The 1136351-nt window shown below is 49.1% G+C and overlaps 21 protein-coding genes, 1 long non-coding RNA gene and 1 other non-coding gene across 68 annotated transcripts; 13 read left to right on the top strand and 10 right to left on the bottom strand.

Moving 5' to 3' along the window:
• The first annotated feature begins 30054 nt into the window (after positions 1–30054).
• Positions 30055–47062, top strand: DRC1 (dynein regulatory complex subunit 1). Its single transcript, XM_067294630.1, has 17 exons — positions 30055–30203; positions 31317–31410; positions 31995–32107; positions 34890–35073; positions 35639–35776; positions 36531–36617; positions 36867–36989; positions 39890–40029; positions 40390–40524; positions 40671–40900; positions 41660–41832; positions 42618–42707; positions 43815–43901; positions 44647–44855; positions 45298–45441; positions 45929–46031; positions 46888–47062. The coding sequence occupies exons 1-17, from the start codon at positions 30055–30057 to the stop codon at positions 46960–46962; spliced, it is 2274 nt and encodes a 757-aa protein (XP_067150731.1). The 3' UTR covers positions 46963–47062.
• A 6643-nt stretch (positions 47063–53705) lies between these two features.
• On the top strand, positions 53706–59018 carry TRIM35 (tripartite motif containing 35). 2 transcript variants are annotated; one of them, XM_067294471.1, is made up of 7 exons: positions 53706–53838; positions 54890–55337; positions 56509–56640; positions 56770–57000; positions 57149–57171; positions 57670–57791; positions 58302–59018. In XM_067294471.1, exons 1-7 carry the CDS (start codon positions 53747–53749, stop codon positions 58865–58867), a joined length of 1614 nt encoding a protein of 537 aa, XP_067150572.1. In that variant the 5' UTR covers positions 53706–53746; the 3' UTR covers positions 58868–59018. The 2 variants fall into 2 exon arrangements, with proteins under 2 accessions (XP_067150572.1, XP_067150571.1); XM_067294470.1 differs by having other exon boundaries at positions 53711–53838; positions 56545–56640.
• Positions 59019–64953: 5935 nt separating this feature from the next.
• Positions 64954–71354, top strand: STMN4 (stathmin 4). Of its 7 annotated transcripts, none has more exons than XM_067294882.1 (6): positions 64954–65038; positions 68220–68278; positions 68795–68890; positions 69459–69664; positions 69935–70126; positions 71126–71354. In XM_067294882.1, exons 1-6 carry the CDS (start codon positions 64983–64985, stop codon positions 71183–71185), a joined length of 669 nt encoding a protein of 222 aa, XP_067150983.1. In that variant the 5' UTR covers positions 64954–64982; the 3' UTR covers positions 71186–71354. The 7 variants fall into 7 exon arrangements, with proteins under 7 accessions (XP_067150983.1, XP_067150981.1, XP_067150980.1 ...); XM_067294880.1 differs by having other exon boundaries at positions 70667–71354; XM_067294879.1 differs by having other exon boundaries at positions 70664–71354.
• Positions 71355–78416: 7062 nt separating this feature from the next.
• On the bottom strand, positions 78417–93010 carry LOC106488014 (angiopoietin-related protein 7-like). Its single transcript, XM_067294628.1, has 6 exons — positions 92573–93010; positions 85390–85612; positions 82264–82401; positions 80371–80587; positions 79013–79208; positions 78417–78563 (listed from the first exon to the last, which is right to left on the bottom strand). The coding sequence occupies exons 1-6, from the start codon at positions 93008–93010 to the stop codon at positions 78417–78419; spliced, it is 1359 nt and encodes a 452-aa protein (XP_067150729.1).
• Positions 93011–108327: 15317 nt separating this feature from the next.
• On the top strand, positions 108328–111784 carry POMC (proopiomelanocortin). The gene is made up of 3 exons (XM_067294876.1): positions 108328–108475; positions 109871–110016; positions 110895–111784. The coding sequence occupies exons 2-3, from the start codon at positions 109891–109893 to the stop codon at positions 111498–111500; spliced, it is 732 nt and encodes a 243-aa protein (XP_067150977.1). The 5' UTR covers positions 108328–108475; positions 109871–109890; the 3' UTR covers positions 111501–111784.
• Positions 111785–112849: 1065 nt separating this feature from the next.
• EFR3B (EFR3 homolog B) lies at positions 112850–129314 on the bottom strand. Of its 6 annotated transcripts, none has more exons than XR_010883919.1 (23): positions 127107–127142; positions 123181–123257; positions 122940–123067; positions 121706–121856; positions 120384–120505; positions 119868–120017; positions 119483–119617; positions 119254–119332; positions 118810–118945; positions 118565–118726; positions 118113–118224; positions 117077–117128; positions 116766–116938; positions 116236–116311; positions 115965–116126; positions 115519–115650; positions 115337–115404; positions 114665–114977; positions 114206–114254; positions 113982–114085; positions 113802–113851; positions 113382–113671; positions 112850–113148 (listed from the first exon to the last, which is right to left on the bottom strand). XR_010883919.1 is itself a non-coding variant. In XM_067294873.1 (23 exons), exons 1-23 carry the CDS (start codon positions 127111–127113, stop codon positions 113566–113568), a joined length of 2454 nt encoding a protein of 817 aa, XP_067150974.1. In that variant the 5' UTR covers positions 127114–127142; the 3' UTR covers positions 112850–113565. The 6 variants fall into 6 exon arrangements, 5 of the variants coding, with proteins under 5 accessions (XP_067150974.1, XP_067150975.1, XP_067150972.1 ...); XM_067294873.1 differs by having other exon boundaries at positions 112850–113671; positions 113982–114088; positions 114665–114756; positions 114850–114977; XM_067294874.1 differs by having other exon boundaries at positions 112850–113671; positions 114665–114756; positions 114850–114977.
• A 2545-nt stretch (positions 129315–131859) lies between these two features.
• On the top strand, positions 131860–141167 carry DNAJC27 (DnaJ heat shock protein family (Hsp40) member C27). Of its 2 annotated transcripts, none has more exons than XM_067294469.1 (7): positions 131860–132000; positions 133683–133765; positions 134296–134365; positions 135294–135458; positions 135911–136033; positions 136620–136780; positions 138084–141167. In XM_067294469.1, exons 1-7 carry the CDS (start codon positions 131914–131916, stop codon positions 138214–138216), a joined length of 822 nt encoding a protein of 273 aa, XP_067150570.1. In that variant the 5' UTR covers positions 131860–131913; the 3' UTR covers positions 138217–141167. The 2 variants fall into 2 exon arrangements, with proteins under 2 accessions (XP_067150570.1, XP_067150569.1); XM_067294468.1 differs by lacking the exon at positions 131860–132000 and adding an exon at positions 132559–133225.
• A 2850-nt stretch (positions 141168–144017) lies between these two features.
• On the top strand, positions 144018–156683 carry ADCY3 (adenylate cyclase 3). 3 transcript variants are annotated; one of them, XM_067294466.1, is made up of 20 exons: positions 144018–144775; positions 145928–146077; positions 148972–149102; positions 149201–149312; positions 149718–149845; positions 150211–150369; positions 150493–150655; positions 151351–151497; positions 151593–151735; positions 151827–151988; positions 152089–152176; positions 152359–152475; positions 152715–152968; positions 153075–153156; positions 153633–153791; positions 154154–154300; positions 154753–154866; positions 154968–155094; positions 155441–155565; positions 155644–156683. In XM_067294466.1, the coding sequence occupies exons 1-20, from the start codon at positions 144065–144067 to the stop codon at positions 155824–155826; spliced, it is 3402 nt and encodes a 1133-aa protein (XP_067150567.1). In that variant the 5' UTR covers positions 144018–144064; the 3' UTR covers positions 155827–156683. The 3 variants fall into 3 exon arrangements, with proteins under 3 accessions (XP_067150567.1, XP_067150566.1, XP_067150568.1); XM_067294465.1 differs by having other exon boundaries at positions 155441–156683; XM_067294467.1 differs by lacking the exons at positions 154968–155094; positions 155644–156683 and having other exon boundaries at positions 155441–155509.
• Positions 156684–157625: 942 nt separating this feature from the next.
• On the bottom strand, positions 157626–163857 carry CENPO (centromere protein O). Its single transcript, XM_013946852.2, has 7 exons — positions 163818–163857; positions 163101–163354; positions 162433–162602; positions 161942–162065; positions 161105–161364; positions 160074–160245; positions 157626–158591 (listed from the first exon to the last, which is right to left on the bottom strand). Exons 2-7 carry the CDS (start codon positions 163168–163170, stop codon positions 158467–158469), a joined length of 921 nt encoding a protein of 306 aa, XP_013802306.2. The 5' UTR covers positions 163171–163354; positions 163818–163857; the 3' UTR covers positions 157626–158466.
• Positions 163858–164036: 179 nt separating this feature from the next.
• PTRHD1 (peptidyl-tRNA hydrolase domain containing 1) lies at positions 164037–165127 on the top strand. The gene is made up of 2 exons (XM_067294464.1): positions 164037–164259; positions 164927–165127. The coding sequence occupies exons 1-2, from the start codon at positions 164056–164058 to the stop codon at positions 165095–165097; spliced, it is 375 nt and encodes a 124-aa protein (XP_067150565.1). The 5' UTR covers positions 164037–164055; the 3' UTR covers positions 165098–165127.
• A 603-nt stretch (positions 165128–165730) lies between these two features.
• On the bottom strand, positions 165731–318971 carry NCOA1 (nuclear receptor coactivator 1). Of its 3 annotated transcripts, XM_067294463.1 has the most exons (22): positions 318706–318971; positions 269890–270059; positions 216448–216553; positions 212141–212307; positions 193150–193244; positions 189797–189974; positions 187727–187906; positions 186492–186587; positions 186000–186140; positions 184916–185063; positions 182837–184208; positions 179397–179595; positions 175803–175929; positions 173276–173444; positions 172476–172790; positions 171709–171810; positions 170750–171149; positions 170064–170238; positions 168762–168945; positions 168034–168123; positions 166987–167043; positions 166808–166893 (listed from the first exon to the last, which is right to left on the bottom strand). In XM_067294463.1, the coding sequence occupies exons 3-21, from the start codon at positions 216534–216536 to the stop codon at positions 166999–167001; spliced, it is 4272 nt and encodes a 1423-aa protein (XP_067150564.1). In that variant the 5' UTR covers positions 216537–216553; positions 269890–270059; positions 318706–318971; the 3' UTR covers positions 166808–166893; positions 166987–166998. The 3 variants fall into 3 exon arrangements, with proteins under 3 accessions (XP_067150562.1, XP_067150563.1, XP_067150564.1); XM_067294461.1 differs by lacking the exon at positions 166987–167043 and having other exon boundaries at positions 165731–166893; positions 318706–318970; XM_067294462.1 differs by lacking the exons at positions 166987–167043; positions 318706–318971 and adding an exon at positions 317466–317655 and having other exon boundaries at positions 165731–166893.
• A 33680-nt stretch (positions 318972–352651) lies between these two features.
• Positions 352652–370090, top strand: ZNF395 (zinc finger protein 395). Of its 3 annotated transcripts, XR_010883850.1 has the most exons (11): positions 352652–352767; positions 357139–357397; positions 359748–359965; positions 360094–360206; positions 360567–360796; positions 360933–361033; positions 361377–361635; positions 362677–362769; positions 363016–363119; positions 363882–364122; positions 369876–370090. XR_010883850.1 is itself a non-coding variant. In XM_067294455.1 (10 exons), the coding sequence occupies exons 1-10, from the start codon at positions 352652–352654 to the stop codon at positions 363991–363993; spliced, it is 1605 nt and encodes a 534-aa protein (XP_067150556.1). In that variant the 3' UTR covers positions 363994–365646. The 3 variants fall into 3 exon arrangements, 2 of the variants coding, with proteins under 2 accessions (XP_067150556.1, XP_067150557.1); XM_067294455.1 differs by lacking the exon at positions 369876–370090 and having other exon boundaries at positions 363882–365646; XM_067294456.1 differs by lacking the exons at positions 352652–352767; positions 369876–370090 and adding an exon at positions 353536–353551 and having other exon boundaries at positions 363882–365646.
• An 81-nt stretch (positions 370091–370171) lies between these two features.
• On the bottom strand, positions 370172–384169 carry PNOC (prepronociceptin). 4 transcript variants are annotated; one of them, XM_067294460.1, is made up of 4 exons: positions 384115–384162; positions 378435–378577; positions 372010–372249; positions 370172–370807 (listed from the first exon to the last, which is right to left on the bottom strand). In XM_067294460.1, exons 2-4 carry the CDS (start codon positions 378558–378560, stop codon positions 370643–370645), a joined length of 531 nt encoding a protein of 176 aa, XP_067150561.1. In that variant the 5' UTR covers positions 378561–378577; positions 384115–384162; the 3' UTR covers positions 370172–370642. The 4 variants fall into 4 exon arrangements, with proteins under 4 accessions (XP_067150561.1, XP_067150559.1, XP_067150558.1 ...); XM_067294458.1 differs by having other exon boundaries at positions 370720–372249; positions 378435–378654; positions 384115–384169; XM_067294457.1 differs by having other exon boundaries at positions 370720–372249.
• Positions 384170–399018: 14849 nt separating this feature from the next.
• On the top strand, positions 399019–406982 carry LOC106488023 (serine/threonine-protein kinase PDIK1L-like). 2 transcript variants are annotated; one of them, XM_067294870.1, is made up of 5 exons: positions 399019–399073; positions 400267–400894; positions 401945–402161; positions 404122–404374; positions 406247–406982. In XM_067294870.1, the coding sequence occupies exons 2-4, from the start codon at positions 400349–400351 to the stop codon at positions 404355–404357; spliced, it is 999 nt and encodes a 332-aa protein (XP_067150971.1). In that variant the 5' UTR covers positions 399019–399073; positions 400267–400348; the 3' UTR covers positions 404358–404374; positions 406247–406982. The 2 variants fall into 2 exon arrangements, with proteins under 2 accessions (XP_067150971.1, XP_013802301.1); XM_013946847.2 differs by lacking the exon at positions 399019–399073 and adding an exon at positions 399847–400159.
• Positions 406983–416106: 9124 nt separating this feature from the next.
• On the bottom strand, positions 416107–507446 carry ELP3 (elongator acetyltransferase complex subunit 3). 2 transcript variants are annotated; one of them, XM_067294454.1, is made up of 16 exons: positions 507368–507431; positions 504881–504946; positions 504297–504396; positions 503258–503396; positions 501953–502023; positions 500224–500287; positions 498854–498922; positions 495867–496021; positions 472939–473100; positions 469443–469569; positions 453392–453585; positions 447646–447736; positions 442789–442854; positions 437120–437347; positions 435136–435217; positions 416107–416511 (listed from the first exon to the last, which is right to left on the bottom strand). In XM_067294454.1, exons 3-16 carry the CDS (start codon positions 504371–504373, stop codon positions 416435–416437), a joined length of 1602 nt encoding a protein of 533 aa, XP_067150555.1. In that variant the 5' UTR covers positions 504374–504396; positions 504881–504946; positions 507368–507431; the 3' UTR covers positions 416107–416434. The 2 variants fall into 2 exon arrangements, with proteins under 2 accessions (XP_067150555.1, XP_067150554.1); XM_067294453.1 differs by lacking the exon at positions 504881–504946 and having other exon boundaries at positions 507368–507446.
• A 5574-nt stretch (positions 507447–513020) lies between these two features.
• On the bottom strand, positions 513021–550491 carry FBXO16 (F-box protein 16). The gene is made up of 9 exons (XM_067294869.1): positions 550419–550491; positions 545210–545352; positions 535778–535813; positions 528071–528277; positions 526525–526689; positions 525375–525607; positions 519648–519753; positions 515304–515529; positions 513021–513403 (listed from the first exon to the last, which is right to left on the bottom strand). Exons 2-9 carry the CDS (start codon positions 545303–545305, stop codon positions 513336–513338), a joined length of 1137 nt encoding a protein of 378 aa, XP_067150970.1. The 5' UTR covers positions 545306–545352; positions 550419–550491; the 3' UTR covers positions 513021–513335.
• Positions 550492–550714: 223 nt separating this feature from the next.
• Positions 550715–611275, top strand: FZD3 (frizzled class receptor 3). Of its 3 annotated transcripts, none has more exons than XM_067294449.1 (7): positions 550715–550779; positions 555996–556510; positions 581212–581408; positions 582923–583940; positions 605418–605566; positions 607447–607680; positions 608393–611275. In XM_067294449.1, exons 2-7 carry the CDS (start codon positions 556262–556264, stop codon positions 608604–608606), a joined length of 2061 nt encoding a protein of 686 aa, XP_067150550.1. In that variant the 5' UTR covers positions 550715–550779; positions 555996–556261; the 3' UTR covers positions 608607–611275. The 3 variants fall into 3 exon arrangements, with proteins under 3 accessions (XP_067150550.1, XP_067150551.1, XP_067150552.1); XM_067294450.1 differs by having other exon boundaries at positions 607447–607636; positions 608393–608524; XM_067294451.1 differs by lacking the exons at positions 550715–550779; positions 555996–556510 and adding an exon at positions 580895–580962.
• An 8372-nt stretch (positions 611276–619647) lies between these two features.
• EXTL3 (exostosin like glycosyltransferase 3) lies at positions 619648–762638 on the top strand. 2 transcript variants are annotated; one of them, XM_067294448.1, is made up of 8 exons: positions 619648–619722; positions 661705–661769; positions 729568–729696; positions 733263–735885; positions 756857–756984; positions 759625–759769; positions 760012–760140; positions 762095–762638. In XM_067294448.1, the coding sequence occupies exons 4-8, from the start codon at positions 733738–733740 to the stop codon at positions 762302–762304; spliced, it is 2760 nt and encodes a 919-aa protein (XP_067150549.1). In that variant the 5' UTR covers positions 619648–619722; positions 661705–661769; positions 729568–729696; positions 733263–733737; the 3' UTR covers positions 762305–762638. The 2 variants fall into 2 exon arrangements, with proteins under 2 accessions (XP_067150549.1, XP_013802317.1); XM_013946863.2 differs by lacking the exon at positions 619648–619722 and adding an exon at positions 640600–640691.
• Positions 762639–765412: 2774 nt separating this feature from the next.
• On the bottom strand, positions 765413–836967 carry INTS9 (integrator complex subunit 9). 3 transcript variants are annotated; one of them, XM_067294445.1, is made up of 17 exons: positions 836936–836967; positions 832799–832926; positions 827841–827901; positions 825155–825217; positions 821783–821922; positions 820039–820125; positions 815297–815417; positions 813050–813184; positions 807797–807908; positions 799469–799649; positions 797664–797724; positions 788783–788954; positions 783312–783436; positions 781674–781841; positions 769507–769605; positions 767879–768016; positions 765413–766893 (listed from the first exon to the last, which is right to left on the bottom strand). In XM_067294445.1, the coding sequence occupies exons 1-17, from the start codon at positions 836942–836944 to the stop codon at positions 766717–766719; spliced, it is 1977 nt and encodes a 658-aa protein (XP_067150546.1). In that variant the 5' UTR covers positions 836945–836967; the 3' UTR covers positions 765413–766716. The 3 variants fall into 3 exon arrangements, with proteins under 3 accessions (XP_067150546.1, XP_067150548.1, XP_067150547.1); XM_067294447.1 differs by lacking the exon at positions 836936–836967 and adding an exon at positions 833543–833553; XM_067294446.1 differs by lacking the exon at positions 769507–769605.
• A 535-nt stretch (positions 836968–837502) lies between these two features.
• On the top strand, positions 837503–955933 carry HMBOX1 (homeobox containing 1). Of its 17 annotated transcripts, none has more exons than XM_067294429.1 (13): positions 837503–837617; positions 881113–881196; positions 893585–894064; positions 896012–896097; positions 904844–904954; positions 911780–911933; positions 932047–932129; positions 934373–934468; positions 936116–936210; positions 936422–936553; positions 939748–939915; positions 941320–941450; positions 954296–955933. In XM_067294429.1, exons 2-11 carry the CDS (start codon positions 881174–881176, stop codon positions 939883–939885), a joined length of 1398 nt encoding a protein of 465 aa, XP_067150530.1. In that variant the 5' UTR covers positions 837503–837617; positions 881113–881173; the 3' UTR covers positions 939886–939915; positions 941320–941450; positions 954296–955933. The 17 variants fall into 17 exon arrangements, with proteins under 17 accessions (XP_067150530.1, XP_067150531.1, XP_067150534.1 ...); XM_067294430.1 differs by adding an exon at positions 942037–942171 and having other exon boundaries at positions 939748–941450; positions 954980–955933; XM_067294433.1 differs by having other exon boundaries at positions 936122–936210; positions 939748–941450.
• On the top strand, positions 909159–909345 carry LOC136991717 (U2 spliceosomal RNA). Its single transcript, XR_010883929.1, has one exon. It is a non-coding gene; the product is annotated as a U2 spliceosomal RNA (small nuclear RNA).
• A 4127-nt stretch (positions 955934–960060) lies between the features above and the next one.
• Positions 960061–1023791, bottom strand: KIF13B (kinesin family member 13B). The gene is made up of 35 exons (XM_067294627.1): positions 1023631–1023791; positions 1023186–1023273; positions 1021604–1021738; positions 1020331–1020443; positions 1020082–1020193; positions 1016346–1016558; positions 1014009–1014119; positions 1010944–1011078; positions 1009089–1009219; positions 1008086–1008172; positions 1006906–1007096; positions 1005874–1006084; positions 1004562–1004724; positions 1004033–1004179; positions 1003395–1003544; positions 1002658–1002786; positions 1000977–1001147; positions 999480–999637; positions 998321–998453; positions 997240–997386; positions 994692–994721; positions 992715–992814; positions 992255–992381; positions 990625–990680; positions 989100–989224; positions 987744–987920; positions 985988–986080; positions 984882–985034; positions 983848–983925; positions 983111–983164; positions 977124–977241; positions 976059–976195; positions 966662–966724; positions 964044–965076; positions 960061–961087 (listed from the first exon to the last, which is right to left on the bottom strand). The coding sequence occupies exons 1-35, from the start codon at positions 1023789–1023791 to the stop codon at positions 960795–960797; spliced, it is 5523 nt and encodes a 1840-aa protein (XP_067150728.1). The 3' UTR covers positions 960061–960794.
• A 5724-nt stretch (positions 1023792–1029515) lies between these two features.
• Positions 1029516–1074095, bottom strand: LOC136991613 (uncharacterized). Its single transcript, XR_010883849.1, has 3 exons — positions 1074003–1074095; positions 1063250–1063343; positions 1029516–1029556 (listed from the first exon to the last, which is right to left on the bottom strand). It is a non-coding gene; the product is annotated as an uncharacterized lncRNA (long non-coding RNA).
• Positions 1074096–1136351: the final 62256 nt, after the last annotated feature.

Below are 1136351 nucleotides of genomic sequence, written 5' to 3'. Positions count from 1 at the left end.
GCACCTCCCTCAGCCACCTTATGCTGCTGGGGCAGGCTTGTCCCATGCCCCCGAGGACCTGCCCGATCCCCAGCAGCGCGGGGCTGGCAGGGCTCGGCCCTGGGCAGCGGCAGCTCAGCCACCCTGCCTGGAGAGGACACATGGAGCCCGCTGTGTCTTCCCAGTTCAACGTCAGCACCCCAGGGTCCAGACAGCAGATCCCACCTCAGCTGGGGGAAGATACAAAGGAAAGGACTGTGGGGACGCAGACTCCCGCAGCAAAGCACGTGAGGAGGGCAAAGCTTTGGAAGGGTCTGTGGCCAACCAGTGCAGCTGCCATGGGCGCCTGACGACTGAGGTGCTCTCAACACGGAGCGCAGGCACTTCCCCCACAAGATGCCCTGCGACACAGGCGTCACCAGTCCAGGGGGGGCCGTCAGTGCTGCCACCAGCTCCAAGCCCCTCAGGAATCTGCGCCCCCATCGCCAATGTGGAAGAGCTCGCCACATCCCTCATGGGGTCCCTTGACACCACCAGAATTGCTGTCAGTCTGCTCGGCAAGCTGAGGAGCAGACAAGTGGCACGTGAGGCAGTGTGGATGTATCCTGGTTTGGGGGGGGGCAGTTGAACAGCCTGGCCAGGGCCCACCCGGCCGGGCCACCACTATGGGCCCTCTGTGCCCTTTTGTGGGGGCTGTTGCTCCCCACAAAATGGCTGCCGGGGCCAGCCCTGCAGAGCGCGGCTGAGGCAGTCACCCAGCCTGGGCCCGGACCCGGACCCACTGCAGCGCGGCTGGGAAACTCCCCCATGATCCTACAGGCAGGGCAGCCTGTCCCAAAGCCAGCGCCAGCCTCCATGCATGGGCTGAGCCCGCCGGCAAATGCAGAGCTCCCGGCTCCGTGGCAATTCCGGGGCCAGTGTGTGCGGCCGGGATGGAGCGACAGCCAGGGGCACTGCTGCAGCAACACTCTCGCCAGGCTCCGGAGAGCTGCCTTGCAGCCCGTGCCTTTCACCGACTACAGGTGTGTGGGGCAGGGCAGAAACATGCAGCGCCTGCAGGGATGGTGGTGCAGGCTGCGCAGCAGGGTGGACAGGAGCGTCTGGAGGAAGCGGGGCCGCCTTCCGGGAGCAGAGAGCTCAGCACCTGCAGGCATTGCTGGGGCAGAGCAGCAGCACCGGCTGCACGCCCAGCAGGCTCAAATCCACGCGCTCTTCAACGCCGTGGTCATGGATGTGTAGGCAACACCAGCAATAAAAGTACCTGTGGGAGCTCATGGGTGAGGAGGCTGATCTTTCTTGACAAAACCTTGAAGTGAATTTCCCCAAGATTTCATCCCCTCACACCCTCCGCCCTGCAGCCTTAAAATCATGCCCACACCAATGTCTTGGGCACCTGACCACAATCACCATTGCAACACAGAACAAGGGATGCCCGCAACGTCTCACGACAACCCCAGGGTCATCCTTGCCTGGCAAGATCTGCTCTGCCCTTCAGAGCCATCAGCCAGAGGGGGCGTCTTTGGACCCCAAATGCTGATGCTCCTGCTTCCCTCAGCATCAGCCCCCACTGCTACCCACTAACCCCCAGTGCTTGGCGTGACTGCCGTGCGGGGCTTCCTTGACCACGCATGCGCAGTGCCAGTCTTACTGAGCAACACGGCAAGGCCAGGGCAGCGTGAGCCCAAGGAGCATATCGCCATGCACCATGAGACAAAGCACTGCTGGGAGATGGACCTGCATGCCCAGAGTCCCCCCTGCCTACCACTGCCAGCTTTGGGACCCCTGCCCAACATAAAACAGTCCTCAGACAGGGACATCCACCACCCCCACCAACCACCCCTGCATTCAGGGCTCCTGCCCCAAACCAGCACCGGGGCTGGTGCTGGACCTCAGTTCAGCCTGTGCCTTCACACCGCAGGCTGTCCTCCGTCTCCCAAGGCAGCTCCGCCTGGGCCTTGGCCTGTCAGTGTTTATGGACAGTCAGTTCACTCAGCACAGCAGAGCTGAAATCACAGAAAAGTTGGGATTGGCAGGGACCTCTGGAGACTATCTAGTCCAACCCCCCTGCTCAAGCAGGGTCACCTACAGCAGGTTGCCCAGGACCGCGTCCAGACGGCTTTGGAATATCTCCAAGGATGGAGACTCCACAACCTCTCTGGGCAACCTGCTCCAGTGCTCTGTCACCCTCACAGTGAAGAAGTGTTCCCTTATGTTCAGGTGGAACTTCCTCTGTTTCAGTTTGTGCCTGTTGCCTCTCCTTCTGTCACTGGGCACCACCGAAAAGAGCCTGGCCCCTCCTCTTGACACCCTCCCTTCCTATATTTATACACATTGATGAGAGCCCCCCTCAGTCTTCTCCCATGACACCCATGACATCCGTGCCATTTGAGCTCCAGCAGTGCTCAGTGTCCTCTCCTCAGCCAGGAGAAGATGGCCGCTGGTGGGGGCTGCTGGTCCCCACAAAATGGCTGCCGGGCCCAGGCCTGCAGAGCGCGGCTGAGGCTGTCGCCCATCCCGGGCCCAGACCTGCTGCAGCATGGCTGGGAAACTCCCCCATGATCCTACAGGCAGGGCAGCCCTGCCCCCATGGGCACAGCCATCCTCCCATGCCACTCTCGCCAGGCTCCGGAGAGCTGCCTTGCAGCCCATGCCTTTCACCGACTACAAGTGCATGGGGCAGGGCAGAAAAATGCAGCGCCTGCAGGGATGGTGGCGCAGGCTGCGCAGCAGGGTGGACAGGAGCGTCTGGAGGAAGCGGGGCCGCCTTCCGGGAGCAGAGAGCTCAGCACCCGCGGGCACCGCTGGAGCAGAGCAGCAGCACCAGCTGTGCGCTTACCAGGCTCAAACCTGGTGCCTCAGCTCTGGGATGAAGCCAGCTGAGGTAATAGGGATAGGGCTGGCATGATCACGCCTGGCTGCCTCAGGGCTCCAGGACAAGGCCTTCTCCTCCATCACCAGTGACTGGCGCTCACCAGGGCAAGGAGGGAAGGATGCCAGCTGTGAAGAGCCAAGGAAGAAAACTCCTGCCTTCAGCATGCCCAGGTATTGCCCCGGCTTTTTGGACACCACTGGAGTTGCCTGTGCTGTTGCCAAGGGGTTGCCATGGTATTTGCATCTGGAGCTGCCATGGAGAGAGGAGGAGGCTAGCAGTGGGGAGGCTGCTGCCAAGGCCATGAGCATCACACCCAGCCCCAAGGGGCTGCTGCCAGAGCCCTCAGGGCATGTGGGTGCTAAAGCACCCCTGGGGCCACCAGGAGCCAGGCAGCTGCCCAGGTGGCCTTCCCCGGTGGATGGATGGATGGATGGATGGATGCCCATGGTCAAAGAGATCTTCCCTGCCCCTTTCCTGCTGTGCACTGCCCCACACCAAACCCCAAAGTAGGAACTCTCTGGGGCCAGCTGCCCCCTGGGACCTTCACAACCACCTACTCTGTCTCTCAGGCTCTCCGCTCTGTCACCAGTGGTGACAGAAAAACAGGACAAGGTTTAGAGAAAAAAATCAGGTATTTGCGGTGCTTGGCCACAGGGAGAAGAGAAGCTTTGGTGCCACCCATGACATCTGTGCCCTTCGAGCTCCAGCAGTGCTCAGTGTCCTCTCCTCAGCCAAGAGAAGATGGCCGCTGGTGGGGGCTGTTGGTCCCCACAAAATGGCTGCCGGGGCCAGGCCTGCAGAGCGCGGCTGAGGTGGTCACCCAGCCTGGGCCTAGACCTGCTGCGGCGCGGCTGGGAAACTCCCCCCTGAATTCCCCCAGAATTGCTCTCGGCAGCCTTTTGCTCTTCTGGTTGTGGCAGATTGACACTCTCAATCTTGGGGCACGGAGGATTGTGCGAAGGGTGAGCCCAAGAGCAGAGGAGAGGGGGCAGGGCCGGGGAGGTTGGTGGAGCGGCATGGGGAGGGAGTTGTTGAGGAGCAGTTTGGGTGGTGCTGCCCTCCCTCGTGCTGGGAGGGTGCTCCCCCGACAGCGACCCTCACTGCTAAGAGCTGTGTGCCGTGTTTTGGTTGCCCTCTGGAAACAGGACTTGGGCGCAGAGCACTGTGCCGGCTGCACACTTGAGGCGCGCTTCCTTTGGCAAGATGGAGGCCCAGAGGCTGAGCGCCGTGTGCCTGCTCATGGGACTGAGCCTTTTGGTCCTGTGGCTGCTCAAGTTCCCTTCTCTCTGTAACCTGCTGCTGCTGCTGTGGCTGGTGTTCTTCACGCCTGAGGGGGAAATCCCCCAGCCCAAGGTAGGAGTCAGGCACGGCATCGCCCCAAGCACTTCCGGGCAGGGACAGGGTGGAGCCCGGGACAGGGCCCATCCCTGGGGCAGTGTGGATGTATCCTGGTTTGGGGGGGCAGTTGAACAGCCTGGCCAGGGCCCGCCAGGCCGGGCCACCACTATGGACCCTCTGTGCCACCTCCCCTGGAGCCGGACTCTGCTGAGGACGCTCCTGTCCCCATCTCATAGATCAAGATCAGTGGGGACATCCCCAGGCACTGCGGTGGCAAACAAACACCCCCTGCTTCCACCCCCTCTGCCCTCGAGCAGCTCCTGCAGCCATGGGACCCTCACAGCCCTCCCCAAAACCCTGCCTGCACCCTGAGTTACCCTGCCTAGGGTCAAGGTCCCTGGAGCGCAGGGCATCCTGGAGGAGGGCAGAGGCTCCCTGCTAACCTGGTGCTTGCTTTTGCTTAGGGGGGGACTTCTCGGAGGAAGAGCAGTCAGAGAAGCAGGAATGAGAAACAGAGAGGTAAGCGACCTCCGTGCCACAGCTGCACCAGGCTCTGCAGCAGCTGCCTGCCAAGAAATGCTCCCACCGCCCGTGTCCACCAGCCTCTGCCCTGGCTGGGCCTCCACGGAGGGGCTGCCCTCCCTCCCCCACTCACTCTCTCTCTGCCTCCTCTTGCAGCAGCCTCCTTCCTGCCCGAGGAAGACACCGAGGAGCCTGCAGCAAGCCAGAAGGCAGGGTAAGTGGAGCCCTTACCCGCAGCAGGGCTGGCCCTCTGGGAGCCCTGCGCCGGGAAGCCCAAGAGTGCATGGAGCCAGGGGGAGCCAGGCTTGTCCTGGTCAGCCAGGATGGGACACTTCAGGGCCTCCCAGCCTCTAGAGGTTGCTCCTGGGCACAGAAAGGAGACCTGGGATCTCCTCTCACTTCCTTCCTCCTTGCAGGTTGAGCAAGGGCGCATTTGCCAGTGGCCGATTCCACCAGTCTGGCTTGGACTCCAGCCCTTTCCTGCCCCGGCACAGCCGTTCCCGTGTGCAGGAAGACGCCTGGCACCTCCCTCAGCCACCTTATGCTGCTGGGGCAGGCTTGTCCCATGCCCCCGAGGACCTGCCCGATCCCCAGCAGCGCGGGGCTGGCAGGGCTCGGCCCTGGGCAGCGGCAGCTCAGCCACCCTGCCTGGAGAGGACACATGGAGCCCGCTGTGTCTTCCCAGTTCAACGTCAGCACCCCAGGGTCCAGACAGCAGATCCCACCTCAGCTGGGGGAAGATACAAAGGAAAGGACTGTGGGGACGCAGACTCCCGCAGCAAAGCACGTGAGGAGGGCAAAGCTTTGGAAGGGTCTGTGGCCAACCAGTGCAGCTGCCATGGGCGCCTGACGACTGAGGTGCTCTCAACACGGAGCGCAGGCACTTCCCCCACAAGATGCCCTGCGACACAGGCGTCACCAGTCCAGGGGGGGCCGTCAGTGCTGCCACCAGCTCCAAGCCCCTCAGGAATCTGCGCCCCCATCGACAACATGGAACAGCTCGCCAGATCCCTCATGGGGTCCCTTGACACCACCAGAATTGCTCTCAATCTGCTCGGCAAGCTGAGGAGCAGACAAGTGGCGCATGAGGCTCCCCTTCCGTGCAGAAATGTGGTGCAGGAATACCCCATCTGCCTGCAATGCTGCTGGTACCTCACTGACAGCTGCCCGCACCGCAACCGGCCCACAGACACCCAGGGCATTGCCACGCTGGCTGCCTTCCTCCTCTCCGTGAGCATGGAGATGAAGGGAGAGGGCACGCAGTTCCAACTGGGGCTAGGCTTTGAGCTAGCAGTCAACAGGAAGGCAGTCTACAAATGGGAAATAACACAGACGCTCCCAGAAACGGACGGCTCTGAGCAAGGTGGAAGGCTCAAGGCACAGGTGGAGCCTTGGGAAAGGTCTCCTCCTGCAAAGCAGCCACCAACGCGCTCTGTCTTCACCAGCACAACAGACCTGCGGAGAGCTGGGCAGAGGAGGTCTTCTCCTTCGCCAACCCCCATGGTGTCCCTGCCCCCATGGGCACAGCCATCCTCCCATGCCGCTCTCGCCAGGCTCCGGAGAGCTGCCTTGCAGCCCATGCCTTTCACTGACTACAGGTGCGTGGGGCAGGGCAGAAATATGCAGCGCCTGCAGGGATGGTGGCGCAGGCTGCGCAGAAGGGTGGACAGGAGCATCTGGGGGAAGTGGGGCCGCCTTCCGGGAGCAGAGAGCTCAGCACCCGCGGGCACCGCTGGAGCAGAGCAGCAGCACCAGCTGCACGCTTGCCAGGCTCAAATCCACGCGCTCTTCAACGCCATGGTCATGGATGTGTAGGCAACACCAGCAACAAAAGTACCTGTGGGAGCTTATGGGCGAGGAGGCTGATCTTCCCTGTATGACCTACAGCAGGTTGCCCAGGACCATGTCCAGACGCCTTTGGAATATCTCCAAGGATGGAGACTCCACAGCCTCTCTGGGCAACCTGCTCCAGTGCTCTGTCACCCTCACAGTAAAGAAGTGTTCCCTTATGTTCAGGTGGAACTTCCTGTGTTTCAGTTTGTGCCTGTTGCCTCTCCTTCTGTCACTGGGCACCACCGAAAAGAGCCTGGCCCCTCCTCTTGACACCCTCCCTTCCTATATTTATACACATTGATGAGAGCCCCCCTCAGTCTTCTCTTCTCCAGGCTGAACAGTCCCAGCTCTCTCAGCCTTTCCTCAGATGAGAGATGCTCCAGTGCCTTCATCATCTTAGTGGCCCTCCACTGGACTCGCTCCAGGAGCTAGGTTCCCCCCCACTTGGCTCCCCCCCAACGGTTGCCCCCAAACAGCATGTCACCAACCGGCCCTTCCTTGCTTGTAAGCACCAGGTTCAGCACACCTCTCCGCATGGGCTCCTCTATCACCTGTATCAGGACGTCCCTAAATCATCTTTGTGGCCGCCCCCAAGGCTTTGAACAAGCTTAACTCCTGTTCCCAGCACCCCTTTGCGAGGGTGCATTTCAGTTACACCTGGCTCCCCCCCACCTGGGTCCCACCCAGCCCCTTTAGGAGTAGAGAGGACACACAACCAGTACACCTGCTTAAAACCCAAGCTGAGCTTCTCCCAGTGGCAAGAGGGAGACACAGGAGGGACACGGGGAAGGGGGACCAGAACAACGGGGACAGAGCCCAGAACAGGACAGGACATCCTGGGAGGATGGCGGCAAAGTGCACTGTCTGGGCCCAGTCAAGGTTCAGTTCCTGGTGCAGATGGAGCCACCATGACTGCTGCACCCGTCGGAGGTGGCATGGTTGTGCTGGGCTGGGGAACATGCTACCCTGGCTCTGGGATGAAGCCAGCTGAGGTGATGGGGATGAGACCGGCATGATCACATCTGCCGCCTCGAAGCTGCAGGACAAGGGCTTCTCCTCCATCACCAGTGACTGGCGCTCACCAGGGCAAGGAGGGAAGGATGCCAGCTGTGAAGAGCCGAGGAAGAAAGCTCCTGCCTTCAGCATGCCCAGGTATTGCCCCAGCTTTTTGGACACCGGTGGAGTTGCCTGTGCTGTTGCCAAGGGGTTGCCATGGTATTCACATCTGGAGCTGCCACAGAGAGAGGAGCAAGCTGGCAGTGGGGAGGCTGCTGCCAAGGCCATGAGCATCGCACCCAGCCCCAAGGGGCTGCTGCCGGGGCCCTCGTGGGATGTGGGCACTAAAGCAGCCCTGGGGCCACCAGGAGCCAGGCAGCTGCCCAGGTGGCCTCCCCCGGTGGATGGATGGATGCCCATGGTCAAAGAGACCTTCCCTGCCCCTTTCCACCGCAGGACCCCCAGCTACGGCCTGGTACGCGCTGCCCCACACCAAACCCCAAAGTAGGAACTCTCTGGGGCCAGCTGCCCCCTGGGACCTTCACAACCACCTACTCTGTCTCTCAGGCTCTCCGCTCTGTCACCAGTGGTGACAGAAAAAGAGGACAAGGTTTAGAGAAAAAAATCAGGTATTTGCGGTGCTTGGCCACAGGGAGAAGAGAAGCTTTGGTGCCACCCATGACATCTGTGCCCTTCGAGCTCCAGCAGTGCTCAGTGTCCTCTCCTCAGCCAAGAGAAGATGGCCGCTGGTGGGGGCTGTTGGTCCCCACAAAATGGCTGCCGGGGCCAGGCCTGCAGAGCGCGGCTGAGGTGGTCACCCAGCCTGGGCCCGGATCTGGACCCACTGCAGCGCGGCTGGGAAACTCCCCCATGATCCTACAGGCAGGGCAGCCCGTCCCAAAGCCACCGGCAGCCTCCGTGCATGGGCTGAGCCCGTGGACAAATGCAGAGGCCCGGCTCCATGGCCATGGCGGGGCCAGTGTGCACAGCCGGGATGCCGCGACAGCCAGGGGCACTGCTGCAGCAAGGACTGACTTATCGAGGTATGGGCACAGGTGAGTTTTGGGCTGGAACAGGGGAAATAAGCGTTGGACGGATAAAACCCCAGAAAGCCTGAGGGCTGTGGCCGGAGGGGCTTGCAGGCAGGGGCTGCCGTGGCCAGGCTGCTCTGCAGGAAGGCCGTGGGGCTGAGCGGCCAGGCACAGCGGGAACCCCATCCGGAGTAGGGGAACCTCGTGGAGTGAAACCTGTGGCTCTGGGGACAGCGCGCTCTCCTCAGGGCAGGGACATGGAGGAAAATGTGGAGCCTCACATGAAAGCCGTGTGCGAGCTTGTGGCACTGAGCCTTCTGCTCCTGTGCCTGCTCGACGTCCCCTTGGCCTGGAACGTCCTCATGGCACTGTGCATGGTGGTGGTCTTCATGCCTGGCATGAGAATCCACTGGCCGAAGGTAGGAGTCAGGTGAGGCATTGACGCCCCAAGCAGTCTGCAGGCAGGCGCAGGGCTGAGTGCGGGGCAGGGCCCATGGCTGGGGTGGTGTGGATAGGCCCCGCTTTGGGGGCAGCTCCACAGCCTGGCCAGGGCCTGCGTGGCCGGAGCACCACTCTGGACCCCCTGTGCCACTTCCCCTGGAGCCAGACTCTACTGAGGAGAAATGGGAAATAACACAGACGCTCCCAGAAACGGACGGCTCTGAGCAAGGTGAAAGGCTCAAGGCACAGGTGGAGCCTTGGGAAAGGTCTCCTCCTGCAAAGCAGCCACCAACGTGCTCTGTCTTCACCAGCACAACAGACCTGCGGAGAGCTGGGCAGAGGAGGTCTTCTCCTTCGCCAACCCCCATGGGGGCCCTGCCCCCATGGGCACAGCCATCCTCCCATGCCACTCTCGCCAGGCTCTGGAGAGCTGCCTTGCAGCCCGTGCCTTTCACCGACTACAAGTGCATGGGGCAGGGCAGAAAAATGCAGCGCCTGCAGGGATGGTGGCGCAGGCTGCGCAGAAGGGTGGACAGGAGCATCTGGAGGAAGCGGGGCCGCCTTCCGGGAGCAGAGAGCTCAGCACCCGCGGGCACCGCTGGAGCAGAGCAGCAGCACCGGCTGTGCGCTTGCCAGGCTCAAACCTGGTGCCTCAGCTCTGGGATGAAGCCAGCTGAGGTAATAGGGATAGGGCTGGCATGATCACGCCTGGCTGCCTCAGGGCTCCAGGACAAGGCCTTCTCCTCCATCACCAGTGACTGGCGCTCACCAGGGCAAGGAGGGAAGGATGCCAGCTGTGAAGAGCCGAGGAAGAAAGCTCCTGCCTTCAGCATGCCCAGGTATTGCCCCGGCTTTTTGGACACCACTGGAGTTGCCTGTGCTGTTGCCAAGGGGTTGCCATGGTATTCACATCTGGAGCTGCCACAGAGAGAGGAGCAAGCTGGCAGTGGGGAGGCTGCTGCCAAGGCCATGAGCATCGCACCCAGCGCCAAGGGGCTGCTGCCGGGGCCCTCGTGGGATGTGGGCACTAAAGCAGCCCTGGGGCCACCAGGAGCCAGGCAGCTGCCCAGGTGGCCTCCCCCGGTGGATGGATGGATGCCCATGGTCAAAGAGACCTTCCCTGCCCCTTTCCACCGCAGGACCCCCAGCTATGGCCTGGTACGCGCTGCCCCACACCAAACCCCAAAGTAGGAACTCTCTGGGGCCAGCTGCCCCCTGGGACCTTCACAACCACCTACTCTGTCTCTCAGGCTCTCCGCTCAGTCACCAGTGGTGACAGAAAAAGAGGACAAGGTTTAGAGAAAAAAATCAGGTATTTGCGGTGCTTGGCCGCCAGGAGAAGAGAAGCTGCGGTGCCACCCATGACATCCGTGCCCTTCGAGCTCCAGCAGTGCTCAGTGGCCTCTCCTCAGCCGGGAGAAGATGGCTGCTGCTGGGGGCTGCTGCTCCCCACAAAATGGCTGCTGGGGCCAGGCCTGCAGAGCGCGGCTGAGGTGGTCACCCAGCCCGGGCCAGACCTGCTGGGCACAGCTGGGAAACTCCCCCATGAGCCTTCCATAAAAGGAAAGGTTTGGGGTTGTGGTCTCTGATTGGTTGGAAGCTTCTGGAAGGTGCAAGAAAGTCCATAAAAGGCTCCGACAGCAGCCAGTGACAGCTATCACGTTGGTGGGGTGTGTTGTGTGTGGTGCTGCCATGTGCTCTCCCCTAAATAAAGCTGCTGTTCCGACCTAGCCCAGAAGTATGAAGAATTTCTTCAACAGTGGGGACATCCCCAGGCACTGCGGTGGCAAACAAACACCCCCTGCTTCCACCCCCTCTGCCCTCGAGCAGCTCCTGCAGCCATGGGACCCCGACAGCCCTCCCCAAAATCCTGCCTGCACCCTGAGGTACCCTGCCTAGGGTCAAGGTCCCTGGAGCGCGGGGCATCCTGGAGGAGGGCAGAGGCTCCCTGCTAACCTGGTGCTTGCTTTTGCTTAGGGGGGAACTTCTCGGAGGAAGAGCAGTCAGAGAAGCAGGAATGAGAAACAGAGAGGTAAGCGACCTCCGTGCCACAGCTGCACCAGGCTCTGCAGCAGCTGCCTGCCAAGAAATGCTCCCACCGCCCGTGTCCACCAGCCTCTGCCCTGGCTGGGCCTCCACGGAGGGGCTGCCCTCCCTCCCCCACTCACTCTCTCTCTGCCTCCTCTTGCAGCAGCCTCCTTCCTGCCCGAGGAAGACACCGAGGAGCCTGCAGCAAGCCAGAAGGCAGGGTAAGCGGAGCCCTTACCCGCGGCAGGGCTGGCCCTCTGGGAGCCCGGTGCCGGGAAGCCCGAGAGTGCACGGAGCCGGGGAGAGCCAGGCTTGTCCTGGTCAGCCAGGATGGGACACTTCAGGGCCTCCCAGCCTCTAGAGGTTGCTCCTGGGCACAGAAAGGAGACCTGGGATCTCCTCCCACCTCCTTCCTCCTTGCAGGTTGAGCAAGGGCGCATTTGCCAGTGGCCGATTCCACCAGTCTGGCTTGGACTCCAGCCCTTTCCTGCCCCAGCACAGCCGTTCCCATGTGCAGGAAGACGCCTGGCACCTCCCTCAGCCACCTTATGCTGCTGGGGCAGGCTTGTCCCATGCCCCCGAGGACCTGCCCGATCCCCAGCAGCGCGGGGCTGGCAGGGCTCGGCCCTGGGCAGCGGCAGCTCAGCCACCCTGCCTGGAGAGGACACATGGAGCCCGCTGTGTCTTCCCAGTTCAACGTCAGCACCCCAGGGTCCAGACAGCAGATCCCACCTCAGCTGGGGGAAGATACAAAGGAAAGGACTGTGGGGACGCAGACTCCCGCAGCAAAGCACGTGAGGAGGGCAAAGCTTTGGAAGGGTCTGTGGCCAACCAGTGCAGCTGCCATGGGCGCCTGACGACTGAGGTGCTCTCAACACGGAGCGCAGGCACTTCCCCCACAAGATGCCCTGCGACACAGGCGTCACCAGTCCAGGGGGGGCCGTCAGTGCTGCCACCAGCTCCAAGCCCCTCAGGAATCTGCGCCCCCATTGCCAATGTGGAAGAGCTCGCCAGATCCCTCATGGGGTCCCTTGACACCGCCAGAATTGCTGTCAGTCTGCTCGGCAAGCTGAGGAGCAGACAAGTGGCGCGTGAGGCTCCCCTTCCGTGCAGAAATGTGGTGCAGGAATACCCCGTCTGCCTGCAATGCTGCTGGTACCTCACTGACAGCTGCCCGCACCGCAACCGGCCCACAGACACCCAGGGCATTGCCACGCTGGCTGCCTTCCTCCTCTCCGTGAGCATGGAGATGAAGGGAGAGGGCACGCAGTTCCAACTGGGGCTAGGCTTTGAGCTAGCAGTCAACAGGAAGGCAGTCTACAAATGGGAAATAACACAGACGCTCCCAGAAACGGACGGCTCTGAGCAAGGTGGAAGGCTCAAGGCACAGGTGGAGCCTTGGGAAAGGTCTCCTCCTGCAAAGCAGCCACCAACGCGCTCTGTCTTCACCAGCACAACAGACCTGCGGAGAGCTGGGCAGAGGAGGTCTTCTCCTTCGCCAACCCCCATGGTGTCCCTGCCCCCATGGGCACAGCCATCCTCCCATGCCACTCTCGCCAGGCTCCGGAGAGCTGCCTTGCAGCCCATGCCTTTCACTGACTACAGGTGCGTGGGGCAGGGCAGAAATATGCAGCGCCTGCAGGGATGGTGGCGCAGGCTGCGCAGAAGGGTGGACAGGAGCATCTGGGGGAAGTGGGGCTGCCTTCCGGGAGCAGAGAGCTCAGCACCCGTGGGCACCGCTGGAGCAGAGCAGCAGCACCAGCTGCGCGCTTGCCAGGCTCAAATCCACGCGCTCTTCAACGCCATGGTCATGGATGTGTAGGCAACACCAGCAACAAAAGTACCTGTGGGAGCTTATGGGCGAGGAGGCTGATCTTCCCTGTATGACCTACAGCAGGTTGCCCAGGACCATGTCCAGATGCCTTTGGAATATCTCCAAGGATGGAGACTCCACAGCCTCTCTGGGCAACCTGCTCCAGTGCTCTGTCACCCTCACAGTAAAGAAGTGTTCCCTTATGTTCAGGTGGAACTTCCTGTGTTTCAGTTTGTGCCTGTTGCCTCTCCTTCTGTCACTGGGCACCACCGAAAAGAGCCTGCCCCATCCACTTGACACCCTCCCTTCCTATATTTATACACATTGATGAGAGCCCCCCTCAGTCTTCTCTTCTCCAGGCTGAACAGTCCCAGCTCTCTCAGCCTTTCCTCAGATGAGAGATGCTCCAGTGCCTTCATCATCTTAGTGGCCCTCCACTGGACTCGCTCCAGGAGCTAGGTTCCCCCCCACTTGGCTCCCCTCCAACGGTTGCCCCCAAATGTCATGTCACCAACCGGCCCTTCCTTGCTTGTAAGTACCAGGTCCAGCACACCTCTCCGCATGGGCTCCTCTATCACCTGTATCAGGACGTCCCGAAATCATCTTTGTGGCCGCCCCCAAGGCTTTGAACAAGCTTAACTCCCGTTCCCAGCACCCCTTTGCGAGGGTGCATTTCAGTTACACCTGGCTCCCCCCCACCTGGGTCCCACCCAGCCCCTTTAGGAGTAGAGAGGACACACAACCAGTACACCTGCTTAAAACCCAAGCTGAGCTTCTCCCAGTGGCAAGAGGGAGACACAGGAGGGACACGGGGAAGGGGGACCAGAACAACGGGGACAGAGCCCAGAACAGGACAGGACATCCTGGGAGGATGGCGGCAAAGTGCACTGTCTGGGCCCAGTCAAGGTTCAGTTCCTGGTGCAGATGGAGCCACCATGACTGCTGCACCCGTCGGAGGTGGCATGGTTGTGCTGGGCTGGGGAACATGCTACCCTGGCTCTGGGATGAAGCCAGCTGAGGTGATGGGGATGAGACCGGCATGATCACATCTGCCGCCTCGAAGCTGCAGGACAACCCCTTCTCCTCCATCGCCAGCGACTGGCGCTCACCAGGGCAAGGAGGGAAGGATGCCGGCTGTGAAGAGCCGAGGAAGAAAGCTCCTGCCTTCAGCATGCCCAAGTATTGCCCTGGCTTTTTGGACACCACTGGAGTTGCCTGTGCTGTTGCCAAGGGGTTGCCATGGTATTTGCATCTGGAGCTGCCATGGAAAGAGGAGCAGGCTGGCAGTGGGGAGGCTGCTGCCAAGGCCATGAGCATCGCACCTGGCCCCAAGGGGCTGCTGCCGGGGCCCTTGGGGAATGTGGGCACTAAAGCAGCCCTGGGGCTACCAGGAGCCAGGCAGCTGCCCAGGTGGCCTTCCCTGGTGGATGGATGGATCGATGCCCATGGTCAAAGAGAACTTCCCTGCCCCTTTCCACCGCAGGCCCCCCAGCTACAGCCTGCTGTGCGCTGCCCCACACCAAACCCCAAAGTAGGAACTCTCTGGGGCCAGCTGCCCCCTAGGACCTTCACAACCACCTACTCTGTCTCTCAGGCTCTCCGCTCTGTCACCAGTGGTGACAGAAAAACAGGACAAGGTTTAGAGAAAAAAATCAGGTATTTGCGGTGCTTGGCCACAGGGAGAAGAGAAGCTTTGGTGCCACCCATGACATCTGTGCCCTTCGAGCTCCAGCAGTGCTCAGTGTCCTCTCCTCAGCCAAGAGAAGATGGCCGCTGGTGGGGGCTGTTGGTCCCCACAAAATGGCTGCCGGGGCCAGGCCTGCAGAGCGCGGCTGAGGTGGTCACCCAGCCTGGGCCTAGACCTGCTGCGGCGCGGCTGGGAAACTCCCCCCTGAATTCCCCCAGAATTGCTCTCGGCAGCCTTTTGCTCTTCTCGTTGTGGCAGATTGACACTCTCAATCTTGGGGCACGGAGGATCGTGCGAAGGGTGAGCCCAAGAGCAGAGGAGAGGGGGCAGGGCCGGGGAGGTTGGTGGAGCGGCATGGGGAGGGAGTTGTTGAGGAGCAGTTTGGGTGGTGCTGCCCTCCCTCGTGCTGGGAGGGTGCTCCCCCGACAGCGACCCTCACTGCTAAGAGCTGTGTGCCGTGTTTTGGTTGCCCTCTGGAAACAGGACTTGGGCGCAGAGCACTGTGCCGGCTGCACGCTTGAGGCGCGCTTCCTTTGGCAAGATGGAGGCCCAGAGGCTGAGCGCCGTGTGCCTGCTCATGGGACTGAGCCTTTTGGTCCTGTGGCTGCTCAAGTTCCCTTCTGTCTGTAACCTGCTGCTGCTGCTGTGGCTGGTGTTCTTCACGCCTGGGGGGGAAATCCCCCAGCCCAAGGTAGGAGTCAGGCACGGCATCGCCCCAAGCACTTCCCGGGCAGGGACAGGGTGGAGCCCGGGACAGGGCCCATCCCTGGGGCAGTGTGGATGTATCCTGGTTTGGGGGGGCAGTTGAACAGCCTGGCCAGGGCCCGCCAGGCCGGGCCACCACTATGGACCCTCTGTGCCACCTCCCCTGGAGCCGGACTCTGCTGAGGACGCTCCTGTCCCCATCTCATAGATCAAGATCAGTGGGGACATCCCCAGGCACTGCGGTGGCAAACAAACACCCCCTGCTTCCACCCCCTCTGCCCTCGAGCAGCTCCTGCAGCCATGGGACCCTCACAGCCCTCCCCAAAATCCTGCCTGCACCCTGAGGTACCCTGCCTAGGGTCAAGGTCCCTGGAGCGCAGGGCATCCTGGAGGAGGGCAGAGGCTCCCTGCTAACCTGGTGCTTGCTTTTGCTTAGGGGGGGACTTCTCAGAGGAAGAGCAGTCAGAGAAGCAGGAATGAGAAACAGAGAGGTAAGCGACCTCCGTGCCACAGCTGCACCAGGCTCTGCAGCAGCTGCCTGCCAAGAAATGCTCCCACCGCCCGTGTCCACCAGCCTCTGCCCTGGCTGGGCCTCCACGGAGGGGCTGCCCTCCCTCCCCCACTCACTCTCTCTCTGCCTCCTCTTGCAGCAGCCTCCTTCCTGCCCGAGGAAGACACCAAGGAGCCTGCAGCAAGCCAGAAGGCAGGGTAAGCGGAGCCCTTACCCGCGGCAGGGCTGGCCCTCTGGGAGCCCGGTGCCGGGAAGCCCGAGAGTGCACGGAGCCGGGGAGAGCCAGGCTTGTCCTGGTCAGCCAGGATGGGACACTTCAGGGCCTCCCAGCCTCTAGAGGTTGCTCCTGGGCACAGAAAGGAGACCTGGGATCTCCTCCCACCTCCTTCCTCCTTGCAGGTTGAGCAAGGGCGCATTTGCCAGTGGCCGATTCCACCAGTCTGGCTTGGACTCCAGCCCTTTCCTGCCCCAGCACAGCCGTTCCCATGTGCAGGAAGACGCCTGGCACCTCCCTCAGCCACCTTATGCTGCTGGGGCAGGCTTGTCCCATGCCCCCGAGGACCTGCCCGATCCCCAGCAGCGCGGGGCTGGCAGGGCTCGGCCCTGGGCAGCGGCAGCTCAGCCACCCTGCCTGGAGAGGACACATGGAGCCCGCTGTGTCTTCCCAGTTCAACGTCAGCACCCCAGGGTCCAGACAGCAGATCCCACCTCAGCTGGGGGAAGATACAAAGGAAAGGACTGTGGGGACGCAGACTCCCGCAGCAAAGCACGTGAGGAGGGCAAAGCTTTGGAAGGGTCTGTGGCCAACCAGTGCAGCTGCCATGGGCGCCTGACGACTGAGGTGCTCTCAACACGGAGCGCAGGCACTTCCCCCACAAGATGCCCTGCGACACAGGCGTCACCAGTCCAGGGGGGGCCGTCAGTGCTGCCACCAGCTCCAAGCCCCTCAGGAATCTGCGCCCCCATCGACAACATGGAACAGCTCGCCAGATCCCTCATGGGGTCCCTTGACACCACCAGAATTGCTCTCAATCTGCTTGGCAAGCTGAGGAGCAGACAAGTGGCGCATGAGGCTCCCCTTCCGTGCAGAAATGTGGTGCAGGAATACCCCATCTGCCTGCAATGCTGCTGGTACCTCACTGACAGCTGCCCGCACCGCAACCGGCCCACACCTGCCCAGGGCATTGCCACGCTGGCTGCCTTCCTCCTCTCCGTGAGCATGGAGATGAAGGGAGAGGGCACGCAGTTCCAACTGGGGCTAGGCTTTGAGCTAGCAGTCAACAGGAAGGCAGTCTACAAATGGGAAATAACACAGACGCTCCCAGAAACAGACGGCTCTGAGCAAGGTGGAAGGCTCAAGGCACAGGTGGAGCCTTGGGAAAGGTCTCCTCCTGCAAAGCAGCCACCAACGCGCTCTGTCTTCACCAGCACAACAGACCTGCGGAGAGCTGGGCAGAGGAGGTCTTCTCCTTCGCCAACCCCCATGGGGGCCCTGCCCCCATGGGCACAGCCACCCTCCCATGCCACTCTCGCCAGGCTCCGGAGAGCTGCCTTGCAGCCCATGCCTTTCACTGACTACAGGTGCGTGGGGCAGGGCAGAAAAATGCAGCGCCTGCAGGGATGGTGGCGCAGGCTGCGCAGAAGGGTGGACAGGAGCATCTGGAGGAAGCGGGGCCGCCTTCCGGGAGCAGAGAGCTCAGCACCCGCGGGCACCGCTGGAGCAGAGCAGCAGCACCGGCTGTGCGCTTGCCAGGCTCAAACCTGGTGCCTCAGCTCTGGGATGAAGCCAGCTGAGGTAATAGGGATAGGGCTGGCATGATCACGCCTGGCTGCCTCAGGGCTCCAGGACAAGGCCTTCTCCTCCATCACCAGTGACTGGCGCTCACCAGGGCAAGGAGGGAAGGATGCCGGCTGTGAAGAGCCGAGGAAGAAAGCTCCTGCCTTCAGCATGCCCAGGTATTGCCCCGGCTTTTTGGACACCACTGGAGTTGCCTGTGCTGTTGCCAAGGGGTTGCCATGGTATTTGCATCTGGAGCTGCCATGGAGAGAGGAGCAAGCTGGCAGTGGGGAGGCTGCTGCCAAGGCCATGAGCATCGCACCTGGCCCCAAGGGGCTGCTGCCGGGGCCCTTGGGGGATGTGGGCACTAAAGCAGCCCTGGCGCCACCAGGAGCCAGGCAGCTGCCCAGGTGGCCTTCCCCGGTGGATGGATGGATGCCCATGGTCAAGGAGATCTTCCCTGCCCCTTTCCTGCTGTGCGCTGCCCCACACCAAACCCCAAAGCAGGAACTCTCTGGGGCCAGCTGCCCCCTGGGACCTTCACAACCACCTACTCTGTCTCTCAGGCTCTCAGCACTGTCACCTGTTGCAAAAGCACGACAGGCTCTTGCCCAATGAGGAGAGAGACTCGGATGCAGAGGATGGGATTACAAGGAGCAGAACTTTTAATCGTGCACAAGAGGTGCCCCCGGGAGAATGTTATTGCTCGGCCACTCTCCATCATCTTTGAAAGGTCATGGAGAACAGGAGAGGTGCTGAGGACTGCAAGAAAGCTAATGTCACTCCAGTCTTCACAAAGGGCAGGACCCAAGAACTACAGGCCAGTCAGCCTCACCTCCATCCCTGGAAAGGCGACAGCGCGCTCTCCTCAGCATGGGGACACTGAGGAAAATGTTCACAGGGACGTCCCGGCCGGGGGTCCCAGTGCAGCCCAGGACACAGGGCTGCCTTCCCTCAGCCTTTCTCTCCTGCTGTCCTCTCCAACTTTTTTCTTCCAAACACACCCATCCCCACTGCCTGTTCTTTGCTTTGCCTTGGCCTGACAGCGCCGGCTCACAGCCCCTCTGAGGGCTCCCCTTGCCCTGAGCAGACTCAGGCTTGTCCCTGCTGTGCCCACAACTGTCGGTGCTCGGTGACACCATGTCCCGATGTGCGTGTGCTGGGCAACGGGCCAGGATCTTGGGGGCACGGGACGCCAGTGAAGTGTCACTGAAGCGTCGCAGCAGCAGCCCCCGCGTCTACCGCCACCCTCCCCGCTCCCGACCCGGCCCCTCAGAGCGGCCGCTCGCGGGGCACGGCGGCGCGCATGCGCGTTCGCAACGGCTGCGTTGCCGGGCGACGCCGCGCACACCGGCTGGGGCGGGGGGGGGGAGGGGGCGGAGTTCCACCAGTCTGGCTTGGACTCCAGCCCTTTCCTGCCCCGGCACAGCCGTTCCCGTGTGCAGGAAGACGCCTGGCGCCTCCCTCAGCCACCTTATGCTGCTGGGGCAGGCTTGTCCCATGCCCCCGAGGACCTGCCCGATCCCCAGCAGCGCGGGGCTGGCAGGGCTCGGCCCTGGGCAGCGGCAGCTCAGCCACCCTGCCTGGAGAGGACACATGGAGCCCGCTGTGTCTTCCCAGTTCAACGTCAGCACCCCAGGGTCCAGACAGCAGATCCCACCTCAGCTGGGGGAAGATACAAAGGAAAGGACTGTGGGGACGCAGACTCCCGCAGCAAAGCACGTGAGGAGGGCAAAGCTTTGGAAGGGTCTGTGGCCAACCAGTGCAGCTGCCATGGGCGCCTGACGACTGAGGTGCTCTCAACACGGAGCGCAGGCACTTCCCCCACAAGATGCCCTGCGACACAGGCGTCACCAGTCCAGGGGGGGCCGTCAGTGCTGCCACCAGCTCCAAGCCCCTCAGGAATCTGCGCCCCCATTGCCAATGTGGAAGAGCTCGCCAGATCCCTCATGGGGTCCCTTGACACCGCCAGAATTGCTGTCAGTCTGCTCGGCAAGCTGAGGAGCAGACAAGTGGCGCGTGAGGCTCCCCTTCCGTGCAGAAATGTGGTGCAGGAATACCCCATCTGCCTGCAATGCTGCTGGTACCTCACTGACAGCTGCCCGCACCGCAACCGGCCCACAGACACCCAGGGCATTGCCACGCTGGCTGCCTTCCTCCTCTCCGTGAGCATGGAGATGAAGGGAGAGGGCACGCAGTTCCAACTGGGGCTAGGCTTTGAGCTAGCAGTCAACAGGAAGGCAGTCTACAAATGGGAAATAACACAGACGCTCCCAGAAACGGACGGCTCTGAGCAAGGTGGAAGGCTCAAGGGACAGGTGGAGCCTTGGGAAAGGTCTCCTCCTGCAAAGCAGCCACCAACGCGCTCTGTCTTCACCAGCACAACAGACCTGCGGAGAGCTGGGCAGAGGAGGTCTTCTCCTTCGCCAACCCCCATGGGGGCCCTGCCCCCATGGGCACAGCCACCCTCCCATGCCACTCTCGCCAGGCTCCGGAGAGCTGCCTTGCAGCCTATGCCCTTCATCGGCTACAAGTGCATGGGGCAGGGCAGAAAAATGCAGCGCCTGAAGAGATGGTGGCGCAGGCTGCGCAGAAGGGTGGACAGGAGCATCTGGGGGAAGTGGGGCCGCCTTCCGGGAGCAGAGAGCTCAGCACCCGCGGGCACCGCTGGAGCAGAGCAGCAGCACCAGCTGCACGCTTGCCAGGCTCAAATCCACGCGCTCTTCAACGCCATGGTCATGGATGTGTAGGCAACACCAGCAACAAAAGTACCTGTGGGAGCTTATGGGCGAGGAGGCTGATCTTCCCTGTATGACCTACAGCAGGTTGCCCAGGACCATGTCCAGACGCCTTTGGAATATCTCCAAGGATGGAGACTCCACAGCCTCTCTGGGCAACCTGCTCCAGTGCTCTGTCACCCTCACAGTAAAGAAGTGTTCCCTTATGTTCAGGTGGAACTTCCTGTGTTTCAGTTTGTGCCTGTTGCCTCTCCTTCTGTCACTGGGCACCACCAAAAAGAGCCTGCCCCATCCTCTTGACACCCTCCCTTCCTATATTTATACACATTGATGAGAGCCCCCCTCAGTCTTCTCTTCTCCAGGCTGAACAGTCCCAGCTCTCTCAGCCTTTCCTCAGATGAGAGATGCTCCAGTGCCTTCATCATCTTAGTGGCCCTCCACTGGACTCGCTCCAGGAGCTACGTTCCCCCCCACTTGGCTCCCCCCCAACGGTTGCCCCCAAACAGCATGTCACCAACCGGCCCTTCCTTGCTTGTAAGCACCAGGTTCAGCACACCTCTCCGCATGGGCTCCTCTATCACCTGTATCAGGAAGTCCCTAAATCATCTTTGTGGCCGCCCCCAAGGCTTTGAACAAGCTTAACTCCTGTTCCCAGCACCCCTTTGCGAGGGTGCATTTCAGTTACACCTGGCTCCCCCCCACCTGGGTCCCACCCAGCCCCTTTAGGAGTAGAGAGGACACACAACCAGTACACCTGCTTAAAACCCAAGCTGAGCTTCTCCCAGTGGCAAGAGGGAGACACAGGAGGGACACAGGGAAGGGGGACCAGAACAACGGGGACAGAGCCCAGAACAGGACAGGACATCCTGGGGGGATGGCGGCAAAGTGCACTGCCCGGGCCCAGTCAAGGTTCAGTTCCTGGTGCAGATGGAGCCACCATGACTGCTGCACCCTTCGGAGGTGGCATGGTTGTGCTGGGCTGGGGAACCTGGTACCCTGGCTCTGGGATGAAGCCAGCTGAGGTGATGGGGATGAGACTGGCATGATCACATCTGCCGCCTCGAAGCTGCAGGACAAGGGCTTCTCCTCCATCACCAGTGACTGGCGCTCACCAGGGCAAGGAGGGAAGGATGCCGGCTGTGAAGAGCCGAGGAAGAAAGCTCCTGCCTTCAGCATGCCCAGGTATTGCCCCAGCTTTTTGGACACCGGTGGAGTTGCCTGTGCTGTTGCCAAGGGGTTGCCATGGTATTCACATCTGGAGCTGCCACAGAGAGAGGAGCAAGCTGGCAGTGGGGAGGCTGCTGCCAAGGCCATGAGCATCGCACCCAGCCCCAAGGGGCTGCTGCCGGGGCCCTCGTGGGATGTGGGCACTAAAGCAGCCCTGGGGCCACCAGGAGCCAGGCAGCTGCCCAGGTGGCCTCCCCCGGTGGATGGATGGATGCCCATGGTCAAAGAGACCTTCCCTGCCCCTCTCCACCGCAGGACCCCCAGCTACGGCCTGGTACGCGCTGCCCCACACCAAACCCCAAAGTAGGAACTCTCTGGGGCCAGCTGCCCCCTGGGACCTTCACAACCACCTACTCTGTCTCTCAGGCTCTCCGCTCTGTCACCAGTGGTGACAGAAAAACAGGACAAGGTTTAGAGAAAAAAATCAGGTATTTGCGGTGCTTGGCCACAGGGAGAAGAGAAGCTTTGGTGCCACCCATGACATCCGTGCCCTTCGAGCTCCAGCAGTGCTCAGTGGCCTCTCCTCAGCCAAGAGAAGATGGCCGCTGGTGGGGGCTGTTGGTCCCCACAAAATGGCTGCCGGGGCCAGGCCTGCAGAGCGCGGCTGAGGTGGTCACCCAGCCTGGGCCCGGATCTGGACCCACTGCAGCGCGGCTGGGAAACTCCCCCCTGAATTCCCCCAGAATTGCTCTCGGCAGCCTTTTGCTCTTCTCGTTGTGGCAGATTGACACTCTCAATCTTGGGGCACGGAGGATCGTGCGAAGGGTGAGCCCAAGAGCAGAGGAGAGGGGGCAGGGCCGGGGAGGTTGGTGGAGCGGCATGGGGAGGGAGTTGTTGAGGAGCAGTTTGGGTGGTGCTGCCCTCCCTCGTGCTGGGAGGGTGCTCCCCCGACAGCGACCCTCACTGCTAAGAGCTGTGTGCCGTGTTTTGGTTGCCCTCTGGAAACAGGACTTGGGCGCAGAGCACTGTGCCGGCTGCACGCTTGAGGCGCGCTTCCTTTGGCAAGATGGAGGCCCAGAGGCTGAGCGCCGTGTGCCTGCTCATGGGACTGAGCCTTTTGGTCCTGTGGCTGCTCAAGTTCCCTTCTGTCTGTAACCTGCTGCTGCTGCTGTGGCTGGTGTTCTTCACGCCTGAGGGGGAAATCCCCCAGCCCAAGGTAGGAGTCAGGCACGGCATCGCCCCAAGCACTTCCCGGGCAGGGACAGGGTGGAGCCCGGGACAGGGCCCATCCCTGGGGCAGTGTGGATGTATCCTGGTTTGGGGGGGCAGCTGAACAGCCTGGCCAGGGCCCGCCAGGCCGGGCCACCACTATGGACCCTCTGTGCCCTTTTGTGGGGGCTGTTGCTCCCCACAAAATGGCTGCCAGGGCCAGCCCTGCAGAGCGCGGCTGAGGCAGTCACCCAGCCTGGGCCCGGACCTGGACCCACTGCGGCGCGGCTGGGAAACTCCCCCATGATCCTACAGGCAGGGCAGCCCGTCCCAAAGCCACCGGCAGCCTCCGTGCATGGGCTGAGCCCGTGGACAAATGCAGAGCTCCCGGCTCCGTGGCCATGGCGGGGCCAGTGTGCACAGCCGGGATGCCGCGACAGCCAGGGGCACTGCTGCAGCAAGGACTGACTTATCGAGGTATGGGCACAGGTGAGTTTTGGGCTGGAACAGGGGAGATGAGCGTTGGACGGATAAAACCCCTGAGACAGCCTGAGGGCTGTGGCCGGAGGGGCTTGCAGGCAGGGGCTGCCATGGCCAGGCTGCTCTGCAGGAAGGCCGTGGGGCTGAGCGGCCAGGCACAGCGGGAACACCATCCGGAGGAGGGGACCCTCGTGGGGTGAATCCTGCGGCTCTGGGGACAGCGCGCTCTCCTCAGGGCAGGGACACGGAGGAAAATGTGGAGCCTCACATGAGAGCCGTGTGCGAGCTTGTGGCACTGAGCCTTCTGCTCCTGTGCCTGCTCGACGTCCCCTTGGCCTGGAACGTCCTCACGGCACTGTGCATGGTGGTGGTCTTCATGCCTGGCATGAGAATCCACTGGCCGAAGGTAGGAGTCAGGTGAGGCATTGACGCCCTAAGCAGTCTGCAGGCAGGCGCAGGGCTGAGTGCGGGGCAGGGCCCATGGCTGGGGTGGTGTGGATAGGCCCCGCTTTGGGGGCAGCTCCACAGCCTGGCCAGGGCCTGCGTGGCCGGAGCACCACTCTGGAACCCCTGTGCCACTTCCCCTGGAGCCAGACTCTACTGAGGAGAAATGGGAAATAACACAGACGGTCCCAGAAACGGACGGCTCTGAGCAAGGTGAAAGGCTCAAGGCACAGGTGGAGCCTTGGGAAAGGTCTCCTCCTGCAAAGCAGCCACCAACGTGCTCTGTCTTCACCAGCACAACAGACCTGCGGAGAGCTGGGCAGAGGAGGTCTTCTCCTTCGCCAACCCCCATGGGGGCCCTGCCCCCATGGGCACAGCCATCCTCCCATGCCACTCTCGCCAGGCTCCGGAGAGCTGCCTTGCAGTCTGAGCCTTTCATTGACTACAAGTGCATGGGGCAGGGCAGAAAAATGCAGCGCCTGCAGGGATGGTGGCGCAGGCTGCGCAGCAGGGTGGACAGGAGCATCTGGAGGAAGCGGGGCCGCCTTCCGGGAGCAGAGAGCTCAGCACCCGCGGGCACCGCTGGAGCAGAGCAGCAGCACCGGCTGTGCGCTTACCAGGCTCAAACCTGGTGCCTCAGCTCTGGGATGAAGCCAGCTGAGGTAATAGGGATAGGGCTGGCATGATCACGCCTGGCTGCCTCAGGGCTCCAGGACAAGGCCTTCTCCTCCATCACCAGTGACTGGCGCGCACCAGGGCAAGGAGGGAAGGATGCCAGCTGTGAAGAGCCGAGGAAGAAAGCTCCTGCCTTCAGCATGCCCAGGTATTGCCCCGGCTTTTTGGACACCACTGGAGTTGCCTGTGCTGTTGCCAAGGGGTTGCCATGGTATTTGCATCTGGAGCTGCCATGGAGAGAGGAGCAGGCTGGCAGTGGGGAGGCTGCAGCCAAGGCCATGAGCATCGCACCTGGCCCCAAGGGGCTGCTGCCGGGGCCCTCGTGGGATGTGGGCACTAAAGCAGCCCTGGGGCCACCAGGAGCCAGGCAGCTGCCCAAGTGGCCTCCCCCGGTGGATGGATGGATGCCCATGGTCAAGGAGACCTTCCCTGCCCCTTTCCACCGCAGGACCCCCAGCTACAGCCTGCTGTGCGCTGCCCCACACCAAACCCCAAAGTAGGAACTCTCTGGGGCCAGCTGCCCCCTGGGACCTTCACAACCACCTACTCTGTCTCTCATGCTCTCAGCTCAGTCACCAGTGGTGACAGAAAAAGAGGACAAGGTTTAGAGAAAAAAATCAGGTATTTGCGGTGCTTGGCCGCCAGGAGAAGAGAAGCTGCGGTGCCACCCATGATGTCCGTGCCCTTCGAGCTCCAGCAGTGCTCAGTGGCCTCTCCTCAGCCGGGAGAAGATGGCTGCTGCTGGGGGCTGCTGCTCCCCACAAAATGGCTGCTGGGGCCAGGCCTGCAGAGCGCGGCTGAGGTGGTCACCCAGCCCGGGCCAGACCTGCTGCAGTGCGGCTGGGAAACTCCCCCATGAGCCTTCCATAAAAGGAAGTGTTTGGGGTTGTGATCTCTGATTGGTTGGAAGCTTCTGGAAGGTGCAAGAAAGTCCATAAAAGGCTCCGACAGCAGCCGGCGACAGCTATCACGTTGGTGGGGTGTGTTGTGTGTGATGCTGCCATGTGCTCTCCCCTAAATAAAGCTGCTGTTCCGACCTAGCCCAGAAGTATGAAGAATTTCTTCAACAGTGGGGACATCCCCAGGCACTGCGGTGGCAAACAAACACCCCCTGCTTCCACCCCCTCTGCCCTCGAGCAGCTCCTGCAGCCATGGGACCCTCACAGCCCTCCCCAAAACCCTGCCTGCACCCTGAGGTACCCTGCTTAGGGTCAAGGTCCCTGGAGCGCGGGGCATCCTGGAGGAGGGCAGAGGCTCCCTGCTAACCTGGTGCTTGCTTTTGCTTAGGGGGGGACTTCTCGGAGGAAGAGCAGTCAAAGAAGCAGGAATGAGAAACAGGGAGGTAAACGACCTCCGTGCCACAGCTGCACCAGGCTCTGCAGCAGCTGCCTGCCAAGAAATGCTCCCACCGCCCGTGTCCACCAGCCTCTGCCCTGGCTGGGCCTCCACGGAGGGGCTGCCCTCCCTCCCCCGCTCACTCTCTCTCTGCCTCCTCTTGCAGCAGCCTCCTTCCTGCCCGAGGAAGACACCGAGGAGCCTGCAGCAAGCCAGAAGGCAGGGTAAGCGGAGCCCTTACCCGCAGCAGGGCTGGCCCTCTGGGAGCCCCGCGCCAGGAAGCCCGAGAGTGCACGGAGCCGGGGAGAGCCAGGCTTGTCCTGGTCAGCCGGGATGGGACACTTCAGGGCCTCCCAGCCTCTGGCGGTTGCTCCTGGGCACAGAAAGGAGACCTGGGATCTCCTCCCACCTCCTTCCTCCTTGCAGGTTGAGCAAGGGCGCATTTGCCAGTGGCCGATTCCACCAGTCTGGCTTGGACTCCAGCCCTTTCCTGCCCCGGCACAGCCGTTCCCGTGTGCAGGAAGACGCCTGGCACCTCCCTCAGCCACCTTATGCTGCTGGGGCAGGCTTGTCCCATGCCCCCGAGGACCTGCCCGATCCCCAGCAGCGCGGGGCTGGCAGGGCTCGGCCCTGGGCAGCGGCAGCTCAGCCACCCTGCCTGGAGAGGACACGTGGAGCCCGCTGTGTCTTCCCAGTTCAACGTCAGCACCCCAGGGTCCAGACAGCAGATCCCACCTCAGCTGGGGGAAGATACAAAGGAAAGGACTGTGGGGACGCAGACTCCCGCAGCAAAGCACGTGAGGAGGGCAAAGCTTTGGAAGGGTCTGTGGCCAACCAGTGCAGCTGCCATGGGCGCCTGACGACTGAGGTGCTCTCAACACGGAGCGCAGGCACTTCCCCCACAAGATGCCCTGTGACACAGGCATCACCAGTCCAGGGGGGGCCGTCAGTGCTGCCACCAGCTCCAAGCCCCTCAGGAATCTGCGCCCCCATCGCCAATGTGGAAGAGCTCGCCACATCCCTCATGGGGTCCCTTGACACCACCAGAATTGCTGTCAGTCTGCTCGGCAAGCTGAGGAGCAGACAAGTGGCGCGTGAGGCTCCCCTTCCGTGCAGAAATGTGGTGCAGGAATACCCCATCTGCCTGCAATGCTGCTGGTACCTCACTGACAGCTGCCCGCACCGCAACCGGCCCACAGACACCCAGGGCATTGCCACGCTGGCTGCCTTCCTCCTCTCCGTGAGCATGGAGATGAAGGGAGAGGGCACGCAGTTCCAACTGGGGCTAGGCTTTGAGCTAGCAGTCAACAGGAAGGCAGTCTACAAATGGGAAATAACACAGACGCTCCCAGAAACGGACGGCTCTGAGCAAGGTGGAAGGCTCAAGGCACAGGTGGAGCCTTGGGAAAGGTCTCCTCCTGCAAAGCAGCCACCAACGCGCTCTGTCTTCACCAGCACGACAGACCTGCGGAGAGCTGGGCAGAGGAGGTCTTCTCCTTCGCCAACCCCCATGGGGGCCCTGCCCCCATGGGCACAGCCACCCTCCCATGCCACTCTCGCCAGGCTCCGGAGAGCTGCCTTGCAGCCTATGCCCTTCATCGGCTACAAGTGCATGGGGCAGGGCAGAAAAATGCAGCGCCTGAAGAGATGGTGGCGCAGGCTGCGCAGCAGGGTGGACAGGAGAGTCTGGAGGAAGCGGGGCCGCCTTCTGGGAGCAGAGAGCTCAGCACCCGTGGGCACCGCTGGAGCAGAGCAGCAGCACCAGCTGCGCGCTTGCCAGGCTCAAATCCACGCGCTCTTCAACGCCATGGTCATGGATGTGTAGGCAACACCAGCAACAAAAGTACCTGTGGGAGCTTATGGGCGAGGAGGCTGATCTTCCCTGTATGACCTACAGCAGGTTGCCCAGGACCATGTCCAGACGCCTTTGGAATATCTCCAAGGATGGAGACTCCACAGCCTCTCTGGGCAACCTGCTCCAGTGCTCTGTCACCCTCACAGTAAAGAAGTGTTCCCTTATGTCCAGGTGGAGCTTCCTGTGTTTCAGTTTGTGCCTGTTGCCTCTCCTTCTGTCACTGGGCACCACCGAAAAGAGCCTGGCCCCTCCTCTTGACACCCTCCCTTCCTATATTTATACACATTGATGAGAGCCCCCCTCAGTCTTCTCTTCTCCAGGCTGAACAGTCCCAGCTCTCTCAGCCTTTCCTCAGATGAGAGATGCTCCAGTGCCTTCATCATCTTAGTGGCCCTCCACTGGACTCGCTCCAGGAGCTACGTTCCCCCCCACTTGGCTCCCCTCCAACGGTTGCCCCCAAATGTCATGTCACCAACCGGCCCTTCCTTGCTTGTAAGTACCAGGTCCAGCACACCTCTCCGCATGGGCTCCTCTATCACCTGTATCAGGACGTCCCGAAATCATCTTTGTGGCCGCCCCCAAGGCTTTGAACAAGCTTAACTCCCGTTCCCAGCACCCCTTTGCGAGGGTGCATTTCAGTTACACCTGGCTCCCCCCCACCTGGGTCCCACCCAGCCCCTTTAGGAGTAGAGAGGACACACAACCAGTACACCTGCTTAAAACCCAAGCTGAGCTTCTCCCAGTGGCAAGAGGGAGACACAGGAGGGACACGGGGAAGGGGGACCAGAACAACGGGGACAGAGCCCAGAACAGGACAGGACATCCTGGGGGGATGGCGGCAAAGTGCACTGTCTGGGCCCAGTCAAGGTTCAGTTCCTGGTGCAGATGGAGCCACCATGACTGCTGCACCCTTCAGAGGTGGCATGGTTGTGCTGGGCTGGGGAACGTGCTACCCTGGCTCTGGGATGAAGCCAGCTGAGGTGATGGGGATGAGACTGGCATGATCACGTCTGCCGCCTCGAAGCTGCAGGACAACCCCTTCTCCTCCATCGCCAGCGACTGGCGCTCACCAGGGCAAGGCGGGAAGGATGCCAGCTGTGAAGAGCCGAGGAAGAAAGCTCCTGCCTTCAGCATGCCCAGGTATTGCCCCAGCTTTTTGGACACCACTGGAGTTGCCTGTGCTGTTGCCAAGGGGTTGCCATGGTATTCGCATCTGGAGCTGCCATGGAGAGAGGAGGAGGCTGGCAGTGGGGAGGCTGCTGCCAAGGCCATGAGCATCGCACCCAGCCCCAAGGGGCTGCTGCCGGGGCCCTCGGGGGATGTGGGCGCTAAAGCAGCCCTGGGGCCACCAGGAGCCAGGCAGCTGCCCAGGTGGCCTTCCCCGGTGGATGGATGGATGGATGGATGGATGCCCATGGTCAAAGAGACCTTCCCTGCCCCCTTCCTGCTGTGCGCTGCCCCACACCAAACCCCAAAGTAGGAACTCTCTGGGGCCAGCTGCCCCCTGGGACCTTCACAACCACCTACTCTGTCTCTCAGGCTCTCAGCACTGTCACCTGTTGCAAAAGCACGACAGGCTCTTGCCCAATGAGGAGAGAGACTCGGATGCAGAGGATGGGATTACAAGGAGCAGAACTTTTAATCGTGCACAAGAGGTGCCCCCGGGAGGATGTTATTGCTCGGCCACTCTCCATCATCTTTGAAAGGTCATGGAGAACAGGAGAGGTGCTGAGGACTGCAAGAAAGCTAATGTCACTCCAGTCTTCACAAAGGGCAGGACACAAGAACTACAGGCCAGTCAGCCTCACCTCCATCCCTGGAAAGGTGACGGCGCGCTCTCCTCAGCATGGGGACACTGAGGAAAATGTTCACAGGGACGTCCCGGCCGGGGGTCCCAGTGCAGCCCAGGACACAGGGCTGCCTTCCCTCAGCCTTTCTCTCCTGCTGTCCTCTCCAACTTTTTTCTTCCAAACACACCCATCCCCACTGCCTGTTCTTTGCTTTGCCTTGGCCTGACAGCGCCGGCTCACAGCCCCTCTGAGGGCTCCCCTTGCCCTGAGCAGGCTCAGGCTTGTCCCTGCTGTGCCCACAACTGTCGGTGCTCGGTGACACCATGTCCCGATGTGCGTGTGCTGGGCAACAGGCCAGGATCTTGGGGGCACGGGACGCCAGGGAAGTGTCACTGAAGCGTCGCAGCAGCAGCCCCCGCGTCTACCGCCACCCTCCCCGCTCCCGACCCGGCCCCTCAGAGCGGCCGCTCGCGGGGCACGGCGGCGCGCATGCGCGTTGGCGGCGGCTGCGTTGCCGGGCGACGCCGCGCACACCGGCTGGGGCGGGAGGAGAAGTTCGTCAGTGCGCATGCGCGGTGGCGGCGTTGCCGTGCAACGGGAAGCCGCGTGAGCCGCGGCCCGGCCCGAGGGTCGTGATCGCGCATGCGCGGTGGCGGCGTTGCCAGGGCAACGCGGGGCCTCATTAACGGCGGCGCAGACCAGGAAGCGGTAGCGCGCATGCGCGGTGACGGCGTTGCCGGGGCAACGCGGGGCCGCACTAACGGCGGCGCGGACCGGGACTCGGTAGCGCGTGCGCGGCGGCCTTGCCTCCGTGAGCCGCGGGGCCGCATGAGGCGCGGTGCGGGCGCGGAGGCGGCGGCGGCGTTGCCGGGGCGGCGGCGGCGGGGCCCGGACCCGGCCCTCATCGACCCCGGGCCCGAGGAGCGCATCGCCGCGCGCCGCCGCCGCATCGCCGCCCGCCTCGACGCCAAGTGCCGGTGAGAAACGGGCGAAACGGGGCCGCTCCCCCCCCCCCCCCACGCACACACTCCTCCCACCCCCAGTCCGGGGCTTTCTGCCTCCTCCGGGCCCGGGCCGCTACCGGGTCAGGGCCGGCCCCTTCGCAAGCGCCGCTGTGTCCAGTCCTGCCCCCGAACCGGCAGCGGGCCGGGATCTGCCCCCGCCCCTTGCCAAAGGGGTCTGGAGCAGGGCTGGGCAGTGCCACCCCCTCCAGAGCCCACGCTGGTCTGACTGAGTCCTGGGCAGTACCACCAAACTGGGTCAGTAACCGCCATCTCCAGCCCAAACTGCGACTGAACCGGAACAAAGTGGGTGACACCGAGCCAGTCGGGTGCCTGCTGACCCTGTGCCCAGAAGGCCTGGGCCTGGATCAGTAACACCCATCCCACCCCAAACAGGCTCGTTCTCCCCTTCCTGAGCCCAGAGCCTTCCTTTAGGTTGGACTGTGGAACTAGACTGAGGTCAGTGCCACCCCCTCGCCCAGCCCTGAAGTGGATGCAGACAGAGCTGAGCCAGGATCCCCCACAGTGACCCAAGGACTCCCCCAGCTGCAGGCTTTGCCGCCCCTGCCCTCTTTCCCCTGGGAAGCAAACCCTTGGGCTCAGACCCCCGGGCTGTGCTGCAGGCCCTAACCAGAGCTAGGCTCTGCTTCCAGCTCCAGAAAGGGAGGCCCGGGATCAGTTTTCCCTCAGACGGGTTTGCCCACACTTGCCTGCCTCCTTTCCACATCTCGGAGGGCCTCCTGGCCTGGGGCTAAACCTGCTGAGGGAAGGGGAGAGCAAAGCGTGCTTGGTGGAGCTGGGACTTCTGTCTTCTGCTGTTGACAGCAGCACCTTTCCTTTTTGCTTTGTGAAAAAAAGGGGCCCAGCTCCTTTGCAATCCCTGCCTCTCCCCTTGCAAATAAGATCTGGGATCTGGCAGCCAGGATCTGACCTGAAGCCCGTGAGGTTGGATCTCTGCCCTGAACATTGCCATGGTGAACTCAACAGTCTGTGCTGGGATCCACACACAGAGCTGGGGGCCTTTCAGTGCTAGAAAGGTGGTGTCATGCGCAGTGTTGTCTCTTTCTCTTTTTGCTTCCCTCTGCCCAGAGAGGCCCTTGGAGAAGATGCTGAGGCAAAGACAGCTGAGGAGGAGGAGAAGGAGCAGAGAGGAAGCCACAAGCAGATTGAGGAGAGCAGGCAGGTGCGGAACTGAAATAGAAAAGTCCTCTCAGGTCCCTGGTCTGTAGACTTTTGGCTTTGCCCTCCTTTTAGCTTAGTGTCACACAGCAGCATTTATTTGGGAAGAAGCAGTGGTGCAGACTCCTCAGGACTGAATAGGAGGTGATTCTTGGGCAGGATCCTAGGGATGTGATTTCCCTGTAACAAACTGCCCATGAATCAGAGGGATCTAGGACTGGTGGTGGCACATCCAAACCCAAATCCTGCCATGCTCAGCCCCATGCACATACCCAGGGGAAGAAACTAGATTGTGCTCTGAGCAAGAGACCATTCCTCTTGGTGCCGATGGCCTGCAGGGCTCTCCAGACGAGGATCTGTGGGGGCACTGAGGTCCTTCCAGTGCACATCAAACCCTGCTGTAGCATGGGAAGAGCTTATGGGGGCTTAAGAGGGCTTATGTTAAGAGGGCTTATGGGTCCACACAGACATCTCAGTGTGGGGACAAGAACCAGACCCTGGGCAGGCAGGATAAAGAGAGCTGCTCCAGTTTCCCTCCTTATGGAGCTCAGGTTTCTGGATATGAGATGTGTGCTATCTCTTTCACAGAGGCTGGCCAAGCTGCTCTTTGATGGCACACAGTTGGTGACAAATATCCAGGTGGCTGTTGACTCGAGGGAAACACAGAGGAGGGCAGAGGAGGCAGAGCTGAAGCTGCAGAGGTAAGAGACTGTGCAGTGGGTCTGCACTGCTGGGAAGATGTTTGTACTGCTCCCTAAGCACCTCCTAGAATGGCCATGTTGCACCTGGGACGTCCCAGCTCTGGTTACGCAGGGACGCTTTGTTAAACCTTAGGAGTTAGGGCTATGCTGAATTTACGTTCAAGGGCAAAATTCCAGGCACACAAGGAGCCTCCCGGTCCCAGCTTGCCACACATTCTGGTCAGCTGACTCTTTACAGAGCATCACAGGCCAGGGCTGGTGGCTTCTCGAGGTTGCACTGCTGTACTACAGACCAGCTGGTTACCGATCTCCTCCAGACCCATCACATCTTCAGCTCTAGAGCATGAGAAACATGCAGGGCTCTCAACTTCCCACCGGGAGTGCCGTAACACGTGCATTTGCAGTCTCCTTGCTCCGGAAGCATAGGCACAGCTGCCCTCACTTCTTGTTTGCCAACGAGCTCTGCTGAGCTTGGGGGTCACAGAGGAGGTGGTGCCCGGGGCGGGGAGAGGGGGAACATGCCACCCTGTGCTGAAAGGTATCTCGGTAAATGACCCATGCCCCAGCTGTAGTCTAATGCCGCAGCCCCTTGGTCGGGTGATCCAGTCAATCAAGGATGTGCCCCAACACCTAGTGACGTGTGGTTTCACCTAGAATGAACAGAAGTTGACGGTCCTGGAGTGATTGTGAGGGAGATCCTGAGTGTCCCTGAAGTGACTCTCTGTGGTCTGAAGCACCCCAAAAGAATTAAATGATTAACTTGGAACCACTTCAGTAACTCCTTCAAGACAGGCTCTGAATTTATAGCAAAGAGCAAATCCACAACCGTGAGGAGGTCTATCTTGCCAAGACTGCTTGGAGAGGCTGCAAATTGCAGCGTATCGTGCACTGCCTCTCGGGACCTTCTGTTTCCAGAGGTTGCCCTCCAGTAGCAGAGGTAAGGGTAGTTATTAGCCATACCATGAGAATGTGCTGGGAGAGCCACACCAGGCTGTCCTGTGTGAGGAATGAGAATTTGAGGCTGTCCTAATTTGAGAAATTGAATATTAAGACATTCACAGTGACAGTGGTCAAATGCTGGGACAAGGGCCCATGTTGCTGTGGAAACTTCTTCCTTGGAGATACTCAGGATTTGCCTGGACAAGATCCTGCACAACCTGCTCTGATGTTGAAGTTAGTCCTACTGTGAGCGAGAGCCAAAGAATTCCTGAGGCCCTTCCAGCTTCAGTTATTCTCTGATCCTGCCTGTGTGGCTTCCTGTGCAAACCTGTCCTGCTTCACCAGAGGAGCTGAGCTGTCTCCAAGGGACTGGCTTTTTCACCCCCGTCTCCAGGACTGAGAGTGTGGCTCTGCCAGGAAACACGGAGTCCTCACTCCTAGTTGCCTTTGGAGGGCACTGTAGGAACAGGTTTTGGGAGCCCGGTTGTAGCAGGATGCCTGTCCCTTGCTCAGATGGTTTCCCGCTGGGAATCTTATTAAGGAACCAGGTGCTGTGCCCAGAAACTGGCCCCTAGAGCAGGTCTGGGGGTGATGGCGGAGGAGGGTGTGCGGGAGCAGCCTGCTGCTGTGCCTGCTTGTGACTAAACAGAGGCCGTGGGTCCTGAGCGCGGTCCCATCAGGTATCCAGCGCCGGGGCTGAGGCTTGCACGGTCAGCTTGGCTCTCCCCCGCGGCGGCACAGAGCACGGCTCTCTCCTGCTCCCCATCTCCATCCAGCAGGCTACCTTAACCGGCGGCTCCCACCTTGTGCCCTGGGACCGGGCCATGGAGTGGGAGAGGGTTTGTCGCTATGCTGCAAAGGTGAGTGCGTGCTAGGGGACGTCTTGCTCCAACAGCAGGGTGACGTGGCAGTCTCTAGCCCTCACTTGACCTGATGCTCTAAACACTTTTGCTGTCACATCACGGAAGCAATGCTGCAGGGCCATATCTGTACTGGTACCCTGAAGAGCACCAGGACAGGGCACGGCCCCTCTCCTGCCCTTGCTGGCACACCGTGAGCCTGTTCCTTGGCATGATTTTGGCCCGTGCAAATGAGCCCTGCCCCATCCCATCCACAGTCAAGGATTAGCCTGGGGCAAGGCCCATCCCCAAGGCAGTTTGGATGGGCCCCTATTTGGAAGAGAAGAACATTTCATAATATGGACATGGGCTGTTCTGTAACAGTTGGCTTTGACACTAGAGTATGGTCTTTGGACAGTTTTGATTTCCTAATCTAGACACAGCTGGGAGGCTGTTTGGCACCACTTGTCCAACAACTCCTGCCGAGAGATGGCTCACTTAGCAGAAAGACCAAAAAGACCAGAGGTCCCTGCAGAGGTGACCACTGCTTGGGCTGAGCTCTTTAGTCTTTTCTCCTCCAGGTAAGTGGTTGTAAGAGCGTTGGGCCAGGGCAGAGCTAGCATCCTGCAGGCCCTTCTCTTCAGACAGGCATTTCTCCAGCCAGTCTGCTTTGGCTTCCTTTCCTTTGTGGAAAACACTGCCTTTAATGTCCAGGGTCTCTGAGACTAATGAGCTAATGAACTAGCAGGCTTGGATCTGCTGATTCTGTCATCGTTGCTCTGACTGTGTGGAGTGTCGGGGTGGACTTTGTAGCTGGGGTTACAGGAAAGCTGCTGGCCCAAAGATATCTTTATGCCACTTTGAATCCTGCATAACTCAGTATGAAAAATGCTCCTGTGGTGCTGGATGTGGCAAGGGCCATTGAGCCATGGCTGGAGCAGCTGTACTGCCTGCTGTCCTCCTGCATCAGCTTGCATTTGTCTTGTACTCCCTCCTGCCTGCAGGGTGGAGAGGCTGGAGAATGAAGCCAAGACTAATGCCTGCAAATTTGAAACGATCACCTCAAAATGGGCCTTGGCCAAGGAGAAGACAATCCCGCAGGAGCTGTGGGAGCTGCTGAACCAGCAGCAGCAGCAGTGCACGCTGCTCCTGGAGGAGAAGAACAAGCTCATCGGTGAACTGCAGCAGGTAGCACGGGGGCCAGGCAGGGACAGCCAGGAGGGACTGGCGTTTTCAAGCTCTCGAGGATGCCGTTCTAAAGCAGCGGTCATCCCTCTGTCCAGCTCTTCAGCCCCTCTGTACCAAGCCCTAGGCAGGCAATGGCTCTTCTCTGCTGGTAACTGAAAAGTGCTGGTATTACCCTGAAGTTGACTGGCTCAGAGCCACCCCCATCCACCCTGCTCCCCTGCCAACAGACAGGGTGGCCACCTCCAGCAGCCTTTTGGGATGGTTCATGAGCTGGGATCCATGTGTTGCTGTCAGTCCAGGGATAGGTGTGTGTCCTGGTAGTAGTAAGGCCAACCAGCAGGTCTCAGACTGCACAGTAGGAAAACAGTGAATGAGCAGAGAGGAGGAGCATCTCTGTTGAGGGAAAGAGTCTTCCCCGCAACATGTTCTTGATTCTCTGGCCCTTTGCCCTCATCATCTGCTGTACTTTGGGAAAGACGGTGCCTGGGTGTTAACCTCTCAGTTAGCCTCTGAGGTTTCCTGGCAAAATACTTCTCCAATTTCAGCATCTGCTCTTCTCTTCCAGGAGCTGAGAAGCAAAGACGAGCAATATGTGCATGCCCTTAAGAAGCAGTCAGATGATATCCACCTCCTTTTGGAGAGAATGGAGGAGCAGATCAGGAACATGCTGAAAAACTATCGTCACGAACTTCTACAGATTGAGGTAGCTAATTAATTTGTTGGAGAAAGAGTCCAGCGAGAAAACCTGCAGCCACTTCTCCATATCTGCCACAAAAAAGCCTCAGGCTCATTGCGCTGGCTGGGCTGACTTCTGTCCGGAGCAGTAGGTCTGATGTCTTGGTGAATGAGGCTGAAATCAGGCAAAGCAAGAGCACTGAGTGGTGCCAAGTGCTAGGGGCCAGCCTGTACGATGCTGGAGTCTTTCATGTGAATGACTGTGTAAGTGTAAGAGTAGCATGTGAAAGCTCTTGCTGCTTGATGGCTGGTTATTCATCTCTCTAAAAGCTATAAGGGAACACTGTGGCTGTTTGGCCTGACTTTCTGCAGAGCATGGACCAGAAGGTCCTGCTACACGGGTCAGGCCTGCATTTGTTGTTGAGCAAGAGTATCTCTCCCTCTTAATGTAACATCTTCCTAGGTGAAATCAAGTGGCTGTCTGATCAAGTTCCTCTGCTAAACATTGAAAATGGTTTCCAGTGAACTTGAAGAATTACCGACCACCAAGAGCATCCATTTCAGCTCTGGGTGGCTGGTAGTAGCAGTCCCAATGGGCTTGCAGTGTAAGGTCTCTACCAGTGGGGTCCTGGGACAGAGGTCAGGCCAGTGTGTGCTCAGTGGATAGCAGCAGCAATTTGGAGCCAGTCCTCTCCTGAAGGCTGCTGGCCCAGACTGCTGCAGGACTGGCAACAAGGGGAAGCGGGACCTTGTGATGCTGAAGGGCTCTGTTTCCTTTACAGAAAGCTTTTGAGCTAGAACGGCAAGAGCTGCTGGACGACAATAAGAAGAAATGGGAGGAAGCCATTCAGGCGCACAATGCACAGGAGGTAAAGTGCCCCTGCGGTTCGTAAAGGCTGCCAGGACCAGTGCTGCTCTCCAGCGCTGAGCTGCCTCCAAAGACACCGCATGCTAAAAGGCAGCTGGTTCCTGAGGAACGTGCGGGGCAGAAGGACAGGTTTGCAGCCTGCTCTGCCTGGGAATTATCTGTGCATGGCTTTGTTTAGGATGGCCAAGAAGCTGCGATCATGGGGGAAAGCTGTTACCACTGATGGATGGGATTCTTCTTGTGCCCATAGCTGGAAGACCTGGCTGCCCGTATGAAAAAGGTGGAAGAGTTTGAGAAGCAGTTGAATCAGCTGCAGGTGCAGGGTGTGGAGGAGTATAACAGCATGAAGAGCCAGCTGGAGAATAACGTGCAGGTACAGAAAGGGCTGGTGTGTGCCATGTGGGAGGGCAGTGGAGCAGACCCCCTGGGCTTTTCGGTTTGTAGCTGGCTGTGGAGAGCAGCTAGCTTGTAGGAGAGTTGCGACTGGTATCTGGCCACCTCGGCTCTTCAATAGGCACGGTCCAGCCCCATGTCAACAGGAACTGTTGTTCTATCCTCCTTATGGGCCTCACACATCATCATCCGTCTGCGCTTGGCTCCCAGAGGTCTGTAACACATGTGCTGTGGCTCCAGGACACATGAAGCACCTGGGAAGGTTGGGGGTTTGCCACTTCCAGCATCACGATTGATAAGATGAACAATAAGCATGACTCTCTCGAGACCAGCCATTTCAGACCAACCTTATTTCCTTTCTTGTCAGGGTCTTTGGCCTAGGAGATCTGAGCTTTTTCCTCTGATGTCTAGCCAGGGACCCCTGACTTCTCTAATACCTGGGATCTCCACTTGGTGCTAGAGTTATCGTGAGATTGCCCTTACTCGGCTAGTCAGGCGTGCAGTGGAAGAGCACAGCCCTCGCACGCCACCAGCTGAACAAGCGCGGGGGGACTCGCTCCCCTGCAGCTGGGATCCAAACCTTGCAGCTGTGGCTGCCCTGGATGTGGATGTCTTTTAACCCACTGCATTCTCTGCAAGTAACTGTGCGAACAAAACAGTGCATCTGTGGCTTTCTGCAGTCCTGCTAGTCAGCTGGGCTGCAGCCCCCGTGTTTTTCCTAGGCTGTCAGACTCGGTTTCCCCAGTATTATTTAGACTTCCCGGCTCAGTGGAGGGCCCTGCTGCAGCTGACACCTTTCTTGCGAGTTGTCACGTGTTGTTTGCCAAGGCCTGCGTGGCAGAAATGGGACACGTTACATCAGGACTTCAGTAAGGCCCGTGATATTTCCCATGTGATGTCCTCAGAGGAAACTGTGGGAAATATGGGCTAGAGACAATCTGTAGAAGGTTTTGCAGTGAAGTGCATGTGACGTGTAACTGTCAACAGGTCCCTGTCAAACTGGAAGGGCAAGTTCAGTGGGGCAGTCCTGAGTCTGCAATTTCTTCATCTTTATATTGATAACCTGGAGGGTGATCCAGAGCGTGTAACATTCACAAATTGCTCTAAGCCTGGGGGAGGGAGGCAGCAGCGCTTTGGGGATCAAGGTTCACAAACGGAAACGTGGTGCTGTTGCAAAAATGCACCTGCCGTCTTCAGCTGTAGTTGTGGGAGTGTTGTACATACAACAGGGGAGGTAATTATTCCTCTCTGCTTCGTACCTATGTCCGGGTTGGCAGCACACTAGAGGAGATGGGAGAGAGTCTAGAACAGACCAAAGGGAGCTGAGACAAATGACCCATAAAAAAAGATTGAACGTCTGAGGCTGTTTAGACCAGGGAAGAGATTTCTGTGGGGAGGTGATAAGTCTTCAAATATGTACATATTTTTTATAATAAAGGAGGAGAATGGCCTCTTCTCTGTGTCCACTACAGATGCAAGAAAAAAATCATGGGTTTGAATTTTGGCAGAGAACATTTAAATTGGCATTCGGATTTAGGTTTGAGTTGTTGAGATTTCACGTGAGGAAAACATAGAGATGGCAAGGGCTTGCTGAAGGCTAGCTACAGTGACTGTGCCATGCTCTTTGGTGCAGGATTTTAGGGATAGCTTAAATCAACTTCTCACCCAGGTGGGACTGCTTCTGGATGTCTTTCCAGGTTGTCTCTGCACACCCCGTTGTAAGTAGGGCTACCCAGGGTAGCTCTAAATCAGCTAACTTAGGTACCAGCCTGCAGCTCGAGACTGCCCACAGAGATCCCACTGGGCAGAGAACAAGGCCTCCCCGGCCTCAGCCCCTGGCAATGAAGGGCTGAGTCTCTTTCCTGTGCAGATTGTTGTGACCTTTCTTTGCCCAACTGAGCCTGTAGGTGATGGTTTAATTTGGGACCATGCAGCAGCTTAATTCAACACACTTTCTCTTATGGAAGAAGTCTTTATAGGCCTCCCCAGTAAAGCACTGCATTATAAGGTTTCTGCACTACCTCCTCTCACATGTGGGAGACACTTATACTAGTGAATTAAACCATGCCAGGCCTGGACACTACCGCTCACTCATGCACACGGACATGCTGCCTGTCAGGCCTGTGGCTGGAATTCCCCTGATCACACGCCGGTGTGTCCCCCTGCACTTGTTTCCAAATGGCTTTTAGGGCTGTCAGAGAGCAGTGGTCACAGGTAGGATGTGATGTCTCCCAGCCAAAAGGAGCAGCCCCAGGAGACTGGGGGAATTAGCGCTGAAAGTGCCTCTTCCTTTCTATCAGCTGTCAAGAAAACAGGGTGCTGAGGAGCTGAGAGAGACCTCCCCATTGCAGCTGTTGGAGTAAAGGAGGGAACCTACTGCCCTTTTCCTGTTCTCCAGGCTATGCAGTGAGGCAGTGCTGTCACAAATGCTTCAGTGCTAAAGACATGTTACTTGTTTTGTCTTGGTTTCTATAAGGCTTGGAGTTACTGTGTGTCCCTTCCTCCAGCTTCCCTTCCAGCTCAAACTGATAGGAGGGTAGAGGTCTCAGAGCCAAACAGTTCTTAAAAGCATCATGAAAATCAGCAGATAGGTTGAGGAGAGAGGCCTAAATTAGTGCCCCACCGCGGAAGAGCTGAGTGCAACTTCAGTCCCTTCTCCATTCCCAGGACATGGCCAGACAGCATGCGTTCATGGACAACCAGCACCTCCATCCCTCACCTCAGCTCTAGAGCATGCCACATGGCCAGCCAGGCAGGTGGGGTAGCTGGGAGAAGTGTGCATGGAAAGAGGGGATTTGGGGACGTAGGATCGGTAGTCTCCAGGCTTCAGTGTGACCTTTGCTCATGGCACGGCTTGTTTTATGTTGTTTGAAATGCCAGACCCTGGAGAAGCAGCTCCAGCAGATAAAAGCCATCTATCAGCTGAACCAGGAGAAGCTGGAGTATAACCTCCAGGTGCTCAAAAAGCAGGATGAGGAGAACATCATCATCAAATCCCAGCAGAAGAGGAAGCTCAACCGGTAAAAACAGTCCCTGGAAGATGGGCTCTGCCTTACCTGCTCTCACCTTCCATATGCCACGTGTTTTGGAACCCATCATCTAGCAAAGGCCAATGAGCCCTATCCCAACCCATTCCTGGGCGGGAGCAGGGGTTAGCCTGAGGCAGGGCCATCACCAGAAGAGCTTGGATGAGGATAATCAGAGAGTTAAACAGGATGGCAATGGCCAGTCTGTGCCAATTGGGTCAGGGACCATGCTCAGGCCTTGGTGCTGGGTAGTCACTAGTAGATAGGTAGCCCCAAGTCCCAGAGCCTTCATACAAGCTGGGTATGCGCAAAGACCCCTCTTCAGAGATTCCCAGCCTTGCTCTCCCCTTCCAGGCTTCACGACGTGCTCAATAACCTGAGAAGAAAACTGACCAAACAAGAGAAGCAGCACAGGGAGGAGAACCAGAGCCTGGCAGCTGACTATGAGCGCATTGTGGGGCAGTGTAAGGAGCTGCAGAGAATGATGAGGTGGGGTGTGTGTGGAGGTCTGGCTGTTCACCCACGATGAGACTTGGCTGCAGGCCTCAGAGCAGCTGAGTGAGGCGTTGAGGGATGCTGCCTCATTGCTCTGGGGCATGGAGGCTGCTTCCATGAGCTGTCTCCCTTCTGCACAGGCATTTTGCTGTCAGCGACACTGAGAAGTTCATGGAGGTCTGGCTCATGAACGAGGAGGAAGCCAAAGGGCTGATACGGAGAGCCTTTGATGCAGATCGCATCATTCACACCCAGCAGCTGGGGCTGCCCTGGGAAGAGCCTCGTTACTGGTTCCTGAACAATGTCGGCCCCCTCAGGCATTACAAGGCAAAGAGGACTGCCACCAAGCTGGCCGCGGAGGTGCTGACAGGTGGGATGCGCAGCCTCGGTGCCCTTGTTGCCCCTGTGGCACTGGGAGACCCTCCCATCCCCTCTGACAGCCCCCTCTGTCACTCCTTTCTTTGCCGTTGCTTGGAGGAGGAGGCTGAGGCACAGACAGGTTAAGGGGCTGTTGTCAGCGCTCAGCAGGGACCTTCCCGTGCTGGTCAGAGAGCCCATACTAGACGGGGGTAAATCCCCCTTCTCTAGACCTCAGCATCCCTTCAGGAGGTAGCCAGGAAGGAAAAGGATTGGTCCTCGCTGTCTGCACTGCGGGGAAGGCCAGGGCCTTGCAAGGACCCAGGGCTGACGTTAAGACAGTGCTTGGCAGGGAGGAAAAGGGTTTAACGGGCAGGAACATGGGGACCTGCCCAGGCCTTGTGGCAGTAAACGCTCACAGTGCTCATGGAGAGTGTTTCACAATAGAAACCAGTGAAGCCAAAGTCTGGAGTCTGCACTCCATCCCAAGGGCTGCACTGTGGGATCTTACCAGCTATTCGAGCCCAGGCAGAGGCTGGCCTGTGTCCCGCTCTGTGTCAGGCTGAGTCAGCTTGGGGATCTGTGCTTGGCCCAGTGTTCCCAGTTCCAGAAGTGCTGACCCAGAGCCAGCTCACATCCTCGGGCCTCAGTGAGGCTTTTTAGGTCTCAGGGCACAACTGTGATTCCCCTCGTGACTCCTCCAGTGGTGTGACTCATGCCAGCGGTCAGAGCACAAAGACCTTTTGCTCACCCTTCTTTCTCTGTGTTTCAGAGAGCAGCTGTGGGGGACAAGAGGAAGAAGGGAAAGAAAAGGGGAAGGAAGAAATGGCCAGTGGAGAAGGAGGAAGAGAGAACCCAGAAAAGGCTGACGATAGAGTCACACCTCTGCAAAATATCTCCAAGAAGACTGTCAAGAGGATCCTGGAGCTCGTGAGCGACGAGTCGGTGCGTGACAGGTGTAGTATATGCCTTGATCAGGAAGGGCAGGCCGAGAGCAGGCGTGCTGTCCCCTGGCTGCTGAGCTCTTCTGAGCCCCAGATCTTGGGATAAAGGTTTCTGCATGGCACCACCTTGCTATGCCAAGCAGTCTGTTGGCAAAGAGCTCCCACAGGCTGCAAGTGGATCCCTAAACCTTTTCCCTGCTTGTGGGGATGTATATGATTCTAGTAACAGGCACAGCCTGAGAGCCCAAATCCACTGGTGAGTATGTGCACCTGGATTTCACTGGGAGCGAGGTGCCTAACTACCTCTGTGGGTGGTGGAGGGCTGCATGTTCCCCAGGCCAGAATAAGCACAGGCCAGCAAAACTGCCACATCTGGTGGTCCAGGCTGTGTGCCCCTTCTCCAGGGACACTCAGGGGCTTCAGATCACGAGGTCCTTATGGCCATTGCTGTGCTCATGAACTAATGAGCGCCAGGCCCTTCTCTGCCCTGCAGCCCTTGTTCAGCAAGAGGTACTGAGGTTGGTAATGTCTTCCCTGCCTGCTCCTGCTGGGTGGTTATTCCAGAGCCTCCTGGCTGGGGAGGAACGTCCTCATGCTGCCCAACCTCTGCTGCCCTTCCCTGCTCAGCCTGCGGCTGTAGGGTGGCACAGCCGCAGGATGTCACAGGCTGGCTGTTCCGGCTCCCCAGCTGTTTCCCTGCCTGTTGGCTGTTCTGGGGCTGGGCTCTGGGCACAAGTGGAGACACTCACTACTTCTCCGTTCCCTTTTCTCTGCGTATCATCCAAGGGCTTCCTCATCGAGAGCAAGCTGCTGCGGCTCCTGCAACCGCTGGGGAAGCATGAGCGCACCCTCATGAAGCTTGACTCCATCTTCACTGTGAGTCGGGGGGTGGCCCGTTAAGGGCTGCAGGGAAGCATTTCCTGTGACAAGGCTGGGGGTCACGTGGCAAAGCTGTGTACACAGGACGCAGTGTCCCAAAAATGGCCCAAGAAAATGGTTGGCTGCATTTCAGGAGGGACAGATAGAGGGGAAATCAGGAACCCAAAGGCTGGGAGCCTGCTGGGCAGGCAGCTGTTTTTCTGGGCTGCAGAGAGCTGTAAGCATTGGGCCATAGGAAGGCAGGAGTCACACACAGAGCCACAGAGCAGTCATTATGATATGAGATATATGCGGTCATCATGGGGCTTTGCTCTGCGCTGGTCAGGCCGCTGCTGGGAAATTGCCTCCAGGTTTGGTCCCTGTCCCCCTGAAAGGTGGGGAGCAACCGGGAGAGTCCAGAACAGGGGGCAAGAATGGTGAAAGGACTGCAGAGCGTGACCTGCCAGGAAAGGCTGAAGGAACAAGACTTGGTTCATCAAGGGGAGACAGAAATGGCCTTCGAAGCGGCAAAGGGCTGTTGCACAAGGAGAGGGAGTCACCTCTGCCCTGTGTCCATGTGGACAGGACCAGGAGACATAGGACTGAGCTGCCCAAGGGATGTTCATCTGGGCTGTTGGGGGAGCTTTGCGGCAGTGAGTGGAGAGAAGCACTGTGGGACAGTGCTGCAAACTGGCCAGACACCCCTCAGTCCGAGCCAAAACTGCTGATGAATTGGATGGTGTCTCCAGCCTGTTCTCAGACACTGAGATTTGTACTCTTTCATCCACAAATATCCCCAGCCATCCCACACAAACTACTTCTTACTAACTGTTCCTGCACAGGTCTTGGGTAGCCATTGCCCTGTGCTGTGGTCAGAAGAGGTGCAGAGATGGCTGTCACCTCCTCAGGGCCTCCCAGAGGAGCTTGGCAAAATTCCAAGCATCTGGGACTTAAAGCTGAATCAGACTCCTTCACTAAGTGCAGTCAAGCAGCATCCCTCCATCACTGCAGAATGACCTTCCCTTCCACAGAGGGGCACCCTCTTCTCCTGGGAAATGCTGTTCATTTAGCTCCCGCTCCCATGATGTCTCTGAGGGACTCTAACCTGGCTCTTCTGCTCCCCAGGCCCTCGAGATCGACAGTGAGGATGACCTGTACCAGCTGGTGGATTTCTTCCTGAAGTACAAAGCCCAGGAGGTGGCAGTCAGCCAGGTGGGACAGACAGGGACAGTGGTGGGGAGAGCCTGGCAGAGCAGGGGGACAAGGAAAGAGGGAGCAGAACATCTCCTGAACATCCAGGGAGGACAGCGTGGGACAGCCCACCATAGCAGACCTGAAGTATCTCCCTGTGACTAGACAAGGGAGATGAACAGAGTCAGGGCTGGGCACTGCCCCTGCCCACTGGGTTTGGTGGGGGGGGGCGGGGTCCAAACCAAGGCCCCCAGCCCCAACCCTGAGCAGGGACAGGGGTTAGCTTGGGGCAGGGCCATCCCCAGGACAGTTTGGAGGAGCCCTGGTTGCGAGGGGTGAATTGAACAGCCTGGCCAGGGCCTGCCCAGCTGGAGGATTGGGGCAGGGAAGAGCCCTGCTACGGGGTGGATGGAGCTGGACTGATGCCAGCAGGGAGTTTAAATGAGACCACGATGTTTGGGGAGTGAGTTTATACCCAAAGGGATCTGTCCAGGCTATGCCAGTTGACCTTCAAACCAGAGAACATCTGGCCCATTTTACTGCTGGCGCAGGCACAGCCTAAGACAGCAATGAGGCCGGTGAGTTGTGATCTGCTTCTGCCTTAGCCAAACGGGGCCTCCTGTACATCCTTTTTTTGCCTGAGCTCTCTAAATTTGTGAGAGAATGAGGCTGCAGGTGGCTGGGAGCTCCCGGGGGGATGCAGTGCTGTGAGGAGGAGGAAACAGGAGGAAGGGCACAGTGTCCATCTTACCGGCCTCCCTTCCAGAGCCAGGCTGCCCCTCACGGCCAGGAGGGCCCAGCCAGTGAGGATCCGGCAGATCTGGCTGCGGACACAGCAGATGATGGAGCCAGTTCCCAGAGGACCGAGCTGACATCCTCTCGGAGCTCGCTGGACTCCCTCCCGTCTGTGTACGTCCATGCTGACGACATCCTAAAGATCCTCAAAGCATTTGTGCGGGATTTTGACAAGCTGAGGTGAGACTATGAGCAGGGGCCCTTTGCCAGGGACAGAGCAGGGCTGGGAGCACGGAGCGGGCGGAGGACTGCGGGGATGCGTGCAGGGCTGGGGGAGGCTGCGTTGTCCTGACTGGAGCCCCTGCCTGCCCTGCAAGCTGACAGACGGGTGGGAAAGGTCCCACCAGAGCAGGGGTTGCTTCTGGTACAGGTCGGCTCCGAGGGGCAGTGCCGGGGCGAGGGATGGCTGGGAACGACTGGGCAAGAGGTGAACAGCAGCCCAGGGGGAAGGAGCCAGACCCCCAAGGCAGGCAGGTGCCAGCGGCACTCACAACAGCTATGGGCTTGTGCTCATTTATGTGATGATGGCAACAGTGCTCAGTGCAGCTGAGGGGTCCAGGGTTGCTCCTCACCCACATAGAGCAGAACCTGGAGCTCCAGAGCTTTTCTCTCTGTCCCTCAGGGGGCAGGACGATTCATCAAAGGATTTGCTCCAGGGACAGGACAGCTCCAAGGACGGGGAGTACTGGAACGCCCTGGCACACGCTATCCCCGAGTCAAAGCTGAAGCTTTGGGACGCGCTGATGGTGGCACTGGAGAAATATCAGTGAGTGCCTGGCAGCGCTGCTGGGGACAGGGCAGGCTGACAGCTTGGCTGGGGGAGCCGCGCCGGGGCTGGCACAGGCTGATCCTGCAGGCCTTGCTGGGAGAGCGGGCTGCCAAAGCCAGCTGCCCACGCGGGCGGGTGCTCGGCAGGACTTCTGCGATGTCCCCACGGTGGCTGACAGGCGCTGAGCCTGGAGCAGCTAGGCCCAGCGCCCAGCGCTACCTGGGGGTGCTGCCAGGACAGCGTGGCAGGAGAGCAGCGCTGGTGTGTGGGGCTGGTTCTGGGACTGTGCTGAGGACCAGCTGAGGGATGCACAGCACTGGTGACACCCGGCAGGGCCACACGAGGTGACCCACGCGCTCCACACATCCCTGGAGAGTGGCTCTGCCGGGTGTGTAAGACCCCAGAGACCCTGCCAACAGCTCCCTGTCTGCCCTGGGGCCGAGGCTTTGCTGGTCCCTGGTAACACAGGACCCTTTCCGCACAGCAACGTCCTTGCGCAGAGGGCCAGTCTGATCACCGAAGTAGCTGTCCTGCAGCAGCAGAACTCGGAGCTGTGCCTGCTCCTGGATCAGTACGTCACTTCCAGCGTGAGTGGAGCAGCCTCCTGCCCGTGTGCCCTCGGGACCTTGGTGCTCCGGCTGAGCGTGTGACTGTCCAAGCCAGTTTCGGGTGCAGGTTGGAGCTCGCAGCCTGCTGGCAGTACGCTCGGCACAGAGGGTGCTCAGAGCTAGGGACTGGGCGTGCAGGAAGGGAAGCAAGAGTCTCCTGAGCCCATGGGACCTGCAGGGCTAGGCAGGATCCGGCTGCACAGCCTGCCTAAAGAGTTGCGAGCTGGCACATCCACTGGCTGTGGAGATCCCACCGTGGGCGTGAAAGGCAGGGCTGGCCATTCACCTCTCCCCTCCCAGACCAGGGCCCATCCAAACTGCCCCGGGGTTGGCCCTTCCCCTGGATAACCACTGCCCCTGCCCAGGGATGGGTTGACCTCGGCACTGTCCCGGTGTGGGCGACCAGAGGGCAGTCTGGGCCTTGCTGTGATATTTATTAGTGTAGACGGAGCTGAGGAGCGCCCTGGCTTTTTAGCCAGGACTTTGGAGGATCCCTGCCCTCTTCCCCAGGGGACCTGGAAACACGAGAGTGAGGATTCACGGGGCCCTGGTGTTCCCTGCGAGTCCCAGCGATGCTGCCAGCGCTCCCGGGGCCGTAGCAGAGCACCCAGCTTGGGCACGCTCGGAGCCATATCTCTGCTGGGCCATTAACTGGGGCTGGAGTCAGACCCTGGATGCTGCCCCGGGGCCTGCGCTGGGGGACCCATAAAGACGGCAGATTACCCCCAGGCTCGCTCCCAACTGTCCCCGCCGTGTGCACCCCGCGGAGGTCACAGACGCTGGGGCTGCTGCCCGGAGCTCGGCGCTGTCAGGCTCAGGGTGCCTTTTCCCACAGGTGAACCAGGAGCTGCTCTCCCCTCCCGTGCAATGGATGGACCTGGAGCTGCCCGGCCCCGAGGAAGCCCAGTGAGAGCCTGGAGTCAGGGCACGGCTTTTCTCTGCCCCCTGCCAACGCTGTATCTGGAGCCGGTGCTGCCTGGCAGGGGCTAATACACCTCTTCCAAACCGGGGCTGCAGGCGTGTGTGTGATCTCCCAGGAGGGCCCCTCTGCCCTCTGAAGGTGCTGGTGGGTCACAGCTGAGCACTCCCCGATCCTGGGGACTCACAGCGCTGTGGGAAAGTGCTTCCCTGCTCACACCTCAAAGCCACGTGGGCTGTGTCCTCCCCTCCCCACCCCTTCCCTCAGTGGAGCCAAAGCCAGGCAAGAGCCTTCATCTCCAGCCTGGGGCTGTCTGGGCTTGCTGACAGCAGGTTGTAGACACTGTTGGCTCTGTAGACCTTTCCCAGCTCTCTCAGCTGACCTGAGCCCACCAAGCAGCAACCACCACCCCTGTGCAATGCCCTGCTCCACGCTACCCTGCTCACAGCCTCCCCCCATCAGCCTGATGGCATCCTCCTAGGAGCCCCGGTCCACCCTCTCTCCCTTACCGAGAAGCCTGATGTCTTCGCCTTCTGCAGCTCTTTTTATTCAAGATCACAGGTTTGCTGGTGGACGCCCCCAGGAAATTGCAGCGGTTGCATATAACCGGTGTAGGACCCGCCACCCCACCTCCTGTCGCAGCCTTCGAGTTACGCTAAAGGGCTCAGCCTGGGCCCTTTCCCTCCGGCTCCCCTGACCACTGTGCCCTGAGCGCGGGCAGGCAGTATTGCTGCCCCGAGCCCAGACACCAGCTTGCTCACCGTATGGTGAATCTTCTTCCAGGTGGGGGGATGCAGCCGGTTCAAGGCAGAGGTGCTTCTCCTCCCCTCCTCTGCTGCTTCTTGCAAGGAACCTCATTCCTTCTTTCCCTCATGCTGGCTTCTGTCCCATTCTACTCCTCACCTGGGATATGCTCAGCCCAGATTGGACCGTGTGTGTGTAACCAGGCTGGGACTGAGTCACTGAGTGTTGGCGTCCGTGGCTGTGGCACGCTGGTGGTCCCGCAGAGAGCTCCACGCATGTTTCTCCATCCCAGGCTTTCCTGGACACAGCAGGGACACGGCACCAACCCAGCCCTGGCTTGCTTGCACAGAGCAGGGATGTGGCACCATCCCGTACTGCTGATGGGGGGGAGCAGCAGCAGAGCAGCCCGTGGTAGTGGGGAAAGAGGGCCAGGGAGCACCCTGGGGCCAGTCTGAAACCAGCTCCTCCATAGCCAGGGCCCATGGCCAGCACTTCTGCAGGGTTGGGGCAGGGCCCTGTGTGAAACCAGCTCCTTCCTCCTTCCCAGTTCTCTCAAACCAGCATCTCTCCCTGCCCCTGCGATGAGAGCCAGGGCCCTGGTGGGTCAGTACGGCTGAGGGACCCTTCCAGCAAGGTCGAGACAGGATCCTGCTCTCTGGCCCCCTTCAGTCTTCTGATCCCATGGTCCTGCAGCTGGGACCGGAGATGATCCCTCAGCATCACTCTTGGCCTGAGCCCAGCGTCGTGGCATTTGGGACCAGCAGCATCCTAAAACCAACTCCAAGAGCCCCAAAGGTAGTGAGTGAGGGTCCTGTACACCTGAAGCCAAGAACAGGTGGGTCTTTGACAACTTAGCTCTGCAGCAAGCTGAGAAAGGAGCCTACCTCCTCCCCCATGCACAAAGCAAGAAGTGCCGCAGCCCCAATAAATCAGCAGGACACTGTGAGAGTGCACAGCGCCAGGGGACCCAGCTGCCTGCGAGCCCCGTGGTGGTCCCACCACCGCTGCCAGCCTGGTGGCCCGGGAGATGTCTGCGAAGCTGGAAACCTCCCTGCCAACAGCAGGGTCTGCCCCTCACAGACCTCGAGGTACCTCGAACCTGCCGGACTCGGCAGCTGCTGGGGCACGGTGGCTGGTATCTCCTGTGGTGCCATCGGCCCCTTCAGTGGGGACCATGGCAGTGCTGGCCCAGAGGGCAGGCGGTGGGACTGCTCCGTGCCTTGTCCGTGTTGCTGCCCTGGTGCAGCTCTTCCCTCTTAAACAGGAGACTTGAGACCTGATTCAGAGGACTGTGATGTTTATTGATTAAGCAACGCCTCTAAGAAACTAATGATGCCTTAATGGGCTGATCAACACATCGCATTTAAAAGTAGTATTAATTCACAATTACATCACTGTAAAGAAATCTTATAAGTCACGCACAAGCGCTGTCAAGCTGCAGTCCTGTTGCCTTCCCCTCTCCCCTTCGTACTTCCACCCTTCCACACCAGCTCCTCCAGGCATAGCCCTGGTGGCGAGCCTGGCAGGTTATCCTAGGGATCCCCCCGGCATCGCGGGAGGCCTGGGCCACAGGTCAGCATCACCGCTGTCTGTAGGTGTCCCTGCTCCTACCGTCGGAGACCCTGCCCTTCTTTGCTCTTTACCTGATTCTGTACCTTATTCCCCACTTTTTCTGTTCTGAACCCACCTTTTGCTGCCCCTGCGCGGCCTTTTCTCCCCCCAGAGTCCTCCCAAATAAACAACATTCCCTCAGTTACTTTTCCCCCATTGGTCCCAATTCTGCTACATCTCCGCCTAAATTTGGGGGTTCTGACACTATCACGTAGGCAATCTCAGCCCCAAATGGTATTCCTGATATATTATCTAGATGAGGGCAGTCCGGCATCCCACAGTTCCTTTCCGATGCTTCGGTTCGTATTGGTTACACTTCATTTGCGTTTTAGGCTTTCTAGCCGGGATTATCTTACTTTAGCCTTGACTCCCCTACCTGCCTCCGACGAAGCACAAGCCGTTTCTCATCCCGTGCGCAGGCAGGCTGCATACCAGAGCAGCAGAATAACACCTTTCTTGCTCACCAGTATCTGTGCCCTTGAGTAGTTGTCATCCCCCTCCTGGTTCCCACCGGAGGCCAGAGCCAGCTTCGAGGCCTGGTGCACCCGGGGGACCTCTTGCTCTCCAGTCACCTCCTGGGCTGGGTGACCTCCGAGGACACGCAGGCCACTGTGGATGCCCAGCTCAATCCCCTCCAGCTGGAGTCCATCACAGCTTCTGGGATGGGTACCAGGCTGCATAAGATGTTCATTTGGGCATCTGAGCACATTCCCTTTTTCTCTACCAAGGAAAGTGTATGCAAAGCAGTACAGAATAGCACTACCTGTGTCACTAATAGCACAAGTGCAGGATGTAGCATTAAATGTTGCACAGCAGTAGCTTTTGGAGACTATCCCGTGAACACGTCTTTCCAGTGATGAGCAGTTAGCGGTTCACTGTCAGTCCCCAAATCTAAAAGGTTCTTATTCTCCAGAGTGACCGTCAGGCTTGCAGCTTGTTGTCAGCTTCTGAGAAGACTATAACCAAGGACCTATAACTAGATATAAAGCATTTGAGGTTGTCTATGTTGTCTCAAGGCTCAGGGTTAAAATTCACCTGAGCTCTTTTCCTGACAAGACACAACATTCAGCCTCAGCGGCGATGTTCCCTGTAGCTGTGTCTTGGAAACAACAGAATAACCTGAACCAGGCCTAAAATGCACAAGCTCTTTCCCCCTGCTAGAATCCCTTCTTTCAGGAGCAATTGTATTGCCCCCATGCCCTTTTCCACCTCCATGCTGTACCGGTACGGGGGCTGGAAGACGGGGTTTCCCATGGGAATCACTCATTTCCCAGCCCAGCTTCTGCTTTCCTCTTGGCCCGGAGCACCCTGAGGATCCCTGTGACTTCTTCATTCTCTAGAGCAGCAACATGATATAATTTCCCCTCTGATACCGCACTGAAACCCAGGCAGAAGATCTAACCCTGAAATGTCTGCCCCTCTTGCCAAAACCACCCACACCTCCAATCTATCTTCCCCTCTACACAGCTGGGTTCCTACTTCCTTTTCCACATTCACTGCCTACTCCCCATTTCCAGATTGATTTACGTGCGAGCAGAGGAGCCCGGTAATCTAACAAAGTTGTTTCTGATCCCATATTTACTAAGAAAGTATTTGCAATTTCCCACCGACCTTGAAGCATACATCGTACTGCTGCATAGCCCCTTCTCCCCGGATCCCGTGTCAGTGCGGTGGAGACAGATCCCACTGACGCCAGGGGTTCGGACTCCTAAGCCCAAAGGTCCTTTAAGGATGGATATAGGTTTTTCTCCGTGTAAGAAGGATCTGATGGCTCCTTTTCCAGTTCTGATTTATCCTAGATTTTTCTCTCATCCCCTTTTCTAGTAAGATTTTTGTCATCCAAGCAAGTAAAACTCCCATGGGCTGACCATCTTCTGGTTCTTCCCCGATCACCCCATGAACTTAGCAAGAATTTCCAAATCACTCCTCTAGGAACAAATTTCTGGACCCTCACAGCTATCTCCCTTTTTAGCTCCTCTTTTCCCGCTGCTCCTATAAGTGTCCCCCCATCCTCCAGTATAGCCATACACTCACAAAGGGATCTCCTGATGGGAGCAGGTCCCAGGCTGATAAAGAGCCTTCTCTGCAGCTCCGGGGCACAACGGGCCAATACTCCTATATCGCCCCAATCCACAATTACTCGGTCTGTGTCAAAGCCAGGGGTCACTGGATCATCCCTTTCACACCCAGATCATACCCGCTTTCAGACCCAGATCAGCATATTCTCACAAAGACAGGCTGATGCCTCCAGGTCATCTGCTCAGGGCATCTCCTGAACGTTATCTTTTAGAGGCTCGTGATCTCCCAGATTCCTGATTATTGGTCTTAAGATTTCTCTCCCTGACATCAGATGGTTATAGGGGCTCTGATAACCACTGCTGCCTTTGACCAAGGCAGTCCTGCCGCTCGCACCGCTCATTTAGCCTCATCACATAAGAAAGGAGTTCTCTGCTCCAGAGTGCAGATCCTGCACAGCCACGCAGGCCACCCCTCTGCCTTTTTTTCCTCCTTTCTGGACATTCCCCACTCCCCCGTGGTCTAACGTCCCGGGTTATTGCAGCTCTTTCATACTCGGGAACTGCTCGGCCTGTTTGTTCACCAGAGGGTCATTGCGCCAGAGCGTGAGCGTCCCGCTGTGAGCTGCTCCAGGTTATTCTGCGAGCTCTTTACAAGCTGCTCCTTCTCCTCCACTGCAGCTTGTAAATCCCCGATTAGATCAAAGGACAGCCTCTGGAAAGCGGAGCATTCCTTTTCTCCTCTTGGGACGTACAAGGAGGTATATTTTTCCCAAGTTTCACCAGCTTTGAGAGAGGGATCCTGGCTAGTAAGTTCATAATCCCAAGGATCCTCTCCGTGCTCCAACACAGCCTGCACTAGCAGACACCTGCCTTCCCAGCCCAGAGGACCATCAGATTCCCCTTTCTCCTTTAAGTTTCCGCCCTTCTTTAAACTAGGACATCTCAGTACCAATTAGCACAAGCCCCAGCTGGGAATTCCCAGACAAGCCCCCAACTTATTACTGCCCCAGTCCGACTCTCCCCTTTTAGACTGGAAACCTGAGACCTGACTGATTTCTCCTCCCAGAGTCCTCCCAAATAAACAACATTCCCTCAGTTACTTTTCCCCCATTGGTCCCAATTCTGCTACATCTCTACCTAAATTTGGGGGTTTTGACATTGGGCACTTTTGGTCCAAAATAGTACTATTTATACAGTTATCTAGATGAAGGTAGCCTGGCATCCCATGATCTCCTTCTGACGCTTCGGTTCGTATTGGTTACACTTCATTAGTGTTTTAGGCTTTCTAGCCGGGATTATCTTACTTCAGCCTTGACTCCCCTACCGGCCTCCAACGAAGCACAAGCCGTTTCTCATCCCGTGTGCAGGCAGGCTGCATACCAGAGCAGCAGAATAACACCTTTCTTGCTCACCAGTATCTGTGCCCTTGAATAGTTGTCATCCCCCTCCTGGTTCCCACCGGAGGCCAGAGCCAGCTTCGAGGCCTGGTGCGGGATTGCTTCCTCGCTGTGCTGGAGCGGGAGGGGCTGGCGTGCCCCTGCCGGCCCCGGCTGCTCTGCCCCGCTCACTGCTATATCCCTGTTGGAAAGTGTCCCCTGAAAGCGCATTTTGAGGGATGTGAGACCCCCAGGCCAGGCATCCCGCAGTAGCCAGCTGAGCACCGCTGCCAGCCCCGGCCAGGGACGCAGCACGGCCTTGGGATCGGAGCCATCGTCACACCCTGTTTGTTCAAGATTAAAACTGGGAAAGAGTCCACAAAGCAGAAATGCAAACAAGGAGCGAGGTGGAGGAGGTGGAAGACCTGGAAAGGGGGATGGGCAGGGCAGGTGGGAGATGGGGAAGGCACCATCCAGCGCTGAAAAGCTCCCGTTTGCGGGGCTGAGCAGAGACCTGGTGCTGAGACATGTCCCACGTGCTCCTCCGGGCTCCCGGGATCACCGAGATGTCACGGGAACCCCGTTCCCGACCGAAGGGACCGGCCGGCCTCCGACTCTCGTAATTGCAGAGAAAGTGGGTTTTAGCAGCCCCGAACCCACGGGGGCCTCAGAAAAAAGCTAAACCCCCAACCGCGACCCTCTGCGTGGGCACGGGACACCCACGGGGGAGTTCAGCTGCCCGGGGAGATGCCCCTCAACAGCAGCAGCAGCAAAGAAAAGGGCCGGAGGAGGGTCGCGGGGGGGGCAAAGCCGTGTCGCAGCAGGTCCGACGGCCGAGGGCGGGCAGCGGGGTTAGGGTCCCCCCCCCAAACCGGGGGTGATGCTGCGGGCGGCGGGGGCCGTGCCCGGCGCTGCGCCCTCCCCGCCGGCTGCAGCCCGGCCCCGCTCCCGGCCCCGCTCCGCCCCGCTCCGCCTCCCCGGGCGCCGCCGCCGCCGCCGCCGGCTCCGCTCGTCCCCGGCCGCAGGATGCTGCCGGCTCCCGCCCGCGCCCCTCACCGCCCGCCGCGGCGGAGGGGTCGCTGCAAGCGCTGCCACCCGCCCGCCGAGCCCCCGGCAAGGTAGGACCCCCCCCCCTCCCCCGGGCCCGGCCACGAGGTGCTCGGCGCTGCGCACCCCCCCCCCCCGCGCCGGGCGGGCACGCGGTGAGCCGGGGCCGGGCACCGGGGCGGCGCCGGGATCCGGGGCTGTATAGGGATCCGGGACAAGGGAGTTGCACCGGCATCCGGGGCTGTGCCGGGGTCTGGGGAAAGGGGGTTGCACCGGGATCCGGGGCGGCGCCGGGGTCCGGGGAAAGGGGGTTGCACCGGGATCCGGGGCGGCGCCGGGGTCCGGGCACCGGGGCTGCACCGGGATCCGGGGCAAGGGGGTTGCACCGGCATCCGGGGCTGTGCCGGGGTCCGGGGAAAGGGGGTTGCACCGGGTTCCGGGGCGGCGCCGGGGTCCGGGGAAAGGGGGTTGCACCGAGATCCGGGGCGGCGCCGGGACCCGGGCACCGGGGCTGCACCGGGATCCGGGGCTGTGCCGGGACCCGGGGAAAGGGGGTTGCACCGGGATCCGGGCACCGGGGCTCTGTGGGGGCCCGGGAAAAGGGGGCTACCCCGGGGCTGTGCCGGAGCCGGGGAAAGGGCTCTGCACCGGGACACGAGTACTGGGGCTGCACCGGGATCCGGGCACCGGATCTGTGCCGGGATCCGGGAAAAGGGGGCTGCACCGGGGCCACACCGGGAACGCGGATCCGGACAGAGGGGCTGCAGCGGGTCCGGGCAGCGGGTCCGCCCGGGCCGGGGTGCGGGCAGGGGCAGGGGCAGGGCCAGGGGCAGGGGCAGGGCCAGGGGCAGGGGCCGGGCAGGTCCCCTTCCCCCGCGGGCTCGCCGCGTGCCGCCGCCGGCAGCTGCCTGCCCGCCCTGCGCTGCCGCCAGTGGCCCGACCCGGTGTCACTCAGGCCGGTGCGCGGCCGGGGAGGGAGCTGCCGGGCTGAGTCAGAGCCGCAGGAAGCCGATTGCATCAGGAGCGGGGCTGTTTTTCCAGTCGGGGCTCTCCGACGCCTGGCTCTGGCCTCCCTCCCTCCTTCCCTCCAAGCCTCCATCCCTCCATCCCTCCATCCCCCAGCGCCATGGAGAAGGGAGCCAGCCCCCCGGCCACCGGCTCCGTCGTCCTGGCCTCGTCCTCCACGGCCACCTTCAAGGAGGAGCTGCTGTGCCCCATCTGCTACGAGCCCTTCCGGGAGGCCGTGACGCTGTGCTGCGGGCACAACTTCTGCAAGGGCTGCGTGAGCCGCTCCTGGGAGCACCGGCACCACGTGTGCCCCGTGTGCAAGGAGGCGTCCTCGCTCGACGACCTCCGCGTCAACCACACGCTCAACAACCTGGTGGAGATGATCCTCAAGGAGGAAGGGCAGCGGCGGGGCCGGGCGGCCGCCCTCTGCGCCCTGCACCGCGAGGAGGCCAAGCTCTTCTGCCTGGACGACAAGGAGCTGGCGTGCTTCGCCTGCCAGAGCGCCAAGCAGCACCAAGGGCACAAAATGCGGCCGGTGCAGGAGACGGCTGCCGATTTCAGGGTGAGCGAGGGATGCTCCCGTCGCGGGATGGGATGGGGGACAGGGGGGACCCGATCACCAGGTGATGCTTGTGCACGGAGGGGTGCGGGGCACGCCGGCTGCTGCCAGGCTTGGCGTGGCCATGGGAAGAGGGGTGCCGCCTTCCCGCGCCCCGGCAGGTACCTGCCAACGCCCGTCCTTGGCTCGCGCGCCGAGCGCTTGCACTGACGCGGGCTGGCTCCCGGCGTGCCGGGATTAAAGAGGAAGCAGCCGTGCAGGGCGCATCCCAGCTGGGAGGGTGCGGAGGCCTTGCCCCGACGCCGTCCCCAGCTAATAATTACCCCGGGCCCTCGGCTCGCCCCGAAGGCCCACGGGAAACGGCCGCGCGGTGACGCTCCGAGGCCCGGGGAGGGGTTTGGAGAGCGGCCCAGTTCCCGCGTTTCCTCGGCTCTGTCCTGCATCCAGGCGTGCTGGTTATTGCAGCAGCGCCGCGGGGCTGGGAGCACGTTTTGGGGAGTGGAGGGAGCAGGGCGGGGGGGGGTTGCACAACTGCACGTCCCGGCGAGCGTCCGGCTTTCCTGCCACGTCCCTGCTGCTTCCTGGGCTGGCGGGAGCTGGGATGCAGGGGGAGACATCCTGCATTTCCAGGAAGGACACGGGGCCACGGGAGCGTGCCGGGGACAGGCGACCCGCGGCGATGAGCCGCCAGCCGGGTCCCCGCGCGCGGGGAGGCGGGGATGGGGCTGGGGCCGGCAGCCGGGCGCCGTGCCAGGCCCCCGCCGCCCGCCTCCGGCTGGCAAAGGCAGCCGTGACTCAGCCCCCAGCGCGGCGACGCGCCGGATTTCGAATGTTGCAGGGCGGCCGTCGCGCCGCAAAGCCGCCGGCCGCCCTGAGTCAGGGCCCGGCTCGGCTCGGCGGGCTGCCCGCGGCGCTGCGCCTCCCCCGGGGAGTGGGGCGGGCTGGGACTTGACGGTGCATTAAAGGAAAGGCTTAAAACCAGAGCGACGGGTTCGCCGCGGTGCAAAGCTCCTGCCTGGGGCTGGTGCCTTTGCACGGCCCCGCGGTGCTGGCGTGCAGCGGGGACCCTGCGCTAGGTGACCCGGGACGGGACGGGTTGAATAAGGATCCTGGTTAACCCCGTCCTGCTGGGGTTGGGGTTCTTGTCTTTCCGCATTCGAAACCCTGGGCTCAGGCGCGCGAGGGTCCTGAGGGCGTCTCCTCCCCGCAGGCCAAGCTGAAGAACATGGAGACCTCCCTGCGGGACAAGGTGAAGGATTTCGGGGCCGTGCATCGCTCCTACGAGTCCATCTCCAAGCACAACCAGGTGCGTTGGCGCCGGCGCCGGCTTCCCGCGGCCGGAGGGCTCCGGGGGGAGCGGTGCGGTGCGGGAGGACGGAGGGGAGCTGGGGATGCCGGCCGGAGCCGTGACGTCCCTCCGCGCCGCGCGGGGCAGGTGGAAGCGGCGCGGCTGGAGGAGCAGATCCGGAAGGAGTTTGAGAAGCTGCACGAGTTCCTGCGGGGCGAGGAGAAGGCGCTGCTGGCCCAGCTGCAGGAGGAGACGTGGCACAAGCAGGGCCTCGTCGAGGGCGGCATGAAGCGGCTGTCGGAGGAGAGCCGGGCGCTGCTCGGCGAGGCCCGCCAGCTCCAGGCCGACCTCAAGGAGGACGACTACACCTTCCTCATGGTAAGGCGCTGCGGCGCTGCCCGGGGCCGGCGTCTCGCCCTGGCCGCGGGGACCACGGCGGTGCCGGGCGACGTTCCCCCGCCGCCGGACCTTTGCGATCCCTTGCGAGCCGGGGGGGGTTGATGCACGGTGTCTCCTTCTCTTTCAGACACACAAGAACCGCAAGCGCAGGTAGGTCCCAGCGCTCTTCTGACCGCCGCCGCGTCCCCTGTGCAGGGGGGGGACACGTGTCCGGGGCGGCTGAGCCCTCGTGTCCCCTCCCTGGGACCCAACGTGGCTCTTCTGCAAGGGGCAGCCTGGCCGCGCCGCTGGACTAGGACACCGGGGTCCTCGGCTCCCTTCCCACTCGGGCCAAGTGGGGTCTCTGCCCCAAGCGAGGCCCAATACCCGCGTGTCCCCTCCTGGTCTGACCTCTCTGGTCCTGGTGCTCCAGCAGAACAAGGTGCTGGAGGTGCCCAAAGCTGGTGCTGCACCCACGGACGCCCTGGGACATCCCGTCCTGCGCCCCGGAGGTGCACGGGGCACATCACCCTGCTGGGATGAGTCCATCCCAGGGGGCTGGCGGGGGGGGGAAAGCTGTGAAGCCCCTGCCGGAATCTCGTCCCCCGGGGTGCCCTGAGACCCAGCCCAATTCCCGGCCCATCTCCATCCGCTGCGGTCCTGCCCTAGGATCGCCTGCACGGCCGAGGAGCCGGAGGCCGTGCCCTCGGGGATGCTCATCGACGTCGCCAAGTACCTGGGCTCGCTGCAGTACAACGTCTGGAAGAAGATGCTGGACATCATCACCGTAGGTGAGGCGCCGGGCACGGAGCGCGCGCGCGGGTCCCTCCCGCCCTCGCGGCCGCCCCGGCAGCCCTCCAGCGCCCAAAGGGCTGCCGGAGAGGAGGGGATGAGCTCTCCGTCTCCGTGCCGGGACCATCGGGGCTGCCCTGCAGCTGGGGTGACGAGTGGCAGGAAAAGCCTTCGGGTGGGCACAGCTTGGGGAGGTGGTGGGTCTCCATCCCTAGACGCCCAAGAGGAGGAGCACGGAGCAGAAATGCCCATTGCAACCCGCTGCTGCGCCCGGGAAGGGGGTTCGGAGGGCGAAGGGGTGCTCCGGGGCGCTTGCACCCCCAAAAGGGAGCCCCGAGGGGTGCACTTCTCCTCGCTGGGGTGGATCCATGCCTTTGGCTCTCCGCCAGAAAGGCAAGGATGGGTAGATGGGTATCTCCAAGGTGGTGGTGGCTGCTGCCCCCCCCCAAGCTCGTCCCCCCCCCAGGAAGACGGCGTTGGCCCTCCTAACGCGCTTGTCCCCATCGCAGTCCCCTTCAGCTTCGACCCCAACTCAGCGGCGGGCTGGCTCTCGGTGTCCGAGGACCTCACCAGCGTCACCAACGGGGGCTACAAGCTGCTGGTGGAAAACCCCGAGCGCTTCACCTCGGCGCCCTGCATCCTGGGCTCGCGCGGCTTCTCCGCCGGCTTCCACACGTGGGAGGTGGACCTGGGCGGCATCACGAACTGGCGGGTGGGGGTGGCCCGGCCGCGCGGCGGCACCCACTGGACCTTCCACCACGACGCCCGCTCCGGCTTCTGGTACATCTACCGGCTGCCCGGAGCCGACGGCGAGACGTGCCGGGCTTCCAACTCGGCCCGCTCGGAGGCGGCGCTGGGCGACCTGGCGCGGGTCCGCGTGGAGCTGGACTGCGACGAGGGCGAGCTCTCCTTCTACGACGCCGACCGCCGGACCCACATCTACACCTTCCACGAGAAGTTCAGCGGCACCGTCTTCCCCTACTTCTACGTGGGCGGCGCGCCGGTGGACGCGCTGCCCGAGGCGCTCCGCATCTGCCCGCTGCGCGTCCGCGTCCACGAGGACGTCCCCGTCTAGCGGCGCCCCGCCGCGGTGCATGTTCCGCCCGCGGCTCCCAGCGGCTCCTTTGGGATAGGCGCGCCAAAAGAAAAAAGGGAAAAAAAAAAAGAGTGTGTATGTATGTGCGTTGTCTCCTTTTTTAGCGTTAATAAAACCCTGTTGTTCTGGTTGTGCTCCGCGCGGCCGTTTCTGAACGTCTCTGGTAGCTCCTGCTCCTCTCCTGCCCCTCTCCACCCCGGAGCAGAGCCGAGGAAGGCCCCGGGAGCAGGGATTTCCCTGCAAGAGTGTTCACGGATCCCAGGAGCAGGGACTTCCCTACCAGGGTGTGCATGGATCCCAGGAGCAGGGATCTCCTTGCAAGGGTGTGCGTGGATCCTGGGAGCAGGGATTTCCCTGCAAGGGTGTGCACGGACCCCAGGAGCAGGGATTTCCCTGCCGGGGTGCATGAATCCTGGGAGCAGGGATCTCCTTGCAAGGGTGTGCATGGATCCCAGGAGCAGGGATCTTCCTGCCAGGGTGTGCATGACCCTGGGAGCAGGAATTTCCCAGCAAGGGTGTGCATGGATCCCAGGAGCAGGGACTTCTCTGAAAGGGTGTGCATGGACCCTGGGAGCAGGGATCTCCCTGCCAGGGTATGCATGGACCCTGGGAGCAGAGATCTCCTTGCAAGGGTGTGAGTGGATCCCAGGAGCAGGGATTTCTCAGTGAGCACGTGCATGGACCCCGGGAGCAGGGACTTCCCTACCAGGGTGTGCATGGATCCCAGGAGCAGGGATCTCCTCGCAAGGGTGTGTGTGGATCCTGGGAGCAGGGACTTCTCTGCAAGGATGTGCATGGACCCCGGGAGCAGGGATTTCCCTGCTGGGGTGCATGAATCCCAGGAGCAAGGATCTCCCAGCAAGGGTGTGCATGGATCCCGGGAGCAGGGATTTCCCTTCCAGGGTGTGCATGGACCCCGGGAGCAGGGATTTCCCTTCCAGGGTGCGCATGGATCCCAGGAGCAGGGATCTCCCTGCCAGGGTGCGCATGGATCCCAGGAGCAGGGATTTCCCTTCCAGGGTGCGCAGGGTGTGCACGGACCATTCGGGCACATCAGCGATGCCAGAGCTTCCCGGCGGGACGGTTTCCCCTTGCCTCCCTCCTCCGGGCCCGTTTGCACAGAGATAAGAGCAGCAGCCCGGGGGCTTCCCAGCTCGCCTCTCCCTCGGCTCCGGCGCTGGGAATAGCAAATTAAGCTGCCTGGGGCTTTCCCAGCTCGCGTGAGCGCGGCTTTCCCAGCGAGCTGGTTTTAGCCCCCGCTCTCCCCTGCCTCCTCCCGGGGGGGGGACGCTGCAGTCTGGGAGCCGGGAGGACAGAGCCGGGCTTTTTAAAATCGGCTTAATCTCCGGCCAAGGGAATAGCAAACAGTCTGAGCGACGGCTCCATCCCCTCCGCGCTTCCTCCCACGGGGAACTCTCCGCTCCGGCGCTCGGTGGGTCGGGCTGGGAAAACCTGGGAAAATCCCTGCTGGGGATGGCGCGCGACATCCCGCCTTCTCCAACCCTTCTCCCAGCAACTTCACCGCTCTAAAGGGCTTTTCCCTAAATCCCCAGCTCCAGGAGCCGGGTGACGAGGTGCAGCCGGTGTTTGCAAAACAGGCAAAAAGGAGTTTTGCAGCAAATGCAGCGCGGCAGCGATCGGCCCGGCCCGGGGCTGCGCGCGACGGGCGACCCGGAGCCGTGCGAGGCGCCGCGGGCTTCGTGCGCCGCTTCCTCCCCAAATCCCAAAGGAAACGCCGCTTTGCCTTCCCGTTCCTGAGCCGCAGCCCCCCCCCCCTCCAAAAGGCTCAGTCTCCCTCTGCCGCTGTTTATTTTTCCACGTTTTTAATTTAGGAAAAATATTTGCCCTGGGAGACCCTGCCCTCCGCGCGGCGGCGCCCGGAGCTGGCTGCTTCCCGCCGCGGCGATCGCGGGACGTCGATCCGGGGCCTTTCCAAAGCCCTCTGCAAGCCCGCGTCGATCCCAGTGGATTTTAACCCCTCCGGAGAGCCCTGGCCCTCCGCGGCGCCCCGGCAGCGCCTCGCTGCTCGCTGCGGCAGCCGGTGCGCGCCGAGCCCTGGTTCCCGGCGGACGGACGGCATTACCGGGCGGTTTCCATGGTTTCGCTCCGTTTGCATCGGATGCTCCTGTGCGGAATAGCTGCCGGCGGAGGAGCGAAGCGGCTGCGCTCGCCCCGGTTCGAGCGGGCTGAGCCGTTTCTCTTTGCCGGGCCCGAAGGGGGCATTTCGCTGCGGAGGTGCCGAGCGCCGGAGCGGGCGTTCGGAATAAAAAAATGGCAAGAAAGGGCGAAACGAAGCATCGCTCCGGATGGCGAAACTGAAACGTTTTGACTTTTTCCTGAATCATTTAGTGAAGAAAATTGTTTGCAGGGAACAATACGAATTAACAAACCGCCTGGCTCCCTGAGACCCGGCGTAGCAGTGCAACGAGTGGCACCTGCTTCTTCCCCTAAACTTAACTTCATTCCCATGGAGAAACGGCTCTGACTGGAAGCCAGGGCAGCAGACGCTGCTCCTCGCGCTAACACGGATGTCTCCGCCGGAGCTGGCCCGGGAGGTGACCCTGCACCCCCGAACCTGCCCAGTGTCTCCCCAGAACTGAGCACTTGCTCGCACCTCCGGTGCTGCAGCACGGTTTCCAAGGGGAGCAGCTTTTTTCCCGGGATAGCTGTGGCGGGGAAGGGGCAGTGGAGGCCCCAGCAGCTGGGACAGGCAAAACCAGACGGGGCTCCAAGCCGTGCCGGCAGGAGGGTCGGCTCCGGCCGGGATCCTGTGCCCACCCTGGGGTCCCGTTCACCCGCATCCGGAGTCCCCGGAGCTGGGGCCAGGCCAGCGCCGGCCCCGAAGGGGGGATTTCTCCAAGGGGGCCGGGGAGGGGGCTCGGCTGCCGAAAAGCCCCCGTTCGCCCCGGGCTGCCGCTGAAACCCCCAGCAGCCCCATCGCCCGCAGCAGCAGCCCGGATTTATCCGGCCGGGCAATATTTGGGAAAAGCAGGCGGCTCTCCCATTGGGCGCCCGCGAGGCGGTGATGTCATTTCTGCCCAATCCGGGCGGGAGAGCATCCTTTCCCAGCGGCCCCCTTCCCTCCCTCCCTCCCTCCATCCCTCCTTCCCTCCCTTTTATCCGGAGCCCGGCTAAATCTTCCGGGCATTAACCCCTGCTGGGGCTGGTCCGGGGGCTCGGTGCAGCCCACCGCGGGGGGACCGAGGCAGGGACCCCCCCGGCGGAACCGAGGCCGGGCGGCAAGGGAAACCGAGGCAGGGACCCTGGGAAAACCGAGGCAGGGTGGTTGGGGAAACCGAGGCAGGATCCTCCCTGGGGAAACCGAGGCCGGATGGGCAAGGGAAACGGAGGCAGGACCGCCGGGGCGGATGCAGCCGCTGCCTGCGAGAGGGCAGGGTGCAGGCTGGCCGGGCCCGGCGTGCCGGAGGCCTCAGCCGCCTTTCCCGGAGCGACGAGCCGGGCAAAGCCACCCACCGCCACGTCCCAGCGCCCGGAGCAGCTCCGGCAAAGGGGGCCGCCGGCTCCTCCCGGAGGGACCGGACGTTTGCTGACCCCGGCGGGCTCCGGGGCTGCGGCGATGCCGGGGGAGCCGGCACCTCCGGCGCGGCGCCTCCTGCCTCGCTTTCCCCATCCGCGGGAGAAGCCGGAGGGGAAGGGGCGGCAGCGTCGGGCCGCAGAGGCAGCTGCGGGAGGGCAGGGCGCCCGGCGGCGCTGAATCCCGGCCGCCCCCGCGGGGAGCCTCGTGCCCGGGGCTCGGAGCCGTACCAGCCGCGGCGGGGAGCGCCCGGCTCGCCCCACAATAGCCTGTTATCCCGCGCTTGGCAGCCGCAGCTTGACCGTTTCCTGCCCTCGGCGCCTCCGCCGGCTCCTCCGCTGCCCGGACACAGGTGCTAAACCCGGAGCGGGGCCTTGGCTGCCTGCGGCGAGATAAACCGTGGTGCAGAGCGCGTTGCTCGCACGGATGGGACGATAAAGCACGCGCCGCTTGGACGGGGACGTCTCGGTTGTAGACGTCCCCACTAGGAAAGGCGGATCCCACCCCAGCTGCTTGACGCCTCAGCCGTGCTCTTGCGCAGGTGGGATGGATGCTGCTCCAGGGATGCGCACGAGCAGCGGTTCCCTGCGTTGCCTTTGTGCAGGGCACGAGAGCCTGCAAGGAGGGAGCAGCCGGGCTCGCAGGGGAGAGACGCTGCTGCACGCAGGTGCTCACACCATGGGTCAGGGAGTGACACCGCTGCACGCACACGCTTGCGCCATGGGTTGGGGAGCGACGCTGCTGCACGCACATGCTCACTCCATGGGTTGGGGAGCGATGCCGCTGCACGCACGCAGTGGTGCCATGGATCAGGGAGTGATGCTGCTGCACGCACACGCTCACGCCATGGGTCGGGGAGCGATGCCGCTGCATGCACGTGCTTGCACCATGGGTTGGGGAGCGACGCTGCTGCGTGCACACTCTCATGCCATGGGTTGGGGAGTGACGCTGCTGCCTGCAGGCACTCGCACCATCACTCAGGGAGCAACGCTGCTGCACGCACGCGCTGGTGCCATGGGTTGGGGAGCGATGCTGCTGCACGCATGTGCTCGCGTCATGGGTCAGGGAGCAACGCCGCTGCACGCACCCGCACCGTCAGTGGGAGCCTCCCCTTGCGCACACGCGAGAAGCCAACCTGAGCAACGCCAGCGGCGCCCGTGCACGCCAAGCGGGAGCCGAACGGCCCGTGGCGGCGCGTCGAAGCGTGTGCAGGCGTGCAAGACGGTGCAAGGGGCCCTTCCCCACTGCGTGCCTGCGTTGGGCCGGCCACGGCGCGGGGGGTACGCGCTTTGCCGCCATCTCCGCCAGCACCAGCCCCGCGCCCCGATACCCCGCTGGCTTCCCGCTGGGTCACCCTGTCCTGGTCCACGCCATGGAAAAATCCCCCGGCCGACAACGCGCCTTTTCCAGGGGGAATCGCCGCCCCACAGCTGCTCCCGTGCCGGTTGCATAACGGAGGAGGCCGGTGCCTAAATATACCCGCGCGGTCCCCAGGCGGCCGCGGGGCTCGTGCGCGCTGCCCGTAACTGGGACGGGGGAACGGGACGGAGGGGAAGGCGGGCGGCCTCGCGCCAAAATAGGCTCAGGAATCTGGGACTCGGCCTCGCTGCGCTCCCGCCGCCCCGCTTGCAGGAGGAGGAGGAGGAGGAGGAGGAGGAGGAGGAGGAGGAGGAGGAGGAGAAGGAGGACTCTCCCCGCGCCCGCCACGGGGCTGGGAGCGGGTGGCACGGTGGGAGGCAGCGCATCCCGGTCCGGCTCCCGCCGTGCACGGGGAGTGGTGAAGCAGGGCGGCCGGGACCCACTGGAGGTGCCGTGGGGTGTGCAGTGCACCCCGTGAGCTGGAAGGGGACGGTGCAACACGGATGAGCGTGCAAAACAACGGGAAAGGAGAGGGGAGCATCCCCCCTGTCCCCCAAAACGTTAAACCCCGCAGCACGGGGGTGCAAGGGCCGTCCTGCCCCTTCCTTCCCGCGGCCGCCCCAGCCTGGGCAGGATCAAACCCCCCTCCCCGAGCAGGGAGGCGGATGCATCCGAGCCCGCATCGCTCCCACAGGCGCCGGCTTTGTTCCGCTCCGGCGGCGACACTGGTCTTCCTCACCGCCGGCCCCGGCTCAGCATCCCTCCCTGCTCTGGCACATCGTGGGGCGAATCCCCCTCGGCAGCGGGAGCGTGGAAGCAATTTTCTCACGCCCCACGTGCCGCCCTCCCTTGCAACCTGCCTAGCAAAAGATGCATTTATTATTATTATCATTATTATTATTATATCATTATTATTATTATTATCATCATTATTATTGTTGTTGTTATTTTGCTCCGTTTTTTCCCCGTTTTTTCTTATTTTTTTTCCTCCCCCCCTTTTCCCAGGCCCGGCCCGAAAATAGCTCCCGGGGCGTGACGTCACCGGGCCGGCACCCGGTTGGCGCCGCTTCGGGCCCGGGCGCGGGCCAATGAGCGCGTCGCCGGGGCTGCGCCAATCGGCGGCGGCGGCGGTGATGTCATGGCGGGCGCTGGGCGCCGGGGCGGGACGGGCGCGCGCGCGACCCCCGCGCGCCGCGTTAAATGAGCCCGGAGAGCGGCGAGCGGCAGCCCAGGCGCCGGCGGTGCGGTGCGGTGCGGTGCGGTGAGTAGCGGCGGGGGGGGGGGGGGGGGGTCGCGCCAGCGTGCGCAAGTTTGGGCAGCGCTTTTATTGTTTTTTTTTTTATATTTTTTATATTTTTTTTTAGGGGTGTGTGTATTTTTTTTGCATTGCAAAAGTTACGGGGGGCGGGAGGCACCTGGATTTTGCTGCAACACCCCTTTTGTCCACCGCCCGCCGTCCCTCTGCAGCCCCCCCCCCCACCTCCATCCGGGGTGGCGATGCCCCCCACGCTTTTTTTTTTTTTGGGGGGGGGGCTGCGTGCACCCCCAGCGGGTGCAACCCACCCCCCCCCCCGGCTTTGCACCCTCCCGGGCTGCGGGAATCGCAGCGGAACGTGGGGCCGCGCCGCCGTCTCGAGGCACCGCGACGCGGGGAGGGGGGGGGGGCATCGCCCGGACCCCCCGGATGGGCCCGCGGAGCATCCGGAGCGGCAGGACCGGGCTGGATTATCGATGGTGGCAGGAAGCTGGCGGAGGTGACCGGCGCTCAGCAGGCCCCCAAATATTTATTTCGGGGAGGGAGGCAGGGAGATGGAGGCAGGGAGGAGGCAGCTGGGATCCTCCCTCTCTCCCGGAGAGCGGAGCAAAACGCCCGTCGCTCCCAAGGCTTCCAGCTGGGACCTCGCCGGCTCCTCCATCCCTGGCACCCTGCAAGGGGAAGGGACCGGAGGCGGCTTTTCCCCGCCTCCCCGGCGACCGAGGGGCGCGGAATGGCTCGGACCCCCCCCCCCCCCAAACCGGGTCTCGCAGCCCCCTTTTGGCACCGCCGGGGCGGGATGGGACGGGGCCGTGGCAGGGTGGGAGCTGCCGGCGGGCAGGTGGCCCCGGCCGCGCGTGGGCTCCCTGCCACGTGCGCCGCTTCCCGAGCCCCTCGGCGCCGCGGCTGCCCGGGGTTCGAGCGAGGTTGCAGTTTGGGGGAGACAGCAGGGGCAAGGCCCAAGCTGTGCCCCGCCGCGCCGGGGCCGGAGGAAGGGGAGCTCGACGGAGAGGGGTTTAGCCTAGCGAACACCCCCAACAGCCGCTTCATCCAGCGAGGATGAGTGCGGAGAGGAAGCACAAGGCCCCCCCCCCCCCCCCACCACCACCATCGGCATCGCCCCCTCTTTCAGCTCTCCGGCACAGCCGCGTGTCCGCACACGAGACACCGGAGAATCCCAGCCCTGCCTCCGCGCCGGGCTTGGCACGAGCTGCTCGCAGACCGGCTCTTCGGCCGGCCGAGGAGGGTTGGACCCCGTGTCCGTGCCCATCCCAGCAATTCCCGAAAAACGGCGGAGAGGCTAAAGCCCAGCTGTAGCAGGGAGAGATCCAGCGGCTATCCTGGAAATCGGCAGAATAGCGCGTTTCCAGCAGCTTAAGTCCCCCCCCTTTTTAAGAAGGATTTTTTTTTTCCTCCTTTCCTTGGAAACGCAAGCCATTTTCCACAGGGTGGTTCCAAAAATCAAGCTCAAACCCCATTTTCTTGGCAAAACCAGAACGGGCGTTTCCAGCGGGAAACCCTCCTGGTGACCCCGGGGGCAGGACACCCTGGGAAAGGGGAATTGTGCCCTCCCCTCCCCCAGACCCAGCAAGGGGCGAGCTGAGGACTGAGGCGCTCTAGACACACGTGAGGGCTGCAGCACGGGCGGCCCAGGGTTTACGGCACAGCTGCGCCCGTGAAGGGTGTGCGGAGGGGTTGCACTCGCTGCCGGGGGGGGGGTGTGTGTGTGTGCATGCACAGCCTTCGCGGGGGTGTGCGTGCGCGGGTGCGTGGGCATGCACAGCCGTCAGGGTGATGCGCGGGGTGGGCGAAGGGGTGCGCAGCCTCCGTGGGGGCGTACGCACAGCCCGCACGGTGCGGGGGGGAGCGTGCGCGTGTGTGCGCGCGTGCACACGCTGCTGCTGGTGTAGCCCCGTGTGTGTGCGCGTGTGTGTGTGTGCGCGTGCGTGTGCACGTGTTTGGTCTCTGCTGCACGTGGGGGTTGTGCCGCGTCCGGCAGCCCCGGGGTGGGGAAGGGCGGTGGGAGCTGGCTGCGCCGTGCCGGCTTCTGCCCGTTGCGTCGCGCCGGTGTGTGCGTGTCCATCGCGCCGGTGTGTGCGTGTCCATCGCGCCGGTGTGTGTGTCCATCACGCCGGTGTGTGCGCACCCGTTACTGCAGCCTGTGCACATCTCACCACGCCGGGGTGTGTCCATCCCACCGCACCAGCGTGTGTCCATCGCGCCACTGTGCGCCCTTTACACCAGTGTGGACCCATCACGCCGGGGTTTGCCCATCACACCAGCCCAGTGGGTGCCCATCACACCGGGGCATGCCCATCATGTCTACACATGCCCATCACACCAGTGGGTGCCCATCACACCACAGCATGTCCATCACACCACACCAGTCTGTGCCCATCTCACCACACTACTGTGTGCCCATCACACCAGTGCATTCCCATCACACCCAGGTGAGTCCATCACACCCCACCACACCAGCACGTGCCCATCACATCCCCCAGGTCATGCCCATCGCACCAATGGGTGCCCGTCACATCCCCCAGGTCATGCCCATCATACCACACCAGTGGGTGCCCCAGCCACCACAGCATCCTGTGCCCATCTCACCACGCTACTGCGTGCCCATCACACCAGGGCATGCCCATCATGTCTGCACACACCTATCACACCAAGGCATGCGCATCACACCAGTGGGTGCCCATCACACCAGGGCATGCCCATTGCACCCCACCACACCAGCACGTGCCCATCACATCCCCCAGGTCATGCCCATCACACCACAGCATGCCCATGATACCACACCAGTGTGTGCCCATGCCACCACAACATCCTGTGCCCATCTCACCACACTACTGTGTGCCCATCACACCCCACCGCTGCATGCCCATCGCATCACCCTAGTGTGTGCCCATCATACCACACTGGTACATGCCCATCACACATCACTGGTGCCTGCCCGTGACACCAGTGCATGCCCATCGCTCCACAGCAGTGCACGTCCATGACACCCGTGGGTGCCCATCACCCCACACCAGTGCATGCCCATCACACCACACTGGTGCGTGTGCCTGGCAAGCGTCGCCCGCGAGAGGGTGACCACAGCAGGAGGGCTGGGCTGGGTGATGCCCGCAAGCCTCCCGTGGACACCCCTGGCGCTGACACCCAGCCTCCTTCCTCCCCAGGCCCCCAGGAGCTTTCTGGCTGCAGACGCCCAAGCAACGTGACACCATGACTCTGGCCGGTACGGACACCGTCACGCGGCTGCGGAGGGGACGTGGGGACACCTCGGGTGGCACCATGCGCCTGGCCTTGCTCAGCCCGGATCGCTCCCTCCTGCCTAGCCCCAGGGCTGCCTCCACGCCAGAGAGCAGGGCCCTTCCCTCAGCCCGTCAGGTCCCCAACCCAACCACCCCGGGGATGGCCCTGACACGTGCTAACCCCTGCCCCGAGCACCCTAGTGTGGACAGGCACGGGGTCATGCACGTGGCTAATTTACCAGGACAACCATCACCTGGGTGGCCATGAGTGAAGCACCCACTCGCTGCATGCCTCAGTTTCCCCCTTTGGATAGTGCCTTTGCAAGCCTCGCTCCGCCGGCTGGCTGGCATCGGCCCGTTTGCAATATTCGGGAAACCCCTGGTGCCCCATCCCAGCCGCTCCCCTGCCCCGGGGCGGCCGCGCGTCCCCGATGCCTGCCAAGATGCCCCCTGCGCCCCTCGACGCCGGCCGACCCGCCTCTCCTGCGCTCTCTCCCCAGCTTACAAGGAGAAGATGAAGGAGCTGCCCCTCGTCTCCCTGTTTTGCTCCTGCTTCCTCTCGGACCCCTTGAACAAGCCGGCGTACACGTACGAAGGTAGGAGCGCGGCCCCGGGGCGCACCGACGACGGGGGCTGCCCGCAAACCCGTGACCTTCATTTAAAGCAATCAGCTGGGTGCAAGAGGCCCGTCTGGGGTTGCACGGGGCACCATGCCGGCCACGGCCACCTCCTCCACCCCGAGAGCCGCTCGGCAGCGGCTTCCCTCCGCCGGGGCTCAGCTGCAGGCAGCGCCGCGCGTGGGCTCGGTATTTTTAGGCAGACAGCTGATGCAGGCTGATTCATGCCAGCAGGCCCAAGCATGACAGCGGCGATGGAAGGGGGGATGCCCAGCCTCGCTGCTGGCTGCGGGAGGTCCTCACAGCTGGAAAGGGGCCGCGGCTGCCCCTTCCCCTCTGTGCCCCAAAGCAGGGCTGAGCGCCGCCCACGAGGGGTTTTGCTTGCGCGCCTTTCCTCGGGGGGGGATCTGCCAGCCCCTCAGCATGCCCAAATATTCCCTTCCTGGATGAAGGAATGGGTGGGATGCACCTGCCCACGGGTGCGTGCAAGGTCTGGTGGTGCCCCTGCGCCCGAGCCGGCGCTCAGCCTGTCGCCTTCTCCCAGCAGACACGGTAGACCTCACCTGGTGCGTCATCTCCGACATGGAAGTCATCGAGCTCAACAAGCGCACTTCGGGGCAGTCCTTCGAGGTGATCCTGAAGCCGCCCTCCTTCGACGGCATCCCCGAGTTCAACGCCTCCCTGCCGCGGCGGCGCGACCCTTCCCTGGAGGAGATCCAGAAGAAGCTGGAGGCGGCCGAGGAGCGGAGGAAGGTAGGTCCCGCGGCCCGCGCGCGTTGGGGAGGCACGGGGGATGTGCGACCGCGTAGTCGGGGTGCCCGTTCAGCACGTCGCATCCACCTGCAAAAAAAGCCATGACGTGGAGGAAACGGGGACCCATTTCATCACGGCCGGGATCCCCCCACCCTGGTTGCTAGAGGGCATCCCTCCGTGGGGCTGGATGCAGGGTGGTGCGTGCACGTGGGTCAGTAGCCCGTGCATCGTCCGTCACCCGCGGCCGCCCTGTCCGCTTTGCCTACGCAGTACCAGGAGGCCGAGCTCCTGAAGCACCTGGCGGAGAAGCGGGAGCACGAGCGGGAGGTCATCCAGAAGGCCATCGAGGAGAACAATAACTTCATCAAAATGGCCAAAGAGAAGCTGGCGCAGAAGATGGAGTCCAACAAGGAGAACCGCGAGGCCCATTTAGCAGCCATGCTGGAGCGCTTGCAGGAGAAGGTGAGAGCCCAGTGAGGGGCGGAGGGAAGGATGAGGAATGGAGGGGGGGTACGTGCTGGGAGAGAGGTCCAGAAAGTCCTGCATGGCCTTGGGGGTGGCATTACCCCCTTGGGGACACCACCGAAGGGTGCCCCTCTTCCCCTCCAGCTACGCGGCATTACCCAAGCACAACGTCCCGCTGGGTGGGGGTGCCCGGTCCTGGGGACCCCACCAAACCCGACGTGTCTATAGGCTCACGAGCGGCCCAAAGGCTGCAAGATGGCCGGTGGGTGCGTACGCCGCTCTCCAAGGAGAGCTGGGGCAAATCCACGTGTGCAAATCCTTCGCTCCCCTCTGAACAACCCCGTCCCCCTCCACGGTGGCCCTGGCCTGCCGTTAGTGGTTTTTCCACCTCCCGGGTCACAGATCTTCCTCTGGGCCCTTTCCCAGTGGCCATGGACCTGCCAGTTCCCTGGCCGGAGCTGGAGGGGTCCACGATGCCTGTGCTAGATGTTTCCACCCTGCCAACATGTGCAGACCTCTTCTTTCTCCCTGAAGCAGGTCTGTTCCCAACCTCAGCATGGAAGGTCCCACCCTCGCCACCTCCAGCTCCCTCCAAAACATCCCTTCTGCAAGGAGCTCGCTCAGTGCCCTTCTCCAAACGCCTCAGCTAGCCTTGGCTCAGAGACAGAGAGCACAAGATAATGAAGGACAATCCGAGCCAACCCCATCTCCTTGGGGCTCCCATCTTGTCCGGTTGACGTCTACCTCCTAGCTAGAGGGCAAGGACAATCTGTCTGTCTGTCCCTGAGTGCCTCCACAGTCCTTAAAACACCCCGGGGGAGGAGAGGATGCTGTTGACCCATCGGTGTCCCTCCCGGGACGAACCCGGCCCTGGCGAACGCTCTCGTCCCTGCGAACCCCTCCGAAGCCGCTCGCCCGCCGGCGGGGCCCGAAGCCCGGCAACCTAACCCGGTCTCCCCCCTCCCCTCTCCCCTTCTCCCTTCCACCTCCCCACAGGACAAACACGCGGAAGAAGTGAGGAAAAACAAGGAGCTAAAGGAAGAGGCTTCCAGGTAAAGAGCCCCAGGCAATGGCGGATCGGACTGACAGCTCCGGGGAGGTTGTAGAGGCTGCCGCAGCGCAAGGTCGACCGGTGGAAGGGGACGGGACGGGACGGGACGGGACGTTCCTCTGCTTGCTTTGTTTGTGAATGTAAAGAGTTGACCAGTGAAGCCATCCTATTCGTTTCGGGGAGGGTGGGGAGGGAGGCGTCGCGGGAGGAGCGAGGAGGGGTGGGTGGGTGGGCGGGCGGGCGCGCGCGCGCGGGTGCCTCTTCGGCGCGCCGGCATCGGGACGTCCATCGGGAAACCTCTCCGGGGGTCTCGCGCGCCCTCCGTGTCCGACAGAGAGGTGTGAACGCGCCCCGCCGAGGGTCGGCGAAGCGGAGGAGGTGGCCGAGGAGGGGGGGGGTGGCCGGGGATGGAGCGGGTGGGGAGGGAAAGGGGGGAAATGTGCGTCGTGTGTGACTTTGATTTGGTGGTCCGTGTCGGGCAGACGGGGCGGCGCTCCCTGCGACCGTGGGGCGAGCGTGCGTGCGTGCGTGCGTGCCTGTGGCCCTCGAGCTTTGTTTCTTTCTCCTCTTCCTTCCCACCCCCGGTGGATGTCTGGCCGTCGATGTGCAGCAGCAGCATCTCTCGGTGTCCCTCTCTCCTTTTCTCCTGCCTCTTGCCCAGAGCAGGCATTAGTTGCTCGCAGACCTTGCGGCACCGTTTTGGGGAAGGGGTTGGGAATAAGGTGGTCGGAGAGCGAGAATCGCTTGCTCCAAAGGCTTTATCCAGTTGTAGGAGATGCCGAGGATCCTTTTGAAAGGGTGAAGTCAAAAAGCCCCGTGATTTCCCAAAGGGCTGCTTTTTGTAAGAAACCTCCTGAGACATCTTCCCAGGAACTCTTGGATGAAATCCCCTTTTCTGCTCTAGAGCAGCTGAAAAGCCTTATGCTTTCAGAGGCTCAGATGATTATCTGAGGAGAGAAATCACCCCCATGGGGAGCTAGAGCAGGAGAGAAAAATAGAGCAGGGCTATGGAAACTGCAGTGAAAGGAGTGGGGTAAAGCAAAAGGAAGAGAGCAGCTGAGGGAGCCCAGACTGGAGAGCCAGGAGGTGGTGTGGAGACACCTCTCTGGACAGTGCAAGAAGGCAATATCCATAGCAAAAGTAGGACTGGGAGCAAGGGAGAGGTGGGTATGGGAGTCCCTGGGGATGGCGATCACACCTCCTGATGACTCCAGGCCAAGAAGAAACCCAGCCTGGGACACCACCAAACGGTAGTCCTGAGTTGTGAATGGCCCAGGAGGTCTTTTGTGGGTCCTGCTGAGCAGACGGTGTGATCCCAGGGTGATCTTTGTGTCCAGGGAGGCTGGGTTAAGGGTGAGCAAAGCAGAGAGGTTGCTGTGGGATCCCTCCTAGCCGGGAGAGGTGGAAAGTCTGCTTTCTGCCAGGGCGGTGGAAGAACAGCCCCTCCGCTCCCGTTTGCTAGCAAGCAGTGGTCCCAGTCCTGCTAGGCTCTGGCACATCATCAGTCTCTAACTCTGATGTCAGCGGAGGTCTCAGTCTCCACTACTGCCAGATAAGGCTTTCAAAGCACTGATTTAGCATGGGCAGGTCTGGAGAAAAAGAGCATCTCTTGTTCGTTGTGCTGCAAAACGCCCTCCCAGGCCCAGGAGTCCAAGGTGGGGAGCAGCACCCAGGGCACGAGGGGCTGCCGGGAAGGGGAGCACGGAAGAAGGTGATGGGCAAAGAGCGAGGGGGCTGTTCTAGTTGTGGCACGAGCTGTCCTTTTTTTGTACACAACAGTTGTAAATAAACTGCCTTGGCATTTCTTTCGTTTTTCTCATGATCTGTGCAGTGTCTCGTGTGCTTTTTTGTGCGGGGGCATCCCGGGGTCTCTTGCACTGGGTGTGAGATAGTGGGGTGGGGGGTGATGGGGGAAATTAGGCTGGGAGATGGCATGCAGCGGTGAAACTCTTCCGCTCCGGACCTGGAGCAGCGAGTTTCTGCCGAATTCCAGCCATATGCTAGGAGGTGAGGAGAGGAGAGTTGGCTGGCAAGGTGAGGAAGCACGGAGGTGGCTGGACACATGCCACAGTCTGCACTGAAGCCAGATGACCCATCAGTCTATCCACAGAGTAGAAGAAAGCAAAATGTCATATCCTCAGTGCCAAGAGAGAAGCCGGGGGTTTCTTCTTCTTGAATCCTAAGGAAGAAATGGCACTAACTCCTCTCCTACCTTCGCTCAGCCTGAGAGAGGAGATGGCACAAAAATTTAGGACCAGCATCTCAGAGGGGCCAGTTGTCCATTCCTCCTGGGCCCCGTGGGGAAGCCTTGGGAGATAGGTGTCTAACCAAGAAGCTGGTGGTCTCATGGGTGTGGGTTTCGGTGCTAGCACCAAGACAGATCCTGGGAAGAGATCCAGATCTCCTCTGTGAACACATCAGCCGTGCTCAGGGGCTCCTACCACGCTTAGGTACAACAGCAAAGGGGCCTTATCACAGGGCACAAATAAGTCACGTGGGTCGGTGGTGAGGGAGGCACCGTGATCATATGAAGTGATGGGACATGAGTTAGCAAACCCCCAAAAACTGTGTGGGAGAGGAGCTGGGGAGACCAGAAGAGCTTGTTACACCCAAGAAGGGAAGAAAAGCTACAGGCTCAAAGTGAAAGGAAGATGCATAAACCTGGCAGTGGGAGTCTTGAGGCTGACCATCAGCAGACTCTGTAGGACCTGGGTCATCCTGAAGCAAACAAAATACTTCAGTATGTTTTATTTGTATAAACAAGTAAGAATAACAAAAAATACTGCTCTTCCCAAAGGCTCTGTGCCATGCCCTATAACAGCACATGCACCGAGGGGCCTCAAGGGATTCAGGAACGGTGACACGATGGAAGGGGACACTCGAGCCGGGTTGAGATGAAGAAGACAGGGAGAAACTAAGAGAGCTTCTTCCAAAAGCCTTAAAAAGCACCCAAAAGCTTTGAGGAGGGTAGCCGAGAAGCGGAGAGCAGAGCAAGGAGGAGCAGACAGCTCTCCCTGAGAAGAAGCCGGTGGGTGTCAGCGGGGTAGAAACTCAGGCACAAGGGTAAGAAGATGATGGTGGGGATGCAGCCAGCCACACTAATGCCATCAGGAGGATACGGGTGTGAGCTGTGTCCCTGCAGGCAGGCTGATCGACTCAGATCTTAGTGTGGGATGAGCCAGCATGAAGACAGATCCTGGGAAGGGATCCAGACCTCCGTGCGAACGCATCACCCCTGCTCAGGGGCTCCTACCATGCTGGACACATCTGTAAGAGCAACTGGGTTGGGTCCTGAGATCTCAGTGCTGGGACTGGGGGCTTCCAGGGCAGGTCTCGTTCTGCAAAGACCAAACAAAACTTCAGCTCAGCTAGATGCGACGTCAGCAAGGCACAGCGCTTTCACGATCGCTGTACCGGGACCGACACATGTGGAGCTGGCCCAAATCCTGATGAACGTGATCAATGCTTCAGCAAGGCTTTGGGGGCTGATTTTTCTCCCCTGGCTATCGAGAGAGATAACAATGGCTTAGGCTCAACTGCAATTTGAGATGTTTCTTCTTCCTGCATCCAGGTTTTGTCCGTCACAGCAGTCCACCTCAGAAAACCCCTTCCCTAAACTTGTCAGGTTTCAATCTTCTCCTCTCCAGCTTTCACTTCTTTCCAGCTTTTTCTGCCTTGTGACTTATAGTAGCTAACCTTTAACTTTCCTGTTCTTCTCCCTCCCCAGCTCTTGTTCCCCACCTCCAAGGTATTTACAGACCCAGCCCTCTGGCCTTGCACAGCTCACCAAGGATTTTTCGATGACTGTCGCCCCAGGAGCCCTTCCCTACATTTCTTCCAGTCTCAGTTCACAGCAACGTATGGGACCCGGCAAGGTATCTGCCTCGTGATGGCACTCGATGTGGCTCTGTCAATACAGTTTCCTGCCCCATACCGCTTTAGACAGCACTATAATGGGCTCAGCCCAATTAATGAGGCAAGGGTTAGTTTGAGTGTGAAGGGGAAGAGAGTGGAAGGAGGACCCAGCACGGAGTCGGGAGGCCTGTCCTGGTCCAAGGCTTGCAGGGGGGGCACCAGACTCAGTTTCCTTCCCTGTCCCCAGCACAGGACAGTCTGCATGGGGTATTTTCCAGCTTGAGCCCTCCCATGACCTGGCTGCGCTCCCAGGGAGGTGATGGTGTCGGAGAGCCGGTGGTCAGGAGCAGTGAAACTATATTTAGCCCTAACTGCTCCCTGGCAGCGTCAGGGGCCAAGCAGATGATGGTGCCGTAGCTGGCCTTGTCCCCATGGGCTTTCATGCCATACCTGTCCCAATTCACATCAGGGCCAGCTCCCGGGCAGCCCCAGGGGAGCCACGAGCTCCCATTGCTGCAGCACAGGGTCCATCTCCCGCATCACTGCTGTGGCTTACCAAAAGCCCAGTGCCCAGCAGATGCCTGGACTTCTTGCAGCACTAGCTGCAAATCACCTCCCCCTGGAGCAGGATTGTCGGTCCTGTACAGAGAGGCAGAGGCAGGGGATGTATCCCTGTTCCCCCATCCCCTATAAGCTACGGGGCATGAGGTCCCAGGAGTCCGGGCTCCCTGGGGGGAACCCAGATGTTCTGGGATGAGCTTCATCTCACCCAGCTTCAGCAGCAGGTCTCCTCTTGCTGGATTTGGGGGCTTGCAAGTGTGGACACTTGGGCTGGTGTCAGCCTCCTTGGAACAACGTTCCCCATTCATCTGCCCACATGCAGGCGTGCGGAGACACTCAAGAACCCCCCATGGTTTCCCACCAGGTTCCCAGATGTTACTTCAGGCCCCCTGTCCCATAGCTCACACATCACCTCTGCCCACCCCGTGTGCCTATTTCTGATACCCAGGGAGTCTCAAACAGCAGGAGATAACCGCATCTGCATGAGCAAACAGAGCCTCGAGCCTGGTCGTCCCAAATCGAGCCCCTGCCCACAGAGGAGGCAATGGGGACCAATCCTTGCCCATGCAGCAGATTCCCTCTCTTAAGCACCATCCCATGGGCACAGCCAGGGCACATGATGGGAAAGCACAAAGCAAAGTCCTGGTACCTTTTAAGAACAGCTCAAGGAGATGTTTCATGGCACATGCTAGACCCAGAGGGATGAGATCTGGATAGGCCTTCTCCAGCTGATCCCACCTCTCCTGTTGGTAACCCAATGACTGCGTGGGAGTTTTGGGGCACCAAGCCTCACAAGGCCACCTGTACCCAAGCAACCATAACAGTAATGCCACAGAAGGCTGAGATTGCCTCAGCACCTCTGAGGCACCAGAGACACCGAATTTCTGGTCACCATGAGAAACACCAAAATTGAGTATGGATGAAGCAGAATTGGAACCGAGAGGAAAAACTGGTTAGGGGCAGGTTGTTCATTTGGAAGGAGTTTGGGCTGAGAAAGAGAGGTGCAAAGGCAGGGAAAAGGTGGATCCAGAAATAGAAAAGATGAGGAATGATATAAAACCAGGTAAAAACAAAGGAGGCTGGGGAATTTGATGGTAGGAGGACGGATGCCTAGGGGTGGTGGTGACACTGACCTCTGGACCCAACCACCCCAGAAGCTGGAGGGACCTCCTTGGACAACCTGCTGAGCTCTCCATCAGGGCCGTGGCCGAAAGACTTGGTGCAGGAGGGTAAAGAGGAAGACACTTGCACCTTAGGACTAAGGGGTTTGGGGAGGCAAAGATGATAAAACTGTTATTCATAGTAGTTGTGTGTGATTCATGCAATTTAAGAGTGATACATTTATCGTTGTGTTTGGCAATGCGCAAAACAAAACTGTAGATTAATAATAATGATGTGATTATTAGTTAATTGGGTTATTGATTATTCAAGTGATATATTAGTTTCTTAATAGCATATTCTTTAATCAATGAACATCATAGCCTTTCGAATCAGTTACGTCTCAAGCCTGCAATGTAAAGGGGGAGGGTCGGACTCTGGAGTAACAGCGTTATTGCAGACACATGCACTGCGAAGCAAGGACGTTCTCCATCCCGCTGCCAGTATGGTACGAGTGCCTGGATACATGTTGCAAATGATGGTATAGCAGCAGTGTAGACCAGCCCATTGCAACTCCAGGACATCATCAAACACGTCTTGGACACATCCAGGAAGACTACCAAGGCAAACCTCGCAAAGGGAAAGACAAACTGTGTTGTTTTGTTAGCCTGAGATATTAGTTTTTAGGATGTATAGAAGGTAACTTTCCTGCTTGATTTGCCAGTGAAAAATGAAGATACAGGGGAAAGAACACAGTCCAGAACAGAATGAAAGCTACAGAAACCATCAGGGAGCCAATCCAACACTAAACAAAAGACAATTATTTCAGAGGAACAGTGTTTTGTCTCTAATGTATCTGCCATTCTTGTTCTTTGAACCTTCTTTGAACTCATCTGCTCACATGAAATAGGAAAGAGGTAATCTAATTAAATATTCATCACCAAACACAAAAAGGGCTGAAGATAAGTCACAGTCTCCATCTCTAGATCCTGCAAGGAGGCGAAGTCAGGAAAAAAATGGGGGGATCTTGCTGCAACTTCAAATGAAAAAAGAATAAAAGACCGCAACAACAAATCTTGCATCTTATTTAACCAGAGTAAGGCAGTAAAAGAAGACATAAAATCAGATGTAATGATCCCTGCAGGCCGAATTAAGGTAATTAGAAAATTCATCAAAAGTTCTTTGCTCAAGGAGGGAAGAAGATGTGAAAATGGAATGCAAAATGGCAACTTCCAGCATTCTGATTTTTAAATCCTTTTACTTGGAGTATAAATATTGCAGGTAGCTAAGGTCCATGGGCGAAACACAAGATCCGTCAGAGACGGCGAGGGCCAGTGCAGACCTGCCTCCTCTCTTGCCTGTGACGCTGTCCCTGCACGATGCGTCCTGGCTCTCCCTGCTTTCCCCAGGGACCATCTCAGTGCCTTAGAGCTATCCTAGCACATCCCCATGCTTGACTTTGCAAAGCTGTTCTCAGCCATGGTCTAGGAGAGCTTTTGCCACCCCAACACATGTTAAAGGCCTTGGCTCGCCTTGGCCTTGGTGCTCCTGCTGTTGGTTCAGTTCTCTTGAGGCTGCCCCAAAAGCAGATGGGCAGCAAGAGGGATGGTGGCTCCGTCCCTCAGCGGTCTCCAGCATCAGTTTCTGCTTAAAACAAACTATTTCCAGCCCTCTGTTTCCAGGGTTTGCCATTAGAAGAAATGAAGACCACCCCAGGCTCCTTCATGGGGAGATATGGGGCCGAAAAGTGCGTGGTCGAATCATCATGACGACCTTCTTCAGGGAGTAGTAGTCTGTGTCCTTCCATGAGTACCACACAACACCATCCGGCCCCAGTATCTTGCGGTTTTTAATGGAGTATCGGCCGCCCTGTGATGCAGAGAAAGGACGGTCAGATATGGGAAATGCATGAAAGTGTCATCCAGATGGGAACTCTTAAAAACTGGATGCTCCAAAGCACGGGAGCAAAGAGCTTAGAAAGTAAAAGGAGTAACACAGTAAAAGGAGCATGTAAAGCATTTTTTAAACGCTCCCAAGGGAGCTGATGTCCCTCAGTCTCAGGCCATGTGAGTCACCCAAACAGGGAGTTGCCATTGCACAGTCCCAAAGAGCAGTTTGCAGGGGTGTCTCAATACTCATACCTAGCCCATGGCACTGAAGAAGCTGGACTGACTTGGTGCCCAGCATCGCTTTGTTCCCTCCCCGAAGAACATGGACTGATCAAGCCAGGAAGGATTGCTGTGATGTGATGACTGCCAGCTCCCTCCTAGCCTTGGACCTTGCATGCTGACATCTGTGTCCTCCTCCCTCCACCTTACCTTGTAGTACACCCCGTTGAGGTTGGAGAAAAAGCACTGATGGTACCACCAGCCTCCATGGGAAATCTCAGCACAGATGTTCCCCGAGTCAGGCGTGCTGAAGCTCCTCTTGTTGTGGTACCAGGCAAAGGAATCCTCCACCGTCCCGCTGAACCCATCCACGTGCAGGCGGTAATAGTTTGCCTCATCCTCAATGCTGCAAGCAATAGGCACAGGTCAGATGATTCAATGGGAGTGTCTAAGTCTCCTTTCCAGCCTAGATATCGCATTCTTAGTGTGGACACCCTGCAATCATCGAGCTGCTCTGACCAGGCTCCTTGCAATTATTCATCACCTTTAAATGTCAAAGATGCTGTGTTTCACCCTTCTGTGGGATGTGCACGCTTTTGTCATGACTCAGGGTACTTGTTAGGAGTCTGAGCTGGGCAGACCGTGAGTCTAAAACCACAATGAAAGACTGCAGCAGCTTTAGCCAGACAGCTCCTCTAATTACACGGTACTGCCTCCTCTCCACAGAAAAAGCATCCTGCTCTTCACATAAACTGAGATAATCAGTAGTTTGCTCCTGGGCCAGCAATGGCTGAAGGTCACTGCCATTGAACATGATATCTGATGACAAAAGCCGGGGTAGCTGTTCAGCGCAAGCATTGTGAGGATTTTTTCCAGCAGCTTCAGCAGTCTTTGGGTCTACTCTAAGCCCTCAAGCTCCAAATGTTATTAAGGCGCAGTGCTTAAGGGCATCCACTCCCTTGCACATCCTCCTGTGACAGGGTGTTCCATAATCACCCTCAAGGCATTTCTAGTGGAGAGAGGGAAGTGCTTCACCTGGAACAGTCTAGACAAACCTGGTCACCCCCGTTCAAGAAATATGACTGATGTTGTTAAATGCAAACACCGGATAAGGTGAAGAGCTATAGACACTAAAGGATTTTAGCTCAGGAACAACAGGTAAAAGCCATGAGTACAGAGCATAAAATTCAAAATATGACTCTCAGCCATCCCAGCAGGGAGATGCTGAAGAACCTGCCCAGCAAGAACAGGGGATGCAAAACTCTGCTCTTCACATGGACCTCGGTAAGTTCAGCAGAAACTACACGCCCGAGCTGTAGGGGATTGTTCCTTGTGCTCCTACAGCTGCGTTCCCTGGAGCCACGGACATTGGTCACGGCTGAACAATGCTGCACATTTGCTTGCTCACACTCAGGCTCCAAGCTGGAGCAAAGTAAAACCAGGCAGGGAAGAGAGGACCCAGTCCAAAAAGCTCTCTAGAGAGAGAGTCACTTTGACTCCAGCGGGGTCTTCCAGCATTGAACCAGCTGTGTGTACCAGGAACCAGGGAAGGACGTCCCACTTTCTACCTGAAGACCTGATAGAAGGCGTGCTTGTGCTTGTTGTTCCAGTCCTCCAGGTCGATACGCAGAGAGTAGTCCCCTTGGCTCGTCACCTTGTGGATGTTCTCGTTGCCCAGCCAGAACTCGCCACTGAGATCCCCAAAGCCCTCTTTATACTCGTTCCAGGTCCGGTTGAAGTCAACTGAGCCGTCCTGACGCTTCTGGATGACTGTCCAGCCCCCACCTGCCAGGAGAGAGATAACGTAACGTGGGAGCCACCAGGGAGTGTCTGGGGGCCCCAGTGTCCGTACATGGGCCAGAGTCCTCACCAGCATCACCTCTGAGGATCCATCCGCAGCTCAGAGAGGTGTCTCCTTGCCACATCCCCTCCCACCAACCGGCAAAATACAGCGTTGGTTGCTGCGTGGGGATAATACGTGATGCACAGCCATAGCTCACGGAAAGGGGCTCTGCTTCTCCTGTGTCGGCTCCAAAATGATATTTCCCTGTTGTCTGTAAGAGGGTCATTCCAGATCTAAGGCGGTTTCCAATGAGGGAAAGCTGATTATTTTAGGGAGGGAAATGTTTTGGGACTGGAACAAACTAGAGAGCCTGGAGTTTTGAGATTATTATGTACTGTTCCTGCAGCACCACAGAGGTACATGAGCGCTCTCCCAGTATTGTCTCACTGTCTCCATCTGCTCTCCCATCTGTCCAAATCCCTCTCTCCTCTCTCATTTTATTCCAATATTGTAAGCTTTGAGGGGACTGGGATCATCTTTTTATTTGGTGTTTTTACAGTATGTCACTCTGCGGTGTCCAAGATTGTGATGATGGTCATACAAATAATAGTAATGACATAACAGAGACCACATTGTATCAACAACCTATTTCTTAATGACGACTTGTATCCCAAAGCAGCAATCACCTGTAGATCGTTCGGACTGGCCTTCTCCAACTGGGAGAAACTGGTCTGTCCAGCTCCTTTTTTTACCAAAGCACTAGACCCAGAAAGCATAAGAACTAGGAGCTGCATTCAGATATTTAATCACTGGCATCTGTTGCCATTTGAGACATCTTTGGTCTCTGAGACATCTGCACAGGCTGGTAGATAGGCACAAGGTCAATGGGAGACCTATGCCCTTCCAGAGCAGCAGCTAGCAATACCACTGGGTATCTCAAGTAGCACTAGACGTCTCTGTGTGGGCAACTGAACCAATTCCTCCAGCTTGGGACATGTTGATGCGACACATCCATCCTGGCTGGACCAGGCCCATGGGGCAGGGATCTGAAAATCCACCACTGCATTTCCCTGACAATTGCCACTATTCTCACAACACTCTGGTGTTGCAACTAACTTCGTTAGTAAGTTTGCACCTAGAGGTGACAATAACATGCACTGTCCAGATATTTAGACAGAGAGGATGCGTGAGGTTGCCTGCTCCCTTGTACACACTCCAAAATATTTCTGGGAGAGATTCGTCCCTCACACCTCAGCAGCTACAGTTAAGGGTTGCCCACACATAGCCCTCTAGTACGCAGAGATGCCCCAGGTGCCCACCTGGAGACCAGCTGCTACTCCAGAGGGGCTTCTGTTTCTCTGTCTCCTGCATCATATCCACTAGTTCTTTGAAAATATCTTGCATACATAAGGACATCTCAAAGGGCACTAAAAGCCTGTATTTAGGCAACTGAGCCCCAGCCAAAGTGTCTGGTTTGAACTATTCAGCCAGACACCTCTCTTCAGCCAGTGGTTGAGTCCTCCATCCTTGGAGGAGATCCCTTCCAGAGAAGCTGTTCTCACTGACTGTAATGTAATCTAGCAGCAGCTCAGATAAGACACAACTCTCAGGTGAGACAAATCCCACCCAAAGAGTGTCCAGCTTTGCTGGGAGATTTTGTAGATGCCTCCTGCAGTACCTTCGGTGTCCATTTCACACAACACTTCAATAGGCATCCCTCCAACCGAGGGCATGATGCTGTAGATTCCTGATCTCCGGAGCCCGTTGTAGTAAACTGAAGCACAGTCAATAGGGCAATTCCTTGCATGCTTTACCTCTAAGCGAAAAAGCAGAGAAATATAGTGTTTATTATTCAGTATGGAGAAGGGGGCGTGCAACCAAGCCCAGCATCATTTTCGTGCAATCATAATGCAGAGCCTGACAAAAAGTCCTGGAATTCTTCTTCCGGGCAGCGCCAAAAGCTGAAACCTTTGCAGCATGCTGGCTTCACACCTGATTGCAATGGACTATTAGTGATAAGATTCATTAGCACAGATCTGCACTTAGGATGCTGCGGCTGAGGAACGGTCTTGAATTCAAGTGGGTTTGTGACAGAGCGTCTTACAGAAACACAGAAATGTCGTGCATTTCGCTAGGCTCAAGGTCTGTTAGATTATATTCCACACCAAAAAGGTCTTACACGTCGATAAAGAATTGCCTGTTTCACCAGCAGTCGTCAGTGTGGCTCACAGTGGAAGGATTTCCTTCTCCTAAACTGCTGCTCTAAGGGTGTTTTCCCTGGTCAGTCTTATAAGGGAAGGAGTCAAAAGTGTTCTGGAGAATCTAAAGATGCTTTTAACTGGGATATGTCAGAGGGAATTTATTTTGTCTGGTACCAGCCATCTCAACTTTAGGCAGCTAGTCTCAGCTAGTCCTCTAGAAACTGACTTCTACAGAGGGTAACTCTTCCTAGTTTCACATAGGAGAGGAGAGCAGAATCGCTCTCCCCGGCTCCCTCCGTCGGCTCAATTGAGCTGTCTGCACAGACGTGCACAGTGATATTTGCAATGCCCTGGGGTACTCTGGCTGTCTTTCAGCTGCACGTCTCCTGTAGGTCCTGTCTTGTGTCTGCCAGGCTTATGAGAACGCCTCAGATGCAAGAGTACTGCAGGCAGCACTAGGTGTCTGCACGCGGGTGGCTGAGCTAAGACCCTAGTCACACCAGTGGAAAGCACACGCTGAATCGCTTTCCTCAGTCCTTTCACCATTTGCATGGATATCTGAAATATCCATCTCACGTGGGGACGCATATATGCAGACACACAAAATCAAGCGTCTTCATTTGTGAGCCGAGCCTCACTGTAGATGGCTATAGTCTGGTGAGATGAAAAAAAAGGCACAATAACAGCTCACACAGACAGCTCCCTTTTCTTTTATTTGCACAGCTAGACCAGTCTGAAGCACAGCATGGCCTTGATACCAGGCTGGAGGCACGGTGAGGTCCAGGTCCCGAGGAAGGGGAAGCAAAGAGCATGCGTGGGAGATGATTGCCTTTCCACGAGGCAAGCAGCATGGATGAGGCCATGGGTCTGGCAGCCAAGGAAAGCTCTCTGGGGATAGAAAAATAAGTCTGGGGAGGTCATTGCAACACCCAAGCCCACTGATGGGAGCAATCGGTGGCTGGGAGGTCCCCTGAGGACTGGTGACAGATTGAAGACATCCCATGGGGGGGCATAGGCCAGGCCAACCAGCAGCACTGCTGCAGCGGAGCACACAGCAGAAACCAGTTGCGTGCAGCAAGAAGCGGCCAGGGAGAGATAACCTAGATCCAGCAAGCATCTGGGATGTCAGGGAGAACCCATTCCACCTAAAGTTAATCAGCTGAAAGAGCCGTATTTGTTGGCTGCACCCAGGCTGAGATTCTCCTGGCCGGTTGACTTGTGCATGCAGAAGTCTGCATCCCAGTTGTTACATAAGGTTATTGAGATTAATCCCAGCTCTGACTTGGAGGTGGCTATCATGTTGTGCGGACGTTAAGTCAGACACCCATTCATGCCTTGTGTCTGCGCAGAGCACTTCTTGCTCGGGGAAGGGCTCAGCGGCAGCTGGAACCAGGTATCAGCGGAGCTATTTATATTTACCTCCACCATGTCATCGATGGGCCCAAAGAGCTTTAAACTAGCGCAATGGAAAAGACTTAGACTAGCTGGCTCAAGGGAGAAGTAACATGACTTCTCCACCTGACGTCACCAGCTCAAATCAGATCAAGGTTGGTAGGTGAGAGCCATTAGCAGCTCCTGCCTGTTGAGCTGTGCGTGCCGTATGAGTCATCGGACACAGCCTGCTTCTTGCTGGAGAAGTAAGACACTGTCTCTACAAGTCCCTGAGCCACAGTTCATGGCAGGCTGGAAGATTATACTGGAGAAATACCGATTCTTCCTTGCCCTTTTCTAATACTCTTCCTGGGATCTGCTGTGGGAGAGATGGGATTTGGGGCTAGGTAGTCTGCCCTGGTGCAGCTGGTTTTGTCTCCTCAAACACCATCGCTCCCTTCCTAAAGACCCAGAATATCAAACAGGTTGAAAAATCAGCACAGTTTCCTTTCTAGCTCCTCAGGGCTGAGTTTTCCAGATCCTGGTTATGTTAGGCTCTGGTCAAAATGTTTTCATGGCAATGGATTCTTTAGCAGAAAATGGGGTTTTGGTCAAACTGAACCTTGCATTTTTTAACTTAAACTTTGCCATTAGAAAAAGGAAGACATTCCAGGAACTAACAGAGAAAACAACCAAAAACCTGGCATAAGTTTAAATGTATTCATTTAAAAAAGGTGTGTGAGAAACAACAAAAAAGATTGGATTTCAAACTTGAAGGGTTTCACCAAAGCCCTAATATCTTGCTATGAATTTTTGAAATAAAAATAATTTCTTGTTTCTTTTATTTGCTGGAAAAATACAGTTCCTGGAGCTGGCAGGCAGGTTCATGCAGCTAACTGCAGGTGGAGTAATGGTGGGAGCAATGCCAGCCTGGTTGTCAAAGCTGAAGCTGGTCACCGCGAGCACCTCACACAGTCCATGGAGAGGAAAAGGAGCTGCCAAAGAACAGGACCGCTCTCCTGGACTGCAAGGAAAGCACCCCAGGAGGTGTCTATTTCTCCAAGAAGCCCTCCTGACTGCCTCAGAAATGCCGCCTGGGAGAGATGAGACTCCTGGCCAGCACAGAGGGGATTTGAAGCAGTTTTCCCATGCCCTTTTCCTACGACAGTCCTCGAGACAGGCCATAAGAACAAACCACCCCCACCCATCCGGCCGCAGCAGCTCCCCATCACCTGGATGGTGCATCTCCTCCTGCAGCCTCATCTCGGCGGGGCCGAGGCAGCCGGGGACGCGCCGAGTCCAGTCCGTCAGCACGGAGACGTTGTTCAGCTGCGCCTGCATGTCGTAAAGCAGCGTGGCCTGGATGCGCTGCAAGGCGCTGGCCTCGCCGTAGCGCTGCTCCAGGTCCCGCACGCGCTGCTCCACGGTGCGGTTGCGGCTCGCCGCCTCCTCGTGCTGCGGGCGGGGGTGAAACGCAGAAGCCGTGTGGGTCACCAGACACCGGTGGAGAGCCCGAGACCTCGCTGGGGACGATCACGCAGAGGAGCCCGCGGGCAGAGGAGCGCTCGCAGCGTGCACCCCGCTGGGGACCGTGGAGCCTGGAGCGGAGACGGCACCTGCACCCTCAGCTCTCCACCCAGCGCTAGCCGTCAGCCTGCTGCGGGACCCATGGGCAGTTTGATTTTCCCGGGATCAGGCACGGGCAGGACTTGCACAGGCAAGTGCACAGGGTTCCTCTTCGAATGCCCTCCCAGCCTCTGGCCCTTCGTAACTCAGGTTGCACAGCTTGGACGTGGCCCCTATGTATTTAGCAACCCCCCCAACCACTGGGTTTTCCTTCCAAAAAGTTGCCCAGTCTCCCCTTCAAACCTATAAACTTCTAACATCCAGCGGCAAGGAGTTCCACAGCTTATCTACATGCTGCGTGAAGAACCAGCTCCTGCTTTTGGGTAATGACCAGTGTCCTGCAAACAGCAATGACCACGTCCACTGTGTGTCACGGGTGGGTGTGATACAAGGCTCCAGACGCTTTCACGGTCCTTTTGCTGCTTGTTTTTAGGATGATCGGTCTCTAATTCTATATGTCACACACATGCCCCAGCTCCCTGGAGATGCCCACAGGGCATGTCAGGAGATGGGCACTTCAAACCCCACCGGCACATGCAAAATGTGCTCTAGATGCACCGTCACTTCAGACATGCTCGCCTCACTTGTTCAGTGCTCCCTGTCCATTAGATGGCAGAGCAGGCCTTAAACAGCGTCTCCAAAAATCCACAGCAGCCACAGAAAAATCCCCTCCCCTGGCCAATGCAACACCTCTACAGAAGGCAATCCCAGGAACCCCTATCTGCTCAGTTCTGTGCTCAAGGGAGGCCAGTTCTTCACCAGGAGGTTCTCATGCAGCTCTGTCCTCCTCACCCTTGCGTGTCCCTGCAGCACCGAGTGTCCAGATGCATTGCCCACGGGGGTGAAGAGTGACCCCATATCACAGTTATCCCTGCAGCTCAGGGCACGTGTACCTGCGGCCATCAGTGCTACCCGCTACGTCGCTAAAGGTGTGCAAGGTGCCACCATGCTTCGTAATAATGCGTGGCTGCCCGGATGGGGGTCTGGGACAGGACCTGCTGAGACCTCAGCCACTCTGTTTCCAGGTGTCAGTGCAAGCTTGTGGCTTATTAAATATACGTGGGGATGCAGAGAGCTTGTGCTCTGCAGCATCGCCACCTGCAGAACTGCAGCAATGCTGCCAAGGGTCTGGGATTTCTCTCAGCTAGAAGTGTTTTGTGCATCCAGCATCCATTTTCTTCCCTTTCAGCTGCTCCAAGGATCTGACTCACACCTTGGTCCCTGCCACCCATTCCTGCCGCGAGATGTCTTGGCTTGTTTTTTCCCATGAGACAGCATATTCACTGCTGGATTATTGGACAAATAACTAACAGAAAGCCTGCTTGTATCCCGAAATACAGAGCAGCTAAATGGGCAGGGGCAGCAAACAGGGGATTATGGCTTGCAGCCATATGATGCTTTCCTTATCAGGACTGAATTGTCTCTGGCTCTGCCGTAAGTCAGCCGGCCACCCCACACCTGCTTTGCGAGCCGTGACCGACACCAGCCGGCTGCTTCCAGCTTCGTTCACCCACGCATCAGCTCTCCGAGCAAACCTCATCATGCTTTCTCCCAGACAGTCCCCTCCTCCACAGCCGATACTTTCTCTCCTGGCTGCTTGCAAAAAAATATGCTGCAGCCAGACCACCGCGACTGGGCCCAGATGCTTTCTGGTTCCTTCACCTCTTCTCCCCCCTGGTGGCATCCCACTGCTCCCACTTGCCTACCCCAGTGGGGCAGGAGTTGTCTTTTTGTACAGCACCAAGCGCAGCAGGGTCCCGGTCTGCAGCAGAGGCTGACATGGTCCAGTAATGCAAACTGAAGTGAACTGCAATGCAAGAGCGCAAAGGTGCAGAGAGGGCTGCTCTCCTCGAGGGATTTCCCTTTGCTCATGGCACCGTACTGTCTAGTGCGTGCTAGAAGGAGAAAGGTGGATCGCCCTGACCTGTCGCATCGGCTGTGAAGGAGGATCTCAAGATACCTTTGAGGTATCTTTGGGCAGCCACAGCCGAGTGGTTGGCAATGCTCCCAAGAAATAGGAGACCTGAATTCTTGCCTTCCTTCACCCGGGGGGAATTCACACGCAGACCCTGGAGAGGACTCTTACCAGCAGGTAAGGATGAGACCAGGGACCAGCCAGGCCTAATGTGAAGCTGGGAGGCTTCAGGGGAAGCAAAGCAGAGAGAGCATAGGGAAAGGGTCAGCTCATCTGACCCGTTTTGGGTGTCCCCATCAGCCTGAGAGGAACTGTGACCTGGAAGGACCTGTCGCTCTCAGACAACTCTGAAATGCTCCTGGGACGCTGAGCTCAGATAGACGTCTCCGCTCGGACAGCTGAACCCACGCAGAGCTCCCAGAAAAGTGCTGATGACAAATCTGAGGGTGACAAACTAGCAGCAGCAAGAGGCTGATTTATGAGGATGGATTAAGGGAGCAACAGCTTCTTAGTGGGAGGAATGGAGATGGAGGAGATCTACAGATGCTGGAAGCTGACATAACAAGGAATTCAGTAGGGTGGCTCCCAGGGATGCCGGGAGGTGTTATGCGATGCAGGGGAAAATCAGCCTCTCAGGCTGGCACCGATATTGAGAATCAGCCAGACCAACACAGCTGAAAAACTCCTTATGGGAGAGACCCTAAGAAGATTGCAGGGAACTGAGGCAACCAGCTCACCAGTCATTTCTGTCTCTGATTTTCTTGATTTGACTGCAAAGGTCCTGCCACAGTCAGCTGCCAGCTCCCCTCTCTGCATTCGGCTTTGCTTCTTGCTTTTTGCCCACTCCAGTGCTTGGAGGGTGACAGGACACACTCCTTACTGCCCGCTAAGCTCTCTAGACTTTGTTCGTTTCCTGCTTGTTCGCAGGCCAGCTCTTCCAGCCCTCCCATTCCTTTATCTTTTAGACCCACTGAAAAAAATGAGGTTGGAAGAAATTGCTGGAGGTCCCTAGCCCAACCCCTTGCAGAAAGTAGGCCGATTTCAAAGCTAGATCAGGTTGCTCAGGGTCTTTTCCACTCAAGTTACGAAACTCTCTACGAATGGCCCCAGGGAGCCTCAAAGTATCTCAGTGGATGGATCCTTTCTGAATGTGGGAGTATCTTGGTGGCACGGATATTGCTAGCACTGTGCCCCAGGTATGAACCGAATGGAGACATCTAGGTAAAGGCCGGGACATGGCTGCTCCGGGACACCTGGGTTCATCCTGCAGGCCAAGTAGCACCTCAGCTCTCCCTGTGGTCTGATGGGTGAGGGGCCTCAGCATCGCCCCACAACAGGCAGGACTCCTTCAGAGCTGCTCCCCTGGGCTCCCTTTGGTCAGCAAAGAGAAACGAGCTCTCCCAACTCATCTCGTCTTCAGCTAGACTTCCAAGAGTTCCTAGGAGCACCTACGTGTCTGCATTTGCCATTAAGGGAGCCTGAGGACCAGTTCTGATAGAGACTTCTGCATGGAAGATACTAGAGGTGGACAACAGCACTTCTTTGTTTCTGCTTGAAGAAATAACAAATAGCGAGGAAAGTGATAATAAAAGAGACACAGAGAAGCACAAAGATTGACATGATAACAGAGATGATAACAAAGACCAGAACTCTTCGGCCGGCTGTTGTCCGATGGACCATTCAAGGAAGTACTCGGGAACAGCCCTGAAGAGGGGCAACCTGAGCTTTGCAACTGATCAGAAGGGTGAAAGAGTGTCACGGGACAGCTGAGGGGGCTTGTGTGACCATGCAAAACTTGTGATGGGATGTCAGAAGGGGCTTCTAGGGTTATATAAAACTTGCTGTGGGAAAGGCCAAAGGCAAGGAAAGGAGGGATCAGGGTGGAATGGGGAGGAACAAGCATGGGAAAATAGAGAGGAGGGGGGCGAAAGGCACCAGCTGCGTGTAAGCAGGCTGCCAGTCAGTACGCTTGTCTGACTGAGCCCTGCGCCTGATGACTGCAATATTCTTATTAACGTCTTCTCTTAACTCTTTTTTTCTTTTTCTGTGTAATCCCACTCTCTACCCTATGTGTGAGTGCTGCAAGGCCTGAGTGCCAGCAACTGGAGAGGAGGCTGCAGGTCACAGGGCCTGTAGGTCGAGGTGCCAGCACCTGGAGAGACCGGCGTGCGAGAGATGTCGGGGTGCCAGCAAGAGGAGGGACCACGGGACATAGGGCTTGCGGGTCTAGGTGCCAGCGACTGCAGGGACCGGGATGTATATGCATGTGTGAGGTCTAAATGCCAGAAACTGGAAAGACCAGTGTGTGTTTACGTTTCCCTAGTGAATTTAACCCTGTGTGTGCATGTGTGCATGCGTCGTATGCATCTGGGATACACGCTCCACCTCACTGCTGGCTGGACCTGCAAAAGGGAATAGCAGCTTCCACATCTGTCAGATGGGACGGAAGGACCTCGGAGGTCTGAGAGTGCACCCGGCTGGTCACCAGCAGCCAGGAAGAAGGAATCATTGTGTCCCCAAGTCCACAGGATTCGCTAGTTTTTGTAACATCCTTAACAAGAAGATGGCCAGCGGTCACCACGGCCCTGTTAAATGGACCAAAGAACGAAACCACCACTGATAAGAAGGGGTGGCCTGGTTTTATTCTATGCTTCTTGATTTACCACAGCTTAAATATGGGGAAGGAGGGACTGCTCCACATCTAATTTCCTCCACCTGAACATCAAGCAACCTGTCCGAAGCAGTCAGCTCAGCTCCCTCTACAGTCAACACCGAGCAACTAGCATCTCCGGAGGGAGATTTGTTTTCCTCCACCCTTCCCCTGACTCTAAAGAGACCCTACACAACTGCCACAGACTAAATGCCCTGCATTTAGATGAGTCATTTCAGAGCCTGGAAATGAAGAACGGAGGAAGAGCAACAACAGTGAGGGGAAAGCCTTCAGTGCATTAATATCCTCCTCCTTGGCTCTGAGCTGGAGAGCTATGCTCAGTGAAAGAGCTGTAGCTCCAGGTAGAACAGAAGTAGGATCTGGAGTCCAAACAGGGAGCTAGGATGGGGAAGAAAAGATTAAACAGTCCTAAGGGACTAGATGTCACCAGGGGAAGGACGTGAGACAGCAAGAGGCCAGACCGCCTATCACACCAGCTTGTCTCAGTGCAAGGAGAAAGAAAGAGAGAGGGAGAGGAGAAGTAGAGGATGGATGAGAAGACAGCATTGGTGCCAACACAGGAGGAAGGGACCCTGCACGGGCGAGCAGTGAGTGGGTTTGCTCAACAGAGCATGAGGCACCCATCCTAGTTCAAAAGCAGCTGGCTCGTACGGGGATCACAACACAGATGTCCACATCCGGGCGCCCAACAACATTGTCATCGCAGAGTTCATTGTCACTGCATGTCGGGGCCCTTGCAGAGGCGGGAGGAGATGGGTGCTTTGGTGGGCGTGGGGTATCTCTTTAACTGCATGTTTGCTTGCCACGGCTCCGCGCAATGGAAATGGCCTAGGGCACCAAAGACAGTGTCTCGGTAGGGTGCGCAGACTACCTGAGGGACCGGGGTTTGGGGCCCACACCTAGACCTGCAGGGGAGGAAAGCAAAGGCTTACGTTAGCTTGTATTGCAGGTGTCTCTGGGCTATGGCGAAACAGAAGACCGAGTGACTCATTTCACGTGCATGGAGCAGAAGAAAAGGTTTAGTGAAATAAGGTGTGGAAACAAAACCCCAATAATGTGCGCAGACCCTGGGAAGGGAAGGCCTTGTAAAGAGGAAGCCCAAAGGAAGACCACGGGTGATAAAGAAACGCAGCCAAATAGCAAATGAATCACACTGATTCCCGGGGCCAGATCGTATTAGCCCTCATCTCTCCCAAGAGCAAGGACAAGACTTGTTTACATGGTGGTCTCCAGGGCGCTATCCAAGGCTCTTCCAATCGACTTCAGTATATCGGACTTCTGTCGGGTCTTCTGTGCATCTAGTCAACAGCCCAACGAGACATTTTAGCCGGGAAATGTCTCCTGCAGTCAGCTAAAATACGCTCTGCTTCTTTCCATTACTCCTAGTTGCCACCCTGTAAAAGCTGCTCCCCGCTGCCCAAGGCCAAGCTGGTTTACATGCTGGGGGGAGAGAAAACACAGCACAGCGTAGCCCACTGCGAGCCACACTTGAGTTTCACCCTCGTTTCACCCAAAGTACTCGTCTCTGTGGCAGCCCCCACGACACCCGACCGTCCCTTCCCTCCAGACCCTGGGTCTGTAACTGCGGCCATGCTACACCGAGCACGGAGGTGGGAGCAAAACCGCAGGGCAGTGCTAAACATCTGAGAGCTTCAGAAGCACGACAAGAGGTTGTAAAGAACAGACTAGCATGAAGCTTCAGGCTGCAGGACTGGTGAACGGACCCGAGGCAGCACAAACGCCAGCGCACAGAAAGGAGACTGCAGAAAGGGTGCCACAGGCTGGAGGTTGGAGCTACTCCTGCTCGGTCATAGCCACCAGAGATGTGGTTCATCACCGGCTGTGTAAAACTTTGGGGTCTACTCTGGGATCCTGCTACGAGCAATGGGACAGATCAGCAACCCCAGCCCATCCTAAATGGGTCCAAAGCAGGAGGAGATGCTCTTTCTCCCCTAATAGAGGGTGCCTGCATGAGTAGCACAGACAACACACCAAAGCCTTGGTGGCTAATGTTAAGATGAGCCCTGGAAGGCTTCTGAGCCAACATGACATGAGCAGCAGGTGTTTTAATGGGTATCTCAGTCTGTGGCCAGAACAACACCCAGTGTTCTACCAGGCATCCTCTCCCAGCTAGCTGTCTGGGGAGCAAGGGAAGGTACCAGATGCCCCTGCTCCCACGAGTCTGCGAAGGGAAAACCTTTACCTGGAGCTCCAGGACTTTGATGCGGTGGCGGTGGTTCCTCAGCTCCTCCAGCAGCTCCGAGATCAGCTCCCGCAGCTCGAGGATCTGCTGCTTGTGCTCCTCGTTCTTGTGGAGCCAGTAGGAGACCTCATCGGTGCAGCGAAACATGTCCGGGCACCGCTGCTCATCCAGCTGCGGCAATGTCGCTGTGATCTTACACCGGCCATCGGGCAGCACCTGGTTGCTGTACTCTCCGCACTGGATCAGGCCGGTGCCCTCCTGGAGCCCCTTGTCGTAGCTGTAGCTTTCCACCGCAGCCAGGGGTTTCTGCAGCGAGGCGCCGTTCAGGGCGGCTATGAAGAAGAGGGATACCAACCCCAGCCCGGCACAGCCGGTGCAAGGACAGACATCCATGAGGCAGGTGAAGATGGTCCCCAGGGACAACCCTGTGCATCTCATCATCAAAGGCAGCCTCTTGGAAAAACCCACGTGCATAACACTGACTCTTCCCCCAGGAGCTAGTGGTTGAAGTTGCAGCCGGCACGTGGCGTGGGGGGGAGATAGCTATATGGGAGGGAGACGGCAGTGGGGATCCCAGAGCTCTTGCCAAGGGGGTTGCTGCAGGCAAGGGACCTGCCTGTCTCCATAAAGCTTCCTCCCTGTTGCTACCCTGTGGCCACCAAGCTGGGACCAGCTCCAGAAGGAGAGTCCCCGCTCACCTGGCCAGGCTTTACCCACTGCATGGGCTTCGCTGACGTCCCGCAGAGCTGCTGATGCTGTTGGAGGGCACCGAGGGCTGGCTGAGGGCTGTCAGCGCTTCAGGCAGGGCTTTCTGCCCACGCGGGACTGCTGGCTTCCCTGGATAGGGCTGGCTGGTGCTGTCAGCACCGGGAAGCATCTCCCAATCCAGGCAGGATCAGGCCCTGTCCGCAGGTGGCTTCATGGGGTGAGCCCTTCTTCCTTCAGCCTGGAAAGAGAGGGCAAAGTGAAATAGGGTCCATGTCCATGTTCATCTATCGAAGCAGCTGGGACTGCAAGCTGTGCATCGTCACTGACTGAACTAGGAACCAGTTATGAGGGTTTTGGTGGAGACGAAGGATGAGCAGTCAACCCTCCCTTTGCAGGTCTTTCACGCTCTCTTTTGCACTGTCCTCTCATCTCTCTCCCATGACAAATGAAAAAGTCCCCCCCTTCCCCTGCCCCAAACATCCCGCTGCACCCTTGGGCAAGGGGCAGCGGAGAACGGACCGCTGCAGCAAGCCACAAAACTCTCATTCCACCCTGCTCATCCGGAGCAAAGCCCACGCACCTGCCCTGCCTCAGGGTTCAGGCTTTTGTTCACCGTTGACTGTGTTCCTGCTTGGGAAACGCTTCTTTTAGTTTCATTGGCAGTCTGTGCTTGCAAGGACAGAGCACAGAGGTGATTTAAGGATTTCGGGCTCTGTTTCCCCGTGCATGATGTTTTCTTGGAAGATGTAGCTATAAATGGACTTACCAAGTGAATGGTGCCCGTCTACATGGGGACACGTCCTGTCAGGCTGGACATGGAGGACCCAGGCCATGAAACCATCCCGGCAGGGGTAGGGGATAGCCCAGGGCAGGGCATTGCTGGGGCAATTTGGATGAGCCCCAGCTGGGAGGGGAATGATCCCAGGTGGATTTAGGTCCAAGTGGGGATGGTGGTCTGGCGAAGGAGCATGCAGGAGTGAGGACTGGAGAGGACCCCAGGCAGAGCTCAAACATTTAACCTTCCCCGTGCAATCTCCCAGCTGGAGCCATCCATAATGTCCCCTTGAGCTGCACGTCGCTGGCAGCAGGGCTGAGCTCCCAAACAACCCTCAGCACCGTCCCTGAGCCCCACGCTCAACTCCAGCCTTTGCTGCGTGGGAACCCCCGGGCTCTCCTTCCCCACAGAGCAATCAGGCTCTCCTTGCAGTGAGAGCTGCCCTCCTCATGCCTGCCCAACAGCTGGGCTCACCCCCACGTCATCGCGGTGTCTCTTGCTGAGGTTTCTCCCTACGTACCTCCAAAAGGACTGGCAGCACGCTCCCGGTCAGGCTGGCTTCAGCGGTGAGAAGAGACAGCAGTGAGCATGGACCAGCCATGGGAAGCAGAGCGCGTTCCAGGGGACGCTAGATGCTTATTCCCCCTGATCCTATTACAGCACTATAAATAGGGGCAAGAGAGCTGCAAGTCTCAGGCAGGTCACCAGAAGGAGGAGCCCAGGTCCCAGCGTGACCTTCTTAGTGCATGGAAGATTAAGCCGGCATCTTGGCATGGCTTCTCCTTTCTGAGCAGATCCCCCATCCCATCCTGAAGCCGCACTTCAGGGAGAGGGTTCGTTCATCGGGGTGCCAGCGGTGAGACCCTGCCCCTTCCCAGCAGCTCGGATGGACCTCAGTTGGGAGGGGAGAGTTTCCCAGCCTGGCCACGGCCAGCCCGGCCAGGAGCTCGGGGAAGGAACAGGCATCATTTTTTTTATTCACTAGCCCAAGACTTGCTCTTTTCCTCTGCAAGGGATGCTGGAATAAAAGAGGGTTTGCTGAGCAGTGCAAGGGTAGCTCCCCTCCCGCTCCGTGGGCTTTTTCCCTGAGTTATGCATGAACTTGGCGTACAGATGGGTTGGGCCCACAGGTCTGTTTTCAAGCATTTCTCTGGAGGGTAGAGAGCAATTTTGATCTTTCTCCCTCTCACGCTGTCCATTTCTTGGGAGAATGAAGAGTAATTATCTATCTGACTATAAATGTCAACGGGCTTGCTTAATTAAATATGCTAATCATTTCGCTGCAGGAATGTGAGCTGAAACCAGAGATTTCCATATTGGACAAAAGAGTGTGTTGTTGGGTTTTTTTTTCACTTTATGAAAAGAGTTTCCAGACAATGTCCCCAGACTGATACTCACAATGAAGAAAGACATTCAGACCAGCTCAGATGGTCCCAAAAAGTGGGGGAACTGCCTGGAGAAGGGGAACTTCTGCTCCAGCAGGTTGGAGAGGCCCAAAACTGTGGAGGGCACAGATTTACCAGTCCTCCAGCAGATATCCCAAGGCAAGTGACCAGCCTTTGGAGGACCTGCCATCCTCCACAGGGTACCTCCAGCCCCTCAGCCAGCCCTGCTGAGCCACCTCCATTACCCTCTGCCTGCAAAAGTTTGCAAAAACTTTAGAAGAATGGGCTTTAACTTTCTTTGTCTCATGCAGGGAGCCAGTCAGGGCAAAGTCGAGGGCTCAAAGCACCACAGGATGCTCAGCCTTGACAGCAGCACCAGATGAATAAGAGTACAGCTGTGTGAGAAAGGCCATGAGAGCAACAGGCAAAGCTCTGCCATAAGCAAATGCAGACAGGAATGGCAGAAGAAGCACTTTGTGAGGGCCACCATAGGCAGAGGCTGGGAAAATGGGGACTGGGGAGGGGTAAAAGACCAGAAAAATATCAATGCAGGAAAGGGGGGGTCCTGAAAGGGAGGTGGAGCTGAACTTAGGCTCCTGAGCAATGTGGTCTGATCACACTGAGCCACGAAACAAGTGAAGTGGGGGACAGTGGGGAGGGAGGTGGCACCGAACAGCAGCTGATTTCTTCTGCGTGCAAGCCCTAAACCTGGGAGAGCACTGCAGGCATTCACAAAAGGCCTTTCTCCTCTGTCCCTTCTGCTCATGGGTGCTCAGAGCTTCACGTAGCTTCAGGCACAGGGCCATTACGGCTGGCCAGACTGGCTGAGTCCTTGGAGGAAGCTGTTTCTCTTCTGTGTAGGATATTTCAGCGCTTCCTTCCTTCCCAAGGCACATTGGAAAGTTCAGCTTTTGAAGTCATCCCTCCAAGAACAAAGTTTCCCGGATGCTTTGTGTCAGGAGCAGCAGGATGCCTTGCCCAGCTCATGCCATTGTACTAAGTGCATCTCCTCAGGGCTGGAAAGATGCTGTTCCTGGTGGGTGTCATGGCCATGAGTTTTTGAGCAGTTAAACAGAAGCAGGGCTCAGGCACCAGCACAAGAACCATCTTATGCACCAGGGTGTTGTTAAAATAGGTTTGGCCCAGCCAATGCACCCAGCCCCAACCCACACTGGGCAGGGGCAAGAGTTAGGCTGGGGCAGGACATCCCCAGGGCAGTTTGGATGGACCCTGGCTGGGAGAAGAGAGTTTCCCAGCCTGGCCAAGGCCAGCCCGACCAGGGCTCAGGGCAGGGAAGGGCCCTGGGATGGGGTAAGGCACTAGAAGAAATGGAGCTACTTTGTCCTCCAAAATTACAGATCTCAGAACAGAATCATCTATTCAGTGGGAAAATGTTACCTTGACAGGACAGTGCCCCTGTGCCCCTCAGGTCATGGATAATCCACAAACTCTGCACACAACGTTATCCTAGGGGAGGTAAAACTTGAGGCTCAGAGACCTGGAAATTAGGTGTCTCTGATTGCTGTCCAACTTGCTGAGAAACAAAACAGATAAACCTCTACAGCTGGGGCTGAGGAGCAGGTCTCAGGGCCAGTGACATACCTGTTCTCCATCCATGTTTCTCCTTTTAGGTTGCTCATGGCTTGGGTACCCAGCATCCAACCTGAGTTTAGAGTTTTAGCCTCACTGCCACTCATGCACCAGCGCAGGCATGAGGGACATCCCATGGCTACCTGCCGTAACGGCCATGAAGTCCTCTTAGGGCTGACACTCGGCCTCTTTGGGCTTGATCCATCCATTGCACCAGCGAACCCCACTCAGCTACCAAGGATAGCTTCCTCTGATCAAGCATAGCTGTTTATGCTCCAGGCTCATCCACCTGAGAGAGTATCCCCATAGTCAGCGGAGAGAAATAGGATATGAGCGACCAACGGTAGACACCAACACGAGGATAGGATGAATTGCACCCAACGGCTGGCCGTCTGTGGGGAGCCATGGGGGATCGGGGAAGGGGACCAAGAGGAATGTCTCGCTCTCAAATCCCAGACAAGAGCCCTTCCAGCACGATTAGCTAAAGGCCTTTATTGCATACAAGTGGATAGGCATTTAACGTGCTTGTCTATAATGAAATCCATTATCCTCATCTTTCGCTGAGGCCCTACAGTTCTGGTTTCCTTTTCAGGGCCGGAGGTGGCGGGGGAGAAGAGGTAGAGGCGGGATGGAGCCAGGTACAGCCAGGTCCTTTGTGCAGCCACTCAGGAGGCACTCTTTCGATAAATGTTTGGGCTCCTAAATGGATCCGACCTCCCTTCCCCCAGCCCCTTTCCCTTTCATTTCTCGTCCCCATTAAGCTCAGAAAAACGTCGTCCGTATCATTAGCGTCAGAGGCAGAGACAGGCGCTGAGTGCCACATGGAAGAGGCGAACGTACATTTCGTTCAATGCCCCTCGAGTGGCGTTTCGCTCAAGGCTGCTCCTTCAAAAAGCGAGATGTGAAAATGGGCCCCGGTCGGCAGCGCCGTCGGGGCAGCCGGCCGCGCGGGGCGGATTTAGCCTGCAAAGCCGCCTCTTGAGGGAAACAAAGAGCGGCCGTTTCTTCTCCCTTCAATTCATGGCTGAGCTGTTTGGGGAGCATTTAGCGAAGAGGGGACAGAGAAGGGAGGGGGAGCTAAATTCAAAGAGAGAGCCTGGGCAGGTGGCCGCAATGCTAATAGTCTCCGAAGAGATGACGGATGCGAAAGACCCAAGGTTGAGAGCTCGGCATTTGGCCCGCCCGTGTTCAGCATCCTTCCCCACCATTCGTGATGCCTGTGCCCCTTCCCCTTTGCCAAGCCTGGAGCAGCATGAGGGAGTCACTCTCGGACAAACCCCCCCCATCGAGGATGGGCTGGAGATCACATACCGTCCTCCCTGCAACACAGCGAGACCTCCCAGCTCTCTTCTCAAAATGCCCCTGGTGCCCTTCCACCTCAACCCTTTCCCAGTTGTCCTCCCGGGCTGCTATGTGCCATCCCCAGGCTCCCAGCTGGGGCAGCACTGGACACCCGTTCCCCACACGTGTCCTCTGCTCTTCCCATTGCATGGAGCATCCTCCGCTTACCTCCGCTGCGTGGAGCATCCTCCCAGGCTGGGCACTTTGCAGGCTGCATCTCCTCCAGCAGTCCAGGACTAATTGAAACCAATACCAAGAGTCCCAAGAACTCCCTGGTCAACTCCTTCCAAGGTCACAGATGCAGACTGCACCATCCTGCTGGTTTTCAAGCGCCCAATGAGTAGCTGCTATTCAGCAAGCATCTCCCCAACTTGCTGTGAAGAATAGCGCCATGAAGCATCGCTGCCACCCCCTGCTGTGAACCCACCTTCTGCTTTCCCCCTAATATGGAAACAAAACAGCCACAACACATTTCTGCAGGCATGCAATTTCTGCTCTTTCCACTCTTTCCACTCGCTCCTGCCCATACGATGGGCAGTGGATTGATGCTATGCAGATAACCACCTGGGATCAGCTGCTGTCCGCTGCATTCAGACCAAAGGTCTCTAACTCTAAATAATGTCTGCGACAGAGCACAACATGCGGGGGGTCCCATGGTCTTCAGTCGGCAGAGCTCTTAAATTTCTCATGTATCAGGCAAGAGTCATGTCTGTCCCTTTTCCCTCTGTCCACACTCATTTCTAGAGTCCTGCTGCTGCTGCCCATATACTGCAAGCTTTGCTCCCTTGTGACCAGCCTTTGGCCAGCCTTCAACAGTTTGGACATATGCTCGGTGTGCAAACAACCCACCAGCTCCCGTTTGGGTGTCTCTTTGAGGGAGAACATTTGAAAAATGCAATGCTTCACCATTCCTCATTCCTACCCATTTGGTACTTGCCCAAAGGAGTGAAGAGCCCACCCAAGTATCCCCAGATAATTTACCATCCCCTGATGATGCCTTGGCCTCCTGGAGGAAAGGACAAATTGACCCAGATCTACCCATCCCACACGCTTGCCATTTTAGGATTTTGGTGACCCTAATTAGCTACCATCATTACATGATTCACAGTAAAATAACTGGCAGTAACAGATGGTTCAGAAGCTTCTAAAGACCACAGGGAACCCTTAAATCAGAGTAAATGTTAGTGTTCCTCCACCCCAACCACTCCGGGACTAACAGGCAGACAGCAGGCTTCCCACCTGCCCACGGTGACATTCCACAAATATCAGGAAGTCAGAGCCTTCTCCATAAGGGAGGCATGGGAAGATAGACACACCATGAGTTTCCCAAGCCTCAACTTCTCCATCAGCCTCCAAGCCCTGGATGAAAATCCCCAGTGCCTGATCCCCCAGCCAGGGCCCATCCAAACCGCCCCAGGGATGCCGGACTAACCCTGACCCCTGCCCAGGGGTGGGTTGGGGCCGGGTTCATTGATTTGGAGACTTAGGATCCAGCTGGAGCCAGGGAGCTGCTTGCTCTCAGGAAGGGAAAAGAGGAGATGTCTGAAGAGCAGGTCTCAGAGATCCTGCAGGGATCCGGCTCTGCCCAGGGGCTTTGCTAAGCTCCTTCGCCTTTAATCCTCTGCCAGGCCGGAGCAGAGTGAGCATCTTACTGGGGTGAATGAGGCCGTTCATGGGGCTGCGTCTGTTCTGGCTTTCTGCAGCCTCCCAAATCTCCCCTCTCGACCTGTCATGCCTGTGAAACCTCTGCTCCCCCAGCTCTGTGGTTTAAAGAGAGCTGAAGTTGCAGAGAGCATGAAAACATCCCAGAGAGGGGTTGTCCTGGCTGTGCCGGGCTGTTCCTCATGCCCTCGGTGCAATGCGCCCCAGGGATTCTCCTAGCTTGTTGCGTCCAACCCCTTCCAGCTTCAAACCTGCTGCCAGTCGGGTATGACGCAGGGTCTGGCCCACCCGGCAGTGGGTCCCGTGCTCTCCCCTCTGCCTACTGGCCACGGCACAGCACCCTGCTCCGTGCCACAAAACCCCAGCTGGCATGGCAGCGTGTGGCAGCATGCCCGGGGGGGATGCAGGGGCACCCATCCAAGGGCCAAGGACACATCCGAATGTCACTGCCAGGATCAGGAAAAGCCTTCCAGCCTCCTGCGCCGCTGAGCAAGAGGCTTGGGGTGGTCTGACACGGCCCATCCCTGCTGAGTGAAGCTGCGTTCCCTGCAGCAATAAAATCCCCATGGCCATCAGCTTTGCCTTCAAGCCTCTGCCGCAGAGCTCCACGGCGGGAGCCTGGCACCAGCCTCCACCAGTTGCATTAGGAAACTTCCCACTGCTCCTTTCCAGGCCCCAGTTAGCACCATGCAGGAAGGGACTGAAAAAGGAGCTGGGCGCAATTCTCCTCCCTCAGCATCCCACAGGATCCCTAAATGCACGATGAGCTCTTGGTTGCAGGAAGTCCCTGCTGGGCACCTAAACCCTGCTGAAGGCAAGCTCCTCCTCTAAGAAGCTGTAATCCCTCTTAGGTTCACAGGCGGTAATCGGGGATTTGGGTCTGGGTGTGCAAGCATGTGTGCGTGCATGTGTGCAGGGCGGTGGGTGCACGCTTGTGTGCTTAAGGGCACCTCCACGTGTGCGTGCGGTCGTGCTGGCCTAAGTGTGCATCTCCGCACGTATACAACTGGATTCAAAAGAAAAGAAAGGTAGCATAAACGAGGAAAGAAAATGTTAAATAGGACCAGGGGTGGTGGCCCTGCCCTGGGCTCAGCCCTGCCCCTGCCCAGGGATGGGTTGCACGTTGGCTGGGTGCATCCAAGCCAGGGTGGAGGGGATGATCTGATCACAGACCCTGGGGGAAGCCAGGATTTATTGCCGGCAATTCTAGTCTTCAGGAAGTCAAACACCACATCCAAACCCACATGCTCCTTGTCCTCAGATGGGCATCTGGGACCTGTGGAGGGGCTGCAGGAGGGGTGTCCTTCCTGGGAACGGGAACGGAGCCAGGATGGGGCACCTACCTCGATTGAGTCAAGGAGGAGCACAGCCCCACACTGTGTCCCTCCCCCAGGGCAGAGGTTTGCTGACTCCATTCTTCCAGCCCAGGAGAAGACGGAACGATTTCCAAATCCAGGAGCTGAAGTGAGATGAGCTTGGCCTAAAAGCAAGGTGCAGCTTTTACTTGCCTTTTTTTGGGTTGTTGTTGTCACCACCCATGGGAACTGATGGAGAAGATGGTTCACCCTGTGCTGCGGTGAGTTGTCCATCCCAGCCACACTTTCAGTTACCAGCAAGGTTTCCCCTGACAAGGTCTGCACCTGGGGTCTATAGTCTGCACCTGCAGACTATAATTGAGTAAAATCTAGCAATTTGCTCTGAGAGCAAAGTGCACAACTTGCATTTCACCACCGAGTCCAGTGGCTGCCCCCTGCAGATACAACGCAGGCGCGGAGGTTTTCAGAGGGAGGGGGACCCTTTCATCAAGGCTGGCTGGAAACCACTGCTCCAGGTGGGCACAGACGTCATTGGCTCCAGTTTCGCACTGGAAGGGCCCCAATCCTACCAGCGCTTTCAGAGAATCACAGAATGGTTGAAGTTCTCAGGGACCTCTGGAGATCATCTTGTCCAAACCCCTGCTCAAGCAGGGTCACCTAGAACATGTTATCCAGGATCCATGTCCAGATGGATTTTGAATATCTCCAAGGATGGAGATGTCCCTCACTCCACGGCTCAGATTTACCATCAGCAAGTGTCTCTTATGGCTATAAAATCTGAAAGCAATGCAACAATGGAGGTATTTTTGCACTGATGGTCCCATTTTCAGTTCACCTGGGTGTCTTCTGGGTCCCTGCTCGTTATACTCTGAGCAAGCCCTTGGTGCAGCTACTTGGGGGTCTGTCCCTGTCCCACATCTCCAAATACAAGATGAAGATGATCCAGATGGTTAAAAGCCCTCAGGCTGTCTGGCTCTGAAACAGGCTCCTCGGGTGACCCAGAGCCTTGAGAGGTGGCCACGGATGTGGGCTGCCTTCATTTCCACAACGGGAGTCGTTTTGGTGCTAGAAAGCCAGGACTCGCCCCCAACCACCACTGAGCAGCAGGAGACACGACAGCTACACCGCCCCTGTAGCCCCATCTCACCTTGAGGGCTTTGCATGAACCTCTCAAGTTTACGGACAGTTCTTCTGAACTTTTTTTCTTCCTCTCTAACCTCTCTTCTTCTCCAAATATTTCCTGCCGCACAGCACGGCCACCAGCTCAACCCCTAAGCTGGAAATCACATCAGTGTGCGTGGAGAGATGGAGCACACACGGCCTTGGTGGAAAGGCTCCTTTTGTGCATCGTATAATTGGCGGCAAATGGCTCCAGCCGGAGAGGTTACACAAAAGGTGGCTTTTATCGTGCATTAGGGAGCTGCGCTACCTGAAGTCCCGGAGCGACCCTTAGCGCTACCGCCCGTCCCTCCGGCTGCACCCCTGAACGGAGCAGGGATCGGAAACACGGCCTTGCTGCTGAGTGCAGGAGATTGGGCCGAAAAAAAGGCCGGCGCTGAGCAGCTGCAAAAGGGACTGTCGTTTTTATCGCCATTTCTCCGACCACCACCGCACTTTTTTTTTAAATAAGCCAGAGAAAAATTCTAGGTGCACGTGCAGAAGACCACCAGAGACAGACATTTAGCCCTTTTGGGGTCTCCTTACCAGCAAACCTGCATTGATTTTTTTTTTTTTTTGATGTTGCAAAAAAAAAAAAAAAACTTTGAAAAATAAGGCAAGCTGGAGGCAGCTGGCATCCGAGCTACCTGAGGGCAAACGAGAGGTTTTGCTCACTCGGGGAAGGCATCGTTCTCGCCACTCAGGTGCAAAAGAGCAGCGCTGGCCTCCGTGACGCAGCTGTTGACAGCCCCGCTCCCGCGGGGACGGCTCCCCGTCACCTCCGGCTCCACGCCTGCTGGATTTGAGCGCAGCCGCCAGATTCACACCTGTCCCCGGAGCTCATTCGCACGGAGGTGCGAGCTGTTCTCCAGATTAAAATGGAAAGGCCAAAAATCACGTGGCTAATCAGCCCGCTCATCGTAGACACCTCACCCACCACCACGTGCCACCACGCCGCTGGGACAGGGCTACACGCCCTGAGCACGTTGCTCTTTCGGGGACAAAGTCATGAGATTCCTGGATTTGCTCCGCTCTGCAGTCTTTTCCTTGACATCTTGGATTTATACAGCTCCCGTTCACCTGGCACCGGCTGTATCCAAGCAGCTAATCATTTATACACTTGTGCAAGGAAGAAAGAAGAAAGAAAGAAGAGAAGAGAAGAGAAGAGAAGAGAAGAGAAGAGAAGAGAAGAGAAGAGAAGAGAAGAGAAGAGAAGAGAAGAGAAGAGAAGAGAAAAGCAACCTCTGTAGTAAAATATAATGCGTATCCTGCTGGTATACCCAGCAGCTAGGAGAACAGGTCTGTGATGGGGAGGGGAAGTTTATCACTTTGGAGCACTAAGGGGAAGTGGAAGCAGCGGGAATCACGCCTGGTGATCTGGTCGTGCCACCTATGGTCATGGGAACGGTGGCACAAGGCCATAGTGATAACCAGGCTGGCCACACAGCAGATAAGTCCCTCTCGTGCGGGTGTAGGTAGTAAAATGTGAGCTGAAATCCAAGGTAGCCCTTCCAGCTTGATGAAAATACGGAGAAATGAGGCACCCGGGTGTCTGCGTTGGCACCACGCACCAGTTGATTGCAGCTGGGGTCAACGCCACCGGCGAGCGAGCTCACCCCGAAGCAGACCTCTGCCTTCAACTGACTCGCTCCCTGTCTGTACAAGCCAGATCTCCCTTTCCATCCCTGTTTCTGCAGCTGGATCCCACCTCCAGGGCTCGAGTCAGCCTCCTGGACATGGGCTTCCCCCACGGACACAAGGCAGCCTGGAAAGCAGGTCTCCCTCCATCTATCAGGCACAAACGTTCACGGAAAGCAGATTTTAAATTCATGGTGGATCAGGCTGATGCTCCAAGGGGCAGGGAAAAGAAACAATCCCCTGCAAGGAGCACGGCTCATCCAGAGCCACCACCAAGGATCCTGGTGGGTTTTTCCTGAGCATGGGACCAGTTCAGGAACAGCAACTTCAAAATACGCCTTTGGCTCCGTTCAGATCTTGCTGAATTAGCAGAGCATCACTAGTTCATTCCAGCCAACACAGCACCCACCTTTTTCCTTAGCTGCTAGGGGGATGTCTCTGAACTGGGGGGCTCTGACCTAAGGTCCCAGCATTGCGCTGGTTTGATGGAAGAAGGGGCTGATGGAGCAGCAGTGCAAGATGCTGCTCTGCAAGGTGGGAGCCAGCCGGCTCGGCGGAGGGAGATCTGCAAGCAGAAGTTGCTGGAGAGGGCTGCTCCGAGGCCGGAGAAGACAGAGGCATCCGGCACTGCCGAGGCCAGGGGAGAGGAATCCTTCATCTCCGCCCTTCACCTGTAACCGCTCCCCTCAATGAGGTTTCCGGGTTTTCATAAATAGATTTCACATCTTCCTTATAAAAATAAACCACTCAGACTGGCCTAATGAAGATGAAAGAGCCTTTAAAGTGGGAATCATAGCTCCATTTTGGCCATAAAGCATCTCAGAATAGCTCTCCGTCATGGAAAAATATTGCAGGTCAGGGGATCTGTCAGGAAGAACGGAGGAGCTAATGCTGTTACGTGCACTGCAGTAAGACACAGATTGCTGGGGCACAGGGGGGGTCCTGCATTTGGAGATGACGAGGGTCCGGAGAAGGCGTGAACCAAGCCGAAACGCTAACACAGGTAAAACTGGAGCAGCAGACGGGTGGAAGAGCTGCCTCCTGCCCATGCACGAAGCTTGCAGATCTCCTTGGGCTATCACTGAAGGCACGTTCACGCCTTTGCCCAGTGCCCCAAAGGGAGCCAAGCGCTGCGAAGCTCAGAGCCACCACCAGCCCTGTCCATTCCTGCCCACATCCTCCTGCTTGGTGCCTACAAAGGGTCTGGGACGGGGTCTAGATCAAGGGCCAAATCCCCGCCAGCACTGAAGCAGTGCGAGCAGAGGCAGGAGCAGGTGCCCATGCTTGCAAGGGAGGAACGTGCTTCCCGTTTCCCTCCTTGCTAACTGCCCCCAAGCACTCACTTTGCCTCATTAGTACTTGTTCAACTCACTCATGCATTGAACTTTTCTGTCTGTGTCGGGGCACATTCTCAGCTATTTTCCAGAAGCACCAGGGACTTTTGAGTTGAACCTCCAGTTATGCTGGCAATGCCATGAACGTCTCCTGCCTTCTCTCGGTGGTCTCCTTCCCAATGAGATCTGGGTTGGAAATGACGTCCAGCTGATTTAAAGTGAGAACATCTGTCCTGTTCAGACCAAGGGTCTGTCTAACACAGTATTTTGTCTCCAGCAACAGCATTAAACAGATCCCTGAGGAAGAGGAGAACAGATCAAGTGCGTATGATACCTCCTCTTAACACCACCTTAACACGCAGCTATTTTTAGGTCAGGATATTTCTTGACCCCCTTGTGCTTTGCCCACCTAGTAACCCTCTATGGAGCTTTTTGTCCAGTCCCAGGGAACTCAGGTAAATTTGTTTTACCCCCAGTATCCTTTGGCAAGGAGATGCACTCGTCTGCAGTCTGCCGAAAGACAACTCACCTCCTTTTTGTTCATTTTGAGCCTCCCTAGGCTTCTTCTCTGGCCTCTCGAAAGTGGGAAGTGTCTCTAGAGGATGGTTTATCCATCCTAAGACAGATGTCTGGAAGAGGTGGATCAGTCACGCTCTGGACGTGTTGCTCTCTCTTTATGTTACCCTAGGGGAAACATTCCTTGCTTAGCCAGGCACTCGGTCCTAAGGCAAATCTCACCTCCCCAGGCTGCACTCATAGGAGCAAATCCTCTGTGATGGCTTTGGTCCAGCCCGTGTCCTGCCCTCGCCTTGTTTTCAGCCCCCAGAGGCGGAGGTTATGGGCTCCTTCTCTCCAGGAGGTTCACTTTGGGAGCCCTCCTTTCCCTGCAGGAGGCCGTGTCAAGCAAAACACGAGCAAATCTTTAGCCCACCCAGGACACAACCACATTGGTTCCCTGCTGGTAAGATCACAGGCAAACCTCCATGTGCGGCTTTTCCATATCCCGCAGCTTGTTTCCACATAAACATAAACCGTGCTTCATCCAGACACACGAGAGTGATGCTCACGGCCCATTGCTACCTCTTGACTGACCAAAGCCAAGACCAGCCTGGACCAGACAAAAACCACTCTGAGGTCCTCCCGGGGTATGGTTCTCTGCTCCGTCAAAGACCTCCCCAGCATTATGTCCTGGGAAAGCAAAATCCCAGCACAGAAGTGTTTTTCCAGCTGGGTAAGTCAACAACGGAAAAGAAGACCACAAAATTTGCCCAGTGCCGTTGTGGGAGCAGTGAGCCTGGAGCCCACGTTCCCAACATGCGTCCAAGGACTGGTCCTGTTATTCCGGGATGCTTTCGGAGAGCAGGTAGCGGGAAGTGATGTTAGGACCAGCAAGGTCCAAGGTGCATGGGGTGCAAATCTGCTTCAAACACACGATCCCGCACAAGAGGACGGGTTTAAAAGGCTTCGTGCATAGACTGTGATAAACCAACTTGGGTCTAAGCTGGACCCGAACGCTGTCCTGCCACTGTTCAACTGCCCACGCATGAGCCAGAGCGGTTTGGGGCATGGTTTTGGGGCAACGAGTCCTGCCCCAAACCATCCCCAGGCAAGGACAGGAGTGAGCACAAGCCAGGGCTGGCACTGGGGCACTTTTTGCAAGCAACTACCCCTTTTTGGGTGGAAAAGAGAGTTTAGCCCTCCAGATGCAAGCCGTGCCGGGTCAGCTGGCCCAAGGGCTGGAAAATTGGCCCTGGCCCGCTCAGCCGGCTCGTAGGGAGGTGCAGCCAAGTTTCCAAACCCCTATGATCCCCTCCACCCCCAGTCCTTTTTCGGGCTTGCCCAGCTCTCCTGCCCCAAAGTGCATTTCTTCCCTGGATGTGTTTTAGAGAAAGGACCCTCGTTTTACTCATCTGTGCAAGGCTTGGCCATGGTGCTGGAAGGAGGCACCGGGAAGCCACCATAGCTCTGGCAGCACCTCGTTTCCAACATCCAGCATCCAAGGCCAACCCTATGGCAAGCATGAGTCACGCCGGGCCATGGTCCGCTATGCGATAGGGAAAGCGTCCCCGGCCGAAAGGGCGAGGTTTGGTTTGGGCACGGAAAGCGAGCCGTGAACCTAGCTAAACCCCACCTTGCACAGCCTCGGTTTTATAGCTGTCCCCCCCCACCCGCCAGCACGCAGACACGGCCCCGATGGCAGAGGACGGCTGCAGAAAAGGCGTCAGCGAGGCTGCAAAACGCTCTCCCGTCGCGCGGCTTTTGCACCCGCGGCTGGCGGCGTGGTGGCCCCTGCAGCCCTCCGGGTGGGCTCCCGGGGCACGCAGGTCCCTGCCCGGGCTGCGACCCTCTTAGGGTTAGAGAGCAGGTCGGGGCCGCCTCCGTCATCCCAAGGGATTTGCTTTAAAAAAATAATAAAAATCCACTTTTTTTTCCTGCAGGGAGGCAAGCCAAAATCCGCAGCACCCGCTGGAGCAGGCGACCCTCCCGCGCCCCAGCCCGAGCGGTGACGACGGCTCCCGGCCGGCACGCCGGGAAGCAGCAGCCCGCTCCCACGCTGCCGCCTTTGCGGCCGGCTTAATCCCCCCCCCCCCCCCCCCAAAACCAAAGGACTTTTCCCACCCGCCCGGTGCCGAGCTGCAAACGCAATTAGCAGGAAAGCTTGGCCCGGCTCGCGGGGAGCCGATAATCCCCGGCGCGCGCCGCAGGGCCGGACACGGCGGCCGGCCGCTCGTCTTTTGTTTCCCTGCCCGGAACATCGCCGCTCGTCGCCCCCCTCCTCCTCCTCCTCCTCCTCCTCCTCCTGCCCCCCGGCCCCTTTCCAGCGCCGCTTCCAAAGGTCTGCCCGGAAAACCGCCGCGGACGTTACGCCCCGCTCCGAGCCCCGGCGCGTGGTATAAAAAGCGCCGGGGGGCTGCGGCCAAGTCGCAGACGCTCGCGGGGAGCGCGGGAGGAAGAGGAGAGGCGGAGGAAGGCAGGCTCCCGCCGCGCAGCCGCAGGTAAGCGCCCCGGCTCCGAAAACCCTGAAAAAAACGGGCAAAGGGCTCGACGGCCGGCGAAGGAAAAGCTGCCGACGGTCCCGGCGCGCTCGTCGCTGCTGCCTCCCGCGCTGTCGCCGGCTGTTCGGCGCCGAGGCGGATCGCCGGCAGGCAGCGAGCCGAGAGAGCGACAGGGAGGCAGTAAAACACGCTCTTCCCTCAGCCCGAACCGCTGCGATATCCCTGCCCTGGCTTCCCGCGCGCCTCCGTTCAGGGCTGCTGTTTGCCCTGCCGTGCGCCAAGGTTTCACGGCCCCGGGGACCGGGAACGGCACTCCTCCCTCGGGGCACACGCTCTGGGCCAAAACGAGATGTGCCTTTATTTTTGGCATGTGGGACGGGGTTTGGTTTGTTGGTTTTTTTTTCCTCCTCTTGCAGCGAGTTAAATGCAACTGGTCGGGAAAGAGTTATTATCTTCTTTTTTTTTTTGCAAAAAGAAAAACACCTGAGCAGTTACTCGCATCATCGGCGTTAGTGTATTTATTTCTGGCGGCTTCCCCAAAAGGAGAGTCCATAGCTTTCCCGTTCCCTGGGTCTCCGGAGAGCAGGTCCAGGGGGGCATCTGGGAGCTCACCCCAGACTTGCCGGTTTCTGGATCTTCAGCCGCCTTTGGAACCTTTTGCACGATTTAATATAAAATGCTAATATCTGCCCTTTCATTTAATGCTGTTTAAATCCTACCTTGATACGACCGTTTGCAGCTGCGTCTCCCAGCAGGCAGGAGTTTCGCAGCCGTCCGAGGGGCTTCGCGGGGCAGATGATATCCCGCTCCGGGGAGGGAGGCAGAGCAGGTTGGGCGCAGGAATCGGCTCGCAGGCAGCAAGCAGGCTGCGAGGCGCCGACCCCCGAAGCCAGCCCGGGAGCGCTTTCCAGCAGCGACGTAACTCATCCCGCCGCGGCTCTCGGGAGACGATCGCCATCCTCGCAGGCAGCGGTTGTCACCCGCAAAGGCGGGTTGCGGCGCCGGTGACAGACACGGCGCGAGAGCCGGGCTCCGGAGAGATGCTTTTTTAACTGGGGAAGGAGGAGAAGGAGGCAGGGTTTGCACTGCCGGCTTTTCACCGGTCGCGGAGCGGCGGGACGGAGCCCGCTGCCGCCTGCTCTGGGTGTAGATTCGCTCCTCTATGCATTGGCATCTCCTGCAAAATCACCCTCGTGCTCCTTGAGCATAGGTGGGAGACCCACGTTGCAACGAGCTTTTAGGTCCTCGGGGAAAAGGCATGGGGGAGGGAGGGGGAAACTTTGGGAAAAGCGTATCAAAGGAAGCACGGAAAAAAAATCCCATGGCCGACCGGCGGGAAAAGGAGGGTTTTTTTGCAACGGTTCGTTTGCAACGGCCGCTGCGCTGTCTCCGCAGGCCGCGCGCCGCGCGCCAGGATGCCGAGCCCGCTCTGGAGCCTGCCCGTGCTGCTGGGGCTGCTGCTGGGCCACCCCGCCGCCGCCCGCGGGCCCTGCTGGGAGACCCCCAAATGCCAGGACCTCGCCACCGAGGCCGGCGTTTTGGTAAGTGCAAGGGCCGGGGGGGGGTGGGGGGGACCAGCATCGCTCCCGCGCGGTGCAAAGCCCCGGTGCGGGTATCGCCTTCGCCCTGTGCCGGAGGGTGCTCGTGCAGGGCCGCCCGCTCTCGCCGCTGACGGGCTGCCCCTCTGCAGGGGCTGCGTTTGCAACAAGGACCCGGCTAAGCGGGGGTTGCTCCAAGGACGCGACTCCCCCAGCGTCCCCGGGTACCTGCGCCCCGGCGGGTCCCCCCCCCCCTTTGCAGCCACACAGGGCTGATTTGGCATCTCTGCAGCCCCCAGCCCCAGTTTGGCATCTCTGCAAACCCACCCATGGTTTGGCACCTCTGCAACCTCTGGTTTAGCATCTCCGCAAACCCACCCAAAGCACCCCTGAGGGTGCTGGGGCTACATCATGCCCCTGCTCAGGGAGGGTTGGGGCCAGATGCCTTCATGGTGCATGCAATTGAGTTGCAGCTCCTGGATGCACATGCAATTGAGTCGCAGCTCCCAGGCGCACGTGCAATTGAGTTGCAATTCCTGGGTGCACGTGCAATTGAATTGCAGCTCCTGGATGCACGTGCAATTGAGTTGCAGCTCCTGGATGCACGTGCAATTGAGCTGCAACTCCTGGATGCACGTGCAATTGAGTTGCAACTCCTGGATGCACGTGCAATTGAGTCGCAGCTCCCGGGCACACGTGCAATTGAGCTGCAACTCCTGGATGCACGTGCAATTGAGTTGCAACTCCTGGATGCACGTGCAATTGAGTCGCAGCACCTGGGCGCACGTGCCGCCGTTCCGTCTCGCGCAGCGATGCGGCGCCGGCCCCCCGGCGAGCCCGCGGGCGCCCGGCCGCAGCCTTCCCCCGTCTCGCCCGGGCAGGTGTGCGCCAAGGCGTGCCGCGCGGACCTGTCGGCCGAGGCGCCCATGTACCCGGGCAACGGGCACCTGCAGCCGCTCTCCGAGAGCGTCCGCAAGTACGTCATGAGCCACTTCCGCTGGAACAAGTTCGGCCGCAGGAACAGCAGCAGCGGCGGCGGCGGGCGCAAGCGGGAAGAGCTCGCACTCCCGGCATCACCTCCCGGCGGCGGCGGCGGCGAGGAAGAGGAGGGAGGCGGCCCGGAGCGGGAGGAGAGCAAGCGCTCCTACTCCATGGAGCACTTCCGCTGGGGAAAGCCGGTGGGCCGCAAGAGGAGACCTGTCAAGGTCTACCCCAACGGCGTGGAGGAGGAGTCCTCCGAGAGCTTCCCGCTGGAGTTCAGGCGGGAGCTGCCGGCCGGCGGCGGCGGGATGCTCCCGGAGGAGGAGGAGGAGGAGGAGGAGGAAGGCGAGGCGGAGAGGAAGGACCGGCCGCATCCCTCCGGCTGGCGGGCGCCCCTCAAGGACAAGCGCTATGGGGGCTTCATGACCTCGGAGCACGGCCAGACCCCGCTAGTGACTCTTTTTAAAAACGCCATCGTCAAAAACGCCTACAAAAAGGGCCAGTAAAGGGGCGGAGGCGGAGGGGCGGCTCCCGCCCGCCGCGGCCCGGCGTAGCTGTAGTATCCCGCTGGCATGCGTCCCCCCTAGACCCCGAAACCGCAGAATTCGCTCACCGCGTCGCTGCTCCGGCTTACGGCTCCGAAGCGGTTTTGCCTCCCGGCGCCGGGGTTGGGAGGAAACCTCGCTCCGGCGGCCGGGCGCTCGCGGGAACCGGCCACCGCTTCGGAGCACGCGGGGTTATTTTCGTATTTCCACCGAGCTGTACAATACTGTAAATGACGGATTAAAAAAAATTCTAAACATACTTTTTTTATTATTTATTTCTTTCTTGCAAGCTCGCTTGCTCTCCGCGCTGTCTCTGGGTCCGTCCGGCACCGTCCGCCGGCTTTTGCAAAAGGGCTCGTGCGGCCCAGGGGTGAGAAAAACCAACGGGAAAGGGAAATGCTGCAAGGTGGGGGGGCAGAGAGCCAGGACTGGGAAAGGCACCTGGAAATTTGGGGGGGCGGGAGGGAGAGAAGGGGCAGTTTTGCAAGCAGCGGAGGTGAAACGAGGCGGTCGCCCCAGGGCGTCGCACGCCGGCAGCTCGCGGAGGCCGTTTCCGACCCGCTCCGCCGCTCGGATTATATCCACACCGATAAACTCACCACCAGCAGCCCAAGGGCAAAGCCGGCTCCACGCGGAGACCGAACCTTGGGCGACTAGTTCAAGTTGCCCTAAAAAAAGTTGCCCTACGCGAAGCAGAGCGAGGAGCCGAGCGCTGCTGCAGCCCGTGCACGGCCGTGGCACGCACGCGCATTTTGGCACCCCGAATACCCAAACGGGCGTTTTCTAGCCCGTTTTTGGCCAGCCGGGTGCAGAGCCACCGGCCACCGCCGCGTATTTGCGGAAGCAAACGCAGGGATGGCATTTCCCGGGCCGTTTCCCGCGACGGGAATGACGGGAATGTCCCCCCATGCCAGTGCCGCGCGGGCGCAGACAGACCAGAGCCGCTAGCGTGGCGACATCGACATTTATTTGGAAAGGGCAGAAAGATGGTGCGTTTGGGAATAACCCCCGGCTCCGCGCCGCCGCCGCCGCCGCGCCCCGGAACGGGGCCCCGAAACACCCGGCTTCGTACAAATATACTTTATAATATATACATCCACGCGTATCTAAACTAAATGTGATGTACAAAGGGGTCACTCACACGGTGGCATTTACAGGTGGCGCTTGGGTCCCCAGAACATCCGATGCAGAGCACAAAACCGGCGCCGGCTCCGGCAGCGGGAAGAGGGGCCGGGCAGGGCGGATGGAGGGGGGCAGCGGGCACGGCGCCGAGCTGGGAACGCAGCCCCAAAACTTCCCCAGCCCCCCGACCTTGGGACACGAGGGGACCCCGAGGAAAAGGGTGAGATGGGGGGGACTGCGGAGAGCCGGAGACCCGAGCCGGTTTCCAGCCGGAGCCTCCTTTTCCTGCCCCTTCCTGCTCCTTCCAGCTCGCGGTTTGCTCCGATGGGCTGGTGCATCCCGGTTTCGCGTAAAGCCGGGGGAAGCCAAACTCCCGCGGTTTTACCGCCACCTCTCCTTCGCCGCGGGGGCGCAAAGGGCAGCTCCCCCGCGCCGCCCCGCAGCAGCGCTTCCACCACCGCGCGGGGACGCGTTTTTGGTTGGTTTTCTAAGCAGAATAAGCAAAAAACCCTTTTGAGCCACTTGCGGAAGGAAGCGAATCCCAACGCATCCCTGCGGGAAGTCCCCGCTGCCTGCGCCTAATGGGAAGTGAGCGGCGGCCGCGGCACCCCCGGGTCCCTGTGCAGCGTTATCCTATCCCAACCCCAAAACGGGGCAAAAAGGGGGATAACGCGGTGATGCCCGGTGGGACCGGCGCCGCGCCGCTGCCGGCAGGCTCACAAGGATGCGGGCTCTCCCGCGGCGGGTGTTTCAGGACGGGCGGCGCGGCGGCATCCTCCGGCATCAGCATCCTCCAGCATCCCACCGCCGCAGCAGCAGCATCCTCCGGCATCCCGCTGCCGTGGTGGCGGTATCCTCCAGCATTCCACCGCGGCGGCAGCAGCATCCTCCAGCGCGGGCATCCTCAGTACACGCAGAGATCCGGGAACTTCATCTCGTACACCGGGATGGAGTGGTTCTGGGGCTGGCCGTAGGCGGCCGTGATGGTGCCGGAGGGGCTCGGCGGCGGCCTGGATGCGGCGGGGAGGGAAGGAGGCGTTTTGCGCGGGCGCAAAACCCAACGCGGGCAAGGCGCTCGCGGGTCTCGGGGGGGGGGACGGAGCCGGGGAGCCGCGCTGGACCCCGGGCGCCCCAGCTCACCGTATGGTGATCTCGAAGATCTGGTTGAGCTTGCTTTGCAGCAGCGTCGCCTGCAAGAGAGGGAGGGCGGCCGTGGCGCGGAGGCGAAACCCGCAGCCGGAGCACGGGGCGCGCGGCGGTGGGGACGGGGACGGGGACGCGAGGGGCGACGCCGCGGCGGCGGCGGCGGCCCCGACTCACCCGGGCGCCGCAGTGGGCGGCGATCTCCTCGAAAGGGGCTTTCTGAAACTTCTCCACCACCTGCCGCCTCCGCTCCCGCTCCTGCTCCTCCACGGCCACGCTGTCTGCTGAAGCGCACCGGTGGCAGCTCCTTCCCGGTGCCCTCGGCCCGGGATGGCCCGGGAGGAAGGCGCCCGGGGCGCAACGGCCGGCACCCGCCGCCGGCACCCACCGCCGCCGCTTACCTATCGCCTTCTTCAGCGTCTCGTAGGTGATCTCCTCCGCCGGGGCTCTCTGGAGGAAGAGGAGGAAAGCAGCCGAGGCTGAAGGCATGGCGGGGACCGAGGGTCACGGGGACCTCGGCTCGTCCTGGAGCAGCGCCCGGCGCCGTGTTCCTACCCATCCTTGAGGAGCAAGGACACCTTTCCCGGCAACCTGGGCTCTGCCCAAGTGGTTTTCCAGGCTGGATTACCCTGGATTATGCTCCAAAGTACAAAACAGGCACAGGGAAAATAAAGATTCGTCACGCAAGCGGCGGCGTGAGACCCTTCCTCCTGCGCCAGGACCAGCTCGGACACGGACAGGGGTATCGGGGGCTCGTTCGTGCAGCCAGGGGGAAAATTAGAGAGGGCTTAAGCGTGCAGAAAGCCGTAGAAAGCGCGCGGTGCCGAGGGGACGCTGCCGCCCCCGGCGCGCCGCGGTACCTCCTCTCGCTCGGGACTGTTCCTCGACTCCACCTCGACCTGCAGGGAAATGGTCTCGCCGATGCTCTTCCTCTTGGACAGGCGATCCTCGTCTGCGGAGCGAGGCGCAGGGCGCTGAGCGCGGGGCCGGCCCGGAGGACGGCTCAGCGCCGGGGCTCCGCGCGACGCCCCGGGGAGGCACGTACCCGTCAGCTGGGGGACGTAGGGCGTGCTGAGCCGGTCCGAGTTGTAGCCGCTGCCTCCCAGCACCTCGCTGATCTTGCTCTGCCGGAAGAAGACCTCGGGGCCCAGGCGGTCCAGGCTCCTGCTCAGCCTACGGGGAAGGGGGAAACCCAGCGGAGATGGTGGCACCGCTCCCGAAACCGCGCCGGGGTGCCGGCCAGCTCCTTTGGGGGCAGGAACGGGGGGCTGGCACGGCTTCGCCGGGTTATTTCTGCGCCCATCGGCACAAAACCAGAGAGAACCCGAAAAGCCCTCAATCGGCCCCGACTCATCGCGATGGAGCTGGGTCGACCCTGCGCTCGACCATGCCGAGCATCGTTCCCAAACGGGAGGGGAGGCAACCGCGGGCACGCTAAGGGCTGCTAATCCCGACAGTGCCCGCGCTCTCGGGGCTGCCGATCCCTTGGGACCGGCCGGCAGGAGAAGGCGTTTTCCAGCGGAGCCTCCTACCTGGGTCTCTCCACAAACACGTCCTCGGGGAGCAGATACGGAGCCTCCTTCTGCCGCATCTGGATGACCTGCGAAAAGGAAGCGGGGAGCCGAGTTCATCCCCCGTGGCTGGCTGGAGCAGCCCGGAGTGGCCCCGGACACAGCTCCATCCCCATCCCCGTGCCCTCGCTCGGCCCGCGCACCTCGTGGATGTGCTGGCAGAAGGTGGGCACGGTGGTGAGCTGGCTGATGAGGTTCAGGTAGGCTGCGCCGAGGGCGTAGAGCGCGCAGCGGTTGTACGCCGGCAGGTTGTCCTCGTTGATCTGGGCGATCTCCTGCAGAGGAGACACAGACCCCATAGGGTGGGAATGGCCAAGGCGCCGGGAAGGTCCCACCACGTTTCAGAGGTCCAGACTCCAAAACTGGCATAAAATCCCCAATGGGATTCCAGAACTGGCTCAGCCCCTTGTTGCAGGCTGCTATCTCTGGCCAGCATCCCACCACAAGGCCACCTCCAGCCCTTGGCCACCACAAGGCAAACCTCCAAGCCTGCTTCGTTAATGCCCTCCACGAGCTCCCACGGGAGACCCTGCCCCGGCCACGGTCCACGCGCCCCATGGCGCTCAGCCGGGCTCCGCCACGAGCCTACCTGCACCGCCAGCACCAGGCGGATGAGGTCCACCACGACCTCCTCGTTAGCCAGCTCGATGCTGATGAGCACCAGCATGCTGTAGAGCGCCTCGTAGTGAGCCTGCACGTTGCTCTCCTCCTTGCAGGTCAGGTAGATGTGGCGGTAGAGCTGCTGGGCGTGCTGCGGGCACGGGGAGTAGGGGGTCACCTCGTGAGCGCCCGCTCCGAGCACCGCAGGAGACTCCCACCAGTCGGCGTGAGGACAGCTCGACCCCAGGCCCCAGCGCTACCTTCTTCATGAAGACGGTGTCTTGGCGCGAGCACTTGTCCACTTTCAGCTTCAGCACGGAGATGTCGCTGATGGTGCTGCAAGGAAAGGCCAAGGGAAGCTCGGAGACTGGCGGAGGGAGGACGCGGGCTCCCCACATGCCTCCAGATCTGCTGCCGGGGAAGAAGCTGTCTAGGAGAAACCGAGGCGGGAAGCCAGCGGTGGGTTTTAAAACCCAGCTGAGCAATTCGGACGTCCAGGAGTACCAAGCCAAGTCACCAGAGGACTTCACATCGGTGGCACTCGGAAGTACTAAGCCAAGTTGACAGCAAAAATGCACATGCAAAACGGATTAGCAGGAGCGCATCAAACCCCACGGAGATATCTTCATCTGGGGTTACAGTGGCCTTAGGATCCAACTTTGTTCCTCTCCAGAGCACGGCTAGCTAAAGCCAGCGCCGGCAGCGCCAGCACCCGACGGGACGGCCCGCGGGGACGCGATACGGCCAACGAAGCCAGCGAGGAGGCGACGCTCGAGACGCTGGGAGATACCTGATGGCGGAGAACTTGTGGCGGTTCCCGTGGCGGTCGATGAAGCTGATGAGGATCTCGAGGACGAAGAGGCGGATCTCGGCATCCTCCATGAGGGCAGCGGAGAGCAGCCTGTCCAGGAAGGAGCTGGGAAGCGCTGTGAGCATGTTGCTGCACTGGAAGCCCAAGGAGACCTGCAGCATCGAGGGGGAAGGGGGACAACACGACAGTGCCACCCGGGGGGGGGGTGGTTAAAACACACCGAGAAACGCAGGCAGAGAAGACCAAGTGGTTCAGGGTCGCTGGATGCAGGGACGGCGGCGCGTCCGTACCTGGAGGAGGGACTTCAGGAGCATTATCTGCGTCAGCCGATTCCGGTTCTCGCTGCCGGGGAGAGAAGAAACGAAGGGTAAAACCTGGGTGAAGACACATCAACCCTCCTTCCATCCCGCACACGGTCTCAGCTAGGATTTAAAAACTCTCCTGGAGCAAGCTCGCGAGCGGATAAACCGAAAAGCAGCCCGGCACGTCCAGCCTGACACGGAGAAGGTTCGCGGGAGCAAATCCAGGGAATTACCCCAGCGGGAGCGCGAGGCAGAGCGGGCGCCAGGGATGGCTGCTGGCTCGCGGCGCCTCTCCCGGCAGCCGGCAAAGTCTCTCTCCTGTCACCGACAAGTGGGAACAGCCTGACCGCGCTCCGGAGATAAATATAGCACGCCGATCTGTTTGCGGCTTTACCTCCGCGTCTCAGCGCCGTTACCCTCGCTCCAAATAGCGCTCTCATATGCTGCTCCCACACTTCTCCGGCAATTATGCCGTTTGGGTGTTTTCCTGCCCTTCCTCCAGCTCCAAATGCCGGCTCCCACTCGGCGCCGACAAAAGCTTCGAGGAGGCTCAGAGGCAGTGCCGGGAGCGGCCGGTCCTCCCTCGCAGGGCTCCCCCGGTTTTTATTCCTTCTTCCCTACTAATTTTGGGCGAAGCCCCGGGACCGAGCTCCGGGCAGCCAAATCTCTCGCCGGGCCCCCCCCCAAACCGGAGCGGCGGAGTCTCCTGCAACGTCGCTGCCCCTATCGCCCTTCTCCCGGCGATGCTCCAGCGTTTCAAGGGGCCACCGGAGAGCGAAGCGTTTTAAGTCAGGATGCGGCCTCGCTCCCCTTCCCTTAGTCTCCAGGGGAAGCTTCCGATACTCAGCCTGCCCAAAAACGCACCCGCCTCCTACCCTGACCTCGAAGCACCACCACCAGGCTCCGGCGGGATCGTCCCATCCTCGCCGGGCACAAGCCAGCCCGCTCCGCGCGTCCCAAGCCTTCGGGGGGAAGCAGGGCGGAGGGGAGGAAGAGGAAGGGAGGGAAAAGCATCCGTCCTCACCCGGCTTTGCCGGCCTCGACGGCCTGGTGCAGGGAGGGCAGCGGCACCTTGCTCATGATGAAGAGCATCACCTCGGAGCGCTGGTAGGTGGGCAGCGTGCTGGCGAAGGACCCTGCGGGCAGGAGAGCGCGCGGGCAGCGTGCGGGGCGCAGCCGGCGCCGGCTTCCCGCGCCCCTCGCCCTTTCCGTCGGGGCGGTGCAAAGCCCTGGGAAAACCCGGCCCTGCAAAACGCCTCTTCCCCACCCCCCCCCCCCCCGCACCAAAATCCTCGGGATGCCCGTGCTCCGTGCCCTGCTTTTCGGGGGACGGCACATTCCCCGTCGTCGCCGCGGGCTCTGCTCCCGCCTGCCCTCTCCTCCTCCTCCTCCTCCTCCTCCTCCCCTTTCCCCCCAGGGCTGCGGTTCTCCGGCAGAAACGCGGCGTTTCCCGCGGCGTAAGCGGGAGCGTCCCACCTATGGTCTTGATGACGGCCTCCTGGAACATCCTCTCCTCGTGCTCCTTGATGATCTTGGTGCCGACGCTGCCGGCGCCGTCGTAGCTGCCGGTGAGGGCGTAGTCGATGCTGAGCCGCAGCTGCCGCAGCAGGGTGTTGAACACCTCCAGCACCGTGGGGCCTGCGCCGGCGGGACGCAAGCGACCTTAGTGCCGAGCAGCGCCGGGAAGACCCGGGCCGTCGTCGGAAGCGTCGGCCGCTTACCCACGGATCCGGAGGCGGCGATCACGGCCGCCTCGGAGAGCACCTCCACGATGCCGGCGCGCACCGTGGCCGCGCTCTTGCTGTTGGCGTCCAGGTGGCCCAGGAGCTGCTGGATCACCAGGTGCGAGTGCTGCGGCTGGAGGGAGAGCGCGGGCGTCGGGGCGGGCGCCGGGCCGCGCATCCCACCCGCCTGCTCCTCCCGGGTGCCGACGGAGACAGCGGCATCGTTCGCGCGGGGGGAAGAAACCACCCTAAAGGGCTGCTCGGATCTACGGTTAATCCCGGAGGACGTCGGGGCGAAGGGATCTGCTTCGGGCCAGGGTTTCCCCGAGGCGTTTGGGGCAGGTTGGGGGGCTGCTGAGGGCAGGGTTTGGGGGGCAGGTTGGGGTTGGGGGGCGCTGGGGGGGGGGGGGGTCCAGCCCGCTGCGAGCGCCCGCGACCCACCTGGATCGAGTACATGATGATCTTGAAGCAGCGGATGGCGAAGGTCTTGGGCTCCCACAGCGAGTGGTTATCCAGGTGGCTGGAGAGAGACGGAAACCAAGGGGGGGGGACGGTGAGCGCAGGTGCCCCGAACCCCAAAACCCGCCGGAGATGGCCCGGAGCCGCCGGCTGCCCGTTTCCCCCGTGCCTCAGTTTCCCCCACACCCAGAACGCGGGGAGCGGGACTCACATGAGGACGGGCTTGATGGCGTTCTTGATGTTGCCGTAGGCGGCCCGGCCCAGCAGCTCGCGCAGGCAGCGCTCCGCCAGCTCCGCGGGACTCTCCTTCTCCTTCTCCGTGGCTTGCAGCGGGGAGGGCGAGCGGCTGCGGGGAAGCAGAGGGCGGCGATTTATTGAATTTAACGGCGTTTCGGCAGGCGTCGCTCGCACGGCGGGGGGGGGGGGTCGGCCGGCGGAACGGGAGCGCGCAGGCGGCTCCGAGCCTTTGCAATCGGCACGCTCGAGCCGCCGCTTCATTTTTCCCAGCCCGGTGCAAGACGCGGGCGCGCGGGAGCCCCGCAAGACCCCGGCGGAGAGCGGAGAGCGGCGGCAGCGGCGGCGCGGCGGGCGCCCACCTTTCGGCCTCCTCCGCGTGCTGCAGGTTGAAGAGCAGCGAGGGGACGATTTTGTCCATGTGCTGCGGGTCCCAGATGTTGGCTTGGAGCTCGTCGTTCACCGTCTTCCTCACCACGCCTTGCAGGCCCTTGATGCCGGACATCCGGATCCTGGGGAACAAATTCGCTCTCAAAGTCTCCGCTCTCCGGCACGGCAATGCACGGGGAGGGGGTTTTGCTGTCCCCCCCCCCCCTTAATTCCCAGCAGCTGGAGAGCCGAGGTGCACCCAGGGGGATGCAAGATGCTCGGGAAACCTAGACGCCTTTTGCATCCTTCGGATCAAATATCCTAAGGCAGGTTGAAGCCTGCGAGAGGCGTCGATAAAAACCTCCCGGCGCAGCAAAACTCCCTGAAACCTCAACGCCCGCCGCTCCCGCCGGAGGAAATAAATGCATTTAAGTAACCGGCTCCGAGGTTTCCCTATGGTCACACACGTCTTGCGCATCGAACGGGAGCCGAGACGCCGGCACGCTCACTTGGTGCGGACGTCCGGGTCGTCGTGGCTGGAGTGGCACATCTCGCTGAAGCGCGACACGAAGAAGTCGTAGCTGCGGTGGTACGACGGCGTGTCCTCCTCGATGTTGGCAAACTTCACGAACTGGCAGCGGAGAAAGAAAGACGGGAAGGGGGGGGTGGAATGTCAGCAGCGGAAAGCCAAGCCACGCGCGAAATCCCGCTCCGAACGGGCCGCCGCCGCGGGGGCAAACCTCCCCCCGAGGGCTCCCGGTGCAAAGGGCTTTTAAAAAGGAGGAAAAACGCCAAAAAAATAAAGAGCCCAACGGCACGAAACCCCACCAAAGGTCTGCCGCGTTATTCCCGCGCCGGCTCTCCCTTCTGCCAGGGGGACGCGGGGTTCCCACGCTCGGAGCCGGCGAACCGCGGCCGGGGATGCGCGGGGAGGGGGGAACCGCGAGGAGCCCGGCTGCTCCGGCGACGCGGAACGACGGCTGGGAAGGAAGGGATAACGCAGCCGCCTATAAATACAGCAGACACCAAAACATCAGAAGGCGAACGCGAAGGAGGGGGAAGAGCTGCTTAAATTAAAGCTCGGCATCGATCCGGGGAGGGAAAAAAATAAAACGGGAGCGGCGGCGGGCTGGAAATGCAACGGCGGCCGCACGGAGGAGGGAGGCTGCTCAGCCTTTGCACCTCCCTCCATCCCCAGGGATGCCGTGACCGTTGCCTTCCCCGAATTCCCACCCTCGTGCCCACGGGGTGGTTTCGGAGCGCGGGTTGCATCCCGCTCGCTCCCGCGCGGCTCGGAAGCGCCGCTCCTGCCGGCCCCGAAACGCCCCGTTCGGCTGCTGCCAGCGGCCGCCAGCTCCGAGCGAGCGATCGATGCTCCGGCTTCTCCCGGCGGCTGCGGATTAATAGGTTTGCCGATGGGCAGCGTGTCAGCGCTTTCGATCGGGAGCGACGAGGAGAAGGGGGAGCGCGAGGTCTCCGCTTCGGCGGAGCCAACTGCAACCCCGCGGGCTGGGAGCAGCCCTGGACCCCTCAAATCCGGGGGCTGAGCCGTCTCCGCGTTTCCCAGGCATCTCCACCTGCATCCCTCCCGCCCCGAGGAGGACCGGCTCCTAAATCCGCTCTTACGAAGCGCCAGGGACGGATGCTCAACAGCTCGAGCTCCGGGGTGTCGGCGACCCAGCGCCCCCAGTAAAGCCCAGTGACGAGCAGGTGTCTCCCAGCTGAAGGACACCAGCAGCTCGCATCCCGTCAGCTTCTCCCCGCATTTTTGCAGCCCCGGGGTCGGAGCGGGGCGCTGCCGGCCTCCTCCCGGCGCGGCGCGGCCGCTCACCGAGTTGGTGCCCAGGATCTGCAGGTTGGGCTTCTCCGACTCCAGCAGCTTGGCCACCATCTTCAGGAAGCTCTCCACGAAGAGGTTGATGCTCTGGCAGTGGCAGGCCATGAGCAGCTGGTCCAGCGCCTCCATGGCGATGCACACGTACCTGGGGAGCGCAGCGGGAGTCACCATCCCGACATCCATTCCCCCCGGCTCCCACCGGCAAAGCCAGGCTAATGCCAGCCTCATCCCCGGGGGCAAAGCCGGAGCGGAGAAGTTTGCACGCGAAACGGCCCCCACGTGGGGAGGGGGTTTTTTTTAGATGGAAGCGGCTGCTCTCGGCATCCCTCCTCCGGAGCGGGGCGGCCGGCAGCACCTCGCATCGCTCCCGCGCATCCCTTGCCCTGATGGATTTTGCACCCCCCGGGGGAGCGCTGGGTTTTGCAGGGAGCGGGCTCGGCGTCCCGGCATGGGGTGCACCACGCCGGCGGCGGAACTGGACCGAGATGCTCCAGAAAAGCCGCACCGAAATCCGGCGGCGGTGGCAAGGGAAAAGGTTTTGCTCCTGGAGGGTTCGGCTGCTCCATGTGCCCGGCGGGAGGCTGCTGGGGAATAACCACGGCGGTGCAAAGCCGGGACCAAGGTGCTTTAGGTGGGGAGCAAGCGAGTCGGCGCTCGGCGCGGATGCTAATCCACTTCCCATGCCGATTTCTCATCCCGCAAAGCGCGTTTTCATCGACGCGGGAAGCTCCCGCAGGAGCGGCGTTCCTCCAACGGGAGCTGCTGGCGATCCTTGTGCGCCAGGGCCAGCGTTACCCTTCTCCCAGCATCCCGGATCAAAGCGGACCGGCTCCTGCCGCGCTCGGGGCGCCGCTCCAGCCGAGCAAAGATTTGGCCAGAGGCGTTTGCTCCCCGCGCCGGGATTCCCCGTGCCTCCGTCCCTACTGCGGAGACGAGGCTCGCGGTCCCTCCTGTCTGGGCGGGGGGCATCCGGACCGAGACCGTAACTTGGGATTTCAGCGGGAAGCAAAAATAAGCAGCGTTTCTGGATCTCTGAGGCTCCTGCCCACCCGTCAAACCGGGTTAAAACCGGCCCGGAACGGGGAACGAATTTAAAAAAAAAGTATCGGGCTGCTTTTTCTCGGGAAAGGATGCTGGAAGCGGCGCCGGCGCGACTCGTCCTCCGGCGAGCACGAGGCGGCAAGCGGAAAGAGGCGCCGAGCGCCGGCCCCGGAGCGCCAGCCCTTACCCGTAGCGGTGCCGGCTCACGTCCCGGATGAGGCGCTCGGAGAGGTAGGCGCCGATGCGATCCAGCTTCTCCGGAGCGGAGAGGGCATAAAAGGTCAGCTTCTCCATGTTGGTCTTCACCAGCCCATCCTGCAAGAGAGCAGCTCGCGGTCGGGCTCCGGAGAAAGGGCCGGATGCTGCCGCCGAGGGCGAGCGGAGCATCCCGGCGGAAGCGGAGCAGAGCATCCCATCCCGGCGCTCACCTCCGGGTCCTCGGGGAAGATGTTGTCCACCAGCCTCTTGTAGCGGGGCCGCAGGGCGCCGCAGCAGCCGCACACGCCTGCGAGACAAGGCACGGGTCGGCGGTGCCGGGACGGGATTCCCGCGCGGAGACGCCGGCGGCGGGAGGCGCCTGCGGTTCAGGCGCTGCCGCCGGGATTTCGGCCCTTTCCCGGCACCCGGGACCTCGCTTTTAGGGATGCCTCGGGCATCGCGGCGGCCGGTCGCCCACCCGAGCGCGGGAATCGCCGGAGAGAAACGCTCCCAGTCCGTCGCCTCCCGCGCCCTCCCCACCTTCCCAACATCCCTTAATTCCTTTCTCTTATCATATATATATATTTTTTTCCACATCTGCTCGGTCGCTGCTCTCCCTCCTCCCAGCCCCTTCCCTTCCAATTAAATGATTGATTTTCCTCTTTTATTTTTTCCCAGAGCACCTTTAATCCGGCCTCTCAATAAATTCTCGCGGTCCGTTTGCACCGATGACCCGAATCCTCTTAACAAATCCAGCTCCGCGGCCGGGATGCCCGCGGGCCTTATCCCACCTCGGCAAGCCCCGGCCTCGCGGCGCCGCGAGCTCTCCCTGCCAAACCGCCGGGAATTTCCCCCGGGAAACCCCGCGGCCAGACCCCCCCTCCACCTCCCGCAGCCGCGCCGCGGATCGCCCCGGCTCCAGAAACGCCGTTCCGGGGTATTTTTAGGTGCGGTGCACGTTCCCTCCCGGCATGAACGAAGCCGAAGTGCGGACGCAGCGGGGATCCCGCTGATCCTAATTGCGTAATTAAGGCTAACGGCTTCGGTCTGGCAAAGCGGGAAGCCCGGGGGAGCGGCTCGCCCGGAGGAAACGCGGCGGCCGAGGCCGGCGCCCGCGCGGGAAACCGGAATCAAAAGAATCAAACTAAAGCGACGCAAAAGGTCCCGCAGCAGCCGCTTCCATAAATCCAGGGAGCTCCCGGCGCGGCTGCCGAGTCACGGAGGCGGCGGGGGCGTCGCGGAAGCTTGCGGCCCTATTAGCCGACACCGGGGATTTATTTATTTAACAGGGGCGCTCCGACTGATTGCAAATAAATCTTAATTAATTGAAGCTCGGCAAAACTCTCGTTAAAGCTGATAGCCCACCAAGGGCGCTCCGGGAGCTCCGGAGCCGATGGGGACGCCTCCGGCGGGACGGAGCAGGGCGCCCCGGGGAAAAAATAAAATAAAAAAAGGGAATAAAATGAGGGGAAGGAGCGGCGCTGGCGGAGCTTTTCCCCGCGGGAAAAAGCCAAGCGCTCTCCCGCGGGAAAGGCCTCGCTCCGGCGCATCCTCCGAGCCGCCGCTGCCGCCGATTTAAGCGGCGAGGGAAAAACGGCGCGGAAAAACCAGCAGCAAAAACGCGGGTTTTGCCCCGGTGCCACCCGATTGCCCCCCTGTTCCCGGAGGATGCTCCGAACGCCACCGCGCGAGCCGCCCCGAATCCCCAATTTGGGAATAAAGCCCCGGGCGCAGCCGCAACGCCGAGCCGCCAGCGAGCCGCCGCGGCGCGGGAAAGCCGCCGGCACCAGTCCCTTTTCCTCCGAGGGCGCCGAATTAATTTGCAGATCGTTTAGTTAAAAAGCGCAGGGAAAAAAAAAAAAAAACTAAAAGAAAGAGGGAATAAAAAAAAATACGGAAATCTTAATTGCATTTCGCATTGCCCTGCAGAGCGCCGTCGAGGCGGCGCGGAAAACGGGGCGGCCGCGGCTCCGCGGCCCAAAAAGCCTCGTTTCCCCCTGCTCCGGCTGCCGCAAAAAGGGAACCTGCTCCGCTTGCAGCGTGGGAGGACGCGTGCGGAAACCCCTTTTCGGGTGGTTTTGGCACTGAATCCCTCCCTTCCGGAGACGGCGACGGAGCGGCGAGGGTCGGCGGCGGCGCTCGGTTCCCGCGGGGGCTCCCCGGTTCCCGCGGGCAGCTTGTTGCGGCTCCCCGCTTCCCTCTTCCCGTCGGCCGCCTCATCCTTCCCGCAGGCCGGGAGATGGTTAAAAAAAGAGATTAAAAAGATCCCGATAATCCCCCGGGTGCCTAACGCGCCTATCATCCCGAGGATCTCCTGGAGCTTTACAGCTCCCAGCCGCCGGGGAACCGGCTTTCATCCCGGCACGGCCGGCTCGGCGCTTTGCCAATAGGGAACGAGCTCCAGGGGCGACCGGAGCAGGGAGACCCCCCCCTTTCCCTTCCCAAACGGGCAGCGGGGCCGGATCCCCCGCAGCTCCCGCGCGCGGAGGATCAGGAGGACGGTTACGTGCTCCGGGCTGCCGCAGACAGCTCGGATGACGGCAGGCAGCTGCCCGCAAATTCCCGCTGGCGGGCGGCAGAAATTGCCAAAAAATGACAAATATAAGGGGGGAAAAGAAAAAATAAATCAGCGGCAACCTGGAAGCAACTCGGATGGGAAAGGAGCCAGCCGGAGCTGCCGCGGAGGAGCCTCGCCGGCACCGGACGGATCCCGGGAGCAGGATGAGGATGCTCCGACCCCGGAGGTGGTCCGAAGGGAGCTGCTGCGGGCAGGCGGGCAGCGTCCCCCCCCCCCTCGTTTTGCGGGTGGAAAAATACCAGCTGGGAGCCCGGAATGACTCAACAGAGGCCACGGAGGAGCCGGCGGCGGCACCGGCGCGAGCGGAGGAAGCGGGGCGTCCCGCCGGCGCGTCCCCCCCGCCCCCCCAAACCCTCGCCCCCCCCCCCCCGCTTTCCCCCCCCTTCCCAAAGCCCGCATCCCCCCGGCACCCTGCCCGCCAGCTTCCCCAAATCCCGAACCCGCCGTGCGCCCGCCCCTCCGGGACCTTGGGAAAAGCGGGCTCGGCCCGAGCGCCCTGGCGGCTCCCTGCGCCCCCCCGGGCAGGCGGGCAGCTCCGAGGGGCTCCGTCCGTGGGAAAGGATGCTGGAGCGCGGAGGATTTAATCCCCCGCCACCCGCCCGGCCCCCCAACCCTTCCGGAAAAATAGGAAAAGCTCGGAGCGGCTTAATGGCAACGCGCTGACCCTGCCGTGTTTGGGGGGGGGGGGCCAGCTGTGCCGCCAGATGTTCCCCGTTAGGCAGGAGGGACGCGCCGGCCCCGGGGGGTCACCGTCACCCCCCAAATACCCCGGGGTGCACGGTGCCATCCAGGACCGGGGTGCCCCCACCCCGGGGATTGGGGTGACCCCCCCCCCGCCGCCCCAGCGATACGGGGGTGCACGGTCCCATATAGGGTCTGTACGAGCGGGCGATCCCCCAAAAAATGGGGAGAGGGGGGGAACGGGCAAAGCAAGGTCGCCGGGAAAGGGGCAGCGCCCCACGGACGCGGCAGGGGGCGATGGGGGTCACTGCCCCACGGAGGACACCGGTGTCCCCCCGGCCCCGGGGGGGGGGATGCATGGCCCTACTGAGGGGGGGGGGGACCCGGTGCCCGGAGCCCCAGGAGCCGGGGGGGGGGACGGGACGCACGGCCCGTGGGGGCCGGTCCTGCACCGGTACCGGACCCACATGCCCCAGCCCGACCCCCCCCCCCCCCCGATGCCCCGGTACCGGCCCCGCACACACATGCTCCGGCCCCGGCGCCGCCCCCCAGGACCGGCTCTGCACTGCACCAGCCCGGCTCCGCACGGGGCCCCGGTACCGAGCCCAGTCCTGCAGGGGGCCCCGGTACCGGCTGCGGCACCGGCTTCTGCACCGCACCGGCCCGGCGCCGGTACCGGCCACACATGCAGCGGCACCGCACGGTGCCCCGGTACCGACCCGACATGCACCAGCCCCGCACGGTGCACGGTGCTGGCTCCGGTACCAGCCCCACATGCACCGACCCCGCACGGTGCACGGTGCCGGCTCCGGTACCGGCGCCACATGCACCAGCCCCGCACGGTGCACGGTGCCGGTACCAGTACCGGCCGAGGCTCGGCGCGGCGCGGGCACTCACCGTACATGGCCGCTGCCGCTGCCCCGGCCCGGCTCCGCTCGGCTCCGCTCGGCTCTGCCCCCCGCGCCGGGCGGGGGCGGCAACGCGGCGGCGGCTCCTCCCGCCGGCCCGGCCGCAGCGCCCGCCCCGCCCCGCCCCGCCCCGGGGCCGCTCGGCTCCGCTCGGCTCCGCCCGAGGCCGCTCGGCTCCGCTCGGCTCCGCTCGGCTCCGCTCGGGCCGCCCCGAGGCCGCTCGGCTCCGCTCGGCTCCGCTCGGGTGACGCCTCGGCTCGGCTCGGCTCGGGCCGGACCCCGGCGGCGGGCGCCGCACACATGCCCCGGGCGCGGGGACAACGCTGCAGGAGGGGCCCGGCTCCCCCTGCACCCCACGCCGTGCACCCCGCTTCGTGGGCCCCTCACCACACACCGCGTGCCATGCGCCCTGCGCCCCACACCCTGCGCCCCACACTATCCACTGTGCTACGCACCCTGCGCCCCACGCCGTGCACCCCGCGCCCCACGCCACCCACTGTGCTACGCGCTCTGCACCCCAGCACCTGCACCCTGTGCTCTGCGCCCCGTGCCACGTGCTCTGCACCCCGATACACCCTGCACCCCATGCCATGCGCCCCACACCCCACACACCCCGTGCTCCGCACCCTGCCCCGTGCGCCCCGCACCGCGCGCCGAGCACCTCGCACCCTGCGACGTTCACCCGCCGGTCACGGCGGCAGCGCTCCCACACGGCACCGCACGGCGCTCGCCGCGTGCAGGGCCGCGCCAGCTCCGCAGACGCGCACCCCAAAACGCGCACCCCGGGCAAGCCCGCCACCCAGGGGACGAAGCGGGAACACGGAGAGAAACCCCCGCGGAGGCGGCCGCAGGGCTCGGCCCCTCTCCCTTGCCTCCGGTTAGCACGGCCCGGCACCGTGCGGCACAGCCCAGCACAGGACGGATCGCCGTGGCGTGGCGCAGCGCAAAGTGACACCAGCAGCGCAGCACGGCACGGTGTGGCACGGCACGGTGTGGCGTGGCATGGCACAGCCCCACACCACCCGGCCTGGCTCAACACAGCAATACGCTGCACCTTGCAGCACGGCAGGGCACAGCACCGCATGGCACAGCACTGCACTGCACAGCAATACGCTGCATTGCGCGGCACAGCACAGCATGGCACCGCATGGCGCAGCACTGCACGGCACAGCAATACGCTGCACCGTGCGGCCCGGCCCAGCACCGTGCAAGACAGCGACACGCTGCACCGTGCGGCCCGGCCCAGCACCGTGCAAGACAGCAATATGCTGCACTGTGCAGCACCGCAGGGCACCGCACAACAGAACACAGCAATACGCTGCATTGTGCAGCACGGCAGGGCACAGCACCACGCGGCACAGCACCGCACAACACAACACAGCAATGCACTGTATTGTGCAGCATGGCACCGCATGGCACCGCATAGCACGAGACAGCATAACACAGCAATACGCTGCACTGCGCGGCACGGCACAGCACAGCGCACTGCACCACGGCACAGCACCGCACCCCAGCGCCTTGGAAAGCTCCAGCTGCAGGATTTGAACCTGCGCCGCGAAGCAGGCAGCCGCTAACAGGCCTGGCCTGACCCCGTTTCCCCCCTTTCCCACCCTCTTGGATGGCTTCCGCCTCTTTTTCCCAGCCGTGACCCTGCCAGGCAGACACACATCACCCCTCCGTGAGCCCCCACTGCACCTCTTCCCGAACGGCAGAGCCCCCATCGGAGCCACCTTTCACTTCCCAATGAGGCAGTAGCTGGTGCCTCCTCGCAGGGAAATCACGGTTTAATTAAAACGTTTCCGGAGTGAGTCTCTCCTGCCGATTCCCCCGGGCGGTGGAGACTTCAGAAGGGAAGAGCCTAAAGCCAAAGCTGGACACAGCAAATCCCCCGGGGTTGGAAACCCTCGTCCCGTCGCGCAGGGGGATCGGAGGCCGTCGGCTCGCAGTGCCCTGCTCCCGGGAAGCGGGAATGCCGGATGAATGCCGGCCCGGAGCGTCGCCGCGATGCCCGGGGCCAGATCCTGCCCCCCCAGGGTGGCCTGGCACCGGAGCCAGGATGGGCGAGGCCAAGCCATGCAGCCGGCACGTGGTTCTTCCCGATTTCCGGCACGAGCCAAGGGGGGAGAAGGGTTAAACCCTCCCTGCCGCCAGCCCCTACCTGTCATGGCCACGCTCGGCCGCGCCACGCCGGGGACCCCGAGGCACGCCAGCCTGGCCGGCACGGATCCCAGCACGTCTCTCCGGCTCCAGGAGCCGGCCGGCCCCTCGCCTCTCCGCCAGCCGCCGGGCACGGGGAGGAGGGGGGGGAATGATGCCGAGTCGCTGGGGGCCCCGGATGCTCTCAGGACATGTGTCCCCTTCCCTGCCGAGGGCTTGGAAACGCTGCGCGGGGCTCGGCACTGAGACAGACCGCTGTGCCCGGAACCCCTGGTGCCTGCTCCGGGGTGGCCCGGAGGGGACTCGGCTCGCGGGCGCTCGGGGACGGCAGCGACCCGGAGGCAGCCGGAGCAGCCGCAGTCATGCCAGGAGGAGACGTCGGGCGCCGGGGGCACCAACCCTCCTTTGTCAGGCACGTCCGTGCCCGGTCTGTCTGCTCCCTCCTTCCTCGCATCCCCCCGCTCCGCCGCGGTGGTTTCCATGGCCACGGAGCTGCTGCAGCGAAGGCAGCGGAGGCTCGGGAACGGGGCCCCAGGGGCTGAGGCGCACGCGGGGAACAGCAACCTGCAGGGTGCTGGCCGGAGCAGGCCGCCTCTGTCACGCAGGGAGAAGCTAGGAAGAAGACGGACTTTGCACCAAAATTGGCGGCAAACCTCTACCGCATCCGTGGGGACAGGCCCAACCTGCACGGAGGGAACGGACCTTTCGACCATGCGTTCCTCCTTCAAAGCAGCAACGCCTCTTGGGCCCCTCCAGGAACAGGGAAGGGATTTACTGGCCTCCCAAAACCTGAAGGATGGACCTGGATTCCCAGACAGTGCTTCTCTGGAAGGACCCCTCCGCGGGCAGCACAAACAGCAGCGAACGGCTGGATTTGTAAGAAATATCAACATCCGTATGAACGGAAACGTCTGCACGTGGATGCAGAAGAGCAGAGGAAGGGTTAAAGCAACCGGCTTTAATGGCCACAGAGCATCGTGTGCCTGGTTTCAGCAGACGACTAGACAGCAGGAAGATGAAGAGCTAAAGATAAGGTGACAAGAAGATGAAGGACAGAGCTGGAGCCGTAAAACACCCAGAGATGGGAAACAGAAGTACGCAGAGACTTGGGACTTCTGGTGAAGATTTATGAGATGAGATAATGAGGCAGAAGATCCCAAACAGCACATAACAGACCTGTCAAAAGCAGCTCCTCGCCACCAGGCAGGAGGAAGCCAGGAGATGCTGCGGGGACTCAGCAGCCAGCATCCCTCATCCGCGTGGCACATTAGTGACCCTGGCAATAGCCCCAGCACCCACATGTGGGCGCACATGAGGATGCGGGTAGGAATGAGTGTGAGATCAAAATCACCTTCCCCGCCTTTCCGTGGAAGTGCTCTGCCATCCCCAACTCCAGACAGGGCCTCTTGCCAGCCAGACAGCTGCTCCCAGCAGGATGCTGACGGGGGTTGCGGGATCAATAAGCTCAGGGCATCCTGGCCAGAGAAAAACCCCTTCCACGTGCATCTCTATCCTGACGGTGAGTCCCCAGAGAGATGCCCAAACCACGTGGGCCCTGCATGGGGATCTCCTCCGCAAGACACAGCCGTGACCGGACCTGGGAAGGGGGACTCAAACGCCAGCAATGGCTCCTTATGAACCACCTCCCTGGGGGGACACGTCCCTGTCAGCATCTGTGGGCTCTCCTGGCTCACAGTCCTCATCCAGGCTAGGTGAAGGGGAGGCCACAGAGCTGCCGCATCCCCCTCCCGGGGCCTCGGGGTTTGCTTCCAGGTGTGATGCAAAGATTGCTCCTTCTTGCCAGGTCCTCAGCAGACAACGAGGAGCAATTAAAGATGTTATGTGCAACAAGGGCCCCTGGGGACGGCCGGGTGCACTGGCCTGGGCACCCCAATCCAGGCCTGGTGGGCCATGAAGCAGGGTGCCGAGACCTGTTCCCAGTTCTGGTGCCGCCTAGCGTCAGGCACTGCGCTTCCCGTCTCAGCAATCGGCATCGTTCTTCCCTGGAGAACGGAAGAAAACGTTTCCGTGAGAGGCCCCTCCAGGAGGAGAGATTATTTCCCCTGGGGAACCAATCCAACAGCGATCCCAAGAGCTCCTCACCGAGACCAAACCAGTCTCTTGCCACCAACCCCCTGCAGAAGGGTCACGAGCTGCGGCCGGCCCAACCTCCCCAGCCCATGCGCGACCCCACGGGGTTATGGCCGGGGTCATGGCCGACGCGAGAGGACGAGGGGCTCCCGGGCTGGGGGGGAACATCTCGACGGCAGAGGGGACGGGAGATGTAATCCGGGGCCTTCCCGCTCTATCTGCACCGCTCCTGGGCCATGCAAACCCTCACAGCACCTGCTCCCGCTGCCAGCCCCCCCCCCACAGGGCAGGGAGGGGCCCAGGCGTCCGGCCCTCAGCGCCCACCACCGCCCCTCCCCCCGCCGGGTAACCGTTACGGCCGTTAGACCCGCCCCGTTGGCCCCGCCCCCGCCCTCGCCCCGCCTGTCAGGGGAAGGCGGGTGCCGCCGGCTCGCGAGGTCTCGCGACAATTCGAAAGCCTCGCGCGAGCGCGGCGCGGCGCGGCGGTGCGGCGGTCCCGGCCCTCCGTGCCGCCCCGGCGGCGGCGGGCGGGCTCGTCCCGGCCCGCCATGGAGGCGAATGTGCCGAAGCGGAAGGAGACGCGCAAGTCGCTGCGGATCAAAGTCATCTCCATGGGCAACGCGGAGGTGGGCAAGGTGAGGCGGCGGCGGGCGGCAGCGGGATTGGCGGGCGGGCGCTGACTGACAGCCCGGCGGCTCAATCGGGAGCTCGGCAGCGACGGCCGCGCTGGCAGCGAGGCCGCTGATTGGTCGACGCGCGGGACTGCGGCGGCGCGGGAGCCAATCGGCTTCACGCGCGAGTCGCGGGCGCTGTGTGGTGAGCGGCGGGCGATTGGTGCGCGCCTCACACCACTCATCCAATGGGGAGGGGCGTGGCGGCGTGATTGACAGCGTCGGGGGCGGGACTTGTCCTTGGAGCGCGCTTTGATTGGTCGGGGGGCGGGCTCGGAGCGGTCCGGGGTGGGGTTTCCTGGCTGGTGTCATGGCGGGCAGCGAGGCGGCCGTTGTTAGCGGGGCTCCCTCTTCCCCCCCCCGCGCTACCGGAGCCGGCGGCCCTGGAGGGACCCCAGTGGGGCCAGGAGTGCTGTGCCGCCCCGGCGGGAGGGTGGGGGCCCGTCCCCGCTGGAGGCCTCACCCGCTCTCGAGGCCTGTCCCTGCTCCAGGCCCTAGGGCCTTCCTCAAGGGCGCCTAGGAGGTGTCTGAGTCGCTCGCTCCTAACGCCTCAGCTTTGGCCTTAGTCAGGGTCTCATCAGGAGCCCGCCTTCCTTACTCCCGCTGTGGTGGATGACCCAGCTGTTCCCCCGGGCAGCATTTCTCCTCCCAGCCAGATTCCGCTCTAAAGAGCTGCCGTTTTTGTTTGCTAAATAAATCCAGTCCTTTAAACTGCTGGTACCAGGAAGGCTCCCGTGGGGCAGACAAATGCCTCACTGGCGGTGAGGAACTCCAGAAGGATCTTGCAAAACTGAGTGAGTGGGCAAAGAGGTGGCAGGTGACGTTCATCCGTGTGACATTTATCTATCTGAACGGCAGATAGCAGCCAGCTCCCTTGCTCTCCCTAAAGAGCATCTCCTCTGCTGTGGTCAGAGGCACAACAGGCTGGAGGGACCTGGCACGACCTCACAGGCATTTCTTATACACTCCCCCCAGATTGCTGAAATGTTCTTCATAGCCCTTTGGGAACTGACTCCAATCAGGCCCCTGAATAAGCAGCATGCCCAGGCTAGGTGTTTTCCGTAGGGGAATAAACCAGAGTTTCTTGGCACACCCCTCTGATCTCCAAAGACGAGCTTTAAATTCTGGAATCTCCATTGTAACAAGCACAGTGAATGTGCCTCTGTCTGGCTCTGTGGAAGTTTGTGAGGTAAGAAAAGCCTGGACTGCGCGGTCTTCCCTTAGGTGCACCGCAGAGCTGTCCGTGCGGTGACTCACAGTGCTGCACGTAGCCCTGTGCCCTAATTCAGTTTGTCCTTGTCTCCACCTCTGATGTCCCCCCATCTCGGTCACTTGAGCACAATCCTCAGCTCTGTGGTGGGATTTGTCCTGCAGGTCAGGCCCAGGGCTCTGAGCCTCCTCGCCCAAACAGACAAGGAATAATAAACAGGCAGGGCCTGGGATCCTGTTTTTCCTCTCTGGCAGGAAGAAAACTGTTCTCAGTAAAGGTGGATGGGTTGATCTCTTGGTTTAAGGACTAAGGGCAGAGTTAATGTCTCTGCAGCTATCCAGCAGGTCAGGGGCTGTCGGCAAATTCAGTATTAATGTGAACCCCAGTCCCACAGCGCAGTTCAGACTCTCCTGTTCAGGCTCTCCCTCTCTTCCAGAGCTGCATTATAAAGCGCTACTGCGAGAAGAGGTTTGTTCCCAAATACCTGGCGACTATCGGCATCGACTATGGCGTCACGAAGTGAGTACCGCTGTAGTGAGAAGCCGCGATCGCAGGGGGAGCGGGGCGAGCCGCGTGGCCGCAGGCGGCAGGCGTGGGTCTGCTGCGGCAGGCACTGGCCCCGCAGGGGCGGAGGGAAGACGTGCAGCGAGGCCGTCCTCCGTCCTGCTGCCCCTGGGCAACCGCGCGCCCCCGAGCCAGGCGTGCCGAGGAGCGCGTGGCAGAGATGTGCAGGCAGGTTCTGCCGAGGCCGCTCAGCTTCCACAACAGTCACATCATCCGCATTTCACCACCTTCTGTGTGGTGTAGCTCCCCACTGCCACGTTGAATCCAGAGCTGGTGCTGCGCTCCCTGTCCGATTGGCTCGAGGGGCAGCTTTCTGGCCATTAAACCCCAGCACTTGCAACTTCTTTCTGATTTTCTGGCTCTGATCACCCAGCTCTTTCTCTGCAAAGGGTGAGCAGAGACGAGGGGTGTTCCTGGGGGGGGGGCACAGCCTGTGCGAGGGCCGAGGTGGAGCCTTCTTGAGCGTTTCCCACCTCTCCTTTCAGAGTGCAGGTCAGAGACCGAGAGATCAAAGTGAACATCTTTGACATGGCGGGGCACCCGTTCTTCTACGAGGTAAGGCAGAGCCGGCTCTTGGCGGCGGGCTGCAGCGCTGCCCTCAGCCTGCCCCTGTCAGAAGCGTTTGGCACCCGTCAGCTTTCCACAGCTCTGTCTGAAGTTGGGGTTGAGGGTGGCAAACTTCTGAACACATTTCTTAGGAGCTTCAGACGCACAGTACTTGGCCATGGATCTCTCCCCAGCTGCCTCACAGAGACGCACGCGCACGCGTCCCCCAGACCTTACGGTCTCTCCAGTCGCTGGCACCCCAGGCGCACAGGCCCCTGTGACCGGGGTCCAACTCAGACCCCCACACATGCACGCACACAGAACAGCGAGGCCCTCGCCCAGGAAAACAGTTAGAAGTGGAGTTTAACGAGAAGACAGGACAGACTGCGCTGCTCAGGCGCAGGGCATGGCCGGACAAGCGTGCAGCCAGCCCCTTTTATCCCCTTATCCTGCTGTTTTCTCACACTTGTTCCTCCCCAAACCACCTTGGTTCCACTCTTCCCCGCCTTTGGTTCCTCTCCTTAGTATCCCGTAATAAGTCCTGCACAGTGCCAAAGTGCTCTTCCCCCTGCATCCCGTAACGATCCCATAGCCCCAGGCAGTAACCCCCTTCAGTCTGTGAGCGGATCGGGGGGAGACCCTCTCCCGCTGACTTGTGGCGATGGGTGTCACCCCTGGCCCTCGGGAGCGCTGGCTCTCCCGGGACAGCCCTGGGGGGACCAGGGCAGGGGCTCTTTCTCTGGCCGGGTTCTTGGGGTTCCCTGCCTGCCGCTGGGCCTCTCCGCTCCTTTGCGTGTGCGGAGACGAGCTTTTTGTCACAGGTGTGAGGCAACGATGATCTCTGTGCCCGATCCCTTGAGGGCCGGTTTCTGGGGCCAGGCTGTGTGCTCTCAGCCCGGCTGTCGCCGGTGCCAGCACCCCGCGTTTGTCCTGGCAGGTGAGGAACGAGTTCTACAAGGACACGCAGGGGGTCATCCTGGTCTACGACGTCGGGCAAAAGGATTCTTTTGACGCGCTGGATGCGTGGCTGGCCGAGATGAAGCAGGAGCTGGGCCCCCACGGGAATATGGAGAACGTTGTCTTCGTCGTCTGTGCGAACAAGGTAGGCCATGCCGAGGAGCTGGGCTGTGGCACAACCCTGATCTCAGGCGCTCTGTGCTCGTTGTGTTCCCAATTTAAGCCCAAGCTATTGAGCTGCAGCAAAAGAAGTGTTGTTAGGTAATAAGCTAGGCTTTCTAAGAGCCAGACCTGTGTTTGAGGAGGACTGGAGACCACATCTCAGCAGGATTTTGAGAACGCTGTAGCCACACATGAATTAGGAAGGGATCCGATAGAGCCAACGCTGCCCCTGGACTAGACGGACTTTCAAAGGCCTTTTCACTTGTATCCTCTGTGCTTTCATTCCATGCTGCCTCCGTTCCTTTAGGAGAAACAAACAGCTGCTCCAAGCAGGCCCCTCACCTGCTGTTAGGCAGTCACCCTGGAGCTGCGTTCCTCCAGCTGTCGCTGCAGACCCGGGCTGCGCTCTGAGCTCTCCTTTTTATCCCGGTCTAGATCGACTGCGCCAAGCACCGCAGCGTGGATGAGAGCGAGGGGCGGCTCTGGGCAGAGAGCCGGGGCTTTCTTTATTTTGAGACTTCAGCACAAACGGGAGAAGGGATCAACGAGATGTTCCAGGTAACTTGGGATGAAGGTGATGAGGGTAGAGACACCATACTGAGCCGGAGTTTGATGGCAGAATATCCTCTGAACTGCCCGGATTCCACAAAACCTGTTGGCCACCTGTCTCAAAGGTGTCTCCCTAGCGAAACACCACGCTGAGAAAGTGTAACTTTTTAGCTCCAGGTTAGTGCTAGTCCTCCCGGTCCCGAGCTGGCCTAGCTTTGCGTTGCTCAGAGCTGACGATCCCCCTCGCTCCGCTGGGAACGCGGTGCCGAGATGCCCGCCTCACCTCTTCAAGTCCAGCACTGAGCTGAAGTGGATGTGAGATGAGCACAGAGCCACTCGAGGATAGCCTGGCTTCTCCCTCAGCCTGTCCCGTTGTCCCAGCCTGGACCAGATCTCCCCTTACCTTGGGGATCCCAGCCCCCCGTGACCCCAGGCAGTGGGGAAGGGACTGCGGACGTTCAGCAGTTGTGCAAACGCTCCCCCTTGCGTCCGACGATGAGCCAGCAGTCAGTGAGGGCGGTGGGGACTCGGGACACTGTCACTGCCTCTGGTTCGGTGACGGTTCCTTCTCACTAACTCCTCCCTGCGTCCGCAGACCTTCTACTCCGCCATCATCGACCTGTGTGACAACGGCGGGAAGCGTCCCCCTTCCAGCGTGGGAGTTGGCTTCACCAAAGAGCAGGCGGATGCCATTCGCAGGATCCGCAACAGCAAGGACAGCTGGGACATACTGGGGGTCAAACCCGGAGCCACAAGGTGAGGGGGTCTTCAGCGTTCACCGGACTATCCATAAACTGTCTGATCCTGCAGCTGCAGGCTGGTCGCGTCTGTGATCTTTCAGTAATCTGCTCACTGATAAACTCACCTTGGTTTTATCGGCCAGGCACAAGCTGTTTGTACCTAGCCACAAAACTGAGGCAATGCTAAAGAAACCCTCTGTCCGGAGCACTGCATTCCCCTTTTAACAGAGAAGCCAGGCTTAAGGCGAGGGAGAAGTGATGAATTTGAGATCTTCAGCCTTGCCAGCTGCCCAGCCACGTGTCCTTCCTCCAGGCTGAGCCATCTCTGGTCACTCGCTGCCAGATGTGCTAGGAGCAGCTCTGTCCTCCTTGCTCTCCAGGTCTGGAGAAGCTTTTAGGCTGCCATAAGGCTGCTGCCCACGTTACCCAAAAGGGATCGATGTTGCAGTTCTTCCACCTGGAAGCGGTACTCCCACAAGAGGAACTTTCCCTTGTTCTCCTCAGAGGACCGCTAGCTGGGTGGAATTTGGGTAAGAGGTTGGAATCTCCCAGTTCTGCCGTATGACTTGGGCAGCTGAAACAAACCCCCAAAGCTGTCCCTCTCTTTTGTCTCCCTGAAACACGAGAAATACCTATGTTGGAGGACCTGGAGAGCAGATCTTTGGATAACGTACGTTGTCCAGGATTCATACATCCTTCCTTGTAGGTGTTCCTCCCTCCAGCCTCTTCTCATCCGTGGGGAGAGATCAGCAGCTCTGCAGAGTAGTTTGCGCTGAGATCACCAGCGCAGACAGACTCGTCTCCCTCCGGAGACGCCGCTCTCTCTCCGTGGCCCGTAGCTGGAGCCGAGGTGTCTGCCTTGCACTAGACACCCAGGGCTTAGAGGGCTGAAGTGATGTGCGATGCCTTTGCCCGCAGCGCGTAGGCGGTGTGATGCGAAGCTGAGTCAGGGTGCGTGTGCCCCCACGCTGTCTCCCGGCTTTCTCCTCTCGTAGTGCCAGAGACGCTGCGCGCCGAGGCACGTGTCGCGGGCACGTGTGTGCCGTTCGTGCCTGCAGGGCCGCGGTGGAGAGGGTGAATCTGCCCTGAGAGGGCTTCTCCCCCCTCCTGTGCTCGCGCCGTGCTGAGAAGTGCCCTGTGCGCTTCGCTTTAACTCTTCACGAGCCTGGAAACCCTCCGCACCGGTGAGGGAAGGGTCCAAAAGCATCTGCGCAGGGGTGTTGAGCACCGTTCCTGGCCCTGCTCTGCTCTCGCGGCAGGACAAGGCTGAGCCGGGCTGCCTGCTCCTTGGGTCCCCTCACTGTTGTCTTGTCTCCTAGGGACGAGGTGAACAAAGCCTACCGGAAGCTGGCGGTGCTGCTCCACCCCGATAAGTGCGTGGCTCCCGGCAGCGAGGACGCCTTCAAAGCGGTGGTGAACGCCCGGACCGCGCTTCTCAAAAACATCAAGTAGGGAAAGGAGCTGCCTAAAGCTGGAAACTTTCCCCTCCTCCCCGCTAGCTCCCAGGCAGTCGCATGTCCGTGGGGCGCCTCTCTCCTCCTCAGCCCTCCTGCTGGCGTGGACGCAGACGCTCCCAGCACCGGCCCTGGGAGCAGGACAGCATCCGACCCCAGTGCGCTTGGGATGTGCCGCCAAGGGGGCAGAGCACTGGGGAGGGGAGAGGGACCTCGGGTCGTGGTTAGCGTAAGCAACGCGGCACTGCTGAAAGTTTCCAGCCTTCTCGGCCGGGTTACACCTCCTGGGTGGGATCTTCCAGCCCTGGAAGGGTTCAGTCACACGTCCCTGACCTGCCGCTTCTCACTGCGGATGGCCAGAGCGAGAGCTGCCTGCGACAACCCCGTGCACGCGCTCCCCTCACTCTGTGGCCATCGCCCGCCTGACTGCATCAGCCCTGGGGCTGGCTCTCACTCTGGGTGAGGCCTCGCAAGGCGGCCAGCCCTCGCAGGGTTTGCTCTTCACACCGTGCACGCCCCGGGGGGCTTGGGGCTGCGGCTGTATCGTGGCCTTCGCGGGGGGCTTCTCCGTTAGCCACCTCAAATCAGAAGCTTTGTCCTCAGCCAGACCTGCCTGTTGCTTTCCCTTCCAGCGGATGCAGTAACGGCAGAGCCAGTTTGGTCGCAAGGCTCTGTGGGATGGACATGGATGAAGGGATATGGGCCAAGGCTCAGCTTTGGCTCAGCCAAAGGCTGACTCCCAGGGTGGGACGAGGGGGCTGTGCCCAGGCCCTGAGCCCGGCGTGTGACCCCAAACCTATTGCCGTTGGCGCTGTGCAGTGGTGGATGCCCCAGAGGGCTCTGTGGTCTTCAGTCCTTCCGGGTTATCCTAAAGCCACCGTTGCAAGGCTGCCTGGGCTGAAAGCCGCCCGGGCACTGCACAGCGCTGGTGTGGTCCAGCTCCCTCCTCTGCTCGACACCCAACCATACTGGTTTTGGAAGTGTGAGGAAAGGGGGTTGTTTGAGGAAACCTCCAGAGAGGGAAACAGGCTTGGAGGAGTGTCCCGTTCCTCCCTGGCCTGTCCCCTTCCTCTTCGGGCTGTCGTGGTGCCACAAACAGTCCCTCTGGCCAGGCTTTGGCAGGGCTCGGGCTCTCCCCCGGGCACCCACCTCCTGATCCCAGCGTGGAGTCTCCTGCCGCTGCTTCCTTCCTCTCTCCTGGCCCTCGCCCCGTGCCGACAAGCTGCGGGTAGGTGCCGCCAGCCCCGGTGGGTGGATGTCCTTGGGTGCAGGTGGCCCTGGCTGTTTGCAGGCAGGGTGAAGGTGCTGCCCGAGAGGAGGTAGGTCAGGCCCCGGCGCAGCTGCGCACCCCTCCTGTCAGCTCTGCTCTTCCTCCTCCCGGCAGCCTCGTCTTCCCCAGCTTCGCCCACGCTGCAGATCTGCATGCGGTTGCGCGTAGCAGCCAGCTCTGCAGACCTGCTCGAAGGGAGCTGAGCCCAGGGCTGAGCTACGTCCCTGAGGGGAACGCGTTAGGAAGGGCTGGGTAAGACGGCAACCCCCAAAATGCAGCACCCCCGCCCGTGCCCGTGCGAGGCTGCGTGTCCATCTGCCTGCTTGCTTGGCCTTTTGGCGCTCTCAGGTTTAGGTAAGCGGTGGAGGGGGCATGTTTTCTCCCAACCCTGTTTTCTCCCGGCAGTGGTGCATCACCCTGCTTTGCAGGTAGGAGTCCAAGTCCATTTCTGCCTCGCTAATCAGCAGGCAGGTCCGGGTCGCTCCATCCTAAACACACGGTCACTGTTTTCTCTGGATATTCATGTCGATATCGAGGGGATCGTCACTGGTCACCCCAAGAAGTGGTGTGTGTGGAGGCTTGAGATCTGGCCATTGCGACGCCGAGAGAGGTCAGAGCCGCCGGGTTCCTACGGGAGAGCAAATAGGAGATCCCTTTAGGTTCCCCCAGTTTCAGCAGGACCCCGTTTTATTTCCTTGCTGCTGTGGGAGCTTGGCAGGGAAGGACCCGACACTAAGTTATGAAATGAAGGCTGCTTAGTGTGTGTTCGTGTGTGTGAGAGAGAGAGAGGACACTAAGTTATTGAAAGCCACTGAGTGTGTATGTGCGTGTGTGTGTGTGTGTCCTACTCCTGCCCCAAATGTATCCCATTCAGAAGTGTTTTCTGCTGTGCAATTTTCTTTCACTTCAAGGCAGCTTTTCTGAATTGCCTTTGCAAAATGTATTAGAAATCAATAATAGATTCCCCCCCTTTTTGGCAGCAAGCACTGAGGGAACTTTGAAGCCAGCATCATTTCGATCTCTCCCTGGTTTCTGGTGCCAGGTTGCTGGGAGGCTGAAATAAGCTGTCCTGCTGGGAAGCACTTTCTGCTTCTCCGGTGTAGAAATAGCCAAGGGGAGATGTTGCTACAAAAGGTTAATGTTTGAAATAGCTTTATTTATCCTCACCCAGATGTATTAAAAGCTGAGTTGGGGGAGATCAGCGGGACAGGCATTGGAGCTGCAGCAAGTTGCACTAACAGGGCATCTTGTTCTGGACATTTCATAGCACTCCAGAGCTCACTGGAAACCTCCTCGCTTGTCTGGCGGAGGAAACCACTCGATTCTGGCTTCAAACCCGCTTTTCTGCACTTTTTTTCCATTGAGGAGGGTAAATAATCCTGCTGCTGAATGGTGCACTTTGAGGGAGAGATCTCAGTGCCTGGAGTAGTTTAAATGCTCCCTCGGTTCCTGTCGGTCAGGGGCTCGCCGGCCCTGCCGTGCTGTGCCTAGGCTCTCCTTGCAGAAACGCTGTTTGCTCCTCGGGTGACTCTGTCTGCCAGGCTGGGGTTTTTCCTGTCTGTTTACAGAGCTAACCGGATGTTTAGAGGCGATTGCACACGCATGTCACGTCTAGCGATGCCAGTGACCTTCTAAGTTGTGTTATTTTTATAAATTAAACCCCCTTTGGAACAAAGGAAGCCCTGTGAGCTGTCCTCCCGCCGCGACTGCCTGCTGTTAATGTTTAATTGCCCTTTGACTCATTTCTCTCCTCCCCAGCCGGGTCTGGCTGAGGCTGGTGGTGAAGAACTGCCCTCGAGGGTGATGGTGGTTGTGAATCAGCGCTGCAGGAGGGGGAGCTGGGCTGAGGGAGCCGGGGAAGGAGCCAGCCTGGGAGGCGAGGCGGGATGCACCTTGCTGCGGCGGGGCCTGCAGCACGCCCCGACTGTTGGGGGAACCCAAGTGCGCAGAGGAAGAGGAGGAGCTGCATCCTTGCTCTGCGTGCACGCACCTCCACAGCATCAGTGCCAGTCGTGCGCTTCCTCCCGTCCTCCCCACATCAGCACCCCCAAAATCTGGCTCCCCGCGCTCCCCGGCTGGCCCTGCTGCCACCTCCTGAGGCTGGCGCCATCCAGGCCCCCTTTCCTGCCTCGTGTGAAGAGCGAGTGCTGCCGCTGAAGCGTCCATCCCATGGTGAGGGCTCCGGGATCCAGATCCTAGCGAGAGCAGGACTTTGTTCCACATCCCAAAACGCAGCTAGCAGCTACCTCTGCAGATCTCCGGGATCAGAAAGCCTCAGCAGCCACGCGGAGCGACCGGAGGCGCTGCATGCTTGCACGCTGCACGGCTCGCAGCACTCAGAGCCGGCAGGCGGGGAGGCCGGGAGGATTTCTGGCCTGGCGAGTTGCCTGTGCGATGTGTGACCGTCCCCATGCGTCCCCGACATCCCGCCGCAGGGCCGGCGGCAGCCCGCGGCCGCTGCCGGGTCTGCCGCTCGCTGCCGCTCGAGGCTCGTAGCCTGCAGCACGCCCAGGTGGTGCCCGGGGAACCAACCCGCCCCCGAGCTGAGGCTGCACCTGCCCTAGGTCACTACCCGGTGCCGGGGGACCTTTTTTTGGCCTCAAAGCCCAAATGACCCGGCGTGGTTTCACAGCTCTGCTGTTAAGCTTGCCCAAGCAGGGCCCATCCAGACTGCCCCAGGGATGGTCCTGCTCCAGGCTGACTCCTGCCCGGGACCGGGCACACTGGCTTGGGCTGCCGTGGTGGGTGGCTGAGGTGTCGCATCCCTGGCCTTGGTGGCGGTTAACCTAGGATAGACGTGTCAATCAGGCTGGTGGGCACGGACCGCTGCAGCGCATCCGCATGGCTGCCGGACGACAGGGCTGCACACGTGGCCGTGTCCCTGCGAGCGGGAGGAGAGCTTGGCCGGGGCCGGGCAGCACGAGCCCCCGCGCGGTTCCTCTTCAGCCGCAGCAGGACCAGCCCCGAGCACTCCAGAGAGCTGCGGCTTCGCCTCTCTCCTCGGGGTATTAATTACCGCGCGCAAGCAATTACTTCTCCGGAGAAGCAGCTGAGGTTGCCTCTCGGCTCCTCGGCGTCAGAGCTGCGGGCCTGAGGCTCGGGCGAAGACGCACGGGGCGCAGCGGGCGAAGCAGCGGGATCCTTCCAGGTATCGGAGCGGCCTCCTTGCAGCGCGGTCGGAGGCTGATGCGGAGCCTCTCCGGCAGCTCCGAGCTGCGGTCCGTCCCCACCGCTGGCACGGCCTCGCCTCTGAGGCAGGCTGCCTGGATGCTGCATTTTGGCCCGGGCAGGGGACGTGCGTGGCTGGGACGGAGCTGGCAGCCCCTAAGGGCCCCTAGGGAAAACCCCAATCCAGAAAACCCACGGCTGGATTTTCACGTCAATCCCCAAGCCGGGCTTGGCGCCTCATCCGGTCCAGACAGCCCTTTCGGGAGGAGCGTTGCACCCACCGCCCAAGCGGGAACGGGGACCGCAAATGTCCAGAGTGGGGGGAGGACGGTCCTCCATCCCGTGACGTGCAGAAGAGCAGTGACCTGGGGTTTTGCCACCTCCAGGGGTGCAAGAAGGGAGCGGAGAAGCTCCTTTCTGGAGAGGCTGGAGCGGGGGCATGATCTGGGCAGCTTAGACGAAGCGACACGGGAGCTGCGGCTCCCTCCTGGGAAGAGGATGGAGCTTGGCACCCCGCGCATCCTCCGGCTCGAGGATTCGGGGTCCCGGCACCCGGCGAGGCCATGGGCTCTGCGACGCCGGATTAGGGGGCCCCTGGGAGCACCCAGTCCCGGTCCCCGCGGGGGGCTGCGAGCCCAGCCGGAGGCGGCCGTGCCCGGCGGAACGTGCCGGCGCGGGGGATGTTTCCTCCCCCTCCGTGCGCAGCCTGCCCCCGTGGGCTCCGGGGGCTGAGGAAGGGCCACGAGTGGTACTAACCCTCCACCCCCAAAAAACACCCCTAGCCGCCGGCTCCATCTCCCCGTCCCTGCCCGTCGCGGCGCCCGGCACCGCAAGGGTTACGGCGGTGCGCGGGGGGCGGAGACGCACCGGGGCGCAGCGGCGGCGGCGTTGCAGGGGGGTCCCGCTCCCGCACCCCCCCTCCCCGGGGCCAGCTGTGAGTCAGGGCTTTCCTCCCCCCCCCCCCCGGCGCCTCCGGCTTTCGCCTTTTTTTTTCCCCTCCCCACTCCCCTTTTTTTGCCCTTTTTTTATTTTTTTTAATTTTTTTATCTTTTGCAACAGGCGGAGCGGACGGGCTGGGAAAAGCAGGCGCAAGCATCGGCGAGCGGGGAGAGGGGGGGGGTCGCCCCCCATCTTCCCGCTGCCCTCGAAGGAGGAGCGGCGAGGCATCGCGACGTTTCCGCCGCGCCGCGCCGGTGGCAACCTGGCAGTGCGCAAGGGCCGGGGAGGCAGAGCCCGGCGCGGAGCCGGGCAGGGAGTTATTTATAATTCCCTTCGCCCTGCTCCGCTCGCTCCGTCGCCGCGCGGAAGGCTCAGGGGCCGCGGCTCCCCACCGCCGCCGCCGCCGATGCTCCGGTGAGCATCCATCCCGTTCCTCCAGGATCGGAGAGGCGGCCAAGCGGGGCGGGAGATGGGGGAGACGGTGAGGATGGCGAGGAGCAAGGCTTTCGCCGAGCCCGAGCACTCGGCCGAGTACTCGGCCGAGTACTCGGTGAGCCTGCCGTCGGATCCCGAGCGTGCCGGCGGCGGCGGCGGCGGCGGCGGCCGGAGCCACGAGGTGACGGTGCGCAGCTCGGGGCCCTGCCTCTGCCTGCCGCGCTTCATGCGCCTCACCTTCGTGCCCGACTCCTTGGAGAACCTCTACCAGACCTACTTCCGCCGCCAGCGCCACGAGACGCTGCCGGTGCTGGTGGTCTTCGCCGCCCTCTTCGACTGCTACGTGCTGGCGCTGTGCGCGGCGGCGGCGGCGGCGGAGCAGCTGGCGCCGGCGCTGGCGGCCGCCGTGGGGCTGGTGGCCCAGGTGCTGCTCTTCGTCCTCTGCAAGTACAAGCTGCTGCCCGACCGCCTGGCCCGCCGCTTGCTGCCCTACGTGCTCTGGGCGCTCATCCTCGCGCAGCTCTTCTGCCACCTGGGCCTCGGCTTCGCCCGCCTGCCCGACGCCGGCGACACGGTGGGCTGGCAGGCCTTCTTCGTCTTCGCCTTCTTCATCACGCTGCCGCTGCGCCTGGCGCCCATCGTCCTCCTCACCGTCCTCTCCTGCGCCGGCCACACGCTGGTGCTGGCCGTCACCGTGAGCCAGCGGCGCCAGGGCGCCCCGGAGCCGGGCGTCTTGCTGCGACAGGTACGGGGGCGGCGGGGGGGGGGGTGTGTGCGGTGCAGCCCCATCTCCTCCCGGGCTCTGTCCCCGTTCTCCTAAATCCTGGCTGGAGCCGTGCCAGGCGAGGGCGGATTTGGGACGCGGGAGCTTGCGCGAGGTGGGCGCCCGAGGTGGGGAAACCGAGGCACGGTGGGCTGCGGGAGCCCCCCCCCCCCCCAGGGCACCTCCTTTGGGCCCGTTTCCCCCCAAAATTGCCCAAATGGCCACATTTAGCAGAAGCCCGGCAGCAGCCCGGCTCGGGCCTTCTTTGAGCCTGGCAAACAGGCATTTCCCAGGAGGAAAGGAGCCTCGGTGGTTCCCGGCTCAGATCCGCCTGCGCTCCCTGCAAGCGGCAGGTTTAGGAGCCGGCCGGGTGCAGCCGGGCATTCCGCATCCCGTTTCCCTGCGGGCAGCTGGCGCCGACGTCCCCGGCCGCCGGCGAGGCAGGCGCTCGCCCGTCGATCCCAGGAACCGTACCGGCCCGGTGGCAGCAGCTGCCGTGAGCCTTTCCAGGCCGGCCGCCCCGCTCGGAGCAGCCCCTCACACCCCCCCAGCGATGCCCTGCCAAGAAACCCTCGCGCAGTGGCCGCTTCCCCGGCTCTCGCTCCGGAGCCGGGATGCAAAACGTTACGCCTGGCTGGTGGGGAGCCACGGGAAAGCGCTCGCTTGCAACTGGGATTGGGGGGGGGGGCGGATGCGAGCGGGATTCGACCTCCTCTCGGCTCCGGGGGGGCGATGGTGGCACAGCTTTCCCACCCCCGCGCATCCCGGCGGAGGGGCTGATCCTGGCGGAGAGCGCGGGGCCGGGAAAACCTTGGCAACGCGGCGTCGCCTCCGCCTGCCGCGCAGGAGGAACATCGCGTCCAGGAATAAACACCGGGCGCTTTATTCCCGCGGGCGGCCGCCCGGTTCCCGCGGGGGCCGGCTATTAATAGGCCGAGCCGGCGGGTGCCACCGGAGCGGGTTCAGGCCGACCGGGGCGGGGGGGGGGTGGGATAAGGAAAAATGCCGGGACCGGAGCGGCCCATTGCCATGACAACCCGGCAGCTGTTCGGAAACAGCAAGCGGCCGGTTGTCGGCAGGTCCGTCCGTCCGTCTGTCGGAGCTCAGCGCCGTCTCTCTCTGCCCCCCCCGCAGATCCTGTCCAACGTTGCCATCTACCTGTGCACCATCACGGTGGGCACCATGTCCTACTACATGGCCGACCGCAAGCACCGCAAGGCCTTCCTCGAAGCGCGGCAGTCGCTCGAGGTCAAGATCAACCTGGAGGAGCAGAGCCAGCAGCAGGTAGGAGCCGGAGCCGGAGCCGGAACCGGCGCCGGCGCTTCACCCGAAGCCGCCCCGGGGAGCGCGTTCGCCGCTTTGCACCCTCCCGGGCGCCCGAGCCGTCCCCGGTCACGCGCGCGGCGCCCCGGGAATTCCAAGCGCGGCACTAGGTGGAGGAGGCGCGATGCCGGCGTGTCGGTGACCGGAGGCCGTCGGAAAGCCTCGCGCGCCACCGTTAGGAGCTCGGCTAATTTTAGCGCCTTATCTAGGGCCTCTCCCGTCGCCCGTCTCTTATCTGCTCCCTTCGCCGCCGGCAGTTTGCTCCCAACGGCAACGGGGACACGCACGCTGCCTGCTTGCTTTCCGCAGCCCTCCTTGTGCCAGGGGATTTTGCCGCCGGCTTTGCCATGTCCGGCCCATAAAAAGCCCGGAAGCTCACAGAGCAATTAGTCAGATTCAGGGTTAACAAGCTCTGCCGCGAACCTGCTCGGCCACCCCGGCGATCAGAGCTGCTGCTTTCCGGGGTCTCGCGCCTCCGTGCCGGGATGCGGGACAAGGCCGGGCGCCGTTTCCCTGCCACTCGGGTAAAAAGGGGCAGAGTTCAGGTTTCTGAACCAAAATCTGCCCCGCGGGCAGAGTTAAGGTTAACGGCCGCCGCGAAGGGCTGCTGCCGCCTTGCCTGCTCCGGAGCAAATCCACAGCCCTCCAAACCCTGCCGGACTGGCTCCCCGGCAGAGGGGCTGCATGGATGGGGCTCCGCATGCCGCAAGGTCCCTCCGGCAGCTCCCGGGGAGACCGAAGCCAGAGTGGCGGAGCCGTTCCTCCAGCAACAGCCCGGCCGCGTGGAGAAATCCCCAGGGACCCCGCGTGTAAATCCCCAGGCTCATTCCGGCTTGTAACCGCTGGGAAAAGCCTGTGCGTTCGAACGCTCGCGCTGCGGGCGCCAGGCTCCACATCGGGGTGCTCCGGGCGGGAGCCGCTCCGGTGCAGCGCATTTCGCCGCGCGCCGTAACCTTCCCCGCTTGCCAAAACCTCAGCAGCAGCGTCGCCTGGGAAAACAGGGGGAAGCGATGCCAAAGGCGGTGCCGGCATCCCCGGCAGATCATCGCTGGCAGGGACCCGGGTTGCCATGGCAGCCCCGGCTGACATCCCGCACCAGCGGCGGCCGGGAGACGGATGCCGGCGACTTTTCTGAGGGTTTTGTGCCAAGGCCGGGGGCGGGATGGGGCCAGGAGCGCTGGCCTGAGCCCACCCGTGTCCCGGCAGCCGGAGCGGCCCTTCGGAGCCCAAACCGCCGGGAGCCCCCCGGAGAGGTGCCCGCGATCCATCCGGCCGTGCCCAGCGGGGTCATTAGCTGTAATGAAATTATTTGGCTCCCACCGGAAAATGCAGCTCTCCGGGCAACCGCTTCTCTTTCTTGCTCCGTTTTCATCACTTTTTTTAAATCTTCCCTTTTTTAGCCCCGTTCGTTTCCCGGGAGGAAATGCCACTTTTTAGCTCCGCAGAGCATCGCCGCTGCCTTTGCCCTCTGCTCCGGGGGCTGCGCGGGCGCCAGCGGCGAGCGGGGGCTGCAGAACTGCGGAAGCGAGGCTCAAAGCCGGACTTTGCCGGCTGCCGGGAAGGCGAAGGGGACGGGCGGGTTCTGTTGCAAACTCGCATTTGGCTTCCCTGGTCATTCCCAGAGCAACGAGCCCGGCACGCCGGTTGGTCCCGGCCAGCAGCAGGGTGCAGGACATGGGAAAGCTCCCAGCTTTGGGAGCCGCGTAACCCCCCGGCTGCTTTCCCGCAGCCGTTCGGGCTGAGGCCTGGCACGTTCATGACGCGAGTGTTCGCAGAAGCAGGTCCCTCCCTGTTTTGATTACGAGCAAGGCCCAACGGTGAGCGGAGCGCCGCTGGGACCCACACGGCATCGCCTGGCACGTGCGCTCCCTGCACACGGGGGAAGAGCTCCGATCTCGTGCACGGCTTCATCCTCCCCCCCCCCCACACTCCTTCCCCACGGCCTAAACCCCTGCCTGCGCCCTGGGGTCTTTCAGGGCTGCGCCAGCCCTGACGGCAAGGCCCTGGGAGCTTGGGAATGTCCCTTTGCCTCTCTCCTTCCTTGAGAGGAGGGAAGTGCTCACACTGTGCTACATGCACCGTGCGTTTACACCATGCATTTACACCTGCATTTACACCTGTGTTTGCACTGTTCGCTTGCACCATGCATTTGCACCATGCATTTACACCGTGTTTTTGCACTGTGCATTTACACTGTGCACTTACACCATGTGTTTGCATTGTACACTTGCACCGTGCATTTACACTGTACGTTTGCAGTGTGCACTTACACTATGCATTTGCACCATGCATTTGCACCATGCATTTGCACTGTGCACTTGCACCATGCATTTACACCTGCATTTGCATCGTGCATTTGCACCATGCATTTACACCTGCATTTGCATTGTGCATTTACACTGTGCACTTGCACCATGCGTTTACACCTGCATTTGCACCATGCACTTACTTACACCATGCATTTGCATTGTACACTTACTTACACTGTGCATTTACACTGCTCATTTTGTGTGCACTTACACCATGCATTTACATCATACACTTACACCGTGCATTTGCACTGTTCATTTGCAGTGTGCACTTACACTACGCATTTGCACCATGCACTTACTTACACCGTGCATTTGCAGTGTACATTTGCAGTGTGCACACACTTCTTTGCATTTGCACTGTGCATTTACACCGTGCACTGGCACCATGCATTTACCCTGTGCATTTGCACCCTGCGTTGCACCTTGGCCTTGCACCGCAGCCCTCCAGAGAAACGGGACTCGGGGGGGGGGGGGGGGCTGAGAAGGCCACGGCGCGGGGAGCAGCGCCAACTCACCCCACCCCCCCCCCCCCCGTCTCCCCAGGAACGCCTGATGCTCTCCATCCTGCCCAAGCACGTGGCGGACGAGATGCTGAAGGACATGAAGAAGGACGCCAGCCAGAAGGAGATGCAGCAGTTCAACACCATGTACATGTACCGCCACGAGAACGTCAGGTAGGGCCGGGCCAGGCCGGGGGGGGGGACATGCCGGGGGGGGGGGTGGCTCGACGTGGCCCCGGGCGGCAGCGGGCGCTGACACCGGCTCCCCGCAGCATCCTCTTCGCCGACATCGTGGGCTTCACCCAGCTGTCGTCGGCCTGCAGCGCCCAGGAGCTGGTGAAGCTGCTCAACGAGCTCTTCGCCCGCTTCGACAAGCTGGCGGCGGTGAGTGCCTCAACCGGCCGCCTGGCGTGCAACGAGCGCGGCAGGTCTCTGCCCGCTGCCCCGTCCTCCCTGCTGAGGCCAAAGCTGCATCGGGGGGGGGGGGGGGATGAAGAGGGGGTTAAACTATCCGGGGGGGGACAGGGACGAGGATGCCCCGGTGCTCTGCATTTCTCGCAGCTGCAAAAAGCAGCTTGGAATGGGGTGACGCCGGGACAGGCTGGAAAGCTGCCGGCTGCCCTCTGGGGACACGGGGAGGGAGGGAATGGAAAAAGGAGTTTATTTGCGTTCCTCCTGGGGGCCGGAGGCGGCCGCCTGGGAAAGGGCCGGGGAGCGGAGGCGGCGCGTCCCCGCGGCCGGCGGGGGCTGACGCCTCGTCCGTCCCCCCTGTCCGTCCATCCCCTGCAGAAGCACCACCAGCTGCGCATCAAGATCCTCGGCGACTGCTACTACTGCATCTGCGGGCTGCCCGACTACCGCGAGGACCACGCCGTCTGCTCCATCATGATGGGGCTGGCCATGGTCGAGGCCATCTCGTAAGGGCCGGGTCGGATTTCCCCTCTCCGTGTGCGTTGCCCGGCATCGCCCCCGGTTATTTGGTGCCATCCGCAAGGTTAAATTCCCCCCCTCCGTGTGCATTGCCCGGCATCGCCCCCGGTTGCTTGGTGCTCCAGGGAAGAGCCGGGAATGCTATTATTTCCCACGGCCGTGGGCAGAGGTTCCCACGCCCCTGCACCACGTTGCAGCTCCTCGTTGGGCTCCTCGCAACACTAAATGGGTCATTTTTGGGGGTCAGGATGCCCCCGGTGGCTCGGGGACCCGGGCTGAAACCGGGGATGGGGGGGTTCCTGGGGGTGGGGGTGGGGGGTCGCCGGCCGGCGTCAGCCCCTCGCCCCCGCAGCTACGTGCGCGAGAAGACGCAGACGACGGTGGACATGCGCGTGGGGGTGCACAGCGGCACGGTGCTGGGCGGCGTGCTGGGCCAGAAGCGCTGGCAGTACGACGTGTGGTCCACGGACGTCACCGTGGCCAACAAGATGGAGGCGGGAGGCATCCCGGGGTGAGTTGCTGGGTTTTTTTTTGGGGGGGGGGGGACAAGTTTTGCTTTTTTTCCAAAAAAAAAAGGCGGCTGCAGGGCGCAGCTCGGTGGGGGGGCTCAGCGGGGGCTCCGGCCGCCCCGCAGGCGCGTGCACATCTCCCAGAACACCATGGACTGCCTGCGGGGCGAGTTCGAGGTGGAGCCGGGCGAGGGCGGCTCGCGCTGCGACTACCTGAAGGAGAAAGGCATCGTCACCTACCTGGTGGTGGTGCCCAAGCTGCCGCTGCGCAACGGCATCAACGGGGTGGTGAGTGGGGGCGGCGGGATGGATGGTGGGACGGTGGGACAGTGGGATGGTTGGATGGTGGGATATTGGATGGTGGGATGGTGGGACGATGGGATGGTTGGATGGTGGGATATTGGATGGTGGGATGGTGGGACGATGGGATGGTTGGATGGTGGGATGGTTGGATGGTGGGATGGTGGGACGGTGGGATGGTTGGATGGTGGGATGGTGGGATGATGGGATGGTGGGGTAGAGGGATGGTGGGACAATGGGACAATGGGATGATGGGACAGTGGGATGGTTGGATGGTGGGATGGTGGGACGATGGGACGGTGAGATGGTGGGATGATGAGATGTTGGGATGGTGGAATGGTTGGACGGAGGGGCGGTGGGACAGTGGGATGGTTGGACGGTGGGGTGGTGGGAAAGTGGGATGGTGGAATGGTGAGAAGGCGAGACGGTGGGACAGTGGGATGGTTGGACAGTGGGACGGTGAGATGGTGGGATGATGGGACAATAGAATGGTGGGATGTTGGGATGGTTGGATGGTGGGACAGTGGGACGGTGGGATGGTTGGACGGTGGGACAGTGAGATGGTGGGACGGTGGGACATTGGCACGGTTGGACGGAGGGACGGTGGGATGGTTGGACAGAGGGATGGTGGGACGGAGGGATGGTGGCACCTTGGCTGCACCGGCGCCCTCGCCTCCTCGCAGAAGCTGTCGCTGCCCACGTCCCACGGCGGCTCCCCGCTGCCGGGCGACACCGCGGAGCCCAACGGCAGCGTCACCGGCGCCGACGAGCCCGACGAGCCCGACGCCGGGGGCCGGGGCGCCCCGGAAGGCACCGAGGAGGAAGGCGAGGTGCGGCGAATGAATCACCCGGCACCGCGTTCCCCCCCCTTCCCCGCTCCCTCGGCCGCGGTGCCGACGCTCACCTCCTTCTCCTCCTCGGCCAGGCGGCGAACCCCTCCTTCCCCAACCCGCGGCGGCGGCTGCGGCTCCGCGACCTGGCCGAGCGGGTCATCGACGTCTCCCAGAACGAGCAGGAGCTCAACAAGCTGCTCAACGAAGCCCTGCTGGAGCGCGAGTCCGACCAGGCGTAAGTCACCCCAGCCCCCCCCCCCCCCCTTGCCCCGTGACACCCCCCCCCCCCGGCGTCCCCCGGCGGGTGCTGACGGTGTCACCGGCAGGATGAAGGAGAAGAGCACGTTCCGCCTCTCCATGCGCTTCATCGACCCTGAGATGGAGACGCGCTACTCGGTGGAGAAGGAGAAGCAGAGCGGGGCGGCCTTCAGCTGCTCCTGCGTCGTCCTCTTCTTCACCACCCTGGCGGAGGTCTGCATTGACCCCTGGTAAGGCGGGCGAGGGGGGGTCCGACTGGTGGGACCAGGGTCCAGACAGCCCCCTGGGGCTTCGAGCACGTCCCCGCCGTCCCCTCCGTGCTCTCTGCAGGTTGGTGGCCAACTACGTGACGTTCGTGGTGGGGGAGATCCTGCTGCTCATCCTGACCATCTGCTCGCTGGCTGCGATCTTCCCCAGGGTAAGAGCCCGGCGGGTCGCATCCTGGACGGTGCTGAGCCCTCGCCGCTCCGAAGGGGCTCGGTGCAGTGTGCTGTGCCCGTGCGCATCTCCTTCACCTTCATTGCTTCAGCCCGGTGGGGACGGTGAGCGCTGGATACAGGCCATCTCCTGCCTGGACTAACGCTCCTCCTCTCCCTGTAGGTCTTTCCCAAAAAGCTCGTGGCCTTTTCCACGTGGATCGACCGGACCCGCTGGGCGCGCAACACCTGGGCCATGGCGGCGATCATCATCGTGACCATGGCTGACATCGTGGACATGGTGAGCCGCGGAGGAGCGTCCCTCCTCGTCCCACGGCAAGGGGTGATGGCACCTCCCGGGGTCCTGGCACGTGGCCGCCGGTGAGCGAGCTGTGGCCTCGCCGGCCCTGGCTGCAACGCTGCTCACGCGCCGGCGCCTAACACCTTTGGGGAGACCCATAACTGCGCCCAGCTCCGTGCGCGGCCCATCGTTACGGGCTCCCGGGACGCCCCGTGCTCACCCACCCCTCCGGCCCCCAGCTCAGCTGCCAGCAGGACTACGCCGGGTTCGTCAACGGGACGGTGCCGCGGACGGGCGGCTGCGGCGAGCAGCCCAAGTACTACAGCTACATCGCCGTGCTGGCCCTGGTGGCCACCATCATGCTGGTGCAGGTCAGCCACATGGTCAAGCTGACCCTCATGGTGCTCATCACCGCGGCGGTCGGCGTCGTCAACATCTACGTCTGGGAGCACCTCTTCGACCAGTACGACCGGCGGCGGGGCCAGCACAGCGCGTAAGGGGCCGTGGGGCGCGCGATGGGGTGCAGAGGGCAGCCCAGCGCGGGGACGGCCGGGCACAGCTCACGGCCCGCCCACGCCTCGCCGGCGTCTCCCCGGCAGGACCACGCTGGTGCCCTCCAAGTACTCCATGACGGCGATGATCTTCGTGGTGATGCTCAGCTTCTACTACTTCTCCCGCCACGTGAGTGCCGCAGCCCCCCCACCCCCCGCTCCCCTCCCAAGGTCTGCGGAGGGATTGCCTCCATCCCGTGGGAACCTTCCTGGCCACATCCTGCCCCTCATCTGCCCTTGTGTCTTCTGCACCTGCCGAGGGTTTGCACCTGGTGGTGGGAAAGCTCTGCTCTCCAGCGTTGCCCTGGACCCCTCCGTGTAGCTCACTGGCTTGCCAAACCGCCCCGTTTTCCCATGCCAGGACAGCACTGTGGTGGCCCCAGGCCCATGCCAACCCTGGGGACATCATGGTGCAGCTCTTCCCCCCTCCTTGGAGCAGGTCTCGCAGTGCCCATCAGGGCTTGACCTTGTCCCTGAGCCGCCTTCCAGTGCATCTCTGCATCCGGGGCAGCCCCGTGCCGGCCAGGATGCTCCCAGCCCCGGGAGGAATCCCTGGGGCCGGGGAGCGCCCAGCAGCGCTGCGGCACCCCTCTCTCCCGCCTGCAGGTGGAGAAGCTGGCCAGGATCCTCTTCCTCTGGAAGATCGATGTCCACGACCAGAAGGAGCGGGTCTATGAGATGAGGCGCTGGAACGAGGCCCTTGTCACCAACATGCTGCCCGAGCACGTGGCCCGGCACTTCCTGGGCTCCAAGAAGCGGGACGAGGTGAGGGAATGAGGAGAAGGTGGACACCGGCTCCCTACAGGCACCCGGGGCAATGCAGCACCATCCTACAAGCGGGGGCTGCTCTGGGGTCCCTCGACATCATGATAAAACTTAGCAATTTGGCCCAATTTGGGGGCATGACCTCCAGATCCAGCCAGATCTGTTGGACTTGTCTAGGGCTCTAACCAGGCATCGCTGGTTGGAGGAAGGTGACATCTTTGCCAGGGCAGAAGAGGTCTGCAGGGCACCCTCATTTTTTTTCACGCATGCCAAGATGAACCGGCGGCTGGGGGTGCTTCGCGGGAGGGTTTGGGCTTGCTCCCGTGCTGGTTTCATGCTCCCGGCCGCTGTGCCGTCCCCAGGAGCTGTACAGCCAGTCCTACGACGAGATCGGTGTCATGTTCGCCTCCCTCCCCAACTTCGCCGACTTCTACACGGAGGAGAGCATCAACAACGGGGGGATCGAGTGCCTGCGGTTCCTCAACGAGATCATCTCCGACTTCGACGCGGTGAGTCAGGCTGGAGTCGGCCGCGGGGCTGCTCTTGGCCAACATCTACTGCAGGGCGCATCTGGGTGTCTCCTGCCATCCCGTCCCGCTGGTGCCATCATGTTCATCCCAACCAGGACCCATCCCAACTGCCCCAGGGATGGTCTGGCCTGGGCTAAGCCCTACCTGGGGATGGGCCCGGTGGCCTGGGTTACACCATGCCCTGGCGGGCAGTGTCCTGGGGTACTGTTTGGTCCTGCAGAAGGACATGTTGAGTTGCGAGGTGAAGAGGCAACCCATGGGAGCCCCCACCAGTGCCGGGCTGCATGGCCGGGGCTCGGCCAGACCTTCCCTTCCTCCTCCATCCTGGGGGAGGGGGACCCCGTGTTCCCACCCCGCGGTCCCCAGTACTCCATGTCCCCATCCCGTTGCCGCGACCCCGGGGTGCCTGAAGGTTGGTCTCCGTGGCCCAGCTCCTGGACGATCCCCAGTTCCGGTGCATCACCAAGATCAAAACCATCGGCAGCACCTACATGGCTGCTTCCGGCGTGACCCCTGATGTCAACACCAACGGCTTCAACACCAAGGTAAGGGGGTCCCGGAGGCTGGCAGGCGCTGCCGCGGCCCGGCGTGCGGCGGGAAGGGCGGACGAGGAGGGAGGGTACGCCTGACCCCACCGCTCTCGCAGAAGGACACCCTCTCGGAAAAGGAGCGCTGGCAGCACTTAGCCGATCTGGCCGACTTTGCCTTAGCCATGAAGGTGACGTTGATGAACATCAACTTCCAGTCCTTCAACAACTTCATGCTCCGCATAGGCAAGTCCGGCTGCGGGGAAGGGGGTGAAGGCCTCCAGGTTCCCCCTCGGGAGGGCAGGGCAGGGCCTTCCTCTGCGTCCCCCGTCCCTCCTACCCTCTTCTTCCTCCGAGCAGAGGGACGTCTAGCAGCAGCCGTAATTTAGAGACTTGATTGCAGCTGTAGGCATCGGGGCTGGGCAACTTCTCTGCTCTGGACAGGCTGCCCTAACCCGTCCTGGGGAAGGGGTAGCAGGGTCAGAGCCCACCTGCAGACCCCGCTGGGGCTTTGGGGGCGCGGGCTCACGTGGGGCGTCCCGTCCGCGCTGCCCCGAGCATGGTGGGGTGACGTCCAGCCGCCCTCGTGCAGGCATGAACAAGGGGGCCGTGCTGGCGGGAGTGATCGGCGCCCGCAAGCCGCACTACGACATCTGGGGCAACACGGTCAACGTGGCCAGCAGGATGGAGTCCACCGGCGTGATGGGGAACATACAGGTGGGTGACAACACTGCGCGACAACCCAGTTTCGGGTGCCGGGCATGGACCTCCCCTCGTGTCCGCTTGCCCCCGCAGGTGGTGGAGGAGACGCACCTCATCCTGAAGGAGTACGGCTTCCGCTTCGTGCGCCGCGGGGCCATCTTCGTCAAGGGCAAAGGGGAGCTGCTCACCTTCTTCCTCAAGGGCCGGGAGAAGCAGGGCTCCTTGATCAACGGCTCCTCCGTCACCCTGCCCCACCAGGTGGTGGACAGCTCGTGAGGGCCCGGGCGTCCTGCGCCTGCTGGGGAACACAGCCACCGCCTGCCCGGCGCGGCGGGGAGACGGCTCCGAGTGCCTGCCGCTCGCGCCGCGCGGCCGCCGACCGACGTCCACGATTGGAAACCCGACTCAAGAAAACCGACCCGTTCACGCCATGCTTTCCGACCCGCCACCCCCCGCCGAGGTTTCCGGGAGGGGAATTTGCTCCGTTTTGTCTCCGCGTCTGCGGCTGAGCGGAAGGGAGACGCACGCGGGCGCACGCAGCCTCCGGCGGGCACGGGGGCGGCGCACGGCCCTCGCAACGTCGACGGAGCGTCGCGGGCCCGACCGCCGCAGAGCGCTCGGCAACGAGGAGATCCACACTCAGGGCCGGATGGGAAGACGCCACCACGTCTCCGCTGCGTGCCGGGAGCGGTAGTTAAAAAGCGGGGAGCGTTTGGGGTTCGCTGTTAGTTCATACAAAGTTCATCCTCGCCACAAGCCACTGTAGTTAGGAGAGCAGGGAGAACGAGAGAGAGCGTCGCCTTGGACTCGGAGGAGAAGAGAAAGGAAACAATATTGTGTATTTCAGATATATAAATATATATATATTATATATATATAAAAGAACAGATTGACATTTATATTTTTAACTGTGACCATCCGCTCCCCGCGGCGGGGCTCTCTCTCGGCCTGATGCTGCCTCGCACACGCTGTGGTCGGCTGCTGTCACTTTGCTGTTGCTTAACGGAAGAGAGGAGCAGGCACCGGCCCCGAAGCGGACTGTTTCGTTAACGCCTTCACCCGAGATCGTCAGGGCCGGAGGGAGAAGGGAGACGCACACAGAGTGTAATTACGCCACTAGTTTCTCGAATAGAAGCGGTTGAATTTCAAAGCCTGGTTCTGTGTCTGCTTTGTTGCGGGTTGCGGATGGGCTGAAAGGCGCTCGGCCGCCGTTTGGAGGGGATTCGGCGGCGGAGGGGGCCCTAGAGGGGAGGTGGGTACCGGAGCCCAACGCGGGCCCTCGCGCCAGCGCCGCTCGCTCCTCTCCCTTGTCGCGGCTCAGCCAGCTCCCCACGGGCACTGCAACGCGATGCACCAATTTAACTCCTTCCCCCCTCCAAAATCATGCAGAAGGAAAGAAAAATCCGCATCCGCTGCCCCTGCGGCTCTGGCTCTGCAGTCTCAGCACCGGGCTGATGGCGCAAAGAGCATCCAAGGGGAGCAGGAGCCACGCTGGGCGACGCAGGGAGAGCGGAGCAGGGGAGAAACCTGCGCCTGCACCGCACAAGCCCTCACGCCCACGCCGGGGGCCCAGCCGCACTTTCTCCATCCGCTTTCCAAGTATTTTTCACCCAAGCGCTTACGAGTACCAGGGAGGCTGCTGCTCTCCATCTCGTGGCACCGAACTCCTTTTCGGGGGGAATTAGGCAGCTCTAGGGAGAGCGTGAAACCAGCTAGGAATAAGGGAGAGGAGTCGGAGGAGTCGCTGCGACAGGAGGGGGGGGAGCTACCCCCTGCCCTCACCCGGTGCCCAGGGAGCCAGGCCGCGTGACGGCTGTCACCCCTGTGAGCCAGGGGCTCCTCGTCCGCAGGGCAGGGGACCAGGGGCAAACTTGCCGCCTTGTCCTCCTGCACCAAGCGCGCGTCTGCGAGACGCTTGCTTGAGTCAGAACTACCCCGAACCGAGCAGGGAAACATAGCATAGGGACTGGCATAAAGAGACAAGAGAAGAAACCGTTGTCTAAACCACACGTTAGAAGGTTAAAAGAAATCAATAAAAGGAGATTTTTAAGCACCACAGTTTCTGTAACGTAGTATTTTTATTTACAAGTTTAAAAAAAGCTAAAAGGAGATTTAAGTACTACAATTTCCATAACAGCATTTTTCTTAACAAGTTAAAAAAAGTCCTGTTACAAAACAGCAAGTTTTTAAAGATTCTGATCCAAATTTGGATCAGAATTGAAGCCAAGGCATGAGGAAAGTGGCCCCATGCCCAAAGGGAAGGAAAGAGCACGTCCAAAGCCACTGCGAAATCTTCTGGAGAGTTCAACGTTAATGCTTTGGGGGTTTAACCCTGGCCGTGCAGCACACACAGGGGCACGGGGCGCTGCTGGCAACAACCAAACCTCATCTCTGTCCAAAACCAATTCAGTGGCCCATCCCAATGATCCCTGTTGTCCCCCAACCCCCGAATTTAACACGACGTCTTTCCTGGCCCCTGCAAGCAGGGGACAGATCGCTCACCTGGCTCCCTGCTTTTCAAGGTCTGCTGTCTGGGTAAGTGCATGGGGGCGAGCCACAGGGCTGTTGCCCCCAAAGCACCAAGAAATCAAAGTTTTGATATAATTTCTCATTCCGAGAGCGAGACGCTTCCTGTGGCTATGGATCATGTGGGGCCGCGGCACCAACCGCGGAGAAACACCGCAAGCCGCTCTCAAAGGACAAGCCGGAAGCACGGCGCTGAGGAAAGTTTACCTGGAACAGACACCTGAAAGCCTCAAGGAAATATCGCTCTCAGGACTCAAACTGGGTCAACTGCTCCTCAGCGGGTTCCCGGCCACCGTGCTGCAGTCCACAGAAAACATCGGCATTTTGAGGCCACTCTGCGCAGGCCGGGAAGCTCAGGGAATACTCATCACCAGGGAGAGCCGGACTCGCTTACGGTGCTCGATCCAGGCCTTCTTCAGGGCTGCTGATCGAGTCAAAGGCTTTGTGCAGAGCCACGTGGCGAAACACGTCCGAGTGAGCCGCCGTCCTCCCTGCCAGAGACGCGGGAGCGTCCGCTGGAAGAGAGAAGCCAATGCACCGGTGGGGAAGGGGATGCACAAGCAGCACAGAATAACTATTTGCTTCTAATTCTTCCCTTGTCCCTTAGGAGTTTTTCCACTCTCCTTTGCCATCAAGTTTTTCTTTTCTCATAACCCTTCTCTCTCCTTCCTAGCACTGTGTCCGGCATCACCCCCGAGGGATTTGAACGGCTGCAGAGAGCGCGAGCGCTTCAGAAACACCCACTGCTGAAGGGACAAAAAATGTGGGAACGCCTTAGCCCTCGAGCCGCTTTCCCGGCTCGGAAGACACAAGCCGGTGAGCGAAGGCAGAGCTTCCCTACGAGGGGCAGGCGACCGCTGGGAAAGGATCGGGGGAACCGTCTGGGCAGTTTGCGGTTTCCCCTGCAGCCCCACAGCGACCCGAGGAGCATCGCAGGTGGGATCAGCTCGCTGCAGAAGGCCTCCCACCAGGGACGAGCCCCAGCTGCCGCTCTCAGAGCTCCATCTAGCTGCGCCTCCGTCGGAGCGCTTCGCAGCCGAGCCGGCTCGCCGGGGCGGAGCGGGATGCCGGGCGGCTGGAGCCAGCCCGCAGCTCTCCCCTGCCACCGGCAGACAAACGGGCAAGCGATTCCTCAACCCGACCTGACGCCTGTAGCGACCAGTCATAGAAAAGCACAGATCCGGGATTAATCTAGGACGCGTTGTTGGGGCTGCAGCTGCCATCCAACACCGCAGTTGATCTTTGCCGGATCAGTGTTACGGATGCAGAAGAGGAAGGACTAGGTGGCGTTGGGGAAGCTTTTCAGGCAGCAATCGTCGTCGTTAGTATTTCAAAGCATCCCTGCCCCTTTCAGAGGGGTCGCAAACCTCGCTCCTGCCTCCCTCCGTGCTGCTGTACCGCACACGCGTGCAGCACACCTGACGGCACAACGGGGGCGATGAGGGTGTAGCTGCACAACACGGGACGTCCAACGCCAGGGCGCCGCCTGTGTCTGCCTAACGCTCGCTAACCTCTTCTCTAATTGCACTGACAAAGAGGAATTCCTGGTGCTAGAGAAATTCAATCTCATTCCCCTACAACTCGTCCGCCACCCCACCCCGAGACCAAGGGCCGAACGGCGGCTTTTCAGAGGTCAGAGACGAGCCCAAGGCCACAAGCGGACTGGAACAGATGATCACTATGTCCAAGAGTGACAATATCTGAATTTCTGACCGCACTCGTACGCTAGGCTCTCCCGGTTGTGCAGACTGTGCCAACGCAGGCAGGGCTCTACCTGTCCGACCTGCGGAAACGGCGTCCCAGTCCTGCCGGAACCATATCAACATCGGAGTTTGCACTCAAACCCTTCTATAACCCTTCCTCACAAAGAAATAAGACGGCTTACGCCTTTCTGTCCACACGCTCGACTGGACAGAAACTCCACGCGCCTGCAGAGCTCCAGAGCAAACGATCCGCCCGTCCAACGCCCCAGGCAGACGCCAGCGCTGCCCACTTACGTGTACATGAAACAACGGCTTCGGTGGGGAGGCTGCGGCAGAGATCTCCATAAAGCAGCTTCGCGCTGAACGGGAAGGTCTGGTTTTTCCCCGACGTGTTGTAATTAAAGACCAACACGTTGCACAGGGAGTTCCTCTGCAAGGCTCCTTCGAGACGCTCTGAAAAACGTTCCTGGAGGGACACAGAGAACCTCTGCAACGCCGAGCCGTGAAGGGAGTCCCGCAGCCCCGGCCAAAAGCAGCGCCCCCACCCTAGCTCCCGGGCCGGCACCCCCCCAGGCTACGGGATGGCTGCACCTTGAGCAAGCCTCGGGCGGGAAAGACCTCAAGGCGTCCATGAAATCCTTACAAATTCCCCAGCTGGCAAACGCTTATTTAAGCCACGTCCTCCGGAGGTTTTTTACAAAAGCGCGGCTATTCCGGTTGAGGGACTTTGGGAGGGGGAGGGCAGCTTTCCTCGAGTATGGCAGATTTTAAGGGAACCATAACAACGCGTCCAAGCGCGTGACAATCAACGAAACAGGCAACTGAGTTTATAATCGTGCAATAATTGGTGGTGAAGGTCTAAAGGCCAGAACTGCGAGAGCTCCATGTCAAAACCTCTGAGACAGACGCACTCACATGGCTTTTAAGATTTAAATGAAATCTCTTTCCGTTTTCCCCACCCTTCCACTCACACACATACAAACATCCAGAACAGTAAGGGTAGTAAACCAATGGTTTCCTGCCAAAATGGTAGTAAAGTTTAAGATGAAAGTTGGCACTCAGAGCATCCTGCCAGGGACCATAGCAAAAGCTAAGGGACTTACTCCACAGTATAACCTACAGTTTTGTTAAAACTGAGTTTGGGAACACATGAATTGCGCCTACGACGCTTCACTTCGCTGCTACAGGGGTTTTGAGCTATAACCTCATTTATCTGAGAAATGAGAGGGGAAGACACTCGCCCTGCACTTTTAGGTCATCTAAAAACCCTCTTGGTACCCAAAAGGGAAAAGGAGAGGAGAACGTCACTGCTGGGCCCCTGGTACCTGTAACTGGTCGGCCTGGTACCTCCTCCCAACGTAAGCGTTCAGGTGGTCAGACAGCACGGACAGGAAGCGCTTAATGTCCGTCTGCAAGTACTTCTTGGCTAGCTGCTCCAAGGGGATAAAGACGGGGACGGAGTGGCGGCGAATGCGCACCTCCGGCTTGGTGAGCAGGTCCAGGTAGTAGGAATCGAGGTAGGTGCCCTCGTAGGCCGTGCTGATGCAGAAACACACGCCGTGCTTGGTCAGCTTCCCGCTGATCCCTTGGGTGCGGAGAGGGGGTTCAGTTAGCATCGCTAGAGCGCGTCGCCACGAGGAAGCTTTGCTGGGGCAACGCAGACTGCAAAGGAGCTGCATCCCCGTACGTGAAATACGTTACACCAGCTCGGAGAGGGTCCCAAGAGGATTAAAGACTTGGAAGGGTTTAGGGACATAAAACACAGCAACTTTTTGCTAAGGGACTCCTAACAAACGCAAGCATTAGGGACTGGTACCTTAAATCCCCAATAACCGAGTTACGCTGCCACCTCCGAACACGCTCCGGCTCCAGCGTGCCATGGAGAAGAGGACTAAAGTAGTCACACGCTTTCCAGAACCTAGATCACAGTCTGAACGATACAGTTCGGTAAATAACAGTCTCTGCAACAGCCCCGAGGCCTTTTGTGCAGGACAGGGTATGACAACGGGATTGCTCTTCCGGCATCTTCCCGCTCTAAAGGCTTCAAGCGCAACGGAAGCGTATTAACAGGGAAATTATACTTCACATCAGTTCACCCTCCAAAACTCAGCACCCCAAAAACGCAGTCATCAGCCGCCCGCAGGCAGATCTTGGGACATCACCTGTGAGGTAGAAGACCTGCAGCATGGCCTGGACGCTTTTCATCTTCCACTCCAGAACGGCCCGATCGCTGGGCTGGGCGGCATCTGGGGCACTGCTTGTCACGACCCCTTCCTTCCCGAGGAGCTAGGAAAGCCGGGAGATGAGAACCACAGCTCGGAATTACTGACATAAAACGTGTCACCGGTAGGGACTGCAGTCAGGCTACAGGGAGGTAACCTGGCTCGGAGACAAAAAGAGCATTTCAAGAAGAAGAGGGGCAAAAAAAAGGTTGGAAATGGCCACACAACCTCTAAGCAAGGGGACCCAGCAGTGCTGCCCGGACTGCATTGTACTGAAAACAGGGGGCACCAGGACTGCATGTTTACTTAAAAAGGGAAAATAAAAAACAGTAGCTGGCTGTATTCTACAAATAACCTCAGTAAATGCATCTCGCAAGAACGGGAGCACACCAGAGCCCTCTGCCAGGCCTCTGCCGCAAGCCCTTCCTCACCCTCTTTTGCTGCAGGTCCACTTTAGCCTGCAGCTCATCCCTCCGCAGCCTCAGCTCCTGCACTCGTGCTTTCAGCCTGGCCAGTTTCTCCTCTTGCTGCTCGGTTTCTTCTTGCTTTAGGGCTAACTCGTGAGCCTGCGCCTCCAGCATTTCCAGATGAGATAACACCCCTGCAAGGAAGAACGCGACATGCTCCAAAATCCAGGCTGTGTCTATTGGCTGTGCGCGCTGTGATGTCCAAAACAGAGTAGGCCCAGTATAGATACATGGAGAAACTACTCGCAACAGCCCTCCAAGGGGGCAGAGGAAGGGCAAACATCTGCTAAAGAGGCTTTTGGGACTTTTAAACAACAAGACTGGGTGCTAGCAGACACTAAACACACCCGTACTAGCTAGCTAACTCCCCAAAGAGCAGAGTAAGGTGGCAAACGCACCAGTCTTGATCCCCAGAGACCCAGAACTCCCAATTTTATTTGGTAACCTGAGACGCAGAGCAGTCGAGTGACTTGTCAGAAGTCCCCTACCCTAAGCCAACCACGAGTGAACCAAGGCATGACTTGGAAAGCCAGGAGGTCACTTGGGTCGCATGTGTTTTACAGGAATGTCCTGCAGGAGAGCATAGGGTACCCTGCACCCTAGGCACCCCTCTGCGTTAAAGGGCAGCTCACCATCTTGCGAGTACGCTCTCCCTTCTTCCATTTTCCTTTGCTGCTCTCGAGCAGGCGGAAACGCAGACATTGGCCAAGGCGAGCCCTCCTCTGCCAGGCGCCGTCCCAGGACGTAGCGGCGTGGGGGCCGCGAGAGCTCTGCCCCACGGGGTCTCTCTTTCGTTTGCGCTGTTGGGACGGGACTCCAGAAAGCCCGGAGGAGAGGCCTAGCTCCCAGGCAGGTGCCGCGCAGGGACAGGCCTGCGGTACAACAGCTGAAACGGCACGTTATAAACCACCGTCTTTATAAACTGCCCTTCTGCACCATCCCTACAAGGAAACCTCCCCGCAGCGCGGAGCTGAGCAGAATTCGCCAGCGCCAGGGGAGCCGCCGGCAGGACACACGCAAAAGGGTTTGGGGGGTCGGGGGCGACCCGGACCCCCGGGTGCTGCTACAGGGAGGATCGGGGGGGGGGGGGGGCTGCAGCCGGACGCCTGGGTCCCCCTCGCTGCGAGGGAGGGGGGAGGGGGGGAAGCGGCCTGGACGCCTGGGCCCCCCCCCCACTAGGAGGGACCGGGGTTTGGGGGGGGCGGGGGCAGGGAAACGCCCTGGGTCGCCTCACAGGGAGGACTGGGGAGGGGAAAGCAGCAGCCGGGGGCCCCCCAAGCGGGGGAGGGGCAGCCCGGACGCCTGGGCCCCGGCTCCCGCCCCGGCTCCCCAACGGCTCCCGCGCTCACCATAACAACGGGCGCTCAAACCGCGCGCGGCAGCGCTGCCGGAAATGCGTTGCCTCCCGTAACGTCACTTCCCCCCGCGCCGCGCCTTTCCCCGACACGCCGCTTTCCGTACAACAAGATGGCGTCACCCTGCTTCCCAGAATGCACCGCGCAGGGCGGCACCGCTCACTGGCGGCGGCGGCCCCGCCTCCCGCGCGACCCGCCCCCTCCCGGCAGGCTCCGCGCGCCGTACGGCGGCATGGCGGCGCCCGACGAGGAGGCTCTGGTGCAGTACGTGGTGCTGCGGGGCGACCTGTGCCGCGCGCCGCTGTCGTGGCCGCTGGGCGCGCTGGTGGCGCAGGGCTGCCACGCGGCGCTGGCCGCCGCGCACGCGCACCGCGACCACCCGGACACGCGCGCCTACCTGGCGGCGGGCGGCGCCATGCGGACCGTGGTGCTGGAGGTGGGCGGAGCCGGGGGGCGGGGCCACGCGGGGCCGGTGAGCGATGTGGGGGAGGGGCGTTGTGCGAGGCAGCAGGGGGGAGAGGGGAGGCGGGGGGGAGAGGGAGGGGCCGGTGAGCGGGGCGTCGGGGGGAGGGGCGTCGGGGGAGGGGCGTTGTGTGAGGCAGGGGAGGGGCAGTGTGGGAGGGGCGTTGTGTGATGCAGTGTGGGGGAGGGGCTGGCGGGGGAGGGGCGTGTGGGCGGGGGAGGGGCAGTGTGATGCAGTGTGGGGGAGGGGCGTTGTGTGAGGCAGGGGAAGGGGTGGGTGGGCGGGGCAGTTTGGGGGAGGGGCGTTGTGTGAGGCAGGGGGAAGGGCAGTGTGCGATGCAGTGTGGGGGAGGGGCATTTGCATGAGGTAAATGGAGGAGGGGCAGTTGCGTGAGGTAAGTGGGGGAGGGGCAGCTGTGAGGTAAATGGGGGAGGGGCGGTTGCCTGAGGTAAGTGGGGGAGGGGCGGTTGTGAGGTAAATGGGGGAGGGGCGGCTGTGTGAGGTGGGTGGGGAAGGGCAGCTGGGCGGGGCAGTGTGGGGGAGGGGTGTCGCGTGAGGTAAGTGGGGGAGGGGATTTGGGGGGGGCGCTCTCCTCCCCCCTCCCCGCTCACCCCTCTCTCCCTTCCTCCCTCTCACCCAGGCCGCGGACGAGGCCGCCCTGCGGGCGCTGGCGGAGACGCTGCGGCATCACGGCCTGGACCACGCGCTATGGACGGAGCAGCCCGAGGACGTGGCCACCTGCCTGGCGCTGCGGCCCTACCCCCGCCGCCAGGTGCACCCGCACCTCCGGGCGCTGCGGCTCCTCCGCTGACCCCGCCGCCATTAAACCTTCCCCTGCCTCCCGCCGCCTCCGTCGCCTTATTCCCGCCGCGCGCCCACCCGGCCGCTCCGGTTCCCCCCCGGCGGGACGATCGGGCTCGGCGCTGGTCCCCCTTGCTGCATCCCCTTCCCGATCCGTTCCTCCCGGGAAAACCGCGGCGAAGCACGTGGGGGAACGCGGGCGATGCCGGCCCGACCCGCCACCGGCACAAAACCCCCCCCGTTTCTCTCATTTCCGCCTCCTCGAACCCGAGGTGAAGCCGGACGCTGGCGAAGGGACCCGGCAGAGCATCGCGGAGCGCCGCCGGCTCCATCCCGGCGCCGCACCGTCGGCACAGAAACAACCAAACGCCAGCTGGCGACTCCGATTCTTTTTTGTCTGTTTTTTTTTTAACTCTTGCAAAGGTCAATCAACAAAGCTACACATTTTCCACAAACCAGCGCGATTTGAAGAGAGAGAGGGGAAAAAAACCCATAACCCCACCTCCCCCCCCAATAAAAGTCAGCAGTGAATATTAAAAGCGATCCCAACTAAAAAGAGAAGAAAACAAATTTATACAGAGATCAGAGCTATTTACAGTGACAGGCTTGAGGGGAAAAAAATAAGCTGTCTCCCAACAGAGAATTCAATTATTATTATTTTATTATTATTATTTTAAATAGTTTAAGCTACCTCAGCTGTTAAACACAATCAAAGCAGAAAGAACCGACTGCTCAATTTTATTTAATATTTAATCAGAAAATTTTATCTACAGTAATTGACAGACCCCTCCCCCCATCCTTCCCCCTAAAAATTATTGCAGTTTTTTTTTTCCCCGAACTGTTCTTTTTTTGTCTTTTTTTTTTTTCCCCCGGTTGTAATATACATGTTGTTGCCTCAGTTTTTGCTAGGAGGCTTTAAACCAGCATAAAACATGGAAAAAATGGTGGGTCAAAATACTCTGTTTTTCTTTAAAACCGACAAACTCACGATTGCTAGAAAAAGCTGATTGTACGCACAAGCGGGCTGGGGCGGAGGGGGGAGAAGTATTTTTGTTGAAGCGTGAATAAAAACGGCCCTTTCGCACAGAAGTCCAGCGTTGACACCCCCCCCCCCCCGCCATGTCCCCGAGCCGGGACGTGATCAGTGACAGATCCAGCTGAAACTGAGATTGCTCTTCTCCTTCTCCTCCTCCTCCTCCTCCTCCTCCTCCTCCTCCTCCTCTTCCTCCTGGCGCAGTCCTCCGGCTTCCTTCTCCCCCTTCCCTCCCCGCCTCCCCGAGAAACCTTCGTCCAGATTAAGAAGCCAGCAACTGATTACAAAAATAAGAATCATCTGTAGTTTTGGCTCAAGAAAACCGACTGTCCTGCCCCGTCGCTTCGCCAACGTCCGACGCTTTAAAAAAAAAAAAAGGGGGGGAAAGGGGACGAAACCAAAAAAAAAAAATACCCCCCCCAAACAAAACAACCCCCCCCCCCTTTTTGCTCCAAAACACTACGAGCTGAAGAATGGCTGCGAGGTTTTTTTTTTGAGATATCAAAAATCTCAGAAAAATATATAATATATATATTTATAATAATCTCTGTACGTCTCATTATTTAAATTTCACATTCCTCTGTAAAAGCGGGTTATTCAGTCAGTAGCTGCTGCAGGAGGCTCTTCTGCTGGCCCGGCGGGGTGGGCGGCACGGCGGCGGCGGCGGCGGCGGCGGCTTTGGGGGCGCCCAGGGCGGCCGGCGGGTTCAGGTAGGGCTCTCCCACCAGGTTCACCGTACACTGCACGTCCGCGAACACCTGCACCTGCTGCACCTGCCGGGACACAAGAGAGAAGAGGGGCCGTTAGCGGCGGCGGGGCAGGGGCCGGCGGCGACGGACTGGGAACTACGTGAAGTGGAAACTCACTAGAGAATTCCTCTAGTCTGGAGCCACCACAGAGAAGAACTCTTCTGTCTTCTTGTCCTATAAAAAGAAAACCGCTGCACTCATTCGGGTCAGAGCTCGGCAAGGTTCACACGTTTTTGCATCGAGAAAAAATAGACAAAAATAAAAATAGTAACGATAAAAAAAAAGGAAAAGAGCGGCCCGGCACGGCACGGCCTCCGAGGAGGAGCACGGGCGGCCTCGGGGACGAAGGCTGGGAGCCGCCGGTGGAGGCTGCGAGGGGACGTGGCGGCAGGGGCGCCGCAAGGACCCAAAACGGCGGGTTTTGTCCGCAAAGCGGCGCCGCGCTACGGCCCGAGGAGGGGGAGGACGAGAGCGACGGCAGGCGTTTTAAGAGAAGGGAACGGATTGCGTCGTCGCTGCCAGGCTGCACCAACGCGAAGGAAAAACCCGCCGGGCATCAGCGCCGGATCCTTTCCGCTGGGAGCGCTGGCGCGGGCCGGGCTTCCCTGCGGAGCAGCGCCCGGCTCGGTTCGGCTCAGAGCCAGATGTCCAGCCGTCCCTCCGCGGACGGTGCCAGCTGGCGGGACGGACGTGGTGGCGGAGCCTTCCCGGCCCGCTGAACCTCCCCGTCCTGAGCCGCTTCGCTCCGAGCGCCGCCTTCGCGCGGGAAGCGGAGGGCCGACGGGCCCCATGGCGGCAGGGGGGCTCCCGAGCCCTCCCGAAAGCGGCGCCCCTCCGAGAAGACGCCAGCCTAGGAAAGAAACTGCGCGGGAAACGGCGCCACACGGGGCTTTCCGCACCTCGAATGTGCCGGGATGTTGCTTTTCCGGCCCCGCCGCCTTCCTGCTCCCGGATGCGCCCGCGGCGCCACCGCCAGCTTTGACGCCCCCCGGCTCGACGCCGGAGGAGGGGGCGACGTTTCAGCAGCGGGCCGGCGCCGAAGGGCAGCCGCGCGATCTCGGGAGCCGGCTGGTGCCGAGCGTGCCGGGGAGGCCGGTGGCTGCCGGACGCGGCGGCAGCCCCTTCCCTCGGTACCTGGGATGCGCTTAGCAGTTTCTTACTGACCTGCGCCCCGTCTGCTTCTGTTTTCAAAAGGTCAGTGGAGGAAAGCTGGTTGCAGTAAAGGCCCGTGGGTCTCAGCGCTGCGTCGTTGACCTGTCGAAAGCGAGAGCGACGCTCAGCACGAGGGGGCCCGGCCGCCGCGGGGGCCGCTCGTCACCCTCCCGAGCCCAGCCGGGGGGGGTTCAGGTCCCGCTCGGGGCCGCCGGACCGGTACCGAGCCCTGGTTGCGCGCCTGTGGCTTCTGCAAGTCCCCCCCGGACGCGGCCCGAGCAGCGGCAGCAGCCAGGAGGCCCCGGTGCGGCCGGGGAGCTGCTCCGCGCGGTGCCTGCGCCCCGGCGGATGCACAAGCCACCGCTTTCTCCGAGTGCAATGCGTGGAGGGGAAAAGCTGTCACTACCCTGGAGCACGGGAAGGAGGAAAGACCCTGCGTGGGCAGAGGTGCATCCGCCGGTACGTGCCGGGCCGCAGCGGAGGCGGCTGGCTGCAAGAGGAGGCCGGGGAGCAGCCGGAGCACCAGCCTCAGCGCTAAATCCACCAGCTCCTTGGCGGGGGGAACGGGGCAATTCCCAGCGCGGCCGGGTTGGCCCGGGGGACGCAGGCCGCTTGCTGCGATTCCAGAAACGGCATCGAGCCAACAAGGCCAGAGCGACCCGTGCGAAAAGCAAACCCCGCGGGGAGCTGGCCGAGCGTGATCCGCCCGGCTGGCGGCGCTCGGAGCGCGCGGCACTGACCTGCTCCGAGCACATGGAGTTCATCCCGGGCATCTGCAGCGAGTTCATCTGCATCTGCGCCGTCATGGGGTTCATGTTCTGGACGCTGGTGTTGCCCCCCGCCATGGACACGGTGATGCTCATGTTGTTGTACATGCCCTGCTGAGCCGGCGCCGGCTGGTTCTGCCCGGCTTGGCTGAAAACGCTGTTAACCGGGATGGAAAAACGGGATTACTGATCCCCATCCAGCAGGCAGAACTGCACCGCCCCGCAGAGCTGCGCCAAGCGGTCTCTGCGACCCACCAAACGCCCGGCTGCGGCTCAGCACCTTCCTCAGCCTCCCCGGCTGCTTATTGCTTCGGGTATAATGGCGAGATGGAGATTATGCGGCACGGGAGCGGTTCTGGATGCAGAGCCTGCTCCAAGCCGCGAGGTGTTTATTCTAAAATGGTGTTTATTAAGCACAGCAATCCTGGAAGGGGGAAAAGCTGCAAGGAAGAGGGGCTGCGCAGAATGAGGCAGAACGGGCGCGGAGGCTCTGGGAGCCCAAGGAAACCCTGGGAACGCAGGAGACGTCTGCGCCCTGCTCTGGCTGCGGCAAGACCGTCAGCACGACGTGCCGGGTTGGTGGCAGAGCACGAGGAGCAGCAGCGCCAAGACAGGGGACGACTGCGGGGATCCAGGCCGGCTGTGCTGCGCGGCTGCAGCCTGCCGCGAGGCAGAGCACCCCGCAAGGCGAGGATTTGGGGGTTTTCCTTCCCATTTCAGGCTCAAACGTGAGCAAACACGGGAAAGGCAAGGAGGCTGGCGATTCTGCCCATCTGCTTGCCCAGGTCAGAGCGGGGTAAATCCTTGCGCAGGAGGCACCTGCGCGGGGCCCGCGGCGACCTGGCCCTGCAGAACCAGGCTGGCTGCAGGTCAGTACTCCATTTGGGGTCACGTTTCCCACATCCCTTCGCTTCCCCAAGACCTAATCAAGCCGCCCGTCTAATTAAAAGCCAAAGCTCTGCTTCATGTCTTGCTCAACGCGCACGTTTGCTTAGTCAAACCAACGTGCCGTGGGCTTCTGGATGTCAGGGCTTGAGAACAGGCTGTGAGATCAGCACGGGACCTTGCACGCTGCCCCGCTAATGACCGACGAGGTGACCGGCGCCTTGGCGTCACCTTCACTCCCTCGGCTCTCCGCACGTGCATGCAGGAGCGTGCATGTGCATGCATGAGTGCGCATGCACCTGCATGAGCGTGCACGTGCATGCATGAGCATGCGTGCACCAGACTCTCCCACCTCCACGCGCAGCTTATTCCGACGCTGGATCATCTTACTTGTTATTCCCCATCGTTCCTTGCTGCCAGGTCTTCATGTCGGGCGACTGGTAGCCCGGCGTCGGCGGTGCCGGCTGCAGCATGGGGCTCTGAGACGGAGGAAGCTGCGGCGACATCAGGGGGCTGCTGGGGCTGAGCGACGGGGCGAAGGCGGGCTCGCTTTGCTGGCCCATGCCTGGGGGAGGACAGAGCGCGTCACTGGACAGGGGCGCTGGAAGGGGCTGACCCCAAGGAGGCTGCGGGACCCGCCACCGGCACCCTGCTGGCCCCCCTCCTCCTCCTCCTCCTCCTCTTCCTCCCCATGCAGCCGCTGGCGTCGAACCACAAGCACCAGCCTCGGCTTTCACTCGCCGAGTCTCCGCTTTTCATTCCTAGCAACTCTGTCGCTCCAGTCCTGGAGAGCAGGACCCCCGGGCCAGAAGGCGCGCGAGGCGAGTTGCGCGCCCTCCGCGAACAGCCCCGGGGTGGCCAGGACGCCACGGTGGTGGGCGTCAGAGCCGGGCTCCGGCCCCGCTTGCCCAGCAGCCCCGCGAGCCGCAGCCTGGGTCGTGCCAGCCGCCTCCAGATCGGCCCCAGGGCCGCGGCGAGAGTGAACCCGGCGGCGCCCGGCGCGGCGCACAACAAAGCCCGTTTTCCAAAGCCACCCCCCTCTACAACCCCGCCGCGAGGGCGCCGCCGGCACCTACCCGATCCCGAGTACTGGAAGATGTTCTGCTGCATCTGCGGCGTCATGCCGGCGCCGAACTGCCCGCCGACGTTCCCCATCATGGCCCGGTTGACCATGCCGCCGCGGTTGGCCAGCGCCGCCTCGGGGCCGGCGGCCAGCTGCGAGAAGGGGCTGGTGGAGGCGGGCGGGTTGCCGGGGGTCGTACCGTAGCCGGGCGGGTAGGGGAACTGCTGCGGGGGCGCCTGGGGCAGGCGGGCCCCCGCCATGGGCACGGGCAGCCCGCCCGAGGGCGGCAGGTTGCCGCCGAAGCTCTGCTGCCGCATCAGGATGGCCCGTTGCTGCATGAGCTGCCTCTGCCGGTGCTGCTGGCTGTAGAGCTCCCGCTGGCGCTGGGCCAGCATCTGGGCGTTCAGCGGCGGCTGCGGGCGAGCAGGCGGGTTGCCCCCGTGGCCGCGGCCGCCCTCGGCAAGCGGCTTTCCCCCCCCCTCCATCCCCCTTGCACCCCCTTGCTGGTTTTGCAACGGAAGCTGGGACCCCTCCCTCTCTCCCCTGCAAATCCGCCCGTTCGCGCAGGTTTCCAAGCTCGCCTTGCACCGGGCGGATGTTTGCTCCAGCTTTCTTAGAAGCGAAGCAGGACTTTAGGGCCTGGGGATTTGTAGGACCATTAAGAAGATTCACCGGAGATGCCGGCATTTAAAGGAAGGCATCTCTTTCCCAAAGATGCTTCTCAATTAAACACCTTCGCACACGCGTCTCTAAGCAGCAGTGGAATATTTATACCTTATCCAGGGGGAGATGCTGGAATAAGGCTGCAGAAGACAGGGCAGCTTTAGAGGAGCTGCCCTGAAGCCACCTGCGGCCACCTCCCCCCCGGCGCGGGGTGACATCTCTCTCCCCGCTAACGGAGAGGACGGAGCCCCAGCGCGGCGGTTCAGCCCTGATGTCCCCAGCCCGCGCGCGGCGCCGCCGGGCCCTTACCTGGGGCGTCATCTGCTGCTGCATGCCGGCCCGCATGTTGAGGCCCACCGGCGAGTTGGCCGCAAACTGGTTGAGGATGGCCTGCCGGTTCTGATGGATCAGCTGAAGAGCAGGGAGAGGGGGGGAAAAAAAAATCAGGAAGGTCTTAAAGCGTTTTTGCTCGATGCAGCTCAGGCTCGGTCGCTTCCGGGGTATTTTTCCCCCTCGCTTGCCTGAGCCTCCAGGGCTTCCAACCCGCAAGAGATCTGGAGTTCCCAAACCTCCTGCTATCGCGTGGCGCGTGTTGCGGGGCCTCGGCTGGGACAGTGGACACCTTCGTGCCCACGGCCCAGGTCTGGCCGGGACAGCGGACACCTCCGTGCCCATGGCCCAGGTCCGGCCAGGACGCCTCATTCCTCCGTGCCCATGGCCCTGGACTGGCCAGGATGCCTCATCCCTCCGTGCCCACTGCCCAGGACCGGCCGGGATGCCTCATCCCTCCGTGCCCATGGCCCAAGGTCCATCCGGGATGCCTCATCCCTCTGTGCCCACCGCCCAGGACTGGCTGGGACACCTCATCCCTCTGTGCCCATGGCCCAAGGTCCATCCGGGACGCTTCACCCCTCCGTGCCCATGGCCCAGATCCGGCTGGGACGCTTCACCCCTCCATGCCCACGGCCCAGATCCAGCCAGGACGCCTCATCCCTCCGTGCCCATGTCCCAGGACCAGCCGGGACACCTTGTCTCTCCATGCCCACCTCTCCCAAGGTCCATCCGGGACGCGTTACCTGCTGCTGGCCCTGGAGCCGCTGCTGCAGCTGAAGTCGCAGCTGGTTGGGGGCCGTGGGCGGCCGGTTGAGGGGCTGCCGGGGCTGCATGGCCATGCTGGTGGGGAAGGCGCCGCGCGGCGGCGGCACCTGCACGGGCACGGGCCCGAAGGACGGCTTCTGGCGCACCATGGCGGGGAAGGCGCCGGGCAGGCCGGCGGTGGGCGACGCCGAGGAGTACGGCTGCGGGTACATGGCGCCCTTCTGCTCCAGCAGGAGCGGCGCGGCCGCCTGCTGCGGCGGGAACCTCTCCGTCAGCGCCTCCAGCCCGCCGCCCTGCGCGGAGAGAGGGGAGAGGGGGCTCGACGCCGTGCCGTGCCGGGCCCGGACCCGCTCCCGCTCCCGAAAACGGGCCTTCTCGGCAGTTCAGGCTCGGAGGTTTCCAAGCCTCTGCTAAGCCTGGGCGCTTTTGGGGGCACCGCAATTACTAATAGGTTTTCGGTTCTCTCCATTTTGGGGGGGAAAATATATGCGCTAGTACTACAGGGAACGGGAAAAAGAAACCGCTCGAAGGAAAATCCCAAGCAGTCTGGCTCGTTTTCCGTCCGTACCCCTGTCTGTCTTTTCTCCAAGCAGGTTCCCCCCCGCCGGCCGTGCCCTGTTAGTTATGAAGGACCAGATCCCTCAAAGGCATCTGCACGCAGGGACCTCAGGGGCCTCCGCCGGAGCCGCCGGGAAAAATCCCGGCCCATTGCCGAAGCGAGGGCCGCAGGGAAGCAAAACGCCGGCGGGTCCCGTTTCGCAAGCCGAGCGCGAGCTACCTGCACCAGCTTGTCGATGCCGAGCGCCCGATCGAGTTCGGCCAGCTCCGTCTCGTCCTTGCCGCTGAGGAAGGACACGAGCTGCTCGAGCAGGGCCTTCTCGTCGTTGCGGCCCTCCGGCGTGGTCGGGGGGCACAGGAGCTCGTCCAGCTGCGACGCGATGCACGGGCTGCGGAGGGAAAGGGGGCAGGCGTGAGCGGCGGCGGGAGGCAGAGCAAAAGGGGGCCTGGGAGGCGCCGGAGCAGTCAGAAGCGGCACGGCCGGAGGGCAGCGGGAACCTCGCAGCCGCGAAAACGAGACCGCCGCAAAGCGCTCGCGCTCGTCTTTGGGACTAAGGTTAACAGGCAACGAGAGACGTTCCCGCCACGTGACGGACGGGAGCCAGCGGGATTTGCCGGGCTGGACACGGCGAGGGGAGCCGTGGCACATCCCGCCCGCGGGAAGGCACGAGGGGAAGGCGACTGTGCCAGCGGTTCCCAAGCAGCAGACGTGTTTATCCTTCTCGCTCCAGATGAGGACCAGATGTACAGCAAGGAACCGAAGCCAATCCGATCGGGAATGCCGCCGCCAACACACATGGCTTCAGCCAGTGAAAGAAACGCTCGGCGCTGGGATTTCTTACATTGAGTAGCAGCGGCGGCATTGATGGGCAGCTAGAGGACAAATTCGGGTTGACGCCATCTCTTCGGCCCACGCCGCACCTCTGCACTGAGGACGGCAAGCGGCTGGTGATCAGGGGACAACACGCGTCTTAGGGAGCAAAGAAACTTCCTCCGGGTCCTTCTCCACAGCCGCCTCCGCCTCCCGCCCGTTGCGGGCGTTCTCCTCCTCTGGGGCCGTGCCGGTGACGGGCTTCGGGTGTCCCAGCGCGGATGTCCTAGCAACCCGAAGCATCTCAGGTGGCTCCACCAGGCAACCGGATTGCGCCCGGGGCGGCGTGTTTGACCTTGGCATCTTGGAGCGAAGGAGTTACGGGAGTAACCCAATGCAGGGGCTTCACCGGAGCCGCGGTGGGGCCCATCAACGAGAAAACCAGCGCGAGGCCCGCAACCCGCTGCCAGCTTGTGGGGGACACAGGCCCTTCCAGCAGTTTCACCCTCCTCCTTTCCATCCCCAAACCTCCCAGGAGAGCCCAAGGTCCCAAGCCAACATTTCAGCCTCCTTCAAACTTCAGGTAAATCTTAGCTTAGAAATCTTCATCCCGTCCTGTTAGTTTTGGCCCATAGATGTCCTCTACGTGTAAGGGGCAGAACGTCCGCTAAATCCGCTGGGCTGAGCGGTGGTTTTGGTGAGAGGGGGCTGCTGCCCCTCCAAATCCAGGCGCAACCTCGCTACGAGGAGCCGAAACTCCGCGGAGCGCTCCGGCACTCCCTCTCCACCCCGTCGAGTGCCGCACGAACGCCGGCGGCCGTCAGAAATGCTTTGGCGTCTTCAGGGCCGTGGCACCGTAGGGCCTCATCTACAAGGGGTTTTCCAGCCTCGCAGCTCTGCCCGTCGGGGCAAAGCATGGGTGGGGGAGCAGCGAGGTGCGTCCCCCCGTTTCCGACCTTGGTGGAAAAGCCGGGCTTTGCTCCTCTGCTCTTCTCCCCGTCGCAGCCGCAGCCGAGATTTGCAGTTTGCATCCGCGCCGCTAGATGGGAGCGTTTAGATCAAAGCCGGAGGAGCCTCTTCGGTGACCACAGCGAGCCGGCATGACTCCGGTTGGGAGCGCAAGGCTGCTGCGCAAGCGAAGGTCGTTTATACCCGAGCCAGCAAGTAAAGCAGCGTTTTAAGGACCGTTTGCAGCTTTAAAACCAAGATTGGCTTTTATACCTGCTCTGCCCTTTGCCAGGTATGACCCACGGGTCTTGGGCCACCAAGGAACCAGCGACAGCACCCCGGTTTCAGAAGGACGTTACCTCCTCGCGACAAGGACCGGGCTGCGGTACGTGCTGCTCCGCAGGGAAGCGGGGATCTGTCTTAACCCCCCCAGCTCTCTCGAGCTAAGTCCTTTGAGCACAAGGCCAAGATCAAACTGCAGCAGAGGAGACCACTTAGGCAAATCTCCTCTTGGGCTGAGTGAGGAGTTTTAAAAATTAATCCACGTTTAGCCCTTAAAAAAAAAAGCTGTCTGGCTGCTGCGTTGCTCCGTTACGACTCTTATGCACGACCTCTTCATGGTCTGAAGACCATGAGACCATGAGACAGTGCTCATCTGCTGAGGACCTGAATTAGCAGTGGAAATCCTGCCTCTTCCCAAAGTCCAGCCAGGCTTTGGCAGGGAAGGTCAGCAAAGGATCCCTGCATCCCTGCTGGATCCTAAATCCCTGACTGGGCACCAACCATGGAGCTAGAGCAGCAGGACTCACCATCTTTTTGGATCCCCCACCAGAAGATAGCTGAGAAGTCGCCCCCTCCCTCCAGCCTCCTACGACCCTGCCGCAACCAAGCAGCGACGGTGCCCTCGGGGCAGGCGGTGACCTCGGGGCCGCTCGTGCCGAACGGCGCCCGGAGAACCGGACAGGGTTATTTCGCCCATGGTACTTACTCCTCGGGCTTGCTCATGGCACCGCGGCTCATGGAGGCCATGCTGTTTTCCGGCCACGGCATCTGCTCCCCCAGGCCCGGCTGTCCAAACTGGTGCTCCGGCACCCCCATCTCCAGTTCGGCCATTCCTGATGGGAAAAGCGAGGGTGGGGGAGAAAGCGTCAGCGTGGTGGGGACACCATCGGAGGCGCCTGGGCCAAGCCTTGTGCCGCCCTCCGTGCCAAGGCCGAGGGGGCTCGGGAGAACATGCTCCGGGCTGCGGCGCGCACAGATCCTCCAGGAAGCCCCCATGTGCTCCTGGGAACGCTAAGGAATGGCTCCGCCAGCCCTGAGAGCCCCACACGATCACCGCAGCTCCCAGAAAGAGCACTCAAGGGTTTAGGAGAAAAAATGACAGGAGTTTTCGGAAAGCAGGGACAGCAGCGCACGCGGCTTGCACAAGGCAGGCAATGCTCTATACCGGAGAAAAGTTAATTTGCACAGGGAGAAGAGCCAACGCAATTAAATTAAGTTCAAGAGAACTTGGAGCCCAAGCCCAGGACAGAGAGATTTATGAGGCCGGGGACTTGACATCATCCGCTTTGAAACAGCAATTAGGATTCCGGACGAAACGGCACCTTGGCCAAACTAACCCTTGGAGAGCCGCGCAGATGGAAACGTGCGGTCTGAGCGCGCCGCCCGCCCCGTCCCCTGCACCACCGTCGAGGGCAGGTTTGGGCTTTTCAATACGCTCTTCCAAAGCAGGCGGATATTGGACTTTCTCGCTTCGCCACGCGCAGAATCCGTTTTAAAATACGCTCAGGCGACAGTCCCTGCCGTAACCGCGCTGCCGCTGCTCGCTGCCCCCTGTTTTAACCCCGGTGCAGGCTTCTCCCGTCGCTGGATAAGTACTGGGCGGATGATCCCTCCCCGGGTAGCACGGCAAACGGCGGCTAATCGGTTTATAGCCGGCATTATTCCGCCAGCCGCTAGCGCTTCCCTCCCGAACCGCCTGGCCCCGGCTCTCCCTTCGGCCGGCGTGTGCTGTTCGCTAGCACGACTGCGCTTCGGCTCGGCGCCGGGGGCAGCTTGCAGCGAGGGGACCCACGGGGACACAGAGCAGCGGTGACCAAGCCCACGGGGACAAGGCGGAAAGCAAAGCGCGGGACGGGCAGGCGTCCCGGCCCCGGGCCAGAGCAGAGGTGAAGGGGGTGAGGGCGGCCGGCACCGCTGGAGCCTGCGCCCCGGGGTCTGCACTGGGGGGCTGGGGCGACCCCCGGGTATCCTGAGCCTTGACGCACTGCCCGGAGGAGGCAGCGACGCTTTGAGACCGTGAAGGACGTTTCCCACTGAGCCTCTGAGTGCTGGAACACATCCACACACCTACGGGGTCTGTATCCCCCTCCTATGGGGTCTGTGTCCCTGTCCCACCGCTTCTTTATCCCTCTCCCACGGGGTCTGGATCCCTCTCCTATGGGGACTGTATCCCCATGGGGACTGTATCCCTCTCCTATGGGTTCTCTATCCCTGTCCCACGGGGTCTATATCCCTGTCCTATGGGGACTGTATCCCTCTTCTATGGGGTCTGTATCCCTGTCCCAGGGGGGCTGTATCACACAATCACAGAATGGTTGAGGTTGGCAGGGACCTCTGGAGATCATCTAGTCCAACCCCCCTGATCAAGCAGGGTCACCTAGAGCACGTTGCACAGGATTGCGTCCAGGTGGGTTTTGAATATCTCCAAGGAAGGAGACTCCACAACCTCTCTGGGCAACCTGCTCCAGTGCTCTGTCACCCTCACAGTGAAGAAGTTTTTCCTCATGTTCAGATGGAGCTTCCTGTGTTTCAGTTTGTGCCCGTTGCCTCGCGTCCTGTTGCTGGGCACCACTGAGAAGAGTCTGGCCCCATCCTCTTGACACCTTCCCTTCAGATACTTGTACACATTGACAAGATCCCCCCTCAGCCTTCTCTTCTCCAGGCTGAACAGTCCCAGCTCTCTCAGCCTTTCCTCATATGACCAGATGCTCCAGCACCTTCATCCTCTTAGTAGCCCTCCGCTGGACTCGCTCCAGTAGCTCCATGTCTCTCTTGTATTGGGGAGTCCAGAACTGGACACAGTACTCCAGATGTGGCCTCCCCAGGGCTGAGTAGAGGGGGAGGATCACCTCCCTCCACCTGCTGGCAATGTTCTGCCTCATGCAGCCCAGGATACCATTGGCCTTCTCTGCCACAAGGCCGCATTGCTGGCTCATGGTCAACTTGGTATCCACCAGCACTCCCAGGTCCTTCCCTGCAGAGCTGCTTTCCAGCAGGTCAACACCTCCCTCAACCTGTCCCGGTGCATGGGGTTATTCCTCCCTAGGTGAAGGACCCTGCACTTGCCTTTGTTGAACTTCAGGAGGTTCCTCTCTGCCCACCTCTCCAGCCTGTCCAGGTCTCTCTGAATGGCAGCACAGTCCTCTGGGGTATCAGCCACTCTTCTCAGTTTTGTATCGTCAGCAAACTTGCTGAGGGTGCACTCTGTCCCTTCATCTAGGTCATTGATGAATAAGTTGAACAAGACTGGACCCAGTACTGACCCCTGGGGGACACCGCTAGCTACAGGCCTCCAACTAGTCTTTGCACCACTGATCGCAACTCTCTGAGCTCTGCCATTCAGCCAGTTCTCAATCCACCTCACTGTCCACTCATCTAACCCACACTTCCTGAGCTTGTCTATGAGGATGTTATGGGAGACAGTGTCGAAAGCCTTGCTGAAGTCAAGGTAGACAACATCCACTGCTCTCCCCTCATCTACCCAGCCAGTCATTCCATCACAGAAGGCTATCAGGTTGGTTAAGCATGATTTCCCCTTGGTGAAGCCATGCTGACTACTCCTGATCACTTCTTGTCCTCCACATGCTTGGAGATGGCCTCCAGGATGAGCTGCTCCATCACCTTTCCAGGGATGGAGGTGAGGCTGACTGGCCTGTAGTTCCCTGGGTCCTCCTTCTTGCCCTTTTTGAAGACTGGGGTGACAGACTGGATCTGCATCCCTGTCCTATGGGGTCTATATCCCTGTCCTATGAGGTCTATATCCCTGTCCTATGAGGTCTATATCCTTTTCCCATGGGGTCTTGATCCCTCTCCCATGGGGACTGTATCCCCCTCCCATTGCGTCTCTATCCCTGTCCCACGGGGTCTGCATCCCTGTCCCATGGGGTCTGCATCCCTGTCCCATGGGGCCTGTACCCCTGTCCCATGGGGTTTGTATCCCTCTCCAATAGGGTCTGTATCCCTGTCCTATGGGGACTGTACCCCTGTCCCACAGGGTCTGTATCCCTCTCCTATGTGGTGTGTATCCCTGTCCTACGGGGACTGTATCCCTCTCCTATGGGGTCTGTATCCGTGTCCTCTTGCTCACTCATGTCACCGCTGTTTCCAGTGCCAACATGGGGCTGACTGGGAACAGCATTGAAAGGTGGGACAATCCCGCCCCCCAAAGCATCGCCACGGGCCGGAATCGGGACGGGGACCCCCGTCAGCCTGCCCCGCGTGGACCCTTGCTCCCTGGCCCCACGCGCCCCAGGCTTGGCACAGGCGAGCGGAGGCAGGCGCTGGGCACGCGGGCACCTACGGTTGAGTCCGGCGGGGGCGCGGGCGGCGGCGGCAGCGGCGGGCTGCAGGGGGGCCGCCAGGAGCTCCGGCTTGACAGTGACGCTGGCCACACTGCTCTCGGCGCGCTCGGGCCCGCACAGGCCGCCCAGCGGGGCCGCCTTCTCCAGCGACGGCAGGAGCTGGTCCAGCTGCTCCAGCTGCTCCAGGTCGGCAGGCATCTGAGGAAGGAAACGAGACCACAGGTGGATGCCCCAGCATGACTACCGGCCGCTTCGGCACGCCGGAGCCTCCCTTCCCAGCTCCCGCTTCTAGACGAGCCCGCGTTGCAATTAGCATCGTTATTCCCAGCTCCAGTGCCCTGGTACCGAACGGGCCATATATAACCTCCAGCTACTTCAAGTGGCAGATAATTTGCTTCGTTAATATACATATGCTTATGCTGCAATTATAACAATAAAAAATGGCCTCTTCTAAAGAAATAGGAGTGACTTTACAGAACAACTGTCCCAAACTCTGCTTCTGTGCTAGCCTTGGGCAGGCAATTACAGTCAACGGCGTAGCGAAACATCATTCAGGCTTTTTCAGCCTTCATCATAGCTCAAAGTGGAAGAGTGGATGTTTCGCCCGGGGACTCGAATAAATGGGAAAGTGACTGCGGAAGGGATTTGCACCAGTGGATATAACAGCGGTGCTGCTAAGCAGCGCGCTGGGCTTAAAGGGGGTAAGATAAATGAGCTTTGGCTCAAAAGGAAAATATCTCAAGGGAAGGCAAGTATTTTAAAACCTGAGGATGCACGCGGTATCCAGAAGAGCCGCCCCTCCACGTGACGGCGAGTCCGCCCAGGAGCAAGCAGTGATTAAAGGACGACGCAAAGCTCTCAGAAATACCTTCGCGCAGCCCCTCGTTTTTAAGAGACGGAAAGGGAAGGGGGCAACCGTCAGCTCAGGACGCCGCAAGGAGCAGGGACGCCGCTGCATCCCGTCAGCCCGAGGTCAAGGTTATTGGTGTCCAAGCAGCCAACCCAAAAGGCTCTAAAGACTGCTGGCTAGCCGAGCGCGGGAACGGCACGGCCACGAACGGAAGGCAGAAAAGGAATAAAGCCAGGCGCCCCGCGGCGGGGAGACGCGCCGCAAAGCAGAGCCGCAACCGCGGCCGCGCCGGAGAGCCCTAAGCCGCGGGAGCGAGCCCAGCGGAGCAGGAGGGCGCTCGGAGCCAGAAGTGCGAGAGATCATCTGCTTGGAAGCGATTGCGAGACAAGAATACGGTCGGATTTCTGCAAGGATCCAAGGACTCCAGGCAGGATCTGATGGGGAACACTTCAAGGTCAGAATCCTCATTTCAAATCCCACAATTTTATCGCAGGCGTCACGTAATCTGAATTTGCTGTAGAGCCGCAGCTCCTGGAGGCAGCTATTTCCATAAAGATCTCAGACTCTTATCACGCTGTTTTTCCTTCCCGAGAAAAGGACTCTATCCTGCCGGGTGAAAGCAAGCTGAAATGTAAAGATACAGAAAACCCCCAAAGCAAATGATAAAGGAGGCAGAGCTTTATTTCTGGTTCTGAACCTCTATTTCTGCGTGCGCGGTGCCGGGCACCGAGCAACCCAAGCGCCAGCTGGGCCAGCTGCTCCCACGAAGCTGCAGACGGGCAGTTATAAGACAACCCGACCCGCGGGGAAGCTTCTTCCTAACCTAGCTGGAGTTCAGCTCGTGCCTGGGGGCAAAAGGACTAAGAGCCCTTCCAAAACCTTTCTTACGCGTTCGTTTTTTTTTTAACTCTCGTAATTCCTATTAGCAAAGTCTAGCTCTTTTCCAAGCCCTGTTCGAGTATTCCTTGTTCTCTTCACTCAAGGGCCAGGAGGCTCTGGCTTCCGACCAAGCTCGCGGCATCCCTACGAGATGAATCCAGAAGGGAAATAAGGACGTGGCGGCCGCAGCCAAGCGGTTACGCCTCTCCCAATTCGTATCCGCGATCTTAAAACAATCACGCACGGGAACACAAGCGACCTGCAAGCTCTAGATTTTATCTGCAACGGCAGCCGCCCTCCCTGAGCCTCGCTAACGCAGCCAGAGTAACAGGAACCACGTGGACGCCGAGCTCTGCCCCGAGACACTGAGCAGCTAAGAGCTGTCCGCTCCTTCGAACGTGCATTTTAGGACTCTGCATCCCGCCTCCAGCCTCCTTTATGAACTCCCTGGAAGCGCTCCTTACGGCCCGGCACACAGCCCTGACGCGCTCCAGCTGTCCTGGGAGAGACGCTTGGGAAAGGAAAGCCAGGAGCGAGCCTAAAACGGCTCGCTCGGCTCCCAAAGCGCCGGCAAGGGGCTTAAAAACCCATCCCGGCTCCAAGCTTAGGCTGTGCATCTTCCAGCGGGGCTCCAACGGTCCTCCCAAAATAGGCCTGGCCTCGCTTGCATCTTCCTCATCCGACGGCAATTTCCGTTAATCCGGATGACTGATCTCAAACAGGGAGACGATGGGGAAAGCACTATCTAATGCATCTAGCGAGCAGATGATACCGGGAGAGCAGGGTACGTTAGAGAAAGAGATGACGAGTTAGATTCCCGCTTGCCTATAGAAGAGCCGACCGAGACTCCCCGGCAAACCGAGCCCTTAACCTTATTAAGGGACTTATTGTGTATTTGTCATTTGAGGCTTTCCGAGTGCTCTGTTATTCATCCCGTATCTCTAAAACTCGGCAGCCTGATTTGACACAGTCCGTAAGCAGGCTATCAGGCTCGCTCTTAATGTCAGCCTCCCTGTACTATTTGCTGAAAAAGGATTAAGCAGCCTTATCCATGTTACCATCTCCCCTGGCTTTCAAAACCAAGAAATCTCTTCTATTCATAGCTGCATGTAATGAATATTTATACACCCAAATCTCTATTGCAGAGATCTGTCACTGGATTATTCAATTTAATAATACCGCTGGGATACCTAAAAGGCCCATATAATTGCTAATCTCAGCCAACAAGAGGGCAACGGATTGAAAATTCCCAGGGACGCGAGCCCTGAATACGCCCAGAGATGCAGAATTAAAGACCTTTTCGCTCAGCAGTGCCCAAACGGCCTGTAAAACGCCGCCTCTGCCTTCGGGCCCACCGCCTGCATCGCTGTGCCGCACTTCTTCCTCAGCTTTACCTACCTCGGGAGACAAAGGTTCTTCTTCCTTCTCTCCCCACTGCTTTGAAGGTCTGCCCTGTCGAAATGCGGAGTGTCCGGAGCAGGGGGAGCAGCAGGGATGCTGCAGGAGACGGCACCCGGGCAGGAGGCGACCGCTGCGCCGGCCGCCTCGCATCGCTGCCGAGGGAGCAACCACCTAAAAACCGCTTTTTCGGTGGGGAACCGCCTAAAAAGCACCACTTGCCCACAACGGTGATGCCAAGAGCCCCCGAACCGGGCGGCGGCGAGGGAAAGCGAGCATCTTACCGGCCCGGATGTGGAAGGGTCAACTCACCTGGCCCTGCGACTCCAGCTTGACTTCCTCGGCAGCGGGGGGCTTGGGCAGTGGCACCGGGGCCGTGTTACACGGATCCATCTGCTCCGTCTTCTCCACCTTCACCTTCACGTCGTCCAGGCTGAGGGCCGGCGCTGCGGCGAGCTCCTTCTCGTCCTTGTCTAGCAGGTAGCGCAGGAGCTGGTGATCCTTGACATCCTTTTTCTTCAAGGCGTCGGGCTCCAGTTTGATTTCCGGCGTTCCCGGGAGCTGGCTGGGAGCCGTGGGGGTGCTGGCGGGGTTCGGGGGGTTATCCTTTTTGTCGTGCTCCATCGCCAGGGTGGTGATGTCGGAAGGGCTGCCCTCCTGGAGGAGCCGATGCAAAATCTTGTGCCGCTCCGTCAGCGAGCTGTGCGAGGAGGGGCAGGTGCTGCTCGGCGGGTTGCCGGCAGCCAGGCCGCCAGCGGCGCCCGCGCAGGCGAGCGAGTCCTTGCAGCTCGTGTCGGCATCGGCGTGCCGCAGCTGCTGCTCTGCCGTAGTGGCCAAGAGCTGGACCAGCTTGTGGCTGGTGGCTTGCGAGCACTTGCTTTCCCCCTCCGAGAGTCTGTCGCCGGCATGCAGCATGCCCGAGTCCAGGGCTTTGCCGTCGCTCGAGCCGCCGTCCGACTGGATCATCTCGTTGAGGATGGAGGCGATCTCTTTGCTGTCCTTCGACTCGGCCTTCATGGGCTGCATGCCGAGGCGGCCGGGCGAGCTCTGTGAGCTCAGCTGCCGCAGCACGGGGGGCGGCGTGGAGTAGCCCACCGGCGTGCCGGGGCCCTCGCTGAGCCCCGGCATCGAGTTGAGCGGGGCGCTGGCGAAGGGTCTGCTGCCGCCGCTGCCCCCGCCACCGCCGCCGCTGCCCCCACCGCCGCCGCCGCAGCCGCTGTTGGCCATGCCCACGGGGGAGTGCATGGTGGGCATGGTGGGGGAGAAGGGGTTGCTGCTGGGCACGCGGGGCCTCGGTACCAGTCCCGGGCTCACCCGATGCCTAGGAGACATGAACTGCGGTGGGGTAATCCCTGGACTATTCATGGGGGAGCTAGTGAGGTTTAAAGTGTGGTTACTGTTCTGGGGACCAGCTTGTCCCTGGCTTAAGGCAACGTTGGCTCCTATCTGGTTACCAGGCGAACACCCAAAGCTTGGCTGGCTGGTGCTGGAGTTGCTGCTGTGGAGGCCGGAGCCTGGCTGCTGGTTTACGTTGGTCGCCAACATGCTGCCGTTGGATGGAGGGATGGAGGGCGGCAGGGCCATGCCTTGGCCCGGGGAGATGCTGGGATTCAGCGAGGGGCTCACCCGGGGCAGGGACAGCCCCGAGTTAGTGTTCTCCTGGGGAGAGAGCATGCCGTGATCCCTGGAGGAAACAAGGGGAAAGGAGAGGAGAAGTCACGCGGTGCCTTGCCCAAACCTTCAGTACAGTTCAGACTGCTTCTGCCTCCTCTTTCCATGCAGGCATGAAGCCTGGAGAGCAGTAGCTTGCAAGCACTGGTGGTGTTAGACATCCCCACTCCACCATTACTTTCAGATCCATTTCAGGAGCGTGGAATGATGGAGTAGCCCCACCACCTCTCCAGAAATGCAACACAACACTCGGGATCACAGCAGCTCCCTGGCTAAATCCTCAAGTCATCACCTTCTCTGCACTTAGGCTCTCACAGCGCCGGAGGAAGACTGTGCCAACAGTCCTCCCCTCCAACCCAAGCTACTCGCGTTGCTCTAACGCAGTCCAGGTCCACAGACTCAGCTCACCCGGTTCTACCTGTTCTTCAGAGCCTCTCCCTCCTGAAATATTTTGATTAAGTTCTCCAGGGCAAGGCAGGAGTCTGAGGCATGTCTATAAACCTCCACACATTAATAATAACCAATTAAGAGCAACAGAGCTGCTGCTAGGCTGGTTTTCAGACTCAGACTCTCCACGGGAACTAGATCTCCAAACCAGCACCGCAAACCACGAGTGGATCCTCCTTCCACTGCTGCTGACCAGCGCTCTGATTTCGGGATCGCCCACCCAAGCCCTGCTTTTGCCTGGCGTCAGCGGGCAGCAGCGGCCCCGGAGCTCACCTGTCGATGACGTGGATGCCCATGATGAAGGGCTGCATCTCCGGACTGGAGGGGTAGCAGAGCTTACACTTGGTGTGGGCGCTGAGAACCGTTCCGTCGCTCAGGGTGAAGCGGTACGAGGGGCTGAAGGCTGTGCCGCGCGTCATCACTGAGGGAGAGAAACAAAAAGACGGGAAGCCCCCCTTAGCAATTCGGAGAGCCCCTAGGACATCCTGCAAGCGTCGGGAGGAGCGTGGAGGAAGGAAAGGAGAAACGGGCCCTGCGGCAGGGGAGAAGAGACGGAGAGCCGTGCCTGGCCGCTGGAGCGGGAGCCGACTACACTAATGTCCCTGAGTGCTCCCCGCCGGAGCGGCAGGGAGGGCAGTCGCTCAGGCGCCGACGTACAGTACGTACATCCCGATGAAGCCAAGCCAGGGACCGGAAGCTGCAGCGGGCTGCTGCCGCCGCGACCCTGGCGAAAGGGAAGGTTTCCTCCCTCGCGCGAGCGCCTTTGCCGACCGAGCACCAAGAAACCTCCGCCGCACGCCCAAGGGGCGACGGCACCTGGAATTGCGCTCTCGGAATGGGAGGAGAACCCCAGTAAAACCCAAATTAAACACAAAACCACCCTCGTGGAGATCAGGCCGGGGGGTTTAGACTCCGGGGATGGTGTTTACATACAGCACAGGAAAGGGGGGGGAAAAAAAAAAAGCATATTTAGCTCAATGCAATGCCCAAACTTGGCCTGCGGAAGTTTGTCTCAGCTCCTTCTTTCCCGAAGGGTGCGAAGAAACCTCTCGGCTGGCCCAAGGTGGAGGCACATTGGGCCAGTCCTCCACCTTCGGCAGGGCGGCGGAGCGCCGCTGGGCCGCCGCCGGCAGCGAGCCGCACGCCGCCGCGTCCGCAGGCGGCCTCTCCAGCCGGAGGAGCTCTTCCAGCATTACTCAGCCATTTCACTTCTCCCTTTGGCACTTTGCGATTATTACTGCAGTATTTGTTTTTCCAGAAAGCACTTATCCAGCAACAAGGACAATGCATCAACTTCTCACTGCAGCTACCGCCGCTCGACGGGAGCGCGCGAGAGCAGAGCAGAGGAGCCCGTTACCTTCTTGAAATAGCTGCTTGGCGTAAGATGGCTCTCTGCCCTGAGGCTGGAAGAAAGCATAGATGCACTTCCGCACTAAATCTTCCCAGCCCGTTCTGCCGGCAGCTCGCAGGGAACTGGTGTCAATGGAGATGATTTTACCTGGGGGGAGAGAGGAGATGTCTTTGAGCGGTCAAGGCGTTAGAAGATTGCAGAAAGAGGAGGACAAAACCCTCTCCGGTTACCGGTGGGAACCGCAGTGGTCCTAGCAGACAACGCTGCTCTCTCTGTAGCATACAGATATATTTTTTGCCTATCTGTACGCGGCTCGATCTTGCTCCAACCCCAGCCAGCTCTCAATCCGGGCTGCTTCAGCTAAGCGCCCCCCCAGCACCGACGGGATAACAAGCAGAGCGAGCGCGGTGCCGGAGGGGACTCCGCTCCTGGCCGGAGACAGCTCCGCGGCAGAGCCCCGCTGCCAGCACGGTGGCGCCGGCCGCTCTCCGACGTTACCTGTGGTGTCTTGCTTGGTCACGAAGGACTCGGAAGGGGTGACGGCGGCGGGTCGAGGCAATCTTCTCGCAATGCAGATCAGACACGACTGGAAATCTGCCAGGACAGAGCAGGGAGAAGCGACGGGGAACAGGAGAGTCAGATGTTACAGCTACCACTTGCAGTTCAAAATTTTAATTAAAATAACACTGCTGTGCTCGACTGCCACGTCCCGCCCTGGAAGTGTTTACTCCGAGCAATCATCCAGGCCTTCAAAGCAAGTAGGCTGGCTCTAAACTCTATAAAGTTTGCTGGAAGAGAGAGGCTTCCAGCATTCGGAGAAATTAATTGCAAAGGCTTTTCGGATCTGGCAGCATCGTACAATAAAAGTCAGCGCTAAAAGCCAGGAACTGTCAGCTTCAGGCAAAGTATTTGGTCATAAAATACCATAATTTATTCCTTCCAGTCATGATCTCCTGTGTAAACCGCAATGGATTAATTCAGCTAATGCACTGGAAAATAATAGCTGGTATACAGAGCTGGGAGCTACGGCGTTTGCAGGAGAGCTTTCTCGCTCGCCCGTGCAGACATCCAGGAGGAGAAACCTCCAGCAGCCCTGGCGCGCCGGGGGCGACGCTGCCCATCCAAAAGGCCCCGGGGAGATTCGTCCACGGGCCGCCGATTCAGCCCGAAACGGTGCCGCAAGAGCCGCCGGCCGCCACGGCCTCCCGGGGCGCGACTGCGAAGGGGCAGGAGGGGCGGCTCGGGAGGGGGCTTTCGGGCACCTAGTTCAGCCGCTGCGAGCTCGACTGCAACAGCGGCCACCCGAAGGAGGGTGCTCCTCCAGCCAGAGCGCTTTTCCGGATGGTGAAATTTCCGGATAATAAAACGGAGAGCAGGCAGCGGCTGCGGGAAGCCTGCAAAGGGCCACACGGTTCCCGGTGGAGTTAATTTGGGACAAAACACAAGGTCAAGGGGGAGCAGGAAGCCAGCAGCAAACGGCAGCCGTCTCCCCCTTTCCCTGCCCCAGGCCGAGGCGTTTTCCATGCGGGGCCAGAAGCAACGAACCCACCGGGATCGTGGCTGGACGGACGCCCGCCTGCCCTCCCGCCAACGCAACAAGACCCGGAGAGCTTGGTCCCATGCGGGCGGCAGCGCGGGCCCGGCCGGGAGAGGTGCGCGCGGACGGCAGCGAGCCGGCGGGGCTCTCGCGCCGCGCGCTAGCAGGGTGGGACAGCAGCGCCCGCCCGCCCTACCTTCTCCTTCCTCCTTGAAGGACTTGGGCTGCGAGACGGTGAAGCACTGCATCACCTCGTACCGCTGGCGAGCCTCCTGGTTCTCCGCGCCCGGCTCATCCGGCGGCCGGATCAGCATCCTGCAGCTGAACGTATGGCTGTTGCGCCTCGTTGCTTCTTGAGGCCAAGGGACTCCGTTCACTGCGCCGGAGGGAGAAAGGAGGGTAAGAAGGAGGGTTACAGGCCATGACTGCCCGGGCTGGTCTCTCTGGCCCTCGCTACGCACCGCCAGCCCCTCGGCTTTGCGCTCCGCTCCGGGCCCCCCGGATTATTTCGTTCCCCAGGCAGGTGGGTAAACCGAGGCACAGAGCGATGCAGCTCTAGCCAAGTCAGCTCCTTGCTCTCTCCACAGCTGGAGGAGCTGATAAATCACCAGCACGAGCTGGCCCGTTCCCGGCGCCTTCAGGGTGCGCAGCTGCAGAGCAGCTCCGAGGACGGTCGCTGGAGACCGGCGCCGGCACCTGCATCCATCACCGCGCATCCCGCTGGGGCCGCCAAACCGTGTCGCTGCTTCTTATTTACGCGGCCGACGGAAAGGAAAGTCTCTGCCGTCGGCCGCAGAGCAGCGAGGCCTCCCGCTGTCCGTCAAAGCGACCGCCGATTGCGCTCCCCACAGCCGGCAACGGGTTTCGCGGGGGAAATGTCGTGGCGGAACGTCATGCAGCGGCGAAAACCTTCCTCTGTTTTTTCTCGGGAGCAGTTTAACCACGTTCCACATCTCCCCATCACATAGTTGCAGGCAGGTCGACGTTTCTATTACCAACCGCCGCTTTAGGAGGGTAACTCGGCTGTAAAAATTCACTCTGCTTTTGGACCAGGCATTTGAGCTCGCACCTCAGTAGTGATGGAAAAAAACAGCAGCAACAAAACACTCTGCAGAGTTTATTTAGCTGCTCTGGAATTGCAAAAATCTGGAATTTAAACCACGGGGTATTTTGGTGAGGCCTGCAGAATTTTTGCACATAACCCCGTCTTCTCCATAAACTCCTGCGCAGCAGTTGAAAGGCAGATTGTTCCGACCCTCTATAAAATCTCTTCAGGGACATCTGTATTCACCCCAAGTGATGTTGCCGTCAGCAGATGATGAAGCTTTCATATAAACTGACCTACCAGAAGAGCTGAGGGACTCATAACATCCAAGCGCAAGGAAAAAAACAGCCGTTCACAACCTTAAACTGGGTAACCATAGGGATAAGACCAAGCCAGAGTCTCTAAAGGCTCGACGCGATGAGTGTCTACAAATTTAGGGGCTGAGGCTCAAGACATCCTTGTATTCTGCAACTCGTTCTTCTACATGAACTCGTTTTTCTACTGCATGCAAGTGTCCTCTTTCAGGTCCACCCAAGGATCTCCACATCGAGTCAAGGAATAAAAGCTTGGACTTTGATGGCTTCCACTGCCACACTCATGCCTCCACCATGTTATAACTCCAGCCTCACTGCTGGAAGTGTCTTCTGGTCACACTGGTTAGTGTCTTCTGCTGGCAGGGCCACTGCTCATGCTCAGTGTCACCCAAGGGGCTCCCACGGTCCTGCTGTCACCCCAGGAGGAAGACGGCCGTCATTTAAGACGACCCTGACTTTGCAGTCAACCTACCTGGGGAAGAAGCTTGTCTGCTCCAGCTGTCCAGCCGACTTCTCCTTACAGGATGTATTAACTGGGCAAAGGTTTATGGATCATTATCCGCGTTGTGTACTTCCATATGCAGCAAACCATGCAAAAATGCCCGTCATTATAAGGTTAACTTCACTGAGGACGTAACAGCGTTTTCGACAGCACTCACCGGTCAATAAATCCGGCAAGCAACAGGTTCCCGACTCCCATCTGCTGCTCGCAGGACGCCATACCCATACCAACGCACGCGGGACCACAAACCCTCCTGTGATACCTGAAAACGCTCAGCACCTCCCAGAGCCAAGCCACCAGGAGTTTAACTCTCGCCACCTTAGGCCAACTCAAAGCCACAGCCGGAACAAAACCATCTTACGCGAACGAAGGGAGGAGAGAGCCAGGGCACAGGGGCTTTCTTACCTAGGGACTTGGGCAGCAGGTTCTTGACGAACTCGGCGTGATCGCCCACGTGCAGGATGCTGTAGACGCTGGTGTTCATGAGCTCCTCCTGGTTGTAGCCCAGGTAGCCGGTCACGTTCTCGGAGACGAAGACGATGCGCCCCTCGCGGTTCACCACGAAGAAGAAGCCGTCCAGCGCCTGCAAGGGGGACAGAGCGGTGAGGGCGGCGGGTCCCTGCCGGGGAGGGGACGGGCCACCCCGGGGCCACCTCGCACGCCCCCTCCGAGGCTCGGCTCCAGCTCCGCTCCGCTCGCACCTTCTGCCGCGTGTCTGGTGGTGGTGCCACGCCGGGGCCAGGAGGCCTCTCGTCACCGGCGGGGTCCGGCAGTCACTAATACAGACAGCCGATGCCATCCGGCACAATTTGCCTTTTTTTTTGGGCTTATATCACCTTGTTTTTGGCTTAGCTCCCCCCTCCCCAGTCCCTGCGACAGCGTTTTCCATCTGTTTCCAGACACGTGCAGAACCGGGGTCCGGCCGGCACCGCTGGGGCGAGCTCGCCCGAGGCCCGGGGAACGCGGGAAGCACCGGCAGCGAAACCACGCGGCTTCTAAAGATCGGCTTTTGCTGCAGAGCGGCATTAAACGTGAGAAACGGGAAGCGTTTGGAAAAAAAAAGGGGGGGGGGGAAAAGCGAACTCCTTTGTCAAAACGGTTCTGGCACCTGGGCTGCATTTCGCCGCGTTCACAGCTGCTGCCCGTTGCCAAGACGACGAGCCTCGGCCTTGGGCCCCAAACGGAGGCAGGCCCCCACGGCGCCGCTTCCCTCTGGCTGCCCCCCGCCTCCGCCGTGTCCCCTGCCGGCAAAGCCCCCCCGGGACATTCGGGTATCTCAGCGAGGAAAAGCAGCCAGTGGGCGGCACACGGGAAACCCCGCGGGCCGAGGGAAGGGGATGAGGTGGCGTCTCTCACGCCTTGCGCCCGGCTGCAAACCCCCGCGGTGCCCGGGTGCAAATTCTCGTGGTGCCTGGGTGCAAACCCTTGCATTTGGGTGCAAACCCTCGCGGTGTCTGGGTGCAAACCCTTGCATTTGGGTGCAAACCCTCGCGGTGTCTGGGTGCAAACCCTTGCATTTGGGTGCAAATCCTCGCGGTGTCTGGGTGCAAACCCTTGCATTTGGGTGCAAACCCTCGCAGTGCCCAGGTGCAAACCCTTCTCTTGGGTGCAAACCCTCGCAGTGCCTGGGTGCAAACCCTCGCAGTGCCTGGGTGCAAACCCTTCACTTGGGTGCAAACCCTCGCAGTGCCTGGGTGCAAACCCTTCACTTGGGTGCAAACCCTTGCGGTGCCCAGGTGCAAACCCTTGTGCTGGGGTGCAAACCCTTTTGGCACCCAGGTGCAACCCCTCGTGGTACCCGGGTGCAAACCCTTGCAGCGCCCAGCCAGCAGCACCCAGCCAGGCTCGACCACCTGCGTCCCAGCGGTGGCACATCACCCCTCCCTGCTCTTAGCAATCCTCACCTGCGGCTCGTTTTTGGGAGGAACGGGGGAATAGGGAAGGGGGTGCCCAAGGTGAAGCCTTGCAGGAATAGGGGGAATTTGCAAGGGCGGCTCTGCGTGCGCGACGCTCGGAGCTGCCCGGTGGTCAAATGCCCCGCTGCTAGGCCAGCAGCAACGTCGCTCCGCGCTAAGTGCTCCTCTGTGGTTTAAAATGCTTCAATTACTTTCTCAGCACTGTTTACGGAAGCTGCGACCAAGACGGAAGGTCAGGAGGGAAAAAAACGGCGGCAGGCGCCGCGGCGAGGACGGGACGGGCGTTTCTCCAACCCGCCTCGGCCGGCCCGGAGCAGGCGGCAGGTCGTCGCAGCGACGTCTCCAGCCCCGGGGCCCGACGAAAGCGCAAATCGCTTCTCGCAACCGACCCTCCTGGCAAAGACACCGCAGCCTCCGCGCCAGCGGGCTCCCACTAACACCCCGCTCAAGCGCGGAGGGCGATTTTGAGCCCTGAACTGGCTGATCGAACTCGTTTCCTTCGCTCTGTAACGACCCCAGAGTTTTCGGTGCCGTTCAGCTCGCCCGTCCGGCGCGGTGTCCCTTTCGCTGCGGCACAGTCGCGCAAAGCCAGGCTTAGCAAGGCTCGAGCGAGTCTGGGCTCAGACTGGGAGATCTCCGCAGGTCCCTTCCAACCTCAGCCACCATTTTCCCTGGATAATCCCGCAGAGCTCCTCTTCGCGCGCGCGGCTCCTGCCTGATGCCGCTCCTCCCAGCTTCCACCGGCTCCGCCGAGCTCCCCGCTCCCGCCGCTCGGCGCCCTTCGGACGGAGGAGCTCTTCAGCCGGGCTGCCGGTTTTTTGGCACATCCCTAGGAAACACAGTGCCTGGGAACGGGCTAGCAAAGCTTTCACCCCGCCAGGGCAGCCACTGAGACAACCTCGGGGATGAGTCGGGTGCATCTGCTGCGACACGCTGCCGAAGTCGCCGCAGTCACGCTTCAATCCCCAGGGAAACGCGGGAGGGTCGGAAAGACGCGACAGCTTCTCCGGATGCTCCGGAGGGAGGCACGCCAGCCGACTGCGCGGCCATCGGTGTCTCGAGCAGCGCGGCCGCTTCCTGCGGAGGTTCCCGTGCACCAAGGCAGCGCCGGGCTGCTGGAGGGGGTCTCTCGCCCCAGTTCCTCCTTCGGGATCCAGATCGGATCTGGATAACGCAGCGAACGGTCACCAAGGAATCCGAGGAGCGTCTTCACCACCAGGCATCCCGGACTGTGGCCTGTATCTCTTTCTCAAGAAACACGCTACGTTTCGCCTCCCGGTTATTTACTGGGCTTGGAGCAGAAATCACAGGGTGAATCTAGGGACCGCGTTATGTCGGCAATTAGGCTATTATAGGTAATTACATGGAACGGATTATTATCCTGTGCTCTTTTGGTCGCGGAACCTGTAATTTTATAAGCCACTTTAAATAAAGCCAGGTCCCGGCGGGAAGGCACTGCCTCCGCCCGACGCCACAGCCGGACGTTTCGGGATCTGAGGCTGCGCGAGCCCCTTTTCGGCTCAGCGCAGCCCCGCGTTTCCGCGCCCGTCCCGGGGCGCCGCGGGCCGCCCGTCCCCCAACCTTTAAGGGCAGCGAGCCCTTAAGGTTGGGGCAACCGTAGTATTTCAGCGCGGATGCTGCGCAGCTCCGCTTGGTTTCCCGTGCTCCATCCAGCTGGGTTTAGATTCACCTTCTAAATACCTTGCTCGAGCGCAGGACTGAAGCGAGTTTACCCGGGACCGGGCTAGCACGAGAACGGGCTCACGAAAGCAAACTGCAAACTGCCGCCCTGCCGCGCGTGGCCCGTCGGGCGCAGGAGGCCGGCGGCGGCCGAGCACCTACCTCCAGAAGCAGTGGTCCCAGCGACTCCTTCTCGATCACCCCCTGGCTGCTGGACGAGATGTCCGACTTCTGCACTTCGTCGTCGGCCGCTTTCTCTGGAGCAAAGGAAAAGGCACGGTTCAGCCAAAAGGAGCGGGCTCTCACCGCTGGAAACGTCACCGAGACCAAACAAAATACCGACTGCCGAACTCCACCTTTCCCGGCGCGCCGAGGTGAGGGACGGCGCGCGTCCGAGTGACTTTTGCGTTTTCCTTTAATCCCTCCACCCAGCGGAGGGGAAAAAGCTTGAAGAAAGAGATAATGTCGTTTTTAATTGCAGCAAAATATAGGTGCTTATTAAATCACAGTCGGCCGCTAGCAGGAAGGAAAAACCCGTCCCGAGCAGCAGCCTAGAGAAATCCAACATCAACATTTTGAAAAGGAAATTGCATACGCGGTTCAGCATATTTGCTCTGGAACGTGCGGGCCGCGCCGGTACGGGACGAGGGACCGGCGGGATTCCCGCGGTGGAGCCGGGAAGCAACCTCGCACCGGCCTCAGCCCTCAGCCGGCCTCAGCTGCCCCCTCTTCAAGCGGAAACGTCGGAGCCGCTCCGCGAATGGTCTCCGAAGCAGCTAACCCGGCGCTCTCGCTCTTCCGCTCCGCTGCGCCGATGCCGTCCGGATGCGGGGGACGAACACAGAGCAAAGCCGCGGTCCCCGCGGCCCCCAGGCTCATCATCACGTTTCGGGACTCGCACCGCTCCGGCAGATCCAGCCCAAAACACCCCAGCCGGGAGGGAGCTGGGGGGCTCCAGCAGCCCCCGCTCTCCCAAATCCCGACCACGCGACGACCGTCAGGCACTGCAGTGGCCCTGATCATAACGCAATTGCCCTAAACGTGATTAAAACAGGTCTTTCTCGCGGCACAAAGACAGACGAGCTATTTTAAACGCATGCCTAAAACGGTGCCCTGATTTCCCGACACCCGGCGGGATTTACAGGTGCCTCCAAAGCCTACAGGAGCCGCGGGGTCCTCGGCACGCCGAAAAATCAGGTCAGTGATTACGGCTGCCGAGGCGCCCGGCTCTTTCCCACGCACAGCCGGGGGCTGCGTACAGCTGCCGGTGATTTTCCCGGATGGGAATCACCCCCCACCTCGCTCCGGGGCACGACAGGCTCGGGGCTTGTGCGGGAAAATGCCTGCTGTGGTGGTGCTTCCGAAACAGGGTAACACGAGCTGATTCCATTCTTTGGCTAAAATTAGAGCGTGGTGAAATTTTGCAGCTTATTAATAAATAACTGTTCCCCCCCAAAAATCAGGATGATTGTTTGCATTTTCCCAGGGCAAAAGTTTTTAATGTATTTCATTGTGCATCGACCTTAGCCCAGATCCCTAGACCGCTGCCGACGGCCGTTTGAACGGACATTTCTACGGGAGACGAGCTGCTTGTGAATTCCACGGCCTCGCCGAGCTCTTCGCATTCACAATTTCCCAAACGAAAGAGCTTTGATTTTTAGTTAATTAAAATCAGATGGAAGAGGCTCGGCGCACCCACGGCTCACGAGCGCGGCAGAGAGCTGGGCCGTTAAGTAGCGCCTACGGCGGGACGCATCGGGCCGGCAAACCCAACGGGGAAAAGCCGCCGTGGAAAGAGGCCGCTCGGCAGGCGGCTCTCGGAGCGCGCTGTGCGCACCTCTCAGCGGAAAGGGAACCTCTTTTTTTATTTTAACCGGTGCCCAGCCAGGAAGGCTTATCCGGTGCTACCTTCCAAGCAAGGGGAAGAGCCCAGAAGGTCCAGGCTTCGCTCCCTGCTGATGGTGGTGGTTGCCCAGCCACCTGCAGAGACCCGAGGGCTTCAGCTCACCCTCCGAGCGCTCAGGTCCAGACTCCTCTCGAGTCCAGTGGATATCCAAGCTCTCTCCTCCCCGCGTGCTAGTCATTAATGAGCTGGGAATGATTAGTCAGCTCTGCCGGGAGAAGAAGGACGGGGCTGCGCCGTGCTTGGCACTGCCTGGGCGGTGGCCTGGGTTCTCCATGAAACCAAGGCGTTGGGACAAGAGCATCGCGTGAAGCATCATGCTAAAGAATTCGGTTCGGGAAGTCATTTGCAACGGGCTACGCTAACAGCTTTAACGAACCTGTTAATTTATGAAGCTTTACAAGCTAGTAGATGGTGTTCTTTATATCAGCTGTGTCCATATTTGTATCACTGGCAGAAGCCGGTGCGATGAAACCCTCCCACTGACCCGACCTGCGGGGATCAAACCTCCGAGGAGGACCGTCCTCGGCAGCGTATGGGGCACGCCTGCGCCGCCCACGGCAGCGACCTCCCTGGAGACGCTGTCGATGAGCGTTCGAGCTCGGCAGGCAGAGCTGCGCCCAACACCCACCTCTGTAAAGTCAGCATATTCCCAAGGAGACAGATGCAGAAAACCCAGCCCGCCGTCCTCACGTCTTCGCTTCCACGAGCACCAGATTCCCTTAAAACACTACATGGAAATCAGCAGCTCTTAGGTTGTATAACTTTTTATCCCGGCAGGAGGAAGGAAACTATCTGATCTATGAATTCAAAAAAAAAAAAAAAAAAAAAAAAACCTGTGGAAAAATGCAATCTGTGAGACACAGAGCTTGCAAATAGCAGCACGAGAAAGAGAAGACCTGATCCTGGCTTTCATAAATCAACGCGGCCGCTCCAGAGCGCGGCGCTAGCCCGGTTTACACCACCCATCGAGACAGTCTATCAGTGTCAAGCCACGGGGTGCCCACGAACAGCGGGCCGCGGTGCCAGGCTCCAGCCCCGAGACATCGCGGGGCAGATTCATCTCACTGAACATTAGACATCTGTGATGGAGACGTCTCCACCTGAGCTCGGCACCTCACCCTCCCCTCCCTGTCAAAGCAGAGAAAAAAGGCACTTTTAGAAGGTGAGTCACCTGCTCCTTTTTAAATGCCTATTCTAAGATGGACTGTAGGACTTATTTCATTTTATTTTAGGTGTTTTCATCCGCTAGCCTTCCTCCACAACGAGCAGGGACAATCAGTTTTGCTCTTTCTCTCTTTTACAGTGAGAGCCAAAATTTCACTGCATCACCTAACTCCGGTGCTGGCACTGAAAGAAAACTTCCGCGTGTCTCCAGGGCTGGCAACACAGCACTCGCTTCAGCTCCGAGCGTTTCTAGATGTTACCGGAGAATATTCTCCCCGACACAGGCCCGAGCGGCCCTTCGGCAACCCTTATTCCTCTACCAACGCGCATGTGAAGGTCTATGTCAGGAGGACGCACCTCTCCACCCACCCAACCGTAAGGCCACTGGGAGTAAAAAAGCTGACTCTAGTCCCCCAGGGCGGCCAGACGGATGGAGCAAATTGAGGACAGAAGCCGGTGGCTGGTCTACTGAGCGCAGGAGAGCCAACGGTGGAGAGCGATCCCGGGAGGGCCAGACCCCAGGGACATCCTGCTGCGCTCCCACGTCGCACCTGAGCTCCTTCCTTCGTACCCTGCCTGGGAACTACAGGATCAAGAGGTGCCGCTGAGCTGCGGACAACAGCAGAAGTCCAGTGGTCTAGCAGCTATTTCCACCGCCGACTGTGGCTTGCAAACCGAGCGCCCGTTCTTACAGACCCACGGCGACGAACACGGTACGCACTGTTGTGGAAAGTCTCACTGAAAGCCACGGACTAATCACAGCAGGAAGCACCGCGGTTGGAAACGCGAAATCCTAACGGACTAGAACATGCAAACCTGTATTCATCCATCAACATAGATTTCCAGGTGGGATACCGGGTATACATCAAGGTTAAAATAGTGATTTCAAGGTACCTTTTAAACCGTACGAGCTAAAGACACAACAGACCAGTGTCTGTATTAACAGACTCAGCTTGATTTTTTTCCCCTTCTGCTTTCCCAAAAAGCCCTTCAAAACTAATATTTCAAAACCAGGACAACATCCCACCACGCTTCAGTGCAATCCACCACGCGGAGGTGACAGCAGCTAGAGACGGTAACTCCTACCAGCACGAGGGCTAGAGCGGCCTCCAGCACGCTGACAAGCCAACCCTTGAAAACGGTCATTTCGGGCTGGTAACAACCTGGCTTTGGAGTAGGTCTTCCATCTGGTGACCCCATATGGAAACCACCTCAGGCAACACCACCCAATTTTCTATATTGACAACAGCATTTATATCTCTTAACAGCTTCTCAGTGAAACAGGGTGTGGCAGTCCAGCAAGGACTTCTTGTTTTCGAGTAGTTACTGTTTTCAGGAGTTACTCTTCTCAATCTGTAGGAGGATCCCTTCTCCCATGGGGTTATCAGATCAGCCCATGACACAACCTGCTTGTCACAGGCCCCTGGAAATCACCCTGCTCAGCACATGTCTGCCTGGGTAGAAATGGTCCTACAAACGTGAGCTTAGAATTCAAACATGGCCATATCCATAATTTTAGGCTATCAAGAACTTGCACCTTTCTGCATTTCTGCAGAAAAATTAATTTTAAAAAGGAACTAATCCATAAAAAGCAGAGCTAACAAAGTCTGGTCGCCTTCCATACTATATCCTTTGTCTCCTGTTCTCTGCCCATCACCGTAACGCAGTTTCCCTTTTCACCCCTGAAGACTTCCTCCATGGACTTCTGCATGTACTAACCGGCCACACGTCTGCTGGCAAACACAACATATGGTGACCAAATAGTCATTAATTGTTTAAGAAGCAGTCATTAGTAAACACAAAATCCCCATGACAGAATGGACTTCCTCCTCCACCCACCCATACCGCCATGTTTTCAAGAAATGCGGAAATTCAATTTGTCTCTGAGATTTTTATCTCACAGGTTTGGCTGAAATGGGCCAGCAGACCTGCAAAGCAACGGAGAGGCTGGCTGGGGAGACGGAGGCTAAACGTGGCTCTTCTCGGCACTGGGCGAGGAGCCTCCGCGCTGGACTGCAGGAGATGCAGGTTCACTCCAGCCTTTGCCAGGTACCTTCCATGGGGCCATGGACAAGTCCCTAGTTTTGGTTGCTCCTTCAGCTGGTATCTCCCCTCCCTCTCCATGGAGAGAATAAGAATCTTATGTGCAAGAATTCCATTATTCTTGTTGTGGATCTACACATTAACAGGCCCAACAAAGTTCCTTAGGACTATACCATGCAAATGAGTCAAGAGAGACTTGTTTAACACATTTGACCCTTTCTGTAAACTGCAAAGAACATATTCGAGCATTGCATTCCCCCTAAACAACTGCTATGCGCTTGAGTAAGTGGCAATCTATGACGTCCTTCCATCCAAGGAGCTCAGGGAGGATGGACAGTTGCTTACCTTTAGCAAGCCGGAGACATAAATCACCATTAACGCTGCAATTTTACAGCTGCAAACCTGATGCGTAACCAGCCATGCTTTTGCAGATCCTGCTGGAGCAGATTAAAAAGTTCATTACCAGCCTCTCAGCGGAGATGCCGTAACACCCCGCATGAACGCTCCGAGTCCTTTCCAGCACAAAGTCACCGGCGCTAACTTTGACGGGCGCTACATTCGCACATCACGGCGGGTCACCCGCCCCAGCTGCAGGCCAGCTGGTTGTCTCCCCCAGGACCCCAGATACACCCGCAAAGGCCCGTCTGTCCATGCCCCAAAGCACCACATATTCACACCATCAGTGCAGGACAGCACCAGGACTACAGCTTAGGACCCGAGGCATCAGCCTCTGCTCCGACCCACCAACGTTGCTTCCTTTGGCTAGCTTTATATGGAAAAGTCTGGTTTCCTACTTCTGGTAAAAGCCTTGTCTAAATGGCGCAGACAGCAGAGGAAAGCACGCTGCCGTTAAAACTGAAGGAGAAGGAATTTCTTTCTGTCTTCACGCCTTTTAGAGTTAAACACTAACGGTGTATAGACGTCTTAAGTAAAAAAAGGCTGGTTGTCTGAACAATGTCAGGAAAAATTATACGGTGCTGACTGAATGCAAAATTAATGAGCGCTGAACGCTGACAGCAGAACAGGAATAAGGAGCTGAGACTTTTTTATAGTCAGCTCTGAGATCAAGCAGGTAGAACATCTCCATCTTACTGTGGGAAGGAATAAAGGAAGAAAAAACTTTTATCTCAATCTGAAGAATTTAATTCATTCAAAAACTGTGTCAGCTCGGCATGGCCAAATCTGCAAAGATGAGAAAAGGATACATGTCGCTCCCACACACAACTTTAATTCAACCCTGGCATAGGCTTTATTCTCCTCCTGCAGGCATAAAATACATTACAGCATGGTTTTAATGATCCGATTTAATTAATTCTGCAAAGAATTAGACCAACTGTCTTTTCTCAGCTATTCCACCGGTACGCGGCATCTTGAAGCCCTGCGCACTGTACGCGCTGGAGTCCATGAGAACTTACTATTAAAAATTCGCTCGTGTCAACTGTTAGATCGGCTTTATGTTCAAGTCGCACAGGCACGTCAAATACGTTAACTGCGCGGGCAGAGCAACGCCTGCCAAAGCGTGCAGACAATGCAAAACCCGAGCTGCGCGCGGGGGGAGCCGACGCTTCCCAGCCGGCTCACAAAGCGGCGCCTCCCCTCCGAAAGCGACTTTCTCGCGCCTCCCATCTGTCTCTCTTCAGCTGCAAATGGAAAGCTGGCAATCCGCAGCTATTAAGGGGGATCGACTCGCTTCTCCCCCGCGCAAAAGGGGGTCTTGGCAGAGATAAGAGCAGGCTTGCTCCAGCGCGGCGCGGCTGCCCAAAAGGGCAGCCCTAACGTGCACGCGTCTACGTAGTCAACGGGTGCAACTTGCAGCTCCAGGCCACGAGATAGCCCCGAGGGGCTGGGGGTGACCTGGAGAACATGAGCTAAGTCACACAAGTGGACCCTGCTTTTTTGGTAGATCTGCACAGAGGCCCTCATCTCCAAAATGAACTTTAAATCTTTGAGTGCAACCACTAGGCAAACCATGACCTCCAAAACCCCCTGGATCTTCACAGCTCTCAGGTTTCTGATCCCGCAGCAGGCGAGTGCCCAGGGGACGAAGGACTAACAGCCCACTCGTCTCAATAGCGAACCTTCATTTTGCTGCAAATACCCAGGAAATGCCGCAGAGACTAACGAGATTGGGGTGGTGCACGTTGGGCAAGCTCCGCTCCGCTCCGCTCCTCTCCTCTCCCAGTGGCACAAAACCCAGGGCAAACCGGCCACCGTGGGAACCAAGTCCCCCATTCCAGCATTCAACACCGCTCACTGTAGCGTGGACTTAATGATTTAAAAGGTAGTTAGTTGAGACTGGCAGTTCAATTAATTAAGGAACACGTGTCCTGGGATGCAGGAGGGAAGCTGACTTCCCAAACAGCAAGGGCAGAAAGAGGAGCAACAAACATCATCTAAAACCTTCCAACGGTGTCCGTGCCTTGGCCAGGCTCCAGGCTGCCGGCTCCTTTCTCCAAGGTTCTGGCTCGTCTTTTAGTGCCGCAAAATGCACCAGGATGAAACCGGGCTGTCCGGAGGTACCTACGCTCCGGTGTGGCTCGCGGGCTCCAGCAACCCACTGCTCCAGGCTTGCTCTGCTCTGGGCAGCAGGACTCTCGCGAAGGTCACTAGAGATAGGTGCTTCCAGGGATTCATTCAGCCCCTCCAACGGCGGGTGGGAAGCGCTTCCCTACGGAAATGCCTCCCTCCCCGCCTCTCCCCCGGGAAGCCTGGATGATGAGTTTCCACGCGGACAGCCAGAAGAGGTGAGACGAAGGCACCTCTTGCTGGCCACGTGCCAAGCGGACGGGTGCTAGCAGCACCGGTTGGCCCCGGAGACAGCCCGGCCTTCCTCCTCATCCTCACCCGGGGTCCCAAACTCAGAGCACCATCCCAGGGCGAGCATGCCCTTGCCGTTGCCTAGGGTAGAAGAATCTGCAAACGGGTTTTGTCCCGCTCCAGGAAGGGTAAGGTGGGCTAGGAGAAAGGACTTTAAGGGAAGGGGATTTTTTCCTCCTCGTTTTCTGCCCTTTTAAAAAATAAGACAGAATCAAGCCAAAAAAAAAAAAGAAAAAGAGAGCGAGAGAGCTAATCCAGCACAGCAGAAGGCAAGAGGAGGAGTAATTTCTACAGGTGGTTTATGACTCTCTGCATGATCCACACGCCTGTTACGTCCTATCAGATCCTTTTCTTGCAGTTAGGTGCTAAAGGATTTATTAGTTCTTGACAGTGTGAGATGCTTAAAAGCTTGCGGATATAATAACCAAATGTTCACTTGTTAGAATAAAGGCAATGTTTGGAGAGGCCTGTGCAATTCTTAGCAGCCTCCCCTTCCCCTTGTGCTATATTTAAACTGCCAGCTAGATTAAAACTGTCAGAAGAGGAATGAGAATTTTATTGACATGCTTTGTAGGTGGCAGGGCTCTATAAAATAAACATATACAGAGGATGCTCCCCGGTGTCACTGCGCAGGCAGCGATTTTTATAGCACTGACCTGGGGGAGTGCGTATCTGAAATCAATCCCTGATATAAAGCAGATTCCCGGGGATCTAGAGAGAGAGACTTCCCGACGGGGCTGCAGCGGCGGAGGCAGACGTTCAGCCCTTGCAGCGTCTCCCACCGAAACGCACCGAGGAGAAGAGATGTGGAGGGCGTGAAATTCCTGGGCTCGGCTCCGAGGGGGTCTTCACGTGCCCCCTACGAGGCGGAATTAGGTACCACCTCTGCTCGTCGCTCCTGCCTATCCAAGCAAAGTCACAGCCCGAGCCGTGAATTCAAATCGACGTGTTCAGCGCTCAGAGGACGCAGGAAACGGGATCTCAGCAGTTTAAGATTTACCGAGTTGAAGGCCAGAAGAGCTCCTCAGATCAGCCTGTCTAACTTCCCGAATAGCGCTGGGCCGCAGAGTTTCGCCCCGTTAGACCACAATGAGCCCTTAACTTCTGCCTGGCTAAAATCCGGCTCAAGAGCTGCACAATTCACCGCTTCCCTTGGCAGCTTGCGCCAAAAGTAATCCCCTGCAGAATTACAAATCTGGGCCCGACTCCTAATTTGTTTTTGTCTGGCTTCAGCTTTGAGTCATTCTTTGTTAGGCTGGATTTAAAACCTCTTTGGTAGCCAGTATTTTCCGTTCTTGTTAGTGCTTATACAGTGTCATCAGCCTGCCCCCACCATCCTTCTTTTTTTTTTTGTTGGTTTTTTTTTTGGTATACTCAACAGAGCTCTTCAGCTTTCCAAGCTGCAGGACATTTTCTCCAGCCCTTGAACCATTTTTGCGGATTTGACTGGCCGTGATTTTGTATCTACCTTCACATCAGTGAAGGTGCTAAACAGCACCAAGGTCCAGCACAGCCTTCTGAGAAACTCCACGAAACTCACTCTTCAGAAAAAATGTGGTTCATCGAGAGGAGGAGAGCTTCCTAGTGGCGTTCCTTGGGAACCTGCGGAGCTTCCTTAGCCACGCAGGGAGAAAATACGCACACACAGCTCAAGGGTGGGCTGACCTCTCCGCATGGAGGAGGACCATATGGTAGAAAAAACCATCTGACTGCATGGCCAAAATGTGCTGTTATGTTCCACCTAGCTTCTGCTACTTCAAAGTCATCCACTCAGCAACCAAGATGATGAGCTTTTGCTAGAATCTGGGGACACCTTAACTAGAGGTGACAGAGGTGATGACAACAGTCAGCCACAATAGTCTTGGGCCACAGTAAAGAATGGCTGGGGTGGTGCTGGCAACAACCTAGAAGGACTTGTAAGATCTCATTTGAGGAATTGTGACAGTCTGGGCCAATAAACTCAAGAAAAAAGGTCTTAAACTGGAAGAAGTACAGAAAAGAGTTCCTAGGTTGGTTTAAGGAAAAGCTTAACTATCTGACATAAAGAGCGAAAGAGAGCTTGGTTTGGTTGGACTCTAGTCCAGTGAAGGTAGAGAACCAGTGCCACAACTTCTAAATACGTTCGGGAAGGGCAGCAATTAGCCAACAGAAGGAAGAACAGGCTAACATCAAGGGCAACCAAACCCACCGGAAATTCAGTCCAAGTGAAAACAAGCAGCAAATTTCTCAGCATGCAAGGAGGGAAGCTCAGGAGTGACTCCCCACGGGTGGAGAGAGCGAGGACCACAACCAATGTCCCCCAGCACCGCCGAGGACCCGAGGGAGCCTCTTCATTAACCACAAACAATTCCTGGAAGGACGAATTAAACAGTTGGAGATGAGCTGGGTCTGTTTGTTCTCCGTGCAGTTTGGATCAGCCTCCCACTTCAGGGCTCGCAGAGGGCACCGGCCGAAGCCCAGGAGGAACTCCCCCTCGCCTCTGCCGTCTAACCCGGCCTCCAGGGTTTTGTTGTCTTTCTTTCCGCGTAGCCCGCGGACGTACAGTCCAGAACTGGCCCCGGAGCCAGGAGGAAGGGGAGTGCGTTGCTCCGCTCCTCCTGGGGCAAGGCCGGGGAGGAATGGCTCAGGACCACACGCAGGGTTGATAAGGCCACCGGCTTCGGGGCCAGGACGGAGCTCTTCTCCCGAGCGTCCACGAAGGCGCCGCGAGAGCAACGCCGACCAAGGCGGGCCGTGCCGACCCCGGGGCAAAGCCACCCGGCGGCTGCCGAAGAGCTCTCGGAAGACAGAAGCAAAGCTCCCCGTTCTGACCTCCCTTAAAGCAAACAAAGTCAGGATGACTCCAATAAAATCGATGCATTTGCAGCAGAGACTGCAGAACCAGGCTGACAGCTGTAGCCTGAAGAGATTATGAACTAATTTTAGATTTGACACAAACCTTAATGTGGTTTTAATTAATTAATTAAAAATCCTTTAATTAATGTAAACCCCTTAAAGCGGTTTTAATTTACTCCATATCCAGGAGACATTTCCACTTGCATTGCTCCTCAGACGCCGTTCAGCTGCTTGCTTTTGTTCTTCGATAAAACCCAAAATGTTATACCTTTGTTAACGTTAGACCTAAACTTTTGTTCATGGTGCAGGTACATTACTGAGCTGTCTCAGCCTGGAGTAAGAACTCTGTTGCTTGAGAAAACAACAGAAATCAACACAAAACCAGCAAAGACCATCCTTGTCCTAGTTCCTGTTGCAAGTATTGCATTAAACCAGAGAGGTACGCAAAACCGAATTTCAAATGCATGCCCCTCTTCCCCCATTTTTAAGTTAAGTTATCTGGGGGGGCAAAGGGGTAACCTCATCTTCCTTTCGGATAAATACGTAATTTCTTCAAAGGTACCACCGGATGGCATGTCCGCCTGAGCTGGTGTCTCACCTCTCCTCCCCTCGCCATGCACCGCCGGGGTGCAGCGCACTTTCTGCTGGAGCGGGAAGGCGGACAGCGGCGGAGCAAGTCCCATGCTGTGAGCAAAAGCCGTTGCAGCACATCGTTCGTTCACACCGACCGGCACTGGCCTTGAAGCCCTGCTCTGGGATGCTTTGAGCTCAAGCTATTTCTTGAGCCTTTGGCTTAATGCTTTTCCGAGTAACGGGGTTTCTGTGTCCTCTCTGAGAATGCACAAATTCTACAGCTTGTTCTGCTGCTGCATGAAAGTGCGCTCTCTTGGGTCCACTGAAGGATCTCCATGTGGAGTCAGGACATAAAAGCTTTTGCTTTGATAACTTCCATCTTCTGACGTTGGCTTCTGCCACCTTATACTTCCTCCCAGCCTCACAAATCTTAGTTTCTCCTGCATACAGGATCACTTTGCATTTAATCTTCACATCCAAAGTTCTCCTTTTATCCTTTGGTACATTTCCTTTTGCACTTGGACCTGTCATCTCCAGCTGATCTGCCATTTCAGGTTCACTTCTAAGACTCCGGGAGATTCATAAAACTACCAAAGGTTGCACTCAAATTCTCTGATTTGAGTATCTTCAATTTATCTGAATCCCTTTGCAAGTGAGGGAGAAGACCAGTCGCCGTACCCTACGGACAGCAATACCCACCCGGAGCAGGTCCCCCAGGCTACAGAGGAAGGAGCTGAGGTGAGACGTAGGAGCACAGCAGGACATCCCTAGGGTTCGGCCCTCCCGGGATCACTCTCCACCGCTGACCCTCCTGATGGCAACCTGCTCCCAGTGGACCGGCCACCGGCTTCTGTCTTCAACCCGCTCCGTTCGTCTGGCCACCCTGGGCAGTAGAGCCAGTTTTTACGTTCTGCCTTCGTTACGTGTGTAGAGAGTTGGGTCCTCCTGACACAACTGTTTCACTAAAGGAAGACAAGAGTTTTTTTCCCCAGCTAAAGACTGGGAGTCGTCATCCGTTCGGGGTTAACGCAGCAGCAAGTGCGTTTCCCGATTCACAGTGCCGCGAGCGAGCAGCTCTCTCCGATGCGCTCACAGGGACTCAGGAGACCCGCAAGCACCGCGTAATTCCAGTGCTTTAAAACAGCTCAACATCGACAGCGTGTCTTAGCAGCAAAGACGGCCAACAGCGTCCTGGGCTGTGCAGCAGGAGCCCAGCCAGGAGGCGGAGGGACGCCATCTCCCACTCACCACTCGCTCGACTCCGTCTAGATACTGCGTCCGGTTTGGGGCCTCCCAATTCGAGACAACTGGAGCGAGTTCAGCAACGAGACGGCTCTGGGAGCCCCCAGCACCTGCAAGGGGCTGGCGAGAGACGGAGCTGGGCTCCGGTGGGGGGACGAGAGCCAACGGGTGCGAGCTGAAGCAAGAGAAGTTCAGACGGGATGGGAGGAAAACCTTGAGGACAGTCAAGTTGTCCCAGAGAGGCTGGGCAGTCTCCGTCCTTCAAGGTTTCCAAGCCCCGACCGGGCAAAGCTCCGAGGAGCCGGGCATGCTGCCACGGCTGAGCCCGCTGGGAGCAGGAGCTCGGACCCAAGCCCTCCTGAGCCCCCTTCCAGCCCGCACCACGCCGCCCTCCTGACTGCAGCCCAGCTCCGAGAAACGGACTGCAGATGCTTCCAAACCGACACAGGGATCGTCAGCAAGCAGGTAAAATGCCAGACTTGTCCCCGAGACACGCATCTAACCTAAGTTAACAACTTCATTAGTGATCTTCACACAAAAACTAGGAATGTTTTAAAACAAATTTACTGCTGATGCAAAGTCAGGGGATGAGGGTGGGATTACAACATGGGGGGAGGGAAGAGCTGGAATGAAACAGAGTTCAAAATAGAAAATGCGAGAATATGCAATTCGAGAGAGAGAAACGTTCTGCTGAGAACTGGGAACCCAACAGTGGGAATTAACAAGGAAGGACAAAGACCCAGGCAGCAGGAACCCGGAAAGTTAGACTCAACTTCTAACCACAGGCACCACCGGATGACCGGGAGCTACTCATGGGTTACAACCATAAGAAAGGCAAAGAAGGGGTCACACGTAGGGCCCTTCTAGCAGAGATGGGGAGGCAGCACTGCCTTTGCTCTAAGGACCTGACAAGTTTAATCAGAAACTGGAAATATTGCTTAAAAACCACGCATCATGCAGAAACATGAATTCATATGGAATCGGTGAAAGAAGGATATGCAGATGGCTGGAAAACAGGATCCTAAACAGAAAAAAAAGCATAAAGATTTTAACTTAATTATCCTGGCAGAACAGACAGGAGCTAACTGGGGAGAGGTGAGCACAAGCGAGGGAGAAGACCCCAAAGGCCCCTTCCAGTCCTTCATTTTAAAGGATGAAAAAACCCATACACTTCATGTTTAGCTCCACTCGAAGACTCAGTAACATGGACTTGGGCCAGACACTTCCTCAAAGCTACCGAAAGGGAGCCCACCTCGCGCAGTATCCTGCGGGGCTGTGTGCACGAAGCATCACAGACCGAGGCATAACGCATGACCCTGGACCCAAGGCAAGAAGCTCTCAGAAGGCCTTTGACTGCTCTGCATTGGGTCCTCACGTTTGTCGGGGCTGAAGTTAGCCAAGGGTCCTCATCTCCACGTGCTTGCTCTCAGCAAGGGCACAGGATTACTTGCCTCGTGGTTTTACGGGAGCAGTTTTATGCTCTTTAATAACGGACCCCATCAGGCAAGTGCCAGCATCACCGCGAGGACAAGAAGGGGTTCTTGACCCAGAGGACATGGTCTCCTCCTCCCCAACTCACAAAACCTCCCCTTGCTGTCGTCTGTCATGGGAAAAGCCTGTTGCCAGGCCACCAGTTCACCACTTTCTGATCACTGCTAAATACAAAGCCAGGACTTTTCTGGTCCTCTTTTTTCACGTCATTGAGTGATAGCATTCGCAAATCCAAGAAGAAACTCAGTACTTGTATAGAAGAGGCTTCTGTCTGTCCCACCGAGGACTCAGGACTTCTCAGCACTAGAAGTTGTACAAGTTTATAATAAAATAATTCCAAGGCCAAATCTAAACATATGACAAGACAGCAGGGAAACATAATTAAAGGAAAGCCACTGACAGCCCAATGATCATATGCAACAGATGAGCCAAAGTCAATAATGACTTCACTACTACATGACTACACTTAATTAACCTCCTATATTTACCCAAAAGGAAAATTACTTCCTCAAGTAGGTTAACGTACAAATCAGGGGTGGTCATAAATTAAGGGCTGTCTTCATTTGGGGTTGATGCAGTGATAGGTTCCCTGGTGACAGAGCAGCCCAAGTGTGCCCAAGGCAGCCCATGTTTGAGCAAGACCCCAGTTCACGCAGACATGCCACCGGTGATACCTTTGAAGAAATCATGCATTTATCTGAAAGGAAGACAAAGGTTCCTCCATTCCCCCCAAAATTTAACTTTAAAAATTGGGTGTCATCTTCTTTGCAGGTTAACACAGTAATGTTTAGAAAAGAAAGCTAATTCTTAATCTACTGCCCTTTGAAAATGTCCTCTAATCAGGTCAATCCTCCGTAACATTGTTACAGAACAAAACTGCATTATCTAAGGATCTGGATTTTTTTTCTATGTACCTGTAAAAATAAATCCAGCAGCACTACCAACACACACTGAAAGGGAACGGCTCATTCTTGTAACTCCCCTGTTGCCATAAAAGCCTTTTCACCGAACCGACACGCAGACGAGTCAGGGGCCTTTGTGATACATGGAAGTTGCACGTACCCCAGCAATCATGGAATAAATCCTTTCTTTTGGCAACTCCAGAGAAAATCTACTGGGGCTTTTGGACCTGACGGGGACAGAAACTAATAACCAGCACCCCGAGGGTTCTGGCCGGGATGAGAGATGCGCCATGGAAGCTCAGCTTCCAGGTAGCTTGCAGCTCTCAGCTCTGATTTCCACGGAAAAGCAACATACTGCAGCTCAGCAGGAGCAGCCGGAGGCACGCGGCAAAGAGCAAACACAGGAAGGACGGGGGGAAGGAGGTCCCGCGAAGGCTCGTGCTTGTAGAGTTACTTGTAGCGCATTAGGAGGTGTTTCAAGGGCAACCCTCTGCGGTTGTTCGAGTTTGCAGGCAGCGTAATGAGAAGCTCAATACTATTTGATTTATTCTATTAAGATGCTGCATTTCCACTCCTGCTTTGGAAGGAAATTAAGCACCCTATCAGTGTAGAGGGCTTTTGGGAAAAAACGTAGCGACTTAATCGTAAAGAGGACGCTCTCAAGGTTGGCAGGCCTACAGGAAAGACGAGGTGCCCCTCCGCCGGCAGCAGGCTCCTGTGCCCTGGGCTCGCCGGCTCCTTCAGACCTCTGCATGCCCTTCTGCACATTTGCCTCCACCCCTTGTCTAAGCCCAAGGTCATCTCCTCACAAAACGGAGGCACTGAATTAAAATTTCTCCTGGGGAAGAAGGAAGGTCCCTTCCGGAGGTGGCGAGAGCCCCCACCCAGCATTGCAGGATGGAGCAACACAACCAAGGTCAACCTGGCCTCTCCTCGGGACAGGAGTGGCACCGCTCCGGTCCCATATCTCGCACTGTATGACTTCCCTGTATGAGCCGATGCCTTATTTTTCCCAACAAATACAGATTATGAAGGGTTTTCTTGTAGCGAAGGAAACTGAGACATTTTAAACGGTGGGAGGTTGGTGTAACACACAACACAGATGTGTTGAGGATCAGTTTGGGTTTGATATCCACACAGGGGACCATGAGGAGGGAAACATGGAAAGCCACTGCCAGCGAGCATCAGAGGGTCTTGTAGGAGTGTCAGAGCTTGGAGACCACCAGACCCTCAGCCAGACCAGCTCACTGGGGCAAAGAGCAGATATATGAAGAGTTTAGGCTTCAGCCTTGTCGTCCTGCATCTCCACTGTCTCTCCAATCTCCATCTACTCTGTCTCCATTGTCCTCCAATCTCCAACGGCACCGTCTCTGCAATCTCTATCGTCCTCCATCTCCGCCTACATCTCCAAAGAGCCCCAGCCCCAGGGGTGGGACGTCCACAAGAATCAGTCCAGGCCCTACTAAAGCAGCAAGCCCATGACAAGTCTCTTATTTAGGGGGACGTTTGGAGCTATTTTCCCTTTGCTAAGTTCCTCGCTGCCCTCCTTGATTCAGCGGCCCTTTCTCCTCATTTCCCGTTGAGGGACTGTCTCCCACGCGGCCGAGGGCCCGAAAGCAGCACTCCTCAAACCACACAACTCTAAATCTCAAAACTTTTGCGGGACAGATGAACACTGAAAAATTAACTGTCTGGCCCCTTCCTCTGCTGCGTTTATTGCTGTCTTGGCAGATGAATTTCAGGTTGCTGCCACAGCCGCAAACTGCTTGTTCTGCCAACTGTACATTACTAACATTGGAAGGTGTCCAAACCTAGGAATCTTTTCTAAAAGCATTTGCTTCATACTTTAAATAGCAGCCCCGCGCGCAGGGGGAGGGGAGAGAGGGCTTCGCTGCTGCGTGCAAGGCGTTTACAAGCTTTCTGCTCTCCTTCTGGCTCCTCCACTGCTTTGCGGGTTCAAAAACGAGGAAGGCTTGCAGCGAGGGGTGCCCAAGTGGAAAGGGAGATGTGATGGGGGCAGAGCTGGGAAGACTGGACCTCTAGAGCTTCAAGAGAGGCAGGACACTCCCGGGAAGCACTTCCCGGGAAGTGGCTCCGCTGCTCCGGAGCCTCCACCCGCTCCTGGCCCAGCTGCCCCGTCTGCACGGCTCCCCGCAGCAATTTTCTCAGCGAAACCAGTAAAAGAAGGCTTGCTACCTCTTCACCGAAAGCCCCTCGGCTTCGCGGGTTCGCCCCTGCTGCCTCTCGATGCCTTACTGTCGGTCTGGCTAGCTCCTCTTTAGAGCAGAGCTCGTGTTTCGGTCCCTGCCTCTCCGGCCGTCAACGTGCTCCGGGTGGCTCCCCGGGTCCTGCCGAGGCGCCCGCAGCGGAGAGGCAGGCGTCGCATGCAGGGACACGCGGTCCCTCCCTCCGCCTTCCCCACAGCAGTCCCTCCCGAGGTCTTCGAGCTCTGCTGGAGGCTACCTCGCCGTTCGCGACCCTTCAGCAACAGAAAACACAACCTCCATAGTTAGCAAATATTAATTCGTGCTGCGGTTGAGAAACAAAGAGGAGGAGGAGAAGCAGGAAGGACACAGCGAGGGAAACGCTTCTCTGTACAATATCTGATGTAAGTACTAGCACAGAAAATTGTCTTTGCCTGCGATACAAATGTTCTGATGTTTAGACATATTTCTCCTACCTCCTCATGTAAAATTTGCTGCAGAACATTGCTAAGAACCACTATAGGTGAAGTTCCTTTTCTTCAGTAATTTGGTGCAGCACTAGATAAGCCGGTAACACAGAGCAAAGCTCAAGGAACAATATTTTTAAGTAGCGCTTGTCCTAGTTAATGTTCAGCCCTGCTGTGCAATGTCAAGAAAACTAATGAATACTGAAGTGGCGGTAAGCAAGAACCTCAGAAGTACTTACCCGCTACGAAATTCCTTTCAGAATTCAGTCATAACGTGAACGAAATCTAAAAGCAGTCTCCCTGTTTCCGCAGGAGGGCCGGGTAGCTAGGCAGCACGCGCAACAGGAGACGAATGCTTTGCAACCATTTCTTCGTCCTCCAAGGAGCCTCTGCTCCACAATTCAGTGCCTAAAGCAATACCGAACTAGGAGGACCCATGCCAACACCTCCTGCACCTACAGCCTAAAACTGTGGCCTCCTTGAAGAACCAAACGAGGCTGAACCAGCCCGAGTGCCCGTACATGGATATCCACGTCCCAGCTATAGGGCTTATGAAAACTTCAGCATCTGTCATCAGGCAACCAGGCTCCGAGCGTGCAGCAGGAGTTTTGGCAAAGGAAACACCTGACTGATCAAGCTCGCCCAGCGCTAATACTAAATGAATGGCAGTCACCTTGCGCAAAAAGGACAAAATACCCGTGCATCTGAGGTGGCCACCCCGTAGCTGACGGGCTGCAGAGCAAGCTCCCGCTGCGGCTCCGAGGGAGATGCCCGGGCTGCAAGGACTCACACAAATCCCAGGCTCGGACACGTACACTCCCTAACCCAACTCACCTATTTTCTCGTGTGCCTTGCTCAAGCGCTTTGGACTTGCCTACTTCAGCCTATGAGTTGACCCTCGGGGTGAATTTTAACCTTCATATGGCTTCTCGAGCACCTCTTCTCTGCTTAGCGCTTACAGTGCCCACGTTCACCAGCAAAAGATGGATTAATGCCCCTCTAATCTATTTTGTTGGCAGCAAAGCAGACGTGACAAGGGTAAATGGTTCTTCACGAAACCTTGCACAGCGTGGGGCAGAGCTGTCTGTCACTCATCTCACCCAACTGTAAAACGGGCTTTCTGTGCACATACCAGTTAATAGCAGTGCTGCTGATAAGCACTTAATGGGCCTGATCCTGCAGGCTTCAAAGGCACTTCTGTGTATTCCCAGCTAAGGAATCATTTCAGGACGGATCACTGAGCCCTGTAACGTGCCGTCTTACAGCGCGCTTGTGCCACTGGACGGGCAGCACCAGAAACACAGGTGCCATTTCCAACAGCCCAAGCAACAGGAGCAAAGTCACCTTTTTACATTAACGCTTTCATAAAAGTGGGAGAAGGAAAACTGTAACAAATGGAACTGCCTCTAAGCCATGATTATTCATTGCAATTTAGTGCCTGAAACTACCAGGAGAATATTCGCACTCTAAAGCTTTCAGACAATGAAAGTCAAGAGGCTGCAGCTTTACCTTGTTCCAACCTCTTCATCTGCTGGATCTGATCAACCGTCTTTTTTAGGATCTTGCATTTGTCGGGTTTGACACTCAGAGTGTCGATGTCCCCGATGTTTGCAGACAGTAGCTCCGCCAGCTCCTCTAAATATTTGTTCTCCTGTTCCCGTCGTCGCTTTTCATTGCTGTTACAGAAAAAAAAAAGGAAAATTAAAAGCCGTGTTAATGATTTTTCCCCTGCTCAGTCCAGTCCCACCTGTGCGCTGGACAAGTACCTAAAACCAAAAGTCCTGGCTAGAGCCACGACCGTGCTGTCATCTGAACACCTCCAAATTGCTGGGGAGTTGCTTCAGGCTTTTGTCTCTTTTCATACATACAAAAAAATTGAAATTAATGCCAAGGAAGATGCATACGGCTAGCCAGACGCTCCCATATTCCCTTAACAAACACAGACCTGTAACACCTCTGTCTTCCTCTCAAAAATAGTTATAAATCTGCACAGTCTCTTATTTTCCCAAAGCCAGCATTCCAGCTGTCGCGAAGCTAAATCCTGAATTCACACAAAAAGACTAACAACATCTACTGGAGTCCACCAAAGTGACTCTGAATCAACAGTGACAAGGGCAAGATGAAAAATATTCATGAGGTCAACCTTTTCCCAGCAAAAGCAGCTTTTCTTTTAGCTCCAAGTCAATGCAGAAGGCCCAACCCTCTCCCACCAACTATTTCAAAATGCTGAGAACTGAATACAAATTATTTATGTGCTATAACATGGCTATCATTAAAGCCACTCTGGACACTGTAACAAACTCCTTTGCCAAAGGTAAAGCATCAAAAGCACCAAAACCCCCCCTGCTCGTGCACGTGAGAGAGACAAACGTATACATTTTCCCTAACACGCCTTCCGCTATAACAACTTCCAGATGAAATGAGAATAGCTCAAAATGTCCACAGCTGTACAGGTCAGTGAATGTACAATGTATTTTTATGGACTTTTTTCCCCCACTAAGTCACATCATTTTTCTTGCAACCTCTGCAGGACACCCAACACAGTATTTTATAAAGCCCTGCCTAAAAATACCTAAAATTTACGAGACACCAAGAAGCTGATGAGATGCACATGGTGCGATGAGACGGCTTTGCTCTCAAATAGGCCATAATTCTGCAAGTGAATCCGATCAGAGTTTCCAAAGGTCCTCCAAAACCCTTAACACTCCCCGGGAAGAGACATGCAAGGCCTGGAAGGTGTGCATCATTTCTGGGGCACTTTATAGCATGCAAATAACTAACAAGTGTAGGGATTCCTCAGTGGACACCCTTCTTGCTGAGTGCTTCATTGCCTCCCTCACACAGGCTTCGTTAAACCAAGTTTCACCCTGCTCCAACACCTTGTTTCTCCTCTTTGCTGGTTTCTCCATGCAGGCATGACCGGCCAGAGAGGCAAGAGAACGGCCTTCTGCTTGACGGACATGGTGGATCAGCAGAATCCAAAAATAAAATAAAACAAAATAAAACTGGCCGCCAGAAAACCTAGCTGCCAGGTATGGAGAACATAAGCTGGGTTTCTGCTCGGGCCACCAATGGTTTACGGTGATCTGAGGACACTTGCGGCAGGTTTGATTTCCAGCTTGTGCAAAATTGTTGGGTCTGGGCAGTGACCTCGGCTGCTTTCGTACAGGTATGGGGGAAATCGGAACTGCACAGGAAGGCGTGCTTTCAGAAGTGACCTATCTACACCAAGGAAAGCACTAACCTCCACCCGATTATGCTGCCTCTAGGGACCTAATGCACTCGGCAGGGACTGGATTATATGGGAAAGAGAGAAAGCTATCCAAGAAGTGCCATCTTCCCCGCTCCCATCAGCGTATCAAACGATGTGCTCCCATTAACACCCTGTAACTGCTCAAAAGAACGTGCTGTAAAGAAGCCAGCGATTTATTTTTTTGATAAACTACCAAAAAGAGAAGGGAGGCGTGATGCCAAAGAAACAAGAATTCATAAGCTAAAGTGCTAGGAGTGAATTAAAAAAGAACTGCAAGCAACCCGATCGCAAAAGCAACTCAAGCCGATGCGGTGGCTCACTTGCTAGGCAAGTCACGGAGCCGCCGGACCCAGCACGGCGCCAGGCTCCAGATGCGGGACCGAAACCAGCCCGGTGGCCGGGAGTCCCTCAGCAAAGTGGTCCCACCCAGAGAGGCCCACGTGCGGCCTGGCAGCGGGCAGGCAGGTGCTCCTCCACCTCGGAGCCGAATGAACACTTTGGTGAAGGTCAAACTCATTCCTAGGTCTCTGCGAATCAGAAAGAAATGGCAGGGAGGGGGGGGGAAGAAAAACCAACCCTCTGTTGTGGGTGAGCTCATTTCATGAAAAAACTTAATGTCGCTGTTGCTGTGGCAACTTTCAAATTGTAGGAGGGAGAATTGGCCAATTTTCCTTACATAAAAGCATCATGAGAATATTACAGCAGTGGGCTGTTCTTTATGACTCTGAAGTATCATCAAAAGCGCTAGTTAAACCTTCCCGTTTTTAACAAAGGAGTTTTGAAGTTCGCTTCACTCCGGACTACACTAGGAGAGGACTTTGGCCAGGACATGAAGGAGGAAGAGGTCTCTCCCCACCGCCGCTGGAAGTCAGGAGAGCTCATTTGCCAAAGGAAGGGGAACGCAGCACCGGCAAGGGCTTCTCCTCCGGCTTTGGCTAACATCATGCTTCGGTCCCACCGTTTCGCCTTTAGTAGCTTCCCCTGCCTGCCAGTACTCGAATCGGCACTTCTAAAAACGCTTTTTGGGGCTTGGAGCATGTGTAAAACGTTGCTGTGTGTGGGCAACGAAGGATGCTTCCTTCATCCAGAAGCTTCTGAAGGTCTATGACCAGCTTGACCCTTATCCTGTGCACTTCGAAAGATTTCAGGGCTTTTTCAGGGCCCTTCGTGGCCGGGAAAGAAAACACAGGAGATTTTCTCTCCAGAGGCAGAACAGGTCACGCCAAGCCGCGTGCATGCTCACTTCTCTAGACAGCAGCTCCGTCAGGGAGAGGCCCACGAGCCTGCCTTGCTCCACCAGGCTCCAAGGCTTCGTCCCTCGGGGCCGAGGGCTGCCCACGAGAGCAGCCTGGAGACAGCGAGGGCTGGGAGCGCGAATACCTCCTGCCTCGGTCCCTGCTGGGGACAACTCGGCCAGAAATGGTCGATATTTCACATGATTACTAAAGGGCTTGCTAGGAAGAAGACCAACTGCAACAAGTGCTATCAAAATGGGCTCTATTATTATTACTTACTTTAATGGCACAGCTCAATCGTGAGGTTGAGAGGCTTTGTAAGAAGATATGTGAGCTCTGTCGTTAATTCGCTGCACTAGAAGCGAGAAGTGACCGCTGAGAACCGCAATGAACAGAAAATCTTAAGCAGCCACTTAATGTCTCTCCCCCTTACACCATTAGGACACTGTAGCCTTCATACTTCTTGTCTAGAATGTCAGATACATGCTACAATTAACAAAAAATACAACTGGAGCTTGCTTAACACATCAATATTCTGCAACCACAAGCTAAACAGCTTCCCATGCAGGAGACGCACGGAGTCAGCAGTGGCGCTGTAAATCCATTCTTACTAATAGGCTACAGCGCAACGGAAAAAGACCCAGATGATTCACAGAGCGCCAGCAGAAGCCTGTGAACAGGAGATCACAGTCGTACATATCTAGGACTTCTTATTCTAAATCTACTGGCAACGCAGCTAGGACTTGCAGGTTCAGGCGTAAGCAAACAGTGCGTTTCCGCAGGGAGCCGAGTTTCAGAGCAGGCTGCGCTGCTCACAGAAACGAAAGTATTTCAGGCACAAGTTGTTTCACCATTGTACCATGGAGCAAGAGGGTCTCCACAGGGGTTTCTGAAGGTTACAGAAATGTGTATTTCTTGAGAATCTGGCATGAAGAGGCAGAAGGCTCGGGATGAGCTGCAGAGCTCACCCTCCTGCCCTCGACAGAAGTATCTGTCCCAAATTTACCCTGAGAAAACTTTCTTGATGCTCCTCTGTGTGATTCAAGCACTCTCGATTTACAAAATCAATACATTAACTTTGATAACGAGCCTCTAATCATCATTTGCCACCTCAAAACAAGCAGAGCAGATGGGGAGCTGTATTTCCATCATGTTCCATCTTCCACCACAGCCACTGATAAAAGCAAAGCGAAGTTCTGGTGGGAAGTGTGAACGTTTCTGAGTGGCTGAAACCCTGCTCCATCTGCTCGAGCAGACGGGACAGAACGATGCAGTCAGAATGACAAAGTAGCCGTGGCAGGGGAACGGCTTCAGCACGGCACACGTACCTCTGGGCCAGCGTATCACACGGCGAGCCTTTCCTCTTCCGCGAATCGGGGTTGGCAGGGTCCGTTGAACTGTCCCCAAGGCCACTCATGTTGACCTACTTTGCACCTGCAAACCAAAGAGAGCCAGAGTTAAGCATGAGCCTTCTGCAGCTCCCGAATGATTGATGCATACGCGGCGGTGCCAGAAAACGCGAAGCGAGCGACCCTTGAAGAGGTAACTAATCCAACGCAAGTCATCCTTGTCGTTCAAGATCTTCTTCCAGAAGATCTCATCAGAACTTAAGTGCTTGAATTTATGCCTCGTTGCAGCAGTTTGTGAAAGAAACGGTGCAAGGAGAAGACAACAACTAATCACGCCACTCTCCTCCTGGTAGCTCTCGGGCACCCCGCTGCCAAGCAAGCCCTCGCCACCGACACCCTCATCTTTACCTTACAGATCGAGCTCTTCCCTTCCCGGTTTGCCGGGATTTCAGCTTCCCGGCCTTCTCTCGCTTTAGTTGCTGTTCTGCGGTCGTCTCCCACGCCCCGGACGGCACCCATCTCCCTAAACAGGGGCCCCGATGGAAGTGCTCAAAAAGGCAGCCTCGGCGCTTTGCGGCCACGCAAGCGCTGTCATCGCTTCTGCTTTGTTTCCTTTGCCTGCAAGCGGTCGCTTTTCGCCGCTCTTGGGCTGCTCCCCCCTCTCCTCTGGGCTCCTCCGACTCACGGCTCTCGAAGGACGCTCCACCCCGCCACCTCCGCCGCCCGCGGCACGCGGCTCGGCCTCGGCACTGCCGCGCACGAGCCTTCGCCGCCGGCGCCCTCGCAGGCCCAAGCCCTCCGCTAGCCCCCAGCTGGCCCAGGGGCTTGGTGGCCACGTGGGCTCCTCCTCGCAACGGCTGCTCACGGCACAGGCACCTTCTGGTGTCTCTCTTACGCCCAGAAAGATTTCATTATTATTTTTCAGGGCGTAATTCTGGGAGATCCTTGCACGGATAGCTGGGAAACTAGTCCGTGCTCAGGCAAACGAGAGGTCTAAGCTACAGAAAAGGTCCAGCAGCTTCAGCGAGAACATTAAACCATGAGGATTATAATAGTGCAATATCCCACGTACTAATGGTTCTTAAAAAATGAATTATATATATTTTTCTTCTTTAACTGAATAAAAATATGATGTAGATCCAATACACCAGTAAGGATTTCTGCTGGGTTCTTCACCTTGAGGTGTGTTAAAGGGGTTTGGCCAAGGCCGTGACGCTTTCAGACCCAAGCACAGATTTCCTTGCAATGCACAGCTGGGAGCCCCCGGCCCACAAACTGTACCTCCTCCACAGCCTATTTAATTAAAGTCGGACGGCTTCGTTTCTCCTAGGAAGTGGTGTTCCTCAGACCAGGCAATGATGTCCTAGTTGAAAGGCTGAGGGACCACCACGCCAAGCGATGCCCTGCTGCACTCATGTCTCCACAAACCACCCGACACCCCACTGCCCTAAGGGAAGCTGGATTTACCCCTCACCCGACCAGCCTCAGGCGCCCAAAAGCAGCAAACCCACGTGAAAAAGCCTCTCCCACCTCACTCTTCGGGGTCAGGAGCCAGGCAGAAGGTGGCTCGGACGCCGCGACGCCAGCTCGACGCTGCAGAGGCCTCACCCGCTGCAGGTAAACCCTGCGTCCCCCTGTAAATCCATTTCACGGCCGCGTGAAACGGCCCGAACGGGGCTAATGGCGTCACGCAACGGAGTCAAGAGCCCACACAACGCACGAAACCGAGGGAGGCCGGATCTCCGCGCGGAGAGCAGCTACGCGCCCTGCTTCGCTTGCATTGCTAAAGCAGTTCCGGCGATTTTTCCAGGAACCGCAGTGACGCAATACTGCAAATCACTGCTCTCCAAACTCTTTATTTGCTTTAGACTTTTTGGAAGCGCTCGTAATTCTGAAAGGATGCAATACCCGAGATGTAAAATAACGGGACCCCGGAGAAGAACTGAGCTGCGTGGGTCCAGAGCGAAGGGGCTAAGAGACCCAGCTCGCCTTCCTGCTCGAGGAGGAAGCGAAGGCGCCGTTCGCGCCGTTTCCGCCGTTACTTCCGAAGAGCTGCGCTCGATGCTCCCCATTCAAAGCGCCTGCTCCGAAATAAGTGCGGTGCTTGCATTTAACGAGCGGCGCGGAGGGCAAGCGAAGCGCCTGCCCGCAGCCCGCTCCCGTTTCTGCTAACGCTCGCGTCGCTATTACCAAGGCGAAGTCGCTTTAGCAACAGCAGCGCGGCCAGGCGAGAGCTGCTCCTCGGCGCCAGCAGCAGCAGGGAGCGGGGCGAGCGCCTCTAAGCTGCGCGCAGCGAAACGGGCCCGCAGAAAGGAGAAGACGCTGATGAGAAGCCAGCGAGCTAGCCACCACCAGGCATTTTAGCTTATTCCCCCCATTTCGCACGTTTGAAACAAGGAACGATGCCAAAGCCAATATACAGGGGGGAAAAAAAAAACAAACTCTGTAAAAATTAGAGTGCCACGCTCAAACTGCTGCATCATCTGCTCCCGGTGCCAAGGGCTCGCTTGGTTGTAAGACAGGTTTACCATGCTTTAAAATTACTTCCTTCCGCATCAGCTGCCCGCAAAAGCTCGCACGGGACCGGCGCCGCGGCGGGCGCAAGCAGCCGTCCCGGGGATGCTCCGCTGCAGGAGCCGGCCTCGGCGCCGGCTGCCGTATGCCCTCGAGAGGTGAAGTGAGGACAGAACTGCAGCCTTAGCCGAAAGCCTTGGCTCCAGTCAAGCCCTTGACGTAATACACTCGGTGCTTCTTTTTATTGCAAAAGCAGTTTATTTCGCAGCAAAACTTGCCAGGGCCGACAGGCCAAAAGTGTCACCTCGTCCAAAAAAAGAGCGCGGAGGGCTCAGCCGGGACCCCCGGGATGCGGTGCCCCCCCTGCAAGCGAGCCCAGCTGCGCTTGGCACATCTGGAAGCGGAGGGAGCTCGGGCCACCCCGGCTGCAGCTCCCTGTCCCCAGCTAAACCAGGGCTCGACTCAAGCGATGCCCAATGCCGAAGGCTTGGCGGTCCCGGCGCCTGCTTCCGCAAGGCGGTTCTCCAAATCCACCCCTTGCTCCCCCAGGTCTTATTCTGTATATCCAGCTTACCAGTCCTGGTCCCTCCTGCTATCAGGACCCTGGTGCACCTCTGAACCCAGCCCTGCAGGAGACAACCTGTCTTCAAAGAGACTGATCAAGCCAAAAAAAAAAAGAAAAAAAGAGGTAGGAACGGATGACAAAAAGCAGCTTTTTTTAGCGGATGCTAATGAATACACCAACAGCGAGAAGAGCTTTGCTTCCCTGGGACACAGAGGACCACGCACTGGCCCGCACCGCTATTCCAGCAGGACCTTGCAGACCTTTGCATGAATGCAATTTCCATATTAACAGAAAACAACAACAACAAAAAAAAGAAAAAGCGTATCAATTACTAAGGCTTAACGCTCACGCTCTCAGAATAATATCAACAGATTTCCAACAGCTTTGCCAAGACAGCCGTCCCCACCTCCAGCAGGCGCAAACGGCCCGAGCGACCTGCCCACGACCACCGGCAGGAGAAAAGGCAGAGCTGGCCCTGAACACTTAGCCCTAACAGGCTGCCTATTTCTAAAAGGCCTTTCCACGTTTCGGATGGATTTGACCCAGAAAATTGCTTAAAATGTAACGCTAACACTATCAGAGCGCGATGCAGCGCAACGGTAACGTTGGGCAAGTCCCTCCCATCGCAGCTCCTTATCATGAAAACACAACCCCTCCGTGCACACGGAGTCTCAGCTAGAGATAATTAGGAGCACACAGGGATATCGTAAGGACCCACCTATGTCGCACCAATCCCAGGTTCACCATCAGCTGCCGATCCGAACCCCGGGGTTGTAACTAGAGGATTTGGGTGGGTTTTTTTTTAACTTCTGCAGATGACAGAGGGACCGGTGAAACCAGAACAGCGATACAGAGGCAGCCATGGAGGAGAAATAGCGAGTCGCTTGCTAAGCTGCTGTCGGCATCGTTAGGTTGGGGCTTTTTTTCAATACCTTAAACGAGCTGGAAGGTCCCGCGGTCCTTTCTTGCTTGATTTTGCTCCTCCCGGCCTGGCCTGAAAATCCCCTCTCAGCATGAAGCAACCATCTTCTCCACTCTTTCTATTGTTACTATACTAATAGCTATTATTATTATTTTATTACAGAGTCTCCGGCAAAGTCTGTGCCCCAGGGTGCGTGCACATCAGCAGCAGCCCCTGCGCGACACACGCGAAGGCCACGGCGTACGGGGATCCGGCCAAAAACCGGTCACGCGAGGTCACGTGCAGCCACCCTCGCTCTCGCGCCCGACCGGAGGGCGCTGGTTAACGAAGACGTCTTTGCGCCAGCTTGCAGGAAAACCGGGGCGGCGGCGGGAGAGATCCCCCACCTGATGCCGGCTCGCCTCTCTGCGCCAAATCTCCAAATTCGGGCTTCTCAACCACTTAACCTCTTGCCCCCGAGAAGCGTTTTGCTTTGGAAAGGTAACAGGGGCCGATGGTCAATCGGATTGAACCGCTTTGGCCAAGTCCGTAGTGTAACGGAAGCAGACGCCTCCAGGCAGGTTCCTTACGGAGGAAAGCGCAGAATAGCTGAACGTCGGCTCAAACTGCACTCAACAAGTGCTGCTTCTTTACGCGCCCGATTCCTAGAAAACGCAAAAAGGAAGGAAAGAGCCACATGACTCAACATCCTGCAGACTCAGTAGCATCCTTGAAGATGCAGCGGTCCAAAGACCTTAGAGAAATCCTGAATACGAAGGTGCCAACCGTCTGCATGGCATTCGCGGCTCGCAGCCGGGCGGCTGCCGTCCCCTTCAGCCTGGGGATAATCCCAGCAGCCAATTTGCTTTACAAATGAATGGGAAAACGTGGGAAAGGGCTCTGCCTTCGCATGACGGACGGGAATAAGCCGGCCGCGGGAAATCGCTAGCTGATGCATTCCCTCCGGCCGTGGCGATGCCGGGGGCCGCGAGGGTTAAGCCTTTTAGATCTGGGTTTAACTACTGCGCTACCGGATTTCTTCGACCGCTGAGGGTTTTCCGCTTTGGGAAGGGCAGGGACGGCACCCGGCAGATGTTTTTCCTTGCGGTGGCCTCGTTTTTTCCAGGAGATTTTCTGTGTTGCTTTCCAGCCGGAAGCACCAGAGCCCAGGGACTTTTTCCAGACTCTCTTGTTGGGAAATATCGGCTCCTTGAGCTGCACGAGATGCCGGCAGGGGACGGGGAGCAGTCAGAACCACTTTACCCAGCCGGTGGCCCGAGGGCTGCGTCACGTGCGCCCCATAATTTTGGAAGCAGCAAGGCTGGGAGCAAGGTTAGAAAAGCGAATATAGGGCGCGGGAGAGAAAGAGCAGCGAGGAGAGAAACCCTCTGAAAAGGTGAGTCAAGGTGAGGTCTGTGCAATGTCCCTCGTGTGCCGGCGCTCTTGGTGCTCCATGCTCACGCAAAAACAAACAGTGGCTCAAAAAAACCCCAAATTTTTGATTCGGATTCAGATTCAAGTTAGGATTTGAGACCAAATCCAGGGCCGAGTTCAGACCCTAAACCTTGCAAACTCAGGAGGATTTTGACCTGCGCAGAATTAACCAGGGAGAAGCAGGACATCTCCCGCTGAGGGGACACCGGAGGGGTCTGCAGGCTTCGTTTCTCATTCTGCTAAAGGATGCCGGGCAAAACACGCAGCTCTGCATCCCCATCTCTCAGCTGTTTTGTCCGTTCATCCTGTCATCTCTTTGGGACGGGATGCACTTTTCTGCATTGCAGGAAGGAGCCCTGGTCTTTGCTGATGTCAAGACATCCACGGGACTATTTTTAGTTTTGCAATTGCTTTGCACTAATAATGCTGCAAATAATTAACTACCATGAAGCACGCTGACTCCAAGGAGCAGAAACGCATCCGCACGGGAGGTGCCATCCCCGTGCAGCCTTCCTGGCGGAGCCGCTCGTGCCTGCAACCCAACAAGCATCACCTGGCAGCGTTTACGGCGGAGATAAGGTACAAAGCCAAGCTACAAGAACCGTAACATTTTTTCCCAGTAACTGATAAGCAAAGTGGGTTAATTTATACAGCCTCTGAAAGGAAAAAATAACATTAATTCCCCCGTAGTCACAGAACATTACACACTTAGTTTCACATTACGTTTGTGAACTACACTTTGCAATTACACAATTTTCTCTGTGGGGAGAGAGGAGCATTTGGCAGCACGTACGAATACAGCGGGTTCTCGTGTAGCACAAATTAAACTGCGGTAGAAGCACATGCGGCTTCATAAAAATTACTGTTCGTCTGCCTCGGTTATACAGTAACGTGCGGGCAGCGATGCCGCCGACGCAGCCCAAGCGTCACGGAAACCTGCTGCAGCAGGAAGGGCGCTCGGCCGGCGGCGAGCAGGCCGGCGGGAGAAAAAAAACCCTCCTAGGGTTTTCAAGGTGCAGACTTGGGGATCTGCACTGCAAGGCCGCGCGGGCTCCGCTGCAGCCGGACTTCATCCCAGCGGGAAGCAGAAGGCGGCCTCCGCGGACGCGTGCCTCCGCGCAGCACGCACGCGGGCCCCTCTCCTGCCCTCCTGCAGGCCGGGGGCCGGATCACAGCTCCCTTCCACCCCGTGTCTGTACGGTTTATTCATCTGCATACGCACACGCCAAATCGCGTTATTATTTCCGTATTTGCATAACGCCTCGGACGCGCGGATTAAAGAACCATACGCGCATATGCATACCATAAGCACGAGTGAAGACGTCGAGCTTGTTGCAGAAGCCTCGTCCACCAAGCTCTGGAGCCTCCCTCGTGCCACAGAGCTCGCGATGGTGTCGCGGGTATCGGACCTCCAGGAAAACCTCACGCGAGGCCATTCCCGGCTAAACGCCCGCAGGTGCTAAAACCGGAATCTCAGTTCTCCACCGGCCAAGCGGGAGCCACGACAGCGCCGGTGGTAGGACTCCGGCAGCCCCATCGTCCAGCAGCGCGTGAGCTACAGCATTTCGGGGAAGGTGCAGCATAAACTGCAGCCCCCGCAGCTCGGCGGAGAGGTCGCCCATTCCCCGCCAGGAGAGGGTTTTCTCTAGAGTTCGGGGCATTAAAACAGCCCTTTCACCACGGCTGGAGCCACGGCCGCCGCGGACCGGCGGCGGCCAAGCACATCCCGGCAGCGGCTGCGCACAGGTCCCGAGCCCAAACTCCGGCTCCCTCCTTTCCAGGGACACAATTAACAGGATTTCAGTTGTGTCGCGGCTCAGCGTCAAACGGCTCAGACGCGTCGACTTGTGCGCGTTAACGCAACAACTGCCAAGCCACTCAACACCTTCTGAGCACAAAGCGGATATAATTATCATTTACGCCGCAGCGACAGAGACTAAAATTGCTCCTTAAAATACAGCAATTGGTGCCTACCAGCCCATCGCCACTCCGGGTCAACTGCAGCTGTAAGCCCTGCCAAGCCAGCGGCGTTTCCCGCTGGCTCCATCCATGCAGGACTACCCACGAGCACGCTGCAGAAGCACCTGAAAATAAACGGTACCGAAACGGCCGGGAAATCTATTGCTACCGACACCGGCTCCAAGGTCTGCGTGCTGCATTAGGGAAAGAGCTAGCAGCCCTGGGGAGGACAGCCTCAGCACCACCACGATGCACTTAATTCTCCGTTCCAGCAAACTACGCGCTCACCGTTGCGACTGCACCAATGGAGAAATGTCAGGGATGTGAGCGTCCCCCTCGGCTGAGCCACGTGAGAAAGGTAGCTTGCTCCAGGTTCGCTCTCCAGCCAACTGAGGGCCAAAAACTTACGTGGGATGAATCATCCCCCCCGGAGCTGTGTGTCTTCCGGCACTGACCGCAGAGGAAACATGGTGGGGAAAGCACCTTGATGACGTGCCTTCGCTTAAAGCAAAGCAGCGAGGGGGATTTACCCCTACCTTCGTGTCTTAGCGAGGCGCTTTAGCAAACTCAAGAGTCCTGGTGGACGAGCCAGAAGGGAAGACACCATATGCTGACTGCAGTATGAAAGACATCCATTAAGACAACCGGAAATGCCAAGAAGCTGAAGCTAAAATTTGTTGGAGGGCTGGAGCCTCAGATCTAATGACTAATCTTGTAACCACGCTTTGAAGAAATCTGAAAGAGGGCTATTATACCAACAAGGACTCCAGCCAGTCTTTCATCTTCTTCCCCTTCGCCTTTTTCTTCTGCTCTTTTTAAATTTTGTTTGCTTGCATTTTTCCTTCTTTCGGTCAAACGTTTTGGACTACTTCTACTTTCTCCTGCAGGTTCCCACCAGCAGCAATGTTCTCAGGTGTTTCTGACACAAACCAGCAAAAATCGTGCAGTGGGCCAAACAGCCTGCTCCTTCTCCTACCACCATCCGAGATCTCTGCTTTTTCATTCTCCGTTCTGGTCTGCTTCTCTTAAGCTCATCTAATGGCAAGAACGGAGGTCCTAACAAGAAGCAGCAACGATTTTCCTGAAGAAGAGTTAAAATACACGCTCCAACAGGACAAGTCTTCTGAAGACAGTCCTTCTACTGCCATTGCATACAGGGCCAAGCCAAACCGCAGGGCAGGTCCAACACGAGGCCCCGAAAACTCCCGAGGCTCTTCACGCTTGCACACAGGAATAGAAAGCCCCAGGCTGCAGGAACACTGTATTTCTCTGAGCACTCATGAAGAGGAAGAGAGTCGGAAGAAGACGTCTCAAGTGTCATTTTGCAAATGATGACATTTTATCTACTGGAGAGAATTTTGCACTTGCCAAACAAAGCACCGCACTATCAAACTTGTTTGAAAAGAACTGCTATGGGTTCATTGCAAAGAAATTAATCCATTTGAGTAGATTTGATGCTAAACTCCTGACTGGCACCTCCAGTTCTGAAGACGTAGACTCTGAGCTGGCATCCTTGAAGAAAGTCTAGGTGGCTACAGCTAGGATAGCTAAGGTACCACAAAGCCAACCAAGATTCAAAAGCGCACACACACACACAAAAAGTAAAAGAACATATTTTTACCCTACTGATCACTGCCCTTCTGTGGAATTGTAGCTGGAGTGCCTGATCTCTAATTATCTGCGGATAAACACACAAGGTGGGGATATTATCTTCCCCTGGTTTAACCACTTGTGGTTAGTGTTGGTCACCACTAGGATTTTTTAGAAGTAGAAAAAATGCACACTTTTTTCTTTTAAACCACAGATTTTCTTTTTTAAAGGCCTCTCTGGTAAAGACAAAGCTTTAGAAAAATCTTATGGCAAAGTTGGACGGCACCTTGCCTGCCTCAATGCGGAGATCCAGCAGCCATCTGCTTCCTCAAAGTCCTTATCCGCTGTCCACATTTGAGGTGTATCGCAAAAGGTCCAAGGCCCGATTTTCTACCCCAGACATGATCCGTTGATATAAGGGTGTGTGTGCACGTGTGTGTGAAGTCGGCTTTACCTCCCTTCTCCAGATATGAGCCAAGCAAAGCTTAGCAGTCCCCAACACCTGAATCCATGCTCAGGTTAATCTTTAAGAGCAACACATAGATCTGGTGCTGTCTAATCGCAATCGTGGGCATTTGTCAGACAAGCCCAGCAACACGGTGTTTCAGTGGAGGCAGGAGGCTCCAAAATTTCCCCCTCCCAGGCTTCCACAGAATCACAGAAGGGTTGAGGTTGGCAGGGACCTCTGGAGATCATCTAGTCCAACCCCCCTGCTCCAGCAGGGTCACCTACAGCAGGTTGCCTAGGACCGTGTCCAGGCAGCTTTTGAATATCTCCAAGGATGGAGACTCCACAACCTCCTTTACTCCTGTTGCACACGTTAACTCTTCCCCAAGTGGGGATCCAGACACCGACGGTCAGGTACCACCACCGTGCATCAAGCAGGCACAGAGGGAAGAGGCAACCGCGGGGTCCCAAGCTGCTCCCAAAGGGAAGAGCCCCCTGGTGCAGCAGCAGCCAGAAGACCTGGGAGGGCAAAACGGCTGTAAAAGCTAGAGCAGACAGCAGAATCGGGCTCCGCGGGCCAGCTCCCTAGGTATACCTAGGAATACCACTCCCTAGCTATTTAAACAAAGTATTAATTGCTGTTCTAAAAGGCATTTTTAGCCCAGTGCATTTAAAAGACTTCAGAAGATATAAACTTCTACTTCGCTTCCTCGAACACTCCTATCTACGCTACCGGCGACAGGTCTGAGCATCCCTCTCCAGGGGCGCTGCAAGCACAAGATTTTGCTCGTCAGTATTTTATGACTGAGCATTAATTTACCCATGGCCAAAGCAAACAATCCATCAGGGCAAGCGAGCGCTTCACCTTCACGATTAACGTCCTACCCTCACGTAACTAACCGTATCAGCACAAGCTAAGTGCGCTACTGCAGCTTTTTCAATAGAAGTAAAGCCATTAGTGAGCTAGAATCAAACCATACACTGAATTGGGTTTCTTTTCTACCAAAACCAAACATTTTGAAAGGACACAGAAGGAAATGTATATGAAAAAAAAAAACCACACCACACACACAGAAATGCAGCTTGAGGAATAAAACAGCCTCTTTGAAATGAAGTCAAGCTCTTATGAAACATGGAGATGTGGGCATAGAAATGCCTAGACAACTGAATTATTGGTGTTAGAGAATCATTTTTGAGATGCAGACACCTCTGTTCTTGTTATTGTGTACCGAAGCTCAAGTGATGCACTACAAACGAAGCTGCCGAATGCCTGCATTTGATTTTCACAGATTTTAAAGCTCCTGAAGACCATTCCTGACCATGCGCCTTCCCTACCACAAGCTGGAGGACCTCAACCAGCTTCAGAACCGCAACTTCTGACCGAGCCAGAGCAGATCGTACATGGTGACTGTGCTCCCAACTATTTTTAGAAGGTGGGATGACATGTGCTATCCTTCTCCTAGCAAGGATGAAGGAAAGCCTCTATTCTGGATAATACGTCACCTAGTATTCTGCCGCCAAAGGGGATGAAGACTGCTGTCATCTGGTGCTGACTCCACTATAAAGAAACGCGGCTGCAACCTTTTTGGTCCCCCGGTGCGTGCAAGGGAGTGGGGTTTTGAAAACATGAAAAATAAGCAATGTTTCATGCTAGACCTCTCCATCGAGTGGATCATAACTCAGATGCAAATGCTCTTTATATTACATTACAACTTCATTTTGCTTTTTATGCAGGGAAGAGCTTAGCCCTGCCAATCACTCAGACTGGTCTGAACATGAGCTCTTCCCTCATCATCCGGAAACAGTTTGCAGACCATAAACAAGGACCCGAGGAATCGCTAAGCAGTGTGTGAGAGAGGTAGCTAATGGTGTGTTCACACCAGCTAAGCCTTCTCGTATCTAATAACTTAATTAGGGATCAGAGAGCTGTTGAAATTTGCATACAATAGCAGATTTGGAAGAGATGTAACCACCACCGAGAACAAAACCTGATTGTGAAGCAACCCAGGGAGTTAAAAAATATGGGCAGGAAATAAAATTGAAACTCAGTCAAACACAATCCTAATCAATAGCCACAGGGGGGAACAAGCTAAGATGCATGGAGAAACGGCTCTTGCTGCAATTTACTGGTTTGGGTTTTTTTTAATGTTTAACAGGAGTCAGAACTAGTCATGATACTAAGCAAGATACTGGATACAAGCTTATGCAAAATACAGGCACGACATAGCAGCATTCATGCCTGTTTGAACAGGGTCAGCAGAGCGTGGAGAATGAAGGGTTCAGGTTTTAGACAGCATCAGTAGCTATCTATGCGTAATTAGCTAACCAAACAGAGAATTATGCACAGTTGAGATCTCCTTCTCAACAGAAGGATATCAACAAGTGGTCATAAAAGAGCACCATAAACGACAAAGGGATTAGAGGGATTTGGAAGAAACGGATTAAAACAACAGAGTGTTGTTTGACCAGACTTCAGCGAAAAGGAGAAGCAACTCGAATTCAACAGGTCTGAATCACATCCCACGTAGCGCTGGCCAAACTCAGCCTGTGCAGCACCTTCGCGCACGAGCAGTCCATACGCTGGACTCGACAGGTCTGCAAAGAGGGAGGTTTTCCAAACCACGACAAATTGGCTTGCAGAATCCGGACCACGGAAAAAGCCAGATTGTCAAGGAACTTTCCAAGGAGCATGGTAGAAGGGGCTTACGAATCATTCAAACTCATTAAGATCTTGCTTTGTGAAGAAGCATGAAGTAGATCAGCAAAAGGCTTATTTTTACTTTGTGAAAGCATCTGCAATTAGCTTGCTTCACAAATCAATCAGCTCAACCTCGTTAGAAATGCGGATCCGTACTGGAGCCCGGTGCTGCAACATCTGACCGCGGGGCTCCGCACCGGCCGGAGCCGCGTGCCGCCGCTGCGGAGCCCGACCCGCTCCCCCAGGCCACTCGCTCCCACTACTCTTAACTTCCATTTTGCCCCAGGTTACCGCAATCTGCAGCGCGCTGAACCGAGCCCGGAGAACGAAGGCTGCGTTACCTTGAATCTTGAGCTGCCTCTCAGACAGCACGGACCCTCACGCGCGCCGGGGGGCAGGAGACCCTCCACGGCAGGGCGAGGTGCGCGGCGAGCCGCAGCGAAGCACGGAAATGCCTGAGCACGTCTCAGAGGAGCAGCTGCTTGCTCGTGCTCCGTGCAAATATTCAGGCATCTAGAAGTAGGCGGAGTGCAAAAAGAAAGGGCTTTCTAGAAACCTTCAGAGGAGCAGCAAAGGACAGTTAATAAAGCGGGAGATGGCCTGGTTTTCTTAATACTTATTCGCAGTGCAGCAATAGCTAGAGGTCCCGAGCAAGAGCAGGGATCCCTGACACCGGCCCCTGCAGAGAGGGCAGTACGAAGCCCGGGGCACGGGGATGGAGACGGTACGCTTGAGGCCACGCAGCAGGCCAGGACCTGCCTCTGCAGAGACACTCAAATGCTCTAGCAAGGCGCAGAAATTCGGCTCTGCGGTCTATCATCTACCGAGACACAGCAGAACTTCTCCACCCGTGCAGGTACCACCGAACCGGCGACGGAGCCCTGGGGGAGCGAGGACACAAATGACAGCCATTTCCCTGGGTGGGCCGTTGATAAAAGCTGCCGGTTTCCAGCTCCGGCTGTTGCTGTCCTTGCAGCAAGGATCAGGCGCTAGGTGTGTCTCCAAGAAGCCCTCGCTTACCAACTTCATTATCGCTGCTGGAGCGTAGGGGTACGACATGGAGATGAGGAGACACTGGAGCAAGAGGCTGCTCTTCTACACAGACCCATCCCAGACGTTTTCTAGTTCTCCATGTGTAAGCTGGGAGTTTCAGAGGAGAAGAGCTACCACAGCCCCCAGGAATGACGGGCGCAGGCAGGGCAGGAGGAGAGGGAAGAGCAAGGAACGGCGAGACGCCGAGCCGGAGAAACCTGCTCTCGGAGGAGGAAGAGCAACCACGGAAGCGGACCAGCTGCAGCGAGTCCACTTCAAAAATGGCTTCTTCTTCCCAGCTCCTTATTTTGTGTAGGGCTTAGTTTTCAAAAAACTGCCCTTTTCAGCTGATAGCTTAGAGCGACCATACGGAAGAAAAGGAGCAAAAAAGCTCTGCCCAACGGAGACAGAGTCACGGCTTGTTCCATCGTACCACCTCACCAGCCGCTGCGGCGGGCTCCTCCAAAACACCTGGACCCTGCCCTCAGCTTTCCCAAGCCCACCTAGATGCCACCTAACGAAGAGGGAAATGAGACAGCAGGGAGCGGAGCAGCGGGAGGGAGGGCAAGAAAGACACAACTAACTCGAGCACATCGGCAGAAGTGACACCTAGTTGACGTTACGGTGCATCGTGTCCGGCGCCCCGCTGCCACCACTTCTCCGTATTTCCAGCCGCTGCCCAGCCGGATGCTGCGTTCGCGCTCCGGCGTACAAGGAGCTAAGGCATCCGTGGTATATTCCCACTTGCCCAGTGGCCACGGCTCCACTTGAATCCAGATGGGCACGCCGGAGGCCGAGGGGAGCCGGTAGCAACGCGGGACGAGGTGCGCTCGCCACCCTGTCCCGTGCCGGCACGTGCAGCCGGGCAGCAAACGGGATCACAAAACTCATCTGGGTAGAGCGAACGGGTGGAAAAAGCAAAGCGAAGCAAAACCCCCCCGGTTTGGATCGCTTCCCTGCCGGTTTGCTGTCGCTGTGCAAATACTTACGGCGACAGCGGGAGAGGGCAAGCGGGGTGGCCACAAGGCAGGACTGTTTCTTTTGGCAGCCATCCTGGCATATGCCGACTGGAAGCCCTTCGGAAGCGACGGGGAGACGTGCTCCCGGGGAAGAGCGCTCCTCCCGGGGGCAGGCCAGCGCCCACGCCTCCGCCGCCGTGCACCGCGACCTCCGAACCGCTGCACCATCCGACACTTCCAATTACAAGCGTTTTACTTCCACGGTTGAAGCTACACATTTAATTAAAAGCAGTCTTGATAATTAAGCTTTTCGGCCAATCTCCTCGTCTGCAGCCCTGCCGGCTAACGAGATCCACATTTCCTAAAGACGGGGGGAATCCAGCGGTGCCGAGCACTGTTCCCTGCCGCGGCCCCGGGGCCACCGAGCAGCGCAGCCAAGCTTTGCACGCGGAAAGGGCTCGTTGCAAGCGACGGCACGCTCGGGAATTACATGTTGTTGGGTTTTTTTAACCAATGTAGTCGTAACAACGCTCCGGGCGCACGCGGGAGCAGCGCGAGGGGTTGTGACAACCACCGCTCTTGCAAGCTCCCGAAGCCACCGCGCTCGGCGCCGCGACAAGCGCTTCCACGCCAAGCCAGGCTAAAACACGTTCAAAACAACCATTAGCACAAGCGCGGTACAAGAGGACGTTGTAGCATTGCATTCCCAGGAGCAGCTGCCAGCGATGCAAGCCCGCTCGGAAAGGGAGAAGGCAGCAAACGTAATTGCATCACTTCGTGCCCTTTGAACAGCCTTCGGATGCTGCTGGGGGGTTTTTGCCAGGAAGAAGGAGGAAAGTCAAACTAATTAAGGAACGGACATGCCCACCGTACGGAGCGCGAGGATTTTAAAAGTCTGACGCGCTGTTAGGAAGCGCTCGGCTCTTGGCTTCGGTTTCACGCTGTCATTTGGGGAGCAACTGTGATGGTGCAAAAGCTGATTCCCTTTTTCTTTTGCTGCTCTTTTCCAGCATCAATTCCAAGCAGCAAAACGGGGCACTGTGGAAACAGGCGTTTCTGGAAACCTTCCTGACGCTGCAAGCAGGCAGCTAGTGCACCTTCCCGCTCTTAGCGTGATGAGGAGGAAAATTCAACCCTGCTTGTCACGTTCACCTAAACAACCCCAGAAACACCTCTGAGGACACGCGGCAGAGATTTCGCCCGTGACGCGCACATCCTAAGCGTGCCGGGACCCACGGCGCCCCGACGCAACGGCAGGCTGCCAGCGCGACGTTACCCCGTGCCGGCGTCGGAGCAGCCCACGTTTCCCGTGCGGAAAGCAGCCTGTCTGCAGTGGCACGGGCAACACCCCGAGCATCGTACGATCGCCGGAGCACCGGGAAGGGCCCTGGATCTTCTGCTGGGACCGACATGTTAGCACTGAAGCAACCTCTTCCCCGCTATTCTAGGTGGCAACGTCAGAGCAGACCCAAGTCCCAGCAGTGAGGAACGCTCCCGCTCCAGCACGGCAGAGACTAAGACCTCTCTCCTCCATCAGGGTCTACGCCAGCCGGCACCTGCGCACATCCTCTGCTCAACGCGCGGTCCTGTCTCTCCAACACCGAGCACAGCACGCGCCGATGACGTCAGCTATCGGCCATCGCCCAAGGGACCTCTCCAAATATCGGAGCTGAAGGTCATGCGCTTCAGCCCGACCAACCACGTTTGCCTTCCTTTCCGTTCCCTGACGCGACCCAAGGAGGAATCCCGGGAAGTCGCAGACGTGCACAGCGCTCCATAAAAGCCATGACTTTCTTCTCCATGGTGCTTGGTAGCAACTAGCATAAGGCAAAAAGAGTTGTCCCTCCCTCTCTTATTGGAGGTGTCACTTGTAAATCAAGGACCAGGGAAGTCTGAAAATTGCAGAGTACTGTAAATGTTGGGACCACTGTGAACGGAGGAGTAATGGGGAGGTTGAGGGTGGAAGCACCAGAAGGAAGAAATGGCAGAAGAAGGGCTAAAAAGTGGCAGGCATTGATGGTACCTCGATTAACAGGTCATCAAGGTCTCGGGACACATCTACGGCAGCGTTATCAGGAGACGCAGGTCAGGAGACAAAAGGCGGCGACTAAATCCTGGCGAGCCGCAGAGGTGGGACCAGGTGGACAGAGCAAGCATGATCAGCTCCTCCAAGGCCTGGAAAGGCACATCCAAAGCCAGCACGTGGTCACCCACCTTGGAGGAGCCCAGGAGACACGGGGAGGACTCGATGGCTGGCCTCTCCATCAGCTTGGGATCGGGTTTATTTGAAACTAAAATCCCCTTGCACTGAGACTTGCCACACTGCTGCTACAATGATTTCCCACAAAATTTGGTGGTCATCAACATTTCTCCCCAGTCACCGTTAAAAAGGACACATACATAAGACTATTAAAGGCTGGGCAAGAGGTACCCAGCTAAAAATACAGTCATGCTGGTTATTACATTATTACAGAGAAATAGCAGTTTCTCGACCACGGGAGCCTGAGATTTTGGGGGGCCTGATTTCAGGTCACAGCGCTTCTCGACTGTCTCGGCACGTTATCATCTCCCTGCACCATCTTCAAAGCCAATTTGCCCTCTTCGAGGCACAGAATACTTCCTGCTATCCTGTCTCACCAGCTGGGCTCATAAGATTTTCATGAAAAAGAGGTTCTTTTAGTGCAGCCGTGCCCCTTTTGATTGAAGACCTACATATATAACAGAACCGAAAGGGGTAACAAAAGAACTCCAAAAATACAGGCAGCAACGTGAGACCGAGCAGCAGCAGCATGAGCCCAAACACTTGGACATTATTCTTGTGCTGTTTGGCGTTGAGCTGATGTCATCAGAGACAAAACAACTACTGAAAAGAGAGGCAGCGAGGTTTGGAAATGGCAATTTTCTGTCGCCACTCCAGAGAGGTGTAGCAGGGCTCCTGGCAAGAATTTATGCAGCTTTTTAAAGGTTTACAGGTTGCATAAACTCCAAGCAATATCCTCCATCAATCCAGCCCGTTACGACGACGTACATCAATACCGAATGCACCGCTGCTGTAGGATTTACTGTGGAAAGCACTAAAATACCTTCCCCCACGCAGCGTGCTCGAGGGAGGCAGCGACTGCGTTTTTATTCCTCCTGCGTCTTCCAGCACCGCCAGAGTGGTGGGTGCTGCCACACGCAGGCGGATACGCTCCCGGAGCTGGCGAGGAAGTCAGCACGGCCGGGGTATGCATCCAGGCGGTCCTGCACAGCCGCAGATTTTATAGCCAGCTCCGGTTCGGCTGGGGACGGGGACGGTTTTCCCCCTGCTCTTTTCCAAGCGCTACCCCGTGTTTAAATAAACGCCAGCACGGGACGTTACGGCACACGACTCGATGCTGCAACCAAACTCCATTGCAGTATCTGAACTCCCGACCTTGCAATCCAGAGTTCAGGTTACTCCAATCTTACAGTATAGGTAAATATTGTAAAAACGGGCAGCGCGGCATCTGAAAGGGCACTTCGTGTGCGCTGCAACGTGCTGCACGTCCAGCCCGGGTCTTGCACCGGCCGTTCCTCTGTGCCGGTAAAATCTCCTTTCCATGCTGACCTAGGTAGCATTTCATACTCAGATTTTCTGTGTTCGCACAGGCGAATACACAGGTTGTCAATACTTTCATCTAGACTAACAGCAGACAAATCTTCTGGCAATCGCGTTCACAACCTGCTCTGCCTGCAGGTCCGGTGTTACTAACCAGCCCCTTTTCACCATTTTTCCCGTAGCAGAGATTAGACCATGACGGCAAACGAGGAGAAGTACATCTACCGCATTAATTATGTTCTCAAATCTGTCTCCATAGTTCTTTCAAAACCTATCGAAGCCTTTACGGAGCGAAGAGATTCGAGCACAAAACAGTGTGCAGAACCCATTTGCACAGTAATCTAAAGCGACTTCTACCCAGGGGAAGAGTTTCTTCAAATTGTGCAATGGTTTGCTAGAGAGAACCCAATCCCCCCCCTCCATTTACATGTGAAATCATTAACTTCATCTGCTGCTTTTACTTCTCCCATCAATGATTAACGTACATTAAGCAATCAGCATTTTTTTCTTTTAACGAGGAACACGCTCTCTCTCTCTCTCTCTCGTAAAACTAATGTCCTTACTTCTGCAAGTCGCTGCGAGGATTCTTGCCAGATCTATCCAGCTTAAACATTTACACATTGATTTTCAAGGTCATTGCTGAAATATGTAATTTTCTACTTAGCACATTATCCCGAAAGCGCACAGCTTTACTAAGCCCTAGCAAAGGCGCAGGCGAAGGTGCAGGGAGGGAGAGGTCTTAATAAGTTCAAGCAATAAAAGAAACGGGAGGTAAAACGCTGGGGGTAAGGCAGCCTCGGAAAACGTACGTTTAATTCACGGGCTGGAGCGGGTCTTTCGTTGCGCTGTTAGACGCAGCCTGGAAAAAGGGACGGCAAAGGCTTCTCCCCCTGCCGCAGGATCCCCGCGCGCCTCCCAGCAAGGCGCAGTCCTGCCCTGCCGGAGGGTCTCTGAGCGGAGTGGAGTGGCCGGCACCGGCAGGCGGATGCGGCGCCGGCTCCCGGCGGTCCCGAAACCTCAGCGAAAGCCCCCCACCCCCCCAACCGGGCGCCCGCTTCTCCTTACCTGCAAGCCCCCGCGCCGGCCCCCGGCGCCGCTACGCTGCCGCCACCGCCACCGCCAAGCCGCCGCTCGCCCGCTCCGGCCCCGCGGGCGTCCCGGCACCCGGCGCTGCCATGTCGCGCGCGGCCGCCTGGCCCCGCTCGCTTCCCACGCCGGCGGCTCGCGGAGCGCGCTCCGGCAGCGCGCGGAGCCAGGCGGGGAGAGGGAGAGGGAGGAAATAAATAAATAAATAAATAAAATAAAAGAGGAAGCGATGCCCGCGGTTTGCTCCGATTAAAAGCGGAGGCAGCCCGGGCTCCGCGAGCCTCGCGCCCCAAAAGGGCCAAGGAGACCCCTCGCGAGCCAAAGCGCCACGTCAGCAGCCCTCCGGCACAACCAGGTCCGGCACCGCCGGGGTCCTGGCCCGGGACCGCTGACACAGGGGCTCCTCCACCAAAAGGGGGGTTTTCCCTGCTTTACAGAACCAGCTTTTTAATTCCAGCGCTTGGCAAAGCGGCTCCTTCCGATGGACTTTCCAATACCCTTGGGAAGCCCTTCCCCTTCCCAGTACTCTTGGGAAGCCCTTCCCCTTCCCATCCTTCTGATGGCCCTCCATCTCCTAGCTGCCGGCCGAGGGAAAAAGCAAACGTGCTGCCTGGCGGCCGGGTCGCCCTCCCGCTCCGCTCTCAACGTGGTGTCTGAGCACCTGATCTATGGGTTCCCAAGAGAAGGTTCCTCCTCTGCTGCCCCTGTTGTCCATCGCTGGCGGAGGAAGACCAAGGTCCCAAGTCTCTCCATCAAACCCAAAGATTTGGTTTTCATTTCCGCACCAGGACTTGCACAGCAAAGGTACAGATGTCAAAGAACAGAAGGAGAAAGAACTAAAAAAGCCATGGAGGAAGGAAGCCTTAACCAGAAATTGGGAATAAGCATGTCAGGAGGATGGAGAGTTATGGAAGCGCTGCTCCAGGAGGAGTCGGCAAAGGAGAACATGCTTGAACCCGCCTCAGCTGTGTTGTATCAGGGAACACAAAACCCAAATGAAGGAAACGATGAGAAAGGGCGGAGGGAGGAAAAATGCTGGAGGTAGATGTGGAAGCAAGTCTTGGAGAACCACGGAGCGATATAGTTACGATTACGGAATAACTCCATTAAAGAACAGTGGCCAGGTGGCATTTGTTGCCAGGGGAGGATGGCATTATATAGTGCATTACGTGGTCTGCAAGACCTTCGACTTGGACTAGTCACATAGAGAAGGAGACAAAGAGCATGACAAAACGTCAGAGGACGTGGAGGAATAAAGTTAAGGCATATAACAAATATAAATAAACACAAAATTATCAGGTACTGCAGCGACAAGCAATGGCCTAACAAAGGTCTTGATCCAGAGACCTTACGCGCTACAACTGCACAAAGACAGTGCAAGGGGAACGTAGCAGAACGGAAGCTTGGGTGCAATCTAACAAAAATGCAACGTCCACATGAAGACCCTATTTCCTCTACATCTGCAGAACGAACAGCGCTAACGACTAAACCCGAATCACCTGCTCGACAAACAAGTTTCTCGTTGAATTATTTCAAAGCACAGCTCTTTTTTGAGGGGATGCTTCCAGGTTTTTTGCTCTCTGTAGTCTCAGAACCTCTTCTGATACTGCTTAACTCTTATGCTGCATTTCCTAGAAAATACCCATTCCCATAGCGGAACTGATAAGTGCATAATATAACTCAAAAAAAAAAAAAAAGGGAGAAATATGGTGAGTTTCAAGAGTCTACCAACAAATTCCACCCCTTCAGCTGTTCAATCTTTTTTATGACTTCAGCAGGAAAAATACCCTTGCTGGAATGGCCCGGCTCCAGCAATGAATTTGATTACAGCTGCTGCGTTAAATGAATGATTAATAGATGGCTTTGTCACAGCGGCATCTGCCTCTCCAGCAGCAGAGCCCTTCGCGAGAACGCCGGCGTTAACCTGGGCGTAACCACCAAGTCCTCGCTTCGTTATTCCGTGTTCCCACCACCCCAAGCAGCCCCGCGGCCTCAGCAAGGAAAGCTCTTCTTCACCTTGCCTCCCTTGGGAAGTGGGATGCACCCCACAGCCAAAACGTTTCACTGGCGTTTCAGTGAGCCTCGCACAGTCTCTGTTAAACGCAGGGATTTGTGGTTTTTCAAGGAAAGAGTCGGATGGGAAGAAACTAATGCAATGTCACCATAAAAGGGTAAATAAACTCCGGAAAACTAGATCTCCCAATGTGCAGTTAAAGAAGACAAAAGCCCTGGAATACAAAGACGAATTTGCAGGAGCTGCGGAAGTGTTGCAAGGAGCCCAAGTTTCATTTTCTTGCTCATCCTCCTGAGCACGGTGATTAATTATGAAGGCTGCGGAAAACAAGAGCGCGGAGGGAAGCGAATTCCCTGCCGGCAGCCCTGCGCCCCGGCGCGCTCCTGCCACCGATCCATCACCCGCACCGCTGGCAAACCTGAGACAAAGGCTACCCACCGCCTCCAGCAAAACTCATGCCTCCAGCTCAAAAAATCGCCAACGAGATGGTAACTGCACCTGACCTTCAGCCATTCCCCCTAAGAAGAGTCTGCAAACACAGACTGACCTACTTACGAATATCTTCTTTTGCAAAAGTCTTGCTAATCGACACTGGAAACCGAGAACCTTTCTGCGCTGAAAAAAACAAAAAACAAAAAACCCCACCGCGTGGCAACTCGGCGATACCATCAGATCACCCCGCGGGGCCTGCAGTGACGCACCCCGCGCTCGCCTCTCCGTGGACGTGCTCGTACAAACGCTTGTTCTTCCACTGTTTTCTCCCGAATCAAGCATAGGTTTTGAGCTCCCAAGAGTTTATCTAGGGGGAATCACATCCAGCGCACTGTAAATTTTAACTTTAATGATCTTTCCACCCTATAAACCCATTGGCACTACCGAAATTATGGAAAGCCCACCACAAGGCACCGCTCCGTAGCGTGACAACCCCAGCAGGTTATTAAACCTCCAGCTCAAGTGAAGGTTTTCAGGAAAAGAAATTAAGAAGAAGAAGTCAAAGCTGCTCTTCTGTCAAATATTCCTACAGGCTGGTTAGCGGGGTACTCAGAATTGAGATTTAGCTTTCTTTTATGATTACTTTTATGATCGTCTTTGAGAGAAACAGCAGCGTATGCAACCCCAAACAAATCACAGCTCTGGCTTTCCGGCTTATTTCAACAGCAACAGCATCCAGCGTATCTCACCAAGCCCTAATGGGGCCCCAACGGGGTCAACGGCTCAAGCCCAGAGCAGAGCAGTCTTTGCCCAAAGCTCTTGCAAATCGAAGCTTCAAGCAACGGTTAGATCCAAGACACCAGCGAAGAAGCACAGACCGCCAGCGTGATGCTTCTGCACATTTAGGGTGCAGGTGTGAGACGTCGCGGTCCAGCTGCTACCATCTGCAGGCATCAGGAGAAATTTGAGGTTGCAGGATAATGGGCAAAACATTTTCGAGTCCCTTCAAAACACCTCAAGCCTGATCTTGCACGGCTATGGGCAACACCAACAAATCCGAACTCTCCCCTGCCAGCAATGGCAAGCTCTCCTGGTTTGAGTGAGTACTAAGAAGTGAACAAGTAGCACGCACAAATCCTGAGTAAGCCAAAGTATGGTATATGTTGTATAATGCTAGAAGCAGCAGTTGATAACGTAGGTGAGACATTAAAAAAAGGAAAAAGAAGAGAGGGAGAGAGGGAAGCCATTTGCCACACACCTTTAAAAGCCACATAGATTAAGAGCATCCTGAAAGCTGTCTTTTCAGGTTACAGAGGGAAAACAAGGTTTTGTTTATCCAGACGCGGACCACTTTGCAGTGAGCAGACGACCCTGCGAGGAGACCTTCAAGGACGACTATTACTTTCACGGCGAACGAGGGAAGGGAGAACGTCCTTCAGCTTGTAGACTGCCGGAATAAACTCTCGGCATGACCTAACCTGGGCGAGGACTCACTAGCAGCCCTCCTCAAAAAGCTTGCACAAGCCTTTATTGACACAGGCAGCTGACCTAGCAACACCCGTAGATCGGCTCAGGCTAACAGATACCTCCAGAGTCACCGCTTCGAGCATGATGCTTTCTACGTGAAAGCCACCAATCACCCTGCACTGACCATCAACCTTCTTACTACATCCACGCCAAACCCGGCATTAGCAAGAAAGCAGACTCGGAGCGGTCGTCTGCATTTAACCCCAAGCGCTTTATAAAAATAAAATAAAGTCATGGATAGTCCTTCCAACTCAACACCCTCACTCAAGCAAAATCACTTTTATAATCTACTCGTTATTTATGGAGACAAACGCTCCACCAAAATATTTATCTTCCTTGAGCCTTGGGCAGCCAGAAAGTCTTCTGGGAAGCTGAAGCTCTCCGGCACCCCCCGGCACTGCATGAGGCTCAGCGCTTCGCCAAGGCCATGCAGTCGCAGTAACACCCTTGGAGAGGCTGCTCCAGCGAGGTTTCCACCCTCTCCAGGTAGGCAACAGCAGACGCGGAGCATCCAAGGTGAACGACTCCATGGAAGAGCAGGAACAAAATAGCCTTGTTTTATTTAAGAAAAGCAAACCAAAAGCAAAACGCACGTGTCAGCTTGCGTGCCTGCTGAACCAGCACCTTCAGCATGTTCCAGCCCAGTGTTCTTCTATCACTTCAAAAAGCTGTAAGAAACCCAAAAATTTGCTAGGCTCTTATTTCTGTTTCTGCATCTGAGAAATGGTGGTAAACGTCTAGTTTAAGCGATTGTCAGCACTTAATGTTTCTATTTCCTCTGGTCCAAAAGAGCAAACTTTAAATAAAAACTGAACTGAATTAAGCGGGTCGCATTCTTCCCGAGATGCTTCTCCCAGCCCGGGCGCTGCCACCCCCACCGACGCAAACGCCCCTCCGAAACGCCCACACTCCCTCCCAGGCCGAAGCCTGGCTTCACCACGGAGGAAAGGGCAGAATTCAGCCCCAATTTTCTTATCCTAGATACGTGCTCGACGGCGGCTCCGGCGGCAGCAGCTCCCAGACCTGCGTACGTGCGCGGTGCCCTCCCCGGGATCTCCCTACGCGCCCGCGTACCCAGGGCTGCGAGTCTAACGTCGCCGGTAAATAAACTCGAAAAGGAAGTTACTAGGTAACAGGCTGGGGAGCATTTTCAGTCCCAGCTTGGCCAGCAAACAAATCCCTCGTGTCCGAACACTGAACGTGATTCCCAGCGCTAAAAATCCCGCTTTGCCTTCTACCCACCCAAATTTCCACCTAAGCAGCTGCACGTTCCTCTGCTTGCGTCCACCCTGAGCTTTTAAAGTTCTGCTCTGCAGAGGTCCCACTCTTCAGGGATAAAAAATAAACGGAGTCAACGCTAAGAAACAGGTCAGCTCCGGGTGTCGCACACGCAAAGTAGGCAAATTATGCAATCTGCTAGCTGGTTTTGTAACCCAGTCTTCTGCCCCCTAAGGAATACCCTGAAAGGGAACCTTTTTCTCTGGATTTCAGATTGGGTTTCAGCCAGGGCGTTCAGGAGTAAGAGTCTGCATTTCTTTCCAGAGGACTATCTCAAAGTCAGGTGTGACACATCTGAACACCGTATCATCCGCTTCGTACTGCGCCGCGGGATAACCGCACACACACATGCACGCGACATACGTACACACAATTTGTATTCTTGGCTAGAAAATACCTCTAATGATGCAAAACCTTCGCTAGCTCCGGGTAAGGCAAGGGTGAATTTTGCTGTTGAAACTGAAACTCAGCCTGGAATTGCTAAGCGACAAAAACAAAAGATGTTCTCCCGAACGGATGGTGTGTGTTATAAACTCGGCAGTGGCGCAATCTTGACATTCAGCAGCAAGAAGAAAGAAGTACAAACTCGGGGAAAAAAAACCCAAGGCAGGCTTCCACCCGCCAAAGCCCTAAAATGTCCACGGCCAAACGGATTAAGTATATAGCAGACCCTCGTGAATTGGAAGCAGTGACCAAGGAATCCAAACACAAATGCCTGAATTTTTCACAGCGGCTCACGACGGAAAAACCACAAGCATCACAAAACTCCCTCCTCTTGACAAGGGCAAGCTGATAACTGCTAGGAGGCCACCGGGAAACCTGTTTAGAACGATGCCTGCAGAGATGGGCCAAAACCTGCGGCCGAAATGCACTTGCGCTCCGGGAGGAAGAGCTCGGTGTCCTCCATGCAGGACGGAGGAGCACCCAGATAGGACAGGGGACACATTGCTATTTCTGCTACCTACAGATATATGGAGACGTTTACTGAGTTGGTAGCAAGATCTACTGAAATAGATATTGTGTGTGTATGTATATATATATAAAAAATGACAATTCCCTGCCTTCGAGCCTCCTTGAAGACCGCACTCTTAACGTGCCACCCAGAAAGAGGCAGAGCCTGCCGCTGCGGGGGGGAGATAAATAACCTGCTGGTGCACTAATGGGATCTGCCCCTACGTTTGTGGTCCTGCTGTCTGATCCCTTCTGAATCAATAAAATGCTGCTTTAACCTTTGCTCGCCTAACTCCAGAATTACGTCGTTATTGATGCTCGGCGCCCTTTCCTGCCCCAAAGCCCTTCACAAACACAGGCGGTTGGAAGCAACAGGCGATGGGCAGGCCCTCCCCTTGCGAAAAAAAGGGGTCGATAGCTCATCGCTCGTCCTATTTTAGTTTTAATGCCTTGTAAGAGGCTCCGCAACAGGAATAATTATAAACTAGTTATGAAAATAACTTACCTCCCATGGAGCGGAGAGGTCCTACGGGTTCAATTACGTGACAAGAGAAAACAATCAAGAGACACCCTGGGATGGGTCTTGCTTTCAAAAATGTCTCGCCTTTGTTATTCTTATCTAATTGTTAGGGCTTAGGTAACCAAGCTTAATTGTGAGCCAGCTGTGACTGCGGCGCGCGCACTGCACAACGGGCCCAATTCCTGCCTTTCTGGTAAACAAGAGCCCATCCGCTGAGTAGGTCATTGCACCAACTTCAGTCGGCATCATCTAGAGATCCCCGTTTGCTCCCCAGAGGGGAGGAACACACACAGGACTTCGCACTGTCAAAACATCAAAAAGTCTCATTACATTTCCGAATTAAAGCTCCAGCGATGACATCATTGTTACAATTCCGTTGCACTTTCTTCCTCCTCAGCAACACCTGTAACACCACCACTTGAAAAATGGTGGCGGTCTTATGACTAAGGCTCAGCACCAAGAATCGCAAAACCTGGGTTCTCACCCTGCTGCAGAGATGGACTTCTGGTGTGATCACCTCTAATCCTCTTCCCTCTCCATGCTGTAAAGCCAGGATAAGGCTTCCCAATAACCAAAGGAAGAGGGGAAAGAAAGTAACTTGTTAATGTTCATATTATTCTTGGGATCCCCAGTTGGAAGTGCAGAGCATTTCCGCACTGCCCACCGAACCATGGAGCTACACATGCGCATCGGTGTCACGACAGAAGTGATCCCGGTCTGACCGCCAGCATGCTTAGAAACCCAGTGCACATACGGCGTCTTCGACGGGTGGGATGGATCCCCGTTGGTCTGAACACAAGGAACACAGAGGTCTCTTGGTTCCCACTGCAAATCTCATAAAAAAAGACTAAAACTACGGCCCAGGTGCTAAGCACTGTGCAGAGAGCATGGGGCAACCCAGAAAGAGCGCCCACCCGCAAAGGTGTCGGGCAAGCCGGGCCACCCTACGCCCATCCGTCATCCAAAGGAGGCCAAGAGGCCAGCCTGCTCTCTTATGGCTTATTTTCGAAGGAAGATATGCATGCCAACGATCGTCTCCGCACTGCCATCAACAGCAGTTAGATCAAAATTATACACTACTGGCAAAGCAATTCTGTAAAATAGCTGCATTACAGAAGAACATACCCTCAGCGTGCTGAAGAAGGCAAGCAGGCACATGCGCAAAAAGGGACAAAACTCGTCGATTTTGAAATCCTTAACCCTTAGGGATCGCAAGCTAATTATTTTCTAAAGATTCAAACAGGCACATGCTTAATCTTGAACTCTGTGAACCCAAAAAAAAAAACAAAGAAAGAAAGAAAGAAAGAAAGAAAGAAAGAAAGACCATTTTCTGCATTAAGCTGAGGGCTGCACCCTCACCAGGCAGCAGAAAAGGAGGGCACAGACTGAAGCGGCAGGGACAACTCGCGCTCCCTGAACGATGGACACAGCAGGCATTGGGAACCTCTCCTTTTTGCTGACCACCAGGATTTCTGTAAAACCTCCGCTCCGAGGCTTGCACGGCTCAGCAGGACCTACTTAGGATCACTGTTTTGAAACGAGCAAACAAAAACTGAATGCTCAAATTGCTACCGATTAAACGGATTAAAAGAAACTCATTAATAAGTGGGAAAACTACTAGCCAGCTCTTATTGTCTGTATTAAACAGGTAGGAGACTACAGGCATTGCAGACATCTGCATCTCCACAGCTAGCTCTACCCGCCCGGCAGATGTTTTTGGCTGTGGGCTCTTTCCAGATGAACCTTTGCGTGTTCTCCTCACCCAGGCCTTCCTGTTAAAGTCAGCGATGAATCCACTGAGATGCAACAGGAGCCTCACCTGGGCTGCAGGTTTAGAGACCAGCAAAACCCGACAGAAAGCTAGCCATTTTTACAGCTAATAAAAATATCAGCTTTGTCATTTTTATATTAATAACAAATAGTTCTGAGACAGAGTCCTCATCTTTCCTCTTCAGCACATAAATGCATGCCCTGGCCGTTAGCGATTGGGAGGAAGACTCTCCCAGGGCAGGATAATCCGGGGCTGCCTGTTCCAGGGATTTCTGCATCTCCTCTGAGCGGCTGCCATCGGAGCAGGGACATCAGACTAGAGACCTCTGCTCCAAATTCGCCCGAGCTGTGTATTACAGCCGTACCCAGAGGATCCAAGAGCAGAGCGTTATGATGATTGGCACTGTACAAAAACCCAGAATTAGGTTATCCCTGCTCCAGATGTCAAGACTTGAATAGATTAGACAAGTAAAAGGAAAAAAAAATGACCACCTCCATCTTATAAATAGGGCTCCAGCCAGATTTAAGGGTCTTGCCAAAGGCCTAAAAGGGTCTAGTAGCGCCGGCTCAAATCTCAAAGCTGGGTTGAGACCCCTAACCAAACACTTAGTTTCTTCTCCATCCCCTTTATGTCCAGGTCTATTAACCATTCAGGTGAGCAGAGAGCGAAGATGAATGAAGCGTTCCATGTAGCCACGCACACCTCTTCCCTGCTTACCATTTAGTTTCCATCTACCACATCAAGACCATCTCCAGATTCAGACCGTGTACCTCAGTATCATACTTATAAAGCAAAATTAAATAGTTAAAGCGCAATCCAGAAACACAGCCATGATTTTACAACCTGCACCACCGCTAAGGAATATGGTGTTGCTCGTGGTGGAGAGCGGCGTAGCGCTCCGAGGACAGGCCAGCTTTGAGGGTTTGGCCCTCCCAGAGGTCCACCACGTTAGCGAAGGGTCTCGCCATGCTCACAAACCAGAGTTACGTGTGTCCTTGCACTCGTGCTACCCCGTGTTCACACACACACATGCAGCCCAACTCCGGAGGAGCTTCGGGAGAGGGGAAATCTTTTATTCCTGGAACATGAACTGACGGGTTTCAGATGGATGCAAGCCCAGGGACACAGGAGACGACGAAGGCTTGCAGCAGCGGTGGAGAGAAGCCCTTGGAGACGCAACTCTCAGGTGGAGTCAACGCTCCCCATTTTCACAATCCTCGGGCCTCTTCCCTCCCCCCAGGAGCGACCAATTTATCGCCTCAAACTTCAGCTCTCTTGAATTCGATATTCCCTCTGCTCAACCGCATGCACTTGCAGAGCAGGTCCAACAACATTTTCCCCGCGTTGAGCAAGAGCGCCCAGGGCCCAGGTCTGCTGGCACGGCAGCCGTGTAGGCGCGTTGCCTGCACTGGAGACGGGACCAAGGGGCGCAGGCACGGCGGCCTCCGTGGCCAGTGCCTACGCCGGGTCCGCCACCATAGTGCTTCTCCCGAGCTCGGGCCAAAGCTCCTGTGTTCGGATGGACCCAGGAAAGGGCTGGCCACTAGGAGCCTGCAGAGGAGCGCAGCCACGGAGGAGCTCGCAGCCGTGACCTTGGCAGCATTCCTCTGGGTACGTGTCCTTCCCGTCTCATAAACAACTGTCCCTAAAAACGCCCGGTGTAATCACGCAGTCAAAACAACCGCGACTCGAAAGCCACCTTCCCCAAACTCGGTTTCAGGTTGCAGAGAAGATTAGTGCAATCCTATCTGCTGGAAGCCGAGCGAAAAACACCCCGAGTCCCGCGGAGCTGAGGTTGCCCGGCTCCTGCCGGCAGTAAGCGACTCCGAATGCCAGACTGCGTAGGACGATAAGGACGAGGACGATAAAACGACTCTGCCGCTCAGCGGGGTTTTTCACCTAACGAAGCGCCCTGCTCCCCAAACGCCGCAGCTCAATGCTCGCCGCTCCGGGGTGAAGGACCCAAAAAAGCGGGCACTTCCCAACGTGCCGCCCGGCTGTCTCAGAGGCCCAGCTCGGACCGAGGGTGCAGTCCGCTGGGCCCAGGCTGGACCTAAGAGCATCATTTCTTGCACCATCCCTGGCAGCCGGTGGTGTGGGACAGCGCTGGACACGGATGAACTCCGGTTCCTCTCCAACTGCTCCCATGTGTGTCCTCACCCGAGTTGCATAAGGGATTTTTTGGCTAAGCTCTGTTATCCTGGTTCCATGTGAACGGCATTTAGCACAGCATGAGAACCTGCCCCGCTACTTCACCAACCCCACAGAAGCACAAATGCAGCAGGACCAACCCCACAAAACAAAGCAAAACGCCCCCAAACCCATTAGCCCCCAAAACCCTACAGCCTAACAAAAACTGATGGCTCCAAAGCCCGTCAAGAAGTTCCCTTGGTTCAGCTGCAATACCCGAGCCTTAACTAACACCAGGTTTCCGTGCAAATACAGAGTCTAGAACGTGCTTTTTTGTGGGGGGGTTTTGGTTGTTTTTTTTTTTTTTTAAGATTCCCAAAATAGCTTGCTTTGGAAGGCTGGGCCTCGAAAGACTCACGTATTACAAAGTTTGCAATAAAATCATTACTTCTGGCAGCTCTTGAAACGTGGCGCACAGTTCAGGAACAGCAAAAATTCTCCTCCTCTCATTCGCGGGCTTTTGCACAGGCTGCGGAAATAATTTTCTAACTGTTGCTTTAATACTGAAGTCCAAAAATATCAGGTTTCTTGGGAACTTTGGAAACTGAAACCAAAAGTGAGCTGGTAGGCAAAGCTATGCTAAAATTTAAATGTATTTACAAGTTCTATTTCAAATTGCTTACTCGTCTATGAAAAAAAAAAAAAGGATGAAGTCTTTTCTAAAATATTTTTAATGGCTCCTGGAGAGTCCCTGTGCTATACAAGCTCTGCATCTTAACCACATGTTATGATTGCATATGAATTTCTATTACGCTCACAAACGGTACGTCTTTGGTTTCCGGATCAGGAAATTCCTCCTATGCCCAAGAAATCCTAGCGAAGGAATTCCAGTAAGCTCCTAAGTGCTTAAAATTAGCTCAGCCAGGGTTCGTTTCCAGCCACATAACAGCACTTTTTTTTGACACGCTTGTATTACAAGTTTATAAGTTGTTGTTTCTTTGAAATGGGCTTGACCCCGCGAACAGGTCTCTGCCAGGAGATTTCAGCATTCCCAGCCCTGGCGCCGTTTCCAGCACAAGCGAAGGCACACGGCAGCAAGCAGGGAGCGCTGGGACCGTTTCGGAGTCACGCGTGAGCTGGTGCCGGATGGATTTTCACTGAATGTTCAGAAAAGCAGGTATTCTGGACCAGAGCACCCCTCCATCCCGCTACAAGGGAATAAGGCAGGAAAATTCCTATTTTTTCTTCACCACAGATCAAGCCTGTACCTACCCAAATTAAGAACAGGGCTGCCGCACCAGCCCGGACCGCGACGAAGACGCGCCCCGCACCAGAAGAGGGTATTTTCTGCAAACACAGCCACTCTCGGACCAAGATTTGCAAACCGAGGGAGGAGATTTCGCCCCCGGAATTATCCCAGCATGGAAGGGCCGCGTCTTCCCCCACGTTTCGAGGCAATGCCGGGAGCGGCGTGAGCCTCCGGGATGCCGGTGACGCCGGGGCACGACCGTGGGTCTCGGCGTTCAGCCACAAGAAGTCACTAGCGAGCCAAATTCCCCCTTTGCAGCACGTGTTGCCTGGTGAAAACTGCACGTTGGGCTTCCTGCGGGACAACGTGTCACCGTGTCACCGCGCGCCCCGGCCAGCCCCACGAATCAACCCGCGACGCGCGCGACCGGTCGGGCTCCAAATTCGGGTTCGGTGGAAGAGCAGCCGCCGAGCCGCGCGAGGTGCCGGCCCAGGAGCTGCTCCTGCGTTGCCTTCCAGCCGCTCTGCTTCGCGCGTTTAAAAGCGCTCCGGGAATATTTTGCAAACCCAAACTAGGGTTTTAAGCGTTTTAACACGATTCCAGAGTGCCACAAACTCCATGTATATACGCGGTCACCACAACAGAGACGAACGACACACCGCACGCCCGCAGCCACGCGTGTCCCTGCGTGGAAAACTGCAAAAAAGCTAAGGTAGTGATGAAGATCCCCATTTCAAGCAAGTGATTTTCACCCAAGCGGTGCCCCTTTAAAAAACCGATCCATTCCCATCCCATCTTTCAGATCTCCTCAGTATTCCCCTGGGATCGGATTCCTGCTGTGCAAGGGTTGCCGGGGGGAGGCGAGGGAGGGACCCGTCGCTTGTCACCTCCTTCCCTCCCCCTGTCGCAGCAGCGAAGCAGCCGAGAGAAGCGCTAAGCCCGGCACGGGAAAAAGCGCATTATCCAAATTTCAACTGGAAAAGCAGCACGCCAAGCATTCGCTTTACCGAGCAGAAGCAGGAAAAGCGGCACCGGCGAGGACGGGCAGGTAAGCGCCGTGCTCCAGCGCGAAGCCCGTTGCGTTCGCTCCGAGTAAGGTCCCCGGCGTGACCGGCCAAGGCCGCAAAGCCCCGGTGGCCTCCGAGACGTCCCTGCGGCCAGGTGGCTTCGCGCGCGCTGCTTCCGCAGGGGAAGAGCTCGGGGAGGGAGCCGGGCACAAACGTAATTAGTTAAAGGATGTTTTCCCGCAGCTGGAGGTGGAGACCTGAAGAAGAAGCCGCGCTGCTGCCTTTTAGCATATAATTACCCGGCTGTTAAATTTGTGTGTCAGGTGTCGTGATGCCGGGAAGGAAAAAGCGCCTCCGGATTACACGCAGAGGGAGCAAAGGATTGGGGAGCGGGACAGAGGAAGGCGCCGGGGGCCCAGCAGTGCGCGGGGAGCTCGCGAACGGCTATCGGCACACGTTATCTGACTGCAAAATCGAGAGGAAGAGACCGAGCTCTACGTTCCTAAGAAAGGAAGGAAGGCTTAAAAGCTAATGAAGAATACCAAGAAATGGAGGCTTAATTGTCTGCCGCTCTTGACTTTCTGCCCCACTTTCGGAAGTGATTCTTGCAGCTACGTTAGTGGAAACAGATGAGGTTCCTGCAAACCGGAGCCGGGAACTTCTGAGAAGATGAGGCCTCCGAGATGGCCCTCTCTGGGTCTACTGGCATCGCCGAGGTTTCTGTAAACGGAGTCGCACAACCCAGTCTAGATACTGGTAAACTCCACCTAACGGGCGAGGAGCCCAGTGTCGAGAGAGGGGGAGACCTGCAACGCTCGAATCCCTTCCCGAGGCTTTCTGTCAAGAGATGGAATTAGGAAGATTAAGCTGTTTTTCAGACGCGTCTTTTACTCGTTTGCAAGCACGACTTTGTCGGCCACCGCTGGGGAGCTCCTCTGAAGATCCATCTTCAATAGCCGTGCAGCAGCTGGCGGAGGGGAGGTCCTCTCCGAGAGGTAACAGCGCAGGTCGCTCTATTACAAGGCATGGGCCATCCCAGCAAACCCCACCTAACTCCAGGGCTATGGACAACCTGGGCACCAGGCAGAGCCGAGTTTACACAGGTGACACTTGGTGCCAGGGTCTCCAAGAGACTCAAACAGCAAGTGTGTTGCACGCGCAGTATCAAAAGGTAGTAAAGGGGCGCCCCAAATTCCTAATAACTAAAGCAGGAGGCTGGGAACTCTCAAACTGTTGCCCAGTCTCGGCAATCGACTCACCTCACACAACAAATCATGTTAGAGCCTGATCCTACTCCATCCCTCCTCCAGAGCACCTCCACGTAAATATTTCAGTTTACAGACAAGGTAATTTTTTGCCTGCCAGAAGCTTCGCTCAGACCAAGGACCGAAGCTCCCTCCTTTCTCGCTTGCGCAACTTCACAAACAGCCAAGACATAAACTAGCTGGATGAGAAATGTGGATAAGGTGGTATCAATACTCGGTAATCAAAGCGCAGCTGTGCCGGTAGTACAAATCTGGTATCCAAGTTTCTTCCTCCAAAAAACGTAACTCCACGCTGAAGGCTACCTAACATTTCAAAGGTAACAGTGATTTTCAGACACGCTTTTTACAGTTTCTACTTGCAAGTTACTGAGCACATCGCATTTCTCTGCAGTAGAGGTTAGGCCGTTAAGAGAGATGGCAACCATCATCTAATCACAGAGTAACTACCAAGTGCTCCTTGCAAGCATCCTAGATGGGTCTCACCCTACCTCAGCTTAGACATCTCCATCCCCGCTTGCCACCCAATCTCTGGAGAGGAACAGGCATTTCTAGGGAAGGATTCCTCTGGTCATAATATGGACATTTGAAAAACATCAACTCTCTTGTGACCTTAAGGCACATTTTTCTCTCCACCGACAGTAAAAGTCATCCTGACAACCAGCCCAGCTGTAGATGCCCACATTTAGTGGCATCTCCTATCTTTCTTATTAATGCCAAGTTAGATGAACACCACATTCTGCATTACCTTCTCGTTGGATATTTCACATGAACCCCAAGATTTACACCACGGGCTTTACGGAACGTAGAGGATGACCCTCTATTCCAGTAAGGCTGTCCCTGATAGACTCCCGAAACCACACCGACGCCCCCAGAGGGCAGCTGCGGCAGACCTACCGCAGACCACCCAGCGGCTGCATTTATTTACTTCTTTTAGCTTCACTTGGATGGACAGAAAGGCCTGAAACGTGAGGCTGGAGGCTAACACAACTGCTTAGCCGGGAAACTATTCCATAAAGAAGAAGAAACCCGGACAAAAGAGAAACAGCTGTGCAGGATCTGGAGCAAATGGAAGGCAGGAGGCAGCAGCATCAGTCGCTATGGGCGTAACGCGCTGCGCCAGGAACGACACAGGTGAGGGAGAGGACATGGAGCACCGCGATTCACCGCTTGGGAATTAAATACGCGGCAACCTCTCCTCCAAGAAGGAAGGCGCAAGTTGAAGCAAACATCCCTGCGTATGCCTATTTCCTTTGCTTATGTAAGAGCATGCAAGCGCCTATGCAAATTGTGCGGCCTTTGGATATTTTCCAAATTACTGCCGGAGCTTTGGAGTTATTCGGCTTGAGCAATCTTAGCTTTAGCGATGAGCTTACCACTTAAAAACGCGCCGAGGCCGGCTCGGAGCCTGCCGGTCAGCGAGCCCGCCACGACCAGCTGCTGATGCGCTGCAACCGGCCGCGTTTAAGCCCTAAAAACATAACGGATGGGCGAGACGAGCCTACAGGGATGCGAGGATTCGCACCGGGCAGCCTGCGAGGCCGAAACTTCGGTAATTGCTAAATCGGTGCTTACTTGGTGCCAAAACTGGGCACCCAGCAGCTGCTTTTAGCCAGTGCTCGATTAAACGCAGTGACGCGTCCTTACATAATAACTGCAGGGTTGCCGCACCGGCAAGGCATATAATCAATTATGCTTCTGTTCGGTACATCCTGAAATATTAGGAGCCCGCGTCCTAATTAAGCAGTTTATTCAGGCAAAAACTAAAATTGCAGCGCACAATTATGTAACAAATTACACATTTTACACTGCAATCAATATCTCTAAATGCTAGGTAACTGGTGACGCTCTGACACGGCAGAGCGGCTGATCCATTACCGCCCGTCGGAGCTGGGGAGCTGCAAAGAATAAGCAAGTTACTTTTTAACGGAGCTTTAAAACCTTCCGCCCGAGCCAGGCGAGGATGCCGGGCAGGCGGCGGTTTCCTGTCCCACTGCTCCCCTTGGCAAGGTTAATCACGGCACGCGAAACACATGCCACTCGCAGATCAGATTCAAAGTTTTCAAATAGCTGCAGGCGTATCTTCCAGCTCGGCAGCAAGCAGCTCAGGCAGCCAGGCAGCCGGCTAGCCGGGAAGGCTGAAAGACAAAAGGGAATAAAACAACAAAATATATAGCAAAAACGTGAGTCCAGCTACCGGGAGCATTCCTCCGGCCGGTTTGCAAAAGGCCAGGAAAGCTGCCCATTTCGGAAGCCGCGCGATGCGCTGCTCCCTGCACCGTCAGCGCGCAGAGGGAGAAGTGGGCAACATCCAGAAATCCATGCACATATGCCCAGAAATATGTGCGTGCATGGCCTTAAATATGGGCACGCATGGCCTTAAATATGTGCATGCATGGCCTTAAATATGTGCATACATGGCCTTAAATATGTGCATACATGGCCTTAAATATGGGCATGCATGTATGTCCTTAAACATGTGTATGCATGTCCACAAATATGTTCATGCATGGCCCTAAATACGTGCACGCATGTCTAGAAGGCAGCAGCAGCGTTTTGCTCAGTGCCAAGGCAATAAAAGCACGTGAAGCATGGGAGCTCCGAGCGAGCTGCCCGGCGCCTACCTTCGGGGCGCGGGAAACGCCGCGCGGCGTCGGACACGCGTCTCACCGGGCTCCGCCGCACATGGGACTGCCGCGGCCTCAGCGGCCACAGCAAGGTTTCCGTTCTCACTCGCACGCGTTTGCAGCTCTCTCTTTTGCATGCACCTCCCCCCACACATCTTCTTTCCATGTTTTTTCACCCATTCTTCTGTTCTCCCAATAACCCCCCTTTTTTTAGGATCCACTTCTTTTATCTCCTTTCTGAACTTCGAACCTGCAGGTTCCACTTCATTTCAGTGCATTTCCTTTATTTGACTTTCAATTTTATTTTTTTCTCCCCCTTGTTTCGATCTTCTCCTCTATGGTTTCCGTTGCCTTTTTAAAAGCCTTTTACTAACAAATTATTTTATTTTTGCGAGAGCAGAGGAGGCCTCGCTCCCTTTCGTTACGCTGCGTATGCTCAACCCGAATGAGGTTTATTTAACCTATTCTGCATAGAACAGCTGCTGCCACAGTTTTGGGGGGGGGGGTCATTTTTTTTTTTTTATTCCTCACAATCTGTAAATTTGACTCCTCTGCTCTTACATTTCGATTTCTCCCCTTGCCTACGAACATGTGCATGGAAGCATCAATCTTTTCTCGACACTAATTAGGCAGAGAGACGAGGCTCGCTCCCCCGGCGCACGTTGCAAGCACCGCGCCGGGGGATTTCGCCGGATCGGGCCCCCCGGCGGAGGTCAGCCCCAGCCAGCACCGCTGCCACCCCCTCTCGTGACATCCTGGGGGGTTTTGTCCTCATTAAAATAAGGAGTTATGCACCTGAAGGACCTGCCGAGGGTACGAGGTTCGCCCCGAGCTGACGGCCTCGGCTCACAAGCCCGGCAGACGCGAGCACTCGGCTTCCGCGGCTGCTCGGGAGTTTTGGAGCGGCGGCAAAGGGAAGTCGCCTGGGTTTCTCCCGCGAGCTGCCGGCTTTGGCTTCCCTTTGCACGTGCGCAAGGACAGGACTCACCAACAACAACTCTGGCTACGTTCCTGTCCTCAAGCTTAGTATTATTTGCATTGCTTTTTTTTTTTTAATCAATTTAACAGGATCCATTCCTCCACGCCTCTCCAAGCCGGACGCGTTCAGCGCCAGGCTGGTGCCTATAGCTAAGTTTAACTTAACCTGGGTCTTGTCCGAGTTAGTAACCGCTATTTCCGAGCTTTGCTAAGCATCTCGGTACTCTGCAAAGGAGTTATAAGATCCTAGGGAGACAACGGAAGGAGAATTTTCCATCCATTTGTAGGTGGCGGTAAAAACCTAGAAACGTGTTTTTAGGAGATTTAATTTAAGACCAAGAAGAACAGCAAGGCATTGCTGCCACAGACCTATCAGCCGTCCTGTTAAATAATAAATTAAAAATTATAGGAAATTAAGATAATTATTAACTTTCACGGCGATTATCTCGGTATGTGTCAAAATACTTTAACGTACATTTTGAACGTTCGTTCTTGCTTATACGAAAATTAAACGCTTCACCGACTCTTTGTTACCCAGTTCTTAGCGGCGCTTGACGCCTCCAGCGCTTGCAAGCTGCTCGCGAAAATCCTCCTCTCGCTCCGTGTATTAAAGCGAGCCTCTCCCGGCATTCGCAGTTTCGGTATCCGCGTGCGAGGCCAGCGGACGCCGGAGACATGGGTCCATCCCAGGGAGCCCTCGCCAGCCCGGATGGCACGCCGGCCTCGGAGGAGGGACGCGCCGAGCGCGGCGGAAGAAACGGGAGCTGCCGCATGCGGATAACCCAATTCACGCTGAGCGACTGCAGCCGCTCGCAGAATCGACCGAGCGGCGCAGGAAACGGTTTTAATCGCGAATCTTACTGGCGCGGCTCTATCGATTACGCCCGGTTTGGGCGCTTCTGCCAAAGTTGGGCTCTTTGTGGCTCTTCTGTAACTCATGTGTCTGCATCGCGCACAGGTCCCTGCAGTGCCACCTAAAAAATGCTATTCCTGGACTATTTTACCCTAGGAAGACAGGAGAAATAAGATAGAAGGAGATGCCGGAGGAGGGAACAAGCTTTCCTAGAGCAACGCACCAGGAATAGAGCCAGGTCATGCCGGTTTGCACCATCCAAAACAACGAGGCGTTCGTCCTGCTAGTGCCAGTTTTGGACTTGCACAGCAAGAGCCTCCCCGAAGCGCATCCCTCCCCGCGTCAAGCATCCTTCGACACCGAGCAGGCGCAAGGCACCGCTCGACGCAAATGAAGCCAACGCGGCGGCGCCTTTCGTGCTTGAACAACTAGTTAGTGGGTGTTAAAGCAGCTCCCTTAATTGCGTTCAAGAGGGTTGGGCTAAATCGCAGAGATTTGGCAGCGAGCAAAGAGTTGTGAAATCGCCGAGCGAGTTACCAGTTCCTCAAAGCACAGCAAAAGCCGAGTTACGTAAGGTCAGCCGCTGGAAAACCACGCCGGTGCCTTCGACGCGCAGACAGGAAGGCTGCCCATCCCAGCGCTCGAAAGAGCGCGCCCAGCGAAACGAGCAGGGTAAAAATAGTCGGCGCATTGTGACGTGATAAAAATACATGTGATTTCTTGCCTTCTGCTTGTGCCAAAATAGCTGAAGGTTTTGCCCAGAACGCGTTTCACTAGAAAACCACGTGCCCGGCGCTTGCTCTGCCACGCACCCGGAGAAAGACGATCCAAGCCGACGTTCCCTATTTACAACTAGCAATATAAAATAAACGCCATTTTACAGAAACAGCGATTAAATTAAAAAAAAAAAAAACATTTTGTGCCTCCAGCCTTGGAAAACGAATACACAAAAACTCCCCTTCCATGTTGTTAATTAAATATGGTCCCTAACTGCGGCAATCCAGGAATTTCCCCTCCCCGGGCTTATCCGAAATTAGCTGGCCTGGCGGGACCGGCAGCGAGGGAAGCGAGCGGCAGCAGGGCCCAAAATCCCGCAGGAGCCGGTGCTTCAGCTCTCGCCTTTCAGCAAGGTCTTTGGGCAACGCACATTATCATCGGTAGCTTTAATGCTGTAGCACCTGGAAGCCCCACCACGAAAACTTGCTTCTGCTTAGCCGCAGCAACGGATAAAAAAGCACCTTTGCAATAAGGAGAGGTCACGAACACGGAAACAACGTACGAAGAGCGTGCGTTAGGAGAACTTTCCGCAGCGCTTTGGCCGGACCGCAGAGTTAGGTCAAACCGACTCGACGGGGCTTGGAAACGCTCCCTCGACCGGCAGGAACCAAACGCAGGAGGACAACGCGAGGTTTCTTCTGCGCCCCAGCAGACCGCAGCGCTACCCAAGGGATTCAGCAGCACCTCAGCGATGGGAAAAATGAGGCAGCTCTGCACCCGTTTTCTGGGCCCAAAGCTCGCACTGAGCAGGCAGGGGAGGAGGCAAGCAAAGAAGCTCAACTTGGCAACAAATCTGAGAAGTTCCTTCACTGATCTCCCTCACTCGACAACAGAAATCCCCTAGCGTTCCCTTGGCCATCGTAAATATCCCAAATTGTGTTTTAAGCAATGAAAAAAGCAAACCATGGCAAGCACAGCCGCTGCATATGCTGCAGGGAAAGGCATCATCTGTGATGGGCAGCAGGAAGAAGGTTGCACGTGACGGCAGCACGGCATGGAAGGCACCTGGGGTTGCTGTAGGTTTTACGGCTTCATTTTTATAAAGGCAGCTTGGCAGAGGGTTTCTCTCCAAACTGAACGCGTGCGCTGTCCCATTCCCCAAACCGCGGTTCGGAAGGGGCTGGGCACAGGAACCGCGCCGAGCTCCACTTCAGCCTTGGAGGCCACCACGCTTGGCTCTTCGCTTAAAACAGGCCCAGGGGTCCCCTCGCAGAAGAGGTTTCGCGGCACGACCAGCGCACACAGGAATGCAAAAATGATACACTGCAAATGAAGGGGTTGGGAACGGAGACATGGGAATGGAGGCATGGGAATGGAGGCATGGGAATGGAGGCATGGGAATGAAGGCATGGGAATGGAAGGCTGAGACACCAGGCAGCCGTCCTGCGAGGCTTATTGCCTTGGCCCCATCCCAAACTTTGCATTTCCAGGATGTGGTGACCGCATCAGGTACTTCGCTCACTTCCCAACACACCTATCTGGAAGGTATTACTGCCAGGAACAGTAAACCCCCCATAAAAAGGTGAGAAGAAATACATGGAAAAACCTGAACAACACCGTCTTACTTAGCAGCCTGTGTTTTAAGAGCTGAACACATGCTTAAGGCTAAGGGCAGATAACCTGGAGATACCTAACCCATTCAAAGCCACTCCTTTCCCTCTCCAACAGAAAAAGGAAAAAAAGCAAATAAATTACCGCAAACTCGGGTTTTTTTGGTGTAAGGAGTTCCATTCCTTATCCAGAAATCCCCATACAGAGAAGCCTCAGAGAAGGCTCCTCCTTCCAAAGCTGGTTTTTATTTATTTTATTTTATTTATTTATTTATTAAAGAGAAGTCTTTCAAAATTAAGAGTTCTAGTCACACTCCTGTTCGGGCAAACCTTTGTAACAACCTCATTTTGGCAAATTCCAGTTTTGCCTCGGAAGGGAACTGAAGGATAAATCCCTTCCCTTCCCCAGGGCATTTGATTTCCAAAGGTCTTTTCTCCGAGCAGGAACGCGAGGAGGTTACCTGTCCCATTCCACCCACTGTGCCACTTGTCAGAGGGAGTTAAAGACAGTAGCATTAAGGAAACAGGATGAAGATCTTTAATTTAAAAAAAGGGTCGGTACTTAATGTTCTCGGAAGCAAACTTCTGCCACGGACGAATGCCAGCTTTTCTCGTCTCCTGGCCTTAGACAACACCAGCCTTGGGGCCAACCTGGGCTGAGATGCAGCTGGCACTGCCTTTTGGAGGGGCTGCAGGGGGATTCGGCTTTTCGGAACCCAAAACAGTTAATAAAGATGAAACAACCTGAAAGAGCACTCCGCAAAACACGGACGTCCCCTAGGACTGTAAACAGACCCAGGCCGGGGAGACGCGATGCTGACGGGGCAAAACCCGGAGCAAATCTTCCGATTCACGCCCATGCACCACCAGAAAAAGAGGACAACTTAAAATGCTCCCTGGGATGGAGACACGTGAGCTGCTGCGCCTGCAGAGAGATACGGGAGAGGAAATAAAATACGATCTTGCATAATCGTATACTTGTAAGCAAGATACTTTGGCGTGGGAGAGGAGGGCTGGAGCAGAAACCCCATACGCTGATTCAAATAAATCTCTCCTATTCCGATAATGGAAAAGAATATGGGCTTTCAGAGAAGAAAACACAGGAAGCGTGTTTAAGCTCCTTGCCCGAGATCAAGTCCTGAGTCAACGGTAAAGCAGATTTCTGACCCTAAATGACTGCAATCTAATCTCTAGATCGCATCTGACTCCCCGCACGATAGCGTACAGCAATATCCTGCTTTTAAATGCCAGCCGGGTAGGAACAAGAATGGCCAATGTACTCTCGACCATCATGTAAATGCTCGAAGAATGAAAATGAATCATAGCAGGAAGGAAAATCTTATCAGCCTCACGCTGCATTAATTACTGCTTCTTGTCACCAGTCGGCAAGAAGTGGAACCGCCACGACTTGGCCGCAACGCTGCAGAAGCTAAATCCGACGTTGCCCCGGAGAGGAGCCGTTCTCTGCTCAACTGAGTAGTTCTCCGAGCGCTGCTTGCACCTCCTGGGTCCGACGTTTGGAGATGCTAAGCTTCCCGACCTCCAAAGGGCTGCAGAGGAAGCTAGTAATGCTCTGCGCCTTGGAAAACGGGTGGAAAGCACCCACCCGAGAGGCCAGAGCTCCAGCCTCAGGTCCACACCTCCACCCCAGCCAGGCGCAGAAGCAAGGCCTTCACGTGACTTCTCAGGAAAGGCTCTTCCCCAGGCACGTTCTTTGCAGGAGCAGAGATTGCTCAATGTCACAAGCGCTGCCGCAAGCTCGGACCCGCCTTGAGAATTAAGCGACTTCGCTTTCGGAAACAGACACGGGCAACGCGTTGGAGAGCGGAGCCCAGCAGCATCCGCGCAAACCTGCCGACCGCAGGGAAGCACCGAGCGGCCCGGTGCCTCTCGGCGACGTGGGCCTCCGGTGCCGCCGGATCGGGGAGCGGAAGCCCCCGTCCTCTGCTCCTCCCAGGAGAGGGGAGAGGAGGCGCCCAGACCTGCACCGACTGCGAGAACATCGCTCTGGTGACTCGTGTTCGCAGAGTTTGCAGACATCACTACTTAGCGCTTCGCCATCCACACATTTAACAAATAAAAAGCCACTTTTTCTTTTTTTAACTCTAGCTACATTTTCTCTTTTTTTTTTTCCTGAGTTTTTATCCCCTTCTTGATCCACCCAGTGCATCGCATTCTCATTCAGATGTGTTTTCCAAGCGATGCGTTTGCAGCACACGAGAATTTTTAAGGTCTTTGGTTCTCTGTTTGTTTTCCTTATGGACGCGTCCCTGGAGCCGGGAGCAAGCCCTGACCCAGCGCCTGGCGCGTGTGTAAACACCGCTCCGCGCTTGTGCCGCTTCGCATCTGGATCGCTCCCCGAGGAGGGCGAGCGGCACAGCGGGGATGCCGCGGCGGCCTCCTAGCAGTACATTTCTCCAGCAGACCGTTTATCTCTCTTTTTTTTTTTTTGCTTTCCCAGAGCAAGGCCGCTGTGCGTCTCCGTTACATAATTCCTACTTACAGTCTCCTTTCGGCTTTCTCCTTGCGGCAGGCTGCAGAGCGCTCGCGAGCGGCGGCGCTCACTCCGCAACAAGGACCTCCGCAGCGGGAAGCCGGCAAAGCTCAAAATCGAGGGGAACCCGTCGGGAAATACGAGCAAAACCCAGTTAGTTTGGCTGCACGGAAAGCAAGACACGGCTTCGTTTTGCACCACCTTTCCTACACATCACCTCCAGACTGAACGCGCGCTGCACAAGCTGCTTTGCTGCGCGCGCCTGCAAAAGCAAGACGCGATAAAAATAACATGCACTAACTGCGCGAGGCCTCTTCCCCTGCTGCCTGGCGCCTAGCGGCGCTATTTACACCTGCATAAAATAGGTGCGAAACGCAGCCGGGCCCAAATGACAGCATTTTGCACCTGCTTTGCCCTGGCGGCAGGGATCCAGCCGGCGGGGCGCTCCGGGCACCGTCAGCCCACGCGCGGCGAGACGGCTCGGCTCCTGCGCCGACTCCCCGGGAAGCCCCCGCTCTGCAAGCCCTAAGGCCGCAGAGAGGGGATGGGGCAGCACCGCCAGGGGCATCCTTGCTCCGAGGAAGGCGGAAAAAACACGCACTAAGTCCTTAAGGTCTCGTGCCCTAGATACGGTAGGTGCGCTAAGAAAATGATGAGAACGACGAGCGGGTGCACCCGGACGGGGAAAAAAGGGCAACCCGGCACCCCAGAAACAACCACGAGAGCCTCGCCGAGAGGGCAGAGGAAGCGGCTTTTCCCAGGACGAGGGGCGCGAGCGCAGGCGCACGCGCGCGCCACGGCGAGGGCGAAAGCGGGGGAGTCGGGGGAGCTCAGCTCCCGCACGGAGGGACCGAGAGGCTAAAGCAATTAAAACGCACAGGCCTGGGAGAGTTTCAGAAGCGACGTACTGCAGAAATAAGTCCAAAATGATGCTATTAAATCACAGATATTAATAGCGGGAGAGATCTGCAATTAGCTGGTAGAACGGAGGGCAGAGCACAGCCTGCATTCGCGGCTGCTTATTTGGCAGGATTCTTCATGCCAAGCTGTTTGCAAACTGCCCCTCTCAGGTGCACGCTGGAAAATTTCCCTCCGCGCAGCTGAAAACGGCAGAATTTCAGCGCCAACCCCAACGACAGGTGACGTTTTTGGGGGGTGACGCGGCCCAGGCCGGCAGCAGCCGTCGAGACGCAAGTTCGACGCGATGACGTGGAAGGACGAGACGCTGCGGCCGCCCTGCTAACGCTGCGCCGGGTGCCGGGGCAAAAGCACGGAGCGGGGGGGGGCAAAACAATCCCCCCAGACGGAAAGAGGGACAAAGCCCATACGGAAAGACGTGCTCATGAAGCATTACAGCCAGAGGAGAAACTACACTACAGCCCTTTCCCAACACCACCCGGCGGTCCTTAAAATGAGACGTTTCGACGCTGCAAAAACAGGCGAGCGCCAGAGAAAAATACAGCAAAACGGCTGGGCTGCTCCAAATAAGAGCAAACGTTTCCAAAAAGTAGGGCGTCCCTTGAAGGACGGCATATGCCACAGGGGTGACCAAGGGCTGCGAGCTACAAGTAACCCGCTGGCATTTTTGTTGCATTCTCCCCCAAATCCTTCCCTGCGGAAGAGCTCCAGGGAAACGATTACCGAGGCACTGGGCAAAGCAAGAAATGATCACCAATCGATTAAACGGCTCCAGAAAAGCCAGAAGATCAGAGAATCACAGAAGGGTTGAGGTTGGCAGGGACCTCTGGAGATCATCTAGTCCAACCTCCCTGCTCCAGCAGGGTCACCAAGAGCACCTTGCCCAGGACCGTGTCCAGACGGGTTCAAGATCCAATCTTTTAAAGAAAACTTCAACTGGAAAAAAGAAAAGGGGTGGGAAAAGACCACCTGACTACAAACCTGGCGGCGTCCCCCTGGATACCCAGTAGGAGATAAATTATCTTCCTGCACGATCTGGGAAAACGATGAATACTGAAAGCAGGAGAAAGCGTCCAAGTGCTACTTCACCGCGCAGCCACCACTCCAGCGTTACAGGTGTTTGAAGACCAGCTTACGGAAAAACCTGTGCCCATAACAGGCAGGCGCTCGGTGAAGCTGCAAAGCCAGCGTTACAAAACCGCTTCTGCAACAAGGCGCTGAAGCTGCCCATAATATTCTGCTTTAAAAAGATGAAACTCAATGTGGAGGGGGGGAAAAAAAAAAAAAGCACCGGGTATTTATTAAACCATTAAGAAACAGATAAAATTACTAGTTCACAAGGATCGGTAAATGCGGAGGGGGCTAAATTTCGATACCGCAAAACCCCCGGGCCTGCGATGCCTCCAGCTGCACAAACAACAGGGGCAACGAGACGGCTCCAGCGCTTCACCGCAACGTTCCCGCTGGCGCAAGGATCCCGCCTGCCCCGTATTGACACCATCGCCCTATTGGATAAGTAACGGTTTTGTTTTTATTTTCGGCCTTCCCCCTCCATAATTAAAGCCTGCGGAAACAAAGCGATGAAAAGCCTCAGCTGCGGCGCGGCGCCCGCAAACCGTTCCAGCGGGGGGACGGCTGGGAACGGCGATCCTTCCTGCAGGAGACGGCAGCTAGCGACCCGGGCTGATCACGGCCGAGTTACATCAAGTGTATTAACGCTAAAACCGCCTGTCCTCGAGGGCTTTTTCCTAAGAAATACAGGCTGCACTTTATGGCTATTATAGGAACAAAACGTTGGCCGACATCAAGTCCCATTCAAGTAAGTCCAATTTGGGTCAAAATCATCGGTGCCGCCAAAGGCCGGCGAGCCCAGGCAGGCTGCACCAGCGCAAGCCCGGTCCAAACCGGGCGCGAGGTGGAAAGATCGCTAAATTACCCTTAGGAACAACAAAGAATAAGGCTGTATGAAAATATTTTTTAGTTTTGTGCTCCTCTCCAAAAGCTCGGCTTGCAGATGAGAGCGGGACAGCGGCGGACCCTTCCCCACGCTGGGAAAGCAAGTTCCTTGCAACCACCCGCAGTGCTCGCGAGCGAGCCCAGCAGCTCGCACCAAGTCTTCGGTCGAGGTGGATGCCGCTCTTGGATGTTAAAGCAGACATTTAGTTAGCTGTCACGAAATATTTATTAGTCTGCTGATGAGTTAATTAAAAATTTTAATAAGATTTCAGTACTTACTGAAATTATTTACTTCTGTGTACAAGCACAGTGTTGACAATAGATGGGTAAGTGCTACACGGAGGGATTTTTTTTGGATGACTTATCTAGTTGTTCTGCAAACGCTCTGGTCACTGCCAACAGCTGCAAATTTATCTGCCCTTCAGATTTAACACGCAAAATAGTTGCTAGACTGCTTATAGCCCATCATTCATCTTTTATCACTCCACCGTTTTCACTGTAACACCCCAAAACCAGGCGTCGCGTGCAGTAACGATAGACGAGGGACGAAACAGCTCACTGTCGCGCTAGTGGTAATAACGGCAGGGTGGAAAAGGTCTAAAGCTTAACCGCGTGCCCTCTCCGGGAACAACACGCAAGCAGCAGCTAATTGTAACGAAGTATTTTCATCTGCTGGCGAAGCGCGGATATGACGGGATTACCACGGCGCTTTGCAGCAACACTATCCTTCGTGGTCACACGAACTGGAAAAGCTCCCGACCCGTTTTTTCGTGATTCGGGAGGCTGCGGCGCAGCTGTATTTTCCATCTAAAGACAGACGGAGTCCACAGTCGTACAGAGCAAAGGGAGCTCATTTGTGGCATTACACTATTATATTAAAAGAAAAAAAAAAGCTGCAGCTGTATCTGTATATCATCATTCTGACATGGGCTTGGGTCTCTGATTACTTACTTGTACGAATTAAAGACACAGGAGAGCGCGATCAGAGACGAGGCTGCAGAAGACGAGGAGACGACACACGCCGGGAGCTTTGCCCGAGTCCCGCACCCCAGTCGGGTTACAGTCGGCGATGCCGCACAGTGCTCAGAGCAGGCAGAAACGCTCGCCTTCCGAAGTTGCAAAGAAATAGGGAAAAAAATGAAAATAGGAAAAAAAAAGAGAAATCTAATGAGTATTTTACGCTGCGCATGGGTAAGAGCAGCCTCACCGCGTCCTCCGCTGCAGTAAAAGTGCCACCGATTGCAAGCGTTTCCCGACCGGCCCAGCCGCCACCGCCCAGGGAATAGGCTCCTTCTCCCCAAGCCGTCGGCCCAGCTGCCGCAAACAAGGGCCGTACCCTGGGCAGCAATTAGGCAGAGCCGGAGCCGCAGATGCAGCCGAGCTCAGGGGAGGTTCAGGCTCGCGGCGACGGCCGCGTGCTCCCCACGGGCAACGCTGCAGGTGGCGGCGAAGACGAAGGCGCCCGCGGGGAGAAACCGGTGGTCAAGCCGCATTCGCGCTGCGAGAAAGGGATTTCTGCGAGAAATTAATTGCATTAAACTAACCTGCAGTGCGCTTAAGTGATCACTAGTAGCACTTTATCCCACAACTAAGGGTTTTTTCCATGCAGTGACAATAGCAATCCATGGGTTTGGATCGCACTTCCTTGAGCGTGACCATCCTCGAGGCTTTCCTTGCATCCCATGCTGCCTCTTGGCCCCGCACCGGAGTCCGGCTCCGGCTCCCGATGGCCCCTCGCAGGCACCAGGGCGGCCGGCGGCTTCCCGGATCCGTCCCTTCTCCCGGCAGGGAGAGCCCAGGCCCTCGGCCTCTTCCTTGAATGACCTTTTCTTGGCATAAGAACATCGATTTCGTTTGTTGTTCTTCCCTTTGTTTCAATGACGATTTTTGAATCGCCCTCTCGGATTTTGACTGCATCTCTCTGGGAACCTCTGTCGGAGCTTTTTGTTAATCCTTCCACGTAAAGCATGCAGCTTTACTTATTTTCTGCCTCCAAAATTTCCACTATTACACCTGCCACAGATTTAAGGCCTCTTTTCAATACAGTCCTGTTACCTTCAGAATTTCGTTCCAATACCTTAACAAAAGATTTTCCCCCCATTTGGTGCACGTTAAGAGACATGTAGACACTGCTCAACTGTATAGATCTGCGGCTTTCCTTGCCATGCTAGAAGACATACAACCCGTCTGATACACTGCTACTTTGTTATTAAAATTTGCTAATTAGTTTGCCTTTCACTCTTCCCGCTTGGGCTTAAGACAGTAGAGGATTTCCCCACGGAGAAGCCAGTCCCTCCTCAGCAAGCTCCTCGCGCTTCTGCAAGGAAAACGCGCCCCCCCCGGTGACGCTTCGGGAGGAACCGTAACAAGCAACGGGGCAATTTTCCTTTGATTTTGAATCTCATTTTAACTTCTCCAAATATATTTTAATAGCCTTTCCGCAGTTCGCCGGTAGCTGGGATTTGTGACAGCTCTATTAAACACACGTGTGCCTTTCATCGTAACAAGGAGCGCCGGGATACCAAGGTGAGGGAGGCGGCGGTGGGCAGGGCAGGCACGGTACGGCCGAGGCTTTATTAACCGCACGAGATTTCTCCAAAATCGGCAAGGGGAGTCTACGGTCTTGAGGGAAACGAAAGAGAAAAGCATCTACGAGGAGTTTGCTCCATCTTCCTACCATCCTCTTTGCAACAGCCAGCGCTGCCCCAGCCCCTGAACTCAAAATTCCCAGAGGCAAGCCAGGTCGAGGAGGAGAGCGAGTGTTGCAAATATACGGAAAAAACAGTTTTTATAAAAAAAAAATCACTTGCCTTTACACCTAGCAGAGTCCGGAGAGTTGCCTATGCGTTAATGATCCCCGTGCCCAAAGAGGGAGGTGAAAGCCTCCTGCAGTCGTTCCGCTCCACCGGAGGGGGCATCCAACGATGCCGACGGCTTCCCCACGCGCTCCCTGCGGATGTGGGGTTTCACCCCGATGGCTTGATGATTCCCGCCGGCAATGTATTTGGGAGCTTCAAGCATCGTTTTAGGTGCTTTCAGAGGCTGGCACGCCAAGCCAAGCCTTCAGGCCAGGCAAGGACGACGCGCCGCGGAGGAACGCTTACAAAGCACGAGCGGGATTATGGTTTGCCTTCCAAACCAGCAGCGTTTCGCGCGGGTTGTGTAATGAAAGTCATTTACCAGCATTTCTGGTTCTTGGAAAGCAGTACTGCCGATGACTCCGCCGTCTCCAGCTCCCAGGGCTGACTCAAGAGTAGATAATAATCACTTAATCCAGCATTCGGGTGAAACGGCCAGCGAATGCTTTAAATCCCGGTCCTTCCCCCCTGTTGGAGTCCAGAGGCTCCCGGTGATGCCGGTTCTGGGAAAAGAGCTGGTGGCAGCACGTGTGTGTATTTATTAACACGTACCTTCAGCTCCCAACAACAGGAGCTGGGTACCGGCAGTTTTCTTGCCGAGAAGCACGCAGAGCCACAGACCTAGCAGAAGCTCGCTGCGGCGTATGAAAGCTGTGCACAAACATCCCGGAAATCAAAACAACAGAAAACTTCGTCTCGCTTTTTGTCAGCCAACAGGCAGGTTGGGCGTTTCCGTGTTTGTTTTTCGAAAGCTTATCAGAAACAGATCTAACCACCCCTGCATTACTGACAAGTGGTTACCCAGCTCCCTCCGAGCACTAAAAATGTTTTTAAGTGATAACTGGAAAAAAAGCAAGAACTAAAAGCCCAAATCCTCTTTACTAAGGGTTCAACCCTTTTTACCTTCCTCTCTCCAAGACGGATCAAAAGCAATAAAACAACGCCAAAGGCAGCTCTAAGCAAATGTGTTCACCATGGCCCACGCTGCGAAGAGCAGGCCAACGAGGGGCAGGGAGCAACGTGGGCGCCCACCAGCAGAACCTGCTGCTTGCCCAGCATAAAGTTATTACATTACCGCACTTCTGCTCCAAGCTAGTTTAACCCCAGTTCAAGAGGTTTAAGCCAAAAGATGGAAAGTCGGGTGGAAGAACAGCCTTAACTGCGGAGGCGGAAGGGATCGCTCCGGAGGGGCCGGCTGTCACACCACGGACAAGGCCGGAGTCTACACCCACCAAGACGTGGGCCACCTCGCTAAGACAAACTCTCACCCAAGTATCTATTGCTTTGTGATGGGTTTTCTGGGTGGCAGCTGAGATGGTCCCGCTCGCACGCTACTGGCCCTGCGAAGAGGAGCCGGCACGCGGGGCCGAGCCGGCAGAAGGTCTCATGTGAGCGCTCCTCGCTTCGCTCCAGCACGCTGCGGTCAGCTCAGGTTAAAACGCCGCCAGAGGTGGCTCAAGGCAGCCTGGAGGACGCGGCGCCGTTAAAGACGAGGAGCGCTCGCACTGAGCGCCCCGTGGGCTGCCCTCGCCGGAGCTGCGATTGCGGTCGCGTGGGGAGGGCAAACGGCGGTGGGGAAGCCGCACCTCGGACATCGACCGCGTTTCTGTAGCCGACGTCTTGCTCAGGTCTAAGAATCAGAGCTCGATCTCAATAATTACTTGAAAGCCTAAGAAAAAGCTTCATTTGCTTAAAATTGCTAGAGACAGCAAGTCAAACCGATGAAGTGGCTCGTTCCAAAAGAAAAGCAAAACTGCGATCTAGTTAGTGACAGCAGCCAGAACAGACGTAATCGAGTGTCTGGGCAAGCCACGCTCAACGCAAGCCGACCAAGCCCTTACGTAGACATGTGAGTTTCTTCAAGTGCGAAGAACGGAAATTTCTACCTAATGGAAGCCGTGGGCGTCTCAAATACTTTCTGCATAAACAAAGCACATAATCTGACTGCCCGACTATAGGACGTATATGTGAAAACATTAGCGCCTCATGGTATTTTTTTAAAAAGGAGGAAGTTCTCAGATGTGAAATGAAAGCAGCTCCCCCATCAAAACAATTCTTAATTTCTTACAGAAAAGGCAAAGTCACCAGCAGACATGTCAAATCCTATAAACTGCTTTCTTCTCCATATACGCTTGAAGCCTTCGTCTTTAGCATTGTGCAGACCCCTCTGAAACATATAACATAAACATCTAACAGAAAGGTATTGCAGCATTCAGCAAATGATCTTCAGTGCTGGGCCAAGGACTGCAGCAGAATCGAATGACCAAGTGCAAATGAAAAGAAGGACTCAGTTAATACTTGAACGCCTTTAATAGCACGAACACTTTTTATCTAAACTTTCTGGGTCTTTACTACAAACACGAGAAGAAACGTGCCGGGGGTCTGCCGTCCCGCGCGCTCCTTGCGACGACGCACCTCCCGTCCGCGCGACCGCGGGAGGGACGAGCTTGTGGTTTCTTCTCCCCAGCGCGCTGCACGCATCTCTGTTTTGATCAGCCTGACTGCGCTTCAAACACATGGCTGAAACAACATAACCCTCTAAAACTAACAAAAGATGGGGGGGAAGGGATGATTTAGAAGGCCTGTAAGTGCCAAGTCTGTCATCTGCATCCTTTAGGCTTCTGGAGCAGTCTCCGCCAAAAGCGAACGGCAAGCGAGAGGTGACGGCTTCAAGGAAACGCACGTACAGTAAATACCTCTCCGGAGATGCAATTTATAAAGTGTTGCAACACTTGAAAACGTTGTTAACAGCAGGAAATCTATTTAAAGTGGAAGGAATATGATCATTAAGGAATAAAAAGGGAGTTTCAGTTCGGCAAAGACCTAGGGCTAGGGTGGGGGAAGGAGCGTCCCAGCTATCGTATTTACATTCTTTCATCTCAAAGCCCCATCGCAGGATAAGGGGGAAGGGAACTCAATCATAACACGCCGATTTAATGTAAAGCCAAAAAGTCCATTTGCTAGAGGAAAGAATGAAGTTTAATCAGGCAGGTAAAAGAAGCCGGATGGGAGGAACCGCCTTGGATGCAGGCAGAGCTCTCCCCGGCAGCTACTCACACACAGTCCTGGGGGGGCTAGTTTGCGAGTCCCCTAAATTAGGGGGAAAACCAGAGCAGCCAAGAAGGCACCTCGCTGTTAAATTTAATCTAGAACTGCATTTTCTTGGTTTATCTTCCTCTCTGTAAAGATATCCAATTTTACAGCTAAGAATTTAACCCTGTACTTGGCTGGGCTGCATGTGTGAAGTTGCCTGATGTTCGGCGCGACCTGGGGAAAGCATGTCCACCACCAGGTACGTTACTCGTACTCGCTGCCTGGAAGAGAGGAAGAAAATTAAAAGCTACGTTCAGCCCAGGCCCTTCACGGCCACTACCTGGGCACAGCATGGGACACAGCCTAACCCAACCGGTGGTGGCTCTGCTGGTGGCCCCAAGACCAGAGCAGGTAGTAGCCCATGCCCTAAAAGCAGGAGGTCGGCAGTGGAGACCACTTTGGGTTGTCCTGTACTCTCGCCACCTCAAAAACTGCTCCTGGTTATATACTGGAAGGAAAAAAAAAAAAAGGACGCAATCTTAGAGTAACAGGAGCTCAGGGTTTTGTTTGTTGGTGATATGGTTTACCCACTTCCAATGAAAAAGTAGCTGCTATGTACAGAGGGAAAGGTGATCTTTTTGTGGTGAAAAATCCTGAATTCAACTGTTTATTTATTGGACAAATCCGCCAGCGCAGTTTAATAATTAACTCTGGGCACCACTTCTGTCACTCAGTTGGGGCTCTCTTGGTTTCTTAATAAACATACCCATGGGAACTTCAGCCCATGGACAGCCCTGCTACCCACCGGCTACAGAGCCCTCTTCCCGCGGGCAACTCCAAACCTAACAGGTAGTCAGGAGTAACACGCAGCAATACCGAGTGCGATAATATCCGAGTTTTACAACCGTGCTGTCATCCGTACCACAAATGGAGGAAACCGAGGCACAGAGCAAAGCGGCTTGTCCAAAACACACGAGGAGGCTCACGAATAGGCTATCACAACCAAACCAGATGGGGCCGTGTGAGAGGTGGAGGCTCCCGCGCTACCGTTATCCCCTCCCGAGTGGTGGTATCTACCCCTGCTTTGCCCACCACGCAGATCAGGCGAGCGCTTCTCCCTGCTTCCATGCCAAACAGCCCTCTTGGATTAAACCAGTCCTAGTGGCCCCTTGCACAAATCCAGCTCCTTTTGCACTGAAGCAGAAGACTCTGCCCGTGACCTTTCCTGCTCCATGAGCCGAGCGCTGGGGGGAAGCTGACAGTAGCCGCCAGAATAGCGGCGCTGACATTGTAAAATCACAGCGGTCCCTGCTGCAGCGATCATCCGACCACCGCTCAGGGAACCAGCGAGCACAGCAACCAGGCGGCCTGGCTCCCTCAGCCCAAAGCCGCCTATGGAGGACACCAACACCAGCATCTTGCTGTGTTTTACCGCACAGAAGAAGAGCCTAAGAGTAACTCATGGTCAAGTCAGAAGGAAACATCTCATTTTCCCTTCCACACCACCCAAAACCAGGCCTGACTCAGAAGTATCTTGCAAGACCAGCTAGCTCATACAGGGAGTTGTGATACAAGCAATATAAAAGCTCACTAAGCAAAGGCAGCTGTAGTGATACGTATTTTTGCCTTACAGCACGTCAGTTAGAAGCTGATTTTCCAGGGGTATTCCAGGGGTACAGGTCTCCTTGCTCCTGTGTGCTCACGGTCCACAGCAGGACATGTTCCCACCGGAGAGCGGCTGCAAATCCCATACTCACACAGTAGGTGCAGCTGACCCACCTTCTGACTGCTACTTGTTTCACCATTTTGTTCTTTTCTAAATATATTCTACTGTCTTTCCAAGTTACCACTCCATTATAACAATTTTCCTTCAAGATATTGCTGGCTGCAGGCAAACCACAGAAGTGTTCAAGCCGTTACATGCATCAGCTAGTAAGGGCTACGAGGACGCCGAGTACGCTGTTCTTGCTCTGGAAGTTGTATTAGTCCTTGCCATAAAACATTCTGATTTCCCAGCTTTGTGACTTGTAAAATCTCTAGTTACGAGCTCAATTCGCCTGTTCAGAAGCCTGGAACACTACAAGCCAGCCTACAATGTAACACTGACTTACCAAAACCATGTGGTATTCGTTAGGACAAAACCTCTGCATACCATTCTGCCACAGCTGCAATTAGCTATTCAATTCTGCAAAGCGTACTGAGACAACCCGGTCGATTCAGGCGATAATTCCATCTTTATGAGCTTTTAAAACAATTCTCATAGCCACCAATGCAATGAGGACTGAGCGCACATCTCGTGTATGGAAAACAACCCAAAAGGATGCCAAGGACAGAGCGAAACAATGACTTTTGCTTTCAGCATTCTCAGTAATTAATTCCACATGAAGAGGTGCTTCAGCAAAAGCAACCTCTGTGACAGGTTTAAACATTTTTTGCCAGAGGAAAGAAAAGACAGAGACTTGAAAACTTACCTCTCTCTTCCAGAGGTGAAAGATGGTTCATGGGAAAAAATTGGACTCTTCAGTTAATCAAACAGCAAAACAAAAGAATCCTAGAACTTCAGCAAACACAGGCATCGATCGTCCATGGGTTGTCTTCACACAAAGTCTTCCGGTAGGGGACCAGCATCAATTACTGAATCCTGAGGAGGAGAAGAGAGTTTGTTTGCATTATTTCCCAAATAATTAAATATCACAAGATGCAATTTTCGGCATCAGTGGAAAAACGGCAGAGTGAAGGTCAACTAGTAACTCACGGCAGCATCATTAACAGTTTGCTGGCCTTACCAATCCTATAACTTTCACAATGTCTCATTTTTTATTTCCTTGCAAAAGAATTCACCAAGGCAGCGCAGCTCCTCAAGCTTCAAGTCACTTGGGGGAATAAACGCAAACGGAAGCTTAATAATCCTACCGATAGGTGTTTTTAATCCTCCCCTCCCTCTTTGCCAGCGCCACTCCTCAGAACTAAAGTTTACCCTCCAGAAAAACGCAGCGCAGATCTAGCAGCAGATCTGCCGTAGCGAGACATCAGCTACGCGGCTCGGGAGATAAAACCCAGCACCAGAAAATTACAGTTGGTGTTTACAGCCAACAGGCCGCAGACCACCACCGAACTCATAAAACACCACGATAATTAGATCGTTCCCGGCCTCGCAAAGGTACCGAGAGTAAATCACTGCTGTTACTAAGCATTAAGCTAGAACTGGATCAAGGGGATTTCTCGAGTCCCTCCTCTTCCCCAGACTTTCTCTGTCGTCTTCGATAAGCCCCGCGGCCTTCGAACCTGAGATGAGGACAGATAATATTTCTCCACCGAAACACGCACGCCATAAAAAGACATTAAAAGACTGCAGCACACGCAGTTTCTTCAGCTGCAAACTCTCCCGGAGTCACACCGGTTCGAACCGTCTTTTTCCTTATCCAAATGCGAGCGCATTAACCAAGCTGCGGCTTGCAAACACCTGACTTGGTAGAAAAATAAGAGTTTCTAAAATTGCACTCTTAACATTACGAAGCGCTGCCTGACTTCTAATGAAAAAGTGAGTCATTAAAAAAGAAAAAAAAAAAGGAACCTAAGGAAACATGTAGATGAGCTCAAGAATAATAGTTTCCAAGCTCCCCAAAAGCGCAGGGAGCAGCCGCACGCACCGGTTACCAAATCGAACTGGGAGAGGCGGAAGCCACACGATGCTTTTGAACATTTGCAGGAGCTCTAGGACGCAATTAATCTTAATCAACTTAGACACCTACCAGGCGTCGCAAATCCGAGCTGGCAGGCAGTAAAAAGCAGTAGGTCCCATGGAGACGCCCAAGGTGGACGCCCGCAGCCCCACGGCGGCCTCGGCTACCCCGGCGGCTGCGGCCACGCTCCACACCAGCGGGAACCCGGTCGCTTTTTCATCGCTTGCCGCCCTTCGCAGGCTCAGCCTGGGGTCAGGCAAGCAGCGGAACGGAGAAGGAAGACCCCAAGGCCGGGCGCGGGATGAGCGAAGGCAGCAGCCGGCTCAGCGCGGGCCCCCGAAGCGCCGCAGTCCAAATCCACCTTCGGGCGCTAAATGACTCCTGTTATTAGGAGAGAAATCCCTTCCACGGACAAAGTCGCTGGAAAACATCTTCGTAACGCGCCCGTCATTAGCAGCACAAGAGCACGACGAGTCACTTGCACTGATTTATCCATGAAAAATCAAGGAGGCAAAAAGGCGAGAGGAGAACTCTCTGCCACCAGCGCTGAAAGCTCCCAGCCCACGTCCTGGCGGGGACAGGGAACGCCGCCAGCCACGGGGACGCCCGAGACCTGAGCGAATTGCAGAGGCGGCAGCAGGGCTGGCCTCTCCGGCACCCGGTTTTGTACACACACAACCCGCTGCATCGCCGAGGCGCCCAGCCCGAAAGTTTTATTCCACCGGCAGAAAACATTTTTAGCATTTCTAAATAATATATATATGTCCCGGCTCTGTCCTCAATACAGAAGGAATTGCATTTTAACCACACTCGTGACAGTGTCTTGGACAGGCAAGAAAACACCGACCAAAGCCGGGCATCAGCAGCGCCCACGCTGGCAGCGCTTGCGACGATCCCGTCCCTCGCGTGAAAACAGAACCAAACCTAAAGCAACACCAGCCCTCCCCGGCGTGCCGAGCGGCCTGCTTTCACAACCCCTAGAACAAATAGATCAAATGATTCAAAGGAGGCAATGTTAAAAACAGAAAAACACAAATACTAATGGAAACCGTAAGAATATGTTTCTAGAGTCCGGTGGGGGGGCAGATCAAGCTCCAGAAGGAAAGTTGTTCCTGTTTTAAAAAACAAAACACACATCTCAAGCTGGCTTTCATGAAAAGCAAAGCAACTCTAATAATAAAAACACATACAACAAATGGAATAAAGGGTAAACTGCTGGCATATTAAAATACGTCAGAAACGAGAAGTGATACGAATCAGCAGAAATGGCACAAGAAAAACCTATTACTAACAGATTTTAGTAAACTAGGTTTTAAAAATCATCCAGGAAGAAGGAATTCCAACGATGGCTGAGGACCGTTATTACACAGAAACAGAAGAGCTACCAATAATATTATGGGAAGGGCAGGAGAGTGCAATAAATATTCCGCTTATCAATTAAGAAGGAAACCAGATGGTATAGTCGTATCACAGGGTGGTACAGAGACGTTTTCTATTCCACACAGCAATTCAGGCAGAGGTGAAACAACAGCTAAAAAGGCGGTCATTTTTAAGTCAGGAGATCTTAACCTGCATCCCAGGGGGTCTAAAGGAGCTGGACGAGAAGCCCTCTGGACCATTTATCAGAGTTTTTAGCAAGCGTCAGCTCTGGAGGTTCCAGAAAAGTGAAGGAAACCTTACGTTGTGCAATATTTGACATGGGTGAGCAGGACGATCAGACTCATTAGAAGCTATCTGTCCGTCCTACATCCCGGGAAGATGAGGGATATGGTGGTATAAAACCTGGTTAGGAATCAGAGGAAGTAAATAACCAATGTCCATCAAACACACATCTTAAATCAGTTGGTATGTGCTTTTGTCAAGCTCTCCAGTTTGGCTGCAACCCATAACAGCTCTGATGCAACGCGCTAGCAGCTCTGTAAATCATTTACCTTTGTACAGTACGATTTCTCAAGTAACTGGAATTATATTACATAACATGGAATACATTAAACAGATTAATAATTGGCCAACTGACAAGTCTCAAAACATAGCTAGATCATCATTAACCACGTGCTTGCACTGAAATCCCAGATGAATCGGTGCTTGTGCCCCGCACCACTCCCTCTCCTGCAGGGATGAGCAGAAGCCACTGCAGCCCACTGACGCTGAAAGCTCCAAATAGTGACGAGCGCAAGATCTAGATCCTTTACCAAAGTGACGGCAAGCAAAGGAGCTGCATGCCTTTATCATCAAACACGAGTTGCACCTAGGAGCAGAGACACTTTTCAGTCCAGATGAGACGCGACAGCAGGGACACGACAGCAGCCTATAAAGCTACCAGCAGCTTGGAGAGAGTGGTCAGACATTGACTGTCCCTGTATCTTCCAGCATAAGAACAAGGCGGAACGAACGAAAGTAGCAGGTGGCAGGTCCAAAACCAAGCAAGGGACAGTGGTTCCTTACACACTACGCGGCTAAGCTGCTCAGCTCCTTGCCAAGGGAGGCTGTGCATGGTAAACCTGCACGAGCTCAAGGGAAGACTGGGTATGTCACGGAGGAGGAACCCATTGATGGGTACTAACAGAAATCGTGTCCGGCTGAGGAAGTCCTGGAGATGTTAAACATGAAGAGGCTGGAGAGGTGGACATGTATCATGCTTGTCTGTCCAGTTCTTCTGTCCTTTTGGAGTCTCTGCTTTTGGAAACAGGTTACTGTGTGGATAAATCCTTCTCCAGATCCATTACTATCGTTCTTATAATCTTACATGACAGAAGAACAAACAGAACATTGTAAAGCAGTAACTTTGGAAAGGATATCGGTGGTAGTGATCATCAACTGAATATGACTCGCCAGCACTGGTCCCTTTAGCAGCGGCCCTGCATCATGCCCACATACAAAAAGAGAAATCCTGAACGTGGGCGCTATATTCCCCCCACGCTTGACACTAGAGTGCAGCCACTACCAAAATAGCAACTTCCTGCTCTGGCCTCCAAGAATTCAGGGAGATTCACAAATTAAAATGCTAATACTCACAAGAATGTTGAAGGATTGGGAAGACACAGCTTATGGCGAAAGGTCGCAGGAGCACCGGCTACTCAGGTTATTAAAGAGAAGATTACAGGCAACGGCACGGCCATCTGTAAACACCAGTCTTAGGAGAAAAATGTAGGTAACAGGCACTTCAGACTAGCCAGCAAAAGAAAACAAAGATCTAGTGGCTGCACACCAAAGCTAAACAAAGTCAGATGAGACCTCGGGCACAATATATCAGGAGTGAGAACAATTACGGGATCTTAAAACAGCTCAGTAAGTGCTGCTTCGCCACTGTGAACTTTTCAAAATGGTACTAGACATCTAAGAACAACAAAAATCCTCAACCCACCATTTCAAACAAAGCTGAACTTGGGGAGGACCTATGGCATCTCTTAGAGAAGGTCATATTGGATAACATTAACAATCTCTTCTTTTCCAGAGCTGGAGAAACTGTGGCTTTTAAACTAAATGCCGCTAAAAGTAGCTCCAAAGTCGCTCCCATACTGCAGCTATGCAGCATATTTAGCAGCAGGGCTATGCGGTCCCAGGGCTGTTGGATGATCTGAATCCACACCGCAGAAGAAAGCAGATCCGTGAAGCAGACATCACTAGGTCTTCTTGGGATACAGAACCACTGTAGAGAGCAGCAAAGATCTTCCACATGTAATTCCCTGCCAGAAGCCCTCTACTGCCTCAGGCCACCCAATGTCATCCACGCTTTCTTGTTCCCAACCATACGAAGGTTTTGCTATGCTTCTGCAGGTCAGGAAGTCTCCTCTACTGTAGTCTGTGAATCAATCACCCACCACTGACCAGAGAAACAACCACCACTATGAAACCTGCCTGCAGACCACTGCCAGTAGTCCATGAATCACAGTAAGAACTTAGAGTAGCAGCATTTTGCCTTTTCTTTCCAAAACATAGCACCTTGAAACAATAACAAAAGACATTTTACAAGTGTTACTGCACCTTCAGTTACTATGCCTCCAGTTTAAGGTAAAAATATATCTGGAGGACAGAAACTAGAAATAAGTACCCAGAGATTATACATATCAACAGCTCAGGATGTCTTTCCTTTCACAAGAAGGCCTTTCCTTTTTCACAAGAATAGCAATATGTACTTAGAGATTTTCAACACAAAAAGCCAGGCCCTTTCAATAAAGTTTGCACTGACTTGTGACCTTTGCTCTTCTGTTTTCTTCCAAAATCCTACATTCAGCATTTCTTGCTCAAGCTATTGACAACTTCCAGTGAATTGTTTGATTTGGTTTCAGAGCGCCCACCCAGTTCTGCAACCCCACAAACCACTCTTAAGAACATATAGCCAACATAAGACGACAGAACAGACTGCACCTTAGTTTTAAGCAATTTGAGTTGAAGGCAAGATGTGGGTTATCCAAGACCTTGTCAAGCTTATCCGCTGACACTGCTTTGAGCAGGGTTCAGACCAGACGACCTCCTGACATCCCTTCCACCTAACCTATCTTCAGCTAACTTCTTTACACAACTATATTATATATACACATACAGCATCTCAAACGTTCCCATAACTCTGTGAGGATGTGCTCAAACACATCCAGGAGTGCCAGCTGCGTTGCAGGATCCATTAGCCTTTCCATTCGTACGCCTACTTTGAGAATTTACTTGTCAGCTGGAAAATTCCTGGAGAGTACAAGGATGCCAAAATCTAGCAAGGCCCCCAAAAAATCACTAACATACATTTGAGAAAATATATCCACTAAGCCATTTCATATGTTCCAGCCACGAAAAGAAACAACCTCTTGTCACTCTTAATCCAAGCTCGATCTCAGACAAAGCCTTTCATCATTTTCCAGTCCCTCGGTCACGTGCTTTCTCCTGAATGGCCAGCTGTGGGCATAAACTATTTGCAATAAGATTTCTCGCACAGCCTGTGACGTACGAAACCACTACAGCACCTTTGAAGCGGTCATCACGTAGCACGTGAAACATGCCTCTTTCAATACCTCCCTTGTTCGGTTTTACTTACGGCCCTAAATACTTTATCAGTGACTGTTTTCTACGAAATGCATAAACGACAGTTGGTGGAGCCAGGACCAGAAATGGGATTATTCTTACCACTGAAGGGAGTGGGCTGCAGACCTGCACCACCGAGGGAAACGGGAACATGACTCCGCATCTGTACATCCTTGGCCTATGCTGCAACCATAGGATCCTCTTTTAACTATAATAGTTTATTTAATTTAGCTTCGGTAAACACAGGTAATAAATTATACCCAACTATATAAAGCAAGTAGAATGGACTAAAGAAAGATTTAATGTTTATTGTACGTTGACAAAATCTGTAATTTATTTACTTGTTTTCACTGCAATACCAGATATAGAAGGGCATGTTAAAAACTAAAGATAACAAAAAGAACAGCGTTGTTACGAGAGGCTGCAGAGAGCCTCCCACAAAGGACCTTCCGTCTCCGCATTTCCATAAAGAGAGCGGCCTGCTTGCAAGTAAGATGCAGCATCAAATATTTTTTGCCACTCCTCCGAACTCCAAGGCCTCTGCGCCAGGGTAAATGCCACATTTTTAAGGGATATTTATCCACCCTGCAATAAGGACATTTAGGAACAACAGTTCCAAGGCAGTGCCAATTCTCACTATTTTTCCCCCCTGAAAGCAGACACTTTCAGGTGCTGTTTAAATTCAATTTTGCTTAGGAAAGTTGTATACTTTTTTGGGCATCTGGAAAGCCTGTTTTCCTCCTTGTCTGCTTTTTCATATACCGCTGCCTGATTTATACCCAATACCAAATAAGCGTTGCAGGAGAAAGAGAGAAGCCATTTTGCAAGAGGGCTCAGTGTGCTTGCCAGTTAACTGTTGCCAATTAAAAGGTCAAAAAAACAATCACTGTATTTGGAAAGAAGAATTTTACACAACTAAGAACTCAACCAAAAAAAATATATATATATATTAACTTTGTTCCAGTAAAGTGAGTTGTCTTATCTACTCGTGAGGAAGTTTAATAAACAGCTTTCTGTACTTCTAAGGGTTTTGAACGCACGCCAGGTCTTGTGGGGATCTTACTTGTGCTAGTTGAAACTGCAAGGCTTAAATGAAAAGCAGAAAGTGTAAAATGGGTTTTAAAGGAAATATGAAGAAGAAATCGATTGTTTTTGTTAGTTTAGCCAATCGATAATAAACGGCAACACCACCGCTGAAGTTACGTCTGGAGGTTGCTCCTACTGCTACAGGTCCGGACCCAGGACTTAAGGTGCCCGTTTCCAAAGAGCAAGGTGCTCCTGCAAAGCAGGAGAGGCACGTCGCGGAGCCCGCGGCATCAGCCCGGCCAGAGTTTCCCCGACTTGAGGCTAGGGCAGCTCCAGATGGAAACTCCTGGGTTTATCAGTTCAGGCTCCCAGCCAGCCCTGCCGGAGCCGGCCAGGCAAGAGGAGCGAGGCAGGAGGAGCTCCAAGGCTGGGGCAAAGCAGCAGCACGTTGTGGACCACCGTTCAGCTCTCTGGGGGTCTCAACAGACTGTCCGGCAGTCCTCCTCGGAGGTCTTTGAAGGACAGAAGAGGCCAGCCTGAATTGTACTGCCACATAATTTGGGTTTGGGCCCGCTGAGAGACCAGCCAGGAGAAGCCAGAGACAGAGGGCTGTTGGGTTCACAAACCCCAGCTATCTCTGGGTGGCCCAGAAGAAAAGAACTCCTCCATGGAAAGGAAGAGCTGCATTTACGTATTCAAAATGGAGTATAAAAGAGCATCTCTCAGCAGGTTTCCAAAACAGTCTCATATACCCACATATGCTCACCCTGCAAGAAGGCTGCTACGCCGTCGGTGGCTCTTCGTCGTTCCGCCGGCTCCTTGCAACACAAAGCGCAGAGCTCTCAGTCTTGGTGTTTATGCAAATTGCTATCGTTTTGAACCAGCTCAAAATTTCACAAGAGCTGCAAACCTGTAAGAGCACTTTGCTGGCTACCAGCAGCCAGCTGGTACATTTAAGGAGCTAGTATTCAAAAAAGGCAGCAGAAGTTACTCAAGTTGCAACCTCTCCCGTGTCATGACTTGACCATCATCCCACGCTGAGCTCTGGGGAGTAACGAACCTGTTGCGGTCATTACAGGGTCCTGCGACGAGACTAAAGCAGCAAGCTCTTCGGCGGAGGAACTTTCCGAGGATGCTTCCTCCTGCTTCAGCCACCCCTGCTACCGTACGTGCGAGCAGCTCGCCCATTTTGCGTGCGTTTCAGATTGCACGAATCTAGGGTAAGAAATTTCTTCAGCACGCCCACCAGAATTCAGAGAGCGTATCCGAGTCCTGCCTGGTGTGTAATAGGGGAACGTCATTAATTACCAAAGAAGGCCGAGAAGGAGACAGCCTGAAAGCAGTAGTGTGCTCTAAGTGGAAAAAAAAAACAAGAGCAACTTAAACCATTTTTCTGTCCACGCGCAATCTAGCACCCCAGGTGCCCACTCACTACGTTTTGCTAGTAACTGCAGGATTAATCCGTAGCCTGCTCCTAGCCAACAAAGCAATCATCAGATTTATGTCCAAAAAGCTCTCAAGTCATTAACCACCTTCGCTGCACACTTCATATTAGTTTTTAATAACTTCCTGATACAGATTAGATCAAACTTTATTCTTCATCCACTGGCTGAATCTGAACTCTGCGAACACCCTGATTTCTGGGAGAACATCCATATTCTCAGTGAGAATATTCAGCTTCTCTCATTAGGACAAATTTGGTTCCAAGACAAATTACATATAAATCATGATTTCCACAACTCAGGTGCCTTTTCCTCGAAAGCCTAGCAGTTATCTTAAAAAGCGTCTACTGTCATTCGCAGACTATTTTGTCAGGCTGATGCCAAAGGGTGATGCTGCTCGCTTTCTCCATGCCCGCCCTTTGGAAAGGCTGACATTGCGTTACGTTTCCCAAGGGCTGTACTTACAGTTTTCTTGAAGCAACCTAGCAGAGATGATCAGAAAAAGGGTAACGGGTGTGAAGAGCTGTGCAGATGTTAATTCCATGTGCCGGAATGAAGGCGCACGGTCGAAAGTGCTACCACACTTCAAAAAAAAAAAAAACCAACAACAAAAAACCAGTAATCTAATTTGTCTGCTGCAAAGAACAATCTTGGTCTCAGGGACCTGAGACTGACTTTTAATTCTTTCCTACCCTTTTTTCTCTACTCGAAGCCAACGAAGGTGATTAAAACCGGGATCGCACAGGCACTGATACGGAGCAGGCCACCGCCTGAGTATCCCCTAAGAGGGGCCCAAGCGGGCCGCGGCACAACGCGACGTGTGGTCTCGGCGCCGGTCGTCCCCCTGCCACCCACCAGCTGCCGAGCGTGCGGCGCGCTGCTTTGAACCGCTTACGTTCTTACCGCCCATCCCGAAAACGTGCTTAATGGCAAACACCAGCAGCCTGGGACAGATGTTCTTGCCTTTCCTCCCCCCGCCCCCCTGCAAGCAAAACCTAATTTAAAATATCTAATGACAAAAGGATATTTTACATAAAGGATATTATCCATAAAGCATATAGAGGGATTTCAAACCCCTTAGTTTATTAAAAAAATTGAAGACATACTGGAGTCCAACGGTGACAGCTTTACTATTAATTCAAAAGTCCAGACTTCTGGCTCTTAATTATCACAGGCTTATTTTTAGCAGCGTTTGATACGTACATTAAAGACGCTTTACTGTCCTAGCATCAAGCAAACAGTGATTCTGCGGTTGCTTTTTTTAGATGTTATGAAACCCTAATTCCCTCAATTTCAATGAATTTGGAATTTCACCTAAATTAGATGTCCAATATTGTTTTCTGAGGGCCTGGGTCATGCTGTTCAACGGGCCATCTCCAAGCCAGTGTCTCCCCGCAGCTCACGGGCTCCTGTTCCACCCATCCGAGGGTACAGACGCTCTTGGCCAACGCCGACAGTGTAAACGCCGAGTTTGCACCTTAAGGAGTTTTCTATACATTTGCAAATAAATAATTCAGCCTGTACTAATGTCATGGGAGGAGCTTCTGGGAGGAGGCTCGGGGAAGGAGGTGCGACCGGACCGAGCGCAGCCGGTTGGGGAAGGGAGACGGAGGAACGCGCTGGAGCTTGCCAACGTGTCGAGCTCACCGCAGCCGCGAGCCCTTGGCTCCGGAGCAAGCCCGAGCTGAAGAGGCGAAGCATTTTGCAGCAACAAGAGTACGCTTTTCTAATAAAAACATCACTGTCCTCAGCCCCACGATTTCAGACCTGTATCTCATCATCTTTATTGAATCCAAACTGTGGCAGAGCTCGTTACATCCAAAAGCAATTTGGAAGTTTCTGAGAAGCTGACTCAATAGGTTTCTTTAAAAAGTAAAGCCAATGAAACAATTTTAGTATCTTCTCTGACACTTCTTAAGTGTCATGTCTTAATGATTAAATAGATTGGGCTGATGAAGGGGAAGAAAAGAAATGAAGACGACTTTCAGAAGCAACTGGTCCTTCAAGGTTTGAGAAGCTGCAGTTCCCGACATCATCGCATTTGAGATTTTTCTACAATGCAGATAACTCATATAAACAGACTAGATTTGAATATAAAAGTACTAGGTTTACCAGACTCCCTGTCGTACAATTAAATAACACTAAGCATATTAATACTAAGAAAACAATTATACTGGAATTATAATTCCACATATTATGGAATATCATAATTCCATATAGGCATAATATAAGAATATGTGCTGCTTCTTACAGCTCCAGAAAGAAAATTCAGTAGCAAAAAGGTAATTTTGAGGATTATAATGAGTGAAAAAAATGCGCAGCAAAACGCTCATCACTGCTATGTCACTTGAAATGCCGCACGCTAAAATACGATGCTATTTAAACAGCTTAAAATGCACATTTATCTTTTTAAAATATTTCAGTATGGCGCCGGGAAAAAACACTGAGATTTTACCAAAAGCTAAATTACTTAAAGGTGTAAGAACACCCCTAGAAGGTCTCAGAGGTGAGGGCCGGGGGGGAAGCGGCTGCGTCCCCGGGGGCCTGCGGGCGAGGGGAGGCTGGGCGTTGGGAGGAGGAACGCAACCGTCCCACCACACACCGCCACGGCCCAGGTGCCGCGATGAAAGCAAGGATTAATTACCGGGAGTAGCACAGGTTTATACAGAAGAGCTGGAGTTAACTCAGAAGCTTTGCGTCTTCCTTCTCACGCGTTTCTGCTTTCTGATGACAAAAATCCAGCAATTTCCAGATGCTGTGAGTTTATCAGCGCCTGTAATTTTAGCTGTTTGAATGATTCATCCGAACCCATTCCCAATGAAAATTTGGAGCTCTCCCCCACTTCGGTGAAGCAGCACCAAACTCGTTTTCTCTGCAGTCAAAAGAGTGCAGGGGCAGGGAAGGAAAAGCACTTTTCAGAGGCAGGTGAGTACAGAAACAGCTTCCTAAAGGAAGCCGTGGAAGTCGGAGGCAACAGTATAAAATAAACCGCATTAAGCCAATGCACCGAGACCTCTTTTCTTCAAAACTTTTTTTCTCTTTCAGAACTGCAAATCCTCCAGACAAACAAACCCATTACGTTCGAGTTTCTTCCATTCGCAACGCTAAAGCCCAAGCTCCCTGTTACCATCCTTTCAGTGCAATTAGCTCCAACGACAGGGGATGTCGCTGAAAATTTCCACCTGGGGCTCGCGGCAATCCGAGCAACCCTGTTTCTGCAAAGCTCCTTGCGCTTGTCCCAAGGAACTGCGTTTCGCTTGCAGAATTCAAAGGAGATGGCAAACAAATCAAAGCCCACGATGGTTATCTAAACAGTTCCTGAGTTTAACATCTCTCCTCGTTATCCAGTCGAAATATCTTGTCCTTGTGTTCATACTCCCGACCCCGGCCCATTTAGTGCTTTGCCAGAGCGGGGCGTTTCTCCCAGCTTTTCCAGCAGCACCTTTGCAACCACAGTGCGTCTGGCATTTTTAGACAATATTCCTCGGAAGCGTTAACAGGAAGGGGCTGGAAAGAGCCCAGCGCGAAGCAGCGAGGCTGGAGGTGGTGCAAAGACGCACGCCGCCGAAGCAACTTCAGGAGCGACTGTAGCTCCTGAAATAACTCCTCCGCGTCTCCGTGCAAGGGGAGAATTTGATATACCCTTTTCTGACAAACTAGCTAACAGCAAAGCGAAGGACTCAGAAGTGTCACCTCCAATATCCGTCGGGAACCCGGACGACGCACAGCCTCCAAAGCCCTTTGATCTACCAGCAGGCCCTTTGATCTACCAGCGTTGAGGGCAAGGCCGCCTGCGAGGAACCGGGCACGCGCGGGCAATCCAACGCCGCGGGCCCGCGTCCTTAGAAAGGAGCAAATATAAAGAGGAGAACTGAGGGATATTTGGGCAAAAGGGGTGGGGAAGGAGCATCCTTAGGTCTCCAGCAGTCCACGGGCCCCTGAGCTTCGCTCAGAAATTTCTCCATCAAGCACATAAATTTTGACGGCCTCTGATTAGACTTCATTTAGATAACGAGAAAGGGAGCACACACACAAAAACGGAGCTCAGCTAAAGCATCCGCGACGCTTCATCCAGAGTGGTCCAGCCAGGGTCACAGTCTAACACGAGAGCCCTCCAGCTGCAATTTGCCGCACGGGAACATTCGGGGAAGGGACAGAACCTTGCAGTTTCCAGCACAAAACACCTGCCCCAGCGTCCCACGTGGCAGCCCCAATGCTCCCGCGCCCGGCAGCGCGACTCCTTGACCTCCCGGAGAAGGGAAGCCTGCAAACCTGGGCAAGCTTCCTCCCGCTTGGGTTTCTTCAGATGCAAAACGGCAATTCTTGCCACAGACCCTCCTTTGGGCGATGCCACGTGATTTGCTCGCTTCACCCCGCAAAGGAGCAACGGCTCCCACGCAAGCTCCTTTAAAAACGGTCAGAGATCTCTGAAAGGAAATTACGTGAAGCCAGAGGGGCTAATCAAAACGTTAGTTTCTGGTTGTCCAGCCAGGGGAAATAGATTTCGCTTTAGTAAAAATAAATCATATAAATAATATAAACATCAGTGGCTTAAGTCAAAAAAAAAATCCAATTCGATTTAGATTTAATTCTTTCACCTCCCTCCTGCTAATCTAAGCATTCCTGACTTGCAATAGTTGAGCTTTAAAATAATTTACTGAAGTCAGCATAGGTCTTCCAGCGGCTTCCCAGCATTTCTGCAGCCCCTTCCGCGCCCGCCTCCGACAAGCCCCGCGCACCAGCGGCGCGGCCGCACGTGCTTCTGGTCGCCTTCCCAAAACGCAAGCGGCTACAAACGAAGGCATCTGCGTTTCATTTCAGTGGCAAGATTTTCATTTATCAGCAGCCAAAATTGTCGGACTATCACATAACCAGATCTGTGGGCTGGAGGAGGGTTTTGGTGGTATTTCTTTTTCTTCTTTTTCTTCTTCTTTTTTTTTTTTAAAGCACACAAAATTTGGAAGGACAGCACCAAAGTCTTGCCGCATGCCAGTAGGATTGTTAGGTATTGCACTACAAGAGGCATGATTTTAAAATAAACTGTTTGGAGATGAGCTTTATATATAAAATCTCCATGGTTACCTCCAAGCAAGTTACCATGGATTAGATGGGACTAAGTACTTATTTTTCCAAAGCCATTTATAAGCATTTAAGAGATTTTTCCATTCTTGCCTCTAAGTATTTCATACCATTAGCTATTGTTTTTCTGATCACATACATTATGTATTAAGTCTTAAACAAAACTTCACTTTATATTTTTTACAATTTACACACGCACTGGAAATACGCAGTTGATACGAACATATTGCATGTGCTTGTAGAAAATGTCAAGCTAATGTCGACAGCTAGGAAAGCCATAGCGCAAATTAAAGCCTGCGAGAAAGCATTTTATCATCCTACCAGATGAGACAGCTATTAGATATTTCCCAATGTTAAAAGAGAAGTCAGGGGCCGTGCTCACATTGCTAACCACGACGAACAGCGACACAGCTGCGTTTAAACACCCGTGTGAACGATTCTCGTCGTGACGGAAGGAAATCAAGCTACAGCGGTGGTGGTTTCGGTGCAAGGAGTGAAACCAGTACGACTGTGCAAAATCAGAGCTCCTTCTGCTTAGCGTCACTTATGGAAAAACTCTAAATGGGAAAGCATTTCTGCATTTGTACTTGTAATGAAACATGCTAGCGTCCTTCTGGGCTATGGGATACCGGTATGGGGAGCTGGAGACGCGCGTGAAGATGACGCTTCATGTCTAGCTCAGTCAACCGGCCGGTTGAGCACCGGAGACCCACCACCTATCCACCTCAGTTCTTTCTTTCATTGAAATTGGTAGAAACAGTCTTTTATAAACATGTTTGGGCTTACCAAAAAAAGAGAAGTACTATTTCACGTGGGATGCCAACATATCAACGGAAGAGCCAAGCTGGAAGATCAACCACTCAATCAGAAGGATGAATTCAGTTCAGAGAAACGGGTCAGGCCTTGCATGACCTGAGCTGCCCAAGTATGACAAAATGACAACCAGATTTACACGACGGAGTGAATTTCTGCTCAGCAGCCAGCCCTCCTCTGCCTGATACACCCACAGCAGCCAAGTCCTAATAGCCTCAGTTCTCCCTCCTCCGACACCCACGTCTTGTCCGTTCTTTCTCTCCCCTCTACGCTGCATAAAAATAACCCCCCCAAACGTAAGGCCGAGCAGACAAATAATACATCTGGAAGATGCTGGTCCCACCCAGCTGGGACTACGGGTGTGGTACAATAGAATTAAGATAGAGAAAATGAGTTACACACCCCTGCTATTTGCAGCCTTGCTTATCTTTCTAAAACTGCCGGAGGCATCCTAATCCTCGGTTTCAAGAGGCTTGTTTCTTAAAATGAAAGGAAAGTAATTTTCAAAGCTGTCCAACCTGGAAGCGAGAGGGCTCGGCAGCGCTGGCGAGCACGGCGGGTGTGTTGGCAGCGCGGGGCTTTCTGCCCTGGGCTCAAGCAGCCTCCAGCCCTTCAAGCAGGTCCAAGTCAGGCTGCCATTAGCATTTACAACTCAAATTATGAGCTCCTGTTTCACATTTGAGTTACTTTAGCTTAATATCGCGCTGTAATGAATGCGCTGGGTGGAGGCAATAGATATGACCCACAGCTGCCGTTTAGGAACTACAGCCAAAAGCGAGGAGGAGACATGGTCGGTAACTCATGACTTCCTAGTGGATCATCCAGTCCATTCATCCACACACTCTTCTGGATCTGCTATTTTAGCTCTGCCATCACCGGGCATGTTGCCAAGAAACATTAAAGACGATTTAATTTCTGAAGAGGCAGCAGGAAAATCGCAAATCTGGGATATTACAATAAAGACACCTCCTCTGTGACTTGCATCGGGGAGCCCATGGAAATGAGAGAGAGATACCTGTCACAAAATGATTGCTTTTCAAGCCATTTATCACCCTGCAAAGCCACACATGTGACAGAGTGGTAGTATGTGGAGGACTTAGAGATTTTAACCACATAACTATTTCCTCGAGTTAAAACAGCTTTGCATGAAGTTTTAAAAACAAAGTTTATTTCTTTTAATTTGGATACTGTAAAAATCTAATTTCTCCACTTCGGTTCACTTTTTGAGAAGGAGATACAGATAAATAGTGATTAAAAAAAAAAATACACTAGTGAACAGTAACATATGCAGACCAAAGGGAACTGCTTTTCCTCAAAGAAAATACATCACGAGACAAAAGTGTATGTAAAAAACACTCCAAGAAGGATTTTTTTTTTTTTAAAGATCAATCTTAAACAAAAGTTCCTTGCGATCAGAACCTACTAGAATCTAGAAATATTCGGCCAGAGAAAACAGTAAGAAATATTGTAATGTTGCTCCTCTTTCTAAAGGGATTTATTCACTTCTTGCTCGTTTCAAAGAGGTTCCCAAACACCCATCAGGACGGGACAGGCAGCAGGACACGAACTGCCCAGGAGATCGAACCATCAAGCAGCACCGCAAGGTGCAGGATGACTGTCCCAGCAGCATCCCTCGGGCGGGGGGCGCCGGCTTTTCCAAAATATCCTCAATTATCAATTTGCAAGAAAATCCAAGCATTATCCGTACAAACTGGCATCTCCCATGCTGTTAGGCTGTTAATGCTGTGCTCGTTACTTCCTTTTCATCCCCGTCGCCCAGCTCTCTCCACCCTCGTTTTCCGAAATTCCCACTCGGCCTGTTTATTTACGCCTGTAAAAAATAACTCCCACGCCGTAAATACAAAGCGCATCGCCCCAGCGGCCTTCGCCTCCCCGCGCCGAAGCGGCTGCACAGCTCCAGCGCGCTGCTTCCGCTTCGCTCCGCGACGCGCGTCCCCGCCGGGGTCAGCGGCGGCGCTTTGCTCTTCCGCGCCTTCACCTCCCACCCCAGGCTTCCCAAGGGCTCGCGCATCAGCCCCAAAGCCCTCGCAGGCAGCGCCGAAGCTCCCGCCATCGGCGGATCCCGTTTTCTAAGCGCTTCTCGCTCCGTTCTGAAGTCTTATTTCGCAGGCCCCAGCAGACCCGCATGCACCATGAAGGACGCAAATGTCGTGAGCTAAACCAGAGATCAAAGACTGCCCTGGCAGACGGAAATTCAACTTGATATGCCTTGAGACCGCTCTTTTATAAATAAGTATTTTGCAACCAATCAAGTGCTGGTAAGCTTTAATGTACTTATACAAATATCTGCTTGCAGCAAGAAAAAAGATCAACTAGGAGACAGAGAATTTGGCGATACACAAAATGTACTCATTTCATTAAATGAGCAAATTAAAGGAAAATATTTTTATTTATTTATTTCCATGTAGAAATGCGATCTTCAAGTGGATTGTGCCATCCTGGAAAGCTATCAACTGGCTAGTCCAAACTGGCGCAAGCACACAAAATTCATCGCAGAGAAAACCTGTAGCGAGGAACCAAATGCGTCTTCTTCCGTAAGAGCGGGGACAGGCAGAAATCGGCAAGGAGAATCCAAATTAGAGAATGACCAAAGGGTGGGGGAGGCAAACCAGATCGCAGACGCAGACGCTAAGGTCAGCAAGTATTATTTACCAAAAAAGAGGATGGAGACCCAAACGCCAGCTCTACGTACGTCCATCTGGCACATGTCTGAGATATCCTCCGAAAGCTGCCTTGGCTCTGCAAGATCCTTCAAGGAAAAGAGGTGGCAAAGAGCTCACAAGCCTCCTCCCTATGGATGTTATTGGAGAAAGGGAAGTTTTATTCTCAGCGCAGGAAATAACAGATTTAGAGATAATGTTATTATTAGGCGTGGGAAAAAAAAAAAAGATAAGTTAAATCTCTTTTAACATCTGAACAATGCAGTCTGGCTTCACCTTTATATGCCTCGAGTTTGGAAAGGGATACTTGCAAATGTGATTTTCAAGAAAACATGCAACCACCTCGGACAAAATGGGGTGAGGGACATACAGGATAAGGACACATGGCTTCATAGTCATGCAAAACCTGTAAATGGTGGATCCAACACAAATGCCTGTAACTCGTTAACTCTCCTCGCAGATGTGACTGCAGCCAAGAGCACTGCATTAGTCAACTGATGAAATAAAGAACATTTGCCCCAGGCTCAAGTGGATATTTCATTAATTATGTGAGAATTAAGCTAAGATTCAGAGAAGATAGAGACCTCTCTTATGAGAACAGAGGTCAAGAACTAAGAATTTGTTTAATTTCACAGATAACAACAAACCGACATCAGTAAGAAAAGTCTAATAAATGCATTCTTCCACACAGGCCTGAGGTTTTGTAATGCTAACATTTGTGTATAGACTGGATCCACTTAAGCGACTCTATTAATACTTCCCAGCTTATGAACCTTTTCCATGCGAGGAAAAAGAGCCAACTTGGACAGTAACTTTTACAATTTACTGGAAAGTGCTGATCCCCAACGAAGTGCATTTGCAGTGTTACTGCAGTCTGTGCGCGCAGGGTGAAGTGAGGAGAGTTCGTTCTGGGTAGAAGACCGGACCATTCTGCTGGACCAGCAGGTCTGAGGTTGACCCACTGGAGAAGTTTCCACGGCACAGCCAAGACGCAGGGTAAGCACAGCAACACCCATCACGGGGCCCAGGGCCGTGCAGAAACCACCACGCCGACCTCACCGTGTCCCAGAGCGCAGGGCGCCTCCATGATCAAACACGCAGCTCTCCGCGCTCCTCACATCTCCTTGGAGAACTCCTGCAGCCTCCTTGGCTGCGAGGTGCTCCCAGCAAGCTAATCTCCTGTTTAATATGAAGTTTTTGGTGACCATTCATTGAGCTCATTGCCCTTCATCGTTTTGCTTAACTCATTTGTCAAGGTTGTTTTTCCTGTTCGTTAAACGCAAGACTGCAAGGCTTCGTGCAAGGCTGGGACCGAGAACTCTCCAGCCCTGGGTCGCTCACGGTGCGGGCAGCCACCGTCAGGAGCGAACTTCCAAACATGGAAATGCTCCTAGAGGAGCCTAAGAGATGAAACAAAATATGCTAAAAACTTGCAATTTCCTCTCAACTCCAGAACATTTTTTATAATTTTCTTTCAAGGGATTTTGCTGACCCATGGACTATTTTCATGTTGTATTCGCAGCTGCATGACAGCAACACATGCAAGTGAAAGACTAAATGTCATGAGCTTGCAAACAGCGGCCTAGAGCTCTCAAATCTTACACCTCCCTGCGAAAAAAAACAGACTGCGAGATCATCTAAAGGTATTACCTAATAAGGTATTTCCAAGTCATTTGCAACACGTTATTTTTCATGAAAGAACTTGCAAATTATTTGCTCAGTTCAAATAAGCACAGATATGAATCCCTGTCATGTAGCTTCTGAGGACAAGAAACAGTTTATGAATCTTCTAAACATAGAAAAAAGGTTCAAATGGAAGAACTCAGTCTGAATATGAACCTTCCCTACTTGGCAAGCACTTTCATTTTTTCAATAACCCATCCTTAAACAAATAGGCAAACTCTATCCAAGACAGTCTTTGGCAAAGGGGATAGGCAGGAGGAAAGGAGGAGTTGGTGCAAATGCTTAAATCAGTATATGGAAATGACATTTTTCAAAAATACAGTGCTTCCAGAAGGTCTGGCATGAAACAAGGCATTATACCATTTATCAGAATCTGGAAACACCTGGACTCCTGAACGCCCAGGACTCCTGATCTCAGCAGGTCCTCCCCGCAAAAATCCCCCAAAGCAGGCTCAAAAGTAGTTGTCTCGTACTGATTTCCTATTGCAATCTTACTGAAGCTCCTTCTCCTTCCCTGAAGAGGTGGGTTAGGAAATCCAGCAAAGCTTAGCTGCTACAAGAAGAGAAGGGCCTGCACCCGATCCTGCCTCTCTTCCTCCTCCTCCGAGCCGGAATACCAGCCGCGTACCTCGATCGAGCGTCCGCTTCCACGACAGGCTTGGCACTTGCGCTCAGGTCTTCGAAGTCGGAAGGCCAGGAGGCCGAGCAGCGCACCGCTCCGAAGGCTAGCTGCGATAGAACCAATCCGCAAAGACAAACACCCTGGGCAAACACTAATAACATAATCTACTTAAAAGCACTATTACTGATGATACAGAACCACTGCGAATTTTCTAACACGAAGATAAATGTTAGAACAAATATTTGCTCAGCACAAAACAATAAGAGCCAAGCAGGAGAGGCTCCGAGCAGGAGAGGAGGATCCGGCCCGGAAGGAAGCCGAGCAGCTACGGCACCGCGATCGCTCGCCCGGTTTTTCGGCCCTCCCGCAGAGCGCGGCGAGCTGTGGGAGCGCCTGGAAGGCGGGAACTGCCGGGCCCGGGGACGAGACGGGCCGCCGCTGCACCAGCGAGTCTGCGTGCACATGGTGCTATCCGCAGGCCAGGCAAACAAACTACTTGTTTCAGCCTGTTTTGTATTTGCTAAATAAAGTCTTTTTTTTTTTGGTTCGGCATTACAATTACAGAGGTTTTTTTTTTTTATAAAGTAGTATTAATATTTTATGATTGCAGTCTTCTGCATTCCAAACATATAAATAACTCCAGATTGCTGAATGCTTCAACTGCCAAGAATATATTCGCTTTACCCTTTTCTGACTTTTTGCGTTGTGGAAAAAAAACACCACCAGGTATAATGAAAACGCAACCTGACATCATCAGTAATTCCAGGCTTGTTCAAAGACTTCGTTTCCTCTAAAAGAATGGAAACCGCGGCAAAGCAGCTTCACCAAAGAAAGGGACGTAGCCACCAAGGCCAAGGCGAGAACAAAAGTGCCGTACCCATCTACTCCTCATACGCCGTGTTATCACCACAGACGAAGCCTGCGGATGGAAATCTCGGTCCCATTCGACTCCAGCGAGAGGCACCACCTGCCAGTTTAGCAACCCGTGGAAGGGGAATGGTCCGAGCAGGAGGGGGAAGCTTGCACGACGGCAGACTGGTTCGACAAAGCGACACTGCACGTTTTGCTAATACGTAGTAGATCAAACAGCTTAATAAAAATAAGCTCATTTCTGAAGGAACAAATATTCAAGGGCATGAAATACTGTTTTAAATTATTTCAGTTATATAGGAGGAAAAAAAAAAATCTTGGCTGAGCAAGCTGCATGCGAAGTGAAGCGCGGTGCCAGCAGCCGCGGGGCTTCGGGGCAAACCCTTCCAGCAGAAGGCCATCCCGGCCGTAAAGCTACACCACGGGCTCTCCCTCTTCACGTTTACAAGCCACGCTTTCACGACACTCGTGGCACGACACAGCATAGAGTATTCTGCAGCCCGAATACATCTGCACGTCCCATCGCGCCAGCCTACGTCCGTCAAAGGCCCTCGGGCGACTGACAGGAACCGCTTCGGTCTGCAGATAACTTCTCGCTTCGTTGCACGTGGAGCAGGAGATCCCTTCCTTTGCGTGTCAGGAGCCTTTTACGCAGTTAATCCCAACTAATGCTAATGGTGCCAAGTCCTCAGTGCAACAACAGGGAAAAAAAAGATCCCCGAGTTTCCTCGAGAAAGTCCTTAAGAATTTTTCTCCAGTACATGAAGAAAAACAGACTTAATATGCAACCCTATTTTGAAAATGACTTGCCTCTGCATTACTGATGTCAAATCTGCTCAGCTTGCAAGTCACTTTTATTTTCCTTCTTAACAGCCGCCTTGTAAAGTCACCTGGGAGCAAAGTGTCAATATAACTTGCGCTTTGTAACAAAGACTCTGCAATTAGAATATTTCATTACAGTCCTGGGTATATTAAGCACATTTATGCATTATTCCTTTGTGTTGTTTCACTTACTTTAACCGGTAATTTTGCTTTTGTTTCTTGTCACAGAATGCCAGTATGGTTTGTGTTACCGGTTAATACAAATATTTAAAACCATGTTCTCCTAAAAGGAGATCTTGTGCGTTAACATAAACCAGAGGCAAGCTTATTGCCAGCAACTTAGGAGCCCCGTAAAAGAAAAGGGATATTTATGGGGAGAGACACCAGCAAAGCTGCAGTAATGTACAGGGCACCACGATATGGATTTCTATCTCGAAAATCATTGAACAAATCCACTTTAAAAATACCAAGCATAGCCTCAAGGCCGCAAGGAGAAGAAAGTGGTTTAGCAGGTAAAACAAGACAACCCCTACTTTAAGAACCAAACTAAACACATGGCAATGGCTCCTGCAAGAAATACTGCCCAGCTCGCTACCCTATCTTGTCTGCAAGCACTTTCTAGCTCACTATCACCCAGCAAAACAAACTGGCTCTTTTCTTAGAAATGCCAGGACCTCAAGCAATTACCCTCAGACTTTCTAATTCAGTCAGCAACTGGAGATTTTAATTTCTGAAGCCTGGTCTCTGCAGTCAGCCTTGATTTAATTTCCCATAATCTTCAGCAATAAATTACTTTTACCCAGGCTTTGCCCCTGCAAGATTACTCATACAGAGGCAAAACATTAGGAACAGTTGAAAAATAGCTTATGGGAAAGTTAGCAGTCATATTTGAAAGGTTGTCATTTACAACAAATTATGCTGCAAAAAAACCTTGCACTATGAGTCAGAGGATAAAGGTAAAAAGCTAAAATGAGACCTGGAGTCAATATTATCGAAATGAGAGTTTTCCAGTAGTCCTCTTTTCTGCAGAATTTGCTCACTGACTAATCAGGTGCCCCTTATTAGGCTCTGTAAGGACACGCTATAAAGTTGGAGAGTTTTACAGTTTCCTTGGTTCTCACTTGGTGTTTCAGAAAATAAAAAAATATATATAAACAAAGCATACAGAACAACTTGAGAAAGCACTCTCAAAATCAGCGTGCTGCAGCAAACGGCAAGCGGGCGTAGGACCACGTTAGAAAAGCCTGTGGCAATTGTTTTTCTGAAAGCCAAGATACCGAAAGACCATCCCAAAAGCCTCTCTCTGGAAACGACGGCACGCACCTGAGACCGCGCTCGAATACGAACCATGCCTCGCTAGAATGCCCTGCGTTTCAGACGCTGGGAAAAAACCCGGCACGCAGATAACACTGCTGATTAATAGAGCAAAAGCCCTTTTCCCCAGATTTAGCAAGCCTAATAGGTTAAAGTACGTGTCACGCCCTTTCTCTACACCCACGACATAGCTCTCGTCTTCGTTGTGCGGACGAGCCGGCAAGCCACTTCGCGAGCATCTCAGCGCGCGTATTTACGAGAGGCCTCTGCGCTGGCGCGCGGATATTATGTAAGCTAAGCCTCGGAGCCGGGGCGAGGGAGCCATCGCAGAGCGGAGCGCACGGAGCTTTCCCGAAGGAATCGCCGGCTGGTCCGGTCCAGAAGGAGGAGTAGAGCGAAGAAAGCCCTGGAGAGCCTTGAAGAGCAGCAGCAAGACCATACGCTTCATAAGCTAGGTCAGCTTTTTCTTAAAAGAGGTGCGGACCTCAGCAATATCCCGCACCGGGCAATCCTGAGATCCCACGTGCCTCCAGAAGTATTCCTCCCCACTCTGAATCCTCGGAGTAATAATTTCCGGTCACAACCACGCACACAAACTTCCTTCTCTGCTGCGTTAGCATGACCAAGCTAAAGACCTACCTAAAAGGCTGGTATCCCTCAAGACATCGCTCCGCAGCCCAGCGGCACAAGCACTCCTCATTCGATTCCTGCCTCTAAGAGCCACCAGACCCCTAAAACAGAAGCAGCAAAAGCTCGGCAAAGGGTTTTTTTCCCCCCGTTTTGAACAAGGAGGTCTTCCGACTCCATCATTTCTGCCGCTCTAACTCAACGCGCGCATTCACGCGCACGCATCAGATGAAGATGGAGCCGCTCTTAACGGAGAGCCGGTCTCCTGGAAAGGACAAAAGGTTCGTTTCTGCTCATTACGGGGTCTCAGAAAACGCCAGTCAGCACTCCGGCTCATCCCCTGAGCACAAAAGCAGGTTTGCACAGTAACATTTTCCGGAGATGAGAAAAGCGCGGCTGTTCCAGCCCCACGCAAATGCCAACTCCCTAGCAACACGGGCTCTATTCCGGCACGAGGGCTCTCCAAGGAAGCAGGTTCCTCTCCCAGCGCGGGCAGGAAAAGCTACAGGAATGTGCCGAAGCACTGTCAAACTAGCCAAAGCTGCATACAGAAAGGGGGTTTTTCCTTCCTTTTCTTATTTTTATTCATTTATTTTAAACGTACAGCACATGGCAGGGAGCTGGGTGCCATCAGCAGCGCCCACAGAGGTGCAACTCTGCCAACGCCATCCCAGCGCAGCACGCCAACCCGGACCTGCTCTTCCGGCATCTCTCCAGCCTCGCTCCTGCTACAAGCCGCGCTCAGCAAAATCCCACACGCTTTAAACACAAAGAGGGATCCGTCCTGGACGAGCCCGGGAAGATTTTCAGAACGGTGGATCAAGAAATTCGGCAACGTTTTGGAGAGCGGATGGGAGAAGCACTGGATGCCAAGCGGCTACTCTTCCCAGATCATTGCAGACAGACTAGTTGTCTCTAGCAAGTCCCGTACCGACTTCAGGCGAGGGGTTTAAACAGGCCCCCAGGGCTCCTGACCCTCCCGCTGGCCGGCATCGCTCCCCCGCGGGCGCTACCCCTCGCCGCCCCGACGCGGGTATTTCCCGCGCAAAGCCGCCGTGCGACACGCTTCTGGGTTCGGCCTCGTTTAAAGTCTTCTCTTGCCAAGGGAGGTTTTGTGGCAACTTTCTTCTGGTTGCGACTTCACGTCTGAAGCTCTTAGACATCTCTCCTCTTCATTCCTCCTTTTGCAGGGAGAGCGCAGCGCTGGCAATGGTTTGCACGCTCACGGCTTATTAGCAGTCACTCGGATCCTTCAGAAAAGGGTTTGGTTTTTTTAAACCAGTTGAGCGTATCGCACCAATGCAAAAACTGCTTGTGTTACAACTAAAACCTTCTGAAGATTAAAGCCAATTATTTCTAGACTTCTGCCCTGATTTTCTTATTTCCTCCAAGAGGTTAAGCAAGTTTGTTAAGGTCACGCGACCTCCTGCAAACCTATCCTGCCTCTTTTTAACTCGTCGTCGTTGCTCTGAGCGCTCGTTTTTGTCCAAGAATGGCACGAGCACTCATTTCACAAAGGGATCCATGTATGAGGCACCTTCCTTTTAGCATACCGCAGGCAAGGAATTAATATTCCTAGTCAACCTATTTAATCATATTTTAAAAGGGACTTGAGAGGCGATAGCTTGTGATCTAACCAACCTTCCCTTCTGCAGATACAGCGCTCTACTAGAGCTCTTCGTTATTTCATTAGCAACCAGCACGGCATCCGAACCGCTTCGGCAGCCCGTAGATGGCTGTGGGGGCGGACTGACAACATTGCTAAGGAACTTAAAAGCACTAGCAAAAACCCGTCAAAGTAACGACCTTGACTACTGCAGCCTGCACAGAGAGCAGACCCTGTATTTGCAGCGGCTGTTCAGGATTCGAGTGGGAAAGCTTGAAAATTTACCTGCCTTTGTAAAACAACTTGATAATCCCAACAGTGAGGTGCAGCAAACGTTTTGCAATTTCCAGGGGATTTTTCCTTAAGAACTCTGCTGCATTGCTGCATTCTTACCAGTGTCTTCCAGGTAAGGAATAAGGCAAAAAAATAAAAGTTTAGTGCCCAGCGTCGCACAGGACAACGAGGAAGACGAATCCAAGCTCGCCAGGGACTCGGCCCCAAAACCTCGGGACGGGAGCAGCCTCCTCGGGACCCGCGGCATCGGCCGCGCGAGCCCTGCTGGCTGCTCAGAGCGGCGAACGCCAAGCGCTGTCCCGCTCCCCAGAGGGTTTCCTAAGCCAGAACGCAAAATTCTTCGCTTCCGAGCTTCGGTCCCGAAGTTTTTAGCCTTTAGCTGTGTGTCAGAGGGGTTTTTAGGGAGCGTCGCGTTAGTCAAAGGAAACGGCACGCCGAGATGTCAATGCAGTCACGGTTAAGAGTTCCCAAACGTCTCAATTTCTATTTTTCAGACTCTTGGCGGGCTTCTGCTTTTTCAGCACATCTCATCTCCCGAAAGCAAGAAAGCAGCTGAACCTCCTTTTGCCTGGTCGGCACAAACGTGCCGAGAAGAACAGGGTTACGCAGCTTCCCAGAGCTGCAGAAGTTTAGACGCATTACGGGAAGTTGACTGCGCAGAATTAAATCCCCGTTTCCTCTTTGGGACACACAAATTGGCTGGAGATAAGATTATGTGATTTTTTGCAGCAAGGCCGAGGGGGTTTTGCAGGCCTAAAGTTGGAGGCGATACAACAGCTGAAGAAAGGGATCAACGGGACTTTTCATCATGGTTGGACAGTTACGGACGTTAAAGCGGGAGCGTTTTTGAGCAATTTCTTTGATTTGACATTTCCCCTTCACTACAGCTTTTTTTTTTTTTTTTTTTAACTCTTTATACAGCAGAAAATATAACTCACAGGAAGCAGACAGTCTACAAAGTCGCCTCGCTCGCCACAAAAGCGGGATTGCTCCCATCGTCTGTTCTCCAGTGCTCTGTTAAACGAGGCAACGAAGCTCCCACCACAATACTGACAGAACTGCCTGTTAGGAAACATTTACTTTATATATTGTAAATTCAGACTCGAAGGTTTTTGTGTGTTTAAAGGCTACTCCATGCAAGCGCAAGCTGATTTGTTGTCTTCTGAATTCACAACCTCTTGCAGACAAGCAGTCGAAATTGTCTTAAGTTAGCTTACCACTAAACACCTGGTAACTGCTTTTAACCCTTCCGAGTCCTCCCTTTCTTGCTTGCACCATTATATTAGTTGCTTTTCAGTTCATGCCTTCTACAGTTTACTGGCAAAGACTGACTATTTTAAAAATACGACTTGAGACAACGTAATTTATTTAGCTTTAAAACAAAAGTTTTGACCAATACATTTCTTAATTTCTTGTGCTATGAAAATTCATGGCACTCCGTACGAAAACACCTAGGCTCAACGCTAACACCTGCAACGACATGGAAAACCCTTGCTGCAGAATCGTCTGTTTTGGAGCCGGAAATCTCCGACTTCCAAAATACGGGCTAAGTGACAGGCTGTCTCTTCTCAGAGTGAATCTTATCCTGACGATGAAGGGTTTTGATCATCCTAGTTAATTAAAATTAAAAAAAAAAAATCCACTCTCCAACTATACAAACATCTTCCGCAGTTTCTAATAACTTCAATCCCCTTCCTGATCTGTGACTGTTTCCCTGCACCTTTTATGTATTCGGTCTCTTCTACAGCTTGCAGCACTCCCCGGTGTGCTACAGATTTCCTCCAGGTACATCTCCAGCTGGAGCCAGCTCCTCAGGACACGTCCTCCGTTGGTATGAATTGTCACAGCCCCACCGAACCCCACGGGTAATTCCCACCATCTAAGATCTTCTCCAGTCCTGCCTCCCCATGCACACCCCATACCTCAAACCTCATCTCTTCACTAGGTTGATGGTCAAATGTCGATGCCATCAGTAATGAGGGCACTTGTTGGACTCCAAGCTCTGTTCTCAGGCCAAATGTAAAATATAAATATAAATCACCCAGAATCACAGAATGGTTGAGGTTGGAAGGGACCTCTGGAGATCATCTAGTCAAATCAAACTTTAGTTTGCAGTGTCTTGCACTTTTGTACACTGATGGAGAAAAAAAAAAGAAATAAAATAAATCCCATTCACTGCTGGCACCTCATCTATCTTCCCTTTTTGCAATCTCCCTTTTAGAGCTTTTTCCAAATAAATAATTTTATGACCTTATTAGAGTTACAGCGGTCCAAATCATAATACTAGGCAACCTGTTGAGACAACATTTTAAAAGCACCACAACTAGAAGTGGTGATGACGTATTAATTACTACAACACGAATAAGTACTTTTAGCTTTCTGATGTCCAGAGATGGGACTTTATATAGCTCTTAAAGGGAAGAGGAAGATTTTATCCTGAGGATGACTATTCAAGAGGCTTCTCCTGAAGTCCTCAAGCTTTGGCTCTTTTCCACAGAATTCCACCAGCAACTTACTACAATCTCCCAGGCAATTTATGATTCTGGCAACACTGAGTGCAATCTATCACTCGGGTGACAGACAGAATATAAACTGTATCCTGGCTGACATCACGGCTGCAGTCTCCGGTGAAGTCAGAAGAAACTACCACAGAATGAAAAACAATGCCGAAAGAATTGCATGCTTTCTACCATTCCGCTATTTCCATATTTCTTCCTCAACAGATGTTATTTTAAGTCCAGATTTGCTTTATCCAAGAGGACTTTTTAACATCAATATTAACTGAATCACTGAAACACTCAAATAAAAGACTAAATAAAATAGTACAAAGCAAGACTCCGAAATCGGGAGAAGGGAGGCTCTCAGACCTCCCAAAGCAGCCGCTGTGCTGAAGCTGCATAAAATTTAGGTATATGTTCCATAACTAGTAAAGGCATTAAAATATGAAGTATACGTATAGGGGTTGAAACTACGAGAAAATGAGCAAGTGATTTTATGCTACCAACCCAAACACAAAACCGGAGAGGAATACACTTTGCTAAAGGCATTGTAAAATATATTCTGACCCCCCTACTCAAGCAAAGCTTTTACTTAGAGCTAATCTGCTATAACCAGCTATACAATAATTTAATCTTGTTACATGGCCCTAACAAACCTTACACGAAGGTAAATAAAACAGGTGGACTCTTCACATTCCTTACCTCTAAGAGCGGGCTGTAGAAGAAACATATCCAACCCTCGAGGGAAACGTGTTTTCTAAAATATTCCCAAAAAATGGAGAAGCCTTCAGTAAATGCCATTCCCGCATCAACCTCAGAGACAGGCCACCAGGAACTCCAGCTGGCATTTGAGGGCGATGCCGGCACCCACGGAGAAGTCACACCAAGCACATTGCTAACTACCGACGCATCAAATCCAAACCATCGTACAAGCTAGGCTGTTCCCACAAATATCTTTCATATTTCTCATTCCTCAAACAAACCAAAAAGGAAGTTAAATATTTGCATATCACTGCTAAATTCAAAGACTCAATGCCTGTTACTAAACACCAGTATCTAGTAGCTCATTACTACTGGTTACAACCACCAGCTTCCAATAAGCCGGTGACCTTGTTCAGAGATTAAAATTTCCGGGGGTAAAAGGGTGCAAAGTTGTTGACTACTAGAGCACGCAGATCCAGGACCGTTTCCTGGTCCCAGTGCCGGAAAGACGCACATAACAGCAGGCTACACAAGAACTAACAATTTTACCGCCTGCCCATGACTTTCCCAGAGTATCCTAGAAACTTTTCCGGAGTATCCTGCCATTGCGATAGAGATTTGCATTAGTACTGGATTCCTCGCAAACCAAGCGGTTCCTGCGATGCGGACTTGGCAACTCAACCAAACGCAGAAGAAACCTGTCCTGCTCACCTGCCTAAGGCAGCCCAGCCACGGGCAAAGTCTGCGCCACCTCCCTTGCCAGCAGCGCAGGGACAACGCGAGAGGCTCTTCTACGAGACCGAAATCAATTTAATAAGGCAGCAGAAATCCTCCACCACCTATCCTTCACCCTTCTTCCTCCCGTGTCAGCCTGCCCTCCTCCTCCCTCAGCTCCCTTCCTCTGCTACCTTTATCCAGATTTCTTCCTCCCTCTTTTCTTTTCCTTGTCCCTGGCTTTGCTGCACAAAAGAGGATGGTAGGGAAATCAAAGCAAGCGTCCTCTCCTCTACAGAAACTACTCCTTCTTGTCCGGTGAGTTTTTGGATAGTTTTTCTTCCTGCTGGCTCCCGGTTTCTGCAGCAAAGCTTGCGAGGTTGCTCCCTCGGCGGGGGCTTTGCAAAGGCCGGGGGCTTCGTTGAAACGCTGCCTGCCCAGAGGCACAGGAAAGGGACGCGGGTGCCCATCGCACACACACACACAAAAAAAGGTTTATACATTTTTTTTTTTTAACATTATTAATACCAAAAGAATGCAGCCAAAAATCACAGAATAAATTAGGGCCAACATTAAAATACTTGTGCAGTTGTTTACTTCGCTTGTTAAATGGTCCTAATTACAGAGGCCTACTGTGGTTTAGTAATTTACCTCTCAGGGTACAAAAATTATTTAAAAAAAAAAAAATCAGTAATGACTGTGAAACTTTATTTAGAAAATGAACAGGCTCAGATCAAAAGAACTGTACAGAACCGGCAACCGTGTCCAGGAAAGCAGATCGTGCCAAAGCGATGCAGGGGGACGTACTGAATTTCCTCACCACGATGCTACGTTTTGCAAAGCTGAAAGAGCCGAGCCCAGATCCTCAAAGAGCGTTTCAAAATGGGGAGAACACACTGCAAACAGTATTAGCCACCAAGGCTATTCACTTAACAGGTTTCTGCTGCAGCTGAGGTGTGCCAGAGAGCTTAGTAAAGCATTCAAAGGAGGCTGCTGGATCACATTACAGACAGCGCTTTAATGCTTATGGGCAATAAAGATTGAGTTTAACCTAAATATACATTCACTTCAAGTGACAGCTATCCTTTCAAAAGTAAAACGCTTTTGAACTTTTTTTCAAAAGTTCTCTTAAACGGTTTAACCTTGCTTGCAAAAAGTTTCCAAGCAATCTGGTATCAGTACATCGTGCTCCTGTGCTGAAGATTACGTTCAAGACCAAATCCAGCTCTTGTTACACGTCTACAGGGAACTGGAACACCAAGCCTGTAGATGTACCGCAATGGTCTTTTTTATCTAAATCAGTTTAAATAAATAGCATTTGCATCTGGCTGGAGACAGAGTAGAGATAACAAGCATTCCTGACACACCAGTTGCAAAACCTGCACGCTGGGTTTAAGACTTGTTCATTTTTACTGCTTTTTCCCGTCTACACTACAGCCGCAAATCACCTACGACTTTTGCTAAAATTACTGCAGCAAGGTAGCCCACGACGAGGGCACCAGACATTGCTGGCGTGGTTAACGCAGGTTTATTAACGTTGGACGCGCTCGTTCTCAGCCCAGGTGGGTTGAGCTCAGAGCCCCTCGCAGGCTGCGAGGAAGATGAAGAAGAACTGCAATGGCAGAGGCAAAACCTCCATCAGCTGCGATTCGACGGCAATAGCTGCCAAGGAGTGTAGGCTGTGGAGCACCGTGAGAAACGACGGGGACCTGGTCATCTGGGGAGCACTGCGCCAGCTCCACCTCTCAACTCCAGCTCGTGCTGACAGCTTCTTCTCCTGTTTCCAAAAGCTAACCTGGGATATACAAGTTTTAGATATTCTTAAGTATTCTCCTGACTTTTCTTTAGCAAGTTCAGAAACCGGCATACAAGTGTTATGCACTGAGGTACGGAAGAACAGGCAAAACGCAGTCTTCTAAACAAGAGCGTGATTCACCAAAAAAACTCTGCTCAGCTGATCCTTCGATAGCGTTTTTCATCCTATTCCCATGATCTATCTAGCAACAGGATATCTTGTACACCGATACAGTCTCAGGAGCATCCTCAGCTCTTGCTGTAGACAGCAGAGAAGAAAACAACATCATGGATTCAGAGCCTGAAGCAGATGATCCAATGATCCTTAGGCCCAAAAGCGCGTAGCAGTCTTATAAGCAAGGAGAATCAACAGGAAAAACAAAAATGAACAGAAGGAAGAAGTGAAGAAGAAAAGCGAGCTAAGACTTAGGATACATGAATGATCATGGTTGGTCCACAGCCACTAGCCAGTCACACCAGATGGCTCTCAAAGAACTGGACCGCTAAACCGACTAAACCTGTTCAGAAGCAACCAAGATCTAAAACTGATTTATATGACCCAATAAAAGACTTCTGATACGGGTAGCCCTCTTAGCCCAACCGCCCTGTGGACCTCGCAGGCCAGATGGGCGGACACCAACATTAAACTGAAAGATTAGGGTTACCAGAACGAGTGAAGCCTTCTCCTGCCCAGGGCTTCTCTTCAGCGCTGCACGTAACGCCCGTCCTTCAAGCGGTTACAGAGGCTATGAGCTAGTCACCATGTTGACAACAGTTTCTCTCCTGCTGACCGAAACAGCTTAGAGAAGCACGCCACGGCAGTCTGTCGCCCTGCCGAAGAGCATCTTTCCAGCTCGGCATCCAAGAAGAGGGATAAACAATTGCTCTTTTCCCTTAAGCAAGGGATGGAGAACATTAAACTGCTCTGTCCAGCTCCACATAGTAAACACTGAGCAACTGGTATCATCTGGGAAGAAACATAGTAAACAGACGTTATAAACATCATTCATTTTTCCACAACTAGCGCAGGGGCGGTGATGCAAGCTTTTCAAAATGATTTAAACTTCTGCTGTTTTCTAGAAATAACTGGTTAAGCCGCCGAGGTTCTTGCAGCTTCCAGCTCCTCACAAATTCGTGTTCTGAGCTGTGGTTTCCTGTTTGTTATTTTTTTCCAGTATACTTAAGACACTGACTTGAAAAAAGTTACTTCCCCCCCACATGCGCAGGTTGAAAACAAGCTATGTAAACATCTGTTTGAGGTAACAAGCTTTTCTTACTTTCAGAGGAAAACTGCCTAAATTCAAGGTCTTCATTGCATCCCTTTGTAGACTGCCATTTTAGCAAGCAACTTAATTCTCTTAAGAGCGAGGGAGAAAACTAGACCGATTTAAGGTAGCGTTGGGTAACCGGTAAATGCTTACAGCGCGCACCCCGGCCTGCATTACAGCCCCCTTTCGCTAGGGGAAAAGGCCGATCGCACAGGTAAAGCGAAGTATCGTCGAGTCAGGCCAAATTTTACAGAACGTTTGCGAAGAAAACGGCCTGCGAAGTCTTATCCGAGCGCACCCTTCGTCCGGCTCGCCTCTCCTCCCAGCGCCTCATCCTTTACCTTCTCGTTCCCCAGGGGAGGCGGCAGAACGTACCCGCTGACCGACCGCGAGCAAAACACGCTCTGCACAACTACTGCACAGAAAAACTATACTTTCCGCCAATGCTGCTAATTAATTTTCTCGCTAAAAGCTACCGTATGCGTCAGCCACCCTGGTGGCCCGTTGATGGATGAGGCCTATTAGACGTCCGCCTTCTCACAGCCTATTGCAGAGTCGTGTTTCCGACAGGCTGATCCACGCGATTCCTTTAGAAGCACAAGGTGCAAAATACACTGATTTCACACCACAGGACCTGTAATACCGTGGCTCAGCCCCACGAGCGGAGCTTCCCGTTCTGAAGGTGCGTTTCATCCGTAATTCACCTAACGGACGTTGGCTTCAGTCGTCTTCACCGACAACACTTTCTGGTTGATAAGGCTATCACAGCCCTAGGCTTAAATCCCTTTGAAATACAAGGGGTTGGAAGTTGCTTTATTTATTAAGAATAAATAAAGAAAAATATTCGCCTGGAAATGCACAAAGTGGGTCACGGGGAAACCGCCAGAAACTCGGTGATTCATGCAATCTGAAAACGCAATCTGTGGTAGCAAGTCATAAGAAAAACGTCCCAGACTTTCCAAGAAATACGGTTCTGCTCATTTTTTGATGTTTTGCTATTTCAATTTTTAAAGCGGGTTCTTCATCACCTCACGAGGAGGTTGCGAGCAGGAGTGTTACCAGCTCGTCCCAAATAAAGGCTTTCTGAGATGCGTTCTCCCCCAAAAGCAAACTATATGCAAAACAAGAAGCTTCTGTCTACGTTAGATACAACAACAGCCAAAATTTGTATTGCACAAAAACCTTGAAAATTCAAAGTTATGGTTTCAGCATCAAAATGGAAATAGGTAGGAGCAGGCACTGGCATCTCTTTTATGCCCCTGGGAAGTTTTCTCTTACTCTGTGCTTTCTGTGCAGTCCACCACGTTGCTGGAAGCAAACCGGCAAGGTGCGAAGCCCTGCAGCGCTCGGCGCCGGGGGGGGGAGGCATTTTCTCGGCAGGCTATCAAGTACACGGAAATCAATTATTCACAGCGTTCTTTTAGTTACCATTTGCAAAAATTAAATTTTTACTGCATTTACATAACACATGCACATCCATTAAATGTGCAGCAGAAATGTCAGCTAAACCATTTCGAGCTGGAATTACAGGCAATTCAGGGATCCTGATAGGGTATAAAAACCTAAACAAATGTTGCCAAAACATTAAAAAAACAAAACAAAACAAAACACACACACAAGGGTACCACATGCATCTGTTGGAAGCAAATGCAACCTTGCCCTGGATAAAATCTTCATATACAATAAAATAAAGCCCTGCATATTTTTAGCTTGACTAAGAGGATTACACGAGGGTTTTATGAAGACATTTACACCAGTATTGACAAACTGCGCAGGAGCAATAAACCCATTTGTGCAACCGTGCTACACGTAACAGCAGCCATCCCTTGAGGAAACGCTTTCAAGCGCCAAGAGAAAAATTACCCTTCACTCTTTACACGGGATCACGCGGCACCTTTTTGACACGAGAAAGACGCACGCGGCAGCTCGGGGTGCCGCAGCAGGCCTGCGACGGCACCGCCGGGCGCTCGAGCCCAGCGACGCCGGCGTGTCCCACGCCGCAGCCGCGTGGAGGTGGGGCCTCGCTAATAGACTTCCACGTTAAGATGGGATTAGCCAATTAAAATAATAATAATAATAACCCTGTACCACCCAGCCACTATTCTCAGCAGCAAAACGAGTACAAAACCAACACCCGGGTCCCCGCTCGCGGTGCCTTAAAATCAGTCTTGTCACCAGCGAGCGAATCTCAGGCGAGCGGCGCTTGCCAGCTGCAGGGAGAAGAGCGAGATCACGCAGCCTTAATGGAAAATATTATCGATAAACTTCACGGATTTCAAAACAAGCTTTTGCACGCGAATCAGTTCGAGGCAAGGCAGCGCACGACAGCGCAGCCCGTTCCGCCAATTTGGGCGGCAACCTGCAATCCGTTAGTTACATCAGCCTTAATCAATATTTCTAAGCCATTAAGTGCCTGTCGTGAGTGCGGTGGAAATGTTAACGACTACTCTAAATGCACAACCACGGACCAGCCCTTCGGTCCATCCTCTTTCAAGAATTGCTCAGCTCATCAACTTCATTTGAGCTGCGCTTCAGGAAAACTCCTTCACCTCCACCCCGTTTGCTGACCTGCCTCAGCATCCTCCTCTCTCAGTGCGTTTGCCCAGAAAGGGATATTCAAATGCAAAAGCAGATTTTTAGAAGATGCTAATCACTTGCAGCAGCATCTTAATGGCTTTATTAGAAACCGGACAAAACTTCACTGCCGCAGATCATGCCAGTACGATAAGGAAGAAAACCCACTGGTTCCTTTTATTAGGAAAAGTATTTCTTCTTTAGGTATTGCAACAAAAGCAGACAACGCACTTCAGGGATTACAGCACTTCTTACATCAAGGTGTCATTATTAAAAATACAGCCCTCAATGAGCAACTGAGATTTCCCAATAGATATTGGGCCATCCCTTTCCTTGGAGAACCATTACAGGAAAGCAGGAAGATTTTGCTCCTTCCTCATGAATTGCTTCACATCCACAACTTTGCCTCTGAAGTTCCAGTATCGGTGCTGCCCAGAAAGGATCGTTTTGTGGTTAAAAGACAGGGCTGCACACAAGAAGATCTTGGTTCTCCTCTGAGCTCTGCCACGAACGTCCTCTAAGATCTTGGGCAAGGCTAGTTAAGCCAAATCGGGAAAAAACACTATTCCTTTAAAATAGGAGAGTAATTCTGTGGTAAGGGTGAACCACGCCGCTTACACCACGGAAATACAAAACAATTGCTCCCAAATAAACTGAGGTACAAAATGGTTAACTTACAGTTTCACTAAGGTAGGCAAGCTTTTCCTAATTTTTAGGAAGCAATCATATTTAAGTGGATGAAGCGTTTCCATCCTAACACCTTTTCAATCATTCTTCTGTAATTGAGCTTAAGAAAAATATTTTCAGGTTTGGTGGCTGGAGCTTGTACCTCTGAAGTCGGTTTGGATCTTTTGTTTTGGTTGAAGGAGTATTCTGAGGGGGGAGACAAAAAAAGAACAAGAAACAAATACCTCTTTAACCGCCCCGAGAGCCTAGCAAGCTAAGAACCAAAAACCATCTACAGCTGGGATTTCCGGAGCTGGCCTTGAACTCCCAGGGCCTTCAGTCTATAAAACAGAAACCATAGTACTTGCCTATCTCACAAGAGATACTAAAGATAAATTCAGATGAATTTAGTGATTGTGAAGCTCAAATACCATAGCTGGGAGGACGGCAGAAAAGACAATGCAGCAATTCATAAAATTTCAAATTCAGGGCAACGACTCGAGTATGAGACCGTAGAGTGAACGACGAGGGGAGGAAACAAAACTGAGCCATTGACTGATGCTCAAGCACCATCGATCCTTTGCTCTGAATAAGACAAGTGTCCTGGTGCAATAAAAACAATATATAATTGAATAATAGTGTTTAGAGGCACCAAAGCAGCACGGGAGCGGAGCCAGCAATTCTGGCATTTCTCCACCAAAAAGGTAGCAACGTTATCTTTAAGCAACAGTTTTTATGTACATTCTTAAATATTTAGAGCATTATGTTACAAACATAAATTACACATCTGGGAGAGGCTGTAAGTGAATGGATGTTTAATAGATATCACCAGCTTCAATAAATTAGGCTTACATGAAAAATAGTTAACGACACTCAAGCTGACTATTAAAATACTTTCCACGACTTATACAGCACATACTAAAGAAGCGGCTAAGTAGTAACTGAACAAGTCTGTATTAAAATATAAATACAAATAATGCCATATTTTACAATGATGGGTATACAGTGACTGCAATACTTGTCTAGCTCCTGGTTTGCTTTAGTAAGGGCCTAATGTGCAACACAGCTCACCCAAATTTTCCTAATAAAGGTCTAAATATTGAAATATTATTTCCTCAAAACTTTCAGTAAACTGCTGTAGCTGCCTACGACCAACAGCCCAGAACTTATTTGTTCTAACGGGAATGTGCAACTAGTACTGAAAAACAACTGAGAGTGAAAAATTCTATATGCTAGGGAAAACAGGAGGGTTTTTTTAATATAGCTATAGAACAAGCTTTCTTCATCTGCCATTTTCCCTAAAATTGCCTACTGTAAATACATATTAGATCATTATTCAAGTATCTAATTCAACACTCTGTGTCTATGAAAACTGCTGGTATCCTTGTAGTTTGAAAATCCTTCACCACAGTCATGCTAGCAGTAAACAAGACTACAGTCCACAGAAGTTCCTAAATTCTTTAAATTCTGCTAATACTTGCTGCAAGTAGTGACATAAAATGTCACTGCAAGTATTAGCAGAATTTAAAGACAGTGGAAGACAGAACATTAACAGAGCTTAGGTACATTGACCCAACAGGGATCAAGGTAAGCAAAACACAGACTGCATATATTATTAAATATTATACCTATGTGACTCTTAAAAAAAAAAAAAAAAAAGCGCGTACTAAATATTATGTTACAAAATATTTCAGACGCAAGGCAAGAAATGACAAATGCACTCGGATCACGGCAGTCCCTCCCTAAGCAGCTTATTTGTTTGTTTAGTTCCAGGCACAATGGGAGCTCGGGCTAATTCAGGTTGACTGTTACTACCTCATTATAAATACTAATTACTGCTATTACTTACTAAATGTTTATTTGGGTTAACCTATAATGCAAGCCAAGATGCCTTTTCAAGCCTATCTCAGAGGCTCAGCAGGAGCAGTCGTGAGTCCAAAGCGAGCGTGAAGACGGTATTTTCCGCCCAGACTTTCTCCTCCTCTCGAACAAGCACTACATCTTTACGGAGAATTCCACTCCTAAAATATATAGTGCATGAACTACATTAAAGTCGTCGCTAACATTTAGAAGCATTTGGGGGGTCTGCCTGTTCTTGAAATACAGACTTTGGCACCCCAAAAATCCCTCGGAAGGATGCATTCGTTGCGAGAAGCAATTCATTCGAGTCGTCCCCCACAGTATGACGGATTATATGGCGAGGCAAAGTCCCGCAAGAGTCTGGGGCCAGGAGAAGGGGGAGAAGGGCTGAACGCTTCTGCCTTTAAAGAGAGAGGTCTTTCCTTTAAATTATGCCAGTAATGTTTTGCAGTTATGTTCAAGACGCTGTGCAAACAGCTAATTAATCCCTGATACAGGCAAGTGAGATACTTGTGAAGCTCTAACAGAAGAAAAATCAAGGACCAGTAAATTACTTAGTAAGCCAAGAAAATCAGGCTTCAAGCCATATTCAAACCAGTAAAACCTAAAATGTTCTTTATCAAATGGCAGCATACCCTCGATCTGAACACAAGGAAGCATCACAGCTAGTCCAGACCTTTCTGCACTGTGCTAATAGACAGCGTTTTAATAATCCTTGCAAAACAGAAATGCCATTTCAAAACATAAATGACTCAAAGAGGTACTAGAAATTAGGTCCAAGAGCTCTACCCATCAGTGAGAGGGAAAAAAAAAAAGAGAGATAAATAATTCTGCAGACAGCACTACCTAGCTATTTCAATGCAACTAGCTGCGTTGTGCTTCCCTAGCGAATCCGTGCCCGTGCATCAGAGAGCCGCGTCTCCGAACGGCTGAGCAAACGCACGCTGGTTTTCTGCCACATGCGAAATCTCATGGGTCAGTTCACGGGGAAAAAAGCAAAGTTTTTTTCTTCTTCTTTCATGAGCATGAGGTTCAAAACATCCAGGTCTACAAACTGTGTGATGCACTCGAGGAGCTTACAGAGATAAGGCTATCCATAGTATTTTTGGAGATCTTGAATTGAAGATGCAGTAGCCTTAGACAGTAAAGTGGTGAATGAAACTGGAATGAACAAAGCTTGGTTTCAGTATTCAAGGGGGAAAAAGCCATTTCTGGAAACACAACGGATTGCAGGAGAGGAGGGAGACTATCTTCAGTTTTGACAACCTGCTGCGAACAGGGAGGAAGAAAGAGCTAAAGGCTCAGGCGAGGAGTCCGATGATACAAGTTTATAGCCACCGATGTCTGACCTTTGCACGGAAGTGATCCAATCCCCTTAAAAAGTACTGCAGCATCTTCCCCTAGATGCAAATACTCAGTTTTATTTCATCCTCCCGCTGTCGCTCTCAAAACCACATTATAGAAATGCCGAGTACCAGCTGAATGCAGCCCCGCAGCCGGGACGCAGCTCGTGCCGTCCCAGGAGCTACGGCACCTCTGCCATCACGTAAAGAAAAATTCAGATCCTTGACTTAGATGTGGTGGGGTTGAAGTCCAAACAGCAGATGCTTCCACCCCGGCACGACCACCCTGGCACTGGCGTACCAAATTACAGGGATCCTATTAGTAGTTTTTTTAATACTATCTCCTTTTCACTTTTTAACATGCGTGTGGGGGAGGGAAGCTCTTACTGTGCTCTCCATGTTTGGATTCTCCACGATGACCCTTCCTCGTCTGCACCCTTTCATCACCTTCTGCCGATGGAGGAAGAGGACAGCCCTTCGGCGCCTTCCAGAACTTGGGAGACATAACTTCCACTCGGCGCAACAGAGAACACTTAATCCTGCAGCCTGCTCACGTGCTCCAAGTTGCAGATAGCCCTTTTCCCCCTGCTGAGAACGCACGGGCTGCTGCTCTCCTTGCGCAGAGATCCCTGCGGACGCTGAGAAATGCCTTCTACCTAGCAGAGCCACCTTCTGAAGGTGGAAACTGCTCGCAGATTAAATCCAGCTTGCAGCATATCACAATTTCCTAAATTATTTCACTGGCAAGGAGTGATGAGCGCAATAGCTCTGCGCTGAACCACACACATCATTTTGTGGGTTAGGAGAGAACTCAGTTAGTGCTCTAAATCTCATTATAACTTGCTGATCCGGATGTAAAATAGGCCCTTATCTCTGAACCGAAGGCTTTTAAACAGCTTGAAACAAACTCAGCCCCTCCGTCTTCAAGTAGCATTTGCTTCTTATGCCTCCCACTTTGGGAGGCCTATTGGAAGAATCCTCTCAGTAAACAAATTAAAATCATATTGCTATACTGGATTTAGAACGTTTAAACCAAAAGCCAAATGCTGCAGACCGACTGGTCAATAAATAAATGCAAAACCAGAGGTCAAATACCAGACCTCTGAATTTCCCTGCAGCAAGCTGGACGAGCCGATGCCCAATCTGCGAAATGGGAATACTTTCTTACTCCACAGAGACGGTGTTTATGCGCAGAGAAAGCCCGTGCCAATCTCTGGACAGCGAGGGGCCTTGTTTCGACACGCAGGACTTCTCAAAGGTGCCTCGATTTGCAGCAAGCAAATTTACTCCAGAGGGCAGATCGAGTGGTGCAATAGCCCTGACAGCACCAAGCTGCCAAACACCAAATTGCAGCAACCTCCGCTAGTTTTAGTATCAAAGCTTCCCCGGGCAGCAGACTGATGGGCAGCACAGGAGGAGGAAAATATTTCCAGGCTAGCATTCTTTTTTTTTAATTTGTAATGGTCGTTCTGTGTGTTTTCTCTCACACCTTAAACCTCCGCAATGAAATTTCGACCTTGTTTAACCAGATTCATTTAAACTGTTTTCACAAGCCACAACGAGTTTATCTGCAACTCATCAGTTGCACGAGAAAGATATGGATTACTCGACGTAGGTATTTTCCAGCATCCACAAGGAGACCCCAGAGTAAAAGCAAGTTTCTCCTTTTTAAAAATACCTCCTTAAAAAGCCTTCAGAAGCCATTCGATGCTGTTTTCAAAAAGCCCGTGATATCTCTGTAATCGTACGTTCTGCGGCAACAGCAAGAAGTCAGGAACCGGAGCTCTCCCGGCGCGCACGACCGCTCGCGTACATCTGTAAGCCAGTCAGCAACGGCAGCAACGCACAGGGCTGACCGCGGCTTGGGAACGAACGCTGCAGTTTTCTCGGATGCCGTCAACAGCAACGCGTCTCTGCTTCTCCAGGGACACACGCACAGACCCAGCCTCCCGAAGCAGGTTCTCCCTTCTCACCCTCCCCTGGATGAGGTTTCTCCCCAGCAGGACCTCTGCATCCCTGCAAACCCACCGACCCGGCCTGATGGCGCTGCACAATCTCCCGGCCACCGAAGGCTAAACCTTTGCTCCCCACCTTCCCCACGCACTTCCGCCTCCGAAACGAGGACCCCAGCCGCACATCCTCATCCTCCTCTCCCCTTCCTTGCTCCCTCGCGTCTGCATCCTCAGTCAGGAGTCCAAACACACCTGCAAACTTCAAAACGGTGAACCTCCGCCGGCGCTGGCGGCTCCGAATGCCGCGATCCGGACCCACCTCCTCCCGGCTCCCGCAACACCTTGCTTCTGTTTGGCGTCAGGAGTGACCGCCTTGTCCCAATATCCCGTTCGGAGGCAGGCAGCATACCAGGAGCTCGGGAACCCCTGCTCCGCAGAAGGAAAGCCATCAGATGCCTGTCATCGGAGCTGCTTGTCATTGAAGGTGACACCACTCGAGCCAAGCGTCTCGCGCTCTGCTGGCAGATTCACGGGAGGTTGCGCCCAACTTAAGACATCTACATACGCAACCAGCGTGGTCTAGTGCACTGGGCACTTGAGAACAACCTGTCGAGTGCCTTTTACCTTTCGCTGACACCCTGCTGCGTGGGCGAGTGACTCCATTTCTGTGATTCTGCTTTATTCGCCCCCAAAATGGGAGTAAAAACTGGAATAGTATTTCCTTGCCTTGCAGGGGCATTACAAAAAGTAGCCAATACACGTGCAATGCTCAGTTCATACAAAAATTAATGTCCTAAAAAAGCTTATCATCTAAAAATATTAGAAGAAAATTAAGTACGTTGCAAAATCAAGCACTAAAAATTATAGAGTAACAGATTTATGATCATCTGTGCGACCTTAATCCGCTCCACTTTGTTAGTCCAACCCATAGAGCGATTAAGTCAGAGAATCTATGGAAAAATATCATGTGGCTACACAATTATAATTACAGTTGCATCTGTTTTTCCTAACTTTTGAATGTTCAGCTTTACAAACTAGATAGTTCTTGATTTGTTTAATGGAATTTCCTAGGCTTTGGTTCTAGTCTGCAGTATCACATTGTACTCTTCTGACATGCTGTATTTAAATATCATTCATAGAATCACCAGAAAACTATGTTAAATTATCACATTGTGACACATGGAAACAGATTTAATTAATCTGATTTAGGTAGTTTATTTTTTTCCATTTTCACTGAATTTGAAAAGCAAAACTAGATTAAATTGTATTTGCCAGACAGTTATTTTCCATACAGCATGCCTTGTATATACAATATTGTTTCCGTTTCCAACAACAACCCAAAAAAAAGTATAAAATCAGGCCAAGTGCTATTTTCAATGGCATTTGTAAATTCATTAAAGCATTTTTTTTATTTATTTCAGGCCTTCAAAGAGATTACCACTGTTGCTTCTTCAAAAAAACAGAACTTCATGCCAACACTGTCAAGTCTGGGTAAACTGTTTTAAAGGTTAAGGACATAACTATTAATCTAGCTGTCAGAGGCACTGGGATCCCACAACTCCCACTACGGTCAGTGGATATTACACACAGAAAGCAACCCATTCGCACTAAAATATGAACTGGGGAAAGCAACTTCAGGCCCCCAAGGAAAATTCACATAGAAGTTTTTTTCCCCACAGAGAACATTTGAAAAAGGATCTTTATAGAAAAATAATACCTGGGATAACAGGCTACAGTTGAGATCGAGTACCAAGAAAGCTTGCAAACAAAGTATATATAAAGCATATTCTAAAATGCTGGATTTTCATAACCTTAATGAAAAAAAAAGAAGCTACATGCAGCCAAAGGCAGAGCTAGTTTAACTCCTTATTCCTGCACTGTGGGTCACAGAGGTCTGCGCACTGCGGTGCTGTACCTGAGCCTTCGCCAGCAGCTCTCACTTAGTCCATAAACCAACATTTTTAAAATGACGTTTGGAGACCGCAGGAGAGAGATTTTACACTCTAAATCCGTTCCAAGAAATTCTAACTATTCACACAACAGCAAATTAGGCTTCATGCTAATTACATTTTAATGCACGTTTGGACTTTGCGCTCAAATGCACAGTAAGTTGAGATATAACCATATTGTAAACTTCGAGCTTCATGCTCTAGAAGCACTACGCACGCAGTTTTTTACTGCTGCACTTGAACTTTCAAGTCGCACAAGAATGCAGCTTGGTCTGCTGGGTCCCAGAGCGTCCACCTACCTTCCCTTAAATCCCAGCTCAGCATCTTCCAGCATTAAAGATACTCGCCTGGTGTTTCCCTTTCAGCTGAGCGCCGCTCACTACTCGAGCGCGGAAGAAAGAGTCTGGTGGGCTCGTAACTTCCCTGTTAAAAGTCCGCTCGCAAATCTCAGCTTGTAAAAAAAGAAACAAGTATCGGAACTGCCAGCTGTCTATAGAACCAGTGAGAAGACCCAGCAATCAAGTTTAAGAACCACAAGAAAGACAAAGCGATTAAGCTTACGCACCCAGTCTGCAACAGGTTTAACTCTAGCGAGTTGTTTATCTTCACGTACAATTTTTCCAGTACGATTTAAAATAACTGGTCGTAAGCGTCAAAATCCTTTTCACATTAGTCAGACTTTTTTTTTTTTTTAACTTCAAAGACAAAAGGCTGAATAGCACTTCCAGTAAAAAGTACATCTCTCAACTTATTCAAAGATCTTTGAAGTATGTTGATAAAACTGGATGCAAAGTCCCTGACGAAGAGCAAAACACAGGCTGTAGTGCAGGGAGAGGAGAGGGAGAATAAGTAGTAAGTTTGGTATTTAAAAGAAATAAGAAAAAAGCTAAGGATTCCCAGGTGCAAGCTTTCTTGTACACTTTACACATGAATCTGGTTTAATGGTCTGAAAAGTTCAGGACTTTTCTCTCCTGTTTTTTTAAATCCAGGAGCTGCAGAACATTATCAGAAAAGAAAAAATAAAACAGAAGAAGATTTTTAGTTTTCACTGTTAAACTCTCAATACTGCATTTTTCTGAAAGATGATAATACCCTTTTATTTTTTGTATTGAAATATTGTCAAATACCAAGCTAAACCTCCTGGACAGAGGATCACTGTGCTGCGAGCAGGAATCTCTCTCCCTTCTCTAGGCCCTTAGCTTCCAAGCATGCCAAATCACCAGAAGGAAAAAGAATAGCAGTAGGTCTATAACATTATCAACACCTACACATGTTGATATTGTTTGAAACCATTTAAAATCATTTGATCCCATGGCAGTGTTGTGATTCTAAATTTATCCCTCTGTTCATAAGCAAGAACCGAATTTCACAGATGCAGGAAGGCTATGGGTTTGTCTGGTTTTTAAACACTTCCTCATTCACGTTTTCATCACAAGAATACAAGAAGCAAGCCTGCTTTCTGCCTTGCTTTGCATATTGCTTTATTTTTAAAAGTCTTCACGCTCTGCAAATCCAAAAAAGAGACCCTTTGCATTTTAGGTGTTAAATTACAAATGCAAAAAAAAAAAAAAAAAAAAAAGTTCAACCAAGGAAAGCCAGTTCTCAGCTAAATAGCTTGTTTCATAGTATATTCCATGATTGATAGATAATTCAAAATAAACACCAAGTAAACATAAATAGCTCAAAACAGATATTTTGATGATTTGCGATCCAAAATAGGATCAGCCTTGATTAAGACCTTTTTGATATTTGCTTAAGACAGGCTTTAATATTTAAAGACCTTTCTTCTTTGCAGAAAAGAGAAAAGGCACCTAAGATCCCTTCCCACCAGTCAGTTTTAAGAAACTGACAATTTATGTATCTTTGTAGCAAACTATGGATACTCCGGAGTTCACTAATCAAGGCACACCAGCAGTCTGGCGATTTACATATTTGCTGCACTGTTTTGCTTTCCTGTATCACCTCCCTGTAGCTCACCAACCTGCACTGGCTTCACTAAATCAAGGTAAAACTCTGGGCGGACACACTCGCAGCAGCTTAAAAACAACAACCAGGACAGCTTGCCGCAGTTTAGAGAACGAGGTAAACCAGTACGCGTGTTTAAAGAGATTTAAGAATATCTGCGTGCAGATTTGCTTAAAAAGGTTTACAAAGACGCCAGGTTCAGGCGACGCGACCTTGTCTGCGCGGCACATCTGACAGGCGCTTGGCTCAGCGGCAAGGATCCTCCCTGCAAAGTCCATTCACAAAACCACGTCCTCGTTTTTTCCACGCTCACCCAAGGGCGTCTGAGGGAAAAATCCCACTGGTCTTCGCGTCGAGGTGCTTTACGATTCCTTCCCAGTCAATCGGGTCCGTCTTTCAGGGAAAATGGTAGGAAAAGTATTGGAGGATTATCAGCACAAAAGCTATTTAGCCTGCATTTTCCCTGCAGAGCACGCTGGCTCCAGCCCAAAGCCAAGCGAAGCCTAGTTTCTAACCTACATTCCCAACCAGGTAAATTAGTTCAGGCTTAAAGCATCTTCAAACCAGTTCAGCAGTTTTTCCTTTGGAAATGACAGGAGCCCAGGTAAACTGTGTGCTGCTGACACATCCTGTATATTTAGACCAGGCCTCAGAGGCCTTAAAGCTCTTCAAAGGTTGTCCCACGCCAAAGCTGTAGCATTTTTAAATGGTCAGCTTTATACGTAGATGCTGCTGCAGTGGTTTAAACCTGTTCTGAAACACCCTGACTCACAAGTGCAACGCCACACACGCAAAGCGTTGAATCAGTCTACGAGCAAGCCTTAATTCTTCCATTCCAGGCCAAAAGACCTACTCCAGATCCTGCTGCGTCAGGGGAAGAGGTTAAAACTCCTCGGCCGTTCTCAGACACTCGTCACGGCCCCTGCGGTACGCGGCTACACCTCAGACCTGTCAGCAGAGCGACGCACGCGAATCCTCCGCAGCCTGTGTCGGCTCGGAGGAGCTGGATTAGCTCCAGCAGCGGGGAGGGGAGCAGCGGGCTCCGGCGCAGCGGCGGGCAGCAAGCTCCCGCAGCCCATCTTTTTGCAGGGTGCCCACCCGAACGTACCACGCTTGGTTTCCCAGCAGACCTTAAAGCGCACTTTTGCTGCAATATCTCTTAAAAAAAAAATCCAATATTCAGGCTGGTGAGCTGCTGCGACTACCGACTATCCTGCTGCCCAGTAGCGCCCAGTTGCTTCCTCTGCTCCTCTATCTCTTGCCTTATGTTTAGGCTGAAAGTTTTTGGAAGCAGAGACAACTTTCGTTCTATTTTTGCATCACTTCTACCCCCCTGAAACCTGGTCCATGGCTTGGATTCCTAGGTGCTGCAGCAATACAAATAATATTTAACCACCAGTAAAAATTGCTTGTTTGCATCTGCCAGCAATTAAAGCTTGCATGTAGATGTGGTAGCCACACACTGCTGTATATCACAGACTGCATATGGCCTTTCAGGAATACTTGGTTCAAATATTTACCTGTTCCTCCAAGCCTTCCCTGCTTCTTCCTTTAAAGACAGGATTTTAATTTAACTTTAAAAACTACTTTTTCATTCCACCTCTTTGATCAAAGAGATAAGAACCATGCTTCAAAGAAACACAGTCAACCAAGCAAAACAAGAATAACTCGTAATATAAATAGTTTCCTTATACAAAACATACTGATTTTCAACTGGCAAACTATTTATGCAGGAGACAGGATATTTTTAGTAGTAGCACTCACACCTTCATTTCTGACAATCCCTGCAAAGTCCCATGCAAATTAGCCCTCTCAGATTAGCAAGCAACAAGGTACTGATCTCCAGCAGGTCTGTTCATTGAAAATATGATTACATAATTAAGCAACTCTAATAATCTTAAAGGCTTCAAACATGTGTAAGCAACCCACCTCATAATCATGGTAAGGAGACCAAAGAAAATCAGCAGAGGGCACATCTTCCCGAATCCAGACTTTCACAACACGAGAACGACAGTGATACTATTCCAATCAATCTACAGTGGATGCGTATGACTAATTATACGAATCAGCCACGCAATTGTGAGCGTGTGTTTTAGCATTATCAGAGGGCAAGACTCAGGGAAAACTCGAGCAGTGAAATCAAAGTCAAACCATAGTGAATAAGAAGAAAGGGCCTTAATTCTGAGCGTTCAAACGCCACGTTCTGTTCTCAGGAAGGGTATTTATTTTGGAAGCAAGGATTTGTGCTGCCATATTGTTTGGCAACAAAGTTTCAAACAACAGATACCCATCTTGAGCAAATAAGTTGCGATTTAACATTTCATCATGCCCATCGGCTTTGAGCCAGCTATAGTATTGCCAAAGTTACTACTGTTTATTATCTAACATCAAGAGCTGTTTGTCCCCTTAAGTGGCAACTTGAACTTTAATCATTTTTCACAAAACAGTGCTAGAATAGCTGCAGATATTCCAGCACTTGCTAAGTCTCTCTGCAAATCCGTAGCTTTACGCTTACCTGCTCCTAGTTTAAAATATTTCTCTCCTTGTTGCTGTGCAAGAGGCCTACATATATAATTACATATGTACCACACACTACATATAGTTCCACAGGTAATACACATTTTTCACTTTCTCTTACACAAGACGGCGGGGAGGCACAATGTAAATAGTTCAGAACGCGTATGAGTTTGCTGAAATATTATGCAGACAGAAGAACACAGCCTCCAAACCGCAGTAGGACAGCATATCCCCATAAAAGTAAACAAAACGTCTTTTTTGTTCATAGGAGTCCTAGCTGCAAGAAGGCGGACAGGTGTACCACTATTTATATATATATACACACACACATATAACACACACACACACACATATATATATGTATATATACACAACACATATATATGTATATATACACATATATATACTGCCAGCACACACAGACCAGGTCTTTTTTTCCTTTTTCAGGCTAAACCAGTAACATGAAGAATACAAGTCTTCCGACGGGTCCAAGAACGTGCAAGCACCACCCACACCAGTCCAAATTTCCAGTTAAAATATACTTTGCTGTGTCACTCTTTTTTGGCTATGCCATATTTGGGTAGTGCAAATTTGATATCTACTGCGCGCTGATTAAGCTTCCAGTGCAAGAAAAAAAAAAAGCAGCCCTGGAGAGGGCTCCCCACCTCTTTACCTTCGAAAACGACTCTTTCGGGGCGTAAAACCGGGAAAGCATCACCCAGCAAACACAACGGTGACCCAGTTCTCAGCCACGGAAAGGTCGAAACGCACCTAGGAAACGGGAGGGTTTTAGCACGTCGAAGAAGCCGCCTCGGAAGGAAGCGGCCTTTCCGCCGCAGCCCCGCTACCGCTGCGTGTCGCGTCGCCCCGGCCAGACCCCCCCCGGCTCCTCCGTCCGCACCGGCGGCGACTCCGGGGTCCCCGCCGGCCGAGGTGCCCCCCAGCATTGGGGACGATCCGCGCGGTCCGTATTCCTAAGGAGGGAAACCTGGCAAATTTAGGGCAGGAACTCCGCTGTTGGCGGTGGGGAGGCGGATGGACGGACGCTGACCCCCCTGGACCCTCCATCCCAAACCAAACGCCCCACGGCCCAGCCGCTCCCTCCCCAAAAGCCACGCGACCCCCCCCCCACCACCACCACCACCCGATATCGCCACCTTTGGCTCTCTTTAGCCGACAAAACTACACCAGCACGGAACTTGCTCGCCGCTCGCCGGAGAGGAGACACGCAACAAAATAAAATTAAATTAAATACAAAATAATTTCTGGCGGGGGAGCGGTGTAAAGCGCGCAAGGGAGGCAGAGATGTGACGCGCAAACAAAGAGCTGTCACCGAAAACGCCCCGAAACGAGGTGCCCCCCCCCCACACACACACACCACCCCACGGAGGGGGGGGTCGGCGCCCCCCGGGCCTGCGCCCCCCCCCAACCTCAGCCACCTCCAGGGCGATTCCCCCCTCCCGGCGTGGCGGGAAAGAGAGGGGGGGTGTTAAAAAAAAAAAAAAACAGCTTTTTCACTTTTTTAATCAACTTTGAGAAAAAAGAGAGAGGTGAACACGCAGGAAATATTCGGGAAAGGCAGCGGCGGGGCTCGGCGGCGGCCGCCCCCTCAGCGCCGCGGGGGAAGGACGCGCCCCGCCGCCGCCGCCGCCGCCTCCTCCTCAGGGGGCCGCGCGCTGCCGGGGAGGGGGGGGGGGAGGCCGCGGCCCCCCTCGGCGCTCCGCCCGCCGCCATGGCAGCCCGGGGCGGGGGGCCGGGCCCGTGTCCCCCCCCCCACCCCCCGTCCCCCTCCCGCCGGTGCCCGCCCCCGCCGTGACAGCTGCGCCTCCCCGCAGGCCGCCGCGGCGGGCGAGCGAGCGAGCGCCCCCCCCCCAACGCCCCCCCTCCAGCGCGGCCCCGCCGACGCCACTCACCTGCCGCCGGGGTGACAGCCGCCTCCGGCCTCCCCCCCCGCCGGGGCTGAGGCCGCCGAGCTCCGGCGGGCAACGCGACAGCGACTCCCGCGGCCAGACGGAGGGGGGCGGCCCCGAGGGGGGCGGCCGGCTCGGCTCGGCTCGGCGGAGCGGCCCGTCGCCGCGGCCGGGGCGGGCGGTGCGGGGGGCCCCGGCTCCCGCTGCGGGGCTCCTGGGCACCCGGGGCCCCTTGCCTCGGCGGCGCGGCGCGGAGCTGCTGCGGGGCTCCGGCTCGCTCGCCGCTCTCGCTGCCTCCCTCCCGGCGGGACGGGGCGGAGCTAGGCACGGAGGACGAGGGGGGCGGCGTCGGAGGAGGCCGCCCGCCGCGGCCTCGATCCCTCCTTCTCCTCCTCCTCCCTCAGCCGCTGGCGACCGCCATCTTCCCTCCCCCCCCGTCCTCCTCCTTCTCCTCCCCCTCCTCCTTCCGCCCGCGGCCTCCCGGCCCGGGCGCCGGCAGCGCGGGGCGGCGGCGCCGGGGAAGCGACCGGGCCGCTGCCTTCCCTCAACGCCGGGCCGCCACGGCGGGAGGAGGGGGGGGGGAGGAGAAGGGGGCCTCGGGCGCCATTTTGGTAGCAGAGGGGGCGGCCGGGCCTGCGGCAGAGTCACTCCGCGCTCAGCGTTACCGCTCAGGCTCCTCGAGGAAGACTTCGAGGCCGTGTATCCTTCATCCCGCCACGAGCCTCGGTCTCCCTCGAGGCGTCAAGCGGCCTAAAATGCGCCTGGGATCAGCAGGGGTCACCATGAAGAGGAAGCTGGGTGAACAACCTGAGGTTGTTCCCCTGTAGACCAACGCGTGGAGACCAACGGCGACCGGCCGCACAGTCTCATCACCGGCGTTTTCTGCCGCTTCCATGTAAACTTTTGCGAGGAGAGCAGTCAGCAGTCTCTCCATCAACTATTTTATCACGTTCAGGCCATATCTCGTTACATTATTCATCCTCTCTGCGGAGCTGCGAAATCCCCAAACGGCCTTGTGTGTCATGAGGCAAAACAACTCCACGGGTTGAACAGTTAAAATAAACCGGAGCTTCGGGTGGCTCCGTTTCCTCCGTGGGGGCTCTTTATTCCTCAGGGTGTTGGGAGCGCGTTTGTTACAACCGCACAAATTGGGCTTAAAAGGCCTAGTTGAACACACGACATCTCCAGCCTACCCAGTGCAGTCACCCGCATAATCATTTGATCTGGATTTCTTCTTACTCAGAAACATTCGCTTTCCTTGGGTTCCAAACAGTTACCTCCGATGTTTCCTCCTTCCCAAATGGGAAAAACATCCTGGCATGTATTTCATAACTGCCTCATTATCTCTTGAGCACCTGTGAAGGGGATGGGCGAGCTAAGCTTGAATTAACCCTTCGCTTGTCAGGTGTAGGGCCGGAGAACTTCTATCGCGGGCATGTTCGCTGGGTTTTGTTATTCCGAAATCAAGAGGGCTTTTCCTGGACTATTTTGTATTCATTGCAACAGAGTTAACTAGGTGCATTTATATATAAAATGCTGCACGTTTTGTCCTTCTTCAGCTAGATAAGTAGTCACTGCAAGGATTTCTTTTTTGTTTTTTTTTTCAGAATTTCGGGCCTATAAGCACAAAAGAAACATTGAAATGAGTGGGAAAGCGGTAGAGGAACAAGCCAGAGGAGAGCAGCTCTGTGAGATCGTGCACCCACAGCGAATTCCCTGCTGCAAAACTCGCACGCTCCGTGCGTGAACAAAGGAATACTTCTGATTCTCCTTTAATTGCAGACTTAATAGGGGCTGAGGCAACAGCAACTGCCGCTGCATGCTGCTGCATGACTCTTCATTGCAACACATCTAGGTGGAAGTGCTAATATATTCCTTCTGGTCCTGCTCACTTCGTGACAGCAGGAAGGGAAGGAAGCTGTGTAAAAGTCCCTCCGTTTTTCTGCGCTGCCAGCTCTGCACTGCCTCTTCAGGCTATGCCCACTTTGCTTTTATTCAGGCAGAAAACGCTCAGCCTTCACGACTAATACAAAGTCGTAGAGCTTGGTGTTAGAATATTCCCCTCCATGAATTCCTCACAAGAAAGTAATATATGAGCTCATCTCGGGCAATAGGGAACATTTTAAGTTTTCAGTGATATTAACACTGAGAAGTATAAAGCCATTTTTATTACTTTAATCTGCAAGTTCATTTTTAAATGGAATACAGGTATAAACAGTGCCATTTTAACTACATTACAGTGCTGTCAGGCTGTGGCAATTTAAATGAATGAGACTTCAAGACATATTATAAGAAAGATTAAATGTCTCATTGAAATACACATGGCAAAAATGAAATCCATCAGCAAAATGAAATTATTTCAAAACTTAACAGGATTAAATCCAAAGGCCTCTGCCACCATGTAAGTGTGACTTCAGTGGGTGAGACTTTATGTGAGAGCAGCTTTACTTTCCATTTCATTTTAAATGGCAAATAATTTACTTTTGTTTTATCTTACTAATCTGAGCCCTTTATAAAACTAGCTGATATGATTGTTTTCATTTTACAGATTTGAAGCAGTGGTTTAGAGGTTTAAGTGGAGGTCAAGCATCAAGGGAGTGATGGAATCAGCAGCCAAAACAACACTGAGGTCTTCTGGTTGTTTCCTTCGTGGCCATAAACCCCGTGTTTTACACCGTCGCTATTTAGCCTGTTGTTCCATGTAACTTGCTTGGGCTAAAGGGCATTTTCAGGGTTTATTTTGGTTTATGAAGCAGACTGTTTTAAGAGTGTCTTGTACATTGCAAGTATCCATGGTGCAGTCGTTAGTCTAAGAGGTTAAGATTAATGATATGGAGTTCCTTAAAGCTTCTTGGCTGAATTCAGCATTGTAAAAAGCAATAAATAAAATCTTTGATGATAGTATTGCATCCACTTAATATGAATATGGTTCTTTAGAGCTTCACATAACTCCTGAAGAGGGGCTTGACTCTGTGTAGTGCTGAGCCCTTCAGGAGGGCTGAGCACCTCCATTACTACTAACTTCCCTATCCCCTAAATAATTAGCTGTAAAACATTAAAAGTTGTGCACAGTCAGTGCAGTTTAGCTGTCTAGTTTCGGTTCTGTTCTTACCCTCATCTAGAAGGATATGCATCAACCTCTTACCCCGCTGTGTTGTAGAGAACTGTAATAGAAACGTGCAGCTTGGTCTGAACGGGGGATGAGTGGGAACGTGGGGTGTGGAAGCAGCAGAAGGACCAAGAGCAGGAGAAGGGCGATAAGAGTGGCGTTTGCTGGTGGCATCTGAACTAGCAGGTCATCAGGATTGCAGCACACATCCACCTGCAGGGAGCCCGTCCGCCTGAAAAGACTTGGAGGTGGGAGGTCTCTCCGCAGGGCCAAGCAGCGCTTCCAGCTCCTAAAAGGGGTTAAAAGCCGGCACGCGGAAGAAAAACCCAGGAGACCCGAGGAGGGCTCGAGGGCTAGCATCTCTCGTCCTGCGGCTCATCCCGAGAGACGGAGCCCTGGGTACGAGCGTCCTGGGACCGCTTGGACACTGCTGGCTGCCTGTGAGCACCTGGGTATGCGGGTGCGAGAATGTGATTGCAATCGGTTTTGTTTCAAATTTCCTTCCCTCTTCCAGGGTCTCAGGCGGAGACATGCTACATTGTCGCCCATCATTTCCTGCATTCGAAACACAGAAAAGCGTGAAGGTTCGGGTTTTTGCTCCGAGCCAGGAGAAGAACACTTTTAACGCGTTGCGGTAACACCTCTTATTTTTACAACTTCGCCAACGTACTTTAGCCGAGATTAATGCCTAACCCCACGAAGGGCGATTAGTTGCTTTACGCTTGAGACACCGTGGCAATGCGCGCGAGCCCCTTGGCCCGGCTGCAGCCTGCGGGGCTCGGAGGAGAGCCGTCGCCGGCACGGCTGCTGGGGGCCGCACGGCCGCGGCCAGCGCTCGCCCGCTCGCCCGGGGAAGCCTTAATGAAAAGCAGCTCATCAGCGGTTACGTAACCTAATGATAATCCGGCTCAGGCCGGGCAATACTTAAAGACGCAGCGTCCCTCTGCCGTGACCTATTTTACGCTCCGTGCAAGGGCAAAAATATGCGGTTAGGAACGTCGCTGGGTCTTTTACTGCGGAGTTATTGCCTGTCGGTAAAAACCCCCCCCGCGTGCGCTCCTTCTGCTTCCCCGGCGCCGTACGAAGCAACCGCTTTGGATTTGTCAATGACTTTTTATGGTATCGGCTCCAAGCGCAGGCACAGTGGAGAGCAAATTGTAAACAATTAGGAGGAAAACACTTAATGTCCTGCAGGAAGCTCGGCGCACTTTAATTTTGGCTTCTCGAGCTGCCTCGGGTTTGGGGGTATGTTACAAAGCGATTCTAACGCCGCCTCGAACCGCACAGAAAGCGTTTGTGTTTTTATTAGACCTCAGAGAACAAAAATGTATGCTTCCACGTTCCAGGGTCATATTTACATTGGACTTAAGAAATTCATTAAGGTTGTACCGACATAATTCAAACTTGAAAAACTGGCTGGCCCCTGGTAATCATTTTTTCGCCTCTCCATCTACAGAAATATCAACAAGAGATTAAACACAGAGATGTTGATTCAGATCCCAGCTTTTAATCTGACCACAGATGGTGTCAAAAGAGGGACAGCTATACAAAATAGCAACAGATTTTTTCCAAAACAATCACTTTTTTGTTTAATAAAGATAGAGAATGAGAGGCCAAATTTAAAAAATAGAGGAAATCCCAGTTTCCCACAGTTCCTCTCCTAAAGAGCTTTGAAGCATTATTAATGGGCTGATTTCTGTTAATGATTAATAATGTGTTTATATTTATATACTTAACTGAAGTTATTACTGTTACTATTATTAATTCCTATCTTTAATGGGGTAAATACACCATTCTTCTTGACGCTGGACAGGTTAATGACACAGCTGGTTGCAAAAAGGAGGTTGTAATGTTGTGGTAAGTATTAGAAATACTGCTTGTTATATGCAGGTATCCTAATTCTGGAAGCCCTTTATGCTTACGCAGATCCCTGTTGATTTAAAGTCAGTGATACCGAGACCATATATTTACTACCACAAGGACTACCAAGCCTTGCAAAAATTTACTGCCAGGCATAGTGCTTAGTACTGATAGAGCAGATGATGTGGATCCCCCTCTTAGGGGCTGAAAAGGTTGCTCAAGCTAATTCTGAGTGTTTTTTAAAAGCTGATTTTTAATGCACAACATTAGGCAGCTTAAGGTCAGAAATTAAATTACTTTTAAAAAGGTTTACAAAACTTCCGGTTGGTAGAAATATTTCATGACATTTAAAAGGAAAAATTTAAAAAAAGGTAAATTGCACTAATTGTGTTTGTTGGCATTTGAAACATCTCCCTGTGGAGTTTGCAACCAAAACACTGCCGCATTGTACCAGCATTTAAGAAACAGAAAGTGGAACTAAATGAAGATTATTAAAATAGCGTGGCTGATTATAAACTCTAAAGGGAAATCAAGTAACCTCATTTCCTTATCTCATCAGAGCAAAAGGCTAAAAAAGGGGGGTGGTGAAAATATTTTTTTTCGGGTTTATTCATCTTAAGTATTATTAATCACCGAAGTACCAAATATTAAAAATCCATTTAAATATGCTTCCTATCCCTTTAAAGCAGGCTTGTTAAGTCAGAAACGAAGGTGTTGTTTCTCGATGATTGCAGGTTCAAGGGTGAGGGTTACCAAGCTCCTCTGAGCTCCGTTAAGGTACCAAGGCCTCGCGCAGCTTCGCGGTGCTGGGTCAGATCACCCATGCACCGGTGCCAGTTTTCTGCCTCTCGCAGTAGCCGCACTCTGATGTTCTAGCAAAAGATCGGACTCTGCTTGTCATGTACTTGGCTAATTAGATAATATTGAATATAGAGTCTTTTTTCTCATTCTTTCCGGACAGGATTCTTGTTTGCTGTTGGCTTTTAGGTGGTCTGTGTAAGAAGAATTGATCGTTTCAGTCTGTTTCTAACTGGGATGATAACTCCCGTCAGGCTCGGGGTAACTTGTCCTTTCTTGGCATCGCGCTGGGGAGACCAAGCACTGAACAGGGAGTAAACCAGAGCTATTCGCTAACCCTACAGAAATGATCCCACCGAGAACTCCCTCCGTTTACTCGTCTGCACTTAAAGACTGTCAGTTTTATTCAGGTATCTACTCAGAGTCTCTGAAATACTTTCCTTAACCTACTTTTAATGCCTTTGAAGCATCATCCGTTTCACTAGTTTGAAGAGCACTAAAGCCCTCCTGCAGCCGATAGGCACTTAAGTGCTTACTTTTAAACCCATGAGTAGCTGCACGAGGTGCACAAGAGTTGCTGCGGTTCGACAGCTCTGTCAGGCCGTCTAGTTCACTCTCCGGCTTCCCGCAGTGCTCGGCACCGCATTCCCGCTGCTCCTCCTTGCCTGCATCCACCCACGCACCAGGGAAAGGAGGAGAGACCCCACCGCGTCTGGATCCCGTGTCCTCTCCTGTACCGCCGCTGCCCTTCCACCGCCGCTGCGATCACCCCCTTTCTCTTGGGTGTAGCCCCATCCTTAGAGGTGTAACACAAAATCTTTCCCAGGGCACCTTGACGCCTGGGGTGGAAGAAAAAACATTTTTACCCCCAAAATTGTTGACTTCCATAATGAGGGGTTCTGGGTATCTCTGGTATCCGCAAAAATATCTCAGCCTGCTTGGGGTCTGCTAAACTCCTGACTGCGGTGAAATCCTGCGCAGTTAATTAGGTCTTTACCAGCCACCTCTGCAGAGGGAGACATTTTAGCCTGGGTAAGCGATGCACCAGGAGCAATCAGAAATACAAGAAAAAATGGAGGAAGCAATCAAGGAGAGACGAAAGTGTGGGAAGTAGTGCTTCAGGGATGCAGTTTGCAGGCTAAACGGGAAGCACTGTCTGTAATTATAAAAGGGGTGAATTCTTTGTCGTATCAAATCAACACAGCACCAAACGGAAAGGGGTGCCCTCATCACGACGTTGTGTTTGGAGAGCACCAGCAAAAGATTCTCCGTTTTATCCCCCGTAGGTAGCACAGAAGAAGAACGAGCAGTTGTTGACTATTGTACGTTGTTTTTCTCTGCGCTGGTTGTTTTCCTTTTATTGTTTGTGTGTGTTTAATAACTTTCCTTTTAGGTCAGCTGCTACGGCTGAAGTCGGAAGCAAGAGAGGAACTGGAGCAGAGCGAGGGCAGCAGACGCGGACCCAACCTGAAGGCGTTTCCAGCTTCAGACGTGGGGAACCGTTGCCCTCGGTGGCTGTGCCTCCAAATATTGGCAATTATATCCCTCACCGCTGCTTTGAGGATTACAGAAAGTCCTTGCAGTGGGTCAGGAATATCGTTAACAGCTCAAGGTGCTGAGATGGCAGTTTCTGAATTGGGTGGAATGGGCGATGTGGGCGTTAAAAATGGTAATGGCCTGACCTGGACAGGTTTTCCTTCTTCTCGCTGGTTGAGAAATAGTGCAATTGAGCAGGGTTATAATAGAGCTTGGACATCTGGGTGGCCTGAGACGTAGGAATGGAGAATACCACAAACTAAAGCTGAACTGAATGTAAAATCCCAGAACACACTGGAAATCGAAACCAGGAACAAGACATGTTTAGATCATGGCTTTTTTTCCGTTTGAAATCAGAGATCGTTCCTGAGGAAATGAAAGCCATAGTTTTAGCAGTACAAGACTTCCCCTCAGTGGCAACAAGGTAGCAGGGTCCCCTACTATTAGATAACATATATATATATATATATATATTTCAAAAACAAAATCCAGCAGAAATTGTGGCTCCTTATGGACTCAAGACTGGGTTGGGTATAATGGTATATGACATTATGAGAGACCCAATTGCTATTGTTTTAGGAGCTGGAGCTTTTTAACTCGTTTGATATAGAAACTCTAACCAATAATTGTCTAAATTAGGAGATGTCAGTGACATGGAGTGTCAAATTTAGGAATCAAATGAAACTTTCATACTGTCATATTAGGGTCATAAAATATGGACAAAAGCAACAGAAATATGTCTTTTTTGCAAGAAAAAAGGATTAAAACTGAAAAGTATTGGCATTACTAAAGCTTGTACTGAAACAAACCATTTGCTGTCAAGACTGCTAACAGCACAGAAAGCTGTCTCAGTAATGCTCTCTTACTGCAAAAATACCTATTGCCATAAACATGTATTACACGGAATGTGATGTCCAGGTTGATTTAAGTTCCAATCCTGGAAATGAAATGGGACCACATTATTAAGAGACATGTGAGCTAAGACGTTGTACGGAAAAGAAAGATGACTGCCAAATAATGTATGTATGTGCAAACTGCATTAGCATTACCCAAAATGATTTACCGGTCACCGTGCTTACTCAGTATTAGAGCTCAGTAGATTGGTAATGATGTACCGATGGAGCCATGTGAAAAATTGAATTATAACAAATATGTCTTGCTGAAATACAGTTTGAAAAATCTTGTGCTCCTAATGAGGCAATAACTGCTTGTATGCAGCACCAAATGGCAGTTAATGATTCTCAGATATATGGCCCAGGAAAGGGGTGCTTGGATGCTGTTTCTCTGCATCCAGCTTGGCTGGAGTCACATCAGATGACTGGACCCTGCCTGTAGTGAAATGTGTGTGTGATGCCTCTTATGTGGGAGAAAGAGGTAGAACACATGCAGTATTCACCCGCTGATACAGTCAAAGCTGTCTAACGTGGGATCACTTGAGTAAGCGTGCTAGTGAGGTGCAGAAAATACAGTGAGGAGCTAAAGCATAAACCAGTTGACACTAAGCAATAAATCTTTGTATGAAGTTAGAAAACCAGCAAACTGTTTTCAAGAGATGATCTCCCAAAGCCAGACCTCTGCTACAGTTAGCTTTACCTCCCATAATTGTCCTGTTTGTATTTCAAATTATATTTCTAGTAATACGACAGTGTAATATCTGCTGCTTTGTACATCCTTGCTCTACGATTGCAATGACCGAAGAGCACAGATGAATTGAAGAAATGTTGTGAAGTCCAGAGAGCCAAGGTACTGGAACAGACCACAGCGTTGATCGTGGCAGTTCATCGCAACGTGAGCATTGTCTGAAGCAAGGGGGGTCTGTAGAAAACTGTCGTAGAAATGTTAGGATTGGTCCGAGTGGAGAATGAAGGGGAAGGTGTGGAAGCACCAGAAAGGAGTGATGGTACCTAGATTAATAAGTCATCAAGGTCTCAGGACACGTCTACGGCAGCGTATCGAGATACCCGGGTCGGGAGACAAAAGGCAGTGAGTAAATCCTGCTGAGCCACAGAGGTGGGACAGGGTGGACAGACTGAGCACTGTCAGCTCCTACATCCAAAGCCAGCATGTGGTCACCAACCTCAGGAGAACCCAAGAGATGTGAGGAGGACTTGATAGTTGGCATCCCTTGTCCTCCATCTCATCACCAGGTATCCTGGACAACCCTCCCCACCCCAAATACAGGTGCCTTGGTGCCTTAATATTGGAATTTCTGCTATGACACAGAGAGAACAAAAGCTATTAGTTTGCCCTTCTGCACTATTTAATATTTCAAATACTTTTATCATGTCCCCTCTTACTTATCTATTCTCTAATTTAAAGAAATGGAGTTCTATCATACAGTCTCCATCTGAGCCTTGTTAAAAGGATCCATACGCCGTCTCTGAATCTCCTGCAGTTCTGTAATACCCTGCTTGAGGCAAGATTAGAGACACGCAGCTGTGAATTTCCACCAAGGTGGTATATGGGGTTCCTCCACATGCTATATTTTGTGTATCCTAAGAATTTGCTTCCTTGTTTCTATCAAACAGCTTACTGAGCAGAGCTCTTCACAGATCTGTCTGCGGAGATGTACTAGTCCTTTTCCCGAAAGACGCAGTTTAAGAGTAGTTGCCTCCTAGTTTCCTCCCAACTTTTCCTGCTGCTGTGTTTCCCACTTATTTGATTTGCATGGATTCCTTTGAAAAGTGTCTGTGTTTTCTCTAGGCTCCAGCAAACTGACTCTCACCTGCAAATTTTCTCTTTACTGCTTGTCTCACCATCAGATTTTTAGTAAATACATTAAAAACTAGACACACCGCAGAATCATAGGTAGCTCTGATATTAGCCTGTTAGTCAAGGTGAAAACTGACCATTTATTTCTACTTTTGAGTTCTATTCTTTTAAGCAATTTTTTGATGCAGGACTCTAGCTGCACGACTCTTCCCCTACTGTTGCCGGTAGGGATGAGCACTGTCCTGCGACTCAAGCACGCATGTAAGCTCCTTGCTGGCCTAGTAGCTGTTGGGAGACAGGGAGAAAGGAAGAGAAAATAAAATGACAGTTCAGAGAGAGGAAGGAAGAGACCTTAGCGGTGCAGAAATAAAGCATGCGATGTCTGTAATGGCAGGGAATGACCGCATCAGGGATGAGAGAGGACAAATAATGTCAGATTGGAAGAACAGTAGGAGGAGAAGTAGGGAGAGGAGAGTCCTGAGCTGATGTCCTCATTTTGTAGCAGAAAACCCGTAGCATCCTAGGTGGTCGGGTATGCTCAGGTCCGTCCCATCTTGTCTCAGCACCCAATGCGGCGTGCAGATTTCCCAAGAAAACTGCCCCCATCCAACTTCAGCAGCCGAGAGCTCTCCGGCAAGCTGATCCCCCTTTGGAATTGTCTGGCTCTTTCTGTAATTTCTCCGATTTCTCTAATATCTCTGATTTCCACCCCACTACCCGGTGTCTAACACCAGCTGGGACAAATCCATGCCTGACTCTCTCTGGGCCTCGCATCTCCGGCTGCCAAATGGTGACAGCAGAACTTTGCTTCTTTAGGGGTGTTGTAAGGGTGAATTAATAAATGAGTGGGGGCATTTGAATACTGTGCTGGTAGAGACGTGAAGGAGGACAGGCCTCAAAGAGAGGGGAGAAGGGAAACAGCGAGAAATAAGGAGAATTAAAGATCAGCCAGATAAGACATGAATCTCACTGAAAGCATTTTAAAGAAGCAAAGTAGTGATACAGGGGTGAAAACCAGTCTGAGGAAAACACATTAAATGAGGAAAATTGCAACAACAGCAAAAGTGGAAAATAGGAAGTGAAAAAGAAGGAAAGCCCAAAGGGTCTATAAAGTGATTTTTTTCTAGTTTTTATGGAGAGTTTCCACTTCTTTATTCAATTTTTTGAATGCAAGTTTTTTTAGAGGTTTTGGCTCTGTCCTTACAAGCTGATCAGGCAGCACTGCCAACGCCAGCCTGCGAGGAGGTGAGGTGCTTCGGAAGTTGCACATCATCCTTTTTCTCCTTGTGAAAAGCTGGCTGGGTTAAACGACCGGTGGGAAAATCTGCTGAGGGGCCGTGGATGCTGGTGCTATATTTGATTATAGACCCAACACAGAAAAATCGGACATCTCCTTACCTTGAATATTTTATTGCCCATAATTCCATAATTTTTTATTATTTGCATGATAATTATATTTATAACTCTAGTCATTTTGCTTATTTATTTATTTATTTATTTATTTTAGGCCTGCTGATTTTGGCAAAATGTATTGAGGGACTCGGTGGGCAAACGTCCACCGCCCGAAGGGATCCGCGTCTCCGCTGGTGGTCAGGAGCGTGGCCGGATGAGGTGGGACTGAAACCTGTTTTCTGGTGCTCACACGCCGTCTCCCTTGGTCAGGGTGGCCCCACTTGGCATGTCCCGTGTGGACACGCTCGCCCGGCCAGGGAAGGAGGTTCTCGGAGGTTTGCACAGACCCGGGTAGGTCTCCTTTTTTAAACTTTTCTCTTAAGTCTACCTCGCTGTTCCCTTAGAGGATTGATTTCTCATCTTTGTGCTTGATCTTCTACATCAGAGAAGTGCTGCTGCTGCAGCCGCGCAGCTCTCTCTCTACCCGTGCAGATGACAAATTAATCTAACATTTCACGTCCGAGAAATACTTATTATCTCTTCGCTCCCTTTTGTCCCTGCCGTTGCAGCGCTTCTCAAATCGTGCGGCAGCCCTCCCTGGGGAAGCGCTGACTTCTTCCCAGAGAGACTCCAGCAAGGCCAAGGACGGTGAAAAATGGAATATTATTTTCTTGCTGGCTTTACTGATTTTCATTTAGGATTCAGCAAATGCAGAGCCATCTGCTATGTATGGAATATCCAATAATAGTTCTCCAGTTGCTGAATCCTAAGTGGAAGCAAGCCAGCACGGGAGGAAGAGCGCCTGGCTCGCCTCAGCCCTCCTCTTGACGCGTGCACCTTCAAATGGCACCAATTTTTTTTTGGTTGTTGTTGCCACCTGGTTGTAGCAATATTTCCAAAAACACAGGTGGCCTCAAGATGGAACTGGAGGTCGGAAGAATAGGAGATCGGATTCACCCTGTCTTGGTTATCCTATATATTGCTCTTCTTCATTGAATCCGTGTGTGGTGACACGGTGCCTTCCAAAAGATAAAATAACACCGGTTTAGGGGAAGGCCTGATTCTCTCCCACCGAAGCCGACAGGACCTTTGTCGAACATACGATCACTGGGAGCGGGTTCAGGAGCTAACTCACACAGAGCCAAAATATTATCCCGAAGGATAATAATAACTGATAATAACTAGTAATAGTACTGACATCGAAGCTGTTGATTTTAGAGCCGTCAGGCTGCGCAGTTGCACAGCAATGTTTCACGGTTTCGCCCAAGCCGTGGTTTCGGACCAGCTACGCTGGTAGGCAGACAGCTCCGCTAGAGCCCGAGTTACAAGAGACAGGGACTCGGTTTAGCCTGCTTCACGCCCAGGAGATGTTTCTTGGCAGCCCTAATGACTAATGCAATTCTTTAGACGCAAGACGAAACGCCGCTTTCTGCAGTTCTGCGGGAAGGGCTGGACTTTGCAGCAATTATTTGCCTGCGCAATTGCAAATTTCCCTGAGGTTTGTATATGAGAGAGCGGCTGGAGTAACTCGTGTGTGCAGGTGTTTATCCTGGGAAGGAGGACTCCAGCACCGAACGGAGATGGTGGTGGCCCCAGGCCACCTCGGGGTGCACTGCTGGGCCGGGGACCGTGGGGACCCGGCTGGACCCGGCAGAGGGCAGCGGCGACCCGCAGACACCGGCTGGGAAGTTATAGCCCGCTGTTTGACACTGATTCTCAGCAAAATTAGGATGAGGACGATTAGGAAGGGCAGAAGGCAGTTATTTCCGCCTGGTCCTCTCTGCAGAGATGATGTTCTGCAAGCAACCACGGAGAATGCAAAGCAGAAAAAATCTTTGCGGGCAAAATTGCCCCTAGGAATATATACCCTTCTGTAAAAAAAACGCAGCAAGTCCGCCCTGCGGCCGGCGAGCAGCCGTGCAGTCGCGTGCCTGTGCCCTGCTCTTGCTGCAGCCCCGCTGCGAGACCGGCGACGCCGAGCTGGTAGTTCAGCCTACGTTAGTGAGATCTCCAAGAGCTCCTAGCTCACCAGTCGGGGCTTTATCCTCTCTCAGCAATGCATCGGTCAAACCGCTTTACGCTTTGCTAAGACAAGCGGCAAAAAAAGCCACTTCCCAGACTGAGTCATGACCCTAACTGGGGCGTTTCAGAATAACTCCGTACTAGTTCTCCTTGGCTTTCGGGTCACTCCTTAGAGCCCTAAGCACGAGAAAGCAATGCGAAACCTCCTAACATATTCAGATCTAGCCATGCACTAGCAAAATGTCAGACACTGGTACGACCCGCTTGCGCCATTCCCCAGTAATCCTACACCAAACACAGCTTTGCTACGTTGGCAGAAGAATGGGAACGTTTCATTAACGGCAGACGCTCGGGCCAGAAAGCTCATCTACTTAAAATCATTAGCGAAATGAAAAAAGGAATGTCCTGGGGATTAGGAACGGTTTCTGCATTTCTTGGTTTGAGGTCTTCCCTTTGGTGCGGGTCGCTATTTTTTCGGCATCCCTAGATGCTGCAGCAAACAGACAGGCAGACTCGGCTGCCGCTAAACCGCGCATTGAAAATGCAGCCGTATTCATCCTTAAAGACGTCAGGCGGGTGGTATTCCAAGTTATGCGACCTATAGGATAACGACACGAAAACCCTGAAATTGTATTCTGAAAAGGAAATTGCATTGCTATGAATGAATCTTTGTACCGCTGACAAACAGCGTTGCCAGAACTTGGCTGGTATTTTAGGGGATGCTGGTATGCTCACAACAAAAAAATATCATGCTCATTTTTGTGTTTATCCGATTAAAAGCACGAATTCACGAGGGAAAACGCTTTATCCCCATACAGCTCTCTACTGCAGAGACTTGCTGGAATACCCTTTGCGGAGGGGTGTGAAAAATAACGCGCTCTTAGCCAGCGAATACGTGCCGGGAATGCTGATGTGGATGCAGCCATCTCAGTGGGAAAGTCTTCTCGTTATTCGAGACGATGTTATGGATTCTGCTGTTGGGAAAACTCCCGTGAAACGCCCCACATGCCCACTGAAGGGTTCTGCCAGGATGCCTGAACCGCCCCGTTCGGCGTTTTCCTGACCTTTCCGTAATCACCTGCATTTCCACCGTCTCCTAAGTGGGTGCAGAATCCCCTCCGGAGCATCGTACGTCACTCCGTGTTGCAGCACGTGTCTGTGATGTTTTCTCCAAAGGGGAAATCGGATCGGATACCTTCACCCAGGTCCGCGTTCCTGCAGTGTTTTCTGCTCCTGGCTGCAGTGTTTTCTATTCCGAAGGGTTGGGACCAGCTCACGGAAAATGCTAGGCAGAGGCAACTGCGCAGCATGTGTGCACAGGACCCTGTTCCCACAAAAACCAGGGGAAGTTTTGCTCCGAGTACGAAGCCGGAGCTCAGATTTCCTTAGCTCGTCTCCTGGCGCTCCTTCACGCCCGCCGCAGTGCCTCGGCAGCGGCGGCTAAGCTTTCCTGGCAAATTGTCAGATGATGCAAACGGGTGTGAATCCCTCGAGACTGCCGATTTCCTCAGCCCGGGGAGCTGACTGCGGGTTCGCTCTCGCGACCTGGTGTTGAAAGGGGGATGATTTTATTTACTTTTCGCATAAGGATGTGGCAAGGGTGAGTGGTTTCGAACGGCGCTTTGCAGAAAAAATTGTGAAGTGTCACTATCAATGAATTCCCCCCAAAATGCAGCCGCTTCTAACAGTAAATTCAAGAAGAGGATTAAATGTGAACAGGCACCACTCCCACCATTAATTTCTGCACTGTGCTGTTCCCTTTCCTCCTCTATTCCGTCTCATTTTCAGTCCCTTGCCAACAGATCCTTGGCAGCTCTCGTAAAAGCAATTATCATTTTTAGGAAAGTTTTTCCTACATTTTTTTCTTAATTCTGGAACGGATTTTTCTCGGTGGTGTCATTCTGTCAGCCCCAGACTTCTCCGGGCTCCTCGTGCCTCCTGCTCCAGCTCTTCTGCCGCGTGCCCCCGCTCTCGCTTCCGCGCGTTCCTTGAGGAGCTTTTGTCTTTCGCCAGAGAAGTAGTTTGCCTTTGAAAAACCCTTCGCTCGAGAAACCGGTGCTCAGTGCTTGGACCTGCTCAGCCCTAGGACACCTTTGATTGATTAGAACTTGGCAGTAACCCAAGACATCACTTTGAGTGGAATTAAAAATACCATCTTGTCCACGGATCTGGGGAGATTCAGGCACCTGAAGGGCAGGCGCTTCACCTACAGGAAAGGTTTTCAATAACGTTCCTCCTCCGATGCTATTTTGGCAGAGGCCTCCAGGTAACATTGTACAGGACGGTCTCTGGAACACGGGTACGCACCTCACCCTTCCGAAAGGTTGTCCTGGTAAAACGGTCCAGAGCAGATTTGCAGAGCTGCATTTCTGCAGTTAGAGAAGTTCAGAACCTGCGGCCAAACCAGGCAATTTCAATCCAAATCCCTTTCTTTTTTTTTTTGATTATGTTTCCTGTTGGCTTCTTTTCTCGTTCTAGACAATGTACAGGGTGACTCTGAGATAAGCAGACTTTTACACAGCTCTAATTTGCTTGGCCATAAGGATGCCATTCTTTAGCTCACTGAGTTAAATAGACACTGTTTAGGGACGAGAAAGGTCTGAACTTGCCCCCCAGCAGGACTTCAGCCCAGGACGTCACGTCAGCAGGGAGCACAGGCCTCCATGAGGAGCACCTTGCCCAGACGTTCACATCTGCACTGCTTCCTGACCCCAGATGCAAGGAGCAGGTGGGATTCAACTCCAGGTCTAGGCAATGAGTGTCCGCATCCAAGCGAGCCAACCTGTGCTTCGTTTACCATCAGCCAAGGGCTGACCAATGCCACCAGTGGTGTCCACGATGCAGTTCATCTCGCCCAGCCATACTCACTCACGCAGACTGCCGTTTTCTCTGTTGCTCTTCCTCCATCCTTGGGATCCTGGTTGGAAGTGTTCAGCTCTATCTATATTTGCAATATAGCATGTTGGCTTCAAGGATCCCAGCAAGCATCGTATGCGTTGCAGGAACTAAACCACAGATGAACGTAGATGCTTTCTCATACACGAGATGTGCAAGAGCAGTATCAGCTCGCAGGGACTCTGCTTTTCTTCCTGCCTCCTCTGCTCATTTCCCAGAATTTCACGTTCAGAAGATGCAGCAGGAAAAGAGCAGCTTTCCCCAGAAGATGTTAGGTACCTTCAGGAAGCCACGCTCTCTCCAACCAGGCCGTTAGCGCCGTTCTTCCTCTTCGTGCGATTTCTTTGGAGCAGCCTCTGTGTTTGGCTATCCACCAGCCCAGACAAGTGGATCTATCTGTTGCCTCTAAAACCTGACCTTTCCCCGTGGAAATGCATGTATTTCCTTTGCACCATATTGCAACGTGGTCCTTATTCCTTGGTGGCTCTTCTCATCACGCCATACCGGCAATCGTAGCAAAAGGTCTCGCGGTTTGTGTATCTGCAGGCAGGTAACGGGCATCTGCCGGTGGAAATCCCAGCTCCTTTGGCTTTGTCAAATCCTTCCATCTGCAAGAAATTCTGCATTGTGGTTAGGCCTGGGAATACAACGCACCTCTGTGTCCATTGCTGGTTAGAAGTCCATTCCCTGTTTCCATTTTTGGTTTGCAAAAAGGCCTGACAATAGGAAGGAGCTTAAAACAGCGAAGCAGCGCAAATGTTGGGGCTTCCCTGGTTCTCCGGGAGGCTCCGGCAGCCTGGACATCGACGGGACGGCGCAGTTTCCAAACCACTCCTGTTCGCGCCGGGTCCTTTTCCTGCCAGCTCCGGCTCCATTTAACCACGCTGAGTGTTCGATTTCTGGGATGAATCGCATTTTCTCTAAACCCTTCAACACGACAGATCCCCAGTAGCTGCTTCAGCTCGAGGTTGAATCGAGCTTTTTATCATACACCGATACTCGCTTCACTGCAGCACGAGCATATGCAGAAACGATCCCGCTCTTGGCTAATTAGCCCTGCTGACGGCTCTCAGGACCAGCCGGCGGCTCCCCAAACCAGAGGACAGATCCTGGCCCGTTTCAGCTGCCGTTGTCGATGTGGGTCGGCGGGTTTTGCGCCAATTCCCACGCTCGGCCTGCCCGAAGCGCCACCAGCCCTAAAACACATTGCAGAGGTTTCTCTGTCCCGGTTCAGTCCATGCTGCCACCAAATGATGTGCAATCCCGCCGTCTGCTTTCCAGGGCTGGGAAAGACAGAAAGGCCTCGTAGAAAATGATCAGGGCATCGTACGGGGTCTTAATACCGTCTTTTTCTGAAGACTGCTTTTTTTTTCCCTCCGTTCTTACCCAAACCCGGCAGGGAGCCCTTCCGCTTGCGGTCAGCACCAGATCTCCTCCTTGTTTCCTTTGGGAGCAACGTGCTGCCGAGGAACCGGCTCGGTGGCTTCTCGCGCATCTGGTTCTCTGCCTTTGATCCGCTCTCCCCATGGGTTTCTGCAGATCCTTGGCTGCAGCCGGCGGGTTGAAAGCCCCCAACTCATGTTTTTTTGGCATCTCCGCTCCTCCAGCCGCAGCGCAGGGAGCGGGGATGGAGAAGCAAATTCGGGCTTCCACTGTGCCGCAGCGGCCCAGCGCGTGCATCCAGCTGCTCCGCCGCTCCCCGCCTGCACGCCGTCCCCCTGCGCGTCTGCCTTGGCCGGCCACCTCCTTCCTTTCCTCCTCGCTGCAGCAAAGCGAAGCCGCCAGGGGCAGCTGCGGCCGCTGGAGCGACGCTGCGCGTTAGCCGAAGGACCAACGTCCTCCCGCCCTGCTCCTTCCCTGTGATCTGCTCTCACTTGGGCACGGCTCGGTGGAGACGCGCGTCGAGCCCACCTCGTCCTAACGTGGCTCCTGGCGGCGACGTTAGACCTTGGTTAAATCCGCAGTGATTCGCTCCTGGCCCGAATCCAGGATGTGCTGGTGCAAAAAAGTGGGGGAAAAAATAGCTTGCCACCCTCACAGCAAAATTTATGGGAGACATTTAGCCGAGAGCCTGGAGACCTGTCCGTAAGTGCTAGTCCTGAGAGACTCCGAGTTTTTATTTACGAGGGCTGGGATGCTTGGTGCAGCTGCAGAGCCGCCTCAGCTTGGCCCTGCTCAGTTTGAACTTCACTGCTGGGCACTTCGTGCAACTTCAAATTATTTACTAAGGCAATTCGTTGCATTTTAGTGCCCAGCTTGGGGTAGACCTCAAGGTCGGAAGGTACCAAGCCGCGTTAGAAGTGTTTCAAGTTTTGGCATTTGAAAGCAGAAGGATCCAAAACTATTGATTCCTTCTCAAACTGCAGCATAAAAAGGAGAGTTTGGGTTCAGCTTTGGTCACGCCAAAACCAGGAAAGAAACTTTAATATAATCTGCCGTATTAATCCGTATATTCCAGGTGTCGTGTGTGTGTACGGAAGGAGGCAACATATCGGCAGAAGCACATGCAGAGATGTCCAAAAAGGCGTAAAAATCGAAAGAGCCTTGGCAATATGTGGTATTTAGTCAAATGGCTTCTATTAAGGAAAAAAAAACATGGAAGCATGGTTCCCCCCCTGCTTATTTTATAAATTATAAATCTGAGTTTCCTCCGCTTTTCCAGGAAGACCCAGGAGCCGGCAGGGTCGCGTCGCCCTGTAGGCCGAACGGGGACGACGGTGGCTCGCCGAGAGGAGAAATTATTTTGATGCCTTTGGCTGCTTCGCGGTTCAGCTCCGCGCGGCCGCCGTGCGGGGCGGCGAGTCCCTTCCTCAGCCGCACGGAAAACTTTCAAAGCCATTAAATTTTTAGAGCGCAAACGTCAGAATGGCACATGGGCTGCAGCCGGCTTAAAATAGGGCGACAAATGACTGCCGGCGACGGGCGGTTTAATTGCAAAAGGCAGCGGGCCAGGCTCGCGCCCGGCGCGGCGGTGAGAGCCCAGGAAAGCGTTTTTTCCCGGTGGAAAAGAGCCCCTTCTTCTGGGGCTTCATTTCTCCAGGGGTTTTGCAGGTGGACGCTGTGGGAGGAATGCCTCTATTTTAGCAGAAATCTGTATTTCAAAAGATTTCTGCGGAAAAAGCTTTTCATTTTCTATATGTGCCGGCCCCTTCCCAGGGCAGCGGCTCAGAGCCGGCTGGAGCAAAGCTGCGCGGGATGACAGCTCCGGCCCCCTCCCCACATCCCCCCCGAGTTTATAATGCGGAAACAGAGTGGAAAAACGCTCGGAAGTTTTCCTGTTAAAAATGCAACTTTCTACCACGCTCCATAACCAGGCGGAAAAAAAACGAAGTTTCGTAAAAAACCAATTGGAAGGCGTTTTGGCAGCAAAGAGACTTCACCCGCAGCGGGATATTCCGTAAAGCGTTTTGCTGCCAAACGTGGCTTTGCCCCATTTCCACCGTCTTCCGCCGGGAAGCGGCGGCGGGAGGCAGAAGCTGCAGCCGATCTCCTGGGTCGTGCTGCCCTCTGCAGAAGATCCGGGCTGGAGACGCCGGCGGCTCCGGCGGCTGGGCTCGTCGCCGCCGAAACGCCCCCGCGGCGAGCGGAGCGCGGCAGCTCCCCGACGCCCTCGCGTCTCCGGAGCACGTCCGCAAACGCTTCCTTCCCCGGCTGCCCGCTTTGAGGAGGGATTCGGTAAATCGGGAATGGACGCTTCGGAGGGGCAAACGGATCAGGCCAGCCCTCCGGAGCCCGGGGAAAGGCTCCGCTCCAACGTTGGCCAAAAAAAACCGTGCACGAGCTGCTTTTTCTCACAGCCATGAGCGGCTTTTACGTTGCTCCAGGCCGGGGAAGGACGTGCGCTTCCCGGGAGCGAGGAACAGCGTCCTGGGCGGCAGGAAGCGCCGAGTCCCGGCTTTAAAGCCTGGCAGCGCAGAGAGACCGCTGGAGCGGCCCGGCCGCCAGGCGCTAGGCTTGGATTTTGACGCTGGGAAAAGAAAAGAAAAATGACTCCCTCCTCGGCTGCAGTTGCAAAAGCCAAAATACGAAGCGATCCCGTTTAAGCGTGCGGGAGCAGCCGAGCTGTTCAGGACAGAAGAAGGGTTTATGGACTCTAACGCCGCGAAAAGCAGATAGAGAGCGATCGGCGTTTGCGAAAAATACATTTCGGTTGGAAACGGGCCCTAAACCCTTCCGCGAGTGCCGGGTTTCGCGGTCCGCGCTGCGGCGGCTCCTCCCGGACGCCTTTTCCCGGGGAAGCGATCGCCCTGCGCGGACGTGCCGTTACCCCGGGGCCCGGGCACGGACCTGCAGATAACTTGTCGTAACGTGTTTGCATGGAAGCTGCTGAAAATCAAGGGCTAATGGTGGTCGTGAAACAAGAAGGAAGAATAGAATAGAATAGAATAGAATAGAATAGAATAGAATAGAATAGAATAGAATAGAATAGAATAGAAAAAAGGAAGGGAAAAGGGAAGGGAAGGGAAGGGAAGGGAAGGGAAGGGAAGGGAAGGGAAGGGAAGGGAAGGGAAGGGAAGGGAAGGGAAGGGCAGGGCAGGGCGTCACGGGGAGCGGGAGTCCGAAGCCCGGGCAGGGGGTGGCGTCGTGCCGGGCCTCGGCTCTGCAAGAAACCCGCCTGCAAAGCCAACCTGAGCCCCAGCGACAGACTTAACGGCTTTTAAATGCACACGTGGATTTGGATTTCACCTCAGAGCCTTCACAAGGGGAAGGGATTGGGAATCCCCTTTTCTTCCCGGCCTACAAATGGGGGAGGCGATCCAGTGTGGAGGGGGACTGGGGACAGGTGGGGATCCAGGATGGAGGGAGATCCAGGATGGATGGGGATCACAGAATCAGAGAATGGCTGAGGTTGGAAGGGACCTCTGGAGATCATCTAGTCCAACCCCCCGCTCAAGCAGGGTCACCTAGAGCACGTTGCACAGGATTGCGTCCAGGCGGGTTTTGAATATCTCCAGAGAAGGAGACTCCACCACCTCTCTGGGCAACCTGTGCCAGTGCTCTGTCACCCTCACAGGGAAGAAGTTTTTCCTCATGTTCAGATGGAAGTGTCTGTGTTTCAGTTTGTGCCCGTTGCCTCGCGTCCTGTCGCTCGGCACCACTGAAAAGAGTCTGGTCCCATCCTCTTGACACCCTCCCTTCAGATACTTGTACACGTTGATAAGATCTCCTCTCAGCCTTCTCTTCTCCAGGCTGAAGAGTCCCAGCTCTCTCAGCCTTTCCTCCTATGACCAGACGCTCCAGTCCCTTCATCATCTTAGCAGCCCCCTTAGGACTCACTCCAGTAGCTCCATGTCTCTCTTGCTGGACATGCCACTCTAGATGGGTCTCAGCAGTGTTGCGCAGAGGGGGAGGATCACCTCCCTCGACCTGCTGGCAACACTCTTCCTGATGCACCCCAGGATACCATTGGCCTTCTTGGCCACAAGGGCACATTGCTGCCTCATGGTTAGCTTGGTGTCCACCAGCACTCCCAGGTCCTTCTCGGCAGAGCTGCTTTCCAGCAGGTCAACCCCCAACCTGTCCTGGTGCAGGGGGTTATTCCTCCCCAGGTGCAGGACCCTGCACTTGCCTGTGTTGAACTTCAGGAGGTTCCTCTCCGCCCACCTCTCCAGCCTGTCCAGGTCTCTCTGGATGGCAGCACAGCCCTCTGGGGTATCCGCCACTCCTCCCAGTTTGGTGCCATCAGCAAACTTGCCGAGGAGGCACTCTGTCCCTTCATCCAGGTCACTGATGAAGAAGTTGATCCAGGATGGATGGGGATCCAGGACAGAGGGGGAGCCAGGACGGACATAATCCAGGATAGAGGGGGATCCAGGTTAGACAGAGTCCAGGATAGAGGGGATCCAGGATGGATGGGAATCCAGTCTGGGGGGGGCAGGTTTCGGGGGTGGGGGTCAGGGGGCAGGACCCCTCCAGGAGAGGTGAGTTTAGGGGGGGCTGGGGCCGGGGGGGGGGGGCAGGACCCCTCCTGCAGGCCAGGTCCGATGTTGCTCCCTGCGCGTGTGATGAGTTTCCCACGGGCTCAGCAGCTGCCCCAGGCTCCAACACCCCCCAGTGTCAGCAATGGGGACGGGGACAGGCAATGGGGAAATGGGGACATGGGAAAGGGAATGGGAACTGGGATGGGGGCAGGGATGGGGATGGGCACGGGGATGGGAGCAGGGACAGGGATGGGAAGGGGAATGGGAATGGGGACAGGAATAGCGATGGGAAGGGGAATGGGGATGGGGCAAGGAAAGGGATAGGGATGGGAACAGGAAGAGGAACAGGGATAGAGACAGGGACGGGAAAGGGGAGGGGAATAGGAATGGGAACAGGGACAGGAATGGGGCCGGAGATGGGAACAGGGAGGGCAACGGCAATGGGAATGGGGACGGAGATGGGAGCGGGACAGGCCTGGGAACAGCCCAGCCCAAACGAAGGGCAAAATCCTCGGAAAAGCCACAGGGCGGGCACGGGGACGGGGGAGCGGAGGGGGCACGGCGGCACTGGGGACAGCGGGGGGATGGGAGTGACGGAGAGGGGACACGGTGCCGGGGGGAGGCGGGTGCGGAGGCCGAAGGTCCCGGCGGCTCAGGCCGGCTCGCCGCTCCGGCCAACCGGCACGTTAATGATTTGCCGGGCCGCGGCGCTCGGAGGAGCCGGCGCAGGAGCCGGGCGCTGCACGGCCCGAGCCCTGGCGCCGGCACCCGTGGGCCCCGCGGCCGCTTGTCCCCGGGCGGCTCCGCAGCCGCGTTTCCCGGGTTTGCTCCGCTCGGTTCCCGGCCCTGTGCGGAGAGCCGGGCTGGGGACTGGCCCCGCACTGCTGCGACGTGGGCACGCGTGTGCGTGTGCGTGTGCATGTGTGTGTACACATGTGTCTGCATGCATATGCGTGTGTGTGTGTGTGCGTGTGCATGCATGCGTGTGCATGCTCGTGTGTGCATGCATGTATGTGCATGCATGTGCATGTGCATGCATGTGCATGTGTGTATGCATGTGTATGTGTGTGCATGTGTGTACGTGCATGTGCATGTGCATGCATGCATGTGTGTGCGTGCATGTGCAAGCATGTGTGTGCACATATGTGCATGCATATGTATGGATGTGTGTGCACATGTGCATGCATGCATGTGCACGCATGTGCGTTTGCATGAGCATGTGTGCATAAGCATGTGTGCATGAGCATGCATGCATGTGTGTGCATGTGTGCATGCACGTGTGTGCATGCACGTGTGTGCATGTGCACGTGCATGTGTGTGCACGTGTGTGCATGTGTGTGCGTGCACGTGTGTGCACGCGTGTGCATGTGTGTGTGCATATGCGCGGGCATGTGTGTGCACACATGTGCATGCAGTGTGTGCATGTGTGCGTGCATGTGTGTGCACGTGCACGCGTGTGTGCACAGCCGCGTGCACATGCTCTGGGGCAGCGCAGGGCGACGAGGGACGGCTCGCGATCCCCCTTCACAGCAAAATCCGGCAGGAAAAGCCGCTGCCAGCCCGCGAGCCTGCAGGGGAGCGCTGCCGCCCAGGCGCTGCCTGCGCTGCTCCTGCCCACGCCGCCCTCCCCAGCCCAGTTTAACCCCCCCGGGCATGCAAACCCAGCGGCGCAACCCCCCCGGGGCGCGCGAGGGCACCTGTGCAGAGGTGCAGAGCAGCTTTAAAGCCAGAGGGGGCAACAAGCCGCTTAATAACCCGGCATTTCTCGCAGCGCCGCTAAGGGAGCAGAGCGGCCGCGCGGCGGCTCCTGCGCGGAGAGCGGAGCCTCCTGCTCGAACCCGTGTTTGCCCCAAGGGCCGAGCCGAGCAGGGAGCCGCAGCGGGCGCTCGCCTGCTTTTGAGTTTGCTTTGGGGCTTTTTTTCCTGCAAAAAAGCAGAGCGTGGGGATGGGGATGCTGGAGCAGCATCCTGGTGCCGGGACGCGGCGGCAACTCCCAGGAAACACCGTCCTGGGGGGAATCCTCTGCTCCCAGCACCCGGCAGCCACCGCTTCCGAACCTCTCGTTTAATCAGCTTGCAATTAGTATTATGAGAATTGTTATAGGGATGCGGCGAACGGGAGGCGGAGGGAAAGGAAAGCGGAGAGGGAGCGAACCGCCTTGTTCCCCCTCGGAACGGCGCCTTTCGGAGCCTCCCGCGAGCGGCCTCGGCGAGCGGCGCGTGGTTTCGCCTCTTGCAAAAACCAGCCCGTCCCGCCGCCGCAGCCCGTCGCCTCCTGGGCGGCGATTTCACTTTAAAAAAAAAAAAAGCGGCCTCCGACGTTATTCCTGGCTCGGGAGCCTGCTCCGTTGCTATTTTCGCTTGTTGATAGTTCGGCGCGTGCTCCTGGAAGCGGGCGGATGAGTCACGTCGCGCGGCGTGCCGGGGCCCGGGCTCCCGCTCGGCCGCGCCGCCGGCCCCATTTCGCAGAAGGAAGCGTTGAGGCCGGGAGGCTGCGGACGACCTCGGCAGCCGAACGGCTAAAACACCGAGACAGCTTGAGCGCGGCGCACGCGGAGCAGCCCGGCGCCTCGGGAGCCGTGGGGGAAAGGCGGAACGGCCCTTAATAAATATTAACCCATCAGCTGATCTGCAGCGGGACGGAGATACGAAGCCAGCGGCAACTTTGCAATTCCCTAGAGGGAAAGGGCCGGGGCCGGAGCACGTGCAGATCCGCCCGCCAGCCCAAAGGGCAAATATTTGCGATGGGTGTGTGTGTGGGGGGTTGTTTCTTGATCTGGTTCCCCCCAGAACTATTCGGTTTGGGCTGCAAAGCCTCTAAAACAAGACATCAGCAAACACGACCCAGGCCAGCGGGGCGGCGCTGCGCGAGCAGAGGTGGCCACGGGGCTCGTTGCGAGCGCCGGCCACCGGCCCCGCGCGGGCTCTTGCCACGGGGAAGCGGAGGTGCCGGCCGCGCGGCTGCTACGGATTTTCTCCGCGGTCGTCTTTATACGCAGCTCCAAGGACGAGCCAGTTAGTTAATTATTAATTTTCTTTTTTTAGACGAAGCAGAGCGAAGGCCCTGGAGGTGGCTGGGCAGTCCGGGACTGCGGGGAAGGGCAGGGTGAGATCTACCCGGGAAGAAACATCCCCGATCCCGAAAGCCTCTCCACGGAGCGGTACCGAGACGCCCGGTGCAGTCGGCCGAACAGCTCGTACGTCAGCGGTCGCCTGGACGTCGCCGAAGCCGTTCGTTCGCGCCGGGGAGGAAAGAGCAGCGCCGGCGGGGAAAGCAAAGAGTTAAAAACGAGCGAGGCCAAAAAAAAAAAAAAAAAAAAGCCAAAAGGCCAGAGTTAAAAAAAAACCCTCCGAGGAGGCAAAGAGCAGAAAAGGAAACCTCGTGAGCGGCTCTTCCCCTCTCGGCTTTTCCGTGCTCGGGTGGCAAAGCGGAGGGGGGGGGGAGAGTCCCCGTCCCGCAGCCGGGCTCGTCCCCCTGCGGCAGCCGCGCCGCTCGACCAGCCCCGACCCCCTGGGAGACCCCCGTCGTACGCGCTCAGGGAGGGGTTTTCCCCCTTGACGCGGCCAGTCGCTTCCCAGCCGGAGGCAGCGACGACGGCGCGGAGCTGTTCAATCTGCCGTCGCGTCAACCCCGAGCACGTAAAAACCAGGAATTGGGGCCGGCCAAAATCAGGAACCGTGAAAGCACCGCGTGCGCGAGCGAGTCTATTTGCGCGACCGCAGGCGCACGTTTGGTGGCTTTTCCTTGACCGGCTGGGTTTTTATTTGTTTTTTTTGACTGCTAGGGAGCACTTGCATCACATTCCCAACCTTTTTTCTCCTTGCATTAAGAGGAGGAAACAGCTCTTGAACGATGCAAGCAGGCTGCTTTAGCGGCGGTGAGCCGGCTCGCAGTGGCAGCGGTGGCCTGCGCTGAGTCGCGTTCCCAGAAAACTCCAAGAAAAGGAGTTTTCCCCCTCCGAGCTCAGTGCGTCAAACAGCTGCAAGCACCCGAGCTTCGCGGCGCGCGCAGTCCGCCGGCAGGACTTGCAAAGGTTTCGTCTCTTCTGCTTCCCGGGCCGTGCCGCCAGAAAGCCGGCCGGGGGAAGGAGCGGGCTCGGGAGCTGCTGGCGGCGCCGGCGGCTTGGCAGCGGGGCCGTGCGGAGCCGCTGCTGCCGCCGGCGCAGGCTTCGCTGCAGATGTTTACGTAGCTCTTTCCTGTTTCCTTTTTCGCACCGCGGTTGGAAACGCCGTGCGGCGAAGGACGAGCGCCGGGCCGCCCTCGATCGCGCTATGTACGGACAGCGAGCCGAGCTCCCGTGGTAACTCCGAAAGGAGGCGAAGCGCCCGCTTCCCTGGGATACAGGCACGGCAGCGGCCGAAAGCAGCAGTGGGAGACGCGTAGGTCGGAGAGGTTCCCCGGCGGACGCTGACACGACGGAGCCGGCCGCCTCGAAAGAGCTTTTCCGTGCCCCTCTGATACCGAGGGATGCTGGCCGCGGTTCACGAAGGTGACTCAACGCCCGCGTTGCGTTAGGCAAGCGAAGTCCCGTCGAGACACGATTCGCTTTGATCGATGGCAATCGCTCTCGTTCGTAAAGCCGGGAACGTGCTCGAATGCTTCCCGACGGGGAAAATATTTAGGACAGCGTCACAGCTATCGCCCCCTCCTTCTCCCAGACTTCGGGAATTTTTAAGATCTGGTTGGACCAACATACAGTTCTGCCTCAGAGCAGGAGGACGGAGCAGATGACCTTTTCCAACCCTCCTGCAGATCCATGCGAAAGCCCGGTCCCGCCGGCCTCGTCCGGGGATGTTAAGCTCACTGAGACAGCGGTCGCCACGGGGGCCAATACATGGGAAAAGAGAGGAAACCTGTCCTTGCGAGACGAGCTCCTGCTCCCCAGGAAGCGCCGATGGGGTTGTCCAGCGCTCCTGGGGGAGCTCTTCTCCGAAAGGGAGGCCTCCGGGTGCTGCCCTGGCCCACGTTTGCATTTAGCATTGCCACCCTCGACTGTTTGGAAACCAGTGGGCAGGTAACTCGTAGTGAGCACTCGGCTCGAAAAGTCACGATATCAACCCCAAACTTTTCAAACTGGGGGCTCTTTCCACTCGCTTGCTAACCTTTCAGCGCGTAGATATGAGGCATTCACATTGTCGTGCTTTTCTTCAGTAGCGTAGCAGCTAGAAATTTACTCAATTTTATCCTCCCGTCGCCCCAATTCTCTGTAAATCACTAGATCCCATAGAGCTGAGGCCTTTAAAAACATCAAATTCCACAGGACTTGCAACAAGTTTGCAAGAATTAGCAACAGATCTGGATTTTCCCGGTCTGGAGACGCTCAGATCATGGTATGTGTTGGTCCAGTCCAATGACCGTGAGACGCAGGAAAATCTGGTGCAAACTCCAATTTACTTGGTTAATTCGGTATTGGCTGCTTGGCTCTGATACATCTCGTATCGACACAAAATGAATTGCATTAACGGATTCAAAATGTCAGCTGGGCAGTTTATCCTGAGCTCGTACATTCAGAAACGAAGAAGCTGTTGAGGTCGATGGCCAGAAGCCAAAGCCAAATGCCAGGGAGAGCAGGGGGTGGGTAAAACCAAGCCAACCTTATTCAGCCGCTCGGCATTGTTAGACTCAAGCTAACATTTAATATTAACTGAATTTAAAGCTGTGACTAATGATCATCCTGTGGACATGGGTTTTTTTATGTATGGCCTTTTTTTTTTTTTCCATTGTGTTTTTTTGCCAATTTTAAAATGTTGCACAATTAATTTAAAAAAATTGGGGATGTTTCTCACATTGCATACGTAGCAATATTGGGAAAACTAGAAAGACAAACAAGAAGGCAAAGGCAGATATGCCTTAGTTCTACTTAAGGAATGTGACATAGGCTAAACCATTGTATAGCATGTTTTATTGGAATTTTTCACTTACCGGTCTGTGCAGTTTCACCAAGATTCCCTGTCAAATTCTCTTTAAGAGGCTTAAGTTATTGTGGGATAGGAAGGGAAGGCTCTCTCATAGATTAATAACTGCTCAAAAACTGTGTGGGGGGGGAAAAAAAGCACAGAAATAAAGAGTTTCATGTCCATTCCCAAAGGAAAGAGGTTAACAGATGGAATCCGTCAAGGATCTGGACTGGGTGATTTGTTGTTCAACACATCATTACAAAATCCGAAAGAAGAGCGAGCAGTGAGGCGACAAAGTTTGCAGGCAGCACAAAATTATTCCAAATAATTCTATATCTGCAACTGACTGTGAAAAATCAGGGAAAGATCACATGGCACGGCACGCTTAGGAGATAAAGTGGCAGATGCGATTTAACGTCAATAAGAACCAAAGTAACACATCCTGGAAAAAAACTATGCTAATCATACATATACAGTCACGGCCTCTAAATCAGCTATTACCTCTTGGGGGGAAAAATAAAAGCTTTGGGGGTTATTGTTGGTACTTCTTTGGCAACAGCAGCTCAGCGCTCAGCAGTCAAACGAAATGTTGGCAGTTATTACGAAAGCAACAGAAAACGGCATCGTGAACATCACGGTGCTGCTATAGAAATCGGTGCTGTAGCACATTTTGCATAGCGATGCAGTTCTGGCCACTCCGCCTCCGAAAGACCCTGTAAAACCACTGAAGTTACAGGGAAGGGTTACAGGGATAACGAGAGGGAGAAGACGGCTTCCACATAAGGAAAGACGAAAAAGAAAAGATTAGGACGCTTGGCAAACGGCAGGACTGATAGGGCAAGGAGGGAGAATCCGATAAAGTCCTCCTGAGTCATGAATACAGCCGAGAAGAATAAGGGATAATTAGGCAGTAAACTCCTAAGACAAAAGCTGGGGACACCACCGAAAGTCTCAGGCAAACAAAAATCTAAGCGCTTTTTCACGTAACGCGTGGCCACCGGTGAACCTGCCAGGGCAGGATGGCATGGAGACCCGAAGAATTAAAAGGGTTCAAAAAAGAGACTAACAAATTAAGGGGTTAGAGGTGCATTAGTGCCGTTAAAGGTGATAGTCTGGTGCTCTTAAGATTAAAAGTGAGTTATTACCACAAGGAAAGCTTTCTACCGTATGCGAAACAGCTCAATGAATCTCAGTCCAAGGTTTCGAAAGACTGTTCTCACAACACACACACACACTCATAATTAGCGCTTACGAACTCCGGCCCTAACGATGGACCTTCTCGTTTGGGATTCAGGTACATTGACATAATAATGAGCTTTATGTACCAGCACTGACCATATTATATTTTATTGGTATGCAAAGGAATTAGCTGCCCAGGACTGAGTCTGGGGTATTTTTAAGCAGTACGATCGCACATGGACACGCTGCTTTTGCTGCATCATTAAACACTCTGTGCAACTTCACTACATCTACACGGAGTCCTTAAATCGGGATTTTATACAGCTACTATTAGGACTTATTCCTCTCCGATTTAGCACTTGTTCAGCCCCTTTCATTTCAGCTGAGATTTAACCTGACATCAGTCCCAAACTCTGGTGGTAAAGGCAACATTAATGAGATTTCAGTAAAACGCAGAAGGAGGGGGAACAAATAGTGTCTTAAGATAAGAGTTTTCCATGGTCATGAAGAAATTTTTCCAGATTTAAGATAGATATTTGATCAGCAGAATTATTCATTCACTCTCTTTGAGTTTATGGCATTTGTTAATGGGTTGAAAACTGGGGTTTTTTTTGAAATACAGGGGTAAATAGTGAATAAATGCCCTTGTAAATAGGAAATGTCTGTGCGTGCGTGACGGCAGACGCCGTGTCTGCTTGGCGCTTCGGGGCCGGTACCCAGCACGGAGAGAAAACAGGGCGTTTGGGAAGCAGAAGCGCCGGCTCTCCCGGACGGGACGGCCCTTGTGTTGAAACCCCAGCAAAAAACGGCACTTCCCCTCAAACTTCAACCGAACTTTTCCCTCTTTCGCCGAAGCCGGCAGCCGTCCCCCGGGGCCCGTTTGCGGCCGAGGCGCTGGCGCGGCCCGCTTCCAGGGGCCGATCCCGCGCCAGCCCTTCGGCCCGCTTCCAGGAGCCGATCCCGCGCCAGCCCTTCCCGCCGCGCGGGGTGTCGCGCCCGGGGCGCCGTGGGGACTCGCACCTCCGCCACAGGAGGTGGCGAAGGTGGCGAAGGCTCCGCTCGGCGGCCTGGCGCAGCCCTGGGGAGCGGGGGGCATCGCGCCATCCCGCCATCCCATGTGGGACGTGCCCCGCCGAGACCTGCGCCCCCCGGGGGGGGGGTGGGGGGGTGGCGCGGTGCCCCCCGTGGGGGCGGTTAACGGCCCCGCGCGGGGCAGCTGTGGAGGCCTGGGCGGGGGGGGAGGGGGGTCTCCGCCCCGCGGCGGCCATGAGGCAGCGGGCTGCGCCATTGCCTGGTTGGGGGGGGGGGGGGGGGGAGGCAGGCGGCTGCCCCGCTTGGGGCCGGCGCTGAGGCTCCGGGGAATTGGGGCAGCTCTGGCCGCCGAGAAGGGCGCGTCCCTCCCGGCACGGAGGCCGCCGGGGCCGAGGACTGCTGCCGCCGGAGGGAGGGAGGGAGGCGCGGCGCGGCCGGGCGCTGCCACCCCCCGCCCCCCGCCCGCGCGCTGCCACAGCCGCTCCGAGCTGGCGCCTTCGCCCGGCCGCAGCTCCGCTACGGGCGCCGGGGGAGGGGGCGGGGCCTCCGCGCTCGCCGGCCGCCATTGGGCGCCGCGCGGCGCCGCGCCCCTGGATTGGTGCCTGCCGGCCAGCCGCGGCCCCCCCCCCTCCCGCCGCCTGCCGATTGGCTGCGGCCCGCGGGGCCCCCCTCCCTGCCGCGTCGCTCCCCCCCGCCGGGCCCCTCGCCCCCGCCGCTGCCTCGCTCGCCGGGGCGCGAACGTGCGGCGCGGGCTGTTCCCTGGCCGGGGGGCGCGCGCGGCCGCCACGTGGGGAACTGCACGTAGCCCGCGCGCGGGGGGGGAGGGGAAGGGAGGGGGCCGGGCCGGGCGGCGGGAGGCGCCGCTGCCAGCCGGCACCGGCACCCGGGGCGCGCCCGAGGGGGCGCGGGGGCTCCCCGAGGCCGGTGGGACCCGGGGGGGGGTGGGGCAGCCCGGGGGGGAGGGGCAGCCCTGGTGGGGGGGGCAGCCCTGGGGCGTGAGGGGGTGTTTGAGGCGCAGCCATGGGGCGTGAGGGGTGTGGAGGGGGGCAGCCATGGGGTGTGGGGTGTGTGTGTGTGAAGCACAGCCATGGGATGTGGAGGGGGGGCAGCTATGGTGTGGGGGGGTGAGGGGCAACCATGGGGCGTGAGGGGGGTTGGGGGGGCAGCCATGGGGTGTGGAGGGGGGCAGCTGTGGGGGGTATGTGTGAGGGGTGAGGGGCAGCCATGGGGCATGAGGGGGGTGTGTGGGGGGGGCAGCCATGGGGCATGAGGGGGGTGTGGGGGGGCAGCTGTGGGGCGTGAGGGGTGGGAGTGAGGCGCAGCCATGGGGTGTGAGGGGTGGGGGGGGGCAGCCGTGGGGCGTGAGGGGTGTGTGTGGGGGCAGCTATGGGGTGTGAGGGGGATGTGTGTGGGGGGGTCAGCTATGGGGCATGAGGGGGGTGGGGGGGGCAGCCGTGGGGCATGAGGGGTGGGAGTGAGGCGCAGCCGTGAGGTGTGAGGGGGGCGTGTAGGCAGCTATGGGGTGCTTGGGGTGAGAGGCAGCCATGGGGCGTGAGGGGTGTGTGCGTGTGGGGGGGGCAGCCGTGAGGTGTGGGGGGTGTGTGGGTTGGGGGCGAGGGGCAGCCGTGGGGCGGGCCAGGTGCCACCCACGGCCACTGATGAGGCCGGCTGAGGCCTCCGCCGCCGCCTCCCTCCCTCCGAGGAGCCCCGGTGAAACCCCCCCACGCCCCCCTGGCGGCTCTGTCCGTCCCCCCCGGGGCTGCGTGACGCGCGCTGGGGTGTCCGAGCCCCACGCGTTGGGCTGCCTGCAGCGCCCGCGAGCTGGCCAGGCACCTGCCTTGGTCTGCGTGTCTAATAACCTGCTTTTCACTTTATTAAGGCGACTTACGACTGAGCTTCGGAGCCTGCCTGTCACTGGAAGTGGGCTAAAATTTTGGCTCCTGATCTCTTCGGATGCATTGAAGGAGATGCCTTAATCGCTCTGCCTTTGTATCCGGATTTTTATCTTTACAGGAGGAAAAAAGATAGGTATGTTGTTAGTAAATACCAGAGTCCTGATACAGACAACACGGGTTGAAATTTTTCATATAACTAGTGAACGATAACCCATTCCTTTCTCAAGAATTTATCTTGGACAGCCATACGAAGATCCCACCTAGCTTGTCTACATTAGTGCTTTAATAGGTGGTACATATGCTTAAAGAAATAAAACAAATAAAATATGCTTTTTCCCCCCTCTAAGATGGAAATGGGCCCAGAGTTTATCTCTACCAGTTAACACATGTTAAAACAAATTGACTTGCCTATGCTGAGGTTTTCAAGGTGGTAGCCAAAACGGGCCTGTAGTGAGTATCTCTTCCAGCAGAGGGAAAGGATATTGTGCTTTTCTAACTTTTTTTTTCCTCCCTGAAATTAAAAGTTAACTATATTGATGGGCCCCGAGTGCTGCTCTGTGCTCGTGGGTATTTACCGCCTTGAGCACCCGCTGTGCTGATCTTTAATGTAAAAGCATAAGGGCGGGTTGGCTCAGACCACGGGTGATTTTTAAGTCTTAAATAGGGTGGGCTCCTTCCTTGCCGTAGGGAAAACGTCATTTTAGCCCTTAGCCTGTCCTTTGGAGCAGGGATCTTCCTTTCCTGGCCTGTTGCTCACCCTGTGACTAGAAATGTAATAAAACCCCCCCGTGCAATGTGCTTCTCCGGAGAGTGTTTCCCTTCAAATGCCTGATCCTTGGCAGTCTGGCGCTAGGGCGACGTGAAATATCCCAGTAATGAAAAATACATTGGGTCGAGCGTTGCTGCGTTCACGACCGACTCCTGTTCGAACAGCGAAAGCACGCGTGTGATTTATTATTTATTTTTAGCGTTAAAAGAAGAGCCGGGCTTGGCTTATTCCCAGAGATGCCTTTTTTTCCCCCTCCCTCACTGAAATCTGGGGAGATCGGTTTCGTTCCGTTTTATCTTTGATAGTGAGTAATCCTCGGGTGCCGACGCGATGCCAAATTAGCCTTGGGGAGGGGGGGGACACAAATTTGCTGTGTGGCATTAGCAGGGCGTCCCAAGTTAAATCGGGAAGCGTGGTGTTGCCGCTGTATATGTATATAATAATCCGTGCCCTAAAGCGCTTACGCTGCAGAGACAAGTGGCAAACCCGGGGTTTTGGGCACGGGTGAGCGCGAGGCCGAGGTTTCGGGGCAGGAAGCGAGAAAGCCTGCGGCGGCGGAGCTGCGTTAGCCGCAGAAATAAGCCCCTCGCGGAGAATCGCCGATGCCGGTTTGGTTTCTGGCGAAGTCGGTCCGGTGGAAAGGGTGAAGCTTTGCCGGCGGCGGCCCAAGCTCCGAGGCCTGCGGGAGCTCATCCCAAGTGACCGGGAGAGCTTGGAAAAAAAAAAAAAAAAGCGCTAAAAGCTTTGGAGCCGGGTGCGGAGTTTTAACCGGCGACAAAATGCGAGACGCTCCCCCTTAAAAAAAAAAAAAAAGAAAAATTGAAAAAAATTAATAAAAAAAACCAGGGAGGGGGGGGATAAGGAGCCAATAGCGGCGGGGCGGCGGCGCGGAGGCGCGGAGCCGGGGGGCGGCGGCGGCGGCGGCGGAGCCAATGCGCAGGAAGGGGCCGAGCATGTGCGGAGCTTGTTTACACCAGCGCTGCCCCGGGAGCTTTAACCCGGCCGGCGGCGGGCGAGGCGGGCGGCGGCGCCGCGGCTCCCGGGCGCGGTGAGTGCGCGCAGCGGCGCCGCGGGGGGGGGGACGGACCGACGGACGGGGGGTTGGAGGAGCCGGTTCAGCCGCGGTGCGGGGGTTTGCAAAAAAGCGAGCGCGGCGCCGCGCTTCGCTTTACCGCCTTTTCTTCCCTCTTTTTTTCTTTTTTTCTCTTTTTTTTTTTTTTTTGTGTGCAAACTCCGCGGTTTTGGCACCGCCACGTGCAGGGGCCGCTGCCCGCCTCGCGCAGGTGCGCGGCTTGCCGGGGTGGGCTGCCACGGGCGCGCACGTTGCGGGGGGGTTTGGGGGGGAAACTCGTGTGTCACGCGTGGGGTGGGGAGGGGAGGGGGGGTTGCGCGCGCGTTCCCGTGGGCGCCGCTCGCGCGCGTGTCGGGAGCCGCGCGTGTGCGCGGCCACGCGGGACCAGCGCGGCGGGCACGCCTGCAGGCACCCGCCCCCCCCCCCTCCCCCGGGGGACTCGGGCAGAGCCCGCGGCACAGCCGGGAGGAAAACCGGACTGTGGAAGGAGGAAAAAAAAAAGAAAAAAAAGGAGAAAACATATATATATATATATATATATAAACGGTGCGTGTACATGTCTGCGGGCCGCGCTGCGGGCGCCTCCCTCGCTCCGTCCGTTCCCGGGCGGGATCCAGGCCGGGAGTTGCCGGCAGCCGCGTACGTGCGCGCGGGGCCGGGCCGGAGCGCGCCGCGCCGCGCCGGGGGGGGGCGAAGGGGGATTTCAAAACAAGGCGCGGAGCGCGGGAGGGGGCGGACGGGAGCGCGGCCGCCGCCGGAGGTAAGGGCCGGGCCGGGCCGGGCGGGGGGGGTCCCGGCCGCCCCCCCCCCCCCGCGCCTCTCCGCCGCTCCCGGGGGGCCCCCGCGGCCGCGGGGTGTTGGCGGCCTCCGCGCCCCGCCCGGTGTCTCCCCGCCCGCCCCTCGCGCGCGTGCGCAGTGGGAGCGGCTCCGTTTTTTTGGGGGGGGGGAGGGAGGCGGAGTGACCCCCCCCCCCTCCGCGCGGTGCGAGACCCCCGCGTGCCCGCCCCCCACGCGCGCTGCACAGCGCACACGCGAGCTGCACGCGTGCACAAGGCGCACATGCACAACACACGTGCGCGCCGCATGCACGTGTGCGCAACGTATGCGCGCTGCACGCGTGCACACACGCGAGCTGCATGTGTGCACAACGCACTTGCCACACTGCGTGCACGCGTGCAAAACATGCATGCACACACATGTGCAATGCATGCTGCATGCACGCAAAACATTCAACTGCAAGTGTGCATGCACGCACACAACACATGCATGCACACACGTGTGCAATGCACACTGCATGCTTGCGCATGTGTAGCATGCGTGCACACTGCACCCATGTGCACACACACATGCACGCTTGCATGCACGCCGTGTCTCCTCCTGTTGCACGGGTGCCTGTGCGCCCCGGCTGCCTCCTGCTGCACCCAGGCCCTGCCTTTTTGCAGGCATGGGGCCTCTCTGCCCGCACGCCCCCTTCTCCCCTTCCCTCCTCGCCGGCCGGCGCTCCCGAAAACGCTCTTTATTCCCGCGGTGGCTCGCTCCTGCAGCCCTCCTTCCAGGCGCTCCGCTGCCTCCGTGCAGAAATGTGCTGAGGGCATCGAATCCAGGGCTGCAGGCTGCAAGCCCAGAGCTGCCGCCTTTTCCTTCCTGGCCTCCGCGTCCTTAACCCCTTAGCGCCGGCCTTTCCCGCTGGCGCCGGCTCCGGAGGGCGCTCGCTGCCGGCGCGCAGCTGGCTCCTTTCCCGGGGAAGCCGCTCGGCGCGCGTTTGTCCCAAAATGCAGCTAAAACAGCGTTTTGGTGCTAGCAGCTGTTCCCAAAAAAGCTTTTTTCTCTTCCCCGGGAGGCGGGATGGAGCTGCTGGAGCCCGGGATTCGGGGCAGTGCGGCTGGGATAAACAGGGGCCAGGTCTGTGGTGCCAAACCGGCCTGCCCGTTTGCGGGAATTAGCCGCTTTATGGGCATTTTTCGCATGAGCAGGAGCGTGGGCTACATTCCCATTTGCCGCTTGCGCGTTAGCTTTATTTTCCTGGCGGTTTGACTGGTGCAATACAAATTTTCGCTTTCTGGCCCAAATTAGCAAGTCCGGCTTTCTGGGCGCTGCTGAACAGCTGTCACGTCCCAGCTCGGAGCTGCTTGCTGTTTCCCAGGGGCAATCAAAACCTTTTTTTTTTTATTATTATTTTTTTTTGTAATAGAGGCCCAAATTTGCAGCGTGCTCCGGGCACACGGATATTTCCCGTATCGCGTGTGCAGGCAGGGCTGGATGGCGGCCGGTAAAGAGCTTTGCGACCCCGCGGGGCGAGAGGGGAAAACCCCGTTTTACGCTCGGTTACTGCACCGTCCCCGTTCTCTTCGTGCGTGCTGAGCACCGATGAACTTCGTGCTCTGAGCCGCGCCGTGATGCTCCTCTGTGGGAGCTGGGCTGGGGGGGGGGGAACCTGCCAGCTTGAGTTTTGGAAAAAGAAATGCAAACTGGCTGGGATCGAAGGGAGAAATATCCGGGGAGCTGGGCTGACGCCAGTGGAGCGGCATCGCCAGCGTGGGAATTCATCCCGCACCCCGTCCCGCTCCCGCCGTGGGCGCTTCCGTGGCGTTTTATGGCTCCTTAAATAGCTGTTAATTTTCTACTCGTGGCGGCCCGGGACAAAGCGAGCCCAACGGGGGCAGTTATCCATAAAACCGGCTCGTAAAGCTCGGGCGCCCTTTGAAGCCGAGCGCGGCGGGGGGACGCCTCGGCTTCGGCGGCCCCGCGAGGGCCGGCGACGCGATGACAAACCGAAACCGCTCGGAAAACGCTGCTGACAGCAAAAAAAAAAAGGGGAAAAAAAAAAAGTTGCCGTTTGCAAAGAGTATTTTTAGCCGGGATATTCGGCGGTTTAATCCGCGGCCTCTTCGGGAGAGCGTGGGCGGCGCCGAAAGCCCGGCGGCCTTTGGGATTCGGGGGTCGCATCCCGCCGGGAAGCTCTGGCCGGCCGGCAGCGGGGAGGATCGCGGCACGGGGGGGGGCGAAGGCGGGCAGCGCGCCGGGAGCGAGCCTGGCCTGGGGAGGGGGGGTTTCCCGCGCTTTTACGTTTCCCACCGCGGCGTTCCCAGCCTCCCTGGCGGGGGGGGGGCAGCGGCGGGTCGACGCCTCCTCTTGCCCGAGCCGGGATTTGGACTTTTGCTGGCGCGGGTCGCACGCTGCCCCAGGCGCCTGGCAAACCCCCCGAGGCCTGGCCGGGTCACACCCGCGCGTCCGGCGCGCTCGGTTTTCTTTCGAAACAGCAGTAAAACCTATAAATGCAAAGAAAGGAGGAAAGCCCAGTAAAATCCGTAAACGCAAAGAAACGAGGAAAGCCGGATGTGGCGGCTCTCTTTACGGGCTTGCTGGAAGAGCCGCGGGGAAAACCACCTCCATCGCGTGTCAGAGGAAGGGAGAGTTATTCCGGGGGGAAAATAAGACTAAAGACCGGGGCCGGCGCTTGGGCCATGATGAAAGGGGCCGTGGTTTCCCCGCCGGAGAACTTTCCTCCCGTTGTGAAATCCCGAGCGCCGCGTCCCTCTCCCCGGCAGGCGGATTGCAGGAGTCGGCTGGGCGGGAGCCAAGCGCGGAGGTCGGGCTTGGAGAGTGCTCGTGGAGGCTTTCGGAGCTCCGGGCCGGGAGCAGCCGGAGGGCGGTTGCGCGTTGGAAACCTTCCAATGGCCGAGGCCCTGCTCCGCCGGGAAGTCCTGCTGGGAATTCGTTGCCGCATGGGAGGGAGGCACCCGGCAGTGTTCAGGCCAAGGGGATCCGAGCGATGTCCTGGTTTGCAGGAACGGCAAGGTGGTGGTGCGCCTCCGTTGGCTTCCCTTCTTCTCGGTGCTGGTGGGCTGCACTCGGCTTGGGAAGTGACCCAAAGCTGGAGGGCTGGAGCGGGTCCCATCCGTTACGGGCGACACCTGGCCAAGTGAGGTGGTGGGAACTGCCGCAGGTGGCCTCCAGATCTTGGAGGCCGCCCACAGCGCTGGTGGCGTGAGCGGAGAACATCTGCGAAGGGATATCTCCTGGTCGCGTCCGCAGGGGCGTCCTCTGAGCCGGCAGCGCGGGAGACGTGACCGCAAAGAGGAGCCTGTTGTTCGGGATAGGCAAAACCGGTGCTCGCTTCTTCCGAGCGACCTTCTAATAACGTACGAGCTGGGGGGGTCCCCTCTCCTAGTGGGGCATCTCACCGGGGGCTACGAAACAGGCGGTGGGGAAGGGGGAGAAGCCCAAGTCCGGTAAAGGGATCAGGTTGGTGGCTTCTTCCAGAGGGGTTTAGGAACGACTGCGTAGAGAAGGAGCAGGAGCGATCCCGCGCCGGAGGTAACGGCCCCGTGTCTTTGTCGTTCGCAGCGTGTCCGAGATGGCAAGCGTGCTGTCCAGGCGCCTGGGGAAGCGCTCCCTGCTCGGCACCCGCGTCTCCGCTCCCGGCTCCCTGGCCGACGGCGTGCTCGTGAGCACCCAGCTCCCCGGCTTGCCGGCCGATCTCAGCCGAGTGCCTTCCCACGCCGCTCCGTGGGAGGACGGACCGGGCAAGGAGCGGGCGGAGGAGAGCAGCCGGGCGCCACGCTTCCCGAGCCCCAACCGGCCGCAGCTCCACGCCGGACAGCAAGTACGTAAGGAAGCCGTCCGTGTCCTCGTTCCGTGTGCTCCGGCGGGGCTGCTTGGCGCGGGCGCGGGAAACTCCCGAGCCCCTTGGTGGTTCAAGTTCCAGTGTGGGTCTGTAATTACTGAAAGCCGTTGATAGGCGTTGGCTCCAGCGCGCTGGCTTTGGCCTGGTGCGTCTGGACCGTGTGAGAGTGTAAGAGTGGCTGCGCTGGCTCCAGCAGAGATCCATCTCCTCCAGTATCCTGTTTCCAATCGCAACCAGAAGTGGATGTCTAGAGCGGAGAAGAAGAAGACATGATACTTCCCTCCAGTGTTCTCCCAGCCTCCAACCGCTTGTGGCTAAGGGAGGTGACTTCCATACACTTAATAACTCCCAGTGGACTTCTCTTTGAGCTTGTCCAACCTCCCCTTTAACCCACGTTGACTTCTGAACGCTCCCCATCCAGTGGCAAGGAGCCCCATGGCTTAGCTACGGAGGTCCATCTTGGGCCCATCTGCTAGTGGGAGCTCCAGAGCTCAGTCTGAAGCAGCTTTTTAGTACGGGCTTGAGGGTACGACGGTAAGTGGTAGATGCTTTGGAGACCATGCTTGGACGACGCTTCGTTGATGGTGTTGACCTACCTGGTAGAGCAGCTCTTGGAGAAGAGCGAGGGGCGATGGCTAGTCCAGAAAGGGCCTCTGGTCCTGCTGGCGTGCTTAGGAGGGCCGTACCTTGGACTGGATGCTCTCTGGGACAGGGTTCAGCCTCGCTTCTTGATCCACAGGAATGGTTCCCATTAACGTCTGGCCGAGCAGCGTTGTCGGAAGGGAGCAGCGGGCCGCTGACGTAAGAGCCAGGGTCTTGGCTTCTACCTGCAGGACTGTAAAACCCTTTCTGGGCAGAGCTTGTAAAATGAAGTGTAAATAAGGCCCCTGTTCAGTTTTTTCTGGCTCCTGTGCCCAGTGCTGTCCTGTGGGGAGGGCAGATTCCTTCTGCCCCGCGTTTATGAAACAGAGGACAGTGAGAGCTGTTTTCTCCTACGTGCTCCAGTGTTGAGGACTTCTCTTGCTTGCTTTGCTGCTGGAAACAGCATAAAAATAAGTCACGGGTGGTGTTTTTGCCTACCAGTGATTTCAGTGTCGGTCGCTTTGTAGAGCCTAAGGGGGCGTTAGATGTTCTTGCCGTGCTGCACGTTGCTCCCCTTAGTTTAGGGGGACAGCTGGTGGGGTTCATGGAGAAGCCTCCTTCCTTGTTATCTGGGAATATCATAAAGGACCAAGGCCGGGGTCAGGACCTTCTGCGTCCTGTGGCTGCGATCCTGGCCCTGATCCTTTTAACCCTGGTCCAGGGATTTCTTCTTCTGCGCTGTGGTTTCTCCCACCGGAGACGGTCTCGCGTGCTCTCTCGGTCCCAGAACGTGGCGCCTTTGCGCTTTGTCCATCCCGTATTGGCTTCTTCGTGTAGCGCCCGCAGCATTTCCATAAAGAGATGCTTGTGTTCCTATAAATAGCTGGAGACACATGTAGCGTATTTCGACACGGATACATTTCCATCGGCAGAAATAGACTCATGGATGCTAGCGGTGGAAAGTAGTCCATCGAGAGAAATCGAGACGCTCTATGAAAGAGATGAGGCTTGAACGTCTCCTCCTCTCTGAAAGAGCGGCAGATGGAGAAGTCAAGGGGCGACGTTAGGCTCACTGCGCCCAGGAAACCTCTGTTCCCCGTCCCGCTGCGGGTTTCCTTCGATCCTTTTGCCTACGTGCTGTTCCGCAGAGCCTATGGTGGTGGTGGGAGCCCTTGGCACACGATGTCACGAAGATGAAGCAAAGTCGGGTTCCAAAAACAAATAGACAAATTCATTGGAGAAAGGTCCGTCCAAAGTCGTTGCGCTCAGAGATGCGGCTCACATCAGGTCCAGGACGTCCTTAAGCTTCAGGTTGCCAGCGCCTGGGAGCGTGTACCAGGGGAGGACAACCCTGCTGCCCGTGGCGGGATTCGGGTGCGGACGAGCCCTGGCAGCCGCTCCGGTTTGTCGTGACGGCAGTCCGAAATATGAGCTTTTTGGGACAGGCTCTGCCTTTGCACTGAAGCCTCCTTCGGTCCCTTTGCTGCCGTGGGATGGAGCAAGGACACGGCACAGGGTTCCTCCGCTGCAAGGGCTCGCGTGGCACCAGCCCGCACCGGCTGGAGCATCCTCCCACTGGTGGAGAAACAGCGTTTCGAAGGGAGCCAGGGAAGAGGGAGCCCGTTCCTCGGATGATCAGTCACCTTCCCGGTTTGAAAAGCGAACCTGGAACGCCTGGGTGCAGGAGAGCGCAGCCAGCCGAGGAATCGCTCCAAAAAAGCCGTTTCTCCTTTTTTTTCCCCCTCAGGTTGTCGTCACCTATACGGGGCAGGAGCGCGCCGGCCTCGCGGAGCAGCACCACCCGCCGAGCGACAAGGTGAAGGTGCTGCTGCCGGAGCGGGGCCCGCGCGGCGCCCGGAGGGTCGAGGACGCGAGGCCGGCTGAGCTCCGGTGCTTGCCGCTCCCGGCCAGCGGCACGGAGCCGCTCCACAGATCAGTTTCCAGCAGCATCGACGTCCCGAGGAGGTGGGTGCCGGAGGGCACGGGCGCTGGGCAGCAATCGCCTTGGGGTTGTTTTTTTGGAGGGGGGGGAAGTTTCCGTGCCGTTTCCTACCCGTTCTCACGTCTCTCTGCCCGCTCCGTCCCCGGCGCAGGAAGGCCGACGCCGCGGTGGAGATGGACGAGATGGTGGCCGCCATGGTGCTGACGAGCCTGTCCTGCAGCCCCGTGGTGCAGAGCCCCCCGGCCGGCGACAGCGCCGTTCCCCGTGAGTCACCCGGGCTCGCGTTTCGGGGAGAAGCCCCGCGGCCTCGAGGGAACGCCGCTCCCCGCCTCGGTTTCCCCCTCCCCGAAGCAGCGTCGTGGCTCGGCGGCACGTTCCCGGGCGCGTTCCCCCGTTCCTTATTTTTAGAGGAGGTTTCATTCCCCGGGAGTCGAATGCGGCGGAAGGGTTAAAAATAGCATCCGGCGGCCGTGGGAAATGCTGGCTCCGGCCGGCTCTTCCCCGTGCCAATCCCGCCGCGGCGGGAGGGGGGGGGAGTCCCAACCCGGCCGGGGAAACGGAAACCGGATTGAAGGGCGACGGCACTCTGTTATGTTTTGTTTTTTCCCCGCTCCGTCCTCGCAGCCTCGCGGGCGGCCTGCGATCCCTGGAAGGAGAGCGGCGACGTCTCGGACAGCGGGAGCAGCACCACGAGCGGGCACTGGAGCGGCGGCAGCGACATCTGCACGCCGCCGCGCGCCGACGGCAGCCCCAAGCACTCGAGCGAGGCGCTCGGCTCGCCGCCCGCCGACGACGGCTTCGACACCGACTCCGACCCCTTCCTCCTCGACGAGCCCGCGCCGCGCAAGAGGAAGGTACCGACGGAGGGAAGGACGGGCAGGGATGGAGGAGGACGGGGCCGGCAAGAGCGAGCGCTTCCCTCTCTGGGTGGGCGCGGGCGATGCCGGCCGGGCGCCGTCTCCGCGCTCACCGGCCCCGTCTTTCCGGCAGAACTCGGTGAAGGTGATGTACAAGTGCCTGTGGCCCGGCTGCGGCAAGGTGCTGCGCTCCATCGTCGGCATCAAGCGGCACGTGAAGACCCAGCACCTCGGGTGAGGCGGAGGTGTCGCCCCTGGGGCTTTTTGGGGGGGAAGCCTAGGAATCCCGGGGATCAACCTTGGGTTGATTTATTTATTTATTTTTTTCCCTCCTGAGCTGTGCTAAATAAACCAGATTAGGAAGCGGGGAGGTTTTCGGCGGCGTACGCTTAACGCAGCAGCGTTTCGGCCCTGGAAGGTGCAGCGACCTTCCTTAGGAGGGGGACGTGCCGCTGCTCTTGCCGGGATGGTGCCGGGGAGGGCGAAGGGGGTTTTCGGGGGGCCGCTCGCTCGGGGCAGGCGAGACCGTCTCCCCCGCGCTGGCGGCCGCGTGACTCGCCGCTTTCCGCCGCCGCAGGGACGGCGCGGACTCGGACCAGCGGAAGAGGGAGGAGGATTTCTACTACACCGAGGTGCAGGTGAAAGAAGAGCCCGCTCCCGAGTCGGCCGCCAGCCCCACGTCGGCTGCGGCCCCCGTCGGCATCCAGCCAGCCCCGGCCAAGCCGGAGGCACCGCCGGCGGAGGTGCCGGCGCGGGAGCCGGCGCCGGCGGGCAGCGCGCTCAGCCAGTCGGCCCCCAGCTCCTTCTGGCACATCCAGGCGGATCACGCCTACCAGGTGAGCGCCCCGCGCCGCCGAGCTGGCCGCTGCTGTCGTCTCCCCGAGCCTCCGGCGCTGCCGCCTGCCCAAAAAACCGCTTAGGAGGAGTTTTGCGCTCCGTGGCGGCGCGGTGCGAGGGAGAGGCTCGGTCACGGATTTAAGCATCACCCGGCCTCGGCTCCCACCGCCCTGCAATTAAGGTGGCGGCGGCGGCGGTATGCAACACGCCCTCCCGCCAGCCGATAACGCGGGGCTGGAATGCGGCCGCGCTGGATCCCGGCACGTCCCGGGCTGCCGAGTCAGGAGTTCGTGTGCTTTTGAGGCACGGAAAACCTGGAGACCCGGAGCGATGGGCCGCGCACAGCGCCTTGGCGCTGGGCTCGCCCGCCGCGGCGGTCCTTGTGCCGTGGTGGCCACTGCCGCGGCTCTCCAACGTCCCGTGTGGTCCTGGGGCTGCTGGAGAGCCAGGAGTTTTTGGGAGCCGTAGGTTAGCCTCATGGGAGCGGGATAGACCACGTAGATCCGTCAGCTCCTTGTTCCCACACCGGGGAACGGATACTGCGTCAACCCAAAGCACGTTTTGCGACAACCTGCTTAAATAGCTGCAAACCTCCCCCCCCCCCCCCCCGTGCGAATAGGCCGATCCCTGTGATTTGGGGAGAATTTTGCAACCCAACGTGGTTGCGTGGATGGAGAAGCTGCTGCACCCCCAGCTACGGCGCCAGCCCGCGTCCCGTCACGGGTGCTGCGCCCTGCGTCGGAGCAAGCGGGTGCTGGAGGCCACGAGGGTTTGGGTTCCCACCATCATCTCTCCCTCCTTGCGGTCGCGTCTAGCTGAATTTTCGGCTCGGTCCCTCTTGGTCTCTGCTCCACCCCGGTTAGAAGAGGCAGTTGCTGGTCCTGCAGCCGGGCTCTCAGCTGCGCGGCAGTGGGGACAGGACGGCTACCGCATGGCTAGTGCGGCGCGGTGGACTCCGAGCCCCATCTCTCGTCGTCGCGATGACGAGCTCAGCCTTCCCGAGGCTGATGCTGAACCGTGTCTCCCCTTTCGTCCCGCAGGCCTTGCCCTCGATTCAAATCCCGGTGTCCCCACACATCTTCACCAGCATCAGCTGGGCGACTGCCACCTCGACGCTCCCGTCCTTGTCGCCGGTGAGTCCCGTCTGGTTTCCCTTGCGATCCTTTCCGTGTTTGCAGGTGGAGGCGGGGTGGTTGGGCTGGATGCTTTTGAGAGAACCTCATCTCTACTCGTGGCCTGCCTTAAACGTGAGGAGCAGGCTGGGTTTATGCCTTGGCGTTGTCCAGGTCTCCGTGCAGCTTCCTTGCAGCGCCCAGGGGCTGCTCAGGAGAGAGGCGACGTGGTCCCACCTGACGTTTGATGGGGTTTTTCTCCTGCAGGTTCGAAGCCGGTCGCTCAGCTTCAGCGAACCCCAGCCGGCGACCCCGATGTTGAAGTCCCACCTGATTGTCGCGTCGCCTCCCAGGGTGTCCCTCGGCACCAGGTAGGAGGCTGCGCGCCCTGTTCGGTGGGAGATAACCAGAGAGCGGCGGGCACAGGGCGCATCCAGCCCGCTGCGAGCGGGGCTGACGGCTGAGAGAGGAGTGAACGTGAAGCCCATCACTGCCAGAGCAGGAGGCTTCTCCTCTGCAGTTGGGCCAGTCACCCGGGACCTCTGCAAATCGCATCTCCTCAGCTCCCCTGCAATAAAAACAGGCAGTTTCCAGGGATGGTCTGGTGCTGTGGGATGTTTGGGGGCCCCCAAGGGACACTGTGCTAGGAAGGGTAGCTGGCCCAGTTTCGCTGTTCCTACACCACCCTCCTTCCCTGTGTGGACTGTGCTCCTGCTCCAAGCTGGCCCCGGTGGCCTCCCTGGTCTCCAAGCTTACCGACGCAGAAGCCAGGACAGGGTACGAAACCACTTGAAACCCTCCTTGCCCACGCGCTGGTGTTACCACGGGGTCTCCAGGTCCTTCTGTGGCCTTCACCCATCTGGTGAACATCTTGGGGTCAACGTCTTGGTTCTTGAGCGGTTTCCGCGAGGAGCCCAGGGCTTTTTCAGGGCAAGAGGAAAGGGGTCTCAGCTGCTCTGTTTTCCTGTGTTTTTTCTGCGCATGCTAAAAGGTGGGTTAGTTCCTATATCCCGGCCGGGACTTCCTAAAACGCCGCTCCACTTTGGTTACGTGGTCGCAGCCCATGCTGCACGTGCAACCGCCTGAACGTCTGCTCTAAGTATAGATCAATTAAATTCCCTTTTCCTTTGCAGAAAAGTCCGCGGTGAAGCCAAAAAGTGCCGGAAGGTTTACGGCATCGAGCACCGGGACCAGTGGTGCACAGCGTGCCGGTGGAAAAAGGCCTGCCAGCGATTCCTGGACTGAGCCCAAAGGCCGCCGGACGTGGAGCCGCTCCCGCGCCTTCCGCCGAGGGAGCGCCCGGATCATCGGCACTGCAGCCAGGGACCTTGGAGGTGTCTCCTGCGACTCCAGAAGAGACCTCGAGAGCTGCCTGTAAATCCCTCCTTCTGTATATTGTACATCTGCTGGGTTGGTTCTTGTTTTTTAACTTTTTTCCCCAAAATTTTTTTAAACAGAAGCCAAGAAAATCTCCCTTTTTACGGTAGAAACGGTGGGGGGCGATGTGGGGAAGGAAGCTGGTTCCTTGGCGTTCAGGAGAGCTTAGAGGTGATCTAGGGACCAAAGAACTTCCCGAACTTCCCAGATCATCGCTAAAATCTCCTGGATTTCCGCGTCGCGGCTGGGATAAGACGCTGAGGCAGCTTTCCCTGGCCCTTGACTACCTAGGAAGTGCAAATCCCTCGTATCCTTTAAGGGACAGTGTCGATAACAATCATAGCTTTAATGAAAAGCAACGTTCGGTTGTTGCTAGCAGCACATGAATTATCCCGGCGGCAGGAGCTGAAGCTCCTTGCCGGTGGCACGTCGCGCGGCTCGGCAGGGACCCAGCCTGCTGCACCCCGGGCCGTCCCGGTCGGCGATCTCCGCCTGCGTTTGGGGAACCTCGAAAGGAAACCTTGACATCGGGAAAGCTATAGACAGGTTTTAACGCGAAGCCCGATATTCTCGTTTTGGGCTTCCTAAGTCTGCTTAGCTCCTTGGAAGCCGACGCCGTGGTCCTCGCTGCGTCTTTTTAAGCTAGGCTGAACGAATTTAGCTTTTTAAAACTTATTTATTCCTGCAGCAGAGGCAGCTGGTAACCTGGGAGGACTGGGGAAGATTTCCCCGAAGCGTGGCAGTGTGGCCCCAATTCAGCAAAACACTTAAATATTTGCTTTTAGGCTCTCCGGAGCCCGGCAGGACATAAGCGCATCTGCTAAAAGAAGCTGCTTATGCCGCGGAGGAGACGCGCCAGAAAATCCTGAAGTGCAAAGGCAGGCTTGAGAGATGCCTCATTTTTCCGCCCTTTTTTTTTTTGTTGTTTAATATTTATATTTACACTATTCAAAGTGCTTCTAGCTTTCTGTCATCGTAGCGGCCCGGGAGGATAGTCGGGACCCCGACAGCCCGCGTCCCGCTTCCGCGCCGTCTTCCCAGATGTTGCACAGCGTTTGCCCCGCGAGTCGGCCTCTGACCGCGGTGGCAAACGTCCCATTTGCTTTATTATTATTTTTTTGATTTTTTTTTTTTTTTGTTTGTTTCCCCTCCCTTTTCCCCCCCCCACGTCGGCGGAGGCGGCGATTGGATTTTCTGCTGCGTTTCTCGAGGCCGTAAACTGCGGCCGCCGCGCCGAGAGCGGGTGCCTGCAGCAGGCTGGGGCCTCGGTGGTGTTGCGGACCACGTGATTAGTCTAAACTTTCCATGTAAAAAAAAGAAAAAAAAGGAATCATGTGGCTGGGAGAGTAGTATTGCTATTATTTTTTCTTCCCTCCTGGATCAACGCGAGCCCTGTTGCTAAAGGGGGCGGGTGGGCAGGCAAAGCGGGTTTATATATATATGTATTACAGGTGCTTGTCGACTATTTTTTGTTGTTGTTGTTTGTAATTTTGTACATATAAACAGTATATTGTTTCAGAACCTGATCTTCTCTTCAGTGTTAAACTGGTGGATGCACAATTGGCCTCCGGAAAGCAGGAGAAAAAAAAAAAAAGCCCCGTGTCCCCTGCCCTAGCCCGGGCAGCCAGCCCGAAATCCAGCAAAAAGGAGGGATTTGTCCCCTGGGAGCAGCACGCCGGGGAGCGGATTTGTGCCTGCTAGGAAAGGGTTAAAAATCAGGCCCTTGAAAAAGCAGAATTCACTTATTCCGAGCTGCTTTTTCCCATTAATTGAGCGGCGGGTCCTAGTCGGTGATTGCATTGCTCCGAAACGGGTATAAAACCAGGATTTCCCGCACATGGGCCTTGGCTGCGGCTGCGACCTCCAGCCTTCGTTTTGCTGGGTTGCTCGCCGCTGCGGGGATGCTCCGACGGCGGCGTTGCCGAGGCTTGCTGTCGGGTCCGATGCCTGCTGCACGGATTTCTTTTTTTCCTTTTTTTCCTTTTTTTCCTTTTTTTCCTTTTTTTCCTTTTTTTCCTTTTTTTTCCTTTTTTTCCTTTTTTTCCTTTTTTTCCTTTTTTTCCTTTTTTTCCTTTTTTTTCCTTTTTTTCCTTTTTTTCCTTTTTTTCCTTTTTTTTCCTTTTTTTCCTTTTTTTCCTTTTTTCCTTTTTTCCTTTTTTCCTTTTTTCCTTTTTTCCTTTTTTCCTTTTTTCCTTTTTTCCTTTTTTCCTTTTCTCCCTTTTCTCCCTTTTTTTCCTTTTTCTCTTTTTTCCTTTTTTTCCCCCCAGTGATGCAGAAGATGCAGGTGGCTCCGCAGGGATTTTCAGATGTTATTCGGTGCCTGAGTTCAGGCACTCGGGAAAGTCCCGCTCGGTGCCTTTCTGCATTTTTGGTTTCCAAATGCTCTTCCGAAACGAAGCTTGGAGCCGCGCACGGGGCATGGAAGAAAAAAGAAAAAAAGAAAAAAAAGAAAAAATCAAATCCGTGCTTTCCCCAGGCTTCGTGCCTTTGCTCCCCCGACTCGTAGAGACACGGGACGGACTCGAGGCTTCGCTTTGCCCTTTCCGTGCCGTTTCTGCCCCAAAGTCGGACAAAGCCGGCTCCGACCCGGCGGGCTGCGATCCTCCCCGGGGAGGCCGAGTCAGTATTTGTCTCTTCGGCTTTACCGCGGGTCCCTTCGGGTCCCTTTTCTTTGCTTCGGTCCCCACAGCTCCCCAGGGCGAGCGCTCAGGAAACTTTAAAATAAGCCATCCGGAGTCACGGGAGCCGTTCGACGGCCCCGCGAGCCTCCGAGAAGGTTTGTCCCTCCGAAACCAGGGTGTAGCGTTGGACAATCTGGCACCGGCACCCCGAGCCCTTCCCGTCCCTCTTTCAAAAATCAGTTTTTTTCACTGACAGAAGATTAGGGTTTAAAAAAAAAAAACTATGCTTTATGTTAAACATGATTTTTTTTATTTTTTATTTTTTTTTTAAATGATGAGTAGGGGGGAGAAAAAGGAAAGTGTAAATGACTTTGGGATAAGCAGCCGACTGCAGACGCGCGCGTGGCCGGAGCTCTGGGCTGCGGGAAAAGGCGGGATGGGACGTGCCGGGCGCGTGCGGGAAAGCCGGCGCCGCTCCTCGGGCTCGCGCCCCCCCTTACGGCGCCTCGTCCCCCGAATAGCACTTAAGGCGGAGGAGCGAACGAGGGTTACCTCGCCCAGGAATATTTTGCATCAGGGTCGTTTTGTAACGGGTTTGCAAACGGGGCAGGAGATTTCCTACGGCTGCTTTTCCCGAGGGCTTTTGCGGTACGGACTTAACGGGATGAAATCGTCCTTACGCTCGTGGCTGTCTCGCTTTTTGGGGTGGTTCGGTTGTTTTTTTTTTTAACGGAGAAACTGGTGCAGGGTGTTTTGTATGGCTTGGGGGTATTTTTTTTTTTTCCTTTTTTTAACTTGCTTCCAACCAGATCCCGAACGTTTGACTTTTCCTCCTGACACGTGAGTCTTTTAAAACCTTTCTGAGCTCTTCGGGCCCCGACGGCGGGTAACCCCGGCTGCCGAATCCGGCGGCAGCGTGGCCTGGCGCGTGTATATGTTTGTATATAGGAACCTCTCTTGGGCACTAATCGGAGGCTGCTCTCCCTCTCCAGCCTGGATACTGTGATGCCCCGCCGCTGCCGAGGGGAAAACCGCGTTTTAGAGCCCCAAATTAGGGAAACTTTGGGTAGGTGGCGGGTGTAACTTGGTCCTCGGCGGAGCTGTGGCCGCGGGGGGCAGGTTTGGGGCCGGCCGGCGAGGCGGGGAATATGCTGTATCAGTGACTTTCTGTCTTGTTGGAGCTTTTTCTCAGCTGTCTTCCAAGTATTATTTTTATTGTAAAGAAAAAAAAAATTTTTTTTGTAAAAAAATAAAAAATAAAAATGTGAAATGTAATTTTTACAGCAGCAATATGAAATATATTTTATAAGAAATAAAAAAAGAAAAGGTTGCCTGAGCCCTTGTTGTGTCTGCTTTGGCTTTCGCGTCCTGCCCGGCACTGAGCTCCTTGCTCCCGCCATTCCCGCGGCCCCGGCACCGCTCCGGTGCGGACCACCGTGCCGAGCACCACTAGATAGCAGTGTCGGCCAGGCGCTGGGAGCCTCCGCGCCGGCTTCGGCTCGGCAGATGGCGGTGCTCCTTCCTTTTTTTTTGTTGTCTTCTTAGAAAAATCCACATTCCCTCCAGTTTTTAAGCTGGAAGCTGCAGGGAATGGCATGGGGCCGTGCTGGGGGGCCTGTGGGAGAAGAAGGAGGTTTCCAAAGGGGTAACTGCAAATGCCGGCTCCGGGCTGCTGTGGGTAGGAGAAGTGCAAGGATGAAGGACCGTATTGCAACCGGTCTCTGCTGTATCCGAGCAGCTCGGGTTGAGCCCTGTCCCTTATCCCGTTGCCTGTTTGGCTGGGGGGGGTTAACGGCCTGAACCGGTGCCGGTGTCCAGCTACGGGTCCGGCAGCCCAGAGCCCTCTCCTGCAAGCCGCTGCGTGGCTCCAGCAAAAAGCCTGGTAAAATGTTTATTGCACATGGGGTCAAGGAGGATCCGAAAAAGCAAAAAAAAAAAAAAAAGCAGGAGGAGAGGCTGAGAGCGGGAAAAGGGCTGGAGGGAGGTTGGGATGGAGGAGCGTGAGAAGAGAGAACACCTGATCTGAGAGCAGTGGGAGCCAGGTCCTCCTTGCACCTTCCTCACCGGACACATCTGGGCTCCGGCTCTGGCGTCCTCGGTCCTTTCCCAGGCAAAGCGCCGGCAAATAGCAGCATGGTTTCTATGGCAATGCTAAAAATAGCACCGTGGCTCTCAGCGGAGACGCCGCTCGGCTCCCCAAATCCGCAGGTTCGCCCCCCGCCACCTCTCCTTTCCCTGGCCACTGGAGCGATGCCCCGGCTAAGGGCTCTGCAGCACGCGCTGCTTTTGGCCTTCGTTAGCCACGACAAACAGGGATCCCGGCGCGTGGCATTTCCAGGGGAATGAATGCCCTGCTCGGAGAAGGCCACGGGCCATTAACCCCCAGGAAACCTGTAAGTGAGGCTCATTATTGCCGTTCGGCTACATTAGGGTTTTATTGCTTTGCATCATTCATGCATCATTCCCAACGCAAAGGAGATTCAGTGCAAGACATGATGGGAGCTGGGCAGAAATCCTCTCCCCTCCTGAATATCCCAATATACTGCAATATCCCAATGTGTGGGAGGCACTTTCTAATAAGTGCAGGAGGAGATATAACCAATATACCCAATCTGCAATCTCTGCTTCACTTTCGTTTTGCTCTGTCTTTCTTAACGGAGATGGGATTCCTCCACCAGAGCCAACCCACGTTTCCGAGCACCAGCTGAGACTGGCAGCTCCCGCAGTCTCCGTATCGGATTTCTCTCAGCTGCTTTGGGCATTCCCCCTCTCTCCCTCAAGCTTCAATACACAGAAACGCTTTTTTCCCCCAAAAAAAATCTTGTGGTTTTTAAGCCGATCTCGCAGCGACTCATATTATTCTTAGCAACACTGTCCATATGTTTGGAGCTGTGAGGCGCCCAGGCAGGAGGCGCCCGGGGAGCGGGGCCGGCAGGGACCTGCGCTGCAAGCGGTGACCCAAGTGATTGGTTGCCAGTCGCAATGATATAGTAGAAATAGTAAACTAATTTATTAATCATTTTGCTATGTACAAGTTTAATGGAGAAATCTTTGTATGAAACAATTAAAAAGAACAGGTTCTTTGATTTTTTGTTGTTGTTGTTGTCTTTTTTTCTTTTTTACAAACAGTTAAGGGCAGTGCTGCGGGTGAGACCCAGGCGAGGCGCTTTACCGGTCATGCTTTCAGCGGCGAATTAGGCAGGAGAGAAGAGCCTCAGTTGTCGTCCTGGGAGATGCCAAAACACACCCCGTGGTGGGACAGCACTGAGACAGCAGCTGGGACACGAGACATGCCATGGGGGAAGAGGTGCAACGAAAACACGGACACGGCTGTATTGCTGAGCAAAGAAGTCAACCCCGGAGTCCTTGCAAAACCTCAAGGAAAGCGCTCAATAAATAAATAAATAAAATAAAAATGCTTCCAGTTGCTTTCTGGACCAGCCTTTAATGGACGGGCGTCATGTCGTGCCCCCGTTACCCTCCTGCCCCCCTCGCTCGGGGGGAAACCGAGGCACGGAGGCGACGGGGCAGGGCTGGGGTTGGGAGCAGGGCGCACCGAAGACCCGAAGGCGTTTCAAAAATCTCAGCGGCCGTGGGAGATCCCGTGGGGTAGGCAAAGCCGAAACACATCATTTTCCCACTGTGGTTCCACCCCTCCCCACCCCCAAATCCTGGGTCTAATTTGGGATGTTTCCAGCGGGACTAAAATTTGGCAAACATCCTGCCAGATTTTTTTATTTTTCCTTCTTCTTTTTTTTTTTTTAATTTTTTCTTTCCCCCTCCTCCCCAGTATCCCTCCCCGCAGTCCGCTGCCCCTGGGGCGATCCTTGCTCCCGTCGCCGACGGAGGCCGCCTTCTTCGCGTCCTGGCTTAAACTGCTGCCGAGCGAACAGCGGTCAGGAGCGGGCTCTCGAGTAGGGAGAAAAGTGATTTCTGAACGCGTGCGAGTCTGGAGCGCTTTGGGGTCCGTCAGGGTGAGGTGGAGGCTGGCTAGGTGGACAGGAGCAGGGTTTAATTTTGCCTGTGCCTGGTGGCAGGTGCCGGGACGCGGTGCCGGAACGCTACAAAAAAAAAAAAAAAGAAAAAAAAAGAAAAACACCAAACGAAACACAAGAAGAAAAAAAAAAAGAAAGAAAAAAAAAAACGGAAAAAAGCAGCTGAGCCAAGAGCGCAGCGGGCCTGGGGGCGGCTCGGCCCGCGAGCTGCTCTCTCCCGGGGGCTCCGGCGCAGCTGGGACGAGGCGGGGAAACGCCGGCCCGCCGGAGAGACTCGCAAAGCCTCTCAGAGGAAAAAAAGAAAAAAGAAAAAAAAAAGAAAGAAAAAAAAAGTTTCATTTCCTTAATTCTAGGGCTGCCACGAAGTCGGGGACACGCACAAAAACACGTCCTTTGACACCGAGCTGAGCCACGGCGAGGGCCGGGCTGTGTTGCCAAAATGGAGGGCGGTGGGTCACTCTCTGGGTGATGGAGGAGCTCCGGCTCCGCTCAGCGGATCCTCCGTGGGGAGCCGACACTTAAAAACGCATTTTTGAAATCTAAAATTGGGAAATTTTCTCCTTTCGGAAAATGCGTGGCCCCCTCCCCCCCCGCCCCGGCCTGCCTCGAGGAGTCACCGCGGGGCAGCGGCACCTCAGCGCCGCGCGTCCAAAATGGCGCTCGCTGAGGAAAAACGGGGGAGAAGCCGGGGGGGGGGGGAGGACGGATCAGGGTTGCAAAGCTACAGCGTGGGCTGAAAAAATGTAAAAATAACAGCAGCAGGCTGGGGTTGAGCTGCTCGGGCCTCCTGGGGTGCCGGGGGTGGCCGGAAAGGCCGTGGCGGAGGTGGGGAGGGAAGCGCCGCCCCGCCGCCCCCGCTGAGGCGAGACGGGGCCGTGTCGGGCGCCATTTTGAGGGCTGGCGTGGGGGGAAGGGGGAGGAAGGGTTGACTTTTTTGGCCGCTCTAAGGGGGATCGGCGGGGTGTCGGGGGCGGCACGGGCGCCGGCTAGATCTCGTTGTGCTCGTTCAGGTCGGCGGCTATGTCGTACTCACTGGAGCGGGGCGACATGCCCAGGTACTGCTTGAGGAACTCGCTAAAGCGCTTCTTCCGCACCCCGATGAAGCCCCCGTACCGCTTCTGCACCCCCCGGGCCGCCGGCGCCGCCAGCCGCCTTGGCTCCGCTGGCGGCCGGGCCCCCGGCCGCTGGGCCACGACGTCGGCCGGCTGCTCCGGCGGTGCCTTGCTGCCGCCGTCTTCGGCCGCCCGCTGCCGCAGCAGAGCGCTTACCTGCGCCGCCCGCCTCGCCGCCGCTGCCACCGCCGCCGCCATCGCGGGCCGCGGGCCGGCGCCCCGCAGCCCGGCGGCCTCCTCCACCTCGAAGGGCCGGGCCATGGCGGCATCGGCGGCGTCATTGTAGTCGTCATCGTCGTCCTCCTCCTCCTCCTCCCGTGGGCCGGCGGAGGCGGCGGCGCAGAGCTCCCAGGTGGCGCGCGGCACGGCCTGGCCCTCGCACTCCAGGACGCAGACCTGCGCGGCGAGATGGAGAGAGGACGGTCAGCCGGCCGCGCTGCTGCCTGGAGATGTGATATTTCGCCCAGCTGAACCCCCAAACTGTTGCTTTCAGCCCCATTTTGGCCTAGGCCCACTCCCTGCTCACACAGGGTCACCAGGACCATGTCCAGATGGCTTCTGAGTATCTCCAAGGATGGAGGCTCCACAGCCTCGCTGGGCAACCCGGTTCAGCCTTCAGCCACCCTCACAGTAATAAAGTTTTTTTTCTTAGGCTTAGATGGAATTTCCTGTGTGTTGAGCACGGAACCAGAAAGGTTGAGGTTGGCAGGGTCCTCTGGAGATCATCTAGTCCAATCCTCCTGATCAAGCAGGGTCACCTACAGCACCTTGCTCACGACCCTCTCCAGATGGCTTTTGAATACCTCCAAGGAAGGAGACTCCACAGCCTCTCTGGGCAACCTGCTCCAGTGCTCTGTCACCCTCACAGGAAAGAAGTTTTTCCTCATGTTCAGATGGAGCTTCCTGTGTTTCAGTTTGTGCCCGTTGCCCCTCGTCCTATCGCTGGATACCACTGAGAAGAGCCTGGCCCCATCCTCTCAACACCCTCCCTTCAGATACTTAGGCACATTGATGAGATTTCCCCCCCCCCTCAGTCTTCTCTTCTGCAGGCTGAACAGTCCCAGCTCTCTCAGCCCTTACTCAGATGAGAGATGCTCCAGTCCCTTCATCATCTCAGTGGCCCTCCACTGGACTCGCTCCAGTAGCTCCATGTCTTTCTTGTACTGGGGAGCCTAGAACTGGACACAGCACTCCAGATGTGGCTGAGTAGAGGGGAAAGATCACCTCCCTTGACCTGCTGGCAATGCTCCTCCTAACACAGCCCAGTATACCATTGGCCTTCTCTGCCACAAGGTCACCTTGCTGGCTCATGGTCACCTTGTTGTCTACAGTGACCCCCCCCCCTCAGATTCTTCTCTACAAAACTGTTTTCCAGCAGGTCGGCCCCCAGCCTGTCCTGGTACATGGCATTAGTCCTCCCCAGGGTCAGGACTGTACACTTCATTCTATTGAACTTCATGAGGTTCCTCTCTGCCCATCTCTCCAGACTGTCAAGGTCCCTCTGAAGGGCAGCACAACCCTCTGGTGTATCAGTCACTCCTCCCAGATTTTTATTGTCTGCAAACCTGCTGAGGGCAAACTCTGTCCCTTCACTGAGGTCGCTGATGTAGAGGTTAAACAGTATTGGCCCTGGTATTGGCCCCTGGGGTCCTCCACTGGTGACTGGCCTCCAGCTGGATTTCATGTGGCTGATCACAACTCTCTGAGCCCAGCCATTCAGCCAGTTTTCAACCCACCTCACTGACCACTTACCTAGCTCATACATTGTCATCTTGTCTGTGAGGATGTTATGGGAGACAGTGTCAAACACCTTGCTAAATTCAAGATAAACAACATCCACTGCTTTTCCCCATCTACCCAGCCAGTCATCTCATCATGGAAAGCTCTCAGGTTGATTAAGCATGATTTCCCCTTGGTAAATCCATGCTGACTACTTCTGATCACTTTCCTGTCCTTCATATGTTTGGTAATGTTTGCAGGATTATTTGCTCCATCACCTTCCCAGGGATCAAGGTGAGGCTCACCAGCCTGTAGTTCCCTGGATCCTCCTTCTGGCCCTTGTGAAAGCTAGGGGTGACATTTGCTTTCTTCCAGCCTTCAGGAACCTTCCCTGATGGCCATGACCTTTCAAAGATCATTGAGAGTGGCCTCACAGTGATACTGGCCAGCTCCCTCAGCACCTGTGGGTACATCCCATCAGGTCTACAACTTCTCTCTTTCTGAGAGACTCCTCAGACACCACTGCTCGCCAGACAGTAGCAGCAAAACCCAGCACCCAGGGGAAACCAATCAGGAGAAAATTGTAAGAGAGCCACTCAGACACGTGCAATTCCCTATTTTGATGTCTGAGGGAAGCCAGGCTCTTCAGAGCAATATATATATATAGTTGTCCCAAAGTGATGTGGCTGTGTGGGTCCTTGTATGGCTGGGAAAGCTGTGAGAGTCTTTGTAGATACACCAGCTGGCATTTCTTGAGCTCAGCTGTTGGAAACCTCCAGCTTTGCAGCTCTGAAACAAAGGTTTCCCGCTGCTCTCACGTACACTTTCTAAAGTGGCAGAGCTTTCAGGAGGCCGAGCTCAGTTCTTCTCTTAGTGATGGGAAAAAAGGGGATACAGTCTTATGTTTTTTGATATTGAGTGTTGCACCCCTGCAGGAACAGGACATGTCCTGGCTGGGTCAACAGGAGGAAAAAAACCCAAACAAATCTCAATGAGGAGGACACTGTGGGGGCAATGTTTGTATCCTTCCCTTTGTGCAATGGATCTGGGTAGCATTGTAAGCTGGAGGCTGTTCATTGTGACCTGAATCCAAGCAGTCCTGGGTGGCCACAGCCTTCAAGTGTCCCCGGCCAGCCCTGGTTCACCCCTGGCAGAGAAACATGTGGAAAGAGCATGATCTGCTCATCAGGTTGAGCTGGAGCTGGTTATTGCTTACAAGAACAGGAAAAACTTGCACTGAAAGCCTTACTGGATCTACCCTTCCCTGTAAGCTCCTCTGGTGCTTAAGCTGGAGCTGGCCCTGGCCCTGATTGGGTTTCAGAGCTGGTTTGTCGTTGCTATGGGGCTATCTGCCCTGCCAAAAGCACGCAGCATGGGGGAGCTCTGGCAGTGAGAGATGTGACTAATCCTTCTGTGTAAACCTCAGGGTTGCTCCTGTGCTGAGCCAAGACTTCTGTCCCGTGGATATCAAAACCTTTGAGGAGTCTAGTGCTGATAGACAAAACGTCCCTGCAGTGCCCTGCTTCTGGGATAAAAGGTGGCTGGTTACATGAAGATAACTTGTCTGATTAGCACTAGCTAATTTTAAATATGCTTCAGAAGGAATTACCCTAGGCATTAGGCCAAATGCCATCAGTGGGGACTGTGGTTCTATGGCCCAACCATAAAACAGGATCATGAACATCCTGGGGTCCTTTGCCACCATGCAATTCCCTTAATTCACATGAAAACAGTTTCACCACTTCTGCTGCCAGCTCTTAGATGACTTCCAATCAGCACTGGTAGCTTCTGCCAGCTGTTCAGCTCAAGGCACTTTAGCTCTCATTTGTCTTTGAGTTTTCACTGTTGGACTTGCTTGAACCTGAGCATGCAGCAAACACACGTGAACAACAGGTGGAGAGCCTGTCCTCCTTGCAGAGACCCTCTGGGTCATCTGCATGACAGAAACCAGCTCAAATGTGCTGCCCATCCTGCCTCCCAGCTCCTACCACAGCTAGGCTTCCACGCTGACGAGCAGGGAGGAAGATCCTGACCGTCCCTGCCTGCCTGGCTGGAAGCACTGTCTTGAGGCCCTCAAGGACTCTCTTCCTCCAACTTGCTGCCCTGCAGCTCCTGTCCCTGCTAGGGATGAGCAGGTGTAATTCTGAATGCTTCATTTCTAATGAAAGTCACTGAGTCTTTCACCGTCTCTCAAGTATTCCTGCAAAGGGCAGGTGCTGAGCTGGCTGAATTAGGATCATCACATGGACATGCACTGCACATGTGGCCAGGCATGCACAGGTCATGTGGCCAGATGTGCACAGTACACATGGGCAGGCATGTGTAGTACATGTGTCCTTTTGGAATGGGGCAGGAGAGAAGGTTTGGGAGTCCTCAGCAAACACGGGCCAATGCTCCTGTGACTGGTTCCTACACTACCCAGAGCAGCTCCTTCTGAGTCAGGGTGTAAAACCTTTAGTTGGCAGGAACAGTACCACCATGGATTTGCACCATCCCTAGATGACTCTAGGGGCCAGGATGTAGGTGATTCCTCCACATCATGAAGACTTGCTCCATCAGCTTCTTCTTACTCTGACAGCCAGCAGCTACCATGGCGGAGGCATGCCCCTAACTTCAGGGGATCTCTTGTTTCTATATCTATGAAGTCTCAGCTCTGCAGCCCTTGGAAAACTACTTTTACATTTCCAAAGTCCTGAGCGAGGATGGACCAGCCACAAGGCTGGATGGGACTTGCTTGGCCGCTGCTTTGAAGATGGTGGTGGTTTGTACCAACTTCCAGCATGCCACTTCTTCTACCTCAAATAAAGACTCCAGGCTCCTCTACTCCTGAGTGGTCCTGACTCAAATCATTCTTGCTTTGCAATACAAGCCTGTCAGAGGGTCCATGAGCCCCCGACCACCCCATCTCATCTCCATCTCGCTGTCCGTGAGTGCCAGGAAAGGCAGGGCAAAGCTGGTGTTAAGCAAAATGCCTCTCATTCATTGCTGCTCAGCCTGCCTCTAGCTTGCCACAGGCTGGACAGGGTTCAGCAGGAAACATTAGCTTTTCACTATCCCGTTAGCACACATCTTCCTTGGGGATGTCCCCTGAGCTTAATGATGTGGCACCACCAGGCACAGAAAGACCTGCACCCTCCAGAAATGGGACAAAGCAGGAAGGGCTAGCTCTCTGCACAGACGCTGGGGGACTCAGGCTGGCAAGTAATGTTTCAGGGTAGAAGCAGGAGGACTGTGCTCCAAATCTTGGGAACTGAGCCCTGTGTTTGCCCCTGCTGGAGAGGAGGCCTTGCCAGCAGGGCAGGCAGGTGGAAATGGGCACGGTGCAACTGCATGCACCACTTTGCAAGCTCGGCTGGGGGACGGAGGCGGCTGCTGGGGCGGCTGCCCTGGAAGTCACCGGTCCCGTCTTGCTCCTGCACGTCCTCCGCAATTCCCTGCCCTCTCCCCTCCTTCCGCCTCCTTCGTGCTTGTTGCCGCCATGCCTGAGGGGCAGCTGGCTCGGCCCCGAAACCTTGCCGCCGTGCCGCGGTGGCCTCGGCCTCCCACCGTGCCCCTGGCAGCCGGCGCGAGGTGGAGCGCGTGACGGCCAGGATGAGTCACGGTGCCCGAGCGCCACGACAGGGTGAGCGCTCAGCCTTCCTGGTCCCTCTTAAGGGTGCATTATCCATCTGCTCTCCCCAGCCCACCCCCAGGGCAGGGCACCCCCGGGGCAGTTTGGATGAGCCCCAGCTGGGGGCAGATTTTCCCAGCCCGGCTGCTTTACTGGAGGTTTCCCATGCTGCCGGCTCCTGCGGGAGCAGCCGGGCCGACACGGCACTGAGCCCTTGACAGGCGGCCGTCACAGCCCGTGGTAATTTATCCTTGCAGACTCGATAATAAACAGGGAAGCGGGCAGGGGGGATGTGATCGATCCTGCCCACGTGGCTGGAGGAGGGGGGGGACAATAGCGAAAGAAATGTTCCTCGCAAGAGCATCGCCATGGCTCGCTGGAGAGGAAAAGAAAGCATTATCGGCTGTGAAAAAGCGCTCTTTAATGGATCTCCTGACCGCGCGCTCTTTAATCAAACGCTCAAGGCGAGGTTTGCTTTGCTACACAGCCAACCGGAACGTAGAGCCGAGCTCCGAAAATGAGGAAATGTGGTGAAAAAGCTCCCGGAGGCCCAGACCCCATTGCTGCTGGGGAGGTGATGCCCTGCAGTGTCAGGCCCTGGCTGGGGCAGGGAGCCGGGAAGCAGCCCATTCCCATCCGGAGGCCGTGCGCCCAAACAGCTCTGCAAGCGGAGTCTGCTCCCTGCCATCACCCCGGGACAGCCCGGTGCCGTGTGCCTCCTCGGAGCGGGTTGCACTGGGATGCAAGAGGCTGGTTGAGGGCTGGCAGCAGAGTGGAGATGCTGAGCCGAGCACACAGGAACGTGCCCAGCAACTCGGCTTTGTTCCCAAAAACACATCCAGGGGCCAGATTAACAGGCTGGGAGGGGATGGGTGGGGGTCTGACATGCTGATTCATCCCTTTCCAATTAACCGTTTCATTTGCAAGGCATTTCATGCTGGCTTGACAGTCCTGGAGGCTTTTTTCTCTCTCAAACTCATCAAATTTCATAATGCATCTGTAAACCTGTCCCTAGCATAAAGCCGGTCCTGCTGGGGCCTTTTGGCACCCAGGACCCATTTGCACCCTGCGGGTCGGTGGCACCATCCCCCTGTGGTGCAATGCTCCCTGCCTGCCTCTAGCCACTGTTCATCACCTCCTACAGCTGCAACGATGAGCTGAAGGGCTCCCAAAGCTTAAAAAAAAACGTAAACCCAACAGCAGCGGCGGGGCGAAGGAGGCCGCCCCGCGCAGGGGGCCTCGAGGGACTTACGAGCACGTTGAAGCCGTCCCACTGGCTGTACATGTGCCGGTCGCAGCTGAGGCAGTCGCGCTGGCAGTCGCTGAGCACGTGGGCGAACAAGCAGAGCAGCAGGAGGTCCCAGAGCACGGCCCTCATGGTGGCAACCGCAGCAGCTGGAGCACGGAGAGACAGAGACGGTGAGCCCGGGCGGCCGCCGGCACGGGGCAGCTCGCTGGGAGCTGGCGAGCTCCTGCGAAAACACACCGGACCTCAGATCTACTCCCCTAGATGGATGCTCCCTGGACATCTGATTCCCAAAACATACAGCGCGTTTGCTCTTAAGATACCTGGTCCTAAATGAGCTACCAGCAATGCGCAGACCTCGCCAAACCTGCTTCTTGGGAAGGGAGCCTCCCTGCCCAGTTGCCCCCCAGCACCTCCAGAAACAAATTATTTGCCGGCTTAATTCTTTCCAGTCTATCTCACGCTGTGACCAGACGGGGCTAGCTGGCCTCCGGGCCCCGGCGGTGCTTATTTTAGCACGCAGACGTAGTGGCGCAGTCCAGACTGCCCCGGAGCAGGACACTGCTTAGCCAAGCATCACCGGAGCTGAGCACAGGAAAGGCTCTCTGCAGACCTCGCCCTGCTCCGGTTTGCTCTCCAGTCCATTTTGGGGGACAGTTTGGACCCTGGCATCCCTGTCCTGAGCTCAGTAGCCATCTTCCTTTGCTGCTGGTTTGACACGGACACGCACCCCATTCGGCTGTGCTGCGGCCCCAGCAAGGTAGGACACAAAGCCAGGAGCACTGATGTCCGAAATCACAGCCAGAGTCCATTAAAATCTCCTGGCATCATCCAGCCCCCGGTGCTCCAAGGTGTTTCCACCTGAATAGCTAATCATTAAGGTTTAACGACCAACTCTTTATTACCCTGGGTCTGGCTGAGACACAGGACAGCCCTTGCAAGCAGATGCCCGCTCCCTTCCCGTTGCAGAAGCAGGGAGCTGCAGTGCCCTGTTTCAAGCCCCCTTTCAGCCGAGGCCGGTTTCCAGCCCTGCCTAAACCCTCGCACTGCCTCCAAGACCAATGCCAGCACAGGGAGACCAGGCAAACCGTGGTTAAGTGATTTGACCAATGTCATGCAAGGCTGCCCATGGCAGATCCATGTTTCCACCCCTGCCACCCTTGGCGAGTGCTCTCCTTCCCCTTTGAGGAGATTTTGGCCATGTCACCACTGTCCGGGCTATCACATGAAGCCAGCAGCTCTCCTTTCCTCCAAAGGCTGGGCCACACAATCACAGCCCGAATCGTGGCAGTGCTGGGATGGGTCCCATGGAGGATGATGGATGGATCACCACAGATATCTGCCAACAGGAGACGAGGTCCACTTGAAACCTCCCTCTTGCTTTAAATCTGCCAGAAAAAGGGATCAAGTGTTTCTGAGATGCAGGAGAAGAGGGTCGTTGGGGCACGGTGGTAGACAGTGTGAAGCAAGGCTTGTCTGCAGTCTTGTGGGAGGTTTCTAAGCCAGCAACAGGGAAAAGGAGAGGCGGAGGAGGAGAGCAGAGCAGGATGGAGAGATGAAGGTTAGGGCTACCCTTGGTGGCACCTTGGGTCCCTTGGTGCCCTATGGACCTGGAGTAGTACGGAGCAGGCTTGGAACAAGCCGCATCCAGCAGAAGGGGTTCCCTGCTAAAGAAAGTGGGGATAAAGTGGGAATATCTCCAGAAGCCTCTTCAAAGTCATGCACAAGGGTATGAGAAGTCCCTTTTCTCCTCTAAAAATGATCGCCAGCCTTTCATGCCATCTCTGACAGGCACCAGGAAACCACATGCTGGGCTCAGGGTCCTCTGCAGAGGGCTCATCCTAGCATCACACGCAGCTGAAACCCATCCTGGGCTGGAGCATGTGTCCTCCTTGGAGGCAAGGAAGACCCCAACGACCAGGACAGTGGTGCCTACAGTCCTCGCTTGTCTCTGTGCAGAAGGTTCTGCAAACCAGGCAATCCTCCAGCCAGAAGCAAGCACCCCGCAGCCTTGTCCGATGGGGGGGACTCAGCCATGGACATCCAGAGAGGAGAAACATGGACATCGCAGAGAGGAGAAACCGAGGACCTCTGCTTTAACCAGGTCTATTGCAATCAGAAACGTGCCTCCTCCACGGTGTATCACCCTCTCCTTTCTATAATCCAGGGCCTCAGCGGTGAAGGTGTTTCTGGAGGCAGGTCTGCAGCTCCCGTCTTCTCTCCTGACTCGGTTTCCCTGCGGGTCAATGGGAAGGTGGGCTCCAGTGCGTGCAGGAGGCACAGGGAGATTTTGGGGGTGGGTTTGCTCTTCCTTACTCAAGCAGCCGGCGGAGGCTGCAAAGCCAGCGAGTCAGGGCTCACCCCAAATCCATTCTCCGCCAGCGGCATTAACATTCCTGTTCCTTGCAATACAGCTGAGCGCCAGCCAGAAAAGGCCGGATTTGGGATCCTTGAGCCGACTCAGCGACCAGCAGAGAGGATGCACGAGGCACTAAAGAAATGACGGCAGGATTTCCTTGCCGGCGGCGGAGTGACGCTGGCAAGAGCCCCGAGGGTTTGTGCGACCTCTGCTTTACCGGTGGGGCCGGGCAGGGGAGGGAGCCGCGGCAGAGCATCCCTGGGGATTTGCGGCCGGCATCGCAGGCCCCTGCGGTCCCTCCCCGGCCCCAGCTGCAGGCTGGCAGGGTTAAGCTGGCGGTGACACCGCGCCTGACGGCATCTGGTTGTCATTTGCTGGAGGGTATGAGGGAGAGCTGATAAGGAGCAGGAATTAAGGCTTAATCTTCACTGAGGCTCATTAAAACTGGATGGCGGAGTGAGTCAGAGGATTGGCAGGAAGCTCCTGGGAGAAGGCCGGGCCCCCGCTCGCCTGCAGGGTCCCCGTGTCCCCCCGGCATCCCCAAAGTGGGGCAGGCCAAGGGGAGACGGGGGATGAGGTTGCTGGGCTGGTGATGAGGGAGGTTTTTTGGGACGGCTCCTGCAAAGCCACCGGCAGGGAGCCCACGCGGTGCCCGTGAAGGAGGCGGAGGGGCTTCCCCACGGCGGGCGCCCCGACGGATGCTCCGCGCCGACGCCGGCGTCCCGGGGACCCGCGGCGCTCGGGCAGGCAGCCTCCCCGCCGGCTCCTCGTCCCCCGGCGTGCTTTCAAGTTCACGGCGTCCTCGAGAAAGCCGGTGACATCTGGCTGCGGCGCGGCGGCGATTACGGCCCAGGCTTTTCTCGCCTGCTAATTGGAAGATGCTATCGGCGCGGGCCGGCCGGGCACGGGCGCTCGCCCGGCCAACGTAATTCCCCATGGAGAATCGGCAGGAACGGCCGTGCGCCGGTGATAAGGCTCAAGGGCACGGTGGCGGGGGGGGGGGGGTGGGAAACGGGGGAAAAAATCCCTCCCCTGAGCTTCAGAGCTTCCCAAAAAATTAAATCAGTGCAGCTACCCTTGGCTGTCCGTGTCGGGGATGCTGGAGCAAGCTGCGCTTGGGGCAGCCGGGGCTAGATTGAGGTATAAAGCCCATTTTTGAGTCTAGCAGCAGCTCCCAGGCCTCGGCAGAGCCCAAAGCACCAGCCAGGACCAGTCTCCGAAAAATCCGCAATTTGCCCCCGAAACGGCACCTCCTTGGCAGGACGGGGCGAAGCTCTCGCCTCCTTCCTCCATCCTGCCCCGATTTTCCCTCTCCTAAAGGGAAAACTCTCCATCTCCCTGGGACGGAGGGACATGACGCCCACCCTTTGCTTGCACCCACCTCTGTGGTCCCTGCTGGCGCAGGCTGCGTCGGTAGCAGTTTGCAATGAAGTTGAAATGCCCTGATGATATTATTATTATTATTATTATTATTATTATTATTATTATTATTAGGGTAAAAGCGACAGCCTTTCTGGAAACCCAGCCTGCAGTTCAGCTAACGGAGGAGTCCGGCTCTCCATCAAAGCAACCGGCTCTTGTTTATTGTTCCGGGGGGGAGGACGCGGGAGGCGTATACACATAAAAAGAGTAATTCAGAGGCCAGTGGACACGACAGAGCAGCGCTCACGGGGCATTAATAACCTGCGAGGGAGCAGGAGGCCGGTGGAAGGGGAAGCAGGTGGCTACGGAGATGTGCTTTCATTTATTTTGCTTTATTTTTGAACTTGCACGCGGTGCTGGGGGGGGGATCGGAGCGGGCTCCGGCCGGCTGGGAAGGAGGAGACGAGAAAAGCCATCCGCGCTGGGGCGCAGACGAAATCCTCGCCCTGCGACCGCCCCGAGGAATTGTTTTTATTTTTCCCCCTGCTTATTCCTATGCTTCACGCCCAAAGCAAGGCCTCATCCCGAGGGCACGGCAAAGTGGCCTGGGACGCAGCATCGAAGGAGTCAAGCCGCCTCCAGCCGAAAAGCGCAATATTGTCCAACAGTGTCCCCCACTGGCACCGGCTAAAACACGTCGCCGCTCTGCTCCCAGACTCCCGACATTAAAAAACCCACAAAGTTGCCGTCGCCGTTGCTCGGCCGGGCAAAAAACCTCCGAGCCCGACTCCGGCAAAACGCAGGTGCCGGGAGCCTCGCGGGGTAAAAAAAAAGGGGGAAAATAAAAGCTCCCGCGGCTTAGCGAGGAGCCCGGGGCCATGCACAGCATTGCACCTCGATGCCGGCGACCGGGCTCTCCGGCTTTTGTGAGCCGGGGGTGTTTTTTTCGGCTGGGGCCTGATCTCGCTCCCCGGCGCTTGCAGGAAAACGAGCGCTGCCTTTTGTTGCTCCCCCTCAATCAGGTAATTGGCCATAATTGGCCAAATTACACGCTGCGGCGAGACCATAAACACAGATGCGGGAGCTACGGCTTGAGAAAGGCTATTTAGAGGTAAAACCCCAGGAAGAAAATTTCTTCCCGGATCCCCCCGGTACCCCCAATTCCCAGCCACGCATTCCTACCCGCCTTTCTTTCTCTCGGGGACTGCCAGAGCAGTTTTCCTGCCTTTTGTGCTTTTTCGGGGCGGAAAAGGGGCTGCTCCCGCGGCAGAGGGCTGCGGGCGCATCCTCCGGTGACCCCGGCGAAGTTGCAAAGTTACCTACCGCCCCTTTTGTTCCGGCTCTAAAGCAGCACGACGCAAACCCGGAGCGGGGAAAGTCGGAGCGCGGCAGCTTAGTGGCTCCGCAGCCCGGGTCGGAGGCGTCGTCGCGGGGAGAGCTGCGCAAAGCCCTGGGGCTTTTGTTTAAAAGAAAATAATAATACCTCCGAGAAAATGAGCAACAGCAAAAAAAATCCTCCCGTTCTGCCTCGCGGGGAGAACGAACCCGCCAGCCGTCATTTAACCGGCACCTTTCCTGCTGGGAATAGTGGCAGGGGGGGCCCACAGGGATGCCGCAAGGAAGATGCCGTGCTTTCGCCACGGCGTCGGTGGGCTTCGGCGCGCGCCGTCTCCTGTTGCGTCCCTGCCTGTCTCGCAGCCTGGTCAATCCGAGGAGGCTTTTCCTAGGGAGCCGGACTGGGAATGCAAAACTTTCTCGCAGGATGCTCGCCCGCACCGGCATCTTACGCAGGGACCGGCGGTGCGAGCGGAGGCATTTCTTCCCGCGGGGATGTAGCGATCTTAACCCTTGACGAGGAGGGAGACGTATACAGGGTGAAGCCTCCCGGGCGAGCGCCGGCGTCCGGCGAAGCCCCCCCGAGCCGCGGAGCCACGGAGCCGCGGAGCCGCGGAGCGGATCGCCTACCTGAGGGTGCGCTGCCGGCCGCGGGGCTCCTCGGATCCGCGCCTCTCGCGGCGCCGCTGCTGCCACGCCGGGATATATATACGGTGTACACACACATCCACACACCTCCCTCCCCAGCCCGCGAACACGTGCGCCGCTGAGCCCACCCCCGGGCGCTGACACGCGCCGCCGGGCCCCCCCGAGCCCACCCTCCCCGCTTCCCCTGCCCGCCGATCCGCACGGAGATGCGCCGCCGCACCGGACCCCCCGCCCGGGGCAGCCCCAGCGAAGCACCAACGTGACCCAAAGCCGAAAACACCCAAATGCTCTTTCGGAACGGCAGGGCTGCGCTCGGGAGAGTCGATGGGTCCCAGCATCAAAAATCCTGCCCCTTTCCCACCCACCTCCCCGCGGAGGCGAGCGTCCCTGCTGGACGCCCCTTCCTCATCTAGGACAAAAACGGGTTTCAGACGTGAGATGTTTCCAACGGGGATTTGCCGAGTCTCCGCCAAGGGGGAGCCTGCGGATCCGGATGGGTGCGCAGCCCTCCCTGGGGGCCCTTTTCCCCATGGCTCATCCCCCCTGCTCGACATCCCCAAAATAGCTGCCCACGCTGGGAGGAGGTTGCGGGGGGCTCCTTGGCCTCATTCCCAGCCCGCTCTGGCACGTTTGCGGCGGGCGCCGTTGGGCTAATGAGTGCGACGTGCATCGATCGCGGGCGGGTGCGAATAATTGATTTCTGGGTCGGCGGCTGAGCGGGGGAAATTAAAAACTTTTCATTTCGTGGCGATCGAAACGCTTCGCTTTCTCCGCCGAGGAAGGGAACTTCTTCTCCTTCCTGAAAAGGAGACGGAGCCGCACGCCTGCAGCGAGTGATGCCGCGAAACGGGGAGCTGGATCGGCCGGCGGGGAAGAGGCCAAAACACTCCTTTGTGTCCTTTCCAAATAAAACAATATCATTCCCCAGTTCTGGGTTGTTTTTCCCCAGTGGAAACCATTCATTGCATTGCACCAGCGCTTGCAAATGGTTTCCAGCACGTTGAGAAGGGGATTTTCAGCAATTACGGTATGGGGTGAAGGTGTTTTGCCCAGGTCCCCAAGAGGAGCCCAGCAAAGCTGGGTTTTCCCATGGTTTGGGTCGTTCCTTCCTAGCACCTGGCTGGCAAGGACACCAGGACCCTCAGCTGAAGCTTTTGTGAAGAAATCAGGAGATTTGCCTGATCTAGAGCTCAACCAGCTGCATAGCCAAGAATAAAAGGAGGAAGGAGGATCCTCCATGCCCTGACTGCCCCAGCTGGTCCTTCCTGCAGGACCACGTGTCCCAGTCCTCCACCTGCTCCTGCCACCGATCCGAACCGTCCTTATCCATGCGCTGGGGACGTGGCCACCTTAACCCATCTCTCGGAAAAGCTGGTGTCCCCCCATCTTCTCGTGCCTGCACTGGTTGGCAAAGGCCAAGCTCGCGTCCACTCGGCTCCAGCTGGGAGCCGGGACATCGCCATCCGGCTCGGCCGGTGCCGATCTCACCACCCAGCCTCAGCAATTAGAGAATAAAATCTGTAGCTGCGCGGAGATCGTATCGTGGTAATTTCTTGTAACAACTCCCTAGGAAGGCCTGGATAGCGGAGCGAAACGGCTCGGCACGCTCAACGCTTCCTTTCGCTTCCAAACAGTGCCTCGGCTATTAAATGATTGCATTTAACGGCCCGTATGAGATCTCAGATATGTGTGTGCCTGGGGGGGCATAAAAATATAGATATCTATGAAAATGCTGAAAAGTGGTGAAACTGCATTGCAGAAGCGGTGGTGGTGACAACAAGGACTCGTCCGGCACCGGAGAGCAGCGGTGACTATGGGGCTGAGGGGCTGCGTGGACAGAGAAACCCCAAAGCCAGAAGAGCAAACATGAGGGGAGCTGGGGAGAAGCCTGAATTTGGGCATTTTAGGGGAAAATTTTGCTGCTGGGATGGCCAAGAGCTTCACCCAGTGGTAAAGTCCTGCCAAGGGTGTTTAGCCCTCAGCACTTCTTCTGCCATCTCCTTGCCTTTGGGGTAATTTCAGAAGCTCTCAGGGCTGAGATTTGCTCCAGCGCCCCCCAAATAATTGCTTATCACCGTTCACTGAAGCACAGAAACAAAACCCGTCTCTCTCCTAACCTAGCAAAAGGAGATGATTACCTCAAAGGGCCATTTTCTTCTGCGGGTGATTTGGATGCCGTTCGGATGCTCGGCTCGCTAGCAGCCGCGGCTGAGCTGGCAGGACCACGAGGCAGACCGTGACATCAGATGACGTTACTCATGGCCTTGCTAATCGAGCCGGGGGGGAGGGGGGGGGCGACGGGGTGCCTGATAGCTTCAGCGCCCGAAGCCAGCATCCTAGGCAGGAGAAATGCCCCTATTTGCAGAATAGGTCTCTGTGGGTGCCAGCAACTAAATCCCTGCGGTGTTTTCCTGTGAGCAGCACCCAGGCAGTGAACAGCCTGGATAATCACCTGGGATTTCTGGCGGATTTGCCCCTTTGCAAAATTAGGACAGAAAATCTGGCAGCTTTGCTCGGCAGCGTCCCGGAGGAGATCAGCGAGTGCTGGAGGTGGCACCTCCTGGCCTGAACTTGCAGTGACCACCACTGTCCTCAGACTGGTCTCGGGGGGGTTTCAGGTTTATTTTTCCAGCTGTTTCATTTTCGTTCTGTTGGGAAGTTGGAGTCCGACAGCGAGCTTTCCTCCATGGGGCTCAAGGGGAAGAGCATCCCACCAGGGACAGAGCCGGAGGATTCGAACTGACGGGCAATTAGCAGCAAAAGCCAACGACCATTTTCATAAAGAGGACGCAAAGCAGATGGGAGCTGGCACGAGGGGAAAATTGAGAGGATTTAAAAGCTGCTGGGAGGATGCAGGAGCTGGAAAACTCCGGAGCCAGGGCATGCTTGAAATGGGAATGACTTTGGGCTGGAAACAGGAGCTTCATGTTGTTGTGCAGTGCCCCGCTTCCGCTTAGGGGAAGTTTTATATTCCTTAAGAAGACATTTGGACTCATGCATCCCTTAAATGTCACAAGCAGTGGAAGCGAGGACATACCCGGCCCGGGAGATGCCTCCCCAGATACGCTGTTTGCTTTCAGATGCCGCTTGATTATTTTTCCTATTAACTCTGTCCCACGGTTCTCAAAATGGGAGTTTATCAGGCAGCCGACCCCGGCGACAATTGCTCTTCTCCAGTCCATCAAGGAAAACGATTTTTCCCGCTGCGCGTCACCCATACAAACCACCGCTCCCAGTCTCGGCGTGCGGCCGCAATAAGCTGCCCGCAGAGCACCGGGCAGGAGGTAATTTTCCAGGCGCTCCACACAAATCAGGTGCTCGCTGCTGGGGCTGCATCGTGCTCGCGGGTGGCCTTGGCCGGGGGCTTTGGTGGGATGTGGTGGCTCTTTGAAGAGCTCCAGGGGGGCCTTCTTGCCCTGTCCCGGGGTGCCCTGTTCCCATCTGCGGGAGATAAACACCACAAAGGGCAGCAGGGAGCTGCTGGGGGATGTTCCCCGGTACCCAGAGACCTGCTATGGGGACGTGCAGGAGGATGAGGAAGAGCCGAGGCAGTGCTTTATGCAGAATGATAGGGCTGAGGTCTGCAAATGGCCAAATGAGCTAGGGTGGGCTGACCTGCTGGAAAGCAGCTCTGCGGAGAAGGACCTGGGGGTCCTGGTGGACAACAAGGGGACCATGAGCCAGCAAGGTGACCTTGTGGCAGAGAAGGCCAATGGTATACTGGGCTGTATTAGGAGGAGTGGAGCCAGCAGGTCGAGGGAGGTGATCCTTCTCCTCTACTCAGCCCTGGGGAGGCCACATCTGGAGTACGGTGTCCAGTGCTGGGCTTCCCAGTACAAGAGAGACATGGAGCTACTGGAGCGAGTCCAGTGGAGGGCCACTGAGATGATGAAGGGACTGGAGCATCTCTCATCTGAGTAAGGGCTGAGAGAGCTGGGACTGTTCAGCCTGCAGAAGAGAAGACTGAGGGGGGATCTCATCAATGTGCCTAAGTATCTGAAGGGAGGGTGTAGAGAGGGTGGGGCCAGGCTCTTCTCAGTGGTATCCAGCGATAGGACGAGGGGCAACGGGCACAAACTGAAACACAGGAAGCTCCATCTGAACATGAGGAAAAACTTCTTTCCTGTGAGGGTGACAGAGCACTGGAGCAGGTTGCCCAGAGAGGTTGTGGAGTCTCCTTCCTTGGAGGTATTCAAAAGCCATCTGGAGAGGGTCCTGGGCAAGGTGCTGTAGGTGACCCTGCTTGATCAGTGGGGTCAGACTAGATGATCTCCAGAGGTCCCTGCCAACCTCAACCCTTCTGTGATTCTGTGATTCTGTGAAAGGTGGCCGGGTCCCAGCAGGGAGAGCTCGGAGCAGGATCCCGGGAGCAGCAATGGGCGCGCACACAGGCGATGGAGAGGGAATGCCATTCCTGGACATTCAAACCATTTTTGGTGCTGCAATAAATGATGCTCCTCCCCACACCACCCCCTCGGAATGGGATATTTTCCCATCACGCCGGGGTGACGGTGCTGCTTGCAGCCAGGCGCCTGGGCCCCTGGGACTTGCAAAGCTCGCCCGCGTAACCAGCTCTTCCTCCTCTTGGGCAGGGGACTCTCGGCTCCACAGCACAACGTTGCTGGCACAAAAGTGGATAATCAGCAGCTGCAGGAGGCTGCTCTCCACCAGGATGGTGGTGGGGGGATGAGCATGGTGATGTCTCGGTCCCTGTGCACTCTCGCGGGCAGAGTGCTGGGGCCAGCGCGAAGCACAGTTTGTCCTTTCTCGGCTCGCGGCATGCCGAGCACGGCAGATGGATGAGCCCTGCTGGGCAGCGGGGAAGGACTCGCCAGGCCCGGCTTGAACCCATTTGGAGATGACTGTGTCTTTCCTTTCCTGCCCCAATATTGATAAACCTTAACTAAGGTGTCTGCCTGCGGTCCATGCACGGCGACGGGGCCAGAGCATCGCCTCGGCTCGTCCTCGGTGGCGGCCGTCCTTGCTCCCGAGGAACGATCGAAGCCCCGCTGAGGATGCCTTGGGTTGCCTGGAAACCTGCCGGCTCGCCGAGGGAAGCAGATGTGCTGAGCAGCGGCGTTGGGAGGCAATGAAAACCCAAACGCTGCCCGTCAGATCGCTGCCTCGGGGCAGCGGCAGGGGCAAGCAGCACACCGGGGGCCGACGGTTTGCAAAACGCCAGCTCTGCTTTGCAGTCGAGGGTTGTGCAAAACTCAGGAGCTGGGGGGTCTGGTTGAGCAGGGACAAGTTGGTAGAGATCTCAGCTCAGCAACTTGCATCAAGGCTGCAAACTGCAGTGATTGCAGGTGGAGCAAACTCCTACCGGGCGTCGAGGACATCGGGGTTCATGGGTGGACACAGAGCGTCTAGGTCTTGTGGGAAGGAAGCAGCGAGGTGCTGGGGCCTAGAAAGGGATGGACGGTGGGGAAGAGGCTGAAGATGGGACACAGTGTGGTGTCTCCTGGCCCATCACTGCCAACTGGGCGAGTCCTGCTCCTGCATCTCCATCCTGCTCCCACATCTCCATCCTCCTGCTCCTGCGTCTCCATCCTCCTGCTGCCATGCATCTGCCATCTTCCCTGAGCTGGGTCTAATGCCTGCCATCCCCCCTGGCTGGGCTGATTCAATTCACTGGGTGGAAAAATAGCTGCTTTTTTGTCAGGTTGGTTTTCCGCCACTTTAGTGAGCTAAATGAGCTCAGGAAGGAGGTCTGGTGGGCACTGGAGCTGGTGCCAGTGAGGCAGCTGGAGGCTGTGAGGGGGCCGGTGGCTGGAGGGGAAACCAGCCTCTGGGGCAGGAGCTGCCCTTCATGCAGGGCTTCAGCAAAGCAGCTGTAATTCCTTGCCTGGCTTTCCGGCATTGTGTGAGTAATAACGTTGCCCATGCGCCCTGCTGCGTCAGCCAGAATTTGGGATTTGCAGGGTGGTCCATCCTAACTATCCCAAATGCAATTATTCTCTGAAGATGGAGGGCGCGGAGGAGCTCAGGAGCCATGCAATGTGTTTCATGGGATGGGCACACTGTCTCCACGCACGGACCCCTCTGCCGCGGGGGACCTGAGGACCGGCCTGGCGAGCCCAGATGTGTGGACAAGCCCAGTGAGGACCTCCGCGGTGGTCGGGACTGGAGCACAGGGTGTAGGAGGAGAGGCCAAGGGAGCTGGGTTGGCTCAACTGGGAGAGATGGCAAAGGGGGGACCTTCAAATATACCCGAAAAGGGATTATCAAGAAGATGGAGCCTGGCTTTGATCAGAGACACCAAGTGAAAGGATGAGAGGTGACAGGCACAAGTTGCCAGAAGAGAAATTCTGACTGGATATAAGGAAAAAATTCTTCTTCAGGAGGTCAGGTACCAGAGAGGCGGTGAACTCTCCATCCTTGGAGAGACTGAAAACCTGACCGGACAGGCCCTGAGTAGCCTCACCTGGTTTGAGGTTCACCCTTTTTTGAGCAGGGGTTAGACCAGAAACCTTCAGAGGTCTCAACCCACCTGCATTTCTCTATGATTTTCTGGTTCTACCCAAAGGGAGGTAGAAGGTAATGGGGGCCCTGAAATGGGCAAGGAGGACTTTTATTAAAAATAATAAGGTGGAGGGTTAGTTCATCTATTTGTAACTTTGTGGCAGGGTCCAGGAAACCTGAAAAGGGGAGGGAGTTAGGCAGATCTTCCAAACCCCGCTGCCCATAGCAATCCCTCCAAGAGTAGCAGGATGTGGCCATCTCCACAGCCTGGTCCAAGAGCTGATACCAGAGGGCTGGAGAGGATGGAGCAGCTTTTGGAGAGCAACGGTAGCTGAGGAGTGTCTTTCGCACACAGCAAGATGATAGAGAGCATCCTCAGCCTGCAGCTTTTCAAAGGAGTTTGTAAGAATAACCACCAGCTCTGACCAGATCAGAAACCCTCCATCTGCATCACTTTGCTTGTGGATGAACCTGACACCTGGAGCACCATGTCTTTTCTCCGGTGTTGGTTTGGGAGACTTTGTCACGTGAACCCTATAAGAAAAATAAAGGTCAGTGACATCTGTTCTTCAGAGATCTCTGAATTTGCCATTCCAGGGAGACTTCTGCCCTCAAAACTCTTAGTGTCAGGATCACAGACCTTCCTCCTGGTTCTCCTGTGCCAGGACATACAGTTGCCTTATCCTAAAAGCCCCTGCTGATCTGCTCTCCTTAGCTCTATTCTGCCACGGGGCACACAGCCATCATCCCATGTACCACGTACCCACCTTGTCATGAGCCCTTGAGGTAGAATGTGGCCCTCACACTGGTTTGTAAATGGCCTGTGATTTTCTCTGATGAGAAGCACCTTCATGTCATAGCAACCTTCAGCACAGCAGTACTCCACAGTCACAATCCCGACATCGATCCCAGGCACCCATGTATATCTGATTGCATTATAACACTTTTAATATGCTCCTCATGAAATAAAATTAGCTCAAGCTATTGCCAACAAGGCAAGAGCGCTGCTGTTCAGCAGGAGTTAGAGCTCTTGGTAGAACTTAGTGGTGGGCACTTTATGGGGCCACAAAGTATTTGTGTCATCTCGTTACAAATTGCAGTTTTATTGAAAGCACAATTGCACTCATTTAGCTGTCGCTCAAACTGCTCTGCAGCTACTTATTAGCACTGGAGCAGGGAGCAATACGACTTTGCTGAAGATCACACATCCTTTCACAGATTGCCTCTTACTGATAAATTAAGCATGTCGATATGAAGTTGGCCTGGCTGGTGCCTTAAAGACATGAATATTTGAATTTCAGGAAGCACCTAAGAAGCCAAAGCACATGCCAAGTGGGCAGACTACCAGATGGATGGAAAGCTAGCTGAAATACCAGCCTCAAAAGGTTGGGATCAGTGGTTTGAAGTCCTGCTCGTGGCCTTCACAAGTGGCCATCAGGAATCAATGTTGGGACCGATACTGTTTAATGTCTTCATCACCAGCTTGGGTGATGGGGCAGCATACAGCCTCAGCAAGTCAGCAGAGGGTATCAAACTGGGGAGAGTTCGATATGCTGGAGGGCAGCACTGCTATCCAGATGGGCCTTGACAGGCTGGAGAAATGGGCTGACAGGAACATCAGGAAGTTGAACACAGGCAAATGCAAAGTCTGGCATCTGGGAAGAATAACCCCATGCAACAGCAGAAGCCAGGGGCTGCTGGGAAGTAGTTTTGCAGAAAAGGACCTGGTGATGGTGGAGGACAAACCAGCAGCGTGCCCTTGCGGTGATGGAAGCCAACCACATATGGGGCTGAACAAGAGCACACTCAGCAGGTCGAGGGAAGTGATTACTCCTCTATATTCAGCATTTATGAAACCACCTCTGGAGTATTATGCCCAGTTTTCAGCTCCCCTGTTCAAGAAGACCAACCAGCTGAGGCAAGACCAGTGGAGACCACAGAGATGGTTGGAGGCTGGAGCACAGGCCATACGAGGAGATGTTGGGGGGCTGAGTTTGCTGCCTGGAGAAGAGATGACAAAGGGGGGGGGGGATTTTATTGCTGTCTCCAACTATCTAAAGAGGTGTAACAGAGAAGACAGACCCAGGCTCTTCCCAGAAGTGCACAGAGACAGGACAAGAGGCAACGGGCGCAAGTGGCAACAAGGGAGATTCCAGTTAGAGAGAGGGAAAAACTCTCCACCATGATGGTAGTCAACCACTGGAACGGTGCCCAGAGAGGTGGGATGAATCTCAGTCCTTGGAGACACTGAGAGCTCCACCAGACCAGAGCCTGAGCGGCTCGATCTACTTTGAGGTTGGCCTGCTTTGAGCAGGGGTTGGACCAGAGACCTCCAACCGTCCCATCCCACCTGCATTACGCCACGATCATAAATGGGGCTCAGTCCACGCATTACCCTCACCTAGGGCACCAAAAAAGGTGCTAAAAAAAGGCTGTGGAGCAGTTCCCACGTGAATCCTCACTGCTCCGCGCTGACTCGGATACTCTTTAGGCTGAAATGTCACATCTTAGTCTATTGTCTTAGAAGCACCACGTGGAGGAGGTGGAGGGGGAGATGGATCCGACACCTTCGACACGCTCTCCCGACGCGTCTGAGAGCTGTGAGCGCAGCCGAGCACACCTCTAAGTCTGGAGGTGCGAAGAGCGGCCCTGCGTCGAGACGTGCCGGCGGAGAGGCCGGCAGCAAAGCCCCGCGGTCGCCTCCTCCTGCCCCTCTTCCGCGCCGAGTGGCTGTGCAAGCGGAAAAGCCAGCTTTCCTGGAGGAAAGCTCTTGAGTTTAGGCAAAGCCACGGAAAAGTTTCCAGGCGGAAAGGGAAAGGGACGGGAAAGTCTTGCTTGGGCAGGGAAAGACGGTCGCACGGGCCGCAGGGCTTGCAGAGCGACGCAGCCGAAACGACGGCCTCGCTACGGGGAGAGCAGCAGCACCCGCGTGGCGAGCGTGGGCACCCTACGTGTGCGTGCACGTACATCCGCGTGCACGGGCTCGAGGACCCAAACGGCGGCTCGGCACCGCATGGAGGAATTGCTGGATGAGGCGCCCCGGCCCGCAAGGCAGGCGATAATAACGATCCCGTTAGCCCGCGGCTCGCTATATTTATGCTCTACATAAAGACAACGTTGCTGAAATGAAGCCACGTCGCTTTAAAAAGACCGAGAGAAACACTCTATTTTTAAATCCCCGGTGCTCTCCCCCCCGTCGCACTGGATGGTGCTCGTTGAGCTGCTCCGTTAAAAGCCCTGCCGGTAATTTTAGAGCACCAGCGCAGCTGTGAAGCCCGCTGCGGTGGGAAGAGGTGGGATGGGCGCCACGGGGGGATGCGATCACAAGTGCCACGAGTTTGCAGGTCCTTGGTGTAGCCTCAGCTCGACGGGCACCCGGACCGTCCACCGTGCCGCCGATAAAACCGGACGCCTGCGCCGAAGGGGGCTGGAAAGGGCTGTCACGGGGCTGGTGCCAGCCCCACCCCCCATCCCAGCGTTCCCACGGCCCGCTCTTCCCTGGGGGAAAAAATCTGTTTCGTTCAGCCCCGTCTCCCGAGCCTGCTGATTGATGGTGCCGGCGCCGGGGATTCGCCGGCGAGAAACCAGATTGAAACCACTGACTCGTCTCCCGCGAGCGGCTCTTTCGCTGATGGGCGAAGCGTTTCCCACTCCGGTTTGATCCTTCCGTCCCCGCACGCTCCCTCTCCCGCCTGCATCCCGGTCGCCGAGTCGCCAGCCCCGGGAACGCTGAGGCGACCGCCGAGGATGGGGACAGCAGCCCGTGCTGCCGTGACGCCTTCGGTTCCCAGCCCTTCGATCGGTGACGTTTGCCGGGCTGCTCCGGAGCCACTTTCCCGGGAGGGGAGGATTATTAGCTATCAGCTTTCGCGGGAGATTGCGATCAGTTGTAGGCACCGCGCGGAAAGGCTGAGATTGAGCAGGACGCCCCGGCTAGTCGATACCAATCAGGCTCTCAAAGAAAGGCCAGGAATAAAGCTTTTCCTGCCAATTACCGTCCTCGCGGAGACAGCGGAAAGAGCCACGGCGGGCTCCAGAGGTGGAAAACCTCCAGGTGCACGATGCAAAACAGCCGGGGCCGTCGCAGCGTCAGGCTGCCGATACCTGCCGGGGCTCAAACCGGACGCGGCAGCACCGCGATGCCCCTCATCGCGAGAGCAGCCGGCTCCGGGCAGCGAGCGATTGGGCTGAAATCGGGGAAAACGGAGCGGCTCGCGGGGACGAGGTGCCCCCGGGCTCTCGCGGGAGCGCGGCACGCGGGATGCCCCGGGGGCAGGCAGGAGGTTGGAGGGATCTCGATGCGGATGCTCCCGGCCACGTCTCTCGCCCCCAGCGAGCTTTTTCCGTAGGCGCAGATGGACAGACAGACCGGCCGTGCCCGGGCAAAGCCGAGACGCTCCTCTCAGCAAGCGTAAATGAGGAAAAGCAGCCCCGTTTCGGCTCTTCCCGAGCCTCCCGCGGTGACGGCGACTCCATTAAGCTCCCGTCTGCCCGGGTGCGACGCTGCTTGGTGCTTCATCAGCCTTTCAATTTGCAAGCCCGGCTCTGCTGAGAAAAGCCTGGCCGCCCGCCGTGGCCGCCAAGCGCCCCCGGCCTCGCACCCAGCTTTGCCCCGGGGTTTAGGATTAGGATTTCGAGGTGCGGAAAAGCCCGTCGGGGAGCGGAGAGCAGCTCCTCAGCCGGCGCGTTTGCACTGCCGGGGCGTGGGAAGGTTTCGCTGCAAACACCCGCGCGATCCCGAAACGCCAGCGTTTAAACTCCCGACGGTGCTCGCATCGGGGAGAAAGCTCGTGAAGTTTAATGAAACCCATTTACAGATCGATAATAATAAAGGGAAAAAGAAACAAGCAAAAAAAAAAAAAAGAAGGCGAAGGGGTTTGGTTACTTGGCAGCCGCGAAATCCTGCCTCCCGCTCGGCAGCCCCCGCCGTCCCGCGGGCTCGCGGCCTCCGCTCGCCCTGCCCTCGCTCCCAGCCGGCACCCACGCGCCCGCACCCGGGGCTGGCGACCCGCTAAGCCACATTGCACCAAAAAATAAAAATAAATAAATAAAAGAAGGAAGCCTATAGTGCTTTCCAAAAGGAAAACTGCTACATCACTGTCTTCTTTGCACATAAAACCTCTGAGTCACCGCAGGAATGTGCAGCGCTTTTTAATAGAGTCCAAACTGTCTTAATGGGCCGAGTGTTTAACAGCTCTCTTTGCAGGGGCTTTGATTTATTCTATTTTTATTTATTTAGACCGCGCTGTTAAAATATTCCCATTCGGACTCGCCCGTGGAAGGATCCCGGGGCCATTGCCATCGATCAGCACTACAAAGAGCGCTTCAAAGCCAGTGGCCTCCGGGATGAACCCAAAAATCATTTTCCCTAATTTCCCTAAATTCCCTGACCCTACGTATTCGCAGGACTGAAGCCCGAGCATCCGCTCTGCCCCAACAGGTTATAGCGGCCGGTGTTGGCTATCACGTGGGTGAGGACGGACGAGCACAGGCTGACTCACTCCATGCCAGTGGCCTGCTTCACGCTCCAATTCATTTTTTTTTTTTAACCCGAACGCAAAAATAGCGTTTTTGGAGCAAAAGGAGGTTTCACGCTACCTTAAAATGAAGGGGAAGGTAGGAAACGCTCACGGATCCCGGATGGGAGAGCACGTGGGGCCACGAGGACGCGGTCTCCCACCCCGGTCCTGCTCTCGGGGATGCTGGGGGGTTTGCACGCGAGGACCGGGAGAAAAGCAGCTCCGAGCGGCCGTGACGGAGGCCTCTCCAGTCCCAGGTGGCTGGAGAGATGAAAAGGGGACAACTTTTGGCAGGGTGAGAAGCAGGGGGGGATCGCGGGCGACGAGCAGCCGGCGGGCCGGGAGCGGCCGGGAGGAGCTGAGCTGTGAACCCCTCGCTGCAGGACACGGCAGCGGCTAGAAGACGATGCGAAAAGACTGGAAATAATAACGGAGCGGGAAAAAAACAACCAAAAAAATCCAGCAAGGGCAATTAAACCCTCCCCACCACCACCTTCTGCCGGAAACGGCTGGGAGAGCGGAGGGGGATGTGGCTGCATCCTCACCGGGTTCCTCTCTCCTCGCCCCAGCTGCCACCACCGGCTCCCTTTGGAGCCAGGATTTGGGGCTGAGCGGCTCTGGCGTGGTCTGACCGTGCTCACATAGCGGTGACGACACCGCTCCGGGCCTGGAGGAGATTGGAAACTCTCCGAGGCAGCGACCATGCTAGAGCAGGGACGCGGCCAGACCTTGCCCGGAGACGGTACCTGCTAAAATTAAAAGAATCGCAGCGTCCAGTGCCTGCTGCGGGGACGGAGCCGGTGCAACGCTCGCCCGAGGAGCAGCCTGCTTTTTTCTGGGTTTCTCTCTCTCTAGGGATCCTTATTTCTTTCCGGCACTTGGTGTCATTCCTCGCTGCTGCAGGTCGGGGCTTGCACTTCGGCCCTTCCGAGGGGAAGCAGCATGCACCAGCTTCAGCGTGGATCGTAAATCAATACCCTTTCTAGCAAATGAGTCCTGCAGCCCGGGCTTTCGCAGAGCAAGCCATCGGTCTTCTCTAAACTGTCCCAGTCCTCGCAACCGGTCCTCATTAACCACGTTTTCACGAAGCTCTTCTCACCCCACCCCTGCCCTGCTGGACGCTCTCCAATTTAGCTGCCTCTTCCCCAAAGCTCGACAGCCGTGTTCAGCCGGGCCCGGACCGAGAGGACCACGAGAAACCATCCCCCCTCTCCTCCGCCGTCTCGGGAAGATTTCGGAGACGGGATTTCGGGGGAGGTTTGGCCGGGCTTTCCCTCCTCCCTCTGGCTCTCTGTAGAGAGAAAAGGCAGCTCGCAGAAGAGCCGCGACCCCGATATTCCACTTTTCTTCGTTCCCGCGACCGCCCCGTCCTCTGCAACCCGGCCGTTGCCTCGTCTTTAAGAAAGAGCAGAGAAAACATCAGAGACACAGGCCCACGCTTTCATTTTGTGCTCTAAAAAATATCGAGCGGTGCCGAGCGCCGACTGTTATTAATAACGATATCGCTGGTTAATGCAAGGCATCGGGAAAGGCACCCGGCGCCGGGGAATGGCGTCCCTGGATGCCGAAGAGTGGATGTGATGAGTTGGTTGGGCCTCAGGCCACAGAGGCGCAGCATAAGGGAGAGCTCACGAGCAAAGCCAGGCTTTTCCCCGCGGCAGCTAAAAGCCATTGAGGCTCGGCAGCGGCTGAACATATGGTTTTCAGCATGGCCGGTTTGGAGCAGACCCCCAAAATCCTGCTTCTGTCGCGTCCCGTCTGGCGAAATTGGACCATTAAAGAAAAAAAACATAAAAAAACACAAAAAAAGCCCCCCACTCTGTTCTATTAAGTCCTGCAGGTGTTGGGGCTAAATCATCCTTCCCAGCCGCTCTCTCTCCCTCCCTCCCTCCGTCTCTCCCGCGCAGCCGCACGCTGTTTCCTTCCCCCAGCCCTTCCCGGCTGCAACGCACCGGGAATAAGAAAGCAGAAAACGAGCCCGTCAACACCAGCCAGCAGCGGCGAGAAAGGAAAAAAAAAAAAGGAAAACAAAAAAAAGGCGCATTGACGCTGCCTGCAAATGCCTCGAGTTAACAGGGAGACAGGCTGCAAATCCTGCTCGCCGGCGCAGGCCGGAGCGGGAGCCACCCGAGGGGCCCCAAGAGGAGGGTGCCGGTGCCTCCGAGCGGCTCGCCGGCCGCGGGAGGGCTCCCGGCGCCGGTGGCGCTTTGCGATTTGGGCGTCGAGCTAACGTGAGGCTGCTGCCGCTGCCAAACGTGGCCGTGCTGCAGTCGGAAACGGGGGGGGGGGGGGGGGGGTCGCCTCGGCAGCCGGGCTGGCAATGCATCTTTTGGAGGCACCTGAGGCCTGGCGATGTTGGGGACGTCTCCCCCCTTGGGAGAGGGGCCTGGATGTCTGCGGGACACGGGACGGGAGCCGAGCACCGAGACGCCAGTGGGGGTTATTTCCGCTTCGGCTGCCTCTGGGCGGCCAAGGGACTCCTGCCAGGCCTCCGCCTCGCAGGGGGTTTCTGGGCAGGGATCTGAGGTGCCCTTGTGCAAGGGGCTGCCCAGCCCCACCACTGCTCGCCCCATCCCGCCATGCTGGCCACAGCCCCAGCACGCAACGCGTTTTGCTGGCCGCGTGAGGTTTGGCCCTAGCGCGCTCCCGTCGTCCGCCGCAAGGTCTGCTGGGATTTGTAGTTCTATTGCGGAGCGCGTGTGCGCAGAAGCTCCCCGCTCCGGCGGGCAGCGCCGGGGGAGGTGAAGCGTTCGCCGATTGGTCCGGCGGCGGCCGCACCCCCTTCCGTCGCTTGTGATTGGACGAGGCCGCGCCTCCTCGGCTCTGGTTGGCCGGCTGCGGCCAGAGGGCGGTGCCGCGAGGCGGTGGCGGGAATTGCGGCGGTGGGGCCGGGTGCGCGGGCGCCGCGCGTTTGGGGCGGCGGCGATGGGCGGCGGGGGCGCGCGGCGCGGCGCGGCGCGGTGAGGAGAGAGGAGCGGAGCGCGGGCGGCGCCGGCAGCCGGCTCGAGACCGGGAGGGGCTGCGGCTGAGGGGCCGGGAAGGGCTGCGGCGGCGGCGGGGGCGCAGGAGGCCGGGCGGGGGCCCGGGGCGGGGGAGGGCGCTGGGGCTGAGGGGGGGCTGGGGCCTGAGGGAGTGGGGCTTTTGGCGAGGGGCGGAGTGATGAGGGGAGGGGCGGGGCTGAGGGGGAGGAAGGAGTGGCTTTGGGGCTGGAGGGGGCGGGGCTGAGGCAGAGAAGGGGCGGGGCGGGTTGAGGGGGATGGGTTTAGGGGCGGGGTTTAGGCCGAAGGGGGCGGGGCTGATGCAGGGAGGGGCGTGGGCTGGCTTGAGGGGCGGGGCTTTGACAGGACAGGTTGAGTTGAGGGGGCGGGGCCGCTGCAGGGAAGGGGTGGGGCTTGGTTGGGGGCGGGGCTTGGTTGGGGGCTATGGGGCAGAGAGGGGAGAGACTGGGAGTCTGGGGCTGGGGAGGAGGTGGGAGCGGGGAGAAGATGGCGGAGTTGGGCGAGGAGTGGAGGGAGCTGGGGGGGAGGTTTGAGGAGGGGCAAGGGCTGGGGGGGGGCAGAGCGTTTTGGGGGTGGAGATAACGGTTCAGCTGAGTGGGGCGAGCTGGGTCACGAGGAGCAGCGGGGTGGGAGTGGGGCGAGTGGAGCCGGCGCTGCGGTGGGAGCTGGATCTGGGGCCACGGGAGGTGACGGAGCCATGAGGGATTAATACAGTTACGCAGGGGAAAAGATCGGGCGCCCAGCGGGCGTTTCTGGCCAACTTGCTTTCTTTAAGCGCTAATTCTGCTGAAGCAAGCTCAGGTGTTACCGAGGGCGTCTCCTCCTCCTTTCCAGCCCGGCTTGCTGAACGCGTCTATGCAGTTGTGTCTTTTTCCCACAAAACTTTGTCTGTTTTGGACAAATCAATGTTCCTTCCCGCGTTGTTGTATCCTACGGCGCAGTCAGCGTTGTACTTGATAACATCTCTCAAAGACGCCTCATATACAGGCTTTCTCAAAATCCGGTTTCAGCCGCCAGCCCTTGTGCAACCGTATCATAAAATGATGGGTATATCATCAAAATTGACGTCTTTCGGAAGTATTTGCAGTCGATAGCTGATAAATTGCCAGGTTGGGGAGGTTTCTTAAACTTTTTTTTATCCCTTTCTCTTCTAGGGTCTTGCTGCAGGTGAAAATCTGATTGTCATGACTTCAAGTGGTTTCCTCTGATTTGCTGCTTGCTGGGCCGGAGCGAGAGATGGCCGCGGAAGCCAAGTACAGCATTGCTCGAGAAGTGGGCCGAGGGAGCTACGGGGTGGTGTATGAGGCCGTCGTTAATCAAACCGGAAAGAAAGTGGCGGTAAAAAGGATGCACTGTAACGTGCCCGAAAACGTAGAATTGGCTTTGCAAGAGTTCTGGGCCCTGCAAAGCATCCAGCGGCAACATGAAAACGTGATCCAGCTGGAGGAGTGCATTCTGCAGAACGGCCGAGTCTTTCAGCCGATTAGCCATCGTTACAGGAAATCAGACAGTCATTTGCTGCTGATTGAGACCTGTCTGAAAGGGCGGAGGTGCATGGATCCCAAATCCGCCTGCTTCCTGTGGTTCGTGATGGAGTTTTGCGACGGCGGAAACATGAACGAATACCTGCTGTCTCGCAGCCCCGACGCCCGGCTGAATAACAGCTTCATGCGGCAGCTGAGCAGCGCTGTGGCTTTCCTGCACAGAAACCAGATCGTGCACAGGGACCTGAAGTCGGACAATATTCTGATCTCTCACAGCTGCGGAAGTCCCGTAGTAAAGGTAGGAGAATAAAACTGCGCGGTGATAAATATGTGATCTAGACGCTTACGCGCTATATGCAGCTGGCTTGTAGTCACCGTGTTCAAAACAGCTGATGCCAGTTAGGGGTTTGTGGTTTTTAGGAGTCTTGGAAGGAAAGCGGTCATGACGGTGTGTTTAGGCAACATCCTTCACCCGCTGCTCACCCTACTGAGAACAGCAGTTCAGGATTGTCCAACTCCTGCCGGATAATCAGAGAGATCACGATCAATCAAAGATTAAGCAATAGCCTCTGTTCCCTTAAACTCTGAGAACACGCTGTCCTGTTCCACCTGCTAACGCTTCCGATATTGCTGCCTCAAGCACGTATCGATGTGCAGGGGAGGTGGGGAATGTCGTCCTGCTTGATGCGGGTCGGTGCCCTGGCTGAAGTGAAGACCGGCTAACCGCGTTTCTTGTAGCACCGGCCTGAAAATCTGTCGCAGTTCTGTGAAAAGCAGCTTTAAAGCTGGGAGTCGGTTTGCTCCTGAACTTTCAATCCTGAGAGTTCCAGGCGTTAGACGTAAAACAGTAGGTCTGTGCGTTGCAGATAATTCATGTCTTGACCATTCAGCTCAATAACGATATTTGTACTTCGACCTGTAGAGCAGTCAAGGGACACTTAAATCAATGTCATCTTAATCACTATGGATAAGAATGGTAATGCAAGAGGTTCAGTGCACTCACCGCGGAGCAGTAAGAGCCACTTCTTCCATCTCCGATACCTTAGATGTTGTTTAAGGTATGTGTACGCCCAATTAGATTTAATCAGACTGAACTTTACGGAAGGATAACGATCACGTATCTGTTTTGTGCATCCTAGGAAGGAGAACAAACAACAGGAAAAGAATGGGGAATGGAGAGTTAACAGGAAATCTAAGCTCTTTCTTTCCCCAGGGTTGACACCTCCCAGCTGTTAATGCAACGGTATGGTGAACTTCCGAGAGGAATTCACTGAGCCCATCTGTAAACTTGCTTGGGAACTTGGTGTTCGCAACTAACTGGTTTTGCTTCTCTTCTCGTGTGTTACAGGTAGCGGATTTTGGCCTCAGCAAGGTGTGTCAGGGGAAAGGGAATGTGAACCAGCATCGCTTCTCCTCGGCATGTGGGTCAAACTTCTACATGGCTCCAGAAGTGTGGGAAGGTCACTATACAGCGAAGGCGGATATATTTGCCCTCGGGATCATTTTCTGGGCTATGGTCGAGAGGATCACCTTTCGAGACGGGGACACTGAGAAGGAATTGCTTGGTGAGGATGAGAGCTGTCCTGTTGTCTGTGGATGTTCTTCTGCATCTGAAAGGTCTTCTCTCAGGCATAGTTGCAAATTCTTGGCCTATTATTGGATGTGGCTTTTTCCAGGAATTTGCACGCACCTTGCTTTTTCCTCTCCAAATTTTTTTCAGAGAACTACAAAGCAATCTCTCTTTCCTTCGGCACATGCTCCTCCTAATTTGGTTGCTTTTCATGCAGGGTTTCCAGGCCTTCAGGCCATATCAGTAAGTCGGAGGGAACACTTCTTATATTTATAAATGATTATTTTGTTTGGAAGGTTCTGCCCGTTTTCTCAAAATATTTTTGTAGGCTTTAAAGGTTGAGAAAAGATCGCTTCTAGCTTCTCTTCTGTCAGGCCTTCCTTACCCCTAGGAATGCTCTTCAAAAATGGGATTGGCTCTTATTGGCGCTAAAGAGTTGTAAGTAAGAGAAAGAGAGCTGTTGGCGAGGCATCTGTTGAACAGCTGTGATCTTCCATGAAGATTTAGCATCTTTTTATCTGTATCCTACTGTAATGCTCTTAATGCTTCCCTTAAAACCAAAACCTGTCCAGCCTGGAGTTGGGCTGATGCGTTAGTTTGTATCTTTACCTTGGCATAGCCAAGGGACGGGATCACTCAAAGCATTGAAAGGATCTTCCAAGGAGCCAAATCCTAAACTTGGAAAGGATGTTTAGGTAAGCTTCCCTGCCATCTGGCTGAGTTTCCTCCCAGCTTAGAGACACGAGATCTCACAGGGATGACTCGTCTAACAGCCTGCTCTCTCTTCCTCCTCCTCCTCCTCCTTCCCCCAAATCCCCCACATCTATGAACGCTTGAAATACTTCGTGCTAAATGATTGCAGAAACGTATATTGCAGTGGAAAATCCATCCCGAGAGAAGCGAATGCCGGTTGTGCGTATTAGCATAATAATTGAAGACATCTACCCAGACTCTGAGATCATAATGTACCTGTCTGTCTTTCTTTTAAATGTTCAAATTCTTAGCTTAAAAGGAACTGCTACACAGCAACGTTGGGAAGCTGTTACACTGTCCTTTGAAATTTTCTCGTTTTCAAGTAGGTTCCGTTTTAGTTCTGTTATTTATTTCTCCTTAAAATGCCAAACATTGATAAATGTTTTAGTCCCTGCCTACAAAAACAAGCAAATGGCTGCAGCTGAGACGAAAGCACGAACAGATTTCATTAAAATAGCTGCCCGCCAACTTGAGATAAGGAGTTTGCATGGCCAACCTTTTCCCTACGCGGGTAGGTCGCTGCCTTTGAAACATTTATTCTTCGCTTGGTGCAGGGGCAGAACAGCTTGAGCGAGCAAAGCCGTTCTTACTGTCTGTTTTGGAAGCCAGTTAATCATTTTCAACAACCGGTGAAATTATTTAGATTACCAGGAGCAAATTTACATTTTTCCCTGCCTTCATCTCGCTGAGGAGAAGTTGGCTACGGGTAAATGGCATATGCTGCCGTTTTAATTGAAAATTGTTTGGCTAACTGAGCAAACAAGTCTGGCGTTTTAACTCTTTCCCGTCACCTGAACCAAGCCCGATCTGAATCGCTCCCTCCCTTTGCTAGAGCTTCCGCGTGTGCTATATTAGGGTCAAACAGAATAAAATGGAGGAAGCTCATTTCGGAAGACTCTTTTCCTTGCGGATGGTCCATGTAAGTACTTGACAACCACGCCGCACTCCAGCTTGCTCCCGCTGTCCCACGCACGGTTACGCAGCCAGCCTCATGTAACGTCTTCGTTACTACTCAAAAGTAAGCCTCTGCTGACCAAAAAAACCTACCACAACATTTGACTTAGCAGCCACCCCTTAATAAGTGATCTGTCCAGGAATCTTTCAAAAGCGTTGCTTCCCAGATTGCTTATCCGTATTTCGGCCGTGTTTCATGTAGACTTGTCTCTGCTTGTATAACCTGACTCTTTCCAATCTGCGCTCAGGAACTTACATCTGCCAAGGGAAGGAGCTTATTCCCCTCGGAGAAGCGCTGCTGGAGAATCCCAACCTGAAGCTACAAATTCCTCTGAAGAACAAGAAGTCCATGCCGGATGATCTCTGCAAGCTCCTGCGCGATATGTTAGCTTTTAACCCAAAGGAAAGATTGGATGCCTTCCAGCTGGAAGTCCGGATCAGGCAAATCTCCTACGGCAAAAAGCGTCAACGCTCCGTCTCGTAGGAACAAAGGACGTTCAGGTTAGTGTCTCTGCCGGGCTTTTCTCTATTTAATGTGAGATTTTGGGGGCGATTTTGGGGGGGAATGTTACTGGCCCATTGGCCAAAGTCCTGTAAATCAAATGTAACCTGTAGCAGTTCTGAAAATTCAGTGACGGAAAGATGCAGTAAAACTAGAAGGTAACACCTGGATAAATGCCTGGGAAAAGGAACTGGACTGAAGTACCTCTAAAAAAGAATCGTTTTCCTCCTTAATGCCCGTTTGTTCAGGGAATCTGCCGTTCTGGGCCTTGACCTGTCTGCGTCTCGGCCAACCCGTCCTTTTACCCTAAATCTCATCTCTTTCCATAAATGAGGGCAAACTTTGGCCATCGCTCTGGTGTTTGCCCATGCTTGTGTTTGTTGCTTTTGCGAGATAATATGTTTGCTTTTTGCAATATTTATAGAGATCGGTTGTACCCTTAGCGGCACTGCTCTTGGCAGACCAACGCCGTCCAAGGCTGGTTGGCTCCATCAAGGCTCGTTCCTCGTTCTCCTCCCTGTACAAATCATTTCTGCATTTACTCTAGATGAGTCTCTTCAGGTCGTTGTAAAACACAAGCATTTACTATCTAGCCTGGAAATATTCCTCCTGATTTATTCCAGGATCACATCGCTTTTCTTTCGTATCTATATCACTTAATCCTTTGCAATCTTATAATTGTTTTGTATCCCGGAGCCTTTTTTTGCTTGAGTTGTTTCAAATCAATAACGTTCGGGGTTACAGCAGAAAATTTGTTCATAAATGCACGACTTTGTTTTCTGTTACTGAATTTCATCCCCTGTTGCAAGAAACAGTGAATGATCCTGAGTATTTTTTCATCCCTTTTTTTTTTTTCTTAATAATCATAATACCTCTAGCTTTGTATCATCAGCGCACTTCTAGTAATCGTGCCAAGGACGTTAATGAAAATATTAAGTAAACAAGCCTGTCTCCAGTGCCAGTCTTGATAAATTCCACTCTAGCCTTTTCATTTCCAAATTATCCGTTTCACTTTTCCCTGGGGCCAGGTTAACCGCCTTACGTTCTCCTTTCTACTAATCCTCGTCTCCTCCTACTCGTGGAATGTTTTCCCACGTGCTCCTGCGTCATACGCTTTCCTGAAATCTCGGCAGACAGGAGCAACGCTTCTTTTTAGCTAGAATAATCTGTTTTGGCACTAAAAACTCGTCCATCGGTCGGGTGCGATCCACGGCTTTGAGGGCCTCCACCGGGAAGCGGCTCGTGCTCTGCGCGGACGCAGCAGGGGCTGGTGGCACAGCTCCTCCGCGCCGCCAGGAACTCGTCTCAAACTACCGGGCCTGACGTTAAAACCAACCTGCCTTTCCAAAACGGGGTTGTCTCTGCGAATTCCCCGACGTTTCGGTCCAGAAAACAGACCTCTCTCATACCCTGCTGTTCTAATCCGAAATCGTGAGCGGGACAAAAGCTGGATGGGGTTTCCCACGAAGCGAAATGTAGGAGCGTCAGAGGAAATTATCCGGTAGTAAGTCTCTTAAGGGAGGACGTACTTTTTCCCTGTAAGGCTTTATTATTTGGGGGCAATGAAGTCTACAGCGTAGAGTAGCCAAATTATAAATCTCTTCAAAGAGGCTTGAATAACATCTAAATGAGTTGGGTTTTTTTTCCATGCATTTAAAGATGAGGATATAGGTATAACCTCTGATTCGGGAAGTCCTGAAGCTGGAGACTGCTAGGAACTGGGTTTTTTCCTGCCTGCCCTGGACGCTTCCCTAACCATACGCTGCTAATAATTCTGCAGCAGCGTACTGGGTTAGGCTACCTTCGGTCTGGGCCGGTTCTCTTCCTGAGAAGCGCTTTATTTTGCATTTTTGGGCATGTCTCCTTTGCAGGTATTGTGTTCTGCTGTGGTCTGGATACCTTGGAGATGGCCAACAACTTTTTGAATCCCTTCGGGACGAGCGGATTGATCAGAAGAGACGGACTTGGGAGTCTTGCCTGCTTCCAGCTTTCCCAGATGGTTGTATTTAAATGGACATTAACTTATTTATTTGTACAGTAATTTTAAGAGGAGAACTACAAGAATTTATTTTTATGGAAAACTTCCGTGTTTTTAATGTTTGCGTTGTTTTATGCAGCGAGTAGCACAGGTGAAAAACGTGGCTGAAACGACCTCGACTGCCAGGCCGGCGCGGTCACAGAGGAGTTTCTAAACTTGCTTTCTTTTAAGTAACCCTTAGGCGTCCTTTTTCTGACGCTTTGTGACTGCCCTTTCGAGGGACTGCAAAGAAATACGCCGAAACTGTCTGGGGACCGGCTTCTCCGACCCGCTGGGTGTCGGCTTGGCTTTTCAGCCCTGGCTTTTCCCTGGTAATGCCGTGTCGCTTGTCCTTGGCACAGAAGATAGAAGTTGTCTTTACAAGATTTTAATTAGAGCTCTTTTTTTTGGGGTATAATTCTCCGCTCGGCGGTGCTTGGCCGCGTAACTGAGCGCTGTCTGCCGAGTGAGCTGGCGAAGCGTTCGGCGTCTCTTCTGAAAAGTTTTAGCAGAAACAAAAATGTATTTTCTTCGCAGTAGCTTTTGAATATTCTTGCTTAGATTAACTAAAATGCTTTCTTAAAATAAATACAAAGAATGTTAAAGATGCCAACTCTTGATTAGAACGTATGCGTCACTAACACTTAAAGTAGTTTAAGGAATCATGCTTCCTGCTGTGTTAGCGGCTTGTGCCAGCTGCTCTCGTAAGGGAGACGCAAAGGACCGAGCTGGAATCGTGGCAGGTAAACGGGGGGTCTCGTCTGCACCCTGCTTGAAAGATATTGTCATGTAGCCGTAGACTCATGCTGATCTCCGCTTTTCTGGAAAAGCGGGAGGCTCCTGGAGGATTTCTCCTGCGCTCTTGTCTTGTGCAGAGGTGCAATAGTGCCCTTCAGGGAGGGTTTCCTTTGGTAGGGAAGGAATAAATTGCCCAACGAAAGGTAACCCAGGGAGCCCCCTCGCGTTACCTGCGTGGACCTCGGCTTGCAGAAATACGGAAAGCTTTTTCCTTTTCCTTTTTTTCTCCTGTTCTCTCTACTAAAATTGTGACTGCAGTATAGAAGACCCTGTGTATTTTAAGCAGTGTGTCATAAGCTGAATTCATGGAAGGGATCTTTGTTACTGCAGTGTCTTTATCCATAGGCTCCACCGGCTTTCCCGGGGAAAGGGGAACACGCTCACCTGCCCCCCCAGGCTGTAAAATACGGCATTTAGTTAGGCACGAACAAACCGATATATTAATTGGGCTCTCTCCCCATAACAGTCAGGTAACGAATGGGCTGTCCAATATGAGCAGTTCCCGTCGAGAACAGTTGCAGGAACTTATGGAAAATAAGTTAATTCAAGCCATTAAATTTGATTATTTTTTTTAATTCAGGGACTCTCTAGTCTGACAGCGCTAGCGCGTATGAAGCATGCGTCGTTCGGAAAGGTACGATCGCTTTGGAGCTTGTTCAGCTCTTGACACCTCTGTGCGGCTGGATACGAGCCCAAAACGGGGGTCTGAATCTTCCGTTATTAACAGCCGTTGCCGACCCTGTTTTGGGGGGCGCTTTTGTCTCGCAACGACGCGGAGACGGGTCTGGCTCTGTCTGCGGCTCTGCATCTGCCGTGCGGCTCCGTCGTGGCTCACTCTCGTCGTGTTGCCTTCGTTTCAACTCATCTTTAACTTCGGGAAAGTCACAGCTTGTGACCGAGCGCTGGGTTTCCCTTTACGCAGCTTTCGGTTCACGGATATTGTTCTGCTTTGTTCCTTCATCCTTCTCTTTCTCATCCAGCAGCCCCTGAAACGACCGTCTGCTCCTCCGCCAGCTGCTCTTAGCGTAGGCGAACGCCGCTAGTTCTGTGGGACTGGTTTTAGTTGAGAGCAGGTCGGTTTTGGGGGGAATACAGGTAGGTTTGCACATACTTGCAACACGTATTAGAAATTTGTGGGGCCCAAGACGGGTTGTTCACTCAGATTCTCTTGTTTTGCCATGCTGGACGAGTAGCCTCGCAGCTGCTGGGTATTTTTAGCTGGTCTGTGCATATGCTTTAATCACTTGAAACTCTGTATATTATAAATTAATAAAATGCTGTGTTTTTTTTTTTTTTTTTTAACTAACACATTAAAAAGTGCAATAACACTTTCCATCTCTTGAAGGAAGAAAAAAACCCCCCAAGTCTCACATGTGCTTCTAGGTACCACAATTGGGTAAGTAAGTCTGACTCTAATACCCCGTGGATTGGAGAGGACCATGGGCAATGCCACCTTCTAATTTAGTTACTGTATCTTAGGGCAGGGGGGAGAAGCCTGGAGCTTTTCTCTGAAACCATAAGCTCAATATTCAGAAGTGACGTCAAAGATAAATATAATGCCTATAATTAGGAAAGGAACCGAATGAAATGGAAGTGTGGATGAAGCCATGGTCTTCTCCCCTTTTAAAAATGGCATGTGGCTCCTTAGAAATAACACAGCTGTGCTAAAAAGGGTAGAGAAAAGTTTGACAAAAAGCCCTGCAATTTGGGAATGGGGGGGACAAGGAGGAGAGGATAGAAGTTTGTTAAATTAGTTGTTACGATAGGAAATGAATGTTCCCTACACGTGCGGGGGGGCCAGGCACCACGGGGCCTTCACGCAACGCATAACCCAATCACTCGAGCCGCTGGTGGTGACAGAAGTACAAGAGGACTCAACAAACTGGACAGAGTTGTGGAAGGTAAATCTAGTGGTGGCTGTTAAAGGTTGGTTTAGAGCTTTGGTGCCCGAAGAGCGGTACGTGCCGAGGAGAGGGGCTTACGCGCCTCTTCGAACGCGTGGCGGAGGAGGCCAGCACTGGGAGCGGCGCTGCTGGGCCAGGGGGCTCTGCGGGGAGCAAGGAGGTGCTGCTCCGTTTTAACCTGTGGTCATAACCTCTCTCCAGCAACAGACAAGGAAGGAGAGGACTAGCCACGGCGTAGGAGCCGGCTTTGGAGTTCAAATTAACAGCGGCGTGTGTGTGAAATTTTGCTCTTCTACTGTGAGTGGGGAAAATGTGCAAGTTTGTTCTTCGTTTTTCTTCTCTCCCCTCCAAGGAGCCGTAGGTGCATGAGGGAGCAGCGTGTTAGAAAAGCCCCTCCAAAAGCCCGAGTTGTCCACAGAGGCAGGGGGGGCAGATAGATAGATTGATCACTTCGGCTACGGATGCTTCAGTGGCATTGGGGGGGGGTTTGCACGGGACAAACAATGTTGCTCATAGCAATGCAAGCAGCATTTCTCAAGGGAAGAATTAAACGCTACCCTCCCAGTCAGGATCGACTCATTCAACATTAGTCTAATTTTCTCTAAAACGCAGCATTGCAGCCAAATCATTCCTTAGCAAAAGCTTACATTCGTCTCAAATTCCACCACATCCCACCAGCCAGCAGCAGCCGAGGGCTTTTTCCTAGGGATCTTAAATGCAGCCGAGTAGCTGCTGGTAGCTACTTGCTTTTTTTTTTTTTTTTTCCTTTTTAATAAATTCACAGGCCTGTTTATCACAAAGATTAATGAAGCTCTCCGGCTGCCTGTCACTGAGCAGTTATCTACAGGCACCAAACATGCAGATGGGCGGCTGGAGGTATCCATCACGGGAAGGGGGACGCGAGCAGGTTGGATTCAGTGTCTCATCACAGCCGGGGGGGGGGGGGGGTCAAGGCGGGATAACGAAAGCCGCTTTGCCCCCCTCTTTCGGAAGCTGGGCGAGGAGGAGGACACGGCCCCGACCCGTCTGCAGCAGCTGCTGCTGGAGGGGATTGCACGGAGCATCGCTGCGCGCGTGGTCCCACCTAGGAGCACTTCTTCTGCCAAGGGTGCAGAGGAGCAATTGCATTTCCTCAGGCCAGAGTGGTGGGACAGGCGGCATTAAGGCAGCGAAGCCGGCGTCAGGCACAGGCCGACCAACTCTAGAAAAATACTTCAGCCGCTTGCAAAAATGAAGAAAATGGGAAACTCACTGTGGGTGTGCATGGCCTGATGCTGGAGCGCAGCCGCTCCTGCTTGTTCAGACGGCAGCCAGAGGGAAAGACTATTTCATAAGGAAAAAACCTGGCAGACATGGCAATACTTAGCCAGTTGTGCCTTTAGCGCTGGCTGTTCCTCCTTGCTCATCCTATGCGTCGACTAAATGTCTCCTTTGCGCCATTCAGTAGCTGCTGCCTTTCCCCAGCAAAGGCGGCTCTTCCGCAAGCGCGGCTGCTCCGGGCGCTGTGTTTGCAGTTCGTTTGCAAAGCCAGAGCCGGGTCCAGCCACGTGCCCCAGCTGCTGTAACACGGAGCAGCTGGAGGGTGAGGCCGGGAGAAGGCAATGAGCTCGAACGGCGCCGACTGTCGGCCCCTTGCTCCTGCGAGAGCCTTCGCACGCTCCTCATCGAGGCCGCTGAGGCTTTTCGAAGGCGGGAGCAGCGCTTGGCTCCCCTTTAAGCTCACTTTGCTGCCTTTACTCGCCACGAGCTGCAGGGTCAGAGACTCGCTGCCGCCGGGAAGCCACCCCTGAGCCCCTGCTGCAGTGGCACAAAGGCTGCGAGCACGGACGGAAACGGCCCCCGAGCCTGCGCACGGGGCTCAGCCCTACGGCGACGGTCAGATCCCAGCCACCCCCAGCGGGCGCAGTTCCCACCCCGAGCACCCAGGGAGTGGGTGGGTTTTTTTTTCCCAAGTGGACCAAAAATAAAGCCCCCAAAACCCCAATCGGGTGAACAACGTGCACTGTGCTAATCTCAGCGGTTTCAAAGGCGGAAGGGCCTCTTGAATATAAAATGGGCAAAAAACGGGGGGGGGGGGGCATGGTCCCCACCTGGGCACGTCGCATCTATAAGGAAAAGGCCTATAAATAGACTCCAGAGAAATATTGAATGTGGCAGAGCTGCTTTTTGGGGCAGAAAGAGCAAAAACCGCGCTGACGAAATCGCAGCATTAGTGCTGCCCCGAGCAGGTCGGTACTCGCCGAGCTGCACTCGAGCTCCCCGCTGCCGGGAGGCGGAAAAGGATCATCTCCCCCCCCGAAAGTTAGAAGGGGAGAAACGCGAGGGGCTGAAATTAATGCAGAAATGGTCATGACTCACCTTTTTCTTAATTAAAAAAAAAAAAAAAAAGAAAAAAATTATTCCCGGAGGATCTCGCCCCGGGCCAGCCCCTTGCCCCGAAGGAGGTGTTGATCTCCTCCTTCGGCGGGTCCCGGTGTGGGCTCAAAATACCTTGATTTTTTTTTTGGCCATCGATGGCCCCTCGGCTGCTCTTGGGCTTGAAAGCATCAGCCTCGCAAAGCCAAAAATACTGTGAAATTGCACATTGGAAAAATAATGAGGGAAAAGGGTCACATTCGATACATTTCCCGGCAGGGATCACCAACGAGGTCAACTGCGAAGGGCCGGGGCAGCAAGGGGAAGGCGCACAGAGCGCTCCTGGACACGGATGGGTTCGAGCCCTGAGCGTTGTGGTTTGGGCACAGAGCACCGCCTTTCGCTAGCCATGACTTAATTCAGCTTATCAGGGCGCACTTAGTAATGTTACAGTTCATAATCAAAATCTTACAACACTGTTTTCCAGAAAAGGCTCGAAAAGGGCTTTTCTTTTTTTAATAGCGACATAAATCCTCGCAAGGCTCCAAACGGTAAAATCTTTGGCAAAGCAGGTCTCAGAGCTCCTGGGCCTTATAAAACCCACCCGAGCAGCAGGCAGGACGCCGCAAAGTGCAAATTACGGGGCTCAAACATCCGCGCTCAGCCGAAATGCGTGAAATTCCCCGTGAGGCGGCTGCTGCGCCGGGGAGGAGCACGAACGCAGCAAAGAGCTGCTTTATTCCCACTTTATTCCCATAATTTCCCGTGACCAAGGAAGCAGCGCTCCAAACACTGCTGGCATCGGATTTCCAGGCCGGGTGTCATGAGTCCGGGGCGCTCGGAGGTTTGGGAGAGCCGGAGAGCGGAGCTGCAGCTGGACTCAGCTCTGCAGCACGGCCGTGGGGGCGGGCGACGGATCTCCAAGGGTTTTTTTTTTCCCCTTGGATTTGAGCTTTTAGGTGCAAGCGTGGGCACAGCCGAGCCCTTCCCAGGACACGGCGCCCCGTGCCAGCGGTGACGCATGCAGGGAACGTGCTGCCGAGGAGCAACCTGTCCCGGCCGGAAGCCAGGGCTCGTAAAGAAGTGAGTACAAACCTGTGAGTCCTTTGGCTGCGCTGATAGCAAACGGTCAAATTGATATATCACACTTCAAACTAAAGCCGAGCCTGTGCGGACAAGCCCAGAAAGAGGGTTTGGCGGAAGCGGAGCTGCTGCAGCACGAAAGCGCCGCAGGAAAAATACAACACACGACTGGGAAACTAAAAATACGACACAAAATGTGGTTTATTTCGTGATAAAGCTCCTAGAAAACTCAGAAAGCATCAGCCTTAAAAAAATAAACACGTCAGGGAGTTTCTGGACTTGCCCGAGGGCCAACTTTTGGGGGGGGGGGGCAGCGGCGAGCTCTCCCGGCCACCGTCTGCAAGCCCAGGCTGTCGGAGCGGGCGAGCGTCACCGCGACGTAATTAAGGGCCATAGAACCAGGAAAACCAAATTCCGGGGAGAATTGTAAGGATTTGGGACAGAAATCAGATCCCTCATCTCGATGCATCTGTTTTCATGTCTGCTTTTATGGTGCCAAAAATCCTAAAGCTCCCCCCTGAACTGCGTCTTGGAGGATGAAAAACAATCCCAAATGGTTTAAAAAAAAAAAAAAAAAAAAAATCGAGAAGCAACAGCATCCCTCCCCTGCGCAGGGCGGGCGGCGCGGAGGCACCCGGGCGGCCTTCCTCGCCGCACGGCTCCTCCTCCCAGGGCCACCGCCAAAGGTCACGGCTATCGGGGAATTGCCGATGACGGGGAAAAGGCAAGCATGACAGTCCTCCTCAAGGAGGGCACGGAGGAGGGTCTGGGGAACCTCGCTGCAGTCCCTGGGCCAGTTCGGGACCAAGTCCTCCTCAAGGCCGCTTCCAGCCGCACGAAGGAAAGGGGGGAACGGGGATCAGCCAGCAGGGCTTCTCCAAGGGCAACTTGTGCCTGAGGGACCTGATTGATCCTGGGCTGAGGTGCCTGGCAGCATGGACCAGGGAGAGCAAGGCCATCGGAGGCCCACCAGGATGCTTACGCTGTTGGAGTACCTGATGTGCCAGGAGAGCCTGGGAGACCTGGGCTTGCACAGCCTGGAGAAGAGAAGGCAAAGGGGGATCTTACTGCTACAGCTCCTAACGGGAGGGCGCAGAGGAGCCAGAAGGAGACTTTCCTCAGAGGTGCAAAGTGACAGGCCAGCGGGCCTGGAACACGGTAAGTTCCAGTTAGACATCAGGAAAACCTTTTTCATACAGGTGGTCAAATACTGGAACAGGGACCCAGATGTTGTGGACCCTCCATCCTTGGAGATATTCAAACATCTGCTGTACAGGACCTGGGGCAACCTGAACTAATGGGTCCTGCTTTGAGCAGGGTTGGGCTAGAGACCTCAGAGGTCCCTTCCAACCTTAGGTGTTTTCATACTGCGTGTCCCAACACAGATTCGTTTGAAATCATAATCTCAGATCCTACCACGAGCAAGGTAATGGCTTCCAATCCTCACGGGGTCCTACTGCAGAAGGATCAAATTGCACCTCTTGGGATAAATAGAAGAGAGCCAGGCCAGCGTAAAGATGCACAAAGGAGGAATTTGTTCGTGTTTCAGAACAACCTGCACAATTTTAACACTCAAAGATTAAAAGCCTGATGACAGCGTCATAAAAACAATGGAAATTTTTCACACCCAGCTGTTGAGTAAGGCCCCCCACACTCGGAGCTTTCGGTTCACCTACACACTCAGCCCTGCTTATTAAGATGCATCGGAGCCAGTCCCGGAGAGTCGGCAGGCTTTCGTGGGTAACGCCACGTGGCACGTCCACGAGCTCTCCCGGGGCAGCGGCAGACCTCAGCAGAACTGCTCCTCCCCGAGGAGAAGTATACAGAAAGTGGAAAGGGGGACAGGCCACTTGGGAGGAATATAGGAACGTTGTCAGAGTATGCAGGGATGCGACGAGGAAGGCTAAGGCCCGTTTGGAATTAAATCTGGCTAGAGATGTCAAGGACAGCAAGAAGGGCTTCTTCAAATACATCAGCAGCAAGAGGAAGACTAGGGAAAATGTGAGCCCTTTGCTGAATGGGGTGGGTGCCCTGGTGACGAAGGATGCAGAGAAGGCAGAGTTACTGAATGCCGCCTTTGCTTCAGTCTTTACTGCTCAGGCCAGCCCTCAGGAACCCCAGATCCTGGAGGCAAGAGAGAAAGTCTGGAGAAAGGAAGACTTTCCCTTGGTGGAGGAGGAGTGGGTTAGAGATCATTTAAGCAAACTTGACACCCACAAATCCATGGGCCCTGATGGGATGCACCCACGAGTGCTGAGGGAGCTGGCGGACGTTATTGCACAGCCACTCTCCATCATCTTTGAAAGGTCATGGAGGACAGGAGAGGTGCCCGAGGACTGGAAGAAAGCCAATGTCACCCCAGTCTTCAAAAAGGGCAAGAAGGAGGACCCAGGCAACTACAGGCCAGTCAGCCTCACCTCCATCCCTGGAAAGGTGATGGAGCAGCTCATCCTGGAAGCCATCTCCACGCATGTGGAGGAAAAGAAGGTGATCAGGAGTAGTCAGCATGGCTTCACCAAGGGGAAATCATGCCTAACCAACCTGATAGCCTTCTATGATGGAATGACTGGCTGGGTAGATGAGGGGAGAGCAGTGGATGTTGTCTACCTAGACTTCAGCAAGGCTTTTGACACTGTCTTCTATAACATCCTCATAGACAAGCTCAGGAAGTGTGGGTTAGATGAGTGGACAGTGAGGTGGATTGAGAACTGGCTGAATGGCAGAGCTCAGAGAGTTGTGATCAGCGGCACAGAGTCTAGTTGGAGGCCTGAAGCTAGCAGTGTCCCCCAGGGGTCAGTACTGGGTCCAGTCTTGTTCAACTTCTTCATCAATGACCTGGATGAAGGCACAGAGGGCACCCTCAGCAAGTTTGCTGACGATACAAAACTGGGAGGAGTGGCTGATACCCCAGAGGGCTGCGCTGCCATTCAGAGAGACCTGGACAGGCTGGAGAGGTGGGCAGAGAGGAACCTCATGAAGTTCAACAAAGGGAAGTGCAGGGTCCTGCACCTGGGGAGGAATAACCCCATGCACCAGTACAGGTTGGGGGTTGACCTGCTGGAGAGCAGCTCTGCGGAGAAGGACCTGGGAGTGCTGGTGGACAACAAGGGGACCATGAGGCAGCAATGTGCCCTTGTGGCCAAGAAGGCCAATGGTATCCTGGGGTGCATCAGGAAGAGTGTTGCCAGCAGGTCAAGGGAGGTGATTCTCCCCCTCTGCTCAGCCCTGGTGAGGTCACATCTAGAGTACTGCATCCAGTTCTGGGCTCCCCAGTACAAGAGGGATGTGGCACTACTGGAGCAAGTCCAGCGAAGGGCCACAAAGATGATTAGGGGACTGGAGCATCTCTCTTATGAGGAAAGGCTGAGAGAGCTGGGCCTGTTTAGCTTGGAGAACAGAAGGCTGAGAGGAGATCTTATCAACGTGTACAAGTATCTGAAGGGAGGGTGTCGAGAGGATGGGACCAGACTCTTTTCAGTGGTGCCGAGCGACAGGACGTGAGGCAACTGGCACAAACTGAAACACAGACGCTTCCATCTGAACATGAGGAAAAACTTTTTCACTGTGAGGGTGACAGAGCACTGGAACAGGTTGCCCCGAGAGGTGGTGGAGTCTCCTTCTCTGGAGATATTCAAAAGCCGCCTGGATGCAATCCTGTGCAATGTGCTCTAGGTGACCCTGCTTGAGCAGGGGGGTTGGACTAGATGATCTCCAGAGGTCCCTTCCAACCTCAGCGATTCTGTGATTCTGTGAGGACACGGCCCATCTGGCAGAAGCAAGGACCTTCCAGCTGGCAGGCTTTGGTTTTCGGCTTGCATCCGTCGCCTTGAGCTTTCTTTCCAAGAGGAGCCTCCTATCTTCTTCTCCCAACGGTTGGCAGGGGCCGAGGACCTCACCGGGGGTCAGTCCAGCCTTTTCACCATGTAAGGCCCTTCCAGCTCGTAGCCGATCTTCCTGTAGTAGTTCCTCGTGCCGACACCTGCGAGAGCAACGACAAAAAAGCCTAAATCAGTGTGCCAACAAACCGGTCTGAGAAGCCAGGGCTGGCCAGGAAAGTCACTTCCGCAGGAGGGGTGTTTAGCGTGAAAGGACCTCGGCAGACCCACGCAGCCCAGGACTGAAGCCATTTCAGGACCTCAGAGCAACCTAGTCCTCCCTTGACGCGCGCAGAGCGGCGATGCGGCACGGGGAGCGCCCCTTGCTCGCCCTAAAGCGGCTGCAGGAAGTGAGAGGAGAAGAGCGGCGTACCGTGTCCGGGAACGGGGAGGTCAGAGCAGCCCGGGTACGACGAAACCCAAAGGCAGGCTCTCAAGAGCAGGCGGCCCAGCTGCAGGCACCGTTACCAGGAACTGAAGGGCTCTAGACCCCAGCGAGTGCCAGCCAGCCGCTCCCAGAAATGAGCTCAGCTCCACTTCAGCTATACGAGTGGGCTCCGCGGTCGCAATCCAATTTCCTCGTCGAAAGCGAAGGCTCCGAGCGCCTCGGTTCTTAAACCGCCTCTTCCCCCTCCTTCCTCTCTCAACGAGAGCCCGCAGCGTCTGAGCTCCGGGTAAGCCCAGCTCCGGGGGCAAACGCTGCCGCGCGGGCAGCATCCTGCAGGAGGACAGGTCCATTACGGCAGCCATCCCCCTCACCTTATCTAATCACTCACAGATGCAGACATTAGTCATCGGGAGCGGGAGGAGGGAGGAAGAGCTCAACGTCGCGGCACCATTGTCAGCGCAGCTGGTGGATGGGGACAGAAGGACAGAGAGGACACGGCTCGGCATGAAGAAAAGCAGCCCCTCTTACCTCCGATCTCATCCCCGCGGCGGGTTCCTGGAAACTGTGGCGCTTGCAAATGGCTCTCCAGGAATCGGCTGCATCGCCCGCGTACAGTGACCCCGTCCGGCTTGTAACCCCTTCCTCCCCCACCCGCACACCGATAGAGCAACTCGTCTTGAGCTATCGCTGCTTTGACAGACTTGTTTAAGAGAGCTGTAATGCATCTCCTGAACTGGCCTCGCAATAGCTACCAGCCTGCTTCTGCACCTCCGCTCCAGCCAAACCCCTGGGCCAATGGCTTAGAGCAGCCTAACGTTAATTTGAGATACAGAAACTGAGACGCCCAAAACCCAGGCCCCAAAAGCACTCATGCTCCTCGTTCCAACTCAAGTGGAGAAGAGCTTGAAAAATCACGGCCAAAGAACACCAAATTCGCTAAGCTGAGGGGTGAGCCCGAAGACGAAGCCGAACGCAAGGCAACTGCCCAGACCTCCGCTCCCCTCTCCCTGATCTCTGCCCGGGAGAGCTGGCATCTCTGGCCTTGTGTAAACCACCACCTTTGGCAGCATCTTGCCGAAAAAACATCCTCTGGGTTCGGTAGCAGAGATGCTGGGATATGGCATACAGGTTTTGCTCGCAAAACAGAGCCACCCCATCAGCGGCCCAAAATTTAACCAACAATTTGGTTAAAAGGATGAGGGAAACCTAAAGAACAATCCTCTCGGAACTGAGGGATAGTGGAGTAATTCAGCTGATTGTTTTAAAAACACCTTGACCAGAGTTATTTAAGCCTCCCCCTTTTTACTAAAGCTCCTGGAATATGGGTGGATTTTTAAAAGAAGGTAATTTAGGTTGTGTCGGAGCATTATGTGCTGCCTCCATTAATCTCAGAGCTATTAAGCGGTGCTAGTTAAGCGCTAACTCTTCCTCGTTTGAGGGCAACGGGTTCAAGTCATTAACACGACTGATGATGCAGTTGGCCGGCCCTGCGCCCCAGGGGTCCCACACAGTGCTGCCTCCGAAGCGTCTCAGTCGTCATCTCAGCCGTGCTCACGGCAGTGACTTCTTGCACAGAACTACAGTCCTTCAGCAGGAAGGTCTTATGAGAAGACGAAGCAGGGACTCCTCAAGCTGCGGGCTACACGTGCAGGCCGATCTGGGACGTCTCACTAGCTCCAACACCGAGGAGTGTTTCTGACGCAGGAAGCTACCTGTTTTGATGGGGAAAGCCCTCACCAAGATCATCTCAAGAAGCAGCCATTGCATTCAAGCGTGGAAGCCAAGTGTACAGGATAATAGAGAAGCTGCCACAACACCTCTACCATCAGCCCATAACGGACCTGGGAATTCAATGCCTGGATTAAATGATAATGAGGAGAGAGAGGCAGAAATCTGTTGCTTACAAGGGGACTGCGCAGAAGGCAGAGCTCATCCACGCGAGAGACTTCATCCTGCTACGGCGTAATGGGGCAGGCTGGTCACGGTACAGTGGCAGCATTTAAATCTGGAAGCAGGGGAAAGCAAGTAGGTGCGGAGGTACAAGCCAGCTAGGCAGACTGCTTACAGTCTAATTTGGCTCAACAGGAGATCAGTAGATTGAAGCACTTGGTGCTCAAGCCCATACACCTACACTGTATGCAACTGGGGCGTTTACTTCAGACTAGATGGCCCCACCACATGCACGGTTGGAAGACGGCCAAAGAGCTGGTCATCCATTCAGACCTCTCTGCCCCTTTCAGAGGGTGGGGTGTGTTTAATCTGCAGCCGGAGCAAAGCTCACGGTTCGGTTTCCTCCAAAAGGAACCTTGCTGAAATGCACCAAAATCTCTCTGCGAGCCAACCCGATGGGCAGCAGGCATGGATGAGCGCGGGTTTCACTGCCGACCCCCTCTCTGCCGCTCTGAACCGAAAGGCTAACAAACGCAGCCTCCGATACTCATCGGGACGCCTCTAGTACGAAGGCATCTCTTTGTAATCAAAGCATATCAGGGAAATCGCAGCCAGAACAGAGGAAGGTTGTTTTGAGAGCAGCATGGCATAACTGGAAAAGAAATAGGGTGCTGAAACATGGAATTAAAAGCAGGCATACGGCCAGAAACGAGCCACAGCCTTCCTCCTCGATGTGCAGAGTGTAACGCAGTAGGCACTGCTAAATGGAACAAGAGATCTGCGGGACACTAATAACTGGCTATAAATCAGGCAGAAGGAATTCGTGTTCACTAATGAAATAGTCATCTCTATTCTGAACTTATCACAACTTTGTGCAAATGTGAATTCCAAACCGTTGAAGGTAACAAACAAAGTAGCAGGAAAATACGGCTGGCTTCTGGGCACGTGTAGCGGCAAGAAAAATCAAAGCTACAGCTATTAAAACAACGTGCCATTTCATCTGCTCACACTTCATATTAGGGTAAGGGTTGGAGAAGCAATCCATAACGCCTAAGATGCACCCAATACTTGTCCGTTAAGTGTGCCTGAAAGGAAGGTCTTGACAACACAAGTTCTCTTCTCTTCATGGATCTTTGCTGCCCTCATTCACAGCAAACACCAGCTGGCTGCACCCAGCAGCTGGCAGGCCACAAGAACCTGGTCAGACAGGAGTCTTCCCTTCGCTCAAAGTCACGCTTGCACCTTCCAGCGAAAAGAAACAGCATCATCCAAAATTGAAAGAGTAAGGCCAAAAGCCTCTCAGACTGCAACAAAACCCGGCTGGATGCCAGGTCTCACTTGCCTGCACTAAAACAAGCGCCTGGCAGGTAAGGTGTTACCACCTACAGAGCCACCCACGGGCCCTTTGGCCAAAAGTCCTGCCCCTACAGCAGAAAGGCTAAACGGGACCCGCACCCATGCCTGCGTTCGTCTCAGCTGTCCCTAAGTCCGAAGGGCAGTGACCCCCTCCAAATGCCGGGACGTGAGGTTGTATTCAAACCACCGCTGCCAGATTCACCAGCACTGGTTTGGTCGAAGGGACAGGGCTTTGATCACACCTGCCTGGACAGAAACCCACGGTCACAGGCCAGCTGGGGGTTTTTGGAAGCGTCCCTCACTGCAATCTTCAAATTACACATTTTCTGGCAACGGCTTCTGGTTAATTTAACAGTCTTTTGTTCTCATCTGTTGGAAGTCTGAATAATGGTGAATCCCACTGATAAAACCCCAAAGTTGGCTTTTTACCATAATGTTTAAACTGCAAAATTGAACTTCAAAAAAAAAAAAAAAATCAAATCTGTCTGCAGCAGGAGACAGAGAAAATAGATGACCACTGTGTCAGGGTTAAACGCTCTTTCAGCTCAGAAGGAAAAGCAGTGAGTACAGGATAGCGACCCAGAGGAAGGTGGAAATCAGATTTCATTGCAAACCCCCTGCCAGTGACCTTTTCTGTGCAGAGCCCATAAATAAACTCTTCTGACTCAACCCTGCCACACCAGGATATTGCAATGCAGCACCTAAGGCCAAGTATCCTCAAAGATTCCTTTGCCATGGCTCACCAGTCACAGAACTAAGTGAAAATGAGATTGTTTTCAGGATCATTAAAGAGCTCCTAAAAGTTCATAAAATTTCCACAGTGGAGACTTACCGAGGATCACAAGAGAATTATCTGTACACAGGCCTCCACGTCTTTCGGCAACAGCTGAAATCTCTTCTAAAGAAGCACAATCAATGCATATATGATGTCTCACAGCTTCCTTCCCCCTCAAAATATTTCTTAGAAACCGTTAGAGGAGCCCTATGTGCAAGGAACTATAAGGCAGTGAACCTGAGTCAGCTGAACTTTCCAAATTGCCTCAATCCATTAACGTGCCAGCTGCAACTGGTGACAGCGAAACCTCTTCAGAGTTTTGCAGGAATAACTAACTTGTGCAGTTTTTTGCCTTAGGACCAAAGAGCCCTGGGCTCACAGTGGGGACATCCCAATTCTCCATAGGACCTCTGTCAAGTAGGACTTTCCTGCAGAAGTGCTGAGAAAAGGGCACTTGGTTAGTGCAGGCAACAGGACAGGAAAATGCTACATTTATCAAAACACCAAGAATTTCACCCAGAATCAGCAGTGAATCTCCACCCAGCCTCTGGGATTTGGGATGGTTGAGGCTGCTTCTTTTGATATTAGGAAGGATGTTCCCTCCTTGACTGCCATGGAGCTGCTGAGCACTGTAGGGCTCTACAAAGGGAATGTTCTGCTCTAGCTGCAATATAACTTTTGGTTTCAAAAAGGCATGGAAAAGAAAGCAAAAAATGCTTCCCCAGTCATGTGCAGAATTTCCATAGACATCAGTAAGAGACAGATTTCATAGAGTTGGACAGGGGGCTTGGAAGCCACTTCTGCTGGAGAGACCATAAATATCTGCCTTTTAAGTACACCTAAAAGAGCAACCAAAGAAAGCAAAAGCTCTGAGAGAATCCCCTTGGTCCAAGCACACTTCCCATGACCAGACTGACACTGCCAAAGTATTCAAAGGTCGTTCTTCAGAGATCACAAAGCTCACGTTTTATAGTCTCTCAGGATTTGGGGTCAGATGACTTGGAGCATGATGTCAGGGGCAAGTGAGCAAACACGACTCCTTCCATGAGTGCTGGTGGAGACACTAGGCTGCTGCTAAAACATAAGTTTCAGATTTTTCATTATGCTTCTTGCTTTGACCTTCACGAAGTCTAAGACGACTTTGCTAGCTTTCAAACAAATGCCTTGTAGCGAAATTCACGGCTATTCAAAAGCTAGATTTCATGAAGGATTTCAAAGCAAAGTGGCATTTTATGTCAGCTGGCAACCACTCAAGCAAGCGCCCAAAGCCTGCCCTGGAACTAACCTTTCCTCGGGTTTCCTTGTTCTTAAAGTTGGTAGGAACTACTTATATAAGGAATGCTCAAAAATACGGCTTCAAATACATATGAATGGTAGGAACGTGAGATCCCTGTGGCCTTCTCTCCAGTCCTGCCTCCACAGCGTCCAGCATCAGGTGGACAAATTCTCAGATTCCGGCTGTGAAAGCAATGCAAGGAAGGAACCAACTGATTCACTTCTACCTGTTGCTCTCTCAGAACAAACCTATTTGATTTAACAGCGCGTTCCAGCTCCCGGTGAAGGTCAAACACAACCCAAAGAAACATGAGAGAAAACCATCTCATCTATCATGTGTATTGGAAACTAACCTAAAAACACACATTTCCAAAATGATGTATGAGCTCAGAACACACATAATATCCATCTATGACCTCTGATTAGTTTGGTTTGGTATTTACAGTTTTCACAACACTGTTTTATCTTTAGGGAAAACATGAGGCTGTTTCACATGAATCACGAACAACCAACCGCAAAGCACAGTAACAATGGGAAAAAGCCAAAGGATCTGAGATAACCAAAAAACCCTTATCAGCACCAAGGAAATGGAAAAAACCAACACTCTTAGCATCGACTGAGAAAACCTAAGCACTTCAGAGCAATCAGAACTAAAGTTGTTAAATTAAGAAGCCAATGAACAGTCCCTAGATCAATAACTAAAGTCAGCAAAGATTTTTTTTTTTTTAAGTTAGATAATTGGCAACTCATTTCTCCAAAGTTCCTAAAGATACTGGGAGTTAAAAACCTCTGAAAATTAGAATTAGGGGCTTTTGGAAATGTTACCCAATATATTACAAATATGATGCTTTTTTTTTTTTTATGATGCTAATTTTCAAATTAGCACAGAGAGTAAAACACAGATATGGTCACAACAGATTCCTGCTGAGAAATACTGAGAACTACTAATGTTCTGGCAGTCCTCAGACAACATAATCCAGACAATACTAATGGAAAGTGGGGATAATTTTTTTTTTCTTTAATAAAGTTCTCTGAAAATATTTGTATTTCAATAATTCTGCTCTAAAAAATGAGTACTGGAAATTCTTTTCAATATTTTAAAGGATTTTGTGCTCGTAAGCATGTTACAGCTCTGGAGTCTGAAGCGTTCTGCCGGCACAGCAGTTCTGCCACCGTGCCCACAAGGATCTCTGAAGGGATGAAAACCTGGGATGAGAAAAGTTCAGTATTTCATGACCTCCTTCTGCTGAAGCAACAATAAAGAGCTAATCAGCATCACAGCTAGAGCTGTGATTTAGACATATCTTTTGTATGTACTTACATAATTGTTAATACCACTGGGTCTGAAGCTTTTCATAATCATTCCTCTGGTAAGGCCCAAATGAGTAACAGAATTAAACTCGCTAACAGCAATTGTGCCCAACCCTGCATTTAGTTTGGATGCTGCTTTTTGTTGAACCCGAAAGAGAAATCTGCACCTGAAACCCTGTCTATATTTTTTGTGACTGTCAAATGAGAGTTGTGCTTTCTTCCTGCAAAGATTGCTCCCCATACTTCTTAAAGTATCATTTTCACAACACCTCCGTCTAGCAGGTACCGTCATCACCACGTTCCAGAAGAAGAGCCGAGATCCCAAGCAGCTGGATAATTTGTCCGAAATCACAAACTAAGCCAGCGATAAAAGACAGTTTTGAACCCTGGGTCTCCCTTAACCAGCTCACCACCTCCCTTCACATAGGTCCTTTAACTACAAAACAGCGATGGCTCTCAAATTCGAGACTGGATTATTTTTGAACCCACAAGCAACAAGCCCTGCGTAGCATTAGCATCCCCTTTCCCCCTCCGCCCATCCAATCCCTGCTCTGAAAACTCATGTTTTAATGAACACTCTGGATTTGATGCAAAGGCAGAGAGACGCCATCCCCTTCTAATAAAGCTGATCTTCTCCCCAGGTTGTGGCCAGCTCTTCTGCTTGATGAACAAGAAGGCAGAAACACCGCTTAAACAGCAAGGGAGACCTTTATTCTTCCCTTTTACAACTTGCTCTTTATACACTGCTGATTTAAGCGAACAAAATAACTAAGGATCTAAGGATTACGTTATCTTGGCAGAATAGGTTAGGAAACCAATCGTGAAGTTTCACTGCAACAAAGCAGATATACTGTATTTTCGCTTATCTTATAACATTGAAGAATTTGTTTGCTGGTAAGAGTACCCAGCTAACAAGGAAAACCGGAGCAAAAGCTTTGTAATGTTAACAAACGGATCACTCTGGGATTTTCTAGTGTGTTCTTAAGGCAAAAATCTCAAAACCAAGACTGTCACCAATATAAATTTTTATAAAAACAATGAGGTAAAATCTAATGGTAGAATTAAAGAACTGATTTTGCAGCTTTCCACTTTTGGGGTGTTACTTAGCACACAGGAGATGCCTTCATTGTATTCGCAGACTTTGTCATTTAAAAATCAGTTAAGAACCATCCTGGAGCTTCCAGATGGTGAGATTACATCTCATTGATCTCTTTATTATAGAGGCAATATTTCATTAATGACTAAACAGGCCTGTCCAAAAGCAGCTGCACTGAGAGACTTCACTTCCAGGAGAACGAAAGCCACCAAGCCAACGCTGCCTTTAGTTCTGACAGATGAAGCCAGAGTTAACAGATCTTTTGACTCTAAACCAAGCAAAATTAAATATTTACAAGTTAATACCACAGTTTCTCTTACAATTTAATGAAGTGCTACTACTAGTGTGGCCACCAGGCATTGAGAGAGACAGGGAGAGTAAAATGTTCCTGCTACTAAAACCCAAATCTGTCAAGTTAAAGGTTTGCAAGAGTCTAGATCTACAGGCTACATAATGTCTTGAGGCTTCTTCCAGAGATGGCTGCTGAAAATTCAACCCATCTGGCAAGGTATTACTGCAAGTTTGGGGATTTAGGATGACTCATCAAGCATCTGAGGAATTCACAGCCAATTTTCTCTCCTATGTGCTAGAGATTTTAAACCCAAAGAAACAGTCAGCAATCTTGAAGGATACAGTCTCCCAGTGTACCTATGCACCTAATTCATCCTACATCAGCTCTTAAAGCAAGCTTTCGCCCATAGTACATGACTTTGGGAATCTCTTTCAGTATTTATCCAGTGCAGGAAGGTAGGGGTCAGAAATCAGCATTCTCTTCTGACCTTCCCATCTTGCTCACCAAAACCAGAAAGAGATCATTAATGTTATAATGTCTCTGTACTGAAGAACTACTTAACAGGCTCCCATTGATTTACAGTTTAATAGCATGGATCACTAAATCAGGTATTAATGACTTTTGGTCACAGAAACCACTGTGAGAAAAGAGCAGAAAGATCCCCATATGCCCACTGGGAATCTCTGTGATGTTGGGTTCCCCCCCAACAGCAACACATACATTCGGTAGTTCAGGTGGCTGCTCCTAAGGAGGTTATTACCTCATGCATTTCTAATAAAAAGCATCAAAGCACTCCAAAAATACCGCTACTGACTACAAGAAGTGAGAATGACTAGCCAGGGAAAAAACCCTTTACGATCTCTTCTCATTTTTGCATGCATTTGCTTTGTAGTCCCTCTTGCAAATTCCTGATAGGATTCCTAAAAGCTCCTATGTTCTTCCGGACTCCAACAGCAAAGCAAGTGCAGGGAGTCTCTTGAACAGCAATTACGTTTGCATCTCTAGCGCAAGGGCTCTGAAAGGGTGTCAGGTACTGAACGAATGCAGCTCAAGATAGCCAGCCTCTCCCTTGAAAAATCTGCACTCAATACCCCTTACCTGCTCTGCAGAAATATTGTTCAGTTCAGAGCTGAACAAAGAGCATAGATTAGCCGTTAATGACGGTTGCGTGTACGCTACGGGCAATTATTCTCCGGCTCTTCTTTGGCTACTCGACTTCCCTGATGAGCCGGCTAATGAAACAAGCTGGCGATGCTCGCCATCACCTGATCCTACACACCTCCCATTCAGAAATTCATCCTGCTTTCCCGTCGCCACCTTCGGCCCCGGCGCACTCAGGCAGAAGACATTCCTGGCCTGTGTCCATGTTAATTTTCCACTTGACAGAACACAAATAGAAACCCGGTCTGGGGGAGAAGTGATCAGCTTGCCGCATAGTAATTAGCTTATAGCGGAGAGCAGCGGTGGTGCCAGACCTCCACACCACTGCGATAAGGCTGCGACGTCACCGGCATGCAGCGAGGCTACAGTGAAATCTCGCTGCAGGGAGACGTTAAACTCCGGCTTCAGAAGATGAGGCGTGCTGGTGCAGATCTGGCTGCGGCTGCAGACACCTCCCCAGTCTCCGTGTAAATTATCGGTAAGGCTCGTTTGAAGGCTACCGGAGACGGCGTAGGCACGGGTGACAAAACGCGTCTACTTTAAAGGAGAGAGGAAAGGGTGCTTACTAACAGCGCATTCAGCTTTAACAGGGCAAGCGCCTGCGATAGGGGAATTCAATCCCATCCCCAGCCCCCTCAAACAAGCGACTTCTGGACAGAGATAAGGAGGCAATCCTGTTGGTACCAGCCAAGCTTGTCTGCTTTTCTAACGCCAGCATGAACAGATAACACAGACAGACGTCACAGCACACACTGCAGTCGAAAAAGCTCCTCCGTGCAAGAGCACTGTATTTAGAAAGCTACCTTTTACTGTTTGAGAAGTAATTTGCAGTCTTATAACGCACAAGCATTTTGTCCGTGTGTTGCTGGCCCAACTTGCCCGTGGAGGAGGCAGCAGCCCCACCTACGGCATCTCAGCTTCCAGAGTCACTAAAGCAAGGAGCCAGCTCATCTGCTGTCACCAGCATGCTCTTCAACACCAGCCCTTTAAGCACAACACGGTAGTGTAAAGGTGCTGTCCCTCTCCTTTGGCAGCTGACTCAGGACAGGTAAGCAGGGATGGAGATGTCTACTTGGTAGTCAGGTACCTTCAGTTCCTCTGCCCGACGCCCCGATATACTTGCTGCTTAGAATAAAGGGAATACTCCGGCATAGCCCCATCTTAACTTTGTATGTGGGACTCAGGTTACCAAGGTAAGATAAGTGATAAGCCAAGTACTGTCACGGCAAAATGCCACCAGTGTTGAGACTGCCAGAACCTCTGTTGTCTCCAAAGAAAGCGAAGTTGGAGGCAGTTCCCTGTGCTGACAGGTATCAGGTGCCGAGAGGACTCTGCACGTGCCAGTGGTGTAAGGTTTAGAGGAAAGTGGCTTTCACCCACTGAAGACACGTGAACATGCAAAGGGCACACAGAAGCAATGCTGGGTGGTACAACTAGTGTTTTCATGGAGAAGATACCACTGGAAACCCACACGGAAAGCCAGTGGCTATCCCTGAAGCAGGAGGGAATATATTCTTTACAAACAAACTAACAAAACCCAATCACGTTATACCTGGAGCCACGGCAAGATGTTTGGTTATGTTGGCATAACCCCAACACACCGAGAGAAGCAGGAGATCAAGGACTTGGCGAGGAGCTAGCTGGACATAAGGGCCCAGAGCGTGCTCGGAGCCAGAAGGAGCACAGGACAAAGCCCAGCTGCCCGGGCATGGCCAAGTGCTGACGCACAAATGTCTCATGCTTGGTTACTGCGAAACCATGCGCCGGCACAGGCTGGTCAGAGAGCTGCTCAGGCATCAGCTAGTTGTGCTCCAGGTCCTCAAGGCAGAGGTGGCCGCGGGCACAAAGCCCAGCTGGGAAGGCTAACAGCACTGAACAGAGCCCGCCACCAGCCCCAGACCGCGACGCTGTCTCCCTCTCCGGGTGAGCATACACATTATCCAAAATCGCCCTTAAGGAAGTAGGAAAACATTTCTGGCATGTGCTTTTCAGGAGCATGTGTAACTTCTGTACTTTAGAGAGAAAGGTATCAGTCTTGTAATTCCATTTTTCAGATACTTCAAGTAATTGTACAGCTCTGATTTGAATCTCTCTGGTCATCGTTACTGGAAATAAATCATCATTATCAAAATTGGAGGATGACATCAGAACAATCAAATTGCTGCTTAGGAAAAAGACCAAGGACCCATAATGTATTAATTTGTTTAAGCCTACTATGGCAGGAGCCTTACGCTTATATCATTTACGAGGGGGAAGGACTTCTAACAGCTCACAATTTGATATATGTTACATTTCATGTACTTATCACTGGTGCCGTTTTAATGAAATAGTGTAATTCTTTCAAACTGTGACTTGCCTGAAACCAAAGACCTATAGTGAAAAACATAGGTCAAACTATCTTGCTTTGGGTCAGTATTGTGCATGTCCCTACATGACCGTTTGAAGTACTTGTTATAGGATTAGGATAAGAAGGGTCTAGTTATGGGACATAAAGCAGCCAAGTCAAAATAACAGTCATAGGAACCCTCAAGGAGACAACAGGAAAGGTTTTAAATGAGGACTGTCCTTTATCCACCTTCACCTCGACCAAAGGATTACTTCTCCCAAGCTCAAGGTGCAACGGTGGGCTGTTACAACCAGCCATAAAGATCTCATGGAAAGGGATGGGGAGAAGAGGCTATCAGTTGTTACAAGCAGACAGACTGGCAAGGCAGAAAAATCCCTCGAGGGCTATCAAATACAAAGACACTAGCTCCGATTCAAGGAGCCCTTGGGCGACAAAGGGCTGGAGGCCAAGATGATGCTTGTCTGCTTACTCGATATTTACTCTCTTCCCCAGACACTCACTGTTGGGGGTGTCGAAACGGCATATTGATCTGACCGCTGCAGCCTACTCACATTTTTCTGACAGAGGCAGCGGGAAGCGAATTTGTTGCAAGCCGGACTCGAGAACAACAGGCACGACGGCTGTGCTGTGCTTGCCCCGCGGGCTGGGGAGGAGGCAGGGAACGAACGCAGAGCTCTCTTGTTTTTCCTAAATCCGTCCTCTGAATGCTCTGTGGTTTCCGACAAAACCCAAACTGCTTGGAAAGAGCTGCTGGAGTCACTGCACGCAACCCCTCTTCACCGACTCCCAAAGGGGACCCCAGCAAGCGCCGAGATCTACAGACTCCAAAACGGGAGATACAGCCTCAAGTCCTACCTAGAGCTCACAAAACCCCACCCCAGACAGACAGACAGAGATCTAGGTCTGCAACTCAAATGGTAAAAAAAGGACCAGAAGTTTCATTCATCATCCTTCCAAAAGGGGGGGGGGAGGGAAGCTAAATACAGAATACAGAATTCGAGCATTATCATTTCCCAAAACAGAAGCAGCAAATTATGAATTCAGCCAGGTTATGGGACCCTATGGTGGCCTCAAACATTCCTTTTTTTTATTATTTTTATTTTTTAACATTTTCAGTGCCTAAGGACTTGTGGACATCAGAGGAGGAACACGTTTAAAATTGTTTTAGTGTGATTAGGTTTGGGAGGGCTTTGTTAAAGGGGAAAAAAAGATGCAAACTTAAAGCAGGTTTCCTAAAAGCGAAAAAAACAAAAAACCCCAAAACCAACAAAAGGCAAAGAAAACACACATGCAATTACAAATGCTGGAAAATGGAAAAACAGACATTTCAGATCAGACCTCCCCAGAGCTCTGAATAATGGAGTGATGCCTCCAGGGTCTACCATTCAGCTACCCAAGCCTGCATACTAATATACTACTCACATCAGAAGAGTAGAAAGGCACCACTCATGCAGAAAATTACCTTAAATGAGCAACGACTTCATGATAAACAAGCCACTCGGCTTTTTCACTTTGCTCTCTGATTTAGGTGGTGGGGGGCTCCTCCTCCCTCTGCTCAGGAGTAGACAGCACACTTCTGACTCTTGCAAGCAGGCCACAAAACCACCCTGCTGCTGCGAATACTCGATTCGGTTTTGTTTGGTCCAAAATCCAGATACTCGATTGCATTTTTGGGGGGGTGGGGGGAAGGAAGCACCTTGCAATCATTAACATCCAGGGGACAAGCTTTAAAAACAGCATTCAGAGAATCTGCATAACAGAAACACCGGAGGTGTACCTAGAGCATCACACACAATACGAAGCTGGAATATCTATGCCTCTTCTCCTTTCCCATCACATCCATGACCCAGTTTCCTCTTGTGCCGCCAAAACCCCAAACGCCCTTCCTAACCTGGCTTGCAAACGCTCCTCTTTCCTTACAAACGCGCTCCTTCCGTAGCCAATTAAATGCAGTTCTCCCACCGGTCCTCTTCAAATGAAGTGATATTTAACCAGGCACCACCAGGCAGCTGCTCTACAGCCGAGCTTGCTCTGTGCATCATTCGCCGGTTCATTGCCTGCGATGACTCTTGGGTGCTTGATGCAGGAGACCTCCGATTCTCCTTTGTTCGAAAGTAACCTTGCGTGCTTTAGGTACTACAGCAGTAAGTTACAGCAACCCCGTTAAATCCTGCCGCACCTTTTCCTTTGCTGTCCACAAATTAAACATCTCTAAGAACAAAGAGACTTGTTACGAGAAGACACGTTCAGCCAAACCCTGTTTACTCCAAGAACAGCAGGGAGAACAAACTGCTTTGGAAGGAGTCTGCTGGGAAACTCAGATTTTTTTTCTCTTCTTTCCCTAGGAGTGCAAATTAATGTACTCTGAAGAAGTACAGGAACTGATGGCATTCATTTATACAGCCCTGGTTTGTACGTGCTCGAAAAGAAAAATCTGGGAGCTGTCTCACAAGCGTCTCGACTCTTGACACAGGGAGAAGTCCTTACCCTGCTCTGGCCAGGGCGATCCCAGCTGACGAGATGCAGAACACAGGCTGAAACTGGTGAACCGGACAGAAAGCGTTAGTCTTTCTGTAACGGTCTCCAGAGAGGAGGTTCAAAGCACCCTGGTGCTAAGGCTGTCATAAGAATGAGAACGAGCTTGACGCCCTTACCCGCCATGCTGCCTTGACAAGGCGCACGACCACTTGTGGGCAGTGCAAGAACACTGCAGGTCAGAGAGGAAGATTCCCAGGCAAGAGAACCGTATTTATTTCTAAATCCCTGAAAACGGCTATGGCTTGCAGTTTGATTCAATGCTCTTTACACCGCTGTGTGGCACAAGTCACTAGTAGGGCAATCGCCCTCATTTCTTCACGAAGCTGATTTCTATATACCACTTGCCTAATCTAATTTCAGAATTTGCTTTTTTTTTTCTTTTTTTCTTTTCTTTTTTTTAAGTTTTGGGGTTTTTAGAAAATAGGGGGTGGTCCGGGTCCACACAGGGGAGAAGGGGTTTTGAAGGAAGAAGCACAAAGAAGGTAACTGCACACATTCAACCCCTGCCCTCTGGATTTCCTGCAAGGTCTGTCTTTCTGCTGGCTCGCTCTCTGCCTGCTCTAAGGAAAGCTCCTGCAGATGAAAACACAAAAAACTTGATGGAGCATCCACTGCTACAGAAAGTATGCACTGAACAGAGAGAAGGATACATACCCTGACCCCATCAGAGTTTCAGAATGTAAAAAAAGCAAAATAACGAGGAGGGAGTTAACACTGGAAGAAGCACCACCTAGGGATGTGCACACTGTCCATATGTGCAAAGCCTTAGCAAATCAAGACAGGTCTCCTCTTTCCAAAACATATGCTCAAACAGGGCAGATGCAAGGTAGGTGAAAGCCTCTAGTCTGCATTATGCAGAAGTTAGCCTACATGGCCATAAAAGATCTTACAAACAAAGAGTTATATTAAGAAAAAAAGCTTCCTACCAAAAACCCCTTGCAGAATTGGTTTGGTTTTATTCCTCCAAAGGCCATCAATTTGAAGCAGGGAAGCATGAGAAAGTCAGTTTGCTAACATTCCCGTATTTCCACTGATCTTGGGCCTCTTCCTTCTCTTATTACGGCTACTAAGAACGGTGTTTCTAAAAATAACCAACCAGCACTGGAAGCAAAACTCCCAGGAGCCCTACCAAACCCCTCCATCCTCCCAGCAACGCTTCCGAGTCTAGTGCTCAGGTCTCCCGAGCACAGCCAGCAGCCTCCGAGGCAGCCCGGGAATCAACACCCGATATGAACTATGAGACACTGATTACTCAAGTAATTTATTACTTCCAGGCTGACCAAGAGGCTATTTACATGAGCAAATTAGATGCTTTAGAGTACCATTGAATGTGTCCTGAAGCTTTACCTCTGATTTATATGCCAGCTCAGTTGCTCTCCCCTTAATATGTTGTTCATTGTAGCTGAATTTAACGCTGGTATGATGCATCGCTTTTACTTTTAGAAAGTTCCAAACCTCCTTTTTACCCGCAACTGCAAAAGGCAAAGGCAAGAGTAGCACAGTTTCCTTAAACACATGAGACAGCGTGCTCAAGCAGTACCAACAGACTGGGAGATGAGTCACCAACTATAATAAACCATTTTATCTCTCGTGGAGACTACAGAGAATAGGTGGTATTAGTTTAATTTCTATTCACGGCTTTGTGATTGTGGATTCCTGACTGTTGCAGTATGTTTAGAAGAAAGATGTTGGGATCAGTCACCCCAAACTGATCATTATGGTCCTACTGATCTTAATCAGGAGGCAATCATGAATTACTCACTTGTCTCCCATTTATATGTTTGTATCGAGTTATTTCACAGCACTGCCTGATACAGAACATAAAAATGTGAATACTTCACACTGAAATATGCCACTGAATCAGCCCCAAAGGGGAAAGAGGTTTAGCGAGAAATGGGCAAGTACAAGACATGACACCTGACTTAACGAAGGAGACGTGCATCTCTAGGGAAGTGAAATAATTTTGTTTTTTTTTTAAATTAAGAGTATTGACTAGTTTATATGTGCGAAAGGAAGCAAGCAGAGTAAGAGGAGATAAGATTATGTCTGAAGTCCTCTGAGGAGCCTGGAGAAAAGGAAAATTGGCTCTGACAGCTAACATGCTCTGCCATGAAAGAAAGGGGCTTCTAAGGAGTGAGACCCTAATGGACACAGTCCGAGATGTCAGGAAATGCTGAATACCACCTTTGTCAGGAACGGCAGCAAATCGCCTGCACAGGAGAGACACGTTTCTCATGTGACCTCAGTAAAAGCAGATCAGCCATGTTTTTTATTTTCCTTCCTGTTTTTCACAACCACTTGTAACTGTATTGTCCGTTTTGGGTGCTGTACAGATTAAGGTGAATTCTAACCTGAGCTCAGCTTGAACTGATCATCTTAGAGGTGAGCTCTAACCTACAGCCAATACTCAAAACCACTATTTATTGACTAGTATTGATGTAGCCAGAAAGTGGCAGACTGGAAAATAACATTGAAGAAAGGACACTGTTAAAGGACACATCGAAACAAAGCATTAATGAAAACATACAGTATTAATGAGAAAGACGGTCCTGCAGAGAGACACCTTCAAAGCAGCTCTCTGTTAAAAGCTTCTCTCTAGACAGTAGTGAAAATTTTACAGTATGTTGGAGACCTAACCTTGCAAAGGGTTCCTAGATGATACATCTATTTTGAAATCAAAATTAGCAAAAACAAGTTCATCCTCCAATGGAGAAAGAATTTCTGGCTGCATTTTTTACTTCAGATAAAACCAACAGGAGAACTGAAACTCAGGTGATAACATCTCCAAGGAAACAGCTGGAAAGCTTCTGTTCTTTGCAGATGCTGTAGTATTCTGTTATACAGACACATTGCACAATACCATACCTTGCACCCCAGAAAAATCACAGACAAGGTCTTGGTAAGATGCCGCAAACTATGTATGCAGCAGGACGGATTTCTTGTACTGTGTCTCCATGCAGAAGAATATATTTCTTCATATCAGTTTGCTAAAATTAGTAACACGAATGCTTTGACAAGTCATTTTTTAATATCTGCTGTACTTTTTCTGCTCTTGTCAAGAGAAGTGTTCTTTAGCACAGAGGAATTGCTACTTCCTCCCTCCAGACATCCCAAGCCCAGATGTTACTAGCCAAAAGGAGAGAAACCGTCTTCACTTTTGCGCCTCTTCTTTATTGAGAAAGACCTGGTATGGACATTTCTTAACCGTACGAAATTCCCCGTTCAGACTGACTCCCATGCAGTGGGACTAGCAAAACAGGTTTGGCACAAGCCTTCAGAAAACAAGGAACCAGGATTCTGGAGAGCACGGGAATGTCTTTAAGCATCTGGCTATTGCCTACACGTTGTCCTCACGCTCTGGCCCTTGTCACAAGTACTTGCTGAGACGATCCACTACGCTATTCTACTTCCAGTGATGTAACACAGCTGAAAACACACTGTGAGAGGCTGTTCACTTTGGCACTCAACCACCTGGATCAAAGTCATGCAGCTTTTTGTTGTTTTGGGGGAGCAGGGGGTAGGATTATTATTTTTAAAAGTTCTATATTACAGCTGTCCTGCTAAAGTCCCCCAGCGTAAAGGAACCTTATGCCAATAAGAGTTTCTCCTCCCAGTTTGCCAGTTTCCTCAGTTATACAACCTATATGGCTGTAAAAGCTTCCTATAGCTACTATAACTTAATATATTGATGCGAGAGTGTTAGCAATAAAGGTAAATTCATGCACACAGGCAGCCCTGACCTTGACTTCACACACCCGACCCCACGGGCTGATGCCGCTTTTCTTAGTCGCAATGCTTGGAAAACGACGCGGGAGAAAGGGCCGCAGCTCCTTCTTACACAGCTCCCTTCCTCATGATAACGTTTAATGTATCCTAAAAGCACATCTGTCCGCCGTAATGACGGTGCCTGCAGAAAGACTCTAAAAGGGCGGCTGACAATTTTCTATACTCCTAAGTTAGGCAAAGCAGCCCTGAACGATAGCAACCTGCGATGGGGCCATAGCAGCGAGCTCAGAAATAGCAGTCTTCGGAGGAGGAGGAACCCCGCAGTCATGCAGCCGGTCTCCTTCGGCACTAAGAGCAGGATGATTCCCCGCAGCGCGTCCTCTGGCACGTTGCTCGCAATAATAGTATTGTGCTGGGCAAAGCTAGGCTGGAACTTGACTCCATTACTAAGAAGCATCTGCTGATGCTCATTTTTCTACCTAATACGATGAATGTTCACAGCAGTGGCGCTGGCCGCAGTGGGTTCATTTTCAGATTAAGGTGTGTGTAGGGGGGAGAATAAAGCAAAGGTACCTGAAATAACAGCAATTTTCCATGACCCATGCTCTTCTTTGGCTATTCTTTCTGCTTCCTCCATGAGCAACATACCAAATCCCTATAATGGAAGAAATAAGAGGAAGAAAACAAAAAGTCCCGTTAAAATAGAAAAATATAAGCAAGGTCAGATTTCAAGCACTAGTACAGACACAGAAGACTCATATTTTGGGCACAGGAATGATCAAAACCTTATTGTAGGCGAAGGCAAAACGGCTTGAGAAGAGTTACTGCAGTAGAGGTGTACTAGCACTAACCTTTACAGTGGAGCTCTCTCAAGGTTTTTTTCTGATCAAATTATTCACAGGTAATTCTAATGTCTGACTGCTTCTCAACACAGAAAAAGAACAAAGTTAAACCCAGCAATTTGAGTCAAGTTCACGTGCATCTCGTATTTCCTGGCCCTGAACAAAGCCGTCCTGCTGAAATAACCAACCCTAAAACCACCAAGATGCATCTTCACAGCTGCCTGACCGGACCCTTAAAGGCTGAGTTTATGCTAGTGAATTAACCAGAGCCAGAGCATGGACACTGGGACGCAGTTGTCCATACTGCTAAGAGGATCCCTACCACAATTTTGACGGGGGACACCACGGACGCGGCCAGACTGTGGCAGTCAGCTGCAGAGCCAGAGATGGGTCCTGGTGCTGCTTGCTTTTCCAATATAGATGTTGTCTTAGTGCCTCGCGATCTTTATTTCCACAACCCCTCCAGGAGTCAGGGGTTATTAACACTTCAGAACGAAGAACCGAGGCAAGCAGTGACCATACAGCTTGTCTGGGGCTACCCACAAAGCCAAATGGCTGTGGGACCTGTAGGACTCTTGCAGCCGCGGATTCGTGCTCAAAGCCTGCGCTGCTCTTCATAGCTCATGGGACAACTGTAGGGCTCAGCTCGTGGAACGCGAGATGCCAAACCACAAAGAACTGCAGAAGAACATGTTAACATGCTGGAGCAGAACCGTGCCTCTTTTTACATTTGAAAATCTTGCACGGCTGGAGCGCTACTGGAATCAAAATAATGCTTCCAAATGAGGGACTAGCTTTTCCACTCTATTTAACAACTAAGGTGGTCCTATACTCTGAATAATTGATTGGATTAATTCACATGTAACATTAGGATGCAGGAATTATGCTCGGCTCTTTGTCCATCTGTTTTCCCGACAAGGTGTACAGACTGGGGCTGTGGTGAAACTGAAGTGGATGTGATTTAATTCTAAAAACATTTAATACTTGTAGGCATTTTTAAATAACGCATACAACTCTTCAATCTAAAACGTTCTTCTAATCAGAAATTGTCCTCACCAATTGCAAAGAACAGTTTCTGCTTAACCTCTCGAACACTGACTATTCTGAATGAACATCAGTGCGTCATATGCCATGAAATCTCAATTTCCAGCCTATTTTAATGTTTGTAGCTGGCTACTTTCAATTGATTTTTTTCTTTCTCTCTCTCTCTTTTTTTTCTTTTTTTTCTTTTAACATTTCAGATGACCACTTTTTCCTTTCTAAATTTTGAAATGTTAACCATTTTAGAGTGGAAACATTCGTTCTTTTTTTTAAAGCTGCTGCCTTATGGCCATACGTCATCACTGTCCAACAAAATTGCATCTTAATGCATATACTCGGGGAAAGATTATTAAAAACAAGGAAGTTAATTTAAAACATCAGCCCTGAGCATTTCTGGCACAGAGGACAAAGCGATTGCTTTTTTTAAAAGCTCAATCTTAAGGTTTAAAATCTACCGGGGCCTAAACTCAATCACAGTAGCAAAAACCCAGAAGCAACAGGATTTTAGCATGTGAAATGCAAGAGGAGGCTTGATTTCAATTCTTTTCCTACTGCAGCAGACTATAATCCAAACAGCTGAATGAATCTCGAAGATTAAATAATATTTTGCACCGATTATATCGGGGAGGGATGAGAAAGAGGCACAGGGGAAAAATAAAGATGGCTTGGAGTACCTGATGCTGAAATTTCGAAGGATCCCTGCTGCTCACGGGGACCACGCTCCCGTACACGTGCAGCTCCCGGACAATGGAAACACCTCCTTTCAGCTCCGGTCTGAATGACTCCTCTGAACACTTCCGCAAGCGCAGAAGGCCAACGAGAATATCCTGCTCTGGATCTTCATAGGACAGGAAGGTCTCCCAGCCACCATTAGCCACATAATCTCTTCTAACTAATTCAATCTGGTCAAAGAGAACAAGCAACGAAGAGCACACAGAGAAGGAGAGAAAAGAAGAACTTAGGAAAAATACTTAAGCAACATGTTGAACAGACCAAAACCAATTTCATGGATCCATAAATTATTATGATTCAGAGAAAACACAAAGTGCTTCCTTAAAGCCCAATTTAATTCTAGATGGATTTTAGCAGTAATGGATAAGAACTGAAGGAGCTATTACTGCAGTCATATTAAAGATAAAGCATGTGACTACTTTAATAGAAATATATTTGCCAACAGGATAAAACTAGTCTTCCATGCCCATCTGCAAGCTCTCCAGAAGGGCTCATAACCCATATATAGCTAGCTGGTGTGAGTCAGAAATCTAAAACTATTTTCCTTAAGTTACTTGGGTTTCGTAACCACTGCAAAATCAATGGGGGCAACAACTCTTTCCACTAACCAAGGGACTCATGCTAACTGAACTTCAACTCCAATTACAAATTAGCTAATGTAGAATGAGCAGTTTCACACCTGCCTTCAGTGAACCTGCATTTAGGCAGCATCTCTACTGCTCTGCAAAAGAAAAGGCTTGAGGTGTCTACAAAAGATGGTTTGCTAAGCAGCAGTCAACTCCCTTACTAGCTATGAATTAGTTCTCTCCAGCAAATGTGGATGGATACACCTACATTAGCAACCGGTGTAGGGCAACGGAGCAGATCTGAAATGGTTGGTGTTGAGTAAGAAGTCCTAAAAGTTTTTGCAACGCATCATAAATTACATATGCGCTCTACAGAATCAGCAGGAAGTGCTGTTACTCATTCAGAGAGTATTGGAGACACCAAAACCATCTGGACGAGCACACTGATAACTGACCGGTAACAACGTATGGCTTGCCTTGAACCTAATTTACTGATAACAATCTAGATAAAGGCGGTTCTGAAGACCACAATGAGTAGAAGGGAAAAACAAAATGAGGGTTGACTGCCTGTGGCAAATACGATAAAGACTGTGCTTGGGTAGAAGAAATTAGTTCTGCATATCACCTAGAAGCTACAAAAAGTAACTGATGGGTAAAAGAGCAGAAAGAAGAAAAACTACTTTTTCAGAGAAGGACACTTAGCATCATGGGGAACCTAGCATCATCAAGGAGCAGCCCCAGGACCCAAGAAATGACACAAGATCAGACTTCCCTATGGCAACATGAGATGTGATCAAATCTCATAACAGTAGCTGCGCTTGTTTGTAGTGGAGTTAACACTCAGTTAATTTGATGTATCCTGTTGCTGATGATAATAAAGTCACATCTCTGGTGACATAGTGAGTCACTGTATTTGGGCTGTGAATTGAGCTGGTAAGCTGGACTAGCTACCCATCCTTGCTGTAAGGATTTCCTCACCCACCCCTAGCACCTGGTGAGCAGACCCAATTTCCCAAATTGGTTAGCTCAACAGTTGAGCACCAGCAGCCCTCACGTGGTTTGCAACACCGAGGGCCTGAGGACCACATAATACATGTTTGGAGGTTTTCAGTACAGACTAGTTCTAGTCTCATCCCATGAACTAGGCACCCATTAATGGCTGGAGTACATTAGCTGCACTTCTGGAAGGCACCTTCTAACTTAATCCGAAAGGAATCAGGTTTGTGCTCTTCAAGACCGCTCTGGTGCTATCCCAAGTGGGGAATTAGCAGAAGGAAGGCTTTTGAAGCAAGTCCTGATCTGAACTTAAACCATCACGTAGACACACCTGCCGTCATTTAGAGAGACTCCTTTAACCACAGGAGTTCGGCCCTGAACGGCAAGCACCACCGGATGCCCTGCACTGGTGTTTCCAACGCTTCCTTCCCGACAGCGCGGTACAGGATTGACCCCTACGTACACCTTGCCGTACTCCTCCCAGTACTACTATAAAGACTCAAGCAAGGGGCCTTGGTATTTTTCTGCAAATCCTCTAATGCCCAGAAATCCATGAACTAAAGATTTGTTTACAGAAAAGCCACGTGGGATCCTGTCGCCTCCCCGCTCTGCTCCATGACGAAGCCCGGGTGAGCACAGCTCACAATTAAACCTCTTACCGACTACAGAAGCAGGGCTCATTTCAGCGCTGACATACAGCGCACAGGGTAAGCACCCAAACAGATGGCTGCGTATGTGCCAAATTCTCCACGAGGGCGGCTACGCTCCGGCTTGCTAAGGAAAGCTGGCACACGCCGACCCAGGAAGTCTGCTGTTATCTACGTAACTCCAGTAGTAAAATAGAAATGTAGAGGGAGATAAGAGGGCATAAGATCCGTACAGTGCTCAGATGCTGCAGTATCATACACGGAACTCGCTGTAGAAAAGTAGCTGGGGTAAAGCTCACTGCTAATATAAAAAGAAAATAAAAGAAAAAATCCTAATAAACACCGCTATACTAAGAGTTCAAAATGGCAAGATATGAGAATTCCCAGGCTTCTCCTGAGAACAAAAGAAAAAAAAAAAAGGAAAATATGTCTCTATTGCTTGTACTCCGGTAGGGTCTACATGCTCCGTTATGCTTACACAGTCCAAAAGACACTTGCAGGGAGAAACGAAGAAAGATAACATGAACCTCCATGGACAGTTTTTATATTGTGTGCATATTTACTTAAGTGGACTAAATCTTCTGCTCTCCTCACCTCCCTGGGCACAGAGGAATCTAAGATGCAGAGATGCCCTCAAAGGGGTAAGAGCCAGCCTGGATCACCTGGTGCTTGGCTGGTGCATAGCTATGCGCGGGTCGGTGAACTCCACCGTGGTAGCCCGGGGCAGGGCCTTGCCTCTGAGCCATCCTGCACGCTGGGTAAGAATAATCCTCACTAGGGCAGATCGCCATTTCAGCTTGCAATCCTATTAAAGATGCGGCACAGTCTTTTTTTTAAACTTACTCTGACTAATAAGGGAAAATCCCAGACGGAGACTACACTCTTGACCTAAAGCAGCTACTCGCAGCTTAAAAATCTGCCTTATGCCTACTAAGGCTTGATATCGAGATTGCTATCGTGATTCAAAAAGCATCTGTTTTGCAGAAACAGCAGCCTCTACCTCTTATATATACGAACCTGTATTAGTGTTACGGCAGCAAGCGTAACAGAGCTGCCGTTGCCCCTCGCCTTTCAAAAGCTGTCACTCCACCACCTCTTTTCAGCAACCACTCACTAGAGCGTTTTAAGACTATTACGTAGCACTATACAGCTTTAACCATTCTAAGAGCAAGCAAATGCCTTTCGCTGCTGTGGAGAAATGCCACTAATTGAAAAGGCAGCTTAGAGGCAGTTCCGTAAATAAGCAGCTATGGGCAAGTAATCTGTTTCAAATTGATTTTTTTTTTTAATATTTCAAAATACTTTTAAAAGCAGACACACCATCACCATTATATATATATTAAAAAATAAAAAAAAAGAAAACCAACATACAGCCTACTGATCTTAACAAAAAGAAGTTGCATAAAGTGTAACTAATTATAGGAAGAGACTAATCACTTTTAGATCTGACATGATAGCCTCTCTTATCAAAGGGATGCGCTGTTTACTTTTGAAGACAAGGAAAACATCATAGCTTGTCATTAGTCTAAAGCACATGAAAAATTATACCATCTTCAGAATTTCTCTCTCGCTTGCTGTCATGATAAATTTTGCTAAGACTGGATAATGACATCCTCCTGCCACTCACACAGATGAGTTTAACAAAGGGAATATTCAACATAACATTGCTTTGAAAACCCTGTGATAAGCTATTTGCTAACTACCCAAGAAATCTACAATTTAAATCAGATTAGCACTGCTGACATCTTTGGAAGATGTTTTGTGAAATGACCACGGACTAGATAACAGGAGCGGAGCAGAAAGGCTGCATGGCCTATGTACAAATGAACCCGTGCAGCCCCCGTTCTTCTAGAAATCTGGTAAGAACAAGATAATTCATTTGGACTCAGAACCCATTTCCATGCTGGATTTCTGTTACGTAGTCAGCAAGATGGGAAGTATTCCACTCCATCTGACTTCACTTAACGGCAGGAGAAAAACAGAATATGGCTCCCAATAATCTCCAGTTTGCAAAGTGAGAACATCGGCCAGATACCAAGCGCAGCAAATATTCACGCTACTTAACTTTTGGCACCTAACTTCAGAGCCTCTTTGAAGCCTAAATAACCAGTGGAGCTGCCAAAACGCAAGTGAGAGGACCTCTGTTAGGAACCTCTTTCTGTGTTGATACATGGAAAGTCTAATCACAGTTTAGTCACCTACGTTTAGAGAAAGCGAACACGTGCCCATTGCACAGAAGAGGGGAGAGGTATGGAAGTGTCGTTCTGATTCAGCTTTCTACCCAGGGGTAGCAGTACCTTCTGTCTGGCACAAAGAATTCACGTTTGAAGGTAAAGGCAGTATATGACTGACAGACTCTACAACCCTCCATGGGGAACGAAAAACAGAGGGCTGGATTATAACAGCACCATCATTAATTTGGGAGGCAGCACAACTGACAGAACAGGAGAGGTTACTGGTTTTGTTTTCCTAGATTTGTCTGAGTCACCATGTGTTGAATCCATCTTCCCCAGCTTTAGATGTTTATTGGGGAGACATCTTCATCTGAGCCAGTTATTCCGGACTTTCCTTACTGTCAGCAAAAAAGCAGAAAATAATACTTTCAGGGTGTGACTTATTGGCCACTGCATCACGTATACCAAGGTGGATCCCACCCTGTGCAACCTTAGAAGGTTCATCTCCTTAGGTCCCAAATGTGGCCATGGACATACTGATCATTTTCTAGAAGGACTGATCCCATCTTGGAACTAGAAGGAGCTACGGAATTAGCTGCCTAAATTTGATGCCTGAAGTTCAGCAGCATGTATTTTCCTTTCTCTAAAAGAAGCATGGCAATCTTTTTTGAGGACTATTTTAGGATTCCAGAAAGAAAAAACACAGCATATGTATCATACGCTAAACAGATCTACTCACATATAAATATATGCACACATGTGCAGAAGTCTGTCTATCTACATACACGGTGTTTGCCCAGACGAACAGGCACACTGACACAAAAGGCTGTAAATTCAGCCTGCTAAATATTCATTCCTGTTCAGCATGTACTACTGTGTTTTTGGCATTTTCTAAATACAAATTTGTAATGGGACAGAGTGGGGGGGGGGGAGGAAAGGCTGAGAAGCAGTAGAAAAAGCTGTTTATTTTGCGATAGCGGTGCAAATACTGAAATAACTGGTGTCTGTAGTCGGTTTATTGAACATAGTGGTCCATAAATTTCAACATGTGACTGTGCTCAAACAAAAACCATCCAAAGCTGCAGTGAATAAAAATGAAACATTGGAGCCAGTTACAATGGCAAACCACAGGACTGGATGTGCAACAAACAGGTCCCAACGCCTCCACACCAAACACATATAACAAATTGTGTTGGAAGCAAACTCCTGGAGAACAGACAAATCCTACCTGATAAGGTCTCACTTTATGGTGAATTTCTTGAATTCCAACCTCTCTCGTCCTTACGTCACGACACTGGGAAAAGAAAAGGAGAGAAAAATCGCATGGGAGAAGTACATTAGGCTTTGAAACGTACAGATTTCCAGCCACCCGTTGGGTTCAGAATTAAGCTGAAATAGCGTGAAGTTGCAAGAATGAATTTCAAATGGGTAGACTTCAAAATAAAATGCTCACCGATCCATCCCTAATATACCTTGGAAAGAGGTCTTAGTGCTAAATGGAAAGACATGCTGGTAAAAATCAATTCACTAAGCAACCATTATGTCTCACGAGAAAATGTACCCTTTGATTCACAAACAGCGGGGTCTGGAGGGAAAGTCAACATACATGAAACAACAACAAGAAAAGACTTTGACGTTATTCATTTTTATCCTACATTGGAAAGTTCTGACACTGACAAAATCTAAACTAAGGCACCAGAGAGGTCCTTAAAAAGCCAATTTTTGAGTCTGAACAACCCTCTTCTTGCTTTTAGACGATAACACGAGAAGAGTAGCAGAAGTCCTACCCAAACATAAGAAAGCAAAGCTAATGCTGATGCAGCATCCACAGAGCATCACCAAGGCTTGGGACCAACGATACACAAACTAAGAACAGCCAAAAGAAATCTTTCCTCCTGTAGAAATCTGAGGAGAAGACAGAGCTCCAAGCTCAGTGCTCGAGAGCTGGGTTATAGCCTGCATAAGTTTTTACGCTTCTCAGCAGTACCAATGAAATTAAGTAATTTGGCACCCATCCAGAGAAGCGAACAGTTGTGGTCGTATAAGCTCTCCTACTGCAGAAGACTATGTGCTTTCGCATCCTAGTGGGTTCATTGTAAAGATCAATGCTAACCTTAACCCAACTCTTGTCAGCAATTAAGTGCAGCCACAATCGTTTTACCCAAAGCAGCTGAGGTGCAAATGCACGTTTCATTCCACTATCTTCGCTGTATTTGGAGGGAAGGAAGATAACCTTCAGCAATGGGTTATAATTGCTCTAACAGCAACACTTATCTGTGCGTGTACCTACAAAGACTTTTAGCCAAGAAGAGAGCGTGTGAAAATCCAATTCACACAAAATACCTGAAGCACAGAACAAGCATAGCTCCGTCCCATGCCCTGTTCCCCTCTGAATGCTTTTAAATTCCATTATCAATGTAAAACAAAAATCTCCCAAAAAGCAGAAAATAAATGTTTTCTTTTTGTAGTGGGATTCATTGTAGTACACAAAAAAAATCCTGGGCTTCTAGAGCAGACACACTGTTCTCTGCTTTACAGTTTCCTAACCAGCAACCACCACTTCCACTCTTCATTAAGAATCCCAGAACTGAGAAAGGACAACGTATTCTAGGATGCTGCTTTAAAATTCTGCGTCCCAATGCAACGTCCACGTATCTCTGGTTCCAGACAGCGGCTGGCAATCATGAAAGCAGCATCCTGTGCCTCCAACAAGCTGCTCAGGGATCATTTCTTTCCAGCAATCACAGCCACAAGTTGCAGTGTTGCCGTGACTCAGCCTCATCCCCCCAATGCTCTCCTCACCAAGCCATTCCACAAAGACGGTGCCAGAGCAAGTGAGCTGGCTGATCTTTACTAGTGAGCCTACACACACCTTAAATACATAAGATTCCTGCAAGTCCCTTCCTGGCCTTGGACTTCTCCTCTCCTCTTCCAAGCTCAGAGAAAAGAGGGAAAAGCACATTCATAGTTTACTCGTACAACACAAGGAAAACGTGACAGTATCTTACATTTCAAGCTATACTGCAGCAGACTGTCTGGTTCCTCATTCCACCAGCTGCAGTGTTTCTGCCTCACTAAATTAAAATCTGTAATTATCTGCACAGTAGAGACTTTTTTTTTGTTTTTTAAACAGATTTGGTTCTTCTGAAAGCAATGACTGTCAGCCTGGCAGGCCCTTTAAGCCTCAGCTCAACCACCAGGCTCATCCCTGACTGCCACGGATCAGATACCCCTGCTTCTCCAGCTGGTCTTAATCAAGTTCAGATCAAATGATGTGGTTTCAGTATCAGACCCAGGGAAGAATTCACTAGTAGCCCTAAAGAGCTCAACTGAAAAGGCTGAACTGCAGCACGGAGCTTGTCTCCCCTGTCTGGTTTTGAAGTGAAAAGTCAGCAGGAGAGATGGAAACTGCAGCGGTTGGCAAAGCTGTCAGCCAAATCCTGGCTTGCTGCTGGAGGGAGATGGGGAGGAATGATTTAAGGAAAAATCTGAGGCATCAGCTTAGGAGAGATTAAGTTGGTATGGAAAGCCCAGCTGGAAGGAAGAGTCAACTCCAGAAGTCTGGAGTTTATTTTCTGATCTTTTGCACTACAGCTGCAAGATGCAACGGAGACGGCAAAAGCAGTGAGCAGTTAGATATGGCCCAGGGAGCTATCTGCGTTGAATACTAACAATATAGTTGCAGCAGTACAAACCTGTGTGGGGCTATTGGTACACACGTAGTAGCTGAAGCCTTTACTGTCGCTTCTTCATTGTCCTTGGCACCCAATCAACTAGATTAAAAGCTAGCTTGCGTACATCTACCAAAGCTGCAATTACCATATTGGCCCAAACCTTTCCTTGCAGTTGTTTCTTTCACCCTCCCCCTGATTAGGGTAAAACAAAATCTAACTCACTCATCCAATACTCACTGACTGCAACGTTTAGTACAAAAGCAGAAGCAGTCGCACATCTGGCTTTGGCTTGCGTTTCACTCCTTGTATATCATGGGGCTCATTATAGTCTAGGTTGCCCCATTCCAGCCTCTGTCCCATCCCCGTGGATGCAGCAATGTCTTAAAACCTCTTTAAGGAAAGGTGAGTTAGAAATGGGATACACTAAATCATGATACAAACACATGAAGCAGCTGTGGGGAGGACCTGGCCCACCTGAGCAGTAGGATACCAAAGCAGTTAAAGGTCTCCGGAATAGGCTCAAAAGCATGAGGTTTGTGTCATGCTTTGTCTAGGAAATTGGACATGACTTTGCTGGAGGCTTAAGACAGTGCAGGATCAAACCAATTGACAAGTGGCTTTTGGGAGGGAGGTGCAAACTCAGGACGTGTGGGTTAGATAAGCAGACAGTGAGGTGGATTGAGAACTGGCTGAATGGCAGAGCTCAGAGGGTTGTGATCAGCGGCACAGAGTCTAGTTGGAGGCCTGTAGCTAGCGGTGTCCCCCAGGGGTCAGTACTGGGTCCAGTCTTGTTCAACGTCTTCATCAATGACCTGGATGAAGGGACAGAGTGGTCCCTCAGCAAGCTTGCTGATAATACAAAACTGGGAGGAGTGGCTGATACTCCAGAGGGCTGTGCTGTTCTTCAGAGGGACCTCAACAGGCTGGAGAGGTGGGTGGAGAGGAACCTCATGAAGTTCAACAAAGGGAAGGGCAGGGTCCTGCACCTAGGGAGGAATAACCCCATGCACCAGTACAGGTTGGGGGTTGACCTGCTGGAAAGCAGCTCTGTGGAGAAGGACCTCGGAGTGCTGGTGGACAACAAGGGGACCATGAGCCAGCAAGGTGACCTTGGGGCAGAGAAGGCCTACGGTATACTGGGCTGTGTTAGGAGGAGCATTGTCAGCAGGTCGAGGGAGCTGATCCTCCCCCTCTGCTCAACACTGGTGAGGTCACATCTGGAGTGCTGGGTCCAGTTCTGGACTCCCCAACAGGAGAGATATGGAGCTACTGAAGCAAGTCCAGCAGAAGGCTACTAAGATGATGAAGGGACTGGAGCATCTGGTCATAGGAGGAAAGGCTGAGAGAGCTGGGACTCCTCAGCCTGGAAAAGTGAAGACTGAACGGGGATCTCATCAATGTGTCTAAGTATCTGAAGGGAGGGTGTAGAAAGGATGAGGCCAGACTCTTCTCAGTGGTGCCCAGCAATAGGACGAGGGGCAGCAGGCACAAACTGAAACACAGGCAGTTCCACCTAAACATGAGGAAAAACCTCTTTCCTGTGAGGGTGACTGAGCACTGGAACAGGTTGCCCAGAGAGGTTGTGGAGTCTCCTTCCTTGGAGCTATTCAAAGCCATCTGGAGAGGGTCCTGTGCAAGGTGCTCTAGGTGACCCTGCTTGATCAGGGGGGTTGGACTAGATGATCTCCAGAGGTCCCTGCCAACCTCAACCATTCTGTGATTCTGTGCAAACAGGGAGCAGTGTCAGGGCAGACTATGCGGGGCACCGTAGCTGCTGACTGTTACAGTGACCTTCTCATAAAATCAAGTTTCAGTAGGTGTACCTGCTTTTGACTTCAAATATAAATGCAATTTCTCTCTCCCCTCCTCCTTTCCACCCCCGCACATATATTTATTTAACCTTAGAAATATCAAGAAAATCAAGTCTCATTTGTTTGTGCTGAAATCTCTCCTGGAAGATTTCTCTGGCCTCAGACTAAGAGCTTTCTTCCAATTGTTCAGTCAAATAAGTGCATGCGTGGGAAAGAGAAAGGAAGAATTTCTAATAGTGTAAATTAAAAATAAACCTTCTTGCTTTCTCTCTGGTTTAAAAGGTTTCACTCTGTTAAAAACGGGAACATCATAAACTAGTTACCAAGTACCTACAGGGGTGGGGGTAAGAGTTCTAAACAAAACAAAACAAAAATCAATCAAAACCCTCAAAAACAGCTTCTTGGAAATATCCTCAAGGTGCTTTTTAGCCATTGAAATTTTTTTTTTTTTTAAATATCTTTGCAGATGATTTTTTTTCCAGCAGCAAACCTACCCCCTATACTGTCTTCTGGTCATCACTTTCCTCTCAAAAACAACCAGCTCCTTGGCATAAAGTCGTCAAACAGCTCTCTCTCCATATCAGCCAACAAATATTTTACCTGTGTCCCAAGATCCTTCATCCTGGCCAAGGCAAGCTCTCTCAGGTTCCCATGCTCCACTCCAGAGCTGACTAGTGGCATTGGGATATCTCTGCATACAAAAGGAAAAACAAAAAGCTCAAGAAACCTGCATTAAAAGACATTAAACCATAAAATGCTATTATGGTCACTGAGGCCAAGATCCCATATAGCAGCCCATAGAATTTATCTGAATTACCTTTGTTTCAAGTCATTGGTTGAACAAGAAATAACACAGGCAATATCAACTAAAGACAGAAGGAAAATGGAGAGGGAAAAAAAAGCTAGAGAACTTATTTTAGTAAAAGACTGAAGACAAAACTAGGTCTTTACAATCCTGAGAGGCAGGTTATAATTTTGCTCTCAATTCTTCACTTGGAAAGCTGAAAAAAGGATCATTTAGTCCAGCTTGTGCCTAGCCTAGGACACCAGGTCACAGTATCCGCTGCGGGAGACCAGCAATCGGAACCAGACCACATCTTTCTGCTGTGTCTGAGCTGAATGCCCATCAGGGAAAACTCATCAGAATTACATTTTTAAACTGGGAAGCTAACTGCTTAAAAGATAAGTAGTCCCATTCAAGAAATGATTTGCAGCCAAGTCCAGACATAAAATTTAGGGCCCTCCTGTGGGAATGGGAATTGGTGAGTGTGCAAATGGCAAGATGTCTTCCTGAAGTTCTCCAAAGGAGGTACTAAAAAGAAATTTGAAAGCAAAACCAGATTTGGCCTCTTCAGTGCCTTCCACGGCAGCCAATTTGTCTCGCTAGACATAATGTAAGCTGGACACCAAAGGAGGAATTATCCATTGAGATCAAACAGAAAAGAAGATATTACGCTATATTATATACAGTAATTCCAAATGATTCCCCCTCTTCTGGCTCAAACTCTACCCTGGTACCTCCGATAACCCACTAGACCCCTGGATATAAGGGGTAGCAATGGAGAAGGCAAAAAGGCATGTGAGCTATGTATGGTGGAAAGCACAAGTCGGCTGTGAGAATAAAGTAGGAATTATAACTAGCGCTGGGGCAGTTACCTATAACTAGACACAGGTAATCTTCAAAAGCAAGAAAACACCGCTTATAAAACTCCAGAGTATTTTAAAATTAAAAACACTCTAAAAAGACACAGACAAACCTACTCAAGTACTATACAATCCAAAACCCCTCAGATTTTCTACAGAGAAATAAGAACTATACAAGTGTGAAAAACACTTGGTACAATGTAGAACAATTCGGTCTCAAAATGCAGTTCACATACATCCTTTGATGAGTATTCCTCCCTTTTCTTCATCTCTACAAGCATCCAGCAGAGTAAAGAACAGAATATCACCAAAAAACATACAGACAACTGGATGGTTCAGGGAATTGATAATGCAATTAGCTTAATCCATCTTGGTTCAGTAGTGATTGAAAGTCATCACCATCGAGCAGCTGTCTGATGACCTCTATAAAATGTATTAATGGAGATCTATTCAGTTCCTTGAGGACTTGTGTTCACATCACGGCCGCCATCAACAGTCACTATTCTGGGCAAGAGCTGTATCAGGGTAATGGTCTGAAAGGGTCCTGCAGACCTGATCCTTGTGCTGCTTCCTTGTGTTGTGGAGGCCTGAGACACTGGCAGGGGGCAAGAAAAGGAGTTTTCCTTTACTATTAAGAACGAAAACAAGCATTTCAGATTCCAGGATTCTCCTCCTATTTCAGCATCAAATGCAGTCCAATTTTGGTACAACTTTTGCCAACATAAAGCTGGGTCCTGGGGGCCTTGTGGTTTACTTATTTCCTCCCGCTTTCCTCGACCTTCTTTCCCTAAAGCCAAAGGGTCTAAGAAAGCTTCCCCACCTCTTAAACTTGCGTAACAAAAAGTTGAGGCAAAATACCATTAGCTAACCAGTTCATTTATTCAGTGGATTTCTCTGAGTAAATAAGACACTGCAGAGCCAACACAACATACTTCAAAGAGCTTCAATTAGAGGAAATGAGCACTTCACATTGTGACTAAAGGACACACGGGAGGAGAACAGCATTTTCATGAGGGCATGTTAGATCTACAGTGATAATCTAACTGAACGCCTATCTTCTAACTAGGGAACAACTCCAAAAAGTCAGGCTGCACGTATTTCCCCTAAAGGGGCACAGATGAAACGCACTGACATCTTCCAGTAGTAGGTCTTTAGCAAAATCCAGAGTCATCTAAGAAACAGTAAATAAACTACTGCAAATAAATGAAAGATTACAAGATATAGTAACTCGAGCCTCTTATCTGCTGACTAGGGAACAATCTAAAACAAAACGTGTATGTGAAAAATAAGCTTTTAAAAAAAAAGAAAGCAAGGAAGAATTTTTCTCTCCCCACTTCAGATTAGGGCAGAATATGTAAATAAATATTCTATGTACATCATGGGTATACACGATAAATGTGTATTTCGAACAGCCAAAAGACAACATTGCACTAGTGATTTAAGGACTTGTTAAAATGCTAAATAAATTCAGGCTAAATCAGGGATTTGGGATTAAATCATGACCTTATTAAACTTAATGTGCTATTTGCCAGGACCTTCAGAGTATATTTAATCTTTGATTTTTCAAACATATTGTGTTAGCAGTTGTGATGCAGTTGATTCATGTACATGGTGGAAATCAAAAGACCTTGATTCTAGCCTTAACTTTGACTTGTTAGATGATCTCAGTTGACTAACGTATTTTATTTCTCCATGCCTACATGTCCCCATCAGTAAAGTGAAAATAACATTTACATAAAACACTGAGATCCGCAAGAGGAAAGGTGTCACGCTCTCTGGCATTACTGCTGTCATTTCACACCTTCTTACACACCAAAGCACTTAGGGGTGCACAACAGGTTCACAAACATTCAGGTTAAACAGAGTATTAAGCATCTTGGACAATCACAAAGTATCCATGAAGACATTCTCTTCCAACCAGCCATTAGCAACATCCTCACAATCATTTTGCACATATTTAACCTAGTTTTCTGAAGCAGAAAGGCTTCTACATTGTTCTGTCAGTGACACCTCCTCCGTGCTCACCCAACTCCTTAAACTGATAATTTTGAACATATGCGACGGATTACAAAAATGGTGAGTCCTTATGCTTCCTGAAAACCTGGCAATAGAGGACAGAGATCCCAAACAGCGATCCTAATAGGGAAGAGCATGGCTGGCTCAGCCTTTTGCCGCTGTTTTGTTTGCTAGAAAATGTGCATGCGTGCATCAAATGGCCAGTTGGTACGCAGAAAGCTCAGAACTTGCCACCTTCTGGGGCAAAAGATGAATCTGAAAGGATTTTGGAAACAGAGCCTGAAATACAAGGTGTGGAGGAAGGAACTGTGGAAGCAGAGTAAGATGGAAAGGGCCTGGGGAGGTTGCAGCGGAAAGCAATGGGAGACTGGGAAAACGTTACTATCCCCAGTGAAGCAGTGCTGGAAACAAGGACAAACATTTTAGAAATCAGGCTTTGTTCATTATTCTGCTACAGAATAACACAATGATCCTGAAGGCAATTTAGATCAAAGTAATAGCTTTTGCACTTTGCGCTGGAGGTGTCAAAATCTGTAATCACTAAGAACAAATTTCAGATAACACGAGCCAGTCAGTAAGAAAACAATTATTCCACTGGAACATAATAACTGACAACTGGATGACAGCTGAACGGAGGCCTCTGCTGCTGACAGAAGAAATCTCAGTCCAAATAACCAGCACACAAGGCACAGTACCGCGAGTGAGAGCTTCCCAGGTCTGTGTTCCTTAGCAGAAGACCTACTAGGCTGCAAACTCATAGTCCTGCAAAACGAACAGCTTTATTCTCAGATACAATGCTATGCCAATAACATCATGAAGAAATGGACCATTGTGTCTATATTGGAATCCATCAGGAAGAGGGAGGCACACAGGGAGAAAAGACAAGAGTTTTGCCTTTGGAAATGCTTCTACAAGTGACACGAAAAGTCTGTGGGAATATCAAGTAACTATACCCTGTAAGACATGTTTTGCCTTCTTTATCAGGATCATATTTCCTCTTTTCAGAACTCAGCTGCAGCCCTCAGTTCTCAAAGGAACAAAGAACTGAAGATGGGATCTCCTGGTCTCTGAATCTGCGTCTCAGTTACTACAGACTGTTGGATCACAATCACATTCATAAATCTAATCAAGCTTCACCATAGCAATACTTTGGTTCTCTTCCTCTGTGGTAAATTTGGAAAGGTGCTCCAGAATCTCATTCTTATGATAGACAGAAAATTCCTAGCTTCCTGCCTCATTTTATGCAAGGTTACTTTGTATTTCCTTCTTTTGTACCCAAATCAATTTTCCTATTTCTTAAAAGGTTATTTCCCCTCTCCGATATATTTGCAGAGACCATCTATATTCACATCTAACCTTCAGACAAAAGACAGATGCTCCTCCACACAGATTCCCATAGAAGTTCATTTTCTTGAAGAGTATTTCAGATAAGGTCTTACCAAAGCCTTTGTATAGCTGCGTTAATACTTCCCTCTCTAAAAAAAGAGTTATCTTGAATGAAATGTTTTTCAGAGCTGCATTCACCAGGGACTCATTTACCATGTGACAGACGACTAAGACCCCAGAAATTTTTCCTCTTCTGCTATTTTCACATGATGATCCTCCAGTTGCAGCAGAACCCCCTCAGCATTTGACCTCAGACTTCAACAACTAAATCTCATCCCATCTCTATCACCACCAGATCCTCTTGTAAATCCTCTTTCAATGACACTTCCCAGCTTTGCATCGTCAGCCAGGGTTCCTCACTGCCCTACTACCTTTTGTGTCATTTCAAATAAATGAAACTTCGAGTAAGGTTAGTTTTTAAACGGATGTTTGAGAAATGCCATTAACAATCCTTTTCAAAGCCACTCCAATGTTTCTTGTCTTGAGCCACTTTCTTCTCTACCAGGTTTCTCTGCTTGCTCCTGCTCCATTACATTTCTGATATGGCACAAAACCAAATGCCTTACAGAAGTCCAGACAGGTGAGATTTAACGCATAAGGCTTTCTCATTCTGCATGCTCTCGGGGAGCTATGCATTAGCACTGTTTCCAGCTCATGTAGCTGGAAATCAACTGAATATTGTCTGCACATACAAAAATGGGCAACTGTGGCATAGCCTCCCTTCCTAATATCAGACAGATGTAGGAGATAACAGCAGAAAAAGGATCCAAGAAGGCTCCACATTGAAAATACAGAGCTCAAATACAAGTATTACCTAGCCCTCTGGTAGGTGGGGTTCTAGATGGGATTAATGGCACTGCTACCGTGCATTTATGAAAACCCTCCAACATCCATGGGGAAGGACAGGAAGACACGATAGCTGGTGGAGGGGGGAAAATCCAACGCCTCACAATTCCTGCAATAAACACAGGAAACTTAATCCGCAGCCTAGCAGCAATTATCCATCAACATCACGCTACCCGTTCCACATCCTATGTTTTAGTCTGACTGGCAGCGCAAGCAGGGCCTCCAGAAATTTTGAAGTATATGTGGGCGCATTAGAGAGGCAGATCAGTTTAAATATCTTCTTGTTTTACTTGGCCTTTCCCATAGTCAGACAGAAGCAGTTTTAAAAATCTTTAGTGCATTAACAATTAGGACTAGAAAATAATAAAAGAGTGAGTCACATCTTGCTGTAATTAAAGTAATGACCCCTCCCAGTGCAATAAATCAATATACAAGGCCCACCAAAGAACATTACCTCTGAACGCGGTACACACGTGTCCACGGTGGGACGAGAGCCAGGATCCTCGCCACCAGATCCACAAGAGTGCTGGGGGGGTAGCTCTTGTATCTTCCAGTCTTCCAGAGCTCATACAGACCAGTGCCACGGATCACTAGTGTTGGATAGAGTTTCATCCCATCTGGGCGAAAGGCAGGATTCTCAAAAAACTCCTGGAAAACGGAACAAAAATTTAAGTCAGAGAATAACAAGCTAGATTTCCTGGGGCTTTAGTGCCCCCCAGCTAGGCAAAAAAACCCAACAAAACAGATTGCAAGACAGATTTTGTAAAAACACAACTGGAAGTGCAATTTAAGAATTACTGGCTTACACTGAGTTTCCAATATTTATCAGTCTACAGCATTTTCAGAAATAAAAGAGTATATTCTAGTCTTAGGGAGAAAGGCACTGAAGAAAATAAACACGCGACTGCTGTAAGTCAGATTTGTGCATTACTGCTACCTTTCAGCATGAATTCAATAGATTCAACAGATACTGCACCATTTATTGTAACAGACTTTACCCAGAATTAGAACAATAGAAATGAGTGTACTTATCTTCAATCTCAACAGACCACATTCAGAGATTAATCAATGTGTCTGGGACACATCATTTGAATAGCAATGGAGAAAAACACAATTATTCTTCAATGATGTTCTGAATAATCCTGGAGAATGGAAGGACAAACTGCATCCCCTACTTACTCTCCTATGACTAAATACCAATACAGAACCACAAATTGAATAGCACTAGCTCATACTACACAACAATTGCACTGCTCTTTTCATATTAAATTTCAGTAACAAAGATTAAAATCACTTACAAAAAATAAATAAAAAAAACCCCAGCAGCACTCTGCATGAAGTAACCATTAAATCCACTTAAGCGATGACACAGCCATCATTTTAACAGTGTCCAGGGGCAAATCTAATACCGGATGACACTAATGTGCACTTGAAATCCGCAGCTTGACCTGTCTCCAGGATGGTATGCTCACAGCAGTAAAGAAATGCAAATTCGCTATGCCAAGTTAACGGTTGGCGACTGGGCGTCCCCAGTTGCTTCGCTACCTTCAGTGCTTAACAGCACTTCACAAAATCACAGAATGGCTGAGGTTGGCAGGGACATCTGCAGAGCATCTAGTTCAACCCCCCTGATCAAGCAGGGTCACCTAGAGCACCTTGCTCACGACCCTCTCCAGATGGCTTTTGAATAGCTCCAAGGAAGGAGACTCCACAACCTCTCTGGGCAACCTGCTCCAGTGCTCTGTCACCCTCACAGGAAAGAAGTTTTTCCTCATGTTCAGATGGAGCTTCCTGTGTTTCAGTTTGTGCCCGTTGCCCCTCATCCTATTTCTGGGCACCACTGAGAAGAGCCTGGCCCCATCCTCTCTACACCCTCCCTTCAGATACTTAGACACATTGATGAGATCCCCCCTCAGCCTTCTCTTCTCCAGGCTGAACAGGCCCAGCTCTCTCAGCCTTTCCTCCTATGACCAGATGCTCCAGTGCCTTCATCATCTTAGCAGCCCTCCACTGGACTTGCTCCAGTAGTGTCACATCCCTCTTGTATTGAGGAGACCAGAACTGGACACACCACTCTAGATGTGTCTCAGCAGTGTTGAGCAGAGGGGAAGGATCAGCTCCCTCGACCTGCTGGCAATGCTCCGCCTAATGAGCCCAGGATATCATTGGCCTTCTCTGCCACAAGGGCACCTTGCTGGCTCATGGTCCCCTTGTTGTCCACCAGGACCTCCAGGTCCTTCTCTGCAGAGCTGCTTTCCAGCAGGTCAACCCCCAGCCTGTACTGGTGCATGGGGTTATTCCTCCCCAGGTGCAGGACCCTGCACTTGCCTTTGTTGAACTCCATGAGGTTCCTCTCATGAACTTAGCTGAACTGTTGCAATACATTCACGTGGCCCAAATGCACGCGGGTATTTTGCGGTATTTTCCTGGTGGCAGCGCGTTAAGCCAGCTCATGCAGTGCTCAGCAAGCACCGAGGCTAGCATGAAGCGTTGTGAGCAGGCTGCTGGGAGCAGGACCTCCCCGCTCGGGCAGCACTGAGTTGCTCTGCTGGCTCACTGTGCCTCACAAAACCATCCTTTAACATGACAAAACCCAGCAAATGGCTTTCTGCCAACTTAGCACATGGAAAACGATCTGCACACGCTCAAATGCATGTTAGATCCAGCACAAGGAAGGAAGAACGCAAGCAAGGTGAGAGGAGTGGCAGGATCATGTCTGCCAGCAGTTCGGGACATACTATTTTTAAAATTTTCCACAATTATTTTAACTCAGATCAACCCACTGACTTGGGTTACCCGCAGGTTTCCAAGCAATTTTGCCAAAAGCTGTGGCTGCTAAGAGAACGGCACAAGAACCCCATCCATAATCCAGCTGTGCTCACCCCATCACAGAGTAGCTAGAACATTTCTGAACGAAGCTGAACGTTTGCGCAGAAAGTGCAAGACCCACGATCTCACCCTCAGCCTCCAGGTGCGTTATCTAACTCGTTTCTTCTCACAGAGAAGACACAGCAAGACCACAAACCGTTCCAGACAGGTGAGACACCGTGTATACGTCCCATTAAGCTGCGCTATTCATGAAGTAAATGGTTTAAAAAGAAGTGGGCCAGAAACAGATGACTCTGGAACCCAGTGTCAAGGCACTCGTTCTGGAGGGTACGTAGATATAAAAGAGGGAAAAAAAGATTGGTCTCCTTTTCTCACAACTGTACGCACTCTATAAATACAGCTCATCACCACGCTCACTACCACGAGGTGAGAAAACACGCGTATCTTGCCAGCTCTGTGAACCGAGCAAAGGGCATAAGCACCTTCCTTGGAGACCCTCTGGGCTGGCTCACGCTGCCGCGTCGCAGGTGGCCCGAGACACGACGGCCCCCTCCCCGGCCCATGCTGCCCACCACGCGGGCCCTGTGCTCCCCTTCGTGCCAGCTCCAATTCCCGATGGACTCTTGACCAAGAGGACTCACCTCGCTAATGCGGGAGAAGGCAACACGCGTTTTGGGGAGAGCATTTTTCTTTCATTTTGCGGTCGAGTCTGGTTGTTGGAGGAGTCTATCGAGTACCAGAGGTGGAACAAAGTCAGAAAGGGGATTTGCCCCCATCGGAGAGCAGTGGGCTGTTACACCTGTCAATGCATCTTTTGGAAGTGTGTGTCCTCCCCGCTGCCCCAAGGGTTGTTTGACATTACAGGTAAAGCAATGCCCTGGCTGGCGGCGAAGGCAGACAAGCTCTGTGCTTGGCTGACCACCCTTACCACTTCTTCTGTGCTGGCTCTAGCATGCTTCTGACCCTCAAAATGCAAAGACGACAAATCACTGGATTCATTTTCAAGCCAGCCAACTGAAGCAGGTGTGTTATCCAAAACCACACAGCACATTAGGCAGAACAGGGGCAGCGACTAATTCAGAATAGTGAGGTCCTGGAACAACCCAAAAGGACCGACTTCCGTCCTTTGTAGGTGGTTAGAGGTGCTCTACTGTAAAAGAAAGCAACTTTGAAAGAAGGAGTAAGAAAACCTCTAAAGAGAGGAGCTCTGTAGCCCAGCAGCACTGAAGACACTGAAGACCTGAAGGTAAGAATGCAAAGACACTTCTGCCACGAGATACAGGAAGGTAAATACACCAATCCAGCAAGGAAAAAAGCCTCCTGTCTCCAGTAAGGTTATGTATTAATATGCACAACAATACCGAAGTGAATGCAAAAGCATGCGTGATTCACCAGTCAGAATATTTAAACATTCACTCATTTACATTGCAGATTAAAGGCAAACGCATCAACACAGCACTAAGGTTAAAAACATCCAGCAGGCAAAGGCAAGGTCAAAAGTTAAGGTTTCTAATCACACCATGAGTTTTGCTACTTCATACACACTGCATATTTTAAGTCATATATTAAGCTAGCTGATAACGTTACTTCGTATTTCAGTTATGCTGGTATTAAAAATGTAACAGCTTTTCACATTTATGTCTAAAACTATTTCTCAGAACATTCCTCAAGTTTAATTATTTCAAAATACAACACGACTACCTTCTTTTTTTCCCGAACCCCTTTTTCCAGTGGAAAAGTGTGGCATTACGCCAAGGCAGGTCTGTGACATAAACTTCAAAGCTTTTCTTTAAATCCCCATATTTAAAAGCTTAATCAAACCTGTTTACAAACGAAAAATGGGTAAGTCTCTCCCGAAATAAAGGAATACAAAATGCAAACACATCCAAAGCTTTAGTAGGAATGCCAGCCTTTTTTTTTTTTTTTTTGTTAGACCTCTTAAAAGGTGTCTTCAAATGATAAAAATGTTCAGAACAGCTCACTGCCAGAAAAAAAGTCAATCCTTAAAACAACATTTGTTCCAGAGACCACCACTGAAAGCATCTCTAGAGTCAACAGGAGGCTTTGCATCGTTTCGAATAAGCACTCGATCAGGACTTAAATCAACATCTGCTAATGCACCTTGAAGCAAGAGGTTAAAGACAACCTATAGAATAAGGATCCCTGCGTGTTTCCAGTTTTTTCAAACCACTTGAGGATGCAGCAAACTGCTCTCGCATGCATGAATATTCCAAAGGGAAACGCACAACTTCAAAGCTACTAAACCGATTTTCTTTGAAGTTTTCTCCCCGCTAGCTAAAGACTGTAAGCCAAGCACAGTTTAACACTTCTTGTATGATAAAGATGGATGCTAGAGTAAAATTTTTAATTTGTGCACGTAGAGGATGGGCAGGGTCCACGAGATTTTCACGGTGGTTTAATAAAAACAAGAGTGGTCAGTTCAGCTGAAACTTTTAAGTGATCTGGAAGTTCATAAACACGGACCTTTTTATGCCCTTAAATAATGTTTCTCCCATCCTTGCCCAATTTAGGCAGTGTTAGAGAGTAGTTGGGTACTCTTGCACTGCAAATAATATAATGAGTAACCAGAAAGTCCTGGAATTCAAAATCTTTTTCCTTCATCCAAGTTCCAACAAACATATTTTACTTGTAGGAACAGCTGCTCTTTAAATTACAAACAATGACTCCTAATAAGATCCCATCAGTACATATTCAGTCTACAAGGTTATACAAGTTAGCCACTAACATGTTTTATGAGAATAGTAATTGATTTTACTAGCATATGCCTTTGTTGTAGAAGTTCCCTGTTATTAAAGCTAATGGCATCTGTAGGATCCATTCATCCACCACCTCATAAACTCCCTGCCACTATGAATAATCAGGGTCTGGTGGGTGTAAAATTAGTCATTTAGGTGCCAAGAAGCCACTGATTTTTCCATCAAGGCAGATGCATCAAAGTGGATGATGGAATCCTTTTGTCCCAGTCCTATAATTGCTTTGAGTCTTAAAAACTGCATGACATTATTATTACTGCCCAACAAAGCAGATGCTGGTTAAGAAACAAAAGTCAACGTAATATGAAGCAAGAAAAGATGAGAGAGGAGTAACAGAATGTAAGAGGAGATGCAAACCGGAGAGGAAGCCATGAACTCAAGTAGCAAGGTAAAAATACTTTCATATCTGTTTTGCAACAACCTTTTTAAATAGAAAATCCGTTAGTCATCCACGTATCTGTTCACAGTTGCGACAGAAAGGTCAAATGATTTTGGATCATAATCACACTACGCAGTGGTTTGGTCCCACTTTTTAGTTCTGACACAGTGCAAACCAGCCAGTATTAAAAAGATTCCACATTTTGGTTCTAATTCAGTTTTGCTGGTCACTTCCAGTGAAGGGGGGGGGAATATATATATATATATATATATATAAAAACCTGTTTTAAAGTGCCCCAAAAGCCACATTTCTGCCCCTCGCTCCAAAACAGAGAAAAATACTTTGTGGGATTCCACCTGCATTTTTTCCTACCAGAACAGAGAATCTGTTGCGATCTTTAATCCTCCTGCTCTCAAGAAGTTCAATAGTTCTAGGAGATATCAGTTATAGGATAAGTGCAGCAGTTTTTAAGCTATTTACTAAAATGTCAGGATTTATTAAAAATAAAGGTCATCAAAATCTAGCTTTGAGCAACTGTCCAGTAGAAATGAGTTGCTGCTCAGTCTGATTCCATAAATGTACTTGAATGGGACCATTTATTCAGTTACCTGCATTAAACAGATGATTAAATTCACGTCCAACTACATTAAGATGAGCAATATCTTAACTCTCCATATTACAGCATCCCTTATCTCTTTCAGCTGTATTATTTATAACCACAAATGCGGTTAATACTTGAAAGCTACAATGCTGAATGACACTTCCAACTCTCCAGGGAATGAACAGCCACTTAGTGGTTTAATTATAGGCATTAATAGAAGCTTGTGGCTCAAAAATGTGGTTCAATTCCAACTCGAAATTTGCATTCCCCCCTCTGCTTTGCAAAGAGTAGTCTAATTAAATGTAGCGATAGGATCTGCATTCACTAATACTTACAATGGCCTACTGACTGATTGCTATAGACCTTATGCTGCCTTTTAACAGCGTGCTGGAACAGCCTACAATTACACACGTTGTCAAGCGCCGGTTGTCACCTGGGAAGGAGGGAAACGCAGTGCCAGCAGCAAGCTGAGGCACGGTCATTTTTAAGCCACTTAACATCAATATCTTCCAAATGTGTAATTTTGGACCTCCTATCAAGACTCACTAGAACATAAGATGATACCACACCTACTAGCTTCGCCTGATGCTTATTTTTAAATATACGTAATTAAAATGAAACCAATTGAAACATTTTCCTAATATAATCTTGGGAATTTCCAAAGTTGCTTTGGGTTCAGGTACAGATGATGCATTGATATCACTCATGGCAAATACATCACAGTTTTGGAGGTAAACTGCCACAGCTTGCTTTTTCTTTTTAAACCAAGCCAAAGCAATGCTAGGGTTCTAGCTGGTACCAAGTGATCCTTAACCACCACAGATGATCAGAGCTTTGGCTTCATTCATTTCCTCTTGTGATTTCTGCTCTATACTAGAGAGTCACTTCTAAGTCTACATGTCTTGTGTGCAAATCAACTCCAAATAAAGCTAATTAATTAGCTTCCGCATTTACCAAGATGACAGAAAGCTCACATTTCCCCACCGGAGGCATCACCCCTGAAGACTCGCCTCTGCAGCGTGGGTGCACAGGAAGGCTGCGCCGCACTCCCCGACGGACGATCCGCTCGCGTAAAGCACCGAAGAGCAAAAGGATGAGCTGAGACCGGCTTCCCCAGGAAACTCTACAGTTTGCCCACTCTATTTTTAATATGCAATCTACTGACCACAATCTACTCCCAAAGCAGCAGCAGAAGCGGGCAAAACGGGGATGAGAAGAGGGAAGAAGCTAGTTCTGGACCACCAGGGAGAGGAGTGTTACCGATCCTCGAACAGCAACATTTACCGTCCGTTCAGATGTTCTTTGGAGACACTCCACACTGCGACTACTAAATCCTGCTGCTGAATCAGGGATGGCTGATGCCAACACAGTCAACACGGCAACGTTTTTAATTAGGCTCCTTTGAAATGCACGTTACAATATACATGGCATGAATCTGTATAAAAATGATTCAAAGGCAGACTTGGTGCTGACACACATCAAGCCACTTTTGCTTAATGCCTGTGCTCATGACAGTCTCCTACAGATCTGATCATGTGGCAAAAGTTTCTAAAGCAGAGGACCCAAATTTCCAGCTCTCCTGAGACCGCTTACGCAGCGTTCTGCAACCCAGGGAGGAAAGACCACTTTTGAGTAGGCTGTTAAAACGCTCCTGACGATTGACAGCTACGTAATAAAATCCCTACAGCTACTGACACGTCAAGCTGTCAAATTCCACCGTATAGTATATGATTAGGGAAGCTACTAAACCAAGAAAGCTGCGCCACAAAACCCAACTTTTGTGCCACAAAAGGTTCAGTTCTACGACTATGATTAACATCTGTTTTCAGCCCAACTGCCCACAAATTTCTTCAACCCTAGTATATATTAATGTGTGGAAAAACAGCACAAAGATTGTAGCACAGTAGTTGGAACAGAAAAGTTTGTTTTCTACTTCATTTTGCTAGTCTTTAAATTCCTAAAAGAACTGAGTGAACATCACGAAGGATCTTGTAATTCCCTCTTCAAGGTTCAGAAAGCTGTTAGTGCCTCCTCCCTTCCCCGACAGTCTCAAAAACATTCAATCCAGACGCCAAAGGGAACTTTTCCAGAAGAGCCTCATAACACAAGTGACTCCTCCTAACAGTCGCTCATAAGATCACATTAGGCATGGGAACAAACTGCTCTCAGCGTAAAGGAAAACAACCTCATTCGCAGAAGAGTTAGTCCACAGATGCAAAGCAGGCTGCAGCAAGTTATTTACCAAGGCTGTGCACCTCTCGGTTTCATAAATGCCACGTCCAATTCTCTACCCGCTATAAGAAGGAAACTGCTGCTGCCAGAGACAGAAGGAACAAGCTTAATTTACACCTCTCGCCGTCGCTTTTTACTCCTGGACTGTTAGGACCTATACGTGGCCTCCTGTCTGACACTCTGTCGGGTAGACGCTCTCTTCGCCAAGTTTGCACCGAACTTACCCAAGGAGATCCTAGTCCATGACAGTCCTAGGCACTGCTGTACTACAACTCAATAACGAGAGGAGCCATTTAACATTTGGAAGAGGCCGTGGGCATCAGCAGCATGACCTTGGAGCGCGGTTTCGACCCCTGAACACAGCATCCATCAGAGCAGCCGACAACCCTCTCCAGATTGTGCTCAGTGCACCAAGCAGTCCCATCTGCTTAGTCCTGCAGGTGCTCCAAGTGAGCCTACATTTATTACGCAGTTTTGGAGAAACCCATGAGAATACCTCAATCAATTTACTGTGAAGTTTCACCTTCACTTTTACCAAATGCAGAGCTCTGGTCTTTGTGTTTCTGAGAGGGTCAGCTATCTCTGAGGGCCAAGGACAGGAAATACAGCATTTTTTATTGTCATAAGTTAGTACACAAGTTTTGCAACACCAATCACTTTAAATAATGTCTTCTGCCTTAAAAAACATTGAAATCAACAACTCTCTAATGCTTTCGGTAACCTAATCCTCCTTCACCAGACCTCTGCTCTCCATAAGGAACGCAATACAGTCGCTTGCTCTCTCCCACCCCACTCTGCCCTGCAAAAGCTTCTCCGAGTTATGTTCACAGCAACAATGTTATGCCTTTCCAGTACCCTTAAAAAAGAGGGAGAGAGAGTGAGAGCGCGAGCGCGCTATTTAAGTCCTTGAGGTTTTAATTTGGACTTGGTGGTTTACCCACCCCGATGGCAAGCATTAAGTTGTGCTGCTGAGTTGTGGTTAAAATTTTACCACAATTCAGCAGCACAACTTAGTGCTGCTCTGTTCGCCCGAATACTTGGCAAATCTGCACTCTCTATCCAAGGCACATCCCTTTATCCCCTTGCTCCTTTCCATACTTGGCTTTCTCTTCCCAGACACATGCCTGCTATTGAGTTCAGCAGCAAAGGGCCTGAGCGAAACACCCCCAGTAAACCCTCTTCTGAATGCTGGCTTGCAAACCACCGCATGAACAGAGATAGAGCAACCGTGCCGTTCCATGCAATGCACAGTTGTCTGGAGACTGTTAAATACTGAAATGACATTTTAGCTGAGGCAGAAAAAGGGTCTCGACTGTACCTTTATATTTAGCAGAAGCTTTTTTTGAATGGGAGGCTATTTAAAGATCATGTTTGTTATTACTGCACCTTTCACGGCTAGCATGCTGGCGGAAGTTTTGCGTGCAGACAAAATACCAATTCAAAAAAAGACAAAGGAGGTAATCCCAGACCCGTAACAAATGCAGTTTTTCTGTACAGTCCTGCAATTCATCATGGCCATCTAAAGGCATAGCGATATGTATCGCTTCTATACTGCAGACTGCAACGCAGCCAGGATCACGTTGCCACTGGAGCCCTCATCCTTGGCCTCTTCTGGTTTAAGCTGTGACATCCTCCCCACGTTACAGACGGCTCCCCAGCTCGCACAAAAGATAAGGGACCAACTGTATCCGCACTCTTCAACTGATTCACCTATTCTCTCCCTGTCCATCATCACACACAGGGCTGTAGTTTTCATACACGACTCCTTTCTCATGCTGCACGTATCCAAAGGCAAGAACAGCCCGACCTGCTCTACAGGAAACATATCCCAAGCTGCAGCAAACGCGCCCAGCGAGCAAGTAGAAGCTACTTCCCCACAAGTCCCGGAGAGGGAGAGAAGCTTTGTGCACACAGTTCGACCATCTGCAGAAGTGGGCACGCACTGGGCTTTTATCTACATATTTTATCCACAGAAATATGAGCGCAATTATCTGTGAAAACAGCTTCTAGAAATAGCCTGTTCCTTACTACCAGGATTCTCATTAACATAAAAATTACCATGGCATTGGCCGTAGTTCATGAAACTATAATTATTTCCAAAACGAAGAGCTCTTTAGCTCTACCATTTACTAAGTCTCCAAGAAAAGCTCTAGAAACTGTTTCTGAAGGGCTGATCATTAAACACCACCTAATCTGTTTCTGTGAACGTGCCCATGAAAAATGGGCAAGAAATTTTCAGAGCTAACACTAGCTACTTGCCAACGACAGCGTTTCAATGAGATGTTGAGCAGAAATTGCAAGGCAAATCATTTAACCCACTAAACATTTCAGAGATGTTTTTAAAAACACAGATGACTGTCTTCCCAAAAGAGTAAAAATCAATGTAGATCAGCAGTTTAACCATCATTTATTACAGCTATTAAAAGCGCTTGATAGAGCTGTAATATATTAGTTTCATTATGAATATCAGCTCCTTAATAAAAATGAAATCCCTCAGAAAAACTAACTCCATATTTACAACTAGAGGTGAAACAACAGCATTTGAAGTTCTACAACAACATCAAATACATTTCAGTCAGAAAGGACAGTCGAATGACTTATTGCATTACTCAGATGTTATTTCTCTCTCTCTCATGGTCAACACACCAACGAAGGCAGTAGTCCTCTGCTTAAGCTTGGATCACGCGCTTTTGCCCTCACCTCTATTTCTATGGGAGCTCAGATGGACAGAGTAAAGTCATGGGACCTCTTCGTGGACCTCCTCATGGATCCGCTCATACTAATGACCGAGCTGGCCACTGGAAATGCCAGAAGGTTGAAGTCTGAGTGGAGAATGAGCTTCTCAGCAACTGAGGGACTATTTCATGCTTCTGGGCAGCATCCAACTCCCTGCATGCCTTCAGAGCTGAAGGAGTCTGCTGGTGGCACACTGTGACACCTCCCCCAGATGCTTCCCAAATGAGAAACTTCTAGCCTCCTAACCTCCTCCCTGCTCCCTTTTCATTTGCTGTCTCCCAGATTTATTCCATCTACTCCCTTTTGGGAAAGGGTCTTTGAAGCTGTTTGAGGTGGGTTTACAGACATCCGTCCTGGAGGACCAAGAGGAACAGCAGCAGTAAATCATGCTTAGACAAAGACTACAGAAGAAATAAAATAGGCAAACACAGCAATACCTTCTCCATTAATAAATGTTACTTGCTTAGTAATATTTGTACTAGAACAGATAGAGTTTGTTGATTGTGCTACTGCTACTTAGTGGCTCTGCAGAAACAGAACGAGGAATTAGCAACAGCACCCTGGGAATTCTTTAGCCTCCTAAAACTTTTGCTTAAATCCTGAAGTTCTGCTTGGTAGCCCTGTTGGCAAGTGTGATTCATGAATCCTCCCAACCATTTACCCCTAGAGTCACCTCATCTCTCTCGTGCTCCAGCAGCAAAGCTGAGTGTTTATCGCGTTCCACAGAATGAGGTGTCTGCTCTGGTAACAATTCCATTATCCCCGCTGAGTCCTTGATTTATTCTAGCTATTATTCTAATTATTTTCTCGGACCACCTGCTAGGTGAGGCACTGCGAATCGGTCTTATCTGTTGTGCTTGCATTTGCCGACAATAAGCAGCAGCGCGTGCGCGTGTGTGTCTGTGTGTGCGCTTGTGTGTGTGTGTACTACCTGATACTCCTGGCACAACGACTTGGGTGGCGGGAGGAAGCAGAGCATGTTCCCTCCTACAGAGTTCTCCCATATCTGGAATGGGATTGAAAGGCCTGAAGTAGAAAGGAAATCCTCTGGAGACTATAAAAAGAATCAACAGTAATAGGAAAAAGAGACATAGTCGGGGGAAGCAAGGGTGGGGAAGTGCAACATAGCTGGGACACAGAACTTGAATATCCATTCTGATTAAAAAAATTGTGGCAATCTCCACGAGGAAGACGGACAAAGAGCCAGAGACCTGCCACATACTGTTGAAGAGAGTACAGACATAGAATGAAATACATACCTAATATATTGACTCCTATCAATACATTATAACATAAATAATTATTAATTTAATTACTAATAATTAAACTCTCCAGGAACACTGTTGCTATACGTACGCACAACTCTGAAAACCTAGATAGGCTTGCGAAAGAGTACCTGATGGGTGTCCTAACTGCTGGATGGGAGTAGTAAGAAATGCTACAAAATCAATAGGTCATAAGGGGCAGAAGCGGTATTATTCTTGCAAACATAATTACCTGCTCAATTTGAAGAAGCAGCCAGCATTTTTAGTACTCAGTAGGCACAATCACCAAGTTATTACCTTCCCAGAAGTACTTATATTTAATTTATCAATTGGTAATGAAGGCAAGGTGCTTAGACCTCTTTCTAAAGTCATCTGAGTTCCTTTTTGTCCTACCTTTTCCCAGTCTGAAAAGTAGGTGGCTAGAAAGAAGTTCAGTGTCACAACCAATAAATGTATTTTCTCGAAACTCATTTAGAACTACCCCAAAAGTAAAAATCTATCAGGATCTTTTATAAGACACAGGTGCCTGTTCCAAAAAGTTAGAGGTATCTTAGAGTGAGATTTTGCATTTTTGTGAACCAGAAGAATACAGAATCACAAAGCGCATAAAACAGCACTGCTTCCGCTAATGAACAGCTCAGTACTGTTGCAGGAACACAACAGATGCTCTCCACTTGGTTCCTCTCTTTGCGCTCTCGTTATTTTTATGCAATATAAGAGTTTAATATTTACCAGCATGGAATACCATTTATATGGCACAACATATAAATAAGTTGGGGTTTTTTGTTGTTTTTTTCTGTTTGTTTTTACAACATATAAATAAGTTGTTTTTAACATCTCAAAACCACAATACAGAAATTTAAGGCAGGAAATAGAGAATGTAGTATCTAGCTGAAGCCCCAGGAAAAAAGGAATTACTGTTTTCTGTGTGCCTCCTACTATGTTCACCAGCACAGGGGGCTGAAAAAAATAAGGGTCATTTTGACCCAGCTCTACTCTCTCCCATCTAAGACAAAGAAGAGTTTTCAAAAATAAATTATAAAGCATTTAAGACAGGATGAGAAAGGCAGGAGAGAAGGGGAAAGGAAGAGGATAGCGGTGCCTTGTTTACCATTCCATCTCGAAACACGTCACAGTGATGCATAACCTCGCCGTTCGCGTTGCCTGCGGCTCCGTTTTCCGAAACGCGCGGCGATCACTTAGCCTGGCGTCGACTCGGCAGCTGCCTCTTGCGCCCAGGTCTGTCTTCACATGCTGCCTTGTCTCAGATCCCAGGAGGGCCTCTGCTCCCCTCTCTAACGCATGTCTGTTTGATTCCTCCTTCTCTCCTTTCCCATACTTCCTTCTCTTTAAAACAGCACACGTACCATTCTTCTCTCCTCCATGGGGTGATCTATCACCTCTTCCCCACCAGCGTGCCTTTCCAAGTCCCATTTCTCTTCCTCACTCTGCAGCATTCGCATTAACTTCTCGAAGGCTCCACATTGATTACTCATCCTCCAGCGCCTTATCTGTGTGTTTACTGGCATCAAATCTTAATTTGATCTGTGAATCCAGCTTGAAATTTCTTAACTCATCAGCACGGCTGTCACTTAAGCTAGTCTTCAGCCATCAACCTCTCTTTATTCTTGAATTCCCCTCTTAAACTATCATCTGTTTCTTTTCCCACTGCTTAATCATTTCTCCTTCCTAGCCCTCCATGCAGCCCTTGCCAATTCCAGCCCCAAATTCTCATCTGATCTTACCCCCTCCTTTCTCTCCACTGAAGGACATCTTAACTCTCTCCAGCTCTCATTCTCATCTGCTGTCAATTTTCCTATCCTTCCCCATCACAAAGTGTAAATTCCCTCCTGCCACATCTCAGAACTGCCACACTGTCAACATTGGTTTTCCCAGCTCCTAAAGCTGCGACACTTCTCTTGCAGAAATATTCCAGACAGGTTGGCTTTTTCTACTCTGTTTTTGTCTTTGTTTCTATGCTAAAGTCTATCTTCCCAGATTTTGTTTAATTCCCAGGCTCGCAAAATTCTAGCATTTCACCACATTTTTGTCTCCCCTTTTGAAGAATTTTGCCTTCTGCCTCATCCATTTCTGCAAAAATTGTCATCGCTAAATGGACAAAATACAGCAGGGCATTACCTTCCCCTGACAAGCAAGAAAGGTCTCTTGCCTGCAGAAGATGGAGGCAGTTCAGCATCACTTGAAGTTATAGCTTTTAAACAGACTGCTGGAAGACTTCTTCCAGAGCTTCCCGAAATCTCCTGCAGTGAAACAGGAGCAACTCCAGAGTCTATGGGTGAAAAGCCTTAGCCATTCATCATGAATAAGCAGCGAAGAATAAAAATCACTAAATAAAATAATACTTTCTATAGCAGCTTGTAATTCTGCCCTTAAATAATTTCGCCCTCTTCATTTTTACGTCTTGCAAATACTTTTCGTTAGCGTGTCCTCTTTCTTGGGTCTTATCCAAGGTTAGCTCTTTAAGTCTCTTCCTCAGTCAGCATCGCTATCTTTCCATCATAAATCCTTTCCGGCCTAATACTATTTCAGTAATGACAGGCCCCTAAAGAACCCAAGGCTACAGCTACAACTCCACTACGTATTTAGTAAGGGACTCAGGTTTTGCCTTACCCTGCGGCACAAGTAATTATAGGAGAACACGGCTAATTTGATGTCCACTGTCATCCTTTATCTTCTTCAGCATTATAAGAAAAGAATTCAAGAGCAACAGAGTCTGGGTCAGGAATTTTGAGTTAACTTTCAGCTCTGTCACCGACTTCGTCTCTAGCTTTGTGCACGTCACTTAATCCCTTTGCCCCAGCCTCTCACTTTGTCACATGCATATTATATTTACTAAGTGCAATGACATTATGAAGTGCTCACAGAATTTTGCATAAATTCCCTTATAAAAAGTACCTCCCACAAGCTGCAGTTTCCTTCCTGTGCTGTATATCTGCATTTTGGATTACCTTTACCTCGAGGTCTGCAACACACCGAGATAAACCATGTTGTATTTCTAACTGCAATCTTCCCGCACATCGACAGCTTTTTCATGCCAGAAAGCCCCATTGTGGTCACCTTGTCTGACCTTGCACAGAAATACACCTGCGATGCCTGTATCAGGACACTAATTTCTGCATCATCCATTTTAAAAAGACAACAAATTTTGGCTTTAATGGTTAATTCCCTACACTGTTTGCTCTATGCACTTTATTCCTCGTTTCAGTTTCTCTAGAAATAATTTTATATTTTCTTCCACGTCATTGTTAAAGACGTTGAATAGCACTGAGCCAGGAACACAGACGCTATATAACGCACCTGCATGCTCCACTTTGCAATTAATTACCTTTGAGAGGGTATGCTTTTACCTTTGGAACATATACAGCTCTAAATCCAAGCAAAGAAAACCATCTTGGAAAAAAGTAAGAGCCCTAGTTAATATCGGAAGAGCTATATTCCACAGAGACCCGAGTGACTCAGTCTTTCATGAGGCAAGGATATAATTTTCTGGATGAAGTAGTTCAACAAATCTTTCTTACCCTGCACCTTCGAAAAGGGATTTTAAATTATTTGTCCTTAAGAAAATATCCTGCCCTGTATTGTATCTAATAGCTGAGCTAACAGAGAGAGGCAGCATTAGAAAAACCGGAACAAACCCGAAGCTCCTGGTTATTTTAAGCCGTACTCACGACGAATTGGTCAATGTCCCTTTCGAGCCCCATGTTCGGCAAGTCGGGCATCATGTGCGCCACCACTTTAAAGCCGGCGTCCTTGGCCAAGTGAAACGACTCGCACACGGCCTTCACGGTGTGACCTCTGCGAAGAGGAAAAACAGATTTAGAGCCCCAAAGCCTGAACGCGCTGCAGCCAGGAGGGGCACGACCGCGACCATGCGGAACAAGACAGGCTTTGACACATTGAATTGGGATTATTCCCTAGGAAGCGAGGATCTCTCCTTGGCAAGGATGAGTTTTATCATCAGCTCGTTGCCATTAATTCCAGCCACAGAACATGGCTGCTATTAAACTAAGCTAAACTAGGGGCTAAAAGTATTTGCGTGAACTGCTTCTACAGCAGGTGCATTACACAAGGCCACAGCTTTCCAAGCCACAGCCCAAGAAACTGCTGAAAGCTGCTGAAATTCCCTTTGCAAAGCAATGACGCAAGGAGCTGCCACAGCACAACGCTAGGACACGCTGCGCCGAAGACCACATAAAAGCAAAATAAAGTCTAACAGGAAAAAAAGCATGGAAGGGGAAAGGCGGGGGGGGGGGAAGGATGGAGGCTACATAAAACCAACTAGCTAGAAAATCACTCTGCAACCAAACTGATTGCAGGAGCAAAGGTTGAATCTCCCGTAACTGATTAGCCTCCAGCAAACTCTTCTCTCGCCTTCCATCTCCGTGGCTCAGGAGCCGTCTGCAGTTCTAGCAGCTCCCCATCACCTGCGACCAGTGGTCCCACAAAGTCCTTGCTGTTGCTCTTCCGCAGCCCAGAGGGCTCTGCCACGGCTCTCGGAGCAGACGTCGTTCCCGGGGCCGGCAGCCTGGGAACTCCATTTCCAGCCTCTCGGCGGCTGCTCCCTTCTTTCCTCCCCACTGTTTTCTTCCCATCCCACTTTTGCTCCGGTTCATCCTGCCTTTTGGATTTCCTTGCCAACAGATGAGCGCAGCAGGTCACCCTGCTTCTCCTGGATAGGCCTCTGGATGCAGAACTAACGCCATCCGGGCATCTCTACAAACTCTCCGCTTAACGTTAAGCGATCCACACAGCTGCTTCCCTGATTTTACGAACCTCTTCCTTCCACTTTGCTCAAAGCTCCTGCCTCTGTTAAATCTCTACGTGCAGTTTTATGACTGCAGTTTTATTTACGACTTTGGGGGGAAATATTATGGTGTTTTTATAAGGCTGTTCAAGGACAGTATTAGTCAAGACCCTGCGTAGCCTGAGGGGTGTAAACGGAGACTTGCTTCATAAATAAAAATTATTTTCATACCAGAAGTGGAATCTGAGCTGCATCAATAACTTGATTATTTGATGCCTAGATTTGTTCTTGAATATTTTTCTGCCTCACAGCCACCCAACGCACTCAAAAACCTCACTAATGACTTATGGAACATAATAGAAAGTAATTTCCAAACAGTTAGCCTAATTGGTTGTAATCTGACATTTCGCTACCGGCTAAATATTAAAAGTTGAAAGCACAACGCTTCCCCCACCAAGTAACAGAAGAATGGAAGCAAACTCAAGTGGTTGTGAAAGAAAGGAGCCTGCAGCGCTCTCCTCTAGATGCATCTTCCAATTCACTGTTCTAAAAAGTTGGGGAGAGACGCAGGAATTAACAGTCCGCCTTGTCCCCTGCTGTAAAAGAGCCAGGGCATCCTGCCGCACAGGCTTTTAGGAATTCTGTAAGCAGCTTTGGAAAGTGCCAAAACCTTTTAAAATAAATACAATTCTATAAAGGATTGCTTCCGTGGGAAATAAAGTCAGTTATATACTACTTCATTCTTCTTCTGATTCATCAGCAGGAAAGCAAGGTGTCATTAGCAAACTCGCAAGCCAGAAGTGACATATAGCTTTGAATGATTTACGGCAGCAGCTCTGATCTGACAGATAAGACTGGAGGAAAAACCGAAGACGACTGCTGAAGCGATAGCTAAGTGGGGCTTTACACTTCCACCTTAAAAGGAGCTTGTAAAAAAAAAGATTTAAACAGCTGAAAAAACCTGATTTGTTAAGTTTACAATCTGTGTCAGAATTGGCCATTAACAAACACATCTAGTCCAAGAGTGAGGAGATCTAGCTACGTTCCTTAGTAAGGATCTTTTCCTTTGGAAAGCTCTGACATCTAGAGGATGAAAGTGCCACCTATTAACGTTAGCTGTTAGCTCTTGGGCTACTCAATAAATGGTTTTCCCTGTCTGCCGAGACCTGGAGTCCGGCCATTTCACAGCAGTGACAACCTGCACTTCCACGCACCAGCAATACTACAGCTAAACCCGCAGGAGGAATCTAATTTTGGATTCTTACTTTGGATTTCTAAAAGCGAATGTTCAACACGCTCAGTTTTGCACTACTGCCTTTAAGGTAGGTATTAACAAAAATGTGCTTCACTTATTGAACCTTACTCTTGATTCTCTGTCATTACTTATGATTGTGGTTATTAAACATCTTTCATAGGTGACTGGAATATGCAGTAAGAGTGAAGGCAAGTTATACATGTGTCAGAAATGAAAAAACAAACATGAGAAAAGTCACCTCTTTCAAAATACCAAGGGAATTATCAGAATTGCAATGACAAAAAAGATTGTTCTTCCCATCCCTTACAGGCAAGTGAGTCACTGTATCGCACACACTCCTATGCAGAACAACTGTTCTCTTGGCCACAGGTCCAGGACGACAAGGAATAAATCAGAGACTTCTTGTGAATATATTTTGCAATCCTTAGAAATACCGTATGCCTAGAACGACTCTGGTTAATCTATCAGCAGGTTTTGTTTCTGGCTGTCTCGCACTCTGCACTTGCCAAGTGTCATCTCTCGGATGCTCAGCAGAAAAAGGGATCTGCTACAGAGAACATGCTGTTAGCCTGTGAAGTACCTCCAATAGATTGTACTGCAGCGTAGCTACTCGAGTCTACAGATTATGAATTATGTAGGACAAGAACTATGAGCTCTCCCTGGGTATGTTTTCTACTTCATAATACTGCATATATTTATGAAGCAATGAAAAAAAAATAAACAGCACAGGAACAGAACACAAGTTTAAAATAAATAGCACAAGCCCATTTGCTCAAGCCATGGTCTACACAATACCACAAAGTCGTCCATGAAGCCTTTACAGTTTATTACTACTTCTTAACAGACGTATGGCCACACAAGCAAGGAAACAAGCTAAGTGGTCAAAGCCAAATGGGTGTTCACCTAAGCAGGTCGAGACACACTGCTCTGGAGTACTTTACAAAGCACTGGAACAGGTTGCCCAGAGAGGTTGTGGAGTCTCCTTCTCTGGAGATATTCAAAACCTGACTGGACACGATCCTGTGCAACGTGCTCTAGGTGATCCTGCTTGAGCAGCGGGGTTGGACTAGATGATCTCCAGAGGTCCCTTCCAACCTCAATCATTCTGTGATTCTGTATACAGCGAGCAGTCACACTCAGCTTCACGTTGAAGCTTTCTTCTTACCTGTTGGTGTCTCTGGCCACGTCCTCATACACGCTCTGCACACCGATTTCCAGTCTCGTACAACCGTAGGATAACATGTCACTTAAATGCCGCTTCAGGCAGTAATCCGGTCTGGTCTCTATTGTTATCCCAATACATTTTGTGAGGCTTCGTTCTGAATATCTGCAACAAATTCACGCTCTGTTAAAATTGTGATGTTATCACAGGTGACCTCAGAAGAGTTTCCAAAAGCTTTCCGGTAAGAGTTTCTCACAATCACTGCCACAATGAGAATCCAGGTAAAAATCCCAAAGATCCTACAGCCAGCTCTACTTCAACACTATTACAACACAAGGATGAAACACCACACATATATGGACGCTAACAAAAGTCTGGGCTTGCTTTGGAGGAGGAGAAGTGAAGTGGAGTATGGCTGCCTTTGCAGGGTTTTGTTCTGTTTTTATCTATCTATTTTCAAACAGTACTTGTTAGGAAGATGCTCCCAGAACAGACCGAGCCCCTAGTACTGGTCATCTGGAAACAAGGCCTGGGCAAAAGGGAAAACCAGAGCAGGTGACGAGAACCGTGCTCGGCCTCGGGGCCGAGCTGAAAGACAGGCTGACCACTTCCGTCCGCTCCGTCACTGCAGCGGCACAACATCTCAGGCTAGGGAGAGTTCTGTACAATCAGGACCTTTTCCTTTGAGTCCCGAGGTGCAGAGATAAGCTGCAGAGACTGGGACAAGACGCAGAGCTACTTGATACGTTCTGATAAGAAAACACACGAGATAGAGTATGAAAAGCTCCACAAAGCATCTCCCTTTGCGACTAACTCACATGCTCTCAACTTCACTGAAGTCTAACACTGAAAAAGCTCATTGTTAACCTTCTTCTCCCTCCACCCCATTCACCACTGGATGTCTAACTGAGATTAATTGTTCCGGCTAATATAAAAACCCTCTTTTAGTGACAAACAGTAAGTTACTGATCCATGAGAAAGGAAAACAAAACAAAAAGCAATTCAAAGCAGCCTTGAACCAAGGATCACAAAAGAAAACTATAAATCAACATAATCTCCACCACCATCAGTGGGGATAATATTCATTTCCATACAGGAATCGCTTCACTCAGCCCCCCAAAACAGCCACCTCTCCTGGAGAAGATGGTAGTTGTATAACAGACAACTGCAGCACTGAAGAGATTTATGGGAGGAGGAAGGAAACTTCTTCTTTTGAAACCATCTGAAACTGCAGAGATAACGTGGATAATTCCCAGACCAGGTTGTGAGCAGGATTAACAGCTCCTCTCCAAGAGGAACGCTGGTCTCTTTAATGACCCCAGATGATGAAGACCCCAGTATTAAATGTGGCCAAAAAGAGGACGCCTTGAGTAAGAGAGACGAGCTGTGCCGATACCTGAAAGAACAGTGCATGCCAAAAGCATAAGGATGACTAATTTCAGCACTTTATTAGATGTTCTATAAAGATTCCTCATCTGACTTCCGGCCCAGCGTAACTGGAAACTTCCAAACCAAAATCAGGTTCCAGAATCTACTTTTTTAGCATTAGAGGTACAAACTGAAACAAAACAAAACAAAAGAACAAGTAGATGCAAACTCACAAACAAAAATATTAATTCCATTCGAACTGTTACAGCCTAAAATATATGAAGCCTAAGATATTCTGGGGAAGACTATAATGGCTGTAAAAATATGCATATTGGAAAAAAAAGAAAAAGCATACATAAAACATTTCAGAGTTTGTGGCTCACTGATCTGACAGACGAACAGAACAATTGCTTATCATGTCAGGGAAAACATTGCCAACGTGTGATTCATTAACAGCAGACTAGAAAAGGCTGGCTTTTAAAGACATCGCGTTCTGCAAGAATTACAGAGGGAAATCTTAGCTAAGGAGAGAAAAAAAAAAAAAAGAAAGAAAAAAAAAAGGCCACCAGATAATTCACCCATCATGCCAGAGGGGACACGCTCATATTAAGGAATAACCACCTGCAATCGGGGTACAAATACAGAAGGGAGACCAAAATAATTATTTTTCCCCCCTGAAGCAAATTTATGGCCAAGTTATAAAAAGCTGAATATAATGAACACCAACGTATCCTAAACTGTAACATCTAAGGGGACCAACAGGATTTCAGGTCAGTGTAATGGCTGGTAAAGTTGTCTTGCCTAATTCTGTGCTGTAGAGAGCGGCGTGGCTGAACTACAGTTAGAGAAGCAAAACAAAGTAGAGCCCAAAACAGATTAAGCCACAAAGTTGGCATTTCCAAGACAAGACACATTGCCAAGAGAAGTCGCGAGCTTCTTTCACTCCCTACCGCAGGATATGGAGAGCAAAGGCATCTTCAAATCGCCGTCTTCTTTGAGGGACAGTCATTTTCAACACGATTCCCCAGCCACGCAGCTCTGCCCAGCAGCTTTGCTGCAAAGGCATCAAGAAGGAGACGCCTCGAAAGCAAGGGCTGACACTGGTCACACCATGGGCTTCATGTTTAACACCTCGGAGGGCGTACGGACGAATTGTGCTAAGCAAACAGATCGCAGATTCATACTCTATTTTATTAGGATAAAAGCATTGATTGAGCAGTCCATATTTAATAAAAGCTACAGATTCCTTTTAAATAATTGGAAAAGGGAAAGGGAAGGAGCGTGTGACAATAAGCCTACCACCGAAAATGGTTCTGGCAACACACCTCAATCATTTCCCAAATAAAGAGAAATTTGACTTTTCTTCTCCCTTTTCTTGACTTGCCAACTTTAAATACATCCTTGGTATTTCAGCATTTTTCCTATTTGCAGAAGAGGCAACTTTATTTCATTTGAAACCTAATACTAAAACTAAGCAAAGGCACAAATCCTAAGATTATAAATCAGCAGAAGCCAAACACAGAGCACTGGAGTTGGACATCAATTAAAAGCTTTCCTAGACTATATAAGCTGGTATTTTATGGAAGGAGCTCTACGTATTATTATTATGCAGCACAAAGTTGCATTACGCAACTAATTGGGGGGGGGGGGGAGGTAGGGTTTTTTTTCCTCTAATCTTAGTGTTTAACATTTAGTTTCATCATTTCCCTATGCACAGTCAGCATCTCCTTCACTGCTCAGGACTTTACAGAAAGGGCCAAAGCTGAGCTACAAGGGAAAGCTCAGAGAGCCGAAAAAGGCAGGAAATACTATTTGAAACGTTATCTACTAAACACTGGATTTACATCAAGACACACACTGATTTTTTTAATCAAGTTGGCAGGATTTCTTATTTTAAAGCATAGGCAGGATCTCAGACAGATATTCTCCAGCCAACAGAGAAAATGAAACAGCACACTGGCATTTTTAAACGCTAAGGCTTTTTTTTTTTTTTAAGTGGAGAAAGCTTCTTGGGGTTTTCTTTTGTTTTTTTGATCTTTGAAATCCGATCTAGTTTTACAGATCTCCAGTCATATATCTGTTTTTTTAGACAGCGATTAATATAACAATTTACAGTACATTGGCTATTTCAAGACTGACTTTGCCTAACGTCTACCTTCATTCCCCAGGTTTCATCATAACTCTGACTACTGGAAATATGGTGGTTTCCCATTACTTCTGCTCCAGTTGAGATCAAAACCATGATTCACCACTTTTATTTATTTATTTATTTTAAACTTGGGGAGTCCCAGCATCATTTCGTTTGGAAGGGACCTCTGATCAACACCCCTCTCTCCCTGCTCAAAGAACTAAATTAAAAGTTAATTGAAAGTTAAACCTTTTGAATATCTCCAGGGATGGAGAACTGACACCCATTCAGGGCCCTCGTCCCAGGGTTTGACTACCTTCACAGCAAAGAATGTTTTCCTTGCATCTAATCAGAATTTCCTTTGCTGTGACTTCTCTGCTGCCTCTCCTTTCACCGTGCACCTCTCAGAAGGGCCTGGCTCCATCTTCTCTATAGCCTCCTAGTAGAGGTAGTTGAAGACAGCGACTAGATCTCCCCTTAACCTTCTCTCCTCCAGACTGAACAAACCCAGTTCTCTCTGCTTGTCTGAATTTCAGGTGCTCCAGTCCCCTAATCATCTCAGCAGCCTTCCACTGGGCTTTTATCCAGTTTGTTGACATCTCTCACACTGAAAACACCAAAACCGGATACAGTACTTCAGATGCAGCCTCCTTAAAACCAAAAATAGGGGAAGAACCACTTCTGCAGCCTCCTGGCTACGCTCTTGCTACCACAGCCCAGCATGGCGTAGGTCTCCTCGCTGCAAGGGCACACTGCTGTTTCAGGTTCAACCTGCTGCCCACTAGAGACAGCTGTTAAACTGTATTGGCCCCACTACTGATCCATAAGAAATATCACTCAACCAGCTACCATTTAGACATTGAACCATCGACTGCTTCCTCTAATGCTTGACAGGTCAGAGGGTTTTTCTCCCACCTTGTAGTCTGCTCACCCAGTCTGTACATCCCTAATTTAGTTACAGACATGCTATGGGAGACATTGTAGAAAATCTTGCTACAGCCAAAGTAAATGTCCACTGCTCTCCCCTCAGTCCACAGAATGAGTCATCTATCTAATCACAGAAGGCAATCAGGTTGGTCAGGCACAATTTAGCCTTGATAAACCTGTGCTGAAGCTTCCCAGCCACCTTCCTGTCCTTCCTGTGCAGGGAAACAACTTCCGTGACATGCTCCATAATGTTCTTGGGGACTGAGGGGAGCCCAACTGGTCTGTGGCTCCCCCGACTCTCCTTCTCACACTCCTGAAGACAGACACCATGTTTACCTTTTTCCAGTCACTGGGGACCTCTCAATTGCCACAACCTTTCAAAGCTGACACAGAGCAGCCTCATGACGACCTCAGCCTGCTGCCTCACCCTTAGATGCATCCTATCCAGTTCTACAGATGTACATATGCCTAATTTGCTGAAGTCGTTCCTAATTCAATCCTTTATCATGGGTAGAACCTCTCCCCCCCAAACTCTGCCACCTAGCAAGAGCAGACCTTGCAAATAAAGACTGAGGCAAAAAAGCACTGTGTAAATCAGCCTTTTGCAGTGTCTTTCATCACTGAGTTGCCTGCCTCGTTCAGCAGCAGACCCACATTTTCTTCGGTCTTTCTTTGGTGCTGACATACCTATGGAAGTCCTTCTCCTTGCCCTTCAATTCCTTGCCAGTTTCAACTCCAGCTAAGCTCTCCTAATGTCATCTCTGCCTGCTTGGGCTATCCTGGCTAGTCCATACCTACTTTCACCTTCTGCACACTTCCTTTTTCATGTTGAAGCTCCATCAAGACTTCCCTATTAAGCCAAGCTGGCTTTCTGTCATGCCTGCTCAATTTCCTGCATATCAGGTTGCACTGTCCTTGTGGTTTGAGGAGGTTGCCCTTGAAGATCATTTAGCTCACCTGGGCTCCTCTACCCTTCAAGGCAGGGTCCCATGGGATCCCATCTATCAGTTCCCTGGAAAAGCTGAAGTCTGCTCTCCTGAATTCTGAGGTCTTTCTTCTGCTACCTGCCTTCCTCACGTCCCCCTGCCATCTCACCGTCATTGTAGTTAAGATTAGATCCCTCAGGATATGGTCCTGACACCTCTTTGCGAGTAGCAGATCCCACAAAGCACCTCTCCTAGTTGGCTCATCCAGTGTCTATTTCAAAATACCATTGCAATACACTCCAGAAATCTAAATTACTTGTGCTCTGCCATGTTGCTCTTCTAGCAGGTTTCAGGGTGTCAGACTCGGTTCAAGGAGTTCTGTATGTTGTTCAGTAAGTGCATATCTTCTAATCCTGATATTTTCATGCCTTTTCTCAGCACTATCTCCAGTTTTTAAGCTTTCCTCTTGTTGCCTTTAATACCAAAAACAGCCACAGAGCTTTGCAGAAACACCAGTGCTAAATCCAGATGGAATATGATTTGCCTATTCCTATCCAATTTTCCACTATTTATACAGTCAAGGGTAATTTGGCTGCTGAATCATACAGAAAGCTCATGATAAATGTGACTTAACTCCCAAATCTTTTCTAGATATTTCGCTGCTTCTCAGAATAGAATCCTGCACCATTCCTAGAAAAACAGCTTTACATTTTACCATAATAAAGTACACAGCTTGCTTGTATACAACTTACTATGGAATACAGATTTATTCCTTATTTGCCCATCTCCAGTATTGATAGCATCTGCCAACTCTTAGAAATTACTATTTTAACACAAGTATTAAACATAGGGCCCAGAGGCAAAAACAACAGAATCTTATTAGAAACCATTCAGGTCAATCACAATAATTTTCTGTTACGCCTGTTTTGACAACTAATGTTGTTCTAGCCTCTTTCTTAAAAGTCAAAATATCTCACTGTACCAAGTCAAATCTCTTACAGAAGTTTAAGCATATTACACTGTTAACTTTCCCAAAAAACCCTGTAGACTCACTGACAGGATACAGTAACTTAGCATGATAACGGAGATGATGGATTTGCTTTTACTGAGTCTTTGAAAACAACAGGTATCTAGCTACATAACTGGCAGGAAGTAGCCCACTAGCCAAGACACATAGCAAGAGGGAACAGACCCTACCCAACTAGGCAGAAGGCCTGAAGAGCAGGTACCTAGAGCTCTGAAAAGTCTCACTTCAGGATGCTCAGAGACAAGAGGTTAAGACAACCTTGATGATGAACACAGCAAAATGCTATTAGCTGAAGACCCAAAGAAGCAAAATAGAGAAAGCCCTGAGAAATATGATGAACCCAACAAGCTGAAAACTACATCCACTATGGTCTTCTGCAAGTCCACCAGATTTCCAGGTTCATTCCGACATTAATATTTAGCATGTGAAATTCTTTGTAGACCTGGAAACGGAGATGGCTTTTATCTTCTCAAGCAGCAACAAACATCTTACGTTATTTCCCATGTTTCCCCAGAATCATCTTATCTGTTATTTGTAATACAGTAGTGCCAAGGAACCCCAAGTAAGAATCAAAAAAATCTGTCATGCTCCAAGAACAGTAAGAAGTTGAGACAAGAGTATAGCACAAGAATACAGTGGGGCAATATTAGTAAGACTGACCACAAATGTGAATTATATAAGCAAAATAGATGCTCAGCACCATGAAGGAAGGAAATGTGATACACAGACCTTCAGATTTGCATAGACATACCCAGGATAAAGTCAGTTCTTTTCAGCATGATTACAGAACCCCATTTGTTTTACAGTGTTTATTATGGCTATGAGGAAGGAGTAATGGGGAGATTAATAACTTGTACCAGCTTTCTCCGAATATTCAGTCAAATATTCTCAAATGATTCATTAAGCAGAAAAGACCCACAAGTCAAAATTGGCCTCTTAAGCAAGCTGCTTTTTTAGATCAAAAAAGTACCTGCCTCTCCAGCAAGCACAGCACTTTGATATAGGGTCTCAGGATACCTTCTCATTTAGAGAAAAAACAGACGGCACAGTCCTGGCATAAAACAACTCATTTAACAAAGCCTCCACTCACTCTCGATTAAACTTTGGTCTAGAGACAAAAAAAAGTCATCGGCTAAGAGACCTGAACATCAAAGAAGCAATTAGTTACAACTCATAATCCAGGAGGATCCAGACTCCCAGGTTAGGATCAGAGTGGCAGGATGCTAGACAACGCAAAGACTCGCCTTGTCCCAGTAAGCTCAGAAAAGATAAACTGTAAGAATACAGCATGTTAAGCTGATGCCTTGAATCATTCATCTGCTTTACAAGAGTTTCAAAATAGGAGAATACATAAAGAGGAAGGGAAAGGAGAGAGAAAAAGAGCAGAAAAAGGCACAAGAAGCAGAGGAAACAGCTCAAAAGCAACATCAAGGAGAACCAATCACCAAGAGCAAGAAGTTTAAGCATACCTGCCTAAATGGAAAGAAGGGAGGGATCTAGAACAACTCATCCAACCCAACTGTTCTCAGTAAGCTGCCCGCAGGTAAGACGACAGAGTGAATTATGACGCTGCTTGTATTACCTGATCAGCGTTGCTGCCAATGGGATTACTCAATAGCAGCAGTTTCCACAAAACAGGGTTCTCCATACTGCTCCAATCACAAAAGTCCAATCATAATAATACAAAAATGATCCAGAAATCTTAAATTCGATTTGGAGGAAAAGCGTTTCAGAGAACACATTGCAATCAGTGGGCACAGCTCAGCTGGGAAGGGAAAGGGAAAAGGGCCCACATTGCTGCTCACCTTCCCCCAACCTATCCCCCAGAAAAAACAGTTGAAAACCTCCCTTAGAAAAGGTGCTTATGGCCTAGCGGAAAAAGGGAAATGTTTGAGGGCTGGGTGGGAAAATGAAGACACCGATATCCATACACAGGGAGTTAAAGCAAAAAGTGACGCCATCGCCATCTGAAAAGCAAATTGCTTAGATAATATACAAGTATTTTACATACCCCATCCTGACCTATTACTTAAATAAATGAACTCCTATTTCTCGATCTCTAATAGTCCTGCCTTATTACAATGCCAGTGTTTGTACCACAGCTAGCAATAATTAATTCAATATCTACAATTTCTTGCTAGTGAACAAAACAGGCGGCATCGTATTCATCAGACATGTTTCAAAAGCTGCATTTCTGATTATTGCCCCAAGCAGAGATTTCCAAAAGCTCAGATACTAGTTATTTGGCTTTATACTGCTCCCTGTTGATTACAACATCTCAGTGCTTGCTTTGTCACCACTGCCAGGAGCAGGACAGAACGCGCTGGTTTCTTAACAGCACCAGTTTCCCAGGGTTTAGTGTTCAAATATTGAAAAAAACTATGGTACCTTAAAATACAGTAGTTTATTGACTAAAATATAACTTTCAAATTTTGATAAAGTAACAGTATTTATACCACCCACTAACAGATTAGCGAGAACAAAACTGTTTTCTTTTTTTTTTCCCCCCTGAAATGCCACTAACAGGTTAAGTCATACATAATTACGCTCCCTCCTGTTGTGTAACTTGGTGTTGGAAATCCAAGATAGGATCCGTGTTTAAAATAGTATCCATTCTCAAGCAAAAAACTAGAACTTAGTCTTCTCTGCCTTCTTAATTTGTTTACCAAGTTGTAGCCGCAATGAACGGCTCTGACATCCTGAAAATCCTCTGAAGACAAAGCCCAGCACGAGCAGAAGCAGCACAGCTATGTCAACACACTTCAAACCTAATCAAGAGGGCTATTTCCTTGGACTAATTAAACTCTAGCTATAACGACAAGGAGGTAATGATGTTGGCTATAAAGGGAAGGGGGGGGCGTTGGGTTTATTTTTGTAACATCACTCACAGCTTTCATAGAGCAACATCATAAGCACGCAAAGGACTCCTGGGCGAGGAGGCTGGAGCTTTGCTGGACAGACAAGACGAGCCCTGTACAACCTCTCTGGGAGCTGCTGCCCTCCTCCAAATCGGGGCTAAAACATGCATAATCGTGTCAAAAACCATAACCATCGCCTATTCCCAGAGGATATACAAGTGGGCCCTGAAAGGCTTTTCTTAGCTCAGGAGGTAAGAAAAGGCCACCGAACAGAAAACCCGGACAGGACCTTCTAACATTACAGGCTTATTTTATAAGTCCCCATCCATCAAGTTCAAGGCAAGAGCAATATAGCTACTGTTTTTTCAGCAACAAATTGTAAGCAAGCTGTAACTGAAAATGCCAGTAAGCATAAGCACATGCTAGAGTGAAATATTTCAAGCAAAAAACCCCCCCCAAAACAAACAAACAAAAAAAAACTCACAAAAAAAACACCCCCAAAAAATCCACACACACAGGATGGCTCTAACAGGAGCCAAGCTGCAACCTTTTTCTACCTGCCTCTGTCAAAACTAAAGGTTTAGGGGGGAAAAAACCCAAAACAAGGCTTGGATGGGAAGGAGAGTGCTTATCTCCTCCTCCCTTATGTTGCTCTTTGCCCTTCGCGAACCTGTCCCAGCAAGCAGAGCCACATGATAGTCTTGGAGACTGAGACCTTTGTATTTCTTGAAGAACGAAAGTGTGAACACAAACTACAAGTTTCCTCACACCAAGCCTTAGGGAGACACAAGGCTCTGAACTGCATTCAGACAGCAACTAACAAACTGACCTCGTCTGGAGGTGAAGCAAGGGACCTTCAAGGTTCAGGAACCCAACAGCACCTTGGGCAAGTCCAAAGGTCCATCTAGGCCAACATCCCCTCTCCAGCAACAGCCGGTTGCAGATGCTGAGACCAGAGGATCAGGAGCAGAGCAAGCCTGCAGTGATACTTTCCTACAGCCTCCAATAGTTTCCTCTTCAGGGACTCCCTGAGCCAGAGGTGATGTCTTTAGCAGCAGTAGATATCTTCAGTACTTAGCAGCCCATAGCTCAAGTATGCACCGTGTGAATAAGAGCTCCCTTTGTCCTTAATTCATATTTCATCTAAGCCCCTAGTTCTTGTGCCATAGGAGATCACCTTTTTTCATCTTTTCCATACCACCGAGGATTTTATAGATCTCTCTTATACCACAAACAAATATTTCTCGCTCACTCTGAAGAGTCTTAATCGATCCTTGTATGGGTGCTGCTCCACAGATCAGGCTATGCTTAGCACTTCTCCGTGTTTTCCCCCAGATTTACCTTTTTCTTTTAAAGGAGAACCGAACGCAGCTCCATCTGTGGAGGCACCACAGAATTAGGCAGTAGCATAACAACGTTCAGTGTTTTGCTCTCTCTTCCTTTCATTATAATTCTTCACACTGTGTTGGTCTTTTAACCAATAACGAGCATCAAGCCTGTGTTTCTCATAGTTACTTACTATAGCCTCAAAATCTTGTTCTTGAGTGACATGAGCCAACTTGGAGCCCATTGTTCTCCAACTACAATAGGGTGAACTATTCTCTTTCTTATATATGTCACTTCATATTTGTCTACACTGATTTCCACCTGCTCCTTCATCACCCACTCACACTCAGCATGGTGAAGGCCTTCTACAGCTCTCCACAGGCAGCTCATTGTCACTGCTCCAAATAACGCAGTACCGCAGCGAGTTGACAGCCTTTTTATTTAAGATTATTGAAGAATACCTCAAACAGATTCCAGCACAGATTCCTCTGGGATACCACTAATGACTTTCCTCTGGTGTGAAAATTGACCATTTATTCCTTCCCCCAGTCTCCTATCTTTTTACCAATTATTTACCCATATAAGGCCTTCGTTCTCATCCCATGGTCTTTAAGAGTTCTTAGCAAGGGACCTCACCTTTGGAAATCCAGGTAGTTTCACATATTCGTCAAATGTTTCAAAGACAACAACTACAACCTAGCAGTTCTGCCCAAACACTAGGCCAAATCAAGTAGCCAGAGGAAAGGAGTTCATCTACCGTAAGATGAAAAATTCTAGGAAAACAAGAACTTCTTTATATCTATTCTATGTAAAGGGGATGGTTGGCTGTTTTCTTAACAGATAAAGAAAACGAAAACTGTTATCCTAACAAAGACAATTCTGAGGTCCGACACAATACAATTTCAGATACAAATTGATAGTAAAGCACAACTTTTTTTGTGCTTGAAATAAGAAAATACTTAATATGCTTGCAAAATGTCCCCCTCCTAAGCCCATACTCCACCTATTCGATGAGGAGTGTACATACCTTCCTTGACTGAGTCAGATGCTTTAGATTTCAGATTAATATAAGAATGCCAATATGAAAAAAAATCCACAGTATATATGAAAGATGCACCTAGTCTGACACACCAGGCTGATCATTTTAGCTTATGCTTTCAGCAGCCAAGATAAACAGCTTCATAGGCTGTATACACGGATCAAACTATAGGTTTTTGACCTATGCACTCAGCAGCCATTCTAAAATTCACATCCTTGCTCCCAGGGTGCTTGTACAGACTTTTCATTTCATTTAATTATATCTAATAGCATTTGCAAATGACAACCAAAGAGAAAAGAAGCCATTAATGTACCCCTGAAAGACTTGTTAAAACTGCAAAAACAAGCTACAGAAGAGGTGATTCAGATGATCAGAAGCTGGAAGGCACTGTGAAGATCTGGACTCACTACAAAAGAGGGTAAGATTTTCCTGTGCCAAACAACAGCTCCTCTCCTATTTAAAAAAAAAAGAAAATAGTTCACAAGCAATTACATACCCTCCCATGCTACCAAAACCAAGCAGGTCGGTGGCCCCCTCTTCACTCCAAACAGTATTATTTTCAAAACCACTTGTCAGTTTATGGTGCACAGGAAAAGCCTGGAAAAAATATGCTCAGCACACTGAGAGAAAACTGGAGACACTTCAAGCTATTAAGTTTCAGAAAAAAAATTAAAAATGCATTTCTCCATAACAATTTGTGAAATTCTGCCCAGTAACGCAGGCTAAACACCGAACACAGAGCCCCACTCCTACCTTTAAGCACGGATTCCATGCGGCACGATGGCCTTAACCCACACAGTATTTCATCAGAGAGAAAAAAGCAAAATGTACGGTTGCAGGTTGTGTTTGGTTAATATTTCATTTTGATCAATTTTTCCTTTCTGGTATCTTTTCACCAAGGAATATAATCAAAAAAAAAAAAGGTGGCTTTTAGTCTCATTTTAAGTGTCCCTTCTGTGGATTCCAGTAAAATTTTATTTTCTTTAGTTAAATTCCACCCCTACTGACTAATTAATATCAGCTATTCCCAAAGGACAGGTTTTTACGCCCGTTTCTCTATTCCTCCTCCCGTGCAGAAATAGGTACAACATCCCCTGAACAGTAAATGATGCCACAACAGTGGCACTGAACTGCAAGCGACCCGTAAGCCGCTATGCACAGCGAAATCAAGACTGTTATAAAACCTGCGTGAGGACATGCCCAAGATTTGCCCTTGGTTTCTCATCTTTGCAGCACAATTTTGTCCAGGGAAACTTGAAAGAGCAATTCAAATGGCTGTTACCAAATCAGTACGATCTATGATCGAGTTTGAATTATATACATAGTTCAATCACAGAATAGTCAATATACAGTTACAGACATGGCATAACAAGAGATTAGGGAGAAAAACGCTTAAATCTAGAAGTATGAAAATGACACGAGGTATCCTTTAATAAATCTAACCTGAAGTCGTAGCTTTCATAGGTTGATGAGAGACACTGCACTAGGTGCAGTTTATACATATTAAAAAAAAACGTTCAAATGTCAGTTTGGATATTGACTCACTGGGGCCTAGGGAAAGTTGCAGATTCTTAGGAACAAAAATGCTTCCCGGGTTGTTACAGAGCAAAATAACCACTTACGCCATTGCGGTGCTGCACATAGCTTGGAAGACCTAAAAACTGCTGTTGCATAAAGGGAGTGTTCAGTAAAGAAGTAAAGAAGCTTTGGCGTTTCGGTATCTCCCTACTGGAAGGAATTCGTCTCATTCCCATCTGACGCTTTCAGAAAAACATCTCGCTCGAGGAAGGAAAAGAGCTGGATCGCTGCTTTGAGGAAACAAGGAAATTGTATCAATAAAATTATGAACGGAGCCAATAAAAAGCAGTCATCAGCCAAAACTGCCAGTGAAGAGCTACGGTTTAGCTAATCTTGTTCTGTCGCCAAAATAACTCTCACCTACAATGCAGCAACACGATCTCTCTCAAAAAAGTGTGACAAAACATAAAAACGCATGCATTTGCTTTTTCCATGCCTCTAAAGCCGCATGTTCACGAAGAGGCTTGGTGCAACAGAGCACGAGACCCGTCGGTGCCATTTCGCTGGCTCTGTTTTCCATCCACGGTAGCTCCAAGGCAGCACGTGGTGCCACCAGCCACTAATATTTTAAATGAGGGGCTGCGCTGATGGCTTTGGAGAAACTAATTTGCACGCTCAGCTTTCAGCTGCTAGAGCAGTTGAAGCCTGCACGCTCCCCGGGCATGAAATCCCTCCCGACTCCAGGGAGGATGTGCCAGGCCCAAAGAGCGAGTTCCCCTGGCTCCACCGCTAAGGCGCGAAGCCAAACGCTTCCTATCACAGCTACTCCCCCTGCCAAGGGCGCGCCTGGATTTTGAACAGAGAGCGTTGGCCTCCTGGGCTATTACTCCCTTCCTGGCACCCGGACAACTCGCAGGAATGTGCTCCGGACAAACACAGCAGCAAGGAGGCAGAAGAGAAAACGAGGAAAAGATTTCAATGAAAAGGTGAAGCCGGTGACCACTTACATTAGGGGAGAGGTGGGGAAAAGCAAGGAGCTGGAAAGGAGAATGGGACAGAAACCAACACTGGAAGAAACGGGAATTCCTGACACAACCGAGGATGCATGAACAACCGGCACTAGCTCAAGGACTCGGACGTCACAGACCAAGCAGAAAACGTTTCCCGCCCAAGCCTGGAGCAGCACCGAGACTCCCGGTGTGGGATACAGCTCAGGGTTATACACACCCAAGTCGGGCCAAGGCTCCCGTCTCCCACGGCAGTCAACGGCGTCTGGGCCACCAGCACCCAGCGGGATTCAAAGGAACGTGGGCGTCTGCCTCGGCACGAGCTGAATCACTCGCCGGGCTCCGCCGACGAGACCTCCGCCGGCTGCAAGGGGAGACCAGGCGCCCGGCTCACATGCAGGCACAAGGACTGAGCTGGCTGGAGCCACCTCTCACCTCCTAACTTGTAGGGACAACAAGAATCCTGCTTATACACAAGGCACTAAGGCGGTTCCCACAAATTTTCGAAACCCAACTTTAAACAACCCAGAGCAGCACACAATCCATCTCTGCAGGCAAACCAGGCAAATCGCAGAAAAGAAAAAAAAAAGCCAAAAATCGTACAGTCAAAGGCACAGAGAGAGGGGATCAAATTAAGGCTGCGCAGACAGCCCTCACTCTGTCAGTGCCCAACTTTGGAGGATTTGGCTTTGCAAACTAATGGGCCGTGAGGATGCACGGCATCCCAGGACACATTAGCAGCAGCAAAACTCCAGCAAGACGTATTTCAAAAGCAAACAGCCTCTGCTCTGCGTAGCTCTCAAAAGAGTCTCAGGAAAACCACTTCTTGATGTTTTTCCGTAAAAGAAAGAAAATTAAACCTGCGGTTTTTAGCTTTGGCACTGCACCACCATTTGATTAGAAAATGACTTTTCTTTTAAGTGAATTTAGTGCTGTTGAAAGGCAACGGCTCTCAGTTTACAATATCAATGAGGCAAGCACAGCACTGCTGAGGGAACTATAAACGGCATTGCACTATTTTACCAGCACATTTTAATGTGGGCTGCAAAGCAATCTCTGCCGAAGGAAGGAAAAAAGGGGGTGCAGGCCACACGTTAGCTCTGCAGGGCAGGGGCACGTCAGGCTGGGACCGATTTTGGGTTACACCCCGGGCGGCGCAGAAGTCTGCCCGCAGAGAGGCGGCTGCTGGACACCGGCGACGTTGGCTACGCTGCAACCTCACGGAGCTACAAAACGGTTTCTAATATTCAATCTTCTGCACACCTGGAAAACACGGAATACAACAGCAACTCGGGTAATACTTCCGTAATACACGGGAAGGTGTAAGACTTCTTGCGATGGGGAGGCCCAAGGAAATTACACCAGAAAGCTTACTTAAAACACGCTGCGCTTTCTCTTCATGGCATTACCTTCAGATCACCAGCATGATTTGATCTAGAACCGTGTAATAGTTAAGCCGAGATTGTATTCATACAGGTGACCGAGCCATGAATAAAATTCCATCTGCGGCTGCCATTCCTATCTGACCGCTCGGATCTCAACCTCGAATTAACATTTTAGTGCAGGTCACCAGAGAACTTGTTATCCTTGCCAAATTACACACGCGCAGCAGCGAAGCAGCAAAAAAGAGAAAAGTATTCCCTTTGGCAGGTGTTCAGTGGTAATCTGCTGAAAATGTACAAAACCCCCCCATGAAATTCATTATTTAGCTTTGACAATGTCATGACCGCTGGGGCCACCATCCTTTCCACCAGCACAGGATAAAATACGGATTGACAGCATTTACAAATATTGCTAAATTTGGTGTAACTCCACTTTCTCTTATGAATAAACACTACCACCTCGTAAATGTTTGCTAAGGTTATATTTGGTTCCAGCCTCCACCTTAGAAAACCTCAAGGCAGATAGTACCTGATGTGCTCTTGCATTCACAGAAGTCCGTGGGCATCGATTTCTCCTATCTACCTTCCCCAGTCATCTACATTCAATCACAAACCTGAATATTTCACATACAGGAGAAAATGCTACAGAAATATCAAACGGGACAGATAACTCGATAGGCAATCACTTTCCATAGCTGTAGGAGGAACAAGATGAACAGCTACTCTTAACATGATTCGGATACAATCTGATGAAAAGACTTTCACTTATTTATCTTTCAAACAACGCACTTCAGCAGCTAAAAGTTGGGTCTTGCAGTAGAAAATATGCAATGCAGAAGTAACAGGTTACCAAAGGCCAGCCAACTTGGGGGTAAATATCCTCGAGTGCTACAAGCAGGAAAGATGTCATCCATACTGAAGGCATTTAGGAGGAAACACTCAGCAGCAAACAGGCTTTAACGGCAAACGTGGCTTCTGCACCACAAAAGAGTCGCAGCCAATGCTGGAAAGAAAACCTGCCTGCCTCTCCAGAACATTAGGAACCAGTCTCCAAATCTCTGGAAACGAAAGGAAACGTGAGCAGAACCTCTGCTGGAAACGACCTGGCACTAAAGCAACAGCCGGTTACCTCCCGACTGGCACACAGGCGGAGGGAACTCGCTGCCCATGAGGTGTCCCAAGGGATTTGACGGGCAAGCTCCGACGGATACAGCCACAGCAATTTGCAACGCCGCTGCCTCCTGCTATTCACTCTTCTCTCTGCCAGAAGCTCCTGTCTGCACGGGAGGGGTTGCAGCATGGGAGAAGCACCCACACCTCAGCTACCCAAATTACAGTTAAAATAGTAGCTTAACCTGGCAATTACAGTGGTCTGTGCTAGAGCTGCAAGAGCTTACCTGTCAAAATACCTACTCATTACGGCAAGTCAGGAGGTGAGATCTGACTATCAAATCCCGGCAATTTGTAGCGGAGCAATTTAATGGGCCGGCCTCCCTGCAGCAGAAGGGGTGGCACGTCTTCTTAAATCCCTCTCCGTTTCAAATCACATGCTTTTGCCACACAGTGCGCGCCGGCAGCAGAAGGATGGACAACTGTACGTTCAGCTGCCCGTTTTGGGAATGGTAACCTCGAGCAGAGGGTCGAGGTAGCTAAAGGTGAACAGTAACCTCTTCAAATACTCCAGCGTGGATGACTGGAGCTAGCGAGTCCAAACCCCCAGTCGTCTTTGCTACAGAGTGACAATTAGTAGTCAAAAGCACAATTAAAACAAATTAGTGTAACAAGCTACCATATGTCGACCGAGCCACTTGAATTGTATGAGAGCATCTTCTTAGCCTCTACTAACTGCAAGGTTAAGCATGTTTGCTTAAGTCTCTTTCCTTGAGATTCAGGTAGACGAGTATTTCTCACAAACGGGGCCAGCTAAGCACATATGCATGGACAACCGCAACAGCACAGGCGTAGCATGATCACTTGTTACCGTACGTAATTTCGTTTCACATCTGTGCCCTAAAATTAAATTAACAGCTATAGCAGCAGTAAGACAAGGCTTAATTTACCTGCAGAAACCTACAAAAAAAAAAAAAAAAAGCCTAAAGTCTTATTTGGGAAATTCAAAACAGACTTCTAACTCTGACAATACAGAGTGACCTTCTACAAATAGGGTTATTCTTCCCATTTGAAATGCAGAATTAGGGGTTGCTTGGAGGCAGTCAACCTGCCTGACCACTAGATGACAAATTCCTAAATTCTTTGAGCTGCAGACAACTTGCAATCACCCAAACATTTCTTGCAAACACTATATAGCTCCATCATCAAGCCTGTAACGCTTGCGAGCGTTACAAAGCCTGATACTCCTACAAACCAGCAATGGTCTGAACTTGGAGTGGTCAGACCTCCTCATTAGAGGATGTTCATCTGTCAGTACGAGGGCTAAGTGCATACTGCACCTTCATCCCTTTTCAAAAAAATACGACACATTTTAAACAAGATTCCATTTTACAAGAATAACCGATGTGAGCCCTAATCTGGGAATCTGAGAAAAAAAAATACAAGGATCTTTCTACAAAATACATAATCTCATAACCACACAAAGCATGTTTTTCATGGGTTGCTCTGATTTAGTGTGTTCAAGAGCAGCGACTTCCAGCTGGGTTTTAAAATGCATCAGGAACTCCACGTATCAACCCAACTGCTACCGAAATCACCCGTGCTTGGATCTTCCTCAGATATGCCAAGGGGTCTTAAACTGGACGCATAACAATCCAGTCCCAAACAAGGGTTATTTAAAACCTGTGCCTTCTCTTTCAGCAAAGGTTTTAAAGTACCTGGATCTATCTGCTTACCACTTGCCAAAAGACCAATACGGCTTTTGGGATACGTAATGGAGGTGCCCCTGTGCGTAACGCAGACATCTGTGACGGAAGGAAGCATCGCCGCCAGCACGCCGACCCAACTGAAGACAAAACTACCAGTGAAAACACAGAAGGACACTTGGCAAAAGCAAACAGTAAGGAGCCTGGGCAGAACAGCAGGTTCACGGTGCCATCAGATCCTGGGAGCTGCAGTTTCTCCATGTGAAATCAAATGCAGCCAACAGAACTTACTTTTGCAGGTTTGGGTTTTTGGTGCGCAATGTAAGTGGAAAATGGGCCTTTTAAGGAGGCACTGACAGATTAGTGGACGTAAAGCAGAACCAGTCTTGGGTAACAGATCTGTTACGGACACAGTTATTCTCGAGCCACATAAGAAACCCTGAGCTTCAGAGCTCCGTTTCAATTTACTAGAAACTACACTGATAAAAACAATGCAGTATATCCCAGCAGAGCAGCACCCTTTCAAGAAGGGTTCATACTGCCTCTTCCCGCAAACAATCTTGTTTAATTCGAGCAAACTGATTTGCGTGCGTAGACAAGACCACGCTATTATGCCGGCTGTACACCTGTATACTGTCACTCGGCTATCACGTATACGGGATGCTTCAACGGCAGAACATCAGGTTCCAGCAATTTTTCCCCTTCTTACTTTCCCATCAGCGATGCAATTTAAGACCAGAACAAACCTCAGACAAACCACCGTAGTGTTAAAATCTAGTCTTAAAAACTATTTCTCTGCATTTTTTGATACATGGAGAGAAACCAGACTTCATGCTGTAGTCCAAGGAGTTGCACAGCGGGTGCGGAGCCTAGGGGGATCTTGCTGCCCCTGGCCTTTCTGACCAAAGGCAAGTTCTCTTTTGGCTTCACTCGCCAATTAAGAGTCAGATCCTGGCTCAGAGAAGAGGAAGAGGTGCTCAGCCCTTCAGAGTTAAGCGATGAGTCACGCTGGCAGTTAAATATGCCCAGCACCTCTGGTGAGTCATGGGTCAGGTGAGAGGAGCAAAATGATGGGGAGAAGCAATTCTCATTTGCATGCCTATTTTACACCTTCTTGGTTCATGTTTTCACTGTCCTCCTGAAAGAGCAAATGCAGCCACAACTACTGATCGACGCTTTGACTCGATGGGAACAACTTCCTAAGATGGATGTATTTCTCTAGCGTACGAAAAGAAGCAATACAAAAATCTGTCTTACAGTGATTCTTCAACAATAACTATACATCTCCTCCCAAAGAAGGGAAGCTTATCACCATGTCCACATTCTTGTTTGACAGACATCCAGAAATGCACGGAAATCTCCTAAGCTGTGTTCTCAGGAGACAGAAATTAAAACCTCTTAGTCTTGTTGCATATTCTCTCCAAAACAACAATCCCCTCTGGCTCTGCAATTCTTTACTCATTCCTGGGCCAATTTATTTCTCGAGTAGCACCTCAAGCAAAGACTTCTGACTAGTCTAAAAGGCATCTATCACTTCCATAGAGAGGTGCTGCAGAAAGATTAATCACTAGCAAGACCTTCTTGGGGCAGTCATCTCCTTCCCCCACTTGCAACAGAGTCCACTATGAAAGCCTAGCAGTTTCTCTATCTTTTTTTAAATCACATCTGTTTTTTTGGTTAAAGAGTTTGCGTAAGCAAATACGGTCACTTCTACATGCACATTCTGTTCATGCGCTCATAAAAACAAAATCTCAACTCATTTCAGGTCCACTCATGCAAAGGATCTCCTACTGCTTCATAAATACCGATATGAAGAGAGCTCTTCACAGCTCCCAATTTCAGCTGCTCAATTTACCTTGAAGCAGCAAACTAGCATAGGTGCTCTGAGCCATCCCATGAAGATCCTGTTCTCTCCACTGACTCTATAAAGATACTAAAAGACACAGTTTCACGTGTATTTATTTGGCAGCAGCTGTCTGGACCAGTGTCCCACTTCCCTGAGACAGATCATTCCCAGTCCCATGTCACTTGTGTTGACAAGCACAGCTGGTTTTGCAGCTGTATAATTTACCTCGCAGCCAGTTTGACCACAAGACTCTGAACGTATAAGAAAGCCAGGAGCCAACTCAGAACATGAGCTGGGGTCCAAAGGCCAGCACAATCCAAGGACTTAAGTCAGGCATAGTGTTTTCTGATGAGAACCAATATATACCCTCATGCAGGGTATGATTGTACTGTTTTGCCTGGAACCGCAAAGGGTCAGATCCTTTTTATCTGATTAATGGAAACCAGAAGCTGCAGTAGGCTGGTCAAGATAAAGTATTATATGAAAAATATTCCAAATGATGTCAAGATGAGAATGCCGGACTTGTGAGCCCATCAGTGTGGTACAATTAAAGGTCAGCATATCACCGCCACTGGAAAGACCATATTTGACACAGAATCAGGTCACAGAATCACAGAAGTTTAGGGCAAAGGAAAGAAGTGACTGGACAGAAGGGGAAAAATACGTGTACACAGTTATGTGGACTGAGGCCTATACAAATAGATGCCGTGCTGGTTTAATCAAAGGTCACGTTCTGAAAGACTTTTGAAAAGCTGGAGGTCATTTGCAGCATGAAGAGAACCATCGTAATCAATAAGCTTTAGATTTTCTATTTTCACAAGCAGGAAAAATCTCAAGGCTATTACAGTCCCATTAAAAGGAAGGCATGAGAGAGAGCAGATCCCAGGGTACTGCCAAGTGCCATACCCAAAATACAAAACAAATAAAATACTGTCAATACCCCCCAAGTAGCATGGTTCCTGATAATCAAAGAAGGGAGAGAGAAGGGCTGAATCCTCATATACAAAGAAATATAAATCCAACTTGGAAAGTTTATTCCAAGTCTTATTGACCATCTCAAAACAGTACTGTAGTGACGTAGTACAACAGCTGTATGCAATAAGCACAAAAAGTAAAAAGCTCTGATTCATCTCAAACACAATCTTCTCGCCTCTAGATTATTTGGGAAGTGCAACCTTAGTAACACCCACCTACCTCCATTTACTAATCATTTAACATGAATCTTATGTTAAAAATAAATACCTTTATTTTTCTGCTGAAAAAAACCCCACACATTGCTAGGGCAGGGTTTTTCACATTGCTCAACCTGGGGGCTTGCAAGGCAGCACACTGACTTCAGAGTCATTTCATTTGCTTATGCACTTAAAATTACCTGGTCACACGATCTGCGTCATAATTAGCTTCCTCAGTAATCTGCAGAGCAAAGGACAGGCTACTCCAAAAGCAATTTTGTCTTCAATAAAATTAGCTAGACACCCGCAGCAGAAAACACTGAATAACCATTTTCTGAACCACTGATGGACATACAAGCAGAACACTAATTTGAATGGACAACTGCATACTCCACCCTTCTTCAAAAAAGGAGTTGTGTTCTTTAAGAGCTTACAACCAGGGCACAAGAGCAAATGAAATTTTATATTTACGTTTCTTTGCAGTGTATTTTAACATGGGGTAGTTTCAAAGATTTTTGCATATTAACAATACCTTCAAGGAAGCCTTCAAAAATAAATGAGCCATTAAAAGTACTTTTATATGACACCTACAATTCAGAGAAAAGCAATTCTTTCCTCAACTTGTTCATGATTTTATTGCTTTGATAATTCCACTTGGAAACAGCAGCACAGCACTTTTTTCTGGTCTTTGAATGACAAGGAAAAAAAACCCAGAAAAACAGAAGAGTGTTTGCTGCCCTCCAGAGGGAAAAAAGGTGAAATTACAGCTTTAAAATACAAAGCTAGAAAACAGCTATTCCTATCCAGTTTTAGAACTGCTTTCCTCAGTAGACAGCAATGGTATCAAGTAAAACTGAACTACGACAGCAAGGTAGTTACTAAAACTGTCAGTAGGGATGATCACCTACCAGCTCCAAAATGTCAAACCTCTGAAGTTTTTCTTCTCAGTTTTACACTGAAAGATGTACTGGACAATTGTATATTTAATAACTCAAAGCACCTATAAATAAATCATTCTCTGCTTTTCAGTTCATCAGCTGTAAAATGAGAAGAGCAGCTCCCCGTCCAACAGCAATACTGTGCTGGAGACCGCGAGGGCTGCAGAGCTCCTGAGCGCTGACGCTCTCGGGGGTGAGTCATCCCTTACGGGAGCCGACATCTGGCTGCCCTCCAAGCCGGGATCAGTTCCCCTTCCCAGCTGAAGCAAATAAATCTCATGGCAGTGCGATACGTCACAACTCCAAATCAAGGTGCAGCGACATAAAAGGCGGAAGACCAGATGGAATGCCAAGGAATCAGGAGAAGCTTAGCATTTCCTACATGAAAAAATAGATAAACCACGACCTTATCTTCTGCTGGTGCTACTAGTAAGCGCAGCAAAACTGGAAGTCAAGCTATAAATACTCTATGCCTAAATACAGTATATATTTGGATATCTAACTTGAAACATTGCCTTTCAAAAGCTAAAATCTGAATTCTGTATTCAGTATTTTTTCTTAGATCAAAAAATACTTTTAAATAAAGATAAAACAAAAATTCTTTAGAAAGGCTAAAGAATACTTTTAAATAATTAAAAAAAAAAGATGCTTACCTGACAGCCTCTGCTACATTGTTGGACGTGTGTCCCGATAAGGCATCGTGAAGGTTACGGATGAAGTAATCTCTGTAGTCTTCAGGCAGGGCCATGAAGGTTCCACCCATCACAATGAATTCTACCTTATCCACGCTGTGGCCCAACTGCTTCAGCTATAAAATTAAAATCACCAGTGAGAAATTACCAATGAGTGACTTTCAAAAAAAGACTTCTTTGAAAACCCTGACGCTCCTACAACTGTAAACGTTTCCTTCAACCACTGTCAAATCTTTTATGACTGACAAACCATTGATATTCTTGCACAGATTTCTTATAAGCCCCTCCAAAACCTCAAAAATGACTTTTCTACTGCAAGAACACGGTTTTTGAAAGATGCTTTAGAGAGAGACGATGACAAGGAGAGCACAGCAAAGAAACAAGAGCGGCACAAGTGGCCAAGCTATTCATCAAAAGAAACTTAGAATGGAAAAATACTACTAGGATACTTCTAAATAGGAAAATACAGTGAATTCTGTGTACTCAGCCACCCAGATTCAAGACAGCTGCCAGTCTGGAAATGCAGAGCCACATTAAGATACTGTGCCCAGCATAACAGGCCTTCTTAACAGGGCAGATGAGTAATCTCAGCGCAGCATCTTGATAATGTGCTTACACGAGTTCCAGTTTGAAGCTAGCTTAGATACGGCCAGCAGGAAAATTTTTCTCCCATCTGCACCAAGCCACATAGAACAATCCTTACAAACTTGTGGGAGAAAAGAACGAGACTGAATTCACGGAGAATTTTCAAGCAGATTTGCAGAGAAACAAGAAACTAGTAAAACAGGATGGAGAATCTCTTCAGATCTTTTAATTCTCCAGCCAAGACAAAAAACTCATTTTGGTAGAAAAGACACTACTTCAGTAAAAATATTCTACATGCCGGTAATTATGAAGAGTCAGCAACTGCCACAAAACCAGCAAACTTTCAATTCAGCACAAGCGTTTTGGTAGGGTCTCCTGTCAGTAATAAAGTATTGTTCAGAAGAGATGACTTCTTACGAGAGGTTCATAACTCATGATCTATCCAATGCAGATGAGGGTTAGACAGTTAATACAGTTTAAAAATAAGTCCTCTATGGGGTCAAGTTAGGCTAATACAGAATCATGGAATAGTTGGGTTTGGAAGGGACCTCTAGAGATCAGACTAGTCCAACCCCACTGTTCAAGCAGGGTCACCTACAGCATGTTGCTCAGGACCATGTCCAGCCAGGTTTTGAACATCTCCAAGGCTAGAGGCTCCATAACCTCTCTGGGCAACCTGTTCTGGTGCTCAACCACCCTCAGAGGTAAAAGAAATGTTTTTTTTTTTAAATGCTTAAATGGAATTTTCTGCATTTCAATTTGTGCCCATTGCCTCTTGTCCTGTCACCGGGCACCAAGAAGACAAGTTTGGTTCCATCTTCTCTATTCCCTCCCATCAGGTATTTATACATATCGATAAAATCTCCTCTGAGCCTTCCCTTCAGCCTCTTCTCCAATCCCTTAATCATCTTTGTGGCTCTTCACTGGACTTGCTCCAATCTGTCCATGTCTTTCTTGTACTGGGGAACCCAGCACCAGACACAGCACTCCAGATGGGTATCAACCTGGCTGAGCAGAGGCGAAGGATCACCTCCCTCCACCTGCTGGCAATGCTCTGCCTAACGCAGCCCAGGATGCTGTGGGCTGCCCATGCTGCAAGGGCACACTGCTGGCTCAAGGTCAACTTGGTGTCCACCAGGACCTCCAGGTCCTTCTCTGCAGAGCTGCTCTCCAGCTGGTTGGCCCCCAGCATGTACTGGTGCATGGGGTTATTCCTCCCTAGGGGCAGGACTCCGCATTTCCCTTCATTGAACTTTATGAGGCTCCTCTCTGCCCATCTCTCCAGCCTGCCGAGGTCCCTCTCCAACAGGAGCAAAACCCTCTGGGGTATCAGCCACTCCTCCCAATTTTGTATCATCAGCAAACTTGCTGAGGGTGCACTCTGTCCCATCATGCTGGTCATTAATGAAGATGTTAAACAGTATTCATTCCAGAATTGACCCCTGGGGAACACCACTAGTGTCCAGCTGGACCCTGTGCCATTGGTCACAGTCCTCTGAGCCCAGCAGTTCAGCCAGTTTTCAATTCATCTCACAGTACAAAATTTACAGAGCTGTCTTGGAAAACTATCAAAAATCAGATCATATAAACAAGCTGTAGGATCTAGCTGTTTATCTTCCACCAGATTTACTCACTAAGGATATGAAGGGAAAGTTTCCTCGGTATGTGTACACACAAACAAGGCCAGTTTGGCACTGGAACAGCCCTTTTTTTGTTTGTATGTTTTTTTAACCTCTGCCCAATACATCTTTCCCTGCCCTCCTCACATGGAGGCCATATTTGTGTCAGTTCTTGTCTCGGGACATCAACCTGTCCTGCTTCGATTGCTGGCGGGCAGCAGATAGCCACCTCTTCTATTCACCCTTCCTCTGGTTAGTTCTAAGATGGGGCAAGCAAATCCTCAGGGAAGCAGTTTCATCTCAGTTCCCCTCCAGAGAAAAAGTCAAGTCATGTGGAGGGAAAACAAAAGGAAAATCATAAAAGAAGCAAGGCAGACAGAATGGTAAGAACCTTCAAAGCAAAGAAGGAATGTGAAACACATCATGCTTTAATTTTAAGACCCTCTACTGTTACTGGATGATCCCAATCAAATAGTAGATTATAACCTTGTGGTAGATTATAACCTTGTGAAATGCCACCTACTTTGTCTTCCCCCTATGCAAATATCCAAGGGTACTGAAAACATCCAAAACCAAAAAATACAAGATAAGCAAGTCCCCAGCTGTCACCTCCCAGAACAAAACAGTTAGGAGACGTAACATTTGAGGCACGAGCAAGGTGGCAGGGCTGACAGGAGCACCCACAAATTAATAAACTGCCATAATTCTAGGACTTATCCAAAACACAGGACATTCGAGGTTTACCTGTTCAACTCTATGTCTTGTTTGAAGATAGGGGTCATATCTAGCCCGAATGGCCCTCATGGATGTTGGCTAAAAGACACAGAGATTGATTTAGTAATATTTTTATTAATCACAGTAAAACAAAGACAAAATTTTTAGCATTGAAATGGATGCTTCTGTTCAACAAACATTCAAACATGATGATTTCAAACTCACAACCAGAAAATCCATCCAATTGTAAGTCTGAATACAAACCCTGACATTTTTGAAAGTTTTAACAGAATACATTTTTGTCCTGAGATGGTAATACAACATAGAAAGAATGACACAGTTTCAGATTTTTACTGAATTACGACAGGATGGACAATAAATAACCTCTGCAGTGATTCACAAGAAATAATGCAGAACTCGCAAACACAAAATGGTTTTCAAAATATCAGTTTGTGTCCTATTCATTTCAATTTCTCTTCACTTGCACAACAGTTATCCAAGGAATGTCCTCCAAAGCTCTATTTGAACTTCAAATATTCCTTCAGCTAAACATATGCTTTTCATTGAAATTGCTGATAACTTACGATTTATATTACTAACTGACATAAGTCTATTAATAATACTCTAAGATAAGGTTTTTAAGTGTCTTGTGTATGCTGGATTTGTTTGGTATTCCATATCTTTTATATTAAACTCTCTAAAGGATAAGGATGCCTTAATCATGCACAACTCCCATACGCTGTCAGGACTAAACAAATGAATACAAAAGATACCCAAAACAATATGAATTATAAAGCAGGTATATATACACAGGATTTTCTTACTTTGAAATAATGTTTAAGGGACAAGTTTCAAATCACTAAATAATGGATAACATCAGACAAAAATCATACTAGGAGGATGCTGCATCCCTGTTTATCAAATTAATCTGGTTTGTAATTTACCTCTTTTACTACTTTATATCTGTACAATAGCTATAAGTTGTTTTGTGAAAACTAGTCATAATAATTCAGTCACAATGAGATCCCCTGCTATTAACCTTTCAGCTTGTTGCCTCTCACCCTTCCACTGGGCAAGTCTGAAAAAGGCTCTGGCTCTGGCTCTCTATACCCTTCCATTAAACCCATGTGTTCCTATTGGGATGTTCAGTAAGGAAAAATTTGATGCAGACTGATAACTCTGCAGTATAAACAGCAGCAAGGTCAGGAGAAAGCAACAACTGCTACAAGAATCGAGAAGAATTCCCAGTCTCGCAGTTGAGCTGCTTTAGGTCTCAGTATGGAGTTTATGGAGTCTACTTTTGCTTATTCTTACAAGGATGAATTTGTAGAGACAAACAGCAGCCCAATCTATGTTTATAGAAAATGTAGATAATACTTTATAACAAACAGAAGTAATACCTCATATCCAGTGTAAGACTGCGTTGAATATTCAAAATCAGAATCAGGTCCACCTGGGCAGTATCTGCAAATATTAAAAAACAGAAAACGGGCATCAGACAAACCAATATAATTGCAATGATTCTCTTAGTCTATCTAAAGAACGGGTACAAGAGCGTCCAGGCTGAGCAGACACTGCTCCACCTAGTCCATCTCTGATCAGAAATACAGGGAAACCCAAACCTGAGACAGCCTGACCACAGCAACTTGCCAATGGCTCTCCTGGCATTCAAGAGTTCCCATATAGGTAATAAGCAACCCCCTCCCCCCCCCCCCCCAAAAAAAAGGAAGGCCTTGTTAGCTCCAGCACTATAGTACCTTAATGCTGCAATATAGCTTCTAGACTAAAGTTGACTCACAACTGATTAGCTCAGCACACAGGATGAACGAATTCGTGTGTTTCTGCGTTACCCAAAGTAAGCAAACGCTGAGAAGCACATGCCAAACACCCATACTAAAGACAGCAGTTCTGCAATAACTATTAACATTGAAAGCATTTCTAATCAGATATAGGCTCAGCTCTTAAGCATAGAGAGTAGTGCAAAAGGTCATTTCACTTAATTTTAATGAAAATAGGAGGTCAAAGAATAATTCAGACCTGTCAGATGACTACATCCACTTAAAAACAATTTGATAAGACTTACTACGAGCAAAAATGTACCATGAACATATTCCCGGAAGGTGGAATTATTTTAGGAAGCTGCCCTACAAGTTTGGACTAATAATAGATTATTAGATTTTTTTTTTTTAAGTAATTTTACAAACATAAATCTAAGTATTTTCCACCACTCTATCAAACAAAAATTGTCTCATTTGATATAAAATAAAACTTTTGTCTCACAAGGAAAGACATAAAACGGAGACACCATCCAGTTAAACAATCTGCATTTCCTTTCCAGAAAGTAGTAGAATTTAAGCATCTTGATAATGTGAAAGCCCATTTACATTTGTTTTCTGAACTCCAGATATGCTATTTAAAGAATATGGCACACTAAGATTACTTAAAAAGAGTAAGGTCCCACCTACTCTGGATAACTGCATGGCAGTTTAGTGTTAAGTTACTATTGCTGAACCTGAAAGACTTGTTTGAAACTCTTATTCTGCGACACAGCGAGGCAGACTTGCAGCTATCACAGAATGACTGCTAGCCGCGAGACGAATGGTACACCGACAGCAATTAAAAAATATATAAATTTATTCTAAAGGGACCTTAGGTTTTTTCCTGAGGGCTATGGGACTAATGGACAAGGAAACAGAGCAGTCAGTTCACTGTTACAGCGCAGATCTCAAACGCACAGAGACAAAAAATAATAATTCCATCTCTATCAAGTCAGACACATTCTGTTCTCAGTAGAACTGATTAGTTTCCTCATTGCCTGCCCTGCAAAGTCAGCCCAAGTCATCTGTCACCATTACAAAATTAATTACCAAAATAACCATGGCCAAATTAATTTCCTGGTGGAAGTCACGCAATCTAATTCAAGACGTTTCGCATATGTAATTACCTGGAACATCTCGAACAGAATAGCTGCTGATGCAAAAATAAGAATTCCTGCAACTTTTTACTTGTGCAGAAAGTCAGTCTGCGGACATATAAATAATCTCCAACAGGATGCTACTGCAATACTAGATTCCTACAGAAATACTGGAAAATAGCCCTCCCTTAGGTCATCCAAACTGTCATACTTACACACATATGTTGCCTGTAAAGTTAATGTGCGGACACCTGTGTGGTTTGCACATCACGGCCACGACAGCAATCTGTAATAAGCAGAGTTACAAAGGAGAGAAATTATAGTAATTTTATGAGAAGTTACAAAAACAGAGTGCATCTTGAAAGGCTATATAAAGACATGCATTTGCAAGAGACTAAAGATATTTTCTGCTTAGCCTATCACCTAAAATATTCGTGCATTAACTCATGAAGAAAAGAAGATAGCAAATATATCAAGAACTAGGAATCCCATTATTAAGTATTTTCATAACTCAGAATAATCTGGGAGAAACAGCTGTCTTGTATCAGATCTGATATAATCACTCTGCTCAGAAGATGCAGACTGACATTCAGATATTCCCTAGGATCATCTAAGCTGCTTCTGAGACAGTGCAAGGGTGGAAGACTGTCACGAAGCATACTGAAAAACACCCGGAAGATGAAAACGGGGGAGATAAAGACATAAAGCAAAGAGAATAGAGAAGAAAATAGCTTCCTCCCCCCACTTTTTTTCCAGTCATGTCTCACATAGCCTTTCAGACATTAAATGCAAGCACAAAATAAGATGCTATCACCCCTTTTTACAAGGAGCAGGGGGAAGAAGTGATAGACACGGGAGATTTTCGAGTGTCCACTAATTTTGAGCATTCAACTTGGAGTACCTCATTTTACAGAAATTCTGGGTGGGGTAAGAGTTTAGTGAAATATTCCATAGCCATAGGGAAAGGGGAAAAAAAAAAAAAGCGCAACTATAATAATTGAACACTTCCTGGGATTTTGGTTTCTGATTTTTTTTGTTAACTTTGAGTTTAGACATGGTATATATATAATAGGGAAACTTAAAAACACACAGTTCAGTGTTAGCTGGACCTGTATTACTGTTTTCCATCCAAACTCTTTTTAAAAGGAACAGGTTAAATACTAACATTTTACCTCTACTATTCATTGAGAGGGCCTGCAGATTAAGCTGCACTGTTTCCAGAGCAACTAAAAAAAGCAAGACATGCTAGTTTGCTTCATAAGGCGAAATGAAGTCTCCACACCCCATCTTTCTCTTCTCCCACATGCTTTAAACGCAATACTCAAGTGCTTTGAAAGCAGGAGCCCTGTGAGCACAGCATCATGGAATAAATAACCTCGAAGCTGGCAATGCAGGCAGTGCCTCTTCGTTAAAGCTTCTGGACATTCAATATCCTCGTCTTTGAGAGCGATTACATCCAGCATAATTTATCCATGCAGGGGAGGACAGTGGTGGACGGAGAGAACGACGCATGCGCTTACCCCGCTAGCAGTTCTGATAGGCTTGGCTTTCAGCTTTGGTATCAGCACCTTGCGGTGCTGCGGTGGAACAGCAGCAATAATGTCAACCAAACGAGGTTGGGCTGAAAGTCCGTACTTAGCTGACATCTTGGTTTTCAGCCTAAAAGCAGAAGTATCTCAAATTAACGATTACAGTCAGACTTGCCCAGACTTCTTCCACAGCAGCGCTATCACGTTACTGTTCCGTTACAGGGAGATCTAGGTAGGTTCTCCCACTTTGCCTTTTCAGGCAACTTATTTAAAAAGCAAACAGCAATTCCTTGCAACCACAACAGCAGCACTGGGCATAAAGATACAGAAAATAAACTCCAAATGAAATTGATACGCAACAATTGCCAATGTTCTGAGTTTCTGAATGTTCTACTTCTAAATCTGGTTTTACCCAAAACATTGTAAAAACTGCCCCAGAGACTCCAGCTTATCCATTTTCTGTGAATTATTCTTTTCATAAGACTTCCATCCAACTGATCTCTCACAAACTCAGACTCTAGCTAAGTTAATTTTCAAGACATTTCTGTTATTTGTTTCTAGCATCAACAAGAAGTTCGTAATTATATCATGAAAATAAAATAGGGACACTGGGCCAAATTCAGTTTTCATTATTCTGCATATGTAAAGAAGGAAAAAACACAACTTCATTTGTAATACATCGCTAAGAAAATTTGCTTTAAGCTTTACCCATAAATTAGTCTCCCCTTCGCACGATGGAATTGACTTTGGGACTAGCAGATGGAGGCACAAAAAGGCAATCGCAAGTTTCTTGGGGATTTTTCACAACACAACCCATTTTGTACTCTGAGCATTGCCAATGAAGTAGCAAGGCATGATTTTATATCAGCACAAAATTTACAAATCTTCATATCTGAAATTACAATACACTTCATCATCGGATAATAAAAGAGAAATTACGGTGGCCTATGGAAGTGAAACACTGTTTTAAAATAAAGCTTGATTCCACACTGGTGAAGCAACTGTTTAGTTTCATCCTGGAACGACTTACTTGTTCAGATTCACCTCCTTCCCCAGCTCATGAGCCTCGATTAATTGTTTTATGATGTCCGCTATCGTCATCATCATCAACTCGGCATGGCTGAGATCTCCTGAAACAAGAACAAAACAACAAACCACGTGTATATCGGGACTTTCTAACTGCTTGTGACAATCGAGGTGTGTCTGCCTCGTATCTCATTTTTAAGATTTCCTACAATTTCAGGGCACTGCTGCCTACAGAGGAAATTCTGTGCCTGCGCCTCATTCTTGAATTGCAGCATTCCCTTAACAGAGGACAGTCACTGCCTTGCACCACTGGTTTTCTTTTACTTCTAGGACAAACTCCACCTTCTCAGAAGGAGAATTTGCACAACAGCTAGAACTAAAAAGTCACTGGAAGTTAAAGACGATTAACAGTGTGATGCTAGCAGTACACGTGCCCAAGAACCAGTCACGAGAAGGATGGTGGAACAAGACACATGAGAGGCCAGCTCCATAAACTCTCCTCCGTCAGAGACCCGGAGCGGATACCTCGAGGCTTCCCCCAACCATTAAACCACCCTGCACTGCAAGGAGCATTTGCACTCTACTTACTGCGCACACTTCTTCTGTATCAGCTTTGGGAGAAGAGGGGCATTGCTACGAGGAGAGCCAGGCTTCCTAACAACAACATAAATTCATTTCACCTTATGCAGCTCTGTCTACACTAGCAAGAACTGGGACAGTAAAATATATATGCACAGAGGTGTTCCCGGAAGACCCACTAGCAGGGACATAGCTAGGTACACAACCACACCAACAACTTTTTTGTTAGTGCGAGCCGGGCTGAAATTTGGCAAATTTGGCAGCACTTCCACCCGCCCGGGAGAAGCGCCCCAGCAACGCTGCCAGCTGGCCCCTCTCTGCAGGCAGTTTTGGACACACCAGGCCACTGCTAGTCCCTCAATACTCCGCATCATCTTTGCTGCCCCACATCCCCTCCGCAGCCAGTTTCCCTCAGCCACAGGGTAACACTGGGACTCGCCCGTCCCCAGCGTCCCAACCTGGGTGTGACAGCCCGCCAGGGCACGGGTCAGCAGCCAGGCGAGCCCCCGAGCACCTGCAGGGGTGCAAAGGTCTCAGCCCCCTGTTCAAAGGGTGGCTCGCAAAGGGGGACCAAGTCCCTCCAACCCTCAAGCAAGGTTGGGGGTGACCCTTCACACAGGGCCAGGGGAGGGGGCAAAGCCCTGACACACTGACCCCCCACACACACACACACAGGGCCAGGGGAGGGGGGCAAAGCCCTGACACACTGACCTCCCCCCCACACACACACAGGGCCAGGGGAGGGGGGCAAAGCCCTGACACACCGACCCCCCCCCCCCACACACACACACAGGGCCAGGGGAGGGGGCAAAGCCCTGACACACCGACCCCCACACACACACACACACGGCCAGGGGAGGGGGCAAAGCCCTGACACACTGACACCCCCCCCACACACACACACACGGCCAGGGGAGGGGGCAAAGCCCTGACACACCGACCTCCCCCCCCCCCACACACAGGGCCAGGGGAGGGGGGCAAAGCCCTGACACACCGACCCCCCCCCCCCCCACACACACACGGCCAGGGGAGGGGGCAAAGCCCTGACACACTGACCCCCCCCCCAACACACACACACACAGGGCCAGGGGAGGGGGCAAAGCCCTGACACACTGACCTCCCCCCCCCCCCCACAGGGCCAGGGGAGGGGGGCAAAGCCCTGACACACCGACCCCCCCCCCACACACACACACAGGGCCAGGGGAGGGGGCAAAGCCCTGACACACTGACACCCCCCACACACACACACACACACGGCCATGGGAGGGGGCAAAGCCCTGACACACTGACCCCCCCCACACACACACACACAGGGCCAGGGGAGGGGGGCAAAGCCCTGACACACTGACCCCCCCCACACACACACACAGGGCCAGGGGAGGGGGCAAAGCCCTGACACACCGACCCCCCCTCAGACACACACACACGGCCAGGGGAGGGGGCAAAGCCCTGACACACTGACCCCCCCCCCCACACACACACACAGGGCCAGGGGAGGGGGCAAAGCCCTGACACACCGACCCCCCCCACACACACACACACAGGGCTAGGGGAGGGGGCAAAGCCCTGACACACCGACCCCCCCCCCCCCACACACACACAGGGCCAGGGGAGGGGGCAAAGCCCTGACACACTGACACCCCCCCCCACACACACACACAGGGCCAGGGGAGGGCGTAAAGCCCTGACACACCGACCCCCCCCCCCCACACACACACACGGCCAGGGGAGGGGGCAAAGCCCTGACACACCGACCCCCCCCCCCCCCCACACACACACAGGGCCAGGGGAGGGGGCAAAGCCCTGACACACCGACCCCCCCCCCACACACACACACAGGGCCAGGGGAGGGGGGCAAAGCCCTGACACACTGACCCCCCCACCAACACACACACACAGGGCCAGGGGAGGGGGCAAAGCCCTGACACACTGACCCCCCCCCCCAAACACACACACACGGCCAGGGGAGGGGGCAAAGCCCTGACACACCGACCCCCCCCCCCACACACACACACGGCCAGGGGAGGGGGCAAAGCCCTGACACACTGACCCCCCCCCCCAACACACACACACACAGGGCCAAGGGAGGGGGCAAAGCCCTGACACACCGACCCCCCCCCCCACACACACACGGCCAGGGGAGGGGGCAAAGCCCTGACACACTGACCCCCCCCCCAACACACACACACACAGGGCCAGGGGAGGGGGCAAAGCCCTGACACACTGACCTCCCCCCCCCCCCACAGGGCCAGGGGAGGGGGCAAAGCCCTGACACACCGACCCCCCCCACACACACACACACGGCCAGGGGAGGGGGCAAAGCCCTGACACACTGACCCCCCCCCCCAACACACACACACACAGGGCCAAGGGAGGGGGCAAAGCCCTGACACACTGACCCCCCCCCCCAACACACACACACACAGGGCCAGGGGAGGGGGCAAAGCCCTGCCCCACCGCCCCGGCAGCCGAAGCCCCCCCCTGCCCCCCCGGTACCTTTCTTCTTCTGCCTCATGCTGGCGGCTCCGCCTCGGCTCGTTCCCCTCACGGCCCAGGCCAACAGCTCCAGCCGCAAAGCGACACCGCCCCCCCACAAGCACCGTCGTGAAAACGCCGCACCTCCAGCGGCGCTGCCGGAAAGCGACACCAGGAGCCGGCGGGGGGGGGGGTGACGCGCGGCGCATGCGCACAGCTGGGGACGCGGTACCAGCGCCGCCCGCCGGGGGGCGCTGGGGGGAGACACCTAGAACCGGGGGGGGGGCACAGGCGGCACCGGGCGTGACCTAGAACCGGGGGTGACTTAGAACCGGGAGGCACAGACCCAGCTGATCCCAGGGGTGACCTAGAACCGGGGGGGGACACAGGCGGCACCGGGGGTGACCTAGACCCGGGGGTGACCTAGACCCAGGTGGACAGTCACTACCAGTAGCGGAGGGAGACCTAGAACCGGGGGGCACAGACACACCTGATACCGGTGGTGACCTAGAACCAGGGGGGTGGACACAGTTGGTAGCGGGGGGAGACCTAGAACTGGGGGGCACAGATGCAGCTGATGCCAGGGGTGACCTAGAACCAGGGGGCACAGAGAGAGACGGTACGGGGGGTGACCTAGAACTGGAGGGGCAGGGATGTTCCCTGGAGCAGCTGCCCCGGAGGAGGTGAATCCAGGCCGGAGCCCGGGCTGAGGTCTCCCCCACCCTCCCGCCTCTCCTCCCTCTCGGCGCTAGATGGTGGCAAAGGATTTAAATGAGGACGAGCAGCTCCATTTGCCTCCTGACGAAGGCTGAATCCCGCTCCGAGGGGAGCCGGAGGGGCTCACCAGGGGCCTAGAGCAGGGCGCACCCGGAGTGTGGGAGCAGGGCGGAACAGGTCCACGGGGACCCGGTGAAATTTGGCACCACCAAATGCAACGTCCTGCCCCGGGGAAGCAGGAGGCCAAGGGCCCGGGCTCATCTGGCCAGGAGAAGGTGCTTATGAGGGGCCATCAAGATCCACTAGTCTCCAGTGACTCCTGGAGCCCACAGGAGCTTCAGTGTCTCCAGCTTCTTGAGGGCTTCCAGGGCCCAGCGATGTCTCGTGTGAGGAGCTTTCTCCTCCGGTGTGTTGGTTGCCATCAGCCGGAGGCTCGCCGGTGCCTGCCGGCTCAAGCGTCTCCTTGCTCGCAGCACCCCGTCCAACCGGTGGATGCCAGTGGCTCCCCTGCGTGAGTAAGGTGAAGCTGGCAGCGAGCAGAGGGAGAGGCCGGGTGAACGGGAAAGCGCCACGGCTGAACAGGCAGCAAGAAGAAACAGGTCCCCAAAAGGAAAAAAAAAAACAACTAATGACAGGAAAAAATCAGGAGAGATGCTGGCATCTGCTGGGGGACCCGCTCTTGTGATTTGAGGGCCAGTGAAAACCGCTGGGATCAACCGATCGCGGGGAACGGGCAAAAGAAGCAATCCAGCGGGAGCGATTTTGCTGCGGAAGGTGGCATAAGGGGAACTCCTAAACTGCAATCTTTCTTCAAAAAACGCATGATTTGGGGGCCGACTGGAAGGTTTTTGGCATCGCGCTCGTGCCTGGCGTATGTCTGGGCACTGAACGGGCAGCAGGGTTTGCAGAAAGGGGCCCGGGCACGTGCAAACAGCCGCAGGCAGGCTGTTCCCGCTCCCGCCGAGGACAGGCGGAAGGATGGGCGCAGAACAGCTCACACCTGCACGGGAGCCGGGCGCTGGCTCAGAAAGCGGCTGGAGCCGGCTCAGTCGCCTCGGATCAGCGCGCGCGGTCTTGCAGGCAGATCGTACCGGTGCGTGCGTGTGCATGTGCGTGTGCACGTGTTGGGAGATCGTCCCGCCTTTCCCATATTGCCAGGTGGGTTTGGCAGCATCCTGGCTGTATAAAGCAAGATCCCAGGATGGAGCAGGTTGAAAACACGGTTGAGACCATCTGCTGCAGTTGCTGCCTCTCGCCTCCTGCCTGCAGGCCTTTTTAGAGGGCTGCATTCAGCTTCCTTCTTACAGGATGCACTGGGAGCGCTCTGCAATGTTTGGACCTGTCCGTACCAGTGATTTTACATCCTAGGAGGTCTCCCAAGCACGCTGTGCCAGCCGGCTCTTTCAAAGTGGTTTGGAGAGCGGTTGTGCTCAGGATATGGGCTGCGCGGATAGAAAGCATCTGTCGCGGCTGGGAAAGGCGCCCTGCAGCTGAGCATGCAGCTCCTGCCATCACCTCTCTCTGCACCGATTGCAGAGGTCGCTGTGCCGCAAGGGACGTTTCAGATGCAAATAAGTAGTCGGCGTTGTCTGTCTATCTAGCCGTGTCCAGCTTTGGACTGGTGGGGATAGGAAAGGCAATGCTTTCCCCGGAATAACCTGGTTCTCCAGGGGTGGTGCACACACTACACAACGTGCACCTGGAGGAGATGCCGGATGTCTCTCTTGGCTGTGCGAGTTGGTCCCCGAGGAGATGACACAAGAGCACAGGACAAGGAGGCCCTTGCTAGACACCCGGTGAGGTGACCAGTCTGAGGACAAGGCGATGGCCTTCAAATTGATTCTCGTAGCCCCCTCCCTTCCCTTAATTTAGACAGCCATAAGTGCAGCCCCGCGCACGGCGTCGCTGACTACTCATCTCTGTATCTCTTGTTACGTGAGCAGATCTCTGCTCTCTGTTATCAGCTACATCCACCTATTACAGCAACTTTTTATCTTGCACTTAGCTACTATCATTAGCTACTTTCCTTTTGCCTCAAGGTCTCCACGCTGTTCTGTAACCATGCTTTGACCTATTATAACCCTGCTGCCGCTGCTGAGACTTAGCTCTGGGAACGCTCTTGCTTCCCCGGTGGCAGCTCTCGTTCACTCGCTTCCCATCTCGGGGGCTGCCCCTCCAGCTGGAAGTTTCCGAAAATTCTCAGTTTTTAATCAATCCCATCCGTGACTCCCATCGACTTCAGCTGCACATACTCCTTTTCTCAAACACGGCCGTTTCTTTAGCTCAGAAGAGCAATAACGAGGAAAACTTCATTTTGGCTGCAACGCCAAACTACAACACCAAACTCTGCCATTGCTCCCGGCAAGGAACACCAGGTGAATTCAGGTGGAGTTTTGGGCAGAAACGGATGGTAAAGCTTGGGTAATAGGATGGCTGGCGTGTTTGGGTTTGTTCCCCACATCTGAGCATGGCTGTAGCCTAGGGCTCACATTTTGATCTTGCTTGTACTGGCGAATTCAGATGCAGCAACGCTGATTCATTGGCCTCTGGGGTTTAAAAGGTACTTTCAATTCTTTAATCAAACGCTGGGGCTAATCAGAGTTGCACAGGATCTGGAAATACCAAGCAGTGCAGGGAAATGCACATCCACAAGGAAAGGCACACGCATAATAACCCTCCTCTGTACTTATTTAGCATTTTCTTATCAGCGTATCTCGAAGCGCATCATCAAGGCGGGTAAATACCATCTGCCTCTGCAGATCAGCAGCCCGGGGCACAAAAGGTGATACGGCTTGCCTAAGGCCAGCCGGCAGCTCAGCGGCAGAGGCAGGCGATGGAGCCGGTGTCTCTCTCTGTCTTTTCTCTCCATTCCAGATTCTGGCCCATCCTGTTACCTCAGGAATGTTTGTGAAGTATATTGCAAATACATATATTTTATTCTACTAACTGGTGGGAGTTACATTAAGGCACTATATCGGCCCGCTGTTATTTCAAGGATAGACTATTTGGCTTTGCAGGTTCCTGGACAACAACATTACCATTAGTAATTTTACAGCATCATAAATACAAAAAGCTTTACAGACCAGAGGAGAAGGTCTGAGCCTTAAAATGTGTAGCAAGCACTTCAGATGCATGGTTCGCTGCAGCAAAGGCACAGTATTTGCAACAACGCTTGAACACTCAGCTCCAAGACCGGTCAGACTTTGAGAACGTTACGTTCCCATTCAGTTTGCTCACTGGTGAGAAAAAAAACATTAACGCAGGGTTACATCATGCCATTGCATAGCCATTCCCTGTTAGTAGCATGGACTTGCCACTGAACTGCTGCCACAAGAAGCTAAGCCTAGCCTAAATGAGACAAAAAGAAAGCTGGACTTAAGAAGCCACAGAAGCTATCCACGAAGCTATCAATTTAATTTGATTTTACAGGGGAAAAGGCTTGTGAGGAGAGATCTGCAATACCAGGGAATGGATGCTGATGAATGTTTTGGGTGGGATTTACCCTACCTAACTTCAGATGCCCCAAAATTAGCTTTCTCAATCTGAATGAGTCAATCTAGGCTCCTATGTAATCTATGGATGCTAAAATATGCAAGATAATTGCCATCTGGAAGTTCCTATTTCAGTTACCAGTGAGAGAGCCAGCTTAGACAACCAGCTCTTAGACCCTTACTTTGGGTGAGATGATCTCCCGTTTTCAAGCATACAGAGCAACCAGAAGAAAAGAAAGAATGACGCCTGGGAGAGGGAGGTGCACTGAAACATCTAATCATTGATTCGGAGATGGAAATGCACATGGCACGCCACCAAGCACCCCAGTCGGCAAAGACTCTTCAGGCTTGACCCATGGTCCATCGTGCCCAGCGCCTCGTCTCAACAACGGTCAGTGCCGCTTGCACCTGAACTCTTGAAACCCTCAAATGCAACAGTACAGAATAATCTGCTCACAGAGGAGAAGTTTTCTCCAAATCCTTGTCAGTTCGTAGCTAGTATTTTCTCTGAAACATGATTTCTAGCCTATAAATGTCGAGAATTCATGGGTGTTCTATGGCTCTTCTTACCGCATGGAAAGGCCCATTTTTTTCCTGGCAGTGAGTTCCAGTTGCTGTGGATTTCATGCTCTTATCCTTAAAAATTCCCATTTGTTAAGTTTACTGGATATCTCCTTAATTGTGGAAAAGACAAATAAGAATACCTTATTTCCATTCTCTTAAATAATTAGGCCGGTAGCAGCTCCTGACACAGAGCCCTGTGCAATGCTGTTATCCAGAGTCTAGGATCTGATTTCATTCTCACAGACTCTGGGCACGTGATCAAAATAATGGAGTTGCTGGGTTGAACAGGAGGCGTTTTCCCTGAGCCTCCATTCACCCACATATTAAAGGCTTCTCCCTTGAATGATGGGGTGCTTTCTTCACAGTTTAGATGATGAGGCTGGGGCTGTTACAGCTTAGGGACCACATGAACATTGGTGGTAAGTGGTAAACCACTCACTTTGTAGTGAGGACACAGCTTACATCACTGGTGGCTGGTGAGAGCCTTCCATAATCCCCCTGGGCCCACAGAGACAAATTCTCCTGTAATTCACTGGGAAAGCATTACAGAGGAGCTCAGGCCATGGGATATGCCCTGAGATGCCCAAGTGACACAGGCAAGCTCAGCACAAATGAGGACGAGCATCTCTAGCAGGATTCTGCACAGGGGTCTTCAGGCCCAGCAAGGCCAACCCATAGCTCGGACATGGTCAATAATCTAAGTGAACTCTGCAGTGACGATGTACCCAGAGAAAAGGAGAACGTAGCACCAGCTTGAGAACAGCAGCGACGGGAAACCATGCTGAGAAGCACAACAGGAAAACAGACTTGACTCTACTCCACTTTGGAGACTGGAGATCCCAACTGGAGATCCCAAAGGCAGGCAGGAGTCATTGTGCTAAGTGCTGTATTCACAAAAAAGTACAAAGTCATTGCTCCAACACCTCTCTGTCGAAAGTGGCTGCAAGGCAGTTAGCTTTCTTTTGTACAGCCTAAGTGAGAATGGACACAGGATCTCCCTGCCCATTTCTTTGCATTGAATAGCGAGGTCAATGAGAACGTCTCTTTTAGCGACAGCTGATAAAAAATAAAGCTGGGTCCTTACGAAGAATTCAAAAGCGGCTGTTCTTCACTGAGCACAGCCTGTGATTCAGTTAACATTGCTGTTGTTTCCCACTTGCCAGGCAGATAAACCTTTGTTCTGCTGAGATGAAAAATACTTTGGATCCTCCTCTTCCTTAGTCTGTATCAGATCCTTGGTTTGATGAAGGAATGTGCCATGGCTGAGCCTCAAACAGTGGAGATGCTAGAAGAAGGAGAAAAAACATAAGAATCAGATAAATTTAGTCAGAGAATTCAATTCTAAAGATATTTAGGTACTTAGCCAATCCTTGGGATTTCAGTGGCATTTAATACTGCAAATGCTTTTACAAAACTGGACTGGATGGAAGGACTATGTCCATTCATCATCTCATTACAGAGAAAATAATCATGTCAAAACCTCTTAAATCTTCCTGCCCACCCTTCTGACATTCTGCAAATGCAGCCTGGTAAAGCCCAGCTGGAACAATACCCCAAGCTGGCAAGTTTACCTTGGGAAAAGCCCAGCAGAGGTCCAGGAGAGGTCGCTGGAGGAATTAAGAGAAGATTTGTTTTCCACTGATACAAAAAAATGTATAGTTTTGCCTAGCAAATTGCCCCTAATCCAAATGCAGTCCCTCAGAGATAATTCACCTTGGTAATTTTTGTATCACAGCGATGGTGTTTGTAGGTAGCTTGTAGGTTTGTCTGAGGGCCTGGTGCCCACTATCCAAAGCCCTGCCCTTGGGCACACGTTTTAAATTTCTATCAGCTGGATCAGTTCTGCCGCTAGCTCCATCCTGGCAGGGGTTCAGCATACCCCTACCTGGCCCCTAATGAAGACACTGAGTGTGGCAGAGTCAGAAGGGACCTTGCAGGTCTCCACGTGCTCTACCATCCTCCATGCCTGTGGAATCAGGAATAATTACTGGGCAGCACCAGTAGCACCAGTAGGAGCTCCCCTTACTTCATCCCCTACTTCCTCTTTGACAATGCTAAACTGCCTCTAAACATCTAAACAGGGGTTCATCTTACTCATTCCAGCACTTTTCCCAATGTGTTATCCCTGGTCTGTGTTTAAATCCTTTCCTCTGTCTCCCACAGAAGGATTTGTGATCAGTCATTTGCACTGCGGGTTCTCCTCATGGGGGCTGGCCTATGCACCTGCTAATAATGCTAGAAGCTGGGAAAATCCAAAGAGATGATCCTGCAGGTCTCCGCATGCTCTATTATGCTCCTCCTAGATGGTATCATTAATAATTACTGAACAGCCACTGCCCTGTAGGAGCTGCCCTCCCTCTACCCCTGTGCGACAGCATCACATCAGATGTCTTTTTTCCTTTGTTCACTCCAGGTTCTTTATCCACTACCCTTGTTGGTCTACTAAAAAATACCTGGGGTCCCAAATTTCAATCCCTACCTGGACAACTCCCTTGTGAACTATCAGGACTTTCACCAAAACCTGCAAAAGTGTTGAGCACTTCTGAGAGATACAAAATGTTTTCCCAGCAAGCTACATACATCAAGGACCTTCGGGAGATGCTGGGTGTACCAAGAGGTCAGGTCTTAAGGAAAAGCTGCCCAAGTCAGCCCTGGACTGAAATGGCATGAAATTACTTTTAACGATGTCAGTATGCCTCCGTATTTTTGGAAGGCACTCACATATCTGCTGCTTTCTCAGCTGCTCTGAAAGTTGTTTTCTAATTTGCTGAATAACCTTGTCCCAGCCCAACCATACCAGTTCCTCATGGCATCCATCCAGGGTCTGGAGGAGTCAATGGACTTTGGACTGAGCCCACTGTGACTTATGCACCTAAGATTCCTTGCTCTGCCATTGAATATTAGTGAGCTAAACTCATGGTGAAGCCCATGCCAGTGTTCAATACTAGAATGATGGCTGTGACAGACAGGTGGATCTAGTAATTGCCAGATTTGAAATCTTTGGCCATATGTTCACTTTCAAGGCAGCAAAACATGCTCATTTGTATTCCTACCATCCAGAATGTCTGCCTTCTCCTTTGCTTACAAGAATATACTGACAACACCTTCTCCTTCCCTCTCTGCACTAAGATGGATAGCTGAAACCTCTACAGTAGCTTCCAAGTGGGACAGGAGAGCATACTAACATGGACACCTGGTGATCGTCCTTGCGACGTCTTTTTTTCCTCTTTCACGCCGCTTTGGCACTGGAGCTTGAACAGGCGCTGGTCGTATCCCAGCATTCCACTGGGGGCTTTGGACTAGGGTCTTCACTGCTGCTTTGGTGAGCAGGTTTCCAGCTGACTGGTGAGTGGCCCAACTGGGACGAACTGGTGTTTTTGGAATAGATTCAAGATCTGCCGAAAGTGACAGCTAGGAAGAGAAGGCAATAAGTATCACATTATCCTAACAGCCCCAGAGGAACTGAAAATGTTGGAGCCCTTTGAGACCTTTAATCTATAAATGATATCCCTAAATGATGATATGAGCATTATTTTGTATTATTGCACCTGGGCTCTAAGTTAACCTTAAAGACAAAAGAACCCAATTGGGATTTGATGCTAGCAAGTCCAAACCCTCATTAATTGACTCTTCACATCAACTCACAAGTCAATGCACAAATTCTCCCCTATGCCCATGGTTCCAACCCGTCCCAGTCCTGCTTACTCTTTGAAGTCTCGCAGTGCAAAGGATGAAGTTTATATTAACATATTGTTCAATGACCATTTTCCAACCAGTATAAAAGTTGAGCAGAAAAATATCTTAGCAACACAGTGATTGTTCATTCCTTGAAAAAGGTCCTAATTATTTAAAACGCGCAGGGTAAGATGCTGCAGACCAACAACCTTGGCTTTTTTTAACTGATACAAATTACTTGCTAAGAATAATGAACAAACACTGCAGAACGAAAGGATTTACATAGAAACTCATTAAGAAGCAACAAGGGCAGATAAGTCTGATGTGAAACTAGTGCCCACAGCAACACGGCTGTGCAGAAAAGTCAATGCTGTTTTGCAGTTGCTGCCCGCCTGTTTCCCCTTTCCATTAACGAATTGGCAGCAGTGGTAGATATATAACGCTTCATGCCTAATTGTCTAGCTATAAATACGCAATCCAGCAACTGCTGAATATTAACCTAAAGAAAGGCCAGTGCTTATACAGCTATCTCAGATGACCCAGGTTCTTAGCAGTACTTGATGTGTAAGGGAGATGGCGTGTAGTTTTTCTGTCCTAGTGAGAAAAGCGCAATAGCACAGAAGTAGTAGTTGCAGCACAGCTCTGACTGTACCTTGCTTTTCTGCTCCTGTGTCTTTGGTGATTCGGCTTTAGAGTGCATGGGGACAGACAGGCAAAGAGTAATAAAGCACAAAGCCAGGCTATGCCTTTAAAATTAGAGTCACATATATAAGCTGAGCTTGAATTTGCAAACATTATCCTGAGTCATTTTCACTTTCAGGAGCAGTCCCATGAAGTTGAATAGAATTTCTTGTGTGAATAAGTAAAATTCAAAATAAGCTTTGCAGAATATAGGTGGTGTAAATGCACACTGCACAGAAAGATGTTGTTTAGGGAGTACTGAAAATAAGTCAGTAATTCAAGAACAGCTGTGAAGGTGGAGCAGTCTCTCAAACAGCAACAAGCAGACAGCAGAAAGGCAAAACCAGCCCGTGATCACTGACATTGCAGCAATTGAAAAGCCGTCAAAAGCACCAATCTGCAGAATTTTCACCTTCCTAATAAAGTATCTGGGAATTTTGACATTTGGGAAGTTTTGGCATGAGGCTGCCTGTTTTGCTGAAGAGCTGCAGAAGACTCCTTATTGGAAGTCATCAGGGAAGGGCCCCTCACTGCGTAAGGGACACTAACGTGGCCATACTGATGCCTGGGAAAGGACCTGTAGGGCCAGAGCCGAGGAATCGCAGCAGAGCTCCAGGTCAGAAAGAACAGGAGGGCTGAAACAGCGGCCCAAAACACTGGGATTGGGCTTCCATTTCCAGCCCAGCCTGGTAAAATTTTGGAAAAGTCACCGAATCCATTCCACTCTTCGCTTTCCTTTATACAGTACTGGGACAATAGCTGCTGAAGGCAATGTAAGCGTCTAGGTGGCATAGGACAACCCATAAAGCCTTGATCCAACAAAGTGCTTAAAGAGATGGTTAACACCGAAACTTAGTCATATCCTTAAAGTTAGGCGTTTCCCTCAATACAGACCAAGGCGATGGCACCTTTCTCCTGAAAAAAAGCCTCATTCACTGCTGAGCTGCATCTATTACAGGAACTTGACTGAGTTCAGTGGAGATAACACAATATAAAACTGGAGTAACAAATGGGTTAATCAGTTTTGAAGATTTGGTAGACAAAAAAACGTGAATAAAGCGGGTATTCCCACTCCACTGTGGAGACATGGGGATTGCATGTGCATTTGTAAAGAAGGAATGTGGCCCTTCATTCAGAGATCTAATTTACTTTAATTTATTGTAATTTACTAGTTATTGTAATTTACCTAATTTACTTTAATTTATTGTAAATTAAACGTGAGTCTTGTCATGTTTTCTGCCACTGTTTGCATGATTACTAATAAACTCCAAAACCCCACAAGTTTACTAGGAGGAAAACTGATTCACCATATGCCAACCTGGAGCCAGTGGATGTAATTCCAGGAGTTAGGTCGCAACCATAATTACTTTTTTCTTCTATTTTGGTGTTCAGCGTGTGTTGTTTAGCCTCCTGCTCTTGGAACTCTGCATAATAGCCCTTTACACATCTTCATTGTTGGCTGTAATATACTTTATTCTCATCTACTTGGATCATTGATCTATTCCTTTGGCAGCTTCATTTTAATATGACTTGATGTTTGCTTGCTTGGGGCACTTATTCTTTCAACATATTTCATTCTTCTTCCAAGGATTTACTAAAAGACTTGAGCATTAAGCCTCTTTATTTGTACTTGATTAAATATGAGTTTTCAGCTGGTCTTCATTTCAACAGGATTCCTCAGCACTACCTTTACAATAAATGGAGATTAACTTGGGATAATTTCTAATTAGTTATATATATTCTTTTTTCTGTGCATCATCCTATATTTACCTTTATTGTCATGTAGTGTTGTAATCAGCAATGGCCAGCATGACAGCAGGGTTATAACTTGGGATTACATGGAGAATAAGACAGGCATCTCTGTTACTGAAACTGGGACAACTCTGAACTCGAGGGAAATACAAGGACATTTTCAGTGTAAAGGTCTGGGAAAGAGTGACACAGTACGTACCTGCGCCTCAACCCTGCACTGCTGCAGTTTCTAGCAAAAACTCCCACTGATGCTATATAGGAGGGTTTTGACTTCACACTGGGAGCCAAACTGGGTGCTTGTGCCTTCCTGATTGCGAGTTGCAGGTTAAGTAACTTAGAAGACCACATCATTTTCCTAAAGTCTGGGGAAAGAAAACCAAAGTCACCTCTTTCTACCCTGAACTAAGAATCTTTCACTTCTGTACTGACAATAAAAACAGCTTTAAATTTGAAACAAGAAGCCACAGCGGAATGAAACTCTGTAAGGGCTCTCTGATCTACGGGCTACTGAGGAAGCCATTGGAGAATGGAAATCGTAAGACACAGGCTGAATAACTCTAATTATATTTTCTGTTCTTTAACACTGACTGACTCTATTTCCTTGCAAACAGGCTGTATTTGGGTCAGGAGAATGCCTCTCAGTCTCAGGAGAGAATGCCTCTCTTTTATGTACACCTTTTTTAGCTCAACTCACATGTGTTCCCTGCCTTTCATCAGTTAGGAAACACATTCCCAGTTGGCAAAAAAACCCCAATACGCTTGTAAGTACCTCCTTCTTCTGGCAGTTATTTGTTGCTATACCTACAAAAGCTGAGACCCATGATGCTTTCTGGAAACCTGGCTTCCCTGAACTGCTTTCATGTGAGGATGCCCTACTTTACCAGTGATGAGTGCGATGAATCCGCAGCATTAAGACCTAAGGGCTGCTTGCTCCGGCTTGGTGCGATGAACAAAGTATAAATTGACATCAAACTACAATGATCAAAAGTTGTGAGCACAGAAGAGCAGCTTTAGGGAAAGATTCGAGTGTCATAAGAGAATTGATCCAGTGGTTTGTGAAGCATGGAAACTGGCCGTCAGGATACTGTGCAGTAAGCACAGCGAAGGAGGAGCAGATAACAAAAATCAGTGTCCACACACACACAGTCCTTTCCCAACTAAGGCAGATGGACTATATCCAGGTTGCAACGAGAGACTGCCCCCGGAGCAGCCTGACACGGTGTGCTTGGTGTCCTGCTTATAGCCCTCCTGGCTAGACATCTCCCTCGGGGACAGGCAGCAAACGTGCCTGGCAGCCTGTTGAGAGCCAGGAGCAGAGCTGCACAGTTACCTAAGTCAAGTAAATGCTCCGAGCTAAAATGTTGCTGGGAGTAGCTGACGCTGGGCCCTGGCTGATATAATCCCACCCCGGTGCTACCTACCAGTGATTTTGCCTTCCGGAGCTTATAAGGTCCACGGGCTGGTTTCTTTTTCTTCTCAGCCGCCTGCCGGCTGAGGTCTGGGGTCTCCCCTCCTCCTTTCCTTCTCCTACAGAATGGAACAGAACGGCATTAACAAGTGCGATGGAGTTGGTTCCCTGAGGTTGAGAAGAAGAAAATCCCTTATGATACGCCACCCAAAAAGACACGGTTTAAGCTAACACGTTTTAGTTTGCATTGGGAGCAGACCAAGAGCACGCAATCACTTACTGTGGCTCAGAGGAGGGCAGTAACTTGTTATTTTTTAAGTCACTATAACCTCACTGCACTCAAACACATGCCCTTAGCTTGAGGCTTACTCATTTAAGCTAAAACGACATAACCAGCTTTACATCAACTTAAGGGAATTCACAGAAAGGCAGGTACCCGTTCAACGAAATCTATTTGAGAATTTTTAGTTCAATCGGTGTAACTTGCAACGTAAATAAGGCTAGAGGACTGCCCTTGCAATAAGTTAATTATTCATCGTTTTTACAGCCAAATACTTTTTCTTGCATATGTATATGTATATACATTTGCATGCAGCTATTATTAAAGTCAATATAATTAACTGGCAGAACAGGAATATTCCGGAGCGTGAAAATAGGTGAAGTACACTGGAATATGGCCTGCTGACATGTCATACCAATATCAGGTGCAAAAACAGTGCTGTGAGAAAGCTATTTTTAAAAACTCAGACAGGTTCATAAACACATTTGCTCTGAAAGTGTTTATTCCCCTTCCACATTCAAATTCTGCAAATAACTTCACAGGTAGCTTTACAAAAGCAGTAAATTTAAAGCAGGAATTCAGTGTGCTCATCTACCAGCTCCATCACCAGCACTTCTGGTCTCCTGGAAGGCATGCTAAAACGCCCATTATGAATGCAAAATCATCAATATAGGGGATAGAAACTGACTCTAAAAGTAGCATTCATCCTACAAAGAAACAGGGCCACACGCATAACATCCCCCAAATCACCCAACACCCTTATATATCTGTTATTCTGTAGTCCCACACCAGCTGCCGATCAAGAACCACAAAGACGAATCAGACGCATTATTTCAAATAGCAAACTGGGGAAAATTGCGACCTGTTTATAAACACTTCACTAATAGCCAAGAGAGAAAATTTGATCCAAAATATTATAGGGAATGATATGGTCACCTCTAGACAGAACACAGTCCTTTCTGCCAGAAAGGGTTGCCGTAAGGAAGGATCTCCACTGGTTACAACTGGGAGTGTTGTACCAGCCTGGGGGGTGGTTCTGACTCTGCTCCTCAGAGGCCAGTGACAGCACTGACATAAGCCTGTTCATTCAGAAAACTAAAAAATGGAAGTATTTATGAAGAGAAAAAACACGGATGCCCTGTCAAACCAGTGCTTGTGGTTGTAAATTCAAATTTAACCTCAAAGCGCTCTACAGCCGTATGCTAATGTGCACAGGCATGGCGTCGAGCATCCCTCTGCAGCAGGTCATCACCGTATCCCACTTCAAGGTCAGGAAAACGCACGCGGGGAGGATGAGTTTCTCCAGGCTGTGGAGGAAGACGGCGTCGCAGCTGAGATGAGAACGGCAGGTCTCCCACTCCCAGGGCTGAACTCGGTGTTTCTCACCCTGCTTTTCTCTCATGAGGGATGTTCTGAATTCCCGCAAGCCAACCAGGCAAGGAGCACTGAACTGGCTCTTCGGAAACACGAAAAGCAAGAGGCAAGCGTCAGGCTTCAGAAGAACAGCGAAACATGATGCCCTTCTCACGTACGCCATCCCCTTTCTGTAAGAAACTGGGCCTAGGCTGCTGACAGAACAATTACGGAAAGTAATTATTTTCTCGTTGGGTAAACACACCAGCACAGTATGCAACTATGTCCATAAATTATCTAACCGAATTAGGGCTGGCTTCCAGAAGCCAGAACTGGTTGCAGCGGGGGGAAGGAGCTTTCATTTTGTTGCCATGAGAAGGAGCAGGGCTCTTCCTTGAGGCACAAGGACACAGGCTTGGCGGGGATCCAATGCGCGAATCAGAATTCTTTATCCATGATAAAGTGGGAGGCAAATCTGTTGATTTATTGGCAACGAGCAGCACAAACGCCAGATGCCTCCCAGCAGAACCGTGCACGCACGGATCGAAAGAAACGCCCCTCCCGTTCCTTTCCAGGCAGGCTGCAGTCCCAGCGAGCCCAGGGAAAATTTGCTAATTTGTTCCATATTTTAGATAAAAAGGTTTCATTTCACCTTTGTAATATTGCGTTGCATCCCAGAACAGACAAATTCATCCTCGTTGGTCTCTGTTTTCTTAGTATATAAAGGAAAAACTACCTGGACAGATCAGGCAGAAAACAAAACAGAGCTAAGTGAAATCGCCCTCATGATAAATTGCACAGATACATAGAGCAATGCTGCAAGTCATAGCTATAATTCTAGCATGGGATTTTGATAACCCCTTCCAGGCAATTCGTAATTCAACCCCTGCCTGCATCTCTTCTCTCCTGTGCCTCCTCTGCACTCCCTCGACTATGCATCTGCTCGTTGCTCTTCTTAATTTCACTGCTCAGTGACTATGACGCTTCTTCCACGTTATCGCACCTAAATCAAACAGCCCCTTTGGCTAAGGAAGGATAAGTTCTCCCCTATGGCTTCACAGCAGTGCAGCTTTGGTACCGCTGAGGAAGGGAGCATATTAGCTACTGATTCCTCTGAAAAGACCAACATGGAAACAGATGACAACTCTACCCTTTAAATGACATTTAGGCTGCAGAGTTAACACCATGTTATGATGAATGGGAGTGTTCCCACCTCTCCTTGGCCTAGGGAAGTATAGCGCGAGGTCCTGCAAAGGGAAGATTTTGACAAAGTGCAAGAGCTAGGAAAAACTTCATTTTTTTGGTTACCTCTTAAATTCTGCAGAATTTAACCCGACATTAGGCAGATTAACTTTGATTCAAAGAAGCAGCCAGTGACTAGTCTTACACATTGCTTTGATGATGGCGTCAGGTATTCCTTTGATGTAATCCTGTTTATTCGCAAAGAATTTTCGACAAGTCCCGTTTTCTTCAACACAGCAGAAGTCAAACAGAAAAAAAATGGTTTCTCTGCTCACAGCCTGCCAGTCAACCCGCTGGCCTACAAGTGCTGTCTCCAGACCTCCCCTCTCAGCCACCGCTTTGGCTTTCTGCTGCTTCTCTGGTAGTTCTGCTGCATCCTTTTGCACGCGCTCAGGATGTGCAACAAGAAAATTCCTGTTCCTCTTTATACGCATTCGCACCGCAACAAACCTCATTTGCCCCTCCAGACTGCAAAACACTGTGTTTTGGGAAATCACTCCTATTGTTTTAGGAATCTCATTTTATACAGATTTCATTGCTTTTGACATTTATTTTACAGGAACAGCCGATGTTATGCCCTTGAGCTCCAAGAATTCATCTGACCTGAAGAATTGCTATACCTAAAACAGCCTAGGGGGGCAGAGACTTTTATCTTGGTTCTCTGTTCTACTTTGCAATCCCATACACCGGTCGGTCACGGTCCGTCTAAGCCGGTAGGTTGGAGTAAGATAAAACAGCTTGCACAGCGTTCACGTTTGCCTCCCTAGCCCAATCGATGAGATACTCCTTCACGGCTGGCTGAGCACGGCCTTCATCCCCAGGTCAAAACAAAGCTTGGCACCACAGAGGGGCACTCTGACCACCTCGTCCTTGCGTTACCGTCGATACGCAACCTGGGTCTGCCCACGCCGCCCATCAGCTGCCGCCGCCACCACCTCCACCAAGAGCTTGCAGGGGAGGGAAGACACCACGCGGAGCCTTAGCAGGAGGAGTTGTGGGACGAGGCTGCAGAAGGGGCTCTGTCAACCACGTATCCGCAGAAGAGAAGCGCCAGAATATTGTTTTATGAGTGGGAAGTTGTGTCGGCACCTGAAACGGCACACCTGCGCCGCTGCACAACAGTGAGAGTCATTACGGAGGAGACTGCACGCTAGCAATTACTTTCAGCTTAAGTGATATTAAAAGGAGAGCCTTGATAAATGAGGAAATCTCATTTCTCTCCTTGTAATAATCCTCTGTAATTACAGATAAATGCCGGATTTGCTAGAACACTGTGCATTAAAATGGTCTCAATTGCACAAATGGATAGAGGTTCAAATCTCACTTAGGAGAAGAAAACACAGTCAGTGTGCTTCCTGTAGCATTAGCAGCTCAGAATCATTTGCTTCTGGTTGCCACTGCATCTACAGCTCAACACTGGAACATGCGACTTTTAAACTCTTCAAACAGCTTGTCCCATTTTCCACACTGGGTCGTGGCCAGCACAATGGAACCCTAAACCCAAGAGAAACCTTTGCAAGCCACTATATAGAAACATTTAGCACAACTAAAAATATTATCAGGGCATCTATTTGCAACAAGAAGCATTGCATTAAAATGCTTAGTTAAAAGCCTCAGTGAGCTCTGCAAAAAATGGTGCTAGAGTCAGGAAATATACCACAGAAAGAGGGTGAGGTAGAAACTGGAAAGCTCTTTGAAGTGATGCAGCATCCTAGTCCTAGGGGACGCGGATTAAAAATGATTCATAAAAGGCTTTTGCTCAGACGCTGGAAACTCTGTGGAACACCCCAGAGGAGTGGTGGGTCCAGCAAAGTTAATCACACTGAGAAAGAACCCATGTGAGCACAACACTGCTTAGCCCAAATAATCACTAGGCTGGGGCAATTCATGGGTTGAATGTTCCTGTGCACAGGGCTAATCTCAGCTCTATCAGTTACTTACTTAAAGTACAGTTTGGATGCTGTCACTGTGGCTTAACTGGTTCCCAAGGTTTTTGCTGGCACAGTGAAAAGGGATGAATATCTTCTCTGCACACGCAGTAGGGTGAGAATCTGTGCAGCCCTTTGCACAGGGACGAGGCAATGGTCAAGCTAATAACACATTACCTTTTCACCAGATTCAGATTAATGATGAAACTGGTGAAAAAATCTGAGATTCTGAAAATATCTGATGCCAGATGTGTCAAAGGAAAACATGGGACGGTCCTAACACAATTTGATGTGCAAAACTATACAAGACAAAAGGAATGTCTTTCTTGTGCCAGTTGCTGACCAGATAATTCTGGGAGCCAAAGAACTAATGGATCTAGGCAGTCTACCTCAGCTAGTCTAGCTACAAGTACTATTCATTACTTAAATATTATGTAGCATATATACACTATACACACATATACAGTCTCACACCTGCACCCCCATTCTAAATCTCTTTTCAGCCAGAAGATCCTTGAGGAACCAATATAATTATGTTTCATCAAAATTAATTCATTTTTCCTCTTTTGGGCAGAAACTGCAGAATCCTCCCAACTTTGCAGCTGTATTTAAAAACTCTTGAACAAACTGTTGTCCTGATTCTTCCCGTTAGAGCTATATAACTTGACCAAGAGTTACAGCATATTTTATAGGCAGACACTAACAAGCTCTGCCATGCTCTGAGCTGAAAGGACACAAAGTAGGGCAGCTGCAATTAGAACAGCACCAAGATCAATCCAAGAAAGCCCTCAGAGCAGCAAAGTGTGCTAACTTGGTTTTGAAACCAGGCTGCTGAAAATATAAAGCTTCCAGGCAGCTTGGAGCAGAGGCAGTGAGCTTGCTAAGGACACAGACATGCCCCATGTCACAGAAAATGCAAAAGGGAAGAGACTCTTACGCCTGCCTAGCCTGTTCGATGGGATCATAGTTGTCGAGGTAGTTGAATCGGATGGTGTCCGTAGGATGTCTGTCTGATGAACGCCATGGTGGGAGCTCTTTTTTCTCCTTGTCTCTCCTCTTTCCTAGCACAGAAGCTGATCGCAAAGCTGACGAAAGAGAAAGTTTTGCCTCTGGGACGTTGCTCCTTACTGGTTGCACATCAATAACTACAAACTCGTCCTTTGGAGGGGTCTAATAAGAGAGAGGAAGAGAAGAAAATACATTTTAGTCTTTAACGAAGTGGTATTCATGTTGCCTGACTTTAGTCTTCAAAGAATTGGGTATTTAACTCAAAATTAGTTTCTTCAGGCCCCAGAAGACAGAAATAGGCACCCTGACAGTGCAATTCATTGCCCATGTCCCAAATGCTGCATCAAGATGATCTGTTCTGCTTTCTGGATGCATTGGCTTCTCTCCTTTGACTACAGAGTGAGCCTGCGGGGATTGGTTAGAATTAGAGATATGAGTTTTAAATGTCTAATGGAGGCCAGAAGAATCCCACCTTCATAGCCTCTGAACCAGGCATCAGTATCAATGAATCTCAGAAGAAAGCCATGACTATTGAGTAATGCTCCACCTCCAAAAAATGGCCCTGCCAGCTTTGAAGAAGACAGAAAGAGACAACACTAACGGCTTATAACGGGCTGACTGTGTGCTTTTTTTTCATTCCACAAGCTAGACTGACTCTGAAACTTCAGCGGGGGTGATGTAGGGTGCCCCATTTCTGCTTATCAGAGGACCTAATAGATGGAGGTGGGCTATCACATGTCTGGAAGCTAGGAAAGAAGAGAGGGCAACAGCCTTGAATGCTGGAGTGGGAAACTTGGAGAATTACTCCAGAGGACACTGAGAGGATAGGAGGAAAGGGAGATCTTGGGATGGCTTCTCTCCCAACCAGGAAGGTTTTTGCTTCTCCCCTGCCGTGGATGGATGAAAGGGAAGCAGTGCTCATGGCAACACATGATTTTAGATTCTGATTTAAAATTATATATCTTCTATTTTACTAGCGCAAGATTATAGAAAGATAAAGAGATAAAGGGCTTATAAACCCTACCAGCCCAGAGTTTTCCCGCTGGCATCAAATATCTCCAGAGGTGGTAGCTATATACCTTTGGTCTTGTAACACGCAGCTCTTTCACCATCTCAATGTAATGTTTCTTCCAGATTCCTTGCTCAAAGGGGGTTGGAGAGAAGTTGATGCACCAGCCAAAACGCAGGCACTTCAGCATCCAGAGCTGATCCAGTTCAGACAGGTACTTCCAGTGCCAGCTCACCTGCAGATGCCCAGGAAACTAGGTATAAGAGTAGAGCAAAATCTTGGGGTTTCAAGCATCCAAAATGATAACGATGGGCTAGAGACCATCTCCTGTTGATGCAGCTCCCCTTCGTGCTTAAAACTAGCACAATTCTTCAGCACTGCTTATGCACCATTTAAACCCAAATTCAAGGTCTTCATGAGCAGTGGTCTGTGCCTAAATATTGGCTCTCTCCAGTGCAGTGAATTCCTCCAAAAATTACTGTCCTAGAGGACAGATTCCAGTCTGTTTGAAGTAACTCCCTCATTTCTACTCAGTGAGCATACATCAGTCTGAAGGAAACCTTTATGAGCTACCCCTGACAAAACCAGCAATAATAAACCCCCCAACTCTGACAGACCCGTTCTCAATGTTTTCTCTACCCTCACGTTTGCTGTTATACTCCATCGTGCAGCCACCTTGCATGCAGTGCTTCTTCCAGCCTAAGGGCAAACACTATTATTTGCACAGCCATGCTTATAAAAGCAGCTATCCAACGATATGACACAAGTAGCGCTGTAAAGACCTTTCCATCTAAGTAAGTCATTTCCTAACCTGTCTTCTCCCTGCCTGTGAATGAATAGTGTGAGTTGCATCTACAGAAAACATGAAGTGCTGGAGAAAGATACCAGAGCAAGCTTTAAACAAGCTGAGATTTTGATATATTAGTATTATTATCTGGAGTACTAAGTTAGTGTGGTGATCATGTCACCAGTATCTATCTGAACTTATTCATTCAGAACTACTTCAGGTGTCACCTCCCAGCGCTTTATGCCATGCAAACATACCTTCAGAGTCTTAGCAGACCAAATCCCTAGCCACTGTATTCAAAAGCACATCTGTAACTTCTTTGCTTCCCCACATCCAACACTTTACCTTCAAGCATTTTAAAGGATCTGTTTTTTTTCCACTGTTGTTTTTCTTAAAACATTTTATCCAGTTCTTTGCAATCAGCATGGGCCAATACTTTCCAAAGCAGTTAATGCTTTTGCACACAGTGCAAGGCACTTTGAAAGAGCGTGATTTTCAGAAAGAGCCAGGCCTCCTTCTTCGGAATGACCGGCCTTGTAAGGTGCCACGAGTTAAAAGCCTTAGAGCTGAGCATCCAAAATTACTCTTCACTTTTGTAAATCTTGGCCACTTTGGCTTAACTCAGGATCTGTGCACGTGCGGTATTCAGTATCATGCAGGTGTCACTAAGCATCCTGCACCAGGCTGCCAGTCCTGAAGACATTCCAGCATTACAAAGAATAGCATTGACGCGACCGTACTGTAAACTACAGCTGTTCCCTTACGGTTCCTTTTTTTAAACTAGCTTGACCTGACCTTCTGACCCTTAGCTACATGTCTGCTTTTTCACCTGTGCACATCGACAGAGGCTCCGTGGATCCAGGAAGGAGAAGATGTATAAAGACAGCACTCGAGGGAGCCGCGTGGTGAAATCCAGCGCTTCGGTGGGAACTCGGTCCTGTAGGTGCTTGGCGCAGAACTTCTGCTGCGACAGGGAGCAGCGCTCCAGCAAGTCCCCCAGAATCCTCCGCCTCTGAGCATCCGTCCACTTGTCAAACTGAAAAAAAGGAGTTTCGGCCTCTGAGAAACCTGAAATTCAGCTTGTTAAAATAAAGCACACGTTTAAGGCAAGGCAACGTGTGTAAGCAGCAGCTTCTGGTGACTCATTCTAGGGCAAAGCGAGCACGTAGGAACTGGGAACAAATGGAGATGCTACATTAGAAGAAACACTGAAGCCATGTAACATATGATTTACAGTCCTCAAAGGATCCAGGATGGCCTAGTCCAGGAAACACTCATGCTCACAAGACTACTCCTGGGCTTAGTTCTGAGACTTGGCTTCACTCATGGACAGAAAGAGACTCAAATGTGTGGTTGTAGGATCAGGTCCCAAATCAGAATGAGTTCGCTGCCACTGCCTTGTCTATCCTGACACTTATGCGGCCCCCAACACTGCAGTATTTGAGTGCTTCACAATCTGTGATGAATTTATCCTCACAATCCCACTACAGAGGAGAGAAATATTATCCCCATTTCCTTCCAGAGAAGTGGAGCAAAGAGAGACTAAGGCTCTCTGCTGCCCATGGCTCCCAAGGAAAACCGGTGGCATAGCGGGGAGGCCACCTCGGCAGACAGCACAGGAACAGTGATCTTTCACGGCATTTCTATACTCGCGGCAAACATCCAAAGGGGAGGATTAAAGTGTTGGGACCTCACTGTGGGCAGAAATGAGCACTCAGGTGACCGCACAAGCACGTATCTCCTGCTACAACGGCAACAACACTACTGCACGGGGCAGAACGGGGCAGAGCTGCGTAAGCAGCCGCGGTGGCAACAGCTGGCGTTTAACTCGTGTTGATAGCAGCGGGCGGAAAGGGCCCCGTCAGCAGGACTCTCCTGGGAGGGGACCGACCTCGTCGCCGCAATCTGCGCGATCTGTCTCCAAACCTGCAAGAGCAGCGCTGGCTGCGAGGGCAGCGCGGAGCGCCAGCAGGGAGGACGTGGCAGAGGACCATGTCGTCTGGCAGGTGGGAGCAACGGGAATCCCCAGTGGGAGCTGCAGCTGGCGGAAACGCGGAGTTAAAGACGGCCTTCTGAAGCCAAAAGGTGGATTTGGGTGAAGCCCCGCTTCACCCTGCTTCCTCGTACAGCAAGAACAGCAGCTACCCAAACTCCTCTTCCTTGCGGAGGGAAAGCGCCTGAAGGCTTGTTTGGGAATGCTGCTTTCCCCTGGCTGTTTCTCTCTCAGGCACTGGCCATACCCATAACACACGACCATTTTCAGAAGCCAGCTCTGCACCACTAACAGCACGTTCTCCGCAGGTCAAATTCATTTAATGTTGCACATTTATTTCTGCATTTAACCTCAGGGGCGTTTGAACTCCTTATTTAAAGGTGACCTCCAAAAACTAAAAGTAAGGGGAAAAATGTACAGTTCTTCCAACATTTAGTTTTTTATTGTGGACAAATGATTTAAAGTTCATCGTCCTCCCTTCTCCTCTCCTCTCCCTTCAACACAACCAAATAGAAATTCAGACCTCTTTCTTCTCTGTTTCCCCCAAAAGATTCTATGGGCAAGCGAGGCACTGGCAGAATTATGGTTTAAAATATACTGTGCAGATGAAAGGTAATTGAGAAGAAAGTAACTTAATTCCAGATCTTTTTAAACAACTCTTAGTTTCTTTTTACCTGGATGTATTTAATTCCAGTACCTGAGAATAAATTATAAGAAGTAAATAACTCTCCTCCTTCTTGCAGACAACACTGCAAGACCTTCAAGCAAGGACAAGAAAGGGTGGAATTGGCATTCCTGACATGAAACAAGCCAAACAGAAGAAAGCTCCCAAATGTCCATGCCTTTTCGTACACAAACAGACAGGGAGTAGGGAATACACCCTTTCCCTCCCATTCCTACTTTGCATATAAATTTCACCTCTAATGGTGCTTAGCAGAGCACTAGGTAAAAACTGAAGCTGGACCTTTGGATTGAGGGCTTTAGAAACATGCACTCTGAGAAAACAAAATCAGACAAAGATGCACCGGGGGGACAGAGGAGGCTCTGCCTGCCCCCTTCCCAGCCTCGGCTCGATGCGAAAGGCTTTCTCTCTTACACAGACTCCCCATTCACCATCACAGCCGCATCCTCTCCTGATTCAAACAATGTGCAACCACCGATTTGCAAAGATCAGTTTCTGGAGCCAAGGGGGCAGCTGGCTTACTCTCGTCCACGCCAAGAGGTTAAGTGCACTGATCGAAGCAGATGCAGCTTCTCTTGCAAAAGAGCAGAATATCTGCTCCTCTTTAACTCTTCCCACTCTGCCACAGATTTTGCAGTAAAGCAATTCTTTCCAGCCTCCTCAGCCTGTGCTCCTGCTGCAAGGGAAACTCCATTTAAATCAGCGCCACGCACCAGCAGCATGGGAACACACAGCTGCTTCTCCACTGCATTCAGCAGCAGCCAAGTAGTTAAGCGGGCATAATTTGTCTCTTTTCCAGTATTAACAAGCATGTCCCCATCCCACATTTGGCTGCCTTTTTCCACAGTTCCTCCCCCTGCGTGTGATTACAGCAACCCAACCAGTCGGACCGGATTCCCCTTTTGAACATGCTGCACCTTCCCCGTCCGCAGCTAGCAGCATTTTTTCCTTTTCTGTATTTCCCCGAGCCCTGGAGAACAATGTCTCCCCAGGGACCGGATGACATAAGGCTGCGCTGGCTGTTGCGCTGGGGAATGCAACGCGCTCCGTCTGTATCAGTTTACAATTAATCCATGAGTGCACACACACAAATGACGCTGCCTGACACCAAGGGGAGAGCCTGGGACCTTGGCACCCAAGCAGAGAAGCTCTGTTGCTCAACCTAAAGAGGCCCCTCAGCTATAGGAGACAGGTTCTTTTACTGATTTGAAGTAGCTGCTGAAATGGGCCATAATCCTCCTCTCCAAGCCAGCACGCTGACACGAGTTCACAGGGTTAAAATCACATGCGAGCATCTCTGTGCTCTGTAAATGTAGAATTGAATTTTCTGGTCAATAAAGAGGTTTTGTGACATATTAACGCACACAGTGGCTTGCAAGGAGATAGAGGAGGTTAATATAGGCAGAAGCAGACCTTCCCTTCCTCCCCAGCCATCTTCTCTCAATCCTGACGCAGGGGATTTGTCCCAGGCTCGTGGCGTGGGTGAGAGAGAAGGGGTGAAGCAGACAGGCACCTGGTCTCCTTAAGGTACAGTAATCCACCGAACAAAATCTGAAACTGCACTGGAACCAAGCAGCTCCTTGTCAGGAACTTGCAACTTGCCCTTAGGATCTGTTCTTTTTTGCTTTCATCATTGTACTTAAACAAAGTCCGCAATTAACCCTGAAATTTTGGAAGAGGAGACTTCTGGGAAGACTGCTGAGGAACGCCCCAGCCTGGCGACATGGAGCAGCACCCGTGAGCAGGAGCTGCTGCTTCTGCAGCTTGGCACCTAGCGTAGGGTCAGCTCCTGGGTGAGGAGGTGTCTCCAGGTGGGGGTCTGGGGGACTAGGGATGGGGTTCAGCTGCCTGGGGTATCCTGCACAGCCTACAGCTGCTACTCCAAGGGTGACAGTCATCCGCAAGCCCTGCATCGTATCTGCAGCCCCATACAAATGCCTCAGCTACCTCAGGACAAATGGCCCTAGGTGTCTACATCTGTATTACCTGCTGCACATTTAGCAAGGTCCCTGTCCAAGGCTAATGTCCGAGTAGCATCTGAACAACATCTGGAAGCATGCTAGCGGCCCAGGCCAAAATCGTGCCAGGGAACGCACTAACAATTTCATGGAGTGGATGAGCAAGTTCTCGTACCTAGGAATGCTCACAGATGCTGTACAAATTACTAGCACAGATGTAGCCCACAGGGTGAGCTGAATCACTATCTGAGCTCCCCTGACTTGTCTAGACCTCATTTGGTTATAACGGGAGCTGAGACACTCAAATCACCTGGAGACACTTAAGCTTAGGTGTCTTAATCTGCAAATTCAATCCCAGCCTCATTGTCAATTTATTCATCTGGGTGTCGGCATGATAGCAGGGAGCATTAGGGTGGAGCAAAATGTTTTCATGTTTTTTAAATTAATGGGAGGAGTTTTTAGCTTGCAGTGTTGAGGACATGGCAGAAAGTGAAGCTGAAAGGGAGCGTGTGAAGGCACCTGCCTGGGGTGCAATGTAGAATAGCAGGAAATAAAACAGGAAAATTGAAAGAAAAATGTTAACACTTTCCCAGTTTAACCACCAAAAAGGTTTAATCTGAAAAACAGCAGTGCAATTTGTCTTTTGCATGTATCTGCAAATGCATGCAGTAGGATCGTAGCCTGCAAATACTCGTACATGGGAAGAGCCTTGCAAGAAAGGCTGGCTGCTCTCGCTAAACACTGCTGCTGTTTCCTCTTTGTGCAGCAATAATACCTTGCTGGGTTCATGGCAAGTTCAAAATTTTAGTGCATCCCTTCACACCTCTTGAATACTGCAGGTGACAGCACAGCCAGCCCCACATCCTTGGGGCTGTTCAGCAGCACGGAAACAGGGAAAAGAAATCCCTTCAGGCCCGCTAGTTCATCGCTTCTCAGCCTGCGTTTTATGGACCGCAGTAGCCTGAGAGATATCAGTGACATTCTGTGAAATGATTGCAAAAAATAACTAAATGAAAACAGAGTCCGGAATGCATGCAAATAAAATCAGGGGTAATAAAATAAAAAAAAAAGAACATCCAAAGTTTAATCTAATATTTATTTGGCTGTAAAGGAAAACCACTGTGGCAATGCTGCTCAAGGCAATCTGTTCTGCTTTCCCAGAAGGCTAAATGGTCCTTCAGTTTGAAAAGGTTGAGAAACACCGAGCTAGTTCATCTCCTGCCGCAAGGCAGGATCTACTCTACCTAAACCTTCCTGACAAGCGTTTGTCTAACCTGTTCTCCAAAGACTTCAGCGATGGAAATTCCACCTCTAAGCCCTAGGCAAGCTACTCCAGCAGTGAGCTATCTGTACCATTAGATTTTCCTGACGTCTAAATTAGATCTCCATAACTGCAATTCGAGGCCTTGACTTCTTGTCCCATCCAATGTGAATGCGGAGATGAGATTATCCCTTCCTTTTTTCAAACAACTTCTATGTGTTATTTGAAGGATGTTATCACATCTCTTCTCTGTCTTCCCTAGAGCAAACAGATCACATCCAAATTTTCTAGACCTGAGACTGTTCTCACCTACAACTTGTTCCCTGAGGTATCTCCAACTGGTCCTCAGCTTTCCTGAAATGCAGTGACCCGAACTGGGGACAGCTCTGCCTTTCAGACAGCCCTTTAAGATATTTACCTTTATTACAATTATAAGACACTGTCAGCTCATAGTTGGTTTGTGATCCACCATAATTCCCAGTGATTTTTTTCGTAGAACTGCTGCATACTTGGGCTTTCTCATTTCTGCAGTTTTTGTAATGGTCATTCTTACATGCAGCACTTTTCACTCGTCCTTATCAAACTGCATCCTATTTTTGGCAGATTTGGGGCATTCTGATTTCTAATCTCCAAAGTTCGTGAAGTTCCCTCCAAGCATGGTATCATCTGCAAACAAATATGTACTTTCCATTCCATTGTCCAAATACTAGTTAAAACATGGATCAGTTCTGGATTTAGAAGAGACTTCAGCCTTCCAGCCTACAATCATTTATGACCACACTGAATATGGGTTCCCATATTCAAACCCACCTTCCAGCAGCTTCATCTAGTCCATACTTCCTGAGAGCACTAGGAGAGGACCGTGTGAATCAATAGAAGAAGTCCTGCTAAGGGCACTGTGATTTCTTGACACATTTTCTCCCAAACTGAAACTGCTCTAGCCTCTCATACCACGTACCATCATGCCACAGGCTGCGAAGGCAGTAAGAGCAGCTTTTGTGCTTTCCTCACCCTTTTCATTGGTATGATGGACGTCAGAAGTACAAGAAAAATTAGCTCTAAAGGAGCATGATGAGAGCTACAGTCTAGTGTCATAGGTAGGGTCAAGCATTTAACCTTTCAGAAAATGATTCAGCACTCTTATGTTGGGGGGAGGGTTCATTTCCAGATTTTTCCTCTTTCACTGGGGGTTCCAATTAACACATATTAGCACTTTTGCCACCATATATCTCAATGGCATTTTAAAACACCCAGCAATTTTCAAGTTGGTTTTTAGATCTCTCAGTTACAGACTATCATGCTAAAAAGTGCTTTTTGAACAATAATCATTCAATTATTTTGTTTTCTTGGTTTCCTTGAAGTTCCTTATTATCCAAATGCATGCAAGTGAACAAATTATGGAAAGCATATTTCCGGTAAAGATGAATAATCCTTATGAGCTTAAAATCAAAATACTCATCCTTACAAACCATCTCACATGCAAAAGATTTCCACACGAGTGAGCTATTAAGCATAAAGAATAAGTATCACTGTTCAAACAGACTTACTGTGCAAATACTCTTTATCAAAGAGTGCAGACAAGGAGCATCATTTCTATATTTCTATTTAGCTTGTATATGATATGTGACCATGTACCCACTTCTTTGCTTCCATTTTTAAAGATGTGCATTTACTGCAATAAGCTCCCTGAGTACGTATTCTTGTTTGCATAGGAGGCAAAGCAGATGTGCTTTCCCACAATCACCTTTAAATGTATTTTGCTTCATAAAAGAGAAAGGACAACGTGATATTTAAGCTGTGAGTTTAGGACTACAGCAAATGGTGTACCATTGTGCACTCTGTCATCAGCTTCCTGGGTAGGTCACTTAAGGTTATATTCCTTTAAATCAGTGAGCTATAACTCCCTTCATAGGCTATGGAAAGAAACAGGCATCTCTAGAGACCCATTCTTTCATCCTACAGTAAGTGAGATGAATTACCCTCTGGAAGTACTGCTTTCTCTCTGTTGACTGTACAAGGAGTCTGTTACAGCCAGACCAGCCAGGCTTAGATATCTGTGCTCCAGACATTCATATCTGGCTGGAGGAACCCTGTCCTGAATGCCTAACCTGCAGTCATTTGTGGTTGGGTTAGACAAATCCTATCTTAAGTCTTTCTGTGCCTCAAGTTTTCATCTGCAAAACAGGGTAACGGCACTTTCCTGTCTCATGTGGGAGCTGTGAATATAATGACAGAAAGAGATTGTGAGGTGTTCAGTTAGTACAGTATTAGGAGCCATATGTGTGCACTTGGTAGATAATATGTCTATTACTAGTTTTTAAAAGTTGCTAGCAGGTGATGGCTGTACCTAAACATCCAGCATCCTCTTTGAAGACTTCACAGACTTTTCACAGGGCTTCTTATCCCATTTCAAATCATTCTGAAAATGGAATATGATTTCCCAAGTTCAGAACTTACAGAATGCGGACACAGAGGGAATTATACCTTTACCTTCCTCAGAAGTAGAGCAGTTACAGTTCACTTTCACATTTACGTCAGTTAAATGAGTCCCCTTTTTTCAAAACAGGGTATGTTTCCCTTCACAGCTCAGAAACCCATGTATTTAAATGTATTTAAATATATATTTAAAGAGAAAAGGTTACCCATTTTCCAAGCAGGGCTCTTCTTTCTTCGAATACCTATAAAAACATATACACACAAATAAAATTGAATACTTAAAGGAGATTCAATATGAAGAAAAAAATCCAGTTTTAAAAACAATCTCTGCAACCTATAAAGAATAAACAGAAGCACAGAATAGTTGAGGTTGAAAGGGACTCAGTCCAAACTCCCTGCTCAAAGCAAAGTCAAGTAAAGCAGGTTGCTCAGGGCTGTGTCCAGCTGAATGTTGAATATCTCCAAGGATGCAGACTCCACAACCTCTCTGGGCAACCTGTTCTAGGGTTTGACCACCCTCCCTGTAGAAAACAGGGTTTTTTTATGCTTAAATGGAATTTCATGTATTTCAGTTTGTGGCCTTTGCCTCTTGTCCTTTCACTGGCTGTTACCAGGAAGTCTGGCTCCATCTTCTTTCCTCCCTCCCATCAGGTGCACACTGATGCACCTTGATGAGATGCACATTGATAAGATCCTCCCTGAGCCTTCTCTTCCCCAGGCTGAACAATCCCAGTCTCTCATCCTCTGCCTGTATGTCAGATTCTCCAATCCCTTAATCATCTTTGTTGCCCTGTGCTGGACTTGCTTCACATATTTCTTAAACTGGAGAGCCCAATGCCAGTGAGGATGCTATGGGAGACAGTGTCGAAGGCCTTACTAAAGTCAAGATAAAAATCCACGGCTCTCCTCTCATCCATCGAGCCAGTCATCTCATCATAGAAGGCTATCAGGTTGATCAAGCATGATTTCCCCTTCATAAATCCATGCTGACTAGTCCCAATCACCCTCTTGTCCTTAATATGTTCAGAAATGGTTTCCAGGATTATTTGTTCCATCACCTTCCCAGGGATCAAGGTGAAGCTGACCACCCTGTAGTTCCCCAGATCCTCCTTCTTGCCATTCTTGAAGATCACAGAATTACAGAATGGTTGAGGTTGGCAGGGTCCTCTGGAGATCATCTGGGCCAACCTCCCTGATCAAGCAGGATCACCTACAGCACATTGCACAGGATTGTGTCCAGATGGCTTCTGAATACCTCCAAGGAAGGAGACTCCACAACCTCTCTGGGCAACCTGCTCCAGTGCTCTGTCACCCTCACAGTGAAGAAGTTTTTCCTCATGTTCAGATGGAACTGTCTGTGTTTCAGTTTGTGCCCGTTGCCTCACGTCCTGTTGCTGGGCACCACTGAGAAGAGTCTGGCTCCATCCTCTTGACACCTTCCCTTCAGATACTTAGACAGATTGACAAGATCCCCCCTCAGCCTTCTCTTCTCCAGGCTGAACAGTCCCAGCTCTCTCAGCCTTTCCTCCTACGACCAGACGCTCCAGCGCCTTCATCCTCTTAGTAGCCCTCCGCTGGACTCGCTCCAGTAGCTCCATGTCTCTCTTGTATTGGGGAGTCCAGAACAGGACACAGCACTCCAGATGGGGCCTCACCAGGGCTGAGTAGAGGGGGAGGATCTCCTCCCTCGACCTGCTGGCAACACCTCCTAACACAGCCCAGGATACCATTGGCCTTCTTTGCCACAAGGGCACCTTGCTGGCTCATGGTTAACTTGGTATCCACCAGGACCCCCAGGTCCTTCTCCGCAGAGCTGCTTTCCAGCAGGTCAACCCCCAACCTGTCCTGGTGCATGGAGTTATTCCTCCCTAGGTGAAGGACTTCGCCCTTCCCTTTATTGAACTCTATGAGGTTCCTCTCTGCCCACCTCTCCAGCCTGTCCAGGTCTCTCTGAATGGCAGCACAGCCCTCTGGCGTATCGGCCACTCCTCCCAGTTTTGTATCATCAGCAAACTTGCTGAGGGTGCACTCTGTCCCTTCATCCAGGTCATTGATGAAGAAGTTGGGTCCAGTATTGACCCCTGGGGGACACCGCTAGCTACAGGCCTCCAACTAGACTTTGCACCACTGTTCACAACTCTCTGAGCTCTGCCATTCAGCCAGTTCTCAATCCACCTCACTGTCCACTCATCTAGCCCACACTTCCTGAGCTTGTCTATGAGGATGTTATGGGAGACAGTGTTGAAAGCCTTGCTGAAGTCTAGGTAGACAACATCCACTGCTCTCCCCTCATCTACCCAGCCAGTCATTCCATCATAGAAGGCTATCAGATTGGTTAGGCATGATTTCCCCTTGGTGAAGCCATGCTGACTAATCCTCATCACCACCTTCTTTTCCTCCACATGCTTGGAGATGGCCTCCAGGATGAGCTGCTCCATCACCTTTCCAGGGATGCAGGGGAGGCTGACTGGCCTGTAGTTCCCTGGGTCCTCCTTCTTGCCCTTTTTGAAGACTGGGGTGACCTTGGCTTTCTTCCAGTCTTCAGGCACCTCTCCTGTTCTCCATGACCTTTCAAAGATGATGGAGAGTGGCTTAGCAATGACATCCACCAGCTCCCTCAGCACTCGTGGGTGCATCCCATCAGGGCCCATGGATTTGTGGGTTTCAAGTTTGCTTAAATGATCTCTAACCTGATCCTCCTGCACCAAGGGAAAGTCTTCCTTTCTCCAGACTTTCTCTCTTGCCTCCAGGGTCTGGGGTTCCTGAGGGCTGGCCTGAGCAGTAAAGACTGAAGCAAAGAAGGCATTCAGTAACTCTACCTTCTCTGCATCCTTCGTCACCAGGGCACCCACCCCATTCAGCAAAGGGCCCACATTTTCCCTAGTCTTCCTCTTGCTACTGATGTATTTGAAGAAGCCCTTCTTGCTGTCCTTGACATCTCTAGCCAGACTTAATTCCAAATGGGCCTTAGCCTTCCTCATCACATCCCTGCATACTCTGACAACGTTCCTATATTCCTCCCAAGTGGCCTGTCCCCCTTTCCACTTTCTGTATACTTCCTTCTTCTGGTTGAGTTTTGCCAGGAGCTCCTTGCTCATCCATGCAGCTCTCCTACCTCCTTTGCTTGACTTCCTACTCATAGGGATGCACCGCTCTTGAGCCTGGGGGAGGTGATGTTCGAATATTAACCAGCTCTCTTGAATGCCCCTTCCTTCTAGGGCCCTCACCCATGGGATTCCTCCAAGTAGGTCCCTGAAGAGGCCAAAGTTTGCTCTCCTGAAGTCTAGGGTTGCGATCCTACTTAGTGCCCTGCTGCCTCCTCGCAGGATCCTGAACTCCACCATCTCATGGTCACTGCATCCAAGGCTGCCCCCGATCTTCACATCTCCAACCAGTCCTTCTTTGTTTGTTAGTATGAGGTCCAGCAGCACACCTCTCCTTGTTGGCTCCTCCACCACCTGTGTCAAGAAGTTGTCACCAATGCTCTGCAGGAACCTCCGGGACTGTTTGTGCCTAGCTGTGTTGTCTTTCCAGCAGATATCAGGGTGGTTGAAGTCCCCCATGAGAACCAGGGCCTGGGATCGTGAGGCTACTTCCAGCTGTCTGTAGAAGGCCTCATCGACTTCCTCATCCTGATCAGGTGGCCTGTAGTAAACACCCACAACAGTGTCACCCATGCTAGCCTGCCCTTTGATCCTTACCCATAAGCTCTCGACTTGCTCTTCATCCACCCCTAGGCACAGCTCAATACATTCCCATTGCTCTCTCACCTAAAGAGCAACTCCACCACCTCGCTTTCCTGGCCTGTCTTTCCTAAAAAGCACATAGCCATCCATGACAGCGCTCCAGTCATGCGAGCTGTCCCACCATGTCTCTGTAATGGCAATGAGATCAGGGCCCTGCGACCGCACACACACCTCTAGTTCTTCCTGTTTGTTCCCCATGCTGCGTGCATTGGTGTACAGGCATTTCAGAGAGGTGATCGAGCATGCAGGTTTCCCAGGAGGCATACAAGAGGATCCTCCATAGCCACATCCCATGCGCACTTCCCTGGCTGCATTCACCTGCTGGAGGTGTCCCGACTTGAGCTGTCTTTTGCCAACTACCCTGGCACTATAACTCTCCCCTTCCCCCATCTTTCCTAGTTTAAAGCCCTCCTTACCAGGTTGGCCAACCTGTTGGCAAAGACACATGTGCCCCGCCTCGTGAGGTGGATCCCATCTCTCACCATCAGTTGTCGATCTTCAAACAGGGTCCCATGGTCATAGAAACCAAAGCCCTGTTGCCAACACCAGTGGCGCAGCCAGTTATTTGCTTGGAATATCCAAGATAGGAGTGACATTTGCTTTCTTACAGTCTTCAGAAGCCCCCCTGCCCTGATTGCCATGACCTTTCAAAGGCTATTGAGAGCGGTCTTGTAAGGACGTTGGCTGGCTCTCTCAGCACTAATGGGCTCATCCCATCAGGTCCCATGGACTTGTGTATGTCCAGTTTGTTTAAATGTTCCTTAACCTGATCCTCCCCACCAAGGGTAGGTCTTCCTTGCTCCAGACTTTCCCACTGGTCTCAGGGACCAGGGATTGCTGAAGGCCAGTCTTACCAGTAAAGACCAAGGCAAAGAAGGTACTGAGAACCTTGGTGTTTTCTGCATCCTTTTTCACCAGGTCCCCTGCCCCATTCAGCAGAGGGCCCACATTTTCACTAGTCTTTATTTTGCTGCTGATATAGCTATAGAAGTCATTCTGGCCTTCATGTTCATTGCCTGATTCCAACTCCAGACAGGCTTTGGCTTTCCTAACCCCATTCCTGCACACTCAGTCAGTGTCTCTATACTCCTCCTGGGTCACCTGTCCCTGCTTCCATCTGTTGCATGCTTCCTTTTTCATGTCTGAGTTTTGTCAGGAGCTCCTTGTTCATCCATGCAGGCCTCATGCCACTCTTGCTTGACTGCCTGATCACTGTGATGGACCATTCTTGAGCTCGGAGGAGGCGATCCTTGAAAATCAACCAGCTCTCCTGGGCCCCTCTTTTCTCCAGGACAGTGTCCCACGGGATTCTTCCAAGCAGATCCCTGAATAGATGAAAGTCTGCTCTCCTGAAGCCCACTGTTGTGATTCTGCTTTTTGTCTTGTTCCCTCTTCTCAGGATCCTGAACTACACCATCTCATGGTCACTGCAGCCAAGGTTGCCTCCGACCTTCACATTCCAAGCCAGTTCTTCTTTGTTCGTAAGTATTAGGTCCAGCAGAGCACCTTCCCTCGTTGGCCTCTTGATCACCTGTGTCAGGAAGTTATCAATCATCAATGCACTCCAGAAACCTCATGGATTACTTGTGTCCTGCTGTGTTGCCCTTCCAGCAGATATCAGGGTGGTTAAAGTCCCTCATGAGGACCAGGGCCTGTGAACATGAGGCTTCTTCCGGTGGTCTGAAGGAGGCCTCATCTACTTCTTCCTTACCTTCTTCAATTCTACAGTCTAGTTCCTGTGGAAAGACCCTTTCACTGAAGCAGATTCCCTGAAGTTCAAGGGCTACATTTACATAACTGTGAAGAAGAGCTCTGAGGACCAGCTCCAATGTGCTGCCTTTCTTGTTCACCTCCTTCCTCTGCAGCTGCTGCACAGACAACGGGCCAACAGCTCATCCCAACACTTCACTCTCCTGGTCATCCTGTGACATGTTGTGTCTCATGTGCTTTGATGATACCAGAGACTGGGCTTCCCAGCTTTTTATTTTAGAAATTTCAGTTCTCCTGAGCTGGGCACATCCAGTGACTGAAAGCTCCTAGAACAGATACAGTGTGGGCAGCTATCATACAGCCCCATCAACGGCTGCAGTCTTAATGGAGCTAGATTGTTAGGGATGAGAGAGTAGGATTAGTCTTTGTGGCTCTGCTGTCACTGTCCACTTTGCAGTGACAACCAATAAGAAGTATGATCAGTGTCAAAATGCAGCAGAGGATTTGTGACGTGGACCTTTATCCATGTGGAGCTAGGCCTGAAGGCACTAGCACGTGACTTTCCACTACCACAAAACTGCCTTCTACACTCAGGATTGTGACCTGGGAAGTTAGGAAATGGTGTAGATGTTTTTTCCAGAAGACAGATCAAAGAGGAAAAAGCCCAGCTTATAACTGCACATAAAAACAGCTATTAACTACAACTAGGAAAACATGGTTAATCATTATGAACTCCAAACATGATATTGCTTTGACAGCCTGCAAAGAAGGTCCCCGCAGAGAAAGACATTATCAGTGCTGACGTCTGGTATAGCAGTTGTCAGTGTTAGCTCTGTCTCTCTCAGCAGGAGTGTCTCTTGTGAGGGGTGGAAAATGACATTTCTTTTATTTGTATGTTGACAGTTATTATTTGCTTTATTTGCATGTGGGACACTTGGCAAAGTAAAAAAGCCCTCTAACAAGCTTTGTATTGGCTGAACTTGGAAAGGATTTGCCACAAGCAAGTGATGAATAGCCAAAGATCTAAGTTTTGGGTTAGATAATTCAAGTGAAACAGGGAGCTATTTATATAACTGAAAGCAATGTTAATGGTCTTTGATCAAAGAAAGACGCCTATTTGCTTTTGGCATTCTTGGAGATATATCTGAGCCAACTCTGTCAGAAGGTTCTGCTTACTGCAGGCACTTGGAAGCATTAACTAGTGAGAGAATGGCCCAAAATTGGTATAATCATCCACTACCTTCATCAAGCCCATGTTTACTGTTCTCCCCTCCAAGGCCTTGGAATTAAATCCATACTGTACCTAAGTTAGCTTGGGCCTAAGGCCTAGGTTGCTCCTGAGACCTGCCATCTCACATTCATTTCTTTAGGGGTTTTAAATAAGGTCAAGTTCAAGTCTGCTTGGCAAATCCCTCTAGTCCTTGCAACAAATGCCACTGGGGGCTCTTCTACCCCACTACCAAACCGCTGTCTAGCAGGAGGTAAACTGTCTCTCAGCATCCAATCCTTTGCTAAAGGCAGCACGGCCCCACGGTCAGCAGAACTGACACTGAAGTCTGCTCAGTTTTGCTAAGGGTGAGCAGGCTGCTCTGTTCCCTAACTTTACTTCATCCTTAGCTGTAGCACAACTTTGGCATATTTCTGACTCCAGCTTTGTTTTTCTGACTTTTGCTTCATGAACCCTGCATAATTTGAGGTTTTCCAATTCTGTCTTCTTGACTTTGGTCTGTCCCTGATAGTGATCCTGGCCCTAAAACTAGCATGGCTGCCCATGTCCCAGCAGTAACACCCCAGATGGTCTTTTCTGCTCTGACAGCTGCAGTACAGGCAGATAAAATAGATGGAGGCTGCAGGACTGGGGATATACGACGGGTGGGAGAGAGCTGGGTCCTACCCACAATGCAGGCAAGTGCACTCCTGAGCATGTTTGCAAATTCAGGGAAACCTGCAGGAACCATTAATGGAGTACCCCTCGGCTTAGCCAGAATTAGGACAGGTGGCAAATTTACTCTACTAACTGCCTTTGGGTCTGCTTCAAATAATGGTTTAGGTGGAGCTTAAATGCTTCTGCCTTGGATCAATTCTGAACTCCTACTGCTCCTGCCCCTCATTGTTTATTCTGCTAAGTACCTTGCTTAGGCATCTCTTTTCTCTCTACACTCTCATCTTCTCATTGTTTTTCACATGGAGTCTTATACCTACAAATTCTTTTCTCTCTTCACTCAAGACTGCAGAAATGAATAGTGATATGATTGTATGCAAATGGCACCTTCTCACTCACTAGCTCCCTGTGTATTTTAATTTGATTATCATCTCCCAATTTCAGCTGTCAACAATGTTTTTGTTGCAACTATTTTTTTCTGCTAATTCTGCAGAGCCAGCACTGACAGTGGCGTAGTGATAAACGAAAAAGAGTTTCAGGTGGATTAATGCTATAAAGCCTGGAACAGAAACAAGTAAACACTTTTTATCATGACTTTCATCACTGAGCACAGGTCTGGCAGACTATGGTAGGTTCTTTTCTACCTGGAACATCTTTAAGGGTTGGAGTACGCAACAATTCAACATGAGCTCTTAAAAGTTTTGCTGCAGCCCAGTGCATTTTAGGCTGTCCAAGGAGCAGAGAAGCGAGCAGGTGGGAAAGGGTGGTTTTACCCATGAATCTATTGCTGGTGAGATGACACTTTATTGCACAGAGTGATGTGCTTCTGGAAGAGTGTGTTACAGAGAGTGTAGGAAAGAGGCTTTAAAATGATTCAAAGGCTGGAGAATATGCCAGATTGGGAGGACTTCAAAGGGCTCAATCTGTTTAGTTTATCAAAAAAGATCAAGCGTTGGCTTGACGCAGAGTAAAAGTACTTCCACAAAGAAAAAATATACTGGTTACAAAAGAGTTTAATAAGCTAGCACATGAAGATTTAAACGATGGAAACTAATGCTAGAGGTATTCAGACAAAAGACAAGGTCTCATCTTTTAATGGTATAGAGGATTAACCATCAGAAAAAAATTATCAGGGGAAATGATGAAATTTACATTTCTTGATAACCCCCAAAGGCTGGATACCTTCCTGGAAGATATGTTTTAGCCAAATTCTAGTTACTGAGCTCCAGACATGAAAAACTGTGCGAAAGCAGAGGGCCTGAGAAATCCAGAAAGTCAGACTACATGATGTAATAGCCCACTCTGAATTAAACTCTGTGAATCATCAACAGAAATCTAAACTGAATTCCGAGAGAAGCATATGCTCCCAGTGATGGTACATGAGCCAAAAAGCCTCAGCTGCGTTAGCAGATCCCAGATATAGCTTGCAGAGTGGGAGGTTAGGAAACGCATCTTGTTATTTATAAATTAAGTGCATCATTTCAGTTTCCAAAATATCAAGGTAGCCTCATCACTGCCAGGCCTAGCACGGAAGTCAGGGCATGGGAATCAAGCTCTCTCCTGTGAGCTGAGATGGAGCACGCTGGCCACCTGGAACCTTACGCTGACACTCAGTTTGCTCTGAGGTTAAACTGAAGTCTTTTGGTGCAAAAAAAAGATTGATTTAGCAACTTCTACTAAAAAAATGAACAGACTTTTTTTTTTAATTTAAAAACAACTGATTTGGCAAAATAAAAAGGCAATACTTGAACTAAATACCTGTATGCTTTAAACAACATACAATAGAACATTTGATTTGTATATAACATATTGCAATATGTATATTTTAAAGATGTATGTGTGTGTGTGTGTGTGTGTGTGGACACATTTGTATATGATATATATATATACTTCTAATAGTAAATAAAATCTGTAAGCTCTTATTTCATTAATCATGACCTACACGGGCAAAACCACAAGTTAATTTTTTCTGGGGCTTGAGAATTTGAGACGTGAGCCTGAGAATTTGCCTTAGATTTTGGGAATATTCAAAACTCTGACCGGACAAGATCCTGAGCAACCTGCTCTAGCTGACTCTGTTTTGAGCAGGGGGTTTGGACTAGATGATCTCCAGAGGTCCCTTCCAACCTCAACCATTCTGTGATTCTGTGGATTTGACCCATTCACAGCAGAAAAGTCTCCCTTTATAAATAAGAGCATCCTTTCTATCTAGAGGTCAAATCCATCAGGTGACTTAAGTAGCGTCCTCTCCTGTTTAGGGTATTTAGGTTTCAGCCTATATTCGGTTGCGTGGAACTTGCCTTGTCATTCATGAGTTGATGGTTCAGGGGGGTCCACGTGCTCATTTTGGTTTGTAGCTTTGGGCCATCCATGTTTTTAGGAGCTGCAAATGCCATAGATATGTGAGATGGTGGATCCTCTGATGTCTTGTCAGCCGCAAAAGCTACAACAATTAGAATAAAGACCAGCATTATTTCTGTGCTCCTCCATGGCAGTATGTTAGTGAAAATCAAATCATCTGAAGGAAGAATTCAAAGATTTCACTGCATAGCAATTATACAAGCAAAGTTCTTTGAAAGTCAGTCGGTAAGACCTTTTTTATTTTATGTACCCCCAGTAACCATGGAATGGAGGCCACATTTCCTGATGGAATCTCTGTGCGCTAGTGTAACACAAATAATCAATAATCAGGTAGGTCTTTCCCATCACAAATGTTGTTGAATACATGCCTCTGCTTTTGCTGCAGGAGTGATCACAACAGGGCATTTGTAGCAAGTCAGAATGCAAATGAAATTTCTCTTTCCAGCTGTTGGCACTGAAAATTGTAGATATCTTAGTACACTGAGCTGGGTTTCTTTTTTAAGTGACACAAAATAGGTTTTTACTGATTTTGATGGGCTTATAATGCCAGGTCTCAAATGGCTTATTTGTTTCTATCACACTTAACTGAGAGAACGAAATTCAAAATGGTTCGGAATTGAGTGAAATCTCTCAGGATCTTGTCTTCAGGCAGATTGGTTAGGACTGTTTGGACAGACTACACTGCTTTTTTTCTTTTTAAACCAAAACTACAGATGTGAAGTAAATAGGACATTTAGTGAAATTTTCCCTTCCCTTTTGTGACATCAAGTAACTGGACTATTTTCAGACAAAGCTCTTTCTTCATACATGTTTGCCCAAACACATGAAAAGCTCTTTTTCCTTCATCCTCTATCCTGCAGCAGGGTAATGTCAGTGCTCACCTCAGGGCTCCAGCTTCCAGACTGGAGACTTAAAACCGCAGCAGCCTGAAAACCAAGTCCAGTCTTTACGATATTAAAAAATATCACAGGTCCCTTCATATAGTTATTTATTGTTTTGTAAACACTTCAGGTTGCTTTAAAGCTTCATGGGGACAGGGAGACTGATGGGACTTTTGGAAGGAAGGAAAAGGTAACTCCGGCTAAGTAACTCCGACATGGCGTTGCCGTCCTACCCCGAGTCCAAGCACCTCGAAGCCCTCAGCAAATGCACTTTACAGCAAATACGCTCAGGCTCACAAGATACACCTTCACGAAAGCCCTCGCCCTCGCTGCTCACCCAGGCAAAATTCCTGTCTGTATCAATGGGAGTTTCATCTTCAAAAAATACTGCAGGATCTGTCTGGGCACATCACCTTTTTTGATTAGTTTTCCTCCCTGTCTCTCCTACATTATTATGGAATCAAAGAAGTAAAAAGAATAAATGAAAGAGCTGTTATAGCTTTCTCTCTGCATCTGGTAATGTAATATGGTTCCAGTGCTAGAAAACAAGTTCATTACAAGAGTCCGAGTTCTTTTTTTGCTGGAGATTCTTAAATAACTTAGCGTACGCAGATAACAACTCCAACTTCCCGCAGAGACACTGCTAAAAGCTGAAAGACCTGCAAAGGTTTCAAAGCCTCGCGTTCCGAAGTTAGCAAATGTTCGAGGCTTTTTGAGCAAGTTATTAGGTGCATTTGGATAAATGCATTACTATGGGATCACTTAGTGGGCTGGCGGAGGGGTCGTTTGCTTGTGTTTTTTTCCCTTTTTTTCCTGCAATGCCTTTTTCAATGCACAGAAATGCAACACTACAAGCAGGAGAAACAGCTGCCAAAAAACAGGTTTAGGCAACTATGCCCTGTTTTTCAGGGACAACCTTCTACATTAGTCACAAAACCATCAGTTGTCACCGCAGCACACTCCCAAGCCCGGATTGCTGTTCCAGTTCGCCTGCCCTACGCAGGCCCTGCTTGCGTGGTGCTGGGATGGCTGCCCTTGCACAGCACCTCTGTGCCCAAAGGGACAGCGGTGCCTCTGGACCCTCTTGTGCTCCTTATGGGCCAAAAACGGGGCTCGCAGCCTGCTCTCCCCCACGCGCTACCCCTTCCCTAGCACAGGCACACGACCACCGTCCCCGCTCTACGCCTCATCCCTGCCAGCTACACTCAGAATCCCAGGGGAGGGAGGGAGGCAGGGAGCGAGCTGGCAGCAGCCCCAAGTCCAGCCTCAGCAGCCCACGTTTACAAGACAAATTCTTTGGTGAAGCCAGGACTGTGCAGTGTCACTTTAGAGCATGTTTTATTTGTGTTCCTCAAAGGCACGCTGTATATGCTGGGACGCAGCGTGCTTATTTATTAGGAGATCCTCAATTTCATGGGATGCATCAGAGGAGCCAGCAGAGTCAGAAAATCTAGGAGTATTTTACCTACAATACACAGCTAGCTTAAAAATTGCATTGCAAGTTATTCCCGGACCTTCTAAGAGAAGACTTGGTTTACTGACTACAGTTGTCTGTTGCCAAAGGCGAAACCTGCCCTTCTGGTCTTTACGCCAACTCCCCCTATCTCTGGCAGGATTAAGAGCGAACCCCGCTTCTCCAGAAGTCTAGGGTAATGCCGATCAGAGCATTAATCCGGGACATGCTGATGGGGCTGCAGCAGCTTTACGCACTAAAAAGTGGCCGGTGTGCTGTACAGACCAGTGGTTGCCAAGTTCTTCAGCTGGGGCCCCACTTCTCTTCTGCAATCGTCGTTATCTTTGGACTGCTCGCCCAAAATAACATTCCGGAGATTGCTCCAGCTGGTTCTTCACGTATCCTAGGATAAAATTCATCCAGCTCAGCTGGTCTGAACACAACCAACCAGCAAGAGACGTGAGATGAGGTTAACAAGCTTTAATATATATACGAGGAAAACGTTGGTTCACTATGCAAGGAAGGAAAGCTATTGACACTATAAAAGCATCTAATATCCCTCTCTTAGGAGAAACAAAAAGTCTAGAAGTGGGTGGCAGGTATAATAAATACCAGCAAAAAAGAGGTTTGGGGAAAAGACTGGGGAAGGAACATGTTTTGTGAGCATATACAGTGTTTTCAAGCTGGTTGTCTGAGTAGCTTCACACAAGGATGCGCAGAGACCTCTGTTCAGAGCTGTTTCAGAGCAGTTATCTTACACAGTGTGGGGAGCAGGTGAGACCAGAAGAAGGCAAATGTTAAAAAGAGAAAGGGGAATGAAAAGATATATTGAGCAGGGATTCAAGCTGTTTGTGCAGGTCAAGCTCTAACCAGTAATTTCATTAACAACTCAGATGACATGGAAGGTACGAGAGGGGAATAAGGGAAAGCCCAAATGCAGCATGAGGAACGACGCTTCAGCGTGCCAATCTGGACGGATACACCTGCTTTTCGAGATGTATCAAGAAGGCACACACTAATTTCGTAAGGCAACAAACATGAACGGCGTTGTCTAACATAGCAAGACACTTCCAAGACTGACGGAAATCCCACTGAAGCCAATGGAAATACTTTCACCGATTTCCGTACAAGTTGGGTCAAGCTCATAGCTTAAAAAACCCCCTGCATTTAAGATTAACAATACAGAATGATCATATCATATTAAGGGCATTACAATCATTTCCTTTAGCTGAGTTAATCTGTGTTTAACTCTCTGGAATGCCAATCCAGAGGTTTGGGTAAACCATACTCAAAACAAGTCCTTCAGAAGCAGACCCACTTTATTAATGTTTTTGACCACATCTCTATAGCCGTAAGCCGTCGTGGTTCAACAGGGCCTGGTGCACTCAGAGGTTTAAGAAAGCATTTTGCAGAGAAACAATCTAATCACATTAATCCATGGGATGACAACGGTACGTTCAGCTGCAAATAAACAGAATTTAACTGAAAGAATCTAAAGCTCAGACAAGAAAGTAAGTTTTATTGCAAATTTTTACATCAACAGTAAACAGTGCGTTGATGAATCTCACAGAAGAAATGCTCTAAACAATAGTCGTAACAGAAAGGCGGCTTGGAATAAAGGCCGCACTACAGGACATTCAACATGGAAAAATTCCAGAGGATAGCTCTGGAGGGAAAGGATAATGTGAAACAGATACGTCTGTGTAGGGGGAAGCCTAGGAAGATGGCAAGAAGAGAAGGGCAGCAGGCTAAGTGCCCGAGTGCAATGTTTTACAACAGCAAGGCGGCTCCCCGCTTCCTTTCCCTTTGGCCAGCCCGTAAGCCGCAAGCTGCAAAGCGCTGCTCTCACCCAGGCCTTCCACATTTGCTACCTACATCCTGTCACGGCGCTGCCCTCTCCTCGGTTAACACTTCCGCTCTGGCTGCCTGATGTCGCCAGCACTCCTCCCTATCGCGTCGGTCTCCTCACGGATATCCCCGCTCCTGCGGAAGGCACCGTGAGCCGGGCACGGGCGTCCGCCCAGCCGGCTTCGAGGATTTCCACATCAATAAACCCCAGAGCACGGCGTCAGCGCAGGGCTGACAGACCCAAACGCCCGCAGCACCCATGCCAAGGGGGTTGCCCCTGCTCCCAGGGGATTCCTGGGATTCTCCGGACCGCGTGGCGCTGGTATTTCGCGCACCAGCACCTCTGTGCACCTCTCCACGCCAACCCTCGCGGGATTTCTCATCCCCCTGTGCGGCGGGATGATCTGCGATGCTCTTACCTCAAAGTCCACCAGAACTTCTCAGCCCCCGTGGCCTGCGATGCCCCGACGGCTTCCCCCAGCCCCCTTTTAAGAGCCCTGACGGCTTCCCCCAGCCCCCTTTTAAGAGCCCTTAGCGACCCCCGGCTGCCCGGTGCTTGCGGCAAAAGACGCCGCTGGGGTTTTGCCACACGTCTACCGCGTTCGTGCTCTTCGCACGACGTCTTCGCACCCGGCGCCTTGGAGCAGCGACGTTTCTCAGCGCTCCTTCCCGCTCCCACGCTGGAATCTCCCGCGGGGCCCCGAGGCAACGCCCGGACCCCACGTCCCCCCCCCCACCCCGCCCGACGGGCAGCCCCAGGCCCTTCGCGCCTCGGCGCCCCTCACCGCCTCCGCCGGGGCCACCCGGGCCCCCTCCTCACGGCACGGCCGGTGCCCGCGGCGCGCTGCGGCCTTCCCCCTTCCTTCCCCCCTTTCCCCCCTGCACCCGCTTCCCCTGCCCACGCCGCGCCCCCGCGGCCCACGCTCGCCGCCCGCGGGCCCCAGCGGGCCGCGCCGCCCCCCTCACCTGGCCTCCTTCCCCCCGCCAGGCCGCTTCGCGTCGCTATGGCAACCGCTTCCCGCGGCCTCCCCCCCCCCACCACCACCGAGGAGGGCGGCAGCCAATCACAGCCCGCCGGCGGAGGGGGTTCGGCTCAACCTAGCAACCTGCCCGGCTGGCTCTGATTGGCTCGCTCGGCTCGGCAGGGCGCGGCGCGGGGCGGGGCCTGGCGGGGCGGGGCGTGACGGCGCGCGGGGGGCGGGGCGGGCGCTGCGGCGGGGTCGGGCGCGAGGAGGCGCGGCAGTTACCTCCTCCGTGCCGCGGCCGTTGCTGCCGCCGCCACCTGAGGGGAGACGCGTTGGCCGGAGCGGCGGGACCCCGCGCTGAGGTAACGGCGCGGAGCGGGGCCCCGCGGCGGGCGGGCGGGAGGTGACGAGGGGCCGGGGGCTTTCCCTCAGGGATGGCCGTTTCTCCTTCCCCCCCCCCCCCGGGGGGGCCCCGTCGCTCGCCGAGGGCAGAGACACCGGGCGGCGGTGCCGGGGCGGCCTGTGGGCGCGGGGGCGAGCGGCGCGGAGGGCCGTGTGCCGGCGCCCGGGGGACGGGGGATGCTGGTCCTGCGCTCCGCTGTGCGACGCGGGGGCCGGGGGCGCTGGTCCCGTATCTCCCCGTCCCTCCCCCGCCTTTCCCGCCGCAGCGCGCCGGCCCTCGGGGGAGGGGGTTAGTCCCGTCCCCCCCCCTTTGCTCCTTGCAGTGCGGCGGGGACCCAAAGGAAGGGGGGTGCTGGCGCCGTGCGCTGCCCCTCTTTGCCCCAGCAGCCCCCTGGGGACCCGAGGGGAAGGGGATGCCAGCCCCCCCCCCCTTTCCTTCTGCAGTAGACCCAGGAGGTTGCAAGTCCCACGCACTTACCTCTTTTTTTGCAATGCAGCAGCAGTAACCCAGGAGGAAAGGGATGCTAGTCCCATGCTACCCCCCCCCTTTTACCTTCACGGTGCAGCAGGGACCCGGGGGGCTGCTAGCGCTGTGCACATGCACTCTCCCCTCCCCTGTGCAATGCCGTGGGGACCCAGGCGCAAGGGGTGCTAGTCTTAGGCACATGTACCCTCCTTTTCCCTTTGCAATGCGGCAGAGATCCAAGAGGATCCCGTGCACGCGGTCCCTCCTTTTCCCTTCAAAACGCAGTGAGGATCCGAGGGGAAAGGGGATGCTAGTGCAGTCTGCACCCTACCTCCCCTTCCAATGTCAGGGATGCTAGCTAGCTCCCCCTCCAGTTCCTCTAGCTTGCGATGCAATATGAACTCAAATGGAGAGATGCTAGATCTGTCCAGCTCCTGTTTTCTCCCCTGCCCTTTGTAATAAGATGATGCTTGTCTTGTCCTCCTTTGCAGAGCAGTAGCAATGCAAGAGTAGGCGTATGTGAGCTAGACTTTTTCCCTCTTCTACCCCTGCTGTTTCCAATAGGATAGGGATCCAACATGAGTGTGAGACAAGTCCTCTTTCCCTTCCCTCCATATACATGGAGAAGCTAGCCTGAAAAGGTTTCTACCTTCCCATCCTCCCTGCTGGGAATGGAGCAGAGACTATTGTGTCACTGGGAGCAGAGAGAGGAGAAGGGGAGATACTGTGTGCCTGTCTTCATTCTGCCTTCGGTGAGGAGGAGTGTGAACGTATGGAAGAATAGAGAAATGTCCTTCCTCCATCCTCTCCTAATTGAATAGAGGATATGGAGTGTGGTTCTCCCTTAATGTGTAACGGAAGTGGAACGAGGGAGTACAGCGCTGGAGTTTCTTTCCCACTGACTAATCGGAAGGGAGTTAGGAGATTATTCCCCTTTTCCCCCTTTATGTGGGTGAGGATGGGTTGTGGAAATATTGTCTGTGCTTGTATGCTGTGCAGTGAGTTCCTCTTCTCTCTCCGTGATCAGAATTGGGTGGGGAATGACCAAGGTGACGTCCTCCCCTTGTGCCCCTGGTTTTACAGGAGGGATCTAGGTTGTTGTGTCACCTCGTTTCTCTGGGACAGGTAATCATGAATATAATATATCCGCCTGCACAGTTTCTTTCTGAAGTCAGGTGATTTTTTTATTTTTTCATTGCTCCTCCTTCTGCCCTCTTAGTAAGTTTGAAGTTTATTTGATTAAAAAAAATGTGCTTGTGGGAGTCAACCCTTTCACTTTATGATTTTCACTCTTTATAATGGTCTCCGATGCATGTATTAATTTAGTCTTTAAAGTAGGGATTGGGCTTGTACGAATATAAATAATGTATAAATCCATAACCACACTAATCAACTAGTTGTTTCCTACCCTTTTTGCCCACAGCTCTTTTTTAGCAGTGCCTTGGGGTAGATGGGTTGGTATCCCCTCCTCTTCTTTTATCCCCAGTGTCATCAAATGTGTTTTGTTTTGTTTTTATATACATATAGAAATAACCACAAAAATTCATATGTGGAGGCTTAACAAAGAGCATACAAAACTGGATCTATGGTAAAAAACTATCTTGAAACTAAAAATTGCATATTACAGCACTCATTTGTCTACACAAAATAATAGGTCATCTATATTTGACACTAGTTTGTAGCCAGACTTTTAGAATGCAAAACTTCAGCCTCCTTTGGCTTTTGCAACAATACGGTCTTTTTTATTTTTTCTTAATTTTACCTAGATTTTTTTTCTCCATGAAAGGGCACTGGGTGACTGGACTTTATAATTTGACATTCTTTTCTGGCTCTAGTAAATATTTTCTTAATTTCCTTTTATGATACTATATAGTAATAAGATCTTGAGTGTAAAATAGGAAAGTGTTGTGAGGACTGCTTTTTTTCCTGCTTTTTACACAGTTAGCTTGTCATGGTTTACTGAGTCTGGGTGTGTGTGGGTGTTTTCATTCTGAGGTGTGGGAAAGTCGGAGGACTCATGGATTTGTTTGGAGTCTCTGTACTTTGAATGCCATTAATATGATGCTTTATGAAGTGTACTTGGAATTTTTCCCAAGAAGTGACCAGGCTTTAGATTCTGACCTGGATTTGACCAACATTTGCTGTGCGAACTTTAACACCAAACCTACCGTGGGTACAATTCATCTTACGTTGCTTCTGAACTTCCCTTATGAAGCATCATCTAACTAATCACTGCTGGAGTGGCATCTGAGTTGTAAGGACCACGAATCTGTGCTGAAGAGGCAATTGCTAATCTACACTGGAAGTTCACTTCACTTAAACTATTGAATAGTCTTTTTGAGTTGGTGGCCAAAGTGTTAAAAAAAAATACTTGAAGTGAAGCTTCTTTTGGTGAATTTGGGGAACCATGATTAAAATCAAAGTGCCAGATTCAAAGGGGGTTGGGTGGCTTGAACAAAACTGAGCAGGATTTGGTTCTGTCTATAATTTGTAGTACTCTGATCAGGAGGTAAGAATCTCCAGAAACCTTTAGGGTTAAATAATGCTGCATGGAAGGTGGAACAGCTTGTCTTTTTTAAAGATGCACCAAACTGTTGAAGATCAAGTTTGAGGAATGATTTCCTTCAGTCATGAGGGCATAGCTTTTCAAGGCCATATGAAATTAGATAAAATTCAGGCATGGTTAGCTGTAACAGATCTTAAATATTGTGGCTGATTTTGATCTTTTCATTTCAATGTGTCGACTGCTTTTCCCATCAATATTTGCTTGCTTCAGTATATAAGCTAGACACTTTTATTTGAGCTGTGTTGTTTGATTCTACTGCCTAACTTGAGGTTTAGAAAGTTCTATTTTCTTCTTTCTTTGTAATGTTATACTTTTCCTAGGTTTGGGACAGTTTTACTATTTGTGTTCTTTTCTTTATGTACTTGAGTGCTGATTGCCTGTCGATAGCTATGAGGGAGTAAGCAGCCTGGAAGCAACATGTCAATGAACGTAAATTACCATCATTATGTTTAGCATCTTAGTCTTCTTCCTGTTTTAATGTTTGTTTTTAACAGCCGGTCTCAAGCAGTAACAGTCAAAATCATTGCCACACATCGTATTAGAGATGTGTGGTATCTAATTTTTCCTGACCATAAGATGGGCCTGTGTAAACAAAAGTGTGCATGTGTAACTTTTTTGTTCAGCTGATATGACTTCTCCAGAAGTCTGACGGTCAACTCTTTTGTATGTCTCACTAAGTTTGCATTAGGGAGAGAGGAGAATAACTTCTTCCTTCCCTGACTTGCAGAATTTATTTCTCTTCCTGAATATCTAAGGAAAACAATTACTCAAGACTGGAAATCTGTTCAAATTTGTCATTGCTTCCTCTTGGGAATATTGGTGGAGTACTTGGGGTTTTCTGGTTCAAACAGAATTTCCGAATCTGTTACCTTTTAATGCAAGCCATTATTTTCTTTTTTAAAGCAGTTGGCTGAATTTTGCAGGTTCATTGCTGTAAGACAAAGCTGTTACAAGAAAAGGGCTTCTTTGTACTCTTACAGCACCGGCTGCTTTTTTTGCCACTTTAGCCTCCGATTCCAGAGTTTGTTTTTCTAGTAGACTGGTGCAATATGCTGAGTCCCTGTTCTACTTGTTCTACCTCCAGCCCCTTAATGCTGAGAAAGTGCAGATCCAGCCCTGGGGAATGATTGCTGTTTAAATTGGCTCTATAGGTGTTATGGAACTGGCAGAACAACCATAAATAGCCACCTTCGCAGTTTCCATCTTACAGTGTGTGGAGAAAGGGATGATCGAAATTTGCTGTCTCCTTGGCTTATCCTCAGCTGTTACGATGGTATCTAGAGTGCGCGATACTGCAGATAGCAAAGAAATGAGAAAGTGCTATGGGGGGGCCAATATCTTCTAGGTTGCATGGGGGACAGTACAAGGTGCTCAGTGAGGCATGGCAAACTGCGCTGGAGTAGCCCCGGGGCCTCAGTGTAAAAGAGTGGACTCGCCCATTTGTACATTCCTGATCAGAAGTTGATCCAGTCCCTATAAATCAGGAACAGTAACTGATCTGAGCAGCTCTCTTGTTGGTGCGATTCAGTAAAGTTGTTCTGAATAGAGGATAACTCCTTGTCGTATTTAACATTTTGAGGCCAGCCTATGCCTGGGATTTGTGTGCAAGTAAAGTAGCTGTGTTTCAGGACAGCTAGCCAAACTGTGGATGCGACTTCCTAGGCAAAACAGTAGTCTTCAAAACTGCAAGTCGTGACTTGTGTATTGGTGGTGGTGACTGTTTTGTTTTTGTTTTATAATTATTCAGCAGAAGTTATGTGACCATGCAACTAAAGATACTATCACTGTGAATGTGCCTGTGGAGGTGTTGAGTCGTAAATAGTTTGGTTTAAATGTGGTCAACGACTGTGATCCTCACTTGGTTAAATTTAAAGTGTGGGTTTTTCTAAAAATGTTTACTTCAGAGTAAATACATTCTGCTTTTTCCCCATCCATTTTAGATAAATTTTACAGCATACCACCTTTTTTTTTTTTTCTCACGAGAAAAAATCTGAAACCAGAATTAAGACTTAGCAAGAGACCTTCTAATCTTGCACTTGTCTCTTACACTTGATAATTTCAAGCAATTTGTCTGACAGACTACTTAGAATGAAATACTTTAATACATTACAGGACTCTTTATTGTATTCCATTTTTTGTTGCAGGCCATCTAACAAAAGAAGAACTTAACTCGGCTGCTGTTCAGTCAGGATGGGGTCAGTTGTGTGGGAATGTGGATAAACATTTTAATATCTTAACCTAATACATGCTATACAATAATGTGAAAAGAAAAAGCAAGATGTCTCACACCTCTATCTCAAACACATCATCTGGACTGAGCAAACAGTGTTGTATACAAAGAGCATTCAAGTTTTGAAGAGCCTTAAACAAGGACTGAAAATATTGGCATTAAAGTGAAATCTGAAGGTACATGAGGAGTTTAAAGAGTTTTCTGACTGGTCTCAGTAACTGGCCCCATTCGTGTGGAAGGATGGCTGCTAGCTGGATGTTCTGTTACCTTTGGCTTTTGGATGTTTTGGTGGGGCACACAAGAGGGCACAGTTTATTTTCTTGTGAGCCCATCATCTTGCGGATGTGCCAGGATCTGCCTTACAATACCACCTTTATGCCTAATCTTCTGAATCATTATGACCAGCAAACAGCTGCATTAGCAATGGAGGTAAGACTCAATCTACTCTCTTTCACCAGTATATATATTTTAGGCCTTTAATTGACAAATAATTTGTAACAGAAATCTGAAAGATGTTTATATAATTTAAATATATAAACAAATACCACTTTAAAAAGATGTATTGTAATATATACTAAAATATTCTATGACTGCAGAATTTGCCTAATTTGGTATAACTGAATGTGAAATACTTTGGATGTGTTTGTATGTTAGTCTGTTACTTTAAATATTTAGACAGATCAAAAATGTGTATTTTGAGTGGTCTGTCAGTTAACTAAAAGCCAGAAAAATTGCATACTGAACAATCAATAGAAAATTTGTAGTTTCGGATAGTATGTTCTTCGGTGGTTATGTAGTGTTTGGCCTTTTCTTACTCCACAAAAATCTGGTGTGAATAAATAATAATAAGAGATACTATGAAAATAATGGAAACTGCTAATTTACTAGTACAACTTTTTTCAGCTACGAGTAAGTCTACTGTCTTGCAAACAGTTTAGTTAACCTGTTTTTTTTCTATATCCAGGCGGGCAAGCTTGTATACTTGTGCTTTTCTTGTTATAATGGTACCTTACTAGTTACCATTATCCCCAAAAGCCTTCCTTGGGTTTACACGTAATCACTTTCTCCTTTTTAAAAAAATCATTTTCACTGATAGTTGTTTAAGCTTTCTTTAGAGAACGTTCATGATGGGATTTCATCCACATACTTAGAAGTCTCTTTTTCCCTGTAGTCTAGTTTATATAGGACTTTTAAGTTCCCTTTAGTCTGTTGTTACCTATCCTAATGCCTAAAGAGTTTCCTTATTTAGTACTCTGTGATATAACTAAAATTGACAGAAATACAGAATATTAGGCAAGTGTCACTGTCAGACTGTACAAACGTTTCCATAAGAGATTTGTGCAAATTAAGTTTACTTGTATTTCTGTAGTGCTCGGGAATCTTAGCTGGTAGATAGGCTAAGCTGCACACTGAAAACAGAAAAGATGATCATGCGTCTTCACTTTGGAATATCCTTCCTGACAGGACAGAACCTTAATTTAGTTATTCTTGTTAAATAGTCTAAAGCCAAGGCTTCATATAGTCTTTCCATGGAGCAGATGTGTACCAGACTTGACAAGCTTTTTACTGTAAATAGAAAATAGAAACTCTTGACTGAAAAACTGCTTGGATAAATGTTACTTGGGAAAAGTGAGTGTGGCTTATGCAAAGGGAAGTCCTGCGTTACAAATCTCTTGCAATTCTCTGAGGGATTCAACAAACATGGATAACAGTGGTCCAGCTCATAGAGTCTACTTGACTTACCAGAAAATGTTTTATAAAATCTGCACCCTGTACATAGATAAGGAAGGAAAGTCATAGCAAGAATAGATAATCGCTAAGGTTGAAAGTATATGATAGAAGTAGATGGTCACCTCTTACAGTGGAAATTAACAGTGGAATGCCTTAGGGATCCGTGTGGTTCAGTATACGCATAAATGATCCAGAAGAGTTAGCAGTAAGGTGAGAAAGTCTGTTAATACTATTGTGAATACCTTAAAGCCAAACCAGAATGAAGAATTATAAAGATCCTCTTGAGATTACATTTTCATACATTGCGCCATGAAAGAGTGGAGGGAATTCAAAGTGGTAAATATGTGGGAGTTTTATACATTTAAAAATATGGGGGGAGGAAATAATATTCTTCTTATCAGTGGTAATGGCCAGCATATTTTCTTGGACTTGCGATGTTTTGTTCTGTTGAAATATCAGCCGAAAGCTCAACAGAGCAGTAAGAAAGCAAAAATACAAATCGGACGTTTGGAATAATTAGGAAAATAATAAAGGAATAAAGACCAGACATTATTGTGTTGCTATATAATGTGGTTCACAAATAGCTTGAGTACTGTGTGAAGTTCTGATCTATCTCAAATAAAAGTGTATTTGAATGGAAAGAGCTCCAGAGAAGAACAGGAAGAATGATCAGTGGTTTATGGAACAGCTCCCATGTGAGGAATGTTAAGATTCTGCAGCCTACTTAAACAACAATAACAAAAAACCTGAGGTGTAAACAAATTGTAAGTGACATCCTGAGGTGAATAAGAGTTGACTGTTCACCTCTCTCTTACACCACAGGATCTAGGGTCTGTCAAACGAAGCTGGTCGAAGCCAAGTCAAAACAGAGGGGAGGAGGTGGTTCTTCACATTGCTAGCAGTAGAGCTGTGGAACTCTTAGAAAATATTGTAGATGCAAAAAGCTGGAGGATACCAAGCAAGAACTTGGAAGACAGTGCCAATGAGTTTAGGTAGAAAAAAACACTTCAGACTCATCCCCTAAGCTGGAAATTGTCAAAGGATGGGAAAGCATTTTAGGGAATGTAAGAAATGCCTTGCTGAGCTCAACTAATGGTCCATTTTGCCCGGTGTTTTGTATCTGCTAATGGCAATCAGAGGTACCCTTTAGGGAAATGATGCAAGCCTTGCCACTGTCTGCGGCCTGCTTCTCTTGTGCTTCCCCAGTATCCACAGTTTCTGGATTATGGATGTTAGAGGGTATATCCCTGTCTGTTCCCTTTAGTATGATTTTTATGGGCCTATTTTTGATGAATTTGTCTAAATTATTTTTTGAATACAATACTACCTACCTAACCCTTTAGTGAAAACAAACTCCAGAAGTTCACTGGCCACTGTGTAAAGAAGTACTTATTCTCTAACCTGTTTTAAACCAGTCTCCTGCTAGTTTCACTGAATACCCTTTTGTTTTAGTGTTGTGCAATATTGTTCTGCATTTACTTCCTCTGCTGCATTTGTGATTTTGGAAACCTTAGTTTTATCCCCCAGGCTTTTCCTCTTCAATTTGAAAAGTCCCAGCTGTTTGGGCTTTCTTCTTGCAATTCAGCTGCTTCATTCAGTAATCATTTTAGCTATCCTTCTCTGTACTGTTTCCAGCTCTCTGTCCTTGCTGAGGTGCAGAGATGAGAATGGCACACAATACTCCAGATGTGGTCGTGCTAAGGATTTAAACAAAATGATGCTTTTTGTTGTCAATAACTTCTTGGTAATGGCCAACATTACATTGTCTTTTCTGGCTTTTGTTGCGTGTTAAGCCAAATATTTCAGAGAACTGTCAAAATATCACTTTCACTTTCCCTAATAGTCTGTTTATGGCCACTGCTGGAAGCAGAGTGGTAGATTATATAGACCCTCCGTCTGAACCAGAATGATTGTTATAATTGTTCTTATCTAGCTTTCTGCTAAGGAGAGAGAAAAAGTTGAGAAGGGAATGTTACTTCTCTATACTCTGTGATAAAGCTCAACTTACTGGCATAAGCTAGCTTGCATGAAGCATCGTGCTGCTCCTACTTATATGGTAGCTCGATGCCAAAGTAATTCTTAAACATAGCATGGGCGTCCTGGTGTTATGCTGCCATTAGTGTTGTGGGGATGTATGTAATATCCCCTACTGCCAATTTAGTGTATAGGCCAGTGGTTTCAGTCTGGGGATGTGCTATAGGCTACTTCTGAATGCTTCATGAAAACTGATTAAGAAATACAAGGCTATTATCAATAAGTTTAAATTCACTGTGCAGGGGCCTGCACCTCCGTGCCAGAATTTCTAGGGATTTGCACAGGAAAAAAGAATTTAAAACTACAAGTTTGTATGAATATATTCTAACACGTTGTATTAACCTAGATTCCCTCATTCATATCTATGTAGCAAGAAGGTTTAGTATTTAGCATTTTAGACATTATTTCAAGTTCCGGTAAAATGGATGGAGCACTCAATCTGTGAACTGAATGAAGTCAACCAAAACCTGCATTGTGATATTTCTGGGTAAATATCACTCATGTCTAAGCCCTCCCTAATTTTCTACAAGCACAAAGGGATATGGCAGCAAAGTCAGTGTGATTTAATCTTGTGTATTGTGTAATTAAGTTTTCAGTGGCACTTTTCAACAGCAGTTCATAATAAAAATTCATATTTCTTGTATTCTAGATTGCTTTGCTTTGATTGTGGGTGTACACTCTGAGCCACACTTGCTATTCTAGTGACTAGTCAAGATTGGCATATAAACGGGGGGGGGAAAGTCTGATACTGGAGTTCAATACAATGAATTGAAATGTTAGTATGTTAGTATTAAAGGTGCTGGTTTTCACTGTTTTCTCAGTTGTTTTATATAAAAAAAGATTTTGTAAGAGCTTCTATTACAATAAAGAATAAGCTTGAAGTAAAAGAGAACTATTACAGCTGCTGTCTTGCCTTCAATAAATAAAACATATTTCTCTTTCCATACCATGGATTGTTTCATTGAAGGAACTGTTGAAAACTTCTCACTTACTGATGTTTTGAGACTTCAAGAAATATCAGTTAGTTGCCTTTTTGAGTCTTTATTCTAATATGGTTCCTTCAAAATTAAAACAAAGGTTAGTCATTCACTTTATCAATGTTTTCTTGTTTAGTTCCAGCAATATTGGTATTAACCACCTTGATTAAACAAAGGAAAATAGACTATTACACCATTAGTCCCTCTTGGTGTATACTGGTCCATACTATAGTTGGAACCTCTGCCTTTATTTACTCCTAGGAAAGATAATGCCTTAAGCTTGCTGCTGTGCTACATCAGTTAGGCCTGCTTTAATCTGAAAAGACTGGACGGAGGGATTTGCGCCTGCAGGGGCCTGGAACATTTTTTTGTCCCCGAGTATCTCTTAAGGGAATTATTCCTTTTGATTGCCAACAAACACCAGTTGCACTAGTACAACCTCTGATAACATCTGCTTGGCTGTAGTTGAGACCAAGATGAGAGCTGTTACAATATCCGTTCCTTTCTAAAAGGAATACTATGTGTTAATGTTATGTGTTAACTAACACACCAGTCGCTCTAGAGTATCAAGGTAGGAGATCAAGGGCAAATACTTGTCGGAGCGCTCCTCGCCCAGCGCAGCCGGCCAGGCTGAGCTGTCCAAGCAGGCGAGCCCGGTGCTGGGAGCTGTCCTGCCTGGCAGTACTGCACGGCCGGAAACTGCGGCAGCGGTAATTATGAGACTCGTGCATTTTCTGACTCTTCAGAGTCCTTGCTTTTATATGCTTTATGCTGTCATGTTAGACATATTATAATGTATTTTGAAAATTTTCTATAATCTGTAAACAGGTCATTTTGTTACAATAGCTATCTAGCATGGTCCGTGTAAGCGCTGCTGTTAAAACTTTTTTCTAGATATGTTTGTGATAATAATGTTGTTGAGAAGATGTTGCGCTGTGATGCTGCCACATGTCCTTTGCGTAACATAGATCATGTGCTGAACTAGGTGGTGACAATGGAGAAGTTAATGGCCCTTGTTCCCCTGAGTAATCTGGCCTTGATTACCACTCTCATGGATGATCATCGCTACAATGTGAAGATTCATCTTCACTCCCCTTCTCATGAATTTAATATTTCTTTGACCTTGAAGGATTTGCTTACATGTAAGACTAGAAAGCAGTGGTTTTTAGCTGCCTTAATACAGTTTTTGTAGACAAATATTTTTATCAGAGAGTAAGTAACTAGCAGTAGTCTGCTGGAGCTTGAGAGCATATTATTAAAACATTTGTCACTGATGAAAAGAAGGGGTTTAATATGATGGTTGCCAACGTTTTTGCAGTTAAATGTGCTGCCACCTCTTCCTTCTCCTTACCCTGATCTTTATGGGATCTCACAGATGATACTAGGGATCAAAGAGTCTTTAAAGGACTGGAAGCAGACATAGTTGAGGACTAAATGGGTCCCTCTGGGTGAATCCAGAAGCTTTGTCTTTGGGGATTATACTGGAGGTCAAAGGCTCCAGAGATGAGACGGTACAGTCACCATCTGGACAGGGGAGATAACGTGCTATTATTTTGCAGTCTCACAACTTCCACTTCCACTTTGCATATCAAGAAAGCAAGAGCAGCAGCAGGATAGATTTAGGGATGCACCATGGCTGGGCTGGTTAGCGTGTGTAGGTGGGAGGCGCAGAGAGGGAAATAGAGAAATAATGTTATCCACAGTTGATTTCTTCTCTGCAGTGTGAGAGAGCCCGCTGAAAGGGGAGAGTAATAACTTTGACTTATGTGCAACTGGTCCGTCAGCGTGGCAGGGTTCACCAGCTGGGAATCATTGGATTAATATAAAGAAACCATCCAGTCACTGAGTCTCAAATATTTAGAAGCAGAGTTACTGAATATTTCATGGACTTTGTCACCAAATATACAGCTGTAGATGTGAAGACACCTGATTTTTTCATATCCTCTCCTAGACTTACTGGATTCTTGGTGTACTGATTTTTGCAGAAAACAGGCCATAGACAAAACCTGCTGCAGAGCAGAGTGCCTGCTACAAGACATGTATACCCTTGCCAACTATATTTTTTGTTTATATAGCAGTGTTTCTTATCTGTGGCAATATTTTTCTCTTCTCCTCCTTATGGCGATTTTTGGAGTCTTAGAAGTAGTTTATTTTTTGTCCTTTTTTAAGTGGAAAAGAACCTGCATGAGAAAGTAATTTATAACTAAAAATGGCATCAATAGAAGACATGGCTTTCTTGTTCCAATCCTGATCTTAGCCTATGGGATGGGATTTATGCATGTTTGCATTATGGGTAGGTCACGTGTGAAGTGGCTTATGTTGATGGTGTTTCTCAAACATTTTTTTCCATCAAGCATATATTACCATGGATTTCAGATAGTGAGGGCTTGGAGTCAGCAGGGAGTATTTTGTCTCAATTCTCGATTTGCCTAAAGGCCAGAGAGAAGTGTGCAAAATTCACTGGTCTTGATTTATGTGACTGTGATTCCCACCTTCCTTGGAGCTGTGAGTTAGTGCTGCCCCATTCCTTTTCTCCTATTTCTGAGTGATATTTTAGATGCAAGTGGGAGGCGTCTTTCTCTGTTTCCCACTGAGATGGGAAGAATGTAGGAAGATCATTATCTCCTTCCCCCTTTAATTTCATCTTTGCCCCTTTTTCCCCTACCTTTTTTTGCCTTTCCTGTGCACTGTATGCTCCTAAATCTCAGCAATTTTCTTTGGCTTTTCATATTCTTCAATTCTACACCAAAAAATAGTAGAAGTATGAGCATATAAAGCTAATGCATAAGTAAGCTTTAATCAGCTGGTGTTGTGTAAAGCATCATAATTTTCAAGTCTAATTTGCAATAAGGATTAATCTGCTATTTAGTGCGTAAGATTATGATGCTTATGGAACAATGCAACTGTACATGATCTTAGGAAAGCAAGCTGTGCACCACCTGATTAAAGCCCACTCTTTCATTAACTTTATACCTTCCTACTCCTATCTACTCTAAATTTTTACCTTAGACATAGCCAAAGTAATTCTATGGTAAAAGTCCCTAGTCCATGTCAAGACTGTAGATTATTCAATTGCAAAACCACAATATTGATCTCAAAGCTAAAACTGCAAAGATGCTTCTGCAGAATGCAGGCAGACCAAAGGTGATCCTGATAATGTATCAAGAAATTGTTTCTTTAACAGAACCTGAGGTTTGTCTGTTTGAAATGTATTAGCTTATGGCTTCAAACTTGACCTGTAATGGGCATGAATGTTGTGCAAAGGTGATAGAAGTCCTGAGTGTATTAGACCAGTTTTGGAAGAATTAGAGCTGTTGTTATAGGCCCAAGTAAGTCATGCAAAAATTATTACGATATGACAATTTTTTAAAATGAGGCTTCCAAGGATGCTGGTTCTTGAACATGTCCTTGAACAATCTCATATTAGGACCATCAGTCTTATCCTTTTCACACTGAAGTACAACAAAATTCAAGATAATCTGAATCATCCGGTGAATATTAAAGCATTTAGAAACATCCAACGGGAAGAGCAGCAACAGGAAGGAATGAATTGTATAATTTATGTTCAGATAAAGCACGTGGATATGCATACTCACCAACTTCAAAGTTGCTTGCCTGGTAGCTACCATGAATCCTGGTGCAGAAGCAGGACAATCAGAGAAGCCTTGCAATCATATCTTGTTTCCATTTTAGGACATGTAGAAGAAAGAGAACAATAGAAATTCCATAGCTAACTTAATCTGGACTTCCATTTTGCATTTTCTGTACCGCTTTTTATGCACTAGAGGCTTAACTAAGGAACAAAGGGAAAGATACTTTTTTTTGGCTAAAAATCTTTTGAAGCAGTTAACCCAAACAGAGTAATACCAAGAGAAGATGCATGCTTCAGTGTTTAGACGAAAGATGGGCTTTTAGGCTGTTGCTACATGCAGTCTTTGGGAGGGCATTGTAATTCTGACACTCGGACTGTTAAATATTGACTTACAGAAGACAGTATTTGTTCATTTGTTGATCCAGACCTGCAACAGCAAACCGAATGGACCTGGAATGTCTCCTGCCTCTTAGTGAACCTAGATCCTGCTTGAATATGTGGTCTATGCTAGTACAGCAATCAAAGGGAACATGAACTGTAATTTGCATTTTAATGTAAAATGGATATTTGTTTGATTGAGCAATTACAAGGGTCTTTGATTTTTATTTTATTTTTTTCTTTCCTCCATAGGCCATATCACTGTACTTCAGGCAACTGGATAGAGGCATTATAGTACTATGCTGTACGGAACAGCATGAAAGAATAGAGTACCAAAGAGCACTTTTGTTTAACACAAGGTTAAAACTTGCGCATGTGGATCATTGGTGCTCAAATAGTAAAGCTAGACAGCAGGTGTTAGAAACCCTTAATTTCCTTTGCCTGGCTAACAGGCTTCCTCAGGAGAGTAATTTCAGAAATACTGTTTCCTAGTCTTTTATGTTTGTTAATGAGAACAAAGCGCCATATGAATATTTTCAAAATGCAGACTATTAGTGAGACAAAAAGTGAGGAAAAGTTCTTTTATTTTTTTGTTAAACAGACCGCTGCTTACATGGTGAAAATGAACTCCGTTACCATGTTCATACTTCCTTAAACAAAAGAATAATTCTGAATGATGATTCAACTGGAAATGTTGAAACAAAACTTAGCTTTAATAGTTTATTGTAAGCATATAAAAAACATTAGTTTTACATAATGATTAAGTTTAAAGTGAATGGTCTACATCTTAATCAACATCTATTCACAGTGGGCCTGTTTTCAGGGTCATGGAGGCAGATGGCTCTGCATTGTGGCTAATTTGGTAGCATCTGGTAGAGGCTTAAGGAGGAATTATTAGGAAAGGTGGAACACGCATGAATTTATTTTGGATAGTCAAATGACAACCCAGTGTGCTTTGTAGTCTGTTGTAGCTTTTCACCTGCAAGTGTTAGTTCTGAAGCAAAAGAGCGTTCTGCCAGAGCACTAAGGGAATACTGGTCTTGCCGTTTATCTCCCTTACCTTCCACAAGCATGCAGGCATTCATCCCTATCTTTTCATATGTTTTTTTTTTCCTCTAGCTTAATCAAAATCAGCCAACTGATTCTCTTTTAGATTCATCTGCTATGGGACAAAAACCATGTTTGTTTTTTTATAATGCGTGCTGTAGTAGTACAGGTTATTATTTGTTACGATGACTAGACTTAGTCTTATCTCTAGCAGGATTTGTAACTTGGACAAGGATGTAGTTGTGCTAAATTAATATTGAAATAGCTACATTGCGTTTTGCACGTACGCACATCGGACTCCATCCCTATTAGAGCAGACTTCTGGAGTGTCTGCTCTAGAGGCCTGCTCTAATAGGGCTCGAGTCCAGGGTGTCTATGTGCAAAACGCAGTGTAGCTATTTCAATATTAAGTACCACTTCTGTATAGTCCAAATTACTAGAAAGACCTTTCTTTCCCCTTTATATTCTTCTGATATTAAGATTATTTAGAAACAACATTTTAAACTTGTTAGCTGATGTAATCGGTTGAAGGGTCTTTAGTTTTCTGTCCTTTCCGCTTGCTGTTCTTCCAGAGCTTGTTTTCCTTGCAAAAAGTTGGCAGTGATGTCGATAACCATGGACTTCTTCAAAGCTCTCTGACTTGGCTAGGAAGTACTTTTTCTTTTGCTGGTCACTTGGAAGTGGTGGTTTTTTTTCCTCGTTTTCTGTAGTTTGTGGTGTTGATTCCTATTTTAGGATACTCTGATTGGAAAAGAAAGCCACAACAGGCTGACAAGACAAGAGAATAATAGCAAATAACTTAAACAGCAAGGAGCAGTCGTCGTAATTTTTACAAGTTGTCTTGCTGGTATGGCTGCAATTTTCTTCTTTGTTTTGGGAGAAATTCATGGTGGCTTTAAAGTGAGGATGGCTTTTATGGATCTGAATCATTTTTGTATCAATGGGATACTTCTGCATGGTTGCAAAGCTACTGTGTTCTGTGGTTTGAGAAGAAGAATATAAAGAAATATGTTATTAATGTTCAAAGGATAATGTTCAAAGGAGTACTTCCTTATTCCTGAGTTTGTATCCTAGTCATTAAAGGAAGCAGATGCATAAGGGATTTGAGACTTGCTGAGGGAAAATGAGCCTGTTTTTATCCTACCTATAGCCCCAACTGGTACTGAAGCGAAGTAGCCTGTGGATTGTAAAATATCCTTAACATTTGAAGAACACAGTGCTCTTGAATTCTGAATTCCTGGTCACTCTTGCAACATTTTCGACCTGAAAAACAATGCAAATTTTATAAAATTTGCCTTTAACGAATATATTCTGTGTAAGAGATGGTCTAGTAAAAATGAAATTGAGGAGGAAATGGATATGTGTAAGACCCTAAGAACAGTGATACAAAATCAGAGCAGAGGTGTGTTCAGTCTGGTACCCTGGTACCTGATGGCGGCCCACAGTGGGTGCTGCGTGGACAGGTATAAGAACAAGGCAAGTATGTCCTGATACGCCCACGCTGTACTTCCACGTACAACAGTTTGTGGCTTTGAAATTGTGTCTTTGCATTAGTAATGCATTCATTGATGTATTTTTCTCCTGATTTATCAGTCTTCTTCCTGAACTCACATAATCTTTTAGCATCCACAGAATTCTGCAGCAAGGAGTTACATAATGCTTCACACCTTTAACTTAACTGTTGCTGGAGGGGGGTTGGGGGGACCAGGGGGGATCTTCTCTTTGACCTAGCCACCTGCTGTTTTTGTCTCCTATTTTTTGGTCTGAAGAGACAGTGGAAAATTGGACCATATACGTAGATTTTACGTATCGTTTGTGGTTTTATGGATTTCATACCTCATTCTCCTGCTGTCTCTTTTCCAAGGTACAAGAACAAAAGTGCCATACCTAAATTTAAATGTAGTATATGAATGCAATGGCTATTCAGATCAAATGTTAATATACTGTAGATACATCCGGGATGTCAGATCGCTCTTGCAGTAACAATAACACGTGCTGGACTCTGTCTACCGTGTTTTGCAGAATTGTTGGTTAATGTAAATTGGTTCTGGGTATTTCGAACTGGAGTTCAATAGGAATCTTTCTAAAGCTGTGTTACTTCCCATTACCTGTGAGGCTTCTGGAGAACATCTTTGGAGCCTTTCAAAGTCACAGGGGAAAAAAAATGTTCAACATCTTTGCAGGAGAAGAATATTAAATATCTGTGTCTGCTCTGAGATCAGATTTGCCCAGTTTCACTGTGGTCTACTGTAAACTAATGTCATGGAATTATGTGGACTTAAAACTAGCATGAAGTTGGACGTTCGGTCCCCAAAGTTTTATTTTAATGCTTTTTTTGGTTGTAAGACTTTCTTTTGCACATCGGAGTCGAAACCGTGGGTTCTAGCGCTGCGTAGTTCATGGCGTCTTTCCCATTTTGTTTCCCACGTTGTGAATTTGGCCCCGACACTGCCGCTCCCCGCCTGTGTTCGGCCGAGCCCGTTCCCATAGTTACCCCCCTTTGGAGGGTGACAAAGGTTGGCATCCTGCTTCTCGGAGCCAAATTCTGCCCTTTGACTCGCTCCCCTTTTCACAGCCCTTGCGAAGCTTGGCCTCTTGCTCCGCTCCGAGGCTTGTTGGTGAGGGGGTTCCCATGGAAACGAGGAAGGAAATTTGAAAAGAGAAGCCGAGTGAATAGGAGCACAAAGGCCTGCTTAATTTGAATCTGAACGAGGAAGGAAGGCTCCTTGTAGCTCATCTTTGTGTGTTGGAGAAACCTGAAATTTATCTTTTAAAAGTTGCTTTCAATTTGTAAACTTGTTTATGTTCCCTGTTTCTTGATTTATAGAACAAAAGTTGTCATGTTTGAGGTATCGAGCAACAAGAAACATCTTTCTTTTTAAATTCAATGATAGGATTCCAGGCGAGTGTTCATTTAGCTTTTTTCCCCTCTACAGATCCAAAAACATGATTCAGGTTTTAATACTTTTTCTCTGAGAGCTTGTGTATTACATGTTTTTTTCGTTAGGTAACGATTCAGTCATCCTATCAGTTATCTAATGTCTGTACATCCTTTTTTTTGTGAAGGAGTGAATGAATACATGTAGTTCAGAATTGGTAGACTCATTAGTTGAATTTCTTGTGCTACATATTCCTCCTAGCTTCTTACTGTACTTTTACTAGCATTTTTATTTAATCTGGGCAGGTGCAATACAGAAATGTAACTGCAAAGAAAAATGTGGTAACAAAATTTGGTCTTTGATTTCAGTTTTGATGCTTACTGTTAGCAACTAAGAAAACTTTAAGAAATGCTTAAAAATGTGTCACTTGATAGCAAGTGCCTTTGAGAGATGCATATTTTACAAATGTATTAAACAACAAATTATTAAAGTTTAATTTAAATTTATGTTAAAGAATGACGAAATTACTTTGTCTTCAGATTTTCCACGCTAGCTTTTTGAATGACAAATAGTTCATCTAGTTCTTATGGAAAAATAGTTGTTACCTTTGGTAGAAAAATGACCATTTAAATGTTCTGACTTGAAAATTTGCCCTCCAACTCCCACTTTACAAATTCTTGCAGCTAAAATACTGAAAATCTCAAAGAGTTCATATATGTTGTGCGTATGGTCACTTTGAAGCTACAAGCAAATTATTCCTGTTATTCAGAATAAGGTTAATTAAGTGGCATCACAAAAAGACAACATAATTCTTCAGATCCATCAGTTACTCTTTCCCGACACAGTGGGAAGCAGTTGCTTTTGTCTGGAAAAAGTAAGCTTCTGGGCTCTTAAAGTTTAGGCTTTGGTTCCCTCCTGCTTTGTACTAGTTGCTATTAGTAGCCCGGGTCGTGGAGGGGATTTGAGAAGGGGGCATTGAATTGAAGCCGGGGTTGTAAAAGATCTGCAGCTTGCAGTTCCGCTACAGCGCCAGCCGATTCCTCTGCTGTAACCTGTTGTACCCGTCAGAAAGGAGTCACGGTGTGACGGATTAAAGGACATGTTTTTGATCTGGAAGGTGTTAGTCAGCATCCATGAGGTGGGAGGCAGCGAGAGCTAGGTGCGAGTGAACTCGGCAAAGGACTGTTGAGCAGAACTCATAAAACATCTTTATAAAAAAACCAAACCACACTTATGTATACTCCTATCCACTCTCCTGTCCCTGTCCTGCTGCTTTTGAGATTAAAGGGACAAAAGGATCGGGAAAGCAGCTCTGCTGTATGAACTTCCTATGGTTCTTCAGAGCAGAAGCGCCCTCTGACTGGTCTTCCGTGGTCTGCCAGCTGAGCCTGCTGTGGCTAGCCAAGCAAGGCTTATGGCAGCAGGCTTCCAGCTCTTCTCCCCGTCCCTACCTCCTAGCCCCACACCTGGTCTTTGCTCGATTGCGTTTTCCATCCTTTTAGACGCAGATATTTATGCAAGGGATTTTGCAGCGTTAGGCAATTATTCAAGCAGGCAATCAATGGGAAAACGCATTTACTGACTCTTGCATCACCCTCAAATGCTTACATCTCCAAGTAATTTAGTGCTGGCTTTCCAGTTTATCTGACCCGCTCTTTTATAGCTTGATCCCACTTATTCCACTCTGGGTCAATTCTCTATAGGTGCAAACATCCCTGTGCTTTAATCTGTGTAGAACCTGATACATGGAGTACATTTACGGAGCTTGTGGGTGCCCTTTACTGTTTGCGCTAACCTTGAGGAGATGTACTTCTTCCTCCCATGGATATTTGCTTCTATTTATTCTCTCTTTTACTGGAAAAGAATTTGGGCCCACCATCCTGTGTAGGGGTCTGGCGGAGCAGTTGCATAATCCTTTTCTATTCCCTTGTTTCCTCCTGTTCCTGCCCCCTCACTCCTCCCACGGTCCTGCTAATCCCGCTATTGTGTCGTGCCGTGTCCCACTTGTCTGGAGCGTTTCAGAGACATGCGCTGTACGCTGGGTGCATTTTTCCCAAGCCTGTGCTGGCGATACAGAAGAGAACTAACCACAAACTTCTCCTGTCCTCAATACAGAGAAATATGACGACCTTTGAGGGCGAAATATTATTTAATCTCTTTTGAGAGATGCAAGCACACTTTTAGGGTGCCACAGAAACACGTAGGCAGAGGCGCTGTGGGAATTCTTGTCAAATATTTTTCTTGTAAATTATTAACTACTGGGAAGAAAAATCAACTTCAGGAGCTTGGTTTTATTCTTAATTTGGCAGGTTTTTTGAGGCTTTCAGAATTGGTCATTCAGATGTTTGTCTAGTGGGTAACTGCCTTCTGTCCAGTGAAAAAATGTTGTACTATTGCAGTTATTATTATTATTATTATTAATTCCTGTTCCCTGTTCTCCCCCGTAGAGTTTATTTGTGACCTCATTAACTTAGCCCTAAATGGGAGGAATGGTATCCGATCAATCTTAAATTTTAATTTACAGCTGCTGTGTTCTGACATGTTTTTGAAAAGTGGTTAATTATTAAAATTAAAGCCACCAGCTAATTATCTTAACGCTTCTGTTTTAACCAGAAACCAATTTTCATTTAATATGCTGGAATAAATTGAGATTTTTTTCCCCCCCCTCAATCTTAACATTTCTGTTCTGTGCTCCTGTCTGCTGAAGCAGAGAGACCTGCTTATGGGCCGTCTTATAAGTCGGTAATTAGATAAAAGAAACCTTTATATGGGAATGGACAGTCTCTTTTAAAAGTTTAAGAATATATATATATATATATATATATATATATATATATATATATCTCCCAACAGATGGAGTCAGTGTTTGGTCAGAACATATATACTCACTGTAGAATTATAATAATGAAAGAAAAATCCATTTTCAAAGATTGAAAACTGTCAGAAATGCCATCCCATTTTCACATTGCTCTTGTGTTCAACTGTATAGCAGCTAGCACACAGGAAGAATTTCATACATAGCACCAAAATATAAAAAATTGATCCCCAGATTTGACTGTCCAGATCACTTTTTATTTTCATAATGGGTTTATTCTGCTTGCTCATGGAAGCAGCCAATAATACAGGAAAATTCTGCATAGAGCCCCTCAGACACTGAAAGATGCACTGTGGGGTTTTTTTTTGTTGTTCATTTGTTTGTTTTCAAACTTCCAGGTAAATATATTAGTTTAGAAAAGAAATAGAATTAGAAAAGAAATAGTTGTCAAGCCAGTAGATCAGTATGTTTTAAATATTGCCCTGTGAAATATCCTTAGTTTTAAGACTTGAAGATGCAAATCTCCCCTCCTATCCAGCTGTTGATACACGTGTGTGCATATGTATTTTTGCTGAAATGTAGATATAACAGATGGCTTGTAATGTTAGATTCAGTCACAGCTGTTACAATATTAGCATTCATTTTACAGATAGGTTTTGTTTGGTATTCAGAATTAATTTGATAGTATGAATTCAACAGATGATGCTCTTACTTCAGTTTGCATCATGTTATTTATGTAGATGGTTGTACTGGATCTGTATGATGCTTTGCTTCTTTCCAAGCTGTATGAACAAAAACCTTGACTCTTCTGTTGTTAGAGAGGCAATGTTTTATTACCCTCGCATTCCTTTTGATTTTCAATCTGGACAACAAATATTAGGCAGGGTCAAGAAAAGTTCCAATATTCAGCTAGACATCTGTAAATTCATCTGGCACAACTAGTTTTGTTTTTTACGTAAGAATGCAATTATGAATCAACAAACGGTCTCATGGTGTTTATTCAAAGATTGTTACTTGAAATCATTAGGTTAGATTCATTGCGGGCTTTCATGAGAGCAAAATCAAGTAATTAAACCTTAATTTCTATGTACAAATAGATGTTGATCATAATGCGGCCAGGTAAGACATGAGAGTTTTGGAATAGTAATTCGTGCTGTCAGAACTCTATCTGATGTTCCCAGCTCAAACAGTAGAATTATTTATGATGATGACTGAATCTGCCACTGAATTCCTGTATCTTAAAACAGATGTTTTGGCTACTTAGAGAATATAGTTTGAGAATTTTCACAGCAGACTGACTGCCAGGAGAGTAGCGAAGAGCTTCCTGAATTTACTTGTGTTTCTCTCTCACAGCCTTTTGGCTGCCAAAGGTTTTGCCTCTGGGTTTTAACAGCATTGATGCATGTTTTTTGACATGGCAAGAAGTCTCTGTCTTCTGTCTGCTGCGTTGTAGGGCTAACGCTGTACAACTGAGCGTTTGCCTTAGATATGCCCTTGCAATATTTCATGGGTCCAGCTGGACTCAGGACAGTTGAACTCTGTTATATTTTAGACGGTTGTCCTAAGCAGCACGGTTTAGGGTTTAATGATAACTAGCTGGTAGGTCAGCTCAGCTGCGTCCTGCTCCTCTTCCTCCAGTGACATGTCCCTTCTCCCCCTCCTGCACTGGCACTGGGGTTTGCCCAAACCTATCCTAAGCTTGTTAATGTAGCAAAACACTAACCTTAGAAAAAATGAACAGGTCAGCCTAGACATATTATAAAGCTGTATCCTGAGCCTACAGGAAGAATATTTAGATGCTACCACTTCAGAGTCTCAGCATTCAGGATCTCATCCTGACACTTTACACTACTAATGTTTCAAAGACAGCACGTGTGGCTGCGAGGCGAGTTTAACGGTCAGCTTAAACCAATCTTAAACCAAGGCCAGCGCGAAAGAGGCTGGTGGCAGGAGAGAGGGCAGGGGTTGGTGAACTTAGGCCCATTGTGAAACTGCACCTTGAAGTTCCTTAAATGACAAGTATCGTGTGTCCTCATTTCACAGCCGTATAGGAGAGTGATGATGACAACGGCGCAGCGCACATTAGCTTTGGAGGGAGTCGGCGCGCTGTAGGTTCCCTTGATTAGTCTGTCAAAGCCCTTTGGCCTGAATGCCAGAATAAAGAAAACAGGAGTCCTCTTGCATCCTCATCCTGGTGGAAAATATGTTAAGCTTGTAGACTGCATGGGCTTGTAACATTGAGCTCTGTTAGCTGTTCTGCTGTGTTAGCCATGTGAGAAAGCACTGTTAGCAAAGCCAGACGTGAAACAGTAAAAGCCATCAAGCCTGTGAGAGATTTAAGAAACTTGTGTTGAATGGAAGAAGCATTGAGAGTTGCTCACGTTGTATCTTAAAAATCCAGCTTGACTAATTCTATTCTGCAGGGTATGTTGTCGGTGATGTGGCAGACGCTATGTCATTCTGTATGTTGATGACAGTAAAAATGAAAAGGTGATTGGTGATTGGTGATTGGTGAAAAATCTGACTGGTGATTTTGAAGCTTGGCAGTGTCTTATTCATATCTTTCCTCCTGTTTGCTATTTTTAGAAAATCCCTTTTTTATAAGCTCTGAAGAACTTGATCTAGCTACTGACACAATTCTGTACTCCCAAGTTAATGCCAAATCTTCTAACAAATCTTCATACCAAATGTTTTTCTTCCTTCACTCAGCAAGATGAATTTTTGAGCACTGTGCCAACCGTGAATTGTTTATACTCTTCACTCCTGTTATCCTTCAAGGAGACGGACCTCCCTTGAGTTGGCAGAAATAGTCTGAGAGTCCCTGACATGCAGTGAGTCTGCTGTGGTAGAGCTGAAGGAAAGAAAAGGTGGTTATCACTAAAACCCCGCTTCTCATACTGGATATCTTTCCCCTTCCCACAGTGACAACAGCATTGGAGTGGTGTTCTGCAGACATCAAAGCACTGGGTACACTCAGTTCATACTTGGAAGGTTGTTTTTGCAACCACAGGATATAGAAATGTGTTATTTAAATGAAAGTTTTGATTCTATCAAGACTTACAGCTCTGGCCCAACAGTCTCTTGCTTGTCTAGGCAAGTGTGCTTTTCTCAGTCCTAAACTTAACCCTGTCTAAACTGCTGGCCGATGGGCTGTATATTTATTTCTCTGTGATACTTTGGAATTCTCCCAAGCCCATTGCAGCTTGTGCATGGAAGGGAAAGAGCAAGTCCAAGCAGTCTCAGCTGTCTTATAAAAACTAACACTTCTTGCAAATGGAAGTTGTTCCCAGAACTACCCATCTGCGTTCATTAGTTCCTAAAACATAAAGATCACATTTAGTAAAAGTGCAAATTGACAGATGGATGCCATCTTTTCAGTGTCTTCCGTAAGAACTTAACATTTTTAAATTAAGCAGGGTACCTCTTTTAAGAACAGGAAAAAAGAACAGATGGCTTTGAGTTTTAGTCATACAGACAGAGACTAATGTCACTTGCTGTCTTTTAACTACTTTCATCTTTATCCTACTTTTTTTCCCCCCACAGTTGAGAAATTAACCTCAGCTGTCTGTTTACAGCTGGAGACCAGAGAGCTTAGGATGGTTTGTGTGATTGCTGCCCTTTCACAAGTAAGCCAGGTAAAATAGCTGGGCTTAGGTTTTAAAGTGAATAACAGGATGATTATCTGGTTCAACTTCTAACATGAGAAAAATATAATTTAAAAATCACACTAATTACTTGGCATTTTTTATTGTTGGAATGACTTAATATCTATTTAAATATGGCCATACATTTTCAGTTCCAAGTTAAAGCAATATTAATTTTTTTACTTCCCAGTCTCTAAAGTAGTACGGTGTCAATGCAATCCTCATTGCAAGCACAGTTTTCCCAGCTAACATCAAATCATGAGACATGGAATATCAGAAGGCCACAGTTTGGATCATAAGGGTTCACAGTGAAAATGTGAGAATAGCCTTTTCCCATGCTGAAAAGGAAAACTAAACAAGTGGCCACAACTGTGACCCCATTTTGCTTTTCATATCTGTATCACGTGCAAAGCCTGAAAAAGCAGTATACTTAAGTTTGTCCAGACAAGAAAGTTAATGGTGAGGTAAGGTTTGAATTTACATTATGCTAAGTGTTCCGCACTAAATTTGTTTTGGCACTGTGCGTTAAAAGTAAGCTTTGGCAAATTAACTAATTGCCCTTTGAAAATGGAATAAAGTGTCTGTGCAATAAAGCTGCGCTTCTGTGATCCCTTTAAGCTGAGCAAGCGTGCAGTGTTTCCAGAAGGAATGGGTTTACTCTTACGCACCCGGCTGTGTGTGTTTCTGGCCCTTCCCGCATCCATCACTGACATGGAAACGTGGCATGGTCTGGCTCAAGGCTAAACTGAGTGAAAATAAGTAGTCATCTGTCACATCTTGCTATATTTGTTGTACTTGGTGCCCCAGCTCGCTGCTCTTTGCAAACCACTAGCTCTGCTGTGCCGTGTTGAGCGGTCCCTAACCTTTAGGAAAAATCAGTTAGGCTAACTCAGGACTCTCGAGTACAGTCTCATTTGAAGTTAGTATCAGCAGTCCGAGTACTGCAGCAGTTGTCCAGCTCACAGTATTAACTTAAATCACCATTAATTTTAGGTTAAGTTTGTGTACCAGCATGACTGTGGGATACAGGCTCCAGCAAAGAGATGGGCAGCTGGGACAGTGACTTCTCAACGAAGCTCGGCAGGATTCAGAGGAGGGTGCAGGTCAGAGCCAGCAGATAACTAGTTTCCGCTGTCTCAAGTCTTGTCTTTCAGGCAAGACTCTGCTTGCAAGAGGCTCTAGAGAGCATTCAGGCGAACTGCTTTGCTGTCAGAGCTGCGAGGGCAGCTCCCCAAATGAGAAGAACTACAGTTATTAAAAGCAGGAGGCAGCAACATGTTCAGTCTAACTGGTGGTTGTCTGAAGGGTTAAATCTGCCTGCAGCTTCTGAGGTTCTCACGGGGAGGGGGCCTGGAAAGCCTTATTGCCCCTGCACCTTGATATACAACTCAAGAATCTTCCTAACGAATAACAAGCTAAATTCAAACGTAGGGCAACGCAGCAGAAGGAGCAGATCATGTGGCTGCCCTGAGACAGGCTACGGCCCGAGGCCGTTGCTTCCACGGAGAATTGTAGCAGTAATTGATAGTCACAGCATGGGCCTGAGGGAAGAAAACTTCCCTCCTTCTTTTTGTGAGTTTATGAGAACGCTCCCTATCTAGTTTTCTTTTAAGAAAAATAAATATATGAATGACCAGAATAGTGAAAGCTTGCCAAATCATGTTTGCTTAAATTTTGCTATAATGTCACTTCCCAAATAACAGCCAGCCGAGTGACCACTGCTGTGTAACATAAAAGGCAGAATTTGGTTTCTTATCTCTCAGGAATAGATGAAGTCTGAAATTGTAACAAAGTTCCACAGAGTTGTTATAGTTATTGCTCTTGTTTTGTAAGCAAAAGTGAGAATTTGTTTTTAAAAAAATGTATTTGGGGAAAAGAAACCCCCCACATCATTCTGTCTCTCCTTTTTCCTTCATCCCCTCCTGGAAAAAAAAGCAACAAAACAAATGCCAGCAGGACGCTTCTGCTGTCTGTTAGAACATGGACATTAAAACATTTCCCAGGGTTTGTCTTTTCAGGAGATGGGAGAGAAGGCACTAGGGCCACACTGCTGGGAATCAGGAAACTTCTTAAAGCAACTCCGCTACCAGCAAAGAAAATATTGAGGAAGAGGGAAAGAAGAGATCGATACGACTGCGGCAAGCTGGGCTGCTCTGCAAAAAGCAGCGATGTGCGATTGTGGCGTGTTGTTTAATGCACGCCGCCTACGCGGCGAAGCAGAGGAGGGACAGCGGTGGGGCGCAGGGGCCAGCGTGCCCCGGCTTAGCCCGGAAAAAGGCGCGTTCGTAATGCTGTTGTGATCGCTGCAGCTCTGAAGGGATTGGTATGAGCAGGAGGATTTTTCCCAGAGGCAGAGGAGCCTCTGGGTGTACAGGTTTAGATACATCGTTCAGTTATGTGATCTGGCGTATTTCAAATACTGAAGTACCTTCAGGGGCAATGCGGAAGGTTGCATAACTTGTGCGTTGGTGTTTATCTCTTCTTAAGCATGCACGTCCTCCCATTTTTGGATTTCCTAGGAATCAGCCTGAATTATTGAAGTCAATCTGATTATCATATCTTCTCTTGTCCTTTTACTTTTTTCTCCTTGTGTTGAGTTGTTCAATAGGCATTTCTCAAAAGCATGTGCCATTTGAACAGAAAGCCTTTTGTTACGCACCAGAGTGGAATAGGGCTAAATGTCATAGTTTGCACTGCTTCCTTGGGCATGACTATAAACAAGTCTCTTAATCTCCGTGGATTTATTTATTTATTTATTTATTTATTTTTTAATCAAAGACATTTTAAGAGAGACATGGCACTACTGGAGCAAGCCCAGTGAAAGGCTACAAAGATGATTAGGGGACTGGAGCATCTCCCTTACGAGGAAAGGCTGAGAGAGCTTGGCCTGTTCAGCCTGGAGAAGAGAAGGCTGAGAGGAGATCTTATTAACATATACAGATATCTAAAGGGAGGGTGTCAAGAGGATGGAGCCAGACTCTTCTCAGTGGAGCCCAGCAACAGGACGTGAGGCAACAGGCACAAACTGAAACACAGACAATTCCATCTGAACATGAAGAAAAACTTCTTCACTGTGAGGGTGACTGAGCACTGGAGCAGGTTGCCCAGAGAGGTTGTGGAGTCTCCTTCCTTGGAGATATTCAAAACGCGCCTGGACGCGATCCTGTGCAATGTGCTGTAGGTGACCCTGCTTGATCAGGGGGGTTGGACTAGATGCTCTGTGGAGGTCCCTTCCAACCTCAACCATTCTGTGATTCTGTAATAGTTTACAACATACTAGATGGACGTGACTTTTAATTTTAGTAGTTGCAAAGGAGGACTAAGTTAATTTTAGAGATAGGGTGCTTACAGACTGAGCTGCTTACAGGCACACATGAATGCTGCTAGCTGTTCCTGGTTGAAAGCAAGCAAGTTTCTCTGTTTCACAAGAGTAGTGGTTGTAGGGGTTTTTTTCTTTTTTTTTCTGTTGTCTAGCATTGCCACTACGTGATTTTAAAATAAACTGATTTTATATAATTTAAAACAGAGTTTTTGTCTCTGCAGTTGCTATTTCAAGAGACAGAATGGTGTGAGAGAGGCCAGGAGTTGCCGAGAAACAGAACAGCCAGCTCTAGTGAACCAGCCCTATTAAATTACACCTACTTAAGTGTGTTTGTCTAGTGGTGTTTGGGTTGAGTATGTCTGCACTGTCTTTTGAGGGGTATGCTGAGGCCATACTCAAAATCAGACTTGTTTTCTGCGGTAAGTCTAGCTAATTTTTTTAAGTGTAGCTCAGATGTGCCCTCCAGGGCACCAAGGGTCTTTGTCAGTGAAGATTCAGAAACCTGAACAGGAGGCATCTAGTGTTACTTAGATGTTTCAGCGTCTCCAGCCAAGCTGCCAGCAGCCATGCAAGAAGGGAGCAGGTCTCTGCAGAGATCCCATCTCGTATCTGCCTGACCCTTCAGAGGACAGATCTTGTGCCAGTTCTTCCAGGCCCGTGTGCAAGTCTTGGAAAACCAATGGCACTAAGGGGGCATTAGAAGCCCCCATTTTGGCAGCCAACTCGCATGCGTTTGAGCGCTCAGTAACTTAGCCCTCAGGCTAGGAGTACGGAGTACTCTTTTGGACCCTGTAGCCTTGACAAAGAGTCTCCAAGAGAGTCTCCATCTGCATCCTCGTTTTTGGACGCTTCCTGCTTAGTTCCGGTATTCCCTCAGACACCGTTGCCCAGTGTCCTTTGGAACTGGTTGAAAGGCAGTGGAGCAACGGGGCCATTGCAAGTCACCTGCCCATCAGCAGGGTACGAGGAACTGTTGTTTTCTTTGTGTTCCCTTGAACCTGCTTCGCTGCTCTTCCTTTGCCCTGCAGCGGCCCTGTCCTGGAGCTGCGTTTGCACAGCTTGCTTATGTGCACACCTTGAGGTAATCTGGGATCCTGCTAGATGATACAGCTTCATGGACGTGAACCAAAACCGGGATGTTACAGTTAATTGTAGTGAAGGTGAAGTAGCAAGAAAAGAGAAATTTCTAAAATGAGTTTTTGGGGTTTTGTTTTTTACTAATGGAAGGCATGTCAGGGAAGAGGGGTAGAGCCAGAACGTGAAATTTCACTGTGGATACCTGCAAGACTGCAGCGGCTGGAGACAAAGTTTGAAGGGGCAGGTTGGCCAGTAGTTCTTTGTCATAAAGATTTACCTTCATTTTCTTATTTTCAAGGTTCTTTGAAAAGAAGGAAAGTTAAATAGTTTCCAAAATAAAAGCAGAATTTTCCCTTTAGTCTTGTCTTTCCAACAAATAAAGACTCTTACCTTATGCTTTGCCAATCACATCAGGTGTCATAACTCTCTTGAAACAATTTCTTGGACACTTGTTTTCAAACCATAGTCTTATTTATGTTGTAGGCGCTATCTATTTAAAAATAAAAATCTATATACTTCTGAAGTAAATGTTCTACCAAGTAGAAAAGGTGTTCTTTGAGTAACAGTGAGCTTGTAAACATAAATACTTTTTCAACTGTTACTTCCTTCTTCACTGTCAATAACCCTGAAGGCTCTTCATTGCCCTTTGTGTAAGTTATTGCGAAATTGCACGGCGCTGTTGTCACGTGACAACATTTGCAGAAATGTGTAGCAAACACCAAACGTGGTTATTTTGCCCATAACTTTTTTTCAAGCTTTGATTTCCCAGTGCTTTATCTTGGCTGGTATAAAATTGGCGTGCTTAAATGTGGCTTCACTGTAATTACAGCTCTGTTCTGGAAGCCAGGAAGATTTACATCCGTTTGAGAATTTATAGAACAGCAGTGACAGCATGTATGTTGGGACTCTTTTCTATCTACGAATATACTCTGATAAACCTGAGATTTTGACTGATGAATCTCTGCAATTGGACAAGATGATATGGGAAGAATGAAATGGAAAATGTCCTGTGTTTGCACTTTGCAGAAACAATCAAAATCAGAAATCCAGCTCTGCTAAAGAAATTCCAGAAATGGAGAGATGATTTAGAATTTTGATGTAGTGAGCTGAAAATAATATTTAAAAAGTCACAGTATGTGTCTTTTCTGTGCTCTGAAGGCATCTGACGTTATTGAACATTTCTCAGATTGTAATCTCATCAGTAGAATGCAAGTCTGCATATTATTGCACTAAATAAGCAGCTAGTAATTCATGATGTGTCTGTCATTTAAACAAGCAGTAACAGGAAGCAAGTCTATATGGCTTTTATTGGAGAGTGTGAATCTAAGCCAGAATCCTCAGAGGTGTTTAGATGTCTAATTCCCATTGATATTAATGCAAATCAAGTACGTAAATCTCCCTTGTGAATCTGTGTCGTTGTCCCCAGGCTTCTTGATTGCCCGTCTTCCTAAAATGCCTAAGTGCTGTATTGTGATGATCACAACTTCTTCCAGCAGGCAAAGTTCAAAAAGGAAGGTTGAACTCATGATTGTAAAAGTCCTAGGGGAAAGTCATAGGACAAATTATGGCTTCCTGCTGAAGTAGTCTTTAAAGCTGCTGTTTGAAGCTATTGAATTCTCCCTTTTCTTTTCTAGCCGTTTCATCCTATGGTGAATTTGGAATGCTCCAGAGACTTTCGACCGTTTTTGTGCGCCCTCTATGCCCCCGTGTGCATGGAGTACGGCCGCGTCACTCTCCCGTGTCGCAGACTTTGTCAGAGGGCGTACAGCGAGTGCTCCAAGCTCATGGAGATGTTTGGGGTCTCTTGGCCTGAGGATATGGAGTGTACCAGGTGCGCAAATTGTTTTTTCCGAATCCCAGTATAAAATTTTAATACATTCTAGGATGTTTTATGATCTGAAACAGATACTTTAAATGTGTTCCATTACAAATGCCCTTATTTTCCCTTCTGTTTGTGTAAAAGCCTGTTTCCTGGGGAGGAAACTGAGTTCATATTTCTGTCATCTGCCCAAAAGATAAATTGAAAATTTCTATAGGCAATTACTGTAAACTGAGCATGCATATTATTAAATGAATGAATATACCAGTCTACTTTTCATGGTCTTTGTCCTTTACACTGACCTGTTTTTGTCTGGTATATCAAAGTACAATATGTGATATTGCTCTAAATTTCTCTGAGGCATGCGAAATTACTTTTGCCAGAGATTAGTAATCTCTTTTTCTATAGGGGTGCTGGCTGTTTTTGGTGAGAATATGAATCTCAAAGCTGTGTTCTTAGAGCGTCTACCATTTGTTGAGATTGTATACAAACAGTAGTTTTCAGCTTTACATTAAACAGATAACTTTACAGCAAAGTATTAGATGATGATCCACTCTATTTGAAACAGAAAGTACATGAAATTGGAAACAACATCTTTATGTTTTATTTGTAAGTGACTGCAATAGCTAATAAAATTCAGAAGCACAAACAGGAAGAAATAGTCTCCCTTGCAGCTGGAGAGGAGAGAATGAAAAACAATTAAAACTCCTCTTTGTAAAAGACTAAGTCAGAGGAGGCCTCCAGTCCCTGATAATCTGGATCAAAGATCAATCTAACTCCGTACTCCAGACACATGCCTGGGCCCTTTAGGGCCTTCCGTCTCCTTATTAAGGCCATGTCAGTAGTGAAATTTCAAAAACAGAACTAAAACTAGCAAAACTTTGCTGGTGCTGTGTTAGTGCCAGTATGCCAGAATAGGAACTGTGACAGAGGAGCAGACGTGCTTTGAATCCCTCCAGGCTCTCCTGCGCAACGTCAGAGTGTGGCTTCAGCAACCCTCAGCCCGGATTTAGGGTTTTGCCCAGTTACAGAGTTGTCTTTCTCATAATTTCAATTTATTAATGCTAGCAGCAGTGCTGGGTTGGGTTTTTCGTCTAATGAGCTCACTAGCCTGTCTGACAGCAGCTAGTATGGATGTTTAGGGAAAGCATTTTACATCTTCTGTAAAATGATGCTTCCCTAGGCATATAGTCTCAGTTTACAGTAAACTAAAATTTAGAGACTTCCTGTGACGGGGTTTGTATCCTCATCTTTGTATTTAAAGCCCTCAATGGACCCCTTTTCCATTAATTTCTCTGTTTTATTTTTAAACCTATTTTATAGTTTTGACATCCGCTGCATTCTGTGACAATGAGTTATAGTTTGTTGATATGGAGTGCAGCGTTTCATGGATTACCCATTATTTGCGTTGTCTTTGATTTCTCTCCAGTTAATGTGTCTAAAGTCACAGGTATAAGCGGGATTTCTAGTATTTGCAAAGTATTTGTATATTTTCTTGTAAATAATTTTTTTTCCTTACTTTCTAGATTCCCAGATTGTGATGAGCCCTATCCTCGTCTCGTTGACCTCAATTTAGCTGGGGAACCCACAGAAGAGGCCACAATGGCAGTACAGAGGGATTATGGGTTTTGGTGTCCTCGGGAGCTGAAAATAGACCCTGATCTCGGTTACTCTTTCCTGAGGGTACGAGACTGTTCCCCTCCTTGCCCAAATATGTACTTTCGTCGTGAAGAGCTCTCCTTTGCTCGCTATTTCATCGGAGTGATCTCCATCGTCTGCCTTTCTGCTACCTTGTTTACTTTTTTAACTTTTCTGATTGATGTCACAAGATTTCGCTATCCAGAAAGACCCATAATATTTTATGCTGTCTGTTACATGATGGTGTCATTAATTTTCTTCATTGGCTTTCTGCTTGAAGACCGAGTAGCGTGTAATGCATCTAGTCCTGCCCAGTACAAGGCTTCCACAGTGACGCAGGGCTCTCACAACAAAGCTTGTACCATGCTTTTCATGGTACTCTATTTCTTTACCATGGCTGGCAGTGTTTGGTGGGTCATTCTTACCATCACGTGGTTCTTGGCAGCTGTGCCAAAATGGGGCAGTGAAGCAATTGAGAAGAAAGCGTTGCTCTTCCACGCCAGTGCCTGGGGCATTCCGGGAACTCTAACCATCATCCTCTTAGCAATGAATAAAATTGAAGGTGACAATATTAGCGGCGTATGTTTTGTTGGCCTCTATGATGTGGATGCATTAAGATACTTTGTTCTTGCTCCCCTCTGCCTGTATGTTGTGGTTGGAGTTTCCCTTCTGCTAGCTGGCATTATCTCTCTCAATCGGGTTCGCATTGAAATCCCATTAGAAAAAGAGAACCAGGACAAACTAGTGAAGTTCATGATCCGGATTGGCGTGTTCAGTGTTCTGTACCTCGTACCGCTCTTGGTTGTAATTGGCTGCTATTTCTATGAGCAGGCTTATCGAGGTGTGTGGGAGACCACGTGGATTCAAGAACGCTGCAGAGAATATCACATCCCGTGTCCCTATCAGGTGAGGAAACCCGTGTGACATGGTCAGGAATACGGAAAATGGGTAAGGAGGGGATATGCTGAGACTAATTGTCGTCCCTAAGTGAAAGTGCTGCTATTCCAAGAAGGGAAAGTTTTTGTTATACTCATGTTATTTCAGTAACTCATTTGGCCTTCTAGAAGAGTAAGTATTATTGGAAAATTGTAGGTTTGCATTAGCCGTTTTGTGCTTTTTTTATTATAGGTAATAGCTGTGGAGTTTCTGGGCTTTACGGTACCTACACATGATGTGAAGGAACTATTTTAAACCAATCTCAAGAGCAGGACCTAATGAGTGTATTTTTGGTTGTTAGATATGTGTTAGAAGTTTTTCTCTAAAGGAATTTTAGCATTTAAACTGAGTAATCATCAGCCTGATTTTTTTTTCTCTAGTTTTTGTTGTTCTGTAACTGTTCTGTTGCTTTGATTAGCCTGCAGGTTCTGTGTTCATCTTAAAAGCAGTCTATGCGTGTGTCAGAAACAGCTGTATGAAACTTTACTTGATGTGTCTTCTGCAAAAAATCAGAGCTTACAAATCATTAGTTTATTGTCTTAAAAGAAAATTACACTTACTTGCTCAGTGTGTTTAACTGAGTTATCCCAGAAACAGAAGCTACTAAGAGCATTACATATCGAACTGTCCATTGTCTACTTTAATATGCTGGTGCAGTTACAAACTTATGAAGAAAATATTCTAAGTATTAATTATTTGAGGCCTTCTTTCTTTTCAGAGCCAAAGTAGCAAACCATTTTTGGAATTCTGTTTCTTAGATATTTTCTGCAAATGATTTGTAAGCAACCTTATTTTAGGACGGTTGTGCACCAAACATTTATTGTGTAGCTGCATAAAGTGGTATAAAAATGGTAGTGCTTTGGCTCTAAAGCAGTTAAAATACCAGCTGGATCATCAAAGCTCACATTTTAATGCAATGAAAATATCACTTAAAGGTTTGGAGTAGTTTCTATAGCTTGATAATAATCCTTTTATTACCTTTTAACCCTTTTTATTGTTTTCTCTGTTACATTTTATTAGGGTGAGACTCTTCCCTCCCATCCAGTGTGTGAGCACTTTTATAGCAGGAAATATCTGTGAATGGGTGTATTCCGTTTCATTTGCTTGATTTACTCTTCATTGCTGCGGCTTTTAATATGTTACATTGATTGATGCTTAAAAAGAGAGAGGGACAAGCAGTTTTCTCTTAGTTAATTTCAAATACCCACCATATGGTGATCTAAAATGCATATAATAATGTGCAAAACTAAAGGGATGGTGCTTTTTCAGAATGCAGAACAAAAAACTATTTTAAACATTAAAACTTCCAGTGTCTAAGGACCAAATCCTGGATAGTGGAACAATGCAGTAAAGTGCTACTCAAATCTCTAGAAAACCATTAACATAATGGCTCAGCAGGAATCAAAAGAGCAATAATGGTTTCATTCACATCAAATTGGGTTGAAGGACCCGTAGACCCTAGGGAGCATTAGAGGGGTTTTTATTCTAACCCTTCCAATTTTTTCTTCAGCTAAACGTGTTCCCCCAATTAAACTATCCAGACTTAGAATTGAAACAGATTTCCAAAGCAGTGGAAAAAAAACCATTTTATCCTTAGATAGTGCTAGCAAAATGAATTATTAAATTATGGGGATAATTTAAAGCTTTCTAGAGAGTATCATTCAGTTTCTGAGTTAGACCATCTTTTTTAAGCCTTTGTGTTATTTATTTCAAGTATTTGAATATCAGTTTCTGAGATTTGACTATCAGCTTCTGTCATATTAGAAAAAGCTATTCTAAATTGAGAGCAGTAGTTGATTCCACAGTGGGCTTAGGTTTTATGTAGATGCTAATGCAATCCTGTAAGTTTTCTATTTGTTATGTGCATAAGTACAGTTTTATACTACCACCAGCAAGTCTGAGATTAAAAAACACTACATCAGCTTTGCCATCATAGCATGATGCCCTAGTAAGTTGTTCTGGAAGATTGCTAATGAGAGAGTTCAAGTCTGCAACCAATACGGACGTACCTCCTGCGTGACCGCTTCGAGCAGGAGATACGGCGGGGGTGTTCAGGTGCTGCAGATGTTCCTGGCTGCTGCTAAAGCAAAGAGGGCCCAGGGTCACCTCCAGTTCCTGTTTTCTCTAGCATCAGTTGCTCTAGGTTGCTTTTAAGCTGTAGCCTGGACAGCAAGAGCAGGTAAAACAGGCAGCGGTTGCCCCTCTCGTGCCAAGGCTGGGAAAGGCTCAGATGAGTGCTGGGAAGGCCTGCCAGAAGCTGAGTGCAGGGAATGTTATTTCCCTGAGTCTTCATTAGTAAGGATAAAAAAAACCCAACCACTACACTGAGAGGTGAGGTTTGTTTGGAGTATATACAATGTGTCTAATGCATTTAAGAAACGAACTTGCGCTTCCCCCACTGTAGGGGAAACGCGTTGTTGTGGATCTCAATTTCAGCAGGTCTGGCATAGTGAGGAACTGAGGGAGGTGAGTATTTTCTATCCGTCTAGACAAATCTCTTAATTCACTTAAAAAATATCAAAGCTTCTAAATTAGATCATCCTTCTTTGGATGTGAATGAAGGCAAATTAACTAAGGTGTTACCAGAAATAATTATCCTTATGGCTTCTGCTGCTAAGACTATTCGCAGTAATTGCAGTGGTGTAATCTGTTTCCAGTCAGTGTTACTCCTCTGTGAAATAGCTGTTCACAGTGACCTAAAAATGTTTTAACCCACCCCCCTTCATTTTCTTGTTTTTTCCTTTTCCAAGGGAATAAAGTGTTCCTGTAATCTGGACGCTTTCAGCACTGTAATATCCAAACGAAGAGCTGGATTTTATGTTGCTATCCCATTTTTTCACTTGTCCCCCTCAAAAAAGGAACTAACACTTGGCCCAAGTGAAAATGGATTAATGTTTTTCGTGCAAGAAGAGTTCATGCAGTGGGAAATAAAATAAAATTTCACTAGCTGTAGAACCTAGGTATTCCATCATAAACATGTAACACTTTAGCTGGAGCTGTGTGTCTGACCTGGAAAGCATATCTCACTTATATAATCTTTTTTATGGGAGTGTATCACAATTTTATATCAAGATAAAATGCAGAGATGAGACAGGGAAAAAGAACAGGAAAGCTTGACAATCCAGTCATGAAATAATCACATTTAGTCTCTTTCTGGCTAAGGTTGAAAATGCATGCTTTTCTGCTTCTCCTTCTACTTCAGGTCTTCCTAAGTCTCGTCTTAACTCTCTTCTTCTTTTATTTATTTTCTGTTGCTTGTTATGGTAATAATGGTGGTTCTGCCCTGATGGTCATTCAGAGGCAGACCCCTGTAGCAGAGTGCTGGACTTTCATAATGTTGAGCTCCAGATGGGGCATTTGGGAATGAGGTTCTGCATGTTCTTAATGCTCTTCAGGTTCAAGCTTTGGCCTTTGTTATCGCTGAGAAAGTGTCCAGCGTGACTGTATTCAGCATCATCTCTTGAATAATTTTGACCATACAAAGCAAGTTCTAGGTTCTGATCTTCTTTTCCTCCTAGTACCCACAGTGTTTTGTTCTTTATAAGGATGCCAACAGTTTTATTGCTCTTGGAAGTGACAAAGGCAGTCAAACTGGGATACAGTGGTCCTGAGTTAAGATAAAGTTCTATTAAATCCCAACTTAAATAGGCTCTCCACAGTCTTCACAAATGCTTCAGGGCTAGGTTAGGCATTGTGCTAAAGGGAGGGGCATCTAATTTAGATATTAAAGAAAAAAAAAGAAAATTAAACTATTCTAAAGGTATTTTGCTACCATTGTGTGCATCCTTGAGAAATGAGACCAAACCAAACTATATAGATTATTTTTGCTTGTGCTCTGACATCCATAATTTACCCACTTATATGGCTTCATCAGCTGAAAAGACTTTAGTGTCAACTTGCTAAGAGTGAAGATGGTGCTTCAAGCTTATCTTGTGGAAACTATTTGTACTCAGAAGAATGGAGGAAGATTTGGAGAGCACGTTTGATTGACTGCTGATGGGGAAGACGTGATAGTAGGAAAAGTTTAGAACAAATTACGCACTCTGGTTTTGTATTGGAAACTCATTTTTTCTTGCTTTTCATTAGGAACTCAGTTTTGTGCTATGTACTGAGTATCCATCCAATCTTGCCCAAGGTCACTGCAATATATTCCAGGCAGGTAGTTTCCTGTGCCCACGAAATGTCAGAACTGAATGACTAGTACAAGCCGTAGTGCGAAGAGGAACGGGTGCAGCCTTTCACATCCCCCAAAATGGCCCAGGCATGTCTTCTATGCCTGGAGTATGCCTTTGTGAACCAGAAGTAAAATTAGCGACCACACTATATTTATAGACATGGGAGGCTTTGAAATGCCTAGATCCAGCTGTTGAGTCTATTTACAACAGACTTGACTAACCACAGTGGCACTGGGCCAGGGCACAGTGTCTACTTTACCTTATTGTCCATTTCTTCAGCTTTTGGGCTTGTTCTTGTGTAAACCAGTGGACTTTTGGAGTAAAAATAATGGACGTATTAGAATGAAACCAATGTGAAAATCAAGAACAGTTACTGAGAGCAACATTCATTTATCTGACTTCAGATGTCTCCATCCGAGCCAGTCATTCTGGTCTCCTTTTCTAGCTGATGGAAAAAAACAGGCATTTTTATAGTGATTCATTGGACATTTGATCAGATGACTCATACCCCAACTTTATATATAGTTTGTTTGAAGCAGTCACATTTTCTTTTAGGGATATATTTATGATAGAACTTCTGCTGCAAAATTTTGAGGAGGTGTTTTTGAGGGGGGAGACTGGGAGGAGAGGGTGGTTTTGGTTTGTTTTGCAGTCTCTCCCTTTCAAAATCAGGATGTGATCATTCTGCCTCAGCGCACTTCAAACACGCTTTTTAAGATCTTGACCACCCTTGACTCAAGTAACAGTCATTTCAGACAGAAAACTTTGTAACGTGGTTTTTGTTACCTTTCAAAGAAAGGACATAAATAAGCATCCAAGACTGCAGTAGCCAGAAGGACATGGACCTGTATTTCAAGATCCCATAGACTGATGATTTTGCATTGTTAAACATAATATAAACGTTCCTCAACTAACGATGGGGAAGACTTTCCTGCAAGAAGGATAAGCATGGCAGAACTGTTTGTGCAAGTGTCGTTTTGACCAGCTGAGTTCTTGAACCAATTGTTAGACCTGTAACAAAAGCTCTTCTCCATTTTCCTTGTGATCTTAGTTTTAAAAAATGAAAACTGCCTGGAGATGTTTTAAATAGTTAACTATTAAGATCGATGCTCTAAGATGTAATGCTGAATGTCATTTATATCGGCAACAAAAAACAGTCATCCTGACTCTTTTTCTGCTCTGCTCTGCTCTGCTCTACCCTATTCCCCTCCAGGACCAGGACCAAGTCTTGCTCTGTAATAATGTCAAATGGGTTTTTACTGAAGTTGGGAGTTCTCACTCACTCACTCGTGTTCGTTGCTGGTGTCAGATAGAAAAGAGGATTAATTGTGGTTACCTAAGATACCAAAGCCTTAAATGGAAAGAATGTTTTGTTAATAATACCTCTTGTCTGTCAATGGCAGTTATATGTATCCAGTACGGGCACAAAGGAAAACAAAACACTGGCTTGATAATATATTTCTGTTCATTATACCGCATTTTATTTTAAGGGCATTATTTTAATACATTTTAATACATTATTTGACAATTAACTTTGGAGAAATGGATGTTAATATTAGCATTAATGCTAATTAATGCAGTTGCTAATGCAGCTGCAGGTACTTTGGGGCTAAAGAATTTGTCAGGTTTCTTTTTTCACGGTTTCACAAATGTGCTTTTCAATCTAATTGCAGTTAGCTTTTTTAGTGTAAATTTTCAGGATCACTTTAGATTTGTCAAAGTTATCACTGCTGAGATAAAAATCTTTTTCAGACTGTTTGGGATCACTAAGTGTTATGAGTTGCTTTGTTTCTTTTGCACCCTCTTTTAAAGGTTATAACGTAACTTGGATGGGGTAAGATTTTCAGACGTGCTTAATTCCCCCTTGGCGCGGGTTTGTTCTTCCTTTCTTTTGTCTGCTCTGAACAAACACCCCAGGAACGTTAGTGAAACCAGAGGATATATATAGCCGTCGTGCAGAACCATTTCGACATAGGGACGCTCTCTTGTGAACAGGTGCCAACTGAAAAGCCACCGTGGTGCTAAAATAATGGTAGGCTGAGAGCCAGGAGCATGGGAGTGTTTAGTCATCTGCTCTGCTGTTACTTCACCCCGCTGAATATTGTGTCCCATAGTGCCTACTTCTTTTAAAAGAAATTGCACAGAAGCAAAAGAGACCCTGAGACAAGCTGGGGTACGTTTCAGCTCAGGTATATATTCCGTTTTTGTAGCGCAGAATAAGTTACTTTTTTTTTCCCCAAAAAAATTGTTGATAGGCCTTTGGAATTGCCTTAGAGATTTTGAGTTTTGCGATGGCAAAGTTGATCCACACACGCTTAAGAAACGCTCTTGTGTCAGCCTGTCTTTTCCCAGGGCTGCGCTCCGGGTGCGGGGTAACCCCTGTTGACACAGGCTTTCCTTTCATGCCCAAGTGCTTCGGAACAATTGCACGCGCAGACCAAGGAGAAGAAAAGATGGGGCTTGCAAACGTCTTGCCGAAAACGGGGACGAGAAGTAACTGTTGAACCGTCGAGCCTGCCTTTTGGGGGCCAGACCAAGCTGGGGTGGAGTTTCCCCATTTTTATTTGACGGCATATGCTGCATTTTCAAGTTTCTGTGCTTTTCTGCGCTGATCGTGGGTGTTGCCGCTATCTTTTTAAATACAAAACGTCTCAGCTGTTTTACCATCTGTGTTACAGCGACTCTTCAGAAACATGCGGGGGAGTGCGCTAAGCTGGATGCAGAAAAGAGGCTTTGTTAAGAAATGTCTTAGCACCATTTGTGTGGGTCACAGGCATAGAGAGAATATATAGAGAGATGTCTATAAATCTGGATTTCTCCTCCCCTCCTTTTTCATTAGTTATTGTTTAGAATTCCTCTTAGAAGAGGTAATGGATTTGCTTACATCTGCCCTAAGGAATTGCTCCTTGTTGAATGTAATTATTCTGTCCTCAGGAAAAAAACAAAAGATAAAAACATATTTTCTATACTGGTGTTTACTCAGAAGAGACTGAGCAAATCTGAATTATGAATTAGATTCCTTTCGAAAACAAAAGCAATATTAGCTCAGAAAAAGAATATTAATCACAGTATTATACTGTGATTCAGTTAATTTCTCCTCCTTATTTCAGATGCTTAAAAAAAGAATATATTCAAACTAATTTCTCAGAATTCTCCTCTTTAGCATTAGTAATAGCAGTTTTGTTTCCTTCTTGCACATCTAGGACTTTGATAAATCTTACCTAAGATGCAATGTATTCTCTTATCTAACCTTGGCATGCATATGATTTCCAGTCAATTAGCATACCAAGTGAAAGCAGTCATTTCATTCACATGCGTCATATCTGGCAGGTTTTTTAATTGCATTGACTGAGCTAGAGACAAAGGGAAACATTGATTTCTCAACCATTATCTTTAGACAGGTTGATTTGTACATGTACCAGGGTATGACTTCTCAAGGTCATCTTTGTTTTTTTCTTTCTTTTTATTCTGCGTTTTGTTGAAGGTGACTTGCAACAGTAGATCAGAGCTTGCTATTTTTGAGTGCTCAGTTTAATTCCATTCTCTTTTTATCAAGCGCGTTTTATATCTAGAACTGCCTTTAATTCTGATTATTAAGGAAGCTCTCTTTTTTCCGCTGACCATTTTGGCTGCTATTAAAAGTGGCAGCAAAAGGTCCAGTACCTTTTGGAGATACTGCACTTTTGTGCCCTTTTTCCTGTTCTCACTTGTTTTTCCAGAGTATCATTATTTTCAACAAATTTTTAACACATTAGTCCTGGAAGGATGTTTACAATGAAATATCGCTGGTCCCAGGACTAAGCAGCTCTGACAGTGATACTGCTGGCGATAGATTTTCTCCTGAAAGCTTCAGCTTTTCAGGAAACTGTGATTCCAGTCACCATATCCATAATACCACAGGGCATAATGTGGGCGACCAGCTCCCGCTGTGAGTGTTTTGAGAGACTTGCCTAATGGCGTAATGTAAAGCAGTTCAGAGTACAGTCTGTAAACGTATATAGAGACAGAAAGAGAGAAGAGGGAGAAAGCTCTTGTTCACTCTCTTCAGTAAAATGATCTGCTTTTAGGCCTGAAATCTTATTAAGTGAAGCCTATACTTAAAAATAGTAGACTTATTCTGATGATGGAGTATACTTAAATATATGACCCCAGTTAATCTGCAGGGTTGGTCCAGATTTCTCCCAACAGGTTCTGTATTTGCTTTGATTTTGGTAAACGTCCACTTGGCTTAGAAATGGCTGGGCTATATAGCATGGAAGTGTGACAAATGCTTGCATGTTTTAAGTCAGCTTTTGTTTGTATTCATTTTGTATGAGCAAACAGTGCTCCACATCATCATCCATCTCCTATTACTTTTTCTTTCTTAACAGAGAATTGTTTTGTTTCCTCATAAAGTAAATGCAGACAAGGAGTACAGTATCTTTTCGCTGCATGTACAAAGGCTTGCTTTCCACGTGAGCGATACTACCTTTAATGTTGAATTATGTTAACATGCCCATTATGCTCAAAAAATGCCCCAAACCACAAGTCCAGGGCCTATTTCTCATTTTCACTGTGAAAAAGTCTAAGTGTGAACACAAAACTGATAAGCAGGAAGCCTGAGCTGTATCATCTTCCAGGATATAGAGCATTCACAAACCAGAGTTAAAATGCTTTGACCAGACTATGTTGCTCCTCATGCTTGAAGTTTGGGACTTGTCTTTTTAAAAATGCTTTATTGCATAGGTTTAAGCATTCGACTTTAATATTTGAAAATACTGATTTTTGCCTTTTAATCCTGAAGCTGTTATTTTGAGATTTCAGACTAAGAAGTTTTAACTAGAAGTACAGCATTAATGCAAAGTGACCTCACTTAACAAGGGCAGAAACACAAAACCATAGGACATGGGACAGCCAAGCACGGGGCTCTTAGGGTACTGCACACTGCTGGAGCTCTCAAAGGGTTTGTGCTTATGATGATAGCCCTCATACATAGGGCAATTAGACTTCTTAATTTATAAGAGAAAAACCTTATTGTTTTATCGACAGAATCTTTGAGATTGGAAGGGACCTCTGGAGATCGTCTAGTCCAACCTCCCTGCTCAGAGCAGGGTCAGCTAGAAGAGGTAGCTCAAGACATTGTCCAGCTGGGTTTTGAATATCTCCAAGAGACTCCACAGCCTCACTGGGCAACCTGTTCCACTGTTCCATCACCCATACAGTTTTACAATATTCAGCATTATATTGTAAAATTTTGTCAGTTGATGTAAAAACTGCAACACCGAATTATTTTTTGAAACGTTCAATTGAATTTAATTTTTAAATCAAATCATTTACTTGCTCATTAATATTTCACACTCCCAGTGTAATCTGAGAAAGAGACCTTTAGACTAATACACATAGTATTCCTACCCGTGGAGAATGACGGAAAATTTTTTATAAATACCATGTTTGCTAAAATAGCTGTTTGTCTTTTTTTTTTTCCCTCTCCCTTGAACTTTTGTACTTTTGCTTTAAGCTATGCTGTGACTGTTATGTGTGTTTTTACAAAAATAATACTAATCTGTTTCTTATGACTTCATCTCCAGCAATTTCATAGCATGGCAATTACTCATTCAGAACCATTATTTGAACAGATACAATATCATGCGCAACTTGTTTTTTCTGTATGTCGTCATGTGACTGACTGCACTGAGTCGGATCAAAAAAGAAAAGACAAGAAATAAATGAAAAGTAATGAACGGGTGCCAGAAGTAAGGTTCTGTTAGAGCTTGTCTTTGGAGGAGAAGGCAATAAGCGTGTGTTTAGCCTTGCAAAAATAGAAGAGATACAGTTGCTCCCTTAGAAATCCATGAAGGTCGTAAATGCCATGGAAGAGAAAGAGCTGTTAAAGTCAAGTGGGAGTGCTGGTGGTCATGCATAAACGTCGGCTGGAAATTAGAGAATTACATGAGAAATTGAAGGGGTGGGGAGAGGACCCAGATGATTTCAGGATAAGGCTGAATAACGGAATAGGCTTATGGACCATTGCTGGCTGCAGCAGTGGAAGACTTGACTTGACCAAAGATGTTTTTGTCCTGCGTTCTTAATGGCGAGTGTCTGCATTCAAATAGTGGGAAGGTATTAACTGGGGTGTATTTCAAGCCTGGGTCGTAGTAAGCTAGCTAAATTTTGCCATGCAAGAACTGAATAAATGCAAGATAGAATATCTGCTACCAAAGTAGATATTACAGCTTCAAAGATTTTAGTCCAAGTATATTGTCAGCAGCAGGGTTGGCTGAAATCAGATTGTCTGATACATTAGATTTTTTTTTTTTTCCCCCTGATGTTTAATTCCCAACTAAGTGCTAACATCTGAAGTTAAAATGACCAAAATACTAATTTTCTGAATGGTAACAGTGATCTTCCAACCTCCCTAGCTGTGGGACAAATCTGCCAAACGCAATCTACTTCAGTGTCCCCTCAGTGTCCCTTATTTGACAGACGTGCCAATAATTCAGGTTGGCATCTCTTTAATCTTGTCTGAATCCCAGTGAAAGTTAGGTATATCAAGCAAAGCGTTCTGGGTGCCAGCGAACAAGCATTTGCTGACAAAACTTTGTTTCAGCTGTAAATTTATTGACCCATCGTAGCCCGTATCACCCAGATGAGAGAACCTGTGTTTTAAGAAGGCCAGAATACTGCAGTAATGCCATCCGGTTCCACTACTGAAATTAAAACAATTTCAGTGCATAATTTATTTATTTATTTATTTTTAGAGTTGGGATTTAAGTAAGAGAAACTGTAGTAGAACGGGTTTGTTTCATCCTTTTCGTTAGATACCTTTGGATGAATCATGCCTTGACCTGAAGTCTTGCTTCAACCTTTTAATCGGTGTGTTATTCACAGGTCTATATGGGAAAAAGAGTTTATGGTTTTGGGGACCTTTTATGTCGGACAGCTACAGCTCATCCAAAAAGGGGTATACATGAGAGGGACTGAAATGAGGAATGTATCCAGGAATTGTGTCCAGGAATTGTGAGCTGCTTCTCGTATTCCAAAGGCAAGAGGAAAGTTCAATTGTGCTGAGAAAAAAGTTTGTGTGGCAGGTAGGGAATTGTTTGCTTTTTTTCTCTCTGCAGAGCAGACCCCACTTCACCGTGTAAATGTCCACAAGAAAAGGAAAGAAATGTCCAATTCTCTCATGTGTAGGATATTCAGTTAGGCTTAACTTTTTTTATGCTTAATGCCTGGCTTCAGAGCTAAGAGACTTGTGACACCAGTTCTTCATAATGGTAAAATAGAAGGCAGATGCTTACACAATCGCACTAATTACAAGCCACAGCCAGCACTTAAAAAATTAGTTGCTTTGATTGGATGTTATCTTCCATTTCAAGACAAAGCCACAAACTACAAAATGTCCTTATAGCTTCATGGTATATGAAGCCTGAGCTTGAGATTCAACTTTCCCTTGATAAACAGGATGTTCTCCCCGAAGTGCTGTTCCCTGAAGCGGCAGAATCAGTGTGTCCAGAGATCTGTTGCGACATAGCTGCAAGATCAGCACTGAAGTTGTAGCCTTCTGCATTCCCGTCCCAGGGATGCGAGAGCAGATAGCATCAGCCTTCCTAATGACTGCTGGTTGCTGACACTGTGACTAACTACGGGGCCTGCAGGGCAAAAGCGCTGGATGGCAAATTATTAGACTCCAGTCATGAGTCAGGACCTTTACGGTTGTCCTGTGGGATCCCTGTTCAAGGAGAAGATAGATGGTGGAAACACTGCAGCATTGCCCTGTAAGAGGCTACTTTCTGCTACATTATCCTAATTCAAGCTATTTTTCCAGGAGGTGATGAGACTCCAGTGTGTTCCTCTGGCACAGCTCGGGCAAAAGACTTCATTTGGCAAAGACCAGTCCTGTTCTTCTGTGGACTGAGTGCTTTCTTTCCCGTATGTTGTAACGTACTGGAAAAACTCAAGTGAAATTATTCTAAAATATAATGCACTTCATCTTAAAAGTTCTGTAGAGGCGATTCTCACAAGGCTGCATTTTTTTATGCACTTACACAGATCGAATTCTTGAAAAAATGTGTTTTAGATGAGTTAGCCACAGAGAGATGGAAGTGCAGTACCTGGGCTAACACTTAACTTTTGTGGTGAATAAGAGTTTCCTCTAGAACAGCCTCTAGCCTAGTAAGGTGGTAATTTTATAAGCTTTTATAATCGTGCTTTATTTATTTGTTTGTTTTTAACTTGGCTTACGTTTCTAAGCTCTCTGTTACTGGCGTAAGCCTTGGACAGACTGATTGCTTTGCTTTAATTTCCGTTCTGGATACGTAGCAACTCTGTAGTTATTAGCTAACTCTGAAGTATAGTTAGTAACGCTTTTTCATAATTGTTCTAATGACTTAATTGTTTTAATGCGAGCAAACAAACAAAGTTAACGTACGGTGCTTTCACGCCCTCACGGCCGAGGAGAGTGCAACTGAGAGCAAGAAACGAAGGACGTCAGTCGTCTTGTATGAGAGCCCAGAGCAGCGCTGGGAACTCTGCGGTCTGGGAGCTGAATGTTCATATTTCTTATGCTTGGAATAATCTACCACGTGGCCATGGGCGATTTAGAGCCAGAAAACGTTCCTTTTGCTTCTTTCTCCTGATCCTGTTGTGACCATTTCACATAGACTTCAACTATTCCGCAGCTCCTGGAGCATATAGTGGCTTTGTTGTTATCCTAAAGGATGGCTAAATCACGTTACCTGTTATCTTTTCTTTCAGTTGCTTTTACTTTCTCAGTTCTTCAGCTTGTGCTGCTTAGTAGCCAGGATAGTTGCCTAGATCCTCACTTGCTTGTTGGATAAGAGCAAAACGGGAAAGTGGCAAGATTTTAATAACCTGCAAAAATGATTTTTGTTTTACAGAGACAAATGCTACTACATTTTTCTAGGAAATGAGCAGTGTGAGATAATATTATAAGTTACAAAGCAATGGCAGTGATGAAAATAGTTATGAAAGTGAGACTGTTGGATCCGATTCCCTTTGGTCTTTCCCCCACTTCTCCCATTTTCAACAAAAGGATGGGTTAATTTGAATTTCATTGCTTTTTATCCTTAGGGAAATATCAAATCATCAAGGTTATTGTGGAATTGTGCCCCAAAGGAAGGGGCCAGGTGTTGGGTTTGTGCTTTCACTTCACATGTGCAGCAAGCTCATTAATTTGCAATTTCATACATTTTAGAGGGAAGAGGCCGCTGGTCCCTGTCACTAAAAAGCAACTGTGATTGATAGGTCAGGGGCAGAAGGGGAAAATATTCAGAAATTAGTTATATAAGCATCTTGAATTAACAGTGTGCCTACAAAGAAGCACTGTTTCTCCCTGGAGGAATGCCGAAATTGATGTTTTTAACCTCCTTTCTGAACACCTGCTCCTGAGTGTTTCGGCAGGGAAACAGTGCATTCAAACTGATGTCTTTTTGTGTTCACTGTGCAAAGTACGTTTCTTTTTGATGGTCTGTACCAACCCAGCTGCTATACCAACCCAGCAGATGGGAGGGAAGAAATGGATTACAGAAATCTCACTATCTCGTATGCAATCTTTGTATCTGACAGAACTTGTTTGTTGTCTTCACTAGGTGAAATATCGGTACCCAGGCTGCTTGCAAGACCTGTCTGAACAGAATAGAGACAAGTGTAGATTCACACAGCCCAAATTACTTCTACATCTCTATGCCTTCTTTTTTTTTTATTAACTAGATGCCTCTAAAGGCCTAGAACCACACAATAAATTCAGTTTAGGGCTTAGATTCAAACAGTCTGGTATTCGCATGGGCTTCTGAGTGAAGCTCGCCAGACTTTCCAGTTACATCTTTGTATGTGACCAAACTTTGCAGCAGCTCTGAGCTCCGCGTGTGATGAAGAAGCTGTCACCGAAGAGCAATGTAGCTGCTTCTTGACAGCCTTGCAAAATTGCAAAGCTCTCGTGTTGCTGGAGCGTGCAACCCCCTCTCATGTCTCCAGGAGAGCGATCGGGTCTGAAGGAAAACAGAGAATCGCAACCAGGTGCATCCTTCCTCTAGGAGAGGTTCTCGTCTTGCAGGACATCGCCACTGGTCCTTCAAGACCAGTGACCGCTGGTCTAGTCTCTCTTTCCTCAACACCGTCTGCATCACAGAAAGACAACTTGTGATGTTGCCGAGCAGATGAGCATGACTGTCAAGCGGCCCCTAATCTAGAAGGAGAGGTGTTATCACAGCTCTGTAAGGCCCACAGGAGGCTTGTGGTGTCTAATTCTGCCAGTCAGTGGCTTGTCAGTACGTGGAGGTCTTTTGAAAGCCTTTCATGCGTGATAATGAGGAGAGCTCTTAAGTTAACAATGATGTTAAGAAGTGTCTGGCAACTGTGCCAAATGGGGAACTGAAAAACAGGACTGAATTAAATTATTAGATGTTCACAGTTACTGTTTTAGTTGATAATGTGAGAGTAGCAGGCCTACGCTGTTGTATTAGTTTGAGAGAGTCTCTTTTCCGCATTGGTTGCATCGGCAGTGGAACAGTATTAAACAGTACGCTTGCAGTGGGAGTATTAGATGGATCGCTTTTCTGATGTGATTCGTGCTTCTCCATCTGCCAGGAAGAAATATTTGAGAATGGTCACGTGGAGCAATGTTTATAGTGCGCAGAGTGTGTTCTCCCTCTGTTTTTAGATGCCCATGCTGTTGGGACCTTTTATTAGCTTTCCACAACTTGCCTTACTTGCAGAACAAAACTGCAGATCTGATTTCAAGGGAAGCTACTGCAATGCATAATCTGTGCTCAACATTTCAAACCACTGGAGTCCTAAAAGCAGACAACTGGAGTGAGACGGATGGGGCTGCAGTTGCAAAGGCTATTTTGTGATCAAGCCCTGCTTTAGACACCAAGCTCGAAATCTGGATAGCTAAAACATTCTTCAGTGTTTGAGCCGTGGGCGAAGGGTGCAGGCACGTTCTACGCCCCTGCGTGAGGAACGCAGGGATGCGCTGCGCCTCCCGAACAAAGGATGCCTTCAACATACCTTACTGAAATATTCTTAAGTCTTCCACTGTTGCTTATAGCTTCAGTAACTGCATACTGTACGCTTATCAAAGGGTAGGCAAACAGTCGACTATTGTGTTAGCTGGGTTTTTAAAGGCTAGAGTGCTATCAGTGCAACGTAATCCCTCTAAGGAGATAACTGTGTCTTTATCTGGGAAGTATTTTGCGCGGTAGTTCTGAATAACTACGTGGCAATTGTGTTTGAGACAGTAATTTTAAACTTTGTGAACCTCCAACTGGTTAGTTGGAAGGTAAAATCAAGTTTCTTTAAATAAGTGTTGAATAAACTCTGTTCCTACTATTGATCAAACTATTTCACTGAAAGACCTCTCTTCGAGTGGGACATTTTGTGCCACCGAGAGTGTGTGTTTTATGATATTTGACTATCTCCTGAGTAAATTACAGTAGAAGAATTTTAAGCAGTGCTTTGCTTACGTTGTAATCATATAAAAGAAAACAAAATTCTGCACAGAGACTTTTTCTTAGTTATTTTTACTCCTTGTTATTACAATATTTGTTATGTGGAATTTTATGGTACTCAGCGTAAGTCAGTAGCTGTAAAGAGTTTTGTAGAAAAGTGAGAGTTAAATTATACTTTAAATTCTTGATAACTGCATTTCAGTTTTTTTTTCCTTTTCTAAATTATATCAATAGTTTAGCTTTCAGGGATGTTTTTTTAAAATGAACTTTCATGTTTGTAACAAGCCACACAGTATCAAATGATGCAAATTTTACCCATTTTGTTGTTGTCCTCGTAGAAGAACAGCCACATTTTCATTCACAACTTCTTGCTGGAGAGAGATTTGCTCTTAGAATACTATTTTAAAAAGAAATCTTGTATTCCTGTTCTTGCTATTTCTCGGTTTTCAAACTGTATATTCCACTGCACTTTAATTTTAGTACTTCTTAAATTGAAATCATATTTCACTCTAAGTTGAAATATTTCTAAAAGAAAGAACAATAAATGTATACTGTTTCTTTAGATGCTTCCCCATATCTTCACTTTTAAGGAGGTATATAGACCCAAACCTGTTAGTATTAAAGAAGGCTACATCTGTTTAAGCTCAAACATGTTTTCTTATATTCTGGACTTTCGAAAACACAGGTTATAAGCACATCAAGTGACCATAATATTATATAAGCATATAAGGCACCGTAGACCTGAGTCTCATTTGTTGATTTATCGGTCTTCCCATTTTTCTTCATTTCTGTTCAGTCCAAAATTTGGCCAACTTCTCTCTTGCCTCACATTTGCCAAAGACTTTCTCCAAAGAATCGAGCAAAACTGAGGTAAATGGCTAGAGAAGAGGGGAAAATTATAACCTCCGCAGACATGGAAGGATTGTCTTCTGTAGCACCTAGGACTGTCTTACGTGTTCCCTGCATCATCTTCTCTCTCCAAGAAGATAAGTAGTAACTGGGGATCTCACCCAGTTCTCACTGTCCTCTTCGCAGGTGGTTGCACACACGCAAGTTGCTTGGAGTCTTACTGAAGTCTGATATTTAGTGAAGCACTGTGTCTCCTCTTTTAGTCATTCATTCAGCTGAGACAAGTCATAAAAATGAAGATGCTGATGATTTCAGAAGCGTGGACAGTGTCGCAGCTGCAGCTTTTTGTCAAAGCACTCCCCCAGAAAATTGTTGATGCTTGTGCAGTGAATTCATAGAGAAAAGGAGAAGAAAGCTATTCTGTAGTGCTGGAGTTGCTGGAACTGTTGCTTTTCTTGATCCGTACTTGCCTTAATAATCCAGTCACCTGGATTTCTCAGCAGGAGATATAAGTTGTAATAGGCAGTCCTATAACTGTCTTTAGAAGCTGAGGGGATATGAAGAATGATCTTAAAATAGCAGAACTACTGCTGAAATAACTTAAACATTGAACACTTATTGCCAGTTCGGATTTACTCTAAACGGAAACCCTAATATTCTAGAAATAGCAATGCTGTGGTAGTATATTAAAGCAGACAAATTAGCAGATGTTCTTGGAAAATGATTTGTGTTTGAGTAAAGTGGTGTGGGAGGTTTGGATATTTCAGGTCAAATTATAATTTCATGTATCAAATATATCTAAGCGTGTCCAATTCTGTAATATGGCACTGTTGTAAATTGTACTTTTTTGCTGCCTAAATATCCGTGCGGCATAGCAAAAGTGAAAATCCCTGGATTTAAGTTGCGTGAATCTGAGGGGAAACACGAGTGAGCTTTTGCATGGTTTTAGTGCTATTAAAAACTGTCCAACCTGTTCTCTGTTCTAATGAAAGAAAATGAGAGTGTGTCAGGCTTGGAACAACATAAGTGCTGCACTTCTGGGAAATGGACTCAGCGCCTTTGGGTTTAAACACCTAATATTTTCAGTTTTATATTCCTCGGAGAGTAACGCCAAGTTTTACTTTTCTTACATTAATTATTCTTATTAATGTCATGTAATCCACAGATGTACGTTATTTAGAGCAGGTACGGTCACTTTAATTTTAACGATTAGTGAGTCTACTATGTTTTACTACTTGGATTGATTGCTTTGTGCAAAGAAGCTTATTTTCCAGAAATGTATGCAATGACGTTTAATAACTTGTTTTGCCAAAGCATAGGATGTTTTTCCTTTCATCTGAAGGTATTTATTGCATTTATTTCTTTTTCTTTTTGCCTGGAATTGTTTGTAACACCCGGGCATGAATATGTTGAGCCAGAAGTTTTAATATCAAATGATTTAATGTAATACCTTCTTTCAAGTAATAGAATTTATTTAGTGCAACAGAGATTTATAACATAGTCAACAGGAGCACTAGTGCACATCACAGGGCCTAATTCCTGTTTGACTCTAAAATAATGCAATATGACTCAATCAATAAAAGAAAGACGCCCTTTTAGAGCATGTCCTGTAGTGCAGTGAGAAGCGTAGAGCTTTAGCATGAGATCTGTAATTTTATTGTTCATGCAAGAGTCAAAATGAAATTCATTTCAGGCAGGTAGTTATGCCAGTGGAGACTCTGCCCAGTAGGCAAGGGTTGTATGTAAATAGAAAAATCTGCCTGAATATTGCCTACATTGAGAAATGATGCATTTCACCACTGACTCCATTTAATGCCACATTTGCACATTATGAAATGAATAATATGGTTAATTTTTGAGAGCTTAGTTTTGTTGGGAATTTTTTGTTGGGTAGTTCGAAGGTTTTTTTTTTCCTTTAGTGGAACCTCACAAGATTGACTAAAATAACGCCTAGAAAGCCTTCAGCCTAGTTTTGCACGGTTAAATGTACTCAAGTGTAGGAAGATCTATAGCGTTGCCAAAGACTGTTGACATCGCTGTTTTTCCTGGGGCATAAATTTGTGGAAAGTGTGTTAAGGGTTGCTGAGGAAAGAACTGACAAGGGGAGAGAGCTGATCCCACTTCCTGCAAAGATGAATTCTAAAAAATATCTTGTAATAATGCTTATTATGCTTCTAAATTAAACGTAAAATTTTGGATCCGTGCCAAAAGTCTGGGACGTAGTTGCTGAAGAACGACGTCGACACTCCTGAATCCCGGTCACGTTCTGTTCCGTCGGAGTTGCACTGTGTGACTTTGGGCAAGGCGCTTCGCTTCCCATTGCAACGTCTGCCGTGGTGATGATGATGTAGAAAAATGTATAATAATATGAAATATTAGAACACATTGCTGTCTTTTCACTGGCCCTTATAGAAGCTGTGCTGCCCTTCAGCAAATAAGGTGCATTATGTGGTTGGAAACTCATCAGGCATGAGACTACTTTTGTAAAATTATCTTGATGGTAACTACATTCAGTCCAAATTTTCAGTTTGGGAGGAAAAAAGTGTTTCTTGATGTTGTCTTAGGAGATTGTATATGTGCTTCAACATTAATGTAGGTGTGTAGGATTAAAGGGAACATCTGACTGTCACTGTCAACCACATTTCTCATAAACTGATAATGCTCAGCCTTAAAAGATGCCAGTGTCCACAATTCCTGTTTGAAGGCTACTCCAAAATCTTGCTTCTGGAAGTATGACGTTTCTTCATGGCTAATGTAGCCATATCTTTTTATTCTTGCTTAGCTTAAATACTAATTTTTTTCCCCCCATTTCAGTGTTTCTCCATCTCATGTTCTGTAACACTCATTTTTTCTCTCACCTTCCAGCTTCCAGCCAAGCGTCTTGCAAGACAGGCTGTCTGTTCCCTGTCATCGCATTAGCCTTTCCCTAAACCCCTTCTGTTCTCAGGGAAGATGAATTCCAGCTGAATTCCCAGAACTGTACAAACTATTTCCGTCTCACTCTTACTCCCCTGACTTGAAACAGCTTGCTTGATATTTTCTAATATTTTAAACAGACGGGTAGATACCCAGACCTCTTTCTTAAGTATAAAGCTTTTATGAGTTGTGCGAGCATCAGTTTCAGAAAGCCCTTGCTGCAGGTGCTCCTTGTTGAGAAGCGACCTCATTTCATGAGTGCTTCCCCAAGATCAACCAGCCCCAAACCTTCCTTGCGATGCTAATCCGTGAGCCATCTGTGGATCTTTATTATCTTATTATGTGCCTACTTTACTTCTGTTGGGATCAGAAGAATTTAACTGAAGATCAGTTGAACTTCCACGTGTTTAAGCATCTCGCCCGGCCTAACATTACGTATCCTAAAGCCTTTCTAGTGAAAATCTTGCATTGCCAGGTGTCATGATATGAAAGGCAGTCACTGAATTCATCCCTTCCAGTTCCCTTTTTGGCCTAACGTCTCCTACTTTTAGCCTGGCTCCTCTCAGCCAGAAGACCTGTCTGTTCTGGATCCACGCTGGTAAGAGGCCTGTTGGTCCTCAACAAGGAGCCCCCAGCTACGCAGATCAGCTTCCCCCCTTCTGTTCTGCCTTCTGCTGGCAGATTATCGTGCCTCCTGTCCTTTCACGTAATCTGCTCATCATCCTCGTTCGCGCTTGGTCCCTGGCAGTCTTCATTCCCTTTCTCTGCTTATAGGACTGCTTGCAAGATCTCCTTTTTATGCCAACTCTGTTTCATGTCGTCCTTCAGCATAATAAAACTTCCCTCAACTCTTTCTCTGTCCTTGCAACAACCTATTTTTGCTAAGAGGTTTATTCTCGGGTTGTTTCTTTTTTGGGAGGTATCTGAAAATAATAAGGCGTTCATATATTTCTGTCCTCTTCTTTATGGGAATTCCATCACTTCCTACCACAGCCCCTTTTGGTCTTGGATCTTCTCTCCCATGTATCATGTGTAAAAGGGATCCTAGAGATACCCATTTCAGGATGACATAAATCACCTAACTCCTGCGTGCAGTCGTCTCTGCCTCTGCCGCTCTTCAAGTCTTCTCATTGCTTCTTCCCTGCCCTTGACTTCAAGAGGAAAAGCAGACACATTTCTTCACAGGTTCCTGGTTACTGTGGGCAGTTTTGTCGTCTTTCCCGATTGCTGGCTGCTTTGTGTCGAGTCTTTTGAGTGATGCCTCGTTATAGGTATTTTGATTAACTGTCCCTCAGCTGTGATGAAAAGAGGGGAACCTCTTCCTAGACCCAAAGTCATTGAGGATTCAGTTTTTGACCTGGGTTGTCAATTCAAAAGAATGCCTCGATGCTTTATTTATTTATTTATTTATTTTAAAGGTGACCTTATAGACCTTCCTGGAAATGATATCTTTGAATGTCTTCTCTGCATCATTGTCAAACTGCCCCTTTTTTGATGGATATCAAAATGTTTGCAAAAATATGCATCGTGAGTTTTTTCACATTCAGTTGACCTCATCGAATAAATGATAGATTTGCAGGATCAGTAAAAGGCAGGCAGTCATACCTTGCCGACGCCTCAAGTTCCCAAGGGAGGGAAACACGGATATAACCCTCCACTAGAGCACAAGGAATAGAGGATCAGTGTTGAATATCCTGTGAAGCAATTTATTGGCACTTTTCCCAACAGCAAACGTAGCACCTGGATTTATAGAGGTTAATTCTGTCAAAGAAATGAGTCGTCATGATTTGTAGCCTAGAAAATATTTCGCAATTATTCAGGGCATAGACAAAAGACCAGAAATACAAATAAAGGCCAAGACTTCACAGCAGCTGAATCTTTTGTTTTACTCCACAGCGGGTTGTACATCCCGTTCGGTCGGGTGCTCGAGAGCCATGAAACAAGGGGACCCTGTTGGTGTTTGCTTGGGCTTGAGGCAGAGACAGTTATTTTAAATGAGTTAATAAGCGGAGTAGGGAACTGTGATGGTTTGCATGATGGTTTTTTTTTTCTCTCTCTAGGTCACTCAGATGAGTCGCCCAGATTTGATTCTCTTTCTCATGAAATATCTGATGGCTTTGGTAGTTGGAATACCCTCTGTCTTCTGGGTTGGAAGCAAAAAGACCTGTTTTGAGTGGGCTAGCTTCTTCCACGGACGCAGGAAAAAAGAGTGAGTATCGATATGTAATAGAGAAACTTGTCTTCCCTTGTAGTACTGGAAGAGTATTTCTATTTCATTCTTTAGGGAGGCAAAGACAGGAGCAGCTTGCTTGGAAATCTCCTGCTATTCAAAATGGAGCAAGGGAGGGAAGGACACACAGCAGCTCCTGAAAAATCCCAAGGAACTGTCACCATAATTACTTTTTGATCACAGAATCAAATTTACACTGTTTTATCTGTTTTCAAATTTTTTTATTATTATTATTTTTTTTTTTAGAATTGGGATTCAATTGAATACTACAAATTCTCTGCCATTTGCTGAAAGGTGGAACCGAGAGGGTTCATTTATAAAGCTGCCTATCTATCTAACCTCGTCAGATCTTTTAGTGGAAATTAAACGTAAGGCTTTTTTAACAAGGATTAGTAGTTAAAAGCAGTTGTCTGGGCTTTTAATCTTTCCTGTGTGCATCAGACATTTGTATCAAAGCACAGTTTGATAAAATGACTGTGAGAATAGCTTATGGCTTCTTTAAGGTTGAAACTTCGTTTAGGCTGAGGTATGTCATAAATTTAGAGGACAATTTTTATGATTATGTAATAGCTATGAACAGTTGTTTTCATAATCATAAATATTGTCCTGTGAGTAGCTGTTTCAAAATAGATCCACAAATACAGCGAGTGTTTAAGGAGCTGCTCTGTGACTCTGACTTGTCTCTCAGTAGCAGAACTGGCCTTCCGCTGAAGTTAAAGTAAAACCACGTTCTGCAGAGCCGGAGCAAATTTTTCTTTATTCAGAAGATAACCCGGGAAGATATACACACACAGTTAACGAGTTAATACGATTTTAACGCATGTACATGCATTTAGATAGGATTTGCACAGGGGTGACATACTGGCTGGTGGGTAGAAGACCAGGATGGAGATAACGAGGACAGAGGAGGCTGTTTTTCAGGACTGCCTTATCTCGGACGTGCTGTCTCGGGTAAAGAGCTGGGTGGCTCCTGCAGGTGCCACCCTCCGTCCGCTCGTAATTAGGCAGCAGAGCAGCTCCCACACGGAGCAGCCGTCTGGCTGGAGCCGGACTCCTCTGCCCTCAGCTCGGCAGCGAGGGGCAGAGCTGATCCCTCCTCACCTAGTCTGTGATCTCCAGGAGCAAGAGGATTAAGAGGAGGAGCTAGCCGGGGGGAGGAAACCGAACAGGAAAGAAGGAGAGGAAGGGAAAAGGCTTCCCCACAAAAGAAGAGATTAAAAAAAAAAAAGGAACGGATGATGTAGAGGATGTGATAGCACCTCCTTTCATCACGCTACGGCAGAGCAGCCAAGCGTCCGCCTCTCTGCCGGCACTTCAGCAAGCAGAAGAACCGGGGGCTGTGACCACCAATCTAAGGGCTACAGTCCAGTTGCTTGGGTCTTCCGGTATATATTGTATTCGATCTGATATTCTCCTGTCGCTGCCAGTTTTAATCCAGATGCGAAATGCGTCTTTGAGTGAGGAAGTCGCTTCCCTGTTCCCTGAGGGCAGTTCTCCGGGTCATCTAGGCTGGCTGAGTCCCGGCGCTATCCCAAGGATTTTCTTGTAACAATATTCGCAGACTAAGGCCGTAAGCAAATACACTGCAGTTATTCCACATCTAGGCTAGAAGACCAGGTATGGAAGGATTCAAGAATACGGACTTCTGCTAAAATAAAATATCCAAATTTAGAGGTGCTACCAAATTAGGCGAATAGATCCATTATACTGTAAAGAAGTGATCTGGTTTGCCAAGCTGTGATATTTGACTGCTCCACATGTAAAATACTTATGCTTAGAGTGTTGTTACTGTGAATACTTCTATGCCGCTTCCACTGCAGTAATTAACGTCAACTATTCAAATTGCATGTCTCGTTTAGAGTTGTAAATGAGAGTCGTCAAGTGCTGCAAGAGCCCGATTTTGCTCAGTCTCTCCTGAGAGATCCTAACACGCCCATCATCCGAAAGTCAAGAGGCACCTCCACCCAGGGCACCTCCACTCACGCCTCCTCCACCCAGCTGGCCGTGATGGACGACCAAAGGAGCAAAGCAGGCAGCGTCCACAGCAAAGTGAGCAGCTACCACGGCAGCCTGCACCGATCGCGCGATGGCCGGTGCGTTTCGTTCTCCTCAAAATCGTATGCTCAGTTGGCGTGGACGAGCTTCAACGAGCCGCGAGTTTGGCCGTCGTGATGTTTAAAATCAGAAGTTCTGCTGATACTACTACTAATGCTTTCTCTGATTGCATCTCCTCTCCCTCCTAGTGTCTGGGTTGGAAAGAGGAAAAACACGATGACGTTTTCAGAGTCTGCTTTAGTCTTAGTGAATTATGCAGCAGGAATGCATTCCGCACTGTTTTTCCTGCAAACGCAGTGATAACTGTGTTGTGTCATCTGAGTGCATGGGAAAACAGATCTGTCCCCAAATCAGTTTAGTGCTTTTGCGGCTTTTTTTTGTATGTTTGTCTGTTTATAAACTGATTTCGTTTCTGTAACTAGTCATAGCCCTACTGAAGTAAACAATAACAAAAGTTAGCCACTCTAACTTGAGGTGTAATTAAGGATTAGAACTTAATTTATCATCAAGTGTTCGCTCACCTAATTACCAATACTATGCGTAGTACTAGAGTAAGAACCAAGCTGCATAAAGGGATGAAACGATTTGCCTGAGGCTGCGTGAGCTAAATGAATGAGCTAAACGGCAACTTTTTGTCATAAAAGCAGAGGGTTTGTGTGTGTGCGTGCGTGTGCACACGCACCGAGATTTATCTACATTCTTTCGTGACTGTGGCGGTAATAATAATTGTCCTCTGCTTTTGCAAATTAGGTACACTCCCTGCAGCTACAGAGGCGTGGAAGAAAGACTACCTCACGGCAGCATGTCGCGACTGACTGATCATTCCCGGCACAGCAGTTCCCATCGGCTTAACGAACAGTCGCGTCACAGCAGCATCAGGGATCTCAGCAGCAATCCAATGACACACATCACGCACGGGACCAGCATGAACCGCGTTATTGAAGAGGACGGAACCAGCGCTTGATCTGCTCTCGTTGTGAAGGCGTCCTTCGTGTGGTCGCACGGCTCGCGGTCCGTTTCTCAGTGATGTGATAACGCTCAGTATTATCATGCCTCTCATCGGGTGCTGATTTTTGTGCATCAGGAAGCCAAAAATGGCGCATTCGTTCTAAAGCCAGCGTTTCTTGTACTCGCACCGGAGCTAGAGTGTTGGGCAATCTTGAATTATCGAGTAAAAAGCTGGCTGAACCTATCAGTAGGTAATTATTTATTTGATAACTGTTATTTTCCCGTCAGACACCACTGCTGAGTTTCTCATGCGTTGTTTAAAGAAATCTCCCCCGCCTTCCAGCGCGCCTACGTGTCACTAAGTGTCACCCTTGAAAACTCGCCGGCAAGGTCACGGTGAGGGGTGTTCAAAGAGGCATAAGGAAACTCTTGAATCCTGAGGGAATTCTTCCACGCAACTGCTTTGTCTCCGATTAGATAATAAACTGGTGCTCGTTTGCATCAAGCGCCGAGGGAGGGCTGCAAATTAAACACCGCAGAGAGGACATCTGGGAGAAAACGGCAGGCGTTTTTAAGCGATTACACTGGAAACGCAACACAGGAATGAGCGTTTTGGAGAAGGAAAGGAAGCTCCGCTGCCGGTCACCGGCTCTTACCAGAGCTGTTGAGGCTCAGTTGTCGGGATGGGATGGGGAGGGGGGGACAGCGAGAGGCAGGGAAGGGTGATTTTTGTATAACTTGTATCGTCCTTGCTTTTTTACAAAATACTATTTAAATTTTCTACTTGTTTACAGTTTATGTAGGAAGAGATCGATTTTAAAACCAGTTACCTAGATAATAATCAGCCACTTATTTTTAGATTAATGTACAAAAGCTGAGATTGCCTGTTCCTGGCCTATTTAAAAAAAAAAAAAAATAGAAAACCTGAATTTGTCACCCAAACCGGGATGTGCAGCCTTTTCCTTACGAACAGAACGGATCCAGTTCACCACCCCCCCAGCCTGGGTGAGGAGAGCTTGGGCCAAACCAGACGCAAGGGGTTTCATCGGAGACGGCCCACCTTCCTCGCAAAATCCCAGCTGGTTTCCGCGCGGGTTCACCTTCTGTGCGGAGCAGGAGGTTAGAAAAGGGGGAGGAAAATCACGGCAGGAGCTTTTTTTTGTTGTTGTTTTCCATTCCCTGCTCTAGATTCAGAGGCGAGAATGCTCAGTTTTTGGTCTGGGGTAAATTGTTGTGGGTAAATAATTTGCTGAGGTTCGTCAAGTCGCTGTTGACGCTGCAGGAGAAAGTCAAGGCGAGCTTCGGAAGGTGTGGTAGATCCTTTGGAGCAGCTACTGTAAGGTTCGTTCACCGTGAGGAAACACCGATCACATTTAAACCTACCTCAGTGATTACTACAGGTCACTGCTGGGAAACGAACACTTATCTTTTCGTTGTCCTTATATAATTCCCGTTTTGACCTGTTTAAGGCAGGCTGAGAAGCCTCCGTAGGTGCTCGGAGGGCACAACCTCAAGGGCAGAAGCGGGGCAACGACCACGGTGTGCGCTTGAGCTAATGGGTATGAAAAGTCTTTTGGGTGCTTTAGACCGGCAAAACTACAGTTCCCGGGGAGCCACAAAGGCGAAACCCTTTCTTCGGATTTCGCTTCCGCTATATGACTTTATTAACGCTTCCGAGGGATGATAGCTTTTAAGAATTTGGATTTGCAAAAGGGGCCGGTTACGAGTCTTTGTAAACACCGGAACTGAACTGGATACGGTCAAATCTCTCTGTTGATCTTGGCTCAACTTGCAGCGTCTGTTTTCCAGCTGTAGCGACGCTTTGCCTCGCTTAGAGTCAGGGAGGGGGAACGATGTAGATTTTGAAGGTCTCTTATTTGGAAGTTGTTCATCTGCGAGGTTTAACCCTCGCGGATCCGGGCTGTTTCCAGATGGGTACGTCCGAGCTCTTCCTTGCTCCGGCGTCCCGCGCCTCTCGCCCCAGTGAGCGGGCTGAAACGCACGGTGCTGCCCGTGGCTGGGGCTTTTCCCCCACCGCTGCCATCCCAAGCCCCCTCCTTTTACCTTCGCAGCCCGGACTGGTGCCCCGCGCGCTGCCTCTGCAAAAACATCCCTCCCTAGGACGGCAGAGCCTTTGCCGAACGACCGCTTCAGGTTTCGCGCGGCCGATCGTCCCAGCCCGGACAGGCTCGAACATGAAATCCAGCTTCTAGGCCAGCGTAGCTGTTCCGTAAAGGGGGTCGGGATTTATCCTCCCGGGCCGTTACTCCGAGGTGGGATGTTTTCCGAGGGGTTTTGGGGGTTGTTTTTTTTTTTTTTTTGCCTGTTGTGAACTGCTGCAGCCTCCGGATGCCGGAGATCCTGGTGCATCGAGCGGCACCGCCGACCCTTGGTGCGGGTTTTGCCTCTGCGTACACGTGCATGTCGCCGTCTCGGCTGATGCCCGACGGGGGCGGAGGTGCCAGGGCTGGCGGGAGCCGTGCCGAGGGGGCGCGTGGGGCTCCGCACCCAATGTCCGCTGCTTTTACCCCCCCTCAGCGCTTGCTAGGCTCGTTTACAGTAGTCCAGTGTCGGTTTTGTAACATTTAATTTTTAGCACTTTACCTGTGAGTGTACCAACTGATTCCGTTGTAGCGGGTGTACGTTTTAATTTTAGACCTTTGGAAGTTTTTAATAAAATGATGGAAAAATCCCAGTCTCCTCGTTAACAGCCTTGCACGAACTCGAGCGAGCACGGCGGCGAGCTCACGACGGGCAGCAGCGCTTGCAGCCGTTCAGCCGCCGGCAGTACGCGAGCGCCGGGAGCCCCCGCAGGGGGGAAGCCAAGCTGGAAAAGCCGATTTGAAGGATCTGCGAGGGCGGAGGGGGGGACGTGCTCGAAGGGAGGAAGGGAAACGCCACAGCACCAAGCGAGCGAGGGGAAGAGCCGCCTCGGCCCGGCGCGAGAAAAAACCGACACGCGGCAGCGGGCCCGGCCCGGAAGCGTGCGCCGGGCTTCGCCCCCAGCCCCGCTGGTTTTTACAGTAACGCTCGGCGCACGTTCGACTGATGTTCTGGCTCCGGTTTGGGCGCTTGGGGGTCTTTGCAAACACCCACCTGGCCCTAACGGTGTCCTGCCCGCGCCGCTTTCCCGCGCTTGCTGCTTTCCCGTGCTGCTTTCCCGCGCCTGCCGCTTCCTTCCCGCCGCGCGCGGCGCTGGGCATGGGGCTCCGCTCGGCGAACAGCAAGCTGCTCCCTCCTCGCCCGTCCCTTTGCTGTTTTAGCCAGCGCCTCGCACCTCGGCTCTTTGCCCCCGCGACGCGCCCTGGAGTGGAGGCGTTTCTAAGTGGCTGCCTCCGGCTTGCTGCCCCCTTGCAAACGGTTTCCCTAAGGCGTTGCTTGGGCGGCTCTGAACAGGAGCCCGCTCGGATGCTCGGCAAAGCGACGGGCAACGTCCAGGCACCTGAAATGGGGGGAGACCCCGGGACGGGGGAACTCGGTGCCTGGGGCGCCGAATGCTCATCAGCCTCTGCCCCAGCTCTTGTAATGTAATGGCTTAAAAATCATCACACGTAACCTAAGTCCGGATCCAGTGAGGATTCGCAGCCTTGGAGCTGGGGCGCCGCGTCTGCTCCGTGCCAGGGGAGCAGAGACCCAGCAAAAGGTTACGGCCAGGCACTCTAATTCTGCATTTCTAGCCCCAAAATTAGGGTGATGGCTTCTCCCCCCACCCATCACCTTTCTCTATGATTTTGGATGTTTTAGGCTTGCAGGGTTTGGCTTTCGTTGCCTTGTTGCCCTTTGGGGTCACATCGGTTTAACCAGAAAAATGAGTCTGATTCCGCTTTGCTCAGCTGCCAACGACCAGGCAACATCTGCGGGCTCCAGCGGGAAGAGCAGCCGAGGGCTTTTCTTATTTCCCATCGATCCGCCCAACCGGCACAACCCGGGGCAGAGCCAGCCGGTCCCGTCCTCTCCTACGCCACGGGGAAACAACACTGGTGCCTGCGGCAGCCACGCTGAAAACGAGGGGATTTCGGGTCTTGGCACCCACCCTAGGAAGGGGTCAATCCAGACTGCTGCTCATGGGCTCTCATCCTGTCCGGCCTTTTCCGAAGGGCGTTTCCAACCCTGACGGTGGCAGGAGGAAGCTGGTGAGCGCGACTCAAACCCCTCCTGGGAGTCTGCATGGAAACGAGAAGGAGCCTAAACAGCTTATTGGGGTTTAATGTCGTTATTTAAAGCAATCTGGTCTTTCCGGAGGCAGCTCGCTAGTCACGTGCCCTTTTTTTGTAACACCAAGAACAGGATTAGCCGAAAGCCCCCAAAAATCCCCGTTGCTCCAACCCTCCGGGTTATCTGCCTGTCGGGGATCAGCCGGGGGAGAAAACACTACGTAGAGCTGGAAAACCCGCGGCTAAAACTCCCGCACGTTGCTGCAACACCTTCCCCGAAGCCCTGCGAGAGGCTCCGCAGCCCCGGCAGCGCCGGCGGCTTTTGCAGCGCCGGCTCCATCCCCCATTAACTCGATTAATTTGAGCATTGATCAAAATAGTCAAATTAGTCATCGTGCCCAGCGGTGCGGCTGGGACGGGGGCGGAAGGAGCTGTACCCATCCCGGGAGCGCGCGTGTGCCCGACGCTGGCCGAGGCCCCCACGGATGCTCCTTGGGTGGGAATAATTATTTTTGCCCGCATCCGTAGGGACGCGGGAGCCACAGGGGCGCCGGGGCCACTCGGGCCCGAACCCGGCTCCTCTGGGGTGCAGCCAGGGCCGGGTCCCTCCGCGGCGCAGCCCCATCACCCCGTAAAAGCAGGGAAAAATAGGAAGAATCCGGCGCAGCCCGTGAAAAGCAGGACTCGCGAGGGCCCGCGGGGATTTGCAGTGCAATAGTGCCACCCCGTGGGACGGCCAAGGATGGGGATGGTGACACGTGGGACGGGCCCCGGGGTGGCGGGGTGGTGGCATCAGGGGCCGCAGAGGTCTCCCACGGTGGGGGGACCCGAGCCTCACCTGCAGGGACGAACAAGTTATGTGGTTCCCAGGGGGGTGAAGGAAGCTAGTGAGATACCAAATACCCCAAAACCCCATTTAATTCGGGACGCTCTTGAGCTGCCAGGGGGAGCCGGGAGGCGTTTGGGCTGGGGGCTCATAATTGCTCCACAGGTTTTTCTGCTCTTTCTTGAGTTTTGCTGTTGGCCAGGTCAGCGAGGGGGTGCTGGGCTACACAGACTCATCCTCCAATCCATGTTCTGGTGTTTTTTTCTCTGGGAAAAGAGGGACCCCTTGCAAACCCTCAAGCACATCTGCAGAGGAAATGGGGAATTTCAGGAACAAGCTCAAGGACCCTGATCCCACCAGTCCCCATCCACGTTGCCCTTTGCTCCTCTGTGTTTTCTCCTCCACCTTTCCTAGTTTGGTGGAGAAGCACCTTGCAAGCCCCCCTGGAGGGTCTGCACCAGCCCGTTGGACCATGGTGCTGTGCCCGTGTTATGATGATGCCAGAGAGTGATGCTGGTGACACAGGGGGGAGTCCCCGACCCTCATCCAAGTCCCACCACCTCGCCATGGTGCCAACAAGCTGGTGCAGCTCCTGTCCTCGCAAGGAAGCTGAAACACAGAGCAGTTAAACACATGTCATGGGGTGAGTCTGGTGGTTTTGGAGAGCTAAAGCCTCCTGGTGCCCAGCTGGATGCTCTTTGCTCCCGGCAAGCAGCAGCAAGTCAGCCCTAAATCACAGAATCAGTAGGGTTGGCAGAGACCTCTGGAGATCACCTGGGCCAATCCCCTGCTCAAGCAGGGTCACCTCAAGCAGCTTGCCCAGGACTGTGTCCAGTCAGGTTTTGAATATCTCCAAGGAAGGAGACTCCACAGCCTCTCCAGGCAACCTGCTCCAGTGCTCTGTCACCCTCACAGGAAAGAGGTTTTTCCTCATGTTCACACAGAACTTCCTGTGTTTCAGTTTGTGCCCGCTGTCCCTCGTCCTATTGCTGGGCACCACTGAGAAGAGTCTGGCCCCATCCTCTTGACACCCTCCCTTCAGATACTTAGACACATTGATGAGATCCCCCCTTAGTCTTCTCTTCTCCAGGCTGAACAGTCCCAGCTCTCTCAGCCTTTCCTCCTATGACCAGACGCTCCAGCGCCTTCATCCTCTTAGCAGCCCTCCGCCAGACTCGCTCCAGTAGCTCCATGTCTCTCTTGTACTGGGGAGCCCAAAACTGGACACAGTACTCCAGATGTGGCCTCACCAGGGCTGAGTAGAGGGGGAGAATCACCTCCCTCGACCTGCTGGCGACACTCTTCCTCATGCACCCCAGGATACCATTGGCCTTCTTGTTCACAAGGGCACATTGCTGCCTCATGCTTAACTTGGTATCCACCAGGACCCCCAGGTCCTTCTCCGCAGAGCTGCTTTCCAGCAGGTCAACCCCCAACCTGTCCTGGTGACTGGTGTTATTCCTCCCCAGGTGCAGGACCCTGCACTTCCCTTTGTTGAATTTCATGAGGTTCCTCTCCGCCCACCTCTCCAGCCTGTCCAGGTCTCTCTGAATGGCAGCACAGCCCTCTGGTGTATCCGCCACTCCTCCCAGTTTTGTATCATCGGCAAACTGGCTGAGGGTGCACTCTGTCCCTTCATCCAGGTCACTGATGAAGAAGTTGAACAAGACTGGACCCAGTACTGACCCCTGGGGGACACCGCTAGCTTCAGGCCTCCAACTAGACTCTGCACCGCTGATCACAACCCTCTGAGCTCTGCCATTCAGCCAGTTCGGGAGGGACTGGAGCATCTGGTCATATGAGGAAGGACTGAGAGAGCTGGGACTGTTCAGCCTGGAGAAGAGAAGGCTGAGAGGAGATCTTATCAACGTGTACAAGTATCTGAAGGGAAGGTGTCAAGAGGATGGAGCCAGACTCTTCTCAGTGGTGCCCAGCGACAGGACAAGAGGCAACGGGAACAAACTGAAACACAGGAAGCTCCATCTGAACATGAGGAAAAACTTCTTTCCTGTGAGGGTGACAGAGCACTGGAACAGGTTGCCCAGAGAGGCTGTGGAGTCTCCTTCTCTGGAGATATTCAAAACCCGCCTGGACGCGATCCTGTGCAACGTGCTCTAGGTGACCCTGCTTGAGCAGGGGGGTTGGACTAGATGATCTCCAGAGGTCCCTTCCAACCTCAACGATTCTGTGATCATCTGGTCCAACCCCTCTTCTCCAGCAGGGGCACCTAGAGCACCTTGCCCAGGACCATGTCCAGACGGCTTTTGAATATCTCCAAGGATGGAGATTCCAGAGCCTCTCTGGGCAACCTGCTCCACTGGGGGGACTTTGCTGTTCCTCCCACCCTGCTCTTGTCCCCTCCAGTCCACCAGTGCCAACTGTCCTCATCCTGCCATGGAGTCCCTTGTCCCATACGGGTATTTAGGGGCTGTGGCACAGGTCCTGACATGCTCCAAGCCACCCTGGAGACCAGCCACAGATTTGGAAACTGTGCAGCCTCCTTCTTGGTGCTTCCTGGGAGCATCTGGGTGGCTGCGGGAAGCACAGAGGGTGGCTGGGCAGCACGGCCGGGCTGAGCCTTCGGTGCAGCACCCCTCTGAACCTGAGCCAGGGCTTTCTCCTTGCTTTTCAAGCCATCTGTCCGGATTATCTATGTCAAAATCATGGATATTATTATAGCCTATTATTCTGGCATGCTCCGAAGATGCACATCCGTAAGGAGTGCAGGTGCATGAACGCGCTGCAGGGCTGAGCAGAGACCCCCAAGAGAGGGTTTATTGCTGCTTCTTTAAAATAGCTCTTTAAAAAAACAGCGGCAGTGTTTCCATCTCCGTGCCGGTGCCCCGGTGCTTTGGCATCCTGTACGGCCCCGACATGCCCCGCGAGAGGGAATAACCCGGGAAATCCTTTCGCCGTCGATGGCTGGTGCAGCCCAGAGCCCCGACGTGCCACACGTGGCCGTCTTCCCCCGTTCCGAGAAAAACGGCTAATCCTTTGGGAATAACAGCCGTAAGCCTCTTAGCCGGCTGCACTATCAATGCAGTTGCTGATGAGCTGGTTAAAAGCCAATGGAAAAGATTAAATTCCCCTCCGGAGTGGGGCCCCCAGAGCCGCCCCGGGGTGGCCGCTCACCCCGGCGCCAGCCAAAAAGCCCTTGCTGGGGTCAGCAGGGCTCTGGGCTGCCGTTTCCGGCCACTTGGCAAGGAAAAGGGGGAAAAACCAAGCTAGCGCTGACCTTTGCTGCTGTTCTTCCCCTTCCTCATCCTCATCCTCATCCTCCCCTGCTGCGCCTGTGCTGGCCCTGTTGCCACCTCTAACCCAGCCTGGCTGTTTTGGGGATCTCTCAGAGGGTCCTTGCCAGCCCGGGGAGGTGGTCCCAGCTCCGAAGGGTGCAGGAGAGCACGGGGACACTGCATGGCACCAACCGCTAGAGAGAAAAGTGGCCAAAATCACCGTCTCCCCGCCGCGTTTCCAGGCGCTTCGATTCCCTCGTGGAGGCGTGGTACGGCCTGAGGATCCATCCAACTCGGTGCATCTTCTGTTCGCCTTGAAACCCCACGATGACGTCCTGAGGGCACAGGGGAACTGGTGCCGGGTCCTGTGAAAGGTGGCTCGGAGGCGTCCACTCTTCCTGCGGGGACATCTTTCTCCATGGCGTTAGATTCGCTCGGTTGGAAGGCCGTGCCCAGGTCTCCACCAGAAGCACGGTTCCTCATTTAAGGTGACTCAGGTTCGGTGAAGTTACTTTGCGTAACGTCAATATGAAACAGCAGCAATGTCCAACCTACACGGTGGCAGCGCCAAGCGGCTCCCGGTGAGGCTGAGGGCAGCTCTGCTGTTGCTCTTGCACCACCGCAGCGTGCAGAAGCCACCCCGTCCCCACGTCGCCCAGGCTGAGAGCCCCCTGCATGGGACTGGTGGGACCTGGGTGATGCTGGGACACCAACCGACCTCCCAGCTCTGCTGGATGTGGACCGGCAGCCCCTAAATAAATAGCAGCGGTCGGCAGAGCCTGTCTCGCTCCCGGTCTCTCCCTTCCCTAGAAGAGACATAGTGGCTGATACCCACCAAGTCACGTCTTGAAGGTGGTTGGACTCGGCCTGGGAAGGTCTCAAGCCCAGGTCCACCACCCACAATATATCTGGGACCATCCATCTGCCGTTTGGCCTGCTTGGGCCATCCCGTGTGGAGATGCTCCGATGGCGAAGGCTGGACACTTCTTTGTGGTTTTACACTATTATTTGTTGTCTTTGAAGTAGAAAACGGGGCAGTTTGCAGTCCCAGCGCTCAGCTCAGCACGGCCCGGCAGCAGCTGACATTTATCCAGATTATTTCTCATGGCTCTTCCAGTGGTGACAAGGGAAGCGACGTCTCCTGCGGGAGAGGAATACTCATTAATACTCAGCTGAGCTTCCTCCAGAGCTGCATTAATTAACCAGCCGGGCAGCCTGGTGAGAGCAGAAACGAGATCCCTCCGTGGCAAAGCAGGGCAGAAAGCACACCAGGGTTGGTGAAGGAGGGCTGGAACCGGGATCAAATTTGGAGACCCCAGACGCAGCCTTGGTTTCACATCTCCTCCTGCAATGTATAATATCTGCATTGATATGTGTGTGCGTGTCTAATGCTCAGGGTCTCGCACCAAGGGAACTGCTCCGAATGTCTCCTCTGAAGCCATGGAGATATCCGGAGACGGGACCTGATTGCAGAGCTGCAGCTTGGTTTGAAGCGTGGCATGGAAGCAGTAAATGCTCCATATTTCTGCAGAGACTTCAAAAGCTCTGATGACACCCGGTCAGCTTCAGCCTCTCTTTACCACTTATTTATTTGCAATAGTGCCGCTAGATGTGCCCTAATATTTCCCTCTTCCTTTCCAAAATCGGAGATATGGATGGTCTGAAGGTGGGCTTGAAACCCCGCGGGGCTTCCAGCCTGCCAAACTTGGCCTGGGGTCTCATTCTGCTGGGTGCTGGGCCAACGTCTGAGCACCCCTCTTGTAAAATGCTTTAAAATAAAGAGATGAGCTGGACAAGGGGTGGGAAAAAGGAAAATCATCCCTCCCTGGTCCCGGCTCCTTTCTCCTCCTCTGTCTTTGGTTCTCACCATATTATATTTATTTATATTATTCGACTTCCCGTGTTGGAAGGTGGCCGCAGACTGGTGTCCTGCCGGTGCTGAGCGCTTCGCGGACGTGGCGCTCGTCTCCCCGTCGCCCTGTCTCCGCGGTGGGTTTGAGCAGCACGGGACAGCAGACGGTGAAGGGATCAGGAGGCAAACGGCGCATCCCACCGCAACACCGGGAGCCTCGGTAGATAAATAAGCGGAATTGCTTGGAATTTGGCCAGAAACCCATCGCGCTTGCAGAAAGGAATGTGCCCAACTGAGCTGGCACCACAGCCGGGAACGCCGTCCCGGCTCACGCCAACGGCGAGGCTGGAGATGCCTGGTGGCTCCCGCCTTGAAGGCCAGTGTTGCCCGGCCTCCCGGCAGGGTTTCTCCTGCTCGTGCCAGATTTGCTGCGTTTTTCGGCACGGGAGCAGGCTCATCCCGGGCGCCGCACGGAAGCGGGCAGAGATTTCCATGCCACTTGGCACGGCGAGCTGTTGCCCTCTGCGGGGAGGACACCGAGCCGGGCGGCTCCGGAAAGCGGCTTCGACGCGGGGCCAAGACGCCGCAGCCGGCGGCTCCCGCGCACCCTTCGAGGTCCGTCGGGCGGCCGGGGCGAGGCGAGCCCCGTCCTGGGCCGCGGCGGCGCGCGAAGCCGTGGGGTCACCTCCCGCTCGGAGCCGCCGTCGGGGCCGTCGGGCCCCAGCGGGGCTCGCTGCGTAGGCTTAAGTTATAGGTCTCCCTAGGTGCAGACGCGCGCCGATGCGCGCACGCACGTCGCGGAGCGCAGCGCTCGCTCCGCCCGCGCTCGGGACGTCGCCAAACGCTCGGGCGGCTCCGACGGCGGGTGTCGCTGCCCGGTGCCGGGTCCCCGGTGCCCGGTGGCCGCCAGGGGGCACCGTGCGCCCGTTTTTGGGAGGGCGCCGCTTCCCACAATGCAGCGAGCCGGGCCGGGGGCCGCGCTCGGCTCCGCGCTCCGCGCTCGGCTCCGCGCTCGGCTCCGCGCCGCGCTGCGGCCGCAGGGCGACCCGCGCTCCGCGCTCCGCCAGGTAAGCGCTGCCCCGCGGCTGCTTTGGGGGGGCTTTTCTTAAAAAAAATAAAATAAAAAAAAAATAGTGGGGGGGGTCATTTAAAAAAAAATATTTTTTTTTCTTTTTTTTTCTTTTAATTGCTTCTGGCTCGCCCCGCTTTTTCCTCCTGCTCCGCGGGGCAGGGGGGCGCCGGGGGCCTGCGGGGAGGAAAACTAGAGCAGCTTTTGCCGGGAGGAATCGCTCGCGGGTGGGAAGGAGGCGAGAGACCCCCCCAAAGCGGAGACTTGGCTTCGGATGCTCCTGGGCGAGGGACCTGGGGCGCTGCCCCTGGGGTCCCGATAAACCTCCTGGCTTTTTGGGACTCCTCCATCGCTCCTGTGCCACCGGGCTGATGCCTTGTCCTGGGACGGGGGTTACAGCCTGGGGGGGGAGCGGATGTGCTTTGGGGGTCCCCACGGCCCCGCTCGCCGCCTCCTGCCCGGTTCCCGAAACCCCGTTTCGCGAGCGATGGATCGGGAGATGCTCGCGACTCGCCAGCTCCCTGCTTCTACCCAGAGCCGTGTTTGCAGTTGGCTTGTTGTTTAAAGTCATGGTTTTGCACAGAGCAGCGTTAAAGGCATTTCTGCGCCAGGGAGGGAAGCTGGGCTAAAGCAAACAAACGTGGGTTTCGTCGCGTTGGGGTTGGCTTCGTTTTCCACCCCGCGCCCTGCCGCTGCGAACGTTTCGACGTGCAACCTTGCACCTTCAAACTTGTCTCCGTGATGGAGCAAAAAAAAACTTCTGCTCCTTTCTGCAAGACCTCGCTGCTTCCCTGGGGTTAAGGGAGCTGCTCTTTCCCTGTGCCTCGTGCGTGCTTCGTTTCGGCGTTGCTCCTTTGGCCCCCCGGCTCGGCTGATGCGGGGAGAGGGGGGGCTCGGGGGTCCCCCTCCGGCCCGTTCCCGTGGGAGCAGCTCTGGCGCTCGGAGCAGAGGTGCAGCCGAGGTGGCAAGTCCGCCGGCTGCCGAGCCCCCCGCTCGGGGCTGTGCGCAGACGTCACGTTCGGTGCCGCTCGGCTCGGCAGGATGCTGTAAAAGAAGGAAAATGGGGTTATTTTTGTCCCTGGAAGTGTGTGCAAAAACAACCCCCCCCCCCCCCGAGATATTCCCTTGTGCGTTCGCACCGCTGCGGACCCCAACACAGACGAGGGGGGACGGGAGCCCATTGACCCCCTAGTTACGGGGCCGGGGGAGGCTGCGGCTTCTTTGCTTTCCAGCTCCGAATCTACGGCCGAGACTTAAAAACAACGTCGTTTATTAAACGTGGTCAATCTTATAAGAAAAGGGATGAATCCTAGGTGCCAGCGTACGCGGTGCCTGCAAAACGGTGCTGCGTCGGAAGGGAGGCGAGATTTTTACACGCTGCGCAGATTCCCATATGTTAGCCATAATATTTCCAGCACGCAGATTTTTTTTTTTCTTTTTTACGGTGCATACGCTCGCATTTCTATATAAACAAATACACGGGAAGCAAAACTGGAGCTGGCAAGAGGGAACGGAGAACGGAGAAGCGCGCGGGGATTCTTCTCCGGCAGGCCGCCTCGCTCTCTGCGAGTGATCTCCAGCTGATCAGTCCTCACGAATTAGCCGTGATGGACTCAGGGTTTTCCCGGCATTTGTGTGCGTTATAGGTGATCTTGTCTTTCCTCCGGAAGGTTTTTGGGTCCTTTAAGCCAGTCTTCACGCGCCGGGGGGTCGGGAGCATGGAAATGTAATCATCCCTCTAGCAAAGTTGGATGTTTTTAGCTGGTAAAGCCATACGTAGCCGGTTGCTTTGATTTGCTCCCCTCTGGTGTCCTGGTGACATCCCGCTCTGTTTTTGAGGAGAAATATGCCTGTAGAAACAGGCTCTTTCCAACTTTGCTCCTGCCCATGAACTTGAATCAATAGTGTACGGCCAAAATATGAATATGAGGGGGCCTCTGCCCCTGTGGCACTACCATGAATTTTGGGGGCAACTTTGGTTTCATTGCTCGGACAGGCAGTGCATCCCCAAAAGGATTTTTGTGGTTGTTGGATGAGCTGTAATTGAAGGTTCATGGTTGCTTCCTTCATCTCTTGTATTTCCCTGCTCTCCTTCGGGAAGGAGAAAAGTATTTGCGGTCCTTAGGCAGCATTTTTCTTTACGAAGTCTGTAGCGATGCTTTGGTGGGTCCCCAGGCCCTCGTGTACGGTCACTGCTGCTCTGGGAAACGGCGGCACCTACAAACGGGGGGGAATTTGGCATTTTGGAGAATAAGGTAGTGCTTCCAGCGCGGCTCGTGGTTCAACCAGTCCGTGCCTCCAGCAGGCCTGAGCTGGAAGCAAGGGGCTCGCTGGGGAGCTTGAAGCCCTGCGCCAGGCCCCGCGGTTTCGCGCTGGAGTAACTCGCTCGCCCGCCAAACGGCCAGCGTGCCGGGGTGCGCAGCCAGCTTGCCGCGGGAGCCTGGCGGCAAGCGGCGCTGGCTCGCGTTGGACGGACCCGACAAGGCGGTGGGAGCACGTCCCGGGGCCGGGAGAGCGCGGGCTCCGTGTCTGCGTGAACACGGCGGAAAGAGGAATTGCCTCTGGCGATGCCGAGGGGTGACGCCAAGGCTCGCGGCGGGGCGCTGGGGCGGCCGTGCCAGCTCCGTCCCTGTGAGGTCGCGCATTCGGTTGCAGGGCGGATATAAACGCTGTTATTTAGCAAGGGTAAGGAGAAAGTAAGGAAATAACCAGGAACCTATGGAACGGCCTCCTGGGCGCCCGCGGCAGGCGCTAAATGCTGCTGCTGCTTTGCAGCGCTCTGTGCCTGGCTGCGCGCTACGGCCTCGCACGAGCTCCGTGCAGGCATCGCGTCTCGCTACGGTCCTGCCAAGCCTTTAGATGATCCTATATAAATAGGGTAAAAAATACCTCCTGGGGTGCCCTGAGTGCTGCTGGCCTTGTGCTCTGCGAGTCCTGGATTTTAAACCTGGCTCTGCAGAGGAGTCCCGGGGGGGCACACGTGCTGGGCCTGGGTCGAAGGGTTTGTCCGCGTACGTCGGCGGTGGGATCAGGGCCCAGGCTGTGCGCTTCTGACGCTCTCGACGTGTTTTTGCTCTCGCTTGGCTGGCGTTGCCGCGATTTCTTACCGCCGAAAATGAGAAAGCCCTGGGGAAAAAAAAACAAAAAACAAAACAACCAATTTTTTTTCCCCGCCAACCTTCATTTCACAGTTCACCTTTCTTTCTGGATGTAATTTCTGCTGGGACTTCTGGCTTCCTAGAGAAAGGGTAAAAAAAAGAAAAAGAAAAGGGGAAAAAAAAAGAAAGCAGACCTTTAATAATAGATCAAAAATGAGATTAAGCAGTAAGTCAACCCTCCCCTCCGCTCTCGCTTCCCAAAAAGCAACCACCAAAGAAATTGCAAATCAGGTTGAGAAAGGGGAGCGAAAACAATGGAGATCAAGCTGGATGTTAAGTATAGATGAGGTGTTTATATTTTATTTAGTGGCTGTGTGCTGCCACCCTCCTCGGAAAGCCAAATTTCTGGCTGTGATTAATAAAACGATAGGACCGAACTGGAAGGGGGAGGATGGAGCAAGCTGGAGGTGAATTTAGCGGGCAGCATTATCAGGCTCGAGCAGGGATTATTGCTTTGCGGAGCTCAAAGCTGCGTGGTGAGACACGAATGTCCTGGAGAGGAGGAACCCAGCGTCGAGGCCGTCAACCCCAGGCCCGGTCTGGTTTGCCGGAGCTATCGGGGCTCCTTGGGGCCTTGGCTGTGGTGGGGACGTCCCCGTGGGCCAGGCACAGGGCTGGGGTTGGCCCCCTCTGGCACCTTGTCCCATGCCCACCAGTGTGGGGGGACTGGGCCCGCAGGGATGCTTCAAAGAAGTGGTTTCTTTGGAGTTTATTCACCCTCATCGCAAGGCTCTCGGAGCCGGAGAGGACCTGGTGTATGGCGCCTGCTTGAGCTACAGCCAAGTCATGGAGGTGCATGAGGGGAAGGATCTGGGCAGCGGCTGCTTGCACCATTTCCTGCTGTATTCGCTGGAAATGGTATCAGAGGAGAGGACCTTTCATCTGACCTGCAGAGGACCTTTGCTCTGACCTGTTTTGGCTGCTCCCGAGGTCTCCTGTGCACCTTGGTGAATAAAGTAACAGAGACACTAGGCACATCCTATCCTCCCAGCATCATCTCTGTCCAACGGAGGAGACTCCCCGTCCCACCTGGGTCATGCAGCGGTGATAAAAGCATGCTGATGCAGGGTTTTCCTCTTGCTAAACAGCCCGCTCGTACGTGCGGGTCGTGTCACGGCCTCTCTCGCGCTGCGGTAGTCATCCGGCGGCGCGGCGCTGGCAGGAGGAACGGGGACCCACCGCGTGGGTCTGGCGCGTGGGGCCACGTACGCTCCCGTGGGGCTGCTGGAGCCCCGTGGGCTCGGCAAAAACTGCCGTCCCACTGGAAAGCACCGTTCTGACGGGCGACGCGCTTCCTCTAAGGTATTGACCTGTCTTGGTCGTCACCACCTGGGTCGCAGCTCAGGACTTTTAGAGATGGAGGAGAAGCTGTTTCGTGACCCAATGGGCTGCTGCTCTTCTCGTTTCTTCTCTGAAAGGACGAAAATTAGATGTGCCAGAGCCTAAACTTGAAAAAAAAAAAAATCAGAGTTTGAAAACAGCCACTTTGAGCTAGAATAAGGCTCAACCAGAAAGTGTTTGCCTTCCACCTTTTTTGAGGCAGGGTGGGGTGAAGTGCAGGGAGAAGATGGGGCAAGGTTTCCTTTGTTTTAATTTCAGCGTATTCCAAAAGCTGAGCAGTTGGGATATTTTTTTTTTAAGTTGTTTTGCCAAGTCTGGGTGGAGAAAACCAGCTGCAAACCTTGCCTGGGTGGATGTGGGATGGAGGCAGGAGCTCACTTCACTTAGTTTTAGTGGTGCGGCCCGGAGGCAGAGCAGCAAAGCAGGGGCCGCGTTGCCTGCTGGGGACAGCTCGCAAGAACAGTCTTCCACCAAATCCTTTTTCCCGGCCCCAAGATCGGCACCTACGAGACGCAACTGAGTCAGCAGCGCGGGTGCCATCAAACGTCGGCTTTATTCGGGGGTGTGAATCAGAGCGCCCGTGTGCCAGCAGCTCACATCCTGCATCTCCTGATAACACCGTGGTCATCTCCGAGGAAACAAAAGCCAGCGAAATCCTATTATCCTGCCTGCTGTGCGCGTGCATAACTCGCTGTCACCACCATTCCTTATTTTATTGCAAGTCTTGCGATAGTGCGCGTTCTTCTTGTTGGTTTTTCTTCCTAAATCCTACATGCTGGAGCTTAATTTCCAGACTTCACATTTTTCCCGCGCCGTTCGCTTTACAAATTCTACGCTGTTCCTCTGAACGGCCCCCCCTCCGCAGGAGCAAAACCCTTTAACCCCCAAAGTTTTCTGCTTCTCGCTTTCCAGCCTTTTCCATCCCCAAAAGACGGGTTTCAAAGGCGTGGGCTGCAGCCAGATCAGCAGCGACCTCGTTTCCTCGTACTGTTTCGAGGGGGGAGCGTCCAGGGTCCTGCAAGCTCCTGGGTGGGAGGGAAGGAGACTTGCAAGGGGGTGATATTTATCCCCTGAAAACAGGTAAAACACTGAGGTCTTGCAAAGCTCCGTCTGTCGGATTGTCCCCTAGTGACAGCGTGGACTTGCTTAAAAGACAGTTATGCTACTGTGCGGGAAGGACGATTCCTCCTAAATCCCTCTTTTGAGGAGTTTATTTCTTCCTCGGAATTTTCTTTTGGACTGGAGACACCAGAAATGGGGGGAAAAGAAACGTTTCTGCAGTTCCCCGCTGAGGGAGAGCTCGTTCAGATCCGCCACCCCGAGCCACAGCATAAATCTCACTGCAGAAATGCGGAGACGAGACATTAATAATTAGGAGATTGCGCAAGAAAGCGCTGGAATATTTCAGACATGACACACAGCATCTTTAGATGCAGCTGCCCCTCCGCGGGGATCTGTGTGAAATTCTCTGCAGCCGAGCTGGAGACATTTTTGCTCCCGGTAGGGGAGGCTTTTGAAGGAAAAGGAAAATGGGAAGGAAAAATCATGCTGCATCCTCAAAAGCTTTGTTTTCTCTACGGCTTAAGCACAGGGGGTTTAAGGTGCCCCTCTATTATGAAGTGTTTGTGCTGTGGTGGAAGAAAACGGTGGAAATTAATAGTTACCTGCTTCCCACAAATAGCTCCCGTTTAGCCAAGCAAACTTCAAATAAGAAAAGGAAGGAGAAACTTTGGGACTGTGACGGAGCGCGAGAAATGTTAGTGCCCAGAGGTCTGTGTCCCGGAGGCTTGAGGGCTGGATGACAAGAGCTTTCGGCAGCGATATGACAAAAGCGACTTCGCAGTTGCTAGTTCGCGCTCCGGCGACGGTGTGTCTCGGGTGCAGGTATTTCCCCGTGATAGAGCTGGGCTCTTCCCAGCTCTTACATGAATATTCGTCACTTTTTCTGATGCGGTTAAAATAATTGGAGGGCTGGAGATATTTTGAATAACAGTAGCCCCCGAGGAAATTATGACCTTGGATTTATTCAGTCAAGTCATATAAAGATTAAGAGTGAGAAGAGCGGAGCTTGCCAGGTACAAGGAAGCGTGTTACAGCCTGGGCTCGAATCCATCACCTGAAATCAGGAGACACTGGCAGGATATTCGTCATTCATCAGCAGAAGGCATCACAGCAAGATCATTTAACCATAATTCATCACTTTAGCAGGCTGCAAACTTAAGCGGGGGCCGGAGGGAGGCTGCGGGGGAACCGTTCTGCCTGTTGTAACGGATCCTTGGCCACCCGAGGACTTTCCGGTTGCCGCTCCGTTGAGTCAGGGAAACCTATTTGGGTCCTTTGTGCGACCGAAGCCTTGCAGCATGCGTTGAGCCATTGCGGTTGCCGGGAAGGAGGGTGGGGGACACGGTTCGATATTCGTGTAGCAGAAGCGTGAGCAAATACGAGTTCTCACCCTGTGACTGTTGATGAATAAAGTAAAAGCGCATGGTGCTGGCTTTAATTCTTGAGCGCGAACATAGGTTGTTACCTGGGGATATACTGTGCTTACTACTGAATTTCTTGACACCTCTCAACATCTTGCATCCTGGCCCCAGCTTGAAGTAGGAGTGCTAGTTTCTCTGCTCTTCTCTTGCAGTCCAGACCAACCTTGTGACTGTTCTTAAAACCATACGGGGATCATATGACTTCAGGCTTCCTGTTTATCGATGCCAAAGACAAAGTAAGCCTCCAAATGAGGCTTCTCTCATCACTTTTCTAAGCCTCGTTAAAAGCAAAACATAATCGCAATGGTGGTGACTTCGGTTAATGAAAGAGGGGGGAAATTCTTCAGTGGTTGGAGCAGCTTTCTAAAAAGGAAATTACAGGGCCTAAGGAATAAAAGGGATTAATGAGTTGGAGCTTTTCCCATACATGTTTTATCACTGACCTGAGTCTGACTTAACCGTAGTCTGAATAGATCCTGGAGATCCATTTTTCCTCGGGCGGACACCTGCAAGGAATGAGTTAAGTAAAACTGCAGCCTGAAGTAAGGGGATAGGTTTTCCAGGTCCATCTCAGCTCTGGTTTTGCTGTGTTTCTGTGGTCCGACCTCAGCCTCTTTGGTGAAGCAGTTTGGGAGGTTGGTGCAGCCTCTGCTTCCCCTGCGAGTGGTCCCAGCTGGCACTGGCTGTCCTGAGACCAGGCTAACCTCATTGCAGTGCTGGCCTGCTCAGCCTTTCATCTGGCGTGCAGGAAGAAGCCGGGCTGGAGGGCTTTCTGTGAGTGTGATTTTTCAGACCTTCCCTTATCCCTGAGTACATCCAGGCACTGTTTTTCAGGGTGGCTACACCGAAATCCTTAGGTTGCTTTCCTGAGGATAGCTCAGTGCTTGGGATCCTCTGCTAGGATCGACAGCGACGCTCCCTTGTTTTGCCATTACGATCAACAACAGTGTTGTTTTCCTAAGAAATTAGACAGAAACCCATCCAGGTTTCTCACCCCGCTTGCGTGCATGTGTCTGTACTACCACAATGACTTCTGAACCTGTTGACCTATTACAGTCCTGCCAAAGAGAGATGGGTCTTCAAGGGTAATTAAGGTTGCACAAGTTCATGAAAAACAGGCGGCCAGGCACGAGGGACAGCGCAGGTACGTATTGAGCCCGAGGGAGAGGCGCCGTTCAAACTTGCACGAGCAGATACCGCAGAGTCCACATGAGGGAGAGATCTTGCAAGTGCTCCGGTCGTGAGAGTTATGCATTGGAGCCGGTGGTTGACTGCGAGATGCAAATCCAGAGGAAAGCTGCCTCGGTGACCTCTGGGGCTCACAAGTGCGATGTTTCTCTGGTTGTGTCAGGATAAAGTTTGGGGTCACAGGCTGGGGCCCCTCGCTCTGCCTGCTGCTGAAAGATTGCAAAATCTTGATTAAATTCTGGACTCGGCAGCTCCTCTCAAGCCAGCGCGCGGCCCTTGTGTTGCCCTGCTAGACCCCAGGGCCAGGCATGGCTGGCAGTCTGTATTTGCGGTAAAACTTATCAATTTAAGTGTCATGGAAGTCAGGGCCCAGCAAAAATTGACTGGTGCTGAGGAAGCCTGATGTCTCCAGCTCTGCGGGAAGCTGAGCTGCTCGCCTCCTTTCTTTAGAGAGTCAGCAAAAGACTTCAGCAAGTCCAAGGACTTGACAGCTTGAGCATTTCCTTCTAGCTGGGTTTCTCTCGAGTCCTATTGTTTTCTTTCCACAAAAGCAAGAGCAAGAGCAAGGGAAAATTCATTTGATTTTAATAATAAAATACCTCCAAGGAGATGAAGCAGAAGAAACTGTTAACAAGAGGAATAGGAGGAGATTAAAACCATACTCTCACTCTCTCTTGCACACACACATGCACACACACATCCAGGCCCCCTCCCCTCCTGCAACATGGGAAAATTAAATTGAAAAGGAGACTATATAAACCGGGATGAAAGGGGAAAAAAAAGACAATGAGTCAGCTATAATCCTGCCTGTTTGAACCAAGGAGGAACCTGCATGGCACTCCTGACACATCTTTACAAAAAAAAGATAATGCATCAGATTGGTGACGGCTTATAAAATATGCTGGGAGCGGTATGAAAATTGCCAGGAGATACTTGAATGTCACTGCCTGCGCGGAATGAATTGTAGGTTGAGTTGCAGCAATTTCACTAAAGCTGTGTATATTGAAATACCAAGAAAGACCAATCTTTGAATTCTTATCTGCTTCAGATGGAGAGCCAAATAGGCACATTACAGAAGTGTCACCCATCTGAATCAGTTGCTGCTGGCTTTTTTGCATACAGGATGCATCTAGGTTTATTGATACCTTTATCGAGGTGCTTAGAAGCACAAGAGTGTGTTGATTTTATTCTTCCTTTAGTAACTTATTCTTGTTTCTAGCATTTTTTAAAAATAATTTGTCAGTTCTAGTCTCCTCTGGAGACCTCTGCTGAGCAGGGTGTTAGTAATTGAGCAGCTCTCTCCTTCTGTATCATCTTTCTTTCAAGAGTTTGTTATGAACCTGAATTTGTTTCATAGTTTTCCTGCAGAACTTAAGGTAGTTCCGTTTGCTGGAGGAGAAACTGAGGTATGGAGTGATTCTGGGAATTTTCTCAGGGCTGCCTAATGTACGAAAGATGGAGAAACAGAATCTAGAAACTGTGATTTACCGCCCTGCTAGTGGGTAGGCTGCACTTCGTTTTTTTCCTGGTTGAAAACACATCAGAGGAAATGCAAGTTCATGGCCAAAACTTCCTGTTGACTTTGGTGGTGTGCTCACTTCACCCGTTTTGCTTCCTCTGCTGCTCTGCCAATCTCTGCTGGTGCGGAGGAGATAGAAAATCTCACCAAAAGAGCATGTCATCGGCGTCAGTTTTATACCCACTTGAGAGCTAACTTGGTATACGAGGTTGGGCTCGGCCAGTTTTAAAAATTCCCATTTAGTAGCTGCGGCAGATGACTTCATCGTTTTGCCTTTGTTCCCATCTCTAAGCCATTCCCGCACCTAAGGAGGTGGTTGTGAGGATTAGTCATTGGTTTCCAAGCTCTTTGAAGATGGAAAGTGCTGTATAACAGCTCAATGTTTATTAATGTCATGCCTTAATATGCTGAGAGTTTTTTGCAGCTGAGTTTAGATATGCCAGGACGAAGCCTCGGCAAGTTGAAGTTGGCATCGATCGCATCCTGGCTACGCCGGCTGGTGGCACCTGGTTATCTGGGCAATAACATTTGACTGTAGCTGCAGCAGTGAGCCCTGCCTCTGGTTACTCTTATACCAAGTTCTCTTTCCGTTGGCCTCCTGCCACGGTGTACACCGAGTTTAAATCTAATTCTGTGGTTTTCGTCATTTCTTCTAAATGTTTTCAATTTTGTTGGATTTAACTGATCCCAGTGGCATCTTTTTATGATGCTTTATATTCAGCTTCTTCCGCTGCTTTAAGTACAGTAACACTCCTGAAGTCCAACCTGTTTGTTAATGAAAAAAGGGAAAACAAAGAAGGTGTAGTATTGTTCTGTCAGTAGTGGAAGAAAAGGAGGCTTTTTCTTAATGTTTAAATTTGGTTGTATTTAAAACTAGACATAATGGTTTCAGTGGAACATTGTTGTAATTGGAAGGGCAAATTATTGTTTGTTCTTGCAGTGTCGGGAGCCAGCGTTAGTATTGATTAACACGAGCATTGCCATCCGTCGGGCGATCTCAAAGCACTTCAGGACTGATGAATGCAAAAGACTTGGAAAACATCATTAGTTCCATGCTCCCAATAAGGGAACTGAAGCAACTTTCCAGGGCTTAATGACACCTGGGGACAACAATTCCTGCTCCACAGCAGTGTGCTTATCGCACTAGATCACGTCCCTTCCCACGCCACCTGAAGAGCAATTTCCGTGTTTATCCTCTAATTTACCCCTTTGTTGAGCTCTGTTTTGCTGAGCTCACACCATGAACAGCTTCATTGCCTGGTTCTTACTTACTAGGTAATTCTTGAAGTTGGTCCACTGCTGGAGAGATCTGTGAGTAATAACCAAATTAAAGCAGCCGTCCTTTGCAGACGGAGCCCCCAGCACCGAACGCATGGGTTTGCGTTCAGGAAAAGCTAGAAACAAACCACTTTGTTCTGCAGAGTTAGTTTTTGACTAGTTGCTCGAACTGCCTTGCTGTGCAACTTGCTGTCGCCAGTGCCGACGCAAGATGCTGCAATGCAACCGCACGGTGAAGTTCACAGGCCTGCAGCAGGTACAGTCCACATCCGCTCAGGCTGCCCCAAAATTACACCCGTGAGCCTACTTTCACAAACTGGCCGGACTACAACGAGCAGAAGCAATCCTGCTCTCCCTGTCCCCCTTTCTTCACTGATACGGCTTTTCTTTCGTTCTGCTAACAAAAGCATTGTGAACATCATGGGCACGGTTGCATGCGAACCTGAACTGCAGAACTGATCTGGGCTGAAAGAAAATGTTCAATCAACTAGTTTTTGCCACATTCATTTTACTTTAGGATCAGCTCTTCCTCTGCTTGAGAATAGAAATTAATTTCGTTTCGAGTCCTCAAGACCTGCTGAATAGATACAAATTGGCTCTATTTATAGGCTGCAGAATTCCTTTGTACAATAAAACAGTTTGTTTCAATTTAAAACATGTATTCAGCACATTTAGCTTAATTTAACTACAATTTTTACATGCTGTTTTTCTGCATTCTAATTGTTTTTCTAAACATGTGACATAAATCATAAGTACAATTAAAAAGTCAGACTAGTCATTAAGAAACTTCATTTACCCTTTTTTTTACATAAAATGCATTAACTTGCATAGTTTATTAACTTAAACAAATGTCTAACTGTAAAAAGAGGATGGCTTTCCAGTTAGGCAAAAAGCCCTGATTTAAGGTGAAATATGCCTTTGTTGTTATCCACCAGCAAAAGTCAGCCTGTCATTAAGAAGAAAACACTAAAAATACAATGCAAGACAGTTAAAATCAATCATTCGGAACTGAAGTATTTTGCTTTGTTTTGCATCAATAAATCCTGTAAGTGGATAAAGGAGAAATGGTAGGATGGCTGAAAACGGATTGGAGGGGAAGTTACCAATACTGCTCCTCAAGGATTGGTCTTAAGACCAGTGTTAATCAATGTGTTAATTAATGCTACAGCAGAAATTAATGAGATTTGGAGATGCCATCAAAACAGAGGAACAACAGGATATCACACTAAGAAGAATGAATGACTTTAGGGCTATTTGTCTGTAAGGAATAATAACGCAAGCTCTGAGACGAGCAGAATTTCCTGTATTGGAACGGGAATGTATTAATCAATCATAGGATGATTATGATGTGCCGGTGACAAAGATACAAACCAGGACCACATTTATCAACCAAGTTATTTCCACTAGCGACAGGGAAATAGGAACGCCACTGCAGAAGGTTTTAGTGAGGTTTTGTTTAAAATGTACCACGCGTTCCTGCTTGCCCATGTGGGAGAAGGATTGACTGAAATTGTGAAAGGTGTAGGGGAGGACGTGTGCTAGAAATGATCAGGAGAGCAGAGGAGCTGTTTCACAAAGCAATTAAAGAAGCCCTGGATAGTTAGGCCAGTCACAAAAAAAAGGCAGAGAAAAATTATATTCCTTCCCTATAAATACATTGGTGTAATCACCGGAGAGGGAGAAGAGTTATTTAAGTTAAATGACAATTCTGGCACAAGAACAAACGGCTCCGAATAAGTTTAGGCTGGAAATTAGGACAAGGGCTTCAAACCAAGTCAGGTTCTTGAGCAGCTTTCTAATGGGAATTGTATAATAGGGGCTAAAGAAATGATTGCTGCGGAGATGGAGCCTGATAAATGTTTTAATGGGATTATGCAGTGTGGTTGACTTCAGGATTAAGGGCTTGGACTCAGGATTTCCTGTCCTGTGCATTTGCAAATACACTTAAGAATCCTGCAGGTAATAGAAACAACATAGAAGGTTTTCATTTTAAATACTGTTTTAGAAATGATTCAGCCTTGAGTTGGTTTCTTCGTTTCTAATGTACTAATAACTGAATTGAGCTAACTGTGGAAAGAAGAAAGTATCTTTTCTGTGCTGGGAAAAAAACAGCAGCTGGCAACTGTTCCCCTATTTTAGTGGTTGACTTTGGCAGCAGGCCTGAACTGCTTGGATATTCGTTTTTTCAACTTAGATCATTTTAGTACCTTATAGTAAATTTAGGCCATGATATAGATTGTGCTCAAAATGATGACAATTATTTATTATTATTTAACTTTGTAATGACCTGTTTGTAAAAACCTGCAGCACTTAATGTATGCTGTGGTTGATTATCAGCCTCACAGTTCGCTTTATTGATCCCCATTTTACCCCTTTGCAAATAGTTCCCTAGACGTGTTGTTGCTTTGCTAAAATCCCTATAAATAAGACCTACTGCATTTTTATCCAGGGAAACCAGGTATTTTATCAAAGACAGGTGCTAAGTTATTTTAGCACAGCGTAACTTTGATCTGGTGTTGCATTTTACAGCGTGTATTTCCATGCCTTTTATGTTTGGATTCAGATTATGGGCTGAAATTTTGTGTGCAGTGGATACCTGTGGCTTCTCCAAGCACTGCCTTCTCCGGCCCTTCTTCCTTAAGCAGAGATACTCTATATGCAGCGTCCTCTGTGATCTGAGAGCCGCTGGTTGAAACAGGCTGGCGTTAATGGTGGGTCACGTTGTTATTTCTGAGAACATCAAACAGAGGAGCATTGGCATTTTTAAACATGGCTGTAGGACCAAAACGGTTCGTTCCAGCATTTCGGAGTTCTCCTTATGAGGATTTCTGAATTTTATTTCAGGTATTGCGTAGACTTGTTAGAAATCCTTGCTCCCGGACTTGAAATATTAGCAGTCCGGAATGGAATGCATTAAACGGTTCAGTTTGCTCTCACCTGGGTGGGGAAATTGCACGCAGATTTTCCCACAACCCACGCTGCCTTTACCCCTATAGACGCTCTACTCATTATCGAACTGTAAGGTGGCATATGTATTAAGTCTGGGGGCTTGACCTCGACTGTCTTTAATCTCCAGTACGTTCTCATTGCTTCCCTATGTGTGCTTTTTTTTTAACCTCCTCCATTCAGGATGCAAATGGCAGATGGTTTTTGTTCTTTGGTTTCAAGATCTTCTCATTCAAGCTTTTCAGCTATTCAACCCTGTCCGCTTCACCAACCAGCTCCCTTAATTAGTTCAACTCTTCTTTTTGAAACTGAAAACCTTACAGACCTGCTTTTATTTTGCTTAAACTGAACCAATTTGTAGAAAATAGGCTTGAATTGAGTGATCACGACCAGCTATTATTATAACATCCCCACTATTTGCCAAAAGTCTACAGCAGAATCACCTCTTGTTTGTTCAGTGACTGTTTTGTGAAGAAGTCTGTCAGCTATTACATCCAGGACTTACAGGGCCCTACTGTTAGCATTTGTTCTTCGTTCTGTATCTGGAATTTAAGACTCCCTTATCACACAATTCCTAAGAGTATTTCATTCTCTCTCTAGTAATTTTTAAAAGCTCTCTAAACACATCCAAATCCGGCGGTGGGGTCTCTAGCGGACCTATAGCACAATCCCAGTAGACAGTCTTTTACAGACTTTTCCCAGAGTGATTTTAATCCAGAATGATTGTTTTATGCACGCTATCATTTCGCATTTCTAGCAAGCGGAGATGATTCACTCAGGATCACAGAAGGAACTATGGAGCAGCGTCCCAAAAGATTTATTTTGGTTTTTGTGAAGTGCACATTTGGCATTGTGTATAGCGTGCATGCGCTGATCTGCCTTTTGTTCAGTTGGGTTTTTTTTTTCATTTTGTTTTACCACCTGGGTATGTTTTTATTGGCCTTTTTTATTGCGTTATGGCTGTAATTGCTAGTGGATTTTTTTCTGACAGTCATTGTGTAGGAAATATTATCCCCAATTTACATTTTGCTAACTGAACCCTGGGGCAAATGAAGTAGTTTCTTTAAGCACATGGGTCTCTGTGCCTGGAATTTAGGTTCTCTGAGTTTTCTGTCTTTTCAAGCACACCCTGCAATCTGGCAGGTTGTCAAAGCCCCTCAAATTGCGTGGATTTAAGGGTGAGCTGAAATATTGGAAACTTGCAGTCTTAAGTCTGGTAGTCTGATGCAGCAAAGCACATGCTTAAAATGATGGTTAGGTACTTTACTGAAGAAGGACTGAACTGCTTGTGTTGCAGTCACTTTTAGTTTAGTTTAAACATGGCCGAATGCTTAATTAACAAAACGCTTTTGCTAGACAAGAGTGTAATGCCCAAGCTATGTTGCAGTTACAGCACGTAGATGTTTTGGGATAATGTTCTATACAAATGAAACGATTGTTTCTTTTAAACTCCTATTTAAATATAGTTCAAATTACAGAATATTTAGTAGAACAAAATAAGCTGTTGCTTGCCAGCTTTTTCATACCAGTGGTTACCGGATGCTTCTGTTTTTATAACCGTGCCATCTGTTACAGGGTGGAGTTTGGGGGTAGTCTAGGTATTTGGATGTGTCTTATGGACATTCTTTCTTGGGTCTCTCTGGAAAACTTCAAAGCCTGTGTTTTGAAGGAGAAGGGGAAGCATGGTTAGCTGTCATACTCAAAGAATTTAAGGGAACTTACAGAAAAGCAGCAAATTTCTGAGTACAGCAGGGCTCAGGAAGGCAAAGGAGCCTTGAGCAAAGAGGCAGCGCTCTCCACATTCGGTGGAGTTACCCAGTCATGGCTTTGATCAGCTCAAGAGTTTGGCCTGGCTGTCACCAGAACAGGTTGCTGCTGCTTCCTACTTTGGGACACATCTTTCTTTATAGTCACTGAAATTTCCAGGAGCACTGTGATATGAAAGTCTCTTAATGGTTTTTTCATTTATTTTTTTAGAAAAAAGTTTGAGTACATACTCAATGCTGGGTGACTGATTTGTTTTCAGACTGACAAAACTAAGTCGAGCTAAAAAGAGCTAAAAAGAGTCTAGCTAAAAATGTCATTTTTTATACAAATGCAAAGGAAGTGAGGGCAAGGTTCACAAAATTGCTGTAGAATTGCTGTAAGTGGTCATAGATACAAGGAGTGGGAAGAAACCTCCCTCTGCCTTCACCAGCTCTTGGCTGTGTCTAGCTCTCCCCAGGTCTGTCCAGCTGGAATGACTTGTTATACAGAAATTGGTTTCCTGGAAGTTTTGGGGATGGGCAAAAGCATTTTGCTCGATAAACTATTTGTGAAAAATATTCACCCAGTGCTAGTAACAGCTTTCAGTCGCTAATGATTTGGGATACACTGGGGGAGGAGGGAAAGCTACATGTCTCGTTACCCATCCTCGGAGCCATCTGGTCCCTGACGGTTTATTTGTAACCACTGTCCTAATCTCTCTTAATTTATTTCATTTTTGCTGAAATATGAAAATTACCCTTTTAGGCACTGTGGTTCTCATGAAGATAATAACAATGCAGTTATGTATGGTTTGGTAAACAAAGCATAATACTGTCAATTAATAAATTTATCTAAAATGTTTATTCTTAATAAAATGTGTGGCAGTGCCACTTGACACACACTGTGCATAATATTCCACCTTAAAACAAAACCTTCCGCCAGAAGTCATCGTTTTTCTTTCTTTCAAATATCTAGGTACAATGGGAAACACTTAACTGGGCCTTCATTAACAAGGGCACAGTCATCATTTCTTTTCCTCACCCCTTTTCACTACGAGGCAGAATCCTTCAGCATCCGAGCGTCTCACCACAAGCTTTCACTGCTTTTATGAAGTTACTTTCTTTTGCAGACCTGATCTCGGTCCCCTGTGCAGGACGCTGGCAGTGCATTGTACTTGCCCTTTGGTTTCCAGCTGGGGCTGCACTGGGCCCAGATTTAAATTAGCAACTGGGAGGGAAAAGGCTTTGCACTTTGTTATGTCCATGTCTCTCTTCTTACGCTGACTTTTTTTTTTCCCCAGTTTAGATATTGCCATTGAGTGTTTCGCTGCACGCTCTAGCGCTTGCTATGCTTTCTGGCCAGCAGTAGGGTGTATTGTTACAATACTTCTTGTACCCATGGGGTCTTTAAAGTGCTTTATTTAAACATACAGAGATCCCTTCACCTACCACTGAAATGCAGCTACTTATGCTGCAAAGCCTGGCAGCTGGTCTAATAGCACGAACCGGCCCAAGTCACTGCTTTTATGACATAAAGCAAGGAGGAAAAAAAATCCCTATCCACTAAAAACTGCAGGGAGAATGTAAATCGTCAGAATGTAATTAGCTAAACTGGAATGTGGCCAGTATTCCAGATTAACACGTCCTCTTTTGTGAAGCATGCTGTGGGATACCTGATGGCCAAAAGCAGTCAGGGGCTCGGTAGGACTGAGATTTCAGTTGTGCTGTGTAGTGATTCCTTAGTGGCTGAGAGATGTATATTACCGAGTCAGCACCTACAGCACCCTGGGGCTAAAAGGTGACTGAATCCTATGAAATCTGATAGGAGTGGCTGAGGTTAAGAGTGCGGTCTGAAAACATTCCATGAAACTTGTAAAATCCCCAGATGGTCAGGCCTTGGTTTTGTCTCCTGCGAAAGGAAGGAAAAAAGAGGTTAAAAAAGATTTACCAAAGGGACTGTAGCAGGGAAAGGATGAAAGCTCAGGGTCCTCCCCTTAGATTGTTGCTCCCTTGAAGAGTGATGGGTGTTTTTCTGAGGTTTATTTCAGGCCATGGAAGTGTGCCATGGAAGTGTGCACTGGCTGGCTTTGAAACTCCTTAATACTTGCTCAAAATGAGTCAATGTAATGTATGGCAGAGAGGAAACAACAGTATGTTGGATGTGAGAAATGCTTACAAATAAGTGGGATGAGAGAGAGAGAATTTGGTGAAATCACACTGTGGGTAAGGAATAAAGGTAAAATGGGGACCGTTTCAAATGCTAGAAATGAGAAAAAGGGGACACAAAGGAGTGATGGTATTCACTGCATAAAATTGCAGCTGTCAACTGTAGAGCTACTGGAAAGGTGATATAAGGGAGGTTCCCAGCAGTGAAATCGTACACAGATGTCTAAATAAGTAATTTTGTGAGCAGGGGGACTAATGAAGCCAGTTTTCCTTAGATTCGGTCTTCTGTTCCCCCCGTAACCTCTCGCTACAGTAGTCCCACCATTTTGTCCGTGTCCTGAGCTGTGCCACCACAGACCCTCGCCACGTTTCTGTTCCTCCCCATCCCCAAACCTCCCTCCCCCTTCTTGTCCGGGCTGTAAATCCCCCTTTACCCTTTCCTCCCCGGTAGCCCCAGGCACCTGCCTTGCCCAAACCTCCTACCCCTGTTTCGGCTGCCGGCTGAAATTGCAGCACATGCAGGAGTTGGCTGGGAGCGATGCGGAACTTTGTGGATGTCCTTGCGTTACGCCTGCACGCTTCCACATAGTAGGTGAGAATCTAATATCTTTAGGCCTCTACCCCTCGGTCAGATTTGACTAAAAGTGGCCAAGGAGTTTCAAAGTCATTAACAACACTGGCACTGTGCAGTTGGTTGGCACTGTGCACCATGGCTTGTTTCCTTGGGAAACCCGGCTAAGAAGCAGTCAGAACGAGGAAAAGGCTTCTCCTGGGCTAGAAAAGCACTTCGGCAACTGCTCTGCCCAAGTTCTTTTTCGTTTGTTTAAACTCCTATTATTCATCATAGGTTTCTACCTACTAGGATCCATTTCTGAGGTAAAAACCCTATGTGTGTTCTTGGATGTAGCGTATCAGCAGACCAGGAGAAAACAAAAGCCTGGAGAGCAGAAAGGGTAGAAAATGGGGATATTTGAACATGATAATATTTCTGTTCAGATACACAGAAGGCAGCTGAGCAGTGGATTTTTGGTTTGGTGGAAGGGAAACAGAAAACTCCTTTTTTATACTGATCTCTTGTTACATTCGAATAAGAAAGGTGGGTGTACAACGGGGATCAAATCTGAAACTACCTTCATCAATATCACGTGTAATATAGCCTTGACAGAGCTTTCTGAAAGACAGACTCGCCACGCCGGCTGCCGTTCCTGAAAGCTTGTTTTATTTGGGGAATTGGGAGAATTGTTCTCTTGACTTGTGTCTTGAAGCGCAGTTCTCCTTTTCTTTTTTTCCCCCCAGCAAGGTCCTGAAAGGCATTTATTGTCTCCCCGCTTCCTCCAGCAAATCTCCATGCAGAGCAGTGCAGCACGAGCATAACTTTATGCCATGGTAGAGGAGAAAGTCGGGACGTGGGTGCTAGGACAACGTGGGTGAGTTCGGTAATTGGGATGTTAATTCTGTCTTTGTGCTGTGCAATGCAGCGGGACTCTGTCCTTGTGGGTTTTTTTTTTTTCTTCTTTCTGAAAAAATGTGAAGTGCTATTTCTGAGAACCTTTGAACCTGCAGTGCCCATTCCTGCCCCTTCTGTACAGCGTGTTCCCTGCTTGCGGGATTGTATTTCGTATTGTTTGATGAATGGTAGACCTGGTATTTTTCCCTCCCACTGTTTTTTCATCTTGGTTTAAAAATTGATTCCTTCTTGCGTACTCTACACATGTGTAAATGGCTGTTAAAAAGTGCAGAGTGGTGGAAAAGTGGTTTCTTGCAGTTTTAAAGTGCTCATGTTTTATTAAAACTGAGATTCCTGGAGCTTTGGGGCCAGAGGCATACTGCACTTGCCACCTTCTCCACTCCTGTAGAGGTAAAGCCTTCTTTCTTTCCTGGGAAATCTCTAGTCCCCCCAAATTTATCAGTGTGTGGGCTTGGGGGTGAGATTTGATTCCTGTAGATATGAATGCCTTTCAAAGGGCCCCTAAATGTATATTAAATATATGGCTAAAGTGCATAAAGCAATGAAACAAAAATTCCTGAATGTTTCACTTGGCTTTTTTGCAAGAAAATGGCTGGCACCATTACTTGCCTTTTATTTTTCTCCCTTTCTTTTGCCTCAGCTGCCATCTTCTGTGTGGTTTGTTTGGTGCTTATCACCCTATATTTTACATAGCTGCTGTGACTTAATAACATCAAACCACTCTACACCGCTGCAGTATTTAAACTTATTTTGTCCTCGTTCCTGCGGAGTGATGATTTGTGATGTTAATGCAAACCATCCAGGTCCAGCCTTAATCTAATTCTGCAATGAAAACAAATCTCCGGTGGCATTTTAGCGGCTGTCAGGAGGGTCTGCAGCGTGTCCGCGTGTTTTTGGGTCGGCTCGCCAGACTGTGGTTGTTTTTCGTGACCTCCTTCTGCCGGGAGCCGCCCGGCCGTCGGGCTCTGAGGGGGCAACGGCTCCCCGCGGGCGCCTCCACCGTGAGGCGAGGGGGGAGGGGCGGCCGAGCACGTGCTCGCCCTTGGGCGGGAAACGCGCCGCGGCCCCTCCCACCTCAGTGGGCATGCGCAGTGGCTGGCGGCCCCCCCCTTCGCTGGGCGTAACTGCTCCGCCTGCGCCACCATTTAAAGGGCCAGAGCTCCGTTTTGGTTCGTCACCCTGCCGCTTCCCGAGTGCGTAAGGGAGCTGGGCGAGCGCGGGGTGTTAAGCGGGTGAGACGCCGGGAGCTTGGAGACGGAGCAGCGCTGGGGAGCTTCGGCTGTTCTCGGTAGTTTCCGGAGCGAAGACTCTCTTTCGGGTGTCTAGTCCCCGCCCCTTCACCCTTCGGCAAGCTCCGTCGCCGGTTCGGCAATCTCCGCCCACCTTTCGGCTCAGGCCGTTAAGTTCCGCCGCCTCTTCGGCAACTTCCGCCACTTCGGTCGGAAATGGCCGAAGACGTGAGAGATCCAGCGGTTTAGGGGAGAAGACCGGCCGGCTTCTCGGAGCAAACCAACTGTGTTCGGACGCGGGGGGGGAGGGGGGGAGCAGGAGAGGGCGAGCGGCGGGGGAAGACAAGGCAGCGGCTATGGCTCCCCCCCCAGCCACTCACGCACGGCGGCGCAGCGGGCGCCGGGACCGCGGCTCCGCCAGGAGGGTGAAGTGAGGGCGCCAAGAGGTACGCCGGACCGTACCACGTTCGGAGGCGGCGGGGAGGGGAGCGGAGGGGAGGGAGGGCGACACGCGGCTGTAGGACACCCCCCCCCGGGGGGAGCCATTGGGGCCGGGTGCGTGGCAGGAGTGGTACAGTCCGGGGGGAGGCCGTGCCTCAGCCCGGCCTGGGAGCCCCTGAGGGGTGGGCGGGGGGGGGGCAGGACTCCCACAGAGTTGGGGGCACATGGGGGGCCTCCCTCAGGGTTGGGGGTGCTGGGGGGGGTCCCACAGGGTTGGGGGTGCTGGGGAGGGGGGTCCCACAGGGTTGGGCCCCCTCATGGCGGGGGGGCTGCGATGGCGCCAGGCGCTGTGGAGGGGCTGCAGCCTTCCCGCCTGTCCCCGTCCCCCTTCCCTCCCTCCCTGCGGCATCTCTAACCCTGCGAGGGGCCGGGGCGAAGCCGAGAGGGGCGCAGGCGGCTCCCGGGCCCCCTCGTCCCATCTCCCCTCTCCGGCTTCGACGGATGCTGCCTCGCGCCTTCCGCTCTGAGGCCAGTTTCGGCACGAGGCCCGGTGCCCGGTCCGGCTTTGCCGGGTCCGGAAAGTGCTGACCCCAATGTGCTTCGTTACCACATCACCCTGTTGCCCGGTGTCCTGGGGACCTGGCAAAATCCCTGCTGTTTTCCTGTTTTCCTTTTACTCAAAAACATAAGGGTCTTTCCCCGATCAAAAATTTTACTAGCATGGGGCTAACACCTTGCTGCTGACCGCCTGACACCTCCCTATGCTAGTCTTAAACTAAACAAATCGGAGGAGTTGGAAGTGGTTGAAACGGCATTAAGGATTCGCAAAGATGCTGCAAAACAAAACATCCTCTTTAGATATGCTGTTCTGTTGCTGTGCATGTTAAAATTCAAACATCGAGAGTCTCACTGACTAGTTACTGGTCTCTGGTCGCCTGTGCATGCGTCTGATAAAATGTGCGTGTTGATGTCCTGATACCTAGCTCGGCTTTAAAATTTCTGGGTTTCAGTGTTGCAAGTCTAGTATCTGTATAAAGAAGATAAAATAACTTTGTTTCCTGAAAGTGGTGTCATGTGCAGGTGATTATTCTCCAGATATTCATGTTTTCATGAAGGAATCTACATGTATAAGCACCTCAAAGACTGGAGTCTAACACAGCCATTACAAATGTATTTTGCTCAGTGTTTCTGTTGTATTTAAGACAGTACGGTTCTTGGAACAAGGGGTGTGTTTTGTATGTTGTCAGGTTTTATTAAGTAATGACTAATCCTAAACTGGTTTCTATGCAAAGGTAACATCAGTAATGAACCATAGTCTGGTTACGTGGTGTTGGGGAGAGGAAAGTGTCGTTCCCCCCCCCCCCCCCCCCGATCCCTTAACCTCATGTACTATTTGAGAGTCCTGTTGTTAAGTGCCACTTTATTCATATATCTATGTTTTGTGGTGTCTCTTTTCCAATTTTCATTTCGGGAAGTAGAGTTTGCGTTGGTTCAGCTCAGTGTTAAGAGATGCTGGAGCAAAGGTCATTGACTGTCTTCATTTGAGCACAAATTCAGCCAAATTCTTCTGGCAGCTCAACTACAGTACAGTACAAGGATGGGTTTTGGCAGTCATCAAGTCAGAGCAGAAGCAGCAAGCACACACCAAAAAAAACAAATTATTCTTTGAATTGCCTTCGTTTAGGCTATTTCCCAACAATATATGGCAAAATAGGAGGGTTGTTTGTGCACCATTAAGACGGGATGGGAAAGATCACCATCTTCCCTAGAATGTTTGTAGCATGGACCTCTGGGACTGTTCAGACGAGTTCAATGCTGTTGACGCGTTACTGGGGCTGGCTTGCCTTTGTGCAGCCAGAGACCATCTTGAGTCTGCTCTCCTTGGCTAGATGTCTTGAAATGCTCTCAGCTTAAGTTGGTAGAGTTTGTCTTTTTTCCTCCTGGCTGTGTGTGTATATATATATATATGTACACATATATATATATTTTTTTTTTCCTATAGTCTCTGCTACCTGATTCTCTCCTTGTTGCTTGACTCCTGTGGCCTCTCCGAGTTCTCTTGCCTGTTTTCCCATGCTCTTCCTCCCCCTTCCCACAGTAATGACCTCACCGGGGTGGGAAATGCAGCGAGCCACATGTGCCAGTTGTTTGAAGCCAAGATCATAGCAGTAAAATGTGAATTGGTTCCCAGTCCAGAGGCAATATTTCTGTTTTGGAAACCCCACAGAAACACCGAACTGGAAAGGACCTCCTGAACTGGGAAGGACCTCCTGATCGTTGAATCCTGTCTCCTCATCAGCCAGATAGTGTTTTCCAGTGATTGCTGTCTTTCTTCTCTACCTGTGATCTGTTCTGTCTAAATACCCCTCTCTGGGGCAGGAACTGAGTGAGCGTTTTGAAACAGTTCCTAGCTCTGGGGTTTTGATCCAGGCTGGATTTTTTTGCTGCAACTAATTAACAAAAGAATCCTAACCCAGATTGGGATTTGTGTGTCCTAACCCGTGCAGCAAGCAAAATACGTGGAGTTTTTGTTTGTTTCCTTATGAAAAAGACAAATAACAGTCATGTGTATATGTAGACATGTGCCATTTCAGTACAGATAAGCTAATATTAGCTCTGCTAATACGCAGCTGTGCAGCAGGGGTAGAATTCACATGAGATTCGGGGAACACAGCCAGCACTTCCAGTGGTCTAATATAACCTATGCTGCTCTCGGCTGTGCTGGCTGAGCGTAAGCTGGTGTGAGTGTGCTTACGGTGCTGCGGTTGCAATTTCGACACGTGCACATAAGCAGAGAGCCCAAAGTGTTGTTCTCAGAGAAGGCTTTAAAGGAGTTTAGTGGTGATAGTCGCGGTTGAGTTTCGCTCTTGTAGCTCAGAGGGCTCTTTGTCAGATGCAGATAAGGTGGGTGTTGGTGGATGTTGCCTGAGAAGAGATGCAAAGCCAGTTTGAGGTTTTGGGGTTTTGTTAGGAAGGAGAAAGACGGACGCATGTACAGCTCCATGGCTCACAGCTAATCGATCCCTGGATTGCCTGGGCGTAGAAAGCCTTGAGTGCCGGCTGACCAGGTGAATTGATGTTATTATGCAGCAGTTGCAGGGCCAGTTTTGAAGTGCAAATTGAAATCCCATTTTTGTGAAATCATTGCTATTAGTTAATTGATGTCTGTTACCAGCAAGAGCAGTTCAGAGGACTGACTAATCTATCGCAAATGGATTTGAAAGGACGTTTTGTAGCTCACGCCTAATACTTGACTTGTAGGTAATGTCCAGCAAGATTATAGCAATTTTATGGCAAGTTCCAATATCTTTATTTTTTTAAATTTAGTGTTTGTTTGCTGAAGAAGTTTAAGATATCCAGTGTTTTATAAAACATGTACATGGGTGGGCTGTGCTCCCTCTGCTGGTGTCTGCTCTGCTACCTTCGGTGACTAGCAATCCGATTTCTCAGGGCTACATTGACATAATCAATAATGCTACAAAGCGACCTGTCTCTTGTTGATTAAAGCAAGTGAAGTACAGAAAATCAAGCCTCATAAATTAAGCAAATTAATCTTTTATGTTTGTAGGGGGGGAGGGAACCCTAAAACCCCAAACCAACAGATAATCTGTAGCCACTAATGGATGCGAAGAGGGTTTTTTGAAAGGCGCATGTTTAAATTAGTCTCAGAATTTCTGCCCTTGCAAGTCAGTTCCTTAAGTGGTTGGGATCTCACTGCATGGGAATTGGGGGATAATATTTTCTATGCCTCTCCCCCGCCCCCATGAATTTTGGTGCATTTAGAAAAGGTGTGTCATTTTTCTACGGATGCAGTTGACTTCTGGAGAGTAGTCTCATACATGGGATTAACCCGTGAATGCAGAAAAGACCTCTCAAGTTTCTTCTAATACAAATTTCTACTAACACTTTTATTTCCCACTGTACAGGTAACATATTTTTGTTTCTTTTTCTCTGCATAATTTCTAGCTGGTTAGCCTTTTGCCTGCCCTTTTTCATAGAATGCTTTTTTTTTTTTTATGATTCAAAATACTCAAGATATCTTTGCCTCTGACTTTCTTCTTGGGGACGCTGGCAGTGCAGGTAGACGGAGGTTCATTTCCAGTCCTGTTGTATTTTGCTACGAGTGCTGCTGCGCTTTCCTAAGGTGTTATCCTGAGATCTGACTGTGTAGGATGGACTTCCTTGCTGTTTTGTGCTAGCCTTTCTGTGTCACCACATTGCTGAGCTATGTAGTCATCTCAGATCTGTGCCAGTATATTGGTCATCTGTGAATTCATGTGTTTATTTGAAAGCCAAAATGTCATAGAGCAACAAATAAATTGTTCTACGTATGCGTTGCCTTACTTAGGGGACACTTCAATGCAGGTTGAATACTTTCTGACTCCAGTCAAATAGATGATAAATTCAAGCTTGGCATCTTAGTGGGACAGTTGGTTCCTCTGCTTCTGTAAAGACAGTACAACTAAATCTACCATCGTGCTCCATTGCGTTGTCCTGTCAAGACATCTCGATATGAAGATATGCCTTTCTTTTCTCCATCCCTTTATGTGCCTAGGCCCCGTCTTGTGGGTCAGGATTTGAAAGTGATGGAACGAAGAACGTCACTGAATGCAGGGAAGACTTCTTTTTTTTCTTTTTTTTTTCCCCCCTTGATTAAATGCCTCCGCATCATATGTAACGCAGGCGTGTGTTGGGCTGAAATTTGTACACGTCTTTTTTTTTTGTGTTGCTATTATGGGCATGAGGAAGCAATTACCCTGCAGGTCTGTTCTGTGTAGGCACTTAGTGGGAAGCGCTGTGTTCTGGATTGTGTTGGTCGGAGCAGAGTGTGTGCTGTGGAGCGCCGCTGACATGCAGATGAGTCCTGGAAAAGGTTGGCATGAGCATGCTGGAGCTTGTGACGCGAAGAGCTGCCAAACAAGCGGGGAGCCTCAGAGTTGAAAGCAGAGCCTAAATATATAGAGCAGTGGTTTGAGGCTCTGCCCTGTGCGTTTCTTCTGAGGGATCCATAAAGTCTAAGCCAAGCAGGCCTGAATTTGCTATAGGGAGCCTTTGTGTCTGCCGGGAAACTTTTAGGGGTCTGCAAATCGTCAGAGACTTTCGGCCTTTTTTGGAGGTGGAGTAGTAACATCAAAGACCTGATGTCTAACCAGCAGGTGGGCAGGAAGACACGGCAATGTGATCCCATCTTCCTCGTTTAGAGGTAATTCACTGACCAGAGACAACACGCAGTACAGGTGCCCGTTGACTACCAGGAATGCATTGTACGTCTAATAATACATGCCAGTGAATAGGCTAACATCATCCTCGGATTATTAATAAAGATAGCAGCCCCATAGCAGCTGGTTTAAAAAAAAGAAGAAAAAACAAAAGTCGTTGTTTAGGTAAGGTATTTCTTTCCTTAGGCGTCTCTCCTGGGAAGACCTTGGTACTGGTAAATGAATCTGCCGCCTACCTTGTGCACCTTCATTTTACTGTGGAGACTGGGGAGGAGCGAGCTCTCGGAAAACTAGCCAGAGATGGATGCATTGGAAAGCTGCCACTAATTACTGTGGCGTCTGACAATTAGCTGTTGTTAAGCCTTCCCTCGCAAGTTCTCAGCTGTGAGTCAAGCAACGAAACCAAGGGCCCGGAGAAAAACAAGAGTGGTCCCTGTAACGGTTTTGTGAAGAAGTCCTGGGTGGTTGTTAATGTTGCTGGTCTTGCTGAAAGCAGAACATAGATGCGCTTGTGGCGCAGCAGGTTTGCAATGGAGCGGGTAGGATTTGATGCACCCACAAGCCCTTTTAGTCTGTCACTGATGGGCTGTGCCATGCCCTGCCAATTTTTTTAGGCTTCCCGTCTGTAAAATAGGGCTTAATGCTACCTTATTTCACAGGAAAGCTGTGAATTGGTAACATCTGCACGGTGCCCCTATCGCAGAGTGAATACGTTAATGCTGATGTTAATCTCAGAACGGTTAACAGAAATTTAGATTTAATGGAAATAATAATAAAAAGATTCAAAGAAATCATGCTGTTGGTTTCTCACGTTTGCCTCCAGGGTCTTCTGACTTCGTTTTCACTTTGTGGCGGTAATGAATAATACCAAGCCTTTTGCAAGTACTCTCAAGGGTGTAGTTAGTCAAGAGTAAAAATTGAGCTGGAGCTGGCAGGTATCTGAAAGCGTTTGTACAGAAGCTAAAACTTTTTTTTTTTTCGGGAGCCAGCCCTACCCTTTCTCTGGAAATGAATTTTACATAGCCAGGACGATGCTGCTCTTGAATAGAAAGGCCAAGTTCTGCAATTATTTCTTCCTCGTCAAAGATGATGTTAGGGAAGATGATGCTTTTTGTCTGAGTTGACTGACTGTCTTCTTGAGCGTTCCTGGGCCCAAAGCATCTTCCGGAGCGGTTTATACAAGTACGACCCAGGCTCTGCACCGACTTGCATCCCTGTATAATTCCATTGCCGCGGAAAGGACTGACATGTAATCTCTAGACGGATCTCAAGTCTGTTTTAATATGCATCTCTGATACATAATGCATGCGCAGACACGGAGATCCTTTTGGTTACCCCTGAAAGCAGCTATATCTGGGATGCAAAGTGGCAGCTGTTTGACGAATGTAATAGAGTAGCTTTTATAAAAAGAAGCAAAGTGAATTTCCTCTCCTTAAAACCGATTAAAGCAAAAGCAGCACTGCGAATATTTCTCGCGAGCTTAACGCTGCTTTTCAGGGACGTCTGGCTCGGGTGCTTCGCTGTGCCTATTCTTAGCCTGCTTACCAGAAGCTGTGTGTGTATGGGGCGAATGGTGTGCTAAGTCTTGCTGTGCGTGTGCAATCTGTGCGCTCCTGTGGAGCCTTTCAGGAAGGGAGGCGGTTATGTCTGAGGCTTTCTATTAGCTCCCCTCGCTTTCACACACTTCTGTTACTGCTAGTTCACTGTCTTAAAGATCCTGCATTAAGATATGCCTGTCTGAGCTAACCTGGCTCTCCTAAGATAGGAACTAACAGTGGAAACATGAGCATCTCATTAATCTTGGGAAGAGCTGACAGTGCCCAGGGAGGAGACCCGTTCCCTTGGCAGGGAGCAAGGAGCCTCTATATTTTGATGCTTTGACCCAGCTCTGGTACCTCTCCGGAGCAGAGGCAAAGCTGAATTTTGCTGCCAAGGCGGTGAGGGCAGTATGCTCCGGACCTTGTTTATCCCTATTGCAAATCTAGAGTCTCTGTTCAGCACCAGCAAGGGTAATTTAGCAAAGCTGTGGGACTTGTTATAAATGAGCCTGCTGAGCGGGCAGGAACGGTTCAGTGTTGTATGTGGCTATGGAGGGCACTAGAAGAGGATGCTCGTTTTTCAGCTCCCGCATGCTGCTGGGTGAAGCTGAGGTTTGTGCTGACACACACAGTTCCTGTTAGCGGGGACTGGCGTTGCGCTGAAAGAAGAAAATGCCCCGTTTTGAAGGCTGCTTGGCAGCAAGAGAGCGCGAAAGGTGCGTGGTATCGGTGCAAATCTGAGACGGGAGCACTTGTATTGTGCAACTTCTTATTCGGAGGCCTTCTCACTAGGACTTCTGCTCCTCTATTACAAGCAGTGAAATTTCTAATCTCGATTATTTCCCATACATGGCAAGGAACGTCTTCGTTCTGGCCCAAGTTTAGCTGCCGATGAGATCTGTTTTGGGAACAGCGTTATGCAAAAGGAGAGGGGGAGGAAGAGGAAGCAAACAGTTGTGTAGCCTCGTCACTTTGAAGTGCGGTTTTAATGGCTCCCTGGTATTCGTGTCCTAATTATTTAACTGGCAATGTGATCTTTGGGATTGCAATTCTTTCCAAGTAATAACTAGAGCTGTAAAGATATCTTGTTCAAGGGGGAAAAAAAATGAGCATAATTTGCTCTCAGTATTGCATTTTAGCAATTGTTTGCAATGACCTTTTGGAATCTGAGTGAAAATTTGTTTGCTTGGCTTTCTCCCAGGAGCTCGGCTCCTGACTATCTCCATAGCAAACAGAACTGAGATTTTGTTTTTTTTTTTTTAAATTACATTCTGACAGTAAAGCCTATTCTTCTATGTGCCTTACAGTTCTGGGCTTAGCAAAAATGAAAGCTGTCTTTAATAGGACTTCTACACACATAGTTTTCTAGGAAAATAAAATATTTTTTAAGCCAGAATTGCTCATCTGTGGTGTTACTTAAATTTCCTTTTAATCTGAGGAGAAAATTCTCACTGTATTCTTGAATGGCTAAAGGCATGATAAAAGGGCTGTGCTGCCTTTTTGCTATGATTATTTTTTTAAAACTTAACAACCTGGCAAATTGTAATGTGTCTAGGTTGCAGAACCGTACCAGGTTTGAAAAGGTAACCCGAGCAGCTGAAAAATCATCTTTGAATACACATATATCAAAGAAAGCTCCGTGAAACAAGTGTTGAAGAGCAGGTGCTGCAAAACTAGGGTTCTGCCAAGTTTTGAGCAACAAATTTGCACTGACAGAGATCGGCGTCTCTTAAGGGAGAATGAGCCCACAAAATGACTGGCCAAGCTGGAACGAGAGGACGGACACTGAAAATATCCCCAGCAGCTCAGTTTGCAGCTGATCTTTCTCTGCCTCTCGGGCTGGCCTCTTAAGGCAGGGTAGTATCTAGGCACTTTAAAATATCTAAGTTATTCGTATGGATGGTAGGAATGAGAGGAAGACTCAAATGAGGCTCAACCACCCATCTCCCTGGGTCCCGATTTGGCTGGAGCAGGGTGAGCAGCAGCGTGTGGGACTTCAGCCCACAAATCACACTGGCTTTTTTTCTGCAGGTCATAACCTGGGAAACGTGGGCTTTTCACCCTCGGATCTGAACGGAGAAACCCGAGGGGCACGCTGCCTTTCCTGCTCAATCCGAGATAGGATCTTCCACCGTTTGAACTTGCAAAGCCGCCTAGGTGGGGGCCTCCCTGCTTGCAGGGCTCCTGCGAAGAGTTTGATCCACCCTTTCATGTCGTTGAGGCTGTTAGGAATGAATGATGTTCCTCAAGCTGGGAACGTGAGAATGGTTTAGCTTTTTTTCTTTTCTCCTTAAAAAGAGAGAGAAAGAGGGGAGGGGAAATCCCCTGCAAGCAGATGAGGTAATGCCTAAGCCCTGTGTTTTTACAGCAGCTAATTTGCCTCCAGATAAACCGGGGTTAAATCTGTCAAGCTTTCAACCTCCTGGATTCGGCATAGCTTTTTGTGCGCTTTCAAACCCGTGACACCTATGCGTGTGCACTGCTTTCGGTGTGGTTTGCTTCCCTTTCTGTCCTAAGGAGTTTGTCCTAAGGTGCCAGAAAAGTCCTGTTAATTCGTTACTATAAACCTTGATCAGCTTGTGGTTGTTTTTCAGTTTTGCTCAGTGACAGAATTGCCAAACCAGAGCAGCTTTCAGTAAGCCGCAGAACTGCGAAGCCGGGTTTCCCCGGGTTTGGATCTCGTGTCTTTGCAGGCATCGTCCTTCCCCAGGCCACAGAGGGAGGAGGCAGCGCGCTCGGCGCCCGGTTCGGGGCTGCGCGGGGCCCGATCCATGAACCAGGCAGGACGGGTAGACGTCAAACTCGCAGTGTGGCCATTCGCTTACGGGAGCAATAATTTATGTCGCTGCCTGGCCGTAGAGTGATATATTAATTTCCACAAAAGATACGGGAACTTTCAGCTCTCCACCAGTATTAAATTTGATTGAAATGGCCACTGACTTCACAAATTACTGAGAGCAGAGCGGAGAGGCGGTTGAAGACCTACTGCAAGTACGCATGTGGTGTTTTCCAAATGAAACAGGCTAAAAAGCAGTATAGAAAATCAAATCTGTAGTAGGTAACTCTTGCTCTGATTTGACTTTCTTCTTGGGCATTCTGCATCCTGTCTTTGTCTCCTTTTCCCTTTCTTTTAGGGCAGTGGGTTTGTTTGCCGTTGGTTTACTAGGTGTTTGGGGTCTCCTTCCCCAGACCGTTAGGTACAAAACAAGGAACATGCAGTTTTCACACGTGTGACTTTGTTTTTTGTGAGGAAAGATTTGCCGCTTTGGGCAACTCTGACCTGCGCAAATCTCTGTATCTGCTGACAGGAGGGGACTTACTGTGGTGGGTTCTCCAAGAGGGTGGTTTGGATCAACACCTTTTTTTTTTGTTGTTGTTGTTATATATATATATTTTTTCCTCCATGTGATGCTCTGCTCTTTGGGATTTTTTTCACTGACTTGTTCCTTTAACCTTGAATTTTGGCACCGTTTCCCAGGGCTCACGTAGGCGAAGGACTGTGGCAGCTAGCAGGATGAACTCGTACCACACACAACAGGGTTAGAGAGATCAGAAACATATACTTATGTACAAAACAAGGATTGCTTAGTTTTCACACGTGTAACTTCGCTTCTTGTGAGTGGGATTTACTGCTTTTGGCAGCTCTGACCCATGCATCTGCCTGTGATCACGGAGGAGGAGATGAGATGCTGCCGTGAAAAATTGAAGTGGCAGTTAAAGGCGTTGTTTCTATTTTCTTTAGCTTCTTATATTGAAAAGGGGAGGAAAAAAAATGTTGGTCTTCTAGCTTGGAGCAGCTTGATAGGAAAGTTGACACAATCTGGAGTAAACCTATTTCCTTGCTCTGTCATTAACCAGCTTGGCGTGCTGGGTGGTTTCCGCGGTTGTTCTTCCTCTCCTCTGGGCTGGCAGCAAGCTGCAAAGGAGACGGTTGCGCTGACACCACGTTTGGTCTGGAGACGTTGCTCTGGAAAACAGTCGCTTTGGGAGAGATCACATCTGCGAAGAGACGCTGCTGACTCACAGCATCGATATCTGCCGAGGATGGGCTGGTTTTAAACAACTGGATTTCAGAGGCTTATAAAGATTGCAGAAGGGTGTGGGAAACTGGAAGGCTGTCCAGCAGTTGACAATTTCTTTTTTTTTCTTTTTTTTTTTCTTTTTTTTCCTCCCTCTGGTTCCTGAGGAAAACCAAGGGTAGAAGTTGTAGGCCAGTCTCAATTTATGCTGGAGTTGTGCCTAATCCATTCTGGGTTTGTTTTTTTTTTTTAATTCTTCACACTTTGCCTGCTGACTTGTCTTTCTGCTCTTTTTATCGCCTTCCCCCTCTTTTGGCCTTATTTTCACATAAGCCCTGTTTCTCAAAATTTCCCAGTTCTCTGCCAGCTCCGGAGCAGCCGGAAGATGGAAGAAAACATCAGCTGCCGTTAAGCTCTGCTCGGAGTTGCATGGTTTTGCAACGGTGACTGGACTTAGCCGGAGCTTCTCTTAGGGACTGAACTGCCCCATAGCCGGTAGCGATGGGATGAGTTGAGAAATCGTGGACTAGGGTGGACAACAGGCCTTTTGTCTGATTGCCTTAGCAACGTCGCTTCTCTGAAAGATGAGATGTCCTCGCTTGCTGCCGAGGAGTCAGTGCTAGCTGCAGCACGGTCTCAGGGAGGCTGGTGTTTCCCACCAAGCAGGCCTGGTGTGGAGAGCTGATCTCAGATACAGTGATCTTCTTTTCCCAGACCTTGGGTTAAATTCTTTCCCTGACCCCCTTTTTTGACAAGAGGTCTCCAGCGAAGAAGTCTGGTTATCTAGTGGCGAGTGTTTGTCCCCCAAATCCAAACCGGTGTGTCTTCCCTTTTCGCATCCTCTGCTATGCCTGCTCATGTGGGCACAATCCCCTGAAATTTATTTAAATTGTAGTCCTTACTTAATTTCTGTCAAATATTAATAGTCAGCGGAGTGAGCTGACAAAGTTGAAATTAATGGTGTAGTTCTAGCTTGTTTGCACCATGTATATAGGTAGTTTCGTTGCAGATGAGTGGTAGAGAAAATGAAGATGTTAACTTGACCCCCTCTCAAGGGAAGGAAAGCAGAGTCCGGGGCTCATGATGGCAGTAACGAAAGGCTTGTTGAGAAATGGAGGGGATTGTTTATAAATGCATTATTTGAAGGTAATAAAAACCCTTATCTCTCTAATGAGTGAGGCCTTAAGACAAAATTGAAGAGATGTTGTTAATTTTGTGCTATTATAGATGTCTTGAAATGGTCTCCTGGGCTCTGGTCCATTGCCATGCCCCTGGGATAATCTTTCTTAATCCGTTGCAAATGAGATCCAAAAAATGAGACAATCTGGCTGAGGTTTCAGCGTAGATCAGCAGACGCAGTGCTGGTATCTCCTGGCATCGTTTGCTCCACAGAAGCTTTACCCTGTGCTGGGATGAAGAAATTTTAAGAACAGGCAGTAACATCTCTTTCTTTAGGTTGGGGTAACTCTGATAACTCCACGTGTTTTGGGATGCAGGTTGTACGCAGGCAATAACGTCTCGATTGTGGCTTTCGGCTTCTTGCTGAAAACTTTACGCCTACGATTGATCAGTTCTTCGCTGATCTTCAGTAGCCCAGAGAGCAAATGCGATACAGCAAATTCATTATATGATTGAAACATTTATCGTATTACTGTAAAGGGCATTGATGGCAACGAAGATTCAATACAATCCCCAATCTTTCCATGATGGTATCTGACCGCTCTCTTTTGAGAGTGATGTCTTTTAAAGTAATGGGCATAACTTATACTTGGCACGTGCTTTTTGAGGTGCAGTTCTGGACCCCTGGGAGGTGAATGCATAGCTGTTGTACCATACCGGAAAGTTACAGCTGTATTTAATTTTGCTGCTCACAGGCACTCTTATAGGCAGGCAGGAAGTGTAGAGTAGGAAAGAAGTCTTAATTTAACCTTATAGTTTTTACTTGATTTAAGTAATTTGCAGAGTTGTATGACAAAATCTCCTTGATCTTATTTCTATTAAGACTACAGCAATCTAGAACTGTTATTAATGCTGAAGGGCGTTTTTGCTGCTACATGTGTAGGAGCGAATTACTTGTTGTGTAACTTGATTTGGAAAGATCGCAGTGGAAAGGCTGCTCGGTAATGAGGTGGGCTGTGATTTGCCTCCCCCTCCCCGAACCGCAGAATGAAGTATCACTCTGCAAGATGGGTTCAGGACTGCGAGGCACCTCTCCAACCATGTGCGTTTAACAGGTGCGTGAGCGGTGGTGTGCGGCTGCTCCCCGCTGGAGGGCCCTGGCTGGGGTGGGATGATCTGTTTGCCGATAGTCTTAGCGTCTGGCTGGGATTAGTTGTTCAGCCAGCCAATGCCTGGTTCCTCCTTATAACGCTCTGTCTTTAAGCAATGGTTACGTGACCGGATGCTGAGGAGCATTTCAGGCTCTGGCCTGGCAAATGCAGCTTGTTAATTGAAGTTATGCTGATTGCCAGGGCTGGTGTCAAATGCTTGTGCTGTCTGTCCTCCAAACCGGCTATTAAAGTCTTGCTGGCTTCTCACTGATCGCGGCTAACGCAGTCTGCCTCTGCCGCCCACCCTGTTAGACGGCGACGGTGGTTCATCCACCAAGCGGCGGCTGCTGGCGCGCGCGGTTGTCACCTGTGGCCGCTCCTCTGGCTGCGATGGGCTCTTCCGTCGTCGCCCCGAGAGCTTTGCTAATTGGAAGTGACCGTCGAAGGGACTGGATTTACTGTTTGGTGTCACGAGGAAGCTCTCTGCCCGCGTGTGCGTTTCAGCCGGCTGCAGGAGGTTAGCAGCTTTGCCTGTCTTGATCAGAGAGATCTCCAGATAATCTGGCAAATCTCTTGATGATGAGGGTGGGAAACGATGCGCTTTGACTTTCAGATGTGCTCCTGTGAGGTCTCCGATTGCCAGTACCTGGCTGTGTTTGGCATCCTTAATTTCCAAATTACGGACAGAGGGTGTAACTGCTTACACCTGCAACGTGCACAACCGTTGTGCAGACGGGCAGATTATTAATAATGTTTCAGTGGAGATCCTGGCCAAGTGAAAGGACTTGACATCTATACACACATGGAGACAGCAGAGTCTTGTCTCAGTTCAGTGCTGTACTGGGATTTCCTTAATCTGTTCCGTGCTTTATCTGCAAGTGCTGATTTCCTGCCCGCTTCGTCTTCAGAACTACTGTAAAGCCTGAAAACACTAGGAAAAATTAGGCAGAGCATCCAGGCAGAAGGCTTTGGGGAGTTCTTTTGAACTAAATCCCTTAAACACCTTTTCCTTTTCCCCCTTAAGAAGTTGTAGGCAGCCTGGAACCCCCTTTTTTTTTCCTCCTTTGAGTACATACGCTCTTTTGGTTACAGGCTGACTGGCAGATATGCAGAGGATTAGGAAATGGTTTCACAACCCCCCGAAGTTGTCATAAGCTGAAAAAAGGTCCTGTGGTCTCTCTGTCCTGGCTGTGCGGTAGACCAGACTGGGGACTGATTGGATCGAATCCAAGGTGTTTTTTGTTTGCTGGGTTAGCTCTAACCTCAGTTCACTGTGCAGACACACCACGCTTCTGCTGGAACAAGGAGGAGGAGGAGAGCAGAGATGACGGGAGGCAGGAGCACTCCTGAAGGCAGTGCCGGCTTAAGTTGGTTTGAAGTGCTGATGAACTGATGGGGTTAGCTTCTTCTCTGTTTAAGGTGAGGACAGCATTTGAGTGGGAGACACTTCGGCTGGGATTCTTTTATACAGATGTAGCTGTCTACAGCTAAGCAGTTTCCTATTTTTTTTCTTTCGTTCTTTTTCCTCCCTCTTGAGGTTTGCTTTTACAGTCAGTGGAGAAAAAACGGATGTTTCTAAAGCACAGTTCATCTTGTCCTAAGTAGACATCTTGAACCAATCAAGTGTTACGTGCCCTAGAAGTGCCTGCTTCTTTCGCTAGCTATAGAGAGAGCCAAGCCAGCTAGCTTAGATGTAACGTCCACGTTGCTTACATCTAGAATTGGGTGGCTTGAATCCCACCCCTGGGGCTCATTGGGTTGGCAGAGCAGGACCAGAGGGGATGTCGCTGAAGAGAAAGAAAAGCGTTTGGAAGTGGGATGGTCCCGAAGAGGGAGAACCGAAAGGCTGGAGTCTTTGATCGTGGCCAAGCGTGACATACATCTCACTGAATGAAAACTGCCCTATTCAAGGCCAAGCCTTGGGTCCTGGTTGACTTGGGAGGCTGTATAAGCTCCTCTTAGTTGCAGCTTTCCCCTTCTCAGCAGAGGGAAGAGGAGATGTGATCACTGGATATGGTTCCACCATTGGGTTGGAAGGATGTTTCTCTTGCATCCTGGCCATTTTAATGAGAGTCACCATGTGCACTAACTGCAGGTGTTTTTTTTTTTAAAAAAAATACCTATGGAGAAAGGCAAAGGGCTTTTTCCCCTCTCTTGGCTCTGGTAGGACTGGCCATTTCTTTAGCCCAGATCCATCCACGCGGGAACGTGCAGCTCCATGGGGAGATGTACCAGCAGCAAGCTCCAAGGGGGACTTACCGCGCCGGCAAAGGGGAGAGCAAGGTAACATAAAGGGGTTTTTCCCACCGCTTCTCCCATCTGTGGTCAGATGTGCGTAGCTGGAGGAAACAGCGCTGAAAACAACCAAAGAGCTTTTTGTTTTAACTCTCCAACTTGAGCCTAGGTCACACAAAGCAAACCCTCGGAGCCCGGGAAGGCGGTTTTGTGGAGGAGTAAAGCTCATTGTCCGCTGCGGTGTTCAGACCCTTGGGAAATTGCGACCATTGTTTGGGCTGTTATCGCTCAATAAAAGCTTTTGCGTTTCCTCATTCAGCGTCCTGAAAATCTGCTTCTGCGCTTTTAAAAATAACCCAGCGTGAGCCGCAATTGGGAGCATTCACAGAGGAAATTCTTCAGCAGTTTAAAACAGTGAGTGGTGGGGGGAAAGCCCTCCTTGAAGTGCTTTGACTTGTCGGGAAGAGCGATTGCGCTGGAGTCTGGTTTCCGCTATCTGGAGGAAGCGCCGGTGGGGCGAGAGCCCCGTGCTCCAGCCGAAGGCTCGCTTGCCGGCAGCCTCGGAGGGGCTTGGGGCCAGTGCAATCCCGCCGGGAGCTGGGGCTTGCACCCACCACCGTGAGTGCGTCCTCTTGGGACAGACCAAATGGTGCTGCTCTCCTGGAGGAGTATTTTTCTTGGGCCGTCGTATGCACTGGCATTCACTGATGGGGTTGACGTGTTTTGTGCTTGATGCAAAAGAGAAAAAAGAGTTTTCCAGGGTTTTCTTCCTACTTATTTGTAACAGAGGCCGTTTCAGGAAAGGTAATTCGTGCGAGCTGAAACTTGGCCTTCGCCCAAAGGATGTGCAACCTTTTGGGTGCCGCCGCCTTGGGGCGCGAGTTCAGCCCTGGCTTCTGGGCGCTGCCTCAGGGCAAGCATTGGCGCCAGATGCAGTGGGAATATTTTTGCTGCATATTTCTTAGGCTCTGGCTCTGACTACGAGGAGGAAAGTATTCAGGTTTTGGGTTGCCCTTTTGATTTATTTCTTTTTCCCCCTGCAGTGAGCAGCGCAGTTCGTGCTGTTGAAATGTCCTGGCCAGCAGCTGCTGCCCACGTACAGCACAGAAACGTGTGTTTAGCGGCCTGGAGGCATGTTTGCTCTGGATGCGCCCTCGTTGCCTTCTGCGCGAGTGTCCGCACGTACGGCTGGACTTTAAGCTTTGCTCCTCTTTGCCGCTGAGCGGTGGAAGCGTCGTTTACATTAGTAATTTGTGCTCGGTGCAGGCCAGGATGTGTCCGTTGACACTTGGAAATAGGTTTTGAAGTAAGTTTTTACTTGGAGCTGTGCGTTGCTTGGAGGCCACAGGGTGAGGAAGGAGCTGCCTGGGGTGACGCTGGGCTGCAGCAGAGCAGTAGAAGACACCTGGCAGTTGGGAGGCCGAAGGCTGGGGTCTGGGCTCAGTTTCCCCACGGAGATCATAAATGGATTTTGGCAGGTTATTCCTCTTCCATGCCTCAGTTTATCCACTGGAAAATGAATACAGCCTGACTTGCCTTTTCCTTGCAGCGAACGGCTTGCAAACTCGTCAGACTCCATGTGATGAAGTCAGAAAACCAACCAAGCAATACACGCGTTGGAGAAACGCCTTGGCAGGGGTCTGCAAGGTGTGGTGAGGTCCAGCACGAGAGCGCTGTGGAAAGCCTTGTGTTTGCTTTCAAGCCGTGTCCAAGCAAGCGTTGAGATGCCTTAGGTAGGGCGTGAAGCAGTAGCTGGACGTTGTGCCTGCAGACAGTGCTGAAAGCACACTCTTTTCCTTAAAAAGAAGCATAGAAAGGGTTTGTGAGTATCTGCACGTTCATTAGCAGCACGCAAGAGTTATTTTTTTCCTCTTTTTTCCCCCCCTCTTTCTCTCTTCTTTTAGTATCTGCGATACGCACAGACATATGTTGCGTAAGAGGATGGGAGAAAGGCACAGTCCTGCAGTAGCTAAAGCCTGTCACTCCCTCGCACTGATTGATGGCACTTGCAATTTTTTAGGTCCTCACGTGCGTCGTTAGAATGATTTCTGTGCCTGTTTTTAGAGAATCTGCTGCATCTATTTTAGCTGATATCCACATGACTTGTCCAGAACCATATGTTAAGAATATAACTGCTTTTTTTTTTTTTTCCCTTTAGCATTTGTGTCTAAATATATCTAATAAAAATGCAGACTGGAACTCTTTAAAGAGGCGATAAGTCATTCCTGCTTCTCTTCTTTTTAAGACAAAACCACCTCACGCACTGGCTTCTTTTTGCGCGCACTTCTGCTTTGTGTTTCTACACGTTCGTCATAGCATGAAGGCGCTCACAAAAGGCAGGAAGAAAAGACTGCACTGAACCGACCGCGTTGGCTTGCACAGACCCGGACTCTCGCAAGGGGAAAACCCTCAGCTTTGGCTGGGGCAAGTGCAGGCTGCAAGTGCAGATGATGGAAAGCGTGTTTTATATATGCTGCCGCGCAAATTCAGCGCGGTCTTGAATATCAGAGTGAAGACGTGGAGCCGTCAGGAAGCTGTTTGCAAGTGGAAATACTTCCAATTTTCTTCCATCCCCTTGCAAAATCCCTTCACGCGAGGGTTTGCGTGGTCGTCTGACGTTTCTGCCGCCCTGGGGGAAATCTTTTTATTGCTAGCGCCTAACTTCTGGCCTCGGTTGGTGGCTGAGGTCACATGCAGCAACGTGCGAGCGGTGGCAGAGGCAGCAGCAGCGCTGCTGGGCCCTGGCGCAGGGCTCTGCCGCTTCCAGGAGGAAATAGCTTTGCTCCAGAAACAGCTCTGGTTTTCAAGCCCGTCTTAGCCGTGACCAGCAAATGCACCGCGGTTGCGGTTTGACAGCTGAAGGCAGCGTACGCCTGCTAAATCAGATTACGTTGCGCGCGGCGGCTGCGTGTGAAATCCCCAGTGGCCGTGTGGCACTGGTTGCACAATGTGTCTTTCCGGAGCGGCGCGGTCGGCTTTCTAAGCTCCCGCGCCTGGGGGCTGGTTCACATCCCGGCGCTGCCGCTCCGCCAGGACGTCCGTTCGCGGGTCGCGCTGCGAACCCCCCCCCCCCCCCCACTGAAGTGGCCGAGGGGGCGAAGGAAAGGAAGGGGATTCTCCTTTTTTCACCCGCTCGCAGGTTGACGCTACAGTAGTTGGTTCGGTGACAAGCCGCCGTATCTTGGGACCTTGATCTCCTTTCGCCAGGGAAGAGCCGTTGTGTGGCTGTGCTCCGACGCTTGCTTCACCCAGCTGGAGGAAGAGGAGGAGGGAGTCTCAGCAGTCCCAAGCTGGGATCAAAGATGGAGAGCCAGCGTTTTGGTGCAGAAAACGGCAGATCTGTGAGTCACGGCTTAACCCCGAGGTATGCCAAAGCAGCCATGGAGAGAGAGGAGCTGCGTTCTCAGAAATGCCCGTCCGCATGAAGAATTTCTGATGGAAAGTAGGCAGCGTTGTGGATTTTTTTTTGGACTTCAATGACCTCTTTCAGCGGGCGGTCAAACCCTACTAATCAGATTTAGCGAGGCCTCGCGTAAGAAGAGGTGCTTTATTTGCAGACGGTACGTTCGCTCCCGGGCATCGAAGCGCCACGATAAATTATTTAACGGTAGCTGTACCAAGCAGCGAGCTGGCTCGTCCCGCCGCTTCCCAGCTCCGCACTGGCTCATTCGCCAAACCCGGCCGTTTGCAGAAGCGCTCTCTCGGTTATTAACGTTAATTAACGGGGTTCTGCTCGATGAATATTCCTGTAGCAAGCGCTTGCAAAACATACACAGCATTAAGCTCTTCGCCCGTGTAACGAGTATGCGTGTAGCTATATCGTTAATTAGGCGTGCGCCCCCGAGGACGCGTTCCCCCCCGTGGGAGCAGCGGCTTTGGTGTTCAGCTGCTCGCGGTGGGTAGAGCAAGTCTCCTCGGAGAGCCGCGTGCGGGCTCGGGCCGCGGACGGGTTGTCAGGAAGATTTGCGGCCTTCGTTTGACTCGTTAGCTTCTCCTCCGCGCCCGCTGCTTGCGAAACGGCCCTGTTTCTAATATTGGCTATTTTCAGATCTGCCCTTAGCGCCTTGTTTCCGGACAAAGTGCCTGCTCGATGCCTTCTCCAGATGGGGAGCAGGATTTGTGCGTTCTTCGGAAAAAAAGCTTTTCCGGTACAAGAACGGAGCTCCTCGTGCTGACGGCAGCTTTCTGGCTCTGCCTCCTAATAACAGCCCGCTAACAACACCCCCTGCCTCCGCCTGTAGCAAACAACCCTATTCCAAAGAGAAAATTTCCCCGGAAAATGTGGCAGTGCTGTTTGTTCTGCAAAGTCCAATAGGGACTTTCATGGCTCTGATTTAATATCCTTGCTGACGGGATGTTCCCGTTGCAGGCGAAACATCCCGGCGAGATGTCCTCTCTCTACAGCTGGTGGAAGAACTTTTTCCCCGCTTGTTTTAGCACCCAGGGCCATAGAATGGGAGAGGGTAGAACTTTACTGTATAGGTAAATAATACCGTGCTAAATGAAAAGCAAGTTAGGCTCTCATTTTTGTATGAGTTCAGGACGAAAAAGCAGCGTGAGATCAGCAGGTCTTCCCAGCACGAGGAGAGATGTTCTCTCAAACAGTTATGCTTTGTCCCCGGCTTGAAATTTTCGGTATCATCCAGAAAACTCTTGGTTTTACTGTTTGATTATAATTTGCATTTAGATTGGCTGCCCGAAGGGGAGTCACTTGCAAGGGGAAACGGGGCTGTATGGCTCGAGCCTCACGCAGATCCGACTGCGAGTAATGGCATTTACATAAAAACCATTAACTCCGTTATTGATAAACATGAAAGGCATCCATTTCGTTTAATTTTCTGATGAGGAGGCCTTAATATAAGCACACTATAGCACTGCGGTAGTAACATTTCTGTCCCCCTTTCCTCCCTACTGACCCCTTGCTGCTTTATGGACAAGTTGTGATTGGGGTTTTGTTGGTAGTAGAGAGATGCAGAGTTATTTCTATTCCAATTTACTGAAGTAGCCAGTTGTCTTGCTACGTGGCAGGGAATTATTTAATGCTCATCTTAAGAGGTGTCCCTATTAATTGAACAGGGATTTAATGCCTCCCTGAAGCATAGCTGGGCTATGTGTGATGTATATTAACATGTATGCCTAGTGGCGTTTTTTCCTTTGCATCACAGCGTCATCCTCTGGGTAATCTTTTGCTTAATCAAAATGGGTTTAAGCAGAAGTTGAGTGGCTCCTTGTGAAGGGATAAGCTTTGAAACAACAAAACTGTTAAAGGAACGTCTTTCGTGCGCACCAGATCATGGCCCGTCTAATCCTTCAGGACTGTGTCTTGGTACAGTAATTCCTGTCCACAGTGGCCAGCATGGAAAACTTTGGTTCACTGCTCTCTGTGTCCTGCACTTGCCCACGCATGTAGCGGTGCATTGGTTTCCCGATGAGGCGCGAGGCACTGTCTCCGTAGGAGCTGCTTCTGTGCAGCTCTTGGTGCAACTTTCTTATATAAATATCTCACTTTCCTCAGGGGATGGACTGGGACTGACGTTCCCGAGAGCCTCCTGAGGCAGCCGGTTCCTGAGCTGATTCCAAGCACAACAGCGTTTGTTTAAGAGACTTTTTGCTTCGAGCTTTGCCAGCTCCTTCAGTTCTTGACCTTGGCGGAGGTGCTTCTTGGGGGGCTTGTTTTGTTTTTCATTGTTGTTGCTTTGTATATACTTACTGCTTTTTCTTCTTTTCTCTCTGATAGGCTCCAGACAAATGAGTAGAGCTGGGTGCAGAAGAGGGACGGATTCCAACTGATTACCTCATTCAGTAAGTAATTTCACAGCATTTCAAGGACGAGACTTTCTGTGGTGCCTAATGTTGGTTTAAAATTGACTTCGGTGGGGAGCAGCATTAAGCCTGCGTGCTTGGACAACACTATCCTAGAAATACAAGCTCCCTTGACTTAACTCTTGTTTTGCTTTGGGAGAAGCGGATGTTGAGTGCTTCAGTTCCTTTCATCTGCAGTGGTTCCTTTTGCTTGCGTCCCGCTTGCGGTCGGTGTGCCCGTTTTAGCAGACTGCAGAAGTGGTGCAGCTCTGCCTGGTACCTGCTCGAGGCTGCAGGGAATCCACACTAAAGGCATTGCTGCATAATTTAGCAATGTGTCACACGCAGCTTCCTGTGCTGAAGAGCAGGGGAGGCCCTGGGGTTAGAAGAGCAAAGGTTCACCTCCTCTATCCCAGCCTGGAGTAGATGTTGAGCTTGTTGAGGAGGGAGAAGGATGAGGGACCTTCCGTGGCGAACGTAGGTGTTGCTTGTAGAGGCATGCTGTAAAATCGGGCAAAGGAGGAAATGCATTTGGCTTTGCTCGTGACCTGGTAAGAGGAGAAGAGAGAAGAACTAGAAAGTGTTGTCTAGGCCATGGTAAGGATGGCAGGTTTTTTTCTGAAGAAAAAATCATTATTTCATGGGGAGTTTTTACACATTAAAATATCTTGCATGCATACTAATGGGCAGTAATAACCAGCCTGCGCTTTATGAGGTGTCTGGAGATATTTTAAACCTGCTTCTGCGAGGGACTTTAGCTAATAAATACTGGTTAATTGGAACATCTTGACCCATCTGGTGCAGTGGCAGAGCCAGGCTGAAATGGTTAACTGCTTACTGTAGGCGTCTGGAAGCGGGGAGGACACTCTGCTTTTTAAAATGGAGGCGTAGGCACAGCAGGTGAGTGTGGGAGCGGCACTGATCGACTGAGACCACTGCACAATTAAGTTTATTGTAAGCGTCCTAACAGGCAGCTCCCCTAGGGATAACATGGGATGATGAATTTTAAAACTGAGGGCGTTCGTTAACAAAGGACAAGGACAAAATAATACACTTCAAGACTGGAGTGTGTCAGCAGGTTGGTTTGAATACATCCTGGGAGAAGGGCGGAGAATTCGCCTGCTTCTCTGCAAAAAGGGGGAAATGAGGCTTGTTTATTTGTGGCTTCTTAACTTTACTTATGTATTTGACCAGTATAGCCTGACATGCCGAACGTCCTTGGTTCAGATGTTCAATCCCTACGTATTGCAGCGTTGACTTAGCCTGTTAGACCGCTGGATTCAGGACGGTCTTTTTGCCTGACTTCTGTAGTGTGCTAAACACCGTGGGGACTCTCTCCTCAGCTGGAACTTAGCTACTATAACAACCATGATGATGAGTAATAAAACTGGAAGTAGCAGGGAGGTCATGTGAAGAACAAATGATGCTCTTATTGACCAACGGTGCCATCATGCCACAGCCTTAATCGACAGATCTAATCCCGATGTGTGTTTAGAGTCAGATCTGCTGACTTTGGTAGCTAAAATAAGTCGATACCATTGAATTATCTTTCTCCTTGCACATCTTAAGCAGAACGTAGTAAGCTACAGCCTGACAGCTGTGCAGTCCGCAGAAGGCCACAGGGCTGTGTAGGCTTCCCTGAGGGTGTAATTTGGCCTGCAGAACACTTACTGCAGCTGGTGGTGTCTGCGGCAGGCTCAGCATTGACCTTCAGCACCCGAGCTGCGTTTGCAGGCTTGGTAGCTGGAGGAATGAACATAGGAGACCAGGATTTCAGGTTTGGAGTTCCTTTGCGAAGCAGAAGATTGTGATTAAAGCAAGAAGACTGCGTATATGAATTTAGATCAGTAGGAGATAGCTGAGCGAGGGGCTGCTCTTCGCAGAGAGCTGGAACGGTGGTGAGATGCTAGAAACAAGGTCTGTTTGTGATTGTCATAGTGCAGGATGAGAAAATAACCTATTTCAAGGGGATCTTTAACAAGTCATTCTTGGCACTAAATGTGGCACTAAATGCCTAAATAACTGGACTGATACTAGAATATGAAGGTATTTTGGGGAGACTTCTTCAAGCATCACCTGAGGCTTTCTGGCTTGGCAGCAAAGCTATTCTTTCCAGAAGATCCCACAGCCTTTTCCCCCTCGTGATGGATATATATGTGGTTGTGTGAAGGGGGAAGAGCCTGCAGGCAACATGGGTCATGCCTTGCCATCTGCTCATCTACTCCATGAGTTCCTCTCCGACTGCCCTAGCGACTTTGTAACAGCCTGGAAGAAGAAAGCTTTGCAGGAACTGCTTCATTAATGACAAAGATAGGTTGCTACTGCTTTATTAAGTTAAAATTCCCTCAGAATACAGCAAACGAGCACCTGAATTGTGGGAGGCCAAAGGTTCATCCTGTCTGCAGCAGTGGCCGGTTCAAACGGCCTTGGGAAAAGTACTGGAACAGGGTGACTTTTCCTGGCTGTGTTACTTCTCCAGAGGGAAAGAAGCCTCCAGTGGTTGGCAGCTGAGGTGCTCTCTGAGCCAGGGAAGGTATTTTCGTAATTAACAGCCCTGGGATTTTTCTTTCATCTATTTATTAAGTTGCCTTTTGAACCCACATATGATTTTGGCCTCTGTCCTGCCGCAAGGCATTTCACAGTTTAACTATAACTTTGTGTGATGAACCACCTCCTTTTGGTCACTTTGAACCTGCTGCCAACTAGTTTAATTTAATAAACTCCTGCGTAGTGAATTGTTGGTATGTTTGCCTATTCCGTGCTATTTTGAGTTTTGTAGATCCCTGCCATGGCCCCGTCAGAGTCTCTTTTTCAGACTGAAAAGTCCTAATCTAATTTAACTCTGGTTCTGCTTGCAGAAGGTGCTCCCTATCTTTGACTGTCCTCTTTCCTTTTGACATGAGCTTATGGTCATGGTGCAGGTCTGGTTTTCCTCTTCTTGAATGCTCTTAAAGTCCTACTTCAAAGAAGGTTGAAAGAGCCATTAAGTATCTGAGGGCCTGTCCTCTTGTTTCGGTCCTTAACTGTATTTATCACCCTGGAAAAGAAACTAGGAGTTTTGTGTGGACCACAGGACACTTTCTTTAAATAAGCAGAAGTTTACATGTCTAATCTAAATTTCCTATCAGGAAAGCTATGAATAAACCTGATGCATTCCAGTGCGTTGAATCACCAGGACAATGTAGTATTGAACAGAGAGTCCTGAAAGACATTGTGTAGCCTTGTGCTGCCCACAAGGATATGAGATGTATCTTTGTATCCTGCAAAAGCCTCAGGATTTCTAAATGGGGATGAGAAACATTCTGAATGTTAGAGCTTCTCCTTCCCCTCCTTTGGCTTAGAGGGGAAATGGTATCTAAAGAGAGAGCAGTTCGCATTTAGATAAACATAAACTGATGTTATCAAAGAAGTACTGATTCTGCAAGGGAAAGTCATGCCCCTCCATCCTGTGTGCTGTGCAAAAGCAATATTCGTTCTGATAGCGCTGTGGTTTCCAAAAAGCTGAACTGAAAGAGCACCACACGATTAAAATCTTAACGTCTAGGGCTGTCGTCTCGAGTCTGCAGTGAGCGTGTGCCCGGGAAGCTGCAGGCCACGCAAGGCTCTGCAAACCGACAAGCCTGGGGCCATGCTGTGGTTTCGAATATCTGCCCTGGGTCATAGCCGCGGCATTTGAGCTGCTGTTATGTGAATCGTGGCTCCCACAAGGTCCTGCCCTGTGGGCAGCCTGAGAAACCTTGGTCTCGGTTCAACTATGGATCGTTTAGGCGTTTCCTCCCTCTTCTTCAGCGCTGACACAGAGCTTGGCAGATCACCCAGAGGTCCCGTGTCGTTCCTGGCCTCTGGGCTTGTCCTCCAAGTCCTGTGGCATCCTCGCCCACTCCTGCCAGCTGCCATGGCTGTTCCTGCCATGGCGTATTTCTTTTTTCTTCCTTCCCCTTCCTTTCCTTTCTTCCTTTGATACCTGCTTTTAAAACCAAAGAACTTGAGCAGTCATTAGGACTTGTCTGAGCTCTCTTGGTGGGTTTTGCTCTGCTCAGAGAGGCCAAAGGAACCAGCATCTGTCTGCCCCCTGTTTCAAGGTGTTTGCACCCACGTTCAGCGCTGTTGGGGAACAGCGACTGTTGCTGCCATACCAGCACCGCGCCGAAACCCTTGTAGCCGGAGAGTGATGTTAGTCCTCCTGCACCAGTCTGTGGTATCACAGTATTGTAACTTGGTCCAGAACCCTGAAGGTGTGTGCAGACCAAATCCTCGCAGCGGTTTTCTCCGGAAGAGCTCTGCGTCACTGCCTGTGTCAAGGAAAGTACGTGAACAAATGTGCAGTCATCTCATTGCACAGATTTGTCCAGACTAACTCCTCAAAGCCTCACCTGGCCCACCAAGGCTTACAGCCTCAGGTACAGTGGGCACGCTGAGCTGCCCCACGCGTTCACGCAGTCCTGAATCCCAGCTGGTGAGTCCCCTGGCGCTGGATGTGTGTGGCAGGAGGAGAAGAGAGAGGACAGCATCCAGAAGCAGTAGGTTGGGCTGGGGTTTACCGCTCCCCAGGGCGTCCCAGCCCCTGCTTGCTCGGCATGATGGAGCGTTGTCTGGAGTTTCTTTATTCTTTCCCTGCCCCCTTATTATACTTGTTTTATCGTTCTTTCTCATTTTTACACATTCCTATGCGAAGCTGCAGTTAGCTAGCTTGCCAGCCCACAGACAGCCTACTGTTAACAATTTCAGATGAAGCTTAGTAAGATAGTAAATTCAGAGTAATTTTTAATCTGTCTAGGATAAGAACAGCCAAACTGGCTGCTTCTCATGTTGGCTTCAACATTATTTCTGGCTGGGCAGACCTTAGGGGGTGTTCATGTGCCAGAGATCTCCTCCTGCCTCTGAAAGAGGCATCAGCTCTCCCTCGTCAGCACTGGAACACTGCATCTTTTTTGTTTGGTTAATTTTTTTCTTCTTTTCTTCTTTTTGTGCATTGACTGAGTAATATGGAAAGGGCTTGTGGAATGCTGAGCTTCGTGTTGGACATTTGCTCTGCCCAGGAAAAGACCTCATGGTGGAGAGATGCCAGGTAGGGGAAACCTCGTTTGTGAGCTGGGAGCAAGGGAAGGTTCGGAGACCTCGCCGGGATCCCCGCCGCGATGCAGTGACGCTTGGAAAGCGGCGTGCTGTGAACGGTGAGCTCCGAGAAGCCAGCTAGCACCATTACCCAAGGGGCTTTTTCATTTAATACCGGCTATTGAAATTCATACTGGGGCTGCCTGGGACAATGCTGTAATGGTAGGAGTGTAACAGTCCGCCTTTTGTGGCGGAATTACAAAGGCGGCAGTATGTGCTGAAACGCTCCTGCTTTTGCTAAGCCTGTAGTATCAGTTTGGGTTCTGTTCTCCTCCCTTCCCCTCCAGGAATTGGTTCAGATTTAGGTAGAATAAGTCACTGTTTGCATGTTTATGTCTTTTCTGCTTGCATTTCTTCATGAATCACATGGAGGGTTGGAGGAAGAGAGCTCAAGTGAGGCCAAAAGCCATCGTGCTGCATGCGAGATCCTCCGCGATGTGTTGGTGCAGGTCTGGAACTCTCCATCCTCCTTCTTCTCTCTGCATTGCTTTTTTTCCCGGTATTAAATAACAAGGCCCAGCTACGCCCTGTCCGGCGGTGGCTCCAGCTCCCCTGCCACCCTTCTCCGGGCTGTTTCCCGGGCTTGTTCCTGAACGGCTCCTGGGAGAGAGTCGGTGCAGATTCCCTAGCTGTATTTTTCATGCTGTTTCTGCTGCTGGGACAAACTCTAGAGCAGTTTCTTCTTACTCCTCTGTCTGTTGCCCCCATCCCAAAGGGAAGGGGGAGAATCTGACAGTTCCCGTTCAGAAACATCATGCACGACTTTTATCTGAGGCAGGGATAAACATTTGCTGAGACTTACAGTAGCAGAGAGATAGGCAGAGAGCTACTGGACTTGCAGCTGTGAATTTTTATGTTGGGGTAGGGATCTTCAGGCTTTTGGCATGTTCGCTGAGCAGGACCTTCCTCTGCCAGCCTTTTCTTCGTATTGATGCACAAGTGTGGCTTGGGGGGCCTCTCGCTGAACGTTTGCTCTCTCCGCTGTAGAGGTAACAGCGGTTGGGCAGACACCAAGTGTCCCCCTTGGGCCTGCTGGGACGGATCTCCTACAGCTGTTATGGGGCGAGCTGGGAGAAGAGCTGGGTTATGCAGCCTGGAGCACTGTGGGGTGACATGGGACGACTCCAAAAGCACACTTTATCTATCACTCAGCCTTCAGCAGCATCCTCCCCCCAAAATAAGGGATACCTCGGTTCTAACGCGCATCCCAGCCGGGCAAATGAGTCCAAACTTCAAATTTCATCCCGACTTGCCGAAAGGATGTTGCATATGGATGATAGATCAGCTGGAAAGCTGAACAGAGGTCAAGGAATGGAGCCTGCCATGAAAGCCTCCTTGTGGCTGGACAAGCCTCGTTGAGCCGGGCCTGGCGGTTGCTTTGGTTTGCTCCGTTTTCTTCCATCGCGCAGCCCGGGTACCGCAGCAGCGATGCGTGGCCGTTCGGGAGGCAGATGAGCGTGCCTGCGCCAGCCAGGCTCCGTCTCGCTGCGAGCATCGTCTTGCTGATGATCTGCAAAGCAGAGGCCTCCACTGTTGGTGCTCATTAAAAGATCCCGTTGTAAGAACGGGGTTAGTAACCCTGGGGACTGGCCAGATTTCCCTTTGATTTAATAACCTCTGGCATCCCTCGATTCCTCCCGAGTACAATATTCTTCGCTTATCCAAAAGCGGGTATTGGGAACTTGTTCTGGTGGAAGTAATTTATGTGTATCTGGGCCTTTTGGCCCCTAGGAGGGGGATGGTGGGGGAGACTGTTAACACGAATACGCCAAGGTGCAAAACCTGAGAACAGATTAAAACTTGCTTGTGATATGAAAATGTTCCAGTGATTATCTACTACAATAAGGCTATCTCAGAGCGTTGGAAAAAGTAATAAGGGGGCTCTCCAGGCGGTTTGTATTACTATAGTAACGCTTGGGAAGCGGCGAATGAGTAAGTAATGTTTGCCGGTCGTCCTAATTTGCTTCTGTTAGTAAAATCTATAGCCAGCTGGAGGCAAACACTTTCTCGATAGCGTCAGGCTTGATAAAAGATTGAGTAGTGAAATTTCAGTTTGCATGAAAGTACATTAGCTCCTGTTGTCAGATGTAGCTTTTCTACAGCAAAGTCTTACATGGTCGTTTGGAGAGGCCCCTGGGAACGGTCATGGGAAGCGCAAGCGAAATCCTCCCGGCTTTGGCGCGAGCGAGGAAGTTTCCCGTGCGGTCCGATCCCAGAAGGCCCCGGCGTGCCGCGAAGTGGAAAGGATTTACTTTGCGGAATTGTCCTGTCGTTGCTCAGCAGGATAATTCCCTTCTGATTAGGGAAAAAACACAGCCAAACAGTCGCGTTGGAGGTTATGAAGTCCTCTTCGAAAGGCAGCGCTCTCACTTAGGCAGCGACTGCGCTGGCAAGTGCAGGGAGCTTGCTTGCTCCATCAGCCGGTATTGATGTAGCAGCTGTTGTTGCTGAAAAAACCTTGTTTCCTCCTCCTTGACGCTCCTTCCTCCTCCTGCTGTGAATCAGAGGAAGAAGAGCAGGAATCAGTGTTGCGATCTACCAAAAATTATGACAAGACTATTAAAATTTTCACTTCTGGAAGGGTTTTTTGTCACGTGCCTCCCTGTGTGCAGTGGGGTTCGGCACATGCATGTCAGGATGTTTTGCTCACTGACGCTGATGGCTGGAAGATGCTTGTTTCTTAGGGACCTGTTGCTGGTACCAGCTCCAAAGCTGTGAGCTAAGAGCGCGAAGCGTCCTGTTTTCTTTTGGAGTGCTCAAATAAGATTAGTGGGATGCTGGACAGGGTGGAAGGGGGTATGGTCGAATCCCATGCCTGTCATCTAGTGACTTCACATTTGTATTTCTCGTAGTTTACAGATGCAAATGTTTTGTCTTCTGACCTCTGGTCCTCCTGGTTCTGCCTGGGGTCTGAAAGTCGAGCTGGGAGCTCTGTGCTTTGCTCCTCTTTGCCTTTAACTACAACCTAGCGTAGGTGCTGCCAGGACGTTCATGGGGGACAGTGTCACATCCAGGCAGCCCAGACTGGCCTGTCTGCACTGCTGCTACGTACAGGAGAGGTAGCAAAACCTTATTTTTGATGAACCAAGCCTCCAAAGCGTGCAGCAGGCATTTGAAGAGGGAGGCGTTGGTTCGTGTCGCTGGCTTTCCGCAGTGCCTGTTACAAGAGTTAGACGTTTGCAAGGATAGCAATTCCCAGAAGATTCCCTGAGATGCGAGATGGAGGATGACAAAGTATTTGGGAATTCAGGCTTTGCCTTGAGTAGCGGGTTGGAGCCCATTGCCACACAAATACAAGATTTGTACCTCCTGCAGGCACTAGAAGGGCTGATGTGATGGTCATGGGCATCTCGCTGTGAAAATGATGCTTAAAATGTAGAACAGGAAGTCTTGTTCCGGAGTACTGAGTGAGGAGTCTGTCCTACCTTGCTGTGAAGAAACACAGAATCGGTGGGGTTGGCAGGGACCTCTGAGATCATCTAGTCCAATCCCCCTGCTCAAGCAGGGCCACCTACAGCAGGTTGCTCAGGACCATGTCCAGACGGCATTTGAGTATCTCCAAGGATGGAGACTCCACAACCTCTCTGAGCAACCTGTTGGACTCCTGGGCAGAACGGGTTTCATTGCTGCAGGCCAAAACCAGGACCTGCTTTGGATGGTCCAGCAGAAAAGCTTCCCTGGAGCCTTGAGTGTTTATGGTATCATCTCTGGAAAATCGGATGCTTGTTCTGCATGTTAATATTTATACGTTGGAAAGGAAGAGGGGGGCATGTTGGCAGCTGGGGCCCCGGCCCGAGGTCGCCGGGGCTCTGGGGTGAGTTCACCGGCATCGCCCAGTGCCTCCACCTTGTCACGTCTTACCCTGCAGCTCCCGTGATAGTGTTCCCAGGGCTGGATTTCAAGCCGGGAGAGGAGGAAGGTGAGCACATCACCGCACCGAAAGCAGCCCGATGGGAAGAGGGACACGCTGCTCCCCGAACCGCCGGCGTCCTCGGCTTCGTCCCGCCTGAGCCCGCTGCAGGCAGCTTTAACGCATCCTTTTAATTCCGTCTCGAGGGCTCGCCACGGGGCATCGCAAAGCTCTTAGCTTTGAGGAGGAAGGGAAACCTTCGCTGGGTCTCTGGGGAGCCAATTTATACTAATACTCCTGGGTTTGCCGGTCAAGCGCCTCTTTGTTTCTAGCTGCTGCTGCCTCTGAGATTTTCATGCAGAAAGAGCGAGGTGATGTGTCAGAAAATGCTGGCTGTAACGGTGCGGTTCGCAGTTGCCGATCTGTTGCTGGATGGGGAGGGAGAACTGACAAAATATTCAGCCTGAAATTGGATGTTTTAGGCTTTCTAGTCTACGGATTTTTTTCTTCTCAGCAAGTGATGCATTCTTTCAACCTTTAATTTCTAGTCTAAAGAACTTTTTTTTTATTGTGTTTTTTTTTTTTTTATTTTATCAGTGAGAGTGGCAGGAGATTAAAGTGTATGGGAACAGAGAGTGATCTGGCTTTTGCTGGCCCTGGTAAGAGATATCAGTAGGATACTACTGTCTGATGTTGGATATTGTTTCAGTGCAGTAACAAATTCTTAAATATTTAAAGAAATAAAGTTTGCATTACAGTTGCACTCTGGAAGCCATGATTTGGAAAAAGAAAATGGGTCAGAAGTTGGCTACTAGCTACTGAACACTGAGCTTTGCTTAATAGCCTAAATTAAAAGGATTATATGTCTGCCTTGAACACAGTATTTGTGCTCTCCAGAAATCTCTTTAAATAGAGCCGAGGCTGAATGGGAAAGCTTTTAAAAAGTCTACTGGAAATCCCAGATCAGCAGGGGGTAGAAATAGCAACATGAGAAAACAACCCCCTCTTCTGCTGGCACAAACTGGAGTTGGTGTCCAGAGAGGTTTTCTGTCTTCAGGAGGAGGTGGAAATGCAGAGAGTAACTTAGAGTGCTGAGATCCAATGCAATTGCTGGGTCTCCTGATTTTTATTTTTGTAATTTTTATTTTATTTTTTTGCTTGCTCAAATGGAGGCCCCCACTTTTTTTTTTTCCTCCTGCTGCTATTATTCAGAGTAAGTATTCCCATTACACTGTGTCTGTGGAAGGGTCTTTGATGCTGTCCGAGATGGATGATAAGAGAATTGGCGAAGAGCAGCATAATTTATAGCATATGAAGTGACTCTTCAGAGCATTAATGAGCGGTGACCCAAGCAGAGGTAAGTTTTCTGTAGTTTTTTTTTCCCTTTCCTCCTGAACCTTTTGATCATTCCCTTCCCTGGGCAACCTGTCCTTCACCACCATTAGCTTTGTCTCAGCTTTTGTCTACACTCAAAGGTTGAACCATTTTAACTGCAATTGATGTCTGCTCCTTTAGAGTGAATAGAGCTATGGTGATATAAAAGCATTTATAATAGCATAGCTCGCTCCTGTGCTGGAAGAGGAATAATGGACATAAGTGAGATATGGCTTTGTAACTGTAAAGCTATCTAAATTTAGAGTATGGTTGTGCATTATAGCTGAACCGATATAATGTCTAGCTGGTGCTGGAGGGAAAGGTTTTGCTCCCAGCCTCCTGTTCCCACTGATCTTTTTGTGACGGTTCTGATATATATCTGATTACTTCTTTCTCCATAGAGAGAGTTTTCTTCCAGCTTGGATGCCTGAATCAGCTCAGTGTGGGTCCAGGTTTGGAAGTGGGGGAAGAGAGCTGCCTTTTCAGCAGCAACGGGCCATTAGATCAGCAGAGCTACAGCGCGAAGCCGCATCCTAAATGATGTCTCTTGTACCGGTAGCGCTCGTCAGTTATTTGCAGTCTGCTGTTCTGCTTTCTCCCCCGTGATAAGTGATGTGGGGCAACCGCTGTAAAAGCGCTGCTTTTCATATCGCTTTGTTATCCTGAGTTGAAGTACTTCTCCTGGAAAGAGTTGCGTTTGCTTCTAGCCACCCTGCTTCAGAATCGGCGCGCAGAGCTGTGGGCACATAGCCGATACGGCATATGCTGTGCAGTGTTCTGCGTGTGCTGGCCAGCTCAAAAAAAAATTGTTTTGCAGTTCCTTGCTGGATGTTGTTGGATACTTAATGGAGCTTGTTGGCAGTAAAGCGCTCCCTCCTCGGGGATCTTTCCAGAGTCATTAGATTCAGTGAAGGATGATCTGGAAGAGTCTGTCATGTAAGAAGCTGCTGCTTTGCTCGTGTGGAACATTTTTATGGGCACGGGAGCTGCAAAGGGGCCCTGTCATCCATCCCTGAGCAGCGGCAGAGCAGTAGCAGAGCTGTGCTTAGGATGCTGAAGGGCAGGCAGGAGAGTTAGGATCTCTTTCTAGAAATATGTAATATGGATGCTAGCATACAGCAAAAAAAGAATGCTTTAACTTAAAGCATGATAAAAATGATATTATGAGGCCACAGAATCACAGAATGGCCAAGGTTGGAGGGAACCACTGGAGATCATCTGGTCCAAGCCCCCTGCTCAAGCAGGGTCACCTAGAGCACATTGCCCAGGATTGTATCTAGGCAGGTTTTGAATATCTCCAGAGAAGGAGACTCCACAACCTCTCTAGGCAACCTGGTCCAGTGCTTGGTCACCCTCACGAATAAATGGCAACTGTGAGTTAGGAGAAGGCTCACCTGTAGAAAGTCATGGGGATGGCCTGCAAGGTGGCATCTGCAAACAACCACACCTGGGGAGGATGCGGAGCAAGAAGGTCACGGAGGTGGCCTGTGAGGTGACTTCTACAAATTGCCACAGCTGGGGAGGGATGTGGGGCAAGAATGTGCTGAGGCCTTCTGAAAAACATGCACTTTCATGAAGGATTTTAATGACATTTCCAGGTGTTACTGTGATAATATTCTTAATAATGTTGTAGTTTGAGGGAAAAACCTTTGTTGAACATAACCTTGGGCAAAGTTTAAAAAGAACCAAAAACACACACAAGTGAAATGAGTGAAGTGAGAAAGAGTTGGCAGTTGCACAACTATGGATTTGTGTGGGAAGGCCAAAAATGTACTCTCCTCCTTATCATGAGGAAGGGAGTAACAAGGCCTGGCCCTGCGTTATGAAGGCAGACGGGTGCCCCTGCTAGCTACCGTCCTCCTGGAGTGAGGAGACAGAGACCTCTCCTTGATGTCCAGGAGGGGAGGGTTGATCAGGAGGCAGAGCTCCCCGGGCAGTTGAAGTCCCTGTCTAAAACCAGTCCCAAAACTGCAACGGTTTGTCAGAAGGATCCCAGAGCTGCAGCCAGGAAGGGCTGATGCGGTGTGTGTTAAAACAGAGCAACGTTTCTTCTCGGGAATTGCCTCAATTAGAGGGTGTCATCAAGACGAAGTGTACTGCAAATGCATGCATTTCCGCAGGAATTGCTCTGAATGCAATGGACACCTTTAATAATGTCTCGGCATCTATCTCGCAGTGCAGAATCAATTTAACTAAAAACCAAGGGCACAGGTGAAATTTTGAGCCAAAATACTTCGACTTCATCTATCACTAAAAGTTAATACATGCAGTCCAGACACATTACTTTAACCCCTGTGTCACCCCCATCCTGAGCGAGCAGATAGGAGAAGCAGCTGTGAGCTGGATGGCAGAGGGAGCAACCAGCTGCGTGGGACAAGCCCGGGCTCGGTCTGGCGCTTGTGGGTGGGTGGAACAAGCGGTCAAGACCCCATGGGTCCTGCCTCCCCTCAGAGCCAAAGGGTTGGAGACGGGGTAACTAAGTGCAGTAGGAAGCATCTGTTGGTTTCCCCCTTCAAAAATTGCTAATATCTGCTGATAGTGCCAGATTGCAGTAACACATGTAATATGGAATTGCAAAACCAGCTGACTGGTTCCCTAGCTATGATTTAGGTTTGTCTGGGTCTTAGGCACTGCCTCTGCCTTGGATTAGCAAAGAGAAGATGGTGACTGCCTGCATGGGGCAATGACAAAGCTGACTTCTTAGTGGTGGCCCCAATATGCTGCAGTTTATAGTAGCCTCTCTGCAAACCATACCTTATGTCTCCTCAGGAAAGCTGCTGTGACCGTGCAAGCTACCAGGAAAGCCTTGACGCTTCTATAATGATGTTCATTTCCCTTGTTGAGGCACTGGTTTCGTGTAGGGACAGATTTCCATCTTCTCTATATGGTGTGAGAGCTGCTTGCAGCCCTGAACAGTCTCCTGACTTGGTGGACACCGTGGCCAGATGATGGTGAAACTTTCTAGAAGCAACGTTGCCCACCAGTGTTTCTGAGGGGTGACAATATCTGAACCAGTGACCCTGAGACACTGGGAGGTGGGTTTTTAAGCAAGGTAGGCTGGTCCGGGTGGCCAGTGAAGCGGTGTTAGTGGGCAGTCGGAGATGAGATGGATGGTTTGAAAATGTCCTCACCTCTGTTGCAGGAAAACATAACCTGAATGACATTAAATTTGCCACTAATGCAGAGCGAGTAAGATCAGAGACTAGAGCATGAGACTAGACGATATGAATGGCAGTTTGCATCCCCAAACTCTCGTTTCCTTGACAGTTATTTCAGGTTGAGGAGTACTTTAACTCGACACACTTACCACATATGAAACAGATGGACCTGTGTTGTTGCCAAACTTGAAGTCCAAGGGATCTGAGAGAGACTTGACTGCATTTAGGTATCTGTTTTTGCAGTAGCGGTTGAGGGACCTGTGCTTGGCCAGCTTCTGGGTTTGTAGGAACTGGCAGCACTCAACCCCTGGTGATGGGGGAAGAGCCAACGCTCTTCATCTCCGCAGGGATCCTCTGTCCATATTCAGCAGTAGGGAGCTGGGGATCTTCTCAAGTCTGTGTTAGAGAAGGAGTTAGAATGAAGACGGGATTTTAAACTACATAGTTTATACTGTTTTGTTCATATCCAAGCTTCTCCTAGGTCATACATATGTTGGGATAAGATTTTTAAGAACTGGTGGATTTTATGCTTCTTGGTGTCCGAGTCTTTGAGTGCACTCTACTCGTTCTTAAGTTTCCTTTCCAACTGCATCATTTAATATATTTCCAACTGAAATAGATGTCTAATCAGCTGCCTTGAGGACTTTTTTAAGGGAGAAGAACTCCAAATGGGCTTATTCTCATGGTAAAATCACAGGCACTGGCCACACTGTGTGTTTTGGCTTTTTAGTTCACATTGTGTGCTTATGCATGCTTTTCCCATCCTTGCAGATGTTCTCAGCTACTCTTTGTAGATCCAACAAACTGACCCTTATCTCAAACAAAAAATTTTCCATGTCAATTCAGCAAATAATGGACTGATATGCTTTCCGGGATAAATTTAAACTCTTTTTTGCAGTAGAAGGCAGCACTACTATTCCCTTACCAGTACAAGTGTCTCAAGTATTTTTTGCCTCTTTTGCTTGCTTTTAGGTAATTGTTTCACTGGCCCCTTTTATCCCCGCGTGTTCTCCCTGCTTTAACTCAGCACGCTGGATTAAATTTGCACTAACAGTGCTATATTTTATCTGTAGCACATTGCAGAGTGCTAAGTATGTTGATATATAGAATAGGAGGCTTGTTTGGAACGGTAGCAGTAGCTGTTGATGGCTCGGCATAAAGCTACTTTGAAATAGTTATATGTGTTGATATAATGTCTAATTAGAGGGAAGACGGATGAAACCTGGTTGTTACTGGATTCGCAGGCGCTTGCCTCAGGCTCGGGGAGGAGGAACTCGGCCAGAGCTGGCGACCAAAGTCCCTAATTGGAGCCTCGCATGAGGGAGATGCTGGAAATATTTCTTCTCTTTTGGCAGGAGGGAGCTGGCGTAGCAGCAGGCAGATCGCCGCGGGGGAGAGGGACGCGCGTGCCCCTACCTGCGGTGGGGGGCTCTAACTGGTGGCCTGTGGTCCAAACCCAGGTAAGCAGCTCACAGAGGCCGGAGCAGTGGCTCGGCGAGAGCAGATGCTCGTAAAGAGGAGTCAAGAAGCAGCAGTCCGCTGGGGAACGGCACACGAGCGGGGGAGATGTTTCATAGCATGCAACCCAGTCAGCCCTGAAAGGCTGAATCACCATTGCATGGATGAAGAGGAAAAGCAAAGGAAGAGCTGAATTTTTTTATAACTCATAAAGTGGCAGTGTGGCTTTAGAGTTTTCTGAAAATCACCTCTGCTGTTGATCTGGCACGGAGCAAGTCAAGATCGCTGCTGCGGCCGTAGGCAGAGGGAAAGACAAAAGCATCTCCCCTCTCCTGGCTGTGCCCTGGGAAAGGCTGTTGGACTGGAAAGGTCCATCTGTGTTTTTAATGGTGTATATATCTATGGGACCACTTCATAAACAGCAAAGATAGGCAACATAGGTTAAACGTGGGATATTCATCCCCCTCTCTGCAAAATAAGGATAAATACTTCTTGATCCCCCAAAGGGGGGCTGTGTGGGTTTAATTAACGTTTGCCAAGTGCTTGTGGATAGCATCTTTCATCTGCGAATCTCAAGGCAGAATATATTCCAGGCATTCTCGCTCAGCTTTGCAATTATTCCTCCAGCTGTCGTGGGCTGTGCCAACAAAAACTACTCTCCTGTCATCAAGGGATTGTTGATGCCTCCTGACCTGTTTTGATTTAGATATTCTCTTCCCCCTTCTCCTCCTCTTCCCCATGCTCGCAGTGCAAAATATAGCATGCTCCACAAATTTGGGGGAGAGTCTAAAACCTCTTATTTTCAATCACAAATTATTTGTCTCATATTATATTCTCTTCATGTTATATTCTTCCTTGCCCCTGTCTTTTGGCCGCTGTCTTTTGGGGGAGTTTTTTCTTTCTTTTAGATATTGCCGTAATTTCGTTAAACCACGGTCATTCCACAGGGCCATGCTGGGTGTTACCTTTTGGCCCAGATTTGGCAGCCTGCTGGTTACAAAGCAGGGAAATGAGTGATAACATTCATTATCTTTTTTTTATTTTGAGGTGGATGTGGAATACCAGATTAATTCCTGCCTTCTCTGACACGAGTCCCCCTGAGTTCATATTGGAGACGTTTGGGGAGTTAAGACTTACAGCTTTGCTTTCCCAAATGCTAATTTTATTGCTAACAGGACTTTGTGAAAGACTCTTTATAAAATTGATAGTGCTCAAATTTGGTTTTAAAGGAAGACTTGCATGTATATAGCCTCCAGGAGAATAATATTAAACCTAACAGTTTTTAAATTAAATAGTTATGGATTAAATCCCAGATTTGGCTACAACCTTCCTACAGAACCCTAAGGAAATCTCTCTAAAATGGGAAGAGTGTCTCTGTTTCCAGATACATTCACGGTTGCTCCTATGTGCTGTGTGAGCAGGTCCTAGCGCGCTGTGTCCGGCGGTTTTCGTCTGTCCCCGTGTGCCCTTGCAGCAACATCACGTAATTGATGCTTGGAGAAGTGGCTCCACATTGCAAAGTTAGATGGGGTCCAAAGGTGGGCTGAGCACGGGCTGCCTCTGAAAAAGCACGGACATGGGAAATAGGGGTTTGGGGAAAACTCTGGGTACCCCAGAGCACCCCCATAAGTCTGCCACTGCGACTATTACTGTTACTCTTGTGAGGATTCATTAATATTGACTTAAAAATCATACAAGTGGTGTGTTTTTCTTTCTTTTTTTAAACTTGAAGAAAGTGCAAAGTATCATTTGAAGTCTTGGAACGTTTAGGCTTCTAATTATGTGTGGGAATTACGTCTACAAAGAAAGGAAGGGTAGCTTAAAGGGTAGCTATGTGTGACTGCTTTCATCAGCCCACGTGTCGAAGCTAGATCTGTTTGCTGTAGTACTTGCATGCTTACTCCTGCTTGCCCTTCAGGACAAGTAATGCTGTGGGAGAACGGGCTGGAGACCATCCCACCGCCTGCATCTCTATCAACACATCAGCCAGTTCCCGGTGACAAATTCTCTTACTGTTGGCAAAGTTTTAAGAGCCAGAAAAATAAAATGCAGTGTGATAACTTGTTTTTCTCTCTTTACATCCCAAGTCATGCTTTGCAGAACACATGGCAAGATAGAGTTACTCTCTGCGTGGTACTTCTGGCTTGAGGGATGTGGTGCTCCAAATTGAACCAAACATCCCTGGTTCCCACTAAAGGTGGGCAAAGTTGTGTGACTTTGAAGTTTTGTGTCTGTGTGAACTTCATTAGGGGAGCAGCGGTGTCCGACTCCCACGTGAAGCGTAGCAAGTTTTTTCTCTCCGGAAGAGAGCTCTGAGTTCCGCCAGGTGCGTCGCTGCTTGTTTTTAGAGTGATAAAGCTCAGCGTGGTGCGTGCGCGTCGCTCCTTGCTGGAGTCTCTGATATTTGTTGGGTGGGAAGGGCAAAAGCTGAGACGCCATCCAGCAAGGCCTCCCTGTGCTGTGGCATCTTAAGAGGGAACGGAAGATCTTTGAGTGAGCGAGGACTTGACCAACAGGTTTCATTAAAATAAGAAACGAGCTCATTTGAGCACCTTGATAATCATTTGCTCTTTTAGGTAGCTGATGAGACATGAGAGTATGGCGCCGCGTTGTCTACTGCTGGCCCATCTGTGGCTGGCTGTCCCCATGGAAGTGGCACACTGAGAGCACTATTCCTGCTGCTGGCCTCAGCCAGAAGAGGTTTTCTCGTTACCTTTTTTAGTAGAAAAAGCTCCTGATGCTTCTCGCTTTAAAACTTGGATGGAAATCCATTCCTCCTTTTATTTGCCTTCGGTTGCTGTCTGCCTGCCTCTGTGGCCTTTTCCTTTTCCTCGTGGATTCACTTTTTTCACGCTGGGCAAGTTATACCTCCTCACTGCGGTGTCACGCTTTGCCTAATCTGGTATGATTGATTGAATTCATACCCTCTAAGCAGTCTTTTCACTGAGCAGAGTTGATGCGGTAAAATGAACTTGGAAAGGGAATTTGTTATTCCTTAACATTTTCGAGCTCCCTAGTCTCCCATTTTTGGGGGGAGAGAAACCTTCCACTGAGCTCTTCTGTAAGAGCTTTGTTTCTTGACTTTTCTCTTAACGGCTGGTTTTTGGGCTGAGACACTCAACACACAAGTAAAATAGCCTTAAGCATCATCTAATGCTTTCCATTCTGAGGAGCCCTAAGCCCTAGGCAGCTCCATATTCACAACTTTGGAGAAATATAGCCGTCTGGGAGGTGGAAAGATGATTATTGACTAGAAGAGCTGCAGCACACCACAGTCTGGAAGCAGAAAGTTGGGCCGAAGGTGCAGTAGGATTTTTGGCAGAAATGTGGAGAGGTTCGTGGTTCGTCCGCATCTGGAATTCAGGAGAACTAATTTGAATTCCACTTCTCAGGTTCATTTGTTTGAAGCTTATGAAATTCAATTAAACTTGCCTAAAGGTTTGTCTTAATTTCCTTCCAGAGTCAAATTAAGCTAATTTGAAAGGTCACCTCCATTCTGAATGAATGCGTACGGGGGTAGAGTATGGTGAAACTAATTGGCTCTTGTTAACACCTTTTTAGTTAAAATAGAGTAATTCTCACCGAGTGGCCCTGTTGTGAAGCGAGTGCTGGATTAAAGCCCAGGAATTTTTGTCGTTGCCATAAGGTGTTGACTTGCTCTTGCTCCTGCCCCATTTTGGTGCCGTTGATGTGGGTGCACTGACCAGGCACCAAGTGTTTAGTATCATTTATCACATCTTCTTTTGTGTTAAGTTTTCTCTAGGCAGAGCATATCCACCACGTCGTCCAGCGAAATCTGCCTTTCCTGTCCCTCTACACAGTAAGGTGCTTAGAGTTTAGCAGAGCTGGATTAGGTTTTAAGTTATTTTTAACCAATTAGTGGTCTTTTCCAGAGCAATGAAAAATAAATACGAAAAGCCTCCTGTGTACTTTTAGGAAATCACAGTTTTTGTTGATACTCTCTCTAAAATCCACAATGAAAAGGTTGACAGTTTCTGCAAAACGTAAAGGTTTTACAGACGCTTGAACAATGAAAAATGGGCAAAAACAAATGAAAGCTTCAGCAGTTCATGGGGTTGTTTTCTCATGGAAGAAGCTTCTCTTTTGTGGAAGTATTGAAGGCTGAATAATCTTGCCTAGAACTTGAATCTCAGATTTCTGGTAAAGTCTGCTTTGCACCTCTTGAATCTACACATATAAGTCATCCTTCTTGGCAGATGTTCTTATTCTCCTTGTCAAACCAAGAAATGGAGATAAAGAAGAAAAATAAGCGCTTAGATCTTTGAGTGAAGGGGGGAGAGACTGCTTTTATGGGCACTTGGAAGAAATGAAATTTAAGTAATTTTCCTCATCTCAAGCTGTTGCTCTTTTTGTGAGTATTGACTTTTAAAAATCTTGTTCTTCCTCCAGTTCTTGCTGGGAGGGGAACACTCGTACTCATTTGAACTCGAGCAGATGGCTGCTAGGTGAGCGTATGAGCAGGAGAGACACCCACAATTTATCTCAAGCACCATGGATTAGATAGAATTTGGCTCTCTGGAAGCACTCGTACATGCTTTTAAAGCTAGACCTTGTATAGCTTATCTTGAGAAGTCGTCTTTTTGCCCTGAAATACGTTACAGAATTTTAATTGTAACCAACTAGCTGGTTTGATCGTGATGGTGTGTTTGATACAGCTCCACTGCAGAGCTGCTCTTTGCCTCTGATGTGGATGGGCAGCTTTGATCAGCCTCAGAAATCATCGTTTTGGTGTTGATTTCAGCCTGCGAGTAATTAGATGAAGTTTGCATCAGTTGCTTGGCTGTTGCACGCAGCTATCAGTTGCCACCGACACTGATAATGCTCTTCTGTCTTGAGGATTAAAACTAACTCCCTTCCCAGATTATTTAAAAAATTAATTATTAGATAAAGGATAAATGGACTGATTAGATATCGCTTAATAAGCCTGATAACTTAATTTGGAGTTAACTTGCTTTTTACATTTAAAATGCTTAAATTCTTGCAGTTCGCTGTGCTTAGTTAATAAAATAAATACAGCTGGAAACCTCTGTGCACCGATTTCCATCTCCCCAGGAACAGGCGGCGTGGGCAAGAGCCGCCCCAGGCTGCATCCCCCCTCCTGGGGGCCTTCTGGAGGCCAGCAGCTCTGCCCGGGTGCTGGTCGGTCTGTGCGAACCAGACTGCAGGAGCTGCAGAAACATGTGGTTCTTGCCCCCTCTCCGCTCACGCTCATCTGTAAGCACTTAAAACTGCATAAGACGATTTGATCTCCTGGATCTGCTGTTTTTCAAGGCTGACTGCTGCTCCATGAGCGTTTTAACAGAGAAAGAGGTAAGACTGGAGGAAGAGGGAGATGGACAGCCTGGGGGAAAGTGTGCTGGTCCCTAGGACTTCTTCAGAGCGTGTTGTATGTCAGCTGCAGAGCACTTTGGGGAAGAAGATTTATTTTTTTTCTAAGCAGGGAACTTTTTTTTAGCCCCCACAGGTCAAGTGCCCTCCACAGGCAAGAGGATGGGGATTATCAGCTTCTTTGGAAGCCCAAAGCTTGCAGGACCAAGAGTGCTTGGTGGGCTGGAGCCGAGGTGTCTCAAGGCGATGCTGCAATACGCAGTGCAGAGAAACCTTGACGTCTCTCCTGAACTGCTCAAAGAGGAGATTTCTCAAATCTTTTATGGTACAAAGTGCATTTTAGTTGTGATGGTGGCCTGTCGGCAGGGACCTTTGCAGTGAACACTCCTTCTTCTCTTTGTGATAAGATCAAACGGAGCGTGCGGGTTGCTGTGTGGTAGGTGATAAGTGCAGTGCCGTCTGATCCCTCGGAGAGCAGGTACTGCTTGCAAGAGAGGATGTGAAGCAACTTCATATTCTCTCTCACAGCGAGTTCACCTTTCTTTTCAGTATTATGCGAGCAGATGCTCAAAATGCTAACGTGTATTTGGAAGACTTTACCCCCACTGAGTATTTATCTGCACGTTGTCTTCTGCTCCGCTTGTACCCCAAACACTTCCCCCGAGTCAGTCGGGGTGGAGCGCTGTGGAGTGGGACGTCTCTGGGTAGGACTGTTGGCCAGACCACGGTGTTCCCGTGCCATGGCACGGGACTGTCCAGACTGCCACCCTTCCTCACATGGACACCTCAGCATATCTAATAGAGAGTTCAGTGGTGCCAGGACCTGTTCCTGGCCCTGAGCCCACCTGGCACAGTCTGGACATGTTTGTGCTATTAAATTTCCCGCATCTGCTGGTCATTTAACCCCTTGTGCCTTTTTTTCTTCTGTCATCTCACTGTTTAGGGACTGAGCTCTTCTAGAGGAGGGACTTGCTTCTGAGATGGTGTGCGGGGACCATGTTCTTGGGGCCACCTCTGTTCATACTGCGGTAGTGCCTGGTAATGCGGCCCTTCGGTTTGCTGCTGATAGTTTTCCCATGACAGCATTGCCTCTCTTCTAGTTTCTCCTGTCTCATTTTTACTGTAACGGTGTAGCTTTATCTTCCTCCATTAGAAAGTTGTTCTGTAGCCCTGTCTGCGCCCTTAAAACTCTATTTTCATGCAGTTATTTTCTGTCACCCTCAAGTATGATGTCGTTTTACCAAATTCCTTCCTCATCGCTGTGTTCAGTATTTAATATGAAATGAAAACAATAGGTTACATTAAATAATACCTTATTAGCTAGTTTTTTTTCATATCATGGCTAGAACTTGAATACTTTACAAAATATTATTTCTTCTGAATTATTTCTTCTGAATTTCTTTCTGAATGAAACTTGTTTGAGCTTCATGTTTGAGGCATGTCAAACATGTTGTGTTAGCAGAACCAGGTAGTTGGGGCCGCTACAGAAAAAGTAGCGAAAGTGGGTATTTTCACTCCTCTGTACTATTAGTATGAATTTCCCATTTAAATCTGGACGTTCAATTTCCATTTCTGAACAAAATTTTACCTTGTATTTAATCCGGATCCACAAGACATGCTGTGCTCCCAACCTTCTTACGCGCCTTTCTTCGATGGGCTGTCTCCTTTAAAGGACGTGGGACTTTGCGGGCCGATGCAATGAACGCAAGTCACTGCATTTGATTTTATTCTCTTTTGTGCTTCTTTGCAGTTTTTGCAGTCTGGAGAGCTTCTCATCATAGAAGCTAAATAAAATTGAAAGGAGATCAGAGATTTTTCCAGTCTTGTGGTTCTCCTTTGCAACAGCTGGGTACTTAATCAGAGGTGTGCAGTAGAAGGGATCTCTCAAATAGCAACGTTAAAGCCACCAACTTTGATGTACGTGGCCACTGTGCATTAATTGAGGTATCGCAAATTTGAAAGTTGTTAAGTTACCAGGAAATTACAGTTATTTAGGTCAGCTAAATATCTTTAAGTTGCTTTCCTTGTGTACCTGTTATACGTTACAGTCATGCTTCAGGAAATCGTGGCTAAAGGAGCAAACTGCTATATGGTAACTGAGCACATGCAGACTGCACTTCTAATGCTCCCATACCTTTCCAAGTTCACGTAAAAATATGTGTGGGCATGGGAGTGTTTTGAATAGTTTTGCAAGGAGCAAAGTATCTATGCGTGATACTCGGCAAGCGTTACCTAACGGTGTTCTGGCTTTTCTGCTTAGTTGACCTCGTCGATCATCTGTGGAGGCACTGAGATTTTAGCAATTTTATGCAACCTAAAACGGTTGCATAGAAGTCAAAGCACGAGGGTTAAAGTTAACCATTGGGAATCACGGTTGCTCGGTATTGCTGAAGTCTGGATCCGGGTTCGTTGTCCTGAGCTGGAGCGCGGGTGACATTTGTGTGTTTGAGTTTATGTTGATGTGGGTCCTGCCATCCTTAATGCGAGTGCCTCGGCTGAAACGGCTCCTTCGTGTAAGGCTTCCCAGATTATATTCCTCTTGCATCAAAGAGAGACTCTAGTGAGTCTTCTGAAAAATCTGTGTTGTCTGAAAAACATGGTGCAAAATTGAAGAAGATCCAGAGCTGCTCTGTGAAGAACTGGAGATGGAGGCACTTTAATTGAAGACAGCTATATTTTTGCGTTAATGGCATGCAGCTGCTTGTCATCGTTTATCTTCACAGCACATTGAAGCAGTTAGATGCCAAATATAATAAAAGTCGATGGTCTTGAAGAGACTGGGAGAAGTAGGTCCTGGCAACTCTTGAACATTTATTTGTATGAGCGTAAGCTGTCCTTTTGCTCCCAAACTGTGGCTCTGTCTTTGGTGGTTCTGGGATAAATCAGAACAGCTCATTGGGGGAGCATGATTTAGAAGAAATCCAGGATTGAGCCTCTGTCTGAAGCTCTGGGGGCTCCGGTTGTGCCTCTGCCGCTCGGAGGGATCCTTGCGAGCCGCCTCCCCGGGATCTCGCCGCCGTTCGGCTTGGCAAGGCTGCCGAGGAGCGGGTGGCCGCGTGCAAAGCCTGAACAAATGCCGCATCTGCATGGTTAGCTCATGTGTTTGCAAAGCCTTTTTCATGCTGTAAAACGCTAAGCTTCATTGCTGAGGAGCAGGTGTTTGGCAAGGGAAGAGGCATCGCACCATCGGCTGGGATAGAGGAGGAATCTGCCGCCGCAGCGTCGGTTCAGAAGTCGTTCCTGATGTTTTGGTAATTTTGTTTTTTCCTGGAGTTTTTTGCTTGCACACGAAGCAAGATAACCCTGCTGTGCTTGCAGTCCTGTGCTTAAAACCGGTGCTGTGCATCAGGATTGGAAACTCGCTGTTTCTAGCGAGTCCTAGGAAGAGGTTGGGGTTGAGGCTAACCAGGGAAGACCGAGGAGGGGTGGGAGAGCGGGGGTGGGATGGCAGCAGTACGTTCCAGCGTGGTATACGGCCTGTGTACGGTGTTCTGCAAAGGCGCAAAGTGGGATTTCTTAAACGCAGCCTTGCTCCGACTCTGCCCTCGCAGAACGCAGTGGTAAAAATCACACTTGTTTTAGTGGGAGCCGGAGTGGTTTTGGGAAGCCCCACCTACGCCGTATTCCTAGTAGTGTATTTTCCAGAGGGATTTCTGAGCTGGAGGAGTTGTGCAGAGATGCAGCCCAGGAGACGGGGTTATTGCGTGTTGACTGCTTGTGCTGTCCTTCTGGGCAGATAAGTAGATCCGTGCTACCAAGGGATGCTTGGGACGCTTCACTTTGAAAGCAAAGCTGTTGGCCTGGGGTTTGGCCAGTTATCTGAGCGTTTTGTGTTCTGCCTTCAAACCGGCATACGGTGGTTTAAATCGGCGCGAAGCACTGCTGTAATCCTGCCTTTCTTCCGAGGAGCGGAAAGGGCTCTGTGCTCTGAAACCCCTAATACTAACGCACTGAGAAACTAAATGGATCACCGTCCTGCGGGCGGGTGCGGGCAATCGGAAAGACACGGGAGCAGGCACCGAGGACGGCTTCTCCCTTCTGCCGCATCTCTTCTTTGCAAATGATCCCAAATTGCTTGGCTGGTATTCAAGCTGTGCTGGGGAGTTAATGCATCGTCTCAGTGATGCACAGCTGATACCGCTCAAGAGTTTTGAACTGGAAGGTGCAGCATTATTTGGGTGTTTTGCCCTCCGTCTGAGGACCACGGAGCATTTTGCAAAGAACTACTGCTGCTCTGCCCTCTGCAAAGGAAGGCCAGCAGAAGATCCCTGGCTTTAGAGTACATTCAACTCTAAATGAATCTCAGGCTTCAGAGATACAGAACCGTAGCGTCAGAAATAAACACTTCTATCCTCCTTCCTTATTGTAGTTTAACTTGCAGGGTATTTTCCTTTTTATTTTATTTATTTATTTATTTTTCTTCCCCTCTTCTCTCCCTTGAACATTGAAGTCTGGTCTGACTGAAGTGGAGGGGTCAGGAAGGCTCTGTCGAGAGTGGTCGCATGGTCCTGGTGCGTCTTGCTCCCAAGCTGAGGTTTTTATGTCAGTCGGAGTCATGAAAGAATTTAAGCCAGACCAGCAGACGGTGCTTAGTTGTGTGTGTTTGTTTTTGTTTTTTTTTCTTCTAGGATCACCTTTTGAGACTGTCTAGACATATCTCCTCCTGGTAGCGTGGGGCTGTGGGCATGGCTCTGCTCAGACGTCCCCTTTCATCCCTATAAAACAAGGGGAGTGTTTTCGGTGGGGTTGGGGGAATTGCTCAGTTTTGTGCAGCTAAGTCTTTTTGTTTCTGCTACAGGCCCTTCGTAGGATGCTCCGCATCCTGTAGGGCGGGAAGCTGCTCTTGCTGTATTTCTAGGCTTTGTGTCTATTTGCAGCCCCCGAAATCCCTCGTGAGTTCCTGAGGAATGCTGCGAGCGAGGGAACTGGAGCAGAGGAAGCGAATTCCCCCAAGGATGCAGGGAAGGTCTGAGACACAGCTGGGAATAGAGCCCCAGTCACCTGACACCCCGGCCCTTTGCTTTGACTCCGGTACAGGAATTTCCTCCTGGTGTGCCTCTGATAGAAACCGCAGGGACAAATGAAGCGGGCAGGCTGTAATCACCGCCGCTGAGCTGTCCCAGCTGCGGACTTATTGCAGCCCTGTGCTCTTTGCTGCTAATTTGGAAACGTGCTGCCTCTCGGCCCCTCCGGCGCTCCACCTTGCCACATTCCAGGCTCTGAGCTGTGGGAAAAAAGCATGAATGGCCCTAAAGAGCCCGGATGTTGTGTGCAGGGGCAGGAAGCACAAGCTGGCTACCCCGGCTGGAGAAGCTAAAAATAGCGAGAGCATTAATGCAGCTCCCTGCCTTCGGTTCGGTGGGCAGCCTTCTCTCGCCAGATGCGTCTCCGTCGTAGGAGGCGTGGAGAACAGGGTGCGGGCGGGCAGCTCGTTAGCTTGGCTTCTCGCTGTTTTAATTTGTTCTCTGACTCGTATTACAGGAGTGCCTGCAGGCCTGAGCAGAGCTTAGCGCCCCGTTAGGACACGCGCTAGGCATGGCACGGATGCTTTGCCAGAGACAGCGTGGGCCCAAGGACGTTGCAGTTGAATCTAAGGCCAGGCAGAGTAAGTGAGAGGAGCGAACCAAAGGAAGGAAACAGAAGGCGGCAGCCATGTGGCATCGGCCAGCAAGAAATGTAATTCTACAGGGTTGAGATTGTGAAAAGGGTTGGTTGGTTCTTATCTGTGGCTGGCATGGTTTGCGTCCTCAGCTCATCCTTGGCCGAGCGTCGCTGTCACGTGCTCGCCTCGGTGGGAGCGTTGTGGTGGGTCGATGGTGGTTGATGGGCAATCCGGCATTTCCCCTCTCCTAAACTGGTTCAGGAGCATGGTCTGTCCAGGGTAGCTGCTTAGATAGAGTCTGTCCAGGTGGTGGACAACCTTTCAAAGGCCCTCTTGAGTCTCCTTTTCAGTGATTTTGTGTGTCGGGGTAGAGAGCAGGAGAGCACATGTGGACATTCGGGATCAGAGAGCGTCTGGACATTGTTGTCTAGCATTAGCGGTGGAGTTGAGAGGGTTGGGAAAAACATGATGAAAGCAGCTTTTGTTCCTTGCTGTGTAGTTTAGAGTAATGTTGCTATGGCCACAAATCTCCGTCAAATTGCTGCAGCCAATTCATGAATTTCCTTTTTTATTACATCCTAACACTGAAAATCAGCAAGTCTGCCAGAAACCTCTCCCAAGGAGAACTCTGCTGCTGGAGACATCAAGAGCTGCGCCAGAGGCTGGAAAACAGGTAACAAGTATTGTTGTACAAGGGGTACACTGTAAAGAGAGTCTCTTGTTGCTGTAATTTTGGGATGCTTTTGAGGCTGAAGTAATTAAATTAATCCTAAATATCTAACCACTCAGCTATATCTCGTGACTGTCTGTTAATTAGCTGCTTCTGTCTCCAGGGTGATCGGAGTGTCAGGACACCTGAGTTGTTGGCAGTCGAGTCCTGTAAGTTTGATCCCGCTCTGCTCCGCAACCGGTGGCGCTTTCCTGAGGAAGCCTCGGGGCCGGGCGAGCTTTCTCTTCCCTGCGCAGCAGCAGGGTTTCCGAAGCTGAGCTGCGCGATCCCTGGCAATGCCTCCTGCTGCCGCAGCAACCGAGAGGCTTTTATTTTTCCCTTCTGTTGCAGCTTTGCTCGCTCACAAAGCAGCGTGGACTGTACAGTGCGTCTCGGGCAGCATAGCCAAGCAAGCGTCCTTTCGGCAGCCCGTGGCTCTTTGAGCCTCGAGCGCCAGGGGGTGAGGGACTTCTTGTTTGTTTTTCTTTCTGTTTTCCGACAAGATTTCCATCTTGCCTGAGATCACTCAGCCACCAGAACTCTTGCCTTTGTGGGTGGAGAGGAAGGGAGTGGGGAGAAAGTTGGTTTTGGCTGCCGCGCAGCTCGCTCTCCCGCGGCTGATTTTTGCGATGCTGACGTTTTGTCCCAGCAGCTCCCGCGAGAGTCGGTCTCGCGGTGGTTGTGTTAGGGCTTTGGGAACAGCACAGTGCACAAGAGATTCCTCACGACACGCTGACTCCTTGGGTGGCCCTGGGCAAATCATGTAGCTCTTCCTTGCCTTAATTTGCCTAATTATTGCCTCCCAATATCTAGCAGTTCTGGTAAGTGATGCTGCTTGTTGCATGTTGAGGCTTTGAAGCTCTCCCACCATGCGGAGGGAGGAATTTCAGTGCGGCTCCTTGTTAGTCTGTAGTGAAGCGAACAGCAAAACTCGCGTTTGCCATGCTTACGGTTTCTTATTAATATGACAACTTAAAGGTGACGTCTGCGTTGGTGATGCAAGGCATAGCTCTCCAGGCAGGGTCGCTTGCCTGTTTCAACGTGGATGCTAACAGGTGGCACCGGTGTAACCTTTTTGTCTTGAAACCCAAGCATTTGTCCATTTGATTAGTTTGTCAGTTTGATGTTCATTGAAACGTACATCCTCGGTGTTGGCCATCTTCTGAATCGCAGGTTAGATTTTGCCACTGTTTGAAATGACAGAGTGAAAAGTTTCAGGCCATAAAACAACCTTGCTCGTTTCACGAGCCAAAAATTTTTGCAAGTCCACCGTGCATGTTATTTGAGGGTCTGTGGGATTTATGGTTATTAGACATGATAGAGCCTTTCTGACTGGGAGGCGAAATGGTTGCGCCCTCTTGCATTCTGGGTTAAACATAGCTGGAACTGTGTCTTTTAGGCCCATTGGTTTGGTCTTCTCAGGCTGCCTTGTTCTTGTGGGGATTGTGGGTCTTATTTGTGTAGGACGTTGAGTTTGCATGCACACATCAGAGATTCAGCTTTGGTGCCAGCATCAGGAATAACAAGCTCTCAGCACAACGGGCCAAGTTCAGCTGCCAGGTGATATATGGGGCATATGGGGGGAGATGAGCAAGGGCTGGCATCCTCTTTGGGGCTGGGGACACAGGGGATGTGGGAAGAGAGTTGGGGCAGCAAGGGTGAGCATTTGGGGATGACACTGTAGAGGAAGAAGTCCTAGCATATCTACAGGTGTGCCTCATCTGAGGATCTGGGAGCACTTTTCCAACAGGAGAGCTAGGACCAAGTCTGGGGAACTGGATGTGAAATGGAGCAAGGATCCAGGGGGAACTGGAAGCAGAGGAGAAGGTGTCTTGTATGGGGAATGAAGGACAAGACAGGTTCAGGCTGGAGACAGAGACTGTGACTGAGTGCTGGACCAGGTTGCCCAGAGAGGTTGTGGAGTCTCCATCCTTAGAGATATTCAAAAGCTGTCTGGACATGGTCCTGGGCAACATGCTTTAGGTGACCCTGCTTGAGCAGGGGATTGGCCCAGATGATCTCCAGTGGTGCCTTCCAACCTCAACCGTTCTGTTCTGTGCACCCTAATTATTTTCATTTCATCTAGTTGTTTTTACTACTTTCTCCAGCCGTTCGTGCTAACTGTACTGGCTGTTTTAGTTTATTTCAAAGAAAAAAAAAATTTAGTGTGTCCGTAGCTTCAAAAGCAGGAAATCCTCATTTATTGCAGCACAGCTTTATCAGCCCATTCTCAGACTGGCAGTCTGAGCTTTGCTGCCCCAAATTCCACTTCCCGTGGCGCAGCAGGCATGGACGAGGTGCTGCGGCTCTTGTAAGCTATGTGTGCGGGTAGAAGATCAAGGCTATGCTGAACGGTCAAACCTGGACCGCTCCAGGACTGCCTGGCCATGATCAGTGGGAAGGTCGTTTGTCCCACACCCGTGGTGAGTTCCCATATTTGCCCTGCAAAGAGTTAATACTCTCCCAACTGATTTGACAAAGAAATTTATGTCTGGGAGAAGTCATAAATAACCACCTTCCCCGCTGCTAAGTGTCCTAAGTATTAGCATAACGTTTTTTGCCATTATACAGAAACATCGATTTGAATGTGTGCAAAGTGCGGCTCCTTCACGGTCTCTCTGACCATCTGTTGTGGAGCCAAACTATGCTTGGCTAAGGGTATTTTCCACGAGGGAGATGAATTTGTTCCTCTAGTACAGGCAATTTTCTACCTACTGTGCCTGTTCTCATCCAGGACTTGCCACTTGCTCCTTTCCTCATTTGCTGCAAGATCACCTTATTACTCTTTTTGTCTCTAAATTACTTGTTGCAGGACTTGCCTGATCTTTTGGGTCTGCTCAGTATCCTTTATGAAAAAGTTCTGGTGCTGCTCCCTCTGGGTGCTATCAAAATATAGATATATCTATATCAAAATATAGATAATAAATACCATGTATCCTCCTGTGTGTGTGTGTGGAGTGAGCAGTGTTGTTTTTTGATGAAGACCTGTATGGAAACCTTTCCCAGTTCTCTGTTCGTGTGATCAGTGTTTAGCATTCCTATTATGTGCTTCAGCCCGATCACCTTTAACTCTGTTGTTCTGAGATTACTTATCTTAACGAGACAGAGCTTCATTATGTTAATTGGGTTTGAAATTACTGCATTAAATATCCGTAATTGGTATTATTATGCTGGCCTTGCTGCATCATGGGGTTTTCAGCGAGCAGAAATTAATATGGAAACGGGTGCTTTCTGTTGTGGTTGCTGGCTGAGTGGTGAGGTTGGGGTTTGAAGAGCCCATTCAGTTCCCGTTAGCAAAGCAGTGGATTCGGTGACCTGGGGAGAAAGATCGCTGCCAGCAGATTGCTGTATTTACTCACAGCTCCACCAGGCTCTTTGCTCTGAATGAAGTGGTGGTTCTCCAGCAGGGCTGTTCCAGCTAAGATCCCAGAGTGTCCTTCAGAGAAAGGAAAGCATCACTTATTCCCCGTTGTACTGGTGAAGGAATCAAGGCATGTAAATAGTATTCAGACCTCCTGCTGCAGGACTGAACAAAGCTGAAGAGACCTGCTCTAGCATTGAAGTTGAAGAGCATAGTGAATGACTTGGATCATCCATTCTCCAGGGCTGGCAGACTGGGCACTGGAGAGAAGTGTCTGGGGCAGCTAGACCAACACCAGTGTAGATGATCTGAACCTGGTCCCTGCTTCTCTCCATTGGCATCAGAGTTGAGTTGAGATTTGGCAGTCATGGCTAGCAGGGAGTCAGAATTGCTTGTTGGTTGCTTGAGTCCAGGTATCACTGTAGGCACCTAAGTCCATCTGAGATATTTTTAAAGAGTGGCCTGAATACAGAGCAGGAAGAAGCGATCTGCAGGAGGTCTGTCGCAAAGCTTACTCTGCTTTACAGAATCACAGAGTAGCTGGAGTTGGCAAGGACCTCTTGAGATCTCCTGGGCCAACCCCCTGCTCAAGCAGGGTCACCTCAAGCAGCTTGCCCAGGACTGTGTCTAGTCAGGTTTTCAATCTCTCCAAGGATGGAAACTCCCCAACCTTTCTGGACAGCCTGGTCTGGTGCTCAGTCACCCTCACAGTGAAGAAGTATTTGCTTGTGTTCAAGTGGAAGAGGAACTCCTGATTGCCAGCTCAGTGTTTGGTCCCTGGGATTAATATTGCACTTTTTGTCTCTTTGAAGTAAGCATTTCAATTTGCTTTAGAATGAGAATTTTGGATTCAGGGAAGTTTTGGCTGCTAGGAAGATGAACTGTTAATCTAGGGTTGGAAAATTAATTTTAGGAGGGAACACATGTGGAATAAGCTGGTCCTTCTGCTCTGGACTCGGCTGCCTAAAACTGTTTGGAAACAGGGTAACTTGCCCCAGTATGGTGGGTCTTGTGTTTACAGCCCAATTTCTACTGTGTTATGAGATCCTATTACAACCAAAACTATTTTCCTTCCCTCCCATCTCTCCTGTACGGCCGACAGCTTTCTCCCTCGTCAGACAGCGTGAAAGTATTTGTAACAGCTACCGACAGTGTCGTGAGCTTTGACGAGCGGTGGCATAACTTAATCCTCTCCAAACTGCAAAGCACAAGCAAGGTTTTAGTAATCTGCCGTAACAGGATTGCTCTGCGCAGGAGAAGTTGTAACATAGGCTGGAACTTGGCGTTGGCCAGAGGGCTCCAGAAGGAAGGGAGGGCTGCTGGGTGGTGGAGAAGGGAAGGAAGAGGGCTTGGGTAGGCGCCAGAAATCAGACTAATGGCAGCGTTAACAGGTAGAAGATGGGAGAAGTGCATGGGGAGGAGACGAGGGGAGGCGTCTGGAGGGGCACAAGTGAAGGAAGGGAAATGAGAACCTGCTTTTGGTTCCTCCCGAGCGTTTCTTTCAAAGCACATGTGTTTTTTCCGCACTGTTCCCTGGTGATCCCTAAGGAACTTGCTCTAGCAGATAGCCAGAGAGCTAACTGCTTCAGGAGTTGAGTTCAATAGATGTCTGGCATCTGGCACCCGGACTTGGGCAGGACACACAGGAGAGGTGTGCGGCAGCTGTGGCCAGGCTGGAGGGAGGGCAAACCTTGGGCTGTGAGTAGAGCACGTGAGTTATTCCCTTGGTGCAGTGTATCTCGCACAGTAACAACTGCACTCCTTGAAGCCCGGCGTGTTTGAGGAGGATGTACGCGGCAGGCTGGTCTGGGTAGTGGCCACCTTGGAGCTTCTTCTAGAAGGAGAGGAAAGACCCACCACACTTGGTCGGGCCAGATGCGCATCCGGAGCAGTATCCCACATGCACGTGGTAGCAAATGCTTGGGGAAGAGTAGAAGAACGGGCATTTCCTGCGCGACTCCCCAGCCAATCCCTCCCCTTAGCAGCTGGGGACTTCCTCAGCTGCAAATTGCCACCGAGTGACCTGGTCTTTCCACCTCTGCTGTCCTATAGATCGGACCATTTATACGTTTCTCCTTGCGAAGTTATGAATATGCGAGATCTCTGCGGCACATGGAAGATGGAAATAAAGCCGGGTGCTGGCTGCACTCATGTGCTGTCAGAAGTGCAAAACCAAGAACCCTGCCTCCATCTCCCATATCTTCTCCTGTTCTCCCCGTTTACAAATATTAGTTTGCTTAGCAAAAATCCGCTGCTTTTCATTGCCTTTCCAGCACCAGAAAAAGCGTGAAGGGGTGAGCCGGACTGTCATCTGCTTTTAGACATTGCTGATGCGAATTTAAAGCTAAATTTGAGCTTTAGGCGTGGCCTCTTGGTAAGGAGCTGTGGCTTGGAAAGAGTATTAGAGCCATGTTATACCTACATGGGACATGTAAAAAATGATTGATGTGCAGAAGGAAGCTACTTGCGATCGGTGGATTAGCACACTGTGGCCAAGGGACTCCTTTTCCCCCTCCTGTGTAGATGCCTGGAGCTTTGTAAAGAAATTCTCCGTGGTTTGATGCACACATTGTAGATTTAAGGGCAGACTTTGCTGCCAGTTTTTTGAAACTAACTTTTCCTTATTATCTGAATGTTTGACCAAAAAAATCTCAAGGCTTATTTCACCATGCCTGTGAGTCCTCTCCGAGAGGCACAAGAAATTGTCAGCTTTTCTCTAGAGTCAAATTTTCTGAAATTTTTGTGCATTAAAACAATAAAAACACCAGCGACAACAGTATTTTTTAGGTTGAAACTTGGAATGATACAGCTTCCATCTGGGAACTATTTTAATTTTAATTTGAAAAAACAGACGATAAAATGCACGCTCATAAAAACAGTTTGTCCTTTCCAATGTACTAGAAAATGATTCTCATCAGCCTCTTAAGGCACTCTGCTTTCATGTGCTTAAGCTCCGTGGTATATTCAGAAAGAGATAGTTACTGCAGTTCTTAATATAGGGTCATGCATAAATTTCTAATATGGATCATTTGGGGAAGATTAATATGGAGAATGTGTTAATAGCGAAGAAGTTGAAGTCGCTGCAGATTTTGCAGCATCTCTTATGCGCAAGGAGCTTAGTGACTATAAAGTTGCTGTCTGGTCTTGCTTGAAAATGGGAAAAGAAGATTTTTTTTCCTCTTAGAGGATGCACTTATAACTTTGAAAATCAAGTGCTTGTGCCTCCTCCTACCTTCCGGTCACTGCTTAGGTGACACGTATTGAGCGTTGGCCATGGGCTAGCAGTGCTCCAAACCGATGATCCGCCTATCTGCTCCTGCTGCTTCGGTGCCGGCTGGTTGGGAGCTGCAAGGCTTGCAGCAGGTCACCCCGGGAGTTCGCCCTCTCGGCAGAAGCTTGCTACTCCCCAAATGCATTGATTAGTTTTTCTGCAGGCTCCTGGGAAACAGCTTTTGATCCCCGGTTTTGGCTCTTTCGTGTTCACTGCATCTCCAGCTCTGCTCGGCGCAATTGAGTTTGCCGTAATAGGGGCAGGAGCAAAGCACTTAGCAGCTTAACAACTCCCCAGCCGATACTGCCGGTTTTCCATCGGGTGACGCAGATTTCCCAGGCTTTGATTTGATCATCTTATTCATGAGCCTGCTGGAGCTGCCGGTGCTTCTCCCTCCCCCCCAGGGAGCTCCCTTGATTAAGTCGTTCCTGCTCGGTGGGACCTCGTGGGGAGGCCCTGCTGCCGAAAGTAATGAGCTGAAGTGACCGGCGGCGGCGGATTTTATCGGCATCCCGCAAAGACCTCATTTGCTTCTGTTTCCTTGTTTGTGTGCTGCTGGAAGGCTTGGATAGGAAGCCCTCTGATTTTTGTAACACGGGATTTTCTGCAGCTTCGTTATGAAGAAGCAGAGGTGGGAAATGACCACGGTGTGAAGCAGCAAAGTGGCTGAAGCGTTTGACCTGCTCCAGTCTTCATCTGCCTTTAATACATTACAGGGACTGCAACATGTTTGCCTTCCTCCAGAGCAGTGGTTGCTTCAGGGATTGTTGGAGACTTTAGGGGGAAAAAAAAACCACACAGAAAATTGCTTTTGGGTAACGTGAAATCCTGATTATGGAAATGTTAATTGTGTATCACAACATGCATTCATCTTCTGCCTGCCCAGAAAGCGTGCTGTGAGTGACCCATGCATGAACAGAAGGACGTTTAAACAGAATTTTGCTTAAAATGCACTTGCTGGGATGCCTATGCAAAACTGGTACCTTCACGCCTAGAATGAGTGTTTTTGTTTGCGAAGCAGCATTGGTGTGCTGAGTAACTTTATGGGTGCATGAAACGTCAAGGTCCTTTTTTTTTTCGAAAGGAGCATGCAGCCTAAAGTGGATAATGCAGCAAACAAAACTGCAGACGAAGGTGGGTGAAGAGCCCTAAGGGGATACAGATGCAGTTTTTGTCTGGGTGGGGTAAATGGTGGCATTCCTAAGCCTCTCCCTGCTGGCACCTCCCGGTGGGACTAACTGATCTTGTAAAAATACTTGGAGTAGGTATAAATTAAGGTGTGATTTTATTTATTTATTTATTTTGGTAAAGATGCATATATTTTAAGGGAGTAATATAAACTGATAGAGAGGTGTTTTTCTTATGCCTTATTTTGGTATAAGTGATTTTGAAGCTGGAGGTTGATTTTTAGACTCTGAACGGAGGAGAGGGCTCCTGGCTTGCAGCCCCAGCGGACTTTGTTCTGGCTGAGCCAAGAGAGAGACAGGATTTCTGAGCAGGGGCCTGGCAAAGGTGTCCTCAACTGCCCTTGGCAGTATCTGCTGCTTTCTCTCTTTCACTGGCCTCTCTAAAGTGGGAGAAATTTTACTTGGGTGCCTAATGTTTGGTGGTGTAAGAACTTTTCCGCAGCCTGACCAAATTTTCACCTTTCCGTGCAGTCAGGGCTGATGGTGATACCCATTATTAAGTTTGCCACACGGTTCTGTGCTTTAGGTTGCTTGTATTTTGTCAGACGTTATTTCAACTAGAACTTTCCGGCTAATTGTCTGCTACAGAATGTGCTTTTTTGGAAGACTCTAGTCAAAGCAGTTCAGCTGGTTTAGAGAATGAGATTAAGAAAACGCACGCTTTCTTACAATTAAAAAAAAAAAGTAAGGAAAAAAAGCATGCTGACCTTTTCTTTTAAAAGTTCCTGTGCTGCTGCACTTGGGAGCAAGGATTTGATGTTTGGCAGGCGATGTCTCTTTTGCAGTTCCCAAGAAAATGCACCAAATTTGGGCCAATTTGGAAATGTTTGGGAGAATGAGAAAGAATGGAGTTTCAGTTGAAACATATTTGGAAGAGACCCATCAAAACGAACAACTAGGCTCCCTAGAGATCCCTTTGCGCTGAGCGTTCGGCTGAGCCGGGGGAATTTGGAGCCGCGGGGAAGAGCTGGTGAGGTTTGTGGGAGGGTGTCTGGGAATTGTTTAGGAGAAATATCTAAACGAGCTTGGGGAAAGCAGGGAGGACTTTGAGAGAGATGTGGGGAAGGAGTCTGACCTGCTAAGGGATTGGGAACCAGGGGAAGAACTAATTAAGGGGAGGAAGTTGGAAATCGGTAGAAGAAAGAATGAGGAGGACAACCAGAAAAGGTTTGTCCAGAAGGTCAGAACAGCGGGGATTAGACAGGGACTCCTGGGCTCGAAATGGAGGACAAGAATGAGGGAGGGGAGAAGGGCGGTGGGATGAGAGGCCTGGCGTGAGGAAGAGATGGATCTGAGACTGATTGGAAAGGGTGAAGAGGGGGACTGAACTTTGGGAGGAAGCGTGGGGGAGTGGTAGGCCTGCGTTGACTGCCAAGCCTGACTGTTCATCATATCAGCAGGCAGCTGTGAAACCAAGCCGAGAGTGTGGGTCTCTCTACCCTTTCTGTAGGCACAGTAAATAGACTTGGAGGTCGTCTGTGCCGTGACAGAGCCTTCAGTTGTATGATCACACCTATTTTTTGCTTTTTTTCCCCCCCATCTTCTTTCCATCCCAGGGCCCTGCGTTGCTCAGAGCAAAGGATGAACGTGCTCTGGAAGCCCGTCAGCGTTGTGCGGAGGAGGTTGTAGGCTCTTGGCCCCTTGCTGTACTTGCTGCATGTTGTGAAACAGGGAGTTGGAGTTGGAGGAGGAGGGAGAAGGGCCTTGTTGCTTAAGCATCACTGAATACCGCCCTCGAGTTGGACTCGCTCCTTGCTGTTGCTGCCGAGTCTGGGATACTGGGGACATTGCTGGAAGCAGCCTCTTCCTCAGTATCGTTCTTGGAGCACAGTGTGTTTTCTGGGACCGTGGACTGAGTTTTGCAGGTGTTATGTTAGTGGGATCCAGTGGGACCTGTGCTCTGTGAGTGTGCCTGTATGTGTAAATATGTATGTATATATTGCTGTATGTTTGTAAAGACTATTAAAAAAAAAGTCAAGGTCCAGGGCATCCCCACGCTAGCAGAAAACTGTTGGTCCTAGTCCCTCCCTGCCTCTGAGCCTCCCCTGTAAGGTTGAGGTAACCCTCTTCTCGTGGGGAAGAGCAACCACGTTGAAGCGTTCAGATGACACAGGATGGAGCACTGTTAAAACAAAATTTTTCCCTTGTACCTTCAGGGCAGGTTTTGGATAGTGCAGCGCAAGCGGGGTCGGGGTCACTGCTTCGTCATCGCTGGTCCTGTAGTGCTGACTTGGCCCTGTCTGCGACTAGTCGTATGGAGCTGAAAGGATAAGTGCCACACGGTGGCATGGAGACTGAAGGAGTCTGGACAACAGTTGGGGAGCTCGTGTTGTTCATACAGTTCCTCTGCGGTATCTGATTCCCTTCCAAGCCTCCTAAGGCATCTCGCTTTCCTTCGTCTCTTTGTATGTTCTCTACCTTCCCTTTCTGGCCTCCCAGCTAGGCACAACCACGCACATCTCACAGCTGGTTGGCCAGTGACTGCTACCCAAAACGGGGTGACACTTTGCTACTTCAATTTTTTCAGTGGAAAGACAACTTACAGGAATGTCATAAGAGCAGCTCCATCCTTTGCTGGTTTTGGGTTGAAATGGCTTTGGAAGGTGTTTTTTTTGTTTTTGTTTTTTTTTCTTGTGAAAGTGGTGGTGACCATCAGGAAAAAGAAATAGGGTGAGGTATTAAAGAGTGTTTTGTGTCTGTCTCTCTCAAAAAGGAATGTTTGAACCTCAGGATGTCTGAGATGAACAGATCAGAGCAGCTATTCACAGGGATGAGACGTTGGCCTAACTGGGCAACCCTGCTGGTGAAACTAAAATGCCTTGTCACCACTCGTTTTCCACGGCAGGAATGGGTAAGCGTATTAGATATTCCTCTGTAACAAAAAAAAGAAAAGCAGCAAACAACCTACTTGACTTGAAGACAGAGCCTATGTCAAAATGCAACACTCGGGGTAGGTGGAATCAAAGTTGCACAAACCACCTCAGTTGAAACATATCTGCACTTTAATGGCCTTTTTGTAAAGCTTTTGTGCATATTCAAGTCACAAAATCAAGCATCATTGTGTATTCCTGCGGTAGCAAAGACTTGGGTTAGTATCAGCTAGGTGGCAAAGTGCAAAAGAAAATCTTTGAAGTATTTGTCTTAACTCCTGGGCTTTGACTTCCCGGTTTTTCCAGATTTTTGATCTGATGGCCAGTAGATAAGCGGATTTATTTTTAAGGATTTCTTCTCTCGCTTAATTAATTTTAACTCTTGGCCTGTGCGTAGTGAAAAGAAATTGAGTTTAACACCTTGTGTTGAAAGGTAGGAGCAGGTTCTCTGTGTGTGAGCTTGCAGTAAAGTGCTGCTCTGAACAAGTTCAGTTTTGTGTGGCTACACAGTGTCAAAGCTGTCATAAAGACAGCGTAAACCCACGTTTTCCTGGAAAGGATTACTGTTCTGTCTTTTTTGCCAGTGTAGGAAATAAAAGTCATATAAAGGCTGTGATAAAGCGGTAGCGCTGTAAATGTGATCGTGGTAGTTCCTAGCAATAGCCGCACCCTTACTATTGGTGTGGTTCTCATCAAGTACAGAATCACCGCTGGTAAAATTTGTGAACTTCACAAACGTGATGGAGTAATAAATCATGGCTGAATATGATAAATGGCGTGGAGTAATCTAGATCCCTTGTAAACTGGCCTCCCACAAATCGTACGTGAAATGACCCAGCGCAAAGTCGCATGTGGAGGAGCAAGCAGCGCCGTGCCTAAGGAAGAGGAGGGCTCTGCCCTGGAGAAGCAGTGGTTGTGAGAAGGTATTTGTGGTGGTAAAGATGAAACAACTCCATGCGAATTCCCAGTTTGGCAGTGCAGCAGGGAGTATTTAATGCCATCTGTGGACATGCGAACTGGGGAATAGGAACAAAGGGTGTCTTTTGCTTCCAAAAACTGCATTCATGAAAATACTACTGAAATAGCTTATTTAGCTCTGATATCCGTGTTTTAAAATAGCTGTGGGAAAAGCTAGGGAACAAGCAGAAGGAACAGCAGGGCAGTATTTGGAGGGTGGAGAAAATATCTTGACTTGAACTTTTTAAACCTCTCACTGTGTTTGATCTATCAAGAGAGAGACCGAAAGATGCCTCCCTTGCACGGGGAGAGGATGTTGGACACTGCTGAGTCTACTGGAGATGACCGTGGGAAGCAGCAACTGCTTGGGAGGTGAAGCTAGGAGGCAGGCGCACGCTGCTATTAATCGTTGGAACAAACTAACAGGGAGGGATGGATTCTCCATTGCTTCAGATCGAGACTTGATGTCTCTTTGGAAGTTGTACTTTAACTAGAAGCAAGTAATTGGGCTCGCTACGTGGGTAACAGTGAAATCTTCCTGCCCGTAATGTAAAGGAGGTTAGACAAGTGTCCATCATGAAATGGAGACCGTTGCATTTCCCTTACTCGGAAAGGCAAAATCCCATGGCACCATTTTTGCTCTGAAAGCAAAATGCCGTCGTGAAACACAGCGCATGGTTTCGCATAGTAAAATGCTGGAAGTTCTTGCTTGGACCTCTTCCTTCAGATGAATTCCTCCAGTTGCCTGGAAGCTTAGAACAACTTTCTGAAAGGGAAGTGTTGTTATTTCTACGTGCTTTACCGCATTATCTGCCCTTGGAAAAGGGAAGGATTTTCGTGCTGAGCAAGCCTCTAGCGTGTCTCTTGCTTTTCTTTAAAGCAGCTAATAAGACCCTGCTGAGCATCCCTCCGCTGGCATGCTAATCTTGGTGCCCCCGTTGGTTTAATGTGGGAGTGATTTGAAACAGCTCCAACAGTGGATTATGACTTCAGGTAAAGAGGGACAAGCCAGCCAGAGAAGACCTTAAATTGAAGGTCCAGTTTTTCTCCCTAAATGTTGTCTTGAGCCTGAACAGCATGAGCAGAGTGGCTTCCGTATGAAAGGGTTTTCATAGTTAGCTAGGGAAAAACTCACTGATATATACATATTTTTTTTTTCCTCAGAAATCAATCCTGATACTCTCTTCTCTTGCTACTCCTTGTTGCTAAATGATAGGACTAACAGTGCCAGAGTAAATGTCCTGCTTTTCTTATCCAGCCTCGCTTCTGCATTGAGCATCCTTGTGCATTCCTCCTATTCTTATGCCAAGCCCCACTCTCTTGGTGCAAAGCCCCCCTTGTGCATGGTCCTGTCTGCTCAGTCGGTGGCCTTGAGCCTACCAAGGGAATTTAGAGATTTTTTTTTTAAAGGAATCTGTGTCAGTTTGGGATTTAGTCACTCGATTGTCTGAAAATGCATGGCCAAAAGTGCATCTCCCGCAACAGGACCTGAAGGGGAAGCGGTGACCCCTGAAGTGGGCAGCGGGGGCACATGGACCTTTCGGCTGAGTGTCTCCAGCATGGGGACTACACCCTGCTGAGCACTGGCCAGCTCCTAGCTGCCTTGGCCGTAAGGTAAAACATTAGCTTAAATCTTTTGTTGGTGGTGACTCAGCAGATGGGCAGTAGCTTTTTGGGCTTTATTGCGAGTCTGAACCCAGACTGGCAAAGGCTTTGAAGCTGAAGGTCCAAGCCCGGTGGGGTCGGACGAGGCTCTTGAACAAAAGTCCTTTCCCAGTTTGTTGCTGTGAAAGCCAGTGTTTTTGTCAGAGTTTGCACAAGCAGCTAACAGCTTATCCGTATTCTTCATGAGCATTTTAACTTTCTTTTCCTGCGGTGGGTTCACAAAATCTGCTGTTTGGCCTCTGCTCTGCAATGACAGTTTTTAATTTCGCTGTTTGCACGATTTTGTTTGCTCAAGTGGAAGCTAGATAGGGGCCTCTTGTTCCTCTGCTGTGCTTTTCCCTTTTTCCTTTTCTCTTTTCTTCTTCTCCAGACCGCCGCAGCCTTATCCCGCTGCTGTCTGCAAACAAACCCCAAACACGACTTGGTTTCTAGTTCTGTTTTAAATGTTCTTTTCAGGAATATTAATATGCTGGATGGTCTCTGTGTTCAAACGAGGCATAAACAATTCAGACAGCAAATGCTAAGGAGCAAGTGCCGTTAATGGACCCAGATGGTTACGCTGCCAGTTGTATGTGACACGTTGCCTGCATTAGCCTGGGAAACTTTCTGCTCTTAAGTACTAAAGAGCTCTATTTAATGCCCGCTTTGTCCAAACTTCTGCAGGACTTCAAGCACCTCAGTAGTAGCGCGGGTATGGGAACGCTGGCAGCGCCGTCCATCTGACCTGGCGTGACGTCTCCATCCCGACCACGGTCGGCTCAGCCGCTGCGGTGGAGCTGCCCTTGGAGAGATGCCAGGGTGCACGACGGAGCAGGCTGCAGCCTCGCTCGCCTCCGCCGGGGACGCTGGCCCACCGGGGCTGCTGGCCGCGGCTCGTGGCATGCCACGTCATGACCACGCTGGCCTTCTGCTCGCGCTGGGTTAGCGTGTTGCCATCTGGGAATGATTCCACCGGCACGTATCTGTAGTAAACTGCTGGAGACACTGTTGCTGAAGCCTCAACAGCAATATTCATCCTCGTGCAGGAGAAGAAGCGTAAAAAAACATACTGAAACCAGATTTTAGATATAAAATCTCATGGCTGACAGTATGAAGAAATAAAAATGCGCAGGCAACAAACAAGTAACATGGATGAGAGCTTTGAAAGAAAAGGTGGTAGGGAGGCAAGCGGGCGCAGTTATCCGGGAAGGGTGAGCTGAAAGCAGGTTGTGACGATCTTGTGACCGAGATGTGAAGGTGAAGCTCTCCAGCGGAGGCTGCAAGGGCGAGCAAAAGAAAATGGGCAGATTGAGCTGCATAATGAAGAGAGGAGGTCAGAAGGGAAACGTAATTAAATATCCCAAGGTACCATTTAGCACCGTGCCTTTCGCTCCTGGCCGTCGCCAGCCCCTGCTAATGCCCAGGGCCACCTGGGGTTGCAAATTCTGCCTCCCCGCTTCCTGCTGAGGAGAAGCAGAGCTCATCCGTGTACATATCCTCGACGCTGTTTTTAATTTCCAGGAGGATGTGGATGCCGTGTGTTTATGTTGGAGCGGCGCGCCGCGGAGGCCCGGAGGAGACGGCGTGCTCGGGAGCAGAGCTGGATTCGCTCGTCTCCAGCTCCCGCTTGCTAAGCTCGGTAACTTCGTGTGCTTGCTCGGGGCAGAGCTTTGCTTTTTACTCTTCAAAGCGATTCTTGCGCGAGCGCAGGCTCGCGGAGGCTCCCTGCTGCAGACAGCTGTCGCTCGCTCCTCTCCCACGGCCCGCAGCAGAGAGGCGCTCGGTTAAAGGTCGACAACGGCGCGAGCGGCAGATGCCCGTGAACGTTGTCCCTGCAGCGTGTGCTCTTCTGCTCAGCCTGTGCCAAATGCAACCCTGTTCCCTTTGCGAAATAACCGAGGATAAAAGACTAGAGAGATGTGGGGGAAAAAAAAAAATGCAACTCAAATGTAGCATTTATAACTGTTGTTGTCTTTAAAAAACACAGCAACAACAAACTTCAGTCTCAAAGAATTGAGGGCTCCTTATCCACTACATAAGTCATCCCGTGCATATTCCTGTAATCTTGAAAGACCTTTAGGAGCTCCAGCTCACCAAATGGTAACGCATCAAAGAAGCATCTGTGGGACTTGGAGTACAAATACATCACATACAGATGGCACAGGGAGTTCACAGGGTCCTGAGTCCATGCCCAGGGAGCAGATACTCTCTTGCTGAGAGACCATCTGACAGCCTCCTCCTTTTAGATGACTCTTTGCATCAAAGGTGACCTGAAAAACATTTTTTTCTAATACATTTAAAAGAAAAAAAAAAAAAGCACCCAAACGTAAAAATCTCAAGTTCAGTATCAAGAGCAGCCTCTCTGCTTAGGAAGCCCATACTTCATACTTTTGCTGGTCTTTGTAGATACTCAAGCGTGGTTGCCCAGCACAGGGGTGTTGTGGGGTCTGGTTCTGGCAGGTGTGGAGCTCTCCTGGGCAGGCGTCTACGTGCACAGAGGGACGCACGGGAGGACCCTGCAAGCAGGCCGCGGAGAATGGACTGTTCTCCAGTGCTTGCGAGGTAGCGTCGTCTCTGTTGGGGTTAGGATTGTGGTGTCTGGCCGCTTCGGGGTGACACCGGTGGTGCTGCTGAGACTGTTGTTACAGGACTTACTTCGGGCTGTTAATAGACTCTTCTAAGGCTTCTGCCTCTGCAGGGTCAAATGAATTATCTTGGGTGACTTGGGTGAAATTGGCCCCTTTCCCTTTGTCCCCGCGATAGTGAGTTTTCATAATCTTCACTGAAATTTGGAAGTAAAACCTGTGCCAGGGAAGCAGCCAGGTGACTCTGAGCGTCCTGCCCTCCTGGCCAACGGGGCAGCTGGATGATGGTGATGGCCAGCATCTCCCACCAGCTCAGTCTAGCAGGGAAGAGCAGTTGGGTCGGTCCACAACTAAAAGCTCAAGGAATAGATGTAAAATTAAATTGTTTCTCCTCCTCAGTGGTGAGGAGTGCAGCAGAAGCCCCGGGGGTGCTTGGACAGAAAGCAAATGCCTGTTGTCTCAGGAATCTTCCAAGCATCTCTCCTTGGGCCAGTGCTGTTGGAGGCTTTCCCGTGCTGGCTCCGAGCCGGCTGTGCTGCGTTCCTGTCCTCCACTTCTCTCCTTCGGATTTACATCGGTCTGTCCTCTTGGGTGCCCAGGCTGCAGTCCATCCAACAGAAAGCGCATTGCGTGCTTAAATGGACTCCGTGCTCGAAGTCAGCTGCGGGGAAGCGAAGCGGCATTTACCACCGGTTACGGAGCCACCTCCCCTTCTGGCAAGCGAGAATAACGTTGCGGAAAGTGCCTGTCCCCACGAGGGAGCAATTTGGCACCAGTCAGCAGTTGTTGACTCTTGAACAGCTTCTGCTGGTCCGGCCAGCTCTTTAAAAGCTGGGATTTTTTTTTTTTTTTTTTGATGGCAGCTTTCTGAGGGCCAGATAGTGTTGTGACAGTACCTTTAAAATCCTTAAGCTGCCTAGATCACTCCAAGGAAGCAAGCAATAAAAGAGCTGGAATAAAAATGTATCGCGCAGTGTCCTTCACTTCTGCTGACAACTGCAGTTTAAATTCCTGGTGCAACCTTTTAGCATAGCTAGCTTGTAAAAACTAATAAAAAATAAAATGAAGTTGTAACAGCTACTTGCCACTGCTTTTCTGATGGGAAGGAGAGAGAAAATGCCTTTCTTTTCTGGTGAGCCTGTGCTAATCTGCTGTTATTGCTACTAATATTATATTCTGATACCCTAGCATTAATCTATATTGTAATACTTACATTATGTGAGTTATGTAGTGTTTAGCAGAGAGGAGGCTTTGCTTTTGTCGTAAAGTATTATTTATCCCGTGAGCACCCTAATATTTTTTTGGAGCTTGCATTATTTTTAAAAAGACTTAAGTTCTCTGGAGGTTGGTTGGTTTGGATGATGCAAACTTGGGGCTCCCTTTTGGCGGTGCGTTGAAAGGAGCTGCCCTTTCTGCCCGCTCTGCGTTCTTAGCTCCTTTGCCCCAAGAGCCAAGCGTCTCGAGATTTGGGGACCCAGGATAATTTGTGACTTTGAAAAAATGTAACCAGTAGGGTTTTTTGTGTTTGTAAGCTGTAGGCTTTCAAAGCTTGCAATAAAATATCTCCAGTCTAACAGCCAGTGAGGGTCGTGCGCAGACACTGGGTTTGTGCAGTGCCGTTGCCGTGTGCTGCTGAAGCACATCTTCTGCGGGGCGTGTTGCAGTCGATCCTCAGCTGAGGCCATTGAGCAACAGCTTTGCTGGTGATTTCTGAGGAACTCGGGAAAAAGCTTTCCCAGCCAGGGAGGGTGGAAGGATCATGGCTGTCGGGTCCTGTTTCTGCAAACGTCTTGGGAGCCTCTGCTTTCTTCCCTGCCGGGAGCAGGTTCATACCGGAGAGGGTGGGAAGGGGGCACCCCTAACACCGCCTGTGCTGGGCACCCAAACTGTGACTATCCAAGAGCCATCGTTGGTGGGAGGGTGACGGCAGGATGCGGATGGCCCCGATGGGCAACGCTTGCTCGTTGTCCTCGAATAAAAGGCAACGCAACACGCGGCCAAGGCATCAGCTGCCGAAGAGTAGTCGCCGCAGCCTTGGACTGCGGTTAGCAAGAGGGCTTTCATCGTGTTTGCTTTCTTTAGGCGTAACTGCTGAGATCAGACACTTGTTCGCAGCAGAAGCGCCTCTGAGGGGGGATTCAACTAGGGAAATGCTTGGACGAAGAATCGTTGTGAATTGCTGGGCTTGAGGCTGGGAGCGTTGGGAAGAACTCGTGGTGTGGCCTGGAGAAGGTCAGACCAGGTGATTAGCAGCGGTCCCTTTTGACCTGGACGCTTAGGGAATGAAATAGTTGGGTTTGGGTTTGTTTTTGTTTTGTTTTTTTCCTGGGTGAATCGCGTGCAACTTCAGAGCTATGGGTTGCCAGGTCTCATAGAGGAAATGTTTTCCATGGCGGGAGCTGAGCAAGCCGGCTCGGAGCTGATTGAGCGCAGAGCTGCTGACTCACGTCTCATCCCATTTAGCTGCAAAGGATTTGAAATATCCCATCTCCGGGTTGTCTGGTTTGGAGATAGCTATCAGGAGCAACACGTGCAAAGCATACCGATCGTTTTCCGCTGCCGTTCTCCCTGTGTAGGCAGTACTACCTCTGACACAGCTAAATAACCTCCTCCCTGCATCAGGTGTTGGGTCAGTTTGGTGCAGTGGAGGTCACTCCGCATGGCCCAGGCAGGGCTGCCAGCCACGGCCATCTCTCATTTCCTTCTGCTGAGTCCAGCTGTCCCCTTAAGCGTATCTAGTGCTCTTTTATGCCACAGCATCAAACACAGTGGCAGGTACAGGAGGCTCGGAGCTTGTTTACTGGTGTGCCTGTGACGGAGGTGGCTCCGGATGGTGGATCAAGACCATCAAAACCTTACTTGGATGATTTTGGCTGGGTTGCTCTTCACTACCGGTGCCCTGCGCTCCCTTTGCAAGGTTCTGGATGTGTCTCATAACTCCCAAGGAGGTATTCTTTGCCCTGGGCCTAATCCTGTGTGTCTTCAGTTACTCTGGAAAGGCAGCGAGACCCAGGCTGTGCGGTACTCTGCAGAAGAATGTCCTCCAGCCTCCGATACTCCTTGGCTACCCAGACCGTCAAGCCCGTGGGAGTACTCAGGCGTAAGGCCGACTGCTTCATGAATCTCTCGTCTGTTTGGAAACGGTCCGGAAGGAGCATTTTTAGCCAAGATGCTAATCAGCAGCTTCTCTCGCACGATGCCTCTAGGAGATGGGTAATATGTTTCTTAAGTGCATGTGGTTTTGTTTGTGTTTTTATATTAAACAGGCGAAGAACCCTTGAGATCAGCCAGAGGAGGAAGAAGAGAAGTAGCGCAGGGCTTGGCGGGCGATGCAGGAGAGGCCCGAGCTGAGACGCGGCGCAGGAGGCAACACGTACAGGAGCACTGCCTTGCCAGCCTGCTCCATGCCTGGCGTCAGATTAGCTCTTCCCATGCTCATGTAACACCCTTTCCGTGTGTATTTTGACACCATCCACCAAAACGTCTCTGCGCCCTTCCAGCACCGCTCTCCCTTCTCCCCCCAGCGATGTTAAGGAAATGGTGAGGTTGTGAAAGCGTGTAAAATTTGGGCAGCTCCAGCATGGTGTCACCCATGGAGTCGTAAGCCCCTTCCATTTTTTGGCCATCAGCTCTTTCATTCAGTCATCTATTCTTTGCTGAAACTGGCCAAATTCAGGTAGCAGATGTGCAGGCTAAGAAGCAGCATTTCCCAAGATCTCGATTTCAGCAGTTTATATTCTGTTTTAAAAGCAGCATTGAATGTCACTAGCGGGCAGTGCTTGGCTGCTCCGTGTCCGGGTGCCTTGGGGTCCGAATGTCCGCGCGCGGCTCAGCTGGGCGTTAGGCTCTGAAACTACTTGCACGATCCAAAAATTTTTCTTCTTAGCATTTGGCCAAAGTGTAACGGCCCGCGATACAGCGAGAAGCAGCCAAGGTGCTCTCCAGGTCCCTCCTGGCCTTGAACTCCCCTAATCTGTGAAAAATCCCAGCTGCGTCTCTAATGCCACATGACCGGTTCGGGCCCCTGTTTTGACTCGCTGTCAAAAGATTTGTCCCGGAGCGTTGTGGCCTCGTGTGTCACGTTTGGAGCATCTGCTCGGTGTATACGTGGGTTGAACCGCTTCCAGCAGACTTTGCAAGTGTGCTGGGGATTTCCTCCCGGAAATCCATCCCTGGGCCAACCGTGCCGGATTGTGGTTAGCTCATGGGATCATGGCAATCAAGCTGTAATGGATCTCTTTAAAGTTGCGCTTTTTTGAATCTGTTCTCTCCCCACCCCCAGCCGCATATCTGTACATCTAAGGGTGTTTTTTTTTTTTCTGCCTTGTTCGAGTGAAAGAGTAAATCCTTTTTGATTTATCCCAGAGCAGCCCTCGAGCTCAGCTCCTGTGAGAGCCTGCTGACTTTGAGTTCAAAAGATCTCGCTTCTTTGAGACCAGGCTGTGGTCTTCCATCTTGCCTCAAAGTTAAACCGAAGAAGAAAATTCTTTTTTTCCTTTAAAAAGAGAGAAAGAGAAAAAAAAAAAAGCATGCAGTTTAAGGGAATCAGCCTTACCTGCAGCGGAGGAGAATGCCAGCATGCAGAATTTCAGGTTAAAACCTGGTTGTTTAGCGAAGACTTTATTTTTAAGCACCTAGCATGTTGTTTAGTAAGTGTTTCATAGAGATAAATACTTCCTTTTAAAGCAGTGCTGTCGGCTGGCTGAGATCCAGCCTGTGATCCTACATTGAAGCATTTTCAGTGTTTAAACCACTACATTGCAGCGGTGGTTGGAAATGGTAGTTCTGATCCCTTATTTCCTGCCGATTTGCTGATAACGAGGTCTGGTTGGGGCCGAGTTTTGCATACGCTGACTACCGGGCTTGGTCTTCGTGTCGGCTCTGAATTTCACCGCAGGCAGGAGCGCTGGTTGCCGCCGTAATCACCTTCTTGCCTAGCTGGTGTTTTCAGGAACAAACCAGGGAAGAAAACACTCAAAGATAGGCCGAGGACATCTCAGTTCAACATTTAGGCCTAACATCTGCGTCCGTCTCTGCATTTTGTCCTTCCTGCTGCCTGACTCCAGGCCTTTGGAGGTGGCAGCTCAGCTGCTCGAAGGTGAGCCTTAGCGCCCAAGCCCAGCAAGCGAGGAAGGCTTGTCTTTAATGGGCATTGCTAATGTTTGACTTCTAATGTCATCGTGTGGAGCAGTGTTATATGTGACCAGCAGTTGTTGTTCCTATCAAATGACCGTCTTCGCATACCAGAGGGATTGAGTGTGGTTGGTACCTTAAAACGCCGATTATGCCATATGCTATAGGAATGAATGTGAAATGTTAGGCGCTATCCTGAAGATGAGCTGCGCACCTTGAGATGAGGTGCACACAGCTGGCTATCACATATATATGTGTGTGTATATACACACACATACACATATAGGGTTTATATATACAAAAATAGAGCAGAACAAGTATGTCAGAGCTATTATACGCTAGCTGTCTTCCATAGGCCCTGCTTAGTTGTTGAAATTAGTCCAAGTTTATATGGTTGTTGCTATGGCTGTGTGTTTGGAAGGATAGAGGTAACAGATTCAAGGCTTCCTTTTAATATATGGGAAACCTCCGTTTCAAACCAGCTCTTCTTGAGCAAGGTGACCTTGGCTTTGCTTCTGACTTGGGCAAGCAGCAATGCAGGGGCAGGGAGATGCTGCTCGGTGCAGAGGAGGCTTGCGCGGACGGCAGCAGAGGAGAAAACACAGGTGGGGTTGATCTGGAGTTTTAATGACAAATGGGGTTGCTTGCTAATCTGTGTATGCTCTCCCTAACTTGTATATACGTAGTGTGTTCCTGGAAGGTATGTGTCTTTTCAAAAAGCTCCAACGTTGGTATGGGGAGAAAAATGGCTTTTTTGCCTGACTTGGAGGTAGGCAATGATTTGCTGGCTTGGGCGGTGGGCACAGCCGAGTGACTAAGTGACAGCTAGGGCAGCCCTTGCAGGTGTGGGAAAAGCGCCGCAGGATGTTTCGCAAACCGTTCTTATCAAACTTTTCATTTTGCAGAAACGCCGTGTTTCAAGGTTTTCTAAACCGTGGAATGTGGGCTTGTGCGTGCGTGAGCACACCGCGGTGTTTATACCCTCTTTCGGGAAAAAGGCGTCAGAAAGCCAGCTGAAATTGCACTCGTTTTCTGGCCTGTGTACAGTCGATCCGTTCGGCTCCCGTTACGACACCGGGACAGGTAATAGCCTGACTGTTGTCTTTTGTTCTGCCGCCGCTGCTCCTGCTGCTCGCTCGGTAGAGAAAAACCACACACCGACCTTCTGCAAACCCACGTTCTGAGCCAACAATAAATCAGGAAAGTGTTTTTTGCCCAAATCTAATTTGAAACATGATGACTGGACCAGTCTTAAACAGCTTCCAACTTAACAATAAAGAAACTTCACCGAGTGCTTGGCAGGAGCCTCTGTACATAATTTAGATCATAATCAGATGCATTAACACATTTTCTATGGATCTCAAGGGGGCCCAGAAGACTAGGTGTGCTGGGTAATTTCTTCCCAGATTTCTTTACCCGATCGTTTATTACTCTTGGGGACTTCATTTGCGGTCCAAATGTCACCGCCTGAATCCTGCTGCTTCGTGTGGCTGCATTTAGAGTAGCTAGCGGCACGGCTTCAAACAGCCTCATTGCCGTTACCCTCAGCCTCTCCATCTGCACGTGTCAAAGGGAGGATGGGGAGCGCGTGGGGCGGGCGGGAGGCGAGAGGAGCCGGAGCGGGGACCCCATTCTGCGGGGCGCTGAGCTTCCCCTGCGCCTGTGGCTGGGTGGGAGGGGAGGCGCTGAGCATCCTCGCTGCCTCGGGCATGTTTCACGCTGGGTACCGGCAGGAGCTCCGGTTCCCGAGAGCCGCACGGGGGAAGCGCTCCCTCCCCACGCTTTCACTTCAGCTCTTAAACATAAGCAGCTCTAATTCTATAAAGCTTCTGAAAGCTTTTCGGCACGCCGGGTGAAGAAATGATCGTGTATCACTCGCGTTGCTTCACTGTTTTGTCAGGAATCTGCCCGTGCCAAAAGCAGCCGTGTTGTGAAATCTCGCCTTTGACAGCAAATTCTGTTGCCGCTTTGATAAATGATGTTTTGGATTTCTTTCTGCTCCGCTGGTTCGTATTATCCCCACCAAAGGTGGAAGGCGAAGTGCCTTGTCACTACAATGTCTCCTCTATGCGTGTGCAAGTAATAATTCTTCCCACGTGTTTTATGGATGTTTATTTGTTATTAAATGCTGATGTAACATCAGAATTTGCCGTCCCTCCCCAGCTGCGGTGCTGCCAAGGCCAGGCGTGTGTGAAATGGGTATCCTAGAGATTCGCCAAGTTGGTCCGAGACGCGCAGCCCAGGTTGGATGTGGCTGCTCTGTTCAGGATGGTGAGAGTTAAACAGTGCAAAAGTGGCCAGATTGTGCCAGCTGGACTCAGGGCCAGAGACCTGGCCTTGATGCCTCTAATTTACTTGCATAGGTGTAACCTCGGGGCCAAGCTGGCCAGCAACCAGCCGGCAAATCCACGAAACGTAGGACCCTTCTTTCCCCTTTTCGGTAGTCTTAGAGAATCAGGCCTGGCTGTAAAGTACTGATGAAGAAAGGACTGTAATTTATGGACCCCACATCTCTAAGCCATGGCAACGATGCTTCAACCACCGCTAGCTGGAAGGTGTTTTACTTGCATGCAGCAAAGGTTTGTCATGGCTCAGGGCGGGAAGAGTGGATGTATTCATGCCCGGTCCCTGGCTAGACAGCACGTTTGGTGCTGGGCAGAACATAGAGTCAACCTCCATCCACTAAGAACCTTGTGGCTGCAGCAAGGCGCAGAAGATCCTTGGGAGACCAGAGAAGGAGCTTGCTGGAAGCACTGGTTTCTGTTTGCTGCTTTATTTTTTTAATAACGGATTATCAATAGTGTTTACCCTGGCAATGATGAAATTCAGTGTCCCAAATTAGCAGAGAAGATCTTAAAATGGCTTTTACGAGGAGAGAGCGCAGCAGAACGTAATTTTGATGAAGAAATTAGTGTCCTGAAAAACTGGAGGCGATTGGGTTGAGTTTGCATTTCATGGACAAAGCGAGTCCTGGTGTCTCACCCCCGTAACACCAGTGTGCTGTGCTGTAGAAACGTTGATGCAGGGGAAAGGGTGGGTCAAGAGATGAGTTATGTTGCTTTTCAGGGTCTCAGATCTTTGGCCCAAGACATAAAAGTTATAGTTGTTGGGCTGTCCTGAACAAGCCCTTTCCTCCATCTCCTCCGTGAGTGCCTGGAAGAACAGGCCGGTACGGGCTCCAAAGGGTCTGTGCACCGGGGCAGGGCAGGCACATGGGAGAGGGAGAAAATATCCCCGGTCTCTTTACTATTTATAGCCGGTTCACAAGCAGCTTCCTTGCTTCCAGGGCCCGAATTATCAGCTGTGACGGGTGTATTTTCCTTAGGTCAGCTGCACATACCGGTGACCAACTTGTCTTGACAAGCCCGGGGGTTATCTCTTGGGTTGACGCCATTGGCGTAGCAGCACTGCTCTGCCCTCGTGCTTTGGCTGGGGTAGAGACGTGCTTCACCGGTTGGGCTGCCAAAGGGGGCCCGAGCGCACCAGGGACGCGAAGGAAAAGGAGGGTTTTGCTATATGTTTGCTTAAAACCTACTTGGCTGGACTTAAGAGCAGTTGATTTTCAACCTGTCTTTGCACCAAAACACTGCAACCGTTCAAACAATTGCTCGGTTGAAACTATTGGATTACCTCTCGCTAACGCGTTACTTGATTTGCTTCGTCGAGCCCGTGAAGATAATAGCTTGCTTTAGCCTTTGTTCTCCAGACAGCACGAAAGACGCTGCCATCCAGGGCAGGGGTGCCCTGCTGCCGTCGGTGAATTAGCACCCCGCTGCTTAGCCGGGTGGCGCGGGACCCGCGCGGCTCCCGGCTGACGGAGGCGGCCAACCCCTGCAGCGGTGAGCACCCGTCGGGAGCGAGCGCTGGCCCCGGGGCTGCTGAGGCTGTTGTTTCGGTGCAGGCTCGCTCATGACAGATGGGCTGTGTTTCTCACCTGCCTTCTCCCTTCCTTACTGCGCGGATTGCTTAGCTGGGTAAGTGTTTTTTCGCCGGAGACCTGCCAGGTGCTGATTTGTACCTGCTATATTGCAGCTGCTCTTTCATTGCAGAAATTGGGTAGGTGCTAACAGCTTGGACCTTGAATGTGGCTCCTCTGAAAGAGCAAGCAAGCGACTGAGAGAGCTTGTCCTCTTGTTGGTTTTATTCTGAAATGCAAGGTGGGAAGTATTGCTTTTTTGCTGCGTGGTTGGTCTGGGAGGCCTGGCTGGTCCTTCTCCTGCATGGCGAGAAGAGCAGAACTGTGACTGATGCGAGGGAACAGGGGAGTTTAAGTGCTGCAGGGCAGGGCACAGAGATAAGCAAGGCAGGATGGAAAAGAGAAGACACTTAAACTCTTCTAATGGATAGAAATAGGAAGCAAGAAATGGGAAGCCTAAAGCAGGTGGTAGGATGCTGGCTGCTGCGTATGTGTGTGGTTGCCCTCCACTGGTTGAAATGAGAATGGTCTCCCTGTGAGAGGGACTCTTTCTTGCCAAGATCATCTGTGATCCTTCAGATTGGCAGTGAAGAGAGTCAGGAACGTGTCAGATGCAGGGATGGGTTGTTTAGAAGTGGTCAGGGTGGCTGATCTCCCTTCATCGGCAAAGCCACACTGGGCAGAGGGAGCTTCTGAGTTCGTGAAGCAGGAGGAGGAGTTGCCCCATGCTGAGGGATGGCGTAGAAGTCAGCGCTGTTGTTAAACATGGCCAAAGGTTGCAGAGGGACTTGGAGTCATGCCGAGGGATGGCAGGAAAGAACTTGGCAAGACCTATGAGATGAGCTGGAGTGGATTCATTGGAGAGAAAGGCCAGAGAGGAGCAATGTGAAACAAGTCAGAAGTGTTTCAGAGCACCAGTGTTGCCTGATGATAGTGGACAGGGTCATGGTGGGAGAAGAGTGCAGGTGCTTGCAGCTGGATATCAGGGCTTGGAGAGGCTGCAGAACACATGTTGCAGCAAGACAGAGCTTGGGGCAATCTGTCAGCGAGGCCTAGTGACCTGCACGGCACATTATACCTCAAAATATACAGCACAACCCCTTAGCCTCCTGGTCCATGCAGCAGAGGAGGCTTGAATTATGCATCGAGCTGGGAATTATGCAAAACCAGTGCAAGAAATGCCCTTGGTTTCATTCGGGAGCAAGGAACGGCAAACAGCTGAGGAGCTGTGAGAAGCCTCCAAGATCACCCCCGTTGCGTTTGGCAGATGCACAGCTCAGATGTACGTGGTTTGTTCTTGGGGTGGGATATGGGGAAAGGTGTTTGCGTGGCCATACAGTGCCATCATGCACAGGGTCTGGCTAACACATGCGCGTGTGAGTGTTGTGAAAGAGAAAATAGCCCAGTTGTTTGTTCCCGCCAATGTTGCAAATTCTGGCCAACTTCAGTCAGATGACTATACTGCCCCTCTCCTTCTTCTTCTTTTTTTTTAAACACAAAAACTTTTGGAGTAGAGACAGCACTGTGAGTTGGGCAGCCTTGAGTTCATCAGCACTTAACTGGCCATTTTGGTGGAGGATCAGAGGCTTAGAGGATTCAAGGGAATCGTGTCCAGGACTTGCGACTTCTTGTGCTGTGTGTTATACCGTGTCCTTGAAGGCTGTGGCTGTTCTCTAACCCCGGTAATCCTGGTCAGCAAAACAAGTCCCTCATGTTTAGTTGTTCTGGATCAAGACCAGCAAAACCGGGAAGATAGCCTTCTGATTGCAAGGCCAGACTAAGGATGAAAACGTCGTCCTCTGCTTTGAAACCCTTTCACAGTGTGAGTACTAGGAACTATAGATTCTTGTCGTCTATGGATTTTGGCAAGACAAATGTTACAGTCAGCTTAAGGGAAAATGAAACTGAGAGAAGCTTTTGAGTTTGGTGAAACTCAATAGTTAGGCTTTCCAGTAACAACAGAAGAGCTGAATTCCCTGATTTCCTTTTGGGAACCAATAATGAGCTTTTGGAGGGATAAAAGATTCAAAACAAAACAAACCAATACCCTTGCATATGACACCCAGAATTCCAAGGCAGCTCCTGATCCATTCTTTTTTCCTCCCGCTAAAATGACCAGGCTGGGGTACACACACCTGTGTCACTCTCTGAAGGCTAGACATGTGAAGGGATTCGGGGAAATGATTGTGTAGTGGCTGAGCGCAGAGACGGGAGCAGAGGAGTCCTTAAAAGGATGTCTCTTGAAATGTCTCTTAAAAGTCAGCCCAGCCCATTTAATCTTATACTGTTAGTCTCATGAATGTTTATCACCTCCTACAGGTATTAAGTCTTATGACACCCCTAAAGTGCCTTGGGGTTTAATGTGAAAGTGCTGCATGTGTCTTAATTTAACTGATTTATTCCTCTGTCAAGCTGTAAACATTAGAGAAAAGAAAGCACGCTGTGCTGAGAGATTTTCCCCTGTCTCCAGGTCTTCAGTTTAATGAAGAGCTTTTTATTGTTATCATTATTATACATTAGAGCTTTATCTATTTCAGATATCTCCAGGAAAGACTTTCACCTTCTCTTTGGTGTTTCTTATAATCATAGAACAAATCAAGCAGGGAAGGACTTCTGGAGGTCTCTGAATCAGCCCCCTGCTCCATGTAAAGCTCGCTGCAAAGTTAGATCAGGTTGCTCAGGGCTTTTTCCACCTGAGGTTTGAGCATCTCTGGAGATGGCTGCAAGAATAATATAGGAGATCATGTCAAAAGCCTTGCTAAAGCCAAGGTAATCAAGATCCAGTGCTTTCTGCTCATCTACCAGGCCAGTCCCTTCATTATAGAAGGCAATCGGATGGGTGAGGTGCAATTTGCTCATGGTAAATCCGTGCTGTTCCCAACCGCTTTCTTGTCTTTCAGGTCCCTGAGAATGGCTCCCAGGAGGGTTCGCTCCATCCATTCCTGCCCGTAGACTTTTGCCGGCAGCAAGGTGCCACGCAGGCAGCTGGCCAGGGCAAGCGCGGCCTTGGTATCCTCTTTATTCTTACCTCTGAAGTACAACTGTTCTCAAGAGTGAGCTTGTGTTGTCAGAGTTAATGCTGGGAAACTTACTGCAGATAACCTTGGCTTCGTCTTGACTTGGCTGCTCTTGGGCTTTCGTTGCCTTAACTAATAAAGCCTTTACAATTGCTTAGAGACGCTTATGGCTGTTAGTGTTTAAATAAAGGGATTAATTTCAGGCGTCCCACTGCTAAACTTGTATGTCTGAATTTTGAAAAAGCGCCTAAGGTGTGAACATGCTCTGAAAACCAGTTAACTTGTGCCAGCTAAATGGACCATAACTCCATGTGAGGAGCTGCTAAACTCTTCTGCATCGATTTATGCTTGCCTGGCCATGGAAACAATTACATCGGCTCCACGAAGAGTAAATAGAGAGGGGTCTTGTGGCATGATCGGAGGAAGGTGCGTCAAGAAAGCCTCTCCTTTAAACCCACTACTGCTGTTGATTTTATTGACCATTCTGAGCCAGTATTTTAACCTTTCCATGCCTTGGTTTCCCTGCCTATAATTACTTACTTCTTCCTTTTGGATTATTAAGGACTGCTTAGTGCTAATGTATAAAATGCTGTCAAGGTGGGGTGCCAAGTGAATACAAACTATTTTATTTTTAGTGCTTTTTGAAATCTTGGACTTTTTGTTCTCCCTTTTATCTGTCTCTCTTCTTAATCGCACAAAATAGAAATAAACTCAATCACAGCTGTTGCTGGGAAGGAATCATGAGGCCCATCCAGCTGGCTCTCTTGAGGCCGGCGCGGGATTGTTCTCTGTGCTGCATTTCAAATGTGCTTTATCTCATTTAGTCTTCTGCATGGAGAGTGATGAGGGTCTTTCACTTCTGGCAGCTCTCTTCATTGATCCAAATGAGAAGGGTTATTTTTAGGTGTCTGTAAGTAAACGGACATCAGGCACCATGGAAGGGGAAAGCAGCTATTTTTGGAAACCCGTCAGCACTGGTGAGCAGCCTTTCTGGCAGGTTCTGCTGCAAGTTTTGCCTTCAGTTGGGCTGTCTCAGTTAGTGGCTTTTTATGGGTGTCAGTACCCTGTGAGCATGATTTGTTGGGTTTAATTTGCAGTTCAAATCTAGAGTTAGGAGTTGCAAGAGTTGTTGTCACTGCGTCAGCTTACAGGAATCATTCCTCCTAAACCAGCCTTGCTGGAGGGAAGCAGGACCCCAGTAGGGGGTGATGACTGAGCTGCAGCTCTGTCTCCATCGTGTTACCAGCCCAAGCATGTCTGGCAGCCCACGCAGCTGGCCTGGGCTTCAGTTAGGGTTGAGCTGGAAGTTTTTTTGGTCAGAGGATACAGGTCAACTTAGAGGTAACATGAGATACTCCTCTGGTGGATGACTGCAGTGGAAAGAAGCCCGTGGAGATGTCCCGCAGTTTGAGCCCTGCACGAATGTGCCGAAGACCTGGCGCCTGATAGCGCTGTGCTGCAGGCTTTGGTGTGCTCTTGAGCAGGTTGATGGCATTTGTTCTGCTTCCGTGCAATGCAGAAGGATGACATTTTCTCCGTTTTGTTTAGTCTTTTTCATAAGCGTTTGGGGATGGCAGCTGTCTCATTCTGAACATGTGCATGGAGATCACTGATGCTGCGCGGACCATTAGGTGCTCCAGTTTCATGGCTGGGAATGGGTGAGTGGGAGTCTGGGGGGCAGTGACTAAGCCTACACCATTACTGGTTGGAGAGCTTGAAAAGCCCAAGAAGAAAACACTGTGCATGTGATTTAGTAGCCCATTATCTCCTTTTTCTCAGCAAAGACCCAGGTCTGATTTCAAAGGTCAGAACATGCTCTCACCTGGGTGTTCCAAGCCTTTTATGTAGTGCTCGAAAGCTATTACATAAAATTAGCTTGCTACTCAGGGAAAGCTGATATTAGCTCTATATTAGGACTCTTTCAAAGCTCTTGATCATTTACTTGATGGGCTCCTATTTAAGCTCTTGGGTACCAGCTAGAAAATGGAAGACAAATAGCATTTGATATTGCCTCCTGACTGAACAGAAAAATTGGGTGGGCTTTTTGGCGCATTTCCTGTTCTCCTAGTTTTTAAGATCTCTAGTGAAGCTTTCCTAGGCAGGCCAATGGACTGACCCTAGAGTGGGATTTATTTTATTTTTTGTCCAGACTTCCTGATGATCCAAACATGCTGGGGAGCACTGGGAAGGGGAACACGTGATTCTGAAGCAAGCTTAAATTGTAAAGCACAGTCAGATCTGCTAGGCAACAGCACTGACACGTTTAAATATATCTGCTGTTGAGTAATATGGAGTGACATATTGGGAGCAATTAAAAAAAGAAAAAGAAACCCAGCACAAATTTGGGAAATGACTGAAATGGAAACAGAACATAGATGTTACAGAAGACCTTGGATAGAAGACAGGGAGGGCTTCTCTACAAAAGGAGTGCATTGGAGATCCAGGATATCCATCAGGAACAATGAGACAACAGTGGAAGTGCAAATTTATGCTGAAGTTGTTTGTTGGCAGTAGGTATTTGTACTTCTCTGCCAACGCTAGCGGTCACAAGGATTGAAAAGAATAGTTTGGCCTAGTTCAAGGAGGAGGTGAGCCTATGGTGGGACATCAGACAGTTTTGAGAAGGTAAGAGGGCCATTCCTGTTCACCTGACTTTCTCATTGCTGTTCTTCTGGGTCTGTAGTGAGTTGGGTCAGAATCCTGTTGTCCTAATCACTGTGTCAGTATGTAATGCTTTACTGGAAGAAGAGGACACAGACTGAGTTAGGAGGTTATGGACTTGAAGCTGGTGAAGTAGCTTGTACAGTTCAGCTGTGGAACTCATTGCTGCTAGAAGTCACGAAGCCAAGTGCTTGATGTGACTTTTTATTTCAGCAGTTTTGACCTTTATATAGATAATACTGTTCATGATTGGTTGCTTCAAAAAAGTATTTTAGTGGGAAGCTTTCACTCTTCAAGAGCTCAGGCAACTCTTGCTTGCTTATTTGTTCTGAACAAGCTGCTCCGTGATTATGATTTATGAGTCTTTTGCACCAAAAGAGCTGGAAATGGGCACTCAGGAGTAAGGCTTTGGACTAGATGGATCGTTGGTTTGATCTGATGTAGCCATCCTTGTGCTTTTTTATTATTTTTATTGGATCCTACGCACTGGTCAAATTGTGTTATGATTTTTATGGCTATCTTAATGACTCTTGTTGAAGCTGATGCCTTCATGTCTATCTGTGTGGCACCTTCACAGGGGCTTGGGCCCTTCATGCAGCTAGTGGCTGTGTTATGGAGCCCTTCAAAGCTTGTGTTCACAGACAGCTTTCCCAAGCTCTGGGAATGTCTCCTTTTTTTGGCTGGGTATCAGATATTTAGTCTGGACATGAGCAGCTCTGATTTTGTCCAGCGGATGGCAATAGTTAACTCCTATGCTAGCCAACTGGTTATGCTATTAAGCGGCAATGGTGATGCTTTCCCTGCCTGTTGATCGCTGGCTTCTTGTGACCAGCAGGACCCAAACTGCCAAGGGAAAAACATGCTGAGGTTTGTATGTAAAGGCATTTGTCTATCATCATCTTGCCATTATCTTTCCATGAGCTGCACGGTTCCCAGGAGGGAGGTCTGAGATTGACGGGAGGCAGGGAGGTATTGCGTCTCCAGCCCTGTCTCTGATGGGCCGGGGTACCTCAGACAAATTGCTTGATCACCACGTGCTTTAGTATCCTCCTGCCCCCATAAAATGGGGATAACTGGAATAAATCTTGGAAATAACCCAGAGGGACTTTCCTTGTTCATTAGGCTCTCTCAGCATCTATCACATGAATGGTTCCCAAAGATGGGATAAGTTGGAAATGGTCTTTGGACCATGGATGACAGCCAGGATGCTGGCAGCTCGCGTTGGAAGCAGCTGCTTCCTCTGCACTGGCCTTCTGCTGGCAGAGCGTCTCCCAGCCCGTTTCCTAGATGGTCTGAGGATACTTGGCCCCACTTACACAGCAAAAATAGCTGTTGTGCATTGGAGATTTCTGCCTGGAGTATTTTTAAGCCTGGTGCGTCCTAGCCAAAGTAGGTTCAGCCTTCCCAAATACACCCCTGTGCTTACATTTGGATTCTCCTCACCTTCTGTTCTGAGCTGGCAGGTGGGACTGTGCATATTTAGGTTTACTTGGGCAATCTCTAAGTGCGGCACGTATCCACAATATGCGTGGTGGATGGTTTCTCTCTTTACCTCCGGCCCACGAAAGGGCATTAGCAATGTTAGCTGTTCAGAGCCCTCTCACGTATGAATAAGATCTGTCCTGCACATCCTCCTGCCAATTCAGAGAAGCTCTTAAGCCATTAACTCCGCACAAGCTTGGCTGTTTTAGACTGTTTGTTGCTAGGACCGGTCTTACCCCTCATCGCAGTAGATGACTAGCTAAAGCTATTTGGACACGGTGTGATTGCATCAGACAAATTGTCCCAAAGCCACAAGATATTTAACTGGCCTGCATATTTGATACCAGTTGATAAGGATTTCTTCTAAAAAGCACTACTGCTAAGCATTGCACATTGTTTAATATTGTTAGAGTGTTCTCCGAATAAAATGGGACTTTGAGTCTGGTCCTATCTGTTAGTCTTCCAATGACTTTTGAACCCATCAGCTGAATTCACTCAAATTAGGGGTTCACCAAGGCATTAACTCCCTACAAGTATCCTGAAAACAGGAAAGTGATGCTGCTCTGCAGTGTGCGTGTCGCAGCTGTCCGTTACAAGGTATTGGAGACCTCCTTGAAAGCTTGAAGGCATCAGGCAGTAAGAATTCAGGCTTCATTTGTGCTGTTGTTCCCAGAAGTACTTGTTGGGGGCTACATTGAGACAACAAATCATATTTTTCTCTGTACGAGTACAAAGCTGAGCGTTGAGGGAAGCATTACAAGTGCCAGGCTAGATTAGTAATCATTCTCGTTGTTTCTTCAGCTAGCTAACAGGGCAGCATTAGGTTTGGGAGAGCAGCTGGGAGATGCCTTTGGACCAGGCTACATGATTGCAGGCTTTGGTTTCAAAGGCAGAGGAATTTTTATTAAAACTCACACGAGCAGTCAGGCTTTGGTGCCTTGGCCTGTTAAGGCAACGTTGAAGCTAAAAGGTCTGCTGGTGGGTCTTAACTTTACCTGGGCCGAATCCTTCCCTAGGGATTGCTCAGGAGGCTGGAGGTGAGTCGCGCGGAGGCCAGGCTCCAACTCGGGAGGGACATGGAGGAGCTGGATAACCGGGCTGGTGGCCTTGATCCGCGCAGGCTGCAGCGGGCAGAGAGAGGAGGTGGGTTGTGGCGGAGGGCGGATGGGAAAACCCGAATGGGGGACAGTGGGATGCAGAAAAGGTGGTGGGAGCCAGGCAGGGAAAAAGATCTCGGCAGCTGCCTTTTGGGTGGCTACTACTGTATCCTGCAGCTGTTCATTAGAAATTCTGTTTATGCCACAGGGAGTTTCGGAGTCTCTGAAGCTGACACAGTTTTAATAGACAAAGACATTTTGAGTGCAGCACATCTGCTCAGGGATGCTGAGGAACAGCCTCCATGCTGCAGGGCCATTGGCTGGAGGATTTTGTCGTGCTTTTTTTATTTTAAGACCTCCTTTCTTTTAGCCGAAAAACTAATTTTTGAGGTCAAAAGAAGTGCTGTGTTTGCTCGTTAAGTTTGCAGCCATTAAACAAGCCTGCCTTACTGTCCCTAATGTCCTTGAGATGCCAACCTCGAGAGTTTGCAGAACCACCTTTCGTTTTGCAGAATCCCAAAGCGAGGTTTCCCTTGCAGGGGTACAAAGCAGTAGTTAGATGAGGAATATACTGCACAGCACTAGGAAACAGAAAAAGTGCAAATATGGGACTACACTTATGCTTCCTGGAGCACGATGGGGCTGCTGGTACCTGCTGAGCCCCAGACATGAGCTGAACCTAGTGATAAAATAATGTAATAAAAATATTGAGTGAGAGAAATTGTGTGTATTAAAATTTTATCAAACTTATGAATTTTGCTATTAAGTTTCTTCTCTTTCTGTTAACTTTCAGATGTTAAGAAACCTAATTGGGGGCCAGTCTGTTAGGGCATCTTGCCCGAGCAGCAGCCGTGAACCTGTGGGGAAGGAGAAGTCCCAGTGGGAGCCTGAGCATGGGCCTCATGCTAATCTAATGCTCAGTCTAATCAATGCTCAATCTAACCAGCTTAACTTTTATAACCTGTGGCCTGCCATAATCTTGTTTGGTGACTGGGTGTAGTTTGTGCAGCTGAAAAGTTAATTCCTTCCTTGCTTGGGCCCAGATCCTCTTCTTTCTCTTCCCCGACACCTCTCTTACACCACTCTGCTTAATGAAGGCATAAGTTAGTCTTTCATAACTGGTCCACAAAAGTCTGTTTTTAGTACATCTCCTGCCCAGGGTTTTCTTTATGTCTTTCTATGCATCCTTTATGATAGGAACAGTCTCTATGCTGAGTGCACAGGAGAGCTGGGGCCTCCTAAAATGCTCCTGAAGGCCTACATGTCCCTGCAGAGCTAAGAGGACCAGTATTACCTGGAGGTGGCCGCCTCTCCCAGGGAGCGTTTTTGGCACTCTGGGGTTGCTGGCCTGTTACTGGCGTTTCAGGGTGCCCCTGCCCAATGTTGTCCACTTTTGCAGCGACTGGCTGTTGTTGGTCTTCTCCAGCCACACAGCTTGACCTGTGACTCAGTTTGTCATTTATGTTTCTTTACTATATCCGTCAAGAGAAGCACAGGACACTGGTGGCAAAACAGCACAGAGCACACGCCAAGTTATTCAGCGTTTCAAATCTAAGCTGCGACTTCACTTTGTAGAAATTTAATTATCCTGCATTCTGCTGGTGCTTATCTTCTATCGTACGCTTCTCTGCCGGTTAATAACTTTATGTTAAGCACACCCGCAAGCTTCAGGCACCGTGTTTCATTCTGTCTGTGCATCTTTAACTGACGTATTGGGCCACCTCCAAGTCTCCACCTTGCGACCTGTGTGGTATAAATGTCCCCTTGCCCAGACTTTCGCTAGCCCTCTGGACCACAGACGTCCTGTCCGTTAGACTGGCCTCTCACAGCTGGAGTCACCCTGCCAAGTTCTTATTTGCTTTGGGTGACTGCAGTAATTTGATTTCATTTATTTACTTAGGCCATCTTGGCATTGCTTTAGCTGGCAGAGATCTTTGCAGAAAGGTCTGTCCCAGTGGTGTTCCTTGTTTTCGGGTGGGGAGTTTATCCGGCGCAGCAGTGCTTTTACAGCAAGGAAGCTACGGGCTGTATAGTTTTCTGCAGCACGCGAATACCTCGCACAGGAGGGAGATCTGTAGATGCACTTCGTGGTGCTCCCTAAATGTCTTAAGGATGGACTGTGCCCTGGGGAGCTTACAGGTTAAACAGATGGCAAGGAGAAAGGCAATGCATGCCCGTTCAGCGTGACTTTGTTACCACTGACCCCGTAGTAGCGGTGGGTCTTTAGGAAAGGCACGATGTGGCACAGTGGCAGGTTGATGAGTAGAAGGAGCTCCTGAGGGCTCCAAAAAGAAACAGGAGGAAAACGCTGTGTGATACAATACCGAAAGACCAACGCAGCTGCGAGCGTTTGTGTGATAGGAGATGAGCGAGCAAGGCAATCATGAAGTTTTCTCAAGAGGCTAAAAAAGGACAGAGTAACCTAGATTTATTTTTGTTCCATGGCTGACCTTAAGCTTAACCATCCTTCTATCAAACAACCTGAAAGCCTTCTATGAGGAGATGGGTGGCTTGGTGGATGAGGAGAGAGCAGTGGATGTTTGCCTTGACTTTACTACAGCTTTTGACACTGTCTCCCATAGCATCCTCGCAGACAAGCTGTTGAAGTATGGGCTAGATAAGCGGTCACTGAGGTGGAATGAAAACTGGCTGACCTGCCAGGCTCAGGGTTGTGATCAGTGTAACAAAGTCCAGCTGGAGACTGGTCACTAGTGACATCCCCCAGGGGTTGATACCGGGGCCAGTACTGTTTAACATCTTCGTTAATGTCCTGGATGAAGGTACAAAGTGATCCCTCAGCAAGTTTGCTGATGGTACAAAACTGGGAGGAGTAGCTGATACACCAGAGGGTTGTGCTGCCATCCAGAGAGACCTGGACAGGCTGGAGAGGTGGGCAGAGAGGAACCTCATGAAGTTCAACAAAGGCAAGTGCAGGGTCCTGCACCTAGGGAGGAATAACCCCATGCACCGGTACATGCTGAGGGCCAGCTGGCTGGACAGCAGCTCTGCAGAGAAGGACCTGGGGGTCCTGGTGGACAGCAAGTTGACCATGAGCCACAAGTGTGCCCTCATGGCAAAGGAGGCCAATGGTATCCTGGGGTGCATTAGGCAGAGCGTTGCCAGCAGGTCAAGGGAGGTGATCCTTCCCCTCTGCTCAGGACTTGGGGAGGCCACATCTGGAGTGCTGTGTCCAGTGTTGGGCTCCCCAATACAAGAGAGACATGGAGCTACTGGAGCGAGTCCAGTGAAGGGCCATAAAGATGATTTAGGGGCCTGGAGCATCTCTCATCTGAGGAAAGGCTGAGAGAGCTGGAGAGCTGTTCAGCCTGGAGAAGACTGAGGGGGGATCTCATCAATGTGTCTAAGTATCTGAAGGGAGGGTGTTGAGAGGATGGGGCCAGGCTCTTTCAGTGGTGGCCAAAGGCAGGATGAGAGGCAAGAGACGCAAACTGAAACACAGGAAATTCCACTTAAACGCCAGAAAACACTTCTTCATGTGCAGGTGGTCAAACCCTAGGACCAGGCTGCCCAGAGAGGTTGTGGAGTCTCCTTCCTTAGAGATATTCAAAAGCTGTCTGGATAGGGTCCTGGGCAACCTGTTGTAAGTGACCCTGCTTGAGCAGTGGGTTGGCCCAGATGATCTCCAGAAGTCCCTGACAGCCCCAGCGACTCTGTGATTCTGCCACAGGATGGGGGACTGAAGGACCTGTTCTCCACCTGGTTCTTGTTCAGAGCTTAGTTTTTGTTGATGTGATTTCACCAGAAGCGGTTATGTTCGTGTGAGGCCAAATCTACTCTAAAGTACGTGATCCAAATTCCACCCATGCAGAAGTGCTACCAGTCTAACCACGCTCACGCAGAGGTAGTAGGTTTAGCACACTTTTATGGTCAAAGGGGGACAGCTTTTAAACGAGCCCAGCAGAGGCACAGTTATTGGGCAATATCTTTCTCCTGAAACTTTTGCAAGCGGTGAAGATGCCAGGTTCATTGGGCCACAGCATTGCATGCCTGTGAGCGCAGCAGAAATTCATTTAATGTCCCTCGCCTAACTGGGACTGTGCGACTCGAGAGCGTGGTAATGAGAAAGGGACTTTTACGCGTAGCTCCCTATGTGACTCTAATCCAAATAAATCGAGTCCTGGCATAATTCTGTTTGCGTGTTTGAATTTCCAGCCCACTTTGTAATGAACTGTGTCACATAAGGATCCGCCTGCTATATAAATATGGGTGATTACGATGCGTCAGGTAACGCAGTGATTTGGCGTGATCGATTGGGCTGTCTGGGATGGAGCTGCCTCCACTTAGGTGGTGATGAAGCGTTCTCCAAAAAGCGCAGAAGGCCGTTAGCTTGCTAATGAGGCTGCGGGGCGCTCCCCACCGCTCGGATGGAAGGCATTGCTGAGCGGAGGAGAAAGCCTGCTGTTGAACACGCGTGTGACTGGGAGGACAGGGAGAGGGGGGAAGAGCTCGGATGGGGAAGGGGGGGTACGTTTGGAGATGGTCACAGAATCCCGGAATGGTTGGGCTTGGCAGGGACCTCTGGAGATCATCTAGTCCAACCCCCTTGTTCAAGGAGGGTCACTTTGCCCAAGATTGCGTCCAGATGGCTTTGAATCTCTCCAAGGAAGGAGACTCCACAGCCTCTCTGCGCAACCTGCTCCAGTGCTCTGTCACCCTCACAGTACAGAAGCTTTTCCTTATGTTAGCCCCAGCGCGTTGGCTGTGTAGCACTGATGAATTTAGAAGAACGAACTTTTCAACATCGCTGGGGTAAAGACATTGTAAATTTGAGCTTAATTACCACCCGAAAGTGTCTGTTAGAGAGCGGGAGCCTGAATCCTGGCATGTGGTTGTCCGCTGCCAAGGAAGTACGGTGATGGGTGTTTTAGGGAGGCGAGCAAGGTTTGTATTTTTGCCTGGGGGAGAATAACGTGCCTGAGCTGTCTAGGGCTGGAAACCGCAACGAATACCAAGTGCTTGAGCTGTCTCGCAACGTCAGCGTTTGGAAAGGCAGCCCTCTCCTCCCGCCTGGGGTTGACCTCTGCGTGCTTCCCTCGTACAGCTCGAAGCGCCCGGCTCTTCGCTGTGCTTTTACCTCCAGGCGCTTCTTGTTCATTAATTACTGTGAGGTGAGAGTGAAACGAGCTCTCCCCTCCTTTCACACCTAATTTGTCCCTTTTAGCTGTGAGTGAAAGATCGGCTGTACACCTACTCCTCGAGGAGCTTGTGCCGCTGCCCGCTATGGAGCGAAACACCTGCTTCCTAGGTGTGTTTTCCATGTACCAAAAAATGTTTAGCACTTTACTAAATGGGAATGCAGCAGGCGATGCCTCGGCTGTTCGGTATTACAGAATATAAAAGGATTCACCTGTAAGCTGGGTATTTCTTTGTGCAGAGAAGCATTTCTGCTTTTTTTTTTTTTCCCCAGCCTTGGAAAAATAAATAAAACAATATGGTTGATTTTGTTACCAGCAAACAACGCTAAATAATCAATTTAAGAACTAAAGCTCTATATGTAAAATAGGTTTTGCAATGCATTATGCAAAAAGCAGGGAGGTAACGTTGGTACTGGGGAAGGAAACCCTGGGACCCAAAAGGCAAGCTGGGAAGAGGGATGGTTTTGCAGTGAATCCCAAGCTGGCGCAGGTTCTCAGGTGACCTTGACAAGTTGTTTCTCTGTGTCTCCATTACCTCCTCGCTAAAATGTAGATGCGGTTTTACCGTCTAATGATTTCTGCAGGGTAAATGAATGTTCACAAACCGCTCAGTTAACCTCAGCCAAGGAGCGCAACAACTGCCTTGGCTGCGTTTCAGGGAGGGCGCAGCAGAAAGGGGCCTGGAAGCACGTGGTGGGGAGATGTCCATGGCTTCTGCCCGCCACAGCACCAAGCGCGTCCTTGGGAGTGCTGCTGTCCCTGTGCCACTGCTTCACGGGCAACTGCAGGACGAATAGTGAATACTGTTGAAAAGCTGTAAACCAGTCTGTCGTTCTTCACTTGTCCACCTTGAAGCGGTTGCGGTTCCCCTTTGCTTTGCAGGCGGGGAAGCAAGGCATAAGGGATGAGCGATGTCCCCTGGGCATTGGAGAGAGAAAATGCTGGAGCTGGGGGTACGGCCAGGACAGCCTGACCTTGGTTCCTGCTCCCACTGCTGAACTGTTGCCATCCGAGAGCGTGTATCCAGACTCGCACAGTAATTCGGGTTGGAAGGGATCTCTGAGGTCCCTGAACCTGGGTGTTGTCCAGCTGAGGTTTGAGTATCTCCACTTCTCCTCTCGTGCAGGCTAGCTTTGGCCAAAGCAGGTAGTGGTTCAAGCAGCAGTGTGATGGCACTTCCCACCTCCACGTGCCTTTTCATTCTGCCTGTGCTGGAGCCCTGGAGGCCTGGTAGCTGTGACCACGGACAATTTTGGGTTTGCAGGTAGCGAGCAGGAGGAACCAGCACTCCCAACCCTTTCAGTCCTCTCTGTCCCCTCCCAGCCTAGTCCTCTAATGACATCCTCCAATTTTTTCTCCCTGCCTCTTCTTTCCTCCCTGGCACGAAGCAACTTGACCTTTCATCCTTGAGGCAGCAAAAGTCCATTTTCCCTACACCCCCAGGAAGGCCTGACTCAGCTCTACCATCTCTTTTAGGTATTGATATCCCTGTTTACCTGTTGTGGTTGCTCAACAGAAGCAGAAGCAGATCTGCTTCATGGGGTCTCGCTGGTTGGGGTTAGCTGGCTGCTGATGCTCTTCTCCTCCTGGCTTTTGTTTCTTGTGCCTTTAGAAGTGGGAATTGCTTCTGAGAAGGGTCCAGTGCTGAACTTGCCTGCTGGGGCTCCACCATCAGCAGCAAAGAGTTAGGGCTGATTGTAAGGAGCCTTTCAGCAGCTGCAGCAGACCGATCCCCTTGTTTCGTGCCCAGATGGTCTGCAGGTCCTGGCACTGAGCAGCTCAGAGCTGGAAAGCTCACGTCGAGGGCCGCCCTCCTCAAAGGGCGGCAGTGGCTATGCCACCGAGCACCCTTCGCCACCGAGAACACAGGGCGGAAAGGGGCTCTCGAAGGCCTTGGCTTCGAATCCCACTTCCAAACCACCCCAAACACCTCTGTGATCCCAGGGTCTGTCCTGTTATCGCAGTTCAGACTGATGGAGGCTCCGCAAAGGAGAGGAAGTCAGAAAAGCTCTTGGAAGTTTCTGCGTCTTCTATTCAAATGGAATTTGTCTCCGTAACACTTTCTCCTGTCCAGATGAGCTGCAGGACCTCTTCTCTGCATGCAGGAGCTCTGTTGCTTGCAAAGGGCATGCAGCGACCTGGTGAAGCAGCTCAGCTGCAGCGTCCAGGAGTCCTGGCCACCCTGTCCCTGCGGACAATAGCCTAGATTTCCTTCTGGGAATGATCTCTGAGGTGGAGAAATAAAATGTCAGGTTTGGCTTTCATGGAGCTCCAGGCGTCATAAATGTTTCCTGGTTTGGATGAAAGCTTTTCAAAGAAGGGGCTGTGGTTTATCCCCTGAATTTACAGTTTGCAAAACCTTTTACCTGTTGTGGCGGCGTTGATCTTGGCCTGGCAGGATTTCTCGGTACCTGCGAGCTCTCGAGAGGGTGCGAATACCCAGCGATGATCCCACAAGCTGTAGCACGCAAAGCATTTCAGAGTGAATTTTCTATCTGCTTCTTTTAAAGATCTGCTCTCAACTATACCTTAAAGCACTCACCTAAGAGATTTATTATCCCTGTTCAACTGCAAAGAAAAAATCCTCCAAGTGCTCCTGTTCCCAAAGTGATCAGAGATTTGGGGTGTAATCCTTTTCTTTGAGAACATTAGGACGGAGGAAGTTGTCATTGCTGAAGGGCTGTTTTGTGTTCATTTCTCTTCTGTTCCACTTAAAAACACCGTTCCTCATGGGCACCAAGGAAGGGGGGAAAAATGCTGCGTTTTTTTTAGCCAAAACATAAAAGTTTGCACATTTTCTGCTGCTTTTTTTAAAAAAGATGATTTTTATGTGATTTTATTTTTAGTGCTGGTGAAAAAGAGACTTGGCAATAGGAACTGTCTATCCAAGACGGGACAGATAAAGCAACGGAGCCACTAACACACTTCCCGACAGCCTTCGCCGTTCATCAGGAGGGAGAGCCTGCGTGGCACAGGTGGGTATGTTGGGTCATCCCCCCCGCGACGGCCAGCAGAGTGGAAAATTAGGGGGGTTTGTGGTGACAACACTGTGGTGGTAACGCTGCAGACCTGTCAGCTGGCGAGGCAGGAGGGGGAGGATGGCTTAGAAGGACCGTGGTGACAACGGTTGCAGACCCATGGTGGCAACGGCCTGCCAAGCACCCACACGTCAGACCAGCCTGGCTCTTTCGGCTAGAAATGCAAAACAAGGGAAAACCTCGGCTATGCCCATAAACGCCCCTGGCACGGGGAGCACTCGCTGCAGAGGTGCGGAAAGCTGGGAAAATAACCCTGGATTTGAACTCCGATGTGGCACTGTGCCTGAACTGCAATTTAGTCTCGTAGCCCTGTGCTGCAGGAGGAAAACTACGCTCCGCAAGCCCGTGCTGCCAAAGAAGTCGATCGGATTGGCATTTGGGAAGAGGCGGTGGTAATTATTAAGTTTCTGATTTCCCGAGAGCTTCTCCTGCCTCTCTTTTAACAGGAGAAGTCATTAGGTCTAGCAGGCAGCAACGTTACGTTGCAACATCAACAGGAGTTTCTCTGCGTGGGGCTCTGCTGGTTTAACGGACTAGGTGGCACTTGGGAGTGGGACGAATGGGTTGGCCGGACAGTCCAGCAACTAACACAGTCCTCCTCCTCCCAGATTTCTTTTTGGGGACTATGGAAATCAGCAGCCTTTTACCCCAGGGCTGCTTATTGCTCTTAAATACTACACTGGTAAAACTGCAGTTTGGGGGTTGCTTGTGTTTTTAAGTCCTAATAACACCGTGTTACAACCGCAGACTCTATCTAGTTGATGAAGAATAAAGTCCTAGTAACGAAGAAGAGTCTGGAAGTGTGTCTGAAGTGCTTTATCGCCAGCACATATTTCATCCTGACAGTCGATACTTTTAACTGATCCCAAGCCATGCGTGGTGCATTTCCAATCCCTCCGCAGCCTCTGCCAGCCTCTCCTGTGTGGTCGCTTCCGAGCTGGCAGCAGGGTTAGTATGTCGGCTTCACGTTTCGGAGCGTATGGATTTTTCTTGATTCGCGGCCCATGTTTTTAGGTCAGGAGGACAAAGTTTGTCCTGCGACAACTGCAGTGGAAGGACCGGAGGAGCCGCTGGAAGGATTAGATGGCGGAGCAGCTGCAGAGGATCGTGTGCGGGGTGATAGCCCAGGTTTAGCCTTTCAAGACCCCCCCCGTTGCCGTTTTAGGGAGGCCAGTTTGCCTTTTCAGCACTGTTTTGGACTTGCAAATGGGTAAAACAGCTAAAATGCAACAAGATTTAGATGCAGGCTGAACAGTTTTCCCTGGCCAGTGAGAAGCAACCCATGTGCCTGCACCTCCTTTTCCCTTCCTGGCCCATTTTTGATCCCTCGTTACCGTGTTGGTTCAGCACCTTGCGGTGTTTGACCTCGTTTACCCCATGGCACCCCCAAAGAACCAGCAGAGCTTCTTTTCCCATGCGTGCCTCGAAGTTAAGCCCTTTTCAAATTCACTGGTGTTCAAGTGAGTGTGTGCTTTGGCATTTCCTCCAGGAAAAGCATTAACAGGGCAACTCATCTCCTCGCCAGCTGTTTGCAGAAAACCGGTGGCAATTCTGGACCCTTTGCAGCTCCTACAAGACTGGGTCTAAATCGCAGGGACTGACTGACTGGCACATGGGCTTTATTTCCTGGGGAGAACATAAAAAAGCCAAAAAAAAATTTTTTTTTGATTTTTTTTTTTTGCTGGCCGTCAGTGGGCTGCTTTACGCACTGATGCCTGCTGAAACCCTTCTGTTCCGGTAGCCGCAGTCCCAGCAGCACGTCGTCACCAGGGCTCCCCGTGCCCGACTGACATCCTCGCGCCCGGGAGCCGGGGATTTGCATTCATCGCCCGCCTCTCGCAGCCCGGGCACACGGAAGCTGCTGTGCAGAGAATCCCATTAAAATGCTCAGCCCGGAGAGCCGCTGCCTCCCCCATCTGCTCACATGGGCTGCCGAGATCTGAGAAAGCTGGTTTAGCCTTTTCCTGACTTTTCAGCCCTTTTATTCTCCCCACTTTCTGAGATTTACGCCAATGCTGTTTGCCGGGCAATGTTATGATTTTACAAGGTGCCTTTATTTTTGGTGTTTTGTGCTGCTGTGCAGCTCCCCGGTTGTGGGCCGGGCCGGGGGAGGATTCCCATTTAATCACGGGGCATTAATTTACCAACAACAAAAGGCCCTGTAACAAAATAGGCGTAGGAATTGGCTGTGTTTTCAGTGCACTTGTCGTTTCCCTTTTAATTGTATTTTTCTTGGTTGAAATGAAATTTTCTGTTTCTTTTCTGAGGCGCACGTGTATACTACACTGAAAATTATTCCTGACCTCTCTCTGCTCCTTTAAAGTGAATTTCTGTTTTGCTTTGGCCAGTTTTCTCTGGTTTAGCTGCGATTCGCTCCCTTGCCTTCTTTCTGCTAATTCTCCCCGAGCAGATGAGAGGAGTGTTAAATAGATTTAGTGGAAAGATGATGACTGTCATCGGTATAGACGACTCCCTAATTAAAAATTAAAGAGGAAATTGCCATCAGGTCATGCTTCTCATGCGGCTGTATAAGAGTTGACAGTAAGCCCAGCTGCGCGGATCCCAGAAACTTATGTACCTCGAAGGAGGTTGGTATAAAGGGAGGGAGACTGTTCTGGTGGCCAACATATCCATCTGGCCGAGGTTCAAATCTGTAGTCTGCTGGCATAGACCAAAGAATCAGAGCTAAATTTGCCGTGTCCTTGGTTTTTATGCCCGTGCTACCGGCTATCTATTAACTCAGTGCAGCAGCAGGGTTTTGCAAGTGAAATATCTAAGCAAGCTGATGTTGCTGGCATGGTGCAGTACCGTGCAGATACTAACTCCAGTATCCCAATTTAGACGAGTCCTCTTTCTCCAGTTTTGGCCAGAAAAACCATCTTGTATGCAAGCAGCCTGCTGGGGTAACTGTAACCACCCCAAGTGTGTCCCCTTGCAACTTTTTATTGCAACGAATCAAGATTTTCCAGCGGGAAATGAAAGCAAAACACTTCATCTAAAAATTCCTCATCAGCCCTAGTCGCTGGACTGGAACAACAGCGATTGCACTCAGACACGCGGCAGAAATTTGCAGCTCTGCTGTGTCCCAGGGTCACAACGCACCATGGAAAGGCGCATAGAGAAAGCAGGTGTACATTCCCGTCGCCGTTTTGGGCAGGGGGAGACGGGGGCATGCACGTGTTAAGCAGCTTGTCCAAAGTTTCACGGCGAGACAGCGGCAGCAATAGGAAACCAGATCCAGGCGCTGCGATTTTCCAGTCTAGCCACTGAAGCACGTAACACTGATGAAAAGCAGAAGCGCCCAGAAAAAGCTGTGTGGCCGTGTCTAATGAATCCCATCGCTTTCTCGGGTTTACCGATGCTAACCCGGGAGGTGTTAGACGTGTACAAATGTTGCTCTTTGGTAAAAATGACAGTTGCTTTTAAAAAACCAGCAGCCTTAGGTTGCTAAGGAGTGATTTTTTTTTTTGGCATTGTCTGAATATACGATTTTTCTCTTGTAGGAACGGCAGAGCATCAGCAGTGCAGCGGTGATGCAGGAGACTGACGTTCGCACGAGTCTCTCCTGGCTCGTTTTCCACCATGGCTGTTGCCTCTGCATATTCATCGGATGGTAATGCGGGATGCCGAGAGCAGCGGTAGAGTTTGGCTTGATCCCATTGTGTTTCTCCTGTGCCGGCTGAGACTTTGTATCACCATGACAACGCTGTGACACTTCTCGCAACAGCTACCCGCAGATCAAGGGTGGGCTGAGGGTGGTGAGAAGTTCCATGATTGATTCGAACTGGATCAAAAGTTGCAGTGGCAACGCAAAGACTGTCGCAAAGCCGTCGTCAGGACAAGAAGATGAAATTTCCATTCTATTGGCTTCTCGATAAGCAGGCACAATAACGTTTCTTTCTAGAGACTCGCTATAAGAACTCTTTTGGTTATGGCTACTGATCCAACGTGATTGGGCGCGCACAGACTCTTGAACTCATGACTGGATATACGATGTTGCGGAATGGGGGAGTGGGGAATGGAGGCCAGCCGTGGGTGTTGAGATGGTCCAGTCGGATCCGGCTCACCTGGCTTAGTTTCACCCTCTTCATTATCCTCGTCTTCTTTCCCCTCATTGCCCACTACTACCTAACCACCATTGATGACGCGGACGATGCTGGCAAGCGCATCTTTGGCCCTCGGACCGGCAACGAGCTGTGCGAGGTGAAGCATGTGCAAGACCTGTGCCGCATCCGCGAGTCGGTCAGCGAGGAGCTGCTCCAGCTGGAGGCCAAGCGGCAGGAGCTCAACAGCGAGATTGCTAAGCTGAACTTGAAGATCGAGGCCTGCAAAAAGAGCATTGAAAATGCCAAGCAGGACCTGCTGCAGCTGAAGAACGTCATCAGCCAGACAGAGCATTCCTACAAAGAACTGATGGCCCAGAACCAGCCAAAGCTCTCCTTGCCAATCCGGCTCTTGCCAGACAAAGACGATGCGACCTTCCCTTTGCCAAAATCCAACCGGAACTGCAGGCTACACAATTGCTTTGACTACTCGCGATGCCCGTTGACGTCTGGCTTTCCAGTCTATGTCTACAACAGCGACGATTACCCTTTTGGTAGTTCCTTAGACCCTTTAATTAAACAAGCCTTTGAGGCGACTGTCAGAACTAATGTTTATGTTACTGAAAATGCAAATATTGCTTGTGTGTATATAATTTTAGTGGGGGAAATGCAAGAGCCCGTAATGCCAAAACCTACTGAACTAGAGCAACAGTTGCACTCTTTGCCATATTGGAGGACTGATGGACATAACCATCTCATCATCAATTTATCAAGGAAATCGGAAACTCAGAATTTTATTTACAACATCAGCACAGGGCGTGCCATGATTGCCCAGTCCACCTTTTATGATGTGCAGTATCGACCGGGGTTTGATATTGTGGTATCACCTCTGGTCCATGCTATGTCGGAACCCAACTTCCTAGAAATCCCACCCCAGGTGCCAGTCAAGCGTAAATATCTGTTCAGTTTCCAGGGGGAGAAGATAGAGTCTCTCAGATCTAGCTTGCAAGAGGTTCGCTCCTTTGAAGAGGAAATAGAAGGCAATGCCCCAGCTGACTATGACGATCGGATCATCACCACCTTGAAGGCTGTTCAGGACAGCAAGTTGGACTTTGTTTTGGTGGAGTTCACGTGTAAGAACCAGCCTAAGGCAAGTCTGCCCACTGAGTGGGCTCTGTGTGGAGAAAGGGATGACAGACTAGAGCTACTGAAGCTATCTACTTTTGCACTGATAATCACCCCAGGGGACACCCGTCTAGTGATCTCCGCCGGGTGTGCCATGAGACTGTTTGAGGCTCTGGAAGTTGGAGCCATCCCAGTGGTTCTTGGAGAGCAAGTTCAGCTACCCTACAATGATGTGATCCGGTGGAACGAGGCAGCCTTAATCATACCAAAGCCACGTATCACAGAAGTGCACTTTCTTCTGAGAAGCATTTCTGACAATGATCTCCTTGCCATGAGGAGGCAAGGCCGCTTCTTGTGGGAGACCTACTTCTCAACCTCCGACAACGTGTTCAGCACAGTCTTAGCTATCATAAGGACTCGAATCCAAATCCCGGCTGCTCCTATCCGAGAAGAAGCTGCCGTGGAGATTCCACACCGGTCCGGCAAAGCTGCTGGTACAGACCCCAATATGGCAGACAATGGTGACCTGGACTTGGGGCCTGTGGAAACAGAGCCACCCTATGCATCTCCCAAATATCTCCGCAACTTCACCCTCACTGCAATGGACATCTACAGGAATTGGAATTCGGCTCCTGGACCTTTCCACCTCTTCCCCTATACTCCCTTCGATCCCGTTTTACCATCAGAAGCAAAATTTTTGGGGTCTGGGACTGGATTTCGACCAATTGGTGGAGGAGCAGGTGGTTCTGGGAAGGAGTTCCAGGCTGCTTTGGGTGGCAATGTCCCTCGGGAACAGTTCACAGTAGTGATGTTAACTTATGAGCGGGAGGAAGTGCTGATGAACTCCCTGGAGAGGCTCAATGGTCTCCCCTACTTAAATAAAGTGGTGGTAGTATGGAACTCTCCCAAGCTTCCCTCTGAGGATCTCTTATGGCCGGACATTGGCGTCCCAATCATGGTAAGAAAGACGTGGATACTATCGCCTGACTTCTGCAGGGGGGGTTGGGTTTTAAAGTTGGCCGTAACCGTTCTGTAGCTTTTCAGCTCGGCTTAGACATCTAGGACAGCATTCATCCCGCGTGACTGTAGATGTCTATACCTGATCTGGACTCTTTATCAGTGGGGAGAAACAGGGAGATTAAAGGTGTGACTCATCCGACCCATTTTAGATGTTTACAGGAGAATGCCATCAATTATGTTCTGAAAATGCCTGTTTCTCTCCACCGGCTTTAAAGGGAGGCCGATGACTAGTGCAGAGGCAGACGGCATCGCTCCAGATGTGTGAGCTTAGGTGAGATGAATTGCCGTCGCGACAAAATTCGTTCTGTGGCCTTGGGGTTAGGAAGTACAGGAGCTATTGGGGAGAGCCTAAATTGTAAAAAGTTGAGATCTTTACAGGTGCCGGGTGTTTAGCACCCTTGAAAAAGTAATTATGTATTTGGAGCTTACCATGAATCTTGGGGCTTAAAGTTAGCGACTCTTCGGTATTGAAAATCTTCACGTAAGCTCTTCGTCACACCGATGGTTGGCACCTTATAAATACCAAAGCAGCGGCTGTTTCTGCACTTTACCTGATGAATCTTTTATAAAAACAAGAGGGACGTGCCGAAGCCGTGCTGTGCGCTGAGAAAGCAAGGGAGAGAGGAGATACTGCTTTTAAGGAGCTAATTCTCCCATCCTGGCAGCTCATTTTCTTCCACTACTTTTTTTTTTTTCCTTCTTTCTTTTGAATCTCAGGACTTCTGTCATCTCAGCATAACTTTCTGCCCAGGGCGTTGCTGACAATCAATATTTAATATAAATCGCCAAGTGCACTTGTAAAGAGAGTGCGGGCATGAAGCCACTAACAAGAAGCGTTTGAATCCAGGCATGTTTAGAGGACAAATGAAAGGATACTGCTTTACAAATCAGAAGAAAAATAAAAGAGGAAGATGGTATTTAAGTAGGCAAACTGCGTGTGGTTTATGTGACAGGACACTACGAAGCTTAATAGCAGTGCAAGCTTTATGCTTCATGCAAAGAGATTCATTGATTTAATATTTCCCTTTATTATTATTGTGATGAATAAATCCTTCTGCTCACATTTAAAACCCCTTATGGTCCAGGGACAATGAGGAGAGAAAATTGCTTGGATAATTGCAAAATAATCTTTCACATTAGTCCTGTTGAATGCTTGAATTCTGTAAAATCTTCACATCGCGTCTGCTAAAAAAACCGTGCGTTCTCCTTCAGAGCCGAAGAGCGGGGATTGTTCTCTTTGGAGCTGCTGACGGGCGTTATTTGCGGAAGAAAAATATGTTTCTGTTGATGGACATTAATGCCTTTTTTCTTCACTTCGTTCCCGTTTGCACACCGGTTGTGTCGGAGGCCCGTTAGCTTTCCGGGGCCTTGGGCGCACGCGTACGAGTTGCCGCGGGGCCGCTGAGCAGCGCGCTCGGGTTAGCGTGCGCTGGGGGCCCTTCGGTGCCGCTCGCTCCAAGAGGAGGAGATCGGCTCGGGCGCGTTTTGGGACACCGGCTGGTAACAGCGTGCTGGGGGCCGAGTGGGCTGGAACATAGCTAGCTTGCGTTGGATGTGTTGGTCTGGTAATAGGTCTGAGTTTTCTTCCCGTTTTTCTAAATCTCGGTGCTTAGTTTTCAAACTGTGCTGGTTGGTCGTGATGTGGTCTTGCGATCCAGGATATACAGTTTCTTTCCCCCGAGGGGGTGTAAGTTAATCAAGAGAAAGGCTCGAAGCTGCGTTGGGTCTTTGGATCTTTCCTGGATGATGGGATAAACACAGTGGGCTGTGGGACGTGTTTTATTTTTAAATCTTTTTCTTAGCTGTATGTTTCTTGCCTACGGCATCATCACTAAAAAAATCAGTAAGATTCCTTCGTTGTGCATGAGTGCTGGCTCTGTACTGAGCTTAACTGACGAGGTACGGCACTGTTTAATGTAAAGTTGTGTGATCGCACTCTAATTTAACGCGCCTTTGTGCTGGAGCCATGGCAGGACCTGCTGTGAAAATTGCTCCTCTCTCACCTCACATAGTGTCACGGGGGAAAAAATGGCTCTAAGCGAGAACCCTCATTTGTGCAAGTCTTAAAACTCGCTCTCTGCAAGCGTTCGTATCAGTAGACCTTTCCCCAAAAGCAGAACGTGGAGAGCGTGGCTGTGCCGGGGCCAGCAGCGACATCTCAACCGTTGTTGAACTTCTGAATGCTTCTCCGCAGCATTTACGCAGTGTCAACATCACGCTGTTTGTACCGCTAGTGATTTGGTTATCCATCAGATGTCTGCGGCAGCTGGCAAAGCCCCAATATACACAAGGAATTAAAAACTACTCAAACCACTGATCCCTCCTTTGACCGCCAGCGGTTCGGCTCCGTTTTCGCCGGGGGAAGCACTCGCTGCAGACAGCCTTGCTGCCGTCACTGGCGTGCCGGGCGCAGCGATGCTTGCGTCGTGCTCGTGAGTGCTCCTGCTCTTTCCCTGCTCAGGAGAAAGGAGTTTTGGATTCGATCTCCTCTCTGAACAGGTGGGAAGATGCGCTAGTGTTGGAGTGAGATGGGGAAACTTGGCTGCGGCGCCCGTGCACCCGTCTGCACACACATTCATCTTGGAAAGGTTTCCGGCAGTGGAATAAAGAAGGAGTCGTTAAGGAGAAGATCTGGCTCGATCTTTGGCGAGAGGCTTCCAACAACCCCTTTCAGCATCGTCATGTTCGGGAGCTCTAAATAATGTACAAGCGATGACAGGAGAACCTCATTCTCTGCTTTGCAGTTCCCTGACAGCATTTTCGTCCACATGAATACAAGTTCAGGGAAACAAATGAAAACGCCCAGTAAACTACTCATCCAGCCCATGCAAATGGTAATAAAACTCACCCAAGTAGATGCAGATCCTGCTGAGCTTTTCCGTGTGCTCAGGCGCTGATGTGCTGCTGGTTGCTGATTGCTGTAGGGCGCTCGCACATGCTTCCTCTGCAAGCTTGGAGCATCGCAGTGAGCACAGTCTCAATGTTTAATAAACCCCGTGCCTGGTTTTAGCAGCTCTTCAAGTCCTTCTGAGCTGGTTCCCTGGCCATCTTCTGCATGGCTGTGAGCAGGACATGGGTTGGGGCAGGGGAGACTTTTCCTATTTCTGATCTGCTTTTAATTTCAAAAAAAACTAAAAGAAAGTGTCAGGTTTGCAGAGCCAGACTTTCCTCAAGACAGTTTGTTTTAATATATTTAATGGGGTTTTCCGAAGGCTGCCAGTGCTACGTACGCCCTCCGTTCAGTGGCTGTGGCACAAGGAGATTAAGCTCTGGAGCAGCTTGCACTCCAACAGCCACAGCTCCTCTAATGCAGCAATTAAATTATCCATTTCCCTTTCAGAAACTTCCTTGAAGCCACCCAGGAGCGTGGTCCACACCAGGAAAGCAAACTGTGCGCTTGGCAGCCTCCCTTACCTCCTCGGTGCCTGCTTTCTCTCACCCGCGTTTCTTAGCTTGTGGGTCATGCCCTGGAGATGGGAGCAGACCAGGAAGGGGAAGACTGTGCTCAGGAGGGGCCGTAAATTGGGTTATAATCTCAATAAAGACGATTCTCTGCCCCTGGCCCGCACACTCTTCCTTCCGACTCCAACATCTTCTGGCCTGTCCGTCTGTGTCACACAGCACACGCGTTTTTTTCTGCCCTTAGACTAAAGCAAAGCATCTCATTTGAAATTAAGGTTTTGCTTTCTCCTCCTCCCCCGGGGTACGCGGTGTGTGCTGTTAGGCCTTTCTGAGCAATTTAGCTGGGTTCGCTGCCAGTGCCAGCTCCTGTGGCTTTCGTTGGTGACTAATCCTTTCCCTCAGCTTCATTACATAGTGAGTAGCTAGCTTTGATCTCTGCAGCCACTTCCAGCGGCGTAATGTCCTTTTCTGCTGGCTCGGTGGCCGGCTGAGAAAGCTTATTCAGTTTAACCACTTGTTAGGAAAGGAATAATCTTTGGCCAGCCTTGTGTCTGTGGACCTGTTTGGCTGGCTTGTCCCTTGAAATGCCACTTGTTGATCAGGGGAGGACTGTGGGGAAATAGCTCAGTGACTTTCCCTTCTGTTTGGACAGCGTCCCACTGCTGAAAGGCCAACAGTCCTCAGGCTTGTGGGTCCTTTCTAGCCAAAGTAGGTGAGGGAGCTTTGGTATCTCCACTGTAAGGAGCTCCATGGACTCCCAAGTGATGTTTCTGGCGAAGAAGAGGACGAGCAGCTCTTGGCTGAAGGGTAATACCCGTGCCACCACTGCTGTGGGAGTTTCTGTGCTTGTCCTTCACCACCACGCTTGTTTTTCTGATGAGAGCAGAGCCAGCCTTGCAACCCAGCTCAGGCTGCCAGCAGCTTGCATGGTCACCAGCAGCTCCGGCCAAACTGGAGCAGGGTGTGTGATTCAGGGGAGAGCGAGCTAGAGGGAAAATGGGAGAATAAAACTCTCCGTGCCAAACGCAGCAGCATTTCAGTCGGTCCTTTTGCTTCCTGGGAGTTTTGCATATATATCAGTTATGAGGCTGACTCAGGCAGGTACTTAAGCATGTCCCTAACTGAGCCTCGGTGGGATCGCTCCTGCTTGGCTGGGACAACTCACATGCCGGAGTTCCCGGGTGAACCAGAGCTTTCCACTGGGCGTTTATCACTTTTTCCCTACCTTATGAATGTCATTGGTTTAATTTGAAATATTTTTGTTCTTGTATGGGAGAGAAATTGAAGTGTAGCAGAATGTGAATGAGAAGGAAGGTTTCATACGCAGACTGGCGGGACTTTTCTAATCAGAGGGTGGCAGGCGCTTTGGGAGCGGAGAGCCAAGTTTTTAGAGCTTTATTCCAATTCTTGCAAGGAGCCCGTTGCGGGATGGCAGGCCCAGCTGCAGGTTTGCAAGTTAGAAAACGTCTTGATAAGAGCGGTTTTGCAAGGCAGGGCGGTACTGCCCGAATTCTCCTCTCTGCTGCTCTCTGGTACGTAGCACCACCTGCTGCCTGCCGGGCAAACAGTGCTGCTGCACAGCTACATCGCTTCCTCTCAGATCCCTCCGAGTCTGCTTTCTGGATATATATTTTTAGCATCGTATAGACAAATTTGCTGCTTAGTTTACCTGAGATGGTGGAATCCAGATGCTTGTCACTGCAGGGCTTGGGCAAGGTGCAGCGATGTGTGAACGTACGCTGCTAATGAGCAGCCAGTGCTGACTTTCCTAGGGCTTTGCGCACTGAATTTTAACTCAAGCACCCTTGCGATATTCTGCCGCTGTTGCCTAAAACCACTGCTTAATTCTCTCGCATGCCATATGCTGTTTGGTAATATCTTTTTCATAGACAAAATGTTACTACGGCCTCGCATCTCCAAAATCCCTCAGCTTAGGAGGCAGCTAATGGGGCTGCTAACCAGCAGGAAGGAGTTACTTTGGGGCAGCGGAAAAGCCAAACAAGGGAGGGAAAGAAGCACCATTGCACGCTGCCGTGTGCGCAGTCAGATGTTTTTCTCGCACACAACAACTTGTAAATGTCTGGAGAGGCACGGGGGCCGGTCACCCTGTATCGAAGCCTTTGGCCATGCACACCAGCGCTGTCTGTGCATTTTTAAAGCGCTCCCCACCGCTGAGCGCAGACTGTCACAACAGCTAGAGGACAAAAGAGGCGTGATGGGATTTGGCACCGGAGTCAGTGCAGAGGCAAATACCACATTGTTTTCCCAGGGCTGCATGTCATGCCGCTTTTAGGGTTTGCATGGTGGTGTGCACGTGCCTGTTTAAATAGCAGGAGAATACTTCACCTCCCCAAATCATTCCATACAGTGGAATAAGTGTGTGTGTCGGGGGGGAGGACTTGAGCCTGTGTATGCATTTTCTCTGCTTGTTTCCTTCTGTTTTCACCTTCTGTTTGTGTTCTGTGATTTTATGTTATGGCAGCTCTCATTAGCTCTCATTAGCATACAGTGTCAGCACTGTATGCTGACATCCACTTCGCTGTGAGATACAGCCTTCTTCTGATGAAGTCCCAGAGCCAGGGTCACGGAATCACAGAATGGTTGAGGTTGGCAGGGACCTCTGGAGATCATCTAGTTCAACCCCCCGGCTCAAACAGGGTCACCTAGAGCACCTTGCCCAGGACTGTGTCCAGATGGCTTTTCTGTATCTCCGAGGATGGAGATGCATGCAATGAAGACAGTCGTGTCTCCTAGAGTCACTGTAACTTGATGTGGTAGCCCAAGAAATGGATAGACCCCGAGATGCAGGAGGGAAGGGGCAAGCTGTAGTCACCAAGGTCATGAATTTGGCTTTGGCCCTTTGGTATTAAATAGATAGGGCAAAAGAAAAAAAGAAATCTATATTGTTTCAGTTCCATGGAGCAGGAGGGACCTCACAGGGCATTGGGACATCAAGGAGGCAACTGTGAAGGAAAAGGGAAGGTTGTAAAGAGAAAGGTAACTCTTGAATGCAGGGTCAGAGAAAGAGATGAGGAGCAGGAGAGAGATTTTAATCACTCTGCTTGCTCTTACATGTCCGGTATAGCTCACAGATGCCTCCCAGAGCTCTGGGGGATCGATCAGCAAAGATGTTGGTTCAATAAGCAACCATCAAAGAAGACGGTTGCTTATTCTCAAGTCAGTTTAGTAGTGAGCTGGTGGTGGTGCAGCACGGCAGCCACAAATGCATTCATCTCCTGGACATGCTGCTACCCCCTTCTCCGCGATATCTGCCTGTATCTGACTGAGGAGCCCATACCTGCTCTCCCTTCCTCTTTGTGATGAATGCTTTCTCTTCCGTTTTCTTGAAATCAAACTCTGTAGCTAGCGATAAAGCATGACAGATCTGCTTGCCGTGCTGCGAATACAGAGCATTCCCCTTTTTAATTTAAACAGCAGCACCTGGCTCCTTGCTGTGATTTTGGAGGAGGAAGCTCATCTCGTGCACAAATCGATGAGCAGAAAGGTGCTGGAGTAGCTGGATTCAGAACAACAGGCTGCCTTCTGTTTTCCCGTTGTCTGGTATCGTGGGAATTGGTCCCGTTTCACCACGAGTACCCAAAAAGGACAAAATATGTCTTTTTTCCCTGGTGAAAGCGAGGGGAGGCCATTTTAGGGAGCATGAGAAACTTCTGGAGAAAAAGCAGGAGTTGCAGGCAGCCGCCATCCAGAGTTTAAAGCCTCAAGTTAATTAATGAAAATGTGAGAAAGCAGGTGAGGAATACTTCACTCCTCCTAAAGCTGAGAAGACTGGCACAAAGAGCATAAGGAACTTGCCTAAGGGCATATTACAAATAAGCAGGAGAGAAAATGAGCCACGGAGAACAGAAGACCATGCCTGGCCTCTAACACATGCATTTGTCGATCTTGTAAGCTCTCAGAAATGCTACAGGAGAAGCTGTTCTCACCTATTCCCAAATTTCCTAGCAGCAGAAAGATGGACACCTGGCGAAGCCGCTCTTCTTAGGCTGCCAGATCATATTTTCAGATCAGAAGAGTTCAGCAAAGTCCTCAGGTTCCCAAGCGCTTGTCTGAACTCAACTCTTGAGAGTTTTGAGGTTCGCGTGGGAAATGTGAACGTCTTTGGTTACGACACTGAATGTTTAAAGCGTTCAGGGCAGGGATGTAGAGTTTGCAACTTTAGGAAGGGACTAATCGTCTCATTGGTGTCACAGGCTGGTAGAACCCAGGCCGCTCGTTTTTAGTGTGGTGGAAACCTACCCCAGTCTCTAAAGTAATGGACAGCCCTGTCTTTTGGTGTGGAAGAAGAGAGCTAACAGGGAATGAGAAAAGCACTTTCCTGGGAATGTAGCAGCTCCAAGCCAGATAATTCTCTGTAATAATGCTTGTTTTCCTCTTTCTTCTGAATGCAGGTGACAAAGCAAACTGGTTTCAAAACACTGGTAATAGTTAGGTTGGTTTTATCAGAATTTTAAAAGGAAGGTTTATTGTTGTTGTTTTTTTTTTTAATTGTGCCTAATTTATATGAACTTCCTCATTTGTAACACACAGTGGTCCTTAATTCCCAACCCCTACTGTGGCTTGTGGGAGGTGGTTACTGTAATGGGTATTCATCCCAACCACGTATTTGCTAGTAATGTGTTAACAACCTCTTGCTCAGAGCGTTTGTTCCCCCTTGATTTTAATTTTCTGAGTTGAACAGCAAGAGAAGTTTAAATAGATCACTAGGTAGTAGAAGTCTCCAGGCAACCCAAGCTTTGAAGTACATGGGATCGCCCACCGCAAAGCCGTGGGGTTGCATGTTTGGTGTAAGTGCGTTTCCCCTTTGCTTGATTGAGTTCAAGGTGATGTCCTGACCCTTTCCTCTGATATTTGAGCTGATGGAAATTGCTTTTCTCCATGAGCCATACTCATCCAAGAGAAAAGCAAAAGATGAAATGCTGATTAAGGAATTGTGGTATGGATTTGCTAGTTCTTCTAACGTTTCATAAAAGAGCTTTCATCTGTAGCTAATGGATTTGAGGACTGACTTGCTGGCAGAGAGCTGTCTTCATTTCCTCCAGCCCCTTAAGAACTTTTTCAGCGAGATCTCAACCTTTTACCCTCTGAGGTCCCCAGAAAGCTTCTAGTCTGAATAAACCTGGATGCCAAAAGTGAGTTTGCATGCCTGAGTGCTCTTTATGGTTGGTGCTCCCAGCAACATAAGCATTAATAAATCCTCTGTCCTTGTCAGAAAATAATCTACCTGCAAACTTGATGGATTCTTGGATTTGCTTATATACCATTTTTAGTAACAGCTCGGTAAGTTGTTAATAGTCTGTCCTCACTTTCTTCCCCCGTTGATTGAGATACGATGTTCATCTTGAAGCCTTCTGCCCCAAATGTGAATATCTGCACTGAAGTGCCTCTAGGATGTGACACGGCAGCTTTTACATGCCGAGCAATAAGCACCAGCTTAGGGAAATGAAGAGCTCAGTAGCCACTTGCAGCAAGGGCGATGAAGGCAGGCCGAACATAAAGGAATTTGGCAACATTTCTTCATGCGATTAAAATCTTAGAAGGATTGAGACCTCCATTCTCTCACAGGGGACCATACCGCCTGCAGCATAGCGACTCCCATCACCGCACCAGGGGGCTGGTGCAGTCCCGGTGTGCAAACTTTATGCTCTGTGTTACCAAAAATCCTTCCTGCGCAATCTCCTGCACAGGTTCCTGCTCGAGGTCTTGCCCGGGCAGATGCCAGCTAGCCAGGAAATCTGTAGGGGTGGCAGCATGAGATGGGATAGCTGCTGGCCATCAATTGGTGCCGGCCATCAACTGGTGCCATGGCTTCCTTCTGCAGCTGCCCCCCAAAATAAACATAATGTATTCAAAATGATGAAATGCACCAATTTTAACACATTTAAAAATAATCACACCTCCTCTGCCATGCATCTTCTTTTATGGCTGTAAAGGAAATCCTGCTTGACAGACACGAAGGAAAAAGAGAAGGAACCTGCTGAAGAAGTAATTGCCCAGTGATACCAAGGATTTGCCCTGATGAGTGCCTCTGTTAATTAAAGCAGCGGGGCTATCAGCCAAAGAGCCAGTCGTGGAAAGATAAGCTCTGCCTTAGTGAATAGAAACAAGATATTTGCAATAACCGCCTGAAACAGCGTCCCTTTGGTTTCCAGTACTTTCTTCTTCCACTGGAGGTGCTTGGGCTCCCCATTGTGGGTTTATGTGTCTCTAAAGTGGGCATTCTTGTGTTTTCTTCCCTTTAATGCTGACGATCTGGTATTGCACGGCAGCTGCTGGCTTGGTGAGACGAGGACGCCTCAAGGGTCCTCCTAAACCGCCGTGCTAATTTTTACACATGCTCTGTCTTGCAGATGAGATGTGACAGCCTCTCCCGAATCTGTCCCTGAGCTCTCAGTCCATTTGCTGCCAGATTTCTCCGTGCAGGTCGGGGGACTAGCAACGTGTCTTCTGCAATGAAATTAGAAGTGTGCGAATTAGCTAGCGGAGTCCTCGTGAGAATGAAGGGTTAGAGAGATCTGGGCTTCAGTAGTTCAAAATTTTTGTGATTTTTTTTTTTTTCCAGTAAGGACAAAGCTTTGCAATTTGTGTATCCGTCTTAGGCTCTTGTATGGTTCTTCCAAGGAGAACAAGGTACCAAGGTTGTACCTGGCCACCCTCACAGCATGTCTGTGATGAGCGCTCCATCCACATAGTGCGGCTGGGAGATGATTTTTGTCCAGAAGGAATCAGGATTTCGATGTGGAGTCCTGGTGTCCTGGGTCAGTCCTGCCATTGCTTCTTCTCACTCTGGTAACTCTTAGAATTTCCTTTCCCAATCGCTTCCTTTGGGACCTTTGGGCCCAACCTTTGGGTCGGGTTATTTCATCTGTACAGGCTGCGTTCAGTGGTATTTCTCTAGTTAGTTCGAGTACGGGAGCAGGGTAGTCCTGGCTGTGGGCTCTCTGCCTGGCCTGATAGAGCTCTGCTGCTCTGATTTGCACTAGCTGCTCTGAAAACAGGCCGAATTAGCCCAAACGGCATGCAACAGTCCTGGCTGCTGGTACCAAAGCTGCCTGGTGCATCCCTGCACCGCACAGTTCGGTGCCACATACCCTCCGATACCCAAAACAGATCCAAGGATTGAAGCTCATTTTGGAGCAGTGATTCCTCCAGCCCGATATGCTCTACATGCCGGAGGGGACGGGGCAGCGTGTTTTGCAGGGATCAGCCGGAAGGAGACTCCTGCTAGCTCCCGGGAGCCAGATTTGGCTTAAACCCTGAAGAAGTGAGATCGTATCCTTTCCCAGCCTCTTTGGCAGTAAGCCTATCTATTCCCAAGCTGGTTTTATTTACCAGTCTAACCCAGGAAAGTTTCTGCTATCTATCTGCAGCGTTTTGGATCCCATCAGGCTCCCATCGCTGAGCTCCAGGCACTCATACTCCACCTTGCAAAAGGGGTTAAAAGATGTTGCCTGCCCTCGTTCTGTCTCTCGGCGTGTTCTCTTTTTCAGCAGTGAAGGCTGGTTAGAAATGTCATCTCTGGATTTTACCTAATGTTAGTGAAGTGGCTTTGGTACAGCAAATGGAAGCGATAAGCTGGGACGGCACGTGAGATTGGGCTCTGGCATCTCTGCGCGAGCTGGCAAAAGAGAAAATTCATCAGGAGGGAGCGGGGAGGCTGCCCCGCGCCTGCTACCGTTTCCGTACTCAATGATACAGAGCCGTGCTTCTCCAGCGGCACGAGACCCGAGCACTTAGGTCTCAGCCTTATGCATCTGAGCCTGGTGTTTCGCCACTTAATTTAATTGACACCGTGTTGTCAGGCATTGGGTGAAATTTGTCCGTGTTCGTGAGAGGCCGCTATTCCTGTTATATCGGACTGGCTTTTGAAAATCCTCTGACAGTTTATTTCCATCTGAGGATCGCAGAGTTGTTGGCAAACATTCATCAGCCAGCTCAAATGCAGCCACTTCTGCTTGGACCACGCCAGTAGTTTCAGCAGAGCATTGCAACGTTGCCCTGCGCTTTGGAGAGAGTTAAGTCTATTTAGTCTGACAACCTTTTAGCTGTTAAAATTATTGCAAGGCCCTTAAGGACAACCAGTCATCAAGGGCTCTGTCATATCAACTATAACCATGTTACCAGCTGTAGCAGCCAGCAGGTAAGTTCTAGAGGAAAAAGGAGCAGGGAAGGTAAAATTAGAAGTAGAGATGGACAGCCAGAACCAATAGCTTGGAGATTGAAAGGGTAAAAATAAGGCTTGGCAAACAGAGTCTTTGAAGACCATGTTTTCTTTGTTAGCAGGAGTCTTTTGGTGTTGTCATTGGAGAAGTCAGAATGGTAGGATAATTTTCCTTCTAGCAGGAAGCTGGAAGATGACCCCCACTGCCTCCTTCAGCAGGTTCCTGCAAGAGCTATGACCAACCAGATGAGCACCAAACATTGCTGCAGAAAGCATGCAGGCAGGTGGCATGAAGTCCCCATGTTTCTGGTTTGTGGCCTCGTGATCCCAGAAGTGCTAATGGATGTTGGGTCACGAGCATTTCTGTCCTGTCGTGCTCAGCAGTTTTTCCACATGGGCACACTTTAATGTGAAGCGCAGAGAAGAGTTTCAGAACGTCGAGGAAGGAGTGAGGTGCAGCAACGGAGGGTACTTATGATGTATTTGAAAGCTTCAGCCTCAGATGACATCGTTTATCCCAGGGATGTTCTTTGGAGCCAAAGAGTAGTAAAATAAATCTGATTGGACAACCAATTCCATGTACATCTTTAACTGCATGGCCGCTAACAGCAACACACACAGAGAATAAAAATAAGTATCTGTATCTCTTAAATGGTAAAATAAGCGTTCTTCTCCTCAAGTTTCTTTAGAAAGATGCGACAGCTGCGTCTGCATGGAAATGAATAAATAATCAGTTTTATTTGTATCACAAGCTGTTTTCTCATCTCGGAGATGAGCAACCCACTGATATCAGTAGCGCAAATTAAAGACAGCCCAAGTGTTTGCACATATTATGTGCGTGGACACAGTATAGGTTTAAAAAAGAATTTCCACTAGTATCTTCCTGTGTGGTTTTGCTCTCACTGGGGGATAATTTATGTTTGGTTTTATATTGCATTATTTAATTATGCATATTTAAAAAATGCATCTGTTTTGCCAGTTTATATGTAGTATATGCTGTCTTTGAGCAGCTTCGTAGCTAAACACCTTCCAGTGAAACTCTTTCATGCCTCTGGAGATGAGTCTTAAAATAGGCTCTAAATCCTTTTCATTCAAATTTGGACAATGCCTCTAAATTGGAGGCAGCAAAGCACAGAAAAGTTGTGTCTAGCTAGACGAGTTCAGGGCATAAGCGAGCGTGATTGTCGCTATTTCAAAGTGGAAAGGAAACGCTGGAAATGTCTGACAGCAGCAGCATCTGCCAGTGCTTCAGCCAGATTCGGGGCTGCTGGAGCAGAGCTGGAGTTGAGCCTGGCCCGTCAACGTGTGCATCCATCCTCTGCTGGTGAGGCTGAATTTTTTTCTTGGTAAACGGAGATGTGTTGGCCAGTAGAAACTGGATGTGTTTGTTTGCTCTGCAACTTGGGTGGGTTTTTTTGTGGTGGAAGCTGAGATTGGCGTGAGGAAACAGTTCTGCGTGGCCCAGACAGGACTCCCTGGGCCGGCGAGTTGTGACTTTTCACTCTCAGGAGGTGATGGATAGTCTTCCCTAAGCTCCACCACAGTTGTCCTTGGTCAGGGCGGTTACGTGGGTGTCAGGTCCGGGCTGAGAGCCCTGGGCACCTCACCGGGTTTGGCGGACTGTCTCAGTTTGCCCACGAGCTGTTGGTAGTGATGAAATGCTGAGAACTTAAAATCAGGGATGGAAAAAAAAAAAAAAGACCTAAAATCTTGGTATTTCTGAAAGGAAGACTGCCGTCTCGGTCTGGACTGTGTGACTCACACAAATGTCTTCCACGCTGGGAATGTGCAGAGGGCTCGAGAGATTTTTGGTGGTGCCTGTGGCCATGGTAACAGCTTCTTTCCTTCTCTCCATCAGCTGCTTTGGCAAAGCGAGCTTGACTTCTCGCTGCACAGCCAACGAGCGCACCCGCTGCCCTGGCATTGGGGCTGGCTGCTTTTCTCTTTCCAGCTCCCTCATTTGTTAAACGAGCGGAAGGTAACAGGGAGCGAGAGAAAAATCGGAATAAAAACCATCTGTAAAAGAGTGAACCTCAGGTGCGTCATTTCCATACGGATCTTCTCCTGATGGCCAAAATCCCTGCTGGCTGGTGCAAATCCATTTTGACAGCTCTGCTCCCGCAGGATGGCACAGCCTCCAAGATGCTGTTGACTTTTGGGACCAGGCAGACTTGCCATCTTGCCCAGCTGCATCTCTGGCTGGTGTCGCAGAGAAGCAAGTGCCGGCCGGTCACTCTGAAATGCCATCACCACGGTTGCTTTTCACACCACGTATGGAGAATGGAAAACGCCACGTAGGGAGGGACGCGCGGATCCCCGTACGTGCTGTTGCGCAGAGCAGCCAGGATTTTTCACCCGTTGCTTGGGAGAGCGTCGCCTATTTGTTGTTCTCTCTGGCTTTTTTGGAGACTGTCCAGTTTTGTCTAAAATACGAGTCAAAAAAAAAAAGGCCGATTACAGAATAGTTGCAGGTAAGGACAAATGGATCTGTTCGTGCCTGCTTGTTATTCCCCCTCTGCTGGAGTCGACTGTCTCCCAGATCCTGCTAATGGAGCCCTCCCTCACCTCTGTTAGGCCTAGTTTGACTGGTTCTTAACAGCCTGGCAATCTGAGTGGATTTGTCCTCCCGTGGACTGAGGACGTTCCCAAGAATTGCTCCAGCAGCTCCTCGGAAGGGAAGGGCACCGGTGGGACCGGCTCTTGCCCTGGCACTGCTGGATGTGAGACGTGGTCTGCCTGCAGCCCTACCCCGCGCTCGGTGCTGGGGCCATCAGGCTAGGTCCAGAGCAGTTGGGACAGCGCAGAAAGGAGAGGGCACAAACCTGGAGCCTCTGGCTGGGACGCTCACCTGCAAAGCAGGAGACGCCTCAGTGAATCCTACTAAAACTTGCGGAGACGGTGCCAAGAAAAGAGGCTGACAGTGCTGTAACTCCACGTCTCCCCCGGAGCGCTGTGCTGGCAGGAGCTCGCTGCGGTTTCCTTCAAAGCGTAGCTGGAGGTCAGCTCTTCAGGCACAAGAGGGAGATGTGTTCGGCTCCCGGGTCTTGGTGCTGTAATTCAGAACTTCTCAGTGAAGGGGAGCTCGTGGTGTCCCCATGCCCACTCTGGCTGTGGTGACATGCAGCTCGCTTGGGTTGAATTACCATGAACATGAGAATGGCAGAAACTCATCCTTTTCTGAGAACTTGTTCTCTGTCTCCCCAAATTATCGAGCTCTGCTAAGGACATCCTTTTGTTTTTTTCTGATGAAGACCTGACGTGAGTGATGAGGTTCGTGGTTTCTTGCAGAGTTTGCTCTTTGCCCAGAAATCAATCCAGCTCACTAAGTTGAGCTGTCAGAATTTCTCCAAGGGCATGGGCACTCTTCATATTTTCACCATCAAATTATACGTGACACTTAATTTAAAGCTTAAATGTAAAGCCTCACTAGCAAGGAGATAGCTAGAAGATACCGATTTTACTGCATTTTTGTATTTACGTATAAAAACATAATATAAAATATCAGTGCTGGTTAGGGGCACTATTGCTGAACAGACTCTAGATTTATACCTTGTTTTAGTTCTGCATAACATTTTGAAGGTCCATTTGGCTAACGTGACTATGAATAACACCAGGAACAAATTGGCATTAGTAAACTGGCTTGCTTAGAGGTGTGGGGTGTTGTGCTCTTTGAGTCAAAAAAACTTGTGGAGCTGAATCACCTTGAATGAACTTGCTGAAGAGGCCAGAAACTTCCAGTGTGGTGTGTAAGGTGCTCAGAGGCTTTTTCTGTCTTGCAGTTTGTCTTAAAAGTTTGCAATCTGTTTAGGGGGACTAAAGATTTGGAGCTGGGGCCGTGCCAGCGTTTTTGTGCAGCTCTACATTTGGTAATTTAACTGATGGCAGAGATGTTAAGAAAAAAGAAAATCCGAAGCAAAAGCCAAGAGTAACCAGAAAAAAAGGCAGCCAGAAGTGCAAAACCTGATGTAGTTTTGAGTCTGAAGGGGCTGGGGTTTGTGCGCAGATCCTAAAAATGATGCCGTGCTCTGATCCGTGTTTGGAGTCTCAGCCTGTGCTCCAACGGGAGGTGGCCTTTCGGGAGACGTCTTTCTGTCTTTCTTCTAACTCGCCGGCTCATTTCACCTTCTCCTCGCTGGTTTGCTCCCCTCAGGAAATGGCAGCTGCTGAGTCTCTGGGTTGCCAGAGCACAGCGTTTCGGCGCATGCTTCGCCCTTTGCCGAAGGAGCATCTTTTGTTGGGTTTTCACGGAGCTCTTGGCTCGAGACTGTTGAGAAATAAGATTGCGTAGAAAGGAGTCATTAAAATGATTGAAGGGCAGGAGAAGCAGCCTGGGGCTGAGAGATTGAGAGCTCAATCTGTTTGGAAAAGAGCTGAGGGAGGGTTTGATTATGGGGCCTAACTCCTTTTCCAGGGCAGAAAAAGCACTGCAATGGGCTATGGATGGAAGCGGAGACTAGACGGTTCAAAATGAGAAGCGAGACCCCAGCAGTTAATGTTGGAGACTGAACATCTTGGCAGCTATTTGGAGAAAGGATGGATTCTCCCGGTTGTCCTTGGATGGAGAGGAGATGCCTTTCCAGCAGAGGTCCTTTGACCGGCAACAGCTCAGGTCTGAGCTGGGCTCCTTGTGACCTGGGTTATGCAGAAGACCTGAGGGTCCTTTTTGGCCTTAAACTTACTGCTGGCTTGACCCCAGCCGGTGATCTGCTGCAGGTTCCCACGAAAGCAATTAGAGTTCAGCTGGTGTCATGAAGTTTGATCTTTTGACTTTGTAATTTTGTCTGAGTTGCCGTTTGATGGTGCCTTGTGATCAGAGACGTTCAGAGGAGCTGGGTGAAGTCCCCTAGTCCGCTGTGTAAGGAGGTCGCACAAGATGATCAAGCGGCCCCTTCTGGCCTGTAAATTCCTGAATTTGGCAACGTAGCATGCCCCTTGTCTGTATTTATAGATTTTGGTCACCACAGTGTCCGCCTGCTTTTTCTCCCTGCCCAGCCACACGGCCCATGGAAGGAGATTAATTTGGTAGTCCCGGACGAGTGCTTTGAGATCTCTCTGGCCCAGGGCACGGCAGGATAAAGTGTCGTTTGGTTGTATTTTAAGTTTTTGATGAAGTCATGGAAAAATGCTAAATCTCACTTAATGCCATGTGAGGGGGAGGACTGAGGTTTTTTTATACTTTGCTGATACAATAACCTTTCTTTTTTCACTCAGCCTAATAAGCTTCAGAATACATTTATCCCCGTAATGTCCTTTTCATGCCTGACAAACCCGGTGTTGTCAGAACCCTGTTGAAATGTAAAGACTTTTGAGGAGATAAGAATGTTTAAAATCCCTGAATCAAGTACTCATCCCACTCCACCCAACCTGTTTTTACAAGATTAAAAATTTCCCCCAAATTTACTTTTATGTTGCTAAAGAATTATATTTTCGGCCTAATAACTCGATGCTCCCATTTCCACGGCTCAGGGTGCAGTGTATGTGGTCAAGCCTGAAACTCTTCTTGCCTGGGGAGCAGCAGCAGGCACCACCCTGGACCATCGCTGGTGAGCAGGGAGGTGGGAAGAACATGTTGCTTCTCAGCTCCAGCCTTCCCATCACAGACTGCTGCTGCCTGAAGGGTCCCTGATTGCTCCCGTGGTGTCGACACCCGAGGGGAAAGTGTGCATTTTCCATAAGTTCCTGAAAAGATGCCTGATGACAGTTAGCTGTATCCTCAAATGCTGTAAATCAGAGTAGTTCCTCTGAAGGGAAGGCATCAAAGTCAATAGCTTTAAGTTCCTGCTAACTTTTGCTGGAGCTAACGTAAGGAAGCGAATGTGCTTATCAAGGCTCGGCGGCGTTCAGCCCCTTTGGAGCATCCTTCTCTTCGCAGAAGAGTTTAATGCCAGTGCGCTGATTTCTCCAGCGTTTAGGGCCCCTGATTTCCGATGTTTCCGCCAGGATCCACTTCACTTTCACGATTGACAGTAGTTGCATCATGTTATTGGTCAGCAAGTTACAGGAAAACAACAAGTCAATCAATAAGGTTTGCCCGCGTTTCCTTGGAACCTATCGATTTACAAGCTGCTTACATCTTAAACACTCGCAGGCGAAGGGTAGTGCTGTGTTACCAGTGCACCTAGTCCCTGCGAAATGCAAAAGCTCAACGCTTGCAGTTCCAGACCTGCAAAGCTGCAGGCGTGACGGAGTAACCCGAAACATGCCTCTTGCAGGATTTGTGTTGAGTTTGGCTTCGCGTCCAGAACTTTACAGCAAAAGACGGTGGGCCTGACTCAAGATCTCAGCTAGAAACAGCCTCAACTTTGTGGGGTCTTCAGACCCCTGTAGCTGATCATTGCATCGTTACCTCTCCTTTGATTTTGAATAGCAGCAAAATCTCCAATCTGACCCTCGTCTCTCTTTAAACTTTTGCACGATCCCTTTTAAAATTGGTGATGCTAAAAAGTACAGGTGTCATGAGTACCCTCTGGCAGTGGAGGAACTTTGGGAGCAGCTTGACCATGAAATCTGGGACTGTGCTGTTGGCAAAACCTCTGCCCTCTTTCAGCTTTTGGGAGCAGAAATGATTTGACATTTGAGATGCTGTACCTGGATCCTTCTTGAGAAGCTGAAATGAAGACCCTCAGCAGTGGGCATCTGCTAAATGCCAAGTTGTACCCGTTTCTTAGCGTATCTGTAAGGGAGAAAATATTTCTGTGACTCAGCCTAGTGGTTCTCGCTCTTCTTTGGTCCTTTATCTGTTCATGCGTCTTCAACCGGTAAGGCAAGATCTTCAGGCAGGACCTTGCCTGGAAAGCATTATATCAATTTACTATGGACTCGATCCAACTTCCGTTAATGCTAATGAGTAGGACACCCACAGGCTTCAATGAGATAAAGCTGTATTGGCAAATGCCGTCTTAATAGCAGAGACGCAGCATGGTCTGCATTCTTGCTTTACCAGGAGGATAAATTATATCAGCGCTGTTTTTAGTAGCTCAGTAAACTTCGTAGAAAGCAAGATCTGCAAAGGGAGGGAAGACGCTCATTCAGAATTTGTTAACGGTCAGGGTTTCTCGCAAGGCTTCATGCAGAGAAAGGATGCTTCTTTCCAAAATGCAGCGTGACGCCCGCTAGGGACTGAAACCCATTTGGTGCCGTTGGTAGCTGGAGCGCGTGATGAATAGCTCCGCGCTGAAGATGGGCTGTGATTTACCGGAGGGGCCCTTGCCCGTGTCAGAGACTGCGAAAGCTCCTCTCGAGCGGTTTTTACAATAGCTGCCGGTCCTGATGCTGACTTAAGTCTTTACGAAGCAATCGGGAGCTGGCGTGCCAGGCAGGAAAGGAGCCGGCCGTGCGTGGGTGGCAGAAAATTTCCATTTACCGCTCACGTAATAAAATGGTGATCCTGTAAATGCCATAATGCATTCAGGATTAATTAGGGCAGGGCTGGAAATGGGGGTTAGTGGCTCTAAGTTAACAAGGAAAAATGTGTGTGTTCCTCTACAGCTGCCCAGCTCCCCCCGCCAAGGTCTGGTTTTCTGCCCTGTCTGATGAGCACCTTCTGGGGTTTGCTTTGCCCATAATATTAAGTTCTTTTCCTTGCTTCGGTCCTTTAGCATCATGTTCCTTTTGGAACAAGGATCCTGACGCTATAATGTGACCCAGCCGCAGGGAAGGGACAGCTGGCAGCTTCAGCCTGGAAAGTACTCGTGGTCTTGTCACCCTATAGACTCAGATCTTGTCGTCCTACAGACTTGGTCTTGTCATCCTATAGACTCTCCTATGTGCTCTTCCCATCCGGAAGAGTTGCGGTGCCTCTCTTGAGCCAGCAAAGCTGGTCCTGGAGCAGCAGCAAGATCACTTGTGTTTGCTAAAGGCGGATGCAGATACAGGGGGTGGTGAGGGAGGAGAATATCTAAATTCTCCTTGTCGCAGCAATCGGGGGACCGCTCTTGGCTCCTCTCCTTTCCCAACTGACGCATCCAGATGATGCCCATGGCACGCTGGTCTTAGCGAGGTGATCTTCTTGCGCTGGCCGACTTGGGTCTAGGTGCTCCTTGGCCTGAATGTGGCCGGGCTTCTGCGCCTGGAGCCTTCCTTCAGCTCCTGGTGTGTCCGCTCCAACCCCCCTGGGTTTCGATTCCCGTCTTCCCGTTAAGTCTGAGCTACCTGATTGCCCACTTCTCCCAGGAGCAGCCTCCCTGCGTCGGGGCGTGGGAAGTTGCCTCCTCTCCCACGTCCCTCCTCGTCACCCGTTTCCACCAGGATTCCTGCAAACCATCACTTCCCCCGTAGAGCAGGTATTCCTGATGGGTCACGCTAACGGACTCAAGATTCATCCATACGGATTTTTGCCTTGCTCCCGTGTCGGGGAGGGAGAGGGGGAAGAAATCACGGCCACGGCGTTGCCCGAGCCTCCCCTCGGATCGCGGCCCTCCCGGCGTGCGAGCGCTGCCGCCTCGGCTCTGGCCCTGATCCTCCGCAGAGTACGGCTGCGTAATTTCCTCACCTCCCTGCTGGAAATTGCTCGTGCTTTTGATGGCTCTTCAGTGCAATATTTTAATGCGTTTTCATCAAATGTTCCGTTCCCCCCCCCCCCCAGTAGCTACTGATGGATGAAGGCACTAATGCTGCCTTTCCATGGGAATTTAATCGTATCAGCTGTCACGCAGATCCCCGATACAAATATTTTCCACTGTTAATGGCTTCAGCGTGGGCTTTTTTTAATGTGATCAAATGTAATCGTAGTTAATGGAGTTTTATTGCCATGACGCCTTATTCTTTTCACCAGGCTGGACTTTATTTTTAAACCGGAGCGGCTGTGCAGAGGAGAGCCAGAGAACCGGCGGGTTTGGGGTTGAATAACGATACATCAGCCAGGGCTGCGTGCAAAAAGCTTTGGGGACGGGCGAGCAAAAACCCAGAGAGCCGGGGAGGGAGAAGGTCCAAACCGAAAGGTGCCGGCAAGAAGAGGGGGAAATCGGGTATGGCTTCGCGTGGCGTTGGGCAGAGCTGACCTCCTGCAGGGGCCGTCGGGCTCCCGGCGTTAGCGGCGCGAGACGGAGCGGCAGTCACCAATACAGCGTTTCCAGCGGGTATCCGGCGCGAGGATCGGGTCCGGCAGTGGCGGTCTCGGGAGATGGGCAGGAGGCTGCAGGCGAAAGGGCTGGAAACCGGAGCCGGCGCCGGAGCGAGAGCTGCTACCTTTCGCTTAGGGAGGTTTTCCCAACCTCTGGGGCCGCAAAGCAATGCTGAAACATGCCCGCTAACGGGGCGCGAAGCCCCTGCCCCTAAATCTCATCCGTGTTTGTGCCGCCGTAACCATCGCGTGTTTGTCTCCTAGGTTGTCCGCACAGAGAAGAACAGCCTGAACAACCGGTTCCTGCCGTGGGACGAGATCGAGACGGAGGCCATCCTGTCCATCGACGACGACGCTCACCTCCGCCACGACGAGATCATGTTCGGCTTTCGGTGAGTAGCCGAGCGCCTCCGCAGCGGCGCCTGCGGTCTGCTCAGCCAGGGCCCGGATTGGGCCTAGGAGGTCCCATCCCACAGCTTTGCAGCCGGACTCTGGAGGAGTTAAACGTGCTAATGGTTGTTTAATGACTGCACGCACGCGGGCTGAATTCGGGTTGCTCAGGCAGCCCTGAATCTCACGGCACCCAGCTGTGACTCTGCTTTTTGCCGTTTTGGTAACATTCCCGTCATGTTTTCAGGGAGGGCTGACCTCCGAGGGTGTTCAGGAAGGAAACTGGAAAGCAAATCCAAGAAACCGCGTTGCACCGCAGCCTTGCTGATGCATTCGCGTGCTATCAGCAAGGCCGGGACACTTAGAGCGTTGGAAGATGCTTGGGTGCTAGCAGCGGGCTGCCACCCTCTTCGGTCAACGTGACATAGGGATGTGAGAGCTATTTTGGTGGTCTTTTCCGTAGAGCTTGGAAAAGACGGATGGGGCGCTCGCCCTTCACACAAAGACGGGTCAGCTCAGCGTTGGGAGGGAGATTAAAAGGCAGAAATGCCTGGAAAGCCAACAAGCGCTGCAGAAAAACACTCACTTGGCCAGGAAAGTGTTCAGTGTCCTGGAGGCCAAACCACTGCCCGGGAATAACCATGTTTTCTCCAAACTTTGCAGCAGATTGTAGTTCTTGGGGCTGGGAGCCTCTTCTTCCTCCCTTTGCCGTTCAGCGGCAAGCCGGAGGGAGGCATCCAGCTGCAGCAGACCTTTCTGGGGAGTCCATGCACAACGGTTCGCCGGAGAAATCCTTTTTTTTTTCCTATTGCTTAGCTGGGAAGGAACGTGTCGCCCTCATACGAAAGCGGGATGTGGGAGAAGTGAAGCGAGGAGTTTGTGCTCCAGCTTTTCGAAACACTCACGTCGGGTCGATAGGAGCCTCGTGCGCGCTGGGAGCACGGTGCCAGCAGAGCTGCTGGCAGTCTTAATTATTCACTTTGCATGACCAGGTTATATTGGATTTTCATTAATTTGATGAGAGGATATGACAGCAAGAGGATCTTTTGCCCCTTGCTGTGTTAGTAAATATAAGAAATGCTCAGGGCTCCAAAACGGGGTCTCCTTGGCAGCCTGCGATTGCCCCGCAGCGATCGTTTCTGTTCCTCGCGGCCAGGGAGGGGACGGCGGGATGAGCTGGGAGCTCCCGCGCGGCCCCACGAGCAAAAAAGGCCTCTCGTTGCCCTATTTTGTGCCTGGGAAGAAGGGAAAACCCTTCCGTGGTCAACGGCCTCCCGTGCGGGACCTGTTTCCCGTCACCCAGAGTCACCGAGTTCCCGCTGGAGGGGCAGCGTGGGCCACGATTAGCTAGATTGGATCAAATGAGCTTAAAAAAAAAAAAGGAGAAGCCAGCAGCCCTGCGAGAGAAAGACGGATTTATTTCCCAGGTTAGACGTTAGGCACTGACATTTTGCTTAATTATTCCTGACAGTGTTCCCACTCTCCGGTGGGATTTCTCTCCGGGAGGGAGCGCGTCGGATGAGCACAGAATATTAAACAAGGCCATGCTCTCGCAGGCGGACCTCACGGTTCGAACCCAAGCCTAGCGCCAGCGGCGAGCAGGCAGTTCGGGTGAAGGAGCCGTTGCCGAGGTTGTCCCCCGATGGCCGGGAAGCCACCGGGTGCAGGTCTGGGGTGGGAAGCAGAGTCGGGCACGCTCTTGTGGTTGTAAAGAGGAAGAGTCGGTGGCGTTGGGTGCCCTCCGTCTGCAGACCCCGGCGTGCTGCGCCCTCGCAGCGGCCTTCTTAAGGGAGCTTCAGGTCGTCTTGACTTCACGGAGGAGGAAACAGAGCCTCTGGAGGTTGCAAAGACACAGGAAGAAGGTTGGAGGAAGAGGCCAGAAGTTGGGTTCCTCCGTTCTCTGCCCACTTCAAAAACCAGTTTGGGGTCATCAGGGTTTTCTGTGTGTTTTCTTTTTGAGCCTGTAGAAAATCCCATAGGTCGCTTAGGAGCACGTTCCTTCGCTGTGAATCAGCCGGGCGGACGCGCGTTGCCCTCTGGAAGAGGACCAACGTGAGAAGCTTGGCCTCGCACCAACGGCTGTGGGGCCGCGCTCGGGGCCCCTGGTCAGGAGAGCTGCCTCAGTGATGCTTCAGGCACCCGGTTAGGATTTTGCAGAGGCGGCCAGCTAATTCTGGGCGTCTGTAAAAGCCACGGCTTCTCGGTTTGGCCGTATCCTGCAGTACAGTGGGAAAGAAAGCCGAGTTATCTCGGTGAGAGACGTTCTCGTGTGTGTACCCACGCGGGCAGCTGTGCCGGCCGGTCCCTCCTGCTGACGGTGGAAAGCAGGAGCTGGCAAACCTGTACTAAACAGGTAAAAAGACGTCTTTTGCCTGTTGGAATTGTCTGTGATTTTATAAAAAATTAAATGAGCTTGCAGGCAAAGCGGTTGCACGCTTTAATGATGGTGGGTGCCCAACGTACATTGGCCATTCTTTGGTGTATAAACGTTTCCATCATCTGCAGCCCCTCTCGTGGGAGCTGGTCTGGGTCCGTTGGCACCGAGGGCACTGTCGTGGCCGGCTGCGTGGAACGGAGATTAGCCAGAGCCAGGCTTCTCCCCCAGCTTCGCCACATCTCACTGAAACGGTTCTTGTTGGCAGGGTCTGGCGAGAGGCGAGGGACCGCATCGTGGGCTTCCCGGGGCGCTACCACGCGTGGGACATCCCCCATCAGTCCTGGCTCTACAACTCCAACTACTCGTGCGAGCTCTCGATGGTGCTCACTGGTGCTGCCTTCTTCCACAAGGTGAGCTACTGCGGCCGCCCGCTCCACCGCCTTTCCGGAGGAACCGGAGCCTGTTTGCTGGTAACGCGGTTGCTCTTGGAAGGGGCGAGCGATTGCGAGCCCCCAAGCCCCCGAGCCTGCCTCCCCGGGCAGCAAGCGGAGAGAAGCGGTGCAAACCCCGGAGGTGGCACCAGCGGGAGGGAGGTGGGCGCTCTCTGCCTTGGCCCTCCTCGAGCAACGTTGCCCCTCTCTGTCCCTCTCAGTACTACGCCTACCTGTACTCCTACGTGATGCCGCAAGCCATCCGCGACATGGTGGATGAGTACATCAACTGCGAGGACATCGCCATGAACTTCCTCGTCTCTCACCTCACAAGAAAGCCTCCCATAAAGGTAAGACACCGGGCAGCAGTTTGTACCAGACTTTGCGTTTCAGGGGAAACAGCGATTTGTTGATGATACAACCCGGCAAGTTGGATGAGTTGGGGCTCAACTTACTGCGGCTCCGGCTGAAGGGTTTCCTGGGCCAGCAGTGGCCCATAGAGCTGTTAGTTCCTAAGAGACAAACTTCATTCTTGCACAAGCACAAGTAGAAATGATTCCCTTGCTGTTCTTTTCTGGATTTCCCGGGACATTTAGGCCCATCTTGTGTGTGTAAGGTTGACACAAGCACTAGAGCCCAGCTGCAATTTCCCTGCCCCATGATAACAAACGAGCGCGAAGAGTTTTGCGCATGAGTTTAGGATGCGTATCGTTCTTCTCTTCATTGCTGCTGGCAAGCCTGCTCTTTACCGCCCCGCACATGTCTCACCATCACCGGCCAGCTGCCTTGGAGATGGGTCTCAGCCATCAGTGTGATGTGAGGGCTTTCCTGCGTGTCGTTCTTCCCATCTGGAGCTAAACTGGAGGTTGTAGAGTTTGGTGCTTCATCTGGGAAGGGATGGCTGGTGGGAGAATCCAACCAAAACGAAAGGGCACCGCAATGGGGTATCCAAATCAAGACCGAGAAGCAGGGCCTTTAATTAAAGGGCATCTTCTCAGGCCTCCCTGAAACCTGGAGCCTCCTCGAAAGACCTTAGCCTGGGCGCCCAAGACCAGAGGCACCCGGAATTGCTAATTACTTCTGCAAACGCATCTGCCCTCTCTGACAGTCGCCATCAGTGAGATCCAGCAGCGGGTCAGCCACTCGTGTGCCACGTCCTGCACCCCTAAATTGGGTTTATCCCAGCATCCCCGTACACCAGACACTAACGCAGCGAGTGCAGGGGCGGGAGGAGGGAGGCGCCGGTTGCTCGCGCGATTTTTTTGCCTGATCCCTTTCCCGCTGATGCCCCGTCTGCTTCCTTCCGCTGACTCGGATTTACGTTTTGTTACTTCCAGCCCGAGCTGCTGCAAACGGGGAACAAAACCAAAGGGAAAAGGGCAGCTGCGCTTGAGTCGCTGTCCCCGCGGGCTGGTTTCGCACCTTGGTGCCTCGCTGCCGAGGCGTCGGGGGGGCGGGTAGCAGCGATGGGGGGGTTCTTCCCTCTTGCGCAGGTGCCTCAGTGCAGAGGGTTTGGAGCCTTTATTAAAGCTCTCGCAATCCGACTGCTTTGCCGGCGGTAAAGGCTGAAGTTAAGCGCGTCCCATGTCCCCAAACCTCCTTTCCCTTCAGCACTGAGTTCTTTCTTTCAAGGTCTTAATTTCTGTAACAGCCTCTCAAAGCCTTAACAGGAAGAAAATAACCAAGCGTTAGTCGACCATCGTTCCTCCTTTAGGTCTCCGCGTGTGGCTCGTAAGCTGGACCCTGGGATCCTTTCCTGTAAGAGCTGCTCTGTGAAGTCTGCCAGGATTCAGCTCTGACGGTGCCACTTGCAAATTCAGGAGCAGACTGGAGTCGCGCACCGAGGAGCGCTAAGTGCAAAGAGCCGATGCCTCTGCCGTGAAGCAGAGCGTGTCCCCGCGTCCCCGGCTGCTTTGCCACCAGCAAGGTTTTTCCCACCTCCACGGGATCTCTGGGTTTTTCCTTTGGTCTCGGGGAAGTCTCAGGTGTCCTGGGCCAGGCAGTACCTGCCTTGCAACTCGCCCCATCCATAGGGACCCTCCAGCCTCTGCTCTTTCTCCTCTGCCCAGTGGTTGCACCGTTTCTGGCCGTATTCTGCTCCGGCAAGGATGCTCGGGAGCTACCAGACTTCCCGTCTGCTCGCGTTAACGCCGGGCGGCTTTCCCAGCGGAGCCAGGCTGGAGGGGCCAGATCCCTCCTCGCCCAGCAGCCTGCGAGGGCGGCTGAACCGGCGCCATGTCCCCGCCGGCACCACGGGGCCGCGTTTTGCCACGGCAGTGACCACGGTTGTCCCTCTCTCCGCAGGTGACCTCCCGCTGGACTTTCCGCTGCCCCGGCTGCCCCCAGGCCCTGTCGCACGATGACTCTCACTTCCACGAGCGGCACAAGTGCATCAACTTCTTCGTCAAGGTGTACGGCTACATGCCGCTCCTCTACACCCAGTTCCGCGTGGACTCGGTCCTCTTCAAGACCCGCCTGCCCCACGACAAGACAAAATGCTTCAAGTTCATCTAGGAGGCTGCCGGGCGCCCTGGGCTCTCCGGGCTCCGGCCGGAGGCAGGCGAGGGCGGCTTTTCGGCGGCGCTCGGAGCGCCGAAGGCCTTTTGCCGTCGAGTCCGGCCGCCCTCCGGCGGAGCGAGCGGGATGTCGGGGACTCGGACGGGCGCCTCTCCCCCCACCGACTCGAGCCGGCCCCGCGGAGCAGCAGCTCGCGGCTTCCTAAAAGACACTCCCTGGGATCGTACACTGAGGAAGGGCGCGTTGGCTAGCGGCTCCAGCCCTTCGCTAGCCAAGGGCAGCCATTCTTTTTAAATATAATTATTGTTATTTAAAATGAAAGTGGTTTAGATTTGCCGCGTGAGGCTTTTTTTTTTTTTACTTCTTTCCCCCCCCACCTCCCTCCCAACCCTTCCTCCCCTCCGGACCTGCCTGCCTGCTCGCGGGCGGCTGCGGCGAGGCCGGCGTGGAGATATTGGACGTGTAGAGGTTATTCCCGGTGTCGAGGCAGCTCCGGTGACCGCTGTTGTCCCCAGCCTTCTCCTCCCCTCCGGCTCTTGGACCCTCCGGCGCGCCACGTCCAGGGTCTTCTCACCCTGCAGCTACTACTGAGGACGCGGAGGTGGCGCCGGGGGCCGAGGGGGGAGCAGGGAGGAGGTCGGCCCCGGCGGGTCCTGGCCCGGCTCCCAGCACCGCACGAGAGCGGGAGCGGCCTTTTAGCAAGCACTTTGGGGGATTTTTTTTTTTTCTCCCACTCGTGGTGGCTGCTTTCGCGGCCCTGGGGCTCCGTGCCGGTAACACGGGAGCTGGGGAGCAGCTCTGCCGGGTGCTGGAGGGGCATCCCCCACTTTACTGCTTGAAAAGCTCCTTAAAAACACCAGCGAGGGGCTTTGCCTTGTTTCTGAGGGGGTTTCGGGCAGGTCCAGGAGCAGCCACTGCCAAACGGGTGGGTTTGGGCTCTGCTGGTCCTTTGCGGAGGCCGGCGCTTTTTTTTGGGGGGGGGGGGGGGTAGCAGGACTTCCCGGCCGCGGCGCAGCCAGGCAGTGAAAGACGGGTCCGTGCACCTCTTTTTTTTTTTTTTTTTGCCTTCCCATTCCCCTTTCGTTTCAAAAGCAGGCCCTCAAAATCCTCAAAATCGAGCGTTTGAAGGCTCACGGTCTCTTAAAAAAAAAAAAAAAAAAAAAACGGAGCGGAGACTCCCGCGAGGCCCCAAAAACCTGGGGAGACGGAGGTTTCCGCTCGCGCTCGGAGCAGAGCCGCCGCGGCCCCAACCCGCCGCCGCCGCCGCCTTGGCTCCCCGCGCGTTGTAAATAGCGGCGCCCGCGGCGGCTGCCCGTGCGTCGCCGGCACGGCCCCGGCGAACTCCCTGCCTCCCCGCGGGTGGGCGAGCTGCCGCGGGAGCGCCAGGATCGAAAACGAGAGCGGGCGGGGGGGAAAGAAAAAAAGAAAAACGAAAAACACTCCTCCAACACGAGCACAATATTCGTACGTCGAGTTTTTTTGTAAAAGGATCCAATAAATGGAGAGTTTAACTTGAGAGCGTCTCCGTGTCTGCCTCGCCGGCGCCCTTGGGAGCCGGGGTGGCGGGAGGGTCCCGGGGTTATTCCCACGCTGCCATGGGAATATTGACCTGTCCTGACCGTGGGGACCCAGCGAAAGCTGAAGCACCCAGGTGAAGCTGGTGTTGAGCCCCCGGCGCTCGAAGGAGCACGCCGGGCTGCAGGGTTACCCCGCGCTCCACTGCCTCTCTCCCATAGCCGTCAGGCGCTGCGGTGTGTCCCGGTGCTTGAGAGGCCCCTGCAGCCCTCAGAGCTGCCCCTCTGGCCCGTGGGTCCCTGTGCCGCACAGGCACGGCACCAGCATCCTGGTGAGCAGGACCAGGAGCCTGGCTGTGGCCCCAATGTACAGGGAGGTTCTAGCCTTGTCCCCTGCAGGCCACAAGATCTGGTGATGGGTCCCCAAGTAATGGGTCCCAGGTGATGGATCAGTGGTGATGAGTCCCCAGTGATGGGTCTCAAGTGATGGGTCCCCAGTTGATGGTTCCCAGGTGATGGGTCTGCCATTGATGGGGTCCCAGGTGATGGGTCCTGGTAATGAGTCCCCAAGCGATGGGTCCCAGGTGATGGGTTCACTGCCCTGGAGTAACATAGCCAGGGGGAGAGACAGCCCAGAGACAGCCCAGCCCCAAACAGCCCTGCTCAGAGGGCCCCCATGTTCCTGCCTCCTTTCCAAGCAGATAGATGAGGACTTGTCCAGCCTGGCTTACTGTTGCCGGCACCACCCACCCGTGCTGTTGGCGTGCTGCTGAGCGCAAACCTCTTCGCTCAGCTGCCCCACACCTCCAACAAGCAGAGCTGCTGCTGGGGCAGACCTGACCTCTGGCTCCAGCTTTCCACCGTCTGGCACATCCGAGGCCCCAGGGAGGTGATGCTGGTGCTGCTCAGGATGTCCATGAGATGGCACGGAGGCCAGCTGGTCCACCTGCTCCATCCGCAGCTCCCCCGGGCTGCCACGGTTACCTCTGCGGGACTGACCCCACCGGAGGCACCGATGCCGGAGCTGGTCTGGTTAACAGGGAGAGAGACGCGTCCAAGGACTCATGTATTACTAAGCACCTTCTTCCCTCTCCCTTTCCCCCGCCTCCTCGGGAAGCGGAGTTCATCACGTGGCCTCTGGGGCTTACGAACAAGCTTTTTGGAGATTTAATTACAAGGTGAAATACATCCAATTCTTTTCTTCCATTTTCAAGCGACGATAAAGAAGCTGAACTACTGCAACTGTTGTAAACCCTTATTAGGATTAATGCTCCCGCAACAAGCTTTTTTTTTTTTTAATCACCTTAATGATACTATTTCTCTCAGGCCCATGACACACACACAAAACAGAAGTACGGATGCTGGAGTCTGTGCATCCCAGCAAATAGGAGTCCTTAATGCATAGGAAATATGATGCGGAAACGGCAATAGCGAGTAGCTTTTATTACAGCGCTGCTCTTCCCCTGCCTTAGCCTGCCCACGGCTATAAACTGCAGGAGTGGGTATATCTTACAAGTGCGTACGTACAGCACAGGCGGATGCGGGGTGGGCATGCAGATGCTTTTAACAAACCACAGACTGTGCTTCCTCCTTGGCAGCCTTACTACGCTTTTTATTTTTAACACCAAATAAATACAAAACAATCCCATAAAAACAAACAAACGAAAGAAACAGCAGTAAATCTGAGAAATCAGCTGCTTTTAAAAGCAATGCTATTAACTAAGTTTCGACCCCAAACACATGACGTTGGGAGTGAACAGTCTCCTCGGATCCACAACATGGATGGCTTTGTACCAATGACTACCGGTATTTCAACCAGGATTTTGGAGCGTGGGGGGATGAAACGACAGGTTTTTGGACGGGAGAAACAAGAGGCACTTAAATCTTGAAGGTTTTTCAGGAGCATTAGGAGTTTAATTACCTTCACGTCCTTTCGAAAGCCTCCCAGCTAGGCTTCCAGGTCCCACGTTCACGCTACTTACCCCTCCATACCGACGGGACACGGCTCAGACAGCTCGGCTCCCTCGATAGCCAGCAGAGACGGGGCACCGCGAGGAGCCAGGCATCTCCCTGCAACCGCAACCCCTCCCTGCGGTACCTCTCGCTCCGCTGACGATGGCGGGAGCCGGGAGCAACCAGGTTTCCAACTCGAGTGTCTCGGCGAAGCACCTAGAGCCGCGCGGATGAATCTGGTCGTAACAACCTAGGCTGCCGCGTCCATAAACGCCTCGATTCTCTCCAGCATACAGGTTTTCCAAAATCCCTCTGCTTTAGGTGGAAGAGCCAGGTTCTCGCCACTTCAAAGCTCTTCCATGTGTCCAGCCCCCTTTTTCTACTTTTATTTTTAGAATCGTGGCCTTATTTCCCCATTCCTGCTTGTGCCGCAGCCAGTGAAACGCACCCACGCGGACAGTGTAAATGGAGAAGGACATATGGGAACCTGGATCTGGTGACTGGGAAGAAGCAGCGTGGAGAAAAATAACTCTTTTATTATCTGAGGCCATTGCTTCGGTATTCCTGCAGAGTTTCTCCAGGTAGAGGGCTGGGGCACACGTTGCTGTAGGGGTCACACAGAAAAACATCTGCTCCTGCACACAATATTTCACCCTGACCTTGTAAATATACATGGTATTTATTTACTCAGCAATCCACATCTCCTAAAAGGTCCAGCACTCAATTTTACAGCGCAGGAATCCCCTTCAAAGCATACCAAAACTGGATAAAAATAAAATTAAAAAATATATAGATATTAAAAATACTTCCTCGCTTCCCCATGAAGGGGGAGGAGGTTTCTGGTCTCTTTGAATCAGGAGTCTCTCTGGAGTCACCCCCTGGAAAGCTCTTAACTGTGGTGCTCTGGAGCGTCTCCTTGCAGAGCAGCAAGATGTCCACGGGCTAAAATTTCTGCAGAAACTTGAGAACCAGGTCACGCAGCTTCACCCTCAGAGGTTCATCGTTGTCGCAGATGATGTGCGTGGAGTCCTCCTCGATCTGAATGAGGGTTTCAGCCTCCTGCAGGAGTACAATGTGGCCCTTGGCCGTGTCCTCCACCTTCACATCACTGAAACCATGCTAGACATCGCGTGGGGAGGGAGTAAAGGAGAGAGCTGTTACTGCCACTCAGGAAAACACGTGGAGATGAAAGACTGAGGGGGCAGGGAGGAGAAGAGAGGAGCAGAAGGGCTAAAACCCACAGAGTGGTACTGCAGAAATCCTAGATCTCTAGGATGTGTGCAGGAAACACCCATAGGATAAGTTAAATATGACCCTCATCATACAGGCGGATGAACTCTTGTACAGGGAGGCTCGGGCCAAGATTTTCCACTACGGCAGTTGCCAAGTTCAAAATCTTGGTCTTGAAAGACAAAGAGGACAAATGGCTCTCTTGACTATGACTACAAAAATGGGCATCCACTGGGAGATGTAGGTTTTGATCACCAGGCGTTACTGCCTCAAGGAAGAGGACAGCGGAGACCTACCGAATCTCTGGGTAAACTTCCTCACCGACGGTCCTGCCCTTCTTCCTACCCATTTTCTCCAGGCAATTAAGGAAGGTAGAACAGGGCTTCGTAGACCAGTAACCAACCTTCCACGTGTTCAACCAGCAAACCCTCTGTCCTGCAGCTCTCCAGAAAGCTTTTCTATCAGTTGTGGCATTTACAGGATCTCTTCTTCACTCCGTCACACCCATTTTCCCAAAACTTGTAGGAAATTACATACTTTTGAGATCTCCTCCCAGCCGTTCAAATTTATTGGAAATCAATTGATGAGTCCAAAAGATACTTGGGGAAAAGCCTCCCTACACAGTGACCCCAAAAGCTCTGCTTCCATGGGAAACCAGGAGGAAATGACTGACACCAGGACATGTCTCCCCAGGGAAATATTCCCTCCATGTTCAGCACGGGGATACGCATTCCCCAAAGTACTTTCCCAGCTCACTACTTCCTCTCCGTTTCAAGACGCACTAAAATTACTTTTCCTCTCCCTGCTAGCAAAACAGCAGCTTTCTGGGGGTCTGTAGAGATTTGAACCTTGCCTGCCACCAAAGGCTTATTACCTTCTCCAGAGTCTGCACAAACTGGTCCACAGGAATGGAGCCACTCAGCAACGGCTTCAGAGGCTTACACTCCGGCACGTCATCGCTCACTCGCTTTCTCTTCTTGCTGGCGGGGGGTTGCGGAGGTTTTGGAGGAAGCTGATGGATGAGAAAGTGCATGGTGAGAGAGTGAATCACATCGGCTTATTACAATTTACCTGGAGTAACAAGCGTGCGAGATAGATAGACAGAAAAGGAATATTGATTTTTGTTCTCCGTGACTAAGGGGGAATATCGCAGTGTTGGAGGGGAGAGAGGAAACCCAGCCCTGGACTCCGCTGCAGCTCTGAGCGCACAAGACGCCATTTCCAGAAAACAAAAAGAAAAAAAAAAAAAGCATTTTTAGTTCAAGTTTCTATCATCTCAGAAGGCCTGCTCGACTCAGTTCAAGGCTGAAGCTTTCTATTCCAGCATTCAGGTGCCCTGCAATATTTCCTAGGAATCATGCTTTAAAGAACTCAGTACCTTGAAAATCACAGTTTAAAAGACAGAACGGGTTGGGTAACCCTGGCAAATTAAGAGCAAGTAACTACCTGGGGAACGAGGGAAATGGGTAACTTTCAACTCAAAAAGTAAAAGTCTTTAGGAAGAACTCAAAAACAGACAGGGAGGCACTGGACATGCTGCAAACAATGTCCGAAAAGTCACTGGCCTGTGATCTTGGTATAATTTTGATCACTTCATGGAGATGAAAAACAGATTTCTGTAAAATAAACCAGGGGAGAAATTACTGCGTAAAATAAGCCCATGATGTGTCCTGTGCCAGGTTAGTCAGGCCGGGGAAGTGCCAGCACAGGTATTTCTCAGCGAACTAGCAACTCGGTCCTTAACCGATCTTTACGCCCTTCGGTTGAAGACGATGGACATTTTGGGCGCTCTTCCCAATTGCAGCGGGCTGGACCCAACCCTGCCGCCCAGCGCGGGAGACGGCAGGGCGCAGAGCCCGGCCGCCCCGAGTTCCCCGCGCGCTCACGCTTCGGAGCAAAAGGCAACCGGGGCCCCTACCGCTCAGCGGGTCCGCAAGGCATCGTCTCCCTCTGCGGAGCGCTAGCCTCAGGAATTGCAGCGTCAGTCGAAGGGAGGTGATAGGAAGAGAGGGATTTTCTCCTCGTTGTACCTTTGGAGTTCACTCTACTTTGTGCAAGGATGCACAGATTGATTCTTGGGGAACCGGGCAACTTTAGGAAGAGAGTGCCTGCACATTTCTGATGTTTTAGGTCATCTCTCCCCTCCGACCCTCAGCTGTAAGTCCGGGAAAGGCTGGCTGCTGCTGATCCTGGTGTAGGAGTTAGGGAAGACAGCAGTGTGATTTGTAGCCTCTCTTCATGAATAATCTCGCTTCCCCTTTTATCTTAGCCAGGCACGCGGCCAAGGAAAAAAAAAAGAGCGGCGAGATTGATACGCATCCCGCTCTCCATTCCAAGTGTAATTCCTCACTGCTGCGGGCCAGGACAAAGCATCTGCCAAGGACTCTGCTCCGGTGGGGAACGAATTGCTCGAGGGGTTGCCTCAGGAGTACAGCTGGGGCCCCCGATGCCGGGAAACCCAGTAGAAGGGTAGATTTTCCTCCCTCTCCCGTTATACCGTACCTGCAGCACGTGCTTGTTGTCTTTAGTATGCAACACGGCAGAAACTGTGGCTAAGGAAATACCAGGCTTAATCTCCAAGGGCACGAGCGAATCTGCAAGCTGAAGCGAAAGAAGGATTTTGTTCAGCCAGCGATAATCTCAAGGTTTGTATGAATCCGGCTGCGATTTCAATGGCAGCGTGGTATTTTTAAGCACGGACTAATGAACTGCAAACACCGAGCCGCGGGTAGGATGACGGAGCGCTCCTCTCACCTGCTTAGCCCCCCTTTCGGCTCTCCGAGCTACTGACTTTTATACCGTTATCAGAGCAGCGTGAGGTTTTTGGCAACCACGGCAAGTCTCACCGGAAAGGAGAATTAAAGAGAAATCGAGTATAAAAAGGCATCAGCTACTTTACTAATAACTCTGATTTGTAAAACTCGCAGTCTAATTTGGCATTATTCATGATGCTTGTCACCTTGACGGACGACGAAAAATCAAAGCCAATTTCTTTTCAGTTCCTTACTGTTGCAGCATTGGGACTGCAGAATAGCTGGAAGAAAAGGGTTTGTCCTTAAAAACCCACTGGCTCTGCCGACTGGAGCCAAACCACCGTTTGGAATTTTTTTTTACAACACTGCAGAGAAACCCTTCCGCTGCCTTTTATATAATTCTCCTCTGAAAGAGATAAAATTTAGACTTGGCTCCAACTCTGAAGTCAGCGGCATCTCCCCAGGATCCTCAGCGCTCCACGGCACTGAGGGGGCCGGCAGAAAGCGCAGAGCAGGCAGTGCTGCACCCGCAGAGCCTTGCAGAAGTTCAGCAGCTGGGAAGCGCCTCTTCCAGCCGCGTTTCCGCAGGAATTCTGCAGAAAACCGTGCTCATGAACACAGAAAACGACTCCCCTTTTCCCTCCAAGTGAGTTTTAGAAAAACGGTATGCTAGAGACTGGGTGCCCTGGAGTTCTGTCCAGGACCGCAGCCAGGATTTAGTCCTACACAAATAGGTAACTGTCAGCAGCCCAAGGAGCTTCTAAGTATCCTCACAAAAGAAAAATGGAAAAGGTTGCTCATGGGTTGCTCACTGGATGGGATGAATTCTCAGATGTGAAGACAGGTAACACCTAAAGCAGCAGAATCTACTTTGCTGTTTTTCCCAACGATTGTACCATCATCCCCCAGAGCATCAGCCCATCTCACGTAGAGAGAACCTCTACGAGATGATCGTCATCTGGACTCCACTCCCCTCCAAGCACTTGGCATCTGCAGCTGGAGCCAGATGTTAAGAAGAGCTTAACCTCCAGGGAGATGAGTTTCCTTCAGCCACCTACCGCAGCACTTCCACGGAGCAGAGCTCTGTAGAACCAGCTATCACCATTGCTCTGGCAGCAAGGTAACACCAGCTCTCTCTAGCTTGCCAGATGCTCCTGTGCATGAAGCAGGAAAAGGAACTGGATGGATTTTACAGGAGTAAGATATATTCCCATTTTGGAGAGAGGGAGATTCAATTCCTTAGCAAAGGCCGTCTAGTGAATCCTTAACAGGAGCCAAAACAGGAGAGGGATGGAGCAGAACAACTGAACCATGCCACTTCTCAAGAAACTCCAGGTACCAATACTTTATTGCCAAGTTCTCGTCTGCTGTAAATTGCTACTATGTAAGTGATTCCTGTCTTCCTGCAAAGCTCTAATCCTCGTGTTGTGAACCCAGAAGCAACTGGACTTGACTTCAAAAAGCATTCGCTTCTGGCCTAATCCCAATGCCATCAAAGCAAAGGGAGAGCTTTTCTGACGGCTTCAATGTCAGCAGAGTTCAGCTACTTCTAATCAATTCTGAAAATCTTACCTACCACTATTAAAGCCACAGCTCATGTTTTGAGAGCACCTGCTTGAAATAAAAGAGTTGGACAGATGCTTGTGTAGAAAAAATAAAGGCATTTTAAGGCTGCATTCAGAGTGCCTAAATTTTGCTCATATTCAGACTTGGTGAATCTTAGAAACCAAAATTTCATGGAGCAATTCAGATTGCTCTCTCTCTCGGACTCTGTTCTTTAAAACAGGGAATCTGTATCTAGCCTTCACAGTTCGTTGTTGAAGCCTAAGAGAGTGGAAGTACAACGATAGCCACTGCTTCAGACTTGTCCTGGGAGCTAAAAATAGTAACACTTGCAGCAGTGTTGTATGCAGCACTTTGCAATGGTCAAAGGCACTTGCCATCTCCACCACCAGCCAAAGGAGGATCGAGACAGAATGGGCTCTAATGAAGAATTCATGGGAAAATGACAAATACTGGAAGGAGAGAGATCCTTAAAAAACAAAAAACCACTTTGAACCAAAGTCCTCTTCTGCCACTGAAGTACTTTGCTATTATCATTTATGCAGGTATTAACCACACGGCTGGTAAATCACACCACTTTAATTATTTATAGTCAAACAGACAGTAAGACAGACATTCATTTTTATTTCCTCTAAACCATTGCCTCGTCTCACTGCCCTCTCCACAATGTGATCAATCCTTTTACGATAGAAGTTCACTGACCCAAACTAAAAAGGTCATTTAATCACATCCAGTAATTCACTGACCAACACCAGACAGGACTGCTCTACTCCTCTCGACTGGCCTTCTGCACACACAAATCACAGAATTCTTCCAAAATGCTGGATTAAAGAAACCCTTTTCAGAGAGATAGCAAATCCTGTCTAGACTCCAAGCAGTGGCAACTCCACCATTTCCTCCTGCAAGCTGTTCCAAACTTTAATTTTCCTTGCAGCTAGGAAACTGTATCTTATTTCAAGGTTGAATTTGTCCAGTGTTCGGTTTCTGGATTTTGTTATGCTTTTGTCTGCCAGACTGAAAAGCCCCTCACTACGCGAGAGCAAGTGCTTCTTCCTTCCAGGCATCATCACAACTTTAATGCTACGTGCCGGCATCAGGGAAGTCAGGAAAACAGAGACACACAGCCCTGAGCACTAACAGCACATTAATCAGTCCCTGCACATGGATGAGCACTTGGACTGCCTTAACATTAAGGCAAATGTGTGTGTGTGTGTGTGTGTGTGTGTGTGCGCACGCTTTGCCTATTTCAGTTTTTAATTCCGTCCTGTTAGGCAAAGATCAAAACAGAAACGAACCAAAAAGCAAAAGTCCTTGACTCTCAGAAGCCTGAAACCGCCAGGGTTGTTCCCAAGTGCAACCACGGGAAGCTCCAAACAGGGGAGGGAGAGAAGAGTCAGTTTGGGAAGTTCTGCTCCCATGATTAGAGCCGTCTACCTAGGCTCTCACAGAGTAAATACATTTTACTGTAAACTACAGCTGAATCTTTCCTGTAAGATTGCATTTTCCACAGCAAAATGAGATCTGACACATACTATGTGAGCCCAGAAACTGTTTCTGGGCAAACTACAGCTGTTTATAAAGAAGAACAAGGCATACAGGTTAGGTCATACTCCGATGTCTCTACTAAGGCCTTCATCAGGGAGAGCTCTCCCTAGACTTTGGGTCACGTGCTGTATTCAGGCACCAGTCGAAAATCCTCCTGTAGGCAACGAAGAGCTGAAAATGAGTGAGGATGGGATCTGAAACTCTTTTACTGCAGAAACAAACTGAGGCTGAGTAGCCAGTGAGTAAAATCAGGAAAGGACCAGAACAGTAGCTCACCTACTGAGGATTTTCCCAGGGACATAGCTGATTTTTTACTTCAGTATGAAATATGCATTTGCCAGATGTGCAAACTACGCATAAAAGTATCATCTGTGCATTAGAGATAGAAGCTAGAGTTGCAACTGGATCAAACCAAAGAAACCAAAGCGGTGCAATAGAGCTGGGAGAGCACTGGGCAGGAAAGACCCACTATGAACTCAACACCTTGCAAATCCTTAGGAAAAAAAAAGCAAGAATAAAGCTGGAATATATTTGTTGGGGCAGGAACCAGTTTTCTTCAGTGCTTGTGCAATGCCTAGCGCTCAGAAATCCTACTAAGGGATCCATGGCACTACTCACACTGTTATACCGCAATAATACAGTAAACAGAAAGAAAATCCATCATGAATTCATCAAAAGTGGATCACATTCAACTAACGCAATGTCTTTCCCCGAGAAGACAACTGCTGAGGGAAATGAGACAGCCACAGCCTGGGCTTCACAGAGCACAAGCAAGGTGCCGCTTGGGAAATTACAAACTGTGGATTCCTACAGCCGTCCTGAGGTGGGGACAGCACTGGGTGAAGGTGAGACAGCCCCAGGCAACAGCTGGGCTGATACTGCAATTCCTCCAGGGTCAAGTCTTGAGCCCAGGCCTGTGCAATCTTCATTAATGACCTCAGTACAGAATAAAGGGAGTGTGCAGAAGGCATCACTGAAATCTGCAGAGAAGCCCTTAACAGAAAGAAAGTTCACGCTGTCATAGGGAAAGAATCAGATGACCTCAAGTACTGGAGTGAGAAAAACAAGACGAAACTCAATAGCATGAAATGCAAGGACAGGGACCGGGCTAATGACAAGAATTTCTGCTGTGAGCTGGCGGCTGCTGGAAATGACAGAGGTGAAGGGTCTAGGTTTATTAGTCCATCCCATGAGAACTGAGAGCCACAGATGTGACACAGACATGAAAAAGCCAAATGCAACTCCAGAAAATATCAGGTAATTCTAGTAGAGATGAGCTATTGCTATTATACTGGGTCCAGCAAGATCTGCTCTGAACTACTTGTAAATTGTGGGTAATTTAAGTTCAAGTAAGATATACAGAAGGGTAGATCAGGGCAGGAAAAGCTGTCTTATAAGAGGAAACTAAATTATCTTGGCTTGTTTAGCCTGGTAGAAAGAAAGCCAAAAGCAGAATTTGATTATTCTCCATAAGCACCACAGGGAAAACACCAACAAAAGAGAAAATCTATTTATGCTAAAACATGAGGTTAAGAGGAAATTTGTGCAGACCAGCCATGAATACGTGTAGGTTGGAAATTAGGATGTTTCTAGCCATCAGAGACTGTGGGGGTTTGAACAGCATTCTAGTGGGAACAGAAGGGGCAAAAGTCTTCCCAGTTTGAAGTTTGTGCCTTACATTTTATGAGGCATATTTTAAACAACTGCAGCTGGGTTCTGGCCATGTAACCCATGAGGACATTTCCAGTTTTAGATGGAAATGATTCCTTACAGTCCTGGAGCTTACCAGGTATGAAATGACTCCCACCCAAATCTTAGCTCCTATAAAGGATGCAATTCATATGTGACAGAAAAAATACCTTCTCCCAATTATTAGGGAAGCCCCAAGATTTTAAGCCCTGTCTGCCTTCACCAGTTCTTCGTGGTTAGGATTTTCGCAGAAGGTTTTACAACAAGCACTCTTCAGCAAACCCTGAACTGAGAACGACCTGCCTCAACATCCTTCCCCTTCACCCACCTTGTCCCTCACACACATCAAACCCAGTTTCTGATGCCCATTAGGTGCAGAAGAGCACCCTCCCAGTGTATGTTTAATAGGAACAGTGCCCAAATATTCCACAGGCTTCAAATCTGTAGGATACCCCTTGTATTTATAAGCAGGGAAGATCTGTACTGTCAGTTTTGTAAACAGAAGAAAAAACATTGTCGTCATCCTGTCACTTATTTTTATTTGGATGGCAATGTTAGGAAAGAAAGAAAATTTACCTCACCTCCTACCTCCCTGCTGCTTCTCATCCCTTCTCTATTTTTTAAGCGCCAGGAGCTCTGTTATTGAGTCACTTGAAAGCAGACACAGAAATGCACAAGAGATTATAGCGTGGGCAGAAGTCTCAAACCCACTCAGCCTTGGCTTTATACCATCTGTTAAATCAGGCAGAGTCTGAGCGCAAGAAGTTCCTCTGCAAGTATCAGATCCTGCAGAGGAACAAAAAAAGATATGCGGTCATACACATGCACCAAGGGGAAAGGTCTAAAGATTTAAATATGCCTGTGGAGTGAGCGTTGATGGCCAGCAAGCGTATTAAACAGGGCACAAGGCCATAATGCAGTAGAATAGAAATTACTTAGGGAGCCTTTCTAATGGGACTTAAAGGACCAGAGGCATTTCCAACACAGAAGAACAAACATCCTATAATTAAGAACATCAACATAATCATTGAGGGATGGAGATCTGAGTCATGTCTTGTTGGTGTTTCAGCCTCAGATTTTACAGAATCCAAGTGTTTGAGATGGGATGATTAGGTTGCTAAACTAACCTGAACTTTCAGGTTATAACTAACCTTTCAGTCTCTGAGGGTCTGCTACAATTCCCTCTGGAGTGGATTTTAAAGTTTCATTAACCTCAGTGGATGAGAGATTATGCCATAAATATTTAGAGTTTTTGATGCTATTGCTTTTACTTGCCTACATCGCAGCTTTACTATTCCACAGGGTCTAGTATCTAGTGGAGAAACAAAACAGGCTGGAGGGGTAGTCCCATGTTTTTGAGCAACGGAATAAACCACTCCTGTTCCATGTACGTGGTCCAGGCAACCACCACCTTCATCACTGCTTCTTGCATTTAAGCATGGTTTAAAAGTCCCACTTAGGGGACTATGGGGACTCAGATCAACATGATGGCCCTTGTCCCCAAAGCCTGGAGTTCAAAGCAGAAAGATATGTACAGACCAACTGACAGGAAGCAACACTGGACGGGATTATAGGCAGCGGACTCACTACAAAAGCTTACTGTTGGCTTTTTGCCAATACTGTGCCAAGAGACAGTTTTAAAAAGGTATTTAAAAAGTGTAATGAAGTAGATTTATGGCTGTTTAACAGAGCTCTTCCCCAGTACGCTGTGTAGCCTGGGAGAAGGCAGGAAATGATTGTTTGAGGAACTTACGAGAGGCCAGTGGAAGCTGGAACCAGCAGAAGCAGAAATCAACCTCAATCCTGCATGAAAAATGACAGGTAGGGAAAGCAAAGACATGGAATATCTTCAAAGGGAAGGCAAGCAGCTTGCAGATACAAAAGAGGAGTCATTTGAAAGATATCAAAATGGTATGATTCAAAACATTCAAAATATTGTAACCAGTTTATGGATCAATTTATGGTTAATGTCAAGTTGTTGATGCTTGCTGGGAAGAGAGGCGCGTGGTTGGGTATAAAGAGTGTTATCCTACAGCCAGACATCCAAAATGAAAGAGAAGCAACCCTAGGTTTTAATGTGGACAGGGAAAGACAGGTCTGGAGCAGAAAAGCAGGTCTGAGTTTTATCAACACGGCAATCTGGGGATGAGACTAACCAGAGAAAAGGTGCGGCAAAAAAAAGTGAAGGAAATGAGGGAGAACACACTCAAGGCCCACAGAAGATGGGAGGAGGGAGGAGAACTCTGCAGAAGCAATGAGAGGCAGAACAACCAAGAGAGGAGAGAGACACAGGAGCGAGGTGGGAGATGTTTTTACGAAGAAAAGAATGTGTGATTGCGTTGAACACCGATGACATTGATCAGGAGGATGGCAGACTACCGCGCTTCTGGCTTTGCCTAAGGAAAAGTCAGTAGAGCAGCTTCAGTGGAATGCCAAAAAGTGAAGACCAAACTCAGAGAGGGTCTATGCTGGAATGAGGGAGTGACCCCAGGCAATTTTGCAGGCAGCTGATGCAGCGAGCTTGGAGAGGAAGGGAGGAGTGATAGCAGCAGAAGCAAGCAAGCAAGCAAGCAGGTTATCTTTCATTTGCTTTATGATAAGATAGGTGAGACTACAGCATCTTTATACTACAAGGGGAAATAGCCAGGGGAAAGGGAAGGGACAGAGATCAGGAGACTGGATAGCCTGGGGTCACCAAGCCAAGATGAGGGTTAGAAGAAACAGGGAAATCAAACTCTTTAGTCCCTGAAACACAGAAGGAAGTTGCAGAGGTAAGATGAAAGCCATGTTTCGTCTCTCTGTCTCTCAAAAGGACTTGGCAAGATTTTATGTGGAAAGAAAAGTCAAGATAGGAGAAGGGGAGGCTGCAATGAAAGCTACATAATTAGAATGGGCTGCCAAGAAACCGTGTTTCTAACTCTTCTCTGCAACAGTTCCTTGTAATTTCACTTCATGGAGAACAGTGGACTGCATAGCCACACTCTCCTGTATTGGTCCGTGTCCTGAAGAACTTGCAAATCGAGTATTTGAAAAGCACAGAGTCCTCACTGAAGTCTGTCTGCTGCTGAAATGAAGTGATACGCGCCATTGTTCAGCTCTAATTAAACTGGAGGCACATTATTTGCTCAAACACTACTGTTTAATTTATCTGTTTGCTCCAGAAGGTGCTTTCCATTTTCCCATCATTCTCCCGCGAAAAGACAATGCCTAACCAATTTCCAGGAAGCAGCCTTTCTTTATTTTTTGAAGCGAAAGGCAGATGCTGAGCAGAACAAATTAGTTAAAGTGTAAAGGCTTCCACAATACCTTGGAGAGCCATTTCAGCCTGGTGCCTTGGGAACGTGAAAATCTCTCTAAACAAAGGCTGCTCTGAGTGTAAATCTCATTAACATACAAGAGTCCTGCTTGACCTGACTTTGCTCTACGCTGAAGCGATTGAAACGTAGACAAGCTCCAGCAGTATCAGCAGATTTACATTAGTCTGGCAGGCCGGATTTCACACAATACAGTCAGTCTGCAGTGACTGAGACCATACTGAGTCAACCGTTGGGTTTTCAGAAGCTCTAACAAGTTTGAATGCATCGCTGTTTAAGGGAAAGGACTGTGGATGTTTGGAGAGGGCCCTGATCAGGACTTCATTGAAGCAGACTTTCTTTTGTGAGACTTTTAGCTGTACTTTAGAGAAGAGACCCAAATCCTAGCTCTGGTGCAGATCTCAAAATGTGGAATCCAAATTCTCAAGGCTTGCTGGGAGCTATAAAATACCCTTTCCACGTGCCGCTTGAACCTTCACAGAACCCCAGAAATGGGGTAGCCTATATGAAACAAAAATGTCTTTCCCTTGAAGTGTAGGAAATCCTGTGGATTCAGACAACTTTAAAGAGTCTTGCTGGCCGAAGCTATTGAAAAGGGGACATTAAGTAGCAAATTCTCTCCATCGGGGAGCCTCATCTACCAAATTTGCAATCCTGTCTTGCACAACCCACCCAGCAGACGGGGAAGCTACAGCCATTTTTTGCCACCACTGTGTAAACCCTGCCTGAAATCAAAGACCATCTACAACAGCCTTTCAAAACCAGCATCCTAATGACCCCTCTGCACAAAGGGATGGAAAGACCAGGTTCTTATGCTGGGAAGGAGAATGAGGCAGGCCAGGCGGATGGCACATAAAAATCACTAGTGGGGGAAGGAGGTATTATTTTGTGCTTATTTTGGGGAGTAGCACCAGAAGAAATATAGGCCCTAGAAGCATTCAGTGTTTTCCTCCTTCTCCTGCATATTTGAAAATCAAATAGAGAGCCTTTGAGATGATGTTGCTGTGACTGCTTACACAGAGTAGGAGAGATTGTGTAGTTACCTTCTCAACAGTTATCAGCTAAGCTGCTGAGGCTCAGAGCCCAAAGCCTGAGAGGGTGGGAGACAAGGTACCGTCCCTCCCTTGCCTTATTGCCACTCTGCAGCTGAAGCTGGAAGCAAACCGGCCTCACAGGGTGATGTGACCAGCATCTGCTGAAATGGAGGGCGTTCTCGGGAAACAGTCTGTGATCACTACAAATCTGGCATCACTCTTCCTCTAACAAGTTCCTGTAGAAAGGATGATCAACACCTGTTTTGGAGGATGCTTTGCTGGGGAATGGTATCCTACTGACAGCCCTGTATTGCAGGCTTGCTCTCAGAGGCAAGGACACAACCACTAACTAAAGTAATTCTCAGCGAACACCATTAGACAAGCAAACATTATCTCTCTGATACCGACGGGGAAGGACAACAGCAAGATGGCTTTGCTGAGAGTCTCAGAGATGATCTGGTCTACTCAGTTTTTGTACCAGCTTAAGAGCTTTTTGTAGGATAATCATTACCTGCTAAGTAGCTTGCTGCAGCAAGTTGGTATGTGCAGCTTTGGAACCCAGGGAGAATACCTGGACGTGGACACCACAGGAGATGCTTCCACTCCCTGAGCAGACAGATAACTTTGAAATCAGGACTCTTGTGTGAATACAATTTGATGCTTTTTGGTATTTGCTGGAGGAGGAAAAGGGCCATTTCTGTCAACATTCCTGTCTGTGCACCTTTCTGCTTGAACACTCAAAGCTAAAGTGAATGCAGTGGAAACCTGCTCTCCTATTCCAGGTGCTTCTTTGACACCCATTCCCACCTCGGTGAACAGCACACTGTCTTCAGTGCATCCTCCCTCCAATGTCCCAGAAGTTTTGGGAAGTGCAATTACCTCTCTACTCCCTTTTTCCCTACAAATACGGAAAGAAGACATTTGCTTCAGTGAGAGACAGCACCTAAAAAACTCTGGAGATCTGAGGCAGAGAAATGAAGAGCATGTTCACATTGGTGGCTGCCAGTGAGGCTGAACCCACACGGACTCTTGAACCTCAGCTGCAGGGGAGCTTGCTGCAAAAGACCAAGCTAACACGAGAAACACTGACTTGTTTTCTGATGCAGTCTAGTCCCATGAGCCTGCCACTGGCCCCAGACTGATAAGCTCTGCCAAGGAACTCTGCAGTCTTGAGCGTCTTTTTGCTCCATTTTCCAGTTTCAGCTGCATTTTGCATTGTAGATTTGTGCTAATCATACGGGAAGACTCTGACAGAGGAAGGAATTGAACATGCGACTCCCATGAACCAGTCCAGCAAACTTGAAGACAACCCTCCCCCGTGACAGGAACTCCAAAATGCATGAGGGTTGGTGAATATTCATTTGTAGTATCTGTGCTAATTTGCATTCTGTTTGCCAGGAAAGCTGGTATCTATTCTCTTCACAGGGCTGACGCAAGGACAGGCTTACATATAAAGGCTCACTTACACCCTCACAGTTTAGGGAAAAACCCAAAGCTTAAGTGCAATCTAAACAGTATGTACACGTAGGCTGTGTGCTGGCTCTCTGCAGAGGGTGGAACATTATCTTCAGAGCATCAGATTTGTTTTGGTCATGCTGGTGAACGTAAGCCACATTTTACTAGTCTTGGGCTTAATAGGATCCAATAAATATGCAAATTTCCAAAATAATTAAATACTCATGCCATGATAAAGCTGCATCCAAGTATATTTTCTAATTAAAAAATCCCTCCTTGTTTCTGCCAGTCCTCTAACCAGTGGGCTGGGCAGCTTCCTTACAGAGCTGAGGCACAAAGTAGACACACACAGAGTGGTAGGAGCGGATGCTGTGGCCTGCCTGGGGGATTTTGTTGCACAAGTATCAGTTTTGTACTTCCTGTTCTAGTTAATTAAGGGTACTTTCTCCTTCTATTCTCTGACGAAAGGCAGGCTCATCTATTCCTTAGTTTCCAAAGGGCAGTAACATCTGCTTGGAAAAAGCCACTGTCACCTTTGATCCACGGATATATTCGTGCTGATCAGATTGTCAAAAAAATGTTTTAAGATCATGTCTTTTAGAATATGGGTTACCCTTTGTTTTATGAGTAAATTTATACATATTATGGGGTTAATAAATTATTAATAGATGTTGTGGGCATAAGTAATCCATGTTACAGGTGGCTACAAGCAACCCATTAACCTGCTGGACTTCAGCAGTCTCTAAGAATTAACCATTTATTGAAACTTGTAACACAAATGAGCCATTTTACTCCTGTGCCTTCAACACACAACTGAATGCTGCTCCTTGAGGGAAAGGGGGTTTCTCATGGCAGGCACAGCCGGGGAGGGAGAAAGACAGCTCCTGGCTACTAACTCCCAATTCCTCTGGATCCTTTCTTTGGCCCTGGGCCACTAATTCAAACTACAGTGCCTCTGTTTTCTCAGATTTAAACTGAAGATGACTTGCTTGCCTCCCAGCTGGCTAGCGAAGATTGCCCTTCATTCTGTATTTTGAGATGTGATATATCCTTGCTAAGGGCAATTAACCTGAACTTATTTTTGCCTTCCCATAGTGGTTTCTTCAGTTCCCATTAGCTAACACGAGTGTGATAAACCTCTCTCAGAAACGCTTCTTATTCAGCCCTCCACTTGAGAGAAAGTGCTTTACATGTTCCTAGTCAATAATGAACCACAGCCACGCTATGTCCTCTAGTCAAAGAGGCTACTGAAACAGTAGCTCTAATTTGACCGTATGAGCAAGGAGCCACCACGTTTTCCCCCTTTTGGTACTCACTTCTGGCATGATTTCAATCTTCTCATAGCGCCGTTTATACGGAAGAGTCAGCACCTCTGCTCTGCGGTAGGACATTGGCGGTGGCTGGCAGTCTATCATCAGATCAGTGCGATGGGACTGGGTGGGTGGTGGCTGAGTGTACTGCTCCGGGCAAACTACATGGAGAGGCTGCAAAAGAAGACTGTGGTGACACAGAGAAACGTCTGGCTAACTCTGCACTGCCCTACAACACACCTGTACTGTAACTGTTGCCATAATGAGCTTTGCAAATTGATGTTCGCAAGCTAACTTATTTGTATGAAAAAAATATACAAAAGATGCAATCCAGAGGATTCAGTCAGGATCGGAATAAACTGTTTGAGGGGCAAGCAGTCTTTGCTCTGCATATAAAAACTGTCCAGAGTAACAAGGCCTAAATTTGTGTCTTTAATCACCACTTAAGTATCAGCAGTCAGTCATGTTAGATGCCGTAAGGAAAGAAAATAGTAAAACATTCAATAGTTTTATCTTCCAAAATTTTGTCATCTAAATTGGAACCAAATGACAGTAGTGGTGGGGACCCTCACAAAACAGCACGGAGCAAGGCAGACAGGTATCAAAATGCAAGACTGCAAATATTAGCCAAATGGGCAATTCTGAGTTTTCATAAAGTGTCAGTAATATATTAACAAAGCATAAACAGGCTGGTTACCACAAGGATCAGCACAGGATTTAAGGAATCCAAGGACAAGATGCTGTTTCTGCAAACTGTTTTGGAAACAGCATTATGCTTCAGTAGCAACATGGAAGAAGATGCTTGTCAGAGAAACAGGCAATGGCAACAGGTCACCAAACAATGACAGATGATGATCCAGACATTGTTAAAAGGTTTGAAAGAACACGTATTTTTGTGCATGCCAAGCTAACGATAGATCCAAAGGAAAAGCTCAGCCAGAAAAATACCAGGTATTAATTTGTGTTATGAGTCAGAAAGCAAATTTCAGCAGAAACAAACTGGATGGATAAGGAGAGGCTCAGGTATATGCACTAAGGCCATAAAGAGCCAAGGGGGGAATGGAGAGCCTACATGAACACTCTGGCATTCTCCCGAGACAGAAGAAGTCTGGATCTTGCAAACAGGGTGAGGAAAGCAATAGATGTGGAAGAGACACAAGAGTGGAAATCCAAAGCAGCAGTGCCAGGACCAAGGCAAGGATCAGCTGCAGGCATAAAGAGCCAGATAAGGAGGAGATGGTGAAAGCTGAGGGGCTCTGAGAATGTTCAGCACTTGGCAGTGGTGAACTGTAAGACTGCATTAGACACAGCCAGGCATATTCATACAAATTGGAAAAAGAATAAGGGGAAAAGTGATTACATCTATATATATCTAAAAAGGAGGACAGGAATGTATACATCATATGCTCCGCACTCTGAACTTTTAGAGATCCTGTAATCACTCTGGGAAGAGACTGGCAATCATTTCATACTTATTTTGGAGCAGGATACTAAAGGAGAGCTCAGTGCTGTGTGCTCTCTCACGGGAAGAGAGAGATGTGTGTTGTCTTGATTTTGCCACTGTTTAACTTAAGTCATTCACAATCAAACTATTTATTTCAGGTGTGTGAAGAAACGTGAGAGAAGACAACAGAAATTCATTACCTGGACTTCTTTGAGTAATTTAGACACTTGAATAAAATTCAGTCTTGTGTCGATGGGGCAGTAGACACATTTCATAGCCAAAGGTTGATAGGGAGCCAGGGCATCCAGATACGAGAAATCTGGTTCTGAAAAGAGAAATGTTGAAAACTCTGAATGCCTCTTATGAACAAAGACTGCCCAGTTCCTCTCTCTGTTTTCATGTTCTGGTCTAGACAAGCTGTCGTTCAGCAATGTTAATTCTGTTACAGATATCTCTTCCCTTCTTCCTTCCCCCACCCGTTATTTTCAGTTAATTTGATGAAAATTATGCCCACAATTAGTCTTACCTTAATCAAGTAATGGAGCAATACTATTTCATTTGAACACATTATTGCATGATTTTTATAACAAATTTAATCAAGATAAAAACATCATCTCTTACTTTTAATCAGATCTGCTAAAAAAAGGCAAGCTTTATAAATTTTTTTGGTATCACAAGGTAACCCAAATGTCAGCTTGTTTTTCGCAATGACAAAAACACAGCATAAACATCGCTATCTTCATGAACCTGTACAAATGTCCCCTGCTGCAGACACATTACCTCCAAACCCCCATTTTCCTTACAGCATATATATATATATACATATATATATATATTTTTTTTTAATCTAAGTCTCAGGTTTAGACTGATGGAAAAACAAGGACCTAATCATCAAAATTTTAACATAACCCACGAGGATCTGGAGGAAACCCTCCTGTTGGAGGGACAGTCAGCTGGGCTTTTTACAGTTATGCCAACAGAGCAATTCTAGCTCAGGTCAGGATTAGCGGAAGGCTGCTCACATCAGGGGCTATGCAGAAGCTGAGATGGGCTGTGATGGTGATTTCACACATCTTCCTAGAGGATTGACACCTTCCTCCTAAAGCCCACCAGAATTTGTACTTCTTGATATCTTTATTATTTGTTAATTTTATAGGTTGATGCCTTTGTTAGACCTAGCAAGTCTCAACTTTGCTTTGTATTAATATTGCCTAGTAAAATTTAGACTAACAGTTTACCAGGCAAAAGACATGCACTGAATGGACTTTCGCTCACACAGAGCAATACAACACCTAGAATACTATTTCTACCATTGTCTGCAGGATTGAAAACTGTACGTTCTCATAACGTGACACAGTGTAGGATACATGTATCCACCCAACTCTGGGGATCACTGATTGAACGATGTGCAAAAGCTTGTGCTATCACCATCTACCTGAAATTACTGTGGGACCCATCATGCAACGGGAATGGCAAAAAAAGAAAAATTGGTGTTAGCTTGGTAAAGGGAGAATGGGTGAAAAAAAAAGACAAGGGGATGCATCAAAGATTGTTATCTGTTAAACTAGTCTGAACCACAGGGCCTCAAGGGACAACGCGCAGGGTGAAGTCTAGTTTTGAACCAGGAAGCTTTGCTAGAAAACAGTATGAGGTATTTCTCCAGTTCTGTTCAGAATGTGTAAAACGATAAACTTTCAGGAAACTTAAATACAGAGTCTTCAGTCTAGTAAGTCGTACGCTCACTCTGGTCTTCCCCTGGTATCTGCTACCTGCCACAGTCACAGGCAGAGTGCTGTCTGGCGGACCTTCAGTCCAGCCCTACAAAGCCAGCCTCTGTGATCTTACTTCACCCTGAGGAAAGCACTTGCTGGATTTCTCATGTATCTAACAAGAAAAAAACCTCCTTAAAACTTTACCACGGGAAGTTCAGCACCCAGCATGGTGTCCAAAATTCAATATTGGACTTCATTCTCTTGATAAAGACAAGTTAATTGCTAGCCTAAAAATCTGCTGCTGGCTGGGTACCAACGATCATGATGCGGTTTTATTTACTCTGTGCGAACAGAAAGTAGCATCAACTAATGATGCATATATTTGGAATTGTCAAAGGGGCAATTTTCCAAAGTTTAAAGAAATTGTCATCACAACTGCCTGGAAACATCAAAGTGAGAAATATTAACAAACAGTGATCGTTGTACAAGAACATCTTACTGGATGCCCCAAAAACCATGAATCCACAAACATGAAATAAAAATTATATCGGGCAAAAAGCCATCCTAGTTTTTAAAAGCAGGTGTGTTAGTGACAATGAAACATAGTACAAAAATACCAGTGTGAAAAGAGGGGGAGTTACTGGTAATAAGCTTAACAGCAATCAATAATGAGAAGGGAGTTAGCTGAAAAATGATCAGTGGTCAATCGGGCTCAAATCAGAAGAGATTTTAAAAACATATTGGGTTAAAAAAGAAAACCTAAGTCAGGCACAGGTCCTCCGCTAGAGATGTACAATAAAACAGTAAATAATGAGCTAAAAAAAAATTACTGGAACTGAATTTTTTCACCTCATCTGGTGTGGATGGCAGAGATTTGACTGCTTGGATCTGAAAATGTCATAAGGCAGCACCTATTCAACTACACATTTTTGAATAAATAAGCCTGAATAATCTATAGAATTGGATTTTTTGATCTGAGAATCCAAAAAGGCATCCAAACTATGATCTCTCTGAACAGCTAAGAAGAACATAAGTAGTCTTGGAAAAATGAGAAATACTAATGAAGAAACTCTAATACTAATTCTAACAAGTGAGTTTTAACATTTAGAAAAGGTGAAAAACGTAACTTGAGCTAGTCTTACAGCGAACCATGTGAGCTAACAGAATAACTGTTTTGGAACTACCAAAAAAACAGAAGTCAACAGTCTTGTGGAAGACAGCACTTGTCAAGGACGCATATTGACTTTTTTCCGACAGAATTACAGGTCTTTAGCTTTTTCCCAAGATATCTGATTTACTACTGTGTGACGCTTTGAGTTATAAAATCTTCCACTGTACAGCACTAATGTGGCATGCATGAGCTGGTTTAAGATCTCCCAGGGAGCTAGTTCTTAAAGCGTTGTTGTTACTGGAGAGGCAGCAAGAACCAGACTTCTATCTACAATGCTTTCTTCTAGAATTTCTTTCTGGCTTAGTGGTATTCAATATTTTTAATCAATAATCTACTCAATGCTGCTTTAGCGGTAACATTTGTAGATAACACAAGCAAGCAGAGCAGCACTACAGCTTACTCGCGGCTGGTGTCCTGTCTCTTGGCAGCAGCTGCTTTTTTAGTCTATATTCTTTCATCCTTGTTTTTTACATTACAAATTGGAAAGGTGGAGACTACCTAGATCCTGTGGACCGAACAAGCAGTGTCATCGTTACCAATACTTTATGGCTCATAGTTTAAAGGTCTTAATTACCAGACACCAGCAGCCTTTCATAGGAAAAGCTAGAATGTCATCTGCTAGCACATACTGCTTCAATGGACCACATTTCTTATATAACTGCAGGGGATTTTGTCTTAAAACAGGAGAAGCTAGATAATTAAATAATATAAATCCAGGGAATCAATGAAGGTGCTTCAGATTTCCTCTGTTCCTCTGAACAAAAGAATTTAATCTGCTGGGAAGTTCTGTAGACAAAGAAGAAGCCTTTGTTGCAGCTGAGACGAGACAAAACCCACAGACAAAAAGCCACAGACGGACAAATTTAGGAAACAAACCACAACAAGTGCCTGGAATTACTGTGCACTCCAAGGTCACTCATACAACCAAAGCAGATCACAACTAGAGTTTCATTTGAAGGATAAACCAGGAATGAATCTCAAAGACCATGACCTGATGCATCCACAGGTTTTTACAGCCTCCAAGATAATGCACAGCTATATTTCACTGACTACTGTAATTAAGGCAAACCTCCTGAAACTACCCCGACCTGTAGGAGCGATGGGTACTCTAAGAGCTATCATTTTAGTGCTCTGGCATCGCACAACATTTCCCAGTGGAAGCACAGTCTTTAGACTCAAGTGTCTTTCAAGGAGCAAGAGGGTCATCTGCTCAGCAGGAACCCCAACTTGTATCTTCCCTCCTCTTGTAGTAGCACTCGTGACACACTTCTCTAAATCTACCAGTATACTTTCCAAATTGGTTAAACAGTATCATGACACTTAGTGATACTGTGATACTTATTGGTACCAATACTGTGAAAGAGTCAAAAGGGCTTGCCCATCACTATCCTGAAGTCTACAGTTAAAAAAAAAAAAAAAAATGCAGGAAATAACCCTTTCTCAATCCTGTTTGCTTTAGGAGGTTATGTGCTTTCCAGCAGTCTTATTCACTGGAAAAAAAAAAGGAGGAAAATAAGTTTAACATTGGACTCCATCATGCCCTTGCTGTGGGATAGGTTTGATCAGCTGCTCAGTGTTCTCCTCCCCATTTCTAATTACTTCGGCCTACTTCAAAATACACATCTTTTTATCTGTCTGAGAGCTATATCTAAAACTTATCCCAATTATACCAGAGCTCTTTGCACACCAAATCAGCAACGCTGACCTTAAGGATTATTTTCTTTCTGATGTCTGAACACTGTCCACTATAGGGTTCTGTTTTGTATTACACATTGTGTATAAAAAGGAGGTGTCAGTTTGGACAGTGTCAGTGTCACTCAAATTGACACTTCTTTTGAAGCATTTCAAAAGAAGATCCTGGAAGATATCTCCTTCACTAGATCTCCTAGAGGCTTCATGCTTTCTCTTAAATCCTTTGTCTTGCTGCTAATGACGGGCATTGTCTCAGCATGCAACTGTCCCAGTGGTTTGCAGAGTACAGCTCATTCTGAGGCGGATAAGGCTTGATTCATTAAATCCATTAAAATTAGGGTCAGCACTAGAAGCTGACTGGGAAAAGTGGAGGAACTTAAAGACAGGCCTGTTGTGCCCCTGGCAACCTGAGTCATCGAGAAGGCAAACAGCTCCCCTGGGTGTTAGCTAGAGCTATATCTTCAGCTCCAGATACAAATGTGTCTGTCAGCCAAAAGGCAGGTGGAAAAAAAAAAAGAAACCCTGAGCCAAACGGCACAGATCACTACTGCCAGGTCCTTATGGGCTGAACGCTCCTGGAAAACCAGAGATGACAGAAACATCTTTAGAAACAGACTATCAGTTGTACAAGCTTAATGAAGAAGCAAGCAGGAGTCTGCGGCTTTGATGAAAGGGCAGGAGAAGCGAGGAGGAAAAGTGTATCGTTCCAGTGGAAGATGGAGACAAAGTGTTTCTCCTTTCTGACCTGCATCAATTAGGTCTCACTTGGGTTTAACTTGCAGCCAGCTGCTTTTAATCCAAAAATTAATTTCCTGTAGGCATTTTACTGCTGTGCATAACGAAGATTTTGCTTAGAAACAGCAAGGATTGACTCTGCATGGCAAAGGTTGGCTCTGCAGGGCTAAAACGAATTAAATGGCACGATAATTACACTTGTTACTACAGTCAATCCTGGGGTCTTAACTGAGATGAGCTCCTACTGAAGTTAGAAACTTCTGCCCCAGAACAAGTGAGTAAAGCCCCTAGGATGTGGCCACACTGAACCAAAGTGCACAACCTATTGCTAATTCGATACTCTGAACTGCACTTTACTTACCTGTGAATATAACAGTGTTCAAGCTAGATTTTCCCCATAGCTCCATAAAATGAACCACATCCCCAAATCGAAGAGAGGGATGCCCAGTAAACACCACACATGGCTGCTTGAAGTCATTGCTGAAGTCTCCATGGATGCTCGGATAATGTTTCAGCTTGTTTGTCTGAATGAGCTGAAAGAAAAACAAAAATCCAGACATTACAAACTTTTCAGGCCTTTGTGCTCTGCAGCACCATGTGTTTATTTACATGAGATTATAAATAACCTGCGGGTTATAATTTAGTCATTCCTGCCCTAGCTGTTATGAAAAGGAAGTCAGAACATGGGGCCAGGAGCTTCAGAGTCCTTGTTCTCATTTCTTTGGTATCAGTGGTAATTTTCTGAGAAGAAATTCTGCAAACGCTCCCTGCTTAAGAGTTTCGCGGAGTGAAGAGAATGCTCAGCTGGCAGAGTCAAAATAAACTACTTTTTCCTATTTGCCATGTCTACAAACAGCTCTATGCTCTGATGTTTAATCTGGTTTTCGTGCATCACAGTAGCACCAGGGAATGTTGCCCTCAGCAGTGTGTTACTATAAGTTTCATTGGTATAATAGGGCCAAATAATAGGTATAATAGGTCTGCTGGGAAAAGACAAGAAAGAATAGACTCTGATTTGCCCTCCTTTAGCTATCGTTGATCTTAATAACAACAATGAACTAAAAGCACATCCATGCAATATTTTGCAAGTATTTTCTTGGTATGCATATGCTCCTGTCCTTAGCATGAAAATAACTGTAAATCTGGTTCTTCCGTAAAGGTATGTGATTTAAGACAATGACATCATTCGTTAAACAGCTAACAAAATACAAGGAAATAACAGTGTGAAAGAGAGGAACGATACTTTGAGCCAGTTTTTAAAGGAGGTGAGACACTTCTTCAGAGATCTCTCCACGCGCTGCTGTCCCCTGCCAGGCATTGCAACATCGCCCAGACTACAGGATTCACAAACGTAGGCTTTGGTGACGCACTTCTGAAGGTGTTGTGCCATGGCACCCCCAGCCAATACCACTTACTAGCAAAGAGCATGCTCTTCATTATGTGTTATAGCATGATGGATATACATCATGCCTTTCTAGTAGAAACCTCTGTCATCCTGGACGTCTCTCTTCATTGTAACATATTTGGTTTCCAAAAGAGGAATTAAAAAAAGAAGATTGTGATAAGCAATTGTCCTGGCCTCTCAAAGCTGTAATTCATCTTTTCAGATTCTCTTTTGTTTGTCGCTTTTTAATGTGGCAGATCTAACTCAGTGTGCCTACGTGGATATGAAAAAGAAAGCTGAGAAACTGGAGGCGTCTTTAAGCTTCTTAACAATATATGGGCAACAAAACACTTCAGATGTTAAGGTTATTATACAGTTGATTTTTAACTGAATTCAGCACCACTGAAGAGAATATCAGCCCTATTAGACTCAACTTCTAGCTGCCACTCTCTAAAGATCTACTTTGGAGCTAGAACAGGCAACGTATGAACTTACCCTCAATACCCTTTCAGTAATAGAAAGCTGGCTGGTCATAGGTGCCAATATGTATATTTTCTCCTTGGCTTCCTCGAGTTTGTTCTGCTTCAAGGTCCTCACAGCAAAAATTTTGCTGTTACTTTGCATCTGCCCTCCTACACATCCTGATTAAAACTGCTGAGCAACACCTGAATGTGCAGAGTGGAATGAGATGGGTATCATTCCTTCCAGGAGACTGTAGGTAGACACAGCCCATTATCTCCAAGTGCATCCTTGGATCCTGAAGGAGGATCCTGGGGCACTCCATCTGGTGCAGGCTACTAGTAGTATTAAATTTCAATTTAGCCTTCAAAAGAGAAATTTGAGTATGCATCCAATAACTGCTCTGGCAATTAATACCCACTCAATCTAGCAAACATTTCTGTAATTAAGACCAACAAAGGTTTCTGATTAACAATTCTGGAGTGCAATATTTACAATCTAAATTTATCTCCAGTAATAACAGCTGCAGTTTAGCAGACAATGGGCAAAACAAATTTGCCCCATAAAATACAGGCATTTAAAAGAACAGGTAGGAAACAGCCCTGTTAAGCTAAACACATCACTTTTGTTTTTTTGAGGGAAGTCAAAAAACCTCAAACTGAATTTGCAAAAGGAGATTCAGTTGGGTAAACTGGGAGAAGGGGACGATTTCTACTCCAAACACTAAGGGGGATATGTGACGTTCGAGGGCAAGACTTTCTCAAGGACCGGCAAGTAGCTCCGTGAAAGACATTTCTACAACTAGCATTTATGTAACGCACTTTGGACAATCACAAAGCGTTCTTCCAGCATCCCGATTCACAGACTCCTTAAGATTATATGTATTTGTGTACAGCGACACTCATATCTTTGCTAAGATGCGAGACCTGCATTTTAAGCGCAGAAGCATTATCAACAACCTATTTCACCGCTAAACCTATACAAATGTTTGTTGTATCTTTATAAACATAAAAAGCGGTATCCTTTTCAAAGCTTTATGGCAGCTTCAAATTGCTTCCTATTACTTTGAAGAGAGACACAGGTTCTCTAATCCAGTCTTCAGGACCTGGGGCTTAGTGTGTTGTTTTTCTTTTTTCTTTTTTTATCTCTGGCAACACAACATCCTCCGGCACAACGCTGGGGCGCACTGCTTCTAACTGGGGTGCACTGTGCTAGCTCAAGAGGGAAGAGGGACACATGTTGAATCCTCGGCACCACGTCCTGAGGCAGTGTGTGGTGTTTTTTCATCTTCTTTTTCCCTGTCTTTGGAGATCTTTATAGGTGTAGTGAAGCTCCACATCCAAGCTCACAGTCTCTGATCCTAACAGTGAGATGCAGCAGGGCTGAAAGGCCACAAAAACAAGTTTAGGGACATTCTACTCACTCCAGTAATAAAGCAGCTGGTAGACTCCAGTATCTAGAGCAAAATCTTTTCCAATTACCCAATCAAAAATATATGGAGCTGGACTTGCAGAACAGGTCCGACGAATCTTCATAAATCATTAAGAGGACTCAATTTGTAATGATCTGTACAGATGTTTGGTACCGAGAGATGAGATGGGCTGTGTAAGCACAACACTCATTACTGAGTCATGTCCAGATCTCCAACCTGTACCAAGCCTGGGCCAAAACCAGCGTCTGGCCTTTAGCCAATCCATATTTTCAAAAGTGGACGGAGTTCTGGAAACCAGAAACAACATTCAGAGCATCTTTCTACAGAAATAGCTGTTATTGACAGAAAGCTTAAAAGATAGAGAGGATGGTAAAGTACTGAACCGAGACTGAGCAGAGCTGTGTTGTTTTAAATCCCCAATGGTTGTGCTTCCCTTTAAAGCAGTACACTTGATTTACAGGGTCAGTAACTGCTGCTACAAAAGGGATAAATCTCCAGAGTCCTTGCGTACCCCTTACTGAAGTGAGCCAAAATACACTGCTATTTCCTCCGCGTGCGTGCGCATGCTCTGTATCCACAACTCTGGACAGATGTGGCTCTGATCGAAAAATGAGCGATGCACCTATTAACTTCACTTCCCTCACTCCCTTCCTAAGGCCGATGCGGAGAGAGGCCTAATGCTGTATAATCCTGCGTCACTTGGTTCTGAGTATTTATTGCTTTGAATGTAATATGCAGGAACTGGTATACGGAGGGGGGAAAGCAGAGACGAAGAAGACAAATGCTAATATTTAAGATCCCGGAATCAATATTACTCCCACCCGAGCTATTTTCGGTCAGAAAAGCAGGCATTTGCTAGCCATTCCTCCTTGGTGTTCCTAACAGAGTCTTATTAAGAGGGCAGTAAATCCAAATTCTTCCTCCACTAGCAAAATACCATCTCTACAAATATTGATCAATATAAATTACCTCTTAAATTTTTCTACTGTGGGCATTTGAGGGAAGCGTAAAGGCTGGATTCGCTATCTTTATAGCCTGAAATCCGCTATGTAAACATTGAACAGAGAGAGAAAAGGAGTGAAAGCTTCTTTTCTTGCCTTGCTAGAACAATTCAACTATTCATTTATAAAGCCTCTGCCTCCACACGAGGTGCAGGGTTTACAGTTCAGGATTTCTGGTCAAAATGGGAAGGGAGGTGACTTTGGCTGTGGCTCTTAGGATGAGATGTTACCATGCCCTCATGGAATTTGGTAAAACACTACAATTTGGTTCCAGGATATCAAGGAAGCATTTCTAAGCAAAACAAATCACTGATTTAATTCCCACCTATGTCAGGTGGGCATTGTGGGGCTGAAATCCAAGCCTGTTTAGACAGCAGACTCTAGAATATAACTGGAGCAGCGTCTTGGAAGTGAAAGTCACCATCTCCTTTGGCCAGCCTGTGGGATTCACAGACATTTGGAAAATCTAGTTTTTAACTTAGCAGAAGCTTGCAGCATTACTGCTGTTTGCACTCCTGCCCTCCCTTCCCCATCACAGTAGCTGCTGGGGAAAAACGGAACTGCACAAGCAGCGGGCAGAGCCTTCCGTGCTCCCTCTCCCCACTTCTCCTCCTGAGAAGTCACTGGCTGGAGTTTACAGCAGTCCTGCTCCAGATCCCAACCTCCCCCCAGCAGAGTCACCGCAACTCTTACACCAGCAATCGCAGAGAAACCTTTAGAAAGATGCCCTTTTAGCTTGTGCACCCGTTAAAACACGGCAGCTAAGACCTCTGAAAGCATTTGCAAGAATCTGGACACCCCATTCATACCAACTTTATTAAGAATTGATGTCCAAATTCCCCGTACAACTCTGAAGCATTTTAGCCCATATTCCTCGCTCACAGCAAAAGGAAAGTAGATTCCCTATTCACACAAAGTGGATTTGAGGGAACAAATCACCATCCCAAAGACAAATAAATTTTATGCAGTGATTGCGTGGGAAGAGATACAATAAACATTTACTAGTGCATTAAAGGGGGAAGCAAGAAGGAGGGAGTCGCAGTGTTTTGGGTTCTCTGCAGAGGTGAGCAGCGAGTCTGGTTTTATTCACCCCCAGGAGAACAAGGAGGAGTTCAGAACAGGTACCATAAATCAGAAACTTGGAAAAATTTCTTTGCGGAGAGAATGAAAAAGCTTCAAACAACTTGGCTTAGAGAGAGGAGTAAGAGAGGACAAAATAAAAACAATCACGGTAGAGAAGACAACGCATCGGATATTATTTACCTCTTGTAACAATGGCAAAGGGACAGTCAGGGGAGATGCAAAAGTAATACAACTGTAACGGATTAAAGGAAATAAATGCTCCTCTACGTTACTCACAAGGCATCAGTGGAACTCACTGCTGCAAGAGACTGAGCAGGTCAACAGTTTGGGGGATTTTTTCCTTGTTTGTTTTTAAATATTGCTGTTTATATAGCTTATAAGAACATCCAATTTCAGGAGCAGACAGCGTGCTGGGCTGGACTTGTTCTATAGATAATTAGAAGCTTATTTCCTGGCCTGTCCCTCTCTGATGTATCATGCCAGGCACATTATTAATGCTAGCTAATAACTAATAGGCATGTCTGAGTAATCCCCTCTTTTCTTCCAACAAGTGAGCAGCTAAGCACATCCTTTCATCAATTTCCGTATACTTTACATAGCGCAAGCCTACCATTACTTTGAAAACAGTAGGGCAATCCTCCAGGAACAACCTACCCAATTGAAATGATTATTTAATGCCTGTTTCTGATCCTCGTTAAAAAAATTCTTGAGCGCTATTAAGCAGAATCCCTGACTCCAGAGGTTGTGAAGTCAGAGGTTTAGAAAGACAGTGGATACCAAGGGCAAAATGACAGATGCTGAGCAAGGCTCGAACCCTGGAACAGGAAGCCTTGCGTTCAGGTCTTCCTTCTCTCCTAGACTGACAGTATGGCCACGGTCAGGCTATTCAGGCCAGCTCTATATTAAGACCATTTTGTTTGGTAAAATTACACCAAAACAGCATAGCAACTGAGTCTTCTGTGGATACTCTTTGCACAAGCAAACTGGGTTTCTGCCAATGGATAAATAGTAAATTAGTTAAAGATCATATTGAAAGGAGGTTATATAGATGTTTCATGTAATATGAGTTACATATACAGAGTCAGCTGCAAGATCCCCCCCCACACACACTTTCTGTTTACTTTATTTGATCCAACTCTGTATTTCCTAGAAGGAAAAACCAAACAGCTCGTCTCCCGTGCCTTAGAAGCAATATGACAGCACTAAATCATAACCAGCTGTGGATACCACTAAAACTGGAATGCAGCCCAAAGCAGCTGAAAACTACGGGAATAAAAGGTTCACTGTAGTTGTCCCTCAAAGGGTAGCAAGAAGGAATCAAAGGCATGTGATGATCACAGGATACCTGACATGGACATCTTGGCACTGCTGGGGACATGACGGTAAGCACGGTTGTGTGTTACACGTCAATCATCTATATAAATCTCCGTGTGCTTTGATAGTTTAAAACCAAACCGAAACAAAGCCAGGCATTTCACAGAGCAGAAAGGCGCAATCTGATCTGGTGTCCTCAAGCATGTCTAAACTTCAGTGATTTATGACCTTAAGAAAGGCACTAAATGAAATAACAGGCTCAGTCTTCCTTTGCCTGGGTGCTACTTTGCTTCGGTTTTGCTATTAGTCAAGCTTTCGAAAGAGTGTTGCTATGTGCCTAAGGCCACTGCCTCCCACTATGCAATCCGGCTTTCCAAAACAGCCAATATGTATCACGAATTAGCAGTGAAGAGACCTATTAGGTCGTTTAGTCCATCATGGGGGGCCAGTGCAGGCTACTCCGCTTCGCAGGATCTTCTCCATCCTCCAGCATCTACACAGCAGCTGTAACTGAACACCCAAGCAGGAAATCTCAGTCTTGTTAGATGCCCTACTGTGAAATGTGCAGTACTTGCTTCAGATGGCAACTCTGTGCTGAAATCCTTTAAGGGTGCAGTCATGTAATAGTTTGGGAGCCACAAGGGTGTGGATACACACTATTTTCTGCCATTTAGCATTTAAACAGTTAAGGGAATCCTCAGGCAAAAATTCAGAAAGCCTAAGGATGGCTTCCTAGGAATGATATCCATGAGCCTAGCTAGATAAAGCTATTTATGCATCTCATGATAAGAAGTTCCTAGCTTTGCAGGTCCTGGCCTGTATGATTTGGCCTTGTCAACCCAATCCTGTAGCTGTAACAGTCACATTACTCCCTCTGTGCACTTCATTTTGTCACAAGGAAAATGATCTTCTGCTGTGAATCCTTTCTTAGATAATTACCTTGAGCTACACAAGGAGCACAGAGAAATTTCTGAACAGCTAAACAATAATTTGGCAGAATCTTGTTATCGACAGGCCTCTGGAGAGTTTAAAATGTCCTAAAAATTAGAGGACACAGTTATCACTCTATAAAACACAAAGAACCATCATATAAGATGGGTTAATTAATCCAGTCTTTGACAGCTGCATGTTTGGCTTCTCATTTTTGGAAGGGCTTTCACTTAAACCTGCCAGTTCCAATGCATGCTGCGAACTAAAATTTTGAAGCAAAGCCTTTGGTAGAATACAGGATGTCAGTGAAACCAAAGACACTGTGGATCAACAAGGAAAGCAGAAAGGCAGGGGAAATTAGAAAGCATAGCCAGCAGCATGGCTACAGAGTCTTCTATTCACATATCAGCTTTGGAACTGTTTTACTGGGGTAAAAAAAAAAAGGTGGTGAATGGGTGGCCTGCTGTGCAATCTGCATTATCCTTGGTGACAGACTATTCCTAATTCACTGCACATCCTGCCCGAAATGCATTCAAGCATCTGGAAAGAGTGAGGGCTTCTCGTCAGATCCTACTTCTAACACCACCTTTGAAGCACCTACGGATGATACAGGACAGGCAGTGGAAATTTCCAGCTCAGTAGAACAAGTCCCTGGAGAAGTTCCCTCAGAGGGAGATAAAAAAAAAAAGTTCCCAGAAAATGCATTTAATCTCTGGCCTCTTCAACCTGCAATGGCCACTCTGCACATCCCATCAAGCACAGTTTGGATCACAGGAAGTAAAAGAGCCACTTCCTAAGACTGCATGCCACAAGTGGCTCGCTGTCTCACAAGAGCACAATTTAACCAAAATCATTTCTCAGACTCATCTCTCCCTTTCCCGGCCTGCCTCCCATTTACTGCCATCTGCCTGTTCCCAGTGGAGAAAATAGAAAATTCCCTCTCTTGATATATGAGATAACTCTGAAGGAAGGAGTTAGGCCACATTTACTGAATGTCTGGTTGGCTAAAACATCTCCTCAAAATATGTATTTTGTTACTGAGAAGATCCCTCCAAAAGAGAGGACCCTTATTCCTACCTGCTTCGCCAAGATGCTACCTCAAGTCCTTTCATATAAAACTGCCAATGACAGCACCCAGTGCTGCAAGCTTTAACTTTTTTCTATCAAACCTCTATTTCAAGATGTCCTTTCTCCTGCAGCAGATAACATGGTGCCTGTTCCAGCTGGGGAGGTAGGAGCTGGGATGACTAAGCTGTCTCTGATAATGAGCTCTTAGTTTTACACACTTTGAAATAAACTGCTTGGACAAAAGGAATATGTGTGGTTGCAATCTGATACGAGCAAATACTCATCCATGTGTACACCACATAGCCTTCTGCGGGGGAGAAGTAAAACAGGCAAGCATATGTAAGTTATAAACATCACGGTAATTTCTGAATTGAGGGAACACCATCCTGCATTCCTCTCCCACACCCCCAAAATTAATCACAGAAAAAAACGCTTGTAAGAATAATGACACAAAACTATTAAATAGCTATGGAAGCATTAATCAGAAGAACAGAACAGCCACACAGAACTGGGTTCCAGAAATCCACTCACTCTGAGATCAGAGCAAACAGCAAGACCATGGTTTACTTACCTCAGCATGGGGAAAGGGAGGTTCTGGAAGATAAACCTTTGTTTGTTTGTTGTGACACAACCTTTACAAGAAAAGGAAAATAAGCTGGGTTAGAGACCTGCAGAACATCCCGCAGGATCTGCTGCCATCTACTGTTAAGCTTTCCCTGGAGAAAGACATTTCATATCTGTGTACCAGATGCAAAATCACTTATTTATTTTGTTGCTTCCAATCTTTGTGTTTAAAGGACCAACACCTATGGGACACAAGGATTCAGTCTTAACAAGACCACTTAAAAAAGGTGCAAGACGACTAAAAGTAACTTTGTAGACACTATGCAACAGAGCCCCTTTGCTGTTGAAGACAAGTTTGCAACTCAACGTCCATGCCATTTCATAGTCTGACCTCAGCAATTTTTGCAAAGCCAGATCATCCTTCATCAGAAAAATTCCACTTGCCTCATCCCACTTCTCAGCAATGACTTGGTCCTTTTGTTCATTATAATCTAGTTCTCCTATACATTTTATTACAACAACTATAACGTTGGCAACCTGCCTCTGATCAATGTATAATGCTCACTGTTACCCACTATTTTATATGAGTCATTTATGCTTGGAACACAAATACTAAAAGTTGTTAACTGGCTCTAGTCACACTCCTGATTCATCCTATTACAAGAGCTAAGGAAGAGATTTGTCGGAGCCTATGTGATGTTACAATTATCTGTAGTGACACTGTCCTGGTGGCTTTTTCTGGGAAAGACTACCCATCTCATATATTCTTCACTTTATTACAAAGCAATGAGTCTGGGTCAAACTAAATTTGATAAATTCTGAGATACTAAGAACAGGAAATTTCTTTTAGCTGACTAAAGAGTAGAACTGAAAGGCTGAAATCCCTGAATTTCAGTCCCAGTTCTGACCCCAAACCTCTGTTTTAGAGACATTATAACCTCTGCCTCCATTTCCACTCAGGTAAAACACTTACCTTACACACATGTGTTTGGAGACTTGCTAACGTCCATGCTGACTTTTGAAGATAAGGCACTACAGAGAAGTAGAGATCAAGTAAATGGTGTCTAAACACTTGGGTGTCTGAATCATGCCAGCTAGACGCAGCAGATGAAACAAGGGCTTCACCTGCACACTGCACTCAGACCCACTGTGCTACTGAACCAACACTTGTAACACTCCTGTTCTGACAGCAGTATCTAGGCCAAGGATTCTTACAGCAAGAACCATGCAGCTATCGCTTCAGCCACAACTGAAATGAAGTCACCACTTAAGTACGATTCAAATAACTGTTTAACTATAAACCATGTCTCTTCCTGGAGACGAAGAAAGGCAGGGAAAGCTAACTCACTCTGTTTAATGACCTACAGCCCCTCTTGGTATGTGAGAAATTAGGAACAATCACAAGTGGTCGGGTCCCCCTTTCCATGACTCAGTACCTTAAAAGTCTGAAAAATCTATTTTGCTTAAATAGGGAGACCATGGTACAGTTTTGGGGGCACTGGATGAGCAAGCAGGCACAGCTAAAAGTCACTCAAGTCAGGTATATCATTCAGTCACCAGTGCTAGTACCAAAAAGCAGAGACTATTTGAGTTTGTAAGCACATTCAGTGTATGTTCTACAGGAAACGATGCTTCCCTAATTATAGAACATCTACTTACACACAGACGCACAAGCTTGTGACTCAAGAAACGTGTTCTCAATTCCAATCAAGTATATATTAGAATATGTCAAGTAGACATAACCTGCATATACCTATTTACCATAGCTGGATGTGTGAATTCAGCCTGATGAAGCAGCTTATTAACACCTACCATTCAGCAAAGATCTGGGAGAATTCGAGGGAGCTGTTGGCAACAGGTGAGATGAAATAAAAAGGGACATTGGAGAGTCCGGCAGAGTCAATATACTGATACAGGCACTCCAGCAAATCATATATTACTCCTGAGGGGTAACAGGGAACCAGTACATTTCCTCCGTTCCGGACAGTCATAGCTAAGGGAGAAAGAAAAAGAAAAATCAATAAACAGGGTTCATATTTAAATTTTTTAATAGAGTTCCTTTAATCCAAACATTATACACGGTATAGAAAGAAGCTGTTGTGTGAATCAGCAGAATACTGTACGCATACGAACGCTTCTGCTCATTCAGTACATCGACTGCCTTCTCCAGGCTCAGTGGAGTGAACGATGCTCCATTAGCTGTGGGGAGCACAACAGACTGAGCACATACGAAACTCCTGACACGAGAGGGCAGTCTTGCATCAGCAATGAGGATAAATCCTGTCCGAAAGGACACAGCATCCTCCCATCAAAATAATCCCTGCTCCGTCTATTAGCTGTCCATGCAGAGGGGCAGCACAACAGGTCGCAGGCCTTGGCTGAAAGCACCACACACGGTAAACTTGTCTGTACTCAGTTTTCACTACTCTACATGAATGCCTGAAGATCCAGCGATTTCAAACTGTCCTCCGAGCTACAAGTGGGGGACGGGTGGAGGAGTGTCCTTCCTTTTTAAAAGCTCTAAATATTTCTATTTCCTCTGAACATAACAAGAACAATTTAAAACCTCTGCAAACCGTAGACGGTATGGGACTAGAGAGAAAATGAAGAGAAGAAAAAGAGGCTTTCTCTGCAATCAAGACAAATCAGAGTACAACAGCAAAAGCAAGGACAGAGCAAACATTTTGTTCTTTTGGCAGAACGAATTACAAAAATGCTGTACCTTATGGGAAAGAGGAAATACTTTGTTCAGCTCGCTGAGCAATTGCTGCCTCACTAGGATTTCATCTGTGGCCATGGGGTAAAACCATCGACTGATGTTAATTGCAATGCAGCAACAGTAACATTATGCATGAAGGCATTACACAAAAAGCTGTGAAAGAGGCTGAAAACGCATCTATTAAATCTTGCCATAATCACTTCCTTGGCTTCAATTTATTGCAAACTCTGATGGGGTATGCATCTAGCACATTAAGGGTCTTTCTGCCCCACCTACATGTTCAAGGAAGATTTTTATGGCCAAATATTTAAAGGTTTTACGGAGCCTAGGGAGATGCACAGACCTTGTAGTAGGATTTTTCATATGCATTTAAGGTGCTTAACTCCTTTCAGGAGTCAGTGCCTATTACATGCTGCTCTCAACAACAAACAGCAGTCAAAGACACCTACTGTATCAGAACTGAATTATACAACATCAACTGCAGTGAGGCGGGTTTACTGCCTAGGTTCTCTCTGGGTCACATACAAACTACCATCAAAATATTTGTCAACAGGAATAGCAATACTTTATATTTGTCTAGAACCTGAGACGTTACAAAACGTCCCAGCAATGTGTTATATTATCCCTCTTATACGGGCAAAGCTAAACCATCCCGTCTGTAAGCAGGATGTGAAGGGAGGCATGAGAAGATTAAGAATGATATTTTCAAAGCCTTCTGGAGGCTGAGAGTTAAGCCTTTGACTCCAGGAACAGAATTCACGCTGCTTCATTACGCACCCAAGAATTCTGCCTGCAGAAAGAGGAAAGGTAAGTACTTACCATGTGGGATCCACAGCAGCAAGGATGCTGCGTGGGGCAGAAACAGCGGTGCAGGGTGCATTAGTGATCAGCCAGAAAAGCTAAGGAAAGGGGTTCATCAGCAGTTGTGTCTCTGCCCTGAGCTGAGCTACCAGCTGAAACACTACGGCAAGGGTCTCCGTGAAACAGGTTCCCAGGCAGAACGCCCGCCTTCTCCCTTGACTCGAGCACCAAGTAGCTTCACCCAGCTAAGACAAATGGCTCACTCTTCCCTTTGAAGAGGCAGGCAGAAGATCTTTCATCTAATACTGGATTGGTTAAAGAATTTGTCCAGGTCACAGAAAATTCGGGTGACATGCCCAAGCCTTGGAGTTTGAATTCACAGCTCTCCGTTCCCAGCAGCCATTGGTTCGCTACAGGAACCTCAAGCCTCTTCTGTCAAAAACAACTAGAAATTCAAGATTCCTTGGGCCACAGAGAATAAGGGAGGGTCAGGCATTTGGGCAGATGCCGGCTTGAGTTTCTATTGCCAGGAAAACTACAGAGCTAGTTACCAATAACTAATAATAATATAAAATTGCAGTCCAGGGAGTGGAGAACTCTTCCATCCAGCTGCCCTACCCACTAGGCTTGCTGGCCCTTTGAATTTCATGTTCCTGGCCGCACAGTGACACAGCTTCAAAATGGGACTGATCCTAGGCCCCAGGACAGAAAAAGACAGCAATGTAGCTATACCACTACAGACAAGACCGTGTAACCATTTTTTGGATTAGAATACACCACTCATTTCCTTGGTGCAAGTTTATGTATTTTCGTGGCGCTCAGCTCAAATGAGCACTAGTTCTTGAAGGGGCTCTTAAGTGGTTCCATACAAGGGATAAGAATTACCCTCCAGCTTGTCTAAAACAGGAATTAAAAAATTTACAAGTGTATTACTTTCTATGCAAGTAACAGGTCCAATCTGGCTTTCCGTACCACTAGGACAACTTTCCACAGTTGTCAGTAAGAGGACATGTATATTTGAAAGCTGTTTAAAGCCCAATTTATCTCTGTGACTGATGGATGTACTCTCTTGAAAAAAATTGTATAATAATCTTGGCATTTCAAATTTAGTCTTCTTCAGTGGCTCCATAACAAGTTGTTCAATTTACAGCTCACGATGAGATACTTTCATTTCAAACAGCTGCCACCACAAGGTCAAGCTGGCACCTGAAGAGCCAACTGTGCTCTTTTCTGCTTTATATAAATACACACACACACACACACACGTGCGTGACCACACACAAACAAGATATCACAAACTGTCCCTACACACAAGAGTCCGGCAATTTTGCTGATGATGCCCAAGGCAATTTAAAAATACAACTGCTTTTCTCAAGCTGCAGAGTGCTGGTGCTGCAGTGCTGAGCACAGGAAAAAAGGGGTTTGGGCTACACTCAGAGGAACCTGGAGACGTGACAAAGTAGGGTTTGAGTACAGCACACACAATGTGGAGAGGAAATCACGCATGTGACTCGCTAATAACGGGAATCAGCGTCTACGACCCTACATGCTGGGATGAAAACTGAGATGAAGGTGAAATTTTCACGCTTCCATTTCTGTGCTTACCAACACTTAGTCACAAACATGCCATTACCTTATGATACACATCTTGGGAAATTTCCAGTGTCTGCTTTAGAGTTTTTAGCTAGTATATTTTCAGCTTCTTGTGAAGTCCTCTGAACATTTTTGAAATGCAAAAAATATGTGAAAATCACTGTGATCAGTTTTGCCTACTCAATTGCTTTTCACAGTAACCTATTGCTTTTTTGGACTTTTTTGCACATCTGCAAGAAAACTGATTCACTATTTTCTTCTCTTGGTGTTGGGGTGGACGTGTAAATACTACTGGTAATACTGCTGGTGTCAAGTAAGGGTCAGCCCTACCACTGCTTCTTTATAGAATCATTTAGTTTCTCCAAGTCACTGCAGTTTTTGGCAAATGCCACTCAAATTCCAGATTCTTACAGTGGCATCCTTTTAACATTGTATCTTCCTTTGATCTTTAATGGTTTTCTGATTTCTCTGAGTTTATTTCATTCAAGATAGAAGCTGGCTTGAAGACCGCAAAACCTTCCTAATAGTTCAGAATATTTCCGTAAACCAGAGCAACTTGTGCAGATAACACTCACCTGTATCTATGCATGTAATACACTTATTTATACGCATTCATCTTTTGGATTTTGCTTTGGCCCAAGCTACAGCTTTAAGACTTTGTTTAATATTTTAAAAACATTATAATTAACAAAAGTGTCACGCTTGTTCACTTAGTAAATAGCTGTTGCAGTTTGAGATACCAGCGACCTCCACGCTTCTTGCAAGAGCACATCTGTTGGACAGTAAGACCTTGCAGCAGAGTTGGCAGTAAGGCAACACATACCACTCCTCAGCCACCCCAGTACAAAGTCTAGCACCTCAGCTCAAACCCACCTTCTTGGTGGGTTAAGGTAAGATGGTAGGTTGTTATCGTGCTTCCATCTGTCATGGGGGCAGTAACCCCCATATGCATCCAGAAGGGACAGAGAAGGGCAGCACATCTGGTGCAGCAAGGCAACCTAAGCTCACCTGTCACAACTCATAAGGGTAATAGCACTAAAATGTTTGAAAACAATGAAACACAACCCATAATACATACATACAAATATATAGCTTTTATTTATACACACACACACACACACACACACACACACATACATATATATATATACACACACATATATACAGGCATACCTCAGAGATATTGCGGGTTCAGTTCCAGACCACTGCAATAAAGCGAATATCGCAATAAAGCGAGTCACACAAATTTTTTGGTTTCCCAGTGCATATAAAAGTTATGTTTACACTATACTGTAGTCTATTAAGTGTGCAATAGCATTATGTCTTAAAAACCAATGTATATACCTTAATTAAAAAATACTTTATTGCTAAAAAATGCTAACCACCATCTGAGCCTTCAGTGAGTCGTAATCTTTTTGCTGATGGAGGGTCTTGCCTCAATGCAGATGGCTGCTGACTGATCAGGATGGTGGCTGCTGTAGGTTGGGGTGGCTGTGGCAATTTCTTAAAATACAACAGCAATGAAGTTTGCTGCATTGATTGACTCTTCCTTCCATGAAGGATTTGTCTGCAGCATGCGATGCTGTTTGATAGCATTTTACACACAATAGAACTTCTTTCAAAATTGGAGTCAATCCTCTCCAACCCGGCCACTGCTTTATCAACTAAGTTTATGTAATATTCTAAATCCTTTCTTGTCATTTCAACAATGTTCACAGCATCTTCACCAGGAGTAGATTCCATCTCAAGAAACCACTTTCTTTGCTCATCCATAAGAAGCAACTCCTCATCTGTTAAAGTTTTATCATGAGATTGCAGCAATTCAGTCACATCTTCAGGCTCCATTTCTAATTCTAGTTCTCTTGCTATTTCCACCACATCTGCAGTTACTTCCCCCACTGGTCTTGAACCCCTCAAAGTCATCCATGAGGGCTGGAATCAGCTTCTTCCAAACTCCTGTTAATGTTGATATTTTGACCTCCCATGAATCATAAATGTTCTTAATGGCATCTAGAATGGTCAATCCTTTCCAGAAGGTTTTTAATTTACTTTGCCCAGGTCCATCAGAGGAATCACTCTCTACGGCAGCCATAGCCTTACGAAATGTATTTCTTAAATAATAAGACTTGAAAGTCGAAATTACTCCTTGATCGACTGCAGAATGGATGTTGTGTTAGCAGGCATGAAAACAACATTAATCTCGTTGTACGTCTCCATCAGAGCTCTTGGGTGACCAGGTGCATTGTCAATGAGCAGTAATATTTTGAAAGGAATCTTTTTTTTCTGAGCAGTAGGTCTCAACAGTGGGCTTAAAATATTCAGGAAACCATGTTGTAAACAGATGTGCTGTCATGCAGGCTTTGTTGTTCCATTTATAGAGCACAGGCAGAGTAGATTTAGCATAATTCTTAAGGGCCCTAGGATTTTTGGAATGGTAAATGAGCATCGGCTTCAACTTAAAGTCACCAGCTGTATTAGCCCCTAACAAGATAGTCAGTCTGTCCTTTGAAGCTTGGAAGCCAGGCATTGACTTCTCCTCTCTAGCTATGAAAGTCCTAGATGGCATCTTCTTCTGATATAAGGCTGTTTCATTTACATTGAAAATCTGTTGTTTAGTGTAGCCACCCTCTCAATCATCTTAGCTAGATCCTCTGGATAACTTGCTGCAGCTTCTACATCAGCACTTGCTGCTTCAGCTTGCACTTTGATGTTATGGAGACAGCTTCTTTCCTTAAACCGCATGAACCAACCTCTGCTAGCTTCAAACTTTTCTTCTGCAGCTTCCTCAACTCTCTCAGCCTTCACAGAATTGAAGAGAGTTAGGGCCTTGCTCTGAATTGGGCTTTGGCTTAAGGGAATGTTGTGGCTGGTTTGATCTTCTATCCAGACCACTAAAACTTTCTCCATATCAGCAGTAAGGCTGTTTTGCATTCTTATCATTATCATTCCTGTGTTCACTGGAGTAGTGCTTTGAATTTCCTTCAAGGACTTTTCCTTTGCATTCACAACTTGGCCAACTGTTTGGCACAAGAGGCCAAGATTTCGGCCTGTCTCGGCTTTCGACATGCCTTCCTCACTGAGCTTCATCATTTCTAGCTTTGGATTTCAAGTGAGAGATGTGCGACTCTTCCTTTCACTTGAACACTTAGAGGCCATTGTAGGGTTATTAATTGCCCTAATTTCAATATTGTTGTGTCTCAGGGAATAGGGAGGCCCGAGGAGAAGGAGAGAGACAGGGGAATGGCTGGTCAGTGGAGCAGGCAGAACACACACAACATTTATTGATTAAGTTTGCCGTCTTATATGGGTGCGGTTTGTGGCACCCCAAAACAATTACAATAGTCACATCAAAGATCGCTGATCACAGATCACCATAACAGATATAATAATAATGAAAAGGTTTGAAGTACTGCGAGAATTACCAAAATGTGACACAGAGGCACAAAGTGAGCACATGCTGTTGGAAAAATGGTGCCGACAGACTTGCTCGACGCAGGGTTGCCACAAACCTTCAATTTGTAAAAAATGCAATATCTGCAAAGCGCAATAAAGTGAAGAGCAATAAAACAAGGTATGCCTGTACACACACACGCACATATATACATATATACACACACACACACGCACACACACAAACATATGCATCACCTAGGAAAGGAAGTCACAGGTGTTGAGAACTCATACAGTTTCAAGGGGAGGCTGAACAAGTTCCTGGAAGAGAAATCCACTGAGCATTACTAACTACACAAAAGCCACATCTGATTCAGGAAATTCCTGAAACAAAAATAGTTGAAGGACATGAGATTATGAGGGGAAAGTATCACATAACCTTGCCCTGTTCTACTTTTCTCTAGACATCGGCTTATGGCTGCTGTTGGAGCCATGGTGTTGGCAGAGAGGATCTTTGGCCTAACCCAGGATGACTGTTCTTACAAAATGCCCAAACACACCCTATTAATAAGTATTTATACCACATAATGATCATTTAACTTGTCTTCTCATACAAAAAAAAAAGAACATATAATTTTACCTCGTACTTCCCACATCAGGACCAATGACTCCTGTTTGAACTGAAACGTTTGTCCAAAATAGGGATATTTGATTTTGACTTAGAGTTGTTGGTTCCTGGAGGAATCTACCACATCCCTTGTATTATTTCCTTTTCACTACCATGTTAGCCTTAGGGTGGGATTTTCAGACAGTACACAGATATTCAGCCTCCGTGAATATGCACAAGGATTTTAAAATGGAAAGAAAGTATTGTCTTTTCTTGTTCTCCAAGAGTACATTCACACAGGCAAGAAGTGCAGGCAATACACAGCAGGACAAATATGAGCAAGTGGTTTGATGACAGAAGGGTGAGAGCACGGAGGAGCTGAAGTGGGGGAAGGGGGGAAAAGAACAGCACTGGATGTCACATTCCAAACAGGCTGAAAAATGCTGCCACTCACACTGATATCACAGCTTTGCAATTATCAGCTTTTCCAGCTGTGAAAGCGTCTGATTAGGTTTTATATTTCTGGGGTCTATAAATATATCTCAATATATTTTTTTAAACAGAGATTGTACTGTTTGCTTTTGATATATTTAAAAATCAGGTGTAAGAAGGGAAGCAGATGTGCCTGTTTTCAAAACTGAAAGTCATAAAAACAGCATGTAACAATTTTACACTGGCTGAGATACAGGAAGGAAATAGTAATATTTCAGCTGGGAACGATATCCAAAGCCTAGGCAACACGTAGGCTGTTGGCAGCTAAGTGACATACTTAGCAACCAAGAGCAGCAGATGATTAAATCTCATTATACCTGTTCCATTCCAAAACATTTTAGGTACAACTTGTGTCTCTCCAAGCACTTACTGTATTAATGACATCAGAAGCACATCGTAAAATCTAAACAGCTAGTTTTATGCCAGAAGCTATAGCTGGACAACTTACTCAATTCCAGGAATCTCAGAATTATTTCCCACCCAAGGCAATGAATAGGATGATAAAATAAGCAAAAGACTGCTTTCAACAATGACCTACCCAAGTTGCTGCAGAACTCTCCTACCATGCCATCTGGGTTAGCTGTAGGGATTTGTGTAAGACCCGTCAGGATGAGAACATCACTGTTTTTAAGAGAAGCCTGGTCCATAGGCTGAAACAGAACACAGTGAAATAAAATCAGTAACAGTCATAACAGAGGTTTCTCTGGTCTGCATCAAGAGGACTGCAATACAGAAAAAAAAAAATACAGTGACCAAGAAGGAGAACATGGAACATTTGAAACTTAACATCCCTCTATCTGTGGAAACGCAACTAGAGTTAATAAAAAACACATACAACTGTTTACCTGCATATTACAGCACAAAACATGCAACTGAACTGTAATTGGATCCATCTCAAAGCAGTATTCTCCACAGACTAATCATCTCATGGCCTTAGGAGCTGAACGTTGAAGACAATCATTTGCTGAGGATGTGGCAGGGTAGGCAGGAAGGGTTTAACACCTGCGCTCCTATCTCCGGCTGCTGGTTTCCAGCTAGCCTCCCTGTGCAATCCAAGGTGTCAGCTTTGATCTCCAGGGCTCTCTGCTTGTTTAGAGGGTTAGTACCATTTTCCTCAACCATTCCGTGGATTCTTTTTGACAGAGGTGAGATCAGCAAGGAGCTTTGGGCTTGAAGCCCTAAATTTTGTGTATGAATCTGAACTCTGCACCGGAGCCTCCCTTGACTCTGAAGTCTGCTCTGCTGCCTGCAGTATTACAACTGTGACTTTCAAACACTCACTTAAGATAAATTTTGTTTGTGCAGGCTTTTTCAGAGGTCTGTTTCAGTGGAATGGGAAATAGCTACTGCTGGTAGAATAGATAAATTGTTTTAGAATCCCTAATATTGTTTAATTTTGCTTCTTCATCTAAGAAATAATCATCCGCATCTCTTACTTTTTTAAATGTAGCTATAATACCAGGCCAAACAGATAAATATTTCCTTAAAAGCTAATATCTGGAAACAGCTGAAAAATCACAGATTTAACTGTATAAAACAAAAGAAAAGGAAAGAAAAAGTAGTGTCCTCAGTGCAACACCAAAGCTAAACTAATCAAACATGACTTGGTTTACCAGTCTCCCATAGTGAATCAGATCAGCACTATGCCTCCATTTAATCTTTCTTTGAAGGCTCTACTGGGGCTAAGCTGTGTCAAAGTGAAACTGATGTTTTCACAGGGGTAAAACCTCTGATCTGCTGGGTCGACAGCGTATGCTGTACTGATACCCTGCAGTCACAGGTACAATCCCAGATTATGCTGCTGAAGTGCTGCGGGTGGCTATCAAGAGCATCATCTAACACGCCTTCTATCCATGCCACGTCTGCTTCCTGCTGGACAGAAGAGTTTACACCCGCACAGCCAATCCTTCGGCTTGCACACTTAGCAGAGGGACCGACGATTAAATGGTCCAAGGAAACAGCGTGGCAACTTTGCTGCTGACAGGAGGTATAATGTTAAAGCAAATGTTGCTTCTGCCTTAACTGTGCATAAAGGCTCCCACTTCTTTCGCGGAGGCTGATCATTTGACATGTTTTACTAGCACTTTAATAAAGCAGAATGAAAATGCATGTCCACTTCTCTCCATTAGCAAACATACAGTAGAGATTCTGAAATTATATTTAAGTGGGACCTGATACTGAAAATACATATTCCTGACACTCAAAATTTAGTATGAACCCAACCTGAAGTGGCAAAATCCACTTCTCCCTCTGCAGATGCAGTATGGCTATGCTGAAATGTTAGCTTTTAGCCTCACTCTAGGCTGGGATGCACTTTCTACCGCTACTGTTCAAGCAAAGCAGGGCAACTGTAGCCAGCTGAGTGGTATTTCATGGATATTATTCTCCATAGACCCTCTTCAATCTCACCAACCAGGAAAGGTTTCTGCATCCACCTAGAAGACTGATGAAGTGACTTCCTCTACTGAACTCAGAAGATCCCTGTACAATTCCCTTGCTCACAGTCCACCAGTGCCATTCTTAAGTGGCAGAGAAAGACCTTGCACTGTCAAATGTGCAGGGGAACCAATTTTGCCAGAAGTCTACGTGGTGCACCATCTTGTAGGACCAGACCTGTTAAATGAGATTTATCACAATCTTTGTCTCTCTATCGTGTGTTCGTGAAAATGAAATGCCAATAACGCAATAAAAAATAATATCGAATCTGCCTGTGATAATGTACATAATGATTATGCCATATTAGATACACATAATTCCAGCTGCTATTGCACTGAGAGGGCTTGCATTGATTTTTGTGGGTTAATGTAAAGAAGATGTCTTAAAAGGCTTTTAGTGACATGTCTGAACCTGCGCTGTCAACTTCTTCTCTACTTTGGTGCCAACAGGCAACTGTGTCAATTCGAGCCTCAGCAGAGGTTGAGGCAAGATTTTTAATAGCAAACATCTGCCAGAACACAGAAGTAAGGAGAACAATTCATGGTGCCAGACGTAACTCTCAGACAAACCCTTTAAAGCTCTTCAGTTATTTTCAGCAGCTGATAGAGTCTTGCTGAATCTCTCACTACAACTTCTCACGAAGACCCACTGAGGATTTCAAATGAGATTCCTGCTGCTGCATCCAAGATCAACCCCAACAGCCAGCACTCACTGTACCCACTTTTAGATATCTATACACCCCGGGCCATGTCTAATATGTTTAAGCTACATCTCACATTCTACCTGCTGTTAAAAGAGACAGGTTGATTACAGATGTAACTTAACTCTCTGCTGATTATAGATGCAACTTGGATGTCTAATTTCATGAAAACTTTAAACCAGAATTTATACCAAAGAAGTGATCCCGCTCTCCTCTTCCTAGCTGCTAATTCCCACCCATGCTGCCATCTTCGCTGTGCCTGCACAAGCACTTGTCTGACTGCACAGAGGGATCCAATAGGGGCTAGAATTAGTCTGGCAAAAAACAAACAAAAAGTTTTGTTTTTCAGCAAGATCAGTTCTGCAACGCACTTCACTGTACGATCACATAAATCACAGTGCTGGCACAGGGGAGGATACGGGAGAAAGATGTGGCAGGGGGCAGTTTTGGTTGGTGAGACGAACTCCATCCTGTTTGTACCTTTAGAGAAGGAAGCGCTTTCCAGTCTTCTCCTGTGAATATTAGACAAGATGTAAGAGGAAGAAACATTTTTCCAGCAGTACGCCCAAATAAATGGCACTTCATCATCCTAAACAAACTCCTAAGGAGACCCTGGACAACTGATGCTCATTTTTAATCACTATGGAGGGAGTTCCAGAAGACTGGAAGAGTGCTAATGTTTCACTATTATTCAAAAAGGTCAGGATATGTTTTTAAATAAACATATGCTGATTAACTGGATATCATTTTCTAGGAAAACAGTAGTGACTGTTTTCACACACTGTGAGAAGATGGGAATTTCATTAAGACTGCTTACCATGATTTTGTGGAAAAACAGGTCTTGTCAGATAAAAGATTTTTCATTCCATGATGAAAAAAACGCTGGTTTGTTGAAGATAATTTTGACTTTGTGCCACTCAAGACATTGTTATCACTATATAATATCTGTCAAATACATCAAATAGATGAAGAGCTGCTTGGCAGGTCTCAAAGACCACTAGTCTTTATAGAATCATCATGCTGTAGGAGCTTATAATGGTGTTCATGGGGATCAATACTAGGCCAAAAACTATCCATTGTTTTCATCAAAAGTCTGGTAGCAAATACAAGACGATGATGATATCTGATAAGCAAACGATATTCATTAACATTTGTGACATGGTAAATAACAAGGAAAAGGCAGTCTGACAGGAATTTCAACTGCTTGGTAAGCTGGTCCTTCAAGCTATGTGTTAATATAGACTAATGCGAAGAGTGATAGATTGTCTGCTAAAAAGTGAGGCTCTTAGAGAGGGTTTATGGCATGTGGGACAAACACCAGTGTCAGCAGAGTGCATAGTCCAGGTTTCATCTCTTGTTAGCAACCAGAGATGTTCCCTATTGATTAAGGCAGGCCTTTTTCTGCACTTTTTAAAGCTGAAACCACCCTATCTTAACTGCTATTATTTCTCCTGCAGGCTGGAGTAAGTGAGAGCAGATCCGCTGCCCGTGGGCTGGGCTCTTACCAGGCAGCTCATTCACACACCATTCCCCTCCACAGGGAGATCGTTTCCAAACAAAAAAGGGGATTTCACCCAAAGTTTCCAAACAAATGCTCACCTTTGGAGAATGAGGAAATGTGTTCAGTTTAACCTAATAAATGAGGCTTATAGAATCACAGTACTGAATCAGCACTTCATGTCAGTGAACAGAAAGCACTCTCAGTTACCCAAGCCACTTCCTACGGCACAAAGTTTCTCCTCACAGAAATATTCCATACATGTATTGTCAAATACTGCAGCTGCTCCTTCACTAGAAGGTCATGAAAGATCATAACCCAGGCCAGCACGAGGTTGAAGAGAAAAAGGGATCTAGAGACTCCGATACACTGCATACAGCTGAGTACAGTCATCTTATTAAGGAGGGTTTATCTGTTGTAGTTGTTCAGCTCCTGAGATAAAGCTTTTAAATGAAGGATGCTCAGAAGCAAAGCTCTTTAGAAGATACTCACCTTGGGGGAAATTACTTACTAATCATGAACCTGACATATTTTCTAAATTATTTTTAAGTATCTCCTGCTAATATTGCTTTCAACTATTTTGACAACTTCTAAAGCACATAGTACTGCAAACTTCAAGCCATTCTCTCCACTGAGAATTTATGGATCTAGAGAGAATTAATTTACTGGAAATTACATCTACAGCACTATAAAGACTTTGCCCTTAGCAGAGCAGGGTGGAAATGTTGGCAGCCAGTTAGCTATCATTTCTTCCAAGGAAGGATGTTTCAGAAGTGATATAGAAGCAGTCTGTGAACTGTCTGTAAAGACTCTTCAGCGAAATATGGATTTTAAAAAAAGTTACTAATGCTCTATTGTTTAACACTGTTGGAATTTTCCTGTTTAAGGTGAAGGAGAATTTCACATCTGGTAAGCAGGCTGACATCAAATTATCAGTAACACAGAATTTTGGTTGTCTTTCCCAAGCACCCATTGATACCTATCCTCTTATCAGGGTGGTAGGTCTGCTAAACGCCCCCTAAAAGTTTAGCCATTTGCTAACTGAGGTGCATTTGTACAGCTTCTGCACTACACCTGATCCCAACTGGTGTGAGCCCTCCTGGTTTTTTTGAGAAAAACCACCTCCCCCAGCAGAGGACTCAGAAAAGTGGCTGTACCTGAGGGTGTGTTGTAAGTAGGGAAGATCCTGAAACATAGGAAACCTTTTCATAGTGCGACTGGATAATCCAGTTGGAACTTCCAAGGGCGTAGCCTGAGCTGAGAGGGGTGACCTGCACAGCACCGAACAGCTCCTGAAACACAAGTTGAGACAAATCAACCTGAGAGAGCCCCCAGGAGAAGTCAGAACAGGTCATTTTATCATCAGTGGAATCAATTAAAAAAAATAATTCTGCTATTCAAGGGCTTTATGAAGCCAGTTTCCTGAGCTTTATGTCTGCTGTTTCTATTTCCCCACATCTAACAGGACCCATGCTCTGAGCAATGCTTCTCCTGAGGTAGGGCCTTCATGAGGTCTCTCTTCCATGAAAGTTCTCTGGCATCTGAGTTCACACTGCACCATTCCTCTCAACATAGAAATTAACTGGGGTCTTAATCCTCTGCCTGGCCATCCTGTATTTAGGAAGCTTATAGAAACTTTACGTGTTTGAAGCCTCTACGTTGCTTTAGTTAAATTTGACTGAAATTGGCCAGCAGGGGAGAGAGAAGGGCGAGTAGTTTTGTACTGATACATTAGTCATATATGTTTGGGTTACACATTTTGCTGGGAAAAATACAAATTTAAAGACAAACTCATTCATCAATTCTATTTCTTTTCAAACACTATCTACCGGTGATTTAGAAACCTCTCTTCCCCCCCTCCCACACACCCAAGCCAAATTTCAGTTTGAGCTTTGAGCATAAGCAACCTGAGATTTGTCTCCTTTCCAGGTGTCATGAGAAAGTGTATTGTTTTATCTTTACACAGCAATGTGTTATATTTGTTTTGAGAGAGGAAAATAAGCCTCCACACATACCTCCCTAATGTGATCTACTTTCTGGTTACTGAATAATAGAACAAGTATCTAATTCATGTAATACTAATGATTTTTCTAGCATCCCAATACACATTTGGATGCCCCACAAAACAATGCATGGTCTCCATCTCCCAGAGTTTATAAGCCAGGGCTCCAGATTCTGCTGATACAGAGACATGCAGCATGAACAACAAACCATTCCTGATGCCATGTTTTGGGTTAACCGGCTAACGAGGCTCTGATTACTTTTCAAAGTTTGCTTTGGGATGAGATAAAATATACTCTAGAAATGCCTCTTTTTTTCTAGTAACTATAAAAGAATTCTGAATGATTGGCTCAGATGCAGAAATCTAAAATTAGGTGGGAGGGATCCACACTGTGAAGACAGCCAAAAATGAACAGTAATCGCCCATGGATACTGAGGAAGTCTAAGTGCCTTCAGCATCGGTAGCTCAAACATTCAGTTGCTAGACAGAGCTCAGTTGTTACTCATGTCAGCAGCCAGGTCAATGGTGGCTCAAGTCTTTTTACAGCAACCATAACGCAGCACTGCACAAACACAAATCCATAAACTTTAGTAGGCAGCAGCACTGGTTAGGGCTTCTCAAACTATCTTAAACGTAAACAGTAACAGCTTCAACGTGCCCCGAACTTCAGTGGATCATGGATTTAAAAAAACAGAGTAAGTAACAACTTTAAGGTAACAACTTACTTTAATCCACCTTTTCATTTCCTCAGGCTCTGAGCAATGATAGGAGGTATCAAGGCCCACATGCTGCCCACAAGCCAAAAGCAAACAGTGTATCTGCGACTACAAAATTATTAGCTCAGTTTATTCTAGACTCTGCACTGAGCTACAGTCAGCCAGGTTTGTTAGCAAGGAACCCTTTGGAAAAGGAGTGTTTAAAGTTCAGGTTGGACCATTACGTTTTGTTTACAATACCTAATTTGCCACATAAAAGAAAGTGGAGGCTAAAGCACTCAAAAGATTCCCAGAAGTGAGATACAGTAACTCAGAAGGGGATGTGGCTTACAGACAAAGAGGATGCATTCATTTGGTACATCCTCCCACCTCTCAGTGGGCCAGCCTTCAATTCTGAACTGCCAGGTACGCCTTAAAATTGGCGTCCCCTGAGGAAGAGGAGGAGCAAATGGATACTCCCTGATTTCCACCAGAGAAGAACCTCCCTACGAGGCAGAGTGGGATATACTAGGAGACACAGAAAACAACCTTGTTTTGCTTTTCTAGGCTAGGGTTACTAGACCAGTCTTATACAGGACTTAGAAGGAAAATAGAAAAGGAAGGGCTTTTCTCAAGCACTTCCAGAGAATGACTGGGAAACAAGGGGTTGTTACTGTTGACCTGAGGATAGCTTTAAAGATACTCACAATTTTCTGAGAATACCCCACCATCTGGATCTTACTGAGCGCAGCGTTCACTTCCGGCATAGTGTAGCACTTCCTCCACATAGATACCTCCACTGCGTCCTTCAGAGGGGCGGGCAGCAACCTGCAAAGATCAACAGGATCAGGGCATTTTCAGAGCTTCCTGAAAGACCACCAGCTTTTATTCCCATTTTTATCTCCACATCTTAGATTTCTTTTTTTTTTTCTTTTTTCTTTTTTTTTTTTTAATATGCGTAGTGCTTCAAAGTGAGGAGTAAGATTGTCTGGCTGTTGAAGAACAGAACCACATTGCCCATTTTGACTCAACCCAAAGATTGCTCCCCTTCAGCTCCCTTTGTTGTTCCTTTCAGCCCCTTCTTCAAAGAAGTAGCTGTGCTGAAGGTGTTACAGCAGCTCCTGTGGTATTCTCACCATTGATGAAAGGTGCTGGCTGATCTGAAATGGCAATATGAAAAGCACTAATAGAACTGGTAGATGACCGGGCTCTTGGATCAGTGTCTATTTTGTATATCCCAGTATCTAAAACTAAAAATTTGAAAACAGAAGTGAGGACTGACACCATCTTGTGACTAAAATATAGGTACCAGATCATGAACAAAGTCCAACTCTGTTCCCAGCTTTGTCGCAAGTGTCTTACAGGAGCATGCGCCCCTGCACCTCGGTTTCTGTGCTTTCAACTCAGACACATCACTCGCCTTCAGAGCGTATTGGCAAGGATACACTAGCTGACGCGGCAAAGCACTTTGAGATCCCCTACAAGGAAGTATTTAAGATGTTTTACACCAAAGACAAATCCATCCATTCTCCTATTCACAGACACTGCAAGTTAGCTGGACAGTGTTGTCAAGGGAAGAAGTGAACTGTAATGTCACAGGCTGAAAGAGAGATGGCTAACTTCTGGGAAATAAATCTTCCTTAGCAACATGAACTGAGGCAGGAAGCAGCACAGCTGCCAAATGCATAAGAAGAATAGGATTTTTTTCGTATATTAAACCAATGCTAAATCAAAGGCTAATTCAAACCAATTTCCGATGATTTATGGAAATTGGTCAAGTTTCTCTGATCAATTTGTTTAAAGGAATTTAATTTATTGTTATATCTACTAGGTCAGTGAACTCCTCCATAATTTAAGATACTGAAGAAAGGATTAAGGCCAGCTCTTGCCAAGACTGCTGTACAGGTCTAGTGTGATAAGTGTAATTCCAACACATGCTGGCTGAAAGCACACTGCTTAAGGAAACAAACAAAGCGTCCTAGGCCTTTTTTGGGAAGTCATAAGCAACAAAAGGCCAGACAATGTGGATAGTTGTCCACCATCTCACTGAAGCAAATTGCCTGTAAAAGCCTTTAACCTACCATAAGAAGCATTTAGTGCTGGATGCTTTAAGTAGCTTCTCTTCCCAGAAGAGAAGCTCCCAGGTAATGGAGAAAAGTGGGGAATTGTCCTTGGTGATTGAAGTAAGTTCCTATTAGCCTTGGACTCTGCGGCTACACTGTAAATATCCTGTGATTCCCCAACAGAGACTAGCAGAACCAGTCTCCGGTGGTTTCTTTCTTTGCTGAGTGGCACATAAGAGACAGTGAGGACCGCTGGTTCCTCACATGTCACCCTGCTAGCATTCAACCTGTCACTTACTTTTTTTTCATTTGTACAGGAGGTTACTGAAGGATATTTTAAAGTCTGGAGTGAATCTACTAACACAGAGGCAACAACCAGCTTCTTGAGGATCGTCTCATAACAGCTGTATGGAGATAGATGCAGGGACAAACACAGAGGTATTGGGAAGCAGCATGGTCCAGTAGTTAGTATAGAAAATTTATGTTTAAGAAACTCAGGTACTTGTATTCTTAATCGGGCATCTGTACAGATTCAATTTCCCAAATCTCTAACACGCACTTACTCCTGTTCAATGCAAAGGATAACATTTAGTATTTAAAGTGTTCCTGTTAGAAGGGAAAGAAGAATGGCGACACCAAACTGGATCAGAATGTCGGCCTGTCTTGTCCACTACCCTGTCTCAGGAAACACTCTGTTTGAAGCACTTCAGAGAAAGATAAAAGAAGCCATCAAACAGGTAGTCGACAAAGTGTCTTTCATGAGGCAAACTTCCCCTTTAGCCCTCTGAATCATAATCAGGATGAAAGATATCCTGGCTGAGCATCTCCAGAGTCTCCACAAGACTGCTCATCTAAAACAAAAACCATTGGTAATAAAACTTCCTAAGCAATTAGTTCAGACTGGGTCCGATAATGGAAAAACACAAGCCACTATAATGAACATATTATATTTTATATAGTATTTGCATTTAAAATGTTTCAGTGCTTTATCTAATGAAGATAATACTTTGTGTTTTATACTAACTATTCAGAGTAGAACTAGCTGAACTGTAAAGCAGTAACAGTGATTATTCAGGCTGAAAGATTAAAGTTAGACTCAAAAGTCATAAGTATTCTGTTCTAGCAACAGCCAAGTATTTAAAAAAATCACCAAGTATCACATTTTCTTAAATAATGGATGTCAGTCCAACCCTGCGTGTGCTATTAGCCAGGTGTTAATTTGTGGATCAGTAGATGTTTGCTCACATGTTATAATAATCAGTTCCATTCACGCTTGCATGACACTTGTCACCAAGAATCTCAAAACACTTCACAAACATTAATTAAGCCCCTCTATACCCTCGATGGTGGATAGAAGCTCCATTTTACAGAGGCAGAGGGAGGTGGAAGTGGGAAACCCACAGTTCAGGTGGGGCAGAGTTGGAAAGGAAACTCAGATTCGTCCCACTCTTCCAGCTCAGAGGCAACACAGGTTCACAGCAGCCACAAGGCAGAGCTTACGTTAAGGTGACTTAGTTAACAAACAGCTGCAGGGCATGTCTGCTAGTTATGTTTGACTATCCCCACTAGCGTAGTGTTTCTTTGCTTTGCATCTATCTCATATTTGGGCAAGTTATGCGTTTTTCCTCTGGAAGTTGAGGGAGCTGCTGTCTGGTCAAGGTTCCCAACAGCAGTTCATATTTTGGCAGTGCTCTGTGCTCTACAAAGGTCCTGTAAGTGGGACAGAAAGGTTGGTCCTGTCTATCTCAAGGTGGCCTCTTACACCTTACACCTCCATCGGTGCCTTATTACAACAGCTGACTGACAGACAGGCCCAAGGAGCAACTGTCCGTGTTGGGGTATTTCCCAAGCAATATAAAACAGAAAAAAATACTTTAAATACAGCTCCAACAAAAAAGACTCCAGCCTTCTATAGCGGTTGAATCAGAACAAAGATCACCTCTCTGCGTTCGCCTCTGGAATAGTCAACAACATCCAAAGTGCTAGACAGCACTTTTTCTAAAATACGACCATCGAGAAAGTGACATTAAATGAGTTCTAAGATATATGATCCTCCTTTAAACCATGCATACAAAACACACGCACTAGCGTGACGAGAATAATGGCTCCAGTCCTCTCTTAACACATCCCTGTGAGCTTCAGGAGTGGTTCCAGTCAAGGCACTGGACTTCAAAAGTAATTAAGAAACACTACTCTAATCAGAGTTTACATCAACCAGCCCAGAATACTGATCAACTTTATTGTCTTTAGTTTTGCTTTACATCTGTGTTTTACTCACCTTTCTCAGAAAAGTGAGTTGCGGTGGTGAGATAACACTGCTCCTTTGCTCAGCAGGGAGTACAATACACGGCTAAACAAATGTTAACTTGGACTTTTAATTTCTTTGCTTTGTTATATTGGAAAATAGCAACACTACTTTTATAACTTACGAGAGAATTCATTTTTAGCAAACTTTTAAATCAAGCTACATCAATAGGAATAGAAAATAGGAGCTCAATTAAAAATGCTCAAAACAGCTTTTTAAAATAACTTTCTAATTAAACAACCCTATTTTTAAAATGCGCTAGCAACAGAACTTTCTCCTCCACAGAACATGTAAATCTAAAATCAACTTTATTTGCAAGGAAAGTATTATCTGCAATTAATAACTGGATTGATAATTTTCAGATTACATAGGCTTTCAAAATTTTAGAGGTACAAGAGCTCAATTTTCAGCACCTTTTTATGTAGAGAGAGACGGACTTTCCAAGTGACCTTTTTTTCAAATTTCAACTTGCTTTTAATCTTTGATTCAAACAAAGCAAAAAACAATAACAACAAAAAAACAGAAAACCCTCCAAAACTCTGCGTTCAAGTAAAAGAGAGACTGTGGGCATGGGAAGACATGTTACATTGCGCTATGGTTGGCTACCAGTAACTTCCAACAGTTCAGTGGCTTGACTTTCTCAGCATTTCAGCAAACATGAATGTAAATATAAACTTAAATTTAAATTATTCCAATACAATATAATTAAGTTTAAATAGTTTGCTGATTTCAGTATTTTTAAGATGTTAACACAAAAATCTGCCATTTTTGTCTACCAGCATGGAGCTAAGTTATGTGGGGGGAGACCAGAGGGAGGCTTGCATGTTACTACGTCTCTCTCCAAGAATCAAGTTTGTGTGGTTGTTTGGAAGACCAGCAACGTGCAAAGGATTAAAGAAAGAAATGAGCCAAGGAGTCCGTCATAGCTGTACTCGTCTTAAGCTTCTTCTTCTGCTTAAGGGCAGTAGCAAATCAAATCTCAAATGATGGCAGCTGACCCATCATTACAGTAAACTCTAAACATTGCTTAGGGTTTTAGTGTTTTAGGACAGTCACCCTTTCCAAGTGGGTTGCTGCTTACCTCTGTACCTCCTTGTTCTTCCACATGGAGGCAGACTGAGCCTTTGGCACACGTTCAATGGAATTCACCAGTTCTTCCATGAGAAGTCTGCAAAGACACCGTAACTAAATTACCATCACAGGCTTTTAGACAGGAGATAACGTTGTCCCAAATGCTTCCAAAATATCACACGCTATCAGGCAGTTATAAAGAGCGCTTCTTCCTGCAGAGCATCACAGTAACCACCCCTCACCATACTACCCCTGTTTCCCAGCTGAGCTCAAGCTAGTCCAGTACTGCCCAGCTGCCACAGCAAAGGATCAGGTCCACTGGGTTATGGGTTGTTTGGAAAGTGGCAGGACAACAGGCATTCCCAAATCTCTCTCCTGCTGTGCAAGGTGATTTCTGTGTAACTGACTGCTTGTCATAAGGAATGAGACACTATATATGAAGGAAACTCATTAGCTGATGCCTACTTATCACCAAGAGAAGCCAAGCACATTGTCAGTGTGAATACTCCTCCTCTACAATTGCACAGTACAGTATTTGAGACAGAAAAATATGTCAGGCATTAAAAACTGGCACTACAGATTTCACTGGAATCTTACTGCCTGAAACCAAACAGCATTTGTAATTGTATATGTGCTTCCCCTCGGAGGTAGGAAGTGATAGATTTAACTGCAGAAGAACGATACATGGAACCACTCAAGGTGGGGAGAACTACACCAGAGCCTAGTCTCCAACTAGACTACCTACAATTGTCATCTTCAGCTACGGGCCAGCAATACCCTGGAGGTCTACAACTAATTCATATTTATAGAATTCCTTTCTCCTTCAAGGGCCTTCGGGTTTTGTTTATTTTTACACAAAGGGAGAATCACTCCTGGGGAAGTTTGTATAGGACCTTTAATGGACAAAGGTTCCTGCTCTAAAGTGCTTGTGGAGCAGGAGTTCAGATACTGTGGTTTATCTGGTCTCTAATTATTGAACATGGCAGCTGCTCTGCACTAGAGATGCATACAGCACAAGACTGGTTGGATTTCACTGAGGTCCAAACCTGCAGCCTTTACTTGCAGGAGCTGAGCTATCAAAGTCAGCCAACAACTCTGTTAAGAAAATTCTGCAAATTATATGACCAAATATGAAGTTTTTGACAGCATTGCCAGGTCTTGTATTTCTACTTCAGTCTCATATTTCTGCTGTTTTTCCTAGAGCTTCTCCTCCTTGGAGTTAAAAGCTTATGAGAGAATCTCAACTGTCATTTGAAATGAAGACAGTTTAAGTTTCCTTCCATGGTGTGGAGGAAAGCTTGAATATATGAATTTCAAAGAGTGAAAAACTACAAAACAATAATCCTAAAGGCATTTATTGTTTTAAAGATGGGTGATTCCCTTTTTGTTCAAGGGGAGCAGAGAGAAGGAGGAGAGATCTTTGATTTCTGATTCTTTTGATTCAGGGGCTTTGAAGGTTTGAAGTTGGCCATATGGCAAGTGCTGCTCAAGATGTCTCAGTCCACTCAAGATCTACTACCCCACCTGCACTGCCTGGACTCAAAGCAGCTGCTGTAAATGTTGAAGACAGCCAGTTCCAGAGTTTGGGAAACACTGAGTTAACACATTTTCAGCACTAAGGATTTGGCTGGCTTTCAGCTACTGCTTGAGAGCCTCTTCGGAACATTAGACACCACTCTCTGCCCATATTGTCCTTTACACCTTTTCCTTAGCAGTGATGAAAGAGGAATAGAGAATATTAAGGGGTTTTTTACCTTCCAATTTGAACAGTGGGCTCAGTGGCATACACTGTTCCAGTGAATCCTGTGTACTCTGTGATATAGGGCAATGCCATCATGCAGTGATAGTTTGAGATCAAGATTACGTCTACTGTAGAGAGGTCAAGCAGCTCAGTCTGCAAACAGAGGAAAGAGATAAGCAACATGTAACCCTTTCATGCAGTTTGAGCACTGTCAGAAAAAACTTGCTTTTTTTTTATTAACTTTATATTGCAACAATGTAACTGGTCTATTAAAAAGGGGCATATCTCAGCAGTGCCAAAGATTAATGTTTCCTTCCAATTAACACGATTTCCTTAAAAAATCCCATAAAATTATTCCCTCCTCAGAGCTGAGCAGGACACCATGTCCTGAGTTTGTCTTTCATACAATGAAATGGCTGCCGTTAAGAAAGGCTTCTGATTACACTTTTGTCATATGACTGATGTGTGTTATACCGCAGGGGGAAACACTCCACCCAGCCACCACCAAAACTTATGCGCTAGCTATTTAGCAGGGGGTCTCTCATGCTTTTCGTATAGCACATGGTACTGACCCCAGAAAAGTGAGAGACAAGAATGCAGATAGTATTTATTCATATACTTAGCATAATTCATACGTTTTCCCAAACTAAATGCTTGGCATCGTTATCATTCACATTTTCTACAGCAAGAGATTAAGCTCATTCGTTTGATATCACAAAACAGATGGGTGGGTCCAATCTGTTTTGATGTGACAGTTAAGACAGCAGTTCAGAGAGTAAAAGGAGAAGATTTCACACATTGTTAAAGGAATTTTAATTAGAGATATTTACTGGTAATGCTCTAACACAAATGGTGTCAAGTCAAAAATTTACAAGATATATGACCTCTAACTCAGTTATTATAGAGCAGCTAATGGAATTCAACACTCATCAAGCACATATTATCTGATTACAAGGCTTGGTCCAGCAATTTGAATAAAAATGGCAAGAAAGTAGGTCACTCGTCTTTTCAGAGGGCTGACATCGTGCTCTGGTGACAAGCTGCTTAACTCCTAGCTAAGTGTTCCTGGTTTCAATCCATGATCACAGCTGATGTTGAAGGCATGATCTCAAGGCTCAGTACGGTGGGTGAAACGCCACCCTCAGATTCATGACAGGGGACCCTTTTATCTTACCAAGCTTGCCAGACAGAAATACACTACATGGTATCAGGGAGTCTGCTGACGCCAGCTTCTACCCAACTGGCTGTTCGTGTTTCGATTTTCAGTCATGTCTAGACCATACAGAATCAAACGGGGAGTCACGCAGAGCACCGGGCTGAATCCCAGCCCAGCAACCCATCAGAAGTTGGAGGATACAGAATCCAGACTACCAGTTTCCAAATTTAAGTGTCCCATTTCTCAGCACCCTAGAAGCATTTACTAGCAGGATGAAAAGAGTGTCAAAATCAAAACAAATGTGAAATCTTCTCCAGGACCTTGCAGCAATCTTCCTGAAAGTGCCTATGAACTGAAGAGGTTTAAAAATGTTTCCTGAATGTGAAGACCAGAAGGTTGCCAAGCAAAGAAAGGGCTGCACCCTGCACTCTGACATGAGAAAGTGTACTCTGCTGCTGAGACAGCCTCTTATCACCTTGTGGCTTCTGGATTATGTTCAAAATCTGGCTTTCTTTGGCAATGGTGTTCCTGGAAGTGATACTATGATTCTCAAACAAATTGCTTTTGCAGACAAGTTTCTTCAAAAGAAGTGCCATGGAAGGAGACAAAGAAAAAGACAAAGCGTCTTTCATACCAGCTCCTTCTTATAGCCAACCAAGAGCAACATTTCTGCTTTGCTCATACATTCAGCTGGCCATGACATCTGAACCTACCTCCAAACAGAGGAGTCTGTGAAGCAAGAGACGAGAGCCATGTATCGCTAACAGAACTATTCCTACCGCTTGCAGAGAACGCTTGGCATCTGTTGGGAACTTTGGGAACTGAAGCATTTGAAAGGCCATTTATAAAACTACAATTGTGACGTGTGGCCGGCTGCTATCTTCTAGTTATGACATGGACTGCTGGAGAACAGCGTTACATTCAGTGATGACACTGGTACATCAATGAAGTGGCAACTCCCCATCAGTCCTACTTAGAGCTAAAGACACGGGTATTTTCCAGACCAATAACGTAAGCAGAAAGGCTAGCTGAAGCACCCCAAAAGCTGGCAGATTATCGCTCCAGGACACAGTCTCAACTTCGAAGAGAACACAGAAACTAAACTCCATCCTTCCCAAGATTTGGGACATAAAAGCACTTTCTGGGCATAAGGATGCTTCCTACATCCCTGCCCTTCCACAGGACAATAACCAGAAGGCACTCCAGAATCCAGAATAATTAGTTTGGTTTTTTTTTTGCGATGGGATTGTATCTGTCCCTGTTGGGGGAAACAACCAATTCCACCCAAATCTGCTGATAACACTTGCCAAAACCAATACTAGAGCTGCCAGGTTGCTTCAAAGAATCAACATGAGAAGAGTTAGAAGCTGCAAGTGGTGAATTTCAGAGAATCAACAGACAAAAGCATCACTGCTAGAACCAAGCAAGCTGACGGCAATCTTCCAGGAGTGTTTTGCAGTTCCTGTCAACAAGCTCAGGCAGAAAAAAAAAAAATCCCTGCCCAAAGGCAATCCTCTCTGTCTTTCAAAGACAGAGGAAACATCCCAACATCAAATGAAAGAATTGATGTTATCACAGTCTGACCATAGCTGAGTAAAAAGGATATTATCCCCAAACTATTCCCTATCGTTCATCCTCATTACTCTCTGCACAGTTTTTTACTCCTTCAGCTCTGCTAACCATGTACACCATTAACTTGATCAGTCAACATAAGCCCAGTTAATTCAAACACTTTCAATAGTCAGCTTTGCTTTCTTTCCTTTTTATAAACTCAGGTATTCTTGACAAAACCAGCCTGACCAGCAGTTACCTGTACAGCTATGTCAGTGGATACAAGGGTATGGATCCTCCCTCAAAGAGGCAGCGATTAATAGCTATGAAGGCAGTCACTTTTTAACCCAGTTTTGCTGCAGGCAGAACACCATGTCTGACTGCAGCCAAACAGTTGCTTAATCGGACTGTAGGTTTCCCAGGGGACTTCCACTAGGCAGGACATTCATCTGCGGCTAGAGACAAGCAGCTTTTCTTGCCTTCATTCACTGCCCTTATCTAGATCAGCACATGTATCCTGTCATATTTGAGTCCGGCTCTTAACAACACAGAGGTTTCAGTATTATTATTTACTAAATAGTAACAAATGAGCATGAATCTGGTAACAGTATTTTAGCAAATTTGTCCCGCATGACTGAACGGAGTCATATTTTTCGATAAGGTTTTGATTAAACTCACCTCTGGCAAACAGAACTCGGGCACAGAGTCTACGAACACATGGCCAGAGCACTCCTTTAGTTCCTGTGAGAGAAGCACATCAGTAGACAAGAGATGACACACACAAATACAACCCAGTGTTATACATGAGGGTGTACTCCAACAGAGTGGATTTTGCTATTTCAATCCCTTTTCTTTATTATAGGCAATTCCCAGCCCTTTACTACATGAAGTTTATTCCCCTTCCAGACACCATTTGCTATAAGCAGATCTGCCAAGATTGCTTTCCTGTGAGATGGGGCTGCTTGGTACTTCAGGGGATCAGGACCTCGTTTGGAGGAACAGAGAGAACACTTTTGTAGATAAGAAAAGAGACCCTGGGCAACCATTAGCTGGTTTTGATGGGGCTATGAAGGGAGCAGTGAAAGAGCTGATGCTGTCCTGCGAGGCCGAGTTTTCTCTGCTCCTCCAGCTGCAGGTGTGTTGGCTGGGAAATCCTTAATGACAAAAGTTGACTTTGTTTATGAGAATCAGAGGTAAAGTATGACCTGAAAAGGGGGTTGTGTAGACCTTTTTTTAGAACTGGAGCTTTCCCGACCTGGAAAGTCTGCACAGCACTTTACTAGTGCCCTGAGTACCTTATGAGTTTGGAATCTAGTTCTTGTTCCCAATAACATCAAACTTTCTCCATCTTACTCCGAGCAGGATATAATCTTTTTCCCTCATCCCAGCGTACTTTACCAAACATCTTTTAGGGATCTAAGCTCCCTGTGGCACTTCTTGTTAGATTTATCTTTACTGGATCTCTGATCCTCTATTTTCTTCCTCCTTTTCCTTATGATGCCAAGGCTGACTCATCAGAAATCTTTGTCAAATGAACAGTCACATTCTTCAGGATTATGTATGGAAAAGAACATAACAATAATATTCTCTAATTTAATCCTAACACACCTCACAGGCTACCTGTCACCTAGACTTTGCCATCTTTTGCAGATACTTCTCTTGCTTGTCCCAAAAGCAAGTGGTCTCAGCCAGCTTCAGATGACAGAATTAAAGATTGAATCCAATTCTTAATAATTACAGTGCACCTGCCAACTAATAACGAATGAGCAATTACATCTAGTGGCAGAAGTCTCCTAACCTCATCTCAAGGGAGTTCAAAATGATTAAAACTAGATCACAGTGAATTTCAATGCCTCTCCAGGACTTAAGTTTTATAACCGCCATCCAGAAAGTGCAGTAACAGAAATGTCCACCCGACATGATAAAACATCCTCCTTTGACTCCTTTCCCCTCCTTTTTCCAGCATGGGTCAAAGTATTTGCCATTCCAAGCAGTTACAATGGTCAAGGTGAAAGAAAGAGATGCTGCCTTTGAATTTCTAAAGCATGTTTTCCATTGACACTGCACTAGCTTGAAGATTCTCCTGCGCATATACTGTAGCAGCAGATCCACAGAAATGTAAATACATCACGTAAAAAGTTACTGACAGCCTATCGGTTCTTTGGACAGAATACAATCTGCACGGGGTCTGCTATGATTTGAGTGTAGAAGATACAGAGACAGCCAGGTATTTTTGAAGGTCATGGGCTCTGAAGGGACACAAGGCTGGGTTTTAGGAGAAATGAATTCCAGGGAATTCAAGCTGGGCAACTCCATTTCCGTCGCTGAGCCTCTGTAGCTCTGCAATTCCCGGTTAGCATGTGGTCTGAATAGAGTTGCTACTATTTTACTAACAGAAGTGCTGCCTATCCAGTTTCTTTTGTTTCCAATGAGAAGAAAAGTCATGTCTTTAATCTGTGATCTTCAGCTCCCTTGCTGTAAAAATCAGATCAACCAGTTTTGTCCATCTTAAAGTCCCCTACAAAAGCACCTATTATTACTGTTTTCCCTTTAATGTTCAAATAGTTGGAGAACAGTCTATTAAAACAGTACTTGCTCTACTGATATCTATTGCTACATACATCTGAAATGTATCTGCCTATTTTACTAACATCTGACATATTTTTGTGTTCATTGTCCCTCTATAGCAGATCAAGCTGCATGCTGCAGTGTCTACTTTCGGTTGAAGTCCCAGATAAATTCCAGCTACAAAACTAATGTAATGAAAAGAGGGGGAAAAAAGAAAGATTCTGTGTCTCTGGTGCAGCTGGGTAAGGCCTGTGTCTTAGAATTAGGAGTCTGAAGATAAAATCCTCCCCGCTATGTCCAGTGGCAGAACACATGTTGACTTCAACAGAGGCCAAAGACACGCTTTTCCTTTGTCCCAGGCCTCCCATGGGCAAACCATTCACTTTCTCTTCGTTTTCCTATCTGAAAAAGGAGATGATACTAACCTAATTTACAAGTAAGCTATGAAGTTTTAGTGTCAGAAAAATGAGATTGTTGGATAAAAGGCACCATACAAAGGCAAAGTGCTATTATTTATGGAGCTCTGTGAAATAAGAAAATATTCATACTGACAATTTCTGCATTTTAAAAGGATTTTTTAAAAAGCTAGGCTACCTCTGAAGACTGAAAGCCTCGGAGTCGCTATTAGCATTTTGTTTCAAAAGGTTCTGCTCTACAAGGACATCATGGCTGATAACGGTACACACAGAAAACTTTGCAATGAGTCGGCATGGAATTATTGTTCCTATAGTGCAAACTTCAAACCTGTCAGATGGCTTTTTACAAGGCAAGAAAATTCTAACCATCAGTATATTACCTTGTCCAGAAATGTGCTTCCATCTTTCAAAACCCAACCAGGAAGTTTCGACAGCCTGGGGCTGCAGAAAGAGAGAAAAAAAATACGGCAATATGAATTATATCATTATTACTCATTAAGCACAGACCTTGTATTTGGTGTCATACAGGAAGAGAACACCATCTCTGTGCCCTGGAACTAACAATCTCAATAAAATAGACAGACAGCTTCACCATGCTTAAGTGTTCACTGAAATGACTTTTACAAATCATGATTATGACATTTATACGTAAAAAGAATAAGAGGATGACACATGTAGGAAGTTTGATTTTAGTCATTTACAGTGACAGTTTCAAAAATGCTCAGTGTTGTCCCTGTGATGAAACTGGCTGTATAAACGGAAGCAAGGCCAGCACAACACTGAGTGCATTTGAAAGCTCTATGCCTGAAACAATAAAAAAGCACTGTAAAACCAAAGCTGCTTTGGGATGGAAGATGACAGGCAAACACGCACATAAGGCACTAAGCAATGGCAAGGAAAGACGAACACTCTGGCCTAGGTCATTTAGAGACACTAGGGTAGCAATTACATCCAAATAAACCATGGCTTCATGCTCAGGTCTCACTCTGAAGACCCATACTGGCTGCTGTACAATGTGTTCACCTGTGTTGGAAGGACAAAGGAGCAACTAGGTTCTGCCGTGAAATGCATGTTTTAAGCTGAGAGGGCTGGTAACAGTCAGCAACTGCAGGGGTAACAGCCTTTTCTTTTTTTTCCCTTTGTTTTAAACGCTAATAAAGAAACTTCAAGGGTGACATTATAACCCACAGTTTACAGAAGGAACTTCTGCAGCATCTCTTGCTACCATACCTTAGGGACTATTAATACTTCATTGTGACACCCAATTTTTGCATGAGCCTATAACTTAGCTGTACATCACTGTCTGCACAGATTTAAGCATATCCACAGAAATCCAGAAATGAAAAAGTGAAGGAAACAAAATTAAGAGAATCGAACTCACCTGGAATCAAGCCCTGCAACAACTTCAGATTTTGAGACAGAACCTGAGAACCTGGCTGCAATGAAATCTGCAAGTGCTTTCCACTAAACTCTGTAGAGAGGTAGCAGATCATCTGCTAAAAGGGCATTCAAACTAAGATCTTGAAAAGAGGAGGCAATTCAATGGCTCAGAGGAATGTTGTGTTCAGATTAACATCAGTATGAAAGAACTACCCCGACTGGCACTCCAAAAAATCACAAGGAAGGAAAAAAGGAAGTTGAAACTGAAGAATTGAAGACAGAAGATAAGTAAGAGCAGGAGGATGCATGATCAAGAAGCAGCAGGTGAGGCTATGCTAGAGAAGTGCAAATCACTTTTGAGGACAAAAAGCAATTCTGAAAAAGTCTGGTCATAGAAAAGATGAGGTGGCTAAACGTACCCCCACTGACACGTTCAAAAGCACAATTTAAGTGCAGTGTTTTGGAGACAGAGGGGTTTGAGGAAAGTTTGTGTGGAACGAGCAAAAGAGCTAAGTGAAAAGCTGAGAGAAAGCAAGAACAAACCACTCTGATGTGCAACAGCTTTGACAGATGAGAGAGGAGAGGAAAGAAATGTTGGTTGGAAGGGACCTCTAAAGATCACTAGTCCAATGTCTCACTCCAAGCTAACACTTGACTACACCAGCCATGATTTTGTCTAGCTGAGTCTTGCAAACCCTGGAGGCAGAGATTCCAGAGCCTCTCTGGGGATCTGTGAAAGTGCTTTCACAACACTTTATCACTAGGAGGGTAATGTCCAACCTGAGCATCTCAAGGCACAGATTGTGGCCGCTCTGCATATTATACTGTCTGCCACTGTTGAGAAGAGCTTGGCTCTGCTGTCTTTGTAACTTCCTTTCAAGTAGATGTAAGCCGCTATTAGCACATCCCTTGCCTTCTCTCTGCCACAGTAAACAAGCCCAGCTCCCTCAAACTCTCCTTGAAGTCATGGGCTCTAGACCCCTGATCATCTTGGAGCCTCCCGAATGCCCTCTCTAGTTTCTAACATCCCTCTTGAACTGGGAACGCAAACCTGGACCCCGCATCCCTTGCGTGGTCTCAACAACATGAGATAGAGGGGAATAAACTTTCTTTGATGCGCTGGCCATATTCCTCCTAATTTAGTCCAGTGTGTTTTGCGGTATTCATGGTGAGAGAGCACCACTGACTTCTATGAAACCTGGCATCCACATCCTCTTGTCAAGAAAAGCAAAAATTAGGAGATGGGTCTGCAGAGTGTGGGTGAAAGTGGAGCAAGCGACACAGGGAAGAAAGGACTCTTTACCTTGAAGCCAAGGTGTAACAGTTTCTGCAGACATGGTTTTGACATTGTAATGGACTGATTGATTAATCCAAAATAGCTAGAACTGTCACATAAATAATGTGAGCAAGCGTGTCACTGCTAGACAGGAAAGGTTAAGAGCTTCCCACATGTTCAATTTACCACCTTGCATTTGACTTTGGTATAAGGGAGAAAATTCCAGTTGACAAACTTGCTCTAAAGTACATGAACTGGCATGAAGTGTTTGGCAACTGCAGGTATTTTGCACATGTACCATGGGCTGGTGAGAACAGGGACTGCAATTTCTGGGACAAGGTGGAATCTAAATACCTTTTGATGGGCCTTTTTTGAAGAGCAAAGAACTCCTTTAATGAGACAAACACTACAGCACTTTCCTCTCTCATAGATTAAAGCACAGGTTCTCAAAATGTTTGCTCAAGGAGAGTCCCATGCCAGGCAGGACACAGGCTCTAGCTGCATAGCAAAGATCCTCTGTAATGTTATACCTTTATGTTCCACAGAGGTTAAAATTAGGGCACCTTTGCAGACACCATACAGAGGCTTTGCAGGACCAAGTGGTTCCTTGGTCCAACTTTGGGGATCTCTGGTTTAAAAACAGCAGAGAGAAGCATAGTTCTCTCTCACCGAGGTCAAGGTTTCAAGTGGGTCCACCTAAGCCTCACTGCAAGAGGAAACATTCCTGACTGTAAGAGGAAACAGCTGTTAATAGCCTAAGATCTGAGACCTATGTTCAAGCTCTTGCTCTGCTACAAGCTTCATGCAAGACCTCAGGTAGTCAGTCCTGTCTTTAGTCTCTCATCTGGAAACCGATGATAATGTCAGCTCTCAATCACCCAGTCACATTGTGTTGATAACACACATTTGAGTTTAAGATGTGTTCAGGCCTCCTGGTAATAGAAACCAGATATATAATGGCACTAATGTAAGTACTACAGAGAGATAAGGACTTTTTAGCAACAGCCGCATTCTTCCTCGAGTTTCTAACACATTTCTATAACTCCCTGCAGCACATCTGTTTTGTAGAGTACTGAAGAGATCAATTACTTGCCCAAGTCCACGTGCTTAGGACAACTCTTGCTGTAAGGGGTGTTCAATCACTTTACCGACAAGATTGATTGGATTTAAATCCAACTGTTTGCTCCCATTCCACTGGGCCATCAGGGGTCAAATCTGACATCCTTCCTTATTGAGTTTGAGTCATTTTAGTGCAGACATTCTGGAGGTACTGAGGGAATTCCAGGTTGTGACCTGCAATTTGGCTGCTCATTCCCAGGGTCTGCTATTAGCAGACAAAGTTAGCATACCCCCAGGGAGCATCGATGCCTGCCCTCTAAAGAACCTGTTAAGTCTTTGTTCGATCACCTAATTTTTCTACTTGTTCCTCTCCCAGTTTCCTTTTCGGGGGCGGGGAGGGGAGGCAGGAGGAAGGGAAGAGCCACTGGATGGAAGCGGGGGGGAGGTAATGCAAGGCAGCTCTGGCTGTACCTGGATTTCTCAAATTTTTTGGAACCTTTCAAAATTTACTACTGCCCCAAAATTTTGTTGTTAGCAAATACATTCTGGAAAGGGACAAAAATCAACTATCACACTGATTTGTCTTGAGGTACCTGTTGCCTTCTCTATACCAGATCTGGAGCTCCACGTCTCGCAGAACAATGCGTTTGTTGTCTGTTCTTTTCATCTCCAAGAAGAAACAATTCATAGGAGGTGCTAGACAACTGCTTTAACCTCATTTGGTTTAGGTCAGTTATGGAACTCCCTTTGCAATCATAACTTCTCCTCCCTTCCACCCAAAGCCTCCCCTGAGTCCAGAACATGCCTCACTTGTTTTCTTGTGGATCAAGGATACCAAATGGCATTTGTGAAAACTCCTACTAGCTTCCCATCATCAAAGAGTTACTCATATCCACCTCCCCAAGCCACAATTTTTGTAACTTGTTCCATCTTATGCAAGAGAGAAGCCACTTTAATTGAACTTCCAAATCCAGCTACAAATCCAGGAAGAGACTATGCTGCAGTTGTGGCATAGAAGGAGCCTTGATTTCAGGATTCAGTTCTAGGCTCCATTCCTTCTGGGATTCTGGGCAAACAGGATAATTTCACTGCTGTTCCATTCCTGTGCCCAGCTGCACTGCCCTTTCATTTATTTAAGTTTTAAAAGGGGACAATTATGCCATCCAGTTGGCTGACGAGGACCGTTAAGTGCCATTTTTCTTTGCGTTGGTCCATGCTCTGAAGAAAAAGCCCGAGCAGATGGTGGTTAAACACTGCTTACTGGGCTCCATCCACTCCATCTCAGTTACCCATTTATCTCATCTTGCATGAAGAAGCCAGAAAGATGACAGATATGTGACCTCACTTGTGCTGAGCAGTTGCAGCAATACTTTACTGAAGCTTAGAATAAATTATCTAGAAAAACCAATCAATAAATCCATAAAATGTCTTCCGTCTACTGAGCCAAAGGACGTTATTTTGATAAAGAGAATTTTTAAGTGAACAAAGTCTATTTATGATATCAGATGATGCTGTTCATTTGTACTCATCCGCTCCCTCCTCCCAATACACCATTTCACGCAAAGCACTCCAACTGCAACCCAAGAAGACACGGACTAAGTGCTTACAGGCCGCAGAACATACCTCTGAACCAGCGGCAACGGGAGGAAATTGAGGGTAGAGGTCATATCCAGCCCGCAATCCAACATGATGGTGGTGGATTTGAACTTGAGTACATTGCATGGTAAGGTTGGATGTCCTGAGAGGCAGTACTGAAAGAAGAATATAAGAATGAGTTAACCATGATCTTTATCAACCCTGAAAATGGTCTTTTTTCCTGATTTTTAAACAAGAGGTAGTTTCATGAGCACCAAAATGAAATCTGGTTTTCCACGAATTTGTCTCACAGCTGTGCGTGTTCATTGAAGTTTTCTCCATGACAGGGTATTAAGATGCCGATTTTCTTCAGCCCAGGTTTTCTGATCCTTAACAAGGGATGAGAAAACGATATAGATCCTCTCCCTATTTTAGGACACATAAAGAGTCTCCCTCCTCCAACACCACCTATTTTTACAAAACTCCTATGAAATTAGTATCTTCAAAACTCATTCCTACTGGCAAAACTTGTCTGAAATTGGCTAGAGAATTTGAGAACTACCTGGGGAGGAAAGGGAGGGAGAGCACCCCTACAGCACCACAAGATTTCTTTCCTTAGGAAACCAGGCTAAACAAACAACCAGGGAGCAGCCCAGGCCTTCTGCGGCTCCTGGGCCCAGCTCAGCAGAGGAAGCTGTGCAGGTGCCCAGCAGCAGCTCTGGGGCATGCTCTCGCCTGCCTTTTGTCTTGCTAAACGCAAACAGGAAACCCTAGGGAATGGGCAGCCCTTACCTGAATGGAACGGTTTGTGCTCTGAAAAATCCCAAATGCTTTCCGAGCTTAATGAGCCGGTAAGCAGGTTACGTGCAGGGGCACTTCAGCATCATCCAGATGCAGTCACCTCTTGTACGGAGAATGGCAAATATTTACCAATGAATAGGAGTGGCTGGAGCTTCGAATCAGAAGAGAAGTGAATAAAAATGTCATCTTTAATAAGTGGGAGTAAAAACGTAAATGTTCCAATAGAGTGTGGCCACCTTAACATGAGGGTTTCTCTTCTTTGGCAAGGAATTCAATGCATCTTCAGGGACTGCAAAAATAGGAGAGTTTGCATCTCAAATGTAAGATTTTGCATCTCAAAGTCTGGACATCTGGCAGCACAGCAACTCTCAGATGGTCAAACTTAGCTTTTAAATTCAAGTTGGGTCAATTAAGATTAAAAATATCAATTGGTTGTCCATGCACTCCTTTGAATATAAAAGTAGTTTTGGTCATTTTCTAAGCCATTTATACCTTATGCTTGCTTTCTGCACTCTACTAAGTGGAAAGAAGGTAGATTAATCATTTTATTTTCTACCTCTGCTCATAATACATTAACACAGGACTGCAACTGTTTGGATTAACAACTCCCAAGGAGACTATTTACATACATTCATCAAAAAGCAGTTTTAAATTATATTTAAACGCTAAAGAGCTATTAAACCCCAAATAGTAAATTAAAAATAATCACAAAGACTTTTGTTTTAAAATTCATCGAGCCCTTAATTATTAAAAAGCAACATTATGTTTGCTTGCTGTTAGCATAATTTAAGAAAACCTTAAGAAACCAAGCTGGTGAAGCAGTGCGTATAGATGTAAGGAATTCAGTTGCTTTATTTGTGAATGCAAAATATGCATGTGAAATTAAGTTTTCACCAGACCAGAACTTTGACAACTGAAGGTACAACTGAAGTAAATAGAAAGAAATGAGGGGGAAAAAAATCTAAATTATTTTTATAGTTTTTAAACTATCGGTAATTAAAAAAAGCAGTGAAATATCACCACTTTTATCAGCAGAGCACTTTCTTGCTCTTTTTTAAATCACGAATCGGATCATGACCCTGACATCTGCAAGCTAACTGGAAAATCTTCCTCTTTTCTTCGTTAACAGCATCTAAAATAATCTATATTTAGCCGTCAAGCTGTAGTAAGTGGATTTCTGGGAGTCAGTGGATTCTTTCTATCAGATTCACGTAAAGTGACCAAAAAAGCTTCATATATGCTGTACAGCTATTTGCACATGTGACATTTCTGGGCCTGTACAATTAGAATTTTTGTTTAGGAATCCAGGAATCCTAATGTCTGCATTATAGATATCTCTACGGGCACTACAAATGTGATAGATTATCTCCCACGCAGATTATAGTCACGGTTTAAAATAGATCCAGAGACCCCCATTACTAATATTCCTGATCTGACTAAAATGCAAGTCCTTTTCGCGCTAAGATTTCCTTGCTTCTATCTTTTTTTTGTTATGACCAAATACTAAAACCCTCACAGAGAAAGGTTCTCAGCGGACGTCTGGTTCAAGGTGAGCGCTCGCCAGCTCTGAGTGTCTCTGGTGATCTCATGTATGGCAATGTGACAGAGAAAAGACATGATGTCTCAGACTAGCAGCTCCAAAACACTGAAGATTTTGCAGGTTAACGCCAGTGCTTTGAATTCCAACTGAAGCCAACATAGACTGCAATGCTTTTCCAGTATTAATATCACATGCTGGCTTAAAATCTAGGGGAAAATTTGCAGCTGGATTTGCCAGAATCAAAGCACATTAGAATTTGTAGGAGTCTCTCATTTTCACTGGATTCTGAATCAGGTCCAGAGACTGTTACCTCTATCTTGTTCTTCCAAATTCAGACTAAATATATGACAAAAGAGGACGAAATAGCATCCGACTCCTCCCTCCACAACCCTGAGTGTCAGTCACAACTCCAGACAAACACAAGACGAAGAGTCTGGCCTCATGCTCCTGGCCTCCAAGTTTGTAGACAGGTCTAAAAATATTATAATAAAGATTTCAGACAGCTTGTATTTCCTCTCATCTCTTCTCCCTCTCTGCCTTCCTACAAGAACAGGATGGGTTTTGCTTCTCAGGGTGTAGAGACATAACAAAGAATTCTGCATTTCCACCATGGCTTTTATTTAAAGATTTCTCAGCTTGCTTTTTGTTGTGCATTACACAATCTCTACAATCTACAGAACTGCTTAGCTTTGCAGTTTCTCCCACTGGTAGTATTCATGCACACAGAGAGACTTAATCGCCTACATAAGATTATGCAGGATCAAGCTCTTCAGCCACCTGCCCACTGCACTAATTTTACACAGTTACACCACAGCCAGGGATTTACTAGAAGTCGCAAAAGCAGCCCAGAATTTAGGTCCACTTCTATGAAGCTTTCTCAAGACAAATTGCACAGTCTCAAGACTGAGGGACAATCATACGCTTAACGACAGTATAACTTCAGGTTAACGAAATCAAATGTAACTCTCAGAAATTTTGAAAGCTGTTTCGTTTTTCATTTCCAGACAAAGAATTGCAGCACATCGAGCGTAACAAGGCAATTCCTCCTGGAAAATAAGTGAGTGGCTGAATCCAAGGTCCTTGGAAAACTTAAACAGTTGAAAAAGGAGATTTATACAGCAGACATCAATAAAATGAGTAATGCATTTTCTAATAACCTTCCCTTTAAAATATTATACTATTGGAACCCAAATATTTGTCAGAATCCTAGTGCACCCTTGACAAAGCTATTCCAGGGTGATTTTCTTCTGAGCACTTATTTGTATGCATATGGTAATAACAATATAATAGGATATGACCTCTATTATGAACCACGGAGATATATTAATATATTTCTAGAGTATATTCAGTGGAGGCCACACGTGCAATGGGCCAGCTCTGGTCTTGCTCCAAGGCGAGATTCACATTCAAGGATAAGGAGGACAGAGAAACACCTCCTCCTCCTCCTCCTCCTCCCAAATCCCGCTGCTGTTTGATCTGATCTGAACCCCCAAAGCCAGCCAGCCCCGCAGTCACTGGCGGGATGGGTGGCAGGGGGACGGAGAGGGCGAGCCGGCTGCCCCGGCCTAGGCCGCTTCGCACACGCAGAGGCCTCGTACCCAAGCCGCTGCCGGCCCCGCAGCCCGCGGCTCCCCGCCGACCGTTTAACGGTCACTACGGGACCGGCACCGGCCGGATCGCGGAGCCGAGCGCTGGGCTGGGCCCGCCCCTCCCCGGGCTCCCGCGTGCCCCCCCTCCCCCCTCCCCCATTGGCTGGGCCCCCAGGCAGGGCCAGGGCACTTCTCCCCCTCCCCCAGTGCCTCAGTTTCCCCCACCTCGCAGCGCCCCTAACTACACGGACTCACCAGCTTCATGCTTTACCCGGCTCTATTTACTGGGACAATCCTGCCCCCCCCCCGCTTCCTGCCTAGCCCCCACCCCTCCCCTCCCCGGAGCATCATGGGACTTGCAGTCCCGCCGCCCCCCCCGCCCAGGATGAAGTCATGGCCAAGCCCGCCCCCCTCTTCCACCTTGCCGCCCGCTCCCCGAGGCATGCCGGGAGTGGTAGTCCGCTCCGCGCTTCGCCCCGCGCTCCATTGGCCTGCCGTGCCCCCGGGGTGTGCTGGGAGTCGTAGTCCAGGGGCCGCGGCTCTCCCCGTCACCCTGGGGAGGGGGGAACTACAAGTCCCAGGGTCTCACAGCTGCAGCAGGTGGGAGCTTGGATGTTGATATCAACATGGCGCTTGTCAGACAGACAAAGACAGTCAGTCTGGTGTGATTGAGCCAAAAAAAAAAAAAAAAAAAAAAAAGAGCGAGGGAGCGAGAGGGAGAGACAGAAGGAGAGAGAGACGGGGCGAGGGGGGACCTTTCCCTCGGGGGGGGCCGGGGAGGGGGGTCTGGCAGCCGAGGGGATTTCCCCCCCCCTATTGTTCTCGTCCCCCTGCACCCCCGTGAAGCTCCCCCTCACGCCGGGGCGGGGGAGGGAGGGGGCCCCCCCCCCGCTCCCGCTGTTCAATGGTGAGGTGGCGCAGGAGCCCGGATCCAGAGGTGAGTGTTGCTTGTGTGTGGGGAGGAGGAGGAGGAAAGTGTGGGGCCGGGGGGGGGGGGGAGGGAAGGAGGGAAAGAGGGAGGGAGGAGGGCGAGAGCCGCGCCGTGAGGGGAGGGGGCGGGCGGGTGGGTGGGCTGGAGGGAGGGCGCAGGGGGTCCCCCCTCAGCCGGCGCCGAGGCTGCGTGTGGGGGAGTCGCGCCGTGCGGGCGAGCGGCTTCGCGGGGAGCGCAGGAGGTGCGTGGGGTTTTTTTTGGGGGGGGGGGGAAGGGAGGGGGACATACCGGGGGTGCAGCCCCCCCCCCCCCCCCCGGGCCGGGCCGGGCGGGGCAGACCAGGCCCCTCGGCCCGTGGCCGGCGGAGTTTGTGGCGCCGCGCTGGGTGGCTCCTCGTCTCCTTGAAGCCGCGGAGCGGGGGGGGGGGGGGGGGGGGGGTGTGGGGGGGAAGGTGCCCCTCGGAGCCCAGGGGGTCCGCGGGGGCTGCGGGAGGGCAGGGCCGCCTCTCGCCCTCTCCGCAAGGTTTTTAAGGCAGCAGAGCCCTACCGTTCTCCTCCCTGCTTGCTCTTTCTATTTTATTATTTTATTTTTTTATCCCCCCTCCCCGAGTGGGTGGGGGGAAGGCACAACTCGTGGTGGCAGAGTCCCCTCAGACTGGGTGGGTGCTTTTTTTTTTTTTTTTTTTTTTTTGGCGTGTGTGTGTGTGTGTGTGCGTGTGTTTTTTGTTTGTTTGCTGCGGAGTTGGAGCAGCCCGGGGTTGGGCTGCTGCCGCCTCGTCGCCCTCAGGCGCCTGCGAAAGGGGGGTGGCGAGACACCCCCCCCCTTTCCCCCCCTCCCCCCTCCCCACCCCCGGGGCTGGGGGTGCCGGTACCGACCCGGCACTTTGGCCGGGGGAAGCTGCCCCGCCGCTCGGGCTGGGGGAGCCCGGGCGAGGTGTGCGGGGCGCATCGGGCCCCCCTGGAGGGGTGGGGGTTTTTTTGGGGGGGGAGGGCGGGATTTGCTGCTGCTCCCGGCTCTTTGGTTGGGGGGGGGGGGAAGAACAAGGCGTGAACCCGAGGGAAGGGGGGGGGGATCGTGTTGCTGGAGAGTTTTAACACGGCTGGGGGAGGAGGGCCCGGAGGGAAGTCATTCCCCGAATGTGCGAGGAGCGCTTGGGTGGGGTGTCGTGCCGTGTCGTGTCGTGCCGTGTCGTGCGGCTGCTTGTTTTGTACTTCTGGAGACCGGGGGGGTTAAATGCCCTTTTTTCTCTGCGCTCCCGTGCGGGGGAAGAGCGGGTTGGACCCCGAGGTGGTTTGGAGGAAGCGGTAGGGAAACGCTGCCCGGGCTGTTTGGGGCTGATTCGGGGGTTTCGGTAACACGGGACACGAGCGTTTTGACGCGCAAAACGCTGTGCGAGGCGGGCTGCGCCGAGTCCCTCAAGCTCCGTTTTGTCTCATGGTTGTTGGGTTTTTTTTTAGTTGTTTTAAGAGTATCTCTTGGTATGTTTGCAGAGCACTACTTCGGAAACCGTGCTTTTTTATTTTATTTATTTATTTTTATTTTTTTTTGCAATAGGTCTGAGAAAACCCTTGGTCATGTATGCTGTTTTTACTCGTCCCCTCATATTATAGAAGAAAAAATGCTTTTTTTGGTGGGGGGGGAGGGAAAGAGGAAGAGGAAATGAAGGTTTGTAAGCGTGTTCGCTGTTCGTAGAGTCAGGTAGATCTTAATTTGTTCTCAGGCTTAAGTAAGGTGAGGAGTACGGATACGTGGCTTTAAGCACAAAACGTGTATGAACTAAAGCTGGGAAGATTTAAACTTTGTAGGGAGGAAAGCGTTAAACCGATGGCCAGGGCAAGCGTTTGAGAACACGCTCGGAGCGGATCTGATAGACACCGGCTGCGTGCCCCTGCTTCAAACTAATGGGGATGGAGGAGAAGGAAACCGGTGGAAAAAACCTACAATTTGCACGAATGATACCCTGTGAAAAATATATTGTGCAGGAGAAATGGACTGTGCCGTGCAGACAGTTTGTGGGCTCTGCGAAACCCTGAAGTGCCCGCCTGCGTCCCGTGATATGACTAGCTCATTTCTGCAGGGCTCATCAGGTACAGACTCGGCTTCCTTCCTGGGATGGTGCAGCTGGCATTTGATTTCCTCCATGGATGGGAGAGGAGGAGTCCTGTGCAGTTTTCTTTCCTGAGATGATTGCATTTTCTTTGGCCTTGCTGTACCCTGCCTCATTAGTAGGAACTGCATCTATATTTATTTACCATTATACCGTGTCCCTTGGGATGTCGGGTGTAGTTTGGAGTAGGTATATATGGATTTATCACTCTTAACGTTTTTTTTTCCTCCTGTCATGCTAGGGCCAAATCCTTCAACAGCAGAGAGCAAACTTAATTTATGTCTGTGTTTTGCATCTCCCTTTTTGCCATTTCTCTTCCAAATTGCTAAGAAAACATTTCTGACATACAGATTGGGGAGGGAGGTAGGGGAGAAGTGGGAAATGGATGTACTAATATAACGCTGGGGATGCGTTTGTTATCTGCCTGTTCTAGGAGCACTGGGCTCCCCAAAGAGCAGGGTCTGCTATTGTATGTGTAAACTGTGATCCTGGGATTTGGGAACACTGTGTCTTTTCTCCGATGTGAAGATTCTTCTTCAGCCCCACGGCAGCCGCAACTTTTTGTATGGTTGACGGAATCGTCTGACGAGCCTGGGCACGAGGCTAGGAACAAGGAACTTGTGTTTTCCTTAGCTGCGGCTCTTCTTCCTCCTATCGTTCCTTTAGCCACCGGTGTGAGCACCAGAACAGGCATCAGCGTTTTTACGACTGTGTCATCCAACTCTGTTCAGAGCAGGTCTAGACGACATTGTGGTATATGCAGTCTGCCAGCTGTCTTACAGGAACGCTACCATAGGTGAAACTGCAGGGTTTGTAAAGAGTGGTAAGGAAATCTTCAGGAAAATCCCGTGTGCATGAGGCCTGCTTATCTCTACACCTACTTTATTAAGCAATCTTAAGCAATTCCTTTCTATTTGTTGGCCTTTTCTAGAAAATATGCATCTCTAGTATTGTAATTGTGATAATTCCACAGAATTAGTAACCAGCGTCTGCTTCAGAAAGCTCTCTTCTAAGGCTGTTTCTGTATTTATAGTGTGGATCTTACTGGTATCTTTCAGAGGGATATTAAGAGTTCGTGGCTGTCCAGTGTTTTGAAAATTAAATTATTATGAAGCACTTAATAATGATAATCTGTAAGTTCATGAAAGTGTTTGATATGTTTTTTTTCCCTTCATATCAGGAGCTGGGGAAGTAGGAGGTGTGTGACTCTCTCTTTTTAAATTATTTTAATTTTATTTTTAACAAAATAAACACATTTCAAGAATTGTGCTATTGTTAACTTTTAGGACTGCTCTTGTTTCTGGGATGTCAGTGGGACAGTGATGATATTTGAGTCTTTAGGATATGATGATGGTAGGGAGAGGACCTGGAAGAATTAATGAAACTGAAAATGAGCAATAAGCAGATCTGTGTGAGATGACAGCATATTTTAATCTAAGGAAAGGAACTTGTGCTTTACAGTTTTGTTTTTTTTTGGGGGGGTGTGTAGAGCTCATAGAGACACTACAAAATTACGCATTACAGAATTGAAATACAGAATTACAAATACTTTTTATCTTCTGGGAAGCTTTTAGGATTTAAAATCAACAACTTTAAGGGATGCTTCCAACTTAAGAATCCTACTGTGAAGGAAGATGCCTTTATTTGTCTTACTGATAACTTTATGCAGCTTGGACACTTCTAAAGTCACTGAAGTCTGTTTTGCTTTATACCAGTTTTAATGGAGCGGGCTCTGAGTCCACGTGCAAGTCCTTGTGGGATTGGGCCTTTAATTATACCTATCCTGATAATATTATCTTGTCGGTTGTCAATTATGTGAGACCAATGGCATGATTATAGTGGGATTTTTACGAGTTGTTAAGGAGAATTTGATTTTTTTGGGGAGGGAGGTGGCTAACTCATATCCCTAAAGCTGTTTATGTTTTACATTACCAATGAATTACAGTTTAGTATTCTAATATTGTTGTATTGCCCGAAGCTCCTTTCTGACATGCATGAAGATTGGGGCAGTTGGGTAGCTAAATATATTAAGAGTTCATATTTCAACAGTCAGGCAGGCAAACTGACTGTATGTTAGCTGTGAATGCAATTTCCAATGTTAATGCTAAAGATAAGTGTTTTGACAAGTGCTTTTGATTTGGGGAACAATACAAACAAGAATAACAGGATATGAAAAAAAAAATTGTTCTTTTTCATTTTGCAGGTGGCAGACTGAGGTATAGAGAGATTAACTTGCCCAGATTTGTACATGGAGTCTGCGGAAGAGCTAGTAATCAGTCCCTCATCTCCAGAGTTTGTCAGGCTTTAATCAGAGTTTTTCTTCCTCTCTTCATTAATTGGCTGACTTCCACATTTTAAAAATAACATCTAGAGATTATTTTTCTTTCTTCCAGTTTCAAACTCTGTAGCCTGAAGTTTTTTCTTTTTCAGTTGAGTCTTGAAAATACTAGGTTGAAAAGCTTCATCTTAAACAGCACCTCCCTGACATATGATACTATCTTGAAACAGCCTCTGTCAAGTGAACCCTCTCATTGAAATCATGCGAGGAATTTTGTTACTCAACACTGAAGATCTTCTGGGGGAAAGGAGGTTGCAAGCTGTTAACTATGTGGTCTTCCTTGCACGTTGGCACGTAAAATATTCTTATATATTGAGGCAGTCATGTGGTCCGCAAAAAGAAGTAGCAAATCGGCTCTCTAGACACTGGCCAACTGAAAATTTCATCTCGAAACTGTGAGAAATACGTTCATTTTTATGTTGTGCCTGCTAAAGAGACGCACTAGGTTGAAAATCTGCTCTTTCTTAAACACAGTATTGTTTGATTTCCCTCCCGTCTCCTCCCACTCAACTGTGTGCTTACACAGGGTTAGCTTGTGGCCATAAAAGCATGTCGAGAAGCTTTTTATGCTAGATAACCTTAAAAAGTATACTGTGTTTGGGATGCGTCTGTTCTGTGCTGTTCCGATCAAGTTGACCAAAATCCCGTCGTTAACGCAGGCTTACTGCAAAACGCGCGGCCGAGCAAAGTGCTCGTTTCGCAGTTATGAAACTGCTGCGATCACAATTACGGCCTCGTAAAGCCTAACCTAATCAGAAGTGATCGATTTATGGCCATAACTTGGGTGGCGTGCGAGGGTAGTACCGCTCTGATGTTTCCGATTGGATTCATTATGGCCGAGCCGGTGTCCTCCTTAACCGTTCTGTGATAAAATAATACTTTGTACCTTCATTTGTAAATCCCAGGGCTTTCCAGAGGTATCAGTATTTTACAAATGGAGAAACTGAGGCACGAGGGCCAAGTGATTCACTCAAGGTCACAGACTGAGCTGGCGACAGCTGAACACAGCTGTCTCTTTATTCCCCATCCATTGCTCATTTACATCTGTGATATATTAATATATTAACCATATAAGGAATTTATTGGCTGATCTTTTAATGTGCTCAATAAGAATAGCTAAGTCAATGAGATTTTTACAGTGATGGGAGGATTTCCCATGTTCCATTGACTTCTGTGGTTTGACACTTGTCATCCTCATTTATTCTCTTAATTTTATCACTTTTAAATCCATTAGATTTTTCCCTTTCTATCATGCCAAAAGCACCGCTGGGGTAAATTTTCTCATAAAAGCATACGGGATGTCCCTTTGTCTTGTATAGCTTTTCTTCTGCCTTTTTTAATTGGAGTCTTTGAGTGTTGGACTTCAAATCTATCTCAGGAATGCACATGCATGTTTGTTATTTGTTTGATTCAGCACCGTGTTAATGTCGATGCCAAAAGGTTGAACAATTACAGTTTTGATGTGCTTTTTTTTTTTTAAAGAATTAAAAAATAATCTATGACTGGTTATTTTACTCGGCTACGTCCAGATTTCCCTTTCCCAGCTCTTAATCAAAGCTGCATGCAGAATCTGAAGTTAAAGACGACTGCTCTTAAAACTGAGGACTGCTGTAGTGTAGTGCTTTTGACCAAGCGTATTCTGCTTTATCTTTCCTGTGCAGCCAACTAGAAGGTATGGAAGGTCAGTTAACTCTTTCTCCTACCGAATTACTGTATAAACGTTTACTTTATCATTTAATGTTGGTTTCCGTGCAACAACTAGACTGAAACTTTATTTATAAGCTTAACCCTTCATCAAGCTTTATGCATGTATGTACATACGTACCAAAATGACTTCCGTAGGATGACTTGCCAAAGGCCTGGCTTCGTGTATATGTCCACGCAAGTGCTTTCTTCCAGTCACTATTTGCCTGATGGGTGGAGTAATGTTTTCAGATCTACAGAAGAGTTTCTTGCAGCCTGAGGAAACAAATTCTATTTTATTACCTGCTTCATGCATAGAGATGGCATTCTTTTATTCTCTTTGCCTATAAGAGGTGTATTTAGGCTACGTTTCTGTGAACCGTCTTCACTGCTGTGGTGCTAGATGAGGTATTAATTTGGTGCTAAGGAAATAATTTACAAGCCAGGCGTACAAACTATATTAATTATGTTTCACTCTAAATGCCTCCAGCTGAATCTCACTTGCCCTGAATTCCTGGCCTTGGTCTTCTCCATGCTTTTGAACTCCATAGCTAAGACGTCTTGTTTTTCTTTCATAAAACCAAAAAATGGCAGTGAATCTTATGTTCATCAATAAACCGACTGTTACTGCCGAAACAATACTGTAGGCCGCTCTTTCAGCAAGCCTTGTGAACAGCCAGTTTTATTCTCCTGATAAGCTTGTGTCCTATCAATTAGGAAGTGTAGCATATAGTCATTTCCTGCGTTTCGAGCTGCCCATTTCTTATGAACTCTGAAGCAAGTACTGAATCTGCTTTTTGTTCCTCCAGTGGCACTGTTATATTAATGGAAGCAGAAAGCATTTAGTTAGTTCGTAAAATACAAGCACTGTTTCTACTTGGATATTTTTTCTGACCTTTATTTTGGACACTTTCTCTGTCATGATCAGCTTCTCTGATTACAATGTTGGCTTTCACTAGAAATGTCTTTGTGATTTAACTCGCACGGCTTTAGGGTTTGAGCAACGGCGTATGCAGCAGCTCTCGCATGCAAGCAGGACTCAAATAAATGTTGAAAAAGAAAGCTCTTCCTAGCAGCGAGATCTCGCTGCGTTCTCATTTCTAAGGCCCTGCCATCAGCCTTACGTTATGACCCAGGGCAAACTTGTTGACCTGCCTGTGTTCCAGTGGGTGATATGAAAATAATCCTTTCGGGGCTGTCGAGATGTTTTCATGTTTGTAAAGTATTTGAAGCTTCCTTGCTGCGTAGCGTGCTCAAAGTGCACGCTGCTCTCAATAGCATAAACATGAGTGATACGAGTGTATTTATGCAGAATGAGAACTAGTTATTTAAGCTAATGCTGACTTTCATGTCACAGATGGGCGAGATAAGTAGTTCATCACCGGTTTTCTCAAGTGAGTTGTATTAGGCGCTGTCTGCAAGACCTCCCAGGCAGGACTTCTCTTACTGGTTTGCATTTAGGAGGGCTCCATCCGTTTGGAGCTGTGGTGTTTAGTGATAACAACGCCAGCCTGAAAAAGAGGAAACTGAGTGAACGTGAAACTTGTCCCCCTTTTAATTTCCTCATCCTCAGAAGTAGACCGAGGTTAGTGTATTGGAGATTCACAAACTTTAAGGCCAGAACAGCCAATTAAACGGCCTTGTCTGATATGCTTTATATCACAAGTCTGTAAACTTCAATCATTTTCTCTGAAACTGAGTCAAAAAACTGATGTTTGGCTAAAAACAGTTTGAAAGCCTTCCAGCCTTGCGGGTCCATCACTGGTAGTTTCAAACCCATCACTTCTCTTGGTAGCTTGTGCCATCTCACTGTTAAAAATAAGTGGCTGACTTCTAATTTGAATTTGTCTTAAGTTCAGCCGCTGGTTCTTGTTATGACCTTCCTGACAAGATTAGAGCCCTTTAGTATCCAGTACTTTCTTGCCATGGAGGTACTTACACACTGTAATCAAGTTACTTGATTGATAAGGAAACAGAGTTGAGCTTTTAAGTCTCACTCTGAGGCATTTTCTCCAGCACTCAGATCATCCGGTGATTCTCCATGGTCTCCATTTATTTTTATTTTTAACGTTGTGGAAACCAAAAATGGCAAACGTTCCAGTCTGCCTGATCCATACTGAATGCCGAGGTGTGATGACCCTTCTTGCTACCCAGCTATTTAAAAGGTTCAGAGCAACCCTTCTGCATGGGGAAATGCTGTTCATGAGCCTGTTCTGACACTGACGTTTTTTCTAGAAAAGTTTGCCATTTAGGAGTTATGGTCTGCATTTCGTAGAATATAAATTAGCCTTTGTATTCCAATGTATTTTGCTTTTCTGAGCTCAGCTAAGTTAGGTATTCAGACTTCTTTCATTTGCCGCCCTCTCCTCATAATTATGTGCTGTTCCTATAATCTTGGTATCAATCACAGATTTTTATCTGCAGCGATAAAAATGTTGAACTGCATCAGACCTTAAATTTAGTGACAAAAAATTAGCATGATGCAATAGCAGGAAGTAGCTTAAGAACTGGCTAACTGACAGATCTCGGAAAGTAGCAGTCGATACGGAGCAGCCGACGTGGACTCGCACTAGAACCAAAGTGTGCTTCGTGTACATATTTTCTTCAACTACTTCTGTAATCTCAAAGAAGGAAGTTAGTCCTTCATCAAGGCATTTGCCATAAAAACTTGCTGACTGGCACTACCTATGTCCCTGCTCTCTAATTCTTTACTGGGAAATTTTTTTGATGTCCAGGTGACCACCTTACAGCTCTCCAGGTGTGCTCTATCCCCTCTTTGAGCATTAGTGCAGTAGGAACATTGACCCAGCATGAGGGTTTGCCATGATGTTGCAGAGGTTCCCTCGTTAAAAGAGCAAAAACCCTGCAAGACCACAGAACCCCCTCTTCGGTGCGTGTTTCCTAGGCTGATTTAAAAATGTTCCCCCATAACGGATATGCTTACAGTCATTTTTTATTACTTATAAATTAGAAGGTACCTCGTGTGACGAAAGCATGTTGCCCCATAGCTTTCTAATGGAGAATGGTTCGCGATGATCTTGGCTCTCCCTTGAGAGGCTCTTCCCTCCTAAATACTGCTGTACTTTTTTTTTTAAAGTCTTGAATCTTGCGCTTCTGTTTGTAAGAGGAACATCCCAAGACATTTTGTTCCTGAATGTCTCCACGTATAAAAACTGAACGCTTTTTGGGGAGCGGTGGCGTTATCTGCTTGCAGATCACTTGGCATCATGGAAGTGAAGACCCTCTAGCCTTTGCAGACGGCTACTTTTGAAGAGACTCATGAATCATCCTTCAGTTCGTTTCATGGGCATAATTCTGATAAATACTGATGCCACTCCGCGGTCACACTCGAGTAAACTGTTTTCTTCATAGCAATATGCCTTTTACTTCTTGTTTAAAAATGCAGCTCCCTTTATGTGCTGATTGTTTGTTTGCCTTGAATTTCCCTTTTGCTATCCCAAACAGATCTAGTTTTTAGTCCCACCATGTTCCAGCTGTGATCAGGAGCTCACACGGATATCTCTTCCTATAGGAAACTCAATATTTACGTTGCTGTAGAAGTAGCCTGTTTTCTTGTTGGGGCACTGTGTGAAATAGAGGATCCTGAATCCAAACTTGATTTTAATACCATAGTCAGTAAGAAGTGATGTTTTTTTAAGGTAGATGTTGGAGAGGACTTGCTCCGTGACAAAGTCCCTGTTTTGAAACCTGCAAATTCCAATCAGATAAAACACAGAGGGCTTGGGTGAGTGTCCGAAGATTGGGGTGTCTGCTTCCTTTCCGGCTATCGAGTGAGAAACCTGCCGTAGAGGTAGGTTTTGAAAACAGTTTCAGAAAGGGGGGGGAAAGGGAAGAGTACTGATGCACAGGATCTTGGAAGCTTGGAAAGATACTGTAAGAGACGGTAGGCTGTTTCTGCTGCTTGAAATCTAAGGTGTGGCGAGTAATGCGGACTCAGAAATGTGTGCTGTTTTGTTGGACGTGAATATTTCTTACAGTGCGAGCCTCTGAGCTCAGCCAGCGGCTTTCCTGCCTCCTAGCTAAATTGCTATCTGATTTTTCTGCTCCTCTGCTGTCTTCTTGCAGGAGTTGTTTATTGACTGAAATTGTTTCCATATGGCTGCAATGTAGAGCTTGATTACATTAAACGTGGCGCTTTCCTGTGGCATTGCAGTGCTATGGAAAGATCATCCCTCTTTCTCTCCTTCCAACCTCCCCTTCCTCCATTAAAATCTGGTTTTTGGAACGTGTATAACTTGTTTAGGTAACATCTTTCCCCCTCTCGAGGCTTGTGTAACTAGAAAACTGGGATCCAGTTCTTTTGGGGCCTTTGTATTTGATAGGTTGAGTTTGCTTGTAAAATGATGATAAAATACTTAAGTTGAAGACTCTAGTGGTGTGATTGCAGCTTGAGAGCGTTACTGGAACCGGGGCCCCACCGTGCTAAGCGCTGAGCGAGCACGCAGTAAGAGTCAGTCCCTCCAAAGAGCTTACTGCCCATCAAGACAGGCCATTTAAATTGTATTTGTTTACGCTAATGAGAATCAATTTAAATAGTACTCCAAGAAGGTGTTAAAATTCCTGTGCTTGGAAGCTTTGGGCTACTAAGGGGCCAAATTCCCCACTTAGGGAGTCTGGAAGCTGTATCTAGTCTGCAGAAAACAGATCCATTTAATGGCAAATGGATGCATCTGTATCTTTGATAAGAATAAAAGTTGATTGCTGGTTGAGTTAGCTAATAAAACCAGTAGCGAAGCATCTCCACCCTCTCTTAGCAATTAGTGTTACAATTACTTTCTTTTACAAACTTCAGTTTATGACATGGATTCCAAAATTGATTTTTTAAATTGAAAATTGATTTCTATTTAGATAGGTCTCAAAAAATATAAATCCCTCTTTCTTAAACCTGTATAAAATTGTTGTTTATGTAATGCCTGCATTTCTTGTATTTAAAAGGAATCTAAGCAATGTATTTTTTTTATAGCCACTACCTCAAATAAAGTCAAACCAGTGAGCTGATGGTGGTCACCGTTGGCTAAGCACATGGAACCAGAATCTGATGATGTAGTAAACCAGCTTTTGACAGTAGCAGTCTCTTCTGCATGTGCAGAGAGAATATTTTCTTCATTTCAGTATATTCAGATAGTTCAGATCAAAGACTAGTTAATTCAAAACCGAGAAAGCGTTTGGGAGCTGTAAATGCAGAAATGCTTGTTTGTCCTCTCCTGATGTAAAGCGAAAAAAAGAATGATGAGGAATGAGATTCGCTAATACTAAAATCTTTCAGTGGAGGACACAGCAAGGTTCAATTCACTTAATAAAGATAATTCATTTGTTTTCATGAAATCACTTTTAAATGCAGACCATGTTTCCATAACGTTTTTATGCTTCCAGCGCATATGATGTATCATTCAAGATTCATAAAACTGTAATACATAAAAGCTGGCATTTTTAAATTGTTTTATAAACAGTCTGGCTAATAACCCAGGGTAGGAACTGGAAACCAGGTACGCTGTTCAGGCTCTTGCTTGTAAAATGAAACAACTTCAACAGGAGCAAGTGAGCTTTCCGAACACCTGGGCGTCTGGTAGCTTGTCAGGTGGTGTAGAGCACCCTGAAGCTACAAGGGAGCTTCAAGCCACAGGTTATTTAAATGCGGGTGTCCTATAGTTTAGAAGCGTTTCACCCAAGAGCCGATGGGCAAAAGGAAGACGGTGACCGTGAAGCAGTCGTGACTGTCCCTTCTGCTTGTCCTTTTCCTCAAAGGACTTGCTGCTGCTTGGTGCTTGGGGAAAGGGCTTTGGGCACCTCGTTCTAGTTGAGATACTGCAAGGCTTAAAACCATGATATGATGGCGCTGCCTTCCTTCAGCCTGCACTGAGGTTCAATAGAGGGGCAGATTAAACAACTTATTCTCTTTGTGTTTCCTGTTTTCTGCTTTAGGCGGCTCCTTGTCCACCGTGGTGGCTTTGGGGGATTCTTTTAGATCCTTCTTAGGTGACTTGCACACGGTGCGAGAACAACCTTTTTGTGAAAGGCTGTGGATCCCCCAGTTATGGCAGGCTGCCTATGAATCCTAATTTATTTTGAAAATCTTTCTATTCCCGATTCTGCATAAGGGTTTGGGAAATGTAGGCTGGAGGAGCCTTTGAGCCTCTCAGATGTTTGAGAATGGAACAGAAGTAGTACCGAATATCTGTAATTTCCATCAAATTTCAATTCCTTTAAGGGATGAGCGCTTCAAACAAGATATAACTAACATTAGAGGCAGAGGGAGTACTCTCTCTTGGTTTTCACAAGAACTGAACTGGAACTATATTGAGGAAACCTCCTATTTTTTAATTAACTGGAGATCACTGAGTTCCAGGTCCTTTCATACTTAAGCATAATTAATTCTCCATTGTTTTTGCTTTTGAGAGACTTTTACTGTCCACTTTCCAGAGGAGACATTGTCCCTCCCTCCAATTATTTGATGAAACAATTTACTACGTGCAGCCTTCCTCCTCCCACCCTCCATGGTAGCCGCTGCTTAGAAATCTGCTCCTGGAGTCCCCTTGTGTGCTGCTGCCCAGCTTCGCTCTATAGTCTGTCTCTTGTGCTTAGAAAACTGCACAGTGTCGGGATTGAAACACTTTCAGTCTTTGTGCCTACTCAAAAAAAAAGTCCATAATCCTGGTCTTCTGGTTATTAGCATGTGTTAAATGTTCTCTGGCAAATAACTGGCGAGAGAGGATGGTCCCTGAGTTTTCATCTAAAAAGAAGCACTTCTGAGAAAAGGCTGCAGGCTCAGAGCCATTGTTTTATTGCCTATTATCAATATATTTTGGCTGCAAATCTGTTGTTTGGTTTTTTTTTTCCTTTTCTTTAAATGTTAAAGGGAGGGCTTCTGACTTCTGACTTCTTTACGTGGAAACGTTACTTGGACAGTTGTCCTCAGCTCCCCTGCGTTAATTTGTGGATGTGCTGAGTGTGAGTTCTGGGTACTTCTATCCGCCAAGGAAAGTCTTAGTCCACGGCTGGTGTTCCCAGAAACCAGTGAAATTGCGAATAATGTTTCTGCCTGCTGCTGCATCTCGATTCTTTCTTGCCCCTTTTCCCTGCTGTTGTTGACGGTCTTGCTTTTTTACCTGTTCCTGTGCTCTTCGCAGTCAGTTTCCTGTTATAAACTTATCTTAAAATCTGTTTTAACCAACCGTTCAGCTCTGGCCTTGGTCAGCCACAAGACAGAATTGATTTAACAATGTTCTTTCAAGTGTCTAAAGCCACCAGGCCAACAAAGTGTGTGTTTCCACCTCGCGGCTCTGAGAGAGCTCGTCTTCGTAGCAAGGCCGTGTCTCTGTAGTCCAGTCGCTTACACCAGTGCCAGCCAAGCTTTTACGTGGGAAAACTGTGTATGCTCCAAGGAGAAATTAAACTAATAGTTTATAGACAAATCCTTGACTTTTTTTTTTGTCCTCCCTTCTTTCTTTCCTGCTTATTTCCGAAAGATGGACCTTTTAAAGCCTTGTACAGTAGTTCTTACAGACGTGCTCGTCTCCCTGGGTTTAACGTCAGGGCTTGCACATGGAAGGGTCAGGAGGCAGCTGTTTAATCGCCTTTGCGCATGGTGGACCTTTGAAATGTAAATTCAGGAAGGTTCCTGCTTTGCTACGCAGCACCGCTGGTGCATGCACATGCTACTTCCAAAAATAAGCACGTGTGTCTTGAAAGTACTGCTTTAAGATGGGCTGTGATCTGCAGTAACGGAAGAATTGCACTGATTTATAGCTTTGAATATAGGCATAAAATAAGACTGACTTAGAATTGCAAAACGCAGGCTGGAGACTGAGTTCAGGTTGAATAAAGAATAGCCGTACCGGTCAGCTCAGAAGTTTGCCTTCTCTCTCGCACAAGCGTAGGCAACTAGCAGTTGTGGATCCTAGGAAAGACTATAATAACGAGGCAAATATAGTGATATCTCCCCAGTATATACCTGTAAATACCCACAGTTTGTGGTTCAGGCATTTAGTATATCTTTTTGTATCCCATGTTTTTCACTTAATGAGGTCTATGCAAGTGAAATCATAACAGCCCATTAGTCTGTTTTAAAGAAACTGCTATCCGAGAACCGCGTCCGCTGCGCTGTTCTGCACTCTTCAGCCTCGCGTACGCAGAGGCTAGGTAGCCTGTGTGAAGGCAGGTCAACCCTTTTCACGGGGACCGAACCTGCTGCCGTTCAGAAAACTAAGTTTCTGTGGGCTCGTCGGCGCCTTTGGGGCAGCGTGGCTGCTGTTCCGCAGTCGTTCTGCTTTGTGGAGCTGTGTCCCGGGCAGGCGGTTTCGGATCCCTTTGGCTTTTTCTTCTTCTTGCTCATCACTGCAATCATCTGTCCTGTCTTCTGCCCCCTACCACTGCTGGATTTCTCTCTCAATGCTGCCTTTTCTTTTCCCTATAAAATCCCAGACTATTTTCTTGTCTAAGATGGTATTTGTGAGAGAGGTGTGAGTTTTTTTTCCTTTTTTTTCCTAGCTATGTATTTGATAGCCTCTACTTTGGGGAGCCTGACCTCCCACCAGTTTACCCAAAACGCTAGTTTCACATCGTGTATGTGTGAACATACAGTTTCAAATGCTGCCTAACGGTGCTAATTCTTTAATCAAGAGGAAGGAACTGGAAACGGCACTCCGAATGCAATTCCCATGAGCTGCACCACTGAAAGCGCAGGGGTTGATATTTTTCTCCAGCTGTTCATGTTTCCTGCTTTTATTTTTATATATGTATAGAAAAAGGTGTTGGCTTTGTCACTTTGCACTTGAACTAGAAATTGTAGTCTGTTTGTGGTGCATAATAGAAAAGTCTCTTTTTTTTTTTCCTTTTTTTCTTTTTTTTTCCTTCTTTTTAAATACTTTTGGTTTAACAGTTTCTCTGTAGGGGAAAAAAGAAAGATTGAGACATCCTTCCAGGGAAATACAGAAAGAGAGAACAGCAATAGCTGAACTTCACGTTGTCTGCTACTAGGAGGGAAGGTAACAAAGTAGATTGAATGGTCCCTTGCTCGCTCCGTTTTGGAGAGGCCAAGGGGAAACAGGAGCCTGAGGAGAAGAACCTGCAAATAAACTGCTGTGAGGGGAAACTCGCATTTCTCCGTGCGGGAAGTTGGTGGTAACCGTTCTAATATGAACGTATCAAGTGGCTTTTCTTAGCCTGAAATGAGTCGCATGCTTGAATTTCGCTGCTGCTGCTGATTCCTATCCAAAGATTTCTGTCTTACAGCTGTGTTATTAAAAATTTATCAGGCAACTTGAGATCAAAGCAAACATATATTCTCTTTACTGGGTAAACTTGGGTTTTGTGGAACACAGGCATTGCTTCCATATATTTTTATGTAGGAATTTTGTCCTAGTGAAAACGGACAGCCTTTAGATTTTGCCATTAGACCCAAGATCTGGAAAAACAGGGTTTCATCCCAATGATTAATGGTGGTCTGAGTGTCTGTTGTCTTTCCTTATCTCCCAAGTAACTTTTTATGAAGAGTTGGAGCTCTCCTGAGGTGCTGTACTTATCTCTGTTCCTGAGTTGAAATCTTCAGTACTAGGCTTCATTTTTATTTATTTTTATTTAGTATTATTTTATTTTTTTGCACATGCTTTTGTGTTCCGTGTAAACTAGGTTTCCCACCGGTGTGTTGCAGGACTACCTTTCACTGTCTTAAGGCTTAGTCCTGAAAACGTTTATATAGATAAATAACCTTAGGACTGATTGTAGTCTCACAGTTGGGGCATAAGGGTATAAGCTGTCTGCAGGAGGGGGATGATCCGTCTCTGATGGGTGTTCATGGCTGAGAAGGAAGCAGCCCTCCTTCTGTAGGTGTTGCAGTGATGATCTCCTGGTTAGAGATACCTCCTGTTCGTTCATGCTTCTTCTATGAATAACTTCCTCTTGTTCTCCATTCCCACCTTGCCCCGTACTTAAGAACAACATCAAAAAAAAAAAAGCTGTCGACTTTGGTGTCTTTTATCAAAATTTTAGGCTTTTTTTAACGTGTCAGCTTTGAGAATCAGCTTAGCTAAGAATCTCAAGTTTTGCCGGGACCCGAGACCTCACTTGTTGCAATGAAAAGCTTCCAGATGTTGAACCCTGAAGGGTCCCGGTCAAGAAGACAACTAAAGACCCCTTAATCTCCAGGTTTCTGAAGGGCCGGGATTGCTCACACTGAGGGTTGTACCTGCCGCTTCTCCCTTGCTTTGTATTCCGCGTCTGAACTGTCCCGTGTCTCCAGCTTGTTGGCAGTTGCTGAGGTTTTTATGTCATCTGTTGCTTTTGCGCTTGGTGGGATTTGTGTATGCGAGTCCGGGGGCATAATTTAGCCCTTGGCAAGCTATTATTTTAAAGCACAGATAAAGACTGGGAAAAAGGGGTGAAAGAAAGACAAAATTCTGAAAAGCTGCTAGATCTTAAAGATTAATCAGCCTGGTTTAAATAGCGAGCAAAGCTAAAAGCATTCATTCCTACGCGTTCTGTTTTCTTCCATTCTGCTCTTGCAGAGTTGTTTCTCCAGGGGCAGATTTCAAGCTCTGCAAGACCTGAGCTCTTGCATTAGTGTCAGGACACAGGGTAAGATTATTTGTGTGAATACATATATATAAACAGTCACATTACCTGGGGTTACTTTCATGCTTTCATACTCAGTGGAATTACAGCCTCATGTTGCACGATTGCTTATCTGTTATTCTGTTTATACATATCTTTATCTGTATTTACACTCTCATGCCCAGGAGCTCTTGCATATGAGCTTCCATCCTAAGCGAAACAGAAATTGGTGTAAATGATATGGCCTTCCCGGCCTGTGTACATGATAAAAACAGTCATATTTATAAATACTATGAGGAATATACAGTAGTATTGACACTGGGGGGACCCGCTCCGATCCAGGGCTGCTATAATCATTTAACTGGCTAACCTTTCTAGTCTCGTTTAAAGAGATGCCCCTGTGCCTGCGACCTGCTTCCAGCTCCCCTTGCAACGCAGACAGAGCAGTTTCGGCTTTGCCGCGGGGAAGGAGGGATGCAGCAGCCCGAAGGACGGGCAGAAGGCGGCCATGGGAGGGGGGCGCTTGCTAGACCAGCTCAGCTCCTGACACGGAAGCAACTCGCTTTCTTGCTCGATCTGTTTTCCACCCACAGCCCCTCGTCCTCCCTCCTTTCCTCTCTGCTGCAGGTTTTCACCTCCTCAGCGGTGCTTTTTTCGCTGCTCGCACAAGTGGGCTCTGCAAAGGGTTGCAAACCTGTGATGGGGGAGGGCGAGGAAGGCAAATAGGTATTAGAAGGGGGTCGCTGAAAGAACTGCAGCAAAATTAAATGTTCCAGACTCTGCTTATGGTTCTCGACCGCTTGCCAGCCTTGTGTGAGAAGTACAAGCTGAAGGGATGCAGTTTTGCTATCGATATTTTTAATTAAGGTAATGTTTTGCCGAAAGGTTAATGGCTTCGAGTCTGTGCTTCCCCCGTGTGTTAGTGGGATACAGGGTGGCATAGGAGGGATACAGAGTTGTTTCAGAAAAGCCGTGCGCTCTGCTTAGCTTTAGGCAAAGCAGTTGTGTTATAATACACAGAGAGTAACAGCACTTTGTGGCTAGTTAACGAACTTTTTTGGGTGCATCTTGGTGTTCTGGTGATTGCAGTGTATGTTTGTAAAACGGCATAGACTTGAAAATGCGTATTCCTTTCCTTGAGCAGCACTTGATACGGGATCAGAGTTTTTGTTTATGGTGACGAGAACAGCTTTTTATCTCGCCCCGTCCAAAGCAAATAGCAACGGGCAGGGAGGCAGGTGGGGAGCAAGGAGAGCAGGCAGCCGGCAAGGCCTCGGCGCCGGCGGAAGGGGATGTCCGGGCAACCGCAAGCGCTCCTGAGTAGTCGTAGGCAGTGGGATAACGGCACTGCAGGGCCGTAGCGCTACGGCGAAGCGAGATGGTAGAGCTGACAAGCGGTGGATGGAGCAGTCGCGTGGCGCTTGGGGCTTTGCTAGGAAGGGTTTTACCCCAAAATGCATCTGACCCCTGATCTGCCAGCAGCGGGGTCACTACATCAGCTGGCAAGCGAGAGAAAAGCAGCAGCAGCACGAAACCCTGCTTGCCGGCACCCGCTGTCCTGTCGCTTCCCTGGTCATAATTTTTTGGGGACAATTGTTTGGGTTTTTTTTTCTTTCTTTTTGCTGAATGCTGCGCTTGCACATCCAGGCAGTTGAGGGGAAAAAAATTAGCATCGCTCTTATCATGTGAAACATCTTAAAAAGGAAACTGTCTTAAAGGCAACAATAAATGCTCCGGTTATAATGCAGACTAAACCGTACTTAAAACCAGTCTGTATCCATCACTCTGATATACCCAAATCCCAGTCTGCTGATCTGATGTCAGGATGATGAATTCCGACCTTTTTTTTATTTTTTTAATTATTATTATTTTAAGGTTTAATTGCAAACTTTATAAATACATAAAAAGTGCCTGGCTCTGGCTGTAAGGTTTATTGAATGCCTGGGAGAAGCTTTTTCATCTGGAGCGCACTGCTGTGGTTTGTGCTGGCGTATTTATATACGCACAAACACGTTTACGTGTACGTGTGCTTTATGCTTATCTAAATAAGTAATTTATAACGTGTGAAATTACAACCAGGTATAAATCTGATATAATTGTATGTGTGGTGGTGGCTAGAGGTCAAGTCACGGGTGATTCCTTGCTGAGTTCGGGGGTACCTGCATATGGGGAACCTGGTTAAGATGAAACAGTTTGAGGCCCTCTGAGAGTGACACCCAGGTCGGGCGGCTTTACTTAAACCGCTCCGAGGTCTCGTTTAATCCTTCCAATTTGCATAGATGAGGCCGTTGGAGAACACTCCTTAAAATACCGCGCACACGCCTGGCTTTGCCTAGCAAATCCTGCAGCTCTCGATCCCTTCCGAGCTGGTCGTGCCGGGGACGGCGCAGGTGAACGTTAGTGCCGCGTCGTGAGGCTGCAGAATCTGCTACCTCCTATTTAATCAGGTGCGGACGAAACGGTTACACGTACCCGGCGCTTTATTTGCTTTAAAATAAACCTTCCTCCGAAATGGCTGCTCGATTGGCCGAAGTTCAAGCTATTCACCCGCTTCGTGTTTGCCAGGGCGATGGCTGGATCGTGTCAGCGCACGAGGTGTCCGTAGGCTTCTGGTCCTTGGTGCTGGCTGCCGATCTGCGTGTCTGGACTTGGCACCAGGTCTGATCTGAAACGGCATTGACTGTCTCCTCTTGGTCCCCATTCGGGCTAAAAACCTTCCTGTCTGCTTCTCTTCACTGAGTAAATCTTTCCCTAAAGTTTTGGGTGCTGCTTCTGCTGCTCCCTAGAGAGGGAGTGAGCAATTTTGCCTGCTCAAGGCACAGTTAGTAGCTTATAAACAACTTATTGCACCTGTTTGAGCCTTTCTTTTATATCCAGTGCGATATGAAACTGATAGCACCAGCCCTTCAAATTCACATTTTTAAGTAGTGGAAGAAAAGTAAGGTTTTTTGTTTTTGTTTTTTTTGCTTTTCCAGTAAGTTTTTTTGGGGGGGGAGGGTACATCTTTCTTTCTAAAAGATGGGTGCGTTTGTGTGTTTGAATTTCACATCTTTAAAAATATATCCCCAGCATTTGTATTATAGAAATGCAAGGGTCAATCCGAAAGCTTCCTTTTGGATGCTGACCAAAAGAACAACATCCCCTAAAACCATTTGGGTTAAAACACCTTTAATCCTGCAAGATAATGGAAGTTCTTTGGCTCCTCTGCGATGCAGAATCGCTTCATTCAGACGAGGCGTACAACAGCTTTTACATCTGGCTTCACAGTGGAAGGTTAATTGCGGCTATACCTGTGTGGCTCGGCGTAAATGTTACTCACGGGCCGAAGGGCCGGAGCTGCTCTGGAGCCTGACGTGCAGCCAGCTTAAGCCACGGGCCGCTCCGGCTCGTCTCTGAACGCGGGCGGCACTTCCATCGCCGCTCGGGGCAGGAATAGCTCTGCCTCCCGGCGAGGCCGAAGACCCATCGGCTATGTTGCGGCAGCAATCTTGCCTTGGGTAAGCGCGTCCCGGAGATGCTGAATTAACCTGAGTGCCGACGGCCAAAGTTAACCCTGCCGCGCGCGGATCGATCCACGTCAGAGCGGCTTAAACAGCAGGCAGGAAACTTCAGTTTGAAGAATCGATCTTTAATTCTGCTTTGCCTAGGTATTTCTTAGTTATCTCCTCTGAAAGGAGAGCGGACTGCCATGGATAACTTGATACTTTTCTAATAGGTGTCGTGAAATAACTGTAAGCAGTTACATTATTCCATATACATTTACTACACGCTACCTTAGAAAATAGTTAAATCTCTGCCTATTTCCCAGCTGGTTGTTGTTTTTTTATTTACAAATCATGTCAAGCTACATTTGGATGGAAACTGGAATTCAACTGAATGTGCAAAGAGTTTTACTTAACGTTAAAGCTGTACTTTTAAACAGTTATTTCGAAATATGCTTTTGCTTTTAAAATCAACTTACGCACCATGAGTATTGTCTGTAATAGGTAAATTTAACTTAATTTCTGGTTACCTTGCCCTTCAAAAGCGTAGGACTGGCAGGGCTCATCAGTTTGTCTTATTTTTATTCCTCGTTTCAAAGAGAGGAACTGTTTTCCCCCGCTTTGTCTATTCCCAGCTGATTTCTCAACTTTGAAAGCAGTAGTCATTGAACTGAGCTAAATGAGCGAAGGAAAAAGAAAATGTTTGTTCTTTTGTGCTTGCAGACAAGGATACTGCTTGAAAGACGGTTTGGCACTTAATCAGACGCTAGTTCCCAGCTCTTACTGAGCGACTTCCACTAGCGCGCTGCCTTGATGCTCTTTTTTCCTATGTAAAACTTCTGCAAAACATACGTCTCGTTCACCTGACTAATTCAGGTTGTTTTTTTTTTAAAGAGAGGGAGAAAAAAAATTTATGCCCTGAAGTAAAACGTCGAAACTATCGATAACAATTATTTAGATTGGAAAGTAATTGTAAAGCTTTGGTTCGTTTTTAATCCGCCTGACTCCGCAGCGATACGGATGCGCCTCGACTGCGGGTATCGCAGCCGCGCGGGCGGAAGCCAGGGCGCGCGGCCCGGCGAAGCCCTTCGCTTATCTAAATGGTAGGATCTGCTCTGGTTTTTGTGCTCTGCCTGCCCCCTCAGTTTTTAGGATGCCTCTCTGGAAGCTCGTTGGAAAGGAGCCGCTTAAATTGCTTCTGCTGAAGGATGCACATCCGCGGCAGGATGCTCGCCGTGGAGCGGGGCTCTCGGCCGGCTATTTTAAGCTTGTTTATCTCTTTAGATAATGCTTGCCCTGGCATCCTTCATAGTACTCCTTTAACTTTTAAAGGCTTTAAATGCAAGTTAAACATAGACCATCTACTCCTGCTAAATCCTCCTTTTGAGCTCGTGCGAGATGTACCAAGGACGGCAGCAGCAGCATCTCCTCCTGCCGACAAAGCGGCGGGTCTTGAGCGAGTGGCAGGGCTGCGCTCCATCAACGCTAAAATCGGGATTAGCGCGTGGAAGTCAGGGAACAAGAAACGGTCTGAATGGTATCGCAGGCGAGAGAGCGAAGTCGCGCTGCGATCGCTGGAGCAGGAACTCGCGGCTCGCAAAAAGCGCATTCCCGACAGATGCGACTTCTGTGCGGTAGTTAAAAATAAATAGTGAGGAGTAAAAATAAAAAAAAAAGTGCTAGGAAACAAATCGAGGCATCAGTTTATGGCAGCTCCGGTTTTCTGAACATACTGAGGAATGACTTTCTGAACTCTGGAGGCAGGAACGGCTATACATAGCCCCAGTAGCTTCTTTTTGCTTTCGGAATAGCAGCTTTTCCCACTCCTCGTGGCCCGACTGCACTGCTGAAACGAGCTACGCTCTAGCTGGTTGTTAAAATACTCGGGGAAAAAACTGTTTCGTCGAGTAGAGAGATTTGGAGCGGGTTTGGGTTTTCTTCTGTTAGGTCAGGGTTTCTTAGGGCTCAGGATAGCAGTTTTATATTTACAAAGTTTGCCCTCCCCCCTATTTTTTGGGGGTCCAACCTTGGAACAAATGAACGCCTGGAAAACCAAGAGCAGAACTAAAGACACCCCACAGCGGGTTCAGTATGATCCGAGTTTCATGTCGCCTAAAGCTGCCACTTTCTATTACATGTTTCGTTTTATTTACTGATTAGTGATGAATGCAGAGCTTAGAAATGCACGGGTTTAAATAAATCTCTGTTTTAACAAGTAGAGTATTTGGTTTTCATTCCTTCCCTCTTAGTTTGAAGTCAGAGGCCTAAAGCTGCTTAGGATTGCGTTTAAAAAGCCCGCTTTGCGCTCTGGAGGCGCTCTTGCTTTGCTGGACGCCAAGAAAAGAGGTGAAAGTGCTCGGGGTTCACTCCTCATTTCTGAGAGTTGTAGTTTAAGACGTCGCGTGCGCGAAGCATCGTCTGAATTCTTAGCAGATCCCTCTTCCGTCTCCCTGTACTTGAGAAGTGTTGAATTTGTAAGATCCGAAGTTTCCTTAGCACGCTGTCCCCTTCCGATGCCACCAGCGTTTCCTTTCTCCCTCGAACCTCTCCCCCGTGGGAACCAGAGGATGCAGGAAAGAAGGGAGAAAAAAATAATAATCTGGAAGAGTTCAGGTAAAGAGTCTGAGGGTTGAGGAAACTAGGTCAAAATGATGGTGCCTGGGAAAGAAGATCTCAGAAATACTTCATGCAGGAAACCCCGAAGCAGCCGCGGGGAGACCTGGGAGGCGAATCCAGCTTTCCCGAGCACTAAGACCGGTAGGTTCTAGCTAATGGTTTCGTTGCCTTTAGGAAAGGCAGCTTTTCTCTAATGGAGCGGAGCCTGCGCTACGTTAATCCCCGCTTTGGTCTGCTGATCAATGCTGGAAAACAGCACGCTGTGAAAATTTACCACTGCAGATCGATAGCCCCCAGCTACCCGACTGTATTAACGGTAATTGATGGGCTGGAGGGACCTTGTAAACGCTCCTTTGCCCCATCAGCATGTTTTCTTATTTGTTGATAGTGAGGTTATCTATAGAGGCGCCGTCGGCTGCAAATATGTTTCGGGTTTTGCTCGGGATTGCTGCAGAATGGGCGTTCGTTGGTCCTTAAACCACTCCGGCATTCCCAATACGTCTAGAAAGCGGTAATGGAAACGTATTAGTTGCTAGTGAATCTTGTAAACTTTTAAATAAAAACACTCCCCCCCCCATTATTTATATTCAGTGGATTAAGATACGGAGAAATAGCCAACTAACTTTGGCCCCAGGATGCCATTTTAAGGGATAAATGATCAAGGTTATGCAAATGAGTGAATCGATCAAAACTGGTGATTTCAATCACTTTGATTTACATCAGCAAGAGGGAAGCTTTGATGTAAATCACGGATTTTAATCTTGTTTTGGGATTGTACTTTCATTATTTTTCTAAAGACTTTTTTGTTTGTTTTTCTTCCCCTTCCATTGACCGGTAACTGTTTGGAGCTGGTTTATTTGCAAACGAGTGAGCTGCCGAAGTTAATTTCTGTCCTTTCTTTGGGCAGGAGGGGGAAAATGCTCATCTAGCAGGGGGAAAGGGGCAGGAATATGTGCTTTAGCAGGTGCCTAATTTAACAAGTCCTACTTCAAATTCTTAATGTTTACATTTTCTCCTAAAATGGCAAACATTTTTTTTTTTAATGAAATGGTTACCTCCTTCGCGATTTATGCTGAGCTCTGTATAGATGAGGATTGGAACTGAATGTTTTTTAAAAAAACCTCACTGTTTTGAAACTTGTATTTAAATGAAGCTATCTTAAAATGCCAGCTTAAAAAAAAAGAGACAAAAGCCTTCTCATAAATGTTTTACTTTTAAAAACTGATTCGTTAAACAAAGAAAGCTTTATCTGCAGTTAATGAACTGAGCTGTTTCTGGATACCATGTCCTTCAAGGTTTGAGAGCTAGCAGATCTTATTCTCTTACCTCATTTTTATTCACAGATTAGAAGAGGAAAACAAGTTTTACTGCCTTTAAAAAAATAAATAAATAAATAAAATCCCTCCCAGTTGGTTATTCAGCTTTTGAATGAACGAGTCACTGAACTGAATTAGATTAATAAACTGGAATGAGCAATCTCTTCCTTACGTGCGCGAGGAGGTCGGAAGTGCTTTAGCACTCGGGAGTTTATGTTTTTTGGAATAGTTTGTCAGAATTTTAATAGACCTTTAAAAAGCAAATTTAAAAAAACTTAATTCAAAAATCTTTTTTATCTTCCCTTCTGAAATCTAATATGAATACGGATTTTTTTCCTAGCCATTTTTTTAATGGTGCATTTATTCTAGTTCTGGTGATCTAGGCAAAAGAAATGTGTTAGGCTAGCTTTAATCGTGGAATACATATTGAATTTCTTTTTTTCTCTGGAGAGCTTTAACAATTTTTTTTTTTTGATGTAAAGTACATCTGTCTCGCAGACGAGTTCAAGTGGTTTGGTCACTGTTTAAATTCAGAAGGCTGACAAGGCAGGCGGATGCAGTTGTGTTTTCCTGTGATTAAGAGCAAAAGTCTTTCACACTCTTATTTACTGCCCCTCGACCACAAGACTGAAGGCCTCCTGAAGCCCCAGAGGAGGTGTAATCAATTCTGAATAAGAATAGGCAAAAGATGCTAATCTGTTCAGATTTTCTCTTCTATTTATTAAAATTGGTTAGATGATGACAGGTTAGTCCCTTACATGGAAAACGGCACCACAATTCCTTTAGTAATAAACTATTTGCTTATTGTTCTACGTTCTCAAGCACGGTGCAAATATGATTAGGAAGAAAGGCAACAGTTTTGGGTGAAGACCTTGATGTCCTCCCCTCCTGCTCAACGCTGTCAAACCTTCAGTGGTGCCTCTTACGGGATCCTCCTCACGCTCAGCTTCTGTGTCCAGCTGGAAGCTGCTGCAGGACCTCTTTTTCCCAGAAAAAAAGATCCTAGTTCTTCAGAAGGTACTTTCTACTTTAGTACCAGTTTAAAACATATGCCTCACCCGGGCGATTGAACAGCGCTTGAGTGTCGATTATGCCATACTGTAAATCGGGGCCCAAAGTGACGTCCCAACGCTTTGTCGCTATCGGCTTCACCTGACTTCTGCATTGCCAGGTCATTCGTCTGCTGCCTTTTCTCTGCCCTGGCGATGCCGCGAGGAACGGCTTTGCCGTCCGTCATTCGGGTGACTGCTGCTGGAAATGACAAAACGATGCCCTTACCAGATGGTTTCAGATATTAACCTTTGTTTTAAAAAGTTTTAAAAATACTGGCTTTTTCCAATGGAAAAACATTATATAAATGCAAAATACTGTTGCTGTTCTGTTCCGTTTGAAAATGGAAGGAGGAAATGAGTAGTAGGTATGACCTTATGATAAACTGGAGAAGTCTGTTACATTCTTGGGTACTGATGTCCCACATTCTAGATTAGATTTTAATTTCCTATCTCCAAAAAAACCTTTGTACATATCTGAATGCAAAGTATAAGCTGATGGCTGTCGCAACAGACTGGGGCAGTTTATATGTGTTGGGGCGTCCACTTAGGAAAAAGGCAAAACGAGACAGAACGGAAATAGCAGATTATGAATGGTCAAGAGAAGTTAAGTGGTAACTGCTCTTTTCCCATACTTGTAATTCAGGAACTAATAGATGTAAAATGAAATGGAAAGGTAGCAAATTCTCCTGGAAATAGTAAAGCATAACTTAAAGTTGATCAGTGGAGCTCATTGCCATTTGTTACAGATGTGCCCTGGAGTTTACTTAAATTCAGGAAGTGTTTTAAGGTGTAGCTTGTTTTAGATTAAACACAAGTTTTCAAAAGCGTATAAGCCATGTAACCTCGTCCAGATTTCTTGCCCATTTGATTCTTGATGCTAATAGATACCTGGTCCCTCAAAAATGAGGACCTGGAAGTACGTGGATGGATGTGTAATCTCTGACCGCTGTTGATCAGTCAACGTGTGTGTAGTTCCTGCCCGGCTGTAGCATTTAGTGTCTTACTCAGCTGGACGGGCAAGCAGGAGTGGGATGGGGACGTGGCCTTGGAAGCAAGATGTTGTGAGGATAACACGGGAGCAGGGAATACTGCAGTACAAGGATGGCCAGGTAACACGAGGTGGGGGAGGACTTCTGCAGGGGAAGGAAAGGGTGAAGACTGATTCAGAGTGAAGCCTCGAGTAACCCACTCACTTGCCAAGAGCTGCTCAAACTCTATGTGGAAGTTTCTTGCCAGGAAATGAGGAATATGTTGCTTTCCATATCTGCTGTAGGGATTACAAGAAATAGTCAACCTAACTTTCAGCAGAAATTTGATATTAGGAAAATGATTTCTATCTGTGTTGGGATTCTGGAATAGCTCACGTGGGCGGGCTGAATACCCTGGCTGCTCTTCCCTGGGTTGCTGTAGACTTTTCCTACTGGTAGGGTCATCTCAACACAGCGACGCTGATCTGTAAAGTCCGAGTGATCCTGCAATAAAAGGGCCTTCTTAATCAAAGATGGTAAAGTCGGAGACAGTCAGTGCTTTTAGCATTGGCATCCTGTTCTGCTAAGGCAATCCCATGTAGGAGGAAGACAGACATAAAAAGTGATTTGGCTGTAATGCAGCAAAACAAATTCTGGCCAAATTGTGGACTTGGAGTTAATGGGTACACAGTGTTACTCTGCGCCGCTCCGTAATGCTGCCTGGAAATCACGTTGAATTTTGGAGCCTGTTAACTACTTAGACTGTTTTGTTATGTCAAGTGCGGCTTCAACTGGTGAAAAATGGGGCACTTCTATGTCTTATTTCAAAAATAAAAACATTTCAAGAATATTAGAGGTAAATCTTGCTAGATTGCTTTAGAGCAATCGTACGGCTGTGATCCAGTCCATCTATATGTATGCATGTGTCTTCCCCCTCTGCCCCCCGGCCAAGGGGACGTTGACTTACGGTGTCAGTTTTCTCCTTGAAGATGTAGAGTGAGTCCTTCCTGACTTTTCTAACGTGTTTTACAATATATTCACGCACCCTGGCTCGTGGAGCAGCTCTACATAAATTGTGCCCAGGCCATTTAAGAACGTGATATCCCTACTGGGTCACACCAGCCTAGTGTCCGATCTCTAATTGCAGTAAGAATCCAGTTGACAAAGGGTTGACGCTGCGGGCAGAAGTTTGTTCAGGGCTTCAGCTTTGTCTCCTGCCTGACCGGGTTCAGGACCTCGGGCATCCCGACTCAACCTCTGCCCAGATCTCTCCGTGTTACCAGTTTTCTCCAAAGACCCCTTTACCTGACCGGCTTTCTGCGGCTCGTCCGCTGTGCACCTCTTCTCAGCGAGACTGCTTGCAGGTGCCGTGGCTCATCGGTCTCAGTCACAGGCGAGAGTGGCTCTAAACTCCCTTTTACAGCTGAACAAATAATTTTTTTTGACCAATCCAGTTTTTTCGTGGCAATTATTTTATATTCCCAAGTCACAGTTTAGCAGGTATTAGGCATGAGTAGTCCTTTGATACTAACTGATGGTTGCTATTTATGACCCCAAATGTACAAAAAAAGAGTTTGTCATTAAATCGGGCATTGGTGAAATGAAGGGGTTGATTCTGTATTTATTCACTTCATGTTTCTCAGCTTTTCTTTGGAACCATGAAAACTGCAGGTTGGGATTTTTTTTTTTTTTTTTTTAAGTTTGTTTTTGGTTACAGACAGCATTCTCTGTCCTTCGACTCCAGGAGCAGGAACTCTAAGAGGAGCAAATGATAACTCTGAATGCGAGGACAGAGGGAGAGCTGCTAAAATGTTTAACTTTTTGATCTGGATCCTAAAGAAAATCTAGAGGGAGAAAAAAAAGCTGTCAAAGTATCCTGTCAAAGTATCATCCTTAAATGGTTCAGTTAGGGAACCATTTGCCGGGTCAGTTCTTGGGGAGAACTGCAGGGACTCAACCTGCTCTCTCTAGTCGTTAGCGCTACCCAATGATCCGGGTATCAAAACTGAAGGAAAAAAAGAAAGTACAGCCCCTTTTAAACTTTGGGAGATAGTTTACGATATCCATCATAACTTCATTTGTAGGGCTTGTTGCGTATAGTTCAAGCATCCTAATGCCGGCAAGGGGGGACAAGGTAGAAACATCTTATAGGGACTTCTCATCCCTTCCGCCTGTCTGGAGCTACAGAGAATCAGATTTTTAATACACAGTGAATCTAGGGTGATCTCTCTGTTTCCGCTATTAGATGAGAGTGAACTCTCTTAGCAGGTGCATCCAGTGAATTTGCATTCGCTTACATCCTAAAAATGGTTTAGATGCTTATTTAGAAAGGCGGAAATTGAGGGAGAGGTGTAGTTCGTGGTCTCCAACCGCCTTTAAAGCCTGCTGTGCTGCTCTGTTCTCTAGAGGCTCTTGCAGCAGTCTTAGTGCTCCAGCTTCTGAACGTCTTCCAGTAGTTCTTCAGATTACATGACTAGCCGTAATCATGGGAATTTAGTTCTGTTTTCAATGGTAAGTCATATTTAAACTGGGGTTTAAACTGGCTTAACAAATAGTATCCTTGTGTGGATGGGGACAGAGATTTATGTAACAGAAGAGCGTACCAACACAGAAAATTACTGAATGTAAAGAATCATAAAGATCTATTTAATAAATGAACTTGAAAGTATCCCTTTAAGGCAGTAGTTTGGATAATATTCTTAGAACTGTAAAAAGAAGAGAAAAATCATCCTACAGTCTCTTGTGCTTGGCAGCAGAATTGTTAGTCAGCAAGAATGTGCAGAACTTTGTGAGAAATTGTTTTTTAGATAATTGCCTGTTGCAGACTGTCTAGAGGAGCTCACATTTTATTTTTGGCATATTGCATCAAACGGTAGCTTTTGTATTTTAGGACTGATGTGTTGATTTATATATCCTCCTGTCCTCTGGTGGAGGTCCAATTTCCAAACTTGGATACGTCGGTTGAGTAACGCAGTTCAAAATTTTCGGTTCTTAGACGGGAAGATCAACTTTCCAAGGTGCTGCCTCTCCAGCTCGGTGCAAAATGGTAAGATGAGGAGGGTGGTAGGTCCAAAAGCCTCCATAGAAGGGACTTGAATTCATCTCTGGATTTTGGTGTGTGTGTCTTTGGGTGGGGTGAGATTTGCCTCTGAGCAATGCGCACACATTGGGGGGAGGCCAGGAGCCTTAGCTAAAGGTTCAGGGTCAAAATCCAAGTAAGGAATGAATTTAAAAGGAGATATATATATGTATTTTTCCTATGATCATTCTTAGTTGTAGGCTAGTAACACGTATGCAATAGGGCTAAATTAAAACAGCGGCCAAAGCTTGTTGTTGGCATTGCCAGCTGTTAATCTCAGCTGTGCACTGGAGATAGTTCTCAGACCTTTTTGATTTATTACTCTTAGAAACTTGTTAGCGATCCGGGTTGCAGCAGCCCTTCGTTAAGGGCAGGAGGACGTAGGGGGAAGGCGCAGTTTCCACCGCGGACGATGCAGCCCTCCGTTCTGAAGCCCGTTTGGGGAGGGCTGGGTCCATCTGTTGTACCGCGGCGGCTGGCAGCGGAGCGGATAGGAGTGTGCGTCCTCACCGTGCAAAGCCTTACTTTTTTTTTAATTGATAACCATCTTGACTTGAATTCATATCTGAATGATGCACGTGCATAAAACTACCAGGGTCTTGCCTTTTTCCAACAGTTCCACTGTTTTTTGAGCAGTGGGGCTGGATGGAGTGGGGTGAACGGTCTCCGCATAGCTTGTTTCTGTATTTTAAACCAAAATTTAAAAAAAAGAAGAAAACCCTCCAGAAGTGTGAATGACAAATCATAAAGAATCTTCTCTGATCTTTGCAAACGTAGGGTGTAGCGTGGAGACAGAGTAACAGAAAGACCCGTCTAGAAATGATGAAAGTCAGGGCTGGAATAATTCCTCAGATGGTTTCTGTTCATCACGTTATCGCTGCGAAACAGAGGGGTCTGCAGCTTTGAAGGCGAGTCACCCTTGCTCGGAGACGCTCTCTTTTGAACGGCTGTTTGAGCCGGGAGGTACCTGACCCCCTTGGAAAGGAGCAAGTGGATACCTTAAGACTGCTTGACTTCAAGGAAGGGAAAGGAGCTGCGTGTGGGAAACCGGCTCCCAGAAAGCCTCATGCAGAGGGATTTTGGAAAATAAGCTGTGCTGTGGTTAGGAAGCCCTTTGGTGGGGGACATCTGTGGGGTCTTCAGGGCTTTCTGGAGGCTGTCAGTACTGCAGATACTTCAGGCTGTGGGGAAAAAAGGGTTCACACAAACTCTGGACGTGGTTTGCTTTGGGGGCTAAGTTCGGGACCTTGTGTTAAGCCTGAGCGTGAATCTTGTTTTCTCCTTGTTTCTGGAAAAGGAAAAGCTCTTGGATGAAGCAACTATAAGAATAAACTGATGGCAATTCTGCGCGTCTCCTGGGCTCGTTCTTGCCGTCCCTTTGCCCTCTCCATCTCCTGCAGTTAGCAGGTTTCCTCCAGAAGTTGCGTCCGTTCCGTTGCATTATATATTTGAAAAAGGGAAATTTTCAGCGAAGTTAGCAAGTGAAAATGGAGTGTGTAATGGTAGCTGTAACTATAGCCTTTGCTGCCAGCGACAGCTATAATTGTATATGGGGCACATGCATGCTAGCGGATGCTTCCCATTTAAACCACGCTGGCTTCAGCATGGACCAAATTTAGGACCTAAACACGGTGACCATAGCACTCTCAGTCTCTAATTCTATCTCTTACCATTTACTGTCTTCCTCAAATGCTTGCTGCGCTGCTTTTTTTTTTCCTAGTTGTTCTATGGAACAGCTTTCATTTTTCTCACTTTGTGGTTATTTTAAGCTTCAGAAAACAATAAGAATGTACTTTTTTTTTTTCTCCCCCCTCTTCTTTCCTCTGTGCTTTTATGAAAGCAGAATCTGTGTAGATAAAGCACAGTTGATCTGTTAGGGATTACTGTTTCTCCGTTATTCTTTTGCTCTTGCATATCATGCCTTTATGTAGAAGACTATTTAAAGGTGCCGTGCAGAACAGCGAGATGAAAGATTCTTTGTGCATTGAAGAATTCTGGTGTCACAGGAGTCCACCTGTTCTCCCGCAACTTTAGGGTTTTTTTTAAAAAAAGTTTATTTAAAGTGAATTTTAGTGCTCATAAAAGCTGCTGGGTTTTGACAGCCGTCAAGATTGAAAGGCTCTCCCCACAGGTGGCGGCAGCAGCGCTACGGCCCCGTGTTCAGAGCGCGAGAGCAGGAAGCGGAAGATCCATGTTCTGTTCTCATCTTCATCACAGGTGACCTTGAGCCAGATAGCAGGTTGCTGGCGCTCAGTTCTCCGTGGAGAACGTTGCAAATATTCACTTCCTTTCTTAGGAGAGAGAATACAAGTACTAAAAACCTCCTTGCGTTGTCATTGAGCAAACAAACCTCAGCTCCGGTCTACCAGAGATGAGAATAAATGGCAGTTTTCGCAGGCCGATGTTGCGAGACTTTGAGTAGGCTGCTGGTGATAACCGGGATAGTGCTTTTTGCTTGTGCAAACTTGGTTCCCGTTTAGCTCCCCTCAGACTGACTGGCTTTCATGCAGGTCCAGGAAGACTGTTTCTGCTGGTGTATCCTACATGAAATATTAGTAATTTTTCTGGAGAGTCAAGTTGGATCAATCTGTAAGTCCGTTTAGTATAGCACTGTGTGTCAAGCAGTGGTCAGTATTGGGCAGTTAATGCACCTATCCAACTTGCAAAGCTCTTCATGTGATTAAGTACAAGTGGGGTTTCCTTTCTGACCCTTCCAGGCTATCAGCTTAATTCCCAGAAGCTTCAGATTTAATTACCCATATCATTATCACAACATGCATAGCTGCAGATTTTGTTAATGACCATAAAAGTATTGAACCCTCTTTAAAATAAACGCAGATTCCCAGCCAGAGGGTCCTTTCGCACATCAGCGCTGGTGCAAGTGAATCCCACAGGTTGGCGCAGCACCTCTCAGGTCCTTTTGTCAAAAGCCAGCCCAAGCTCATCCATCTTACTGCACTTATTTGCTCCTAATTTCCTAACCTCCAGCACTTTCCTGTAACTCTGACACCAGACTCAGGTGTTCCTGCCTCTAAAATAGTAGCTAAGCAGCAGTTTCACCCTCCTCGGAGCCTATTTTTATGCGGTAAGCAAATGATGGACTTTCATACCTCTCTGTTGCAGGCTCCTTCTGCTCACCGGCTTGCTGTCATTCCTACCCCTAAAATGTTCTTCAATCCATTTCAGGTCTTTTACGCTGGATGATGCTTTATGACTTTGTAAATCAGTCTGAGTGGTACAAAATCAAATGCTTTCCTGAGATACTGATAACTTATGTCCACCATTTCACTCTTGTCTAACCTAACGATTTGGTCGTATAATAAAAGGGATTTCAGCAGATTTGTCAGGCATGACCTTCCTTTTATGAATCCGTACTAGATGTCCTCTACTAAATTATGCATTTCCAAATGTTCTGCAATTTTGGCTTTTATCAACACTTCCAATACATTCCCATAGCTGAAGCTGGATTCCCTGTTCTAAGGGAATTCAACACAAGTCTATCACTGCCCAACAAAATTCATCAGTTTTTCAGAATTCTCCATTTAAAAAATTCTGTTTTCTACTTTTTGTCCTTATGTTATTGTATTTTTGACATTGAAATTAGTATTCTGTTTTGTGCATCTCGGGGAGTAGCGTGCTTTCAAGAAATAACCAGCTAAACCATTTGCAGTTTTGGCAGGTTTGTCACATATGGAATGAGTTGCTGAGTCTCAGCCCAGTTGCAGGTGAGAGGCGGTAGCTCAAACTCTTATTTGGTTCCCAGCTTGCTAAATAATCTCGTTTGAGACTGTGGAGACTGCTTGCTTTCTGCTTTTGTCTGAATGTATGTTTATGTGGAGGGGAGGAGACTCAAATCCTTCAAGTGTTCTTGCTTAAAGCCATTATGCTTGTGCTTATACCTACTTTGAACGTATAGCTTGCCACTTGGGCTATGGTTCCAAATATGGATTTCTCTTGGAGGTATGTTCTGACCCACCTACTTTGCACTGCAGATATATTTAGCAAAGCTTTGCCGTAATAGCCCTACAGTGCTGTCCCAAAGCTTCCAGTGTCATCCGCTCTTCTGCCTACCTACTTCCCAGGTACCTCCTGTGCATCGCGAGCCACCTGCCAGAGTTGTGCATCTGTGGTCAAGGGTTTTCTTCCACTGACACAGCTCCATTTCAGCGGTAGGTAGAGCACGGAGGCTAAACCCTTGTGGCCTCCCAGCACGCTGCTAGCAGGGCAATGGAGCTCGCCTGAGCTCAGCTTAATTCCTCTGGGTCTGCAGCAAAGAGCATGAGTTCTGGGAGAAGCCTCCAAAGATAGGAATGAGATCAGCAGACCAGTGGAAGTGGAGGCTTCCATAATCAAAGCCCCAAAGTAGGATGTGCTTTTTTATTATTATTTTTTTCTTTATCTTTTTAAAGCAAAATGCACAAATGAGTGCGTGCCCCCTGCCCCGAAGCCTGGCTAGTACAAGGCAAAGGTCCTGCTCTCAACCTGCTTATGTTGAGAGCAGCACAGGAGTTAGATCGTGATGCCAGAGTAGACCATCTGGGGATCAGGAGTGTCTTAGGACCACAGAGAATGGGTCTTCTTTGGCCTGAACCCAGCTTAGAGAGAAGCAGCACTAGAGTATGAGCTGGGTAAGTGTCTGCCCTGTATCTGCTGCTGTTTATTGCATGAGCAAATTGTCAAGTTAGAGATTTTTAGGTTATGACAAAAATATGGAAGATACTGTGTTTTAATGGACTGGTTGTTGTTTAGAAAACCCGATTCTCTCTCTCTTTCTCCCTCTCTCATCTTCCTGTTAGATGTCATCCAAGATGGATTCCAAGTGAAAAAAAATAAATAAAGCAAGCAAACCTGCACTGAGTGAATCGCTCTTACTGAATTTAAACCACTTATTAACGGGGGTGGGGGAGAAAACTTGGATTACAGGTTTAGCAGGCATGAGCACATATTTCGGCATGTATTGCTGTATTTGTAATTGCCAAACGACTGATTTCTTGGAACTCTGTTTGCATTGTGAAGCACCGTTCCAGACAGTCACTCGTAGAAACCCCTGTTAGTGAGTTAAGCAGGAGAAGTCCTTTGGAAGAGTAATACTGAGCCTGCAGGTGATCTCCATTTGAGGCATGCTGTCCGGGCTGAAGGGACAGATAGGGCAACCGTGCTGTTATGTGGACCTGCTTGAGCATCCGGCTGAGGTTTGCTTGAACATTACCCCCACTTCTACTAGGTGTTTAAGAATCTCTTTGGACAGCAGTATGCAAGACTGTGAGAGATTCCTGTACAGGGTAAACTTCTACTAGTGAGCCCTTTAGTTTACTGGTCGCTTATTCCCCTTCATACGCTATTCAGTCAGCAAGTAATCACAGAACGGAAATACCTAAGAAAACAAACAGCTCCTTTTTCATGGATAGCTCTTTCTCATGGCATTTCACTTCAGCCTGAAAATATTGTCCCCTTTTCCAGTGTGCTGCTTCAAACAGCTAAGCATTCTCCAAAGCTTCCCAAACCCTGAAATAATGAAAGCATTTTGCTGAATCCTAAGTGTTTGATTTTTCATAACACCAATATAACCAGAACGTTTTTATCGCTGCCAGTCTATTGATTCAAGTCATTTCTGTATCTTCTAAATCAGCTAGTGGGTAGAAGTAAGAAAATGGAGTGCCTAGAGAATAAATCTACCAGACTACAACTTCACCTTGGACAAAAGAAATTGCACACTTTCATTTGCATCTGCTGAACCATGTACTTCTGCAGGAGCGGAAGAGCCCCACAGGCTTTCTGGCAAAGCACGTGAAAAAGAGAGCTTGGATCTGACTGTTTGCTTGTGATGGATAACACCTAGAGAGACTGACCTGATGAAACTCTGGGTGAGGAGAGAGGAGGAAGAGGGGAACACAAGAAGGGAGGGTAGAGACGCAGATCAGTATTTTAAGCACAACCTTTTGACGAAGGCGCGGGACGGAGAGCGGCAAGGAAACCTGTTTGATCTGCTGCTGCAATCGCGGAATATCTTCCGGATCCCAACCCAGTCCCAAGATCACTGGTGGACAGATAACAAATCATATTCTGAACTGAACAACAGATGGGTGGCCTGGGTGTACTATGACCCTGTCCATCAAATTTACCTTCAGTTACAAGGCAGAGGGCAGACGTTGGTGAGACTGCAATGCTTGTAGTCTCCTTCTGTGGCACAATTTTAGGCAAATTTGTTCTGGGATGGAAAGGGATTGCTTATTTTATTACAAGCAGCTGAGAGCCCACGGAGCTATTCAGAACACTATTTAATGCTTTCAACAGTTGCTGACAAGTTTATTGGTTGTACAGCATGCTGCCATCTTACTGTTTGGGGAAAAAGCAAAGACCATCTAAAATCCAAAACCTATTGCTAAAAAGATAAATCTTCTCTTAAATCTCACGTATATTTGCTATTATTACATGCTAGCACGTTCCTCTTAATACTTTTCTGTGTTTGCTCCTGTCTGACATACAGCAATGCAAAAATAAAGGATTTAAGGCATTTCTTATTTCTATTCCGTGCTCGTTCCTGGTACCAGTGATGGCAGATATATTTCCCCGTTTCTTTTACCAGGTCAGCAACTGGACTTAGGTTCTTCAGCTCACTTCAGCTGAAAATGTTTGTGACTTGCACTGGGCATCTCAGTATTTGCATAGGGTTTTGTAGTAGCAGGTTTTTGTACCTGCCAAGGGCATGCTGTACCCCTATCCTGCAGCACACCTCCCTCTGTCAAGTGACCTGACACCAGGTGCGATTCCTGGAATTCTGGTAAAGAAGACTTGGTGGCATCCACTAAGATAAGCTGGATGGAGATCCCCTCGAGAGTCACAGACGAAATAAGGTCTCTGCGGGTCTGGTCAGATAAACATTTCATTTTCTTGGGAGTGTTGTATGGTTGCAGTACCTCCCATGCTGGCACTTGTGACTGACCAAGCTCTACGTAGTGACTGAGCATTAGTTTTTGTGGTGGGCGTTCATATCCTCTTTGAAACAAGTAAACTGCTGCTTTGAGAGGGATTGGCAGCCAAAGAGGAAGGCCAGTCTTTAAAAGACTGTTGCTATTTTAAGTAAAATATGGGAAAGTCATGGTATTATTCAACTTATTTAAACCTACACGACTTCAAGATCAAACTCCAAGCTCATTAGGCACTGGTTCTAGTAGCCTGTGTTAGTCATTGTCCAGGCATTGATGGAACAGGTATGTTTTCCAGTATTTCCAATATGTCCTAATGCTGGCAGGCTGGGATTAGTTTATCAAAGCTTTCTTGACTTTTCTTTGACCTGACTTTCTGGCCATCTCAGATCTGCAGGATGCTGTGCTCCTGCTACTCTGCGCTGGTCTTCCTGCAATAGGTAGTGCTGGTCTGCACGTGTGGCGTTTACACCTCTTGAAGCGTGTGATGTGCAATGCAATCTGCCTGGTCATCTTCCAGCATGAGTGATCTCCCCACTGAGATCTGGGAGCTATAGTTGTGGTACTTTCCTTTTGTTCGTAGTGTGCTATGGTTCTCAGGCCGCATCCCGTTGCAAACGGGGTAAGTCGTGCCTCCATGTCCAAAGCAGTACTTGGTGCTAGTTAGACGAGAGAGATGGCAGGCAGTCTTAGGGCTCTTCAGGACCTCGGGAAAGAAAGTCAAGTTCTCCTACAACATATTGCATAGTAATTTGTTTGAGCAGTTCCAGTTGGTGAGAAATTTAATTGCAGCATAATTACGGACATAACCACACAGGTATGGGTTGCACAGGAAAATGCCTCAATAGATTTAGTAAGCAGAGATGCTCAGATCTAGCAGTAATCTGCAATGTAGGTGTACTTGTAGCATGCAGACATACTATGCTTGGCAATGTAGAATCTCATTTCAGTGTGGTATGTCCAGTGCTCCTATGTCACTATATTCCTTACACAAAACTGTCAAGGCAATTGGTGTTAACTGGGATCTCTGTTGAATGAGCCCCTTATTTATTGCATGTTTTGTCCAGACTTGGACTCAAGGACTTGACTTGACACCCCCACAATCCCCAGTTTTGTCCGGGGATCATACTATGCTTTGAACTGTGTGCTCCTGCTTACTGTCTTCTAACGTGTCGTTACTGATTTAGTGAGCACCTCTGCTCTGTTGCAGTACAGTATCAAACATTTTGGACTGAACCACTTAGCTGCAAGTCACTATCTCCTTGAGTTGCCTCTCATCTGTAAATGACCATCTTACTGTTCCTCATCCATTTAAATACTCAAACTGATGTAAGTGGATTAAGCTAACCTATCTGATCATTAAGGAAGTTGTCTTTGCTGCCTAGCAGCCATTAGCTATCACTATTAGCCATGAATTTCTGTGCTTTGCTGTCATTCTTCTGCTATCCATACTGACCTGCAATTTTAGCTGGAAATGCTGGTTCACCTCTGGCCTTTGGTTTCAGGCAAGTTTTTAGGTATGATCAGAGGGGGCAACATACAGAAATTCAGGAGATGTAACAGTGTGGGTACGTTAGGCCTGAAGCTCGTTTATAACCAATAATGAAAATATAGCCTGGGAATCTCTGTTGAAGTGTGTCTGGAGATGTATCTTGACAACACCATTTCATTTTCCAGCTGTCGATGAGGACAAAACGATACTGAATTGTGTCCTTTTCACTGGGACTATGTTGTCTCATATGTATGTCTGGGACTTCTGGAGTAACTCAGAGATCGTTTCCAGTGAAATATGGAAGAACTTTTCTGCCGTTCTGAAAGCTTTGGGTGAGTTTGGGAACTTCGTAATTTAGCTGAGGTCTTCTCTGCAGAGAGGATGGATTGCTAGTCTGCTGCAGAATGGAGCCTGACCTCCACCTTGCACTCTAGACAATGCCACTAAATTTGGGTAAGAAGCCTTCTTTGGTGTAGTATCGGGGAGCAAAAAGGCGATAGCAACAATGCTGACTGCAGTGCTAGACTGATCACGCTGTGGAGATGTACCACAGGGAACGTTGTGGGAGCAATGATTTACTTACTTGCTTTTTTACGCGTGCCAACTGTTGCTTTCTTTATCATAAGATCGAGGTGTGTGTTTTCCAAGGGGCAAAATGCTTGTTTTGGTGGTTTCCCTTAGTTAAGAGTTTGGAGGCAGAAGAGGGGACAGATCCTGTCAAAAATATTCTGCTGTAAGCTTGGCAAGCTGCCATGGTATTCCCTCACCATAATCCCGAGATACTCCTTTCTTCTGGGATGCAGTAAAAAGGGTTTGGTAAACCAACACAAAATCGCAGTAAGACTGGGAACAGTATTGATTGGAGGTAACTTCTGAGCAGTTTCTTCAAGAATTTTTCTATTCTTGAATAGGGCACGGTCTATACCTCCCTTTGGTGTGGAGGTCTCAACCTATCCCGTAGGATATGGTCCTCCATAGCTATTCATGCCTTGTTACCTTGTGACTGAGCTAACATACTCTGTGCAAACTGCGTTTGGGGTAACCCAGGAGCTGCAGCAAATGGACAGTGTCTGCTTTGCTTGCTTGGTAATGATTCTTGAGGAGAGCTCGTTGTGCGTTTTCTTGAGGGTCTCCATGAGAACTTGCTCAGGATACAGATCAATGTACTAACTTAAAGCAGTAATATTTAAATAACTTAGAGCCTGAAGACTTAAGAGGCAACTGTCCTCCTGGTGTCGTGGTACAGTGACTGCTGAAACTGGATGCTGAGCACTGCTGAGCCCCAGCGCGAGCTCAGGAGGTGGCAAGGCAAGGCAGTGCTTAGAGAGGGTTCTTAACCTTGCTTTCCAGGGCACAAATGTAACACATCCTCAAGTCATATGACAGAGTGTATTTTTTTTAATAGGCCTATTTTGGGAAAATGGGCTAGAGTCCTAGATCTGCTTTTGTATTTTGGACACTAGTCCTACTTTTGTGCATGTACTCAGATGAATTTATCTTTAAGTTTCGAAACAAATACAATACTTGGAGTTTTCAAGTCACTGGGTAAACAACAACCTGTCTGAGCATCTCCTGACAATAAAGGACTTTCTAATCAAGCAGGGAAAGGCTTAACAAGAACTATTACCTGGAATCTAAAGCCAGACACATTCAAAGTAGAAAACAAGTACAAATTTTTAATGATGATGGTGATTAGCCACTAGAATGAGCTACTAAGAAGAGTGATGGATCCTTGGTCTTCTGGACATAAGTTAAGCCAGTAGCAGGTTTGTTTTCTTTTATGCTGGCCTCAGCATAGAGAAGGTGAAGCAAATGAAATATAACGGCCTTTAGACACACACATGCACACACGGAGTCCAACCAGAAGACCTAGCAGTTCCTACTGACCTTAAACCACACATCTATCAGTTAATTAAAGGACTTCAATTTGTCAAATTGTCTGTTGCTTCTAAGGGAGGATTATGTTGTAATTATGCACAGGGTTGGGAATCTGGCTTTATCGCAAATTCAGCAGCGGCAGAACTTCATTTATGGTGCTGACTTGACTCCTGTTTGCTTCGCCATCCAGTGCACCAGGTTTATCAGCAAGCTGGCACTCGGTTCTTCAGCATTACATGAGCTGGTGGCCCTAATAGTTGCAGGGCCTATATCCTTGAGCAGTTATCGTGATCAGCAAATGATACTATCCTTAGCTTTAAGCCAAAAATTTATCCTGTCCATGATTTAGCTTCTACAAAGTGGTGATATTTCTCTTTCACAAGGACACAGAGCTTTTAATTTGTTGTTTGTAAAGCCCATTTTAAGAACTTACGAAGGAAGGTATTAGTGAAATACAAAGTGGTGACGTTATTTTTCACTATGTGACTCACTCAAAAAATTAAAAAGGAAAATCAATCTCTTTTCCAAATAACTGAGATCAGCCTCATCTTTACCAAGTAACTTCCTCCTTGCTTCTGCAGGGAGTTGTGGATCAGGGTGAACTGTACTTCAGAACATCTAATTGCATGCTGTGAGAAATGAAGAAAACTGAAGTGGATCCCAAGAATGTATTAAAAACCTGAACTAAAATGAGAATGATTTCATGTCAAGTGAGACAAATGCAGAGTTGATACTCCAGTGCTTCACACATCCACTTGTCCTTGGCACCGAGAAAATGAGATTTTTAATATCTGAAAAACAGATTGCCACGAAGACTCATCCATTGTAAATTTAAGCTGTCTTTATAGCAACTTAAGCTGGGGACAAGATTGTTCATTACATTTGATTCTACAACTGTGGCCATGATTTCCATATTAATAATGAATTTTTTATTATAGGGACCAGAAATAGGAAGGGGAGCTGGTAGTATGTTTTCCCTGTGTTTTATTAACAAGCAATTTATTTAATGAATAATGCGAAGAGGGCAAAGGTTGGTGAGTTCTTCCTTGCGTGTCAACTATAGATTGTGGTGACACCTGCTTTTGCTGCTGTGATTAAGCCTGTTTTGGCACTTTAGTTTGTGATAAAAGAAGGGGAATGGGGGAAAGATGGATATTGATTCATGATTTTGAGAGTCGTGATTTGTTGTTGGTGGAAGCTGCATTGTTTGGGGCTGAATAATTTGGCTAAAATTGTAGGCGAGGGGTTGCTCATTCTGATGAGCCCTTACAACAACTTGTGAGCAACCTTCACGTGCGTGGGGTGGGAGGGTATTTCTGTGCCGTTGGACTTTAGACCAGCTTTGAGTCAAAGACTGTTTGTAACCCTTTTCAATAGCTGCCGTGCTGTTCTGGCATCAGATGTAGGAAGTGCTGTTTTCCTCCTATTTCTGTTTAACTTGGTTTTCTTTCACAATTCCAGCTACAAGTCAGCCCCGAGGATTCCCTGTCCTGCCTTACTGTTTGGCTTTGTCTGTGACAGTTTGCAATTGCTTCCGGACTGTGACACTATCACCTCAACCTTTAACACAGCAAAAATGGAGAATTTCTCTTATTTTTGCACGAGCTCTTCTTTATTTCTTTCTCTTTATTTCTACTGAAATGCTATCATCTTCTCTATCTGCATTTACAGATCTGGAGTCTCTTGGAAGAGTTCCTTCTCCCTCCTTTGTTCACGTCCCAAACTAGATCCTAATGGCTCTTCATTTATAACATCTGAAGTCTGTACTGTTTTTTTTTCTCTTCCATTAGTATCACTAAAATCATTGTCCTGCCTTTGTCATCTCTCACCTGAGTTACTGCAGCCTTTTCTTTGGCTCTCTATAGCTCATCTCATCCTGTTCCAGTTTTAATATAGTGTTTCCTGATGATGGAAAGTGATCTTTCCTTTCCGTTGTGGGTTATGTTCTTTGCTTCTTCCACGCTCCTCAGCCTGGAAGCCAATCTTTCTGCGAGGAATCCAGTTCTCTACTATTAGCCTCTCTGACCTTCAGAAAGTTTTTATATATTTAAGACGAATTTGTTCCTCTTTGGAAAACAAAACAGTTCTCTGTATTAAACTCAAGATTTGGCAATAAGTCAACAGCATGATCTCATATTTTTTGTGACTGCTTCAGGGAAAACGTTTTAAATATAGTTGAGAGATTTAACAGAGAAGTGCTTTGGTGTAGAACTATCTCTAAAATGTTTGGGGTGGGTAACTGCAAGGGACCTGGGTATTTGTCTTTTCCATCCGTCAGTACTTCAGTGTTGTGGTTTCTCCCCTAGGCCACAGCACCTGACCTGTGGTGTGCTGGGACTGTTGGTCTTTTCTGTGACTTGCTCTTGGCGGCCTCCTTTCCTGGAGAGGAAGAAGGCAGCTCAAGACCTAAATGTGGGCCAAATAAGTTGTTTTGGAAGTGGCAGCAGCCAGCTCTCAGCAACTCCCTTCTCCCAGAAGACACCCAGGTCTTTCCTTCTCCACGTCTGGGTGTGAGCAGTCACGTGGCGGAGAGACTTGAAGGTCCTGGGAAAATTGGCGACTAGAAGCTGACTGCTGCCGCTTCTAGAAAAGGTCATTCAGCCCAAAGCCTTTGCCCTGAGGGTTCCCAAGTTATTCCCAAGTTATTATATGGCAGGAGAGATGTATAAATGATGTAGTGTGTACCTAGTGAGCCTGGTATAGTCTGTGCATGGGCTGTGGACTCCATCTGGAAGAGGTCCAGCTTTTCCCCGAAGTGCAGATATAGCAGGTCCTGTGGTGCAGTAGAGGAAGGCCGTGCTATGGTGTCTGCGCCACCGCTAGCCAGTGAGAAGAGCCAAGATCTGTCCGTCCGCAAGGTCTAAGTGCTGATGTTATAGACGAGCTCTTTATGGAGCAGAGTAAATTACCCCACGCAGATCTTGGTGCTGCTCTACTCAGTTGTTCCCAAGCTTGCCTGAAGTGTAAATGTTCTCCCTAGTTCTTTCCACCTCTGCTTGGATATAATATCCTGTCTTTCTCTTTCCCATTGGTTGATAGTTTTGCTTTTGAAGCACTTTGAATCCATGTTAGTTTGTGGAGAGAGACATCAGCAGTGATAGCTAAAGAAAATTCTATTAGGTCATTCCTTTTCAGAACGTAGTACCTGTCTTCTAAGCTCTTTGCGGATGTTAGCCAAATAATCCTTTTAATAGCTTTTGTGAGTTAAAAGGGTAGGTAACTGTCATAAGGCTAAATGATTGCATAGATTAATTTACTTGTGGCCAAAAGAAATCAATTGTAATTTAAATTTTAGTCTCTGGACTGATTACACTACCAGACATCAAATTTCTCCTTAGGAGTCTCACTATGTGCATTGAAGTATATGTCTATGATTATATATGGATCTGGATTAGTTACAGATTACCGAGAGTAATGTGATTGAACATTTCCAGTTTTAAATCTATGGCTGTACACAAGCTCAGAATACTCAGCTGGTTGGCCTTGTTTAGATCTATAAAGCATCCATTCGTAACTTGAATCGTTATAATTCATAGGGTGTTCGGATGTGAAGAATTATTTACCGGTCTTTAAGACTGTGGGTCTACTGTGAACCATGTCAAGGCTCCCACTGAAAGCAGAGGGAAGCAAGAGGTTTGGGCCTTAATGATCCATAGAATAAAGCAAAAAATTTGAAAGATGGAGTAAGAAAATTCAGCGATTCCAGGGAGTATTTTTCTTAATCATGGTTATATTTAGTGATGGTTATACACTGTACTGCCTCTGAGCAGACGGATGGATTAGATGATTAAGAAGGATCCTGAAGGGACTTACCTTTGTTTTTCCTGATCAGAAGTGATTTGGGGCTACTGTCTGGTGAGGCTGCCATAAGGTTGCCCCTCTGTAATAAAACTCTAGTTGTATAGTTGTTAGCCAGATAACAAGAAGTCAGAATGTATTTGCCTTTCATAGAAATCTCTAACTCTTGTTGTATCTTTTGTTTGTCTGTCCTACAGAATGGTGAATAACACTGAAGACCCCCAAGAGGCTTTATAACGTCCCATCCCCATGTAAAGTATGCTCAGAACTTTTCCAGTAGTGTAAGTACAAGACAAAAAAAACCCCAGTCAGTTGATGAAAGCTCAAAAGTTTGTTTCTATTGATTTGTCTAAAAAGAGCAGAGAACTGGTTACAATGATTATCAGCAGTTTGCTAAATTGGAGAGTGCCACTGGTGTGGTATTTGCAAGACGTTTAAGGCATGGAAGAGTAGAATTTAATTCTTCACTTGGTTTGGCTGATATGTTATTTCTGCTTTTGTGTCAGAGAAAGAGAAGGAGAATCGTGCAATTTTTAGACTCTTAGTCTTGATCAGAGAAAGGGTACTATTAAAAGCTGGAGGTGGCGATCCATTTCCTGGACATACTAGGTGGATACCAGAGCTGTGCAGGAAAGCTTAACACCACTGCAGACTTGGTGAATGGGGATGAGTACACCGTAAAGGTAGTACTGTATAGCAAAAGCAGAAAACCAGGGGCAGCTAATATTAGAGTTGAATGTGTTGATCCAAGCCACAGCTGCTGGATCTTGAATCGCAGTATGAACAGAATTCAGGTTGTCTAAATCTCATGCTTGAGGCCTGTTACTTTGTTCTGTTAAATGACTTCTCTCATAAGTCTTGAATGTAATTAGTATCCATCCTGTCACTTCGGTAAACAAGCAGATGAATTCAAAGTTTGAATTCATCCATCTCTCTCGCTGACCAGTCCTATATCCCTGTTCCCCATACCTCTTTTATAGGCATGACCAAATGTCTGTGCAGTGTCTGTCAGATTCTGGAGATGCTTTGACCTCCTGATTTCTGACTGTACCTCCTGGCAGACTGAGCTAGAAGAAGAATCCTGTCTACAGAACAGGTAGCAAGAAACAGGGCTGCTGTGAATGTGGTCAGATTTGTCCCAGATGGATTATCTCAAGGTTGTGTAGCCACCGCATGGGCCTTTGTAATGTGAGGGCCGATACAATCACGGGCTTTTGTAAGCAAAGGGTAACAGCTGATCAAGGCGGGGGGATTTTAATTAACCCACCAATGTATTTCAGACAGGCCTCTTGACACAAGTACTGAATAATTATTTTCTCTTGCTTTTGGGTTAGTCTTTCATCCAAAATCAGTGGTTTCTTATTTTGTTGCCAGTCCCGTGAGCCTCCTCCTATTCTTTCTTTGTAGCTGGAAATACATTGGATTTTAGTGTTAAATAGTCACCATTTGAAATTGTAAAGTTCCAGTTAACAGCAGGAAAGAAATCTGGTGGAAAGGCCACACTGCCCTGTACATCTTTATTATGCTGGCAATTCAGAGTTTGCAGAATGATCTTAGCGCTCCTCTGTGCTTTGTACGAGCACAAGGACAGTCTGTCAGCCTCAACTCTGAATCAGACTTCTAACATAAATCTTGAAGCTGTGAATTACACTGTTTTAATTTCCTGTGTTTTATCCAAATTTCAGTCGGGTTCTGCCTCTGTGCAGTTTCACTTGGATATCGTGTTATTCTGCTGCTTTCTGGAATCGTTGTGCAACACTGATGTGTGCTGTTAATCAGCTGCCACCCTCTATTAGAGGGGTAGCTGCTTTTTTGATTGACTCCAGGATATGTGTAGTTAATACATTGCATTCTCAATGACTGTAAGTGTGGGTGAATGATTTCTGACTGGGTGAAAGCTGGGATGAAACAATTTGAAGGGGATTAGAAAGTATTAAATTAGAGGAAATGGGCCAAGATGACCCAGTTAGGTATAAAGTTTTCAGATTAAAGCACAGGTATCTTTTAAAAAGGATGAATGGGCTTCATGGTTGCGTAAGAGGAAAGAAGAAAACAGCCGTAAAAAAACCCAAAAAACTAGGTGCGACAGCCCACTAGCTAGGTGGGACCTGTTGTAAAATGATGACCTGTCTCGTGTGCATCTGCTTATAATGATTATTTAGAAGAGAAAAGAGAGACAGAGTAGAGAAAGGGAAAAATAAGTATGCATGGTCTAGGGAGAGCAGGAATACAGCTCCCACATCTGCAGTGAAGACCAGAGCTAAGATGCATTTTGCAATTTGTTTTCATCACCCCTCCAAGTCAGGAAAGAGTTGCTCCAAAATAATAAGCCAAAGGAATATGAGAGTTTTGACTTACGTATTGCTAAAGACTAAAATCGAGCAGCTGACACAGTTTCTGCCCCCAGTTGTGTGCTCCCTCCGGCTCCAAGAGAGGTAGCCACTCCTGGAGCAGGCAAGATAAAGTAGCTTATAAAGCAGCGTTGGAGGTATTTCAGTTTTCAGCCCAGGGTTTTAAAGTAAACTGAAATTAAGGCTGGTTTGCATTAATAAATTAGTTTGGAAAGCACCGTGGTTTGAGAGCAGTTTGGTTATCGCCGCCGTGGGGCTGCCTGCTCTGTCAGAAGAACAAAGTAGGCAGCTGCCTGCACAAACCGTTTCACCCACCTGGTTTTCATCCACGGCTGGATGAGAGCTGGGGCTCAGGAGGAATTGGAAGCATGATGTGAACAGGAGACTTTTGATTTTGGTCTCACAAGAATTAGTTATAGATCTGAAACTTAAGTCCTTCTGTAGCCAATGCAAATATATCTCTATTGGTTTCCCCATAACTATAATGGGAGTAATAATCTACTTGAGATCCTCTGAGGTACTGCAGTATTGATTAATTAATATGTGTTAATGATGAGATATGACCATCACTGTTTGCGTTGCATGTTTCAAACCACCTCTCAATATATGATTTCTGATGGAACCGGACAGTTTCAAGGTTCCCGTTTAACGTTTACCTGTATTAGCAGGTCGGTGCTTATGAACCTAACTGCCAGCAACGACAGAGCTGTCGTGGGAGTGGGTAGAAGCCTGCTGACCGGAAGAAAATCAGTTTGAGTAATACAGATTAAAAAGAACTGGATTGAAGTCTTGTCTTCAAGACGAGGCCAGATCATCCTGTCCCAGTGCGCTGGCTTGATCGTGGCAATCATCAGCCCCTTCTCTAGGCGAATTCAACTTGCTGATCCAGGCAGACGCTAGCACTGGGTTGGTCGAGCTGCTTATTTTCCTGCTGGGTTAGTGAAATGGGCTGGTTTGTGGAGGTTTCTACCAATTCCTGGCGCTGGGCAGGAGGGCAGAAGAGCCGGACCAGCCCCTCCTGCAGCGGTGGTGGGCGCTTGGCTCAGCTCCCCCTCCCTCGTGCATCTTCAGCCTCAGGGCTTGCATCTTCAGAAGAACATCAGGGCCTCCTCCGAGCGGGTCACCGAAAGATTTGGGTTTGCTCTGAAGACGCAAGCTGGGTTTTCTCTGCGTAACGTAAGGGGAAATTTACCTAATTAAGGCCTGGGTTACGCTGGAGATGTTTGATGCTTTAAGAGCACTAATTAGTATGGGTGTGGGGGGTTTTAATGCTTAAAAAAAAAAAAAAAAAAGTAAAACTAATATGGCAGCAACTGCGACCAAAAGCCCATGTTTTTGCCATTATAATTTATATTCTTCAAGGAGCTGCTGTTATCTGTCCCTGAGTTGTTCTCCCAAGTATCATCTGTGTCTTCGCTGAGAGTGCATGCCAGTAAAACTGCACTTGCAAACTGTTTTCTAGTGGAAAATTTTTGCTTTGTAGTTAAGCGCGAGATTAGGTGTAGATAAATTTCAGTTATTTTCTGTGTTTGGATTGACTTCTCTGAAACTAACAAAATTTGCTCTTAAGAAAATTGTTACTGCGGGTGATAGATTCTGTGGGAGAACGAAGGTGCCTGAAGTGCTTCCAAATGTCTTTACCTGTTGAATGGAGATGGTGGAAGTCCTGCTGGTGGTACCTTGCCATATCTGATGCTGTAGATGGATCCTTTAAGATGAGTGTATGCATGTGAGAAAATACTCAAATTCTAGGCTGGCTCTTAGTCCCTGCCTCCTTGCAGAATCCCTGTGTGACTTTGGACAAGTCATTTTGTCTTGTCGGAAGGCTGGTGCCCTGTGTTGGAGCTCTTGCTCTCAAAAATTAGCATAATAGCACTTTTCTGCCGCGGTGGGGTATTCTGTAGAAAGATGTGTTTGAACTTATGGACCCAAATACTTCAACTAGCAGACGTAATGCGGAGCATTTTGAGATGCTGTCTGGATTTCAGTAAAGAGGTGGAGGAGACAGAAGACAATATAGCTACCCCGGGAATCTTGACGGCTGTGAATGCGTGTCTTGCCAATCTGTGTCCAGGTCGAGCCCATGTCTCATGCGGTTCTCTTGCCGCAATGACTCTGTTTCTTCACATGGGTTAAAGAAAATACTTCAGTGTGTTCCTGATATCTGGTTAACTGTGAAACTCAAGTCCTTTCATGACTGTTGCAGAGCTTATGTACCCAAAGTTTAATCTGTGGATCCCAAATCGAAGAGCTCCTCCTTTGCTCTTGGCACAGGGCTGGGCTTTGGTCCCTGGTTCGACACTCAGCTGCTGCTATAGCCTTTCCTGGTGTCCGTTAGTCTTTCTGATCCCTTGTTCTGCCCTTGAATCCAGCCTCAGAGTTTCAATTCCTGCCTCGTTGCTGTAGAATTGCAACAATAATAGGAAACCCGGATTTGAGCGGTAGGGAACATTAGGGTTAGACAGATAAAGCGTCGGTGTGAATCAGTCTGTGCCTTGAGCGGAATTCAGAAGTACCTGGCTCCCAGCCCTGTGCTTAGTCAGAGGTCAGTCCCTGGTGTAAGACTTGGATTATGACAATAATTGGCGTTTATATTGTATTTTTCCCTTCTACGATTGATCTCAAGTTCACCTCTTCTCCAAGGATGTAAAATGGATACTATAAAGGAGAGCAAGTTACTTGCCCAAGTTGAATCAGCGGCAGAACCGCCAGGGTTCGCTTACTGCCGATGGGCCAGTACCCCGTAAGCAATATTTGTGAAGAATTTCAGAGGCTGAGTGGAGGAAGAGCATATACAGAGCAAGCGAGACTGGGTTCGGGGCTCTTTAACTAGCTCGGAAACTTGAGGCCTCCTGAAGAAATGATATGTTGATATTCTGCTCTCAGCTTGCCTTCTATAATTTGTGTAGCGGTGAGTATTTGATTACGTTGGATTTATTTTCAGAAGTTTCAGGCTGCTCTTATTAACTGTCACCATTTTGATCGAAAGCATATGGCAGTGTTCTGCATTCATAAGGCGGCGTTTTGCATTCATAAACAGCAACAGTGACGTTTAACCTCGATAGATCAGCTCGTAAGGCTGATTTCGCTCCTTGGTGCAGTGCGAGGTTTTCGTTGCGCTAGGATGAGAGCCGTCATTAGGAGCATTACGCTGTGTTTGCGAATCAGGATGAATGGGAGCAGGGCCCTCTTTGAAAATCAGGGCTGCGAGATGCGACGGCAGGAGGTAATTATGCTAACGTATGGGTAAGGGTGGCTCCGTGTTCGTTGACATGATGAGCACTTGAAGCCTGACTTTTTTTTTATTATTATTATTTTTTTTTTCCCTCCTCTCTTGAAAACCGGTACAACTCCACTGAAGATCCCGGAGTTGCTCCTGATCAGCACAAGCGTCGGCTGAGATGAGTCAGCTCCTCGCTGCTCCGTCGCGCCCCGCCGTTCTCAGCATCGGCTGCTGTTTCGAAGGTGGCTTTGCTTAATGTGGCGCAAAGCTCGGGGCCTTTCGGAAGCATCGAGATGCGTGTGGTCTCTGCCCTGCTTACGCTGGGGTATAGATCAACTATTCTGCTTGCGAAACAGCTGTAGCTCAGAAATACCCACTCCTGAGCGTCTTGTAAGCCCGAGTGGCATGCTTTGGGAGGAGTGACTGGGTGGGACGAAATGGAGAAGAGGAAGGAGCAGTGAATGAAACATCTCTTGGGTGCTTGGATCTCATGAAAATGTATGGAGAAAAACTTGCATATATAAAGTATGGCTAAAAAATTAGACTGGGCAGCTAGAGGTGGAGTGTCAGGTTAGTCACTGGTGGTTCTCACAGAAAGTATCTGGATGGTGGTCCATGCGAATTAGGTTTTTGGATCTCAGGCCAGTCAGATAAAGAAATCATACTGCCTTTAGAAACAGCAGATGTGAGGTTACTTTCTTGCTTGCTGTCTAGATGAGAGACCTCACATCAAAGGGAAACGTAGCAGCCCTGTCATACCCAGCGAGGATCCTCACCGGGCCACGTTGTGGGGACAGGGCATGGGAAGCCAGCTCCCCTCCTGTCTCGGCTATACCTTTTCAGTAGCTGGAGGACGTCTGTCTCCACAACTGATTAGATTGCAGTTCTCACCTCTTCTGTGTGCACATATTCACAGCAAAAGACCTCAGAGGCTAAGGGGTTCAAGCTGTGAGAAAGTCTGTGATGATTCAACCACGTGTTTTGATTAACTAGTTGCAGAGAGTCACTTTTTGCTGTGTTCTTATGGATAACTTACTACAGCAGAAAGGCCATAATTTACACAGCTTTCACTTGTGGTTTTCTTCCCGTATTTAAAGGGCGAGATCATATTTAATGACAACCAAAAAGTGGTGAGTTGCAAAAAAAATAAAAAAAGATGGTGTTATAAAATATAAGATTATGAATGCTGGAGATGCCATTAACAGGACAGTGTAGTGCTGTTAGGGGTCTAACCCTATAATAGCGATATATGCCATATATCACAGAAGTGTAGAAATTGGCATTTATCTACATCCTGTTTGCCACAGTTGATATGACTTTATAAAAATTGTGCTTAAACCAATTTCCAGACCGAGGATCCTGTCCTGAACGTTCTGGCTCTAGCCCACATCCATATTACGGAGATATTGTCAAATATGGGTCTTGTATCAAAAAGCACAACTGTTGAGGTAGGTGTCTTGAGCTTTGCAGAGCTTGTTAGAGCAGTGAATTTTAGGGGCGATTTGGAGAAGGACCTCTGCAGAAAAGGATCTCTGCAGTAATGCTAGAGCATGTTCTACTCATGTACGGCGAGCAGGAGAGAGAAAAATGATTTCTTGTGTTCATTAAAGAGTCCAGAGCCCTTTCCTCAAGTCTTAGAGGTGCTAGGGCCAGTGTTCTGGCCATGTTCCTAAACAGATAATTGAATTGCTTTGAACTTGTGCAAGTTCAGTTGGACGCGGAGTTCTTATCCACTTGCCACCCTTAGCCGGTTTCCTGGGATTGCTCTGCCGTGTTGCACCACCTAGAACATTCGCGTTGGGTAAGTGGTTCTTGTGTCTTTGTGGGCTTGGGCCATAGAAATAAATGAGGTGTGGATATGAAGGTGAGGAAATGATGCTGTGTTTTTCCTTGTTTTTTTCCATCAGTGGCAGAAAGATAAGAGAATAAAACTCTTTTTGTATCTGGCTATGTACCCCCCACTTCTTTGGCAGCTACTTTTTAAGATCGGTACTTTCAAAGTGGGGAGGTGCTTCTCTATCTAGAGGGAGAAACTCGTACAAAAATCAGGGTAGAAACCTCGGGGTGGTGTCACAGGACAAAGCAATGGTATCGTGAGCAATTTTCCCCCTAAGCAGCCTTCGCTCCAGAATGCAGCTTTAGCAGGCAAAAAAATGATGCTGCAGAGATACCTGCATCTGACTGGTTGGGACCTGCTGGAAGTTTCCTATCTGTGGATTTGGAAGCAAATATAGTTCTTTTATTATTCAGCTCCTTACAGTTCTCCCTTCAATCTGATATTCGGGTACCTCAGGTTCCTTTTGGATGAGCCCGGAAAGATAAGCTTGAAGTTTTAATGCTTTATAGATACCAGGAGGCAGTAAGTGGAATTCTGCCATCTTCTGTGGGGCATGACTGCCAGCTTAATGCAAGAAATGTAAATAGACTTGATATTTTAAGCTACCTTTTTCTACCAGGATCTAAATAAGTTTGATTCCTCTTAAGGATTAGGTTCAGTTGCTACAAAATTGCTCAGTTTTCGTTTTGTGCTTAAGTTGTATTTACAAGGGTTTGGCTTTCAGCATATTTCAGGGCGAAGAGCTCAAGGCAGTTCTCCCTTGGCTGGCACTTTTTCTTAGATATAGTCTCAAGCAAATTTGACAGCCCCACATAACTGGTGAGGGGTTTGGTAACTGATTAGAAGATGCAGCAAATGATTATAACTTGAGATCTGCTAGTACTGAGGATATTTTGCTACGTGGGCAGCAAAGCTGGACACAGTTTGACCACAGTCATTGCTCTCAGACGTAGCATTTGCTATCTTTATTTTCTCCTGCACCCCCTCAGTCATCCTGCCTGTCCCTTGCTTGTTTTGCTTCTTGTTACTTTTGCAGCTGATTATATTTCACAAGGAAAAAGAGGGGGAAAGCAAATTGAATTCAAGCTAGCTGGAGGAGTTCAGGAGAATAAGAGGCTCTTACAGCAATATGGTGGGGGTGAAGTACTAGGGAATATCCATTAATTAATGAGGTGAATGAAATTATGATGATTCTAAAATGGCTGATTTACTTAACTGCTTTGTAAATTGATTTTTAAACAAGATAAGTTTAATAAAAATATTTTTAAAGGAGAGAATAACTGAAGCCTTGTTAGAATAACAATTCTAAACAATGCTGGTGTGGTTATTCATTAAAAAGCGGTAGATGGTTGGCAACATTGGAACGTGTTCAATATTGCCAGGTTATGCAATGCTTGTTTTGGGTTTTTAATGGAAAATTCACAGTTCCTGTAGTCATTTTAAATGCATAAAACTCACTTAGAAATGCTGTTTCCAGATCTCACAGTCGTGTAGAAAAGCACATGAAAATGGGAATGAGTGTTCAAAATCCAGAAGACAAATAAGTGTGTCAGATGCAATATATACTGTGTATGTAAGTATAAGCAAGGCAGTTTTCACACCTGCGTATGACATTAGTGAGAGCAGTAGTGAGATGATGTATCTGATTTTGGTGTTCATTTTTTTTAAGCATTGAAAAATTACAAGGTACAGAAGATGCCGAAAAGGGTTGGAGAGCTGGAAGAATACCTTGCATGGGTGGGCTTAGTCTTCCAGCCATCCATACTGCTGGCCTCACTGGCTTTGGAGGTTTTTTTGTTTGTTTGTTTCCAAATTGCCAACATTTTTACAGTGATTGCGTTGACCACGTATAATGGATTAAACCTGACAGTAGGATTGCTACTCTTAGATTACTTTCTGCAAAGCTTTTAGTAGTAGTCCATGTGTAGGTCCACAGGAGTGTGTGGACCGCAAGTTGAAAGTTATTGAATAGCTCATTGTCCCAGCAGAAGATGACCTTGTCCTGCATGCCTTGCGTCTCTACGTGACGGGAACTACCGTACATGCTCAGCAGGTCCCCACTGCATGAAAGCAGGGCGAATTGTAGACCAGACCAGTATCCCGTGTACAGCTGGACCAGAAGGTCAAGCATATTTCCCTGGCATGTAAGAAAACTGGAGTTCATTATGTTTAGTTCACTAAGTGTACTGAAGGACACTTTAATCTGACACAAGAACCCAGGCCTAGAAGCTGAGCTCTGACAATTTAGACAAATTAGGAATGAACCCAAAATTTTAAAGGGAATGACTGACTGTGGCAACAAACAGCTAAAGGAAATCTTAGATTCTCTGTTGCTTGACGTTTTTGAGGCTATCTGGGAAGTCATGCTTTTGTCAGACACAAGTTTTTAGGTTCACGGGACTGGGAGGACAAAAGTTTTAGACTTCTAGGTCTGTGACATACTGGAGATTGAACTAGATTATCTAAAGTATTTTTTAGTATTAAACTCAAAGAGTCAGTAAGGGAGGAGTTTTAAGTAGACCTAATTCTGGGTTGAGGTCCTGGTTCACTAAGTCCTCCAGTTCCACAAGTACTTGAGCACGTAAAACTTGGGTATTGACAGATAAATGGTCCAGGAAAAGGTAACATTAGAAAAACTGGTACAAAGTGACAAAAACGAATTTCTCTCTGAGGAAAAAGAAAGCTAGCATATCTAGTGAAAACGCTCTCAAGACCAAATGTTTAATGAGAGATTTTCTATTTGAAAACTACACTACTCAGAGCTGACACTGGGGCCTGTCAGACTGTGCAGGAGCTTGCGACGTGATACAGTGACAGTAAGCCGGTGTGACACTTCTGTTCTCCCAAAGCTTAGAGGGAAGGCGAGAGCAGCACTGCCTGCTCCAACGCGGAGGAAGAACCTAGAACACACTGTCTGTTTCTGACTGCTCCTTGTCAAGTTCTGGATGTCTCCGTCAGAGATGTGACTTCTAAATCTTAATTGTTATCATTCCAGTCAGTTGCTCGTCTCCTGCTACATTGGCTGCTGTACTCTCATTTTAGTAGAATAATCTGGGTGCTTGTCTTCTAAAATTGAAAATGGCTTGTACATTTTCAGTAATTAATTCTCCAAGGGACAGCACATTCCTGTTGGACTGAAACACTCACAGGCTCTATCCTGTCTGCTGTCTTCTCACGTGGTCAGTTCTTTGGATGGCAGTCATCCCCTTGCATTGTCTTCTTGCTTCCTTTTCCCACGTACACATTTCTAATGTTAAAACAGTGAAAGGGGCTCAATATTTGCAATAAAGACCAAAGCTAGGACCTTCTTCTTGGTTTTGTATTTGCCATTTTCAGAATGGATAAACGCATCCTGGCTCTGTAGCACTGCCACAGCACTGTGCTGTAGCTACAACCCTACTGAACAAAACAGTTCTAGGGCCTGTTCTTCAGCCCTAAAGTCATCTGGTAACATCTGTACTACTAGGCCATCCTACTTAGCCTTGAAACTGGGTGGCTTCATCCAGACAGCCCATTTGTAGTTTCTCATCTGTGCAAAATCATGAATAATGCCTGTGAACTGGTCGAGAGTATACTGGTTGTTCAGTGCCAAAGACCGTTAGAACAATCTAACGGTGTAGATGACTGTGTTTCAGTGCCTGTTCCTGGGCATTTTTTAATTTACTAATTTTGACAAGGCTATACCCTCTGACTTAAGGACAGACCCTATTTCCTTGCCAGGCCAGGTCTGTATCATGAGATGTTACTTCCTTGAAGAAATTCCTTGCTTCACCCCCAAAACCTGCTAGCTTGGTTTACTTTATTGTGATTCACATATGTGAGAAGAGATGAAACAGAGCAATTAAAAAAGTTTTGTCACTTCGTGGCTCCTGTGTGGGACTTCCTCTGTGCTAGTGCAGAAATGGAAATGAGTAACGATCCTCAGAGTTTGAGGAGAAACAGGCAGCCTGGTCCCTGGAAGGGCTGGTATATTTGTGAAATCCATCATTCTCTCTGGTTTTAATGGAGTCCTTGGCATTTTTGCTTGACTTTCACAAGACTGCTCTTTGTCTGCTCTGACCTGTAGAGGTTGTACGGTAGCTCTGTCACGTCTCCCGGAGTTTGAGTGATCTCTTCCCCCTGCTCTCCTGCAGGAATTGTAATAAGCCCTTGACTCATAAGAAGATTCACAAGAAGGATGGAAAATGCCCTCATCTCTTTGCCAAGTTCTGTCCGCCCTCCATCTGCCATCCCTTCTTCTCAAGATCTTGAGTTTTGAAGGGAGAGATCTTGTCATTTTTATGCCATTTGGATGTTTTGAGTAGGCTTAGGAAGGAGAAGAGATTAAGGGAGCATAATGTGATTTTTCCATTCCATTTCTGGGGTCTGCAGCAATACATAGGAGATTTGTTGTTCCGATACCTTGGGAAGTTTAGGAGTTAAAAAAGCTTTTGACTAGCTACCATGGTGATTGAGTTACATGAGAAACCTGCTTTTGGAGGGGAAAAGGCTGTAGACTTATTTCTTTAAATGAAAGCTCAGTAGTAATTGGATGTGCTGCACTTTCCTTGTTAGGGCAGGCAATCCGTGACAGCATTCCAGGTTCAAAAGTTACTAACTTCAGAAATCAGACCTCAGTCAAATCAACTTTGGTTCTACAGGGCACTAGAATTTCCGCTACGGCTGTTTTATCTTCTTTTTTCAAGGTAGCAAAAAAGAGTTAGGGCAACTTGTACTCTTCATACTTCAGATTCAAAAGAGCTACAATTCGTAAATCTCACAACAGAACTGGTTAAAACTTCTGCAGAAAAGTTCTACCTCTGGCCTAGACCTACCTGATCAGTTTGGGAATCTGGGATTTTTGTTTGGTGGATACTTAGGGATGAGCAAAATTTGGTCCATTCTGAAACCTAGTTGCAGCGTCGATTATTGAGCAACCACTGTCTCTCTGTAACACATGTTCTTCAAAAGCACAAGGGTAGCAACTGCAGGTTTATTGTAAAAGATGGAAGGAATACTAACAGGAGAGAGAGAAGTTAATTGAAAACTTTAAAAAAAGTTTAAAAGACAGCCCTTGTACCAGATGATGAGACGGGCATTAATGGGAGGTTTTCTGCTGAGTTTGTTTGGAGGTGGACTACTGAGCTGCCTTCTCTGTCATATGTGTGACTTAAAGCGTTGGACCAGAATTGGTCTTTCCTGTGTATAAGGTACTTTACATGTCCCACAGAGAGCTGCTGAACTGAAGCATTTGCTTTTACATTTCACCTTATTTTTAGTCTGCTGGAAACCATGTCTCACTACACAGATGAACCAAGATTTACCATAGAGCAAATAGACCTGCTTCAGCGCCTGAGACGTACGGGAATGACCAGACATGAAATCCTCCACGCACTGGAAACCTTGGATCGTCTTGATCAAGAGCATAGTGACAAATTTGGGAGGAGGTCTAGCTACGGAGGTGGTTCCTACAGCAACAGTACCAACAATGTCCCAGCATCTTCCTCTACAGCCACAGCTTCAACACAGACCCAGCATTCGGGGATGTCCCCATCACCTAGCAACAGTTACGACACCTCCCCACAGCCTTGCACTACTAATCAGAATGGGAGGGAGAGTAACGAGAGGTTGTCTGCATTCAACGGGAAGATGTCCCCTACCCGTTACCCGCTTGCCAACAGCTTGGCTCAAAGGTCATACAGTTTTGAAGCTTCTGAAGAGGACTTGGACATTGATGACAAAGTGGAGGAACTGATGAGGTTAGTAGAAGTCTTTGTAAAAAGTTTGGAAAGTCAGTGTAAGAAGTCTCGCGGAAATATGTATCTTGGAGGATTGCTCTAATAGGTATTATCAGGAAAGTGGGAACTGCTTTAGACAGTTATTCCTTTACTAGTTCTGCTGGTCACTGACTACATCTCACCTGCCTCCTGGTCTTGTGTAGATAGCCCCTGGCCTTGTGTAGATATCTCACGGGCTGTTTCATTTTTGAAATGTTTTTCCCCATGCTGTTCCAAGGATTAAATTTCGTGTTAGAGCACTAAATTTCCACCCTACTCTTATTCAGAAGACTTCTCAGAGTCTTAATTTGCACGAATCCTCCTCCACCAATTTATACCCGTTGAATTTCCTTCCATGTGCAGGGGGAGTAGGGAACCTGCTTGGTTAAGGCTTTCCACTGGGATCTGGAGTACCTGCATCTTATTTGTTTATAGTTTGTGGAAAGGGCTGACTCCCTCTGGGATTTGTACAGTCTGCAGATTGGCATCAGGAAAATACAAACAGGAAGAGGCAGAAGTCTTCAATAAGAGCTAGCTGGGTTTTTTGTGTCCAAACTGGCCTTCCTTTACTTTTAGCCACTTCTTATTCAGCAGTATGGCAAAGATTAAAGGAGGGGATTATACCACTGAGGCTGAAAGTCAGAATCAGCAGCCTTGATAGCAAAATGAAATAAGGGGAAAGGCCAAATGTCTCAAAATTATTTTTTGTCATAATTTTGGCCTTTTTTTCCCCCAAAGCGCGACGTTCATGAAGTACCTATGGGAGAAGTAGAGTCCATAAGCTCTGGGATGAAGGTGTGTTTGAAGTAGGGTTTGGAGACTTTAGGGTAAAAGGTGTCGCTGTTGGGGGAGAGGAATAGGTAAGAAAAGCTGATAGTAAACGATGCTGATTGGCACCAGGATAATGGGATAATGCAGGAAGATGGTGAGTACAGCAATATGCTGGAGTTCCCTTTGCTGAAGCTCAACCGTTCCTTTGAGTCTTGGGTTCCCATGCCCTAAGTCTCAGGTAGTGCTTTCGGTGCTTATTCATTCTTGAAACTACTTTTATTTTCAGGCATAGGGAGGATGAGTATTGGGTGCAGAAATAAAAGTGAACCCACGACATAGCATTTATTTTGATTTTGCAACCTTAAGCCTGCCCTGAATCCTGCTGGGGGAGGAGGAGAGAAGGAGAAGGGAAATTATCAAATAATAAAGCCTAATAAAGTCTGGTTTTAATTGTCTGCACCTTTCAGGAAGGGAAGGAGGAAGGGAAGGGAAAAGTGTGTGTTTACTGCAGTCAAAATTTGCTGCATATCACAGTCCCTGTGCAACCACCAAATTATCTTCCTTTTAGCACAGTTTTAGTCCCTTCTGAACTATCTTTGCACACCTTTTAAAATTCATAATTCCAGACAAATAAAGGCTTTAACAACTGACACTTGTTCATTCAGTGTAAGCCACGTAAGGAAGTAGGGATGGGGGGGTAGTGGTTGCAAAATTTTTCACCTTAAGGTCTTTTTCTTGAAAGGCTGAAGAAGGTTTGTGTATGTATATTCATTTGTGTAACTATCTGTGCAGACCCTGCTATCCTTTATTTTTTGTTTTTTTGTGCCTCATTTTTATGACTTGAGGTTTTTATGCTGGTATGAGAGATTTATTCATCCCTGTGTAATGAAACTTTGTACATTCCATATGGCAGCCCTGCACCTACGATGAATTATATAGGACATGAGTCATCCATTCTCCTGCTAGGGTACTTTGATCAAACGTGACACTTGTTAAAAGAAGTGTCCACTGGTGAAGTACTTTGGCTATTTTAACGCCTGCCTTCCCCGCTCCTTTCCCCCCTAAACAAAGGAAAGAAAACCGTTTTGCATCTTCAAAGTGCACTTTGGTCTGTCTTTTTTTTGTGTGTGTGTGTTCTTTTGTTTTTTGTTTTGGTAGGAGGGACAGCAGCGTGATAAAGGAGGAAATCAAAGCCTTTCTAGCCAATCGGAGAATTTCCCAAGCGGTCGTTGCACAGGTAACAGGTAAGAGCTCGGGGAGTCCTTTCTTCGTTTGGGGAAACCGTGCCTAGCTGCCTGCGTGTGCCCGGTGCAGATGTTGGAATATTGCTTGGCTTTCTGCATTGCAGTGCAGATCTGTCAGCTTAGTCATGATAATGTATGCCTTTGATTTAAGACCCATTGTCCCGCACATCATGGAACTTCCCCAGTGAATCACTTTTTCTTTTTTGTGCCTTGTGCTAGCAGATTTTATTTTACAGCGTTATAATAAGCCCAAAGTTCTTATCTTAAAATGAAAACGGTCTTCCTTAATTCTTAAATTGTTTGTTAAGCGTGGCAAATAGATGCATATCTGCATCTCTATGTGTGGAGATATATATGTATAATGTGTATTTATATTATAATATGTATATGAAAAGTCTGGAGACGCAGCTGTAGCCAGCATCAGTACACCCAGCAGCCTGATTATGACAGTTTTAAAGTTTTTCACTCACTTTGATTTGCAATTAATGAAAATCAGATGCAAAGTTGAGGGGATGACCGTATTCACTCGGATTTTACCTGGAAGGAGAAGTAGTTCTCTTTTTGCCCTCTGTCCCGTTCCTTATCTCTTTGGCATTCAGGACAAGCGAACAGACTGCGGTGATATCACTTATTCCTTTGGTGTATTTCCAAATCTCTATACAAACAGTAATGAAGTCTTATTGCTCCTCCATGGGGTGGAGCGCTATTACTTCGCCTTTACAGGTTCATGCTGTTTGCCCAGAACAGTGTGGAACTGGTAGCAAATCTAGGATGAAGACTTGATGATAAAAATAGATAGCTCAATCCCATGTTACATCTATAACATTTATTCATTTTTAAAACTAAGCTTGAATAAAGACCTTGAAATAGATCGTTTTTAAGGTTCCGTGATGACTAGGAATGCCAGCCCAGCAGGAGGGAGGTTGTTCTTTTATGATATTTCCAGTGTTTGAAATGTCATAAGAACCCATCTGTCTGTGCGATCCGGGTTTGCAGGCTCTGTACATACTAGTAGTTCAGGTAGACAGGCAGAAATGTGAGCTCGAGCCAGGAATTCCTTCCACGTCTCTAGCTCTTCTCTGTGGCCTTGAGCAAATTGCTTGTCCTTCCCTGGCTTCAGTTTCATCTGTAAAGTCGTAAGAGTAACATCTTGTGTAACTCAAAGAAATGTTATGAGCTTTACTGGATGTTAGGAAGAGTGTGTTGAAAATTAGATACTAAGTCCAGTTGTTTGTTCTGAACCCAAATGGTGAACTTTCAGGAGTTTGTGGGTCACTGCCCCACTTCTGTGCAATCCTTGCCCGAATATAGTCTCTGAATGACCCATCTCTGCATTAACTTCTGTATAGCTTTTTATAAGGTCAAACTAAAGGAAAACTTCCGACTTCAAGACTGAGGCTGAAGGTTCTAGCACCCTTTTTGTCCACCAGCAAGTCAAACTAGCTCTTTCTCTTCAAAAGGAGTAAAGCAAATGGGGAAAAAATTTCAGCAAGGCAGCCTTTCCCAAACCAGCCAGCATTTTTTTGATCAGCTGGACTACTGTATGCAGAATCAGTAGAGCAGAATCACCATGCTAATTCTAAGACAGAGACTGTGTCCGTTGAAGGAACTGATCTGATTGGCCATGTGTCTCAGTGCACGTCTTGGCACCCCTGCAGCTGGGCTATAGCAAGGTCTAGATCCGTCTCTTCACACCTGGTTATTTTGCTGCTTCCTTCCCCGACTTACTGTCTTGGATTCCAGTTGTTAAAAGGTGTTAAGTCAGTGTTTAGCCTTTGGGATCTTTTGTTGTCTTTGCCAGGCCGTTCCTCCCGTAAGTAAATAGCCCCATCCACTTTATACACAGTTGCTTAGGTTTCGCTTGCAATCCACTCAAGCTTTCTGTGTAACATGGACGGGAAGCCAGAATGCACGTACGTGGTGATCAGAAAAAGTATTACTAGATGTCTCTTTCTAGCCTGTTGTCTTTTTTGCAGGCCAAATCAATGGGAAACCGGGTAGATTTAAAGGTTGCGTGGCTGAGTCCTTTTGCAGCTGACCTGGTGGTGTTTCTGTGGACCTCTCAGATAAGAACACAAAGCGATATGTTGCACACGATGCAATTTCTCAAGCAAAGATAGCTGCAAGGCCTGTGCGCACTCTGACGCACCCGTCTTCTCCTCCTCTTGTTACCCTTTGCAGTTAAACTATGTCACCCTCCATATACTTGGTAGAAATGTCTGTGGGAGCTGGTTCATTTTAAATATAACGCTTAGCCTTGTGAATGCAGAATATATGATCCCAAATGGTATCATCTCAGTATTTACAAACTTAATCTTACTGGTAAAGCTGTCTGTAATCATTCAATAAACAAGGGAAAAATCGATGAATAAAGAGCCAGAGTGGTCAATAGCCAAGGGCTTAGGGAAGGTCTATAAGAATGGAGTGATCTGTGCTTTGGGGTCCTCTTCGTTGTATTGCACATCACGGTGGAACCATGTTCTTGCCAACGAAGGGACCGTGAAAGGGGACGATTCTGCAAGACCAGATCACCAACCCGCAGATAGATGCTGGTGTGCCGGTGGTGGTACAGGAACACGCAGAGCATGTTGTTTGCTCTCTCTCCTTTCCAGCATTAGGCATCCAAATCACCTTTTGTCCGAATGCAAACATAGGAAGCTGCTTCTGGAGCATCCGGTTAGCTGGGGCTCAGACATGGGGCGCATTTGACTTGCCTGACCGCTGACTGCTGCCGTCTGTCAGCTGGAAGTGCTTTGTTTAGCACATGCAATGAATGTGGAATAACGTGGTCTCAGCTTTTACCGTTCCTCTCTTCTGCCTTGGGGAAGAGAGGCAAGAAAGAACGGAATGAAACATGTATGGTTGGCTCTTTCCGGAATGAGGGTTGTTCGTCTTGGCTACCCATGCTGTGAACTTTCTCCTGTCTCTATAATACTTGGTTAGGCTTCTTTAAGAACGTGTGTGTGTGTAATGGGAGGGAAGAGTGGCATAAATCAGGGAAAGGAGTAACAGTGCATCTGAACAGAGTGACGTTAGACCTTTAGGCAGGAACCTAAACCTCCCCTTCCCTTTCTTAATGTTGTGCTTGAAGCTGGCCAAATTGGATTTATAAGTGATGAACTTCAGCTAAAACAATGTGTTTGCATGTCTTCAAATTGCAAATCTTGGATTAGCTCATGACAGAGAGTAAACTCCATTTTCCCAGATGAGGGTCCGGCTCTTTATTTCCCTTTTGCTTATCAGCATGCTGGTGCCCATCCTGTATCCTGTAACCTTTCTGTGCTTGGTGCAGGAATCTCCACTGCAACTTCTGCCATTTGGAGAGTCCATTTTACATCATTTCACCAGTTCTTCAACCTGCTTTGGATTTTGTTTAAAAAAAAAAAAACTTTCTTTTTCTTGTCTTAATTCTAACCTTGCAATGCACTTGTAGAATACCTCTTCCTACATCAGGCACAGTCCTGCAAAATGCACTGAGCAGGCTTGCATTTAAAGACTCTGCAACAGTAAAATACTTTTCCTTTTATTTTTCTTGTGCTGCAAGGAAAGGGGATGGGAAATGATGGAGAGGGAGGATATATGAGAGAGAGACAGACATGGACCTGAAGGCTAAAGTCAGCTGTTGCAGTAGAACAAATTTAAGGCTCTATTACTCTTCTTAAAATTACCAGAAACTTTTAAAGTTAGGTAGATAATGAATCTGACATGCAGAATTAAACCTGGAAGACATGCTGCAGGGATGCCTTGTGTAGCGATAGGAGAGAGCAGATTGGAAAAGAGTAACTGAGAGTATTAAATGGTGACTTGAAAATAAAGAAATGATTGATAAGAAGCAAAAACCTGGCATAACACTTATTAGTGCTGGTCCTAAATACAGGAGCTGCTTAATATAGAAACTTTTTTAATGGTGTCTATAATAAGATAAACAAGAAGCACTTGGGTTGGGCTCTGTATAAATAATCTCCTACTGATAAGAAAAATGACAGTATAAACAGGAGCTAATAATAGTTCCTGCTGAATTTCCTATCTTGTTGTTTGAAGCTCCTTTTAACGTCGCTGCCGTTTACTTGGGGGTAGGTATATAGTCCTAGGTGTGGCAGGTGAGATGCCAAATTTTTATTAACGTGAATTTGAAGTTGCACGCCGTAATTTGCTTTAATTGTCACCAGAATTGTATCTGGCCACCAAGCAGGCTTTGGTCAGAGGGTGAAGGATAAAGAGGTAAGTGTAAGCTTAGTAAAAGACGCTGTCTCCTGATTTAAGCATTTAGGCTTAGATGAGGGGAGTTGTTTTCAGAAACGAATGTCTTTCTGTTAGGTGCTAGAATGAAGGAGAGAGGGAGGAATATACGCAGATGAGCTCTTTGCAGCACAGCTAAATGCTTTCATGGATGATGCCTCTGCAAGGTTTGGAAATATTGCCTTTTCCATTTTTTACACGTGGGGAGCAAAGGGAAAAAAAAAGACATACTTCCCTGAGGTCACGGTGGAAGACGCCTGTGGCAGAGCAGGACTTTTAATTAAGATTTCTCAATTCTTAGGTTAGTACCCTAAACCCTAACCCACCACTTAAAAAGGGGGCAAAACCCCACCACCACCAATAAAACTTTGAGGTATTTCTTTTGAAAAGTACGTAACAGACGGAGCTTTCCAATGTGCAGTGTTGCTAACCTTCCCGATTAGTCTTCCTGCGCAATCCAGCCCTGCCCGACTGTCTCTGTCTTAATTGATCTGAGGTCTTTAAGACTTAGCTTTATATTATACTAAACACACACAGCATCTAGTGAGATGGAAGGCAGCCTCGAAGCACTGCTGTAACATAAATAAAATCCCTTAAGTGCTGGAACCTAAATACTGAGGTGCTGAGCAAATCCAAACCAAGCGAAACTTGACTAGTTCCGTTGCGAAGAGAATCCAGAAAATACTGATCAGCTGAAACAGTGAGAAACTGGATTTTAAAAACACTTTTCTTTGTTGTTGTTTTTTTTAATACTCATGGGAACACAGGGAAAGATTTGTTTCTATATGATTTCGATCTTTGCAGGTTTCCTGTTAACGAACTTTGCTAATCTCTTAAATTGATAGATGTCCTTTGCAAGCACTTATTATATGTATCTAGGACTTTGCTTACAAACTGAAGAATTTAGATACAGTCAGTTACTTTCTTCTCCAAATCTGATATATTCCAGGTGCTTCTAAAAATCCCTCTTGAAGGAAACATTAAAGAAGTTCAAAGTAGAGGCAGAGAACAAATCAACCTGTGAAGGTGAAAACTAGTTACCAGAGCCTTGCAGAAGAGCAGTTTTGAGGGTTATGAACAGGTTTGCACTGCAGATACCAGTTGCCTTCTGTTTGTGATGTATTTAGCCGTTTCTTTCATGTATTTGGAAGGGAAGTTTTCCCAAAATAATTTCTTAGGGAGAGAGTGGGGCTGGCCAGAGGAGCATGCCTGTGCTGTCATCTCAATTTTTTCTTTTTTTACGACTGTGGATTGTAACCTGCTAGGGGAAGGAGTGGTGGGTGACACAAGAAGTCAGCGTTTGATTTACTATAATCCTTTGTCATTACCACTTCTTTCTCCAGTATTTTCCGTGAGGGAGCTAGTAGTGCTCGTCACAGCGTGTTCCTGTCCCTGCTGAGGCAGAGCCCAGAGGATGTCACTCTGCCTTGAGGTCCGCAGTTCAGCTCGAGAGTGAATTTCCACAAGACGGTTGGATTTTCAGTACTCCGGAGAACTTACTTCATTAATCTGCTTCTGGCAGCGGGATGATTTATTTTTGACTGCCAGAGCAATTTCCTAAAGTAGCATGATTGCAGACTACGTGGCTCGATGGTACTGATGGTGGTACTAGTCAGCGTCCCTATGAGTCAACTGTATAAAATCAACTGAAGATGCTAGAAACTGTAGCAACAGTTTTGGTGGGGAGTGTTAATGAAAGGGGAGAAGGATAGCTTTGTGATTAAGACACTGTGCTGGGGTCTAGGAGATCCTGGGTCGGTTCTTCTGCTTCTGACTTTGCGTGTGACCTTGAATCAGTCAGACTGTTGGAATATGTAGTTTTGGGGCTTCTAAACTGAGCTGACATACAGGGGGAAAAAAAAGTTCTGTGTCTTAAGAACAAAAAGAGGAGCAGTGGTATAGGTAGAGGAAACCATTAAAAAGCTCAGCTCTCACCTCGGTCTCTGAAACAAGAAAGCAGAATAATAAAAAGTAGAAAAAATGACAGAACTTGGGACTTCAGGGGACCTCTAGAAGTCGTCTACTCCATGCCTGTGACCAAAAGCAAGATCAGCTACCTAAGCTGTACCTGACAGATATTATCTGGGTTTGCAGCATTGCTACAGAAGTCGGCTAGCCAGACAGAAAAACGGGCTATGGGCTTTTTGCTAATGCAAAAGGTGCTGTGGACTGCGCTGCTGCTCGTGAGATATTGCACTCAAATAATAACGTAAAAATCAATCGGATCAAAAAGCAATCAGAAATAATTTAATAACTTTAATTTTATAATTTTAATCGAAAATAATTTATAGTGCTGTCTTTGAATCTGAACATCTCGATGTCCTTTACAAAGCGTGTGGACACGGCAGCATGCAGCCTGAATCGTTTGGCTCCTGCTCCTTTGCTCCGTCTCCAGCACGTTGTCTGAAGTGGCTAACATCTGTACCGCTTTACGACAGTATCAGGCAGCCTCTCAGGCAGAATTTGGATTTTCCACTATGTGACTCTTGTTGAAGCTGCTTAATCTCTATTTATAATTTTTATCAAATAATGCTTTGCATTTGTATCTTATGTTGTTATCCAGACACTGAATAAACACTAATTCAGTGCAATAAGCGTAAGTGGACTGTAGTAAACAAGTAAATTATTGCTGCTGTTACCCACTGATTAATAGGAGCCATGCAGCCAAAAGCAGCGAGACACAAACATTTGTGTCCCACAGCACTGTGTTAAAGAAATGGCTTTTATAAATCATGACAGTGGATGGGAAGCTGCGACTTTTCAAAACTTGGTCTTTTCATTGACAATCAGGCATCTAGATTGCCTGATTTCAACCAGATTCAGGCCTCGTTTTAGGCTGGCGGGTTTTATCAGCTTACATTGATTTCTGTTTTCATCATCTTGCGTGCTTCTGCAGAGACATTTGAAATAAATTGGCAGAATCCAAGGCTTGTGTTTGGTTGAATAATTCCACTTTCCTAATAGGAAAAACCCAGTTGTATATCCCAATATGGGCCCTGGGGATGATCAACTCTGACTGCCCCAGCTGTTTCTGAACTTCTTCTGCAAAGGCAGCCTCTGGGAGCAGGTATTGAGATGACCAATAAATGCACAGGGGAAAAAAACCCAAGCCAGGAGATGTTTTGTGGGCAGAACTCTGTCGAATGCCAGTGAGCTTCTGTGCTTGAAACCTGTCCCTTTTCCACAAGACAGTTAAAATTTCAGAGCCTCTAGGAATTTGTGTAATGAAGAACAGTTAAGAGCATAAATCCTGTGATTTTGAAAATCTGGCTGGAGTTAACCCACCTGAATATGACACCTGAGATTCGAGATAAATCATTCTGAAGTTAACTAGCTTCTCTGTTCAATGCAAAAAAAAAAAAAAAAAAAAAAAAGCATAGTAAAAATCCCTTATTATAAGCGGTAAAACTACAGGGGGTTGTTTTTTGTGAGTTAAATATGATTATGAGATCTTATAAAACCTTCACACATCTCAAGAGGTGAGAGATAGTTTGATTTCTGTGTGGAAACCAGCCTTCTACTTGCCTTCGTATTACCACCAAGCAGGTGTTGGCACAGGTGGTGTTCAGCAGTATATTGTTTCTTTGAGCACCTCCTAAAACTTTAATTCTCAGGAGAGTTTATGTGGCGTTAACCCTTTCTGATAGCTGGAGAGCCTTCTTGAGACCACAGGGAGTTCTCCTACCTGCTATACTGCTTCAGTTATTCAGCATACTATAACTATTTTGGAGTACTTTTTGATATTTTCAGATGAATCTGCAGTTTCCCTACTACTCGTGCATTTTGAAACCTCTTGCTTTGTTTGGTCCTTCTCCCTCTAACCATCTTTTCACCTCTTTCTGTGTTGAGCTTGCATTCTGTGTCATGCTTTGGAAATAACTGTATCAGCTTCTAGGTATTTTTTCCTTTTTACTGTTTCCTTAGAAATCTTATTTTTAAACATAATCTTGGAATTCTGGAACAAATCCTGTGTGGACCTCTGTTTTTTTTTCTGGCCCATGTTATAGCAGCTGATCGTTGGCTTGCTCCATTTCTGGGGTGGTTTGGTCTATATGGCATGAACTGCTTCCACGTCTATCTTCTTATTCAAGCATTTAATGATAATAATCTCCTAAGCATCATTCTTGATATAGAATTGTAGTAAGGGATTTGTTCCTGTTTTACAGATGAAGAAATCTAAGAATCAGGGAAGCTGTGGTTTAGATGTGGACAGCACAAGTCAGTGGTAGATTTGGCTTCCCAGTTTGTGTCCTTGTTGCTTGTAGATCGGTTGTGCTGCTTCCAGAATTTATCTTGAGTAAAGCTGGAAATAACAACAGCGAAAAGTTAAAGCATTTAGGAACAGGATGGGGAGAAGCTTGAACTCTGTATCTTTTCTATGACTGAAGCATTAGCTTTGAGTTCCTGGGCTTCTTAACACCTTTTATCCGTATATAAATCACTTTAAAATGTTTTAAAAAGAACAAGTTTTCTCTTCCTCTTTCTCTCTTTTTTTTGTCTTCTACAGGTATCAGTCAGAGCCGGATCTCCCATTGGCTGTTGCAGCAGGGGTCGGACCTGAGTGAGCAAAAGAAAAGGGCATTTTACAGATGGTACCAGCTTGAGAAGACAAATCCTGGTAAACAAATATAGGCTAAACAGCTCCTGCTGTTTTATTTATGAAAAAAAGCCTTTTGTCACTTGTTTTGATTATCACTAATCATTCGCTGCTTGGCGGTGCAGTTTATTCCCTCCGACCAGCTTACTTTTTAGGGAGGGTAGGAAGAAAACTGCATTTCACTTGCAGCAAATGATCCAGAGCTGACTCATCTGTAGGTGTCTGCCCAGGTCTTTAGTCATGGAGACTTGGCCTGTCCTCTCACCACTGGCTAAATCTTGGAATCAGAAGCTGTCAATGAAGGTGCAGTCAGCTGACTTGAAATATATGCCAAAGCTCTTAAGAATGAACAAAGAGAAAACATTAATAATGTCCACATAATACAAAGTTACAGCAAAAAAAAAATGCATTTAAGCTGAGAGGAACTTTGAGGGAACTTCAGGGGGTTTTGGGTTGGACCTCAAATTCACAGACAGGATGTTGATAGTCATAGTGATGTTAGAGATGTGTGTTTCAAATCCCATCTGCTTCTCCTCCAAATATAGAAAGAGAAACAAAGTTCCTCATTGTCTTTAACTGACCGACAGTGTGCAAAGTCGAATTAATTTCTTTGCACTGTTCTTGTCCATAGTTTTTTTTGACCGCAGTTCTTGTCTTTCCCTTGCACACTTCCATTGTAACGATCACGATATTTACCCTTAATTTCCTTTAAGCAATGACACAGTTAAATTAACTGTGTCATTGATTACAAAAATTTAAGACTCAGCCTCTCTAATGTAAACTTGGCTTCAATGTCCAGAATTCTATTAAGAAAAATTCCAATGAAAACAGATCCTCAAAACGTCTGCTTTGTATGTAAGCTGTAAGTCAAGAGGCTCCAGGGCTTGTCCGTTGGCCTGAGAATGCCTTGGCTTAAGGTTGGATGTGTTCAAAGCCAGAGTTGAGCCTGTCCTTTCCATTAAGTGTCTAGAAAACAGCTCTAAAGAATGAAAATGCCAAGGGGTGCGAGGTGCTGACAAGCTGCTGCGATTGCTGAGGAGCCTTGCTTTTGCAGCGGCTGGAGGTGTAACGCCAAGGATCGGCAAAGTTGCTGGATACAGGCTTTCAGTGTCAGCTGCTCTGAAAGCCTCACGCTGGAGGCTGTGGAGCAATTCCCCACCGTTTCCCTTTGATGGAAGGTGTTTCCTCCAAAACAGTGGAGAGAACTAGAGCTGGTGGAAAGCAGACTTTAGAAAAATCCAAAAAGTCCTCACCTGAAGATGAAAACTGTTGCGTAGATGTTCCCTGTAGTCATGTGAATCTTTTCTCTCCAGTATTGCCTGGAAATTTTTAGGAAATAGTACTGGGATAAGAGAAGCCTTGTCAAAGCGAGCCCTAAAATCTTTACTTCTGCCTCTTACCCTTCTTTCTCTCCCGATATCCACAAGCTCACAGCTTCTTGTTTGTCCTTTTGCTCTTGAGAAGTGTCTAAGGAAGGAAGACTAGCAATACTGGCGGTTACAGCTTAAATTGAAATGAATTGACATTAACCTCTACTTCTCTAATGCATTGTCTTGCTGAGGTCTTGTTCAGTTTTCTTTTTATTCACGTGGGGAAATTTCTTGAAGAGGGGTTGTCTGAGTTTAACCTTTTCTCGAATAAGAGATCTTAAGAGATTTTCAAGTAGTGTGAAAGGCGAAAAGGCTCCCCTGCCAATGCCGAGAGACTATTCTGATGCATTTAAATTCCCTTTAGAACTAAATAAAATGTGGCTTTTTTTGAGAGGCTGGGGGAAAGGGGGGGGCTCTCAGTTTTCGTATAGCTACTGGAAAAGTCTGCCTGAGGAAAATGTGATTGTATTTACTTATTCATTTTAGGATATTCCACTGCTTTGAATTTTTGCCATCTAACATGTTGCAGGTCAGACTGGCTAGCCAAGAGATAATTAACATGCGTTTGTGCTGACAGCGTGTACAGTGTCTTAACGGAGATACCAACCATGTCCGAAGAATCCTGTTTTTAAACTACTCTTAGAGAACAGTTTGGAGCCTAAGTTTTGGATACTATTTACAGTATCCTGTGATTAGTTTGCTAGGCCTGACTAGACTTTCTGCTGCCTTCTTTAGAGACAGAAAATGAGAAAATCGTTAGAGCCTCCTGCCATACCCACAACGGAGCAATGCAGTCGCTGCAGTCCTAGTTGCTCTCTGTAGATGTCCAGTAAGACTGTCCTCCTCTGAAAAAGCTTAAGAGATTAAATGAGTGGTATGTTTTTTTTCTAAACAAAGTTACTAGAAAGTGACATCTGGCTTTCTGTTCTCGTATATCCCATCTTCTCCAGTTTCAGCTGCTGGATTTGAATCCTTTTCCTTTGAGAGACGCATTCAGGTCCCTCTGGGCGGGAGCACATTCGCTGTTGAGTTGCCAATGGGCAGAGTGAGGTCTTTGGGAACGTTTAGTTCCCCCTCTTTTTTTTTTCAGTCCTTATATTTGAAAATAGATCTTCAGACTAGGTCCATTTTCTGCCTGAATTCATTTGTGTAGTAACGGAAAGAGAACTTTCCCTTAAAATGGAAACGGTTTTGAAGGGCTAAGAAACCCAGTACAACCAGTCTGTGAACTGGAAAGGAAGAATAGTTGTTTCACGAGGAAAGGACTGGAGACCGCCTGGCCGACCTGGACTCTTCCCTTGGCTCTGCCACTTTTTCTGTGTGACTTTTAGCAAATAGTTTCAACATTGCACCTCGCTTTCCCATCTACCATCTAAAGACGAGACTCCTTCCTCTCTATGACTTGTCTGCCTCGCCTGTAAGGTCCTCACAGCAGGGGCCATCTCGTACCATGCTTATATACTGCACCCAGCCAGGAATTTCTGCAGTGGTATAAGGGACAAAAGAAGACCTGTAAATACATCAAAAGAGATCCTTTTTTTTTCTTTCAAATATATAGCGGTGCTATATAATGCTTTAAATGATCCATAAACAGTCCTGCATCTGCTAACCCAAGAACTTCATTTTGTGGAGCCTTAGGACAAACGTTTTAGAGACGTTGCTGCTCTTAAGAATACAGAAAGGACTTGGCAGTTCTGTAGCTTTCATTATTTTTACCAGCTTTCTTTGGCCTTTGGAATATGCTCTTTGTTGTTTACGTGCTTTTGATTGCTTGTTTTGCATGGATATTTTCTGTATTTCTCATAGCTTTGGTGGTGGTTCTTCAGAGAACTTCAAACAGCAGTTTGGAACGTTACAAAAGAGACCTGAGCCTCACGGATCAGAAAACAACCTGTTTTCTTACTGAATGCAGTACTCTTGCTCAAAAACGTCCTGATCTGTGTTCTTCTGGTAGAGTTAATGGCAATGCTGTGAATTCTGATGTTGAAGTGCTTGTAAATTTTTCTGGGAACACTTGCCAATTAGGGTGAAAGGCAGGTTTTTGTTGAGGGGAAGAAGTCAGTGTTCAATGTTAGCGTTTGAAAGCTCTCTAATCCAATTAATAGGGATGCTTTTCATTTAGATTGGGCATTTTTTGGACGGGCACCATATCTCTTGTGTTTTGTAGAGGACTGAGAGCATTTTGGCAGTCGATAAATAGTATAGGTTTCAGAAGCCAGTATATGAGGGCATAGAGTCCTATAATGTTCTGATTAATTTTTCAGAACCCGTGGCTTTTAAATAAATAAATAAATGTACATCAATAGTTAGCCTGATGAGTTTAGCTGGCACTGGGTCTTGGGCAATGTGGGAAGTTTGTTATGAAGTAACTTTAGCATTTCTTTTGCCTCTGTGTACTGCAAACTGAAGCCGGCATCGAGAAACGGTGTGTTGAAGTTTCAGATGGATGCAGGCTGCTTCCATGTAAGCTGGATATTCTATCTCTACCAGTCTCGTAACAGGAAGGCAGCTGTGGTCACCTTGGAGAAAACCATGTGCTCTTTCTCCTTGAACAAAAGGGAAAAAGCAAGGTAGTTATTATCGAGATGTAGCATCTCTCGTGTTATTCCCATAGCAGCTCTTGTTTAGCTATAAAAGAAAAGCTTACAAAAAAAATCAGGGGCTGGATATCCTGGGAGATTTGCACAGGGAATGTGTTGCTGGTGATTTACTATTTTACAGAGCTTCACCGAAAATAGTCCCTTCTCTGATCCTTTCCATCTAAGCAATGAGCTCTGCAGGGAACCTTTTGCTGTGCAGGCTACTGATTCAAATCTAGCCTGGCTCAGTAGTAACTGAAAGTTGTTTATCATGTGATGTCAGGTCAGTTTGGCTAAACTAAAGCCTGATATCTGTTCTTATCAGTATAATATATGATAGGTACTTGCTGCAAAGACTTGCTACTAAACAGATTCTTGGATCTGGGAGATGGCCCGGGGCTTGCTCCAGCCACCCCGCGCATCACCCCTGTATTGCAGTGCCTCTGGGAGCCGTGTGATGTGAACCAGCAGTTGCGTGGGATGCTTTTAAGCAACACCACTTTTTTCTTTTGGATAAGTACGGGGGATGTGCTGAGAGAAGGAAGGCCTTTGCCACGAGGAATTTCCAGTTTAGCGATGGAGCTGCGTTCCAGTCGCAGGCACCGCTCATCTCCTCTTCCTAAAACCCACTTGCGGCTTCCTCCAAGTCACACCCCAAATTTGAGAAAATACTGGCTTGCTCAAAGAAAATACTGTTTTGTTGCAAAAGGTACTTGGCGTTGGCAGCTAGCGAGAGATGTCACTTCTCATTTTTATCTGTGAAAGGAGTTCCTCCTAGACAGTTCACCTCTACGCCCCTTACAGATGTCTTATTTTTTGATGCATATACTAAGGCAGAAGTCTCGTAGTGCATTTGCTCCTCTCATTCTGCTCAAGTAGAAAGGGAGACGTTTCCCTTCTTAAAAGCTATTTGAGGGATTTGTGAAAAGACTCTACACTAGCGTCAGCGTGTAACTTCCTAAGCTGTAAAGAGGCGGAGTTGGGTAGAGGGAGTTTTGGAGCGATGCTTTGGAACAGCAGGATAAACAAGAGCCCAAAGGGCTCAGTTATTTGAGGGAGAGAAGAAAAACCCCCTTGGTTGCCATATCAGCGGTTGTGGCAGCGGTGCAGACGTCCGCAGATAAATCTAAGCACATATTGTGCCTCTGTGTCCATTCAGATGCTTCTGTCTTTGTGCTTGTGCAAAAGCAGTGGTGTGTACGTATTTATAATTCTCCGCATTCTTCTCTCTTATCTGCTGCTGGTTTCGCTGTTGCTCTATAGAAAAGAGAAGATAGGTAAGTTGATTTAGCAAGGCTACCAAAGCAAAAAATATATATATGCATCTTATATCAGTAAGTGAACGTGTAAGAAGCAGGAGCAAATCGGTGCTTTAAATACAGATATTTTTTCAACCTTTGTCTGCAAAATCTCAGGCAAATTTGCTGTGATTACTCTGCATCTTTTACCCTGATGTTAGGCATCACTAATATTCACCTAGTCTCCCTTTTTCCTTAAAACTTGAGAACAGTTTCAGAGAGATCTTCCTTATGAACAGGCAGAGATAACACCTGCCCCCCAAATTCTTGGCTGGCGAGGGTATTTTGCTAAGACAATGCAGGAAAAGCTAATCCTCTCCACATAAACACTTTTTTTTTCCCCCCCAATTTTCAGAGTGTACCTAAAATCTAGCAACATTATACTGACCCAGACCCCAAAGCCATGCAAATGCTGGAAGGAGCAGATAAGGAACTTTCCTTGAAACGGCCTCCCAATAAACTGGCAAAGTAGAAAATATTTCGGGTAGCGGTAAAACTATATGTGGAGTAAGCTGAGAACTAAAACTAGCTGCTGGCAGTAAAGCTCTGGGAAGTCATCTGTGCAGGCTCCCCAGCCGGCCGTTAGTAAGGGTCGCCGTCCGTCGTGCGTGCGAGGTTCCAGTTGTGCTCAGTACGCATATGAGAACTGAGTGATGATTTATCTTTTTATACAACCTCTTTTTTTTCTTTTTTCTTTTTGGCTACAAGAGCAGCTATTTCTTCTCTCCAAGGGAAGTCACTGAGCACAAAACTGTCCTTCAGAACATACCCTGTCTTACCTACTAATGTCCCATACCAGGTTACCTTCCTCACCAACGGATATATGAAAGATCGGTCTCCCGGTCTGTCTTGATTTGTTAAGTGAGAGACCATGGTGGAAAGAATGAGGGGTAAGTTTCAAAGGGCCTTTCCCGAAGGCACCGTGCCAAGTCTCCTCTCTTACTTGATGCTTTCCAGCTCCAGCTTCGTGATAGGAGGAATTTATCCATAGAAGGGGGACAGAAGAGGAAAGGCGTGACGTTCATCTGCTTTCAAAGACTTTGTCAGGCCACCTGGCACTCAGGGGCCCACGTTTGCACAGGTCACTGGGTGTGTCTCTATCAGCGGAGCTATTTCAAGTATTTACGCAGCCTAGAATCAACTTTTTGGACAGGTTGAAATATCTTTGGTATAAACTTAGCTTCCTGCAAGTGCTCTACGATTAAATAGAAACCTGCAATTTCCCACTTTTGTGGCAGAAGAGGCAGCAGCAGAGCCTAGACAAATCCCAGCTGGAGCCTAGCTCGCCCCTTCTGTACGACACTTTTCCTCCTGAGGAAGACGGGAGCGCTTTTCCAAAGTGGCTCTCAGCAAAGACGACAGGCTCAGTTATGCCTCCCTTGGATTTCCGTGGCCACCTCGCATCTCTCTGGCTTGGAGGTTGGGGAGGGGAACTCTTATCTGGCTTTATGTATCTTTAAGGTGTCTTTGTTTGATGATGCTTTGCTTTTTTTAGTTTGAATGGTTTCATCATCTGTCTTGTCTTTTTTTCACGAGCAGGAGTGAGAAAATGAGCATGCCTTTTAGTCCACTAGGAAACACAGTATTTATTATTCTTAGGGGCTACGTTAAGCATGAGACCCGCTCCTATCCCAATAGAAGAGCCAGAATGGAGACAGACGCCTCCCCCAGTCACAGCTACCTCTGGGACCTTCAGACTACGGCGAGGCAGTCGGTTCACGTGGAGAAAGGAGTGCCTGGCTGTTATGGAAAGGTATGTCACTTTGGGGTTACGGCGATGGGCGTTTTAAAGCCAGTTCAAGTATGCTTTTTCCTGCTCTGGTGAGCACCAGCTTCATTTCCATGGATGGGCTTTAGCACCATGCAAGCCAATAATCAGTGTAATCATGTGATTCTAGATGGCAGAGTAGGAGGAGATGTTTCACCCTGTTTGTTGTTTAAAAAGCGTCTCTTTTTTCGTAGCCCGTGAGCAATCTTGTCCTTAGCTCAGTTTGAAAGTATTGGTGTTCAAGTCTTCCTTTGCTTTTGCAGAAACCTTTTCATCTGCTCCAGTCCAGACTCTGCCTTGGTGGGGGTCTGTGCAGTCTCTGCCTTCTCCATTTCTCCTTTCCCAATTTACTGATTTCTCCTCATAATGTGTCAGGTTGTTTTATATTTGATACTGGCATTTCTACAGCACTGTAATTGTTCAGGGTGCTGCATAAGGGCAGAACGTTGCCTAACAAGCGAGAGATTCCTTGTCCAAAAAGGCTCTTACAGTCCTTTTACATGAGCTAGGAACACTACAGAGCAAAGTGGATCTTTCAAATACATATGCAGAGTGGCAGGTGATCATTAGAGCTCCCAGCTCTTCAGCCCTGCAGAGACGAAGCACTCTGAGCCTGGTCTCCCAGCTGCCTGCGTGCTTTGCCTTTCCCTCTGCTTACAGTAATCTGTCTTTTGTGGAGAACACTGGATAAGAGAAAAGGGCCGGAGAGCTCAAAGGTAGTTTAGGGATGAATGCTTATTTCCCTTAAAAGCTGAATGGCTGGGAGGAGTTTGCTTCCCTCCCCTCCTTTCCTTTGCCTTGGCGTGGGAGCGCGAGGAACCTCCTGTCTGTGAAAGCGCCCGGCGAAGCCCTGCGTGTGCAGCCATCCTCCCTGGTTTGCAATTCCATCGAGCCCTTGGGCAGCAGATTTGTAGGATGTGCTTTTGCACGTTCTGGAACGCTTCCCCTTCCCCTCGCTTGCAAAAAGGCCTTTGGAACGGATTAGGAGCAGGAAAGTGCCTGCTTTTTGCCTCAGCTAATACCAAAATATTGAGCTCCCTCAGGGAACTGACACTTACTTAAACCAGGGAGTGTTTCTGTGTGCAGGATGGACCTACTTCTGTGAGGCCACCGGCCATCAGAGGGGCTTTGCAGGACTGAAGCCAGTATCTTGCGTTTGTTTCCATATTTTGTCTTGGCATTGCACTGATGTTTTCAGCTTTGGCTGAATCTTTCCCCAAAGGAAATAATGTAAATGTTTAAAATTTGTTCTGCTTTGCTAGACCCAGCTAATGCAAGGACCCGTTCGGTGCTGGGATCTGATAGCCCAGGCGTCTGCATCTGGGCAGCATCCCCCTCCCAGAAAGCAAACAGGCAGTGCAGCGTCTAGTATGGGACCAATATCTAGCGTGCTTGTACGACTGTTCTGGTCGCAGTATGTAGGATGACGGAAATGCTGCAGCTCTGGGCCCCTTTGAGATGGGACCGTCTTCTTCTTAACTCTCTGTATGTGAAATACTTAGTCACTCTGAACTAGCATTAGAGCTCTCTTGGGCATGGGTGTTTCCCTTGGTTTCTGTCTGGCTCAAAGCGCAATTACTACTATTATTTGCCGTTTGAATCATGATAGTGCCTTAGACTCCTTTGTGCTAGGTGCTGTGGAAACACAGAGCAGAAAGAGAAAGCTAAGCGAGCAAGCACTGCCCTTCCCTGCTTCCGATCTCTCTAAAGCCAGGCTCTGCTGTGACACTCTCAAGAAATCAGACAAGCTGTAATGGTTTGGTACGTGTCCATTAGAAAGATTTGATTTTGTGTATTGAAAAAAAGAAACCAAATCGGTGTTGACATTTGAAACCGTCAAGTTGTGTATTAAGATACGAGATCACTTGATCTTATTTTCATTGCCCTCTTCTTTGTTGTTCTTGACTTTGTTCGCTGCATCTTGTCTTGTGCTTTGTAAGGTCTTGGCTGCTGGGGTTCTTTTTTTATTGTGCTGTTAGATGGAGACTTTTGCCACGTTGCCTTAATCCCGGCTCTAATATTAGTTTGCAAAGTCCTTGCTAGGTCACCGTGAACACTGAATCGCACGGCGTCGTGTGTGGGTACTGGAAAGCGTGGCTGAGGAGCTTTCCTTGATGCAAGAGCACACTAAACTGGAGCTGTGGTAAAAACTTTGGATGGGGGTAAAATTGCACCATAAAGCAAGTTGGGAATACGGTTGTTTAACTGTTATACTTTAATAAGTGATATAATAACGTGACTTGTAGCACCAGCCAGGATGAAGGTAAGCCCAGTCCTAGCTGTCTGGCCCAAGCAGATCAGGTTCGCTGGATGCCATAGGGTTAGGAAAGATGCATTTGGCCCATGAATAGTTTGGGGCATTGCGTGTGGTCTGGTTCCGTTTATCTGGGAGTTTATGTTTCTCTCTAACCGATAAGGTTTTGGCTGTGAGTGGAGGCATTTTACCCAGTTTAAGAGACTATTTTCCTTGACGACATGCAGGTTCTGCTGCGTTGTGTTTTATGCCACGCAGTGTCTCAATGTGCTGTTGGTGCACGTGGGGGGTTCAGGCCTGAATTCATCCCCACCTAGTTTTGGGCTCCTCTGTTCATCTGGGCTTTTTAAGCTATTCAGCCATGAGAAATAGGAATCCAGAAGGTAATTGCATCCCACTGATGCAACTCATAAGGGCAATGCACACCTCCTTGCTCCTCTGGCTACTAAAAGGGAGCTTTCTGCAATTTGACCTAGCTTTGATGACTTAGTTAAATGCCTAAAGATAAGAGGGTTGATTCTAGATGTTAACAGAAACTCTTACGTGGGTGGTGCGGGTAGTTCTTCCTGTAACCTTCTAAAACTGCTGTGAAGCTATAGAAGCACTGTGGGGGTGAGGACCAAAGACTTGGGCTGCTCTTTGAGTTGGATGTGGTGGGCCACACTATGGGCTTTTGACTCGGAATCGGTTGTTGAGAAACACAGTTGCTAAAAGCCAGTCAAACCAGTTGAGAGCACTTCTCCAAGGAAAGAATCTGAATTCGATTGAGAAGTTTGCTTCTAGAAAGAGACGTACCCTGCAGCTGGAAATGCACAGCACCGCTCAGGATGTGGCCCATGAACTGGACAAGAAAGGTGAAGGTTGAGGAGCTAGCTTCTCTGTTTTTAAAGATGCAAATCAATGATAATGCCAATGCAATTAATTATTATATTGGTGTCAACCTGATATAATGAAGATCAGAGTTAAGGCCAGCACATATACTTAAGTGGCTAATGTACATGAGTGGCTGTATACAGGGTATGTGTATTAAAGAAAGTAATTGGTTTATACTGGATTTCCAGAAAGCTGCTTGTGGTTTCTGTAACTCAATTCTCCGGTCTTTACTGCTTTTTTGGAAATTCTCCCAGGATAGTTTATTAGTTGCTAGGCTTAGGTTTCGGACAAGAGATTCAGGAGGTCTCTTTCTCCCTCTCTCTTTTCTGTTGTTTTTTTTTTTAAACATCTCTCCAAATATTTATGATCTGAAGGTTAAGAGGAGCAATAGTTCCAGAAAGTAAAGTTCTATATTTAACTGCAGACGAGGTGTGGTTCAGACAACTGCAGCGCAAGCTCCCTCTCGCTGCTGTGCTGGTGATATCAACCTTGACCCGTTCTCTTCTGGAGCCTCCTCCTCGCCGAATATGCTGAGTTTTGTGTGCGGTGATGTTGTCGTGTGGCTCGCCCTCCTTCGGGAATAGAGCGAGGACTACAGTAATCGTAGGCGTTGAAACCTGAGGTTACACTTGAAAGTCTGTTTCTGGTTCAGTTCTGTGTTCCTCTTTGTTGCATCTTGTCCCAAAGATTTTCTTTTTTCCCTCTGCTTTACGACTTCTTTTCAACCCCTCTCATTAGAACTACGAAACTGAAAATTCCCTTAGGGTGTGTTTTGGTTTTTTTTTAATGAAACTGTGTCTTTTTTTTTTTTTTTAATATGTGATTTGTGCTTCTCCTCTAATCGTATTTTGGAGTTGGGGTTTAGCTGCTTTTTCAGGCAAATGGTTACTAAAGAACCATCTACGATTGGCAGCAGAATCAAGGACTGTGCACCCATTTTAAGGCTCTCTTGTTGAGTGCCGTTAAAAACCAAGGCAGTGGTGGTGGACTTTCTTTTTAAATATACGCTTTATGCAAAGATTAAATTAAAGTAACTGTAAATTCTGTTCTAACCAAAATGAATAATTCAGTAGTTCAAAGTATTTCAGTTTGTCTGGGGAGCAGGGACTTTGCTTTCTCACCGAGGCTTGTTTGGTGTGGTTTTGTGGGTCTGGTTTTTCATTTTTAACACTTGTCTTTGCTCCTGAAAAATTATTTTGTTAGAACGTATTTAGATTAAATAAGACTAGATAAAATGGTGATATAGATACCTATTATTCCCACATCATAGATGGCAGAACAGACTCAGGTGCTTCATTTGGCTTCGTGATCGAAGGCGAACTTTATTCGGAGGAGCAGGGGGTTTAGATTTCCTAAGATACTGGGGATGTGATTTCGTGATACTGCTGAGCTGAATCAATGGTTTGTCACCATTTCATCCTTGACCTGTCTCCTTCCCCTTCCTCAGTTTCCCTTCCCAGTTTCCCTGCATCATGCCAGCTACGGTTCCCGTCCGATGGAAAGAGCAGCCAATTTAAGTCCATCCAAGAAGAGACCCTCGCACACTGCTTTCAGTGAATCGATTCCCCTGGCCGTGCGGGGACGGCGTCCAGAACGCCATTGCCGCCCTTCCAGCAGCTGCCTGCTAAAGCCGGAGAAGGTTTGGCCTTTGCCATCCTCGCGGAGCAGCAAGTCATGCCGCGGTGCCGGCAAGCAGGCGCTGGGCCGGGCCGGCCGAGCCCTGGGCATGGTCCTGGCCCTGAGTGATATCGGCGCTGACGTGCGTTATTAGAAATCCTTCCGACTGCGAAAGCGCTCTTAGTGCAGCTCTCCGGCGCGCTGGGGCTTCCACGGCCTCCCCGGGGAGAGCCAGAGCTCTATTAGCTCCTGCAATTCAGTTAGGAAATTTTCTTAGTTAATTTTATCCCATTACTCTTAGTTATGTCTTCTAGCAGAACCTTAATACCGGCCCCGCAGGGGATCTAAGTTTCCTGTGCGAGGCTTTGTAGGAGATTGGAGTTTGGGATTCATTGCGTCTCGCCCTTTCCGAGCCGACAGCAGAGCAGGAAGTAATGTCTTGCGGGCTCTGCCATTAGGCTGGAATATCGTTAGGAGCAGACCGTCGGTTTCTCGTCAGTGTAACGAGGTCCACCAGTGGCCTCGGAAATCCTGCTTGTGCTCCTTGGGTTCGGGCGGCGGCGGGAGCCGGCGCTGCGGGGCTGAGAGTTTCGCTCTGCTGCCGAGTGACCCCCGGATGTCGTCGAACCTTTCTGCGACTGTAAAATTTCTGCCTGTAAAAGATCTACAACCCGTCTGGGAGACTGAGCCAAGCCAGGGAAAGGATAAGCACCATGCTAAGAGCTGAGCCTTACCCGGGAAGCTTTGCATTAGGAAAAGCTTTAAAAATAGTTGACCCCAAAGCACGTTATCTACAGAAATTATGGAAGATTTCTTAAAAACAAATTAGCTTAAAATCTTTCACAGATGGTTCTGATATACCTGATCTTACCTTAATGCAAGGAGAAATATCAGGTGACTTCTTTATTTATTTTTCCCCAGCTCTTTCTGTTATATTAAAAGGTGTTTGTTAGTCAGCAAGTTGCAGTAGGAGGTTTCACTTCATCAAGTCCTTTGAGATCTGGGAAGGGAATGGCTTTTTTGGATCTTTATTATTTGCCGTTCACGCTCGTGAAGGGCTTTTAGATCTGTGAACGCAGGCACCTCTGCAAAGGCGCTCAGTAAAGTTCGCTTGGCAATTTAGACACCGGCAAGATCTTTTTATTGTCGGAAAGTTCAAGTGGTTCAGCTCAGGGTCATTGCTGTACGTCTCCATAAAATGTAAGAGCAGCCATTTTCTGCTTGCTGCACGGTATCTTTCTTGTTTTGCATTAGATCAAGCTATGTTCCCTCTTAGACATGCATAATATGCAAGCTTCCTAGTCTAATCAGCTGTAAGCAAATCCCAGTTGTTTGGCAGATTGCACACAGTAAAATATAATACTAGGATGTCCGTCCAAAGTGCTCAGTAGACGATGGTCGCTTGAAGCATCCAGCACCCAGTGAGTTATTTTTCTTCTTCGGGGAGCTCAGGTGCTTTTTGTATCTTTGTTCTCGCTCACTTTTTTCTTTTCTTTGTTTTTTTTTTTTAATTAATTAAAAAAAAAAAAAGATCTAGGGGAGGGGCAAGTCCTTCCCGCAGATGCCAGATAACATTTTTGTATCTGCCAAGGTCAAAATAACTGAAATCAACATTTGTAAAAGGAGCCTTGTCGATCTGACCTGTAACAGCACTAGCTGATGCAAAAAGCCTCATTTTAAGGATGGTTTTTCTTTTCTAGTCTAGACAATCTCCCATGTTTCTCCAGACCAGTTTAGAAACTACAGTATTTCTCCCTGCTCACTGAAGGTAAGAAGCAGGATCTCATCCTAAGTCATAACATTGTCTAGTCATAGGCCTATAATAATTCTCATACATATGGGATCAGCGATTTGTATTAGTGCCCAGATGCTTCCGATGAAGATGTAAATAGGCACAACTTGCTTACCCTGCGGACGAACGTCGTTTTTGCTGGCTTCAATAGGATCAGTGCCGGGGAGGATCTCTGAGGCCAGATTTACCTCCTGAACCTTCGTCTGCTGACTCCTTCTGGGGCAAACCAGTTCCTGCGCCCCATCCTTCAGAACGTACTTCTGGGTATGCTTACACGCCTGACGTCCAGCTGCCCTGTTTGCCCGTGCGGTGATTTCAGGTGACCAGCCTCAGCTTGGAAAGCTACGTTGGGGCATGGCATAGGCAGAGGAGGTGTGCAACGAGCCTGAATTCAATCTGAGCTCCTACTAGGAAAGCACGAACGTGAGACATCAGGTCTTAAGAGCTCCCTGAACTATAGCTTGCCTAAAATCTGCCTAGATCAGGCTCATCAAAGATGCAAGGCATTTTCTCCTTCTGCGCAGTGTCCGGCACCATCTTTTGTCCCTGGCCCAAGGGCTGACTTTGGGACGGGTTCGTACCGCACCTAGCGCAGCGGCGTTCTGGCACGTGACTGATGCTGCTGGGCTTGACAGTAAGGCAGATGATGGCCATGACGATGTGTTGTCATCCTTTCTACCTGTCTTCTCCAGCCGGTGGCCAGTTCATGCATGGCTAGCCATGATGTGGCTGTGGATGAAAGTTCTTCTCTATTATGCCAGATTTTTTTGAAGTCCTTCTGTTGTAGCTATGGGCATTCTTATTATTCACGTAACTATGTAATTCCTACTAAATCTTACGAACGTCTTAAGGGTGCTTTGGGAGAACTCATTATACCTAGTTCCATTTTATATGTTAAAATATGTTGAAAAGTTGGAGGCCCCGTGTGGCTGAGTATCATGAGAAAGAATAAGAAAGAGCATTGCATTTACCTTCCCAAGATCATTTATTCTATATACATGTCTCAGGCTGCTGCTTATTTATCTCCTCTGTGAACTAAACAGTCCTCTTACCTCTCCTCATATGGAAAGTCTTTCCTTGCCTCTAATAATATTCATTATCACTCTTCTTTGGACCTTTTCTATTTCTACGTTTAATTTTTTGTGAGCCAGGGTAGGTGGGACTGCAGCAGAACTGACTGCCTGTTTCCAGAGTGAATGTACCAACTCCTACGGACAGCAAAGTCTGGATCCTGTTGTTCTCTGACTTCCAGCCTAACACCTGGGTTTTGACCTCTTTTGCGTATTGTTTGAGAGTATGTTTTCTTTGAGCCCTTTCTCCTGAATAGTTACGACTGCTTTAGAACCATTCTGTGCACGCGAGTAGGTTGGATTCTTTGTTTTTAATGTTCATTAACCTGCTTTTTGCAAAGGTAGCGGTTGAAGTTCAACTGTGGGCATGTTTAGACATATCTGAAATTCACAGCAAAAAGCTGCTTTATTTGTAGCTAATGTGAATCATTCACCTTCCTTTCCAGAATGTTATTTAATATAACTATTAACATCAATCCCTTAAGTCGCAACTTTTTGAGCTGAGGGTTTTTATTCTGTTCATATACAGAGCCTAGGACGATGGGCCCTCAATCATGTTGAGACCTCTAAGTGCTACTTGCTCTAAAGACAGTGTAACAATATTAGCACGGTGCCCTGGGGTACCTCTTTATGAAATTTCTTCTATGCCGGCACTAGACTTCTTGTATTCCCCCATGGAATTTCTCTTTTCTTCCTATGATTGCTATGTTTAAAGAACATAGAATCAAATAATAACGAAAAGCTCATGTTAAATAGCAATACCCATTTGTTCTTACCTGTTAGCATGAATTTCAGGGGGCAAGAAAAGTCATGGCATATTTTTCACAGAAACTGTGTGAACTGGACCCTGGCATATGCTATTCAATCTGTTTTGCCTAGCTATTTTCTAGTGACTATTTGCCGTAGGCTGCCTAGAACATAAACTTCTTTATCACGATCCATGTAAAGGTGATGCCTCTTTGGATGTGCTCTGGTACTGGGATGCAACAGTTATACTTTACTGTTCCCATGTCTGTACTGAAGGAGCTTGAGACCCCTTTGGCTCTTTTTCAGTCTGCTTGAACTCCTAAGGAAAATTTTGCATGACAACTCTGACCTGCTAACAAGTATCATTCCAAGTCCAAGTTGAGCTAAAAGGGATGGGCATCGCTCGCAGGGAGATTTCCCTGACCTGTGCATGGAATAAACCCGCTTAAGCGCATTGCAAAATTAATATGTTGAGTGATCTGGAAAGCGCTCGGAAGGAATTAGCAGTCAGGTTGGTACCTTGCCGCCTTGTACGATGAGGCAGCCGGTTGTAAGCCTGCAGCGCATGTGAGCACCATCCAGCTCGGAGCACTCCTGGATTTACCCAGTTCTGGTTTTTGGAAGCTGCAAAGTGTTCCTGCAGCCGCTCTCTGAACAGAGCCCAAGCCTGCCTCAGTGAAAGAAGACTTTGTGCCACCTAGATGTGAGGTCTTTATGCAAGTAATAAGCAGAGTCATCACAAGGAGAAGCGAGGGAGCAAAACTTCTAAGTAAAACTCTTTAAGTATGTTGCATCATGTATTTATGGGCTCTTGGTCAGTCTGTGGAGTGCTTCAAACAGGCTAAAAAGAATACTTTATCAGGGAACCGTATGGGCTTTAACCACAAAAGTCACTGCTGCATCCTGGATCCTCTTTGATCTGGATTTTTTTTTTTTTTTTTTTTTGTAGTCTGGGATAGCACAGTTGACCTTTTTTTTTTTTTCTTCTTTATAACATGCATAACTTCTAACGCGTTTTGAATACTGTGCTCTTTGTGAGGAATTCTATCAACAGAATGGAAGATGTGGCCCTGTTCCAAATAGTTTTTAAAATAAGATTTCTTTTTAAACAAAAAAAAAATATGGGAGGATAGGGTAAGTAAGTACACAACATATAGAAAAAAAGTCATCTAATTTGTTGCTTATTATGTACCTAGACCGGCGCTCTTTCCATTCCTAAATGCTCCTTGATATTCTCTTAATCACTGGAGTGTTGGATTGGGACTTCCTGTTTCATCATGGCCAGCTTCTCTCATTTCAATCAACCTTTATTATATCCTTTTCAGAAACTGATTAACTTCTCTATCTTAAAAACAGCTGTAGCCGAGGGTACAAAAGCCTGTTGGGAGACTGCTACCTGGCAGGCTCTTACTGCTCCAGTGCCCAGTGTGTACCCGTCCTTCTTGGATCAGTATTATCTGTTAGCTAAAATAAATCATTGCCTCCACCTCTTGCCCCCCGCGTTGATCCCCTTCGTGTAGGTATGGTAAGTCATAACCTCATCTCAGCCTTGAGTTTTTCAAGACAAGTTGTATCTCTCGTAAGACAGACAAATGCTCTCTGAGCCATCTGGTTTTAAATTCAGCTTTCTTGAATGTGTGAGACCGGGATTGCAGCAGTCCAGGTGAGGTCTTAATGCTTTTCTTTCTACCATGCATCCTTGGATAGACCAGGAGTTTGCCTTTTTGGTAGTTGTGTTGTGTTGGGTCTTTTAGTCATACGGCAGTGACTGGACAGACAGCGATCTGTCTCTTACTGCTCGCCGGTGATCCTTTAGCGTCTACGAGAAGCTGTTGTTCCCAAAGGGTATGACCTTGCACACTGTGCTGTTAAATTTCTTCCTAATTCTTGCCTTTAGGTTTATCTGTTTCTTTTTATGATATTCCAGTTCTCTGCTGTATTGACATGGCTTCTGACTGTGTCATCAGCAGATTTCATTACCATATTCAGACTTTGTGTCAAGATCGTTAAGTGTTTTCATTCCTAAGGTAGTTCCCAAGATTGATACTTGAGGAATATCACTGATGACCTCTTTCCAGGCTGTTATTTTCCATTTTCAGCCCAGTTTTCAGTTGTTTCCTCTCTACCCTGTCTCGTAATTATTATGCTAATCTGTGTCTTTTCCAAAATTATTAATAATTTCCCAGGTGTCACTATGTCAAATGCTTTACCAAAGTCCAAAATGGTAAGAATTAACTGATTTTCCTAGATATAGGAAACAAAGCCAGAAACTCCTCGGTTGCTTTTAGAGCATTACTACCAGGATTGTTTTAGTTATATCTCCTAAAGAAAAGATGAGAACCTCCCCAGGGAACTTGGCTTTTCTGAGCTGGAGCAGCAATGACATTTCGGAGGAAGCACATGGCAAAGAAAAACATGCCTAATGATGCAGAGCACCGATCTGGGAGTCAGGAGCTGGTTTCTTGTGTCTGTATCCCTTAACTTTGTTGTTCTCCTACCTGCAAACTTTTCTCATAGTATCTGAGAAAAGCGTTGTGAAATTGTGTTCTTTGATGTTATGGGGGTTTATGATCTGGTTATAGAAAGTGCTCTTGAAATACAAAGCATTATAGGTATTTTTTAATGAAGTAACATTTTTTGAGTCCTTGGGGCTTATTATTTGCTAGGCAATTTTATAGGCAGAAGGAAAATGGAATGATGAAAAGTTGTACTGCACACTCGGCCATTTCCTATCCCCTTGCGCAGTGAACGGTCATTGAATAAAATGCAGAGAATAAAAAAAAAAGATGCTGCTGCCACGCTCGCAGAAGGGGACTTCTCTTTAGGATCTACAAAGTTAGCTCATCGCTGACCCTCCTTAAACCTTTCCTTTGTCAGGATGCCTACAAAGAACCTGATGAGGCTGGCCTTGGCACAGCGGTAGCTTAATCCACTAGCATGCCGGCCCATGTTAATTCATTAGTTCTTGTAATCTTTTGCTTGTATCCATCTTTTGTGCCGTATTTGGATCGCAAGGTCTTTGTGGCAGGGAAGAGATCGATATTAAAAATAATTAAATAAATATCTTTTTCTGCTTTATGTCTGTACAACGCTTAGCGCAGTAATAGTTCTGGTCCAGATCTGAGGGTACCAGGCACTAGGAAAAATACAGATAATGAGTCCAAAATCGGAAGCTTTGATCTTGAGTCTCTTCACTTGGGGCACTGGATATGCTGCAAGAACTGGCCGTTTCTGGTCCTTTGACTTCTGTAGGATTCTTTCATTACTTCAATTGATTCTTATTTCCTGGAAATGCAGCAGGAGTGATGGTTGTCTAAAGCCTCCTGAGCTAAGTTGGGCTATGTCAGGTCCTGTCCTGGAAATGTAACGGAAAAACATGTAGGTCTTCGGGAGGAAATGCTAGTGGTTAAGTAGTGCTTTGGAAGTCATCAGCTCATCCTAAGCTTTATAACAAATCCCATGTTTGGCATTTTTCCTGTTCTGGAGGCTTATGACAAAGTGAGACTTAAAGCTTCATGTTGTTGAGTGAAATTTCTCTGCAGCCAGGAGCACTAGGAAGTTTTTAAAAACATGAACATACTGAGACTTAACCAGTAAAAAATTGGGGGGCATGGCTGCTTTCACCTGGTATTCTGTACACGTGCTCTTCATAACGCAGTGCTGAACTTACCGTTAGCACACAATTTTGAGGCAAGGATGTGCTATACTTCTAGAAAGACTGCATCTTAGGTGAGCAGAGAACGGAGGCTCTGGCTCCAGTGAGTTTAATATTATCTGCAAGAGAAGAGAGAATGAGGTTTGGGGTTGAGTAATGTAGAGGCTAAGTAATACTTTTAGCGCTTTATTTAATTCTGTTGCCAAATAAAACCTTGGAATCTTCTGTTCTCTAGCAAGCAATATCTCTAATAACCGCAGTGGTCGTTTCAGTACATCCCGCTGGAAAGGTTGGCTCGCCAAGCGGCAAAACGTCCTTTCGGGGTGGGAGTGCTCTTACTGAACTGCCAGCGCTGATCTCTGCAGGGTCTCATCGCTTCTCGGAGACGCTTCATCCATGGGCTGACCCTCCTGTAGCTTTGCTTGCTTTGTGAGAACTAGCTAATCCAGAGGATGTAACTTTAATAACTCTTCCTCTGTACAAAGTTCAGCATTTTGGATGAAATGTTTGTTTCACAGTTGACTTCGGAAAGGTCCTGCTTATCATGGGGTTAAGCCCAAAGGATTTAATGCATGTAAATAGCCTTGTAGTGTGTAGATCTCAACTTAAATATTACAAGTAAGTAAAGCAGAGCATGGCACACACTATTATTTGTGCTTAGGTGCCTTGTTAGGCACAGCTTTGAAAGTGCGGTGTCCTCATACCAACTGGTTGTTGAAATTACAGAATAATTCACACTTTTTTTGTGTTTTGATGCATTATTTACTTGCTGGCTTTAAAAAATTTTCCATCGTCTTTTTTTCCCCCTTCTATTTTATGAACAATTTGGTATGTACATTGGGTTTAGGAGTCTGCAACGCCATTAAGCCTAAAGACGCTCATAAAATTTTAGCCATTGTCTGCTGTCAGTGTCTTTGACATGCCTTAAGCAGAAAGCACCTATGTCTTTCAAATTGCTAAAAACTCCCAAGTCTTTCTACTCGGAAGAGAGCTGTTGTGTAGTTTCAGAAATATTCTTATCACCAAATCCAATTACAAGGAAGAGTAAATCACCACCTCCGATGTCTTAACTATTCTTTTTTTAATTGTTAATTATCTCAACAGTAGGGTGCTATAGATTAGGAAGCATAGATTATCTTTTGAAAGTATGAGGCTTTCAGATCTATTATCAATTAATTCTGGTTTTAAACAAATTTTAGGATAATTTTAATAGCTTGACAGGATTGTGTTGGTGCTTGAGACTGCCGTCAAAATAGCGAGAAAATGATTTTAAAAAAATTAGAAACCAGTTTGCATTATGGTAGCTTTGAAGGTCATAGAGTCTTATGCACTCCAGTGGAAGGTGTATTTCTGGCATTTTAATCTACATTGCAGAGTAGTTTCCTGCTAAGAAACATCAGTAAAACGAACGTCTCTCAGAGTTTAACCACTGATTTGTAAAACCAGGATAAAGAGTCAGTTCTTCTGTATGAGTTTTTTAATGTGTACTGAAATGACCGTACAATTTATGTACACAAATTTTAACATGTGAAATAGCATTTAAAATTTAAATGTCTGGTGCTTTAAGTGATCTAGTCCTGTTTAGATCTGTCCTCCAGATTTGCACTTTTCATGAAAAAAAGTACAAGAATGAAACATCTCTTATAGTAAGAAGCTTAAAAAGCGTTCTCTTCCTAGAGAACGAGTATCGCAATACCCCGAGGTTGAAAGCTAATGAAGCTTCTTAAAATTAATTATTGGATTCTTAAAATTTGGTTGCAAAGCTTATGTAAAGTTATGGTAGAGTCTGCATTGGATAAAATCCCAAATTTTTACTTTGGCACTGGATGTCTCAGTAGGTCAAACAGAAGATCTGGGCTTCATGCCAGAATTGCTGAGGAACCTTTGGTCACTGTTGTACAAGAGGTCAAGCTAGAGTCCCACAGTGGTTTCTTCACTCCTTAAAATTCATGGACCTACCAAAGCCCCTCAGCTAAATGATGGTGCTGTAGGGAAAGCAGTAAAGAGCTGTAGCAGTCGTGTTCGTCACTGGGTTTTGGGAGCTTTTTTTGTTGGTTTTTGCCTCGATGGAAGTTGTGGTCAAGCTGGCAGGAGTGCCTAGACTCCCGTTCATCTGCTCATGTCTAGAGAGCAGTTCCCATCCTTGACTGCTCCCAAGCGCAGAAGTGCCTCACCAGATGTTTCCGGTAGCAACTAAATGTTTGGTTATGTTTTGCATTCCCGGAGGAAAGAAAAGATGGTGACTTCAGTATAATCCTGAGCTCTGTCAGAGCTTATCTGTGGGGTGGATATCTTTGTGCTTCAGTTTTGCTCTGTCTAAAATAGCCACGGCACTTCACTGTAGTGTGGGACGCGCCACACTATAATGTGGTTGGCCGTACGTACCAGTATTGTAGAATCCGTAGAAATATCAGTAGATAAAACGGATGGCACCTTCTGTTGACCTCATTGAAAATGGCATTAGTAATATTCTTGGCCAGTATTTACTGAGAAATAAACTAGTAATTACGCTTTCCGATGAGATTATGCTTTGAATTCCCTTCTCTGACAGTCTGTCTCATGCTGGGCAGAGAGAAGACCTCAGGCACAGATGATGGACTAACTTCAGAAATATTTTCATTGATTTGACAGTCTGAATAATAGTGCTGGTAAAAGCCAGAAAGACTGCAACAACGCCCTCTTGCTACGGGGTGATACTATGCTGGTAAATATACTAATGAGAGGCAAAATAGGTGACGATATTCAAGTGTTTTACGCAACTCGTCCATGGAAAGCAGAAGTCCTGTTTGAAGGGAAACTAGATAGGGAGCTGAAGTTACAGGCAGTCTTATCAAAGACCAAAGAGCAGCTTGCGCTCTGGCGTGTTTTGCAACACCGGAGGGTTTGGCAGTGAGCTCAGGCCCCGGTGGCCGGAGCATCTTCTCTTCATCACCAGGGTGAGATGGGACCTGGCGGAAATGGGCAAGTAGTTTTTTCCGTGCATCCCCAGACCGATCCACATCCCTATTGCTCAGGCTTTGCTTTCAGTCGTGATTTAAGAGAATATAAATGCATGAGCTGCCGCTGATGGAAGTGGTCCCAGCTGCAGGTTTCGCCCATCTCCTGCCCACCTCCCTTGGCTGCGCAAACACTAGTCTTGGTGTATGTGGAAAGCTGGACCAGAGACGCAGCCTGGCGGAAAACCTTCCTCCCTTCAAAGAGGGAGCGAAGAAGAGGACAGGACTATCTTTTTTTGAGTCGCAGCCTGCACTTAAGTTGTCTTAAGCTCATCGTAGGCCTGCAGTCGGCATCCCGGAGAAGGTGGTCTGCAGCAGAGGAGCCGGGCTCCAGTAAGTGTGCTGGAATATTTCACTGGCGGATGCTTCCCGACTTAATGGAAGAGGACAGAGGCACAAACGCAAAGCCGAGTGAGGGAGTGAGCTTGCGGCGAGTCAACTCTTCTTCAATAAATACCCATCTGTTCTTACCTCACGTTGACTGCAATTACCCTTTTTTTGGCAAGATTGCCCACACGGACCCATACCTGAATTATCTCACCTTGAGAGCGTGTAATTCAGCTGTACCAGCTAACCCACTGTAAATCGTCACCCTGTCGCGCCTTGGAGCGTCTATACTTTGAATCACTCCGGCACTTAGAAGCTGAAACAGTGAGGTCATGCTGGAAACTAAGCCTTTCCACAGCCTGGGTCTTGCGAGCAATGCTGGTTTTTTATCCAGCCCTATGAAAAAGCACCGAATCTGCCCCTGCTGCCGCTGCGGTGTAGCTCGGGTTATTTCAAACACTCCCCTGGCAGCTGCAAAACTTGATAGGAAGCAGCAAAACTTCCAGCGAGGATTATCAGGAGCGCTACCGAGGCATTGCCTAATGCATCTGATAGCGAAGCCTGGATAGCACAAGCCGTGCAGCCGAGCAAAAAAGATTGCGCCCGTTGCTGGCATTCAGCTAGGGCACCTTGGTGAAGAGGGGGGGATGCGCTAACCTCCATTACGGAGCCGGGGGCCGAGATGGATTCCCTCGCTGTCATTGTCCCGAGCGCATTATCCCTGAAAGAAAGAGGGTTTCTCTGAATCTGCAATTTTTCTAGGCTTCAGTGTTATTGAAATGAAACCGCTTCAAGGATATCTCCGTTCTTTACCACCGTGCGGATTCTCATCTCATGTAAATTATTTGCCCACTTTTCATTTTAATCCTCTACTGTCATTTTCTACAAAAGAGATCATTTGGTTTCTTCATCGAAGGTATTCAGCTGACAGCTGCCCTTTGTCTAGAAAGCACTGTGCTGCCTCGGTAGGGTTTACTTGTGCCTGCTGTTTTTCTTCTTAGCTCATAGTGCGTCATATTTTTCATCTGTAGTCTTCGGGAGCTTTTAAGATTGTGAATGGCCCGTGGTTTGTAGCTCTGAAGAGGAATTCAGGCACCCTGACTTCTTTCCCTGTCCCGTGGAGTATACCTGGGAGGAAACCAGAGGCAGATGAATTTGGTTCCTGTAAGAGGGAATGAGGTCTCATGAAGCCCCAAAATTCATAGTGCGTTCACAGCTTGGGCCTGACCAAACGGAAACGATGCTGAAGCCTTCTAAACTGTTTGCCTTGGTTCCCCTATCTCGAAAACTCAGTTATTACCCACTTTCCAGAAATGTTGGGAGCCTTTGAATGTTGTGTTTTGTGTCACGATTTCACCTACAAGTCCTATTTAGACCTCAAAATAAGTGAAGGGAGAAGAACATGATATGTTAGTAGAGAGTGTAGGTGGAGAACTTGGAGGCAGAGGATGAAAATCAACTCTTACAGTCAAGGTCGCATGATGGTTTTGGTTACTTACAACCAAAAAAGCCAGCAGGTGGAAGGAGAGAAAAATACTGAGATTACTGTGACAACTACAGAAGCTGAATTTACCTACCAGGTTTGTTCCCTCCCAGCTTCCCTCTGGGACCTGCTTAGCTTTGTGGTCTGCCATGAAAATAACCTATTTACCAGGAAAGCTCCCTGAAAACTTCCCACATTTTTAGTATTTTTTCATAAAACAGAGTTTCAAAACTTGCCGAAGATGAAAACCATTCCAGGTTTTCAAGTGGAGATCAATTTTCTTTTAGGAACTTGCAGACATTTACATTAAAAGATGGGAAGTCAGTCTTTGAATTTAAAGGCAATGTTTCAAAAGGATGGAAAATAACTTTTTATTCAGTTGCGTAAAAATGCTTGTAATTTATTGGTTTGTGAAGTGTGTTAAGATATGAATTACTGGTTTAGCTGAGAATTTGTCTGAATCACACAAATGATTGCAGTACACACCAAAAACGTCCTCCTTTGCCCTAAGAGGTGTCTCACTTACTGTCCTGTTCTGAAAAAGTTAGTTCCGTCATGGGGAGTTCTCCTGTTATCACAAAGAACTGTAATCTTGAGCCTAAGTCTTGTTACTATTAATAAATGTGACCTGTTTTTGTGCTTGAGCCGGCAAAAGCATGTGGCGGTCAGGGGCTTGTTAAGAGCATCGTGGTTAGGTACGTGCCAAGAGAAGGGGAACTAGTGGCTCTTGCATCGTCTTTTCTTGATTATTTGGCGTCTCGCGTTCTTGCATCCATGTAAGAACTGGCGGTTCAAATATAGAGCTTTTCTTGCTTTTTACATCTTCTGACATTTCTGCAGTAGAAGTAGGCATCATCTAACAGCTTGGTGGCCGTAGATGATCGAGACCCATAATGGAGCATGGCATCGGGGTTTCCCCACCTGGTTTTAGTACCTCACGGTATAGATCTCTCAGTTTTTCTAATTTTACGGTGTTTGTTTTGTGGTGTTTGTTCTAGACTTTTGACAATTTAGATAATGTTCAGGAAAGGCCATCCATAAAATAGCTGTTATGGCCAGCAGAATTTGCTGAGAAAGAGGAAGAAGTTCTTGGCTCTGTGCAGAGAGTGGAATTCCCTATTTTGCTACTAGAAAGCGACTGGTAGTACCAGAAAGCATTTTCTAGTCTGTTTTCCAAACTTTCTGGTCTCGAAAAAAGCTTTGTACAGAACACAACTCCTTTAAACAGAAATTTGCAAGTTAAGATAGGTACATATGTTATTTTAAAGGATGTTATAATAGAAGGAACGATATGTTTGAAAAAGGAAAGAACATACTTTAGAAAATATCATGCCGAGAGACTGGGGATACTGCCAAGAAAAAAAGAAGTCTCTTGCTGAAAATTCAGGGTATGTTCCTGCTGGTGGCAAAGCTGGAGTTGAAAGTACTGTGTACTTGAAGTTTCCGGTGAAGTGAATGCAACCAGGTGTCCTCCTGTCCTAATGTAATGGCAAAATCTCGGATCTTTCTCAGAGTAGGTTCAGTCCTGGTGGGAATTGCAGTTATGGTCCATCTCTCTGGGTTTACTCCATAAGAGCAACTCTGAGAGGTCCAGGAACAAATAATGTGATTGCCTCCAATGCCCAGATCAGTAGTACAGAGGCAGCCTGTCCTTCATTTGGTGAAGACAGAGCTGTTTCTGTGATTGCATTTGCTCTCTACGCTAGCAAATCAAGCGGAGGTAATTAACGGCGCGCCTGGCTGTGCTAACGAGTGATTTCTCATAGTCAATGAGTAGCGACCTCGAAACAGGACTCCGCTTGTGGACAGAGCTGCAACTGCAAATAGTAACAGTATGAGCAAGGGGATGGAGTAGAAATATGTAAAACTCAAATTGAATGGTCAAAATTTGTATTTGCAGTGGGTCGATTTAAACTGGAAGTGAACTAGGGGGATGTGCGTTAGCAGCACTTCTTCAAAAGCAGGTTGCTGTACGGACCAGGCTCGGCGCTTCCTTAGCAGGGAAGCTGTGCTGGGGCCGACCCACCAGAAGAGAAGTATGACCATGGAAAATAAGGTTGTAACTCCCTTAAACTCTTAATGCAGGTAGACTTTCATACCGGTGTGGGTGTGAGAAGGAGAGAAAGGAAGAGAAATAACTAAGCACTGCATCTCTATGAGCCTACTACTGTATGGTCTACAATTAGAGCAAAATGTATTATTTTCAAATATGCAGCAACTGCCCGAGAACCTGTTACTGATGAAAGTTGATCAAAGAATTCTTTGGATACCATATTATAGAAAAGTTACAGAAAAGTATAGTGGTGCCTGCTTATCGGATGCTTATCAGAGCCCGTTGACGTAAACAGGGCTGATTTTGTTGTTTTTGATGCAGATCCGATAAGGTCTGCAGAATGTAAATCAGTTTATTAAAACTTGTAAAGCACTTAAATGAAATAACAGAGAAAATAGTTGAACTTTTATAGGATGTTTACTGCATATTAAGTACAGCAAAATTGCAATTATTTGGAAAAATGTTATTAAAATATGCTATACTTATATGCATAGAGTATGTTCTGTGGTAATCTAAAACTTAAATTGTAGGGGTTTTTTTGAAGTAAATAGTAGACTGATTCTAGAAATCTTACTGTATTACTGTGTAATTTTGTCTGTACAATCCTCATACTGTGTCTGTCCAAAGTCCACAATACTTGTGTGTGTAATATATATGTTTATATGTATAAAAAATCTTGCAGAACTTTCTGTTAGAAGGTTGTTTTGGAGTCAGCTTGTGGTTTGGTATGGTGAGTGTTAGAGGAAGAAAACCTCATTTAACCCATGAATCAAAATAAATATTGAAGAGCTCCTTCCTCTGTAGGATCCTGCCTAAGCAAGGGGTCTTTCAGGAAAGAAAAAAGAAAACAAATGGCAATTAAAAGCGCGGAGGCATGGCCTATGATGTCTTCTAACATGATGCTTCACTTGACAGTTGCAACTCTGGTATTCACAGCATTGCCCACTTTGTTGCATCTCCTAGTCTGTTATTCTAGGTGACACTGCAAATGCTGAGGTTATCTGAGGCGTTTGGGAAGTTTTTAAATGGTAACTATGTGGATGTGAGTGCATGCAGATATTACCTTGTGCCTGTCTAGTTTAACATAAAATTTGTTGTGTCTGTGTTGTCTCTGTAAGAGCGACCCATAAACTACCAGTTGACACCTTTTAGTGAAGCCGCTTTGGAAACTCATGCTCTGATTTCTGAAAAAAAAAATTCTACTTTTTTTTTTTTTTTTTCCTCCTTGCAGTTACTTCAATGAGAATCAATATCCCGATGAGGCAAAGAGAGAAGAAATTGCGAACGCCTGTAATGCAGTTATACAAAAGCCAGGTGAGGAGCTGATCGTGGTGTCCTTTCCAAAGGCGGCTGCAATTAGATTTCAACATCTCCTGCTAAATTCAGCAAATCTCATTTTATGGCTATTACTAGCAATTTAGCGCTCTTAACTAGTCAAAAGTTTTTTCTTGAGCTGTCTGTGATTCCTGTTCTTCAGAGCTGCCATACTTGGGTGAACATGAAAGTCAATGCAATTTTAAAATTTAAATTCCCACCAGTTGAGATACGAAGTACAAGCTGTGCATCTGAACGTTTCATTTATACAGCTTTGTAAGCGGTATTGCTAAGAAAATATTTCCTAAGAAAATAAACACGTTCTGAAGGTTTTTGTTCTTTGAGGTCAGTGATTTCAAAGTACTTCTATAACTGGTTAGTACCGATCTGAGAATTTCGTTACATTCTGCAAAAGTGGGTTTTATTGGTTCCGTTTTACAGGTGGGAAATCTCAGGTTCAGAGGCTGAGCCTTGCTGGAGATGATAGAGCAGGTCCTCAGCAGAGTAAGGCGCCCCGCTTTCCTGTGTTTCTGTTTTCTTTGTAACTTCTGGACAGGAGGCCTTGCTTTAGACTCCATGTTATTGGAGGACCTTGTATTTCTGTCAACAAATTGCATTTTTTTTTGCTCCTGGAGAAGTCATATTTGAGAGAGGAACATGAATACTCAGTATGGTATTCATGAGCCCAGATTAGTGGTCGCACCTGCCTTTACTTAGTTTAACTCATCAAATATTTACACAGTTTTCAGAACTCATATTTTGGATTATTTATAGTATATATTGCTAGAATAAAAATTAATGCAAATGAAGGCTAAGGCATGACTCCTGAACGCTGGGACAGTCACAGGATAGAACAGAACTGCAGGACAGTTTAGATTGGACGTGACCCCTGGAAACCATCTGGTCAAGCAGTACCAGCTTAGATCAAGTTGCTTAGGGCTTTGTCTAGTTCAGTTCTGAATATCCCCCAAAATGGAGATTTTCCCACCTTTCTGGGCCTCTGTTCCAATGTTGAGCACTCTCCTAGTGAAATAGTTTTTCCTAATATCTGGTCAGAATTTCCCTTGTTGCCTCCTTCTCTGTTGCCTCTTGCCTTTGTGCTGCGGAGGCAGAATGATGTAGTGGGTAGAACGCTGAGGAGGTCGGGATTTTATTCCTGGCCGTGCCTCCGGCGGGTTTAGCAACTTTGAACAAGCTGCTTGAACGCTGTCTCTGCATCGATACAGTATTTTGAGTAGTATTGATGCAAAGCGTTAGGAAATAGTCTAGGTATCTATTTCCAGACCTTTCTTTCTTTCTCTCGTTCCGTCTCTTCTTGCCTGTTTAAGCTTGCAGGCTTTGTGTGTGTTGCCTGCTGTTGCAATTATGTGAACGTTTCGTACTCTGAACGAATTACTCCCGGATAAACAGCCTGAACGGGGGAGTCTCATCCCCACTGAGGATGAAGCTACATCCAACGTTTTACCTAGTGCCAAGGCCAGCTGAAGACGTTTCCGTGAGGTCCCTGCAGTGCTGAATCCCTCCCGGCTTCCCTCCTCTACGCCGATGCTCAGGAAAGGGGGTTGCTTGCTGTAGCTGGCTGGTGGTCGTTCAGGGTTTGGGTTTTTTTTTTTTCTGGTTTCGTTGTGCCATTCCAGTGATCTGGTTTCCATCATCCCCCCGCTTCCCCGAGGGTAGAAATTGCACTGGCCCCGTTGCAAGGGTGTTTTTAGTGATGCGGGAGCGTGATAGCAGCTGGTGCTGGGAGAGGAAGGAAAGCAGATCGGGGACGGGGGGACAAAATTTCCTCATTTGTTTTTGCTGCTGAGGAGGACGCGTCGTTGAACTGCACCCTTGCGGCACGTAGAAGGAGAAGCAGCTCAAGGGCAGGCGGTTTGTGGCAGGGCTGCGAATCCAACTGGAGTCGTTTTGAATCTCAGTTTTGTGCTCGAGCTAGAAAAGCAACCCTCTATTCTCCCACAGCTCTGGATTTAGTGGACTGAAGCTGCAAAGAAATGCCGGTATTTCCGATTTTAAAAAAAAGAAGAAAGGCCGCTTTGTTTTTAGAGAGATATTTGGCATTTATTACCATAACATCTGGGCGCAGTACTCTGGTTCACATAAAATTCACTTTATTCTCAGTTATTACAGCTTTTCAGTGCTGTCTATATTTCAAGAGTTTATCACAGGCATAAAGGTCTGTGCCTACCTCTGGAATCCAGTGAGCAAGAATGCTGTAATTTTTTTCCCTGTTACTTTCGTAGGAAAAAAGTTATCGGATTTGGAGCGAGTTACCTCCCTTAAAGTGTACAATTGGTTTGCCAACAGAAGAAAGGAAATCAAGAGAAGAGCCAATATCGGTAATGTATCAGAGAGCCTGTTTTCAAGGTTTAGCCTGGTTTTGAGGTTTAGAACAGTTTTTAAAGCAGGTCTCTCGCTGTTCCAGATCTTTTCTACAATGCGAGTAGGGATCGAAGTTATAAAAATCCTCACCGATGCAGGAAAAACGGCATGGTTATAAAGTTGCACTGGAAGACCAGTTTTAAAAACCAAAGTTAGAATTTTGTCAGTGGCAGGAGAATCATATTTCCCTACACTCAGGCCCCTCTGGGTATCCCAAATAAAATCTGAAATAAAATCTCAGAATATCTGCATTGGAAATAAGAGAAATTGAGAATATTGCGAGTTCACTACCTTCACATGCAGTTTAAATGAAAAGTGACTGTTGTGAAGAGCTTTTATGTGGTTGTAAGTTTTCTTGTGTCTCAGTTGCACTGCAATGTGCTTGTTTTTTCAGCCAAAACCTGGGGGTGTCTTTCTTACTGCCATCCCTGAGATCCCACAGGGATCTAAGAGTCCCGATGAGTTGTTTTACATCTCAGATACAGCCACCGGTACCAAAGGTGTTCTGCAGGCCAACTTGTTATTCCGGTTATACCTGGGCCACCTTATTGCTTTCTGTGGGGTTGCACAGTGACAAATGGCTGGAACAAAGTAAAAATATTTATTGATGAGCAGGCTAAAACAGAAGTCGCTTCAGAGTTGGCCCTGCCGGTTCTGTGCATGAATAGCTCATCGCAAGGAAATTAGAAGCGACTCTGAACTTGTGCGAAGTACGCCTTCTAATGTGAATAAACGTTAGGTGTTGTAATGAGAATAAACTCGTGTTAGCGGCCAGGATTCAACAAACTTCCGTAATGCCTGCAAAATTTTATGTACCTGCTTAGATACTATGCAGAACTGGGTTTGCAATATGCACATGGACAAAAATCCGCATCTGCTTGCTACCCGATGGTTTTGCAAATGTCAAATGTGTGTTATGCTCTTTTGCCGTCTGCTTTAGCAGAGGCTAAAGTTCTCTTTGCCACATTTGCCAAGAGGAAAAGTTTCCTTTTCCAGCATTTAAAGTATGTTATTGAAATTTAATCTAAATTTATTTTTAAAAAATAAAACTTGTCTGTCAAATGGGGGAAAGACAAAGCAAAATTAGTCCAAGGTGGGTGGAGCTGGAGCCGGACCTGTACTTTATGTTATGGGGAGGAGGGGTGCAAAGAGATTTAAAAGAACTAGAGGGAGCTTTGGACACATGGGTCATACTAGAAGATGAAGATACTTGTGTTTTTAAATCCCATAAGTGCTTTTAAAAATTCCTCCATTTATTTTCAGATAGTCCCCACCCCCCTCAAGTCCTGCTAATCCAAACTATGTGGGAAGATCTACAGGGAATGCCTTTGGCATTCCGGTGTGCTAGGAATTAATCTAATTTTTAATCCGACTGGCTGAAAACAAGGATTCTTACTCACAGATAACCCTGTTCGTTGGCAGGGAAGACTTTCAGGCAAACTGGTGCCTGTACCTGTGCTACCTTCCCAAATACTGGAGAGTAAAGGGGAAGAGGCTAAGAAACGACTCTGTTCCTCCAGCTATTCCAACTTCTTGAAACAGTGGTTACTTTTAATTACTCTAATGCATCAGATAAATTAGGGATCCATTTGCTTTTTTCGAAGAAGCAGCAATCCTGGAGAGCCATGGAATAGATGTACAGAGTCCGGGCGGTCATTCCAACAGTGATGACGTCGATGGCAACGACTATTCGGAGCAGGTAAGCGTTGCAGCTCGGCCGCGTGGCCCCAAAAGGGAGAGCTGACGTGTGACACGTCAAGAGGCCTTCTGCCTCTCGCAAAATCCGATGTCTCTTGCTTTTGTTTTGCTTGTATGTAATTGTAATGGGGAAAGCGGAAGAGCACAGCTCCCCTGTTTGAATGCGTTGAGAAGCCAGTATTCACCCACATGGATTTATTGTCATACAACAGGACACTTGGCAAGTACGCAATGGGGAGGAGGAGGGAAGATGTTCAGAGGGAGGCAGAGAAGCAGAGAAGGTAGAAGAAGACAGGAGGATCTGCTCCAAACAAGCAAGTTACACCATTCACGCCACACGCAATGTATGAAAAATGTTAGGAGAGTGTTAACTCACCCAGGGCACCATGCATAACCTGAGCTCTCCTTACCCCGGCACTGTCCTAGTTATTCACCCTCACGAAAGGATGTACAGGGCTTTAACAGTTGTTCCGATATATCAGGCACCGACATGCTTCCCTGCAAAACTAGGCATGTGTGTCCCTCTCGCATCTTTTATTTCCTTCTGCAAGAAATGTCTTCGTTACAGCCTGGGTTACAGCTATTTTAAGTCGATTATCTGGCGCCCAGACAAGTACAGCAGTAAGCCCCTGCCCAAAGCACTCTATAATCCCGTGTCAACCTTCCCCAGCAAGATACTGAGCACCCTCCTACAAGGTGCTGAGCCCCCTCCGTTCTTACGGAGGTCTGTGGGAGTACCTTTCAGGAGCAGCTCAGGATCGGTCCCCAAGACACAGGCAGACATAGGGTGAAGGGTGGGGGGCGAGGATTGGATAAAATGAAGGTTGACGTTTAGCTGGCCCCGTACCTGCTGCGTATTGTTCTGCGACCACGTGCCACTATTTGGATTGTTTACATATTATCTGTCTGTCTTTTTTTCCTTTTTGCATTTTAACTCTTGCCTATTCTCTATTTTTCTTGGTTATTTTTAACCCTTGACAGCAACTTCTTTTTTAAATTCTCTAGCAAAAGAATACCCCTTCCCGCACTCTGAGCCCTCACCTACCCTAAAGTTGGTGACCCTTCCTCCACACACCTTCCTGACAGGTATTGCACCCCCTTCCCAATTTTCCCTCAGGTGTCAGTGTTGGCCAACCCCATCAGGGATGTGTGTGCTTGACACCAGTGGACTTGTTGAACGATTCATTTGCTTGGTTCTGGTTTTGATATTAGCTGTGGTCAGTGCTACGCCCAGCATCTGGGGTGGGCTGGTTGGTTTTAATTGACTTGTTTGGGAGAAATTGGTAGGTCTCCTCCTGTACGAGCCGCTGGTGGCACGTGCTAGCAACGGAGCGTCCTGGAATGAGTCCCTAGCAGACTTGGCTGTGGCCCAAGGCAACAGATACCTGGCAGAGGCATTCCCAGCCCCTCCGCTTCTGATGGGTATTTAGGCCCTTTTTATAGGTTATCACCAGGAGATGTGGTGGAACCAACCTTCAGCTAGCTGTAGATGATGAGAGTCTGCTCTGAGACTGCTGTCAGATGTTTTGAAACTGCTGCCGAGCACAGTTAATTCCTTGTCGGTCAGGTCTGGGAACTGAATACTCAGATGAGGTGATATTTAGACTCCCAAACTATATTTTTCTTTTGTGTGTTATCCAAAATTCTTTGAAAAGAGAAATAAAATTAATATTAACATTTTTAAAAATCTTTTTTTAGAGTCCTTAAACATTACTTTTCTCAGTAATCTAGCTAGGCTCCTCTAGGAAGTATAATTAGGCATTAAAAGCAAAGCGGATTAAATGGCAAGCTCTCCTGACGACCATTTAACATCCCATAGCTGTTAAAACCATAAATTCTGTTTTCTACAGCAGCATTTAAACTCTAGGTAAGCTTTAAAACACAAAGTTCACCCAAATACTAAGGAGGTGACTAAAACTCCAGAAGGCAGGACTTTGTTTCTTACAATTTCTTGCCATGGTGAAGATTACTCAAAGGACCTTGTGTGCGTGTTTAGCACTGTGCGTGCACATCACAATATTTGCCCGATATTCATTGCAAACGGATGGATTCCTTTAACCTCAGGGTCCTGGCTTTTCTGTCCCTCTCAGCATTTGCCACCTGCCATCTTAATTTAAAAATGTATATTATTTTGCCAGTTCATCACTTAATGGCTGTTGGAAGAGTGATAAATGTTTATCATTTCCTTTCTGGGGGAAAAAAAAAAAAAACGCAAGATCATGGTGTGGTAAGTATTAGCACCCCATTTTAAAGAGGGGTGAACACCTCGATTTTGCCCAAGGTCCCAGAAGAATATATGTGACAGCTGGGATTACAATTTGGATATTACTGGTTCTCATTCCTATTTTTTTGAACCAGGCCCTCTTTCTGGTGTAGGATCCAAAACATGCACCCTTCCCTATAATGCTTCTGCTAGATGAGTCAGACCTTTTGGTCCATTATCATCTGAGATCATATGGCCGTTAGGCACCTGTAGAAGGTAGCCCTTCCTCTTCATTGGTTTTAAAGGTTTCACCTCAGAGCTGAGAGACTTTGCTCTTTAGAAAAGAGACATGAAGAAATATATGGCACTTAGTTCAGTGGACTCAAGAACCTGGCAAATGTTCACCTAGATCTTTGAATTCTGGTAGATCCAGTCCCTGAAATCATTGCACCTTTTTCATAGCAGTCTAGGAGGTTTCCATGCTGGACTGCCTGTAAGTTTTTCCCTATGCCTATGTGAATTTAATTTCTCCATAGGGTCCAGACTCTTATTTTTGATAGCTACTAGTAGACTAGTGTTCTGTGAATTTGTCTAACCTGCTTTTTAAAGCCATTTTTACTTTTGGCTTATCTAAAAATCAGTGAATCCCACACCTGAAGTATGATAAGGGAAGAAACACTTCTGTTGCTGCTTTGTAATTTATTATCTAATAATTTCAGTGAGTGTCCTTCCTTATTAGATTGAGAGAAGTAGTGAATAATTGTTCTCTACTTACTAATCATTTGTAATAAACATTTACCATATCGCCCATCAGCCATTTCTTTTCCAAGCTAAGTAATCCTAGTCTATTTAGTCTCTCCTCGCCTGGAAGCCATCCCATGCCTGTTTGTCTTGGTTGCCCTTCTCTGTACCTTTTCTAGTTCTATTATGTCTTTTTTAAGATGGGATGACCACAACTGTGTACAGTGTTCAAAATGTGAGCATAGCATGAATTTGTGCAGTGGGTAATGATTCCTATCTGAGCTTGGTTTTCCGTCATACATTGTGTATTGCTTTTCTCTGTATAATTCAATGTTTTCCTCAGAATACTCCCCCCCTCAAATTTATCTCTCTTGAAAATTGGGTATGCCACCCCTTGCCCCACTTACCTTAGTCTGCACAGTGAGGGAAATCAGTCTTAAAGCGATTTTGTAAATCCTTTCCGCTTTCTACCCCTATATTGAATGTGCAGTTTGCTGCCCTTAGCCCAGTTATTTTACGCAGTAGTTTTATTCGGCTGGATTCTCTACCCGTGGAGTAACGATGCTTCTTTTTTTCTCCTTTCCGCATACGCAGGATGACAGCACTAGCCATAGTGACCATCAGGACCCCATTTCATTAGCCGTGGAAATGGCAGCGGTAAACCACACCATCTTGGCATTGGCCCGGCAAGGAGCCAACGAGATCAAGACAGAGGCTCTAGACGACGACTGATGCAGAGAAGGGGGAGGGTCAAAGCAAGAAGTAACTTAGTTTTAGACGTAGCACCTTAGCAGACTTTCCTCGGTCCTTAATATGTGTTCTTACAGTATAACTTTGCAGTTTCTTGTACGTCAGTTAGCTGTTAGGGTCTTGTTCTGTGAAGATGGCATGGTGCCCTCAGCCTTTGCATATACTCTCTCAGTATTAATTCCCAATAAATAATCAATCAACCAACCAACCTCCCTCTCCCAGCCCCAGTGGCTAGAAAAATCTTGCTGCTCTGTCTTAGCATTCAAAGTGCTTCCAGGTATTTTAGACAGCCCTCAATTACAAGTCTTAGGCTACACTTAAAACCTTGGATACCCGTAGACATCGTGTAAAAACAGTCTGTACGCTTTTCCTTCTCTGAGACTGAAAGGATGCAAGCTGAGGTAGTGGCACAGGGTCGATGGACGCCAGATTGGGAGTATCAACAGAGAGTAAAAAGAACACTAGAAACCCCACTTCAGCCTGGGAATAAATGATTTCCAGCTGCAATAAGCCGTGCCTCACTGGTCATACAGTGACTTGATATACTTTTGGGTGCTGTGCTGAGAATGTCCATTGGAAACACATTCACATATTTCGGTTGATGTTCCCATATTCAACACAGACATCCTCTACTCTCACAAGCTGCGTGGCTTAGTGGATAAGTACTGCCTTCTGCCTCTGGGACCATGATTGAAGCCCAGCCTGGGATCATATGACAAATGAGCTGAATGTCTAATGGACAACAGTCCACTTCTCAAAACCACTATTCATTATTTGGCATGGCTAGCAGTGCCTGCTCAGAAGAGGTCTAGACTCTATTGATCTGTCATTAACAATTTCACGTTTTCTTCTTCCTCTCACCTTTTCTGTCCCCCCCCCCACCACCACCGCTTCCCTCCCCACTTTGCCACTTTCGAAAGCAATGTTTTTCCAGGAAGGTAATAAGGTCATAAAATGGGTGAGTGAATTTTTACAAATCTGTGTATAACTAATGCCTACATCCTGACTAGCCTGAAAGATTATTGGAGAACTTTTGCACCTGACCTTTGCTAAGTAACCACCATAGCATAACTATTCTCCTCAATATGGACTTTGGGGGTTGTTTAAAGGCAGGAGGATCTCTTACCTGAGAAATGGGGTGTGAATGTTTTGTGTTCTCTTTACTCTGTCCTTGTTAAGATGTGAGAAAGCTATACTGCTACGAGCAATTTAATTAATAATTGGAAGCCATACTGATAATGGATGTGGTAATATTTGTAAAGCAAACCTACTTTAAGTAGCAGAAACTAATGGAATTGTTTTCCTTGATCATATGTAGCACTTTTGTTACTTTTTTCTTAAAGATATTTATATTTGATAAGTCTTTTTTTTATCATTTGAGAATTCAAAATACCAAACAGCAAACTTGCATTACAGAGTCACCCTGCGATCACCTTGTCATCTAGTATCTAAATGATGAACTGTGTGTGCATCTAAGAAAATTACATCTGCTGGCATTGTGTGGAAATGATCTCCTGGCATCCTGATAAAATGATATGTTGCTGCCGGTAAGAGGAAACGTTTCAATGGAAACAGCACGGGAAGTGTTAGAGACGGGCAGGACTGTGTTAGGTTTAAAAAAAAAAAAAAAGAAGAAGAAAACTATGTAAATTTTTGTATGAGGTATATAAAAATTTCCATAGTGTTTCCAAAACATTCCATTTTATCTTCCCTGTTTTTGTGGGAATAGCTTAAGAGGGGAGAACAGCTCGGTTCAGAAGGACGGGTTTCCTTTGCCTCCTGCCCACGTGTGAAGGTGGAAGGAGGGAAGGGAAGTTGCTCTGCTGGGGTTTGCTCGCGTCCCTCCTCCCTTGCTCGCGCTAAACTATCGGATAGCATTGCGAACTCTTAAAACGCGGCTCCTCAGCGGGTTTTTAGCCAGCCTAAACCCCTTCAAGGCTTAGGCTAACTAGATCATCTTCACATCTGTTAATCTTGTGAAAATTGCTTAGGTAAGTGTGGAGGAGATTTTGTGCTTTCCGAGGGCACAGAGTTGGCACTTCTTTGTCTCTGTACCTTTGAAGATATATAGGTAGGGCTTGGCCCCGTCTTTCATTTATGGATTTCATTGGAAAATTTATGTGCTTTCCTCAGATATAGATCACTGGAGCAGAATGAAGCCGTCCTTTTCTGTTTTATTGCATTTCTTGAGTAGGCAAATTCGTAAGTAGCATCAGGGCAGACTCAGGAAAGAAAGAAATTGGATCAGCTACCATTGCACCATTGCAGGTTGGTTTTCTTTTTTCTTTTTTTAGCGTGCGTATGAGGAGTGTTTCAGTGCTAAGGAGTGAAAGGAGGGGGAGAGCTTTTATTTCTATTTTTGCACAGCAGAATGATCGAGCAAACTATAGCCTTAGTGGAATTTTACCTACTTATTCATACTACAGTCACACACCAAGCTGACAAGCAACATCCACGATTTATTGTAAGGAGATTTTAATAATCGATGGCCTCTTTATGTTGGGATTGCCACCACCATTTGTTCTGGCTGTTTCATTTTAAAAAGAACAGACTCAAACTGTTGGACAGCTGCAATTTTAAAAGAAATATTGCTTACTATAGCATCTTAAAAAAAAAAAAAAAGTCGTTTCCACCATTGCCTTTTTAAAGCAATAGGGAAGAATAAAAATAGTGCTAGAATGTCTAGATCCTGAATATTGCTCCGTTTGATGCAAGATCAAAGTAACACCACTGAAACTGTATATTTATGCCATCTAATATAGAATAAGCTGGCCTTAATTCTGTCAGTCGCTGTCAGATAGCTGCTGGTCTCATAATGCATCAGTATCCAGCATGAAGGTTAAACAGATAAAACACTTGTGAACGTTTGGAGATTGGCAGATCCTCCTCGGCTGTAGCTTCCTGGTAAACAGCAGTTTGTCGCTCTCCCCTTCTCACCAGAGAAAATAACAAAACAGGGGAATCAGTCGTGCTAAACAAACGACACTTAGTTCCATGGTGTGTTTTTGGTTTTTTTCACCCGGCTTTGCCCCTATCCATTTTGGTTTTCTTTGGCCACCAAGAGGTACGAGGGAAGAGTTAGACTTTGACTGTGATCAGCATGCTGATGGCAGCTTATTTCCTTTATTCTGGAAGCTCATAATGACGTTTCGCAGTTGACTAATAACTTTCCAGTTTGGTGCGAATGAGCTTGAATGGAGCAAACGCTGGTGTGATGATGTCAGGAGAAACGCTCCAGATCTTGAGTAGCTGCGAGAATTGGCGGAGCGAGTGTCCTGGAGTTTAGCCGTTGTTCTAGGTGTGTTTCCGCAGTATGGAAGTCCTCCTTGTGTTTCTGTCTCTGGGTTTTTATGACAGTTGAGCCTCTTTTTTGTAGCATTGCAATATGGTAGCAATTTATTGTAACCAGTCTGAAATGGCTGCGATTTTCTCTCGTGTGTGTTCCGGTGAAATGGATCTGGTTGCAGACTAGAACTACCTGTTTGTTCTGTGAATAGCGAGGAAAATATTCAAGATACTCCTCTTCTGTGATGTGCACAGACTGCTTTTAACTATGTAGAGTAAGTTCTGGTTTATTTTGTGGCTCATAATGTCCTTAGTACTTGAGTCATTGTCTCTCACCATCTTTTTAAAACAACAATTTCTACCTCCGCTTCCTTTTTTATATTGTTTTGAATTCTCCCCGTCTTTTTCCTGAAGTGTGAGATCCCAGATGCTTGCAAAAGCTCAATTAGCTGATGAAAATAAATAAACATAGCAACAAGCAGGCATGTTATTCTTTGATGCCCCAGAGTTGTAGAGACATCTAATACCCTACAAACATGCATATTGTTACAGCCTAATTCCATTACTCATATGTTGGACAGGAACGAGTTGACCGTGAGTCAGCAGCACGCTCCTGCAGCAATTAAGGCTAACAGCGTATGGGGCTGCATTAGGCAGAGCAGTCAGCAGGTCAAGGAAAGTGAGTAGTTTCATCATCTGTGAGACCACATCTGGAGTCCTGTGTCCAGTTTTGGACAAAGGGGAGGAAGTTCATCCTAGGGCCACCACTGGCTGCTGCACGTGCCAGGCAACGAGACGCTGAGAGAGCTGCGTTTGTTCAGACTGGCTCTGGGGAGGATCTTGTTTTGGTCTTCGGCTATCTCGTGGGTGGTTTAAGAGCGAGCAGAGCCAGGCTGTCAGAGGCGCATAGCAAACGATGCCGGGCAACAGGCGCAAGTTGCATTAAGGAAAATTCCAGGTGAATCTAAAGAAAAAAATGTTCACGCTGAGGGTGGTCAAACAGAGGAACTACAGCCCAGAAAGGCAATGGAAAAACTCAACTGGATGAGGTTGGGGGCTGGCGTAGAGACCCCCAGAGGTCCCTCCCAACCCAAATTATTCTACGATTCTGCACATACCTGCTCAGGTCAAGGAGATGTTTTCTGGTTCTGACCTATAAATGTTGACCTGTTTAAAGATATTCTGTTAATTTTTTTTTTTTTGCTATTTTACCTATTCATAAAAAGTTATTTTGCCTATTCTCCCATAAGACGTGAGCTTTATTTGCAGAGTCTGGCTCCAAGTTCCAATCAAGCCATAACTAATAAATTTCATAAATTATCTGCTCTGTTTCTGCAGTTCTTCAGGGAATTGCGAATTATTCCATTTGTTTCATTGGCTAACATCAAATTGATCGAGTTTTCCGTGTTTTCAAAACATCTGTGCTACAGCTCAGTTTTAGCCTTTGTTTGAGTGTTTTTTTCATTGTCTTGCTGCTGTGAATGGGAACTTTAAAAATATCACATAGCTGAACATATTAGTGGGAAAACTGTAGCTAATTTAAACCCAGTGGTGACTATTGTGATAAGCTTGTTTGGTTCGGGAAATCCTTAATTGTGGATTATCAGAAGCTGGAAGCTGGGAAAGAGACACATGATACTTGCTTGGATTCTCATCCTCTTTCTCCAAGTCTCTTCACTTGGACACTGCTAGAGAAAACGTACTGAACCAGACAGATCTCAGGTCTGATTTGGATGTTATTTTGAGGCAAAGTCACAATTTGACAATACAGAATGGCATTGAATGAGTTAGTATCCCAAATGTTAGTATCCCAAATGTTACGTCTTGCTTTTAAAGGGCAGAGGAACGTGGAGATGAGTTCGCTAAGATTTTTCAGTTCCCCTATGCGATATAAAAGCTTCTCCCTCACACTGAGATGCTGTTTGCAAAGAAATGAAATGGAAGCATCCTGCTGGCCTTCCTCCAGGGTCGCTGGGTCGCTCAGAGCCACGTGGTAGTTGTAGCAGGATTTCATAAGGAAACTGTTCGTTCTTCTTCACGTGAATAAAACCGGCAAAATGAGCCTAAGAGTTTGCCAAACCCAAAGTCACTGCTCCTAAAGCCCTTAATGCAGGATTTTGCTTCGCTTCGTGTAACATTAACTCAGATGCAGAGCTGGATTCACACCTTTGTCTCCAAGTTATTGGGATTCAGTGGGCGGCTTTGTCCATAGTACTAAGAGCTGTGGATATTTAGTAGGGAAAGATTTTTCCCTTTTATCCTGGGAATTCTCATTTCAGATGGCAGTTTTCATAAAAGGAGCGTGTGGGTTCCTCCCGTCCCGCCAGAGCGTGGCATAGCCCTCATTTCCCAGCGTTCATCAGCTTCTTCCAAATTCATCAGATTATAATCAGCCAACTATAGGGGTTTTTGTAAAAATAAACTTTGCTCTTGTTTCAGCCAGCGCTTCCCACCCAAGTAGCTCTTGCATTCCTGGAAGTTATTTTACCTGGTAATAATATTTTGATCAAAGTCTTAAGCTTGTAGGCAATAATCTTGAGTTCGGTGTAGCGTTTATCATTTGGCAGGAATCTTTGTTGGCAGGACTGGTCTTGCAAACCGTGTTAGATGTCGGTGACCTAACGTGTATTCACGCTTATGAGACAGCTGTAGGGTTTTATGTGTTTTAATGCCTTTTAGTAGCAGTCGTCAGGGTCGTATCGTGATCCTGGCTAGTTTAGTGGAATTTTATGAAGTCAGGCATTTTCACTGTGATTTCTTGGAAGGGCAAGTTGATGGCCTGACCACAGTTCCCAAGGAGATGAGTTGCGGAGACATTGCGGAATAAAACATTCCCCCTTGGGCTTTTGTGCAGCTGGGATGTTTACTCAGGATTTTGAATCTGTTGGCCAACAGGCATTTGGCAAGCCGAAAAGCATAGCCCTAAACCTCTCCATTTAGTTTCTGTTAGTGTTGTCTAATTTATGGGATTTAAACTGTCCAATTAAAGATGTTGCACATTAATGAAAGAAAAGAGGCATTCTAGAGATGGCAGCTATAAATTAGAATTTCAAATACACAAAAATTATTTTTCTCCTTTGTGAGAAACGTGTTGTAACTAGAAAAGTGGACTTGGTCGTTTTGAGGACTGTCAACAGATGACAGTGTTTTGATGTTGGTTTTTGTCCAGCAAATATAAAGAAATAAGTGAAAATGTGTCTCGGTGGCACCAATGAAACAGGGGTGTGAGGAGAAAAATCCAAATGTCTAAGGAGTTGTTTATCCCTAACCTTAGCCTTAGGTTTTATAACTCCAAAGTAGCTTGGAATTACTTGTCCGTGCCTGATTTCACGAAGCCATCTATCGAACGTACGTGATGCAGTAGCTCAGATAGGATTGACACAATTACAATAATCAGTACAAAACGACGCTCAGTTTTCCTGGAGCTGCTTCTGCCACACTCTCTTTATGAAAATCCATGTCATACCTGAGTTTGTACTTAGTGGGAAAAGTAACTAAATACGTTTTGCCATTTCAAGATATATTTCTTAGTCCGTGATGTGATGGAAATAGAAAAGATCTTGCCGTTTTGGATGGGAAAAACCCACAGAACATCTTTAAACGCCCATTTTTTGATGCAGAAGGCTAACTAATGGGTGATTGCTGCAGCCTCGTGCTCTTGCCTGTTCTTTCCAGTAAGCTTTGGAGTCCTCTGGCCAACAGCTTAGGCATGAGTGAGCTGATACCGTTGAACTGCAGTGAACTGCGTAATGGGCCTTTGATGTTTCCGTATGTCCAGTGCATCTTGCGCTCAGCTGGTTTGGCACGATGCTCTCTCCGGGCCATTTATTCTCTCTTCCCTCTTTTATTAAATGCAAGCGGCTGTATTCTGCTGATCAAAACATACGGCACAGTTCTGCGAAATCTTTTCAAAATGTAGCCAGGGTAATTGGGTTGGGTAGGATAAATGCCTAAGAGCATGGCAGTGAAAGGAATGGCAGCTCTCTTGAATGACTGGGTGTCCTCCTGACATGTAATTAGCTGCTTTAGAAAGATGGGGATTGGCATGGTCATAATTAAAAGGATTTCTGTCTTTTCTGTGATTGAAAACAGAAGATCTTCCGCCCCCTAATTCTCTTTAATACCAGTGTTATTAGTGACACTTGGAACAGCTACTCTGTAAACTTAAATAATGACCTGTTCCTAATGGCAACTCACAACAGCAGAGCCTGAAACTGGATTTAGTTTCTATGCAAAGCTGCTTCTCTTCCTGTTTTGTTTTTTGTTTTTTGGGGTTGTTTTTTTTTTTTGCTCAAGTATGTATTGCTTCTCAGTGAGTTCCAGAAACAAAACTAATGTTTAGTTCTGTGCGAAAGTACGATTACAGGTTATGCAGGGCTCCGGTTTAGGTCTTGCTTCGTTGCTTGGTTGTAGCGGCGTCGTAGGACAGAAGATCAGCCATGGTCCGGGACTCCGTTGCGTTCCTCGTCCTGCGTTTTCAGCCTGCCCGCGGGTAGAGAGGACAGATTGCACCGTTGGCATCCAGCTCCCGATGCACGCGGAGAATGTAACTAGCTCTGCTGGGCCACCGCAGGTTATCTTTTGTGGGCTCTCATTTTGGAAGCCTTAGCAGCAGTTGTTGTCCTGTGCAGAGCTGTATTGTCCGAAGCCCTCTACTGCGGGCATGGTGTAGTGGTCTGAGTTAGCCCAGCTCTTCCTTAAGATCCCAAAGTAGCCTGCACCTGGATAGTTCGCTGGACACTGTGCTTGCTGTCCTAACCGCACAACGGGATGGGGTATATGGTGGTGACCTAAAATAACGTCATGGTCTTTCTGTGATGTGTTGCTAGATGCTGAAAAAATACCTGTCGTAGGGCGTTATGTGCCTTTCCAGTGTGCTTATGCGAGAAACGTCCTCTGCTGATTAATCTTGAATACAGCAGAGCCTGGGCTCTGTTTTTGCCCTTCAACTTCTTGACCTTTTTTTCCATAGTGCTGTTCTCTTGCTGTAATTACTCATTAGAGGAGTTTATGAAGCTTCTTAGCATGGAAAGATGCATATATAGATTCTTAGTCAAATTTAGGAAAATTAGCAGGCACCTAACTCCACCTGATTTGCAAAAGAAGTTACGAGTTTAACTTACTTAGTCGCTTCTTTAAATCCTCCAGTTACCATCCAGCTTCCTTGTACTGAGATACTTGTGTGAATCTCATCCCTTGTCACTGTGGATCCGAACAGACCTGCCGGTCACGGGTACTTCCGTTCTTCCAGCACCACTACCACTGGTGGTACTACGCTAACAGTAGCACTGGTAGGAACTTCTTCTCTAGGATAGAAGTTTTTAGATGTTAACTCATTGCTGCTGTCACTGGCCTCAATTCAGCTTCCTATACTTCTCTCCCCACCCCTTCTCCTTAACTAATTAAAGTCTTCCATGTTATGGCAAGGTGGCATATGTAGTTTAAATAACACACCTCTCTAATTAAGAGGTTGACTTTAGCCTTCTGAGATATATTTTACATCATGTGAGAGTTAAAAATACATTTTACTTTTAACAGTTTCCATCAAATCGCTCAAGGAGGGCAAGGAGATAATGAAAGTAAATTATTAATTAATCTCTCTCACCCAATATATTCCATTAAGAATATTAAGAAAATACCCCATTCCTCAAAGCTCATCTGACTTTCGTGATGTTTATTTTTAAGTCTGCCTGCTGATAAAGTTGCTGCTATCTCTCTTTGACAGGACTGTAGTGACAGCACAGAAAATGTCCTTCAAGAGCTAACCAGAGCCAGGGACTTAGAATATCGACTCACTGATCAGGTTTTCCTATACCAGAGTGCAAGGCATTGCATTTGTGCGTTTTGATGAGTAAGCAGATCTTTTTGAGCCCAAACTGACACAGTCTTTCCCTTGGCAAGTCCAAGCTGCCTTTAGATCAAAAGGTTTGATGTATTTTGAACATGAGGAAAAACTTCTTCACTGCGAGGGTGACAGAGCACTGGAGCAGGTTGCCCAGAGAGGTTGTGGAGTCTCCTTCTCTGGAGATATTCAAAACCCGCCTGGACGCGATCCTGTGCAATGTGCTGTAGGTGACCCTGCTTGATCAGGAGGGTTGGACTAGATGATCTCCAGAGGTCCCTTCCAACCTCAACCATTCTGTGATTCTGTGATTTTTGGAGTGGAAAGTAGCATCTCGCCTTTTTGCTGTGGGTGGAGTGGTCTCAGTTTAGGTGGAACCACAGTGGATTCGGAATGGCAAAGTGAAGAATTGACCTGTTGCAGAGAAAAACCGGCTGCATTGCATAAAATATGTAACGACTAATTGAGAAGGGTAAACATTTAATCTTAGATACTTTATTGCTGAGACACTTGAAGCAGCTTATTAAATGCTCTGAAATCTCCAGTATGTATTTCTTTTTGCCAACACATCTTTATGGCGCACCATCTAGCATTGTAAGGTACGTTTAGGTGGTGTTACTGGAATTTGGGACATGATTCTGTTCTGTTTGTCACAGAGATGGTTGTCTGTCGGGTTAGCTAAATGCTTATGTCTTCGTACCCAGCTGCTTGTCGGGCGGTAACAGTTCAATTCTGCAGCTCTTCCTTCCTTTGGAGCTCTTTGAAGTCACAGAAGCTGTGTGCTCCTGTGGCTCCAGGGGCTTGGAGGCATGAAAAGCTATCTGAGGTCAGGGAGGAGATCCACCCATTCGTAGAGCTTCCAGAGTTTATATCAGTTGAGAATCTGTCCCTAGATTTCAACAAAACTCAATTAATTAGGGCTGGGATTTGTAGCAGAGCAGGAACAAAAGAGTCCTTGTGTTGCCTTGGTGGTAATTCAGTGAAGTAAGCTTGAAAATGAGGCAGCTGATTAGGAGACGTAAAGGAATCAGTGACGTGTCTGTGGACATTCAGAAGGTATCTTCAAAGGCACTGAAAGAAATTTATTCTGTTAATGTTTATAAATCCATTGGATACAAATAGTAAAATTTGTAAAGGCTTATGCGGAAAAGGCAGACATCTTCAATTAGGTAGGGTGGGGGTTTGGGGGGGTTTCTTGTTGTCGTTTTTTTTGCATTTGGAAGGGCAGGATGGTTTGTTCATCCCATAGGATGAAGTGGGCAGAAAAGGAAGTTTGCATCAGACGCGTGGGAAGCCCGTATGATATGCAGGGTCTCCTTGAAGGTGAAAGACTGGTCCCTTCTGGCCTTAATTCTTAAACTCTTGATTCCAAAGAGGTAGACTTGTCTTTTAAATCTTACAGTTATAACCTGTTCCTAGTATCTGATAAGTTGTAGTGATTTTAAGGGGTTCTCTGCAGTGAGAACTTCTTGAAGGTGTGACCGTCCGTCAGAGAACATATTGTGCCTTATGTCTCTAAGCAACGTGAAGTTCCACTTAGGTAGGATAAATATCTTTTTACACTTTATACTTCTGCCATAATGGGAATCAAACAAATGTAGTTTTGATAAAAGGGGGTCTGTGTGTGCTGCCATATTTCTTAGATTTGCTTCAGTATCGTAGAGGTTCAGTCTACCTGTTCTGCTGGCATCAAGATACCTACTTAAATGCCAGTCCGTGCTGAGCAGCTGAGGTAGCTATAGGACAGCATTATTCCATTCCTCTGTTATTTTTGCTTCGTAAAGAAAAACAAGAAAACCCCCAAAGCCCAGGTCTAAATGTCAAATCCTAAATTCTTTGTTGCTCTTCACTGTATTAGACGTTGGGGTACATGAATTCCAGGTGTTAAGGGTACTTTGCATTGTATTTTTACTATCACCAGAGCACGTTTAACATAAAAATCGTATAACGTGGGAAAAAAAAATCTGATCAGTCATGAGCGTTTCCTTGCAGCTGCGGTGCCTCAAGCGACAATTTTTGCAACGAGTTTTATCAGTAGCCAGAGTGCTTCAAAAAATACGCCGGCCACCAAAACTCCTCTCGCTAAACTGAGGTCTCCTCTCGAGCTTATTCGTTGCCCTGAGCCCCTGTTTCCTTGAAGGGAGCCCAGACCCGTGCTTTGAGCTATACCTCCTTCACCTGCTCTGAGCCATTCGTTTTCCTCTGAAGTTGCTTCTTGTTGGTACAGAATTTGTCACGTAAGCTATTTCCCCAAACTGTAATTCAGTTTCTTCGGAGAAGTTGTTGCTTTTGTCTTTTGTCCAAGCTCCTTCGCGCCTTGGTAATCCCGTTTTGCCTGGTTTACCAGTGGTTTTCTTACACTGAAGTGCTCTGGCCTGAACCCAGCGTTCATAAGGTCTGAATAAGTGATATATGTTATTTCCATCCTAATAAGAAAGCGATCCATACAGTAGGACTGAATTTTAGATTTGGTTCAGAATATTATGAGATTATACTATGAATTATATCCTTTGAGCTTTCTGCTGGCCAAAAGACATGTTTTTTTTCCCCGCATGGTTAGTTGACAGCGTTTCTCCTTCCCCTTGGCCTCCCCCCACTTACGTGGTTTTGAAGCTTAGATTAGCAAATCAGGGAAATAGTAACTTTTAAGTGTAATCTTTTTTTTTTTATTAATACCCGGACTGTCTCTTTGTTAACTGGTCCCTGGGAAGACTAGGCTGGGCTTTGCACTTCAGCAGATATTCAGTGACAGTCTAGCAGATCGTTTGCAGAAAATACAGGTATGTCACAGATAGGGCAGCCCTTCCGCACCGCCTAATCTGACGTTTCTTGCACACAATTACAGTGCTCAGGTTTATCTGGGGGATGCGGGGTCTCTAAATGGTTGTGTTTGCTGCCTGTCCCGCTCGTGTTGGCATTAACTCATTGCTTGCCGTTGCCCTTTCTGCCTTCTTGCAGTCCGCTGGGACTTTTGCCGTTTTAATTTTGGTCCTCCCTGCTTTCGCCGGTTCTCGTTCTTCTTTTTCCCTAGGGCGGGCACTTCTTCACCTTCGCAGCCCCCAACACTGTATTTATGGGTAGGCATTTTTTAATTCCTTTAATAGTACTTTGGTCCAAGTCAACACATGTTCACCTTTCCTTTTGCCTAGTAGAGGGTGCTGTATCCATTGCCTACTTGAAGTCTGGATATATATTGTCTGCAGTGAAGTATAAATATGAAATATTTTATAGAGGCCACTCTGACCATTTAAAAAACAAAAAATCAGCTCCTAAATCCAGTCGATTTGCAGCAGGTTCTTTGCTTGCAAACTCCTGCGTGAAATAACGTAGTTTCAAGGTCTCGGACCATGGCTAACGGAGAGGGACGAGGTGGTAGCGTTTTTTTCCCTTTAATTTTCTTTTTTCTTGCTCGCACTTGGTATCGGAAGCTGTCCTAACTGATGCAGTTGGTTTTCTTGGTTAGTGCGTTGTTGCTTGGCCTGTTAATGTGAGGGGTTTGGCCAGGATGTGTAGACCTGCATCTAAGGAGGCCACGTCCTGGTCAGGGTTGTCACTGCATTCACCTGGGGCTTGGCAGCACGTTTTGCAGCCAGCGTAGCGTTGTGATTTTTTAAGTTGTTTTTAGATGTGAAGATGATGGGGGAAAAACTTGAACTGAAACCGTGTTTCCCAATAGACAGGCCAAGGAAAACAGCGTTTGGATTTTGAGCTTCCCATCTTTCGCTGTTAGCCACTGAATCTGCTCTTTCCCTTGGCTTCTGAATTAAACGTAGATGTCATCTTATGACTCGGGCCGACTTGAAGATGATGATTTCTGAATCTCCTCCGCAGCAAACCTCCTGAATTTGCTGCCGGGAGCCGTTAGCGAGGGATGAAGGGCAGCGCTTCCTCGCCCCAGGGCGAACACCCAGCACGGGCAGAGCGCGGGGTCTCTTGGGGACGTCGAGTATTTAGTAACGCGATGAAGCGATGTCGCGGTGCCACAGAACCAGCGTAAGCCGGGCTTTCGCCTTAAGGCTAATGCAGAAATAACAGATTTAAGCCAGATGTAGCTGAGCAGCAGGTCTATCACAGGGTGACAAATTCAAGTGAGCCGTGTCCACGGGGAGCGCCGTTTTCTTGACGAATCGCCTTGGCGGTCTCCCCCCTCGCTCTTCGCGCTCTTCCCAAGGCTCGCGAAAGCCCGGGAAGCGCGAAATATGTGCAGTACTTATTTTATTTTATTTTATTATTTTTTTCCTTAGTGTCAATTTAAAAAGTGCCTAAGTGAGTAACAGGACTCCAGGGTGAGCTGGAGGAACAGGACTGGAGACCTCGTCCCCCTCTTAAGGAAAGAGCCTTCCCCGCAGTCCTTCCGCACGCAGGGTCCGGCCGGGAAGAAAGCTCCGTTCCATTCCTCCCTTCCGCCGCCCTCCCCCCGCTCCCTTTTCGGCCCCAAATTTTATCGGTGGGGAACGTCTTAACTTTCTCGGCCATCTCTGGTTCAGGGCGCAGGGGACAGAGGGGGAAGCGTGGAGAGACGTCGGTAGGAAGCTGCCTCTCGGGTTGCAGCTACGAGCAGCTCGGTGCCTCCGTCGCGCGGCTCCGGGTAAACCTGCGGCTGCGACTCCAGGCCAAAGTGGCTAATACTTATTAATACTAATATTTAATCACCCCTTTTTGGAATCGCGGAGGCAGTTCCTTCCTCTATTCTTAATTATTTCTAGGCTTAGAGTAGTAGTGGCACCTGCTCGAAATTTTGTCAAAGTGACGTACCTAGGGGGCAGGTGGTTTTAATTTTGTAAACGTACATGAGAATTTTATGTGGGTAAAAGAAAAAAAGAAAAGAAAAATAGGTATCAGTGCTAGTTTAAGAAAAAATTGCGTTAAAGGAGAATTTCTTCTGACCACAGCAAAAGGAAATAAAATAAGAGAACACTATTAAGATGTATTAGTCCCACTTAAAGGGTTCCGAAAATGAAAGCAACCCGTACGAGAGAGGTTTTATTCTTCATTAGTAACGAAATGCTGTTTTCGCTCTGACAACTTCGTAACGTACGAGTTGGGAAAGCCTGGGAAATTACTCCTGGCGAGAAGCGCGGTGGGGACACCTCTCTCGCGGAGGAGGGGGAACGAGCTCGCAGGATGGGGCTGAGGGAGGCGCTGAGCCGAGGGGAAGCGGCTGCGGACGGGGAGCGAGGGCTGGCGGAGCCCGGAGGCGGCGCCCTGCTCCAAAAATGCCTTTTTTAACGGGGATTTTTTTCTTCTTTTCCCCCCCCCCACAAGCAAAGCGATAGGCGTGAGCCGCGGTTGTAGTCGAGAGATGAACGCGGGAGCGAGCGTGGCGATCCGAGACGGGAAAAGACAGTGGGGCAGGAGCGCGGGCGCGGGATACAAAGCCGAAACGCCGCAGCACGGATGCGCCCGGCCCTGCGTCTCGGCTGCCGTAGGTGTCCTGCCTACCTCAAGAGGTGAACGTGGCATCCGAGAGCCCTTCACAAACTTCTTTTTCCTTTCTTTTCCGTTCATGCTAGCGCACACACACACACACACACACACACACACACTGGAATGTATATTCTCCCCTTCCCTCCCCAGTATCCTCTTGAACCTGGTCCTTGCTGTAGCCACCACCAACTCCTCTTGCAAATTGGATGCTGCTTTAAATGTGAAAAACAAATGTTCAAGAAGCTATAAAAACCTGAATGAAAGCTAAAGCTGAATTTATAAAGCCTTGTTGCATATGAGCCAAAAGTGCAAAAAGCTCTATATAATGAACTAACCTGCCACTCATATAAATATAAATATATATAAATATATTAAAATCAGACTGTTCTACAAAATTGTGTATTTGTATTTTTGTGTACGTACAATTTTCTGCTAAGCAGAAGGAGGATGTAGTATAGGATGATGTGAGAAGAGATTTTGTTTAATCATATTGCTTTGTTACTTATTTTTGTTAACATCCAGATGCCTGTCTTTTTGTCTTCTGTGTACGACACTGTTCGAAAGATGCAGTCTCCCTCTCCCGCCGCCACCGCGTCGCAGCCTCTTCCGGCGCCGCTCGCGCTCGGCTCCGAGGCCGGACGGCGCCGCCGGCCGCGTTACGCCGTCGCTGCCCGTGGGCGCTGCCCTCGCTCGGCGGCGTCTCGCGCAGGTGCTGCGCATCGGGGCGGGGGGAACCGGCGGCCGCGGGGACCCTCGCGCGAGGGAGCCGCCGGCGGCCGGGCCGCGTCGCGCCGGGGAGCGAATCTCAGGTAGCATCGCCCCGGCGGCCGAGCCGCGCTCGCCCTAAAGACACTGATTTTTTTTTTCCGAGAACACTCCCAAATAAATCGCTGCCTTTACCTGCGAGGCGCCCGGCGGAGCTGCCGCCTGCTTTTTCCCCCTGCTCTGGAGTTGCGGTCCCGGCGTCACGAGCCGCCGGGGCCGAAGCGGAGGCCGAGGCGCGGGGATGGCAGGCGCGGGCTCCCCTGCCCCGCGCTCCAGCTCCCCGTCCACGGAGCGAAGGGAATCGCTCGCACGGGCGGCATCTTCCTCCGGCGGCAGGTACCGAGACTCCGAAGCCTCAGCTGCTTCCCCGGGTCCTGCGCTCGCTTCTTTTCTTTTTCCCTCTCTTTTTTTTAATCCCTGACGTTCGGTTCGAACCGAATCTGGGCCCAGGGAGAGCGACGCTGCATCTTTCCACGTAGGGCTCATATTTATAACGATGTGTAATGACTGTAGCAAAAGTCCTTGTTTCTATATGTGAATGGACAGAGAAACAAGTGCTCTATTGTATTGATTAAAATAGTTAAAATGAGTCCTGTATCATTGTATCTCCTATTCTGGATTAGTGCCTTTTGGACAGTAGACTGTTCTGTAATTAAAATGTAGTATAACTGCTTTTTTGTACAGTTTTGTTTTAATAAAACTTTTTTTTAATTTGTGTTTATTTTAGTATTGTACCTATTAGAAAATAAAACCGTATAACTCAACAAAGCCGCATTGCTGCTCGAGTCCTTTGTGGGTTGGAAACGCTGGCGAGCGGCTGCGCAAGCCCTGGAGGCACCTTGGACGCAAAATGCAGCTTTAGGACGTTGTATGGTGTTTTTTTTAATGACTTTTTATATTAAAAAGAAAAGGGAGGAGGGGGATGAGCGGCTGTTCGGGTGGGAGAGGCTGCGGGCGGAAGAGAGCAGGGCCCGGCGGCAGCGAGCTCGAAGGAAAGCGCGGCCGGTTAAAGTCGCATCAATGTGAAGGAAGGTGGGTGGGGGGAAAAAAAAGGTTATCAGCATCTTTGGTTTTTTACAGCTTTTTTTTTTTGCTGTTTGGGGCCTTTTAAAAGCAGCTTTGGCTGCAGACTGCAAAAAAAAAAGCGGAGCGCGGGAAGGTGCTAGAGCCGCCTTCGTGGAGGAGGGAGGCCGCGAACAAAGCGACGGCGCTTCAAACGGCTTTTTTTCTGCAGGTAAAACATGAAAGGCAAGTGGCTTCTAAAAAAATCAAAAAAAATCAAATCAAAAAATGAAAAAAAAAGAAAAAAAAAGGCTGTATTTTTCTCTGCACTGATTGCAAGGCAACGCCGATAAAAACATCCTTTGCTAAATGACTTTCCACAGGGATTGTGGAAGCAACACGGTGTTTGTCGCTTAAAAAAAAGAAAAGAAAAGAAGACGACAACCCTCCTCCTCCTCCTCCCCCCTCCCAGGTGTTTGCCCATGAACCGGTATTTCAGAGAAAAATGTTGACAAAGAAGGGGGGGGGGAAACCCACAAAACCCCAGTTTTGTTGTGCTGAGATTTTGCCCGGCAGCGCAGAGTTTCCGTCACGTGGCCGCAGCGATCCGGCCCCGTTCCCTGTGCGGGACCTTGGCGCATGGCCACGAAACCCCTCTTTTTTTGTTGTTTTCCCCCATTTCAGTCGCTTGGCAGCTTTGGTGCCTCTGCTGGGGGGGTTGCGGGGGCCTGGGCCGGGCGCTGTAGCTGCTGCAATGGGACTAATTTGGTTTTTAAAGCAAAAAAAAAAAAAACCCAAACCAAAAAAACCTTATTAATTTTTTCCAATTTGCTGATTCGGGCTCATTACATTAATTAGAGAAATTGCTAATCCGTAAGCGCCGGCCCCAACCGAGCCCCCAGCTCACGGCGCCTGGGAAGGGCTCTAACCCCCAGGCTGGGTAGCGTCGCCGTAGCCTGGGTTTAGCCCAGCCGAAACCTCCAAAAGCAGCGCTAAATACACCCAAAAGAGCCGCTATTCCGACGGCTCCGAAGCTCGCGGCTGGCAGGAAAGCGGAGTCGCCGCTCAGGCCGGAGGAGGTTTCGCGACGCCGGCGGTGCGACTGAAGCGCGGACTCCCCCGCTCCGAAGACGACCTTTATTCGGGTACCGCAGGCCGCGTTGTTGCCTGTATCGTACAGCGTCGCCGCGATTTTAGTATCGTACAGGAAGAACGAACAGACGCTACAGCTCGTTACAGAGGATCTTTGGGTTTCAGCTCGGTTAGAGTAGCCGACCAGCACGCAAGCCCGCGGGGCGAAGAAGAGCCCCTCGCTATATACAGACCCACCACATTTACAAAAATCAACAGCAAGACGAGTTAGACGGGGCTCTGCCGAGACGCCGCGGCCCTTAGCGTTGGCAAAAAAGCAAAAAAAATTTTAAAAAAAAGGGGGTGGGAAGCAGGGCTGCGACCAGCAGGGTTTTGAGCCGGGGAGGGAGCGCAGAAAAGGCAGCAGAGGGGGGGAAAAGGAAATATGGGAACGAGCCGCTTATTTACGATCCCAGCCCCGGAGTATTTTGCATGTTGTAGTGTGAAGTCTGCACCTTTAGCTATCACCATCCTCCTTCACTACAAGCTCCCCGTACAGCCCGGAGGCCGGTGCGAAATTCGCCCCCTCGCTGCGTTAACCCGGGGATAAGGCACTGCTAAAATACAGCTCCTGGTGCAAAGGACCGGCAGGACCAGCACAGGGACAACAGGAGCCGCCGTAGGGAAAAAGAGACCTTCGCCCGGCTCCGCTGCAGCGCAAACAGGTCCTTACGGACACCCAGCTCGGTCCATGCGGGTCTCCGTGTCCCATACGCGGCGCCGGGATGCCCGGTCGCGGCGGAGATCAGACCCTCGCTCCAGGTCACGGTTCCTGCATTAAGGAGTCGCCTTCCCTGCATAAAGTGCGTGAAACCCATGGAGAAGCTGCATAGTTATTAAGGAGCCGGCCGGGGAAGGAAGGCGAGCGCCTACTCCTGCTGCTGCAGGGTGTTTGCAAATGCTAGTTACAAAAAAATTAAATTAAAAGAGCGTTTTACCTTCGCGATGTTTTTAAACCGCTGTTTCCCGATCAGCTGCTTAATGTCACAGCTGACCTTAAGGGACGCGCGTTCACAGTGACAAACGTGAGACACCTCTCGTGCCCAGGAAAGGTGGTGCAGGGCGAAGGACACGTTTCGATTTACATTTTTGGAGCTCGCGCCACGTCGAAAGGACTTGGCTAAGGAAAAAAAAAAACCTCCCTGGGGTTGTTCCCATGTTTGGGGCAGGTGTCGGGATGGAGACTGAGCAGAGGTTTAGTTTCAGGAGCCCGACAAGACAGTAAAACCAAAGAGCTGCGAGTAAAACCCTACCAACATTGCCGTCAAGATGCTCAGTTGACGCAGCAGGTCCAAAAAATGAAATGCCGAGACTAAGGAAAAAAAACAATCCGGAAGCTGGGAGGATGTTTCACATGAGCTAACTTTTGGTAGCACGTCGGAGCAAAGTGCAATTAAAAAAAGTGTTAAAAATTAATTTTAGAAAACAAGGCAGTACAAGAGGCATCGTATTCACGACCGGGCAGTCTCACCTTAGCTAGACTTGTCCCACCGCTAAACAAGAGTTGCTTCGTTGCGTGAATCGCTCCTATAAAACCAGTTTCTTGCAATAACCCCCCCCTGGGATTTTAGCTCCTGGATTGTTACCCCATTTCTCCCACCCTTGGCTCGAAAGGACAGGATTTTCGTGCAAAGGAAACGGAGAAAACACACATACGCTAAAAACGCATTTAAAAGCTGGTCTGTACATTTTAAGATTTCTTTAGGAAAATGTTAGGAAACGCTGAAACCAGCTACCCGAGGCCCAAAGGATGCACAGGTCCCCGGCAGCCCTACGCACGCCGCGCTGCAGCCCCTTCCCCTCGCTGCAGCTACAGATTCGTTTCTATTTTAATTTTATTCCTTCGGCATAAATGATATTAATTACAGCGAATCAGCATAATTACCTCCTTCGCGACGCGGCCCTGTCTCCTTGGATGGCAACGTGTCTTTCCCTAGGACCTCTGAACCAGACGGCGAAGGCACTTGGCTGCCCACAGGCAGAGACTAGCTGCATATTAGAGTTGAATCATTAATTTAGCATCCTAAATATTCCCCGTGTCGATAAAATACCCATTGCTCGAGCTGCCCAATCCCCCTGTGATTACTAAACAAGATATAAACAGCTTAGAATATAAAAGTGTGGCTTTCCTCGATTTGTTAGAAAAAGAGTGTGAGATATATAATATATATTATATATATATTATATGTGCACATGTATATATTCACATGTACAGTTTATATATAATTTGTGCCGCAGGAAGTTTAAAAACCAGCCAGGGCTACCAAAGATAAAATCAAGTTTGATAAAAGCCAGCCCAAACCTGCCACTTTGGGGAGAGAGAGAACCGATTTGGGGAGGACCGCGGGGTTCGGCGGGGTTTAATTTCGGGGGGCCGCCGGGCCGGTTTCGGGGGCCGCGCGGTGCTAGGGAGCGCTCCTCCGCGCGACGGCGGGCGGCGGATGATTGTAAAGCGCAAATATTTCGTAGTTAAAAAGCAATAAATAAAAATAAATAGGGCGGCTGGACGCCGTTGCAAGAAGGGCGACCCTCCGCTTTGCAAAACCGGGAAAAGCCCGAGCGTTTCAGGCTGCCGGGAGGAGCGGCGCCGGCAGCGCCGAGCGGGCAGGAGCGAAGCGCTCGCGTCCGACGGCTCCGCGAAAATCCCAAAGGACAGAGCAAACGAGAAGAAGGGTCTGTAGTGCTTTCGGGCAAGAAACGGGGGGGGGGGGGGAAGGATGAAAGCGTGCACTGAACAGATCACACACAGCAAATCTGCTCAAGTCTTCTCCTTCCTAAAGCCGGCGTCGCAGGCCTGCTCTCGTCCGCAACGGATCTGCTGCGAAGATCCTGCCGATTTCTACAGGAGGAGGGGGGACAACAGAACAGTAATCAGGACAGGCACGCTCCTTTTTAAAATAAAGGGGTTTTTGGATTTTTTTTTTTTGGAAAAGAGAGTTTTCTGCTGCCCTCTCTACCTAACCGGAACCATTACGACCTTGCCCTTTCGCCAGGTATTGCTCCCGAGGGACACAACCCTTACGGAATCGGAGAAGAACTGTTGCTTTGGGGGCTTTTTTCTTTTTAGGCGCGCGGGCAGAACTGAGCGGCTACAGGACAGGCGTGCAGTAATTTGAACTATTCGCGTGTCTCCTCCGTCTCCGAAGAGCGGAGGACATCACAGTTTACATCCGCCCGCCGCCACGAGCTTTCCTTGACGTCAGTCGTACGCCGAAGTGGCACAATTTGTAACGGGAGACTAAAGCTGTAGATCCAGCACCGTGACAAGGCAGAGAATTAACGTGTCAATCACCCAAAGCACAGAAAAAAAAAAAAAACCCTTCATTAGTGTTTGCCACAAACTAGAAGTTTACGTGGTTGGTTTAGCTTGGCGAAGCTAAAGACTCGGTTCCCCTGGCTGCGTTGCATAGTTTTGCCCGCCCGGCTGCGGCGGCCCGGCTCAGTTTGCCCAGGATTTCCGGTTCTCCGCGTTCTTCTGGCCCTTCTCTGGTCGGAGCGTGGCTCCTCCTTCCGACTTGGCCAGGGCTGTCAGCGAAGCCAGGTTGGAGGCCGAGCCGGAGAAGTTGCCGCTCCTCCTGTTCTCCGAAGCGGCTCCCCCTTGCAACCTCAAGCCAGCGCTCCGCCGCCGCGCCGCTCCGGTGGCTTTTTTAACTCTGCCTGGTTTGACGAGCAGCCCGTAGCCGGGGTTGCATTTGAAATACTGCTTCCCTCCGATGGAGCCATCGTTCTTACCTTTGACAAGAAGAGAAAGAAAGGTGATTGATACACAAAACGGCTTTTATTCCGCGCGTGCGGCTTGCTACCGTCCTTCACCGTAGCAAATTCGCTCAGGGTCCCGGTGCTCCATCAGCAGAAGGACCAGGTTAAGCAATTCAATTGGGTCGCCGTAGACTGAAGGTCGAGACACCACCATTATGAAGTCCTTCAACAAGTTTTGAAGGAAAGAATAATCTTGAAGAGACAGAGAAGAGCAGCATAAAATGCAACAGGGTTATACTAATCACGGGTTTCGTCAGACTAGCCGGATAGGTTTTGTTTTAAGGCAAGAAAGGTGGCAAGCCTCACGGCGTTGCTCCTCAGCAACGCCCTCGACGCCGAGCCACGCGGGTCATCGCAGAAGCGGAGAGGTGGTTGAGGAGCTGCATGACGGGGAGACAGCGGCAGGTTGTGCTCAAAGGGGCACGATCAGGCCGCAGGGCGAAAAAACCTGTCTGGTCTAATGTAAAAGCTGCTGTGATGATCAGAGACAGAGAAACTATTACGCCAGAGGGCCCGGAGGAGCTTTATTCTAGCAAAACAAAATGCTGAGCGGGAGAACGACTGTTCCCTACAAATACACCGCGAAGGTGAACCACCGGGAGTGGAGAGAGCACCGCCTGAACTAGAGGGCAAGGCTGGTAGGAGAGCAAACGGATGCAAAGTGGCTACTGAAACACTGCCCGAGACAAGCAGGAGTCTTCTAACAGCCGGAGGAGTAAAGAATTGGGAGTAGCTTTCCCACAGGAGTACAGAAGATTAAAAAAATATATATATACCGGGTGGTTTTATACCTGAGCTTAATACAATTAGAGGATTAGCGGAAGCAGTTGCCTGCGACAGCGCAAGGCTGGACTTGATTCCTGTAGCTCCCAGCTCCAGGCTCGGGCTCCAGCGAAGCCAGTGCACTTCACTGCTGAGCGCCGGCAAGGCCATTTTATGGAGACGGTTAATCTGAATGGGACAGTCCACCTTGCTCTTCCTCCCTGCTTGCTACTCAAGGGAATGCTTTAAATTCAGCAAAACTTAAATATTCAGTTTGGCAATACATGCATTAGCCTATCACAAGCAACTATCTGGAAGAAAGGAAAAAAAGCCATTTAATACAGTTTTTTGGCCTGTTCTCTGAGTTGATGAGAGCCTGAAGTTGAGAAGAGTTACAGCTACCATGTTGTAAAACCTCCACAGAAGAGGAAGAACGATTTCTTTCTGCTGATGCTGTTGAGATATTTCCATTTCTCCCTTCACAGCATTTAAAACTCTCAAGAACACTGCTCTGGGTGCCTGGACAGTGACAGTTCCCTTTCGTAAAGCAAAGGCCAAAAGATGCAACAAATCTTCAAGTGACACGGTCATCCCTTTTGTTTTATGGGTTCCCTTCTCACTACCCCCATTCCCGTGTTGGATCAGATACGTCCTCCCATGGCCAAGGACTCGGACCTCAATCCCGGTTTGTAGTTTACCACAACAAAGATATAAGCTTTTGACCGTATTTCCTAAATGAAGTTTCAGATGCTTTAGAAGCCAGTTATGCTCCAACAAATCGGAGACTTAATCCTTGTGGAAACAGAAGGGAAAAAAGTATCCAGGAACATCAGCAGTTGAGTCCTCAATAGACCAAAAACCTCTTGGCCATTAGACTCTTCCATGGACAGCTAAGCTGATGCTCACCAGGTACATGCAAACAGCTTAACAGATTCACACTGTGTTCCAGACTAGCCAGCCAGGGAGGGAAGGTGACCTTCCAGCACTGAAATGAGTCTGTAAATATATAAATTTTAATTACAGCATGAATTCAGGAACGAGAACTGGGACTACGACTTTCACAGGGATTAGAGGCACAGTTTGCTTTCTGGCAAACTCCAGACAGTTTTCTGCAACTTCGGCTGAAAACGCACCATCTCGTTTCGCTTTTCCAAGCACACCAGGTGCAGGAAAGGCAACTGCTCATTTAAATTGGAGCTCTGGATCCTTGACACTATTGATCTCGGTGAACGGTCCCGACGCCAGGGAAGTGCACAAAGATGAACGCGGGTGACTCCCCGAGACATGTCGATTCACCCAACAGAGGCTGAGGTGCAGACTGGGAATTTTACACAGCTGGGTTAAAAGAATTAGGAAAAAAAGAGCTTTATGGGCCCTTTGTAAACCAAACCCTCTCGTTGTCAAAGCCAGTGGCAGCTACTGTTGAGCTACAGTCTCCACCTGAGTTTCCCACCACCAGCATGTCCTGCCTTCCCCCAATCCTGCCTTCTCTTGGATAAAGGAGAGAACGTGGGGCTTCACTGCGCACCTAGTTTCAAAAAAAGCGTGTATCAGAGCCTAAATTCTGGGAAGCCTACCGTTGTACAAGTCAGAGTCAGGCAGGAATGACAAATTAGGAACTGAAAGAGACCTTACATCATCTGCATTTCCTGGCAGTCAATACATGAATATTTCATACTGATTTTCATATAAATGTGTACGTATATATGCATACACACAGTCTTTTGTGCTTTTACAGCTCATTTTAAAAGAGCTTATGAGAGACTCGGTAGTCTGTTAAGACACCTTGCATGTTGTTTAGCCTAAATATTCCTTTGCTCACGTGAATCCCACGACTCCTGTTGTACTTTGGACATCCTTATCCTCAGAACAGAAGTCCAAAAGAGAACTTCTTGGGCACAAGGCCTGTCTCCTGCAACTATAAACAGTTGTATTACAAGAGCAATTGAGTTTTCTACCTCTGTTTGAAGAAGCCAGTGAAATAACCGAAAAGGGACAATCCAGCCTGGATTGACAAAGGCAGACCGGGAAAGATTACAGTAGGAAAAGACCTTTTACATTTCTCTTCTCAACCTGCACTAGATAATCCTCAAAAGGCAGTGCTGAAGTGAACACCACAAACTCTGAAATGTTCTCTGCTTTACACCCGTACTAAAGCATATTTTACCTGAAGGTAAATCCAGTTCGACGCCAACCCACGTTCCCTCTTGAAAGTCTGTGGGACCAATATATCTAACGGTGCCTGTCTTATTTGCGCCAACTGTGACATATTCTCCCTCCTTCAGCCACTCAGGGATTTCATTGGCGTCTTCAGAGTCAGAAGTCACTTCCAGTTTTTCATCTGCTGTCTCTGCTCCGTTATGGCTCAGTCCTCGTGCAGAAGGTGTGCTCTTGCCTGCTTCTTGCAGCTCTTCTGTGCTTAGTGGACACGCAGGATCTGTCCCCAGTATGCTTGTAAAGGACTTGAGCTCCGACGTCTTGACTTTCTGGATTTTGAAGGGGGAGGCTGCGACGCTGGGTTGGGACAATTGGTCGGGATGAAGTTGCGGTTTGGGAACCTCCAGTTCTGAGGCCGAGGCTGTTTCCGTTTTCCTCGTGGCTTGTCCTGCTGACTCCACTGACTGCTTAGATAGCAACTCCTTCTGTGGAGCGGAGGTAGAAAGAAAGGTTTTTGCACCAGCGGCCACAGAGGCATCATTTACCTGTTCACTCGGAGTCACAGGAGAAACAAAATATTTTGATTTCAAAGCATCACCTCCATTCACTTCAGTGCTGTCTTTGCGTCTTACGTGGGCACTTTGAAGGCTGGAGGCAGGCAGACTCTCTCTCTTAGCAGTGAGAGAGCTCTCTGTAGAGCTGTCAGAGGGCCTGGGCACGTCAGAAGAGACCTGAGCCACAGCGGGAGCTGGGAGGTCACCCCCTGGAGGCATCTGAGCTCCTGGCTGAAGGGCAGCATCGCTTCCTGCTGTAAGGGCTTCAGAGAGGGTGGCTGTTGAAACGCTATGAGAAAAGTAACCACTGGAGGCTTCGCTCAGAGGACTCGGGGGCCCTTCCTGGGCCTCCTGCGCCTGGATGTCTCCTGTGGGCTGCTGTAAGGGCACTTTGGGTGTCTTTTCTGGACTCTTTTCTGGACTCTTTTCTGCCTCTGATGACTGCACTGCAATTTCAAATGGCCGTTTCCCTGCTTCCTCTTGGTTAATCTGAAACAGAAAAGGATAGTAACTATGGAGATCTGATATCTAAAATATCCGGGCTAAAAAACAAGAAAAACCCCACACAGATATAGGGTCTTTGGGAAGTACCAAGGCACCAAGCTTATCTAAATCCCGGTGTGGCTGCCATCTCCAAAAGGTGCAAGCTGATCTGAAGTCAGCTTTTACAAACCTGGTAGGATTGTCAGCTCATTTCTTTCATTAATAAGAAAAGCGTCTAGCAAAAGAAATACGTTCTCCCATATTTACTGAAAAATTATTTATATTACAGGAATGGTCATTTGCTGTTTGAATAGCAGGATTTATATGAAATGTGAAACAGCCATGATCTATAAGTCTCTCTCAGTTATTTGGCTTACCTTTCAGGACTGATAAATCATGGCTTTCCAACTAAACTGTCATTTATGTCCCCGTTTCCAAACGCCGTTTCCCACCTCAATGTCGCCAGCACTGCACACTTTCAGAGTATGAAATTAACTGCACCTCATGAGATTAACAGCCCATTTTAGTGATGTATTGCTGGGCTGTAAAGTTTACTAAATCCGATAGATCAATATCTTTTGCCAGCACATGTACTCTAAAAAATTAGGATGTCTCTAAATCTCGTTGGGAGGGCGGGAGGGAGGAGACCGCTAATATGAAGGGGGGTGTGTGGAGGAAAGGTGGTTGGAGGAAGGCAGACTTGTGCATATCCGATGTATTCACTCTCAGGTGTGCATTTTTTGTTTATTGTGCAAAATTAACAGTGTTTTATCCCATCTAGTGGTATAACGTCCCAACTGGCAGGACTTTCACCCTATGCTGAAGTGCCTTTTTCATGGGAAACGTAACTGGCCTTTGAAGAAAGAGGAATTCGATTGAATTACAGGAGTTTCTGAATGGAAGGTTAGCTTGCTATTGCTTAATAAAATGTAAGAAAAAAGTTTCTCAAAATGCTAAAATGTTGACTAAAACTATATTTTTAGCTTTTCTACGGAGAGGGTGCTGCACACGTGGACTCTGGAGCTCTGTTCTTTCTTTGGGCTTTCCCTTTTAAGCTTTCAGATAACACGCATTTTGCTAAGACAATAAAAGCACAGTGGGAGAAAGCTGATTTGCTATTCATAAGACCGGAGTTCTGCTGAACTGTGGGAGATCATGGGGTCTATTTTCTCTCCAGCTTAGTGAAAGCCTTTTTTTCACGCCAGTATCATGAATCGGCTTGAAATGTAAAACCGAGAATTAAGCTCAACGCTCAGAATAAGAGACACGTTCTGTTTATAGAAAGCGTCACAGCCTAGCAATTTGCCTTTTAAAGCAGCAAAACAGCTAAATTTCAGCTAGTTAACTGCTAATGCAATCATATGATTAGCCAGGCTTTCAAGTATAAAAGTGTAACGAGCAACACGCAGGGAGACTTTTGCAGGACCTAAGAAAACGCAGCAACACACGCGGCATTTAATTGTCCCAGAAGGAAGCAACAGTAAAAGTGCAACAGGTTTTAAGTAACTATCCCAGCAGTTGCTTTTACCACCTTTTGTTTCCAGGCACGAGGACGTGCAAACTGCACCGTCGTTTCCGAGGGTACGCTCACCTGTTTTATCTTTGTAGCGCTGGCGTCAATACTGGCAGACTGAACCATAATTCGTGGGACAGGCTGCAGGAATGAAAAAAAACACAGCCTCATTCAGTTAAAGGATTAAATATTCTCAAGCTGGTATAACTGAAGGGAAAAACATTAAAATTTATATTTGCAGTTCTGGAATAGCAAGCAATCCTTTGTCACAGACAGACAAGAGTGTTGCTATTTCAATGCATTCTGCTGACATACTTTGAAGGGTCAAATAAACGCCTTAAACAAGGTAACACAGGCATCCTTGAATTTTAACGCACACAGCAGCTACAAGTACAAACTCATGGCCTACGAAGTTTTCTTTCATGCAGTCATTAAAACAGACCACTGAGCAACAAGATGCCAAAGTGGCCCGAGGTCACGCTGGTCTGGCTAGCAAAGTCCTCATCTGCAGTCCCTCTTCAAAGCTCTTCCTCCATCTCTAGCATCTTAAGCTGTTCTAGATTTTAGCATCGTTTACTTTAAACCACGTAGGTTTGTTTATTTTAAAGCAAATAGGAAGCCAGAAACCCTGCATCCTCTTTTCAAACACGGCATCACCACTGAATACACGTCACTTGCTAATCACGATATATTGGTCCCGTCCCAGGAGGCCTGCTTCTCGTTTTCAGCAGGATCTTCTCCATTTCAACAGTACCTGCTCCTTTATAGCCTGGCATTTGACAAGAAGGCTTTGACTATGAACGTTGCTCGCTCTGTATGCAGCTTTTTTCATTTAAAGATCTGAAATAATCACTTGAAACAGTCTCATGAGGCTGTAACAGCAAATGGTGACACTTGACTATAAATCTAAGGTTAAGCTGGGAAGCTGGGATATCATGCACTGTTGACACAAGAGGGAAAGGGACCATCAGTTCCATGAAGAACCTTGGGGAAGGAAAGCATGAAGAAAAGGAGAAAGGAGAAAACTACAGAAAACATCTCTCCTTAGCACAGTTAAATAATGTACTGCAAGTTCAGGCTCATACTTTCAAGCAAAGAGCTCTTTGAAGGGTGATGTATTATAAAATTTGGGAGCAGTCTGCTTTTTTTCTTTTTCTTTTCTTTTTTTTCTTCCTCTAAGGGAACCGAGAACTGCTTTTGCAGGAAATATGCAGGCAGTGCTAATTTCCAAGACAGCTATTTCCAGAATTGTTTAAAGAACTAAACCTGCCAACTGAAGAGTAAGGTACTCTTCTCTTGCATCCTTCCTAAGGACAGTAAAGCGGGAGTAGGACTAATCCGCTTCCAAAAAAGAGAGAAACACGGGGAAAAAGAGCAGCTATTATTTACGCAGAGACTGGCAGTTATTAAATAAAAACACAGTTGTTCAAAGTAAAAATAAAGAGGCAAAAGACAGACAAAAAACCCCAACAACTTCACAGTAGATCAAAATCATTTTGTAAAGACATTAAAGCTTTGGCTCAATAAAAGCAAGCGGGAGAGGAGGGGGGCGGCTTATCTTCAAACCTGCTGATTGAGACTATACCACTGAAGCGGGGTCCAGGGCAGACTGGCTCTGTCTAGGGGGCCCGAGGAATTAGCTTTCTGTGGTCCTTGCTGCGACACGCGCTTGGAGCTCTAGGAAGCAGGAGCTGACCAGAATTAGAGCAAATCAATGATGCCTAAAAACAAACAGAGCTTTAGGACTCGAATAAGGTTCATGATCCAGAGGGTCTGAGTGAGAATCCTCGTTTCCCAGAGTTTCAGCTGCAGTTAGAATAAAGCGGCAATCTAAAAGAAAAGGATTTCAACAAGTGCATCAAAAGCATGAGCCTGAAACCAACTATAATATTGACTTGGGAGTTCAGAGATCACCTAGAAGGGCGAGGTGCAGTAAGGACCCCAACCCACCTCAGACGTGCAAGGATAACTCAACTGTCGCAACAGCCAAGTGTTGAACCTCGCTTAGAAAGGAAAGGGATCATCTTCCTTACGAGGAGATCCGGCAAACGTTAGGTTTAACAGCAGCGTATCGTGGCGTCACCACGAACAGGGTATGGGGCAGAACAGTAATTCTCTGCTCTTCGACCATGTTTGATCCGCAGCAACTGGGCTGGTCCGTTAGGGAAGGGGACGCAAAGGCAAGGTGCTAAATGACTGCAGTAGCGACCGCTCTTTCTCTGCCGAAGAGGCCTGAGCTTGGGCAGAGAGGCAGGCAACAGCGGGATTTCTGTTTTCGAGTTCTTCATGACTGCACAAAAATATCAACTTTTAATGAAGAAAGAAGCTGTAGTCATAAGACTTCAGGGCTAATCCCTAGGCGGGCACCTACACGGGACTTGAAACCTTTTGCAGAGGTGCAGCGTGAAGCCAAGGCTGCTGAATACAAATAAACCTAGTTAAATAGCTCTATGGTCCACCGCCAAAGGCACTGCATTTTGGCATCTTGGAAAGGCTATACGAAGGAAAACTATCGTCCTCGTTGCTTCGACAGCACTGCTTCTGATCTGATACAGGAGGGGAAACGGCCTGTTTCAGCAGACCCGGTATCTGGAACCGAAGCTGGCTCCGGTTCTCGCACTGGCACCATAAAGCAATTGGATCTTTTTGCCCCGCTTTCTCCCAGCACACGTGCCATCCCCGGGAAGCGCTTCGAGGTACGGCGTTATTATCCAGACACAAGTCCTTAGAACTGGAATAAGAAAAAGTATTTGATGATACTTCTCAGTTCCTTTGATTTCTTTTCCTCTCTTTAAAAGAAACACAGGAAAGTGGGGTTTTTCTGGTTTTTTATCTCTCAAAACCCTTCAGTCTTACAGCATGCAAATCTGTGAAACCTAGAAAACACAGCCGATATCAAATAGCCAAAGAAATAAAACCGTTACACTTTAATCATTCCTCATCACTCGCTAAGACGATGTTCTCCTCTGGCAAAGGCTGGCAAATCTCAACCCCCTTACAGTAACTTTGCCAAGCACCGTTTAGAAAAACGCGGAGGAAAAAAAGCAATTATCAGAAGTGGCACTTGCCCAACTTTGCTGTCGACAAGAAACAGATCGGTAAAAACGTCCCCACTAGGGTAGCAAAACGCACTAAAACAAACCTTGATTGCGAAACGCAGTCAAGTTACCCGGTGGGGGTATTACAAACACCACATTTGACACCTTTTGCCTGCGAAGACATTTACTAGCTGAAAATTATTTCTGAATTTACAGCCAAATTCTGTCCCTAAACGTGCGGAGACAGCGGCTGCTAAAGTAGACATGCGTTTACCCAACGGCAAAACACGACCCTTTCACAGCGCTAATTTTTGGCACGGCTCCTTCAGCAAAATTGACAAAACACGGAGCAAGAGCGAACATGAAAGCAATCCAGTTGAACGCATCTTTGAACCAAACCGCAGAACAAAAATTGCCTTTATTTTTCCCCTACGAGCTGCTATTCTGCGTGGCGAGTTTGCAAGGCTTCGTTTCTCCAAGCCTGCTTGCACAATATATTCTGGTCAGACGGGAGCTGAGTTTGCCCATGACCGAAAGTCACATAGCTGTTAGGGCAACCTTGGAGGCCAACCTGCTACATTGGTGGGCTTGGATAAGAAAAGAGAATATGCACCTCACACCACATATAGAGGCACCACTAACCCCCAGTTAAACCTTTTTGACACCATATATTGCAGAGATGATGACAACCTCTTCAACGGACTCCGAAAATACGGTATTTCAATGTCATTAAACGTTTTGTAAGATGACTCTGATGATGGTGACCGATGAATTGGGTATGAAGCCTTTCGCCTTGATGCCAGTGGATGAGATTCGTAAAACGTTCATGCCCAACACGCGGAAAACGCGATGGCAGCTAACAGAAGCGGCTGGGCCAGCGCGTCTAAGCAGTGTCCTGCAGCCTCCAGCAACGATCCAGGCAAGGTCACAGCTGATGCAATCCTAAAGGACGTTATCAGAAAACTCTCACTGCTGTTGTCTACGCTTCGCCATCTGCAGATAGGAAGGACTAAGCTCAAGGAGTGTCACACTCTGACGGCGTTATGTTCATATCGCCACTTAAAAGCCACTGTTGGAAACTTCTCCAGGAGGGCATAGCAGTTGCTTCATTAAATGGGGATTTAAGTCAGTTTTGAGCACTTGGGATAAAAGACTTTTGCAAGCCACATGCAGCAACACAGTAAGAATTCAGAGTCCCCTAATAGACAGCCAAAAAGGTTGAATCCACTTTAAAAAAGCTCCCCTTCCAACAATATTCCTCCTTGCCCTTGATTTTAAAATCATTTTAAAGTCAGTCCTTGAAATGTAAAATCTCATTTATTTCATGAGGAGATCTGAAATCCAAGTACTTTTTTTTTTTTTTTTGAAGACACTGTACATTTAAATATTAATCCAAACTAAAAACCTTTTATTTCACCTTTCATATGTGGGAACATTTCAGCCAGTAATCATACTTCCGAATTCCACAGTTCTAATATATTTGATGCAAAATTAAACAGACAGTGTTTCCTAGGCAGCTAAATCATTGAGTTCCTAGTTCCAGGTGGAAAGATTAAAAGGGTAATTCGTAATCGTTTTCTAGTTAGTTTATAATGCGGTTTCAGCGGTGGTCTCTCGGAACTTTAAAAGACAGTTTTCCATGCTCATTCTCGTTAAAAAGTATTTTTTAAGAGGATGATAGGGAAAACTGAACCCATAAAGAAAGCGAAACACTAACAACTTGGTCACAAGAATTAGACACATACTAGCTCAGCTGGCTGCAGAGGATCTGTGAGCCAGGCTGATTATAGCATCTAAATGGTTCTTTATCTGAAACGCTGAAAAAAAGCCTTCTAGATTTAATAGAAGGTTCTACGAGGCCAAATTATTTACACTGGATTAAGGAATGTAAATTCTTTCGATTATACCATGCACATCCAGGGCACTACTGGTATTTTTTAGTGCACTGCCAGAGAAAGCCTCGTGTCTATTTAGATAGCTTTTCATTAACTGCGTTTCATTATTTTTTGGATTAATTACGACGTCTGCATCAGAAGGTGAAAGAGAACAAATTGAAAGCTGCCCTCTCCTCGTGTCACGCGTCTGCCTTTCTAGACCACAAACAGAGATGAATTATATTAGCACATGGAAATTCAAACAAGAGCTTTTTTTCGGCGAGATAGCAGTGACTCAGGATCTCTCATTTAAGCCATATGCTAACAAAAAGACATTTGACCATCCGACAAGGTACTTAGGTAGGAAGGTGACCAAAGCCCCCTTATCAAATGCACGTTGGTCAGAAGAATTTGCTTTTGCGACGGCAATGTCAAAAAATAGAAACTGAAATTTAATATGTACATTTTTAATATCAGCACCCAACGATGCCCTAAAATGTAATTACACAGGCAGTTCCCGGAGATCAACAGGGTCAGAAGGTAAAGAACAGTAATTCTGCTTGGTGCACACTATGAAAGCCTCAGCACGTTAATAAAAAAGACAAGCTTCAAGAGCATGTACATAATATAATTAAGCACAGATAGATGAAACTCTGATTCTCCCTTCACCTGCATATTTTAAGCAAGTATTTTAAACTTCTCCCCATCAGCACTAAGGGCTGGTAAGGCTTTAAATCTTGCTCACTGCAACACTAAGCCTTTTAAAGAACAGATTAGGAAAATAAAAAGCTATTCCAGCAATCAAAAAAAAAGGTTTAAATTGTTGGCTTTTTTATTTACAGAGTACTGGCAATTAATTTAAAGGCAGCAGATTACCGAGAAAATAGGCATTTTCTAACTTAAAAAGTATATAAACAGCTTCATCAGAAACCAATCTTTTAGGTACATAAACAGCTTCATCGGAAGCCGTTCTGCTAGTTACATAAAGAATCCTATTATGCCAAATTAATTCAATCTAACTAATTAGAGAGCAGGAAGTTCTTTCAATTATTTTATGTGCTGTCTGAGAAACACACTTGAATACGAGAGCAGATTTCATTAATTGCGGTTCATTATTCTCCAGATTAGTTACTAAACTTGCATCAGAAGGTCAAAGACAGCAATTTTGTTAGCTGCCACCACCTCGGCTGGAACGCGTCTGCTTTTTCGAAACTCGGGCAACAACCGACTACCGACAAAACAGAACGGGGAAAGACCGTCGTGTTGCGATAACTTTTGTTATGTGAGCATCGAAGGCTGATGCCAGCCCAAGCAATGGCATGTAATTGAAATAAAAAGTTGCTAAAATAGGTATTTTCAGAACAAGAGATCAGAGCTCTGTCTTCTGTGTACTCAGATAGGAGAGGAGATTTGGGAACACACATTTATCCACCCCGAGAGCCGCTTGGTGACAACGAACTTAACCTTTTCCGCAAGTTTATAAGTGAAGTGAAGCACTGCTCCCTTGGAAACGATGCTCAAAAGCACTAAAATCCCTGGCAGCTTAGCCCTAAGACGCTGCTAACAAGAAAATGCAGCAAAACAGAACTAATGCGTTCGGCAGAGATGTAGGGCCATCCAACCCCAAAAATTTAACCATAACAGACTAGATACTTACTACAACAGCTGGGCCAGCCATCTAGTTCAGTACGGTTCACCAGCATTTTTCCAGAGCAGGTTTTAATGACTTTAGATAATTAAACACTCTCAAATAACCTAACAGATATACGCTGAAAACTGAGCTCAACAACAGCTTCTGAAATTCTCCTTTGCTTAAGGAAGCTTGATGAACCAGGAGGAAGTGATAACGTGACCCACTTCTCACCTTTTTAGTATTTATGTCCAAAAGACTGTTATTACGTACCTACTCGTTTGCTTTTAGCCAGGTGAAGATCGTTTAGATCCTTCCATTTTCTCTGCAAAGCAGTCCTTTAGTAATTTCTGTTCCTTTTCTGTAGCTCTACCAATTTGTTGCTTACTTCCGGAGAAATAAGGCGGCGTTTATATTTCAGAGAGTTAATAGGCTGCCATATTCTAGCTTTGCTCACTGTAAGAGAAGTCCCTCGATTCCCTGTTACGTAGTTAGCTCACCTTGCAACGGCAGCTGAAATACCCTTTCGGTTCCCCTTCTCCCTCCCTCACGTTTTTTGGTATTTTATCACCTACTCTCGCCCTACACATTTCAGTCATGTCCCCTGGCACAAAAAGTCATTTCTTGTGTCCTTTCCATTGCGTGTTGAACAACATATGCAAGAATTAGCTAGTTTGCTGTTTAACTCTCGCAGGCCAGCGATGCGGTGGTAGAGCTGATGGCCAAACCCTGACCCCCATCGCAGTCCCATCATCCACCGAGTACACAGCCGTTCACCACCACCGTTTAAATTCTTCGGGCCAGTTTTTAACCCATATGACCACGTTTGTATCATCAAGCCGTTAGAAAGAAACGGCGAGAAGGATGACGAGGCATGATACGATGCCAAACCCCGTCTCACTACAACGGCACCTATTAACTTTCTGGGCCGTATAGAGGCAGCTCCGGCCGTAGCGGTTCCTTCCGTTACTGCTCTTCTACGCTCTGGGATTGCCAACGGGAATGAAGCAGCCCAGTTTGCCTCCTGACAGAGCAGTGAAGAGCACCTGTGAACATCTCAAACCAGTTACGTATGCTTGGAATACAGCCGAGTTGTTCTATTACAAAACTAAAAGCACCAAAGCTTGTAGTAATTTTAAGATTTCATTTCATTACAGCGATCCAGTGGTCATGAAAACTCTTGGGTTGCTCTCCAGTGCAACCAAGCATTAACACGTCACACACTTCTGTTCATACGTTTATAATTAGCTTTATTTCTTCTTTTTTTTAAATCAGAAATAGCATTCCCTCCTATTAAGAACTGTTGCGATCACAACCTGATTGTTTTAGTTGCCATAGAAATCCATAATGCAAATCAAAATTCCTTAAAATGGATGTCTTTGCAGTTTCAAACCTGACTTCAAGACAAATAATACAAGACTAATCTTGAACGGTAGGAAGGAGTGGGAACAGGTGGTTAGACTAGAGGCAGGAAATTAGGCCTCGTTGCTAATCTCAGCGCTCTGATTCAGCGAGAATTCAAGAAGTTGTGAAAGGCTCTCACTGCAATTGTAAAGAGCACCTATTTGCATCTTCCAATACCCAAATACCTTTAAAGAAAACCACTGCCTTAATTTTAGTTATCTCAATTTTATGGGTGAGTAAAGTAACACCGTTCCGGTCTCAACACTAAGGCTGTTGTAAGTGAAAGGTAACATGAAAAAGTAAAGCATTAAATAGGGGAAGATTTGAGAGTAAACCTTGCTCATTTTATTACTGTGTGGAGAACAAAACCACACTCAATTTAAAAATATTTTAAACCTGTCATATTTTTATTTGTGCTAGGTCTGTTATAAGTTATTTAAAAAAACCCAATATTTAAGTTTTAATGCATTTATGTTTTTGTTGTTGTTGTTGTTGTTTTTAAATATAATCACTGTGCTTCTACCATAACGAAATGACTCCTAGTAATCCACAGAGGTTCTTGTAATGGCAGGTTTAGTTGTAGCAAACAACTGAACAGAATGTCTGGATCCAACCATAAAAAATAGTTGTTTGAGGATGTTAGATTTTTCTAGAAGGACATCCTTTAAAATATTTCTCTGCATGTGAAGAGTTAAGAAAGGTCTACATCAACACGTAAGGTGCTTTCTAAGCTCCAGACTGGTGAACAAGAACAGAGTAGAGTTAGCTGGATGTGCAAACAAAACACGGACCAAATGGACTTACACAAATTTTAACAAACGAGATCTGGCTCCAGATTTATCTTCATAACTTCTTTTTTTTCCAGACTTACACTATGGAGGGCTATTCCTTTATAAATAAACTACAGCCTCTCATATAAAGAAGGGAATTTTAAATATAATGGGATTCTGCATTTCATCTGTTTGCTTCCGTTAAAAGAGCAGTGTTTTCTAGTCTGCTCGACCATTCATTAGCTGCCATTCAGAGCACAGAAGCCACATTTGGAGCAGATGTTTCGCATCACAGCATCCAAAAAATATAATGCTTCTCTGGCACGTGGACTAGACAGGAGAAGAAACAAAACCAACTGCCCGGAGTACAGAGCAAAAGACAGAAAAAGGTGACATGAGCTGGAGGGGGATGGTAAATGAAATCAAGAATTAAAAATAGAATTACATTTTCCACTTGGCATTACACAAACAACACTAAGTGCACTTCATAAATTTTACTATTGTTGCTGCAAGCGGTATTACCATAAATCACGCTGGTAGTACACTTGGCACTTTTAAAAAGCCAAGCGGGCTGAGTGTATCAATAAGTTTAAACAGCTCCACTATCTCTGGACAGGATGGAGGGGAAATGCATCACAAGGCTTTACTGTGACTAAAAGCTTGGTTTGCACTGCAGCAACATATAAAATAGCACTTTGCCAGCAAGTCTAACAGCACTCACCAGTATTACTGCATAGCCTGTTTGATTTAATTTTTTACCTGCTGTGCAAGAGGAGAGGTCTGCCTGCCCTTCTTCTCATCTCTAATGGGAAAGAGAGACTTCAGGAGCTTTGGCATCTGAGGCACGAAGGATTTTACAGGATTCAGGTAGGAAGCAGCAAGGCTACTAAGACCTGCTGGAAAAGTTGAAAGATGACATTAGTTATGGTTTTGGGTCGGGGGGGGGGGAGAAAAAAAAATGAAGAAAACTGTTATCACTTTGGTCAAACTTTAAGAGGACATCATCCAGTGGTCAAAGCATTGGCAAAGGAAAAACTCTTAGTGCTTGCCCCTTCCTTGAAAGGGATATAGGAATTTGGGTAAGTTTTAATCCGTGGCCACAGTATACTCCTGGGCAGAATACAGAAAAAAAATTCGCCACTTGGTGTTAAAAAAGCTTCTTGTTTGCAATTGGAAGCATAAATGCTTTATAATTTGCAGAAGCAGAAATACTCTAGAAAGAAAATTGAAAAAGGATGGCCATACAACACAGTTTTAATGGCATTTACAAAACCTCCTAGAAGTAGAAGATGAGAAAATCCATGTTTTAAAAAAAAAAAGTAGGCACATTCAACTTCTCTCACACTGTTTTTCTACTCTACTCTCCCTTGAGAAAACACCATATACAGTAGGTGCAACCAACTGCAAAATATTCATCCAATTCCAGTGCTGGTTATTTTCTGAAACACTAGTAGCCTTGTTGTCTTCACTGTTTCACTCAGGTAACGGATGACACATTATGAGCCCAGCTAACTTTTGGTTAGAAATTAAGCTTCTGAGAGAAAGACTGCCTTTTCAGAAATCAAAGACAACTCTCAACACTTGGCACTTACCACTTTGCAGAACTAGTATCCGATTTAAAGTAAAGGCTATCTACAGTAGGCAGGCAGACAGCGCAAGCTTAGTCATGACTGCTATACGTTCACACAGTAAAGAGCGCAGAAAGGGAACTGCGCAGACGTTGCTTTGGAAAGGAAATTGCTCTGCTCTGCAGAGCCATTCAGGAGCGAGGGCGATTTCGTTCCATTTTCACTGGAGCTGGCTGAGCTTCAGGAAAGCCCTTACCTGGATCAGGAGAGTGATTCTGCTGCACAGAGCCTGGCAGAGAGGTACGAGATGGACTAATGCCTCTACTGGAATTTGCGGCACCTTGGGATACATCTTGCTGGCTCTCCCATCGACCCTAGGGGGGGAAAAAAAGGTTGAATTTTTCAAAGTTAGCACACTAGCACGAGTACAGCCATATTTATACACCATGCCATCTTGCACAGCCGCTTTGCAAAGTTCACAATGCGCAGAGCTGAGGAAAGACCCTTCCCCTGAGGCACTTATAGTTGAAAGACCCAATCCTGCAAAGATAAGCACCCTCAGCTCCCATCAGCATTAAGACACAGAAAAAAAATCTATATTTACAAGTCTACAATATTTCACTCAATTGCGCAGCTGTATTCTGGAAGTTGAGTACCTTATAACCAGGTGAAAACAAAATAGCACTGTCTGCCCCAAAGCCCTAAATATTTTGTGTATCTGATCAGGAAGTAGTCGTCGGTGAAGTCTGGATGTAGATAGTGTAGGAGAAAAGGGGTAAGGACACGCAGAGCTCCAAACAAGAAAAGAAATATGATCTTAGACCTAAAAGCTGGATGTTGGGGCCTAGGATCAGATAATGGACAAGCTGACCAGATGAAGAAGAAACAAACTGTGGTAGCTCCGTTTCTTTTTAAGAGACGGGAAGAGAGACGGAATACATGACAACAAGTAGCAGATACCAAGGGTCAAGGAGATCAAGCAAAGAGAGGTTAGAGTTTTGACATGGTTAATGGAGACGAAATGCATGCTTTTCAGATCTGCAAGAGCATGAGTACAGATGAGGTCGTAAAACCAACAGAGAAGGCAGCAGGCTACCTTCCTTCCCACAGCTCCCATGACTCTCTAGATGGATTCCGACTAAATGGATCCCCCGAGAGGTAGGTATCCAACCCGTGTGAGGGGTATGATCTCTTTTCAGACCAGTGTGGCTACACAATTAGCTACATGGAGCTAATTTACTTAATTTATAGGAGATCTTAATGCAATCCTATATCTATTTACAGAGTCTATGTGTCAAAACAGCCTGGCCTCAAATGCCACAAATAGTCCTGACGTCTTGTGGAAAAGCTCTGTCCTGTTCGGGTAAGCAGAGCGCCCTCAAGACTACAAGCTTGGAAGGTTTCACTGTTCCACAAGCAGAGGTTGTGAAGACACGATGGTGGTAAGGCAGATAAACCAGTACAAACTGAAGTCTGATCCCACTTCTGGTAAAATTTAGGCTATGGTCAAGTGCACTTTATTTGTCCAAATTCTGTATGATATCTGTATTTGTCTGTATTATTTCTATCTATATCTGAACCTTGCCCGTACTTTTAAAAGAGGTAACAGAAACAGAAATGCTTTGACAATGCGATGGCACAGTGAACATGGTGATAAGGAGTCAAAAGGTGGACAGATCTGCTAGGTACCAGACAACAAGTTTTATGTATTTCCCTTTGAGGAGGGAGGTACCTTTTCAAGAAGCTTCACACTGTTGGATGCAAGGAAATAATCTGACCTTGAACAGGAAAATGACAGGCAGCTAAACTAATCTTAACTGTAATTCGAAGTCCTGAATGTTTCACAGGTAATAAATAAGCCAGGATAGGAGGAATAGATTTCTCCAACGGGTTGAAGGTCACACTGAGCAGCCCAGAGCAAAAATCGTTTCCATTTGGATCTATAAGTTAGTCCCATAGAAGCAGTCCTGCTTTGAATAACAAGTAAACTGCAGTTTTGCTGAGCAGCACCTGTCTTCAGATCGGAACCAGCTAACGACCATCTGATTAGATACAGAGACAACAGGCTCCGTTTCTGTGAAGTAGCATTCTGGAGATCTAAAGAGTGAGCTGACTGGAAGCAGCCACCCTGAAAGTCAAAACTGGTGTAACCCAGGCTCGGAGTAACAGTATCACCAGGACTTTGTTTAGTCTTGTATTTTTGATGCCTTTGGGGTTTAAGCCCTTCTTAAAAGCTTCCTGCTTTATCAGTGTGGATGACTGAACTGTTCTACTCATACCTGAAGCCCTTCTTATCCTGCCATTTTGACTATTTCATGCTCTGCAGTAGACCTTTTGAGGCAGCATGGAAACATCCAAAGACTTTGGGCTATGATCAATCTGTCTTCCCCTTTCAGTAGGTGGACTGAAGTCTCCTCTGACTCCCGCTGATGGATTAGTTTGCAGGAGGAAAATAAAATGTGAGAAAAGAGTTCATATTATATCCAGATGAGGAAAATATCTCCATGCAATTCTGTCTTCTTTGGATACCCCAGCTCAGCGGTGCTGAAGAAGTTTAAAGAAAGTAGAGGAATATTTGGTGGGATGCAGTCACATGACTCAAAGAATGATGAAATACCATTTGATTTTGTTGCCTTAGGGTCTGGTACTGATGTCAGTCTGGGAGAAGTTGACATGAGGTTAAGCAAAAGAAACATGGAAGAGCAAAAAAGCTCTTCTGAAGGTTTCTTTTTCAGCCAAAGTTCCTTAGTTCCTCACTGTTCTAGTGAGCCAGAAAGTGAGGTTATTTCCATTGATCTACACGGTACCAATTTGGTGAAAAACCTCTGGTTCCCAGTAAAACCTGAAGGTTAAGTTGCACAATATTGTCCTCTTACATGGCTTTTGGATACAAAGCTTTTGAGCTACAAACTGTTAGGCACTTCAGAAAGGAAAGACAACTGTCAAAGACAGCATAGCTATTATGTCAAGGTATTCTAAGAACAAACTGTGAAATTTTTCATTGTGATTATAGGCAGAAGAACACCTGTAAAACAGGTCAGAGGTGCCTTCCATTCTTTGTGCATCTAATTTATCCAATTTGTAAGTCCACTGAATTTTTAAACTTTCAGTGCAAGCAGCCTGGAATGTGAAAATCCAGCTCTGTATCTTAAATCACCCCCAAGAGATGCTGTACTGCCACCTCACTTGACACTCGTGCTGATGTGCAAGATGAAACAGAATTCATCTCACTCTCCCATAACCACATCATATCTGTAGTGATAACAGGAGTAAGAATTGGCTTGTCCTCATTTAAGCAAGCAAATAAAACTCAGAGGTAAGACCACATACAGTTCTGTTAACCTAATAAGAGACAAGTGTAACACTGTGTTCTGAAGCTAATTTAGAAGGCATCTCCCTGCTTTCTTGTCCAGTTAGGTAGCTTAAGCTTGTGAGTCATTATTAAAAAAAAAAAAAAGAAAAAAAAAAGAAAAAATCAGAGCTGGCTTGCTCTTTAGAAGCTCTCTGCTACAAAGCTGTCTTTAGGCCTCTGGCGTCAGTACACAGAGATAATCTTTAGCGTTCTTCAAAAATGTGCCAAACCCACTTCTCATCTCCAGTCCAGGAGAACGACTTTTCCAGCTCTTCAGATGAGAATGTCACCGCTCATCCATGCGTTTAGTAACAAAGAGACAACTCTTGCTGCATTGCTATGAAGTCTAGGTCCTGATTCTGGAAACTTTCTGATCTGTCTATTTTAGTTGCACTGACACCACCCTTCCTTTTTATTCTAACTTGTTTTATATTCTTTGTTTGCAGGGGAATGATTCCTGGCAATTCGTAGGGCTAAAAATCAAAGTATAGTCCGTATTGATAACTTTAATAGTATGAATGGTCCTTTACATATATACAGGAATGAGACTCAAGAACCATCCTACCAACCCAAAAATCCATGGTAGAGACAGCTGCAAAACAAGGAATAATGAGATTAAAATTAAAGAGGGAAATGAAGTAATGGAATAAAAGTTAAGGAGAGGAAGATCCTGAAAAAGTATCAAGGGCTTCTCCTAACATTAAAGTATACAGGCTTGACAGATAAGTTCTGCATACAATTCAGGATGCAATTACTATCCTGTGACTGATGTTTCTTACGCTACAATAAACCACTTGCTTGAAATTAGTTTACTATAGTCACTGGTAAGCAAAACCAAATTCCTGGTAAAATAATAATTCATCAACACTGCAGAAGACTTCTTACTTTTACATACTCATTGAATTCCTCTCCAAGTTACAAAGACAACTAACTTAGCCGAAACCCAGCACGTGAGGCTGTTGTTGGATTCCTTATGCTAAAATAGATAGGATTGATATCACCAGTCTGGCTTTACGATGTCTGTGCGCTACAGGAACATTTATGAATTTTTGTAGCATTTCCTAGTGATTACAAAAACTTCCATTTATCTCCATATAAAAAACCTCAACCAGGTGCCCATCTGAAACCGGAAATCTCTAATGGGGGAGTTTGCACTCCCATCCCCTTTACTGTCCTAGTAGCAAGCGCTTTGAAATTAAGCACGCCGCAAGCAAGGAGGTAAGCTACACAATTCCAGCCCCATCTTACAGCAGTACAGCGTGCTTGTCAGTGGTTATACCAAAGAGCTGCAAAAACCCCATGCAAACCACTACCAATTAATTGCAATTAACCAAAGCCTGGTACAACCAGAGGGACAACCATTCCTCTGAGAGCGTGAACACGATACAAAGGATAAACGTCTTTTCCACTGGCCCTCTATTAATTTAAATTCACTCTTTCCCAGAAATCAAAAGTTGTTAATGCTTAGCTATCTGATGGAAGCCTTAAAGCCAGAGGAAAGACATGGAAGCAGCTCTCAATGTTTATCTGATCTCCAAGCTGATGTATACATGGCTGGCACATATTTGCTTGCTTTCTGTGTCCATCTGTTTTTTCACCTGAGATGGGGTCATTTGCGAAATACTGCACCCTATCACGTTTATATGTCCACAGAACTGTGAAACACGGTATCTAAATAGCTACAGCTCTGTAACAAGCTACAAGATGCACCCAAGATGGAGAATGTTCTCTCATCTGTACCAGTTTCATACTGCTTTAATGACAGGCTTTTCAATGGAAAAACTCATTTGCCATGTACTATGCAAATGAGACACCAACAGCAGCATCTTTAAAGCAGGAAGTAAAAGCGTTTAAGTGAGCAAAATAAACTTTATAGTGAGATAAGATGATTATCTCACTCATTAGGTGGACCTAATGCATTACCTCTGCCGGGACCTTTGGACTCTGAAACATGCAATGAGGGAAATTATTAAAGGGAAGGGAGAAAAAAACAAAAATAAAAAAAATCATTAAGAACTCAGATCTTCAATTTTTGAGATAAAAACTATAATATTGAAACATTCCACAGTTCTCTCTGTATACAACTTGCTATAAGCACTTTATTACCTGCACATATTTTAGCATTCTCCACATGGATCAAATGTAGCATATTTAGCAACCAATGCTAGAGCACTGCATCAAAATTCTATTATTCCATGCAACTGCATTATGCATTAAAATGCCTTGTCACCATCAGATTCTCCCTTTTAAAATGACTACATGCATGCTGGGCAGAATATCTATCAGGAGAAGGCACTTCAGTTTATCTAGGCTTTGGAAAATAAGTTTAAATTTAATCTTTCTCTTTTTAAAGAAATACTTTTGATCTGTACTGTTATTTTTATAGAGCGTAATGGGGTTTCTCAAGCTTAAGACTGCTGGTTTCCCTTGTGAAGGTCAGAGACTCACTGCACTGGTCTCTACTCTATCCTTAAGGTGGACCTGGACTTACATGTGAGCCCAAATTTGTTCCTTACCCGAAAGGTTTGCATCCGACCAGGTAAAAGCTTTGGCAGAGCTTTGAAGCAGTGACAATGAGAAAATTTTCCCTGACAAACGCTCTCCCATGTAATGCACGGCTACGTATAATCTGGTCTGCTGCTGTACGTCGCATAGCAGGCGGCAGCAGCGCTAAAGATGGGAAGGAGGCCTGGGAGCCTTCCCAGGGAGAGCTAGTGTTGCATGGCCAAAGCCACCATGTCCCAGGAATGGCCCCGAGGACGTAAAGAGCACGAGGGTGCACCCCATCTTTTACAGCTATTTCTTGTTATATGCCCAAGACTGGCATAATGCAGTCGCTGTGGCTGTATTTCTTCTAGAGAATATTTCTCAGGAGAGTTTCAGATACTCACCCGGTTACTGCTCAGGTTATAGGGGGGAGCTAAATCTTGGCGGCTTCCAGAAAGCTGAAATGGTTAAGGCATGCAGAATTATTTCTTAACATAGCTTAAACGACTGATAAACGTATACCTTTTGACAAAAACAAAGAAGGGTGAAAAGACACCGTCTTGCAGTTAAAGCAGAACTGAAAGCCAAGAGACATAAGGTGAAATCCTGGCTACTGACTGCAAAGGAGCCAGCGTTTGGCAAAAAGTTTTCATTACTAGTTCCACCAAAGCATTTGATTCCAAATTTTGGGCAATAAAGTGTCTCATTTTTCCTAGGCTCTAAACAGGAAAAGATAATGTCCCTATGAGGCTGTTACAAAGTTTAACTCATTAAATACTTGTAATTTGCTTTCAAATCTTCTAGGGAAGATGAAAAAATCTTCAACTTGGTATGTAAATGAAACACCTCCAGTGTTCAGAAAAAACTGCAGGAGTTCCTTTTACACTGCTTTTTCAGATGGTCTGGATTGTGTGGATGCCAGCGTGCTTTAAGCATACTAGCCCGTATGGTGAAAGGATTCACATTTGCAGGTTTTGCCTCCGCTTAGCAATTTACATGCTCATAAACAGCACAAATAGAAGGATCAAGCCAAAGGAAATTCATTGCTGTGCTCTGCGACTCTGGCATTCTAGGGACCTGTAACGGAAAGGCTGGACTTGCTGCCCTCATCGCCCTGTAGATACCAGCACTGAATACTCACCCGATTCACATTGGGAGAGCTCAGGCTCCTGCGGTAGAGTTTTCCTTTTCCCATTAGCTGCTCCTTTACAGCAACTTCCTGCCAACCACACAAAAAGAAAAAAAAAAAAAAAGAAATTCCAACTCCAATTATCCCAGGGTAGTTCAGTCTATATATGAAAAATGTTTCTAAACAGCCTTTTGCACAGGCTTCTGTCTCAAAGGTGCACTATAATCTAAAATCGCACATAACAGAGTTACAAGCCTAAGAGTGGACAAGTTTTAACATCTAGTGTTTTGCTGATTGACGCAGGTAGGATTTTACAGCTGGTTCTCAATCCATGACACGACTGTCACAGATGCAAAGACTTAGACTCCTTTTCCTAGCTGAGCTCTTATTTTAATCCTTTAAACTAATTACACATGACAGGGAACTTGCTTTCAATACTTAGAGTGCATCGCACTTCGCCATTAATTTATAGTGGGTAGGCACATACTCTGGCTTGTTTTGCATAACTTTCTTTTGTGCTTGCATAATTAATATCCAGAAGAACAATTTTCAATAAATGTTTCCCTCTCCTGTGTTTTTCCTGGTAAACAGATCAAGTTACAGTTCTTAGGATTAACCCAATCACCATTGTCTTTACTGACAGAACAGGTTTGGTTTGTCCATGGCAGAATATGTGCAAAATGACAAGAGCTCCTAACCCAGAGCTAGAAACAAGAACTCTAACCATAATTAGCAAGGCACAGTCTTAAAAACAAACTGAGGACCCCACAATAGACAGTGCATTTAATATAAAGCTTCCAGTCCCATCCGTATCGCAGGCAGCTGAATGAGAACATCTCTGTAAAGAGATCTACGCCTGCACATTTGCTTCTTTGGACTTTTGCCACAGGCACGCTTTGAAAAGCTGAGGTATGTAGCGAAGTGAAGTGGTCTTTTCCTTTTTCTTTTTTAAGCCATTGTAGGCGCTTATGAGAACATTTCCATCGCCACGCGGTGTTCTCAGTAAGCGTATTCTCTGCTGTTCCACTACAGCCCTAAAAACAGACCTGGCGCAGACGATCCAAGGTGAGGATGTTCTCCACAGCCAGCACGCTCCGCAGGTATTTCTCAATATAGGCTTCAGAGTCAGCTGAAGCTGCATCTTCAACATTTGCTGCCATTCTGGCTAGTGCTTCCCGCTCTTCAGCTCCTTGTGCATCCTGGGAGAAAGACAAGAAATGCCCTCGTTTTTGAATAAAAGAAAAATCTCACACATCAGTCCTGCAGAGAAGACATTTTTAAAACATGGAAGAGAGATTCAACATCGTTCTTCCTTCAGCTCAGGGGCAGATGCAGACGTCTTGTTGGAGATTTCTGAATATAAGCCTAACCGCACTGAAGGAGCTTGTGCAACGCACGCTGGATGGGTGCTCCCACCACGGTTGCAGTCATCATCTCAGGCTGTACGTGGTTACTGCTCTTGCCTTTTGAGAGTCTCACGGCGAGACATTGCCACTGACTGACCGAAGGACTGCATTCAGATATTTTGTAATTAAAAAGCACTCAAACACATTTGGGATGTTATTTATCCTGTGAGGAAAACAAAATTCTAAATAACTTGCAACTAAAAACACTGCTGCAGAAACATTTCAGCACAGAGCGCTAAGTACAGCGGAACAAAAGGGAGTCGGGCAGTATCAGCAACCAGGGTTTCGGCTCTTCACGTGTTAATGTTTTTGCAAGTGCTTGCAAGTGCAAGTGATAGAGCATCGGTTTGGAAGGAAAGGATTAACATCGAAGGAAAGTATGAACATGCTCAGAAATCAAGGGCTAAATCAAGACATTACTTAGAAGGAGGCAATTTTTTTTTAAACCTATTTTCATGTTATCTAAATTTCAAGTCAGGCACTTCATCTACCCGTTTTTCTCCCCCTTTTTCTCTCCCCTCCCACAGCCCTAATAAAAGGTTCTTTAAAATGTTTCTTTGAGGACTTAAGCAAACAGATCCTCACTCAACAGAATATACAGTGACACTGATGAGGCAGCATGTAAAGAAATTCTCTTAATCTTTCTTAAGAACCATAGTTTGTGCTTGAAGCAGCAAGAGATAACATGCTCAAAACAAGCAAAAAAGATTCCTAACCCACTTCAGATATTTTGAATTCCTATTCACCTCTGGAATATTGGAGACTATCTCAAAAGTGACACCACAGCCAGGAATTGAACTTCGGTGAGACATTCTTCTGAGGAAACTCTGTGCAAAGCCCTGCAGGAAAAAAAGAAAAAAAAAAGGAAAATATTTCTTGCTTTAAGAAAAAAAAAAGTTTTAACATACTTCATCTGAAGTAAATACAGTTTACATAGGAAGAAGCTCAAACCCAAAGACTAGCCAACGAGTTTGCAGGATGCAAAGATTTTAGCTCAGAGAGAAATCATTTGCTTGTCTGTATTTCACATGCAGGAACAGGATTAACTTCCCTCATTGCAAGGTGACCGCTTAACTAGCGCACGCAGCATTTGCTAGTTCTAGACTTTTTTTTTTGTAGAGCCCTAGGTGACTCGTCTTGAATATTGACAAGAAGAGGCATTAAATTCTTGACCAAAGAGATCGTTACGAAGAATGATTTAAGGGGGCATGGACATTGTTTATGCTGACTTGGCGCCTTGCAGGGTTAAGAACTGGACTGGTGAATTAATGCAGAGATGAGTCATTCAAAGATGCTGCTGAGACAAACACCCAGGAAAGGTTATCGATGAGGATTTTTAGAAACCTAGCAAGAAAGCTGAAGATTATGCGTTGGATAATAGTTAGAAAGCATCGTTGACTAAATCTGTAGGAAACAGAATTGATGAAGACTTAATACAATTATAATTATTGGCAGGCTCAATTTATGCGTTGAGTAGGCTCTTCCCATGCTACGTGATCAAAAAATTCCCTGTTCCCTTCCTCAGAAGAAGCTTTTGCTTAACCAAGGCATCAAGAGCTGCAGTTCTTTTATTTCTAACATTAAAAGCCGTCTAGAACTGCCTACAGGGTTTTGGGGTGTGACCACAGCTCTTCTGCTCTTGCTCCAGATTTTAACTACAGGTGGGCAAACAGAAGAGCAGGTCAGGCTTCCTGCTTTGTCATCGTCACTGCCACCATCACTGCCACGGGAAGCTGGATTTTGACACAATGCTGAACAGAGTCTCTGTCTGCCCATCATCTTCCTCAAGAATAAAATATTTTTCAGGACCTGCTGCTGCAAAGGGGATCACAACTGCTTTCCAGTTGTGAAACATCCCGCTTTTACCTATGCAGTATCATAAGGGAACAAGCCAACTGGAAGATACAAAGGACCAAAGTGACTAACTTTGAGGAATTACACAGGGAACCCTTTCTCCAACCATCGCTACTTACCCTTAAATATCTGGGTCTCAAGTGTGAATGCTTATACCTAGATACATATATATACACAGAAATGGTTATCAGTAATGTGGGAACATACTGTAGGAATAGGGATATGCACAGGTTTCTTCTGATGCACAATTTTTGCAAAATATGAACTCCAAGCTCATGAAGCGTTAACTCTTTCCACTTTTCAGTGATCGGGAATAAAGCAATTACTGAGCAGTCAACACAAATAATACTGAAACACAAAGATAATCTCTCATATTCCATGTTACACACGAGCCTTTAAAAAAAGGCTGTATTGTCATCCACAATACTGAAGATACTACAAAGATTACTTGTCATCTCGGAGTCTCTCTGCAAGCAGTTAATGTATTTCTCTCGCTCAGGGAGAGCGGAAGGTAGCTTCAAGGAAAGAGTCATAGCAGCAGCACATTGCACACAGCAGCGGCGTATTTCACAAATCACAGCCTTCCCTCCTTGAAGCACTGATAAACCTGGGGCAGAGTGAAAACGTGAAGGATTATAAAAGATATACCTGTCTGCCATAAACGTTAACACAGATGCGTTTGCGTAACACTAATTGCATTTCTGCAGGATGGCTGAGCTGGACAGTGGCTCTCACAATAAGGTAAACTCGTTCATCCGCGGCTGTTCCTTTACTGAGCTGGATACAGTCGTGGACTGTGGAATCCCACGAGGCTTCTGCTTTCACCTGCAAAGGAAAAAAATGTATCCTCTAATAAGCATAATTAGGAGTATAATTAACTGTAATTAATTAAGCATAATTAACAAAAATACATAATACATAAATTTTGAGAGCCAGCTTCTCCAGCTCACTCCCTATGAAGAAAAATGCCTGCATTTTAGAAGAGGCCATTAAAAAATAAAAAAAAAAAAAATCAACATTAGTTTGCCAAATGAAGATGTTGGGATTAAAAATGCCAACTTGCTCAAACTCTGGAACATTTCACCTTGAAGAAAGATCTTTTATTAATTTTTATTAATTTATTAAGATAAGCCAGAGAGCAACAGACACTGCAATGAAGTTCTTCCATTACACTACATGAAAACTATCCATTCAGTATTTAAGAAAGGAGTTTGCTGAAACAGTTGTAGCAATACAACAAAAGCTGGAATTTTCTTGAAGGTTAAAATATAAATATTGCAGAAGGTTTATATGGCTTATTTTCAAGTCGTAAGAAAGACAGCCTAGTAGCAATCTTTCCAGGCTTTAAAACAAAACCACAAAACCAACAACCAAAAAACCCAAAGATCATCAGGAATAAAGCTCCTCTAAGAACACTAAAAAGAAATAAGCTTCACAGTAAGGAGCAAATTTTAAGGGGAAAAAGTCACAGATATTATTCCAAAACCAACAGCAAGAATTAACAAGCCACCAATTTTAGAGCTAAAAGTTTTAATTAAAAGAAACCAATATACAGCAAGATATGTGACATGAATACCTCAGCCTAATAAAGTAGCTCCCTACCCCCATAAAACTATGAGCTACGTTGTAAAATGGGGCATAATGAATACAACCACCCACAGTTAAAGAACTTAATCCATAGTCACAGTTAAGATTGTTAGGCTTCCCAGCGGTAGACTTCCATATTCCAGTTTGCTTGGGGGTTTTTTTGTTTGCTTTTGTTTAAGTTTAATACAAACTCAGAATTTCAAGCATTTGTAACACCTGGGTCTAGGTGAAGGAAGATTCTTGAATTTTCTTCTTTTTTTTTTTTTTTTTAATCATGGTTCAACTCCTCGAAAACAAAAATCAGCCACACAAGAGATGTGTTATATATTTCTATATGCCATCTTTGATATTTTGTCTTCTCATGAGAACAATTAAAAGACTCCTGAGCTAAATATTCTAGTCTGGATCTCTGCTTACCTCACTATCATGATGCTTTACAATCTGCAGTTCAAAGAACTCCTCCTCCTCTTCTGCAACAAGAGTAGCATCCCACCCACCTGCTTCTGGGTCATCGAGATTATCTTGGGAACTGAAGTCATCAGCTAGAATCAAAGGAGGATGAAGAAGGTTAGGAGACACAAAGCAATTATCTTTGTTAAGAACATCTGAGGAGTCATTAATTCACATTTTCATCACCAACTGCCAGCTTGGATACCTGCGCTCTACTTGCATAAGAAAAACTCCTGTTTTTAGTTATACAGTGCTATACGGGAAGCGTGCGCATATGTTTGGGCACGCGGAGACTGAAATGTGCCTTATAAAGTCCTCTATTTTGTGGAACTCATAATTGTTTCTGAAGCAGGTGGCAAGTTAGCTACAACCAACTGTATAGGATATTGGAGATGGAGGTAAGAGGCTACGGGGAGAAAAGAGGAGGCTACGGGGAGAGAAGATTCTCCCCCAGGTGTGAACGTCCCCTCCTTGCCCACAGTGATATTATCAGCACTACTGCTCAATCATACCAAGTATACTGCTTGTTTGATATTAGTTTGTATCTTTTCCTTTTTTTTTTTCCTTTTTTTAAAAATAAAGATAAGCTGCAGATTGAGCAAGCAAAAATACAGTACTTTTAGACTGTGATCAAACAAATCCTTCATCTGGTCTTTGAGAAGCAGTTCAACCTGTTCTGGCTTGAGTCTCTCACTATTAATAAATTACTAACTAGCGCCTCTCTGAAGCCATTCCATGCATCTCAAAAAGCACGTTGATATATAAGCCATAAATGTAATCGCAGCAAAGGCGTCACTGCGATAGGCAAAATGCCACCTCCCCACTCTTACCTGACGCTTCTAATGCAAGTTTTAGCCCTCTTTGAAACATCATAAGAAGGATTTGTTCAGCTGATTAGCCACTGCTGACCCCTGGATTTTCCTCAGGGTTGCCAATTTCTTGGCTATAATTTCTCATCTTTGGTAAAAGAGTCTGCTAAACACATTGTTCAGACTGGACCTCGTATTTGGATGTATGAAAACAAACACTGTTTAAGGAAAGCCAGAAGACCACTCTGCAAAACTAACATGAGCTTATCAGGCCACATTTTTGGGATACACAGACATTACTACCAGTGACTGCACATTTTCTTCGAAGTCATTGATAAAGATATTATATAGCATCAGTGCTATATCCTTGTGAGACCTTGTGATTATTTTTCATTTACACTGGCTTTTGCTGTTCAGCCCTCAGGTTTACTCCTTCTACTATTTCTCTTTTACTTATTAAATATCCGCACAATATAGTGATTATTAAAATGTATGGTTAATTCCATATGTAATGCTGTGCGTTTTGAAACACTAAACAATATGTCCCAATGAAATAAGTACAGTCTCAAATTAATCTACCTGTCATTCCAGGCATTTCTTCATCTTATTAGCTCAAATGCTATGAGGTTATTGGTTATACAAAGTTTGTTTCAAAGCACTCTGTCCTTTTAAAAACCACTTACCATTCAAGTCAAGGAAAATAACAGGAATGTGAGTTTCCATACCAGGCACTGGAGTCCTAAAATGTAAAATGGGGACAATAGTGGCATTTAAACTAACGTAGATTTACCCAGCACACGTACCTTCTGATACAAGTCCACAGTATATTACATTCTGTACAGCTGCAATTGTAGGTCAGGCCAATGATAACCTTGGCGAACAGCTTTATTTTAATTTACTGTTGCAGATTCAGAGAGAGTCAACTAAATTGGTACTTCTTTTATACCGGCTCTCTTACAATTATTATTTTCTTTGATCTCTGCTTTCAGAAATGTTTTTTTTTCCCCTCTAAAATGCTAATAGCAAAATTAAGTTTATTTACTCTGACATGCACATTTATTAAACACAAAAGCCTCTGCATTAGTGATGTCAGTGAAGAGAGGATTTAGAGCCAGAAAATCCAGCACTAAAGTTTTTAAACCAACACTGATGCTGCCACACTACACAGTCGTTACTATTTCTTGTTAAACACACACATTTAACAATCAAAACAGTCATATAAGGTGCCTCTTTCATAATGTGGATGAAGTAGCAAGATGGATGGTTTTTTGTTTGTTTTTAAAGTTAAATATTCCGTGGCCTTGCACTTTTAAGCCTCACAACATTAAAGTTGTACTAAAAATCTAGTATGAAGCCTGAAAAACATTCTTAAACAAACCTTGCTGCAACCTTAACTGTAGAAAGGCTGTAGACATCTCATCAACCATCAGCTTGGACCTACTGAATTTTATGGTGAACAGGAGCAGGCTGGAGTCTTACGTAATGTATAAGGTGCTTGAATCAGTTTGAACACATCCTTTGGTGCAAATGTGTTCAAAACAGGTTCTTCCTTAAAGCAGGTTTCCTAAATGAGCACTGTTTTCAAACCTACTCAAATACTTTAATGTGAAAGTTGGCTTAAGTATCACTGACAAAGTATTTGCCATTTCTATGTTTCAGAAGTACCAGTTTTAACAAGCCTCAGCCTGGAACTCCATGACACTTGATTCCATCAATAAATGTTGCTAGAGGCTTGCTCAGAAAAAAAAAAAATCAGAAAGTTGAGAGCAACTGAAGACAAGAGGTTAGAAGCAAAACAGCCTTGCTTCCTTATCTGCAGTTGTTATTCACAGCTGCTACAGTATGGCAATCTCAGTTTAGCATAATTTACTATTTTTAATGTTTATAAAATTACATGCAACACTTGCTGACTAAACAGACTTTGTGCTTAAACCAGGAGCACAACAAAATGCTCCTGTAGATGCAGTTTTATTATGACGGAGCAGCCTTTTAAGTGAATGAACTAGGTAATTAACATATTAGCTAATTTTTTTTAACGGTAAGTGCAGTGGTAATAAATATTGATTCCGTTTCTTTAGAAGGTCATAATTACACTCTGATCAATAATAGTATAGTTTACTAAATAGCATTTCTGGATTTCAAATACCCAATCTAATAAAATAATTTAAGCAAGAGCACTAATTTTAACAACTTTGCTCATACAGCATATGAAGTCCAGATTAGAGAAACTAAAAAATGGCAACAACTCAAGCCAGGAACAGGCCATGCATCATTTTTACATTCATTCTTGTATATGGCAATGTATGTTCCTACCACTCTGCTGGAGCTCCAGGGATCCCACTGCCAGCAGAAGGAACCATGACAGCATTTCTTTCTTCAGTAAGGGTTAGCCTCATCTCTAAAAGCTGTGCCTCCCGATCTGCATCATCTTCTGTTTTATCTGGAGAGGTAGGATGTCAGGACGACAGAGATCATTTCTTATTCAGCGTCTTTAGCACGTGCTGATGATATACCATTGCAATAGAATAAACCCCACTCTGCTCAGGTCTGTACTCAGCACACACAGAACGCGCTGTCAGTGTACAGGAATGACAAATGGTTTTATACAGGCCTCTACCTCCAGTTTCTCTGGAGGCAAATTACTAGTGAGTTCAAAGATTCAATCCTCCATTAACCCACTGTCTAAAATTTTACAATATAATAACAGAAAAGGAGTGTGTGCACCTGTGTCTCAACCTATTACTGTCGTTAGCCTTAATAATAATTTGCTTACCAGGTTTCCCAACAAGTTTTTGCAATTGCTGATCAAGATATTCCTGACGCTTTGTTAAGGCACATAGCCATTTCCGACGCAGCCTCTCCAAATCCCTATCCTGTAAAGAGGAAAGGAGTCACGCTAAATATTGACCCAGGAAAGCCAATGTTTCCTGTTTGTGGCTCACACATTTCTTCAACCCTTCTGCTCATCCTCCATCCAAGGAACAGATAAGCAAGATAGAAAACATCTTGAACAAACCACTTAGCTCTTATCCATTATTTCCTTTTTTACAGGACAATATACACAGAATCGCAGAATAGTTGACGTTGGAAGGGACCTCTGGAGATCCTCTAGTCCAAGCGCCACAGCTCAAGCAGGGTCAGCTATAGAAGCTTGCTCAGGGCTTGAGTATCTCCAAGGATGGAAAATCCACAACCTCTCTGGGGAACCTCTTCCAGTTTCTGACCACTCTCACAGTTTAAAAAAGCTTCTTATTTTAAGTGAATTTCCTGTATTTCAATTTTTGCTCACTGCCTCTTGTCCCTTCATTGGATACCACTGAGAAGAGTCTAGCTCTGTCTTCTTTACTCTCTCCCATTTATACACATTGAGAAGAGAAGGCTCAGCAGAGATCTCATCAAGGCTGAACAATTCTAGTTCTCTCAGCTTTTCCTTGTATGTCCGATGTTTCAATCCCTTAACTTTTCACATCTTACTTAACATATTTTCCCCTGCCAGCCTGAGACGTATCTTTTTCTCTAGCTGTTATTTTGTACTACCCAGTACTCAATTAAGCAAACTTCACTTTACAAATCTTCTTTGCCCCAAAGCTAGTCTAAAACTCAACACCCTCTACAATATGGGAAAGTTAGAGACCCCAGTCAGTATTCATGACTCACCATTCGTGCTCAGTGTTTAGCAGCCTCATATTAGGAACCCATCCCTGCCCAGTATCATGCCACTGTTCCTAGCTATGACATTTGCACCCCAGCCACTTTGAATATTTTCTCCTGAAGTGCTAACGTCCTTCAAAAAACACCTCAGTATCCTTAAGAACATTCAGTTCATGTGTCTCTGGTGTGGAGATCCTCAGAAATGATGAACGATGCTCCATGTGCAGCATGTTGGGTGCCACAAAGATGAGCTGTCGGCTCTGGGAGGCCTTCAGCCAAGCCTCTTCTATGGCAATAGCAGTTCCGATTCATTCCACATCAGACTCTAACAAATACTTTGTCAAGAAAAATAGGTGGATGCAAGACTATAAACTACATTTGTATTACTCACCTGGAGACCCCTAGAAGTATACTGGAATCTGTCAGAGAGCATTAAACCTAAATCTCTTGTTGCTCACATTATACAAATTGAGACCTACAACAGTGACGATGATGTGCTGTTGTTAAAGTTATTCACAAGTGAGTGAAAATGTATCATGGATACCGTGCCTCATCAGCTATCCTGTAAGGCTCAAATAAGGGTGACATTACATACATTCAAAAAAAAAAGAAAAAGAGTGTGTGGATTTCGGTGATTTTCTCACTGTTGTCTTAGGACTCGAGGAACGGTTGATTATTATGCAGTATATTCCAGGTCTCATACACAGCACATTCATAATATGAAATAGCACGAAGAATTTGATTGCATCTTCAACAGCACCATGCTTATTCTTGCTCTTAATGTAGAAAATCTTAACCTACCCATAGCTTGCTGAGAAGGGAGAACCCTTCCCCCAAAATGCAGAAAAGGAGAAGCAGTTGGATTTTGTTTTGGAAATATAAACTAAGGCATCTTGCTCTTTGCCCTCCTCCTCTTGACCCCACCATATGGCTTTGCAGCATAACAATTTACATAGTTCTCAGGCTTTTATTCTCTTCTGAGAAAAGACCGTCCATAAATCCGATCAGTGCAGCAGAGATAAAAATGCTAATCCTCCTCTAATACATTCTCACCCCAAAATATTTGCATTTCTAGTAAGAGAGAACTGAAAATTTTTACCTGATAACTGTCCATGTCATCCTCTTCTTCCTAGGCCAAAACATACAAAGCCATGACATTAATTTTTTTTTTGATAGCAGGAAACACTTTGAATGCAAAAGGTGCAACCATTTTAAGCAACGTTTCAATAAAAGTCCAAGTTTAGCAATGGTACAGCCATAGAATTAAAACACAGTGATGCTTATCCCTGCTATTAGGTTTTCCTTTTTGAACTGGTCTGGGAGGGTACCAAAGATTTACTGCTATCAGCTGGTCCAAACATGTAAATTAAAAAAATCCAACTATTATAATGGGGGGGGGGGGGGAACCCAGAAATAACACTATTAGATTTCTTCTTAACTGGAAGAAAGTGAAATATTTAAGTTGCCGTAGGAAAGAAATGGTAGTTGCAGCGAAACAGCTTGGAACCTGTTGAGCCTGGACAGTAAAGGAACATCATGCTGCTCAGGAACACTACAGCAGGCACCGAAAATCAAAGTCTGACACAAAGGATTTGAGGTAAGCTTGCCTTCGCATTTAGAGAAGAAAAACTGTAAACATCTAAGTCAACGGTTAGGCAGTTAGAATAACAGTGTCTGCCCCCCAGCAGGCACAACACAGACCTCAGACATTTTGATTTCCATTATTTTCTGATGGGAGACACCACCTTTCATCCTTGACATGTACCACAAGCAAAGCCATTTGCAATGAGAGTGAGCTTGACTGTCATTCCTGCACAGCGAAGGGAAAAGCAGACTCCAGTCCTCACCGAGTTAATACTTATCTGTTTAAGTAATAACAAGCCGCTGGAGTCTACTCCAGTATCTTAGCAATCAAAGCAAAAATTTAGCTAAGTTAAAATTAAAAAGCCATACAGAAGAGGCATTTTCTTAGTTCAAGTCTTTAGAAAATCTTTCGCATTCCATAGATAGCGTTTCACTTGAGACAGAGAAATGCAGATACGGAGACTAAAAACCCAGATGTTTAAGTCCGAGGGTTACTGTAAGCAGAACTAAAGAAACCTGGTTTTCAACAGCTCTTTCCCCCGGGGGTTATCAGCGTCACAGACAGCTCACTGGTCTTCCTCTCTCTCTCAAGGGGAGCTTAAGTACAGTCTTTCTCCTTGAAAGAACTTAATACTTGGTGGCTTGTCAGCTCTGCCAGATATAGTTGAAACTGGTCAACAGATCAGAAATTATCTGGGGAAGAAGCAGCACGAGACAGACTGGATGCTCACCTGGGCCTTGTTTCCTTAGAAAGCAGGCTAAAAGGGACACGGGTGTTACGTGCGTATAACGCAGCCACAGCTTTCACGTAACATTTACAAGAAACCAATCCATCATCTCAGGATGAGAGAGTCTTAAGAAACCTGCTCGGTTCAGGAGTGGGAAAGTAGAAGAGTCTACCTGCTCTAGAGGCAGGTGGGTATCAGGAACTGCTGGGAGGGAAGGGGAGTTCGAAAGCTTGCAAGCAGAGTCACGAGCGTAAGCAGAACGGGGAAATAAAAGGCACAGCTGGCCTAGGAGGGGGATTTCTCTAAAGATGGAAGAAAGTCCCCCTTTTATGCCCCTGACACACAGGGAGTAAGGGATTGCTGAGGCTGGGAGACAACTCAAACGCAACGACTTCAGACCTCACAAATGCAAAACCGATACTGATGAAGCAAAAAGGGGAGCAGACACATTGGGGCATACTCTGTCAACGGGGTAAAGAGAGCATGGAAAGCTGGGAGGTAGCCCCCAAACCGCTAGACAGTTAGTTGGCCTTGTCTCAAGCAAGGCAGCTAATCAAGCAAGTCCAAGAAAGGGCTGCTCTGGTGCACTGGATTTTGACTTGCTAACTCACAGGAGTGACTCAAATTCTCATTTAGCTGCTGGGAAAAAAGCGAACTGCACCAGAAATTGAGAAGATTCCCCCATTAAGACAATCTCCTGAAACAGGGAAACTGAGGCAACATGCCCTCACCATAAATCATCAGCTAAACACCAGGTCGAGCACACTCCCTAGACACACATCAAGATACTTGCACTTCAAGGTGAGATTCAATGCTTCTGACACCATCAAAACAACTGGCCCATATAATTCTGATGTTTCTAACACCACATTATTGAAATATGTTCCCTCGAGTCATTTTAATTTGAATAATTACTCGAAATTGCTGCCATATTCAATATTTGAAGTAAAACCTACTAGACGAACTCCTAATGAGTTTTAGAAACTTTGGCTCTTTTTTCAGAAGAGACACAGAAGGTGGTCTTACATATATTGTATTTGTCATGAAAACAATTCTTGATTAAGAGAAAGTTCTTCCACAACACTTTCCGAAAGACAGAGTTTTGGATGTAGAGAACCATGGATAATCCCTAAAACCACTGTCAAAGCAGTTCTGACAATTTTTTCTATTGCTTTATGCATTTACATAGCAGGTTCAAAAAGAAAACCCCAAACAAACTAAAACTTCTAACCCATGACCAATGCTGTTGCCTCCAACTGCAACAAGCTTAGAACTTTTACATTTTTACAAGTCATGGAAACATCCACAGCTGAGAAGAAAGAGTCAGGCTCTTACCTGATAATTTTCATGTATTTTTTGTGGCTTGACATGCTTTATTTGAACACAGCCAATTCCAATGGATAATATGGATTCCTCCATTAGCGGCAAGGTCCCGGATTCCTGTACAGATCTCACTTCAACCTGAATTCGTCGGGACTGCCCCTGAACAAGGGAACAATTTGAAGCACTTAAAAAAAAGTCCAACCAACCAACAAGTATAAAATCCTGAAAGCTTAATGACAGAGAGACCTCTACTGGCAGTCATTTGCAAGCAACATATTTTTAGCTATTCTGAAGAATAAACTGGCAAGTCCTGCAATCTCAGCCACAATGACCAAGCGTTCAAGAGATACCACTTCTGTTCCAAGGATTTATGTCCACACGATATTCAACATTCAGCAAGTCCCCAATAAAAAGCTTACTTTTTATTGAGGATTTTCATACCATATAGGATTTTTTAAGTACTTTTGAAGGCTGAAAACAGGTTCTCTTCCCCATCTACAAGAGAGGAAAAGAAAGTCTGATGTGGTGAGTTACTGCACCTGAAGTGAACTTGATGCTGATTCTGGTCTCCTTGATGGAAAATTCTTACCCACTGATGCCATCAGCGCAGCGAAGTAACTGTTTTCTTTAGCCATAAGGGTAGGAAAAACCAAAGGAGTTGGGGAGTTCAGAGGTGCAGCCTGTATCTAACTTTTACTATTTCCTAGTGTTCTGTGAGCAAAAGCTTATCATTTAGAAGCGTTAGCTACTCTGTGAAGCATTAACAATCTAATGTTTGTAGAATCCAAAGAACAAGGGAACAGTTGGCCAAAAGGAGAAAAAACAAGACAAAAACCAAAAAGCCCCACAGGATTGGGAACAGAACACAGCATAAAGATTACAGGTAAGCCTTTGATCACCGTCACATGCAGCAGTTTCACGCAGTACTGAGGAACTCCACTTTCCCCCATCCCCTGCCTGTTTTATTCAAGACCATGTTTCGTACCTAAGCTTGACAGTGCCGTGGACACCATCCCTCTATCATACCAAATATAAGCTTCCCAGCTTCCCGTAGTCTCTTTACACAGCTGAACTCCTGTACCTGCCACCTTACCTGTCTGAGCTGGAAGATGCCTCCAGTGCTTACATCCTTGGCAGGAGTCACCTCAACTGGGCAGTATTCCCCGTTCTCGTTCAGCTCTAGAATTTGAACCCAGAGCTCTACTTTTCGGGTTACTTCGCTCCACCTGCAAAACATGCCAGGAACCGTCACGTATTTTTTTTGTCTTAAAACAAACCAAACGCCCTGCCAAACCATGCAGATTGGAGACATGAAGGGACACTTCCGCAAATGTCACTTGTATCCAGATGGGGTTACTAGTTGTCCAGTGCTTATAATTTTACTGACAATTTTTTAGTCAAACATCAGAAATAAGCCTTTTCTTGATTCCAGCACCAAATCCGATTCCACTAGATTCCAACACTTAAGCTCTGGTCTCAGCGACTGCCACAAAAGCCCAGGGTTGTCAGTGTGATCAGAGGCACACAGAAGGCAGCAGAATGAAATATGCCATCATCTTGAAAGCTCTCAAGATTCAGGGCACTTTTCTGAACCTCACCACTCTACTGCCTTCGCTCAAATTCTTCCAAGAGCTTAAATAAGAAATGGCCACTTTTGTAACAAAAGCAAAAAATCAAAACCCTGCAGTCTGAATTACCATATTGTTGCATATTTATTCCATTCGAAATAATTAGCAAAATAGTTCTTCCAATGGAAACATCACAATCGTAGCACTTTATGGCCTGGAATGAACTGGAGTCTGACCTCAAATACATCAGCCTACAGTGAGAGCAACCACCTTGCCATTTTGGACTTCATGGTTCTTTCTGGCTCAGACCAGCATAACGATATGAAGGAAAATAATCAGCCTGCTGTTTTTGCTTCTTTGTAAAACACTACTCACATGCAAATGGGTTGCCTAAATAGAAGGGTCTTCATTTGAAGTCTTTAAGGTTTACCACTTTTAATTTGAAACACAGAGATGAGCATTTCTCTTTTCTTTTTTTTTTTTTGAAGCCTACTAAGAAATCACATGTTGTTTTCGCAATAGACAGTCTATTCATACTAGTCTAATAGGCAAAGTCTCAAATATCTGTTTCAGTTTTCATCAGCACAAAGATGTGACTACTTGTCTCAAACCTCCTGCCAAATTTGGCCTTGCAGACACTGAATTTCCAGAATCCTAAACCGATGATCTATTTTCTGTAGTTACCTGTCACGAAGGCTTCGTGTTTTGGCTTGAATTATTCCCAAATCCCACAGGGCTGGATTTTTGCGATCACCACTCTGCTTGTGCCCATAAACTTCAATTGCCAAAGCACCGTCATAAAGATGCTCCATGAAGTCTTCGGAAATATTTACAGAAAATTCCTGTATGTAACCGACAAATGGTTAATGATTGTGACTGCACAACACTGACTTCCATTACATTTTTCTACCCTGTACCAGGCTTTCTTTCCAGAGAGGAGCTTGTATTTATAATGGAGTATTTTGCAGTATACAATAAAAAAAAATAAAATAAAAAAACAACAACACTGGAAAAGACCTGTTTGATAGTCTACATAAGCTGAACTGTAGTCACATTAATATGACTAATCCCATTTAAGTGCCTCCACTGTCTGAAATTTCTGCAAAATCAATTAAAGGCTTTTGACAAAGTTGTTTAAGGTTCTCCACTAGAAGCATTATTAGAACTGTTATGGTCTTATTTACACAGCTAATCTTTCATGCTGCATGCATTCAAGACCCTACCATTTTTAAGAACAAAATAATTAACATTTTCCTATTCTAATTGTTGGCAACACAGTAACACCAAAAAGCCTCAATCAGGGTTAGAGACTTGTTGTTTTGACTTTATTATATGCACGTAGTAAAGTCATTCTGGTCCCCAAGACATTAGGACACAATATAGAAGAAAAAAAGACCTGTCATCTCATTTTGGGGAAGTGAGGCAAAGATATATGACTTGCTGAAGACCAAAGTCTCAAAGAGTTGAAAAGTGACCACATGCTGTCCAACTCCTGGTCCAATGGTTCAAGTAAACTACCACGTTTTCTAACATTTAGAATCAAAGCCTCAAAACTCAGAAGGTTTTGTATCTACTTTACAAACGATAAGCTAAAAGGAAGAAATTACTCAATGCAATAACAAATCAGAGGAAGAACAAGATGGGAACTCAGGTGATTGACTGGGATTCACCTAACCTGACTTTAGACCTTTAGACATCTCTATTAAAGATGCCTCCACTCGGCTAGTTGCTCTAGAGTCAACAGGGAGAAAGAGCCACTTTCAAGATACACGACCTAGCTTAAAGGTCTGTGTTAGGATGAAAGGTCTCATGTCCCAGAACTACCCATTTCTCTTCACTGATGTCAGAGCGTTCAGTGATCAGCTCAAATGTAGACATCAAACATACTCTTCACACTCTTGGGCATTCTTACTGTGGCTAAACTCTAACATAAATCTCTCGGTCAAACAGATTGCTTCCCTTTATTAATCCACTTTATCTTCTTCAGTGATTTCTGTGCACTGAACAGTGTAATGCAATGGATTCTGAGGGGGTTTTGAGCTCTTATTAAACATGGTAGTAGGGTACCAGCCTTACAAAGTATAATAACGGGAGCAAAGAGGCAACGGACAAAGTGCTACGCAAGCACAAACCTGCTTTGTCTGACTAGAATTTCATTAATAAAATAGAAAAAAAATTTACACTGCAGTGATCGAAGACAACCATGCACCGCGGCTCCTTGCTGCTGGAAGATAAGGAAGGATCCACCTCAGGTGCAACGTTAACCGGCTCCAGCTGATCCCAGAATGTATATTTGCAGAACACAAAGTTGGAGAGGTGCTGCGGTAAGCCTGTAGCTTGAAGTATTTTAATCTAGAAAAGAGATAAGAAACAAAGATAAAGAAGTTATTAGTCAGGCACAGAATGAAAAGGTCTTTTCTTAGAACAATATTTTTCTGGTCCACTGCAAAGGATAACTAAGAAGTTTCTGGGGGACAAAAAGGTTTTACGAAATATGGTTTTCCGCATTGAAATACATTGGACTATTTTTATTGCATCAGCTTAAAATTGCCGCTAGATGTCACCAAGCACCTATTTCTGTGGAACGAAAGCAAGCAGGATGAACCTTACAAACACACAAAAACATTTCCTTTATTTTGAATAGCACGATGCACCAAAAACGCTATAATTCAAGAAATAATAATAAAAATCACCTACTTCTACCAAACTGGGCTCCTTTATTCTGCAAACTCCTTGTTTGAAGATACTACTTGTCCTCATTCTGTGATGCCAGAAACAGTACAAAAATAGCCCCTGCCCTGCCTTAAAAATCAAGGCCACATAGAAACAAAACTCTCAAACTTCTATTCTCCATTTGCCAAATTAGCATCAAATGAGTTAGAATCCACTGGTTAAGCACCATCCACGGTCAAGAGAACGTGCTGCTGCCACAATGTCCCATGTTGTTTGCAAGCACATGGAGCTCCATGGTACAGTTCTGTTGCCCTCAAATTGGTCATATTATCCTTTAACCCGCAAAGCTCGGGTTCCACTCCCTCTAATGCTTTTTGCCTCCCTCTTTATTTGTAGCTTGGCCGATGCTTGTTGCTTGTATTTCCCTACCACACAGAATTGCTGGTACGACCTTCCTGCTCACTTGTTTTTCACTGTTATTATTATGTATAAATACATCTATATATACACCTTGCAAAATATTGAAGAGTGAGAAAGATTCAAAAGGCGTTTATTAGATTCTGTGACTGCTTTTCATTAGATACCATGGATCAAATTCCAGTATACAAAACTTCCACATTTTTCCAAGACTACAAGCAAAACTACCTGGGGTAAAATTTTGCACGCGCACGCGCGTGTGTGTGTATATATATATATGTGTATATATATAGTTAAAGTTCTATATTTATTTTACTGGATACCTGGCAGACTTTAAAAACATCACAGAGACTGAAAGAAACAAAAAACATCTAGTCTTCTTCCATTATTTCAACTACTAAAGTGACAAAGTATCATGAGTAAAGACCAGACAGCAGCGTTTCAGGGCCCCGAAACATTACAGAAGGCCATGAAAACAACTAATGCCAAAGTATTAGGCTCTGCACATACCACTGACTGATCAGCTATTTGTTTTGCCCTTTTTAATATTTTTTAATCCAGAAACATCAGATTTTCATATAGTCTAGCAACACGTCCAAAGAGAGAACTCTGCTTGTGTAGCTGAACACTGGAAGTGAACATTGCGGAAAGGGTTACAATGAGACATTTAACGACCAGCAAAGCAGCCAATGTACTACAGACTTTTTCATTTTAATACCTGGGTTGGAAAGAGAGAAGTTTGCTCATAGGTTGGGATATATCTGCAACTCACCATGCAGACGAGTTTTCTCTCCTGAGTGTCATTTTCATGGGAACAGTCTGGACTATCCTCACCTCCTACCAGCCTGTCCTCTATCTCTCCACTCACTCGAACAACTTCAACATGGAGACGACCAGATACCTGATGAAAAAGGAAAATAAAAAGTTACTTGGGTGCCAGAGAACAGTAATATTTTTCAGGTACCTACAGGTACCACTGTTTCCAATCCATCAACAAATGTTTTCTTCCTTTTTATCATTTTGCGCTACAAATTTGTTGCATCACTGAATGCTTCGGAGCCACCAGAGTGACTTTGAGAACAACATGCTGCATCTCACTCACCTTCCCACCAGTCTCTAGAGGGCCTGCAAAGTGTACATTCAAGGTAAAGCATATAGGACATTGCTTAGTAGGCCCTAGCTGCCCATGAAGTTTTTCTTGTCGTATATATTGAAGAACCTATTCTTGATGGCAAAAGGCAGTGGAGCTATAGCTCATACCGGTTTTACTAAGCATTTATTTTGGGCTGGTTTGCTTAGAAAGGTGCTCACAAAGCTTTCCCCTTTCACAATCACTATGTCGGGATTTGGAGCAGCCTAAACAACTGCAATAAGGTATTGTGGGATTTGCATAATCCCAAATTGTTAGCAAAGAGCTTGTGCACAGGAAACTGGAATTTACTGGTAATAAGAGCCGTAGACTGTAATTAAGCAGTTGAATAAGGATAGATTATAGAAGGAATGACAAACCTCTCCCTTCTGATTGATGATCGGAACAGCATACTGTAGTTTCACATCATAGAACAGGCACTCAAGAAAAACATTGGCTACTCCAATAAGGCTGTGGTTTTCTTGCTCATCGTAGAATGGATCGGCTCGCCGGAAGTACGCTCTCATCACCTTGAATCAAATTCAGAATAACGTAAGAAAAACAAACACAGTTTTCAAAGCAGTGCACAACTCGCCTAGAGAAAGAAAAACGGACACAAGCAAGAGGCCAAATTAGATCACAAGAACGAAAACTTGAGTTTTATTTTGAGATCTGTTCCCAGCAAACTCTCTTTAATGTTGTTAGATTCAGAGAAGTTAGCCTGAACCTCAACACCTCTTGCATTTACTTAGCGCTTCTTATTGTGTGCATGTTTCCACCAAACTGCATGTGCAAACAAGCATTAAAGTGACAAGATAAGGGTTAATGAAATATTGAAGATTGCTTCAGCACTAGAAGAAAAAAAAAAACCCCACAGCAATGGCTCAGGAAAACTTAACTCTTTGCCTTTTCCCTCCCCCAACAGAACCAGAAGATTGTCCCCCATCTACTTAAATCAAAAATTTAACAGGGACCTAATTCTAGTTGGCACAATGTTGGAGTTCTCATTTTTACTTACTGGGTTGTCTTCCTCGCAGTCTTTCCACTCTTGGTAGAGATCCCTCATATCTACCAGTCGATTTTCCAGTTTTTCTAGCGACCAGATCTGTTTGCCTTTCCCTTTCCTTCTCACCTGAATAGCAGGCTCACTGAGAATTGCACCTCTCTGGGAAACAATTAGAGAGACAAGGAATCCATGTCACAGCAACGAACAAATAGTTAAAAAAACCCAAAAACAAACAAAAAAACCCCCCAACAAAACACAGAGAATGTCTTTGAGAGAAATTAGGATTTTTTTTTAATTAATTCTAGCTTAAGCAACCAAATCCTAGAAAAATTGACACTAATATTTTTCAATAAGCTAGCATACTATCACACTTTTATAGCAACAAAATAGGAAAAAAATGTAGCATGCACTAACAGAGCCATGTTTAATGCACACAAATACCTTGGCAAATTATCTGGACCATTAGAGTCACAATAAGACAAATATGAACTCTGAGGCAACGTTTCTGAACAAAGATTTAGTTCCACCAGGGCTATCTTACCTTACTGTTAGCATTAAGGCTTGAAGCTGGGATCTGGAGTGTGACTTTATACTCTGTCCTTTTGTCTAATTCCTCTCCGATGAAATTGGCTTCTCTCACATACAAATTGGCTTTAACTATCTGCTCTCGCAGCTTCCTCAGGCTGTGGGTCAACATTTCCTCTCTAAAAGAAGGGGATTTTGAGGGGGACAGGAAAAATCATGGCATTTAGGAATTGAAATTGAAAGTTCAGTGCAAATGATCACTTGGCAGAGGAGGAGTTTGTTAACATTCAAGTTAGCTGCTTTTGAACACAAAGATCAGGGCAATTAAATTGCATTTCTGTTGCAAAATAATAAAAAAATGATTATCCGTATGAATTTAATAGTATGAACATCAGCATACTGCTGGCTTTGGAGACTTCTCCATGCATCTGCTTAACAGCGAGCACTTGTGTGGCCTGTTCCAGAGTTTTCCCACCGCAGATGTGGATGTTCCATCTTACAGAGAAAGGTTTATTTAGATTTGCTCGCTGGCCACCCTGACGAGCGTATGAGAGCGCCAACTGCAAAGCAGGAATCTAGTACCACAAAATATTCCAGACAGACACCTAACGCCTTGTTAGACTGCTTCAAATACAAATCTAAATTAAACAGCTAAAGAAGAAACTTCTGAAATAGAAAGTATTTTCTCATTACAGGGTCTCTCCCAAACTCATTGCTTGAGGGAAAGTTTCATCTTCCTCTTGCTGCTGCTCTTTTTGACAGCAATACTGGCAAAGACCATTCAAGGGCAAGAAGTAAACAGTCTCAGGGAAGTTGTCTAGGAAGAGGCAAAGAGCACCGTGGCCCCTCGGTGGTTGTAAAACAGGCCCAGCAATCTTTCCAGTGCTCTGGATCCAAATTTTTTTCTACCTTCCTCTTAGTCCCTTTTCATTCTGCACTCCTCTGGCTGCTGGAACCTGCCCAGGTCAGACAGATGTGTGCGAGTACAGAGGCAAAACAGCCTTCCAGCAGCTGAGTCAGGAATAGGCAGAATAAAAGACAGATCACACAGAAGTCCCAAAACTTCCAGCAATCACCTAATCGTTAGTCAAATTTAATGCTGGTGAGGACCGAGTTTCTCCTTAACTGCGAAACAGACACTCTGCTGTCCCCGTCTTTTCTACCATCAGTGGTCTGATTATTCTTATGTTCATATTTTCGCTCTGTCCTTCCCATTCTGCTGCAGGATTCTTCTCAGAAAGTAGGCAGAGGAGTGGGAAAGCTACAAAATTCACCGGCACTAAAGAACTTCAAATCTGACTATCAGGGACGCACATTTAATTACTCACCTCTCTTCTGCCCACTGCCGCAAGCGCTGCTGAGCGCTGGGAGAATGGAAGGAGAACCTGTCCATGCTGCGGAAATGCTGTTTCTCTGGTGACAGTCGCCTTCGCAGTTGCTCCAGTTCATGTTCATACATCAGCCTCTGTCGTTCAAGCGCAGATCTCTTCTCCTCTTCATGTTGCTGCTCCAGGCTTTGCAAGATAGACTGCATTGGATCTAAGCAGATGTTGAAAAGAAAGAAGCTAGTACTTCTGGGTTCAAATGCCTAGTAAGCATAAAATTAAACGGAAACAGTGAAGTAGTGAATATGGGGCAGAGACTGAGACTCAGAAGTGAGATCTTCCCCAGGTCCTGCTACAGATATTCTGCATGCTCTTGGGCAAGGCACAAATTACTGTGCTTGGTAGCTCCCCTCCCCAAACGATAGCTGCAGATATTCACTTTAGGGGCTGCAGTAGCCTTTGATTTCTATGGGTGAAGAACACCTGAAACAGTAAGCACAGTTATTATAATAAAAAAAAAAAAGGAGAATTTGCATTTTTGTTTTTATGCATATAAAAACCTCACATTATTGCTGAACTATGTAATAAAATAAATATCAACAGAACAGACTTGGATGAATGATTTAAGAGAATTTGGAAAGAGAAAGACCAAGTTGAAAAAACCTTCCTCCTGTTTTCCAAAATAATGACATTCTGGAGCAGCTATGTAAGACCATAAAAACTGAAGAACAGGGTTTCAGAAACAGAGATCACTACAGCTAATGCCTGAGCCAGACATAATGCAAGAAAAATACCCAGTGAAGTGAAAACACCTTGATTCTAAGCTGCAGCACCAGCAATATTCCAGTTTGGGCTTTTTTCTCAAGAACTGCCAAACATAACATTCTGCAGCTGTGTTTTTCCTCTCAAGAGCAAAAACGGCTAAGCTGAGTCATTCACAAGAAAATTTCTCCATTATAGGAAGTTATAAGGGAAAAGCATTTCTCTGCTGAAGAGAATTCTGTACCTATTTCCAATAATTCTGTTGCTTCTTACCATTACCACCAAGCGCCTTCATAGTGACCTCCATCTGGGCGTATTCATAGCTGAAGTTAATCTCACTAGACACCTCGCTGGAATTGTCTCCATCTATGTCCAGCTGCTCGACACTGTTACTGCACTTCATAGAGTTGTCTCGCTCTTCGTCTTCATGTTCTGCCTTCTTTTTCTTCTTTGGCAAATTCAGCCTTTAAAAGTAGATGTTTTAAAAGAACTATCAATTGTCCAACTCTGAAACAAAGGGTTGCTTGAAAAGATTATTGAAATTAAGTGGGTTGTCCAAAACAGAAAGTTTTTCTCTTTCAAAAGCTGTTTATCTTTGGCGAGTCTAATTTTCCTTGGAACAAAAAAGACAGTTCAAGACAAACTAACTCATCTACATTACACTCCAGCAATACAGAGTAACTAATAATATTAACAATATAGTTTAGATCACTGTTATTTTTTTTCAGTCCACCCACAACTGAGTAATTTTGAGCCAATAATGAAATTACATCCTGCTTTTTAAGAGGATGCTTCTTTCAAGCATAAAAGGAAAACAATTACATTTTAGATTATCACTTGAATCCACCGATATTTAAGGTATTTCAGGCCAAGCACAGAGGGTACGAAGCATGACAGTCTTTCGCAGAAAGCTTCTGCCAGAAATCCTATCTGATAGAGAAAGTACTCAAATATGCCTGGAGCTGGAACTCCAGGGAACGGAGTGATCTTGCAAGACCAGACTGTTTAACGTAGGTCAAAAATCGAACACTTCAGATGCAAAACCCGAAAGGCAACTTATTCAAATAAAAGCTTAGGTGTAACATTTTCACAATGGGAGAGAGAGTGTTAAGTTGGTGCCAAATTGCACAACGTGGTTAGTTACTGGACCAAATTAAAGTCATCACCTCACTAGGGAGATCTAATGATAATAGTATGGATAACAAGAGCCAGATCCTCATCCTTTGCAAATGCAAGAAGCTGCGTCAACCTATTGCTCTGAAACTGAAGCTACGCACAGTCGCTACAACATCTATCATTCAAGAACATCCAAAAATCAGCATTCCCTTTATAATCCCTATCAAAAAGAGATCATCTCCTCCTGCACCTTGAAGGCTCCACTGACATCCTTCCTTATACTATAAGGTAAAACAAAATTGGCTCAAACTTACAATTTCTTTATTATCTTTCGTACCTGAAGAAGTGGTTATTTCCCCATAGTATTCTGTCTCCATGATGTAGCTGGACAGGACCCGTAACAGCAGAACCGTTTACAAACGTCCTTTAAAAAGAAGAAAATCCAAAGCAAATGCACCTTTATAAGGCTTTTTTTTTTTTCCCCCAGTACTGCTTTCTTTATTGTAGCTAGTTAAGATAAGGGAACAAGTTCACAGATTACAAACAGGCAAAACATCCCCAGAAACTTCACTCAGTGCTGTTTCATAAACTCCTCAACTTCTTTCAATTGCTTAAGTTTTATGGAATTTGCTACTTTTGGATAGATAGTATCACAGCTATGTCTGGGGAGTATAGCTATTGCTTAAAAATGGAGAGTCTGCAGAAAAGAGAAGGCACTGGAAATCAACCCTTTCACACCGCCTTGAAATACAGACACAAAATACATTTGAATAAGACATCAGAGAACTCGGGTGTTTACATAGCTTAAAGACAACAAACTAATTAGACCCATCAGAAACTTTGCATTTATTTCAAAGTCAGACTAAGCCTGAAAATAGGATCATAGGAAAATTCATATTAAAAGGGATCTCAGGAAGTTATCTATTCCAGTCTCCTGCTCAAAGCAGGGTCAGCTATGAACCAGGGTAAACATGAAATTCCTGAATTTGGTGGATCTAACAGTAGGTTACTGGGGACGCTGAAGGTGCATTCCATTTTGCGATCAGTCTGAATATAACATCTGATTTTCAAGTACCATAGGTTATTCAGCCTCTCTCTGAAAACTTAGACTACAAACTCCACCACCGACAGAAATCTATTTCGAACCAAAGATACGAGTTTACGGGAGGGTAGATGACAATTCAAACAAAACCTAAAAGCAGAATACAAGAAATAGAATTTTCTTACTTCAGACTAAAGGAAAAAGCATAAGTTTTAGTTACCTTTTTGCACCACTGACCATAAAATACTAGATAAATCTACAGTTCTTACACAACTAAAGCTCTATTTTGTTTCATTACCTAGTATTTTTCTGAGGTGTTAACATCACCTGTCCTTCTGGAGTGATGTCTATAATGCAATGTTCAGGAAGAATTCCCATTCCACATAGCTGGATATCTTGAGAGTTGTCCGATCCTATTAACGTGTGCTCCTGTGGAACGTTAGTTCAGACGTTAGCAATGGATTGCAAGAGTTCATTAATTCCAACTCATCCATTCTCCTTCTGGATATATCTTGACATCTAATTATAAAGTTTGAAAGCTATTTAATACTTCCTTTAGAGGGGAAAAAGGACAAGGAAATAGCGCAAGCAAATCCTTACTATTTCTTACAGAAACAAGTAGGGAGCCCTCAGGAAAGTTAAAGGTCAACAGTTAAAACCAAAGATGAAGAGGTTTTTATCACTAAATTATGGAATCCAGTGTCTCAGGATGTTGTGGAAGCCAAAAGCATAAAGGAGTTCAAGGAGGAATTAAGACAGGTTCATAACAGAGCATGTGGGTAAAATAATCTGAGCTCCGAGAATCTCAGGAATTTAGGCAAAACAAGTGTAAGCCATTTTACCAAAAGAATTTCAGAACACAGGGACTTCTACACCAAAAATCCCAACCGCCAAAAAGAACTTGTTTTATTCAAAACCACAACAAAAACCTAACTGAAGTACACAAGCCCACGCAAAGGGGTTGTGCCTAAAAACGGAAATTATCCCCGATCCCACTATGTCCACCTGAGACTTTTACATAGGTACGGATGGGCCAAGGCCTATTTTCCGAACAGGCTTTGTCTTCCCAGTATTCTTGTCCTGTGTTCACATTGAACACCACAGAAGTCAGCTCTGCTTCAATGGCTGTCACTGCTGAGGCCGATTTAGCAGCTTGAGTCACGCTCTGGACACCTACGTGCAAGCCGTCCGGAACGGCTTCAATTCTTCTCCCAAAACCTCAGCTCAGCTCTTTTGTCTTTTTTTAATGTATTTAGTAGAAACAGCAGTGAAAAAGTTCTTTCCCTTGATTTCAGTAAGAAGAGCAATGATAAAACGACCGATATAAAGACGATCACATATTTCTTAGGAGAGACTGAAACAAAACCATCTTTCAGCCCAGATGCTAATCGTGTGGCTGTTTTGAGAGTTACTACACACCACTTCAAAGAGAAGAGGGTGAAGCTCAAACTGCCAAAGCTTTTACACTGTTCATGTTTTAGAACTCGTATTTTGAAACGTGACTTAAAAATGGTTGTTTCTCATTTCTCCTTCTGACTCTAGATCAACTCTACATAGTTTGTGAAACACGAACAAATTGTCGAGTTGTTTCAGTGCGGAGTCCGAAAGTCATGTTACATGTCTTTTCTTATGTTTAACATTAGTAAAAGAGACCGAACATCAGCAAAAGTGATGAGGCAGAGAGAAGAATTTGATTTTTGCACCTGGAGAGTCATATTGACTCTACTGTACTAAAAGGAATAAATAAAAATGTGTTTTATAAGCTGAAGTCACTAGTTTGAACGTTGACGACACGTGGGGAAGTACGCCGATTACTGAGATGCCCAATATCTATACAAATCACTTTTCTGAATAAAACCTTGTGAAAGCTGCCATAAAGAATAGAAGACAGTTTATAAAGGAGAATACCCCTATAAAAACACACCCCTCCCCCCAAAAAACCCACAAAATAAATCAATCCACACTCCAAACCATCCTCGGCTACAGAGGATTAAAAATCTAAAGTAAAAAGGCTGTATTCATATTATTTTTCATGAGCCACCTACTAATAGAGAACGTTTCCGATAGGCGTTTTTATAACAATCACTAAGGACATCTATGCCAATGGCATTAGGGGCCCACCTTGTTAAGAGAAGACATATATCTATTTTTACCTTTAAATAGTACACCAGAAGTTCATTGAGAGCTGGATCTGCATTCAAATTAACCAGGAAGCACTTATTATCCCCAACTTTTATTCCAGAAGACTGAAGGGAAATGCCAAGGCTTTCCAGCTGTTTCTGCCGCTCCTGCAAAAGAACAGCCATCAAAAAATTAGTCTGATTGACGCATACCCTAGGAAATGCATTCCTACCTGCCAAAAACACCCAAGACAACATGATGGGCAGCTACTTTGAAAAATGTCGTTATTTCTTCTGCAAAAGGTTTGACACAAAAGCCTTATTCACGTCCAGCTTAAACATTACACCAGGTTTTCTGCAATTTCTCTGGTTCTTTTACCTCCGGAGTCAAAACAGTGCTGTGTGCTATGGTCTCAGACAGTTGCATCTTCCTAGTGAAAGCCGAAAACAGCTGAGAGCATCACACTGCAGCACTGTAGGCGCTTCTCCGTGACCTCACCGGAACGGCAAAGCACTGCCGCAAAGCCAGCTCTAGAGCCCTTTATTTTCCCTCTCTAATTAAAAGGCAACAAGTTAAATCTCTGCCAAGTCGAGCTCCACGTCTATCTTTTATCCCACAGAAACCAAAACAACAAAAAAAACCCCAAACCTGCTATTTAAATAATGCAAATAACACTTCCTGCCAAACAAGAATAGTAACATTTTGGGTGGTGTTTTGTTCTTATCAATAGACTTCTTAGAATTCAGCAACAAAGCATTACTGTGCAAAAATGTACGTCGTTCAAAGGGAAGCGTTTGGGTGAAGACTAGAGCAGTGAAAGGAGAACATTAAACATTTCTGGCTTACAAAACAGAAAGGGATTCTTTCATAAAAACGTCACGACAGAAATGTTTCTGTGTCCACTGCAAAGCGAAAACATTTCACCAGCGTTTTCACTCCGTGCTCGAGAATTGTTCACAAGATCGTACGGAAACTGGGAGCGAGATGAGACTTGCTATCCAGATGAGCAGACAAAATAAGAAGAGAAACATGAGAAGCTGCTCAGATTTATGAGGGGGAAGCAAAAAGAGGGGACAGTAAAAATAAATGTGTAAAAAGTATTCGAGACCTGCAGCAGCTTTAGCTGTGAAGTTGAGATCTTAAAAATATTTCATGTAGATTACGTAGGAATACTGCTGGAATATTTATTAAGGTTCTCAACCTTACCCGCCAGTTTGCTCTTTACTTAAAAACAGCGTATTAGACTATTGTGTAAAACACTCTGCTCAGCGTCGGTGTTGCATCAGGTCTGGTCAAAACGAAGACTGCAAAGAATAGCAAACACGGCTCCCTCTTGATTTTCTCTACCCTATTTCTCCCATTCTTATGAAACCAACAGAGGTCCTTGGTAAGGAAAAGTCATGGCCGTGGTGGGGTGTGTGTATGTGCAAAAAACAAAGAACAGAAAAATTGCAATGGGATGTCAAAAATCTCCCGATTACCAGTGCCAGGCTCTGCCGTGCAAATCATTCTTTATTATCTATAGACAGAAGTAAAGAACATGTTGCCCAAAGGAGGACTTGGCCCATGGTCTAAATCTCACAGCATAAATCTTTCCCTTAAAGAAAGTGAGCAAGTTATTGTTAACTTTTGCTCAAGACCCAATGCTAATTAACTTAGGCCTTCAAAAAACCTAAGTATGTCAAATACCTGCTGAAAATGCCTGTTTACGTAGTTCCTCTATAACGCTTTGATCCCGTATTGCCTCCCCATCTCTACAAACCGCATCTTCAGCGTGCATCATCCTTTACGAGGAAGCATTCTTAAAGATTTATAATGGTCTCTCCATCCTACCCGCCTCCCCATCTAACAAGGGGCAGACAGATGTTGGTGGATGCCGGCCAAAAATAAAATCACTTGGCAGGCCATAATAATAACATAAACGCCTTTAACCTTGGGCCCGCGCGAGTCTAATGAAGACGTCAAAAGGATTCTTTCCGCTGGCTTTCAAGAGGTCCTGAAACAGCCTAATACCGCACAAACACTAGTCCTTATCCCTCCTCTGAAAACATCCACTTTTTCTAGAGCTGTAGGGCTTGTGAAAAATCCCAGCTCCGTAACATCGTGACAGGCCGAGAATTTAGAGGCAGGCAAGAAAAAAAAAAGCAAGCAAGCTGAAAGCAAGCAGCTTTACGCAAACCTCGAGGCACACGTATTCTATAGTGTTGATCCCATTACTCTGGTTCTTCAACCTCTTCGCACACTCAGGGTTTCTACGCCTAGAAACCAGCGTGGAGGATGAGAGTAGAATTTATTATCATTATATTTCACACTTACACACAGGGAAGAAAAAAATCCATGAATCTGCACTGAGAGTCAGAAAAGCCTCTTAGTTAAAAGCAGCATTTCTTACCATTGGATCTTTAAAGTCAACCCGCCCTGTTCTGAACACGTCACCTACAAGAGGGCTTTGTACCAGATGCTCCATTCTCTTATTATTTATTATACGCTATTCATCGCCTTTCAATAGTTCTCCCCTCAAAAGCTGCCTGCTGCAAATATATACATCGGCATTTCTGTGGCAAGAATTGGAAGTGTCATGCAATATTCATGGTGACCTGCACAATTTTTCAATGTAACCATCATCATCAGTTATGGATTGAGGCCCTAAATATCAGTGGAAGAGGTATTAAAACACCCAGGGATTCTGAACATCTCTGTTTTTTAATATTCTGCATGCCCTTTGCTTTCACTATTAAGGCAGTCAGTACATAACCTTGCATTTAATGTTCTCAACACTCCACTTTTCATCCCAAACAACAATTTTACTATCTGAAGTATATAAAATCCCTCTAATCCTCTCATCCACAGATTTTTTTTTTTTTAAACAACCTCTCAATTTACATAGAGTGACAGTTCATTATTGTCACTGGAGTAGTAATCTGGGAGGCATCCAGCTTTCGCAGGAATTAAGTGAAGCTTTTCAGAGGGGCAGTAAGCTTGACCTACTTACCCATAAATGTGGGGAACTAATCTGACAACCTCCATGAACTGACAAACAAAGGAGAGAAACCTGTTTTCCATAAATGTCCAAAAAAAAAAAAAAAAGAGTGCAAACCTGTGCTATCTCCTCGGTTTTTCTTAATTTCTCTTCCCAGGTTACAGTCATTTCCTGAATCAACTTTTCCGATTCCTCTAAACGTTCTTTTAGTTCTGGTGATTTCATAGCCTGCAAAAGTAAAAGCAAATAAAATAAGAAAGCTTGCTGTATTTCGTTCTTTTTCACATCACCATCACACAGATGGGAAAAAAAGAAACACACGCTACTCATTTTCCAAGGCATACTTGAGCAGTAAGTAAAGGTGTTTTAAATATATATTGCACATAAATGCTGAATTCATTAAAAAGTTAGTTTAATTGGTTTCAAGCACAGATGCTAAAGCAGAATTTGTACACTTTAATGCAAACCAATTAGATGATACTAGCGGACTGGCACAAAGACATTCAGACACAAACTAACATCGTTTCTCTACCAATGCAATTCCCAAAGACTCTCATCTAAAACCATTTGTTTCTCAGGCGCTGCTGATCTGGCTAGTCGCCCTCGTCTCAGCTCTCTTTCCCTCAACACGGCAGTTAACCTCCCAGGCGCTTACGTGGACATGCCACCAAGCTCTTTTTATTTGCTCTTTTGGGTATAGCCTGGTTCGGCATGTATGATTATTTCTTTTCTATGGGAAACATCAAGACATCTGTGGTGCTCCAGTTCTCCCCCTCTATAAATGCCTTTTACAGACACTAACCTGGGAACAAGAAGATACACCACCAGCCATGAGACACTCCAGAAACCAAAGGAACATCAATGTTTTGATAAAATATATATATGTATTCACTTCTTCCAATCTCAGTATTGGCACTATTCCTCCTGTACAACCTCAGACAGGAAGCCTACGGGTTTGCTTACATTTGCTTCATTTCTGCTAACACGATGAAAATGGTTTTGGCTGGTAAGTCTTTATGCTATGCCCATTAAACAGGGTGAGTATCACTTGCCACCACATAGTTCTCCTACCACAAACCCAAAAACTCCTCACAGGAATCCAAAGCAAGCAGAACGGCCTCCTTGCAGGGCAGTTTGTTCATGAAAGGGAGCAACTGCCGGGGTGGAAAAGCCTGTTTTAAGATAGGAGCTTCCTTGGCCTCAAGACATAGCAGCCTAGGCACTGTCAGCCGATGTGTCCTATGTAGTCTTTTTCTGATTGAATATCTCAAATACTTAAATACAGGGTAAAAGGCAACATGAATTGAAAATGTAACTGATTGTCATGACGAGGTCAATGTTTTTGTTCATTCAAAAAAAATATTTATGCACATTTCTGTAAGAACAATTAGATAAGCTACAAGTGTAATGAACTGAAAGGAGAACAAGAGAACGAATGTGGCTTTTGACCTTCACCGCGTAGCCTTTTAATAACAAATTAAACCTTTTTCCATGTTTGTTGTCAATGCCACTCGATGACAACAAGGGTGGGATTTTAATACTTGGGAAAGGAAGTATGTATTACTTCATACTTAGGAAACAGCATTTCATGGCTTTGAAGAGCTGTCATTATTTTGGCATTAATGCCCACGAATAAAACACACAGGGAGTACTTGCATCTCTCAAGGCACTTCAAGTCGGTGGTACACATTCTAGAGGAGTTTTTAGATATTTAATTTGAGGTATCTTAAATAAACTGATGTTCCCTTATTGGATGTTTAGCGTATTAGGTAGCTCAGAGGAGAAGAGTCCAAGTTTCACTAGTCATTTCTAATATCACAGCCAGCATTCCCTGCAAAGCTCATGAGACAAATACCGTAGACACAATTTTTCTGAATTGCTGAACGGCCAGATTATATAACCCCTGCTTGAGGAGAGAACTCAGATACACTCAAGTTCTTGGCCTTGGCCTAACTTTTAGATCGTGCTCCCTTCATAATTTCATCAAGGGAGCTACGCAAATACTCGTAATATTGTCTAACATCTGCAAGAGATTCAATTTAGAACGAAGACTTAAAGCTTGTAAGCAAGCAAGCCTTATTAAGTGAATTCGCATCTTGCAGGATGTGGCCACCCTGAATTCTTAAAATATAAAGCTCCACCTGTGAACAGCATGGACTTAAGACTCCATCCCTGCGCCTGCCTACATGTCCACTTTCCTCCGATCTGTATCTCACAACAAAAACACGATTGCTCAAGAGCGTGTTCAGACGGAAGCTGCTATTTCATGTTATCTCCCATGTTTCAACACTGACCTAAAGAAAAATGATACTAAGAGAAAGAAATGATACTAAGGGAGACCTGTGATAAATACTATCTAGTAATTCCTTGTGGCATTAGTTTGAGAGCCAGGGAAGGAAGCCGTGGCACTGGGCTTTACAGGATCTACCAGCCAGCCAAGGCTGAGAGTTGTACCTCCGCTTTCGTGAGCTGTTCCCGGAGCTTCTCCACTTCCTCTCGGAGTTCCCGGATAATGCGCGCATTAGGGTCTTCGTTCACCACAGCATGATTGACAATGTTCTTGGCCCGATCTGCGTACCTCAGGGTCGAAAGGGTCTCATCGTAGTTGTCTGCTGCTGGGCTTACTGTTGCCACCATGGCGGTCTTGCTGTTACCACCAAGGCTGTCCTGGAAAGCGGTAGGGGTTGTAAAATTAGGACAGAAGGTTTCTTTGGTTTTAATGTATCAATGTAGAGGGGAGCAAATAATAACCAAAGGTTGGGAATATTTGGGGCGCAACTATTAACAGCAATGTTTTTGTCAGAGCTTCTCCGTTCAAAATGAATATTTTAAACTGTGTAGATCAAGCAAAGCTGTTATTTTCAATTGTTCTTTTTTCTTTTTTCAAGCATGTTTAGGAAATATCATTCTTGGCTTTTAGAATGCTAAAAAGGAACAAAAAAACAGTACCCGTTTTGGTCTTTAGGGTACCTAGAAAGGGCTTGAAAGGCTTGCTTCCACCTTTTCCGCTTAGATTTTAAAAATAGAAATATAAGCAATTCAGCACTAGGCTTCCCAGACACTATGGAAGGAGCACAGGGAAGATCATGATGAAGTCCATGTATCTTAATTTAAGGACTCAGTGACCTGTCTCCAGTAAGTACTTCATTTAAATTACTTAAGTTACACTGATTAAAATCCACTTCTTGTCCCTTCTACTTTCATTCTGTATCTCGTAGTGGCAACACATCACCATCTTTTTAGTTATCTTCTGATTATACTTTTAGGGCCAACATTTATACGCTGCTTACGTTTCCAGATTTCTAGCTTAGTACTTAAACCGCTCTTAAAAAGTAGACCTGCCACATTTGCTTCTAAAGGCATGGCTGAACGACAGCTCTATTATCATGTTTTAAAGATCTCATAAATAATATAGTTGATCCTGTTGTTATAAACATTTTGGAACGGGGCCCTTCCTTTCCCTGCTGCTTACATAGTTCAGAAATCTAAACCGAGTTACGTAAGAAAGAGCCGTTTTGGAATTTGGTTGGCAGAGAACAGGGGCGTGAAGCTACATTCCTGCAGGGCACCGTGTTGGGGAGGTGGGGGGAAGGAAGCATCCAATCTTTTTACTGATTGCAAAGCAGGGTTTTACAATTTTAGCCAGTCTAAAAAAAATAAAATATTTGGTTTTAAATCTTGCAGAAATTCTGTGTTTGCTTTTGTTTTTAATCCAGTATCTCTTTCTGCGAAGAATCATGCTATTAGCTTTCATCTGCGATAACCCATGAAATCTAGGTCAGGCGTTGCCATTAGAACAACGCGACTACATTAGCTGCTTGTCTAACCATTTCGGTTACAAAGCGCACACGCAGCCTTTCCTCCCCATCATTAAAACGCCCCTTTAATATCTCCTTAAGGCTCGCTTTGCCGCGTGATGCCTAAAATAATCGGAGAGCAGCCGGGCTGCCGCAGCGGTCAGACAAACGTCAGCCGCACGGACTGCTGTTGCTTCGCAATGGGATTTCTTTCTCTGCGGAAGCCAGGACTTTGCTTCCATCTGCCAATGGTTTGCAAAAATTGGAAATGACACTCGGCAACAGCGCTCCCAGGCCTGCACAAAAAGACGAAGTTTATCAGGGAGCCGGCCGGGCGCTCATCCTTCCAAATAAAATCTTTACAGTTTGCGCTTCGGGAACCTCCATCCACTGCGCTAATTAGTTCCCAAACAGGATTAATTCAGCATTGGAATTGCAGCTCCTCTGCCCAGGCAGCTGAGAAGGCAGTTACAGGGATACACCGTAATTCAAAATACACCCGTTATTAGCCGGGTAAAGTTCCTCTTGCACCGCAACTACTCAACCCCAACGCCAGACCGTCTGATAAAGTTTTATGTATAAAACTATTGCGCTGATTTCGCTCTTTCCTTTAACGCTAAGCAGGAAAGGTGGACAAACAGTCAGCTGGTCTCTCACAGGTGAAGGCAAAGTTTGCAAACCACCCTGAAAACACTGGGTTTGCAGGCGATAGAAAACAGAATGGGAATCAAGTTTAGTTTTTTCTAAGACTAGATTTGCCCAGTCTTCGTTAGCATCAGGATCACTGTGAAAACAATATAAAATGTAAAGATAAAAAAACATTTTCAACAGCAGTCATCATTTAAGGTAATAAAACAAAGTGTAAAATATTTCAAATAAAAATATGCAGGGCTTGTGAATAAAAAGGGAAAATAAGAGGTTTGTATCAATACAGTCTGCTAAATCCAGCGGGCCGAGAAGCTTGTAGCCTGATGCTGCTTTTCAAAACTCCTCTTGCAACAAAAGTTCTCACCTCGTACTTTTCCCTAAAGATCCTCAACTAAATTATAAACACGAAGCATTAGATCTGGAGATCTCCCGAACTCTACTGGTTTCTCAAATTTGTGGACAGACTGTACATAACAGATGTTCCTAGGGTCAGAACTGTGTGCGCGCATGGTCATCATCATCTTCGCTACGAAGCATCAGGCAGGTGCTACACAGGCATTTCAATCCGCTTGCTGGATTTGTTTAAAAATGGCACAGCCGAACTAATTCCAACAGCAGCACTAGAAACCCGTCAGAAAAGTTTCCACTTCTGCTTCTCAAACTATTATACCCATGTCAGGAACCCAAGCACAAACACTGCTAGAACAAACGGAAGAAAGCTGGATATTGCTGTTCGCAGCTCTGCAGACAGGCAAAAAGTGCTTGTTTAATTAGAGTAAAAAAAAATCCCAATGTAAATATACAAAGGTGAAAATATATTAAAACACTAATGAAGATTTAGGGCAAGGAACGCTGTGAAATGAAGAGTTATTACACCACAGAAGAGCATAAACACTGTTTCTGTTAAGCTGCTTTGATTTTTAGGTAGCCCTCCTGACGGTACTATTTGATGTCCAGTATCCGTAGTGTTAATCGGGGGGAGAGCAGATAAATATCACAGAAGTAAGGCTTAAAAGACAGCGCTGAGAAAAATGAAGGCTTGTGGCGTCAAGGGGTTACCCGAGTCGAGATTTTATTTCACTTAAGCATTTAAGTCAACTTCTTTCCTAACATCCTCATTTACCAATTTTGATCTTCATTTAGACCTTACCGATGTTCATCCAAGTGCCAGGAAGATCCAGTCTTTTTTTTATAGAAAATATCAAATAGAACTCTATGCAGTGCAGAAACTCATTTAACTACTCATTTCACATGAATATGATACACAGACTCTTCTGACCTGTTCTCAGACTGTATCTGGGATAATGCTCTGCAATTACACCCCGCTGACAAAAGCAGCGTATCTTAACGAATATATTAGAAAATTAGCAAAAGGATAATGGTCTTAAAGTCATCAAAGCTAACCACATCAGTATGCAAACTTCAGTTACATATGGCGATAGCCTAAATTAAATCAGCCCCGAGGTTCTGTGTGTAGCTAACTGTAAACTGACCCAGAAAAGATAATCCTTTTTAAAAAAGTTCCTTATTCTTTAGGTCATGACAGGTCAGCAGAAGACAGGGAACATATTTAGTCTGTGCAGATAGTGATGGCTTCCATCCAGCTAATTTTCCAAAGACAAGGATGGCTAACATCAAAACCAGAAAATCCAGCAAAAGAACAGCATTTTATCTCGCTGAATGTGACTCTTCTCCCCTTTTCCTCCTTTTTATTCCCCTTTAAAAATAAAGATCAAGGTACTTACTTTAAGTAACCAAGTGAGGACAGAATCACGATAAGGAACAAATTTGTTCTTGTTCTTGCCAGCAGCCTGATCTGCCAAGGCAGAAATAACCAGCCCAAGAGTTGTAAGGGATCTGTGCAGAGAACACAAGCAGCCATTAACAATCACACATATTTGTAAGTCAAAAGCATGTTTAGACAGTCGCTTTCCAAAAATGAGCTTCAAGAAAAACATTTCTAGGGCAGTTTGGAACAAACAACCGAGTCTTACTTGTTAATGTTGCTCCCTTCTTTCAGCCTGTCTCCTGCGGCACCAGTCTTAGTTGCCCTTTCGCTGCCTGCTAAGTCAACCAGACTCAGCTTGCCCACCTTCTCGCCTGACGTCTGCAGAAGGAACCAGACAACAGCTAGTGTTAATTCACCCAAATCGAGTTACACAGTTTGACATATTTTCAAACAAGAATCAAGCTTCACTTCTTGGTGTAGGCTCATCGCAGTTGTTCCAACAGCTTTGAAAGGCATAGTACAATATTCTGCAGTAACTCATTAGTTACTGCTTCAGAAACAACAGGAGGATTTAAAGTGATGTCAGACACACTGATATCTTCAAGACACCTAGCAAGACATTTCAGAAAGCTCCAGAGGAGAGGAACATGGGGCATATTAGTCAAATGTTAAAGCAAGAACACATGCAGAGGAAATACAGGCTGGGGGACACGTATGAAGACTCAGGGCCTTTCTTTTATCATCTTGAAAACAGTCTCCCCAAAATCTCAGATTTTATGCCAAGTTTCATCTCTGGTTTTCGCAGAGTAAGAATGAACATGACAAGAAGCATGTTATAATTTATGAAATGATTACAATTGCAGAAGTCTCCTATATCCTTAAGAGCATCCTAGAAGGAATTTCAAGCTGTATATTGTGATCACATAACACAGATTTTGTTATAAGCCCCCGTTATTCCTTATAACTCTTGCCAAGTATCTTATTTGACCCAAAATGACGTTCTGAAACACCCCATAAATTTTATATATCAATCTGAAGTTTAACAGAGAACACAGTCTTTAAGAACAGTTTGCTTGCATCATGCTTTTCTGTAGCTGCTCTGACTTTAGCATCTCAGTATCACAACTGCAAAGTGCGATGTTCCCCTAAACAAACCGGAAAATTAGAACCAACGTGCTTTTGAAAACGTTACTCCAAGCCTCTCAAAATACAATGTGATCATCGGGGCATACTGAAACGTGTAATTTCCAGGACTGAAAGGAACTGCAGGTCAGAAAACAGAGCAATCTGTTCTAGAAGTTTATACAGCGAGTCCAGGAAGATGTAGAAGAGAAAAAGACAGTCAAAACTACCACCTTGCACCCAGGCTGACTGTAGCCACACGATAAATGCAGTAGAGCCACATAAAAAAAACAGAACAATAAATGACTTCCTGAGGTCCCTTCCAACCACCATTTCGGTGATTCCATTAAAATATATTAAAGCAAAAGAAATACATCCAAGGTTAAAATTCAGGCATTACGACTCATTTTACTCACCCCTGAGTGTACATCATAAAGTGTGTGAGTGAGGATAATCTTGAAGACTGCATGGGACCGACTGCTTTCCTCATTCATGTTGGTTGCAGCCACTGTTCGAGATTTGTTGCCCTCAGACATCAAGGACTCTATGTCCTAGACACAATTTTTACAGTCATAAGCATATCTGTATTAACATTCTTTTCACTTATCTACCTAAACAATCTCATTTTGGTAAAACGCACCTATTTTACAGCAAGTTTCTCACTGTTCATGAAGCGTGAGAACAAAATATCGTGACCTTCCCTTAACAGATTAGAAATTAAACAATGTTGTCGCATGCACATTTATCCATGACCTTTCCCTGGATATTAAATTATCAGTAAAAAGTTATGTAACTGGCTGCACAAAAAGACACTTTAAAGCAAAGGAAAAAAAAAAAAAAAGCAATGAAACAGGAATTCATGTTCGAAACACTCCAACATTTTCGCCTCAGTTGGCAAACACACATTCTTGAAAGCCCCAATACTGACATAATGCTCAAAGTTTTATAAATAAAAGCTAAACAGAACCCTGTAGAGCAGGTCATTATGTTCCTGTTACAAATAAGAGCTTGTAAAATTCTCTGAATCCAGACATGCTAAATTATGGCACTTGACAAATATGCAGCTCCCATGCTTCAGTGTTTTACAGCAAATCTGTAAAACGGTTAAAACCTTAGAGCCTCGGGCTTAACTTTTATTTACCCATCTTTAGCAGGATGGTGCTAAAGAAAACCAAAAGCAATCACACAAAAGAACACCACAGACCACTTTGACTCTTTATTCTGAATTATGCTAAGCTGCCGGGCAACATAAAAAAGCAACGCATGCAGTGTGGTTTTTCTCAACAGAAACCAGCAAAGAGAACTACATGAGTAAGTGGAGGGACTGCAATAGGAAGGGTTAGAAAACCACTGTTTTGCAAGTTTTGCTTCAGATGACAGAATTACATCCTGTATTTCATGGTTTCTCCCACAGTGCATCGATTGCTTCCTAAAAATTAGGGCGCTCTTAGAAGGCATACACGTATACTCGCTGTACAGCTAACTAGAGGACTTCCCAGTAAGCGCTTTTCACGCAATGTTCTCAAGCATTCGCCTTGTAACCAACTATTAGTTTACATTTCCAGGGTGCCTGTGAGCTACGTGTAAGTGAATTACTAGGCCATAACACGTCAGCCAAGGAATGACAAGACGTGGTACTGAAGCCTGTCTCTTCTGAACTGTGGTTCTGTATTTAATCACTGAACACTGCTTCTCAGGAATACAGCCAGAACTCATCTTAAGGCTGCGCAGAAAGCTGTTCCGGTAAACAGTTTAATTTTTTTCAGCATTATTAAATATTACAGGATGACGATAAGCATCTGTTCTTAACCTCTGCTTTCTCCAGTAAAATTAACACAACAATCCTACAGATGTCTTGCACTGAAGTCCAGGTTACTGCTACGGTAAATTAGGAATAGGTTAATAACTCTGTCCTGTTTAGCTTTGCAAGCTCACATAAGGGACGGTTCCCAAGGGTTTAGGATGTCCACACAAGCCCTTCATAAAATTGATCCTTACCTTGTAGCTAGCAACAGCTAGTTTGGATAGGCCATCTACATAAGGACCATAAACACTGTGTTCTCTAACTTTTAATGACTGACGGCTTCTGGATGGAAAAAAAAAATTATTTATAAGCACGCGACTGATTTAAGATGGCAACATTTATAGTGAATCGTATTTCTCACTGACATGTCAAACATGATGGTCTTACAGCCAGCATATAAAGCACAGAGCAAGGACTATAATGCAAACAACAAAAAAAGCCTTATGTCTACACATATAGAACGCTGATATAGACATTTTGCTTTTAGCTTTACTATTTTATTTAAATTCAAAGGACAACGGAGATCAGGAGGAAAAGCAAGCCATCCTACCACAACAGTTAAGAGAGGGTCCATTAAGGCAAATTAGTATGTGGAAAGGAAGAGCAAATTCCAGTGCTGTTTACACATATATTGCTTACCCTTTTGGGTCAAGAAGATCTCTGACTTTCTCGTTGTATATCTCCATGTAGGACACTTCCACTTTGAAACTCTGCTCTTCATTTTCCTCTTTCTGTGCTCTTTCAAAAAGTCCACTGCAAAGTCTAGGGATTAATCCAGGCTGGTCAGCAGTACCCATCATGGTGTAAGATTTTCCAGATCCTGTGTAATTGAATCTGTAATTAGTGCACATGCAACAGAATTTCTTTGCTATGTGGAACATGGAAAGGAAATGGAGAGAAGAGATTTAAAAAAGAAGTTTGCATTTCAGTGAAAGATATTTGTACAGTTTTCTATTTTAAAGCAAATAAGACATCATTTCGCTAAAAGCAGTCTATTTAATAAAATGAAAAAGCAAGACAAGAAAGCTGGTTCAAACTGACTGAAAAGACTTTTTCGGGTAGATACAGTCCTCCTGTACACGACAGCCCACTAACACCCACATTTTATTAGGTGCCACATTGAGAAAAATCAGTTGCACAAGCCTACTCATTTTTGCTTATTACATCTAAAAATGATGATTAAAGATTATTCTAACCGCAGAGGCAGAAGGTATTAATGATGTACTAAACTCAAGGACAGGAAAGATCATCCAGAAGATGATAATCTAAAGGCGTGGGAAATCAGGGTAGCCAGCAACAGACATACTCCTCATCCTGTTCACATATCTAACGTTACAAAGGAGAAGAACATTTCTTATCTACATCGCAAGGCATTTCTCCTCAAACGATAGCACAACAGCCACGAGAAGTCATTCCAGTCGGATCATCACATCTTCTGTGTCAGGGTTTTTGCCGATATCCTGCAGAGACTCACCTGTTTGCCCATAGGCAAAGATGCAAGCGTTATAGCCTTCAAAGGCATTCTGAAGAATATTCTCTCCAAGGCACTTGAAAACAACGTCTTGACCTGAGAAAACAAAACACAAAAGCAAACGTGGAAGGAAAGAGCGAGATTCTTTTTTTGTTCGATTTGAATTCTTCACTGATTATGCAAAAACAAACACAGTTCATGTTTTCCTGCTGTTCTTGACTAAAGAATGCATTTGGCATCCAGTATTCATTCCTTCAACTGGAGCAAGGCCGTTGGCCAGTAGATGCACTCCAGATTTGTACTACTATAAAAATCAGAAGCTGTGAATACTGCACATATATAGCTGTATGTGCCTGCAACAACATCCTAACAGCGCTCTTACTCAGAAGCTTCATCAGCAGAAGATCCACCACCAATTGCAGAATTTCACCCGTTAGCGGAAGGTAGCACCTCAAAATATATTCCACCCATACACTTACTTTAACAACTGCCATTTGATTTTAATTTAGGACAATTAGTAGAGCACTAGGTATTTTACAACATATGTAAAAGGAATTAAATTATGCCATGAGGAGACTTTTGCAGAGAAGGACTCACAACTACATGGGAGGTATTACAGCACAAGGCATATGCACTGGCGAACTATAGGGTGTATCACTTTTTTTTATTTTTATTTTTTAAATAGAACTAAATTTGTATGGACAATTTTTTGGCTCCTTTTCCAACTGCAGGAAGAAACGCATAATAAATTTAAGTAGTATTTATTTTAACAAAACCTGTATTTTCTTTTAAAAGCGGAGAAACTAAATTCTGAACCAAACATTACAGAACTTCATTGAGTGAAAACTCCCTTCTCAAATATGTTAATCTTCCTGAAAGCTTTTCCTTTCTCTCATTGATTAAAGTCCATTATTTTACATTCGAATCCACTCAAAATTTTATGCATGCAAAACTCCGCATCAAAATTACTAATAATTGTGCCTTGCTGAACGCAACTGGAGGGTTTTGGAGCAAATAATTCCATGCTATAACAGATGTTTCAAAAATTTCACCCACAGCAAAATTTCCCTTCCTAAGTTATTTGTATATTTGAAAATACCAATTTTTTCTCAAATGCCTTATTAAATTACTATTCATTTAATTTTCTGTTATTTTAAATAAAATCTGTAAATATATGCATCTTTTAGTATGTATTTTATTTATCAGTGGAAACAAGCATAACTGAATCCTAATTTCAAAAGATGAGAAATGTGAAGAAAAAAAAAAAAGGAATAGACCACAAAACGTTAAGTGCAAATATATTTTACCACAGCTACTTGCCAAAATATGTCTATAATACTTAAAAAACTCTCCTCATTAAATAGGTTAGGCCCTCTCACCGGTACATATGTATTCACATACCCCTATATTAAAGTAGGTTTTATTAATACTCCAATTTTTAAGTTCTAATATGATGCCAAACTCCCATCAGCACTGGGAAACATAACCATGAAAGTGTACTTAGCAATGTTTCTCAAATCCTGAAAAGAAAGGGATTTGATGCTTTTAAAACTATGCATTTGGGAAGAGAAACAGAGATGTGAATCCGAGTAACTTGTTATTTCGATGGATTCCTCAATTTCCTGCACTGCAGATGGATAGCAATGCCGATCGCTATCCCAATAGTCACCTTTAGAGATGAAACGCAGGAATGATTTCAGGTTTTCCTTTTTTTTTTTTCCTCCTGACAACAAGCAGGCACAGAGGGGAGAGGCGCTCCATGCCGTATGCTCTGGGCCCCTCGGCAAATACTGTCTTATAACTAGATCATTTGTACGTGGAGACAACAAGCACGCAGCTACAGGAAATATTACCTGCGTATTTTTCTTTGACGGATTCATCCATAGACCAAAAGCAGTGATCGTACGCAAACACCTGTAGAAAAACAAGCAGGAGGGCAGCGCGTAAGAGCTACGGCCAAACCAAGCGCGTTATCCCAATTTTGACAGCGCTGCATCGCGTTAGCTAACGTCTTGCTCCCTGGGGCCATCCTGAACGTATAATACGCATCCCCGCAGCAGCCTATTTACTTTCTGTGAGTTTGAAGCCTAAACAAGCACGTCACCTTTCCAAATGCAAGGTTGCTCCTTGTTTTTATTTTTTATTTTTTCTTTCTACCTCACAGATCCCGTACGATGCTCTCCAAACGCTCCCCATGCGGCAACTGCATGGATGGAGCTCGCCTTGATTTCCTGCAAACCCATCCCTTGCAATCCATTTTTCACAAGGTTTTCTCTTTTGCAAACTGACGGATGTCCCTTGGTTGTTTCTACCATTTCCCTGGATCTCTCGGATGCCTAAATTAAAAACACACCTCGGGGTAGGAACCTCTTTCCGCACAAGAGCGGCGTGGATTTACACGCTGCTGACCAGCAGAAGCTGCAGCCACCGCCAAAGTCTAGCACTTGTAACGAAAAAACATACAGCAAATGAGTTGTAGGGTGAGAATAGTAGTTCTGCAGCCTTTTTAAACTGAAAAGTTTCAATTTCGTGGTAAATCCATTTAAAGTGGATGCACTTTTCATCCTAAAATCTAGCCTTAAATAGGACAGTGAACACTATAGGATCTTGGGCTGCACAAATAGAGGTTCCCAGAACAACTCCCCCGAATACCTATTTGCAAGAAAAAAAATATATATATATAATAATATAATAATAAAATATAATAATATCTAATCTACATTCACATGGGCAAAGTTTACTCTGTAGGATAGAGGAAAAGGGAAGAGCCATGTGCTGTCCTTTGGCTGTTTTCTTCTCATCTAAGCTTAATTAAGGCTGCTCTTTCCTCTCCAGATGTTCTGTATTGCTAGGTGTATATACGTATATTTACATTACTTCAGATCAAGCTGGCCCAGCAAATGCTCCATACCAGCATCTCACATCTAACCCCCGAACCCCCACCCCAGTATTTCAGACCATTTTCATTTTATCGCTTAACATATTTTTTACATACAGTTTTAGTAAATCTGTTGTGTGGCTACACTAAAGTCACTACTGACGAAGCAGGATCTGCGTGGGTAGTCAAACCTAACATTTTTTTCATTAGTAAAGCTGACAGAAAAAAAAATCTGTAGCATCATATCCGTTGCTTTAACGGTATCAAAAGTGGGAACACCCTAAAGAAAGACAGCGAGTCTGTAGAGAATTACTTCAGTTATACCATTTTCTAATAGATCATATCATGGAATCTGAATTATGATTTCAGGACTCGGAGAGAAATAATGCAAATCTTCACTAAGTATTTATACTAACTGAAACATGTAGGAAAATTATGCAGGAATTGAAAATCTATACTACCAGCACATCCAAACTTGCTATCTACATTTTATTAAAATGCTTAATACAGCAACATCCTTCAAATTTAAACAGCCCATCTTCACAAAAATGCAATGCATTTTGCCTATATTACATCAATATGTCTAAGCATCAAGAGATAAAAGGGGTTATTTTACGTGCTCTAACTGAGGAAACGACAGCTCATTTATTTAAAATTAAGTTATTATGGTTCTTTGAATTTATTATACAATTAGATGTGTTGTTATACCATCCTAAGCTTTCAGAGTGTTTAATAAAACATCATTAGATACACGACCACATCAATAAAGTTGAATCTTAATAGGCTAGGACAGTCATAAGGTCATAAGCTGTAACAACAAATGAGTTTGCTGTAACAAATACCAGAAGAAGCTTGAAAACCCCACAAATAACAAGTGCTCTTCCATTCACAATCTGCAATGCTGAGTATGTATGTTCTCATTTGTTCCTGTGACTCATTTTTTGGCAAGGGCTATACAGCGCTCTTCTGCGGCGAGGAGATGCCTCGAGTTTCTTGCACAACAGCTGATCAACTGCAGAACTGTTTTTCAAAACGCTTTCAATATTTGGATAACCCGAGCCTGAATTAGCGATGCAACAATTTTCACCCACCGATTTAAAGTACAATAACAGCTCTTACCTTTGGTTGGGTCCTGCAGGCAGCAGCAGCGGAACAAATGGGAAAAGATGGGACGTAGGGTAAGAAACAGAAAAACACAGACAGTTAGTTTTAGTGATTTCAGTTGAATTACCTTATTGTTAATAACTTCTCATTGGAAAGATGCATTTAAAAGTTCTTCATTTCTGTCCTCAGATCTCCCTTTGCCTACAGATTCCAAATCGTTTTATAAAGCAAAACTTACTCCTTTCAAAACTAACACCTGAGATGTTGCTCTTTGCAAGCTGATTTTAAATTCAAAGCCACTTATTTTCTGCCTCCATCTCCTCCTTGTTCCTCATGAGTGTTTTCTTGTGACACTTCTTTCTAGTTTTGTGGGCCTCATTGACTCTTAAAAACAAAATGTCCAAGCAATATAAAACTATCCCAAAACACTTGCGCAGGAACTTCAGGAGAGTTATTCAAGAGGAAGTTTCAGAGTTCAGCCCTTGAACTTGCCCCACTCCGTTCTCCCAAGGTTCCTGGGACAGCAGAGCAAACATTTGTTTCCTTAAAAGAAAGACTGGAGAATAGCAATTCCTTTAATTTGTTACATGCATAATTTAAGAGTTTTCTGCATGGCTCAGAAAGTACGAGAGTGACCTTTACAATAACAGCACAGCATTAGTCAACACACCAATGACTTAGAAACTGGCACCAGCTCCCGCAGCCTCCCTGCACACAGAAGGCTGGAGAAGCAGAGAAAACATAACTATGAGGAACTGATATTCTCTTTACCCTGGACCTTGCAGATGACATCAGTAAGCTCCTGACAAAAGCAAAGTCTTGTGACACACATCACTGACTTCTTTTGACAGAGCAGAAGGAGGAAACAGGAGTGAGAGACACTCTGCTTTCACAGTTCTTGCTGCTCACTTGGGTTGAGAAGTGAATTTAAGATCACAATTCCTTTGCATTATCTCTCAAAAGATATCATTTATGAATCAGGCCCATCACCTCTTTTCTTCTCTGGCTCGAGTCTAGCATCAATAGCTGTTTGCAACGACAGCAGCTTTGCTTAGCAGCAGAGTCAGCGCGATCCTCTCGGCGGTACGATGTGCACTTAAGTCAAGGCTACCCTACGAGAGCCATAAGTACGGGGTCACCTGAGTAGGCAGTAAGAGCATGGCCATTTTCCCCCCAGCATCCAGCAACGTCCAAATAAAAGCTCTCCCCGAGATTCCTGGTAGCACGCTTGCTACGGGCTCTCGGCAGCCTCTGTCCTTCTTAGGTGGGTCGTAGACAAGGAGGTGGAATGAGGGAGCTGCCCCCACCGTGGCTTCAATTCAGATACAGAAGACATCAGAACGCCAGATTTGCTTTCCGCAATGTATTTTTAAGACGCAAGAGCATTTTGTTGGCTCCGTGGCCTCTGAAATGCTAGTGCCACTTTACTGGAAACTGCTAAATGTTAATTCAAATAGTGCTGCTCCTTTTCCCCCACTCAGTTCCAAGGCAGGATTATATTGTGACAAGGCAGTTGATCTTTCAGGCCCTCAACAGGACATGCATTATTCAGTGTTTGGATTAAAGCAGCAATAAGGATATAATCTCAAAAGTCATATCACATATGCAGTTTAAGAGGAGGGATTACACTAGGCTATGTAAATCATTAAGCTTAGTTTAGGCTAAAGGTCTTAGAGTAAGCACTTTGTTTTCTAAAGACTTGCACATACGCATGATACATGTCTTACTTGCAGCCTCACTTAATCCGAATATACACGAACAGAAGATCTACGCGTAAGGAGCCGGGTACACAGTATTTCGGATGCAGCGCAGATATCTAGAGCTGCAGCTTGTCCTGCGTACGTCCAACCTGAGAGAGCAAGTCTGACACACGTTTCCCTACGGGAAAAATCCCGACCGCGTGCCACGTTACGCGGCGCTGAGCTGTGCGGGCACTCACCCATTCCCCTGCAGCGATAGCCGGGCTCGCAAACTCACTGAAAGATTTTCAGTCCGATTTGAAATCCCGCGGGAAATGAACAGGTATCGGGGAGTAGGTTGGCGGCACCCGCAGCAGCCTGCGTAGCTAGGAGGACTCAGCGTAGATGAGGCTTCACGTCCTAATCCAGCGCATGGCGATAGCGCATCCAAGAGGTGATGGAAAGCTAAATGACAAGCAAAGTCATCTCCTACCAGAGCCGGGAAGTATCTCCTGCACAAACTTCTTGTAGCCCAGGGAATATAAACACTGCTTTGAGCGCGATTGAAGATACACAGCGCTGAGTAATCATTTCATTCCAGGCTAGCTCTTACGCTGTATAAGGTTCTCGACCAACGTGCGTTTGCTTTCATGTAAAGAAGTGGTTTCACAGACCTCGAGCACAATTTAAGCATTGGATAAAAACAGATGAGCTTCCAGTTGGGACCTTCAGGATACACCCAACACCTCTATTAGCTTCTTTTTTTTTAAAAAGGAGTGAAATAAGGAATCGCCAATAACTAAATCATGCATTCAAGCATGAAAACTTCTCTGTTCAGCTACAGCTATTAGTGTTATTTTAATAATATCTTAAATCAAATTTTACTTTGGCTTTCCATGTTTGAAGGAAAGGGAAGGTATAGTGACCTTAAGTATCTTTGAGTTTTTGAGTCTTGAGTGTGTGGGGGGAAACCCACAGCAAATGAATGGAGATAAAACTTTACCGAGAAGAGGCAAGGATAGCTCAGCCCTCGTCTCTTCTGGATGCCTGACCCACCGGCTCAGAGATCGCAGCCAGCTGGCAACTCAGCCCGTGCTCTAAATCAGTCACAGCACATCTTGCTTCCTGCCAAAATCAGAAAGCCGAACAGGCGGATGGAGCAGACGGGAGGAGAAAGGTGGGAGGAAGCAAGTCAGAAAGCAGGGAAAGGAGGTCCGGAGGCTGGAGGACATGATCTGATGGGAACCAGGCAACTTTTTTTTTTTTTTTTCCCCTTCTCCAAAAAGAACATTTCCTAAGTCTGTAGCGACTGCAACAACATCCAACGTATCAACTCAGCCACTACTGCTAAGTGCTACAAGGCTGCCTTGAATTTACAGAATCAAAACACAACATTTTACCGTTTTCAGAAGCTCCTGGAAGAGTAGAACGCAGTAAGAATTTGAAAGTTAAAAGGAGAGGGGGAACAATTCCAACAGCTATGAATTAGAGTAGCCCCAGCAAATCCCCAGAAATTTTTATTGCTTTCCACTTTCAATCTCCCATAACCACTGAACAAATTAATTATATCAGAATCTGACATAATTAATGCTATTTTATGCCCGTCAACAGGAACCGCTTGGCATGAACGGCAGAAAGTAGCCAAACACTACTAGAAAAAAAAATAGTGATGGGGAAAAAGTATTTGGAGCTTAAGAACAGGAAGGAGTTCCCTTCAGACTCCTGAGCCTGACCCGGAGGCACATCTCAGAGGGCAAATACCGGGCCTACATGGAGCCGAGCACTAAAAGGACCTGTGCGCTGCTCACGGGGTCTCAGCATTAGATCTGGGCCTGTAACGGGAGGCAGGATTGAGCAAACCACTGCTTTCCGGTCTTTTATTCTGGGGTGGGATAACAGAGTTGATGACTTTCAAGTTTCCATTTCCCGTGAAGAAGCAAAGACACCCCCCCACGGTACTTGCAAGACATTCCTAGCGTTGAGAAGCCGATAAGGTGCGTAAGAATGATTGAAAAGCTCCGGCATCAGCAAGTCCCAAGGCAGAAAATTTCAGGCACGCCAGATAAGGATGCAGCTACAACAAATATTAGGAAGAACTTGCATTCGTTTGAAGTTTGGAAGACCGTCTATCTTTCTGAAGCAGATCCTTACACTAGTAGCATTTCTTTTCTATCTGAGCAAGGGATGAAGGGATTCAGAAAAGTATGTCTCATGGTTTGAAGAGCCAGCAGTCAGTGAAAAAGTACATTCAATCTTAGAGTTTCACTGTTTGAATTTCAGCTGCAGAATTTCTCTCCTGGCATAAAGGAAAGGCAGCTAATGGTGCAATAAATCTAGATAATAAATTGAATTATCTTATTACTGTAGACATAATTGAAAGATAGCAGTATGACAACTGATAAGAAATAGCAGAATTCATTGCTGTTGTTTCAAGTTGTTTCCTTGCTGCATACCAGATGAATACAATTTACAGCACGTTTTGCTGCAGCTAGACATACAATAAGAGGAAATGTCTATTAAATCAATTTTCAATCGCTTTAGGCTTCTTTATCCAACAATACTAAGGAATTCATTTTCCTGGCATATTTCAGGAGATAAAATGCTTTAGGTTGTTAGGTTTAACAGTTTATAAATATTATTTCCCCATTTTTTGCTTGTAAAACAAGATACAATGGTATCAAAATGCTGAGTCCCACCAGACAGCTCCAACTTCTGGACAGTATCCTCCAATTAATTAATATTCTTAGAGAGTTCTGCTTTTACCCCCATCTCAATACTGAGCTTTTGGGGGAGAAAACTGGGCTGCCTAAATTGGGCAAGAAGTTTTTTGGAAGCAGGAAACCCCCAAATCTGTCAAAGGAAATGTGAAAGAGCGCATCCAGTTCAAAGCCTAGATTTCTGTAGCTAAAAGAAACAAAAGTAATCACTGTTACTTAGAAAATTCCTTCATAGTTGCAAGGCATTCCAAGCATAGCTGGTGGTTACTTAGTTTCTACTGACAGAACTAATTTTTGCTAGCTCATTCAAAAAAAAAAAAAAAAAAAAGCCCCAGAAAACCAAGAAGTCGGGCAGAACAGCAGCCTTGTGGGTTTGGGGTATTTTCTAGTTGGAGCTAAGTTTTCCGCGTTGTTCGTCTCGGTACAATAATCAGCTTAGTCCTGACCACATCTGAGTTGGACGGGGAGGCCATGAAGCTTGCGTTATGACAAGGGGATCACAACTTTATCCTTGTGTTTGTAAACGCTTAGATGTCGGTATGCTCTGAAGAACATTTGGTGAAGGCCCCATACCCAAACTTTCCACTACTATTGTGAATTTCATTATTTTTAATAAAGCCTGATGCAGCTAGCATATTTTAAAGCCATGGAGCAAGGGGAAGCTTCTTACAGTCTGGCAACCTATCAACCCCACGGTTCTCCATATGGAAGCACTAAGGTCCCTAGGTCTGGGATTTGGCCGAGAAAGATTCTGCTGCCTGGACAATTGCACAGCTTGCTTTAGCGAAGCGCGATCTCCAGCCAGGCTGGGCGCAGAGCCACCGAGCTCCCAAAGAGGTAGACAGCACGGTCCATGACTCCTGCGGATCCAGTGCCTCCCATTCATCTTGGAAGGAAAATCTCTACGCATAGCTCATGGGATAGTTGTGTAGTGCAACCTTCCTGATGCGTACACATGCCCGTCGACGTATTCTGAATTCTTCAGAGTTATCAGCAGAACTGCCCCAAATGTTGTTACACTGAAGAGCTAATTTTATACTTTACTTCTCCCTCAAAAAACAGACAACCCTTTTGGCCGTGACGTCAGAACCTCCTGGCTAAATTTTGCCTCTTACTAAACTACTGCCTGAAAACAAACACATGCAGAACTTTCCATTCAGAAGTGACCTGTTTTGGTTTTGTTTTTAAGAAAACAGCACTTTATTTTCGAATCAGGTGGTTTTCAGCCTGTCCTTCTCACCTGCTTCAGGCCAGAAGTGCCTCATTCTCCTGTAGGAGGATCCAAGTGGTGCCAGGGCAGGGCACCTACCTGCCTGGTAGGCAAAGATCTTTCAAAATAACTTTTTCCGCGCCTGTTCTCAGTCAGCTGGAGTTGTCTAGAGCAACATTGGGGGAAGATTTGTCTCCACCCTCCTCACTTCAAAATTATCTCAAAGCCTGCTGCAATTCCTCGTTGCAAGACAGTTTTTCTTACAGACCCAGCAGCAGGATAAGAGTTGAGGGCATGCCAAAGCGATGCCTGTACCTCCTCCGCTGATAGCTGGAAACTGCATCAGACAACCTTGCCAGATCCCTTCTCAGTCCCCTTCTGCATGATTTGAGAGCTGCCAAAGCTCCCTCAACATCAGGGGGGAAAGAAAAGAAAAAAAAATCTTGCCTACATCCACAGAAAATTTTACAGGGAATCCACTGGCAGCTAGAAGTAAAAAACAAAAGCGGGAGAGAAGCACCTTAGGAGCACCTGGGAATCGGAACAAAAATCTTTAATCCATGACAGGATATTTCGAGAGCTCTTTCAGTTCCACCAAGTCCAGTCCTCCATCCTTTAGGGGACCAGCCCAGCTATACAAACTTATTCACAAACTTTTCAGAGCCTCTCCCTTAAACCAGTTTGGGCGCAGCTGTCTCCCTTGAAAACACAAATACGTTGTCCAAAATCATTTTGGAAAAAAGTTGATCGTTTCCACACTCTCAGCTATATTTCTACACATGAAGATACACCAAACGTGTGCACACAAAAGCACTGAACGAGAAAATCTCCTTCGGCACCTCTCTGCCCCAAACAAGGAAGAGGCAAAGAAAAGAATCTGCTGCCACACCGGCACCGAGCTTCTGGAGTAGCTCCCAAGCTCTTCACTCTCCTAGTAAGCAGGCATTCACTGCAAGTTGCAGAAATTACTCTAAGGACTCTTCAACCCAGAGAAAAAGATTCATTTCGGGCATTAAGGCAATTTTGGCAACGTTTTCTATTTTTTTAATACGCGCTAACTCCCTCTGCACACAGTGCTTAGAAGAGGTGCCTGTCCTAAGCTTAAGTGCGTTAGAGTACTTGCCAATTCCAAGCCTGCTCTCTTTGCACCGAATTAATTAGGCCCTGAATAGCTCTGTGTTACAACACCTGCCATTAAACCCTTGCTGCTGTAAAGTCCACACCCCAAAGGGACTTGCAATCCCTTCTCTCATGGGACTCTTCATGCATTTCCTATTACACAGTTGCAAAGACTGGAACTGAGAAAACACCTTGCAGCTCAATGTCAATACTAGGTAAGTTATACTCTACCTCCTTCACCTTCTTTTCTGGTTCCACGAATGTGCATTCCTGCCTGCAAGCCAAGAGTAACATCCTCTCTCTAGCAAGAGCGAGGCCTATTTGAGGAGACACATGGACTCAGTTCTCCGACTTCTTTAAGGAGTCCCTCTAGCCACTAAACAACAGGGTAACTTTGGAAACAGCTGCAGTTCAAAAGAGCAAATTGTTCTGGCCACATTTTGTAAAGAACTCAGTCTCAGTGGTGTGGCTAGCGTATGCACAATGTATTTCCAGGGTTGGGAATTTCGCTGGATATGGAGACTGTCCAGTTAGCATCTGCATCTCAACGCAGTTGCAGCATCAGCAGGTGTTTAGCTGGTTCAAGCAGCAGTCCTGGGCAGCCGCACGGTGCAGGACTTCATACCCCAGAGCTGCTTTACCTGCCTCTTGGACCGGGCAGCTGCTAAGCAAAGGGCTATTTTAGAACGGCGAGTCTACTTATGGCCTGCTTTGGATCCAACTCCAAATTAGAGACTCAAGCGGTACTTAAAGCTACGTACACACTGGAAACCACAAAAACGATAAGAGCTGTAGGCAGAAAAGGTTGGTCATGAGCACAGAAGTTTTGTCTTGCCTCCATGGTTCAGCAGTCATCTGCATTTCCTTACTTTAGCGCATATATGTTTCACAATCACAGTGCTGGTGTGAGGTTGTTGCACAATTTCTATGTGCTCTCACTCAAACCTCCTCCTGATCTCCAAGGAGCCTGGGATACTATCTTTTCCTTCCTCCCAAGGGCAGGGATTATGCATCTCCCCTCCTATCAATTCTTTCAATACTGTCTATATTCCTCCAGCCCATTCTAGGGAACTTGACTGACTGATAACAACAGGAAGATAAGAGAGCAGGCAGCAGCAACATCCACATATGGCATTTGCTATATGCTGAATGTCACCCGAAATTGGAAGCATTTAGCATACACCGTGACATTACTTTTTCTTCGCAAAGATTTTGAGCCTTGTTACTAATTTTTATGCAAACTCAATCAAATGGTTCTCAGTCAGGTAACGACACAACAGTTGCAAGATTATAGTTCTGCCACAAAAGATGTAAAGGAGGGATTGCATTCCTCACCTATCCATATCCCCACTACGGAAGCAGGAGTTAGTTTTTATTGTCATTTCTCCAAACGATAATGAGTTCTTAGGACTGGAATCTTCTCAGTGAAGTACCATGCCTGGCACTGCTTTTCAGGGCACAATTTTTGTGCCAAGCCTCTGAATAGAAATCCTCAGCTTCAGTCTGTTATTCAGCTCGGCTGTTCTTCTCCCAGCACAAGCATGGGAGGTCTTTGGAGAGAAGAAGCTGTAATTGACCTGTCTGCTGAAAAGCAAGGACAAAATATAGTGTATTATGAAAATTACAGGCGAGCCTTCACCATGAGAGCTCAGTTCCCACGTCCCATACATGCCTTACTAATGACTTTGGACTGCTGAATAAATGTCATAGTGCTTGAAGCATCTAAAGAAGCCTGCTTAAACCTTGAACTTCAGGAAAGCGTATAGATCCGCAAGAAGAACTTGGTTTGAAGATAAAAGCCCATTTTGGGGGTGGTCAGGAAAGACAGACACCACAGGAAGGTTACAGGGCGAAGGCTTATGGGTATGCGACGCATACAGTACAGCCAAGGAACAGCTGAACGTACAGCTGTGATACCAGCGGAGCCTGAAGGTGCTTGTCAGCGGAAACTGCTGAAGAAACAAGTGGCCAGCTACACGACTAAAGCTTTGCCTGTGTATTCAGCATTGCCATTTCCTTCTCTTAGCAAAATATCAATTTCTTCAGCGTTTGGGAGAAAAGCCCCAAGTATTTTTGCCTAAATAAGTGCCCCCAATTCCCTGTAGCCTTCTCCTGTGCCGTTAATTTCTTAACTTCAACTTCTGTCCGCACGGAGAACTTGCACATCTGCTTTGTCTATTCTTCTCCCTCCCACCTCAGCTAATCACTGTGGTCATTTTTAAGCCTAAGAAATACTCTGTGAACCATTCTTGACTCAAACAGCCCACCACGCAGCTATTCCAAAGCTCTGCAGTTCTCTCGCGTCCATTGTGTTCCAACTGAAAGCTCTCGTTTGGGGAAATCAGATAATCCTAAACTATTCAATGAGGAAGGTCATTTCGGATAATCTTTTATTCTCTACTTCTTGTTCTAAAGATCTTTATTTATTCTCATATACAAGAAAATCTTTCATTAAACGCTTGTACCAACACCCATCACCTCCAAAAACAAATCCGGCAGTTGCTTGAGGGCTTGTACATAACAGTTTAATTTATTCATGGTGTGTGTGGGGGGCAGAATATCAATAATATATGTTAGTAGAGATGCATGACTAGTGGTACCAATTGCAAAAGCTACGATGTGGATAGCATAAACACATCCGGCCACAAATTAATTCCAAAGTAAGCTAGCTGAAATAGCCGTTGTAACCGGGGGTGGTTGGTAAAGCTATACGCATTTTGGCTGACAAATGTTTCTTCCAGAGACTATAGCCTGCAGCACCGCAGTAAACAATCAAGGATTAAGTTATCGTTTCACAGCTTTGGCAAGAGAATCTGGATATTTAGCAAGGTGAAGCACGCAATGCCCAACCATCAGTTATCCCTTCTACCCAAACAAACTGTGTCAGACTCAACCCCACCAACCGCTTTCCTGCCAGCCCGTCGCCGGGGCTCTGGACTCCTGCCCACGATTCCTTCGCTCTTTGCCAACTCTCACGTTGTCCCGTCGCAGAGCTGAGAGCCGTTAGCAAGGAGGATGCGAGGAGGATGGCAGGACACTGTTCCTAGGGCTCGCACTAGGCATCTGAAAAGCGCACACATGAGTATGTTGTTCTGACGCCAACTTACACCACGTACGCTAAGCCATAGCGGAATAAGGGATGCAGGGCTTTTTCCTGCGCTGCCCTTAACCACAGGGCTGCCCGTCTCCGCAGCACGCCCTTCCCTTTGGAAATCCCTCTCAACGCCTCTCCCTCGAAAACCCCCTCAATCCCTCCCCCGCAAACCTTAGACCCTTTCACCACCTTAGACCTTGTTTCGGGAGCAAAAGATATTCCCAACAGGAGATACCTAAAGTAAACCAATTCCCCCCTACTACCAATCACGAGGCCTTTTGGCGATGATAGGGAGCTGAACTGCAGGCACTCCAGGCCGTTTAAAAATTCATTATATGTTGAAGTGTCCTACGCTGCAAGGAGGGAGCAAGGAGGCTATTTAAGTACATGTCCCCTCACTGTTTGCTACCTACACCACGCGTTAGGTGTGGATCCAAAGCTCCGAACCTTTCCCTGCACGGAGGCATCGAGGTCGTCACTTCTGGACAACAACAGTTGTTCGGCTTTTCTGGAAACCCGGTCACGAGAAAAATAATCCGACTTCACATCAAATCCTACCTGATGAAGCAATCGGTCGCCTAGAAAGTCTGGGACCTGTGCGCTGGGTCCCACTGCCAGGAAGGATTAATGAAATCATGATTAATAAAAACGCATATTCAGGCATACAGAAAATGGAGAAAAAGCCCAGGTCTCATCACTGACGATGCATCATCGCCCGGTAAAATATTAATTTGTCAAAGCTGTACCCCCATTTTAGAAGAGGGGTGGAATCTGCTCTTGAAGCAGCTTGTAGCCTGGTGGTACAGAGGTGGCTTCCACCTTCTTAAAACCTACAGAGTGAAAATTTTTATAAACACCACCCGTCATTTCTGCCAAGTGCGGTATTAAACTTTGTAATTAAAGAAGGAAAAAAACCTCCAACAACACAGAAAAAACAGAAAATCAGATTTCCTTGCTGTAATTTGATGAAATCTCTTGCTTACACTTCTTAATTCTCCATTTAACCGTGCAACTTTTAAAAACGATTCTATCGTCACTAAAAGTTTGCAGTTGCAAACCAACGCTGCGCGGTTTCTTTGCGAAGTGCATGCAGATACAGCATAGATTCACTGTGTGCATTCTGCTACGTCCTTGACACGCTACCCTGCAAAAAGATGAAACCCCAGAAGTTTAAAAACCCAAAGCAGGGTAAAGAAAAAAAAAAAAAAGTGAACTCCAACCTAAAATCTGAACTAATGTTCCCCTCCAAGCACTGTTCTTTTGCTCCGCAGTAGCCACTAGACTAGATACTTGCCAGCAGCAGTCAGCTGGTTTCGCTTAAGCTTCTCTTTTCCTTTTCCAGCTATTCATTTGGGACACAAAGTGTGGTTTATGACACATGGAAAAGTTTTTAACATTTTGCGGGCTTAGTGATTATCTCTGTGATAGCATGGAAGTTTATCAGCCTCACGTTCGCAGCCGCACAGCCACCTGTTTTCCTAAAAAAAATACGTAAAGGTGATGTCAAATAAACTTGTCAGCTCCTGATGCCAAGTTTGCCTTGCAAAGAAGGTATTTTAAGCCCACAGTTTTAAGCTAACACAACTAGTCCCCGGTATTCATAAACAACAGCGAGATGTAAGGTTAATGCATGCTAAAAGGAGCCAAACGATGGTGTCTGCCAAATTCTAACTTTGAACTTCCAGCCTCCCTGCTGGTTGTGTCTGACCGCAGCTTCTTGCTTTTAGATGCAACTTGCTGCCTGCTTGACTGTGGTTCCTATGGGGCAGCATGTGCAAAAGCATGTTATATTCCAGAAGCAGGATTTAGGACAGGGTCTGTCCGCAGCAGTCTCCCTATAAGCAGTAATAAAGGCAGATGTTTCCGTACGTTATCCCGGGAACCACTTTTAATTATTTTAAACACACATATCGCTGAGAAAAGCATTATTTTTGCTAATGCTAAAGCCAGACTGAGAGATCACAAACGCGCTGAAGGATACCTGTAGTTAATTCTGAAATGTGAAAGCAGATATGGGCATCGACACTGAGGATCAGGAAGGTATTAGAATTCTAGTCGATGATTCTCTCAAACGGTTTGAAGTGACTCCCCTCCTAATCACAAGTACTTTTTTTTTTTCTTTAAACCAAAAAGACATCGAGCTATTTTGAGAAGCTGAAAGCCAAATGCTAAATTTCCCATTAGCCTGAAATTACAGAATACAGCTAATGCTTAACACACAACACTTTATGGACTCACAGACGACAAAGCAAGAACCATTTATCAAAATATATTCTTACTCTAAAGATGTCCTTGTCCGATTCCACGCTCACTGGATCATCTACCCAAATTCACAAAGCAGCTCCGGAGCGGCGCTGAAAACAACCCACTCTGGAAACTCAGCACGAAATTTGAAAGGTAGCTGCTACTACTGATTAGTTTACAAACAAATTTGCTATACACTACTATCTACCAGCACAAAGGAAAAGACAAGTAATCAATATTTCCCCGCAGAATGCATAAGGGGAGAAAAAAAAAGAAGAATCAATGGCTACAACGTCTGCCAAAGTTATCCTTGAGAGTTGCCACATTCTCCTTCTCCTCTGTGAGCACGGAACGAACCCTGGAGGACAGCACTGAGATTAGGAAGACACGCGGATCTCGTGGCTAAATCACTTTACACAGCCCTGCCCGTGCATTCATTTTTCAGATTCCCCACCTTTGCTGGCAACAGCATCATTCCAGCAGTGGTGGCAAGGGTTGGGGCTACAGCGAGAAACGAGTCTCTTGGCCATTATATCATTCAAAAAGTGGGTTTCAACCCTTTCCCCCCCCCCCCACTTAAGAGAACGCTAAAAATTTTCTGAAGGACATGTGAGTCCCTGAGTAACAGATTTAAGTTTACAGACAGTAGACCAGATTTTCCTCCTTCTGCTGACCCTCTAGTAACCGTGCACGACAGCCATGCCCACCTCTCTCAATCATCCTAAAAACACACGGGCTGAAAACAGCTTACTCAGATGAGCTCTGACAGAGCTGCATGACCCTTCACAACACCAGTCCACCCTCCTCCTGCTGCCCACAGAAAATACCCAAGAAAGGTGTTAGGACACAGGTAGGCCATGAGCTCAGCCAAGGTCAGCTGCTCCAGGACGATGTCTCTGTTGCTAAAGCAGCAGCTTGTTAACTCTTGTATTGCCCCAAACATGGCCCTGAAAGCGGTGGGCAGGAGAAGTCTCTCCCCAAGCCTTTCCTCGATCGCAAAGGGAGAAGACCTAGTAGCTTGCTTTGATAAAACCACTTAACACATGTGAAATCAATATCAGACGTTCAGATAAAAGCCTGCGGACATCATAAGGACTAAATATAACAGATGACAAAGTAAGGGAAATTCATACAAAGATCACATGAGTAAGTTCCTCTAAACCAGACTTCGGCGTACTGGCTTGTTCCCAACTACTGCTGTGATTTCGCTTTGATCATGGGCTAGATTTTAACTTTTGAGGTTATGGTGGTAGTTAAGCAGCAGTATTTCTTGGAAGCACCTTTAAATGGGAGGCTCTAACCCACCAAGTTCTCACCCGCGCAAACTGCAGCAACAGTTATCACTGTCGGAGTAGTCTGTGCTCTCAGAATTCATGATTTCATAACAAACTTCCATAAAAATAAAGTCATACAGAAATTTAAGGTGCCGTTTTAGGCACAGGATGAAGAAAGGACGTTTAAAGACGGATCGAGTGCCACTGCTAAGTCGCCAGACCCTACTTCTTTTGCCTAATTAACACACTAGTTTCCTAGCATGAGTTACTAAGCTGCATAAAGCGGGGTTCGCTGTCCTAATTCCTTGTTTGCAGGGTTTGCACCACCGACACGTCGCTGCTGCTAAAACAAGCGCAGAACGAGCAAAGAGCACTTGTCCTCTTTGGCAACCTGTGCTCGCTCTAGATACTGCACTATCGGGGCGGTGGGGAGACAGAAACGCGCTGCTGTACTGGTTACAGCAACCAGGAAACCAGCCTACAGCGAGTCAAGTACCTCGTACAGGTTTTAAACCAAAGGTGGTGGGGAGAAGCATCCATGAGGTTCTTCACCCCTCCTAAAAGACAATCCACAAGTTGGCATTTAGGCCAGGCTGGAGCATCATGAGGTAAAGCAGCTTCCTCACCTTCTTGGCTGGTAGGACGGTCTGCATGGACAGTACCATACAGCTTCAGGCAGAACGGTGATACCGGAAGAGTCTTTCTAAACTCTCAAATCTCCGAGTAGGAGACGCTTTGCCCGCACAGAAGAGCTGCGGAACACACCATTCGCGTTTGGCTGTACGTTAAAAGCAAAAGTAAGGGAGGCTCTCTTCAGGCACTTATCTCCCTCCTTACACCTCTATTTTTTTCCGCCGGACTTTGATTTTCCCATTAGCAACTTAACGACTGAATGCTCCCAGAGGAAGAGTTGGGCTGTGCAATTCCAAACACACAAGTTTCCATTTATTGTTTCACAGAATGAGAGGAAAATGCAGCCTTTCCAAGGACAACACAGCGTTTCAAACACTACACTTGCCTTGCGGAGTTGAAAGGGAAAGAAATCTGCTTAAAACATGACTTGCAAAAAGAAAGGAAGAGCAAATATGTCGCAGGCATAAAGCCGTATTGTAAGAGGTTACTTGAAAGGCTGCCAACCCCGCAGTTCCTCGCAGCTTCTTTGTCAGGAATACACATTACAAATTTGAGGAATGCCTAAATGCGACTTTTGGCTGCCATATGCTTTCAAGTACAATCGTGGTACCAAAAACTCTCAAGCTCTTTGGTAAGATTTTTTCGAAGGTCCCAGCATGTTCCAGTGCTGCTTTCAGAAGACGGGCAGTTGACTCGGCCTGCCCCAAATCACTAAGCAGACCCAATAGCAATAAGCAACAAAATCTCTTAACATCCTTGCCAAGCTATTTGTTCTTGAAAACAGGGTACTGTTTTTAAGTTCATCTGTTAGACGTAAATTTTCTCCAATGCCTTAGGAGCATTTAAAGAAAGAGTCAATAATGAAACCTGTCAAATAAAATATAATCCTTCATAGCACAAGTTCATTGGAAAGAAAACCATGAACAAGCATTCATCTAACCATTACTGTATTTCATGCACATAAAACCTAAGGGATCTTCATTAAAAATAATCCTGCTTAGTTAACTAGCTTAGAGATCATATTTATTAATTAGCAGTACACAGTGAAGTAGGCAGTCTTTCAAGCCCAGTAATCTCACTCATTTGTTGTTTAACACTAAGTTTTTAAAAATACCAGTTTTTCAAAACCAGTTGGGTTCATTTTTTTTTTTAATGTTACAATGAAATTGAAGGCAACCCAAAATGAGAATTTGAGGTTAAAGTCTTAATTGCTAAGCATGTCTATCAAACTATCACGGCCTACAGATAAGATTTAAATAAACTCCACACCAAGATTTTATCAAAATGTAACAATAAACACTTGATTGGGCAATGCTTGGGTTCGTGAGTGCGTCTGTCACCTGGTTCAATGGCATTAACTCAGCTACCTGTGATGCCAACAAAAACTACAGTCAGATGATTCAAAAACTTATCATTCAAATTTGAAGCTTTATTTTTTTTAAAAAATAAGAGAAAGGTGCCAAGAGACTTCTGAAGCTTCTTGCATCGTTCCCAGTATATGGATTGGACAAAAGGGAACATTAACTTATTCAAGGCTGTATCTGTTGGCGGCAGAGAACTTGGAGGCTTCCTTTACCACCACCACCACCCTCGCCACGTGTTTTATTGCCCGTGACGCCAACCTGAGAAGGAGTGGTTCAACACAGGTCATTCCATCTAGCATCTCAGAGCTTTAGAAAGACAGGAGGAGTAGGGAGATTGGACTCTTGAGACCTCGTAACAGTGTATTGACTCACCTTCTCACAGATCAAGCCTCCCTTTCTGCCACTGAATTAACTCAGGTCTGTTGACCTCATGCCAATGCAACCAGCTTTTGGAATATACAGACGTACTCTCACACAGCTCGACTTAAATGCAATAGCAAACAACCCGAAGAAGGTATACTAAAACTGAATCAATTCATTTGCCTCTTATATCTGTACTACTATGCAGAATATGGTAAGTCTTACCACCATATCTTATTCATATTTAGAAATATTAAAGCTGGAAAGAGCCATTAGATGGTTAAATTGACTTCCTAACACCAGCTACACACTTATACCCATCACCTTGTACTTGCCTGTAATAGCTCTTTCCGAAAAAGACTCTTATTCTTGCAAACCAGAACCCATGGCTTCCTGCGGTAGTTTGTTCCAACATCACCTTGGCTATTAAAAGTTGCTCACAATTCCTAATTTGTATTTCCCTAGATTTTTAGGTTTTCAAACACTTATTCATGTGATACCTTTCCCCTCTCACAATGCAAGATGACTTTCCAAGATGACTGCACCACCGTGCCAGGAAGTTATGCTGTACTTAGAGCACACAAAGTACCTCCCAATTTATGACGCATTCATATAAAAGACTCCAGAACCTACAGTGTGAAGATCTGTGAGCAAAATAAAGATAAGTAAGGAGACAAATATATACATGCAACAGGTATCTATGCACAAAATGTGACATCTTATACTTACTGCTATAATATGGTAAGTATATTCCACTTTCAAACCTTTAAATGAGCTCTCCGCATCAACAAGCGAATTAAAAGAATTAGGAAACAAAGCATAAACAACTAAAGCCATTTTACACCACTGACAAAACTGTGTGACAAAAGACTATCTGCTTTATATCATGGGAATAAACATTTTCCTGGATGATTCTAATAAAGTCCCAGAATGAAAAAAGCCAGAGGAAAGAACAAGCATGCAAGGCTGCAACACCGATGATGCTTTTGCTTTCAGAGAACTGTTTATTATCCAGGAATGAGTACTGAAAACCTCCCCAAAACCCCTCACTTTCAAATAACAAAGGATAGAAACCAAAATTCTTTTTCTAGTTTGTGTGTTTTAGCTAGCTAGATACATCAGTCTATCAACACGCACCTCACATTTCTGTTACAGAAACTGCAAAACTAACGCTCCACTTAAGTAGGGAGCCCCCAAACGAGAACAGGGATCGCCGGCAGCCAGAACCTCGGCGGTCTGAAAGCCACCTCGAGTTCCAGGAGATCAGCAGACAATGTCAGTAAACAAGTGTGATAACGTAGAATAGCGAAAATAATTCATCAGTATCACTTAAACCGGTAGAAAATATCCTTGTCCTTTCAAACAACTCAAACGCCTCCTATTTACTTTTTAGCTTGCAGGACACACAGTTTACGTGAGCAAGGTTAAGCCAGCATCGCTTCATTGCTGACACCGCAGTAGCTATCAGGAGTAAATTCTTCCCTGCAACAAGCAGTTTTAGATGATCCAAAATAAGGTTTCGATCTGTGCGAGATCTTCAACCACTGTTAATTAAAATCTTGAAAAAACAGAATAAACTATGCTGAAGCTGTGATTCACGAGATAAACTCTTATTTGCCTTGTTGGTTCTGCGTGCAAGGTAACCCATATTTAATTACCAGAAATAAGAAGCTGTAAAACACAGTTATATAAAAAAAAACACAAAAACAATTCAATTTGGCTTATCCAATTTTCTAAGCATGTGGAAAGATGAATTTAGCTTCTGCAGAAGGGAAGGAAAGTGCAACCCAGAAGGTCACAGTCACTGTCAAACTCCTGGCCAGAGCATTAATAGGTGATTCTTAATAAAGCAGCTTTTAAAAATGAAGAATCTGAGCTGTGAAAGTGACTGTTTGCAGGAAGGAACCTGCTCTGCCTGAATCTCACTGTTGTTGAAGCTAAGTCACTTTGAAGTTCTCTGCAGCTGCACTCTTTCAACTGCTAAGTGGCAAAATAAACCTTCCAGGGGCTTTAAAATAAAACCCCAAGACTTGCAGCTATTTTATAGCTTAACGGAGAAATGTTAGTCACCAGACAGAACTGTCACATGTTCCCTGCTCTCCCCTGATTCCATGAAATATTCTGAGTTATTGCTAAAGTAGCTCATAGCTGCTTGATACTTCAAAATCACTACAACGTTAACACCGGCTTTGGCCACATAAAGCGGGTAAATCAGCAGGCCTGAGAAACCGTTCCCTCCAAAAAGAGGATTCAACCACGAAGGCAGGAGACACTTTCCTGATGCTTCCTAGGAAGTGCTAAAGGTTGAGGTCGGTCTTCTGTAACCGAGCCTCAAATGAGCACCCTGCATCCCGCAGGTCAAGGGGGGAAAAATGTGCTATTCGGACTCGACACAGGGCAAAAGAAAAGGGTGACCTGGCTCAGAAGATTAGGAAAACGCGTATTCAGCGGCACAAGTACGGACAGCAGAAGCTTATTCATCAGGGCGCTTGCAGGACGCGCTCCGAAACGGCGGCCGCAGACCACAGGCGACCACGGGGACTCGGAGGGGCGCAGCGCGCGGGTTCGGAAGGGTGTAGCGTGCGTGCGTGTATGAGCACCACGACAACTGTTCTTAATCAGCGCAGGGCGCGCAACGGATGCCAAGAGCCACAGGAACGGACAAAACCAAAGTGTTAGAGAACTGCTGACACGCTGGGTAAGACAAAGCCTAACCACAGCATTCTTCCCAATTTTCCCATTCTTCCCGGAAAACATGCTCCCCAGTAACAATATGAGAAACTCGAGACCAATTTTTTTGCTTTTCTTAAAATCTGGGCTATGTGCAAACCTCCTAAACACAGCTTCACATACCAGCTTGGTGTTACAACTACTCTAGAGTATTCTACAACCAGCTGTAAACCATAAAATTAGTAATTCACCTAATTCAGCTTCCTTAGCAGTAAGCTGATCCACCAGACAAGAACGTTGTTTCAGCAGGAAGGAGAATTGAACTCCCCAGAACACTTAAAAATCCAAGAAGATAACTGCAGTCTTGATGATGCAGCGCAGCAAAAAAATACCCTGCAAAAGGCTGTGATATTTGATTCCAGAACAATATATACTCTCCTTTTTCCTGTAGGAAAGCAAACTCAGTTATTTTCCTGTTTCTTCACAGTTAAGAAATGGCACATCATCCCCCTAGCAGGGGGATTCATACATACAGGAATCAATTCTGCAGAAATTGTTTCTCGAACTAACACAATTCTCCAAAAATGAAGTTAATACCTTATCACAAGGTCAGTACTGCTCTTCGCTTCCGCCTTTCATAACCTGTTTTCTTCCTTTATTAACAGAGTAACTTGAAGAAAATGCTTTAAGACAAGTGAGCCCCTTCTCCTGTCATTCCTTCCTTTCCCCTCTAAAGGGAAAAATGATCCAAGTATTCACTCTAGTTATGCAGTACACACTACAGGACTAAGCACTTTAAAAAAGCCAAAGAAGTTCATAAACCCTACAGAAAACAGCCGCTCTGGAGACTCACTTCATTTCCTAGTTGTGACAATGATTTGTTCGGTAACTTCAGCAAAGTCATCCATCTTTCCACACTTTTGTTCCCTCAGATGTAAAACAGAGATTAATGCACTGACTCTGCTTCTAAAAAGGTCTTTAAAAATTATCTCTGCTCACTATAGTAAAAGTGCAGCCGAAGACCCATGTAGTTTTATGTTCACTATGTGTTGACAAGTGAGAAATCGCAGTTCAGGATCACACAGCAAATACCAAAACCAGGACCACAGCCCAGAAGCTCTGACACCTTGTTTTTAGTGACAGTCACCAAAGTACACTCCTCCCATTAAAGTCTTTGCAAGCACCAGCCCAGCTTACTGAACACCTCTGTTTCCAACTTGTGATTTTTTGGCAAGTAAGGGGATTTTAAGATCTTCACAATGGTGCAAAAAATAAGCGGTACCAAAAAAAGCAACACCATTTCGTGCTCCAGCTTCTAATTCCCGTGCCGTCGGAAGGACCAGCGACTTTGCACTGCGTCTGCGGTAAATCAAAGAAACACGTATTCCATTTTGATCAAGCAAACGGTTTGCTTCCTGACGTTGGCGTAACACCCCTCCTGGACAGGAGGGAAAGGAGAAGACCGGAGATAAGGAAGAGGTCTCTGCCGAACGAGCCTCTGGAAACGCGTTAAACGGACACCGCTTTATCCTTTGCGGCTACCGCAGGTCTCTGCAGGACCCTTAGTAATGGATCAAGGTCTGCTGCAGGTTTGCTCCGTGCTGACAGCGTGGCCTAGTGACCACGCTGCTCCTGGCCAAAGACAACACCACGTAACAGCGCAACGTCACTCTTAAGGGAGGTTTTAAAACCATCTTGGGCTCCCTTGCCATCCGCCGCTCCAACATCTTAAACGGGAGGATTTTTTAGCACGCAGTAACGGCTTCCATACAAAACATCCACGCTAGAGACTTAGGAAAGAACAGGCTGCAGCTGCTTGGAATTCAAGTAATAAAATAGAGGTTTCCTTTTAAGGGAGGGCAAAGATCTTATACTATACTGCTATTACTATTAATTTTACATACTGGCTTTGTTACTGTATTCTAAAAGGATCTGAATTTTAAAATTGGCTTTAAAAGCTCTTCTAATAGCATTCTTTAACTCACAGTGGAAAAATCCCTTTAGCAATTGTTTCAGTGCAAGATTTTTGGATCTTTTTGAGTTCACATAAATGATCATCTTCAAGGGAGGCTACGAACTCATTACATTTCATTACATCCCTGTGCAAATACACAGATTAAAAAAAACTTCCTGAAAAACTTCAGTAAAACCGATAACCTCAGTCATAATCACTGCAAGAGAGCAAAGAGATTTAGGTTATGGCCTTTTCATTTATAACATTTCATAAGCCATTGTACATAGACAGGGAAGACAGCAGGAGAAAACCACAAATTATGTTGTAATTAGTTTCTAGCTGGCCTGGAGACACCAGGACAGACTATGTTGTCAAGTTAGCTTCTTTTATGATAAAGATTAACTTCATTTTTCTGCAAGGATGCTTTTCCTCCGTACTTTTCCCTAAAGAATCAAGCCCTTTCTAAGCATTAATCCTGACAATAAACAAGGATTAACGACTCTAGGCAAGTTGGCAACATTTTAACAACTTGCTAGTGCCAATGAAGTCTGCAGAATGAAATCTGCCAAAAGTTGCAGCAAATACGCACAAGCGTGAGCAGATCCCAAGGATTCCTAAATACTAATCTTTTACTTAACCATTCACTGACCAGTTTCCTGCAGGTTTTGTGGCAAGGTAGATGCCTGGGGAAGATATGCAAGAATTAATAAGAGTTTTAAGGTTTGGCTCGAAAAAGGCTTCCCAACCGCAAAGAAGCGGTGTCAGAGAAGGCAAGAAGGTTTTCTGTAACAGTGAAAAATTGAAGTAGAAAGGCAACAAGTTAAAATGCCTAGAATGCTTGGTGTAGTGTTATCTAATGGTTATCTGAGCAGTGGCATTTCATTGCTAAACAAACCGAATGCATTCAAATTACAGCTTCTGCCTTCCAGCCCTTTGCTTTCTAGCCCTTTTATATCACAAGCTTTTGAAGGTACGGACTTCGCCTTTGCAGGTATCTGTACAATTTGCAGCACACAGATCGAAGTATTTGCGTGTCTGAATACTATGGCAGTCAACTGCTACGAGGCTGTTTTTTCATTTTATTTTTTAAGGATGCGGCCAGTCCTGCAAACAACACAGGACATCGTAAAGTGTAAAATCCCATAAAAATCATCTCTTGGATTGGGTCTTCATACAAAGGAAGCCGCTTCGATCTGTCATGGGGGGGTGGTGCATTGGTTACCTGCGCGGGATCCAGCTGCGCGACTGCATCACTTGACTTGCTTTACCAGCACCTGCCGTGTGGTCAAGGATCAAGGATCCGAGCAGCAGTTACACAGCACTTTCAAACTGCCAAGGAAATTTTTTTTTAAGTATTTCAATACACATGATTAGATTAGGTTCCTACTCACATTTTAATCGTAAGGCCTCCTTCACTTCTGTCACAGCTCTAGGAAGCTCATGAGCAGAATTGAAGATATCTGTGATAACCTGGCTAGCGATTTTTAACAGAATAAACTATATGCTATTTTCAATGAGTGCTGTGAAAGATGTTTTAGGTGTAGCAGTGGAACAGTTAACTGCATTCAAGACTTGATACAGTGAAGAAATAGGGAATTTTGTTTTCTCTTTAGAAATTAAAGGTACATCCACACTTAGAGATGAAGAAAAATCCAGCTCCTTCTACTCCCCATCTGAAAACCTCACCTCTTGTGAGCATCAGTGTCACCTCACACGATACCCAGAACATTCAGGCTTCTATTTAAAATTCAGCAGGTTTCAGGATACCTCCATGACCACGTCGGCAGAATACCAAAATGCTGGATCTTTGCCACAGACGGCATTGGTCATATGATGGACCATGATGGAAACGTGAAAGGGCTTATGCCCTATCTCCAGTGCCCAGGAAGGCTGAAACCTTCGCCATCCTTCAAAGCTTGTTTGTACAGGAGCCAAAGCAGCCACAGCTAAAACACAAGGGACATGCAGCACTGAGGCAAAGCATTTATCTTAATTTGGAGTTCCTTTGGGTCCCTTTCTAGCACAGGATATCAACTAATTTTTGATTTATAATCGAATTATTTGTGATGAGCACTTGACAATTGCGACTCACTTCTTTATTTCGGGACGGGTATTTTGCTAAATATAATCTACCAAAAGATAACGACTCGTATCTTGCTAATAACCTCCTACAAATTAGGTTACAATTAACTCTTGACATCTCTGCTGCCTTGAAAAGGAACCTGTCTCTCACTTTCAACAGACGCATTAATTATGGATAATACTATAGTGACAGCTGGTATTTACACCAAGGACTGTCAGCTTAGTTCCTGCATCTCAGCTAGTCAGGTGTTCTCCAAATTCTTCCACTCCGAATGAGGTCACTCTCACAACGTACAAACGACCTACGATTTCATTCATGGGCAGAGCTACACGTACATCACTGCGCCCAAGACTGCCACCAGTGAGCCTGCCATCAGCACAGCAGCGATCCTAAAACGTCTGGGAGCCCGTTACCTCTCAGCTCTCCAAGCGGCAGCCAGGCAGCTGACCTCCCTGCTGGGCAAAGCAGCCCGTGCAGAGCTCCCACGATCCCAGAGGTGCCATTAAGCAACGTCCTCTGGAAGGGGTTGCCGACGTGACCTTACCTGGAACACTGTCACCCGAGAAACCTGAACAGGGACTGGAAGCACAGAGAAGGAAAATAAAGGTATGAGGAAACGTTTGATTACAAAGCATGCGATATTCTTCGTTTGAGAGCCTAACGTGGTTTCATAAGCAGTTGCACCAGGATATCCATCCCATGGTATTAGTGGGCTTTAGCAGTTTCACCTTGCCACTGCCTCCACGAGAGTCAAGCGCCTCGATACATAAGCATGAGACTGTTTATTGTCCCTGGAGACGGGGTCACGGAGGACTATCCTTCGCCAGCTTCCAAACCGCTCATGACAAAGCGCTACAGCAATGATTCAGCAGGCAGAAACATATCATATGTGCTCCTGCACTACGGTGTAAACCTGCCTTGGCTCCACCAACCTGGCATAATTCTGGCGTTGGATATGGCATAAAGGACTCACCAGTGCTGTTTCTGCAATTGGATTAAATTTGTATTAGCAGCAAAGACATTTGAGTGGCGACAGAAAGAGATGATTGCTGCAAGTGAAAAACTCTGCAGGTATCAGCTGTGCAGGCTGCAGCGAAGCAAGGATGTCAGGTTTTAGCATGAAGTTACTGCATAACTTTTGTGCTGTTGTGGGCAGCATAGATACTAAGTCAGATAGCTAGTAGGCGGTAGAAACACTTCTAGGTCTGGGCCGGTGTATAAGTGGTTTCAGTGGATTAGTAAAGCAACCAAGTAATTGCTTCCTCCCTGAGCCATCCCAATTTCGGTCTTCTCCTCTGCCATGAGATTTGCATATCCTTTTTCTTTTATTTATTTATTTGTTACACAAGTGTTTTATTTTCCTGCTCAGCACACTATAACTCCTCCTTCCTGTGGCACCACGGCCACAAGCTCTGCAAAGTTATCACCTCGAGCTGCATTTTTGGGGAGAACCCAGAACTATACAAGCTACCAGATGAAGCTTTGACACCAGTCAAAGAACTGCGAAGAGCAGACAGAAAAGCCTTCGTATCAGGAAGAGACGGGACAGGAGAACAAGCCAATTCATATGTCACTATTTTATCAGTTATTCATATTAGGTAGAATTTTTGTAAATAATCACATTTGTTACCAAGTAGAAATGAAATTCAGATTGTAAACATCTTTAAACAATGATATTTTTAAAAAAGCTCAGAGCTGAAAGTGCTATTCAGATAAAAGCTGGGTAGATATCCCGTTTCTTCATTTCATTAATCTGATCAGCATAGTTGAGCTACTTCTGCTGAAGAACAAAAAAATTTTGGCAGAAGCCTGTGAACACTGAGGTGTGGGGGGGGAACCCAGCATTGTGCTTTTGAAACAAGTACAGGGCTAAAAAATGAAAATAAGTGGACTAGCCGAAGAACCTCAGACAGTACGCATTAAGTTGTAGAGCCTTTTTAGTCACTACAACAATATAGAAGCTCTGAGTTCTGGTCTCACTGAGCTAAGTGTCCTAAATATACACTAGCAGAGGAAACATCATTTCAAAAAAACACCAACCCTCTCCAAACAATAAAGAGAGTGTACAATCAAAATCCCAAATCCCTTAAAGCAGCCTCTGCCTTTGCCACAAGACCATCCTTCCTCCCCCCGGAGATCTTAAAAGTTCAGCCCTCTCCCTTTACATTCATTCAGCAAAAATAAATAAATAAATAAATCGCTACTTGGCCTGATTGCTTCTCTCCTCAGAGGAGTACTCACCAGAGGGTTGCGCTTTGCGTTTTTGTAAGATGTTATGCGCTTATGAGAGCTGTCATGAGCTTTAAATCACTAATTAAAGCAATGTTACTTTTACCTCATCTGTTTCCACAGCACTGAGTGCAACATTCACACGTTCACCACAGCAGCGCTCAGGAAGCCAAAGCTGTTCTGATCGGACTTTGTCATGCTCCAGGCCAAAAGAATAAAGGCACAACAAGTCGTTTTAATGTAAGTTATGATCGGGGAGAATGGTTTGGGACCTTTTTAAAAATAAAAACCCCAAAAAATCAGCATGCCTTTTAGGAGGAAGCCCTCAGCCCTCAGACCTCCGCAGCTTCTTTTCAGCAACGACTGACATTCCAGCCCGGAGGGAAGGGCGCAGCATCATCGCTGCCCTTGCGCCAGCAGCAGATGCTGCATTCCTGTAGACCTAGCTCATGGGAAAACAAAAAACAAAAATACCTGCAGAATGGTGATTGTTGGTTCCTCCTCACGGGGAGGATGGGAGAAAACGGCCCCTTTATCTCTTTAGTGACCACTGCAATTGAAATAGGTAAAAGAATACTGTATATTACAGCAACTCTTGAGGTACAACAGCAATTGCAATTTTACCTTCTTATAATAAAAGCTTGCAAACGAAGGTATACAGAAACACTTTCCCCTGAATTCGGTAGTATAATTTCCAGCTTTACAGAACTAAAAGATGGGGGCTGAATCAGGCTCGCTTTAAATGTAATGGAGCATTAAGTGCAAAGCAGTCACCTTCTGAACTTCTCCTTCTAAAATTGCCACCACCACAAACAAATTACAAGTTACCTCAAATTACTTGACGCACACAAATAACTCCCCTTTTCAAAAATATGTTTAAAGTTTCTCAGGACAAGGAAGATAGGACACTAAAAGGGACAGGATTTCTCCTCTTCATTTCCCCTAACAAGACCATAAGCAATTTGGAGGACAAACCCTGTCATTTTTTATATTTCATTTTCCAATAACTAAGGAGTTCAGAAGCCTACATATGGTATCATCTATCTATATAGTCTAGCTGTCCATAAAATGACATGCACTACAATCGCTGCTAAAATCATGAATATTTAACCAGCTTCTCAGGAGAAGGATTCAAAGCTCAGGTTAGCACTGTCCTGCCACAGACACTTGACTTTCAACATTCAAACTAGCTTATTTCAAATTAGCTTGAGGGATACAGCTACACAATCTCAGGATTGCAGCAAAGACGGGAAGAGCTGTTAAGCATGAACAAAACTATTCTGTTATTATTATTAATCAGTCAAGTCAAATGTCAAGAAACATCCTCTCTTGCACCCATCCTTCTCAGATATCTCATAATCGTGCTAATCTGAAATCAAGATTTTTCAAAACTGCTAAGCATAAAAGTAGTTTAAGTGAGTTAAGTAGTTTAACAGACCCATTTTCATATACATTTTCTTAAGTCCTGTTCTTGAAACTAATAAGAACTTACTTGACAGGCTTGAAATCTCACTGAAGTTGGTAAGCATGGGATGATATTTGGAGTGTCAGCAGATACTTTGGCTGTAAAAGCTGTTCTGAACTGTTTCTATCATCTTCCACCAAATTCAGTGGCTCCAGACACTGAAACAATCCTTCAGCCTGTAGGATTATTATTGAGTGTCACTGTGACCACTACATATTCTTACTTTATGGATTAACTTCACGTGGCATCAACAGCCGCAACATTTCTTCCGAATATTAAAGACTGATCTTAAAATCAAGTTTACTCCCCCACCCCTTTTCATTTCTTCCCTCAGTCTATGACCATTAGGTTGGTCCCATACCTATCTTTATTAAATTTGGTTTTTTCAATAGGAAATAAACTATTAAGCCTTTTAAGACTTCTGTTAACATATTCAATCAACATTAAAAACAAGTATTTCAAACTTGAAGCTCAGTTTTCATTCTTTATCCACTGTTTGGCTCTGTCTGTGCTGTCCAAATAGCATAGGGTAATCTGTTAGTTCCATTTCTTATTTTCACACATTCAGACGGAGGTTTGAGTTGACTTGTACCATTTCAAAGACTTACTACAAGCAAACGACATTTTATGCCCTTTTAAATTATTTTCATAGAGGATGAAACCTATTGCAGCAAAGTCGAAAAGCCAGAAAAAGACTGTCACTGAGCCGAATTCCAGCCAATTCTTCTTAATTTGATTTGCATGTTTTAACTTGTAGATTTAACAAGTGAAGAAAACAACTATAACACATCAATCTCCTTGCAGCTTAAGTAGCCTGATATTCTAAGCCTCGGGTGCAAACTAGCTTAAAAAATGTAAGCAGTCTCTGAAAACTGCTATAAAGGTTTAAATAGAAGCTATATTCCACTCAAATATTAGTATGTTCATGGTTGGTCTGGTTTTTTTAAACTCTGGGAACTGACTTTTACCACCGATACCGATTTGCAATGGGAAGGGACCACAAATTACATTGTATTTGCAGCAAAAAGTCCACTTCTTAGATAACTCGCAGTCAGAAAGCCTAGCCAACCCGCAACAAATTTGCACAAAGGTCAGGCTGCTTAGCAACTATCACCATCAAGCTCCACAAAGCAAAACACTGTCTGCGAGCAGGTCGCCAGTGTTAAGGATACTCCGTAACTTGCCACTAGATAACATATGCTATAAAAAAAATCTTCAGTTTAAAGAAAAATTAAAGGTGTAAGTACTTTACAAGCAGTAGATTTTGAGAAGAAAAAGTACTAGAACTTAGGCGTGCAAGATACGGAAGTTGAAGGTTATACTTCAGATCACGGGACACGTGAACACCATTAAGTTAATTCTTCGTTATCTTTCTCTCAAGTACAATAAATTATCGTGGATTTTGTCAGATCAGCAACCAGACTAAAAAAAAGGCTTCTCTCATTTTCAGCTGAGGAGTGCAAGTTGGCCAAGGACCATTCCTAGTGGTGCTGTGCACTTCTACGTCTCACTTCAAGAGGCTATGGCTCCTGTTAAAATTAATTTTCACTTACACTATGGGTGCACAGTTCAAGAGGTAATCCTGATTTGCTACGGCTGTGTTAGCCATAACAAAGGTACAAGTAAATAGGTGTGACCCACACTGGGGAGAGGAAAAACAAATCCTCTTTAAAAAAAATTAACACAGCCTCACAGTTACATTTTATCCCATTTTGTTTTGCTTAAGAAAGTTCTTTCTTAAACACATTGACACACAAACCGGTAGCACAGAGTTTTGTTAACATTTTTGCCTACAACAAGAATTTGTGGATGGTTTCTGCCCCACATTTTCACTTTTACTCAGGCCACAGCATTTGCGTTGCAGCACCTACACTTCCTTGCAAGCATGAGTTTAAGTGCAGCAACCACCTTCTCTCCTGGCAGAACTCCTACTTCTTAATTTCGTACAAGAGCAGTATTTTATATGGCAAGCATTCGCCTCCTTGTGCAATGTAATGCTTCACCCCATCGAACGAGGGGCTCGTGAGGAGCACGGTAACAGAGCCTTGCGTGTTAGCTGCTTGCTCCTGACATCCTCCGGACCGTCTCTCTGCTTTGCCTGTCCCGACTCGTCTCTGGTTTAAAATCTCTCTAGGACAGATAAACAAATGTCTTTCAAACTTCTAAGCAAGAACAGGATCTCTAGGTACCCCAGGAACTCAGAAGTTTTTATACATACAGTTTTTATATCAGAAGAGATTTTTCAATGAGATGTAGACCACTCTGGTATCTGAAGGAATAAGTAAGGCAGTATGCTCCATAATCTAGGTTTAATATAACAATAAACTCTTCTAATCATAGACTTCAAAGGCAATGGTTTGCTGAGAAATCTATTCAGCCACTTAAATGACTGTCAGTTTTAAAAGGTAAGGCTTAAAAGTATTTTCCCCCTCGTAAGTTAAGACTTTAGCAGGCTGATCAATAAAGAGCAGCAACACTTACTTGGGGGAATACAACAGAGACCATCGTCATATCACAGAACGATGCCATGCTTGAAGCGAAAGCTGCACGCACACATGCAACGGAGCTGCCCAAGCAAAGCTAGCGACACAGGAAAGTCTCACAGCGCTGTTCCTGCAAACGTTTTGCAACCAGTTTCCTGTAAGCTGTTTTGCACCCGCAAAATACCCCCACGGATGAGGAGGGAGGCGGACAGGCTTCCCCTTCTTCTGGATGTCAGCTATCAGTCTTGGGAATACAAACACGCTCCCTCCCTCCCTCCCCCCCCCACAACTTCCTGGAACATTTCTGCATTATGAAACATTGCACGGATCCGTTCCCTGTAAGACGAAGCTGAACTAACATCTAACCCATAAATTTCATTCTCGATCAAAGCTTTAGATATTCATAATGAACCTGTACCGACACAGCAAGCGATTCCCCTTTAGCACACGGAGGTAAATACACAGCCAACTATTGCCTAAGATCAGGCAGCTCTTCAAGCCGTTCTTACCTAACATCAGGCAGGATCCTGGTGTCTTTTCAAGAAAAGCTGTTTATTTTCTCCTCAATATACATATCAGTAGTTGGCTTTCACTGTTTTCTTGGGTCAAAGAGTTCTACAGATTAAATCCGTATATAGTATTGCCATCACACATCTTCTCATTTTCTCATTTCCCACATTCTTTGCTAAGATGCAGTACATGTGCCCTGCTACGCACGCCTGCTATCACTTAGTATTTTTAAAAGCATAGCATTCCCCGTTATTCCTAATGGTCAGGTTTTCCAGTCCATATTTATATACACATAAGAGTACATGTATAATAACGTTAGCATTTCCTCTCTAGGCACCTTTAATTTCTGCACGCTGTTCTAGAAGACACGAGAGCTGATGAATTGTACAAAAGTAGTCATACACTATAAACCAGACAAACGGCATCATGATATTTTCAACTTTTGCTAACCCTTCCTTTAATTGCAGTTTTTGCCTACCATTCCATATATATATATATCAAATATTTTATTGAACTGCACAAGAGAGATGTGCGCTTCTACCTCTCACAAACAGATAATTTATTTGTAATGTGCTAATGCAAGTTTCTCACTGTTTAATGTACAATTTCATCAGCCAACACACTACCTGTATTTATAGTTTTTTGCAAAAATTAAGAAATCAATTTATGTGCAAGTTTTATCATCTCACTGTCCAGGCAGTCCCTGTGCAGTCGGCTATACCCAGATTAGTGTTTGACATCTTTATCAAGAGCGCGAGATCGGTAATACTGCACACAGCACAAGCCGACAAGCTGTAACTTATTTTCAGCTTTTAGCCAGCTTTAAAGAAGGTTTTCAAGTCCATTCTGAAGCTTCGTCAAATGAAGCCCTGCTTCACCTGGGCTCTGAGCAGGCCAGAAATTGTGCAACTGCTAGTGCCGCACCGAGCACGAGCTTATCCCGCCTCGCAGCAGGGCTCGCCGCTGCCGCCTCGACATCGTGGCGACACGATCACAAGACTTCTGGTTAACCGAGAGCAGGCAGAGGGAGCTTGCGTGGGCTTGCACAAGCTCCACATACTGATTTTTAGTAATTGAGCAAAAAAAAAAAGGTGAAAACAGAATCTAGTACGATCATATTTAGTTCTAAATAGAATTTCTGAGCCGGTCAAAAGTTCTCTGTGCTGCACCCGTTATCTAGCATATATCTAGGCATTTTATAAGTTTCCCAGGTAGATAAGAATACAAAGTATGTCCTCAATAGATACATTTTAATTCCCAGGACCACAGCAGTAGTGTTTTATACTTAGTAAACCCTTGCAATCCTTCTACTATATATGTATTTTTTTAATTAGAAGTTGCATATTTCTGTTAGCATTCATCCACTCCACTCCTGACCCTCCAAAATGCGTGAAGTAATGTCGCTTGGTCTTTGAGACTCTCTGCTAATTATTTTCCAGTACCATTTTTTGTTTTTCAATTGCTGAATCTTTAACAACATTCGATCTTGGTCCCAATCTGCATTTCTTCTTCAAAAGGATTCTTCAGCTTTCCAAGGGAAAAAAACTTTAATCCAAAGACAAACTATGGAAGGATTTCACTGGGTTATCTATTTCCACCCAAACGCTGCTTGAAGTCTGTCATTCCTGCAATTTTTTTCCCTACTTACTGCATAAATAAGATTTTTTTTTTTTTACTGTTCTGTCCTCCTAAATTCTGTGGGCATTGGTTTCATTCTCTCAACGGCCTTTAACTTCACTTAGTTAAACCTTAGAAATCACCAAGCGCAGACGTAGCAAGGCTGCAGAAACCCTCAAGCCTGAGTAAGATGCCAGCACATCCCTGCTCATTTTTTCAGAATTTTGTAGCAAACAATCAAATCGAGTTTTCAGTGTCTCAGCTTCATGAGCAAAAAAAAAACCAAGTTACCTGTGTGGATATACAAAAGCAAACTGGTGTAGACCCAGGAACAAAATATCTTAAATCATATTTGATTTTTGTGATATTAATGAAGATACTCAATTATGGAAATATCTACTACTAAGCACCAATTATACAGACATTACAATAGCTGAAAAAGAAACCTGTAGCCTGGTTTAATGCACTTGCTCACTTCCATTAGTGGCACTTGTTCCCTTGAAGAGTTTTTACCCTGTGTCAGTCTTTGGAATCTCTCTGCTCTGCAACACAAACCGTAGAGCACTTACAAACCACAGATTTTGACAAAAGTACACAGAATTCAGAGCTCCTTTCATATTTAAGCATATCCTCTTAATAAAAAAGTTCAAAGGTAGTTTACTGGGCAGATTTATCAACTGCTTTATTTTACTGGTATTACTCTCATTCATAGGCCTGAGCTAGACGGAAATCTAACTGATTCATGACAGTTTATCAGTTACGCACCATTAGAGCTGTGCCTGCAGTCCGTAATAAAATCTCTGGAATAAAATTCCCTTTCCTGAAGTCAAAAACAATCAGTATTTTAGTTTTTTTAAACGTGTCTTGTTTGGGAGATTTAAAATGACAGCGCAAGCAAATGGATAATAAAAATATTGGTACAAATTTAATAGCCTGCAGTAAGTACAGCCTGTTCACAGATTTTTCAAAACTCATAAGCATTCCAATTTCTTATGTAGGACTTATCTATTCGTTTCAATCAAAATGAGTTCACACCCTCTTCCAAGCCCTAACCACCAAGTAATCATGTTATGAGTAATCTGCAGCACACAGTTAATCCTGTGTTGATAAAGAAACTTTGACCATGACCTTTGCAACAGAGAAAACAGACAACTGCATGAAGCAAAAGAAAGCAGACAAGGCAGGCTAATGATACCATTCATTTACACCGAATCCCTGAAAGTTCCCATACCCCTGAAAGGGGAGAAGGGGAGATTTTGATTTAAAAGGAGCATTTGGGGAAGTCCGAGAGAAACAAAATTCAAGGCTCTGCAGTAAATAATTTTTGTGAAAGCCTCTAAAGAAACGCTGACCACTTCCGGGCAGTATAATTTCTATTTTAACACAAGAAATCACCACTCAACAGCCCCCCGTTGTCCCAAGGTTAGCAGCACTGCCTACCCGGTCTGGAGGTTATCCTATAGATTTTTTAATTGATCTACTGTACATGATTGGATTACAGAAACCTGCACAGCACTAACAAGGACTGCTCAGTAAAACAACTGGCTGCGTATCCGTCTCTCAGGAAAGGTCATTCCTTGGATGCAAGATTTTTGAAGTCGTATAAAACCAGACTTCTTTCTTGAGACCAGGCATTTCACAGGCATTTATTAGGCCTCAAGTCACTGGAGAAACGAGCAAATATTATATTCAGGTTGTAGGTGCAGGGGAAGCTGAGGCCGAGCAGCTGTCACCTAGATTTTCAAGACTTTTTAAAATTTTGAATGCGCAGTTTGACACAGCTGGTTTCAATGGCAATTATGTCAACGGAATTCTCCATCTCCAAAAGTCAGGTTCCCAAAATTTCAAGTCAGATACCTGTGAAAGTACGAAATATATAATGATAGTGGACCTTTCTGGTTTTACATGCATTCATTCCCCAAGGTCACATGGGAAATCAGAGGCAGAGGTGGGTGTATCGGTAACAAACTCCACGTACTACTTCTCCTTAACTGAGAGACAACTGAGAGCAGCAGCTCCGATATTTGTCATTTTAACTGATCCGACTGGGAGAGAGTTTTTGCAGATGGATAAACACATAATGAAGAATCCCTTCGCCTTCGAGGACCACCTTGCAGAGACAGGACAAATACACGGTAACTCTGTGACCCAGGCAAATTGGCACGTTAAACTATTGATTTAAATCTACCCATCTCCCAAACTTGGCTTCCACCACAGAGGATGGCAGAGGGAAAACATGCATTTTTCCAAAACTCGCAAGTTGTTTTTCCTGAACGTCACTCCCTGCCAGGGAGGGGCTGGGTCACGACAAGTGGGGATGGGACCGATCAGGTTTCTAGTTCTAAAATTCTTTCCCCCAGTTCCTAAACTGACCCTGGCATATTAGGCAAAGTTACTGACCACAGATTTGGAAACATGCAAACTAAAGCATAAATTAAAAAAAAAGACTAAAAAAATTAAAACCAATCTTTTCCTTGAGCTGGTATTTCAGATTCTTCTGACTTAGCTGCAGAAGCCAAGACAATTCAACGTCCTCCTGTCTCAAGGGTGTTACACTGCAGACAGACGAATCTTTAGGGCAGTTAAAGGGCCTCCACTTTTCTCTCTTCTATTAATCAGCCCATATAAATTTACTACGTTGGCTGCTTAGGTTAGCAATGGGCAGTTGTGAAAATGCAAATGAAGCGTTCTCCAGTCCGGTGCGGTGCTTTCTCACCCTGGGCTCACCATCCTGCCTGGGAAGTCACTCCAACTGCCAGCCGATTCCTCCCTTGCCAGGGGGTCTGATTTGCATTATGAATTCTCTCATGGCTCAAGTATGAACATTTTTTAAACGTATACTAGTGAGTATAAACCATACAACATTTCATTAGCTCTAGAGAAACGATGAATAGAATATTCTTAATGCAGCTGACCAGCGGGGCCTTTGAGGATTTCCTTTTCCTGCCATTTTTAGCAGTTTTAAAGGCTCGAGTTAACACAGGTAGGTACTCAGGAGCTAAATACCGCGTGTTTCTGGAGGCGGCAGATATCAGAACAAACAAAACCACCCCGCGACACGCAGCCTGCTTGCTTTTGAGCAACTCCTTAAAGCTTTAATCCCACTCACACTAAAAGAAGTCTTTCAGTTGAAGTCAGTAGAAACTACACACTGCACTTTATCATCCGTTTGCTTTTCCATTTAATACTACCGGGAGGTTGAGAAGTTTAGATTATAAGAGATCAGATAAAGAATACTTTTACTTACCACTGATGTACAGTGCAGTTTTACATGACAAAACTACCATATGTCACATTTAAACAAAGCTCTTAGTGTATTTAACTGAATTTCTCTCACTTCTGTCATCCCTTAAGACCACTTCCCTGTCTTCTTCCAAAAAACAGATCATAATTGTACTTGTCCAGTATTATTTTTTGCCTTTTCTTGCAGCCCTGTTTTATTTTTTAATGCATATGTTCTTCCATGTCCTCCCCTTGCAAACAAGGGATATATACATTAACTAGTCACAACCCTACCTCTATCAATCGTTACAGGCCTTTTCACATCCCACTCTAAAATGTTTAGCAAATTATGCCAGCTGCTACATGAACAGGCCACTTTTCCAAGTATTTTTGATTCATGTAATGCTCCACTATCAAGCTACTCCTATAGCTACAGCTCTCCAGTGTGTTTTCCTTTTCCTTCTTACACACTGAATACAAGACCATTATGAGAAAATAACTGTGCTAAAGATTTATTTCATTCCAAAACGACAAACTCTGCCCCGCTCAAATTATCCTGCACATTTAAATCTTTTCAGACCCATCATACCACATGAAAAGAAATTAAACAGTTCACAGACCCATTAATTGCTAACACATTTTTTAGGGTAGGAGGCAAATGCTCACTTCAAAATGCAGTAAGCACTAGGTTTTCAAAGCATCTTCGCAGCATGGTGAAGATCAGCCTTATTTTGTAGCTGATGGTAACTAAATTGCAGAAGGAACATGTTTTTTTGTTTTGTTTTTAAATGAAAGCCCTCTAGCAAAGCCTACGTTTCTCAGTAGTTAGCCTCATATATAATTTATGAAGCCCGACCTTCCTAATTCAAAAATCTTACCTGGCATCTCCTTTTGAAAGGTTGGTGTTTACAGGGTGAAGAATAACCTTGTTTGCATCCACATCCACCACACATTTTGTATGCAGATCGAGCTCTATAAAGAAATGAGAAAGTGTCAAGTGCTGCTCCTAAAGGGCGAGGATTATACACACCATTACTTCCTCCAGACACCAAATTTATTCATGCAGTCTGACAGCCACCCATCAGCTACAGAATAGAAACAGGACCATTGCCAAGCTCCGCTCCTAGAGGCGCTCTGCTGCGATGGATTTTGTCCAGCTTTAAAGCAGGCTCTCTTTTCAAAGCAAGAAAGAGCGCTTAGGCCTTACCGAAGGACAATCAACGTGTACAAGGCAGTAGGAAACTTCTTCTGGGGAAGGAACCGTTAGGCATGGTACTACTTTGACAGCTCTTCTTGGTGCTGGCTCAATGCCTCGCACACTCAGAGGGAAAGCTGCCCCTTTTCCCGGCACGTTTTCCTGGCCCCTAGTGTGATGCTCAGTGAAATTCAAGTCCCATCAAACACAATTTAGGTGCAAGTGTGTGGAAAAGGGCTTATCCTTTCCCGCAGCCTCCAAGTCAGCCGGAAAGCCCAGCTCTTCCAAGTTACACTCAGGAACGGGATACGTAGCATGAGTAATAAGAGCATTTGGAATATATGAGAATTCTCAGCAGCAGAGGCGGGGAAAAGAAAATAAAAGCTTCAGATAATACTGACAACCATCCAAGTTATCCACCCAATGCCAAATCGAGTCAGATATTCAAACAAAAAGAAAAAGCAAGCAGCCATTCCCAACCGAAGTTACTGCCTACAGACACAGGGGTCTGGACCCGAGCAGCCCTTGCCAGTCCCAAGCTCTTACACCCTGATGCTGAATCGGGAAAGTGCACGTGAACGCCGATACCTACATACATGAGACGCTAATCACACCCAGCGGGGCGCTCGGCAAAGCTGTCACATGGTAGGACGATGAGGAGCTACACAGAATAACCTCCACACGGTGTTCGGCACCTCAACTGAATCACCAAAATATGCCCAGGCCTAATCATATTAATCGTAATCCTCGTCCTCCTTCAACTCTGATCTTTCCGTCTTTGTCACCTCTGCTCGCTCCTTCACCTTGTGGCGCCTTACAAACTCAGACTGCAGGTCTTTCAGGCAAAGCCCACAGACCCTCATTTACTGCGTGGCACCTTACAGGCTTTTTTTTAAAAACAAAACCAAAAACATAATAAGAGGAAGTTTCTCTCTCTGGCATTTTTTGTAAGAAATTGTATAGGTCATTCACTATTTTAAACACAACAAAGAAAGCCAAAGCTCAAGATTACCGCTCACAGCAAGCAGTCACATGAAACTGAAATCCTTCTGAACAAAACTAGTCCTCTGTTATTAAAGCGTGCTTTTGTAGAAGGAACGGACAGACAAGTTTCAGAGGCTGGTGTTTATTTTCATTTCTCTCCACACCCTGAAAACCAATTTACCTATCATTAATATGCAACGCATGCTTGCTTAGATGAAATTATATTCTTCGTACTTCCCAGATCCGACAAGCCACTTTATCTTGGCCAGGCTGGTTAGTGATTAACATCCTGGATTGCAGTGACCTGCTTTTCCTCAACTACTGAAGAAGGGTTTTATACTCTACCTCCCTTATGCAAAGCCTAAGGAGGTTCACCCTGTTTACAAGCAGTAAGCAGTAGGGTCTCTGCCACGTTTTTGAGTCAATCCTCCACCTTCAGCTTTTGAGAGAGAACACTGATTGCACGCTTTGCATCCACGACTGCGCACTAAACTCAAGGCCTTGCTAGTAATCATTAAATCTCTCCTTGTGCCATACCTGTAAGAAAGCACACAGACAGGATAAAAGAGTTCCTTAAAGTCTCACGTCCTCACAAGAAAAGAAGAAAGATTCCTCGAGCCATTTTATCACGTACAACACACCCTGTCTGCTGACTGCCATCACAAAGATAACGTTAAAATCCTTTGGGTAGGAACCCTGTATACAGGGGACGCAGTTTCAGAAGACGCGATGTATTTGGACACTTCAGCGAGCTAAATCAGCCTGGTGAAAGGTCTGAAGAGCATCAAAGACAGCGCAAAGGAGAGAGCAGACCTGCATGTCTAGGAACGGGGGAGGAGAGAGGAGGCAGAAGAGCGAGGCCTTCTCCTGGCAGAGGTGAACTGCTACCTCCACTCACTGCGTCTCATGAAAGAGGCCACAAGAAACGGTTACACTCAGTCTCTCAGCTGTGGTGTGCATCTAGAAGGCATTAGTGCTACGTATCCCAGTTACCTTGGAAAGAAAATTTACATGGCAGCTCCCATTTTATCCTAAAAATAGTTCAAATTCCGTTTTAACAGCACATCATATGCTTTCTACAAATTTTGGCTCCATCACAAAACACGTTCTTTGGCTGACTTCCGTTTTCTTTAATGCTTCAGGTAGGGTTTAGAGATGAATCCTATATTAGCCACAACTGAAAATCCTATCACCATAATTTCCACCTCGTTAAGTTTTTAATGGCATTAAAGCAGGTTAGCCTCATAGGCAAATTATCCTCCTGCTCTTTTGGATATAGTCACACACGTACTCCACCCTTACTGAAACCAGTGAAAGCATCTCCTAGGGAAGCAGCGCACTCGCTGCCCCTGAACAACAAACAAAACCGCGATGCATCAAGATAAGAGGATGAGCCTGCGTATCCCCAAAATGCCAATTAGTTCATCCTGCAGTAGAGGCTTGTTTGTCAAGGTTTGGTATTATTATTTCTGTCACACTACACACATACATAAGGGTTTTTTTTCCAGAGAGCATCAAATTTAGGAGAAGTGAAAAGATGACAGAAGTGACTGACATAGTTAAACTAAGGAGATTTATCACAAATCTTGTAGCTCTATTTTTTCATTATATCAACAAGATTTAAAATCTCTCCTATTATTATTGCTAACCTGCTTCTACTTTCAATGATTACGAAGCAAAAGCACAATCAACTATTCATCTGCTTCATCAAATCAGGAAACTAATCAGCTAATTGCTTTTGGAAAAATTAAAACTCGAGCTCCCATCATCTCAAGAAACATTTATTGCAGAGAACGAAAGCCTCCTTCAGAGCTTCAGAGCAAGAGAACCGGGATGTCCATAATAAACAGGTAGCGTGTATCTTAGTCATTTTTCCATATTTATATTTCATAGCTGTGGAAGCCCAGCAAAGCTGGGTTGACTGAGAATAATTGTTAGGTCCTACGCGTCCAAGCTACTCACGGACAATCTCCAGGCTGACTTTTTATTTTACTTGTCAAACTGGAAGCTGGGGAACGAAGGAGGCCACCCTGCTTCCCATGTCTTTTGATTGCTCAACTCCTCACAAAAGAAGACTTTTTCTGAGACAACAAAAATTGGAATTCAAGTGGCGCAGATCTTAGCTGAAACCATACTCATGTGCAGACCCCAAAGGACTAAGCCTTTGATAAACTTTACAGGCATTGTGCAAAATCCAAACAAACAAAAATAAAACACATTACCCATACACACTTTGGGGTTTTTGCGCTAACCTAAGAAGCTCAACGAGTTTCAAACGAGGTGGCAAAAGCCAGCGGAGAGAGGCAAGCCGGGAGCAGCGCCCCACCGCACACGAAGGCGGACGCAGCAGGCTAGCGAAGCGCTGGTGCATTCCCAGCGACAGGCAGCAGGTCACATTCCCTGCCTAACAGCAGTCAGGCACCTGGTAAACATAAACCCAGCAGAGCAGATTTTCCACAACAGCGTTGGGAAACGCTAGCCGAGGTAAAACTTTAAGTACTAAACAGCTCTGGGGCAGAAACAATCAGTATATTTGAATCCCGGTGGAAGGCGAGAGAAGTGACAAAAATGTTGGACAACTTCAGCTTTAGAAAACCTCCACCTTTATCTACGGATCCATCTTCATAGATCAGCTGCATATGACGACAGCGACGGTGGGAACACCCAACTCTCTCCCGTACGGGTACGCAATCAAGAACAGAGGCATCGACGGCCTAACAAAAATACCTGAATTGCCATGCAGGGATCTTGGAGGTTTTTCGAACACTATCATGAAAAGTCATCGCACCTTTAACGCTACTATATTTCAGAACCAAACAATCTGATACAGTTGATAGGCTTTACACAGCAGTTTGAAGTAATCTTTAAATGAAAGATAAGCTCGTCTACAATTAAACGGTTAGTCAGGTCCGCGGCATCATAACAGCCTTTAGACCAACAGCCAGGGTAACTGAAATATTTGTTGTAATGTCTTTAACCTTCCACATGTTCCCCTTTATACGTTCTACCTTTTCACATTTTATAAGATGAATTAAGGGAAAACACTTCCCATTTCATCCAGAGCCTTTATTTCCACCTAATTTTTTCCCCTTGGGTTTCAATTCAAGCTCTTCTTTCTCAGGGTTGACAGTTCTTCAGCCCTTTCAAATACTATTTGAGCACAAATCCCACTGAAATAAAGATGCGAACCTGGTGTTATCACCCAGCTCAAACAAAATTTGTGACGAATTTCTCCTGATCCCAGCACCAGGTTAGGGCAGCTGCACTGACACCTAAGGTACTCTTGGAGAAGAGCACATTAGGTTAGATGGACTGTTAGCGAGAACCAGTACGGCTGTTCTCAGTTTCACAAAAGCTAACTGAGATGTATATATATATTAAAAAAAAAAAAGTGAAATTTTAAAGTGGATATATCAAGCTCATAAGTCAAAATCGGCCAAAAATACAGAAGCTCAAAATGATCTCCCGTAAAGATTGAGAGGACAGAAATGTTATATTTTAAATTGCCAGTAGATTTTTAGGAGGTTAACACTCCCTTGCAGGTTAGAACCAGAACGCTGCGCTGTTACGTACTGCGTGACAGCTTTAAAGTTGCATGGAAAAAGAAAGTACAGTCAGTTTATTGTACCTTTCTCAGTTTGGAAAAGCAAGTAGCAGGAACACTGAGAAATGTTTAAACGTTATTTCAAAAATATTTAAAAGCTTATTTATCACACACAGATTAAAGGAACAGCAACTAAAACAAAAAAAAAAGGCTTATTTTTGTTTTGTTTTGTTTTTTAATAAAAAAGAGCTGGAAGCAAGTTCAAATATAACATGTCCTCGGGTCTCCCTGCCAATGTTTGTTGCTTTAAAGTGACTTTTCTCTTTGCCCTTTGCTATATAGAAGCCAAAACAAACAAGGGAAAAACTAACTGACCGTACAAGAGCAAGTTAAACTAACTTACACCTAAACGACAATGCTAAGAAGTAAAGCTTAAAGGAAAAAACACAGTGAGAGCAATAGCACTTGCAGGGCATTAATTTAAAGCCACAGTAACTTAACCATTCTGGACAAAAATACAACAATTTGACTCCTCCTTCTGTCTACCAGCATGAAGTCCAAGAAGGCATCTCTCAAGCTTCCCTGCTACCCATAAACTGTGCAAATATCATTCATGAAATCTTCAGTTTGCAGCAATTAAAGATCATTAAATATGCATGAGCGCAGCTGGAAGGGCACACAAGACTATCTAATCTGGATGATGAAGCGTAAGTCAACTCAACCTCATGAGCACACCGAACGCAGGCAAGCTCTCCTCAACTGTTAACACTACATTGCCCAATACGTAAAAAGTTTATTCTATCTTCTGCTGCTTCGTTTAATGCAAGAAGAGAGCTTGCCAAATGGCTTTAGTAAAGGCATTCTGTGTTTCTGGACATTAACCTTACGGACAGTCACTGCTGCTGCGCGCGTGGCTCATCTTACAAAGACCCGTAAATGAATCAATCAAGTAACTTTTTGATGCAGCAAAGAGCTCTGAAGAAGTTCAACGCGCAAATCTGCGCTGCTGCTTTGTTTCAGGCTTCAAAGTTAACAGGAATGAAACGCAGTACTGTTTGCGCTGCCACTAGCAAACCAAAAGCCAAGGCAGAACTATTCACTGCGAGTGTATCCCATCTTTTGTTGGCTTCAGGAAGATCAAGCGAACGTGAAACCAGAGCAGCAAGGTAATCTCACATACTGCACTTAAGGCTAGCTCTAAAGATGTAATTAGCGCAATTGTTTGCTTTTGCGGCCTCCCCATCTGCCTGAACAGCAGTCTCGTCTCGCAGGTTCTCTGGCAGTGAGCTCGTAACACCTTAGGAGGTCTTAAAATACAATTGCATCACTGAGGAATGCAAGACGAAACACTGACTTTACATGCCTTACCCATTTGTCACTGCACCTCTGCGTTACTACGTGTTCATACTGCAAGCACTATTCTGTATGTTATCGACAGGAAATAGGCGCTCATTTATCACAAGGAGAAGAGTGAAAAAAATTCTTGTGTTTTGCACATTGCCACCCGGATCAAATACATGCCATTTCGTTTACTGCAATACCACAATTAGTCTTATAAGACTGCGTGCACAAGCTCCAATGTACAGATTTGGTTCTGTTGTAATCTCCATTGCAAAAAAAGCAAGAACCACCCTCCCCCAAAAATCAAAAATATTTCAAGGGAGTGAAAATGCAGCCTCCTCCAAAGAGGAGGACAGAAGATTAGCACCTAACACAGTGGTCAACAGGTACCGAAGCAAATTCCTTCCTTACGAGCACCTGCGACAGAGTATTTATCATCAAAGCACGAAAGGATCCCTTTTGGAACACACAAACTAGTCTGGATGAATATCCAAATTAACGCAACAGAAATCTGAATGCACATTTACGGGCAATCTAGATATTTAAACTGGAAGTCACAGGCCCTTAACACCACAGTCCCATGAGCAGTTTAACCTGGCAGCTCTGCCGCGGCGCAGGCTGTGATCCCGGAGCAGCGCGCCCACGGCTCTGCTCCCCACCTTGCGCCAGCGCTGCGGCCTCCGTTGCTCCCCGATAAATCCGTTCAAAGCACTAAACGAAGAGGGAACCGCACACTTCTTGTGGTCAGTTTTCTGCCTTTCTTGTTCAAAGAGAAAACACAGGTGAGAGGCAGCGGCACAAGAGCAGTAGTTTAAACTGGCTGAAAGTGTCAGACCACACCCTTGAGTGTAAGAAGTATTTTTTTAGTAAAAAATGTTTTCCCACTAAGTATAACACTAAAAATGTTATACTTTAAGTAATGCTACACTGAATTGATTCAAAGGCACAGAGAAATACATGGACTTAAACACACTATACTTATGGGATGCCTGTACATCAATATCACCTGCAACCAAAACATTCAGTAAGACAAACCTTAATTAAAAAGCTTCAAGCTGACTTTTGCTTTGCTTCACGGTGACATAAGAACTCTGCACGGCATTTACGTGTAATGTATAATAAATATCTGCTAAGCGAAACCAAACAATCAAACGCTGACAATATTCGTAAAAGGAAATCCACAATGACTCTAAAATAGAATAGCAAAAGTAGTTACTGATTGCTATCAAAAAACCCTCTGAAAAAGCCGTGCACTTGGAAATATTTTTAGTAAATCTTATATTGCAACAAGACCAAGAAAACAGAAGGCCCTTAAGAGTCTTATTTAATATAACAGTGCTGAATTATTTACTTTATAACAGCTTGCTAATCAAGATCCCAGTCTGCAAAGGACAAAGCATACGAAAAATAAGTTATGATTGCTACTTAGAAGCGCTTAAAGCTTTAGACCTGGTGCCGCAGGTGCAGTGGCACAGGAAGTGTTTTACAAAAGCATGGTTTCCATACAGTTTGTAGGTTTGGGGCCTAATTCGAAATAAAATGCAACAAACAACTGAGGTAGAACTATGAAAACTTCCTCTCACTATGCAAAATTAGTGCTACAAGCTTGCCTTACAGATTTCCTCTTCAAACGACACTGAAGCAGGACCCTCTACACTATCACCTTCAAACGCGAGTACTATAAATAACCGACTATTTGACACAGAAATCCTTTCAACTTGCATGCAAAGAACCTATTATACTTTTATGAGCTGTATAAATTAGTAATAGTTAAACATACCACTTTTATTAACCCAGTGAACCCTCGCCTTAAGAAATTCATAATTCAAACACTAAAGACAACCAACCACCACTACCACAAGTAAACACTAAGAATAGTTTAAAGGTTAAATTTCGACAGTTGTGGCCATCTGACAGGTTTGCAATTTTAAGCCCTTTGGTGCAGAAGAAAGGAAAGAGCATTACTCACGATCCTGAAGAAAACAAATACTTGCTTCAGGTCCAAAGACCCAGATTTTCATATAATGTTATTTAAAAACAAAGTGCTTATTAAAGAGCTTCTAAGAAAGCCGCCTCTTGCCTCAAAGCCAACTAAAAATGCAAAGCCACAGAAGTTTTATATCAGATAATTCTTAAGGAAATCATCTATGCAAATTCTTAAATATAACTAATTCAGTAATTCAGCATTATATCGCTGTTTGTTACTATAAATTCTAGGAGCATCAGAAATCTTGTATGGAGATACCAGCTGTTTAGAACTGACCAAAACACATGGATTGTGACAAATAACCTGCTTAAAAATTACAATTCCAGGGCTACGTTTCAGGGAATGAGAGAGACTTTGATCTTTCAGGCTGGACTTAGGTGGACTTGAGCATCACTCACAAAATACCAGGACGCTCAATAGTCACTAGACGGATCTTACAGCACGGAGGTATGCCCTGATTGCCAAGCTACGTGCGGGAGCAGGGGGTTCAAGTCCCTCTTCTCTCTGATGTACAGCAAGGACTTGAAACTCAAACATCCCTCACTCGCGAAGGAGCCTCCTAACGACCAGGCTATGGACATTCTCCACGTTTTTCAGTTCATACAGAATAAAACAGCTCCGACAACAAGATATCCACTCCCATTCCTCCATATCCGTACTGCTCATTGTTAGGGCATTCCCCAGGTAGGAGTCTCAAACAGATGCACTGCTCTAAATCTGTAACATTCCACGTTTTTACCACCCCCTCCCCTTACTTCCATCACTTCCTCCTCTCACACGTTTTCTGCTGAAGTCAGCCCCTACCTGGAAACAACCTGAAGACCAGTACATGGACTGGTCTGGACTGGAAGACCAGTGCATGGCTAGGGGCTGAGCATATGCAGAATATCTGCCAAGAGGGAGAGGTGCGTTATTCACCCTGGGACATTCAAAACTTGACTGGAGAAGGCCCGGTGCAACCCAATCTAATTTGATCTGCTCCGAGCAGTGGGGTGGACTGGAGACCTCCAGAGGTCCCATCCGACCTCAGTTATTGTACGATTCCATAATCCCAAGAGTAATGAGCCCAAAGCAGCCAGGAGGTGTCCGGGTCACAGCCAAGGAAACAAGCTCCGACAGGAAGGGGACACGAGCAAGAGGAAAGCCCACGACTAGCACTGAAGCAAGGGCCTTTCCATCCCAGCTACCACCGCGTCCTCCTCGCTGTAACCCTCCTACTCCTCCCACCTGTTCTCCACCAGGAGGACGTGGGTCCTCCTGCAGGTTGGGAGCTGCTGCCCGAAACCTGACAAAATGCAGATTTGAACCTGGGTCAAAATGCCCTCGATTACCCTAACCCACCAGGCTATAAGGGCATCAATTCCATCTCTTCTATTTTGGGTGTGGGACTTGAGACCTCTCGTGAACTTAGCTTGACATTCCTCTGCTTTTATTTCAGAAGATCTGGAAATGCCTTATTTAACAAGCTTAAACTTTTTTTTTTCTTATTTACTGAAGAAAATTAAAGAGTTATTTTGTTTCAGATCACGTAGAAAATATCGGGGGTCGTTTCTTTCCTCCCTTATGGTTCAGCTGTTAAACTGCCTTCGCTTTATCCCCTCTTCCCGAAAGGAATTATTGGCATACCTCTGTGGGAACGTGGGAAAAACAAACAAAAAACCCCCCCACAGATTTCTTGGATTTTTGCCGCCTTCTTTACCTCCTCATTCCCTGCCAATGTTTCCCTTTTCATACTCATTTCCCCATAATCCCGGGCAAGTTTTTCTAATTAAGAAAAGTAATAAACATTAAAACAGATGCTCAGACCACGGTACGATTAACATAAGCCCTGAGGCAAGTTTCGCTGAGGGGGAAAAAAAAAAAAAAAGAAAGAAAGAAACCAAAAAACAAAACTTTGCTTGTCAGTTCACGCTTCCTCTTCCACGTTTTCTCGTTTGTTTTGTCCTTATAAAACCTCCGTGAACTACGTCCCCCTCGATCGCTGAGGAGCGAGAAGAGGGCTTACACCACGCAGAGGGGGGAAAAAATATGGGAAAAGGAGGATTTACCCCCTCCCAAAAAAAAAACAGAGCAGGAAGAAGGAAGAGCTCTACCTTGGGAGGAGGAGGAGGGACCCGGGCACAGCCCGGCTGTAAAACAGGTGCAAGAGGTGCGGAGCAGGGTGGAAAAAAAGAAAAAAAGAGGGAAAAAAAGAGGCTTAAATGGGGGCGAGCTGAGGGAAAGAGGGGTCAGCGGTGAGGAAGGGTTTTTTTTTGGGGGGGAGGGCGCAGACAGCTGCTTGCTGGGGGGCAGCCCAGCCTCCCCCGCAAACATACCCATAAATACATATATCTAGGCGCACACACACACACCCCCCACGCACGCACACGGACACCGACAGACCCGCGGTGCGGGGACACGCCGCTGCCCACGGCGACACGCACCGCGGCGCCTCCCTCCCCGCGCTCCCCTCACGCCCACCACAGCCCCCTCCCCTCCCCCCCCTTCCCGCCCGCCGGCGACCCGCCAGCGGCGCGCGCGCGCCGTGGGGGGGAAGGGGGGAGAGGGGAGGGGGCGCGCGCGCGCGCTCGCGGCGCTCACCTCGCCTGTTCATGGGGCGGACGCGCACCGCCACCTTCACTTTGGAGTCCCCCATCGCGCCGCTCCAGCCTTCCCCCCCGGCGCTCGCTCGTCCCTCCTCGGCTTCCGTCTGCGGAGGGGAGAGCCGGCGGCACGGGGAGGAGCGCCGGGGAGGGTGGGGGTGTGAAACCGAGGGGGCGGTGGGAGGGAGGCACCGTGCGTGACCAACGTCCGGCGGGACTACAGCCCCCAGCGTGCAGCGCGGCGGCTCGCCCCGGAGCGGGGGGTGGTGGCGCGGCGCGCTGCACGCCGGGAGTTGTAGTCCTGCCTGCGCCCTTCGCCTCGGGGGGAAGCATTGCATGCTGGGATATGTAGTCCCCTAGGAAGAGGGGTTTGAGCCCCAAAATGCTGCTTTGTGGGTTGGGGAGTCGGGCAGGGAGCGGACATTCAGGGTCCGGGTGGCACTCAGGGCCTCCAAGTCACTTCACGCCCTGCCGCCAGTCCACTGGGTAACCCACGTCGCAGCTCAGCCCCCGGCCTGCACGCGGGGGCCCAGCGGGGGCTATTCCTGCTGCCATCTTGGGGGGATATATCAGCATTTTGTTCTGAGGGCAGAGCAGTATCTGAACAGCTTTTCACGCTGCTTTCAGGGTTAAACTCCTTTCTCCTGCCTCCTTTCCCTCCCCTGTTCACCTGCAAGCCCGTGAGCAAAACAGTGACTTCTGTCACCAAATCGTTTCTCCTGTAGTAAAGGCAGAAAATTAGAAATAGGTTTTTCCTCCTCCTTTTTTGGGCGGTGGGAGGAGTTCAGACAAAGATGGGATTATTTAATTATACATGGTAATGTTTGACATGGTGGCCAGTAATGCTTATTTAATAACTTTACATGAAACTTTAAAAAGTTCTCACTGATAGAGAATAGCCGCATCACCCGCAAGTCTGAAAACTGATCGTTTGCCGTATACCTGCTGGGAAGAGACGGGGCTGAGGCTGAAGACCTCACGTCCCTACAAGCTTTCCTCTACGAGCGAGGCGATCGTGGCGTCGCTTTGCTCGTCTGTGCGATTTCCAGCTGTTATAATCGCGTTACACGTCACATTAGGGATCGCGAGCTCTAACCCAACGTACAGAGTGAGGTCGCGCTAATGCCGGGCTCCGACTTCGCGGAGCAAATCTCCCGTAGTCCGTCACCACGCAGCAATCATGCTGTTAACTGGTCCATTGCACTCCGCTTAGTGGAGCCAGTTCATTAGAAGAGCTCAATAGCAGTAATCGGAGATGGGCTGAACAATATTAGGATTTATCCACGTTAGACAGCTCAAGTGTTCAACCGCATCCACCGCTTGCGAGGACCAAGAGCGAAACCGTAACCCAAAGATGCAAAAAGCTCATTTAAATGGTCACGGTTGAATAACCTGGTAGCTGCTATTTGAGTTCAAAACAAGGATTCTCTCTGTGTCGTTCGAAAGGGCAGATTTCAGTAAGGGCAGAAAAGAAATATTCAGAACTGTAATCCTTCAGCCCTTCAATGCCAAAACAGGGACAAGGCTTTATGACAGAGTGACAGAAAGAAAAAGGAAAATAAAATAAAAAACACCCACAGTTCCGAGTGGTTTTAAGATAAGACTTTAGTAGGCAGCACTTTTTGCCCAGAAGGATTGGACTCGATATATGATGTATCATTTCATGCCTGCCTGACCCGAGGAATATCTTGTCAAGGTAGAAAGAACACAAATATAAAGCTGGCATTTAACTGACACATTCTCAAGGAGAGAGCCACAGCATCCCAAATGAGCACCAGGGTAGGAAATTATCTTAGAGGGGAGAGGAGAAAAAAAAAATGCAGCAGGTCAGGCCAAGCAGGGTGGCAAAAGCCTCGAAATGAGGCTGGATATTTTGCACATACTAGCGGAAAGCACCGAATCCTTGGCACGCCGGGCGGGCGTTGCAGCCTCGCAGCTTTGCGCCGCGGGAATCGTACGGCTCCGTGCTCCGAGGCGGACAGGCGGGACGTCCCGCACGCTCAGGCTACACAGTTGGCTCTTGCACTTGTGAACTTGCAGATCTGATTAAAGGATGAAACCGGGCTTTGAACTTGTGGTATTTTCCAGCTGAGGCCTCAGCAAACCACAGCAGCATTTTCTGAAACTTAGTACCTTGCTGCCGAGATATATATATAATCCCCACTTTACAGCTGAGGACAATGAGCAGCAAATTGAAGTATTTTGACATGGGGTTGAGCCACCTGGAATCTGGTTTAAATAAATGCAGGGACACTTGCCAGATGTGCATACCGCTGTCGATAGCAGGTGTGACCCAAATGCAGTCCTTCCTAGGCATCCTTCTGCATCTTCTCCTCCATTATTTGTTATATGTAAAATTAAACAGTAAATTCTTTGGGAAAGGATTGTGTTCCAGCTCTTTCTTTGTTAGAAAAAGGTTCCAGCATATTTTAAGCACATGGACAATAGCAAGTGCAAGTGTTTAATTTTTACAAGCTTTGCCTCCATTTTCTACTTGGAACGAAGAATTTATTTAAAAAATCAGAAAAATCTCCCTTTCAGCCCCAGTTCTGTTTTAGTTGCAAAAGAGAAACTTCAAAGTCCCCCATCTTCTACATAATCACTGCTATTTTTCTGCAAAGTTAGTTCCCCAAAAACTATCCTCCACCTGGACATCCTTTCCAGTCTCATCCATGCGCGGGAGCAATAACTCCTCCCGGCTACAGGCCCTGATGCCTGGGGACATTTCCTTTACGCCGCCACCGCCACCGTCTCCTGCCACGAATTGCAGTAATGCGACTTATCTCGCACTGGCAAAAGCGACGCCGGGCGTAACTGCCCTGCCGCGAATTCCTCGGCCAGGCCTTTCCCCAGCTCGGATGCTCGGGAGCTGTGGGAAGCATCTCCCCGGAGGGGCACAGCTCGGAGGGAGGATATTGTTTCCATTCACAGCCCTGGGACATGGTAATTATGCTGGGAGGAAAGGGGGGGGCTGGCAGCATTCACATTGAGGGGGACAGGCCGGGCAAGCAGTTTGCGAAATGCCAACTTAACTCCCTGGTCTTGTAGGGAATTGTCCAGAGCTCTTTTCCCCCTTCCTAGTTACTGTAATGAGGGGCTGACTTCCCAGATTAGCTCTGGCTATTTAAATGCTAATTTAATTAACAAAACATCCTTTGGGGGGAAGGCATTACTCCTCCCTCCCATTCATTTACCGAGTTTCTGAATGCAACACTGTTTTAGGCAGGTTGAGGATCTGCAGTTATGGCTATACCCACCTGGACATAACGGGGACTGAAGCTGTAATGTGGAGAAGAGAAAATCAAGGTCCTTGAGCTCATTTTTTTTATAAGCAAGTAAATAAGACTGATCGTTGAGAAGTAACCAAGTCATAAGGACTTCGTGTGTCCCGCATCGCTGGTGCCCATGGGACACGTATCAGCAGGTGGAGATGAGAACTTGGCTTTCGTTTTTGTCTAGGCAAAGGTACGACTGGGTTACGGCTCAGATCATCTAGACATCGTTATATCTCATGGCAGTCTTTGGGACGTCTCTTCTTCCAAACTGCAGCGAGTGATAAATCAAGCCTATTTTAAACCCGTTTCTTCATTTGTTGGAAGTGCACATCAGAAGAGACGCATCAATTATGAATATGCTGTAGACCTAGTTTCTACCCATAAATCATTCAGGCTTTGGAAAACTAAAACAGAAGATCTTATCAGCGTTGAGTTAGCTGTATGGAAACTCTTAGGTGTCACTGGGGTGCACTTTTGGGAGAAGCTGAGCACCACTGGCATAGTCCCTGTCCACACCAGGAGGCATCAGGGCACCCAGCAGCCCTGCAGCTCCTTCATGTCGTCATGGAGCGGGTCCTCTGCACAAAAGTCCATGGAGAAACAGTCAAAAACTAAGATTTGTTTTCGTGCATTTTTTCATAGTTTTTTTTGTCCTTTTCTGGGAGAACACTGGCAATTATGTCAATGCTGTGTTTGATTCTAATATACTGTTTTGTCTTCGGGTTTCTCTGGCTTTTCCATCTGGAGCTATGAATATATGAATTTAGTACAACTCTTGCAGGCAGTTAAAGGCAAAAATGGAAGATGAGTTTGTCATAAGTTTCTTTCAGCTATAATCCAGAAAGAAGGCACCAAGGGAAATCGGTATTAAGAGCCGGTCAAGAAACTGCTTGTGTTAAAATCCTGTTTGTTACCAACTCTCCTGTTTTTTTAAGGGATTGCTAGAAATTTCTCAAGCGACACAATTTGTAGGTTCGCGTGACTCACATGAGCTTTGGCACAGCATTTTCTGCATTCCTGTTAACAGGAGCTTCGTAAAATCAAAGCGTTGCTAGCTGCCAGGGTCATTCATAATTCTGAATTTCACTGATCCTGGGACAGACTTTTTTAAAGGTGCTTGAGCTTGGCCTCCTGCCCTCTCCGCGAAGCATGTGCACCCACAAATAAGTGAATCCCTGAAGCCCTGTTGCAGTTTATAACACAGGGTAAAGCCTGAAACAAATTTGGTAGATGATCCCGCCCTCCTGCTCCCTTTTTTTATTATAAATTACTCTAAAATTCAAAGTCCTGGTCATAAATTTCATGGTGTTATAGGACATAACACACCAGCCTGTATGATCCAGAGGGAATCCCCAATCCATAGCCCTGGTGGCACGATAATCCCTGCAACCTGCCCTGTTTATGGCAATGAGATTTCCTACAGCCGCTTCGCCTGGGATGCAGTGGGATCTCCGTACAGACTCCTGCTCCCGAAGGCAATGCAGAGCCCTGTAATATTAGCGATTTATGTGCTCGTAAGCTGAGGCCGCAGATGTTTCTGCCACCCCTGCGCTGCTTTTTGTCCGAGCGGTCCTTTCAGCAGATAACGATTCAACGCTGCGTTTCGTTTATTTGAAAAGAAAATAGATTTTCTGCCTTTAGAGAAAATGAGAATCTCCAGAGAACTTGAGAGATACAAAATTAGCAGGAGAGTGAGGTTAGCGAATGCAAGCCAAGCTTGCAGTCTCAGAAAAGCAAAGAAAACCCAGCACGAAGACATTCGCCGATACTCCAAACAGCGGGTATTTTCGAGTTGTGCAACGTTCGCAGCGTTTATCTCCCAGCCCTGCTGAGAGACACGGTCTGCGAGGACTGACCTGCCTTGCCCGCAGAAAGGTTGCGATATTTTATAGCTTCAGCTGCTGAATCGTGTTGCTGTTGCTGCACGTCTGCGGAGAAGGAGAGGCCCCCAAAAGCCAGACTTCCGCTCTTCCCCCTGTCCGCACTTTTTGCCTTCTCTGCTTCCCCTCCCTCCAAAACTGGGACAGACTCAAAGCTGGTCCCGTTGATCCAGACACCCTCGGACACCAGAGGAGTTCTTAATCCAAACCCAGACCTAAATCCCCTAGCTGCGCTTACCCGACTAAACAGTTTTATGTGTTTTGCCTGTGTATAGCAAATAACGCCGTGGGCTGAAATCCCAGCTCCAGATACCCCCAGATTTAATGAGCTGTTGATATGACATTGAAACCTGGGGGGAAGTGTGATAAATGGGAACGTCGCTTTCATGGCCAGAAGCTGCAGAATTTATTAATAAAGCGGGATTTTCACAGCAGCCCAAAATCCTTCCTGACTCTCTAGACAAGAGTGACACCCGGCGGCTAAGGAGCAGAGGAAAAGCAGGTCTAATTGTCACGTTCCCCTTCCCTGTCCTGCTTAACTGAGCTTTTTCCTGCCGCTCCTATGGCAGGAGCAGGGGACAGGGAGCCGCTGGTGTCTCCTTGCAGCGTGAGCACCCGTCGCCTCGCTGCCCTCCTTTCCCAGGGATGTGGTTGGGGTGGGGGCAGCGGGGAGAGCGAAGGGTTAAAAACAGCCGGGGCTCCTTTTGCTTTGCACCCGCTAGGTATTATCACATATTATCACACACTAAAGAATGCGTGGCAAAAAAGAAAGAAAAATAGAACGAAATACCATTTTTTACTGCTGTGGATGTTACTAATAATTACCTTGAGTTAACTGATTGGTGACAGTCACTGGGAATGGGTTAACCACCTCAAGTTGAGTGTTTAAAAAGAATAGGGTAGAAATCTCGTGTAGTGTACACCCACACAGTGAAGCATTGCACTGGTGTTGATTAAACCCCCTAATTAATCCCCCAAAGTCACAATACTGCCGTCAATATTGGCACACACGTGGTCCTTTATTCGCCGTCTTAATTCCGAGCCTTCATAACTGTGTTTCGAGTCTTTCCCCTACAACCAGAAGGGCTAAAAATGTGCTTTATTTGGACTTTATTTTGGACTTGTTAAAAATGAAAATAGAAATGCCCAGATAATTATATCCCTCGCTGAGCTGAGGCTTTAATAAAATGTCAAGTGTTGGCGATGTGCTGCTAAAAGCTGGTGTCGAGGGCCTCCTCTGAGAACATGTCCATCCAACAAACAAACCAGTCTGGCTCCTAACTTAAAAGTCCCTGCGGCATTTCCCAGGTGGTCGAACACGGATATTACATGTTCCCTAAGGTACCTATCGATATGTCAATGCACTGTATAAAGGGAATTCCATTTGCTTGGCTGAAACACAGTAAAATTTTTCTGGCATTCGGGTCTGGCTGCAGAATTTGTGCAGGCTCCAGGTTTTGCAGAGTCTGAATCTGGATTTTGGGACCGACTGCCCTGTGACTTTTGCTTTTTGATCTATCCCTTCTCCCCCTCCATCGCTTTTTCTCCTTCATTAAATGTTGCTATTGGTGAAGATGTAAGAAAAAAAAGAGATTTCAGAATCTTCCTCTTGGCGATACACAGTCCTGAAGTCTTGCAGAAATCCCTGCTGGGACTCAGCACACAACCTCCATCCTTCAACTGTTTTTCTTTCCCTTCCCTGTGAAACTGCAATAAGAAAAAGCCAAATAAAGACACCAGAATATAAAGCATCAGAAAGAATCAACCAGTCAACAGGTCCTAAGGCTGATACAGATGTTTCATGACTCTTATATGCCAAATGACCCTCCTGGAGCACAAGATCTAGCTGGAAATTAAGCTGCTTTACCTTAGGGGAGCATCTTGAAGCTTGTGAAGATGTGAACTCACAATCTGTGCCACGAAATCATCAGTGCCGTGGAAGTGCATCTCCTAAGAGGTTGTTTTATAAGTCTGGAAACCAAAGATTTTTTAGCCTTATACCATTCTTTCTGTTTGCCTTCCCTTTTCTCCCTCTGGATGTCTTTATTTTTCCTATATATATTTCCAGCCCTTTCTGGATTTTGCTGCCTTCTGCCTCTGTGACAACGAATGGGAAAGCGTTCCCTGAGCACGGCGCAGTGGCGCTTCCTTTGGTAGTCATGAAAAATGGTAGCGTTTGGGATTCCTGCAGAAATGGTATGCCCGAGTTTTTGCCCGATACAGCCAGCCTTCACTGCCTGAAACGATAGATGTCTCATGTCACGTTAAGCCATTTCACGCTGCTCCAAGTGCTCAGTCACAGCGAGGCCGTTGTAAAATAACTTAACTGTCAACATTAAAAAAAGACTAGAGAAAGTCCTCTTGTTAAGTGAGTAAAGTCTATGGGATCTTTTCCCACTGCCTTCTACGGAAGCTCTTCTACTTTTAGCTTTGCAGACCCCTTTCTCGACCAGTTCCTGAGCGTCCTCCTGGGCGAGAATTGCCCCCCGCTCGATCTCCCCTGCACGAGTCATCTGAGTTCTCGGGCAATGCTGTACACACGCCTGAGGGCAATATTTGATCTCTACCAGACACCTGCAAGTTAAATATTCATATGAATTAGCTTAACAAATTACCCCGTGTGAGGAACACGTTTTTGTGGATTCTCAGGCAGAACCAGAAATGCCGGTGTGGTGGCTTCTGGACTTGCCAGGGCGCACCTAGATTTGGCCCATCTCAGAATTTGCCTGTAACACTAAATCCTGCAGCCAAGAGAGACCACTGAAGTCTCCGTCCCCTCTGCCTTGCATAAACCAGGATTTTGCACAGATTCCTGCCCCAAACTTTCAACTCTTCTCCTAAATAGAGTTTTGATGCTTTATCTCCAGTCCGAGTTTGTTTAGTTTCTCCTTCCAGTCTTCAGCTCCTTCTGCCCTCAACATCTAAGTTGTATTTCAAATAATGCTGGATGACATGAGGTTGCTGCCCACATGCCTCCTTTTTTCTAGAGACTCTCTGAAACCTGCTGGGGGGTTGGATAGGAACTGGGTAGGACCTTTTTCATCTCACTCACTTATTTCAACCCTAAAACTTTAGCATCTAATCTGCATTAACTACCTGGCTCATTGCTATGGTCGGGAGAGAGAAGGAGAGAAGTACCTGGAAGGCAATTTTCCTTTCTTGAAATAGGTGTCAAAGACACATGGGATAAGTCACCCTTCTGCTAGTCCCCTCCAGGGACTATAGGGAGAGTTTGGTTGACTGGTGAAGACTTAGAGGGCCTAACTTTTAGTTTGCTAAAGTAAAGGGAAACGACTCCCACTCCAAAGTTTTTAGGTTGCACATCCAAAACGTTCTTTGTTCTTTCTAAGAGTGGTGGAGATCAAGGGAGCTGCTTTTCCCCTAGCCTGCTGTCACTGATTATGATTAACCAACACTTCTGTGGCTCTGCGAACAGGTTGTTCCTGCTCCTCAAAGGCGCTTGATGCTCTTCCCTGGGTATTTTACAGGAACTGTCTGTACTGAGCACTTCTTCAAATCATGATGGCCCTTCCTTTTCATGCACTGATATTCTCAGGCAGAAGGGGGAGCCCATACATTATTTTTTGTGTGCAATCATCGCAAAATAGTGATACAAAACCCTGGGATCAGTAGGGTTTTTTAACATGAGACCTCTGCTTAGCTGATGTTGCACACACAACTAGGGGAAAACAAGCTTGTTAGACCCCAGATTACGGTTATCAATTCCTTTGCAACAACGAGAAATCAAGTAAGGTTGCAATTCTGAACAACTTCATCGTGTGTCATCCTGCTGGTTCAAATGTTAGAAAATAGAATTTAATTAAGAACTCATTAAATAAGCACAAACGGAGTGAAAACAGACTCTTTAGAAATGGAATAAGTCATAGCCGCATGACATTTATTTTTGCTAATTGACTTACACACCCACCGTGATGCCAAAATTAGTCATCTCTATAGTACTAGGCTTATGGTTATTTGTATAGAACCAGTCTGTGAGATGCTGTCAGTATGTCAGGGTACTTCTGTCAGGATGAGACACTAATTAAATGTGCGCATTTTTGATATAGTCTTATTTACCAGCACCCAAACCCCTTCAAATCCTTTTCTTAGCACTGAACTTCTCGAGGATGCTATTGCCTTCAGCTCTGCACCCATGGAGCTCCATCTCACAGCTCCCTCCATAGCCACAGCTCCTGTTTCACCCTATAACCAACATTTTGGTTCGTGCATTTGCAGCCAGGGAAACCCAAAAGTCCATTTTAGCTCTGAGAACCCCTGCAGTCCATCAGCTGGGATAGATTACTGGTTACTTTTTCTCCAAGGAAAGGTTTGATGGCTATTTCTGATGAGTCTGAAGGCAAGTCAGCCTTGCAAAGTCAAAGCCCCTTAGCAAAGCAAAGCAAAGTCACCTTTGACTCATGGCTTTAAAAATATCCTTTGGTCTAATACCCACCTGCTGGATGCGAATGATACTTTTGAGAATGACACAAAGACTTTCACCCCCCCCCCAAATTATGAATGCATGGTTACATTAATGTAAATTCAGGCTAGATTTAACCCATACCATGCATGCAATTTTTTTTTTCCACCTGGTTAATTGATGCTGTGTTGGATTTGGTATAGACCACAGAGTTTTATTAGCACAGATAGATTTATTAGTGAGAACTGTGATTTTATCCCATTCTCCTGACTGATATATCTATGCGAGCAAAGCTGCATAGATGTGGTTACACCAGTAAAGCTCATGCATTTTACTCACGCAGCTTCTTGTGTTCAAGGAATTGGCTAATGAACACCCAGTATGTGTTAAGCTAACCTGGACTGAAAGCATTCACACAGCCTGTTAGATATTTTTGACTTTCCATGAGTCCTGAAGGATATAGTCCTGCCTTCACCCTGAGTAGTCCTTCAGCCTCTGTCCAGGTTTCTGTTGCCCTCACCAAAGTCAACATCAGAGACCTTTTAAGAGGGATTATGGGGTCCCTGTAAGGCAGGAGCCCAGATTGTTTTTCCTACTGATGTTCTCACATGAAGGATGGGGTAGCTGGAGCCAACAGAGAACGACTGGGAACGTCCCCACGAGATGCTCTGGACGCGATGGGCATCTGAGAGTGCCCTGGGTAACTGCTCTGCCCCCTTTGATGGACAAGAAAAGAAGGAATCTGCAGCAGCAGGGATGCTACTGAACTCTCCAGAAAATCAGCAGGCTGCTGAGAAATGTCCAAGCAAGAAGCTTATCTTTTTGAGAGGGCTGCTGAAATGGGTGATGAGGAAAAAGTATTTCTAGGTTTGAGGAAGCAGATTTATTTAACAGCTCTCATTTAAATGAAGAAGAGCAAGCCAGTCATCAGGCTGTGCTGCAGAAATGCAAAGAGAACGTACCTCTGGAAGGTGTGAAACTCTTAAGAGATATCCACCGCATGTGAGAAATTCGGTTCATAATAAGGGATCCGAGACTGTGGAAGTAATATGCAGGTTGGGAGGTTAATGGCATCTGAGGTCGTAATGGGAGTTGGAGACTGAGATTTGAGCTAAGGGCTGATAGGAGATCATTTAAACCGAGAAGGAGTAAGAATTTGGAGAATGCAGAATATAATCAGCCCAAGTTGCCTGACTGGAGGAGCATCAGTGGACAGAGGTGAGCAAAAAGAGGATCACGAAAGAGAACTCTGCAACCTGCAAACAGAATAAATTTGCAAAATGACTTGGAAGCCGATGCAGCCCTAGGTGATGTCCTTTGGACTAATTACTATATGAAGAATATCCAAAACCATTTTGCAAAACCCAGTAGTCTAGAGCTGAAAAAGCCAAGAGCCACGTATATACTTGACGTGGGAAGGAGATTGTTTTTGTGGGCATTGCTGAAGAGGGCAACATCCAATGGCTGCGATATCACCGTGAACACGAGTGGAGTTCTTATTGCTTAATTTGGATGCTGGTGTATAAACTAATGTCTATTTAAAATGGCAATGGAGGATTTGCTAAGAAAAACCTAGTCCTGTTGCTCAGGGGCAGGTTTCAGAGGGCACAGTGGAGAAATCCTTCCTAGAGAAGGTGTTTCGGAGCCTGATGTAAAGATAAACTCAAAAAGATAAATTGTAATTGTTCCAGGAAAGTGTCTGTTCGAAAGCTGAAAACGTGCCAGAAACTGTGTTGCATTGATTGAGATTATATACAGGTGAACAGGAATTCATGGAGATAGAAAGCAAAAAAATATAAATAAAAGCAGAACTAAATGGAAGTATAGAAACAGCAAAGGAAGGGCAAAATTTCTAATAGATAAATGACATCTAAAGTTTTAAGCTAGAAAACTCTAGAATAGATGTGTCCCACTGAATGTCGAGACTGTGGTGCCGAAAAATATGATGTTTAGTGATTTGATGGAAAGGAAAATGATTTTTCCTGTAAGAATTAATGTAATAGAGGGGGAATGTCTGCAGGGACATGCAATTGAAATGCACAGGGGCATTATATTGCACCTCAAAATCACTGCCATCCATAATCCATCTCTGACCAAAGACACAAGATGCTCCATGTATTTTTATTAGTGTCAGTGTGATACAGAAATAATACACTACTGAAATGCTTAAAATGTTGCATTGCAGACAACTGTATCTGTTTTCTTTGTAGTTATTTTAACACAAACAAACAGTGTACCAGAAAAAAATATATTCACCAAAATAATTTGCCTAGAAGAGGGGTGGAAGAGGGGTGAAAGATACAAAAATCATCTAATGACAGCAGTTAGCAGAGCACAGTATTAAATAATTGATGGTGGAGCTCCAAAACAGCGGGTAGGTAGGTGATGGAGAGTAGGGTGTTACTGTACTGTTAAAGAGCGTCTTCGTTCTTTGAGGAGAAATTTGAAGAAGTGTGTCAAAGTAAAACTAGACCAAAGATAGAGGTTAATGTTGTAAAGGTAAATACATTAAAGAAATTTGTAGGCTTTTGGTTGGAAGGGGCATAAATTTATTTGCTTGTGCTGTAAAAAATACATGTTAGTTCTGGATTATTGTTCCTATTAACAAGAAATACCATTTTTAGAAAACAGAATTGCTCATCTAACATGGAGAAACAGTATTTGCTGCACATGTCAATGATGTTAGAAACATGGGTGTTGGGGATTCACATCAGCATCATGAAAGAATTTAAAAATTGCTGTCGGAAAGGACTGCATGATTTAAAGCCTGTGCAGCCTTAAGATAGTGTCTATATGATGTTAAAATAGAGGTAAAAAGAGCAGTAGCCCATAGGGACATTGCTCCTCGCTCCAGCAAGGTAGTTACTCAATAAGGGTAGACCTATATAGACCATTATAGCTCATGAAATTGGCTGTCCTCGAGGAGGCCAAAGGTTCATCTAGCCCAGGATCCTGTCTCTAAGCATGGTGAGAAGTGGGTGTCTACGGAAGGGTATAACAACAGGGGACATATATATCATACTTCCCCATGTGCTCCCCCAATCTCCAGCCAGATGTGGCTGCCATGTAGAGCCTTCAGTGGGCAGGGAAAGCAGGAGGCACCTTCTACTTGGGGAGAAAGAAGAATAGAGGGATTTTCAGTGCCCATGACCTGGAAAAACTCAGGCTGTGGAGGACCTGAAGGAAAAGACAACATTCATGGCTGAACATTTTCTCAGCTGTGGAGACAGTCATGTTTTTAACAGTGCAGGTTGTATCGAAAGTTTTCTCCTCCCCGTGTCCTAACAGCGTTCGCACCAGGCATTTACACCAGCAGAGCTAAATATTTATGTGTTTCCAACTTTGCTCACAAGAGGAATCCAGAGGGGCATTTTGGTGCTGGCATTTCTTTCAGGGCTTTCTTGTGCTGATCTTTTGCCTTCCCACTCCTCCTCTCTGGTAGGGCCACCTGTGGGCTCTGTCACCACAGACATCTAGCATGGACATGCTGGGTAAGTGAAGAAGGATTAGGACAGAGAAACCACCAGGCATTTTGAACCCAGGATAGCCCACATCAGCGCAAGGTCTAGATCACGATGGCTTCCACACACACGGTCAAAATCTGCACCTATGGTGGTGCAAAAAGAGCCTTATTAATGTATGTAGCAGCCTCCATGAATCTTCTGGATTTGAGCTTATTTATAGGCATAGCTGATGTCATTTCCTGTTCCTTTTTATAATTAGGAAGACCTGGAATCTCCTCATCTCAACATCCTTCATCAGTTGAGAAAGGGAGTAAGGCACAGATCGCCTCTCTATCACACATCAAAACAAGGCTTGGTCTCAGCTCAAGTCCTCCATTTCAGCTCTCAGTCTGAAGCCACAGGGCTCTGAACTTGAGAGGGGCTGGAAAACTGGATCCAGACTACAAATGTGCAGACTTTTTTTTTTTTCTAGCACAAAACCAGAGAGATTTGTATGTTAAACTGGAGAGGTCTGAGAAGAACCTGTCCTAGAAGATGAAGCCACTTCATTGACTCATTTCTTCCAACCCTTGGGAGGCTGTACAGTATAACACCCCCATTCTCATCTCACCCAAATTCACACCAGTGTACCTCCACTAACTTTAGGAATTTCAGATTTGCAGCGGCAAAACCATAACCAAATCCTGTGATGTTTTGCAGGCTTGGTTTTAAGAGAGGCTGTATGTGATTGAGACCATTCCTGCTCCTTGCATGCCCTTTGATCCCAGAGCTGCTTGGGAGCTGGCCATCAACATTTCCCACCTGGGACCCTCCAGCCGTGGCCGCGCTTCCCTGTTACACTGCTCCTGGGGATGTCCCAAGAGCTAATCCCTTGGCTGGTCGCAACACCTGGCCTTGGATTGCACCTCACGGCCAACTCTCAGTTGCTCTATTTTCTTTTTTCTGTGGCTTCCCATGTGCATCGCTTGCGCTGGTCCTTCTTCGCAAGCCTCCTGGCTTTCTTCACGCAGGGTTTCGAGTTGCAGCTTCTTCCCAAAGGCTGCAGCAACCTCTGCATTGGCGATTTTCCCACGTCCCGCTCCGGGGACTGAATTTGCGGCGGCGCAGCCCTGAGTCCTCCCTCTAGTGGCTGCCGTGCCGAAACGCCGAGAGACGCGCTTCAAATTTCGGCTGATGCTCCGCTCAAGCACAGAGAGCGTTGGCCAAGCCAGATCCGCTCGTGCCGTGTGCCAGCTGCGTTGCTCCGCGTTCAGCCACGCCGACGCGATTCCTGCCGTTCCTTCACTCAGGCGGGACGTCGGCAATGCAGGACTTGTCCCCGCGAGCCGGCAGAGAGGGGTGGGAAGGCAGAGTCGTGTCAGACCTCCCACCTGGGCTTGCGTGTCCCATCAAGGACATCTATTTCAATGTCAACCCCGTTAGACCTTCTGTTGATCATTTTAGCAAAACCCATGCGGACTGAGCGGAGCAATCAGTCTTGGTATCTATCTGCGTAGCTGCTATCCCGACAAGCCGAACATGCGGCCGAGCTGATAAATGCCAAGAATGATTTCCGACTGCTGGGACAACGTTGGTCGCCATTGCCTTTTACGATCATGGATCTTCCTTGCATGGCTTCTGCTCCAATCTCAGTGCGAGCGCTGCGCCCCTGTCTAGTCAAAGGACAACCGTTTGCGACTCCTGACCACGTTTTCCGGCAGCGATCATGTTATTTTGCATTTTGCTCAGCTCGACTCTTAAAATGAGCTGGACAACTTCCCAGTTATTGCTGCTTCTCGGGAACTGGCGCCAAGCCGGGCTTGAGCGTCCGCCGCTGCCGGGAGCGCATGGGTTTTTCAGAATTGCCTCCCTGTTGTTTCCTATGAGAGGTTTAGCACCGAGAAAAAAATTCTGTTCAAAACAGAACAAAAACCGGGGGGAGGACTGGAAACCATCAGTGTAAAGGAGGGCAGAGTTGGACCTTTTAAGACTTGCACGTGCTGGCTGAGAAATGCACCCTTTGCCTCACCCTGGTAGATCCTCATATAAAACCACGCTGCCCTCCATTCCCAGTTCCATTATCGCCAACCCCAAATGCCCGGAAATCACAGCCAGAAACACCCCAGATCACCAAATTGGCTTAAAACTCCCCATAGTATTTTTAGGACTCTTTTGAATGTACTTCGACTCTGCCTGCTGGTTTTTTCGCTGCTAGAATAAGCTCAGCTCATCACTTAAAACTTCTGAAAACTGAGGTCTTTAAAAACTCAGTTGCCTCCAGGGCCCTGGGATTTAAAACCAGCAATATATATAGGTACACGTATTCTTAGTGCGTAAAGAGTGCTGGGATGACTTTTTCTAGGTGGTGCTCAGGCTTTATTATTATTATTGTTTTTTTATATTGCAGTTGATGGGTAAAAATTTCTTTGAAATTCGGGGGCTGGTGCCCAGGTCGGTGAGAGGTCTGTGGGACCAAAGCCTGGGGCTAAAGCATTGCTGGAGTAGCCCTTATTCCCTGCCTTGGGGACTGGGGACATTTCTGCTCGGCCGGGCGGAGATGGGGGATGGAGGGATGGATTTAAGCTCCCTTTTAGCACAACGTTCCTCCAGCTTCTCCTTCCTTGAGTCTAAGGCAAGTCTACTTTTTGATGACCCTCTAATTGGTTTCACACTGTTCGTTTTGATCTAGCTTTGAAGAACGGGAGTCTATCTGGACCGTATACTCCCTTTTGCCCCCGATTTGCTAGATGGGGAGTTTTTCCTCTCTCAAAGGCATCCCTGTCCCATGGTGGATTTGCCCACCAGCCCGGAGGTCAGGTTGCTCCACCTGGCTTTGGTGGATTGGGACCAGGTACCTTCCCCTCTCCCTGTATGGGGGAAATGGCTCTTTATTTCAATCATCTCACTAATTTTAAAGAGCGATTGCAGCCCCATCACATGAGGACTTCAGCCACCTCGGCATGGGAACGGTGCCCGTTTCGGTGCTCAAGGTGCCACCTGGTCATAAGTACATTGGTGGTGGCACTCAGAGGGGAGCAAGGACAACCAAACACTGGGTGAGCCGAGCGAGTAGAGCGGGGATGGATGAACCAAAGATGTTGCCCGGACCAGGGTTTTTCAACCCCTGGCCCACAGACGGCTGCTGGTCTGGATGACGCTGGGAGCCAGCTCTTGATGTGAAGATGCTTTCAACACCGCAAAGATGAGGCGAGAAGGTGAGGGACAGTATCGCCCAGATCGAACAACACGCCGTTAACTGGCTGTATTAACAAATCGTTAAACAACACAGGGCATTTGCCTTCTCGCTCTCAAAATCCGACTGCATGACTTCCTTGCGATACAGCAAATCGCAAAATCATAGGGGAAGGGAGACGAAAATGCAATATAATAGGCCACAATGCAGTGCCATCTATAAATATTTTACCGGGAAAGGCATGCGACTGGTATTTTGAACAAATCCCCAGCCACGGTTTTAATAAAGTGCCTTTAGCATGCCACTCTGCGGTGTTTAAATCTAATTCCAGTTGTCAGTCAAATCGCTGTATGTTATTAACCTATGGGCGTAATTGCCTATCGCAAGGCTGCAGCTCTGAGCGCCGTTACGTATCCTGGCAAGAAATGAAATAACTTTTATGATTCCGACTCGCCGCCGAACGCACCGATATGGAAAATTACACGCGCGTGCACACGCGTACGCGCTGCTTTTGTCTTCCCTAAATGCGATGCTGTCGGTGCGGATTCGCCTGCCCGGGAAGACCCGTGTTGGCCGCGAGATGGTGGAGCTCGGCGTTTGCTCCGCAGCACGAGCCGGAGGGCTCCCTGCCCGCCCGAGGACGTAGGTGCCGGGTGCCGAAAAGCATTACCGCGGGTGCTACGGGCCTCTCCCGGGATGCGGTTTGCTGGGGTAAAAGCAGGGGCGTTGAAGCATCGTGGCGCACGGGTTCGCCCGAGCAGGGGGGCAGCGCCGCGATCGCTCCTGGCGTCGGCAGCTGCCGAAGAACTGAGATTTCCCCGGGTACCGCGTCGCTCCCGAACCTTTGGATAAGGGTCGGTATAGCTTCCGAGCGCTCGGGGCCTCTTCCCACCCTCCCGCCCTGCAGCCCGCCTGCTCTCCTTGAGGATCCGCCGCCGGCCTCGGTGCCGGAGGGCATCGCTAAAGCAAGGCGCCCGCGCGCTTTCCGCTGGCCCCCGCGCCCCGGTTCCCCGGAGGATCCCCCCCAGCTTCGAAGCGGGGACGTCACCGAAATAACCGCTTGCGGTCTTGCCGGCGGGCTAATTTTGGACCGGGGTGGATGATTCGCGGCTCCGGCACTGGGAGGCCGGTGGGGGGGGGGAGCTGGGGGGCAGCCGGGGCGTGAAGCACGAACCCGGCGTACCCGGGGCTCGTCCCCGCTTCGGAGGCGGGTGTCGAGGTGACGGCGCTGCCTGGGAAGAGCGGAGGGGCAGGGAAAAAAACCCGACAAAACCGCGGGATTCGCGTTCCTTCCTTTAGTCTGGGCCATTTAATCGAGCTCGTTGCTTCCCTGGGACGTTAAGGAGGGATTTTCCCCCGCAATCCGATCAGATTTCCCGAGAAAACTCCCAGTCGCGCTGCTGCGGCACGCGCTGCGCTGCCGTTCAGGGAGGCGCCCGGCGTAAAAAGAAACCGGGAAAGAAGAGCTAAACGCGGCCGGGATGTGGACGGAAAGGCCTTTCCGTGCTGCCGGGAGCCCCCCCGGCTCAGCCGGGACCTCGGCAGGACGTGCGCAGCGGAGGCATCCGAGGCGCGGGAAACCGGGCAGAGGTTTTTCCCGCATCTTCCCCGCCGCGTCTTGCGGTGCCACGGCGTCGTTTCGGGCGGTGGGGTGGTGGTGGGGGGGAAGCGGTGGGGAGCTGACGTGCTCGGAATAAAACCGTGCCACCTCCTCCTCCGCCCCGCAGCGAGAAATAAAACGCATCTGTGTCCCCCCCCATCCCCCCCCCGTCCCCCCCCGGGAGCCGTTTCCGTATCCAAAGTGTCCACCCAGAAGAGGAGGGGTCGGCTTGGCGGCTCATCGCTGGGGCCAAAGGTCTTGGAGAAAGCCCGGCTTGATTTATGCTGATATTTCTCGGGATTAATATTAATAAAGAGGCTCCCGCCCCTCCTCTGCAGCCCCCCCCCCTCCGAGCCGCGGAGCTGGGCCCGAGGGAGCCGGTGGAGCTGGGATGGGGCGCGAGGCCTCCCGTTTTGGGGCGCGCGGCGCTTGGGCCTGGCCCTGCGGCAAGCAAGAAATGGGCACTTTGGTTATTTGGGGTTATTTATAGAGGGTTTGCTACCCCCCCCCCCACCCCATGCCGGAGACGGTTCACGGGAAATCGGTTTCGGTGGCAGAAGGCGCAAAGGCCACGGGCTGGGGGGCTCGGCAGCACCGGAGAGGGATTTCGGGCGGTTCCCACGGCTTGCCCGGGGCCGGGCTGTGCCAGCAGGGATGGAGCGGACCCCGGACGGAAAAGACCCCAAATCTAATTTTTTCCGCCCTCTAAACGGGAGTCCCCTGCCCGTTCGGACTCTCCGGATGGCCCAGGACACAAACCCTGGGAGGGGGGGAGCAGGCCAGCGGTGAGCTGCCAAATGTGAATATTGGGAATATATATATATATATATATATATTTTTAAGTTCCTGGGCATGGATTTTCCTCCTCGGCTCCCATCTGCCTCCGGCCGCGAAACCCCCGCGAACAAAGGAGCGGATGCGGGAGCCCGCGGCGAAAGAGCTTTATTGGCACGGCCCGGCGGGCTCCTCTGCGGCGGCGCCCCCCCAAATACCTGCAGCACCCGGCGCGGGGGTGCGAAGCGGCGTCCCCGGACCCCCCGAGCCGCCGCCTCCGCTCCCGCGGGCGCCGTGCCGCAGGCGAGGGTCCGCGCGGCGAGCTGCGAAGAGAGAGGGACCCCCCCCACCCACCACCACCACCACCACCCACGCACCCCCACCACCACCCACGCACCCCCCCATCGCAGGGACCACCCCGGCGGGGGCGTGGGGCGCCGTCCGGCCCCTGCGTCCTTGCACCGGGTGGGACGGAGGGACGCGGGGCAGGTTGGCCTCCAGCTGCGGGGGGCGGGTGGGGGGGGTGGCAGTGGGCTCGCAGGCACCTCTCCGGCTAAAAAAAAAAAAGGAGAAAAAGGAGAAAAAGGAGAAAAAGGAGAAAAAGGGAAGGGGAACAAATTAAAAATATCAAAGCGTGAAAACAGCGTTGCGCGGGGGCAGTGGGCGTGTGGAAAACCCCCGCGTGGCGGCGGAGCAGCGCCCTGAGCCGCTACCGGGCAGCGCGGCCCCCGGCGCCGCCTAGGCCGCGGGTTCGAGGCTGCCTCCCGCCGCCCTGCCCGCGCCGGCCCCCTCCCTGCGCGGCTGGATTTTAATTTATTTCATTTCGTTGTTGTTGTTGTTGTTGTTGTTGTTGCTGCTGCTGTTGGTTTTTCTTGCAAAGCCTCCGAATAATTCGGTTGCTTCCCCCCCCCTTTTCTTTCTTCTCCCCCCCCCCCCTTCCCCTGCTCACACACGCCTCTCGCCGGGGCTGTGTTAGGGGTATAATGAGGCAGACGATGGGTAATTGGGATCTTTTGTAGGGAGGCTGGATGGCCGGGGCAGCTGCCGGGGAAGGGGGGCAGCATTACCATACAAAGGGAACAAATGACATGTTTATCCCTCCGAGAGATTTACGCCCGGCCTCGCCCTGCAGACACGGCGCTTCTCCCCCCCCCCCCCGCGACACTTTTGATTTGAATTATAAGGATTAAAGGGGCGGCGGGGTTGGGGGGGGTGACACAAGCGACACAAACAGCTACCGGAAAAATAATAATAATCATAATAATAAAGAAAAAGACAAAAAGCGGCTTTGCCCAGCCATCCGCCTGCCTCCCTGTCCGTCCCCCCCCCCGCCGCTCCGGGGAAGCAACGTGAGCCCCGGTGACCCCAAGACCTGCCCTCGCTTTTAGCCCGGTAAAAACCCATCGCTGTGCGGAGGGGGGGAAAAAAAAAAAGAAAGAAAAAAGGGGAAAAAAAAGAGCCAGAAAAGGCAAAGCACAAAGCGGCGGGATAAAAGCAGCGCCGGCGGCAGCATCCTCCCCTCCGCGGCCGTGACAGCTCGACACCCGCCCGCCCCCGGCAGCCCCCAGCGCAGCCCCCGGCGCAGGGAGCCCCAAATCCTCCCCCCCATCCCCAAATCCCCCCCCACCCCATCCATCCCCATCCCCATCCCCATCCATGCCCGTGCCCGTGCCGAGCCGCGGCAGCCGGGGCCGGGCGCGCCGGTGCGCAGCGCGGCCGCGCTGGGGCGCCGCGGGTGCGCAGCGGGTGCGGAGCCGCCTCGCCTCGATGCTGGTCAGCCTCGTTCTTGGCATTCACCGCGTGCCTTAATTGTATGGACATTTAAATCAAGGTCCGCTGTGAACACGGAGAGAGGGGCCTTTCCTCGGGAGGAAGAGAGAGAGGGGGGGGGAGAAAAAAAAAAAGGGAGAATAAAAAAGGGAAGAGGGGAAGGGGAAAAATTAAAAAAAATTAAAAAATTATAAAAAAATTTTAAAAAATTAAAAAATAAAAGCGGGGGAGGTGGGGGGGGAAAAGGAGGGAGGTGGCAGAGGGGCGAAGCGCCCGCCGCCCCCGCGCAGCCGAGCCTTTGTTCTGCGCGCCCCGCGCAGCCCCTCGCCTCCCCGCAACAGCACCGAGCCGCCCCCCCCCATACCCCCACCCCCCCCCAAAAATAGAAATAAATAAGGGGAGGGGAGGGGAGGGGGGGGGGGCCGCGCAAGGCTGCGGCGGGGCCGCGCCGGGCGCCGCCGTTACCTGCCCGCCGCTGCCCGCCGCGCTGCGCCGCCTTCCCGCGGCCCCGGCGCGGCCGCTCTAAGGGGGGCCCGGAGGAGCGCGGCGAACCTTCCCCCGGCCGCCTGCTGCAGTGGAGCCGCTCGCTCCGCTCCCAAGTGGTGCAAAGGGAAAAAAAAAAAAAAAAGGAAAAAAAAAAAAGAGGAAAAAAAAAAGGGGGAAAAAAAAAAGGGGGAAAAAAAAAAGAGGGAGAGAGAGAGAGAGGGAGGGAGGGAGGGAGAGAGGAGAGGGGCCCATCTGGCTTCTCATCAGCTTTGTCAAGTCTTGCATACGCTAAAATGCTAATGACCTAGATAGCTCATGCAAAATGCAGCAGAGAGGGAGGGAGGGAGGGAGGGAGGGGGAAAGGGAGAGGGAGGGAGGGAGGGAGCCCGAGCGCATCACGGCCCCCCCCCCCCCCCCAAACCAAGCCCTCGCTGCCCAATGCACCTTGGTAGGTACAAGCCGGGCTTTGATTTGAAAGGTCACCCGGGTATAATGAGCCGGGGGGGGGGGGACACACAGAGCCCACCAAGGCACCGTTTCCCTCGCCATCCGCCCTGCCTTCACCCCCCCCCCACCACCCTCAGAGGGGGCAGAAAGGCCCGGGAAGAGGAGGGGGGGGGATCCATTGCCCCCAGTGCCCCCCGCCTGCAAGGAGGTGGAGGGGTGGGATGTCCCCCCTCTCCCAAAACCCGCGCCCCCTCCCCCGCGGAGCCCGGGGGGTGCCGCGTCCCCCCCCCCGCGGAGGGTGGCAGCGTGCTGCGGGACCCCCCCCCCCACCCCAGCACCCACCCCAGCACCCACCCCAGCACCCACCCGTGCAAAAGGAGAGAAGCAAATACCCCCTGCGGCAGCCCCGCGGCGGTCGCTCCCGTCCGGCGGCCGGTTGCAGCAGGCGAGGCGAAGCGCTTAAATCCCGCGGCCGCGGCTTGCGGGGGGGGGGGGGGGGAAATTGCACCAAAAAAAAAAATAAAAAAAGGAAGAAAAAAAAAGGAAAAGGTGGTGGTGGGGGGGAATAAAGCCCCGTCCGCGGGCAGCGGCGGCGAGCGCAGCGGCGGCGGGCAGCGGCGGCGCGGAGGCAGCGCGGCTGCGGCGGAGCCGGGCGGGCGCCGCGCACGGCGCTGCGCGGAGAGAGGAGCTGTCAGCGGCGCCTTCTCATTTATCATTAGCCAGCCCTAATCTTGCTCGCTGTCCTCCTTCGCTGCTGTTGATCCACTTTCCCTCCCTCCTCCCCCAGCCTCTCCCCCCCCCCACACCCCTCGCCGCACACCCCCCCCCTCCCCGAAAGGATTATTCAGCCAAAAAAAAAAAAAAAAAAAGGGGGGGGGGAGAGAGAAGAAGAAGAAGAAGGGAAAAAAAAAAAAATCACAGCTGCTGACTCCGTGCGCCGAAAACAAGGCGGCTGCAGCCCTCGCCCCCAGCGCCGCTCCCGCAGCGATGCTCCGGGTGTTGTCCGCCGAGCTGCCGCCTTGGAGAACGAGCCGCCCCGCAAGCGCCGCCAGGGACCCCCCCTCCCTCCCCGTACCCCCCGGCAGAGCGGCGGAGCAGCTTGACCCCCCCCCCCAAAAAAAATTAAATAAAAAAAAATTAAAAAATGAAAAATAAAGAAAAAATAAAATACATAAAATAAATAATAAATAAATAATAAATAAATAAAAAAAGAGAGCGGTTGGGGCTGAGGCTTTGCTCCCCCCCCCCCCAAACCCCAATCTCATGGCTACGCTCCTGTAATTCCGAATTCTTCTTCTCGCGCCCCGCGCGGGTTGCGTGCGCGCGGCGCGGAGGAGGCCGAGCGCTGCCGGCGTGGGGCCGTGTTTCGCGGCTGACATCACTGCAGTGGCGGGGAGCTGCCGGCTCCCAGCGCTGCGCCCAGCCTGCGGCGGCTCCCCGGCTTCTTCTTCTTCTTTTTTTTTTTTTTCCCCCTTTCCTTTTTTTTCTTGCAGCCGCTCTGCCGACAATTGGCAGGGAATGGGGGAGGTGGGAAAAAAAAAAAGCCTCCCCAAAAAAACCCCCCAACCCAACCCCGTCTCATTGCATTCAAGGTGAATTTCAAGGAGAAGAGCGCGGTTTTGTTTACGGGAAGGTCCCGATGTATATAGGAAGCACGCGCACCGCGGGCATCTATATATCCATGCCCAGAGCGCTCTATATTTTTATATATCTCACGACCCTATCACCTTGCCCGGGCTCTGCGCGGCGTAACCCCAGCAAAACCCCGGAGCAAAGCGGGCTTGGGAGCAGCCGGGAAATCCTATATCACTCGCCGGGTGATTTCGCATCAAGGGCAGGTGCCTGCTCCCGGGAGCTCTTTCCTGGGCTGTTCAGCTAATTCCGGCTATGCATTGCACCGAACGGCACGGATATCCCTTCCCATTGCAGGAGCAGAAATACATGCCTTTTTTTTCCTTTCTTTTTCCTTTTTTTCCTTTCTTTCTTTTTTTTCCTTTTTTCCTTTTTTTCTTTTTTTTCTTTTTTTCCTTTTTTTCTTTTTTTTCTTTTTTTCCTTTTTTTTTTCCTTTTTTTTTTTGCAGTCAAGGCCTAGAAGTTAGGGACAAAAATAAAGCACACGGAAGCACAAGCCAGGTTCGCACCCGAAGCGCTGCAAGTCTCCACGCGCGCGTGCACATGGAGGCAGGTCAGAGCATCCGGCTCCGGATGTGCCCGAACCCACCCGAGCGCAGGGACCCCCCCCACCCCCCAGGGCGCCGGGAGCCCCCGCGGGAAACCCGCGCGCCGAGCCGGCCGAGAGCCGTGGGCCTTTCTTCCCGACGCCGGGCTGAGCAGCGGGAGCGTTTTGTTTCCGTGAAGTCGATGACATTTCGGCTACCGCACCGAATCGGAGGCGTTTGCAAGGGAAATGCGGGGAATTAGACGTCGGGAACCGTTCGGGAGACTTAACAGCCCAAGCACCAAAATCTGCCGGCCCTTCATAATGAGAGATGACATGGGGGGGGGGAAGAAAAAAAGAAAAAACGATACAATATTTGGTTAAAAATACCCAAACCCTGTTTACTCTCAATGCGCAACTTTTCCTATAGCTGCTTTCAATTGCTGGCGACTCAAATAATAACAAACCGCACAGCGCAGGTTCCGCTTTCGGGGGCGAAGCAGTGATTTCCGCGCCGGGGGGGGGGGATGCGTCACCCCCCGCTTCGCTGGGGCACGTCGGCGGGGGGCACTCGGCGCTTTGCAGCACGAGGGCCCGAAATACGCCGGGCCTAAGGAAACGAGCCAAAAGCTGAAGCGAAACGACGGCCGGGACCGGAGGCAGGACCGGCTCCGGCGGCATCGCGGGTCCCTTCTCCCTCCCCGCCGGGTCCGCGAGAAATCGCAGCGCAGGGGGTTCGGGGGCTTCTCCGGGCGGCCGCCTCGGCCGCTCACATCCTCAATGTGTAATTCCTGCTGAAGGTTAAATACGTACGGCGACGGCTTTGCTCCGGCCGCCGTAACCTATCGCTTCCCGCCCGACTTCCGCGGGATTTCTAGGAGCCGAGAAAATGCAGCAAGAGGAAGGGGATAAAATAAAATAAAATAAAATAAAACAAAATAGAACAGAATAGAATAGAATAGAATAGAATAAAATAAAATAAAATAGAATAAAATAAAATAAATCTGTTTTTCCCTCTTCCCCAAAAACCCAGCTTGCTCCCAAGCTGCAATTTGCTATAAGCCGGGCGAACGACTCACGGAGGTGCTAGGGAGGAATCTCGCAAAAGCGAGCGGGGGGAAAAAGGAGCCGTTAGGGACGACAGCGGCAGCAAAACTCCGTTATCTATGGCAACGGTCTGGAGAGCGATTTAGCCGGCGGATAAACAGAGCGGCCGAAGCCGGGCGGCCTCGGGGCGCTCCCGTGCCCAAGGGGAGCTCGTCCTCCTTTCGGGATCGCGCTGCCGCCTCCGCGGTTCCCACGCTGCGGAGAGGCTGCGGGGGGGGGGGGGGGGATTAAAAAAAAAAGACCCCTCCAAATCTGTTGTATTCCCCAAATTCTGCTATTCCAGGATTTATTTCTGAATTTTCTTCCGGGGAGGGGGGAAGAAAAATCATTGGAAGGTCTCCAAGCTGAGGATTTAAAATAATGCGGCACATTTAAGCAAATTATACCGGAGTAAACAGAGAGGGAAAGGGGGAAGCTGTAGCGCCGGGCTGCGACGCTCCTAAGCGTTTCGAGTAACGTAACACGTATTTTAGGGAACAAAATGCCGGGATGGAGGAGACACGGGGAGGTAAATACACCCGGGCTTTCGGAGCCGAAAGACCCCCCCGGGCTCTGCGGCATTTGTCCCCCTTCGCCTTTCGCCCCGCCGTTGTTCGGTGACTATTTGCAAAGTGGATGAAAAAAAAAATATATATATATATAAAAAATATATATATATATATAAAAATAACCCCACGGCCTTGCCTTTCGCTTGCCTTCGGACGGCGGACGGTGCCGGGAGCGGATGGGAAGCGGCGCTCTCCAACCCGCCGGCCTGGCCTGCAGCGCGGGATGCGGGACACGTGCCATCGCTTCCCATCGCCTCCATCGTATAGCTTAAGATTTTTCCCCCCTTTCAGGTGTCAAAAAAAAAGAAAAAGAAAAAAAGGGGGGAAAAAATAATCTCCGCGGTACCTTCGTGACGGCTCTTTGCACACGCGAACATTTTTCGCGCAGCCGGCGCGCAAGGACTTTGCAGGAATTCCCGGCGAGCGGCGCCGTACATCCGCGGGGCCGCCGGCGACTTTTGCCGCGTGCCGGCTCGCTCGCGGGCGCGCGTCGCCGCGTTGGGGTTTCGGCGAGGGCGCGGGAGCCGCTTTCCCTCCTTTGCCGCCTCCGCGCAAAAGCCGATTTTTTTTTTCCCCCGGAAAACAGCCTGAAAACCTTCCTCCGGCGTTCGAGGAGGTTTCGCCCGGCGAATTAGCGACTCGCGCCGGGGGGGGAAAAAAGCTGCAAAAATCCAAGCCGTGCTGCGCGCGTCTCCCCTTCCCTTCCCTGCCGCGAAATAACCCCTGAATTCGACATAACGCCGATGAGGACGAATTGCTTAACGTACGGGGGGGAGTTGCTGGCGGTCAAGCCGCGCGCCGCGATAACGCCGAGCTTTATTAGCGCTGTATTTACCCCTCTAAGCGTAAACCGCGCCGGGGGGCTGGAGGGGGGGGTCGTTCTGCACAGCAGAAGCCGGAGGCCGACGGGAGAAATCGCCCCCGCGACGCCTTGCAAAACGAAGGTGGAAAGTTCGGGGTGAGCCCGGTTAGGAATAAATCGCTACCCTAAATTTGGTGACAAAGTCAAAATGAAAAGTTAAGGGGGGGGAGGAATAGGAAAAAAAAAAAACCAAACCAAATTTGCTACGGACGCGACGCTTGCCGTTCGCCCGCCCGGATATATTTATCGACAAGGATAAAGGTGGGAAACGTGATTTGTTTTATTTTATTTCTTTTTTTTTTTGCAAAAAAGGGGTGGTGGGGGGGAAAAAAAAAATCCCGGTTCTTTCTCCCCCTGCCCTCCTCTTCCTCGCCTCCGCTCCGCACGCAGAGGCTGCGGTCGGGAGGCAGAGCGGGGCGATTACCTAATAACGCCGGGCTCAGACGGAAAAATGTCATAACCATTCGTCACCGAATGCCCCGCGCGCCGAGACGAGGCGAACGGCGTGAGCCTGACGGGGCTGATGAAAAACAGCGCTTAAAGCGAATTTTTTTCCTGCTAAACTCCGTTGCGCGCTATGCAAATATGATTGCGAAAGTGGGACATCAGCGACGCTTTAGCGCTAGTTAACTTCCAGAGATGATACTCAGCCTAATCAACATCAACTTAGCATACGGTAACCTCAACACTGCGACGGCTTCCTCGCGCCGCGCTCACGTTCGGGTTCGAGCCGGCGGCGCCGTCGCCGTTAACGGCACGTCGCTTCTGGCAGGACCGAAGCGGAGCCGGTCCGAAACCGGACTCACGGCGATAACGATCATAGCACGATCTGCCCGGACTTGTCTCGCCCCTCTGGCGGCGACTGATTATCGCTAGGATAATATTTGCCCGATCCCGCCTGGGGTCGCATCCCGCATCCCGCTCGCTGCTGCGAGAACCGAGCTGGGTTCCTAGCTCGGTATGAGCCCCGCGGTGGGAACCCCAAAGGAGCTGGAAAAATAGGATTTAGGGTGCACGCGCAATCGGCGTATGGATTTTACGTTGATGCTGCCGTTAACAAAACCGGAGCGGGGGAAAGGAGGGAGCTTGGAAGGCATCCGCTCGCCGGCTGCTGGTCCAGGCCTGGCCGGATGCCTGCTCAGATCCAGCGAAAACGCTCAACCTCCCAGGTCTTCTCCTCAAGCGCTAATTAAGACTCGCGCACGGCGTGAAATGCGGAGAATTAGCCCTATTTTGCATATGCAAAATCGAGGTGTGACGTCTCTTAACAAGGTGGAACCAGGGACTCCACCAAGAGCGGAGCCTGAGCTGCCGGGTCTCAGCCCTCCTCTTTGACCGCGACGAGCCTGTTCGTCTCCGTAAACCATCGGCAGTCCTACTGGGTTCGTTAACGACACGCTGCAGTTCACATCAAATATTATAGACCGGCTGAACAAACTGCACCTTCACCAAAAATCAGGAGACAAGCCAACGCTCGCGGTCAGTCAAGGAAAAAGGGAGCAGAACAACAGCCGACCATGTAAGGTCGGGAAAACGAGATATGAATATCTCATTTCCATCCCACCAGAGAGCAGAGAAATCCCTAGATAGACCCTTTCTATGTGACTTAATTCTTTATAAACTAATAGGGTGCTCTTCAGCCCAGGGATAGAGGGGAAGACCAAGGCTTACACATCGCCCAAGTCCCCCTGCTCATGATGGGTCCGATTCGCCTCTCTAAACTTTAGCTATTTAATAGTCAACTTTCTAGGCCAGTGTCACCTCCCAGGCAGCAGCTGCCTGGTTTCGCGATGGCTGAAGATACGTACAAGCAACCGCAACTGCGTGGGGCTGAGATCCACCCGCTCGGAAGCCGATCCACCCACTTTCGGGAAGCCGAAAGCACCTTCGCTAGCCTGTGCGTCACTGGTGGAAACTGGGAGATGCCAACAGCGGTGGCCGTGGGGTTGCAGGATCTCTAGCTCTGCACGGCAGGAGGCTCCTGACGGAGCAGCGCCCAGCGTGCCCAGCTGGCTCTGAAGATGGTAGGTCTCTAAGGGCACCGAGGAAAGGCTCCAACTGCGCAGCCACCCTACGGTTACAGCCACCCTGGTGCGTTAAACAGCTCCAGAAAGCTCTGCTAGCCCACGCTGTTAAATTGAACGGTTTTGGGCCCGGGCTGATGAGCAGTGATGCAGACCACATCTGGGGGAATTGCTGGGACCAGCCCCAGGGCACAGTTTGGATGTGGGCACCTGGCTCTGGAGGCCGATGAAGTTTAATGTTAAAGGCATGGTTGGACCATGTCAATGGCCTCACGGCCAAGGAAACGGGCTCTGGCACAGGTTCATTTATTAGTACATACGTAGCCAAATTCTACCACTTATCCCAAAGGGTCTACACATCCACCCTGGTCCTGACACGGGGTGAGTGAGAGGTGGCAAGTGGAGTGGGTCGGTGTTTTTGGGTCTGGGACGGGGCACTTCTGGTTCAATAGCTTGTGCTGCCTCAGCAGCTGAGCTTGAGGTTTAATCCCTGTTTCAGCTCCCTCTGCTCGGCTGTTGAGACAAGCTCTGCAGTAACACCCTGCGCAAGGGGGTTGTAGTTTAACCTACATGAACAGTAGCCAGTGGCAACAGAGCTGGACCTCAGAGCTATTTGGGCACCGAGGGTAGCTCAGATCGTGCCCCACAAGTTCTTGGAGGGACCTCTTTTGGCAGAGCTGCTAGGTGGATGTGTCATCCCTGAGCTACCTAGTGACTGAAGCTGCCTCAAGGGAGGAGGCGAACCCAACTTCTCAATCCTGTCATCCCATTCTTTATTCCCAGTGCTCGCTTTGGCTGGGAACACTTTGTGGTGCATGGTAGTGGCCGAGAAGTGACATCTTGCAGCGGCACGGAGAGGTCTTTCAGATCCCTGCTGGAAGGGGGGGGGTCTCTCTTGGGCAGGCCAAGACCATCACCAGAGCTTTGGTCTTGCAGCCTCTGAGATATGGCCAGAGCTGGTTAGCAGTTCCCTCTTCCCTTGTTCAGGGCCTCCTTGCGCTTCACCTGGCCAGTAGCTCCCCACTCGCAAAGGGACATTTGAACCTGGGAAGTAACTGGAGACCACCTCGCCGGGGCGGGGAGGATGTCTTCTGCTGGAGCAGAGGCTGCGCTGGAGAGGGGACTTAAGGCCAGGCAGCACTTTGCCATTTGACGAGAGAGGTCTCCTCTTTTGCACTCGAAGCACGGGCACTTCACCGCCGAACTTCTGAAGCTGCGGCGAGCTCGGTCCTGCTCCCCGGCCGCCTCTCACGGTCGTCAACGAGTCCTGGAGCGAGAGCACAAACGCACTTGTTCCGCGTCCCTGAGCGCGAGGGAACCGCCTCAGCGAAGAGGATGAAATATTTCTCGTGGCTTTCCACAAAAGAAGGGAGAGAAAGCAGGGCAGGCGGCAGCTACTTGAACCACTCCACCCGGCAATTCGCAGCCTACAAGAGCTTTGCGGAAGCGCCGGAACACGGCTTTCCTGCCGCGGATGAACCCAGTTCTGTCCCATCTCTGCCCAGATTGCCCTTTCTGCCCTTCCAGTTCTTGGTTTCGCACTAAACAGCGGCAAGAGCTGGGAAGCCGTGAGTCGCTTTGGACCTCCCTTTCAGCAAGGCAGAGATTTGACCACGATGGAGGCGTCCTCCCCCAAACTGAGGAACCCACCACCCCAAGGAACCTCTCCCAGAGGCCTTTTCCGCACTTAAAACAGAGGACAAGAAAACAGCCCGATCGCTGTCACGTCATCTCAACTCACCGCTGTTTTTCTTTTCTTTTCTTCACTTTGAACAACCAGCATCCGCTCCTGTCCTGTGTTTTATACACCGTCAGCAAGACACGATCCCTTTGATAACGGGGCAGCAGCGCGTTCAATTAAAACGGCAAACGGCGTTACGTTTCCCTATTACTTCGCGGCGAACGTGGAGAAGCCCAGAGGTTATAGAAATTTTAAAGATTGCTTTTTCAAGCTCTTACACGGCTACACCTGTGATCTCGATTTGAACCAGCTCGTACCTGCTGTTTGGGCTGTTTGTTGTTAGATGTCGCTGGCGACGGCAATACCATAAAGGCTTTAACACAATAGGCTCAGGAGGATCTGAGGTCAAGGGCGATGAAGTTTAAAATACAATCTCGTCTCGCTCGGAGATATTTTTTATACATGTCTATCCTGAAAAGAAAACTCATGAGAAAATGCTTTCCAATGCGTTCTGAAGAAACTCGCAGGGAAAAAGGGCAATATATTTTGTAACGAGCTCGTTTAAGCAACTCAGGTGACGCTGCTGATTCGCTGCTCCCTGGATTGTGATTTATTAGGAATTGCTCCTGATGTTTACAGGACGCATTAAGAGCAGTTCAATGTAAATAAGGGGCTGCTGTATAAGTGTCCCTTCTGGTGAGTTAAATAACTTCGTGAAAAGACTTCTTGCATAAATTTATTCCGCCGCCGGCAGCAGAGACCCGGCGCAACCCAATTCGCCCTCCCCTCCCGCGAGCCGCTGCGCCGGCACCAAAGCGCTGAGCTGATGGAAAGCCGCCGCCGCCGAACGGGGCGGGAAAGGCGGCACGTACGGCTCCGGCAAAGCGTGCGGTATTATTCGAGAGTCACCTTTTCAGCAGAGCGATTTGCTTCGTGCGAGGGTTGCTTTCAACGCGGGAATAAATCTGAAAATCTATATGCGGCCGTCTCCGATTGATCAGGCAGATCTTGCAGAGCCCGAGCTAACCAGAAGGCGTTGCAATGCACGGATTCCTTAAAGCCTCCGAAAATTAATGGCAGGATCTGTCCCAGAGCTGTATTTTTTTTTTTCTTTTTCCAAAGTGTTTGAAAGGGGTTATGCAGACATAATTCAGCTGGATCGACCGGCCTGATCGGAGATTTGCATGATTGGTAACGCTTACTTCTCCAGTAATCGATTCGCGCGGTGCGAGGGAGAGCGCCGAAACGCCCAGCCTTGGTGGGAAGCGCACCAATTCTTCCGAAGGCGTTTAGTCCTCCGCCGCTTGTTTGCTCAGCGGGATTTCACGTCGCACCCCTTGCAGACAAACCGAACAGAGCAGGTCTGCTGATTTGCCCGATTTACAGCCCAGCCCGAAACAGAAGCCTTTGCTCCTACTATTAAGCGAGTCCTCCCTAATGCAAAAACGCCTAGCGAATCCCCAGCTAGCTTTTGCACCTCTGGGTCCCCCGTTTTTTTCCCCCAGAAACGGTGCCAGTTTCCTCGAGCAAGCCCTCGGCCTGGGCTGCCGTGTACGGCAATTCCTCATTGCCCGTGGTCCCGGCTCCGAGCCTCAGCACAAGCCTTTGGAAGCCGTATATCCCTTACGGTCTTGGAAACACAAGTTTTGTGACTAGCGTTGCAGCGTCGCTGCAATATTCCGGGAAGCCCTTTCGCAAAATCCCTCCTCTTTAGGACAGCACGCGTTTAACTTCGTCCTTGGGTGTCGCTTGCCCCGAGGGGTTCGAGCACATACGGGAAGCTGAATTTTCTAGGGGCTGCCGGTGCCGAATCCAGCCGTAAGCCCAGCCTTGTCCCCAGCACCAGTCGCTGAGCTGAGTTGTCCCAAGCCTGGCTGGGGCAGGAAGATTAAAACCACTTTCTCATTCTTTTAGGCTGGACCACGGACACCAGCACATCGGAAAGGTCTTGCAGACAGACGGAGGCACTGGGAGCCAGAGACGGCTCGATGTTCAAACCCCACAGATCAAATATCTATGAGGAAACAGTGTTTTTTATTCTGTATTTTAATGAGTATGTTATTACCCCCATCTTTTGCTAACGGAGCTTTCTTGCCGTTGCACCAGAGGCTCCATCTTCTTCCCGCCGGCAGAAATTATCAGGAGACGCAGAACACGGCTATGGGCTCTGCAAGCTTTCTTGCAAGATCTCCCTTTTCTTTTGATGTCACTGTTTCTTGACATCCCCTCCTAGGAGCATTTCTGCGGGGGCAGGTGATGGCGAGGGAGCAACTGGTCCAAGAGGAGCATCGTGCGCAGAGCACAGTGCGACAAGGCGAACTCTCCTGTGCTCTGGGCTTTTGCGCCTGCTGCAAGAGGGGGAAAAAAACCCCCAACTCTAGTTTCATTCCTGTTGGTAGAAGCAGCCGGAGCCAGTTTTGTCCTGATCTGTCCCCACGCAGGTTTTACGGAGCTGCTGCTGCACAGATGTTGCTGGGGCGACTTGTCACTGTGCTCCCGTAACAAACACACAGGTTCACCTACTCAACGCTCAGGACATCGCTTTGCTTGGAAGAATATGGTAAAATGGTATAATTCAGCCAACAGCTTTATAATCCAACCCTACTCATGCAGTTGAAACCCTCTTTGGTATTTTAGTTTCCTGGCTGGGTTTCCGTCCCTCGGAGGATTTCACTATTGGGCTTAGGCGCTGGACCGATGTTGGCTAGAAGCAGGTGCTTCCTTGGAAGGAAGAGGGTTGGCTGAGGCTGTATAACTAAAAGAGAAATTGCAATGCGAGAGGGGAACCCTGAAGTGGTCGAAAATGGAAGAAGTGGCTGTAAACCAGAGGAAAAATTGGAGTCAAGCGTTGTTACGATCTGGGATCTCTTTGCTCTTCCGCCTGTGCAATGGGAATGGTGCAGCGGCGGCATGCGCCCTACGTAGGGGTGGGCAGGTTCGGTCGGGGACACGTGGGCCAAGTGCTTCGACCGTGCCACCAACTCCAGAAGTGGCACATGTCTCATAACTAACAAACTCAACGGGCTCGGAAACCTGCTTGGACTCTCGGGCTCCATGAATTGCTGTGCGTTGAAAGCCACTCGTGGCGCTGGCGGAGGAGCTCCGTGACTCCCGCGGAAGTGGCTGAAAAAGGTGCCTCTTACGTGCCCCAGCGTGATTTGCCGTCGTCCCAGCGCCTGCGGGCTTCACTTCAGGCTCGTGACGGGTTAAGAGCGGGCGCGTGAGCAGCTCCCCCTGCTCCTCCGATCAGGGGGATTCATTATGCCCAGGGAGCTTGCTCAAGGCTGAGTTCAAAATGATGCTAAAGAGACATCATGGGGCTTCGTGGTGATTGCTCCCCGTAGTTCCAGATCGGCTGAATTCAAAGAAGCACCCTTAGAGCTACACGTCTCTAAGCGCTGGGTCGGTCATCTGAAAATCAAAATCTCTTCTCTTCCTGCCTCTCGCGCTCGTAAGCTGAGTTGGGCTGATTCCTGAAGCAGCAGAGACTCTGCTTTACTCCCCCGTCTATATCCGCACAGCTTTCCGGGGGAAAAACTTTCGGTCGGTAAAACCAACAGATGTTAGCAACATAATTTGAGTTAGACATAGACTTCTTCCTATCTTCATTTCTCTGAGTGAAAGTGTAACCTTCCTGGGTTTGATCCTGCAAAATGCCGGTCGCTTTGGCCCAGACCAATCAAAACATTAAAGTGTATCCCTGATTTTAAGCTCCTGAAAGCTTAACAACATAGCGGACCCATCGGCATAAGTGATGCATGGTAACTAATGGGATGTCTGGGGGATTTTTGTAATGTGCATATAAATTCTGCAAAAATACATGATATATTGGTAACCTGAAGTAACTTGTTCTAGTACCTGGGCTGGGTGTTTGAATATGACCAAGGTGAACATAGTTCCTTCAGAGCCAACTGTGCCGTCTTCGGCTGAAGAAAAGTCTTTAGCAGGCCTGACTGCCGATTTCTTGTTAAATATGGCATGGCATTCCCATGGACTTGAAAGCCAGAAGGGATCACCCGCCTTTCATTTTGTCCAGCTGCTCCTGTACTATGCTTGTGCTTTGGCAAAACACGAGGAGAAGTTGTCTCGAGCCAAGGAAGGACCGTGGCCATGAACAGCGTCATGCTCGTTGGAGAGGGAACGCCAAAGTCAATCCCCTGTGCCCTGAAGAATGAGGAAAGGCAGCATTTGCCACTGCTGATGCTAATGAGCTTACACAGCCTCGTTCATCTGAAATTAGTGCTCTTTTACGACTTTGTAAATGATTTGTAGTGACGCAGAAAGCAAAAGTGGTGCCACCCCAGCAGAATGGGGAGATACTTTTGGACCATGTTGTCTCTCTAGCTCCTCATCCTCCATACACGGTGCTTCTCCTGCTAATGGAGCCAAGTTTAATGGCAGGAGACATTATCTTTTTGCAGCTCAAATACTCTTAGGAGCTCTTTGATTGGGCTTTTCTGGATTCTCTGGTGGGACAGGAGAGAAGAAAGCAGAGCGGAGATTAGAGAGGAAAGGAGCTCATTAGCAGAGTGCTCCTGCTCTCTCTTTTCCAGCGGCAGCTCCTAAAGCCCGATGGATGCCACAAATAGGAGAAGAAAATCAGGAATTAGCGGAGAGCTGTTAATACCGTGGAGTTATTCTGGGGACCTGTCATACCGCGGCTGAACTGCGGCACCGTGGCGTATGGACGTGCAAATGAAGACTCCCCCTACACTGTGGCGGTTCGGCTGAGTTGAATGTGTCAGCAGGCAGCACAGAGTTTAATATTTATAACGCGTTTTGACCAGTAATATATTCAGCCTATTTTTGAGCTGTGTGGCTTCGCACGGAGGGACATCTCTCGTCTTGGTGCCTTGTGGAAAGCTCCTCAACCCCTGGAGGCAGCCAGAGGAGCTTTGCAGCTGGTGCCTGCACACGGAGGAGGAGGTTTCCAGCCTTGCTTTGGCTTTCCAGCAGCTGCAAGGAGAAACAGGGCTGGGATGGGATATTGCACGGTCCCCGGGGTGGGAGAGGCCACGGCATTGCATTACGGGTACGGAGTGTCGGGGAGCAGCGAGGGCCCTGCTGGTAGAGGACCTGCTGCGGTTGCATCCGTTGTAGTCACCTACGTTTGCTTCAGGTTGAACTATCCCAGAAAACACTTTCGCTGTTGCTTTAGGAGGAAATTCCTCTGGCAACCATCCTCAGCAACAGGTCAGTTTATTTACACGAAGGAGGATTCAGTTAACAGGAAAACAGCTTTGCGGGCCCAAATAAGCATCGAAACAATTTTTGAAAGCAGGGTATGATTCTCTAGCAGAGCGAAACTAGCTAAAATTCAGGTTCTAATGAGAGACAAGGAAGGAAATCTATAGCAAGAGGAGATGAAACCTGCCTTGTTTGGATTATGTGATTAGAAGTTTTACTATTTTCAGTATCACTGATCTGAAAAAGTAAGCAATGTCAGCAGAAAATCAGTCGATGTGGGAGGAAAATTTGGTGGGTATTTTGGGTTTTATTTCTACATTGGAAATCAGTCATTAGCTGAAAAACATACAGGGAAATTTAAGAAGTTTATGTTTCACTTCTTCTGTTGCATGCAGAGCTGGGAGAAATCAGTGACTTTTTTGAAGAGAATCTGCGTGGGATATGACAGCAGTTCCTTTCACATGAATCCTAATGTCTCCAAGCACAGACCTTTTTTTTTTTTTTAAATTGACATTTGGGGGGGCCTGAAAATTGTTCAGTCAAGTACGTGAAAGACAAGCGGCTGGTGATGAGGAGGCTTTACTTCAGGTCTCCAAACATTCCTGACGTAAATGAAATGTATGCCTACACAGTTCTTTACAAATGCCCGTGTATTATTTGGGAATGAAAATAAAACATCCTGACTGTTCAAACAAGGAAGGAGGCTGAGAGCAGTCAGCGAGATGCCCAAAGTTGGGGCTATGCGAGAAGACAGCAACGCAGGTATCCTGGCTTGCTGTCCCGTGGTTCATCCCTCAAAGCACCCTGTTTCCTAACCTTCCTGGGACACACTGTTTTCACCTGAAAAACACGACAGCAATATTTTTCCATAAATCCAAAAACACACAGCGTTGAAGATTTCTGTAGCCACAGTTAGCTTGAAGGGTATATCTTAATATCGCCCTGTGCATGCAGGATTACAAGGAGGAAACGTCCTTTGGGCGGTGAAAACAGAAGAGGCTGAATGTGTGCGTCTTACGGGAAAACCCTAAGGGAAGGAGGTCTCCATCCTGTGGAGCTGCTGACCGTCTTTAGCTCCCAAAGGCTGTCAGCCTTTTATTCCAGCATGGCTTCAAGCAAGCCCTGTGATCAATACATATGAGATTAAAACCACAGGGTACGGTAAAAGATAAGAGTCCTAATGTCGACCATGGCGCGGGATTTTCCTTACGAACACCATCAACTCCTGCGTCACCTTCTCGCTTCCAGCTGCCACCAGCAGCAGAGGGCAGGAGATTTGGGGGTTTGTTTTTAAAATGAAAAGTCACCCAAGCTTTTGCATGGCCAAACCGCTCGTGCTCATTTTCAGCTCTGTGTAACCCACAGAGTATCATCTGATCCGAGTGAGCTGAAACCAGCCCTCCTCCAATTTTGGCTCCCACTGGGTTAAGCTGATGCAGTGGGAACAGATGTAAGCTGAAATGCTGTAAAAGGGCAGGATGGGTTTTTGATCCTGCTTCTTATTTATACTGAATTTTTTCACATCCTGGTAGCAATGCAAAACAGCCTTAAAATGACTGTGCAGTATCAAACTCTTCCCTTATTTCAACGGTGTTTTAGAGGTCTTTAAGGACAGGCCCAATGAGTGGCTGCATTGAGCAAGGGCTAAAGAAGAGTCAGGGGATTTAAGCTTTATCCCGGAAATAATATTTCAACGCCTCACCCAGACTGAACTGCTGCTAGAGCTGCAGACGGGTCGGCTATTTCCTTGGCGAACCTCAGGAACAGGTGAAACATTGGGCAGGGAAAGAACATCATTCAAGCAAACTTTTAAAATAGCAATCCCCATAATAGGATTAGATGTCGCCAGCCAGTACAGAAAAAGGCTTGAAGAGATTACGCGACACACGCAAGAGGAAGGATTAACGGGAGATATAACAAAAAAACGGAAGCCAGGAGAGCGCACTTAGCACCAAGGGCAAGCAGTGCCACGCGCCGTGCACGCTCGGGAATGAGCTCTCTACCTCCGTGCCCGGACAGGCTGCCCTGCCACCGTCTGCCCATGAGCAATGGTCCCCGTGTCATGCTTAGACATGTCATGGCATCACCAGGAAAGTACCCTTTGGACTGCAGCTCGTGCCCTACACTGGCGCTGACACGGCAGAGGACTCCTGGGCCCAACTGGTGCCAGCAGCCATGGAGAGCACGGGCAGCTTTACGTGCCCACATACGTTGTTTCAGGCTGCTTTCCTCCTCTGGCTGTATAAACAGCTGGAGGCAGCTGAAGAGCACGTGCTGTTGGAATCAGTCTTAGCTTTCTTGTCCTACAGCACCCTGGCAGGCGTGACAACAAATTCGGGCATCGAAAACAGCCATCTGCGTGTGGCTCCAGATTAATCTTTTAGCTTCCCTTTGGTCTTCTGAAAAATGGATCTATTAATATATCTGTTCCTCACATGATAAACTATGTAGAAGATGTCTTCTCCCCAGGCATCCTCAGGAGATAGATGTATCTACAGTGGAATACCCTCAGATCTGTAACGTTACGTTCTGTAATGGTACATTTTAGCCACAGATAATTTACTTTAGTAAGAAATGTGTGTCCTACCTGTTGTACAGGGTGTTCTTTAGGATCATGGTCTTGGTGACTTAACAGGTTTAAGATGGGTGAGTGAGATCTCTGCTGACCTTCATTCCTGGTCAGCCCTTTTGCCGTACAAATGTGAGGTCCACGCTACGTAGCTTCGGGGTAGTCATTATCAAATGCTGTTTGTTTCCTGCAGAAGATGGAGGTTTGCTCTCTTGGAAATCACAGGACAGAAGTTAAGGGCTTCTTTCAAACCTAAGGGCTTATATACTTTTTTGGCTTTGCTGGCTTTGTAACTCGAACTATAATTTCCAATAAGCAGAAATCACACTGAAGTTACAGAAGAGCTCAGCTGGCTGCCTTTGCCACTAGAGAAGAGACACGGTGCTCTTCTCCAGCACCTCTGAAGACTCCTGTCTCATGTGGCTCCAAGCCTTCAGAGCAGCCGTGTTTTATTGTGTGATGCAGCCTGACTACACCCTTCTGCACCCACCCTGCAGCAGAAGCATCTGGTCCTTCGAAAATAATATTTCCTTTTATTGATCTAAATGCATCCTCTATGCGCTTGTCCAACTGTCTGTGACCTGACTGGTGACGTGACCATCTCAGTGACGGCTACCTCTTGATGTGCAAAACAGGGAGCAGATACTTTGAAATATCTTTCTTTGTTAATAGCAACAGCAGCAATAATGGTATGCATCAAAGTGCTTTACATTAGCGAATTGTAATGACTGATGGACGAATGCTGCGCAGCCCTGGGTCTTGATAATGATCTGTATCCATTAAACAGGGCTCCGACACAGAGACACGTGCATTAGTGTGTGCAAGGGGCTTCAAAACGGTACACGACCCTGCACACAGAGAGGTGCTGCCATTGCCAGTGTTGGCTCCTGCTGCAGCCACTGGCGCTGCTGGTGGTACCCAGAAACAGAAAAATCTGTGGCCTCTCACATGCACCTTATTACTTTTCCTTCTCCTTTAAGGAGAATGTGTCTGAGACATGTCTATAACACTGAAAGGTCAGAGTACCCCAAGAAATTGGTTATTAGCGTGTGCAAGGCTTTGTACATTCTTAGGCCATTTAGAAGTTGTACTTCTACTTTAAACTAAGAGTTAGCGTCTCTACTGGAGAGAACACGTTTTCCAGAGAGCATTTTTGTCCTACCTAGCACAGGATGGGATGAGGTGACCTCTGAAAGCGCTGGTCTCCTCATTCTGTACAAGAAAGCTTCCTTCTACAGAAGGATCTTTGGTGACTATCAGACACATAGGTCAGGAGACGTTTCTTTTTAGCCATTTAAAAAAACTCAAAACAAGTCCATAGGGCTACTTGGTGCTTCCAGGAAACCCCAGATATACTGACTGTGTGCTGTACAATTGATACGGGCATGTAGAGAGCACCCAAGGCATCCTGGGGTCCTGCATAGGGTCCTGGGCAATGTGCAGCCTGCTCTAGGTGACCCTGCTTGAGCAGGGGAATTGGGCTGGATGATCTCCAGAGGTCCCTCCCAACCTAAACCACTCTGTGATTCTGCGATTCAGAGAGTTAGTTGGCTATGCTGTGCTTGAGCCGATGGTTTATGAGCATAAAGGGAGCTGCTTTGCTAGCCCCTTTTAGCAAATACACGCTCTCTCTGAGCTAGCCCTGTGTCATCCTCCCAGCCACTCTGCCTGCAGCAGGAAAGATAGCTTTTCAGGTCTGGTGAGGTCCTACGTAATCTTTGTCAAGGCACCGAAAGATGGAGACTCACATCTCTTGGCAAATGGTTGCAAGGAGCAGTTACCATAGTTTAAGATGCATGTCCGATTTCTAAGCTCACCTCGCAGACTGCCCTGCAAACCACAGGCAAGAACGAGCTGGCCTCCACAGCTCCCACAGCCCACGGCTGCACTTTCAGAGGCTGATTTCTCCAAGGAGCACGTGTAGTTCACGGCTGAATTTTCCTTGCAGACTATTAGAAGGACTGTAATATATAATAGGAGATTGATGCAGGCTGAAAGGCTTGCACTTCTTTATCCATGCTCATTTAAATTTAATTTAAGCATTACTGTACGGCCCACGGCCACTAGCAAACAGCTCAGAGAGATGCTGCTTCCTGTTTCTACACAAGTCTGAGTTTTATCCAGCCAGGTGGCAAGAGGCCCTGGATCACTGGTGGGGTTGCTGACTTTGATGAAGTCCTGCCAGACCAAGAGCCTCCCATTGCTGCTGATGCACGGAAGGCTGCAGCCTAATTGCATGTGGATGCGATGGGATACTTATCTTTTCCGTTAAAGCTGGCTATAGTATCATCTTCTTGGCAGCTCTGGGCTAGGGGCATGAGATGTCTCACGACCCTTTGCCGCTCAGAGATCAGCATCCTCAAGTTGACCGAATGTGGACACCGCCAGCCAGCTCAGGTGGTGTGCTGTGAGTTATTTTTGGAGACAAAGCCACAGAAAAATGTTGAGGACTCTTGTCTTGATCACTGCTGCTCTCCATCGTTGGCCTCTCCAACTTCTGCACTGCATCCATATATGCTATCCCATATTCAGTGTTTTTCTAATAGCGCCTGCTGTGTCTGTTGTGTTTAAAATCCCATGGTGACAGCTTTTCCTGGTCCATGCTAGGTTCAGGCTCCTCATCTGCATCTTAAAGGCTTGTTAACTGTTATCCTACAGATTTATTGGTGTATCCGTGTAGCCAACCAACACGAGGCCTCTTCCATTACTACCAATGAGGTGCTGTTCAGCTGACACAGCAAGGGGCTTCCCTTGAAATCAGGGTTTCATGTACTACTGCTCTATCCCCACACCTGAATAATCCTAAAATACTGTAGATCTGAACAGTGGTGCAATCTAAGTAGACCAAAGAGTGGTCGAGGAGATGAGTTATAAACTTGTGTTGACGCAACCTAACTTTTGAAGTAAGTCTGAAGTTGAGGCAATCCTTTTGAGGTCAGTCTTATAAAATGCTGAGTACCATCACTACCTGGAAGGACTGTGTTTCTTTATTCCAACTCTGAGTGCAACGGAGGATCTTGCAGACCTTTTTTACATGGCTGAACACTATGTTCCCGTCTCCATGTTGCTCCTGAGGTGAACCTAGAAGGTGGCTCTGACACTTGTTCATAACCTCTTATGAGAAACACAGGCAGCAAGATCTCCCTGAACAGCCTCTTCTTATAAGTAAATACATTTTTCACAAAATTCCCTTGAAATGTGGCAAGTAAAGTGCTTTCACCTGTTTACTGAAGTGCATATTATCATATTATCTGTATCAACATTAATGTATAACTTACATATAGTAAAAAGCTCTCAACATATATCAAGGGTTTTCTCAGTGCCTTCTGTAACAGTCAAACGAGCCTTAGCGCATTTTCAAGTGGAAAGGCCTTATCAGCCTAAATGTTAATGCTCGTGTTTCTCCACAAAGCAGGCTGTTCGAGTTCAGTGGCGCTTGACTCTGCTCTTCCATCGCCCGCAGGCCTGCACAGATATCGGGCCTCCGTCTCCATCGCCTTGTGCCTCAGGCAGCTGCTTAGAAATCGGATGTGAGACACCGGTGTCGCGCGCTTCGGCACCAGTGCTCATAACCATTGCAGGCTCTGTCCATACTAGTGAGTTTAACTGGCCCAGCTCCTCCATTGGAGCGTGATGGTCCTCACTGGGACATTGACACCATGTCCCTGGCATGTTTTTGACTCAGGCCAACTAGCGCTGATCTAAGTAATCCTTGGGTCCAGATCAGGTGTTAGCACGGGTTAGAAATTATTCTTAATAGTTTGTCTGGATGCAACCATGCTGTTTAGGAGCGCAAGGGAGGTTGATAGTATGGATGTGGCTAGGCCACAGCAGCTGGGCTGGGGGCCAGAGAACAGACCCTGGCACTATTTATTTTACTAGGATAAATGCAGCCTTAATGTTAACGTTGCATGTGCTGGCATCCCAGCGTGTTATTAGAGTAGCCATCTTTCAGTGCTATTGTGCATATATTTTATGATGGGCTTTGGCTGTATTTTCTAAAGCTGTGCTGTGAGAAAGTTGTAATTGGACTCTCGAAATTTAATTTAATGGTTGCCTGGTTGTCGGGCAGTTTTTCCTGCCCGTTGTACGCCAGGCGTAATCATATTCCATCAGAGGCAGAACAAGCCGGTACGTCCTGCATTACTAAGTGTAGCACAAGCTTACTGCCTGCTAGGTTTCCTTGGTTTCTTTTCTGTGACAGACATCCATATTCTTTTTTGTGACTTTTGTCCGTGGACCTCTGTGTGTTATGATGGGTCATTTGTCACAGATTGAAATCAAAAGAGGATGGCGAAAATATCAAAATGGTAGGGCCAAGCTGTGCTTTCTATAAGACAGTATAAGAGAGAACCCCAAGCCTGTGAGTGTCATGCTGCTGATAATATATATTCCGCCCTGACCAGGAGAGGGAAGAACGGGAATGCTTGAGAGGATGGATAGGAGCTGATGTTAGAAATGAGTCTGTAGCAGGAAGAAAGAGATCTAGTGTTTGTCCACCTGGATGAGCTTCACTTTGCCTGTACTCCTGAGATACGATCACCTCCGGGGGACACGGCAGCTCTGGTCGAAGGGGGACATGGTCATCTCACCTATCTTCCCCAGGCCATCCACAGCCGAGCTTCCTGCCTGGGGCTGACCCAAGTTCAGATCAGCGGCGTGGTGAATATGCAACTGTCTGCAGACGTCTGGGTTGAAAGAGCCCTGGAAACACGGAGCAGCCCAGGGGAGAAGCTCTTTGGGGTGAGGCGCGTTTTCCGAGTCTGCGCGGAGAGTTTAAAGCACAGGGGAAACCCACATACCTAGGCTTTTTCTGCTTTTGTTGCCTGTTCTGCAGCTTTGAGTCAAAACAGATGAAATGAGAATTTAAAAGGAACTACCACAGAACCAGATATTCAAATGCATTTTTAAAAAAGCCGTCTGAAATTAAACATGAATTCATGGCTACCCCTGCAAAGGCTTAAACTTATTAATGATTACTGAAATTATGAAATGACAATAAACAGCATCATTTAAGCCGTGACTATTGCCGAGCGGCTGCTGGGGAGCTGGAAGCTGGCTTGCGGGAAGCGCCTCTTCTGCGGGTGCGTTTCCTCCAGTCGCTGAGCCAGGCACTGCAGCGCCGCGTGGAGATGCTCCTGGTCTCGGGGCTGCTGCAAGGTCCGTGGAAGACGTCCAGATCCCTTGGAGAACCTCAGCTGCGGTCCCCCGTCCTAGGGCGCGTGGGGCAGTCCCTCCAGCAGAGCGCTTCCGCCTCCCGCCAGCGGTCCCCGTTCGACATTATCCGCTCGGCTTCACGTCTGGATGCTTTTGCTCTCCTCTTTCGCTACCCATTGGAAGCCTTCTGCCTCCAGCAGATTGCCGGCGGTATCTGGGGGCTGTCCCCAGCAGCCGCGCTGCCATCTGCCCCCCGCTCCCGCTGGCGCGATCCAGCGGTGCCACTCTGCGAGGGCTTTCGCTAGTGCTCCCGCGGGTCAGGTTTTCCCCGAAACGGCTGCTGACTCGAGCAAACACGTCTCTTGGTGGGCTGCAAGCATCTGAAAATGATCCTCAGCCAAAGGACAACCAAGTGACCCGTTTAAGACCCACCGGCTGCAACGGGGCAACCCCTCGTCTGGAAGGTTTGCTTCCTATCGGTTATAGAAGTAACTTATCGCAGGCAGATCCCCTTCCAGGAGGGAGCAGGAGACAAAATCTCCTGGCTCCTCTTCTGGCTTCAGCCCGCTCCATCCCTGTGGCTTTTATATCCCCTGCCTGCTGCTAATCAGTATTCCTTGCAAAGAGCAGCTGCTAATCTGCTCGCGCTAGTTAGCGGCGTGCGGAGGGTGGGGAGGCGTTTGGGGCGATGAATCAACACCCTCCCGCCAGCTCCGGCACGGGGTCCTTCCTCAGCACCGCGCGAACCGCCTGCCTCCCGGGCTCGAGCGCGGCCGCGGTGGCAAAATGGATCCAACCTGCTGCGCTGGGGCGCGCAAGTGAAAAAAAAAAAGCCGTATTGCAGCACGTACATTTTAGGTAGGAAAAAAAATAGATTTATCTACGTGTATGTGTGTTTGCATGTGTGCGTGTGTGTGTATATATAAATACACATATATATTTTCCCCTCTGAAACAACCTGCTTCCCTTTGGGAATAAAGGGGATCTTTAAAAATGCAAAAAATCCTTCCAGACAGTTTTTCATGTCTTACTAGAAGCAGTCGGCTCTATTAGCAATTTAAATGATGCCTGATATTAGCATAATTTTTAATGAAGCAGAGCACGTGTTTCGCATTTGTGTTTCTGAGGCGGCAGTGAGGAGGCACTCGGACACTCGATGAACGTAGTAGACGTTGGCTATGAGAAAATAAGGATCGATGCCCCAGCCTCGAGTTGGTTTCGACAAAAACCCAAGCTGCTGCCACTAAAGTCGGTGTCAAGGGAGATTAATGCTCCCCTGCTAAGCCGGTCGATCGTGCCCGCACGGCTGTCGTGATGGAGCTGGTTAAAGACAGCACATCCCGATTCAACGTGACGCCATGTAGCTGCTAACATTAGGATTAACATATTGCTCGTTCTTGACCTTCTCGGGTGGCTTCAGAGTCCTGGCCAGGCCTTTATTTTAGGTAGTTCTCCATAAGTGGATTTGCACTACACCCATTTTCTCCTTTATACGTATGAATTTGGTGGAGAACCTGCACTTAACAAGAAAAGGCCAACGTCTGCGAGTGCTGGGACTCACCACTGCTGGTCAGTCCGCTAGATTTTTAGTTACGGGTAAAGTGCAGGAAGGAGAGGCATACGTGCGGGGTGTGTGTGTGTCTCTTTTTGCTTCTAGAGTAGCAGTTGTCATCTTGTGTGACGTTTATCCTGAAGGTCTCTGCATTGTTTCCGAGAGGGCTACGGGAGGTGACGAGAAGAGCAAAGTCATCGACACCGTAGCAGGCTACATGGATGAAAACACAGAAAGCGTCCACACTGTCAGTGGAATATCTTTGGAATTCAGAGAAGGTTGCAAATCACTCGCTATAGCACGTGCAGCGGAGAAATGGTAGTTTTTCGTTCTTTTTGTTTGTTTTTTCGCTCCCCAAATCTTGGGAATACTAGGATTTAATCTTTCCCACTGTCACGGATAAAGTTTTGGGAAGCTCTTAGACATGATCCAGAAGCTTTTGCCCTATAAACCAGGCTGCAATTGCAACCCCCAAATCCTCCCCACCCACTTGGGAGTCCAAAAGGGGACAGCAAGCCCACAACAACCTATGGCAAGAAATGATAAATAAAATCACTTGCCACCCCAGCTCTGTTCTTATTATTTCAAATTCTTATTTGCTTTACGGTACCCTTATGGCAGCGTGCAGGAAGGGAATGCCAATGGGTTTTCAACTTGGTCAAACATCAGATAAAGCAGAGCCTTTTTTGGCTAAAAACCTAAATGGTTTATTTCTCTAAGATGAAGTGGTAACTGAAATTTGCCCATCTTTTCCTGTTTGCTTTCACCCTATTTTTCCCACCTCTCCCTGCCTGCAACGCTGATACTTTGCACTATGCCAGGTCCTTGCACATGAGCCATTTGCGATATAAGAAGGGAAATTGTGCGTGGGTGTGAAATCTTGTGTGCACACATGTTCCACATTTTGTTTGCTTAAAAGCCCATGCAAAGCTTTTTTTTTCTTAATGGGAAAATCCTCCTGGGAACTGAAGTTACACAGGCAATAACACACAACACAAACCAGTAACCGATCCCTTACGGGGGGGACAGAAATCCCCTCCAAGCCCTTGCGGAGGGCCACCCTTTGGGAAAGCAGAAGGTCATACGCATCAACCTTTCCCCGGCCCCAGCCGCACATCCCCTGCTCGTATGCGGATGGTATGCCATGATACGGAAACATCCTCATTAGGATAATAGGCAGATTTCCAGGATCCACTTCTGATTCCCTCATCCTGGAACAGTCCCAAATATCACAGATGTTTTGACTGCTCTCCCAGAGGGCGGCAGCAGCTAGTTTCTACTTTCTGCACGTTGTGCCCTGGCAAGTTGCAAGCCGTGGACCGCTGCTGCCTTGCTCCCTCTCCTCCACGCCGGAGACGGCAGCTGCCCTGGTGCTGCTGATGGACCCCAGCACCTTCGTCCCCAGCAGAGCGAGGCCCCAGCGCAGGCTAGCAGGCAGACAGATTTTTCAAAAGGACCTTATGGCGTCCTGAAGATACCGTCTTGGGCCCTTGCGTGCTACAGCTGCTTCTGGGGAAACGTGTCTTTTTGTGACATCCTGCAAGTGCTGCTTCTTCAGAAGGACCTCACTGTAATAAAGATGCAAAGGGAAGAGAGATAAGAAGGATGGAGGAAGGTCAATGCGTCCTTTCCAGAGGCCAGTGAGTTATGAGAAAGACGCAAAGATCTGAAGCGTAGCAGGGACAGGTTCAGCATTAGGGGAAAAGGTGGAGAATCAACTTTCAGGATCAAGGTGAACTTTCCCAGTCCACCCTGGTGCAGAGCAAACCCAGCCTTGATTTCCATCCTGGGAAAGGGTCCTGTCTTGGTAGCCAGGGAGTGGGATGGTAAGTCAAGAGATGTGAAACCACCTCTCAAGTTGTTGTGTAACCTCAGGGAATCATTTCACTTCTACCTACTCTCTTATCCTCCCCACCTGCCCCAGAAGAGGCTGTGAAGCTTAATTCACTCAGGACTGCAAAGTGCTTCAGAAAGTCCAAGTGAAAGACAGCATGTAACTATTATTGCTGCTGATATTTTATTTTTCTCTGCCAGTCAATTAAGGGGGGAAATCTGACAATCAGAAGTTATTCACCATGCTATATAACAGCCTCTTCTAGGGTATATCTTCCTTGGGAAAAAAACAAGAGCTGCCTGTTTATGAGAAGACAGAAAATATCAGACAATAAAAGAGAAGCATCTCGGAGCGTTACAGACCTGGCCCGTCTCCCACCTGGTGTCCTCATTTAGATCCGCGCGAAGCGGTTGCAAAGTGGGTGCAAAGTGTTGTTGTGGTAGGGGAGCGGTGCCGGCTTCGCTTGGCACTGACGTCAATGCAATGACGAGTCAGAGCCTGAATCGGAAAATGTGGGGCTTGCCTGCACTTGCAAGCTAGCTCCGATGGAGCCAAGGTGGGGACCGAAGGGCCAGAGCTCCCAGCCAAAAAACCTGGTGCTGGGGAAAGGGAGAAATCCAGCTGCAGTGATATGGGACTCGCTGTGGGTAGAGCAAATAGGTTTTGGACCGTGTCTTTTCTCTTTAGTGGCAGGATAGGAGACATTATTTGTCCTTTTTGCCATTCGTTGCAAAGAAGTTCAGCAAATCAGGTGCTATTCGACATTGCTGCGCTAGTCCACATGCCCTGCTTCAGGAAAGGCCTGCTGATTTCGTGGCACGGCGACAAATTCAAAGCTCAAGATACAAATGACAGCTAACCAGGAGAAGAGCCATCCTTAGCACTGTGCGCCTCGTATCCTTGCTGTGCCTTTATTCAAAGCCCTTCGCAAATATTAGTCAAATAAAGAGCACTGAAGTACCCCGTGAATTAGGTTAAGGGATATTAGGGCTGCATCTCTAAGGGCGCGTGGAGTATGCCCATGGCAGGGTCATTTGTCCCTACTGCCCCATAGGACTATCCCTGGGTCAGTCCCTGGAACAGCCCTGCTGGGGTTCATGGGGAGATAGCTTGCTTGGTCCTCAGGTCGTCCTCTCTCACCTACACTCTTGTGTAGGACCTGGACCTTGAATTATTCCTTCCTCCCTCTGGTGATGGATTCAGGCAGCCTGGAGAGCTGCTGTTGCATTTATTGAGTGAGCCAGGAGTCCCGCAGAGAGCTCTGCATGATACAGTGCGGACACAAAGACACATTGCTGCCCTAGGGCTGAAATATAACTCTTTCCCTACCTTCTCCACATTGTTTATTTTTCCTTTGGAAGAGATTTCTCTGATTGAAAGAATGCCTATGTGGTCACTCATGATGGGGATTTACCCGTGAACAGGCATGAGATGGGGTCCCACGTGCTCGCAGAGAAGAAGAGCCCCTTCCTTGGAGCACCATACCGAATTCAAGTGTCACAGAGAAATTCCAGGACGGACCGTAATTATTGAAGTTTGAGCCTGGCACTGGAGCTAATTCTGTTAATTAGAACATGTGTGCTGGCACCACAAGCAGTCACAAATAGTTAGAAGCCTGGCTTGTCATCTCCTCTGGAGGACGTTGCCATCAGCAGCACAGACCTGCCCAGTACGGCGCAGGCATATGAGGGGAAGGCTGCCTGCCCGCCTTACTGCGCGACACCTCGCTGCCAGCTGGAGGTTGCAGAGCCCACTGTTGCACAGCCAGGCCTTGCAAGACTGCCGGTAGAAGGAGGTTGCACGTGTCTCCCCAGAGTCCTACCATCAGATGCGTGGCCAAGTACAATCTTCTGCAGATGAAATCGTGGTAAATAAGGTATACCCACCCAACGCAGCGCAATGAAATGTCTGAACTAGCTCTTGTTGCTCAGCAGGCCAATTATCCCGACTGATATGGGGTTCTGATGCGTCTATCGTGCTTCCAGGATCTTAGCTAGTATAGAGTTCTCCATACATACCCACAGAGATTAATGAATTTAGAAAATACACTCTGCCCGAAAGGGATCTTTAAACTGAAAAACATCTTTCATATTTATAGTGCTGCCTCAGTAATGGTACTGCTTAATGACTATGCTGGTACAAATTAATAACAATAATTAACTAACAATTGAAAATGTGGAAGGATCCTTTCTTCACTGTAGCTTGAAAGAGTTCCCATTGAAACCAATGTTAAGAGTCTTCCTTTTTCCTCCAGAGAGACAGAATCTGGCCTTTGATGCAGATTTGATTTATACAACCCATTGCTAGCAGATGGAAGAGGTTGAATTTCAGGGATCTGAAACATGGGGCTGTCCTGCAAGCACCTCGCCTGCAGAACTCTGGAGATATCTATGAGGGATCCCCATGTGGAGTGGGAATGTGGGTTTAACCTTCACAAATAAAATAAACAGGCTTGTAGCAGAGACATGTCTGCCTCATATCATCAGTGTCTCCACGCAACAAACACTGCACTACTGGCTAGCTGCTTGTGCCAGGTGGGATGGCATGGTCTGGCAGTTCCCCAGTAAGCCACTGGAAATGACATGGCAGGGTGAGTGTCCTGCTCTGCTGCAATCCTAAGTGGAACAGGGTAATGGTGGGGTTGGAAGGGAAATTGTGGAGAATTTCCATATGGTGGTGGTGGTGGTGGTGGTGTTCACACTGTCCAACTTCAGGCATCTAATGTAGGTGCCTTAAAAAGAGTCAGACGTAGTGACGAGTGACAAGGTTGATGATGTTAATAGTTCTCTACCCACAGGGTTTCAGTGTCTCAGTTCCCCACTGGCAAAGATAACAACGCCTTCACCCTGGAGATGTAGGAGAAGAAATACAGTGCAGACTGAAGTGAAGGCTGAAACACCATGGCAATGGGCACCACTGAACTATCTAGGAGAGGGGAACCTCTCCTTTGCTCTCTGAGCCAGTTTTCATTTCAAATTCTTGCTCCATTCAGGGAGCATCCAATGAACATGTCTATAGTCTGAGTTTTAGCTCAGGACCATGGTAATAACAACTCAGATTAGCAGTCAGTCTAGTCTAATATCTTGGCTGTAACTGTGGCCGGGACCAAACACCTCAAAAGGCCTCAAAAGTGGACGAGGATGCCTCATGCTGCTGGTGCTTCCTGGTCCTTCCATATCCAGGACTCTGTCGCCTCTCCTGTAAGGTCTAGCAGAGGCACAAGCCCTGACTTTCCTCCCAGAGAATCTGAGCTGGTTTATCCCTGTCAGACCATCTTCCTCCCTGCATCGCTTGCACAGGGCTTTGGGGAGATAAGTGCTCTGAGAGCTGGAGTGAGTTTCGTTGACTTTATTGTCCTCATTTTATCTGCCAGGTAGAGGTTAAGAGGAAATATCCCATCCCAAGTATTTTATTTTGGATTTTAAAGCAGGAAATTCTGGGTTATCTTATCTGATTGAAGCTGACCCCTGCAATGCTGCCTGCTAAATACTTCAGAGAGAGGTGCAAGGAGTCTATCAGTAGGTGACAATGAATTTCCTTGCCCGTCGGTAAAATTTTTGTAAACCTCTTAATCAGAGCTTGTCTTACACCTGAACGATTGGTTAGGTGGGGGTTTTAACTAGTGCTAGTGGTGCTAAAATATATTTCTTCTACTGTTACACTCCCCCAGTTGGTCTCCACTTTTCCCAGTAGTTGTTTCCTTCCTGCTGTGCAATGCTGTCTTCCGTAAAGCAAACTGATGGCAATTGTCCTTTTAATAACACCAGCATGTTGTCCAGCACAACCAAGCACCAAGACCAGTTTGGGCCCCTAACACTTTATTATCATCCAGTCCACCAGAAAAGTAATTACTATCACTGTTAGTGATAACCTGGACTCTTAAGGATGAAGTAAGCTTAGACTTACTGGAAGAGGGATTTTTTTTTTTATTTTATACTTGTATTGTGCCTAGGACAGCGAGGTCCTGAGCCGAGAGTCTGGCTGTGAAATGCTAGCAGTTTTGACAGCCACGTCTCAAGAAACAAAATTAAACTTGCACTAAGGAAGATTAGTGAAAAAGAGAATGAATTTTAAAGACTGAAACCTGTTTTTTTCGACATGAGTGTTTCTTCTTTTCTTCCTTTCCTCCTTTCCTCTTTCTTTCCTTCCTTCCTGAGAAGTCTCCCAGTGAAGAGAGGACTCCAGGGAGGGAACAAACCTTCTCTCCAACCTCTGCCGTTTTAGGGCTAACGACGATCCCACACGGTTTCAGGAGAAGAGCTCCCACACAGCGTGCAGTTCTTGCGTGTAGGTTTTGCACCGGGCAGTTTGTTAAATGCATGTGAAATGCCTTTTCAAATGTGCTGCAGTGTAAATGTTTTTTCCTGCTCATTTGTTGCTAGGCTAATGTTGTGAAACAGTAGAATAGGCCATTTGCAATTGTAATGCTGAGCAGTCAAGCACAAGCGTGTTAGCAGCTAATGCCGGCTGCAGCGCTTGCAGATTGGCAGGCAGCACTTTAGGTATAGCCCTTAAAGTTTATTAAATTGGTCATTTTGCGGAATTTTTAAATATTTCCTACAGCGTCATGTTTATGGGCGCTCATGCCTACCAGTTGCTCTGCTGAAATTAATTGGCCTGTCTTTGCTGGAGCTTAAACGTCGATCCAAGCCATATGGCAATAGTGCAATCTTCACAAGGTCTTCCGAAAGAACCTTCTTAATTAATTAATTAATTAATTATGTTATAAATTCCTATCGTTTACCTCTCTTATAAGGCTATCAAAAGAGGTAGGGATTGGCTCACGACATTTCTGTGGACTGTGGATACAGAACTTTAAGCCTCCGTGCCACAGCTGCAAATCCAGAGTCACATTGATGCGAGTCAAAACTTGCACCAACAAATGCTAATCGAACAACATGTGAGAGAAGAGCTGGTGACCTCCGTCATTTCTCCACCGATAAGTACCCACCACATCAGAATACCAGAGGAACGGTTCTTTGTCAGTAACCCATGCTCAGCCAGGTAGATAAAACACTCGTCTAACTTTAAATGAATCTAGGTTGAAGATCCACCCAAGCTGGAAAGCTATTTTAGGCAGTATGTTTAGAAGGTCACCTGCGGAGGAAATGGCATGTTAGCGCCTCTCCTCGGATGGAGTAATCACCCACTGGCTTATAGGCAGCAGTGATCCTCCGTGATGATGGTCCTCCAGAGCACATTTTGTCCCACTTCTTGCCATGAGAAGACCTGAGGTCTTAAAGTTGGGCCTACATTTAATTTTCTTGAAGATGCAATATAATAAGGCCCTTAAAACACCCTCTGTGTGTTCTCAGAACTTCTCCCCCCTACAATTTTGGAGCTCGTTAAGCTTTTTCGGAACCACAATTAGAGGTTACCTCCTTTCTCAGTGAAGAGAAATTATTTCTCATTATTTTTCTGCTCTCTCTGTTCCACTTTGCTGTGGCTCAGGAAGAGGAGGCTCCCTGGGCTGTCACAAGGTTTGCAAGGGGCAGCCTTGGCACTGTGATTTTGGACAAGCGATGGAAGAATTCAATGGTCCCATTTGAAGCTCCTGTGCCATTCATGGGGGACACAGTGTTTGGATTTGTTGTCCTGTGCAAACTGCTTGGCAGGAGTGATCTTTCTCCTCCACAAGGAAGGTGGGAGGCACATCGTCTTTCTCACCACACAGACGTTGGCAAAGCCGTGAAATTAATTTGACCATATGGAAGTAGGCTGCAGATCTTGACTGTCTATCACGCTCTAGTTTCCAAAATTACGCTCCTGACACCGTGCAACCATAGGCTGCTCCCTACCCAAGGCTTGCGGCAGAGACAGTTTAGTTCCTCTACCTCAGTGAAGGCTATTGCTTTTCGGAGCAAAGGATAAAGGTTCAGTTTATGGCTGCTAATTCTTGGCCCTGAAAGGATTGTGGAAGACATTTTATTTTCTGTTTATTCATCCTGACTTGAAGTGAATCAACTTCTGAGCTCACATCATGTGACAGTTGTAGTGGAGCATGTATTTTCTGTGCCAGAAGAGAGTATCCAGGCAACTAGACTAGATATCAAAACCTTGTCGGATTTTTCTCACCCTATATTTTGTCTGTCTTATGGCCTTCATTACCACTGAATTTAGGACCCTGTGCTCTCTAATGAATTTAACCTCCCAGCTGCCTTTTGCAGACAGAGCAATGCCTCCCTTCTGCAGACGGAGATCAGAGACATGGAAATCTGTGTCCTGCATCACATAGGAAACCTGGCTGGAAGTAGAGGCTTGAAGTGGGATCTCAAGTCATCAATTAGCAATGAGGGGACCCTTGTTTAACGGTGGGAACAGTTCTGTGAGTGAGGGGTCCAAACTGAGAAAAGGAAAATTAACGATAAGATGTTCTCTTACCGGACAATTCAGGCTGAAAGGGACTTCAGGAGGTCTCTAGTCCAACATCCTGCTCAAAGCAGGGTCAGATTTGGGATGAGATCAGGTTGTTCAGGGCTTGATTCAGCAGAGTCTTGAAAACCTCCAAGGACAGAGACTGCACAACCCTTCTGAGCAATGCTCTCCACTGTTTGACTGTGCCTTTTGCCCACAGTCTGAAGGTTTTCTGCATCCTTCTGCCAAGCACTGGTCCAGTAAGTACCTACAAGTACTTGGCCTGAGACTGACCAAATTCAGAGACTTTGGCTTTTTCTGCTAAAACCAATGAGTTCTGGTCCCAGCAACAAAATATGGATCACTATGTATTAGTTAGAAGTAGGATCTACTCTACCTAATATAGGCACCTAACCTGCATCTAAATTTTGCTCCTCTGATAAGCCAGCTACCTAGTCAGGGCAGAGAGGCAGTTACTCCGAAGGCCTCCAGAAGAAGATCCTTAGGCAGTCTGTAGCTTATCTTTATTTGTCACCTATTCCTAGGCAGAAGCCAGATCTATTAGATAACATGTCACTGTGATTTCCCACCCTGTGAGTGAGCAGTAAAAGCAGAATCCTATGGTCTTAGCTGTTCATGCATATCTTTTTAATTCCTACTTTTTGTTCAGCACTTCATTGTCAAGAGGAGAAATCAAAGAAGGCAGGCATCATTCCTTGCATGGCCAAACAGCCAAATGATAATGGAGTATCAGACTTTTTCCCCAGTACTTAGGAACATACAAGTCAGTCACGGACATTGTCATGGCAGAATGGTGAGCGGATACTGAGCTAAATTAGACTTTACTTTAAATAAGTGTGGAATTTTGAGACCTGAGGATTAGTCATTATGTTGCAGAGATTCATCTCCCTCTCCTGCCCTCGTAGGGAAAGAACAAAGTTTCTTCTATTTTAAGTTAAAAATGTGTTGTTGATGACCCAAACAATCTCAAACTGATTCCTGAAGGGGAGGAATCAGGAAAATTATATGCATTATTAATTCCTTGTCTTTTTAGTTTAATGTCCTAAGGTTTTATTTCTTTAGCAATTCTTCTTAAATGTGCTTATTCCAAAGCCTGTGTCCTAATTAAAAAGCACAGTGCCCTGAAATAGAAGATGGCATGCATGAATGTCCTAAATAAAGAAAAATAAATAAAGTACCTGATAAATTTTCTACATAATGTCCATGAATGAGGAAGCATCCCCCTCTTCTTTTTTGACCTATGGATATCATTAATATGGACTGTTCCAGCACAATGAACTGGAAAGAATGGTAATATTTTTAATTTCCTCTCTTCGGCAGAAATAGTTGCTTTACCATATTAATGTCTGCATGGGTAATGCACTGACTTCTGGCTGACATGAAATGGGACTTTATCTTGGATTTCGTGGGTATGTTAGAATAGAGTCTGATTACTTAGGGAAACAATGTTCATGCTGCAAATTCTAATGAGTCTACCAGAGACAACTCATAGAGCCTCTTCTCAAATGATTTGGAGTGAAGAATTGCTCAAAATTCCCATAGGCAGCTTAGCCATCCTTGGTTATGAAACCAGGCGCTTGTGATAAAACCACAATTTTCTCTGTTTGGCAGAGAAAATATGATTATGCAGTAAGTTGCAGGTGTAATTCAGCATTCATGAGCTGGACCATGAGCTCAGCTTTCCCCAGGTTTGCTGCTGTTTTTCATAGGAATAGTTTATAGAGAACTGAAAGCAATACTAATGAGTTAAAAGTCAGCTTTTAGAGCAGTTTTTGTTGACTAGTGACCCCTCGCCCTAGCACAAGAGAAAGATATGAAGCAAAAATGGATTCAGAAGTTTGCAAGGGAACTTGTCCATTCTCTTAGTACAGCTCTCAGCCTTTCACTTTCCTGTTGAAAATTAATTGCTAATAATCTTATCTAAGAAACACAGGGAAAACAACAAAATTAATAATCGTTTTCTCCTTTCTGCCTTCCAAAGAGTTTATTACCACTGGATTACATGGTCCCATCTAATGCTTGCTGGGGAAAGGAACGTGTGCCATTCCAGGAGTAAAAGGAGGTGATCTAACTGTTATCTCTGTACTTCATTTTTTCAAAATAGAGGACAAAAATTGTCATGCTCAGAGTTTAGTTTATATGCAGAAAGTCACACTGTAAGTAACACTGCAATCTTCAAGCCTCAGTGGAGACATTATGTTTGTTCCTTCTTCGGTTCTATTAAAAAAATGAAGATTTATCCAAGGCAGTGGAGGAGAAAAATGAAGGAGCAAGACCACACCGCTTCCACACAAGCCAGGATGGACACTGGTGGCAGGCTCCTGAAGGAAAAGCTGCCCATCCCCGCATCCCACCCAGGCACCGTACTCCTGTGACATCTGTGAGCAAAGGCCTGGAAGTGGCAAAGATGGGGACTGGTTCCCACGGACATGCCCTGCTCCCTCCGAGGATGCCTTTTTGTGGCTGAAACACCGATAGCTCCTTCTCTTGTGACCAGGTCTTGGCGGGTGATGAAGGGGTTTTGGGACATTGCTGCTGAGCAAATAGGTTGCTCTCCGGGAAGAGAACAATAAGAAATAGGTCTCATTTGGAGGAAGGAAGATCTAGGTCAGCTCTTAAGAAAGCTCTTCCACTCTAAGGGTGGAAGGAGACCTTTTCCAAGGGAGTCTTGCAAAAAAACGCATCCGCGTGACTGCGACCTGTCTTTTCCAAGAAGAACTTTTTCAACCTGAACGGGGAACTCGACAGGTCTAACACAGCTCATCTCATGTTTCCTACAGGCCACAGCCGCAGGTGACAGCTCTCCAGATGCATTGATGTGTGGCCTGGGGAAGGTGTCCGAGAACCCTATTTCAGTTGAAAGGCCGAATCAAATACCTGTCAGGAGCGGGCTAAGCCTACTTGATCCTGCCTCAGTGCGAGGAGAGGCTGAGCGACGGCCGGAGGAGTCTCTGAGGTACGTCCCAGCCCTCCAGCTCTGAGCCCTTGGGGCGGCAGCACTTAGCATTTCCCCTTGCTCGCGTTGACAGGGCATGAAGCTCGGGAGATCTAACATCAACACGCAGAAGGGGGCACGGCTGCAAGCATAAATGATCAAAGGGCAGGGGAGGCTGCTGTGCATAAAGACGCTCTGATACAGCAGAGGAGATCCCCTCTAGCCCTCGCCGATGCTAATGCATATATTTACCTCCTGATTGACTTCATAATTAATTGACTACATGGGATAGATTCTTCTTTCACCTCCCCTGCTATAAATCAGGAATCGGTCTGCAGAAGACCGCAGAGTGACGTGGGTGTAAAACTGATCCAGGCAAGGGAAGAACGAGGCCTTTTATCTTTATTTTCGCTGAAAATATATGCGCCGTAAAGAGGCTGTAAGGACAGAAGTGAGGGCAAAAACGTATATTTCAATCTCCACACTGCAGCAGGAGAGAGTCAGCATGCAAAAGTGCTTAGGCATTAGTTAAAAAGAAGAGGGGTTGTATTTTCAGCTCTGAGGTGGATATATTTTAAAAGAAAATGGTAGAAAGGTAGGGGAAATTAATACTTCCATCCCAACCAGGAACGACCAGAAGAAGCATTTGTTATGCAAATCTTTTCATTATTGCAAATCCCGAGTGCTGATAAGAGATAAGCGTTGTTCTAGCTTTATTTCAAGTAGCTCCTGCACAGGCGCTACTACATGATTATATCGCCGCAGAAGAAAGAAAGAAACACACACATTTTCCCTGTACATTTATTTCTGTTACTGCAACATGAATTCTGGAGCCTGCCTGAAAAGGCATTTGGTCCATTGAGGCTTGTTCATTTTACTGCTTTGTTTTGCGCTAAGGTGACATCTGCTCCTGAATGACCTTAGCATCTTTTCTCTCCGCAGCCTGGCCCGGGTGGCCGTGCCTTTTATGCGCATACATTAATGTTCGGGTGAATCGAAGCTTCATGAGGTCTGCTCTTTATTCTTTTCATTTCCATTAATCCCGTAGTCTGGGGGGAACAACGGGCTGGATCCTCGTGGCGTAAATTGCCAGACCCGACTGCGGGGATTTACATCAGATACGGCGTGACATCGGTTATCTCCAAAACCCATTCCCCACTTTGCCATCTCCACCATCAAATTCCTTGTCCGGCCGCTGATAATTTATTGCTTTCGCAAGTGCTTCCCCCTCTCTTTACGTCTGCCTGGGAGGCAGCTGCGAAACTTGCTTGCATCAGTCGCTGCTTGGAGCACCCGCAGCTCCAACCTTAGGTGCCCCATGGCCAGGTTGGACATGTCCCCACCACGCACTGGAGCACGGTGGAGGTCGTTGAGTGATTCTCCAGCGAGGAAAGCGTGACCACAGCGGGGCAACCAATATTACCCCGCGAGCACGGAGGAAGGGTATGAAAGACAAATAAAACCTGCTCTTCCTGCCTACCATAAAGAATTAGCGTTGGCACCGCGCGTCGAGGGGACGATGCCCAGCCCGGCGGGCGAGAGGCACCGGTGCACGTTGCACGGCCGTGCGGACGCCGGTGCCAAATCTGCCCCCACGTCGCTGCCGCCTTCGCGGAGGAGCTCCCACTGAGACCACCGAGGCTGCTCAGGGCTGCGTTTAGCTGAGACATATCTGTCTGTCGGCCTGACTATTAAATTACTTTCCCACGTGACGACGGCGCTTCCAAAGTTTGCGGTTTAATTTCGGTCTTCGTCTGCAGTGCTCTGAGCCACGTTCCCCCTCTCCCTTTGCTTTACCGCTCTCTCCCCAGTCAGCGGCTTGGTTTTGCAACCCTCACATTTGCCCCAACGCCTTTGCGCGACACCTTTGTTTTGGCACCATCACCAAATGAAATCAATTTTATAGCTGATTTCTCTGACCTGGCACCCGAACGACATGCCTGCAGTTCCTGCTACAAATTCTTCTCGCTGCCTGCAATAAGTTACTTAACCATTCCATTATTTCATCCCGGCTCCCGGTGGATTTTAGCTGCACGAGGCGTCTTTCTGATGAAACTGGCAAAGGCTTTTAAAAAATCCAAATCAATTATATCTCATGGGCCCCGCTCAAGACTTTAAAAGCGGTTAGTTAGGCAGGAGCTTCATTTTACGCATCCGGGTGGATATTCATGCATTATTCCTGTCTCCATGTATGAATGGCTCACGTTGTCTCTTCGATAAAATTGTTTATCGTTCGGAGATGCAGCAGCTCGCTCGAGGATGAAATCTGGCTGATATGTATGGCACGACTCCAAATGCAATGTTGATCACTTGAACAACAGGATCAGCACTATCGCGTGCACTTTGACAGCCCTTTTTTCCAACCCCGGTTATAAAGTACTAGATAGCGCCGTTGTGTCAGAGTGCGTCTTCCATTAGCGGGGAAGAATTATGATCCAGGAGCCAAAACACCAACCTGGGTATTAGATCTGGTTTCTTCTCCCGTTTCTGCCTGAAGCTAGCGATACCTTGTCCCTGGAGCCTGCCCAAATCCTTTCCCACGCCAAGCGATCTTGAAATCCAACATTACCACTTCTGGCAATCTTTGTGGTAAGAAAACAATTAGTCCCAATGAACTTCTTTTAAAACGACAATTTTTAAGGGATTTCTCAGCCTTCTCAACCAAGTCTTACTTGAACCATTTTCTAAATTAGTACCAAGATATTCATTTACAGAAAGAAAAAAAATCAACCCTCCCCTCCCCCCCCCACTTCTTTGAGGTCATATCGTTATGCAAAAATCCACATGTGCACAACTTCCCACCTTTTTAAAAAATCAAACCTAAATTTGACTTGTTCTAAGTACCTAATGGGAGCTGCAATTTCTTGCTAATTATATAATTGCTCTAGATTGTTATGTAGCGCTGGCAATTAAACCCTCGAAATACTTTTAGCTTGAAGAAAGTAATTACGTAATTCCAGTGAATCTGGGCAAGTGAAGCTGCATTGGTTGCCGCTCACGTTCCTGTATGACTTCATGTCCCCAGCCGGCTGCACAGGGACGCAACGGCGAATCGCTGAGCTGCTGCAAACTGGCAGAGCTTGGCCAACCTTGGCTACATCGCTTTACACCATCTGAGGGCCAAGACAGGTATCACGTAAGGGTTTTACGTGAGCAAATAGCAGCTTATTTATACACACACACATGCAGAGTGATATGGATGTGTATATATGTATAACTGTATATATGTATTATATTCTGGTCTTGGAAGCCTTTTTCTTTCTAGAGCGTAACAGGGCCATGCTCAGAGGAGCATCCAAGCATCTCCCAGGGGCTCTTCCTGTCACGCTGTCTGATGTGGTCCCAGTCCTGGGATGCCCTTGGGACTGTCCAGTGGGTATTTCCATGGGAAGTGGTTGCCCAGACCCAAAGACGAGTGGGCTTCATGGCATGTCGTCTTCCATCCAGCTGCAGAGATAGCCCAAGCATAGCCTGATTGCTATTCACCAGCTACTCCTGAGCGCCTGCACCAGGGTCCCATGACATTACATGTCTGACCAACACGGAACAAAAATGCCTCAATGTCTTAGTGCAATGTCCCTTGACACCTCATGCTTTTAATTCAGGTGACAGTTTTGTCTCTGAAGTCTCCTCAGTCCCTGCTCTCTGTGCCAAGAACTCATAAGATGCATTAGTCTTCAAGTCTATACTCTAATTTCTCCCTTCATAAGAGCAATAATAATAATTAAAAAAATGGAGTATATTATATGTCTGGTCACAGATGTTATGCTGCACAAAAAACAAAGGTGAGTGGTTATTCTGGCCACAGCGGCCAAATACCATGAATTTTCACTGCGTGCATTGTAGAGAAAGAAGCTGTATGTATATACATAAGAGCCATATGAGATTTTAACGTTGCATTAACTTCTTGTGCTCAGTCTTGAATACATTTGTAAGGCTCCTCATAGGGAGAAAGGGAAAGGAGACATGGGTTAAAAAGAAGCAGTAATAATACCAAGAAAACGACAAAAATAGTTAGACAACGTGCCGAATTTTCCACAAAGTAAAAAGGCTGGGACTCGATGCCATTCAATTAAGTAGAATTCATCGCTGCCCATTGGTTTCAACAACAGGAATCCCCCTGCTCCCTGCTGTATTGTTTATACGGACACCATCGTGGTGTAAAGACCCGTGTTTTTCATGGATTTTGGTTAGGTCTGTCTTTATGCCGCCCATCCCGCTGGATACCCCTTGGGGAGTTGCTGAAATACGAGCAAGTACCGAGAAAGGCTCTGATCCTCGGCCCCCTCTTTGAGAGCGGACAGGGTGGACTTGGAGCTCCCTGCGGCTACTTCCCAGCCGCCGCTCAGCTGAAGCCCATCTTCCCCAAGCCACCGTCCTGCGGATTTAACTCTTCTCTCCTCTGTGACGTTAAAACTCAGCGAGTCCATTTGCAGGCCTGGACACCAGAGTGTTTTCCTCCTATTTTAGGGGGGGAAAGCTCATCCCTCCCTTGAAGCCCTGATGCGACACGCTCCCATGCGCATTGCGGTGACCAGGAGGAGATCTGGAGCCAGGTAAGTGCAGACGCTCTTCCAAAGACTGTCAAGTTGATGGAAAGATTTGGCTTGGCTCCAGCAGCCTTTGGTTAGTCCCTGGAGTCAGGACTCCGAGCTCATTTCACTTGTGACTTAATCCAGGTTTGAGATATGCCACTGATCTTTTCAGGGCTCTATCTTGCTGGCCTGACACAAATAAAACCCTCTCTGGAGTAGACGTGGCTTTTGCTTGAGCAAAACCCAAATGGTTTAACCCTCGCTTTGCTAGAAAACACTTCCAGCCAAACCCAGGTAGTGAAAATCAACCTGGAAAAAATACATCTCTCACTGGGGTGATCAGAAATGATCTGTTTTGACTTGACAGCAAACAAAAACAACAACAAAAAAATCAAACCTCTTTCATTTTCCTTGCCCCTCCAAAGCCGGGGGCAGTCCTCTGTTTAGTCATTCCTAGGCCTGAAACCAGCATGGAATGCTAAATGGATTAATTAGTACTACATCACTCTAAATTTAGACAGCTTCCTTTCAGAATTAGATTTCTTCAGGTTTATGCCATTACATTTCTTAAATGTACATTCTCAATCACATTAGCAATTATGAATACATTACATTTATTTTCTTTTTGAAATATTTTACTGTTGTACCCTAGGATAGAAGATACACACACAGTTCTACCCAGGCGAAATGTGAGGTCACTACCGCTCATGATTTTATTGCAAATCTCATGATTTTAAAGATATCACTGAGACCCCCCGGGAACTACCAGTATCTTCTTGTATGAGGATACTAACTTTTATTTTTCATGCAAGTTTTTATCTCCCGGAGTCGCAGAGATACTCTGGAAAAATGGAGCACCTGCACCCTGGCAGCCCAAAAGCTGGGAGGTGAATACGAGAATTTGTTTGCCATTCAAACTAAAACTGTCTGATTAAGGTAATCACATAATTCTGGGGGACTAATCTCATGACTTCTCAAGACTGGAAGTTAACATTGCTGAAAATGATATACATTGGTATAACATTCATATTAAGTATTTCATTCTTGTGCTGAAAGTCGGTACAAGGTCTAATGTCTTATTCAGGCTCAGAGTAGAGCTCAGGTCTTGTCGCCTGCTCTTACAGTTAGAAGAAAAAACCATTAATGATCTTTTATTACTGCAGCACAGAGGAGACCTAGCTGTCAGCCCGGACTCTGCTAGGTGCTACACAAAAACAGACCTTGAAGATAGCTCCTGTCTCAATGACATTGCAGCTTAGTGGTGTATATTTTAGTGACGATTGTACAGATTTGCTCTACCTCAAAGAAGCTAGCTTTGATGGGGGAAGCGATGTACCCGGTGAGTTAGGGATACCTTTGCCACCTCCTGGCACTTTAGTTTTTGGAGTCATAGTCTACGACCTTTTTGCAGATTATAGTAGGAAAGCAGTGATTTTCTAAAGTGGGCAATCTGTCTGCTCACAGCTTTAAGGTTGAACACAACCAGGTTTTTAGATCGGCCCTTGTATGAAACAAGACCCAGAGCACAAAAAACAAGCTAGGGTGCTCTTGTCAGTCCAACACACTTCAGAGATCTGCTGGAGCTTGCTGGGCCAATTCCAGCTTCTGAATTTTGCCCATGAACAACAACAGGGTGGACCAGCATGGCTTGGATATTGGGACAGATGCAGAAGCTGGAGGGTAACTTTATTTCGCCTAACTTTGGCCCTTAACCAACAAGGCTATGGACAGGATTATCTCCTCCTACTAGACACTGTCTAGCTAACTTATAGCAAACAACTTAATGACTTCTGTTTGTGGACAGTCAGTGCTGAAAATGAATGTTGCATTGTGTTCAGTACATACAATGTCCTTGGACTTCTGTAAAGTATTTAAATTAGCACTGTGTAAGAGTACAACGTCAATGAAATCTCCTTTTAATGGATGCAGTACAGGAAGATCTCACAAAGCAGTCAGCGGAGGAGAATCACTGTCAAAAGAAGGGATGTTTATTAAAATTTCACACAGATCAAAACAAGGTCAGACACTGTTCCACGTTTTCATTAGTCACTGAAAAACAAATATAGAAGCGCCGCTGGTAAACTGGAACAGATATCCTACGGATTTACTGAAGAATGGCAAATCGCTATGAGGCAAGGACAGCCACCCTTACTGTGGCCTAACACAAACTTAGATGCCTTAGAAGAAGGAACGTGGGACAAACCTTCAAAATGGGGCACTGCTGTTGGAAAGCAGTGGCTCCAGAAAGGTGTTGGACATTTGAAAGATTGAACAGGCCTTGTTGTGGGATACCCAGCTGTGATAAATCGGCAAATGTGATCGTTGGAGGTACATACAAGGGAGGTGTATCCGAGGAGAGGGAGGGCATGATTCATGGCTCATGCTGGCGTTGGAGGGATGTGCACGTTTTTTAAAGGTTGCAAAACTCATTCCAGTCTAAAGAGAAAGATGCAGCACGGCTGGAAGCTGAAGTCAGACAATTCGAGTAAAAAACTGGGTTCAGCCGTCTTCAGCGTGAGGGTGATGAACATCAGC

The sequence above is a fragment of the Apteryx mantelli genome, chromosome 3 (assembly GCF_036417845.1).
Source record: "Apteryx mantelli isolate bAptMan1 chromosome 3, bAptMan1.hap1, whole genome shotgun sequence".
In the NCBI taxonomy this organism is placed as follows: Eukaryota; Metazoa; Chordata; class Aves; order Apterygiformes; family Apterygidae; genus Apteryx; species Apteryx mantelli.
This window is presented reverse-complemented; position numbering and strand designations above follow the sequence as displayed.

What these genes read in the sequence shown, in the direction of transcription:
- DRC1 (XM_067294630.1), top strand. Translation starts at nt 30,055, where the DNA reads ATGAGGCGCGGTGCGGGCGCGGAGGCGGCGGCGGCGTTGCCGGGGCGG. An exon ending in AGCTGGAGAATAACGTGCAG is followed by an intron (nt 36,990 to 39,889) that starts GTACAGAAAGGG and finishes TTGAAATGCCAG; the next exon opens with ACCCTGGAGAAGCAGCTCCA. An exon ending in ATCAGTACGTCACTTCCAGC is followed by an intron (nt 46,032 to 46,887) that starts GTGAGTGGAGCA and finishes CTTTTCCCACAG; the next exon opens with GTGAACCAGGAGCTGCTCTC.
- TRIM35 (XM_067294471.1), top strand. Translation starts at nt 53,747, where the DNA reads ATGCTGCCGGCTCCCGCCCGCGCCCCTCACCGCCCGCCGCGGCGGAGG. An exon ending in CCCGCCGAGCCCCCGGCAAG is followed by an intron (nt 53,839 to 54,889) that starts GTAGGACCCCCC and finishes TCCATCCCCCAG; the next exon opens with CGCCATGGAGAAGGGAGCCA. An exon ending in CACAAGAACCGCAAGCGCAG is followed by an intron (nt 57,172 to 57,669) that starts GTAGGTCCCAGC and finishes GTCCTGCCCTAG; the next exon opens with GATCGCCTGCACGGCCGAGG.
- STMN4 (XM_067294877.1), top strand. Translation starts at nt 64,983, where the DNA reads ATGAGCCCGGAGAGCGGCGAGCGGCAGCCCAGGCGCCGGCGGTGCGGT. An exon ending in CGGCGGTGCGGTGCGGTGCG is followed by an intron (nt 65,039 to 68,219) that starts GTGCGGTGAGTA and finishes CTTCCTCCCCAG; the next exon opens with GCCCCCAGGAGCTTTCTGGC. An exon ending in GCCGGCGTACACGTACGAAG is followed by an intron (nt 68,891 to 69,455) that starts GTAGGAGCGCGG and finishes GCCTTCTCCCAG; the next exon opens with CAGACACGGTAGACCTCACC.
- LOC106488014 (XM_067294628.1), bottom strand. Translation starts at nt 93,010, where the DNA reads ATGAGATGCACAGGGTTGTCCCTGGGGACCATCTTCACCTGCCTCATG. An exon ending in GGAGGAGATGCACCATCCAG is followed by an intron (nt 82,402 to 85,389) that starts GTGATGGGGAGC and finishes TTTTTCGCTTAG; the next exon opens with AGGTAAAGCATGCAAGGAAT. An exon ending in GTGTGAAATGGACACCGAAG is followed by an intron (nt 80,588 to 82,263) that starts GTACTGCAGGAG and finishes CTCTCCTGGCAG; the next exon opens with GTGGGGGCTGGACAGTCATC.
- POMC (XM_067294876.1), top strand. Translation starts at nt 109,891, where the DNA reads ATGCCGAGCCCGCTCTGGAGCCTGCCCGTGCTGCTGGGGCTGCTGCTG. An exon ending in CCACCGAGGCCGGCGTTTTG is followed by an intron (nt 110,017 to 110,894) that starts GTAAGTGCAAGG and finishes TCGCCCGGGCAG; the next exon opens with GTGTGCGCCAAGGCGTGCCG.
- EFR3B (XM_067294871.1), bottom strand. An exon ending in ACACCGTCTTCATGAAGAAG is followed by an intron (nt 116,127 to 116,235) that starts GTAGCGCTGGGG and finishes CCGTGCCCGCAG; the next exon opens with CACGCCCAGCAGCTCTACCG. An exon ending in GCCTGGTGCTGGCGGTGCAG is followed by an intron (nt 115,651 to 115,964) that starts GTAGGCTCGTGG and finishes TCTCCTCTGCAG; the next exon opens with GAGATCGCCCAGATCAACGA.
- DNAJC27 (XM_067294468.1), top strand. Translation starts at nt 133,076, where the DNA reads ATGCCCAGGCTAGGTGTTTTCCGTAGGGGAATAAACCAGAGTTTCTTG. An exon ending in ATCGACTATGGCGTCACGAA is followed by an intron (nt 133,766 to 134,295) that starts GTGAGTACCGCT and finishes CTCTCCTTTCAG; the next exon opens with AGTGCAGGTCAGAGACCGAG. An exon ending in TCGTCGTCTGTGCGAACAAG is followed by an intron (nt 135,459 to 135,910) that starts GTAGGCCATGCC and finishes ATCCCGGTCTAG; the next exon opens with ATCGACTGCGCCAAGCACCG.
- ADCY3 (XM_067294465.1), top strand. Translation starts at nt 144,065, where the DNA reads ATGGGGGAGACGGTGAGGATGGCGAGGAGCAAGGCTTTCGCCGAGCCC. An exon ending in AGGAGCAGAGCCAGCAGCAG is followed by an intron (nt 146,078 to 148,971) that starts GTAGGAGCCGGA and finishes CCGTCTCCCCAG; the next exon opens with GAACGCCTGATGCTCTCCAT. An exon ending in GCCATGGTCGAGGCCATCTC is followed by an intron (nt 149,846 to 150,210) that starts GTAAGGGCCGGG and finishes TCGCCCCCGCAG; the next exon opens with CTACGTGCGCGAGAAGACGC.
- CENPO (XM_013946852.2), bottom strand. Translation starts at nt 163,170, where the DNA reads ATGTCTGCGTTTCCGCCTGCTCGAGAGCAGCAAAGGAAAATGGAAGAA. An exon ending in TGGACCTGCAGCAAAAGAGG is followed by an intron (nt 162,066 to 162,432) that starts GTGAGGAAGGGC and finishes CGGCTTTCCTAG; the next exon opens with CTCCTCGGGAAGGAAGGGGT. An exon ending in AGCCGTTGTTTCATGTACAC is followed by an intron (nt 158,592 to 160,073) that starts GTAAGTGGGCAG and finishes TCTCTCTTCCAG; the next exon opens with CGGACGCTCCCGCGTCTCTG.
- PTRHD1 (XM_067294464.1), top strand. Translation starts at nt 164,056, where the DNA reads ATGGCGGCGCCCGACGAGGAGGCTCTGGTGCAGTACGTGGTGCTGCGG. An exon ending in TGCGGACCGTGGTGCTGGAG is followed by an intron (nt 164,260 to 164,926) that starts GTGGGCGGAGCC and finishes CCTCTCACCCAG; the next exon opens with GCCGCGGACGAGGCCGCCCT.
- NCOA1 (XM_067294461.1), bottom strand. Translation starts at nt 216,536, where the DNA reads ATGAGTGGCCTTGGGGACAGTTCAACGGACCCTGCCAACCCCGATTCG. An exon ending in TGTGATACGCTGGCCCAGAG is followed by an intron (nt 212,308 to 216,447) that starts GTACGTGTGCCG and finishes TTTCTGTAACAG; the next exon opens with CAATGAAAAGCGACGACGGG. An exon ending in GACCAAGCAAGACACCACAG is followed by an intron (nt 186,141 to 186,491) that starts GTAACGTCGGAG and finishes CTCTCCCCCCAG; the next exon opens with GTAAAATCATCTCCATTGAC.
- ZNF395 (XM_067294455.1), top strand. Translation starts at nt 352,652, where the DNA reads ATGCGCAGGAAGGGGCCGAGCATGTGCGGAGCTTGTTTACACCAGCGC. An exon ending in CGGCGACAGCGCCGTTCCCC is followed by an intron (nt 360,207 to 360,566) that starts GTGAGTCACCCG and finishes CCGTCCTCGCAG; the next exon opens with CCTCGCGGGCGGCCTGCGAT. An exon ending in CCGCGCCGCGCAAGAGGAAG is followed by an intron (nt 360,797 to 360,932) that starts GTACCGACGGAG and finishes TCTTTCCGGCAG; the next exon opens with AACTCGGTGAAGGTGATGTA.
- PNOC (XM_067294458.1), bottom strand. Translation starts at nt 378,560, where the DNA reads ATGAGGGCCGTGCTCTGGGACCTCCTGCTGCTCTGCTTGTTCGCCCAC. An exon ending in GGGACGGCTTCAACGTGCTC is followed by an intron (nt 372,250 to 378,434) that starts GTAAGTCCCTCG and finishes CTCGCCGCGCAG; the next exon opens with GTCTGCGTCCTGGAGTGCGA.
- LOC106488023 (XM_067294870.1), top strand. Translation starts at nt 400,349, where the DNA reads ATGGCCGCGGAAGCCAAGTACAGCATTGCTCGAGAAGTGGGCCGAGGG. An exon ending in GCGGAAGTCCCGTAGTAAAG is followed by an intron (nt 400,895 to 401,944) that starts GTAGGAGAATAA and finishes CGTGTGTTACAG; the next exon opens with GTAGCGGATTTTGGCCTCAG. An exon ending in CACTGAGAAGGAATTGCTTG is followed by an intron (nt 402,162 to 404,121) that starts GTGAGGATGAGA and finishes ATCTGCGCTCAG; the next exon opens with GAACTTACATCTGCCAAGGG.
- ELP3 (XM_067294453.1), bottom strand. An exon ending in AGTCTTACACTGGATATGAG is followed by an intron (nt 498,923 to 500,223) that starts GTATTACTTCTG and finishes TGTGTCTTTTAG; the next exon opens with CCAACATCCATGAGGGCCAT. An exon ending in GTGGCCAGAGACACCAACAG is followed by an intron (nt 469,570 to 472,938) that starts GTAAGAAGAAAG and finishes TCCTCTTCGCAG; the next exon opens with AGGTCACACCGTGAAGGCCG.
- FBXO16 (XM_067294869.1), bottom strand. Translation starts at nt 545,305, where the DNA reads ATGGCATTTGCAGCTCCTAAAAACATGGATGGCCCAAAGCTACAAACC. An exon ending in GCCTCTGTCGATGTGCACAG is followed by an intron (nt 526,690 to 528,070) that starts GTGAAAAAGCAG and finishes GGGCATCTGCAG; the next exon opens with GTGAGCTGGCACTGGAAGTA. An exon ending in TCCGGAAGGCAAAATCACTG is followed by an intron (nt 515,530 to 519,647) that starts GTAGGTAGCACC and finishes TTCTCTTCCTAG; the next exon opens with CTGTCACTTTCGGCAGATCT.
- FZD3 (XM_067294449.1), top strand. Translation starts at nt 556,262, where the DNA reads ATGAGGAGTTTAAAGAGTTTTCTGACTGGTCTCAGTAACTGGCCCCAT. An exon ending in GAGGATATGGAGTGTACCAG is followed by an intron (nt 581,409 to 582,922) that starts GTGCGCAAATTG and finishes CTTACTTTCTAG; the next exon opens with ATTCCCAGATTGTGATGAGC. An exon ending in CACCGATCGCGCGATGGCCG is followed by an intron (nt 607,681 to 608,392) that starts GTGCGTTTCGTT and finishes TTTGCAAATTAG; the next exon opens with GTACACTCCCTGCAGCTACA.
- EXTL3 (XM_067294448.1), top strand. Translation starts at nt 733,738, where the DNA reads ATGACTGGATATACGATGTTGCGGAATGGGGGAGTGGGGAATGGAGGC. An exon ending in ACATTGGCGTCCCAATCATG is followed by an intron (nt 735,886 to 756,856) that starts GTAAGAAAGACG and finishes TTTGTCTCCTAG; the next exon opens with GTTGTCCGCACAGAGAAGAA. An exon ending in GAGATCATGTTCGGCTTTCG is followed by an intron (nt 756,985 to 759,624) that starts GTGAGTAGCCGA and finishes TCTTGTTGGCAG; the next exon opens with GGTCTGGCGAGAGGCGAGGG.
- INTS9 (XM_067294445.1), bottom strand. An exon ending in CCGAGTTCTGTTTGCCAGAG is followed by an intron (nt 821,923 to 825,154) that starts GTGAGTTTAATC and finishes CTCTGTTTGCAG; the next exon opens with ACTGAGCTGCTTGACCTCTC. An exon ending in TGGGGTATTCTCAGAAAATT is followed by an intron (nt 813,185 to 815,296) that starts GTGAGTATCTTT and finishes CTTGTGTTTCAG; the next exon opens with GAGCTGTTCGGTGCTGTGCA.
- HMBOX1 (XM_067294429.1), top strand. Translation starts at nt 881,174, where the DNA reads ATGCTCAGAACTTTTCCAGTAGT. An exon ending in TGCAGTTATACAAAAGCCAG is followed by an intron (nt 932,130 to 934,372) that starts GTGAGGAGCTGA and finishes TTACTTTCGTAG; the next exon opens with GAAAAAAGTTATCGGATTTG. An exon ending in CAAGAGAAGAGCCAATATCG is followed by an intron (nt 934,469 to 936,115) that starts GTAATGTATCAG and finishes CTTTTTTCGAAG; the next exon opens with AAGCAGCAATCCTGGAGAGC.
- KIF13B (XM_067294627.1), bottom strand. Translation starts at nt 1,023,791, where the DNA reads ATGATGGGTACTGCTGACCAGCCTGGATTAATCCCTAGACTTTGCAGT. An exon ending in GAAGGCGCTTGGTGGTAATG is followed by an intron (nt 1,006,085 to 1,006,905) that starts GTAAGAAGCAAC and finishes ACATCTGCTTAG; the next exon opens with ATCCAATGCAGTCTATCTTG. An exon ending in GCCTTAATGCTAACAGTAAG is followed by an intron (nt 1,004,180 to 1,004,561) that starts GTAAGATAGCCC and finishes ATTGTTTCCCAG; the next exon opens with AGAGGTGCAATTCTCAGTGA.